The following is a 973051-nucleotide window of genomic DNA, read 5'->3' as shown; positions in this document are numbered from 1 at the left end:
TGAAATGAGGATTGACACATTCTTGGATGAACCATCTGCAGAAGTGTACCCGTGGAGGCCAATCAGCTGCTGATAGTGCCTGCACACGCTGTACATGGTACGGAAACAACTGGTTCTCCCGTAGCACTCTCCATACAGTGACGTGGCCAACGTTACCTTGTACAGCAGCAACTTCTCTGACGCTGACATTAGGGTTATCGTCAACTGCACGAAGAATTGCCTCGTCCATTGCAGGTGTCCTCGTATTTCTAGGTCTTCCCCAGTCGCGAGTCATGGGCTTGAATGTTCGGTGCTCCCTAAGACGCCGATCAATTGCTTCGAACGTCTTCCTGTCAGGACACCATCGTTCTGGAAATCTGTCTCGATACAAACGTAGGGCGCCATGGCTATTGCCCCGTGCTAATCCATACATAAAATGGGCATCTGCCAACTCCGCATTTGTAAACATTGCACTGACTACAAAACCACGTTCGTGATGAACACTAACCTGTTGATGCTACGTACTGATGTGCTTGATGCTAGTAGTGTAGAGCAATGAGCCGCATGTCAACACAAGCACCGAAGTCAATATTACCTTCCTTCAATTGGGCCAACTGACGGTGAATTGAGGAAGTACAGTACATACTGATGAAACTAAAATGAGCTCTAACATGGAAATTAAGCGTTTCCGGACACATGTCCACATAACATCTTCTCTTTATTTGTATGTGAGGAATGTTTCCTGAAAATTTGGCCGTACCTTTTTGTAACATCCTGTATAAGGAATATGCTTCGAATCCCAAGTAACAACTTTCAGTTTATATTTCCACAGCTGTTACTAGGTGCCTCAGAAGAACTTCAGATTTGCTGACTCACTGCAACTCTACCTACTCTTAGTCCTTTTATTACTACAGTATTCTACATTGTCCCCACTGTCATAAGGGAACTGCATATCCATGTAGGTAGCCACTGCACTTGTTATATACTTAGTTCATCTTAATTACTTCTTCATCACACCTCTTCTACCCTTGAAATCAGTCATATTCAGAGGATGTCATTGACCTTAAAAGCTGAACAGTGTTAATCATTCAATTAGAGGATTGTAATACAAATCGCTATCACTGGATGTTTTTGAGCGAAAGTGACGATATGCAGCTGATTTCACTGTCATCTGCAGAAACACAACTTTTAAATGTGAGTGAAAAGAGTTTGGAAAACATAATTATGCACTCAGCTAATTACTACCTATTTATTAGTGGACAGTTATTATGTGTATGTGTATATATTAGTTTTTAAGTTATATTGTGCAAAGAATTGGTCACTTAACCATGACCCTGAACTGATTGAAGTCAGTATGAGCTCAGGCAGAGTACTAATAGTAAAATGTATTTCTGACTGAATCAGTATCTTATGGTTTAGTTGTGCTATTTTTTACTAGTTTTTGTTTATAAGATGAAATTCTAAAGCCTAAATGAGGCGGTGATTCTTTAGATTTAAGTAAATAATTACTTGTGAATAGTGAGTGATGGATGCATATTTCAATGAGAAATTTTGCTAATGCTAAGGAACAATGCTCCTTAGATTGAGTTATATTTGGTTTACTTTACGTATATTTTCACACATACACACGTCTATGCTATGCTGTGTTCAGATGCTTCTACTTCATGGATTAGGTAATACCTGTTGGCCTAAATTTATATAGTTTTGGGCCCATGTAGTCGAGAAGTTTTGAAGCAAAGTCGGCTTAACCTGACCTATATATTTACTCGTTAATTTGAAAGTCCAATACATACTCACGTATAGGACAAGAAAATAGTATAAAAATGAATATGAAATACCGATTCCTTTATGTAAATACGGTAAAAAATGTTTGATTTCTTAACTAATAACGAAATCCTCAATGATTTTCTTGTTTAAAGGACCATTACGTGTATGTGCCTGAGAAGAGAAACCTACGAGAGACATAGGGTGTGAATGAAATCGTGTGTTTGGCAAGTGTTATTATGTGTGACCAGAACATTGCGCTGGCACGGATGCACAAAAAGGAAATGAACACTTTGCCTATCTTGACTTGACACTGTGAGCATCTGGCTGGATGTGGTTTAATGTGGGGGAGAAGGATATCCTTGAAAGATCCTGCAAGGCATTCTATAAGAGCGCAATCATGCGAACAAGCTATCCACTTTCCACCAGTTGTGTAGATGTGATCTATTATCAGGTTGTTTTAAAAAATGGAAATCTGGTACCCTCTGTGTTCCAAAACTTTTATTTCAGCGCAGTTGTCACATGGTATGCAAATGCGTCACCGATTCTATCGTAAATTTGTTTCATGATCCCTGCCTTTGCAAAAGATTTGATGACTACATGAATGGTGTCCTGGAAACTGCACGAACAAGAAACTCATCTCCTGGAGCCCATCCTTCTAAGTGGAAGTGCCCATCAATCTCTATTGTCTCCTGTCAACTAATTTCCTTGGACGCATGATTTACTTTTCACAAATCAGTCATAAGGTGATAAGACAGACGGCATCAATTGTTTTAATGTATTGGAATACTGGAACGCCAAAAAATAGAAAAACGACAGTTTATTCAAGAGAAAGAAATAAAACAGTTTTCTGTATTTGTGAAGGCCGGTCCACACGCAACGATCTGTCTGCGCAGATGTCTGTACATGCATAATATCGCTGTAAATGTGTTGTGTTCACACGACAAAAACTCCAATCTACTACTCGCCTGCCATCTGTCGGTGTAGAAAAGAAATATCAGTGGCAAGCGACTAGGCTCGCCGAAAACGTCAGAAGTTTAATTAATTTATTTTGAAATTTAGGAATTGAAGAAATTCTGTTGTGGTCTGTGTTCGCAACTTGTGTTGCAAAAAACATTGAGACAAAACGCAGGAAACAGAGAGAGCGGTCAAAATGGTGAAAAATTATGTGAACACCATTCCAGGGTGCTGTATAGCACAACATTTAACGTGATCCACACAGCATCTCGCTCTACAGATATAATAAACTGCATAGGAGTTCATCCTCTGACTTTATTTCGTTCTGATTTTGTCTTCTAGAAGCACAAATGCTGGTGTCCCAGCACCGTTTTACACTCCCTTTTCCGTCAACCTCATACCTGTATGGATGGACAAAAAGGTGGTGTCTTTACTGATACACGGTTAAGTTTAGTTATAATGTCACGAAAATTTACTTTATTCACTTCTTATTATATAATTTATTTCTTGTAGTAAGCTGATTTTTTAAATATCTTTCAGCAAATAGTCATTGTCAGTCGTCTTAATGCCATGACGCAATGGATCAGCCGCCATTGTAGTAGCCTTACGTGCTTATTACAGTTTCAAAAACGGACCTATCTTCATTCAGTAGCCAGATTACGAAGGCAGTGCCAGTTTTTGAGTATCATTTTATTACAAGGTGCAGTCCGCCGCATAAGTTTTGATTATCTTTCTATGGTCATGCAATATCCTCTTAAAGATGGGTTGACAACACAGGCTCCTCTGATTTTAGTTTCTCTTCTCATCATTAAAATCACTCTTTCTCTCTTTGCTCATCTTATCCCACACAAACAACATGTTTTAATAACGATAAGAGTGATTATATTAGTCACTGGTAGTTTGCTGCTTATTCTTCGTATTTTACTGTCCTTGTTAATACATATCGATAAAACGAATATTGGTCTAGACTAGAGATGGGCAAACTGAAACACGTAACCAGGGTTACTAAATAATAAGGTTGGGCAGTAAGCGCTCTGCTCTGCCATTGGCTGGCCTAGTGACGTCAGCGTGGAAGCAAGCGCTCACAAGCAGACGACACGGCATGCGCGTTTACGTCAAGTTTTTGGCGGAAGATTTTGTTTATACCAGAAATGAGATGTCTAAACTGCTTTTCTGCTGCTAAAATATTACAGTTAAAACTGATGAGTTATATTCTTTCGCAGCTTATGGCTCACACATCGGTAAAATGTCAGATCACAACCACACTGACACACACTTGAAATTCGAAACCTCGGCTCAAATAAATCAGAAACTATTCATTTAATCGCATTGAAATGAATTTACTTAAGAGCTCGAAGTTGCACACACTTGTTTGTAAGAACAGCATTCCTTCTTTCTAAAGCCGCTATAGTATTCATCAAAGTAACTTTATCTGTGTCTGAAAAAAAACTGTCATCTGTACATGTGCTCTTATTATGATGTTTCTTATTTGGTGACAGCCTTTCCAGAGTTTCCAGAGATTTCTTATGTAGTTCTCGTTTCTTATACCGTTTGGTTCTGTCTTCTGTTGCGGGTGACACATTGACAGTCGCACTACTGCACGGCAAATTGCGCGAAGGAACTGCATCTGGCTTGAGCATTCTTTTTCGGGACAAATTAAGCAATTCACACTGTAAATCCCTTAAGTAATCTGTTTCTGCGAAATGGCGAGAACATATTCTTGCATGCGCAACATTTACACTGTCTTTCCTACAACATTGCGACAATCATAGTTTTTGTAATGTTTCATTACGCGGGAAACTGGGATACATTACGTCAGTTCCCTTTGTGCTCCAGTTGTAGGAAAAACAGCCCGTTACAGCAAAGCCTGGCATTGTAAAAATTAATTTTCTCGCTCACTTGTAGATTCTCTAATTAGAATTTCACAGGACGAACCATAAACTATAGAGCTGGCGAACACAATGTTGATTCCGCTGTCCACTATCGCTAACTATTTCAGTTCCGAATCAAATATCAATTACAGCAAAAACCGTTAACACTCCCGAATTCCGAATGTTTCCGCTGTTGACTGAGTACCTCAGAAGAAAGAACTCAATCAAAATACTCCTTCAAACACAAAACAACACTAGAAAAACAATCACACACAATTCGAACTGTGTACTGTTTGGCACAGCTGCTTCCACCGTGACGTCATGCACACAACTGAGAAAACACGTTGCTTTCTGCGCATAGCTTTCTGCGCCCCCCTGCACGTAACTGTTTCGAAACAAATGAAACAGTACAAAGTAATGTTTCGATACGCTGTATCGAAACAGTGAAACATTTTGTGTTTTGTAATCTAATAAACCCACACATTTTATCATCTTGAATGTCTACTGTATAAGTATGTCCATATAAGCACAATGAGGTGCGAGAGCGCTAATTATATCGCAGAAAGTATGGAACTATCACGTAGACGTCTTGGCAGTTTCGTATTTCCTGCAGCAAATGCGCTGCTTTCGTGTCGTGTTACTTTCATACATTTCAATTGGCTGAGGACAGCCATAGCTGAAGACAGAAGAACCACCACGAACGGAACTGGAGATGGGAGCAAACTGCAGAAACAACGGATATGTTACTGGGATTCTCACATTCCGTTAGTATGGGTAATATACCCATCCTGCTAATTTCCATGCACACAAAGGGAATCATTGTGGATAATAGACACAGTGACTATAGACTCACAAATAACGCCAAATAATTCGAATAAATAACAAAATATAAGAGAAAAAAAATTTGTCTTGCAAGGTGTTTCGAACCGTTACTATAAATTCACCATGCTTTCCAGCCCTTCCCGTTCACCATTACACTATCAGTGATATGTCAAACAGATTGCTTGCAATTATACCTACATCAGATTTATGTATCCGTCTAATAAGTGTCACTCTACGCCTTTTTTTATTCAAAATGTTGTAGGCTTACTTGCGTTTCTCAATATGATTACTGTACATGAACAGAGAAGCGTATGTTATAAAAAAGTGTAATTTAACTGAATGATTTTCACATATTTATTATTTTGAATGTGAACAGTACGCGTTGTTTTATTGTTTGGTTAGTGTTTATAAAGCAGATGTCACGCCATTTCGTAATAGGACAGTAAGCTAGAAACGAAGCTTTATTTTCGGATATCTTAAGCTTCATGCTATTGCTTGTCAAAAAGATTTCGACACTATTGAAAGTGTTTCATGAAGTGGTAAGTTGTGTTTCAGTACCTGTGCCGTGCCCGGATCTCGTCCAACACAGAGCGGAATGAAACATCACTGTTTCGATACAATTAGTCCGTTCTAAGCACAGGTGGACTGAAACAGCCTTATTTTGAAGCGATACAGTTTCTGTGTCTGGCTCGAGATCGAATCTGGTCTGGTTATCCGAGATAGGGGCGGAATGAAACACCACTGTTTCGAGACAGTGAACCACAGCCATTCCGAAACAGTGAAACAGTTCCACGTGTCGATACACTGTATCGAAACATAGAAACAGTGGCCAAGTCTAGTCTAGACTAATCTGGGTGCGCTCTATTGAATGGGCACGTAAAATTTCGAGTTAAAAATAATTTTGTTTGTAGTGAAAAACAAACCGACGCTTTCTGTTGACATTGGGTATCGCATGGAAGACGCGAGAGCAGTAATTGTTTTGGCCCACTCCAGCTACACAATGCAAATACCTGCCGAAAGACCAGACTAAATGCGTCTGACGACTCTTAAAAGAGACACCCAGTAGACTGGGAAAGTAATGCTTCCAAAACTAACGTCAGAGACAGGTATTCATGTGTCATTATTCTGAATGTCTTGACCGAAAATTATTTTGGCAATTAGCTAAAGAACTAACTCGTGAAGGTAATGTCTTAGACCTCCTAGCAAGAAACAAACTTGAGCTTATCGAATCAGTAAACGTAGAGGAAGGCGTTAGTGACCATAATGCTGTGGCAAAAACAGAGTACCTGAGTATCACCATCGAATAATCAGTGATAATGTGGAACACAAATGGAAAAAATTAAAAATCATCGTTTAGTGTGCCTTAGACAAGTAATTTCTGAGCCAGATCTTAATTGATGTGGAAGACCCACAGTGGTTTAATAGCGATGATAGAAAACTGCTCTGTAAACATAGAGAGCTTCAGCTCAGATTCAAAAGAAGTCAAAAGCTGGCTGACGAACAAAATCTGAATGAAGCAAAAATCGTCATAATGACTGAGAGAAACATTCAATGAATTTGAAAGTAAAATTTTGTTATACGATCTGAGTAAAAGCGCTAACAGATGTTAATCTTATATAAAATCAGCAAGTGATTCAGAATCATCTAGTCTTTCATCCAGAGACCATACTGGCACTGAAACGGACGATAACAGAAAAAAGACAGGATACAGAATGCAGAGTATCTGCGTGGTTAGCATCAAATAATCAGTGATGGGGACAAAAATGTAGAGCACAAATGGAAAAATTATGCCTTAGACAAGTAATTTCTGAGCAAGGTCTTAAGGGATGAGGAAGACCCACCGTAAATCATGGTAAACATAGGTATGTTAGAAAACTGCTCTTTAAACGTAGAGAGCTTCATCTCAGATTCAATAGAAGTCAAAAGCTAGCTGATGAACAAAAGCTGAACGAAGCGAAAATGGTCATAATGACTGAGAGAAGCATTCAATGAATTTTAAAGAAAAATTTGTTATATGGTCTGAGTGAAAACCCTATAAGATTTTAGTCTTATGTAAAATCAGTAAGTGGTTCTGAGTCATCTATTCATTGACTCAGAGATCATGCTGGCACGATAATAGAAAGAAGGTCGAAATACGGAATTCAGCCTTCCGAAATTGTTTTGCTGCAGAAGATTGTAGCACAGTCTCTCCTCTCAATCACTGCAGGAATGGCGAAGTGGCAGATATTGAGATAACCGATTACGGAATAGAAGAGCAACCAGAACCACTTAATGTTGGAAAGCCATGAGGAATAGGTGAGATACCTACAAGATTCTACAAGGATTATGCAAAAGAACTTACTCCTCTTCTAGCAACAGTTTATCGTAGTTCGCTGAAGGGCCCCTAGAGACTGGAGAAAAGCGTAGGTCATTCTCGTTTTCAAGATGAGCCCTAGGGCAGATGCACACAATTGTAGACCTGTATCGCTGATGGCAATCTGTTGTAGAATTATGGAACATGTTTTATGTTCAAGAATTATGACTTTTTGAAGAACGAAAATCTCCTCTCTAAAAGATTAATTTAGGTTCAGATTTCGTTCCATAGACCAAAAAATGAGATAGTTCTCATAGGTGTGGAACTATTCAGCAAATATAACATAAAAAACACAAAACATTTGAATATAATACCTGCTTCCCTGATCATTTGTCAAGTGATTGTAAAAATATGTGAATACATTACTGTAAACTGGAACTGCTAATATTTATAGAATTAATACGCTGTCAGAATGAAACACAGTTGCACTTTTAATAAATTTATCATGCAAAACTATCTACTCTTGACTGTTGAGACCAAGTTCTGTTAAAACTTAAATCTAATGGAAATTTTTACTTAAGCAGGCATAACAGCCCTGTTAAGATATTAGGCTATAGAGTAGAAGGACTTGCCTATCAAAAATACTTTCGAACTCTGTTTAAACTGCACTTCATCTGAAACCAAGTTTCATCATGGATCCTGTGAACAGGGTTCTTGCGAAACTCCGCTTGTTGTGATCCTGCATGAGATCTATAATGCAGTGGACAATGGCGCTCAGGTTGATGCTAGGTTCCTTGACTTCAGGAAGGTATTTGACACCGTATTGCACTGTCGTTTAATGAAACAATTAGGGGCTTACCGAGTATCTGCACCAGTCTGTGACTGGATTCAAGACTGCCTTATATATAGAACTCAACATATCTCTCTTAATGGAAAAAAATCGACAGAAGCAAAGGCAATTTCCGAAGTACCCCAAGGAAGTGTGATAGGACCGTTTCTGTTTACAATGTATATAAATGATCCAACAGAAAGCGTCAGGTGCTCTTTAAGAAAGTTCATACAACAATAAAGCAATGTTAGAAGACAGTATCGATTTGCAGAATGACATACAAAGGACTGATGAATGATGCAGACTCTGTCAGTTGCTGTTCTGGTTGCATTTTAAATAAATCTTCTAAATCTGTTATTGTCCGTGCTACATGAGTGTCATTTCGTGTTGGTGATACACATAAAAGGCTATTTAAAAAATGGCTCTGAGCACTATGGAACTTAACTTCTGAGGTCATCAGTCCCCTAGAACTTAGAACTACTTAAACCTAAGTAACCTAAGGACATCTCACACATCCATGCCCGAGGCAGGATTCGAACCTGCGACCGTAGCGGTCGCGCGGTTCCAGACTGTAGCGCCTAGAACCGCTTGGCCACTCCGGCCATCAAGGCTATTTAAGTCTGCAGCTCAAAAAATGGGCATTTCTTTTTAAAGTGGTCAATCTCTCTATACGTTTCTGACAGATCACAGCTGCGTAAGTTGTGACCATTTAGTTTGTTTGAAACTGAAATGTACTTACCATGTGGAACTATATAACAAGAAGAAACAGTTTCGTGTTTTATTTTAAATCAAAATGTTCAAGAAATGTTCCACTCTTGGTCAGCTAGGAAGTTTTGCATAATAGAGATGGAAAACTGATTTTTGTGTGTGTATGTGTGAAATAGAAAGAGAGAGATAGTGAGAGAGAACCACCTTTTTAGAGTATAGAAAATTAAAGTAAACATGAAGTTAAATATATGCTAATAGGAATGCGAAATAAAGATATGTGAAGTACATGAAAGCTGCAAAATATAACATATTACATTGAGTGAAATTTCAGCATTTATCTTAAATACATTTTCTGCACAGAATAACTGCTTTCTTTATTTTTATCACAACAATGGAATCCTCACTCCTGGGTTGTATGTTCTGCTTTGGAAGCAAGTCAATAAGAAATCAACCGACTGAATGTGAATCATAATACTGAGGAACAAAAATAAGAAAAAAACACACACACACCGTATAAGCAAAGTATAAAACCAGATGCTATGTTGAATTTCTGTTTATTGACCTTACTATCTGATTAGCAAGCATTACATAAGAAGCCATCTGCGTGTTTCACACACTTTTCCTGATGCTGTTGAATGGACCAACATTGAAGAGCTAAAGTAAATGTTACAGGAGCAAGAGTATGATAAGTTCATGTAATATACTGTGTCTTAAGGGCAGGGAGGGGGGAGGGGGGGGGGTGATTGCGGCGAGAGGAGACCACAACGTGTGTTATACATTTTTAATATGTGGGGTTCATTTGGTTTTGTAGTGCATTTAACCAGCAATCAGAATTTTTTATTATATCATTACCTAGTCTGTAATGAAGTGGGAACAAAGGCGTTAAATATACATGTCAAAGTCTTACCAGTAAGCAAAACTATGCACTAGCCCACATGAAAAAGGAAAACAAATCCACAAAAAGGAAAATATCTATGAAGCAAGTGGTATAATTGCTAATATGCGGCAAATTCAATGGTTCTCAGACTCTTTCAAAGGCACTGGCTTGCGATCAAGTTGTTTTGCAATGCTATAACAGCAAAATTTTACAACTTCAGATTTGGTGATACGATTAAATGCCACATAACATCGAAAAATTTCGGTGGCTGACCCTGATACCAAAAAATGGTTGCATCTGAGCTGTGACACGAGTCGCAAAGAAGCTCTTTAAAGTTTCAGCAACCTGGTTTCCTTAACTTCTCTTCAAACTGATTTATTCCAGGCATCAAATAAAGATTATTATGATGTTTGCAAAAGGTCTAAGCCAAATCCACGGCACCTACAAAGAGAATCGGTCTGTATTAATGATGTAATGACATTTAAAACGTACGGGGCACTTTACGGACAAACCAGCTGCATTCCGAGATCACATGACTAGCCTTGCAATGTATGTTTACAGCACAAAAATCTGTTTTGCGCATCTGATTGCTCACTCCAGAATTATTTCTAGTTTCTCCTCCGATTCCAGCTGACCTTATTGGGTAGTACCTTCCTACCTCTAGGTTGTGCAATAACTTTTTGCGTTATTGCTGCGTTTCCTGCTTGTGTGTGTGTGTGTGTGGTTATGCTTAATGTTTGGTGCGTCCTGTGCATTTGGCTTGGCTCTGAGCACTACAGGACTTAACAGCTGAGGTCATCAGTCCCCTAACTAACCTAAGGACATCACAAAAATCCATGCCCGAGGCAGGATTCGAACCTGCAACCGTAGCAGTCGCGCGGTTCCAGACTGAAGCGCCTAGAACTGCTCGGCCACACTGGCCGGCCCTGTGCATTTGGCGTACAGTTTTGCTATTGCAGAATTTGATCATATCTTGCTATGCCAGTTTTATAAATGAAACAGATCGGGTCACATGGTGGTAACTCTCATGTGTGGCTGGATTCCTAAGTTTGCTACTAGCCTATTTTCAGACTGCTGTGTCTTTTCATAGAAAGTTCGAGCAGTCTGTCGTATTCTGTCTTTTATTTTAGGGACGCCCTTGAGCTCATGCAGCTCTTGCACTGGGAACTCACGTGGGAGATGGATTGCCATTCCAAGCGCTCTGCCTTGGAGGCCCTGCAGGCATCAAGAGGCAGCCATTTGCCTTTCTCCACGTACTCCATCATGGAGCATATCTGTGCCAGATACAGCGTGGTGCCACAATGTGGGGGTAGAGTAGTATCTGGGTTTAATACCGGGTACAGGGTCTTCAGTCTGCCTTGCTCTTTTCTCCAGGCTTCCTTTGTGTGTGATCCCTAGGTAAGGTTCTTACCTAAGGTGACACCCAGGTATTTTTCATGCTCGACCATGCGATGGGGCACCAATGATCAGCACTGTCTGGAGGTTGGCAGGGGCTCTTTTCCTCGTTTTGATTAGGGCTTGACCTTTGGTGGGGTTGTATTTCAGTCTCCATTTGGTGACCCAAGCTCCCAGCGCATCACATGATAGCTGTAGACGTCGGCGCATGACATTGGCATTGAGATACCTTGTGTACAAAGCCGGGTCACCTGCATAAAGTGCTAAAGCGACCCTATCCATTTTTGGCTTATCGGAAGTGTAGAGGGAGTACAGCAGTGTGCCAAGGATGGACGCCTGTTAATGTGTTGTCGCCAGTGTGGACATGGAATGTCTTAACCCCTGAGGTATGACGTGATGAGCCTGACATGCTGCGTCGGAACCCCCAATACAAATAATTTGTAGATGAGGCCCTCATGCCACACACAGTCAGAGGCCTTGGAGACATCGAGAAGCAGTGCCTCTGAGCTCTCACGACCCTTCAAGGCACACATTGCACCCACCACAAGATGTAGGAACTGATATTAAGGGACGTGCACAAGTTCAACATGTATTGACAATACTTGTTGGTCAAACCGCCAATATATAGAACCGACCTCACACCATCAGCAATACTGACAAAAGCTGTCAGTTGTCAATGCGATTTCACGAAGGTAAGATGTCGGATGCCCAGAAGAAAGTGTGTGCTGCAATTATATTAGGCATAGCTTGCAAGCAACAGAAAAAATTGAAAAAGAGAAAATGGGTAAGAGGAGGTTGAAAGAAAGGTGCGACTGGTTACATATGAATTTACTAACTGAAATCAGAACCACAGACCCAGATAATTTCATGAATGATTTCGGATGATAAAATAGAGAAGCGAAAAATGTTAATGAGGGAGGCAATTTCAGTCAAAGAGAAATTAGGAGTGACAGATTTTTGGTGGCAGGCATGTCATTTGAGTGCTTGAAGTTTAGTGCTGTAATGTCAGCAATCACAACCAGAAAAATTGTCATGGAAACCTGTGAAGCAATTATATCTGTCCTACAAGAATATATACAGGTAATAAATACTATTCTCTGTTTACGTTCTGTGATAATTTGGTGTGAGTGTAATGCATTTTACATATCATTTCGTAGTGTACTGGATGAGAGCTATAGGCTTACATTGTCCATACACCTACATACAAAACATAAAATAACATTAATAGGTTTCAGCAACTGTTAGTCAAACTGACACTTTGAACTTAACCTTGATCTTGGGCTACAATAGAAATGCTTGTCTGCCCAAACAAGAATTGATGGGGCGGGGGGGGGGGGGGGGGGGCTCCAATAGCAAACTCTAGCTCATTACATCTACAGAGCATATTTTTAAAGTAGAAGGGTTACTCGCTATTGATTTGTAACTGGACAACTGTATCGTCTGCACACTAAAATTTCTGATTAAGTGTCAGAGTGCATACCAGGCTGCTGAACAAATTTGAAGGTAGACTAAAAACAAGGAATTCTAATCTTACCCTGAATTACTGTAAAATACTTTATTCTGTTTTTACTTCAAGTAGTTCAACAAATTACTTCCCATTGCCCTACAGCTACAGTACCTAGAATACTACAGTATTTATGTAATTACTCCAATTGGCAATATGTTCTATTGTATGAGTTAATGCTTGAGACTGTATTTAAATATTATATAAATGCATGTGATAGTTGTGTAATTCTAGTGTTCCTTTAACAGCGGAGACTACAATTAAATATATGGATCTGGGATTTCAGAACACTTTTTGTGAACTTTATTAATACTTTGTAAAACACTTTATTGGTCCTTAGCTTATGCTGTTGTCTGAAAAGTAAAACACTTGATCGGTCCTTAGGTTATGCTGTTGTCTGAAAACAATATTCCTAAGCTCAGCTGTTTTAATGTTCTATTAAATTTAAAAAAATTTTTAACCTCCACACTTTGCCTATTGTCACCTCATCTGTGTTCTGTTTTGTGAGGGAGTGATGGGCCTTGGTGAATGTATCATGATTACAGCCTCTCAGCCTATTCATTGATTTATGATGTATTAATACTGATGATGATGGTGATGATGAAATCAATGATATAAATTCCACAACTCTGTCATTTTCATCTATTTCAGTTACCTGTAGAAATAAACAATAAATGAATTTCACTAACGTGTGTTATACCAAGTAATGATTTTATTTCAGGTGGCAAAAACAGCATAGCAATGGAAGGATGTTGCTCATGATTTTGGAAGCAAGTGGAATTTTCACGATTGTCTGGTTGCCATAGATGGTAAACACATAAGACTTAAAAAACCCATGACCTCAGTTTCTGGTTACCAGAATTACAAGAGCTATTTTCGTGTGGTGTTGATGGCCATTATGGATACTCACAACAGATCTCAGATAATATTATTTTTTAATAATCAACTAACCTAAACTTTACTCAAAATATTGCAATGTATTTATTTAAATATTTGTAAAGCACAACTTTGTTTTAATGTTGCCAGTATCCATTCCACACTGAAAATTTGTGATAAGTGTCATACTTAGTAAACACAACTTTGCTAAACTAATTCGAAGGTTACCTAAAAACAAGGAATTTGAATGTGACCCTGAATTCCTGTAAAGTAACTTACCCTGTTTACACTTTAAGTAATTCAACAAATCATTTATCATTGCTCTCACCTGCTCTCTCTGCTATAGTATTTAATCACTTACAGTAATATGGTATAGTGGAAAGTATGATTTGTTGCCTGAAGCTGTTTCTTAAAATACTACATAAATGTATGTAACATTTATTTTACCTTTATTTTCACATGAATAAAGCTAATAATATATTCCAAGAAATGAAATTGTATTCTAGACTATGAAATGTGTTCACATAAACAAATGCTATACAGAATTTTGTTCTGGTATGAAAGTCCACGCACAAGTAGAAGCGTAATACAAAGGAAAATTTATTGTTAGAAAATTACCTTACTTCCTTCAATAGTGAAAACAGCAATTCACTATTTGCGTCATCTCATGGTTGCAGATGTAACATTATTGTAATTGAAAATGGACTACAAATAAGAAAATAAAGCACTAAAGTTACCTTTTTTGTTATATTGACAGAATTGAATACAAACAACATACAGCTAAGATTTGATGAAGCAACATATCTCCATTTGTGACTAAAAAGATACGACAGAAGTGTTACAGAAATAACTGAGAACTCTGAAGATAATGCACATGTATTTGAATGTCTTTTAATATCTGTTAGATTCTTCAGCACAAACAGAAACTTGCAGTATTTACATCAAGTATAAAGACCAGCATATATCAGACTTCAAACAAATTTTCCCACACTAATACAAACTAAAACAATCACAGGTGTTTCATTTTAGTGTTACATATATGACACATTCATTAAACTTATCCTCTTGAGTCCAGAAGATAAAATAAGTGAGGAAAATTGTTTTCAGTGTTATTTTTATTAGTCTTACACATAATTACATTCAGGATTACATTATTTGTATTTTTATTTTTTGTACAGTCCAAAATATTTTAGGTACACATATGTGGACTCAGGTAAATAAATAATACATTGAAAAACAGATTAATATTTTTGTTGATGGAATTTTACAAAACAACTGTTTTTAGTCACACATAAATAAACATTGCACTTCTTGCACAAGGTTCTTCTGTGGGATTTGCAATCTTCAAAATGACATTTAGAAGCATTCTTTGCCTCTACGTGTTGGGCAAGATGATCAATCCGGTCATATAGAGTTGGCTTCCTTGACATGGAAACAACTGTTCTTCTTTTGGTTTTATTGTCTTCATCTTCTCCTGAGGTGTCAGTGATCTCCTGTTGATCGAAGGTTATTTCTTTGGAGAGTTGTGAGGACCCTCTGACATGAGAACCCTTTATCAGTACATTGGCCACATTCAGTCTGAAGTTTATTAGGGAGAGTATGTTACACTTTGGTACTTCTTTTGCACAGGTTCTTTTGTACATAATCCAGCAATTAATAATAGCTAAATCAATCAAATGGATAAATAGTCTGATTGTCCATTTTCGTGTTCTGGTATTTGACCTGTAGTAGGCAATGAATCTGTCACTTAGGTCAGTACCACCCATGCTACAATTGTAACTCTTCACAATAGCTGGTTGTGGTACATCAGTACTTCTGTTCTGCGCCTTTGACCATTGCTTACAAGTAACTTGCGGCTCACTCCCAACACAAGATGATACCAAAATGACAGCCTTGTTATCTTTCCATTTAAGTGCACACACCTTTTTGTCTTCCCTCAGATATTCATGCCATTCACCTCTGTTTAGATCACAATCAGTCACATCAGAAATTCTATTTTTCATTACAGTACTTGTTTGATATATGTTGTTGCTTAAGAGACGCTCAACTGACTTAATGCCTGTAAAAAATCTGTCACTATATATCACATGCTGCCCATTGTTTGGAACTGTCACAGTCAACAGCTTAATTACACTTGCACCTAAACCTATTTCTTTGAATTCAGTGTCAAGCACTATTCCTTTGCCAGTATATATATTATGAAGTCAAGAACTAAACCATCTGAAGATGCCAAAATAAAGTTTTTCAACCCAAGAGGATTGGGTTTCTATGACACGTAAGTTCTCACTGCACATCTGCCAGAGAATGGAATCATCTGCTCATCAATTGATAGGTGCTTAGATCGTGGGAAAGCGAGACATTTATTCCTGAAAAAATTAATCACAAGCCTCACTTTCCAAAGTTTGTCACTCCTATCTTGGTCATGTAAATTATTTACAAAATGTAAATGACTGCGTAACTTGAAGTACCTGTCCTGAGTCAGACTATCACTGATGAGAGGCAGATCAAGTAGCCTACTCCAGAAAATCTTGGCTTCTGGTAGCTTGAGCGTACCCATTAGAATTTCAATCCCAACAAAGGAAAGAATTTCGTTCATATTTGTGTTCAAATTTTTACTATTACTTTGCACATGATATAGATTTGTGTATTCTGCAACAACATTCCAAAAATTCTTATAAAAATGTTCGAAAAAGTATTCAGCAGGATCCCTTAACAAACCATCCATCATATCTTCGAAATTATCTTCACCTGGTTCCTTGTTTTTCATTTTTGAGTACTTCCATTTTAACTTTCGTTTACGTCCACTGTCCTGCGACAAACCAGGCGTAGGGTCTTCTATTCCGATATCTGCTTATTCAGTAGTGACTGTAGATTCAGGGACAGCCTCCTCTTCCGACAATAGCTGACTCTCATCGTCTGAAAGTGAACTGAAGTCACTCTCCTCCAGCATCTGAAGTACGTCTTCATCGTTTATTACTGAAAATGATGCCATAAATTAATTTTTGATGTTTAAATAATCAAGATTGTAAACATTATATAACATTTTGCCACAACAACTGGATAATTATGAGGACTTCTTCACACAATACCATAACAACTAAAACTTCACAATAAATAAGGTAAGCAGGAAAACTTTGAGATTTCTTCACACAATATCCGGCAGTGGTGGCCCTGTGGTTCTAGGCGCTGCAGTCCGGAACTGCGGGACTGCTACGGTCGCAGGCTCGAATCCTGCCTCGGGCATGGATGTGTGTGATGTCCTTAGGTTAGTTAGGTTTAAGTAGTTCTAAGTTCTAGGGGACTGATGACCTAAGATGTTAAGTCCCATAGTGCTCAGAGCCATTTTTCTTCACACAATACCATAACAACTAAAACTTCACAATAAATAAGGTAAGCAGGAAAACTTTGAGATCGAGACCTGAAGTACACATACGTGTAACTCGACTTTCGATGTCCACTGTATTCACAATAAGAGATAATTTGAAAAAAAAACATATATCAAAAATTAGCGTATAGAATAAGATATTATTTTGAATTACCTTCAGAGCGAGTGCCATGTGTAGCCATTTCCCCGACCCGTATCTTCAAAACATCACAGAGAACACTGCAAGCATATTGTGGTGCAATCTGGTGGCATTTACTGAAACTACGAGCTTCCACAAATGTGTACTAGAGGTATTTAGTCGATAGAAACTGTTCATAAGCCTTACGAAATAAAACCGCGAAGTCAACACATGTGGTCCAAGGACTGAGGAGGTTATAGTGAAGCACTGAAATTATGTACCCCACAATGCTGAAATCATTATGTGATGACAAATTCATGAATAAATGAACAGCATTCAGATAACAGACCCAAATGTATTTCGAAAGCTTTAATTTAATTTCCTGAGAATCTGTGATAGGTTCTTGTATTATACAAAGCAAAGGGGTAGTATCAGCTTACTAGTATTGTCCTTTTCAGGCAAAATGTTTTCTCTACTCTTAGGGAACTTAACTAAGTATTTTTTTTCACATTCATCAGTGACATCTTGTCCAACAAATTTGTGCAAATGTCATTGTTCAGATTCTAGACTAACAACCCACTCTGTAATATTTCTACTACCTTAAGATTAGGGAATTTATTTTTTAGTTTCAGAAATATGTTCTGAACATGAACAGGCAAGTAATCAGATGCCATAGCATATAAAACTGCACAAGAAACTACATAAGTCACTGCTATGTAAAGAGTGATTGGTTCCTTACTCCAGTGTGCATGCTGCAGCTCATTCTGGCGAACTATAGTGAACTTCTCACTGGAATCAATCTGGAGTACACAAATGCTATCTGAAACATTTTCAGTTTTTGTCATTTCAAAGGAGGTACCTTACTTTTGATAAAACAATGGACACAAAACTTGACATCCAACATTTACATTATATATATATATATATATATATATATATATATATATATATATATATATATATATAAACAAAGATGATGTGACTTACCAAAAGAAAGCGCTGGCAGGTCGATAGACACACAAGCAAACACAAACATAAACACAAAATTCAAGCTTTCACAACCAACAGCTGCTTCGTCAGGAAAGAGGGAAGGAGAGGGAAAGACGAAAGGATGTGGGTTTTAAGAGAGAGGGTAAGGAGTCATTCCAATCCCGGGAGCGGAAAGACTTACCTTAGGGGGAAAAAAGGATGGGTATACACTCGCACACACACACATATCCATCCACACATATACAGACACAAGCAGACATATTCAAAGGCATATATATATATATATATAACTTTTCTGCACCACTTCAGCTACTATTCTTGCCTCATCACTATTCTATTATAGTCAGTTGACGAGTTCATTTGAGAAATTCTTTATACCACTTTAAATTTCCACATTTATGACTTTTTAAAAATGTTTGAAGCTCCTTTTTTCAGTAGACAAAAATCAATGGTTACATCTATAACAGCATTTCTGGCAGTTACAATATGTTGTAAATTTTTACTGGTATTAGTATGTCATAATCAAATAAAAAAGAACAAGCAATTTTTTTCTGTTAAATGTAAAATTATAGGTTTGGCCCAAACACTTTAATTTAATTGGTTATGGACCTATCAGTAAATGAGTTCTGTAAACTATTTTAATTCTTTTATTTCTGAAATATTAAAAGTACTTCCAACTACAATTTTGAATTGTTTGGCTATGTGTAAATTATATTTTGAAAACAAGGAGATGTATTCTCTATCAAAATGTAATGTACCAAAAGTAATGTATTTTTCCCTACATACTGAGTATATATTCATCAGTTCTTTTTCAGTGAAAATATACTAAGGTGTGGGATATTGTACAGTTTAAGAAATTACATATTCTGACTTTGGTTTTATATACAGCGTGACAAAATCTATTACACTTCAAATATTTGTATTATGGTTTAACTTCTCATGAAATTACCCATACAGAACTTGGGTTTCAGTATACTGAGTTCATTTTATACAAAACATTTTATTGGTCCTTAGCTGCTATCTGTAATTAGTATTCCAACGCTTGGTATTCAAATAAGGAAAGTGTCCTGCAGGTATGTGAGAGGATGCATACACAGCAATAGGAGGCATGTATTATGAGACTGAACATATTCAGCATGGTTATGAACTATAAAAGATGAAATACTATTTGAGGAAATTACATATATATACACAAAACAAGAATGTAATTTTCTGGAATAATTCAGTGGTAGTAATAATGATTCTGTCCACTTAATAAAGTAGTGCAATTTTAGAAAACTTCTCATGAGCAGCAATATATCACATTATTAAAAAATTCAAATAACTGCACAGAACCGGGAAATGATCATACATAAGTAATTTTAACCCTTTTACAGGCGCATTTAACGTAGCAAATCAGTGCAGAAAATTTTTTTGCTATCCTATTAGGATTGTAATCATCCAACTATATGTATTTTTTTATAATTTTATTTTGTGATTAGGACCAGAAACTGTGGTAGTGCATATATCACCATGGCACTTTTGTGAAGTATTAAAAGTGTGGTAGTAAATGGATTTCTCACTTCCTGTTTGTGAACTGCTGTGTATTGCCATTAGTGGTAAAAAATTATAAACAGTATTTTCTGCTTTTTATTTTGTGTTTTCTTTTACTTTATTTAAAGAAATATTTGTTAGTGATATTAAAGTTTACTTAACATAATTTTAAAAGAATCCTAGAAACTTTATCATACAATACAGGTGTTAGCTAATACAGGTCACAATGATGTATACTGCAGAAGCAAAGCAATGTGTTCTGACAACAGTAGTGATCTCATAAAAAACTGAACAATGTAGCAGTTTTGATACATCTGGTGCAATGTACAGTACTATCACAAGATGTCAGGGATAGACAAAGGTGGTAAGACATATTCCGACAAGCTTTGGGATACCCCTAAGTTGGTGGTAAGTATGCTTCCCAAGGACCACAAATGACAAATTAATTTTGTGGTATGTATACTTCCCAAACCCCTTCTAGAAACTACTTAGGGTGGTAACCATACTTCCCAAGAACCATTAAAACGCCATTGTTTGGTGGGATATATACCTCCCACAGTCCTGAAGGCTACATTTCTAAAAAAAAAAAAAAAACAGAAAATACAGCTGGTGCTGCAAACTGCCGCTAGATGCCAGAAGCGTACAGAAGTGGTAACACATATTCCAGAAACACTGTAAAGAACACACTTAGTGGGAAGTATATCCACCACATCAAGCGAAAGGGTTAATCAGTGATTTGGTAAAAAAGGAAAGGCCACTTCTGCGAATATATTAAGATACAGGAAACAAGCACAAATAATGCAAACTGTATCAAAATTACATTTATTCATATATGTCACTAAGACTCTTTTGCATACAAAACATGTGTCCTTGTCTGGCTGTTTGAGGATTCACAAATCTTTTTTATTGTCCTGATCTGACCTGGTATTTTCTCTTTTGGTTGTGTTGCTCTGATCTGGATCAGTCCTGGAGATCCATATGTTATCCCCAGAATTCCCAGTGATCCTGCCAATAATATGTCAGAAATATGCATCTGAGCAACTTTTGACAGTTCCAGAGTCACTGATTTGAGTTTCATACTCCAAACTTTTGCAATTGCCTTTTCCTGTTTTTCCTGCTAGTTAGGATGCAGCTCTTGTGGTCTGGCTGCAGCTCTTGATGAGGAGACTGGTGATGAGGCAGAAGCTGGTGATGAAGCAGATGACAAAATTTCTGTAACACTTCCGTCTTCATAATTCAACGGCCTGTAGAAAGAAACAATGAATTTGAATAATAAAATGTTGCTATACCAAATGTTAGTACCTAACAGTTTGATATTCCCAAAACATATTAACTTGTAGCCTGAAAAGTGAATATCATTTCAATGGCATGTTGTTGGAGGAATGATTCCACAAGGATTCATTTCATTGGTAACACACTATAAATTCCATCCTCTTAAGCCATCTCATTTTGTGAACAACAAATTACAATTTGCAAAAAGCTGTCTATTACCATATATGCCCTAACAAAACTGATACCTTTTTGTGACATTACCACTCTGAGGCAAATAAATTTTGCATATTTGAATACTGTCTAAGCCATGGGATAGAGGTATGGGGATCCAGCTGTAAAGGTAATATGTAAAGTGTACTTATCCTACAGAAGAAGGCACTTAGAATTATGGGAAAGAAATGTGCCAGGGAAACCTGCAGAATTTTGTTTAAAGAATTTAAAATATTAACTGTTCATAACCTGTGTTACAGGGTAGTCAAGTGCCGGCACGTCAGTCGGGAATGATAGAGAAGAGATGACTATGAGAAGAAGCAAGCCATGGCACACTGACTGGACGTCTCTCCAGGACGACAACACGACAGCAGCGGCCCCTATGTGGAGAAGACATAAGTGCCGAGACTGACTGGCAACGGCCCAGTTGAAAAGCAGCTTAAAGACTAGCAACTTTGATAGAAGCATCAACGCTCGTTGCTCGCTTTTACTGTCTATGCAGGATAGACTTGGAATTGTATATACTGAAAATTAATTATTTCGTATGCCGCCCTTTGCTTGTGACACATCTGTGTAATTGCAAAGTTAAGTACTGTATATTATCTTTTTGTAATAAAATTCCTTAATATGACTTGTTTGATTTGATTTTATAGAGAACCAAGTATGAAGGATTTCTAGACACCCCATATATGATGACAAGGCTGCAAATAATAATCTGTATAGATATAATAACATGCACGTACCTAAGATAATTATTATGGCAGTAAACAGTAACAAAACATTTAATAACGACATACATCTCACAACACTAAAGATAGAGAGAGACCCCACAATATCTCTCATAATACCACTCTTAATGAGAAAAGCCTTCACTATACAGGCATAAAACTACTGAATTTCTTCCAACCTAATATCTCCAAATTGCCCATTACAGAACTAAAAAAGAAATTCAAATTATGGCTGCTAAACAATCATGTGTATTCATCAATAGATGAGTTTCTACATTTAGTACAGTAATGTGATGAAAGACCTCTTTTCTAAAAGTATATGAACCTCAGATCTTAGCCTACATCACAAACTGTAAATATATGAATCTCTGACCCAAATACTGTGACACAAACTAAATTTCTTAATCTATCTATTGCAATAGAAAACTGATTGATGTATAGTCTATACATGTAACATTGTTCCCTGAACCACATGCACCAGATGGAGAGTTGGGAGACATCAGTGGCGCAGGATAAACGTCAAGTACTTGGTTGATGGCATACACTGCATCCTTTCAAGAACGCTTTCTTTTGCAGCAACTGATTGTGTTGTTCGGTGGTGCCAGCATCCGGATTTTGCACATGGAGTAAGGAATTTTTACACAATTGACAATGCAGGGTGGCGAATAATGTGTGGCACAGCACCTTTTTTGCAGAATATTTCGCAAGATACAATCGCAAGACTTCTCACCCATTGCATTTGGCCACCTCGTAAATTAAATGCATCTTAGCCTTCTGCCATACGAGTAGCTAGCCACGTTAGTCCCAACCCATCCACGGTGAGCATGGTGATGGGGTCCATGCACTCTGATGTATTTGTAAGCAATGCCCTCTCATGACTGTAGCACCATTTCGTTGCATTTGCGATCCCCATTTCATATGTCATTACTGATCCTTATTGTATGCCTGATGTGCCATTATTCTCTGCAGCCCCCCTCCCCCCCCCCCTCGACCACCAGATGGTGCACCTACCACTTTGAGGACGACTGATGTAAGCTACACACAGTACGACAGCAGTGTCTTGCTAGCTCGCTCCGGCGTGATTAATACGAATACCTACATGTGCAATGGTGATTGTTGCATGATGCAGCGTTTACTGATTAGTATATTGCAGATCCGAAGAGAAACTTCTCATCATGTTTGAAGATGGGTCCCATACACAGTTGTGTACATACACCTCTGATATCGATTACATCTTGAGTAATTACTTCTTTTATTTGCTGTCTACATAGCGTCATAGCCTTCCACAGATATTTAAAGAAACAAAAATTACCTCATATTCGATTATAAGAACTAACAATTAATGTAATAGCCTCCAACACGCGCGAGCGAGCTCACAGGTGACTGCTCTGTATAGATTAACACCTTGATGTACCATTTAGTTCAGTGGTTCCCAATCTGGGGGTCATTACCCCTTGAAGGATCAAACGAAATTTGTTGTGGAGAAGAAAAAAATTATATCATTGTGTCTTAGTCATGAAACTATTTCTTGGAGATCATTATTATTATTATTCTACGTATTTTAAGACTGTAATATTCATAACATAAGACCAATGATTATTTGCTTTCCAAATGCTATTCTTAATAAGTGACACTATTCATATTCATCCCCTACTATGGATGGGAAAAACCGATAGGTTTTTTAGCTCTGAATAACCGATATTTCTTGGTATTTGTTTGGTCTCGGTTATAACAGGTGCTTTTCTTATTTTTTAATATAAATGTGTAAAAAACCAAAATGACAATTAGCCATAGCAGCAGTGTTAACATTTTGGATTTTAAATAAACCCTAAAAAATGAGCAATTATTATTCATAACATTTCCATCGCTTTAAAATATTGATTTATAATAGAAAATGTGATCAGCCATCAGTGCTATTTCAATAACAATGTCGACAGAAACGACCGACAAACACATAGCACAAGAATTAGTGCAGTGTTGCTGAGACAATACTCTAATTGTTAACATGTGGCGTGGATTATTAGATGGTACATGTCTTGTACATATAGTATGCGAGACTTGCCCCATCTTGTCTGTATTATAGTTTCTCGCTTTTGTCGTTGGATGTTAGTTGTATTAAAATACAGCACCATCCCTAGTTTGGAAGTGTTTTACAGAGTGTGTTACCAATAAAGTTCAATGCCCCAGTTACTTTAAAAGATTAACAATGCAGTGACCCACAACAAACTTGCGATATCATGTAAGGGTAAAAAACTTAACAATTTATTCATAGTTTACAATAACAGTAGAAAGTATCGGATCTGTTTTCTGTGTCTTCATAGTATGTCTTTATCCACATACAGCTGTTGAAAACAGGCGAATTAAGATGAATGTCGTTCTTCAGTCTCAGTTCTCACCCTTTAGCACTGACTATTCATAATGACAAAATAGTGATATAATCGTCGATTACACCATGACTTTTAAGCAGGATCTCAAAAATTAGTATCAGTAGCGCGATGCTCGTGATTGTATTATAGTTTTCAGCCACTTACTCGTTTAGAGAGAAACAGCAAACATTCGACAGGTTAACTCTTCTTTGTTTGCCTATGTAATTTAGTAGTTTTCTTCTGTGTATCTTGAAAGTGAGGGAGCCAAAATTTTTCAATCTTTGTTCGATTTCTATGTTTATTTCAGGAAATAATGGGAATAAAAAATCGAAAATCTGTTATTTCTGTAACTGGTTATTTTGTGTAGTTTTAACACACAAGTTAAACTGGTGTTGAGGAAAATCGATATTATCGAAAACCGGTTGTTTCAAAGATAAACGTCATCCCTACACCTAACTAACACTTCGCTCTTTGTACCATGCAGCTATGACAATAAGAGTGACACATGTAACAAATGCTCAACATCTCATGAGTATTTATTCTCCAAGTTGTAGGTAATTCCTGTAACAGAGCAGAAATTGCTTCATTACTCACTTTCAAACAGGTAAACAAACTAACTGACAGTGCAAGACAATAGTAAAGTCATTACACCTACCATGCTGGCATACACAGTATTGTTACTGCAATTATTATTATTAGCGGAAGTGGTCAGACACAAAGCGTTATCAGGCTGAAGTCTTTCAGTTTCTGCCAGTTATGAAGTAAGGAGTCCACCAACCAAGTGACTGCAATCAGTAAGTATAGTGAACCCATTTCAACTTGGTAGATTTTAAGTAAAGGTGCAGGGTGTAGGTGAAACAAATGTCTCTCTGGACATGAGTGGTGCAGAAGAGGTGAGTTGTATAATAAGTTTCAACACTTTCTGTGTATAGGTAGCTTTCTTTTCGTAGTAGTTGTAGATAGCATTCACAGTGTACCGGAAATCTCGTCATCACTAATCAAACACTGCATACGGAAAAGAAACACGGTATTTTAGATTTATAGATGTGAAACCAAAAGAAAAATAACTGAACAGGCTAGACACATGTCTTATGATGTTCACTGACCAAGAAAACCAAATATAAAGAAGATGGCTAGAAATAAACAGTAACCAATTGGCTTAGTGACTCAGCAGCTCTTTGTTTAATAAGGCACCCAAGAAAAGTAAATACCATGTGTTGTATGTCTTTTAAAAATGAAATCGTTCAAAGAAAAGTAATTTTTTTTCTAAAATTTAGTTAAGTGCTAATGTTGGCAGTTGTGGAAGGGAGTTAGGGTACTACCTACCTTCTCGGGGGTACTACTCTCATAAACTTCGGGAACCACTGATTTAGTTCGATGAAGGCAGGGCCCAAGTGGTGGGAGCCAAAGTGGCTAAATGGACCAGCGTGATGAGTGGGACAATGGCAGTATAAACCGCCATGTGAACATCTGTGATGTAGCAACAATGTTATTTGTTCCATACGATACTGCTCTTATGGAATGCAATAACAAGACCCCAAAAAGCAGATAGTGTCAACAAAAAGATAACTACAAAAAGACATGTCTCCCTGAACGAATTTGTAATACGATAATACCTATGACTCTAAAAAGTAGTAGCCACGTCTTGTACAGTAGTTTCAAAAACATTGGGATTGCTGTAAAGACACTTTACATGCTGTGAATTCCCATGTAGTTTCACTTCGAGCTTTGTGTTTTATGCAAACTTTGCATGTCCTTGTTGACATCAGATCAATTTAAATATAAGACTTTAATTTTGCTATATCCACAATCAAAAATATATCTATTCCAATAAACGAATTTTTTATTTTAAAAATATAAAAATATACTAATTTTTTCTTTATAAATTAAAACAAAAACAATGATTAATTTCCGGGATTAATTTAAATATGAAGAAAATATTTGTAATAAACCAAGAGAGGAAAAAGTCAAATGTAAAGTTTGCAAAAAAAAAATATTTTAAACCACCATTAATTGTAGAACATTTGAGAAATGAAGAACATAATGAAGCTATTGATTGTTAAAGAGCACTTTATTATGAAGAATGTTATATATGGACATTTTATGATCATGAGAAAACAGATTTAGATACTTAGGAAGAAATTAAGAAATAAGACTCTAATCAAACAATGGAAAATCCAGAAATAGTGTAACAAAATTATGAAAAACAAAGTTGCTTCTCACCATATAGTGTAGATGGTGGATCGCAGACAGGTGTAATAAATAGACTGTTACAGAATAAGCTTTCTGCCAAAGAGGCGTTTGTCAAAAATAGATGACAGACACACACACACACACACACACACACACACACACACACACACACACACACACACACACACACACACACACACACACATGACTGCAGTCTCTGGCAGCTAAATTCATGCTGCAGCAGCAGCAGTGTATGGTGAGAGTGGCAATTTGTTGGGGGTAAGGAGGAGGCTGTGGCAGGGAGGGGGAGGGATAGCAGGGTAGGGGTGAAGGATAGTGAAGTGCTGCTGGAGAGCGTGAAGGGATGAGGTGGAGAGAGGGTAGGTCAGTTAAATCCAGTCACAAGGCTAGACGGAGAGAGAGAGGGGGCGGTTAGTGGAAAAGGAGATAAGTAAAGAGACTGGGTGCATTGGAGGAATTAGGGATGTGTAGTGCTGGAATGGGAACAGGGAAGGGGCTGGATGAGTAGGACAATGACTAATGAAGGTTGAGGCCAGAAGGATTATGGGAATGTAGAATATATTGCAGGGAGACTTATGCACGTTTCAGGAAAGCTGGTGTTGATGGGAAGGATCCATATGGTACGGGCTGTGAAGCAGTCATTGAAATGAAGGATGTTGTGTTGGGCAGCGTGCTCAGCTACAGGGTGGTCCACTTGTTTCTTGATCACAGTTTGTCAGTGGCCATTCATGCAGGCAGACAGCTTGTTAGTTGTCATGCCCACATAAGAATGCAGCACAGTGGTTGCAGCTTAGCTTGGAGATCACATGACTGGTTTTACAGACAGCCCTGCCTTTGGTGGGATAGGTGATGTTTGTGGGAGGATGTATGGGACACGTCTTGCAGAAAGGTCTCTTACAGGGATATAAGCCATGAGGTAAGGGATTGGGACCAGGGGATGTGTAAGGATGGACGAGTATATTATGTAGGTTTGGCAAACAGTGGAATACAACGGTGGGAGGGGTGGGAAGGATAGTGGGCAAAATGTTTCAAATTTCAGAGCATGACAAGAGGCATTCAAAACCCTGGCGGAGAATGTAGTTCAGTTGATCCTCTCCTGGCAGTCCTGGGTAGTGCCTAGTTACGAGGGGAGTGCTCCTCTGTTGCCAGACAGTGAGACTTTGGGAGGTGGTGGGAGACTGAAAAGACAAGGCCCAGGAGATATGTTTTTGTACAAGGTTGGGAGGATAATTACAGTCTGTGAAGGCCTCAGTGAGACCCTCAGTATATTTCGCAGATGCAATGTTGACTGTCCACGGGTGGGTAGACTCTATGAATGGGACTTCTTGGTATGGAATGGGTGGCAACTGTCGAAGTGGAGGTATTGCTGATGATTAGTAGGTTTGATATGGATATAGGTATTGATGTAGCCACCTTTGAGGTAGAGGTCAAAATCTAGGAAGGTGCCTTGTTGGTTGAGTAGGACTAGGTGAAGGAAATGGGGGAGAAGTTGGTGAGGTTCTGGAGGAATGTGGATAGGGTGTTGTAAAAGGCATTACTAACTATGCTTATAAAATTTTTGGCCATGATTTTCTTTCGGTTTCTGTTTTTTTCCCTAATGTTCCTGTTGGCATATGCAATTATGATGATGTAACGTACTACTGTGGTTTTTAAATGTAAAGATGTAATTGTGATTATTTCGTTTGCCAATGGATAATCACGGTTTTTTTCCTTTGTAACTGTCGAAAAGTTTGTAAATTTCTTTTTTGGTATATTATTAACTGTGAAAAATGCAGTCAAGAACTTTTATAAGGACTTATGCAATTTATGATAATGATATAACATCCGTAGACAGGGGACAGCAATAGCGATATCGACAATCTAACAGAGGATATGTAGTAGAAGGTATGGTGCATGATGCATCTGTGAAGCGTGTGCGTGAAAAGTTTTTATGAAAAGTACCCAGAATTGTATGGGCAGTGATACTGAACTGTGAGAATGTCTGTTCGCTTTACCACTGCGGTACGTAATGCCATCGCCAATGAACTTTAGGAGCAGATAAACTGGACTGTGAAAGTGCCACTAACAATGCTTAGTTGTGGCAGACACGAATAGTGCCTTTGTGCGAATGAACTACGGTGGCATTGATATTCGGGTAGTGGAACCGTTGACTTTCCCGTTCTATCAAGCCGTGAAAGTGGAGATTTTAATTACTTTGCAGTATATCTGACTTTCAATGACGTTACAGAAGTTTGAACTGCAAGAACAGAGTGGACATTGTTTACGGCGTGCGTGACGTAAAAGAACAATTCTATGAACTGTGTATTTGTGGCTACGGCTATATGAATGTGATGAACTGTGTAGTTATGGACGTAAGCGTCATGGTCAGTGCACAAAGTGTATAAATGAATGAATGTGCTTTGCAACAGGGGACATGTCAACAATGGTTGCATATCAGCGTCTTGTGGTTTGTTCATCGCCACTGGGTTACTGATACAGCTGTGCAGAGTCTGTGTTCACATTTCGCTGGAGGTGATTATTAAGCGGAACTGCCTGTGTCCTGCTCACAACTTCGTAACCCGCCGACATCTTGCTGCCCTGCGCAACTTTGTAAGCAAGTTTAAATATTTCGCTGAACACTATCCCCTAATCTAAAAACTTTCTTTCCAGAAGTATTAGAATTATGAACTCTATTCATCTCTTTTCTATGCTTGTTTATGTTTGCTTTCTGCTATCGAAAATAAAAGTACCATTACTGAACTAATATTGCAAGTTAGTCATGGTTGAGACACCAGTAATCCTCTCATTAAAACTATTTCTCTTTGCTTGTCAAAATTATTGCAGTTGTGGGTAGTTTGTTCGCCAGACTTCACATCTCTGGATTTTTTCTTTTGGTGTTCATAAAGACATTCCAACTACATCTGAAGATATGCGAGAGAGAATTGTCAGAGCATATGCTTCGATAAGTGCCGATGTGATGAGAAATACCACTCAATCCATGACAAGAAGATTGCAGCACTGCATTGATACCAATGGTCATCATGTCAAACAGCTTCTCTAAATGGACGTTCATGACACCTTTGTGACCTTTATTGACCTTCAAAGATCTTACTGCTACCCATCACTAGATTTGATAGCCATTATCACAAAAATAAGTACCAAACTATAGCATCCCAATTAAAAAAACAAAGTTGACCTTCATATCTGATGGGACCCCAGCTAGCTGCAAAAACTAATGTCATATTATGGCACCCCATTGCGCCATGCAACATTTGTCCCACAAACTTGTTAAAAAATTTGTAGGTAATGGACTAAGCATTCATGAATAAATTATTAATGTATTACATAAACTAATCCGAATTTTTTTTTAAAAGAATGTCATTTATTTTGGAATAGATGATGTATCACAAGCTGATTTCGTCGAAATGGATTCTGGGAGATTAAACGAAACTAAAAAATAAACAAAGAATATAAATATTTATTAACTGTTACAGTTGATTTTTCAAAATTTTGTATCAAATTTGTTAGATATCAATTGTAAATATAACATTGGTGTTAAGCAAGAATAAGTAAATTAAAATGAATTTACGAAACAGGATATACAGCAAATAGATTAATAGAAATGTTTAAATTGTAGATGTTACTCATTATCATCGAATCACATACAAATCGAAAGACTCAAATGCTGAAGAAATAAGGAAAATTTTTGTGAAAAAGAACAAATAAGAACAAATTTTTCCAGATGTTTATCTCGGTGAAAAAGTAGTAAATAACAAAAAGGTATATGTTAAATGGTTAGGTTTTGGTAATTCATAAAATAGTTGAATGAATAAAAGTAATATAATTTTTTAAAATGTTAATAAAAACTTTTTATATAAATGGAGATAGTTATTGAAACTTTGAATGTGTTTGGTATTGAATATAATATTCAGTATTCTTATTGCTTTATTAAGAACGATAGAATACTTTCATATTCAATTAATAGTTAACAAAGATTATTTGAAAATTTTAAATTTGAATTAATGGAATTAACTAGTTTTAATGAAGACATAAAATCCATATGAATATTATTTAAAATGTAATTGTGAAGAGAGTACCTTGAAATTTAGTTTTACATTTTAAGAAACACTTGCTGCATTAGTTTCGTCATCATTATATTGTTTTCTATGAATAATTATTCATTGTGTTGAAACAATTTCAACAACAAATAATTCTTAAAGTTAATTTCATAAACTTTCTTTCATTCATTACATTTAATTTACTGAATTTGGTACACATTAAGTCTTAAGAAATTCTTCACGATTTGTACAAATACTTCTAATAATATTTAATGTTTTTGAACATTTTAAAATTATGTTCCAATAATGTAGTACTCATAATTATAAACATATAATCTTCAAATAACTAAAGCAGTTTTTAGATTTTCATCGGTTGTTTGAAGAACGTGTGGTAATAAACAATAAATTTATTCATTGTTTTCACACAAAAATGGCTATAGTTCTATAACAGATTTCATCTCATAATCAACCTTACTTTTATTTAGATCTTTTAAAGGATTAAATTGATCTCAATGACGTGTTTTACATTAATATTTATTTTATATTCTCTATGTTTTCGAATTAATGGTAAAACTTGTTCATAATTCCAATCTAAAAAATGTGGGCTTGTTTCCTTTTTCATTTCATAGTTAAAGAATGTAATACAGATTCCTCTATATAATTTGTATTTGAATGTAAGGGTATCTGCAAGCTGTACTTGATTTCTTTACAATTTTTCTGTAGTTATCTTTAACATTATATTTCAGAACCTCTCTTGACTATACATTTTCTAAAATATCATGAAGGTTTTTATTTTAGGCCGTGTATTATTATTTTCTTCAGTAATTTTTAAAACTATTTATCGTTATATATAAGTTTGTTGTTTTTTTAGATCTAGAAACAGTTCTGTTTATATATAATAAATTTATTAGATTCTTATTTTCTTAAATTCTAATAAATTTTTTCAATATAAATGGAAATTGAAAATATAATGATTTGACCATTGTGGAAACAAGAAAACGATACTTATAAAGAAAAATTGCAAATAAGAATATCCTTCAAAAATAGGCTGTATTGACTGTATAAAAAGGAAACAAGAAATATAAGGAAAAGAAAAATGAACATATAAAACAACTAATTAATAACTGAAATAGGAAACATGTACTTGTGAAAATTGTAATAAAGAAATTATAAATTCTGCTAAATATATTAGGAGGAGTAACAGTAATCAATCAAAAAAAGAGGAAACGGCTTTTGAAGAAAAGTATTATTGGAATGGTGAATGTTTTATAGAAAATTTGATTGTGAAAGATATTAAAAAACACATCAAAAATTACCATATTATGAATAATATTAAAGATATCGAATTCATTTTGTTATTTTATATTTCATTTTGGTTAATCTCCTTTATTTTATTAATTAATCATAATTGTTTTGTAATGACAATAAGTATTAATTTCATCTCGCAATATCATCATCAGAATTTTTTTTAAAAAAGTTATATTCAACTCTGTACATTTACTACTTTATAAGCAACATTTTCGATCTTAAAATAACATGCACCAACATAATTTTTGCAGTTTTCATGTTTCATTTTTCTTTCTTGTTTACTTGTGGAATTTCAAAATAGTATTTTCTAAGTAACGACTAGGGTTCAAATTCGCTTATCAACGATTTCCTAGCTCTATAAAAACCTTCAGTTTTTAAATCATAAATAAAAGAATGTACCATAAATCAATAGTCTCTCTATTTTTGTTTTTATTTTTAAATATTTAAAGTACTCATTCCAATATAGATTGGTTTATTCAATTTGTTATTTTTTTCATACACACTGCAACTAAATGTTCTGAAGATACAGCAGTAGGTTAATACTTTGGTTTTGAAATATATTGCACATATATATTTTTAAATTTGTTATTATTTTAATGGTTTGTGTATTTGTAAAATTTTCCTTTGTATTACCAAGTACAGAATTAGTCATTTAATTTAAAGGTTTCCTTTTCAAAATCATTTTAAGCTTTAGTTCCTGATTCTGCATTAAAAGCAATATATTTTTTCAACCAATCTGATTGTTCAAATGCTAAGGTTCTACGACTTTTCGTTAATTTTTAACCAAGATTTAAATATTGTTTAAGATTTCAATAATGTAAATCATATTTTTCTTTGTTATTTAATGTTAATAATTTATTTCTTCTTCCTGGTACTAATGGTAAATCTTTCTATAAATCATGTAATTATTTTTGATATTCTGGATCGACTTCTAGAATATAATCATATTCATTTTCAATATCATCTGGTATTTTAAGTATTTTATCAGAATTAAAACATGTTGAGTCTAACCAACGGAAATCTCTAATTGGTAAAAACTGAGAGATTGCACAGCCATATAAATTATTTGCACTTAAACATACAATATAATTTGGCTCAAAATTTTTCATGTATTTATTATTTGATTTAGCACATCTTTTAATTCTTTAAGAAACACCACCTCTAATTTCTTTTTCAATAAATGAAGACATATCATAAGTGTTTAATAAATCTAATTCAACTTTTGTCATTTTTAACATAGAATCCTCAGGTAAGCCAGGTGCTGTAAACTACCAAGATTTAATGCAAGTATCTCTACAATCTTCAAAAATATCTGCCAGTATGTCAATGTCAGATTCGTTATATTATTTGATATGTTCATCTAAATTTTTAATATTTTTTTTCCAGACTTGTTCTGCTTGATTATAATTTTCATTAGAAATATTTGATTTATTAAGTCGAGAATAAAAATATCCTGTATTAGGTATATTTGTTTTTTTCCTTTTCTCCACAATGCATGTATTCATAAGCATAAACTCCCCTTTTAATCATTAAATGTAATTGTTCATTTTTAAAATATTTTGCTCTTTCTCTAATTTTTTTGTAAGATTAGATGTTGATTTATCAATCCCTAATGCCATAAGGTTACTCATATGTAAAAATCTTAATGTTAATCCATCATCAACCTTTTTACTAAAAGAAATATATAATTGTTCACTTTTTGGAATAGTGTTAACATCTCGATTATCTAATGCCAATTCTTTAATAAGCAAATGAACATCATAATTTGCGAAATTATGAATATAAATTGGAATAAACTAAAGATTTTGATACCTGAGATTACAGTCTACATGTGCAGCTTCTCGATATTTTCATGTTAAATGACAATGATCTCCTAAATTTTTCCTATAGCAAATTCTTTTTCACAAATAAAACAAGGTTTTGAATTTTTAAAATTTATATTATTTTTGAAATTTGCTTAATTTGTTAAAAGGAATTCTGTTTTTAAATACTGGAATTTCCACCACTACTCTTTTAAACCATTATGTTTGAGTATTTGCTTTTCTGACTTGAGTTATCAAAATACACAATGTACAGGCCTTCATTTAATCAAAACTAACAGGAGACCAAGTGAAGTCCACCTCCACTTTTTTCCATTCAATGTCTAATGTCTGATGTGCATGTAGGTGTGTCTCTAGAAAAAGTATTTCCCAAAATTTGTCATCAAACATAATAGCAAATAATTCTGGTTATGAGGGGTGTTCACTTCAGTATTGCTTTTATACCGTGGATCTCGGAATATTTCCAAATGATTAGGAGAGGGGATTTGGCTTCCTGCGATATCTATGATGCACATGCTTTAGGTACCGAATTTTCTTCTCCAATTCCCCTGTCTATAATCAAACATTTTTTACATGTTCCAATTTGGATGTGCATGCATGCACATGCACATTTGAAGGAACATGCACTGCAGTGACTACAGCCATTATGAAATGCATGAAATGTATTCGCACATGCGAATATGGTCAACAATCAGCTTTTTAATGGAATGACGACAGTGACGATTTGTTGTGAACCGGTACCCAAATCCTGAAGTTTGAGTGGGGCCGTGAATTGTGCTTGGCTGACCTAATGGTCTGATAGTAATCGCTTCAGGAGCGCGTTCTTGACTTCGTCACACCCCCTGCTTTCCTGAGGTGCAGTTGTGCGAGTTTTTGGTGGACCTCATCTTCTGTGATGCTGTCGATAGCGTCGTCTTCAGTACAGTTGCTCAAGAACAACAGTAACAGCTCTGCCACCAGGCAGAAACGCTCATCGTCGAAGACGTCTTCTGTGGCACAAAGTTAGCCATGAAGGTGTCGGCTAACCCTACAGAGCCTAGAAGTAAATAGTGGCCTTCAGGCTGTGCAAGGTGTGTCCAGCTTAACTGTCCATTTGGGTACCCACTATCACAGAGGACTGGTTGCTCCACGCAATTCATATCACATGAAACTTCAAGTCATCCAATTAGCCTAAATAATTGTTTTATGTGGATGAAGCAAAGCTACATTCGTCTGTGTAGTTAGTTTCTCAGTAAAACTTTTAAATTAAACTTAAAATAATTAAAACCAAATTTCTGGGATTTGCACGTGTTTTCCACTATGCAGTTCCATCATTCGATTTTGAGGAAAAATATTTATCTGCATCTGGTAGCCACATGCCACAGCTTCATAATGAACTTGTTTTTTTTGTTATGGCCTATAGTTACTATGATACTTCAAAGTAAAGTATAACACTACACATATTTTGAAAAGTTTGCAGTAAAAAATGTAGTCACTGCCCAGTTTACGAATGGTGCATTTTAATCCATACATTACTGCATACTAAATATAGATAATATATCGAAATAGTTTTTAATGGAGGAAGGAGAGTAATACTTCTTTCCACTCTCGAGACAATACGTTAGAAATATTTGAGATAGTCTGCGATGAGGTTGGCACCTATGTACCAACTGATATGGCCTCCTATGTAGAGTGTGGGCTGCCTCACATTTCTCTTCATCTTATACTGCCGATGCAAACTGAACTTGAAAATGAAAGAAAAGCTTAATGAAATGAAAAGACACTGGGAGTCCTCAGCTCATGACACTGACTATGTTTCCTCAGTCTGTGGTGCATAGTTTCAGGAAACAATGTTATTTGTATTATTTTATTCCCAATGTCACCTATATTATTAAATTTATTCGCTAATTTATGAAGAAACTGTTCATTTTACAACTGCCATTTTATATGAGTGCACTGTGGACTGTTGGTGTGTTCTGGTCTTGGTTGTTTCGAATGACACTTGAGCGATATAACAGTGCTCAAACAAAATGCAACACAGTTCCTGAACTGTTTTTGGTATATGTGCAGCAAGTAAAACAAACATACATTCTGTTAACACAATCTACTACAGCAAAACCATCAAAATAAACAGCAGGAAAATACATCTTGTTTTACAGTCGAATAATGCAGCTGCATGTGTAGGAGACAACAGTACTTTTGTTTTTAATATATTCTTCTACGGAAAAGGGTAGGAAATAAAAAAAAGAAACAGTCATGTTACTATCTAATAACTGAAGCGAATGCATAATATATTTGCTATTGATAATTCTTTTCAAAAGAATCATGCAAAATTAAAAAGAAACTGTTGCTTTACAATCTAATAACTGTAGTTGAAGTTCAGACAAAGTTGTAGATTTTTCTCACTTTCTCGTTTTCTCTCATTGTCCTAAGGAAATGTGCAAGCCTTGCTCAACATCCTCCTTTCAACCAGAAATGTTCTATTTTTACATTTTTTTTAAAAGGAAGTAAACCTTTCTGTTTTCCTTCTTGACAGATCTGAACTACATTATTTATCAACCATTTTCCATATGAGCATACTCTTCGGTTATATATATTTGTGCAATGACTATCCATTTCAGCAGAAACTAACAATACGCAGAAATAGTAACACGTTATGACTGTAATGTGACTGTACAATGTGAGCCACATGCATCAACTGTAAAATACGAGCCACATGCATCAATTGTGTTCTAGCAAGTATTATGAGATGTCTTCAATCCTGCCTGTTCGTTCTCAACGTTTAATTCCGCGTTCTGCTGTTGGCAATTCTAAAATGAACAGGTTATAAATAACTTCAAAATCAACAAATCTGAAAAAATTCGATATAGCAGCAAGATGAGGCAGTGAGTAAACAGAGAAAACAGTAGTGGGACTGGTGCTGTGCTAGGCACCTTACGTACCCAGGGGGCCGTTCAGTCCTTTGCCACGGGAAAGGCCCCTCTACTGACTTCTGTGCTCTCTTGGCTAACACGCTGGCTTTTGTGTCCAGCTTTGAGACCACATCATGTCCCACCTGGAGTAGTGGGATGGGTTATCATGTAACACAGTTCCTGAAAAATACATGAGTACATCAAGAATTCGAATGACTTTAGATTGTAGATAAGGCTTAGCTGCAGAGAAAGATAAATTTAATAACAGTGATGGAGAGTTGTATTGAAAGCAGTTCTGCATAACTGTTAGGTATACGAGGTGCATTCAAGTTCTAAGGCCTCCGATTTTTTTTCTCCGGACTGGAAAGAGATAGAAACATGCGCATTGTTTTAAAATGAGGACGCATTCATTGTCAATACGTCCCAGAGATGGCAGCACCGTACGGCAGATGGCATTTTACAGCCAGCGGCGAGAATGAGAACTGTTTTAAATACTTAAAATGGCGACGTTTTCCTTACTTGGACAGCGTGCAATCATTCGTTTTCTGAATTTGCGTGGTGTGAAACCAATTGAAATTCATTGACAGTTGAAGGAGACATGTGGTGATGCAGTTATGGATGTGTCGAAAGTGCGTTCGTGGGTGCGACAGTTTAATGAAGGCAGAACATCATGTGACAACAAACCGAAACAACCTCGGGCTCGCACAGGCCGGTCTGATGACATGATCGAGAAAGTGGAGAGAATTGTTATGGGGGATTGCCGAATGACTGTTGAACAGATCGCCTCCAGAGTTGGCATTTCTGTGGGTTCTGTGCACACAATCCTGCATGACGACCCGAAAATGCGAAAAGTGTCATCCAGGTGGGTGCCACGAATGCTGACGGACGACCACACGGCTACCCGTGTGGCATGTTGCCCACCAATGTTGACGCGCAACGACAGCGTGAATGGGACTTTCTTTTCGTCGGTTGTGACAATGGATGAGACGTGGATGCCATTTTTCAATCGAGAAACAAAGCGCCAGTCAGCTCAATGGAAGCACACAGATTCACTGCCACCAAAAAAATTTCGGGTAACCGCCAGTGCTGAAAAAATGATGGTGTCCATGTTCCAAAGGGCACTACGGTAACAGGTGCATAATACGAAAATGTTTTGAAGAACAAATTCCTTCCTGCACTGCAACAAAAACGTCCAGGAAGGGCTGCGCATGTGCTGTTTCACCAAGACAACGCACCCGCACATCGAGCTAACGTTACGCAACAGTTTCTTCGTAATAACAACTTTGAAGTGATTCCTCATGCTCCCTACTCACCTGACCTGGCTCCTAGTGACTTTTGGCTTTTTCCAACAATGAAAGACACTCACCGTGGCCGCACATTCACCAGCCGTGCTGCTATTGCCTCAGCGATTTTCCAGTGGTCAAACCAGACTCCTAAAGAAGCCTTCGCCGCTGCCATGGAATCATGGCGTCAGCGTTGTGAAAAACGTATACGTCTGCAGGGCGATTACGTCGAGAAGTAACGCCAGTTTCATCGATTTCAGGTGAGTAGTTAATTAGAAAATAAATCGGAGGCCTTAGAACTTGAATGCACCTCGTATATTTAGGTTACTATTTGTAATAGCGACGATAGAATGTTATAATAAAGTACTATATTTATGTCACATAAATTGTATGTCAATTATTAGAGGCTAAATGCTGTAATGAGAGAATTGTAAAAACCTGTAATATTTGCTAAATATTCGACGTATGTAACATACATGTTGACATGACAGTAAAATATTTAAAACAGTAAGATAACTAGTCGCCATCCATACATGTATTTTCAAAATTCAGTCTACGTAAGGGCCAGTTTCACTACTATGTTACTGATTATCTTACTATGTGATGTTATAGGTAGAATATAAGAAATAATGCTGTTTTCGTCAATGGTTGAAAAACAGTAATGATAATGTGGACAGACAGCACAGTTAAAAACACTTTAAAACTCTTGAAGAACAGTAAACACTTGAAACAAAAGGCACTTGAAAACTTTTGAAAAACACTGAACATGACATAAGTGACACTCACCATTAAAAACAGAGTACTGTACACTTTGACCAAGGCAGGAAAAGACCTGCCCTATGATGGTAGATTATTGAAAGGAAAGGAGGTATGGATAAAGATAGGAGAATGGTGGTGATAAGAACTGAGGGCTGGTGAGACATGGTGATCAGACAGGGGTGGCTGTGGGGGAAAAGGAGAGAGGTAGTGGGTATTGGGATCTACGAATTTGAAAGGAAAGGGGGCCTGGGTGACAAGGAAGGGGAAATGGCTCTGAGCACTATGGGACTTAACATCTGAGGTTATCAGTCCCCTAGAACTTAGAGCTACTTAAACCTAACTAACCTAAGGATATCACGCACATCCATGCCCAAGGCAGGATTCGAACCTGCGGCCGTAGCAGTCGCATGGTTCCAGACTGAAGCGCCTAGAACTTCTTGAGGAAGGGGAAAAAGAGGAGGTATGGAATAGGGAGAGGATGAGGAAGGAGCTGTTGGGGGTGGGGAGAGGGGTAGATAGGGTGGGATGGATTCAGAGTAAGTAGGAGCGGTAAATGTCAGGGCAGAGTTTGTGATCCGGGAGAGTGAGACGATTGAAATTTCTTTGGGAGAAGACATACAGGTGTGCAGGTGAAGGTTTGGTGGAATGTGTAGGTAAAAGTGCAGCAGCACACTAGGATTGGTAAGGAGAGGGGCTTAAAAGGATTGTTAGAGTTGAGTCTGTAAATAGAGAAAGTTACTCGGAGGTGTTTAGTGTGAGTGAGGAGAGAATTTGTTGAGTTGGTAAAGGATCCTTGTGAGTGAAGGTAAGCAGATGCAGAAAGCGAGGCAGAAAGCATGGCGTTCGAGGGTCTGGAGGGACTTACAGAACACAACTTGGGGGGGGGGGGGGTATGTCCTGGTACCATTTGCATGGCAAAGAATGGGATGGACCAGGGATTTGTATTAGTGAAGGACAATGGAGGGGGTACACCCTAGGCTCAGCCTGTTAGACGTTTTAGTCTATTGTAGGCTTTCTGTTGGATGGTTAGAGCAGAAGTTTATAATTTAGTTGCTGATTGAAGGCTAGTCCAAGGTATTTTAGTGTGTTAGCTGGATAGGATTGTCATAAATGGAAAGGCAGAAGTCATGGAGGTGGAAGATGTGGGTGTTGCATCCTATAATTATTGCCTGGGTTTTGGAGGGGTTAATCTTAAGGAGACATTGGTTACACTAGGGGTAAAATGACCGGTGGATTTCGAGGAAATGTTGGGATTTCTGAAGCACAGGATAGGGAGCAAGGAAAGCAATGTCATCATTACACTGAAGGAGGTGGATTGGAGGAGGTAGTTTTGGCATACTGGCATTATATAAGTGGTAAGGAGAGGGGAGGGAACAGGACATTAGGGCACTCCTGGAGTGGGGCGGAAAGTATGGGAATTGGTGTTGTTAACAATCACATGGGATAGGCGATTTGAGAGGAAGGATGCAATAAGGCAGACATAGTTGACTGAAAGTGTACAAGTCTGGAGTTTGAGAAGGAGACCAGAACGCCATATGCACTCATTTCTCCAGGTCAAGGGAGACAAAGGTGACAGATTTATGGTTGTTGAGCTGTTAGGATAGTAGATAGGTGATGTTCAGGAGTTGATCATCAGCAGAGAAGGAGGGATGGAAGACACACACTGGGTAATATGAAACATCTGGTGTTGATGAAGATGGTGGTAGATGCTTCGCAAGAGGATGCATTCAAAGACCTTGCTAGAAACTGTGATGAGGCAGATGGAGCAGTACAAAAAGTTGCCAGCTGGGAGTACGCTCAGTCTGAGGAAAAGTAGGATTTTGGAGATTTTCCACAGGTCAGGATAGTGGCTGTGGAGAGGATAGCACGTACAGAGTTGCAAGGGGGATGAAAAAGGAGATAGGCAATTCTTTGAGATATCGATAGGTAATATGGCCATGACAGGGAGCTGTGTTGCGTTTTGTGTGAAGTACTTGTATTATGTCCTGTGCTGTGATTGGGGTCTATAATTCTGCTCCTGGTGTGTTGTTCAAGTACTGGAAGCTGGAAGATGGCTGTGGGGCTGTAGTGTCTGTGCATTGAGAATCATTGTCTCTTAAATAACATCAGTCAAAGTTTGCATGCGATCTAGAATTAAAGGCATTCTTACTATATACCAGGAGGTTATAAGCAAACTTTCCTGTATTTGACATATTATATCACAGAAACTAATTACCGTACGAGAACCAAACTTGGTGGCATTAATGTCAACTATGTGGGGAAGAGAAATAATGCAGAATAAATTCAATTGAAACATTTTTAATGTGCTGCTACAGTACATCATACTAGTACATACTGGTACCATTACTGGTACAAAAGGGCTCAATATGACGCCCATCAGTGTCCAGAATAATCTGAAAGTACAGGATTGCATTCTGCACAGCATGTCTGTAGGAACACTGGCTTGATATGCTGTGCTTCAGATCAGTGCGTATGAATGTTCTCCTGGTGAACCCTGTCCTTCAGGTAGCCTCAGAACCAGAAATCACAGAGAGTGAGGTCAGGTAATCGTGCTGGCCAAGCATTTGGAAATGATCAGCTGATAATTCAATCGTTTCCAAACGTGTTTCGGAGAAGCAGGTGAACTTAATGAGCGATGTGCAGTGGGGGCCCATCTTGCATGAAAACTGCTGAGTTCAATGCGTCTCTCTCCTGTAAGGTCAGTATCACATTATGGCGAAGCATATCGCAATAATTCTGGCCAGTCACACTGAATGTCTTTGGTCCTCGATCACCAGCCTATTCAAAAAAGAATAGGCCAATGATTAACTTAACCGTGAAGCCACACCGTAAGGTGACACATTCACTGTACAGAGGAATTTTGTGCACAGTGACTGGAGGTGAAGATCCCCACACTTGGCAATTCTGTGTGTTCACCTCATCTGTCAGAGAAAAATGAGCTTTGTCCGTTCATAGGATGGTTCAGAGCCAGGTCTCATAAACTTTAATCCTTGCGAGAAAGTGGAGAGCAAAGTCAACATGTCGTTGTGTGTCCTGTGGTGCAAGCTGCTGTATGGTATGGGTCTTGTATGGATACCATGTGAGAATCGTTTGAAGCACCTTCCGTGCAGTGGATCACAGGATGTTCAACTGTTGGGAAACAGCATACACACTGCCTGACGATCAGGAACTGCCGCACAGCATTGTCTGTCAAAGCAACAGGCCAGCCGGAGTGGCCGTGCGGTTCTAGGCGCTACAGTCTGGAGCCGAGCGACTGCTATGGTCGCAGGTTCGAATCCTGCCTCGGACATGGATGTGTGTGATGTCCTTAGGTTAGTTACGTTTAATTGGTTCTAAGTTCTAGGCGACTGATGACCTCAGAAGTTAAGTCGCATAGTGCTCAGAGCCATCTGACCCATTTGAACCACAGCAACAGCGATTTCATCAACTACCTGTGGTGTAAACGGTCATCAGCCTCTTACTGGAGCAACTCCCAGTTCTCCAGTTGTATCGAACATTTTAGTAATGCTCTGTACAGCAGGTGAAGAAAGAAGACCCTTCCATAATCCTTTCAGCCGGCGATATTCTCAAACTGCAGGTGCAGCATTATTGCTGTTTTGATAATCGAGCTTCACCAGTAATGCACTGCTTCTTTGGTCCAAGTGCACTGCGACTGCTCAGGTGTGTGAGACTATGAATCACAATGACTGATCACCTGGTGGCCCGTAGTTGGAACTGGATGGTAATCCATGCTTCTGGTCTGAATTTTTCTGTATTTGAACAAGAAACAATTATATCTGGGCAAACATAATGAGATAACAATCAGCTAATTTACGTAAAATACGCGATACGCAAGTGTATTGCACTAACTGCAAGTCGTTACATACATCTGTTGGCAGATGACAGTAAATATCGATTAGACATTGTTTCCATGCTTGTGTCCTTCTTGCAAGTGGAATTGATAACATCTTTACCTACGGTGGAACATGTAACATCTCCTTGGCATCTTACCAAAAGTATTTGCTATGTTGGTAGTAAGGCAAAGTGGGCATGGCCCCACTCCGCATTGTTGCCAAATTTATTCAAGATGGTGGATCCAACATGGCGGCCATAGATATGGAAACGTCGCACTGACGTCATGGCAGGAAGCTCAAATTTTGGCGAGAAAATATGTAATTTGGACTACCCTACTAATCTAACCCCACCCGACTCCCCTCCCCTCCCCCCTCTGGAAATTGGTGGGAAAAGGACTCTGTGCTTGGCTGCTGGATAGGATAGACATAAGTCTTTATTTTACCTGAATTGAGATGGCGATCCAGTGAAAAAATAGCGGGAAATTCGTTCAGTCTGTGCTGAGCTTCCCAAGAGGACGGATATAATTGTTTATTGTGTGCTATGTATTCAGGGGATGAGATGTCTGTGGTTGAGAAGGAGGAGTTTAACAGGGATATTAACTGTAATGATGCAGCTAAGGGCTGTGTCCATAACCACCTGCACGATGCTTGGAAAGAAATGATACTTGGTGAATGTATGAAGAAGACAAATACACTTCAGCAAATAATGAAGATGGAACAGGATGGAATAAGTTACACTTCGCAACTCAGGTTGATAAATATGTGTGCTGTAGCTGTAGATCATTCGATAAAACTCCATTCAGTCTCCCGAAGTGCAAGAGGTAAGACGTTCATCCACTGCAGCAGTCATGTTTTCTGCCCCAGAGTCTCCGTGCCCTATGGAAGAAGCCATGCACTGGGCTTGCAGCACCAGCCACCAACAACAGCAAGATTGCCGTGTGCTAAGCACTTCCTGTTGCTCTGTAAATACCTCAACCTTCTCTGTGGCACACGGATACCCCTTGTCATTGAAAATAAACTGCTTCAGGAGTTATTAAATTTGGTGTCTAAGCAATGTGCAGAATATTGTCAGATACGTATCTTGAAGATGTCATAGGAACAATATGTACCACTGCAGAGAGAGAGCGAGAGAAAGAGAGAGAGTTTTGCAGATGATGCAAGAATGTTTAAACAATTTGCGATGTAGCTACACGTTTTAGTCTGAGGAATATCACCACCACATTTGAACACTGATTCTAAAACAAGATCGCAGCACACTTGTGAAATTATCCCTAAGACACTTCATACAATTTCGTGGGTAACAATATATCCCTCCCTGTCTTTGAGCACGAGCTGCTTCACGAGTTGCTAAATCCAATTGAATATGTCCGTAAATACAGGTTCAAAAAGATCGCTGCACAGTAGTTTGCTTCAGTTTTGTGATGTATACCGCTACACTCGAACACTGACTCTAAAAAGATCATGGCACACTTGTGAAACCTCCCAGCCTTTCTCCATGAGGCAGTTCACACGCTTCGTGGGAAACAGATCCCAAAACAGACATCAGCTGCAATATCCGATGTTACACGCCAAAACGAGATATTTGCAAGAAGAAATAAATATATCTGTAGCTTTAAACTGGTAAACAGGAAGCTAACCACTTTTTGATCTTTAGCTGCTTGTTTAAACCCACAGCCAGAGAGAGAAAAAATGGCTTTTCTGAAACGCTGAGTGGGCTTATTTTATATGTGTTACTGGAGTCAGGGACGTTAAGGCTCTATTTTTTTATTTTCCTCACTTCTTGAAGTGCACTGGTGTCTTAGCACAGATGGGAAAAATCGCAACGATTACATATCTAAAACTTCTTGACATACTTTCTATCCCATAACAGATCGTGAAAATAAAAATTTCGATGAATTTTTGATGTCCTACAGCTGCTGGTCTGGATGCTCTAAAGCCACAATGGCGGTTGGAGGACAGCATCTCGCCTGTCTGAACCAGAGGAACTGGAGAGTACTAGAATTTCAGCAGCAAGACTATTTTGTACAGATTTGAAGAAAAACATACAGCAGTCATATTGCACTGACAGTTAAACTCTGCAAAAGTGGTCTCCAGATCATGAAATACAGAAACTATCGCCGAAAACTCTTCCTCAATGACACTGCTCTGCTACTATCGAGAGAAGCTTGAAGTTTTCGGTGTGATACCGATCTCTATCCAGGCTATATCACCACAAACGACAGTACCATCACAAAATATCGATTAGTAAACACAATTCGTATCCTGCACCATAAAAACTTATCTGGAATATAGCTGTTGACCACAAGCCACTCACACATATACCGCGGAGACAGACAGATCCCAAAAAACATAAGCACATGAAACATATACAGTCGCAGTACTGGACATTTCCGACAAGATCGGTCGGTCATCCGCCACGGGCAGTTGTCACGAGGCAACTGTCCCCGCACACACTGGCCTGATGCGCGAGCACAGCACCCTCACAGACAGCGGCCACACTCTGAATTGGTGTACAAAGACAGGGTTGGTTCCCATGGCAAAAAGGCGTTACTGTTTTCAGCCCTGAACTGCTTGCTAGCTGCCATGCTTTCTACAGCCATCTCCAGACTCTTGGATTACAAGAACATATTTATTTTCACGTTGTTTGCCAGAGTATCATACCGTTTCGCGATAGTTCTCGATATCAGCCACATAGCAGTATGCTACCGATCGCTTTCACAGTATAATTACGAAGATAAGACGTGGAAAATTATATCTCTAGAAACGCAAACCTGTAGCGAGGTCATTATGTGGGACGTACTGCAAATCAATGAGTAACTAGAAACTCATCCCATCTGCGAAGATCTCTACGTGATAATTCGAAAATAGAGGAAACTGGTAGTTCCGCTCGTTTTTTTTTAACGATTACCGATGTCACTGATAGGCTACAACAAATTCCAAATCACCCTTCTACTTTACAAAGTCAACTAAGCGTTTCTCATGTTTAGAGAATCAGCAAATGTCTCTTCCACCTGTTTTTCAAAAAAATGGTTCAAATGGCTCTGAGCACTATGGGACTTAACATCTATGGTCATCAGTCCCCTAGAACTTAGAACTACTTAAACCTAACTAACCTAAGGACATCACACAACACCCAGTCATACCTGTTTTTCACAATTTAAATGCACACAAAACACACATCACAATCGATGTGCTCTCAACCAAATAAAGACAGGAAATGCGTAGAATGTCAGTACAAGCTGTCAACTGGTCAATTTACATGGGAGGGAATAATTGTCCAGCATGAACACGCGCCCATATTGAATCTTATCAAATTTCCACGGAGAATCCTCCCAACACACGCGATCACGAAGGCTGCCCAACACAAACTGATTACTAGTTCGCTATTTAGCTGCCTAGAGGGCGACACGGTTAGATCTTCGCTATTTACCCGTCTAGAGGCCGACACTGTTAGATGAGCTGCACGATGTACCCCAGTCTGTCCCGTTTGGTCGGCTCAATACGACAGCTCCCGCTGTTAAGTCGGAAATGTCTATCGTTCCGGCCACACGTTACCTCCGCCCCAGGCCCCGTACGCTAGGGAGAATCGTCCTAGGAAATCAGCCACATATTTACCACTATACTTACAATTAAATATTACGATTACAGCTTCAATCTGATGACATTCGACAATGAGCGAAGTATCGGAAATACCCCCTCCTGAAGGCTGGAAATATCAAAATCTGTACTATTTTTAGGACTGGAATAATTTTTCACGTAAAAAAATCTTTCATTCACCTTACGGCTATTGAAGCGTTGAAATGGCAGTTTTGCACGTCAAATCCGAATCTTCCCTATGCAAGACATAGTCATTTTCTTTGTACATGTTGGAACACTGACCACAGTAACTTTACATCTCAACACATACTCTACAAGCCTGCTGATCATAACATATCTATCACACATGCCCATACTAAGTACAATACTTCGCCAATAACTAAATGCTGGTGACACCAAACAATACTGAGCGAAAATCTGCGATAGATGGACACATCTCATTTTTTTTTTTTTTCGGGTGGTATCAGAATGTCATAGGAAGAGAGACGTAATCATCTTATAAATGACCAGCTATCTTTTCATAAATAAATAAATAACACAGTCGCAATAATTTCGTTACTACCACCTTGCATAAAAAGTGTCCTATTTCTACAGGTGGACACAAGTATCGCTAACGATATCCATCTTAAAAACTCTAAAAGCTTTATAAATCAAGGTATAGTATTGCTTCCGAATGTAATGGTCTTGCACACGAATACCGCAACGCTGTGTATTAGCAGACCGATAGCGCAGTTGCACGTCGCTAGCGTGTAAGCTCGTAATAAAACCACCTAATTTAGAAAGTGAACGTGGTATTAAGTTGATATTTGCAACTCCCTGATGCCGCCGCTAGATATTTCTCGCACTAACAAACAGTATTTGTAACGCATTCTATCTCGATTCCATGCCAGAGAGTCTATGATATATCCACTGGGTTATAAGAGAGGGAGGATGATGGTTGATTGAAAACGATGGTATGAAATGTGGCGAATCACCTAAAAAATGCAACGCTAGATTGAGGTCGTAAGAAATGTACAAATTCCCATGACCAATACATTGGCTTTTCAGGTGTATAGTGTTATGCTTTCTGGTAGAAATGTTGTCTGCGATATGGAATCTTATTCAGCCACATATGGAGGTGTCTTTCACTGACTACAGCCACTAGTGGATCATATTCGTGTTGGGCCACATACGCAGACTAACCATCTACACCTTAAATGCAAGGAGTCAATGGTCTCAACACGGCGAATTTCGCCAGTTCCTCCAGGACGAAGTAATAGACATCTGCTTCTGAGACTTGGCTCGAACATGGGGTGAAAGTACGGGAGCCAATTACTGCTGCTACCGCATCGACAGGCCGGCAGCTGGCGGCAGAACAATCGTGTATGTCAAGATTTCACTGCAGCACCACCAACTCGCCCTTTCAGAGCTAAACACACTAGGAGCCATGGGGGTGGCTGTAAATCAAATCCAGAACAGTACTCTATGCTGATGATACAACATTTCTGAACAGCAGTAATGATCTTAATAGCCTTAAAACATGTGTTGCAGAGACAATTGAGCAAGCTTCATTCTGGTTTAAAGCAAATGGGTTCTTGCTTAATGAAAGCAAAACCCAGCAGATGGTATTTAGTTTAAAAGACAAGTTTCCATCAGATGATCCTAGTTGTGTTAAATTTTTGGGGGTATATTTGGATGATAAATTTTCTTGGAATCCACATATTAAGTATATTAGCGGTAAATTGTCTAGGGTAATCTATTTGTTAAGGCGATTAATGCACTGTGTACCTAAAAATTATGTTAGAGTATCTTACTACTCATTTTTCCAAAGCATCATATCCTATGGCGTTATTTTATGGGGAAACTCCACTTGTGTGCATGATATACTATTGCTGCAAAAGAAAGCTATTAGGATAATTACAGGCTCACCATACAAGGCTCATTGTAAACCTTTGTTTACTCAACAAAAAATCATGACAGTAATAAACCTATATATTTATTATGTTTTAATCTACACAAAAAAGAACTTACCTAAAGTAAAACGCAGGGTGTTACAGCACTAGGACAAACAGCTCTATCTATACGCCCTACCACAGACCGTCTAAATCAGTTAACAGTTATGAACTTATGGGCCACAAATTATTTAACAAACTTCCACAAGGTATACAAAATTTACCAGAGCAACAATACAAACAAACACTTTATGACTGGTTAGTTGTAAACCCATTCTACAATGTAAAGGATTTCATGACCTGTGATATTAAACTGTAAAGTTCTTAACAATTCTGTCCTTCTATAGCATGTACTGTACTGTATTGTATTATATGTATGACTTTGTCTATTGCTGTAATGGCTTAAAGACAATAAAATTATTATTATTATTATTATTAACACCTATGCTCGGAAGATCACCTTTGTCTGTCTATCGACCACCCAGAGAATTGCTCCTGGAAGCAGATTTCGACAACTGCTCTCCACGAAGGGGCGAATTTTCATTGTCAGGAACTAAATACACGGAGTGGAATTCTCGCCCCTCCAACACCAGTGGACATTACTTCTCTCACATTGTTCAGAGAAACGGTGTAATCACTCTGGGGGCTTTTAACCCCACACACTGCCCACCTGATGGGTTGTGCCAGCCAGACGTGACTGACACAGCCCTACTGAAAGGAGTTGGTCAACACACATCTGCCACAATTTGGAACATCCTTTCTTCAGCTCATGTACCTGTGATCTTCAAGATGGACGTAACTGGCGCAAGACTGCCATTCAATCGTCCAGATTATCGTAACATGAACAGTGAGCACTATACAAAGAGGATGTGCTTGACCCATTCAAAGACGTCCCTGACATGAACAAAGTGGGTACCGATGCAGCCCTGGCCTTCCTCATCCAGCAAATACTTCGGGCAGCAGACGCAGCAACACCAAGATGGCTGCAACGACCGCGTCAACTACTGCCACACGTCCTCGAGGCAATCACTGTTTAGAATCAGCTGTCGCGTGAATGGCAGATCACCTGCAACCGAGACACAAAATGCCAGCTCAACCACATGAGCAGGGAGACCAAGATGGCTGTCGAGGAGGACTGGAACTGTGAATGGGGCAGCCTAGTGAACACACTAAATCTTGATGTTGGTAGTACTGGGAGAGACATCAATGACCTCCTGTGTCGCCAACAGCGCATCCTGCTGCATGCCCAGGACTTCACCTGCAAGCCAGATGCTAAGGCAAGCGTACTTTCTGGTGCCTTTGTAGCAAATATTACACCCATGACCGACACGGTGGATGAAGACTGTCCTGTCGAAGGGCAGCTGCCTGTCTTCCTGGCTGCAAGAGTTTGTAATGCACCAAAAACTTTTGATATGATTTTTGGTTTCACATTATGTAATAGAGCCGACTCAGCTTAGCCTCGACAAGAAAATCCATATTAACCAAATGTTCTGAAAACAACGCATAACTTGATAAACCAAGCACGTTTCAAAACTGGTTGCATTTACATGGGAGCGATAATTGATTGCGGAATTGGTAAACTGGCAGCTAGAATCCGATTTGCAGAATATATTTTGAAGTGTTTTCATGACTTCCCGGAAGTGATATTGGGAAACTGGTTTACGTAATCCGATTGTGGGGGCCCCACATAAACGGGGTGATTGTTGTGTGTCATCTTCCACCATCCGTTGGAGACTAGCAGCAGCCAAACTAGAGAGTTATCGCCCCACGCATAAGCTGTTGTTAATACCACAATACCATGGCTGCATTTGGAGTCGTGCCTTGGTTTGAAAGCATGGACAACTGATGAATGGCACTGCATTGTGTTCACTGAAGAAATGCAGTTTTGCGCTATTCCAGATGACTGTCGTCTGTTCTTCCAGTGTTCTGGAGAGGCACAGCAGTGTTACTCCTGACATGATGATGTGGGGAGCCATCGGGTATGACTCCAGAACACAGCTTGTAGTGACTGAGGGAAATCTGACAGCACAACAGTACATTGAGGACATCCTGCATTCTCGCGTGTTACCTCTTGTGCAAAAGTATAATAATGCCATTTTTCAACAGGGCTCATCTTGTCCACATGTGGCTGCCTGTGTGATGTTGAGGTACTCCCATGGCCACCTAGATCCCTAGACCTGTCTCCAGTAGAATACATGATCAGGTCAGACATCAACACCATCCCAGGGCCAGTAACAACAGGTGTGTGCCAGCTTGCCACGGGAGAGGATACTTCTTTACGATACCCTTCCAAGCTGAATCGGTGCACGTACCCACAGAGGATGGGGTGCGCCCATTTCTTCTTCTCCTTCTGTGTGCTTCACTTTTTGTCAGGCAGTAGGCAGTGTACGTGTATTAGAGAGAAACAGCAACTTACATTATAAACTACTGTTGCTTCTACACGCTTACTGATCCACACCACAGACTCTCCCCCAATTCTCTTACTCTCGAGCTCGATTTTATGGGTGACAATTGTTGTACTGGGTGGTTAGCATAAAGTGCAGCTACTCACAGAGGTCCAATGTGGGCTGTAATTATCGTATGGCACCGAAACTTGATAGATATGCTAATGCATTAAGATGGAACTGATTTAGGCTGGAAAAAATTGGTTCAGATTTTGGCCACCAGGTGCAAAATCTGCCACTGTATGCCATTTTGTGACAGCTAAGCTGTTATCTGACAAGCCGTAATGTGACTGAATAGTGTGGCTATCGGGAAGAGAGACTGTGTGCTATATGTGAAACTGTTTTATGTGAACAGCAACAATTACAGAACTGCACTGAGAGAGTATACAGTGTGAGGAGAGGTCCGATGTCATTAAATGGTTTAAAAAAGATGATAATGAAATTCAAAAACACGAATGACCTAGGAGTGGCATCTGGAAGAATAAGGCGTCCTATCCCAGTGGAAGTTATTAATGAGGTTCCTGTTCCTGTAACTGACAGTGCAGCACGTGCCCCAAGTAGTGCACATATTCATGCTGTGTCATGAGAATTGTGTATCCTATGGCCAACAGTATATAAAGCTTTGCAGTCTATTTTACACTGGTACTCATACAAGACTCTGATAGAGCAATAACTGAAACTGCATGATCCTTAACAAGTTTCTGAATATGCTCTTCATTTTCTGGCAAGGATCAAAGTTGATGATAAGTGGCCAATAAAATTTTGTGGAGTGACAAGGCATATTTTACACTAAAGGGTGCAGTGAATAGACAGAACTGCCGACTGGTCGGTTGATTGATTTGGGATCGGTGGCAAACAGCGAGGCCATCGGTCCCATTGTATTAGGAAAAGATGGCAAAGGAAGTCGGCTATGACTTTTTGAAGGAACCATGCCGGCTTTTGCCTGAAGTGATTTAGAGGAATCGCCAGAACTGCCGAATTTGGGATACTGTTAAGTTGCATGTTGTGCACCAAACGCCACGGCATTTGCTATATGTGAATTTGTGCTGTGTGTTCATAAGCACCTTTATTCTCCATCCACTGTCCTTCGAAGAGAATACACCCAAAGAGGCTGTTGGGTGTGCCATGATGTCTGCATGTTATCAAGACATAATTGTACAGCATTTGATTTCTGCTTTAACGACCTTAGCTGTGTGGAAAATACCATTTTCATACAAGATGTGGCAATACCTGAAGTTGTTTCCCCAGTGAATGATCTCCTTAATGCAACATTCCATGAACATGTTATCTCAAGATCACCTGATTTCAACCCATTTGACTTTTGGCTCTGGGGATATTTAAAAGAATTTGTTTACCAGGGACATGTTTGACCTCTATCTGATCTGGATGTCAGTGTACAGAAACACATTGCTCAGATTCCACTGGAACTGCTGTGAGCAACTATTGATCATGTTGTTTTACATATCCGGTGCTCATACTGAACACACTGTGTAAGTGGCGGTTGATAATAAAATCAACATTACACCTATCTCACTTGTTTGACCTTTTCTGCCCACATCCCATTCCTAAACAATATTGAAACATTTCTATACATCTTTCTTACATGCACAGCACCAGTTTTACACCTGATGACCAATATTGGAACCAATTCATCCAGTGAAAACTGGTTCAGCATTAATACAATACCATATCTAAAAAGTTCTGCTGACATATGAAAACTACGCAGATGGAAAACCACTCTGGGAAGTATCCTTTTTCTTCTTAATCTGGGTGATTGCGGGTTCCCACGCCTTGCTAAGGATGTAACCACTGTCACGATTTAGTTGTGGCTCCCTTACTCTGATCTCTATGGCTTCTTTGATGACACAGTCCCAGTATTTGGAAGTCAGAGTCAGGACTTTGGTTTGGTCATAATCCATGCTGTGGAATTCCGACAGGCAATGCTCAGCAATTGCTGACTACACTATTTCGGCTCTTAAGAAAGGATTGGATTTCGCTCTGACTCCTAAAGATGTACCCATTGCTGACATCATTAGCACACGGAACAAAATCTGCTCGATTTCCACCTGAAGCTGCTGAAGGAGTTCATCACGAAACCTGCAGAGCTTTAACCAAAACAAAGCTGATGAAACCGAACATCTCCTACGGGATCAAATCATAGTAATATTACCTGCAGACAAGGGCAACGCAACAGTGTTCCTATACTGACAGGATTATGCTGAGAAGATGCGGGGCCTACTTGGTGACAGCGCATACCGCAAGATTGACACCAATCCTACCAAGAGGGTCGAGAGGAAGACTCTGGCGCTTCTCAGTGATTCCAGCTTCCCTGACGAGATTACCAAGAAGCTATGCCTGAGGGCTGCTGTTCCTCCTAGACTTTATGGACTGCCGAACGTGCACAAGGAATCGTTTCCATTATGTCCCATTGTCAGCAATATTGGTGCCCCAGTGTACCTTCTTGCCAAGCACCTCAAACAACGGCTTAGCCCTTACGTTGGGAGATGTACACACCATATCTGTAACTCCGTGGATTTCCTGGGAGGCATCAACAACCTTGCGCTTAAGGAATCTGACATACTGGTGAGCTTCGATGTGGTATCTCTATTCACTAAAGTTCCGTTACAAGAATCCTTGGAACTCATCAGCCAGAAATTTGACGAAGAGCCCACCAACCTTTTCAGACATATTCTGACATCAACTTACTTCTTATTCGATGGTGAATACTACGAGCAGACAGATGGAGTAGCCATGTGGAGTCCACTCTCACCCGTTGTTGCATATGTACATGGAACATTTCAAGGAGGAAGCTCTTGAATTAGCACATCTAAAACCCAGCTGTTTCTTTTGATATGTGGATGATACCTTCGTTATCTGGCCACATGGAAGAGATAAACTGGCAGACTTCCTCACACATCTCAACTCCAGACATGAGAATATTAAGTTCACCATGGAGATCAAAATAGATGGGATGCTCTCTTTCCTAGATGTTTTGATTAGAAGACGAGCTGACGGCACTTTGGGACACAGCGTGTATAGAAAGAAGAGACACACTGATTTGTACCTACATGCGGATAGCTGCCACCACCCAGCACAAAAGAATGGCATGCTCAAAACTCTTGTACACAGACCTCACACCATCACTGACAGGGACAGTCTCTGACAAGAATTGGACCATCTGAATACTGTGTTTCAGAGGAATGGTTACAAGGAAGGGCAGATTCAGAAGGCTCTACATCCCACACCTGCAGCACTGGCAGAAACTGAGGATGAACCTCAGGTGGAGGCGGCCTTGGGTATTATTCCGTTTTGTGGGGCCTTATCCGGAAAAATTGGACGCATTTTACGTAAACACCGAGTGAAAACCATCTTCCGTCCTCCAACCAAAACCAAGAGCCTTCTTGGTAGTGTCGAGGGCAACCTTGGTCTACGTAAATCAGGAGTTTATCAGATACCTTGCCAATGCGGTAGTGTATACAGAGGGCAGACCATTCATATCATTGAGGACCGATGCCGAGAACATCAATGGCACACTAGACTGCAACAGCCCAGTAAGTCGGCAATCACTAAGCATTGCCTGTCGGAACTCCACAGCATGGATTATGACCAAACCAAAGTCCTGACACAGACTTCCAAATACTGCGACTGTGTCATCAAAGAAGCCATAGAGATCAGAGTAAGGGAGCCACAACTAAATCGTGACAGCGGTTACATCCTTAGCAAGGTGTGGGAACCCGCGATCACCCAGATTAAGAAGAAAAAGGATATTTCCCAGAGTGTACCGACTTCGGGGGAGGAGGGAAGAATGAGAGTGGTGCCGGCAGACCCTCCTGAATGAGAAGACCGTGGACACAACGCCCAGGCGGCGGGAGAAGGGACACTGTACCTGGACCGCATGCGGGACACGGGCTGCACCGACTCGTAGGAAGCGCCTGAGGGAGGAGCGGGAGGGGGATTGTCTTATATATACATGGCGCTGGCCCACCGCCGGTCAGTACATCAGCACACCTGATGATGGCAACGTGGTCGATTGCCGAAATATTATGTCCTATGCACATTCATACCAGGCTGTTCACCTGAGATTTACTTCGTTGTTTTTGACTATGTTTACTGGATTCAAATTCTGAAAGTAGTAGGGATAAAATAGAGGAAGTGAAAGGCTATTTATAACTCACAGAAACCAGACAGCAGTTATAAGAGTCGAAAGGCATGTAAGGAAAGCAGTGGTTGAGAAGGGAGTGAGACAAGCTTGTAACATATTCCTGATGTTATTCAATCTGTACATTGAGGAGGCAGTAAAGAAAATCAAAGAAAAATTTGGAGTAGATATTAAAGTTCAGGAAGAAGAAATAAAAACTTTGAGATCTGCTGTTGTCACTGTAATTCTGTCAGAGACAGCAAAGGACTTTGAAAGCAGTTGAATGGAATAAACAGTGTCTTGAAATGATAATATAAAATGAAAATGAACAAGAGATGAATACAGTGAGGTAGACCAAGAGGTGAATACAGTACGCAGATTTAGAAGGCTGTAGGTTACAGTAGTTATATTTGACACTTACAGCTACATTTATACTCTACAAATCATTGTGATGAGCATGGCAGAGGGAATTATTAGGGAGCAAAAGGATTTCTCTCCAATTACTTCACAAGTTCAGCCTACAGATGTTCTAACAGGATTTCTCTCATGTCTGTTAACTCATGCAAAGGTGGTCTTATAGCAAACTATTGCCAGTAATGTTTTCTGAAACCCCCGAGTTCATTTTGCCACTGACCTGTGTCGCAATGCAATGTGCAAGGGCCATTCAGTTAAGTACTTGTATTAGGAATGAAGGTGCCATTCCGCCCTCCCCCAAAAACAAACCTTTTTTTTTTTCAACATACGCTCCTTTTTATCACCGTCCAATCCATTTTAACCGAAAAAAGTCAGTTCTCTAAAATACACTTTCTTCTCAACAATGACCTCATTTGAGCAGAATTATTTACCTACAACCCACCTCTTCATGTTTGGGTACAAGATGAAATCTCAGAAAGCCAGGTTGAGCAAATGTGCTAACATATTTTTTTGGTGAACAGAATTTACCAAATGAGGCCATTTTTCCTTCAGTTTCTTGTCGAGGTGGTCCAGTATTGAGTGACCACTATTTTTTTTCTTTTTATGATAAGATTCTTCAGTAAGACACCCTTTGCATCCAAGATGTTGTAGCCGTACCATTTCTGGCCGATGGGTATGCTTTAGAGCAGGTTTCTACAAAGCAGATCACTATTCTCACTGGCTCAGGTTCAAGGGTACGACAACTCTAGATCTTGTCAACAATAACAATGATGCATCAAGTTTGTCAGATCTCGGTTGAATTGCTGCAAATGCAAATCTGAAGTTGAAAGCTACACCTGCTTGTCAATAGTCATGGCACTGACTGGGTGAATATTTTCTTTGCAAAGCAAGCAATTTCACTTTTATTTTGTGACATTTTCCGACCCAAAAGCAAATCAAGGAACTGTTACTGTACTTTTTTCAGCTTGGCAGAAACCACATTGTACACTTCTTTGAAATGGTTGTGAAATTAAATTTAATCTACGAATCATAGAAAATATTCTTAGCTTACTTGTCGCATAAAATCTCGCGCTTTTCATCGGAATCCTCCACCGTATTTGTCAGGAAAAACTGAGTGTCATGGTTACTTGGTAACCATTTATGCCAACAGACAGCTTGCGATCGATGGGCTTACATCATACTGTCAGATTCTGCATCCCTGTCTGAACTTGTAGGAATGTAAACAATACAGTGCAATTCTTTGCATTTTCTTAGCATCGAGACTCACTTCTGTGCACTGTTAACTTCATAGCCACTGTCTCAATTGAAGTTTCTCTTGCACATTCCAATTTCTACTGTTACTACAATAACAGAGTCTAAGTTTGTAGAAGCATAGGACAAAATTTTAGTTTCATCAAACTTTATTCTACGTTGATTTGTGAAACTGTGTTCAGGAGCTACCGGTCTCAGAAGATCTCAATTTTTAATCTGCCTTTGGTGCTCTGTGCAACAGTCACTAATAATACGGATAGACTGCCTGAGGTAGTTGCTTCTCCACTTGTATGGCTTCTTATAAATTCCAGGCTCCTTCAGACTGACACAGCGCTTAACAGGATGCTGCTGTATCTTCTTTATATTCTCGGGTGATTGGAAAGTAGGTCTTATCGCTCTTCATCCCAGGACCCTACCTATTTTGCTAGATGTAGTAACACTGAAATGAAGAAACAGTAGGTTCAATGTCACACAATTCTTCAAGATTATTTCGTTTTCATTTAATAGCGACCAGTCACTTCACAGTGGTTCACAGAGTATAGATATAGACATAGATTATTCAAATGTGTTACAGGCACAATGCCTGTGAACTACAAATGGTTACAGCACCAGCCATGACAGTCAGTTGTTCCATGCAAAGACAACTGAGTATTTCACCAAAAGAAATTTTACCTAGATTTGAAATGACAAGTAAACTGAGAATGTTTCGTGGGAGAAGAGCAAACCGTCCCAGCTTCACACGGGTAGCACTAAATATCTACGGCCAGATGCTTTGTCTCAAGTAACAATAAGTTTGTTTCCAGGAAACTGCTTAGAGTTATGATTAAACTTCAGAGAACAACATTAGGTAACTGAATATCACCACTTTGATGTAACTTACACAATTTAAGGAGTGCACACCACGAAAGTTCTCAGAAGGTGTGAATGTCATCTGTTCCCTATTTAATTGGTGTTTGGAGTGACATCTCACAGTAGCGATGGGAGCTGCAAACTAGTGCAGCACTCAGTCCACCCGACTGCAGTGCCCTCTTGGCGCAAGCTACCACCACTTGCTGGCCGGCCAATGCCAACACCGATGTGGCACAGTCTGCTTGACCGTAATGGTGCGGCCTACATGTCCTCTCACCATTTTCTGACTGTCCCTTCAGACGGCTTAAACATTAACTGTAAAGCAAAAAAATGTGTTCATCTGATACATACTGTATCGCAGGTCATTTGGGAAGTCAACAGTAGCTCACACCAATTTCCTGGTAGCAGTAGCTCGCACTGGTACTGCGAGGCGTTATGCCTGTAACGTGTTTGAATAATCTATGTCTATATCTATACTCTGCGAACCACTGTGAAGTACATGGCAGAGGGTACGTCACAATGTACCAGTTATTAATGATTTTTCCATTCCATTCAGGTATGGAATGTGGGAGGAATGATTGTTCAAATGCCTTCGTGCATGCTGTAATTAATCTCATCCCCACAATCCCTATGTGAACAATACGTTGGGGGTTGTAGAGTATTCCTGTAGTCATCACCTGAAGTCAGTTCTTGACACTTTGCAACTAGGCTTTCTCAGGATAGCTTATGTTTATCTTCAAGAATCTGCCAGTTCAATCTCTTCAGCACCTCTGCAAACACATTGCCACAGCTCAAACAACCATGTGACCATTCGTGCTGCCCTTCTCTGTATACATTCGAAATCCCATGTTAGCCCTATTTGCTACATGTTCCACACACTTAAGCAATGTTCTACGATGGCCCAGACTAGTGATTTGTCAGAAATAACCCTTGTAGATTGATTGTATTTCTTCAGTATTCTACCAATAAACCAAAACCTACTGCTTGCTTTAGCCATGACTAAGCTTATATGGCATTCCATTTTATATCCCTACAAATGTTACAACCAGGTGTTTGTATGAGTTAACCAATTCCAACTGTGATTCATTGACACAATAGTAATAGGATACTATTTTTTCCATTTTCTGAAGTTTTGAAGCAAGCAAATATTGGCACAACATTGAAATCTTACCAACATCTGACTGAATATTTATACCGCTTCTGTCAGACACTACTTCATTATAGGTAACTGTATCATCTGCAAAAAGTCTGAGTTACTATTAAATTGTCTGCAAAGTCATTAATATACAAGGTGAACAACAAGGTCCCAAAACACTTCCCTGTGGCACACCCAAAGTAGTTGTTGACTTTCCATTCCTAACAAAATATCTTCAGTCCAATCACAAATTTTGGTCAATACCCCATGTGACTGCATTTTTGATACTATGCATAGAAGTGGCACTAAGTCAAATACTTTTTGGAAATCAAGAAATACTCCATCTGCCTAACTGCCTTGATATAAAGCTTTTAGTGACAAAAGTGCGAGCTGGGTTTCATGTGATCATCGTTTTCAGAATCCTTGTTGGTTGGCACGGAGGAGATTGTTCTCTTTGAGATACCTCTTTATTTATGAACTTGGAATATGTTCTAAAATTCTACAACAAATCAGTGTCAAGGATATTTAACAGTAATTTTGTGGATCACTACTACCAACCTTCTTGCAAATGGATGTGACCAATGCTTTCCGCCAGCTACTGTCCATGGTGTTTTTTTTTTTTTTTTTCTTTTTCCTTCCAAGGGATCTATGATTTATTGTAGTTGTTTCTCAATGCCACTGACACTACCAGTTATTTCACCTGGCACTAACAGTTATTTCACTCATCTTTTCAATGTACAAAGATTAAATTGGGGCAGTTCCTGGGTTTTCCTTTGTAAAGAAATATTTTAAAGTCAATTTAAGCATTTCTCCTTCTACTTCCCTACTCTCAATTTCAGTTCTAGTCTCATTTACAAGTGACTGGATGCCAACTTTGGTGCCACTAAATAGCCTTCACATATGACCAGAATTTCTTTGGGTTCTGTGAAAGATAATTTGACAGTATTCTGCTATGGTAGACACTGAAAGCTTCACACATCTCTAATCTATAGATCTACGCTTTTTTAATCTCCTATTATGCTGTTGTCTACTGCTCTCTTATCTAGTTTGTTGAATGTATATAAATCTTTCTGCTTGTTTTAATTGTCCTTCATAATTTGGTAACCATTGTTGTCACAGCTGCTTCATGATCACTGAGACTAGTTTCACAGTGCACATGCTCAAAGAAAGCAGATCTGTTTGGTGGCATCAGATCCAATATATTTCCATCATGAGTATGCTTCCACACTATCTGTTCTAGGTAGTTTTCAGAGAAGGCATTTAGTAAGGTTTAACAAGACATCTTGTCATGCCCACCACTAATTTTCCCCTTGATCACTCGATGGTAAAAGTCTCCACCAGTGATCACAGTATGATCGGAGAACCTACGTAAAGCAAACTGAGGCTTAGCCTAAAGTTACTTCAGGAGGTTGATGTCCATCGCTAATACCGAGTCTTGCCCAAGCAATCTTGAATGCAGCTTCGTGACAAATACACCACTTTCATCATTTCCCACTAGCCTGTCCTTTCAATATACACTTAAATTTTCCCCAAAAATATCACCGCTATGAACTCCAAGTATTAATTAGCTTTCTCTATCTCTTATTACGAGAGGTACAGTGCTTTCCAGGTGTGTTTCAAACTCTGGCACTTTGTTGCAACTGCGTCAATAGTTAACTACCACGGTTTTAATATCTCACCTGTGGTTTGGGGATGGGAGGGGACGGGGGGGGGGGGGGGGGGGACATTCCTTTGGATCTTACACTAATACTTTCTGCTCTCCTCCAGTTGTCATTATCTGGACCACCTAATCTAAAAACCTTTTGTGTTAACCCCACACATAGCAGCAGCCTCTGATGTGTAGTGTGCACCTGACCCATTTAGTGGGCCCCACAGCTCTCAACCCTGTGGCACAATTCCAGCAAGTTGCAGCCTAGCCTGTCACAGAACTTTCTAAGTCTCTGATTCAGTCCTTCCACTCAACTCAAAACTAGGTGCCATAGTCTGTTTGGGGCCAATGCTGCAAATTGTGAGCTTTGTTGAAACACTGCATAAGACTGCTCTTCTCTGCCACTCTATGGAATGATCTAAGTGTGACCTCTGTTGCAGCCATTTTCCTAAAGGTAATAATCAATATGCATCATACATTTTAACTGCTGACTAATAGACCCCTACCAATTTGTGTTTGCCTCATCTTGACACAGGACAAAGTAGCTTTTCCAACAGGTGAAATGAGTCCCAGTGGCTCAGTTTCAGTGGAAGACGGCCCCTTGAACGTGTTGGTTTTAGGGACACCCAGAGTCCTCCCTGACCTCTGTCTACTCTTATACTGTATGCCTACGCTGGCCACTGACACACCACTCGCCGTCATGTGGACGAGTAGTGACAGATCCCGTAATTCCTGCAAAGGAGACGGGATTCAAGGAGACGATTCCAAGGAGTTCTGCCCTTTACTGCTTGATGGCAATGGCATCATTTTCAAAGCAGTGTATTTCACACAATTTAGACAAAGCATTTACAAATTGTACAGATAAACCTTCTTTGTGAATCATTCTACACAGTAGTGAAAGCCATATCAAAATCCCGACGGTAGTTCCTGAGATTAGGCCAAACATATGGACAGAAACCATGGCAGAGGACCTCAATTTATGTCTGTATAGATGTCATTGTGAGAAACTTTGATCCCATGACCTTTGGATGAACTGGTGTCTTTTTTAACCTCACCTACAACAGGCAACCCACAGTGGTAATATTGATCCTCCCTGTTCTGTCAATTCCAGTACTTGACGAGGATGACTGACAACTTTTTTACAAAGTACACTTTGGGGTATGTTGGTCACAGCCCAATGGTTGGTTTTAGAGTTTCTCTGAAGTTTTGATTTCACAACAGCATTACTAACAGTCAAGCTGGAAGCATGTGAGTGCTGTGAAATCTCTGACACACTATTCGTTTGCCGGTCATTGGATTGTTGCTCGTTCTGACTCTTTGTCCTTTCCCTACATTGACACATTATTACATACACACATTTATGATTGTGTCACACTGTTCTTCCACTTGCATACGGTTGGAAAGGTATTGAGATGTGACAAGAGGGGATTAAAACAGTTCTTGGAGACATTCTTCCACTTATGCAGTATTTCTTCACTCTCTCTCAGCTTGGTTTCAATAAATCCAACAACTTCACAGAAATAAAAGCAAGACATTTATTTACTTTTAGTTTGTAACACAAAAATGTAGACAAGTACACTGCTAACAAATAAGACATGGCTGTGTCAGTGAGCATAAAATAGTGGTCTACAAATGATGTGTAACTACAAAAGAAAACCAACCAGATACTACATATACCATGAGATTCTATGAAGGGAAATTATTTTTGCTAACATGAAGTGCTTTATCATGTAAGCACACCAACAACAATACATTTTCCTGTTAAAAGTATATCAGATAAAAACAGTCAAACTGCAAAATTTTGTAGGTGGTTCCCTTCATTCCACCACACCAGGTGGCAAGTTTGAATTTGAACCTGACATACACAATACAGATCTTTTCCATTGCCATTGTCATGTCAGACTAGCACATGAAATATATAGAAAATATCCAAAGTAATGTTTAGCCAACCTATATGTTTAAACACACAAGGAGTACTAAACATCATATTCCCATCACAACCTTGTACTTCACATTTCTGGGTAACCACAGGAACCTGATTAAAAATTTTGTTACATTAACATCCCATTTTTGCAATAATATATACACATCTTCCTGTATGTAGACACATAAAAATTGTATTTGAGTAAGACAACAGGCTTTGAAAATTGTTTCAAAAAAGGGAAAAATTCTTTTACTAGAAATAATGTTTGCTGCACTGACACATCTGTGCAGTAGCAAACAACAATTAATTCCAACATGAAAAATTAGCTCATTGATTACAGACAAGCCTTAAATTAACAAAGCAAAAATATTGAAAATGGCATTGCATTATTGTTTCTGATATCCAATATCAACACGAGTCACAATTATGTTTACAATTTTTTTTAACATTTCAACTATGATAGATTATTAGGTCAATAGAAAAATTCAACACTAACTTTTAACATATACCAACATTCAGATAATTCCGCAGACTTTTAAAACATACACCTCTCAAAGAGATTTATAAATATGGTTCATATTTAACAGGTGAAGAGAACACAGAGCAAACAGTATCTGTATTAGACAAATCTCTTAACACAGCTCAGTTCAGAGTTAAGAGAACATAGACTAAACAACACTTACTTACTTCTTACAATAATAGTGTCCATTTGTGCTATATAACAGTGTTTACATTTGTAATTAATATAATGCCACTAAAAATACACTTTACCATAGATAAAGCATGCAAGCCATGACATAAATTATGTTATTAACATTGAAACCCTATTTTAGACTCTTCCACAAACAAAATGCTGTTTTTGCTTCAAAAGCTTTATTATTTAGCAAACATGCTGTGTGGGCTCTTGAACGTAAGTATCTTCTTAACAGTGATGACTCAGCCCTTATGTAATGATTTCACAACAATTATATTCTACAATGAATCTTTCAGATTTCATATGGAGTATGCAGACTCATTTAACTTTCAAGTAAATGCAAGACTCAAATCCTGTATCTCATGTACGAGATGATTTTGTAAGTGTGTCACTCCAAGAAAAGATTTATAAACCAATCTTACAAACTAAAAATAACTCCTTCTATATCTATAATAATTATTTTGTGTGTGCATATTTTGATCAAGTGCAGATAAAGAAAGTGAGCTGTTGTCTGCTAGACAAGAAAACATGAGTACCCTTCCTCACCAAAGTGAGAAGCAGCAAGTTGTAACACACAAACTGCTGCCACATCAGTCTTTTGAAACAATAAAGACAAAGATGTACAAGCAAAAATTATATAAAAATAGCCTAATGTTAATTAAAATCTATTTGGGCAATATTCAAATTAAGTTGATGGCTCTGGCATTTCCTTAACTACAAATTCGAGACAATAAATGCCACAAAGAAAAAAGACAGTGTCCATTAATTTAAACTACAGTTTAATATAGATATATACTTTTGCCTACAAGTACAGTAGCACCAGACACACACACGGAGTTAAGCACAAAATCTCCAGATTTTAGATCAACAACAGTTTGTAGAGGAATGGGGAAACCTTGTTTTCAGGGAGAAAGTAGAGTAGGGCAAGAAGTGAAGCAACAGAAGAGATTTTAAAAGCTGATGAAATATTAATAGCAAAGAGGAAAGTTGACAAGTTTTAATTTAATATAGATTACATATAGAAGTATCAGGGAGAGCAAAACATACAGCAATGGGGAAAAAACAAAGGAAGCTTCAGCCAAGAGAAACTGCAAAATGAAAAATAAATAAATCTGACAGTTCCATTCTTTTTTCAGATGAGACAATTTTTTATGTTAGTGATTACGTGAACACACAAATTGGAAGGTAGCAGATGGATAGCAACACACATTCGATGTCTAACTGTAAAAGCCAAGGTGAGGAGGAATTCACAGTGTGCTACTGGATTTGAAGCTACAAGAACTGTGTGTTTTCTTCATTGAAGCAAACATAGTCTGATGGTCTATCTCATCATGCTGAAAATTGACATCTTTGTGTCAGTCCCAGATGAAAGTGGGGTCTTCTTGCAAGATGGGGCACTACCAAATTACAGAATGGTCCACGCGAAACGAACCAACACTTGAAGTGCCAAGTTGAGGGGGGGGGGGGGGGGGGAGGGGGGCACAGGCACCACAACTGTAGGATTTCAATACTGGATGTTCCACAATTAGTAATGGCTGCTTGGCATGCCAAGCTGAGATAGGTGCCCATGTGCAAGACTTGCATACAATGTGTTGCAAAATTGGTAGTGAAAACTGACACAGGTGAAAGTTTATGAGGGTGAAGAAGGAGGGGGGAGGGGTGCACAAGATGGTAAGTTGTTTGTGCAGAAAAATGTCCTCCAACTGGTCCTGTTCGGACCACCAATTTCCTGGATATTAGATCAAAAAATGCAGTCAAATGGAGGTCACCAACCCTCACACCAATGGACTTTTTTCTATGGGATCACTTAAAACTGATTGTTTGGTCAGTTGGTCAATCTGGGGGAGGAGACCAAACAGCTAGGTCATCGGTCTCATCGGATTAGGGAAGGAAGTCGGCCATGCCCTTTCAAACGAACCATCCCACCTTTTGCTTTAAGCGATTTAGGAAAATTGTGGAAAACCTAAATCAGGAAGGCCAAACGCAGGTTTGAACCATCGTCGTCCTGAATGCGAGTCCAGTGTGCTAACTGCTGCACAATCTCACTCAGTTGAAATTGCTTGTTTGCAAGCTGAAAATATGCAATGTATACTATCTTAAAAGGAGAATCACATTACCATGTCAACAAATAAAAGGAGAAACATTGTCACATGTTCAAATAAAGTTGGTCCGACAGTGTGTCATGTGTTGACACAGGAGGGAGATGTGGAATGTATCCTGTAACGGTAGCATCATACAATACTTACTTACTTACATCGTATCAAACGATAATTTCTGAACAAAGGCAGGAAGGGCAGTCCCGCTTGTTTAAAGACCACAATAAAAATTAAATGTCAATTTACAATCTTATGTACTTATTACTGCACCTGATTAGTAACAGCAAATGTGATAAATAAGTAAAATTTTTCAGGTGGAGGCTAACATAAATAAATACTAGCATAAATATTAGAAAGTAATCTCTAAGGATGGCATAATCTGTGAAAAGTTCTCTCATTTTATCATCAGTTACATCTCAGGTAATATAGATGACTACTTTCGTAACATTAGCATATTATTTTTATTTGTGTCAAGTTTCTTTGATTTTTCTGTGAAGGAAAAGACTGTAGCACAATGAGATCACACCTTAGAACAATGAAACACTTTACTTAACTAACGTAACATGAATTTGTGACAGGACTTAGAGCATTACCACTCAGTATCTGAAGCCCTGTGTAACTGACTTTTCTAATACATTAAAGCAACGCAATCGTATCAACAATTGGCAATGAAAATACTACTGTATCCATTTTTAGTAAGAGATAAACAGGAGCATATAGTGTACCAAAAAACATTAATTTAGTTCCGAATTACAGTTATTAATGGTTAATAAAGACAGCGGTTAGTCCTAGGATACTTGCTTCACTTGCCTTTTACAAAGAGGACTTAAAAATATTTAAGAATCAGTCAGTTTGCATGGCTTGAAGACTTGGCGTATTTGAAAAAACTTATTTGTCTTAACACCATCTGTTCCCACACTTACCAATTACCGAGAAATTTAATTACTGGCAAACAGTAAAAAAAAAGAAAGAAAAAATACATATGTAGTTGCAAAAACAGGTTTCATTCAGTTATTTTATAAATCTTGCATTAACAAATATAATTTTTATAGCAAATTATAGCAATAAAAGCCACTGATCTGCTAATGTGTGTAAATAATGCATATTCAATAGTTCATTTATCAAAACTATGGATCTCTGTTAATATGGCTGTACAAATGTATCTCTTAGGAACATTAAATACATTTCAAAAATGTAAAATAGATTTATATGTTCCATTACTGACAGAAATCACCTGTACGATAAACAGAACATATTCTATCGCAAATGGGCAAGAAATAACATTATCTAGATAATTTTTTTTTATCTGAACACCAATCCTTGTACTCATTCATATACTATTTTATCATCACAAAATGGAAGCAAGAATGTTACTAATTATCCTTAACAATATAATGATTTTTATTGGCACACATTTTATAAACATTAATGGGGACATATGAGTGAATATTTTCAGTAGTAAAGAGTATGAAGGGGGGGAAAATAAACTAAAAAACTTAATGCTACTATTTCGTTCATATTGTTTTATAAAAATGCAGATCAGCTTGTGAAGACACCTTTCCTGTTGCAGTTTTATCATGTGCAATGACCTGACCTACAAATCTACTAAACCCTTCAAATTTTCAAATATATTTACAGGTTGCAACTCTTTTTTCTCTTTCCAAAATGACAGTTTGCAAATTTCTGAGCAACAGCTATATCAAGTAGGCCTCATGGGCAGCCAGTGAAGGGCAACATCAAGTTATACATTCAGGCAGACACACTAAAATATTTTCTCTTTCCTGCTGAAACATCTGTCAATTTAAACAAAATAAATTAAAAAATCTCCAGAATGCATTGCTTATGTGTACATTTACATCAAGAGTTTGTCAGTATAATTATATTAAAATAAGAAACCTCAAAAAGAGGACTAGCTACAAATTTATATATATTTACACACACACACACACACACACACACACACACACACACGCACAAACACCCACACACACATGCACACACAACATACCCGGCATTTCTAATACACCAATATAATAATCTCAATGGATGATGGTTGAACCTTTATATTCTGCTGTGAACAGATAGACAAGACAGATGATGATGTAACATTTGTAATGTTTGACCTGTTACATTCTGAAGCTGAAGTATAACTAATCTACGACTAGATTACACTGGTGAAACTTAATTTTGCCTGGCTCTTTGCAAGAAATACAAATGGAACAAATATAATATACAAATAAAAACATAAGTGCTGACTGTAATGCAACTAAGCTTTCTGACACTCACTATCTTATGAGTATTTCAGTAAAGCCCTTGCATCTAAATGAGCTCATATTTGTTTCTTAGTTAAGAGGGCTTCTGCCGATATGTCTACACACCATGTAGTATGAGAGCTAATACATGTCTATATTAAGCAAAACACATATAAAACTGGTGCGACCACTTTGCACATTATGGACAGAGTGATTTAACAGCAATAAATATAACAAGTCACCTAAGTGCTCATATACTGACCTACAACATCCATATTGAGTAACTAACTAAATTTACACTACGAGATTGTACTATGTAGTAATTTCTGACCAACAGTGTTGCACAGAACATTTAAGATAACTCCCACATAATAAAGAAGCCTTCTAAATATCTACAGATCTGATAAATGACATATCAGCATTTTGAATACTGCATACAAAGTCATAACATTCGTTTACATTATCCTGCATTTTACCATATAATATGACACACATACCTTTGCGCAATTATTAATGCCTCAGCAGCTAAAGAAGAATTAGTTTATCCTTCCTTCATTATTTCTCACTGTGACTGAAACCAGTATATGTCCTATTATCCAACAACGCGATAAACCAACAATTTTATGCCTTTTCTGTTTTTTAAAAGAAAAAGGCTGCTCTCATGAAGGTAATGTCAAAAATTCACTTAATTGACTTAAATGTTGGTTAATACATTACCACAGGTTTTATAATTTTATACTTTCACAACACTTAACTATGACAAAGTTACTAATATAAATGCTAACAGTTTTTGTTGCAGAGACAATATCAAGATTTAAACTTTAATTGAAAGTTATAAATTCTTCTAATAGGGCAGGGAGGGATTTACATTACACTGTAAACGTTTTCTGACAGTATAATAGGAGTTAGTCACACCATTATAGGATGTGATGCAGTCTCATGAGCTTTTAAAAGATGTGTGATATGGTAACTGATGCAGGGACAGAAAACAAGGCAAAATATACCTACAATTATACACCTGATGGTATAAATAATATATTGTTTTTCTAAGACTTTTCTTCCTCTATGCAAGGTTCACTGGAGACTTCAGTGCTATAGCTGGAACAGTTGAAGGGTGGTAACAGAGGAAACTGGACGACAGATTCTCAATGCAGGAAACATCATTAAAAGTGTGCTTCAAGTATTTTGATCTTTCAGTTCTGATTAGTGCATATTATATGTCCATTTTGCTATATACTATAGAAATATGCCTTTCCTGATTATTTCCTTTTTCTCCTTGGATCTTTAATAACTAGGATCAATCCCCAATTTGTTTTTCTTTTTTATGCACGGACCTGAAACTGCATAGGATATATTTATATACAGTAGCAACTATTATTAGATTGTAAATGTTCATTCGAACACTGTATGTTGTTCCAGATCCAAAATGAGGTAGTGTACATTAAAAAGACAGAAAATATTCTTAACAATTAATTTCTGATAACCGATCAACATAAATGATCCACAGTCTGAAAGAGGATCTTTCTGACAGTTAACAACTCAAAGTCATGGAGAAAGAATAATACACACCACATGTAAACAAAAAATTATAGTAACAGGAACAAACAAGAATTTGATTAGAGCTAACAAAGGATGACAGAAAAGCAATAATTTACTCTCAGTTCCCAAGAGCCATCCCGTTTTTTTCTTTTAAGCGAATAAACTAGAATTTGGGTTTCATATTACACACTTCTGTGTACTGCATTAGATTACGAAACTCGGGAGTCTTGTAGCTTTGGAATGCTGTGGAGACAGATAAGTTGGGTGACAACAAGCAGCCATTACACTTCCTACTGCTGAGCCCGTCCCCGAGGGTCCAGGAACTCTAGCCTATCCCGTGTGCCCAGGAGCCAGACTTACAACTTGCGCAGCCTGCGCGGAGGCGGTGGCGGCGGAACGGGGAGTGGGCACAGGGGCGGCAAGGGGGGCGAGTACCGCCCCCCGTGAACCCTGCATCAGGCGACCCCCGGCGGGTCCGGTGACGGGCGTCGGCGCTTGCACGGGCCAGAGAGGTCAGCCTCCTCCAGTTCACTTTCCTCGAGAAGTGGAACACCTGTAAGAGATTAGCACGACAGGTCACATATGCTCTGTTTATTTCATAATCGAGGACCAATGTTCTGTAGAAGTATAACACAATACTTGTCAGGCGAAGGTCACAACAGGAACACACAAATAAATTACAGACTTTGACTGCAAGTGGGCACTGATTGAAATCATTGGAGAAAGTAGAATATTTGTGCCAGACCAGGATTCGAACCCGGGTCTCCCGCTTACTATGCAGATGCTCTTATCACTATTCCATCCACACACAGTGGTCATCGCAACACCATGGGCTACACTTGCACGCCTCCTGTCAGACCCTAACTCTCAACTTACTCGCACACTGTCAATGTAATGCGCCTTATCCATTATCCTCATTACTCATGGCATTTCACTCATTCCCATAAGAGTCTGAGCCTGCTGCAAATCCACACTGAAGAGATCACTGGTCACAACCAGTCAGAGGCTACGTGGGCCAGCCACCGATGTAATCCTGCACCTATGTGCTGCAACAGTGCAAGTGCCACACCCTGCAGTGCAATGTTCTGCTATCAGTGGGTGTCTGGGTCGCTACATTGTGTGGCACAGTGCAACATTTCCAAAGACGGCTCCACGATAGGAGCCCGACACACTCGGTCGGAGACAACTCTGTCGCTAGCAGCGTTCCTTCGGCGCCACACATTCGATTGGCAGTCTCTAAAGTTGTCGGTCAAAAGTGTGGCCAAACTGTACCATCCTTGCCAATCGGCATCACCGGATACGGGAGCTGTCAGCTAGCCCTGACAATTCCTGGCTATAGATCAGACTCTATGAGACGAGGCCGCCCCACGTGTGCCGTCGCCCAACACTCTCGCCAGACCTCGAGGGTCCCAGGTTCGAGCCGCAGCCCACACGGTTTCTGTCAGTTACCTAGCCTCGTCACGGCACAAGAGCTGACGTGGTATGCAGTCGGCAAGGACTCGGTGCCACCGGGCACTGTGGCACTGACTTGGCCTTTCACTGGCGACAACATTCACCACAAACAGCTCCTGGGCCATTACTGTCAGAATATTTTATGAAAGAGTCCCTGCCAAGGAACCAGATTTTATTTCAAACTCAACGTGGTGGAGTGAGTAAACGTGTCACTGATAAATACTATTCCTGCACTTGGTTGCTGGCTTTTCTGTACCTCTTCTACACTCTAACCCTTCAAAACTCCTTTCATCTTGCTCTGCAGCTGCTGAGTCATCCATCTTCCTGCTCCTGCCTCTCACTATTCCAGTACCTCCTCCAGGCTTCGTGCCTCCTTCCCTACCCCTCCCCACATCTGTCAGAATAGGCATCTGCTCTCAATAATCGATAACTGTCATTGTGGTCATGGTCGTGTGTTTTTCAGCGTCTGAGTGACTGTGTGTGTGTGTGTGTGTGTGTGTGTGTGTGTGTGTGTGTGTGTGGTGAAATTTCAGATTTCAATTTCCAAGTGTTCACAACTTCTTAGCCACTGAGAGTGTAAAGAAACAGTCAGGTTCAGGCAGAAAATGAAAATCTGATGAAATGACAGAAGAGATAAGACATATCTTACAAAGAGTCCCACTGTAAAGTCAGTTGGCCAAATGTCACGAGAGCCAATCACCCCTCGATCAACAGCTAAGGAGGTGCTGCATAAATAACTTCACTTTCAAAGTTCAAACTGAGCGAACACTGGAGCGAAGAAACTTGCAGCTTTGTCACAACTTTGCTATTGAGCTGTTCCACTGGATTGAACAGAACCCCAACTATCTAGAAAGTGTTCTCTCTGATGAAGCAATCTTCTATAGAGAAAGGTGTTATCGTGTTTCAGTGTGGCCACAATCACAATGTTAATGAAGTTCCAAATTTGTTGGTGTATCAACATAGTGTCTCTGACGAGTCTACAAGGAACCACTTGCAGTAATGTAACATGACATAAGAACAGTGGTCACAAATAGGTCCTAAACAAACTGGAAACACTTGTGATGCATCATCAATGCCAAATAAAACACAGAACGAATGCCAAGATCGCTTCTTTCCAGACAGCGCGACCGCATTTAATTGGCAGTCTGTGGAGGGTGAGCGTCAGGTTGGAGGCGATCATGTGATGTTTTCTGTAGCTTCCCTTGGGCACACTCATTCAGGTTATCACAAGTGTCAACCTGGATGCTTATTTCAACAGTTTCAATGACCAAGTGTTGCCCTTTGTTCCTACATCTTTATGAATAGAATGTGGACAGCCCCATTTTCCCACATGACAACACGCACATTCATAGGACTGCACGCATAGATTCCCAGTTTAAAGAACACTCGGGTGTCCAAATTCTCTGGAAAATGTCTAGGAGTACTTGGAAGTCGTCAACATCCTCCCCATCAGCTGGATACAGCATACCTAAAGATACGAGGGCTATCCACAAAGTACATTACGTTTTGGAATCAAAAATAAATAAAGTATTGGAAATTTTTATTATTATATACAGATGAAAGCAACACTTAAACACTACTTTTCTGCATAGTTGCCATTTAAATTAAGGCACTTATCGTAGTGATGGACGAGCTTGGAAATTCCTTCGTCGTAAAATTCGGCCACCTGCACCTTCAACCACGTGGTTACCTCTTCTTGAAGCTGTGCATCGTCATCAAAACACTGCATAGCCAACCACTTCTTCATTGCTGGGAATAAGTGGAAGTCACTCGGTGCCAGATCAGGACTGTACGGCGGATGAGGAAACAACTCCCACTTAAAAGATTCAAGAACTTCATGAGTTACATTTGCCGTGTGGGTCCGGGCGTTGTCGTGAATCAGCAAGATCTTTGAGCCCAACTTTCCCCTGCGCTTGTTTTGTATTGTTCTTCTGAGGTTGTGCAGAGTTTACCAATACCTTTGAGAGTTTATTGTAGTGCCTCTTTCCAGGAAATCCACAAAAATCACACCTTTTCTGTCCCAAAAGACAGTCGCCATCACCTTCCTTGCCGACATTGTCTGCATGCATTTCTTGGGTTTTGGGTGGGAATTTGTGTGCCCCCACTGCATTGACTGCAATTTTGTCTCGCAGTTCACATGCTTAACCCATATTTCGTCACCAGTAACGATGCGATCGAGTAATGAGTCGCCATCTTTCTCGTAAGCGTCCAAAAATGTTAACGCTGCAGCCATTCACTGATTTTTGTGAATCTCTGTCAAGATTTTTGGTATCCATCTTGCACAAAACTTGTGGTAACCAAGCTTTTCGGTAATGATTTCGTGCAACTAACTTCGTGAAATTTGTGGAAAACTCATAGAGAGTTCCGTTATCGTGAAATTACGGTTTTCACGGACCTCGGCATCGACTTTTTCGACAAGTTCGGCAGTCACTATGCTGGGTCTTCCACTTCGCTCTTCGTCGTGAACGTTAGTTCGGCCATTTTTAAATTTTATGACCCACTGACGCACTCCACCTTCACTGATTATGTTGTCCTCATACACTTCACAAAGCTGCCGATAGATTTCTGTGTACAGTTTTTTGCAGTCAGAAACCTTATTACAGCACGCACTTCACACTTCGCGGCATTTTCAATTAACGCTGACATTTGAAACTGTCACAATAACTCAACGGAGTACAGCACGAACCTCTCACTAGCACGGCAGGATGCCGACTGAGCGGCGGAATGCCATGACACCAAGATGGCTGCACTAGCCCTGCCCCTAACGGACACAAACGAAAACGTAATGTACTTTGTGGATAGCCCTCGTACTTTTGGGCTTTCTTTCTCATCGAACAGAGGCCACTGTCGAGATCATCGAACAGAGGCCACTGTCGAGAAGCGATGATACACAGATTCAGTGTCATGCCTCATCCGGTAGACCAATTTTTTCTTACTTTTGACGGTCTTATTTTTATAATCTTACATTTACATACTGCTGTACATTTCGTTCTCCTGCTATCACTGACCTTCAGTATTGAGTGCGGAGCTGGTGTCAAACGAGGCGAGGCTGCCACAGATAGCACGGCAGCTCGCTGCTCCACCACTACCGCTGCCGCTGCCACTGACGCCGCTACTGCACGTGTGTGATGACACTGTGTCTAGTGTCACAGTTGTCGAAACTTCGCTCGGTGTCATGGTGTCTGTAGAGCCCATAGAGTCGCCAGCTGCAGAACCGCTCCTCAGGGAGGCTGTGTGGGACGTGCTGCAGAAAGGTCAAAAAAGAGCATTCGTCATGATGTGAAGGTTGCTAAATATTGACATTTTGAAATAGATTGCTACCCATCGAACAGAAGAGGCGGTGGCAGACAGTCACATTGAAAGAAGTGGGGTAGTGCAGTACAAAAGAGGGATGTGGAGGGAGGGGGAGGAGGTTAGGAGGGTAATGTGCTGCACCTGAATATGACTGTGGCCGTGTGAGTGTGCGTGCGAGCGAGACAGAGAGAGAGAGAGAGAGAGAGAGAGAGAGAGAGAGAGAGAGAGAGAGACAGCACTCTACTTTCAAAGTGCCTGCCTTCCATTCAACACCTTGTCTATGTGGTGTGTAGGAGTATAACCATTTCACACGATTTTCCACTGTTTGATAAATGTTGACAATTTTGAATATGCTAGGGAGGTGATTTATTTCCTGCTGCTATCCTTCATAACACAAAACCCAAGACCCTATTGCAATCTGAATATCAGTTTGTGACTAGTGTTTCTTTTTCCCCAGATCTTATTTAAAAGCTGGTGTAACTATTAAAAACATAAATGTAAAAATTACTTGCAAAATGTCTGTCTGCACACTGTTCAAAACTTTATTCTTAAAAATGTTTTCTTCTAGTTAGTGGTATTCACTTACTATATCAGAGATAATGAACATCATCAACTGAACCCATAAACAATATCCGAAAGCCAGGTGGAACTGTAGTTGACTGACAATTAGTAATAAGGGTACTGGCTCTTACTACAGAGAGCATACTGTAGGAAAATTGCCATCTCTTTCTAGCACAGATGGTAACCAATGAATGACTGCATCCTCTAAATATTGCTATAAAGTACTAACATAGCAGATATAACAACATCTGTAATCTAATAATTATAATATGCAAATGCAGATACAGAAATGCTGCACCTGGTCACCGGAACATTTGTGTTGGTTTCATCAGTTTTGTGATACTGGTTGTCTGTGTGTGTAAAGGGAAAAGCACAGGGCGACTGCATGTTTCAGAGGAAATTGTGGGGTGTGTAAACCACAGCTTTGTACGGATCCCCCCATAAATCATCCCGTTTGTATAAGCCATGAACTACACATGCAGTGTGAAGTGTTGTACAGCAGTGTCTGCATTTCAAATCTACCATTTGCAAATGTTATAACACCTGAATCCAGATGATTATGCCCACCAGTTGGAGTCAATGACCATCAGGTGAGAACACAGAAAGCAATCAAAGATCAAGATGATAATGACAACAGCAACTTCATGGAGACGTAGATATTCAGTGATGAGGCAATTTTCTGTCTGCCGAGAAATGTGAATCGTCACAGTGTGAGAGCGTAGGAAACTGAACTGCCGCATGTCTGTGCGGAGTTGGAAAGGGATTTACCCGAGTATATATCCTCTATGCCATATCCAAGACAAAGGCATACAGTCCCTTTTTCTTCATCGAAAAGAGATTGGCAGGTTCAGTGTACCTGGATATGCTGCAGTTGCTGTCGTTGCCACAACTGATAGCTGAGCTCTCAACTTTCAATAGGACAGGGCTTCACATCACTAGAGCACAACTGCCTGGCCTTTCTCAGCAGAGAACTGCCACATATGTGGACAGAGTGCGGTGGTCTGGGTGATGCTCCTCTGTGCCGAGTTCCTTCCTGTGGGATTTACGTACCCCTAATGCCAACAACAATGAAAGAACTGCAGGAAAACATCACTGCTGCTGTGACAGATACTGACAGAAATGTGCAACTGGATGTGTAATGGAACTTGATTACCGTTTGGATATATACCGTGTGACTAAGGGTGCACGCACTGAACATTTGTAGACTGTACCAGAAACTTGATGAGTGTGTATCTTTTCATGTATCACTCTTCTTTATACGTTGAATACTCGTAAATAAACAGTGCTTCAAAACCCAATGAATCATTTAGGCTAAACCTGTATACAGAATCAAGTTCATGGATTATCCAGAATATTTTCCACAGTACAAAATCAGTGAACACACAAAGACATTTTGAAAGCTGTTCAACTGACATAGAAATCAGTACAACTCCAGGAGTAGCACCATCTGTCTGCAATTCCTGGTAGTGTCCAGCACTCTCTCTCTCTCTCTCTCTCTCTCTCTCTCTCTCTCTCTGTCTCCCCCCCCCCCCTGCCCCCATCCCTCCCTCCCTCCCTCCGGCTGTGTGTGTAGTTGTTTTATGACTCAAACAATTTTATTTTTCACAATATAACTCATTAAACAAGTGTCATGACCATTTTCTTTTTGCAGCTTCCCCGCGCTTCCTTTTCATTCTTTCACATTTTGTGTTACACAAATCCCAGCATGAAGTAGAACCTTCATGGGTTAGGAATGAGTTAAGTTACACATTAAGAAGCAGACTAATCTGCTGCAGACTGCTACAGTAAATCAACAGAAAATTATAATTAGTACTAATACACTCAAACTGACTATTACTTCTGTTGTTGTGGTCTTCAGTCCAGAGACTGGTTTGATGCGGCTCTCCATGCTACTCTATCCTGTGCAAACTTCATCTCCAAGCACATACTGCAGCCTACAGCCTTCTGAATCTACTTGGTCTCCCTCTACAATTTTTACCCTCCGGGCTTCAGAACATGCTGCATCAACTGATCCCTTCTTCTTGTCAAGTTGCGCCACAAATTCCTCTTCTCCCCAATTCTACTCAGTGACTCCTCATTAGTTAGTACCAGCTAATCTTCAGCATACTTCTGTAACACCACATTTCGAAAGCTTCTATTCTCTTCTTGTCCAAACTATTTATCGTCCATGTTTCACTTCCATACCTGGCTACACTGCATGCAAATACTTTCAGAAGACGACTTCCTGACACCTAAATCTATACACAATGTTAACAAATTTCTCTTCTTTGGAAATGCTTTCCTTGCCATAGCCAGTCTACATTTTATATCTTCTCTACTTCAAACATCATTTTGCTCCCCAAACATCAAAATTCATCTACTATTTTAAGTGTCTCATTTCCTAGTCTAAATCCCTCAGCATTGTCTGATTTAATTTGACTACATTCCATTATCATCGTTTTTCTTTTATTGATGTTCATCTTATATCCTCCTTTTAAGACACTGTTCATTCCGTTGAACTGCTTTTCCAGGTCCTTGCTGTCTCTGACAGAATTACAATGTCATCGGCAAATTTCAAGGTTTTTATTTCTTCTCCATGGATTTTAATTCCTACTCAAAATTTTTCTATTGTTCCCTTTACTGCTTGCTCAATATAAAGGTGAACAGCATTGGGGATAGGCTACAACCCTGTCTTCTCCCTTCTCAACTACAGCTTGCTATTCATGCCCCCCGACACACTTTGTGACTGCCATCTGGTTTTTGCACAAACTGTAAATAGCCTTTCGCTCCTTGTATTTTACCCCTGCCACATTCAGAATTTTAAAGAGAGTATTCCAGGTAACACTGTCAAAAGCTTTATCTAAGTCTACAAATGCTAGAAAAGTAGGTTTCCCCTTCCTTAATCTATCTTCTAAGAAAACTCTTGGGGGTCATTATTGTCTCGCGTGTTCCAACATTTCTACAGAATCCAAACTGATCTTAATTAAGGTTGACTTCTACCAGTTTTTCCATTCGCCAGTAAAGAATTCGTATTAGTATTTTGCAACCGTGACTTACTAAACTGATAGTTCAGTAATTTTCACACATGTCAACACGTGCTTTCTTTGGGATTGGAATTATTATATTCTTCTTGAAGTCTGAGGGTATTTCACCTGTCTCATACATCTTGCTCACCAGATGGAAGAGTTCTGTCAGGACTGGCTCTCCCAAGGCTATCAGTAGTTCTAATGGAATGATGTCTACTCCCGGGACTTTGTATCGACTTAGGTCTTTCAGTGCTCTGTCAAATTATTCACGCAGTATCATATCTCCCATCTCATCTCCATCTTCATCTACGTCCTTTTCCAGTTCCATAACATTGCCCTTGTATAGACGTTGTATGTACTCCTTCCACTTTTCTGCTTTCCCTTCTTTGCTTAGGGCTGGTTTTCCATCTGAGCCCCTACTATTCCTACATGTTGTTCTCTTTTCTCCAAAGGTCTCTTTAATTTTCCTGTAGGCAGTATCTATCTCATCCCTAGTGATATACGCCTCTACATCCTTACATTTATCCTCTAGCCATCCTTGCTTAGCCATCTTGCACTTCCTGTCGATCTCATTTTTGAGACGTCTGTATTCTCCTTTTTGCCTGCTTCATTTACTGTATTTTTATATTTTCTCCTTTCATCAATTGAGTTCAATATCTCTTCTGTTACCCAAGGATTTATACTAGCCCTCGTCTTTATACCTACTTGAGCCTCTGCTGCCTTCACTATTCCATCTCTCAAAGCTACCCATTCTTTTTCTACTCTATTTCTTTCCCCTGTATTTGTCAGTTGTTCCCTAATGCTGTGTCTGAAACACTCCACAACCTCTGGTTCTTTCAGTTTATCCAGGTCCCACCTCCTTAAATTCCCACCTTTTTGAAGTTTCGTCAGTTTTAATCTACAGTTCATAACCAATAAATTATAGTCAGAGTCCACATCTGCCCCTGGAAATGTCTTACAATTTAAAACCTGGTTCCAAAATCTCTGTCTTACCATTATACAATCTATGTGAAACCTTCCAGTGTCTCCAGGCCTCTTCAACGTATACAACCTTCTCTCACGATTCTTAAACCAAGTGTTAGCTATGATTAAGTTATGCTCTGCACAAAATTCTACCAGGTTGAATCCTGTGTGTGTGTGTGTGTGTGTGTGTGTGTGTGTGTGTGTGTGTGTGTGTAGAATCTTTAAAAAAACACCAGGAATTTACTTTTAAATATAACTGTAAATGTTGTAATCTAACTCATTTTGATTGCCAAATTATCTTGTCTGGCTCTTTCCTTTTTGCAGACTACATTTCTAATTCTTCAAATACATCCTTAAGTTGGAAATGACTAACAACTGCAGCATGCAAAGTCTGCATACTAATTTTGCAGTTCTGTTTCCTGTAATGAGCATGAGTGGATTTGATTATGCTGTGAAGCTCATAGACAATCAACTAAATTTATCACCCTCTTTTCGTTATCACAAACAAAAGAGCTTTAGTTTAGCAGTACAGGTTACAAGGTATACTTGCTCAATTAGTATTGCAACAGGCATATTTTAATGTATATATGAGATTTTTAACACACCCGAGTTATATAAATTCTCTGAATGTTCATTCTATCTTTTTTACTGCAGAACTGATGATTTTAAAAGAGAACAGAAGCCGGTCATATAAAATAAAGAGAACCTCTGTGATCTAAGGAGACAAAAAAGCTGTTATAAGGATTATGGGTCTCACAACACTATGTTACAGATTGGGGGGGGGGGGGGGGGAGATATAATTTTTGTAATTGTGCAGGAGGTTGCAGAATTCTAAGTCCACATTTACTGAGCGTGTACTGAGTGGAGGTCACTGCCACCGGCTGCAGTCCCATGTTCCCCGCTTATCAAAAAGAGCTATGGAGATCAATAAACACCTCGCATACAGTCCTATTAAATGATTAAACTCAGCTGAACAATTCCTCTCAGCTATACTTCACTTAACCCGTGCATTTCTCCAACTCATCCCACTGCGTGATCTACTCTATCGCACCAATTTGCCTTGTATATCAAAATGTTCCAAATTGTTATTATATTTAGTCATTTTGTTATATATACATTTCACTTGCAGTAAGTGTATTATTCATACATAAGATATATATAAGTAAGTGTTTCCTATTATGTTACAATGACCAATGGTATCTCTCTCTCTCTCTCTCTCTCTGCATCAACTTCCATATCTGTACTTACTACAAAATTAAGATACCTCCACCGAATTTTTCTGTTTGTATGTGAAGGTTAATCTCATGAACTACTGTAGACATTTAGGTACAATTTCCACACACAGACAACATATTCATGACAATGGTTTGTGTATATAATTCAAAAATATTTTGTGCAATTTGGTTGAACTACTGTATAATGAATTAAACCTTAAAAAAGGTTAACTAACTAAATAAATAAATGCTGTGGAACATCAATTTTATGCTTTATCACTTAGAAATTTTGCACCTGATCAATTACATTTTACGCATGCATCTGCAGAAACTCCATTTCTTCAACTGACTATTTTCTGAGTGAGTCGACAGACTGCAATGACAGCTCTTGCAACCATCTTTTTAAATTCTAGTGCCGCACCACTGATTGTGTGGCCAGAGAGATACGAAGGACAAAGGTGTTATTTGGTGACAACAAACTCTGTACAAACTGAATCTGTGGTCAGACACTCAATACTTGTCAGGATACTGACACGTCAATAAGAACTGCACAGCAGTGACGTCTCTGCGATTTTATGATAGAAAGCTCAGGATTCCGTGCTTCGTCAAGGCTTTAACCACTGTGCCTATCGATTAAATCCTTTGCTAAATGAATTTCCACTGCTTCCTTTACCACCAAGTCCCACAGTCTTATCAGGTAGAATCAATACCACAGCCAGTTTATTGGTGAGCCAGCTGTACTTTCAGTGTTCTGTGCATCACGTATAAAAGGCCACTTTTGCAGGGAACTCGCAAACCTCAGCCTCGGAGAGCACAGAGTCCTCCTTGGTATGACTTGAAAGTGCCACTGTCTTCTATGGAGTGGACGATCATTTTAACTTTATACTCTGTGAGGATTCAACCTATTTCTGATGACAGACTTCCAGTTATGGCAAGAAAGCCATGCATTTAAATCTCTCTACTTCCTCTTCCTCATTTCTTTCACCCACTTTAGGTTTCATCTGTAGTACCTTGTGTATATATTGTGCAGAGTACACATTTTCAAAACTCTTGTTAATGTAAAAGCTCATCCTGGAGACTTACCTAGCCAGCAATGGTATGTGCTCTGTGAATCAAAGTTTTAAGAATACCCATTTTCTGGGAACATGAAATCTGGTGCTTTCTTTGATCACTTCGCAATTATATCACTGCAGTAAAGCTCCTATTGACGCATTGATATCCCAGCACAGATTGAGTGTTTAACAGCAGATTTTATTTATACCAAGCTCTTTGTTGTCAAACTTCTCTGGATCTTGCGTATTCTTTGGCTCCAAGTGCAGTGGTGCGGTGCTTAGGTTTAAAACGAGAGATGCGAGTGCTTGCACACACACACTACTTGTATATATACATATATAATTTTGATTTTTAACTAGAACAATGTACGAGACTGTCCTAGGAATAAATGAAAATTGTATCAATACCTCATAATGACAGAGCTGGTTACCAGGTGGATACTGACCCTCTCTCAAATATTCCCCACTGAGATTGCCTCCAACCCACTCCTAACGTACTGGGATACTTGACTGAGAAGAACGATGACTCCTTAATGGGTTGGATTTCAAACAATCCGCAGAGAGAGAGAGAGAGAGAGAGAGAGAGAGAGAGAGAGAGATGTAGTTCCACTTATAAAATGGATGAAAGATTTTTGAGTCATCAATCTTCTGACTGATTCGATGTGGCTCACCACAACTTCCTCTCCTGTGCTGACCTCTTCATCTCAGAGTAGCACTTCCACTCAACATCCTCAATATTTGTTGGATATATTCCAGTCTATCTTCCCCTACAATGTTTACCCTTTCCATATCCCTCAAGTGCCATGGAAGTTACTACCTGATGCTTTAACACATAATCTATCACCTTGTACTTCCTTCTTGTCAGTGTTTTCTGTAGAGCCAGAACTACTTCATATGTTGGTTGATGGCCTGCTTTGTTCTTTTGACACCACTCCTAGGCTGTTGTTTTTCTTGTTGGATAGGAAGTTTAACAGTACTGATCAGTATGATGACATTTTCCCTATCCCATATGTACTGTACATTACCTGTCTTTCCCTATAGCTTACACCTACTTTCCAGATAATTTCGAATTTTTACACAATTTCACGTTATCAATACTTGCTCTAGGTAAACAAATCCTATGAAGTGTCTTGATTTTTCTTAAGGCTTGCTTCCATAACCAATGGCACTGCCCGAACTGCCTCTCAGCTGGCTTTTCTTTTCTTCCATAAATTTTTCTTGTCAGCAATTGAGATGAATAAGCTGAAAAGTTTATTCTATGATAGTTCTCACACTGCTCTTGCTATCTTTGCAATTGTGTGGAGGATATTTTATTCTGAAAGTCTCATGATATACGTCTAGTCTCACTCTTTCTACACACTGTAAGATCCGTAGCTTAATCTCTGTAATCATCAAATAGCACAGGGGAACATATTCATCTGTCTAAACAATGTAGGAAGTAACTGGCTGTGTCAAAGATGCAGAGTATATATGTGGCAACTATTACTGTGCACGAGTTCTCTCGTGTGAACTTTCGCAAACTGTTATCTTGCACTGGCACTCTATGTGTTCAATGTTATAATCACTCTCTGTACCATAACCTTTTAAACATTTGGAGGTAAGTTGCTTTTCTCACAAGCAACCATTTAGCAGCACAATATGGAATTGTGTGATGAAAAAGTATTAATAAGAATCACAAGTCTAGTTGTATCACAGTACTACTGTTGCCAATCAATGGATGAGTGTTCGGTACTACAAATCACCTTGCTGTGGTTTCCTTTGAAAGTTATCTACAGTGACAGGAGAGGGGAGGGGGGGGGGGGGGGGCTGTTACAACACCAGATTGAATAGGCATTTGGGTGTCAGTGGCCTGAATGATTTTAGAAATTCCACAGAATGTTACCTATTCCTTCTGCTTAATTTGACCTCGGGTATTCCAGAGTGCCGTTAAATTCTGATTCTGAGACTGAATCCCCTACATCTTCCATAACAACTCCCATTTCTTCACCTGAAAGGTGTGTGGCCTAAACATCAGTTGAAGAAATAGAGTTTCTGGAGCTACGCACCTGAAATCTAACGGATCAGTCAATATGCCAAGAAAACACAAATAAGCACAAGTAAGAAGCAGTAGTGATGGTAGAATCAGTTAACACTGTTTCTGAGAGCTCGAGGCCACATAAATCAGTGAGAAGCCCGCCAGCTAGAGTGGGGCTGGCAGTACAGAGCGGAGCAGAGCCGACTGTCGGGCTGTTCACCTGGAGGACTGGCGTGTCACGTGCACCGGCCGGCGGCCCGACCCCAGGCCCGCCCAGTGGCCGCGCCCGTGGCTGCGGTGGCCCTGGCCGCCACCCGCACTCAGGGAGGTGCCTCCGCCCCCCACCGTGCCACCTACGCCAGCCATGCTGCGATCGCACCCACGCACCGCCTCTTCGTAGGTCGGAAGAGCTGTTGACTGTGGAAACAGCCGGTAAATTATTGTTAATAGCTGTAAGGTAACAGAATTTTTGGTGTAAGTTAAACTTTTGTTTTTGAAACATAATTAAGGATTTTTATCTATTCTGATTTTGTGAAATAGTTACAAAATGTTTACTTTTGTGTGTTTGAGTCGAACCAGCAGGGACCGCAGCAACACTTCGTCGAGAGCAGCCTGTCACCAGCCTGTCGGAGGGACACATTTAGCTGACAGCCGGCAACCACGAAAGGGCACCACTGGAGAGATTCTCTGACATATGATTCAACTGATGCAAGTCAGCATAAATAAAATAACAATAATTTTGTTGTTTGGATCAGATTAGTGCGCTAAATTATCTTTACATGTTGAAGTTTTTTTATCATCATAAGTAATGTTCCAGTACTTTTTTAACTACAAAATACTGCAAGGTCAAAGAATATATTGAGGAACTAGTTGGCTAATTAATACGAAACATCTGTCACCAAAAATAATAACCACTCGGAAACAGAGGTTATGCACCAGGAAGAAAGAAATGAAAATGCCTAAGTAGGATGTATAATCATAAATACATCAAAATCTAATTTAATATACGGATTACTGAATCTCACAATCCTCGATAGCATCTAGTGAAACAAGCCTCTTTTGTTGATGCTGTAACAACAAAAAAGGAACAACTATTCTGATACTGTTATCCTACAGAGTCAAACAAATTGCCACAGTGTGTGGATGCCAATAATAAGACATCTGTTAGAAAAGTATGAGACCTTTGGCCAGGACACCTGGAGTGTCGGACACCTAATCACCCTCAAAGTAGTGCCCTTGGGACCACACACACCTCTCCCACTGGTGCTGCCACTGTTGGGGGCATGCTGAAAAAGCCTCCTTCAAACGGAGTTTAGGTCTCTGTTGCTGCTGCCAAAATGTCATCTCATCTGAAATCACATTCCTTTCAATGGCCTCTCGAGTTTGAGGAACAGGCAGAAGTCACAGAGGGCCATATCAGGAGAATAAGGAGCTTGTTGAAGCATAGGAATCTGGTTTTTCACCAAAAAAGCCTGAATCAAGTGTGAGAAAAATACTAGAGCACTTTCATGCCGGAGATGCCAATTTCCTGTTGACTGCAAATCAGTCTAGTCTCTTGCGCCACACAGCAACATGTAGGCAACAGAGAACATCCATGGAGTACTCTTCTGTGACTGATTGACCCTGAGGTGTGTACTCGTAGTGTACCACACCACGGGAGTCAAAGAAAGCAGTCACTGTCACTTTGACATTGTTGCACACTTGGTAAGCCTTCTTTGGTCTCAGTGATGAGGAATGCTTCCACTGTGATGACTGGGATTTGGTTCTTGGATGATACCCATACACGCAGGACTCATCACCAGTGATAATGGTGTTCACGAAGTAGGGGTCACTGTTTGCTGGAGTCCAGCATGTACTGCGATGCTTCAACTTGAAGTTGTTTCTGCTCTGCCTTTAGCAGCTTTGGCACGAATTACGACGACACTGTGTTCACGGCCAAATCTTCAGTCACAATGTTATGTGCTGAAAAAGTGCTGATGCTGACCTCTTCCGCAATTTCTCTGATAGTCATATGACGTTCCTGTATCACTTCGATGCTCACACTGGCAATGACCTGACTCGCTCTCCACCAATGTGCAGCCATCTTTAAACTAGTTGTACAGCTCCTTAATATGTATGATGGCCATAGCATCAACACCGAAAGCCTTCTGAATGGTTTCCACATGACTGTCACTCAGTTTCTAGCAAAATCTGATGTAGTAGCAAAGCTCCAGTCATTCCATCATTTCACTTGCAACGAAAAACTGGTGCAAGCACTAAATACTACCTCACTCAACTGCTGCTTGCCACCAGCTGACACTCTTGACACGCAGGAAAAAATTGACCCATATGCACAAAGGTTCAAGGTCAGCTCATGCAATTCTGCTAGATTAAAATCCATCAGTTGTTCGCAAAAAAAGTTGGATACTTTTCAAACAGTCCTTGTATTCCTGCCATGTACCTACAAACAGAGAATATACATACAGACAGCTAAATAACTACATGTATCTGCAAGAAGTATGATGTTCAGCACATGGTCACATAACATGAGGCATATCAAGCATAGGCCCACCATATGTCAAAGAATTAGAGATATAAAAAACAAAATTTCTCCCCCAATTCCTGTGTTTGTAACCAAGTTAATATTGGGATTTCCATAATATTTTGATAGCTTCCCTTGTTGTCTTAGTCCTTCAGCTGCTTTGGTTGGATTATCTCATCACACACCGCTGCTGCCCCCTCAGGTGCTGAGAACATGTTTAAACATGCCTCCTGGGTTTCCCTTCTGTGCTACTGATGTGTTTATACATCCCATTCTATCGACCTTTTCACTGCTGCTGACAAGTTACTTCCATATGTCAGTGAATAAAAAAGTTTCACATATTTATCATACAATAAATGTGCCTCTTTGCATGGTATCATTGAAAAAAAAAAAAACAAAACTCGTTTTGATATGTTGAACCATTTATGAAATATGGCAATTGTTATGACCACATTATTTACAATGCACAGCAACAGAAACCAGCAGGTTGTACATGACCGTCTGCCAGGTATAAAAACCGATAACTTAAGAACTACATAGATATCATTCTCCTCTCCATTTTAAATAAAATTTTGATATCATATCCACACTTCGTACACAACAATTTATGGGCTAAAACCAATCATATGCAAAGGTTACACAATGTGTTTTTACCTCTGCAAACTCTTTAAAATTACATGCACTGCTTTAATTAATTTGGATTAGCACAATGACCATGATGAGTAACAAAAAAGATATTTAGCCCTGTACCAAATGAAAACACCAGACTTTAAGATGTGCAACAATAATTTTTTTTTTCTCTGAACAGTTTTTTTAAAACTTGACAATAGGTACTTCATAGTGACCAGAATGCTATCTCTCAGCACAAGTACTGGCATTAGGTGACCATTACAGCAACAACAAAATCACTCTCAGCAAGGAATGTATAAAGCTCATCTGTAGAAGCACATCTGCAGCAGTCAAAGGGTTAATCGGATGTTGAGCACACATTCTTTTGCTTGCTCTTTGGAATATAGACTTATTTATGTATCTGTTGTGTGGGAAACCAACGTCTACAAGAAAAAACGAATTACAGATCCTTGCTGATTTAGTTACGTGGGCAGTAGGCCAGCATCTAAGGCATGTTTCTCTGCTAACAGTTCATCCATATAGCTAGAGGCATAATTAGAGGCTATAAAGATTATGTAGCTACTAAAAGAAGCATCAACACCCAGCTTAAAGAATACAGTAGCCGCAATCATCTGGTCATCTTGGAAACACGAATAAATTGGCAGTAGCAGATAGTGCACCGAGACAGGGGGCCAACCAATTCATTTCCCCAATAGTACGGGTTTTATTAAGGTGCAGTTATTACTTTTCTACGATGTACAGAGAGGCCATAGAAATTCAAAAGAACAAAAACAAAAGGACTGAAATCAGACAAATTGTGTGTCTCAGTGCTTGATAAAACAAAGTGTCAACTTTTCCCCACTAAATGCTTCATAGCACACGTAAGCACAACTTTGTGATCTTAGCAAGTGGAGTGATAAAGTCATGACTCAACTGTTGTACGGATGTGTATATACAGCTCGACTTGTTGAACTCAAAAAGATATTTAGCCCTGTACCAAATGAAAACATCAGACTTTAAGATGAGCAACAATAAATTTTTTTCTCTGAATAGTTTTCTTAAAACTAGTTAGAAACTACTATCTGAGTCTTTATAGACTCTGATGATGTCTCTGACATTTGAAGACAAGATGTTAGGCAGAGAAAAACTGCACTATAATGCACATACAACCAATATCACCATGGATGCAAATACTAGCCTTGAAAGCCAGCATTGTATGATCAAATTACATATAACAAAATTTTAGCAAGATAAATTATAAATCACAAATACTACATAAAAAATAGGTTTTTACTCAGCAGTCAAAATTCTCAGACCTATATACCTGATAGCTAATTAACAGCTTCAGCTGTAGCTTGGGGGACATCATTCCAATTCCGAGAGTATCTTCTCTCACAGTATTGCTGGGTGATATGCTCCACAATCTGTTCTGATGTTCCATAGCAGGTGCAGCAACTTTCAGAGGTGGTAAAATGGATCAAAACAAGAACATGGACCCTAAAATGCATACCATAAGAGCTATGAGCACTTGTTCAGTAGAAGAGATGGGTTTCACAGTAGAGAAGATGACCAAGTGTTCACAGCCCGTAAAGGTGTGTCTTTTAGAGCCCATGTATCATTCACTTTTCTCTTGTTTTGGTCCATACTGCCTCTTCAAAAGTATGGAAACCAAAGCACTTCCAGTAGGAGAGATGTGTTTCACAATAGCAAAGATTAGGAATCACTCATAGTTCCTAAAGGACATATTTTAAAGCCCACGTTTACTTGGCATTTTTTTCTTTTTGAAAGTTGCCACCTCTACTATCTTAACAACAGTATCAACACACGTATTCCACTGTCAAAGGCATCGGAACGTGTTTCACTCAATTACAAATCAACCTAAAATGAGATAAGTAAACAAATACTAAAATTTTGACAAACCTCGGTGCAAAATATACAATAAATAAAATTTATTTTAATAAATTTAAGTAAATACATTACTTTCAGTTCAGTTGTTTCTGGACCAGTGTCAATTACCTCAGACTGATACATTCACCTTTCTCCATCACCCCCAAAAGTATGTAATATCATAAAGAAATCGCCCTTTATCCAGTTGTGACAATGTTAAAGTTCATTACCCTTTATTTCTGGTCTCAACAATGGGCCCAGTTTGGTGTGCACATGCATGCAATGAGTCCTGTGGAGTAGTACGTCTGAGAATGCGTCATTGCATTGACGCATATCCAGCAGGCTGCATCAGTCTGATGCTTTTATTGAGTAGTGTGATTTGTATCACGTGTAGGGCTGCATGCACGTTGAAGGCACGCAGTAATTAAAGAAATTGGTAACTGTCACAATGGATATTTTGCAGAACCGACAAAATAAACATAGCAATTGTTCCGTATCTGACAACTTCTGTGTTGATCTGTGACAATCACAAACCTTCTGTAAACCTGGGAGGACAGGAAACTACCAATAAAGCTTGCGTGCCGGCATGTTAGGAGGAACAAGATAATTTTATTCAGGATGAGGATAAACAGAGGAGGATCTCACAAACTTTTATTGGTTTCTGTACAATTTGCAGGTTACTTTGCACTTTCTGTACTTTATGCCCAGTACCTTGTAAAGGGACATCCTCCTCTAGCATTACTTTTCCCCAACAGAAGTTGTTGACACCAGAAATATTTACAAATTTGAAACAGGTTAATATTATCTCAGCTGTTTTTCTAAAAAAATTCCTATGATTTTATACACAGTATGTTATATTTCAAGCTAAAATCTATAAAACGAAATTACTTTATTTTCGTTGTTACAACCGATCGCACTAGTTCTGAAAGGACATTTAATATAATAGAGGGAAACATTCTACGTGGGAAAAATATATATAAAAAACAAAGATGCTGTGAATTACAAAACGAGAAAGCGCTGGTAGATAGGCACAATAAAAAACACACCAACAAATTTCAAGCTTTCGCAACCCACTGTTGCTTCATCCCTCTTTCCTGATGAAGCAACCGTGTCAGGAAACATTCCTCACACACAAAGAAAGAAAATATGTTATGTGGACATGTGTCAGGAAATGCTTACTTTCCATGTTAGAGCTCATTTTATTACTTCTCTTTAAATCACATTAATCATGGAATGGAAACACACAGCAACAGACCGTACCAGTGTGACTTCAAACACTTTGTTACAGGAAATGTTCAAAATGTCCTACGTTAGCGAGGATACATGCATCCACCCTCCGTCGCATGGAATCCCTGATGCGCTGATGCAGCCCTGGAGAATGGCGTATTGTATCACAGCCGTCCACAATACGAGCACGAAGAGTCTCTACATTTGGTACCGGGATTGTGTAGACAAGAGCTTTCAAATGCCCCCATAAATGAAAGTCAAGAGGGTTGAGGTTAGGAGAGCATGGAGGCCATGGAATTGGTCCGCCTCTACCAATCCATTGGTCACCAAATCTGTTGTTGAGAAGCGTACGAACACTTCGACTGAAATGTGCAGGAGCTCCACTGTGCATGAACCACATGTTGTGTCATACTTGTAAAGGCACATGTTCTAGCATCACAGGTAGAGTATACCGTATGAAATCATGATAACTTGCTCCATTGAGCGTAGGTGGATGAACATGGAGCCCAATCAAGACATCACCAACAATGCCTGCCCAAACGTTCACAGAAAATCTGTGTTGATGATTCGATTGCACAATTGCGTGCGGATTCTCGTCAGCCCACACATATTGATTGTGAAAATTTACAATTTGATCACGTTGGAATGAAGCCTCATCCGTAAAGAGAACATTTGCACTGAAATGAGGATTGACACATTGTTGGATGAACCATTCGCAGAAGTGTACCCGTGGAGGCCAATCAGCTGCTGATGGTACGTGCACACGCTGTACATGGTACGGAAACAACTGGTTCTCCCGTAGCACTCTCCATACAGTGATGTGGTCAATGTTACCTTGTACAGCAGCAACTTCTCTGACATTACGGTTATCGTCAACTGCACGAAGAATTGCCTCGTCCATTGCAGGTGTTCTCGTCGTTCTAGGTCTTCCCCAGTCGCGAGTCATAGGCTGGAATGTTCCGTGCTCCCTAAGATGCCGATCAATTGCTTCGAACGTCGTCCTGTCGGGACACCTTCGTTCCGGAAATCTGTCTCGATACAAACGTACTGCGCCATGGCTATTGCCCCGTGCTAATCCATACATCAAATGGGCATCTGCCAACTCCGCATTTGTAAACATTGCACTGACTACAAAACTACGTTCGTGATGAACACTAACCTGTTGATGCTACGTACTGATGTGCTTGATGCTAGTACTGTAGAGCAATGAGCCGCATGTCAACACAAGCACCGAAGTCAACATTACCTTCCTCCAATTGGGCCAACTGATGGTGAATCGAGGAAGTACAGTACATACTGATGAAACTAAAATGAGCTCTAACATGGAAATTAAGCGTTTCCGAACACATATCCACATAACATCTTTTCTTTATTTGTGTGTAAGGAATGCTTCCTGAAAGTTTGGCCGTACCTTTTTGTTACACCCTGTATATAAGAAACATTTGAAATTACGAAATATTTGGCACACTTAACATTTCTATTATTAATGACACAATTTGGGGCTATTTATTAGATTTATTTCTATAGTCATTTATAAAATAATAATAGAAATTCATTTGTCAAGAAAATGTGTATACCCTTTGAAATATTGTTATTACCGCAAAGTGAAGTAGTAGTGGGCATGCCTCTGACGTGATCAGATGTGTTTTTGTATTTTGGGCAGAACAATGTAGTTTTGGCTTTGTTAATGTGAAAATTCAAAAGACAGTGTTATATTGTAAAATGTGAGATAATAAGTTATCATGAAAACATTCTTCAAAATTAATTACATCAATTGGAACCATGAGAATCTAAAATGTCAAACATTTCAGCTTCAACGATCAGCCCCTAGACGTGAAGAACTGGAGCCAACTACGAGAGAAGAAGATAAATAAAAAGTTTATTGTAAATCTTACTATTCTCGTATTTTCCAAAAAAGAGACTTTACCAGGGACAATAGTAGTGGTATCAACAAATTGTGGGAGGGGAACATTACAACCTCCACAATTTCAAAGAATGTAATCCAGTCAAACTTTCTCTATATCTACAAATGTGTAAATGTAGGCGACTTTCTTTAACCTATCTTCTTAGCTAACTCACTGTATCAGTACTACCTCAAGAGTTCCTACATTACTCTGGAATGCAAGTGATCTTCTACAAAGTCAGCTACTACTAGTTCAATAATATTCACACCTGTCTCCAGGTCCCTACTTTGAACCTGGATTATTATTTTATCCTTCTCGACATGTGAGGGTATTTCAACTGTCTCATATATCTTGCATACAAGTTGAAATAGTTCTGTTATGGCTGGCAGCCCAAGTACCTCTATAATTCTGAGGGAATGTCATCTACTTTACTCAGGGGCTTTGTTTCAACGTAGGCCATTCAGTATTCCTTAAATTCTTTTCACAGAGTCATATCTTCCAATTCATCTTTATCTATCTCCTCTTCCCTACCTATAACACTGCCTTCACATTCAGTTTCCTTGTTTAGCCCTTCTATATAATCCTTCCAACTTTCACCTTTCCACTCTTTGTTTAATTCTGGCTTGCCATATGAACTCTTGATATTCATACCCGTGCTTCTGTTTTCTCCAAAGGTCTCTAATTTTTATAGGACATATCTATCTTTCTCTTATCATGCAACAGAAAATCCAGGACAGAATAACAAAAATATTATGAAAAGGATAGACTGCTACTCACCATACAGAGAAGACATTGAGCCACAGACAGGCACAACACGTCCTCTATATGATGAGTAGCAATTTCTACTACTGTGCATATAACTAAAGCTTTCCATTTGTCCTCTAACCATTCCCGTCCAGCCATTTTGAATATTCTGTTGGTCTGATTTTTTAAATGTTTGTATTCCTTTTTGGTCACTCCATTTGTTGCATTTTTGTATTTTCTCCTTTCAACAATTAAATTAAAGCCTCCAAAGTTATTCAGGGGTTTCTACTCAACTTTGTCTTTTTGCCTGTTTGACCCTCTACTGTCTTCACTACTTCATCTCTCAAAGCTACTCATTCTCCTTCTATTGTATTCCTTTGGCATTTCATTTAATCGTTGCCTACCTGATTAAGGGACCTACCATTCCACACACTGACTTGTAGAATGGTAATTTTGTTTTTCTTATGATGACATCCTCCTGAGTAGCCCTCATCCACAGAGTCCACAATATTTTACACAAGAAGCTACCACAATCATTAAACCTTACAGTAGAGCTGCATGTCCTCGGGAACTATAATGGCTGTTGTTCCCCCTTGCCTTTCGTCCTTTGCTGTACCAGCACAGCAAGACTATGTTGGCTGATGTTACAAGGCCAGATTAGTCTATCATCCTGACTGCTGCTGCTGTAACTACTGAACGGAATGCAGCAAAACCCACAGCAGGAAGGAAGGTAAGTGTTGGTCAGCAACTATGTCTCATAATTTTGTAGTTCTCCTCAGTTAATGATACAATTTACCAACCTCTCCCAACTGAACTCCATCAGCAAATGCGATAAGGGCGACCCTGTCTGGGTCATGCAATACACCTCCAGATGTGGCAACGCATCCTGTCGGAGAAGAGTGGCGTGGCCCGCCAAGAGAACCAGGTGGTCCGCCACAGCCACCGCGATGGCCTCCGCCTCCTCCAGTTGACGACGAGGGTGACGGAACTCCAGGGCGTGTCTTGGGCCCCTGGTGGCGACACACCACCACCACACAGACCACGAGCAGGATGAGTGAGACGCCGAGGGCCACTGCGAGGGACACGAGCAGCACACTCGATGTACTCAGGTAGGCTGTTGGAGAAAGTTAAATCACTGTCAGGAGAGATTGGAGAAACTGGCACGAAGTTTATCAAAAGAACAGGGTGGCGACTATTTCATCAAAAGATTTCCCGAACATTTACACCTATGTGATTACTCCATTACTTGAGTGTTTGACAGGCGATTCATAGAATCACTTTCAGAATTTTTCTCTACTGTTCCATTCTGGAATAGCCCGTGGGAAAAATGAAAGCCTAAATCTTTTTTGTGAGCAGTTATTTCCCTTATTTTATCATGCTGGTCATTTCTCCCTATCTAGGTGAAGTCAAAAGATTATTTTAACATACAGAGGAGGAAGTTGGTGACTGAAATTTTATGGTTTAAAAAAAAAAAAAACACTCACAACAATGAAACAATTTTTTGTCTCTATGATTCCTACCCCAACTCATGTATCATATTCATCTCTCCTCTATTTCTTGATAATTAGTCAGTTAATTAGTTAGTTAGTTAGCTACATGTTCTATGGAACATCTGAATTGAGTGTTGCAAATGTGGTTGTACAGTACAAATAGTAGACATGATGTTTCTGACAAATAAGCTACTTGTATAGTAATGTAGTCTTTTGTTCCTTGTGGGGTAGATTGTGGCGAGTCCCCAAACCATCGGAATGTTTGATTTCGGTGGTTGGCCTTGAACCCCACCATCAGGGTGACTGATTTCACTGTGTGTTTCCATCCAACTGCCTTAATTCTTGGGCAGGCCACTATGTGGCTACTGGCAGAATGCAAGTTCCAACCACTGTAGTAAGGTAAAATGTCCATGAAGTGATGGCGACAGACCCAAGGGTATTCACTGAAATGAAGCACCCTAACAGTGACAGGCAACGGGACTCACCGATATCAAGCATCCCAATGGGAACAGAGAACTGTTACATCCATGTAATTGTTCCTGGATCAGGCTACAAATAGTTTCTAACCAGCAACTGAAATGGGTAACCACACTGTTCTGTACAGTCTAATTTACAACCCTAAAGTAAATTTTGAAGACAAATATCATAGGACATAAAAGTTTACATTTACAGTGTAAATGAAAGGAGAACCAAATATGTCAGCTGTTAATTGCATAAACAGCCACACTTGATATTTGTGTCGATTACAGTGCCATATACCACAAATGGAAAACAATGGTTTGAGTAAACTGTACATATTTTTTTTATGTAGAATCTGGAGAAAAGAAAAGGGGGGGTGGGAAATCCCCAATTGAAAATACAAGGGTGACCCGACCACACAAGAGGAGTGGTTAAGAGGTGGTCAGTTGTAGGACACACAGTTGTCTCCTATTGTCCCTTTACTAATATTAACTTTTCACCCAGAACATTTTTTTTCTCCATACGATGCGTTGTTTTTGAGATATTTAGTTACCTTAAAAACTACCAGTTTTAAATAGAAATCTGTCCATGAAATAGTAGGAGTTGTCCACAAAAAATGATTTTAGGTTAGGTTTAAAACTTGCTTTGCTACCTGTCAGACATTTTATGGTATAGGACAGGAGATCAAAAATTTTTCATTGCTGCATACTGACCTCCTTCTTGAGTCCCTGGCAGCTTTAATATTGGGTAATGCTAAATGACGTGACTTCTCTGAACTTTTGCAATGTTTTGCATCAATACTATTTGGTAAGGATCTCATACCCCACAGCAATACAGTAGAAGAGGATAAGCAAGTATATTGAAGGCAAGGCAGTCTCTTTAGTACATTTGGTGCGGCTTCTGTCATGCCAGGAAAATGCAATCTATTATTAATCTTCCCCATAATGTTTTCTATGTGATGCATCCAATTTAAGTTGGTCTGAACTTTAATCCCTAGGTACTTAATTGATTTGAAAAGCTTTAAATTTGAGTGATTAAAGGAAGCTTTTTCAGTCATCATGTGAAGGATCTCTTAGTTTTTATTGTTCAGGGTCTAATGCCATTATTTGCACCATGCAGATATCTTCCAAGTTTTTCCAAGAATGAAGTCCTAATTTTATTGAATCAATTTTCGTTATACGTGAGAATAAGTTTTGTTTTACTTTTTTATTTTTTTATTTTACTAGTTTTCACGGCTAAATATTTTTCAAGCTGCCCTGTTGCCAGTTATTATCCCAAGTTCAACTAGGACTGAAAACAAGATATAACATTTGTAACATTATGGTTAAATTTTAAATGGCAATTCTCTTGTTAGTACCGTCCATCACTATTCCGTGACAAGGGTGGAACTGTGCAATAAACATAAGTATACAAAAAAATCCTGACAGGAACTGCTGCTTCCAACTGTTGCCCACAGAAGATAATACCAATAGCCTCTGATGGAAACAATGCATCCTATTTGAAAACTGAAGCTTTCCACACTGTAGTGCAGCACGCAAGTCCAAGAAAGTTAGCAAAGTACTAATTTGCACTGAAATTACTGAAAGAGAACCAAAGCCTGAATACTCATTGCTAATGTACTAACGGTGTGTTCACAGATCTGAGTTCACATTTGTATTTTCTTTACGAAGTGATTTTGCTAAATGAGAGCAAATGTAGGGAACAATCCCCAAGAAGATAAGTAGCACAAAAGGTCATAGGACAAGTGGCCAGAGATTGAAGTTGGGGTAAAAGAACTTAAATAGTGTAGGTATCAATAAATAAAGCACATGAAAACATGCCAGGCAACTCAGTATTTTCTGTGTGTACTAGTGAATATCAGAATCAGTTCAGTCTTAATGAGTGAGCAGGGATTATTGGCAACCACCTTATGGGACCAGTCATCTTTTCACCACATCTCCCAGGAGAGGTGTACTCGCTGTCTCTGTGGGTGACCCTGCCTCCCTGCTGGAAGATGGTGATATGAAGGTTTATGACACTACTACACAATGGTACTCCAGCTGACGTCTATATCTCCATGAAAAGGCATCTCGACAACATCTACCCTGATCAACTGTCCAGTCACACAGCTCGCCTGGTCACTAGACCTTGACCCTTCAGTTTTCTGTCTGCGGGTGCACCTGTCTCATCCTATAAGTGCAGACACTGGAACAACACAGTCTCGATGAGTGTGATACCACTCAGTTGCAGGACAGCACATATGAACTTACACGTCAGTCGCTGCTGCATCGTGTTCCGGTACACTTAGAGGCTCTCCGGGGCCAGTTCAAACACTTCATCTATGTTGTACTGTACAGATCTGATGAACATCCTGTAGCACAGACACCGTGAATTTCTGGCCATATTTCTGTAACATTTTTTGCTTGTTTCCTGTAGTGCTCCCATTTACCAAAACCACCCTGCATAGATGAAAAAAGATAACCCTTGCTTTTGTGTGATTAACAAACTTACAACCAAGTGACAAATTTTGATGTGCAAATTGAAGTCAGTTGTACTTAGAATCAACTGTGCAATGGGAAGCAGACCTGAATCTCTAAAACCCACTGTCAATAACGAAGATTCTCGACATGGATCAGTGCATCATAAGCAAATGTCATTGAGTGACAAATATTACAATAATTTAATGGACTTCAAATGGCTCTGAGCACTATGGGACTCAACTGCTGAGGTCATTAGTCCCCTAGAACTTAGAACTAGTTAAACCTAACTAACCTAAGGACATGACAAACATCCATGCCCGAGGCAGGATTCGAACCTGCGACCGTAGCGGTCTTGCGGTTCCAGACTGCAGCGCCTTTAACCGCACGGCCACTTCGGCCGGCTAATGCACTTCTTCACCTCTTCTTACGCAACCCAACAACTGACTGTTTCTGGTGAAAAATCTTGAGAGGTTTTTTTAACAAAATAAGTAAGCACATTTCTCTCTGTCTCTCTATGAACAGTTCAACTCCCCTACTCACCAAATGTCCTAGAATTCCCTTAGTCTTTCAGAAATCACTGACATGTCCCTAATTTTCTGGTAAATTCTAAACCCCTGAGAATCACCAATTTCCCAGGTTTTCCAGACAAGTAGCCACCCTGAAGAAAGCAACACAAAATCCATACTGAACAAAATGCTGTAAGTTTTCCCACAAGATTTCAATTGAAAAAGAAAACTACTGTTCATTTTATTTTCTTGTAACAACAATTGGGTAGAATGGAAGCATCAGTTTCAACTGACCAGTGGTTGTCCTTTTTATTTTAACAGTTTATAACAATTTTAAATTATAATGTCAGTAAAGAGGGAGTGAATGAGATTTTCACTCTGCAGTGGAGTGTGCGCTGATATGAAGCTTCCTGAAAGATTAAAACTGTGTGCCGGACCGAGACTCGAACTCGGGACCTTTGCCTTTCGCGGGCAAGTGCTCTACCATCTGAGTTACCCAAGCACGACTCACGACCCGTCTTCACAGCTTCAATTCTGCCAGTACCGTGTCTCCTACCTTCCAAACTTCACAGAAGCTCTTCTGTGAACCTGCAGGACTAGCACTCCTGGAAGAAAGGATATTGCGGAGACACGGCTTAGCCACAGCCTTGGGGAAGTAAATCTGTGAAGATGGGGCGCGAATCGTGCTTGGGTAGCTCGGATGGTAGAGCACTTGCCCGTGAAAGGCAAAGGTCCCAAGTCCGAGTCTCAGTCCAGCACACAGTTTCAATATGTTAGGAAGTTTCAAAGAGGGACTGGTTCATAGGCACATGATGATACGGATATACTAAAGAAGTAAATTATTGAATAGTGGGGGAAACAAAATGTGTTCTAAACAATGTAATAAAGTACATGTACAGTACCAAATCACTCTTATTTAGCACATTAGTGGATGTTACAATACAGCTGCGGGATACATTTGCAGATGAATTTCATTTAGATAATTGTGCCCGAGTGCCTCAAACTGAAGCCATAAAAAACTTACAAATCAATTCTAAATAAATTAAACAACAAATGTTGCCGAGTGGAAAATTAGTATGAAACTAGCCCTTGTGCTACAAAATCAAACTCTAATTTTATACACCTTTAAATGGCGTGATAATCTAGTTGAATGGCATGATAATCTAGCTGAACACTAACGAAATGTTCACTTTGCCTGGAAGACTTCAAGAGCCTCATCAGTTCACTTGGAAAGGGGAGGGATGGCACGTTGATAGAATCCTAACAGCACAGCACGAGGAGATGTGGAGATCAATGGGAACAGACTAGATTAGACATGATGTGTGAAGTCCTTGGGCATCCAAATGTAAACAGAGGTGGTGCCAGCATGTATATACGTTAACCTAAAAGCTCAGTTCTGCCTGTTTTGCACTTGGAAATCTCATTATGTTCATCTATAGACAGAATTGGTACCATTCTGTCTCTCAATTCTATCCTGTGGAATAATTTTTGGGATCACTGCAGCTACGCTGAAGAAAAGACTTAATCTACACAATTACGCAATAAGAATATTATTGTATAAAGTTGGTAACCGAATATGCCGCAGTGGCGAGCCTTGCATGTCTTGCCTTGTGGGGTGCGTAATGTTGGCAGTACTTTCGAGTCTCGTCTGCACGTATTACATGGACATGCTCTGGTAGGGTGGGGGTAGTAGAGTTACATGTGCACTGCAGCTGTTAGTTGTGTTATCGTCTAGTTCTCGTGTAACCTGAGTGTAGTGAAAATGCTTACAACTACAGAGAGCATGTGTTTAGTGGAAGAGGTTTTCCATGCAGGAAGAAACTTTACGAAGCATCTGCGGTGGTAATTTACATTACATTTTCCTGCTTCAAGGTGCACACATTGTGACACTGTACGCGATTTAATTTGCAAATTTCGGACAGCAAAAAGTTCAGTTCATGATGCACCATTAGCTGGGTGGCTCACAGTTTTATAGGACAGAAGCTTGATGACATTTTGGACATCGTGACAACAGAGTCCAAAAAAATCAGTGAGGAGATTATTACAGGAGGCTAAAGTCTCTCATACAACAGCACTTAAGGTCATAACCAAAGAATAGGCAATGTGTCCATATTAAATTACTGCAGTGCAATAAATACACTGTACGCACCGTGCCAAACAAATTGCTTATTACGAATGGTTTCAGTCATTTGTTAATCAATGTGGAGTTCTTGTTTTAGATTTAACCTTTTTCAGTGATGAGACTTGGTTTCATCTATCAGGCTGCATTAATTCCAAAAATTCACGAATTTGGTCATCAGAAAGTCCACATTCCTTAAGAGAAATACCATTGCATGCAGAGAAAACCAGTGTTTGGATTGGTGAAATGTGAATGCGAACCATAGGGCTGATCTTTTATGATATTACTGTCATTTCTGATGTCTTCCGTTCCCAGACAATTTATCCATTTACTGCCCTGCTGAATGAAAATGAGATTAATCATTCCATTTTCCCAACAAGGCAACACTAGTGCCCAGTCCCTACAACTTATAGATGAAATATTTGGAGATAGAGTAATTACAAAACGTCCCCGGTCCCTGCACTCACCAGCTCTGTCTCCATCAAACTATTTTCTTTGGCATGCAGTTATAACATTTTTGTATCAAAATAAACCGAGCACAACAGATGAACTGGAGACGCCGATAACTGATTATCTGCATTCTATTACATTTGAACACTGCTAAAAGTGTTCACAAATAAATGTAAACATATTGAGCTATGCATTCAAGAAAGAGGAAAACATTTCCAGCACCTACTGTGGTATTCGTGAGTACAGTGTATTTAATCATACGTAATTAATTTCATTGTTTTAATTATAATGATATCGAATTCCATTGTCCAACATTACTGCAACCACCAGCATTGAATCCCAGCCCCTAGCTTGTACAGCAACACAAATGTGCTGCAACCTTATGTGCCTTGCAAGGTGAGATGTGCAGAGCTCGCCGCCGTGGAGAGACTTTGCAGATGCACTATATTTTCGAGGATGTTGTTAATTTTACACTTACATTCAATACATTTACTCCATAATTATATTTATAGTTAATAACAAGAATGATTTTAGGATGAATTCAGCAATTCACAATAATTATACTGGGAGTAGAAATAAAGTCCATACACACTACCTCTCCCTCTTTAGGGTTCAGAATGAAGTTTTATATTCTGCTCCAAAAGTCTAAAAGGTCATAGGTAGATATACGACAGGATATTGAACATAAAAATATTTTTTACAAAAAGTAAAAGAATATTTCATTAGGCAACCCTTCAACAAGATACAGTAGGTGGGCAAAAATATGGATACAGCAGAAACACAAGACATGGATAAATACTGGTCTTGTATGGTTTTCAAAGGAATCTTACAAAGTACCATTCTTCTTGGAAAATTGTGGTAAGTTCAGGTAACAATGATGAAGGTGGGTCACGCACAGTTCTCTCCAAAGTAGATCACAGAGGCTCGATAATACTGAGATCTGGCGAATGTGGTGTCTGGGAGAAATGCACCAATTTATCCTTTTACTCACAAAACAAGTCCTGGATGGTGCGAACAGTGTGAACAGCGGGCATGTTGTCTCTGAGCACAGTATCACCATTCATGAACAAACTTTGTACTGTGACACGTACCTAATCAGACAAATTGGTCACATAATTCTTGACAGTAATGCGACCTTGCACAGTAACTATGAGGACCACAGAATGTCCTGATACGTCTGCCCAAATCACCACTGAACTGCTGCCATGTTTCACTACTGGAATATATACTTTGGACTCAGCAACGTAAATTCTGCCAAACTCTAATATTTCTCTCAGACAAATCCTAGACAGTATACAAACATCTAATAGTAGTGTGCAAAGTTAAAATGCTTTGTTTGAAATATCAGATAATGATAGCAGCTGTTTAATACAGGAGGAGGAACAATAGTTTCTGTCAAAGTTGCCGATATTTGCTAACATGCACTTATAAAGTAATACAGAAGTAATTACCATCATTATCAGTGTGAGTAGGTTAGTACTACTCACAATTTGTTGTTAGAGTACTTTACAGAAGTATCCAGCAGTGGTGGCTCCTGCATGTTAAGGTACAACTCGACTTGTTCTACACCCTTTAAGTTCTGCAGCCATGATGGAATTGATGAAACATGATGTGTGAATGAATGAATGTATAAGGAGAGTCAGTATACAACACGCAGAAAGAGAAGGACTAGGGGGATCAGACTTAACGTGCTCATTTCTGACATGCAAATGGGTCTAGTGATGCACAAACAACAGCAAAATGATGAGAGTACCTTATTGAGGCATCAAAGAGAAACAGGATGACAGAAGGGGCAGAGCATGTATTTACGGTTACATACCGTAAGGTTGTGGATCAGCTCTGCACGTCGGCAACGGGGAAGGCTCCCAGAGGCCGGAGGGATTGCAGGTGATGATGTGCTCCCCCTCCAGCACGTAGCCCTGGAAGCAGCTGTAGCTCACCGATGACCCCACGGGGTACGAAGTCTCCGACGTCGGCGAGGACATCGTGCTGTGCTCCACGAGCGGTGGAGGCGGGCAGCCGGCAAGTGCTGCAATGAAGAAGGGAATTGCTCCTACAGTGGCACCGCGGAACATTATCCATTACGACTCGATGCCGTACTTTTGGGTGTGTGGCTTACCTGTGGATTCCATTTTTACGCACAATATTTTCGTGACCGAATGGAGTGTCTTTATCAGTTGCTGTGACCTGTACCATTATTTACACTCGCTGCCCAAATTAAAACCTCAGCCCCCGTTTATTAGGTTTTCTGACATTCCAACAGAATGTGAGATGGAGGAGAGCTGTGACGAACATCGGTGACACACTGATTAATGTAACCCAGCATTTCAGCTATTGCCGAGCACACTACCTCGAGTGTATTCGTGAAACGAAAAACGACAAGAGCAGTACTGCAGTGCAAGTGCCGATTTTCAGGGAGAGCGTAATAAGGTAGTCTACCAAAATAAAGATGTGGGAAGACTTGTTCAACCGTAACTGAGATCTCAATTTAAACTAGACATGAGGTCCGACACGCAGTATGTTAAGGTCTCAGTAGCCATCTCATCCACAAGAGCTGGAAAATGCAAAGAGAATACATGTTTCGAGGGGTAACAGAGCAGGCTCTGAAAAAGGAGCATTAAAGCATTTAGCAGGCAGTAAGAGTGGTACGAAACTGGCAACGCTTCAGTCTGGAGTCCAGGCAAAAGGACTCTTAATACGGCTGATGACAACTCGAGAAGACAACTGGATCACTGTCAAAATATTTTGCATATAATGGAAACAACTTGGCTACACACCCAGAAATACACCATTAATCAATGACGCTGAGCAAATGTGACAGAACAGTTACATAGCTATGTCAAGTGTACAGAAATGCAGTACCACCAAACTATAAACTGAAGCAAGTCGTTTCTCAAATGGTTCACAACCATTATCTGTCGTACACAAAGATGAAACATACAGCTGGTGCCAAACTGAACACTGAGTTGCAGCACAGGACTCATACTCAACGCCAGTGACAGTTGAAAAATAAAGTTATGAAATTTCAGGAAATAAGAGCTTTTGACTGAAAAACAGAAGTAAAACTGCAATATTATTGTTTGCATGGAGCAACTTACTACAGCAACAATAACAACAACAACAACAACCCATTTCACTACACAGACAGATCCTTTTGGCTACAGTGAGAACCTTCATTGCAATATTTATGTGACATGGAACCCTTTGACAGAGGAGAATAAAAGGATTATTTTTTAACTGCAGATAATTGATCTTAGAAGAAAGAAAGCGTGATGAGTGGATGTAGCATCCGTTTTTGAGTCATCAATCTTCTGGCTGGTTTGATGCGGCTCACCCCAAATTTCTCTTGTGTGCCAATCTCTTCATCTTAGAGTAGCACTTGCAACCTACGCCCTCAATTATTTGCTGGATTTATTGCAGTCTGTGTCTTCCTCTACAGTTTTTGCCGTTTTACCCTCTACAGCTCCCTCTAGTACCATGGAACTCATTCCCTGATGTCCTAACAGATGTCCTATCATCCCGTCCCTTCTCCTTGTCAGTGATTTCCACATACTCCTTTCTTCTCCGATTCTGCGCAGAACCTCCTCAAAGCTAATTTTCAACATTCGTCTGTAGTACATCTCAAATGCCTTGATTCTCTTCTCTTCCGGTTTTCCCACAGTCCATGTTTCACTGGCATTCTGTGTTCCAAACGCACAAACTCAGAGAAATTTTTTCCTCAAATTAAGGTCTATGTTTGATACTAGTAGACTTCTCTTGCCAGGAATGTCCTTTCTGCCAGTGCTAAACTGCTTTTGATGTCCTCCATGTTCCACCACTGGTTATTTTGCTGCTTAGGTTGTAGAATTCCTTTACTTCATCTGCTTCATGACTGTCAATCCTGATGCTAAGTTTCTTGCTTCTGCCACTTCTCATTACTTTTGTCTTTCTTTTATTTACTCTCAATCCATATTCTGCACTGATTAAACTGTCAATTACGTTCAGGAGATCTTGTAATGATTCTTCTTCACATTCACCTCAGGATAGCAATGTCATCAACTAATGTTACAACGGATATACTTTCACCTTGAATTTTAATTCCACTCCTGAAATTTTCCTTTATTTCCATCGTTGCTTCTTCGGTGTACAGATTGCACAGTACAGGCAAAAGACTACATCCCTGTCTTATACCCTTTTTAATCTGAGCACTTCGTTCCTGGTCGTCCACTATTACTATTCCCTCTTAGCTCTAGTACATATTGTATATTACCCGTCTCTCCCTGTAGCTTATCCGTATTATTCTCAGAATCTCAAACATTCTGCACAATTTTACATTGCTGAACACTTTTTCAGGTCAACAAATCCCGTGAAGGTGTCTTGTAGGCTCTCCCAGTCTTCGGCATTGTGTGGATGATATTTTCCCAAAAGTCAGATGGTATGTCACCAGACTTTTATGTTCTACACAACAATGTGAATAGTTGTTCTGTTGCCACTTCCCCCAATGATTTTAGAAATTCTGATGAAATGTTGTCTATCCCTTCTGCCTTATTTGATCGTAAGGTCTCCAAAGCTCTTTTAAATTCTGATTCTAATACTGGATCTCCTATCTCTTCTAAATCGACTCCACTTTCTTCTTCTATCACATCAGACAAATCTTCCACCTCGTAGAGGCCTTCAATATACTCTTCCCACCTATCCACTCTCTCATCTGTTTTTAACAGTGGAATTCCTGTTGCATTCTTAATGCTGCCACCCTTGCTTTTAACTTCACCGAAGGTTGTTTTGGCTGTCCTATATGCTGAATCAGTCCTTTCAACAATCATTTCTTTCTTGATTTCTTGACATTTTTCATGCAGCCATTTCGTTTTAGCTTTCTTGTACTTCCTATTTATTTCATTCCTCAGCGACCTGTATTTCTGTATTCCTGAACAAGAAGAAAAAAAAATTAGAGCAATTGAAAAAGTTAAATGGTGATTAAAACAATGTACCTCAAAAGGAATTGAAATAATAAAGTTATGTTTAATTCCCAGCCCCCCATGAACCATGGACCTTGCCGTTGGTGGGGAGGCTTGCGTGCCTCAGCGATACAGATGGCCGTACCGTAGGTGCAACCACAACGGAGGGGTATCTGTTGAGAGGCTAGACAAACATGTGGTTCCTGAAGAGGGGCAGCAGCCTTTTCAGTAGTTGCAGGGGCAACAGTCAGGCTGATTGACTGATCTGGCCTTGTAACATTAACCAAAACGGCCTTGCTGTGCTGGTACTGCGAACGGCTGAAAGCAGGGGAAACTACAGCCGTAATTTTTCCCGAGGACATGCAGCTTTACTGTATGATTAAATGATGATGGCGTCCTCTTGGGTTAAATATTCCAAAGGTAAAATAGTCCCCCATTCGGATCTCTGGGTGGGGGCTACTCAGGAGGACGTCGTTATCAGGAGAAAGAAAACTGGCATTCTACGGATCGTAGCGTGGAATGTCAGATCCCTTAATCAGGCAGGTAGGTTAGAAAATTTAAAAAGGGAAATGGATAGGTTAAAGTTAGATATAGTGGGAATTAGTGAAGTTCGGTGGCAGGAGGAACAAGACTTTTGGTCAGGTGATTACAGGGTTATAAATACAAAATCAAATAGAGGTAATGCAGGAGTAGGTTTAATAATGAATAAAAAAATAGGAGTGCGGGTAGCTACTACAAACAGCATAGTGAACATATTATTGTGGCCAAGATAGACACAAAGCCCATGCCTACTACAGTGGTACAAGTTTATATGCCAACTAGCTCTGTAGATGATGAAGAAATTGATGAAATGTATGACGAGATAAAAGAAATTATTCAGGTAGTGAAGGGAGACGAAAATTTAATAGTTATGGGTGACTGGAATTCGTCAGTAGGAAAAGGGAGAGAAGGGAACATAGTAGGTGAATATGGATTGGGGGGAAGAAATGAAAGAGGAAGCCGCCTTGTAGAATTTTGCACAGAGCATAACTTAATCATAGCTAACACTTGGTTCAAGAATCATAAAAGAAGGTTGTATACCTGGAAGAATCCTGGAGATACTAAAAGGTATCAGATAGATTATATAATGGTAAGACAGAGATTTAGGAAACAGGTTTTAAATTGTAAGACATTTCCAGGGGCAGATATGGATTCTGACCACAATCTCTTGGTTATGAACTGCAGATTGAAACTGAAGAAACTGCAAAAAGGTGGGAATTTAAGGAGATGGGACCTGGATAAACTGAAAGAACGAGAGGTTGTAGAGAGTTTCAGGGAGAGCATAAGGGAACAATTGACAGGAATGGGGGAAAGAAATACAGTAGAAGAAGAATGGGTAGCTCTGAGGGATGAAGTAGTGAAAGCAGCAGACGATCAAGTAGGTAAAAAGACGAGGGCTAATAGAAATCCTTGGGTAACAGAAGAAATATTGAATTTAATTGATGAAAGGAGAAAATATAAAAATGCAGTAAATGAAGCAGGCAAAAAGGAATACAAACGTCTCAAAAATGAGATCGACAGGAAGTGCAAAATGGCTAAGCAGGGATGGCTAGAGGACAAATGTAAGGATGTAAAGGCTTGTCTCACTAGGGGTAAGATAGATACTGCCTACAGGAAAATTAAAGAAACCTTTGGAGAGAAGAGAACCACTTGTATGAATATCAAGAGCTTTGATGGCAACCCAGTTCTAAACAAAGAAGGGAAAGCAGAAAGGTGGAAGGAGTATATAGAGGGTTTATACAAGGGCGATGTACTTGAGGACAATATTATGGAAATGGAAGAGGATGTAGATGAAGATGAAATGGGAGATATGATACTGTGTGAAGAGTTTGACAGAGCGCTGAAAGACCTGAGTCGAAACAAGGCCCTGGGAGTAGACAACATTCCATTAGAACTACTGACGGCCTTGGGAGAGCCAGTCCTGACAAAACTCTACCATCTGGTGAGCAAGATGTATGAGACAGGTGAAATACCCTCAGACTTCAAGAAGAATATAATAATTCCAATCCCAAAGAAAGCAGGTGTTGACAGATGTGAAAATTACCGAACTATCAGTTTAATAAGTCACAGCTGCAAAATACAAACGTGAATTCTTTACAGACGAATGGAAAAACTGGTAGAAACGGACCTCGAGGAAGATCAGTTTGGATTCCGCAGAAATGTTGGAACACGTGAGGCAATACTAACCTTACGACTTATCTTAGAAGAAAGATTAAGAAAAGGTAAACCTACGTTTCTAGCATTTGTAGACTTAGAGAAAGCTTTTGACAATGTTGACTGGAATACTCTCTTTCAAATTCTGAGGGTGGCAGGGGTAAAATACAGGGAGCGAAAGGCTATTTACAATTTGTACAGAAACCAGATGGCAGTTGTAAGAGTCGAGGGGCATGAAAGGGAAGCAGTGGTTGGGAAAGGAGTGAGACAGGGTTGTAGCCCCTCCCCGATGTTATTCAATCTATATATTGAGCAATCAGTAAAGGAAACAAAAGAAAAATTCGGAGTAGGTATTAAAATTCATGGAGAAGAAGTAAAAACTTTGAGGTTTGCCGATGACATTGTAATTCTGTCAGAGACAGCAAAGGACTTGGAAGAGCAGTTGAACGGAATGGACAGTGTCTTGAAAGGAGGATATAAGATGAACATCAACAAAAGCAAAACGAGGATAATGGAATGTAGTCAAATTAAATCGGGTGATCCTGAGGGAATTAGATTAGGAAATGAGACACTTAAAGTAGTAAAGGAGTTTTGCTATTTAGGGAGTAAAATAACTGATGATGGTCGAAGTAGAGAGGATATAAAATGTAGACTGGCAATGGCAAGGAAATCGTTTCTGAAGAGGAGAAATTTGTTAACGTCGAGTATAGATTTAAGTGTCAGGAAGTCGTTTCTGAAAGTATTTGTATGGAGTGTAGCCATGTATGGAAGTGAAACATGAACGATAACTAGTATGGATAAGAAGAGAATAGAAGCTTTCGAAATGTGGTGCTACAGAAGAATGCTGAAGATAAGGTGGGTAGATCACGTAACTAATGAGGAGGTATTGAATAGGATTGGGGAGAAGAGAAGTTTGTGGCACAACTTGACAAGAAGAAGGGATCGGTTGGTAGGACATGTTTTGAGGCATCAAGGGATCACAAATTTAGCACTGGAGGGCAGCGTGGAGGGTAAAAATCGTAGAGGGAGACCAAGAGATGAATACACTAAGCAGATTCAGAAGGATGTAGGTTGCAGTAGGTACTGGGAGATGAAGAAGCTTGCACAGGATAGAGTAGCATGGAGAGCTGCATCAAACCAGTCTCAGGACTGAAGACCACAACAACAACATGTTTAATTCAGTTAATAGAAAGAAAACAATGACTAGTCATTTTGAAAATGATTTAAAAATATGAACTGAGATACCATCCAATGAGATTTGAACCGTTAACCTTTTGCATAGAAGCTTAGCCATTATGCTGTGCAACTGATCTACTGAATATTACTTTTTCACAGCTGTAGAACATCATGTGAAATTCCAAATTTTTTTTGTCAATTACTCACAAAAAGGGGTCCACCAAGGGGAATGGCTGCATGGTGTGATATCTGAGTCCTTAACCTACATCACTATACAGCAAATTTCAAAAAGTCAATCCCACCACTGGGTGCCTCTCCTTGTGAGCCACTGAGGAATATGGCCTAGAATTTCTATAGCTACATCCACACTCTGCAGACTACTGAAGCACATGGCAGAGGGTACATCCCCCTGTACCAGGTATAAGGGCTGTGTCCCATTCTGTACAGAGTGTGGGAAGACTTACAGTTTAAATGTCTCTGTACGTGCTGTAAACAATCTAATCTTGTCCTTACCATCCCCATGAAAATTCTACTGGAGGCTAGTAGTATATTCCCGTGAAACTTTGGTTGGTTGGGTTAAAGATTGAAGGGACCAAACTACAAAGGTCATTGGTCCCTTGTTTCATAAAAACACAGAGCACAGTGAAACTATCCACCAGTCAGGCGAAGCACTAAAAGAAAAATTCCGGTGGAAGAAAAGCCCCATAGTCCATTGTAAGACAACACAGAAAACAGATCACAGCAACAAAATCAACATAGAGAACAAAGGCAGAAGGAAGTAAAACTGCACAGCAGAGGACTGTGGCTGGCTGATCACGAAAATAATAGGATGAGCCAGCCACTCTGCAACACGTTAAAACCTCCAGCCTGAAAGTTTAGGGTGGAGTCGAATCACAACACAAAACTAATTAGAAGAGACAGCTCAAAAGAGGGTGATGTTAAAAAAGAAAATTAAATGGACCCATAAAAGCCGCTTGCGCGAATAAAACTTAAAACCCGATCTGCCATAGAGACATTGTCACCTAAAAGAGATGATAAAGCACCCTGGAGATTAAAAGTTCGCCTAAGGGCGGTTAAAAGAGGACAGTCCAACAATATATGGGCCACCGTCAAATTCGCACCACAGCGACAATGAGGGGGGTCCTCTCGACGCAGCAGATGACCCTGCGTCAGCCAAGAGTGACCAATGCGGAGCCTACAGAGAACAACAGAATCCCTGCGAGAGGCCCGCATGGAGGAACCCCACACGGTCGTGGCCTCCTTTACACGCCGCAGCTTGTTGGGTACAGACAGAGTGCGCCATTCGTCTGCCCACATCCCAAAGACCCGACGGCGTAACACCGATCGGAGATCAGTTGCCGGGAGGCCGATCTCCAACGGCAATTTGTGGGTGGCTTCTTTAGCTAACTTGTCGGCGTGTTCGTTTCCCGCTATCCCAACGTGTCCCGGGGTCCATATGAACACCACTGAACGTCCACGATGTCCAAGAGCATGAACGGACTCCTGGATGGCAACAACAATGGGATGGCGTGGGTAGCACTGGTCAAGAGCCTGTAGACTACTGAGAGAGTCACTGCAAATGACAAAAGACTCGCCAGTGCTGGTACCAATACGCTCAAGGGCACGAAAAATGGCTGTTAGCTCTGCAGTGTAAACACTGCAGCCGTCCGGCAAGGAGCGCTGGTCTACATAGTCCGCATGAGCGTAAGCGTACCCCACACGGCCATCAACCATCGAGCCATCTGTATAGATAACCTCCGAGTCACGGGATGCGTCGAGGAGAGCAAGAAATTGGCGGCACAAGACTGCAGGAGGAACTGAATCCTTTTGCCATTGTGAGAGGTCCAGCTGAAGCTGCGGCCGACGAATGCACCAAGGTGGTGTATGTGGGTGGACCTGAAAAGCATATGGAAGAGGCAAAGACTCGAGTTCACTAAGGAGTGACCGAACACGGATCCCAATTGCGTGGCCTGATCGCGGCCGCCGGTGTGGGATATGGACTACCGCATCGGCGAAAAGGAGATGGTAGTTAGGGTGACGGGGAGAACAACGGACATGGGCAGCATAGTTGGCTAAGAGTTGTTGACGCCGAATGTGGAGCGGAGGAACCCCAGCCTCAGCAAGTAGGCTATTAACAGGACTGGTGCGGAATGCTCCTGTCGCCTGTCGAACCCCACAGTGGTGAACGGGGTCCAGCAGTTGCAACGCTGAGGGCGACGCTGAGCCATACGCCACACTCCCATAATCCAGTCGGGACAGCACAAGGGCGTTGTAGAGCTGCAGCAGCGTGTTACGGTCTGCACCCCAAGTTGTGGTGCTGAGGCAGCGGAGGGCATTCAGATGCTGCCAGCACTGACACTTGAGCTCACGAATATGTGGAAGCCAAGTAAGCCGGGCATCGAACAGCAATCCCAGAAAACGGTAAGTGTCAACAACCCTGAGCATAGCATCCTGAAGACAGAGCTCAGGGTGGGGATGGACAGTTCGACGCCGACAAAAGTGCATAACACAAGTCTTCGCAGGAGAAAACTGAAACCCATGGTCTAAGGCCCACGCCTGCACCTTGCGTATGGCTCCCTGCAACCGACGTTCTGCAACACCAATGGTGGAGGAGCTGAAAAAGATGCAGAAATCGTCAGCATATAACGTGGGTGAGACAGACGACCCTACTGCTGCTGCAAGGCCATTAATGGCCACAAGGAAAAGGGGCACGCTCAATACAGAGCCCTGTGGAACGCCGTTCTCCTGGATGTGAAGTGAACTATGGGATGTGCCAATTAAAACGCGGAATGTCCGAACAGATAAAAAATTCTGAATAAAAATGGGGAGAGAGCCCCGGAGACCCCACCCGTGCAACGTGGCGAGAATATGGTGCCGCCACGTCATGTCATATGCTCTGGAGAGGTCGATAAAGACGGAGACGAGGTGTTGGCGCCTGGAAAAAGCAGTGCGGATTGCAGACTCAAGGAAGACCAAAGTATCGGCGGTGGAACGGCCCTGACGGAAGCCGCTCTGGCACTGAGCCAGAAGACACCGAGACTCGAGCAGCCAACACAGCCGTCGACTCACCATGCGTTCCAGTAGCTTGCACAGAGTATTTGTCAAGCTGATGGGCCGATAGCTATCCACAGTAAGCGGGTCCTTACCAGGCTTCAGCACCGGAACGATGGTACTTTCTCGCCACTGCGACGGAAAGACACCATCACCCCATATGCGGTTGAAGATGGCAAGAACACATCGCTGACAGTCCGGGGACAGGTGTTTGAGCATCTGATTGTGGACGCCATCTGGCCCAGAGGCTGCATCGGGGCACTGTGCCAGGGCATTCTGGCCATGAAACTTTGTAATGGGCTTTCCTAGGATAGGTTGTGTGTATCTTAAAGTGTCTGCCCATTCAGTTTCTTTATCATCTTCATGCCACTCTCCAACAGGTACGACAAACCTGTCACAATTCGTGCTGCCCTTCTCTGTATAAGTTCATTATCTCTTGTTATTCCTACTTGGTATGGGTTTCACACAGTTTAGCAATATTCTAGGATGGGTTGCACAAGTGATTTGTAAGCAATCTCCTTTGCAGACTGATTGCATTTCCCAAGTATTCCCCCCAATAAACTGAAGACTGCAACCTGCTCTACCTACAACTGAGCCAATGCAATCGTTCCCTTTCCTACCCCTACAAAGTGCTACACCCAGGTACGAGTCAACCTATTCCAACTGTGATTCACTGATGTAAGTCATAGAACACCATGTTTTGCCATTTTGTGAAGTGCACAATTTTTCATTTTGGAACATTTAAAGCAAGTCGTAAATCTCTGCATTACTTTGAAATCTTTAGCCCTGAATCTAATCACAAATTTTGCTCGATTTAATGCGACACTGGGTGGGCAAAGCTTCAAGTATGTGGGGAGTGTAATGCAGGTAAATGAAAGACATGACAAAGAGAAAAGGGAATGTGCAAGGCAAACTGACAGCTGTATGAGATGTGCGAGAGGAATGATATGGGAGAAAGAATTCTCCCAATAAAAATTGGAAGGCGATATAACAAATGTGTTACATAACAGTCGCGTTGCATGCAGCAGAAACCTGGATCATGAAGAAAATAGAAAAAACTAAGGTGTGTGGGCAAGTGAAATGAAGATTTTGAGAAGTCACAAAGGACTAACAAAAATGGAAAAATGAGAAATTAAAAGAACTGGGGAAGTAACATTTGAGGAACTCTTACAAGGAAAGATTGAGTAAGAAAGATAAAAAGTGAAGAGAATGGATGAGACAAGTATGCCTAGGAAGAGGCACTAGATGAAGATGGAGGGCACAAGACCGAATGACAAGGGGGTAAAAGGAGTGGAAGACAGCCTCCACAAAAGACAAGGCTGGGTCAGAATAGTGACAGATATGGTGGGGAGACTAGAGAAGATGGAGATTATTATTATTGTTATTATTATTATTACCATTATCATTATCATTATACTATGCTGCATATGTAATACATTTTATTGATATTCTCTCCCCCCCCCCCCCCTCCCCCCCTCTTTGCTACGTACCGTAAAGCTGTTCCTCAAGTTTGCAGGAAGGCAGTGTGGCCGGTTCCCAACAGCCAGTAGCAGCACAGGTCAAAGTTCTTTCGCCTTCAAGAAAATAACCGGTGGCACAGCTGTAGCTAACAGATGATCCCACAGGATATGACGATTCTCTCGGTGGCAGTGGTGTCAGAGTGCCGTGTTGTACATACGGTGGTGGTGGACAGTCTGAAACTGGTTCTGTAAAAGAGAAGCAAACTTGAATGTCTCTCTCTTTCAGCTTGATGAATGAATGCTTTAGACAGAAAACATCCTCCAGTAAGAATAATCACACTACTTATAGACCACCAAGAACTAGAAGTACGTGAACTTGTATGTTATAAAGTTAGAAATTTTTCCAAAACTGAACACAATAGCATTTTAAAATAGTTTTTAATTCTAAGTTAATCTATTGCTTAATAACATACATTAATTTATCCTTGTGATCTGTGGTTGAAGAACCGACACATTCGTACATGGGGTGCTCCACAACTGATATTCAGGCTTCTAGAGGTGTCTGAGGGAATTTAATAGTTGACGGTTTGGTAAAGAACCCATGTCTTGGAATGTACCATTTGGATACAAAATAAGTTTGAAGATCGGATCACTTTGAAATCTCTCACTTCACTGTACGCAAGACGGCACTGTTGTCAGTTCCTGTTGTAATTATGAAATCGCATACCAATTTTGTTTGAGCACCACACCTGAGAGAAACTTGTACATTTGCAAATACAGTCTGATTAAAATTACTTGTTAGCTGGCGCCTCATACGTCTCGCTACAGTGTTGTCAAATTGACTGCCGGTTGCCATTTGGTTATAGGGGACACACAGGCATGCGGTAGTTGTGCAGAAATGAGAAAGCTTGCACCGGATAAAGCAGTGTGGAGGGCTGCACTAAACTAATTTTTGGACTGAAATGGAACCACCACCACAACAACAACAACACATACAGACATCATGACACCAAGTGTTAATCAACTCTCATACACAGAAAAATCAGACAATCTGCCACATATTTAATGTTAGCTGAATTTCTTTAGCTTATGTAAAGCATGACTTAATGAACATGCACGTGCTGTTAATTATATGGCAATTTTTCTGGTTTTTGGTGTATGATATTCAAGAAATATTTGTACCCTGATGTGTGTTGTTGTTGTGATCTTCAGTCTGAAGAATGACTGGTCTATTTATTTATTTATTAGTCATTCAAGTGACATCTCACAATGATCTAGGATTTGTAAGACAATACAATGCCTATCAGTGAGCCAAATAATCTACAGCATACATAACACACTTTAAGACAGTATGCAAGGTAGCCTAAAAGCATAGAACACTCTCAATGCTATTCTATTGTGTGTAATCTTCGTCACATCTGTGTAGCTACTGGAACCTACATTCGCTTAAACCTGTTTACGGTAGTAGAGCCTTTGTTTCCCTATGCAATTTTTGCCACATCGTTCGCTCCTCCATTACTACACCAATGATTTCTTGGTGCCTCAAGATGGGTCCTAACAACCTGTCTTTTCTTTTAGTCAGGTTGTGTCATAAATTTCTTTTTGCATCAGTCTGATTCAGTATCATCTCATTAGTTTAAAAGCCACATTCTGCTTCTGTGTAAAGTTACACTCGAGGTTCTTGTGTAAGCACTGTTAATTCTACACATTTTCATGTGTGACTGTTGATAATGGGTTTGTCCCAAAATGAGCCCATCTGTTGGTAAATATCAGTCCAGCTGTACAATGTCTGTGAATATCAAGTCCTTGACAAAATACCCATTGGCTTGAAGGCACAATGCCCAACAAATATTCAATGTGACCTACAGCCCTACATAACTAAATGCCTCTTTCTTAGCTCACAAGTGGGCGCGCCATTTTTCATAACACGACTGGGCACTGTGTACACATCTAACGAATAGGTGTCTTTATGTTACCTAGGTAAACATGTATGAACAAAATTACAGTTTAACCTTATTTAATTAAACAATAATAAACAAAACTAACATCAGATAACATAAATAACTGTTTAATTAAACAATAATAAAATAAATTTTTACTGTATCACTTGGTTGCCACACACAAGAGTTACCTCACACCAGAAGCATTAAACAGAGCAGTTGCAACAGATCCCTCCCCCCCTCCCCACCACCACCACCACCACTTATTTGGCTACTAATTATCTCATGCATAACTGCCCCATTGTGAGATTGTGCTGCTAGCTCAGAACCTGGGTTATCTTCTTGCTCAGATCATAAACTTTTTTCTCACTTAGCTTGTTATTTGTGATACAGGAGAACACGCTCAAGGGTTAATAGAAAGGTTATGAGCACCAGAAGTTATGAGACGCACAGAGTAACAAGATTTCCACACAACAGCACCAGACTGCTCCTGCTCGACACCTCGACACTCACCGCAGATCGGCAGTGAGCCCACCCAGGAACCCTGCTCACAGTACAGCACGGCTGGCACGCAGGGTGCAGCGGGATCCCGGTAGCCTTCGCGGCACCTCACCTCCAGCCGAGCACCCGAACCCGCATTGTTGGCAGTCTGTGGCCCGTCTAGGACGGACACCTGTGTGTGGTGCAGAGTTGGGGCTGGCGGGCAGACCGGCAGTGGCAGCTCGGGTGCAACATCTGCAAAAGGAATGGGCACGATAAGCGGAGGTCTGCACAGACATAAATGTCGGTAGAAACTACACAGTAAAAGGTACTGCCACACTGACACGGACCTCCACTAATGTATCTGTGGAAAATCCTTTTCTTTCTTACATTATACATGTGCTATATATTTGCAATTGCAAATAGCGGCACAAAATAGCAGCTTTAATGTAGCTAAATCCCTGAAGTCTGCACATATTCTTGGATTGCTTACAATGAGCAGGTTTAGTGAAAGTCTGCTTTTGTCCACATTTTCCAACCACGACCAATTTACTTACAGCCATTCATTAAGGTATGTTTTCACGAGATGTGAAAACATTCATGAACGAGGACCTGGTGACATCATAGTGTGGAATTCCGCGTGTCACTACCTTGCGAAGTGTGAAAGGAAGAATCTGCCATGTCAGATTTTTGCCTAGTGGAGAGGAATGTGGCGAATGAGATGTAGCATCGGTTTTATGTTACAAAAAGAACTTAGGAGTCACTATACTGCAGTAAGTCATCTCGAATTCCGTATTTGAAGACTTACAGCATATGTGGCATAAATAGATGCTGTTTCAAAGCACCTCTCAAAAGTGCTTTGTTTTATGTTTGATTTATTATAATAAAGGAAACTATGCCCTGTCAAAATCGCATTGCTTTTGGTACAATTTGAATAGTTAAATACCAAATTACTACATTTGTAGTTACACCCATTCTACAACATATAACTTCGGCACTACTTTCATACCAAAGATTCAGTCTACTTGACAGCATCAAAGTATAAAGAGAAATGTAGCAGGTTCGCTTGTAGCTATTTCCAATCTGTTTTTTGACCTTTTGTTTTCTAATATATTCTGGAACTATCTTATTAATTTAATGGAAGTATTATCTTCCACAGTCAATGTATTTATTTAATTAATGTATTCGCTGCAGGTTTTACAGACTGCCCCATGTTAATATCTTGCTAATAAATATCCTTTTCAATCACAGTAAGAACCTTCAAAAACATCTCCTCTTCCATTTGAACAAAACTAGGAAACAAATCAAAATCTTCAAGTCTATGTGATGAAGTACATAACTTCCGAAAGACAGCAGTCAATACAACATCTAGAATACGGATATTCTGCATGAGCAAACTGACTTTAGACACAACAGTTTGAATATATTCTATTAGGTTAGCGCCTGCTGTTTCACTCACATAAGACTGTATGGTTCTGCTCAGGTTTTTTGGTTTTTCATTAATTAAATTTGTTTGTTGTTCACAAACTGCAACATCTTCTAAGACTTTCATGATAATTAAGGCCATACAAGCATGGTCTTTTCCAAAAGTACTTCTGACCAAAAACTGATTTTGGTACCTGTAGTCCAATGTCTTTTGCATTCTTGTGGTGATATTTCTGTAGAAACTTTTATCTCCTAATACATAATTCTTTACATGTAACCCAGAAATGAAATACAGATTTTCATAGATTTAGCTTTAAATCCCCCCCCTCCCATGAACCATGGACCTTGCCACTGGTGGAGAGGCTTGCGTGCTTCAGCGATACAGATAGCCACAGCGTAAGTGCAACCACAATGGAGGGGTATCTATTGAGAGGCCAGACAAACATGTGGTTCCTGAAGAGAGGCAGCAGCCTTTTTGGTAGTTGCAGGGGCCACAGTCTGAATGATTGACTGATCTGGCCTTGTAAAATTAACCAAAACGGCCTTGCTCTGCTGGTACTGTGAATGGCTGAAAGCAAGGGGAAACAACAACTATAATTTTTCCTGAGGGCATGCAGCTTTACTGTATGGTTAAATGATGATAGCGTCCTCTTGGGTAAAATAGTCCCCCATTCAGATCTTCGAGCAGGAACTAGCCAGGAAGATGTCGTTATCAGCAGAAAGAAAACTGGCATTCTACAGATCAGAGTGTGGAATGTCAGATCTGTTAATCAGGTAGGTAGGTTGGAAAATTTAATAAGGGAAACGAATAAGTTAAAGTTAGATATAGTGGGAATTCGTGAAGTTCAGTGGCAGGAGAAACAAGATTTCTGGTCAGGTGAATACAGGATTGTAAACACAAAATCAAATAGGGGTAATGCAGGAGTAGGTTTGATAATGAATAAAAAAAAAGGAGTGCGAGTAAGCTATTACGAAAAGCATAGTCAATGCATTATTGTATCCAAGATAGACACAAAACCCACACCATCCACAGTAGTACAAGTTTATATGCCAAATAGCTCCACAGATGATGATGAAACTGAAGAAATGTATGATGCGATCAAAGAAATTACTCAGATAGTGAAGGGAAACAAAAATTTGGTAGTCACAGGGGACTGGAGTTCAACAGTAGGAAAAGGAAGAGAAGGAGAAGTAGTAGTAGAATATGACTGGGGAGGGGTGGGGTGGGGGGTGGGGGTGGGGGTAAGGAAAGAAAGAGGAAGCCACCCAAGTAGAATTTTGCACAGAGCATAACTTAATCATAGCTAACACTTGTTTTAAGAATCACGACAGAAGGTCGTATACGTGGAAGAGGCCTGGAGACACTGGAAGGTTTCAGATAGTTTAAATATAATGGTTTGGCAAGAGATTTAGAAACCAGGTTTTAAATTGTAAGACATTTCCAGGGGCAGATGTGGACTCTGACCACAATTTAATGGTTATGAACTGCAGATTGAAACTGAAGTAACTACAAAAAGGTGGGAATTTAAGGAGTGGAACCTGGATACACTGAAAGAACCAGATGTTGAAGACAGTTTCAGAGAGAGCATTAGGGTACGATTGACAAGAACGGGGGAAAGAAATACAGTAGAAGAAGAATGGGCAACTTTCAGAGATGCAATAGTGAAGGCAGCAGAGGATCAAGTAGGTAAAAAGATGAGGGCTAGTAGAAATCCTTGGGTAACAGAAGAGCTATTGAATTTAACTGATGAAAGGAGAAAATATAAAAATGCAGTAAATGAAGCAGGCGAAAAGAAATACAAATATCTCAAAAATGTGATTGACAGGAAGTGCAAAACAGCTAAGCAGGGATGGCTAGAGGACAACTGTAAGGATGTAGAGGCTTATCTCACTAGGGGTAAGATAGATACTGCTTACAGGAAAATTAAAGAGACCTTCAGAGAAAAGAGAACCACCTGTATGAAAATATAGAGCTCATGTGGAAAACCAGTTCTAAGCAAGGAAAGGAAAGTAGAAAAGTGGAAGGAGTATATAGAGGGTCTATACAAGGGTAATGTACTCGAGGGCAATATTGTGGAAATGGAAGAGGACATAGATGAACATGAGATGGGAGATATGCTACTGTGCGAAAAATTTGACAGAGACGTAAGTTGATACAAGGCCCCGGGAGTAGACAACATTCCATTAGAACTACCGATAGCCTTGGGAAAGCCAGCCTGACACAACTCTATCATCTGGTGAGCAAGAAGTATGAGACAGGTTAAATACTCTCAGACATCAAGAAGAATATAATAATTCCAATACCAAAGAAAGCATGTGTTGACAGATGTAAAAATTACCAAACTATCAGTTTAATATGTCATGGCTGCAAAATATTAACATGAATTCTTTACAGACGAATGGAAAAACTGGTAGAAGCTGACTAGGGGAAGATCAGTTTGGATTTCGTAGAAAAGTTGGAACATGTGAGGCAACTCTGACCAAACAACTTATCTTAGAAGATAGATTAAGGAAAGGCAAACATACGTTTCTAGCATTTGAAAACTTAGAGAAAGCTTTTGACAATGTTGACTGGAATACTCTCTTTCAAATTCTGAAGGGGCAGGGGTCAAACACAGGGAGCGAAAGGCCAGTCACAATTTGTACAAGAGTCGATGGGCATGAAAGGGAAGCAGTGGTTGGGAAGCGAGTGAGACAGGGTAGTAGCGTATTGCCAATGTTATTCAATCTCTATATTGAGCAAACAGTAAAAGAAACAAAAGAAAAATTTGGAGTAGGAATTAAAATCCATGGAGAAGAAATAAAAACTTTGAGGTTCGCCGATGACATTGCAATTCTGTCAGAGACAGCAAAGGAGCTGGAAGAGCAGCTGAACGGAATGGACAGTGTGTTGAAAGGAGGATATAAGATGAACATCAACAAGAGCAAAACAAGGATAATGGAATGTATACAAATTAAATTGGGTGATGTTGAGGGAATTAGATTAGGAAATGATACGCTTGAAGTAGTAAATGAGTGTTGCTATTTGGGGAGCAAAATAACTGATGATGGTTGAAGTAGAGAGGATATAAAATGTAGACAGGCAATGGCAAGGAAAGCTTTTCTGAAGAAGAAAAATCTGTTAACATCGAGTATTGACTTAAGTGTCAGGAAGTATTTTCTGAAAGTATTTGTGTGGAGTGTAGCCATGTATGGAAGTGAAACATGGACGATAAATAGTTCAGAAAAGAAGAGAATAGAAGCTTTCAAAATGTGGTGCTACAGAAGAATGCTGAAGATTATATGGCTCATCACGTTTCTAATGAGGAGGTACTGAACAGAACTGGGGAGAAGAGGAATTTGTGGCACAACTTGACTAGAGGAAGGGATAGGTTGGTAGGACATGTTCTGAGGCATCAAGGGATCACCAATTTAGTACTGGAGGGAGTGTGGAGGGTAAAAATTGTAGAGGGAGACCAAGGGATGAATACACTAAGTAGATTGAGAAGGATGTAGGTTGCAGTGGCTACTTGGTGGTGATGAAGCTTGCACAGGTTAGAGTAGCATGGAGAGCTGCACCAAATCAGTCTCTGGGCTGAAGACCACAACAACAACAACAACAACAACAACAAAATAATTCCATAAATCTTTCATTCCCTATTTCACTCCCTTGGGCAGACGAATTTACAAAAACACTGGAACACTTCCCGATTTCCAACTGAGAAGTCAAATAGCAGTTTTCATAGTGTGATTTGCACACCTGATGCAGCTGACAACTGGCGCTGGACAGCACTACATTCAAAAATTACAACAAGAAGCATGTTCTGTGAGATGTAGGCACGTCACTTCAGATTGTGTAGCCACCACAAAAGATACCACATCCAGCACACTTTGCAATTAGAAATATGTTCCACGTGATGAGTGCTTTAGGCTGTCAAAAGTTATCCTTTGTGTATTGCTGTGCAGAATGTTCGCCAGTACATCCTTAGTCAATAGCTACAAGCAATAAAAAATTCCTGAACTTCCAGCTACCTTAAATTAATGTTTGTAGAGTTTCAAGAATGGAATTAAATTTCAGAGTGAAAAGGTATCAATGGTGAGATTTTCCAATGATCCTGCTGTGCTCAGTGAAAGTGAGGAAGAACTGTGAAACTTGTTGAATAGAATGAACAGTATATGGAGCACAGGATACAGACAGAGAGCAATCCAAACAAGGACTAAAGTAATAAGGGGTAGCAGAAATAAGATATGCACACTGAAATTAGTTAACACATACTAGATGAAGTGAAGGAATTCTGCTATCACAGAAACAAAAGTAATACATAATGGACAAAGTGATGAGGATAAAAGAAATAGACTTGCACAGGCAATGAGATTATTCCTGGCCAAATGAAGTATCAAACACAGGCACAGCATCATATGGAAGTGAATCGAGGGACAGGATGATAGGACTTGTGTTAAGGCGCCAGGGAATCATCATGTCCTATACAGACCCTCGTCACACTACGTCGCGCCACAATCTGCCTTCTTGTATGCATACCTCAGTAACACGTAAACGGTGTCTAATGATGTACAATCAGCCAGTAAACCTGCTATATATTTTCTTCTCCTTCTGCTGCCCCTCCAGCATTAGGCCCAGGGCCCATTCTGGTCTCAAAATCTCATCCTTCGTCTTCTCCCACTACTGTTGCCTTGTTATTTCCTATGTGGTGACAGAAAAAGTACATGTTCTTTCCATTTTTCTTTGTAGTGGATCCCCTTTTGTGTTATCGGTTGCATTCCTAATTCTTCCCTTATTAGTTCATTTCTAATTTTGTCTTCCCTTTTGCAGCCTTTCACAGATCTTCGAAATTTCATTTCTGATGCTTCTAACCGCCACAGACCTTTCTTCTCAGCATCCAACTTTCTGCCCCATATAATAAAGTACAAATTACCATGAATACAAAATTTCAATTGTCTCTCTCTTTTCCTGTTTTCCTTTTAAATGTTCCTATTGTTTACATACACACTGATAAGTATTAGTTTTTTTTGTACATCCATATCATGATTATATATGTTATGCTAAATACTTCAAATGGGATACCTGTTCTATTGGTTTATTATTGAGGACAAGTTTTGTTCATATTGGATAAAGACTAAAGAGGCCATGGTTTTAGTTTTATTTATAGATATAGTAAGATTGTAGATTGCACTTATCTAATTTAGTTTATGCAATGCCCTTTGTAATTCATCTTCTCTGTCTTGTATGACGACTTTATAATCAGCAAATAACATCTTGCTAACAATGCAGAAAGGCAGATTGCTATTTACTGTTAAGAAGACATGTTAAGGTGCAGGCACGCAAAAACAAAGGACACATACGTAAAGCTTTCGGCCACAGCCTTCATCAGTAAAAGAGAGACACAGACCTTTCACACAAACGACCAAGCACACATCACACACAGAAAAACAACCAAGCACACATCACACACAGACAAACCACCAAGCACACCTCACACACAAACATGGTTGCCAACACCAGCATCTCGGGCCAGAGGTGCTGGAGCTGGCAATCACTGTGTGTGTGTGTGTGTGTGTGTGTGTGTGTGTGTGTGTGAGGTGTGCTTGCTTCTGTGTGTGAATGGTCTGTGCGTGTGTGTCTCTCCTCTACTGATGAAGACTGGCCGAGAGATTTACGTTAGTTTTCTGTTAATTGTGGCTGTCTGCAGCTTGACGTGTCTTCATTATGGTAAGTAGTAGTAATCTGTCTTTTTCCTACATTGTTGATATTGCTGCCTAAAGTTTCCACTGTTTGATTAACATCTTGTTAATATTTTTATTACTCCCGATATCTACGCCTGATGATGTTCCGTGTCTTTTTCATAAGCTGATCATGTCACTTGTACAGATATTGAATAATGACAAGCTACATCCTTGTTTTACACCTTCGATCTCAGGTGTTATCTCTGTACCTGCATCAATTCTAATTCTGGTGTTCGCACATAGGCTTTTTGTGACTTGCATCAGATGTTCAGGAAGTCCTCTTTTTACATTTATTGCCGATAGTTTGTCTCTAAGAATTTTGTCAAGTGCTTTTTCATACCCACAAATCTCTTGTCTCTTTTGAATTATTTATTTCAGAGCAGAAACATTATCTGTACACCATCTTCCTCTTTGGAAACCAGCTTGTTTCTCCATTAAAATTACAGCCAAGGTATTATGTAGGCTTTCATTTATTATTTTACTGCAGATTTTGTAAATAATATTCAGAATACTTTACCCCTACAGTTAAATGTATTACTTCTTTTGCATTTCTAATCTATTGTTATACTTGTATCTCATATTTTACCCAACATGTTAAAGGGATGTAGCATTTTTAACTTGAAGTTTATTCTTCCATGTTTAATCAGTTTCGTATTTATTCCATCTAGTCCTGGTGATTTTCGGTTTCTTCGTTGCTTTTTTTTTAATTAACCATCTTCAATTCCGTCAGTTTGGTGTAGTCTATTCCTTGCAGTTGTTCTTTTTTATCTGCTTCTCTGATTTCTGCATTGTGTCTGTTCTTTATAATGTGTCATCCTGTCAGGTGCTTGTATTAAATTTAGATTTACAGTATTTCCTTCTTCTTTGTTTAGGCATTTCATTAATTTGTATGCTACTTCTTGTCTCCCATGGATATCCTGTTCGACTCTGTTAATAAAAGTGTTCTACGATGTACTGTGTACTGATCTTAGTGCTGCTTTTCCTTCATTTCTTTTCCGATGGTACTGCTCTTTAGCTTCTAATCATTTCTTCTGTAAGTACTCATTGTATGCTTTTTGTTTATCTTTTATGTATTCATGTGTCGCTTCCGTTCATATTTTTAAATCTCTTTTCTGACTGGGCCTATGTTTTACACCCAGCATTTCATTTGCTATCTGTTTTATTGTGTTTTTAATACTAGACCATTCTTCGTTTATGTCTTCACTATTTCACTGAGCAGCTGTCTGAGTCTCTCGCGTTAAAGAATTCTCAAGCTCTCTTCTTGCAACTGATATACCTTAAATCTTTTGTTTAAATTGTTTCTGCGCTGGTGTAAGCTGTCGCCAGCACACCAGTCAGCAAAGACACTGCAAGAAGTTTGATAATAGGCTCTGAATCAGGCGTGCCTATCAGGAGAGAGGCCAAAGACACACTCACAAGCCATGCTCTGCCAATGTCCTCTCGACCACCAATATTTAGATCGCCGCTGTGAAATGGAGAGACCGGTCAGTCGCAGACAGTCAGCTCAGTTGCAGACAGTCAGCTCAGTTGCAGACAGTCAGCTCAGTTGCAGACAGTCAGTCGCAGTTGCAGACAGTCAGTCGCAGTTGCAGACAGTCAGTCGCAGTTGCAGACAGTCAGTCGCAGTTGCAGACAGTCAGTCGCAGTTGCAGACAGTCAGTCGCAGTTGCAGACAGTCAGTCGCAGTTGCAGACAGTCAGTCGCAGTTGCAGACAGTCAGTCGCAGTTGCAGACAGTCAGTCGCAGTTGCAGACAGTCAGTACCTAGCAACCAGAGTTGTGTATATGGTGGGACTTTTACTTCACCTGTAGTGGTGTGGACTATTACACAACGGGCTTGTACCACAACACATGGACTAGTGTAAAGATAAGTAGATTTCTGTTCTGATAAATAAAGAACCCTGTTAATACAGTGCAGCTGTGTTGTAGAAAGAGGATACCAGCCACCAAACATCATCCTCTCCTTGCTTCTCAAGGTACAAGACTCTACAGTGGTAACGAGACGATACAAAAGTGGCAACAAGGATAACTCGGTGCAGAAGCAGATTTTGCTTTCTTCTCTTGTGTTTTAGCTTGCAGCAGTGACCAGTTTGCTAGTTTTTTGTTGTGTTCTTGCATGTATTCCAGGAGGGGAGCTGCAGAACTAATCAAATTTCTCTTTTCAGAGGCTTTGCTTGCTTTTTGCTATAACATATTTCTGTAAACCATGGCTGCCCTACCTCCTCCACCCCCTACCCCAGTGCCTCAGTCACAGATGGCCAATGTGATGGATCTAACACAAGCTTTTCAGTTTCAGAACCAACGAATTGCTACCTTACTGATGATGGTACAACAACTTCTGGCTGCACAAGCTGCGTCAACCGCACAACAGACCAACAAATCAGCTCAACAAGTGCCACCGACCAGCATAACACCGTTCCGGAAATTTAACGACTCCGAAGAGAATGGCTTGAATACCTGACACAGTTCCAAGCACATTGTGAAGTCCATCGAGTTCAAGGTACTGTAAAGCTACAATACTTCCTTTCGATTGCAGGTCCCCAGTGTTCATGTTAATACAAAGACTGTTCGTTCCCAACCCTGTCTCCCAATGAACTCAGCTACGACGAAGTAATCGCTGCATCAACTCAATATTATGACCAACAAGTCCAAGTAACTGGAGCCAGATATCAGTTTTTTTGCTTGCAGAAAAAGGCAGAACAGCTGTACAGTCAGTGGTATACAGAACTAACAAGTATGACTAGAAAGTATAAATTTAAGTGTAGTTGTGGAATTTTAACAATGATTTAATGATATGTGATGCAATTACATTCCATGCCCCAGATAGTAGTATACAAAAAAAGATCCTGAAGTACTCTGATCCATCACTTGCTCAAGCATTGCAAGTATTAGAGCAACACGATTCGGGTGCCATAGTGGCCAATAAGTTTGACCAGGCCCAGATTTGTCGGGTTGAGTTGCCCCCTCACTCATGACCGCCCCAGCAGCCACAACAACGAGTGCGTACACAGCTGCGCAGATGGCCATGTGGACATGCAAGTAGGCCAGTTAATTTAGTGAAGACTTGGCCTGGATGTTTCGCTTGTCATAAAAGACAGCATTGTCCATCAGGTAATGCAAAGTGTTATGTGTGTGGAAAAAAAGGGCCACGTCCAAGCAGTTTGTTTGCAATGCCACAAAAACTCCAATTTTGCCCCGCTCCCAGAAAAAACAGGCTCATGCACATGCAGTGAACGTTGTGTTTTCCAAACCTACAACAGGTGCTGACACAAGTAAGATTAAGGTTGTGCCGCCTCCTCGTCCTGGTGCTGTGCAGTGATGTTCCAACAAACTATTTGTCTCATTACGAACAGAAAGCATTTGTTGTAAATACATACTTAGGACTGTCCAAGTACTGACCTTCGTCATTGCTACCCCATCCACCATTTTTCAACATTATTTGGAACAGTTGACTGCTGAAGTGCCATTTTGTTCAAACTATCTTGACAATATTGTCATCTCAGTTTGTACACCAGAGGAACACATTGCCAATTTGTGTACTCTTTTACAAGTGTTGTTAGAAGCAGGATTCACGTGTCATCTCGAAAAGTGTGACTTTTTTCAAACTGGAAAAAAAAAAAAAAAAAAAAAAAAAAAAAAAAAAAAAAAAAAAAAAAAATGGCTCTGAGCACTATGGGACTTAACATCTATGGTCATCAGTCCCCTAGAACTTAGAACTACTTAAACCTAACTAACCCAAGGACATCACAAACATCCATGCCCGAGGCAGGATTCGAACCTGCGACCGTAGCGGTCACGCGGTTCCAGACTGAAGCGCCTAGAACCGCACGGCCACACTGTCTGGCTTTTCAAACTGAACTACAGTGCTTAGGTCATGTTATAATCAGTGTGTGCACACCCTCCAATCCTATTTGCTTGCCATCTGGGACCTGCCTGTTCTTCGCAATGTGTTTGAACTGCAGTCAGTACTAGGCAAGATGACATACTACATTCGGTTCACACCGAATGTTGCTCAGATCGTGTCTACATTGCATTGTTTGCGTCACAAAAACGTACCTTTTGTGTGGTCTGTACATTGTTAAGATGCGTTTCAGAAACTCAAAATGCTTTGCTTAGTGACAGATGTTTAGTGCATTTTGATCCTGCCAAGCCAGTAGTTTTGCAAATAGATGCATCTTCCTCAGGAATTGGCGCTGTGCTTTCGCACAGAATTGGTGCACAAGACAGACCTGTCGCTTTTGCTCAAAGTTGTTAACTCAAATTCAGTGCAGTTATTCTCAAACTGAGAAAGAAGCTCTCGCTATTGTATATGGTGTGACAAAATTCCATCAATATTTGTATGGTCACAAGTTCTATTTAGTGACAGATATAAGCCTTTGCAGTCCTTGTTTCATCGATCAAAACCGGTTCCCACACGCAATGCTCAAAAATTGCAATGCTCAGCTTTGTTGCTTTCGCACTATCAGTATAAAATTGTGTACAGACCTACGGCAAAGCGTGGCAATGCAGACACCCTATCTCAGTTCCAATTGGTTCAGACTCTGATTTTGATGCATCAGCTGCATCTTGTTGCCAAATCTATGCGCAGGACTCTGTATTTCTGGAATCTTTTCCCTTGCACTACAGAAAAATAGCACAGGCCAAGGAAGCAGATCCAGATCTCAAGATTTTGTTGCATTACATTCACACATCTTGGACTCATTGATTGAACAGTGTCCAGAACTCAGTCGTGTGCCGATATTTTGCACATCGGCATAACCTTTCAGTTGAATGGGGTGTGACTAGTTCAAATGGACAGTAGACAATCGCGTGTGCTTGTTCCCAAAGTGTTGCAAAAGGATATGTTGCTATTGTTCCAGCAAGGACATTGGGAAATTGTTCACACTAAACAGTTAGCACGCTGGCACTGTACTTGGCAGGAAATGGACCCCCCACACTGAACGGATCTACATCTACTCTACATCAACATCTATACTCCGCAAGCCACCTGACGGTGTGTGGCGGAGGGTACCTTGAGTACCTCTATCGGTTCTCCCTTCTATTCCAGTCTCATATTGTTCGTGGAAAGAAGGATTCTCGGTATGCTTCTGTGTGGGCTCTAATCTCTCTGATTTTATCCTCATGGTCTCTTCGCGAGATATACGTAGGAGGGAGCAATATACTGCTTGACTTTTGGTGAAGGTATGCTCTCGAAACTGTAACAAAGGCCCGTACCGAGCTACTGAGCATCTCTCCTGCAGAGTCTTCCACTGGAGTTTATTTATCATCTCCGTAACGCTTTCGCAATTACTAAATGATCCTGTAACGAAGCGTGCTGCTCTCTGTTGGATCTTCTCTATCTCTTCTGTCAACCCCATCTGGTACGGATCCCACACTGCCGAACAGTATTCAAGCAGTGGGCGAACAAGCGTACTGTAACCTACTTCCTTTGTTTTCGGATTGCATTTCCTTAGAATTCTTCCAATGAATCTCAGTCTGGCATCTGCTTTACCAAGATCAACTTTATATGATCATTCCATTTTAAATCACTCCTAATGTGTACTCCCAGATAATTTATGGAATTAAATGCTTCCAGTTGCTGACCTGCTATTTTGTAGCTAAATGATAAGGGATCTATCTTTCTATGTATTCGCAGCACATTACACTTGTCTACTTTGAGATTCAATTGCATTCCCTGCACCATGCGTCAATTCGTTGCAGAACCTCCTGCATTTCAGTACAATTTTCCATTGTTACAACCTCTCGATATACCACAGTATCATCCACAAAAAGCCCCAGTGAACTTCCGATGTCATCCACAAGGTCATTTATGTATATTGTGAACAGCAATGGTCCTACGACACTCCCCTGCGGCACACCTGAAATCACTTTTACTTCGGAAGACACCTCTCCATTGATAATGACATGCTGCGTTCTGTTATCTAGGAACTCTTCAATTCAATCACACAATTGGTCTGATAGTCCATATGCTCTTACTTTGTTTATTAAACGACTGTGGGGAACTGTATCGAACGCCTTGCGGAAGTCAAGAAACACGGCATCTACCTGTGAACCCGTGTCTATGGCCCTCTGAGTCTCGTGGACGAATAGTGCGAGCTGGGTTTCACACGACCATCTTTTTCGAAACCCATGCTGATTCCTACAGAGTGACGGCACAGGGACACATGCGCACGGAGAACCAATCTGCTCCGTCAAAAACATTCTTAGCTTGGCTTAAGACTCAATCACCATGGCAACGAGTGCACATAGACTTTGCAGGGCCATTTTGAAACAATCGTTGGCTCATAGTGGTAGACTCTTATCAAGTTCCCATTTGCAGTGCCTATGGCTTCTACCACATCACCTAGCACCATCCGAGCATTGTTCTTCATATTATGCATAGAATGTTTGCCAGAAGTACTTGCATCGGACAACGCATCACTGGCAGAACTTCTACACGGCCGCCGCCATCAGACGCAGCCACACCCACCGCGGCATCTGGCACCGCCAATGGTCCACAAGTATCGCTTTGCACTGTGCGATCTTGTTCTTTTCAGGGTTTTTGGCAACCGTGGGCACTGGGAAAGAGGCGTAATCCAGGAATGCATTGGATTTTTTATATAATCGATTGCCAGTCTCGATAGTTTGCAGCACCGCCACCAGAACCAAATTCGTGTGTGTCATTTGCCTCTGATTCTGCTGTTTTCCTTCTCCAGATTCAGGCCTTCTGGGACTGCTCGGCCTTTGCAGCTGCCCACTCAGCCACCAAGGCACCCCAGGAGGAGCAGATGGACAATGTCCCCTCATCCCCACTGTCTCCGTTTGCCAACTCAACGGACATGGACCCTCCATCGCCGTCATCAGCCCGGGATGCGCCCTCAGGCCTGGACGTGTGCCCAGACATCAGTTTTCTGGAGGATGTTCGTGTTGCATCGCAAACCAAATGGCGAGGTACGGTCGGGAGTACACTGTCCTCCACATCTACGGCTCCCAGCTCATCTCTACGTCCATGGTCCTACATTCCTCCACACTGTTGTTCACAGCCTCACTACACTACAACAACATGGCATTTCAGGAAGGAGGAGTGTACTGGCGTAACCTGTCGCCACCACACTGGTCAGCGAAGAGGTTGCAAGAAGTTCAATCGTAGTCACCAAATCGAGCACACGTATCAGGAGAGAGGCCAAAGACAGACTCGCATGCCACACACTGCCCACTGCCAACGCCCTCTCGACTGCCAGTATTTAGATTTGCGCCATGAACCGGAGGGCCCCGTCAGTCACAGACAGACAGTCCAGTTGCAGTTGCAGTCAGACAGTACCTAGCAACCAGAGGTGTGCGTATAGTGGGACTTGTACTTCATCTACAGTCAGGCTAAAGTGGACTTTTACAGATCGGGCTTGTACCACAACACATGGAGTAGCGTAAAGATATGTAGCTTTCTATTCTGATAAATAAAGAACCCTGTCAATACAGTGCAGCTGTGTTGTAGAAAGAGGATACCAGCCACCAAACAACATTCTCTCCTTGCTTCCCAAGGTACAAGACTCTACAGTGGGAATGAGATAACACAAGAGTTTTGATCATTAGTTTTTTTTTATCAACTGCTTTTTTCACCTTGACCATAGCCAGCATTTTGATTTTACAAGGTAGTGGTCTGTATATATATCTATATACCCAAGTGTCTATTATGCTTGGATATAACTTTTGATTAATTATTACAGAATGTATTAACGAACAGTAAACTCGAGCATATCATGCAAATTTGTGAATGTTTTTCTTGTTAAAGCAGGTGTCTTTTTACTTTCAATTCATTAAATGTTACAATTTCCCTTAGTTTTGATCCATTCTGATTTGTAGAAACTTTCCTATTAGTAGATACCAATTGGCCCTTTTTCAAGTCTAGCATTTAAATCTCCTGTTAAAATTACCTGGTTCTTATTTAGACATTTCTTAAGTTCTTCACAGTAAAGGTCTGTTTCTTTCTTCTTCTCTTCCTCTGGTCATTAGTTCCTATTACTGTTAGATGTACCCTGTTGAATTTTAATCTTACGGTGTCAAATTTTAATCTTATTGCTAAGCATTTTCCATTTATTACACAATAACTTATTTTATCTCTCCATTTTCTGTCTATTAAAAATGCTACTCCACAACATAAAAAAATGAATAATGACATCAATGTAGGATTAATGGATACACTAGATGTGGTCACATAGAATATACCAGAACTAGGGTCAAATGAAACCAAACTAATTCTCAAAGACTATAAAATAAATAGCACCATGATCACAGAAACAAAGAAGAAGCTTAAGTGCACAAAAGAGCTGAAGACTACGTAAAAAAAAACTTACGTGCTGAAATTCTTTCTTTGTCGGCATCCATATCCATACCAGGCAGAGGCGGAGGTGGTGGTGGCGGAGGCTCTGTGGGCGGTCCGTACTGGCGCACACACTTGGGAGGCTGGCGAGGATTCCACTGGCCCGATGCGAGGCACTGGAGGCTTGCCGGCCCCTGCAGAGTGTAGCCCACATTGCAGCTGTAGTGGACTCGCTGCTCCACACTCACCACGATCCGCCCCTCGTGGTCGGTGTGCGGCACCACCGGCACTGCAGCAGGGCTCAGGGGTTCGAGCACGTGGTAGCCGTCGGCCACCGACGGTGGTGGCGGGCACCCGTTCGAAACTGCACAGTGTAGGAAGAGGGCACTTGCAGTCGAAGTTGACGTGTCGTGTGACAAATGTAAAGCACCAAAAAGTATCGGAAGTAGGAAATTAGACTTGTGAAATGAATGAATGTGCAAGAATATGTATTTTACAATTTATTTTTGCTGTATTTACCACATGCGCTTGCCGTCCAACATAAATATAGCAGGAAGAGAATCCCTAGCACCAAAAGTAGTTACCAAAGATGCAAACGTGGCAGTTGAATCAGGCGGGTCCATGTGCAAATTTTGAAAAATACTGTCCGAGATGTTTGAGAAAATACACTAAAGGGATGAATCAATGGTGGGGAGCAATAAAAGCACACTGCACGACAGGACATGATTATAAAATCCTAGCTTCGACAGTAGTGGAGATACGGGCAAAGATATCTTTTTCCATCCCTTATCATAAAGGCTGCCCTGCATGAAAGCCATATTGTGTATGGAGGGTAAAGGCTGCTTAATCAACCCGCTGAGCACAGCAGCCCACACATTATACATTATTCTCAGCCCCTTTCATGATAGGCATGCTTATCAACTTGCTTTATATGGTAGCCGATGCTCCAGGGCAAGAAATGGTATCCCAGACACCAATGTGTACACTGCCCTGCATGACAGGCATGCTGTGTTATGAGTAGTATCAGCCCGGATGTAGGAATGGGTAGGTAATGAGGGAGCCAGGAGGGGAAGAATGGAGAGAAGGGGAAAGGAGAGTAGGGATAGATGAGGGAGAGGAAGGGCAGAGTGAGGGAGGAGGAAAGAGGCCGAGTGTGTGGAGGAGGAAGAAAAGGTTGACACCATGGAAAGGGGCAAAGGAGATGTGCAGACAGATGGTTTAGGAAGGACATACAGAGAAGTGCAGGAAAGATGTACAGGGAGAGGTAGGCAACGAATGGCCAAGGAGAGGGGATGAAAGTTTCTCTATCAGTAATTTTGGGGCCTAATATTTTCCTAATAATCTTCCTTTCTTTCAAATTTCTTCAATACCCCTATTTCTGTTTCAAATTAAAGTTTCTGCTCCATAAAGACATTCAGTTTGATTACTGTGCTGTAACGCCTAACTTTACTGAAGGCTGGTTAAATACAAATACATATAAATAAAATAGTTTTTGCATTAATGAATCATTTATTGTGCCACCACATTTTTCAACCTGTTTTGGTGGAGACTATAGTATTTACATTCTCATTACCAGTGTAAAGAATTGTGTTTATTCAGCATACTCAGGTTATTTTACACCTTTTGCTGGTCATAAGTGTGCCTTTTCTTTTTTTTTATAATTAAAACACATGTTATGCAACAGCAATGTGTACTTAAAAGCAGCTAGTTCTGCTTTAACTGTAAGAACACATTACCGTTTAACTGCAAATTCTCCACTTGATGGCTTTGGTGTGAACCTATGAAACATTGAAATGGACAAGAGACTGATGCAGTACCCTGTTTTATTTATAGCCACGATTAGTCACAAGATGTGGTTATGGACCTGTTACAAGAAAGACATGGCATTAGGGGATAATGTAAATGGATCTCAATGCTGTCAAGCACAAGTGGATCTACAAGGTGATTTAGAGTGCAACATTTCCAACAGTTCAAGACAGTGGGAAGTATTCATTATGTAGCACCTGTAAAACTTCATTTCAGGACCTCGATGGTATTTTGGTGCAAGAGGAGGGTCATCAGTTTGTCACAAAACCTCTGTATTAGGAATCAGAATGAAAGAAGATCAGGGTCAGATGTCCTGTTGATGACAAGTTTGATGGAGACAGATCATGAACTTGGCATATGGAAAAGTTGGGGAGAAATCTGGGTGAAAGTGGAAAAGACAAATATCTATGAAGACTCTGGTATTACTGGTCAGGAACAAAGCATCACACTAGGTACAAGAGCAAACTAATATTAGGATCTAACATCCCATCAACATTGACGCCATTAGAGACAGAGCACACGCCTGGAATGTTTCAAAGATGGAGGAGGAAACTGGCCATGTTCTCGCATTTGGCTGTAACAATTTAAGAACATCACACAAAACCTAAATCTGGATGGCCGGATGCGGATTTGATCCACAGTCCTCCTAAACCAGAGTCCAGTGGGCTACCCAGAGCACCATCTTGCTCGGTCATGGAGTACAAGACATAGAAGAAAGGACAACAAGCACAAGATGAATACAGAAAAATAAAAAGGAGAATGAGAATTAAAATCTATGACCAAAATTGAAAAATTTCACAATAAACAAATAAATAAAACTTATACTGGGAAGTAAAACGTTTTTCTGCACATGGAATGTAACACCACAATACTATATAGAAAGTATCTGAAATAAATGAAAGGCACCATTTGGACACAGAATAGAGTGGTATGCAGCATTGGAAGCAACACTAAGCCAGCAAGATGGCTCCTGCTACTACTACTACTACTACTACTACTAATACGTGATCAGGCCCAGTGGACCGCACGCATCTACAAGTTTCCTCCTCCACTGTATTCTGTCCTTTGCTGCTATCCGCCATTCGTCCACATCTATTGACACTTGGTTTAAATCTTCATGGAGTCCATCCCTCCAACGCTTCTTGGATCTCCCTGGCGGTCTCTTTCCTGTAGGTGTGAAATCCAGGAGCTTCCGAGGCCATCTGTGATCCTCCATCCGGGCCACATGGCCGGTCCACTGCATTTGTTTGGCTTTGACAGTTCCTGCTATGTTGTGCTGCTGGTATAGTTCCTCAAGCTCTTGGTTGTGTCTGATCCTCCATTCCCCTGTATCTGCATCCAGAACCGGACCGAAGATCTTCCGAAGCACTTTTCTCTCAAAAAACAAGAAGCTTATGGAAGTCCTGTTTCCGGATACTCCATGTCTCACAGCCATATAGAACAACAGGCTGGATCAGGGTTTTGTACAGTCGAATCTTGAACTGTCTGGAGAGATATTTGGACCGAAGCAGTTGTGCTAGGCTGTAGTAAGATCGGTTTACTGCTTGTATTCTGGCATTGATCTCTGTTTCACATGATGAGTTCTCAGTGAAAAGTGACCCTAGGTATTAGAATTCTTGCACTTTCTTGTAGGAATGGTCCCCAACCTGCAGTAATTGTAGATGATCAGCAGTGACAATGACCACGCGTCGTAACGAGGTACTCTGTCTTGGCTTCGTTTATGTTTAGCCCAAATTTGCTGGGAGCCTCCTTTAGTGCTTTGGTCATTTGCTCCGACTCCTCTTCCGACCTAGAGGGTAAACAGATGTTGTCTGCATAGGCTAAGTATGCTAGTTTGATTTCAATCCCTTCTTTCAGCAAGATGGCTGCCTTTGTAAAGCACTGGGAACAACAACGCAAAGTGTGCAAATCAATATAGGCCGTATGAGTGATGAAACGACACTGAAAGGTGACAGACAGTGAGAATGACTGTTTCTTGTGACGAAAGTTCAGATACTTTGTGATCAGTTGGTCATGGTCACAATAATCAGTACTGTAAATAAAGTCTTGAAACTACTCGTGGGATGAGCCCTTTTACATTCACTCGGGAAATTAATTTACTGAGTATTTATTTCACTGAGAGTCAAACTTGGCAGATGTCTTCTTCACAATCAGTCAAGCATTAAGAAGATAAGCCAGGTGAACTTCATTACTATCTGACAAATATCAACAATAACACCGATGTCTTTCCCACCTATGTGAAATCAGATTAACATTTATAATTTTTTATTCCATTCTGTTATCTTAATTTCAATTTATTTGCTATCTTTATTTCTACCGACATTTTCCAAAAATTTTGAGAAGATGATGTGTTCTAGAATAGTATCCCATTTGAGCAACAATAATATTCTCAGTACATCACAGTTTGAATTTCACAATAATTGCTCTCCTGACAATCCCATTTACATGGAATACGGAAGTTAATAGGTATATGGAAGTTAATAGGAATATAAAAAAAGGGAGGAAGGTTTATCTGTTTAGCAAGAATAATAGAAGGCAGATTTCAGACTACCTAACAGATCAAAACGAAAATTTTTGTTCCGACACTGACAATGTTGAGTGTTTATGGAAAAAGTTCAAGGCAATCGTAAAATGCGTTTTAGACAGGTACGTGCCGAGTAAAACTGTGAGGGATGGGAAAAACCCACCGTGGTTCAACAACAAAGTTAGGAAACTACTGTGAAAGCAAAGAGAGCTTCACTGCAAGTTTAAACGCAGCCAAAACCTCTCAGACAAACTGAAGCTAAACAATGTCAAAGTTAGTGTAAGGAGGGCTATGCGTGAAGCGTTCAGTGAATTCGAAAGTAAAATTCTATGTACCGACTTGACAGAAAATCCTAGGAAGTTCTGGTCTTACGTTAAATCAGTAAGTGGCTCGAAACAGCATATCCAGACACTCCAGGATCATGATGGCATTGAAACAGAGGATGACACGCATAAAGCTGAAATACTAAACACCTTTTTCCAAAGCTGTTTCACAGAGGAAGACCGCACTGCAGTTCCTTCTCTAAATCCTTGCACAAACAAAAAAATGGCTGACATCAAAATAAGTGTCCAAGGAATAGAAAAGCAACTGGAATCACTCAACAGAGGAAAGTCCACTGGACCTGACGGGATACCAATTCGATTCTACACAGAGTACGCGAAAGAACTTGCCCCCCTTCTAACAGCCGTGTACCGCAAGTCTCTAGAGGAACGGGTTCCAAATGATTGGAAAAGAGCACAGGTAGTCCCAAATCTTCAAGAAGGGTCGTCGAGCAGATGCGCAAAACTATAGACCTATATCTCTGACATCGATCTGTTGTAGAATTTTAGAACATGTTTTTTGCTTGAGTATCACGTCGTTTTTGGAAACCCAGAATCTACTCTGTAAGAATCAACATTGATTCCGGAAACAGCAATTGTGTGAGACCCAACTCGCTTTATTTGTTCATGAGACCCAGAAAATATTAGATACAGGCTCCCAGGTAGATGCCATTTTCCTTGACTTCCGGAAGGCGTTCGATACAGTTCCACACTGTCGCCTGATAAACAAAGTAAGAGCCTACGGAATATCAGACCAGCTGTGTGGCTGGATTGAAGAGTTTTTTGCAAACAGAACACAGCATGTTGTTCTCAATGGAGAGACGTCTACAGACGTTAAAGTAACCTCTGGCGTGCCACAGGGGAGTGTTATGGGACCATTGCTTTTCACAATATATATAAATGACCTAGTAGATAGTGTCAGAAGTTCCATGTGGCTTTTCGCGGATGATGCTGTAGTATACAGAGAAGTTGCAGCATTAGAAAATTGTAGCGAAATGCAGGAAGATCTGGAGCGGATAGGCACTTGGTGCAAGGAGTGGCAACTGACCCTTAACATAGACAAATGTAATGTATTGCGAATACATAGAAAGAAGGATCCTTTATTGTATGATTACATGATAGCGGAACAAACACTGGTAGCAGTTACTTCTGTAAAATATCTGGGAGTATGCGTGCGGAACGATTTGAAGTGGAATGATCATATAAAATTAATTGTTGGTAAGGCAGGTACCAGGTTGAGATTCGTTGGGAGAGTCCTTAGAAAATGTAGTCCATCAACAAAGGAGGTGGCTTACAAAACACTCGTTCGATCTATACTTGAGTATTGCTCATCAGTGTGGGATCCGTACCAGATCGGGTTGACGGAAGAGATAGAGAAGATCCAAAGAAGAGCGGCGCGTTTCGTCACAGGGTTATTTGGTAACCGTGATAGCGTTACGGAGATGTTTAGCAAACTCAAGTGGCAGACTCTGCAAGAGAGGCGCTCTGCATCGCGGTGTAGCTTGCTCGCCAGGTTTCGAGAGGGTGCATTTCTGGATGAGGTATCGAATATATTGCTTCCCCCTACTTATACCTCCCGAGGAGATCACGAATGTAAAATTAGAGAGATTTAAGCGCGCACAGAGGCTTTCAGACAGTCGTTCTTCCCGCGAGCAATACGCGACTGGAACAAAAAAGGGAGGTAATGACACTGGCACGTAAAGTGCCCTCCGCCACACACCGTTGGGTGGCTTGCGGAGTAGAAATGTAGATGTAGATGTACATTTTCACTCGCCTAATTATAAAAGTATTACAGAACAAAATAACACCAGTTGGTATTTTCTGTGACCTATCCGATGCATTTGAGTGTGTGATTCACAATATTTTGCAAGATACAAAAAATAGCCTATCCATACATGCAAAATTAACACATTATAAAACAGTTACACTACTTATGCATCTGAAACCATCTTCAAAACTACTGATACAACAGAAATTGACGAAATAGTAAAGACAAAAAGAAGAAGAATTAGGAAATCCATAAATAAACAATATCAGGCAAACGAACATTGTAGAATAGTTTCAAATGAAACAGTTTACAAGAAAACCAATAATGAGCATGATCAGGAAGAAGCATATTTCATTCTTTGTACATATAAAAATTGTGGAACCGTAAGAGCAACATTAAATGGATCACAGAAATTAAGGAAGATATAAGAGAACTCCAAATTACACTAGACTTAAAAAACCGAAAAAGCTAGATACTGGAAGACACACAAACAAGGCTACAAATGAAGATCAATAAAAGGGCTACAGGAAGAGTGATCTCAGTTGAAGAAAGAAAGAAAATATCTGAAAGAATAGAGACGTATTTGGCAGACAGAAGAACAAAACACTCTTCATATAATAATACATTATAACAATTCCTCTACAGCTACTGCACTACTACATTTCTTATTGACTTACTATTGAACTCTATTGTATTATTGAATAACAACAGGCTGTATAAACCTCTGTATAAATGTAACAATACCAGAGAAGGAAAGCTGACACTCACCATGCCACAGAACTGAATATGTTCTGTTTTTTTAAAATTGAGGGTAGGACCATTCACAGAAAACCAGTCAATGATACTTTCAAGAACTTTGTTTTCCATTTTCTCTGTCTACCTGTCATCTGCACAAAGAACTAGTTCTGCTTGTTGTATATTAGACAGATCATTTGCATATATTAGGAACAATATTGGACCTAACACTGAACTGTGGGGAACCCCCATACATGATTTTTCACCAATCAGAATTATCTTACGGGACTACATTGATTGAATTATTAAGTGCTACTTTCTGCATTTTTTTGTTAGATATGACATTATCCATTGGTTTTCTATACAACCAATCCCATAAAACTTTTATTTATCTAGGAGAATACTGTGTTTCACACAGTCAAATGCCTTAGATAGGTCGCAAAAAATAACCAGCTGTTTTATTATTTAATGTTATAAAATCTGGTGAGTGAACATGTAAATGGTATTCGCAGTAGAATAACCCTTCTTGTTTCACTTGTAGAACAAATTTTCTTAATTATTAAATTGGAGATGACAGTCATTCAGTTGTAATGTGCGTAAAGTTAAGCAGTATCTGTCAATAGTATTTGCATTCAGTGTATTTGATATTTTCACTGCTACAATGTAGATATAGTTTTTGGTTCTGGGATGTACATTACTTCTGAACACTCTTGAAAAAAAAACAATGAATCCCTCTGTATTCGTTTTTCGTAGTTCTTCTGACTTAATGGTTTACTGAATTGCTCTGCGACTGGTTGTTGTGCTCTTCAGCATGAAGAATGCTTTGATGCAACTCTCCATACTTATCTGCACCAAACAAGCCTCTTCATCTCAGCATAACAACCACAACCTACAACTGTTTGGACCTGCTTACTGTATCAAAGTCTTGGTTTCCCACAATTTTTACCTCACACTTCTATCCATTATAAAACTGAGGTTCCCTTGATGCCTCAGGATGTGCTCTATCAATTAATCCCTTCTTTTAGAAAAGTTGTGACATAAATTTCTTTTTTCAGTCCTTGGTTCAAAACTTCTCCCATTAGTTATTCTATCTCCATATAATCTTCAATATTCTTCTGTAGCACCATATTTCTAAATGTTCTAGCTTCTTTTTGTATGAACTGTGTGACAATAACTTCAGAAAAGACATTGTAACACTTAAATTTATATTGGATGTTAACAAATTTCTTTTCTGTAAACTTTTTTCTGGTCATTATATCCTCTCTACATCGGCCATAAGTGGTTATTTTGTTGCCGAAAAGGCAAAACTCATCTACTACTTTTAGTGTCTCATTTCCTAATCTAATTTATTTGGCATCACTTGATTTAGTTAAACTACATTCCATTAACCACGTTTTACTTTTGTTGATATTAATTTTGAAAACTGTTTTTGAGATGCAAACCATTAAGCTCAGCTGCTCTTCAAAGTCCTTTGCCATCCTTGAAAGAATTACATTGTCATCAGCATTTCTTCTCCATGAACTTCAATGGCTTTTCCAAATTTCTCCTTTCTCCCCAGAGTGAGAAGATGACATCACTGTCAACCAACACTTACAAATAACTAAACATTTTAATTATGTTAATTGTAGGCTCAGTTATAAAGCTTTTGATTTGAGTTATTTGTAATTATTACTATCAGCACAATATAGATCTTGACAGTAGAGATCACATCTTCTCACAGTCAATGGTTGTCAGCAACTGGCACTGCAAAACCACTGGTAAGTGTAACACATGGCAAGGAAATAATAAATACAGTGGAAACTTCAAAAATCTTAGGTGTCGAATTTGATGAGAATTTAAATTGGAAAAAGCACATTTTGGTACTCCAAAAACAACTTAGTTCAGCCACATTTGCACTAAGAGTCATTACAATTCTTGGGGAGAGACAAATCAGTAAGTTGACATATTTTGCATATTTTCATTCAATAAAGTCATAATGAATAAAGTTCTGGGGTAACTCATCTTTAAGAAAGAAAGTCTTCATTGTTGAGAAAACGGTGCTGTGACAACAATGTGTGGTACTCACACAGGATAATCTTGTAGACATCTTTTTAAGGAGTTGGGCATTCTGACTGCTGCTTCACAGTACATTAATTTCCTTAGGAAGCTTGTTGTAAATAATCCACTAAAGTTCGAAAGGAACAATGGTGTACACAATTACTATAACAGAAGGAAAAATAGCATTGATTACGTCACATTAAGGTTGTCCTTAGCACAAAAAGGAATGGACAATGCTGCAACAAAAATTGTTGACCACTTAGCCTGAGAAAGTTTCCCCTCGATACCTTCTTTTACTCTGTGGAATAATTTTTATTGCCGTGATGTGTAAAACGTGGTGGGTAGAAACTATATTAAAAACCTTACAAACATTCCGAATGTAAGCATATGTACAAATTAATTTGTGGTGTGAATGTAAAATGACTCGTTCTACATCATTACGATCTATCGTGCAAAATGACTCAAAAAACATGACACTAAGTAATTAAGCTTGAAACAGTATACTGTTCTCTACTCAAAAATGTGAGATGAACCTGTGGATTTATTAGAAAAATACTTTAAAGCTACAAGAAAGATTACTATAAAAAACATAAAATCAGATTTGTCGTGTATCATGAAACCATAACAAAGTCAGACGCAGAAAAATTAATAAACACAAAGAAGAAACAAACACTTCACAATGAGCTAGAGAAAATTTTCTGTTATCCAAAGAGTTTTTAGGAAGTTTTCCTTGTTAGGATAGGAAACATTAATATGTTAGATGCACCTTCCCAATGTAAGAAGCACTTCATTCCACTAACCGAGTTGTGAAGGAACACCGAGAAACACTGGAACCCAGGTTCCAACAATGAAGGTGAAACTGCAATAACCTGTAAAAAAGTGTAGGCACACTAGCATAAATACGGTTAAGTCACTCACCACATGTGGCAGCCAGTCCCGTCCACACACCGTCGTGACAAGAGCGAATGTGACTGCCAGGTGGTGACAGCTGAAACCCCACCCCACAGCTGTAGATAGCCTTTGTCCCGTGTCGGTAGCTGTTAGGGCCGTCTTGGCGAGCTTCGACACTGACTCCTCCATCGCGCAGCAGCGGTGGTGGTTTGCACCCTGTGACAACAGGGAAGTGACATTTTATGTAGCTGAGATACTTTCTGTTCACCCCCAAACTGTGAGTGTGTTACTTTCTTATAGTAGGTGAATAACGTTCTGGAGACCCACTGAGATTTCTGCTTAAGGGTTACAGATATTCTATTCAGGTCGAATAAATCAAAATGACAGAGTTACGGAATACTACACTGCCTGACAAAAAAGTGATGCTTCCTGAAGGGGAGGAGGAAACAAAATGAAACTTCACAGGTTCAGATGGTATGTGACCCTACTTCAGTGACTACAAAATAGAATCAAATTTATAAAGAACTTGGCAGTAAAACCCCACATGTGAGTAGGACATTGTAACTCCTCTGGTCTGCACATGTGCACCGATTTGGTTGGAAAGAGTGGCATAAAACTGTTGCATCCTCTCGTGAGATGAGCGGCTCACAGGTGTCGTAACTGGTCCTCGACACCCTGGATACTGGCAAAGGGACGGAGAAGGCACCTGAGCCTGCATAACACGTAGACTATCCAGGACAGACGTGGGGATCTTGCTGGCTGCAAGAGCACCTCGACACTGTGCTGGCAGTTCACTGTTCTGTTGAAGAATGGCACAGCAATATTGTCGCACGAAAGGTAACGCATGACGACGCAAAATGTTGTGACATAAAATTATTCCATCAGAGTTTCATCAGTCAGTGTCACCTGTTATCTGAAGTCATACCTGACATTTCCCATGCCGTGACACCGTGAGCAACACTGTTACAGCTCTCCAAAGGATTGGGTGTATCGGAACTCTCCTCAGGTCACCACCACGCACGACAATCGTGGGCATCTGGGTTAGTTTAGAACCCCAATTCATCACCGAAGATAATGCAATGCCATTCGTCAGCAGTCCACATTTCCTGGTCACAACACAAATTCAAACGCAGCCATTTGAATAGTTTTGTTAACAACAGTCTCCAAGCAATGGTATGGGATGACACAGAATTTGCAAGGAGTTCGATACTTTTTCTCGGATGGCAGGCACACATGTGAAGGAGTTAGGAAAACCTTGCTGGACGACACGAAAATCCTCCCTTTTTGCAGTCAGACATGATCCACTGATGACTTAACATCTGACTTCATTCATGCCCCTTGTATGCCATACCAGGCCTGGTAACAACACTAAACACAAAGAACACTAATGATTTCTGGTGGCCATTCCACCCCCATCACAGAGGACCGAGATTTTAATAATTTATATAACAACAAATGATGAGCACATGTACAAAGCTGTGAGCTTCCCCCCCCCCCCCCCCCTGCAAGACAGTGTATTATATAAACATGTTAATACAAGTTATAATAAAACTAAAATGAGGCCACTAAGGCTAAGCTCATTTCACATTCATTTGCAAAATATCTGTGAAGGGCTCATTAAGAAATTCTGTGTGTGACTCTGACATGTTTCTGAACAAATCTCAACACCTTCACATCTTTGTCTGGTTATTCTTTTCTGCTATGGTATTATAACAATGTGTCGAATACATCTAAACAATGGAAATCCGGGAGTGAATAACGATTCGAATTGCAGCACACTGCTACTCTCAAAACGGAAAATGATAAATTTTGTGTGACTTATGTATTATACAACAATCTACTTTTAAATGTGCCTGTCTCCTCTGTGTGGTTAGTAGCAGTTCATACTAATTCATACTGTTATTGTTGCATAATTTTTTGAGACGTACCAGTGATGGAAAAGACTTCAATGAATAATACACACTGTGAAATAGTTACTAAAATACCATGGTATTTACATAGATTTCAGATTCTATAGAATCTTCTAATATGCTGCTGTATTCAGAAAAGTTGAGGCTCCTCATAAAACAATTCTGAAACTCCTTAGCAACCGGATACACCCAGGGTGAGCTAGTTCTCTCATTCTCAGACCACCTGTAGCAGTAGTTATCAGTATTGCCAAAAGGTTTGGTGTTTCCAATACAGGTTTTGATATATCTGTAGAAACAAAAAGTCAATTCTATGCACTATCTGGATTTCTTAGTTTATATTATTACGGCGTCTAAAGTTTTGTGAGAAATATCAAAAATATTGTTCAGTTTTGTCAAAATTTAATGATGCTTTGAGCCATATATAAAACTGAAAGAAGTATGTTTCGGATCAACCATGTTACGGTGTAATTCTCTTTACTGACAAAATGAAGCACATCACAAACAGAACACCTCTTCTTAACCCATTCTATCTCAGCGTATGATTTATCATATGCTTGCTCTTCTCAGGCACATTTGTTTGCAGAAGCTCTTTGGCAAACAACTGAAATATTTCTTTTGTGTTTTGATTGTTAGTTTCAAAGTCCATTGTTGGAAATAACAGTAGCAGTGGATATTAGGATTGTTTATTTCCTGGTGAAAAGCATTTGTTCTAGTACTTAGCTCATATTTAGCTCATATTTTTATGGATTAGTAATCTGAATACTTAAATGCAATATATAAGCACAAATTGGAAAAAGAGTACTTTATTTGCTTTATTATGGTACTGGCTTATATCTTTATGTATGAAATATCATACGGTGGGCAGTAAGGGGTCATTTTCTTGCAGATGGTCCAATTTATTTCACATACAATTTGGAAAAGGAGAGGGACTTAGAAGAAGTGTTAGGTATCCTGTTCTTCACAGAATAACATGATGAAACTTGGTCTGACATAGTTGATACACATCAGGAGCTTTGTTATTGTTCTGTCAAAAGATGGTGAGGACACTGATAAAGATGATGCAGGTACTGATGCAGAAGGACATCCTGCCATTGTTGCTGGTTTAGGGAAGAAGGTTCTGGGACTGAATGCAGATATAAGATCAGTAAATACTGACGGCCTTGCTGAAAATGTTACATCTTTACCCACCCAAGAGGGACATCCCTGCTGTTCCAAATCACAATCGCTATCCTGAGTTAAGAAAACAAGACACTGGATAGGAGAAAGGCTAGACTCTGCACAAAAATTAGAGGTATCTCGTTATCTTACATCTGATATAATAGGACATCTCCGCACATCAAACTTGATTCCAATGGATCTTTTTTGTAAAGTTTTTGATGCTGATTTGGTTGAGATTCTGATGAGAGAGACAGTAAAATATGCTGCCCAAAAAGTCATGATGGCATTTACAAAAAGAAAACTTGTAAGGTTCGGTATTAATTTCACATCTAAATAAGAAATTTCAAGACATCATAGAGACTCTAGGGTCAAATTTCTCCTTGGATGAGGCCATGGAGCCTTATTATGGCCACCACTTTATGAAACAGTTTATACGAGGCAAGCCAAATCACTATGGTTTCAAATGGTGGTGTTTAGCTACACCTAATGGATATCTCATCAAATTTGAGCCATATGTTGGAGCAAGTCAAAGAGATCCCCATAAGACACTGTGACGTTCTATAGTTGAAAAGTTCTGTGTGGGCTATATCACTCAGAATAGCAGAGTGTACATTGATAATTACTTAAACTCTTTGTCCCTACTTGATCTCATACTTCAAATGGAATCAAATGCATAGGAACCATGAGAAATGACTGCTTGGATAAGGCACGCATGCCAGTTGTAAAGAAGGCACCAAGAGGTACTACTCATGTGTTACATGATACAGAGAATTCTATCACACTTGTAAGATGGAACAACAATAATCAAGTGACTCGGGGACAAATGTACTGGATGAAGGTGTACGCTAGAGGTGGAATAGAGAATCAAGAAGGAAGGTTTCCATACCTCAGCTTTTCCTTGTACAGGAATATAATCGCTACATGGGAGATGTAGATCTTTCTGACAATGTACGAAGTCTATACTGCGGTTCGAATAAGATCAAAGAAATGATACTGGCCAATGAACAGGTTCTGCCTAAATGGTGCTGTTGTGAACATGTGGATCCTATACCGGCAGCGAAATAATAATGTAAGCTTACTGGAATTTACCAGACATATTGTACTTTCAGTTCTGACTCCACCTAACACTGAAAAGCCAAGAGGTGTGAGGCCAAGATTTCTGTGACAAGTGCAAGAAGACACAAGATTTGATATGTGATTAATGAGTGGAGTATGCAAAGAAGATATGGACAATGTGGTAAATGTACAAAATTTCACTGTGTAAATGCAATGTGGGACTCCATCCAAAGTGATGTTTCATTTTGTATCACCGGCGCTAAGAAGACTAAGTTGTCAAATACACTATTATTTTTGTCATTTGTCCTTTATTATCACAATATCTTACTTTATTCATGTAATGCAATATAGTTATTTTGTTGGTTGCAATATATGAATCTGCCACGCATGCTTAATATATAAATAAATAATGTAACCTTAAAATATAAATAAAATGAACATTACAATATTATTGTACTTTTCCTTCACTTATTTGTGTAACGAATGATAATCACTAAAAATTCAACATATTGCTTGTGATAAAATTGTGTAAGGAATTCTGACCCTTACTGCCCATCGTATGATGTATCATATCTCAATAATTTTAGCCATTACTGCCCATCGTGTGATACATCATACGTAAAAAAAATTATAAATTTAAGGCTGCCCTCGTAAATTAACATTCATAATGTGATTGTTAACCCATATGGGTAGTAGTTATGAAATTTCATCAAAATCTAAAAAAATTCTGGGATATAATGGGTTAATATTCTCAGACAACTCCATTATTTTCATTACAATCATAGACAGCTACTATAATCTGAATAAATTTCACTGCAGTTTCAGCAGCAGTCTACTCCGTATATAACCAACAACAGCTGGAGGGGGAAAAAAAAAATTCCCAAGTTCCTATTCCTACCACCACCACCCCACCAACCCCATCTCCAACTGGTAGCCGCTATTTATTTCCTCATGTAACTTTGAATTATGACCTCTGTGTAATAATTTGGAAGCAACTGTAATGAACATTGTGAGAAATTTCACCTTTGGCTTTAATATTTTAAATTTTATAAATAGATTTTACATAAAGCCCTGTAATGAAAAAAAATGAAAGACCATGCATTTTCAAAGTTACGAAACATAAAACAATTAACAGTCCAATTTCATTAAACCATCTGGCCAAGTAAGAATTGCAAAGGTGAGATTGTTTTGCTTTTAAGTGCCTCAAAGCATCAACATATCCATTTAGTTACTTATGCTCATCATCATTTTCATTACCATTCACTCGCAAGTCGCCAAAGTGGCATCAACAAAAAAGGACTTGCAATCCGGTGGCCGAACTCCCCTGAGTGAGGCCTCCTTAACATACGATCCTTTTCCATTTCCATTTACTTAAGCTGAATCATTTTAGGAGAATGCAGCAAAGTGTGCACTGCAGGGTGAAAATTCATTCTGGAAATAATCCCCAACTCTGCGGCCAAATCATTTCTCCACAGCATACTTTCTTTCACGGGTGCTAGTCCCGCAATGTACCAAAGAGAACTTCTGTAAAGTATGGAAGGCAGTAGATGAGCTGCTGATGGAAGTAAAGATGTGAAGGTGAGTCTTGTGTCGTGCCTGAATAGCTCAGAGAGGTTCTAGGTGCTTTTCCTGATTCAGCACATCATTTTAATCTGCCAGGAAGTTTCTAATCACATCAGATCCTTCAGGTGTTCACTTATTTTGGACCAGTATGATAGTTCTACGTTTCTGTACCCTGGCATACTATTAACATGTAGTTTTTAATAAAAAAAAAAAAAGGATGATGCTACAGTTCAAAACTGATTAATGAACTAAGACAACTAGGAAACAAGTAAAGTGGTGCAGTGGTTATGACAATCTGCTTTCAAAAGGAATAGAAATCAAATCTCATCCGGTCATTCAGATTTGAGTTTTTCCATGGCCTTCTATAATCTTTAAAACAAATGCCACAGCTGTTCCTTAAAAAATAACACATCCAAGTTCCTTCCTCAACTTTGTTCAGTGGAAACTTGTGCTCTGTCTCTAATCACCCCTCTGTCAATGGGATGTTACACTTAAATATTCCTTCCTTAATAAGAAAAGTTTTCAAGCTTGCATAATCGCGCTCTCTCTCTCTCTCTCTGCGAATTTCTAACAAAGCTAACCATTATAAAGGTAGCACCTAGATAGAAAGTGTTCTTGGAAACCTGACTAAAAAACAATAAACAAAACCAAAATTTGCAATATTATACCACTTGAGCAACACTGATTGCTGAAAGGCTCCAAAGAACCCCTGTACTGAATACAAAGAGTTGCCACAAGACAGCCTTCAAATTTGTTTTGAAAATCTTATATTTTCCACAGTTATGAAAATAATTTATTTCTTGGCTCAATGATTGAAAATCGAAAATGCAGTTTGCTCAATGGTTTGAGTGAACTACAGCATCCGTCTTATAGTATAAGGATGGACGGTGAAAGCGGAAACACGTAATTTGTATTGAAACTGATGCACTTGTGTTGGGAAATAAATTTTTTTAAAAACAAGCACTCACTGGCATGCTCCAGTATGATTGAAATGTCATCCTTTCAAATGTGACAATAATATTGGAAGGCTATTCCAAGTTTCAGAATGTCTGCAAATTTACACAGCATGTCAATCAGATCACACTTTCCTAAGCTTAGCATATCCCCTGACAGGGAACAATCGTAGATTATGAAGCTGAACAGTGAGATCATTATCTACCAATGATTCACATAAAATGGAATGAATGTAACTAAAACACCTATCATTTAGATAAAACAGCAAGAAAAGAATTTCTGAAAAAGAGAAATTTGTTAACATCTAATGTCTTCTCTAAATATATTTGCCTGTAGCGTAGCCTTGTACAGAAGAGAAGTGTGGACGATTAGCAGTTCAGACAAGAAGAGAATTAGAAACTTTTGAAACGTAATGCTACAGAAGAATGCTGAAGAATGCATGGGCAGATCAAACAACAAATGTGCAGGTACTGAATCAAATTGGGGAAAAAAAGAAATTTATCAACAACTTGACTAAAGAAGGGATGAGTCGATAAGATGTGTCCCAAAGCATCACAGAATAGCCAATTTGGTAATAGCGCGAAGTACCGTAAACCCTCAGAAAACTGTTACTTCAGCATTCCACCTATGGAACAGACACTCTAACTATAAACCAGAAGTTAAATTCCAAGGACAAACCTTACAGTACTGCAGCACTTCGAAGTACCTTGGAATAACACTCGATAGGTCCCTAACTTTCCGACATCTCTCCAATGGCCGCAAAAGTGAAGACCTGTAATAATATCATTCAGAAACTTGCTGGTACGTCCTGGGGTTGCAGTGCTCAAACCTTAAGATCAACTGGCACTATCATACTCTGTCGCTGAATACTATTGCTCAACTTGGATGAACTGTGATCACTGTAGCAAGATAGATCTGCAACTCAACCAGACAATACAACTTATCACAGGCTGCATATGTAGCACTCAAACTGCATGGCTACCAGTTTTAAGATCTCAGATCTGAAGAAACTTTCAGAAGAACCCCCAGCTACCCGTACACAGCAATATATTAATAGCAGAACATCAGCGTCTGAAGTCAAGAAAACCACCTTGGTGAACTGCACAACATCTTGAAGCCTCCGACTCTAACATCAACAAAGTATGGAGAAGTCAATGGGAAGAATCGTCAGTGTTCAACGGTCATCTGGTTGAAAAGCCATCCATGTGAGTTCCAGGTTTCACACTCCCCAGACGACAATGGAGAACCATCAACCGCATCCGAGCAGGACAAGGGAACTGCGGATATCTAAAGCACAAATGGGGCTGGGCAACATCTCCAGATAGTGATAGTGGAGCTGCCTTGCAAACAATAAATCACATTGTTGGTGAATGCCTGAAACGAGTCTTCGGGGGATCAATAAATGACATCCACCATGCATCACCTGAAGGGCTCAACTGGATCAACAGATTGGACTTAGAAAGGTATTTTGCTTGTCATTTCTTACACTGTATACTCTTAAAATTATTTATTTGATCCAAGCTCTGTATCATCATAAATGAAGTAGTTTATGATTAAATGAGAAGCTAACTCAGCCACAAAGCGATATAGAAATTGATAAGGATTCCATCGGGCCTTGGAGCTTTGTTCAATTTTAGTGAATTCAGCTGTTTCTCAGCACCACTGACAGTTATTTATATCTCATTCATCTTTACAGTGGTGTAAGAAGTAGCGTTACATTTAGCTATTATGCATTAGTCTCTGTTTCTTCTTTCCAGTGAGTATACCTTACCGACACTTCTTCCACACCCTCCCCTCCAGAGTCCTTATTGAGACAATATACCACATCTATAACTAGTTGGTTGAAAATATAAATCCGGCTATTTGTTTTAGTTGTACTTTGGTAATTACTGTTGCTACAATTGCCTCATGGTTGCTGATACCAGTTTCTGTGTCTATATCCTTGAAGGGTCAGATCTATTTGTTGCTTTTAGGTCCAATATATGTCCATCACAAGTTGTATTCTGAACAAAATGTTTTATGTAGTTATTAGAGAATGCATATACGAGGTGCATTCAAGTTCTAAGGCCTCCGACTTTTTTTCTCCGGACTGGAAAGGGATAGAAACATGCGCATTGTTTTAAAATGAGGCTGCGTTCATTATCAATACGTCCCAGAGATGGCAGCACCGTACGGCAGATGGAATTTTACCACCAGCGGCGAGAGTGAGAACTGTTTTAAATACTTAAAATGGCGGCATTTTCCTTACTTGAACAGCGTGCAATCATTCGATTTCTGAATTTGCGTGGTGTGAAACCAATTGAAATTCATCCACAGTTGAAGGAGACATGTGGTGATGGAGTTATGGATGTGTCGAAAGTGCATTCATGGGTGCGACAGTTTAATGAAGGCAGAACATTGTGTGACAACAAACCGAAACAACCTCAGGCTCGCACAAGTGGGTCTGACGACATGATCGAGAAAGTGGAGAGAATTGTTTTGGGGGATTGCCGAATGACTGTTGAACAGATCGCCTCCAGAGTTGGCATTTCTGTGGGTTCTGTGCACACAATCCTGCATGACGACCTGAAAATTCGAAAAGTGTCATACAGGTGGGTGCCACGAATGCTGACGGACGACCACACGGCTGCCCGTGTGGCATGTTGCCAAGCAATGTTGACACGCAACGACAGCATGAATGGGACTTTCTTTTCGTCGGTTATGACAATGGATGAGACGTGGATGCCATTTTTCAATCCAGAAACAAAGCGCCAGTCAGCTCAATGGAAGCACACAGATTCACCGCCACCAAAAAAATTTCGGGTAACCGCCAGTGCTGAAAAAATGATGGTGTCCATGGAATCATGGCGTTAGCGTTGTGAAAAATGTGTACGTATGCAGGGCGATTACGTCGAGAAGTAATGCCAGTTTCATCAATTTCGGGTGAGTAGTTAATTAGAAAAAAAATCGGAGGCCTTAGAACTTGAATGCACCTCGTAGTAAAGATTCACTGTTTGACTTGTCATGCCCACCAATTACCAAACTGTAATTTTTGTAATTCATTGTTGGATGACTGAAGTTTCCTCCAGTCATCGCATTATGATTAGGGAACTTATGTACTAATGAACTTAAGTTTTCTCTACAATTTTTGGTTGTATCCAGAGGCGAGTCTGGTAGCTGATATATAGATCCAATTATATATAAGTTTATGCTCACCCTTGATACTGAGTCTTACCCAGACATTTTCACATGCATTTGCAATTTCACATGAATGGATTCGAGTTCCATGTCTACTGCGACAACACACAGTCTCCATTTATGATTGGTCTACCCTTTCAATATACGTTTAAATTTTGGTAAAAATTTCACTGCTATCACTGACTTTTATGAATACTTCAATGTCCGGCACTCTGTTGTGAATGCTTCAGCAGTTAATCATTAGAGTTTAAATATTCTCATCTTTAGGGGGCAATTCTCTGCGTCTTATACTGACATTTCCAGCTATTGTTGTGTTGACTGGATGGGGAGTCACCTGATCAAGAAAATACTTTTGTGCAACCCAGACACAGTGAACTACATGTGTAGCAGCCTCTGATGTGTAGAGCATATCTGACCCATTTAGGGGAACACTACAGCTGTCAACCCTATGGTGCAAGTCCAGAAATTCACAGCCTAGCTCATGACAGAACGTTTGCAGTCTGCAGTTTGACATTCCATTTGACTTGTAACTGGAGCCATGATCAGTTCTGAGATAATGCTGCAAAGTGTGAACTTTGTCAGAACTGCGTGAACAAGGCTGGTCTTCTCAACCTCCTTTTCCATTCCCAGAATGATCCGAGTACAGCCTCGGAGCCCAGATGGCAGGCATCATTTGTTCTAATGTATTCCACACTCTGCAGACGGTTGCAGGCTGCTTCTCCAATGGATGCCGAAATGGCCTCTTCAACATGGTTAGTTATGCTCCAGGGAATACACACAGAGTGCACCTGTCATTCCTTCCCATACCTTGCTGAAATTCAATCCACATACCAAAATTGAAGAAACTCAGCAGGGTCAATAGTTGAATTTATTGCACTGAATTTTGTCCCCGAGGTGCAAGAAATGTTGGCGGCAGCAGCCTAGGCAGGAAAGTTGTGTACTAAGTGAAAGCGTGACATTTCTTTCTGACCAGAAGATTGCAATTTGAGCTTACTAAAACCATTGTTGCTCTAAATTACCTAGTTCAGGGTAGGTATACTACAACTGAGACTGTTGAGGAAGGTGAAGTCTCATTAACTTCAGACACTGGGTGTAAGAGTGGTCGACAGATGAGGAATGCAGCAGGGGCAGCTACCACCAGCGCCCATCCTTACCTCTCTGAACACCACTACAGTGGCAATAGCTGCTTCAGCTACTGACAGGTGTGTGGCTGCATGAAGTACTGAGACTCGCCAATCCACTGTGACATTCCTAATATTGACTTTTTTTTTGTCTGTCAACTTCTTGCTCAGTTCACTGTATCATGTCCCTCACCGTTCATTTACCACATTTTCAGCTCTTTTTAATCCCTTACCTTAACAATTTTTTAAAATTATGTTCCAAAAAGTATTTTTTATTAATGAAAAACATCCTATAATGAATGACATTACACACCGAGATGTGAAGATGGCTTTTAAAGCTCCAAATAATGAGTTACAAAATTTTGAAAATGGCCATTAATAAAACCTCAAGTATACTCATGCACTGCACTTTGACTAAAATATCCACCTGAACAACAATACAGGAGAGAGTCTGAAAGTGTGCATTTTCTTGTCGAGTATTCAAAGCTGCACACAATAAAGACGATATATAATGGCAATCACCTCAATCAAATCACAACAGGCAGGCTACTAATGTGGTGCCAGGTGCTCTCTAGTGGCGAACATGTGCTGAAATGGGCATAAGCGGAGTTTTATTTTTTTGAAGGTCTCTTCTTAAGTTGCCCAAGTACACTCAGCATTATAAGTTTCTGTCAAAATAATAATAACGAGATAACTTGGGGTTTTATATTAAGGGATTAACTGCCCCTCCACTTTCTCAATCACTATTTCAGTCAGACATACCTACTCAGAATGTCCTGACACGACCACACTGACTTGTCCTACCTGGTCAGCCAGTGATGACTAGAAGGGAGGGATCCATAAGGCTACTTTCCCAGCAGTGGAGACAACTTGGGAGTCTGCTCCCATGAAACACCAATCAACAGTACCTAGCTTCATGTTCATGTTGACATTCACTTCGAATTTGCACTCTCTGAAGGTGTTGAGGCCTTCAATTAAGGAAACATAGCTCGCAGCGTGTCAGCAATGACTGCCGAGGCGATATTCGCATTTTCGGTGGGTCTTCGACAGCCGTGCATCAGCTTCCGTGACCCTGTTAGATGGTGTCACTGTGACGATGGCGGGCACTTTGGTGGAGTCTGAGGCAGATTGTGCGTTCCCGTCAGACAGTACGATAGGTGCAGTAAGCTGTGGTGTGGCACTGGTCACTGCATTGTGGGGGTGGAGTGTTTGTGACCTCTCCTCTTCAATCTCAGCTGTACCGGCTACCACACTCCTAAGTCTAACCCTCATGGCCCTTATATTTGCAAAAAGCACCAAAAAACAGTCTCCCCTTCCTCTCAGGAAAGTGAACCTGTTAAAGGAAATGGTCGCTAGTATGAAACAGTTTTTCCTTCAGTCACCACTTGCGGCTGGGCCAAATCTGATGGAAAGGTGGAATGGACAGTCCCTCCTGCTGCGGTCAGCAGGGGTTTGCAGTTTGTCTCTCCCACTGTTTCAGCTTTTAGGAGAAGCCTATGTCCCATTGTGTCATGGTCACCAAGTCTGTGACATTTGTGGTTGGTTTTAGAATTGTGAGTTTGACTGATTTGACAGAATTCTGTAAATTCAATCTGATGAAAGAACAGGCGAAATCCTACTGGCAGAATATTTTAAAGATATTACCGCAATATGATGTTGCTCAATTCCCTGTTGCTTCCTTCCATACTCGCACGTGATCAATTTCTTATATCAAGAAAAATTTTCCTACTTCGATCTATATCAGTATTGGACTTCTTGCTTTACTGCTATTGTTTCTGACAAAACTTAATCCATGAATATGCCAGGACAGGTTAGTTGTTACAGAAAAAAAAAAAATTAGTTACGATCAATTTTTATGCAATTAATATATATTCTTCAACACAAATGAAAGTTGAGGCAGTCTTTCCATTATGGGAGCCATTAATTCACAATGCCAGAGTATCAGTGGAAATAGCCATGTTCCAAAAGAAAAAATATTGAAACAAAAATTTATTGAGAAGAAAAAAGTGTTAAAAAGATACAAAAGTGCACTTAGCCAGTAGCACATTAAAATGTCAGCAGAAAACATAACTACTGTTCTTGCTTGGGAAGCAAAGAAAATAATTTGTGTTTCAAATGCGTTCAGTGGAAAACAACACAGAGAGATAATAGGAACTCAACTTCCCACGAGAGTTCTACAGATTTTTGCAAGGGGTGGCACAGACAGTAGTGCTTACTAGCTTAGTGACAGTATGTAGGCAGCTAGCAGCTAATGGCCTCATCTTAGACACCTGTCAATATTGTATTGTTGTGATGTGACCAAATCGAGCAGGGTGGACTCTGCAAGTCCAGCTCCAAGCTAAGCTACTAGAGGTCAGAGCACGCTATTATCTAGCCTGGCGGTGGACTACTGCACCAGTGTTCGTGTTAACAAAGAACAAATGAGCAACAGCAAATGAATGAGACATGACTGAGCAACTGCAGTTTTGGGGGCTGGTGTCCCCTTTCCTGAGAAACAAGAAGATTGATTTCTTATTATTTCAGTTTGTGAGCTACTGCAATCTAGAGAAAATTTACTTACATTATACGTGACAGCTGCTCATGAAACCGAACGAAAAATGACAACTCCTTTAATCATTTTGAGACAGACATTATTGTGGAGTGAGCACTCGCTAAGTAAAGTAGTTTTCCTCTAGTCATAATACTTCGAGACATTTTTGCTAATCTCAACATGTTCCACATCCAGATTGAGCCAGCTGCTGTCTAGATGTACAAGAGACAAATTCAATTAATGAAAAAAATAGCACGGGGTCAGCCTTCCTTACAACAACTGTCATGCGCACATATATAGACTTACGCGTTTTACCTATCTGAGGCTGTACAGAAGCATATAGCCAATCGTTCCTCCTCCATTCCATTTGTGAGTGGATCAAAACAAGTAAAGGCTGCAATGGCTCAAAATATCCATCGCCGTGCACCATGTTGAGAAGATGTACTGCTAACGTAACAGACATCGAGGTGCCAGACTAGAATTGCCACACAATCTCCGGGCAAGTTAAGCAGAAATACAAATGCTGCAGTGCTACGTAATGAGGCAGTGTGAAGTAATACTTAGTACCGTATTTACCCGAATCTAAGCCGCACTTTTTTTCCAGTTTTTGCAATCCAGAAACCCGCCTGCGGCTTAGAATCGAGTGCAAAGTAAGCGGCAGTTCTGAAAAATGTTGGTAAGTGCCGCCACAACTAACTTCTTCCGTCGAATTATGTAGCGCTACACAGGTATGCTTTGCAGGCACAAAGATAAATACTGGCGACAAAACCCCTGCGTCAGTAAATTAAAAAAAAAAAAAAAGAAAAAAGAAAGGAAAAAAGTGGAAGACGAGCTATTTTTCACCGCCCCGAGTTTCGACCACTGCATTTTCATACATTATCCAACGAAGTAAATACAAATTCCGTATTGTTCATCTTCGAATGTAGCAGCATTTCAGCGTACTACGAAAATCCGACTGGCAAGATTGTTTGTCTGAATTTTTTCCTACCTGGGACAAGAGATCATTGCTAATAAGAACTTTTATGAATTGTGAATCATATGCAGTATTCTCTTCACCATAAGAATAATACGAATATAAACATTTTGCCATGTATTCTTTCGTGTTTGCTGCTATCTCATTTAAATCCTGTCTGCCTAATAAACTACGAAACTAGAGTGAGACAACAGCAAACGCGAAATAATATACATATCATGTCATGTTTATATTCGTATTGTTCTTATGCCTAATAGTGATACAGTCAGAAATGAAGCACGGCAATTGACAAGATTTTTAAATCTAAGATGACTAATTTCTGTACAGAATGTAATGTACTACAGAGGCGTCTGTAAAGATTTTCAACCGGAGAAAAATTTTCGCTAAACTCTCGTTCAGAACATCTTCTATCATACGCAGTCTATTATTTGGTTCTTGTTGATCATTATCAAAGAAAGTACCAGTGTAAGTAACAGCAAATAGCAAGCAGTCTCTTGCCATTGTTCCGCTAATGAGACGATTCCTCCTCTTCTTCTTTTTTTTTTTTTTTTTTAAAAAAAGAAAGCGGCGGTTGCGCGCGCAAAAGCAAGCCATTCCGCGAGCGGCGGCAGGTCGTAAACACTCATCAGAATGCGACAAACAATGCATGACACAGTACAGTAATGCATTTTCAGCTTAGAATGACGTAAACACCTATAACAAAGAGAACGGCACTTGCCAGATCAAAGAAAAATAAGCAATCAATTCAAACCAGACGAAGCACGTAATAAAGGAATGGTACCCGTATAAATACGGACGGAGCACCTGACGCATAGCTATGGCTACATGGTAAAGCTTAACTGCTAAGCTTAAAACTCGAACCAAACTACTGTAGCTGTATCGTCATTCATTCGACCTAAATTGTATTACAATGGACCAACTTTGTTTCGATTTGGATGTGCGGCCTAAAACTCTTCTCTCCCTTGGAATTTCGAGTCTCGAATTTCAGGTGCGGCTTAGATTCGGGAAAATTTTTTTTCCTTGATTTCGAGTCTCATCTCGCAGGTGCGGCTTAGATTCGAGTAAATACGGTATGTGGAGGTAAGGGGTTAAAATTGTTGTGGGGAGAGACCAAGGCTGAAATATAGTGTTGTTGTTGTTATCTTCAGTCCAAAGGTTGGTTTGATGCAGCTCTCAATTGCTACTCTCTCCTGTGCAAGCCTCCTCATCTCCAAATAACTACTGCAGCCTACATCCCTCTGAATTTGCTTACTGTATTTATCTCTTGGTCTCCCTCAACGATTTTCCCCCCCACACTTACTTACGATACTAAATTGGTGATCCCTTGAAGTCTAAGAATGTGTCCTATCAATCGATTCATTCTTTTGGTCAAGTTGTGCCACAATTTCTTGTTTCGCCAGTTCTATTCAGTACCTCCTCATTATATACATGATCTACCCATCTCACTTTCAACATTCTTCTGTAGCACCACAATTCAAAAGCTTCTATTCTCTTTTCATCTAAACTGTTTATCATACATGTTTTCCTTCCATATATGGCTACACTCCAAACAAATGCCTCCATGAAAAGACTTTCTAACACTTAAATCTATATTCGATGTTAACAAATTTCTCTTTCTTAGAAATGCTTTTCTTCCCATGACCAGTCTACGTTTTATACCCTCTCTATTTTAGCCTTCATCAGTTATTTTGCTGCCCAAATAGCACAACTCATCTACTACTTTAAATATCTTGTTTCCTAATCTGATTCCCTTAGCATCACCTGATTTAATTTGACTACATTTCATTTCATTATTTTTGTTTTGCTTTTGTTGATGTTCATCTTATGCTCACCTTTCACGACACTGTTCATTCCATTTAACTGCTCTTCCAAATCCTTTTCTGTCCCTGATAGAATTACAATGTGTCTGAACTTTAATTCCTACTCGAAATTTTTCGTTGGTTTTGTTCACAACTTAATCAATTTACAGACTGAATAACATCAGGGATGAGATACAGCCCTGTCTCACTCCTTTTTCCACTTATGCTTCCCTTTCAAGCCCCTCAACTCTTATTACTGCCATCTGGTTTCTGTACAAGTTGTAAATAGCCTTATGCTCTCTGTATTTTATCCCTGATACCTTCAGATTTTCAATGAGAGTTTCCAGTCAACATAGCCAAAAGCTTTCTCTAAGTCTACAAATGCTTTAAATCTAGGTTTGCTTTCATTTAACCTATGTTCTATGAGAAGTTCTAGGGCCAGTATTGCCTCATGTCTTCCTACATTTCTGCAGAATCCAAACTAATCTTCCCCGAGGCCAGCTTCTACCAGGTTTTCCATTCTCCTATCAAGAAATCGTGTTAGTATTCTGGAACCATAACTTATTAAACTGATAGTTCAGTAATTTCCACACCCGTTAGCAACTGCTTTCTTTGGAATTGGAATTATTATATTCTTCTGGAGGTCTGTGGGTATTTCCCCCGTTTCATACGTCCTGCACACCAGATAGAAGAGAGCTGTCACCGATGGCTCTCCCAAGGCTACTAGTAATTGTGATGGAATATCATCTACCGCTGTGGCCTTGTTTCAACTTAGCTCTTTCAGAGCTTTGTCACATTCTTCTCTCAGCGTCATATCTCCAATCTCATCTTCACCTATGCCCATTTCCCTTTCTGTGATACTGCTTTCAGGTTCATCTACCTTGTACAGACACACTATAAACTCCTTTCACATTTCTCTTCTTTGCTTAGGATTGGTTTATCATCTGAGCTCTTATTATTTGTACTGCTGCTTCTCTTTTCCCCAAAGGCCTCTGTAATTTTCCTGTGGATGGTATCCATCTTTCTCCTAGTGAAATATGCTTCTAAACCCTTACATTTGTCCCCTAGCTGTTCCTGCTAAGCCATTTTGCACTTTCTGTCACTCTCATTTTTTAAATGTTTGCATTCCCTTTCCGTCTGCTTCATTTGCTGAATTTTTTAATTTTCTCCTTACATCAATTACATTCAATATATCTAGTCTTATCCAAGGATTTCTATTACGCCTTTTTTTCCCTATTTGATCCCCTGCTGCCTTCACTATTCCATCTCTTAAAGCTACTCATTTGTCTTCTACTGCATTCCTTTCCCCTGTTCTTGTCAAGCATTGCCTAATGCTCCCTCTAAAACTCTCAACAATGTCTGGTTCTTTCAACTTATCCAGGTCCCATCTCTTACAGTACGCGGGTTCAAATGGAGTACAAGTCGATTGTGGTAGTTATGTGGAGGTGAAGAGGCTAGCACAGGGAAAATTGGCAGACATCAAATCGGTTTTCAACTAAAGACCATACCAAAAACCACAAGTTTTCATTCTAACTTATGTACATATTGCACACACAAATCCACATATACCTGTCATTAAAATATTAAAAATTGTTGTGACAGTGCCACTACATTTAACAGTGCCGCCACGACAGTACGCGCAAACGGCGATAGAGGCGCTCCGCAACTTGGCTGAGCGCGGGAGTGCCACCTAGCTACGAACGGCGCCGGCCGCATGTCACGGCACGGCAGTCGAATGAGAGATACAGAGTTGTTATCATGTAACCAGCTATTGTTTCTAAGTGAGTGTGTTTGAATATCCACGCAATTATTGGTGATTAAAGATTATAACACTTTTTGGCGACGAGGTCGGATATTTTCACTGCGTTGTGGATTTGTGTGTTCGTGACGGGGCAGACATGGAACAGCTTATGCAAGCGCTCATTGAACAACAAACACAGCTGACGGCTGCTATTCAGGCATTGTCGATGTCACTTACTCATCGTCTGTCTTCCTCTTCTCTGCCTCCATTCCCTCCTTACGACGAGGCCGCTGAAGACTGGGAGGATTATGAGAAGCGTTTGCGGCAACACTTCTTGGCTTTCGGCGTTGTCGATGCTCCTATGTGTAAGTCGTTATTTCTATCTTGGATTTCCCCACGGATCTATCAGCTGCTATCTCAATTAGCCCCTCTGCGGGAACCTGCCTCTCTGTTCTTCCAAGAAAAGTGTGACTTATTGTATAACTATTACCGGGAAAACACCCACGTTGTTGCCACCCGCGTGGCGTTCTACCAGTGTCATAAACAGCCCCATCAGTCTTACCAGGCTTGGGCGGCGGAACTACACGGTCTGAGTAGGAAATGTCAGTTTGTCACGGACACTCATCATGAGTCTTATGCTGATTCAATGGTTAGGGATGCTATTCTACAGCTTGCTCTTGATAAAAAAGTTCGGCAATGTGCCCTACAACTGCCAAACCCGTCGTTGTCGGAAGTTCTAAGCATCGCTCAATCCTTTGAAGTGTCTCATGCTGCTGGCGCGCAAATAGATGCGTGGTGTAATGTAGGCGCTGTACAGTCAACTTTCGACACAGACAATTTGCCTGTTTCACAGGAGAACGAAGATGTGGCAGCGGTTCACTCGCGTAAACAACGTCGCATTGGGCCGCAACGCTCGCAGCGAAAACAGCAACCACAGAAGCAGGTTCGTTCCGCACTTCCTTCTTGTCCATGTTGTTTCATACAGCATGACAGGGCCGCGTGTCCAAAACGTTGGGCCACGTGTAATTCATGTAGGAAAAAAGGCCACATTGCTTCTGTGTGTCAGTCCCCTAAAGTTCCTGTCGACGAGGCATCGGACATGGATGTTAACTGTGTGCTTTCTCAAACAAATAAGTTGTTTGTTACTGTTCGTGTTCTGGATAAAGACATTCGCATGCAAGTGGACACTGGCTCTGCAGTAACTCTCATTAATTCTCGCACGTATTTGGAGTTGGGCTCCCCTCCCTCGGGTCCAGTTACGCGAAATCTGAGAACTTATAATAAACAGAAAATTCTTATCATTGGCCAGTTTGATGCTTCCACTGCCTACAAGTCTGTTGTTAGGCCCCTCACATTTTATGTGGTGGATCATGCGGGCACTGAAAACCTGTTCGGTTATGATGCTTTCCAGTTGTTCGGGTTCTCCATTGATGATGATGTGCACCTCATATCTGAGGATATTCCGTATCAACAGCTGGATGGATTGTGTTCTGAATTTTCGTCCGTGTTCTCTGCTGGTCCGGGTTGTGCCAAGGATTTTGAAGACCACATTACTCTTAAACCTACAGCTCGCCCTAGGTTTTTCGGGGCATGCCCTATTCCGGTGGCGTTGCATGCACCTGTCAAGGCTGAGATAGACAGGTTAACAGCTTCAGGGATTCTCCTTCCTGTTACCTCCAGCGAATGGGCATCGCCAATCGTGGTGGTTTCTAAACCAAACGGGAGTCTGCGATTGTGTGGTGATTTTAAAGCCACTGTCAACGCTCAGAGCCTCATTGACACTAATCCTCTTCCCCGTCCTGAGGAGTTATTTACAAAGCTCGCTGGGGGCCAGTTCTTATCCAAACTTGACTTATCGGAGGCGTACCATCAGTTGCCGTTGGATGCTTCTTCCAAGGAATTTCTCGTCATCAACACTCCTTGTGGGTTGTATCAGTACCAGCGGTTACTATATGGCGTCACTAGTGTGCCGGCCATTTTTCAGCGGTTTTTGGAACAGCTCACAGCTTCCGTTCCGGGCTGCATAAACTATCTGGATGACATTGTTGTCACGGGGGCCTCCACTGAGGAGCACCTTCGCAATTTGCGTTCACTGTTTCGGGTTTTGCATTCGGCTGGGTTGACGTGCAATCTGGACAAGTCACAGTTCTTCCAACCCTCCATTGTGTATCTTGGTTTCCACTTGTCCCCTTGAGGGTATACGTCCTCTATGTCAGCACATTGCGGCCATTAACGCTCTATCCCAGCCGTCTACAGTCAAAGAACTTCAGGCGTTTCTAGGCAAGATTGCTTATTATCACAAATTCATTCCATCTGCAGCAGCGGTAGCTCATCCTCTGTATCAGCTGTCGCAAAAACGTCCCTTTCTGTTGGTCCGACGAGTGTGAGCAGGCTTTTGTCCGCCTGAAGGCTCATTTGCAGTCGGCGCCTTGTCTTGTCACATTCCGTCCGGGTCAGCACTTGGTTCTGGCGACTGACGCGTCACAGTATAGCCTAGGGGCTGTTCTCGCCCATCGGTATGAGGATGGGTCGGAACGACCCATCGCTTATGCTCCCAAGACCCTCAACAATGTGCAATGGTGTTACTCTCAAATCGAAAAGGAGGTGCTCGCTATCATTTATGCTCTAGAAAAGTTCAGCTTTTTTTGTATGGTTTTAAGTTTCACCTCATCACCGATAAACGCCGCTGGTCTCTCTGTCCAGCCCATCAGCGTCGCTTCCGGATAAGGCAGCTCACCGCCTGCAATGTTGGGCCTTATACTTGTCTCGTTTTCACTATGAGATTCACTATCACCCCACAGCCCAGCACGCCAACGCTGACGCATTGTCGCGATTGCTGATGGGCCCCGACCCGGTTTTCGATCGTGATGAACTACTCTGTTTCCACATTGATGAGGAAGAACATCGTGCGGTCGAGGGTTTTCCACTTACAGGTTCGCAGGTCACGTCAGCTACTACGCGGGATCCGGTCCTGCGTCAGGTGATCGGTTTTGTTCAACGGAGTTGGCCAGACAGGACCCAGGGCCGGACATCGGATCCCCTTTGCAACTACCATGCCTTGCGCCTTCGTGATGGTGTCGTTCTTCTGGCCACGGATGGTGCATCTCCGTGGGTCGTGGTGCCAGCCTCTCTTCGCAAAGATGTTCTCAAACTGTTGCATTAACGCCATTGGGGTATTTCTCGGACTAAGTCCCTGGCCCGCAGGCACGTTTATTGGCCCGGTATTGATTCGGACATCGCCCACATGGTTGCTGCGTGTGGTCAGTGTGCTCAACAACTGGCTGCACCTTGTACGATGCCTCTCCGTGGCCTGATCCGGCGCAGCCATAGGAACGGGTGCACGCTGACTTTGCCGGCCCCTTCCTCGGTACTTATTGGCTATTGTTGATTGATGCCTTCTCGAAGTTTCCGTTTGTTGTTCGATGTCCGTCGCCCACCATTGCGGCGACGACGCTGGCTTTGTCCAAAATCTTTGCGCTAGAAGGTCTTCCATCCACGATTGTCACGGGCAATGGCCCTCAGTTCTCTTCGCAGGCCTTCCGTGATTTTTGTACTGGACAAGGGATTCATCATGTTACAGCACCGCCCTTCCATCCGCAATCGAATGGGGAGGTCGAGCGCCTAGTCCGCACTTTCAAAAGCCAGATGAAAAAATTCCTTAGTGATTTTTCCACAGATGACGCTCTGCTGCAATTTCTGAGTTCTTATCGCTTCACACCTCTAGGTGATCGCAGCCCTGCTGAACTCTTGCATGGCCGCCAACCGCGCACTCTACTGCACCTGCTTCACCCTGTCAGGCCTTGTGCTGTGTCCCCTAGTGCAGGAAAATACTCGGTGGGCACCAACGTGTGGGCATGAGGGTACGGATCTCGCCCTAAATGGATTCCAGGGATGGTCAAGGCTCTTCGCGGCCGCCGGCTTTGTGAAATACGTACGGACGATGGCATGGTTGTTCACCATTACAACCAGATGCGCCCACGAGTGGTGGCCACGCTGGTGCCACCGCCCCTTCCTTCGCCTCCACCAGCCCAAGAAGCCAGTCCTGTCCCTGCTGCCAATCTACCGTACGTGTTGATGCAGCTGACGTCGCTACCGCTTCCGAGTACGCTGGAACCGGCCCCAGTGGCAACGCCGCCTTCTCTGGGACCCATCTCACTGGAGCACACCCCCAGGTCCACGACACCTATGGATGCTGCTCCGGAGTTTTCACCCATCATCTCGTCCAGGAGGCACGTTCCACGCACGAGTTTCCGTCCTGGACATTTTCGACCATACTCTCGTGTCTCTCTGCGGGATCTTCATGGGGCCTCACAAGAGGCCATGGGTGTCTCCGCACTGTCCATGTCTCCAAGGAAGTGAGTGTTTTCTTTTTTTTTTTTCAAGGGGGGAAAAGTGTTGTGACAGTGCCACGACATTTAACAGTGCCACCACGACAGTACGCGCAAACGGCGATAGAGGCGCTCCGCAACTCAGCTGAGCGCAGGAGTGCCACCTAGCTACGAACGGCGCCGGCCACGACACGGCATGGCAGTCGAATAAGAGATACTGAGTTGTTATCATGTAACCAGCTATTGTTTCTAAGTGAGTGTGTTTGAATATCCACGCAATTATTGGTGATTAAAGGTTATAACAAAAATATTACTGCTCAAAGCTTATTAATGGCTCAAATCTAACTGTATATGTGGCTCATTGGTGATGTAAACCACAGTATTATGGAATAGAGAACTGTAGTACACCAAATAGTGCACACTCATGCATGTAGATGACTTGGGTTAACTAATTTGGGATCTGATTTGTATAATACAGCCACCTGGTTGCAACAAGATTTTATTTTAACCTGGTTTCCATACAGACTGTGGGTGCCTTCAGCAGGAAATCCAAAAAATATCTACAAAGATTACAAAACCATTAACCAGAGAAAAACCAAGGTAAGATGGTTATTATATTGAGCAGATTTATGAAGAGAATATACTCACACGTACTGATAGATGAACAGATTTACGAGCAAAATGCTCTCATCATATAAATACTTTGTAAGAAGACAATATATAAATCATATAAAATTATAGCCATTGGAACTGACATGAAACTGGTAACTGTTACTAAAATTATAGCTACATATCACAGCACACGGTGCAGTGATTAGGGCTTTAAGAGAAAATAGGCACTGGAGATGACATCAGACTAAGAGGCCAAGGTTGTTACAATGTGGACATGAAATGAGTCGTGCCATCAGTTAATAGTTGAAGAAATCAGCTGCATACAATATGAAAATATTTTAAATATCATATAAGTTTTCATATCAAAAGTCAACAGGCAGTATTACACAAATTGAAATGTATGCAGGACAATGCAAAAACAACTATTCTAATATTTTGCATGGAAACAAATTATAATGTAATAAATAAAAAGGAGAGAGAGGAAGATGACATTTTAAAGTCAACTCTGAGGATAAAGAGGAGTCAATTCTTCAAGGATATTAAGTCTGAAGCTTTTCTTCTCTGTGTGCAGGATGTAACTTTTGTAATTCTGTTCATTTTAATAAGCTGTCTTTTATGAAATGGTCCAAGTAGAAATTTTGTATCACTAACAGCAGATCTAATTTCTATTTGCAAAACTGGAGTGGAGTCCTCATGTAGCTCAAAAATACTGCTTTCCTCAAATAACTGTAAAGTTTTCGTTACATACTCTGTTTGCTAGCAACAACTAAGGCAGTGCTTTTATCAGTTCATTATTAATGCATCATTTTCTTTAAGCTTTACACTAATCGTTTTAATTAAATTTTGTCATGACTAACTGTACTCTGAAAATCAGATAAATTTTTGCTTGCAATATTACACACATCATGAGCTATTCTGGCCTGGCTAGAATTTTTCATTTTTATACTATCGAAACCAGTTTTTAGGTCTACAGTCAAATTTTGTATAACATTTTGCTCAGACGAATTACGCGTAACATTATACTTTAAACCTTTTTCCAATAAGGAAACTACATTACTTGTAAAATGTATGTCAGTTTTATTTAAAATTCAATAAACCTTCCCTTGAGACAGCTTAGGCAACATTAATTTGTCTTTGAGAGATAAAAAACTTTGTTTCCATAGAGTGAATTTATCATTTCAAGAAAGCCATTAAGTACTGGTCCCTGTAATCTAGGAAGCAGTGCATAGGTTGGTTTCATGCACATGGTATAATTCAACAACTGCCTACATATCTGGGTGTAATTGTCAGCCCTCTTCTTTTATTTGTCAGACGGTCTAGAAGTTCATTGAATAAATAACGGGGGCAGTTACAACATCTATGTCTCACCAATGCCGACAAGCTCAAATCTACATCTATATCAACAACTACATATATACTCTGCTAGCCACCAAGCGGTGTGTGGCGGAGGGCACAATTCGCACCAAAGTCATATTTCCCCCCTCTGTTCCACTCGTGCATCGCGCGAGGGAAAAACGACTATCTGAATGCCTCAGTACGAGCTCTTATTTCCCTTATCTTAGAATTGATTGGAAAGTTGGTGGTAATAATATACGCTCTATATCCTCGGTGAAGATCGGATTTCAAAATTTAGTGAGCAGTCCCTTCTGTTTAGCGCACCGTCTATCTGCAAGTGTGTCCCACTTCAAACTTTCTATGAGATTTGTAACCCTCTCGCAATGGCTACATGTACCAGTCACGAATCTTGCCGCTCTTTTTTGGACCTTCTCAATCTCTTGAATCAGACCCAACTGGTAAGGATCCCATACAGACGAACAATACTCTAAGACTGGACGAATTAACATACTGTAAGCTATTTCCTTTGTTGAAGGACTGCATCGCATCAGGATTCTACCAATAAACCGCAATCGAGTTCGCCTTACCTGTTACTTGTGTAATCTGATCATTCCATTTGAGATCATTTCGAATAGTCACACCCAGATACTTGACGGACGTTACCGCTTCCAAAGACTGGGCATTTATTTTGTGTTGTTGTGGTCTTCAGTCCTGAGACTGGTTTGATGCAGCTCTCCATGCTACTCTATCCTGTGCAAGCTTCTTCATCTCCCAATACGTACTGCAGCCTACATCCTTCTGAATCTGCTTAGTGTATTCATCTCTTGGCCTCCCTCTACGATTTTTACCCTCCACGCTGCCCTCCTGTACTAAATTGGTGATCCCTTGATGCCTCAGAACATGTCCTACCAACCAATCCCTTCTTCTTGTCAAGTTGTGCCACAAATTGCTCTACTCTCCAATCCTATTCAATACTTCCTCATTAGTTACGTGATTTACTCATCTGATTTTCAGCATTCTTCTGTAGCACCACATTTCAAAGGCTTCTATCCTCTTCTTGTCCAAACTATTTATCGTCCATGTTTCACTTCCATACATGGCTACACTCCATACAAATAGTTTCAGAAATGGCTTCCTGACATTTAAATCTATACTCGATGTTAACAAATTTCTCTTCTTCAGAAACGCTTTCCTTGCCATTGCCAGTCTACATATTATATCCTCTCTACTTCGACCATCATCAGTTACTTTGCTCCCCAAATAGCAAAACTCCTTTACTACTTTAAGTGTCATTTCCTAATATAATTCCCTCAGCATCGCCTGACTTAATTCGACTACATTCCATTATTCCCGTTTTGCTTTTGTTGATGTTCATCTTATATCCTTTCAAGACACTGTCCATTCCGTTCAACTGCTCTTCTAAGTCCTTTACTGTCTCTGACAGAACTACAATGTCATTGGCGAACCTCAAAGTTTTTATTTCTTCACCATGGATTTTAATACCTACTCCAAATTTTTCTTTTGTTTCCTTTACTGCTTGCTCAATACACATTGAATAGCATCGGGGAGAGGGTACAACCCTGTCTCACTGCCTTCCCAACCACTGCTTCCCTTTCATGTCCCTCAACTCTTATAACTGCCATCTGCTTTCTGTACAAATTGTAAATAGCCTTTCGCTCCCTGTATTTTACCCCTGCCACCTTCAGAATTTGAAAGAGATTATTCCAGTCAACATTGTCAAAAGCTTTCTCCAAGTCTACAAATGCTAGAAATGTAGGTTTGCCTTTTCTTAATCTAGCTTCTAAGATAAGTCGTAGGGTCAGTATTGCCTCACGTGTTCCCATATTTCTACGGAATCCAAACTGATCTTCCCCGAGGTCCGTTTCTACCAGTTTTTCCATTCGTCTGTAAAGAATTCGCGTTAGTATTTTGCATCTGTGACTTATTAAACTGACAGTTCGGTAATTTTCACATCTGTCAACACCTGCTTTCTTTGGGATTGGAATTATTATATTCTTCTTGAAGTCTGAGGGTATTTCGCCTGTCTCATACATTTTGCTCAGCAGATGGTAGAGTTTTGTCAGGACTGGCTCTCCCAAGGCTGTCAGTAGTTCTAATGGAATGTTGTCTACTCCCGGGGCCTTGTTTCGACTTAGGTCTTTCAGTGCTCTATCAAATTCTTCACGCAGTATCGTATCTCCCATTTCATCTTCATCTACATCCTCTTCCATTTCCATAATACTGTCCTCAAAAACATCGCCCTTGTATAGTCCCTCTATATACTCCTTCCACCTTTCTGCTTTCCCTTCTTTGCTTAGAAATGGGTTTCCATCTGAGCCCTTGATATTCATACAAGTGGTTCTCTTTTCTCCAAAGGTCTCTTTAATTTTCCTGTAGGAAGTATCTATCTTACCCCTAGTGAGGTAAGCCTCTACATCCTTACATTTGTCCTCTAGCCATGCCTGCTTAGCCATTTTGCACTTCCTGTCGATCTCATTTTTGAGACGTTTGTATTCCTTTTTGCCTGCTTCATTTACTGCATTTTTAATTTTCTCCTTTCATCAATTAAATTCAATATTTCTTCTGTCACCCAAGGATTTCTGCTAGCCCTCGTCTTTTTACCTACTTGATCCTCTGCTGCCTTCAACACTTCATCCCTCAAAGCTATCCATTCTTCTTCTACTGTATTTCTTTCCCCCATTCTTGTCAATTGTTCCTTTATGCTCTTCCTGAAACTCTCTACAACTTCTGGTTCTTTCAGTTTATCCAGATCCCATCTCCTCAAATTCCCACCTTATTGCACTTTCTTCAGTTTTAATCTACAGTTCATAACCAATAGATTGTGGTCAGAGTCCACATCTGCCCCTGGAAATGTCTTACAATTTAAAACCTGGGTCCTAAATCTCTGTCTTACCATTATATAATCTATCTGATATCTTCTAGTATCTCCAGGGTTCTTCCATGTATACAACCTTCTTTCATGATTCTTGAACCAAGTGTTAGCTATGATTAAGTTATGCTCCGTGCAAAATTCTACCAGGCAGCTTCCTCTTTCATTTCTTAGCCCCAATCCATATTCACCTACTGTTTCCTTCTCTCCCTTTTCCTACTCTCGAATTCCAATCACCCATGACTATTAAATTTTCGTCTCCCTTCACTACCTGAATAATTTCTTTTATCTCATCATACATTTCATCAATTTCTTTGTCATCTGCAGAGCTAGTTGGCATATAGACTTGTACTACTGTACTAGGTGTGGGCTTCGTGTCTATCTTGGCCACAATAATGCGTTCACTATGTTGTTTGTAGTAGCTTACCCGAACTCCTATTTTTTTTATTCATTATTAAACCTACTCCTGCATTACCCCTATTTGATTTTGTATTTACAACCCTGTATTCACCTGACCAAAAGTCTTGTTCCTCCTGCCACCGAACTTCGCTAATTCCCACTATATCTAACTTTAACCTATCCCTTTCCCTTTTTAAATTTTCTAATCTACCTGCCCGATTAAGGGATCTGATTCCACGCTCCGATCTGTAGAACGCCAGTTTTCTTTCTCCCGATAACGATGTCCTCCTGAGTAGTCCCCGCCCGGAGATCCGAATGGGGGACTATTTTACCTCCAGAATATTTTACCCAAGAGGAAGCCATCATCATTTATCCATACAGTAGAGCTGCATGCCCTCGGGAAAAATTACGGCCGTAGTTTCCCCTTGCTTTCAGCCGTTCGCAGTACCAGCACAGCAAGGCCGTTTTGGTTAATGTTACAAGGCCAGATCAGTCAATCATCCAGACTGTTGCCCCTGCAACTACTGAAAAGGCTGCTCCCCTCTTCAGGAACCATACGTTTATCTGGCCTCTCAACAGATACCCCTCCGTTGTGGTTGCACCTACGGTACGGCTATCTGTGTCGCTGAGGCACACAAGCTTCCCCACCAATGACAAGGTCTATGGTTCATGGGGGGGGGGGGGGGGAGATTTATTTTGTACTCTTACATTAATGGGGATTTTCACCTTGTTATACACAGTAGGTTACACTTGCTAATATTGAGACATAACTGCCAGTCATTACACCATGCATTTATTTTCTGCAAATCCTCATCCATTTGTTCACAACTTTCGTGAACAAATCAATGAGGATTTGCAGAAAATAAATGCCTCTGAGATGACAGGAGTACGAAGCCGGACTGTAGTAATGCCACACATGCTGCTGGAAAAGCTAGACTGGTGTCTTCCACCCACAAGGCCACCTGCCAACTGACTTATGTACACTGCAGATCACCTGCTCAGGGGTCCTCTGAACCTGAGTCTCACTAGTTAGTTTGCGCGGGTGCATATACTACTGATACCAGTTCGCCCTGTGCAGGCACACACTATCACTGCCAGCCGCTGCCACTGACATCCACACCAGGGTTCGCACTTCAAATGCTCTGTTGCGTCCTCTGGTGAAGTGTGGCCATGTTCCCTGGAAGCCATCACAGATGCATGTCGCCTGGGCCATAACACTGACTCTACATTTTCTCACCATACTGCTGACAGACAGGAAGATGGAAAATATGACAGAGAGATAAACCAGTGGGGGAGAAAAGCAGAAGCACTTTGGAAGAGTGTCAAAAGCCTGGTATGGAGCAAGGATGTACCCCAAATGAGTAAAAAGGTTATATACCGGTCATACTATGTTCCGATCCTGACATATGCATCAGAAACCTAGGTTATGAAAGGAAGATAGAAAAGCAAAGTACAAGTCAGTGAGATGAAACTCTTGAGAAACAGTTTTGGAGTGATAAAAATAGACAGGTTAAGAAATGAGAGGATCAGAGTGTTAATGAAGGTGGAACCATTACAGGAGGAGACAGAGAAATCAAGGCTGAAATGGTATGGACCTATTAAGAGAATAGAGGAGAAGAGGATACCCAGGAGGATACACGAGATGAAACTGGAAGGAAAGAGACCAAAAGGAAGACCGAGAGACACATGGCTGGAAGAAGTAGAGGAATGCGTCCAGAAGAAAGGAGTAGACCGGACAAAGGAGAAGACGGCAAGATGGTGGCAAGACAGGAGATGATTGAGAGGCCCATGTTCCATACAGACCCGGCCATAGGCTGTAAACTGTCCAAGACGATGATGACTGCTAACAGTGGGACAGTGTCTGCTACACCTTACTTATGAGGCTGGCCATGCGAGCAACAAAGACAGAGTGCTGAGTTTAGCAACCTCGGTACACACCGTGACTGAGGTACAACTCTGGTTGCTTGCTGTGACAACACATCCACGATACATGAAAGAATAAATGACTATTAGTTTCTCCACATTTGGATGATGCTGATGGCACAACTGTTGGTTGATTAATGAAAAACCACTCCAGTTGCTTAATTAGAACTTTATTAAGTCCACAGAATCAGTTTCACCCATTATATTAGACCATTATCAAGCTTATCTGAAACTGCCAGATACACAATATAACGAGTATACAGATACTTTTTATAATAGGAGATGACAAGACAATGCTTACAGATGCACTATACAAATGCAGAAGGAAGTACAACTTACATTACACAGTAGAGATGCAACCTCAAATGATAAAAACAGTAGAAATCACATGTATTTTAAAAAGTTTTCATGCTCAATGGTGCCATGAGGAAGACAGCATGTCATAATTATAAAAACTCTGCAAGCCAATACATTACTACTGTCAACATGATTTAGGTTAAAAAAAAAAAGTCATCTGATGTGTTTGAAAATTACACTGCACATTTTTTTTCAGATAAAAGGCTAATAGTACATGATAAAATAGCAAAAGCCAAGCCCAGTCACACCATGAGAAAAATGGACGTGCCATAATTATAAGAAAACTATAATCCGATGCATTGCAACTGCTACCATACTTTAGCTTAAAAGAGTTATATTCTGAAGCATTTCAGAAAAGAATTATAGTCTGATATATTTCAGAATTACAACTTCATGTTTTTCAAATGAGTGCTGAAAGTAAGTATTTGGAATTAACAAAAGTGTAAAATAGTTGCAATAAACCAAGTCAATTGTAAAGGTACAAACTCTATGACTAATTTTGACCACCTGGAACTGTTGTGGGCTCTAGCATAGCTCGGACACATCAACAGTTGCTTAAGAAAGTATGTTTACGAAACAACTAGCTACAGCTGCGATCTTGTGGAATATGTTTAAAGGAAGTTGTCAATAATTGGGTGACAGAAGTCCAAGAAATTAGTGTTTCTTAATGTGCACTGCTTCATAAATGTCCATTTAACCTGAAAAAAGGCAAGGAAAATATGCTTAAACTGTGTGAGTCTGTCAGGTTACTAGGGATTCATTGGAGCTTAAACATGAAATGGGATGCTCACACAAAGCAGTTATGCATTAAATTATTGTGAGTGATTTACTTATTATGCAGGTTGAAACCTTGAGTCAGTAAGCAATGGCTTCTGTTCTCATGGTGTGCTTTCTTTCACTCTCACTTAAAACATAAATGTCCTATGGGACAACGCTTCTTAGGTGACAAAAATCTTTATATGGCAAAAAAATAAATGAGAATAATTACAGTCATTACTAACAGAGAGTCAGGTCAGAATCTACTACTGACCTGTAGGGTTATGAACTTTGTAGATCATTCATACATATTAAAAAAGCAAAAGGGTCCAGGACAGGCTCTTGTGGCACTCCTGTAGTAACAGGAAGGACACATGATCTACAACTATTTACAGTGACAACCTGTTTCCTGTCTAACATATGTGACTAATGACAATTCACTGCCCATGACACAATATTGCTCAGATTTAGATATCACGATATCATGTGGTACAGTGACAAATGCTTTGCTTAGATCAAGAAGCAGAGTACAGGTGAAAGAATGGTTTTAAAAACATTTAAGAATGCATGTAACCAGAGTTTTCACAACTTAAGAAAGTGGATAAACTGGGCCTAAAGAGAGATTATTTTATTGTTCTCGAAGTAGCTGCACAGTCGTCATTTGATGCAGTTTCATTAGTGAGTAACAATTTAAATCAGTCAACTCATACAAATACCTGGAGGTAACATTCTGTGGGAGTATGAAATGGAATGGTAATACAGTATTAGGTCTAACAATGAATAAGAAAATAAGAACTTGGATGAGCTACTTTGAATACACTGTTGTGGTGTACTGTTGGTGGTTGCAATCAAGCCACACAGCAGAGAGGTGGGGCTTGCCTCCCTGTATGCCAGAGAGAGCACTGCTGTGCTGTCACCACGAGCCATGTGACACTAACTATTACTATTCCTTCATCGGATGGCCTTTAATGGCCGCTGTCAAGCAGCTTGCCTGTCACTATGAATTCCAGACTCGACATCAATGTTCTACTTCAGAAGTACTGTGAGTATATTCCTCAGAGTGCAGCACTCGCCATCGGAGCCTAGAACACAGCCAGTGCGTGCTATATTGACCGTGTCCACATCAATGTTTCTCAATCGTGACAGACAGAGGCAATGTTTCCTGACCGTGACAGGCTGAGTGCTCAACTTGTGCCTTCAAGAACTGTTATCATATTAGTCACAATCTTTCATCAGATCAGGACGATCCTTACACTGCCTCCACTCAGAAGCTATTCCTGTTGCTCAACACTATCATGTACTTTTTACATCTACATGCATACTCTGCAAGCCACCATATGGTATACTACTAGTCATTTCCTTTCCTGTTCCACGTGCAAATAAAGCGAGAGAAAATGGACTGTTTATATGCCTCGCCCTAATGCCTCTCATCTTATCTTCCCATGATCCCTAAGCAAAATGTGTGTTGGTGGCAGTAGAATCATTCTGCAGTCAGCCTCAACTGCCGTTTCTTTAAATTTTATCAATAGTGCTTATCAAAATGAATGTGATTCCCATTCGAGTTCCTCAAGCATCTCCGTGATACTTGTGGCTTGTTCGAACCTACCAGTAAGAGATCTAACAGCCTCAGAATTGCTTTAATGACTTCCTTTAATGAGACCAGGTGTGGATCCCAAAAATTTGAACAGTACTCAACAATCGGCTGAAATAGTGTCCTATATGTAGTCTCCATAACAGGTGAACTACAACTGGTTCAAGAATTGAGGTTGTATACAGGGAAAAAACCCAAAGACACCAGAAGGTTTCAGATGGATTATACAATGGTACAAAAAGAGTTTTGTGTGTTGTAATGAAGTTCTATTGTTTTAGACTATGCAGGCACCTCTCTCTTCTTGTGCATGCATGACCCGCAAAAGAATACTACAATTATTATAGCCAAGATAGGTACGAATACAAGACTCGGGCTATTAGCTCTGCAGATGATGAAGACGCTGATAGAATGTATGATGAGATAAAAGAAATTGTTTTGATAGTTAAAGGAGAATAAAAATGCGTTTTTGAGGGAGGACTAGAATACAGTTGGAGTAAAAGCAAGGTCAGAGAACATTACATGAACATGGACTGAGGAAAGGAATGAAAATGTACAATTCTGCATACACTACAATTTAATCATTACTAATATTGCTTCAAGACTTGAGGTTGTTTACAGAGATGCAGAAAACAGACCCAGTGACAGTAGAAGTTTATACAGTGGTAAGAGATTTCAAAATCTGATAATCTGTCTATCATATCAAGGAGCAGGAGTGAACAATGACCATATTTTATTGGTTGTGAAATGGAAACCAAAACTGAAGAAATTGCAGAAAGGTAGGAAATATGTTAAGAATTTGAAAGGGAATCTTAAGCAACTATTGACTGAAATGGGAAAGACACAACACAGAGTACAAACGGACAGCTTTGAGAAACTGAACAGTGAAGGTAGCAGAGGAACTACAACGCAAAAAGACAAGCTCCAGCAAGCAGAAATCCTTGGCTAAAATGTGATTTACTGAATTTAACTGACAAAAAGAGGAAATATAAAAAACATAGCAGGCTAATGGACAAAAGGGAATACAGACATCTAAAAAATGAGACTGACAGAAAGTGGAAAACTGCAAAGCATGACTGACTAGGAAAAGAAAGATTCTGTATACAGGGTGTTACAAAAAGGTACGGCCAAACTTTCAAGAAACATTCCTCACACGCAAATAAAGAAAAGATGTTATGCGGACATGTGTCCGCAAACACTTAATTTCCATGTTAGAGCTCATTTTAGTTTCGTCAGTATGTACTGTACTTCCTTGATTCACCGCCAGTTGGCCCAATTGAAGGAAGGTAATGTTGACTTCGGTGCTTGTGCTGACATGTGACTCATTGCTCTACAGTACTACCATCAAGCACATCAGTACATAGCATCAACAGGTTAGTGTTCATCACAAACGTCGTTTTGCAGTCAGTGCAATGTTTACAAATGCAGAGTTGGCAGATGCCCATTTTATGTATGGATTAGCACGGGGCAATAGCCGGGCGCGGTACGTTTGTATTGAGACAGATTTCCAGAACGAAGGTGCCCCGGCAAGAAGACGTTAGAAGCAATTGATCGGTGTCTTGGGGAGCACGGAACATTCCAGCCTATGACTCGCGACTGGGGAAAACCTAGAACGATGAGGACACCTGCAATGGACGAGGCAATTCTTCGTGCAGTTGACGATAACCCTAATGTCAGTGTCAGAGAAGTTGCTGATGTACAAGGTAACATTGACCACGTCACTGTATGGAGAGTGCTATGGGAGAACCAGTTGTTTCCGTACCATATACAGCGTGTGCAGGCACTATCAGCAGCTGATTGGCCTCCACGGGTACACTTCTGCGAATGGTTCATCCAACAATGTGTCAATCCTCATTTCAGTGCAAATGTTCTCTTTACGGATGAGGCTTCATTCCAAGGTGATCAAGTTGTAAATTTTCACAATCAACATGTGTGGGCTGACGAGAATCTGCATGCAATTGTGCAATCGAATTATCAACACAGATTTTCTGTGAACGTTTGGGCAGGCATTGTTGGTGATGTCTTGATTGGGCCCCACGTTCGTCCACCTACGCTCAATGGAGCACGTTATCATGATGTCATAAGGGATACTCTACCTGTGCTGCTAGAACATGTGCCTTTACAAGTACGACACAACATGTGGTTCATGTACGATGGAGCTCCTGCACATTTCAGTCGAAGTGTTCGTACGCTTCTCAACAACAGATTCGGTGACCGACGGATTGGTAGAGGCGGACCATTTCCATGGCCTCCACGCTCTCCTGACCTCGACCCTCTTGACTTTCATTTATGGGGGCATTTGAAGCTCTTGTCTACGCAACCCCGGTACCAAACGTAGAGACTCTTCGTGCTCGTATTGTGGACGGCTGTGATACAATACGCCATTCTCCAGGGCTGCATCAACGCATCAGGGATTCCATGCAACGGAGAGTGGATGCATTGTTGAGTGGCACTTAAGTAAATAAATTAGTGAAATCAAAGTGAAGTAGAAATTAGAATATAAATGAAAAACTTGGTTTAGTTTAGAGAGTTACATACTGGCATTCAGCGGGCAAAACAGCAGAACAGAAGAGACAATGACCGTGAAGTCAGCAAGTTCCACATAAGCAGGCGCTGTCAATTCAGCCGCCAGGGCATCGCCTGACCGGCTCACGTGTTTCTCAGTTGTCGCATGTGAGCAAAGGCCCTCGCCTACATCCCAAGAGCCAATGACTGACGTTAAGAAGATTCTTCGAGCTTTTCAACGTGACAGAAGAGGCAATGACCGGCTCACGTGTTTCTCAGTCATCACACGTGATCAAAGGCCCTCGCCTACATTCCAAGAGCCAATGACTGACGTTAAGAAGATTCTTCGAGCTTTTCAACGTGACAGAAGAGGCAATGACCGGCTCACGTGTTTCTCAGTCATCACACGTGATCAAAGGCCCTCGCCTACATTCCAAGAGCCAATGACCGACGTTAAGAAGATTCTTCGAGAAGCTTTTCAACGTGACAGAAGAGGCAATGACCATGAAGTCGTTTACCTCCAGTAAACTGAAGTGAATAAATACGCGAGACGCAGTGGGCCCGAAAGACGAAGACGAGGACAGAGATGGAGATGGAGATGAGAGACGAAGAAGTGAAGAAGCGTAGCAGTTGTTTTCAGTCAGTTTCGGTGCTGAAGACCGTCATGCAAGAAGAGACTGCATCATGCACAGATGCACCAAGTCCGCCGCTGTAATGGAATAGCAAGCAGCAAACTCGGTGCCAGAAGACAGAAGTTAAAAGGTATTTGAAGTCTGATATTTATGTACCCGGGTGACTCGTGAGGACGGGAAGGAGACGGCCCCACATCAGCAGTCACCTGTGAGCTGGGATGAAGACCTGACAGCCGAAGACTTTCAAGCGGGAGTCCGTGGTTCGAGTCTGGGACACTGGCCTTCCCCCGCCGCACCGCTCCGCTGGTCAACGCACAACACACGCGGCCACTTAGAGGAGAGAAACACTGGGACTCCACATCCAAGGTATCACCATCCGATGCACGACTTCGCTCGCAATAATTAAACGGGCCCCCTCGCGCTGCGCGTCTCCAGTCAGCTGGGCGAGACGGCGACATGAGATACACACCGCTACGCGTAATCAGACGCCTCCGCCACCGCTGCCGCAGCAGAAGGCTACGCAAACGACACGGCTGCCGCTCTCCGAACCAGAACGTCCAGTAAGAAACAGTTGTACGAAACTTTCAATAAAAGTTATCTTATGTAAAAATGATGTTTCATTCAACCTCATACCCGAGCCAAGGAAGAACCCACCCTGCCCACATGTTGTTAAGAGAGAAAAGTTAATTTATTTAATATTTTCGCCCTGACAGAATGTTTTAGAATGCTCATCCTGACAATTGACAGCATCAAAAGAGAAAACCCAGTTACATTTAGTGACAGAAGTGTTACATTTAGTATCACAACTGTTACAGCATGTATCCTCGCTAACGGAGGACATTTTGAACATTTCCTGTAACAAAGTGTTTGAAGTCACGCTGGTACGTTCTGTTGCTGTGTGTTTCCATTCCATGATTAATGTGATTTGAAGAGAAGTAATAAAATGAGATCTAACATGGAAAGTAAGCGTTTCCGGACACATGTCTACATAACATATTTTCTTTCTTTGTGTGTGAGGAATGTTTCCTGAAAGTTTGGCTGTACCTTTTTGTAACACCCTGTATATGAAAATTAAAACAACCTTGGAGAACAGAGAAATATCAAGAGCTCAGATGGTAAATCTGTACTAAGCACAGAAGGGGAGGTTGGAATGAGACTGAAGTGTATAGAAGAGTAATAGGAAAGAAACTTGAATACAATATTATGGAAAGGGAAGAGAAAATGGATGAAGAAGAAATGTGGAATGCAGTACAGTGAGAAGAATTTGACAAGGCACCCAGAGTAGATAAAAATCCCAGAGAATTATTGAGATCCTTGAGAGAATATACCATGGTATGAATACCATATACTTCGAGGAACAGATCTCCAGACACACATACTGTGAAATTTAACCAATTGCAATCTTACAGTATGGGAGCTCTGCTTACCTTGCATCATTCCTCAGAGTTGGTCTATCACCAAGATGAGAAGTCCAACCATTTTGACTACTTTCTGAAGATAAAATGATTCACAGTGCAATGTTATTTTGTTTAGAAATTTTCGGAGTAGTCTTTTGTTTACATACAGAGTGTATATAGTAATGTCCATTCAGTTGTGATTAGGTTATTTAACACCTGAAGCACTAAATGGTAGGGCCAATTTTTACTGCTCATAAATAACGAACATTAGTGTAGTGTGAAGCGTGTTAAGTGATTTAATTCAGTTTTTAAGCATGTAATCTGCCTTTCAATGTGTGATAAGTGTGGATGTTGCCTTAGGATAGTCAAAGAGGGAGTGGTATGTGTAGACTGTGGCATGGAATTTCATTGGGGTGATTGTAGTGGGGAACTGAATGGGGAACTCAATAAGGCTCTCCCACAGAACTGTAGGCTCTGCAAAAAAGACGAGAGATTCGCTGAACAGGAGGCAAATATTTGTGCCCTTCAGACAATTAAATCATGCGAAATTGGAACTAGATGGACTGAAGGGGGGCAAAAGTCTTGGGAACTAGGTAAAGGTAACAAGCAATGGGCAAAAGGGGAACAGCTCATTCTACATCTGAGTTTTTAATATCGAATAAATTTGGCTTATTACCTGATGTAGGAGGGGAAAAGCTTCATACAGCTGTAGGTTACAGTTGGGTGCAGCATGCGTCTAGACAAGAGATTCAGTGTAGGTCAGTACCAAAAGAGAGGAGGAAGAAAAGTCTTGGTGCTAGGTAGTAGCCATGGGAGGGGTGTAGGCCAGATGGTGCAGGAAAAGTTAGGAGCAGGGTACAAGGTCACAAGTATTGTGAAGCCAAGTGCTGGTCTAAGTCAGCCGACAGAGGACATAGTAAAATTGGGCAAAGGTGTCGGCAAAAAGGGTCAGGACATTACAGTAGGTGGAGCAGAAAATAGCCTGGCTAAGAACAGTAATTACAGCATTAGGGGTGACCTGGATAAAATAGGAGTAGCAACTACACACACAAATTGAGTTTCACGGAGGTCCTGGGTTAGTACTGCTGTGAGCTGTGTTCCTGCTGACCGAAACGAATTCTCACATGAGTGTAGTGCCTGTTGCTACAATTGGGAGATTGGGTTATACTGGACATGGCCTGCACCTGAATAGGAGAGGGAAAGACAGGTTGGCTGAACTTCTTGCAGGAAATGTACAGGGGCCCACCATCACACAATGCGAGATCCCTGTGGTCAGTGGTGTCAGAGAGGCTCCTTTTTAAAGTTAGAGTCAATCAGCCACCCTGTTTTGAAAGAAGTCACTATAACAGAAGAGCCCCACAAGAATGCACAGAAAAGTAAGGTTAGCTTATTCCACCAAAATATTAGAGGATTGAGTAATAAGGTAGAAGAGCTTCTTGCCTGCTAGAAAAATTTAGAGGAAAAGATAGACGCCCTGTGTGTGTCTGAGAACCACATAATCATAGGGCTAGGTATGTTACATATAAAAGATTACAGTCTAGCAGATTATTCGTGCAGAACTAATGTGGGGAAAGAGAGGAGTTGTGTTCTGTCTTAATATTTACAACAAGTTCAAAACCATTGGCACAAGTAGACTTTGTAGTGATCAGCACATGGAAGTGTGTGCTTGTGAATTAATGCTGAAAAACAGTCCACTTCTAATTGTAATAGTATACAGATCCCCATTGGGCAACTTTGAATTACTTATGAGGATTCTGGATTCCTTACTGTGCTGTCTATCAGGCATCAGCAAGCAGTTTGTTGTGACTTCAATGTAGATTTTCTAGAGGATTCTGAAAGGAAAAATGATCTGGAAACCTTATTTGGATCCTATAATTTGTTGTCAATAGTTAACTTTCTAACATGGGTGGATAAAGACAGTAGGTCCCTAACTGGTAAAGTTTTCTTTGACGAGGCACAAAGCAAGAAAATAACTGTTTACACAGTAACAAATACCCTCTCTGATCATGATGCACAGTTAGTCAGAATAAATGATATAGTGCCTTACAATATGGATACACCTCAGTGGAAGTCAGAATCAATAATGACTACAGGGCAAATGTTTTTAAGAGTAGTTTACAAGAAACAATCTGGGATGAAATTTACAAAGTACCAAATGCCAATATAAAATTTAATTTATTCCATGATAAATTAATAACAGTATTTGAAAATAGCTTTCCTCATAAGCTAATCAGAAGGGACATTAAACAGATATGTAAAAAAAAGGGGGAAAAAAGGATTACTTAGGGGATTAAAGTATCTTGTGAAAGGAAAAGGGAACAAATAGACACCCTGCAGTAGTTGCACACTACAAAAACTATTCAAAATTACTAAGAAAGTTTATTTGAAAAATAAAGAAACATGCATATAACGTCAGAAAACAGTACTTCTGACAACAGAGTTAAGGCAATATGGAATATAGTGAAGCAAGAGACAAGACAACCAACCACAGAAGAGGATAACATTACTACTGCATTGAATGGAAGGGTTATAAACAACAAGTCACAGGTGGCAAATGTATTTAATAATCATTCTTTAAACATAGTAGATAGCACAGGGACCAACAGTTCAAGATAAATATCACAGCAATATGTTGAAGAAGTGACTCTCATAAAATTACATCATATGACTGTACCACCAACTTCTACTTCTAAAATTAAGAGGGTCATACATTCTCTCAAGAATAAAACCTCTTCTGGTTTTGACGGTGTTTCCAATAAAGTAATAACAATTTGTTCCCCTGTTATAAGTCCAGTATTGTCCAAAATATGTAATGCATCACTAACTCAAGGCATTTTTCCAGAGAGATTAAAATATGCCCTCTTTAAGAAAAGTGATAAGAGAGACATTAGTAACTACAGACCTGTTTCACTGCTGACATCATTTTCCAATATTTTTGAGAAGGTGATGTATTCTAGAACAGTATCTCACCTTGGCAACAATAATATCCTCAGCAAATCACAGTTTGGATTTCAGAAGGGTTGCTCCGCTGAGGATGCCATTTACATGTTCACACGCCATATATTACAAGCATCAAATAACAAAATAGCATCGGTAGATAATTTCTGTGACCTATCCAAAGCATTTGATTGTGTGAATCATAGTATACTTCTAGATAAATTGAAGATTTATGGGATTGATGGTATAGCCAACCAATGGATCATGTCACATCTAACCAAAAGAATGCAGAAAGTGGTACTTACTAGTAATTCAACCAACAGAATCAAGGGACGTAATACTGGCTGGGGAGAAATCACGTGTGGGGTTCCCCAAGGCTCAATCTTAGGTCCACTACTCTTTCTTATATATGTAAATGATCTACCATCTAATGTACAACAAGCAGAATTAGTTCTTTTTGCATATGACATAAGTATTGTAATCACTTCCTGCATACATACAAAAATTGAAGAAATTGTGAACAAAGATCTCAAAAGTAACACTGACTGGTTTCCTGTGAATAGCCTCCCCCTAAATTTCAAAAAACACATCATATTCAGTTCTGCACCTCTAGTGCTACTGCGCCAGTCGTACGTGTAACACATGGCGATGAACTAATACATAGGGTGGAAACTTCAAAATTCTGAGGTGTCCATATTGACAAGAATTTAAATTGGAAAAAACACATTTTGGAACTCCTAAAACAACTTAGTTCAGCCACATTTGCACTTAGAATCATAGAAAATTTTTACGAGGGAGAAATCAGTAAGTCGACGTATTTTGCTTATTTTCATTCAGTAAATGAATAATGTACTAGGGTAACTCATCTTTAACAAAGAAGGTTTTCATTGCCCAAAAATGTGCTGTAAGAATAATATGTGTTGCTCACCCACAATCATCTCGTAGACATCTATTTAAGGAGCTGGGCATTCTGACTACTGCTTTGCAGTATATTTATTCCCTCATGAAGTTTGTTGTAAATAATCCACTAAAGTTCAAAACAAACAATGAGGTACATAATTACAATTTAGTAGAAGAAAAAATGGCATTCAGTACTCAACATTAAGGTTGTCTTTCGCACAGAAAGGGGTGCACAACACTGTAACAAAAATTTTTGGCCACTTACTCAGTGATATAAAATGTCTAACAGACAGCAAGGTAAAATTTGAAAATAAATCGAAAAAATTTCTCCTTGACAACTCCTTCTATGCCATAGAAGAATTGCTATGTTTCTAATGTGTAAAAGTTGGTGGGTAGAAATTGCTAACTCAATCTGTATATGTTTTCTTCTTTTTTGGGAGGAAAAATTGTATGGTGATAACAGAGTACAAATAGATGAACAAATTAATGTGCAATATGAATGTAAAATGACTCATTCCACATCATGATGATTTATCATGCAAAATGATCCATGGAATATGAAAGTAACTAACTAACAAATCATATTACTTTGTCTTATTCAGTGGGTTAAGGTTTCAACCAATGTGACACTGAGTCCTGTCAATGTGACATTTTTATATTTTGGGAGAATAGGATGCTGCTTTGGCAAGATGTGTGTAAGAGATATATATTTCAAGATTAATCTTACCTCAATATGTTGGATACAACATTTTTATGTGCTATTAGCACCCCTTAGCCAAAGCCGAAGACATATTGTAGTGCAATAGTGAAAATAATAAAAGTTAATACTTGCAGTACTTAACATCTTGGCATCAGTGTCATCACTGGAACTGAACCACTAACTTTCTCTAACAAGAATGTGGCAGGAAATCAGCTATGACCACATTGAAGAACCAGGTCTGCATATAGGAAAAGATGCTACAGAAAATGAGTCGAAGTTTAGAAATGGAAACTGAAAGCCAGAAGACATTTTAGATGCCATTTTCAATTGCAGCCAGTCACTTGGAGCAAGAAATAAGGCCTACACCTTTGAATGAAGAGGATGGTAGATATAATGCCTGCCTCCTTTACAGAGGAAAATATGAGGGCATTCCAGGGAAACCCAAAAAGGAAGATTTGTGTTTAACATTCTGCTTCAAGATCATTGGAGATGGAATACTGGTTTTTGGCTGAGGAATGAAATTGCTGGCTCCCTTTCATTAGCACATTGTATGAGGGGCTGGATTCTCAAAAATGCATGAGAGGAGGCTATAAGAACCCTACCTCAGAACAAATACCTAAACTTATTTATTAGAACAATGTTATCATATTATGATGTGTTTGGTGACACAAAATGAATAAGTAAGTGTTTATCGTGACATTTTGACTTTTAGTTCATGGAATACAGTATTGTTAATTATATCACCAGTATGTTTTTGCAAATATGGTTGTGTTTTTGCTGAATTTTTATAACTTTTTCTGTCTTATCTACATGTGCAGACGGATCATCATCTTTTCAGTGATATCCCAGTTCATGCAACCTTCAGCTGTTGGAAAGTAACTAACTAACATACCACGGCTTGCAGAACATTTTTTGGAGGTGTGGGTTGTTGACTCTTTCCTCCATATGAGAGCATATCATTTCGTCCCTCAGCTCCTTCAGGAAAATTTTTCTGTTATCAGATATGACTTTCTGGAAGTTGGAATGTTGCTGTGAAAATTGACACAGAGTATTCATGGGTGCTACACCTGTTACACTTGTCTAAGTCAAAAGGCTATCATCTTGACTGTCTCTTGCGTTTATATGTGCACGCCTTCAGATTAAGAAACTCAACTCCTGATTTAGTTTTATTATAGAATAAAACTATATCATGCTTCTTCATACACCCTTCATCTACTGTGGCACTATGGTGAAGAGAATTGAACAGCAGTCCACTTTTGCTTTTTGGGGGGCACATTACCTACAGTTTTCAGACTGTCTTCAAGTCAGATAATGAAACAACTGTGAAAAAATTATCTATTGTAATATTTGTTGTGGTTGCTCGTAATTTCGTCATCAATGCCTTTACCGCAGTAGAAGCAACTCTCTCTCTCTCTCTCTCTCTCTCTCTCTCTCTCTCTCTCTGTGTGTGTGTGTGTGTGTGTGTGTGTGTGTGTGTGTGTGTGTGTGTGTTGTTTTTATTGATACAAACAATGTGCTTACCTTCTAAGTTAGTGTAGTACACAATCTCCTCCAACATTCTTTGCAAAATAAAAAAAAGAGACTTCCATGTGCTCTTATACTGGACCAGGTGCAATTTTCATTACAGGATGTAGGGTAACTCTGTTGCATTGGGACAGTCTTTTACTCCATTGAGAGCAATAAATAAATCAGCATTTCTACAGTCTATCATCACTTGGAATATCAGAAGACATGGATTCATTATGCAGAGGACCATTATTACCAGAATCACTATCATTTTCTTGAGCACAATCTTCAACCCATTCAGGGTTTGTTGAGTCAAAATTTTGATCTCTTGTGCTCACATCCGCTGTCTTTTGATTCTAACAGATAATACAGAATCCACAATGTAATTAAAGCCTGAATTTATCTTGCATAGTTATTCTGTTCATAAAACTAAATTTATTCTCACTCGAAACAATTTTGACATAGGCCTATAGAAATACACTCGTCTCCCAAAAGAATATTCAGTATTTTTGATTTTTCAAAAGTGAGTCTTGGTGTTCTGAACTGTTTATTGTTGTCAGTAATGTGCCAGTCAGTCCAAAGATAAATAAACTACTCAAAATACGGCTTGTTCGCAAGACCCTTGCCAGACATTAAACATGCAGAATTACAAAATTAATAAAGAAAAATAATTAATTTGACTTGCACCAAATAATGTTCTTCCTAATGAAAGTAAAGTGCATTTTCAAGAATTACACAGAATATAAATTAAAATAAGCAAGTTTAAGAGACTTTACTGATAAAATGAAATGTTGTGGCGTCCAAAAGGTCCCAGTTTTACAGCCAAGGGTTAAAGAAACCATTTTGAATCTCTCATTATGTATGGTTTAATGTTCTGAGGAAATACAAGTAACATATCTGCACAATAAAATTGGCAGATACATGTGTACTTACAGCAAAAAGAATCTTGTCGGCCATTATTTTGGCTACAAATCCTAACTGTTCCCTCCATAAACATTTATGGAATTATAACCTTCCTACACAGACAAAAATTATTTGAGGGGAACCAGTTCAAATGCACAAGCAATACAACACACAAAAAGAGTTTATGCTACCTGCACCACCAGTTGAAATTGTACATATAGCCTCCGTAGTACATAGTAATGATCCATCCAAGCACACTTACAGCAACAGAAGAAATGGTAAACAACATTCTTAAAAGTTGTATCATTGACCGGTTTGCTGCAAGTGGTCTCACTCTCAATTTCAAAAAGATGCAATGTATTCATATCTGTATGTTTAAGGGTACTACATTAATGATAAGTGTAACACATGGTGAGAAAATAATAAATAGGATGGAAACTTCAAAATTCCTAGATGTACATATTAACATTAATTTAACCTGGAAAAAAGCACATTCTGGTACTCCTAACACAATTTAGTTCAGCCATTTGCAATTCGAATCACCATAAATCTTGAGGAGAGAAAAATCAGTAAATTGACCTTTTGCATATTTTCATTCAATGATATCATACGGAAAAATGTTCTGAGGTGACTTATCTTTAAGAAAGAAAGTCTTCATGCTCAAAAATGTGCTGTAACACTAATATGTGGTGCTGACTCACAATCATCTTGTAGACACCTGTTTACAGAGTTGGGCATTCTGGCTACTGCTTCACAGTATATTTATTCCTTCGTGAAGTACCTCCTCCCCTTTTTTTTAAATAATCCATTGCAGTTGGACAGGAATAATGGTGCATACAATTACAATACCAGAAGAAGAAAACGACATTCATTACTCCACATTAAGGTTGTCTGTAGCATGAAAAAAGATGTACAGTGCTGCATCTAATATTTCTGATCAATTACTCAGTGATATAAAATGTCTGACAAACAGCAAAGTAAAATTAGAAACCAAACTGAAAAACTTTCTCCCTGATAGCTCCTTCTATTCCACAGAAGAACTATTGTAATGTGTAGAAGATGCTAGGTAGGAATTACTTACTCAGATCTGTATATTTAATGACAATAATAATAAAACAAAAAAAACTTATATTAATGTTCACCATGTAGCCATACTTACAAATTAATTTGTGATGATGTGAATGTAAAATGACCTGTTCCACATCATCATAATTTATCACACAAATGACCCATGGAACATGAAACGAGCAAACAATTTATAATACATTTATGGACAAAAACACATGTAATATAACAACATTGATTCTGAAAATAAGGCTCCAGCAGTTCGTGTGGGAGAAATGTTACTGAGTAGAAAAGTTCGTGAAGGATGAACTGATAATTTGAACAAGAAGAAACTTAGTATTATATTTTATTGAATGTGTGATTATACATAACAGATGTATATTATTATTATTATTATTATTATTATTATTTCTTTACTTACTCAGACGTTAAGTCTGGTTAAAAATGGAAAGTGACGCGGACCTTGATCAAGCACGACTTCCTTTTAACTGTACGGTATATGTTATATTGCATTTAGGAACTGTCGGGTAATTGAACATGTATCAATAATTACAGATTTCTGTAGTTGTATATATAAGTTTGGATGTAGCTGTATTGCATTGATGTACTGGTGGATATTGTGTGGTATGACTCCTGTAGTTGATAGTATAATTGGTATAATGTCAACTTTATCCTGATGCCACATGTCTTTGACTTCCTCAGCCAGTTGGATGTATTTTTCAATTTTTTCTCCTGTTTTCTTTTGTATATTTGTTGTATTGGGTATGGATATTTCGATTAGTTGTGTTAATATCTTCTTTTTATTGGTGAGTATGATGTCAGGTTTGTTATGTGGTGTTGTTTTATCTGTTATAATGGTTCTGTTCCAGTATAATTTGTATTCATCATTCTCCAGTACATTTTGTGGTGCATACTTGTATGTGGGAACGTGTTGTTTTATAAGTTTATGTTGTAAGGCAAGCTGTTGATGTATTATTTTTGCTACATTGTCATGTCTTCTGGGGTATTCTGTATTTGCTAGTATTGTACATCCGCTTGTGATGTGATCTACTGTTTCTATTTGTTGTTTGCAAAGTCTGCATTTATCTGTTGTGGTATTGGGATCTTTAATAATATGCTTGCTGTAATATCTGGTGTTTATTGTTTGATCCTGTATTGCAATCATGAATCCTTCCGTCTCACTGTATATATTGCCTTTTCTTAGCCATGTGTTGGATGCGTCTTGATCGATGTGTGGCTGTGTTAGATGATACGGGTGCTTGCCATGTAGTGTTTTCTTTTTCCAATTTACTTTCTTTATATCTGTTGATGTTATGTGATCTAAAGGGTTGTAGAAGTGGTTATGAAATTGCAGTGGTGTAGCCGATGTATTTATATGAGTGATTGCTTTGTGTATTTTGCTAGTTTCTGCTCGTTCTAGAAAGAATTTTCTTAAATTGTCTACCTGTCCATAATGTAGGTTTTTTATGTCGATAAATCCCCTTCCTCCTTCCTTTCTGCTTAATGTGAATCTTTCTGTTGCTGAATGTATGTGATGTATTCTATATTTGTGGCATTGTGATCGTGTAAGTGTATTGAGTGCTTCTAGGTCTGTGTTACTCCATTTCACTACTCCAAATGAGTAGGTCAATATTGGTATAGCGTAAGTATTTATAGCTTTTGTCTTGTTTCTTGCTGTCAATTCTGTTTTCAGTATTTTTGTTAGTCTTTGTCTATATTTTTCTTTTAGTTCTTCTTTAATATTTGTATTATCTATTCCTATTTTTTGTCTGTATCCTAGGTATTTATAGGCATCTGTTTTTCCATCGCTTCTATGGAGTCACTGTGGTTATTCAATATGTAATCTTCTTGTTTAGTGTGTTTTCCCTTGACTATACTATTTTCCTTACATTTGTCTGTTCCAAAAGCCATATTTATATCATTGCTGAATACTTCTGTTATCTTTAGTAATTGGTTGAGTTGTTGATTGGTTGCTGCCAGTAGTTTTAGATCATCCATGTATAGCAAATGTGTGATTTTGTGTGGGTATGTTCCAATAATATTATATCCATAATTTGTATTATTTAGCATGTTGGATAGTGGGTTCAGAGCAAGACAGAACCAGAAAGGACTTAATGAGTCTCCTTGGTATGTTCCACGCTTAATATGTATTGGCTGTGATGTGATATTATCTGAATTTGTTTGGATATTAAGTGTGGATTTCCAGTTTTTCATTACTATGTTTAGAAACTGTATCAATTTAGGATCTACTTTGTATATTTCCAATATCTGTAGTAACCATGAGTGGGGTACACTATCAAAACCTTTTTGGTAATCAATGTATGCGTAGTGTAGCGACCTTTGTTTAGTTTTAGCTTGATATGTCACCTCTGCATCTATTATCAGTTGCTCTTTACATCCTCGTGCTCCTTTGCAGCAGCCTTTTTGTTCTTCATTTATAATTTTGTTCTGTGTTGTATGTGTCATTAATTTCTGTGTAATGACTGAAGTTAATATTTTGTAGATTGTTGGTAGGCATGTTATGGGGCGATATTTAGCTGGGTTTGCTGTGTCTGCTTGATCTTTAGGTTTCAGATAAGTTATTCCATGTGTAAGTGTATCAGGGAATATGTATGGGTCTGCAATATAACTGTTAAATAATTTAGTTAGATGTGAATGTGTTGAGGTGAACTTCTTTAGCCAGAAATTTGCTATTTTATCATTTCCAGGGGCTTTCCAATTGTGCGTAGAATTAATTGCTCGGGTGACTTCATGTTGCAAAATTATCACTTCAGGCATTTGTGGTATCATCTTGTATGAGTCTGTTTCTGCTTGTGTCCACCGTGCATGCTTGTTATGTTGTACCAGGTTTGACCATATGTTGCTCCAGGAGTGTTCCATGTCTGTTATGTTTGGTGGATTGTCTATTTTTATGTGTGTTATCTATTGTCCGGTAAAATTTCTTTTGGTTTGTGTTGAATGTTTGGTTTTGTTTCCTTCTATTCTCACTTTTTTTATATCTTCTAAATCGTTTGGCCAATGCTTGTAATTTCTGCTTCTTTTCATCTACTTGCTCTATTGCTTCTTGTTGTGAGATTTTACCTAACCTTTTTCGTTTTTTGTCTGATATTTCATTTCTTATAAATTGTGTTAGCTGTCCGATGTCTTTTCTCAGTTTTTCTATTCTGATCTGTTGCCTGTGTTGCCATGCTGGTTTTGTGGGTTTCTTCTGTGTGTTGGTTGGTTCTGATCTCTGCCTAGTGTGTATATTTAGTGTAGTGAGTGCTCCTACATAAACCAGTAGTTGTAACTCTTCCATAGTTGTGTATTCATTTATTTTGTTGTGTGTGATTGTGTTGATAGTTTTTATTGTTGTTTCGACTTGTGGGTTATTTGGTTGTCTATGCAAGAATGGTCTAATGTCTGTATTTGTGTCTTTGTATTCTATATATGTGAACTGAAATTTTTCTTCTATATCTAACATGTGTGTCACTTCATGTTCTATTTGTGCTTGTGCTGGTGGCTGTCTTAAGATTTCGTTTTCCTCTGATTGTTTAACTGATGCGTGTTGGTCTTTGTTTGTTTGCTCTGGGATGTTTGAGTCCATTACTGTATTTTCATCTTCTTCTAATTGCACATTATTTTGTTCCAGTATTTGTTGTACTTGTTGTTTGATGTTTTCTAATTCTGACTGGGGTATTCTGTTATTTTTTATTATTACACGGATCTGATCAGCTAGTCGTTGTTCTGTTAAAAATTTTAATTCCGGGTATCTGGTAATAAATGCTGTGTATACTTGTGATCTGTATCCAGTTGTGTTGGTTCCTAGGTTTGTCGATTAACTTCATCTGACCATCTCATCCTCTGTCTTTGTTTTCCTTCTAGGGTGGTTGCAGGAAGCATATCCTGCAAAACACCTCTATTTGGATTTAAATCATTTTCCAGTTGGCTAGCAGTGTCATTACCATTGTGGGCGGGCATAGGGTTCAAGCGTCGTCCCCGACCATGACGGCGCTTGTCCGAGGCTTTTTTAGTGCTGTCCTGAACCAAGTAATCACACTAAAAGGGGGGTTAGCCCTATTAGTGGTTTGTTCTTTTCGTCGCCTTTTACGACTGGCAGAACATACCGGAGACCTATTCTTTTCCTGGGCCTCCACGGGGATTATTATTATTATTATTATTATTATTATTATTATTATTATTATTATTACTATTTGGATGCTGTTATTAACATAAACTGTTCTACATCTATGCTGAAGTTTTACCACAATTTTGATGTGGCTCCTGTACCTAACTCAAATGATCTAGATTATGTATATTATGAGACCAAGACATCACAGTTCACATGTCCTTCATCCTCAAGTCATTGCCATACAGTTCAGGCAACGAAAGTGAAACGGACACTTTCCCCATCAATTCAAAACTGCTACAGAGAAAACTATTGAACAGCTGATACTTTCTGCAAAATGAATCCAACTTCACAGTATGCAAAATGCTGCAGTTTTAGCATTAACTGACCAAGTCAGTAAGTATCAGACTAAACATTCAGCAGTTCAGAGTTCAATCCTCAGACAGTCCAAAAATTCTTCAGAGTTCATTCCTCAGGCAATCCTTACATTTTTATATGTCCTTTATGATTTGTTAATGTGAAAAATACTATATTGTGCCATGGAAGCGTCTTCATTTCTGTGTCACTATCGCTTACATCCAGTTGAACCTGCTTAGTGTAGTCAAAGCTTAGTCTCCCATCACAATTTTTAACCATCCCCCCTACCAAACTGATGGTTCCTCAATGCCTCTAGATGTGTCCTATAAACTGATCCCTTCTTCTTTGAGAATTTGTACCATAAATTAGTTTCTATACCTCCTCACTAGTTATCCAATCTACCCATATGATCTTCAGCATTCTCCTGTAACAAAACATTTAAAATGCTTCTATTCTCTTCTTGTCCAAACTGTGATCTCGCAAACAGATTTCAAACTAAGGTCAGTGGAGTACACAAAGCCTGTCCAAGTCCATCAGTTGATCAGCTTTTAGTAGTCCAGTTTTGTGTGCTTTCAGCTACTGTTAAGAGAAAGTCATCAAATTTAGTAGCCAATTCTTTGAATTAAATGTAAATGGTCTCCCAGCTACTATCATCAAAGAGTTGGAAATCATTTGCCTTATGAATTTATTCACTTCTAATAATGCTCCAAATTGGCTTTGATTTATTCTTGGAATTTTGAATTTTTAGTGCAAAGTACATGGTTTCTGCCTTTTCATGACATGATAAAGAATTTTGCCATATTCCCTGTAAAGTCTCTTCAGTTCTTGATTAGAGTTAGCCCTATGCATTAAATTCAGTTCTCTCTTCCTTACATATAATATTGTGATCCTAGATGTTAGCCACCCTTTCTTTTGACTTCCACTGTAATTCTTTCTGAGCTGTTGTACTGGAAGAATTTACTCATGCTGCTGTAAGAATACTTTTGGAAACACAGTTCCAGTCTACTGTGGCCTTGGTAAACTTTTTTCCCTTTTGTCCATCCTGTTAATTATCCCTGAACAGCTATAATTCTGTGAAATTGTGCTTGTCCCTTCTTAGCTAACCCTGACTGATGGCAATGTGTTATTGCTATTTGCCCAATGTGGTCAGATAAAAGTTTTATTATGACTCCCACAACTACTTCCTGAAAGAAAGAAATTATTAGTTAGTGTTGGCGTTACGTTGTTCTGTTCTCGTTGAGAATATTGATATAGAGAACAAACCAAAGCTGTACATCAGTACCTCTAGGTGTCATCAGTCAAAATTATTGCAGATGTAATCCTCACATACAATTACTTCCTACTTATTTCTAAGTCTCATTAGTACCCCCTGTAGTTGCTTAATGGAGTTTAAAGGATAGGGGCTTGAAAACTGTCAGGATTGCTAACTTGTTAGTTTCAAAGGTTATTACTGAAGTGCAATGATGCCTGCATTTTGCAGAGTATGGATAAGCATGCACAGAACTCAGAAAGCTGTTCAATGTACAGTATTCACTGAGGTCTACAGACTGACACTTCATTCTATTTTAAGTACTATATAGATATTCATTTTCCTTTTCCTTATATTATGCCTACAGCACTGTGATACTAACTTGTATCCATTTAGGTGCACCTGCTCATTTTCTGTAACTTCCAAGTGATGTTCAGATATTTATAACGCATCTGCAGAAGAGCCTTTAGATTCTTCAGCTTCATGTAGTGATGCAAGAAAAAGATGTTTCTTATTTAACAAGCTTGTTATGTGTTGATGGGAAAGTCCCAGTGTATTGGCTAAACTGCTCTTACAGTGTTGACAGTTCTTGCATTGTATGTGAATGTTAGCAATTCGTCAACATTGTTTATAATCAACTGGGTGAAAGTATACAGTAGCCAATGAGAGTTTTTGAATCTAATGGTTTCCTTCAGCAGAAGAGTTTAACAGGTTACATTTGTTTTCAATATCGAGTGCACCAGAACAACTTTACTGACATGATTATTACAAATTTTAAACTTGATGTCTGAATTTTGTATTTCTTTGGTGATTGGAGGGGGAGAGAGGGGGGGGGGGGGGGGAGAGAGAGAGAGAGAGAGAGAGAGAGAGAGAGAGAGAGAGAGAGAGAGAGAGAGAGAGAGAGAACCATGATGTTCTGACTCAATGGCTTATAGTGAAGCCTGAGGTCTACATTATGCTGGAATGTGACAATTGGGTTGTGACTTGGCATAGCCAAAGAATGGGAAAGCAAAACAGCTGGTTGTGATGACAAGCTAACCTATAGCTTGGATCAAGAACAATGTTACGTTGGAATGTGACACTCTGCTTGTGAGTCGGCAAAGCCAATGAATCTCAACACCAAAATAACATTGCCAGAGCAGAATTGTGTGTAGCATAGCCCAAGATCTACATTCATCATTGCAATATCTGGCTTACATGTCTTATTTTCCAATGTCGCCAATAATTCTACCAATTTGGTTAAATTCTAACAATCACAAAAGTCACCTTTTCCTTGGTTTTCCTATAACTCTCTTTCCTACAGGTCTACAGTCTATCTCATGTATGATTATTCTTCCTGTCCAATTCTTTCAATATACTCCTTCCATTTTGTTATCTTGTTTTCTTATCTTTCATTCATATAGAATATATTGTTTTCTTATTTCAGAACTCTTTATCTGCTCTCTCAAAGTAAACTCTTTTACTTTCCTTAAAACTTTCATTTCAGCTGACTGTGTCCTTCTTTGGCCTTCCTTAGTTATTGTCTGCTTCTCACTTCCGAATGTGAGACTGGGTGTTGCCATTACTTTGTGGAGTTTTGTCTTCGTATCTTTCTTGGTTTTATTGGCTAATGTTCTATGTATAGTGCCACATATCATTTGAAACTTATTTAACTTACAGGAGGTGTCATTATCATATTCATAACTTACATCACATCCCAATAATTGAAAGTGAGATACATGTTCACCTGATTTTCTATTAGGCATTATTTTAGAACATACTGGATATTTTTCTTTAAAAGCCATAAATCTTGTTTTATTTTCTATTATTTTCAAGTTATGGAATTTACACATTCATTCCAAATGATATAGAGCAAATTGTAAATTATCCTCTGCCTTTGTAAAAATATTTGCTCATTAGTTAAGAGTAGAATATTTAAAGGTTTCCAGGAATTAATTGTATTACTGGCTTAACTTCTTGTTTCCATTGTCTAACAATGTCGTCAAAATACATACTAAATCAAGTGGGTGAGATCCTGCACCCCGGTCGTACTCTTCTGTTTTTTGCTGTTAGTCCTGTCCTCTCTTTGCTGTGTTCATTTAAATTCTTTTATTTAAATACAGACTTTTTATCACTTGTACTAAATGTTTTGGTTAACCTCATCTTTCCATTATATTCGACAGCATAGACCTGTTGGCTCCGCTGAAGGCTTTTTTATAATCTACAAATTCAGTAGCAGTTTCCAGATTATGTTCTCGTCCCTTTTGAATTATCTGCCGCACAACTGTAATGTTACCACTGTATGAGCGTCCTTTTCTAAAACCACTGTTCCTCCAATAATATGGCATCAGCTGTTCTTTTCAGTCAGTTATTAATTATTCATGCATATATTTTATAAACAGTGTTCAACAGATTTACTCCTCTGTAATTTTTGCAAGCATTCCTAATTCACTTTTTTATAGATTGATATTACATCGACCACTCTCCACAAGTCAGGTACTATCGTCTGTTTCCAATATTCATTTAAAATATAAATGCAATAGCCTCAGTCCTAACAAACTTCCACATTTGATAAGTTCTGCATTAATATTATCAGGTCCTGCTGCTTTTCTATTCTTCATCTGCTTTAATGCCTCTTATCTCCTCCAGTGCAATATTCTCCTTTGGTATAGTTCATCATCCTGTTCTTTGTCCTTGTTCTTGTTCTAACTATATATAACAAAATACATTTAAGAACCATACAAAATTACAAATCAGAATGTCATTGGCTACTTACATCTCAATTGTGGTTCATTGTACTAACTTCCCATGATACATTGGGCAAACCCTTAATAGGAATAGCACACAATGGAAAGGCTGCCAACAGCGTAAGTGTGTTACCCATTGCGATTTCTGAAATACCAATCTGTTTGACCACTGTTTGTTGCAACCATGTCTGTAATTATTCGGTAGCTCTATATTTTGGAAACATTCAGTTCAGTGAAAATTTAGGAAATAAATGGTACTTGACACTCAGTACTCTGGCTGCACTGAATGCTTCTGTAAATTACTTGTGAGAGTAACCTTTTACCAGAAACATTCAGATTTTGATAATGTCTTTTGAGGTAGGAGTAGTAGTAGTAATAGAGGGGTTTTTTGGGCGCACAACAGAATGGTCTTCAGCGCCCGTTCAGTAACATAGTGAGACGGGTGTCAAGAAAAATCCAGAACAGGAATATAAAACGGAACATAAAACACGGGTAACAATCATTGAAAAATATGTGCTCACCCACACCGAAGCGTGGGATGAAGCAGGGTGTCAGCAGTAAAACATGGACAACACAGGAAGAAAATGATAGAGGGAGCTAAAACAATGTAGCAGATGGAAGTGACTGGCTGACCGCAAGGAAAAAAGGGGAGGAGTCAGCCACTCTGCAATAACCTAAAACCTCCAGCCCAAAAGCCTCTTGAGGTGTGACTGTGTGAAGAATGACACATCAATCACACCCATACGTGATCAATCCACTGCAGTCCTGTATATAAACACATTGTGAGAGAAGCCCTCATCCACAGCTCATCTATTATAAAAAAGTGACACAATCTTCGCATTGATGTTAAGAGCATTCCCAGCAATGTACCTGATTTCTTACTTAATAGTGCAGTTGAAGTTATGGCCCAAACTGTTTGAAGCACTTCAATAATCACTATAAGATGTTCCCAACTAAGATATTTCCACACAGAACTTGAATCACAGGTAACATCTCCAAGCCCTGGACCTGGTTTAAAAACACCAATGACCTGGTATTCTGTACCTACTTCTGCAAAACTCAGTCATTTCTCTCCATAACTACTGTCTTGTGAGAACTTACTTCATCTTTTTAACCCCCAGACTGCCACTAGCCTTAACTACCACTTTTTCTCCAGAGTTGTCAGAACGTTCCTGAACTTGCTGCTTGTCTGCACATTTTTATCCAGTTTCCAGAGCATGGAGCTGTTGGAGACATCTAGACCACAGCCTGCAGATTCTCTTGAACCTCTTGTTTGATTTGGCACTTTGACTGCAGTTCAGCTGCTGTTGTGGTCTTCAGTTCAGCTATTCTGTTCTTAACATTACTTCTGCAAAATGCAGCTCTCAATTGTTCAAATTTGCCTGTGTTAGTGCTAGCCCCAGCTTTGTGTTTAAAAATGTTACTCTGTTTCTCAATTTTGGGCCTTTTATCCAGTTACTCAAGAAGTGAACAAATTAATAAGGTCATAACACTCAGCAATGACTAAACAGACTAATGATGATGATGGTTTATTATGTTCATGTCCCACATATAATAAAGCATATAGAAGAGGGGCATCACTATTACAGTACAACAATGTACATATTGATGAGGGAAGTGGACCAATGTATTGCACAAAAATGTTTATGTGGCAATAAAAACTAACTATAGTAATATGCATAATCAAAAGCTGTTGTGATCATCAGTCCGCAGATTAGTTTGATGCAGCTTTCCACGATGCTCTATCTTGTACATGCCTCTTCAACTGTGAAGAACTACTGCAACCTATATCCTCAATAGGCTTATTGTATTCATATATTTGTCTCCCTCTACAAATCCCCCCCTCCCTCCTCCCCTGGCCAATACTAACTTGGAGATCCCTTGATGTCTCAGATTGTGTCATATGAACCGATCCCTTCTTCTAGTCAGGTTGTGCCACAAATTGTTTTTCTCCCCAATTCCAGTCAGTAAAATGTAAGTACTAGTATTTCATCTATGGGCCTACTCCACGAACCATATTATAGTGTGTACGAGAGAGTATTTCAGTTTTTATATCCCCCTTCCTTTTTCCCCATGAGCATGAAGCAAAATTGTCGCTAACTGTCTGCATATTTATTACTGTATATGGGCATGAAATGCTACATAAATAAACTCTAAGTAAACTAGAAGTTCTCTGACTTTCTTGGCATGATCACTAGTCTTCATCTTCTTCAGTCCAGAGACTGGTTTGATGCAGCTCTCCATGCTACTCTATCCTGTGCAAGTTTCTTCAACTCCAAGTAACTACTGTAACCTACATCCTTCTGAATCTGCTTAGTGTATTCATCTCTTGGTCTTCCTCTACGATTTTTACCCTCCAATACTAAACTGGTGATCTCTTGATACCTCAGAACATGTCCTACCAACCAATCCCTTCTACTAGTAAAGTTGTGCCTCAAATTCCTCTTCTCCCAAAATCTATTCAGTAGCTCCTCATTGCTTACATAATCTACCCATCTAATCTTCAGCATTCTTCTGCAGCACCACATTTTGAAAGCTTCTATTCTCTTCTTGTCTGAACTATTTATCATCCACATTTCACTTCCATATGTGGTACCATTCCACACAAATACTTTCAGAAACGACTCCCTAACACTTAAATCTATACTTGATGTTAACAAATTTCACTTCTTCAGTTATACTTTCCTTGCCATTGCCAAACTACATTTTATATCCTCTCTACTTCGACCACCATCAGTTATTTTGCACCCCAAATAGCAAATCTCCGTTACTACTTTAAGTGTCTCGTTTCCTTATCTAATTTCCTCAGCATCACCTGATTTAATTCGACTACATTCCATTATCCTCGTTTTGCTTTTGTTGATGTTCATCTTATATCCTCCTGTTAAGACGCTGTCCAGCCAAAAAGTTATCTAGTAATGTATACTACCATAATTTTAATAAATTGTCTTTCTTGCAATACCTGCCACTGGACTCTGCAATAGTACATATTTCACAACTACAAGAATTATTGAAATTACAGAAATTCTGTAACACCTCATTCTGGAATAGTTTGGCGTGACTCACAATCCATCCGTTTTCTCCAAATAAAAACGTTCACATGGTTACCTTTTAAGTTCACATCTAATTACATGAACATATACATTTGATCATGTAAAATAATAAAGTTCACTTACGTATTTGATAAATTCAAAATAAGATATAAACACATTGATCAGCATAAGAATTTGAAGAGGAACCGGATCCCCAGGTTTTCCCGCAAGAAAGTTCCTTTATACGCAGAGATCAACAAAACCACAACGGCATAATCAAACAAGCATTATTGCGTTAAAGTGTTGTTATGTATGATATGTAAGGGAAAGTGCTGAATACAGTAAAAAAAAAAATCATTAAACCACCACTTAAATTTGGATACCTTACAGGACATGTATTTATCACGTAGTAAATCCTACTCACGTTTAGCACACATAGGGCGAGGGGCTGCATCCCACCGACCATCATTACACAATACTTTCGGCCCACCAGTGAGATCATATCCTTCGTCACATTCTATATGTACGCCTTGGACACTAGTTGCATTGATTTTGGAAACTGTTCCATGTACCACTTCTCCAAACTCTGCACATTCGGCGCTTATAATGCGACGAAAAACTGAAAAGACGAAAAATCATTTCATAAAAAAGGTACATTCAATATCCCTCCAAAACGCTCTGATTTTGTCATACTTACGTTCTGTTTTATTTCTCCGACTCAAATCCAAACCGCATACACCATTCGACACTGCTGTGAAAAAAAATAAGCATGCGATTGTGTTCATCATGTTATTGTTGTTATGGCTTCGGTTCCCAGCTATTACGTCAATGGCTTTTTCCGATAAGCTTTCTTTATTCATACGTCCGCATAACAATTGACATATTACATTAATCTCCCATCAAGTATACGTCTTTTAGAACTGAACATAACGAAAATTGAAGTATGTGAAACAAAGCAAAGTAAACCCATTATCAGACCTAAATCTATAAGAGTGTTTGACAACTTCCACTAACAAAAGTACTTCGCCCGGGTAGCAGCAGTCAACTGTTCGCAAATGTTTTCATCGATCAGCTGGGAAAGACAGTGTCGCCAACATACAGAGAGGAATTTCCAGAAACAGATCGCTATCAGAATGCTAATAATTCAATATGTGGGCACCAGAAACATTGTAGTAGGGTAATTGTTGTTTGGATTTAATATCCAACTGTATTAGATATTACTAATAAGTCTGTACTTCGATGGGCACACTATTCAAGAGCTTTCTCGAATGCTGTACAGCATTCATGATCATCTCTGCACCATATCTTTGTCGCGTTGTTTAGTTTCGTCTATTTGTGTTATGGGTATGACAGTTTGAGAGTCGTGTGCCGGGTTTCTTTCAACAGTGTGAAAAATTGTGTGTTGGAATGGAGAGTATGGTATGTCAAAAAACTGTTCACCTAATGACTCTGCAACGCGAACGAATTTCGGACTGAGCCTGGGAAATGAGGTGTGAAGATGAGTTGTTCACCGTCCGCTCGCACTATAATCTGCAATGAAATATTCGATGAAAACAGTCTTCCATCTGAAGAAGGTAAGTTAAAAAGTTCCTGTTTTTCAGATTTTAATTTTCTTTGTTTTGTGAGCATTTTTCTCATAGTTACGTTGTCAACGACGTAAGATAAATGTGCTTGGCGCTCAGTTCCCTCAGATCAAGGAAGCGCGACACAAATATCATTACACTAATTCTTTCTTAAACAGGTTGTCATTAAATTTAAGCGTCCTTACACCATGAATTATATTTGATGATATGATTTTATTTTGAACAAACTCTGCTTATACAGAAAAACAGATTTGCGGATGAAGGCTCGTTGTGACAGAATAAAAATTCGTTCTTTGTTGAATTACCCATTTTATTTTTGACAAGATTAAAATTATTTTTCTAAGGCTGCATCTTCTTCTGCATCTACAGCAAGTTACTGAAATTGCAGTGTAAAGTGGAACATGTGTGCAATGTCATTCATGTAAATCAAGTCATTAGCGAAGCGCGACAAAATCTGTGATCCTGGCGTATCTGCAAGAGAAACATTGATTAACTTATCGCACCAGAATGTACATACAACTGTAGACGGTTGATATTTTACTTTAGAGGAAATGTGCGATGTGTTTAAATAGCGCTTTCGGGTGTTATCAGTGAGTCAAGGCGTTGCAGACGGACTCAGCTAAAAATTGTTTTGAACTTACAGTGACAGTGTTTCCGGTGCGCAAGTTGGGTTAATTGTATGTAGTTGATTTTTTTTTTCATAGTCTTAAAACTGCGAACGGAACTAAACGGTACGCACTCGTGTCATACGCTGTACTACTGAGTTTGCTTAATTTAATCAAGTACCAAAAACGACGGACATGTCTGAATTATGTTCGAAGGCTTGAAAATACGAGTGCCTCAGATGGTGCATTATATGTTATTACAAGCAATCTTTTGTCGATGATTTGTTTCTCGATATGCTGTTGAAATACAGAATCCTCATGGCAAGATCATCACCACCGAGATGATGTGTGTTCCAACGTCCGCTGACGTTACAGCAGCAACAAGGTCACTGGTGTAGTGTTTCCATTGCATACCCTTTCCCACTGAACAGAGTTGTGTTGTGTGACATAATTTTCTAAAGGTAAAATTAATTTTTGAAAAGAAGACACCGAAAACTTCATCCTGGCTGGCTCTGCTGTAACCTGAAGCCGGTCTTCCCAAATAGAGAGTGTCGCTCCTTGGCGTCACGCCACTTACCTCCGTTTTCAATGCCGTAGCAGCTATCGAGAGCGGTGGACGTACCTGAGGCGCAAAGATGCTATTCAGATGCTGTTGTAACGTGTGAAATTATTTAGCTTATGCAACAAATCAAGAATGTATTCATTTTCATGTTACGTTGCATCAAGAAGAAAGAAACTAAAGCTCTGCAGTCCCCTAATGCTCGATAGTTATTTGCGCTACAGCAGCTTCTTCCAAGGTTCTCCCCGATCAAAAAGCGCGCTGGTGAAAGGCAATATAGTTAACAGCAAGACCGTACCGAGAAGGTGGCGAGATACTGTCCCGCCAAGATCGCAGGCACGGGATGGTCGCAGAAACAAACTAGAAGCGAAAAATACAATTTAACAATTAATCGGAAGGAGAGTACGTGAGTTCTCATGCCCTCGTGTTCCCATCATCTGCCAACGAGAAATAGTGCTTCCTCCGCCCGCGACTGTAAACACGCATTGTTGCCACAGTACCATTTCGTCCACGTAGCATCAGAAAGAAAGAAATACTACCGAATATACGTCTGTCGCTAATATGGGTTAGTTACGTGGCAACAATGGGCTTCGTTCGCACACAAGTCTCCAGTGGTCAACAACTGAGATCTTGGCGCTACTACGCTACGGTACTGGAAGATCACAAAAATTGGCGAGTGGATGCAGAAGCCAATATGTTATTTTACCGAAGGCTTCAGATTTTTGCCATTCCAGGACAGAAGCGAGAATATTTAAGCGGGAACACTTCAAAGCATCTCTCAGGATAATAGTTTAAACAGAAAACAGATCTCACACACACTACTGGCCATTAAAATTGCTACATCAAGAAGAAATGCAGATGATCACCGGGTATTCATTGGACAAATATATTATACTAGAATTGACATGTGATTACATGGAGTCAAACAGAGCTTGGATGGCGTGTACAGGTATAGCTGCCCATGCAACTTCAACACGATACCACTGTTCATCAAGAGTAGTGACTGGCGTGTTGTGACGTGCCAGACGTTTTCAATTGGCGAGAGATCTGGAGAATGTGCTGGCCAGGGCAGCAGTCGAACATTTTCTGTATCCAGAAAGGCCCGTACAGGACCTGCAACATGCGGTCGCGCATTATCCTGCCGAAATGTAGGGTTTCGCAGGGATCGAATGAAGGATAGAGCCATGGGTCGTAACACATCTGAAATGTAACGTCCACTATTCAAAGCGCCGTCAATGCGAACAAGAGGTGACCGAGACGTGTTACCAATGGAACCCCGTACCATTACGCCGGGTGATATGCCAGTATGGCGATGACGAATACATGCTTCCAATGTGCGTTCACCGCGATGTCGCCAAACACGGATGCGACCATCATGATGCTGTAAACAGAACCTGGATTCATCCGAAAAAATGACATTTTGCCATTCGCGTATCCAGGTTCGTCGCTGAGTACACCATCGCAGGCGCTCCTGTCTGTGATGCAGCGTCAAGGGTAACCGCAGCCATGGTCTCCGAGCTGATAGTCCATGCTGCTGCAAGCGTCGTCGAACTGTTCGTGTAGATGGTTGTTGTCTTGCAAACGTCCCCATCTGTTGACTCAGGGATCGAGTGGCTGCACGATCCGTTACAGCCATGCGGATAAGATGCCTGTCATCTCGACTGCTAGTGATACGAGTCCGTTGGGATACAGCACGGCGTTCTGTATTACCCTCCTGAACCCACCGATTCCATATTCTGCTAACAGTCACTGGATCTCGAACAATGCGAGCAGCAATGTCGCGATACGATAAACTGGAATCGCGATAGGCTGCAATCCGACCTTTATCAAAGTCGGAAACGTGATGGTACGTATGTCTCCTCCTTACACGAGGCATCACAACGTTTCACCAGGCAACGCCGGTCGACTGCTGTTTGTGTATGAGAAATCGTCATATAAGCACGTTGTAGGTGTCGCCAGCGAAGCCAACCTTGTGTGAATGCTCTGAAAAGCTAATCATTTGCATATCACAGCATCTTCTTCCTGTAGGTTAGATTTCGCGTCTGTAGCACGTCATCTACGTGGTGTAGCAATTTTAATGGCGAGTAGTGTGTATGACGAATATTTCATCTGCCTATTGCCTGTCAGGGATATCCTTAAATGAAGTTCTGTATAGCATCCTGAAAAATGTGCCACTGATTTTCGTGCCAAACATAGCAGAGCTGGTTCACGAAATACCCGCTTTAAAGTTCCAGATACACGAACTGAACATTGAAACAGTTTCCATTTTGCATTTTTAAAGGTTTTGCTAACTATGGGTTAAAGGATGCCTATCCAAACATTGAAATAATTGAGAGGATATTTTAATGGGTGAAACAAAGCTTTCAGATTTAACTAATCTTGCCGTAATCAGTAATTTACAAGGACAAACTAATATCCTTTATTATTCATCATATGGAAACTGATCCATCGTAGCTGCCATAAACAGAAATATGTAGTCTCTATTTTGCTTTAAATTATTTTTTTTAGAAAGTTTATACAATTCGTAATTTGTTTACTAGAATAAAACATTTAGTTTGTTGTGTCCAACATTTTTCATCAGTAGACACTGCCAGTCAAAAAAGATAAGCACGCAGAAGGGGAGTAGGAAACGAAATGAAACTTCGCAGGCTGAGAGGATATGTGATGCCATTGCAGTGAGTCCAAAATCTTGTCCAATTTACAAAGAACTTGGCAACATCATCCCCCTATCAGAATGACATTGCACCCCCCTCTGGCATGTATGCATGCATTGATTCGGAAGGATGTCATAAGACAATTGTATGCTCTCCTGAAACCAACTGGCCCCCAACCGTTGTAACTGGTCTGTGATATGCCGGACACTGGCACTACGACGAAGTTGATATCTGAGCTGGTCCCACACAAGCTCTATTGCGGACAAATCTAGGGATCATGCTGGCCACTGGAGTACCTGCCCATACACTATGTGATCAAAAGTATCCGGACACCTGGCTGAAAATGACTTACAAGTTCGTGGCGCCCTCCATCGGTAATGCTGGAATTCAATATGGTATTGGCCCACCATTAGCCTTGATGACAGCTTCCACTCTCACAGGCATACGTTCAATCAGATGCTGGAAGGTTTCTTGGGGAATGGCAGCCAATTCTCATGGAGTGCTGCACTGAGGAGAGGTATCAATGTCGGTCGGTGAGGCCTGTCACGAAGTCGGCGTTCCAGAACATCCCAAAGGTGTTCTATAGGATTCACGTCAGGACTCTGTGCAGGCGAGTCCATTAGAAGGCCGTGCATAATAAACAGGTGGTCGATCGTGTTGAAAGATGCAGTCAGCATCCCCGAATTGCTCTCCAACAGTGGGAAGGAAGTAGTTGCTTAAAACGTCATTGTAGGCCTGTGTTGTGATAGTGCCACGCAAAACAACAAGGGGTGCAAGCCCCTCCATGAAAAATGACCACACCATAATACCTCTGCTTCCAAATTTTACTGTTGGCGCTACACATGCTAGCCGATGACCTTCACCGGGCATTCGCCATACCCACACCCTGCCATCGGAGTGCCACATTGTGTACCGTGATTCGTCACCCCCACACAACGTTTCTCCACTGTTCAATCGTCCAATGTTTACGCTCCTTATACGAAGCGAGGCGTCGTTTGGCATTTACCGGCGTGATGTGTGGCTTATGAGCAGCCAATCGAGCATGAAATCCAAGTTTTCTTCTGTCAAAGTACTTGCAGCGGATCCTGATGCAGTTTGGATTCCCGTGTGATGGTCTGGATAGATGTCTGCCTACTATACATTACGACCCTCTTCCACTGTCGGCGGCCTCTGGCAGTGAAAAGACGAGGTCGACCTGTGTTCTTTTGTGCTGCACGTGTCCCTTCACGTTTCCACTTCACTATCACATCGGAAACGATGGACCAAATGTCTGTACTCACGTACAGACATTTGACGCAAGTGACACCCAATCACCTGACCACGTTCGAAGTCCGTGAGTTCCACAGAGCGTCGAGTTCTACTCTCTCACGAAGTCTAATGACTACTGAAATCCCTGATATGGAGTACCTGGCAGTAGCTGGCAGCATAATGCACCTAATATGAAAGACATATTTTTGGGGGTGTCCGGATACTTTGATCACATAGTATAACTCAGACAGTTCACAGAGACACATACCACATTTGGGCGAGCATTGTCCTGTAGAAAAATGGCACTGCAGTACTGTCTTCCAAGAGGTAATACAAGAGAACGCACGGCCATTGTGTACCATTGTGCTGCCAGAGTTTCCTCTATCACCGCCAGCCGTGAACTGAGTTGATATGTTATGGCTCCCCATATCACGACTCCAGAAGTAACGCTGCTGTGCCTCTGAAAAATATTACAAGATTGAGACGTCTCTCCAGCTGAGACTCACCAGTGGTGGTCATCGAGGTTGGTGCAGAACCGCAATCTGTCCCATAATACAGTGCAACACCGTTCATATGCTGCAGTTACAGCAACACTCCAAAAACAGTCATTTCTGTTTACGGCAGCATACGCAGGGGATGGCAATTCTCGAGTATGGCTGCTGCAAGTCTCTGACCAATGGTGTGGAATGACACAGAATGTTTCAGGGCGTCCGTTACTTGCTCTAGGATGGCTAGTACAGATGTGAAGGGGGTAAGATGTGCTCTGTGCACAGTACGAAGATCTTCCTTTATGGTGGTCAGACGTGGTCAACCGGAACCTCGATGACGAGTATGACTGCCCTCAAGTTTCTATCAGTCCTGCATCGGGCAGCTCTCACATGCGACTTCCCCACAAACCTGGATATTTGCACGATTTGCCCAGCGGTTTAAATGGAGACCCACAACTCTATCAGTTGCTGATAACGTTGTCTCGTACGAGTACACAGCATTCCCGTGTCCTTCACAGTGATCACTGATCTCTCAACATGTGTTGCTGTACGTACTCCTTACACACTGAGGTGATAAGCCGTGAGATATCTCTTAAAATTGTGTCTACCTCCTTTTACGCAGCATTGTACAGAGATTCGATGTGGCACCGACTCAATAAGTCATTAGAATCGCTGAGCCATGCTGCCTCTGTAGCCATCCATAATTGTCAAAGTGTTGTCGGTGCACGATTCTGTGCACAAACTGACCTCCCAGTTATGTCCCATAATGTTAGATGGGATTTGTGTCGGGTGGTAAGGGTGGCTAAATCATTCGCTCGAAATGTCCAGAATGTTCTTTAAACCAGTTGCGAACAATTGTGCCCCAGCGACATGACCTCGTTGTTTGGGGAACATGAAGTTCATGAATGGCTGCAAATGGTCTCCAAGTAGCTGAACATAGCTATTTCCAGTCAAAGATTGGTTCAGTTGGACCAGAGGACCTATTCCATTCCATGTAAACACAGCCCACACCATTGTGAGCCACCACCAGCTTTGTTGACAGCTTGGGCTAATGCTTTTGTGGGGTCTACACCACACTCGAACCGAACCGGAACGCATCTGACCAGGCCACGGTTTTCCAGTCGTCTAGTGTCCAATCGGTATGGTCACGAGCCCAGGAGAGGTGCTGCAAGCGATGTCGTGCTGTTGGCAAAGGTACTCGCATCGGTCGTCTACTGCTGTAGCCCCTTATATCCCACACTGATTTCTGCGGTTATTTCACGCGTTGTTGCTTACTTGTTGTCAGTGACAACGCCATGTAAAGGCCGCTGCCCTGTCACTAAGCGAAGACCGACCGCCTCTGGGATGTCCGCAGTGAGAGATAACTTCTGAAATTTGGGTATTCTCTGCGCACTATTGGTACTGTGGATCTCGGAATATTGAATTCCCTAACGATTTCTAAAGTGGGATATTCCATGTATCTAGCTCAAATTACCATTCTGCATTCAGTGTCTGTTAATTGACCCGCCAGGGCAGCCGAGAGCGCTAATGCGCTGCTTCCTGGACTCGGGTAGGCGCGCCGGCCCCAGATCGAATCCGCCCGGCGGATTAACGACGAGGGCCGGTATGCCGGCCAGCCTGGATGTGTTTTTAGGCGGTTTTCGACATCCCGCTAGGTGAATACCGGGCTGGTCCCCAAGTTCCGCCTCAGTTACATGACTCACAGACATTTGAAAAACGTTCGCATTAATTCATGACTTACACTAGACGCAGACAGCTGGGGTACACTACTTCCATCCCAGGGGTTTCGGGGTAGCGGCAGGAAAGGCATCCGGCCACCCACTGCAATTAACACTGCCAAATCCGTCATAACAGAGCCGAGAAAGAAAGAAAGATTCAGTGTCTATTAATTCCCGTCGTGTGGGCATAATCACATCGGGAAGCCTTTCACTTGAGTACGAATAACAGCTCCGCCATTGCACTTCCATTTTATACCTTCTGTGCGCGACGCTACCGCCACCTGTGTAGGTGCATATGGGTATTTCACGGCTCTTGTCACCTCAGTGTGCAACACATCAGACCTGGTAACAACACTAAACACGAATGACACTAATGTGCTTTGGTGGCCGCTCTATATGTCTCAGAGTGTTATTGCAACTCTCATTATTTCCATACTGATGGTGTGTTCGTGTATGAAGTTACATTGACATGTGACCATGTCTTCTGGTGCTTCATTTTTTTCTTTTTGTCAGGCAGTGTTGTTTATTGAATAACATTTTCCGGTAATGTTTCTTTTTAATACACCTACTTACATCGAATTATAAGTCGGGTGATGCTGAGGGAACTAGATTAGGAAATGAGACACTTAAAGTAGTAAAGGAGTTTTGCTATTTGGGGAGCAAGATAACTGATGATGGTCGAAGAGGAGAAGATATAAAATGTAGACTGGCAATGGCAAGGAAAACGTTTCTGAAGATGAGAAATTTGTTAACATCGAGTATAAATTTAAGTGTGAGGAAGTCGTTTCTGAAAGTATTTGTATGGAGTGTAGCCATGTATGGAAGTGAAACATGGACGATAAATAGTTCGGACAGGAGGAGAATAGAAGCTTTCGAAATGTGGTGCTACAGAAGAATGCTGAAGATTAGATGGGTAGATCACGTAACTAATGAGGAGGAATTGAATAGAATTGGGGAGAAGAGGAGTTTGTAGAATTGGGGAGAAGAGGAGTTTGTGGCACAACTTGACGAGAAGAAGGGACCGGTTGGTAGGACATGTTCTGAGGCATAAAGGGGTCACAAATTTAGCATTGGAGGGCAGCATGGAGGGTAAAAATCGTAGAGGGAGACCAAGACATGAATACACTAAGCACATTCAGAAGGATGTAGGTTGCAGTAGGTACTGGGAGATGAAGAAACTTGCACAGGATAGGGTAGCATGGAGAGCTGCATCAAACCAGTCTCAGGACTGAAGACCACAACAACAACAACTTACATATTTATAGAATTTGCTAAAACTGCGTAGGAAGAAAATGGAGAATGATGGTTGGGTGGGAGGGGGAGGGGGCGGTGGGAGCGCTACTTTGGCAGATCTGCCAGTGGTGCAAGATCACCTCGATACAGCTGCGGTTAAACAGGAACGCTTCCGTACTACCGAGTTCGCCGGACGAATCAGCACTTAGAAATTCCTTTTTGTCAGCAACACACATTGCGCAACATGCATCTGTTCGCTCTGCTGGAGAGTCCAAATCGTGGCGCGTTAACAACAGCAGTGCAAACGCCGTGGCGACAAGCGATGACCATATCACGAACTGCGCGGCGCCCCCCGCCGGAGGTTCGAGTCCTCCCTCGGGCGAGTGTGTGTTTTGTTCTTAGCATAACTTAGTTTAAGATAATTTAAGTAATGTGTAAGTCTAGGGACCGATGACGTCAGCAGTTTGGTCCCTTAGGAATTCACACACATTTGAACATTTGACATGCGAAGGAATTTCCCACTGATGGGTGAAAATTACTGATGAACCGATGTGAGTAACTTAGACTTTTATCATCGTCTCCTACTGTGCGTCCCAGAAGTGTCTGTGCCACTAGGTCAAAATAAGATATTGTACTGTTTGAGACTTTCCCGACTGTGTGTCCCAGAAGTCTTGTGTCACAAGGTCGTAACAGTATATTGTACTGTTTGCATAATAGGTATAAAACAAACCGTAGGGCAATAGATAGACGCTGAATGAAACGCGTTTGGCTGTCAACAGAGAAATGCGTGATGCCTTCAATGACTACCTTAGGAGAATATTGTCAAATGATCTTTCACAGAACCTACATAAATTCTGGTCGCATGTAAAGGCTGTTAGTGGCACCAAAGATAGTGTCCAGCGCCTAGCGAATGAGACTGGAACAGAAATTGAGGATAGCAAGGCTGAAATGCTTAACTCCGTTTTCAAATGTCCCCTTAAAAAGGAAAACCCAGGAGAACTGATCCAATTTAATCATCGTACCACTGGAAAGATGCATGAAATAAGTATTAGTGTCAGTGGTGTTGAGAAACAGCTGAAATCATTAAAACTGAACAAAACTCCAGGATCCGGTGGAATCCCTGTCAGATTTTATAATGAATTTGCGGCTTAGTTAGTCCCTTTTCTAGCTATAATCTGTCATAGATCCCTTGAACAAAAAACCGTGCCCAGTTCTTGGGAAAAAGAAACGTATCACACTCGTCTACAAGAAGGGTAGTAGAGGTGATCCACAAAACTACCGTCCACTGTCCTGGACGTCAGTTTGTTGTAGAATCTTATATTCTGAGCTCAAACTTAATGACGTATCTTGAACAGAATGAGCTACTCGATGCCAACCAGCATGGATTCCGAAAACGTCGATCATGTGAAACCCAACTAGCACTTTTCTCACATGGCAGGTAGATGCCGTATTTCTTAATTTCCAAAAAGCATTTGACTCTGTACCGCACCTACGCTTATTCTCAAAAGTTCGATCATTTGGGGTATAGAGTGAAATTTGTAACTGGGTTGAGGACTTTTAGGTACGGAGGACAGAGCATGTTCTCTTGGATGGAGAGTCACTTCTGGTGCGCCCCGGGTAAGTGTGCTGGGACCTTTGCTGTTCATGTTGTATATTAATGATCTTACAGACAGTATTAATAGTAAAATCAGGCTTTTTGCAGATATGCAGTTATCTATAATGAAGTACTATCTGAGAGAAGCTGCATAAATATTCAATCAGATCTCGATGAGACTTCAACGTGGTGCAGAGATTGGAAACTTGCTCTAAATGTTCAAAAATGTAAAATTGTGCACTCACAAAACGAAAAGACTTAGTATCCTATGACTATAATATCAATGAGTCACTACTGGAATCGGCCAACTTACACAAATACTTGGGTGTAGCACTTTGTAGGGATATGAAATGGAATGATCACATAGGTTCAGTCGCGGGTAAAGCACGTTTATTGGTAGAATACTGGGAAGTGCAATCACTCTACAAAGGAGATTGCTTACAAATCGCTTGTGCTACTGCTTCTAGAATATTGCTCAAGTAGCAAATAGAACAAACAGGGGATGCTGAACATATACACAGAAGGGCAGCACGGATGGTCATGGGTTTATTTAATCAGTAGGAGAGTGTCACAGAGATACTGCAGGAACTGCACTGGCAGACTGTTGAAGATAGATGTAAACTATCATGAGAAAGTCTCTTAACAGTGTTTCAATAATCGGGTTTAAATGATGATTCTAGGAACATGCTCTAATTCCCCACGTACCGCTCACATGGGGATTGTGAGAATAAGATTAGAATAATTACTGTAGGCACAGAGCCATTCAAACAATCAATCTTTCCGCGCTCCATACGTGAATGGAACGGAGAGAAACCCTAATAACCGGTACTACGAGACGTACCCCCTGCCAAGTACCTGACGGTGGTTTTCAGAGTATAGCTGTAGATGCAGACTTTAGCGATGTAATGACTGTTCCATTAGTTCACTGGTTTCACTTTGGATAATGTTGTGATAGCTGCAAAATACTTAGCGGCTTCAAAATAGTTCATCAAGAAACTCCCTCTCCTGAATAGCGAAGTGTGTTGCAGCCCCGTCATACACCCACACGTGGTCACCTATTAGCCGGTCTTCCAGCTGAAGTATTAACCGCGCTGGCTAAACGTCCAGATATTAATTTTCGTTGACGTATCGCCACGAAATATGATTCGAACACGTGTTATGATGTCATACCTGCTTATATGATAACAAGAGGTGTTTTTATTTTCAACTCGTGAACGTGATGTGGATTACCATTAGACCAGAAAAACCACATTTCTGCCTTGTGAAGGCCGGCCGCTGTGGCCGAGCGGTTCTAGGCGCTTCATTCCGGAAGCGCGCTGCTGCTACGGTCGCAGGTTCGAATCCTGCCCCGGCCATGGATGTGTGTGATGTCCTTAGGTTAGGTGGTCCATTGATAGTGACCGGGCCAAATATCTCACGAAATAAGCGTCAAACGAAAATAATTACAAAGAACGAAACTCGTCTAGCTTGAAGGGGAAACCAGATGGCGCTATGGTTGGCCCGCTAGATGGCGCTGCCATAGGTGGTGGTGGTGGTGTATTGGAGCTTATGGGCGCTCAACATCGAGGTCATCAGCACCCTGACACACATTAAAAGGAACGAATGTGGACAGACCTAAGAAAACTAAAGCACACACTCAAAGAAAGCAGGAAAAGAAGGAAAATGCTACATAAGAAAGTAAAACCTAAGGAAAGGGGAAACATAGCAACAAGAATGTCACAGGAAATTGTTATTGGCTGGCCACTTACATAAAATATGGGCGAGCTTGTCACACAGTGAGCAAATTAAAATCCTCTCCCTAAAATCTTTGTAAAAACATTTGACAGGGCACAGAACTTTAAAACTTTAACCACATTCGTCCGAGTGTTGCCTAAAAGAGATGGCAGGTCCGCTGGCAAGTCAGCCGTGACCCGCTGGTCAGAAAATAAAACGCAATCCAATAAAACGTGGCGCACAGTGACCTGGACGCCGCAAGCACCACAAATTGGAGGGTCCTCTCGCCGGAGCAGGAAGCCGTGCGTCATAGGGCTGTGGCCTATTCGAAGCCGAGTGAGGAGAATCTCGTCCCGTCGATGGGGCTGAAAGGAAGTACACCACACACGCGTTGTGGGCTTGACTATACGGAGCTTATTGTCAGTCACTTCCAGCCACTCATCCTCCCACCGGCGCATGACCCGTGAGCTCAACAGCGAGGTGAGTGCGTGCAAGGGGATAGCACACTGAGATACTTGTGGGGCAAGACATGCCTCCTTGGCTGCGAGATCTGCCCTTTAATTCCCAGCGATGCCAACATGCCCCGGAACCCAGCAGAAAGCTACAACCTTCCCCAGTCGCTGTAGTCGGAGGAGGGCATCCTGGATGGTCTGGACAATTTTGTTTGCCGGATACAAACGTTGCAATGAGTGAAGGGCACTGAGTGAATCGGAACAGACAAGAAATTTAGGAGAGGAAGAATGTCTCATGTGCTCCAGTGCCCGCAAGATCGCAAACAATTCTGCATCAAAGACAGTAAAAGTCTGAGGCAGTCGGACCTTGAGGACACGATATGGAAAAACAACTGAGCAACCAACAGAATCCCCTTGTTTCGACCCATCCGTAAAAACAGCTACATAGTCGTGGTGCTCATATAAAATGGCAGAAAATGCTGCATTAAAAACGGTGGCAGGAGTGCAATCTCTCTTGTACTGCAATAAATCTAAAAAAACTCCGGGCCTCTTCAGTAACCAGGGTGGCAGGCGGTTAAAACCTTGGATTTGGGGTTGTACAGACTCCACACCGAGGGACTCTAGTACACGTTGCACACGGATCCCAAACGGCAACGTAGCCCGGGGACGGCGGGAAAAAAGGCGGTCCAGAGGTGGATGGGCAACAAGATGGTGAGCAGGCGATCTGGGAGGTGCAAGAAACTTACAAGCCTGGCGCACCAGCAGGAGCTGCCGCCGGATGGTAAGTGTCGGTTCGCCAGACTCAGCACAGAGGCTGGGTACGGGACTGGTCCGATAAGCACCCGTGGCCAGTCGGATCCCAGCATGGTGAACAGCGTCAAGGATTCGCAAATAAGATGGCCTCGCTAACCCATATATGGGTGCCATAGGTCAAACGGATATCAACAGCGTTTTTTAAAATAGGAACCCCCATTTTTATTACATATTTGTGTAGTACGTAAAGAAATATAAATGTTTTAGTTGGACCGCTTTTTTCGCTTTGTGATAGATGGCGCTGTAATAGTCACAAACGTATAAGTACGTGGTATCACGTAACATTCCGCCAGTGCGGACGGTATTTGCTTCGTGATACATTACCAGTGTTAAAATGGGCCGTTTACCAATTGCGGAAAAGTTCGATATCGTGTTGATGTATGGCTGTTGTGATCAAATGCCCAGCAGGCGTGTGCTGTGTATGCTGCTCGCTATCCTGGACATCATCCAAGTGTCCGGACCTTTCGCCGGATAGTTACGTTATTTAAAGAAACAGGAAGTGTTCAGCCACATGTGAAACGTCAACCACGACCTGCAACAAATGATGATGCCCAAGTAGTTGTTTTAGCTGCGTCGCGGCTGATCCGCACGTCAGTAGCAGACAAATTGCGCGAGAATCGGGAATCTCAAAAACGTCGGTGTTGACAATGCTACATCAACATCGATTGCACCCGTGCCATATTTCTATGCACCAGGAATTGCATGGCGACGACTTTGAACGTCGTGTACAGTTCTGCCACTGGGCACAAGAAAAACTACGGGACGATGACAGATTTTTTGCTCGCGTTCTACGAGGTGCATTCAAGTTCTAAGGCCTCCGATTTTTTTTCTCCGGACTGGAAAGAGATAGAAACATGCGCATTGTTTTAAAATGAGCCGCGTTCATTGTCAATACGTCCCAGAGATAGCAGCACCGTACGGCAGATGGAATTTTACCGCCAACAGCGAAAATGAGAACTGTTTTAAATACTTAAAATGGCGACATTTTCCTTACTTGAACAGCATGCAATCATTCGTTTTCTGAATTTGCGTGGTGTGAAACCAATTGAAATTCATCCACAGTTGAAGGAGACATGTGGTGATGGAGTTATGGATGTGTCAAAAGTGCGTTCGTGGGTGCGTCAGTTTAATGAAGGCAGAACATCGTGTGACAACAAACCGAAACAACCTCGGGCTCGCACAAACCAGTCTGACGACATGATTGAGAAAGTGGAGAGAATTGTTTTGGGAGATCGCCGAATGACTGTTGAACAGATCGCCTCCAGAGTTGGCATTTCTGTGGGTTCTGTGCACACAATCCTGCATGACGACCTGAAAATGCGAAAAGTGTCATCCAGGTGGGTGCCACGAATGCTGATGGACGACCACATGGCTGCCCGTGTGGCATGTTGCCAAGCAATGTTGACGCGCAACGACAGCATGAATGGGATTTTCTTTTCGTCGGTTGTGACGATGGATGAGACGTGGATGCCATTTTTCAATCCAGAAACAAAGCGCCAGTCAGCTCAATGGAAGCACACAGATTCACCGCCACCAAAAAAATTTCGCGTAACCGCCAGTGCTGAAAAAATGATGGTGTCCATGTTCTGGGACAGCGAGGGCGTAATCCTTACCCATTGCGTTCCAAAGGGCACTACGGTAACAGGTGCATCCTACGAAAATGTTTTGAAGAACAAATTCCTTCCTGCACTGCAACAAAAACGTCCGGGAAGGGCTGTGCGTGTGCTGTTTCACCAAGACAACGCACCCGCACATCGAGCTAAAGTTACGCAACAGTTTCTTCCTGAAAACAACTTTGAAGTGATTCCTCATGCTCCCTACTCACCTGACCTTGCTCCTAGTGACTTTTGGCTTTTTCCAACAATGAAAGACACTCTCCGTGGCCGCACATTCACCAGCCGTGCTGCTATTGCCTCAGCGATTTTCCAGTGGTCAAAACAGACTCCTAAAGAAGCCTTCGCCGCTGCCATGGAATCATGGCGTCAGCGTTGTGAAAAATGTGTACGTCTGCAGGGCGATTACGTCGAGAAGTAACGCCAGTTTCATCGATTTCGGGTGAGTAGTTAATTAGAAAAAAAATCGGAGGCCTTAGAACTTGAATGCATCTCGTATTTAGCGACGAAGCGTCGTTCACCAACAGCGGTAACGTAAACCTGCGTAATATGCACTATTGGGCAACGGAAAATCCACTATGGCTGCGATAAGTAGAACATCAGCGACCTTGGCGGGTTAATGTATGGTGCGGCATTATGAGAGGAAGGATAATTGGCCCCCATTTTATCGATGGCAAGCTAAATGGTGCAATGTATGCTGATTTCCTACGTAATGTTCTACCGATGTTACTAAAATATGTTTCACTGCATGACAGAAAGGTGATGTACTTCCAACATGATGGATGTTCGGCAAATAGCTCGCGTGCGGTTGAAGTGGTATTGAATATATTTCATGGCAGGTGGATTGGTCGTCGAAGCGCCATACCATGGGCCGCACGTTCACCGGATCTGACGTCCCCGGATTTCTTTTTGTGGGGATAGTTGAAGGATATTTCCCATCGTGATCCACCGACAACGCCTGACAACATGCGTCAGCGCGTTGCCAACAGATGTGCGAACATTACGGAAGGCGAACTGCTCGCTGTTGAGAGGAATGTCGCTACACGTATTGTCAAATGCATTGAGGTTGACGGACATCATTTTGAGCATTCATTGCATTAATGTGGTATTTACAGGTAATCACGCCGTAACAGCATGCTTTCTCAGAAATGATAAGTTCGCAAAGGTACATGTATCACATTGGAACAACCGAAATAAAATGTTCAAACGTACCTACGTTCTGTATTTTAATTAAAAAAAACCTACCGGTTACCAACTGTTCGTCTAAAATTGTGAGCTATATATTTGTGACTATTACAGCGCCATCTATCACAAAGCGAAAAGAACAAAATACTTCTAATAAATATATGCCCTTTTCTTAACCGTCTCCTGGTAAACCAATGAAAACCGCTAGGAGTGGGAAAGGTGAAGGTGACGGTAAACTGAGATACTATTATGCTATGGTTTGTTTAAATGTGTACGTTTCCTCACAGAAGATGTTCAAACAGTCCACCGTCAACTTCAATGCATGCTGTTGCTCTTGTAGACAGGTTTTGTGGCGCCGATCGGAGCGCAGTTTTGCATTCCTTTACTTGGGCACGAGCATGTAAAATACGAGCGAGAAGTTCCTCTCTTGTGTCCGCTCTGCGCTTGTAGACGTCGCTCTTCCGCCACCTCCTCAAACATTAATCCAATGGGGTAAGATCGGGTGACCTCGGTGACCAAGCAATGACTCCACGCCGACCGATCCAACGACCAGGATACGTTGTGTTGAGATACTGTTACTGGCCGTGCGAAATGTGTAGGAGCTCTGTCATGCTGAAAGTACATACGAGCTCGTGTTGCCAAAGGGTTATCCTCCACGTATTCTGGTAATACATTTTGAAGAAACTCAAGATACCGTGTCCCAGTAATACGGTTATCTGAAACAGCTGGACCGATGAGTTGGTCATCAGTAATATCGCACCACACATTGACTGAGAAACGTCGTTGAAAATTCGTTTTCACAGTAGCGTGCATTTGCCCATACATGAGAGTTGCGGTTGTTGTTGATTCCATTGACTCATCAGTGAACAGAATAGGCGGAATTAATCGCTCATTGGCAATGATCCATTGACAGAATTCTTGCCTGGCGGCACCATCTCCTTCATGCAGATGTTCACTCTGCCGATGAAGGGATACAGACTGTGCTCGTGTACTTTGTGTATCACGCGTGTTTGTGGAATACCAAGTTGGGCAGCAATTCTTCTAGAGCTAGTAGTGGGGTTATGTTCCATAACTTGAAGAATGTTCACAACTTCATTAAGAGTTTGTTGTAAGCGACTTTCAGAAACAACGTGTACGCTGGGAAGCGTACCACGATCACGTAGTCCGTGAAACACCCTACTAAGCAGTCTCCTATCTGGTACTCTGCGGTTCGGAAATCGCTGTTGGTATTCTCGCACTGCAGCTCTGTAATTCTTATTGGACAAACCATAGACAAACACCATGTCACCATACTCTGCATGTGTAAAGGTCCGTGGCATTTTCACTACACAAAACTGTATTCGTTGTTCACGTAACAACACTGTAGTACAGTGCACTACGACAAGCACTGTCGGACTGAGACTTGAGATAAAAAAGTGCAGCACGCACAAGTGATATGTTTACTGACATGGTTAGTAAGGACGACGCTACACGTTTCCCGTTCCTAGCTGTTTTCATTGGTTTACTCGGAAACAGTTAAGAAAAGGTCACATATTTATCAGGAGTTTCTTTGTTCAGAATCGCCACTAGTATCACCCCTCAAAGCATGTACCTTTTCTCCGGACTCACCCTGAAGGGGAGTTGGAAAATAATTTTCTCCTGTCGACAGTGGGCAGAGTTGTGTGATATGGGCGAAAGACGACACGGCAGGTGAACGCGCACATGCAAGACACCAATGAACCACTGGGTAGAGGTCGACCGCGATCAAGCAGATGGCGCTGTCGCAGTGCCTGCGCAAAGCGGAGGCCAGCCGCTCAATCTTTTCCTGAAGCTATGGAGAGAAGGTGCGTTTTGGAGTCGTGGTCAGAGGCGGAAGTGAGAGCTGTTATCCGCTATGAATGGGCACGTGGAGTATCAGGCACAGAAATTCATAACCGCCTTGTTGAGGTGTGTGGGTCAGGTGTGATGTCGAGGCAAATGGTGCGGAGATGGTGCCAGCAATTCAGTGATGTACGTCGGCAAGTGCAGGACATACCGAGACCTGGACGGGCGCGCACTGTCACACAGATACAAATGTCAGTTAGGTGGATGACATGATTAAAGCGAACCGGTTTATCACCATCGATGGAGTAACGGCAGAACTTGGAATCGGAAATGAGCGAGCTCAGAAGATCATCCACGACATTCTTCGATACAGGAAGGTGTCAGCACGATGGGCGCCCCGCCAACTGATCTCGGCACACATGGAACAACGTATGGCGTTCAGCTTGGAACAGCTCGTGCGTTACCACGAATCTGGCAATGACCTTCTGTTTCGGATTGTGACGGAGGATGAAACGTGGGTCCACCATTGCACGCCCGAATCGAAGGCTGCATCCATGGAGTGGAAACATCCGTCACCACCTGTCCGAAAGAAGTTCAAAAGCACTCCGTCTGCAAGTAAAGTGCTACTCACCGTTTTCTGGGACGCCAAAGGAGTTTTGCTGCTGGGCTTTCTGGAGGATGCAACCATCGACGCTGCGCGGTACTGTGCCATTCTGTAGAAATTGAAAGAGGTGATTCGGAAAAAGCGGCCTGGCCTTCTCAGAGCTGGCGTTCTGCTGTTGGATGACAATGCGAGACCACACACGGCGACGGTTACGCAAAATCATATTTCAACTCTTGGTTGGGAGCGCCTACACCATCCGCCTTACAGTCAGGATCTCGCACCAAGTGACTTCCATCTGTTTCCCGCTTTGAAGAAGGCTCTCGGCGGAAGGCTCTTTGGCAGCAATGCTGACGTAAAACAAGCCGTTCAACGCTTCTTTCGTATGCAACACCCTGATTGTTTCCTGGAAGGCTTTTTGAAGCTTATAAAGCGGTATGACAAATGTGCCAATGTACTTGAAAATTATGTAGAAAAATAAATATATGTCTTATCTTTAATGTCTCATTCTCTTTTTTTTTTCCTTTCACACACAACTCTGACCACAGTCGACAGGGGTGACACAGCATTTGGAAATTGTGCAAACAAAACATAGTGGGCTGAAAATCACTGCTCCATGCCATTATCAGATAATTCGTACACGAATATCGATCTGAATCCATTCATTTTAAGAGGATTTCTTTGGAGACTGCTCAGTCTATTTAACGACGGCGGCACAACTTCCTCTCATTCTCTTACGTCCACTACGGTGCCTGTTTCTGACACTGCCTGAAACAAAAGCACGTTCCTACCAGTCGAGGAGGATTGGTTTACGGGACGGGAAAGGGAAGAGGGGGGGGGGGGGGGGGGCGTGCCAAAATTATCCCTAAACGGATTCATTAGGGCTCCGTCACACACGGGGTTTTAATCACGATACTGGGCCGGATCTGAGTGCGAGTAGAACAGTGACGTTCATGTGCATGGAGAGACGCTCACGGATAACCCTCGTGCTTGCAAGTCAGCGTTCAGGAGTGGCATACGAGGCGCGTCAGGGAAGTCGTGAAGCGCCGACGCCACGCGCCAACACATCGCCGTCGTGCTGGTTGCCAGCTCAGCCCCTGCGACTGCACGACGTTCTGACTCCGTCACTTGGCAGTGCGACCTGCATATCGCGTACAGAGGACCACAGTACAGAGGGCGTGTAAATCAGCAAGAGAGGTCGCTCTTACCACGAACCTTTTGCTGCATCCTCCTGTGCCACGGCCACCAGTCAATCAGGAAGAAGTGTATCTCCGCCGTGCGGGTCTTTAGGACCGCGTCGGCGACGATCACGGCAATTACGACGCAGCCAGCCAACAGAGGAAGTCTGCTCCGGATCCAGCACCGCAGACCGCACGCCACAAAGGGACCTCGGAAACGGCTCGCGGGCCTGTTGGTATCGTACTGCGGTCCAGTCGACTAGTAGTGAACGAATTCTGACTGTGAAAGCCTTCCCTTTGTTGTTCCAAGTACTTGGGTTTAGTTGTGAACTTATTTCCCTGTTAAGAAAGGGTTACAAAGTTGGTTACTTGTTTCTTTTGACGGACAACGAAGATCATTTGTTTTGAATTCATTGTGTCGTTAAATGTAGAGGATCAAATTCAAGCTCGTGTGTTTCTTGTAGAAGTATTCGAAGTTCAGGATACATTCCAATGCGTTGGAGTGTGCGTATAAAAGGCGAAACCTATGATCAAGTACGCGCAAGTTTGGCGTGTGAATTCTACACTACTGGCCATTAAAATTGCTAAACCATGAAGATGACGTGCTACAGATGAGAAATTTAACCGACAGGAAGAAGATGCTGTGATATGCAAATGATTAGCTTTTCAGAGCATTCACACAACGTTGGCGCCGGTGCCAACACCTACAACGTGCTGACATGAGGAAAGTTTCCAACCGATTTCTCATACACAAACAGCAGTTGACCGGCGTTGCCCGGTGAAACGTTGTTGTGATGCCTCGTGTAAGGAGGAGAAATGCATACTATCACGTTTCCGACTTTGATAAAGGTCGGATTGTAGCATATTGCGATTGCGGTTTATCGTATCGCGACATTGCTGCTCGCGTTGGTCGAGATCCAATTACTGTTAGCAGAATATGGAATCGGTGGGTTCAGGATGGTAATACAGAACGCCGTGCTGGATCCCAACGGCCTCGAATCACTAGCAGTCGAAATGACAGGCATCTTATCCGCATGGCTGCAACAGATCGTGCAGCCACGTCTCGAGCCGTGAGTCAACAGATGGGGACGTTTGCAAGACAACAACCATCTACACGAACAGTTCGACGACGTTTGCAGCAGCATGGACTATCAGCTCGGAGACGATGGCTGCGGTTACACTTGACGCTGCATCACAGACAGGAGCGCCAGCGATGGTGTACTCAACGACGAACCTGGGTGCACGAATGGCAAAACGTCATTTTTTCGGATGAATCCAGATTCTGTTTACAGCATCATGAGGGTCCCATCCGTGTTTGGCGACATCGCGGTGAGCGCACATTGGAACCGTGTATTTGTCTTCGCCATATTGGCGTATCACCCGGCCTGATGGTATGGGGTGCCATTGGTTACACGTCTCGGTCACCTCTTGTTCGCATTGACGGCACTTTGAACAGTGGACGTTACATTTCAGATGTGTTACGACCCGTGGCTTTACCCTTGATTCGATCCCAGCGAATCCGTACATTTCAGCAGGATAATGCACGGCCGCATGTTGCAGGTCCTGTACGGGCCTTTCTGGATACAGAAAATGTTCGACTGCTGCCTTGGCCAGCATATTTTCCAGATCTTTCACCAATTGAAAACGTCTGGTTAATGGTGGCCGTCACAATACGCCAGTCACTACTCTTGATGAAGTGTGGTATCGTGTTCAAGCTGCGCCGGCCGGAGTGGCCGTGCGGTTCTAGGCGCTACAGTCTGGAACCGCGAGACCGCTACGGTCGCAGGTTCGAATCCTGCCTCGGGCATGGATGTGTGTGATGTCCTTAGGTTAGTTAGGTTTAAGTAGTTCTAAGTTCTAGGGGACTGATCTCAGAAGTTGAGTCCCATAGTGCTCAGAGCCATCTGAACCATGTGTTGAAGCTGCATTGGCAGCTGTACCTGTACACGCCATCCAAGCTCTGTTTGACTCAATGCCCAGGCGTATCTAGCCGTTATTACGGCCAGAGGTGGTTGTTCTGGGTACTGATTTCTCAAGATCTATCCACCCAAATTGCGTGAACATGTCAGTTCTAGTATGATATATTTGTCCAATGAATACCGGTTTATCATCTGCATTTTTTCTTGGTGTAGCAATTTTAATGGCCAGTAGTGTATATCTCTGCCGAGAGGAAAGGAAAGTTGCTATTATTATATCTCACCCCCGCTCTCTATTAATTTACCAGGAGCTCTTATGACACCAACATTTTGCTCATAACATTCTCAATGAATTTATTTTATTTATTTAATTAATTATTTTTTCAAGTTTGAGTAGCCACCCTGCCTACAAACGTAAGCATGTATTCTTCCTACTATGACGTATACACGCAGTAAGTAAAATTTGATCATTCGTTGTCATTCCTGGTGCTGAAATTTTAAAGACGGGCGCGTAGATGCGGTCAGTTCCCAGGACGTGCGGGTGCCATCATCGTGGTAGTCAGCTGCCCGAGTACCCCACTAACGAAAAGGCCATGCGGCCGGTCCTTGTCGGATTGCGCAACGAAGGCGCCCGTGGAGCGATTTCTAAAATAAACAGACATCTCAACCACACGGGTCGCCGCGGCAGATGAGCTGGCGCAGCGCCAGACGAGTTATCGCTGCTCCTGCTTTTAGCAACGCTGGGACCGGTCTTGCAGGTAACGGGAGGTGCAGAAAATAAAGTCGCCGCTCCATGTGTTCCCACGTTTTTTGTTGTCTTTACAGTCACCAGTTACGGTGCGCTAGCCACACAGCAGCTCTGAAGCACAATTACTAAAGCGTGTGTATATTGGAAACTGAGTCAGTTAAGTTATTATTGTACTGTTCACTTCGAAGACAAGTTTCAGGAAGGAGGGAAGATTGGTTTGAACGGTCCGTCTACATCGATATCATTAGAAACGTACATTAGTTTCATGCAGTGTGTCCTGTGCACGCCTCTTGACCTTTGCAAAACTGTCAAAATCTATTACAATTTGAAGCGGCTTACTTTATTCGAAACTTTGTCTTTTTCAACAGTTTGTACCCCATTTTCCTTCATTACCAAACTAAATATTCCTTCATGCATCACGATGTGTCCTGCCAACGTATCCCTTTTTTACTTACGTTGCGCCATTAATTTCTTTTTTCCTCAATTCGCTCAGTTTCTCTTCATTGGTTATCCAATTTACCCATCTAATCTTCAGCATTGTGCTGTTGCACCACATGACATCACGCGGCACCCTCCGTCGGAGATTCGAGTCCTCCCTCGGGCATGGGTGTGTGTTGTCCTTAGTGTAAGTTGGTTTAATGTTAGATTAAGTAGTGTGTAAGTTTACGGTCCGATGACCTCAGCAGTTTGGTGCCATAGAACTTACCACAAATTTCCAAAATTTACCACATGACAAAAGCTTCTATTTTCTACGTGTCTAAACTGTTTATCGTCCAGAAAATACTTCCTAACTGTTGGACGTTAGCAAAATCCTCTTTTCCAGGATGCTTTTCTTGAGTCCACTAGTCTGCATTTTTTATCCTCTGTGCTTCTGTCATCGTCACTCATTTTACGGTGCAGTTAGCAAAACTCATCTACTACTTTCAGTGCTCAGACCCTGATCTAACGGCCAGCATCACCTTACTTAATTCGACTACATTTCATTACCCTTACTTTTCTTTTGTTGATATTCGTCTTACAACTTTGTTTAAAGACTGTGCCTACATCTACATGGTTACTCTGCAATTTACAATTAACTGCCTGGCAGAGGGTTCATCGAACCATTTTCATACTACTTCTCTACCATTCCACTCTCGAATGGCGCGTGGGAAAAAGGAACACCTAAATCTTTCTGTTCGAGCTCTGATTCCTCTTATTTTATTATGATTATCATTTCTCCCTACGTGGGTGGGTGTCAATAAAATATTTACGCATTCGGAAGAGGAAGTCGTTGATTGAGATTTCGTAAATAGATCTCGCCGCAAAGAAAATCGGCTGTGTTTCAGCGACTGCCACCCCAACTCGCGTATCACATCAGTGACTCACTCACTCCTATTGAGCGATAACACGAAACGAGCTGCCCTTCTTTGCACTTTTTCGATGTCCTCCGTCAATCCTACCTGGTAAGGAGCCCATACCGCGCAGCAATATTCCAGCAGAGGAGGGACAAGTGTAATGTAGGCTGTCTCTTTAATAGGTTTGTCGCATCTTCTAAGTGTTCTGCTATCAAAGCGCAGTCTTTGTTTCGCCTTCCTCACAGTATTATCTCTCGCTCTTTTCTTTGTTTAGTGCCAATTGCCACTTTTCGCACCGTACAGAAATTCTCTCTAGATCATTTCGTAATTGGAATTGATAGTCTGATGATTCTACTAGACGGTAAATTACAGCGTCATCTGCAAACAATCTAAGGAGGCTGCTCAGATTATCACCTAGATCATTTATATAAATCAGGAAGAGCAGAGGGCCTTTGGCACTACTTTGCGGAACGCCAGACATCACTTGTGTTCTACTCGATGATTTACCGTCTATCACTAAGAACTGTGACCTCTCTGAGAGGAAATCACGAATCCAGTCACACAACTGAGACGATACTCCATATGCACGTAATTTGATTAATTGTCTCTTGTGAGGAACGGTATTAAAAGCAGTCTGGAAATCTAGGAATATGGAATCGATCTGAGATCCATTGACGACAGCACTCATTACTTCATAGGAATAAAGAGCACAAGAACGAGATTTTTTGAATCCGTTTTGGATATGTATCAATAAGTCATTTTCTTCTAGGTGTTTCATAATGTTCGAGTATCACTAAGTCACTGTCTTCAAGATGATTCATAATGTTCGAGTACGGTATATGCTCCAAAATCCTACTGCAAATGGAGGTCAGTGATATGGGTCTGTAATTCAATGGGTTACTCGTATTTCCTTTCTTCAATATTGGTGTAACCTGTGCTACTTTCCAGTCTTAAGGAACAGACCTTTCGTCAAGTGAGCGGTTGTATATGATTGCTAAGAAAGGCGCTATTGTGTCTGCATACTCTGAGAGGAACCTGATTGGTATACCATCTGGACCGGAAGACTTGTCTTTCTTAAGTGATTTGAGTTGTTTCGCAACACCTAATATATCTACTTTCATGTCACTCATGCTAACAGCTGTTCTGGTTTCGAATTCTGAAATATTTACTTCGTCTTCTTTCGTGAAGGAATTACGGAAAACTGTATTTAATAACTCCGTTTTAGTGGCACCATCATCGGTAACATTTCAATCGCTATCGCGCAGTGACGGTATCCATTCCTTTCAAGAGATCTTCGAAGTCTCTTGACGTCTCTGCCAAAATCATAGTGTCATCGGGGACCCTTTTCTATTTCCACGCCCTATATTTTTATTCTGTTTTCAGAATTCTCATTGATTTGCATCAGAGTTTGGTCAATGTACAGACTGAATAAACACTGAGGACACGCTCCAACTGTCTTACTTCCTTCTCAACTACTGCTTCCCCCTGCTCTCCTGCGACTTTTATGACTGCAGGCTGATTTCTGTACAACTTGTAAATAACCGTTCGATTCCTGTATCATCTCTGCTACGTACAGAATTTCAAAGAGTTTGTTCTAATGAGCAAAATCTTTCCCTAACGGAGACAAGAAGGGAATAGAAGCATTTGAAATGTGGTGCTTCTGGAGAACACTGAATAACTAACGAGGTTATACTCAATCGTATTGGGGAGAAAAGAAGTTCATGGCACAAGTAAAATAAGGAACTGGTTGTAAGAAATGCTTGAAGACATCAAGGAGTCGTCAGTTTGGTAATGCAGAGGAGTGTGGTGGGTAATGCACGCAGCAAGCAGGTTCAGATGGATATAGGTTGTGGTAGTTACGCAGAGATGAATAGGTCTGCGCAGGACAGAGGAGCGTGGAGAGCTGCATCAAACCAGCCTTCTAAGTGGAGGAGGAGGACAGATTTTAACGTCTGGCCGACAACGAGGTCATTAGAGACGGAACACTAACTCGGATTAGGAATGGATGCAGAAGGAAAGCGACCGTGCTCTTTCGCAGGAACCGTCCCTACATTTGCCACAAGCGATTTAGGGAAATGACGGAAAATCTACCCAACGGATTGAAGACAACAACAGCAGGTGTACTGTAATATACAGGGATATTGACATTCACGTTAAATTTGTGTTTCTCTTGTAACATGACTAATAAAGAAGACTAATGTATCCATTTTTATTGATTTTAAGCCACTGTTCTACGAAGTGATCTGTCAGCAATACACCCAAAGAAATAAATTATTCATATTCTGTAGACTGGCTCGTTCCACAGCAGTTGCGTACAAATCGAGCGAATTATCGACATCTACATGGATACTCTGCAAATCACATTTAAGTGCCTGGCAGAGGTTTCATCGAACCATCTTCACAATTCTCTATTATTCCAGTCAGGTACCGCGCGCGGAAAGAACGAACACCTACATCTTTCCATCCGAGCTCTGATTTCCCTTATTTTTTCATCGTGATCGTTTCTCTCGATGTAAGTCGGCGTCAACAAAATATTTTCGCATTCGGAGGAGAAAGATGGTGATTGGAATTTCGTTAGAAGATTCCTCTGCAACGAAAAACGCCTTTGTTTTAATTATGTCCATCCCAAATCCTGTATAATTTTAGTGACACCCTCTCCTCTGTTTCGTGATAATACGAAACGTGCTTCCCTTCTTTGAACTTTTTCGACGTACTCCGTCAATACTATCTGGTAAGGATCCACACCGCGCTCCAGTATTCTAAGAGAGGACGGACAAGCATAGTGTAGACAGTCTCCTTAGTAGATTTTCTAAGTGTCCTGCCAATAAAACCTAGTCTTTGGTTAGCCTTCTCCACAACATTTTCCATGTGTTCCTTCCAATTTATGTTGTTCGTGACTGTATTCCTAGGTATTTAGTTGAATTTACGGCTTTTAGATTTGACTGATTTATCGTGTAACCGAAGTTTAACGAATTCCTTTTAGCACTCACGTGGATGATGTCACAAATTTAGTTATTTAGGGTCTATTTCCAATTTTCGCACCATAGAGATATCTTTTCTAAACCGTTTTGCAGTTTGTTTTCATTCTTTGATGACTTTAATAGCCGCTAAACGACATCGTCATCTGCAAACGACCTAAGACGGCTGCTCAGATTGTCTCCCAAATCGTTTATATAAATAAGGAACAGCAAAGGGCCATAACACTACCTTGGGGAACGCCAGAAATCACTGCTGTTTTACTCGATGACGGTCCGTCAATTACTACGAACTGTGACCTCTCTGACAGAAAATGCCTTGTAACTTAAGGAGTGGTAACTATTTATTTACAACTCATACAAAACAGATACCTGTTTCAAAGTTTTGCTATCCTCCAGAGTAGTCACCAGCTTTGTGTACAACCCGTTGCCAGCGATGTGGAAATCGCAGGATAACCTTAACAGCCCCAGTTGTATTGACGTCTCAAGAGGAGCGGCCTATTGCCCGAGGAGTCTCTGTAACGCTTTTGAAGTGAATGCAATGAAGTGGTTCTTGCGTCTTAAGAATCAAGCTGAAGTCACAAGGACTTAAGTCCGGGGAGTTTGGCGGATGATACAGTACTTCGCAGTGGAACAAATCGCCATATGCGCCCGAGCACTGTCCTGCAAAATGATGGGTGGGTCCTGAAGAAAGTGTCGCCGCTTCTTTGTGTAAGCTGTTCATTTTTGGAACACAGCCTGCGATCAGCTTAGAGAAAGAAGTTGCGGCACTTTGTAGGATCCGACCACCACTTTTGAGGACAGTGCTCTGGGGAAAATGGCACAAGTAGTGACTGATATGTTCCACCGATGGAGTCTGGGAAGTGCTGTACCACCCACCAAACTCCCCGGACTTAAGTCCTTATGGCTTCAGCTTGATTCTTAAGATGGAAGAACCACTTCATTGCATTCACTTCAGAAGTGTTACAAAGATCCCTCGGGCAATAGACCGCTCCACAAGAACCGTCAATACAACTGGGGCTGTTAAAAGTTATCCTATCGTTTCCACATCCCTGGCAACAAGTTTCACACAATACTAGTGATTATTTTAAAGGACAGTAAAACTCTGAAACACGTATGTACGAGTGGCATCAGTAATGAATGCAACTATTTCTTTTTTGTCGGCCAGTTCCGGTGGAAAAAAACGCGGAATATTCTCGCTTCAGCCCCTATAGTTTCATATAGTTCCTATAGGTGGCGGCGCTTTATGTAGCCTTCAAAATGGCGTATGTAACAGAGGTGCATTCCAAGCAGAGAGCTGTCATTAAGCTTCTTTTTGCGGTAAACCAGAGCATCGCAGATATTCACAGGCGCTTGCAATATGTCTGGAACAAAAGCACGGTGATACGTTGGACGAGGCGTCTGTCATAGCAACAAGTTCGCGCAAACCTTTTAAATCTCCCGTGTGCCATCCGGTCGCACACAGCTGCGACTCCTGCATTGTTGAAAAGTGTGGATCCCTTGATTCGAGGCGATCGGCGGACCACAAGCATACACCTAGCTGCTCAACTGGTTGTCTCCGTTGGTAGTGCTGAAACACTTGTCCATCAGTTGGGGTATTCAACGAACGGTGTTTGCCCACTGCGTTCCTCGGTGCCTAATAGAAGACTTCCATCTGTTTGGCCCAATGAAGGATGCACTCCGCAGAAAGCTGTACAGTGGATGATGTGGGAAGGGTATTGATGCAGCGAGAAGTTGGCTCCGACCTCAACTAGTAGAGTGGTGCCATGCGGACATACTAGCCCTGCCAGTAAGGTTGTATAAGGTCGTCGCATTGAACGGAGATTGTATTGAGAAACAGGCTTTTGTAGCCAAGGGTGGAGAGTAATATGGTGTTTTGGAATACTGAATAAAACCAATCTGCTATCGCAAAAAAATGTTTTGCGTTACTTACTGACAAGGGGACCATCAGAAGCGCAAATAACGGATTTTGATGGGCCTCGCATATGTTGTAGAGGGACATGCCATGAGTAAGAGGCTATCCGCATTTTTTTTAGCGACGGGCCTTGGTTTAAAAAAAATGATTTTGGCGTTCACTGCGTGCTGTAATATGCGTAACGTAGCCCTGTTCGAACCAAGTGAGTGTGACGCAGCAGTTAAGGTCTACAGTTACCACGCTGGAGGTATCGTGTTCGTGTCCTTTCCGTGTTTTTGTTTGTTTGTTTGTTTTTTTTTTTTTTTAAATCAGAATAGTCAGATATTTTCCATTTTATTTTAGAGAATATCAACAAACAGTGTAAATTGTGTGAAATTATTAAGAAATTTAAATTGTGTAGGCTCGGTCAAACAGAAAGCGAACATCCCATGCGCACTGTGTGTATTATGAAATGATTTCGCCATAGCCCAATAAAAGGTGGTGACCACGGCGATAAACTGTCACAATACACAAAGTTCGCACAGGATGTCTGCGCGGACAGTTCGCTTTCAGTTTGACCGAGCCTACACAATTTAAACTCCAGAATGAGATTTCCACTCTGCAGCGGAGTGTGCACTGATACGAAACTTCCTGGCATATTAAAACTGTGTGCCAGACCGAGATTCGAACTCGGGACCTTTGCCTTTCGCGGGCAAGTGCTCTACCATCTTTTTTAAAAAATATAATCTCATTTTGTTCGCTTTCGTTCGTTGCATCAGCTCGGGGCGGACGCCGTAAGACACCCGTTTAAGTTCGTTGTTGATCGATTAACTCAGTTTTTTATTACAGAGGGCAGCTAACCCTCTGACCGAACACGCTGAGCTACCTTGTCGGCAACCATCTGAGCTACCCAAGCACGAGTCACGCCCCGTTCTCACAGTTTTACTTCTGCCAGTGCTAGTTCTGCAAGGTTCGCAGGAGAGCTTCTGTAAAGTTTGGAAGATAGGAGACGAGGTACTGGCAGAAGTAAAGCTGTGAGGACGGGGCGTGAGTTGTGCTTGGGTAGCTCAGATGGTAGAGCAATTGCCCGCGAAAGGCAAAGGTCCCGACTTCGAGTATCGATGTGGCAGACAGTTTTAATCTGCCAGGTAGTTTCATAATTTAAACTTCTTAATAATTTCACACAATTTACACTGTTCATTGATATTCTGTAAAATAAAATGGAAAATGTCGGACAATTCTGATTTTAAAAAAAAGAAAAAAACACGGGAAGGACCCAAGCACGAAACCTGTGTGGTAGCTGCAGACCTTAACGGCTGCGCCACGTTCACTTGGTTCGAACAGGGCTAACGTTACGCGTATTACAGCGCAGTGAACTTCAAAATCGATTTTCTCGAAAGCCAAGGCCCGTCGCTAAAAAGCGGATAGCCTCATACTTATGGAATGTCCCTCAACAACATAGCAGAGACCCATCAAAATCCGTTATTTGTACTTCTGATGGTCCCCTTGCCCCCTTCCTATTTTATATAACCTGTAAATAGATAGTTGCCACTATTAAAGTTCCAATCCTCGTATTATGCTGTAAATTTTGACCACGCTTTACGTTATAATTACATCAAAAGTGCAAACATCACTGTCATAGTACGGGCCAATTCGCTGTTTTTCATTATCTTTGAATCTGTCTATTCGAAGCAATATGTACTCCTTTCTTATTCCGACAGCACAATTCTGCTTTGTGAGAAATTCTTGTCAGTTATTTCAGCGCTTGTTCATATCTCCTTTTTGCATTTTCCTGTTTCTCTCTATTGCGCCAAAGCTCTCTGTAGAATACTAGTGCATGACCAGACCAACGTATCACACGTGGAGAAATTCTGTTCCCACACAACAACAGTACCTGCATTAATCAGGCAGCTGCTTGCCGACGCACCGCTGCCCTAAACAACGAAGCACACCGGCCTTTGCGAAACCGAAACCGTGTCAAAATTAGACTCCGCAGCAACAGCGGCCGACGTAAAATGGATTTCCGCCTACGGAGCAGCATGCGTTTGAAAACTGTAGTGCGTCATTCTGCTTAAGAAACCGGCGACTTTCGTTACCAGGCCAATCCCTGTCTTCTCTCTCTCTCTCTCTCTCTCTCTCTCTCTCTCTCTCTGTCTGTCTCTGTCTCGGGCACAGTCGTTACAGCAACAGCAGACCCGTCGGGATTCGCTCATCTGTTTCACTGCTGGCGGCATTTCTGTGCTTGTTTATCAGAAAGAGCAGTTGGTAGCAATTACTTATCGAGTTATTCTTGTACCACCAAAAGGCAATTTATTCTTTAAAGAATAATGGCATACTTACTTTTATAACATTTGTAAGTTTAGAAAAGTTGACTGGATACACCCTTGAAATTATAAAGTTATCAAGAACGAAATACAGGCAGTGAGAAGTTATGTACATCTAGTATACAAACCAGACTGGAATTACAAAAGTTGAGAGATATGAAAAGGAACCAGTAGTTGAGAAGGGAATGAGACAGACCTGTATCCTAATTCACGCGTTATACAATCTGAACACTGAGCAAGCAATAAAGGAAACCAAGGAGATATTTGGATAAGGCAGTTAAAGCCCAGGAAGAAGAAATAAAAGCTTTGCGGTTTGCCAATGACATTGCCGTTCTGTCAGAGATGGAAAAACGCTTGGAAGATCACTTTAACTGGAGGGTTAGTGTCCTGAAGAGGTTTTAGAATATAAACGTCAACAAACGTAAGGCGATGCTGAAGGCGTTAGGTTTGGAAATGCGACGTTAAAAGTAGTATTACGTGAAACCGGCGTGGCACGGGACGTGTAGCATACCAGTGGAATTGTGATGCTTACGATCTTAATTGGATTCTCCATGCAAAATAGCGATAAAGAAGAAATTGAAAATCGTTTTGAACGAACGAACTGTGAATGTTTAGTTCAGTCCGGCAGACCCAGAACAATTGTGGTTCAAGCTGAATGGCGATATAAATCGAGATCTACATAAATACACTATGTAATCAAAAGTATCCGGACACCTGGCAGAAAATGACTTAAAGGTCGTGGCGCCCTCCATCGGTAATGCTGGAATTTAATATGGTGTTGGCCTACTCTTAGCCTTGATGACAGCTTCTACTCTCGCAGGCAGACGTTAGATCAGCTTCTGGAAGGTTTCTTGGGGCATGGCAGCCCATTCTTCACAGAGAGCTGCACTGAGGAGAGGTATCGATGTCGGTCGGTGAGGCCTGGCACGAAGTTGGCATTCCAAAAATCCCAAAGCTATAGGATTCAGGTCAGGACTCTGTGAGGGCAGACCACTACAGGGATGTTATTGTCGTGTAACCACTCCGTCACAGGCCGTGCATTATGAACAGGTGCTCGATCGTGTTGAAAAATGCAATGTAGGCCTGTGCTGTGATAGTGCCACGCAAAACAGCAAGGGGTGCAAGCCCCCTACATGGAAAGCACGATCACACAACACCAGTGCCTCCGAATTTTACTGTTGGCACTACACACGCTGGCAGATGACGTTCACCAGACATTCGCCACACCCACACCCTGCCATCGGATTGCCACATTGTGTAACGCGATTCGCCACTCGACACAATGTTTTTCCACAGTTGAATCGTTCAATATTCACACTCCTTACACCAAGGGAGGCGTCGTTTGGCATTTACCGGCGTGATGTGTGACTTATGAGCAGCCGCTCGACCATGAAATCCAAGTTTTCTCACCTTCCGGCTAACTGTCTTAGTACTTGCAGTGGATCCTCATGCAGTTTGGAATTCCTGTGTGATGGTCTGGATAGATGTCTGCCTACTACACGTTACGACGCCTAGCCGGCCGGGGTGGCCGTGCGGTTCTAGGCGCTACAGTCTGGAACCGTGCGACCGCTGCGGGCGCAGGTTCGAATCCTGCCTCGGGGATGGATGTGTGTGATGTCCTTAGGTTAGTTAGGTTCAAATGGTTCAAATGGCTCTGAGCACTATGCGACTTAACTTCTGAGGTCATCAGTCGCCTAGAACTTAGAACTAATTAAACCTAACTAACCTAAGGACATCACACACATCCGTGCCCGAGGCAGGATTCGAACCTGCGGCCATAGCGGTCGCTCGGCTCCAGACTGTAGCGCCTAGAACCGCACGGCCACTCCGGCCGGCCGGTTAGTTAGGTTTAAGAAGCTAAGTTCTAGGGGACTGATGACCTCAAAAGTTAAGTCCCATAGTGCTCAGAGCCATTTGAACCATGTTTTCGGTACGACGCTCTTCAACTGTCGGCGGTCTCTGTCAGTCAACAGGCGAGGTCGGTTTGTAGGCTTTTGTGCTGTAAGTGTCCCTACACGTTTCCACTTCACTCTCACATAGGAAACAGTGGACCTAGGGATGTTTAGAAGTGTGGAAATCTTGCGTATAGACGCGTGACACAAGTGACACCCAGTCATCTGACACGTTCGAAGTCTGAGTTCCGCGGAGCGCCCCATTCTGCTCTCACACGATGTCTAATGACTACTGAGGTCGCTTTTACGGAGTACCTGGCAGCAGATGGCGCCACAATGCACCTAATATGAAAAACGTTTGTTTTTGGAGGTGTCCAGATACTTTGAATACATAGTATATGTACCGAGTAAAGTAATAACAGACTGCAAAGATACAAGTTTCCTTAGTGTTAGCATTTGAAGAACGTTGCGAAATCAGAGACTGCTACGCTGTAGCCACAAAAGAAATGAAGGAACATGGGTGAAGCTTATAATTTTCACAATCAGGTCCAATCACAGAAAATTTCGTTCATACGTAATGTCGATGGACGGATCCAAACCTCCCGTTCAATCTCTCGGAAATCCGTCTGGTGTGCGAAGACGGACAGAAAGCACAGTAGTGGACATTTATATGGGGTGTGTCCTCCTTTCGCCTTCATGATGACTTGAACTCCGCGGGGGACACTTCGTCTGAGGTTTCTGAATTTCTGTGGGGAATGGCAGCTTATATGTCCTCAAGAGCTACAACCGGAGAAAGCGCTGATCTTGGACACCGGGATCGGGAGTGAAGTCGACGTTATGACTTGCCCCAAAGGTGTTCCATAGGGTTCAAGTCGGAATTCTGGATATACCGGTTCATTTCAAGGATGTTGTTCACAAACTGTTGTCTTACAGATGCCGTTTTATGATAGGGTGGATTGTCGTGCTGATACAAAAAGCCACCGTCTGCGAAATGTTCCTGCACTGAACTACACAGGACACAATCAAGTTAAATGTGTTCATATCCTTACACATTTAGTGCAGTAAGGTGACCACACAATAACCATGAAACTCATCCCCGTACCGTAATACCACCTCCTCCATACGTCAGTGGTGGCAATGTTTTCTACGCATTCGCCAAACCCAAATGCTTCCATTAGATTGCAGCTAGGCCGCCTCATCCATCAACCCAAACAACTCGCTACCAGTCAGACTGTCGCCGGCCGGAGTGGCCGTGCGGTTCTAGGCGCTACAGTCTGGAGCCGAGCGACCGCTACGGTCGCAAGTTCGAATCCTGCCTCGGGCATGGATGTGTGTGATGTCCTTAGGTCAGATAGGTTTAAGTAGTTCTATGTTCTAGGGGACTGATGACCTCAGAAGTTGTCCCATAGTGCTCAGAGCCATTTGAACCATTTTTCTTACACTGTCCACTGTCGTTGCTCTCTACTCCACCTCAGTCATCGTTTACCGACACTGGGCTCAAACCGGAGAGGGGACGGTTCAGATCCCTGTCCAGCCATCCAGATTTAGGATTTCTATCATTTCTTTAAATCACTTTAGGCAAACGCTGGGATGGTTCCTTTGGAAGGGCACGGCCCATTTCGTACCTCGTCCTTACCTAATCTGAACTTGTGCCCCGTTTCTAATGACCTCATTGTCGACGGGACGTTAAACCCTGAGGTTCATTCCTTCACTACAGAAATGCGCGAACTCCCTACGCACAGTCATTGCGCTAACTGGAGCGCTAGTAGCGCTTTGGAAGTGCGAAGTAATCCCTTCCGCTGTGTTCATGTGATTTTTCTTACAATCACCCCAAGCCGTGTTCGACGGTCCCTTGCCCGTCAGTACATGAGGTATGTCGCGTTCTGCTTCCGAAGCCCAATCCACGTTCGAAGTCATTGATCTCTCCTGTGCAACCCATATTCTGCTGTTACAGCTTCTCTCATGACAACACAGTATTACCCGCCTTTTTTTATACTGGCTGGTCGGCCTCTCCTTACATCTAGCGGTCAGTTCCACATTACATAAGGGTGTCTGGGTACTTTCGGTGGGATAGTGCACTCACACAAGAGGGTACTACAGTACCAGTGCTTGACCGTCACGTAGACTCACAAATGAGCGATATCTGTATTAGTACTCCGGGTGCTCATACACAATTAAGGCTACTTAAAGGAACCAATGTACCAAGCGTCGACGGAATTCTAAATGGATCCTGTTGTATCCACGGACCCAAGCAACCAACCAACCAACTCGCGCACGCGCGCTCTTACCGTGGCATCGCTGGCCACAGTTCCTGTCGCGGCCGTCGGCGTCTCAGGGCGTTACCGCCGACGGAAGAGGAGGAGGAGATTAGTGTTTAACGTCCCGTCGACAACGAGGTCATTAGAGACGGAGTGATAGCTCGGGTGAGGGAAGGATGGGGAAGGAAATCGGCCGTGCCCTTTCAAAGGAACCATCTCGGCATTTTCGGGAAGCGATTTTAGGGAAATCACGGAAAACCTAAATCAGGATGGCCGGAGACGGGATTGAACTGTCGTCCTCCCGAATACGAGTCCAGTGTGCTAACCACTGCGCCACCTCGCTCGGTGCCGACGGAAGAGGTCGCGCCATGGCTGAGCTGGGGTCCGCAGCGCCTTTTGCATATAAGGAGGAGCGCTGGCCCCGAGACGGAGAGTCTGTTGTCGATTGTCTATTGCTAGCCTTTCGTGGAGTTTATAGCGGAGCGATTGCAGTGTGATATTTGCTATTGTATTCGAGTAGGCTCAGTACACGGATTACTCTTGGAGATTACTTGGACTTGTATTGCTGGTGCGCGTTTCGTCAGAAATAAAGATAAGTTATCCCTTCATTCTAGCTGGCGCAATTCTTGTCATTAATTATTTAGACATAGCCACATCCTGGTCACTACCCACGCTTTATACAATTTGTGGTGGCTGCCCCAAAAGTAGCGCCGAGGACCTTGGGTTTGGAAGCCATCACAAAAGATTGTACATTTTATGTGTCACGTAACCAGCCCGTTTCCTAACTCCTATTCATCAAAAATCTCTTGTGCAGCGAATAGTCCCGTACGACTGGAATAAAACCACAAGTAACTCTTCTTTACAAAAAGGAGAAAATATCGGATACACACATTAGCAGGAAATATCGGATTTTGGTCTTTTGCGGCACCTGTTAACGTGACCATTTAAAAAAAAAACTGTCCCACAACGAATATAAAATCAGAATATAAAAACCCATTGAACCGGACTAATCAGGGTGTTACCGTAAGAGCGTGCAAAAATTTAACAGGTCATAGAGGATGCTCCACTGAACAGTTTGAGGTAGGGAACCTGGAGTCGGAGAAGCCAGCTTAAGGAGGTAATACACTACTGGCCATTACAATTACTACACCACGAAGATGACGTGCTATAGACGCGAATTTTAACCGACAGGAAGAAGATGCTGTGATATGCAAATGATTAGCTTCTCAGAACATTCACGCAAGGCTGGCGCCGGTGGCGACACCTACAACGTGCTGACATGAGGAAAGTTTCCAACCGATTTCTCATACACAAACAGCAGTTGACGGGCGTTGCCTGGTGAAACGTTGTTGTGATGACTCGTGTAAGGAGGAGAAATGCGTACCATCACGTTTCCGACTTTGATAAAGGTCGGATTGTGGCCTATCGCCATTGCGGTTTATCGTATCGCGACACTGCTGCTCGCGTTGGTCGAGATCCAATGACTGTTAACAGAATATGGGATCAGTGGTTTCAGGAGGGTAATACGGAACGCCGTGCTGGATCTCAACGGCCTCGTATCACTAGCAGTCGAGATGTCAGGCATCTTATCCGCATGGCTGTAACGGATCGTGCAGCCACGTCTCGATCCGTGAGTCAACAGATGAGGACGTTTGTAAGACAACAACCATCTGCACAAACAGTTCGACGGCGTTTGCAGCAGTATGGACTATCAGCTCGGAGACGATGGCTGCGGTTACCCTTGACGCTGCATCACAGACAGGAGCGCCTGCGATGGTGTACTCAACGACGAACCTGGGTGCACGAATGGCAGAACGTCATTTTTTCGGTTGAATCCAGGTTCTGTTAACAGCATCATGATGGTTGCATTCGTGTTTGGCGACATCGCGGTGAGCGCTCATTGGAAGCGTGTATTTGTCTTCGCCATACTGGCGTATCACCCGGCCTGATGGTATGGGGTGCCATTGGTTACACGTCTCGGTCACCTCTTGTTCGCATTGACGGCACTTTGAACAGTGGAAGTTACATTTCAGATATGTTACGACCCGTGGCTGTACCCTTCATTCGTTCCCTGCGAAACCCTACATTTCAGCAGGATAATGCACGGCCACATGTTGCAGGTCCTGTACGGGCCTTTCTGGATACAGAAAATGTTCGACTGCTGCCCTGGCCAGCACATTCTCCAGATCTCTCACCAAGTGAAAACGTCTGGTCAATGGTGGCCGAACAACTGGCTCGTCACAATACGCCAGTCACAACTCTTGATGAACTGTGGTATCGTGTTGAAGCTGCATGGGCAGCTGTACCTGTAGACGCCATGCAAGCTCTGACTCAATGCCCAGGCGTATCAAGGCCGTAATTACGGCCAGAGGTGGTTGTGCTGGGTACTGATTTCTCAGGATCTATGCACCTAAGTTGTGTGAAAATGTTATCACATGTCAGTTCTAGTATAATATATTTGTCCAATGAATACCCGTTTATCATCTGCATTTCTTCTTGGTGTAGCAATTTTAATGGATAGTAGTGTAGGAATAAAATCACGTTACTGTGTACTGTTTCATTTACATTATTTAACTGCAAATACCATCACTGACAAAGTGAACGGGCCATTTGTGCTGTATCTTACAAAATGTGCTGAAACTGACGGCCATCAACCTCAATGCAAGCATGACATCGGCGATCAAGATTCTGCCGCACCCTGACAAATATCCGTGGTGTGGTTCGAATCACATCACAGGTAGCTACAATTTTGGCATCTATTCCATCTCCGTATCCACCTGGGTCTCATACACAAGTGACTTTATATACCCCGTAGGAAATAATCAATGGGACTCAGGTCAGCTGACCTCGCAGGCTATGGAATAGGACCTCCCCATCCAATCCAGCGACCAGGAAATACTGTACCGGTACTGCTGCATCGTATTATATTGAACGTCTCTGAATAGTACTGAGCAATGAAATGGGTCTGTAGTTCATTCATAGCACGTTGTCATGAGACAATGTAAATCCGATACAACAGAGCCACCTTATGGGCAAGCATAATAAACAAAGCCTGTATCAAGACTTCCTAGTAATCGGGCTCGTCCTCTTTCTTTCCTTGCATGAGATAAAGAATTTTCATGTAAATAAACAGCACAGTACGTGTAAACTAGTACGCATGTTAAATTGCAAATAAGCTTGAAAACAGTAATGCTTGGCAAAGCGGTAGACAAGTTTACTTCCATATCTCCACCCTTAAATGCATGATTTTTTATTTCAAGCTGTAAAAATTACCACGTTTAGTTTATAGTACCTGGAAAAAATGAAGTCCCATGCTTCTTTACGGAGCGTAGGGGACATTACGAAAAAATATTGAAATTTTTTTTGATGAAATTAACAAAGGATTTGTGTTGACAGTCGCTACAAACACAAAAAGAGACGTAATTTCAAATCTATCGTAAAGACACTCGAATTAACTGTCTACACCGTATCTACCTACGTTTTCAAAATAAAAAAAGTAATTTTCAAACTCACAAGTCAGTGCACCGCCAAAACACACGCGCGGCAGTACATCCACACAGCTGACTGTCGAACTGGTTCAGTTTATACTGCCGTTTACGATCGCTGTGAAGAAATTCTAGCAGGGTAGCAGCTGCAGTAGAGTGTATACACTTAACTACATATCTAATTTGTTACAACATGTTGCTCAGTATAAGAAACATCGAAGAAAAGGAGCCTGTAGCTGACCAGCTACACTATGCATTAACGGGTTAAGATGGCTTCGCCAACCCCAGGCTCCCTATCTCAACTCGTTCACTGGAGCACTCTTTATGTCCTGTTTCATTTTTGTGCGGTATTAAGGAAACACCCTAATAAATAAACACTGACAAGTGTAATGCATATTAGTACCGTTGATTGTCAGTAGTTGATTAACGTAATTTACACTTTATACGAAACTGGGTGCTGTATATAAGTAGGACGACTGCGGGAGCACATTGGAATGAGGTGAAAGTGTTGAGTCCAAGAGCGCAGTAACATAGGCGGACAGAAACACCCTCTCGAAGGTCTCAGAATGACACGCTTTGAGGGTTGCAGATCAATGCCATGTAGTCCACTGTACTGTACTTTTGTAGTGCCGTGACTGCTCACCGGACGCACCGCAGGCAGCACAAATACGATCTCCTGTGGTATAAGGCCTCCAACAGCGACCGTTTTACGACTCAGAACTGGAAAGAGAAGGAAATACTGTTTTCAGTAAGGTCCATGAAGACGCTGTTGTGTACAAAACATAGAAAGCTGCGTTTCTCTGGAACGCACCAGACGCTATACGTAGCATCTTTAAAATGGAGTTGCAACCCACAGTTTGGGATGCCTCTGAAAGCGTGACACGCCGCCGAACGTTGACTTCGCAAAACTTAATATTTAGGCAACATAAGAATTTCCAGGATTGGCTAAAGTAAAGAAGCTGGAAGTTAGAGAGAGAAACTCGACTGTACTGTCAAGGACACACCTCATTGGCCACAGAGATAAATGGAAAGAGTCAGAGATGCCTGTTTTCAACACTGAATGATAGGACATGCGTTACTGGTTTACCACCTGGATAAAAGTTCCTAAGCAATATTTTTACCGGTTGGCGCTCGGAATATCTGTAGCCTAGCCAGTCCGAAGAGAGTCAGACCTCACGTACACAGGCCTGCGACACCGCCAGCGTCCGTCTCTGAGCAGATGACATGAGGGAAACTCCCCACCGTACTCCACCCCCCCCCCCCCCCCCAAGAAGTAGTGATGTGTTGGCCCAGTGGGTAGCCTGTCAAAAACTGATCACAGACCAAGCATGAAAACAGGAAGGTCTACTATTCAAATTTGTGTCTACGTCGTGGTATCACGTACATTTGCAACAGCGAGGTGTAACGAAGGGACCTCCAGATGTACGTACGTCCTATTTGTTCGATGCAAGTACCACATGCATGACTCTTGTGTACCGTTGTGGAAGTTTTGACTTCTGAATTCTTTTGTTACAACAAAGTTTACACCCGCTTATTTGTTGTTTTCATTTCTGTGAGAGGTCTGTGCGGCATCTCTACTGCTCTCACAATCACAATTACCTGTCACGGTAATATATTCTTACCACATGACTCATATTCTATAACCAATGTATAATATGACAACCCCCCCTTCCCCTCATGAACCAAGGTACTAGCCGTTGGTGGGGAGGCTTGCGTGTCTCAGCGATACAGATAGCCGTACCGTAGGTGCAACCACAACGGAGGGGTATCTGTTGAGAGGCCAGACAAACACTTGGTTCCTGAAGAGAGGCAGCAGCCTTTTCAGTACTTACCGGGGCAACAGTCTGGATGACTGACTGACCTGGCGTTTTAACATGAACCAAAACGGCCTTGCCGTGCTGGTACTGCGAACGGCTGAAAGCAATGGGAAACTACAGCCGTAATTTTTCCCGGGGGCATGTAGCTTTACTGTATGGTTAAATGATGATGGCGTCCTCTTGCGAAAAATATTCCGGAGGTAAAATAGTCCCCCATTCGGATCTCCGGGCGGGACTACTCAGGAGGACGTCGTTGTCAGGAGAAAGAAAACTGGCGGTATATAGATCGGAGCGTGGAATGTCAGATCCCTTAATCGGGCAAGTAGATTAGAAAATTCAGAAATGGAAATGGATAGGTTAAAGTTAAGATATAGTGGGAATTAGTGAACTTCGGTGGCAGGAGGAACAAGACTTCTTGATAGATGAATACAGGGTTATAAACACAAAACCAAATAGGGGTAATGCAAGAGTAGCTTTAATAATGAATAAAAAAAATAGGAGCGCGGGAAAAGCTACTGCGAACAACATAGTGAACGCACTATTGTAGCCAAGATAGACACGGAGCCCACCCCTGCCACAGTAGTACAAGTTTATATGCCAAATAGCTCCGCATATGATGAAGAAATTGAAGAAATGTATAATGCGATAAAAGAAACTATTCAGATACTTATGGGAGACGAAAATTTAATAGTCATGGGGAACTGGAATTCGATAGAAGGAAAAGGAAGAGATGGAAAATTAGTAGGTGAATATGGACGGGGGGTAAGGAATGAAAGACGAAGCCGCCTGATATAATTTTGCACAGAGCATAACTTAATCATAGCTAACACTTGGTTCAAGAACCATGAAAGAAGGTTGTATACGTGGAAGAGGCCTGGAGATACTGGAAGGTTTCAGATAGATTATATAATGGTAACACAGAGATTTAGAAACCAAGTTTTAAATTGTAAGACATTTCCAGTGGCAGATGTGGACTTTGACCACAATTTATTGGTTATGAACTGTAGATTAAAACTGAAGAAACTGCAAAAAGGTGGGAATTTAAGAAGATGGTACCTGGATAAACTGAAAGAACCAGAGGTTGTAGAGAGTTTGAAAGAGAGCATTAGCGAGTGATTGATAAATACAGGTGAAAGAAATACAGTAGAAAAAGAGGTGGGTCACTTTAAGAGATGAAATAGTGAAGACAGCGGAGGATCAAGTAGGTAAAAAGGCGATGGCTAGTAGAAATCCTTGCGTAAAGGAAGAGCTGTTGAATTTAATTGCTGAAAGCAGAAAATATAAATACGTTGTAAATGAAGCAGGCGAAAAAGAATACAAACGTCTGAAAAATGAGATTGACAGGAAGTGCAAATTGGCTAAGCAGGAATGGGTACTGGACAAATGTAAGGACCTAGAGGCGTATCTCACTAGGGGTAAGATAGATACTACCTGCAGGAAAATTAAAGAGACCTTTGGGGAAAAGAGAACCACCTGTATGTATATCAAGAGCTCAGATGGAAAACCAGTTTTAAGCAAGGAAGGGAAAGCAGAAACGTGGAAGGAGTATGTAGAATGACTATACAAGGGCGATGTACTTGACACAATATTGTGGAAATGGAAGAGGATGTAGATGGGGATGAAATGGGAGATATGATACAGCGTGAAGAATTTGACAGAGCACTGAAAGACCTAAGTCGACACAAAGCCCCGGGAGTAGACAACATTTCATTAGAACTACCGATAGCCTTGGTAAAGCCAACCCAGCCAAAACTCTACCATCTGGCGAGCAAGATGCATGAGACAGGCGAAATACCGTCAGACTTTAAGAAGAACATAATAATTCCAGTCCCAAAGAAAGCAAGTGTTGACAGGTGTGAAAATTACCGAACTATCTGTTTAATTAGTCAAGGCTGCAAAATACTAACACGAATTCGTTACAGACGAGTAGAAAAACTGGTAGAAGCCGATCTCGGGCAATGTAAGTTTGGATTCTGTAGAAATGTTGGAACACGCGAGGCAATACTGACTCCACGACTTATCTCAGAAAATAGGTTGAGCAAAGGCAAACCTACGTTTATATCATTTGTAGACTTAAGGAAAGCTTTTGACAATGTTGACTGGAATACTCTCTTTCAAATTCTGAAGGTGGCAGGGGTAAAACACAGGGGGCGAAAGGCTATTTACAATTTGTACAGAAACCAGATGGCAGTTACAAGAGTCGAGAGGCATGAAAGGGAAGCAGTGGTTGGGAAGGGAGTCAGACACGGTTGTAGCCTATACCCGATGTTATTCAATCTGTATGTTGAGCAAGCAGTAAAAGAAACAAAAGAAAAATTCGGAGTAGGAATTAAAATGTATGGAATGACATTGTAATTCAGTCAGAGATGGCAAAGGACGCGGAGGAGCAGTTGAATGGAATGTACGTTCTTTCGGAAGGAGGATATAAGATGAACATCAACAAAAGCAAAACGAGGATAATGGAATGTAGTCGAATTAAATCAGATGATGCTGAGGGAATTAAATTAGGAAATGAGACACTTAACGCGGTAGATGGATTTTAATATTTGGGTAGCAAAATAACTGATCGTGGAAGTAGAGAGGATATAAAATGTAGATTGACAATGGCAAGGAAAGCGTTTCTGAAGAAGAGAAATTTGTTAACATCGGGTGTAGATTTAAGTGTCAGGAAGTCTTTTCTGGAAGTATTTGTATGGAGTGTAGTTATGTATGGAAATGAACCATGGACGATAAATAGTTTAGATAAGAAGAGAATAGAAGCATTCGAAGTGTGGTGCTACAAAAGAATGCTGAAGTTTAGATGGGTAGATCGCGTAATTAATGAGGAGGTACTGAATAGAATTGGGTAGAACAAGAATTTGTGACACAGCTTGACCAGAAGAAGGGATCGGTTGGTAGAACACGTTCTGAGACATCCATGGATCACCAGTTTAGTACTGGAGGGAAGCGTGGAGGATAAAATCGTAGACGGAGACGTAAGGATGAATACACTAAGCAGATTCAGAACGATGTGCGTTGCGGTAGTTACTCAGAGATAGAGAAGCTTGCACAAGATAGAGTACATTTCGCACGTTAAATCATTTAGGGAATGAGGTATACGAAAAGTGAATGGAGGCGTAATATGTAGTCCTCAGTCTGTCAAATGGCTCTGAGCACTATGGGACTTAAGATCTGAGGTCATAAGTCCCCTAGAACTTAGAACTACTTAAACCTAACTAACCTAAGGACATCACACACATCGATGCCCGAGGCAGGATTCGAACCTGCGACCGTAGCAGTCGCGCGGTTCCGGTCTGCAGCGCCTAGAGCCGCGTGGCCTCAGTCTGTCGTGAATGTTTCAGTGGTAACAACGCGTGATGACCCTAAGAGAAATGAGAGCTCTGAAGAAGTTTTCACATGTAACAAGCGCAAGTATTGTTAGGACGACTCACGAAGATGGTGCAGGAGAGGCAGTTAACACACCATAGACACAAGAGCTCGGAGATTACGACATGACGTTCCTGGAGGAAAACAAGCTTCTCTCGGATGAATTATCAGTAATTCGGAAAAAAAACTTATGCGAAACACGCTTCGCTGTATTCATATACGACATCTTGCAAAACAGTGGGTGCAGGTGAAGTGATACTTTGCGTCTTGCTACATTTCCGAAATGCGTTCGATACTGTGCCATATCGTCATTACTAACCAAGATATGGAAGTATGGAAGTGAAACGTGGACGATAAATAGTTTAGACAAGAAGAGAATAGAAGCTTTCGAAATGTGGTGCTACAGAAGAATGCTGAAGATTAGATGGGTAGATCACATAACTAATGAGGAGGTATTGAATAGAATTGGGGAGAAGAGGAGTTTGTGGCACAACTTGACCAGAAGAAGGGATCGGTTGGTAGGACATGTTCTGAGGCATCAAGGGATCGCCAATTTAGTACTGGAGGGCAGCGTGGAGGGTAAAAATCGTAGAGGGAGACCAAGAGATGAATAAACTAAGCAGATTCAGAAGGATGAAGGCTGCAGTAGGCACTGGGAGATGAAGAAGCTTGCACAGGATAGATTAGCATGGAGAGCTGCATCAAACCAGTCTCAGGACTGAAGACAACAACAACAACAACAACAACAACAACAACAACCCCAAATGGTCGAACTTTTGACAATAAGCGTAGGTGCGGTACTGAGTCAAATGCTTTTTGGAAATTAAGTAATCATCCTGTTCACAAAACCAATCCTGGATAATGCGGGCTGTGTGGACAGGAGCCCTGTCATCTTGTGACACAGTATCACGATGGGGGAACAAACATTAGCCGGCCGCTGTGGCCGAGCGGTTCTAGGCGCGTTAGTCTGGAACCGCGCTGCTGCTACGGTCGTAGGTTAGAATTCTGCGTCGGGGATAGATGTGTGTGATGTCCTTAGGTTAGTTAGGTTTAAGTAGTTCTAAGTTATACGGAACTGATGATCTCAGATGTTAAATCCCATAGTGCTCATAGCCATTTGAACGATTTGAACTACTACTACTACTACTACTACTACTACTACACGCAAAAAAGAAGCAGGTTAAGTAACGTCTTCCTTTACTCAGTATTCACGCTCTCGAAGTCTGCGGCCGAACTGAGCCCCGACCAGCGGTGGGCGGCTGGTTAAGACAGCGTTGACAGGGGGCACTGAACTCTGTCTTCTTGGGAGTCTGGCGCTGCCCACTCTTTCCATTGGCGCGTGGTGCAGCGCCTTCTTGATGCCGTATCGCGGCGTTGCGCTGATCGGCGTGCAGTCGATGCTTTAGGACACAATCTTACGGGTCTGAGTTATTTATGGAATAATTGTATACATTATTAAAGGTTTTTAACTTCTAAAGAAAATGATATACGTACCTACTGTAATGTTAAGAGGGCAACTGTAATTTTATTGTTCTGGGTAAATCTAAAAGGTGTACAACTTTGCGTCCGCCGTTTGCCGATAGGTGGCGACAACGGTAAGTAGCGGTCGAAAGAAACAGATCGCAGACGTCAGGCAGTTAGCTTGGACTTCGGTCAACGTAACCTTATTCAAACATTAGTCGATTTGTGTCTGCATCATAAAGTTGTTCTTGGTTGAAAATGTCAGTTTACGAGCCTGATTCTCGTCATTTGCGGGAGGTGTTACTGTTTTGCTTCAGTATGAAGAAAAAGCGGCCGAGTCTCATCGAATGCTCTCAAGTACTTATGGTAAGGACGGTATTAGTGAAAGAACGCGTAGTGATGGTTTCAACGCTTCAAGAACGGTGATTTTAACGTCGTAGACCTGCATAGTGGTGGAAGAGAGAATGTTTTCGAAGATGCAGAATTGGAAACACTGCTGAGTGAAGACTCGCGTCAAACTCTAGAAGAATTGGCACGATTAGTGGGAGTGACACAGTAAGCCATTTCAAAACGTCTCAAGGCTATGGGCATGATTCAGAATCGTTGTGTACTATGAGTGAAACAATCACAGGTGCTCGTTATCGAACGCAATTAATGCGTCTGAGCAGAGCATTAAAAGACAAACGGCAACAATATAGCGAGAGGCACGATGAAGTGATTTTGCAGCACGACAACGCTTGACCCCACGTTGCAAAAGAGGTCAAGACGTACTTGGAAACATTAAAATGGGATGTCCTATCCCACCAGCCGTATTCTCCAGACATTGCTCCCTCTTACTATCACCGGTTTAGATCAATGGCGCATGGCCTGGCTGACCAATACTTCCGATCTCATGAAGAAGTCACAAATTGGATCCATTTGTGGATCACTTCAAAAAATGAACAATTTTTTCGACGCGGGATTCGTACACTGCCCGAAAGATGGGAGAAAGTAGTGGCCAGCGACGGAAAATACTTTGAATGATACATGTGTAACCAATTTGTTTCATTAAAGTCTCAAATCTTGGGGAAAAAACGGCGGAAGCAAAGTTGTACACCTTGTATTATACTGTGATATTCAAGTCTCTTGTCATTGCGAAATAATTTAACTCTCCTTCATAGAAAGTATAGCAAGAGTTACGACAGTCAGTAGTGCTGATATTAACATCATCTCTACAGACACATCGATTAAACTGTGTGAATACTTGCAGTTAAACTATAAGACTAAGTAATAAAAGAGGAACTGCAGACCAACAAACGTAAAACGAATTGTTTTGCCGCACTGGAAAGATATACTCAACTCATTTGGCCTCAGTGAAAAATGTAATGTATTCTGTAAAACAACCTACAGTTCCCAAGGAAAGCGTTTCAGAACAAGTTTGATAAATTATAAGTCCTGTTTATTTCAAATTTATCTTCTCAGTATTTGTGGGGATAGGGAAATCAATTGCTACTGCCGCTAAACATAATTCGTTTTCTTCAGCAGGACTTCTCGACATAGTGATGTTCATAATACTGATTGAAATTGCTCGGCAAATCGCTCGTGTGTGAGGTATCGAGGCGAGCGACCGATTACAGACGATATCTCATGCGACCGATCGCCCCGATCCGTCGCTCGTGTGTGAGGCCCTAGCCACGCAGGCGGGTGGTTGTTGTATGTAAATAAACTCTTGTAAATGTTTGTCGCATTTTTAGATCGATATCTACTTCCCCGCAGGAAACGTCATCATAGAGTGCAAGCGTGAGTTGCAGCGCTGTTTAAAATCCAAGTTAGACCAGCGGCCGGCTGAGCTAATCGACAACCGCATGGGAGCTTGCGGTAGGTCGTGGTCGTTCCGGCAATTCCCTGGGGCCCGGGCTGAGTCAGCTGGCGAACCGGGGTGGTGGTGGGGGAGGGGGGGGGGGGGGGAAGCGCGTGAGCAGTGAAGCGTGCTCGCTCTATAGCAGAACAGACCACGGCGACGTTCCAGGGCTGGGGACGCCTGCGCTACGCGGCAACCAGAATCGTACTGAGGCGGCGATCCTGTCTCCTTTGCAAAGAAATGGCAAATCACGCTAAACGCTGACAAAAAGTTGGGAAAACGCTCACCCCTGCCCGCCGGTAGTACCCAAGTTCCAAAGAAGAAACCTGCAATGCAGACCAACAGTCACTTACCTAGAAGTTACGTCGGATAAAAATCTTATATCGCAAACACACGCAGAAAATCTGAGCAAGAGAGGCAGCGCAAGATTAAGTACACTCTACCCCCATACAAAATACACTGAAGCGCCAAAGAAACTGGTATAGGCATGTGTATTCAAATACAGGGATATGTAAACAGGCAGAATACGGCGCTGCGGTCGGCAACTACTGTATAAGACAGGTGTCTGACGCAGTTGTTAGATCAGTTATTGCTGCTACAATGCCAGGTTATAAAGATTTAAGTGAGTTTGAACGTGGTATTATAGTCGGCGCACGAGCGATGGAACACAGCATCTCCGAGGTAGCGATGAAGTGGGGATTCTTCCGTACGGCAATTTCACGAGTGTACCGTGAATATCAGGAATCCGGTAAAACATCAAATCTCCGACATCGCTGCGGCCGGAAAAAGATCCCGCAAGAAATGGACCAAGGACGACTGAAGAGAATCGCTCATTCTGGCAGAAGTACAACCCTTATGCCAATTGCCGCAGATTTCAATGCTGGGCCATCAAGAAGTGTCAGCGTGCGAACCATTCAACGAAACACATCGATATGGGCTTTCGGAGACGAAGGCCCACTCGTGTACCCTTGATGACTGCACAACACAAAGCTTTACGACTCACCTGTGCTCCTCAACACCGACATTGAACTATTGATGACTGGAAACATGTTGCCTTTTCGGACGAGTCTCGTTTCAAATGGGGACAAACTCATGAATTCATGGACCCTGCATGTCAGCAAGGATCTGTTCAAGCTGCTGCAGGCTCTGAAATGGTGTGAAGCGTGTGCAGTTGGAGTGATATGGGACCCCTGATACGTCTAGATACAACTTTGACAGGTGACATGTACGTAAGCATCCTGTCTGATCACCTGCATCCATTCATGCCCATTGTGCATTCCGACGGACTTGGGCAATTCCAGCAGGAGAATGCGACACTCCACAAGTGCAGTTCTATAGAGTGGCTCCAGGAACACTCTTCTGTAGTTAAACACTTCCGCTAGCCTCCAAACTCCCCGGACATGATCATTATAGAGCATATCTGGGATGCCTTGCAACGTGCTGTTCGGAAGTGATTTCCACCACCTCGTACTCTTACGGATTTATGGATGGTCCTGCAGGATTCATGGTGTCAGTTCCCTTCAGCACAACTTCAGACATTAGTCGAGCCCATGCCACGTCGTGTTGCGGCACTTCTGCGTGCTCGCGGGGACCTTACACGATATTAGGCAGGTGTACCACTTTCTTTGACTCTTCAGTGTATGACAATAAATAAAAAATTCAAATAAAAACGAAAAGTAAATAAAATAAAGACAAAATAATATTAGGTGTACAACTTTATTTCCCCCATTTCAACGTTTCGCGCAATGAGGGTGAGCATTGTCAAGCTGCAAAATTATATTTTTATGTCTGTCGCTGTATTGTGGGTGTTTCTCTTTCAGTGCTCGGCTGTAACGTGTCAATTGCTTTCGATAACGATGTGGTGTCACCGCCAGACACCACACTTGCTAGATGGTAGCCTTTAAATCGGCCGCGGTCCATTAGTATACGCCGGACCCGCGTATCGCCACTGTTAGTAATTGCAGACCGAGCGCCACCACACGGCAGGTCTAGAGAGACGTCCTGGCACTCGCCCCAGTTGTACAGCCGACGTTCATAGCAATGGTTCACTGACAACTACGCTCTCATTTGCCGAGACGATAGTTAGCATAGCCTTCAGCTACAGTTGCTACGACCTAGCAAGGCGCAGTATTCAATTGATATTGAGATTCTATTAATGTATCATCAAGAGCGATGTTCTACAAATGTGGATTAAAGTTAAGTATTCCAGAAGCTACGTACTTTTCTTTATAGCATTCATTACGTATCCTGTTTCAGACCTCACGCCAGCCTGCGTGAGTTTAAGCGCGTGCCTTTCGGCTTCCTCTCATTGTGTCTAGGCTGTCTTGTCTAGACACAACATAAACGATGTCCTGTTATTGCGTCTGTCAGTTTCAATAACTTCTAAAACCTTCTCTCTTCCACCGCCACACCGGTTTCGGCGTCAAGCGACCATTCTTGAAGCTTTGAAACCATTCTCTGTGCGTTCTTCCACTAATACGTGGCTCAACATAGCTCTTACCCAGTATTTCATGAGCCTCAGTCGCTGATTTCTTGATGTTGAAGCAGGAAATCAAAACATCCCGCAAATTACGAGAACAACGCTCCTAAGTTGACATATTCAATCGAGATTAAATTAATGATGAAATCAGAAATCAACAGATAATTTGATGACGTTATGTCTACAAATGCCTAAGGTTATTGCATGGCAGTAACGACCTACCCCTTGCACCATTACTTGCAGCTACTGTCATCTATTGCAAAACGGCGGAAACAAAATTGCAGACCTAATAATAATAATAATAATAATAATAATAATAAAATGTAAATGTCGTGTGACCAGGGCCTCCTGTCGTGTAGACCGTTCGCCGGGTGGAAGTCTTTCGATTTGACGCCACTTCGGCGACTTGCGCGTCGATGGGGATGAAATGATGATGATTAGAACAACCAACACCCAGTCCATGAGCGGAGAAAAATCTACGACCCAGCCGGGAATCGAACCCGGGCCCTTAGGATTGACATTCTGTCTTGTTGACCACTTTTTTTTTTTTTTTCGTTGTGTTTGGTCGTTGCAGACGTCACATGACATCCGGTCAAGTTCGTTTTGTTGATCCTTTCACTCAGTTTTTTTTGTTACAGAGGCCAACCAGCTCTCTGACCGAACACGCTGAAAAATCTCATTTTGTTCGTTGCATCTGCTCGGGGCGGACGCCGTAAGACATCCGTTTTAAGTTCGTTGATGATCGATTAACTCAGTTTTTTTATTACAAAAGGCACGTAGCCCTCTGACCGAACACGCTGAGCTACCGTGCCGGCATCACTCAGCTACCGGGGGTGGACCAATAATAATAATAATAATAATAGCAGCAAGAAACTGGCACTTTTGTCCGCAAATGTATGCTGAAACAACACAAAAATGCTAGGTTAAGCCAAAAAACTAGGAACTTGAATCTAATAACCCCGATAGGCTTGGAAGAAATGTCCATCAGACCCTCCTTCATACAAAGGCACTGAAATAGATGAAAAAGCACCAAATATTAGCGATCGGAAGCAGCAGCCTGCCTACTTGGCAAAACTGCCAAAACTGTACTCCGCCCCCCCCCCCCCCACCATCCTTACACAGCTACATTTCTGCAATATTTATATGCAGATTTAGCAAATTTTGTAAGGAAGGTTAACAAAAGTGAAGCGTTATTGAAAAATATGTCGGTCCTGTTGGTCTAGTGAAAAAACGCGTGCCTGGAAACTGATAGGTTGCTAGATTTAATTGCTGTCGAACCACGGAATTTTTTGCAGTCTGCCTTTACCCTAGCCTTCACTTCTCAATGAGGTGAAGATTTGCCAGGAACGACGCGTGGTTCCAATTCCACATTAAACTGTATGTCTCCATTTCCCTGATAGGATCGCTAGCGTAGGTTAAGGACAGGTAAGTCTCTGACATGCCGTCCAGTCGCGTGGGCGTTGAGAAGCACAAAAAATTACTAAAATGAAACGTCATGATGACAAATTTTGCGCACAACAAATTAAATGTAACATTGCTGTGAAAATTACAAATCGTATGAACGTCTTAAAATACTGAAAATAAGATACAATTTATACATTATTGTTTATGGTAGTTACGGTACAATGGTTTTGTGTGATATACACTCCTGGAAATGGAAAAAAGAACACATTGACACCGGTGTGTCAGACCAACCATACTTGCTCCGGACACTGCGAGAGGGCTGTACAAGCAATAATCACACGCACGGCACAGCGCACACACCAGGAACCGCGGTGTTGGCCGTCGAATGGCGCTAGCTGCGCAGCATTTGTGCACCGCCGCCGTCAGTGTCAGCCAGTTTGCCGTGGCATACGGAGCTCCATCGCAGTCTTTAACACTGGTAGCATGCCGCGACAGCGTGGACGTGAACCGTATGTGCAGTTGACGGACTTTGAGCGAGGGCATATAGTGGGCATGCGGGAGGCCGGGTGGACGTACCGCCGAATTGCTCAACACGTGGGGCGTGAGGTCTCCACAGTACATCGATGTTGTCGCCAGTGGTCGGCGGAAGGTGCACGTGCCCGTCGACCTGGGACCGGACCGCAGCGACGCACGGATGCACGCCAAGACCGTAGGATCCTACGCAGTGCCGTAGGGGACCGCACCGCCACTTCCCAGCAAATTAGGGAAACTGTTGCTCCTGGGGTATCGGCGAGGACCATTCGCAACCGTCTCCATGAAGCTGGGCTACGGTCCCGCACACCGTTAGGCCGTCTTCCGCTCACGCCCCAACATCGTGCAGCCCGCCTCCAGTGGTGTCGCGACAGGCGTGAATGGAGGGACGAATGGAGACGTGTCGTCTTCAGCGATGAGAGTCGCTTCTGCCTTGGTGCCAATGATGGTCGTATGCGTGTTTGGCGCCGTGCAGGTGAGCGCCACAATCAGGACTGCATACGACCGAGGCACACAGGGCCAACACCCGGCATCATGGTGTGGGGAGCGATCTCCTACACTGGCCGTACACCACTGGTGATCGTCGAGGGGACACTGAATAGTGCACGGTACATCCAAACCGTCATCGAACCCATCGTTCTACCATTCCTAGACCGGCAAGGGAACTTGCTGTTCCAACAGGACAATGCACGTCCGCATGTATCCCGTGCCACCCAACGTGCTCTAGAAGGTGTAAGTCAACTACCCTGGCCAGCAAGATCTCCGGATCTGTCCCCCATTGAGCATGTTTGGGACTGGATGAAGCGTCGTCTCACGCGGTCTGCACGTCCAGCACGAACGCTGGTCCAACTGAGGCGCCAGGTGGAAATGGCATGGCAAGCCGTTCCACAGGACTACATCCAGCATCTCTACGATCGTCTCCATGGGAGAATAGCAGCCTGCATTGCTGCGAAAGGTGGATATACACTGTACTAGTGCCGACATTGTGCATGCTCTGTTGCCTGTGTCTATGTGCCTGTGGTTCTGTCAGTGTGATCATGTGATGTATCTGACCCCAGGAATGTGTCAATAAAGTTTCCCCTTCCTGGGACAATGAATTCACGGTGTTCTTATTTCAATTTCCAGGAGTATATAATAAAGAACAGGTTTTATTTGTTTCCCCGTACTGCTGACACGGTTGGGTTCGCCTTTGCTGTGTCCTTATCTACCCGTCGCAAGGTAGTATCAAAGCGGCTGTTCAGCATACAACGCCAGCCATTCTTTTGGCAGTCAACCAAACCATCCCCTCTTCCTGGAGAACCCCCCTTCGGAAGACTGTGCCCTGGTGGACCCCAGAGATAGCGGCAGTCATTAGAGATCGCTCTCCAACGCCGTAAGCGGTACCTTCCATTGGAGCACCTCATTGCCTTGAAACAGCTCCATGTCCATGTCTGCTTCCTCATAAAACGATGAAAGCATCCTGGGAACAGTACGTTTCCACCTCTCCATCACAGGTATGGGCACAGATCAGACGCCTCTACAGCTTACAGTTCCCTGCAGGTCTACTAAGTATTTCCCTGGTGCCGTTGATACTGATCCAGACGCTGTCGTTGAACATGCCATTGCAACTGCGTCTGAGAATTACCACCCCGCCTTTCGGCTCATTAAACAACGGGTGAATACGCTTATATTTTTTTACTTGCCACCTGGAGCCATATAAGGCTCCATTCAGTAAATGTGAACTCTCCAGTGCCCTAGCCCACTGCCCTGATACGGCCCCAGGCCCAGACCGCATCCACAACCAAATGCTGAGACGTCTGTCAGTGGATTGTCAGCGTCACATCCTTGCCCTCTTTTGTCGGATCTGGAACTAGAGTGAGTTGCCATCTTAGTGGCGAGAAAGTGCGATAGATCTGATACTGAAACCAGGTAAGAATCCCCTAGAGGTGAACAGTTACGGCCCAGTTAGTCTTACTGAAGTTATCTGTAACTTGCTGAACGCATGGTGAGCAAGCATCTGTATTGGCTCCTTGAGTCTCGGGGCCTTTTGGCTGCATCTCAGGGCAGTTTTCGCAAAGGCCGCTCCACTGCTGATAATTTAGTTCACCTGGAGTTCACCATCCAGCTGACCTTTGCACGTCGTCAACACCTCGTCGCTGTCTTCCTCTCTTCTTTTGCTACAAGAAGCTAATGACACTACATGACGCCATCACATCCTTACTATGTTACATGAGTGGGGTCTCCAGGATCCACTCCTGATTTTGTCAATAACTTCTGGTCGCACTGTACGTTCCAGGTACAAATGAGTGCTGCACTTAGAACCCCCAATAGAACGGGGTCCTGCAGGGCTCTGTACTGAATGTGCCCCTCTTTCTGGTGGCCACCAGTGGTATATCGGCAGCTGTGAGGTCTTTGGTATCACCCTTCTCATATACTGACTACTTTTGCTTTTAATATTGGTCCTGTAATATGGATGTTTCAGAGAGTCACGTAAAGGGGGCCGTACGAAAGGCGCAGTCATGGGCTCTCACCAACGGCTTTCCGTGTTCAGGTGCAAAGACTTGTGTCATCCACTTATGTCGCCGTCGTACTGCCCACCCACACCCAGAGCTTAGACGATCAATTACTTCTTGTAGTTGAGACATACCACTATTTCGGACTGGTCTTCTATTGTCAGTTGACGTGGCTTCCCCACCTTTGCCAACTTAAATGAAGGTGCTGATGACACCTCAGCACACTTTGCTGCCGTGGTAACACTACCCGGGGTGATCACTATACACTTTTGTAGCTCTATAAAGCCATGATTTGATCCCATCTTCATTATAGGAGTCTTGCATATGGTTCAATATCACCCTCAGCATTGCAGATACTGGGCCCTATTCATCATTGTGGGATCCGACTTGCGAGAGGAGCCATCTGAACTAGCCCTGTGAACAACCTACTGCTCGAGACTGCAGTCCCTCCATTACCTATCAGGCGCCAACAACAGCTGCTGAATTACGCTCGACGTGTCTGTAGCTTCCCTGAACATCCCAACTACCGTGTCCTTTTTCCAGGAAGAGAGCTCCACCTCCCACAACTGTGACTCAGAACTGGGTTTACAATTGTTGCATGCCTCCAGTATCTCTGTTAGAAACTGAAACGTCCTTGACTGTCATTTCTGGTCAGGGACACATTGCATCTGCCCCCATTCCCTGATGGCTCAACAGTCGACAGATGAACAGGTTTTGCATACACACATGCACTCAAAATGTCTGCATTGTGTTCACAGCTGAATCGATGGCTATTAAACTAGCCCTTCGCCATGTTTGTTCTTGCACTGACAAGAGTATCCTTAATAATAGTGACACCCTTAGCGACCTTCAGGCCCTAGACCAGTGCTACTCTCCTCGCCCACTGGTTATGGCTATCCAGGCCAGTCGTTTCCGTTAGGACCCCCAGTCGTGTTGGGATTTTAAGAAATAAACAATCTGACGAGTTGCCTAAACTGGCCACCAGGATGCCGATTCCAGGACCGGACCTTCGGCTCTCTATACGCCATCGTTTGCTCTAAGTCTGGAACCCAGAATGGTCTGCCCTGATCTCTCCAAACAAAGTGAAAACAATTAAGGAGACCATGACCACATGGCAGTCTTCCCTGCAAGCTTCTCGCAGGAATTCCACCATCCTCTGTCGACTCCACATTGGCCACACTTGGCTGACCCACGGGCACCTTCTCCGACGTGAGGATACCACTCACTGCCGATGCAGAGACTGCCTGATGGTGGATCAGTTACACATAAGACTGCCCTAATATGGCTGCTTTGAAGTGGCTTCTTAATCTTCCAGATACGCTACTTCTGGTGCTAGCAGATGATGCCAAAGTGGCTGACCTGGTGTTACGTTTTGGCTGTGAAGGAGGTTTCTATTCATCCCTTTAAGGTAGAGCTTTCTGGCCTCGTTGACTGCCTGAGAGGATGGTGGGGCGCTCCTCTCATGTCCTCGCCCCACCCCCTCCCTCCCAACCCCAGGGCCTTTCTCGGTGTCCCAGCCAGGCCACTACCCTTTCCACCTTTTTATTCTCTTTATCCTTTTTCATTTCTTGGTTTTAATGCCTTGTCTTGGATGATCTTTTAACGACTTATCTGTGCTGTCTTTTTTTCTGGGATTTTATCTCTGTTTTTTTTATTATTATTGTGTTAGTTTCGCTTAGGCTTCCCAGGATTTGCCTTTCGCCTCCTTCCTTTAACGACCACTCCTGGTTTGCCACTTACAGGATAAAGGGACTGGTGACCTTGCAGTTTAGCGCCTTTCACTACAAACCAACTAACCAAACGTTGGTGTGCGCCTTTCCTTAACTTATCTTCTAAGAGAAGCCATAGGTCAGTATTGCTTCGCATGTTGCTGCATTTCTGGAGAATCGAAACTGATCTTTCCCGAGGTCAGCTCCTACCAATTTTTCGTGTTAGTATTTTGCACCCATGACTGATTAAACTGATAATTTGGTAATATTCACACCTGTGAACACCTACTTTCTTTGGAATTGGAACTTATCGATAGTGGATATTAATAACCAGCTGCCGAGAGTTAACTCTTCATCTGTCTGTTTTTTCTGCTATCTTCCTGGCCAAACAATAGAGGGACCTGAATGACATTTTCACTCTGCAGCGGAGTGTGCGCTGATATGAAACTTCGTGGCAGATTGAAAATGTGTGTCGGACCGAGACTCGAACTCGGGACCTTTGCCTTTTGCGGGCAAGTGCCCTAAGTTCTTCTGTAAAGTTTGGAAGGCAGGAGACGAGGTACTGGCAGAAGTAAAGCTGTGAGGACGGGGCGTGAGTCGTGCTTGGGTAGCTCAGATGGTAGAGCACTTGTCCGCGAAAGGCAAAGGTCCCGAGTTCGAGTCTCGGTCTAGGAAGTTTCAATAGACTATAGAGGGACCTGTTGGGCGCGAGTGCGCAGTGGCGGCTCGTAGGGACACGCTCTGGGTGTTCACAAATTTTTAAATTCAGCTTAATATCATTGTGCAAAATTAATAGCATCTGCTGTATAAGAGTTATGCTTATTAACATATTTATACAACTTCAGCCACTGTCGTTAACAGCTGCACGGGGTAGCCGCGCGGTCTCAGGCGTCTTGTCACGGTCCGCGCGGCTTCCCCCGTCGGAGGTTCGAGTCCTCCCTCGGGCATGGGTGTGTGTGTTGTCCCTAGCATAAGTTAGTTTATGTTAGATTAAGAAGTGTGTAAGCTTAGAGACCGATGACCTCAGCAGTTCGGTCCCATAAGACCTTACCACAAGTTTCCAAATTGTCGTTAACAGTAATAATAATAATAATAATAATAATAATAATATGCATAACTTGTCTGAAAAAAGGAAAAATTGCTTTTTTTGTTTTGTACATAATTAAGTGCAGCTTATGACAAGAACGAAATAATGTTTCGCTACTCCCCATTTCGTATTTTTGTGCAAGTGGGAGTTTTCACGCTTTTTTAGTTTTTCGGACAAATGTACAAGATCCTGATTCACGTATTAGTTAACGAATTAACTTCTGGGCTGAAAGTCAGGCATTCTTACGTTGCACACACACAACAACTTACGCTTATTATACATTTCTTTGTTAATGTTCGCTTGTAGTCATGGTTATTTGATTTCGTCACTTTCTCAGACAATGGATCGGGTATGGGAGGCCCTACCTCCTTTGCAGCTGAATTTTCCTGGTAATTTTCTTTTATGTTAGCGCTTAATACAGGTTAAACAGAGTTCATGTTGATACTACACAGGAAAGCCGATTCCTGTACAGTAAACAAACAACTCCAAACACAAGTTGCCGTTTGCGGAAATTATTAAATTCAAGTAGTTCGCTGAGAGCCATAAGGGCCAATAGCACAATGTCGTCGATCCCCCATGTTTAAGTGAATATGAGACATACCAGTGAGACAGCTTTTCGTGAGTGTTCAGATATACGTAGAAAATGGGGCTACAGTATAGATAAACCTGACTCACCATAAGATCAACAGATATCAGATGCATGAATAAATGCTACAGTCTCACAATCGACGATGATGGGCTTTATGGTTCTCAGCACCTCAAATGGATTACTATATGATAAAATCCAAAACTTAACGTACTGGATCTCATTCAGAATCCCACAAAATAGGTTTTACTACCAATATACCTGTAACATATACTGATGACCGACTTAATTTTACTGTATAGTGAATGAATTGGCATATAAGTGGAGTAGCTACCGCCTAGTGGGTCTATGCCAAGCTAATATGGATAAAAGTTGCCTGCAGTGTGTTACCACCTGGTGGCTTTGACGTAAACTTGTAGTTAAATAGTAAGGGCTAGCAGTGCCCACCCTGAACAGTGCACGTTGTTTACCAAATTCGTATCTATTTGGCCCATAAGGCAATTTCGTCACGCAAGCTGCGCATGTGCTGAAGCTCCTTAACACGAGCACAAATGAAGATGTGCTCTTGACTCCGATGCCAAGTTTTACCGAGTCTAGAGAACCAATATAGCACAGCGCGATAGATTTAGTGTCGTGTATTTCAAATTACGCCATCTATAACGTTTGACAGCATTCTAAGAAAAATAACCAATAAATCCGCAAGGTGTCAGAAGTTAGGTTGTTTACGTGGTCGTACACAAAAGCCGCCTGTGTGTGTGTGTGTGTGTGTGTGTGTGTGTGTGTGTGTGTGTGTGAGTGAGTGAGTGAGTGAGTGATTATCCTTCCACATACTGTAGCATTTCTGCCTCTGGGAGCCATAGCATTCACTCCCGAATCACAGTAATGAAGAACGACAGTGTTAGTGTCGTGAGGTAAGAGGTGAAGTGAGGTACAGACATCCTTTTTCATTTACTAACGTTTTTTAATATGTTTATTCAGATTTGATTGTCCTTGATAGCAGATACCCACGATATTAAGAGATCATACAGTTGATTCTGATTCGTTTCATTATCAGTTTCTGGCATTATCAGTTTCTGGCATTATGATGCAATGAGGAGACTTCGAGTACCTTCGTAACGCTAGCAATGCGACCCAAGCAAAGTGCTTGTTGGCTGACCATAGTTAAGAGTCGAGCATGATAGGGTTAGGCAGTGCCGCAAGTAAGATACCTTATTTGCTCATCGAAGATGTACGAGGGCTATTCGGAAAGTAAAGAACGATAGCTCGCGAAATGGAAACCATATTGAAAATCAAAACTGTTTTATTTGCAACAGTTAGCTACAACTTCCAGCTACTTATCTCCATAGTCGCCGATCCCACTTAGACCTTTGTTGTAGCGTTGTACCAACTTTCCAATACTCTCGTTATAGAAGGCAGCCGCCAGTGCTTTCCGCCAATTCTCTATGCTGGCCTACAGCTCGTTGTCTGTGCCAAAATGTAGTCTTCATAGCCAGCGTTTCATGTGAGAAGAGGTGAAACTCAGATGGAGACAATTTGCGGGTTGTATGTGGGTAATCAAACATTTCCAATTGAAAACGATGCAGAAGCATCTTCATTGCCCCTGCAGAATGCGGCTGAGAATTCTTGAAGAAGAAAACGCACGACAGTTACGTATTTTTGGTTGCATAGCTTCAGGAGAAATTTCTCACCAGGCCCTCGTACCTGGTGGGAGACACTATTGTTCTGGGTATCTTTATGTGCTCCCTGTCTGCTCAGAACTAAAAAGAACGACGTAACGCGATCGACGGGCAAACTAGAGACTCTGCCCAACACACCTATCAAAACTTCATCGGATTTTCACTGTGGTTTCCATTTCGCTACCGATCGTTCCTTACTTTCCGAATAACCCTCATAAATACAGGGTGTCTGAAACCTTTTGGGTGAAACTGAAACAGGTGATTCTATTGAGACAGGGAAGCAATGGTCAGAAATTCATATTTATTGTCTTATGGACATACACAGCGTACACTGCAGTTGTTCAAAGCGACGACAATCAGCCTCAGCGCATGTATTACAATGGCACGTGCAGCTGTCTCTGTCGCTGTCTCACGAAAATCCCTGGTGTCTATTGTACATTGGAAAAGCAGGGAGTGATAAACAGCGAACACCCTGGCCACCAGACAGACATACCCTACTGGCCATTAAAATTGCTACACCAACAAGAAATGCAGATGATAAACGGCTATTCATTGGACATATATATTATACTAGAACTGACATGTGATAACATTTTCACGCAATTTGGGTGCATAGATCCTGAGAAATCAGTACCCAGAACAACCACCTCTGGCCGTAATAACGGCCTTGATACGCCTGGCCATTGAGACAAACAGAGCTTGCATGGCGTCTACAGGTACAGCTGCCCATGCAGCTTCAACACGATACCACAGTTCGTCAAGAGTAGTGACTGGCGTATTGTGACGAGCCAGTTGCTCGGCCTCCATTGACCAGACGTTTTTAATTCGTCAGAGATCTGGAGAATATGCTGGCCAGGGCAGCAGTTGAACATTTTCTGTATCCAGAAAGGCCCATATAGGACCTGCAACATGCGGACGTGCATTATCCTGCTGAAATGTAGGGATTCGCAGGGAACCAATGAAGGGTAGAGCCACGGGTTGTAACACATCTGAAATGTAACGCCCACTGTTCAAAGTGCCGTCAATGCGAACAAGAGGTGACCGAGACGTGTAACCAATGGCACCCCATACCATCAGGCCGGGTGATACGCCGCTATGACGATGACGAATACACGCTTCCAATGTGCGTTCACCGCGATGTCGCCAGACACGGATGCGACCATCATGATGCTGTAAACAGAACCTGGATTCATCCGAGAAAATGACGTTTTGCCATACGTGCACCCAGGTTCGTCGTTGAGTACACCATCGCAGGCGCTCCTGTCTGTGATGCAGCCACGGTCTCCGAGCTGCTAGTCGATGCTGCTGCAAACGTCGTCGAACTGTTCGTGCAGATGGTTGTTGTCTTGCAAACGTCCCTATCTGTTGACTCAGGGATCGAGACGTGGCTGCACGATCCGTTACAGCCATGCGGATAAGATGCCTGTCATCTCGGCTGCTAGCGATACGAAGCCGTTGGGATCCAGCACGGCATTCCGTATTAGCAATGTCGCGATACGATAAACCGCAATCGCGATAGGCTACAAACCGACCTTTGTCAAAGTCGGAAACGTGATGGTACGCATTTCTCCTCCTTACACGAGGCATCACAACAACTTTTCACCAGGCAACGCCGGCCACCTGCTGTTTGTGCATGAGAAATCGGTTGGAAACTTTCCTCATGTCAGCACGTTGTAGGTGTCGCCACTGGCGCCAACCTTGTGTGAGTGCTCTGAAAAGCTAATCATTTGCATATCCCAGCATGTTCTTCCTCTCGGTTAAATTTCGCGTCTGTAGCACGTCATCTTCGAGGTGTAGCAATTTTAATGGCCAGTAGTGTACTATACACAATTTATCTCAACGCGCGTGGTCAGGTGGGGACTGCACGCCGGCTAATTAACCTGTGCCGTACGTACACCACTATGCCTGGTGTCAGTCGTGATACAGAAGAGTCCCGCAGGAACTGTTTGCTAGGGTCCAAGCGTACAACAGACACTAGGGGTGTTTGAGAGACAGAGTGCAGCAGAACTTGATGCGTCGTTGCCGTGCATGAACTGATACTGGCGGTTGTCAATTTGAACAATTACTCTGAGCTACGTTGTTTGACCCAAAAGTTTTGAGACACTCCGTGTTAATGTACTGCGACAATTCGAGCAATGCAGAGGAGTATGTGCAAACATGAAGTAATTTTTCTCAAGTATGTTATGTAAACTTTCAGTGAACAAACGTTAACATTGTTAAATGTGTTGAACTCGTGTAACATGTGACATTCTACATCTACATCGATCCTCAGCAAATCACATTTAAGTGCCTGGCAGAGGGTTCATCGAACCACCTTCACAATTCTCTATTATTCCAATCTCGTATAGAGCGCGGAAAGAATGAACACCTATATCTTTCCGTACGAGCTCTGATTTCCCTTATTTTATCGTGGTGATCGTTCCTTCCTATGTAGGTCGGCCTCAACTAAATATTTTCGCATCCAGAGGAGAAAGTTGGTGATTAGAATTTCGTGAGAAGATTCCGTCGCAACGAAAATCGCCTTTCTTTTAATGATGTCCAGCCCAGATCGCGTATCATTTCTGTGACACTCTCTCCCATATTTCGCGATAATACAAAACGTGCTGTCTTTCTTTGAACTTTTTCGATGTACTCCGTCAATCCTATCTGGTAAGGATCCCACACCACGCAGCAGTATTCTAAAAGAGGACGGACAAGCGTAGTGTAGGCAGTCTCCTTAGTAGGTCTGTTACATTTTCTAACTGTCTTGCCAGTAAAACGCAGTCTTTGGTTAGCCTTCCCCACAACATTTTCTGTGTGTTCCTTCCAATTTACGTTGTTCGCAATAGTAATACCTAGGTATTTAGTTGAATTTACGGCTTTTAGATTAGACTGATTTATCGTGTAACCGGAGTTTAACGAGTTCCTTTTAGCACTAATGTGGATGACCTCACACTTTTCGTTATTCAGGGTCAACTGCCACTTTTCGCATCATTCTGATTTCTAGATCGTTTTGCAGTTTCTTTTGATCTTCTGATGACTTTATTAGCCGTAAACGACAGCGTCATCTGCAAACAGCTTAAGATGGCTGCTCAAATTGTCCCCCAAATCGTTTATATAGATGAAGAACAGTAACGGGCCTATAACACTGCCGTGGGGAACGCCAGAAATCACTTCTGTTTTACTACATGACTTTCCGTCAATTACTACGAACTGTGACCTCTGTGACAGGAAATCACAAATCCAGTCACACTACGAGCCGCTTGTGTGGTACAATGTCAAAAGCCTTCCGGAAATTCAGAAATACGGAATCGATCTGAAATCCCTTGTCAATAGCACTCAAAAATTGATGTGAATAAAGAGCTAGTTGTGTTTCACAGGAACTATGTTTTCTAAATACACGTTGACTGTGTGTCAATAGACAGTTTTCTTCGACGTAATTCATAATGTTCGAACACAATCATGTTCTAAAATCCTGCTACGTATCGACGTTAACGATATGGGCCCGTAATTTAGTGGATTACTCCTACTACCTTTCTTGAATATTGGTGGGACCTGTGCAACTTTCCAGTCTTTGGGTACGGATCTTTCGCCGAGCGAACGGTTGTATATGATTGTTAAGCATGGAGCTAATGCATCAGCATACCCCGAAAGGAACCTAATTGGTATACAGTGTGGACCAGAAGACTTGCTTTTATTACGTGATTTAAGTTGCTTCACTGCTCCAAGGATATTTACTTCTACGTTACTCGTGGTGGCAGCTGTTCTCTATTCGAATTCTGGAGTATTTGCTTCGTCGTCTTTTGTGAAGGCATTTCGGAAGGCTGTGTGTTGTTTCCTTTGTTAGCAGTTCGTGACTTTTCTGCTAGGTAGTTTCCCATATTAAAAGTCACTGGCGTTCTTGAGCATTAAATTGTACCTCTCAGTTATTAGCGGTCAGTGCCGTAGCCTACTCACCAGTAACATTCATTACAGCCTCACATCAAGAGAGCCGGAAACCATGGCGTCTGCTCCTGCTCATTGACATCGGTAGAAGATACCAGGTTGCTGGTCAGTGACAACTTTTATGTTCTGTTGTGAAGCGTCAAAGCGCAGCCATTGTCCCTCACACCACCTGCATTCGCAGTAAAAATGTGAAAGACGCGTGTGATCAGTAATAATACAGTGGATAAAATATTTCAGGGCGCTGATTACACGAAGACTGAGTCTTGTTTCCATCCGGTTGCGAGGTTAATCAGTTCCCAAACAATTAGCGCCCATTAAAATAGCACGCCGTGTCGTATTGTTTCCGCCGTGATACGCTCAACAAACCGAGATTTATAAATTACCTTCGACAGCGATTCCTTGCTGCGTTAGTGCCTTGAATATGGCGGGGTCTACGATGTGCGACAATAGAGTAATGAGGCTGATGTCAAAGGAAAAAAAATGCTGCTTACCTGTTTTAGTCAAGGTTAGTGTTGTCTCCTTCAAAGTAGTTACCTTTTGATTGCACACACTTTTTCCAACGCTTCTGCCATTGATGGTAACATTTCTGGAACTCATTTTCTTTAATATCCTCCAAGACCCTCGTCACAACGTTTTGGACATCTTGTGTTGTTTCAAAACGGTGTCCCTTGACCGCCGTTTTGACTCTTGGAGATAAGTCGCACGGAGCGATATCTGGTGAATAAGGTGGCTGTGATAGTAATGAAATTTGTTTTGAGGTTAAAAGTTGCTGTAGTGACAGAGCAGTATGGGATGGCGCATTATCGTGATGCAGAATACAATTATCAGCAATGTTGGCACGGACACGAAGAACTCCTTTACGAAGTCTTTCTAAAATTTCTTTGTAGTAATATAGGTTAACTGTTTGTCCAGGAGGCACCCACTCTTCATGAACAATTCCCTTGGAATCAAAGAAGCATACAAGCGCCGGCCGCGGTGGTCTAGCGGTTCTAGGCGCTCAGTCCGGAACCGCGCTACTGCTACGGTCGCAGGTTCGAATCTTGCCTCGGGCATGGATGTGTGTGATGTCCTTAGGTTAGTTAGGTTTAAGTAGTTCTACGTTCTAGGGGACTGATGACGACAGATGTCAAGTCTCATAGTGCTCAGAGCCATTTGAACCACAAGCACACAAGCATGCATTTCACTTTTGACTTTGACATGCGAGCTTTTTTTGGCCTGGGTTATTCGTTTGAGCACCACTGAGAATTTCGGCGTTTTGTCTCTGCATCATACTGAAAAAACGAACTTTCATCACCAGTGATAAGACGGATCAACAATTCTGGATTGATTTCCGTTTGCTCTAACAGATCGGCTGCCACATTTTTCCGTGTCTCTAGCTCTTGTGGTGTGAGATTTTTGGGGACCATTTTTGCACAAATCTTTCTCATACCAAGATCTTCAGTTATCAGACGAACCGTTTCTCGATTGTTGTTCAGTTCTTCTGCCATCGTTTTCACAGATAATCTTCGATCGTCTCGGACGAGTTCACACACCCTGGCCAAGTTGACATCCGTCCGTGAGGTTGATGGTCATCCACGGCAGTGTTCAACATTCGTTCTGTCTTCACTAAACATTTTATGCTAACGAAAAACTTGAGGTCTTGACATAACCTCCTCTCCAAAAGCCTTCTGAAGCTTACTGTAGGTTGTCGTCGCGTTTTCACCCAATTTATCGCTAAAAGAAATGGCATATGGTTGCGCAATATTATGCGGTTCCATTGCCGTGACGAGAGACACTAACACGTGTTAACTTATTACAGCACAACTCACGACTGAGCAGTTGCATCGATGTGCCGCTTGGACTAGAAGCAGCTTATAGGCCAAGGTCAAAGATATTGTGCATACGCAATCCTGCAGGTTTGCCACATCTTGCAAAGAAAATCAGTCTCATTACTTTATTGTCGCACCTCGTACACCTATATGCGCATTTGTGACATGTTCCCCTGATGGTCTGCAATGACTTCATCCCCGCAGTCGATCCACTGATCTCTGTTCAGTGGACAAAGTGAGGCCGTGCGTCTGTTTACGTGTTGTGCCACAGAGCTGGCTCCAGAGTTGCGTCTTCCAGCCCCTCCCCGTAGCCGCCTCTCGTGGTGTGGAGAGGACGCCCGGAGCGTTCTCGAAGAAGCGTCGCAGGAGAGCTCTCCTCGGCTGCTTGCTCCCGGCCACCTGACAGCTGGAGAAGCAACTGGAGGGGCGTGGGCGGTGGGTGGAGTCGCGTGGCAGACTGCGAGGTCGCCTATTGATCGCACCGCTGCCGGCTCCAGCTCAGCTATTTCTACAGCTGCGACCGTAGCGGCCACGTGCCTCAGCGTGGCCCACACAACTGCGACTACACCCACTTCATCGCTGAGTTGAACACCGAAGTAAACGTTGCGGTGCATATGTGTTGCGCGTTTCTTCTCGCCCCATTGGTGTCCCTTTCCCGTTGAACGTACGTGGGTCACGCAACGTCGAGCACAGCCGCGTGTGTGCGGTTACTGCAATACATCTAGTTTAGTCTGCGTTGCAGCCTCGCAGCACGCACACCACACAGCCCCACCGTACCTTAAAGTAGGCCTAGCAAAGCGAGGTCCACGAGCCATTCCCCTAAAGTGATCACTTCCCCTTCCAAACTCTGCACGCGCAGTGACATCACGGCCTCGCCTAGAGCTCTTATACAGGGTGTTACAAAAAGATACGGCCAAACTTTCAGGAAACATTCCTCACACACAAAGAAAGAAAATATGTTATGTGGACATGTGTCCGGAAACGCTTACTTTCCATGTTAGAGCTCATTTTATTACTTCTCTTCAAATCACATTAATCATGGAATGGAAACACACAGCAACAGAACGTACCAGCGTGACTTCAAACACTTTGTTACAGGAAATGTTCAAAATGTCCTCCGTTAGCGAGGGTACATGGATCCACCCTCCGTCGCATGGAATCCCTGATGCGGTGATGGAGCCCTGGAGAATGGCGTATTGTATCACAGCCGTCCACAATACGAGCACGAAGAGTCTCTACATTTGGTACCGGGGTTGCGTAGACAAGAGCTTTCAAATGCCCCCATAAATGAAAGTCAAGAGGGTTGAGGTCAGGAGAGCGTGGAGGCCATGGAATTGGTCCGCCTCTACCAGTCCATCGGTCACCGAATCTGTTGTTGAGAAGCATACGAACACTTCGACTGAAATGTGTAGGACCTCCATCGTGCATGAACCACATGTTGTGTCGTACTTGTAAAGGCACATGTTCTAGCAGTACAGGTAGAGTATCCCGTATGAAATCATGATAACGTGCTCCATTGAGCGTAGGTGGAAGAACATGGGCCCCAATCAAGACATCACCGACAATGCCTGCCCAAACGTTCACAGAAAATCTGTGTTGATGACGTGATTGCACAATTGCGTGCGGATTCTCGTCAGCCCATACATGTTGATTGTGAAAATTTACAATTTGATCACGTTGGAATGGAGCCTCATCCGTAAAGAGAACATTTGCACTGAAATGAGGATTGACACATTGTTGGATGAACCATTCGCAGAAGTGTACCCGTGGAGGCCAATCAGCTGCTGATAGTGCCTGCACACGCTGTACTCCCATAGCACTCCCATAGCACTCTCCATACAGTGACGTGGCCAACGTTACCTTGTACAGCAGCAACTTCTCTGACGCTGACATTAGGGTTATCGTCAACTGCACGAACAATTGCCTCGTCCATTGTAGGTGTCCTCTCGTTCTAGGTCTTCCCCAGTCGCGAGTCATAGGCTGGAATGTACCGTGCTCCCTAAGACGCCGATCAATTGCTTCGAACGTCTTCCTGTCGGGACACCTTCGTTCTGGAAATCTGTCTCGATCCAAACGTACCGCGCCACGGCTATTGCCCCGTGCTAATCCATACATCAAATGGGCATCTGCCAACTCCGCATTTGTAAACATTGCACTGACTGCAAAACCACGTTCGTGATGAACACTAACCTGTTGATGCTACGTACTGATGTGCTTGATGCTAGTACTGTAGAGCAATGAGTGGCATGTCAACACAAGCACCGAAGTCAACATTACCTTCCTTCAATTGGGCCAACTGGCGGTGAATCGAGGAAGTACAGTACATACTGACGAAACTAAAATGAGCTCTAACATGGAAATTAAGCGTTTCCGGACACATGTCCACATAACATCTTTTCTTTATTTGTGTGTGAGGAATGTTTCCTGAAAGTTTGGCCGTACCTTTTTGTAACACCCTGTATAACAGGCTGAATCGTCCTCCATGATCTGCTCACCTTTGAGGATTCAGCAGTCGTTACCTTGTTGGTGGTTTATCTGTCCACGCAACCTTTTACAGTATCTCTTATAAAATATTTGATATTGTATTTATGAAGCGAACCAAAAGTAATTAATGTTGTAGAGATATTTAGAATTCCGTTTTCATATAACAGAAAAACAAAAATGTGATATTAACGGCTGTGGTGGTCAATTCACCCTAATCAGCCAATTGCTGTTGAGCGGGAGGGCCGGGCCACATAAACAACATTCACAGTTTATAACAACAATACTTTTATTAAACTTTTCTTTGGCAAAATAATTTTATCTTTAAAATTTCTGTGATAAGGTAGGTTAGCAAAAAATCCTTACAAGCACGGGCAACAGCCCTATTCAAACAATAACATCAATCTTTAAACAAGCATTAAGTGACTCGTAAGTTAATTAAATTATGTACACAGTAAAGCTCCCAAAAGGAGACTACAATAATGAGATAAACTTTAACCAATAATGGATATCACAAATATTTTGTTTAACACAAAGTAAAATACAAACAGATACGCCCCTTCGTGACACATTTTCAAAACAGGTGACGTCACATAGGCACGGGCTAATTCAAGTAGCAGAAGGGGGGCCCACTGGAGCCAGACCAGAGGCGGCTGGATCCAGAGTCCACAGCAAGTGGGCGAGCTGGACAGGGTGCCGCACTCACTACACTGTAACACAATGAAAAAAAAGGTCTTAGAGCCCGTGCTACTACACAATTTCAGGGGAAGGGGGGGGGGGGGGGGAGGGTAGACATTAATTCCTCATACGTAAAATAACTACGATGTAAAATGATAGCCTATTTCACGAACATTGAAATAAAATAGTCAAGGGTGAATCATTAACTAATTCCCTTGACGTAACCTTAAAGGACGAGGGCGAATAGCATAGTACTAAGTCAGCTTAGAAATTAAAACTACACTAGTAGGTTAACACATGGTCACTGAAACTGGGGAGCTCATTTAAATTACCCCTTAACAGGATACTGATAAACTTAAACAGTAACAGTAACACTCGCGTGATGATCAAACCTACCAGTAACAAATCTAGCAGCCCGCCTCTGGATTGCTTCTATGTCCTCCCACAGTCCGACCTGACAGGGATCCCAAACGCTCGAGCAGTACTCAAGAATAGGTCGTATTAGTATTTTATAAGCGGTCTCCTTTACAGACGAACCACATCTTTCCAAAATTCTACCAATGAACCGAAGACGACTATCGCCTTCCCCACAACTGACATTACATGCTTGTCCCACTTTACATCGCTCTGCAGTGTTACGCCCAAATATTTAATCGACGTGACTGTGTCAAGCGCTACATTGCTAATGCAGTATACAAACATTACAGGATTCTTTTTCCTATTCATCTGCATTAATTTACACTTATCTATATTTAGAGTTAGCTGCCACTCTTTACCCTAATCACAAATCCTGTCCAAGTCATCTTGTATCCTCCTACAGTCACTCAACGACGACACCTTCCCGTACACCACAGCATCATCAGCAAATAGCCGCACATTGCTATCCACCCTATCCAAAAGATCATTTATGTAGATAGAAAACAACAGCGGACCTACCACACTTTCCTGGGGCACTCCAGATGTTACTCTCACCTCCGATGAACACTCACCATCGAGGACAACGTTCTGGGTTCTATTACTTAAGAAGTCTTCTAGCCACTCACATATTTGGGAACCAATCCCATATGCTCGTACCTTAGTTAGGAGTCTGCGGTGGGGCAGCGAGTCAAACGCTTTCCGGAAGTCAAGGAGTATGGCATCCGCCTGATACCCTTCATCCATGGTTCGCAAGATATCGTGTGAAAAAAGGCCGAGTTGCGTTTCGCAGGAGCGATGCTTACTAAAGCCGTGCTTATGCATGGACAGCAACTTCTCTGTCTCAAGGAAATTCATTACATTCGAACTGAGAATATGTTCGAGAATCCTGCAACAAACTGATGTTAAGGATATTGGTCTGTAATTTTGAGGATCCGTCCTTCTACCCTACTTATATACAGGCGTCACCTGCGCTTTTTTCCAGTCGCTCGGGACTTTACGTTGGGCAAGAGATTCGCGATAAATGCAAGCTAAGTAAGGAGCCAATGCAGTAGAGTACTCTCTGTAAAACCGAATTGGAATCCCATCAGGACCTGGCGATTTATTTATTTCCAACCCATTCAGCTGCTTCACAACCCCAGGGATGTCTATCACTTTTTTTTTTTTTTTGGTCATCAGTCTTCTGACTGGTTTGATGCGGCCCGCCACGAATTCCTTTCCTGTGCTAACCTCTTCATCTCAGAGTAGCACTTGCAACCTACGTCCTCAATTATTTGCTTGACGTATTCCAATCTCTGTCTTCCTCTACAGTTTTTGCCCTCTACAGCTCCCTCATGTCTTAGCAGATGTCCTATCATCTTGTCCCTTCTCCTTATCAGTGTTTTCCACATATTCCTTTCCTCTCCGATTCTGCGTAGAACCTCCTCATTCCTTACCTTATCAGTCCACCTAATTTTCAACATTCGTCTATAGCACCACATCTCAAATGCTTCGATTCTCTTCTGTTCCGGTTTTCCCACAGTCCATGTTTCACTACCATACAATGCTGTACTCCAGACGTACATCCTCAGAAATTTCTTCCTCAAATTAAGGCCGGTATTTGATATTAGTAGTCTATCACTATGTCCTCCATACGAGAATCTGTACGAGACTCAAACGGCGGTATGTTTGTACGATCCTCCTGCGTGAAAGATTTCTCAGGTGCTAAATTTAAAATTTCATGACTCTTTAATGGCATTGTTGGCCGGGAGGCCACATGCGGGGGAGTTCGGCCGCCGTATTGCAAATCCATTTTAGTTGACGCCACTTCGGCGACTTGCGAGTCAATGATGATGAAATGATGATGGGCACACAACACCCAGTTATCTCGAGGCAGAGAAAATCCCTGACCCCGCCGGGAATCGAACGCGGGAACCCGTGCGCGGAAATAAGTTAAAGATACGAGTTGCCGCAACGATTAAGTTTTAAAGAAAAGAGTTTAACTGCATCGCATGCGGTACGTTTAAAATTAGCAAACGCTCAAAAATGCTTCAGCGATGTCGTACTCGTGAAAATATGTGGAACAAAAATGGCAGATGCATTTCGCTATGACGATGCTGCTGAGCTTTTTAAAACAGATGCCTTTTTACGTGACACATAAAAACGTGGAGTTTTTGATATGGGGCACAGTATGAAAATGAAACTAAACAACTTAGTAGCAAACTGTCGGTATTATTCTGTGTGTCTGGACGAGTGTGCTGATAGAACAGATCTTAGCCAACTACTAACCTATTAAGGGACGACTTTTCTGAAAATGAAGAGATACTCGCTTTAGTCGCGTTACTCAGAGTAACAGGTTTGGACATTTTAACGTAGTTAAAAATTATGTTGACAGAATTGCTGGTTTAAAAAACTGCTCTACGATTTGCACCAATAGTGCATCAGCTATGGTCGGAAGCAAAAATCGCTTCGTTGGTCAGTTAAGAAGAACAGAATAAATTGTTTCACTTTTCATTGCATTGTGAATCCGGAAGCTCTGTGCGTCAGAAGTGATCTTCAAGAAGAAGTCTGCAGTTTACAAAATGATCCATGCATGCTATCCAGAACAGAAAGAAATGCAACAAATCTTGAAGTCATACCACAAGATCGGTACCCAAAACTCGCAGACTTCGCTCTTAAAAAGAAAGTTTGTGAAAGTACATTTTCTTGAATTAAATACATTAAATCTGCACAGCATAATGCAGTGACCAATGAATCATTGGAACACCAGCTCCGTTTTGCTGCAAAGGAAACTGAAGTCAGTATTGCAGAACTGATAGAGTCAAATAGCCGGCCGGAGCGGCCGAGCGGTTCTAGGCGCTACCGTCTGGAACCGCGCGACCGTTACGGTCGCAGGTTTGAGTCCTGCCTCGGGCATGGATGTGTGTGATGTCCTTAGGTTAGTTAGGTTTCAGTAGTTCTAAGTTCTAGGGGGCTGATGACCACAGCAGTTAAGTCCCATAGTGGTCAGAGCCATTTGAACAAGAGTCAAATAAATCTATCCTAAATATTCATACTGTATATCTTATTAACGTACGAAAAGAATGCGAGACAAATAAGTAAAAATCAGAGTTTTAGTAGTCTGTGTCTTTTGACGTTTACGAATGGGAGCTAGGTAGGTCCCACGACCGACACCGTGTGACAGTCGTCCCTGCAATTGGCCGATGTGGCAGTGGCAGAGCAGTGACGTCACCGCACGAGTCGAGTTGTAGGGAGAAGCGCTCGCTGAAATTGCCAGCCCTGTGTAAAGGATCTCCTCACAAGCGGCGGACTGCTGCCGATATCGACTGCAGTCGGTCGCTTGATGCGAACCCGATACAAACGGGCAATTTGCTAAGCTGTTTCAGCCTGCAACTTGAATGCCACGGTCTCCTGCAGCTCTTGTCGCATTCACCAACTGGTACACCTGACTAATAGCGTGTAGAGCCCGCGCGAGTGCGCAGAACTGCCGCAAAACGACGTGGCATGGACTCGACAAATGTCTGAGAGAGTGCTGGAGGGAACTGACACCATGAATCCTGCATGGCTGTCCATAAATTCGTAAGAGTACGAGGGTGTGGAGATCTCTTCTGAACACCACGTTGCATGGCGTCCCAGATACGCATAAAAATGTCAAGTCTGGGGAGTTTGGTGGTAAGCGGAAGAGTTTAAACTCAGAAGAGTGTTCCTGGAGCCACTATGTAGCAATTCTGGACGTGTGGGGCGTCGCATTGTCCTGCTGGAATTGTCCCAAGTCCGTCAGAATGCACAATGGACATAAATGGATGCAGGTGATTAGACAGTTAGACAGGATGCTTACGTACGTGTCGCCTGTCGGAGTCGTACCCAGACGTATCAGGGGTTCTATATCACTCCAACTGCACACGCCCCACACCATTACAGAGCCTCCACCAGCTTGAACAGTCCACGGATTCATGAGATTGTCTCCATACTCGTACATATCCATCCGCTCGATACAATTTGAAACGATACTCATCCGACCAGGCAACATGTTTCCAGTCATCAACAGTCCAATGTCGGTGGTGATGAGCCCAGGCGAGGCGTAAAGCTTTGCGTTGTGCATGCATCTAGGGTACACGAGTGGGCCTTCGACTCCGTAAACCCATAGCGATGATATTTCTTTGAATGGTTCGCACGCTGACACTTGTTGCTGGCCCAGCATTGAAATCTGCAGCAATTTGCGGAAGGGTTGCAGTTGTGTCACGTTGGACGATTCTCTTCAGTCGTCGTTGGTCCCGTTCTTGCAGGGTCTATTTGCGGCCGCAGCGATGTTAGAGATTTGATGTTTTACCAGATTCGTGATATTCGCGGTACACTCGTGAAATAGTCGTACGGCAAAATCCCCACTTCATCGCTACCTTGGAGATGCTGTGTCCCATCGCTCTTGCGCCGACTGTAACACCACGGTCAAACTCACTTAAATTTTGATAGCCTGCGATTGTAGCAACAGTAACCGACCTAATAACTGCACCACACACTTGTTCTCTTATATAGGCGTTGCCGACCTCAGCGCCGTGTTCTGCCTGTTTACATAGCTCTGTATTTGAATAGGCGTTCATATACCAGTATCCTTGGTGCTTCAGTGTATGTTTAGCAACAGTGGCAGTTGATCTCCGTACGCCGACTAAAACTGGGAGGGAGAAAACATTGGATTTTAAATCTGGCAATCTTGTTTTCAAACGATTTTCTTTCGAACTGAATATTAGTTCTGGATGATTGACTACTATGATCTTGTAACATTAACAAAAACAGCCCTGCTGTGCTGGTTCTGCGAACGGCTGAAAGCAAAGGGAAATTACAGCCATAATTTTTCCCCAGAGCTTGCAGCTCTGTTGTATGGTTGGAAGATGATGCTGTCCTCTTGGGTAAAATATTCCGGAGATGAAATAGTTCCCAATTTGGATCTCTGAGAGGAGACTACTCATGAGGATACTGTCATCAGGAGAAAAAAGCCTAATGTCCTACGGCTCGGAGAAAGGATTTTTAGTACCCTTAATCGGCAGGTAGATTAGGTTGTAGTTAGATGTAGTTGGAACTAGTGAAGTTCGGTGCAAGAAGAAACAGGACTTATGGTCAGGTAAATACAGGATTCTAATTATAAAATGAAAGAGGGGTAGTGCAGGAGTAGGTTTAATGATGAATAAGAAAACAGGAGTGCAGATAAGCTACTATGAACAGCATAGTGGACGCATTGTCGTAGTCAAATAGATCCTAAGCCCAGATCATAGTAATACAAATTTATATGCAACTAGTTCCGCAGATGATGAAAGGATTGAAGAAATGTATGAAGAGATGGAAAGAAATTATTCATAGTTAAGGGAGACGAAAGTTTAATTATAACGGGGGACTGGAATTCGATGATATTAGGAAAAATAGGACATGAAAATGGACAAGGTGAAAGGAATTAAAGAGGAAGCCGTCTGGTACAGTTTTGCAAAGGCCATAGTTTAATCTTTGCTAGCAGTTGGTTAAAGGATCATGAAACACAATTTATTGGTAGAGAACAGTAGATTAAAACTGAAGAAATTGCAAAAAACTTAGGAAATAATGGAGATGGGACCTGAATAAGTTGAAAGGACCAGAGGTTGTTAACGGTTTCAGAGGAGGCATTTGTCAATGATTGATTAGAACAAGGGAAAGAAACACAGTAGAGGACGAATCGGTAGCTGCGAAAGATGAAATATTGAAAGCAGCAGGTTAAAAAGGTCTAGTAGAAATCTTTGGATATCACATGAGATACTGAATGTAATTGATGAAAGGAGAAAATATATAAAATTCAGTAAATGAATCATGCTAAAAATAATACAAATGTCTAAAAAAATACATTTGCAGGAAGTGCAAAATAGCTGAGAGTGGCTAAAGGAGAAATGCAAGGATTTAGAGACATGTTTCACTAGAGGAAAATTAATGAGGTGTTTGGATAAAAGAGAAGCAGCTGTATGAAAATCAAGAACTGATGGAAATTGCCGTAAGTATAGGTGTCTAATAGATTTGCCTGTAACATTTATAAGGGGTGTTCAAAAAGTCTCTCCACAGTACCGTATGGTTGTTAGCCGTGCGTGCCGTATGGTGCAGTGAATGTACCGAAATGAAACTCAGTGAAATACAAGTTATTAATTTATTGAAAACTCATATTTACGTACAAATTTCCACATGAAATGTTGAAAATGTCCCCCCTATTGTTGAATACACAATTCAATTCGTCTAATCATGTTTCCAAACAAAAGCTGTAACATTTCTTCTGTAACAGAAGCAGTGAAAGTGGATATTGCAGTTTACAATTCATCGATGGATTTTGGACGGTTTTTATATACAGTTGCTTTCGCTGCACCCCAGAAGAAAAAGTCAGGTGTTGTTAGGTCAGGCGATCGTGGAGGCCAAAGTTCTTGTGAAATTATGCGATCACCAAAAACATCAGCAAGCAGTGACATTGAAACGCGAGCTGTATGCTCGGTTGCACCATCTTGTTGAAAATAACCGTTCAGTATTTCACTTAACGCACGTTCTCCTATGAATGGGTATCGAATATCACTGCAGTATCGTTGTACGTTTATTGTTTCGTTGAAAAATATGGGATCCACAATCTGACGTCTATAAATTTCAGTCCAAACTCCTATTTTCACAGAACGAAGTCCTTCCTCATGAATACACAATGGATTTGCAGTGCTCCACATACGAGAATTTTGCGAGTTCATGTACCCGGATAAATGAAACCACGCCTCATTAGTGAAAAACGTTTCATTAAGAATATCCCTTCCCTTTTTTTGACCGAAATTTTTGAACCATTGACAATAATGTAGTCTCTTGCCATGATCAGTATTTTTCAGTTCTTGCACGACTGTCACTTTGTATGGGAAAAGTTCTAATTTTTTCCTTAAGCTCTATGGGCCGTTCCGGCACTAACATCGATTTCCTGGGCGAGTTTTCTTACTGACTTGTTCGGACTCACGGACATTTAATCGGAAATATCGAGTAGTATGTCCTCAGACAAAATGCTAGGATGACCACTTCTCGGTGCATCTGTCACTGAACCCGTACTTCGAAATTTGTTAATCAAATCTCGCACAGTATCGTGATGTGGGGGTATTGTCTCCCCGAAAACTGAATTAAAATGACGAACTGAAACTGTGTATTTACCGCCAGCTTTGAACACATGGTCGACTAAAAACACACGTTCTTCAATGGTTAGCATTTTAACAGTGACAAAAACGAAACAAACGAACAAAGGAGCTAAACTTAAACGTTGACGTCAACACAACGACACACACCAACGATACTACTGACGCTGGATGAGATGAACGAAACAGTGGAATGTTGGGAGAGTCCACATGAAGGGAAGTAACCCAGGCAGGCGAACAAGCATACGGCACGCGCGGCTAACAATCATACGGCACAGCAGAGAGACTTTTTGACCACCCCAAATTAAAATGTGCACTTAATATTACGGTATGTCGTACTTTTTAGAAGTTAAAAACTTTGATAATGTGCGTAGTTGTCTCACAAATAATTCTAAATCATCCGACAGAGCCCAGTACATCATGTCTATTACTATGAACTTTCCATGAGTTCTACTGCATGAGTTTCAAAATGCTGTTTTGTGCAAAGTCTGAGAGTGTCATTTATTACTACTGCCTCTACTACTACTGAGTTGGCCACACATACTGGAGTCAGTTCACTGCCTGACTCTTTAGCCTCTTCCATTCGTCTCTGACGCTGCCCATGCACTCGTTGGGTCCCCTGGGTCAACAGGCCTTTTTTCGTTGCATTCGTCCACCTCAGTTTTGGTCTGCCAATGTTTCTCGTCCCTTGCGGCTTCCCTTATAGCACTGCCTCTGCTATCCTTTCTTCTCTTCTCGGCACATGTCCCAAACAGTCAGTTCTTCTGCTCTTTGTTATGGCTTTCACATCTGATTTGTTAAACAACGTGTGGATTTGTGCATTTTTCTTTCTTCTGAAAATTCAGTTGTTGTGGTATCGTCCAACGATGGCAAACCACACCAGAGTCGATGAAGCGAATCGATCTGCAAACATTAGCGAGAGCTCGCTGCAATCCGCTACGACGTATGGCAGGCGCTCCAGAAGACCACGCTTCCCTCTCAGCAAGGCGGCGCCCTCATACTGAGGTCAATATAGTGTCGGGCATGCAAGAGCTCAGGCCCAGTTCGAGACCTCAGCTGCTGCAGTCAGCATCTTTTAGGACAATGGCAATAGTTAAAGTTTCTGAAGAATTTATGCTTTAGTAAAGATTGAACATTGTACTTCAACAGAACAGTTTGTTAATTAGTGCACAAAGTGATGCTTTCATAGTCAATGACAATTGTAAATTATGCAATAATCCTATGGCAAAGAAATGTGACAAGTCAATCAGTATTTCATGTGTTCTAATTTGATGAACCTTCTCCCAGGGCAATAGCTGGCCGCTGTGGCCCAGCGGTTCTAGGCGCTTCAGTTCGGACCATGCTGCTGCTACAGTCGCAGGTTCGAATCCTGCCTTGGGCATGGGTGTGTGTAATGTCCTTAGGTTAGTTAGGTTTAAGTAGTTCTAAGTCTAGGATTCTCATGACCTCAGATTTTGTCCCATAGTGCTTAGATCCCTTTGAACCGTTTGAAGTATTTGAACCAGGGCAATAAAAGAATCCACACTATGGCCAGACAAAAGTAGTTTTGCCTGGTCACAACACTTCTGATGCAGGGCCAAAGAGCTTTCTCAACACCTTGTTATAAGGTTTTTTTTCCTCGATCTTGTTGCTCATTCCCCATGTTTCGGCCCCATACATTAATAATAGTCGCACAGTTGTCTTGTACGCTGTTCTTGTTAGCAGTTTCCTGCTAAATAGTGTCCGCCCCGATAGTCGAGTGGTCAGCGTGACGGATTGCCGTCCTACGGGCCCGGGTTCGATTTCCGGCTGGGTCGGGGATTTTCTCCGCTCTGGGACTGGGTGGTGTGCTGTCTTACTCATCATTTCATCCCCATCCGGCGCGCAGGTCGCCCAATGTGGCGTCGAATGTAATGAGACCTGCACCAAGGCGGCCGGACCTGCCCCGCAAGGGGCCTCCCGGCCAATGACGCCAAACGCTCATTTTTTGCTGAATAGTTTGCCCATTGACAACAAACACCTCTCTGTTCATGATCTCCCCCTCTATGTTACTCTTCGCACTGACAATGCGTCCTAGATATTTAAAGGACATAGTCCTCTTTAATTCCATATCTTCTACAGCCAGTGATCCCTCCATTTCTTCTTCATTGTTCCTCCTTACGAAAATTTTCTCTGTTTTATCTCGAATGATCCTCAGACCCATTTTTTGTGCCTCCTCTATTAACACCTTAGTTGTTGTTCTTGGTTCATCTTCCTCATCCGCTGTAACGACAATATCATCGGCAAACGCAAACAGTTTCACTTGGGCAATTACACCTCTTGCAGTTGATTAAGTTCGTTTTGGGGCCTTATTAATATCAGGTTAAACAGATGTTCTCCACTGCAGAACATACAAACTTCCTGTGTATGACCATCTTTTTAACGATGGTCGCGGGACTCAGCTGTTCGATAGAGGATGTCAAATTAAACACCTTTCAGCCATCAACTTTCAACCTTATTTTATTAGGCAACCAGTTTCAGCGTTTTACCACGCCATCTTCAGGCCTGTAGCCGACGTGTAGGAATAATCTACGTCTATATCTACATCTATGTGATTATTCTGTTATTCACAATAAAGTGCCTGGTAGAGGGTTCAATGAACCACCTTCAACATGTCTCTCTACCGTTCCACTCTCGAACGGCACGCAGGGAAAAACGAGCACTTAAATTTTTCTGTGCGAGCCCTGATTTCTCTTATTTTATCGTGGTGATCATTTCTCCCTATGTAGGTGGGTGCCAACAGAAATTTTTCGCAATCGGAGGAAAAAACTGGTGATTGAAATTTCATGAGACGATTCCGTCGCACCGAAAAATGCCTTTGTTTTAATGATTGCCACTCCAATTCCCGTACCATGTCTGTGGCACTATATCCCCTATTTCGCGATAATACAAAACGAGCCGCCCTTGTTTGTCCTTTTTCGATGTCATCCGTCAGTCCCACCTGACGTGGATCCCACACTGCACAACAATACTCCAGGATAGGGCGGACAAGCGTGGTGTAAGCAGTCTCTTTAGTAGACTTGTTGCACCTTCTAAGTGTTCTGCCAATGAATCTCAGTCTTTGTCAATGAATCACAGTCTTTGGTTTGCTCTACCTACAACATTATCTATGTGATCGTTTCAATTTGGGCTATTTGTAATTGTAAACCCTAAGTAGTTGAATTTACAGACTTCATATTTGTGTGACTTATCGCGTTATCGAAATTTAGTGGATTTCTTTTAATACTCTTGTGAATAACTTCACACTTTTATCTGTTTAGGGTCAATTGCCACTTTTTGCACCACACAGATATCTTATCTAAATCATTTTGCAATTCGTTTCAGTCATCTGCTGACTTAACAAGACGGTAAAAGACAGCATCATGTGCAAAACAATTTAAGACGGCTACTAAGATTGTCTCCTATATCGTTAATGTAGATCAGGAACAATAGAGGGCCTATAACATTTCCTTGGGGAACGCTGGATATTACTTCTGTTTTACTCGATGACTTTCCGTCTATTACTACGAACTGTGACCTTTCTGACAGGAAATCACGAATCCAGTTGCACAACTGAGGCGATATTCCATAGGCACGCAGGTTGGTTAGAAGACGCTTTTGAGGAACGGTGTCTAAGGCCTTCTGGAAATCTAAAAATATGGAGTCAGTTTGACATTCCCTGTCGATAGCACTCATTTCTTCATGACTATAAAGAGGTAGTTGTGTTTCGCAACAACGATATTTTCTGAATCCGTGCTGACTATGTGTCAATAAATTGTTTCCTTCGAGGTACTTCATAATGTTCGAACACAGTATACGTTCCAAAACCCTACTGCAAATCGACGTTAGGGATATGGGCCTGTAATTCAGCAGCCGGCCGGAGTGGCCGTGCGGTTCTAGGCGCTACAGTCTGGAGCCGAGCGACCGCTACAGTCGCAGGTTCGAAACCTGCCTCGGGCATGGATGTGTATGATGTCCTTAGGTTAGTTAGGTTTAAGTAGTTCTAAGTTCTAGGGGACTGATGACCTGAGATGTTAAGTCCCATAGTGCTCAGAGCCATTTGAATTTCTAAATCAGCGGATTACTCCTACTTACCTTTTAGGGTATTGGTGTGACTTGAACAACATTTCAGTCTTTAGGTATGGATCTTTCTATGAGCGAGCGGTTCTATATTAGTGCTAAATATGGAGCTATTTTATCAGCATACTCTGAGAGGAACGTGACTGGTATGCAGTCTGAACCAGAAGCCTTGCCTTTATTAAGTGATTCAAGCTGCTCTGTTACACCGTGGATATCTACTTCTATGTTTCTCATCTTGGCAGTTGATCTTCATTGGAATTCAGGAACATTTTCTTCGTCGTCTTTGGTGAAGGAATTTCGGAAAACCGTGTTTAATAACTCTGCTTTAGTGGCACTGTCATCATTGACTTCACCGTTGGGCAGTGAAGGTATTGATCGCTGGGGTTTCTGCCAGATTTCGAGACAGTTTCGTTATGGAAGTTATTAAAAGCATCTCACATTTAAGTACGCGATATATTTCGAACTTCTGTAAAACTTTGTTAGTCTAGGGGATTTTGCGTTCTTTTCAATTTGGCATGCTTTTTACGCTGCTTCTGCAACAGCGATCTGACCCGTTTTGTGTACCATTGGGTTCATCAGTACCATCACTTATTAATTTATGTGGTATGTATCTCTCAGTTGCTGTCGATAACTTTTCTATGCTTATATGATCAGATCGGAAGGAGTGGACTGTCTCTTAAAATGGCGTTAAGAGCATTTTTATCAGCTTTTTAAAATAAATATACTCTGCGTTTCTTTTTGATGGTTGTAGGTGTTGCGGCATTCAGCCTAGCAGCAACTGCCTTGTGGTCGCTAATCCCTGTACTCGTCACGATACTCACTAGTTGCCCAGGATTATTTGTTGATAAGAGGTCAAGTATGCTTTCGCAACCATTTACCCTTCGAGTGGGCTCATGAACTAATTGTCCAAAGTAATTTTCTGAGAAAGAATTCAGTACAAATTTCGGATGAAGTTTTATGCCTGCCGCCGGCTTTCAACATAATTTTTCCAGCATATCGAGGGTAGATTGAAGTCACCACCGACTATAACTGTATGAGCGGGGTACTTATTTGAAGTGAGACTCAAGTTTTCTTTGAACTGTTCAGCAACTATATCCTCGGAGTCGGTAGGTCGGTAAAATGATCCAATTAGTAGTTTAGTCCGATAGTCAAGTATAACCTCTACCCTTACTATTTCGTAGGAACTATCTACTTCAATTTCACTACAAGGCAAACTACTTCTGACTCAATAGATACTCCACCACCAACTGCATTTAATCTATCCTTTCTGAACACTGTTAGATCGTTTGAAAAAAATTCGGCTAAACTTATTTCCGGCTTTAGCCAGCTTTCTGTACCTATAATTATTTGAGCTTCAGTGTTTTCTGTTAGGGCTTGGAGCTCTGGTTCTTTCCCAACACAGCTACGATAATTTACAACTACAATACCGATCGTTTCTACAACTAACTTACTGTGCTTTACCTGTCCCCTTTTAGACGGACGCCTTTTCTGTGGTTCGCTGAGACCCTCTAACCTAAAAACCGCCCAGTCCCTTCTGCACAGCCCCCACTACCCGTGTAGTCGCTTCCTGTTTGTAGTGGACTCCTGGCCTATTAAGCGGAACCGGAAACCCAGCACCCGATGCTGCAAGTAAAGGAATCTGCAGCCTACACGGTCACAGAACCGCCTCAGCCTCTGATTCAGACCCTCCAATCGGCTCTGCACCAAAGGACCACAGTCGGTTATATCGACGATGCTACAGATGATGAGCTCCACTTTAATCTCGGAAGCAAGACTGGCAGTCTTTACCATTTCCGGTAGCCACCCGAAACCAGAGAGAATCTCCTCCTATCCAAAGCGGCACACGTCATTGGTACCAACATGAGACACCACCTGCAGTTGGCTGCACTCTTTCCACAATCGAAATGACTCCCCCCAGTACGCACACGGAATGCACACTGGCTTCCTTCCCCTCCTTGGCAGCCATGTTCCTAAGGCGCCCCATTACGCGCCTAACGTTGGAGATCCCAACTACCAGCAAACCAGCCCTCTGTGAATGCCCAGACCTTGTGGGCTGAGAAGCTTCCTCTGGAAGTTCTTCCAACGAACTGGGGAGGCCCTATGATCGGCCCCTCAGAAAGTATTTCCCTGCCTGCCAGATTTAAAAATGATTTCCCACTCGACCACAGGTGAGGGGTCAACCTCGGTGCAGGCAGTACCCGGGGCGGTTACAGCATTGGACCGATCAGGGGACACTTGGGTCGTGCTCGACATCCCTCGCATCCCTGTGCCCAACCCCCAACAGTGACTGCCTTTGGCAGCAGCCGCAAGCTGTGTGACGGAAGCCAACGCAGCCTGGAGCTGTGAGCGACGGGTCGCCAACTCAGCCCGCATCTGAAACACAGCAATAACAGTTCCTGTCCATTACTGCAGTCGCTCCTGTTTGAAGCTTGTAAAAATATTTAAGAAATGAACAGTGTACATGGCTTATTAGCAGCAGGAATTCGAAGTGCTCTATCACTAGCGGTCTCAAAGACTCTGAGCTACAGTAACCAAAACAAACAAAAGCGTATACAATATGAGGGTCGATAAAAACGGCGGTACCGTATGCTACGCTGTTATTAAAATAAAAGCTAGTGCCTAGTAAGCACTCGAACACGCAAGAAATTAAAAAATAATCTAGTAACTACACAGGTATCGGTAAATAAGTCGCTCCTGTTGAAACTCGTAAAAATATATAATAAACGAACGATGTACTCGCCTTATTAGCAGCAGGAACACGAGGTGCTCTGTCTCTGACGGTCTATTCGACCTCGCTTGTGATCGAAACAGGGGCCAGCAATACTGATATTAGAAGATATTTTCTACAGTGAGCTTTTCAAACATCATCTGCCAACTGTTCAGTCGGGTGATGTTTGAAGTTGTCACTGTAGCAAATATCTTCTAATATCAGTATTGCTGGCCCCTGTTTCGATCACAAGCGAGGTATATTATTCCTACACGGGTCTGAAGATGGCGTAGTAAAACGCTGAAGCTGGTTGCCTAATAAAATAAGGCTGAAAATTGACGGCTAAAAGGTGTTTGAGTTGACATTCAGTCATCCTTCCTTCAACACTCATTTTATATGTAATTTTCTCAATGCACATTCTGGTTAGCCTGATCAGTTTCGAAGACACGCCTGATTCTTCCGGTATCCCCCATAATCCCTTTGTGGACACCATCTTAGACTTTTTTGAAATCTATAAATAGGCAGTATACCTTCTTATCAAATTGCCACATCTTTTCAATTGTTTATCAGAATGAATATTTGGTCCGTCGTTGACATTTCTTTCGAAATCCGGCCTGTTCTTTATATTTGTATTCCTTTTTAACATAAAAGGCAACTCCAGCCTCAACTTCATTTCTCAGAGTGGTTCTTGCTACCCGAAGAAGCTATAAACACTAAGGTGAAGTTTCTACTCGGCGTGGGCGAGGCGCCGGATCGCTGCGATCCGTGTCTGCGGCGCAGCTGACACTTTCATCCCGCAGCTGCACAAAGCGCAGCTGTCCTCCCAACCGCTACGGTTAAGGCTGCGGTCACAGCGGAACCGATATCGATGGACTCCGCCGACGGCCGACATCGGCCGAAGACGGCCGATCGTTTCAAATCAGTACGCCATTACGTACATGGTCACAGTGCAACAGATGTCATCGGCCGAATGTACAGACTTACGACGACAATCGATGAAATTCAAATCTTTTGTGGACTGGCAAGACAGCCAATCCACAAGGACGGGAAGCCGAAAGGCACGCGTTTAAACTCATGCAGGTTGGCGTGAGGGCTGGAACAGGTCAAGGTCTTATAGTAGCAAAAAGAGTACATAGCTTCTGGACTACTTAACTTTAATCCATAATTGGTGAACATCGGTCTGACGGTACATGCATCACAAGATAAATAGCAAATGATAATGGCGCCTTGCTAGGTCGTAGCAAATGACGTAGCTGAAGGCTATGCTAACTATCGTCTCGGCAAATGAGAGCGTAATTTGTCCGTGAACCATCGCTAGCAAAGTCGGCTGTACAACTGGGGCGAGTGCTACGAAGTCTCTCTAGACCTGCCGTGTGGCGGCGCTCGGTCTGCAATCACTGATAGTGGCGACACGCGGGTCCGACGTATACTAACGGACCGCGGCCGATTTAAAGGCTACCACCTAGCAAGTGTGGTGTCTGGCGGTGACACCACAAAATCAGTTTGTTTTCTTCAGTTAAATCGACCGACGTTCTCACACACGACATATGGAATGTGAAAGACTGGTAAGTTTAGTCCAAGAAAGAGTCAGTTTATGCCATCATGTAGATGAAAATATTATTATCGAGATGTACACAGAAGCACCAAAGAAACTGGTATAGGCATACATATTCAAATACAGAGACATGTAAACAGGCAGAATACGGCGCTGCCATCGGCAACGCCTATATAAGACAACAAGTGTCTCGCGCAGTTGTTACATCGGTTACTGCTGCTTCAATGGCAGGCTATCAAGATTTAAGAGAGTCTGGCCGTGGTGTTACAGTCGGCGCACGAGCGACAGAACACATCTCCGAGTTAGCGATGAAGTGGGGATTTTGCCGTACGACTATTTCACGAGTGTACCGCGAATATCGCGAATCTGATAAAACACCAAATCTCCGACATCGCTGCGGGAGGAAAAAGATCCTGCAGGAACGGGACCAACAAGACAAGAGAATCGTTCAACGTGACAGAAGTGCAACCCTTCCGCAAATTGCTGCAGATTTCAGTGCTGGGCCATCAGCAAGTGTCAGCGTGCGAGCCATTCAACGAAACATCATCGATCGTGTACCCTTGATGACTGCACGACACAAGACTTTACGTCTCGCCTGGGTCCGTCAACACCGAAATTGGACTGTTGATTAATATTCCACACGTATGCTGAATGACAGTCACTGTTGACGTATGGCAGCACAATTTCAAATACATGCAGCATCACAGAGTATTTTTAAACTTGCTTTTCAATTTCATCACTAATGATCTCGAGTGTTTAACAGGACATATTTCTCCCTTCATCTTATATATCCGTAAAACTTATCTAGTTTTACGGATATATAAGATGAATCCCTTGCCTGAGAACTACCAGACTTATAGATGCCATGCTTGCTACCAGAACACTCCAAGTAGTAACAGGAGAACAGATAAGCGTCCAAAGAACCCTGAACAACGGCCTACCACAGGGCTCCATGTTGGCTCCACTACTGTTCAGCTTGTATATTGCCGATATGCCAACCACATCTTCCAGGACCTTTGGGTTCGCAGACGATTGTGTTTTGGCAACACAACACAAGAACTTTGAAGTTATGGAAACAACCTTGACATCTGACTTGGAGACATTAAGTACATACTTTCGTAAATCGAGATCACAGCCAAATCCTACAAAAACCGAAACTACTTGATACCATCTCAGTAATAAATTAGCAAGCAAAGAACTTGATGTTCGTCTCGAGGGAAATCGGCTCCGATCTAATGAGCATCAGAAGTATCCTTGGAGTCACTTTGGACAGAGCGCTCCCTTATAAACGACATGTGGAAAATATTGCAGCCAAACTAATGACGAGGAATAATATTCTCCAGAAGCTGTGTGGCCGTACTTGGGGCCCCTCGGCTGACACGCTACACACGTCGGCATTCGGACTGATCTACTCGGTCGCGGAGTACTGCACTCCGCTCTGGATGAATAGTGTTCACACACACACACACACACACACACACACACACAGAGAGAGAGAGAAAAAAAATCGACGTGCAGCTGAATACCACGATGCGAATTGTTAGCGGAACCATGAGATCAATCCCAACATATTGGCTGCCAATTCTGAGCCACATACAACCTGCGGACCTACGTCGAAAGAATGCTCTTCTCTGGGAATATAGGAAAATAATCGACGACGTCCAGCTCCCTATACACTGCGACATACCTGACCTGGAAAGAAACAGACTTAGGTCTAGCCATCCAACAATGATAACAGCCAAGAAATTGCAGAGTATAAACTTTAATGCAATAAAGACCTGGAGGGAACAATGGCGAGCATTGTCACGCCCTCCCCTGCATCACTGAGAGACTGCCCGGATATCAGCTACCGCGTAAAATATGGTCATCCCTTAACAGAATACGCACAAATCACAGAAGATGTGCAGATACTCTTTGCAAATGAGGAAAAACGCCAACTTCCAGATGTGACTGCGGAGGCAACAGGCAGACCATCCGCCACATCGTCCAAGAGTGCAGCAGAAGAGCATACAGTGGCTAGTTCAGTGATTTTCTGATGGCAACAGACGCTGCATTCTTCTGTAGCACCACATTTCGAAAGCTTCTACTCTTTTTTTTTTGTCTAAACTGTTTATCGTCCACGTTACACTTCCACGCTACACTCCATAGAAACACTTCCAGAAACGACTCCCTGACACTTAAATCTATACACAATGTTAACAAATTTCTCAACTTCAGAAACGCTTTCCTTGCCATTGCCAGTCCATATTTTATATCCCCTCTACTTCGACCATCACGACCATCATCAGTTATTTTGCTCCCCAAATAGCAAAACTCATTTACTACTTTAAGCGTCTCATTTCCTAATCTAATTCCCACAGCAACACCCGATTTAATTCGACTACATTCCATTATCCTCGTTTTGCTTTTGTTTATTTTCATCATATATCCTCCTTTCAAGACACCGTCCATTCCATTCAGCTGCTCTTCCAAGTCCTTTGCTGTCTCTGACAGAATTACAATGTCACCGGCTAACCTCAAAGTTTTTATTTCTTCTCCATGGATTTTAATTCCTACTCCGAATTTTTCTCTTATTTCCTTTACTGCTTGCTGAATATACAGATTGAATAACATCGGGCCGGCCAGAGGTGCCGACCGGTTCTAGGCGCTACAGTTTGAAACCGCGCGACCGCAACGGTCGCAGGTTCGAATCCTGCCTCGGGCATGGATGTGTGTGATGTCCTTAGATTAGTTAGGTTTAAGTAGTTCTAAGTTCTAGGGGACTGATGACCTCAGAAGTTAAGTCCCATAGTGCTCAGAACCATTTGAATTTGAATAACATCGGGGATAGGCTACAACCCTGTCTCACTCCCTTCCCAACCACTGCTTTCCTTTCTTGCCCCTCGACTCTTATGACTGCCATCTGGTTTCTGTACAAATTACAGCCTTTCGCTCCCTGTATTTTACCCCTGCCACCTTCAGAATTTGAAAGAGAGTATTCCAGTCAACATTGTCAAAAGCTTTGTTCAAAAATGTTCAAATGGCTCTGAGCACTATGGGACTCAACTGCTGAGGTCATTAGTCCCCTAGAACTTAGAACTAGTTAAACCTAACTAACCTAAGGACATCACAAACATCCATGCCCGAGGCAGGATTCGAACCTGCGACCGTAGCGGTCTTGCGGTTCCAGACTGCAGCGCCTGTCAAAAAGCTTTCTCTAAGTCTACGAATGCTAGAAACGTAGGTTTGCCTTTCCTTAATCTATTTTCTAAGATAAGTCTTAGGGTCAGTATTGCCTCACGTGTTCCAACATTTCTACGGAATCCACACTGATCTTCCCCGAGGTCGGCTTCTACCAGTTTCTCCATTCGTCTGTAAAGAATTCGTGTTAGTATTAAACTGATAGTTCGGTAATTTTCACATCTGTCAACAGCTGCTTTCTTTGTGATTGGAATTATTACATTCTTTTTGAAGTCTGAGGGTATTTCGCCTGTCTCAAACATCTTGCTCACTAGATGGTAGAGTTTTGTTAGGCCTGGCTCTCTCAAGGCTGTCACTAGTTCTGATGGAATGTTGTCTACTCCGGGGGCCTTGTTTCGACTCAGGTCTTTCAGTGCTCTGTCAAACTCTTCACGCAGTATCATGTCTCCCATTTCATCTTCATCTACGTCCTCTTCCATTTCCATAATATTGTCCTCAAGTACATCGCCCTTTCTATAGACCCTCTATATGCTCCTTCCACCTTTCTGCTTTCCCTTCTTTGCCTAGAACTGGGTTTCCATCAAAGCTCTTGACATTCATGCAAGTGGTTCTCCTTTCTCCAAAGGTCTCTTTAATTTTCCTGTAGGCAGTATCTATCTTACCCCTAGTGAGATAAGCCCCTACATCTTTACATTTGTCCTCTAGCCATCCCTGCTTAGCCATTTTGCACTTCCTGTCGATCTCATTTTTGAGACGTTTGTATTCCTTTTTGCCTGCTTCATTTACTGCATTTTTCTATTTTCTCCTTTCATCAATGAAATTCAATATATCTTCTGTTACCCACGGATCTCTATTAGCCCTCGTCTTTTTACCTACTTGATTCTCTGCTGCTTTCACTATTTCATCTCTCAAAGCTACCCATTCTTCTTCTACTGTATTTCTTTCCCCCATTCTTGTCAATTGTTCCCTAATACTCTTCCTGAAACTCTCTACAACCTCTGGTTCTTTCAATTCATCCAGGTCCCATCTCCTAAAATTCTCACCTTTTTGCAGTTTCTTCAGTTTTAATCTACAGTTCATAACCAGTAGATTGTGGTCAGAGTTCATATCTGCCCCTGGAAATGTCTTACAATTTAAAACCTGGTTCCTCAATCTCTGTCTTACCATTATATAATCTATCTGAGACCTTCCAGTATCTCCAGGCTTCTTCCATGTATACAACCTTCTTTTATGGTTCGTGTACCAAGTGTTAGCTATGATTAAGTTATGCTCTGTGCTAAATTCTACCAGGCTGCTTCCTCTTCCATTCCTTACTCCCATTCCATATTCAGCTACTACGTTTCCTTGTCTTCCTTTTCCTACTACCGAGTTCTCATGACCCACGACAAATTAAATTTTCGTCTCCCTTCACTATCTTAATAATTTCTTTTATCTCATCATACATTTCATCAATCTCTTCGTCATCTGCGGAGCTAGTTGGCATATAAACTTGTACTACTTTGGTAGGCGTGGGCTTCGTATCTATCTTGGCCACAATTGTGCGTTGACTATACTGTCTGTAGTAGCTTACCCGCATTCCTATTTTTCTATTCATTATTAAGCCTACTCCTGCATTATCCTCTATTTGATTTTGTATTTATATCCCTATATTCACCTGACCAGAAGTCTTGTTCCTCCTGCCACCGAACTTCACTAATTCCTACTACGTCTAACTTTAACCTATCCATTTCCCTTTTTAAATTTTCTAACCTACCTGCCCGACTAAGGGATATGACATTCCATGCTACGATCCGTAGAACGCCAGTTTTCTTTCTCCTGATGACAACGCCCTCCTGAGTAGTCCCCGCCCGGAATTCCGAATCGGGGGCTATTTTACCTCCGGAATATTTTACCTAAGGGGACGCCATCATCATCTAACCATACAGTAAAGCTGCATGCCCTTGGCTGTAGTTTCCCCTTGCTTTCAGCCGTTCGCAATACCAGCACAGGAAGGACGTTTTGGTTAGTGTTACAAGGCCAGATCAGTCAATCATCCAGACTGTGGTTACACGACAATAACATCCCTATAATGGACTGGCCTGCACAGAGTCCTGACATGAATCGTATAGAACACCTTTGGGATGTTTTGGAAGGCCGACTTCGTGCCATGCTTCACGGACCGACATCGATACCTCTCCTCAGAGCAACAGTCCATGAAGAATGGGTTGCCGTTCTCCAAGAAACCTTCCAGCACGCGATTGAACGTATGCTTCCGAGAGTCGAAGCTTTCATCAAGGCTAAGGATGGGCCAACGCCTTGTAGAATTCCAACATTACCGATGGAGGGCGCTGCGAACTTGTAAGTCATTTTCAGCCAGGTATCCGGATACTTTTGATCACATAGTGTAAATAAGAAAAGGAAATAAAGACTTGCTGAACAAGGTGAAATCTTCCGATACATATGGCGTACCAACTACTTCTGCGGCAACAAGTCCCATGTAATTGTGCTCTAAATAAAAAGTAATTATATTAAATAAATTTTTTACTTCATTTCTACTCTCCATCTCAGAGTGTCCCCGACGAGGTCCCAGCTAGATATGGTTAACCTATCCATGCCTACCACCTCTGATTGTTCGTCGGTGAAACTCTGGTCACGCTGTATACATACTGTCCACGCCCCTCTCTCACACTCTGCTACCCCTTTACACATCTCCCCACCCACATACGTTGTTGCTGAGCCACGCTGACACCGACAAGATTTTTACTCTACGTCAAGCACATCGATGCCTTATTTTTAAAAAGCGGTCACTTATAAAAGGCAGCTTTATTTACTAAACCATATATAGCAGAGCATTCACGTACGTAGGCAGTGTCACCAACGCACGCTACCCTTTGTGATCTTCCCTCTGTCTCGACAGTGGCGAAATTCACGCAGAGGAGGGAAATGTTAGTTTTTCTTAGTATGTAAAGGCAACCTCGCGTAGTCGTAATTATTGTTTCGTGTTTGTTGTTCTTTCACATTATAAAAAATGGTGACATCGCTGGAATCATGTGTCACATCTACCACGGAACTATTACTAAACTGGTAGAAACTATGCGAGAAAAAATTAACATTATCTATCAACAAAATACGCCACGCGGGTGATAGTCGTGTATCCTGTTCCGACTGATAGCAAAGTGCTCGTTACACGCCGTAACAGTACTCAGCGGTTCGCTGTTTACAGTTTTTAGTACTGCTAAGGGGTGTTGCATCTACATACATACTCTGGAAGCTAGAATACGGTGCATGGCGGATGGGTACCTTATAGCACTACAAATCATTTCTGTTCGTGTTCAACTCGCAAATGGAGCGACGGAAAAAGGACTTTCTATATGCTTCCATACGAGAGCTAATTTCTCTTGTCTTGTTTTCGCGGTCCGTACGCGATATGTATGTTGCCGGCAGTAGAATTGTTCTGCAGTCAGTCGTAAATTTCGGTTTTGTAAATTTTCTCAGTAGTATTTCGTCAAAATAAAGTCTTCGTCCCTAGAAGGATTCTCATTTGAGACCACGAAACATCTCCGTAATACGTTGTTGATCGAACCTACTGGTAACAAATCTAGCAGTCGGCCTCTGAACTGCTTCTATGTCATCTTTTAATCCAACCTAGTGGGGATCCCAAATACTCGAGCAGTACTCAAACATGGGTCGCACAAGTGTTTTATACGCGGCCTTCTTTGTAGATGAGCTACACGTTCGTAAAACACTCCCAATAAACCGAAGTCGACTGGTCACCTCTCTACAACAGATCTTACGTGCTCGTTCCATTTCATATCGCTTTGCACCGTCATTCCTAGATATTTAATCGCACCACAAATACTATTCGTGCACTACTGACGTTTACCTTTCAGATTCAACCATTTCATGTTTAATTTAAAACAGCCGCTGTAGTAGTTTAGGTGAACTGGGGATTACAGTATCCTTATATGCTGTGTCATTGATCTGCTTGTAGCCGGTTAGAATCCCAGTGGTACAATAAATTTTTTTCGGCACTGTTTGGCAGATGACGGGAGAGGTCTGCGGACATACAATTCTTGATCCCCAAAATGAGATCTGTTCGTCGTATCGGATCGTTAAACTGGTAGTAAAGGATAAAAATTAAGAATCTAACATTTTGTCGACGTTAGGTCACTAGAGACAGAGCAAAAAGTCGTCTGGGACAAGGATGGGAAAGGAAGTTTTCAAGGGAACCTATCTAGCATTCACCCTAATCGATTTATGGACTCCGTGGCAACCTAAATCAGAATGTAGTGTACAGTGTACGATCTACTTCCACGTTGCAGTTTATTAACGACTGGTTGCGAATGGCAGACATTCACGATCGTTCCTCCCTTGCAGGAGCGTTTGTCGCCAAGGTATACAACATAACTTTGTAAAGTCTCGAAGTTAGAAGGTCAGGTACCGACGGAAGTAAAACTGTGAGGGCGGGTCGTGAGTCGTCCTCGGGTAGCGGCAAAGGTTCCGAGTTTTAGTTTTAGTCCACATACAGCACACAGTTTTAATCTGCCAGGAAATTTCATTCGTTACACCATGGAACAGTAAAAAATTCGAAATACATGAAATTAGCTAAGTAGCAGTTTCATTGTGCTGATAGAGAATATCACAAAGAAAATCGAACCTTAGCTCTGGTTTTTGTTTTACAGAGCTTTTCATCCACAAATGAAGACATACCAAATTTCTTGCCAGCGTATATACTTCTCCATATTGGTAATTTCTTGGGTCCCAGTTGCGCATCCTGTTCACGTGGAAGAGTGTTACGTCATATAAATTATGGGTCTCTTTGAAAGTCAGATATGGAGAGATAGAATAAGAGTGACCTTTCCACCAATCTATCGTCTTCTAAAGTTGTGTCCCCAGCGCAGAAGACAGCTCGTCGGTCGTGGGATCTTCTTTGGCGGAGGCTGCTACGCTGTCAACTTGAACCTGTGATTGTGCTTTTTGCGGGATGCCACTTGTCCAGGTTAGTCTCTGTATCTACACTGCAAATTAAGGAAATTCACAGGGTGGTCCATTGATCGTGACCGGGCCAAATATCTCACGAAATAAGCGTCAAACGAAAAAAACTACAAAGAACTTGTCTAGCTTGAAGGGGGAAACCAGATGGTGCTATGGTTGGCCCGCTAGATGGCGCAGCCATAGGTCAAACGGATATCAACTGAGTTTTTAAAAAAAATAGGAACCCCCATTTTTATTAAATATTCGTGTAGTACGTAAAGAAATGTGAATGTTTTCGTTGGACCACTTTTTTTGCTTAGTGATAGATGGCACTGTAATAGTCACAATCATATGGCTCACAATTTTAGAAGAACAGTTGGTAACAAGCAGGTTTTTTAAATTAAAATGCAGAATGTAGATACGTTTGAACATTTTATTTCGGTTGTTCCAATGTGATACATGTACATTTGTGAACTTATCATTTCTGAGAACGCATGCTGTTACAGCGTGATCACCTGTAAATGCCACATTAATGCAATAAATGCTCAAAATGCCGCGTTTCCACTTCACAATCACATCAGCAACAGTCCAGTTGCACAGCTTCAGAAGGGTTGAAATGTTCCTCGTGGGCCGGCCGAAGTGGCCGTGCGGTTAAAGGCGCTGCAGTCTGGAACCGCAAGACCGCTACGGTCGCAGGTTCGAATCCTGCCTCGGCCATGGATGTTTGTGATGTCCTTCGGTTAGTTAGGTTTAACTAGTTCTAAGTTCTAGGGGACTAATGACCTCAGCAGTTGAGTCCCATAGTGCTCAGAGCCATTTGAACCATTTGTTCCTCGTGAGTTTATTCAGAACCATCTTCAGATCTGATATTTCAGTTACAGGAGTAACACGTCCAAATTCAGCAACTTTCACATGCTACGTCACATAAAAAAAAAAGAAGTCCCCACAAGTGAGTGAATCAAAAGTGAAAGAAGCATTCTTCGTTGGCTCACAGATTCGACAGCTTTTCAAAGACAAGAAGTTTGATGAAATGTTACCTGGCAATGAGATGGCTGCTAGGGAATGTTTTAAAAAAGTTTGTTTCAATTTCGTATGAAATAAAAGAGCACAGAATTATGAAGTTACGACTGAATTATTGTAATGTTCTGAAAATCTTGGCCTTAAAATGTCTTTCTGAGTACACTTCCTTCATGTCCGCCTCGTATTCTTCCCAGAAAAACTGCGGAGCAGTTCTGACGGACAAGATGAGCGCCTTCATCAGGTTAGTGAATGTAGTCATGGAGAAGACGTGTACAACTGTTTTAGCAGAGTACTCCAAGTGTAACTTTTAAGCGACGAGCCAAGCGGAAGCGGGCAGTAGATTAATAGTCTGATCATAAATTCTTCACAATGTCAGGTGAGAACGTAGATGGTGCTAAGAGTGTTTATAGCACCGTGTGAAATGTACTCTGGCCGTATCCACTTCGTCGCATGATCTCACCAAGTTTCAATGTTTCAGATAGTGGTGATACTGTCACTAAGTGACGTAGTAGTAATTTCTTCACTATTTGAAACTTCATCATAGATGCTTGCCACCCAGTACCAGTCGTTATTAAAGTTTAATTTGTAGCTGAGACTATATACTGCGTACCATATTGTGATCACTTGGTGCTGCTGTGTTTCACCATGTCAAATACTACCTGAACCAGGATCTACACCTACACGTACCCGCTCTGGTAGCCGCAAGTGTTAACACGACCTCTTCACGGACGGGAAAGTACACTGGCTCCGATCGAATCCGCCTGGCGGGTTAACAAGGAAGGGTCGGTGTACAGATTAGCCTGGATATTGTTTTTAGGCTGTTTCCCACATTCCAATAAGTGAATACCGCTCCCCCTCAGATAAACACTACGCAAGCATTTAGAAAACTTTCGCTCACTTTCACACAGAGAATTTAAACAACACGCAGACAGATTGGGTGCACTTTTTCTGTCCTTGCGGGATTCGGGGGGGGGGGGGGGGGATGGCGACGGGGGGGGGGGGGGGATAGGAGACTGATAGATTGATGACCTTAGCTGCTTTTCTACATACACATTTACTCATCAGCAATGGCAGCAGCAGCTACGTCTACATATACAGGGTGTTACAAAAAGGTACCGCCAATCTTTCAGGAAACATTCCTCACACACAAAGAATGAAAATATGTTATGTGGACATGTGTCCGGAAACACTTACTTTCCATGTTAGAGCTCATTTTATTACTTCTCTTCAAATCACATTAATCATGGAATGGAAACACACAGCAACAGAACGTACCAGCGTGACTTCAAACACTTTGTTACAGAAAATGTTCAAAATGTCCGTTAACGAGGATACATGCATCCACCCTCCGTCGCATGGAATCCCTGATGCGCTGATGGAGCCCTGGAGAATGGCGTATTGTATCACAGCCGTCCACAATACGAGCACGAAGAGTCTCTACATTTGGTACCGGGGTTGCGTAGACAAGAGCCTTCAAATGCCCCCATATATGAAAGTCAAGAGGGTTGAGGTCAGGAGAGCGTGGAGGCCATGGAATTGGTCCGCCTCTACCAATCCATCGGTCACCGAATCTGTTGTTGAGAAGCGTACGAACACTTCGACTAAAATGTGCAGGAGCTCCATCGTGCATGAACCACATGTTGTGTCGTACTTGTAAAGGCACATGTTCTACAGCACAGGTAGTGTATCTCGTATGAAATCATGATAACGTGCTCCATTGAGCGTAGGTGGAAGAACATGGGACCCAATCATGACCAACACTTCCTGCGCAAACGTTCACAGAAAATCTGTCGCATGTCAACACAAGCACCGAAGTCAACATTACCTTCCTTCAATTGGGCCAACTGGCGGTGAATCGAGGACGTACAGTATATACTGACGAAACTAAAGTGAGCTCTAACATGGAAATTAAGCGTTTCCGGACACATGTCCACATAACATCTTTTCTTTATTTGTGTGTGAGGAATGTTTCCTGAAAGTTCGTCCGTACCTTTTTGTAACACCCTGTATACTCTGAAGCCACCGTATAGAGTATGGAAGAGGGTACCTTGTCAATTTCTTTCCTGTTCCACTCACAAACGGGGCGAAGGGAAAACCACTGACGGTATGTCTCCGTACGACCCCTGATTTCTTCGCGGTCCGTACGTGAGGTGTGTGTTAGTGGTGAGAGGAATGTTCTACAGTCAGCTGCAATCACAGTCCTCTAAATTTTCTCAATACTGTTTCGGCAAAAGAACGTTATTTCCTCTTCAGGTATTGCCATTTGAGTTCACGAATCATCTCCGTAATACTCGCGTGTTGATCGATCATGCTGGCAAGAAATGTAGCAGCCCGCTACTGAATTGGTTCGATTTCTTCCGTAAATCCGACCAGTTAGGGGTTTGAACTTATCTCCTCCAGAAAGCGAGTCCATTGCCCTGAGACTGTGACACCATGCTAAACCTCGAAATTCCCTGGTACAAGAGAAAACACTGCGTCAGTCATTTGAGGTTTCGGAGTTCACTGGTATCCGTCACTAGTTCATGGTGGTGACGTAGCTGCAGTCAGTCTGTACCCCCTGAAGTTGTCAGTCTGTCCGCTATTTCAGTGATAACTAGGAGTCACAAGTAGCATTTAACTTTCTGTGCTGAAGTTCATGCTAAGTGTAAGAATCTCATTCTCACGCCATGGATGTATAACGAGCGGTCAAAAAGTTTCCGTTCGAATCTGTATGCCAATCAGGCAAAATCGCCGTGAGACAATCATCCTATCGACGCACGAGGTTGAAGATAACCGTTTGGTAAAAGACCGTGTCCTGCTGCATGAAGAAATCCATAACTGACAGCTACACATCCTCGTCCAATAGGAATATTCGACCCTTCGAGGCCTTTTTTAAGTGATCTAAGGTGTGGTAATCTCCTGGGGAGACATCAGGACTGTAGAGCGGGTGCTCTAGTGCCTCCGACTTGGATGAAGCTGGCCTAGCAGATCTGCCAGCGTGTTTTGTCGAATGGCGACCAGCAAGGAATTTGGCGTACCATTCCATAGTTGTGCGAGCTGTGCACCATCTTCATTCTATTGTCTATATCTGCCGGTGACTGTCCTTCGGCAGCCAAGAACAGTAACGACGTGTTGGTCATGTTTGGACGCATTTGGTATCAACGTGGCCAAATTCACGCTTCCGCAATTACCGCACGCACGTCAGTAAGACACGAATGCCACCCTAATACCTCCTCTACATATCGATGCTTATGTAGCCGCATCGGAGTTGCGCTACGTTGGAAAAACGCTGCAGCAACGCGCTCAGTGAGAAAAACTGTGATCGCTCCATATGTATAACACACCTACGGTCAAAGAAATGAACCAAGAAGCTAATTTGCTCTAAGAAAAATTGTACATGTCTGCTAAGAGTGTGATATTGGACCGTCTCTACCCCCCCCCCCCCACCCCAGCCCCCGCCGGCCGCGGTGGTCTCGCGGTTCTAGGCGCTCAGTCCGGAACCGCGCGACTGCTACGGTCGTAGGTTCGAATCCAGCCTCGGGCATGGATGTGTGTGACGTCCTTAGGTTAGTTAGATTTAAGTAGTTCTAAGTTCTAGGGGACTGATGACCACAGATGTTAAGTCCCATAGTGCTCAGAGCCATTTGAACCATCCCTTCCCCCCTGGCCCCTAAAATATTGCTATGTAGCGCAGCGCGAAGTTTAGATTAAGCTGAAAGGTCAGAGTTCGGTCCAGAGTTGGAGATCTATGAATGTGAATGCCAAGTAAAGGTTTTAGCATCAGATTGATCTATAGCACAGTCTAGTGTCTACGTTCGCGCCGTCTTTAAACCTGCATGCTTCTTTCATCATATTTGATTTGACTGAACTAAAAATGCATGGCAAATTCAGAAAACATGTGGTAGATATTGGACAGGGCTCTGATCAGTATTTTGATGCGTGTTATACACATATGTAGAAAGTAACCTGCGAAAAATGCAAATGGGGGAGGAGGAGGGCGGGGGGGGGGGGGGGGGGGGGCGGGGCGGGGTGTCCGCTTTATAACTTTTCCAACATTGCAATGTACAATAAACGTTGATGTGTATCTTCAAGTATTGCATTTCAACATTCCCGATGTCAGTTCAAATGGCTCTGAGCACTATGGGACTTAACTTCTGAGGTCATCAGTCCCCTAGAACTTAAGAACTACTTAAACCTAACTAACCTGAGGACATCACACACATCCATGCCCGGGGCAGGATTCGAACCTGCGACCGTAGTGGTCTCGGGGTTCCAGACTGAAGCGCCTAGAACCGCTCGGCCACAACGGCCGGCCGATGTCAGTTCTTAATTGAAAGATCCATACTTGCTACTCTGTTCACTTGCATATTGTCAACATCACAACACATAACCAAGTCTTTATCAATAACTACACGGCAAAAAATTTTACAGGAGGAGTCCAGTTTAGCAAGGGAAGAATGGAATTTTCTTTATTCACTCACAATATACTTCATATTTAATTACCGTCTCTTTCAAGTCCCTTAATGGCTTCAAAGGCACTCTGTTGAAGGAGTCACTTTGGACTCTTTTTATGCCAGAACATATCGCTTATATTGCACTGAATCAGCTCACTTGGTCAGATACGTCGATTAGCAAGCAGATATACTTGCCAATGCCTGTTAGTCGTTAATTGTCACTAGTCACAGTGTAGCATCTGCATTTATAAATTGAAGAAATCGCGTTTAAACGTTGGTTGAGTGGGAAGGGATACGACTTCTGAATTAGTAAAATTAAGTTGTGCCAAATAAAAACTTAAAATCACTCTTACCTAATAGTAGTATCACTGAAATTACTGATGTTTGTAGGCCCATCCCTACAACCTATAGTAGTCCGTCGTGTTAGGGCAACGCAGGAGCGGATTCAAAGGGGTGAGGTCGCGGTCGCCACAGGGTAATGACACTCGCCCCCGCCAAAAAAAAAAAAGGAATTTTAGTAAAGGAATTTATATTTCTACATATATCGATTTGTAAATTTCACAGTTAATTTATGGGAATGTGGTAGCGTGAAAATTAAGAACCTCGAAAAATGGGAAGAAATTCTAGAAATTATGAGCCGCCATAAACAGAGGACACTTGTCAGTTGCGAACTATGCGTGCGGATTGATTTAAAGCGGAACGAGCACATAAAACTGCTCTCAGGAAAGGTAGTAGCCAGACTGAGATTCAGTAAAGGATTCTCAGGATATGTAGACCGTCAACAAAGGAAGCAGCTTATAAAACGCTCGTTGAACCAATACTTGGATATTGCTCATCAGTCTGGGATCCGTGCCGGCCGCTGTGACCGAGCGGTTCTAGGCGCTTCAGTCCGGAACCGCGCTGCTGCTACGGTCGCAGGTTCGAATCCTGCCTCGGGCATGGATGTGTGTGATGTCCCTAGGTTAGTTAGGTTTAAGTAGTTCTAAGTCTAGGGGACTGATGACCTCAGATGTTAAGTCCCATAGTGCTCAGAGCCATTTGAACCATCTAGGATCCGTACCAGATAGGACTGACAGAGAAAATCCAAAGAAGAGCTGTGCGTTTCGTTTCAGATTCGCTAAGTAAGCAAGAAAGCGTTGCGGAGACGATCAACCGACTCCAGTGGGGGACACGGGAAGAGAGGCGTTATGCACCTCTATGTGGTTAACTGTTGAAGTTCTACAACGTACGTTCCTAGAAGAGTCAACAGGTATATTGCTTTCACCTACGTATGTCTAACGTGAGGAGCCCATATGGAGCCTTACCGGCAATCGATCTTCCCGCGAACCGTTCGCGACTGGAACAGGAGACGCTGGAAGTGACAGCGATAGACAAACTACCCGCCGCCATACACCGTGAGGCGGCTTGCTTAGTACAGATATAGATCGAATTACACCTCGAGAACTGTAAAAGGTACAAACTGGGGAGCTAAGCCGCTAGTCCGTAAAAGCCTTGTGCTACACTGCAGCAGAGTATACGCCTCCCCTATTTGGTACAAATCTTCTCATGCCAAAACGATGGATACTGCTGTGGACGAAGCTTGCAGGCTCATTCGAAGGTGCTGGAAACCTTTCCCTCTTGAGAAGATTTGCTGTCTTGCTGGTATCGCATCTGCAAATATTCGTCTTGTAGCTGTCGCCGATCACGAACAACTGAACGCTCAGAATGTTGAAGCTCACCCACTGTTTGGCCATGAACGACCTTGGCCTAGCCCAAAATCAAGAAAATCTTTCCTTCGAACTGCAGAAACTTTGGAACTGCTTCCATACAAGGCATATAATTAATTGCCTAACGCACAGGGTAGGCAGCAATCTACGGCTGTTTGCTGATGACGCTATGATGTATGCGGATGTGTCGCCGTTGAGTGACTGTACGAGAATCCAAGATGTTTCTGACAGAATTTATAGTCACTCTGATGAATGGAAGCTCCTCTAAATGAAGAAAAATATAAGTTAACAGAGATGAGGGCGAAAAACAATCCTGAAATGTTTGAATACACCATCAGTAGTATGGTGCTTGACAGAGTCACATCGATTAAACATCTTGGCGCAACGTTACAGAGCGATATGAAATGGAACGAGCATGTGAGGAGTGTAGTAGGGAAGGCGAATGATCGACTTAAAAAAAAAAGTGGTCCAAATGGCTCTGAGCACTATTGGACTTAACATCTGAGGTCGTCAGTCCCCTATAGAACTACTTAAACCTAACTAACCTAAGGACATCACACACATCCATGCCCGAGGCAGGATTCGAACCTGCGACCGTAGTAGCAGTGCGGTTCCAGACTGAAGCGCCTAGAACCGCTCGGCCACAAGGGCCGGCTGATCGACTTCGATTGGTTGAGACAGTTCTAGAAAAGTGTGGTTCACCGATAACGGAGACCACGTGTAGAACATAAGTGTGACCCATTCATGAGTTCGGGATCCTCACCAGTCGGATTAAGGAGACCACCGAAGAAATTCAGAGGTCGGCTGCTAGATTTGGTACCTATAAATTCGCACATCACGAAAGTGTTACGGAGATGCTAATGGAACTCAAATGGGAATCCGTGGAGGGCAGGACACTTTCTTTTAGAGGAACATTATAGAAAAATTTAAATAACCGGTGCTTGAATCTGACTGCAGAATGATTCTACTACCGCCAACGTAGATTTCACGTAAGAACCACGGGGATAACGTAATAGAAATTAGGGCTCTTACGGAGAAATGTAAACAATAGTTTTTCCCTCGCTCTAATTTCGAGTGCAACAGAGAAGGAAATGAGCAGTACCATGCACCATACAATGGCTTGCGGAGTATGTATGTGGATGTAGAAGACTTTTGCCGTATAAATCCGCAAAACGAGATTGTACGGAAGCCAAGAACATCTTCCGGCCGGCCAATGCGAGGAGTGAAGTATTCGCAGGCCCCTTAACCGTTTAAGAAGTGTTGTCGGTAGGGTGAAGTCGCCCTTCTTAATCTGTGGGGTTTCGCATCGGAGGTGTGGATGTGGAGAAAAAAAAACTGTGGAACACCTGTGTCAGCGCAGTCTTTGCGCTAGGTTTGGCTCAGTTTTAGGCAAATGTCAACTGATTTGCAGATCTGGTCGACGATATTTCTGATTTTATTGTTGATATTTATATACTTTGTATAACTGTATATACTGGAAAGGTAGGCTACTGACATGAGTAAATAAAGTGTAAACGCTTGTTCACAAATATCTGCGAATGGTAGTGACACTGGCGGATTGTCTGCGAATGCTCGTCTGCTTTGTGTTCGCTTCCATTCGCTCCGGTATGGAGGAGGCTTAACTCGCCGCACGAGATTTTCTCCGACATCCTGGGCGTCCTTTAGGCTGCCATTGCAGTGCAACCGCACTGCAGGGCTGTTTATCGACCCAGCAAGTGCCCGCGTTGCATGATGCAAGCTCACCCTGTCAGAGATAAGCACCACGCGATCTTTCCAACCACCGGTGGCTTGCTGATTACAATGGCCAGTGAAATAAGGAACTTCACCCACTTAAACCTTTTATATTAGGGCACTGTACCTAGAAACTCACTGAAACCAAGAAAGCCATTTATAATATAATGTAAGCAGCTGCTCGCTAGCGTAAACGACTAAGCGCCTCCCTTCAGCCAGACGACAGTTTCCTAACGCGTATCTTGTTCCCCTGCTTTATTTCCGTGAAACTTTTGGATCATGAATCTTGTTTTCTGATATGAGACAAGGTGAAAGGAGTAGAAACTGACTGCACTGTCCAAACTTCTTATTGCTTTCTTTTATTGTGAATTTGCTCATCGCCGTGCAAGGACCAATTGCACTTGCATGGCGTGTATGTGCACGTACATAGTATTATTAGACTGAGGCGACAGAAGTCATGATATACACATATACAGGTGGCGGTATTATCGCGTACTCAATACACACTACTGGCCATTAAAATTGCTACACCACGAAGATGACGTGCTACAGACGCAAAATTTAACCGATAGGAAGAAGATGCTGTGATATGCAAATGATTAGCTTTTCAGAGCATTCACACAAGGTTGGCGCCGGTGGCCACACCTACAACGTGCTGACATGAGGAAAGTTTCCAGCCGATTTCTCATACACAAACAGCAGTTGACCGGCGTTGCCTGGTGAAACGTTGTTGTGATGCCTCGCGTAAGGAGGAGAAATGCGTACCATCACGTTTCCGACTTTGATAAAGGTCGGATTGTAGCCTATCACGATTGCGGTTTATCGTCTCGCGACATTGCTGCTCGCGTTGTTCGAGATCCAGTGACTGTTAGCAGAATATGGAATCGGTGGGTTCAGGAGAGTAATACGGAACGCCGTGCTGGATCCCAACGGCCTCGCATCACTAGCAGTCGAGATGACAGGCATCTTATCCGCATGGCTGTAACGGATCGTGCAGCCACGTCTCGATCCCTGAGTCAACAGATGCGGGCGTTTGCAAGAAAACAACCATGTGCACGAACAGTTCGACGACGTTTGCAGCAGCATGGACTATCAGCTCGGAGACCGTGGCTGCGCTTACCCTTGACGCTGCATCATAGACAGGAGCGCCTGCGATGATGTACTGTGGCCGAGCGGTTCTAGGCGCTACAGTCTGGAACCGCGCGGCCGCTACGGTCGCAGGTTCGATTCCTGCCTCGGGCATGGATGTGTGTGATGTCCTTAGGTTAGTTAGGTTTAAGCAGTTCTAAGCTCTAGGGGACTGATGACCTCAGAAGTTAAGTCCCATAGTGCTCAGAGACATTTGAACCATTTGATGGTGTACTCAACGACGAACCTGGGTGCACGAATGGCAAAACGTCATTTTTTCGGATGAATCCAGGTTCTGTTTACAGCATCATGATGGTCGCATCCGTGTTTGACGATATCTTGGTGAACGCACATTGGAAGCGTGTATTCGTCATCGCCGTACTGGCGTATCACCCGGCGTGATGGTATGGGGTGCCATTGGTTACACGTCTCGGTCACCTCTTGTTCGCATTGACGGCAATGTGAACAGTGGACGTTACATTTCAGATGTGTTACGACCCGTGGCTCTACCCTTCATTCGATCCCTGCGAAACCCTACATTTCAGCAGGATAATGCACACGACCACATGTTGCAGGTCCTGCACGGGCCTTTCTGGATACAGAAAATGTTCGACTGCTGCACTGGCCAGCACATTCTCCAGACCTCTCACCAATTGAAAACGTCTGGTGGCCGAGCAACTGCCTCGTCACAATACGCCAGTCACTACTCTTCATGAACTGTGGTATCGTGTTGAAGCTGCATGGGCAGCTGTGCCTGTACACGCCATCCGAGCTCTGTTTGACTCAATGCCCAGGCGTATCAAGGCTGTTATTACGGCCAGAGGTGGTTGTTCTGGGTACTGATTTCTCAGGATCTATGCATCCAAATTGCGTGAAAATGTAATCGCATGTCAGTTCTAGTATAATATATTTGTCCAGTGAATACTCGTTTATCATCTGAATTTTTGCCGGCCGTAGTGGCCGTGCGGTTCTGGAACCGCGCGACCGCTACGGTCGTAGGTTCGAATCCTGCCTCGGGCATGGATGTGTGTGATGTCCTTAGGTTAGTTAGGTTTAATTAGTTCTAAGTTGTAGGTGACTGATGACCACAGCAGTTAATTCCCATAGTTCTGAGAACCCTTTGAACCGTTTGCATTTTTTCTTGGTGTAGCAATTGGCCAGTATTGTATGAAAGGGCAGTGAATTGGCGGAGCTGTCAAGTGTACTGAGGTGATTCGTGTGAAAAGGTTTCCGACGTGGTTATGGTCGCACAACGGAGACTGGCAGACTTTGAACACGGAATGGTAGCTGGAGCTAAACGCATGGGACATTCCATTTCGGAAATCGTTAGGGAATTCAGTATTCCGAGATGCACAGTGTCAAGATTGTGCCGAGAATATCAAATTTCACACATTATCTCTCATCACGGACAATGCAGTGGCCGGCGTGAGAGGTGAATACCCTCAGAAATAAGTGTGGAACATACGACAAACATATCCGTTACAACTGTGCGGGAAACTGGGCGTTAATGGGCCATGTAGCAAACGACATCGCCTGCAGCGCCTCTCCTGGCCCCGTGACCATATCGGTTGGACCCTAGGCGACTGCAAAATCGTGGTCTCGTCAGATGAGTCTCGATCTCAGTTGGTAAGAGGTGATGGTAGGGTTCGAGTGTGGCGCATACCCCACGAATCCATGGACCCAAGTTGTCAACAAGGCACTGTGCAAGCTGGTGGTTTCTCCATAATGATGTGGACTGAGATCACATGGAAAAGACTGGATCCTCTGGTCCAACCGAACTGATCGTTGAGTGGCGATTGTTGTGTTCGGCTACTTCGAGAAAATTTGCAGCCATTCATGGATTAACTTATATAGATGACAATGCGCCATGTCACCAGGCCACAATTGCTCACAATTGGTTTGAAGAACATTCCGAACAGTTCGAACGAATGATTTGGCCACTCACATTGCCCGACATGATTCCCGTCGAACCTTTATCAGACATAATCGAGTGGTAGATTCGTGCACAGAATCATGCACCGGCAACACTTTCGCAATTATTGATGATTGTAGAGGCAACATGGATCAGTATTTCTACAAGGGACTTCCAACGATTTCTTGAGTCCATGCCACGTCTACATCTACAACATACTCTGCAATCCACCTAATGGTATGTGACGGAGGGTACTTTCGGTACCACTGTCTGATCCGTCCAACCCTGTTCCACTCGCGAATATTGCGTGGGAAGAATGATTGTCGGTAAGCCTCTGTATTGGCTCTAATTTCTCGAATTTTCTCCTTGCGGTCAATACGCGAGATGTATGTGGGGGGAAGTAACATGTTGTCTGACTCCTCCGGAAAAGTGCTGTCCCGAAATTTCAGTAGTAAATGTCCCCGTGATGCACAACGTCTCTTTTGTAACGTCTGCCAGTGAAGTTTGTTTAGCATCTCCGTTACGCTCTCTCGCCAGCTAAACGATCACGTGACGAAGCGCACCGCTCTACGTTGGATCTTCTCTATCTCCTCTATCAGTCCTACTTGAAAGGGATCCCAGATAGATAAACAGTACTCAAGAATCGGCCGAACAAGCGCCTTATAAGCCACTCCCTTCGTGGATGAGTTACATTTCCTTAAGAATCTTCCGATGCTTCTCCCACTATCTGTTTTATATGGTCATTCCACTTAAGGCCACTCTGGATAGTTACGCCTAGATATTTTACGGCAGACGCTATCTCCAGCTGTTTGTCATCAGTAGTGTAGCTGTACAGTAGTGGATTTCTTTTCCTATGTATGCGCAATATGTTACATTTATTTACGTTCAGGGTCAACTGCCAGAGTCTGTACAATTCATCAACTCTCTGCAGGTCGTTCTGCAAATTCTTACTGTCTTATGGCGTTACTACCTTTGTAAAACAACTGCATCATCTGCAAATAGCCTTAAAGAGCATCCGACGCCTTCTACTAGATTACTTATATATCAGCAAATGGAGCAACCCACTATCATCCAGAAATTAAAAAGTAATAGTCTGCAATGGGCTGGACATGTGGCTCAAATGGAAAACAACAGAATCACCAAAAAAGCATTTGGAGGAACTCTCCAGGCAACAAGACCATTGGGCCGACCTCGTACAAGGTGGACAGATGACATCGCAGCATTAGGAATTTCCGCAGGGTGCAGAGAGACTGCGAGAGGTAGAAGGCGGTGGAAGCATATCGTTGATGCCGGGCTGGTCTACTGTGCCTGTGATCGCTGAGGAGAAGGAGAAGAAGAAGAAGAAGAAGGATAAGAAGGGTGTAGTCCCTTATTCCGCTTAACAAAATGCTAAATGCAAAAGGATATGAACACATTTTACGGCGTCGTGTACTGTGTGCAGTGGAGGAACAGTTCAGGAACAAGGGTTGTTAGCATCAGCATGATGACGCAGCCAGTCGTAAAGCAGCATCTGTGATGCAATGGTGTGTGGATGCAACATTCCTGGAATGGACTAGCCCAGAGTCCTGACCTAAACATAATGGAACAGTTTTGAGATTAGTTGAAAAGTCAACTGTGTTCCAGACCCAGCGTCCAACATTACTACCTTCTACGATGTCGGCTCTTGAGGAAGAATGGGTTGGCATTCCTCCACAGACATTCAGACATCTCATTGAAAGTGTCTCCATCGAAGTTCAAGCCTTCATAAGGGAAAAAGACGGACACATCCCATATTAATGTCCACTAATGGCTACGCCATCGCCAACGGCCGTGCCGCACTTGGATGGGTGACCGTCCGGTCTGCCGAGCGCTGTTGGCAAGCGGGTTGCACTCAACCCTTGTGAGACAAATTGAGGAGCTTCTTGATTGAGAAGTAGCGGCTCCAGTCTATAGGATGAGGATGACACGGCGATCGGTCAGCACCGTTGGGTCTTCCGAGGCCTCTGCAGATGGTTTTTCATGATTGCCCCGATACTTTTGATCAGATAAATTATCTGCCATTGAAGGCTGATAGTTAGAGGACCACTTCCTGGCCCTGTCTCTTCCCACTTTTTCAGGTCTTTGGGATTCTATTTGTGCAATCACGTAAAACATTTTGTGTACGCCGCAGTCATTTGGGAGACAAAGGCGCTTCATTAGCGTGGTGCGAAAGCCAGCAAAACCATTCGACAACTTTTGGGGATGTCTGAAAGGGGTGAGACTTTTTTTCTGAATCCAGAACCTACTAAACTATTGTATTATTAAAAAGTCAAATTCGGGAGCTTTCGGACATAGGGACATAGGGCTAGTTTTTTCTGTGAGTTTATAAATTTTATAAAAGTATTTTTGATGCTCCTTGTATGTTCGAACAGACAGAAGAAACCAAGAAGGTGAGAGCTTTTTTTTTATTTTAATATATATAAATATACATAAAACTAAGATTTGTAAAACCAATCTTGTCGCAGATTGATATTTGGCTGTTAACTAAAGCACAGTCAAGTTAGTCTACTTATTTGCATGTGAGATCTCCCCTACAGACTAGCCAAATTTAGGCTGACAATGGACTTATTTTGTGTTGCAGGTGAGTGGCGAAAGAGCATGTGCTGCTATCTGGTGAGTAAACTTCAAAATAACAGTCTAATGTTGTCAACATTCTAATGGACTCGTAATTGCACCTCATATTACGATGATCAAGTCTGAAACGAACGTCATAGGTGTTGACTTGTTTTAAGGAGTCAGGCTGTGTTGGCTGCTCAGCATCTTAAATGAACAACTCTAATATGTCATTGTGTTGCTTAAGGCTTTCATGACGGACTAATTGTTGCCTAGGCTGGTATGTGTAATTAGGAGGAATATAGTCATGCCTCAACTGTGTTTTTGTCGCACTGAAGATGTTACTCAGCTGTTGTGGAGATTTCACACTGAATCCGATCTTTCGTCCGAGAAAGATTTCCGCACTTGTATTCCTATGTGAAATGTGGGGAAACCCCTTGACCGTGTCCTCAGGATTGAGATAATAAACGAGTTTACCTACTATGATGTAGAAGTATATACGTATATGATCTTTAGGGCACTGGAGATTAAATGCCTTAAGCATACAAATTCTCACATCTGCTTCGACTTTTCGAATCCATTAAGAGCCACCAAGCTCGTATAGCCATCCGTCAGATAAATAAGTGCGAACTATCCAGGCTTCCTTCTCCGTCTACAGAGGCTGCGAGAGAAGGTTGCGATGGTTATCAGCAAGAGCTGCTTAGTACAACAGGCATGAGGTAGCAATGCTGAAGGAAGCCAGTCTGTAGCAGTACACTATGTCTCACTAGTGTATACAATATCCTTCCCATTGAGGTGCTGGTTCATACGTCTTAGCAAGGAGAGGCAGTATGTGAAGGCAACTACCCAGCTGTGGCACAATTCCCACGAGCACTGGGTCGAGAGGAACTGCTGTTGATGTGTCTCTGGATTGGGCAATGTGCACGCATGGATTACTACGAAAGTGAGTCAAATGAAAACATTAAATTTGTAATAACAAATCGAAATTTCGCGCTGTTATCCTGTAAGTTGGTAAGCGTGCTAGAAACAGCGTGCAGAATGGCCTATAGGAGACAGCATAGTACAGATGTACACATACCGTCGCAGTATCAGTATAAAGATGGCCGCCCCACTTGCGACTTGCACCAGGGAAGAACAGCGTTCTGTTATTCGGTTTTTGCGTAGAGAAGGTGTGAAACCTATTGAAATTCATCGACGAATGAAGGTTCAGTACGGTGATGCATGTTTGTCACAGCAGCAAGTCTACGAATGGAGTAGGAAGTTCGAAAATGGTGTGACTTCAGTGGAAGATGCTCCTCGTCCAGGTCAGGCATAACGAGTTGTGACTCCACAGAACATTGCAGCAGTTAAGCCATATTGAAGGAAAACCGCCGAGTGACACTGAATGACATTGCAGCATGTTTACAGATTAGTCATGGGTCAGCACACCACATTGTGCATGATCTGACTCCTGAAATGAGAGAACGACGTGTTGATGCTTGTGAGTAACGTCTTCGGCGCTTTGAACGAGAAGGTGACGGCTTCCTTGCAAGAATCGTTACTGGGGACGAAACCTGGGTTCACTTCCACCAACCGGAAACGAAGAGAGCGAGCAAGGAATGGCGCCATTCCTCATCACCAAAACAAAAGAAGTTTCGAACAGAACCATCAGCAGGGAAGCTTATGCTGATTCACTTTTGCGTCAAAAAGGCGTCATTTTGGAGCATTGCATGCCTAGAGGGACCACTGTCACCAGTGCATCATACACAGATCTCCTAAAAAATCATCTGCGGCCTGCAATCACATTGGATTGCTGTCAGAAGGTGTCCTTTTGCAACATGACAATGCAAGGCCCCACACTGCCCGTTCAACAGTTGCAAAAATCACAGACCTGCATTTTGAGTATCTTCCTCATCCACCATACTCACCAGACCTTGCCCCAAATGTTTTCCCGTATGTTTGGACCAATCAAAGATGCAGTGGGAGGAAAGAAGTTCCGTTCTGATGAAGAGGTACGCCACGCGGTGCATGGGTGGTTGTGCGGACTATCAAAAGAATTTTTTTCTAAAGGAATTTATGCACTTTGTTAGCGCTGGAGTATGGGGGAGACTATGTTGAAAAGTGATACAGCTTTGTACCACTTCTGAACAAGAAATAATTTTTTTTTTTTAATTTAAGGTTTTCATTTGATTCACCCTCGTATCTGCGCATCTGAAAATATCTGCACAACCTTGTGGTGTCTGTCTTGTTTGGAAACGAACTTGTTCCACTCACTTACGGTACTTACTGTCGACAAGAATAAGGCTCACTTTACTCTTCGTTCTCTACCCTGCTTTCAGTGCTCGGCTGTATCTCGGGTTTGTTTCTCCAGAAATGTTAGCTTCCGTCAGCAATGGTAGACAGCAGTATGGATAGGTTTGCTGATAGAAAGTTCGCTAACATACACTTCTTGTACCGCTTCACAGGATGCACTGGGTGAGCAGCACAAGGACGCTATGCGGAGCTGTTCCCAAAGAGACAGCAACTACGTCACAAAACTTTTGCCGGCCGGAGTGGCCGTCCGGTTCTAGGCGCTACAGTCTGGACCCGAGCAACCGCTACGGTCGCAGGTTCGAATCCTGCCTCGGGCATGGATGTGTGTGATGTCCTTAGGTTAGTTAGGTTTAAGTAGTTCTAAGTTCTAGGCGACTGATGACCTCAGATGTTAAGTCGCATAGTGCTCAGAGCCATTTGAACCATTTGAACAAAACTTTTGCATCTGAGGTTTGTTATGCTATGCCATTTTTGTCTTGTATGTTTTGGTGAGGACTGGAGTGTGGCAAGGAGACTGCCTCTCCCCTCTGCTGTTTAACCTGGTACTGAAGAGAGCCCTGAGAGAGGTAACAAGCCTAGGACAGGAATAGAACTGGGAAGAAGGCTCTGAGCACTATGGGACTTAACATCTATGGTCATCAGTCCCCTAGAACTTAGAACTACTTAAACCTAACTAACCTAAGGACAGCACACAACACCCAGTCATCACGAGGCAGAGGAAATCCCTGACCCCGCCGGGAATCGAACCAGGGAACCCGGGCGTGGGAAGCGAGAATACACGCAGGAAACAGGTCAAGGTTTGCTCTGTGAAAGCTGTTAAAGTCCCAGCTTCTATCGAGGTCCTCAAAGACCAGGATCTACACGACAATAATACAACCTGTGGTGTTATATGGAGCAGAGACCTGGACCATCACGTAGAAGATGGAAAGAAAACTCCTGACATTTGAGAATGCCACCCTCAGACAGATTTTTGGGTCAGTGAAGGATGTGTATTGCAGGAGCTATACAAGTCGACGGACATCGTGGCAGTGATCAAAGAAGGAAGACTGAAGTGGGATGGGCACGTAATGTGTCAAGAAGACCACATAATCAGGCAGGTAGTGGAGGAAGGTATTACAGGCAAAAGACCACGGCTAAGAATACGACTCCGATGGACTGATCAAGTCAGAGAGAATATGAGCACGCTGGGGCTGTCTGAAAAAGAGTGAATGGGCTGAGGACGCTGGAGGAGGCTGATTGGTGAGGCCGAAGACCGACTGCGGTTTGTGTGGCCAACGAAGTACGTATGTTTTAGTGACTGCATATTACAGGTTTTTTCAGTTTGTGAAGGCAGTTTCACAGAAACATAGGTAACTGAGGTAACAAACCGAAAAAATTATTATTATATTGTTCTTCTGCAATATGCAACCAAGGACCACTGATTCCTTGAACTAAAATGTTCAAAAATTTTGTCACTGCAGTTCGGTTTCGTCCTATATATTATTTTTCGGAACGTAGTTCGTTCTAGCAGTGTGATGTAGCGTAGCCTAAGGTCTAGGTTAGCGTGAAAGGTCATACGTTGTTTATGTGATGAGGAGTGCGTGAAATATGAAGTGGAAATCTCATTCTCTTGATCTGCAATGAGCTCGAGCTCTGCATTGTGAGTTAACGATGCCAGAGAATGTGGTTTCATGAGAATAACTACAATTCCATAATGCACGCCTTGGGATCAAAGACGATTTGCCTGTTAAGTCAGCCACAGCAACCTCAGAGAATCTTGGTCCTCGCAGATCAGAGATAGAAAAGATTAATATGATTTTATGAACTGCAGGAGCATCCAAGGAAAGGTCCCACAATTAGTGTCGCTTACTGAAGGTTATAATGCACGGATAGTATTGGGAACAGAAGATGATTGAAGCCAAAAGTCAATGACATCGAAATCCTAGGTTGAGACTGGAATTTTTATAGTAAGTATACGTTAGTCGCCAGTGGTGGCGGCGTCTTTATTGCAGTAAAAAATTCGATAAAATCTAGCGAGGTTATCACGGATACCGAATGTGAATTAATCTGGGTAAAACTGAATATCAAAGAACGGTTAAAAATGGTGATCGGATGCTTCTATAGACCACCTGGGTAGGATCTGTAGTTGTAGAGTGCTTCAGACAGAACTTGCAGAATATCAGTATTAATAGTAATTTCCCTGATCATGCCGTTGTAATAGGGGGTGTGTGTTATGCCATCAAAACTGGTGCCAGAGACAGGGAATCGTGTTGCATTGTTCTGGATGTCTTGTCCGAAAATTACCTTGAGCAGATAGTTAGAGAACCAACTCGTGAGGGTAACGTCTTAGACCTCCAGGCAACAAACAGATCTGAACTTATCGAATCAGTTAACGTAGAGGAAAGTATCAGTAATCATAAGGCTGTGCAGAATCTATGACGACGGGTCCTACAAGGAATGTTAAGAAAGGTAGGAAGATATATTTGCTCAGCAAGGGTGTCAGGATACAAATTTCAGAATATCTCAGCAGCCAACATCAAATATTCGATGATGAGGAGGAAGATGTGGAGAACAAATGGAAAAACTTCAAACGCATCTTTCGATGTGCCCTAGACAAGTACGTTCCGAGTAAGGTTTTAAGGCATTGGAAAGATCCACCATGGCCCTGTTAGAAAAGCGCTACGTAAATACACTCCTGGAAATTGAAATAAGAACACCGTGAATTCATTGTCCCAGGAAGGGGAAACTTTATTGACACATTCCTGGGGTCAGATACATCACATGATCACACTGACAGAACCACAGGCACATAGACACAGGCAACAGAGCATGCACAATGTCGGCACTAGTACAGTGTATATCCACCTTTCGCAGCAATGCAGGCTGCTATTCTCCCATGGAGACGATCGTAGAGATGCTGGATGTAGTCCTGTGGAACGGCTTGCCATGCCATTTCCACCTGGCGCCTCAGTTGGACCAGCGTTCGTGCTGGACGTGCAGACCGCGTGAGACGACGCTTCATCCAGTCCCAAACATGCTCAATGGGGGACAGATCCGGAGATCTTGCTGGCCAGGGTAGTTGACTTACACCTTCTAGAGCACGTTGGGTGGCACGGGATACATGCGGACGTGCATTGTCCTGTTGGAACAGCAAGTTCCCTTGCCGGTCTAGGAATGGTAGAACGATGGGTTCGATGACGGTTTGGATGTACCGTGCACTATTCAGTGTCCCCTCGACGATCACCAGTGGTGTACGGCCAGTGTAGGAGATCGCTCCCCACACCATGATGCCGGGTGTTGGCCCTGTGTGCCTCGGTCGTATGCAGTCCTGATTGTGGCGCTCACCTGCACGGCGCCAAACACGCATACGACCATCATTGGCACCAAGGCAGAAGCGACTCTCATCGCTGAAGACGACACGTCTCCATTCGTCCCTCCATTCACGCCTGTCGCGACACCACTGGAGGCGGGCTGCACGATGTTGGGGCGTGAGCGGAAGACGGCCTAACGGTGTGCGGGACCGTAGCCCAGCTTCATGGAGACGGTTGCGAATGGTCCTCGCCGATACCCCAGGAGCAACAGTGTCCCTAATTTGCCGGGAAGTGGCGGTGCGGTCCCCTACGGCACTGCGTAGGATCCTACGGTCTTGGCGTGCATCCGTGCGTCGCTGCGGTCCGGTCCCAGGTCGACGGGCACGTGCACCTTCCGCCGACCACTGGCGACAACATCGATGTACTGTGGAGACCTCACGCCCCACGTGTTGAGCAATTCGGCGGTACGTCCACCCGGCCTCCCGCATGCCCACTATACGCCCTCGCTCAAAGTCCGTCAACTGCACATACGGTTCACGTCCATGCTGCTGTCGCGGCATGCTACCAGTGTTAAAGACTGCGATGGAGCTCCGTATGCCACGGCAAACTGGCTGACACTGACGGCGGCGGTGCACAAATGCTGCGCAGCTAGCGCCATTCGACGGCCAACACCGCGGTTCCTGGTGTGTCCGCTGTGCCGTGCGTGTGATCATTGCTTGTACAGCCCTCTCGCAGTGTCCGGAGCAAGTATGGTGGGTCTGACACACCGGTGTCAATGTGTTCTTTTTTCCATTTCCAGGAGTGTATCTCAGATTCAAGAGAACTAGAAACCTAGCTGACAAACAAAAGCTGAACGAAGCGAAAATGAGCGTAAGGAGTGCAATGAGAGAAGCTTTCAATGGTTTAGAAAGTAAGATATTGTCAACCGACCTGAGTAAAAACCCTAAGAGATTTTGGTCGTATGTAAAATCAGTAAGTGGGTCAAAAACATCTATTGATTCTCTCAGCGACTACGCCAGCACATAAACGGAGTATAACAGAGAGAAGGCCGAAATACTGAATTCTGTCTTCCGAAGTTGTTTCACCGCGGAGGATCATAACACTGTCCCTCCTTTCAGTCGTCGTGCGAAAGTCGAATTGGCAGATACTGAGATAACCGATCGGTAGTAGCGAAAAGGCTTCAGGACCAGATGAGATACCTATCTATAAAGATTATGCGGAAGAACTTGCTCCCCTTCTAGGAGTAATTTATCGTAGATCACTTGAGCAACGAAAGGTACCTAACGATTAGAAAAAAGCGCAAGTCATTCCCGTTTTTAAGAAACGCCGTAAGACAGATCCACACAATTATAGACCTATATCGTCGACGTCAATCTGTTGTAGAATTATGGAACATATGTTATATTCAAGAATTATGAAGTTTTTGGAAAATGAACATCTCTATAAAAATCAACATGGATTTCGCAAACAGAGAGCCTGCGAAACTCAGCTCGCTCTGTACAGTACCTCCATGAGATCCACGGCGCACTGGACAATGTCGCTCAGGCTGATGCCGTGTTCCTTGATTTCAGTAAGGCATTTGACACCGTCCCGCATTGCCGTGTAATGAAAAAAGAACGAGCTTACGGAGTATCGTAGCAGACCTGCGATTGGATTCAAGACTTTCTTGCAGATAAAACTTAACACGTCGCTCTTAACAGAACTAAATCGACAGATGTAAAGGTAATATCCGGAGTACCACAGGGCAGTGTGATAGGCCCATTACTGTTTACAATATACAGGGTGATTCAAAAAGAATACCACAATTTTAAAAATGTGTATTTAATGAAAGAAACATAATATAACCTTCTGTTATACATCATTACAAAGAGTATTTAAAAAGGTTTTCTTTCACTCAAAAAAAAGTTCAGAGCTGTTCAATATGGCCCCCTCCAGACACTCGAGCAATATCAACCCGATACTCCAACTCTTTCCACACTCTCTGTAGCATATCAGGCGTAACAGTTTGTATAGCTGCTGTTATTTCTCGTTTCAAATCATCAATGGTGCCTGGGAGAGGTGGCCGAAACACCATATCCTTAACATACCCCCATAAGAAAAAATCGCAGGGGGTAAGATCAGGGCTTCTTGGAGGCCAGTGATGAAGTGCTCTGTCACGGGCTGCCTGGCGGCCGATCCATCGCCTCGGGTAGTTGACGTTCAGGTAGTTACGGACAGATAAGTGCCAATGTGGTGGCGCTCCATCCTGCTGAAATATGAATTGTTGTGCTTCTTGTTCGAGCTGAGGGAACAGCCAATTCTCTAACATCTGCAGACACTGTAGTCCAGTTACAGTAGCACCTTCGAAGAAAAAGGGACCAAAAACTTTATTGGCTGAAATGGCACAGAAAACGTTCACCTTAGGCGAGTCACGTTCATACTGAGTTGTTTCCCGCGGATTCTCAGTGCCCCATACACAGACATTGTGACGGTTGACTTTCCCGTTAGTGTGGAAAGTTGCTTCATCACTAAACACAATCTTTGAAACGAAAGATTCATCTGTTTCCATTTGAGCAAGGATAAAATCACAGAAATCGATTCTTTTAATCTTATCAGCTGCAGACAGTGCTTGAACCAATTTCAGACGATAAGGTTTCATAACTAACCTTTTTCGTAGGACTCTCCATACAGTTGATTGTGGAATTTGCAGCTCTCTGCTAGCTCTGCGAGTCGATCTTCCTGGGCTGCCAACAAATGCTTGCTGGATGCGTGCTACATTTTCATCACTCGTTCTCGGCCGTCCAGAACTTTTCCCTTTGCACAAACACCCATTCTCTGTAAACTGTTTATACCAACGTTTAATACACCACCTATCAGGAGGTTTAACACCATACTTCGTTCGAAATGCACGCTGAACAACTGTCGTCGATTCACTTCTGCCGTACTCAATAACACAAAAAGCTTTCTGTTGAGCGGTCGCCATCTTAGCATCAACTGACGCTGACGCCTAGTCAACAGCGCCTCAAGCGAACAAATGTACAACTAAATGAAACTTTATAGCTCCCTTAATTCGCCGACAGATAGTGCTTAGCTCTGCCCTTTTGCCGTTGCAGAGTTTTAAATTTCTAAAGTTGTAGTATTCTTTTTGAATCACCCTGTATATAAATGATGTAGTAGAAAGCGTCCGATGCTCTTTAAGGCTATTCGAAGATGTCGCAGTTGTCTGTAGTAAAGTAGGAATGGTGCAGGCTCTGGCAGTTGACCCTGAACGTAAATAAATGCAACATATTGCTATTTATGACAAACGGCTGGAAACAGCGTCTGCCGTAAAATATCTAGGCGTAACTATCCAGAGCGACCTTAATTGGAAAGACAATATAAAACAGATAGTGGGAAAAGCAGACACCAGACTCAGGTTCATCAGAAGAATCTTAAGGAAATGTAACTCATCCAAGAAAGAAGTGGCTTATAAGGCGCTTGCTCGCACGATTCTTGAGTATTGTTCATCTATCTAGGATCCCTATCAGGTGGGACTGATAGAGGAGGTAGAGAAGATCCAACGAAGAGCGGCGCGTTTCGTCACGAGATCGTTTAGCTGGCGAGAGAGCGTTACGGAGATGCTACACAAACTCCAATGGCAGACGTTACAAGAGGCGTTGTGCATCACGGAGAGATTTACTACTGAAATTTTGGGACAGCACTTTTCAGGCAACATATTACTTCCCCCCACATACATCTAGCGTATTGACCACGACAAGAAAATTCGAGAAACTAGAGCCAATACAGAAGCTTACCGACAATTATTCTTCCCACGCAATATTCGCGAGTGGAACAGGGTTGGAGGGATCAGATAATGGTACCGAAAGTACCCACCGCCACACACCACTAGGTGGTTTGCTAAGTATGATGTAGATGTAGATGAGAAAACACCGTTTTTTCGAATGACGCGAACATGTTTCAGAATATTTAAAGTGATCTATGTACTGGTACTTTGTCATCTGCAAGCAAATGATATTAATGTGAATTTGGTTGGCGAGTTATCACATTACTTTACGTTTTTATTGTGGCAAGATATTTCGTCCATGTATTTGCTAATATTTGCGTTTTTCTTTGGCAGATCCTTCTTTATTTTGCGTTTTCCAGAGCTACTGAGAACAGCACACAAACGCTAGACATATTGTCTACAATTTTGTTTGTAACAAACACTACCAACTGCGTAATAGGCGGACCTTAAATCCAGTAAATTTAACAGCAAACACCGCTAATGGAAGAGCAACAAAAAGCGAATGATGAACCATAATTCTTATTACGGCTCGTATTTTGCGCTTATTGAATTTCAGTGAGTGTTTATGTACGCCATTTTGATGATCCTCTGAGGCGGATGGTATGGAGAAGTTCGATATTTCCTAACTCACATTGGTAGAATGCACGATACTTGGTAATGAGAGGGCACTTCATAGTTTGGACGGAGACTAGCGCTTGTGTGTCGCACGATGCAGGATGTGGTAGCAAAATTAATGGAAATAGGTTTCCAACTCGTTTCACCCCACCCCCCCCCCCACCCCCCCTATTCTCCAGACTCGGCTCCCTCGGACTACTATTTGTTTCTCAATTTGAAGAAATGGCTGGCGGGGCAAAGATTTAATTCAAACGAGGAGGTGATAGCAGCAACTAATAGCTATTTTGCAGACTTGGACAATTCCTATTATTCGGAAGGGATCAACAGATTAGGACAGCGTTGGACGAAGTGTATAAGTCTAAAAGGAGACTATGTCGAAAAATTAAAAAGGTTTACCCCAAACACATTACTAGTTTTTATTTTTGTACGAACTTTTCAGACGCCCCTCGTACTGCATTGCCGACCAATAATTAATGAAGACTAAGCATAGCGTCTTCCCAGACATAGGAATGGCTCAAAGTTGCCTTTAGTAAGGAAACCCAGTACTGGCGGAATAAAAGTGATATAGAGCGCTCCATGAAAGCGTTATGTCTTCATTATTAACCAGAGAGGATCAACTGCACCAGATTGTTCATTGACGAGTTAGCTCTTGAGTTAGACCTTGAGGACGAATGGGCTGGCTGGTATTCCTCCACAGACATTGAGACACCTCATTGAAGGTGTCTCCAGCAAAGTTCAAGCTGTCGTAAAGGCGAAGGCTGGACAGACCACTGTTTATGTCCGCTAATAGGTGTCCGGATACTTTTTATCAGATAGTGTATGTTGCAGGTACTTGTTCTGGAACGCGGTCACTAAGGGTTTTGGTAGTCGGCGTCACCGTTGCACGCAGCGCCTATCCTGCAGCATCTCCCACTGGAGTTGGATGAGCGTCTAGGTGGCGCTATCGATCTGACTGAACATCTCGGCGACGATGCGTTGCAGCCACCTTTTAGCCAGTAGCCTGCAGGTTCCAGAGTTAGCAGTGTGGCTGTGGCCAAGCCATTGAGCGAGGGAGCGGACGTCATTAGCGTGGGCACAAAGCGCACACTCCGTCGAGAATAGGAGGCTGGTGGCGACGTGGGCAATGGCGGGCTTGGCAAAATGAAGCAGGTGGCAAGACGCCCCTCTTCCATATCGCCCATTAAAACTTCTTAATTTGCCTTAATGAGCGCGGAGGATCGGGTTGAGGAATGTTTTCCCTTCCACAGAGGGTCGGTGGCTCGGTGGAAAACAATGAGCTGAGAGATTGGACTACACATTTCTCATCTATTTAATTTCAGCTAATTTATATCACAGACTTAATGGTAGACGTAAGTACTATTCTTGACAAAAGAGAGACAGTGAAATGAATGGAAGACTTGATAATAAAAATCAGTCTACTGTCTTTTTCAATATCATTTTTACTATACCAGTGTACATTTCGAAATGACAGATTCATCTTGAAGACCTCCTCTGTGATGTAAGAAACTTCGCTGCAAAGTCAGCAGTGTAGAAACGCCAGTCTGTAGTAAGTACAATGCAATCTAAATAGTAAATTTCGAAATTGTGTGGAATATGTACACAATAATACATGTAGATTTGTCTTAGTGTGTACAGTATACTGGCTCTCGCAAGTTTCTGAGCCGGCTTTGACGGCATAGTTTACGTCTCTATTTAAGCGTCTGACAGTTATTTCTTCAGCATCTCTGCGAGACTCTCCCACGGATGAAAAAACTTGTGACCATTTGTGCTGTCCTTGGCTGTATCCGTCAATATTCCCTATTAGTCCTATTTGCTGTGTGTCCCTTACTGTTGAGTGGTATTTTAGGATGGGTCACACGAGTTATTTGTAAGCAATCTCCTTTGTAGAGTGATTGCATTTCCGTAGTATTCTACCAGTGAACCGAAGTCTGCCACGTGCTTTCCCTATAGCTGAGCCAAACTGATGGTTCCATCTCATGTCCCTACAAATTGGTACAACCAGGTATTTGTGTGAGGTAACCGATACCAGATGTCACTCATTGACATTTTAGCCATAAGATACTACATTTTTTCCGTTTTGTGGAGTGCACAGTTTTGCATGTATGCACATTTCAGTCAAGTTCCCAGTATTTGCACCACTTTGAATTCTTATCAACACCTCGGGGCCACTGTGTAGAGTTATGATAAAAAAAATAAATAAATCAGAGAACAGCGTTACGTAACTGAACATCACCTTGACCGTAATATTTATGTGTGAACACGAAAATTGAAGTACAGATTTTTAATATCAGTTATACAAGAAGGCCAATGAAGCTAATAAAATTCGGAAGGTACTTTGCCAGAGATGTCCACAAAGAAAAAACCATGTGTGTATGTAGACCTTAAGGCTGGTAAAAGGAAGTAGATGCCTTAATATTCACAACTCTGATAATACCATCTCTATCACGCATTAAAATTTCCAACACGTGAACATCAAAAATAAATAATTTGTGATAATGAATACGAAACTGATCATTACTGTCCAGTAGAGTTTCTGAATTCTCTGTCTGTAAATGGTTTATCACCACACAAATTAAATTAAAAATTAATTGCGTTGTTCTTCTTACTAGAAATATAAAACCGAAGGAAAGATTAGTTAATAGAACCAGAATGTGCATCAAATGTTTATATAATGATTCTGTTGACTGTCATGTTTCAACTGCAGCCATAAAAAATAAGCGAATTTTTATTATGCGTGTGCATACTACTTACTGGGCACTATTTTACGTTTTCCGTTTCAAAGAACACAATTCTCAATTAGCCCTGCATTTGCTGTTACCGTTAATAAGTCAAAAGGACATACATTCGAAAAAACAAGGATTGTAATGACACAACCGACTTTACGAATCTTCAGTCATAGGTTGTAGAAAATAGAGCTCGATCTTTCGACGGTTTGAAATTTTATATTTGTGAGCATAGCGAGCAAGGACTTTTAGCGAATTGTGAAAGAATGAATATCTACTAAAACTATTGTTTATACTGAGGTCTTGTATCGTTGAATTGTAGAATAAAGCAACAATTTCCCTCATTTGTCTCTTTCGTTCTCTTATGCTTCCTCTTCGCCCTTTCTTTGTAAGCGTTCAGGTAATACCTAAAAATCTGCCTAGTGTTATGTAGGAACTAAGAATCTGCATAAGAATGAATTTCAATTACGTATACTAGAAAATTGAGTTTCGCTACTTTATAAACACAACCGGTCGATTTTCAAAAAAATGGCGAAGGGCGCTATGGGACTTAACATCAGAAGTCATCAGTCCCCTAGAACTTAGAACTAAAACCTAACTAACCTAAGGACATCACACACTTCCATGCCCGAGGCAGGATTCTAACCTGCGACAGTAGCGGTCGCGCGGTTCAAGACTGAAGCGCCCAGAATCTCTGTCTCTCTTTTTTTTTTATCTTTGCGTTTGGTCGTTGCGAACGTCATATGACATCCGTTAAAGTTCGTTTGTTGATCCTTCGACTCAGTTTTTTATTGCAGAGGCCAACCAGCTCTCTGACCGAACACGCTGAGCTACCGTGCCGGCTATTTTGTTCGCCAGATTTCGTTCTCTTTGTTCGGGGCGGACGTACCATGACGCTTGTTCAAGTTCATCGATGATCCATTTACTCAGTTTTTATTACAGAGGGCAGTTATCGCTCTGTCCGAACACGCTGAGCTACCGTGCCAGCTAACCGCTCGGTCACACCGGCCGGCTGTCGATTTTCGACTACAGGCGATACTAGTATACGTTAAACTATTTAACCAGCGGACGCCACTTGCTGCCGTAAGGCTACACCTAAAGGCATTCGAGAGTACTGCCTGACCGCAAATCCGCTAACAATGTGAGACGGCGCGCCTCCATGGACGCTGATTGGTCGGCTGGGAGATCTCGTCAGCCTGCCGCGCGTATCGAGATTGTTAACGGTAGTTCCTGAGGCTAGCATTCACGTTACGCATGGGGAAAACAGACCAGTTATAACTGATACCGGTATTTCAGTTTGGCACAACCAGTATTTTTCGGTGTTTATTTGATCTCGGTTATAACAGGTATTTTTATACACCGAAGTGCCAAAGAAACTGGTATAGGCATATGTATTCAAATACAGAGATATATAAACAGGCAGCTGCGGTTGGCAACTCTTATATAAGACAACAAGTGTCGGGCGCAGTTGTTAGATCAGTTTCTTCTGCTACAATGGAACATTATCAAGTTTGAAAGTGATGTTACAGTCGGCGCACGAGCAATGGGGAACAGCATCTACCTCGGAACATCTCCGAGGTAGCGATGAAGTGGGGATTCTCCCGTACGACCACTTCATGAGTGTACCGTGAATATCAGAAATCTGGTAAAACGTCAAATCTCCTATATCGCTGCGGTCGGAAAAAGATCCTGCATAACGGGACCAACAAAGACTGAAGAGAATCGTTAAACGTGACAGAAGTGCAACCCTTCCGCAAATTGCTGCAGATTTCAGTGTTGAATCATCACGAGTGTCAGCTGCGAGCCATTCAATGAAACACCAGCGACATGGGCGTTAGGAGCCGAAGGACCACTCGTGTACCCTTGATGAGTGCACGACGCAAAGCTTTACGCCCCGCCTGGGCCCGTCAACACCAACACTGTTGATGAGTGGAAAGATATTGCCTGGTCTCGTTTCAAATTGTATCGAGCGGATGGACGTGTACGGGTATGGAGACAACCTTATCAATCCAAGGACCCCGCATGTCATCAGGGGACTGTTCGAACTGGTGGAGGCTCTGTAATGGTGTGGGGCGTGTGCAGTTGGAGTGATATGGGACCCTTGATACATTTAGATACGACATTGACAGGTGATACGTACGTAAGCGACCTGTCTGATCACCTGCATCCAGTCATGTCCATTGCGCATTCCGACGGACTTGGGCAATTCCAGCAGGACAATGCGACACCTCACACGTCCATAATTGCTACAGAGTGGCTCCAGGAACACTCTTCTAAGTTTAAACACTTCCCAGACATGTGCACTAATGAGCATATGTAGGATGCCTTGCAACGTGCTGTTCAGAAGAGATCTCCACCCCCTCGTACTCTTACGGATTTGTAGACACCCCCTCAGGATTCGTGGTGTCAATTCCCTCCAGAACTACTTCAGATGTTAGTCGAATCCATGCCACGTCGTGCTGCGGCACTTCTGCGTTCTCTTGGGGACCCTACACGATATTAGGCAGGTGTACCAGTTTCTTCAGTGTATTTTACTCATAACCGAGGAAAAAAAAAATATTTATTAGCCGTAGCAGTAGTGCAGAAATTTCGTTTTTAAACATTTTTTTAAACGTCGAATAATTTTTATTCCTAAAATTTGCATTGCTTTGAAATATTACGTCATTGTGGAAAACGGGAAAAACAGTCAGTGCTATTTTAATAACAGTACCAATAGGAACAAGCAGCAAGTGGCCTATTAGATTGTACGTGCGTACCTGCAGTGTGCCAGACCTGCCTCACCTGGTCTGAATGGTGGTTTTGTCAGTGTCGTCATCGGACATTAGTTGCATTACAGAATGGCACCATCTGTAGTCTGCAAGTATTTTACGAAGTGGAGTATCAGCGAAGTACAGTGCTCCATTTGCTTTAAAAGATTAAAAACGTAAGAAGCCGCAACAAACTCGTGAAATAATATAAGGAGGAAATTTAAAACGCAACAGTTAATTCTTACAAGGGAGACTTCCCATTGCGCCCCCTTCAGAGTTTGTGGTAAAATGGCCCAGTAGATAGCTCTTCAAAAACTAAAAATAGATCAAGCATGAAAACAGGAATTAGGTGTACTGAAATTTGAAAAAAGAAGCGTAACAGTGAACGGGTCAAGCTGAAGATGTGCAACATCGAGCGAATTGTAAGGATGACTGCGTCGTGGCTGTGTGGCCACGGTTTGGACTGCAACGGACATCCGTGTTCAATTATCTCTCCAGCATCCTTTTCTTCACAAAATTATGATTTCCATCAGTCGCTCAATTGTCTACTCCCTTCTGTAGTCTTGGCAGTTGTAATATTATACATTGGCTATAGACCGTGATTCATGTGGTAAGAATATATTACGGTCGCAGGTAAATGTGAATAGTGAGAGCAGGCGAGATGCTGAACAGACCTCTCACATAAATGAAAATAGCAAATCAGCGGGTGTAAACTCTGTTACAACAAAGGAAGTCAGAAGTAAAAACTCCCAAAACGGTACTCAAGGGTCATAACATGTGGTACTTTGGTACTTGCGTCGAACACATAGGACGTAACGTCCCTTCCTTACACCTCGCTGTTGCAAACGGACGTTACACCAAGGCACAGACAAAAATTTGAATGCAGCGAACAGACACATCAATGACTCGACAGATGGTTCATAATTTTGTGGGAAAAAAGAAGCACTAGGGAGATCTGAACACGTAACTCCCCCTTCTCAGTCCGACACCATGACCACATAACCACGACACCATGCTTATTTAGCTTTGCTCGATGTTGCACATCTCCAGTTTGGACCGTTGACTGTTTCGGTTTTACTTTTTTTTTCACAGTTCAGTACACCTTCTTTCTGTTTTCATGCTTGATGTGTTCAGTTTTTGACGGGGAATCCACAGGGCCATCTTACCACTAAATATGAGGAGGGTGCGATGGAAAGTTTCCCTTGTTAGCATACAATACGAATAGAAAGCAGCTGATCTGTTGCCTGTGTCTACACAACAAATCTTTAACTGCTTTTAACCCTTGAAGACGGACAAATTAACTCGAAAAATAGATTTTTCAACTGCAGTCTTCACCCTTTAGCACTGAGTACAATGCACAAATAAAGGTATGATGTCCAATTACAACTTGATATTTCAGCAGAATCAGCAAAATCGGTAGGAGAACACTGGTGATCTTTTGGTGTAGTCAACCACTTAACCACTTTTCGAAGAAAGTTAGCGAATGGTGGACCACTGCTTTCATTTATTTGCCTATTTAATTTAATATTTTGATTGTATGTATCTTGAAACTCAGGGAGTCAGAATTCCTCCATCTCTGTTAGATTTCTATGTTCATCACAGGAAATGATAGGAATAAAAAACCGAAAGTGGGTTTTCTCAAAAAACGATTATTTTGAGCGCTTTCGATAGTCCAGTTAAACTAGCGTTAAAAAAAGATATAAGCGAAAACATGTTGTTACAACGATAACTTCCATCCCTAATTCACATACAACCAGAAAAAACGCAATGGAGGACTGTAATTCAGCACAATTGAGCCACTTTGCATTACATTTTCGTAAAAAAAATACACACGAAGCCTGATCGAGAATCAATGTATATATACACCGTAGAGCTAAACAAACTGGTACACCTGCGTAATATCGTGTAGGGATCTGGGAGTGATTACAGAAACTGTGTGCCGGACCAGCACGTGAACCTGCTTCTGCAAATGCTCTATCGAGCTACTTGCTCCTCCTCCACTCGCCCCCCCCCCCCCCTGTCCCCCTCCATCCTTCACTACAGCCCACCCCTGCACTCGCCAGATTCTGCCTTCGGCGGCTAGCTTCTTTCAGATACACTCTTATTTTCGTTATTTAACTAAAGTCTTTTTCTTTAAAATTAACTAAAACTTGTCTTTCCTCTTACAACCAAAACATTCTTCTTCTGAAGGGTGTGTTATAATTTAATTTGTGGCCTATTGGAGATTTAAAAATATCTTAATTTCATCCATTGTTTTTCAGTGCTTCGTCTGCGACTGTTTTACTTTCGTAAAATGAAGAACAAACCGCCTTCAGTGACAAGTTGCGTTTATCTGTATGAACGAGATTCTTTGGCATGTTTACGTCCTGCTACTACAATGTGCGAAAAAATGTGTGACAATGTAAATATCCCAGTATGTACTGCAAAATTAAAGATGTGTATTGTGTATACCAACTGCACAACAGAAGCAGGCATCATACAATGTTAAACTGCAAACAACTAAAAAAACCTGATGTAAATCACTAAAAAGCACCTGAAGATGAGCCTCCAGGGCTCCAAATGCATAGTGCAGTAAATAAACACAACTTGTGACTGAAGGCGGTTTGTTCTTCATTTTACGTATTTAACAATATGTTCTTACTTTATCTGAAATTACGAAAATAAACTGTATTTGTATATAAACGTGGAGCATCTTCCTCTACAAGATAATTTTTCCGTATAGGAAATAGCTTACAATACGTTAGTTCGTCCAGTCTTAGAGCATTGTTGCTCTGTATGGGACCCTTACCAGTTGGGTCTGATTCAAGAGATTGAGAAGGTCCAAAGAAAAGCGGCAAGATTCGTAACTGGTACATTTAGCCATCGCGAGAGCGTTACAAATCTCATAGCAAGTTTGAAGTGGGATACACTTTGCAGATAGGCGGCGCGCGAGGTGGAAGGGGCTTCCGAAATCCGATCTTCACTCAGGATGTAGACCATATATTATTACCACCAACTTTCAAATCGCGCAATGATCACCATTCAAAGATAAGGGAAATAAGAGCTCGTTCAGACAGTCGTTCTTCCCTCGCGCGATCCGCGAGTGGAGCAGAGGGTGAAGGGAGGGGGGGGGGGGGGGGGGGGGGGAAATATATGACTGTGGGCTAATTGTGCCCTCCGCCACACACCGCTTGGTGGCTAGCGGAGTATATATGTAGATGTAGATGGCGTACCTTTTGCTTAAAGTTACTGTATTGGACCTTTTTGGGGTGTGGCAGGTGGACACCAGCTGTCTACAAATTATTATTACTGCTTACTGGCGTTGTTTTTATGGACCAGGACGGGGACTGTGTTATGTGAAGTGGCTTGCAAATGTGGTGCATGTATGTGTTTCAGTGCTTTAGGTGTTCAGGGTATTGTTCACTAAACTTTGCCTTTCACACATATACTGAATGACAGCCATTGAAGGTTAATTGACATATGCCTGCACAACGTTAAATAAATTCAGCAAAACAGATTTTGGGTAGGCCCCTACTTGTAGAGGTGTAATTCGAGGTCTATTAAACAATCTAATTCTCACATTAAAGATTCAGTCTGGTTCAAGTAAAACCAAAAGTAAGACTTTGATATTTGACACCTGTGGCTTCCATCTTTCTAATAATTTGGCCTCTACTACGTTCTGAAAAGCACAGTTTCAAAGATTTTGTGTGATATGTTAGATGTTATTTACAATTCTCTAAATACTAATTTAAAATATAATATTTTCGCTCTTACACCTCAAATAGGTGTACTACGAAATTTTTAATTTTTACTGTACCTAATTGTGGAGCTGTGCAAGTGCACTAAAAGGCGTTGTGATATTGTTGATTTTCTTTATTAAAAGCAGCACTAAATCTGAAATAATACAGTCCTCAGGAATATTGCTACTTCCTTTCTCAAATCCACTGAGTAAGTGTTTAGAGAGCAGTGAAGTGTACTAGACTCTGAATAACTTGCCAGTACTGCATTAATTCTCACCATTTTCAGAATAAATGGTTCAAATGGCTCTGAGCACTATGGGACTTAACATCTGAGGTCATCAGTCTCCTAGAACTTAAAACTACTTAAACCTAACTAACCTAAGGACATCACCCACATCCATGCCCGAGGCAGGATTCGTACCTGCGACCGTAGCGATCGCGCAGTTGCAGACTGAAGCGCCTAGAACCGCTCGGCTACAACGGCCGGCAATTCTCAGAATCAAGTGAGCTGCTGTGACACCACAAATCTACCTTTCACTAGATAATACTTGCTTCCTTACGCGTAATTTTTATTCATAGAGAACATAACAGAAAAATGTACTTTCACCATGTAAATTAACCGTGCTGTCGAACGTTAACGTTGAGCGTGCCCAGTTCAACGTGCTGCTGAACGCTCAGGAACGATGCGACTTGTGCATACGGTACGTGGGGCCCCAACGTGGTATACGCGATCGCAACGCACTCCAGCGACAGTTGATGGATGTTTTTAGTTCGTAAATCACACTGTTTACTCTACGGGTGCGCGTAAAGTTCCCACGTTAGCTCTGTTAAAACGCACATTTCCTCCATCGTGCACGTCTAGGAAAGTACCATGTCCGATCAATAAAGACACAGGCTTATAAAAGTTCAATTACAGACAGTGCGTTACAAATTTGGAAATACTTCTCTGCGTAAGATAAACATTTATTTCATCACTCCCACATTTTAGTAAAACCCCAAGGTCAGTCTTACTTGATCACTGTTCCTACCCAGTAGCAGACTCATTGTAACATGTGAATTAGGAAGCGTAAAAGAAAAAGGAGCAAAATATCTTTATACCAGTAGCGCAAGCTGTCCTGTAGATTAAGCCAATCGAACAAAGTCAAAAAAAGGTGAACTTATATTTCCATAACATCAAATATTATAGCATATACTTATATTAAACTAATGATAAAGTGTCAGAACCTAATAAATACGCAAATGTTAGGGAAAAAAAATCATTGCAAGTGTTATGACGCGAACCACCGCTCAAATGAAGGCTCCTTACCAGGCAAAGACGCTACTCATTATGCTAAACCAACATTAGCCTTCGCAGATGTAAACATACTGTGTTACCCTCTGCTAAAAACGTTAATTGTAGATAATTACGTTACTAACTGAAATTTAACTATAACAAATTGTACCAAGAACAATGCGTTTTGGGTGGATCTTCAGTGTCTCGCTGCCTTCAAATAGCATACTCTCATAATACGCAATTTACAGTAATTCTTTTGCCACGAATATGATGTTTCTCAGTATTTCATTGGAACAAATCACACAAGTAACAACGTGTCTTCCAGTGATTCTCAATTTGCTGGTGCTCAGAAACGGCATATATATACATATAGACTTGAAATGAATGCCAATATGGCGCCTCACAACTCAGTGCTGAAGGGTGACGGCGTGCGTGTGACATAGGTGGCGTTTGGCCCTCTCATTGGTCAACGCTCAGACGCACGCTCAGAATATCTGACATGCCCGATATTGCTCTGCACGTTCGAAAAAACTCCCGACCGTGCTATTCCACGCTATGACGTCATAAACTCGGCACGCTCAACGTTCGGATGCACGGTCCGTGTGCCGACGGCTTTATGTGGTCATAATCTCATTGGCGAAAATTTACAGGCAGGAGTCGCACATGCTGCCACTGTAGCATAATAAACAATATCCTGAAGGATGTGTTTTGGAGAGATCATTAGTGCGTTGTATGACTGAAACTACACATTTTCGTAATACACAGGTATAAATATGAAAAAGATCAATTACGACCTTCTATTTCTAATGTAATGGTCGCTTTTGACGCTAATCGCTCCAAGAGAGGGAAAGTGGCGTGACAGACTTTACAAAGCGTTTTTACCTTTTGTGGCATCGTGTTTTTCCCTTCGTCTCGTATACTCGAAAACTTGTATGGTACATCCAGCAAGTGGGGAAACAGTGTACATTGCTAAAAAAAAAAATGGTTCAAATGGCTCTGAGCACTATGGGACTTAACTTCTGATGTCATCAGTCCCCTAGAACTTAGAACTACTTAAACCTAATTAACCTAAGGACATCACACACATCCATGCCCGAGGCAGGATTCGAACCTGCGACCGTAGCAGTCCTGCGGTTCCAGACTGTATTGCCGAGAACCGCACGACCACCCCGGCCGGCTACAGTGCTCACCACGAGCGTTTCGAGACAGACACAGCTCATTTACATTTATCTTTTAATAGCAAAAGCCGCACTCCAGCACTCGTCTCCAAGCACAGAGGCGCCGTGGTATCCATTCCATCCTTGGAGGTTAAAATACAACCTACTTCATACATACGAGGGTTGGAACTTAAGTAGTGGCAACAATTTATTTACAGCTCGTACAAGATAGATACGTGTTTCAAAGTTTTACTGACCTTCAAAGTAGTCGCCAGCATTGTGTATAACCCATTGCCAGCTATGTGGAAGTCGTAGGATACTCTTAGCAGTGCTAGTTGTGTTGGCAGTTCGAGCGGCGCGGTCTATTGCCCAACGAGTTTGTTGCAGTTCTCAAGCGACTTGAAGTGTTTCCTTCAGTTTAGAAATCGAGTTGAACTCATGTGGTCTTAAGTCAGGGTCGTGCAGTAGATGGTATAGCACTTAGCAACCCCATCAGTCAAACAAATCAGTAACAGCTTGCACTGTACGTGCTTGAGCATTGTCCTGGAAAATGATTGTCAGGTCCTGCAGGAAGTCTCATTACTTCTGTCTCTAAGCTGGTTGTAGGTTGTGTTCCAAAAATGAACAGCATAGAGACAGAAGTGATGACACTTTCTGCAGGACCTGACCATCATTTTGGAGGACAATGCTCAAGGACATACAGTGCAAACTCTTACTGATTTGTCTGACTGACAGTGCTGCAAATTGCTATACCATCTACTGCACTCCCCTGACTTAAGCCCTAGTGAGTTCAACTCGATTTCTAAACTGAAGGAAACACTTCACGGCATTCGCTTCAGAACTGCTACAGATTCGTCGGGCAATAGACCGCGTCGCACGAACTGTCAACAGAACTGGCACTGCTAAGAGTATCCACGACTTCCACATCGCTGGTAACGGGTTATACACAATGCTAGTAACATTGAAACACGTATCTATTTTGTGCGAGCTGTAAATAAATGCCGGCCGGTGTGGCCGATCAGTTCTAGGCACTTTAGTCTGGAACCGCGCGACCGCTATGGTCGCAGGTTCGAATCCTGCCTGGGGCATGGATGTGTGTGATATCCTTAGGTTAGTTAGGTTTAAGTAGTTCTGAGTTCTAGAACTGATGACCTCAAATGTTAAGTCCCATAGTGCTCAGAGCCATTTGAACCATTTTTGTAAATAAATAGTTGCCACTATTAAAGTTCCAACCCTTCTAAGACAGATTCTAAGCTAACCTAATCTCCTCGATCCCGTCAACAAGTGACGAATGAGATCGGACGCACAGTACTCAAGCCGCCAGCCGATGTTATCGGCAACCTTTGACGACGGCGTCTGAGGACTGTTGTCGGTGCCACTGCGAACGCAGCCCTAGTCAGCATGAAGTTGGTGGTGTTTGTATTACGTCTTGTGGAGGTGTTAAGTTTAGTGCGTTTTGGCGGAGATGGGAGGGGAGGGGAGGTAGGCGAGCGCTTTGAGCCTGGCCCGCGTGGCGGTCCTCCAGTTTATTGGCGTCTAGGTCGGACGCCGGCGGCGGCCGAGCCAGCCAAGGTCGCCAGTTAGTCACGGCTGCCGTAGCCGGCCGGCTATGAGGGCGCCGTGCCAGAAGCACCCTACGCCAGCGCCGGCGCCCCATCCTGGCGCCAGTCCTGTTCTCAGGGAGCGTACACGACGGGCATTCCTGCGTGCTCGATTTAGCCCTGCTGCCACACACTTACGCCCTCCTAACAGGACGTGTTTCTCACGGTTAAGCACGTCAGATGTAGTTTCCATCGTGGTTGGTGCACGTTCAGGAGGGAGCAGGTGCATCACACAGAACGTGCTTCTCATCGTGACGTTAACTCTGTTGGCGATTATCGAAGAAGAGAGGAGAAAGTCGTGAAGAAGATTCTGGATTCGTCGCCGGCTTGATAAGCGAATTGCTGGTACAGGAACACTATACAAAGCTGTCCAGCAATCAGAGATGCACACCATTAGAAGTTATTAGTTATTCGTTGCATCTCATTCTCATTTCAGTTTTAGATTGAATGTAGACTACTGGCCATTAAAATTGCTACACCAAGAAGAAATGAGGATGATACGGGTATTCATTGAACACATATATTATACTAGAACTGACATGTGATTCCATTTTCACGCAATTTGGGTTCATAGGTCCTGAGAAATCAGTACCCAGAACAACCACCTCTGGCCGTAATAACGGCCTCGATACGCCTGGGCATAGAGTCAAACAGAGCTTGGATGGCGTGTACACGTACAGCTGCCCATGCAGCTCCAACACGATACCACAGTTCATCAAGAGTAGAAAAAAAAATGGTTCAAATGGCTCTGAGCACTAGGGGACTTAACATCTGTGGTCATCAGTCCCCTAGAACTTAGAACTACTTAAACCTAACTAACCTAAGGACATCACACACATCCATGCCCGAGGCAGGATTCGAACCTGCGACCGTAGCAGGCGCGCGGTTCCGGACTGAGCACCTAGAACCGCTACCACCGCGGCCGGCATCAAGAGCAGAGACGCGTATTGTGACGGGCCAGTTGCTCGGCCACCATTGACCAGACGTTTTCAGTTGGTCAGAGATCTGGAGAATGTGCTGGCCAGGGCAGCAGTCGAACATTTTTTTGTATGCAGAAAGGCCCGTACAGGACCTGCAACATGCGGTCGTGCATTATCCTGCTGAAATACGGTTTCGGAGGGTTCGAATGAAGGATAGAGCCACGGGTCGTACACATCTGAAATGTAACGTCCACTGTTCAAAGTGCCGTCAGTGCGAACAAGAGTTGACCGAAACGTGTAACCAATGGTACCCCATACCATCACGCCGGGTAATACGCCAGTATGGCGATGACGAATACACGCTTCCAATGTGCGTTGACCGCGATGTCGCCAATCACAGATGCGTCCATCATGATACTGTAAACAAAACCTGGATTCATCCAAAAAAATGAAGTTTTGCCATTCGTGCACCCAGGTTCGTCGTTGAGCACACCATCGCAGGTGCTCCTGTCTCTGATGCAGCTTCAAGGGTTGTCTTGCAAACGTCCCCATCTGTTGACTCAGGGATCGAGACGTGGTTGCACGATCCGTTACAGTCATGCGGATAAGATGACTGCTAGTGATAGGAGGTCGTTGGGATCCAGCACGGCGTTCCTTATTACCCTCCTGAACCCACCGATTCCATATTCTGCTAACAGTCATTGGATCTCGACCAACGCGTGCAGCAATGTCGCGATACGATAAACCACAATCGCGATAGGCTACAATCCGACCTTTATCAATGTCGGAAACGTGATGGTACGCATTTCTCCGCCTTACACGAGGCATCACAACAACGTTTCACCAGGCAATGCCAGTCAACTGCTGTTTGTGTATGAGGAATCGGTTGGAAACTTTCCTCATGTCAGCACGTTGCATGTGTTGCCACCGGCGCCAACATTGTGTGAATGCTCTGAAAAGCTAATCATTTGCCTATCACAGCATCTTCTTCCTATCGGTTAAATTTCGCGTCTGTAGCACGTCATCTTCGTGGTGTAGCAATTTTAATGGCCAGTAGTGTAGTTAAAGTATAGTGTACGAGGTCGGTTCAAAAAATTCCGGATCTTTGTCCACAAAAATTTTCTACCCTTACCTCGTACTTATTGTGGATGGTCTCCTTCTAAATACTCTCCTTCACAACTCATATACCGCTCCCAACTCCGTTTCCACTTCCGGAAGCAGTCTTCGTACGCCTCTTGCTGCATGGCGCGAAGAGCCGTCTGCAAATTTTCTTTTGTCTCGACTATCGCTGCAAATCTTCGTCCTTTCAACGGGGTTTGCCGCTTTGGAAATAAAAAAAAGCTTTCGAAGCGGCCAGGTCTGGAGAGAACGGAGCATGAGGCAATGCAATGATTTCGCTTTTTGTGCAACAGTCACGCACCAACAGGGATGAATCTCCGGGTGCGTTATCGTGTTGTATCGACACATTTCAAGCCATTTCCTTCACGCATTTTCTCGCAGGCGTCGCAGCGCGTCCCGATAGTACCATCTATTAACAGCTTGTCCCTGTAGCTCGATTTCATGATGAACTAATCCTTCAAAGTTAAAGAAAACTATCAGTATGGCTTTGACATTTCACTCGACCTGACGAGCGTTTTTACACTTTGGAGAGCCTTTCCCAACCCATTGTAAAGACTAAACCTCGGTCTCAACATCATAACTATAGACCGACACCTCGTCACCAGTTATGATACTTTTGAGGAACATCTCGTTCTCATTTGCGCGATCCAAAAGCTCTTCACAGATTAAGGCCAAGGTCTTTCTTGTCTTGACTCATGATCCGTGGGAGGAACTTGGCGGCAACACGATGCATTCCAAGATGCTGCGTCAGAATTGCGTGACACGATCCAGCTGAAATGTTATATTCTTCTGCCATCTCTCGGACGGTTAGCCTTCGATTGGCACGTACAGTTTCGTTAACGTTCCTGACATGAGCGTCGGTACACGTCATAGGGTGTCCTGAACGACGGTCATCTTTCATTTCCGTCCGGCCGTTTTTAAACTGTATGAACGATTCGTAACACCGAGTATGGCTTAAGCACTCATCACCACAGGCTTCTTACATAATTTGGTGTGTCTCTGCAAAAGTTTTCCCGAGTTTCACCCAAAATTTAATGCAGAAGTGTTGCTCCTGTAATTCTACCACCTCGAAATTCGCAACCTGTGCGACACAACGTTCTTCTCAATACAGCACTGAACAATAACTAACAGACATACAACAATGGAACTTCCGGCAGTTGCATTTTAAAACAAACGTGTGCAGGGATACCAACCGCATTTCACTCCAACACAAATGCAGAAGTGTGGCTCCTGTAATTCTACCACCTCGAAATTCGCAACCTGTGCGACACAACGTTCTTCTCAATACAGCACTGAACAATAACTAACAGACATACAACAATGGAACTTCCGGCAGTTGCACATTAAAACAGACGTGTGCAGGGATACCAACCGCATTTCACTCCAACACACCATTGGCGCGAAATTACGAATGTTCCGGAATTTTTTGAACAGATCTCGTATTTGGTGTTTATTCTTTCGGACATGTCCGAAAGAACGGGCAGTACATACATATAACTGAGTCGAGGACGGCCAGTGATCTCTTCGAATGAAATGATAACTAAATCAAGACCCTAAGCTGTCAACAGGTGTTGATATACATCAACGGGAACAATTGAATAGGTGTGCCCTGACCGGGACTCGAACCCAGGATCTCCTGTTTACATGGCAGACGCTCTATCCGTCTGAGCCACTGAGGGCACAGAGGATAGTGCGACTGCAGGGATTTATCCCTTGCACGCTCCCCCTGAGACCCACATTCCCAACTTAATGTCCACGCACTGCATTCGTAGTGCCCCTGCCCACTACACTCATTACTCGAGGCAGACAATCTTACCGAGTCCTGTAAGGGTTCGGGCAATGCGTATGCATCCAGCACAGAAGAAGAAGGTCAATGGCCAGTTTGCCTTAACTATATGAAGATGGTATCTGTTCTTTCGGACATATCCGACATCTTCATATAGTGATCTCTTCAGTTTGTATGCACGCCAGGCCCGAACTCGTACGGGAACCGGCGAAACACCGCGAGTGATGAGAATAGTGTGACACTACATCAGTAGTGTGTGACTAAGTTGAGAATTTGGTTGTTACGGGATTCATGCTAGGGTAGTCCGTGCAGTTGCGATGACCACTGTGTCCGGATGGCATCTGTCTGGTAAGCAGGAGGCCAGGGTCTGACTCGCTGTCCAGCATAAATTTTCGACTCTTTCCCATTGATTTCAATCAATGCCTGTTCGCAGCTAATGTCTGTAATTCCTTTGTGTCTTAAAGTACAGTATCTAATGTCAGTATGCATCTTCATAATATCCATATTCTCGGTGTTGTATTGACTACCATCACTCTACAGTAACGCGCTTCACTTGGGCATCAAGATCGGGATTATGTGTATGAGCAAGGTTTCTACGGCTGCCGCCGCCTCTCGCATCCTAATCTCCATCGTTGACGGTCATTCCAGTCTCCTTCATTAAGACCTCTCGCCGCCATTACTTCGTTGACGTTGTCTTTCCAGCATCTCGCAGGTCTACCGCGCTTTCTTCTTTGATGTGGAGTCCATTGCCATACACGTTTTGGCCATCTTGTGTCTGGCATACGCTGTAAGTGACCATACCAGAGTAGGCGCTTCCTTCGTATGTAGTCTAGGGTTGTTCTTTCGACATTCATAACTTCTCTGACCCTATCATTTCTAAAGCCTGGAATATCCACAAGTCTGTCTCCAGAAATCCATATCGACAGCCAGCAGGCGATCTTTCTGCCTCTGAGTTAGTTCCCACAACTCTGCACCAAATGTTGTGATACCCTCAATAATTGTGTGGTAGATGGTGTGTTTTGTTCTGCGAGTTATGTTTTTGTTCCAGAGAATACCATTTAGTTGTTTTATGGCACGCTTGCCGTGACCAATTTTATTGTTTATATCATCCGTACTTATACCACTGGACGACAGTGTCACTCCCAGGTACTTAAAATTATGACACCCTTTAACAGTATCAGCACCGAGTTGTAAGTCGTAACAGCATTTTCTCCCACTTTCAGATATTCTGTTTTAGACACGTTTATAACAAGACCACATTTTTCAAATTCTTCTTTTAATTTGCGGAACGTGTAATTTGCATCTTCGACATCTCCAGCTACTAACACTTCATACTTCATGATTCATTTCGTAATTTCATTCGATTGGAAGAGATTTTTTTTCGAGTGTGCTCACTGTCATTCAAAAAGATAGTCATTCAAAAAGACAGTCTCTTAGGATAAAAACATGAGGCTGTCGTTGCATACAATACTTCCGTTAAATTAATAAGAAAGACCCAGAACCTTAAAAAGGTGTTAGATGGACGCGAACTTCCTGAGTTTTGAAAGTTCATTTTATTACAACAAATCGTACATAAAACGACATGTTTTGGAGAGATCCTCATTGTGCTGATACTCTAAAAAGGCTTATATTCATATAATGTATTCTATAATAAAGAGTCCCATCAAATATTGAGTTCAGCTCCATACAATATTGTCGCAGAAGAAGCCGAGTAGCATAGTCACCCTGGTGTAATGGTTATGACACTAGACTGTTGCATGGAAGGTCGCGAGTTCAAAATTCACCGGAACTTCCTATATTCGGTTCGAGTACATTCTAGAAGTATCGACATATGTCAAGAATCAGTGTACTGGAATGTTTTGTAACTGTATATATACCGTATGTGTTCTGGCCGGAGGCAGTTCGCTCCGCGCTCTTGTATGTGCAAGTTCTGAATAAACCTTCGTTAAGTGAAGTTAGTGTTCGTTATTCATCTGATTACACCTTCTTTTACTTGACAATATGGCGTCTCTTAATTTCTGTACGTGATGTAAAACCGATCCGGAAAATCACTGCCGACGTTCTTCTCGACGAGGCAAGAATCTGACATGCCAGATTTTTCATTTCATGCTTCGCAACGAAGTGGAATGTGAAATTCCACGCTGTGATGTCAACAGGTCCTCGTCCACATGCGTTTCCACGTCCTGTTAAAGGGTGGCTTTAGAAAGGAGCTTGTGCGTCACACGAAACGTGCTCCTCATCATGGTTTGCGACTGCAGCGGTCTCCAGTGGCAGTTGTCAGCTGTATCTGGCTCGCAAATCACACAGCTTCTTTTCTAAAATGGACGGGCGTAAAATTCCCTCGTTAGCTCCATTAAAACTCACAGTCTCGGTATTTTTCTATCATGAACGTGTTTTAAGGCAAAAAGGTAAGATTCAAGTGCAGTCAGTAAGGATATCAGTTTATAGTTCCATTACAAACAATGCGATACAAATTTACGATTGTTTTCCACGCAGGATAAAAATTATTTCTATTTCCATATTCTCAGTTTTTAGTAAAACTCTAAAATCATTCTTACCAGATAAGTGCTTCTGTCCAGTAGCAGAATTTTTAGAACATGTGCAATACAAGATAAAGTCAAAAAAGATCTTTTATTTACTGCTACATTTTCTTATTTTCTATACTTCATGTAAGTTTGTGTGTATGTTTTTGTGTGTGTGTGCGTGCGTGTGTGTGTGTGTGTGTGTGTGTGTGTGTGTGTGTGCGCGTGTGTGTGTGTGAGAGAGAGAGATTCTAGAACGTATTTTGGATGAATAAATAGATACTGAATTCCTTTAAACCAAAAAGTTTTAAGCCCACAAATCAGCACGGTTTCGCTTGTGCGAAACTCATCTTGCCCTTTTTCTGACGTGATATACTACGAACTATGGGTGAAGGGCAACAGGCAGATTCCTCGTTTCTAGATCCCTGAAAAGCATTTGAGACAGTGCCCAAATGCGGACCGTTAACAATGTTATGGAATAGGTTACCAAATGTGTGAGTGGCTGAAGGCTTCTTACGAAATAGAACGTAGTACGTTGCCCTTGACGCAAGTGACCAACGGAACTGTGACAGGACCACTGTTATTTTCTGTATACATAAATGATATGGCAGACGGTGTGGGCAACAGTCTGTGGGCCGCGCGGAGTGGCCGCGCGGTTTGAGGCGTCATGCCACGGACTGCGCGTCCCCTCCCGCCGGAGGTTCAATTTCTCCCTTGGGCATAGGTGTGTGTGTTGTCTATAGCGTAAGTTAGGTTAACTAGTGTGTAGGCTTAGGGACCGATGACCTCAGTAGTTTGGTCCCATAACACCTTACCACAAATTTCCAACAGTCTGTGGCTGTTTGCTGATGATATTGTGGTGTCGTTGAGTGACAGTAGGAGGATACAAGATGACTTAGACAAAATTTCTAGATAGTGTGATGAATTGCAGGTAGCTCTAAATGCAGAAAAATGTAGTTTAATGCGGTTGAGTAGGAAAAACAAACATTCGAAAGCAGATTAGCAATGCCCTGCTTGACGGAAACTGTCACACCTAGCTGTGACGTTGCAAAGTGATGTGAAAGGGAACAAGGATTTGAGAATTGTGGTTGGGAAAGCGAATGCTTGACTTCGGTCTACTAGGATAATTTTGAATTTGTGTGTTTCATCTGTAAAGGAGACCTGTTTTTGAGTATTGCTCGAGTGTTTGGGATCCACACCAGGTCAGATTAGAACATGGAAGCATTTCAAGTGTGGCTGCTAGATTTGTTATTGGTAAGTTCGAACAACACTCAAGTTTTTCGGAGATGCTGCGGGAACTGAAACGAGACTCGCTGGAGGGAAGGCGACGTTCTTTTCGAGGAACGTTTCAGAACTGTTCCAGGGATTCGATAGGCAGTAAACCGCTCCATTCGCACCATGAACGGAACAGGTCTGCTAATGGTATACTACGCCTCCCACATCGCTGACAACGGGTTCTACACAACGCTGTTGACTACTTTGAAGTTCGGTAACAGGTGCAAAGACATAACTCTTTTGTATCGGTTGTGAATAAATAGTTGCCACTATTTAAATTCCAACCTTCGTACATGAACACGATTTGGACGGCAACACTCGGCGACTGATCAAACAGATCGAGATGGCTGTGTTTGTGTTGCCCTCATCATTTCATCATCATTCATGAATGTGGCGAGATTGGACTGAGAAAAAGTTGGGAATTTGTACGGGCGCTGATAACCGAGCAGTTGAGCGCCCCACAAACCAAACGTCATCATCATCATCATCATCATCATCATCATCATCATCATCATCATCATGATCAAACAGACACTGACAGACACGACATCTAAGGTGAAGTTAAAGGGGAAAATTTCCGCCTTTGAGATCAAGACAGGCTTTCGCCAAGGTGACGGAGTCTCACAGCTCCTCTTCAACATAGTACTGGATAAGGTCGTCAAGGAATGGGAGAAAGAGCTGCAAATACAAGGCCACTGGAAGCCAGTGCGACATGGACGACCCAAGAACAAGCTGGAGGTCAGCTGTCTAGCCTTCGCAGACGATCTGGCACTACTCACAGATAACGAAACCGCAGCAATCAGACAGACAGAAGCACTCAAAGAGTGCGCAGAAAAAGTGGGTCTACAGATCTCCTTTCAGAAAACTGAGTTCTTCTGCACGAAATTAAACATACCAAATTTGAACATAAAGTATGGCAATATCGACAGGGTCACACACTTTAAGTACCTAAGTGAAGTGCTGGAACCGACAGGAGAGGAGAAAATTGCCCATAACACTAGGTTATTGAAAATGAAGAGAGCCTTATACAAAACACAGGGTATTTACCTGCACCAAAATTCGTGAGTACAATACTGTAACCAAACCTGAGGTGCTATATGCCAGTGAGACATTGATGTTACACATAAAGGTCGACCTTGACAACATTCTCACAGAGGAAATAAAAATCAGTAGGAAAATTATTGGACGAAAACTCACGGACGAGGGATATAGGCTTCACTCCAGGGCCACCACAGAGAAGTTCAACATTGCAGCGGTCATCCGAAAGAGGCGACTAAAATTTTATGGACACATCAGCAGACTCCCACAGACCAGACTCACCAACAGAATCCTCAGGTAAATCCAGGGACTCACGACCAGTACACCCTTGATGACACAAGTCAAAATTGATCTGGAAAGAGCTCAGATAGAGTCAGCGGACGTCATCGACAAATGAATCTATAGACACAATGTGTTCAAGTGGGAAGTGATGTCAGAGAAAACAGCACCTGAAGCCCAAAGGGCAAAGTGGACTGAAGAAAGGAAGAGAGCTTTTAGTGAACGAATGAAGGACAGGAAGAACAAGTACTCATGAACGTTTCGCGTGGTCTGATAAAAGACCTGTAACATGTGTAATACCAATAATAAAATAATAATAATAAATGACACGAGGGAGTCCGGTACACCTTCTTCCTGTTTTCATGCTTCAGCTGTCTTCAGTTTTTAACGTGCTAATCACTGGACCATGTCTCCAGTAAATCTGCGATAGGGAGTGTCCCCTGTGAGTATGTATGTAGATAGATACAGATGTAAAGCGAATCAGGCAGTGACAGAGAAAGTGGAGAGAGAGAGAGAGAGAGAGAGACCGCTTTACATAACATCGAATACACATCCATCAGATTAATAAAAAAGTCCCAGAACTTTCTAGAAAACAAGAAGGTGAATAAAAAAATAAATGTATAACAGTTCATGAACTTCGGCGCCTCTACACACCACACCGCGCAGAATTTGTTCAACATACGACCATACTTTGTATGTCACGATCTCATGAAGGCTTTAACCGCCTATATTTTATTAACTGACATTCAATTATAGCAAATCGTACCGAGAAGAGGATGTTTTTGGCGAATCTCTAACGTGCCGTTGGCTTACAATGGCGTACTTTCGTAACCACAATAGCTATAACACGTAAATAACCAAATACGAAAATTCCTTAACCAACGATATGACGTTTCCCGTCATTTTATAAGAACAAAACGTACCAATAACTACGCGCTTTCGAGAAATCCTCAGTGTGCTGATACTTTGAAACAGCATATATTCAAGGATGTGTGTTGTAACGTAAAACCCACCAAATATGAGCTTCAACTGAAAACTGGATTCCGGTGATGGCCTTCCCCTATGTACTGCCTTATTTTGATTGTCAGGTGGCTACTGACGTCAAATTCTGGGGTGCCACTGGACATTCCAAAGTAAAGACTGGTGTGGAAGGGCTATTGCCTGTGACACTCTGGCAGGTTGTAGGCGGGCAATGGAGAACCGGCTGCTTGTGCCCAGCGGTGGTGTTTGCCTGCAGCGGGACGTTCGTGGCACACGGCACTTCTCTTGCGGCCGCTTATCCGCTCTACAAGCGAAGTGTTTGTTATTTTTGTTGCGAACTTTGCGAACACCAAGATAAATTCTTCAGTTTCACTAGACTATCTGTAAGTAGGTTCGATTTTTTCCCCCACGTCTATGGGATGGAGAGCATGTGGCTGCTATTGCGCGGTTCAATCCTCTTTTCAACCTTGGATGAAGAATGTTATCCTGTCCTGGCACATTTTATATGTTGAATTGGGTTCCTATTTTTGGTGTTCATTCTGTGTCTAGTGGAATATATGGCTTTCAATCTTTGATTTTCTTTCTTTTCTTTTTAGTGGAAATACACACCGTGGCATTTGCCTTCCAGCTAGCGTAAAACCACCAAAACCTCATCTAGGATGGACAGATTATTTTCTTGTAGCTTATATTTGTACTTGTGGATTCTCTTTTCTCAAACTTTGGTGTTGTTCTTACGTTGGTTGTTGTTGTGCTTTCTATTGTATTTCAATGTTCCCCATTGCTTTATTTTTATGGTATCTGTTTTGCATTATAATTTGGGCTATTGTACTTCGATGCCCTGTTTGTGACAGTGGGAGCATGTTTTGCAGTGGTGTATGTTGGTAGAGCGTACTGAAAGTGGGGATATCTGAATTTCCAATGTTTGGCAGTTAGCAGAGTTTTTATTAGGCCATCTGTTGAAGAGTCTTTGGGACCCGTAATTGGCAGTTTGGAATCGACATCTTTCCAATGTCGGGAGGGTGTTTGTGCTTTTGAAAACTTCCTCGGCCCTGGTGCTGATGAAATGTCAAAGAAAATTTGAGATAGCTTAATGGTACAGCGGTAAGTGAAGAGAAACTGGTAGTCACGTTAACGTAAGTTTCATTGGAGAAAAATTATAAAAGTAGTAAAATTGTAAATGTCATATTACGTAGTAATATTTGCTTGTTGATTTATCGAAGAAAGGAAGAGGGACTAGACCTTAACGTCCCCTCGAGATCGAGATCATTAGAGACGGAACACAAGATCGGAATATTTGAAAGATGGAGAGGGAAATCGGCCGTCCGCTTTCAAAGAAACGCCTCGTCATTTGCCTGGAGCGATTTAGGGGAATCACGGAAAACTTAAATCCGGATGGCCGGACATGGATCTGAACCAACGACCTCCCTAATATGAATCCAGTGTGCTAACCGCTGCGCCACCTCGCTCGGTATGATTATCAAAACATCTGAGTAGTCGTCACGTAACACTGTTGCCAGTATTGCTATCATCGGTGTTTTCTGATACAGATTGCGCTTAGCACTGTTTTGTGAAGATGAGGATGATGATGAAGAAGAACCAGGTTGGTTGGAGGAGCTTTGCCGATATTACCCTGTTGCATCACAAGATGACGATGTAGTTAGAGGCTAGTGTTGTGAGGAATATCTGCATGGTGATTGTGAACGTTGACAAATGTACTGTGGGTAATGTGTCGTGAGAAGATGTGTTTGGACAACTAGAATGCAGTTGAGCTTCTTCAACAATAATTAAGTTCCGTCGTGTTGCAGACAGCTTCAGGTGCTGAGCTATTTTCTTGAAGTCACAGACCAAAGATAAGAAAAGGAGGATGTCCTCGTCTGCCATCATTTTCGTGCTCAGTTGCTGCCTAGCTTCTGCAGACTTTCGCAGCTCATCGATTAGTTGTCCACCAGATTCGTCTTGTACTTTACTTTTGTTGGCTAGAACCCTAACCTTGTGCGGTGCGCTTGAACTTCGCTTTCTGGTGAGGCAGGGGTCTTAGCGTTTTCAGGTGGTACGCCACTATGCGTACGTGACAAATCGGTGGTAATAGTTAGAATTGATAGTAAATTAAAATACAGACATGGCATCTTTTTCGTAGCTGCTACGGTAAGTTGAAAAAAAAGTGGGAGTGTGGGGTTAAAATATACACGTGCATGTGATAAACCACTTCTCTCGAAAATTTCTCTCCTTCATACCTTCTCTGTGTTACCACAGATGACGTGTCAAAAAATGGTTCAAATGGCTGTAAGCAGTAGGGAACTTAACATCTGAGGTCATCAGTCCCCTAGACTTAGAACCACTTAAACGTAACCAAACTAAGGACATCACACACATCCATGCCCGAGGCAGGATTCGAACCTGCGACCGTAGCAGCAGCGCGGTTCCGCACTGAAGCGCCTACAACCGCTCGGTCACAGCGGCCGGCAGATGACGTGTCACGCCGGCCGGTGTGACCGAGCGGTTCTAGGCGCTACAGTCTGGAACCGCGCGACCGCTCCGGTCGCAGGTTCGAATCCTGCCTCGGGCATGGATGTGTGTGATGTCCTTAAGTTAGTTAGGTTTAAGTAGTTCTAAGTTCTAGGGGACTGATGACCTCAGATGTTAAGTCCCATAGTGCTCAGAGCCATTTGAACCATGACGTGTCACTGATCTCATTTGTACTAAGATTGCAGTACATGCGAGATGCCTACTTGCGTCCATCGCCCTGAGTGGAATGCAGAAGTGCTAATTAATGTTCATCAACCTGCAGTCTTCTATGGTGGTTGTACCGTGCGCAGTGAACAGCACTTAGGTCCTGAATCCGTTATCTTGAGGCTGTAATAAACTCTTAGCGAGGAACTGATATTGTATGAGTAATAAAAGTTTCAGTTAGTTTGTTTCTACGAGATGCCACATGCTTTTTATCAGCAGAATGTGAGAAACTGCATAATTATGTTCCACTTTATGAATCACAAATAATCTCCATTTATCACACGTTCATAAGAAATAAACGTAACAATGAACTGCGTATTTACGTAGTTATCATGAAACTGTTCTCAGTTACATGTCCACGTAAGCATACATTGCTCATTAAGTCTTAACTGACGCCGACCGCAGCACACATGTCCGTCCTCCGAGACTGCCGAACCAGCTGTGATGTTACAGCCAGACCACTTCGACCGCCATCCAAGTTAGGCGCGATCCGAAGATATCCGAAGCGCTTCGTCTGCCTTTTCGTTTTGTAATTGTTTATTATTCTGCTGGTTATTAATACTTGTGAAATAATGGAATGATAGCACGCTATTGAGAGATGCTTCAGTATGAAATGCAAGTAAAAACACGGTTTAGTTATTTATCTAATATTAATAACAGAAGATTATCATTTCGGCGCGCAACTTCCGAATGCAGCAGCCAATCTTTCCACCGCTGCCTTCTCAACTGTTCTAAGAAGAATTTATTGTAGCTGAATTTGATGGTTGTAAAGCCAGAAATATTACACTGACATATCACATTTACCGGTTAATCTCCATTTTATCGGCTATAATTATCGTTAATTTTACGACATTTCTTCTGTGACAGCATACTTGTAATAATGCAATATTATTTGAACTACCAGTAAAGTCTATTCTTTATAAATTGAAACTAAAAGTTGTGGTATGCTGGACGAGTTTCCGCTTACCGTGTGTAGCAGAAATTGGCGAGACATACGCTAATTTAAAAAAATCGAATAATTATGCTTGTCAGATTATCTTAACAAAAGATTCGAGAAATGCTGTTGAGAAAAATGTTGCTTAAATGTAACCTATTTCCAGGATCTGTCAACTACTTTAATAATTTTACCCTTTCATATATCTAGCAACTGCTAATCCGTTTGTTTATTTGCGTCGTGATTTTCCTCTTGGAGTAACTACAATCAGAGAAATTGTAAGAAGGATTTCTTCGTTAGTCTGGATTATCTTGAAAGAGGAATCTTTGTCAAAACCCACCAAAAACGACTGGCTGCTAATAGCGAAAGATTTTGAAAAGATAGCCAATTTCCGTAACATTCTCTGTGATGTTTATGGAAAGCATGTGCGACTGGTGAAACCAGCAAGCAGTGCATGAATTTTGTTTAACTGTGTGAAGTACTCCTCTATGACTGTATGTGATGAAGACTATAAATTTGTCGCTGTAGATGTGGAATCGTATGGTGAATGTGCTGGATCAACGATACTTTTGCAGTCAGTGTTCTACAAGTGAATACTATCTAATAACTTGGACATTCCGGAAGACAAATACGAGGGTTGTCCAGGAAGTAAGTTCCGATCGGTCGCGAAATGGAAACCACAATGAAAACCAGAAACGTTTTATTTGCAACAGTTAGGTACACCTTCCACCTACTTCTCTATATAGTCGCCGCTCCAACTTCCGAGTTTTGTCGTAGTGTTGTATCAACTATCCAATATCCTCGTTATAGAAAGCAGCCGCCTGTGCTTTCGGACAGTTATCTGCACTGGTCTGCAGCTCGTTGTCTGTGGAAAAATTTTGTCTTCATAACCAGCGGTTCTTGTGAGCAGAGATGAGACTCAGGGGGAGCCAATTGCGGACTGTATTGCGGGTGATCAAACACTTCTCATCGGAAACGCTGCAGGAACGTCTTCATTTCCCCTACAGTGTGCGGCTGAGAATTGGCATGAAGAAGGAACTGCTCGACAGTTGTGTTATGTGGGCTGCATGACACAGGCGAAATCTCCAACCAGGCCCTCATACTTGGCGGGAGACACTATTCCCTATGCATCTTTAACTGCTCACAGTTCACTCAAAACTGAAAAGAGCGACGCGGCACGATCGACAGGCATACGAGAGACACTGCCCAACACATCTGTGCAAAGCTTTACCGGATTTTCCCAATGGATCGGAACTTACTTTCTGGACAACCCTCGTATCAGGCGTAAACAGAACGCCAGTGGATCATGTATTTGTTGCTGCTGATGCTTTTCCGGAGTCGGACAGAATTGTGTGTCTACACTGTGGTCTATGACTTGATGAGAACGATTTTCAACTATCGCCATTCTCGAGTAAGATTTTCCGTTGAGTATACGTTCAGAATAAAGGCATATATGTGAAGGATCTTTGATGAGCACTTGAACGTAGACGTTCATTTCGCTACAGACATAGTTAAGGCATGTTGTGTTCTACACTGGCAGCTACGTAACAGGGACGGAGTTCAATTTTTAGGTACATTGTGTGGATATCCTCAAATTCATGAGGATATTCCACAACGAATACACAGAGATAAATCCTATTCATATTACAGAAACGTTTTCGCCGCTTACTTCGTTAAATGAAGGCGCCCTGTGATGGCAGTTGGATTACATTCACTGATTTATATGTACGCGTTGTGCTAATTTGATGTAGATAAAGGTGAAACAAATTAGACATCGTGTTTAGTTTGCGTTGTGTTGCACATTCGGTGCCTCCGAGTGTCATAGTCATTTCCTCCCACGTTCTCTTTTTGAAAGTTCAATCGGCGTAGTCTTCGGAGAACGAGAGGCACAGAGAAGGTCTCTCCCTGATTTTTGTAGTAAACTTCTCCGTAAGAGTGGAGGATTCTTTTGCACAAATTCAGCTGCCCCACGCAGCTGCACACAACTTTCCTCGCAGCGGCTCTCTGGCCGGAGGCAAGTTTAATTATTTCGCCAGCCTCTCTTAATTTTCGCTGCTGCATCAGCGGCTGCCGGGGCGATCACACGAAGTTCCTGAAGATTAATGGGTCGGACGCAATCATGGTGCTGTTGAGCTATAACCGATTTCGTGTCTTCGCCTGTCGCACGTAGCGTTCGTGCTCCGACACGTGAGTGCGGCTTCGCCAACATAGACCTTTTTCAATATTTTCTTAAACTGATTTCACGTGGAACTCATTTCACTGGATACAATCATTGCCCATATTGATACAAAGAGGGCATCATTATTATAATACCTACGAAACGTTAACATAAAATCCAGTTATACATAAGGAGTAGTCAAATGAAAACTAGACCGAATAAAGTACGAGGGTTGCTCAGAAAGTAATGCACCGCGTTTTTTTTTCTCTCAGCTGAAAACAATGCTACGAATGCGAAACGTTACGTATCTACGAGGGTTATTCGGAAAGTGAGGAACGATCGGTCGCGAAATGGAAAATATAGTGAAAGTCTGATGAAGCTTTGCGCAGATGCGTTGGCCGTTGTGTCTAATACACCCGTCGATCGCATCATGTCGCTCTTTACAGTTCTGAGCTCACAGTGAGAACGTAAAAGATGGCTAGAAATTAGCGTCTCCCGCCAAATATCAGGGCCTGGCGAATGATTTCGCTTGAAGCTATGCAATCCACATAACATAACTGTCACGCGGTTCGTTCTACGCGAGAATTCTCGGCCGCACTCTGCAGGGGCAATGAAGATGCTCTTGCAGCGTTTTCGATAGGACGTGTTTGATCACCCACAATACAGCCCGTAATTGGCTACTCCTGAGGATCATCTCTGCTCAAATGAACCGCTGGCTATGAAGACAATATTTGGACAGAGACAACGAGCAGCAGTCGAGAGTAGAAAATTGTCGAAAAGCACTGGCAGCTGTCTTCTACAACGAGGGAATTGATAAGTTGGTACAACGCTACGACAGATGTCTAAGTCTGAGCGGCGACTGTGTAGAGAAGTAACTGGAAGGTGTAGCTAACTGTTGCAAATAAAACAGTTTTGATTTCCTCTGTGGTTTCCATTTCGCGGCCTATCCTTACTTTCCGAGTAGCCCTCGTATTACTTAGTCTCCCGAGTGAGCGCGCCAAGTTTCCGTCACTTCTGACAGACAGCGTAGCTGCAGGACAGTTTCAAAATGGCGTATGTAGGTGAAATGCCTTACAAGCAGCTTGCCGTCATTGAATTTGTCTCTGCAGAGAAAGAGACTGTGAGGAATATTCACAAAAGTCTACGGAGGATCTGCTGTCGACAGAAGTACAGTTAGTCGCTGGGTACGAAGGGTGAGGTCATCAGAAAGCGGTTCGGCTGAGCTCCACGATTTGCAGCTGTCGGGAAGACCATCCACTGCGTGACACCTGACATGTTGCAGCGAGCTGATGCTGTCATTCGCGAGGATAGACGCATCACGACTCGGCAGTTAGCGCTGCATATGCCAATCAGAAAAGAAGTGTGGATGAAATTATCTGCACTCTTGGATATTCAAAAGTGTTTTGAAGCACAGGGGGAGGTCTTCTTGTCCCGTATTGTGATGTTGTTGTTGTGGTCTTCAGTCCTGAGACTGGTTTGATGCCGCTCTCCGTGCTACTCTATCCTCTGCAAGCTTCTTCATCTCCCAGTACCTACTTCAACCTACATCCTTCTGAATCTGCTTAGTGTATTCATCTCTTGGTCTCCCCCTACGATTTTTACCCTCCACGCTGCCCTCCAATACTAAATTGGTGATCCCTTGATGCCTCAGAACATGTCCTACCAACCGATCCCTTCTTCTGGTCAAGTTGTGCCACAAACTTCTCTTCTTCCCAATCCTATTCAATACTTCCTCATTAGTAATGTGATCTACCCATCTAATCTTCAGCATTCTTCTGTAGCACCACATTTCGAAAGCTTCTATTCTCTTCTTGTCTAAGCTATTTATCGTCCATGTTTCACTTTCATACATGGCTACACTCCATACAAATACTTTCAGAAATGACTTCCTGACACTTAAATCTATACTGGATGTTAACAAATTTCTCTTCTTCAGAAACGCTTTCCGTGCCATTGCCAGTCTACATTTTATATCCTCTCTACTGCGACCATCATCAGTTATTTTGCTCCCCAAATGGCAAAACTCCTCTACTACTTTAAGCATCTCATTTCCTAATCTAATTCCCTCAGCATCACCCGACTTAATTAAACTACATTCCATTATCCTCGTTTTGTTTTTGCTGATGTTCATCTTATATCCTCCCTTCAAGACACCATCCATTCCGTTCAACTGCTCTTCCAAGTCCTTTGCTGTCACTGACAGAATTACAGTGTCATCGGCGAGCCTCAATGTTTTTATTTCTTCTCCATGGATTTTAATAGTGATAGGGTGATGAAAGCTGAGTTCACCATTTTGAGCCCGAAACAAAACGATGGAAAGACGCCATCACACTCCCCACAGAGGAAAAAATTGTAAGCAACACCTTCCGCCAGTAAGATCATGATCACCACGTTCTGGAACTGTGAAGCTGTGATTCTCATTGATGTGATGCCAAGAGGCGTACCATTAATTCAGAAGCGTATGTCATCACATTAAGGAAACTTTAGCGCCCTTCGACTTCGTCGCCACAGCAACACAGGAGATGTTTTGCTGCAACCCTCAGCCTCACACAAGTCTGAGGACTGATGAACACGTCGCAAAACAGGTTTATACTGTGTTACCCCATCCACCCTACAGACCTGATCTCGCCCCCTCGGACTTCCACTCGTCTGGGCCCTTAAACGGTGCCATTCGTGGAAGATGTTTTGAAAAGGATGAGGAGGTGATTCACACAGTGAAGCACTGGCTCCGCCACCAGGACAAGGATTTGTAGCGACAGGACAGACACGCCCTTGTTTCGCGCTGGAGGAACACCATGGAACGGGATGGAGTTTACGTGGAAAACTAGTGTGTTTAGATAAAACACCATTCTTTCGTGTGTGTAATTCTCATTATGTTCAACAAAGAATTGTTGAACAAAAGAAATGCGATGCATTACTTTCTGGGTAATCCACCTAACCAACCGTTTATTATTTCAAAAGTGATCGCCATAACCTGTTAATACATTTGTCCCATTGTGTGACAACACGGTCAGTGACTTCATGGGCCTCTTCTTCCGAAGCAAATCGACGGCCACGAATATCTTTGTTCAGGCCTTAAAAAATATGGAAGTCACATAGGGAGAGATAGAGACTTTATGGAGGATGTGTAAGGCCTTCCCAGCCAAACTCTTGCAGCGTTTCGACTACGCTGTAGAAGTTTGGCTGGGAGGACCGTACACATCCTCCATACAGTCGTTATCTCTCCCTATGTGACTTCCGTATTTTTTAAGGCCTGAACAAAGATATTCGTGGCCGTCGATTTGCTTCGGAAGAAGAGGTGCGCGCCTGGGTGCAATCATGTTCCCGTTGGCAGCGCAACCATTTTTCCATGAAGGCATTGACCGTGTCCCTCTCACACAGTGGGATAACTGTATAGAGATATCCTAAGAGTTTAAAGTTCCCTTTTGCAAAGACGAACGAAATAGCAAATACACTCATGCTCATAAATTAAGGATAATGCTGATACATGGTGAAACAACGCTCTGGTAGGCGATTTGCGGTTTTTAAATCACCTCGGGGTATGACCATGCGGTGCATTTGACCTGAGGTCGTCGCACGGTGGCGCTGGCAGCAGACCACATACGCAGAGGTGTGTTGGTGCATGTCAGAGTACGGTGCAGCGAGTAAGTGTGCAGACGTTTTCAGACGTGCTAATGGTGACTGTGTGTTGAAAATGGCTCAAAGAACACATATTGATGAAGTTATGAGGGGTAGAATACTAGGGCAACTGGAGGCTGGTCAAATACAGCAGGTCGTAGCTTGTCCCTCCGTGTGCCACAAAGTGTGATCTCAAGATTATGGTAACGATTCCACTAGACAGGAAACTTGTCCAGGCGCTACAGTACGGGACGTCCACAAACACCACAAGAAGACCGATTTCTCACCATCAGTGCCCGCAGACGGCCACGGAGTACTGCAGGTAGCCTTGCTCGGGACCTTACTGCAGCCACTGGAACAGTTGTCTCCATACACACAGTCTACAGACGACTGAACAAACATGGTTTATTCGCCCTGAGACCTGCAAGGTACATTCCACTGATCCTTGGTCACAGGAGAGCCCGTAAAGCCTGGTGTCAAGAGCACAGTACATGGTCATGGGAACAGTGGTCCCAGGTTATGTCCACGGACGAGTCCAGGTATAGTCTGAACAGTAATTCTAGCAGGGTTTGCATCTGGCGTCATGCAGGAACCAGATACCAACCCGTTAATGTCCTTGAAAGGGACCTGTATGGAAGTCGTGGTTTGATGGTGTGGGGTGGGATTATGATTGGTGCACGTACACCCCTGCATGTCTTTGACAGAGGAATGTCCTCGTCAATGAGGGAAGATGCAAAGCTTGGACAAGGAATTAATTTTAACAAGTGTCTCGTTTTATTGGTATTCGTGTGATCTGCTCTTAGCCTGTTGAGAGTAGAAATTTCTCTTCTCTTGGCGTCAAGCTGAGAAACCTGGTCTGGCATTGTACCTGTTCCTGAATCGCCCAATACCATGTGACTTTGATATTATGGTCCATGTCCACTAACTTTCTCCGTTCCGTTTTTGCTTGTTTGGCGAGTCTATACTGTTACGGTGTAAAGTCAAGCGGCTTCACACCAGTTGGAAACGAGAGAGCAGAGAGAGCTGTGAAGATGACGTCAGCCAGTTGCACGCTGACCGACCCCTCTCCAGGACGACAACGCGACAGCAGCGACCTCTATACGAAGAAGACATCAGCGCCGCACCGACTGGTCGCGGCCCACTTACGCAGCAGCGTCAAAATTAGGCAGTTTCAAGACCGGCGACTTAGGAACTGTATATATTGAAGAGATTTCTTATTTGCATGTCGTCCTTTGCTTGCAACACTTCTGTGTTATTCTCAAAGTTAAGTATTGTCATTGTTCCTTTCGTAATAAAAATTAATACGATTTGTATGAATGTTGTCTAGCGATCTCAGACGGCAGGCTTCCTAGACGCCACATATTTGATTCAATATATACGAAAATCACTGTGTGGTAGGGGTATGTCGGTGCGGAATAGGTGCTGCACAATTTTCACCAGCCGGCTTCACATGAAGTCGTTGCTTGCCCCTAACAACGTAGACTTCGCTGCATCACAGCGTAGATCGTATGCGCTTCCTGCTGCACAGGGCATCTCTTGGAACCGTGGGCTTGTAGAGGTGTGGGATTTTGCGGCCGCTCTGAAATATTGGTTCCGGCAGCAAATGTCTCTCTGCAGGAAAACACCGTCCCTGGGCACATGCTGCCGATTCGCAATGGCGTACCTGTCACCTGCCACAGTAACACAGGCAGTAGCCTACCGTCCAGCCACTTCCCCATAGCAATCTTTACTGCGAATCGTCCAGTGGCATCCCAGAATGTGACTTCGGTAACAACGTAACAACCGAAATAAGATGCTATGTAGGAGAAGACAATCACCAGAGTTGAGAAGTTAGTCGCCATAAAGAGGAACGCTGCAAAGATGGTCGAAACCGTCGAAACTGTAGTTCAGTGTTCCATAATGATGCGGGCTACAACCTTAAAGGATTTTATTCAAATTGATACTACCCGTGCAAGCCTAAGAACTTATACGAAAATCGTAATATTGGCACTTTCCACCAACTTGTAATCACAAAGTAATCATTACGTCTTCTGATAACTGCAGCGCCGCGGCATTTTATCTGCGTAGGAAATACTACAGCCAATGTCCGCGTCACGGCATAACCTAACTATGCATACGACTGTAAATCGTCGTAATGGCTATTGGCTATGGCACTCTTCTCCTTATGCAATTATTTGAAATATTGGATTTGTCACCGATAAAACAAAGGGAGCGAAAGATCACGTGCAATTTATTTAGAAACCAGACTGAAGTTGTAAATAATCGAAGGACATGGAAGGGGAGCAGCAAAAGAGAATCGAATGGAATGCCTGTCCCCGTAGTATTCATTCTGCATACTGAGCAAGCAGTAAGGAATGAAAAGTCACGGAGAAGAATAATGACTTAAAGTTTTGCCGATGACGTTCTAATTCTGCCACATACAGCAAAGGACTTGGAAGAATAGTTGAACGGAACGGCTAGTTTTTGGAAAAGACGTCAGATGATAAACATGAACGAAAGTAAAATAAGAGTAATGGAATGTAGTTGTAGTTACAATATTTTGATGACTTGAACGTAATAAACTACCTGCACTGTCGTGCAACTTCACACATTTCAACACTAAGCAAGCAAAGACCTGCAGTGATATTGAAGAAAAAAAAAACTTTATGCTTGTCTGTCAGACAAGTAGAAACAAAATTTCATTGCTGATATTTGTACAGTTGTGAATATTGAAACACTGGGGTCGTATAGACCAGAGGGGAACAAGGAAAATTAAAGCTATTGAAAGGAAGAGAAAAGAAATTTATTTTTTATTTGAGTCTCAAGCTATGTACAACGTAGAGAAAAACAAAGTCATTAAGTTTCGAGGAAAACAGCATTCAAGTGTATCAATAATACGGCATTTACCAACTTCAGTGTAAGAGCTGCGATGCTCTACACTTAGGACAGACCAGTAGAACATTTGAAATAAGATGTGAAGAGCATAAAAGAGCATGGAAGTACGGTACCAGCCATTAAATATTTGTAGAACATCTTCGACAAGAAAACCACCACCTTACCACAATAGAAACAGACATGAACATAATCAGATTCAGTACCGAAAGCGTCGGAACACTATAAGAAAACTTCCATTGAAAATGCTATCACAAACCGACAAACATTAAATGATCACCCTCCACAATACCACAATAAAGTAGGTTTGTCCGCAGCTCGTGGTCGTGCGGTAGCGTTCTCGCTTCCCACGCCCGGGTTCCCGGGTTCGATTCCCGGCGGGGTCAGGGATTTTCTCTGCCTCTTGATGACTGGGTGTTGTGTGATATCCTTAGGTTAGTTAGGTTTAAGTAGTTCTAAGTTCTAGGGGACTGATGACCATAGCTGTTAAGTCCCGTAGTGCTCAGAGCCATTTGAAAGTAGGTTTAACGAAGTAATAATTTGTGTACACAGAAGTTGGGATACTTCATCTGCCCTTACACACACACACACACACACACACACACACACACACACACACACACACACACACACACACACTAACCGAAAATATAAAGACACAGTTACAGCACACATACGCTTCCCATCCAAAAAAAGGGCATCGCGCAGTATCAGAATAAAGTGGACGAGGCGTATTACCCGACAACGCTGTTATTGTCCTTCCGTAGCCCTTGTGGGAAACATGCGGTGATGTTACCGTAATCAAGTAGAGTGGTGATTAAAGAAATTTTTTAGAAATTTGTGGTAAGTTCTATGGGATCAAACTGCTAAGGTCATCGGTCCCTAAGCTTACATACTACTTAATCTAACTTAAACTAACTTACGCTAAGGACAACACACACACCATTTCACAAAGCAGGACTCGAACCTCCGACAGGGGGAGCCGCGCAAACCGTGGCAAGACGCCCTAAACCGCGCGGCGCTGATTAAGGAAAACGCGGAGGAGGAGGAGGTCAGTGTTTGGCGTCCCGTCGACAACGAGGTCATTAGAGATGGAGCACAAGCTGAGATTGGGGAAGGATAGAGAAGGAAAGCGGCCGTGCCCTTTCGGAGAAACTATCTCAGCATTTGCCTTGAGACGGATGGCAAGTGGGCTTCAAAAATTCGATTTTTAGATTTTAGCATATTTGAAATGCCTGGTCTTTCCTGCGTGAAACAGTTTTTGTTTTATATAAATACGACAATTTTTTCGTGAGATGTGATGGTTTTCCTGACGCTCAGTGCAATCTGGCATTTAAATACCACGCCTTCCTTTTTGCGCCATGCAGAGATAATGCACAGCATTTAATTAAATGAAATGAAACTGAACCCATAGTTAGAGACCTTTGTGCATCGGAATCTAATACTGGTCTCCCAGGAATCGCTCAAAGCAAACCACAAACAATTAGAAGCGTCACTCTTCTTGTACTTAAGTCGGCGTTGTATCTTTTGTATTAAATCCCGACACAATTTCTGTGTTTCATCGTTGTTGAAGAAATCTCTACATGGGAAAACTCAAGATTTAAATCACTGTATGAATTCTATCATTTGGAACCGGTTACCGAAAACTGTATATGTTCAGCGCACAACCCTCAAATTTGGTGTTCATGATGCTTCAATGATGGTTTAATTAGAAAACTGGATGTTTTGGAATTATTGGGCGTAATATCTAGTGGAAATACTGCCGAATCCTTGGTGCCAATAAATAAAGAGAGAATCCGCAAAGCAGATATTGCTAATTTAAAATGCACAAAAGACGCCAGACAGAAAAGAAGAGGGACCAAGAGAAGAAAAGAAGATCAGTACGATTCAGAAGATGCTCAGTATGATGCAAGAAAATATTAGTGGTAAGTAATTCTCATCAATAACTATACTAGAATTGCAATATTAAACTTTAAATGGATTTTTTTTCAAAACTACATTTTTTTTTTACTTCCAGGTACCATTATTTGATAAACTAATAGGGTTAGAAACACGAAATTTGGTCAGTTTGTACTGCAGATGGCAATACGTTATTGCAAGTAAATTGAGAACCACCAAATAATCAGAAACTTTTTTATAGTAATTAATGTACAAAAAATGTTAAATTTTACTAGTGAAAGAATAAATTTTTCTTCTTCAAAACCATAAGAGATATTATGTTCATTTTACTTGTAAATTGAGGCATATATATTATAGATATGCAGTAAAAATTTCATTGCTTTATCACTTATAATTCTTTTGAAAAGTGTACCTATTCAAAGGGTAAAATAGCATTGGCAGAATAGCGATAAAAATTGCCTTTCGTCTCCCCTTAACTGATTTAGGGAAATCATGGAAAACCGAAATCTGGATGGCCGCGCGCGTATTTGAACCGCCGTCCTGCAGAATGCAAATTCTGTGTGCTAATCAATGCGCCACTTCGCTAAGCAGAACGCATTGCATTGCGAATGCTTCCAGGACAGTTGTGCATCTATTGTAGTGGAAGTGGAAGATTAGCGAAGGTAAACCTTCCCTAGTCGATGTACACCATCACTAAAATAGTCAGTGAGAGCTTACCATAAACTGAAAAAAACACATCCACTATTGAAGATGAACCGTCAGTGTACTAGGCTAGGGAATGTGTTCAGTAGCATATTATCCTCTAGTGAAACTGTACCATCGCTGCTCCCGCGTTATTAACGGTGAGTCCAATAATGCTACCACGCATCAGCATGAATGTAGTTGTCGTCAGCTCGTTATTGTTATGTTATACAGCAGTGCAGTTATGGTTGAAAGAAATGAAGTTACGGTTTACAGTAGTGCAGCTGTGTTTGACAGTAGTGCAATTACGGCTCACATCAGTGCAGCTACAGTTGAATCACTGAAGTTCTACGAACGTGTTAGAGTGGAACGGGGAAATCTCACTTATAAGTCTGCCTTCATGGATAAAGAAAGGTACGAGTCACTTATCAGCAAGGCTAAATCACTAAAATGTGAACGAAAGAGGGACGGCAATGGCTACAAGTTTTTGAAGAGATATAAAGTGCTGGTAGTGAATGGAGTAACCAAATTAATACAACCTATAACTGAAGAAGCTAAGAACTGTATGGTATTCTGCATGATGCTCGTGTAATGACTGGCCACGATGGACGCGACTGAATGATGAAATTCTTGTCAAAGTTCTGTAATATAACATACAGCGATGTCCAGATTTATCTTAGTTTGTGTAAGCCTTGTTTACAAAAGCAAAAAGCTCAGAAAAAAGGAATAGCAGTTTCAAGGAGCTAAATTCCAGATGCCAAGTTGATTTCATCGACTGCCAATCGCAGCCAGATGGAGATTACAAATTCGTAATGGTTTATTAGAACCACCTCACTAAATTCGTTGTTCTCAGGCCACTGAAGTTCAAAATAGCTGGACATTATTGACATTTTTATGTTATTAGGCCCTCCCTCAGTATTGCAGTCTGACAATGGTAGAGAGTTCGTTAGCAAAATAATGAGCAGCTTAACTGAACTATGGCCCAGTTTTAAGATTGTCCACGGTAAACATAGACACAGTTAGAGCCAAGGCAGCGTAGAGCGAACAAATCAAGACATAGAAAATAAGCTAACTACATGGATGCAGGAGCGGAGTGGAGCCGTGCATTAAGATTTGTGCAGTTAATGAAAAATAGCGCTGCACATTTTAGAATTAAAAGATCTCCGTACGAAGCGTTGTTGGCTGCCCTCCTAAACATGGTTGTCTTTAACAAGTTTACCTCCTGAAACATTGATGGCCCTGAAAATGTAATTAATCAAGTTAGTGTTAGCAGTGAGACAGGAAGTGGAACGTTGCGGGATAATGATCACAGTAAATCTGCGTTGCATGAGGATAACATACCAACAGGAACAGAGGTTGAGAACAGCGAGAAAGAACGTATTCCTGACAATAATGACTACTGCCTGACTGATTTTGACGAGTCAACTCGTGCTATTAAAAAACACAGAACTGAAGCGTACAAGTGCTTAGAAGAACAAACGCAAAGAATGCGGCAGCGTTCAGATCGCTGCTTTCCAACATTTTGTTATTACAACCGTTGTCCACATTCGTTATCTCGTGGCAGTGAAAGTATACGTTCACTGGTGATACGTCACTATACCTAGTCAATGTAACGTGCCACAGGGAAAGTGATGGGACCATTGCTTTTCACAATATATATAAATGACCTAGTACGAGGTGCATTCAAGTTCTAAGGCCTCCGATTTTTTTTTCTAATTAACTACTCACCCGAAATCGATGATACTGGCGTTACTTCTCGACGTAATCGCCCTGCAGACGTACACATTTTTCACAACGCTGACGCCATGATTCCATGGCAGCGGCGAAGGCTTCTTTAGGAGTCTGTTTTGACCACTGGAAAATCGCTGAGGCAATAGCAGCGCGGCTGGTGAATGTGCGGCCACGGAGAGTGTCTTTCATTGTTGGAAAAAGCCAAAAGTCACTAGGAGCCAGGTCAGGTGAGTAGGGAGCATGAGGAATCACTTCAAAGTTGTTATCACGAAGAAACTGTTGGGTAACGTTAGCTCGATGTGCGGGTGCGTTGTCTTGGTGAAACAGCACACGCGCAGCCCTTCCCGGACGTTTTTGTTGCAGTGCAGGAAGGAATTTGTTCTTCAAAACATTTTCGTAGGATGCACCTGTTACTGTAGTGCCCTTTGGAACGCAATTGGTAAGGATTACGCCCTCGCTGTCCCAGAACATGGACACCATCATTTTTTCAGCACTGGCAGTTACCCGAAATTTTTTTGGTGGCGGTGAATCTGTGTGCTTCCATTGAGCTGACTGGCGCTTTGTTTCTGGATTGAAAGATGGCATCCACGTCTCATCCATTGTGACAGCCGACGAAAAGAAAGTCCCATTCATGCTGTCGTTGCGCTTCAACATTGCTTGGCAACATGCCACACGGGCAGCCGTGTGGTCGTCCGTCAGCATTCGTGGCACCCACCTGGATGACACTTTTCGCATTTTCAGGTCGTCATGCAGGATTGTGTGCACAGAACCCACACAAATGCCAACTCTGGAGGCGATCTGTTCAACAGTCATTCGGCGATCCCCCAAAACAATTCTCTCCACTTTCTCTATCGTGTCGTCAGACCCTTGTGCGAGCCCGAGGTTGTTTCGGTTTGTTGTCACATGATGTTCTGCCTTCATTAAACTGTCGCACCCACGAACGCACTTTCGACACATCCATAACTCCATCACCACATGTCTCCTTCAACTGTCGATGAATTTCAATTGGTTTCACACCACGCAAATTCAGAAATCGAATGATTGCACGCTGTTCAAGTAAGGAAAACGTCGCCATTTTAAGTATTTAAAACAGTTCTCATTCTCGCTGCTGGCGGTAAAATTCCATCTGCCGTATGGTGCTGCCATCTCTGGGACATATTGACAATGAACGCGGCCTCATTTTAAAACAATGCGCATGTTTCTATCTCTTTCCAGCCCGGAGAAAAAAAATCGGAGGCCTTAGAACTTGAATGCACCTCGTAGATAGTGTCGGAAGTTCCATGCGGCTTTTCGCGGATGATGCTGTAGTATACAGAGAAGTTGCAGCATTAGAAAATTGCAGCGAAATGCAGGAAGATCTGCAGCGGATAGGCACTTGGTGCAGGGAGTGGCAACTGACCCTTAACATAAACAAATGTAATGTATTGCGAATGCGTAGAAAGAAGGATCCTTTATTGTATGATTATATGATAGAGGAACAAACACTGGTAGCAGTTACTTCTGTAAAATATCTGGAAGTATGCGTACAGAACGATTTGAAGTGGAATGATCATATAAAATTAATTATTGGTAAGGCGGGTACCAGGTTGAGATTCATTGGGAGAGTTCTTAGAAAATATAGTCGATGAACAAAGGAGATGGCTTACGAAACACTCGTTCGACCTATACGTAAGTACTGCTCATCAGTGTGGGATCCGTACCAGGTCGGGTTGACAGAGGAGATAGAGAAGATCCAAAGAAGAGCGGCGCGTTTCGTCACAGGGTTATTTGGCAAGCGTGATAGCGTTACGGAGATGTTCAGCAAGCTCAAGTGGCAGACTCTGCAAGAGAGGCGCTCTGCATCGCGGTGTAGCCTGCTGTCCAGGTTTCGAGAGGGTACGTTTCTGCATGAGGTATCGAATATATTGCTTCCCCCTACTTATAGCTTCCGAGGAGATCACGAATGTAAAATTAGAGAGATTCGAGCGCGCACGGAGGCTCTCCGGCAGTCGTTCTTCCCACGAACCATACGCGACTGGAACAGGAAGGGGAGGTAATGCGGTGGCACGTAAAATGCCCTCCGCCACACAAGGTTGGGTGACTTGCGGAGTATATATGTTAGATGTAGAATGTGTATAGTTTGACGGAACTGGAATCAGTAATCCAGTTTCACTAAATGGAGCAGTGAAGGTGCACTATCACCAGCGATGGTATACTTTCCGTAAACTTCCGTTTCCACACATACACAATCAAGTGGTTTAGCGTGTACTAGTGAAGTATCCTGATCAAGACTCCAGATAAGCCGACTGCAGTGTCCTCACTCCTAGCTGAAATAAAACTGTGGTCGACTAGTAAGAGGATCTATATGATATGAAAAGGAAAATATACTGAGTGTCAGTGAAAGCTCAGTGTACCGAAATAGACTATCTGTGTGTCGAAGGTTGGAAACGAAATAGGAAACAAATATTTGTGCATATTAATTGTAATTTAATACTGTTTAATGGTAGTAATTTAAAACGTGGGAACTGTTTACGATCTTCGAAAACATATTTGTAAGGAAAACTACTTTGGTACAGTGGCCAACGAGATGGTTTGAAATAAAGCTAAACGCGTATGTCCTAAATAACAAATAAGACTTTCATTACAAGAGGTTGTAAAATCAGCCAACCAGTTGCAAATGAAGGTTTATTAGCCCTTGACCATGGTTTCGGTATTTGTAAAAATATCTTCTTCAGAGGTAGTGGCCCTAAAAATGCGTGCCGCGCGGGGTAGCCGCGGGCCTTGCCACAGTTCGCGCGGCTCCCCCCGTCGGAGGTTCAGGTCCGTCCTCGGGCATGGGTGTGTGTGTTGTCCTTAGCGTTAAGTTAGATTACGTTACATTAAGTAGTGTGTAGCCTAGGGACCGATGACCTCAGCAGATTGGTCTCATAGGAACGTACCACAAATTTCCAATTTCCTAAAAATGTGTACACCAGTTACAACATTATTTTGTCCGCCCCTGGTAGCTTAGTGGTGCCGGCACGGTAGCTCAGCGTGTTCGGTCAGAGGGTTAGCTACCCTCTGTTAAAAAAAAAAAAAAAAAAAAAAGAGTTGATCCATCAACAACGAACTTAAATGGATGTCTTACGACGTCCGCCCCGAGCAGATGCAACGCACAGACGCGAACAAAATGAAATAAAAAAAAGGGGCTTCAGCGCGACAGACTGTCAATCCTAAGGGCCCGGGTTCGATTCCCGGCTGGGTCGGAGATTTTCTCCGCTCAGGTGTTGTGTGGTCCTGTCCTGATCATCATCATTTCATCCCCATCGACGCGCAAGTCGCCGAAGTGGCGTCAAATGGAAAGACTTGCACAAGGCGATCGGTCTACCCGACGGGAGGCCCTCGTCACACGCCATTAATTAAAAATTATTTTTGCGAGCATAATAAAATATTAATAGAAAAATATTTGTGAGGTAAATGTACTCACTTATTACATCACCTGATGGCACAATAGATTAAATGAAACCGAGCGGCTCTTGTCATACACAAAATTGATCAAAGAATAATTATTGCAAGCCGCGGATTTAGATAGCGCCAGATTACATATATCGTACTTCAGAAACAATACTCATTTGTTAAATGACCATAGATAGAGGCTCCTGTCAACACAAAATCGTAATGGGCGTCATAGGAGAAAACGTTTGCATAAGTTACATGTACTTTATGCCAGAGACTAAGGCCAACTGCTACAAATGTCCAGGCTCAAGCGACCAGGAAAAATTGGGCTGCAGAGGGCGCTAAATACATGGGCGTAACAACTGCGTTTTGATTGTGTTGAAAAACAGCATTTTATAAAAAAGTAAGTATGAAATTTCCTCTACGAGGCTGTTAAGAGTATAATAGATTTACAGACGTACTTTACGTATACTGGCAAGTAACATTGTACATAAATTGAAAGTGCAGAGGGTAGAGTTCTGTTTACAAAAGATCGCCGTTAGAGATGCATGAGGAAAGAAGAGCAAATATAAGCTAAAACAAGCTCACTAACAAGAACCAACTTCCGCTTAACATTACGGAAACTTAAGCGATAAAAATGATAAAGCAGTGGGCGCTATATACATGCGCGTAAGCACTGCGTCTTGCTGGTGTTAAGTAGCATAGTTTTACATTAAAGCAATATGACAATTTCTTACAGAAAGCCACTAACAACGGCAACAATTTTAGAGGTATACATTAAATATAAAACCCGTAATTCATTTATGTAGCACAGTGAACTAATAAACCTTTATTTGCAACTGATTGATTTTTCAACCTCTTCCTTTTTACACAGTTGGTGTTCCGCAGCCATGCTTACGATTTTGACATTTACTGCAGTCACAAAAGGTGGTAATACACTCTCTATTACGAGGGTCATTCAATAATTAATGAGACAAATTGGTCTGGGGAAAAAACTGTTAGTAGGGCAAGTTTGGTACTTCTATAGCTTTAAGTTGGCATCACTGGGATGAGCCCTAATCAGCTGACGTATCAACATTGTTTTGTTTATAGCCGCTTGAAACGTCCACATTAGTTGCGCAACGTTCTGCTAGTTTTTTTTACTTTCTGAAGGCGAGAAACCAGTGCATATGTATACTGTAGTAGTACTGTAGGTTACGATGAAGATTGTGTGAATCGTGCAAATGTTTACAAGTGAGCAGACCAGTTCAAAACTGGTTGCGACTCAGTGACTGACAAAAAAAAAAAAAAAAAAAAGTACAAATGTGTGTGAAATCTTATGGGACTTAACTGCAAAGGTCATCAGTCCCAAAGCTTACACACTACTTAATTATCCTAAGGTCAAACACACACACCCATGCCCGAGGGAGGAATCGAACCTCCGCCGGGACCAGCCGCACAGTCCATGACTGCAGCGCCCTAAACCACTCGGCTAATCCCGCGCGGCCCAGTGACTGACGAACACCGTTCTGGCCGACGAGTTGCAGTTTCAACTTCCTCGCTTGAAAATCGAACTGACGACATTATTCGTGCCGACCACCTTGTGACTGTGGAAATGATAGTTGATAAGGTTCAAGTTAGTACTGGTACAATTCATAACATTATCTGTAACAAGCTGAATTCCACAAAACATGTGCAAGATGTGTCTCAAAGGAGTTGACGCGGTTACACAAGGAAACAAGATTGAGAGTGTGCACAGAACTAAACGAACGTTATGAAAGAGAAGGTCAGCACTTCCACAACAAAATTTTAACTTGTGATGAAACTTGGGCTCACTATTATGAGCCAGAATCGAAAAGACATAGCGTGGAGTGGATGTACACCAACTCACCTGTCAAGAAAAAATTCAAAACCCAAGCATCAGCAGGAAAAGTCATGTTGACGGTGTTTTGGGATGATGATGGTCCAGGTTTTTGTGATTATCTCGAAGAGCAGCCAATACTACTCGGATTTGCTTTTAAACAAGGTGAAGCCAGCCATGAGGGAGAGACGTCGTGGATCTCAGAGGAGATGTGTGAGTCTCCAGCAAGACAACGCACGTCCTCATATTGCTCAACTAACCCGTGAAACCATCGACAAAATGGGCTGGGAAGTCCTGCCTGTTACCCTTACAGTCCTGATTTACCGCCTAGTGATTTCTATTTGTTTGGTGCACTGAAGGAGTCATTACGTGGGAAGAGGTTCCAGGACAACGAAGACGTGAAAAAGTTTGGGGGGAAACTGGTTCAAACGTCAAGATAGTGCTTGCATCCGGAATAAAAAAAGCTTGTACCCCTTTGGAACAAGTGCATAAATGTTCAAGGAGATTATTTTGAAAAGAAGAGAACATACTTCAGGTACCACATGAGAAAAATCAGTCTTCGGCCATCACATAACTTTTAACAGGCATGCAGAAGGGATGGTACAACAGAATTTGCAAGTCCTTCATTACGCTAATAAAGGCTTATTATTAAATATTTTGGAGGAGATCGAGATATATGCCCATTATCGAGATGAACCGTCAGTGTTTCTCAATGAACAGTTGGATTTTCGTGAAAAACATTTTTATGGTCTCTTTGACGAAATTCTAACACGTACTTACTCATTTGTTCAGGAAATCATAGTACCCAGTTGTATCCATGGCAGAAATGTACCTTAGAACAGTACGTAAATATTTATATCACAATATTAAACTTCCAACTAGAAATAATACGAAATTAGACTCCATTTTTAATAAATCAGTTTTATGACATTTCAAAAAGTGTATGTAATATCATAGCACTCTGCAGTTGATCATTCCATTATTACATATATCACCAGTGGCAAATAAAGTTAATATAAGACAGACAGACTGAATCTAGCATAGGTGTATACTTGCAGTCGAGTCACAACTCACATATCGATATGATGCCGCAATGCCAAAGACCTTCACAACATTGCTGACTTTGAAACCATTGTGGTAATACCACCTTAGCCCATAGAGGGCACACTGAGTATACATCATCTGTACAGTTATTTTAAAGCTTTTAATTGATATTTTATACAATATGTAGATGAAGATAAAATGGGAGATATGATACTGCGTGAAGAGTTTGACAGAGCACTGAAAGACCAAGTCGAAACAAGGCCCCGGGAGTAGACAACAGTCCATTAGAACTACTGATGGCCTTGGGAGATGAAGAAGCTTGCACAGGATAGAGTAGCGTGGAGAGCTGCATCAAACCAGTCTTAGGGCTGAAGACCACAACAACAAAACAGGTGAGAGAGAAATTTGTTAATATTGAGTATAGATTTGTCACGAAGTCGTATTTGTATGGAGTGTAGCCATGTATGGAAGTGAAACATAGACGATAAATAGTTTAGACAAGAAGAGAATAGAAGCTTTCGAAATGTGGTGTTACAGAAGAATGCTGAAGATAAGATGGGTAGATGACATAACTAATGAGAAGGTATTGAATACAATTGAGGAGAAGAGCAGTTTGTGGCACAACTTGACTAGAAGAAGGGATCGGTTGGTAGGAGATATGCTGAGGCATCAAGGGATCACCAACTGGAGGGCAGCGTGGAGGGTAAAAATCGTAGAGGGAGACCAAGAGATGAATACACTAAGCAGATTCAGAAGGATGTAGGCTGCAGTAGGTACTGGGAGATGAAGAAGGATAGAGTAGCATGGAGAGCTCATCAAACCAGTCTCAGGACTGAAGACCACAACAACAACAACATTTAAGTAGGCCTAGTTCCATGGTTGTAAAGAGATATTTTCTACATCACTATTTTTATATTATTATTGTACTTTGTTTTTTATTACGTTTTGACGATTATGTGAACCTGATTTACACTGATTGGTTGACGTGAGGTAGAGGGAGAAGAGATAGGCGGAGCATCTTCGTATTTAAGCGCATGCCCGTCAGTTGCTGGCACCAGTTGACATGACTGCAGCTGAGAAGAGTGCTCCACCTACCATCTTCGAAGGATGCCATGTGTCTAACAAGTCTTATTGTATTTTATCCTTACAAGCATTTTGTCATATTTTATTGTCAATCTAGTGAGGTTTCTATTACTTTCTAAATTAAATTACAGGTCTGATGATGGTCATGTGATATGACCGAAACCGGTCACCTGTTTTGTTGTTGTGGTCTTCAGCCCTGAGACTAGTTTGATGCAGCTCTCCACGCTACTCTATCCTGTGCAAGCTTCTTCATCTCCCAGTACGTACTGCAGCCTACATCCTTCTGAATCTGCTTCGTGTACTCATTCTTGGTCTCCCTCTACGATTTTTACCCTCCACGCTGCCCTCCAGTACTAAATTGGTGATCCCTTGATGCCTCAGAACATGTCCTACCAACAGATCGCTTCTTCTAGTCAAGTTGTGACACAAACTCCTCTTCTCCCCAATTCTATTCAAAACATTCTCATTAGTTATGTGATCTACCCATCTAATGTTCAGCATTCTTCTGTAGCACTACATTTCAAAAGCTTCTATTCTCTCCTTGTCTAAACTAGTTATCGTCCATGTTTCACTTCCATACATGGCTACACTCCATACAAATACTTTCAGAAACGACTTCCTGACACTTAAATCAATACTCGATGTTAACAAATTTTTCTTCTTCAGAAACGCTTTCCTTGCCATTGCCAGTCTACATTTTATATCCTCTCTACTTCGGCCAGCATTAATTATTTTGCTCCCCAAATAGCAAAACTCATTTACTACTTTAAGTGTCTCATTTCCTAATCTAATTCCCTCGGCATCACCCGACTTAATTCGACTACATTCCATTATCCTCGTTTTGCTTTTGTTAATGTTCATCTTATATCCTCCTTTCAAGACACTGTCCATTCCGTTCAACTGCTCTTCCAAGTCCTTTGCTGTCTCTGACAGAATTGCAATGTCATCGGCGAACCTCAAAGTTTTTATTTCTGCTCCATGGATTTTAATTCCTACTCCGAATTTTTCTTTTGTTTCCTTTACTGCTTGCTCAATATACAGATTGAATAACATCGGGGAGTGGCTACAACCCTCTCTCACTCCCTTCCCAACCACTGTTTCCCTTTCATACCCCTCGACTCTTATAACTGCCATCTGGTTTCTGTACAAATTGTAAATAACCTTCGCTCCCTGTATTTTACCCCTGCCACCTTCAGAATTTGAAAGAGAGTATTCCAGTCGACATTGTCAAAAGCTTTCTCTAAGTCTACAAATGCTAGAAACGTAGGTTTGCCTTTCCTTAATCTTTCTTCTAAGATAAGTCGTAGGGTCAGTATTGCCTCACGTGTTCGAACATTTTTACGGAATCCAAACTGATCTTCCCCGAGGTCGGCTTCTGCCAGTTTTTCCATTCGTCTGTAAAGCATTCGCGTTAGTATTTTGCAGCTGTGACTTATTAAACTGAAAGTTCGGTAATTTTCACGTCTGTCAACACCTGCTTTCTTTGGGTATAACAAGTCTTATTGTATTTTATCCTTATAAGCATTTTGTCATATTTTATTGTCAAGCTAGTAAGGTTTATATTACTTTCTAAATTAAATTACAGGTCTGATGATGGTCATGTGATATGACCGAAACCGGTCACCTACGTTCTTGTAGCATATGTGGTGCCATCAAGACTGAATTTTAAAAAGAAAAATTTTTTAGAAGAAAAAGTATTGTTTTGTAAAAAAAAAAGCTTTTTTCTCCATACCAATTTGTCCTTTTAATTATTGAATGGCCCTCGTACTTGTTTTTTTATTTAAAAAGAGTTGAGGACGAACAAACTCGATTGCGGTTAATATTGACCCGGAGACCGCAGCGAGGTTAGGTGAGTCTTAAAACGGCCGACGTGGCTAGCGGGGGCAGCGGCAATCAGTGGAGATGCGACGCGACGCGACGTTTTGGCTCCATTCACGTGCGGCGGGTCCATTCAGTGGGAGCGGAGCGGCTGGGACTGGCCGGGTCGCCGGGCTCCGGCTGCATCGATTGGCCACGTCTTGCCACATCTGGCAGCGGTCAGGCCGGGCGTCACGAACACACTGGCCGAAGTGAAATATTTTACGCCGTGTACACCCCGACCGAGCCATACCGAGTCTGATATTCCAGTATTCGCGTACCAGTGGACTCTTTAATTTTATAATTTTAACCTTCTGCGAGCTTATTTTCAGTTTTTCATCACAGGAAAATAGCCTTCCTACCGATAAAGAACAGTGCTGAATGCAATGGCACTATGCTTTTCTACTGATGAATATGCTTCTCCAGTCTGGTGCAGGTCATCTCATGCCAGACAAGTAGACATTGCTCTCAACGAAACCTGCAGATTGATCACAGGTTGCTTAAGACCTACCCCAACTGATAAGCTCTACTGCCTGGCTGGAATAGCGCCACCATGGATACGCCACCGGCCGGTGTGGCCGTGCGGTTCTAGGTGCTGCAGTCTGTAACCGCGTGACAGCTACGGTCGCAGGTTCGAATCCTGCCTCGGGCATGGACGTGTGTGATGTCCTTAGGTTAGTTAGTTTTTTTGTCATCGGTCTACTGACTGGTATGATGCGGCCCGCTACGAATTCCTTTCCTGTGCTAACCTCTTCATCGCAGAGTAGCACTTGCAACCTACGTCCTCAATTATTTGCTTGACGTATTCCAATCTCTGTCTTCCTCTACAGTTTTTGCCCTCTACAGCTCCCTCTAGTACCATGGAAGTCATTCCCTCATGCCTTAGCAGATGTCCTATCATCCTGTCCCTTCTCCTTATCAGTGTTTTCCACATATTCCTTTCCTCTCCGATTCTGCGTAGAACCTCCTCGTTCCTCACCTTATCAATCCACCTAATTTTCAACATTCGTCTATAGCACCACATCTCAAATGCTTCGATTCTCTTCTATTCTGGTTTTCCCACAGCCCATGTTTCACTACCATACAATGCCGTACTCCAGACGTACATCCTCAGAAATTTCTTCCTCAAATTAAGGCCGATATTTGATATTAGTAGACTTCTCTTGGCCAGAAATGCCTTTTTTGCCATAGCGAGTCTGCTTTTGATGTCCTCCTTGCTCCGTCCGTCATTGGTTATTTTACTGCCTAGGTAGCAGAATTCCTTAACTTCATTGACTTCGTGACCATCAATCCTAATGTTAAGTTTCTCGCTGTTGTCATTTCTACTACTTCTCATTACCTTCGTCTTTCTCCGATTTACTCTCAAACCGTACTGTGTACTCACTGTTGATTCCGTTCAGCAGATCATTTAATTCTTCTTCACTTTCACTCAGGATAGCAATGTCATCAGCGAATCGTATCATTGATATCCTTTCACCTATTATTTTAATTCCACTCCAGAACCTTTCTTTTATTTCCATCATTGCTTCCTCAATGTACAGATTGAAGAGTAGGAGCGAAAGGCTACAGCCTTGTCTTACACCCTTCTTAATACGAGCACTTCGTTCTTGATCGTCCACTCTTATTATTCCCTCTTGGTTGTTGACCCGTCTCTCCCTATAGCTTACCCCTACTTTTTTCAGAATCTCGAACAGCTTGCGCCATTTTATATTGTCGAACGCTTTTTCCAGGTCGACAAATCCTATGAAAAGTCTTGATTTTTCTTTAGCCTTGCTTCCATAATTAGCCGTAACGTCAGAATTGCCTCTCTCGTCCCTTTACTTTTTCTAAAGCCAAACTGATCGTCACCTAGCGCATTCTCAATTTAGGTTTAAGTAGTTCTAAGTTCTAGGGGACTGACGACCACAGATGTTAAGTCCAATAGTGCTCAGAGCCATTTGAACCATTTTTTTTTTAACAGTGGCTGCCAACAAGGAGCGACTGAAAGTGGAACAGGACAGTGCCCATCCATTGCATGGACATAATCCACCACAGCAACGGCTGAGATCGCGAAAGAGCTTCCTGAGAACATCCGAGAAGCTCACCATTTCACCAGAGAAGGCGAGGCTGGAGTTATGGAAGAAGTCGACGCCTCATCTGCAGACGCCAGAAGCTGAGGAACTGCCACCTGGACACAACGAGAGCTGGCTGGTGTGGAAATCTTTAAACAGATTACGATCAGGAGTTGGACGATCCAGAGACAATCTGAAGAGATGGGGCTTCATAACAGAAGATACGTCCTGTGATTGTGAACAAGAACAAACCACAAGCCACATGCTCCAGTGCCTTTTGTGCCCTACATCCTGCACGAAGATTGATCTCCTGCAAGCCACTCCAAGCGCCTTGGAGGTTGCAAAGTACTGGGCACATGTAATATAAATACAATTTGTGTATATATATGTACATATTTATTGATGTGTATGGTTACTGTAAATTTGTATGTTTCTGATTCGAGAATAAATAAAAGTGTTGAATGGAACAATTAATTATACGGAGAAGGGTAAATGTGTCAATTTGACGTAAGCGACCCTGGTCCGGAAATGCCCGGGCGAACGGTATAAACAAATATGTCTGACAATGGATGTCTTCTACTGCAAACTCTTTGCTTTCCGTATTTTTGAAGAAGGTAGATGGACCAAAACAACTTGGTTGGTTGATTTGCGGGAGAGGACCAAACTACGACGTCATCTGTCCCATCGGATTAGAAACGGAAGTCGACCGTGCCTTTTCAGAGAAACCATCCCGACATTTGCCTAAAGCTCTTTAGGGAAATCTCGGGAAAAATAAATCAGGGTGACCGGACGCGGATTTGAACCGTCATCCTCCGGAATGCGAGTCCAGTGTACTAACCACTGCGCCACCTCGCTCGGTACCAAAACAAGTAAAAAGTGCCCATTAAATCTGGGCTCTAAAGCCTTACCTTGCCTCAAGAGCTATGGGCACTTCTTCAGTAGAAGAGATGTTTCACGCTAGCAGTGATGAACACGTGCTCATAACTCTTAAGATATGCACTTTACAACCCATGTTTACCAGATATTTTTTCCTTCTTTTGGTCCATACTGTCACCTATGAAATTTACCTACCCCACAGTCTTAACAACAAAAAACGGTTGAAATGGCTCTGAGCACTATGGGACACCTGAGGTCATCAGTCCCCTAGACGTAGAACTACTTAAACCTAACCAACCTAAGGATATCACGTACATCCATACCCGAGGCAGAATTCGAACCTGCGACCGTAGCAGCAGTGCGGTTCCGGACTGAAGCGCCTAGAACCGCTCGGTCACAGCGGCCGGCTAACAACATTCCACTGTCGGAGGTATCAGAACGATTCCTGCCTACAACTTTCGATTCAGTCGTTTCTACACCAGTGCCCATGACCTCAAGTTGATACATTAACTCTTTAAGCTTTATAACATCATCACACACTCACCTTATACGTGATCATATATCGTATAATTCGGATATAACAGAGAACAGGCATTTGCAGGTGGCTGTAGAAGGATTCCCCAGCCACTCACATACACCGATGAGCCAAAACATTATGACCACCTACTTAAAAGGGTGTTGGTCCACCTCTGGAACTCGGTTCAGCAGTGATTTTTCGTGCCATGGATTCGACAAGTACTTGATAGGTTTCCAGAGGTTTGTGGTAACAGACGCCTACACACAGGTCACACACTTCCTCTAATTTACAGGCAGTTGGTTTGTAGGCGCAGAGTTGGCACCTGACAGTGGCCTGGTTGGGCTTCATCGGATTCAGATGAGCCGAATTTGATGACCAAGACATCAACGTGAGTTCACCATCATGCTCCACAAACAGTTGCAGCACCATTCCATGTGACACGAACAGTTATTGGTGCTGTAAGACTCCATCGCTGTTGGGGAAGGCATCAAGCATAATGGGTTACATCTGCTCCATAATAATGTTCATGTAGTCCACAGCTGTCACAGCGCCTTTGATTACTACCTCAGGTCCCATGGAAGCCCAGGGGTCGTATTCTATATCGTTCATACCGATCGGTGCAGTAATTTAGTCTCGGTAGTGACGTCATTTTCGCTTCTTTATCCGAATTTCCTATTCAGTAAGCTTCTGAGACCTGTTACCGAACGGTGCTCCCGCCGATTTTTCCGCAATCGTACCGAAAGTTTTGGATTTCGGTATAGCCCTGTCGTTCGGTTAGCTGTGGTTTATTTACACCTATAATTTGTTATTTTAAACATATTGAGCGGTTTTAGCTTTGTATTTAGTGATTGTGTTGCTAAAGAATCACCACAGGATGCGTCCGGTTGGAAAGTGAATTGATCTAGACTATTTTCCTTTGTTAGAAGTGTGGTTAGGTTAGGTTGTTACTGTGAATGATTACAACATAAAAAAAGTTTTCAGTCAATATTCTCTCAAAATACTTGTTATTTTATGCAATTAAGAGTTTAAAGATCATTAAATGTCAAGATATCAGCTCTGCTTAGGTATATTACATGAACATTAGTTGAAATTACTAGTGTCTTCGCGTACTCTTTTCCGCACATGGTTTACTTATTAATTATCCAAACGCGTTTAAAATTTATAAGTAACAATGCAAAGGAATTTTGTGAAACCTGATATGCGAAACCTTCCAGATCTGATGCATTTATGGCTTACGTCCGCATCATTTGACAACGAAGTCAGCGTGCGTCTCTCTCCATTGAAATTACATAAAGTAAGCACTAGTAGCATACAAGCTGTAGTAGCGGAGTTGGTAAGGCGACGAACTTGATGCGAAAATATATATTTTTTTCCTCTTTGTGTTTTCAACGTATTCTCTGACTTCGTTGATCGTCAAAGTTAAGCATTTTTCTGAAATATTCGTTGTAATTTACACGCGAGAGCACACATTCTCAGTAACGAGTATCTCCGATTTCGTGACTTCGAAATGTTCAAGAAATGAAAGATAAAATTACTGAGCGTGAAACAACGGCCAGTGACATACTTCTTCTTGTCAAAAACAATTGACAATTTTTTTCAGAATACGTAGCGATTTCCGAGTGTGATCGGATAGGAAGAGCACAACGTAAATTACTGCGAATGAGACTAACAGCAGTCGTCTTTATAGTTTAGCTTGTCACAAGTATTTATCTTCAATCGAATCTTTAACAACAGTAAACAGAGATGAAAGGTTCCCGCCACAATATTTTCAGACTATACCACCATATATGAAACATTTTGATTCATCAGACGTATGTTATAAACTATAGCTGCATTCGCCACACGCTTTCGAAAAGGCGATTTTTTAAATTTTGTTTTTATGAACCAAATCGTTGATGTATCATATAGGGAAGTAGGCTTCTTCATCATTTTGATCTCTAGCAGCGAGCTAAAACCACATTCTGCGCATCTTCTTATTCTTTGACACTCTCTTAAACAATTTTTCGGGCTGTTGGAGATGTGTTCCGTCTATGCAACTAATTGAATGCAGTTTATTCCCATACGCATTTCGCTTCTTTTATGTGTGAAGCATCATCACGAATAAAGGAAACGAAACGCTAATGGCAATAAAGAAACTGCCTTCGATTAGTTGCATGGACGGAATGTACCTCCATGAATTTTGAAGCAACTAGGGAACGACGGAAAACAGAAAAAAGTGACGAATTTTTCGGGTGTTTCTATAGATGTATTTGTATAGTATGGTCCTAAACTCCATTCCTAACTCATATTCCGAAACGTAAAATCCAAAACAAGACGTCAATGTGAATGATAATAAAATGACATAATGTGAGGTTTACGACAGCGTCCTGAACACAGTTAATATTCTATCGTTATCGTGCATTCATGGAAGCCCATGGGCAGCGAAATTTTAACAGTATTACGTACTCTAACCACACTTTTCGGTATTGAGAAGTATAGCATGCCTGTGTCGGCTGCTAGCTGCTTCGAGTTCGTGCCACTGTGGCGCTGCAGTGCGCATGCGCGGATCTGAGGCAGATTGCTTCTCATTGGCTGGTGCGAGGAGAACTGAGAACAGCGTTTCAGCTCACTAGGACCGTTCGGGATCGCTTTCGAAATGCTTACTGAATAATGTTGGGGCTCTGTTTCGAAAACAAGACCGTTAGGTGCGCTCGCATACCGAACCGACCGGCTAAATGGAGGGATGATACAGCATAGGGCCCCAGGAGAATGTCCCCCATAGCATAATACTTCTCTCACCGACCTGTGTCTGTGAAGTGCTGCATGTTTCGAACAGCCGTTCGCCTGTATCACAGCGTGTCTGGGCACGACCATCGATCTGGGTTCACAATGAATGGGTTTCATCTGATCAGGCGATACGATTCCATTATTCTGCAGCCCAATCTCGATGATCCCATGTCACTATAGTCGTAACTGACGATGTTTTTGGGTCTACATGGGAACACGTAGGAGCCCTCTGCTGGAGAACACAATGTTGAACACTTAGCACTGAACAGTGCTCTCCCAAACACCTGTGCCTCCGCCAGCACTGTAGTCTGTCGTCAGATCTGCCACAGATCGCTGCCTACCCTCCTTAGCCTCCAACCGCTGTATTCTGTGATGAGGTATGGACGTCCAACTACCTATCGCCTGCACTTGGTGTCAGCGTTCTTCAACCACTTCCCACAGATGCTCGTGACAGTAGCACACCAACAGCCGACAAGCTTCGCCGTTGCCGAGACGCTTGCTCCCAGGCACTGGGCCACAACAATCTGGCTTTTGTCGAAGTCATTTAAGTCGACGGATTTCCGCATTTGCGCCACTTATCGTCCATACAGTGATTTCCCATTCGTCTCTGATCCACGCATATGCTTCTCTTGCCCCGTTACGTGCCCTCAGCACCACCAGGCAGCACACAACGTCGTGGTGGGCAGTGCTCGTAATGTTTTGACTCAGGAGTGTACATTTCCTGTAAGAACCGCGAAGACAACAGAAATTAGGCCTTGTACGAAGGCGTACAGACAGTTGTTTTTTCCCTCGCTCCATTTGTGAATGCAATAGGAGATGATAGCACTGGTAGTGGTAGACGGTACCTTCCGCCATACGCTGTACAATGGCTTGAGTAGTACCTTTGTGGATTTACGAGGGGCGTTCAGTATCTAATGCAACACACTTTTTCCTGAAAGCACGTTTGTTTTCAAAAATGGTTCAAATGGCTCTAAGCACTATGGGGCTTAACTTCTGATGTCATCAGTCCCCTAGACTTAGAACTACTTAAACCTAACCAACCTAAGGACATCACACACAACCAGGCCCGGGACAGGATTCTAACCTGCGACCGTAGCAGCCGCGATGTTCCGGACTGAAACGCCTAGAACCGCTCGGCCACAGCGGCCGACCCACATTTGTTTTATTCAGGATTCAAGTACACCAATTATTCCCCAATCTTTTGACTAAAACACCCTACTTTTCAACATAATCTTCGTTGAAAGCGACGGCCTTGCGTCACCTTACTCAGAGGGCCTGTCTGCTCTGCCTGTATGATCTGATGGTACCACTCTACTGGTCCACGCTGGAGCCAACGTCTTGCTGCGTCAGTAACCTCCCTATCATCCTCGTACTGCTTCCCGCGGAGTGCATCCTTCATTGGCCCAAACAAATGGAAGTTTGGATGTGCGAGATCCAGGCTGTAAGCTGTGTGAGGAGGAACAGCCCAATGAGCCTTTGCGAGCTCTTCTTGGGGGCACAGACGTGTGTGAGGCCTTACGTTGTCACGGAGGAGGAGACGTTCGTTTGCATTTTTGTGACGATGAACGCACTGAAATCGTTTCTTCAGTTTTGTGAGTGCAGCGCTATACACTTTGGAGCTGATCGTTGCACCATGGGGGAGGACATGAAACAGAATAACCCCTTTATAGTCCCAGAAGACTACCAGCTGAGGGTGCGGCTTTGAACTTTTTCTTCAAAGGGGAGGTGGAGTACCACCACTCCATGGTTTTCCGTTTTGTTTCCGGTTCGAAGTGATGATTCAATATTTCATCGACTATGCCGATGTTCGACAAAAAATTGTCATGATCAGCCTCATTTCGTTGCTTTTTATGGTCTTCTGTTAGTTGGCGAGGAACCCAGAGGGCACACGATTGGTGGACGAGTGTGTGAGCATTAGGCTACCAACAGAGACGTACAGCTGTACAGTGAGGTATACGATTGCGATCCGTCGGTCACATCGAATGAGAGTGTCCGCACGTTCCAACATTGTACAAGTTACAGCTGCGTACGGCACGCAGAAGATCGGACTGGTTTGCGCAACCTGGTTGCGATGATGACAGACGCCTCGCCCAACGATTCACCCTGGTTTTGTTCACTGCCAGGTTTCTGTAGATATTCTGCAACCGCCTACGAATATCTACGATGCTTTGGTTTTCCGCCTATAGAAATTCAATGACAGCTTTCTACTTGGAACGCACCTCCGTTACAGACGCCATTTTGAATGGTACGCATAACACCGCCACTTATCGGAATTTGATGAAACTATAGGGGCTGAAGCAGGAATATTCCGCGGTGTCCCATAACAAATTCCGGATTTTTTCAAACGACATTGACAGAGAAAAAAAAAGCTAATCATTTGCATATCACAGCATCTTCTTCCTGTCGGTTAAATTTCGCGTCTTTAGCGCGTCATCTTCGTGGCGTAGCAATTTTAGTAGCCAGTAATCTAAATTAGTATCTTTCATAAACTTTGGTGTCCCCTCCGATACCTGAGCGGTCAGCGTGACGGATTGCCGTCCTACGGGCCTGGGTTCGATTCCCGGCTGGGTCGGGGATTTTTTCCGGTAAGGGACTCGGTGTTGTTCTGTCTTCATCATGATTTCATTATCATCCGGCGCGCAGGTCGGCCAGTGTGGCGTCGAATGTAATAAGACCTGCACCAAGGTGGCCGGACCTGCCCCGCAAGGGGCCTCCCGGCCAATGACGCCAAACGCTCATAAACGTTGTTAATGGCTATTAAACTAAAATTAGTGCTTCTACGACGGCAGGTGCGTAAGGTGGCGTAAGACCGTCGCATTGAACGGAGATTATATTGAAAAGTAGGGTTTTGTAACGAAAGAATGGGGAATAAAACGGTGTACTGGAATCCTCAATGAAACTAATCTGCTTTCATAAATGTGTTGTATTAGTTAGTGTTGATGATGTTTGGTTGATGGGGCGCTCAACTGCGCGGTTATCAGCGCCCGAAAAAATTCCCAATCTGTGCTCAGCCCAGTCTCGCCACTTTCATGAATGATGATAGAATGATGAGCACAACACAAACACCCAGTCATCTCGAGGCAGGTGTAAATACCTGACCCCGCCGGAAATCGAACCCGGGACTCCGTGCTCGGGAAGCGAGAACGCGACCGCAAGACCACGAGCTGTGAACGCCCCTCGTGCTAGGCAATGTACTGTACGGTGTATGGCGGAAGGTGCCATCTACCACTACTACTCATATACTCTGCTACTGCAGTCGCAAATGGAGCGAGGGAAAAAACGAGTGCCTGTACGTCTTCGTACAAGCCCTGATTTTACTGTAATAGCCGATACCAGCGTTTATGGAAAATGTCGATAGCAACTTATATCCATATCAATATTTTTTCTACCCCCAGAAATATTTGACCCTAATGATGGTTAACGAAAATAGTAGTAGAGGAATGTGGACAAATGTTTGTACGGTGAGCTGACGAGTTGTGGTGGTGCGGTGGAGTGGCGGTCGCCACGTGACGGCGGCGTGTCTGTTATCGACCCGGGCGTGGCTGCAGGTGTGTGTGGGTGTGATAGCGTGACCCCGGCGCGGGCCGGGCGCGTCCAGCTAGGCCAGGGCAGGGCAGGGCAGAGCTCGCCCGGTGCCCGGCTGCCTCCTTATTGATCACGGGGATCCGGCTGTGCCGTGGCCGACTGCGCCACTGGCCTCCCACGCACAGCTGGGCTGCCGGGCCGGAGCTGGGGCCACGCCCCTGTCCCAGGGCTACCAACCCAGCTGCCAAACACTCTCTCCCTCTCCCAGCCCTGCGAGCTGAGGACGACGTGTCCTTCAACACGGCCGGCTCACAGCCCTCGTTACCGCTCCTGGTCAGACACTCCCATGTACTGTAGTATTGACCACTAGATGACACTATAGGCGGTCACACCAGTATAAATGTAGCCAGGCAGCATTTTGTTCTCAGTAGTGAAGCTATAACAGCAGGATAGGTGCGTTACGAGAGCTCTGTGACTTCGAACATAGACATGTCACGGGATGTCACCTGCGTGACAGATCTACTGGAGATACACTACTACCCATTAAAATTGCTGTACCACGAAGATGACGTGCTACAGACGCGAAATTTAACCGACAGGAAGAAGGTGCTGTGATATGCAAATGATTAGCTTTTCAGAGCATTCACAAAAGGTTGGCGCCGGTGGCGACACCTACAACGTGCTGACATGAGGAAAGTTTCCAACCGATTTCTCATACACAAACAGCAGTTGACCGGCTAACAAAGCGCAGTCTTTCTTTCGCCTTCCCCACAATATTATCTATGTGGTCTTTGCAGTTTAAGTTGGTCTTAGTTGTAATTCCTAGGTATTTAGTCGAATTGACAGCCCTTAGATTTGTGCGATTTATCGTATACCCAAAATTTATCGGATTTCTTTTAGTACCCATGTGGATGACCTCGCACTTTTCTTTGTTTAGTGCCAATTGCCACTTTTCGCACCATAAAGAAATTCTCTCTAGATCATTTTGTAATTGGAAATGATCGTCTGATGATTTTACTGGACTTGTAAATAATAGATTTCAGCTATCAGTCATCCTTTTGATATTTTTTATTGGCAGATCTAGATTTCAGCTAGAAACTAGCCATTCTCAATGCACTATCATTTTTGATCAATGCATGTAATGCCTGTTGGTCGGGCTTCATCCACAGTTCATTGAATACTAATGTTATTATTACTTTCTTCCCGTCTCCACCTTCAATTTACTAAACCTTTATCTTTCAGATCCTTAAATTCACCTTTGACTGTGATGTAACATGTGGATCGGACGTCTGTATTCACTGTTAAAAATTCGGGCCGGCCGTGGTGGCCGAGCGATTGTAGACGCTTCAGTCCGGAACCGCGCGCCTGCTACGCTCGCAGGTTCGAATCTTGTCTCGGGCATGGATGTGTGTGATGTCCTTAGGTTAGTTAAGTTTAAGTAGTATCTAAGTCTAGGGCACTGATGACTTCAGATGGTAAGCCCCGTAGTGCTTAGAACCATATGAACCATTTTTAAAAATTCGGAGAACAGGCTCTGTCTTTTCATCAGACTGTTTTCCTGCATTTATGCATTCTTTTTTAATCTGCACATCTGCTTTGTCAGCTATGCAAGAATGCTAATGTTCAGCCATCATTCTGCCATTTGTAATTTTTAAAAGGGCCTCGGCACTTACTCCGTTCGTAGTTCGTGGATACAAATGGTTCAAATGGCTCTGAGCACTATGGGACTTAACATCTGAGGTCATCAGTCCCCTAGAACTTAGAACTACTTAAACCTAACTAACCTAAGGACATCACACACATCCATGCCCGGGGCAGGATTCGAACCTGCGACCGCAGCGGTCACGCGGTTCCGGACTGCAGCGCCTAGAACCGCAGGGCCACCACGGCCGGCTAGTTCGTGGACAGCCAGTTCCTATACACGTCACTTTTTTTGTCCACCTGAAAGCGACGGTCATCCTTGAGAGGAGACGGCTTCCCTTTCGTCGTCGTAATTTCCATTACTTACAGTGTACAGAACTCAAGTAGCATGCGAAACTACACGTCCTGACCGGCGGTAACGACACATCTGCTTCTGGTGAGCGACTGGCGTAAATCAACAGTGCGGGAGGCCCTGATCGGAAATAACACTCCGCAAAACTGGTTGGTCCAAAGTGCCACGGTATCTATGGCCCCATAGTACGGTCGGAAAGCCACGGTCCGAAATTCCCCGATGCCGCACCAACAGCGTAAATATCAAAACGATCTTCCCGAGTGTTCTTCACGTTGATGGTCCGCTCTGTGACGGCCTATGTGAATGTTGCTACCTAAACACGTTGACAGTCGGCCTCCATATTGAATATGGGACTGAATTATAAGCACTGGAATGAAATGAATACATCAGTAAAGATGTAGTAACATTAAATGATATCCGCTACATCTTCATTGGTTTGGTCCACATAGATCCACTCATATCATTGCAGTGCATTTATTCGTTTCATGTAAGAACTTAACATATATGCTGCACAAACCATCAGCCCTGTGCGTGGCGGATGGTTCATCGTACCAATATTCCATTAGACCAGACAAGGTCTTTGAACAGATGTCTGAATGGCGCGAACACGAACATCCCAAAAAAAAAAGTTAATTTCTAGACTTTTGCAATAGAATGACAGTGTTCGAGAGTTCGAGTCCAGGTCTCGGTGGAATTATTTTTCTTTAATTTTCTAACTTAAGACTATGTGATATGTTTTCGGGATTCTTAATCGTTATACAGCAATTGCAGCAGGACTTGTGAGAAGCACCTGCAATACTAGCAAAAAAAAAAAAAATACAGTAAAGCCGTTTTCATCACTCTACTTTTAAAGATGTATTTTGCCTTTAAACATCTGTGTTTTCATAGCCAAACGAAGAACGGAAATGGGCACCGGAGCGTTAAACAGAGGAGCTAGAGATCCAATTTTGGAGCGAAAATTAATAGCTTCAAACTAAATTAGGATGTTTAAGGGAAACTTAATTAGTGGTCTAATTATGTAATGAGTTAAGGAAAATTTAATTAGTGATTTGAGGGAAAATTGCACTATGGATTGCTGTCCATACTCTCGTAGCCAAACGAAGAGTGGGAAATGGACAAATGGGGTGTCAAATTGACCAAGGTAATCTCTAGAGTCGTACGGCCCCTCCCGCCGGTAGTTCGAGTCCTCCCTCGGGCATGGGTGTGAGTGTTGTCCTTAAGTTACTTTAAGTAGTGTGTAAGTCTAGGGACCGATGACATCAGCAGTTTGGTTCCTCGAATTCACACACATTTGAACATTTTGATCTTTAGTTTCGAAAAACAAAATTGATTGCAGCGTCCTTGTAGATTAAAGCTATACCAGACCAGGACTCGAACCTGGGAGTTTTGTCTTTCACGGGCAGGTGCTGTATCCACTGTGCTACCCGAGCACGACTGTTAACCTGTCCTCTCAGCTTCACTTCCACCAGCACCTTATGTCATAACTTCTAAACTTCACGCCTTACGACACTATTACTTCTGGAAGACACAGTATCGCTCCATAATCCCCCCCTCCTCTCCATAACCCCCCCCCCCCCCCGCCACACACACACCATTATCAAATTGACAATTCCTTCTGCCTCAGAATGCGATCCCTTCTTTTAGTCAAATTGCGCCATAAATTTCTTTTCTCCCCGGTTCGATTTAGAACCTCGTTAATTATTGGTTTTGCCCCTCTAATCTTCACACTTAAGACTATTCCTTTCCCGTCTTGTGTGAACTGCTTATCTTCATCATTCACTTCAGTGCAAGGCTACACTCCATATAAATACCAACAGACAAGACTTCTTACACTTAAATTTATATTCGGTTTTAACAAAGTTCTCTTTTCCACAAAAGTTTTCTCTGCTCTAGCCATTCTGTATTTTCTACACTCTCTCTTTCGGCCATCACCAGTTATTTTGCCGTCCAAATAGCATATCTTCTGCTTTTAGTGTGTCATTGTGTTATCCAATATCCGGAGCATCACCTGGTATAATTCTACTACATTCCTCTGCCCTTATTTTATTTCTGTTGATGCTCGCCTTATAACCTCACTGGCACTGTGCATGTGTTCAACTGTTCTCCTAACGCCTTTCCTGGCTGACAGAATTACATTGTTACAGAGAAACCTTAAAATTTCATTTTTTCTTCCAAAAGTTTAATTCTCTTTCCAGATTTCTCCTTTGATCATTCATAGCTTGCTCAGTGCATTCAGTTACATTGACGACTAGTTACAACCCTGTCTCACTTCATTCTCAACCACTGCTTCCCTTTGATGTTCGTTGACTTTTAGAACTGCTGCCTGGTTTCTGTGCAAGCTACATACAACCTTTCGCTCCCTGTATTCTACCCCTATTCCCCTGGGAATTTCAAAGAGTCTGTTACAGTCATCTTTGTCAAAAGGTTTGTCTGAGTCTACAAATGCTATGAATGTGGGTTTCTGCTTCTTCAGCCTATCTTGTAAGATAAATAGATTTGTTTTTGGAGAGGGTCCGCCTTGAGCAAAACACATTTTTTTTTAAATTTTATTTCTCAGACATGTTTCGCTCAAGTTTCAGCATCGTCAGTGGGGTTGTTATTATCTTTCTATAAAACAGGAAAGACTCTCTTTACTACTTGTACACATATAAATTTGAGTTTTTAAGACAATATTTACACATTTGAGAAACAAATTTTTGTTTATTTACTTTGTTATCACATGCTGTGGATTTCCTGGATTTTTAGGTTATTTAATTCATTTGTTATGTTTCACAGTTTGTGATCTGCAACCATATAGAACTTAATGTAGAACAAACTTCTAAATTTTCGACTGAACATGTCATTTTCCCCATTATATCCTCACTCTGAAGGCCTGCACTAAGTGACTTTCACTGTCACTCTTTACAAACCACAGAAACAAGATGACAGACGGCTGAACAGTTGAATGTTTTGTAGGCAGAATCTATGTGAGGTGTATCCGTCATTGTGTGTGTGTGGAAAGGGAGGATTTGAGGTGTTTATAGGTGGTTGTTGTCTGATAGTTCTCTGATGTCAGAGAACAGAGTTCCATTGCAGGGAGCTGTGTATTCATCTACTACTTTTTTTCCTTCAGTTATGGCTTTTTGTATTTATTTCTTCAATTGTTAATTTTTGTGGGGGCTATTGCCGCATTTGAGAATTTTCTGGTTACTGTTGATGTTTGTTGGGCTGTGTTTCATGTCCATAAGGTATTCATCAAATGTGGAATGACAGCTGTTACTTTTCAATGCTCTTTCGTGTTCTGTGACTCTGATATTAATGTTTCTGCTTGTCTGTCCTGTATGAATTGGTCTCCAGTTCTTGCTTGTCAGCCGGTAAATACGAGATGTGTTGTGTTTGCCTGTGCTTGTGTTGGTTACCCTTAGTTTTCTCTATATTTATGTATTTGTCGTGCAGGCTATTTTTAGCCCTTGTTTTTTGAATACGTTTCCTATTCTATGAGTTTCGTTGTTGTAAGTGAGAGTGTACCATTTGCTTGTAAGCAAATCATAGAGCCAGTATTACCTCATGTCTCCCTACATTTGTCTTGAACCCAAGCTGAAATATCCCTAGGTGAGCCTCTGACAGTTTTTCTATTCTTCTGCGCCATTATATTACAACCAAGATTTATTAAACTGTTAGTTCGGTGATATTGACACCTCAGCACCTACTTTCTTTCGTTTTGTAACGAGTGACTATTAGTTAGACCAAACACAAATACTCTCCTAGGTTTGTTGATGTTCTTTTCGTGTTTGGTGATCATCGTTCCTGTAATAGCATCACAGTCACAAACCCCTCTGTCACTGGTGACAGCCGGCCGCGGTGGTCTCGCGGTTCTAGGCGCTCAGTCCGGAACCGCGCGACTGCTACGGTCGCAGGTTCGAATCCTGCCTCGGGCATGGATGTGTGTGATGTCCTTAGGTTAGTTAGGTTTAAGTAGTTCTAAGTTCTAGGGGACTGATGACCACAGATGTTAAGTCCCATAGTGCTCAGAGCCATTTGAACCATTTTTTCACTGGTGACACACTCGTAAATGTCAGCTCTGTATGCATGTAGCATACCTAAATAACTTCTTCCCGGTGTGGGTTGTCGGAATAGCTGTTCGAGGCGATTGTCAGACGGTGAATTCAGCATTACTTTGCAAGAGTGCCATCACCGTCGATAATGCATGCACAGTTCCCGCAGTCGATAATCGACAGTTGACGTCACCATCTGCTACTTTGGGAATGGGTCAGGCTACGAACTTGTGACGGTAAGCTAGTCGGTTTGTAGTAGTAGTAGCTTTATTCATATGTAGAGCTCTTTCTCCAAGGACATAGGACATGTCAAAGTATTTACAAGTTTAGACCAATTTAAAATAAACTAATTTGTATACACATACAGATTTCCAGTTTGAGACAATCATTGGATTTACTCCTGGTATACAATACTTTTATTACAAATAACTTATTAAATAATGTAATGCCACATTGTTCAGTCATATCTCACTATCTGCACACACTATACGCACTTTGTTTCATAACACTTCACTCACTACACACACACACACTGGTGATCTCTGGGCCATTTTCTGTACCGCAACTTCCCATTTGCTGTCCTGAAAAACTGAGTCAGCATCCCTCCATAAGAGTGAAATTTTGAGGTCAGAAAGAGGAAGAGGTGTTAGTATTGTGCTATGCATAGCTTGGGGTTAAGTATTTCTAGAAAGGAAAAAAATAAAGAAAAAACATAAAGTGAAGGTGTTATGTGGAATGTTGGATGTTTTATAATCATTATTATTATTTGTTTGTATAACCTTTTTTAGCCAAACCCCTACTCTGTTTTGTCTACGTAGTCCTTCAATATGTAAAATGTATTGCATAACATGTACTTTTTAGCTGCCTTTTTAAATAAGTGTATTTTTGCAATTTCTTTCATCTCTTCTGGTAATTTATTGTTACAGTTTTATTCCTTGGTAGAAAACGTAGTTTTGAGTTTTATGTTTATCTTTTCGTGGTAAATGTGATTTGAGTCTAGCGCTTGTTCCATGGTCAAGGACAGAGCTGTTTGTGCAGTAATTACCAGGGTTATTTTCGATGTGTACAAATGACTGGTAAATGTATTGACACGGAGCAGTTAAAATCCCCAGTGTTTTGAACAGATTATTACAATGACCTCGACTACTATTTGTGGTTATTATTCTTATGGCTGTTTTCTGGAGTTTGAAAATTGTGTTCTTGTTTTGTGCATTTGTTCCCCAAAAAAGAATGCCATAGCTAAGAATTGAGTGTATATATGAATAGTATGTAACTAAAAGGCACTGCATGCTACACACTGATGATAGCACTCTAAGGGCATAACATGCTGATGACATTCTGTTTGCAAGTACGTTTGTGTGTCCACACCACTTCAACTGAGAATCAATATTCATACCTAGAAATTTTGCATTTGTCACACAGTCTAAAGAGGTACTATTTGCATTTAATTTAACATTGTCATTTTCCCTCTTCAAAATGAAACTCATGGCATTAGTTTTCTTTGTGTTCAATGTCACTTTATTGCTTATTGACCAATCGTAAGCTTCCTTTAGAGTTTAATTTGCTTTCTCTGCAAAGAGTTCTCTTGTTTTCTCAGTGACTGTAATATTGCTGTCATCAGTGTAGAGAATTTTTTCACCATGAGTAACACTATGGGAAAGTCGTTGATGTATATCAGGAATAGTATTGGTCCTAATATGCTACCTTGTGGAACCCCTATAATAGTGTATTTTGGTTCTGACAAATATTTTACTAAATGTTTAGATCTATTTGAAGTATGTGTTATCTCTGCTCTTTGTACCCTATCTGCTAGTTATGATCGAAACCAGTCATTAGCTACCCCTCTTATTCCAAATACTTCTAATTTATTTAGCAGAATCTTGTGGTCGACTGTATCAAACGCCTTAGAAAGATCCAAAAAATGTGCCTGTGACACACTCATTTTTCTGAAGAGCATCAAGTACAACTTTTGTAAATTCTACTATCACTGATTCCGTATTTTTGCCACTTCGGAAACCAAATTGTGATTCCCTTAAATGATTGTATTTATTCAGGTAATTCATTAATCTGTCTTTCGTAATTGCTTCTATTATTTTTGAGATTGGCGACAGCAGGGAAATCGGCCGGTAACTTCCTATTTCTTCTGCATTACCTTTCTTAAGCAAAGGTACAACTCGTGCCTGTTTTAACTGCTTTGGGAATGTTCCTGATGTGAAGGAATCATTTATTATGTTTGTTAAGGGGCCTTGTATAAGCCCTATGCATTGTTTCAGTACACACATTGGTACTTCATCTAAGCCTACTGACTTTTTATTTTATAGTTTTTGTACAGTTTTATTGACTTCATTCACTGTGGTTGGAAGTAACATCATTGTATTTAGTGCAACATTGTTTGCAGGTGTTACATTTGTTTAGGGGAATTTTTGCTGTAATTTCTCTGCAATACTTGCAAAATGCTCGTTTACGTAGTTTGCTAATTGTTATGGATCATTTACTACTTTATCCCCCTCCCTTAGCAGTATATTATTCCGTGTTTGTTTACCTCTCCCAGTTTCCTTTTTTATAACATCCCAGACTGCTTTGCTTTTATTCTCTGCATTGTATATTATTTTCTCATTAAATGACATTTTTCAGCAGTCAGCACCTTCCTATAGATCTTTTTGTATCTATGATAGAAATTTAAGTATTCTGGATCATTGTGACTCTTTTTCATGGAACTGAGGTATTTAAGTGCTTGGGAGGACTTCTTAATACCTGCTGTTATCTATCTGTTTTTGTGAGATTTTGATACAGACATGAATACTTTTCAAAGTTCAATTTAAATAATGTGGAGAATTTAGAGACTTCCATATTCACTTTGGTTTCTTATACACTTCATCCCAGCTTTGTTTTTCTAGCTCTTTTGAAAAATCTTTTATTTTGATTTCTGATAGATGTAGATTGTAGGCTTTTAGTTTAGGGAATGATTCGATGCCTGATTTTACTGTTGTTGTTTGATAGAGATGGTCTGATAGTTTGAGATCTTTTACAGCTACATCACATTTTTCCCTGTCCATATTTGTGGCGCCGTGGTCAATCACTGGTGCAGTCATAGTAGTAATCCTTGTTGCACTATTGATCAATAGGCACAGTCCAAAACTTTGAAGGATATTTATGAGGGTGCTGCTGGATTCTATTATGATATTAGTGTTGTTAATGTCCCCACACAGAATTATGTTGAACTTTGTACTTGAGACTTTATCTAGAACTTCTGTTAATTCATTGAAAAAGTGTCTACACTTCCACTGGGAGATCTATACACACACAAAATGATTAATTTCTTGGTGATATCAAGCCCTGTTAATTAAATAGCTGATATTTCAAAGTGTTTGTCTTCACTTACTGTACTGAGGTCATGTCTTGATTTGAACTGTGTTCCTTTTCTGATATAAAAGCATGATCCTCCACCCCTTGAAGCAGTTCTGCAGTAAGTGCTTGCCCTTTCATACAATAGTAATATTACATGTTGAATTTCTGTGTCTCTACACCAGTGCTCAGTAACACAAACTGCTGTGCAGTTCAAAGATTGGAGTGCAGCTTCCAATAGTTGTATTTTACTTTTTATTGATTGCATGCTTTGATGGAGGATTATAAAGTCTGTGAAATGCCCCATGTTACTCTTTCCAATTATTTGTTTTTCTTTGTGACATCTGGTATGTATGATATTTGGAGTGTTAAAATCCTTCTTGTGAGTGATTGTTTTAGTATTTTTTAAACTGCTGGAGATACTCTTTAGGCAGGGGAACATGTTGTCTGGATTTATCCTAAAAAAGACTTACTTTTGCTACCAATGACAACAGGTATTTGGCCATGTGTGGCCCGAGACCCACCCCCTATACTTTCATGAATCAGCTGTACCAATCTTACCTTCCCAGTCCTATTTAGGTGTAGGCCATGCCTAGTGAAATCCCATCTGTTGACAGTCCCGACTGGCACCAGAGAAACATGAGCAAAGTTGGTTGCCCTCAGAGCCATCCCTAACCCCACATTGATTCGCCTCACAGCTCCATCAAGGTGTGGTCGATCATGACGCTGGAACAGCTCAACAAAGTGTATGTTGGTGCCATGAGTCAGGGAAGCTATCTTGTCACCACCTATGTCATATGCCCCATCTCTGTCCAAACTGTTTCCCGCCCCACCAACTATCACTACATGGTCCTCTTTTGTAAAGTCCTTACATAAAGACCCTAAGTCCTCTATCACATGACGTAGTCTTGCATTTGGCTTGAAGATACTGGTGGCCTAGTCCACTGCCCCTAAGCTTTCCTGTAACTGAGGGCCTACACCTCGCCCATGGCTACTACCTAGCAGCAGCACTTTCTTCTTCCTAACACTTTGCACACTCCTAGGCTTCTTGGCCCTGGTTGAAGTGTGCTGCACATTTCCTGCTCCTAGTTCTACCTGAGGCTGTTCTCCTTAACTTTGGCAGTGGTAGATATCTGTTTTTGGTGTTGATGATAAAACTGTCAGATCGCGTTCTCTTTCTTCCTACCCTCCTACCAGCTGCCAGATCCCAACCACCATCCTCCCCCCATCTCCCTAAATCCTTATCAGCCACTTCCTTGTTTCCTCCAACTGTGCCTGAATAGCACAGATTTTCCTCCAACATTCTCCTTGCTGCATCTCCCACCCCCGCCCCCCCAGTGAAAATATTTCCTACAAGATTGGCAACAATTCCCTCCACTCACTACCCCATAACGGCTCCCAAATTTTCTCACTCATGGGCAGTTTGTAAAGAATAATTAAGTTTAAAGAGTTTTTTAAATTTGTCAATGACGCGAGATTGGCTATATGTAAACAAAAAACGACACAAGGTTGCTGATTTAGAGGTACAATGACAGAAGAATGAATTAGTCATTATTTTGCTTTTAGAGAATTTACGTTATGAAACGTGTTTGGTCAGGTTTTTAAACGTTTATAACACTGAAAATTTAGGCCTAGATCGCGTCTAGCTAACTAGTAAACAGTACGAAATGTGTTAGTTAAATACGATTTAGAAACGTTTAATTAAATTTTTATTGCGACAATAGACACTGATGAAACTAGTAGCTGTCTTTTTTTAACGAATTTTGCGCTGTCTGGCATACTTCGCGAACTCTCACTTCCGTGCAGGGACACGGGAAGTCACTACGCATTTGAAAGGTAACTACCAAAGGTCTTAATTTTGTCGTGTCCTGTCGAAAGCGTGCACGCGTTTAAACGCACAGTCAAGAATTACACTACTGGCCATTAAAATTGTTACACCACGAAGATGACGTGATACAGACGCGAAATTTATTCGTCAGGAAGAAGATGCTGTGATACACAAATGATTAGCTATTCAGAGCATTCACGGAAAGTTGGCGCCGGTGGCGACACATACATCGTGATGACATGAGGAAAATTACCAACCGATTTCTCATTCGCAAACAGGAGTTGACCGGCGTGGCCTGGTGAAACCTTGTGATACCTCGTGTAAGGAGGAGAAATGCGTGCAATCACGTTTCCGACGTTGATAAAGGTCGGATTGTAGCCTATCGCGATTGCGGTTTATAGTATCGCGACATTGCTGTTCGCGTTGGTCGAGATCCAATAACCGTTAGCAGAATATGGAATCGGTGGGTACAGGAGGGTAATACGGAACGCCGTGCTGGATCCCAAAGGCCTCGCATCACTAGCAGTCGAGATGACATGCATCTTATCCGCATGGCTGTAACGGATCGTGCAGCCACGTCTCGACCCCTGAGTCAACAGATGGGAACTTTGCAAGACAACAACCATCTGCACGAACAGTTCGACGACGTTTGCAGCAGCATGGACTATCAGCTCGGAGACCATGGCTGCGGTTACCCTTGACGCTGCATCACAGACAGGAGCGCCTGCGGTGGTATACTCGACGACGAACCTGGGTGCACGAATGGCAAAACGTCATTTTTGCGGATGAATCCAGGTTCTGTTTACAGCATCATGATGGTCGCATCCGTGTTTGGCGACATCGCGGTGAACGCACATTGGAAGCGTGTATTTGTCATCGCCATACTGGCGTGTCACTCGGCGTGATGGTCTGGGATGCCATTGGTTACACGTCTCGGTCACCTCTTGTTCGTATTGACGTCACTTTGAACAGTGGACGTTACATTTCAGATGTGTTACGACCCGTGGCTCTACCCTTCATTCGATCCCTGCGAAACCCTACATTTCAGCAGGATAATGCACGACCGCATGTTGCAGGTCCTGTACGGGCCTTTCTGGATACAGAAAATGTTCGACTGCTGCCCTATCCAGCACATTCTCCAGATCTCTCACCAACCTGAAAACGTCTGGTCAATGGTGGCCGAGCAACTGACTCGTCACAATACGCCAGTCACTACTCTTGATGAACTGTGGACTCGTGTTGAAGTTGCATGGGCAGCTGTACCTGTACACGGCATCCAAGCTCTGTTTGATTCAATGCTCAGGCGTATCAAGGCCGTTATTTGCGGCCAGAGGTGGTTGTTGTGGGTAGCGATTTCTCTGGATCTATGCACCCAAATTGCGTGAAAATGTAATTACATGTCCGTTCTAGTATAATATATTTGTCCAGTGAATATCCGTTTATCATCTGCATTTCTTCTTGGTGTAGCAATTTTAATGACCAGTAGTGTGTTAAACTTGTCTGAAATAGCTTAATCGCTCCCCGCCAGAGACCGCTGCTGGCACCCGTAAGACCTGCAATGTTACGTGATGTGATGTACTCGCCGTGGCCTGCCTTTTTCGTGGGGCTCGCTGCAGCTACCGCGCACGCGAGGTATTTCCGTGCTATCGCGTTTAGGCTATGTCTGACTGACGCTACGACCGATGTGTCTCAATCTGATGGCAGTTAGAAACATCAGTTTAATAGTCACACTCTGTTACTCTTCATTAAAGGATGCGGAAACTGAACAGAGCTAATATATCAGTAGGCGTGAAAATTATTAACAGTGAGATCACAATACAGGATTATTGTAAATGATGGACGCATTTGCAAAAATTCGTATGTATTCAAGTACAAATCCAAAATGGACAAGCCTTATACCAACAAAAAGAGGAAGTTCCAAAAGTGTTTGGGAGGCGACAGCGGGCGGGCGGTGATGGTTTCAGAAGCAGCCGGTAGAGTTCGTGCGGCAATAAGGCCGTCGTTCCGTTTCACTGTCAGTTCTCACAATGGAACCTCCCCATCGCACCCCCCTCAGATTTAGTTATAAATTGACACAGTGGATAGGCCTTGAAAAACTGAACACAGATCAAGCGAGAAAACAGGAAGAAGTTGTGTGGAACTATGAAAAAATAAGCAAAATATACAAACTGAATAGTACATGTGCAAGATAGGCAACATAAAGGACAATATTAGCTGATGAGCGCCATGATCTCGTGGTTAGAGTGAGCAACTGCGGAACGAAAGGTCCTTGGTTCGAGTCCTCCCTCGAGTGAAAATTTTACTTTATTTTCGCAAAGTTACGATCTGTCCGTTCATTCATTGACGTCTCTGTTCACTGTAATAAGTTTAGTGTCTGTGTTTTGCGACCGCACCGCAAAACCGTGCGATTAGTAGACGAAAGGACGTTCCTCTCCAATAGGAACCGAAAACATTTGATCGTAAGGTCATAGGTCAACCGATTCCTCCACAGGAAAACACGTCTGATATATTCTTTACGACACTGGTGACGGCATGTGCGTCACATGACAGGAATATGTTGTCGACCCACCTAACTTGCACACTTGGCGATTGGGTAAAAAGATTCTTCTACCTTGCCCGATTTAGGTTTTCTTGTGGATGTGATAATCACTCCAAAAAAAGTGCTGAAAACATAAGAGTTTGTCACATAAACTGCATCAAATGAATGCAACAGTTTCAGAGTCGCACAGTTTTCCCTGTGCTCTGTCAAAACATATGTTTTTTACGTTTTCAAATGTTTCCGTGCGTAGACCGTCAAATTCTGTATATGTCCAAGCAAATCTGAACATGTCCTGGAATTTTGGAGAGCGAAGTTGATTATGTGTGAGTGCCTGAACTTTGATAATTATCTGAAAATAAAAAATTAAAATTTTCACCCGAGAGAAGATACAGCTGCTCACGCTAACCACGGGACCACGGCGCTGGTAAGCCAACGCTCTCCTTGATGTTGCCTACCTTGCGCATGGACTAGCCAGTTTGTATATTTTGCTTATTTTTTTCATAGTTCAACACAACTTCTTCCTTTTTTCTCGATTGATGTGTGTTCAGTTTTTCAAGGCCTATCCCTGTGCCAACTTATAACTAAATCTGAGGGGGGTGCGATGGGGAGGTTCCCTTGTCAGTTGTGAGTGAGATGGCGACTGTGGAGTACAAGGTTTTCTGCGTTCTTGAGTTCGCGAAAAGTGAGTTGGAAATTCCAGTGCTGCAGCCATTTCGTACCAAACTCGGTATTCAATCACCAACTCGCAAAAGCATTAGCCGTTGGTTTAAGCAAATTAAACAGACTGGGAGTGTGTGCAAAGGAAAAAGCACAAGCCGACTGCGTGTGTCAGAGGATGATTGATGTCTGACGGATTCGAAAAAGTTTTGTGGGCAGTCCCAGTAAGTCTACCAACAGAGCCAGTCAAGAACTTGGAACACCACAACGAACTGTATGGAAATTTCTTAGACAGCATTTGCTGTACAAGTCCTACCGATTACAAATTGTGCAGGCTCTCAGCCACAATGACAAAGAGAAGCGTCTCGCATTTTGTGGTTATGTGCTTACAAAGATGGAGGATGACACATTTCTACAGCGTGTAATTTTTAGCAATGAAGCGATTTAGTGGAAAAGTAAACAGACACAGTGTTCGCATATGCGGTTTGGAAACTCTACATTCACCACTACAACATGAAAGAGACTCACTGGAGATAAACGTGTTCTGTCCTGTATCCCGTGCATAGGTTTATGGATCATTTTTCTGCGCATAAGCAACTGCAATGGGAATCATGTTCCTGGACGTGTTGGAACAATGGCTGCTCCCTCAAGGCTGTGGAAGATTTCCAGGACTTCATTTTCCAACAGGATGGAGTTCCGCCCCATTGGCACTGTTATGTACGAAGCTTTTTGGATGACTCCCTTCCTCAGCACTGGATCGGTCAGAGGGGACTTCAGGACCTGGCTCTGCACTTCTAGCCACCGACATCTCCGGATCTCACACCCTGCCACTGTTTCTTACGGGGTTATGTGAACGAAGCTGGTTACCCCCCGCCTCTACCAACCACTCTGAACGATCTGTGGAACGAGATCACTGCTGCCGTACACTCAGTAACAGCAGATATGGTTTCGCGTTTGTGGGACGAGTTTGGGTACCGTGTCGATGTTTGCCATTTAGCCAATGCTGGCCACATTGAACATTTATAACATTTATCACATTTCTAATTATTAAATAATTATTAAAAAGTAATTAATTTCAAATTATTAAATTTATTAAATTGATATCAAACGTTATGAAAAAAACTTTGAAACTTCCTCTCTTCATTGGTATAAAGCTTGTTCATTTTGGATTCGTACTTGAATAAATACAAAGTTTTGAAAATGGGTCTATCACTTAGAACAACCCTGTATTGTATATCTGTATGTTATTTTAGTTATTTGTTGTGAGGACTTAATAGTCCTTCATCTAGATACTGTGAATGAACGTACATTCCATTAATAACGAAAATCACTGTTACAATAATAAAATCATAAACGATTGCGATATACATGCGCAATTTGTTGTGGGTTGGCAGGAGAGCCAACACCGGGATACTAGAGGAGGCCGAAAGGCACGCGTTTTAGCTCACGCAGGCTGGCGTGAGGCCTGGAACTGGACAGGGAAATTAGACTTTAGAAAAAACGGACGTAGCTGGTGGAATACTTAACTTTAATCCATAAATGGTGAACGTCGCTCTTGACGGTACATTATTACAGTATCAATAGTAACTGGTACTGGCGCCTTGCTAGGTCGTAGCAAATGACGTAGTGATGGCTATGCTAACTATCGTCTCGGCAAATGAGAGCGTATTTTGTCAGTGAACCATCGCTATCAAAGTCGGTTGTACAACTGGGGCGAGTGCTAGGAAGTCTCTCTAGATCTGCCGTGTGGCGGTGCTCGGTCTGCAATCACTGACAGTGGCGACACGCGGGTCCGACGTATACTAACGCACCGCGGCCGATTTAAAGGCTACCACCTAGCAAGTGTGGTGTCTGGCGGTGACACCACACAATTCATAAAAAGAACATGAATTATCGCTTCTAACCTTGGTAGCATCCTAAGTTAGCGTAGCAATGGAGTCCACAAGTTTCTTCAGGTACGCCGTATCTAGCTGAAGTGAGTCACTTATGATCAGATCCCACAGACCAACCAAATTGCAGAGATGTTGACTGTTATGTATAACCCACTGTTCCAAATAGTTCCAGGGACAAAACTGCCTGGCAGATTGAAACTGTGTTCACACTTGGACTCCACAAGGGTTCGAGTCCCGGTCCGACACACAATTTTAATGTACCAGAAACTCTCATATTAGCACGCACTCCACTGCACAGTGAAAAATTCATTACAGTCCCAGATATTTTCTGTGGTATTGAGATTGGTGAATTAGCGGACCATTCAATGTGCTGTAGGTTGGTTATGTGTTCATCAGACCCGGAATTTGTGCATACAACCCTGTTAACACGGCTGTGGTCATGTTGGAAGACGAGAATGTCCACAGTGCACTCATCATGAAGAGGTAGAAGGAGCAGCACTTGGTCACTGGGAATCGTACTTCAAATTTACAGTAACATGAATGAGTAGTTGAAGCCATAGTAAGAAAATACATAAAAAACGTGACAGGACCACCTCATGCCTGAACCTGCTGATTATGTGTGGAGGGTGTATCACATGACATACTGAAAGCTTTGGATCAAGGCAACCAGGTAGATGCAGTGTTTCTTGATCTCCATAAAGCATGTGAGTCAGTACCGCATCTATGCTTATTGCCAAAAGTACCATCATATGGAGTATTAAGTGAAAATTGTGACTGAATTGAGGACGCAACATGTTATGTTGAATGGAGAGGCATCGTCAGATGTAGAAGTAACTTCGGAAAGTGTGTTGAGACCCACGCTGTTCATATTGCATATTAATCACCTTGCAGACAATATTAATAGTAAAATCATATTTTTGCAGAAGATACAGGTATCTGTAATGAAGTACTATCTGAAGGAAGCTGCATAAATATTCACTCAAACCTTGATCAGATTTAAAAGTGGCACAGAGATTGGTAACTTGCTTTAAATGTTCAGAAATTTAAAATTTTCCAGTTAACAATACAAAAAAGCGTAGTATCCAATGCCTGTATTATCAATGAGTCACTGTTGGAATCGGCCAACTCATTCAAATATCTGGCAGAAACACTTTGTAGGGATATGAATTAGAATGATCACATAGGCTCAGTTGTGGGTGAAGCAAGTGGTAGACTTTACTTACAAATCACTGGTGCGACCAGTTCTAGAATGCTGCTCAAGTGTGTGGGACTGTACCATGTAGCCCCTAACAGGGAATATTGAACGTGTCCAGAGAAGGGCAGCATCACTGGTCCCAATTTTATTTAATCCGTGGAAGAGTGTCACAGAGATACTGAAGGAAATCAACTGAAAGATTCTTGAAGGTAGGTGTAAACTATTCCGAGAAAGTCTATTGACAAAGGTTCAAGAACTGGCTTTAAATGTTCGCTCTAGGAATATACTACAACCCCCTACATATCACTCAATAGGCATCATGAGGATAATATTAGAATAATTAGTGTACACACAGAGGCATTCATCCAATCATTCTTCCCACGCTCCATTCGTGAATGGAACAAGAAGAAACCTTCACAACTGGTACAATGGGACGTACCGTCTGCCATGCACCTCATGGTGGGTTTGCAGAGTATAGATGTAAATGAAGGATAAAGGCGTCATTGAACTGCTTGAACACTCGGCGCCTCACATCATTAAACAGAACCAAAATTGAGGCTCACCAGGCCACACTGCATACCTCCAGTCAGCTACAGTCGAGTTTCTCTTTGATAGGCCCACTGAAGACCTGTAGGTTTATGTGCCGCTGTGATCAACGGGCTTTTACGAGGTTCCAGAGTCCAAACGTCCGTTGCATGCATTTCCTTTAGCAATATTCGCTCGGGAACTGGTTGAGATGGACCTGAGTTTACTGACAGCAGCCCTGCCTGTGGGATTTGAAAATGGTTGCCATTGACAAAGCAATATGTATACGTCGTCCCGCGATCCCCTACATTAGGATCTTTTTAGGACCACTGTTCTCAAGCCATGTTACATGGCTACGAGTGGTACACCAGTCTGTGTAAAGACATTGGGCAGTACGCATTAGTGCATATGACGGATGCGCACATACGCTAAGGTCACAAAAGTCATGGGATACCTTCTAATATCTTGTCAGACCATCCTGGGACCCGGCGGAGTCCAGAAACTCGACGTGGCATGAACTGAACACGTCGAAGGAAGTCCCCCGCAGAAATTTTTAGCCATGCTGCCTCTAGTAAGTGTAACCTACTGCGTATATAAAGGCAAAAATCCCCATTAATGTACGAGTACAAAATAAATGCCCAGTCTTTGGAAGCGGTAACATCCGTCAAGTATCTGGGTGTGACTATTCGAAATGATCTCAAATGGAATGATCAGATTACACAAGTAACGGGCAAGGCGAACTCTAGATTGCGGTGTATTGGTAGAATCCTGAAGCGATGCCGTCCTTCAACAAAGGAAATTGCTTACAATACGTTAGTTCGTCTAGTCTTATTGTTCGTATGTATGGAACCCTTACCAGTTGGGTCTGATTCAAGAGATTGAGAATGTCCAATGAAGAGCGGCAAGATTCCTGACTGGTGCTTTTAGCCGTCGCGACAGCGTTACAAATCTCATAGAAACTTTGAAGTGGGATACACTTGCAGATAGGCGACGCGCTAAACGGAAGGGGCTTCTCACTAAATTCCGAAATCCGATATTCGCCGAAGAATTAGAGCATATATTATTACCACCAACTTTCAAATCGCGCAATGATCACCATTCAAAGATAAGGGAAATTAGAACTCGTACTGAGGCGTTCAGACAGTCGTTTTTCCCTCGCGCGATCCGGGAGTGGAACAGACGGGGGAAATATCACTTTGGCGCGAATTGTGCCCTCCGCCACACACTGATTGGTGGTTAGCGGATTATATATGTAGATGTAGATATAGCCGTCCATAATTGCGGAGAAACTACCAGTGCGGGATTCTGTACACGAACTGATGTCTAGATTATGTCCCATAAATGTTCGAAGCGATTCGTATCGGGTGATCTGGCTGGCCAAATCATTCAATAGAATTGTCCAGAATGTTCTTCAAACCAGTCGTGAACAGTTGTGACGCAGGGACATGATATCGTTGTTTGGGAACATAAAGAACATGAATGACTGCAGAAGGTCTTCGGGTAGCCAAAGATAACCATTTCCAGTCAATGATCGATTCAATTTGACCAGTCGACCCAGTCCATTGCATGTAAACAGAGCCCACACTATTATGGAGCCTCCATCAAGTTGCATAGTACCTTGTTGGCAACTTGGGTTCATGGGTTTGTGGGGTCTGCACTACACTCGAGCCCTACAATCAGCGTTTACCAACTGAAATCATCACTCATCCGACCACGCAACGGTCTTCCAGTCGTCCAGTGTCCAAACAATACAGTCAAGAGCCCAGGAGAGGCGCTGCAGGCTATGTCTTTCTGTTAGCAAAATTACTCGCGTCGATCGTCTGCTGCCACAGCCCATTAACGCTATATTTTGCACTACTCTCCTAACGAGTACTATCGTCATACTCTCCACATTTCTGTAGTTATTTCATGCAGTCTTGCTTGTCTGTAAGCACTGACAACACTGTGAAAACGCCGCTGCTCTCGGTCGTTAAGTGAAGGCCGTCGGCCACTGCATTGTCAGTGGTGAGATCCAGTTCCTGAAATTTAATATTGTCAGCACATTCTTGACTGTAGATCTCGGAATATTAAATTCCCTAATGATTTCCGAAACGGAATGTTCGATGTGTATAGTTCCACCTACGATTCCGCATTCAGAGCCTATTAATTACCGTCATGCTGCCATAATGACGTCGGAAACCTTTTCACACGAATCATTGGAGTACAAACGACAGTTCGGCAAATACACTGCCATTTAATGTGTATGTATACAGCACTACCGCCATCTGTATATGTGCTCATCGCTATCCCATGTCTTCTGTCACCTCAGTGTGTATCTTACTGCGCCAGGTACCAACACTAAATATGAACAACATTAACGCACTCTGGTGCCCGTTGTATTTTCAGACTTTCTCATTCATTGAATATAAGGATGATCTACAACATTCAGTGTTACTTACCATAAATAATGTATTTGCTGCAATTTCTTTTGCATATGCCAACGACTGAAATGTTTCCACAGTGGCCAGAAATGTTAACGTGACTGCCAGTCTGTCTTAGAAGGTGAACACAAATTACACACTGGTTGTTTTTGCTGTCATGAAACTTGCTGTGAAAAATAAGTACCTGTGTCTTGGTCTTATGGACTGCCTCACGTTTTTATCTTGCTTTTCCAATAACATGAATTTACGAAGCGAGCTTCTAACGTAAAACCAATGTGATGAAGTGCGTTCCTTCAGCGTGATGGTAGTCAATACAATATCGATAATATGGGTATTATAAGGGGCATCCAAAAAGAAACCAGCCGGGGTATAATTACAGAAATCAGTAGCTGTACGTTAGAAGTATTGACCCTGGCTGTTGAGCCACTTGTCCCACTGTGCCACAAGGCGGTGAAAGGCTGTCTCATAAAATTCCCGGGGCTACGATGCTAACCAGTTGCGCACATACAGCTGGACCTCGTCGTCCGAGATGAATCGTTTGCTCCTCAGAGCCTTTTCATTCCTTCTGGTTCACTTCCTGCAGCACGGGACAACAGTGAATTCCCAAGGTTACTCGCAAACCTTGGCCACCCTTCGCGAAGCGATAAAATCAAACCAACCAGGCAATCTCACCTGTGGGGTCATTCTGCTCGACGACAATGCAAAGCCTCATACGGCTAACAAAGTCGCGGCACTCCTGCAGAAATTCAAATGGGAGGTTCTCGGCCACCCTGCATCGAGTCCGGAACTCTCTCCTTGTGATTACGCCATTTTTGGTCCTCTTAGAAAGGCTCTGAGGTGCAAACGAATCACCTCGGACGACGACGTCTAGCTGTACGTGCGGAACTGGTTAACATCGCAGCCCCGGGAACTTTATGAGACAGCCATTCACCGCCTTGTGTCACCGTGGGACAAGTGGCTCAACAGCCAGGGCCAATACTTCTAACGTACAGCTACTGATTTCTGTAATTATGCCTCCGGCTCGTTTCTTTATGAACGCCCCTTATATGTATGCGAATACTGATATTAGACACAATAATTGAACTATTCTCAGTTTAAAACAGAGAAAGTGAAGGAAATTAAAGTAAGTAAACGAAGAACTTCCACTAGTATGTATGTAAGGTCCATGTGCAGCATTAATACGTAGTGTTCCTCTACCAGCAATTCGTTGTTCTAGCTATCGACGAGTTGTAACGGGACATCCTCCTCTAACATTACTTTTTCTCAACAATAGTTGTCGATGCTAGTATTAATTTTCGAATTTTGGACAGGTCAATATGATCTCAGTTGCTTTTCTGAAAACTATGATATAATTTTATACACGGTATGTTATATTTGAAGCTAAAATTTATGAAAAAGAATTACTTTATAAAATATTTTAATTTCCATGTTATAATCGATAAGTACTAGTTCTAAATGTACGGTTAAAATTACAGTTGAAATTACGAATTTTTTCCACACTTAAAATTTCTATTATTAATTACGCAATCCTGTACCGCTTACTATATTTATTATGGATTCATTTATGAAATCATAGTCGAAATTAATAGTGTAATGGAAACTAGTAAAATTCATTTGTTAAGAAAAATTGTAATCCCTTTGCAATATTGTTATTTCCGCAGTGTGTGGTAGTCGTAAGCATGCCTGTGATGTGATCGGACGTATTTTTGTGCGAACAATGTAATTTCGGCTTTGTTAATGTGAAAAATCCAAATACTGTACAATATACTAAAATGTGAGGAAATATATTTACGTAAAAAAATGGTGCAACAACAGTCTTCAGATTTATTTAGTTCAAACCAATCAAGAGGACCTGATGTGACATTTACAATCTTCAAGAATCAGAGCCATAGGCAACGTGACAAGCTAAGTAAACTGGAAAGTTTATTATGAAACATCCCCGTAGAAAAATTTATGAATTACTGTACTGGTAAACCTCTTACGTTATCTGATTTTCAAACAGATGAGCAAAATGTACTCAGACATTTCTCTCTTTACTTATTCTGATCATCACTAAACTGAGACACAATATTTTTAGCGCAACGCAATCTGACTTTCAATAATCCCTACAAAAGAATGGCCGTGACTAACAATAACCTATACCTTTCATGAATCACTTACCTCAAAAAATCTTCGTTACTCGCACTACTGCAATACAGCGAGCTCCAATACTGCCAGCTAAATAAAGGATTCTAACTACTGAGGGCACTAACTACTGATAGGCATAGTTAGCAAATGAAAGATTTTGATAGAGAATAAACAATGTATCTGCCTCAATAATATTCAAAAGTTGTCATATATATCAGTTCATGATATACAGTATTACAAATTTACTCTTTCTGATGGACACACGTCCAGATCGTCCGCTCTCAAAATTCTGCCATCTCTCTCCCCACATCCACCACTGCTGCCGGCTCACCTCCAACTGCGCAACGCTACTCGCTGTTCACAACCAACTGCCCAACACTACAATAGCAAATATTCCAACAATGCAAATCAGCCACAGACTGCACACAGCACGGTCAGTGATTTTCATACAGAGCGCTACGTGGCATTGCCAACATAAAAACCTAAACAGCCTACTTACAATTATAATCTTCGCTCCTCTCAAATCTTCATAACAGACTTTGGTTATTAATTACTTGGACTGGACATTGTTTAATGTGGACAGTAGATGGAAGTAGGAAGGAGGGTGGAGACTACAGAGTCCAAATCTTCTTTGCGATTTTCTTCGCTCTTCTTCAACGGTCGCTATAAGAGTTAACCCAGCTATTTTATGCTCGTCCATTTTCGTAAACGATCTCTGTGATTAGCGCGCCAGATGCAACCGACAACACTGTAATCGCAAACCACAATCACGAGTACGTTCCATCAGATATCCGTTTCCGAGCGTGCAACAATCACGATGGATAGTACGTCTGGCGTGCAGCACGATGAAAAACTCATCTCGTGTGATGGCGGCTGAACGGATCATCTCGTGTCTGGCAACACGTCCGCGTGACTGGACTTGGACGTAGCCTACTGTTGATTACAAAAAGGGTTTCTGCTGCTTCTGTGGGTCTCCTTCAGGATTGGCCCCTCATCCATGGTTTAGTGGAGGGTAAGTACAAATGCCCCCCTTCTAACAGCCTTGTACCGCAAGTCTCTAGAGAAACGGAAGGTTCCAAATGATTGGAAAAGAGCACAGGTAGTCCCAGATACAAGAAGGGTCGTCGAGCAGATGCGCAAAACTATAGACCTATATCTCTGACGTCGATCTGTTGTAGAATTTTAGAACATGTTTTCTGCTCGAGTATCATGTCGTTTTTGGAGACCCAGAATCTACTCTGCAGGAATCAACATGGATTCCGGAAACAGCGATCGTGTGAGACCCAACTCGCTTTATTTGTTCATGAGACCCAGAAAATATTAGATACAGGCTCCCAGGTAGATGCTATTTTTCTTGACTTCCGGAAGGCGTTCGATACAGTTCCGCACTGTCGCCTGATAAACAAAGTAAGAGCCTACGGAATATCAGACCAGCTGTGTGGCTGGATTGAAGAGTTTTTAGCAAACAGAACACAGCATGTTGTTCTCAATGGAGAGACGTCTACAGACGTTAAAGTAACCTCTGGCGTGCCACAGGGTAGTGTTATGGGACCATTGCTTTTCACAATATATGAAAATGACCTAGTAGATAGTGTCGGAAGTTCCATGTGGCTTTTCGCGGATGATGCTGTAGTATACAGAGAAGTTGCAGCATTAGAAAATTGCAGCGAAATGCAGGAAGATCTGCAGCGGATAGGCACTTGGTGCAGGGAGTGGCAACTGACCCTTAACATAGACAAATGTAATGTATTGCGAATACATAGAAAGAAGGATCCTTTATCGTATGATTATATGATAGCGGAACAAACACTGGTAGCAGTTACTTCCGTAAAATATCTAGGAGTATAAGTACGGAACGATTTGAAGTGGAATGATCATATAAAATTAATTGTTGGTAAGGCGGGTACCAGGTTGAGATTCATTGGGAGAGTCCTTAGAAAATGTAGTCCATCAACAAAGGAGGTGGCTTACAAAACACTCGTTCGACCTATACTTGAGTATTGCTCATCAGTGTGGGATCCGTACCAGATCGGGTTGACGGAGGAGATAGAGAAGATCCAAAGAAGAGCGGCGCGTTTCGTCACAGGGTTATTTGGTAACCGTGATAGCGTTACGGAGATGTTTAGCAAACTCAAGTGGCAGACTCTGCAAGAGAGGCGCTGTGCATCACGGTGTAGCTTGCTCGCCAGGTTTCGAGAGGGTGCGTTTCTGGATGTGGTATCGAATATATTGCTTCCCCCTCCTTATACCTCCAGAGGAGATCACGAATGTAAAATCAGAGAGATTCGAGCGCGCACGGAGGCTTTCCGGAAGTCGTTCTTCCCGCGAACCATACGCGCGCGACTGGAATAGGAAAGGGAGGTAATGACAGTGGCACGTAAAGTGCCCTGCTCCACACACCGTTGGGTGGCTTGCGGAGTATAAATGTAGATGTAGATGTAGATGCTATTCCTGCAGTCATCTTTTGGCTGTGTTGATGTCTTCTCGTTTTGTGTTGTCATCTCTGTACCCTTCTCAGATTTTCTTGTACCTGCTGTACTGCCAGCAGTGCGGACAGCATTGGGGGCCAGTGGGAGGCTAGGCTTCACTCTCTCCGGAGCGGAACAAAAACGGTGAAAGATAGCACGCAGAGGATTACAGAGCAGTATTGTTAGCGTCCTTCCGTTGCAGGCTACTTGAGCATATTTTGAGGTAAAACAGTACGACGTTCCTGGAGACAAACAAGCTTTACTCAAAGAATCAGCGCGGATTGAGGAAAAGAAATACTCGTGTCAAGCGCGGCCTGCTTTATTCACATACGATTTGGTGCAAACCGTAGAGGCAGGTGAGAAGGTAGACGGCGCATCCTTACAAGGTGACTTCACCGACTAGCCCTCTTCGATTTTTTTTATTCATGGTTGCACGATTTGAAGGTCAGTGCCCGGACATCCTCAAAGAAATGGAAAATTTGCCTTTGAAGATTAGAAAATTTTCGAGTGCTATTAACGACAAAATCTACAGGGTATTACAAAAAAGTGTCGAATACTCTGAGAGGTAGTAGTACTAATCGAAACAAGAAAAATAAACCCAGTAAACACGGGTGCGGAAATGCATACTTTCCGCGATAAACACGTGTTTACAGAAGATGTTCAATGTGGCGTCCATCGATGACAATGCGCCACTCTGCCCTCTGGAGTAAGGAAGGACGCACCTTGTTATTGTTGTACCTACTGGCACACATTGAAGACGCTACCCTCTAGTGTCCACACATCGTTGATTGGCGTGCCGTAGATCAATTCCTTCAAGTGTCCCCGTAACCAAAAGTCTAGAGGATTGAGGTCTGTCGAACGAGCAGGCCAAGTTTGCCCCCCCCCCCCTCCCCCTCTCTTCGACCAACCAGCGATCCTGAAATGTCTGCATTAGATGTTCACGCACATTGCGACGAAAGTGTGCTGGCGTGTCATCATGTATGAACCTCATTTGTATTCGTTGCTGCAATGGCACAACCTCCAGCAAGGAAAGCAATACGTTAATGAGAAAGTATATGTTGATTCAGTATCGCTGTTGATGCCTTCTTTCCTGAATTGCTTGGGGATTTACATCAGCCTATGCATGCTGGTTATGAAAATTCACACCACCATTTCTTGTGAAGCCTGCCTTATCTGTTAATACACTACAGGCCATTAAAATTCCTACACCACGAAGATGAAATTTAACCGACAGGATTAAGATGCTGTGATATGCAAATGATTAGCTTTTCAGAGCATTCACACAAGGTTGGCGCCGGTGGCGACACTTACAACTTGCTGACATGAGGAAACTTTCCAATCGATTTCTCATACACAAACAGCAGGTGACCGGCGTTGCCTGGTGAAACGTTGTTGTGATGCCTCGTGTAAAGAGGAGAAATGCGTACCATCACGTTTCCAACTTTGATAAAGGTCGGATTGTAGCCTATCGCGACTGCGGTTTATCGTATCGCGACATTGCCACTCGCGTTGGTCGAGATCCAATGAGTGTTAGCAGAATACGGAATCGGTTGGTTTAGGAGGGTAATACGGGACGCCGTGCTGGATCCCAACGGCCTCGTATCACTAGCAGACGAGATGACATGCATCTTATCCGCATGGCTTTAACGGATCATGCAGCCACGTCTCGATCCCTGAGTCAACAGTTGAGGACGTTTGAAAGACAACAGCCATCTGCACGAACAGTTCGACGACGTTTGCAGCAGCATGGACCATCAGCTCGGAGACCAAGGCTGCGGTTACCCTTGGCGCTGCATCACAGACAGGAGCGCCTGCGGTGGTGTACTCAAGGACGAACCTGGGTGCATGAATGGCAAAAAGTCATTTTTTTCGGATGAATCCAGGTTCTGTTTACAGCATCATGATGGTCGCATCCGTGTTTGGCGACATAGCGGAGAACGCACGTTGGAAGCGTGTATTCGTCATCGCCATACTGACGTATCACCCGGAGTGATGGTATGGGGTGCCATTGGTTACACATCTCGGTCACCTCTTGTTCGCATTGACGGCACTTTGAACAGTGGACGTTACATTTCAGATGTGTTACGACCAGTGGCTCTACCCTTCATTCGATCTCTGCAAAACCCTACATTTCAGCAGAATAATGCACGTCCGCATGTTGCAGGTACTGTAGGGGCCTTTCTGGATATAGAAAATGTTCAACTGCTGCCCTGGACAGCACATTCTCCAGATCTTTCACCAATTGAAAACCCAAGCAACTGGCTCATCACAATACGCCAATCACTACTCTTGATGAATTGTGGTATCGTGTTGAAGCCGCATGGGCAGCTGTACCTGTACACGCCATCCAAGCTCTGTTTGACTCAATGCCCAGGCGTATTAAGGCCGTTATTACGGCCAAAGACGGTTGTTCTGGGTACTGATTTCTCTGGATCTATGCACCCAAATTGCGTGAAAATGTAATCACATGTCAGTTCTAGTATAATATATTTGTACAATGAATACCCGTCTATCATCTGCATTTCTTCTTGGTGTAGCAATTTTAATGGCCAGTAGTGTAAAATCTTGGACGTGAACAGTGGCTCTGCAACACCTATTGACGGAACCCCTGTCTGCCATGATGATCCTGTGGCCTTAGGGGCTGAACGCGCTGTGGATGATATGGGCACTGCAATTGTTTATGAGGTACCCCCCCCCCCCCGCCCCCCCAGATAAGAGAGTGAGACACTCCTTCTGCTGTTGCTAATCGTGACATACTGGTCCCAATGTTTTCTTCCAGCGAACGTAGCACGGGATCCTCCATGTCAGATATGTAGACGGTGGGGGGCCTTCCGTTGTCAGTCTTCCGAGATGCAATGGTACCTGTGTCCCTCAGGTGCTGGAAAAGTCTGCTGAACAGATTACCAGAGGGCACTCTCCACTGGGTATATTATTCAGTATGGAGGGCACAGGCTCGCAGGCTACGTCCATTTGCTACACGATAGCAGAATATCATATACGCCATTTCACTTTTACATTGTTAACAAGTGCTGGAAGAGAGAAAATGTAGATGTTCTATACCATTTGTACGTATAAACAGCGCAATAACAACAAACACATAAGTGAATCCGTGTTTGGAAGACGATAAAACACCATATATCTAACCGTGGGTTGACAGTACAGTATAGTAAGGCACGGAAACTAACGCGACTCGAACCACACAGCTGACTGCAGCCGTCTAATGGTAGGCAGAGTACTGTAAGACATCACAATACCCTGCTGACACATTTGACGGGGCGCTAGTGCAACGACTGTTTTAATACCCGCAACCAATCGTCGCGCAGCCCTTTCTATAAACACGTGTTTATCTCCGAAAATTTGCAGATCCATGGTTATTGGACTTGGTTTTCTTGTTTCGATGAGCACTACCACCTCAAAGTATTTGACACTTTTTTGAACACCCTGTATACAGCTTATTAATGTACAGTGCCTGACAAAAAAAGTCAAGCACCCACAAGGGAGACGAAATGAATCTCCACGGTTTGAGAGGGTACGTGATGTCATTTCAGCAATTAAAATATCACGTCAGATGTACAAAGAACTTTTCAGTATGAGCCCACTTCTCAATGTGAGGTTGAGCCCCCTCTGGTCTGGAAGCATGCACTCATTGGGTTAGGAAGTGTGTCACAAAGCTGTTGTATACGGTCCCGAGGCAAGGTGGCATGCACCTGTTGTGAGTGGTCTTTGATATCCAGGACAATGGCACAGGCACAGAGTTGATGTCCAAGCTCATCCCACTCATGCTCTGTTGGGGACAAGTCTGGAGATCTTGCTGACCACAGGAGTAATTCAACATCACGTATACAGTTCATAGAGACACGTCATGTGTGGACGAGGATTTTCCTATTGAAAAATGTCCCCATGTTACTGAAGTAGGGGCAGTCCTCTGCTAAGCTGTAAAGCCCGACTAATTCGTCGGGATGCAGACCGTGGACCTATGCAGCGTCTTTAGGCGCAATAAAGCAATATTCGAAATGATTCCATTTATTAGTGAAAATGCAAATCTTTGTTGCTGGCTACGTAGTCTGGAGAAGGATCCGATGAATCCAGTGGCGAACTCACGGCTGCTGAGGACGCTGCATCAGTTTGAAGTGGAAGTCGATGACACCCTGACGCGGTGGTGTTGCTGCTCGATGGCGAGGTAGGCACGCTCCATCGGTAGGTCTGCTTCGTGAGACGGCGAGCGTGACCAGTGTGTTTTGATTCACACGTTGTTCCAGGGGGTGCTCAGTCCCTCCACGTTGTTCCCTCAAATGGACTGTGATGTCGGATGCCTTGTAGTCGAGCAGAATGCTGAAACTGGCGCGTTGGTACGGTAGTCCTTCAGACACGTGCGACATTGGAGTTTAGGGCTCTTTCTGCCCTGGATGGAAGTCATATTGGTAGACTCTTGCTGTGCTGCCTGCTGTGCTGACGTCAGCACTGGATGCTGGACTCCATCAGCCGTGGCCTCGGATAGCTGTCTCGCACGGCAGCAAGTGGAAGACCAACGCTATAACAGCCTCACATACAAGATGTTACCATATGATAACAAGAGAATCGAGTGCGAAAACGTGAACGCCATCGATCCTACTGATTGAGAGCTATTTGGGGTGGAGTACAGGTGTCGCCAAGGCGAGGATCTGCTCTACGACGTCATTTGTAAAGACCACTACATTTGCCTCACGAATTTGTTCAGGGTCTTTACTTGTCAGTCAGATTCCTGCTAGGCGTTGACTTGTACGTAGTGTTACGGGAGTAATGAAGGTGGTTTGGTCTGTGCTGTTCTAAGCATTTTCTGCTGAGTTGCACGAAATCCTTGAGTGTCGAGTTGACTGTCTTCCTGACCCAGTAACGGCGTTGAAATATTTACCCTTCCCGGCTGGCGGCTGGTGACACTTTCTTGTAAATGAGTAACCCAGTTACTCGAACTTAAAAAAAATTACTATCACTAATGACCTTCCTGGACAATGAAAAAGTTTATAATAGTGTACGTAGAAGCAATGTGTGGAAAGCTCTGGAGAACAAAGGAGTAGCAAAACAGATTATTTGGAGGATAAGGGAATTGTACAATGGAACTGTGAGCTGTGTGAAAGTGGGAGGAGAGAGATCAGCTTGGATTGAACAAAAGAATGGCTTGAGGCAGGGAAGTGCACTTTCACCATTACTCTTCATTGTAGTGATGGATGATATAATGAGTACAGTAGCACTAGTAATTGGTGAAGGAAAGATGAAAGCTATGGTGTTTGCAGATGATCTGATGATTTGGGGAAATAAGGAGGAGAAACTGCAAGAGCAATTGGACGTATGGGAACGAACAGTACAAGAATATGGGATGAAATTTGGTACAAGTAAGATTGAGGTGATTATCACAACAAGAACGAAGGAGAGAGGAATAACTGGAAAACAATTGGTTGGGAACGATTGAGGAGAGTGGAGAGTTTAAAGTACTTAGGAAGTCTGAAAAAGGAGATGGAAAAAACGACAGAGAAACGAGGGGGGAGAAGAGCAGAAGCATTTCGGAAGAGTGTTAGAAGCCTGATATCGAGCAAGGATGTATCCCAAATCAGTAAAAAAGTTGTACACCGGTCATACTATTTCCCGATCCTGACATATGCATCCGAAACCTGGGTTATAAAAGGAAGAGAGAAAAGCAAAGTACAAGCTAGTGAGATGAAATTCTTGAGGAACAGTACTGGAGTGACAAAGATAGACAGGTTAAGAAATGAGAGGATGAGAGAGTTAATGAAGGTGGGATCATTACAGGAAATCAAGGCTGAGATGGTATGGGCATGTTAAGCGAATGGAGGAGAAGAGAATACCAAGGAGGATGCACGAGATGAAACTGGAAGGAAAGAGACCAAGAGGAAGACCGAGAGACAGATGGCTGAAAGGAGTGGAATAATTTGTCCAGAAGAAAGGAGAAGACTGAACCAAGGTTTCAAGGCAGAAGACGACGGAGAGCCTTATGTTCCAAACAGACTCGACCAGAGGCTGTAAACTGTCCAAGACGATGACGATGATGATGATGATGATGATGATTGTTTTGTCACGTAGCAGCACTTGTTAGTCATTCCTACTAGGCGTTGAATTGTACGTAATGTTACGGGAGTAAGCATCACTGTCATATGAGAGGTAAGACATGTGGACGCACGATTTCTATGACATATCGTCAGAGTTCCCTCATTCACTACCAACTGTGACCTGAACTCATACCCCATGGCTGCCCATACCATGACATCAGGAGTAACGCCGTAGTTCCTCTCCAGAACGTGGAAGAATTGGACCTCTCTCCATGCCACTGCCACACTCGCTGACCGTGGCCATCTGGGGTAGTGCAAGTCAGCGCTTCATCGCTGAACACAATCGGACGCAGTTCATCACCAATCCATGATTCCCAGTCCCGGCACCACTTGTTTTTGTGTTGTGTCGAAGGCAGCTGACACATGGGACAGTAATTTCCCAGTCCAGTTTTGCTGGTGTTCTTCGATGAATGGTGTGCGATGTTCTTGGATGGTAGGTTCTGCTGTGAATGGTTTGCAATGCAATTGGTGCACAATGCGTCGACCCTGCATTGTGGTGGTCAGACGTGGTCGAGTGTAATCTTCACAAGTATGCCTGCCCTCTCATTCCCACGCAGTCCAGTATCGAGCTGCTGTCACATCACCACAAATCTGGTTAGTGAACGGTTAGGTCAACTGCTAAAATGGAAATCGGAAAGGGGCTCTTTCCATAATCTGTCAGTGCTCATAATGCTGTCTGCCACGAGTACGTACCATCTCCTTCACAGTGATCACTCATCATCTGGCACACGTGTCATTGCACAGGGTGAATTACGTAAAACTTTTACCGCAAATATTGCAGAAATGGAAGGTGCTATTGATGTGCTGTTTTCACAGAATGGATAGCTAGTCAGGGGCTTGTATTGTTAGCCAATCAACAGATTGTAATAGTACTTAAAAAGTGTATTTTTTGTACATTCATCCTTCAAATGGAGCGATGTCTATTGTCATTAAGAAACTAAAAATAGGGCAAATTAGAATGTCAGCGGCGTTTGTTGTAGGATTCTGGAAAGTTCCCAGCCGGAAATTTACGCAATACCTCTGGTAGTACACACTAAGCCCGCAGCTCGTGGTCTAGTGGCTAGCATTGCTGTCTCTGGATCACGGGATCCCGGGTTCGATTCCCAGCCAGGTTGAAGATTTTCTCTGTCCGGGGGTTGGGTGTTTGTGTTGTCGTCATCATCATCATCATCGTCATCATCATTCGTGACAGTGGCTAAATAGGACTGTGTAAAAATTAGGAGCTGATACGGGAGCTGATGACCGCGTAGTTGAGCGCCCCACAAACCAAGCATCAGGACACACCAAATACGAGGGTTCAGAATGAGATTTTCACTCTGCAGCGGAGTGTGCGCTGATATGAAACTTCCTGGCAGATTAAAACTGTGTGCCCGACCGAGACTCGAACTCGGGACCTTTGCCTTTCGCGGGCAAGTGCTCCACCAACTGAGCTACCGAAGCACGACTCACGTCCGGTACTCACAGCTTTACTTCTGCCAGTACCTCGTCTCCTACCTTCCAAACTTTACAGAAGCTCTCCTGCGAACCTTGCAGAACTAGCACTCCTGAAAGAAAGGATATTGCGGAGACATGGCTTAGCCACAGCCTGGGGGATGTTTCCAGAATGAGATTTTCACTCTGCAGCGGAGTGTGCGCTGATATGAAACTTCCTGGCAGATTAAAACTGTGTGCCCGACCGAGACTCGAACTCGGGACCTTTGCCTTTCGCGGGCAAGTGCACACAGTTTTAATCTGCCAGGAAGTTTCAATACGAGGGTTGTCCAGAAAGTAAGTACCGATCGGTCGCGAAATGGAAACCACTGGGAAAATCCGGTAAAGCTTTGCACAGATGTCTTGGGCAGTGTCTCTAGTATGCCCGTCGATCGTGTCGTGTCCTTCTTTTCAGTTCTGAGTGAATAGTGAGCACATAAAGATGCGTAGGGAATAGCGTCTCCCGCCAAGTATGAGGGCCTGGTTAGAGATTTCGCCTGTGTCATGCAGCCCACATAACACAACTGTCGAGCAGTTCTTTCTTCGTGGCAATTATCAGCCGCACAGTGCAGGGGAAATGAAGACGCTCTTGCAGCGTTTCCGATGAGAAGTGTTTCACCACTCACAATACAGTCCGTAATTGGCTCCCCCTGAGTCTCATCCCTGCTCACAAGAACCGCTAGCTATGAAGACGAAATTTTTCCACAGACAACGAGCTGCAGACCAGTACAGGTAACTGGCCGAAAGCACAGGCGGCTGCTTTCTATGACGAGGATATTGGAAAATTGATACAACACTAAGACAAAACTCGAAGTTGGAGTGGCGACTATGTAGAGAAGTAGGTCGAAGGTGTACCTAACTGTTGCAAATAAAACGTTTCTAGTTTTCACTGTGGTTTCCATTTCGCGACCGATCGGAACTTACTTTCTGGACAACCCTCGTAACAACACAAGTGCATACACTACTTATGTGGATTCTGACCAGTAACGAGACAACAGACCATCGCAGGTCGTGTTCAAAATAACGGCGGTAGCGGCAATAAACGTTTCCAGTGTCGTGTGGAACGACTGCTGCACTCGTGCTATCATTGCAGCGGAGATGTTCGAGCAGGCTGCAGTAATATGTCATTGTACATCATTGTATATAGTTCGTATGTCCTTGTAGACAGCGTCTTTCAGCTTTCCCCGCAGAAAAAAGTCTACAGGTGTCAAATCCGGAGAACGAGCCATCCAACGTACCGGCCCTCAACGTCCAAACCAAAGATATGGAAATTATGCGTGTAGACACACTGTAGCACCACAGGTTCTTCCCAGTCTGCAGAGGAACATCTTCTAGCATACATGATCTGCTAAGCGGCTGCGATACTTTTGTGCGTTCAATGTTCCATCAATGAAAATGGGCGCGTGAGCTGAGGGTTCAGTATACCACACCACACGTTTACACCCCACGGATGCTGACGTTCCACCTGAGGAAGCCAACGGGGATTGTCGCGAGACCAATAGTGCATGTTTCGGCGGTTTACGTTGCCATGATTAGTATATGTGGTCTCGTCACTAAACAAGCTACATCTGGAGTCTCTGTGACGTCCCCTCCCTCCTTCTGCACTCGTCTGGAAGAGATGCGACTCGTAATGATGTTCGTCCCCGTCAGTATGACGTGGAACAGCACCTGTGACTCTCGTAAAACACTCGCGTAGTTAAGAAATATTCTATTGTTCGTCCGTAACAGTCTTATCAGTTTGTGTTAACTGATCAATTGTTTATCTTTTATCTTATGCCGGGTTAGTTTCGTTGAGCAGTGAAATCTTGGTTCTTAATCCTACCATTATGGTCGTTTTTCACATCATCCTTAGCGAGGATTAATAATTGTTGTTCATAATTCCGTTGTTATGCCGTTGCTATGTCAAATTATTAACAACGGTCCTACGTAACTCCAGAGGTCACTTACGTTGAAGTAACGTCCTTGTAACACGCCTTAATGCTGATTTTTATATTATTCACCTTTCACTGTCTGTTATTCCTGTCTTCTCACCGTCACTTAAAATGTTTAAAAGACTCAATCACTAGCATGTACATACGTAATATTATTCCTTGAATCATGTAGGCGACACATCTGATTTATCTCTTGACTAATAGTTTATTAATCTTTTTGTAATTAATTTCTTGTCCCTATGACGCACACACACACACACACACACACACACACACACACACACACACACACACACGCACACGCACACCGATATGTCATTTCAAGATTAACTTCTCATCAGTCCAGTAATAGTGACGTTGACAACAACTTTGGATTGAACGGCGTATTGGTTTTTCTTCATGACTTTGTATTATTGTGTCGTACTCAAGACTACGAATAGTTTTCTTGTCACTGATCCATTACTATCAAGTTCGCACCTGTTCTTCTGTATGTTAAGTCTAGTAAATCAGTATCACTCAATTAAAATCACCGTCGCGATGATAACGGTAAAGATTACTTTATTCAGTCGAATGACTGAGTATGGCTTTAGTCTCTCTCTCCCGAACTATCGAACTTTCGCAACTGAAACAATCTAATAGCGTTTGCTTCCAGAAGACTATCGCAATAGTACTGTAGAGCGACTCAAGAGCAACTAACTAAACATTTCCATATCCGAGTTGCATTGTAGCGCATTGAATTTCCTTTTCGATGCGGCTACAACGCTCTTCCATGGTGAATGTTACCTTTAACCGAATTACCTCCTTGGATTTAACCTACGTTCATATGAATTTAGATTAATTCTATAGATGTTTAAAATATAATGCATGACAACCTTTTCCTTTTATCTCCTCTTTTGTATGTTACTCTCGGTATTTAAGTGTTGTATATTGTTAATCAAAACATTATCAGTGTAATTAATTTTTTTTATCACCAATAGTCGTTGTCACTGTCAAGATGACTCACTTCCCTACTTTAAGTTTGTGAAAACTTAATTGGGGTTTTCTGTCCGTGGGGCGTTACATGTCGTAATGCTCATGTACAGAAGTTAATACGATTCTCATAACGTTTCCGTGCAACTCTTAATGGAGAGACATGTGACAGGGATGGAACCTATGTCGATCGAGAATGCCTCACTCATGCCACTTCCTCATGCTATTGCGCGCGAGCTTATGCGCGGATCAGCTGCAGCAATAGCAAAAACATTAATTTCCCCCTGTGACGTCATCACTTGTTTCCTTCTGTTACACTACCGTTTTCACGTAACTGGCTGATGAGGTTGACAAAAATCTAAGTATTACTACAATTTGTGTATTGGCTGACAATACGAGCCCCCTAACTACCAATCCATTCTGTGAAAATTGCTCATCAGCACTCTATTTCGGCAATATTGTCGGTGCAAGTTTTAGGTGATTCACCCTGTACGGCTTACCAAGAAACGACACTAAATACGAACAACACTAAAGCATTGTGATGCGCATTGTACCTATCGCAGAGAATTGCGGCTCAACCGATTTACGCACGCAAAAAAAAAAAAAAAAAAAAAAAAAAAAAAAATGGTCTAAATGGCTCTGAGCACTATGGGACTTAACTTCTGAGGTCATCAGTCGCCTAGAACTTAAACCTGTTTGTTTGTTGTTGTAGTCTTCAGTCCTGAGGCTGGTTTGATGCAGCTCTCCATGCTACTCTATCCTGTGCAAGCTCCTTCATCTCCCTGTACCTACTGCAACCTTCATCCTTCTGAATCTGCTTAGTGTATTCATCTCTTGGTCTCCCTCTACGATTTTTATCCTCCACGCTGCCCTCCAATGCTAAATTTGTATCCCTTGATGCCTCAGGACATGTCCTACCAACCGATCCCTTCTTCTAGTCAAGTTGTGCCACAAACTTCTCTTCTCTCCAATCCTATTCAATACCTCCTCATTAGTTACGTGATCTACCCACCTAATCTTCAACATTCTTCTGTAGCACCACATTTCGAAAGCTTCTATTCTCTTCTTGTCCAAACTATTTATCGTCCATGTTTCACTTCCGTACATGGCTACACTCCATACAAATACTTTCAGAAACGACTTCCTGACATTAAAATCTATACTCGATGTTAACAAGTTTCTCTTCGTCAGAAACGCTTTCCTTGCCATTGCCAGTCTACATTTTATATCCTCTCTACTTCGACCATCATCAGTTATTTTGCTCCCCAAATAGCAAAACTCCTTTACTACTTTAAGTGTCTCATTTCCTAATCTAATTCCGTCAGCATCACCCGACTTAATTCGACTACATTCCATTATCCTCGTTTTGCTTTTGTTGATGTTCATCTTATATCCTCCTTTCAAGACAGTGTCCATTCCGTTCAACTGCTCTTCCAAATCCTTTGCTATCTCTCACAGAATTACAATGTCATCGGCGAACCTCAAAGTTTTTATTTCTTCTCCATCGATTTCAATACCTACTCCAAATTTTTCTTTTGTTTCCTTTACTGCTAGCTCAATATACAGATCGAATAACATCGGGGAGAGGCTACAACCCTGTCTCACTCCCTTCCCAACCACTGATTCCCTTTCATGCCCCTCGAGTCTTATAACTGCCATCTGGTTTCTGAACAAATTGTAAATAGCCTTTCGCCCCCTGTATTTTTCCCCTGCCACCTTTAGAATTTGAAAGAGAGTATTCCAGTCAACATTGTCAAACGCTTTCTCTAAGTCTACAAATGCTAGAAATGTAGGTTTGCCTTTCCTTAATCTTTCTTGTAAGATAAGTCGTAAGGTCAGTATTGCCTCACATGTTCCAACATTTCTACGGAATCCAAACTGATCTTCCCCGAGGTCGGCTTCTACCAGTTTTTCCGTTCGTCTGTAAAGAATTCGCGTTAGTATTTTGCAGCTGTGACTTATTAAACTGATAGTCCGGTAATTTTCACATCTGTCAACACCTGCTTTCTTTGGGATTGGAATTATTATATTCTTCTTGAAGTCTGAGGGTATTTCGCCTAACTAACCTAAAGACAACACACACATCGGTGCCCGAGGCAGGATTCGAACCTGCGACCGTAGCGGTCGCGCGGTTCCAAACTGAAGCGTCTAGAACCGCTCGCCCACACTGGCCGGCTTACGCACGCACCGATGGTGTATAGTTTTATGACAGACCGACGATGTGTGGTTGTATGACGTTACATTGATATCCGATAATGTCTTCTGGGTGCTTCACGTTTTTTGTGAGGTAAAAATGTGGATATATTTGTGCGACTGGCCACGGGATAGGGGCTGGGGGTGTGGACGCGGGCGCGCGCCGTTGGTGTCGCGAGGCAGCAGCGGTGCGTAGCCGTGACCGCCAGCGGAGCGTGATGCGTGACGCACGTGGCGACGCGGCTGGCTTTACCGCGGCGACAGGCTAAAAAAGCAACGCGACCCACATCGTATACAGCAGCGGGCGCGCCCCTCACACCTCAGCGAAGGGACGGGACGGCTCCCGCAACATTCCATTACACACTGTAGGTCATTGTCTCAGTCCTTGGTCCTCTGTTGGAACTGACCTGTAAATAAGCGCTGCCACGATTGTCTCCCCTTTCTTGCCAGGTCAACCATACTGGGAACTTGCCTGATCTGATTACATTAAACACAGGGTGGCGAACGAAATGCGTTACCATTTTGTTTTTGAATATAAACTTTATTGTCAATACAATCTGAAAGGAACATATACTACAATGAAGAGCAGTCCATGGAGATTTGTTCTAACTCAGCACATGCTCAATATGTCCACCATTTCGTTTCCTAACTTCCTTCAAACGAACACTGAAGTTAGTGATTACGCTACGGCACATGTCTTCCGTAATCTCACTGCAAGCTTCAAGAATAAGTCTTCTGAGCTCCATTAAATCACGTGGACGTTTCGGGAAAATTTTTTCCTTTAGATACCCCCAAAGAAAAAAATCACATGGATTGAGGTCTGGACTATTGGGATTCAAATTTTGTCCGTCATTGAGGCGACCTGGAAACCTGAGTGAAATGATCCGCATGTCGAAATGCTCGTGTAAAAACTCCAATACAGTGTTTGCAGTATGTGGCCCTGCTCCGTCCTGCCTGAACCACTGCGTGTTGAAGGGCAACGCAGTAGCAAGAAGCTGTGAAATGAAGCTATTGCGAAGCATGCTCAAATAACGCTCGCTGTTCAAAGTTTCTTCAAAGAAAAAGGGTCCAATAAGTCCGTGACTGGAAATTGCTGCCCACGCTGTAATCCTCGGAGCATAATGTTGTCGTTCATGAAGCACTTGTGGGCTTTCAGTGGCCCAAAAGCGTACATTTTGTTTGTTAAGCACACCGTCTAAATGAAAATGCGCCTCGTCTGAAAACCAAACGTTGTTGAGAGTTTCTTTCCTATCCTCCGCCCACTGACCAAACGGTAGTCTCTGCTGCTTGTGTTCTTCAGTGAGCTTCTGTCATTTTGTATGGGTACATATGGAGGTCACTTTTAAGAACGCGTTGAACGGAGCGTCTGGATATTCCCAGTTGCACTGCTGCCTTTCTACTCGATTTCCCGGTACTTCTCTGTACAGCAACTCGTACCGCTTCAATATTCTCCGGCGAACAAACAGGCTTAGGCCGAGGTCGCTTCGCTTCCAATACTGTTCCTTCCTGTACAAATTTGTCGTACAACCTGTGGAAGGTCTTCTTGCAAGAGACCCATCGTGTGTTAAACTGTTGTCGAAAACGCCTCTGAGTCACAACAAGACTTTTCGTTTCATGAAAAAGGAACACAATTGCCGATCGTTGCTGTGTCGTCAGTCTTCCATTGTCAGCCATTGCTGCTTACTAGTCTCCTAGCGGCAGTATCGTGAACTACACGTCATTTCGTAACTAATTTGTTTTTCCAAGCTCTGCTGGTACTGCTGTAGAGATCCCAGCGGGATATCTAATGTGCATCGCAAATTGTGAAAGAAACAATTGGTAACACATTTCGTGCGCCACCCTGTATACAGGGTGTCCCATAAAGAATGACCAGATTTTAACTTGTAATAATATTGAGACACATGTCACAAGGTAACTGAAACAGCGCTAGATGTAATCGGCACGGTCTAGAGTTGCAGAAAATAATCCGCTAGATGTCGCTACGAGCGCTGACCTGGAGCGTGGAAATGGAAGATGACCCTTTTATATATCGGTTGATATTCAGCGATGACGCAACTTTCTATCTTAGCGGTAAGGTTCACTCTCATAATGGGCGTATATGGGGGCCCGAAAATCCTCATGAAACAATTGAACACGAACGTGATTCAGCAAAAGTGGATGTTCTTTGTGCTGCTTCGCAAAGCAGGGTTTATGATGATGAACTAAAAACCAGAATATCAGCTGCCGTAGCTTCAGTGGCAGAAGACACCTTACGCTCAGTTTGGGATGTTTTCAGCTATCGGCTAGATGTCGTCCGTGCAGCCAATGGAGGACATATTGAACATTTATGATTGATTTTTATAAACTTCTGTCTTTTCTGAGTAATTTAGTATGCAATTTGTTGGTGTTAAGCCCTTCTTCCTAATAAATAATTCTATTTAAAATCTGCTCATTCTTTTTGGGACACCCTGTAGTTTTTCTTTCACAGATCCATAGAGTGGGACTAAAACTCAAACTGAAGGGATATCAGTGTTAAGATTAGCTGATGACATTGCTATCCCCAGTGAAAGTGAAAAAGCATTAAGGAGCTGCTGAATGGAATGAACAGTCTAATGAGTACAAAATATGGATTGAGAATAAATTGAAAAAATACGAAGTAATGAGATGTAGCAGAAATGAGACCAACGAGAAACTTAACATAAGGATTGCTGATCACGAAGTAGATAAAATTAAGGAATTCTGCTATCTAGGGAGCAAAATAACCCATGAAGTGGGACGAAGGAGGACGTAAAACGCAGACTAGCACTGGCAGAAATGACCAAGAGAAGCTACTAGTATCAAACATCGGCCTTAATTTTAGGAAGAAATTTCTGAGAATGTACGTTTAGAACAGAGCATTGTATGGTAGTGAAACATGGACTGTGGGAGAAACTGGAGCAGAAGAGAACTGAAGCATTTGAGTTGTCGTGCTACAGAGGAATGTTGAGTACTAGGTGGACTGATAAGGTAAGGAATGAGGAGGTTCTGCGCAGAATCAGAGAGGAAAGGAATATATGGAAAGCACTAACAAGGAGAAGGGATGGGATGATAGTACTTCTGTTAAGATCGGGGAATGACTTCCGTGGTACTAGAGGGAGCTGTAGAGGGCAAATAGTTGAGGCAAGTGGTGCTGTGAGATGAATAGGTTGGCATAGGAGAGGAATTCGTGGCGGTTCGCATCAAACCAGCTAGAAGACTGATGACTCAAAAGGTCCATAGCGAGAAGATACTCCAGGATGTGCAGGGGTCACCCCAGCTGTAAAGAGCATTTGTTCCTACAGATATTTTCATCCAAGATAATAAAAGAAAATTTCTTACAACATAACTTCTAAAAGCACATAGCATTTATAGAGATTCGGTTAAACCATTTCACAGTACGAGCAGAAATAAAATTTGGATTGTACGCGAAAGCATTGGGCATCCCATCAAATTAATAAAGGCCATAAGAAGCCTAAACAAAAAGATCATAAATTGTAATAAATAGAGGTGGAACAAGGACAGAAGAAATTTTAATAAATGAAAGACTACGACAAGGGCTCTGAAATCACCCTCTCTTCCCAGTATCATTGTTAAGGAAAGTATCGTAAATTGGAGGCAAAACATACAGAAATGCATTAAAATATTAAAATTCACAGCGTTAAATATTACGCTTTATGCATATGATGTTCTGATAGTGCAACAACAAAAAAAGACGACTTACAACATGAACCGAACCATTTGAATTACGGTTGTAGAAAATATGATGTTGAGATTTGTAAAAGGAAGACTAAAGTGATGCTTTTATGGAGGAAAGATACGGTCGTATCAAAATTCTTTGCGGATAATGTCATTTTAGGACGAGTCGTGATTGACTTATTTGGAATGCCAAAATGGCCTCGACGGTAATATAGTTTGAGCTGTAGAACTGGCTATGTTGGGGAATTATATACCACCATTCATAATGTATTTAAAAATAAGAACAGACAAGAAGCGAGAGCAAAATTTTATAAAATTGTGACACTGTCAGCACTTTGTCATCGGAATGAATGTTGGGTGGTTACAAGAGGAACTAGTAAAAATTCTAAGTACAGAACTGAAATTTCCAACGAGAACAAAGATGCTCGAGATATGAGATCACATAAAAAGCGAGACAGTGCGACAAGAACTGAAAGTAGAACCAATTAAAAGCGGAATAAACGAATACCGCAACACCTCATACGAACACAAACGAGCAGTAAACATCGAAAACAAGCTTTAGCTTATAAACTCGCAGGGAGAAGAGATGTTCAAAGACCTAAGAAGATGTAGACGAACAATTCGTCAACACGGAACGCTCAGTGCCTGATCCAAAGATTGATTGTTCTACGTTCTCGCCGTTCAAATTTAAAAATTTGTCGTCCCGCTCCACAAGCTTTCTTATGGCTTCTGCATACTCAGTTGTCGCCAAGTTGCTGAACCAATCACTGACGTCCTCTTTCCGTTTCTTAACGTTTCTGTAGTGCTTTCCGCACAAAACTTCTTTCATGTAAATACACATATCAAAAAAGTTTTGCATCACCCCGCTTCCCAGAAATCCTGAAGGTAGACGTTGACTGTGGATATTGTATCACAGATACAGTCCCTTTGACTGTTCAGAGATGTCACTAAACCCGCCCAGAGATATAAACAACCATGCATGAACACCGCCTATTAGACGGAGGGGGTTCGACAGCCGACCAGTTCCAGTCATTCCACCAGCAAAGAGGTACACGGCTCGTGTTGTCTGCAGTTCAACCATGCCTAGACAGTCAGTACCGCGGTTCGATCGCGTCCGCATTGTTACTTTGTGCCAGGAAGGGTTCTCAACAAGGGAAGTGTCCAGGCGTCTCGGAGTGAACAAAGCCATGTCGTTCGGACATGGAGGAGATACAGAGACAGGAACTGTCGATGACTTGCCTCGCTCAGGCCACCCAAGGGCTAGTACTGCAGTGGATGACCGCTACCTACGGATTATGGTTTGGAGGAACCCTGACAGCAACGCCTTCATGTTGAATAATGCTTTTCATGCAGCCACAGGACGTCGTGTTAGGACTCAAACTGTGCGCAGTAGGCTGCATGATGCGCAACTTCACTCTCGACGTCCATGGCGACGTCCATCTTTGCGACCACGACACCATGCAGCACGGTACAGATGGGCCAAACAACATGCCGAATGGACCACTCAGGATTGGGATCACGTTCTCTTCACCGATGAGTGTAGCATGTGCCTTCAAGCAGACAATCGTTCGAGACGTGTTTGAAGGCAACCGGTCAGGGTGGACGCCTTAGACACACTGTCCAGCGAGTGCAGCAAGTTGGAGGTTCCCTGTTGTTTTTGGGTGGCATTATGTGGGGCCGACGTACGCCGCTGGTGGTCATGGAAGGCGCCGTGACGGCTGTACGATACGTGAATGCCATCCTCCGACCGATAGTGCAACCATATCGGCAGCATATTGGCGAGGCATTCGTCGTCATGGAACACAATTCGCGCTCCCATCGTGCACATCTTGTGAATGACTTCCTACAGGATAACGACATCGCTCGACTAGACTGGCCAGCATGTTCTCCAGACATGAACCCTATCGAACATGCTTGGGATAGATTTAAAAGGATTGTTTAAGGACAACGTGACCCACCAACCACTGTGAGCGATCTACGCCGAATCGCCGTTGAGGAGTGGGACAATCTGGGTCAACAGCGCCTTGATGAACTTGCGAATAGTATGCCACGACGAATACAGGCATGCATCAGTGCAAGAGGACGTGGTACTGGGTATTAGAGGTACTGCTGTGTACAGCAGTCTGGACGACCGCCTCTGCAGGTCTCGCTGTATGGTGGTGCAACGTGCAATTTGTGGTTTTCATGAACAATAAAAAGGGCGGAAATGATGTTTATGTATCTCTGTTGCAGTTTTCTGTACAGGTTCAGGAACTCTCGGAACCGAGGTGATGCAAAACTTTTTTTGCTGTGTGTACGTAACACTGGAACCAGTCAATTTTTTGAATAGTTATTTATCATTCTGTGAATCGGTTTTCGAGCCTTTTCAGGTTCATATTCAGATGCTTTTCTGGAAGTTACATCACTATTTCTAGCATAACGCTAGGTGCTGGCTTGCCACAGTAGGGGCGGCTTTCTTCTGTTACTGTCCATCTGTCTGCTTCCATTTTCATGGCCGCTTCACTTGTGTAAAAGTGTGTGAAGCAGGTAGATGGACACTGACAGAAAAAGGCCGCCCGTACTGTCGCAAACTACCACCTACCATTATGCTAGAAATAGTGATGTAACTTCTAGAAAACCATCTGAAGATGAACTTGAAGAGGCTCGCAAACCGGTTCATGGAATAGTAAATGACTTTTCAAAAAGGTGACTGGTTGCAGTTTTATGTATTTGCAGCCATTTAACAGTCAAGCGTAAAATATCCGTAATGGGTAAGATTAAACTTCTTCCAATTTGAGAAAACAGCACTCAGGGCCAAACCCGGGCTATAAGGCGGATGTTCAGAAACTTGCCACTTAAACTGCCGAAGCGAGCCCTTCGTCAGCGCAGCACAACGCGAGCGAGCGCTATCGTGAAGCAGCGCAGTGCCGCCGGAGTTCAGCCCACGGCAGTATGTGTTGAGCGGCCCGGCACTGGGACGCTGCATTCATGGTCTCTCCTCCTCTAGGCAGGAAAGTGATGATTAAGACGACCTGTCGATCCCAAAAACCCCGCTGTTATAACCTTTTTGCTGCTCAGATTTGTTATGCTTTTTTTGGTTTTGTTGAGGATCGTGAACGATGCCATCCCATTGGCTCATGCTTTGTTTCTAGGCTTTTACGCGCAACCCACGTCTCGACACCAGTAACAGTGACTACGAATGCTCCTCGTCATCTTATCCTACAGTCTAAGAAAAAGTCAATACAGCTCCCATTCGTTGTTTTCTTTTTTGTGTTCATCTGCCGGAAGTCGAAGAACCAACGTGGAACACACTTTTCTATAGTCCAGATCTGCACTATCAATTTTGTAAAGGACTGTTCATGAAGTTCAGGAATAAGCTCAATCCACCAGTTGTGAAACGTTTGTCCCGTTGAATTTTATCCTCAGTCCTTGAATTGAGTTCGTCAACCACGACTGAATGTCAGCCTGATCGATCTTCATCATGAATATTCGTCTAACATCCATTAAAAACGACTCGCCACTTTCAAATTGGAGCTTCATTCGTCAGAATCGATAAACCGTCGTTTGTATTCAGAAACCGTATTATGCTACACACCTCACATTTGATGCAATCGTTAATTTTCCCATGTATTTTAAAATCGCACAAATAAGCATTAAACGATCAGTACTTTTTGCTAAGTCCGTCATACTGGTGTCTCTTAGCGAGGTCTGTGACAGGGCGACAGCGGTTAATGGTTCAAATGGCTCTGAGCACTATGGGACTTAACATCTGAGGTCATCAGTCCCCTAGAACTACTTAAACCTAACTAACCTAAGGACATCACACACATTCATGCCCGAGGCAGGATTCGAACCTGCGACCGTAGCGGTCGCGCGGTTCCAGACTGAAGCGCCTAGAACCGCTCGGACAGACAGCGGTTACGGCACGAAGTTACACGGCTAGTCAGATTTGGAACGAGACATTGACAGATCTTACGCATCTTTTCATTAAGAGGTAACGGCAAAGTTCTCGCAAAACGTGTAAATGTATGATACACTGAAGAGCAAAAGAAACTGGTACACCTGCCTAATATCGTGTAGGGCCCCCGCGAGCACGCAGAAGTGCCGCAACATGACGTGGCATGGACTCTACTAATGTCTGAAGTAGTGCTGGAGGTAATTGACACCATGAATCCTGCAGAGCTGCCAATAAATCTGAAAGACTACGAGAGGGAGGAGGTGTGTTCTGAAAGCCGGCCTTTGTGACTCAGCGGTTCTAGCCGCTTTAGTCCGGAACCGCGCTGCTGCTACGGTCGCAGGTTCGAATCCTGCCTCGGGCATGGATGTGTATGATGTCCTTAGGTTAGTTAGGTTTAAGTAGTTCTAAGTCTAGGGGAGTGATGACCTCAGATGTTAAGTCCCATAGCGCTCAGAGCCATTTGAACCACGTTTTTGTCTTCTGAACAGCGCGTTGCAAGGGGTCACAGATATGCTCAATAATCTTCATGTCTGGGGAGTTTCGTGGCCAGCGGAAGTGCTTAATCTCAGAAGAGTGTTCCTGGACGTGTGGGATGTGGTATTGTCCTGCTGGAATTGCCTAAGTTCGTCGTAAAGCACAATGGACATGAATGGATGCAAGTGATCAGGCAGGATGCTTACGTACGTGTCACCTGTCAATGTATCTAGACGCATCCCATATCACTCCAATTGCACGCGCCACACATCATTACAGAGCCTCCACCAGCTTGAACAGTCCCCTGCCTCCACCAGCTTGAACAGTCCCCTGCTGACATGCAGAGTCCGCGGATTCATGAGGTACTCTCCATACCCGCACACGTCCGTCTGCTCGATACAATTTGAAACGAGACTCATCCGACCAGCCAACTTGTTTCCAGTCATTAACATTCCAATCTCGGTGTTGATGGGCCCAGGCGAGGCCTAAAGCTTTGTGTCGTGCAGTCATCAAGGGTACACGAGTGGGCCCTCGGCTCCGAAAGCCCATATCGGTGTTTCCGTCAATGTTTCGCAGGCTGACACTTGTTGATGGCACAGCATTGAAATCTACAGCAATTTGCGGAAGGGTTGCACTTCTGTCACGTTGAACGATTCTCTTCAGTCGTCGTTGGTCCAGTTCTTGCTGGATCTGTTTCCGGCCGCAGCGATGTTGGAGATTTTATGTTGTGCCGGATTCCCGATATTCACGGCACAATCGTGAAATGGTCGTATGGGAAAATACCCATTTCATTGCTACCTTGGATGTTCCGACGTAACGACAAGCACCGGCTCGAAGATCAGAGCGGGCTTTCAGACGACGTGAGCCAACAGTACTGTGACGAATCCCTCTCCAGAACGACACCAAGACAGGAGCGGCCTTTACACGAAGAGGATATAAGCACGACGCCGCCTAGCCGCGGCCGGATTGGAAGACTAGCCGTCATACTAACGCTACAGCAGTGACTTATGAAATGTTTTGTTTTGTTTGCATTGAGCTTTATACCGAGGACATTGATTATTTGAATGTCGCCGGTTGCTTGCGACACACCTGTGTGAATACGCAATATTAAGTATTGTCAGTTTAACTTACTGTGATAAACTGCATTAATACGATTTTCTTGAATTGTTGTCTAGCGATCCGAGAAACATCTTCCTAGGTACCCTATAATAGACGAGTGGGCAGGATACTACATCGGAGATGCTGTGTCCCATCGCTCGTACGCCGACTCTAACACAACGTTCAAACTCACTTTAATGTCGATAACCTACCATTGTAGCAGCAATAACCGATCAAACAACTGCTCCAGACACTTGTTTGCTTATGTACGCGTTGCCGACCGCAGCGCCGTATTCTGTCTGTTTATACAGGGTGTTACAAAAAGGTACGGCCAAACTTTCAGGAAACATTCCTCACACACAAAGAAAGAAAATATATTATGTGGACATGTGTCCGGAAACGCTTACTTTCCATGTTAGAGCTCATTTTATTACTTTTCTTCTAATCACATTAATCACGGAATGGAAACACACAGCAACAGAACGTACCAGCGTGACTTCAAACACTTTGTTACAGGAAATGTTCAAAATGTCCTCCGTTAGCGAGGATGCATGCATCCACCCTCCGTCGCATGGAATCCCTGATGCGCTGATGCAACCCTGGAGAATGGCGTATTGTATCACAGCCGTCCACAATACGAGCACGAAGAGTCTCTACATTTTGTACCGGGGTTGCGTAGACAAGAGCTTTCAAATGCCCCCTTTAATGAAAGTCGAGAGGGTTGAGGTCAGGAGAGCGTGGAGGACATGGAATTGGTCCGCTTCTACCAATCCATCGGTCACCGAATCTGTTGTTGAGAAGCGTACGAACACTTCGACTGAAATGTGCAGGAGCTCCATCGTACATGAACCACATGTTGTGTCGTACTTGTAAAGGCACATATTCTATCAGCACAGACAGAGTATCCCGTATGAAATCATGATAACGGGCTCCATTGAGCGTAGGTGGAAGAACGAAACTAAAATGAGCTCTTACATGGAAATTAAGCGTTTCCGGACACATGTCCACATAACATCTTTTCTTTATTTGTGTGTGAGGAATGTTTCCTGAAAGTTTGGCCGTACCTTTTTGTAACACCCTGTATATCTCGGAATACGCATGCATATACCAGTTTCTTTGCCACTTCAGTCTAGATTGAGGGGCGTATGAAATATTGGTAGCCTCTTGTAGGCATTCATCGGCAAAGAGGAAATCAATTTACAGTACTTATTTACATTCATCGCATTACTGCACTAGAGATGCGCAGAAGTCAGGTTTTACGTAACACTCACCCTTTTCTTTCGTTTGAGTCTCCTCTGTGGACCAGGTTGCTGTGCTTTTGTCGACTCCCTCTTCTGGTATTTTCTTAGGAGCTGTTGTCTTGTTAGTACGTTGTGCTTTTCTGTTGCCCAGTATTTCTTCATTTCCCTGCTTAACTCAGTCGGTTCTGCTAAAAACTTCGTCAGTGGTGCAGGAGCAGTCAACCACCAGGAAATCGATTAGCGTTCTCTAAAATTTGTTTTGTTAGTAGCGAGCATTGTATGGAGTTACTAAATTTTCAATGTGTTCTAGAACAATGGACACGCTTCTGGACAGAAGTAACTGACTTTAAATATTCCTTCTTTCCCTTTCTCATGTTTAGTAGACTTTTGTGCTGATTCACTTTATTTGCTTTTCTTTCTATCCAGATTTTTCAGGTCGTTTCCACCATGCACATATTACGAGGGTTATTCCAAAAGTAAGGTCCGATTGATTGCCAAATTGAAACCACAGTGAACATCAGAAATGTTTTACTTGTAACAATTAGCTACACCTTTCAGCTACTTCTCTACGTAGTCGCCGTTCTGACTTAGACTTTTGTCATAGCGTTGTACCAACTTTTCAATAGCCTCATCATAGAAGGCAGCCGCCAGTGCTTTCCGCCAATTCTCCACGCTGGCCTACACCTCGTTGTCTGTGTCAAAATGTTGTCTTCAAAGACAGCGGTTCATGTGACCAGAGATGAAACTCAGGGGGAGACAATTGCGGACTGTATTGTGGGTAATCTAACATTTCCATTTGAAAACGATGCAGGAGCATCTTCATTGCCCCTGCAGAATGCGGCTGAGAATTGTCGTGAAGCCGAAACAGCACGACAGTTATGTAATGTTGGCTGCATAGCTTCAGGCGAAATTTCTCACCAGGCCCTCGTACTTGGCGGCAGACACTATTTTCTAGACATCTTTACGCACTCACTGCGAGCTCAGAAATGAGAAGAGCGACGTGATGCTAACTGGGGTTATACTAGAGACACTACCCAACACATCTGTGCAAAGCTTTATCGGATTTTCATAGTCGTTTCCATTTCGCGACCGATCGGACCTTACTTTTGGAATAACCCTCGTATGTCCAGCATCCACACATATCGATAGATGCGTTCCGCAGAGATGATTTGAGAAAGATTTCCTTTTTTACACATGTACTGGTTATTGAATAGCTATGTTCTTTTAGACATACTATCGAAGACAGTGCTGCCAAAGCAGAGTTACTAAACACAGCCTTCCGAAATGCCTTCACAAAAGAAGACGAAGTAAATATTCCAGAATTCGAATCGAGAGCAGCTGCCAACATGAGTAACGTGGAAGTAAATATCCTCGAAGTGGTGAAGGAACTTAAATCACTTAATAAAAGCAAGTCTTCTGGCTCTGAGCACTATGGGACTTAACTTCCAAGGTCATCAGTTCCCTAGAACTTAGAACTACTTAAGCCTAACTAACCTAAGGACATCACACACATCCATGCCCGAGGCAGGATTCGAACCTGCGACCGTAGCGGTCGCGCGGTTCCAGACTGTAGCGTCTTTAACCGCTTGGCCACCCCGGCCGGCCGCAAGTCTTCTGGTCCAGACTGTATACCAATTAGGTTCCTTTCGGAGTATGCTGATGCATTAGCTCCATACTTAACAATCATATGCAACCGTTCGCTGGACGAAAGATCCGTACCCAAAGACTGGAAAGTTGCACAGGTCAAACCAATATTCAAGAAACGTAGTAGGAGTAATCCACTAAATTGCAGGCCAATATTGTTAAAGTCGATATGCAGCAGGATTTTGGAACATATATTGTGTTCAAACATTATCAATTAACTGGAAGAAAACTGTCTATTGATACACAGTCAACATGGGTATAGAAAACATCGTTCCTGTGAAACACAGTTAGCTCTTTATTAGCATGAAACGATGAGTGCTATTGACAAGGGATTATAGATGGATTAAGTATTTCTGGATTTCCGGAAGGCTTTTGACACTGTACCACACAAGCGGCTCGTTGTGAAATTGCGTGCTTATGGAATATCGTCTCAGTTATGTGACTGGATTTGTGATTTCCTGTCAGAGAGATCACAGTTCGTAGTAACTGACGGCATGTCATTGATTAAAACAGTAATGATTTCTGGCGTTCCCCAAGGTGGTGTTATAGACCTTTTTATGTTCCTTATCTATATAAAAGATTCGTCTTCGGTTGTTTGCAGCTGATGCTGTCGTTTATCGACTAATATAGTCATCAGAAGATCAAAACAAACTGCAAAACGATTTAGAAAAGATATCTGAATGGTGCGAAAAGTGGCTGTTGACCCTAAATAACGAAAAGTGTGAGATCATCCAAATAGGTGCTAAAATGAACTAGTTAAACTTCGGTTACACGGTAAATCAGTCTAATCTAAAAGCGGTAAATTCAACTAAATACCTAGGAATTACAACTACGAACAACTTAAATTGAAGGAACACATAGAAAATGTTGTCGGGAAGGCTAACCAAAGGCTGCGTTTTATTGGCAGGACACTTAGAAAATGTAACAGGCTGCTACCTACTAAGGAGACTGCCTACACTACGCTTGTCCGTCCTCTTTTAGAATACTGCTGCGCGGTGTGGGATCCTTACCATATAGGACTGACGGAGTACCTCGAAAAAGTTCAAGGAACGGCAGCACGTTTTGTATTATCGCGAAATATGGGAGAGAGTGTCACAGAAATGATACAGGATTTGGACTGGAAATCATTAAAAGAAAGGCGTTTCTCGTTGCGACGGAGTCTTCTCACGATATTCCAATGACCAACTTTCTCCTCCGAATGCGAAAATATTTTGTCGACACCGACCTACATAGGGAGGAACGATCACCACGATAAAATAACGGAAATCAGTGCTCGTACGGAAAGATACAGGTGTTCGTTCTTTCCGCGCGTTATACGAGATTGGAGTAATAGAGAATTGTGAAGGTGGTTCGATGAACCCTCTGCCAGGCACTTAAATGTGATTTGCAGAGTATCGATGCAGATGTAGACATACTTTCTATAATTCATATTATAACGAAGTCACAACCTGACGCCAGTGTGATAGCGCCAGTTCGAATAATGGCGGTGGAAAATAGCGCAGTTAGTATTTGGTCAGCACGCAGAGGAAAGATCGTGACCAGTCTTTTACTGCTAAGCTGCAACCACAGTGCTGCATTCTATGTAGGCATGACAACCAACAAGCTGTCTGTCCGCATGAACGGCCACCGACAAACTGTGGTCAAAAAACTAGTGGACCACCCTGTTGCTGAACACGCTGCCAAACATGATATCCCTCATCTTAATGACTGCTTCACAGCCTGTGCCTGTGCCACATGGATCCTTCCTTCTGAATTGCGCAGGTGGGAACTTTCCCTGCAGTACATCCTACGTTCCCGTAACCCTCCTCGCCTCAACCGTCGTTAGTCACTGTCCTAAACCACGCAGCCCCCTCCCTTATCCCATTCTAGCACTACAAAGTCGTCATTTCACCGCCACACCCAGTTTTTTAATTTCTTTTATTTCTCCCCTTTCTGCTACTTACCCCCTCCCCCCTTCGCACCTTCTCTTCTGCCCTCCGTCTAAACTGCAACACTTCACTGTCCGCCACTCTCAAAGCTTTAATTGTGTGAATCTTTTTATTGTGCCTATCATGACTCAGCATCTCCGCTATATGGTGAGTAGCAACTTTCCTTCTCTGGTATTGTTAAAGAAATATTAACTTATTGTTTGGCTGAAGGCCACAAACAAATTTGAAACAACGGCTGAAGGCCTGAACAACAACTCAGACAAACAATTTAAAATAAACGCCTTCCTTCTTATAAAAAATTTTTCCTTTAAAGAATACACGCAGCTGAAGGCCTTATTAAAAGGGGTTCACGTAAATCCTCATCTGAAGGCCACACATAACACATCTAACAACTAACGGCTTAGGGTCTGGATTACAAACAACTTCAGATAGAACAAATTTTAATGAAAAAATATTTTTTTAAATAAAATCAATCTTCAGAATTTTAATTTAACACAGCTGAAGGCCCTTATGTAAAATTTAAAAGGAACTGAATTGATACACAGCCAAAGGCTTCGCACAGTACTACAAACTAAAATGAAAATCACGATCTAAAACAAACAGAACAAGTGGTGCTCAGAAGGGTCGGCCTGAGAAGGTAGATCAAATGTAAGGTGAGGTGCGACAGGCAGCCAAGATTTGAAGTTAAATAATCGGATGGCAACCCAAACTAGGGACGGCTCAAGGACCGACCAACAATTTAACCAATTCCCTTCCGTCCGACCAACGGCACAACGATGGAAAATATCGACCGAGGACGAGGATACGAACAATACTACGTCTTCAGAAATTGGCGTCTAAAAATAGCCATGGGAACATTAACCACTCTAAGCAAAATATGAACCAAACAACTTAAAAAGCTGTCGAATTACACGCTGGAGAGCATCAACACGACGAGGAAAGACACACAGCCAGAAAAGTAAGCTAACGACCAGGGCATATAACTGGGGCGTTAACAGCCACAGGGCAGAAAATACTGCTGGTGCAGTTCAGTGGCAAGTAACACTCAATTTAATAATTAATCACAATATAGGAAGATGGCTGAAAGATTTCGCCGACTCCAACACAGCATACGTTGCTGCTAGCCCGAACGGTCCAGGGAGCAACAACCTGCAAATGAACGAAGAGATGTCACAATAGTTGAGGTTTCATAACAGGTTAACTGATCACTCAACTTCAGCGTCCAGGTTCGGTGGGCAACGAAAGTTGTCGCTCTCACAGCTAGCGCCTCACGATCCGACAATGCGTGCACGCCGCCAGCGGTCCCGGCCTGGCATCGTGCCATGGAGACTTCCTCGCTGCTCCGTCCCAACCGACTGACCACCACACACACCACCACCACCACCACCACCACCACTATCACCACCCAGAAATACTAGCGGTCACATCAAAGATAGTACGACAATACTAGTATCGATAACCGCTGCTGCCGCCACTCAAGGAGGCAAGCCAGCAACTTCGTTACGCCAGTAAGTAAGGAAGAAACAAGACGCCACTCGATGTGACAAAATGCCAAAGAAAAAACAGCATGAACGCGAGCCGCACACGGTTCATTATCCTTTCCCATGCCCATAGGCAGGGCTCTGACGTATGCATGATACAGACGGACGCCAGGATGGACGCGTTATGCAGGCAGTGGTGGTGAGCCATACATCATCCAGAGATGAAATGCGAGCACGTGATGCATCTTCTATGTCGCCAGGGACCATTGGGAACCGTCTGCCCGGCGCAGGACTCAGGACAGGTATGGCTCCGGTTAGGCTACCGCCGACACAACGACACCGCCAGTCATGGCTATTCTGGTGTCGTGAAAAAGTTGACTGTAGAGTGGATTGGCAGTCTGTTATTGTCAGTGATTGCGGTAGGTTCTCTCTGCATGCGACTGATGCACGTACAAGTGTTGCGTGGACCTGGTGAGACGCCTATTCCAGAACACATTGGCTCACGACACACAAGTACCATCTCTGGCTTCATGATACGGGTGGCAGTCAGTTACAACTGACTGTCACATCTGGTGTTATTGTAAGGTAAAGTAGCCAGTGCCAGCCACATTGCACGGGCTGTTATCCCGTGCTGTTGCCGTTTTTTCGACAGGAAAGTGATGGGCTTTTTCAGCAGAACACTTCACGTCCTCATACTGCTGCTGCGACACGGCGTACTCTTTGTGGTGTACAACAACTGCCCTGGCCAGCAAGATGGCCAGATCAGTCGCCAGTTGCAGATTTACGGTAAACGATGAAGCGGGAACTTACTCGTTCTCCGGAGCCAGCAACAACCATTGCCGAATTGAACAACAGGGACAAGATGCTTTGGACAGTCTATCGCAGGAAGCCATTCGGTACCTTTATGACCATCTGCATGTGACTATACATGCCTGTGTTGCTGCCAGAGGGGGACACACTGTGTGTCGATGCGACTGTTTGCACACTCTCTACTGTGACTTGTGTGTTTCATTTGGTCTCAATTTGGTAGTCTACACTCCTGCAGTGATGAACTACCAATCACATCACGTGGCGGTATAATGATCTTGTCCTAAAGTACGTTGCAGTTTTTCCCGACGGTGTAATTGATAATAGCTGAGGTAGAGAGGATATGAAATGTAGGCTAGCAACAGCAAGGACACCGTTTCTGAAAAACAGAAATTTTATAATACAGAATTTAATTTTAAAAAGTAGCAGTGTGTTCTGAATGTATTTGTCTGGATTGAAGTCCTCTGCGTCAGTGAAGCGTAGACGGTAAATAGATCAAACAAGAAGAGAATAAAAGCTTTTGAATGTGCTGCTACAGAAGACTGCTGAAGATTTGATGGGCAGATCGAATAACAGATGAGGAGGTTCTGAATCAAATTAAGGAAAAAACACTAAGCGATCTGTGGAACTTTGACTTTGATAAAGTGAAAGTGTATGTTTAATTAACTTAAACTCAGTGGCAGTCTTACCGCCAGAAGTATTGTTATATTTCCGGAACTGACTTATTTTATATTTTGTTTCAATCCACGTCGGAGTAGACGTGCTATTAATGTTTGATCTACATCTACGTCTACATCCATACTCCGCAAGGCACCTGACGGTGTGTGGCGGAGGGTACCTTGAGTACCTCTATCGGTTCTCCCTTCTATTCCAGTCTCGTATTGTTCGTGGAAAGAAGGATTGTCGGTATGCCTCTGTGCGGCCTCTAATCTCTCTGATTTTATTCTCATGGTCTCTTCGCGAGATGTACGTAGGAAGGAGCAATATACTGCTTGACTCCTCGGTGAAGGTATGTTCTCGAAACTTCAACAAAAGCCCGTACCGAGCTACTGAGCGCCTCTCCTGCAGAGTCTTGCACTGGAGTTTATCTATCGTCTCCGTAACTCTTTCGCGATTACTAAATGATCCTGTAACAAAGCGCGCTGCTCTTCGTTGGATCTTCTCTATCTCTTCTATCAACTCTATCTGGTACGGATCCCACACTGCTGAGCAGTATTCAAACAGTCGGCGAACAAGCGTACTGTAGCCTACTTCCTTTGTTTTCGGATTGCATTTCCTTAGGATTCTTCCAATGAATCTCAGTCTGGCATCTGCTTTACCGACGATCAACTTTATATGGTCATTCCATGGAATTAAACTGCTTCCAGTTGCTGACTTGCTATATTGTAGCTAAATGATAAGGGATCTTTCTTTCTATGTATTCGCAGCACATTACACTTGTCTACATTGAGATTCAATTGCCATTCCCTGCACCATGCGCCAATTCGCTGCAGATCCTCCTGCATTTCAGTACAATTTTCCATTGTTACAACCTCTCGATATACCACAGCATCATCCACAAAAAGCCTCAGTGAAGTTCCGATGTTATCCACAAGGTCATTTGTGTATATTGTGAACAGCAACGGTCCTACCACACTCCCCTGCGGCACACCTGAAATTGTTACAACCTCTCGATATACCACAGCATCATCCACAAAAAGCCTCAGTGAAGTTCCGATGTTATCCACAAGGTCATTTGTGTATATTGTGAACAGCAACGGTCCTACCACACTCCCCTGCGGCACACCTGAAATCACTATTACTTCGGAAGACTTCTCTCCATTGATAATGACATGCTGCGTTCAGTTATCTAGGAACTCTTCAATCCAATCACACAATTGGTCTGATAGTCCATATGCTCTTACTTTGTTCATTAAATGACTGTGGAAAACTGTGTCGAACGCCTTGCGGAAGTCAAGAAACACGCCATCTACCTGGGAACCCGTGTCTATGGCCCTCTGAGTCTCGTGGACGAATAGCGCGAGCTGGGTTTCACACGACCGTCTTTTTCGAAACCCATGCCGATTCCTACAGAGTAGATTTCTAGTCTCCAGAAAAGTCATTATACTCGAACATAAGACGTGTTCCAAAATTCTACAACTGATCGATGTTAGAGATATAGGTCTATAGTTCTGCACATCTGTTCGACGTCCCTTCTTGAAAACGGGGATGACCTGTGCCCTTTTCCATTCCTTTGGAACGCTCCGCTCTTCTAGAGACCTGCAGTACAGAGCTGCAAGAAGGGGGGCAAGTTCCTTCGCGTACTCTGTGTAAAATCGAACTGGTATCCCGTCAGGTCCAGCGGCCTTTCCTCTTTTGAGCGATTTTAATTTTTTCTCTATCCCTCTGTCGTCTATTTCGATATCTACCATTTTGTCATCTGTGCGTCAATCTAGAGAAGGAACTACAGTGCAGTCTTCCTCTGTGAAACAGCTTTGGAAAAAGACATTTAGTTTTTCGGCCTTTAGTCTGCCTTCCTCTATTTCAGTACCATTTTCGTCACAGAGTGTCTGGACATTTTGTTTTGATCCACCTACCGCTTTGACATAAGACCAAAATTTCTTAGGATTTTCTGCCAAGTCAGTACATAGAACTTTACTTCTTCAGTCATTGCTACCTGGATATTTTTTGTGCCACCGTCGGCAGACGGAATGTCAGCGCCGAAGTCGCTGGAAACGCTTCTTGCTTAATGTGCTCCGAATTAAGGGTACTTCCTCTTAGCATCACATCGACGACCATCAAAGCAGTCCCAAAACACAGTCATCGTAATTTTAGAAGCGCGAGCAATTGCTTTGAAGTTTTTCTCCTGTGGAGAGTGAGGATGACGCCATTCCATCGATTGTCTTTTTGTTTCGGACTCAAAATGGTGAACTCCAGGTTTCTTCATCTGTTATAGTCCGAGATAAGGACACTTTCTCGACTTCAGACCGTTGCAACAACCAAGAAAATGGAAATATATATGACATTCGTGAGACGGGCTACCGTTTACGAATATGGCATATCATAAACCTTTGTTTTTATAAACAAATGGAACGTTCGCTTACCTCATGGAGTCTTAATTATTATATCTTAATCAAAAAGTTTCAGTTAAAGTGAGAGGAGAAAGTACAAACTGGATCAGACTAGGAAAAGGAGTAAGACAAGGATGCTGTCTATCACCTACTCTTTTCAACCTCTACTTGGAAAATATGATTGACCAATGCTCATTAGATGACAAAGGAGTAGACATTGGAGGAAGAAGAGTAGGGTGTTTGAGGTTTGCTGATGACCTGGTCCTTCTAGCCACAGGGGAAAAAGAATTACAGGATTTGGTGGACACCATTGCAACTAACGGAAAAAATATGGAATGAAAATTAACACAAATAAAGCAAAAGTATTGGCACTAGGAGGAAATAAGGAAATAAAAATTATGCTGAATGGAGAAAAATACTAGAACAGGTGCAAAATATTAAGTGTCTTGGAAGCAGCATAGACACCGACTGGAAGTGCACCACAGAAATTAAAACAGGGATAGCAATGGCAAAAGAGGCGTTTTATAAGAAAAGGAGAATTTTCTGCAGCGGTCTGGACAGAGAACTCAGAAAGAGACTCATAGAATGTCTTGTATGGAGTGTTCTTCTATATGGCACTGAAACATGGACTATGAGGAAAAAAGACAGAGAAAGGCTGGAGGCTTTTGAGATCTGGACATGGCAGAGGATGGAAAGAATAAGTTGGATGGACAGAGTAAAAAATGAAGAGGTACTGAGAAGAGTGGGAGAGAAAAGACAGTTACTAGATGTAATAAAGAGAAGAAAAAGAAATTGGATTGGGCACATATTAAGAAAGAATGATGGACTGATAAAAACAGTTTTAGAAGGTTATGTAGAAGGGAAAAGGAAGCGAGGAAGGAAGAGATTCCAGATACTGGATGACATGATGGACGGTACAACATACGGCAGCCTTAAGAAGGAAGCAGTGGATTGCAGAAAATGGAGAGGCAAAGGACCTGCTAATACAGCAGATAACTGACGATGATGGAACACTCGCTATTTTTGTAATATGAAAACTCAGCATTAGAACTAAATTGTCATTTATTTTCATATTTTAACGGATCAGAAAATGGGCAAAGGTGTCTGAAACAGGCCATTTTGTTATAAAACTTCCTGGCAGATTGAAACTGTGTGCCGGGCCGAGACTCGAACTCGGGACCTGTGGAAGGTATGGGACGAGGTACTGGCGGAATTAAAGCTGTGAGGACGGGGCGTGAGTCGTGCTTGGGTAGCTCAGTTGGTAGAGCACTTGCCCGCGAAAGGAGAAGGTCCCGAGTTCGGTCTCAGTCCGACACACAGTTTCAATCTGCCAGGAAGTTTCATATCAGCGCACACTCTGCTGCAGAGTGAAAATCTCATTCAGGTCATCTTGAGATCACAAATAGCGATCTACAGACTGAAAGTAAGTGCATTTTCTAGAAATAAGGATCGCAGATCAATTTTTACTGACAAGTATGTCCATGTTTTGCAAGAGTATTTCTCATGAACGGCAAATGTTCCGGGCTCTAATCCTAGTCCGGCATGCAATTTTAACCTGCGAGCAAGTTTCAAGAAAACTGGTTGTTTCTTCATTTGTTGTTCCGGCGCCAGTTCTAGTTCTGTTTTCTGCAAAACTTGACCGCAAGGTACGAGGTGCATTCAAGTTCTAAGTGTTGTGGCGTAACAAGACAGCCACGCCACTCGGAAGTAGCCGAAAGGCACGCGTTAACTCAGGCAGGCTAGAGGTAGGTCTGAAACAGGATACGTAATGAATGCTATAAAGAAAAGTACGTAGCTGCTGGAATACTTAACTTTAGTCCATCCTTGTTGTACATCGCTATTGACGATACAAGTGAGACTCTATAGATACATGCAATGTTACTAATGGCGCCTTGCTAGGTCGTAGCCATTGACTTAGCTGAAGGCTATTCTAACTATCTGCTCTGCAAATGAGCGAGGCTTCTTCAGTGTAGTCGCTAGCAAAGTCGTCCGTACAACTGGGGCGAGTGCTCGTAAGTCTCTCGAGACCTGCCGTGTGGTGGCGCTCGGTCTGCGATCACTGACAGTGGCTACACACGGGTCCGACATGTACTAATGGACCGCGGCCGATTTAAAACTACCACCTAGCAAGTGTGGTGTCTGGCGGTGACACCACACTAAGGCCTCCGATTTTTTTTCTCCGGACTGGAAAGAGATAGAAACATGCGCATTGTTTTAAAATGAGACCGTGTTCATTGTCAATACGTCCCAGAGATGGCAGCACCCTAGAGCAGATGGAATTTTACCGCCAGCGGCGAGAATGAGAACTGTTTTAAATACTTAAAATGGCGACGTTTTCCTTACTTGAACAGCGTGCAATCATTCGTTTTCTGAATTTGCGTGGTGTGAAACCAATTGAAATTCATCGACAGTTGAAGGAGACATGTGGTGATGGAGTTATGGATGTGTCGAAAGTGCGTTCATGGGTGCGACAGTTTAATGAAGGCAGAACATCGTGTGACAACAAACCGAAACAACCTCGGGCTCTCACAAGCCGGTCTGACGACACGATCGAGAAAGTGGAGAGAATTGTTTTGGGGGATCGCCGAATGACTGTTGAACAGATCACCTCCAGAGTTGTCGTTTCTGTGGGTTCTGTGCACACAATCCTGCATGACGACCTGAAAATGCGAAAAGTGTCATCGAGGTGGGTGCCACGAATGTTGACGGACGACCACATGGCTGCCCGTGTGGCATGTTGCCAAGCAATGTTGAAGCGCAACGACAGCATGAATGGGACTTTCTTTTCGTCGGTTGTGACAATGGATGAGACGTGGATGCCACTTTTCAATCCAGAAACAAAGCGCCAGTCAGCTCAATGGAAGCACACAGATTCACCGCCACCAAAAAAATTTCGGGTAACCGCCAGTGCTGAAAAAATGATGGTGTCCATGTTCTGGGACAGCGAGGGCGTAATCCTTACCCATTGCGTTCCAAAGGGCACTACGGTAACAGGTGCATCCTACGAAAATGTTTTGAAGAACAAATTCCTTCCTGCACTGCAACAAAAACGTCCGGGAAGGGTTGCGGGTGTGCTGTTTCACCAAGACAACGCACCCGCACATCGAGCTAACGTTACGCAACAGTTTCTTCGTGATAACAACCTTGAAGTGATTCCTCATGCTCCCTACTCACCTGACCTGGCTCCTAGTGACTTTTGGATTTTTCCAACAATGAAAGACACTCTCCGTGGCCGCACATTCACCAGCCGTGCTGCTATTGCCTCAGAGATTTTCCAGTGGTCAAAACAGACTCCTAAAGAAGCCTTCGCCGCTGCCATGGAATCATGGCGTCTGTGTTGTGAAAAATGTGTACGTCTGCAGGGCGATTACGTCGAGAAGTAACGCCAGTTTCATCGATTTCGGGTGAGTAGTTAATTAGAAAAAAAATCGGAGGCCTTGGAACTTGAATGCACCTCGTAGAGGACGCCTGCAAGGAGACGCAGCCGTGGAGCCCAACTGCTGATTAACTCGTTGTGTAACGCGGCCGCTTGTGACGCACCCACTTTGAGGCGTGACTCACTGTGCCGGAGCCGAGCTGAGTTCCGCTGGTAAACAGGAAGTCTCGCGTTGCACCGGCATGCACCCGCTCATCAAGCTGCCCGCTGTGTGTGAACTACGGTTGATAAGTATATTGCAATACCAAGGAAGGCTGCAGAGGGCGAACCACAAGCATTTCGAAAAGACATGTAGCTTATGAGTAATTTGTATAATTTCCGACAAATTTCGATCTTAGATCACCATCAGGTCGACGAATCCGATTTCTCAGCATTGTATCTTCTACATGAATGAAGACAGAAAAAAATTTGGACGGATTTCAACTTACACATCGAAACTTAAGGATGACTACTTTGGAGGCATTACTTAGATGTGAACATGTAATAGCCACTCTGTTTCGTGTGTTCTTCAGAGCCGGACATGTACTCTACACCGGGCGTAACTTAATTGTGTGTATCATATTTCGGACGTTGGATGCAAAAGTTACCACACAACTAAGAAAGCTATGTCGAGTGTCGTAAAAGACAGTGTAAATGTGTGACTATTTGAATAATAACCAAACAGGATACATTAATGAGAAGTGTCGCCTACCATCATTGTCAGTACTACAAATCTTGCCTTCTGTAGGTACAGAGACTAACCTGGGCAAGTGACATACCGCAGAAAGAACAATCACAAGTTCGAATTGACAGCGTAGCAGCCTCCGCCAAAGAAGACCCCACGACCGACGAGCTGCCTTTTGCGCTGCGGACACAACTTTAGAAGGCGACAGATTGGTGGAAAGGTCATTCCTATTCAATCTCTCCATATCTCTAGCTTCCATATCTCTAGCTTCCATATCTGACTTCCAAAGGGACCCATAATTTATATGACGTAACACTCTTCCACGTGAACAGGATACCCAACTGGAACCTAAGGAATTACCAATAAGCCTGCTGCTGTGGCCGAGCGGTTCTAGGCGCTTCAGCCCGGAACTGCGCTGCTGCTATGGTTGCTCGTTCGAATCCTGCCTCGGGCATGGATGTGCGTGATGTCCTTAGGTTAGTAAGGTTTAAGTAGTTGGAAGTCTAGGGGACGGATGACCTCAGATGTTAAGCCCCATAGTGTTTAGAACCATTTGAACCTTCAAGGTCGCCTCATTTCAAGATACGATATATTTTGTGCGTGTTTGTGAGCTGTCCCAGCTGTGTCGCTCACGTGTTAACGACTTTGCGTGAGCTGTGAAGCTACAAAAACTCCGGGCACGATCATGAAAGTATAAACGAGTTTGACTATCGTTAGCGTGCGTCTGGAATAGGGCAGCCGGCCGGGGTGGCCGGGCGGTTCTAGACGCTACAGTCTGGAATCACGCGGCCGCTACGGTCGCAGGTTCGAATCCTGCCTCGGGCATGGATGTGTGTGATGTCCCTAGATTAGTTAGGTTTAAGTAGTTCTAAGTTCTAGGGGACTGATGACCTCAGATGTTAAGTCCCATAGTGTTCAGAGCCATTTGAATTTTTTTTTATATACAGGGTGTTACAAAAAGGTACGGCCAAACTTTCAGGAAACATTCCTCACACACAAATAAAGAAAAAATGTTATGTGGACATGTGTGCGGAAACGCTCAATTTCCATGTTAGAGCTCATTTTAGTTTCGTCAGTATGTTCTTCCACGTACGCTCAATGGAGCACGTTATCATGATTTCAGATGGGATACTCTTACCTGTGCTGCTAGAACATGTGCCTTTACAAGTACGACACAACATGTGGTTCATGCACGATGGAGCTCCTGCACATTTCAGTCGAAGTGTTCGTACACTTTTCAACAACAGATTCGGTGAACGATGGATTGGTAGAGGCGGACCAATTCCCTGGCCGCCACGCTCTCCTGACCTCAACCCTCTTGACTTTCATTTATCGGGGCATTTGAAAGCTCTTGTCTACGCAACCCCGGTACCAAATGTAGAGACTCTTCGTGCTCGTATTGTGGACGGCTGTGATACAATACGCCATTCTCCAGGGCTGCATCTGCGCATCAGGGATTCCACGCGACGGAGGGTGGATGCATGTATCCTCGCTAACGGAGGACATTTTGAACATTTCCTGTAACAAAGTGTTTGAAGTCACGCTGGTACGTTCTGTTGCTGTGTGTTTCCATTCTATGATTAATGTGATTTGAAGAGAAGTAATAAAATGAGCTCTAACATGGAAAGTAAGCGTTTCCGGACACATGTCCACATAACATATTTTCTTTCTTTGTGTGTGAGGACTGTTTCCTGAAAGTTTGGCCGTACCTTTTTGTAACACCCTGTATATAGGTCACATTCAACCCGGTGCAGCTCTTTCGTAAGGGCCACAGGGCCCGACCCCACCAGATTTTTGTGATATAGTTGGATTCTGCATTTTTTACGATATTATACTAAACAGTTTGAGTGTGGCATGATTTTGGTGTGGTACGGGTGACAGAGACCAGAGGAAATGTGTGGCACTTTTCACTGCTCCGTTGCAGAAACACACGGTGTTACTCTGAGTTGCCAGCAGCTGGGCCAAGTCACTACCTCATGGCCCGTACTCGCTCCACACCCCTGGCTCGGCAAACTGCAACCCTACTGACGTGACCAAGCAGTTTCCCTTCCTCCGCCTCGCCCCTTACCACTTTGACCGCTAGAGGCGCCATCATCTCCTTGGCGGGCTGAGGCGCGGCGGCGTGCGACATAATCCAGCTACCTGAGCTATAAGCGCCTTCCCCTCCGGAGCGGCGCGCGCTGCCCGACCCGCCCTGTGCTGAATGAATGCCGGACATTTGCCAGTTGCCACACTTGCCCCTACGCCAGGTAGCGATCCCTCAGGTAAGGGACGCCCTTCCTCGTACTTCTTCTGTCCCCTTTCAAAACGCCGTCTCCACATCTTACTCGATACAACCAGTGCGTAAGGGACCTTTTTCTTCGACATCTTGGCGAAACACAGAGTTTCTGTTCCGAAATCGAAATATTTATAACTTTTCGGAAACGAAAGCAATACCGACGATTATGCCAGTATGTAATTAGTTCTGCCGAGTATAAATTATAAATCTCTCAGCCGGTAGGGCAGCTTCCTTTCACGCTTACTGATTGCGATAGAAATAGTCTATCGGCATGGGAGCAACAAGAAAGGAACGATGTAAAGAGAATGCGAATGTAAGCTAATCATTTTTTTTATCACTGCATTTGTGCCTACTTTAATTACTACAATTGCATGCCCAAAAGACAATAAGGAAAGAAGAAATGGGAATGTGAATGTTTGAAAAGAAGAACGACATACTCCATATTAAGTTACTCTCTAAAATTCGATATCCCTTGCGGCGAAACATTAGTTAGTAAAAGTGTAGCGGGACAATGTTCAAAACATGACTAAAAAAAGAAGTACACTAAATTGAGATAAGAACATCTATGACTGACATGTCATCTAAAGTCGACGTACAATTTTAAAATGTTAGAAATAAGGAAATGAAGTAATACAGAATGCTATGCTTGTAACGTACGTTGCTGTTCTAGATGGCTTAGCTATGGTATTTACAGGGTCACAGAGAAAGCATCCCAGGTTTTGGAGGGAAAAGCTGTAATTGTAATATTCTGCACTACAATAGAAACAAGAAGCACAACTTAAGGAGAAATAATGTAACGTGTGTTTCAGCTCACAAGCGACATTGAAGCAGATAGTTCCTGTGACATAGTATGGGCAGAGGTTACATTCGACAACGGAATAAATTGATAAATGGCTCCTCATACCGACCCCCAGTCTCAGATGAAACAGTTACTGAACAATTCAAATAAAACTTGAGTCTCATCACAAATAGGTACGCTACTCATACAATTACAGTTGGCAGTGACTTCAATCTACCTTCTGTATGTTGACAAAAATACATTTTCAGACCCTATTGTAGATAGAAAACAACCTCCGTAATTGTTCTAATTGCTTTTTTTTAAAATAATTTGGAACAATTAGTTCACGAGGCCTTTGAAATTGTAAATGGTCACGAAAACACACAAATAATCCTGAGCATCACGACGGATTCCGGGATTGGTGAACCTACAGTCGAGCGAGGCTCAATTCCGTAACAAAGAAATTCACCAAAACTAAACGCGAAATATATTTGTAAAACCATCTAAAAATTCGGTTGAGTTCTTTCTAAGAGACAGCCTCCGATCGTTCCAAACTATGTAAGTGAAGACCATATGTGGCTTAAGTTCAAAGAAATTGTATCAACAGCACTCGAGAGATTCATGCCAAATAAATTAATAGGAGACGGAACTGATCCCCCATGGTACACAAAACACGACAGAAAGCCGCTACAGCACCACGGAAAAAGGCACGTATAGTTTAGACGAACGCAGAATCTCCAAGATTGAGGGTCGAAATTTGGTGCGGATTTCAATGCGAGATGCATTTAATAGTTTCCAGAACGAAAGTTTCTCTAGAAATTTGGCGGAAAATCCAAAGAGATTGTAGTCCTATGTTAAGTAAACCAGCGGAAAGGCTCAGTAAGTACCTTCACTGCGCGACAGCAATGAGGAGGAGGAGGGGGGAGACAAGGGACCCAACCCTCCAGAGCAGGTAAAATCGTGGCAAATGTCCGGCGTGGCAAATGTCCGCACACTGTGCTGAATACTTCTGGACTGATTGCGACTCGTGCCGAGCCAGCGTTAATTTTTGGCGACTTTTAGCTGTAATATCCCGGTCTATAGTTTTTGTAAAGAAATAAAATTTGGACATCTTGTACAACTTTATGCGTTCTCTTAAGAACAATAATGAGAAGAATTGTACGAGCCATATTGAGCCAGAAAATTGTAAGTAAAGTCTGCCAAAAAAGTTGGCGTCCGAAAAAATTTCGAAATGTGGTTTCTTGTATCTCCTGGGCTAATGCTATGACGAACGAGAAACTTGGCATGTAGTAACCTAACAACACAAGGTTCTCAAATAGAAAGTTTCATTTGTATAGCACTTCACAGCACCGAATGAATTAAGCGCAAAACTGAAGATTTTGTAAAAACGTAAAAAATGCGGTATTTTCGTTCTGGTTTTGGTAAAAAACTGTTCTATAAAACAGAAAGTTTCATTTGTATAGCACTTCACAGCACTGAATGAATTAAGCGCAAAACTGAAGATTTTGTAAAAACGTAAAAAATGCGGTATTTTCGTTCTGGTTTTGGTAAAAAACTGTTCTATAAAACAGTCCAATCTGTATAACTGAAATGAAAGATGGGCGCGAAAATCAAGCCCGAAAAAAATGTAAACTTCGGATTCGCATATCTAGGAGAGTGAACACATGATGAAAATGAAATTTTGAGTGCAATAGATTGGTAGCACAAAGATACACCACTATTTTCCAATAATCTACAGATTAGTCGAAAAGATGTTGATTTTAATGAGAAGATAAAAGCAGGGTTTATTCGATACTTCTTTTAGAAATACTGTTTTCTGTTAATGCTTCAAAGGCACTCTCATTCGAACAACCAATTTTAGGCCCCCACTCTCCCCAGAAAAGTGTGTTTAATTTTCAAACCTGGCTAACTACAGAGGCAAAGTAGTAAGAAAAATCGCACTGTGAACAGAGTTTTAACTTTGGCATGTTATTTCTCGATGATCAAGGGCGTTTGAAATCAGTTGTGGAAAACAGGTTTTGTACAAGTAGACCAAATGTGATATGTATCTGTACTACTAAGGATAGGAGGATATAACTGTCTATGTTACGTGTTAATACACTCCTGGAAATTGAAATAAGAACACCGTGAATTCATTGTCCCAGGAAGGGGAAACTTTATTGACACATTCCTGGGGTCAGATACATCACATGATCACACTGACAGAACCACAGGCACATAGACACAGGCAACAGAGCATGCACAATGTGGGCACTAGTACAGTGTACATCCACCTTTCGCAGCAATGCAGGCTGCTATTCTCCCATGGAGACGATCGTAGAGATGCTGGATGTAGTCCTGTGGAACGGCTTGCCATGCCATTTCCACCTGGCGCCTCAGTTGGACCAGCGTTCGTGCTGGACGTGCAGACCGCGTGAGACGACGCTTCATCCAGTCCCAAACATGCTCAATGGGGGACAGATCCGGAGATCTTGCTGGCCAGGGTAGTTGACTTACACCTTCTAGAGCACGTTGGGTGGCACGGGATACATGCGGACGTCCATTGTCCTGTTGGAACAGCAAGTTCCCTTGCCGGTCTAGGAATGGTAGAACGATGGGTTCGATGACGGTTTGGATGTACCGTGCACTATTCAGTGTCCCCTCGACGATCACCAGTGGTGTACGGCCAGTGTAGGAGATCGCTCCCCACACCATGATGCCGGGTGTTGGCCCTGTGTGCCTCGGTTGTATGCAGTCCTGATTGTGGCGCTCACCTGCACGGCGCCAAACACGCATACGACCATCATTGGCACCAAGGCAGAAGCGACTCTCATCGCTGAAGACGACACGTCTCCATTCGTCCCTCCATTCACGCCTGTCGCGACACCACTGGAGGCGGGCTGCACGATGTTGGGGCGTGAGCGGAAGACGGCCTAACGGTGTGCGGGACCGTAGCCCAGCTTCATGGAGACGGTTGCGAATGGTCCTCGCCGATACCCCAGGAGCAACAGTGTTCCTAATTTGCTGGGAAGTGGCGGTTCGGTCCCCTACGGCACTGCGTAGGACCCTACGGTCTTGGCGTGCATCCGTGCGTCGCTGCGGTCCGGTCCCAGGTCGACGAGCACGTGCACCTTCCACCGACCACTGGCGACAACATCGATGTACTGTGGAGACCTCACGCCCCACGTGTTGAGCAATTCGGCGGTACGTCCACCCGGCCTCCCGCATGCCCACTATACGCCCTCGCTCAAAGTCCGTCAACTGCACATACAGTTCACGTCCACGCTGTCGCGGCATGCTACCAGTGTTAAAGACTGCGATGGAGCTCCGTATGCCACTGCAAACTGGCTGACACTGACGGCGGCGGTGCACAAATGCTGCGCAGCTAGCGCCATTCGACGGCCAACACCGCGGTTCCTGGTGTGTCCGCTGTGCCGTGCGTGTGATCATTGCTTGTACAGCCCTCTCGCAGTGTCCGGAGCAAGTATGGTGGGTCTGACACACCGGTGTCAATGTGTTCTTTTTTCCATTTCCAGGAGTGTAATTTAAAAGTATCGTACGTAGATTAATATATGGGTTTTGTTATATTGGTGCAATGTACTCGGCGTAACTACATTTGCCACCATACAGATATTGCGCCATCTCGATCACCAAGTCCGTTCATTTGCCAGCAAACTACTACATTTGAAGAAGTCAGGCACTGTCTGAATAATTTTACAGCTGCTGAATCTATTCCCCATCCCCCGTTTCGATCTAGGCCTTGGACCGGCACTGGCAACTCTTCTTCAGACATAAATATGACAAAAAATGCTGGGGTTAGTATTTAGTTGGCATTTGTGTGTTGAACTCGTGTCATCAAAGTAATTGTTTCACGGCTGGAAATCGCTTTCTTTCCAGTCAAACGTGTCACTTAAGCGCGGTCCTTTCCAAATCGTTTCACTGTCACTTTCTGATTCCTCGGATTCACTGCTGACTGTAATTCTTGCTCTATCCTCTGACGTAAAGGGCTGAGGGCTACAGCTTCGATATTCTGTTGAAGACTCATCACTGCTAACAACATCAGATAATTCACACTGTCGCTCCTAGTGAGCATATCCAGGATCTCTTTATCTGTGCAACCACGGCGACGCGACATTTCTCCCATAGAAAACAATAAAACTGATGAAAACACAGTAACAAACAACTCGAACCATAGAGTCAGACTGAACAGCTACTGGAAGAAAAGGGCGGAAAGACAGCTGTGCGTGGTTACACGTCTGTCGCGCTCAAGTGGCTCAGCGCGCCAAAACTCGCCCCTGGCGGTTAAAAGGCCGATGACACGGTACGCATCAACACGTCCTTAGCGCTGTAGGGAAAACCTAAGGGAAGCGTTTAAACACGTCGGGCGCGCCAGGGGAACGGCGAGACATGAGTTAACACGTCCCCAGCGGTGAAAGGGAGGGGCCCAGCGGATAGACCGGCTCACGCCTACCCCTCTTTTGCTGTACCACCGTGAACCCTGCTGCCTTTGTCTCGTTACTAGTCTCGCACCTGGACACGGTGTCTGGGACCCACTTGCGTGGGCCCGTAATCCGAATTTTCACCTACTATCACTTTACGCACCTTCCTCTAGATCTACATCTACACGGATACTCTGCAAATCACATTCAAGTGCCTGGCAGAGGGTTCATCGAACCACCTTCACATTTCTCTATTATTCCTATCTCGTATAGCGAGCAGAAAGAATGAACACCTATATCTTTCCGTACGAGCTCTAATTTCCCTTATTTTATCGTGGTGATCGTTCCTCCCTATGTAGGTCGGTGCCAACAAAATATTTTCGCATTCGGAGAAGAAAGTTGGTGATTGGAATTTCGTGAGAAGATTCCGTCGCAACGAAAAAGCCTTTCTTTTAATCATTTCCAGCCCAAATCCTGTATCATTTCTGTGACACTTTCTCGGATATTTCGCGATAATACAAAACGTGCTGCCTTTCTTTGAACTTTTTCGATGTACTCCGTCAGTCCTATCGAGTAAGGATCCCACACCGCGCAACAGTATTCTAAAAGAGGACAGACAAGCGTTGTGTAGGCAGTCTCCTTAGTAGGTCTGTTACATTTTCTAAGTGTCCTGCCAATAAAACGCAGTCTTTGGTTAGCCTTCCTAGGTATTTAGTTGAATTTAGGGCTTTTAGATTTGACTGAGTTATTGTGTAGGCGAAGTTTAACAGATTCCTTTTAGCACTCATGTGGATGACCTCACTTACTTACTTACTTACTTACTCACTGGTCATACCGGACTCGAGAGTCCATTACCGCAGCAACATATTTTCGCCATCCGTCCCTGTCTTGGGCTATTTCCTTCCTTTCACCTTCAATATCTAGGCTCCTCAAATCAGCCTTCACATTATCCCCCCATCTATGCCTCGGTCTCCCCACAGGACGTTTTCCCTCTAAGTGCCCTACCAGTACTCTGCGCGCTGCCCTGCCCTCATCCATTCGAGCTACGTGACCCGCCCATCGCAGCCTACGTGATTTAATAATACTGATTATGTTAGGGCTTGAATAGAGTTCGTGAATCTCTTCGTAATGCAGTTTTCGCCACTCTCCGCTAATGTCATCCCTTTTTGCTCCGAAAATTTTCCTCAAAATTTTGTTTTCAAATACTCGAAACGGCTTTGCATTTTGCACAGTGAGAGACCAAGTCTCACACTCATACAGCATAACTGGTAGAATAATAGTTTTGTATATTCTAATCTTTAAATTCCTAGACAATATCCGTGATGAAAGTAATCTATTCAGTGAGAAGTAGCACGCATTTTCCGCCCGTAATCTCTTCTTCAGTTCGGATTCAATCTTATTTCTCGAAGTGATGTCCACGCCAAGATACTTAAATGTGTGCACTTTTTCAAACTGCATATCTCCAACTCTTACCTTTTCCTGATCTACTGCTGTTGGCATTCTAGTAGTAACCAGGTATTTGGTTTGGTCTTCACTTATCCTTAGACCTACAGCTTCACTAGCCTTGATTAACGCATTCGCATTTGCTGTTACAGATTCTTTCCTATCGCTAATGATGTTTAGATCATCTGCATACCCTAATATTTCCATTTAACTCCACACCCTCTGAATTATCTGCTGCCATTCGTATAATATATTCTAGGACTAAATTAAAAAGTAGCGGAGACAGGGCATCTCCCTGCTTAAGTCCGTCCTTTTTTACAAATTCTTCTGACTCCAGTTTCCCCACGCGTACTCTACCTTTTGTGTTTTTCAAACTGGCTTCTGTAAGTCTAACATACTTCTTTGGAATTCAAAGTTCCAAAAGAATTCTGTACAATACTGAATCATATGCCTTTGGATTTTGAAAAGATTATGAACTGGTTTATTGTATTCCCATTTCTTTTCCAAAATTTGACGCATGGTGAATATTTGGCCTATAGTTGATCTGTTCCTCCGAAAGCCGGCTTGGTAATCCCCCACAATTTCATCTGCATATGGTGTAAGTCTGTTTAGCAGAATATTCGAGAAAATTTTGGAACATACTGGTAATAGCGATATCCCTGTATAATTACTACAATCCATTTTGTCACCTTTCTTAAAAATTGGGATCAGAATCGACTCCTGCCACTCTTCAGGTATCACCTCTGAGTTCCATACTTTAGTTATCACTTTGTGAACTACTTCCACCAACTTCTGTCCCCCATTTTTAACTAATTCTGCAGTTATGCAATCTGATCCTGGTGCTTTATGGTTTTTCAATTTGTTGATTGCATCTCTTACTTCCTTTAACGTTGGCTCAGGTATCTGGGGTTCTGCTGTTTGTATTTCATACGCTTGCTCATTTCCTGCTTCCTGGTGTACATTTAATAGATGCTCAAAATACGCCCTCCATTTACGTAATATAGCAGTGGGGTCTGTCAGTATTCCCCCAGCATCCCCTCGAAGTGCATTTGTCCTAGCCTTGAAGCCCTTCCTATACCCATTTATGTCTAGGTAAAGTTCCCTAATGTTTTTTGTTTTACTGTTTCTTTCCATTTTTATAATTTTATTGTTCAAATAATCCCTCTTCTTTGCCCGTAGCCTACGACCAACTTCCCTTCTCAAGTTCAAGAACTCCTCTCGTTTTCTGTCTCCCATTCTATCCCAATCTAATCGCGCTTTTCTCCTTTCTTCTACCAATTTCTTGCATTCCTCATCAAACCACGGTTTCCTTCTGTTCTTCTTAATTGTACCTATTGTGAACTTCGCTGCCTCTTTGATATTATTCCTCACAGTGATCCACTGTGTATTTACATCCTCGTCTTGATCTTCGTGTGTCCTGAGAGCATCAAACCTATTTGAAATTTCTATCATGTACCTTCTTCTAAAGTTTTCATCATTTAGCTTGTCAGTGTCGAACCTAACAAGTTCTGCATTGTGACATCTTGATGTTGCTGTAGATAGCCGTTGGTGAACTTTGGCAACTACGAGAAAATGATAAGAATCGCAGTCTGCTCCGCTGAAAGTCCTAACATTTGCTATACTAGTGTGCCATCTCCGATCTACAAGAACATGATCAATTTGGTTTCGGGTGTGTCCATGCGGAGAGACCGAAGTTGCTTTATGAATGTCCTTCCTTTTGAAGTATGTGCTCTCAACAATCATGTCTTTTGAAACAGCAAAATTAACCACCCTTGTGCCATTATCATTCGAAATGTTATGCAAACTTTCTTTCCCAATTGTAGGCCGGAATACTTCCTCCTTCCCTATCTTCGCATTAAAATCAGCATTGATTAATTTTGTATCATACGAGGAGAACTCATCCCACAGTTGATTTAGTTCTTCATAAAAGCCGTCTTTAACAACCTCTTCAGTGTCCCCAGTTGGTGCGTGTACATTAAGTACTACTAGTCTATTCCACCTGCCTGACAACACTATAACTGATAGTCGCTCACTAATGAACCTTATATCTCTGAATGCGTGAAGCACTTTTCTCTGTACTGCGAAACCTGTTCCGAAACTGTGAGCTTCCGCACCTCCATAGAAAAATGTATAGTTACCCCTTTTTATGCTACCCTTCCCCTGCCACCGAGTTTCTTGAATAGCTGTAATGTCTACATCGTATCTATCTAATTCGTCTAATAATGTCTGGAACGTTCCTGGCCTGTTCAAACTTTTAACGTTCCATGTTCCCAACCTGAAAGTTCCTTTCGGCCAGAATCTCTTCGAAGTAGGTTCCGCCCGGAGATCCGAATGGGAACCTAGCTTACCTCCGGAATATGTTACTTCAAAGGGACCCATGCCCATTAATGTTGCTGATTCTTGATGAATAGATCTGACAGTAAGAGAAGAAGAAACAGGGATGGTTCATCACGCCATCGCCTGCTCCCCATCGGCTGTCCGCGACTGCTTATTTTTTGTATTCGCAGCTACCCTTCATATCTGAAGGCCGTATCCCCTATCCGCAACCTGGGGACGCGCTGTGCCGTGGTGGTAGGGGCCCACGAGACAGGGATGACCTCACACTTTTCGTTATTTACGGTCAACTGCCACTTTTCGCACCATTCAGATATCTTTTCTAAATCGTTTTGCAGTTTGTTTTGATCTTCTGATGACTATATTAGTAGATAAACTACAGCGTCCTCTGCAAACAACCGAAGACGGCTGCTCAGATTGTCTCCAAAATCGTTTATATAGATAAGGAACTGCAAAAGGCCTATAACACTACCTTGGGGAACGCCAGAAATCACTTCTGTTTTACTTGATGACTTTCCGTCAATTACTACGAACTGTGACGTCTCTGACAGGAAATCAGAAATCCAGTCACATAACTGAGACGATCAACGGGAAAAGTCGCAAACAGCAAAAGTAGCCGTCTCTCAGGAGCTTTCCTGGAGTTTTATGGCTGAAACTCAAGTACTCTTACAGTGATTTTAAAATTAGCTAAGCAGATTGTTTGCTAAGAAAACCTTTAATTTATTATGAGAGAGAAGCTAGAAAACAAGCTATAATGTGCACATCAACCAAAAGGTTTCTTAATGTCTCTACCCTACGGGAGGAAGAACACAACTTTCTGTAATACATTTAGCGGTTAACGTGAGTGAAGCGAAACAGAAGTTCTTTTGGTGGCCAAGGATTGTGGAAAACATTTGCCTGTAAGGATCTAAAGCATTTAAGTGAACGATTAAGACCATGAGGAAAGCGGAATGCCTATTGAAAATGCTCGTAAATACAAAATGTTTGTCACCGTTAACATTGCTGCTCAGATTAACTTACCGTACAAAATGTCAATTCAGAAACATGGAATTATGAAGAATAAAGAATACAAAGAATACTCGAATACTTATGGGAGGCGCCCCCCCCCCCCCCCCAAGCGGGGCCACCCGCATCATTATCGCCCCCGCCAGTCAGCCCGCACGCTATTCGTTCGTTTCTTTCGTCGACTGAATCGAGTTATCGAGTAGTTGTACTTTCCTAAGTAGCACGCGCGTCCGCGTCATCGTATTTTATACGTTTCTGTCTGGCACATAGACAGCTAACACATACCTACGAGAAAAGTCGCGGCCATCCTAGAGATCTCGGTACGTTATTCTGTCTGGCATTTGTTCGCGAAAAGTCGCAAATATTCTACTGTTTTCTTGCACAAAGAACCTTCGATACGTAGCGTTATAAATACGGACTATTCGCCGAATAGGAAGCTAGTTTACATTCAGAAGCAGAAATATTAAGACTGAAGAATGAATAAATAAAAAGTCCTAGCTGTAGCAAGTGCAAGTGTGAGATTAGTCAAGAGTGAGAGTGCCCAATTGATTGTGAAGTATTAATAATAGTAATTCATAGTAATTTCTTAGTAAAAATGTTGTTACGAGAGCCTAACGATATTTTTACTAATAAAGTAACAATAGTTTCCCATACCTAACTCGTAATACGAGTTAGGTATGGGAAACTATTGATGCCTATCTCTCCAGTAACAGTGACTTTCGAGAAGATTCCTAAAAACGCATTGTTATTCATTAGGCCCTCTATCGAATGCACTAGAAAGGAGCGGAATCGACAATGAAAGCTTAGCTCTGTTGAACACTCACCCTGACATTGATTGTCCTATTGACGATGTAATTAACCAATTTGCCAGGAAGAATAGACGCATAGAATTCATCATTTAAAGACTTCAAAAATTATGATACTTAAAAGGTTAGTCAGCTACTATTGTGATTAACGAATTAGTAGCTCTAATCATCTTCTGAATTATAGACCTTCATTGACATCCAGTTTCAGTAGGATTCTGCAATATATACTGTACTCGAACATTTTAAATTACCGCGGATACAACGATCTTTTGCCCCACAACCCGCGCGGATCAGAAAATATTATTTCTGTGAAGCGCAACTGTCTCTCTTTTCACATGAAGTAATTAGTTCTGTCAACTGGGGATCTCTATCTCAAAATTCCCAGAAGGCTTTTGACACTGTTCATGGCCATATACTAGCAGGTGATGCATCATTCCTCACAAGCGAATTCTAATCAGACTGCGTGCCTATGGACTATAACCACAATCGTGCGACTAGATTCACGACTTCCTGTCAGAAAGTTCACAGTTCTTAATAATTGACGGAAAGTTTGTGAACGAAGTGACATCTGAGATTCCCCAAGGAAGTGTTATGAGCCTTCTGCTGTTCATAATCTATGTAATCTGACCAGTCCTGTTAGACTGTTTGCGGGTGATGCTGTCGTTCAACGTCTATTCAAGTCATTAGAAGAGCAAAGCGAATTGCAAAATGATTTAGACAAGATATCGGGTGTAAAAAGCGGCAATTTGACCCTAAGTAACAAAAAGTAAGGTCCTCCACATGTGCATAAAAATCCGTTGATTTTTCGCTACAAGATAAATCACACAAATTTAAAGGTTGTTCTCTCAATCTAATGCCTAGGAATTACAACTAGGAACAACTTCAATTGAAAACATGACATATAAAATGTTGTGCTAACGCGAACCAAAGACCGATTTATTGGCACAACAGTAAGAAGATGGTATAAATCTACTAAAGAGGATTGTCCGTCATCTTCTGCGGTATCGTTGCGCAGTGTTGATCCTTACTTTTTAGGATTGACGGAGGACATCGAAAAAGTTCAGAGAAGGGCAGATCGTTACATATTATCTCGAAATAGAGGAGAGGGTGCCATAGATATGATGTGCGAGCTGTGGTGGCAATAATTAAAATAACGACATTTTTCGTTGCGGCGAGGTCTATTCACGCAATTTAGATCGCCAACTATTTCCCCCCGAATGTGAAAATACGCTATAAGGAAAAAAGAACGACGCACCAATAACGAATTATCCGAATGGGGCGGAAATCGGTAGCTGTGACGTACATACACAAAATAATGATTACAATTTCAGAAAAGATTGGATGATTTATTCAAGGGAAAGAGCTTCGCAAATTGAGCAAGTCAGTAACGGGTTGGTCCACCTCTAGTCCTTATGCAAGTATTTATTCGGCTTGGCAACGATAAATGGTGTTGTTGGATGTACTCGTGAGGGACATCGTGCCGGTTAGAGGAGCCTCCAGATAAGAGTCCAGACGTCCTTAACTGGGGAGAGAGCAGGCGATGATAGAACTGCAGTTACACTTTTATGTCACCCCCTTTTCACACATACCCACTTGCAGGTGGGAAGTGATACGTGTGACAAGTACGGTACAAATTTCTTATTCCGTTACAGAGATTTGAACATCTCCCTCACATAGAAGCGAAATGTCATTGCGACTGTCACCAATAAGTCTAGTGACCGCGGGAATATGGATTCGCTACTAATATCTTTTGTTATCGAATGTTTCTACATGTCACGACTCATCACCCTGCTCCCTGTCCCATAGAGGTGGCAGGCGTATATTACCCCCACAGTATTTTTTATACAAATAATACAAATTGTCTTCTTTCTTCTTTTTCCTGGTATTTTTCCCGTATCTTCACGGTATCGACATGTTAATTTTCGGTCTTGGCAATGTTAGCGATGGAGCGTGGCCGGATGCCCTTTCTGTCGTAGCACCAGCTCCCCCCACCCCCGTCATTCTGTGTGTAACTGTGTAACTGATCTGCCTGTGTCTAGCGTTATCCCATGTGAAAGTGTGCGGACGTTTTCTAAATGCATGCGAATTGTGTAACTAAGTCAAGACAGGGGTACCAGCTCGGTATTCACCTAGTCGGATGTGGAGAACCACCTCAAAACGACATCGAGGCTAGCCGGCTCACCGCCGCTGTTCGTTAATCCGTCGGGCGGATTGATTCAGAGTTCGGCACGCCTCCGCGAATTCCGGAAGCAGTGTGCGAACGTGCCATATATCTGGACGGTTAAGTAATAGAAATAAAGAGTCATGTAAAAATAAAATTTGGTTCGAATTGTTAGCGATTTTATTGAGTTGTTCTTCTGCGTCTTCACCTTTTTTGAGCCCCACTTCCACTGCCAGTCCTGTGGTACGTAGGTGGGCCTTACCCCCACAGTGTTTCCTTATGGGTGGTAAGTGATATGTGTGCCCATTGCGGTTGAAATCTAGCCATTGGTTTAGGAGACGTTGAACCTTGTAAGTAGGCTGTTTAGGTTTTTTTATTGGTAACGCCACCTCTGTATGAAAATCACTGGCTGTGCTTTGTGCAGTCTGTGGCTGGTTTGTATTGTTGTCTGCCATTGTAGTGTTGGGCAGATGGATGTTAACAGCGCGTAGCGTTGCGCAGTTGGAGGTGAGCCGCCAGCAGTGGTGTATGTGGGGAGAGAAATGGCGGAGTTTTGAAATTTGTAAGACTGGATGGCATGAACTGCTATATATATCATGACTATTAAGGTAAATACATTGTTTGTTCTCTATTAAAATCTTTCATTTCCTAACTATCAGTAGTTAGTGCCTTCCGTAGTTTGAATCTTTTATTTAGCTGGCAGTAGTGGCGCTCGCTGTATTGCAGTAGTTCGAGTAACGAAGATTTTTGTGAGGTAAGTGATTTGTGAAACGTATAGGTTAATTTAGTCAGGGCCATTCTCTTGTAGGGATTACTGAAAGTCAGATTGCGTTGCGCAAAAAAAATTATTGTGTGTCAGTTTAAGCACAGTCATGTATAATTGTTCAAAGGGGATGTTTCAACCTATGTATCTTCTCACAACGGTTTTTATAAATATATAAGCCGGTGACAGTAGCGGTTACTGGTCGTCGGCTGAAACTTGACTTCAAGCAGCACGCCTCGCGTCCAGAGACAAGTACGGTGGATGCAGCGTTGTCACGGTCTCGTAAATTTTACGTGAAACGGAAGACTAAAAGATTGTATGAATATAATGAGGTAAAGTTAATGTAAAAAAAATGAAACAAAAGTTTATGAACGTCCACCTGACATCGATCAGGTGGAAAAGATGCCAGTGTAACCGTCAGTATTAATTTTTACGAACAGTAGAACCGTCAACATAGGAGTAAGTAAATGTAATGTGATGCTGATGATGAGGTCCCATATTCTGAGGAGCGTAGGCAACGATGCGGGAGACCCGCACCGCCGACTAGGCAAGGTCCTAGCGGAGGTCGTTTGCCATTACCATGCTCCGACCGTAATGGGGATGAATGATGATGATGATGATGATCATGATCATGATGATGATGATGATGATAATGACGACGCAACAACACCCAGTCATCTCGAGGCAGGGAAAATCCCTGACCCCGCCGGGAATCGAACCCAGGAGCCCGTGCGCGGGAAGCGAGAGCGCTACCGCAAGACCACGAGCTGCGGACAATGTAACGTATTACGTGGAAATAGACGAAAAGGGTCTTATATTGTTGGCGATAAGTAGCTATTTCCTGTCATCAAAGCAACGTTGAAAAGGAGGTTGCCTTCACAAATAAGTCACGAGGATGGTAGAAAACCTTCTTGAGAGTTTATGTCTTATGAAGTTGACTGGAGAAAATACCGTGATGGAAACGCACTCCAAGATTATGTAGCAACTATACATAAGAACAAATAATTTTTTTCTTCCATTTGTGAACTTTATTCCCCCCAAAAAACTAAAAGAATTGTACACTACTGGCCATTAAAATTGCTACACCACGAAGATGACGTGCTACATACGCGAAATTTAACCGACAGGAAGAGGATGCTGTGATATGTAAATTATTAGCTTTTCAGAGCATTCACACAAGGTTGGCGCTGGTGGCGACACCTACAACGTGCTGACATGAGGAAAGTTTCCAACCGATTTCTCATACACAAACAGCGGTTGACCGGTGTTGCCTGGTGAAACGTTGTTGTGATGCCACATGTAAGGAGGAGTAATGCGTACCATCACGTTTCCGACTTTGATAAAGGTCGGATTGTATCCTATCGCGATTGCGGTTTATCGTATCGCGACATTGCTGCTCGCGTTGGTCGAGATCCAATGACCGTTAGCAGAATATGGAATCGGTGGGTTCAGGAGGGTAATACGGAACGCCGTGCTGGATCCCAACGGCCTCGTATGACTAGCAGTCGAGATGACAGGCATCTTATCCGCATGGCTGTAACGGATCGTGCAGCCACGTCTCGATCCCTGAGTCAACAGATGGGGACGTTTGCAACACAACAACCATCTGCACGAACTTTTCGACGACGTTTAGAGTAGCTGGACTATCAGCTCGAAGACCATGGCTGCCGTTACCCATGACACTGCATCACAGACAGGAGCGCCTGTGATGGTGTACTCAACGACAAACCTGGATGCACGAATGGAAAAACGTCATTTTTTCGGATGAATCCAGGTTCTGTTTGCAGCATCATGATGGTCGCATCCGTGTTTGGCGACATCGAGGTGAACGCACATTGGAAGCGTGTATTCGTCATAGCTATACTGGCGTGTCACCTGACGGCACTTTGAACAGTGGACGTTACATTTCAGATGTGTTACGACCCGTGGCTCTACCCTTCATTCGATCCCTTCGAAACCCTACATTTCAGCAGGATAATGCACGACCGCATGTTGCAGGTCCTGTATGGGCCTTTCTGGATACAGAAAATGTTCGACTGCTGCCCCGGCCAGCACATTCTCCAGATCTCTCACAAATTGAAAACGTCTGGTTAATGGTGGCCGAGCAACTGGCTCGTCACAATACGCCAGTCACTACTCTTGATGATCTGCGTTATCGTGTTGAAGCTACATGGGCAGCTGTACCTGTACACGCCATCCAAGCTCTGTTTGACTCAATGCCCAGTCGTATCAATGGCGTTATTACGGCCTGAGGTGGTTGTTCTGGGTACTGATTTCTCAGGATCTATGCACCCAAATTGCGTGAAAAGGTAATCACAAGTCAGTTCTAATATAATATATTAGTCCAATGAATACCCGTTTATCATCTGCATTTCTTCTTGGTTTAGCAATTTTAATGGCCAGTAGTGTATTTATTGTGTGTTGCCATGATGTGTACCTGTTATTTATCATCAGTTAATATGTAGTCTATGTGTACGTATACACATGTTTTAAAATCTAAGCTGCATGTAAGCTCCGCCGGCTATTGAACAGTGCAATGTGAGGGTTTCTACGTACCGTTATTATCGATTTTCTATACTATTGCGCCAGCCGTTGTGGCAGAGCGATTCTAGGCGCTTCAGTCTGGAACCGCGCGACCGCTACGTTCGCAGGTTCGAATCCTGCCTCGGGCATGGATGTGTATGATGTCCTTAGGTTAATTAGGTTTAAGTGGTTCTAAGTTCTAGGGGACTGATGACCTCAGCTGTTAAGTCCCATAGTGCTCAGAGCCATTTGAACCATTTTTTTGTCCAACGGCATTCACACACTGAGCGAGAAGAAAGCGACTGTCTAGATGCCTCTGTCCGTGCTCCAATAACTCTCATCTTCTCGCTGTGATTCCTAAGCAAGGCGTATGATGGTGGCAGCGTCATAATCTATACGTCTTCTTCGAAGGCAGCTTCTCTAAATTTACCCAAAAGTATTTCACAGCTCGCAGCCGCGTTCCATGTTCCGGGAATGCGCATAGACTGGAGTTCTGCCTCTACTGACCATTTTGCACTTACGTCCGGCTGACAACGTTCCGCCATTTAGTGGTTTATTAGTTTGATCTGATAACGGATCTTGGGTTTTAGGCACATATCTCTCGATGATGTGGTTTTTAGTGCCGGGAAACCGGTTGTCATCTGTTAATTCGAGGGTTGGAACTTAAATGATGGCAACTATTTATTCACAGCCACTGCAAAAGAGTTACATGTTTGCACCTGTTACTGTTCTTCAAAGTAGTCACCAGCGTTGTGAAGAACCCGTTGCCAGCGAAGTGGAAGGTGTAGTATATCTTTAGCAGAGCCTGTTCTGTTGATGGTGCGAATGGGGCGGTCTAAAGTTATGGTGATTCTCGTGTGCGACTGTGATGGTGTTATCCTAACGCATTACGTTCCTCCACGACAGATCGTCAATACACAGTATTAGTGTTCGTTTTTGGAGCATCACCTGCGACCAGCTTTGCGAAAGAAGCGGCGACAGTTTCTGCGCAACCCATCCATCATTTTGCACGACAAGTCGCGAGCGCATACAGCGCAAGCTGTGGTTGCTCTGTTCGGTCGGTGGGACTGGGAAGTACTGTACCATCCACCATACTCCCCGGACTTAAGTCCTTGTGACTTTGATTTGATTCTGAAGATGAAGGAACAACTTCGTGGCATCCGCTTCAGAACTGTCCCAGAGATTCGACAGGCAGTAGACCGCTCCATTCACACTATCAACAGAACAGGCTCTGCTAACGGTATACTACGGTTTCCACATGGCTGACAACGGGTTCTACACAACGCTGGTGACTACTTTGAAGGACAGTAACAGGTGCAAACATGTAACTCTTTTGTATCGGTTGTAAATAAGTAGTTGCCACTATTTAAGTTCCAGCCCTCGTATAAAGATTAAATGCAGCTGAAGCGGCTTCTTAATACCTAAGATGACTACCCAACGGGGCACCTGAGAACTACGTAGTCTTTACTGCAAGGACTCTGATTTAAGCCGCCGTCCCCTCCCCCTCGCCCTGAACATATCTGCTACACTTGGGAGTCGGCTGTACTGGCGTCTTACTACCGCAGCAGTACGTCTCTGAATCGTTTCCATGTCCATCGTCCTGCCTACATGATAAAGACTCCAAACACCGGAACACTGCTCCAGAATTGGTCGCGTAAGGCTCTTGTATGCGATTTACTTTACACATGAACCACGATTTTCCAGGACCTTGAAGCGACTAACACTGACGTTACGTCATCATATCATTTCATATCACTCCTTTAACATTACCCCTAACTACTTATGTATGTGACGTGTTCAAGACTAAATTGTTTACTGGATTCTACCGGGTTCCTTCTCTTTGTTATAGGCACTATTTTACATTAATTCACGCTTAAAAGAGTGCCTGTGTAACAAGGTTGTGGCTGCATTGAATGCACACTGAACATCAGCAGTAATAATTTTAATAATAACAATAAACTAAAAAGTAGCGATAGGAAAACAGAAATGAAAAAGAAATGAAACAGATACCAGTGCGAAAGTTCCCAATTGAAGCAGCTTTCCTGGCCGAAAGTCGGGAAGCCGTACGAAGACTGCCGAGTGGCGTGGCTTGTCTACATAGCAAAGCATTCGGGTCAAGGATAAAAGGAAACACCGACGTGATGGAGAGTAGTCGAAATTAAATTGACGATTCGATAAGGATTACATAGACTAAGTGATCGGAAAAGAGCACAGGCCACACCCATCCGCAAAAAAAGGCTGCTGAACTGATTTGCTACCGTTTTATATCACTCACCTCGTATCGAGGCAGTTTTGGGATGAATTGTGATTTTTCTCATAATGAGGTACCTAGGGCACAGTGGGAAACAGTATTACCGGAGTGAGGAATCCTCCAATCATAGCACAAAAAGTCGAGTGTGTCCTGGGCAGAGTTTGGGATGTAACAGGAGGAGACTAGCTTTTCGACTTATCTCGCAGCTTCAGAGACACTTAAATCAAAACGTCTTGACATATTGACACTTTTTTACTTGTTAGTATTAGCATCCGTGTCATGTAATACAATGCATGGTGGCGAGTGAAACAACGTGGTACATGATACCATGTGATACACAAGTCATCCAACATGTCATTTATCATGGTTAACTCGTAAAAAGGTGCGAATATATCGAGAAGCTTTGACTGAAATGCCTCTGAAGGTGCCACACAAATCGTAAAGCTAGTTCCCTTCTTTTACATGTACTAACACTGCCCGGAACGTATTCGCCTCTTTTTCCTGCTATGATAGGAGTATTCTTAATTTTGGTTCCCAACTGTTACTTTGCCATAATTTTGACACTGTATGACCGTTGCTTGGCAACCGCTGTAGATTTTTATTAGCTCAGACGACGACTGATCCGGTATAAGATTTATTGTCTTTCGAACCATGTTGTTTATACCGTGGCAACAAATAAAGCTTTCACAAAACAACACATCGATCATCAGTTACATGTATTTGTCTACCTTCGCACAAGATTTGAACCGACTCGCACAAAAGAAAACTCACGAGAACGTGTTTTTGCACATAAAATCCGATTGAACCTGTATTTTTGAAAGTGAATTTTAAATTTTATCGGAGGAATGCATTTTTTGTGTATTTCGCTAATTTCAAACGGTTTCCGCGCAATCGATTCATGTGAGAACGAATCTTACGTGCCGTACTTAGCTCGACTATAAACCATCGTATCTTGACAACAGATGAAAGTTAATGGACAAAAAATTTTAGTTTCGACTTTATCCATGTATCTTCCTTCGTGCAACGTTTGAACCGATTCGTACAGGTTTAAAGTATAGAACTGGCGCACTTCAGAAACCCTCCAGAAAAACCTGTTTTTTGCACGTAGAATCCAAACGAAGCAAGATTTTTTAAAACAGTTGAAACTTGTGTCAGATTAAGGTCCGATACACTGGTGGACCAAATTTGAACACTCAATCTCGCTCCATTCGGGAGTTGCTGAAGGATGATCGTTTTTGCACGTAAAATCCGAACGAGTGTGACTGTTTTGGGACGTAAAATTCGAACGGTTCACTTAAAAACGCTGCCATTAGCTAAGCATTCATTTCAGCGCAGTTCAAATGGTTCGAAGCATTATGGGACTGAACACCTGAGGTCATCAGGCCCCTAGACTTAGAACTACATAAACCTAACTAAGGACATCACACACATCCATGCCCGAGGCAGGATTCGAACCTGAGACCGTAGCAGCAGCGCGGTTCCGGACTGAAGCGCCTAGAACCGCTCGGCCACAAGCGACCGGCTTCAGCGCAGTCAAAACCTTTTGAAAAAGGGATTAATCGATTCGCACAGTTTAGCTGCGTGCCATATCCTGTTCGTCGTTCAAATCTTGCTTAATATGCTGTAACGTAGCTACAGTAAGACAGATGTTCGGATGACTATAGAAATGGCCACTGTTCCAGGCTAAACCGAAAACATTTTATCCCAACGACAACTTTTTTACTTTTTATTATCGCCAGTGGTGGCGGAATGGTTAGCACTTTCTACTCGTATTCGGGAGGACGAACATTCAGATTACCGTCCGGCCATCCACATTTAGGTTTTCCACAGTCTCCCTAAATCGCTTCAGACAAATGCTGGGTTGGTTCCTTTCAAAGGGCGCTGCCGATTTCCTCCCCCACCCGTGGAACATTCCGTGCTTGTTCTCCGCCTGTAATGAGCTCCATGTCGACAGGATGTTTTACTCTAATCTCCTTTCCTACCTTCCCTATGTGATCCTCGCCATTATATAGAAGATTATTCAGTTCTTTACTGATTAGTGCTGATTTGCCGTTTTCCTCATGTTCTCTCTCTGAAACGTTCTTCTCACCTTATCTTTCGTCTTCCAACCCTCCTTGTTCCTTCACGCATCGCAATGAATATCTTCTCAATTATTCTGTCATCAGGTGTCAGTATACGTCCTGCAAATTCGAGCCTTTCATTCTTAATGCAGTTGACAATATCCGGTTCGTTATATACTTTTATATAATTTGTAGTTGACTCTCGTACTGTAAACACCAGTCTTTTCTACTTACCCAGTCATTTGTCTCAAAACTTTTCTCTTAAATATGCCGAAGTTTCTCTCCATCGTACTTCGTTGGTGTTCAGGTTTCAGCGTCGTAGCCGCGCGGGATTAGCCGAGCGGTCTAGTAGGGCGCTGCAGTCATGGACTGTGCGGCTGGTCCCGGCGGAGGTTCGAGTCCTCCCTCGGGCATGTGTGCGTGTGTGTGTGTGTGTGTGTGTGTGTGTGTGTGTGTGTGTGTGTGTGTGTTTAGGATAATTTAGGTTAAGTAGTGTGTAAGCTTAGGGACTGATGACCTTAGCAGTTGTCCCGTAAGATTTCACACACATTTGAACATTTTTTTTTTTTTTCAGCGTCATATGTTAGCACTGGCCTCACTAAAACTTTATATACCACAACTTTAGTTTTCCTAGACAGCAGTTTTGCTGACATTCTTACAGTTTGCTTCTGATCCAAGATAAGTAATAAAGCGATACTATGCACAGCATCAAACTTACGTGAACCAATTTCTATGCATGGGCTTCATGTTATGTTGATGTACGTTAGTTACAGACATATACTTAGTTTTTGTCTTGATTTATTCCAAATGCAACTTTCTAGCAATTGTTTCAGGATTTCTAAAATCTAGTTTCAGGATTTCTAAAAATTTAAAAGTATTTGGCTTCCAGAATGTTGTATGGTGTGCTGTCTATTATTTGCAAACCAAGTGGAGTCGCTTCTCAAATCTCTCTTTTCTTCTGTTCCAGGTAAGCCATGTCTGAACAGTAACCCTACTGACTCACAATGACCCGTCTATGCAGTGGCGTATAGATCTTGCGAGTAGGCACCTGGTAAGTGGAATTCACTGTATGAGGTAGCAGGATGAAGTGATGTTAACTGCCTACCTTGATTATATCTCTCTACCTCCCTCCACTGGGTTATATGTATGTTGTCTTTGGCACGCTTCCAATCTTCCTTAGCCACACTGGGATCGGTATCTTCAGGGAAAACATCGTTCATAGATCGTAAGTTAGAAATTGGGAGTTGGAGGGGACGTAAGTGTCTGAACTATTTGATCACATTTTAAGGAACAAAAGTGCAGTAAACTGGCTCCACAGTCAACACGTAACCAGAATCCTTAGACGAACAACACATCCCCAGGTTCCGATGCTCACATATAATTCGCTATTTAAACTTCCAAAGATTCACACGTCACATACATATCACATTTAGTCCCTTGTTCAGTCAATCTGTAAAACAAATGATGCTGGCAATGAAAACACCAGCATTAGCTTTGAGGTAGGGCGAGGTGTCCCTCCCCTACGAACCAATAGGTACACAAAATAGTGCAATTGGCTTAGGTATTTACAATTGGACGAAATCAGTTCCATGAACATTATTCCCATCTGTTGCATACATCTTGGATCTTTAGAACATGTACGAGGCTGTGATAGGTGCAGTTGATTGGTATTCACTGTTACTAACAAGGAGGAAGTGAGAATGCGTGTCGCCTTTTTTAGCTGGTCATAGAGAGAGTCAGTAATATCAAGCTATATTTAAGATAGCTAAGTAACATTGTAACGCACTCTACCACCTCCACAGTCTTTATGTTTTAGTGAATGTATTCGACAGAACTCAGTGTGTTTACGGAAGTTTTTCTGAGTAGATGTTTGGAGGAAGAAGAATAAATGCACCTGCAAGCACATTCTAGACAGTCTAACTGGCTGAGGGAATCGGAATCACTGTTTGACGCTAAAGAACGTAACCCACATCTGGTCAAGTGGCGAATAAGAATGTATATACATTCATGTACAAAATCTTTATCAATCATTGCATATAAATTTACACGCAGAATATGGAAAAAATAGAGGTATATATGTGAAATATGGGATATCTGCATTTACTGTATATAACTATGGAAGGTGGTCACATGTCGGTGTACTTGTCTAAAAACGATGGATTCGAGGATGTTTACTGCATTAGGGAATATACGAAAAATCTTTTTATAAACTTCTACTGCACAGGTTTTAAGAAAAAAGTACCGTTAACTGTTACTGTTTCAACAACTACTGTTACTCCATAGATCTTAAGAAAAAGAAGCAGTGTATTCAATAGACTAAGGCTGATCACTATTGTTTAAGTGCAGTTAATGTTGGAAAAAATGGAAAGGGAATCGAATGGGGTCAGAAAACGAAAAAAATTGCTATGTTTTGCTAAAGGAGTTGTCATGAAGGGAGAATATCGACTGTCACTTAAAAGAGAGCAAGTTGTTACCAATGAGCAAGCAGCGCCTACAAATTAATTCAAACACAGTATTGGGGGACATAATATAGATGCATGCACCGTAAATACTAACTGAGAGTGATCATTTGTTGATGTACATGCAGGAAAATGGATTGAATAGCATTTACTATTACACCAGGAGATATACAGAAGATCTGTTTATAATCTTCCATTCCCATTTGGATCTGCTTGAATTGGATGGTTGCACTGTATTAGCATATGGTGTACAGGACGATGCTATCTTGTTATTCTATGGGTTTTAAGAAAAATAGCACCATAAATTTCCCCTATTCCCACAAATACTGTTATTCCATCGAAGACAAGTAGACTTTTTTTGGATTGTCTGCATAGTTTAAAGTGCATTAGAGATATAAAGTCATATGCCCTGTGCTAGACTTAGCAAAAAATGCTGTATAATTATATGTGCCCAAACGATATAGCTGTTTTTAGTCTAAGTGATATACTGCACATCAACATTCTATATCAAGACAGATAATACTGAGCTGCGGTTACACCATGATCTTAACACTTCCTTCGAAAACGCTGACCAGCATTAAAGAATCGTGATTTTAGTGTCAAAACGTAAAATTGAGACACAATACCAATATTTCCCTATGTAGGTAGTCTTCCATAGGATTAAAAATACCATTTTATTCCCTGCAGAGTACTATTGTTTAGGCATGTACTAGCCTACATTGTTCCGTATGATTCAGTAACAAGTGATTTGTGATATGGGAATAGCACACCATAGGCGCCATGTACATTCCACTAAGCTGGTAGTGATTAGATGCTTTGTCAGAGTGTATAGCATGGAAAAAATATCTCATTCCATCACCACACAAATTACCTTAACATATGCATTAGACACTGTTCAGTCACATTAATGTGACCACCAGCCAAAAGACTGAACAACCATCTTTTGCACAGTGGGCCACTGCAACACGTGCAAGAATGGAGTCACTGAGATTCTGGAAGATAATGACAGAGATGTGAAGGCATGCCGACTCCAGTGCTGTGGCCCGCTGTGATGGGTTTCTCGGTTCAGGATCCACGGTGCAAATAGCCCAATCGAGGTGTTCCACAGATTCTCGATTGCGTTTAAATCTGTGGAGTTTGGTGTGTAAGTGAGCATAGTAAACTCATCCCAGTGCTCTTCGAACCTCGCACGTACACTGCAAGCTGTGTGACATGTTGCATGTCTTTGTGCCAAGGAAAAACAAATTGCATGTAGGGGTGGACATTGTCCTCAAGGATAGATGCATACCTATGTTAAACAGACGCAAAATCCCCAAGATTGGCGATCTTTTACAGAAGCTCGAAATTTAGTGAGGACTGCAATGCGAGATGCTTATAACAGCTTCCACAATGAAACTTTGCCTCGAAACCTGGCAGAAAATCCAAAGAGATTCTGGTCGTATGTGAAGTATGTTAGTGGCAAGAAACAATCAATGCCTTCTCTGCGCCACAGCATTGGAGATACTATCGAAGACAGTCCTGCCAAAGCAGAGCTACTAAACACAGTCTTCCGAAATGCCTTCACAAAGACGAAGTAAATATTCCAGAATTCGAAATCGTCGGAGTAGTGAAGCAACTCAAAAATTTAATAAAAACAAGTCTTCTGGTCCAGACTGTATACCAGTTAGGTTCCTTTCGGAGTATGCTGATGCATTATCTCCATACTTAACAATCACATAGAACAATTCGCTCGACGAAAGATCCGTACCCAAAGACTGGAAAGTTGCACGGGTCACGCCAATATTCAAGAAAGATAGTAGGAGTAATCCACTACATTACAGGCCCATATCGTTAACGTCGATATGCAGCAGGATTTTCGAACATACGTTGTGTTCGAACATTATGAATTATTTAAGAAAACGGTCTATTGGCACACAGTCAACATGGGTTAGAAAACATCGTTTCTGTGAAACACAAATAGCTCTTTATTCACATGAAGTGTTGAGTGCTATTGACAAGGGATTTCAGATCGATTCCGTATTTATGGATTTCCGGAAAGCTTTTGGCACTGTACCATACAAGCGGCTTGCAGTGAAATTGCGTGCTTATGGAGTATCGTCTCAGTTATGTGACTGGATTTGTGATTTCCTGTCAGAGAGGCCACAGTTCGTAGTAACGGAAGGAAAGTCGTCGAGTAAATCAAAAGTGATTTCTGGCGTTCCTCAATGTAGTGTTATAGGCCCTTTGCTGTTCCTTATCTGTATAAACGATTTGGGAGACAATCTGAGCAGCCGTGCAGGTGACGCTGTCGTTTATCGGCTAATAAAGTCATAAGAAGATCAAAACAAACTACAAAACGATTTAGAAAAAATAGCTGAATGATGCGAAAAGTGGCAGTTAACCCTAAATAACGAAAAGTATGAGGTCGTCCACATGAGTGCTAAAAGGAACTCGTTAAACTTCGGTTACACGATAAATCAGTCTAATCTAAAAGCCGTAAATTCATTGTAATACCTAGGTATTACAATTACGAACAACTTAAATTGGAAGGCACACATAAAAAATGTTGTGAGGGAGGCTAACTAAAGACCTGCGTTCCATTGGCACGACACTTAGGAAGTGTAACACATCTACTAAGGAGCCTGCCTACACTACGCTTGTCCGTCCTCTTTTAGAATAAAGCTGCGCAGTGTGGGATCTTTACCGGATAGCATTGACGGAGTACATCGAAAAAGTTCAAAGAAGGGCAGCACGTTTTGTATTATCGCGAAGTATGGAAGAGAGTGTCACAGAAATGATACAGGATTTGGGCTCAAATGGTTCAAATGGTCCTGAGCACTATGGGACTTAACATCTGAGGTCATCAGTGCCCTAGAACTTAGAACTTCTTAAACCTAACTAACCTAAGGACATCACACACATCCATGCCCGCAAGATTTGGGCTGGACATCATTAAAAGAAAGGTGTTTCTCTTTGCGACGGAATCGTCTCACGAAATTTCAATCACCAACTTTCTCCTCCGAATGCGATAATATTTTGTTGACACCGACCTACATAGGGAGGAATGATCACCACGATAAAATAAGGGAAACCAGAGCTCGTATGGAAAGATACAGGTGTTCGTTCTCTCCGCGCGCTGTACAAGATTGGAATAATAGAGATGAACCCTCTGCCAGGCACTTAAATGTGATTTGCAGAGCATCCATGTAGATGTACATGTAGAATACCATGAGAAAACATTACCAATACCGTAACACTCCATCCTCCAGCCTGAACTCTTCAGACGATTGTTGCAGGGTGTCTGCTCTCCGTGTAATGGAGCATAAAACGTGATTCTCCTGAAAAGGCCATCTGTCGTCACTCAGTGGACGTCCAGTTGCGGTAATGGCTGGGAAATTCCAGCCTCTGTCGCTGATGATCAGCAGTCAGCGTGGCTGCGTGAACCAGGCGCGTGATGCGGAGGACTACACGCAGCAACTGTCGCTGAATGCTCTTGAGGAGACACTACTGGTAGTCCCTTGGTTCACCTGGGCGATCAGTTGCTCAACAGTTGCGTGTCTATTCGTCCGCAAACATCTCCGCAGCCGTTGTTTACCCTTGGTTCACCTGGGCGATCAGTTGCTCAACAGTTGCGCGTCTATTCGTCCGCAAAAATCTCTGCAGCCGCTTTTTACCCTAGGTTCACCTGGGCGATCAGTTGCTCAACAGTTGCGCGTCTATTCGCCCACAAAAATCTCCACAGCCGTTATTTACCCTTGGTTCACCTCGGCGATCAGTTGCTCAACAGTTGCACGTCTATTCGTCCGCAAACATCTCTGCAGCCGTTGTTTACCCTTGGTTCACCTGGGCGATCAGTCGCTCAACAGTTGCGTGTCTATTCGTCCGCAAACATCTCCGCAGCCGTTTTTTCCCTTGGTTCACCTCGGCGATCAGTTGCTCAACAGTTGCGCGTCTATTCATCCACAAACATCTCCGCAGCCGTTGTTTACCCTTGGTTCACCTCAGCGATCAGTTGCTCAACAGTTGCGCGTCTATTCGCCCACAAAAATCACCACAGCCGTTATTTACCCTTGGTTCACCTCGGCGAACAGTTGCTCAACAGTTGCGCGTCTATTCGCCCACAAAAATCTCCGCAGCCGTTGTTTACCCTTGGTTCACCTGGGCGATCAGTTGCTCAACAGTTGCGCGTCTATTCGTCCGCAAAAATCTCCGCAGCCGTTTTTTACCCTTGGTTCACCTGGGCGATCAGTTGCTCAACAGTTGCGCGTCTATTCGCCCACAAAAATCTCCGCAGCCGTTGTTTACCCCTGTCATCTACGGCCCATGGTTCACCAGAGTTGTCTCAGCACCATCAGTCTCAGCGCCGGTTTTGGTATCACCATTTTGTCATGCAAGTATACTTTAAACACGGCGGCACGCGGCAGTCGTTTTGCTTCCACCCAAAGACCGGAGGCCAATTATCGTGCCCTTTTGGGCGGCAAATAAATCGTTCCGTTTCTTCATCGACTGCGTTGTTTTCCGCATCCTCCAACACGCTTTATATACGAGAGTTGGAACTATAATAGTGGCAACTATTTATTTACAGCTCGTACAAAATACACTACTGGCCATTAAAATTGCTACACCACGAAGATGACGTGCTAAAGACGCGAAATGTAACCGACAGGAAGAAGATGCTGTGATATGCAGATTATTAGCTTTTCAGAGCATTCACACAAGGTTGGCGCCGGTGGCGACACTTACAACGTGCTGACATGTGGAAGGTGTCCAACCGATTTCTCATACACAAACAGCAGTTGACCGGCGTTGCCTGGGGAAACGTTGTTATGATACCTCGTGTAAGGAGGAGAAATGCATACCATCACTTTTCCGACTTTGATGAAGGTCGGATTGAAGCCTATCGTGGCTGCGGTTTATCGTATCGCGACATTGCTGCTCGCGGTGGCGGAGATCCAATGACTGTTAGCAGAATATGAAATCAGTGGGTTCAGGAGGGTAATACGCCGTGCTAGATCCCAACAGCCTTGTATCACTAGCAGTCGAGATGACAGGCATCTTATCCGCATGGCTGTAACAGATCGTGCAGCCACGTCTCGATCCCTGAGTCAACAGATGGGGACTTTTGCAAGACAACAACCATCTGCACGAACAGTTCGACGACGTTTGCAGCAGCATGGACTATCAGCTCGGAAACCGTGGCTGCGGTTACCCTTGACGCTGCAACACACAGGATCGCCTGCGATGGTGTACTCAACGACGAACCTGGGTGCACGAATGGCAAAACGTCATTTTTTCGGATGAATCCAGGTTCTGTTTACGGCATCATGATGGTCGCATCCGTGTTTGGCGACATCGCGGTGAACGCACATTGGAAGCGTGTATTCGTCATCGCCATACTGGCGTATCACCCGGCTTGATGGTATGGGGTGCCATTGGTTACATGTCTCAGTCACCTCTTGTTCGCATTGACGGCACTTTGAACAGTGGACGTTACATTTCAGATGTGTTACTACACGTGGCTCTACCCTTCATTCGATCCCTGCGAAACCCTACATTTCAGCAGGAGAATGCACGACCGCGTGTTGCAGGTCCTGTACGGGTCTTTCTGGATACAGAAAATGTTCGACTGCTGCCCTCTCCAGCACATTCTCCAGATCTCTCACCAATTGAAAACGGCTGGTCAATGGTGGCCGAGCAACTGGCTCGTCTGAATACGCCAGTCACTACTCTTGATGAACTGTGGTATCGTGTTGAAGATGCATGGACAGCTGTACTTGTGCACGCCATCCAATCTCTGTTTGACTCAATGTCCAGGCGTATCAAGGTCATTATTACGGCCTGAGGTGGTTGTTCTGGGTACTGATTTCTCAGGATCTGTGCATTCAAATTGCGTGAAAATGTAATCACATGTCAGTTCTAGTATAATATATTTGTCCAACGAATACCCGTTTATCATCTGCATTTCTTCTTGGTGTAGCAGTTTTAATAGCCAGTAGTGTAGATATGTGTTTCAAAGTTTTACTATCCTTCAAAGTATTCACCAGTATTGCGTATAACCCGTTGCCAGCGATGTGGAAGTCGTAGGATACTCTTAGCAGTGCCAGTTGTGTTAGCAGTTGTGTTAAACATGTAGCGCAGGGTTATACCTCGTAGCGAGCTGATTATGACAGGATTGTCAGTTTTTAAATTGTATGGTAACCAAGGACCTAGAAACGACGGAGAGGCTCCGTCCCCGCCGCAGCCGCAGCCGCAATAGTCCGCTATCCCACGATGACTACCGCAGTCCACTTCACCCCTCCGCCGCCACACACTGAATCAAGGGTTATTGTGCGGTGCGGCCCCCGTTCGACCCCCCAGGGAACGTCTCACACCAGACGAGTGTAACCCCAATGTTTGCGTGGTAATGGTGGTGTACGCGTACGTTCAGAACTTGTTTCCGCTGCAATCGCCGACATAGTGTAACTGAGGCGGAATAAGGGGAACGAGCCCGCATTCGCCGAGGCAGATGGAAAACCGCCTAAAAAGCATCCACAGACTGGCCGGTTCACCGGACCTCGACACAAATCCGCCAGGCGGATTCGTGCCAGGGGCCAGGCGCTCCTTCCCGCTCGGAAAGCCATTAATTATATATACTTATACTGAACCTCAAATCTTCGTTGCCCTGAAAGCAGCTGGATAGGCAATGCGGAACTGAAATCGAGTGTTATGAACCAGGTTAACCGTTTAGTACGAGTAATATACACTATGTGATCAAAAGTATCCGGACACCTGGCTGAAAATGGCTTACAAGTTCGTGACGCCCTCCATCGGTAATGCCGTAATTCAACAAGGTGTTGGCCCATCCTTAGCCTTGATGACAGCTTCGACTCTCGCAAGCATACGTTCAATCAGGTACTGGAAGGTTTCTGGGGGAACGGCAGCCGATTCTTCACGGAGTGTTGCACTGAGGAGAGGTATCGATATCGGTCGGTGAAGCTTGGCACGAAGTCGGGGTTCCAAAACATCCCAAAGGTGTTCTATAGGATTCAGGTCAGGACTCTGTGCAGGCCAGTCCATTACAGGGGTGTTATTGTCGTGTAACCACTCCGCCACAGGCCGTGCATTATGAACAGGTGCCCGATCGCGTTGAAAGATGCGATCGCCATTCCCGAATTGCTCTTCAATTGTGGGAAGCAATAAGTTCCTTAAAACGTCAATGTAGGCCTGTGCTGTGATAGTGCCACGTAAAACAACAAGGGGTGCAAGCCCCCTCCATGAAAAACAAGACCACACCACAACACCATGGCCTTCGAATTTTACTGTTGGCACTACACACACTGGCAGATGACGTTCACCGGGCATTCCCGTACCCACCCTGCCATCGGATCGCCACATTGTGTACCGTGATTCGTCACTCCACAGAACGTTTTTCCATTGTTGAATCTTCCAATGTTTGCGCTCCTTAGCCGCGCGGAGTAACCATGCGGTTTGAGGCGTCATATCACAGACTGCGCGGCCCCTCCCGCCAGAGGTTTGAGTCCTCCCTCGGGCATGAGTATTTGTGTTGTTCTTAGCATAAGTTAGTTTAAGTAGTGTGTAAGTCTGGGGACCGATGACCTAAGCAGTTTGGTCCCTTAGAAATTCACACACATTTGGACATTACGCTCCTTACATCGAGCAAGGCGTCGTTTGGCATATACCGGCGTGATGTGTGGCTTATGAGCAGCCGCTCGCCGACCATGAAATCCAAATTTTCTCACCTCCCGCCTAACTGTCATAGTACTTGCAGTGGATCCTGGTGCAGTTTGGAATTCCTGTGTGATGGTCTTGATAGATGTTGCCTATTACACATTACGACCCTCTTCAACCGTCGGCGGCCTCTGTCAATCAACAGACGAGGTCGGCCTGTACGCTTTTGTGCTGTACGTGTCTGTTCATGTTTCCACTTCACTATCACATCGGAAACAGTGGACCTAGGGATGTTTGGGAGTGTGGAAGTCTGGCGTACAGACGTATGACACAAGTGACACCCAATCAGTTGACCGTGAGCTCCGCGGAATGCCCCATTCTGCTCTCTCACCATCTCTAATTACTACTGATGTCGCTGATATGGAGTACCTGGCAGTAGGTGGCAGCACAATGCACCTAATATGAAAAAGTATGTTTTTGGGGGTGTCCGGATACTTACTTATTTATTTAGCGTATGATACATAACAATCACAATAACACATAAAATACAGTACCAAAGACACATTAAAATACTGTTTAGATCTTTATATCTAAGCCATTGATCCAATCCACCACTTCGGAAGTAACCAGGTTCGAATCCACTTGATTTCCAGGAAAGGCACGGAGGGGGCAGTCCACTGCTATATGCTTCATTGTTTGTAGAACGTCAGCACAGTCACAGTATGGGGTGTCCACCCAACCCCATTTATGAAGAATCGAAGCACATCTTCGCACACCACATCTTTTCAATTTATACACTCATGATCTGCCTAACACACTTTCCCGCAAAATCATATATGCGGATGATATCAACCTCACTGTTGAACGCACTAATTTTGCAGGAGCAGAGAATATCCTCAACCAAGACCTTGTCCGGATACTTTTGATCACATGTACATAAATGTAAAAATCTTTGACTTTACAGAACACAAAAAAGATAGTATCCTATAAAGATAACATAAGTGAGTTACAATTGAAATCAGTTAATTCTTACAAATACCTGAGTATAACAATTTGTGTTGATTTGAAATGGAATGTTGACATACGCTCAGTCGTATGTAAAACTGTGGCATACTTCTGATTGGTAGGATACGGCGAAGTGTAATCAGTGTACCAAGGAGAGTGCTCACAACACACTCGTGTAAACCATCCTAGAATACTGCTCAGGTGTATGGGACCTATACAAACAGAAGTATCACGGTAAGGGAAAGGGTTGTATCTTAGAATGTTTTTTTTTTATCTTTTTACTTTTTATACTATATAATTTATAAGAAATTTGAAAATTAAACCCATCGCAGGCAACAATTGTAGGTAATGGTGGACGAACAGCTGTTTAGGCTAGTTCCAATAATCACATCATTATTCACCAATGAAGACTTCTATAATACTTGTCACAAGGTACAACCTAAGTTTCACCTTCGGACAGTAGTGTTTCTACGTTGAGACACGATAATATTTTTCAGTTTCTTAGTTTTATGAATGAAAAAATTAGATTGAAATTAGGCAGTACACGCTTTTTTATTAGGTCCAAATACAAAATTTATTTTATCTTACAACAAGAGATGGTGGGAATAAGATATTGAATGAATAAGGCTACGACGCACCACTGCAGTTGGCAGTTCCTTCACTATATTTCTGTGATTAATAGTGCTGATGTTCTCAATATTAGGAATACAAAATGCGTCCTTTGCTTCCTTAAGAACTTCACAGCTACATCTTCTTCTGTATTTTCTAAAACTATTCCAGCACAGTAAACGTGAGATCTGTCACTGACGTCAAATTTGACAAAGACCGAACTCCTTGCGAACAAGAAAGCGTTCCTTTTTCAGATGGAAAGAAGGATGAGAAATGATCTTCTTCAGAAGAAGAATCAAATGTACTACCTCCAGAGATACGGCAAAACTCAGGAACTTCTTCTTCTTTTTCATCATCATCATCATCATCAGAACAAGCAGAAGACAAAGATTAAAACTACTTTGCCCCTTTAGTGGCTTCTTACTTCGGACAAAACTTCTTTTTCTTCTTTTTCTCCATTTCAATTCCGTGTTTTTTTGGTGTAACAGTGACAAGCACACATATTCCAGGTTTTCTTCCTTCAACAGAAGTATTCGTGGGTGGTGTTCTTGGGAATGGACGGATATGTTCTGGAATAAAAGAGGCAAATGGGTACAAAGAAGGAGAGCTTGCAAAAGGCATTTCTTTTCTGATTTCTTCTCTGTTATTTTCATAGTGTTTGGTGGAGTATATGGTGAATGGGTTTCACCAGCTCCTCCAGGATATGGCCTGTCTGTCATTTGTGCAGGTAAGAATTCATCATCTCCAAGCACTTCTTCATTGAGTGACCAGATGCCAGTAACCTAGAAACCAACCGTTACATTGTTTGGAATGAAAGCCAAAGGGAATGGCCTGCCCACTAGTGCAGAAATATCATAAATAGAAATGGTCTTTCCAAAGTTGCTGGGCATTCAGTCCTTGCATGCATTATTATAATATATCTTCATGGAGCCAAAGACAGTCCTGTCCAACGGCTGTAATTTGTGACTAGAATGGGGAGGGAAAGTCAAAAAGATGGGGCTTTCTCTTTGCCTGATTTATTGCTTCCAGTGATAGATGGCTTTCTTGGTTGTCCACATTTAGCAATACTTCACCGTCAGCAGACGGTTTCACTGTTGTTGTTGTTGTTATGGTCTTCGGTCCAGATACTGGTGTGATGCAGCTCTACATGCTACTCTATCCTGTGCAAGCTTCTTCATCTCTCAGTACCTACTACCTACATCCTTCTGAATCTGTTTAATGTATTCATCTCTTGGTCTCCCTCTACGATTTTTACCCCCCAAGCTGCTTTCCAATACTAAATTGGTGATCCCTTGATGCCTCAGAAAATGTCCTACCAACCGATCCCTTCTTCTAGTCAAGTTGTGCCACAAATTTCTCTTCTCCCCAATTCTATTCAATACCTCCTCATTAGTTATGTGATCTACCCATTTAATCTTCAGCATCCTTCTGTAGCACCACATTTGTCCAAACTATTTATCGTCCACGTTTCACTTCCATACATGGCTACACTCCATACAAATACTTTCAGAAACGACTTCCTGACACTTAAATCTATACTCAATGTTTACAAATTTCTCTTCTTCAGAAACGCTTTCCTTGCCATTGCCAGTCTAAATTTTATATCTCCTCTACTCCGGCCATCCTCAGTTATTTTGCTCCCCAAATAGCGAAACTCATTTACTACTGTAAGCGTCTCATTTCCTAATCTGATACCCGCAGCATCACCCGATTTAATTCAACTACATTCCATTATCCTTGTTTTTAATTCAACTACATTCCATTATCCTTGTTTTTAATTCAACTACATTCCATTATCCTTGTTTTGCTTTTGTTGATGTTCATCTTATATCCTCCTTTCAAGACACTGTCCATTCCGTTCAGCGCTCTTCCAGGTCCTTTACTGTCTCAGATAGTATTACAGTGTCATCGGCAAACCTCAAAAGTTTTCATTTCTTCTCCATGGATTTTAATTCCTACTCCGAATTTTTCTTTTGTTTCCTTTACTGCTTGCTCAATATTCAGATTGAATAACATCGGGGATAGGCTACAACCCTGTCTCACTCCCTTCCCAACCACTGCTTCCCTTTAATGCCCCTCGACTCTTATAACTGCCAACTGGTTTCTGTACGAATTGTAAATAGCCTTTCGCTCCCTGTATTTTAACCCTGCCACCTTTAGAATTTGAAAGAGAGTGTTACAGTCAACATTGTCAGAAGCTTTCTTTAAGTCTACAAATGCTAGAAGCGTAGGTTTGCCTTTCCTTAATCTAGCTTCTAAGATAAGTCGTAGGGTTAGTATTGCCTCACGTGTTCCAACATTTCTACGGAATCCAAACTGATCTTCCCCGAGGTCGGCTTCTACCAGTTTTTCCATTCGCGTTAGTATTTTGTAGCCGTGACTTATTAAACTGATAGTTCGGTAATTTTCACATCTGTCAACGCCTGCTTTCTTTGGGATTGGAATTATTACATTCTTCTTGAAGTCTGAGGGTATTTCGCCTGTCTCATACATTTTGCTCACCAAATGATAGAGTTTTGTCAGGACTGGCTCTCCCAAGGCTGTCAGTAGTTCTAATGGAATGTTGTCTACTCCTGGAGCCTTGTTTCGACTCAGGTCTTTCAGTGCTCTGTCAAACTCTTCACGCAGTATCATATCTCCCATTTCATCTTCATCTACCTTCTCTTTCATTTCCATAATATTGTCCTCAAGAACATCGCCCTTGTATAGACCCTCTGTATACTCCTTCCGCCTGTCTGCTTTCCCTTCTTTGCTTAGAACTGAGTTTCCATCTGAGCTCGATATTCATGCAAGTGGTTCTCTTTTCGCCAGAGGTCTCTTTAATTTTCCTGTAGGCAGTATCTATCTTACTCCTAGAGATATGCGCCTCTACATCCTTACATTTGTCGGGGTTTCACTATTGAAATGAAATGTTTCAGAAATTTCACAAAAAAGTTCAGCATTGAATCAACCACTAGTAGCAGCCATACCAAGAGTCCTGGCGGTGCATTGTTTAACATGTGATCCTTGTAACGAACGCTGGGAAATATGATGGAATAAATGTTCCTGCAGCACTCGCACTAGCTGTCATTGTAACGTTACATCGTCGTTCCCGTGAAGTAGCTCCTCCGGTCTGTTTGGCTTTTATTTCTCCAACTACACGCAATTGTTTGTGTACTGTAGAATATCCTGTTTCATCAAGGTTTCACACTTTTTGAAGTTGTAGACCATACCTGAAATAAACTTTTTGGAGATTCTTTAAAAAATTTCAACATTGGGTTTGTTGAAAGATGCCATTCGGCCTAGAATAGTTGACTCCAGTTTTCTTAGGGAAATTCTGTTCTTGTAAGCCCTAACCATATAAGAAACAAAACAAAAATAACAATACTGGAATGTCGTTATATTAAACTTAGGCGATGCTGAGGCAATTAGATTAGGAAGCTTGACCCTAAAATCAGCAGATAGGGTTTTGTTGTTGTTGTGGTCTTCCGTCCAAAGAATGGCTGGATGTAGCTTTCCGTGCTACTCTATCCTGTGCGAGGCTATTCATCTCTGAATGACTTCTGTAACCTACATCTTTCTCAACCTGTTTATTTTGTTCATCTCTTAGTCTCCCGCTGCGATTTTTACCGCCCACACTTCCCTCCAGTACTAAACTGGTGATCCCTTGGTGTCTCAGAATGTGTGCTACCAACTTGTCCTTTCTTCTAGTGAACGAAATTATAATGAAATCTAGACCTTTAGCTGCTTACAGACGTTGATAAATATCAATGGGGACAGTTGAAAAATGTGCGCCCCGACCGGGAGTCGAACCCAGGACCTCCTGTTTACATGGCAGGCGCTCTACCTGACTGAACCACTGAGGACGCACATGTTAGAGCCACTGCAGGGACTAGTGAGGTTGTGCCATAAATTTCTTTTCTTCCCAATTCTGTTCATTACCTCTGCAGTAATTAAATGATACACCCACGAAATCTTCAGCATTCTTCTCTAGCCCCACATTTCAAAGGCCTCTATTCTCTTCATGTTTTAACTGTTTATTGTCCACGTTTCACTTCCGTACAAGGCTACACTCATACAAATACTTTCAGAAAAGACTTCCTCTCACTTATATTTGATGTTAAAAAATTTCTCTTCTTCAGAAACTCTTTTCTTGCCATTGCCCGCCTACATTTCATATCCTCTCTACTTCGCCCATCATCATTTATTTTGCTGCCCAAATAGCAAAACTCGTCTCCTACTTGAACTGTTACGCTTCCTAATCTGATTTCCATAGCGTCACCTGATTTATTTCGACTATATTCCTTTATCTTCGTTTTACTTTTGTTGATGTTGATCGTATTCCTCCTTTCAAGGCACTCTCCATTCCGTCCAACTGCTCTATGAAGTCCTTTGCTGTCTCTGACAGAATTACAGTCTCATCACCAAATCTCAAAGTTTTCATTTCTTCTTCCTGAAGAGCCACAGAAACTGGTACACCTGCCTAATATCGTGTAGGTCCCCCACAAGCACGCGTAAGAGCCGCAACACGACGTGGCATGGACTCGACTAATGTCTGAAGTAATGCTGGGAGGGAACTAACACCGTGAATCCTCCAGTGCTGTCCATAAATCCGTAAGAGTACCAGGGGGTGGAGATCTCTTCTGAACACCACGTTGCAAGGCATCACAGATATGCTCCACAAAGTTCATGACTGGGGAATCTGTTAGCCAGCGGAAGTGTTTAAACTCAGAAGAGTGTTCCTGGAGCCAATCTGTAGCAATTGTGGACGTGTGGAGCGTCGCATTGTCCTGCTTGAATTGTCAAAGTCTGTCGGAATGCACAATGGACACGAATGGGTGCAGGTGACCAGATATAATGTTACGCACCTGTCAAAATAGTATCTAGTCGCTTCAGGGGTCTCAGATTGCTCCAACTGCACACGCCGCCCACTATTACAGAGCCTCCACCAGCTTGAACAGTCCCGTACTGACAAACCCTCATGTATTCGTGAGGTTGTCTCTATACCCGTACACGTCCATCCGCTCAATACAATTTGAAACGAGACTCATCCGACCAGGCAACATGACTCTAGTCATCAACAGTCCAATGTCGGTGCTGACGAGCCCAGACGAGGCCTAAAGCTTTGTGTTGGGCAGTAATCGAGGGTACACGAGTGGACCTTTGGCTCTGAGAGCCCATATCGATGATGGTTCGTTGCATGGTTGGCACACTTGTTGGTGACCCAGCATTGAAATCTGCAGCAATTTGCGGAAGGGTTGCACTTCTGTCACGTTGAACGATTCTCTTCAGTCGTCGTTGGTCGCGTTCTTGCAGGATCGTTTTCCGGCTGCAGCGATGTCAGAGATTTGATGTTTTACCGTATTCCTGATATTCATGGTATGCTCGTGAAATGGTCGTACGGGAAAATCCCCACTTCATGGCCACCTCGGAGATGCTGTGTCCCATTGCTCGTGCGCCAACTAAACACCATGTTCAAACTCACTGAGATCTTGATAACCTGCCATTGTAGCATCAGCAACCGATCTAAGAACTGCATCAACGGTTGCTGTCTTATATAGGCTTTGCCGACCGCAGCGCCATATTCTCCCTGTTTACATATTTTTCTATTTAAATACGCACGCCTATACCAGTTTCTTTTGGGCTACAGTGTATAACTTCTCCTTTCTTTCGTTTAGTGCTTGCTCAATGTACATATTGAATAACATCGGGGTTAGGCTACAACCCTGTCTTACTCCGTTCTCAACCACAGCTTTCCTTTCATGCCCCCTTCACTCTTATAATTACCATCTGGTTTCTATCCAACTTGGTAAATAGCCATTCGCTCTACTTGACCCCTGCTATCTTCAAAGAGAGTATCCCAGTCAACATTGTGAAAAGCTTTGTTTTGATATTTGTAGCAAAATAACTGATGATGGCAAAAGTAGAGAGGAAATAAAAGGCAAACTGGCCATAAAAAGTGAAGCATTTTTCAAAAAGAGGATTTTTTTCACTTAATGTAAACGTAAGTGTTGGGAAGTTTCCCTGACGATATCTGTCAGTATTGTCGCCATGTACGGAACTGGCACATGGGCAATAAACAGGTCAGACAAAAAGTGAACAGAAGTTCTTGAAATATGATGCTGTAGGGGAATGCTGAAAATTAGATGGGTAGATTGAGTAACTACAGTAGACTTACTGAATCGAACTGGTGAAATAAGAAATGTATGGCACAACCTGACTAAAAGAAGGGATGAATTTATAGGACACATTCTGAGACATCAAGGAATTAGTGGTTTGATAATGGAGGGTTGTTTTGGAGCTAAAAATTGTAGAGGAGAAGCAAGGAATGAATACAGTTAGCAGGTTCAAATGGATGTAGGTTTCAGGAGTTCTACAGAGATGAAGAGTCTTGCAAAAAATTGACTAGTGTGGTGAGCTACATCAAACCAGTTTCAAGACTGACGACAGTAAAATAAGCCCTCTTTGTATTGTTAAGTGGTTAGCATACCTGACTATTGACAATAAAACCTTTCCACTTTTACAGACCTCTCATAAATTTTCATTGATTTAATTATAACTCAATGCGGTTTTTTTCACTTTTTATCTTCTTTGTACTTGACTGAATGTAAATACGGCACCTCTGCTTAGGAAACATTCCTAAAAAATTACGTAATGGTTTTATAAATAATCGCCCTGTTATGAAATGATGTTACCAAAGGCAGGCTGGCTGTAGGTCACCACTCTTGGTCTCCCTCTATAATTTTTACCCCGTACACGTCCCTCCATCACCATTTAAATATGTTGTGATGCCACAGGATTCTTTTTCTCCTTTCTACCTAACCCTTCTTTTCATGAAGTTGTGCTACAGATTTCGTTTTTCCCCAATATGACACAGTACTCTTCATTAAGTATGCAATCTACCCATCAAAGCCGGCCGCTGTGGCTGAGCGGTTCTAGGCGCTTCAGTCCAGAACCATGCGGCTGCTACGGTCGCAGGTTCGAATCCTGCCTCGGGCATGGATGTATGTGATGTCCTTAGGTTAGTTGGGTTTACGTCTAGGGGACTGATGACCTCAAATGTTAAGTCCCATTGTGCTTAGAGCCATTTGAACCATTTTTTACTCATTAAATTCTCAGCATTCTTCTGTGGTAACAGATTCCAAAATTTTGATTTGCTTCTATTTGCACTATTTACTTTATTCGTTTTGTTTCAGTCCAAGGCTTCACCCAAGGCAAATACTTAGAATAGAAATTTACGTTAAAATATTTCTCTTTGTCAGAAATTCTTTACTTACTATTTCCAGGCTGCAGTTGATATGCTCTTTACTTCTGCCATCATCAGAAAACAAAACAGGACAGAAAATCGATAATACTGCTACCATGTATCCTCCGCTATGCACTGTAAAGTGGCTTGTGGCCTGCGCGTAGAGGTAGACCTCCATTTTATACAAACCACTGTTACTTTTCACCTTTGTGGCCGAGCGGTTCTAGGCGCTTCAGTCCGGAACCGCGCGACCTCTACGGCAGCAGGTTCGAATCCTGCCTCGGGCATGGATGTGTGTGATGTCCTTAGGTTAATGAGGTTCAGGTAGTTCTAAGTTCTAGGGGACTGATGACCTCAGATGTTAAATCCCATAGTGCTCAGATCCATTTAAATTATACCTCCTCGCGCATACTTTTGTTGTGATATTGGACCTTTTTCGGTTTACAGTACTTCTTTGAACCTATACAACTTCATTCGAGCAGTCGGTATCATTAATTTTGGTTCTGCTTTATTTATATCTGTTGTGGTTTTTCATTCATTTACTTAGTAAAGATTTATTGTAGGATAGGCCTGTAGTTATTTCGTCTAACGGCGAAATAGGTTGCCAAATGTAACCCGCCTGTGCAAAGCCATTGTTGGAGGTGCTATTTCACGTAGTGGTCTATTTTTTATTGTTCCCTGAGATCCATAGTTGTGCTCGGAACTCGTTGATATGGTGTGGAACGTTTCGTGCTTTTTGCAATTTCTGACACCCAGTGCACAATGATCAGGTATGCCTTTGTCCCCTTGCCTTTGTGGTGTGCTGTGAATATGTACTTTCACGAAACCTGTCTCTCCCGCGCGTCATTTACGCCGGAGCAAGCGATCGGTACCAAGCAGTCCGTGGGCGTTAAGCCTCGTTTACGCTAGGGCAATATCTTGCAAAATTGTGGCATGCAACAGTGCCGCATGCAACATGACGCACGTTGTCGCATGATTCGTGCGGCATAGACAACACCGTGCGTCATGTCGCAAGTGCCGCAGCTAGCTCCCTAGCTGAGTGGGTTCGTGTGCCACATTTTCTGTGCGGCAACGGTAAATTCGAAAATATGGAGTGGTCGAACGAGAAGTATTTAGCATTCATAGAGGACTGCAGACAAGCTGAGGTTCTGTGGAACGTACGAGAAACTAAATATAAAAATAATGTACTGAAAAGAGACGTTATACGAAATCTCGCTTCAAAATATGAAATCGGTGCGATCGCTGTGAGGAAGAAGATTAAAAATCTGAGAAGTGCGTTTCATCGCGAACACTCGCGTGTGATGAATAAAAAAAGCGGCTCAGCGTGTAAGAGAAAAAGAAAATGATTCGCATATGAACCATTAAAATTCATCTTGGAGTGACGGAACCACGTGCAGGAATGGACAGCTCAATTGTAAGTATTTCGATTTCAATAACTATTTACATTTCTTTACCGATTACTGCAGTGTACCAATCCATGGTAACAAAATTATTGGCCGGCAGCGGTAGCCGATCGGTTCTAGGCGCTTCAGTTCGGAACCGCGCGACTGTTACGGTCGCAGGTTCGAATCCTGCCTCGGGCATGGATGTATGTGATGTCCTTAGGTTAGTTAGGTTTAAGTAGTTCTAAGTTCTAGGGGACTGATGACCTCAGAAGTTAAGTCCCATAGTGCTCAGAGCCATTTGAACAAAATTATCAATGAGTATATTTGTAAAATAGGAGATTTTATTCTGTTCATAGAAAAACCATTTTTTTAATTGTTGTAATGAGTGGGCTAGAAATAGTACCTTCTACCAAATGTTTTCGAATAAATTGGTAATCAGTAGTTTGAAATACATTTTACTAAAGTAGACTACAAAAACAAGTTTGTAGGAAGAAAGTAACTAAAAAGCTTGAGTTCATCTACATAAGTCTATTCATTTACGTAAACGAATATACATTGTAGTTCGAACATAATTAATATATACTGATGCAGGATGATACTATTGGTATCTCTCTTGCCACTCAACCTTTCCGTGTGATGTCATAAAATATTCTTTGAATTCCTCTCTCACTGCCTGTGTATCACAGGAAGGTCTTCGACATAACTTTGATAAATTCGTTAAAACTTTATATTTGCGAGTAGCTGCTTCTCTCCACTCTCCAAGAGTAATTACACTACTGGCCATTAAAATTGCTACACCAAGAAGAAATGCAGATGATAAACGGGCATTCACTGTACAAATACATTATACTAGAACTGACATGTGATTACATTTTCAGGCAATTTGGGTGCATAGATCCTGAGAAATCAGTACCCAGAACAACCACCTCTGGCCGTAATAACGACCTTGATACGCCTGGGCATTGAGTCAAACAGAGATTGGATGGCGTGTACAGGTACAGCTGCCCATGCAGCTTCAACACGATACCACAGTTCATCAAGAGTAGTCACTGGCGTATTGTGACGAGCCAGTTGCTCGATCACCATTGACCAGGCGTTTTCAGTTGGTGAGAGATCTGGAGAATGTGCTGGCCAGGGCAGCAGTCGAACATTTTCTGTATCCAGAAAGGTCCGTACAGGACCTCCAATATGCGGTCGTGCATTATCCTGCTGAAATGTAGGGTTTTGCAGGAATCGAATGAAGAGTAGAGCCACGTGTAGTAAGACATCTGAAATGTAACGTCCACTGTTCAAAGTGCCGTCAATACGAACAAGAGGTGACCGATACGTGTAACCAATGGCACCCCATACCATCACGCCGGGTGATACGCCAGTATGGCGATGACGAATACACACTTCCAATGTGCGTTCACCTCGATGTCGCCAAACACGGATGCGACCATCATGATGCTGTAAACAGAACCTGGATTCATCCGAAAAAATGACGTTTTGCCATTCGTGCAACCAGGTTTGTCGTTGAGTACACCATCGCAGGAGCTCCTGTCTGTGATGCAGCGTCAAGGGTAACCGCAGCCAGTCTCCGAGCTGATAGTCCATGCTGCTGCAAACGTCGTCGAACTGTTCGTGCAGATGGTTGTTGTCTTGCAAACGTCCCCATCTGTTGAATCAGGGATCGAGACGTGGCTCCACGATCTGTTACAGTAATGCGGATAAGATGCCTGTCATTTCGACTGCTAGTGATACGAGGTCGTTGGGATCCAGCATGTCATTCCGTATTACCCTCCTGAACCCACCGATTCCATATTCTGCTAACAGTCATTGGATTTCGACCAACGCGAGCACCAATGTCGCGATACGATAGACCGCAAATGTGATAGGCTACAATCCGATCTTTATCAAAGTCGGAAAGGTGATGATACGCATTTCTCCTCCTTACACGAGGCATCACAACAACGTTTCACCGGGCAACGCCGCTCAACTGCTGTTTGTGTATGAGAAATCGGTTGGAAACTTTCCCATGTCAGCACGTTGTAGGTGTCGCCACCGGCGCCAACCTTGTGTGAATGCTCTGAAAAGCTAATCATTTGCATATCACAGCATCTTCTTCCCGTCGGTTAAATTTCGCGTCTGTAGCACGTCATCTTCGTAGTGTAGCAATTTTAATGGCCAGTAGTGTACAACATTATCTACTACTTTGAGGCGAATAAATAGTTCTGGGCGTTGCGCTTGACTTAAAAAACTGTGGAGATACGTACAAGCTTTTGTAACTATTTCAGCATTCTGAACTTTAAATAACAATGCCTTCCTAATCACTTTAAAAACAAAGGGCATTATTTCCATAGCGTTTCTCGACAATACGTCGTGCATGGGAAAGTCGGTAATTAAATATTCCTTCCTCCGACCTTGGTAAAAACCGAGTATAAGATTTCATAATTGTGGTCAATGGATTGCCTCGTTCTCTACTAAAACATACTGTATCAAATTTTCTCTTCCTGAAAGTGATTCTGGGGGAGGAATGTTTCATTTATTTTCTGTTAACGCTTTATGAAACGAAGTGGTTTTAAAAACTCCTCCATCTGATATATGGCCCTGGCAACCAATATGTCCATACTGAAAGCACTAATTTGCGTCTGCATTCGCCGTAAGGACGATGCTAAATGTTTTTTGGTAGATAATATATTCACTTTCAGTATTGGCAGGACAAACAATTTGCACGTTTGCCATCTATGGCTCGTACACAGTGAGGGAAGTTCCACTTCACTCCGAAATTTCTGGCAACATTTTTCCATTCTTCAGCATCCTTTGGAATCTGAAAAGTAAAACATTTTCATTACTTTCTGTGGTGTCACCGCCAGACACCACACTTGCTAGGTGGTAGCTTCTAAATCGGCCGCGGTCCATTAGTATACGACGGACCCGCGTGTCGCCACTGTCAGTGATAGCAGACCGAGCGCCACCACACGGCAGGCCTAGAGAGACTTACTAGCACTCGCCCCAGTTGTACAGCCGACTTTGCTAGGAAAGGTTCACTGAGAATTACTCTCTCATTTGCCGAGACGATAGTTAACATAGCCTTCAGCTAAGTCAATTGCTACGACCTAGCAAGGCGCCAATTATCCTTTGCTATGTATCTAATGACGCATATACTGTATCAACAAGACCAATGTTCACCAATTGTGGATTAAAGTTAAGTATTCCAGCAGCTACGTACTTTTCTTTATAGCATTCATTACGTATCCTGTTTCAGACCTCACGCCAGCCTGCGTGAGTTTAAGCGCGTGCCTTTCGGCTACCCGTCACTGTGGATTGGCTGTCTTGCCAGTCCACAACACTTTCCCTGTTTTTTTCAGAAAGAGGACACAGAAACGAAAGATGAAGGCTCAGGAAATGGGGAGAGACGCTCGAGCTGAGGACGCTTACCAGATTTTAAAAACTGTTAACAACAGAGGTGAATGAAGTGTGTATGGAGAGTTCATCGCCAATGAAATGAGAAAATTTTCCCCGACAGCACAAACATGTGAAACACATAATTGGAAATGTGCTATTCAAAGCAGCGTTGGGGGAGTATGAGAAGCAAATTCCCAGCATCACATCATTACCAGTGATCGTATCAGAAAAAAGTGCAGAAATAAGCTGTCCAGAAGCTAACTGCGAAATTATATACATTGACAATGACACTGGTGAGAGTGAAGAATTAGTTGAAGTACCAGGTACATCATCAGAAGAGCTCCATCAATTTTTGCGATTTAAATATAAGTGAAATACTTTGTAGCAGTTATTTAATTTCGATTATAACGTACTTAAAAATGAAAATAAAAAATTATTGAAATAAAGTGAGTATTGAATGTTGTGTAATTCTTCAATACCGATGAACCAGTTTAACATACTTCTGGCACTATGAAGAAAATAGCAGAGTACGATACTTTGAACATGTAATTTAATAACTTGTACGAATTCCCAGTGGCTAAAAATCATAATGCGATGGCCAGTCGAATTCTTGGTGAAATACTGTCTTCGCATTGGTATTTCTTTAGAATCAGTGTAGTCAACTGCAGTCGCTTGCAACATAGGCTGCAAGATGTTGCCGTCTGTAGCATACTACGAGACAACACAAGCCACATTTCCGTAGCATGCCGCAAAGTTGCAAGATGTTGCCCCAGCGTAAATGAGTCTTTAGGGGTACTGCTGGAGTCTTATTCAACTCTGCTCCATGCGGCGGTCATGTTGCTCATCCCTCCGCATCACACGCACCCCTGTGCTGAAGGGAACGAAAAAATGTCATATCTTAATTTTGTAATTATAACGCAAAATGTGTTACTCTGTAAACGTTTCACTTCTGTTTCACTTATGGTGCCCCATACGTCACTTTGGTCTTAAGGGGGGTAGGAATTAAAAAAATCGGTTTTCCAAAAATATGCCTATGCAGCGCCACACCCCTTTGCACAGCATTCTTGTGTCATACGTTTGTATTTGGCTCTGTAGAATTCGAATGTTTATATTTGCGCCACAGACTGTCATACGTGAAACAAAGGACTATTGATATCGATACTGTCCTACTGCTATTGATGTGCATTGTTTTTATCGCTGATTTTGCTTGTTCTCTGTTTTGAAAGGCTTCCAGTGTGGTGGTGTGAATTTCAAAACGATTTTCGTTGGCTGCGTTGTTTTGTCTTCGTTTGTGGCATATTGTCGCACAAGATACCTAGAATTCGTTGCTTCAACCGTAAACGACAACTAGGTAACGGATACACAGTAAAGGGCGCTACAACAAAATAATGTTACATCACTGGCTCAGGTCTGCAACCTCTCAGAGCCAGTGGTGAAGAGTATAATCACAGAGATTCTCTACCAACTACTGTAATGGAAGCCATCAAACCTATATTCAGGGACCTTGCAAATGAAAACTTATTGAAGAAATGTCTTCATGGCGATATCCAAAACCCAAATGAAAGTTTTGACCAATGTGTATGGGAAAGATTGCCAAAAACTATTTTTGTGGGAAGAAATGCACTTGCTATTCGTGTTTATGAGGGAGTTTCATGTTTTAATTATGGTGTGCAAAGCAGGAAATATGTTTTAGAGAAAATTGGAACTAAGCCAGGAGTGAATTGTAGACAGAGAGTGTGTAGTGAAAGCAGATGAATCATTTTTGGAGGTGATAAAATCAAGAAGAGTACACCATAGAAATGTGAAAAGGAAGAAAACTGATTTAAAATATGAAAAAGAACCTGCGTATGATGCTGGACAGTTCTAAAAAAATGCCAAACACAAGCAGAAACTTTAACAGCCACTTTCCACAAAACACAAATTTCTGTACTTAAGTCATGTAACATCCAAAATAAATATCCTGACACTTTCGAACTTGGTATGCTCTTTAAACACAAACTCCTTAATGCAAAACTCTAGAATTTTCCAAATCTATTTAAATTATGGTAAAAACAGAGACAACTATAAAATTTGAGTTTTTATCTAAACATTCTAAAAAGCAGAAATGGAGCATTTATACCCCAGCCACTGAATTTTCATGTCCTGATGAAGTAGGACTGAGAGACAGACAGAGTAATAACAATTAGATCATATGATTTTAAAAAAAATTAAACAGATCAAAAAGATGAACATGAAACAGGCATCAAAAGGAAGGTGAATGTTACCACAGGCAGTGCATCTGTTAAGACAGAAGATCAAAGAAACGATTCTGGAGTAAAAATATACTATGAACTAAAGTTTAAATTCCAGAAATACAATAACCAACTGTTGGTCACAAATGGACAGGAATGGGGAGCTAAGAAAAGAACAGTGATGGGGTGCAAATAAGAGTGAAAGCTAAATGACTCCATCCAAAGAGGCCCCTTAAGGCCCTGCAGTACCAACCAACTGCCATGTCACCTCAGTCAATAGGTGTCACTGGATGCGGATATGGAGGGTCATGTGGTCAGCGCACCGATCTCCCGGCCATTGTCAGTTGTCGTGATCAGAGCTGCTACTTCTCAGTCAAGTGGCTCCTCAATTGACTTCACAAGGGCTGAGTGGACCCATTCAAGTGCTAGCAAAGACGGACAACATTTAATTTCAGTGATCTGGCAGGAACGGATGTTATCATTGCAGCAAGGCCATTGCCAATAGATAAATAGGGGCAGAAAAAATTATGGGAAAATTTTGGGAGGAAGAAAAATTGAAAAGAAAATAGATACTTAAAAAACAAAATATCAAAAAGAGGGACAGAAACAATGATAATGCTTTTCTTCAGCATTTGCCTTACCTGTCACAGTGTCCACCAATGATCAGCATTTGTCAATCCACTATCTTTTCTATATTTTCGTATAACCAAACAGCATGGGGAAGGGGGCAGGGGCAGGGTTTTATGGCCATTATGTGTATATTCTTGTATTCATCGTGGTCTGTAGAGCCCATCGCCAATGATAACCTCAGGGATGGGGATGAGCTAAGGTATAATTTAACAAAAGACAATAAAATCTTAGAAACTTGATCTGTATACTGCATTAACTGCAAACTTTCACTATACTACTTAATGCTATTATGCTTAAATTTAATAGAGTAAACTAGAAAGAAAGCTACTAAATTGAAAAAGATTGCTGCCTCATGAGTTACACAATATTGTTACTGCTGTTAGTAGCCTAATATTTACTCTGTTACAATTGTACTTTTCAAAGAAAATATGTAGGGCTGTAAATACTGATGTGAGTCCTGTTTACAGTACATTAGTATTTGTCTTACAGCTTTACAGCAAATAGTGCTACTTGCCACATAGCTAACTCAACTTTTCAATCATTGAATCTAAATTTTCATATAATTTACAGAAAGAGTGATGAATGCACTGCCTTTTCATTGTTGCATCTATTAACAGCTTGATCTAATGTGTTCTTTGTAAATAGTCTGGAAACATTCCCTTTATCAATGTGAATTTTACACTAAATAAAAAATTACAAGGAGACAAAATGGCATCAGTCTATTTCTTCTTTACTTATAGTAAGTTCCGTTGCAGAGTTGGGAGAATCTGTGAATAACGTAAATTATGTTATGTATGATCTGTAAGTGTCTGTGGTTAGTGTTTCTGAAATGGAGATAGGCAAGCAGCCCACTATTTTCTTGCTGAGGCTGAAAAACTTCCTAAAGCCGTACTTAGACTGACCAATTTACCAGATCAAGGATCTGGTACTTCAACTCAGTCTGGATCTCAGTTACCTCTGTGTCTTCTCTAGCAATTGGAAACACTGAGAAATGCCCCACATAGAGACTCACTTTTTTCCACATCCCTCTTTTTTGGAAAATTAATATATGGTATCTAAAAAACTATTTTTCATCTAATTCTTCTCTATATTTCCTTTCTGGCGTGTTTAATAAACACCGACATGACAAGGTAGAGCATGTTTGGCAGCATCAAATACAAAGGACAACAACCCAGCAATGGGCACAATGGACAGAATAACACCAGTGGTCAGTTCGTCATGCGGTACGGTAAACTGTCTGTTGTTACTACCCATCTCCCCAAAACCCACTCATTTGTGCACAGCTCTGTAACATTTGTGTTAATATCCCGTGTCCAGCTATCATGATTTAGGTTGTCCGTGATTTCCCTAAATTGCTTCAGGCAAAGTCTGGGATGGTTCCTTTGAAAGGGCACGGCCGACTTCCTTCCTCATCCTTCCCTAATCCAATGAGACTGATGACCTCGCTGTTTGGTCTCTTCCACCAAATCAACCCAACCCCATTCATGTTAATACATTCTTTCATACTTTCCTGGTAAAACAATTTCATATTAAAGGGCAACAAGAGGACACAATGACTAGCTTCTGCTTGTTTCTTGTCATTCTGTCCATATATATATTATCTGTCTGTATATCCTAGGGACTGAAAATTAGTGTCCATGTGAACTACATAACCAAGGACATCCACACCTGTGGGCAAGGTGGGGGAGGAGGGGGGGGGGGGTGAGAAAGGAAAAAATATAATGTATTCAGGTGTTTTTCTTTCAAGAAAACGGTTTAAAAATCAATATTACACAGATTTTTAACATGGTAGGGACTGAAAATTGTTAAGGCTACTTACAAGTAGCCATTTGTCTTCCCACATATTAAAAATACACCATACCCTCAGGTATAGGCCGTCCCCCCCCCCCCCTCCTGTTACCCCTCCAAAAACTATCCTATGAGTGTCCTTATTTATAACGTACCATTTTTGTATATACCTGTCTTGTACAGCAGCTATTATTTAGCTGTGATTTGGAAGTCACTTGCAGCTACTTTATTTACTCAATATTTGTACCACTTCAGAGTACATCAAAATCATGTATAGTATATTTAACATATGATACTACTCAATGTCTAAAATGCAGAATATTTCACATTTCCATAAGTCACAGTTTAAATGCATCTTCTTGTATTACAATAATTTTTTTGTATCTGCTTACCTACCAAGGGAAATAATATAATGTCTGATTGCCTCAATAATTTTCCCTTGACTGTTGCATTGAGACCTAAGCTATCTACTCATCTATTTTTACCATCCATCATACTGCCTTGGTCCTTCTTGTGGCAATAATTCTCCGTCCTTCATCATCTCATACACTTTCCAGCTGCTGGCGACACCTGTCTGGGAAATAAGCTTCTCCATTGTCTTCCCTCTTCCCACCATCTTTGGTCTCCAACTTTAATCACTCTTCTTCTCTCTTTTGCATTCACTCCTTCCAGCCACATGTCTTTTGCTCATCCTCTTGGTCTTTTTCCCTTCTTGTCCGTCTTTGTCACTCCAATACCACTTCTCACTAGCTTTTATTTTGCTTGTCTCTCTTCTTTTCACTACCCACATCCAGGGGCAGTGGCAAGGGGGGGGGGGGCTATGGGGCTATAGCCCCCCCCCTCCCTTGGAATATCATATTACACTGGATAAAATGACTTCAGATCACAGTGAATATATTACTCCAACAAATTCAATCTTTTTTTTATAATTATGTAGCAGTATAGGTTGCAATTTATTCGAAACACATCTTAACAAAAGAATAAGAGTAGCAGATAGCTTACTACCTAAACCAATAAATATCATTTAACTTAGAATAGGTGTCTTATTTATTAATACACATTTTTTACCCTGAACTCCAAAACAGTTACCAAAAACTACTTTAAGTGACACCAAATTTACCAATTTGTCGGTAGAGGACCCCAACTCTCCTTTTGTTAAGCCATATTCCATTTCCCCAACCCCCACCCCTTGATGGCTTCTAGAATCGACCCTGCCTACATCCCCAATGCAGACATCACGAACAGAACATATTACACCAAATATGTAAGTTTTGAGAGGCATCCTTGCTCCGCATCAGCTTCCTAAACACTCTTCTTCCTGGTAGTGATCATAATTTCATACTTACTTATTCTCCATAAAATTCTTATGTTCCTCCTCATAAATATTCAATTAGCAGTTTGTAACACCCGCCCCCTCCCCCCCCCCCCCCCCCCCCAAAAAAAAACCCTTCCTTACATTGCGAAATTGCCAATTCGTTGATGCTTCAGAATGTGTACTGTAAGTTTCTTTTTTCCTCAATTCAATTCAGTACCTCCTCATTTCTTATACGATCTACCCATTTAATCTTCAGCATTCTTCTGTATCTGCACATTTCAAAAACTGCTATTCTCCTCTTGTCTTTTGTCCATATTTCACTTCCATAGAGAAAATAATTTCTAATATTGTACTTAAATTTATGTTAAATGATCCCTTGTTTTTTTAGAAATGCTGGTTTTCAGTAGCTAGTCCTCATCTTCTATTATCCCTACGTCAGCCATGATCAGTTACTATGTTTCTCAAGTAGCAAAACTCGTCAAATAATGTCAGTGTCTCATTCCCTAATCTATTTCTCTCAGACTTACCTGATTTAATTCAACTGCATTCATTATCCTTGTTTTAATTTTGTTGATGTTCATCTTTTAATCTCTTTCACAGCACTGAACATCCCATTTAACTGCTCTTCAAAATCATTTGCAGTCTCTGACATAATTACAATTTCATCAGCAAACCCGGCGATTTATTTCTTTCTCTTAACTGTAATTTCTGTTCCAAATTTCTCATTGGTTTCCTTCACAGTGTGCTCAGTGTGCAGATTGAATAACATGGGTGATTGTTACAACCCCGTCTCACTCTCTTGGCAACTACAGCTTCCTTTCACATTTTGTGCTATTCTTATAGCTGCAGTCTCATTTCTGTACGAGTAGTAAATACCCTTGCACTCACTGTACTTATCTTTCCTACTCACCAAATTCCAGTCCACATTGTCAAAAGCTTTCTCCAATTCTACAAATGCTACAAACATATGAAGACAATATACTGCAATCATCTTTTCAGAGAACTAACAACTAGCAGAAAGACCTACAGTTATTTCATCCAGAATACTGCAAGAACACACATCACCAATGTATCTATGACAGTATTAAGAAGTCTTTCTTATAATAGATACTATCCACTAACTCATATTGAACTAACTGTGCACACACACACTGCAGTTCTGACATAACGCAGATGCTGTTGATGTAATTGATAACTATTTGAGCACTCCAAAGTCAATTGTTCAGCAAGTTTACATGCACTCATAAATGCTTCCATCTTTCATCAGGAAATAGAAGCATTTCAGTATCAACCTTCCCATCACGCACAGATTGCAATATACAGTGCAGTACTGGTATCGAACAACATTATCTGAATTGGTCAGTTGATACACTATTTTTTACTCTGAAATAACTCATATTATGCAATTTTGAATGAGCAAAAATTACTTCCTACCACCAGAAGTAGACATTAGACCTCCTATCACCAGAAGTGGACATTAATTGTTGTACATTGAATGAAACGCCCTGTATAAAACTCCTTGGGGGTCCAACTGGATGACAAGTTAAAACCAAGTCAACAATAAAGTAATCAGAAAGCTCAATTCAACTTGTCAAACAATGGAAAATCCAGGATGGAATGCAACAGTATTATGAGTTAGATAGTTACTACTCACCATATAGTGGAGATGCTGAGTTGCTATCCCTGTCCTCCCCACCCCAGCCTCCTCATTACATCATGCGCTGCTGCTCGCAGTCTGGCTACAACTGCCACAGGCTGTGGTTTGTGTGAGAGCGTGTGTGTGTGTGTGTGTGTGTGTGTGTGTGTGTTTTTTCATAAAGGCCTTGTTGCTCAAAAGCTCATTTTGTGACGGTCTTTTTATTGTGCCTATCTGTGAGTCAGCATCTCTGTTACATTGTGGTTAGCAACTATCTTTTTCATAATATTGTTTCAGTCCAACTTATTATTAGCATTTCTCATTCTGTTGACCTAAATACAAGAGTCTTAGCTTATTTTGCGTAACTTCATTTCCTGGTGCCTTATGGAATTATCTTCTGGGACAGTGCACTTAAAATAAATAAGATTTGATCTTGGGAGTTCTTACACTGACTCCCCAATACATTTACTCCTTTATGGTTTTTGTTGCTGATAGTAAAAATCAATTTCAACTGAACTGTGATATAAACATTCACAAAATACAGTAAGACAGAAAAGCAGTTTTCATGTAGACTTTGACTTCTTGTCTAGGGTTTAGAGTGGAGTTATGTATGCTCATCATAATTTGAATTATTCATAGCTGAGTGTTATGATCTCATTTCTTAAGTAACTGAATCTTTGACTGGATGTCTCCAGACATTGTGATCTTCAGTTCCTCTTCATATAAAGTGAAGAGGTGGGCCAATAATCTTCATTGCTTCATCCAATCATTTACTTGCTGCTATTCCTTGTGGCCTACTGTCTTCGATTTTGCCTCGCAAGACGGTCTTTTCTAAATGTGCCTCAGGACCCAGAAATATCTTTGACGAACACAGGGAGATAAACTTATTGTGATGCTAAGTTCGTTATAACGGATGCACTGATTCACTGATTCTCTTTTATGTCCGTGGTATGTGTAGTGCATCATCTACACTGGTAATATGGTAATCAAGAAACTATCATTTAATGTAAAAGGAAGAAGTTGGGAGCTTCAATCTATTCAGTAGAAAATTGAGAACATAACTCACAACTAAACTCATCAAAAGTTCTGTGAACTATATGGCACGCTGTAGTGATTGCTGTAAAGTTGCATGATATGTAGTAACATGCTGTACATTCCTCATTATTTAAAGTACAAGTAATTATTCTGTTTGAGAAGTATCAGTGCAGGCAAATAAATATTAAGCTACCAGTAGAAGCTACACCACAGCTATTTGGCATAACTGGAAAGGCAGTGAATTTCTTTGTAAGTTAATCAGCTGACCTTAATTGTTGTAAATACAATAGCTTTAAGCAAATACAGTGTACAGATTAGATATGTTTGATTTTAATCGTGTGTCATTACTTGTCTCATATATCTAAAGGTTCTCTTTTTGATGGGCTTCACAGAATATGAAGGAATGAAAATGAACAGTACAAGTTAGAAGTGTGCACAGTGAACACTTGTTGCTGACATGCCAGTCTGAATGCTAAGTAGCATGAATGATTTCCTCAGATTTCTTTACAAGACCGGTTAAAAGTAGTATGCCTTCTGCCTCGTTGCGTAAATGAAGAGTCGAAGCATTGAGTAGATCTCTCAACCCGCCTACAGTGTTATCAGTTACTCTGCAGTGCCAGATATGGTGCTTGCGCCATGCATAAAATGCTTTCTATAGTTCCTACCTGCTGTTGCTAGCAAAAAATGTTTTCAAAGTTTGTTTCTTGCCCAGTAGCATAGTTGTGGACACTAGTCAATTGTTATCTGGCAGTTGTATAATAAGCAGAATAACAATTTTATAATACACAAATACTAGTATAATAATCATAAATTACCTTTTCTTCTCCTTCAAAATAATGGTATTTATTATGGTTTAATGGATCAAGCAATCCAAGTATTAATCGAATTTCAAGAATTTTCAAGAATTTCAAGAATTTTATTCACCATAGATCATTTTACAATGATATTGGCTTCGTCATACAAGATGTACTAGTACATACAGAATAATAAAATAAACTTCTGTCAATACATTATAAATACATTTGAAGCATGGCAGTGTACCAAATTACAAAGGATAGCTTTTAAAAGCTAACGCAACAAGCTATCTTATAATCTAATATAATAAGGTATTTTATTGTTTATAGTATAAACTTTGTAATTACACACGATTAATCACAGCACAAAATAATATGTTTAACTACATACAACTTTTAAATGCTTATATTCTCCTCAGGCATCTCAAAGAATTCTTTAATGTCATAGAATGGATGATCTGACAGCCAGCTGTACCACTTAATTTTAAAAGAATTTGTATCCACAGACTGAACATGAATTGGCAGTTTTTTAGAACCTGAAAATTTGGATACAGCTTTTATAACATCAGCAGGGGTGACAGCCCTCCATTGAAATGCCAGGTTAACAGGCAGTGGTGTTCCAACAAGGTTCATTGCAGATGAATTTGTTGCTTTGATACTGTTACTTATTTCTTTAACTGAGTTTAAAAAGTACTTGTTTAATTCTTCAGGATCAAGCAGAGCTGTTTCTGTGTATTCTCTTGTTTTATTATTTGCCAGGCTGCCTTGCATTTATTGGGAGCTCTTTCTATATACTTCTCCACTGCTTGCTTTTTTGCCAGAAGTAGTTTAGCTTTATAGTATTTTTTGCATTTCAGATATGACCTATGAATGTTCACACTCTGTTCTGCCCCTTGGTCAGAGGCTTGTTTGTGCATCTGGTACAGCATATGCAAGTTTCCTCTAATTTCTACTAGCTCTTGTGTGAACCAGTTCAGACTTTTCTTTTTCATTTCATTTGGATATCAAATTTTTTTTACTGGTGAGCAAGAATACCATAAATCTGTGTACTTTTTAAAGAAGTTACCAAAGCTAATTTCAGCTTCCCTTTTTCCAGATTGACAATTATATATAAAGTCCCAATCTGCACTTCCTAATCTATCAACAAACATATTTATGTACTCTTCCTTCTGTCTTCGTACCACTACTACTTTAGATTCTTCAGTTTTAACTGGCTGCCTCTTACAGAGGGTAAGGAGTAGTGGCTCATGATCTGCAAGTCCACTTCCTGCAAGTCTAACTATAAAGTCCTCCCTATGGAAATTCACAATAATATTGTCTATACAGGCATTCTTACGTGTGGCACAGTTATTTGTACAATAGAGGTCTAATGATCTTAGCATATTCAAAAATGTCCTAGCAACTGGTCTCTGTGTGTTTACCATTTCTATGTTGAAATCACCAGATATAGCAATTCTCGTTTTACTCTTCAATATTTTTTTAATTATTAATTCACATTTTTCAATAAACAAATTTACATCCCCATCTGGCAACCTATATAGACTAACTACCACTATATTTTCATTCATTAGTTTTACACAACTAAACTCCCCATCTAGCTCTGAGGAGTATGTAGATATGTCAATTCTGGAAAACATTATTGCTTCTTTGACAAAAATTCCCTCCCCACCATTCTTTCTCTGTTTTCTACATATCATGTCTCCCACAACATACCCTTGGGGAATGAACATATTTACTTGTTCTTGTGTTAACCAGTGCTCAGATACACATATAACATCTACATGCTCAGTGTTACATAAATGTTCTAATTCTAAAATTTTATTTCTAATACAACGTATGTTAACTTGTAGAAAAGTAAGTAGTTTGTCTCTGTCTGTATTCCTCTGAGAGCAATTTGACTTTATATTTGAAGTTGTAGGTTCTGTTAATGTCTTTAATCTTGATGCACTGTGATCATGTGTGTTATGATAGTCACATACCTGTTCATCCACTTGATGACTCACTTTGTTAACTGCTTTCGTCTGTGAAACCACTGGTGATCCCGCCAAAAATCCTGGTCACTCGGTTGTGGTTTCTTTTTTCGGGTTGACTGCCGTACTCCACATGTTGGTATTCTCATCCCTTGAGCTTGATTTGCTGTTCTTCTTTTTGCAAGTAGGTCTCTCCTCTTATATGGTGCCTTCTTTCCTGCCACCTTATTTGCTGCTTCTTCAAACGTTTGCACTGTCCTCTTGGGTAAGTTTATTGCTTGAGTAATTGTCCTCTCCCCACAAACAGAGTTCCCTTTTAAGGATTCTGTTGTTATTTGTGCTGGAGCTGTGTCAATAACAATTCTCACTGATTCTTTATCTGAGACTTCAGTATCCTTCCATTTAAGATCTATTGCTGTTTTGTACACTTTCCTGTTTGTTTCCACTGATTCATAAATCCTTGTGGCAATTAGTTCTTTACCAGTTGCGTTAAGGTGTTGTCCATGTGCTGTATAAAGCTCCTTGTTACTAGGAGTATCAATAAAACAAGTGTTATGGAAGCCTTTCACTGTTTTTTTTTTTTTAGTTTTCTGTTTGCAGATTGAATTTCTTGGTTTACACAAGACCATTCAGGCAGGTCATGTCTATGTGGTACACTAACTACAATCACTTTTGTATTTGTATTTTGTAATGCTGACAAGGCTTTATGTAGTGAACGAATTGCCAACTTGGTTTCATTCTTTGCCACATCGTTAGCCCCTGCCCAGATAACTGCAAAATCTTCACTTGTCAACTTATGGAGGTCATTGCATTTTTTTAGTATTACACTAGTGGGGGCCACCTGGTATCACCTTCCCTTCAACATCATATTTATTTGAAGCTAAGTTTAAAATGTTTCTTGCACAGTCTCTGCCATGGGTATCTGAGGCAATGAATATTTTGGGTCTCCTATTCACTGACTGACTCTCAGGAGCAAAGGTTTGCATTTTCATTGCTGCACCCATAGATTGATTTCCTTTTTGAACTGCGTTCTGTGTTGTGGTATGCACACTGTGTTGTGAATCGTGATTTATGTTGGGTGCATCAAATCTGTAGTTTTTGCACATTTCTATCTTGCCTGATTCTCGCTTCTGTAGTTCGTTTGTTAGCAAACATATAATTGTTTTCGAATACTTAAGTTCCTTTCTTACTATTCTGAGTTCATTCTGTAACTTTTCGCACACACACGTTTTTAACGGGTCTGTTTTGATTTCGTCCATATCGTCACCGTCAGTACGAAAACAATCACTGCATTTCCAGCTTTTCACTCTATTCGTTGAATTTACACACGAGTAATGGAATTTCCTGTTACACTTTACACAACACACGCCTTTTCTTGCTGTTTTGTTACAGGAACACGGTTTATTCCACGCTTCCTCACTTATTTCGTAAATAGAATTCAAATTTTCCGAACTGGCCATTGTGCACTAGTTAGTTTCAAAGCACAATATGTCCCTGTTCTTTCAACAGATCGCCGTATTTTTAGTTACTCACCAAGAACAATTACTAATCCACATATACACACCATAAAATGTTTAACTTAAGCCCGTTAAACGATCAAAGTAACTTATTTTGTTCACACATTTATCAGTACACACTATACAGCCATCCCTGAAGGTTAGACACTATACTGCTGGGAGATGAATTGAAATAATATGTTTAACAGCAGGGACCTGGGTATTTGTTTTGTCAATTTCTTAGTTCTCTAAGAAACAAGATATAGTATGTTATGGTGGAGGTGCACTAAAAGGCTACAGACAAAGTGACAGATCAAGAGTAGTCATGTCAGAGTAAAAGGTAAATGAACAGACAATCATGTATAATCTCTAAAGATTGTCTTTCCATCCCCTTACAACACACTCCCCCCCTCAGTGATGGGGCTGAAACATGTTGCATTGTCAGATTGCATAAAGTATATTTACAAAAGTGTTGTTCCCATGGGTAAGAGATGTGCATTGCGTTGTAACAGTCCAATATGAGGTATGCTATCAGTGTTGCCATTAACAAAAAAATATTCGAGATGAAGTTCTCATGTAAACTACAGTTAACGCAGGTGAAAATTCATTGTACTAAATAAAAACTTAACCAAATCTTACAGTTTTGTATTCTAAAATTTCACACTGTGCTTCCATTTTATCATGGCAGTTTATCAGTAAAACCTATTTATCTTACTTGTTAAGTTGAACTGCCTCTTCAGAGTATCATATTCTTTAGTTGGGTGGTACATTTCCCATGGACAGAAATGGCAAGCTAGAGTTGTCACTGACTTTGAATATGCCTTGAAAAATGACCTACATGCACAGATTTTTGGCACTAGTAATTATGCCCATGGGACAGCTAAAATTAGCAGTGCCAGCCTGTAAAACTTAGCTCAAGTGGTATTTAAATTTCCCCTTTTGATTAACACATTTGTTGATGGGGTAGTTTGTCATTGAATCTTTGAATGAATGAAGCACAGCAAGTCCATTTTTTTGATTGGAAAAAATCAATGGAACAATTTGCAGAGGTAGGGAAAGGAAAGTTGGCTCTGTACAATTTATATTTAAAAAGGTCTGTGAGAGATATAAGCTGCAAATGGTTTAAGGAACTGTGTTATTCATGTGTTTTTACAGGAAATCATTGTAAAGAGCTCTCCTCAGAGCTGCACGATTTCATGTTTACTTCTACATTTTCATTTACCAATGATCTCCTCAGAATCACAAAGTGGCGAAGTTCATGCTGAAGTTAACTCCTGCAGCTCCATTATGGGCCTGAAACTGTCATTTTCTACTGACACTCTTAAACTTCCAGCACTTTATACATACTGTTAAAATTTGCAAGCATCCAAAGGAATTATGCACTTGTGATCACTTCTTGTTAAACATCTTAATTGGGGGTATAAGACAGCAGCAAGCCCATCAATAATGTAATCGCCACCCTCTGCCCTCCCCCCAACAAGATTTGCATGCTGACAACCAGTAAGGGTGCTGATGATTATGCTGTTGAGGGCCACAAATCCTCATTATCCACCACCACCACCACTACTACTGTCTGTCTTCACACACACCTCAATGTTTCTACACATGCCCAGCTAACAGGTGCAGGTAGGATCCTGAAGTTGGCAGTAAGTGGTAGCTGACTATACTGTTGCTCTACAGGGTTGCTTTTGTAAATCCACTTCTCTGCACCACAATGTGTTTGTGTCACATACACCCAGCAGCACCATTCACCAAAATGTAGCAGTACTCCTTGTATTGAAAAGAAGTATATAAGTAAGATGAAAAGGAAAGCTCAAGGAAACTACTCTTGAAATGCCCTCACCAATTTTTTGTGGATGAACAGTGCTTCAGCTAATGCTCCATGCTTATGGTTAAGAAAGTATAATCAAGCATATTATTGAGATCTGGTTCAGTAGCAGATTAAACAATAATTTATATTTCTTTAAAGGTGAAAAGCAAACAAATTGCATTTTTCCCAACAAATATTTGTTTATCACAAACTTGCTTTTAGCTTATTGGGCAGTCATCTGGAAATAAATAAAACACTAGTGTCCAGAAATCTCAAACCTAGAAAACTGAAGATACTACTAACACTCATTCATTGGTCATGAGATTAGGCAGAAAAAAGTAAAATCTAAGCATATCATTCATGTTACATATTCAATATGTTGCAATAGTGAGTGGTTTGTACTTAGTACAGTGTGGCACAACTTTACAAGGGCATATGTTGTGAGCAGATACATTAAAATGTAAATAGTGCCCTATGTATGAGAGAGATATTTCTATGCAGACATCACATGATCTGTAATTGCTAACACAACACACATTCACATAAAATTGTTTTTCTTGTTTCTGCACTAAGCATCTTAAGATATTTGATACACAACACAAGTGCTGAGAACTCAATTTGACAGCGTTCTGCTTAATGTTGTGATTTGTAATATTTGTAGTTTTCAGGGTGTGACTTCTTGCATACTAAAGATGTTTGTCGACACTAGTCAGCTACCACAGCTTAATAAACCAAAAGCTTGCTAGTACATTTGGTGAGGTGTGTATACATTGAATACGTTCACTTTTCTCGAAATTCATGCACATAAGGAAAGAACAGATGGAATGTGTGCCGACTGGCAGAGTCAATTACTTACTGGTTTGAGCTGAAGGACACTCATTTAAACATTTTGTCTTCTCGTATACCATTATAACAATTTTTTTTTGGCTTTTCACTACCACAGCTTGTTGAACACTAATCTGCTGTACACTAATGCCTTCCAGCAAATAACTTTGTTCCTCTGTAAATAGTAATAATCTGTAACATTATGTAAAATACTGGTTCCTTGTTTAGATTTGAGGCTCACTTGTTCAGTGTAGAATAGTCAAGACTAATACTCACAGGGCTGCCTGGCTCAGTCCTAGACGTAAAATTTAATGTGATGATAAGCACTGGAAATGCTTTATTATCAGAAAAAAATTAAGATGCACAATTGTTTTGACTTTGCATTAAATTTTAGATCATTCTGTAATTACCAAGAAAGCATGGTGGTGTTTAAACCAACCTTTGGCTAATGCACTTACGTGCAGCTGTCAGTAACTTCTGGAAACTAGAGTAGCTATAGCAAAGCAGCTTTCTTACAAGGGAACCTCCCCATCGCACCCCCCTCAGATTTAGTTATAAGTTGGCACAGGGATAGGCCTTGAAAAACTGAACACAGATCAATCAAGAAAACAGGAAGAAGTTGTGTGGAACTATGAAAAAAATAAGCAAAATATACAAACTGAGTAGTCCATGGGCAAGGTAGGCAACATCAAGGAGAGTGTCAGCTTATGAGCGCCGTGGTCCCGTGGCTAGCGTGAGCAGCTGCGGAACGAGAGGTCCTTGGTTCAAATCTTCCCTCGAGTGAAAAGTTTAATTTTTTATTTTCAGATAATTATCAAAGTTCAGGCACTCACACATAATCAACTTCGCTCTCCAAAATTCCAGGACATGTTCAGATTTGCTTGGACATATACAGGATTTGACAGTCTACGCATGGAAACATTTGAAAACGTAAAAAACATAAGTTTTGACAGAGCACAGGGAAAACTGTGCGATTGTGAAACTGTTGCATTCATTTGTTGGAGTTTATGTGACAAACTCTTATATTTTCATCACTTTTTTGGGAGTGATTATCACATCCACAAGAAAACCTAAATCGGGCAAGGTAGAAGAGTCTTTTTACCCATTCGCCAAGTGTGCAAGTTAGGTGGGTCGACAACATATTCCTGTCATGTGACGCATGTGCCGTCACCAGTGTCATAAAGAATATATCAGACGTGTTTTCCTGTGGAGGTATCGGTTGACCTATGATCTTGCGATCAAATGTTTTCGGTTCCTATTGGAGAGGCACGTCCTTTCGTCTACTAATCGCACGGTTTTGCGGTGCGGTCTCAAAACACAGAGACTAAACTTATTACAGTGAACAGAGACGTCAATGAATGAATGAACGGACAGATCGTAACTTTGCGAAAATAAAGAAAGTAAAATTTTCATTTGAGGGAGGACTCGAACCAAGGACCTCTCGTTCCGCAGTCGCTCACTCTAACCATGGGACCACTGCGCTCATTATCTAACATTGTCCTTGATGTGGCATATCTTGCACATGGACTACTCAGTTTGTATATTTTGCTTATTTTTTCATAGTTCCACACAACTTCTTCCTGTTTTCTCGATTGATCTGTGTTCAGTTTTTCAAGGCCTATCCACTGTGTCAATTTATAACTAAATCTGATGGGGGTGCGATGGGGAGGTTCCCTTGTTGGTATTTCAATTTTGCTTGCCTGGCACAGTTACCATTACCATAGGAGAGACTCTAAAGTATATGAGAATCTTAAAAGCCACTGTGTTGGAGTATGGCATGAGGAATTACTGGCAAACAAGTATAATTGGTCTAATATTTTAGCATAAATTTCATAAGGAGGAAGGAAATGGCAGACGTGTTGACTGGGAGTGAAATGCAGATGGTTTAAAAAGTGGTCACTTTTAAAATCACCATCCGATTTACGCTGGAGAATGATTTGTATGCCTCAGTTTTGAAGAGTTACAAACTGTAGATTAAAAGTAAAGAAATTCCAAAAGGTGGCATTTTAAGGAGATGGGACATGGATAAACTGAAAGAGCCAGGGATTGTTCAGAGTTTGAGAGGGAGTGTTAGGCAATGATTGACTAGAACAAGGAACAGGAATACAGCAGAAGATGGATAGGTAGCTTTGAGAGGTGAAATAGTGAAGGCAGCAGAGGGTCAGATAGGTAAAAAGACAAGGCCTAGTAGAAATCCTTAGGTAAACCAGGAGGTATTGAATTTATTGATGAATGGAGGAAACATAAAAATGAAGCAAACGAAGGGGAATACATGTGTCTAAAAATGAGACTGACAGAAAGTGCAAAATGGCTAAGCAGGAATGGCTAGATGACAAATGTAAGGATTTAGATGTGTATTATTTCACTGGGGAAAAGATAGATCCTGCCTACAAGAAAATTAAAGAGGCCTTTGGACAAAAGAGAAACAAGTGTATGGATGTCAAGAGTACAGATGGAAAAACCAGTTCTAAGCACAGAAGGGAAAGCTGAAAGGAGTATACAGAGTGTCCATATATAGGTGAGATGAACTTGAAGGCGGTATTGTAGAAATGGAAGAGGATGGAGAAGAAGATGAGATGGAAGATACGATACGGAGATAAGAATTTGACAGAGCACTGAAAGACCGAAGTCGAAACAAGGCCCCAGGAACAGATGATGATGTGTCTGAACTACTTATAGCCTTGGGAGAGCCACCACAACAAAACTCTTCATTCTGGTGTGCAAGATGTATGAGACAGGTGAAATATCCTCAGACTTCAAGAAGAATGTAATAATTCTAATTCCAAAGAAAGCTGGTGCTGACAGGTGTGAATATTACCAAACTATCAGTTTAATAAGTCACATTTGCAAAAGATTAACATGAATTCTTTACAGAAGAATGGAAAAACTAATAGAAAACGACCTCAGGGAAAATCAGTTTGGATTCCGGAGGAATGTAGAGTATGTGAAGCAATACCGATCCTAAAACTTATCTTAGAAGACAGGTTAAGGAGAGCAATCCCTACACTTATATATAGCATTTGTAGACTTAGAGAAAGCTTTTAACAGTGTTGACTGGAATACTCCTGGAAGGTAGCAGGGGTAAAATACAGTAAGCAAAAGGCTATTTACCAATTGTACAGAAACCAGATGGCAGTTACAAAAGTCGAGGAGCATGAAAGGGAAGCAGTGGCTGAGAAGGGAGTTTCAGGGAAGCAGTGGCTGAGAAGGGAGTGAAACATGGTTGTAATCCATCGCCGATATTATCCAATCTGTACACTGAACAAGCAGTAAAGGAAACCAAAGAAAAATGTGAAGAAGGTTCAGGGAGAAGAAATAAAAGTTTTGAGATTTGCCAATGACATTGTAATTCTGTCACAGACAGCAAAGACTTGGAAGAGTAGTTGAACAGAATGAACAGCATCTTCAAAGGAGGATATAAAATGAACAAATACAAAAGAAAAACAGGGATAATGGAATGTAGTCAAATTAAATCAGGTAATGCTAAGGGAACTAGGTTGGGAAATGGGACACTTAAAGCAGCAGATGAGTTCTGCTATTTCGGCAGCAAAATAATTGATGATGGCCAAACTAGAGAAGATATGAAATGAGACTAGCCATGCAAAGTGTTTGAGGAAGACTAATTTGATAATATCAAATTTAGATTTGTGTTAAGAAGCCTTTTCTGAAGGTATCTGTCTGGAGTGTAGCCATGGATAGAAGTGAAACATGGATGATAAAACAGCTTACACGAGAATAGAAGCTTTTGAAAAGGGGTGCTACAGGAGAATGCTGAAGATTCGATGGCTAGCAGGGAGAAAAGAAATTTGTGGCACAACCTGACTAGAAGAAGAGATTGGGATTGGTCGACAGGACACATTCAAAGACATGGAGGGATTACCAATGTAGTATTAGAGAAAAGTATAGGAAGTAAAATTGTACAGTGAGACCAAGAGATGAATACTGTAAGCAGATTCAGAGGAAAGTAAGTGGCAGTAGTTGTTTGAAGTTAAGAAGGTCGCACAGGATAGAGTAGCATGGAGAGCTGTATCAAACCAATTTTTGGACTGACAACCACAACTACTACAGTTCTTGTCAGAGCAATGTGACTAGCTACATTGAAGAAATACTCAGATTCTAACATTAGAAACTTCAGTGGTTGATTTTACAAGAGGCATCATCTGTTGCACCCAAGTCTACTTTGAAATCCTAAGAGTTGTGTGTTCATAGAGAACCCCAAGAATATATTTCTTTCAGTTGTATAGATATCACAGATATTGGGACTCATACAGAATTGTGTGCAGGCATTTCCAACATAGCATGCTTTGAATTGAAAGTGAGCAACAGGGTAAATAATGCAGGTACCAGGCATTCTCTACTAGGTTATTATTGTTTAGAAACTTGATGTGTATACTCACATTTTTCAGAAATGCACTCAAATCATAAGTTATATTATTCCAAATCTGCAAGCATGCTGTTATACTTCAAAAAGACAGATATCGCATGCTGTAATAGCATGACACCTTTCAAGAATTTATCACCATTCTCAGGTGTTGTGGGACATACACCTGCATTATTTGGTGGCAGAAGATGTGTAGGAAATGTGTATCTGTGCATAAAATTAATCACAAAGTCATGAGGACAAGGGTGATGACTATACTAAAATGCAGAAAATACCGACTCTCAATACGGAGAATATTTTCATGAAAAACATCTCATTTTGCACAAAAGACATTTAATTGAATTGTTTATTTTTTTCTGAATGTTTAACAAACTTTTCATGGGCTAATTTAGATTCCAAATATTCTGTTTCCTTCTGTCAGCATTTATACCCATTCACACACTGCACTGTGTAATGTAACTCACATTATGAAGGAGAATGTATAAGGTTATGCGTTAACAGACAGAAGCACCTAATGAAGGCCAATTTTGCAAAGTACACTAGCAACCAATTATAAGTGGTAAGGTATTCTCATTGTTTATTAATTTATTACAAATTATATTATATTAGCAAAAAGCATCTAAAAAATCACTCTCTCTTACACAATTCAGCTTCTGTTTTTATCCATTACTCCATAATAACTATTTATGCTACATACCTGATTTGAGAGAACACTGGAAGTGGTTTACATACTGGAAAAGTTAGTTTAGGTATGTTGGGACATTCCATGCCAACTTTGTATAAACAGATTCCTCACAGAAAACAGCTGTGTCACCTACCTCAGAGGTTCTTGACTTTGTGATGAACAGCTCTTTTAGTAATTTAAATAACAATATCTGAATTATATCACATGTGTACAATGGTTACTTATTTCAAGTTTAACTACAGTAAAAATGGAAGCAAAATTCATTAGGCCTAATAAAGGCGTGTTACTATTACCAAAAGTGTACTGATGTACTGCACACATTGCTGGATACCAAAATAATACACATATTTGTAAAGACAGTATTAGCACTGAGTTTATAACAGTTAAAAAGGGACTCATATAATTCATTAATGCAGTGAAATTCCATGCCATCTCAACATTCATATTTCTGTCATCTGAATACCTCTGTGTGTGTGTGTGTGTGTGTGTGTGTGTGTGTGTGTGTGTGTGTGTGTTTTACTTTGCTTTGTTATTTACCAGTACAATAAGACTCACTTAAAAGAAAACAACACCTTTTCAACAGAACAGCTTTCCACCTCTACAATTAAAATTTTGAAATCTTAAGTATGAAACAAGTCACTTTAGAAAACAGTTACTGGTAAACTATCCAGTGGGTACAATGAGTGTAGACACTACTGTAAGAAACAAAGTGTGTTCCCTGAATGTTAGTAATTGGAAACCCTTGTTTTGATATTTGACTTAATCTGCATTATTCTGTATTCATTAATTCATAACATTGCAGATAACATGCAGTAAACAGAAGGTACTGTATTTTCTTCTAAAAGTGATGACAAGAGAGTACACTGCCATACAATTCACAGTGGTTTGCAGAGTATGGATGTAGATGTGGACAGACAGCACAGAAATATTAAATCTCTAATTCAATAGTTTCTAACACATTTGCCATTACAATCTTCGCACACACACTCTGCCTTGGCATTCTGCAAATAAACAATAATTAAAACATCTGTCACAACAAGAATATGCATACATGAAACATACACAATTCAGGTTTTACTGTAAAATACCAGTAAACCAGAACTAGTTCAGATCTGATGCATGTGGTCCACCATATAAAGAATTGTGTAAATTATGGGGAAAATATTAAGGTAGTCATACATTGCCTTGCTCTTACAAATAAGATCATAAGATGGATGTAAAAAATTTAAGTTTAATTGTAACAATTGACAGATAGTATTCAATTATTGGTAACTTGAGTTCATTCAGTCAGTTGATGTAAATCCTATGTAGTGGGAATATCTTATGTAGGCTTAGTGAGTATGACTCAGTTTTTGTAACTTATTGCAAATATCAATTATTTTGCAATTTTAGCACAGTACTCTCACTGACCTGTAGAAGTAATAAAGTTTTTCCCATAAAGGAAAAATGTAAAAGAACCAAGAGATATAACACATGGCTTGTGGCATTGTTTTATATTTTCAACAAGTATATTCACAAATATATAAAACAAAAATACACTATCAGAATTTAGAAACATTAAATTTCACTTACAAAATGCAACATTGCTGCACAAAGCAGTCTCTCATATATACAAACCATATAATACTTAATACTTCTGTAGTAAAATTAAATACTTTGGTTGAGAAATTAGCTCTCAATCTTGCATATGTCTATCACAGAATGCTGTGCATAACACGAACAACACATATTAGATGCGGGCGAGGTAGCGAAGAATTATTAAAATTCAACATTATTTAAACACTCTAGCAAATAAATGGACTTTGCACCTAATTACGTGAAATCAAATTTCGTTAAGAGGCTGCTGCTTTTGTACACAAACAGAGCACTGTAAGCGAGTTACTAAAAACTGAAAGGCCTCCTGCAACTGCTAAAGCTTTGCTAGCACCACCACGTAGGAAAAAAACTCGCATACACAGAAACATCAATGAGATCTTCTGTTTTACAGAAAATTATGTTGCTGTCCATATTACATCTACTGATACGGAGTCCTGGGATTTACGTTTATCATCTCCGAGGTGCTCTTCCCACATTTTACATGGATGAACAGGAACACTATGCCCAGGAAAAGGCAGACGGATCCTACGACTATGTAGGCAATGCCAAGAAACGGATTTTTCCCACCTAGTAGCGACGTAGTTGATAATATCATGTATTTCGTGCCATTAAAGGCGTTTACTTGGTAGTTGTATTGAACTCTTAGAGTGTAGTTACCACGAGGTAGTCCATCGACGTAGCCGGTAGCATTATGGTTGACGAGGCGGTAGAGCTTCCTGAACTCGGGCAAGGCTGCAGTTCTCATCCACACAATGAGGTCCTCATTCTGGAAACCGTTGTTCTCCGGGTCGTCTGGATCGAGCTCGTAGACAGGTTTAGCCCAGCGGAGGGGTTTGGCGTAACCCTGGAAGGCTGCAGACAAGTTTCCGTTGGGTGCAGGTGGGTTGCGAAATTTGATTTGCTTGTCAGACGGCCAGGCGATTCCCTTACGCAGCATTGGGACTTCCTGATTGTCCATCCGGTGTGAAAGAATCGTCAGTTTGTCACTGAAGAGTGAGTTGGCGATAGCACCGCAGGGGGCTATAGGCATTTTGTTGGTAGTGTCGTTCGTGTAATCGTACGGGCTGCAGTCCTTGGAAGGAGGCTGATCGAGTTGGCCCAACAGCTGGTTGTCGTCACGCGACTTTACGTACCGCCGGTGATTCTGGTAGAAATTTGACAGCCCATAGTACATGTACACCTTGCCGGCGAATTCTTCGGTGAGTGTGAAGTCCTCTTGACAGATGCACGTCCGGTTCTTGTCGATGACGTCGGAGCACCTTTCTGAGCCGTGTACTCGCTTGTCCGGCAGGTACTCCTTACACTCGGTGTAATCGAGTGTGAATTCCTTTACTTCGTACGAAAAGTGCAGCAGACCTATACCGACAGGGATGAAGGCGATGCCGATGACGAAGAACGTTGGTAGCACTGTGCCGGCTGTCAATATCGGCTGCCATGCTGCCAATCGTTGCTGTTTGAAGGCGCTGTCTGCAGGTCGCTTAGACTTTACAACCGCCTCGTCGATATTAGTCATCATGGGTGGGTCCGTGCTGTGCTGCGTACTTTAAGCCAGAGAGGTAAAATCCACGTTACCTTCACTGTCTGTGACACAGGCGACGTTGTAGCCAGAACAGTGGGAACAACGCACAAACTGTTTGTTACTGCACGCAAGTGCTTTCACCTTGGCCCCAGGCCAGATTTGGCAAACTACTGCTTCACTTTCTGCTCTCGTCGCAAACACATTCACACGCGCCCGTACTAAATGAAGCACTAAGAACGACGTCTGTCACTTGTTTCAATTCGAATCTAGCACGAGAGGTAAACACGATACTGGCATGTATTAGGCAGCACGGCATTCACGTTACCTTGCAACGCCTCCCTTCGACTGACGCGACCTAACTCTTATGCGCATGCGCAATGGCTGCCGCGATTCTGACGTCAATATCGCCGATAGGGTGGGGGGCAGCATACAGCTGTCCCTACATCTTAAGCACCAGCGCAGGTTTGCTGCTGGCTAACAACTAAAGATCGGCAATTATCGGTAGATGTTGAGCAGGAATGTAACTTCGTTCTTGATTACGGAGTGCTAGTTATCGCGCCTAATTTATCCCAGCGTACAACATTTATAACCGAAAAGCCAGTAGTGCGTTATTAGCTAACGCCAAATACTAGCAATTGCCTTTATTCAAGTCTTTTGCTGACCTGTTAATTGACGATTTGAACATCGATGGATGAGTCTCACTGACGTCGCTTTACAAATAGAAAAAAGTGAAAGTGCAGTCTATATGCGTTGATCTGACCTCAGTTTGCTTTCTCTGCCAGTGTTGAAACAAACAATGCAATAGTACTGCTGATATAGTTACTAGAAATAAAAAGAAAGAAACATAGTCGTGTAGATCAAGCACATATAATTTTATACATCGAATATAAAGTACTCGGGTCAGCTTTCAGCGTCAGTGACGGTTTATGTTTCTTGCTCTCCTACTGAAAAGACCCCACAAGGCTGGAACACGTGATGTGGCGCAGTTTGTTGTGCCATTATGTTACTTCAAAGAGTTTTAGCTTCCGACTATAGGCAACAATTTTTTTGAAATAGTTCTAGTTAACGGCGAGTTTTTTGTCCTGTAAAACCTCCACGAACGATTTCGTCATTAATGCCGTAGTGGCAGGGTTAGAAAGCTGCAGTCCTGCTAGGAAAAAATTTCAGAAACCGACTTCACTTCCTGACCCGCAAGACGCATACCAGCCGTATTAATTCAGCGTCAGTTTGTAGAAAGCTGAAACAGGTAGTGGATAATGGAAATCGACCATTGTATCCAGAGCCATTATACGTGGAATTTCAAAACAATTTCGTCCACGGCGAAACTAAAACGAGTTTCCCTCGAAACCCCCGTCCACTAACTCTAGATTCTGGATACGATTTTTCTCGTGTTACTAAGGCACCCTCGCGAGACGTATACTACACTCCTGGAAATTGAAATAAGAACACCGTGAATTCATTGTCCCAGGAAGGGGAAACTTTATTGACACATTCCTGGGGTCAGATACATCACATGATCACACTGACAGAACCACAGGCACATAGACACAGGCAACAGAGCATGCACAATGTCGGCACTAGTACAGTGTATATCCACCTTTCGCAGCAATGCAGGCTGCTATTCTCCCATGGAGACGATCGTAGAGATGCTGGATGTAGTCCTGTGGAACGGCTTGCCATGCCATTTCCACCTGGCGACTCAGTTGGACCAGCGTTCGTGCTGGACGTGCAGACCGCGTGAGACGACGCTTCATCCAGTCCCAAACATGCTCAATGGGGGACAGATCCGGAGATCTTGCTGGCCAGGGTAGTTGACTTACACCTTCTAGAGCACGTTGGGTGGCACGGGATACATGCGGACGTGCATTGTCCTGTTGGAACAGCAAGTTCCCTTGCCGGTCTAGGAATGGTAGAACGATGGGTTCGATGACGGTTTGGATGTACCGTGCACTATTCAGTGTCCCCTCGACGATCACCAGTGGTGTACGGCCAGTGTAGGAGATCGCTCCCCACACCATGATGCCGGGTGTTGGCCCTGTGTGCCTCGGTCGTATGCAGTCCTGATTGTGGCGCTCACCTGCACGGCGCCAAACACGCATACGACCATCATTGGCACCAAAGGCAGAAGCGACTCTCATCGCTGAAGACGACACGTCTCCATTCGTCCCTCCATTCACGCCTGTCGCAACACCACTGGAGGCGGGCTGCACGATGTTGGGGCGTGAGCGGAAGACGGCCTAACGGTGTGCGGGACCGTAGCCCAGCTTCATGGAGACGGTTGCGAATGGTCCTCGCCGATACCCCAGGAGCAACAGTGTCCCAATTTGCTGGGAAGTGGCGGTGCGGTCCCCTACGGCACTGCGTAGGATCCTACGGTCTTGGCGTGCATCCGTGCGTCGCTGCGGTCCGGTCCCAGGTCGACGGGCACGTGCACCTTCCGCCGACCACTGGCGACAACATCGATGTACTGTGGAGACCTCACGCCCCACGTGTTGAGCAATTCGGCGGTACGTCCACCCGGCCTCCCGCATGCCCACTATACGCCCTCGCTCAAAGTCCGTCATCTGCACATACTGTTCACGTCCACGCTGTCGCGGCATGCTACCAGTGTTAAAGACTGCGATGGAGCTCCGTATGCCACGGCAAACTGGCTGACACTGACGGCGGCGGTGCACAAATGCTGCGCAGCTAGCGCCATTCGACGGCCAACACCGCGGTTTCTGGTGTGTCCGCTGTGCCGTGCGTGTGATCATTGCTTGTACAGCCCTCTCGCAGTGTCCGGAGCAAGTATGGTGGGTCTGACACACCGGTGTCAATGTGTTCTTTTTTCCATTTCCAGGAGTGTATTTACGTGTTACAATGCATATTCGGTGTCTCTTGTCCCAGTGTCTACATTATTTTGTGCTACTGGTGCTACAACGGCTGTTAATACTACGAAATGCGAACTCCTCTGCCCTGCAGCGAAAACGGTCAGCTTGATGGCCACGAATTTTTGTTGGAAATCCAAAATAAAATTCAATAAGACGGGTTTACCGTCCGTTTGCGTTGTTGGTGGGTCTGTCTCCCGGACATCTGCTATGGTATCAGAGGTCTTAATTAGTCTTTTACTCGAAGCTTTGTAGGAAAAAAAGTGGTTCAAATGGGTCTGATGACTATGGGACTTAACATTTGAGGTCATCAGTGCCCTAGACTTCGAACTACTTAAACGTAAGGACCTCACACACATCCACGCCCGAGGCAGGATTCGAACCTGCGATCGTAGCAGCAGAGCAGTTCCGGACCGAAGCGCCTAGAAACGCTCGGCCACAACGGCCGGCGAAGCTTTGTCCATATTGTTGCAGAAAACTCTCCTTTTCTTACAAAAAGCTTCTTTCCTCATTACTATCGTGCTTTTAATTTCAGTACCGCTTACCAGTCGGCTGCTAAACTGCTCCCTAGGTATTGAAAGCTTTACACATTTCTCCATTCAGCTTTATCTTTACCCCTTTATTTCCTCCTAGTGCCATAACTTCTGTTGTCTTTGTATTCATTTTTCATTTCGTAACTAGTTCCTTTATCTTCAGTGGCATGCACTATATCCTGTATTTCTTTCTCATCTGTTGCTAGAAGGACTACGTCGTTTGCAAACTCCATATTCTTCTTCTTCCAGTTGTTGCCTCATTGTCATCTAGGGAGTAGTGGTCAGTCATATTTTCTAATTTTGCATTGAAAAGGATAGGAGACAACCACCGCGACGTGTATGGCGGAGGATTCGTCCCACTGTATTAGTTGTAAGAGCTTTTTCTCGTTCCATTCTCGGATGAAGCACGGGAAAAATGATTGCTTAAATTTCTCGGTGCCGTAAATAATATAATCTTATCCTCACGATCTCTATTGGTGCGATAAGTAGGGTATTGTAATACATTCGTAGAGTCATCTTTTTGAAACCGGTTCTTGAAACTTTGTTAAAAGACTTTCTCGGGATAGACAGAAACTATCTTGAAGTGCCTGCCAATTCAGTATCCCTGTGACACTTTCCCACTGTTCAAACTAACCTGCGACCATTCGTGCTGCCCTTCTCTGGATACGTTCAGTATCCCCTGTTAGACCTATTTGACACGGGATCCAAACACTTGAACCATTTTTAGGGTGGGTTGCAGAAATGATTTGTAGCCAGCCCTCCTTTTACACTGATTGCCTTTTTCGCAGTATCCTATCAATGAAAAGAAATGTGCCACCAACTTTACATAGAGTGAGCCTTTGTCATATTTCTAGTAAGTGTCACACCAGGTCTTGTATGAACTGACTGATTCCAGTGGCGACTCATTAACATTATAGTCGTAGGATACAAAGTTTTTTCGTTATGTGATGCGCACAATTTTACATTTCTGAACATTTAAAGCAAATTGCCAATCTTTGCAACACTTTGACATCTGAATATTTATGCAGCTTCTTTCACTGTTTCAAGAGATGCAAACGTGTAAAGCGTTCAGCTCAGAGAGGCCATAAAGACCGGTGGGTTACAATAATGTATATTCTCGGAATTAAGAAGCTGATGTGAAATTTTAATTGACTCCTGCCCTTCCTTTAATGAGATTTGGTGAGATTCTGCGGGACCCTTACTCCACGCCCTATTAAGAGCTCACATAATTAATGGACGCCCCATTATCAGATCAGCTAGGAAGCAGGCACAGGACGAATTCAGAGACGCGCTGCTAGCGTCGTAACACGTCGGTAAAGCCTGTAAGAAAGTATAACACAAATGCTCGTGGAATTGCAATGGGAAGCCTCAGAAGAGAGATGACGAAGTTAACGCTGGGTAAGTTTTGGGAACGTATAGTCGAAGAAGACTGTGTGACCATTACGTTCACACCGTCGCGTACCTCCAGTACGGATCATAAGGAAGACAGGAACGATTGGAGCGCGTACGGAGACACACAAATAACACACAAATGGAATAGGACAGAAAATCGATAATGCTGCTGCCATGTATCCTCTGCGATGCACTGTAAAGTGGCTTGTGGCCTGTGCGTAGAGGTAGACCTCCGTTTTATACAAACCACTGTTACTTTTCACGCAAGGAAGTTTCACAGTTGCATTATTAATTCTGAAAAATAAATTGATATTAATTAGATTTATTGCACTTTTATGTGAAATATACTATCGGAAAAAGTCGCAACACCAAAAAGCAATAATTTAGGGTACTGAAATTTCCGGAATACATTTGTCTACAGGGTAGTCCATTGATAGTGACCGGGCCAAATATCTCACGAAATAGGCATCAAACGAAAAAACTACAAAGAACGGAGCTTGTCTAGCTTGAAGGGGGAAACCAGATGGCGCAATGGTTGGCCCGCTAGATGGCGCTGCCATAGGTCAAATGGATATCAACTGCGTTTTTTTTTTTTTTTAATAGGAACCCCCATTTTTTATTACATATTCGTGTAGTACCTAAAGAAATATGAATGTTTTAGTTGGACCGATGTTACTACAAGATGTTTCACTGCATGACAGAATGGCGATGTATTTCCAACATGATGGATGTCCGGCACATAGCTCGCGTGCGGTTGAAGCGGTATTGAATATATTTCATGACAGGTGGATTGGTCGTCGAAGCATCATACCATGGCCCGCACGTTCACCGGGATCTGACGTCCCCGGATTTCTTTCTGTGGGGAAAGTTGAAGGATATTTGCTATCGTGATCCACCGACAACGCCTGACAACATGCGTCAGCGCATTGTCAAGGCATGTGCGAACATTACGGAACGCGAACTACTCGCTGTTGGGAGGAATGTCGTTACACATATTGCCAAATGCATTGAGGTTGACTGACATCATTTTGCGCATTTATTGCATTAATGTGGAATTTACAGGTAATCACGCTGTAACAGCATGCGTTCTCTGAAATGATAAGTTCACAAAGGTACATGTATCACATTGGAAAAACCGAAATAAAATGTTCAAACGTACCTACGTTCTGTATTTTAATTTGAAAAACCTACCTGTTACCAACTGTTCGTCTAAAATTGTGAGCCATATGTTTGTGACTATTACAGCGCCATCTATCACAAAGCGAAAAAAGTGGTCCAACTAAAACATTCATAATTCTTATGCACTACACCAATATGTAATAAAAATGGGGGTACCTATATTTAAAAAAAAACGCAGTTGATATTCGTTTGACCTATGGCAGCGCCATGTAGCGGGCCAACCATAGCGCCACCTGGTTTCCCCCTTCAAGCTAGACAAGTTTCGTTCTTTGTAGTTTCTTCGTTTCACGCTTATTTCGTGATATATTTGGCCCGGTCACAATCAATGGACCACCCTGTATACGTGTTTAACATTGCAAGCTCACAGGTTAACGTAAGCGCTAGATAAGCCGTTGAAATGTAATATCCATATGTGCTCGATTGTAGGCGGATCTGGTGATCGAGCAGGCCATGCTCTGTAGAGGATGTTGGGTTACAACAGCGGTATGTAGGCTATAGGTGTCCCGTTGGAAAAGAGCCCCTGGAATGCTGTTCATGAATGGCAGCATAACAGGTCGAATCACCAGACTGACGTTCAAATATGCAATCAGGTGCCTGAGATAACCACGAGAGTGCTCCTGCTGTCATACGAACTCGCATCCCTGACTCTCAAGGTGTGGGTCCAGTGTGTGTACCATGCAGACAGGTTGGTTGCATCTGGCCTCCATCTACACTACTGGCCATAAAAATTGCTACACCAAGAAGAAATGCAGATGATAAACGGGTATTCGTTGGACAAAAATGTTATACTGGAACTGACATGTGATTACATTTTCACGCAATTTGGGTGCATAGATCCTGAGAAATCAGTTCCCAGAACAACCACCTCTGGCCGTAATAACGGCCTTGATATGCCTGGGCATTGAGTCAAACAGAGCGCGGATGGCGTGTACAGGTACAGCTGCCCATGCAGCTTCAACATGATACCACAGTTCATCAAGAGCAGTGACTGGCGTATTGTGATGAGCCAGTTGCTCGGCCACCATTGACCAGACGTTTTCAATAGGTGAGAGATCTGGAGAATGTGCTGGCCAGGGCAGCAGTCGAACATTTTCTGTGTCCAGAAAGGCCCATACAGGACCTGCAACATGCGGTCGTGCATTATCCTGCTGAAATGTAGGGTTTTGCAGGGATCGAATGGAGGGTAGAGCCACGGGTCGTAACACATCTGAAATGTAACGTCCACTGTTCAAAGTGCCGTCCATGCGAACAAGAGGTGACCGAGACGTGTAATCAATGGCACCCCATACCATCACGCCAGGTGATACGCCAGTATGGCGATGACGAATACACGCTTGCAATGTACGTTCACCGCGATATCGCCAAACACGGATGTGACCATCATGATGGTGTAAACAGAACCTGGATTCATCCGAAAACAATAATGTTTTGCCATTCGTGCACCCAGGTTCGTCGTTGAGTACACCATCGCAGGCGCTCCTGTCTGTGATGCAGCGTCAAGGGTTACTGCAGCCATGGTCACCGAGCTGATAGTCCATGCTGCTACAAACGTTGTCGAACTGTTCGTGCAGATGGTTGTTGTCTTGCAAACGTCCCCATCTGTTGACTCAGGGATCGAGACGTGGCTGCACGATCCGTTACAGCCGTGCGGATAAGATGCCTGTAATCTCGACTGCTAGTGGTACGAGGCCGTTGGGTTCCAGGACGGCGTTCCGTATTACCCTCCTGAACCCACCGATTCCATATTCTGCTAACAGTCATTGGATCTCGATCAACGCGAGCAGCATTGTCGCGATACGATCAACCGCAATCGCGATAGGCTACAATCCGACCTTTATCAATGTCGGAAACGTGATGGTACGCATTTCTCCTCCTTACACGAGGCATCACAACAACGTTTCACCAGGCAACGCCGGTCAACTGCTGTTTGTGTATGAGAAATCGGTTGGAAACTTTCCTCATGTCAGCACGTTGCAGGTGTCGCCGCCGGCGCCAGCCTGGTGTGAATGCTCTGAAAAGCTAATCATTTGCGTATCACAGCATCATCGTCCTGTCGGTTAAATTTCGCGTCTGTAGCACGTCATCTTCGTGGTGTAGCAATTTTAATGGCCAGTAGTGTAATACACGGCCATCACCGGCACCGAGGCAGAACCAGATTTCTTCTTCCCTCCAATGAGCTCTCGCTTGGCACCACTGAAGCCGCAGATGGCGACGGTTTGAGGTCAGTGGAATGCACGGTGCAGATCGTCTGTCTCGGAGCTGTCCTTGAAGTCATCGATTTGTAACAGTTCGTTGTGTCGCTGTGGTGCCAACTGCTGCAGAGCCCCACACCGGACATGATGGTCGTCCCTTTATATGGTGCGACGTGACCATCCGGAGCCCGGTCTACTTGCGACCGTATATTCTCGCGACTACCGCTCCCAGCAATCATGTGCCGTGGCTACATTCCTGGCAAGTCTTTTTACAATATCGCAGAAGGAATATCGAGCTTCTCGTAGCCGTATTACACGACTTCGTTCAAACTCAGTGAGATGATGATTGGCGTCATTGCCTCCTTAAAAGCATTATTCATTAATATCAACTCACCACGTCGAATCTCAAAGGTATCTTACGCTCACGGCGTTTCGAGTGAGTATTTAAAGCAAACTTGATTTGCATGATAATGACGCTACTAGCGCCACTCTTATGCGACTGACGCGAAATTTGAATAATCATCTTTAAGATATAGAAACACGCTTACCAACTTTCGTTTATGTCGCACAACCCCTTCTCGGTGCTGAAATATTTTTTCTGCCATTGTGTACGAGGCAATTTAGTTATATTTTAGTTTATTTTGGTAGTACTGTCATTTTACGTTGATGACGCATGCTGTTTATTTGTTGTTGTTGTGGTCTTCAGTCCTGAGACTAGTTTGATGTAGCTCTTCATGCTACTCTATCCTGTGCAAGCTTCTTCATCTCCCAGTACCTGCTGCAACCTACATCCTTCTGAATCTGCTTAGTGCATTCATCTCTTGGTCTCCCTCTACAGTTTTTACCTTCCACGCTGCCCTCCAATACTAAATTTGTGATCCCTTCATGCCTCAGAACATGTCCTACCAACCGATCCCTTCTTCTAGTCAAGTTGTGCCACAAATTCCTCTTCTCCCCAATTCTATTCAATACCTCCTCATTAGTTATGTGATCTACCCTTCTAATCTTTAGCATCCTTCTGTAGCACCACATTTCGAAAGCTTCTATTCTCTTGTTGTTCAAACTATTTATCGTCCATGTTTCACTTCCATACACGGCTAGACTCCATACAAATACTTACAGAAACGACTTCCTGACATTTAAATCTATACTCGATGTTAACAAATTTCTCTTCTTCAGAAACGCTTTCTTTTCCGTTGCCAGTCTACATTTTATGTCCTCTCTACTTCGACTATAATCAGTTATTTTGCTCCCCAAATATCAAAACTCCTTTACTACTTTAAGTGTCTCATTTCCTAATCTAATTCCCTCAGCATCACCTGACTTAATTCGACTACATTACATAATCCTCGTTTTGCTTTTGTTGATGTTCATCTTATATCCTCCTCTCAAGACACTGTCCATTCCGTTCAACTGCTCTTCCAAGTCCTTTTCTGTCTCTGACAGAATTACAATGTCATCGGCGAACCTCAGAGTTTTTATTTCTTCTTCATGGATTTTAATACCTACTCCGAATTTTTCTTTTGTTTCTTTTAATGCTTGCTCAATATACAGATTGAATAACATCGGGAAAGGCTACAACCCTATCTCACTCCCTTCCCAACCATCGGGTTTCTGTACAAATTGTAAATAGCCTTTCGCTCCCTGTATTTTACCCCTGCCGCCTTCAGGGAACGAAAGGCTATCTACAATTTGTACAGAAACCAGATGGCAGATATTTGTTGTTATACCTTTGCAATTTTCATGCTGCTAGGTTAGTTTTGTTATCGCTGCCGTGCTGTTAGTCATGGCTGCTTCGCTGTCTATTTTCACCAAAGAAGAGCAACGTTCAGTGATCCGTTTTTTTTTATTATTTATTTATTTTTTAAATGCGTGGTCGGAAGGCGTATCAGGGGCCGAAATTCATCGAAGACTTTCATTACGGTACGGGAACAGTGTTTTGCCACAAAGAAGTGTCTACGAGTGGATAGAAAAATTCCGAAATGATCGCACAAGTGTTACGGACGACCGTTTACCGCCACAAATGAAGAAACCATTGAGCGTTCAACTGAAATTATTCTCTTAGACAGATGATTAACTATTGACGAAGTGGCACATCGTCTGCAGATTAGTCACGGTTCTGCCTAGGAAACCATCCACAACAGATTTGGGTTTCATAAAGTTAGTGCAAGTTGGGTCTCAAAACAACTCACACAGCTGCATAAACAAAAGCGCTTGGACATCTGCAAAAAATGTTTGGATCGCTATGGTAACGAAGGGACAACAACGTAGACAGGTTCTTTACTGGTGACGAAACATGGCGGAGATGGTTCAAATGGCTCTGAGCACTATGGGACTTAACATCTATGGTCATCAGTCCCCTAGAAGTTAGAACTACTTAAACCTAACTAACCCAAGGACATCACACAACACCCAGTCATCACGAGGCAGAGAAAATCCCTGACCCCGCCGGGAATCTAACCCGGGAACCCGGGCGTGGGAAGCGAGAACGCTACCGCACGACCACGAGCTGCGGACACGAGGCGGAGAGTAAACGGCACAGTGTGGAATGGAAACATCCAAAAAATGGTTCAAATGGCTCTGAGCACTATGGGACTTAACTTCTGAGGGCATCAGTTCCCTAAAAGTTAGAACTAGTTAAACGTAGCACGAGGCAGGATTCGAACCTGCGACCGTAGCGGTCGCGCGGTTCCAGACTGTAGCGCCTAGAACCGCTCGGCCACTCCGGCCGACGGAAACATCCAAATTCGCCGTGCAAGAAAAAGTTCAAGACCCAACCGTCCGCAGGAAAACTCATACTCACGGTTTTTTTGGTACGCACAAGGTCCAGTACTGGAACATTATGGGGAAAGGGGCACAACAATAAACAGTGTACGTTACAGTGAGATGCTTACTGCCAGGCTAAAGCATGCACTTCGAAGCAAACGCCGAGGATTGCTGTCAAAATATGTTGTGTTGTTGCACGACAATGCTCGTCCGCATACTGCTGCCCACACTGCTGAAATGCTCCAGAAACTCAAATTTGAAGTGCTGGATCGTCCTGCACATAGTCCCGATCTTGCCTCTTCTATCACTTGTTTGGTCCACTCAAACAGGCATTAAGGGGCCATCGATTTGCCTCGGACAAAGCAGTGAAAAAAGCGGTGCATTCCTGCCTCGCAGCTCATCCGAGAGCACTCTTTTATGAGGTCATCAGGAAGCTTGTACAACGATGGACCAAGTGCGGTGAAACGCAATGAGACTATGTCGAAAAATGATGTTCTTGTAAGTTTCCTATTTGATAACAATAAAATTTTATAACTCCTTTGCGGATAATAATTGACTTACTCTCGTATAATTCATGGTTACGTGGTCTGGACCGTTTTGCATCCAAGAGCATTTGCTATTTGTGGTCATTGTTGAGCCTGCAGCTAATGAGGTGGTGATTCCACTAATCCGTCGAAAGTGGAATGAGATAAGCATCGTTGTCCGCCCATAACAGTGCATTCACTGCCGCCTGAGCCTCTGCTGTTGACTACACTCGGATGCGGTGCGCTGGGGCGTGCGGTACTCATACGGTGTACTGAAAAACTCGCCCAGTGAGATTCGCGCCCAGAAAGGGTCGAGGACGGGTCCGCTAATCCCCTTGCCCGGCAGACAAAAGAGTTGAGGGACGCTTCCTGGAGGTTTCCGAGCTGGAATTTTCAGCCGTCAGCCAGAGAGAGAGAGAGAGAGAGAGAGAATTATGTTTCTACCACACACCACTACCAACTGCACTAAATATGAGAGATTACATTCTTTTGCTTCTCTTGCAGTACCATTCAGCAGTCATTATCAATATCATTTTCATTATAACAACTACACTTCTTGAATACTCAGAAATATCAAGTGACTCTATACTTGGCGATTAGTAATTTCACTTAATTTTAACTCTTAATTTATAAAAACTAGCGAGGAATTGGGGTGGCGACTCTTTAATGAGAAGTATAATTGTAAAGGGTTGACTCTGAAAAGGGTTCGCTTTTGTTTTGGTGTATTGTAAAACACATATACTGTATTTTAAAAATAATCTGCTTTCCATCACACTTTATCCAAGCTTTGGACTGGCTAAAGAATAAAAGTGATTTAGGCGTGTTTAAAATCAGCTAATAAGCAGCGTCAATATTTTTTTAATTTTTATTATTTTTATATAAGTTACTATTTACATTTGAAGACTATTGTATCTATATACAGCTTCTGATAAATTCAGTCAAGTTTCTGTTGGTAGGATATGGCTTTCAAGCAATCCTTGATCTCACCATCCTCTCCGTATTTTTTTTACTATTTTTCCCAACCTTTCATCACGTTTCATGTAGACTGTTTTTTTCCATTTACCTTCCATACTCAGTTCTGCCCTCATTAAGACGAACGCTGAATTTTCTGCTTCTCTTTTCAAACATCTAATAACGTCATTAATTTTCGGATTTGGTTTAGCAAGCACGTTATTAATTTTGTGGTGCCAACCTTCTACAGCGTTGGTTGCTCGGTGGCGCCGTTTTTAGCAACTCCAAAGGTTGATAGGGGTTTCTTCATTTTCCAACCATCCGTCTACGAAGTAGTCAAAAAATTCAGAAAGTTTGGGGATATTCGGTGCACGTGAATGTATCTCCAGCCAACCATCATATACATCTTCAGGCCGTAAAAGCGCCAGCGCAGCACACATGCGAACACGTTGTCTCACTTCTTCGTTTTCTTTGTATTCATGAGTAAGTCCTAGCTCTTGAACTTTTCTCCAGAGACACTTTTTCATATGGAAATAACATCCATGCACTTCAGCTGTCGGAAATACAACTTTAATTGCTGAAATCGCAGCTGATTCGAAGTCTACAGTCACGTTTGCAGGTTTCCATTCTGGAATTTTTTCTATCAAATTTCGGAAAAGACGGACGTACGTCTCTTTTCTTTTGTTTGGCCGTAGTGCAAAAGCAACTGGATAGATGTTTGTCTCATTATTTGTACTCCCAAAGTCGGCGTGAATGGCGTATATTTGCGAAAACTGTTTGCTGCAGCACTTGAACGTACCATCCATAAAAAAGTCTTGTTTACTCCTTAGAGCCTCTCTTCCTGCCCTTCCGCTAAAAACTAATATCCTCTCTCCTAGTTTGTCGTCGCTTAACAGAAAACTGCTGCCATCGTTCATAGCTAGTAAATCTGCCTTTAGGTCAATTTCTTCTCTTGTCGGTGGATCTCTGTCGTTTCCCCGTGATTTTGCCTGCTGGTAGTACAAAGCTCTCTTCGTTGTTTACTGCTCTGGCATTTCAATGACAAAATCATAGCCTCGATTATGCAGCAACCCAGCTCCTCTGAATATACTGTATTTTTGAAACTGACGTCTCTTCGTCTCTTGCCCTCTTCTTTGCGTGATTCAAAGTCGTCCTTACTTCCAACCGAGCGACATCCGGAGGTCCACATTGATGCTCGAATGAAAAAAGCACTGTCGAATCCTTCGTTTTCAACATTCCCCGGCAGTGGTTTGCTCTCTGTCTTGAACAGCGCCACGTTACTGTTCCATCTTCTTTAGTTCTCTTCACTATGTAAGAATGACCTTCGTAGTGGCAACATGGCATACCGTGATTAGTGGTTGAAAATTCCATATCTGAACTACTGTGTCAAAAATACACGAATCGCCCGTTGTGAACTTTTCGACAGCCGGAGTGGCACTAAGGCTGTGTTTGTGTATCAGACAGTCGGCGGCTGTGCCTAGTACGAGGGGGGGCAGGTCCCTGTGTCCGAGGAGCAGGTAGTTTAGGGTGATTAGGACGGTCCGGGCGCGAGTAAGCCCGACACAAATGGAGCAGGTATTGGGCGCGATCCTCACACATTTCTTGTTGGGCGCGAATCTCACTGGGCGCGATTCTCATAGATTCCTTCATACATCTCTCCCGGGCCTTGTCGACTTTCGCGACCATGGAGCCGCTACTCTTCACTTAAGTAGCCGTTCCTCTGACAGTGCCGGGAATTAAACGTAGATCGTCCTCCTCGCAGTCACACACTGTGTACACACACACACACACACACACACACACACACACACACACTGTAACCGCTTTTTTTTTTTCCTTCGGGAGAACAGCCATTGCTTGGAGGGGTTAAGACAAAGTTCTTGAAAACGGCCACAAGTCTCACTTTGTATTTTTTATTTACTGGCTTCACTCTTCAAAAATGGTTCGGATGGCCCTGAGCACTATGGGACTTAACATCTGTGGTCATCAGTCCCCTAGAACTTAGACCTACTTACCTAATTAACCTAAGGACACCACACACATCCATGCCCGAGACAGAATTCGAAACTACGACCGTAGCGGTCGCGCAGTTCCAGACTGAAGTGTCTAGAACTGCTCGGCTACAGTGGCTTCGCTCTTCAAATGAACAAGACCATCATCAAAATATACACTGGAAGAGAAACAAATTGAGATAATGCAGAACACTTACATTGAGATTAACTAAAGTACATATTCTATTTCCAGTATCGTGTCAATTAGTAGATCGAAAGGGAAACATATTTTTAAAGTTTACAGGAAGCCTACATATTCAGGTATAATTACTAGGAATAATTCAAATCATCCCATCCAGTACACAAAAATAGGATATTTCAATTCAGCTTTACACAGAATGTTACATTTACCACTTACAGATGAAGACAGAGCTACAGAATTACAGACAATAAAAAAGATAGCATTAAGGAAGAATTACCAAGGACGTGAAAAATGAAATTGTACCACACTATACAGAGAAATATTAAACGAAAGAAAAACAATAGCATACGCAAGCCAGTAGAAAAGAAAAGGTACATTACACTCACATACAAAGGTCTAGTAATCATATAGCGAGATGTTTCCCAAGACAAAAAGTTAAATTAGCATTTCGAACTAGCAACTCCCATAGGCATGCACTAATGCCCAAAGACTGTGTATATAAGGAAAAATATAAAAATCCTGAACTGTATAAAATGAATCGCCAAAATTGTCAGAGCACGTGCATTAGCCAAACTGGAAGAGTGTTTAAAATACGCTATAAGGAACGCAGAAATCTAATTTCGAATCGCAAAGCATTCGGCGAGTATTTGAAAACAACTAAACATACATTGAGATTCAAGATAGTATGAAAACTATCCTCGCCGCAAAGATCCTCTTTTAAATGTTTTGGAAGAATTGGAAATTCTCGTAGAAAAGAAGAGCAACGCGAAAAATTTATTAAATGAACAAAAGGAGTTTAATTTGCGTGGGTTCTTCCAGTTATTTGATAAAGTGCAGTAGATAAGCAACGGAAATATAATACCTGCCGTGTGTTCCTAACAGAAATATTTTTAAAAACGGTTGTGTTGAACGCATTTCTGTAAAGATATTTTCAAATACGTATTTTTTAATGTATTTTGAAAGATATTTCAATTTTTACAGATATACTTGTATTTTTTGAAAGATAAGGAGACATGTACAGATGTGAAATGCCTGTAGACACACCCATAAAAGAGGCGATTAAAATGTAAATTATCTGTGGATACACTATGCCTTGGACGATACAGGTACTGTTATACAGTCAATTTCATCTTTGCGCTGTCAATGTCATCATTTACTACTGTACTTAAAATGTAAGTGTAAGTACTGTAGTACAGCCAGTTTAATCTTTAGAGGTGTCAGCTAACTTAAAACGCAATCTTTAATGCTGTCAGCTAACTTTGAACGGAAGTTACCGTACTGGAAATATTATACCGGGTGATCAAAAAGTCAGTATAAATTTGAAAACTGAATAAATCACGGAATAATGTAGATAGAGAGGTACACATTGACACAAATTCCTGGAATGACATGGGGTATTATTAGAATCAAAAAAATACAAAAGTTCAAGAAATGTCAGACATATGGCATTTCATCTGATCACAATAGCAATAATTAGTATAACAAAGTAATACAAAGCAAAGATGATGTTCTTTACAGTAAATGCTCAATATGTCCACCATCATTCCTCAACAGTAGCTGTTGTCCAGGAATAATGTTGTGAACAGCACTGTAAAGCATGTCCGGGGTTATGGTGAGGCATTGGCGTCGGATGTTGTCTTTCAGCATCCCTAGAGATGTCGGTCGATCACGATACACTTGCGACTTCAGGTAACCCCAAAGCCAATAATCGCACGGACTGAGGTCTGGGGACCTGGGAGGCCAAGCATGACGAAAGTGGCGGCTGAGCACACGATCATCAGCAAACGACGCGCGCAAGAGATATTTCACGCGTCTAGCAATACTTCGGTTTTTTTTCCCTAATGAAACCCCATGTCATTCCAAGCATGTGTGTCAATTTTTGCCTCTATCTACATTATTCCGTGGTTCATTAAGTTTTCAAATTTACACTGACTTTTTGATCACCCCGTATGTACTCTGCGTAACATCAGTGTAAGTTTCCCGTATTATCTCAATTTGTATCTTTTACAGTCTATAATCTGATGATGCTCTTGTTCGTCTGAAGAGAGAAACCGGTAAATAAAAATTAGAAAGTGCGATTTGTGGCCGTCTTCGGGAACTTTTTTTCGATCTGGTTTTTCGTCATTCGTTAATTATCCGTTTGTGGCCCTGGGCGAATGTCGCATGTTATCTTTCAAATTCCATCACACATTTTTTTAATTTCAAGAACCAGTCTGAATGAAATTTTGCCACCTGGGCAAAAGCGTAAAACCTATCTCGTCATATATCTCGCAAGCTATGGAACTTATTGAATACGTTTGTTTCCGTTCATTACCATCTTTCCAAAGTTCTGTATCAGATTTCGTCTACTCTGTATAACCTTCGGGAAACCGGCGTGTTTTTTGTCGATGTTTGACTTGTAACAAATATTAGGTTTACAGTGTGTATCTCCTACCAAAATCACGTGAAAATTCGGAAATGCACGTATATTGTAGATGTCTATAATGTCTCTCACAATCTGAAAAATGTTTTAATTTGGGCGAGAGCTACATTTTTTTTAATACGTGAAATACATGATTTCGAGCATCATTCAGAGGCGCGTCAATGGCTTCATTAATTTGTTTTATTTCTTTCATTTAAAGACATAATTTCACAAATCATTAGACGGACTTTGAACTCTTTCTCCACGCCACTAATACTAATATTTCATCTTTGCTGTCGTGCGAGAATTAAAATTATACTGTATCGTCCTTTGCAAATCAACATTTGAAAACCGAGTTAAGTATTTCTGGCATTGCTTCGCTACCGTTTTTATTTCTGCTACGATAGTCGTTAAAGGCCTTGCCGTTCTGACAACGAAACACGTTTCATATAGCGAACCTGTGTCAATGCGGTATTTGTACAGACTCAGCTACAAACCGCTGGACTTGCCGCGGTGATTCGCGACTGGGAATGAAGCCTGGATCTTACAACAGCAGTCAGCACAGTGGGCAGGAGCTGGTGAACGCGTGCCAGAGAAGTTAACGACTAGAGTGATCAGATGCAATTGCTTAAAAAGGAGGACAAACAGCTTCAAAAAGCAGAACAAAGGAAGTAAAAAGAGGACACATCAAACGGGTCAACTGCAGATGAGGATACCACCCGTCAGCTTTGGACAAGTCACGTGACTGCCGGGAATTACCGGTAAAACTAGTAGTTAATTGTTACTGATGGTCAGGTGGTGGTTAAATGATCCATATAAAAAAATTAAAAACATTGATTGTGGTGACAGTGTGGCGTCAATTGTTTTGTTATGTCAACAACACGGAATTGTTTACAAAGCGAAAAACTTAAGACCATTTACTTCCCTTCATTCGACGCACCGCTACCAACATCTACGATTCAAGCAGCAGCTGACGACATGTAAACTGCACTTTAATCTTCCGAATACAAATAAATTGAACGACTATGAAACAATGAAATAAAACCATGACAGTTAATCTGTCGAGTTATTTCTTAACGTTATTAGCCACTGAGATGTACGAACCAGCTCCACATATCTTACATTCCGCTTCAAATTCATTTCCTTTCTTAAAGCCGGATATTTGCAGGGAAGGACATCAGAAAATGTACACTTTCGTTTAGGCATAGCCAAATATTTTACGTAACTCACTCGGTTAAAAATTGCACTCGCAAATCACACGTGCACTACAGGAAGTCAAGCCAATATAAAGCGAAGATACGATACGAAAATTTTAAATAACTGATATTTGCATTCGCTTATAGGTAGATCAACGATAACATCGACGATCCTGGTGCCACCTACTAACACCGCTTTCGTGCGTGTTCATCACGAAGACTGTACCAATAGTTAAAGTATTTAAGAAAAGTGCAATAGAACGGGGCGAATTGTAAATTTAACTGTATTACGCTCAACCTTGCGAAAAAGCCGGACACTGTAAAAATTCGACGGACCCTGGGCAAAGAGCTAAAAAGGAGGACGTGTCCGGATTAATCCGGACGTCTGGTCACCCTAGTAACGACCTAATTGTCAACTAGAAGAAACAATTACAAATCGCGAGTTGTCTCATTGTTTGTCAGTCATTTCTCGCTTGAGCGCGAAAGCAGTCGTGGAGTAATGGTGATGTGCGGCTGGTAGAAAGGTCGGCACTTGGAAGGAAGGTCACTCGAAGGCTAAAGTTTAACGCCCCGCTGAAATGAGGTCGTTGGAAACGGGGCACGGGTTCGATTGAACAGAGAATAGGGACACTGGCCACGGCATTGTCGGAGGAACTATCCCGGCATTCGCCTGAAGAGATCGTAAGCCGCTTTCCGTTTCGGTTAAATGATGTCTGATTTATTAGTCTGAAAAAAAGTAATAGTAATAAAATAATGAAGATAGATTTGAACATCTTGCTCGGGTTGGAGGCGCCTGTTGGCCTATTTCCATGTTTCTGATTTAAATGTGGATTTTTAACCCTTTATTTAGTGTAAAAGCATGAAGTGCTCCAACGACTTGTAAGTCCCAACAAGACTGTACAGGCGAAGTACATTAAGCCGGCCGCTGTGGTCGAGCAGTTCTAGGCGCTTCAGTCCGGAACCGCGCGAACGCTACGGTCGCAGGTTCGAATCCTGCCTCGGGCATGGATGTGTGTGATGTCCTTAGGTTAGTTAGGTTTAAGTAGTTCTAAGTTCTAGGGGACTGATGACCTCAGATGTTAAGTCCAATAGTGCTCAGAGCCATTTTTTTAAGTACATTAAGGGACTGAGAACTCCCAAAAGAATCATACAGCTCAGATTATTGCTTCTGGTACCTATAAAAACAGTTCTTTTTTCATTAATACACAAAAAATACTGCACTCTGAACGCTTAGAATGAAGTCCACATTTCAGCTTTTTTGTATGAGCAGAGTTCACATCTGTCTCTTGAACTGACAAATGTTGGCTAGTGACATCCTGTTTTCTGAAAACGTACATCGTTTGGTAACGAAAATGCGTCTTTCCTCTCTTTGGAGTTGAAAGAGAAGAATTGTGATCCTGTTTGGAACCGTTTTTAGAACATTTGCTTTCCAAGTGTGAGTGAGCCAAGTGTAGTTGTACGTTTAAAATGTATCAGTGCAAGTGTCTCTTTTACGTCAGAGAACGAAATACATTAACTCAGAAGAATAATTTCCATCATTGCAGAAAGCAGTCTGTACTAATACGTTTCATGAAGAGACCTCACCATCTCAGCTTTACTTACGCTGGCCATTTGTTTATTATAATCTTGTAAAAATGTCGGTGCCTCCACTTTGATCTTCGTTCCATCTTTCTGGATTCTGGACACAATGCCTGTTTCATTTCCACAGTAATTTGAAAGCAAGTGAAGTTACTGCCCTGGATCTGACGGGGCTGCAAAGTACCATTCATATTTTATGTTATAACTGAATTTTACAATGGTACTGTATTAATATTTTATCCAAATTAGCATCAGTATCTACACACATCAAAAAACGGTTTGCACCACCTCAGTTCCGAGAGTTCCATAACCTGTACAGAAAATTGGAATTGAGATCAGCATAAACATCGTTTCCGCCTTTTTTAATGCTCATGAAAACCACACATTGCATGTTGTACCACCATACAGCGAGACCTTCAGAGGTGGTGGTCCAGATTGCTGTACGCACCGGTACCTCTAATACCCAGTAGCACGTCCTCTTGCATTGATGCACGCCTATATTCGTCGTGGCATACTATCCATCAAGGCACTGTGGGTCCAGATTGTCCCACTCTTCAACGGCGATTCGGCACAAATCCCTCAGAGTGGTTGGTGGGTCACGTTGTCCACAAACAGCCCTTTTCAGTCTATCCCAAGCATGGACGATAGGGTTCATGTCTGGAGAACATGCTGGCCAGTCTAGTCGAGCGATGTCGTTATCCTGACGGAAGTCATTCACAAGATGTGCACGATGGGGGCGCGAATTGTCGTCCATGAAGACGAATGCCTCGCCAATATGCTGCCAATATGGTTGCACTATCGGTCGGAGGATTACATTCACGTATCGTACAGCCATTACGGCGCCTTCCATGACCACCAGCGGCGTACGTCGACCCCACATAATGCCACCCCAAAACAGGAGGGAACCTCCACCTTGCTGCACTCGCTGGACAGTGTGTCTAAGGCGTTCACCCTGATCGGGTTGCCTCCATACACGTCTCCGACGGTTGTCTGGTTGAAGGCATATGCGACACTTATCGGTGAAGAGAACGTGATGCCAATCCTGAGCGGTACATTCGGAATGTTGTTGGGCCCATCTGTACCGCGCTGCATGGTATCGTGTTTGCAAAGGTGGATCTCGCCATGGACGTCGGGAGTGAAGTTGCGCATCATGCAGCCTATTGCGCACAGTGTGAGTAGTAACACGACGTCCTGTGGCTACACGAAAAGCGTTATTCAGCATGTTGGTGCTGCTGTCAGGGTTCCTCCGAGCCATAATCTATAGGTAGCGGTCATCCATTGTAGTAGTAGGCCTTGGCGGCCTGAGCGAAGCAAGTCATCGACAGTTCCTGTCTCTCTGTATCTCCTCCATGTCCGAACAACATGGCTTTGGTTCACTCCGAGACGCTTGGACACATCCTTTGTTAAGAGCCCTTCCTGGCACAATGCGGACGCGATCGAACCGCGGTATTGAGCGTCTAGGCATGGTTGAACTACAAACACGAGCCGTGTACCTCCTTCCTGTTTCAATGACTGCAACTGATCGGCTGTCGGACGCCTCCGTCAAATGGGCGCTGCTCATGCATGGTTGTTTACATCTTTAGGCGGGTTTAGTGACATCTCCGAACAGTCAATGGGACTGTGTCTGGTATACAATATCCACCGTCAACATCTATCTTCAGGAGTTCTGCGAACCGGGATGATGCAAAACTTTTTTTAGTGTGTGTATAAGGGTAACTATACTGCTGCGTAATACTGAGACCTTCTAAAGCTCATCTTCACTCTACAATCATCTACATTCATAGTCCTCTAGCCATCTTGTGGTGTATCGCAGAGGGTGTCACTGTCACATCCCTCTTTTTCTGTTCCAGTGGCGAATTGTCCGCTGGAAGAGCGATTGTTGATAAGTCTCCGAGTGAGCTCAAATCTGTTCGATTGCACCTCTACGGCGTTATCAGGAGATACGAGGTTTGTGAAAAAAGTCATGAGACTGACAGCACTGCGAACCATCTGGCAACGCTGTGTTGTTCTACTTGGCGTAGACGGGTGTGTTCATCCCTTCCAGATGCTCAGGTCGAGTTTCAGCTACATGCAGCCTTCACATGCTTTTTGAGAGCGCCATCAGTCAAGTTGTGTTTTGGTTGAGTGTTAGGAAAATGGAACAGCGGAATTTAGAGCAACGTTATGCCATCGATTTTCTGTTAAACTTGGGGAATCCGTGAGTGTGACCTTTGAAAAGTTGAAACAGACATATGGGGAAATTTCCTTATCAAGAGCGCAAGTTTATCGCTGTCACAAATAATTTTTGGAAGTTTAAGAACGAGTTGAAGATGAACCTCACTCAAGGAGACCTTCAGTTTCAAAAACGAACGAAAACGCCGAACGTGTGCCTGGTCTTGTGAGATCAAACACATGTGTAACAATAAGGATAATGGGTGACCTGTTAAAACACTTTCACCTTACATCAAATTTTGAGTGAATTTTTGCACATGGGAAAGGTTTTGTGCCAAATGGCGCCGAAAAATCTCACAACTGAGCTCAAGGACAATCGACGAAAGATGTGCGTTGATCTCTTGAGAGGACTGCCCAATGAACACAAATGGTTGAGTCGTGTGATCACAATCGAACCAGGAGTCTTGGGGTACGATCCGCAGACAAAGCGGCATAGTGAGGAGTGGCACACTGAGACTCGACCGAAAAAAAAAAAAAACTCGAATGAGCAAATCAAAAATGAAAACAATGCTGATTTGCTTTTTTGACAATAAGGGTGTCCGTTCATGAACAATTTGTTCCTCCAGGGGCCGCACGGTTTGAGGCGTCATGTCACGGACTGCGCGGCCCCTCCCGCTGGAGGTTCGAGTCCTCCCTCGGACATGGGTGTGTGTCTTAGCATAAGTTAGTTTAAGTAGTGTGTTAGTCTATGGACCGATGATGGTTCAAATGGCTCTGAGCACTATGGGACTTAACTTCTGACGTCATCAGTCCCCTAGAACTTAGAACTACTTAAACCTAACTAACCTAAGGACATCACACACACCCATGTCCGAGGCAGGATTCGAATGTGCGGTCATAGCGGTCGCGCTGTTCCAGACTGTAGCGCTTAGAACCGCTCGGCCACTCCGACCGGCAGGGACCGATGACCTAAGCAGTTTGGTCCCTTAGGAATTCACACTGTAATTGTTCCTCCAGGACTAACTGCCAACCAAGTGATTTACGAAGATGTCCTGGAATCGAGTGAGACTGGAAATTGCAGACTAGTGGACGTTGCATCAGGACAACGCCACATGTGAGACGGCCACTTGCATCACGGAGTTTTTGACTTAAAATCGCATTCCTGTTGTTCCACAGTGCTGCTATTCACCTAATCTGAGTCCTTGTGATTTTTTTCTTTTCCCGAAATTGAATAATTTCAAAGAGGAACATCCAAAAGAATGTGACTGACATGTTAACGGCCCTACCAGTTGAAGCCCTTCAGCGCTGCTGCCAACGTTGGGAACAACGAATCTGCAGGTGTGTAGCTGCCGAAGGGAACTATTTTGAAGAGAACGATATTGTTGTTTGAAAAAATAAAATCTTTGGTAGGTAAAATAACAGTCTCATTGCTTTTCTCACGTACCTCGTATACGTAACAGGAACCAACATGTTTTGGTTGACTCTTCTAGAAACCTACGCATTCGGAATTTTAAGATCAAATCTCATCTTGTACCTCTTCCTTGGATCTTCTCTGTTTCTTTCACCAGTCATCTCTGGACGGATCCCACTCTGAGGTGTCGTTTCTCTGGAATATGAATCATGATATTACTTGGCATTGGCGCAAAATAATGCTGTCCGCTGAAGATTCTGACACGGATATAGTGACGTAAAATCCTCCTGATGGACCTTAAACAACTCAAATTTGAGCAGTCCTACTGTAGAGCTATCAAGATTTACAAAATTGTTAAGGCTTTCTTGGTCACTTGTTGAAAAACTGCCTATTGGACTTCTGTCTCGGATTCTTCGGCTGACGTTCGCCCTAATGATTTTTCTGACGTTTCGCCAGCACGAGTGGCTGGCATTGTCAAAGCTTCACCCCTCCGTTGCCAGTGGCGAACTGGAGCCGAGCTCGGCGGGCCGCAGATTATATGTACCTGGCGCGCCAACGTCCGAGGGCTTCTCCGCGGTCATTTCCGGTGCGGTTCTCCTCTTGTTACCTGCAACGGTCGTTCGCTGCAGTAACGGGGAACCAGGATCCGTTTAGGCTGAAGATTTTCCTCTTTCTTGTTGAAACTGTTCCCGTGTTTTCGTGTTTCTACAGCTTCTCTGAACAAGCGCTTGTGATAGTGCTTCTCTACAGCCAGAACTTCCGTGTCGGCGAATTTTATTACGTGGTCGGTCTCATTCAGTGCGTGCTCTGCCAAGGCCGATTTCTCCACCTGCCCCAACCTGCAATGTCGCTTATGCTCTTTGATCGTCCAGTCATTCCGACATAAACTTTTCCGCATGTGCATGGTATACGGTATATTCCCGTGTAACGTTGTTGCTTTATTTTGCTATGAAAGTGTTACTGATAGGCTATAAAAGCGGGTTAAAAGCTGTGAGCTGTCTGGGGAAGTTAATCTTGCATTACTAAGCAACTGTTTCACCAGGTATCTAGTCTAGGTTTACCAAATTCCCAACCAGACTTAACATTAATTATAATCTTTTAATAGTCATACAACAACCGGTAGAGAATTTAAATAAAAAGAAAGAAATCAGTTTATATTTGGAAATTTATTTTTAAGATTGATCATTGAAATTTCAGCATATTAAACTTTATTCCTAACTAAACTGGTGCCTTATTTAGGATTGTGAAAATGTGAGATTGCAATCTTACAGAACACATCAAATATGGAGCCAAGATTGGGAGACTGCATACAGCACTGCATTCATAAAACAACACACAAAGAATGTTGAAACGTATGCAAGAGAAAGTTAACCACTACCAACAGATTCAAATTTTCACCCAAAGAAATTACGTTCGTAGCACAATCCTGTCCGTCATGTAATTACCACACACTGGTATACTAAATTCATACTAACTCTCTGTGAAATCTTCCCAAAAAGAATAGCTGAGGGCTACTTTGATGATTACGCCACATGCTTCATGTGGTCAACTTGGTTTACACAAAGCGTATAACTCCACAATAATTTTGATAATTAAAATAAATTAGATCGAAAAGCAATTTACAAAAGAAAAACCTCGAACTGGTTACTAACGTCTTACTGTTAACCTGACGGGTCAAACAGTTATATAAGCACGTGGTACTGGTCTCGCAAAGTACACCCCACGTGGGTTGAACATAAAGAAAAGTTGCTATATTGAAAAATATTGTCAAGACGAGACGTTATAATCACACAAGCATTCGCATTTAAGATTGATCTTAGTTAGAGTTACTGATCAACACGTGGTTCCACTTTACTCATAAAGTAGTGACAAAGCAACTACCGGAAAATAATCTGAACTTCACACGAGAATTACACTGCGCTGCAATTTAAGATAACATTAGATATTTTAGAGCTAAACCCGAAATAAAGGTGTTTAAATTTTCATTTAGGCTGAACTTAACAAATCCATTGTCCTACGGACTTAGCAGACACGCGCTTAGCCGGAGATCTTACCACTTCAGACGCTCGCCACGGACCGACTGCCCTGCGCTCCTACCGAGCGTGCTTCCTGAGGGTGGCTCACAGATACAAACGGAAGTGGCCAGAGGGGCAGCCTCCTATACCAACATGACAACGGACAGCCAGGACCATGCTAAGAATGAAAACCTCTCTGCCTTTAGAAAGCGTAGCTACCTGTTCCGACGTTGGTCCTACTGTTCTCTAGCAGACAGGCTTGTCTGCTACCCTCAAGCATGCAACTAGAAACACATTTGCTCATTCATCCTCTCACACAGAAGGGAAGGGGGATGACAGTATCTTATCATATACAGTGTATAAAAGAAAGCGGATGTAGGTTCCGTATGAGACTGTGTGACATGAATTACATATAAACTGTGTTTTAAAGTGTAGTAGTGTGACAGATCGTTCTTGTTTATGTGTAAAAGTAACACGTTCCACTACTCAGTCTCCTCCCAGATAGTCAGAAACGCCACAGTAAATTTAGAAGAGGAATTTATGCCGTAAATGACAACAGATTTAAGAAATTAAACATGAAAGGAATCCAACAGAGACCTTTCACCCGACATTGCAAGTGGGTCTCTTTTCTCCAGATTTAGCTTTTATGTGAGTTTCCTGTATCATCCGCGGCAAATAAAGTACGATTACTTTGAAACGGTAGGGCCGATTTCCTCCCCCAGTCACTCTCTGCGCTTCGTCGCTAATGACCTGGTCGTCGACGGGTCGTTGAACTCTAACCTCCCTTCCTCTTTTGATTTGTCGGGCAATACAACACATTAGAAAAAATTGCTTAATAACACGAAACTTGTTTTTTTCTATTTTTTTCACGTTCCACAGCAGTCGGAAAAATGATCTTTCCAGGTGAAGGGCAAATGCCTGATTTGCCTGTTCAAACTTCGCTTATAACCGCTACACAAATCGCGTTTACTAACAATACCGTTCGACAAAATTCCCACCATTGCAGATTTACAAGATCTGCCAAACGATCCGCGTACGGGGCGTTATGAACATTGTATTGCCCTGAAAGCAGTTCTCGTAAATGACCAAGTGGATAACGTCAGAAGTGTCACGAGTCTTTTCGCATCTAATGCTGTTGAATATAGAGAAGTCGCAACGCTAGAAAAGGAAGATCTGAAAGGAATTGACGCGTGCTGCAGGACTGACAATTGACATTCAACATAAACAAATGTAACATATTACGCATAAATAAGCAGAGGGACCCTTTACTGTATGATTACGACAGTTATTTGAAGCAGTCACACCCGTAAAATGACCAGGAGTATGTGTATTGAACGACTCATATACGTACAAAATATGTGATCAGGTGAACATCCGCAACTGAAGAACGTAGGGGCCCTTCCCACAAACCATTCGCGCATTGGGACAGGAAAGAGGCGAACTGACCGTGGAACGCGAAGTACCTTAAGGTGGCTTGCGGATTAGAGATATATATGTAGAAACAATACGGTTCTTTCGCAACGCCATACTCTAGTCTAAAAATAAACTGCAGGTGAGAACTCCACAGATTCTCCTTAATCGTGAAACGTCGAGATAGTGTTCGACGGCAGATAACACCTGCTATGTAGTGTCAACCAACAAACTCTTCCCGGAAATCCGCGACGGTATTTCGTATTTTCTGACATGATGATTACGTCGACTAGATAGTTCTTGAAGATATGGCTGTCAGTCAAGTGGGTTCCTTGACTATTACTTATTCTTTCGTCAACAAGATTCGCCATAGCAGCTCAGTCGACAGCGTGTTTGGGTGCCTCGACGTCGATTCCTGGTGCAGCCCAGACTTTCTAGGAATTGTTAGCGCTAGGATTTCGCCCGGAGCAGGTCCTGCCCACTCACCCCTCCGGAACAAGTCCCTCTCACGCACCACCGGTTTTCCCGGTCTTTGTTCGGTGCCTGGGCATCGTTTCGGTTGACCCACGTGGTTTACCACGTTCGGCTGCACTCGGAGTGAATGTTAAATTAATATCTAGCTATGTCTTAAATTTTGCCAGATAGTTGAAAGACACGTTACAAAAAACGTACACAAATTGCCTCAGCTGTGCCAGGCACTTCCACAGCAAACATAAGAGAAAACAATTTAGCACTGAATTCTTTAAATACGAGAACTCGGTATTCAGATGAATAGCCTATGATGAAACATACTTCTATGTGAGAAAAAGCACCCTAAGCTAAAACAGGAAAAGCCTACCCTAAAAGAATAATTTGCTTGGAGAAAGAGGAACCACAGTATGCTTGACACTCAAGTTTCGAACTCAGACAGTATATGTGAAACAAGCACCAATATTCACTATACTTCCAGAGGGCATCAAAATTACTTTGTCCTTGCTAGATCGATCCAAGCTGTTTTTGCGTGTTATTCACTGATAGTTTTGCTGAAAAGTTTTAGGGGTGGAAGAAGAACTAGCACAGCATGAAGGACGTTTTACAGCCATGAAACACTACAGCATTTATTTGAATGGCATTTACGAAATTAATAATCTTTTGGTTAAAAACAGACAGGATAAAGAATAACGATAGATTATTTTCCTGAGACGTTTGCAACAGCATATAGGACACTAATCACACAGAAACAGCCACAATTCTTTATAACCTCGTTTATAATGCGCAGGTGTGGCATTGGAAGAATTTACAAGTTAAAATTCACCCATTACCCATGCAAATACTAACGAAATATGCCATATAAGCAAATATCTTACTGCTTCCAGTAGGCATTTCTACTTTATGGCATTCTTATATTCTTTAATTTGCGTGAGCTACTGTGAGGGCCTACATAAACAAAACGACTTTGACTTATTTCTATATAACGTTGATTTTAGACAACTGCATCCGTGGCTTTACTACCGACATGGCAGATTCAACACCATTGTTTTCGCATTGTATGTTTGCTCTGCTGTTTCTCTCAAGTAAACGTGAATTAGTTAATGAAAATCTGTCCTTATTCCCCTTAAATAACATTACGTTGTTTTCTGTTGCTGGCAATGCTTTCAGTTCTCTATAAATATTTTTATTTCTTTAATAATGCAGATTCATATTATATTACTATCCAGAAAAACTTAAATTTCTTATCATTACTGAATTTCATCACAGTGTAACACTATGGATAGGCGTTGGGGGGGGGGGGGGGGGATGAATGGGCGGGACTTGTTCCGGGTGAAATCCTAGCGCTAAGCGCACGTCTTCCTTACCGTCCTAGCATCTTCCTTGCTAGGACGGTACTGAAGTGCTCGTAGTCTACATAACCTTCCTAGCATCTTCCTTGCTAGGACGGTACGGAAGTGCTCGTAGTCTACATAATCTTTCTGCTGCGGCCATCATCAGTTATTTTGCTGCCCAAAAAGCAAATTTCATCTACTACTTCAAGCGTCTTGTTTCGTAATCTAACTCCCTCAGCATCACCTAACTCAATTCGTCTGCATTCCGTTACCGTTGCTTTACTTTAGTTGATGTTCATCTTATAGCTCCTTTTCAAGACACCAACCATTCCATTTAACTGCTGTTCCAAGTCTTTTGCTGTCTCTAACTGAATTACAATATCTGTGACAAACCTCAAAGATTTTATTTCTTTTTCCTTAAATGTAAGTCCCTCCCCAAATTTATCCCAGGTTTCCTTCAGTGCTTGACCAATGTACAGATTGCATAACATTGGAGATAGGCTACAACCCTGTCTGATTCCCGTCTCAGTCAGTGCTTCCCTTTCATGTCGTTCGACTCTTATAATCGACTGCTTACGTTTCATGTCGTTCGACTCTTATAACCGCAGTGTGGTTTCTGTACAAGTTGTGTGTTGCTTCTGCTTCCTATTTTTTACCCTAGCTTCCTTCAGAATTCGAAAGAGTGTTTTCCAGCCAACATTGTCAAAAGCTTCATCTAAATCTACACATGCAATAAACGTTGATTTCCCTTCCTTCTGTCTATCTACTGTTCTAAGATTGGTCGTAGGGTCAGTATTGCCTCTCGTCTTCCCAAATTTTTGCGAAACAAATTTATCTTCTCCGAGAGTAGCTTCTGCCAGTCTTCCCACGAACTCAAAACTGTTGATTATTTTCCACTTTGATTAGTTCTTACTAATTTGACGTATTAATCTCTCAAAGTATTTATAAAGACCTTGCAAAAGGGGTTTCGCTTATATGAAAAATTTTTCCTTTTATTTGCCTGGTCCCTTCATTAGATTATGTAAAACCTTAATTTTGATTGTGTAATATCCTTATGTTTATTACACCAATATGTACTGATATTCACTTTTAAATTTTCAGTATTTAATCTCCATATTCCATATAAAGCATCTTCAGTTTTATTTTACCTCATGTTCCTGCATTTTGTACTTGGTTGTATGGGCGAAAGTTACAGGGTGCACATGTCAGCTGTTATGTTCAAATGTGTGTGAAATCTTATGGGACTGCTAAGGTCATCAGTCCCTAAGCTTACACACTACTTAACCTAAGTTATCCCAAAGACAAACACACACACCCATGCCCGAGGGAGGACTCGAACCTCCGCCGGGACCAACCGCACAGTCCTTCACTGCAGCACCGAGACCGCTCGGCTAATCCCGCGCGGCAGCTGTCATGGCTTACCCGATATTGCAGTGTATGTTTGAGAGTATTAAATATAGGCATCTCATCTATAATGCTTTCAGTTACGCGCGCAAAGCTTCACTACTAATCGGTCATTGTGAAATACATGGCAGAATTAAGATCGATTGTCAAGCGTTGGTAAAAAAACAGGTACAATTTTTTAGCACAATAGAAACACCTTATTTCTCGAGATAGTCACAAATACTGCGCTACATTTCGTCTAGCGAGTATCCATTTTTTTCATTCAGCGGGAAAATCAATATAACATTACTCATATCCTTCTACAGAGTCAAATTTTCGAACTGGGGAACAGGAAAAACCCCTCTAGAACATATGTGAGAGAAAGCAGTTTGAAGCCTCTAATGATGAAACTTCCTGGCAGATTAAAACTGTGTGCCCGACCGAGACTCGAACTCGGGACCTTTGCCTTTCGCGGGCAAGTGCTCTACCATCTGAGCTACCGAAGCACGACTCACGTCCGGTACTCACAGCTTTACTTCTGCCAGTATCTCGTCTCCTACCTTCCAAACTTTACAGAAGCTCTCCTGCGAACCTTGCAGAACTAGCACTCCTGAAAGAAAGGATATAGCGGAGACATGGCTTAGCCACAGCCTGGGGATTGTTTCCAGAATGAGATTTTCACTCTGCAGCGGAGTGTGCGCTGATATGAAACTTCCTGGCAGATTAAAACTGTGTGCCCGACCGAGACTCGAACTCGGGACCTTTGCCTTTCGCGGGCAAGTGCTCTACCATCTGAGCTACCGAAGCACGACTCACGTCCGGTACTCACAGCTTTACTTCTGCCAGTATCTCGTCTCCTACCTTCCAAACTTTACAGAAGCTCTCCTGCGAACCTGCAAGGTTCGCAGGAGAGCTTCTGTAAAGTTTGGAAGGTAGGAGACGAGATACTGGCAGAAGTAAAGCTGTGAGTACCGGACGTGAGTCGTGCTTCGGTAGCTCAGATGGTAGAGTACTTGCCCGCGAAAGGCAAAGGTCCCGAGTTCGAGTCTCGGTCGGGCACACAGTTTTAATCTGCCAGGAAGTTTCATATCAGCGCACACTCCGCTGCAGAGTGAAAATCTCATTCTGGCCTCTAATGATGTCTATGTTGACTGAAGGTTTCTAAAGAGCTCACAAATGTAGCTGATTACCGTGAGTGGTGCACAGTTTTGTCGTTTAGTACTGCAAGTAAAAGTGGAAATAAGCCAAAAACTCCAGCGCCTGATAAATGCACATGCAGACGACTTCCAGATGTAAGCGGAAAACAGAGGAAAATGCAACCACTGACGATCATTTATACAGTGAAACGAATCGGGTTTGTTAAAAAAATGCGCACTTCAGCTTTTATGTAGACAGATTGAAAATATCGTAAATAATTATGAAGCAAGTACAGACGCCATGGCTACGCGAAGGAAGATTGTGATCTATATTGTTTCTGCAGTATGATCGCTAAACGGTCATCTGTTAATATGACATGTAAAAAAGTTCCTTAGTAATGTGAGTCTTATTTAGTTTGTCTAGAGACAGAAGTGTTAACTTAAATGTATAAGTCGTCCGTCCGAAAAGTTCCCAGACTGATTTTAATCCCGGGGCGCAAGAGACACCAGCACAGTGACCACGATGGCAGCTTAAACTTCTTTCTTTCGTTTACCCCTTAGTCCTGCAGTGTTCGCAGGGTCGGCAAGGTTAGTTTTAGGGCTGGCCACTGGCCAGATGCCCTTCCTGCGCCACCCCGCACCCCTCCCCCCCCCTCCCCCCCAGATAGATATCCAGCCGTTGTCCAGGATCTTGTTCAGAAACTAAATGCTGCTTTATTTACCATTAGAACAGTATCTGAAATAAGTGACAGTTCAACACGAAAAGTAGTCTACTTCGCATATTTTCATACGCTTATGTCATATGGTATTATTTTTTGGGGTAAGTCTTCTGATTCAAAAAGGGTATTTGTGGCTCAAAAACGGGCTGTTCGAGCTATATGTGGTGTAAGTTCGAAAACCTCTTGTCGACCCCTATTCAATAGTCTGGGAATTCTGACATTGCCCTCACAGTATATATTTTCTGAAAGTATTCTGCTGGATCCATTTTCAATAAACTACCACAAGAACTCAAAAATCTTAGCAGTAGCCCAAAGTCTTTTAAGTGTAAACTGAAGAGTTTCCTCATGGCTCACTCCTTCTATTCTGTCGAGGAGCTCCTGGAAGAGCTAAAAAATTAAGCAAATTCGTGTTACATCGTCGATTTTCTTTATTTAAACTCACGACTTATGGCCTGGATATGTTTTTTACATTTCATTTTATCTGTTTCTACTATCGTGTTATAATTTCATGTATTGACTCGTTCCATGACCATGGAGATTTCTCCTTAATTTGGTCCCACGGAACAATAAATAAATAAATAAATAAAACAGGCCTTGCAGACCACGCGCCGCTTCCACAAATTACCTCCATTCCTTGCACCTTGTGCCCCGTTCCTCCAAGGCTGCCAGGTCCTTCTCCAGGTCATCCATCCAGCGCTGCCTTATTCGTCCAGTGGTCCAATGGGGCGTTTGGTCTTTGGTTTCCCCTCTAGTGCCATCTTCGCCTGCTTTCCATCCGGCATACGGGCTACACGGCCCACCCATTGTATTATTTTGCTCTTTATCTTCTGTAGGATTGTTGGTTGTCGCATCAGAAGGTAGATTTCCTCGTTTATTTCTCCTCCTCCATTTTCCGTTATCTAAAACTGGTCCCCCATATCTTTCTCATTACTCTTCTTTCAAATATTAATAGTTTTTACTTTTCTCGCTTAGACATGCTCCATGTTTCTGAACCGTACATTACTGCTGGGCATATTGTTTTTTAATGGCACTTTCTCATAGTTCCTCAACATTCAATGCAGGTTCTAGTGTCCCTTTCTTCTTATGCATGTAGGTGAACATGAGTTTAAGCTTGCACACAATGAGGAAGTGGTCTGACGCACAGTCGGCTCCTCTATACCACCTGACGTCCATGACTCTAAGGCTATAGCGCTGGTCCACCAAGATGTGATCTCTCTGGTTGGTGGTTCTTCCATCCGGTGAGTACCATGTTCCCTTACGTATTCTCTTGTGTTCAAAGTAAATCGAACTTACTCTCAGGTTCTTTGAGATAGTTAAGTTGATCATCCTCTGACCATTCTCATTGGTCTCATCATGCAAACTGTGGCTTCCTATAGTTGGTATGTAGAATTCTTCTTTTCCTGCTTTTCCATTAAAATCTCCCAGTGCTATCCTGATATTTATAGTTGGTGTGCTCTCAATTGTTTGTTCTAGTTGGTCATAGAACTCTTCCTTTTCCTCATCTGTTTTATCCTCAGTTGGGGCATGAACATTGATGAATGTGGTGTCTGACACTTGGTTTCCAAGTACTATGTAACGTAACAGAAAAATAAAGACAAATGACGAAACAAAGAGACCATATCACACACCATATACCACTACAAACACCACAATCACAAAAATTGCATATAATGATATACCACGACAAATTCACATACAAAACAAGTAATATGTAGTGTGTCTCAAAAAATTCATACACTATTTTTATGACTGTGACACTAATATTTATTAAGATAGGAAAACATTTCAAAATTCGAAATAACGTGAACAAATGAAAGAACCATCAATTTATCGAAACTGTTCAATTTGTTGGCCATTGTGATGTACAGGATGGCCCATTGATCGTGACTGGGCCAAATATCTCAGGAAATGAGCGTCAAACGAAAAAACAACAAAGAACGAAACACGTCTAGCTTGAAAGGGGAAACCAGATGGCGCTATGGTTCGCCTACTAGATGGCGCTGCCATAGGTCAAACTGATATCAACTGCGTTTTTATAAATAGGAACCCCCATTTTTATTACATATTCGTGTAGTACGTAAATAAATATGAATGTTTTAGTTGGACCACTTTTTTCGCTTTGTGATAGATGGCGCTGTAATAGTCACAAACATATGGCTCACAATTTCAGACGAACCATTGGTAACAGGTAGGTTTTTTGAATTAAAATACAGAACGTAGGTACGTTTGAATATTTTATTTCGGTTGTTCCAATACGATACATGTATCTTTGTGAACTTATCATTTCTGAGAACGCATGCTGTTACAGCGTGATTACCTGCAAATACCACTTTAATGCAATAAATGCTCAAAATGATGTCCGTCAACGTCAATGCATTTGGCAATACGTGTAACGACATTCCTTTCAATAGCGAGTAGTTCGCCTTCCGTAGTGTTCGCACATGCATTGACAATGCGCTGACGCATGTGGTCAGGCGTTGTCGGTGGATCACGATAGCAAATATCCTTCAACTTTCCCCACAGAAAGAAATCCGGGGACGTGCGGGCCATGGTATGGTGCTTCGACGACCAATCCACTTGTCATGAAATATGCTATTCAGTACCGCTTCAACTGCACGCGAGCTATGTGCCGGACATCCATCATGTTGGAAGTACATCGCCATTCGTCGTTTCACATGTGGCTGAACGCTTCCAGTTTCCTTAAATAATGTAAGTATCCGGCGAACGGTCCGGACTCTTGGATGATGTCGTCCAGGACACCGAGCAGCATACATAGCACACGCCCGTTGGGCATTTTGATCACAATAGCCATACATCAACACGATATCGACCTTTTCCGCAATTGGTAAACGGTCCATTTTAACACGTGTAATGTATCACGAAGCAAATATCGTCCGCACTGGTGGACAACTTATACGTTTGTGACTATTACAGCGCCATCTATCACAAAGCGAAAAAAGTGGTCCAACTAAAACATTCATATTTATTTACGTACTACACGAATATGTAATAAAAAAATGCGGGTTCCTACTTAAAAAAACGCAGTCGATATCCGTTTGACCTTTGGCAGCGCCATCTAGCGGATCAAGCATAGCGCCATCTGGTTTCGCCCTTCAAGGTAGACGAGTTTCGTCTCTTTGTAGTTTTTTCGTTTGATGCTTAAATGGTTCAAATGGCTCTGAGCACTATGGGACTTAACATCAGTGGTCATCAGTCCCCTAGAACTTAGAACTACTTAGGATTCGAACCTGCGACCGTAGCAGTCGCGCAGGTTCCGGGACTGCGCGCCTAGAACCGCGAGACCACCGCGGCCGGCGTTTGATGCTTATTTCGTGAGATATTTGGCCCGGCCACTATCAATGGACCACCCTGTAGACACGGCTGATAACGCTGACTGATGGAATCCAACACGTTCCTAAGCTTTGCAGTTCGAATTTTGGCACATTCGTTTTTGCTGGCTGCTTTCAGCTCATTGATTGTAGCTGGTCTTGTGCTACAAAAATTGAGTTTCACATGTCCCCATAGAAAAATATCCATAGATGGCAAATCTGGTGAGCGTGGTTCATGTGGCTCTTGAGCACTATGGGACTTAACATCTGTGGTCATCAAGTCCCCTAGAACTTAGAACTACTTAAACCAAAGGACATCACAGACATCATGCCCGAGGCAGGATTCGAACCTGCGACCGTAGCAGTCGCGCGGTTACGATCTGAGCGCCTAGCACCGCTCGGCCACAGCGGCCGGCTTGCTGAGCATGTAGGGTACTCAGTACTGCCTGTTCGCCCTAGTCCATCTGCCCAATAAGTGTTCGTCAATGTAGGCCCATACGTCGCGATAGTAGTGTGGGAGGTGCTCCATTCGTGCTGGAAACACCATTTTCTGTACTGAAACATCTCTTTTATGGTGTGGCATGGCGTATACCTCTAAAATTGCAGGTAATTTTTACAAATAAGTGTAAGCTCAAAAATGAAAGGTCCAGTCAGCCACACTTGTGACTTATACTAGGTTCACATGGTGTTCGACTGATTCTCAGCTGACCAGTAGGAACAATTGTGACGACTAATTGAGTCATTTAACTTAAAAATGGCGCCGGCCGCGGTGGCCGTGCGGTTCTAGGCGCTCCAGTCTGGAGCCGCGCTGTTGCTACGGTCGCAGGTTCGAATCCTGCCTCGGGCATGGGTGTATGTGATGTCCTTAGGTTAGTTAGGTTTAAGTAGTTCTAAGTTCTAGGGGACTCATGACCACAGCAGTTGACTCCCATAGTGCTCAGAGCCATTTCTTTTTAAATGGCCTCATGACTCCAAAAGACTTGTTTGGCAATTTTTTGCCCTGTATGTGTTTTACTTGAGACCCCTCACATAATTCAGTTCTCGTTCGGAACGTGAGTAATCCAAGAGTAAAACTTCTCCATTGTACACGCTTCAAAGTGCGGTGCACGCTCCTATCTCGGCAGGCGCTTGTCGCACATTCTTTCTAGGACACCGCTGAAACCATTCGATGACCTCTCTTTCTATGTGTCGTCGGTGGATGATTTGGGTTTCGAGCTAACATCCCATAGATGTTCGGGCTCCCATACGCCTCCTCTTCGTCGAAATGTCTTGGCTCAAACTCGTCTAGGGGTTTGAACCGCACGTGTCGCATTACACGCCCTAAATTAAACACTTGTGACCTTTTGGTTAAATTGTCTGGTTGATGGCAAGTTTGCGAAATACAGAGTTAACATAACATATAATAACAGTAATAATAATATCGGAACTAAATTAATGATGTTAGGCCACACAGTTGCGATTTGGTTAGAATAATGTTTATTCAGAAAGCAAACTAATAGCGAAAGTGGTCGTATTTCGGTTCTAGGCGCTACAGTCCGGAACCGCGCGACCGTTACGGTCGCAGGTTCGAATCCTGCCTCGGGCATGGATGTGTGTGATGTCCTTGGGTTAGTTAGGTTTAAGTAGTTCTAAGTTCTAGGGGACTGATGACCTCAGATGTTAAGTCCCACAGTGCTCAGAGCCCATTTGAACCATTTGATTTGGGTCGTATTTAGAATTATTATTACACTCGAGCGCATATCCATTTGCTACAGTTCGATCATTCACAATCTCATCGTGAGTTAAAAGTCCAACACTCCACCTCGTTAACTACGCGTCACTTCCTAGCTACCTAAAGTCCGACCGTTCGCTTTCGCGTCTCAATCCGAACTGTTCACTTTGGGTGTCTCGACAGAACTGTCCCTCTGCCCTTCTCCGACCTACGTTTCCCCCCGCGCCGAACATCTTCGCTCAACTGACTAGCGCAGTTCCCTTTCCTGAGGCCGTCCATCTAATTGGCTACAGCTTATTCTAATTACTTTACATTTTAACATATTTAAATAATCAAAGCTTGACCACTTTAACGTTCTAAATAAGTAACAATAATATCCATTACATAATAAACGTTAAATTCTTTTACATAAAACCAATACAATTTCCTTCTTAACTTTGAATGTCACGGCCAGTAACCTTGCACCCAGTGGGCTTTCTTGTAATGATTTTTTCATAATGCGAGGCCACAGTCATAATATATTTCTTTAAAGACAGTACCGCCATTAGACTGTTGTTTATTTGCTGTGTTACATTTACACTTACACGATCATGATTTCGGCTTCAAAGTGCCATTATCAAGTGTTTTAAGTGTTATACAGTGCGTAAGATGGCATACTCTCGTGTTTTAAGATGGCATATCTCTCGTGTTTAGGCACTGTATAAACGCTTAAAAACACTTGATAATGGCACTTTGAAGCCGAAATCATGATCGTGTAAGTGTAAATGCAACACTGCAAATAAACAACAGTCTAATGGCGGTACTGACTTTAAAAAAGGTGTGCTTTCTGATAAATAAATAAAGAACAAAAGTAACTATTATGCACTAAACTTTACAACAAATATTCTATTACCTAATGATTCAATAAGTGTCATGTTGTCATCGTTCATGTGTTCTGTGTGGAGGAAATGATGATCTGATGCTTAACAGTAAATACTGGTAATTTAAATTTATTATATCTTTTAAACAAATAAAGTTACAGAGTTGATATTTACAGCGTTTGTCATTTTACTGTGAAATGTCGATCATTAAGATCGACCAAAGCGTTCAGATTTTAGCATTCAGGTCTTTGTTACAAAACTCATTAATTTCACTTTAACAGTAAATCCTAAACTATTATAGATATGATCAATATACAAGTTTTACTGGGATCGCCATGAAAATTTAATGAAGGATGGTAGATTAAAATAACTGTGGCTTAATTCCCTGAATTAACTACAGAATTAAATAGATTTCATAAATGTTTCCCTTTGTGGCCGATCTTAGGTCCGCCATATTTAACACTACTATGCTTCCCTGGGTAGGTTTCTCGCCTGTCTCACTCGCACACTACAGCGCTTAGGCCACAATAGACAATAGGCGCCTGTGAGTTTCCCCATTCCGCGGTGAATCTGCGCCCTTTTGGCAAACGGTTCTGGACGACAGGGTTCGTTTCACAATTCCTGTAGGCTAACTGTTTCGGCCATATATTTAAATGAGAGCGCAATGCTCGTTAACTCACATGGCCTTTCGGAATGGTTCTTGTGGGCAGTCTGGGGCAGTTCCTTCTTCCTCAAACGTATCTCGCAGATGAATAATTGTGATTCGTGTAGGAGCATCTCGCTGGAACTTCATTCTGAACTGTCTTTGCACTTCACTTGCGTTCTGTCTTCCAGTAGCACTTGAGCAAGAACTTTGTTTGCTCAAGGTTCGGCCTGCCTTCAGCCATTTTTCAAGCTGTCACACCTGAAAAAGGGAGAAAGGCATTGTAGTTAAGATCTGTATAGTTTGTATACGTTTTTCTGGGATACCGTATATTCAGATAACAAGGCATCGAACTTGCCTACAAAAACAGATAACTCAATACAGAAATTTATTCCTAAAACTAAAATCAGACAAATACCAACCGGCATCTACCAGCTCAATTGCAGGGACTATAAAAAAGAATCTGCATTGGGATGTATGGCAGAACATTTGGTACAAGATATAAAGAACTCGTCAGGCATGGAAATATACATTAGATCACTCAATACTGCGGACCACCTTTAACAGGAGTACCATAGGCCAATCACAATAGAAAACGATATAAACGCCGTAAAAATCAGCGAAGACAGACGCCTGCTCGCTTCAGGGAAACTTCCGTATACACAAAGCATTAACATAATATAAAAAGTTACTCATTGACCAAATAAATATTGGGAGCCAGACACTACATAAAATAATTGGAAAAACCACGTAATGAAAAAATCATTTCCTTTCCCATCCCTCACTTTCTCTCACTCTACCTCTCCCCCTTACATTCGACCTCTTGCTCCTCACTCCTTTTCCTCCAACACGCTCCCCATTCTACTACTTTGCATTCAGTGCTCAATAGTTCCTCCCTCCCCTTCCCCCCTCACCCTATTTCATCCCCCGCCGCTTTCCCACCAGTCAAACCTTCATTTCCATCAGTACACCTTTATTTGAAACTTCCTGGCAGATTAAAACACAGTTTTAATCTGCCAGGAAGTTTTATTTTAGTGCAAACTCCACTGCAGAGTGAAAATCTCATTCTGGAAACATCCCCCAGGCTGTGGCTCAGCCATGTCTCCGCAATATCTTTTCTTTCAGGGTGCTAGTTCTGCAAGGTTCGCAGGAGAGCTTCTGTAAAGTCTGGAAGGTAGGAGACGAGGTATTGGCAGAGGTGAAGCTGTGAGGACGGGGCGTGAGTCGTGCTTGGGTAGCTCGGATGGTAGAGCACTTGCCGCGAAAGGCAAATGTCCCGAGATCGAGTCTCGGTCCGCACACAGTTTTAATCTGCCATGAAGTTTCATATCAGTGCACACTCCGCTGCAGAGTGAAAGTCTCATTCTGGACACCTTTATTTGTCTTACACATTAAGTAAATACATACTAACATAATTAAATGGCACAACATACTTACGACAAATAACAGAGAAATACGCTTCTGGATCAAAGAAAAAAATTAGAGACAAAGTTACTAACACCACACAAAACACACAAGGAGTATGTAGCTAGAAAGATACAAACAGAGAGTGGTGGCGATATATTGTGGCCGCGTTTCACAAGTTCCGCAAAGTAATATTGGATTAGGATGGAAAAACAGTGCCAAAAGAAGGAATAACTACAAAACGTGCAAAAAGACGACCTTTCCAGATGTGAGCGAAACCCAGACATGAAATATCGTAACGAACTTTTTTCACATATAGAAAGAAATCCAACCTGTAAATATGTCTCATTACAGACCACCGATGATGTTTTATTTCAACTACTCGAAACGCGTTTAGTGACAATAACAAGCATTTCCTTGTTGTTACAAAGACGGAATTAATATTCCTTGGGTAATGATGGCTTCTCCTCCAGTGACCACAATTCATCACCACTACCACCACCATTATAACTTTATCATGAACGCGTACTCGTGAAAATAAGCAGCCTGCAGACATTAAAGTAATCTTCGAATACTTGCAGAATTCTCTCTTGCCTATTAGCTTTTGTGCCATGTGGTATCTAATTGATGAAATATGTGATGCCTATCCAACTTGGATTTATGCTTTGTTTGCGTACTGGAACAGGTAATTACTGGCGAAGAAGCAAGCATTTACAACGGAGGTCTCACGTTATCGCCGTACCTGTCTTCGTGGAAAAGCGTCGTTATCTCTAAATGAAGCATCAGCGTCACAGAGCAGAGGTTAAAATGCTCTCGTGTTCATTCATAATTCTCACCTGCCGTTGCGACACGGTATTGCGACAACGGAAGTTTCCCCACTACCAGTAATGAGTGCAACCATTGTCGGATGTTTACAAGAGACCAAAGAAAAGGAAAGTTCGGGTTTAGCATCCCGTCGATAACCGTATCATTAGAGGTGGAGCGAAGGTTCAAATGGTTCAAATGGCTCTGAGCACTATGGGACTTAACTAGTCAGGTCATCAGTCCCCTAGAACTTAGAAATAATTAAACCTAACTAACCTAAGGACATCGCACACATCCATGTCCGAAGCAGGATTCGAACCTGCGACCGTAGCGGTCGCGCGGTTCCAGACTGTAGCGCCTAGAACCGCTCGGCCACCCTGGCCGACTGGAGCGAAGGACTGAATGGGGAAGACCAATAAGGAAATAGCCCTTATTGTTTCCAATGGACCCATTTAGGCATTTGTCTTAAGCCCATTTTACACGAGCGACTTTCTGCTCAAAATCGACTGCTCTACATCTCCATCCACACTCTGCAAACCATCGTGAGGTGCATGGCAGAGGGTACGTCCCACTGTACCAGTTATTAGGATTTCTTCCCGTTCCATTCACGTGTGGAGCGCGGGAACAATGATTATTTGATTACGAGGTTCGACAATAAAATAATGAGACTGATTTTCTTTGCAAGGTGCCAACCCTGCAGGCTTGCGTAGGCACAATAATTTTGACCTTGGTCTATAAGCTGCTTCTAGTCCAAACGGCAAAACGGCACATGGATGCAACTGCTCAGTCGGGAGTTGTGCTGTAATAAGTTAACACGTGTTTGTGATGTCACCGCCAGACACCACACTTGCTAGCTGGTAGCCTTTAAATCGGCCGCGGCCCGGTAGTATACGTCGGACCCGCGTGTCGCCACTATGAGTGATTGCGGGGCGAGCGCCGCCACACGGCAGGTCTAGTCTAGAGAGACTCCCTAGCACTCGCCCCAGTTGTACAGCCGACTTTGCTAGCGATGGTTCACTGACAATATGCGCTCTCATTTGCAGAGACGACAGTTTAGCGTAGCCTTCAGCTACGTCATTTGCTACGATCTAGCAAGGCGCCATATTCAGTTACTATAAGTAATATCTTCAAGAATGTATTCTGAACAGATAATATTGTGACTCATGTACCGTCAAGAGCGACGTTCATCATTAATGGATTAAAGTTAGGTATCAAACTACTTCCGGCCGCTTTCTGAATTCTAATTCCTTGTCATGTTCCAGACCTCACGTCAGTATAGTCCTTCCCTCCTCACACCAGCCTGCGTGAGCTAAAACGAGTGCATTTCGGCCTCCTCTAGTAACACGGTGTTGGCTCTTCTGCCAACACATCAGTGTTTGTGTCTCTCGCCACGGAACTGGAACCGCATAATATTGCGCAATGGTATGCCATTTCTTTTTGTGTTAAATTAGGTGAAAACGCGACGACAACTTACGGTAAGCTTCAGAAGGCTTTTGGAGAGGAAGTTATGTTAAGAGCTCAAGTTTTTCGTTGGCTTAAAATGTTTAGTGACGGCAGAATGAATGTTGAAGATGAAGACCGCAGTGGACCACCATCAACCTCACGGACGGATGTCAACTTGGCCAGGGTGCGTAAACTCGTTCGATCTGATCGAAGATTATCCGTGAAAATGATTGCAGAAGAACTGAACATCAATCGAGAAATGGTTCGTCTAATAATAACAGAAGATCTTGGCGTGAGAAAGATTTGTGCAAATATGGTCCCCAAAAATATCAGACCACAACAGCGAGAAACACGGAAAATGTGGCAGCCGATCTGTTAGAGCAAATGGAAATCAATCCAGAATTGTTGAGCCGTGTTATCACTGGTGATGAAAGTTGGTTTTTTCAGCACGATCCAGAGACAAAACGCCAGAGTTCGTAATGGTGCTCAAAGGGATCACCTAGACGAAAAAAAGCTCGTTTGTCAAAGTCGAAAGTGAAATGCATGCTTGTGTGCTTCTTTGATTCCAAGAGAATTGTTCATAATGGGTGGGTGCCTCCTGGACAAACAGTTAACCAATATTACTAAAAAGAAACTTTAGAAAGACTTCGTAAAAGAGTTCTTCGTGTCCGTGCCAACATTGCTGATAATTGGATTCTGCATCACGATAATGCGCCATCCCATACTGCTCTGTCAGTACAGCAATTTTTAACCTCAAAACAAATTTCAGTACTACCATAGCTACCTTATTCGCCAGATATCGCTCCGTGCGAATTTTTTCTATTTCCAAGAGTCAAAACCGCGGTCAAGGGACACCATTTTCAAACAACACAAGATGTCCAAAAAGCTGTGACGGGGGTCTTGGAGGATAGTACAGAATATGAGTTCCAGAAATGATACCATCAAAGGCAGAAGCGCTGGAAAAAGTGTGTGCAATCAGAAGGGAACCACTTTGAAGGAGACAACACTAAACTTGACTAAAATTGTAAGCAACATTTTTTTTCACATCAGTCTCATTACTTTATTGTCGCACCTCGTAATTCTTTGCATGCCGTAATTATTCTGATCTCATCCTCACAATCCCCATTTGAGCGATATGTAGGGAATTGTAGTGTATTCCTAGAATAATCATTTAAAGCCGATGCTTGAAACTTTGATAACAGAATTTCTCCGGATAGTGTTCGTCTATCTTTAAGAGTCTTCCAGTCCAGTTCCTTCAGTATATCTGTGACATTCTACGACGGGTCAAACGCTCTTGTGATCATTCCTGCCGTCTTTCTCTTTATGCGTTCAAAATATTTTGTTAGTCCTATTTGGGATGGGTCCCATACACGTGAACAATATTCTAGAGCCTGTTGCACGAGTGATTTGTAAGCAATATCCTTTGTAGACTGATTCCACTTCCCCAGTATTTTACCAATAAACCAAAATCTACCACCTGCTTGCCCGCAACTGAGCCTTTGCCATCATTCCATTTCGTATCTTACGAAGTGTTACAACCAGGTATTTGTTCAAGTTGGCCAATTCCAGCGGTGACTCATTGATAGTATAGTCATAGGATACTATGTTTTTTCGTTTTGTGAAGTGCATAGTTTTACATTTTTGAACGTTTAAAGCAAGTTGCCAATCTTTGCACCACGTTAAAATAGTATCAAGATCTGACTGAATATTTATATAGCTTCTTTCAGACACTATTTCATTATAGATAACTGCATTATCTGCAAAAGTCCGATCTTACTGTTAACACTGTCTTCAAGGTCATTAATATACAATATGAACAGGAAGGACCTCAACAAACTTTCCTGGGGCACACCTCAAGTCACTTCTTCATCTGACGATGACTCCCCATCCAACAAGTTCTCAACCTAGTCACAAATTTCACTTCATACCCCAAATGATCGAACTTTTGACAATAAGTGTAGGTGTGGTACTGAGTCAAATTATTTTTGGAAATTAAGAAATGCTGCATCTACCTGCTTGCCTTGATTCAAAGCTTTCGGTATGTCATGTAAGAAAAGTGCGAGTTGGGTTTCACATGAGCGCTGTTTTCGGAATCTACACTGAGGAGGTCATTCTGTTCAAGATACCGCATTGTGTTTGAGCTCACAGTATGTTATAAGATTCTACAAGAAATCGATGTCACAGATATTGGCCGGCAGTTTTTTGGATCACTTTTACTACCCTTCTTGTAGACGGGTGGCCTGTGCTTTTTTCCAAGCACTGGGCACGGTTTATTGTTGAAGCGACCTGCGATAGATTATAGTTAGAAGAGGGGCTAGCTCAGCCGCAAATTCAGTGCAGAATCTGACACGGATTCCATCGGGCCCTGGAGCTTTGTCAACTTTAACGATTTCAGCTGTTTCTCAACACCACTGACACTAATACTTATTTCATTCATTTTTTCAGTGGTACGAGGATTAAATTGGTGCAGTTACCCTGAGTTTCTCTGTGTAAAGGAACATTTGAAAACAATTTCAAGTTTTGCTTTGCTAACTTCAATTTCTCATTGGCTAGGAACCGGACACTAACTCTGGTGCCACTAACAAACTTTACATACGACCATAATTTCTTGGGTTTTGTGAAATATCATTTGACAGTATTCTGTTACGGATGTCATTGAAGGCATAATGCATTGCTCTCTTGACAGCCAAACGCGCTTCATTCAGCATGTCTCTGTCTATTGCCCTACTCTTTGTTGTACACCTGTTATGCAGTAATCTCTTTTTCTTTAGGTTTCTTTACAATGATTATATAGCACGGAGGACGTATCCCATTATGAACTGTTCTAATGGGTACATGCATGTATTTATCCAGTGCATGGTCAATTATTCTTTTAAAATTGAGTCAAAGTTCCTCTACATGCTCCTGCCCTGTGCTGAAGCATCAAGTTCCGTACTGAGATATGATATTACTGATTTTTTTATCTAGTTTACTGAACGTATATTTATCTTATTACTTCTTTTAGTTGTCCATTGCAATTTGATAATCATTGTTGCCACAACCGCGTCATAATCACGGATGCCATTTCGATGTGGACGTCCTCAAAGAGGACACTAATTTTGAATTGAAATGTAAAAACATTTTTTTCAAAGTACTGACCATTGCTTTCTATACATTTTGACCACCTTTCTGGCAATTTGTGGACACCACGCCAATAGAAATGTTCGTCTTTTGAAGCAAACGAATCAGACACCCAATTTTCGACTTCTTCGTAGGAATCGAGGTGTTCCTCAGCCAATGCGTGTCCCATTGATGAAAACAAATGGTATTCGGAAGGGGCCAAGTCTGGTGAATACAGCGGGTGAGGTAGCAGCTCCCAGCCAAGTTTTTTGATTGTATCCGGAACCAGTTTTGCTTTGTGTGCAGGTGCATTGTCGTGTAAAAAAATTACTTTACCATGTCTTCAGGCCCATTCTGGTCTTTTTTCGATCAATGCATAGTTCAATTTGATCATTTGTTGTCTGTAGCGATTAGTATTCACAGTTTCACCGGGTTTTAGAAGCTCATGATACACCACACCTTTCTGATCCCACCAAACACAGAGCATTGTCTTCTTGCCGAATCGATCTGGTTTGGCAGTCGATGTTGATGGTTGTCCCGGATTAACCCATGATTTTTCCCGTTTAGGATTCTTAAAATAAATCCATTTTTCATCGCCAGTAACAATTCGATGCAAAATTGATTTTCTTTCATGTCTTTGAAGCAAAATTTGACAAATGGTTTTTCAGTTTTCCATCTGTCTTTCATTCAATTCATGTGGAACCCATTTTACACACTTTTGGATCTTTCCCATAGCTTTCAGAAGGTCAGAAATTGTTTGTTGTGCAACATTTAGCATTGCTGCCATTATCTTCTGACTCGAAGTGTCATCTTCATCCAATATTGCTTGCAATTCGGCGTCTTCGAACTTTTTTGGTGGTCTCCCACGTTCTTCATTTCTTACATCAAAATCATTATTTCTGAACCGTTGAAACCATCTTTTCAATGTTGCTTTTGATAGAGCATGATCACCATATGCCGCGACAAGCATTCGATGCGACTGTGCAGCACTTTTTTTCAATTGAAAACAAAAAATTAATGCTTTCCGCAAATCATCACTTTCTGGTACAAAATTCGACATTGTTAACACGATGAAAACATATGATGTTGTTTGTTCCATGACAGATGTCATACCAACCAAACAAAACAAATTAAGGCTCGTTGAAAAACAAATGTTTCCTATCGACACATTTGTATCTTAATGCTCATTTCGTATCAGTACACCTGGTATTTTCATCACGAGTGGAGTTCCTGACTATCTGTTCTAGGTAGTTTTCACAGAAGGCATTTAATATTATTTCACAGGATGTCTTATCACGCACACCATTGACAAAACTGTAATTTCCTCAATTAATTGTTGGATGACTAAAGTCTCCATCGATAATTACATATGATTGCAGAACTTACGTACATGTGAACTGAGGTTACATCAGAACTCGTGCGCGATGAAAGGAGAAATGTTTATCTCTTACTATATCTTCGTTGTTGATGCAGTAAAATTTCAGCATTGGACATGAATTTTGATTTATTATGTACGTATTACTAATTCTATTAGCAACATATTTTGCAGACAGTATCTAAATATAGCAATTAATGTACCTGCAAAATTATACCATTATACCACACACAGTTCAAGAGAAATGATGTCATAAACAATCAGATGTGTGAAAAAGTAGGTGTCACATAAATCAGAGAGCAAATCACCCAGACTATATTCATCTAGTGTTTGATAATGAGAGCATTTAACGACTTCCAACAAACTGTACACGTAAATTCAAACCTTGTCAGTACTTTCTCTTGCTTACTTGCTTAACGTTAAATATTAACACATTAACTTACTTGTAAACAGTCGTCTGAAGCTGTTCTATATAAACTGACCAGCCAGAACATTATGACCACCTACTTACAATCGATATGAACCCGTCCAGGTGATAGCAGCGCTGCCTGGCGAGGAATAACTGCTAGTCAGATACACCCACGTTGTATGTAGTATCAGTTGGGATACTGTCCATGTGTACAACATGGAAGGCGCGCAGTCTATCTGTGTTTGATGAAGAGCAGACTGTGATGGCCCGGAGGTTCGGCACGAACACTTCGAAAATTGCACGACTTGCCGGGTGTTCGAGGAGTGCGGACCCCTGCCCTCCGCAGCTATAGGGGATTCTACAGAACCGTAGCGACTACAATTGAGTGTCAGGTGGAGTTTGCCATTATGTCCTAAACCCAGTCTGTAGTGAAACTGTGCCCCTTCAAACTCCTCTTGAAGCTGTGGCTGTCAGAATAAGGAAGGCGCAGGAAATAACTGTCTGCAATGTATATCTTCCTCCAGATGGTGCAGTATCCCTGAATATATTAACTGCACTGACTAATCAACTCCGTAAACCTCTCCTACTTTTGGGAGATTTTACACCCATAGCCCCTTGTGCGGTGGCACCGTGTTTACTGGCCAAGGCATGGATGTCGAAATTTTACTGTCTCAGTTCGACCTCTGCCTCTTAAATACTGGGGTCACCACACATTTCTGTGTGCCTCATGGTAGTTAATCGGCCATTGATTTATCAATTTGCAACCCAGGACTTCTCCCATCTATCCACTGGAGAGCACATGACGACCTGTGTGGTAGAGCCTCCCCCACATGGTGCCATCGATGTTGTCGTTGAGCAGGTCACTACAACGATCGTTTCTGCGGTGGAAACCGTGATCCCTCGTTCTTTAGGGTACCCCCAGTGAAAGACAGTCCCTTCGTGGTCGCCGGAAGTCGCTGAGCAATTAAAGAGCGACGGCGAGCTCTACAGCGACATAAGCGGCACCCTTCCGTAGAGCACCTAATAGCCTTTGAGTGGCTCCGTGCCTGCGTTCGCCAGCTTATAAAGCGACGGAAACAGGAGTGTTGGGAGAGGTAAATGTCGACCATTGGATGCCATACGCCACCTTCCCAAGTCTGGACGAAGATCAGACGTCTTTTTGGGTACCAGACACCAACGGGTGTCCCTGGCACGAACATAAATGGCGTTATCTACCGACGCAAACACGATTGCCGAGCACTTTGCTGAGCACTATACTGGAGCATCTGCGTCGGAGAACTAACCCGCAGCCTCTCGCACCCTCAAACGGCAGATGGAAAGTCCTCTCGTTCGCTACAAGCCACAGTGAACCCTATAATGCCCCATTTACAGAGTGGGAGCTCCTCAGTGCACTTGCACATTGCCCCGACACAGCTCCTGGGCCGGATCGGATCCACAGTCAGATGATTAATCATCTCTCGTCATCTTCAACTGGATCTGGTGCTATGGCGTCTTCCATCTCAGTGTTGGGAAAACACCATCATTCCGGTGCTCAAACTCGGTCAAAACCCGCTTGACGTGGATAGCTATCGGCCGATCAGCCTCATCAACTTTCTGTGCGCTGCTGGAACATATGGCGTGTCGGAGGTTGGGTTGGGTCCTGGAGTCACGTGGCCTACTGGCTCCATGTCAGGACGAGTTACACCAAGGCCGCTCTACCACTGATAATCTTGTGTCCCTCGAGTCTGCCATCCAAACAGCCTTTTCAAGAAGCCAACATATGGTTGTCGTCCTTTTTGACTTACGACACGACCTGGCGATATCATATCCTTGCCAGATTGTATGAGTGGAGTCTCCGGGCCCCGCTCCCGATTTTGTTCCAAAACTTACTGTCACTCCGTACTTTCCGTGTCCAAGTCGTTGCCTCCCATAGTTCCCCCTATTTTCAGGAGAATGGCGTTCTGCAGGGCTCTGTATTGAGCGTCTCTCTCTTTTTAGTGGCTATTAACGGTCTAGCAGCAGCTGTAAGGCCAACGGTCTCATCTTCTCTGTATGCAGACGACTTCTGCATTTCGTACTGCTCCTCCAGTATTGGTGCTGCTGAGCAGTGCCTACAGGGAGCCATTCACAAGGCGCAGTCGTGGGCTCTAGCCCACGGCTTCCATTTTGCAGCTGCGAAGTCGTGTGTCATGCATTTCTGTCGGTGTCGCACCGTTCATCCGGAACCAGACCTTTACCTTAATGACGATCCACTCGCTGTAGTCGAGACATATCGATCCTTAGGATTGGTTTTTGATGCCCGATTGACTTGGCTACCTCACCTTCGTCAACTTAAGTGGAAGTGTTGGCAGCACCTCAATGCCCTCCGCTGCCTGAGCAACACCAACTGGTGTGCAGATCGCTCAACGCTGCTGCAGCTCCACAGAGCCCTTGTTCAATCCCGCCTTGACTATGGGAGTCACGGTTTGGCGGCGCCCTCACCGTTTCGTTTACTCGACTCGGTGCACCACTGTGGCGTTCACCTAGCGACGTGAGCTTCTAAAACGAGTCCGTTGACCTGTGTCCTGGTGGAGGCCAGAGTCCCTCCATTGAAGATTAGGCGTGAACAACTGCTCGCCAGTTACGTTGCACACGTTCGTAGTTCTCCTGCGCATCCGAATTACTGTCTCCTTTTCCCAACCACAGTGGTTCTCCTCCCGCATCGGCGGCCCAGGTCAGGGCTTACGATTGCTTTTCGCGTCTGGTCTCTTGTGTCTGAACTGGGATCCTCGAGGTCCATTCACGTACACCTCCATGGTGTATACCTAGGCCGCAGATTCTTCTGGACTTTTCGTACGGCCCTAAGGGCTCCGTTAACCCTGGCTCTCCCCTATCACTTCCCCTCGATTCTCTTCACTTACCGCACGTACCGGGGCCATGAAGTGGTTTACACCGACGGCTCAATGGCTGATGTTCACGTAGGCTTTTCATATGTTCATGGAGGACATATTGAACAGCACTCCTTGCCAGATGGCTGCAGTATTTTCACTGCAGAGCTGGCGGCCTTATCTCGTACTCTTGAGCACACCCGCTCACGCCCTGGCGAGTAATTTCTCCTGTGTACTGAATCCTTGAGCAGCCTACAAGCTATCGACCAGTGTTACCCTCGCCATCCTTTGGTAGCGTCCATTCAGGAGTCCATCTGTGCCCTGGAACGGTCCTGTCGTTCGGGGGTTTTGTGTGGACCCCAGGACACATCGGAATCCCAGGCAACGAACTTGCTGACAGGTTGGCCAAACAGGCTATGCAGAAACCGCTTCTGGAGATGGGCATCTCCGAACCTGACCTGCGTTCTATCTTATGCCGCAGGTTTTTTCGGCTTTGGGAGATGGAATGGCAGTACACACAACACGCTTCGTGTCATTAAGGAGACTACGAATGTGTGGAAGGCTTCCATGCTGTCATCTCGCAGCAAATCAGTTGTCCTCTGCCGGCTCCACTTTGGCCATACGTGGCTAACACACGGTTACCATCTCGGTGTAGCTGTGGCTCACAAATGATGGTCGTCCGCCTCTTGCTGGACTGCCCATTTTTAGCCGCTCTACGGCGGACTTTTAACTTTCCCAGCACCCTACCTTCGGCGTTGGGCGACAGTGCCTCAACAGCAGCTTTAGTTTTACGTTTTATTCGCGAGTATGGGTTTCATCATTTGATCTAAGTTTTAGCGCATGACCTTTGTCCCTCTGTATCCTCCGCCCTAGCACTTTTAGGGTGGATCTATTCGTGTGTAGCAGAGTGGCTGGCTTCTCCTTTTTCTTCTCATGGTAAGTCAGCCATGGCGACCTGCTCTCTTGTTTTGATCTCTTCTACAGGTTTCTTGCCTCTCTCTGTGGTTTTCTTGTCCGATTTTGTCCGTCTTATTGTTTGTAGCTCTTCTATCATTCCTGATGTTTTTCTCCTTCCCTGCTGGCTGGTGTGGCCGAGCGGTTCTAGGCGCTTCAGTCTGGAACCACCCGACCGCTACGGTCGCAGGTTCGAATCCTGCCTCGGGCATGAATGTGTGTAATGTCCTTAGGTTAGTTAGGTTTAAGTAGTTCTAAGCTCTAGGTGACTTATGACCTCAGATGTTACGTCCCATAGTGTTCAGAGCCATTTGAACCATTTTTTTCTCCTTTCCTCCAGCTGTTTTTTGTCTGTCTCCCTTATTTTACTCCCGCTTTTGTGGAATTATTTTAATCAGAAAGAGGGATCGATGACCTAGCTCTCCCCCCCCCCCCCCCTATTTTGAACCAACCAACCAACTAAGTCAGGTTGCTGCAGTGCAGCAACTGTGGCAAATATGCGGAAGCTGTGTCGACTCACAACTTTCAGCCAAATGGAAATTCGCACCATGAAAACAGAGTCCGACAAGGAGTCCTAGCACGGTGGAGGGCGACGTAGTGCACCGACAAAAGACGCAGAAGGACGAGGCACAAGGGTTCCCCAGCAGCCAGCAAGGCCAAGGCAAGGAGAGCCGCCGGCTAGTCGCAGAGCACTGGACGAAATTGCAACATATTGAAGCAGATTGTAACTTTTGTAACTGTAATTCTAAAACAATTACACTACTGGCCATTAAAATTGCTACACCACGAAGATGACGTGCTACAGACGCGAAATTTAACCAACAGGAAGAAGATGCTGTGATATGCAAATGATTAGCTTTTCAGAGCATTCACACAAGGTTGGCGCCGGTGGCGACACCTACAACGTGCTGACGTGAGGAAAGTTTCCAACCTATTCCTCATACACAAACAGCAGTTGAGCGGCGTTCCCTGGTGAAACGTTGTTGTGATGCCTCGTGTAAGGAGGAGAAATGCATGCCATCACGTTTCCTACTTTGATGAAGATCGGATTGTAGCCTATCGCGATTGCGGTTTATCGTATCGCGACATTGCTGCTCGCGTTGGTCGAGATCCAAAGACTGTTAGCAGAATATGGAACCGGTGGGTTCAGTAGGGTAATACGCAACGCCGAGCTGGAACCCAACGGCCTCGTATCACTAGCAGCCGAGATGACAGGCATCTTATTCGCATGGCTGTAACGGATCGTGCAGCCATGTCTCGATCCCTCAGTCAACAGATGGGGACATTTTCAAGACAACCATCTGCACGAACAGTTCGACGACGTTTGCAGCAGCGTGGAGACCATGGCTGCGGTTACCCTTGAAGCTGCGTCACAGACAGGAGCGCCTGCGATGGTGTACTCAACAACGAACCTGGGTACACGAATGGCAAAACGTCATTTTTTCGGATGAATCCAGGTTCTGTTCACAGCATCATGATGGTCGCATTGGTGTTTGGCGACATCGCGGGGAACGCACATTGGAAGCGTGTATTCGTCATCCCCATACTGGCGTATCACCCGGCGTGATGATACAGGGTGCCATTGGTCACACGTCTCGGTCACCTCTTGTTCGCATTGACGGCTCTTTGAACAGTGGACTTTGCATTTCAGATGTGTTACGACCCGTAGCTCTACCCTTCATTCGATCCCTGCGAAAACCTACATTCCAGCATGTTGGAATTGTGTGAACAATATATTTCGTGTGTGACGGCGCAAAGTGCACTGTGTAAAATAGACCTCTTTGTGTGCACTAATTATTCTGTTGTGTTCGCTGTAAATTATTTTTTCTTTTTGTTCTTGAATGTGCAAATATAGTTATTTGTAAAATGTCCTTCTTTTTTCTCCTTAATACTCATTCAGCTGCGCAAATTCCAATAGGTTATGGGCCCAGGCTGCATTTGGAATAAGTATATCAATAAAATAGTAGGGAGAAAGTATTGGAAAAGTTCCAATTCAAGTGAAGTGCGAGTTATCCTTACAAGACGATCGCAATTTTTTCCGTATTATTTTTCGGTGTTCTTTACGGCAATAAAAAGCAAGTTACCGTTAAGAATGAGTGCGGCACGAATTCCACAGATCGAAAGACTTATAGGTCGCGAAAACTATGCAACCTGGAAGTTCGCAGTTGAAGCGTATTTACGTTTAGACGACCTATGGGACGTGGTAGATGGGACAATGAAATCCACAAATCAGAATTATTCAAGTAAGGATAGGAAAGCAAAAGCAAAATTGATATTACTGATTGATTCGGTGAATTATGTTCACGTTGAAAAAGCTGCTACAGCGAAAGAAGTCTGGGACAATTTACGAAGTGCATTCGAGGATGGTGGTCTTACGAGAAAAGTAGGATTATTACGCGAGTTAATTACCACTCGTCTGGACAAATGTAAGAGTGTAGACGAATACGTTAACAAAATAATAACCACGTCGAACCGACTGAGAAACATCAGATTCGAGATCGCTGACGAATGGATAGGAACATTGCTGTTGGCAGGACTGCCCGAAAGGTATGCACCTATGATTATGGGACTTGAAAGCTCGGGTATACCAATCACAGGCGACAGTGTTAAGGTGAAAATCCCGCAGGACGTAAAGAGTGCTCCAAGCTGTTGTACATTGGAGAAGGAAGGTGCGTCTGCTCTCTACTCAAAAAACAAAAAGCAGAAATCGGTGAGCTGCTATAAATGATGGGACATATTGCGTCTCAGTGCAAAGAAAAAGTAAGCCCAAGATCAAACACTGAGCAAAAGAGGTATGCTTACTGATAGCCCAGAGAGAAGGACCAATAACAAAGGTAAGTCACTCTCATGTTTTTATTCTTTTGGTGGGATGAGTAATCGTGATATGGAATGGATTTTAGACTCAGGTGCATCTGTGCATATTGTTAAAGATAAATCACTTCTTTATGACATCAAAGATAAGACTCTATGGGAATATCTACTGTTGATGGCAACAAGCTCCAGTGTCACCTGGCTGGTAAACTAGATCTACATGTAAGTGTAAATGGTGAATCAGATATAGTTACAGCACACAATGTTCATTATGTGAAAAATGTGGCAACTAACCTGCTGTCTGTAGGGGAAATGGTCAAGAAAGGAAATACAGTCACTTTTGACATGCAGGGTGCAAGAGTAATCAGTGAAAGTGGTGAAGTTATAGCTACAGCAAGTAACGAAAGGGGTATTTTTAAGCTGGATACCATTGGCAGTAAACATAAAAATGTTAGTGATTCAGTATATTCAGCAGAAGGTTTTTTATGGCACTGGAGGCTTGGACATCTAAATAGAAAGACTATGTCTATAATAAAGGATATGGTAAAGGGAATACAGAATTTTTGTGTGTCTAAGGATCCTTGTGAGACATGTATAAAGGGATAACAAGCAAGGTTACCCTTCAAGACTAGTAAGAGTAAATCCACAGAAGTCTTACAGTTAATCCACACAGATGTATGTGGCCCGATGGAGTGTGAATCCATAGGTGGGAGTAATTATTTTCTTACGTTTATTGATGATTACTCACGATATACTCATGTTTATTTTCTTAGTTCTAAAGACCAAGTGAGAGATATCTTTGAGGAATATTGCAATATGGTTGAAAGGTGGACGGGAAAGAAGATCAAGATCATCACGTCTGATAATGGGAGAGAATATATTAACCAGAAATTGAAGAAACTTCTGGCAGAAAAGGGAATCAGGCATCAAACTACCATAAGGTACAGCCCATCTCAAAATGGGGTTGCTGAGAGGGCTAATAGGACCATTGTTGAGAAAGCAAGGAGCATGATGACTGACGCTGAATTATCCAAAGTTTTTTGGGCAGAGGCAGTGTCAACAGCTGTATATTTGAACAATAGATCACCTACAAAAGCATTAAAGAATAGAACCCCTTATGAGATGTGGATAGGAAAGGAACCTGATTTAAGCAATATAAGGGTTTTTGGGTGTGATGCAATGGCACATATTCCAAAACAGCTAAGAGGATAATGGGATCCGAAAGCTAAAAAGTATATTTTTGTAGGCTATTGTGAAAATGCAAAGGGCTACCGATTAATGGATCTATTGACTAAAAAGATTGTCACACGTAGAGATGTAATATTCTTTGAAAATAGAAAGAACTCAAAAGAGAGCAAAACCACTAAGTCAACTGCACCTAGTTCAGAAGGTGAAACCTTGTGTGAGGAAATAGAAAGTGAAGAAGAGGAAGACGACAGCCAAGGACAAATGGACACAATTTATGATGACAATGAGTTAGAGGATGAAAAAATGAAGAAAACAATGTAAGGCGTTCTTCTCGTGTACCAAAACCGAAGGAATATCCGGATTTTGAGATGTATGCAGCACAGTCTTTTAATGATGAGCCAAGAACAGCAGAAGAAGCAATGAGTGGCCCAAACTCTCAAGAATGGAAAGAAGCGATGAAGAGAGAATTAGAATCTTTATATCAGAACGAAACCTTTGAATGGGTAGATATGCCAGGAGATAAGAAACCACTGCAGGCAAGATGGGTATTCAATTTGAAGAACCCTGAAAGCTCATCACCAAAATATAAAGCAAGACTTGTGGTAAAAGGATATTCACAAAAACAAGGGGTAGATTACGAAGAAACTTTTTCACCTGTAGTCAAATATGCATCATTGAGATATCTTTTAGCCTTGGCAGTAAAACGAAATTTAATAATTCATCATATGGATGTTAAAACGGCATATTTAAATGGGAAATTGGAGGAGGAGATATATGTCATTCCGCCAAGGGAAGCCATAAAAACCAGATCAGAAAGTAAAAAGATTTGGCGTCTGAGAAAAAGTATTTATGGACTTAAACAAAGTGGACGTTGCTGGAATCGATGTCTAGATGAAACTCTAATAAATATGAATATGAAGCAATCCAAGGCAGATCTCAGCATTTACTATAAAGGGAGAAAAGAAGAAATAATAATAATGGCGATATGGGTGGACGATTTCTTTATCCTGACTGAAAGTGAAGGCCAAATGAGAATTTTCAAGAAACAGCTGCAAACCAAGTTTAAGGTGCATGATTTTGGAGAAGTCAAACGTTATTTAGGAATGCAGATTACTAAGGATGAAGAAAGACAAGAATTGAGCATAAGTCAATCATCATACACGGAAAAAATATTAAAGAAATTTGGCATGAGTGATTGCAAACCCATAAGTACTCCAATGGAAGTAGGAGTGAAGTTAAGTGTAAATGAGACTGATGTGGAATGTGACAAGAATGTTCCTTATTTAGAAGCAGTAGGGAGTCTGTTATATTTGTCTCAAACTTCACGACCCGACATTGCTTTTGCCACCAATGCAGTGAGCAGATATTGCAGAGACCCAAAGGAAAAGCACTGGAAAGCTGTAAAGAGGATAATCCGATACCTAAGAGGAACCTCAAACTATGAGTTAAAGTACCATAGAGATGGTAACGCAAAACTAGAGGGATATAGCGATGCAGACTGGGGGAGTGAATTGGGAGACAGATACTCCACCACTGGCTGCTGTTCTAAATTAATGGGGGGCCTCACATCATGGTCCTGTCAAAAGCAAAAAACTGTTGCATTGAGCACCGTAGAGGCCGAGTATATGGCACTATCTTACACCACACAGGAAGCATTATGGCTACGAACATTAATAAGTGAAATAGAACCCAATTTAACATCTTCTGTGACAATAAGGGAGCCATAAACCTAGCTAAAAATGATGTTACTAGTGCTGGGACAAAGCATATTGATATACGGCACCATTTCATTCGGGACCACATACAGCGACAGAACATTGCCGCGGACTATCTGCGCACAGAAGACATGTTAGCTGACCTTCTGGCCAAACCCTTGGAAAGGGAGAAGTTTGAGAAGATTGTGGGACTATTTGGTTTATCTTGTGGAAGCAACACACAAAATATAAGTTCAAGGAGGGGTGTTGGAATTGTGTGAACAATATATTTCGTGTGTGACGGCGCAAAGTGCACTGTGTAAAACAGTCTCACAAGGATCTAACACTCTTTGTGTGCGCTAATTATTCTTTTTTGTTCTTGAATGTGCAAATATAGTTATTAGTAAAATGTCCTTTTTTTCTCCTTAATACTTATTCAGCTGCGCAAATTCCAATACAGCAGGATAATGCACGACCGCATGTTGCAGGTCCTGTACGGTCCTTTCTGGATACAGAAAATGTTCGACTGCTGCCTTGGCCAGCACATTCTCCAGATCTCTCACCAATTGAAAACGTCTGGTCAATGGTGGCCGAGCAACTGGCTCCTCACAATACACCAGCCACTACTCTTGATGATCTGTGTTATCATATTGAAGCTGAATGGGCAGCTGTACCTGTAGACGCCATCCAAGATCTGTTTGACTCAATGCCCAGGCGTATCAAGGGCGTTGTTACGGCCAGATGTGGTTGTTCTGGGTACTGATTTCTCAGGATCTATGCACCCAAATTGCGTGAAAATGTAATCACATGCCAGTTCTAGTATAATATATTTGCCCGATGTATACCCGTTTATCATCTGCATTTCTTCTTGGTGCAGCAATTGTAATGGCCAGTAGTGTACTTGTAGCTCTTTTAAAATGTTAAAATGCTCCCCGCCGCATCCCGGCCCTAGCGAAGCTAGCTCGTCAGTAAACAGTAAAATACGTCCAGAATGAGATTTTCAATCTGCAGCGGAGTGTGCCCTGATATGATACTTCCTGGCACTTGCCCGCGAAAGGCAAAGGTCCCGAATTTGAACCTCGGTCCGGCACACAGTTTTAGTCTGCCAGAAAGTTTCAGTAAAATACGTGACAAGGAAGCGTCGTGTATCCTATGATGTTCATTACGTGCGTGCAGAGATGCTGCGTTACTTCACGAAGATTGCTGGCTGCAGACTGGCATTCTCATGACATCCCAAGCATACTCAGCCGGGCAAGCCAGTCAAGGACCCCTATAATTCTCAAGGCGTTTGTAGTGAGGAAGACAGTGTGGAGTCCTGCGTTACCCTGGTGAAACATCCCGTTTCGTATCCTAATCATTAAGGGTATAGCAACGGGGATTACCTTTCTTGTCACACATTGTCGAACAACCAAATCAGTCCTGTTCTGATATCTAACACCTCCCCACTTCATGGCTCTATGAGTTGCAGAGGTGTGGGTCTCGAGAAAGACTGCTTCGTGTGAACTTTCACTACGTTATCTGCGGAGACATTGGCGTCGATGTGTCTGCCACACACAGAAACTCTGAACACCATAGAATATCACTCAGCGTTCCGGTTGACTGTCGCTCAACACCATGGAAGTAACTATTGTCTGTGGTATATAGTGTCAGTGGTAAAACCAATGGCAGCTCGTGATGTCAACGCAACTTACAGTAATCTATTCCCAATAGTTCTTGGTAACACTGACCTTGTAATGCCTGCCCAGATTTTAACTCTTTACATGAGCCTCTTTGTCGGATTAAGTTGAACAGTCCTATAATGTTATTGGCACCAGAGGTTGAAAATACCGCTACGGTTGTAAGGTTCTTTTATTTGGAATACGACCGGTTTCGTGGTCCTATACGCCAATCCTCAGGTGTCGTAACGTGGGGCTATGACTCCGAGCGCCGCGGTAGACTAGTACAAGACACGATGTGCTACTCTGTTGTGACACTACTCGTTTATCACGTCCGTCTTTTCAGGGGCGCATCCGACCGTAACTTCATTTTGATGGATGACAATGTGTGCGCAAGTGGAGAAGCCCTTGGAGCGAAAGGATGTGCGACGAATGGACTCGACTGCTCGTTTCCCATCGAGCACATGTGAGACGTTTTGGGAAGACGTATTGGAGGACGTCCACATGCACCAACGAACATCGAGCAACTGTCGACAAAGCCATTGGAGGAATGGAACGTACTCCAACAAGAACTCCTTACCAGCCTTGTGGCCAGCATCGGAGCACGTTGAAGAGCAGACACTGCCGTCCGTGATGATCACGCACCCTATGAAGAATCCGTTGACGCGTTTTTAATGCGTAGGAGGCAGTTACACCGAAGAGCCAAAGAAACTGGTACACCTGCCTCATACCGTATAGGGCCCCCGCGAGCACGCAGAAGTGCCGCAACGCGACGTGACATGGACTCGACTAGTGTCTGAAGGAGTGCTGGAGAGAATTGACACCATGAATCCTGCAGGGCTGTCCATAAATCCGTAAGAGTACGAGGGGGTGGAGACCTCTTCTGAATAGCGCGTTGCAAGGCATCCGAAATATCCTCAACAATGTTCGTGTCCGGGGAGTTTGGTGGCCAGCGGAAGTGTTTAAACTCAGAAGAGTGTTCCTTGAGCCACTCTGTAGCAATTCTGGACGTGTGGCATTCCCCTGCAGGGATTGCCCAAGTCCGTCGGAATGTACAATGGACATGAATTGATGCAGGTGGTCAGACATGATGCTTACGTTCGTTTTACCTGTCAGAGTCGTATCTAGACGTATCAGGGGTCCCATATAACTCCAACTGCACACGCCCCACACCATTACAGAGCCTCCACCAGCTTGAACAGTCCCCTGCAGACATGCAGGGTCCATGGATTCATGAGTTTGTCTTTATACTCGTACACGTCCATCCTCTCGATACAATTTGAAACGAGACTAGTCCGACCGTGTGACATGTTTCCAGTCATCAACAGTCCAATGTCGGTGTTGACGGGCCCAGGCGAGACGTAAAGCTTTGTGTCGTGCAGTCATCAAGGGTACACGAGTGGACCTTCGGCTCCGAAAGCCTATATCGATGACGTTTCGTTGAGTGGTTCGCACGCTGACACTTGTTAATTGCGCGGCATTGAAATCCGCAGCAATTTGCGGAAGGATTGCGCTTCTGTAACGTTGAACGATTCTCTTCAGTCGTCGTCAGTGGTCCCGTTCTTGCAGGATCTTTTTCCGGCCACAGCGATGTGGGATTCCTGATATTCACGGTACACTCGTGACATGGTCATATGGGAAAATCCCCATTTCATCACTACCTCGGAGGTGCTGTGTCCCATCGCTCGTGCGCCTACTATAAACACCTCGTTCAAACTCACTTAAATCGTGATAACCTGTCATTGTAGCAGCAGTAACCGATCTAACAACTGCGCCAGAGCCTTTTCTTATATAGGAGGTTCGACAGCAGTGCCATATTATGCCTGTTTTCATATCTCTGTATTTGAATGCATATGTCTATACCACTTTCTTCGGCGCTTCAGTGTATAAGTCGCGATGTCTTCAATGTAATTATTGTCTTTGAATCAGGGATTCATTTGTTTTCGCCTTTCAGTTAACTTCTATGTTATACTGTAGTTGTTCTTTCTATGTATGGACCAAGTTTCGTCGAGCTATATTACTTGACACTGACACGGCAAACGAAAGTTACTTTTGTCCTCAAGGTTGCACACCAGTCTAGTTTCCTGTTTTTTGCAAGTAATTCGTGGTAATATTTTGCATCCATGATAATATTCACATACGTAAGCATAGGGCTATATTGGGATTTACGTTCTTCTTAAAGTCTGAAGTGTTTCGCCAGCGTGATGTAAATTTTGCATAGTAGACGGAATAGTTTCATCCTAGTGCGTTGTACCAAGAATCGTATCGACGTGAAGCGAACCAGAGCGAAAGGAAGACAACCCAGGCACTGTGCCGCGTTAGCCAGTAGCTGCAAATTGACACCGAAAGTGATGACGTGAGCCGGACCGCGCTCTGCACCAGGAGTCACACTGTCAGTGAACAGCTCGACTGTACGTCACTAAAGCAGACTCAAGCAACAGCGACAACGGAAAAGATTTTACAGAGAAACACAAACCTTTGTATATAAATTCTATGGAACGACTGATTAGAACAAGGGTAATCGCACCACCACAGGTCAAATGCACCGCAAGGTCATATCCCGAGGTGATTTAAACCCGCAAACCGCCCACCAGAGCGTTGTTTCACCATGTATCAGCATTATTCTTAATTTATTAGCATGAGTGTAGATTATCTTGAAATTCGAAACGAAGTTGGCAGAATACAAGTTGAAAGTACTGTTTTTTTATGACGGCAAGTGAAGAAAACTTCACTAGCCAAGATCGCCAAAAAGCATTTTATTGTATGATCGGTTTCGACAGAGCTATGCTGTCATCATCGGATCTTATGCTTTTGAATTTTCACAACGTAGATAATATGTTGTAAAAATTTAAAAGCATAAGATTCGATGGTAACAGAATAGCTCCGTCGAAACCGATCATACAATAAAATGCTTTTTAGCGATCTGGGCTAGTGAAGTTTTCTTCACTTACCGTCATAAAAAAAAAAAACAGTTCTTCCAACTTGTATTCTGCCAACTTTGTTTCGACTTTCAAGATAATCTACACTCATGCTCATAAATTAAGGATAATGCTGATACATGGTGAAACAACGCTCTGGTGGGCGGTTTGCGGGTTTAAATCACCTCGGGATATGACCTTGCGGTGCATTTGACCTGCGGTCGTCGCACGGTGGCGCTGGCAGCAGTCCACATACGCAGAGGTGTGTTGGTGCATGTCAGAGTACGGTGCAGCGAGTAAGTGTGCAGACGTTTTCAGACGTGCTAATGGTGACTGTGTGTTGGAAATGGCAGAAAGAACACATATTGATGACGTTATGAGGGATAGAATACTAGGGCGACTGGAGGCTAGTCAAACACAGCAGGTCGTAGCACTGACCCTCCGTGTGCTACAAAGTGTGATGTCAAGATTATGGCAACGATTCCAGCAGACAGGAAACGTGTCCAGGTGCTACAGTACGGGGCGGCCACAGTGTACAACACCACAAGAAGACCGATATCTCACCATCAGTGCCCGCAGACGGCCACGGGGTACTGCAGGTAGCCTTGCTCGGGACCTTACTGCAGCCACTGGAACAGTTGTCTCCGGACACACAGTCTACAGACGACTGAACAGACATGGTTTATTCGTCCGGAGACCTGCAAGGTGCATTCCATTGGCCCCTGGTCACAGGAGAGCCCGTAAAACCTGGTGTCAAGAACACAGTACATGGTCATTGGAACGGTGGTCCCAGGTTATGTTCACGGACAAGTCCAGATATAGTCTGAACAGTGATTCTCGCCGGGTTTTCGTAGGGCGTGAACCAGGAACCAGATACCAACCCCTTAATGTCCTTGTAAGGGATCTGTATGGAGGTCGTGGTTTGATGGTGTGCGGTGGGATTATGATGGATGCACGAACACCACTGCATGTCTTAGACAGAGGAACTAACAGGTAAGGTGTATCGGGACGTCATTTTGCTCCAGTACGTCCGCCTTTTCAGGGGTGCAGTTGGTCTCACCTTCCTCCTATTGGATGATAACGCACGGCCCCACCGGGCTGCCATCGTGGAGGAGTACCTTGAGAAAGAAGATATCAGCGAATGGAGTGGCCTGCCTGTTCTCCAGACCTAAACCTCATCGAGCACGTCTGGGATGCTCTCGGTCGACCTATCGCTGCACGTCTTTAAATCCCTACGACACTTCAGGAGCTACGACAGGCACTGGTGCAAGAATGGGAGGCTATACCCCAGCAGCTGCTCGGCCACCTGATCCAACCCGTTGTGCGGCCTGTGTGCGTGTGCATGGTGATCATATCCCAAACTGATGTCGGTGTACATGCGCAGGAAACAGTGGCGTTTTGTAGCACATGTGTTTCGGGACGGTTTTCTCAACTTGTCACCAGTACCGTGGACGTACACATCTGTACCGTGTGTGTTCCCTATGTGCCTATGCTATTAGCGCCAGTTTTGTGTAGTGCCACGTTGTGTGACACCACATTCTGCAATTATCCTTAATTTATGAGCATGAGTGTACATCGTAGTTCAGTGCACAGTGACTTTCCGCCATATGCGGAGCAAGTACATTCAGTAATTGCATTGAGGTTATGTCCCTAGTCCCAGTCAAAATTCAGTAACAAATTGCTTTTCCCTCCTCCGTTTGACCGAACCGCGCCTGTTGGCGCGCACCTTCAGTGCACCGCCACGCCAGCAAGTCTAAAATGACAACTGGGACAGTCGTTGAGAACGAGGCACGATGCTGCACATTAAGAGTGGCCTTCTGCCGTTAGTGAATAGTCGCCGAAGGCTCGCCGAGCATTCGAGGGTCCAAGAAAGCCCGCCAGAACACCTCAGCCGCCGCAGCCCTGCCCTTAACCCCGCGCTCTTGGCAGCCGTCCGCTATTTTCGCGTTCCTGTCGTCTAGGGGTATACTTAGGCTGCAGACAAACAGCCAGCTTTTCTCCCGCTGTGCAGTTATTTGTGTGCACGGCGCAGACCACAATGTCTGTGCGAGGAATCCAATCCCTGGCGAACTCCTCTCACCAGGACAGCGTTACATTGACTGGATAAAGCACGAGGATACCTAACAATCTGCCTAAGGAATGCATTTGGGTAAATCACGATGGTTCTGGAAGAAAGCTTGAAGGTTACTATACTCAGGGTACGATTATGGTTCACTTCATATAATTGTTGTTGTTGTCTTCAATCCGAAGACTGGTTTGATGCAGCTCACCACGTTACTCTATCCTATCCAAGCCTCTTCATCTGTGCATAACTGTCGCAACCAACATCCATTTGAATCTGTTTACTGCATTCATCTCTTGGTGTCCCTTTGCAGTTCTACTCGCCCCCGCCCCAAGCACACTTTTTTCACCTACCAAATTGACTACTCCATCATCTCTTATGATGTATCCTATCAACCAAGTTCTTCTTTTGATGAAGTTGTCCCATAAATTTCTCTCTCTATCCCTTTTTTTTCTCTCTCTCTCTCTCTTTTCGATTCAGTGCCTCCTCATTATTTATCCGATCTCGCCATATAATCTTCAAAGCATTCTTCCGGAGCACCACATTTCAAAAGCTTCGTCTCTCCTCTTCTCTGAACTGTTTCTCATCCACATTTCAATGTTATATGCGTCTACACCCCTAACAAATAAATGTAAAGTTAGAAAGTATACTAACATCTAAATTTACGAGTGTACTTGTTGTTAACAAAATTATCTGTCGGCCGCTGTGGCCGAGCGGTTCTAGGCGCTTGAGTCCGGAACCGTGCTGCTGCTACGGTCGCAGGTTAGAATCGTGCCTCGCGCATGGCTGTCTGTGATGTCCTTAGGGTAGTTAGGTTTAAGTAGTCCTAAGTCTAGGGGACTGATGACTGATGTTAAGTCCTATACGAGACGCTATCGATTTCGTTCATCTGCTCTTCGAACTACATTGTCGTCTCTGACAGAATTACAGTGTCACTGGCAAGCGGTAAAGTGTTTATTTCTTCTCCCTAAACTTTAATTATCTTTCTAAATTTCTCCATGGTTTGCTTGTCAGCTTGTTCAGTGTAACGGATTGAATAACATCTCAACCACTGCTTCCCTTTCATATCTTTCGACTGTGCGGTCTGATTTCTGTACAAGTTGTGCATAGCCTTCTTCTCTCTGTATTTTATCCATGTTATGTTCATAATTTAAAAAGTATATTCATATCAACACTATCAAAAGGTTTCTTGAAATCTACTAATACTGTAAACGTAGGTTTGCATTTCTTCACTATATTTTATAGATAAGTTGTAGGGTCAGTGTTACCTCTCCTATTCCTAAATTTCTCCGGAATCCAAAACGATCTTTCTCGATGTCGGCTTTTACCACTTTTTTCTATTCTTCTGTAAGTGACGTAGGGCAGCAAATGACCTTCTACAGTGATGGTTGGGCAGTAGTCTGTAACCTCCCCCTCACTTATCGACCTTAATGACAGTGAAAAATGAAACCGCGTGTACCTAATGGGAATTTTGGAAAAGCAATCGTCACCGAAGTTAACCTGTCGGTAAAGAGGGAGGAAAGGGTTACATCTAAATGAAAGGAAAAATGCAAGTGAAACTGGTGGAAATTAATTTTGAAATAGGGATAAAGTTAATAAAGAAAGTAAATGTGCGGCCGTTACGTTAACAATCAACTAGCAGTAATTAGATATTTGAGATTTGGGGGAAATTACGGTCGCCAGTCCTATGGACAATTACTATAATAACTGAAAAAGAAAGGTTATTACACATATAATTAGCACTAGAAGCGTGGCAACTGAAGGTTGACACGAGTAGTGTGAAAACTGAAAGTTTGTCAGAAGTAATAAATTTCGCTACACTTAATTTAGCAAAAGAATTAATGAAACCGGAAAATCGAAAGTTAATTTAGTGACTGAAGTTAATAGTGAGCTTTCTTTCTGAAGCACATCGAAATACAGTTAGTCTTGGACTACCTCAACAATCATTTCTAAAGCTACTTGAATCTACGCAATTTAGAAAGAAGAGATTTAACTTTGAACTTGAATTAAACGATTCTGAACAATTAACAATAGTAAAATTTAGTACGTACCAAGCTGAGCTGCAGTCACAGGTAAGCTAAAATACGGTAACAAAACTCGCACTCTTAATTTGTGCTTGTGTAATCTAACTATTGTAGCCAGCTATGAATACTTAAATTGAACTTTGAAATTAAAGCAGTGAAATGGAATTATGCTGGCGTTTGAATTTCAACGACACTCGGGTTCATTTCGGAAAAGGAAGGGACCCTGCTTGGCAATGCAATTGGGACAATGAGCAACAAAGGTTCATGCTAAGTTGCTGTAATTTTGCGAGGCAAATGGAACAATTTGAAAAGCTGAGGTCTGCCATACAGTTCTGAAACTTTACGTGCTTTTAGTCTTCCTTGTTGGTTGATTGAAGGTTTGAAGCCGTCGATCGAGGAGGTGGCGACAGTCACTCATTGTCGGCCGTCGCTGTTGCAGAAGCTGGATGTTGGCGCGCCTTCTTCCCGACACGGTCACCAGGCGAAACGGGCTCTTGATGTGCGCCAGCTAATGCTTCCCGTCCGCGACACCATGTCAGAAACTATCATCGCGAGTCGAGCGCAATTACATGCTGCCAAACCCCGAAAGCGCGGCAACTCGCGGGAGCGTCACACAACACACCTGCTCCACTCGCTACTCCAGCCAGACTCCCTCAGCTCTGCCCGCGCTCCACGCGGCAGAGTTAACACTACCAAAGATCCTACACACTTTGAGTCTTCACACGACCTATCGATGTAATCGTTCGATAGCAGTTTTCCCTAGGCAAGACCCAGCGTAAAAATACAAATAATATTTACGAAACAAACCAATTATACATCGACATAAATGCATAAATATATATATACAAATAGTAAAACAATTACAATATGTAAAGACACAGAAATGTCATATATTCAGGTAACAAAATTAAGGAAAACAAATTATAGTACAATAGATGGAAATAGGAGGATATGCATTTCCGGCGTTACAAGTCGCACGTTTGAGTTCCAGCATCCACTTAATACAAATAGGGGAGAAAGCGAGTCACGGACATGATATGCGAGTTTGGGGTGACAATCATTAATACAAAGGCGTTTTACGTTGCGGCGAGATTTTTTCACGAAATTTGACTCAACAGCTTTCTCCTCAGAGTCGGATGGTCGTCAAAATAAAATAAGAGAAATCAGTGCTCGTGCCGGAAGATTTAAGTGTTCGTTTCTTCCGGGCGCTGTTCGCGAGTCGAAAGGTAGAGATATTCTCTGAAGGTTGTTCGATGTTCCCTCTGCCACGCAATTAAATGTGAATTGTGGGATAGTCATGTAGACATAGACACATAAGTAAACCCGCCATTGCATTGAATTTTTGAATCTCTGACGCTTTGAGGTATCCCTGGCGTATTGTTTTAGGGCTCAAAGCACTCCACGAAGCCTGTCTGTGCCTCATACCGGTGTTCGACGTACAGATACTTTCAAAGGGGTTCTACACATAAAATTATTAATGATTTTAGGTCCGGAGATGGTGAGGGCCAGGGAATTGATCCGCCTGTTACTGTTTATCTTCCACAGAAACTGTTTTAGAACTCATAGAATTGACTCGTAGTGGACGTAACCAAAAGGGCAATTTGAACACTTCATGTACGAAAGAGTTTTATGCGGTATGCCGATAAATTTCTGTTTCTGTATATTTCCCGTGACTAAAGTGGTATGAAGATTTGTAGAAAATGAACTTCAAAAGGAAACAAAGTGTTTCCAGATATGCTATTTTGTCAAAAAGAGGCATTTTGAGCCCGTGGCTGTGTACAAAATATAGGCTGACTCTTACATAGAAGATAACAGCTACCAGCCACTTTTTACAATGCTATTTCTTTATTTATACTGTGCCGCTACCGGTTTCGAACCGATAGGTTCATCTTCAGACTGCTAGTTCACGTTTTACATTGGCTTTCGCCTTTTGTTTCCCCAACTGACGAAATTTCTGTAGGGTGGCGGTGCCCTAGCAGTTGGGGAAACAAAAGCCGAAACCTAATGTAAAATGTGAACTAGCCGTCTGAAGATGAACCTATCGGTTCGAAACTGGTAACGGCAGTGTTTAAATAATGAAATAGCATTTTAAAAAGTGGCTGGTAGCTGTTATCTTCTATGTAAGAGTCAACCAATGTTTCCAGATACATGTCAATATAACCTTATTGTACATGCTGTAAAACGGGATACTTAACCTGGTGGAATACTGGTAGTAATTTGTCCCCATTCAGAAGAAGATGCCTCGTGAAACACGACTCTTTCTCCGTCACATCAGTTAAATATGAAGCGAACCGCTTACTATGCTAATACATACATCAAAAAAAGTTTTTCATCACCTCGGTTCCGAGAGTTCCGGAACCTATACAGAAAATTGGAATAGAGACCAACATAAACATCATTTCTGCCTTTTTTATTCCTCATGAAACCTACACATTGCATGTTGTACCACCATACAGCGAGACCTTCAGAGGTGGTGGTACAGATTGCTGTACACACCGGTACCTCTAATACCCAGTAGCACGTCCTCTTGCACTGATGCATGCCTATATTCGTCGTGACATACTATCCACAAGTTCATCAAGGCGCTGTTGGCCTAGATTGTCCCACTCCTCAACGGCGATACGGTGTAGATCCCTCAGAATGGTTGGTGGGTCACGTCGTCCATAAACAGCCCTTTTCAGTCTATCCCAGGCATGTTCGATAGAGTTCATGTCTGGAGAACATGCTGGCCACTCTAGTCGAGCGATGTCATTATCGTGAAGGACGTCATTCATAAGATGTGCACTATGGGGGGCACGAATTGTCGTCCATGAAGACGAATGCCTCGCCAATATTCTGCCGATATGGTTGCACTATCGGTCGGAGGATGGCATTCACGTATCGTACAGCCGTTACGGCGCCTTCCATTACCACTAGCGGAGTACGTCGGCCCCACATAATGCCACCCCAAAACAGCAGGGATCCAGAACCTCCAGCTTGCTGCATTCTCTGGACAGTGTCTCTAAGGCGTTCAGCCTGACCGGGTTGCCTCCAGACACATCTCCGACGATTGTCTGGTTGAAGGAATGTGCGACACTCATTGGTGAAGAAAACGTGATGCCAATCCTGAGCGGTCCATTTGGTATGTTGTTGGGCCCATTTGTACCGCACTGCATGGTGTCATAGTTGCAAAGATGGACCTCGCCGTGGACGTCGGGAGTGAAGTTCAGCATCATGGAGCCTATTGCGCACAGTTTTGAGTCATAACACGACGTCCTGTGGATGCACGAAAAGCATTATTCAACATGGTGGCGTTGCTGTCAGGGTTCCTTCGAGCCATAATTCGTAGGTAGCGATCATCCACTGCAGTAGTAGCCCTTGGGCGGCCTGAGCGAGTCATATCATCGACAGTTCCTGTCTCTCTGTGTCTCCTCCATGTCCGAACAACACCGGTTTGGTTCACTCCGAGACGCCTGGACACTTCCCTTGTTAACGCGATCGAACCGCAGTGTTGATCGTCTAGGCATGGTTGAATTACAGACAACACGAGCCATCTAATAGGCGCTGCTCATGCATGGTTGTTTGCATCTTTGGGCGGGTTTAGTGACATCTCTGAACAGTCAAAGGGACTGTGTCTGTGAGACAATACCTACAGTCAACGTCTATCTTGAGGAGTTCTGGGAACTGTGGTGATGCAAAACTTTTTTTGATGTAATAGAATAGAGCTGCCCTTCTTTGAAATTTGTCGATGTCCTCCGTCAATCCTATCTGATAAGGATCCCACGCTACACAGCACTACTCCAGAAGAGGACGGACAAGCGTAATGTAGGCAGTGTCTTTAGTAGACCTGCTGCATCATCTAAGTTTTTTGGGAATAAAATACTGAGGGGGGCATTTTGAACATTTTATGTTTGAAAGAATTTCCTGTGATATGCCGGTACGCTCTCTTCCTCAGTTTCCCAACATTAATGTGCCATGAGTAGCTACAGAGAATAAATTCAAACATGGAAATAAAGTCATATTGAATGTATGATGAACGTTTGGCCGTTCAATTTTCTTAATCCTTTGGAAGTGATAATGTCTTTGTTGAAACTTCCTGGCAGATTAAAACTGTGTGCCGGACCGAGACTCGAACTCGGGAGTGCTAGTTCTGCAAGGTTCGCAGGAGAGCTTCTGTTAAGTTTGGAAGGTAGGAGACGAGGTACTGGCAGAAGTAAAACTATGAGGACGGAGCGTGAGTCGTGATTGGGTAGCTCAGTTGGTTGAGCACTTGTCCGCGAAAGGCAAAGCTCCCGAGTTCGAGTCTCGGTCCGGCACACAGTTTTAATCTGCCAGGAAGTTTCATATCAGCGCACACTCCGCTGCAGAGTGAAAATCTCATTCTGGAGTGCCTTAGTTGACGATGAAGGCTTTTTAATCAAATCCAATTGAGAGTCAATAACAGATGGAAAAATAAGTGAAATATATATAAATATTATTACCTCGTTCTCGGTAAACAGTCTCTCACTTAATTTAGAAAAAGCACAGTTATTTCAACTGTCTGCAAGAGGACATACGGTATTTCATCAACAACAGTGGAGAACGGTGGAAAAAAATCTAAATTTGAATGTGTGGAGGTATAATTGGGAATCACCTATTATATAAGATAGATCTTCTGGTGAACTTGAGTTCAACGACGTTTGCTGTGCGTGTTATTGCTTAATTTGGCGGTCGGGGGCAGTACTGTACATTGACATAAAGAGTTCAATGCACATAAAGATCCTGTAAGGATCCTGCTGCTCATACTTCATGTAGGCGTACTAGGCATACTAATAACATCTGCATATTACATTTAGTTTCTTATGAAGTTTATTGTGCATAACCAGTCACAGTTTTAAAATAATTTTAGCGCTGGCAAGTACAAAACTGGGATGAGAGATGGCCTGCACTATTTACAGCTTAACTGTACTTGGCATTTTACCCAAAAACGAAGTACTGGCAAAGGCAACGTTACAGTAAGTTCCAGAAAAGGAAAAGGCAGGACAGATGTGGGATGGAATCCAGAAACTTTATCTCCATTGTCTGACACTCTCACAGCCACCAACCCACTACGTATATCACGAAAGTGTCCAATCACTTTGATACACTGGCTACACATATTCTGCAGCTTTCTTGGGCGGCAGAACGAATCGATAGGCCTGGTGTGAGAATGGCCAGAACGATTCCAACCCGATGCTGTTCCACTTGGCACCTTTCTCAGTCGCAACTAGCAATGAATTCCCTTGTGCGGCGCAACTCTCAAGATGATATTTGGCACCCGTTTGCTCTACACCCACATTTACGTCTATAACTCGCTCCATTTACGACCAACAGGAGTGGGAGGAAGAAACAGTGGTACAGTAAGTACGTACCCCCACACATTTTGAGGTATTCTACACCTACATGTGTGTACCAACGTGACTTCGCCACTTTCGTGTTCCAGTCTCGAATACTGCGCGGGGAGAATGCTTGCTGATGAGCCTCCTTGCGAGTTCTAATATCTCTAATTTTATCTTTGTTATTCAATCTGCACATTGAGCAAACAGTAAAGGAAACTGAAGAAAAATTTAGAGTCGGAATTAAAGTGCTGGGAGAAGAAAAAAAAAGACTTTGAAGTTAGCCGATGGTATCGTTATTCTGTCAGAGACAACAAAGGACTCGAAAGAGCAGTTGAATGGAATGGACGGTGTATTTAAAGGAGGATATAAGACGAACATCAACAAAAGCAAAACAAGGATAACGGAATGCAGTCGAATTAAATCAGGTGATACTGAGGGAATTGGATTAGGAAATGAGACACTTAAAAGTAGTAGACGAGTTTCGCTATTAGGGCAAGAAAATAACTGATGATCGTAGAGGTAGGGAGGATACAAAATTTAGACTGACAATGGCAAGGAAAGCGTTCCTGTAGAAAAAGTGTTTTCTAAAAGTATCTTTATGGAGTATAGCCATGTTCGGAAGTGAAATATGGACGATAAACAGTTTAGATAAAAAGAGCTTTTGAAATGTGGTGCTACAGAAGGATTCTGAAGATTAGATGGATCGATCACGTAACTAATAATGAAGCACTGAACAGAATTGGGAAGAAAAGACATTTTTGGCACGACCTGACTAGAAGAAGGGATCGGTTGACAGGACACGTTCTGAGGCATCAAGGGAACACCAAGTTAGTACTGGGCGGAAGCGTGAGGGGTTAAAAATCGTAGAGGGAGACCAAGAAATGAATATAGTAAGCAGATTCAGAAGGATGTAGTTTGCAGTAGTTACTTGGAAATGAAGGGGTTTGCACAGAATAGAATAGCATGGAGAGCTGCATCAAACCAGTTTTCGGACTGAAGACCATAACAACAATAACAACAACTTCATGGTCTTGTCGAGAGGTATATGTAGGAGGAATTGATATAGAGTGACTCAGTCTGAAAGAACAGGCATCAATTGTTTATTGCAGACAAACTATGAAAGATAGAAATCAATTGGGCATGTTACTGGATAAAGGAAGGTTCAAAGTTTTATGTTCGCACAGACACTATACTATACCCTTAACATGAACACCATGCGTTGCACGAAGAGCGGCGAAACGGTAGGCCTGTTCATTCCACACACGAATCAACAGGTTCCTGTTTATTGAATCGAGAACTTCAACAATCCGGTTTCTCAGCTCTTGAAGAGCAGCTGCCACAATTGCGAAAAAGACTGTGTCTTTTATGTAATCCCCCCCCCCCCCCCCCAAACACACACACAGAAAAATTTGGCAAGGTGTGAGATCTGGCGACCTGGGAGGCCAAAAGCAATGAACAATATCGTGTTGTACACCTCCTCCACTCCAACTTTGTGGGAGGGTGTTGTTAAGATAACGTCGCACCCCAAGGTGAAAATGAAATCGTCGGAATCTACGTGAAGTTGAGGAAACAACCAGTTTTGCAGCACGTCCAGATGTAACATTCCTGTTACAGTTCCCTCCGCGGAAAAGGAAGCTTCGTAAACGTTGTGGACACAAAGGGCACAAAACACATTCCGTTCCAGTGAGTCTATCTCATGTTCGGTGATTACACCAGGGTTTTGCGACCCCCAAGTTCGTCCATTGTGGCGGTTTACTTCACTCGACAGATGAAACGTCGATTCGTTCGAAAAGATCAGTCGTTCGAAAAAAGTGTCCCCAACCATATTCTGGAGAGTTGAAATACGAGACGCCTTGCTGTTAGAAACAAACAAAAGCGCAGCTGTGTCAAAACTTGTGACCTTTCTCTATACGGGGACATGCACCAATGTGTTTATGTTTTATAGCTTGTCTGTAATAATTGAAATATGTTCTTTCGTTTTGAATCACCCGGCTGACTTTTCTGCCTGTGTACGCTCTCGGAATTTCGAGATGTAAACCACGCCGCGATGCAGAACACCTCTCTTGTACAGTCTACCAGTAGAGTTGGCCGAGCATCTCTTTGACGCCTTTACGCTTACTAAATGAACGTGTGAGGAAACGCTCTGCTCTTCTTTGGATCTTCTCTATGTACTGTATCCGACCTATCTGGTACGGATCTCAGACTGACGAGCAATACTCAAGTACTGGTGGAACGAGTGTTTTGTAAGCTACGTCCTTAGTTTTTGTACTACACTTCCCGAGGGTTATTCCAGTGAATCTCAGTCTGGCATGTGCCTTATCTACGATAAGTTTTATATGGTCGTTTCACGTTATATCGTTCCGTTGGAATGGTATTTTATGGGTGCAGCTGCTTCCAGTAAATGTTCACCAATCGTCTAGGCACACAATCACATTTCGTTTATTTATGAACAGTACGTTACTTTTTTTTAAATTTTGAGTGTTGATTGGCAATCCATGTGCTAACCGTGGATCCTCTATAGGTTTTCTTGTTTCCTAGCGTCGCGGCCTGTCTGCACTGATATGCAACTGCTGTAATTGTCTAATAAGAGCTGACTTCCTTTTCTGGGATAAGTGAGTCGAAAAGTTCGGATCTGTTTGTAGCCGGGATATCTAACATGTTATCCTGGCTAGTTGATTCTATGACTAAATAATCAGCATAATTTTCGGATAAGGTATTTAGAGTAATTTCACACGATTGCTTCTCTCCACAACCACTCTTTATCACTTGAGTCTCTCAATCTATACGCGCTGAAATATCCCCCTAATACTGTAGACTAGGAAATTTACTTGCAACCTTCTCCATATTTTCCCTTAAGTGTTCCGCCACTTCTGCTTCTTTGGTAGAGGTCCATAAAAGCTTTCGACTACCATGTTTGATCCACCTTTACCAGTTTCCTTCAGCCAAATTATGACGTCTTAGGGATCTGTGCTAACGTCGTTTTATATTACATCAAAAGGGAGAGAAAACTTGCTCTACCTGGAAAGAAATTCAAGCAGGCGTGCACCAGGGCTCGATATTAGGACCACTTCTTATATTATATAAATGACATACCTAGCAAAGTAAATACAGATACAATACTTTACGCAGATGACAACTGCTTTAGTCTGCTGCAAAAACACTGATGAATTAGTAAGGACCACGAAACAAACTCTACAAGAACTTGAACAATGGATAAAAGATAATGCTATGAAATTAAATCTTGAAAAAACCCAAATAATACACTTCAGGACCAAACAAACTACTGAATGTATATCACAAATAGAATATTCAGGTAAAGAACTGACCACAGTTGATTCTGTAAAATTTCTTGGGATAACTTTAAATAAAAACTTGCAATGGACCGACCATGTGGTCAGTTTACTGAAGAGATTAAATAGTTTAGTTTAAGCAATGAGGGTCCTACACAAAGTAACGGATTTAACGGTGAAGAAAACTGTATACCACGCGTATTTCATAACACTTATAAGATATGGAATAATTTTTTGGGGTGCTGAAAAGACAAACCTCCTTCGAATCTTCAAACTAAAAAAAAAAAAAAAAAAAAAAAAAAATCAAAGCAGTGACAGGAACCAACAGTAGACGTTCATGCAAACCACTATTCGAAAGCCTGGACTTAATGACAATCCCTTCCATCTTCATATATGAAATACTTCTCTTTGAACAGAAAAACTCGCATCTGTTTGAAGGAAATACATTCACACATGCCTATGAAACTAGACATAAATTTAAATACATGCTACCTTGTCACCGACTCACAGTATATGAAAATACTCCATATTACATGGCTCTGAAAATCAGAAATAAGGTAAGATCAATATTTGGGGAATCCACATTGGAGACCATTGCCACATACCTAAAAAGCAAATATTATAGTCTAGAAGAATTTCTAAATGAATAAAAAGCAAATGCTATAGTTTAGAAGAATTTATAAATAGGAATAGGGAGTAAGGATAGAAGTAGAAATGGTATACTTTCGAAGCCATATAGATACAAAGTATACGCGTTCATTGTATATTCATGTTTATATATAGAATTATAGTTTGAATGGCGGTTTGTATTCCGTTCAGTACATCCATACCTCATATACGTGTGTGAAGGCTATGGTAATGATTCGATGAGTTACGAAAAGATTTAAAATATAATGTTGTATTTTTATTATAATAAGCAATGTATGTATTACGTATTTCCTGTAGAATATAAAATACTGTAACAACTTAGGTTAAAGACTGACGAGTCACCAATATTCTCAATCGAATGATTGTATAAAAACATATTATGTGACAATAAAGTATCTTATCTTATTATTTATGGTTATAAACATGGCTTGTTAACGAAGCGCGTTGCATGTTCCGAGCAGCGGTTCGCCTGAATACTGGCGTATCCATCGACCCTATTTAACAAGGAACGTGATTCATCTGACCAGGCGACACGTTTCCACTGATTCACGCTCCAATCTCAATTATCCGGGATCCGCTACAATCGCAGTTTACGATGTCGTTGGAGAGATTGCTTACAAATCACTAGTCCGACCGTTTCTAGAATATTGCTCTAGTGTTTGGGATCCGTACCATGTAGTACTAACAGGGCGTACTGATCGTATACAGGGAAGGGCAGCACGAATGGTCATAGGTTTGTTTAATCCGTGGGAGAGTGTCACAGAGATACTGAAGGAACTGAAATGGCAGACTACGGAAGGCAATCCCGAGAAGTCTATTAACAAAGTTTCAAGAACCGGCTTTAAATGATTACTCTAGCATTATACTACTATCCCATACGCACCGCTCGCATAGGGATCGTGAAGATACGATTAGGATAAAAACTGCACGCACAGACACTTTAAGATAATCATTCTTCCCGCGCTCCACACGTGAATGGAACAGGAAGAAACCCTGGTAACTGGTACAATGGGACACATTCTCGGCCATGCATCTAACGGTAGTTTGCAGAGAATAGACGTAGACGCAAGTCAACGTTGGAACACATAGGGGTCGTCTTCTGCGGACCGCCATTGTCAACAGTGGGCGCTGAACGGTGTGTTCCGAAATTGTAACCCATCGTCACATCTACCACGAATCGCTGTTTGCCTTGCTTTACAGAGAGGGCAAGGGTTCGACCACCAATCTTTGTGAAGAGGCGTCTGTTCGTGGTTTCTCGGCCCTTCAGTCACTTTCCTCGGGTGCTCAAGACAGTCCGTCGCTAGTGCCTGACGTATTTACTGTGCGAATACTTAATGCATTGTGCGGCATGCTGCTGACGATGGTATAGTAGAGAAAAGTAGCTCGTATGACGTAACACCTGAAGCGTGTGCTATGCTGTGGAACGTAGAGATTTCCGCCGTTTCTAAAAGTGCCAGTAACATGGTCTGGGTTGGTCGGCTTTAAATTTCACGGGAACATATGTATATGTCGGAGAAGCTGGCAACAGGCACAAGGCTGAGCAAGAATAGGCCTCGCCTGTGTTTGCCGGCCCCCTGTGCTCAGGACAACAATACTTGTCCCGCCAGCGGATAAGTGTTCCAAATAACATACAGTATAAGAAAAAAAGTTCATGCGCGGTATGGGTAGCTTTCCTTGGATGCACGCTCTCTCTCTCTCTCTCTCTCTCTCTCTCTCTCTCACACACACACACAACACTTCGCTGTCGTGACTTACGTCAGCACTGCAGCGCCACGTGACCCTCTGGTGCAACTTCGACACCATCTACGGCACTGAAAAGCGACCAGTGTGTCCTCTAAATGGAGGTAACTAACATTTTGTCCGGCCAGCGTAACTAGTCACTGTGCATAGACAGAGCAGTGCCAATAAACTCTTATAAGGTCTGATCTTGACCTATCGCAGAACTTATTTTTTATTTATTTTGGCCGCATGTTACCTAAGTGCGAAATCAGACTTTCATTGCGCGTGAATTAGAATGTAATATCACTGGGCACTAAAAAGAACTGACAAAATTAACAATGGTGACCTATAAGCATCTAATGATTTTTGTGTATGGTGTGATGTAGCAAAATAAAAGTGAGGTTGTTATTCAATGGGAAAGTTGGAATTTGAGATTTCGCTTACTGTTTAATCAATCGCAGTTGGCGTAAGAATCATGGATTGACCATTGTCATAAAATATTGCATTATGAAATGTGAACAGTCTTTACTTGCAGTTTCTCGTGGCTTGAAGCAGTCACAGCTGGCGTGCTATTGATTAAGAAATTGCATTATCGTCTTTCTAATTACTTCATGATCAGGATTCGAACCTGCTACCGCAGCTGTCGCACGACTCCAGACTGTAGCGCCTAGAACCGCACGGCCACTCCGGCCGGCGACAATTCCGTACTTAACCCTGCCGACCCTGCGCACACTGCGGATTAAAGGCGGTAGCGAAAGAAAGAAAGGCGTATTGGGGAGAAATGCGGTTGGCATCCCTGAACACGCGTGTGTTTAACATGAACCTGCCGCAAGTTTCTCTGTTGTATATTTGTTAGTTATTGTTCAATGCTGTATTGAGTAGAACGCTGTCGCACAGTTTGTGAATTTCAGGATGGTATAGTTATAGAAGCAACGCGTTTTCATTAAATTTTGCTTGAAACTCAAGAAAACCTTTACAGAGACGCACCGAATGATGCAGGAAGCCTACGATGATGAGTGCTTAAGCCGTACTCTGTGTTACGAATGGTTCACTCTCATCCAGGACGCCCTTCGACGTCTACTGACGATGCTTATGCCAGCAACGTCGACGAAATTGTGCGTGCGAATCGACGACTGACTGCTCGAGAGATTGCAGACTGACTGCTCGAGAGATTGCAGAGGAATGTAACAGCAAATGTGAGAAGGAAACGGCCTGAAATGTGGAGAGACTATTCGTGGCTCTTGTTCCGCGATAGCCCACCCGCACATTTATCCCTGGTGGCGCGTGACTATTGCCCTAAAAAGAGAGTCACTATGCTGCCTCATCCTCTGTACTCTCCAGACCTGACGCCTGCGGACTCTCTTTTTTTTTTTTTTTCTCCCAAAGTTGAAAACCCCGTTGGAAGGACGAAGTTTTGCAGCGATAGAATAGATAAAAGAAAATTCGCTGTCTGCCCTTCATGCGATCCTGCAAGAGGCGTCCCAAGACTGTTCCCGGAATTGGAAACGGCGTTAGAAGTCGTGTGTCAGTTGTGGACGAGAGCATTTCGAAGGAGACCATGCACAATAAGTAAAAGGTAAGTACAGAAAAATTCTGTGGACAAAGTTCCGGAATTTTTTGATGGTTCAATATATTCCGGGTAAGGTTTTAAGGGATGGGAAAGATCCACCATGGTTTCATAGCAGCGTTAGAAAGCGCTACGTAAAGAGCACTTCATCTCAGATTCAAGAGAAGTAAAATCCTAGCTGACTAACAAAAGCTGAACGAAGAGAAAATGTACGTAAGGAGAGCAATGAGAGAAGCGTTCAATGATTTCGAATGTAAGACGTTGTCAACCGACCTGAGTAAAAACCCTAACAGATTTTGGTCGTATGAAAAATCAGTAAGTGGGTCAAAATCATCTATTCATTCTGCCAGCGACCACGCCTGCACCGAAACGGAAGATAACAGAGAGAAGGCCGAGATACTGAATTCGGTCTTCTGAAGTTGTTTCACCGTGGAAGATCGTAACACTGCCCCTACTTTCAGTCGTACGAACGTCGAAATGGCAGATATTGAGATAACCGATTGCGGGACCAGGTGAAATACCTTTAAGATTCTATAAATATTTTGCGAAATAACTAGTTCCCCTTCTAGCAGTAATTTATCGTAGCTCGCTTGAGCAACGAAAGGTACCTAACGACTGGAAAAAAGCGCAGGTCATTCCCATTTTTAAGAGAGGCCGTAAGACAGATCCACACAATTATAGACCTACATTGTTGACGTCAATGTGTTGTAGAATTATGGAACATGTTTTATGCTCAAGAATTATGAAGTTTTTAGAAAATGAACATCTCCTCTATAAAAAACAACATGGATTTGCAAACAGAGATCCTGCGAAACTAGGCTCGCTCTGTTCCTTCATGAGATCCACAGCGCAGTGGACAACGGCGCTCAGGCTGATGCCGTGTTCCTTGATTTCAGTAACGCATTTGGCACCGTCCCGCGTTGCCGTTTAATGAAAGAAATACGAGCTTACGGTGTATCAGAGCAGATTTGGAATTGGGTTCAAGACTTTCTTGCAGATAGAACTCAACACGTCACTCTTAACGGTACTAAATCGGCAAATGTAAAAGTAATATCTGGATTACCACAGGGAAGTTAGGACCTTTGCTGTTCACGATATATATAAATGATCTAGCAGAAAAGGTCGGATGCTCTTTAAGGCTATTCACAGATGTTGCAATTGTCTATACCAAAGCAGCAACGCCAGAAGATAGTAAAAATTAGCAGAACGACCTGCAGAGAATTGATGAATGGTGCAGGCTCTGACAGTTGAACCTGAACGTAAATAAATGTAACATACTGCACATACACAGGAAAAGAAATCCACTACTGTGAAACTACACAATTGATGACAAACAGCTGGAGATAGCGTCTGCCGTAACATGTCTAGGCGTAACTATCCAGAGCGACCTTAAGTGGAATTACCACATAAAACAGAAGGTGGGAGAAACAGACACCAGATTCAGATTCATCGACAGAATCTGAAGGAAATGTAACTCATCCGCAAAAGAAGTAGCTTATAAGGTGCTTGTTCACCCGGTTCTTTCCGTATTGTTCATCTATCTGTGATCTCTGTCGGGTAGCACTGATAGAGAAGATTCAAGTGGCCCATAGGGACCATCCGACCGCCGTGTCATCCTCAGTGAGGATGCGGACAGGAGGGGAGTGTGGTCAGCACACCGCTCTCCCTGTCGTTATGATGGTTTTCTTTGACCGGAGCCGCTACTATTCGGTCGAGTAGCTCCTCAATTGGCATCACGAGGCTGAGTGTACCCCGAAAAATGGCAACAGCGCATGGCGGCACGGATAGTCACCCATCCAAGAGCCGACCACGCCCGACAGCGCCTAACTTCGGTTATATGACGGGAACCAGCGCACCCACTGCGGCAAGGTCGTTGCTAATCCCCCCCCTCCCCCCCAACCCCCCACATACATCTTCCTTATTGACCATGAAGAGAAAATTAGAGCCAATACAGAGGCTTACCGACAAGAGAGGATTGATGTATTGTTCACCAAGTACGTAGTGCGCCATTCACATCTGTGCCTGCTATCCGAGAACAAATAAATGGACTCCTTACGACATTGCATGTCATCCCAAACCAATGGTCAGAGACTAGCAGCAGCCAGACGATGAAATTACGGTCCCATGCTTATGCTGCTGTTAACACCACGACACAAACGGCTGCGTCTGGAGTGGGAAGCATGGCCTGATGATGAATGGTGTCGCATTGTGCCCAGCGATGAATCACTTTTCTGCACTATCCCATATGGCCATTGTCGACGGTTGTGGCGGCGACTTGGGAGAGTTCTGATTTTTCCAACGTTTTTGAGAGGAATACCATCGTTAAGCCGTCGGCACACGGACCGTGCATCAGAACGTTGAGCGTTGAGCGTGCCGAGTTTCTGGCGTCATAGCGTGGAATAGAACGCTCGGGAGTCTTTCCGAACGTGCAGAGCAATATCTGGCATGTCAGATATTCTGAGGGTGCGTCTGAGCGTTGACCAATGAGAGGGCACAACGCCACCTACGTCACAAGCACGCCGTCTCCCTTCAGTACAGAGTTGTCAGGTGCCATATTGGCATTCATTTCAAGTTTATATGTATACATGCCGTTTCTGGGCACCAGCAAATTGAGAATCACGAGAAAACCCGTTGTTAACTGTGTGATTCGTTCCAATAAAATAATGAGTGACATCATATTCGTGGCAAAAGAATTATTGTAACTTGCGTATTATGAGAGTAGGCTATTTGAAGGCAGCGACACACTGAAGATGCACCCAAAACGTATTGTTCTTGGTACAATTTGTTATAATTAAATTTCAATTAGTAACAGATCTACGATTAAGGTTTTCAGCAAGGGTTAAGATAAGAAGATTAAGTTCACATGGTGTGGTGTTGGTTTAGCGTAGTGAGTAGCGTCAATGTCCTCTAATGAGTTGTTGGGTGGTGCGGTAGTACGCCACTTGACACTACCAAATTTTTTTCCCTAAAATTCGCGTTTTTATTAGGTTCTGATAGTTTATTATTAGATCAAAATAATTATATACTATAATATTTGATGTTATGTAAATACAAGTTAACCTTTTTTTTTTTTTTTTTTTTTTTTTTTTTTTTTTTTTTTTTTGAGGGGTGACTTTGTTTGATTGGCTTAATCTACAGGACAGCTTGCGCTACTTGTATAAAGATATTTTGCTCCTTTTTCTTTTACGCTTCGTAATATACATGTTGCAAAGATTCTGCTACTGAGTAGGAACAGTTATCAAGTAAGACTGACCTTGGGATTTTACTAAAATGTGGGAATGATGAAATAATGTTTATCTTATGCGGAGAAGTATTCCAAATTTGTAATGCACTGTTTGTAATGGAACTTTTATAAGCCTGTGTCCTTATTGACTGGACATGGTACTTTCCTTTTCGTGGACGATGGAGTAAATGTGCGTTTTAATAGAGCTAGCATGCGAATTTTAGGTGCGCCCATTGAGTAAACAGCGTGATTTACGAACTGCAGCTGGAGTGTGTTGCGATCGTGTATATCACTTTGGGGCCCACGTACCGTATGCCCAAGTCGCATCGTTCCTGAGCGTTCCAGCACGTTGAACTTGGCACGCTCAACGTTAACGTTCGACAGCACGGTCCGTGTGCCGACGGCTTTACTCCTAGCATCATAGTGTGGGGAACCATTGGGTACACCTTCAGGTCACGGATGTTAGTGACTGCGGGAATTCTGCCGGCAGAACGGTCTTCATGTGTTGCCTCTCGTGCGGCAGTATCGTAGTGCCGTTTTTCAACAAAAAAAAAGGTGCTCGCCCACACGTGGCATAGGTCTCTATGAACTGTGTACATGTTGGTGAGGTGCTCTTGTAGCCAGTAAGATCCCCAGATTGGTCCCCAATTGAACATACACTACTGGCCATTAAAATTGCTACGCCACGAAGATGACGTGCTACAGACGCGAAATTTAACCGGCAGGAAGAAGATGCTGTGACATGCAAATGATTTGCTTTTCAGAGCATCCACACAAGGTTGGTGCCGGTGGCGACGCCTACAACGTGCCGACATGAGGAAAGCTTCCAACCGATTTCTCATACAAAAACAGCAGTTGACCGCGTTGCCTGGTGAAACGTTGCTGTCATGCCTCGTGTAAGGAGGAGAAATGCGTACCATCACGTTTCCGATTTTGATAAAGGTCGGATTGTAGCCTATGTCGATTGCGGTTTATCGTATCGCGACATTGCCGCTCGCGTTGGTCGATATCCAATGACTGTTAGCAGAATTTGGAATCGGTGGAATCAGGAGGATAATACGGAACGCCGTGCTGGATCCCAACGGCCTCGTGTCACTAGCGGTCGAGATGACAGGCATCTTATCCGCATGGCTGTAATGGATCGTGCAGCCACGCCTCCATCACTGAGTCAACAGATGGGGACGTCTGCAAGACGCTCGGAGACCACGGCTGCGGTTCCTCTTGACGCTGCATCACAGACAAGAGCGCCTGCGATGGTGTACTCAACGACGAACCTGGGTGCGCGAATGGCAAAACGTCATTTTTTCGGATGAATCCAGGTTCTGTTTACAGCATCATGATGGTCGCATCCGTGTTTGGCGACATCGCGGTGAACGCACATTGGAAGCGTGTATTCGTCATCGCCATACTGGCGTACCACACGGCGTGATGGTATGGTGTGCCATTGGTTACACGTCTCGGTCGGCTCTTGTTCGCATTGACGGCACTTTGAACAGTGGACGTTACATTTCAGATGTGTTACGACCCGTGGCTCTCTCCTTCATTCGATCCCTGCGAAACCATACATTTCAGCAGGATAATGCACGACCGCATGTTGCAGGTCCTGTACGGGCCTTTCTGGATACAGAAAATGTTCGACTGCTGCCCTGGCCAGCACATTCTCCAGGTCTCTCACCAATTGAAAACGTCTGGTCAATGGTGGCCGAGCAACTGGCTCATCACAATACGCCAGTCCCTGCTCTTGATGAACTGCATGGGCAGCTGAACCTGTACAAGCCATCCAAGCTCTGTTTGACTCAATGCCCAGGCGTATCAAGGCCGTTATTACGGCCAGAGGTGGTTGTTGTGGGTTGTGGGTACTGATTTCTCGGGATCTATGGCAATGAATACCCGTTTATCATCTGCATTTCTTCTTGGTGTAGCAATTTCAAGGGCCAGTAGTATATGTCGTGGAACCAGCTTCAGTGCCAGCATCCAGAATATCAAGCACCAGTTAGAACATTTTTGCCTCAGGGCAAGAGACAACGGCTTTATGACACCCTTCCCAATCGAATCAGTGCATGCATCCAGGTCAGATGGGCTGCAACATGGTACTGATGAATATGCTCGTACCGTCAAGCTCTTTGTAAATTTGACTCGGTTTTGTAATCTCTGAAATGACATCATGAACCCTCTCAGACCGTGAGGTTTCATTTAGTTTCATCCTTCTTCACTTTTTGTCAGGCATTGTAGCTGAGAGTGAGAACGCGGCTAAAAAGTATCACACTGCTTGTTACAATTACCGACATTTTTTTTATTATTTAAACTAAACGTTTTTAACTTCATTCATAACGACGATACAGTCCGACGTTCAATATGCTGTAGCATGTTCGAAGGCAATGAAAAACCTCCAGGTCTTTTTTTGTATTTCGTCTCCCGCTGAGGAAAAACAATTAATTATAGGAAAACAGTGAAGTTATATTTTATTTATGGAATGAACTGTAGGTCCACAAACGTGCATTAAAGAAAATAATTTGCAAACTGTAACAGAAAAAGACCGACTACCATAATTTTTGTTACTATCTGGAGTATCGTATTTTAGGTTTTAAACGAGATACATTGGAAGTATGAAATTGTTAGTAGGTATACTGTCTATCCAAAGCTACAAAAAATGTCCTTTGTACTTCAGCTGTATATTACACTGTTCTCAAATTTTTACACCCAGTAGACAAGACATTTTGCGTTTCGTAACGCTTGTTATTTCTGTACTTTATGCCGAACTTGTTATGTTCCTTTTAAGCCATTTTTTAAGTTCATCATTTAATCTCGATATTAAGTAATATCGATGCCAAAATCCTAATCGGTATCGATAATGCGCCAACACTGCGTTTGAAATGTACACCACGTTTACACAGTGTGTGCTTTATTGTTGCAGAGGTTCACGACTACGCAGTGAAGATCGGCATCGATCCGGATAGCGAGCCGCATCTGCTGCACCTGGCGCGGGATGGTCTCATGCAAGCGCTACCGCCGGGTTGGAAGCCGTGGTGAGTCCACACATTCTTTCTCACGTAGTACACGAAGATCGGTTTTATTTGATTATTTTGTACCTAGAAGAAACTTGCGACATGTCGTTGGCGGCACAGCATTAATTACGGACTCCGGAAATACTGTAACTCATTGCCAAGCGTTGTTGATACCATGATTGGTTTCCGGGCCGTAGTTATTTGTGGCGTTTGTTGCCATTTCGGATATTAGGAGCAACGATGCGATGCGAAATTTTCCGCAAAAGCGAGCAAAACCTTTACGAAAACGTTTGAAGTTTTGAAGCAACCTTTCGCCGATGAAACTCTAGGCCCGAGCGCAATATTACTAATGGACAAATGGTTAACTCCATATTGAATATTTCACACTGCAGCGGTGCGACTGCCTGGCGTATTGGAACTACATACCAGGACACAATTTTGATCTGTCAAGAAGTTTCATTGGTTACACCTATTGAAAAAGTGGTCTTCAGTCAACAGAAAGAAGTTACCGGCGACCATGAATACAGAACCTTCCATGTATGTCAACCGATGGCGCCACAGTCCAGAAAGTAAGGACCTGGTGCGTTCTAGCCGTCGTTTTATTGTCTTAACGTGCCGAACAGATTGAAATCTCGATTGGGACATTATAATCGAGAAACTGAGGATGTATAGAATTGAAGGGAAGTTGGATGCTTTGATGATGGGAGTAAGTACCTCCTGCAAAGAATTCGTTGAACAAGCTGCTTCGTTGTAACTATGTAAGAGCCAAACGAATTTATAGAAAGCAAGTGCAGGAAGGCAAAAAAGAGATACAATGACAGGTTCATTAAAGAAGCTCACAATCCATGCAAAGCAGCTTGGAATCTGGTAAACGAGTGCAGAAAAAAGCCCACCTCAGTTTTAAATTCCGGTAGCCTTCAATCAGTACTTTGTTAGGATAGTGAAAGATACTATTAATGAAATACCTGACTCAGGCTTAGTCCCCACAAGTCGCATGAGAAACATAACCAGTAGCACTTTTGAAAACTGGAAGGAAGTGCACCCTAAGGAAATCGTAACAACAGTTAAGTCATACAAGAACTCAGAGAGCGAAGATATCTATGGTATGTCTTGCACAATTATTCTAGAACTTGCTCAGCCATTATCTATAGCAATTAACAAATGCTTATACTCTGGTGTCTTCCCAAAACTTCTTAAACTAGCACGGACAGTACCAATCTACAAAAAAGGTGACCCATGTGAAGTGTCCAGCTACAGACCAATTTCTATCATTCCTATTCTAGCTAAAGTTATTGAGTCTGTTACGAAACTCCAGTTACAGAATTATTTTGAAGTAAATAAGCTCTTCCAGGACACACGGCATGGTTTTCGCAAGGGAAAGTCAACATTTACGGCAGCACTGGACTTAAAACAGAAAAATAAGACAAACTCTCGAAGACAGAGAAAGTGTGGCACTGACACTCTATGATCTTAGCAAGGCATTTGATTGCGTTTCCCACATGATAATGCACAATAAATTCAAGTGTTACGGTGTCGCAGGTGTTGTTCTGGCAACTTTTCAGTCTTGTCTGGAAAACTGGAGACAAGTGGTATCAATTCATGGAGCAACATCACAAGAACAAAAACTGGAACATGGAGTACCCCAAAAGTCCATCATAGGGCCTCTCCTGTTCGTTATTTATGTCAATGATATGGGTTATAACAGCAATATGTTACAGTTTGCTGATGACACCACCCTTTTTGCCAAAGGAAGAACTGCTGCAGAATCACCCCAAGAAACAGATGTACTCTTCCAAAACATTAAAGAATGGCTCATCAAAAATAAAATGAAAATGAATGAAGAAAAAACCCAACATCTGATATGCACCCTTAACAACATCGGATGCCATGATAATGCGGAGGCTGTCAAACTGTTGGGCTTCATGATAGAAAGGAAACTAACAATGAACGAACACGCAGTGTACGTGTGCTCCAAGCTCTCCCGTGTAATATACCTTCTGAGGAGGTTAAAAGGTATATCGAGTGACCAATATCTCATATCAGTATATTATGCCCTATTCCATAGCCACATCAATTATGGCCTACTGTTATGGGGACATTCTGCAGGTTGTAAGGATGTGCTAATTCTACAGAAAAAAGCTCTCCGAATAATCACATCAAGCAAAAGACAGGAGCACTGCAGGCCTATATTCAAGCAGTGTTCGTTCATTGTTAATTTCCTGTCTATCATGAAGCTCAAGAGTTTGACAGCCTCCATATTATCATGGCATCCGATGTTGTTAAGGGTGCATATCAGATGATGTGGGGGCAGTTGCCCCTAGTGAGAATTCATTCAGTTTACGAATATAAAAAATACCTGTAACTTTAGGGCTCAGTTATGTATGATTTAAAATACCTGTAAAATTACCACTAAAATAACCGGAAAATATCGATAAAATGATATAAAACGTATGTAAACAGAATTGCAGGATGAACTAGACCAATGAAAAACTTTAAAGGAGAATCGAACTAAAATTAAAAAAGGATGATAAATTTAAAAATTGTGTTTTTCTTAAAGAAATCTCGTTCGTTGAAGATGTGCAAAATTGTTATATATGCCTCTTACAGCTATTGCCTACGAAGTATCTTTATTTTTATTTCTACACCCACACGTAGAAATTAACAACAGCAAGTGAGGCAAGAATGAGAATAATCAGATGAACCAGCAGTTTATTGTTAACTTTTACAAATGCATTCTTGAGCAACATTTAGGCGTTTTTCCTGAAGGCATGCCCATTGTTCGTTCATTACATAATAAAAGAATCAGTCATAAAGGGACGTTAAACACAAACGTAAAGAAATGATATCTTCCTTGAAAAATAATCTACGATACAGTATCTACGAGGGCAGTTCAATAAGTAATGCAACACATTTTTTTTCTCGGCCAATTTTGGTTGAAAAAACCGGAAATTTCTTGTGGAATATTTTCAAACATTCCCGCTTCGTCTCGTATAGTTTCATTGACTTCCGACAGGTGGCAACGCTGTACGGAGCTGTTAAAATGGCGCCTGTAACGGATGTGCGTTGCAAACAACGGGCAGTGATCGAGTTTCTTTTGGCGGAAAACCAGGGCATCTCAGATATTCATAGGCGCTTGCAGAATGTCTACGGTGATCTGGCAGTGGACAAAAGCACGGTGAGTCGTTGGGCAAAGCGTGTGTCATCATCGCCGCAAGGTCAAGCAAGACTGATCTCCCGCGTGCGGGCCGGCCGTGCACAGCTGTGACTCCTGCAATGGCGGAACGTGCGAACACACTCGTTCGAGATGATCGACGGATCACCATCAAACAACTCAGAGCTCAACTTGACATCTCTGTTGGTAGTGCTGTCACAATTGTTCACCAGTTGGGATATTCAAAGGTTTGTTCACGCTGGGTCCCTCATTGTCTAACCGAACACTGTAAAGAGCAAAGGAGAACCATCTGTGCGGAATTGCTTGCTCGTCATGTGGCTGAGGGTGACAATTTCTTGTCAAAGATTGTTACAGGCGATGAAACATGGGTTCATCACTTCGAACCTGAAACAAAACGGCAATCAATGGAGTGGCGCCACACCCACTCCCCTACCAAGAAAAAGTTTAAAGCCATACCCTCAGCCGATAAAGTCATGGTTACAGTCTTCTGGGATGCTGAAGGGGTTATTCTGTTCGATGTCCTTCCCCATGGTCAAACGATCAACTCTGAAGTGTATTGTGCTACTCTTCAGAAATTGAAGAAACGACTTCGGCGTGTTCGTAGGCACAAAAATCTGAACGAACTTCTCCTTCTTCATGACAACACAAGACCTCACACAAGTCTTCGCACCCGAGAGGAGCTCACAAAACTTCAGTGGACTGTTCTTCCTCATGCACCCTACAGCCCCGATCTCGCACCGTCGGATTTCCATATGTTTGGCCCAATGAAGCAAGCAATCCGTGGGAGGCACTACGCGGATGATGATGAAGTTATTGATGCAGTACGACGTTGGCTCCGACATCGACCAGTGGAATGGTACCGTGCAGGCATACAGGCCCTCATTTCAAGGTGGCGTAAGGCCGTAGCATTGAATGGAGATTACGTTGAAAAATAGTGTTGTGTAGCTAAAAGATTGGGGAATAACCTGGTGTATTTCAATGCTGAATAAAACAACCCCTGTTTCAGAAAAAAAATGTGTTGCATTACTTATTGAACTGCCCTCGTATATGACGAAAAATACAAAATTAAAGATAGATATCTATAGCCGGAATATTCGAGATTTTAGTAACTGTAAACAATGCATATCTGATAAGGAAATACCGTTTACATGTTAACAAACTCTGGGCATTACTAATAAGCTATAATAAAATAAAGCGAATCTGCCGATCGACAAACTACTACATGTATACGTGGTCCCATTAAGAATGGTACCCATGGTGAGAGTTCCATCTCGAAAATATTGACTTATAGGCTACTAAAATGTCACGCTCTCTGTTCCCACCTCACTAGGTTCCAACCTCATCATAAACCTCAACTGGCAACACAATACAGTTGCACAACAAAACACGCTCGGCAAAATTTTATTCTTTCAAATTTCAAATAATGGTTAACAATTGTCAGACGCTAATTTAAATTAGCGTATTGTATTATGTTCCTTTTCGTTTGCTGAAGAAGTGTTCGAGGGTACTTGCCTGTAGAAGTAGGCAATATTCGTCATTGGTACTACTGTCAACGAACGTGATCTAGCAGGGTGTGGCGTGAGCTACCTTCATTTCCGGAACGTTCTAGATGAGTCTTGCTATGTTCTAATAGGAACATATCGCATAAATATTTCCACATCCATCGCAAAAAACCGCTCAAAACGATCGCGCGAAACTCAAAGTCACTGGCTTGCAGTCTAATGGACACCGCGCTGTTTCATTGTTGAACCAAAACCCTTCCCTCCCTCCCACCACTGTGATACGATTTCAGCTTCTGTTCTTTAGTCATCGCTCAGCTCGGTTCGGCATCGCATTGCGTTAAGGGTTGTGTAAATTCATTGTTTTTTATGTTCATAACTCTGGCATGGTACTAAAAGTGCATCAGTATTTCTAAATTGCATATAAGGGGAAAACATCTGGCTTACCATGAAACAAATGCTCTTCAGAAAACAATAGTAATTCAGTAAGCATAGTAGAATGCGTAGGCCTATTCCAAAATAGAGCTGTATCACATGAAAGAATCGTTCATAGTTAGTACACTACGCAGCTGCAGAACACTATTGTTAAGTGCATTAAAGAAGCTTTCACAGTAATGTAAGTGAATTTGACCACGTTTACACAGTTGAGTGTAGTGAACCGTTTTTTTCCGGACTGTTAATTTAAATCCAACTGCGTTCACTGCATGAGCAGTGTTTTTAAGCGCTTAAACAATTATTAGTGGTAAGAAAACAATTTATTGGCAGAATACGGTTCAGAAACATAAAATCTGGGAATATATATAGAGACAAAAACCTGCGGGCGCCCCTGCTGTCAACTTAAACTGTCTCCTGGAGCGAGACTCGAACTCAGGACCTTTGCTGAGCTATCCAAGTGCAACTTGCAACTTGCCCTCACAACTTTACTTCCGCCAGTACCGCGTCTCCTATCTCCCAAACTTTACAAAATTTCTCCTGCAAAACTTGCAACTGTGAGAACAAGTCATGATCCGTGCTTTGGTGGCCGACTCATCAGAGCACTTGTCTGTGAAAGGCAAAGGTCCCGAGTTCGACCTCAGTGCTGACATGTAAGTACAGGATTGCTTGCCATCAAGGGCAACAAATCAGAGCATAGAGTGCTGCAAAGGTGCCACAGGTGACAACCAAAGAGGACCTGCTGTGAAAAGAAATGGCACGCTAGACCATCACTCCCAGTTGTCGGGCGGTATGGCAGGCGACAGTCGGGTTGGTATCGCACTGTTGTCCAGGGCATCTCAAGACAAGTCTGCTGGTCATCAGGGACTCATTACTGAAGATACTTCTACTCCCGTTAACGAGATTCCAGGCCAAAGACGTGTCTGCAGATGCCCCAGACAGCGCTGGTATACCAACCCCACTGTGACGTGCCATACGGTGTGCCATTTCTTTTCATAGGAGCACCACTTTGGTTGTCACCCACAGCACACTTTCAACACAGTAGTATGACGACGATATTTTATGCCCCGTTTTGTTATGCATCGTGACAAGCCATCCTGAGCTTCCACTTCAGCAAGACAATGCCTACCTGCACACAACGAGAATTTCTACTGTTTGTCTCTGTGCTTGCCAAACTCTACATTGGCTAGCAAGAATATTTGGAGAATTATGTGCAGGGCCCTCCAACCAGCTCTAGATTTAGTCGATGTAACACACTGATTCGACAGAATTTGGTACGGTGTCCCTCGTAAGGTCTACAGATTTCGGTCCCATTTACATAATTCCTTTTTGTTGCATAATGTTTTTGTCTTAGAATGTTTAGTGTGTTTTGCTGTCAAATGAAATGATAGTATGGCATTTATTGTCTGGGATATCCCCTTTGGGGTTCGGCCGCCGTATTGCGAGTCTTTTTAGTTGACGCCATTTCGGCGACTTGCGTGTCGATGATGATGAAGGACACACAACGCCCAGTCCCCTGCCGGGAATCGAACCCGGACCCCCTTGCGTGGTAGGCAGTAACGCTACCACTGTGCTACAGAGGCGGATTGTTTTCCTGTACTAAGTAGGTACGAAGCCTAGTGTTCGTTATGTTCTTGAAAAATTTTGGAAATATTGGCAGTAATTTGATGGGATGGTAGTTCTTTTCCAGTTTTCTGCCCCCTATTTTGTGCTAGTAAAGTTGATGTGTGAAGTAGAACAAGAGAGTATTTTTTGGATTGCTTCAGATGTGCGCTGTTTCACACACCCGGTTACCTTTTTGTCACTGTTTCAGTTACGACGAGGAGTTGCAGTCGTGGTACTACTTCAACTTCAAGACCGGCGAGTCTCGGTGGGAGCACCCGCTGGACGACGTGTATCGCCGGCTGGTGGTGAAGGGCCGCTCGGAGAGCATCAGCTCTGCAGGTCAGTGCGCCCGGCCTGCAGCTGCGGTAGAAGCTGCCTCAGGTACGTAGCAGCACTCTCCACGGCTTTTGCTCCACCTAACACCTCTGTGCAAGCTGCCTTGTTTCACCACTAGTGGTATCACACACAGTCTCCTTGGGTACACTGGAGAGTTCTGTCTATTATGTGCAGTATTTCAGTGACATGCTTTGTCATCCAACAGTGGAAACTCCTGGATGTAAAAATAACAGTGCTCTACTCACCATGTAGAAGATGTGTTGAACAGCAGACAGGCACATTTAAGAGTAGACCATGCTATTGGACACAGTCCTCCTCCAAATACAGAAAACACACACACACATTCATGCTTGCACAGCTCACACACACATAGTGAGTCATTGAGGTGTAACATATTATTCATACAATGAGATGTTCAATGTCCTTGATATCCGTTGACTAACAAAATATATTGGTTGGTTAATGTAGTTGGTAAGTAGGAAGCACCTCACTTTTGGGAGGTTTTTTGATGCTTTGTGCAGACTGGAATCATACTGGTGTGCTGTTGGTGATACAGGCTGCAGACTGGCACTTCTACGTGCTGGGTGGAGTCGTTTGCTTCGTGGGGTAAGAGAAGTTACAGTTATACATACATTGAGTTCAACTTCTCAGAGTGTTCCACTGGAACAAGAAAAATCTTATTTAGCATCTAGGAGGCAATGGATCAAAATCCACAGGGAAAAGCAGTCTCATTGTTCAAGGGTACTGAATAGGAGGACCCTGGCAGCATCAGTATTGTATGATAACTGTAAGAAAAAGTAAGAAAAGCAGGAAACCTGGCAAGGTACAAAAGTTACAGATTGACTGTTTCAATGGCTTATTGCCAACTCCCCCCATTAGGGAAATAAAGACAAAGGAAACGTTCCATCATATCTGGGCACAGTTGTGCATCAGTACCAACAAGCATCAAATATGTTCAAAGTGTACTATGTTCTTTAATTTGAAAGTGATTAATATTTCAGGCCAATCACATGAAGTAGGTAGGAGTAAAGAGTTCTACATGCTGTATGTAAAGGATGATCAAACAGTGGGTTTCTCATTCAGAAACTGCATTTGGATGTTGGGTGTTTGTCACAAGACTGTGATATGCCTTGTGTATGAAGAAGAAACTGTACTAACACTTGTCCGAATTTGACATCAGCAGCATTGTGCCATATCGAGACCAGTTTATCATTTCTCAATACAGATGCTCGTGTCAGTAGGGATCTGTCAGCTGTCGTGCAACTACGGAATCTTTGACTTCAGGAGGGCTGTACTCAAAGTCATGCAGTGAGTGGCCCCACATCTGTAGTGCCCGAGAGGAGAGACGTGTTGTTCAGCTGTGAAGGATTGTATAGCCACGGCCTGTACCTGACTTGTATGCAGCACGACAAGTATGCTCACGGACAATGTATCGACACCTGGTGCACTGCAAACTGTCAGCAGAGCGAACATTGTTGCAGATCCCATCAGCACATCACCATTGGTGCAATTGATGGCAATGCTGGACACGGGAGTGGCACCATGTTGTTGTTTTGCACACAGCTTCACGATCCATGTATCCACATGTGGTAATTCTGAGGAGAACAAACAGAAACCCACGGCTTTCCTTTGTCGGAGGGGTAATGGTATGTACTGCTATTGGGCGTACAACTTAAATCACCCCTGATTCGGGATGGTAGCCATTACATTTCTGTTGTGTTAAGACCAGCACCTATGCCCTAGCTTCAAGGTGTACGTGATCTCGTGTTTTAGCAATATAACACAAGACTGCCTGTTGCCCTTGCTGTCCCGACCTACCTCAATACAGAGGGTTTTTGGCTGTTGCCCTGGCCAGCAGTTCTCTGTCTCTTTGACCAACTGAAAATATCAGGACACAGGTTTCCAAGTGACTGGCACACCACCACTCGCCAGCTGTTACGGTTGACGAACACTGGCACATAGTAGTGCAGCATGAAATGACATACCCGTATCTGTCATCTGAGCTCACGCCGACTCCATGCCCGTCGAGATTAGCACCACTGTTGATGTCACAGGTGGCGCCTCTGTAAACTAGTTTTTGCACCCTGTGTCTTCTCAAATCACCTACACAGTTCATGATGTCTCATTCCTAATATACTACATACACACAATAAGTAAAATTTCACTATTTGCTGTCCTTCCTCGTATTGTAATTTTCATGGCACAATTGCTGTTAGTATCTGTCAGGCGTTCTGTAGAGTGACAAATGCCACATAATATGAGTGAGTAAGTGACTGCTTTAAATTTGAACTAGACCACATAATTAACTATGGTAAAGTTGTAATTTGATATTTTTTTTATAAATTCTTGTCTATGTTATTGCACAGCTATTCCACCATTTCATCATTAGAGTTGTAAAAAGTGCTAATGTCCAGTTGAGAGATCCAAGGCTGTTTATTACGCATGGAGGGAGGAGGAATAACAAAAGTCAGTGAAGTAAATGCAGATGACTCATCTAGGTAATATGTTTCTCATTTGAGATTCTCATTAGAACTGTCTTTTACTTATTCTGCAAAAGAAGAAGAAAGAACTCTGCCTTTTTATGTACACTAACTAACATTTTTGCAATAAACAAAATCAAAGTTGATTCTGATTTGGAGTTTACACAGTGCTCATGGGGCAGGGTTCAATGTCTGTGGCTGACCTGCCAGTTACTTGGGGAGATACCTCGGCATATGAAACAAAAATTTTGTATACACTGGCAAAAGAAATCGCTACACTGAGAAGGAGTTGTGGAACATAAACAAAAGTTGGTAGGTTTGTTTCTACATTTGAAGGATGACGTCTGTTCAAATTTCACACCACTTGCATAAGAGTGGGATTAGTAGTGCCATTATGAATTATGAGGGAGTAAATCAGGTTTGCTTTAAATAGACACTGTAATGGTCATGAGCGTTAGTTACTTCTGAGACTGGACACGGTGAGTTGATTTTAGTCAAGAACGCCTTTAAGGCGACATAGACGCCATCATTAGCAGCTCACTGAGTTTGAATGAGGTTGTGTAATAGGGCTACGAGAAGCTGGACGTTCCTTCTGAGAAAGACTTGGCAAGAGTGTAGCCACTGTATATGACTGCTGGTAGTGGTGGTCACGAGAACATATGGTCACAAGAAGATCGGGCTCTGGACACCCATCTGACATTACTCACAGGGAAGACCATTGTGCTCAGCATATGGCTGTGTCCCATTGTTCCACATCTGCGACAGCAATTTGAGCAGCAGTCAGCACCACAGTGACACAGCGAACTGTTACAAATCAATTACTTCTAGGACAGTTCTGAGCCAGATGACCTGGAGCGCACATTTCACTGACCCCAAACCACTGCCATTTGTGAATTCAGTTGTGTCATTGGAGGGCAACATGGGGTCTGTTGTGTTTTTTGATGAAAGCTGATCCTGCATTGTTACCAGTGATGGCTGTGTGTTGGTTAGGAGGAGCCTAGTTGAGTACCTGGACCCAACCTGTCTTGTGTCTGGACACACTGTACCTAAACCTGCTGTCATAGTCTGAGGCGAAATTTCATGCGACAGCACCCTGGCTGCAAAATTGTACATCAGTTTGGTGATTCGACCTGTTGCTCTTGCAATTCATTAACAGCATTCCTGGCGGTGTTTTCCAACAGGATAACACTCACTCACATATCCCTGTTGTAACCCAACATGATCTACAGAGCGTCGACAAGTTGTCTTGCCGTGCTCCATCACCAGATCTGTCTCCAATCGAGCACGTATGGGATATCATTGTATGACAGCCCCAGTGTCATCCACAACCAGCATTGACCTTCCGTGTATTGACTGACCAATCATAACAGGCATGGGAGTCTCTCCCACAAACTGACATACACCACCTGTACAACACAGCGCATACATGTTTGCATGCTTTCATTGAAAATTCTGATGGTTACACCAGTTATTAATGCACCGACATTTCACATTTGCAATGGCTTATCTTGCGCTTGTATTAACCTGTGATCCTGCAATGTTAATCTCTTAAATATGTTATATATAAAAACAAAGATGAGGTGACTTACCGAACAAATGCGCTGGCAGGTCGATAGACACACAAACAAACACAAACATACACACAAAATTCAAGCTTTCGCAACAAACTGTTGCCTCATCAGGAAAGAGGGAAGGAGAGGGGAAGACGAAAGGAAGTGGGTTTTAAGGGAGAGGGTAAGGAGTCATTCCAATCCCGGGAGCGGAAAGACTTACCTTAGGGGGAAAAAAGGACAAATGGATTCCCAGAATTTCATTACTATAGATTTATCATTTTTTGGTGTTGTGTTTTGCTTTCCATCATTATGTACTGACAGACATGCAAAAATAATCAATTATTATTTGTTTTTCCATATTAAGTTTACTGGACATAAAAGGTACTTTTCGCCAAATGTGTTTTGCTTTTTATTTATAAAGCATCTTCTGGAAATGTGGATACATAAAGCATCTGTGTGCGTAAAACAGTATTTCTTTATAAAATTGACTTGTAATTTCCTTACTGTATGTTTGCCTCTTATTTATATGTTCTGCAAACCACCGCTTTTTCCTTCTTTGTTAATGGATATTGAGGTGTGTTCCACTTTTTCTGCTGCTGCATATATGTTATTTCCATTTCTCCTTGCTTTTTTAAAACTTCACGAGAGGAAAGTATTGTAGTTTTATGTGTTCTGCACCCAGCACAATGTTTGTGTTTGTTTCTTTTCCGTGTAGGTTTTACATATTGCAATATGAGAATACAAATCTGTTATTGTGTGTGTGTGGGGGGGATTGATGCAAGTGTAAATTAGTGATGATGTCTCAAATGTTCATCAAAGATGTTAGTTCAAGGGGGGGGGGGGGGGAGTAGTGGTTCAGGTTTTTTGAGGGGGGGATGGGGGAAAGCAACTGGAAGGAGATAGTAGTCATTAACGGGAACTAATGGGGTGAGAGAGGGAGGGGGGAGGTTAGTGAGTGGATGATGCAGGTAGAGGTGTGGTGATGTGTCTGTATTGAAACAGTCTATTAATTTAAAAATTGTTTGGTTTGCCAGGTTGGCCAGATCACTTATGAGTTGTTTTTTTTTTCTCTTATGGTTTCTGTATATAAAATAAGAAGGTATTTCTTGTTGTTTATCCTTATTATTTCAATGTCTGTGTCTATGGTGCTAATTTTATGTTGGTGTTGGTGTAAGTGTTTGGTACAGTTGAGTGATTTATCCTGTACTACCATGCTCTTACATGTTCTTTATATCTGGTTTTAAATGTTCTCATGGCTTCTGGTTTTAAATGTTCTCATGGCTTAAACCACATTTCTTTTATCATATATATATATATATATATATATATATATATTACATTTTAGTTGGTATATGCCTGATTCCTGATATACATCTGTTTTCTCTGTTGATTTTGTGAAATATTTTTGACTTGAATTATTGGTTTGCAAAGAAGCGTACAAAAATAAATTTCCCTCAGATTGGCCTTGCTCATCATATCACTGTATCAAACAAAATCAATTGTTTTTCACATCTTTGTTTTACTCCTTCTAATTTTGCAGATGAATATAGCACTTTAGTGACATGTATTGTGATTATGCTTCACCACTACTGGCACCTGAACAGTTTGTAATATGTTTGTTGCCTCATACGTAGCATACTCACCAAGATACTGAGTCGATGTCATCATACCCCTTCTGCAATCAAAATGCCAGTTGCATTTAATTAATAGTGATGTTAACTTTACAGATGTTTGCAAGACTTGAGACTCTGCCGAGAGGCAGAAAGGCCAAATGCAGGTTTACATGATATTAGGGAACAACAGTTTTGCCATCCACCAAGACACCAGTTGCTGTTTGGGATAGGGGATGGCATACAGAGTACCTATGATATTCCCTGAGCAATTAGGGTTGAACACCATCATTCGGAGCACAGGAAAGTGAAGTGAAAAGGGGAGGGGGGGGGGGGGGGTTTGGGGGCAGATGCATCTCAAATAAATTAACTTTGTGATTGGCAAATTTCAGTGGCAGGGGACTTGCCAACATGCAGGTAGCCACTCTTGACGCAGCTCTGCACATATCTATATGTACATGTGTACTGTGCAAACCACTCTGAAGCACATGGCAGAAGGAATTTTACACTTTATACGGAAGAGTATTATGCTCTTCTTCTAGTAGTAAATAACATAGGTTGCTGAAGGGGTGACGTGTTCATAGTGATTGGAAAAATGTGCAAGTCACTCCTGTTTTCTAGAAGGGCAGTCCAACAGATGCATAGAGCTATAGACATGTGTCTCTCATGTCAATAAGTTGAACAATTTTGGAATAAGAAATACACTAGCAGGTTATGACGTACATGGAGGACGAAAATTTCCTTTGTAGGGATCAACAATGTGATCATGGATTTCACTAAACACCTCATTCTGCATCCATCTGATGTCATCATCCACAGCTTTCAGAATATCATGTGGGAAAAGTGCAACATCTCTTTCATGTGATTGATGATTTTGGAATCCACGCTGAGGGGAATGGAAGTGTTATTCTCTTTGAGACACTTCATCATATTTGAGCTCATAATATGTTTGAATATTGTACAACAAATTGATGTTGAGGATATTGGGCAGTAGTTTTGTGAATCACTTCTGCTGCCATTCTTGTCATTGGGTGTGACCCATGCTTTCTTTCAACTACTGGGCATAGTTTTTTTTTCCCCCAATCAAATGAAATTGTTGTATGGCATTGCTGGCCGTGAGTCTCCACCTGGGGAAGCTAGGCCCCCAAGTTGCAAGTTTTTTCAGCTGACACCACATTGGGCAAATAATGAAGAGACAGCGAGGACAACAAAGCACCCAGTCCCCAAGTGGAGAAAATCTCCAATCCGGCTGGGAATCAAACTAGGGCCCACTGCATGGCAGTCAGATGTGCTGACCATTCAGTGAAGGGGCAGCCTTTGTTTGATGGATGTGTGGTATATTATACTTAAAAGAGGGGCTAACTCAGTTGCAAATTCTGTGTGTAATTTGTGTGGGATTCAGTTGGGCTCTGGGGCTTTGTTGAATTTTAGCAATTTAGCACTCTGGACTGAGCAGCCAGAGATAGGGATCGTGTATGTGTGTGTTTTTCTTTTCTGATGACGGCTTTAGCCAAAAGCTCAAAATCTGTAACAGTCTTTTTGTTGTGCCTGCCTGCAACTCAGCATGTTTAAGGTGTGTAGTAATCTATCCTGGTGGGTTCTGTGTTATGCAGCAGAAGTTTAGGTATGTCCTTTTATCCTCAATTTTTAGCAAAGCCTGTCAACAATTTTCTGGGAACTCAATTTTTCTAATTGAAGTATTTCATGAACTACCAAGTTATTCTAGTATAAGTACATATTATTTGGAAGCAGAACAATCAGAGCTACTAGACAGCAGCACTGGATGTTTGAAAGGATTTTATTCTAATATTTGAACGTTCTGGACACTGGCCATTTTGGATAAAGGTAACTTTTTTTATATATTGTAACAAAAGATAAGATGTTGATAAGAAAGAAGAGATTTAGGGCTTTCAGATAAGGTATGTTATCTGAATGTTATCTGTTCCATATTTAATTGGCATTTGTAGTGACATCTCATGTCAGTGCTGGGAGGGTATCATGATTTAATTGCATCTGTGTTTGATTCAGTGGAAGTAGAAAGCTGAAGTTGTCACTACTGTGCTGCTGAAAAAACTTTCTTTATATAAACCAAGCAGCACTGCATCATATACTGAAGTATCTTATCAGGGAACCTTTTACTTTTTGCATAAAAACTTAAAAGCCAGAGATTCTGGATTCACATGTTTATTCACTGTGCAGTTGTTCACGAACAGTTGCTTACAATACTTTGAAGTTAAGAAACTTGTTGTAATGGCGACCGGAACAATCGCGGGGTTGTAGTGACAGAAATGTGGCGGGACCCGCGGAGCGGCCCATGAACAACAACACAACGGGAGAGGATGGACACGACCAACGAAGGACCTTACAACACAAAACAAGAACAGAGTCACAAACCAAACAAGACAACCACGTCCACTCGTAAAGCAACACAAAAGTCAATACACTGTCTAATGCGAGGCGATATGTTCGGGGACACATGTGAGGTTAGACTGGCAGGTTGAGTGACAGGCAGGCACTTAAGTACTTGATTGGGGATGCTGCTATTGGCCGCTGCAACCACGTGTTCCACTGTGGCGCCCTCACTCTAAATGCGGGCCAGGAGGCGCGCGCCGCCACAGATTACGGCGCGATGGTACAGAGACCTCTATGGGTCTTCGACATCCATGACGTCTGGCAGGGATTCAAATTCCGTGGTGCGTGGTACCAGAAAACTCACTGCCCATTGTCCAAAGAACATGCAGTGAATTATGAATGTGAGCTGTGATTGGAAAACTAAGGGAAGCAGAAATTGATAGCCCGAAATTGTTAAAGTAAGCCCCACAGCTGTCTGTAGAAGTCTTTCAAAATCTTTTGTAGTCATTTTCAACGGAATTCCTGAATCCTGTTCCATCCTCTGTTTTTAAGGTGTGAGGAAGATCTTACCCATGTCCGTTTTTAAGAAGCCGACAATTTCACCAATGTTTATGAGCACTGGTACTTTCCAGTTGGTGTGCTTCAGATTATAAGCTGCACATGAAATGTAGGTTAATTTCAAAGTGTCCAAATAAATAATATCCAATTATTAAACACAGATTTCCGTTGTGATTTGCCAACTTCTGAGTTATGAGACTTCTTCAAAGAATACTCCTGTTTCCTGGGATGTTCTTCAGGCTTAATACTGAGGTGTTGTCTGTGTGACTGGACAATGTTGCTACACAGATGACTCCTTCATTAATGGTAGCTCATTACCTGCATTTTTTTCTTTTCTCAGTATAATTTACTACCTTTGTAATGTTCATGTTGTAATGATACTACTGGGCAGCTGTGTTTGATTAGCCTACATTCCTTCATAATTTGTACTCTGGAAGTACATATAAAAATGAAATTTCTGGATCACAAAAGTGTTGGAAATGAAATCAGAAGTCCTATTAATTTATGGAATTTTTTTCTCACATAAATAGTGCAAAACGTCAGTAGTTTCCATCATAGTCTAGAAGGAACACTAACCTCAGTTTCAGAGCAGTTATTTATTGGATTTTGTGTCATGCATTGACTTGTGATGATATGCAGTGAGGCCTAGCAGATGTCATCATCTCTATGCACAGCAGCCTTCCCATACCATCAAGCCACTCTGCTCAGCAGGGAGTGTGAAAATAATGACTGTGTGGGGCTTTCTTTATTAACGCAAACATTTCTCAGGAGTTCTTTGCGTTGTGGGCAGTGGAAAGGTCTCAGGCACCAACAAAAGAAATCTTTCTTCCATGGCAGAACATCCTTAGTAATTTGTAAAGATCAGTCAAAAACTAATGCTTCTCCCACTTTCTTTTTTTGTCAAGAATTTCAAATGCAGCTACATAAGTTGAAAACCACAACTCTGACGATTAATTTTGTCTATTTCTACAGTTTTCTCCCGTCTTTTAACAAGAACGTATGTTCCATTGTGGTAAAATGCACACTCCTGCTTCTGAAAATATTGACATACAGACGTTTTCACAGCCTCCTCATCTTGTTTTAGCATCCCAAACATATAGAAGTCTGATCATGCCACGTCAGGACTGTATGGGGGATGAGGCAAAACTTCCCATTCATTTTTCATAATCTCTTCAGTGGTGTGATGACTGATGTTTGCCCTGATGACTGATTTTTGGCCTTGCATTGTCGTGCAAAAGGAGAACATCCGCCATAGCCCTTGTTGGACAAAGTCACTGAAGATGTACTTTAAGCTGTCTGAGGTTTCTGTCGTATTGAACAGAATTTATTGTGTGTCACTGCTCCAAAATATCGACCATAATCGCGCCCTTTGAATCCCAGAATACTGTAGCTATAACTTTTACTGCCAATTGCACAATTTTGAACTTCTTCCTCTTTGATGAGTTTCTGTGATGCCATTCCACAGTTCATCTTGCCACGATAAGCTGCGTCAATTAACATGTCACTATGTACCCTGCTCGGAACTAAGTCAGCCGCGCCTTGTTCATTCTTGGACACATTGTGAATATTATTCACATACATTCCAGAATCACTGCCACTGTCTGACTTGGGTATGCGAGTTCTCCTGAGCGTTAGAATTGTCTGAATGATAGTCATCACTGCCTTAATGAAACTGCTCTGAAGTCAGCATCACCATTCTTTTACTTCTTTGTGACGTATGTGATATCTCTCTGTTAGTAACCATCTGTGAATAATGAGATATTTAATAAGTAAGTAGTGTAACACCAAAAAATACTTTTTTAAGGTAATCTCCATCTATCTCATGGAGGAAAAAATCTTACCTTTATAGTAATATCCAAATGCGTGACAATGCGACTGATGTGTGTGCATGAGTGAAACAATACTGTTGTGGAAATGTAACAGTGATGTCTACACAATATCAAGTTCAACTGACAAATGAAATATTATATCAAATTAACACTGCAGGTGTATACCTACTATGTGTTGAGAAATCTTATACATGCCAGTGAGGTGGATGTTATAATACATAATACATCAGAAGACAAAGCATTGTTGTAACATGTACCTTTACATAGACTATCAGCTATCTAATACTGGCCAAGTTCAGTATCTATCTGATACAAATGTTAGAGTAAGGCACATTTTACATTCCTGACTCCAAGCTTCAATTTATATATTGTAGGAGTGGCTAACAAGGTATTCTTTTACTTTGTGTATAAATATTTCAGGATTCTCAATTTTCTCCTCATGACCAATGGCAAATAGTTATAGACTTTATCGCCAGAATATAAAACTCCATTCTGAACCTAGAGAGGAATGCAAGATCTATATGGAAATTATTTTTACTACTGGCATTGTGGTTATGAATTGCTGAATTCATGCTAAATTTATTGTTGTTACCAACCAACACAGCAAAAGCAGAATACTCCATATGTGAAGTACTATAGGGAAAAAAGTGCAAGAAAACTACAGTAGCAGCAAAAAGTTGTACAGTAATTCATACATCAGAAAGAGAAACAACAAAATTAAATCGCGTGGAAAGTTATAAATAATCATACAGGCACACATAATAAAACAAGTAATAAATCAAAATAAAATACAGAAATGATAGTGTTGACAATCCACTTCTAACAGGTAATGCATTTAAACATTATTGTATTAACATAGCTCAAAATCTGACCATTAGTAAATGTAATCCAAACACAAAGGCAGAAACTCCAATACTTGACATAACAATGTATGTATATCCAGTAACACCCAAAGAAGTACAAAGGGCTATCAGTAAATGACTAGTGGATTTGATGGTATCCTAGACAAAATTATTAAATATAGTTCTGATAATATTGTCTCTCAACTTGTTGACAAAACCAGTTACTAATTTGCAACAAAATTCTTTCCATGTGGACCCAGTTTATAAAAGTGGTGACATGTCTGACAGTAGAAACTTCATACCACTATCACTATTATCTCTACATTCAATAAACAATTGAAAGAATAAATTATGATAGATTACTAGACTTTCTAAACAAAAACCAAGTTCTGGTTAAGACACAGATGGTTTAAGAAAAAGAAAACCAACAAAAACAGTTCTCTTCAATTTCCTAAAGCTTGTTTTCAAAGCTGCAGAGAACAATTAACTTTCCAAAGCTTTTAGCCATGTAAATCACGATCTACTACTTTTAAAACTGTAATTATGATGTCCATGGTGTTTCCTGTGAGTCATATTTATCTGGGTGGAAACAAGGAATAGAAAGTTGTCAGGAAATAAAGTGTACAATTCTGAATATAAGAAAAATTAATCATGGAGTATCCCAGGATTGAGTACTGGATTGACTGTTACTCTTGGGTTTCAATAAAGGTGTACCACAATGATTTTCCACAGCAGATACTATTTTATTTGCAGCTGATACCAGCATAAAGAATGATTATGAATTGCAGCAGAAAATTTTCAAAACAGTAGAAGTAGCAGAAAAATACTTTTAAAAATCCTTGTCTAATTGTTAATGATAGGAGAAGTGTATGACTGAAATATATGTGGTACCCATATAAAGGTTGCATTAGGGAACCACCCAATTCAGGAAAAGAACTGTACGATTATGGATGGATGAACACTTAAGCTGGGAAAACCATATAGAAATTCTTAACAAAAAGTTAAGAAGTTAAGCAAGTGCTGTGTATGCGTTTTCTGCACTATTCACCTCTGAAGAAGAACATCTTCTGAAGCTTAGCAACTTTACCAATCTTGTTTATGCATCTATTGCTATACGCTGAGATTATATCTTTATTTTCTTCCATTATTTAAACTCTGGACGGGTATATCTTCCTTATCTCTTCTCAAATATCAGCTCAGACCTTAGCAAGTGTCATCGGTCTTAGTTCCTCCATTGGTAGGTAGCATTTCAGGCAGTAAATTTCCTGCAACAACATGGTTAACTGCCAGATTTACAGCTTCGTCCCAGTTCAAGTCTATGCATTGAAGAGACTTTGCAAAAGTTTGTTTCCAGGCGTTACAAGATCTTCCTCTACTTCTGTACTCACAACAGTGCTGATCTGTGGCTTCTTCCATCTTTCATTTGTAGAACATGCCTTGCAAGTTTAACCCTTCTTTCAGCAACAGTTGTATGCAGGCTGAATTGACTAATTCTTTTCAGCACTCCATCATCTGAAATGTGATCTTGATAAATGGTCTTCAGAATTCACATCAAGCATTGTTGATGAAAACATTGAGATTGTGTGCTGATTTTGTTGACTTTTCCAGGTCTCACATGCCAGAATGCCATCGATTGGATGATAGAGGAGTACAGCCAAAGCATTTTGGACACACTCATAGAGTCTAATTGCCATGTGAATCACATTTGTTGGAAGACTGCAGAAGCCTTCCCAAGTCTCCTGATGATGTCTGGATTGACATACCCACTGTTACCAACAAGGCTGACAAGATATAGAAATCTATTAACATCTTTTAGTATCTGTTGCACTGTAAATTGAGTAGGTACATTTCCACTTTTTATGGACATTGTTTCTATCGCTGTGTATTTGTAGCCCTACAAAACTGGCCATTCTGTCCAACATGGTAGACATTAGTTGTAAACTTTGTGGTGATTGTGTCAGAAGAACAGTGTCATCAGCAAAACACAGATCCATAAGGCCACATTGTTCATTAAGACATATGTCAATGTTGGAGTCGTCCAGAGTTTTTTCTCATTATGAAAATTACAACTAATATGAAAAGGAATGGTGACACAATGCATCCTTGTCTCCCATGTGTCAGAAAGCTAAAGAAAGGAATGCCCCATCTTCTGGTTCTTATTCATCAACTAGAATATAGATAACAAGTTTCTGAGAACATTGATGAGATGGTCAGGAATTCTTTATTAGCCATCAATATTCCACAAATTTCTAGGTGTGTAAAGTCAAATGCTTTTTTAGATCAATAAACTTTAGGTGCAGTGGACAGTTGAACTCTATGCATTGTTCACCTATGTTTCACACAACAAGTATTTGCTTGGAGCAGGATCTCCCACTTTGACAGCCAGCCTGTTTTTCTCATAGTTGACAATCTGCTGCTTCTTGTATCCTTTTTAGAAGAACAAGGCAAAAAGAGACCTGGCACCAAGAGAAATGTGGTATCTCTTCAATTTGTATGTTTGGTTAGAGTGGGTTAGTTAGTTAGTTACATTTTCCACAGATCATTTTGTATATATATATATTTTTGCACCATACGAATAAATGCAGCCTATTAATTGAAATTTGTAATATGTTTGACAGGAGAGGAAGACTCAAAGACATCACTGAAAGAAGAACTGAGGAGCTACGAGGAAGGGTTGGGTTCTGAAGGACTGGGCAGTACAGGTGCAAAACCAACTGGCATCACCTACTTAAAGAAGAGCTCCATACAACTGGTGGGTTTCCCCAATGTATGTGACATTCTTTGTTATTAGCTGTGCCAGTGTGATATGGAATAAGTATGTAATATTGTTTTCTGTTTCTTTTTAATGTTCAGGCACCACTGAAGAAATCACCCCTGTCTCCAGTTGTTGCACTTCCTGGTACCATGGTAGCTACCGGTGGACGGGTTCAAACAGCAACGCCAGGTGGGCGTGCGGAACCACTGAGAGTAGACCTCCGCTCACCTTCTGACAGGTATAACAATAGCATAGTTGATTGTAATGGCCAAATTAATTCCCACCTGGACCAAAGACATTTGGTAATTGCTGATCCCATGTAAGTAAAATAAATTGTAAAGTTTTTTCCCCATTTGATCCATAAACTAAATGAACTTGGTGATGATTAATTTAGAGGAAGAATATGACAATGTACTGAGGTATAAAATATGGAACTCAACTCTCTAATTATGAAAATGCAAATGCGTATGGTAATCATGTAAACAGTATACAAATAGGAGATGTGGTTTAGAACAAAAAAAAAAAAAAAAAAAAAAAATGGTTCAAATGGCTCTGAGCACTATGGGACTTAACATCTGAGGTCATCAGTCCCCTAGAACTTAGAACTACTTAAACCTAACTAACCTAAGGACATCACACACAGCCATGCCCGAGGCAGGATTCGAACCTGCGACCGTACCGGTCACGCGGGTTTAGAACAAAGGGCGGATACAACAGGACAGTACATTTTCCTCATGACTCTTCATTACACCCACAGAAACTGTAGTGAAGTATATTGGAAAAGGGAGTGCTAAAGGCTTTTGTCAAGCAGATGATGTCGCCATTTGGGGCCATACTAAGTTGGAGGTACCAACAACATTGAGCCTGAGGAACCCAAAGCTCAAAGAGTTTGGGTTATCTGGGAACTGAAACAAGATGTCAGCAGTGTGACTGAGTAGAACAGCCACTCCATGTAACTTATTTGTGGAGGGAAAGAAGATCAAGAGAATTAATAATTTCACATATCTTGATAGTGGCAGGCGATGGAAGAAGGGATATTCCCTGCTGTATTTGAAAAATGTCAGAGGGTTCCTTCATGAAATAATTCTGATTCTGTGGGGTGCAGATCTGAAATTACTGACTTGTTTATCTGGAGTGCATTTGCCCTGTCTGGATCTTCTTTCTTCTTTTTGTGGACTTCATCTCTTGTGCAGTCTGACCTGTGCTGGAGATAAAAATCATACTTATCTATGTCCAACAAGCTACCAAATAACTGAAGTCGCTGTTTAAAGATGTACAATTTTGCTTTGACAGTTGCATTATTACTAGTTTATAGGCAGTTGAGCATCCACTCTCTAACAGGTTTCAGAGCAGACACTCCAGCTGAACTAATTCCTCTTTCTTTTCATGACGTAGTCCATTGTCAAGGCATGTGCTGTTCCATGGAGCACAGCTAATCTCCAAGGCAGAGGCACAATTGCATGGAGTGCCAAACTAGTAAGCAGCGCAAAGTGTGACGAAACTGCCAGCGCCACCTCCTTCTTGCACAAAAGCTGCACCCATCACGATTTTCAACATGCACAAACAATACAAATTGTCCACACAATATGCATATCCAAACTCCCTAAACCTACTAATAACTATTAACTGTATGTTTGGTGATTGTCATTCATCAGTACTATAAACATCGTGCAACACATCACTTCACAGAAGTGATATGTTACACTTCAGAGTGTCAGTCTTGAATTTCTGAACAGAGTAACCAAAGGATCCAAAATCTTCAATCTAATACAAAGTCTTGTCTGGAATAAAGTATGTTCCTCTAAGAGCTGCACGGACTATGTTCAAAACTTTCCATCTGCCTGTCATGTCCTGTAATCTAGGGAGCTTTGCCATAGCCAAAAGGCACGTAAGTCAACCACAGGCTTGTAAAATTAAATTCCATAGATCTGCTCTACAAAAGACCAGGGGAGACAAGATTAGAAATAATCACATAGGGAGAGGCTTGCAGGTGGAAGTGACCTCTTGCAGCTTCTCACTGTGACATGGAACATAGTCAGTTTTGCAGTAGACAACTTAATTGCTCTAAGTGAAAGGAAAAAGCAGTATACAGATTTTATAATTGTAGACAGCCAGTACGCAAAAGAGGAAGAAGGTAAAACTGAATAAATTGTTCTAAGTATGATCATTACGGTAGGGAAGTGAACAGAACATTAGCTAAAATGTAATATGAGCATTACAATAGAGGAAGAGAATGGCACATTAGCTAAAATGTTAAGAATGGCTGATCACTTGGTCCTGCAAATATTTCTGTGGAATTATTGAAAGCTGGCTGACACCATGTGAAGAAAAGTATATTGCGTCTTATAAACAACTGTTGTCAACATACTGAAATGCAATAAGAGTAGAAAAGCTAATATATGGTTTCCATTTCCAAGTAGAGGAATAGATGAGACACTAGCTGCTACAGAGGCAGGTGTGAACTCTGGATAAGCCACTTATTTTGCAAAATTGTGTGTGAGAAAGTAAGGCAGAATATTCACCACCATATCAGGAAAGACCAGAGTTGTTTAAGACAGAACAGATCCTCTGTAGACAACTTCTGTGTTGAAACTTCCCAGTAGATTAAAACTGTGTGCGGGATCGAGACTAGAACTTGTGACCTTTGCCTTTCGCGGGCAAGTGCTCTACCAACTGACCTACCCAAACACGACTCACGCCCTGTCCTCACAGCTTTACTTCTGCCAGTACCTCATCTCCTACCTTCCAAACTTTACGCAAGCTCTCCTGCGAACCTTGCAGAACTAGCACTCCTGAAAGAAAGGATATTGCGGAGACATGGCTTAGCCACAGCCTGGGGGATGTTTCAAGAATGAAATTTCCACTCCGCGAAAGGCAAAGGTCCCGAGTTCGAGTATCGATCCAGCATACAGTTTTAATCTGCCAGGAAGTTTCGTATCAGCGCACACTCCACTGTACAGTGGAAATTTCATTCTTGAAACTTCTGTGTTTTACAACAGTTAATGGAAAAATTTATAGCAGTAGAGATGGAGTTACACATTACATTTGTAGATTTAGCAAAAGCTTATGCCATGTTTCCTAGAGCAAAACTGTGCAAAACTTTGAAAAATATGTATATGGAGACCATCTTTTACAGATTGTTATTGAAATGTACAGAGATATGGTATACATTAAAATTGGCTCAGAATGATCAGAACCTATTAATGTCACAAAAGCACTAAGACGCATATGCAGTATGTCTTCCACCTTGTTCAAGATATATGTAGAAGTGGCTCTCCTAATGTGGCGGAATGGGAATCATTGTTACTGATGTGCAGATATTTTCATGAAGTTTTGCTGATGATCATGCCATTCTAACATAAGATGAATACAATCTTAAGTTCGTGGTACATTTATATCAGGAATATGACAAATGGGGACTACAATAAGTGTAACAAAGACTGAATATCTGATGGTGAATAGTGACAATAGATGTGAAGTTCCCATCAATGACAGAGCAGTTATCAGACAGGCAGAAAAATTTAAATGTCTATGGGCATATGTTGGCCAAAGTAGACTGGGCAATACAGAAGTAAAATACAGCATATTGCTTCATGTGAAATGATCTATATTTAGGGATTTTATTGGAAAAGAGAGTTGCAGTCCATTGAGGAATGAGCCTACAGGCAATATTTTGATGAAAATTTTGATCTGTTTTTCCATATTCCAAAAAATGCTATTTTTCAAATAAATTATAAATTATAATGTATAAGTAGATTGCAAATGAAGAACAAATGAAACCGCTGACAGACGCTCATGACCAATATATGAGGAGAGCATTGGTAGCAAGAGAGAGCTGCCGCAAAGATTAAAGAAAACCCTCAAAAAGCTTCTTCCTTATGTAGTCACTGTGTATCATGCCTCCTATTTGAAAATAATGGTGTTAGACTTAATGAGGAATATTAGAGGTATATTACTGAAGATGGAATTGAGTAAACAAGCAGTTTAAGTGGTGGCGATGAAGGAAATGCTGTTGCTTCATAAATATTTGAGAGTCTTGTTCATATAAGACATTTGCTTCAAAATTATTTTTGTACTATTTGTCCTTGATTTGTGGAAACTAATATATGCTTTCCTATATAGCTCAGTAATAATAATTCCATACATAGGCAGATGTATCATACGATAATATCTGACCCGTAATTCCATATTTGTAATGTGACTCTTTGTGTGTGTGTGTGTGTGTGTGTGTGTGTGTGTGTGTGTGTGTGTGTGTGTGTGTGTGTGTGTGTGTGTGTTTGATGGAGAGAGTGAGAGAGAGAGAGAGAGAGAGAGAGAGAGAGAGAGAGAGAGGGGGGGGGGTGGAGGGGGGGGGGGGAATTTGCATGCATTCTTGTTTGCAAGTCATGTTAGCTGTAACAGCTTATTTTGACCTACAGTAGATGATGATGTCACAGTGACGTGATATAACATACATTTATATTTATCAGGGAGGTTCTACCACTTAGCCGCAATCGAATCGACATCGACAAAATGGGAGCGGCGACGTTGCTCGGTCGCCCGTCGCCCGGTCCCATCGACATCGACAAGATGAGTGTGGCACCCTTACTGGGAGAGAGTGGGGACGGCACGGCGATGGTGACATCTGCATCCCGGAGGTCGGCTCTGCCCCCTTCTGCACAGGAGAAGCATCCCCGCAGTCTCGTCCAGCAGGGCCGTGGGGAGCTCAAGCTCTCAGGTAAAGCAAATTTGCTCCTAGTCAACACAAGCCAGCTAATGTCGGAAGGAGCGCATCACTATAATTTCACTTATGTGATGCCTGCATTGAGTTTGTCCACCGTATTTCATATGATTGTGGCCATAGAGGCTAACTGTTGGTACTATTACTGTTATGAATAAACTGAATAGAGTTCTGCAGTGAATTCCAGAAAACACTGCAGGAAGAATGCCCAGTGCTCAAAATGTTGTGATGCAGTTCTGCAATATGAAGTAGAATTCTATATGGAGTAATGAAACTTGAAAATTATATGCAGAGAGAATATTAAATAATGTGTGCAACATAGTGACTAATGCCAGAATACTGACAGGCTTCCAACAAGGTAGTTCCACACTCACCAAGGTGCAGCTAAACACTACAACAACAGTGACTGCCCCCCTCCCCAATCGCAAACTCACTTTCCTTACTGAGTGGTTCACAGCTGCCCAACCAGATGAAATTGCAGGCTTTACATATATGTTGGCAGTGTAACTCAAGCCAATGCTGACCTCATCATTGATGGTTTTAGCCATGCTGTGTCGCGTTGCATCTTTATTGCGATATTGTCTGGCAATATAGAGTTTACTCGGGAGCTACGATTTCCTGTTATCCAATTTTGCTCACCTTGTTATGTATTCACACTTACCAACATCTCCCATTTGCATTTTGTTTCTCAAAGTGCTGGAGGTATTGCTAGAAGTTAAGAGTACAATCAAGTATCCAGCATCTTGCAATAACTGCGAGATCTCCCACAAACAGTATGTCTTATATTGCAGGCTCTAAAATTTTTTCCCCTGGGCTCTCCTTCATTACGAAAAACACTATCAGCCCCCTCCCCCAAGCATAATTCATTAATAAAAACATTTTTATATTTTCTTTGTCTTGATCTCGGTTTTACCAAATTCAGTGTAGAGGGATTTTATGCAACAGAAACCAAAACTACATAAATTATTGTAATGCAAATACAGAACAAGTTGTTTGTCTTTATCAAATTTACTTTATTCAAAAACTACAAAGTGCACAATATTTGCAATTCAGCAAATGAGGATTACAAGAGCATTGAAAATCTGAATTATGAAGTCCAGTATGATCGATGAGCTTGCTTATTAGAAGCAAGTTTCTCAAGACATGGTGTAATAGCAGAAATAGACATTTGAAATTGTTTACTTGAATTCAGCTTTGAACAGTAGTTTGACTTCATAGCTGCCAAAGCTGAAAAGCCAGTCTCCCACAAGTATGTTGTTGCAAAAGTAATTGTGATTGTCATTGCATTTTGGCTTAGCATTGGGAATTCATCGCTAATATGTAGCCAACACTCCAACAAAGACTTTGACACTTCAGTGAAGTACCACAAGTGAGATCAATAAGTTGTTCTCACTCTTTCATATTTAAATATGATAGTCCAGGAACATTGTTAAATGGATTTTTTGAATTAAATTTATAAGAATCATTGCTGAAATACTTTTTGGAGTGAACTTTTAGTGTTGAAAGATGATGAAGAAGACAGGCTTTTTTTTATCTCCATTGAAAGTATCAGATTATCTGTGTCTTGTAGCAGTGACTCTAGATTAGGGAACACATCTAGCATGCAACTTTTGCCACAGCTCTAATTACTTTATGAATGTCTTCACTTTTCCATTCCAAGATAGTACAGTTGCCTGATTGCCCTGAAGTGAAATGATATAAATATTTAGTTTCTCAAAAATGTCAGTGAGGTAAGCATTTTCAATAGAAAATGTCTGTTTCTGAAACAGTCTGCCAGAGAGTAACTGTCCTCAAACAAGAAACAGAATACCTCATTCTTCAGTTCAGACATTATTTGTAGTACTTTACCCTTTGAAAGCTATCATACATTACTAAAAAAAGAGATATTGAATATATTCAGCACCCATCTCCTCACAAAGCACTTTAAAAAGCGTCAAGCTTATAGATTTTTTTTTTTTTTTTGCTTTAATAATATTAACTGTCTCTATAACTGTTCGCAGAACTTCATTAAGACATGAGCTAAGTTCTTTAGTAGTCAGAGCCTCTCAGTGTATCATACAGTGAGTCCGTACTCTATTAGGAGCTGCAGCTTTTGATTGCAGTCCACCAAGAATTCCAGACAGTGAGTGAGCTCCGTGTATGCATGCTTCAGTGCACCTATTACATAATATCCTGTTTTGATTAAAAAAGAGTATTGATCATGTCAAAAAGACTTAAAGCGGTAACTGTTTTCAGCATCAACTCACAGAAAAGCAATTGCTCTTGAGTGTTAAACTCATCAACGAAACAAACATAAGCAATCATATGAGTATCTTTATGAATATCAGTTGCTTCATCCACTTTATTATACAGTTTATCAATTAACTGCTCGAGGAAAGAGTCATAAATGTCTAAAAGTCTTCTATGCACTGTGTTATTACAGATAGAAATACTTTTCAGTTGTTGAGCAAACGAATCACCAAATATTGTTAATACTGTATCAAACGATGCCGGTAAAACCAGAGTTTCTGAAACTGTGTTTCATTTCTTGCATTTAACAGTCCTATGCGAAATCTTGTATGGGGCTAAAAGGGCCATAGAATTCAAATTTCTCATTTTAGTAAAGTTTCTCTAGGCAGACAATAAAACATTTTGTTTGCTAACATTTCTTTTGTTTCTTCAATTATGTTTGGTTTCTCACATTGTTTGGTTTCTCACATTCAATAATCCTATGTAAAATCCGGTAAGAGACTAAAAGGGCCATAGAAATCACGTGCGTTGTTTAGCAAAAATCTTCTGGGTAGACAAGAAAACATTTAGTTTCCTGACAATCCTTTCGGTTTTCCAATTAATTCAGGATGTTTGGTTTCAAGATGTGTCTTTAACTTGTTAGGCTTCATGCTATCAGTAGCTAAAATGGTTAAACAGATCACACACTGTGGACGCCTCACCGTTGATTGTAGTTTTTGTGAATCCAGACAACAAATAGTTCTCATCATATCCTCTCATCCACCAGCACCCTCTCTCCTGCCAGTTAATGGACCACTGCTGTCTTCCTGTCTGTCACTAACCAGGAATCACTTCATACTGCAGTCAACTTATTCATGTGAAGTCTGAAAGACTGTAAGGCCACATCGAAATACATGAGACAAAGCTTGCACTGTGCACAATAATTAAGGATACGTTCACAGTGCAGCTGACAATAGGTGATTCCACCGATGGCTGACATCATCCAGCTCGCTGGATCATTTCAAACAATGCTAAAAACATGGCTGAAGTTTCATTGTTGTTGTCTAGACCTGTACAACACTGACATTGGGCGAAATTCAGTCCAGATCATTGGTATTTTCTTTGTTCAAAGGAAAAGATAAATGTAACTGTTTGTTAATAAGATTTTTTTTTAGCCATACCATGCCTCCTTTCCAGGCTATTCATGCACCCCTTGGCGGTTTGCACCCCACAGTTTGAGAACTACTGGTATATTGTTTACTCATTTACAATGAATATGCCTAACTGTTGGTTTATTATTCAGAACATAACAAACACATTAATATAAATTATGTCCAAAACAGTCTGTCTTAATTAAAGACTCCAGTTGAATATACATATAACAAGTTTTCTCTTGTGCCTATGATGTCATTGCCGTTGTCATGGCCGTTCTTCCATGGTTCACATGATACCTACAAGGTGGGACCAGAGTGCAAGAAATAAATCATCCACCCAGCAGGTACTGCGAATGCAGTAACATTTCTGTCATTGCCCCAGCTTGCAAGTATGCTGCATGCATCCGTTTCAGAGTACATGCATGCAAATAATACACACATCCAAGCACCAGGGTGCACCAATTCATTATTTACCACATTATTTGCAAATGTGGCATGGCATACCTTGACCTAATGGTGATGCACACAGTAAGATAATTGTGCAAGGAAACAGCAGTCACATACGTAGATGTAGTGTACCCAGTCTGCCGTACCACGGCTTTTCACAGTTGAAGGGCATCCAGTGAATGATAATAATGACACAGAATTAATTACTCAATCAACAACAAGTGTCAACAAGTGATGTTTAATGGAGTTATCATAAGTAATATCAGATATGCTGATGACACTGTCTTATTTGCAACCAGACTGGAAGAGAGGTAATACTGGGGGTCCATGTTTAAATGTCAAGAAGACAAAATGGATGGTTGTCAGAAGAAATTGGGACGAGATTCAGGGCACTCTTTCACTTGTTAGTGTTGAGATCAAAAGTGTTTCATCATATAAGTATGTGAGATGTCAAATTGACAAGAACTGGAATTTGTCTCAAGAAATTCACTGCAGAATTTAGGAGGCCAGAAGCTCTTTTCAGAAAATGAAGAAAGTTCTGACTAACCATTACAAAGATATTCCATTTCACACTCAGCTAATGTGATGCTACATGTTCATTATTCTACTCTGTGGAGCTGAGTCATTGGCTACTGAAGGATATTAAGGATACCACATACAAAGAAAAGATGTGAATGTGGCAGCACTGTAGCATAAGAACAAAGAATGAGAAATTACCAGTACTGTCAAGAGAAGAAAACTCTAAATCTTTGGTCATATATTGTGCACAACCAGTATAACCTGTTGCAAGTAATACTTCAAGGAAAGAAAAATGGCAGGTGTGGTCCAGGACATAGAGATTATTCTGGCTGAAGAACTGATTCAAGTGCTTTGGATTGTTCACTGTTCAGAAAATCCGAGGTCTGAAAACAGATCATGCTACTGATCGCCTATGTTATTGAAAGATGAGGTGCTAGAAGAAGAAGAAGAAGAAGAAAAAGAAAAGTCAACAACTTACTGGGCACTTGTCGCAAAAGAGATAGGCCGCTCCAGAGGAGCAATGCAAGTAATGAACCGTTTATCTACTTGGATACTGATGTTGAGTGAAGTGTTATTTGCACAGACTGTGAAGTGTATAGTGGCAAGCACAGAGACAAAAATAACTGCAGACTTGCTGTTCTGGCCCAGAGGATGCTCTCATGTATGACACTATGACACTACTGGAACTAGTGCCAGGGAAATACATGTAAATACAGTGTCATTTTGAACTCCACCAACAAACTTTCGGAGGTTGTTCAGGAATATTTTTTGAGTGTTTTGGTATTAGGGGCCCATGGTCTCTAAATGGATATGACGATGGGAGATGTGATGCTGCTAGAAGAATTTGACAGAGAACTGAAAGACCTAAATGGAAAAAAGGCCCAGGGAGTAGGTGACATTCCTTCATAATTATTGTGCTCCTAAGTAGAGCAAACTCTACAAGATAGGTGAAATATTCTCATACTTCAAGAAAAATGTAATGACTCCAAATTAAAAAAAAATTCTGGCACAAATTAGTTACAGAAGAAGAGAAAAACTGGTGAAGCCAATCTTGGAGAAGTTTGAGTTCTGGAGGAATGTAGGAACTTGCTGAGCCTATCTTTAAAGATAGTTTAAAGAGAGGCAAAACTACATGTGTAGAATTTGCTGATTTAGATGCGGCTTTTGACAGTATTGACTGGGCTACACTCTTTGAAATTATGAAGGTAGCAGGAATAAAATACTGGAGGTGAAAGTTTATTCATAACTTGTACAGAAACCATAGCACATTTCTAAGATTTGAAGAACATGGAAGGGAAGCAAGTGAGAGAAAAGAGTCACACAGGGTTGTAGGCTATCCCTGATGTTATTCAAGTTGTACATAGAGAGAAATAAAAATTTTGACAGTGACATTGTAATTGTCAGAAAGAGTAAAGAACTTGGAAGAGGAACGGAATGGACAGTGTCGTGAAAGGAGGATATTAGATGAACATCAACAAAATCATAACAAGGATAATGGAATATACTCAAATTAAATCATGTGATGCTGAGGGTATTAGACTAGGAAATGGAACACTATAAGTAGTAAATGAGATTTTTTTTTATTTTGCAAAAAAAGGGGATCAATGGCTTCCAAAGTAGGGAAGATATAAAATGCATACTGCCAGTAGCAAGAAAAAAATTTTTTGTTTGCATCAAATACAGATTTCACTTGAAAAGGAAGAAAAATCAGCCAACCAGTTGCATAACACAGCCTTGTTAGCTCTTGACCTATGTTTCAATAATTATAAAATGTTTGGAAGGAGTTTGTAATACCTAGAAATTACACATTGGTTACAGAAGGTTCAAGCAAAACAGAAATAGCAAATGCAGATAAAATACTATAAGCCAAGGGTACAAACTTACTTGTTACATGTTGTGTAGGGAAAAAAAAAGAAAAAAAAAGCTCCATCAGAACAGACATTAGAAGACCCAGCAGAGCTGACCGACCGCTGTGTCATACTCAGCTGTTAGGTGTCACTGGATGCAGATGTGGAGGGGCATGTGGTCAGCACACCGTTCTCCTGGCAGCTGTTGTTAGCTTTTGTTTTTGTGACCGGAGCCGCTAGTTCTCATCAATAAGCTCCTCAGCTGGCCTCACAAGGGCTGAGTGCACCCTGCTTGCCGACAGCACTTGGTAGACCTGGACGCTTGCCCATTCAGCTGCTAGCCATGTCCTACAGCACTCAACTGTGGTGAGCTGATGGGAACCAGTGTATTAGAATAAAACCATCTGGCTCTTGTCAAGTAACATTCACCTCAAGAACAATAAAATAACAAGTTCATTAGCAACATATATGTTGCTAGAGAAGAAAGATTCATCCATTCCATTGTATCTGTTAAATTGTTTTAGTGACACTATGTTTTTGTAGAATTTTTCTAGTATAATTAGTTTTAAGATAAGGGTTTTTTAATAACTTTTATTAGCATCATGGTAAAGGTAAATGTCAGCATGACGACCACATATTATTTTTATTTGTGAATTATCAGATGTAAGCTCCTCAGCTATTTGCACTTAAGCACGTACAATTTTTTTGTCCGTTGATTTTATTTAAACCACTCAGCATAAGAAATGCACACATTGTGCTGTCTGTGCAGAAATTACATTAACTTCAGAGCTAGTTTGTTAGTCAGTTCACAAATTTTATCCGTGAAGTTCACACTGATGTTATCTGATTATCATGAGGTGTTATTTTATTGTTTCTGAGGTGACTTTTACTTAACATGGGCCAGATGGCTTTATTCTAATGTATCTTTTCAGTTGAATATAGACTGGGGAGAAAGGAATGAAGGAGGCAGTCACCTGGAAGAATTTTGCACGGGGCGTAATTTAATCATCTCTAACATTTGGTTTAAGAATTATGAAAGAAGATAGAAGGTTGTATACATGGAAGAGAGCTAGAATCAAAGTAAGGTTTCAGATTGATTGTATAATAGTAATACAGGGGTTTCAGATCGATTGTATAATAGTAATACAGGGGTTTCAGATCGATTGTATAATGATTGTAGAATTAGAGAAAGCCGTTGACATGGTTGACTGATATACTATCTTTGAATTTCTGAATGTAGCAGGGGTAAAATACAGGGAGCAAAAGCCTATTTACAATTTGTGCTGAAACCAAACAGCAGTTATAAGAGTTGAGGGGCATGAAATGGAGCCTGTGGTTGAAAAGGAAGTGAGACATGGTTGTAGGCTATCCCCTATCTTATTGAATATATACGCTGAGCAAGCAGTAAAGGAATCCAGAGTAAAATTTGGAGTAGAAATTAAAGTTCAGGTAGAAGAAATAAAAACTTTGAGGTTTGCTGATGACATTGTAATTCTGTCAGAGGCAGCAAAGTACTCTGAAGAGCAATTAAACAGAATGGACAGTGTCTTGAAAGGAAGCTATGAGAGGAATATCAAGAAAAACTAAATGTGGATAATGGAAGTAGTTAAATTAAATTCAGGTGATGCCGAGGGAATTAGATTAGGAAACAAGAGACATAAAGTAGCAGATGAGTTCTGCTTTTTGGGCAGCAAAACAACTGATGATGGCCGAAGTTAGAGAATATAAAATGTGGACTGGCAAAGACGAGAAAAGAGAAGTTTGTTAACATCGAATATAGATTTAAGTGTTAGAAAGTCTTTTCTGAAGGGATTTGTCTGAAGTGTAATAATGGATGGAAGTGAAACATGGACAACAAACAGTTGAGACAAAAAGAGAAAAGAGGCTTTTGAGACATTGTGCTACAGAAGAGTGCTGAAGATTAACAACAATGTACGAAAAGACCGATTGCTATTCACCGTAAAGAAATCATGTCAAACTGTAGAGAGGCACAATTAAAAGACACTTGCTAAAGATTTAGGCCACAGCCCTCATCAGTAAAAGAAGATATGAGAGACAAATGCTGTCTGGTAAGGTGTGCGGGGACTAAACTGCCAGCAAGCGCAGTGTCAGGAGGTTGAGGGGCAGGGAGATGGTGAAAAGAGGAGGGAAGATTGGCGGATGCATTGGCAAAGAGCTGCAAATAAGCAGGGTGGGAGATGAGAATGGGGAGGAGATGATAGGACAGCGGTGATGGAAACTGTTGGGTGGAGGGTGTGGGGCAGTATGTTACCTTAGGTTGAGGCTGGGATAATTATGGGAGCAGAGAATGTGTTGTAAGGTTAGCTCCCATTGGCGTTGTTCAGAAAAGCTGGTTGTGGAGGGAAGGCTCCAGATGGCTAGGGTAGGGAAGCAGCCATTGAAATCAAGTGTGTTATGTTCAGCCACATGCTGTGCCACAAATGTGTTATGTTCAGCCGTGTGTTGTGCCACAACATGTGGCTGAACATAACACACTTGATTTCAATGGCTGCTTCACTACTAGAGCTGTCTGGATCCTTTCTTCCACCACCAGCTTTTCTGAACTGCACTGATGGGAATTATCCATACAACACATTTTCCGCTCTCATAATTATCCTGTCTTCAACCTATGGTAACATAATGTCCCCACACCCTCCACCCTACAATTTCCACCCCCTCTCTCCTATCATCTCTTCCCCATTCTCTTCCGGTTATTTGAAGCACTGTGTCAATACATCCCCCCATCTTTCTCCACTCCTCTCCTTTTTGCTCCTTTCTTCTCCTCCTCCTTGCCCCACAACCTCCTGATGCTGCACCTGTTGGTAGTCTAGTCCCTACACAGTCCACCAGACAGCATTCGTCTCTCTCCCCATCTGTATACTACTATCACTGTCCCCATCACCACTTCCTCCAGATTGCTGCTAGCATCCCACTGCTAGCATCCCACGTGATGTTGCATTCTGGCTGAAGATTCTAGAGTTGGCGGTCACGTGAGTGTGAGGTGTACTAACTAGTGTGTGTGAATAATGTGTGTCTCTATTTTACTGATAAAGGCTGTGACTGAAAGATTTATGTAAGTGTCTTTTAACTGTGCCTGTCAGCAACCTAACTTTACGGTAAGTAGCAATATGTCTTTTCCTACGGCGTTGACATTCCTATCTGTAGTTTCCAGTGCTGAAGATTAGATGGGTGATCATGTAACTAACGAGGAGGTACTGAATAGAACTGGGAAGTCAAGAAATTTGTAGCACAACCTGACTAAAAGAAGGTATCAGTTGATAGGACACATTCTGAAACATTAAGGGATCACAAATGTTGTATTGGAGGGAAGTGTGGGGAGTAAAAATGATAAACGCAGATCAAGAGATGAATGCAGTAAGCAGAGTCAGAAGGATGGAAGGTACAGTAATTATTTGGAGAAGAAGAGACTTGCATAGGATAGAGCAGCATGGAGAACTGTGTCAAACCAGTCTGGACTGAAGACAACAACAACAACAACAACAACACATATTTTCAGCATAATATGTAACAAGTAAGTGTGAACTCTTGGTTTATAGTATTTCATCCACAGTTGCTATTCTTATTTTTCTTGAACTGTTTGTAACCAATATGTAATTTCTAGGCCTTACAACCTCCTTCTGAAAAAGATAAATTTATAATAATAATAAATGAAAAGAACCAGTTTGCTTTTGTACTACAATATTATGTATAAACAAAAGCAAACTGGTGCTTTTAATTTATTATTATAATGTTGTTCTACCAAGAACCGACGGAAGATTCTGTTAATAAATTTATAATTATCAAAACCTAGGTCAAGGATTCGTATAAACTCGAGTTCCGCAACTAGTTGACTGATTTTTTTTAACCTTTCCAAGACTGTCACCTTATCAGTTTATAGCCATGTTCAAGATTTTTAAATACATTGATGTACCATGAAGCATTATCTAAATGGGACAGAAATCAGTATATGTGATGTACATGTAAAATAATTTATTTATTCAAACAAATTATTACAATTTCAGCAAAATTGGATAATTTATTCAAGGGAAAAGGCTTCATAAATTGAGCAAGTCAATAATGCATTGATCCATCTATGGCATTTTTGCAAGCAGTTATTTGGCTTGCCATTGATTGATAGAGTTTTTGGGGGTCCTCCTGAGTGATATCGTGCCAAATTCTGTCAAATTGGTACATTATATCTTCAAAATACCAAGATGGTTGGAGGGTCCTGCTCATAATACTTCAAATGTTCTTAGTTGGAGAGAGATGTGGAGATCTTGCTGGCCAAGGTAGAGAGTGGCAAGCACAAAGACACGCAGTAGAAATGTCCACTGTGTGCAGGCAGTCATTATCTTGCTGAAATGGAAGCCCAGGATGGCTTGCCATAAAGGGCAACAAAATGGGGTGTAGAATATTGCCGACGTACCACTGTGCTGTAAGGGTGCCGTGGATGACATCCAAAGGGGTCTTGCTAGGAAAGAAATAACGCCCCAGACCCTCACTCCTGGTTGCTGGGCCAAATGGCAGCCAACAATCAGGCTGATATTGCACCACTGTCTGGGACATTTCCAGGCACATCTTCAGCCTACAATCTCATTGATTGGAGTGGAGAATTCTCTTCAGTGATGAGTCCCACTTCAAGCTTAGCCCCCACGACCAGTGAAGATGTGTCTGAAGATGTAACATATAGTGATGGGATACCGACTTGACTGTTGCCCATCGTTCAGCACTATGTCCGAGAGTTGTGGTATGGGGTGCAAGCCATTTCTTTTCATAGTAGAACCCCTGTGCTTGTCATCTGTAGCACACTTACACCATAGTGGTAAATCAATGATACACTACACCCCATTTTGTTGCCCTTCAATACAAGCTATGGTGGGCTTACAACTTGGGAAGATATATCCGTCCTTACACCATGAGTTTCTACTGCTTGTCTTGGTACTTGCCAGAGAAAGGCCAGCAAGGTTTCCAGATCCCTCCCCAGTTGAGAATGCTTGGAGCATTATAGGCAGGGCCCACTAACAAGCTTGGGGTTTTGTCAGTCTAATGCACCACTTGGACAGAATTTGGCATGATATCCCTCAGGAGAGCATCCAATAACTCTATCAATCAGTGTCAAACCAAGTAACTGCTTGCTTAAGGGGCAGAGGTGGACCAACGTGTTGTTGACTTGCTCAAGTTGTGAATCTCTTTCTTTTGTATAATTCATCCAATTTTTCTGAACTTGTAATCATTTGTCTGTCTGTATATATACATCACTTCTGCTGATTTCCATCCCATTCAGATAATTCCTTTGTCATGCATCCTTTTTTCTAAGAGCATATAAATTTAACTGTTAGGATGCCTTTCCAGAAGATGTTTATTCCTGAAGGTAATTGTACGGAGCGTAGCATTATATGGGAGTGAAACAGTGCAGACAAGAAGGTAGTAGAGGCATTCAAAATATGGTGCTACAGAAGAATGTTGTAGATTGTATGGGTTGATTGAGTAACTAATTCATTCATTCATTGTGATCCGCAAATCCTGTCAAGAAGGAGAACCTGCAGAATGAGGAATAAATCAAGGTGTTCAGTAACTCAAGAGATAGGTACCAGAGAAGCTTAATCTGACTGCTGCATTAACGTTAACAGTTTTTATACTGCTAAATGCTGGTCGTGCATGTACCTCCCAAATTCAAACAAGTAAATCAGTAAGAAAGCTGTTAATTTGAAGAATCTACTGTGTCCTCTGTTGTGTTAATAGCTGATTTTTATCTGCTATTTATAATGTAATATTTATTTGATTACAAGAGTATTTTTCAAAGAAAATATTTTCTTACACCTGTAAATACTGGATCTTATTACAACAATATAGGAAGGATATTCCTTATTTTTGTTATTCCTTCCTGGACATTCTTCTGTTTGTCTTATTTATGGTACAATAATAATTCAGCTTTATAAAAAACACTGCTATGTACCAAGTAGCTAACAAAATTTTTTGGTCCGAGTAACTAGTGAGGTAAGATTTTAATTTTCTTTTGAACTGTTAGGGATTCCCAATTTCTTGCTTTTCATTAGGTGAAAGTGCGTTGACTGTTTTACCATCAGAGTGTTTGTTAAGATTATCTTGTGTCTTGTATTGTGACTCTGTAAACACAGTTTGCCTGCTACCTATTTTTATTAATAGCTACAAAAAGTGTTAGGGATAAATGCATTGGAAAAAGAGTCTAAGAATTCCAAGATCCTTGAAAAGTCTTGTGCAAGACTTATGGTTATGTGCGTTATATATTAAAAATAAGTGGTGCAACACTTTTTTTTATGAAAGCAGTTTGGTTTTATTTCGGCTTCCAATGCACCATATTATACCCTTCCCTTTTGGGTGCAAAGCACTATTTTTCAACATAATCACCATTCAGTGTGACCTTACTGGAAGGGCCTGTATGCACACATGGTTCAACTCTGCTAGTCAATGTTGGTGGCAACATCTTGCTTCATCAGTAGCCTCCCCAACAGCCATGTACTGCTCCCCACAGAGTGCATCCTTCATTGTGCCAAACAGATGAAAATCGGAAGGTGCGAGTTCTGAGATGTAGGGTGGATGAGGAAGGATAGTCCAGTGAACGACGTGCATTGTCATGGAGAAGCAGAAATTCTTTTGCATTTTTGTGGCGGTGAACACACTGAAGTTGTTTCTTCAATTTCCTGAAGGTAGCGCAGTACACTTCTGGTTGATTGTTGCATCATGAGGGAGGACATCAAAGGGAATCCCAGTAGACTAGTGCCATAACTTTACTGGCTAAGGGTGCAGCTTTGAACTATTTCTTCAGATGAGCCACAGCAGTGTGCTGTAGGATGGTACGTGGGAGATCGGATAGGTTTGTGTGACCTTGTTGCAATGGTGGCAAGACACTTCACCTCATGACTCACTGTGTTTTAATTCACTGGCAGTTGTCTTCAAATGCCTATAAATATTTGCAGTGCTCTGGTTATCTCTGAGGCATAGCCATCTGTGCTCTGGTGGCATAGCCATCAACACACTGGACTCACATTTGGGAGAAAGATGGCTCAAATTTCCATCTTACCATCCAGATTTAGGTTTTCTGTGATTTCCCTAAATGACTTCAGGCAAATGCCTGGAGGGTTCCGTTGTAGAGGGGACGGCCACTTTCCTTCCCTATCCTTTTGTATCTGAGCTTGTGCTCCGTCTCTAATGACTGTGCTGTTAATTGAATGTTAAAATCTTCCTTCTGTTATAACTTCCTTGCATGCTGTGTAGTTCCTTAGTGGATACAGAAGTGAGAAACAGGTTCTATGTATGAACAGAGAATTCAGATATTAATTTATTTTACATCTGATATCAAATAGTAAAAGTAATACATAACTTTGTTGCTGTAGTTGGAACATAATTCTTAACACTAGCTTTGAATGTTGAAACGTAGACAGATACTGCAGATTTACAAATCAGCCAGTAATCAACACAATATCTATTCAGTAGATCAGAAGCCCTGGCCACTATGTAAGTCTGTAAATGTTATTCAAAAGGCAAACACACAAAATGGGATCAGTGCAAAAGTGTTCGAACTCAAATACACACACTGCTTGGTGTCCTGAGAGGGGATTTTTGCATCTCATTGTCAGCAGCATAATCATTCATGGCAGTGCCCTTGTGCTGTTGTGGTGGCTGTAGGAAACGCAGCAGTGTAACTGGCGTCGCACGTACACACATAAAAAAAATATTTTATATCACCTCAATTCCGAGAGTTCTGGGACCTATACAGAAAACTGGAACAGAGATCAACATAAACATCATTTCTGCCCTTTTTATTGCTCATGAAAACCACACATTGTATGTTGTACCACCATACAGGGAGACCGTCAGAGGTGGTGGTCCACACCGGTACCTCTAATACCCAGTAGCACGTCCTCTTGCATTGATGCATGCCTGTATTTGTCATGGCATACTATCCACAAATTCATCCAGGCACTGTTGGTCCCACTCCTCAATGGCTACTCGGCGTAGATCCCTCAGAGTTGTTAGTGGCTCACATCATCCATAAACAAGCCTTTTCAATCTATCCCAGGCATGTTCGATAGGGTTCATGTCTGGAGAACATGCTGGCCACTCTAGTTGAGTGATTTTGTTATCCTGAAGGAAGTCATTCACAAGATGTGCATGATGAAGCCGCGAATTGTCATTCATGAAGACGAATGCCTCGCCAGTATGCTGTCAATAGGGTTGCAGTGTTGGTCAGAGGATGGCATTCACGTATCGTATGGCCATTACGGTGCCTTCCATGACCATCAGCGGTGTACGTCGGCCATACATAATGCCACCCCAAAACAGCAGGGAATCTCCACCTTGCTGCACTTGCTGGACAGTGCGTGTAAGGCGTTCAACCTGACCGGGTTGCCTCCAAATACGTCTCCAATGATTGTCTGGTTGCAGGCATATGTGACACTCATCGTTGAAGAGAATGTGATGCCAATCCTGAGCAGTCCGTTCGGCATGTTGTTGGGCTCATCTGTAACATGCTGCGTGGTGTCATGGTTGCAAAGATGAACTTCCCCGTGGATGTCAAGAGTGAAGTTGCACATCATGCAGCCTATTGTGCACAGTTTGAGTCATAACATGACGTCCTGTGGCTGCACAAGAAGTATTACTCAACATGGTGGTGTTGCTATCAGGGTTCCTCCGAGCCATAATCCTTAGGTAGCGGTCATCTTTTGCAGTAGTAGCCATTGGGTGGCCGAGTGAGGAATATCATTGACAGCTCCTGTCTCTCTGTATCTTCTCCATGTTCAAACAACATTGCTTTGGTTCACTCCGAGATGCCTGGACACTTCGCTTGTTGAGAGACCTTCCTGGCACAAGGTAACAACATGGACATGATTGAACTCTGGTATTGACCGTCTATGTATGGTTGAACTACAGACAACACAAACTGTGTACCTCCTTTCTAGTGGAATAACTGGAACTGATCAGCTGTTGGACCCCCTCCGTCTAATAGGCACTGTTCATGCATGGTTGTTTACATCTTTGGGCAGGTTTAGTGACATCCCTGAACAGTCAAAGGGACTCTGTCTGTGATACAATATCCACAGTCAATGTCTATCTTCAGGTGTTCTGGGAACTGGGGTGATGCAAAACTTCTTTTGATGTGTGTATTTGAAAGTGTGGCCAACCATATAGCAGCCAATATCGCACCTTCCTTCCTTCCTTCATTAGTTTGTGTGTTGACCCCATTTTAACTTCTGATTAAGCTTGATCATAAAGAATTTCACACAGTTTGCTTCATTTAGTGTTTGACCAGTAATATTTACTTGTGGTGCCAACAGACACCGGTATTGAAGAGGTACTGAAACAAGTTGGAGAAAAAGAAATTTATAGTAAAAGCAGTCTAAAAGAAGAGATTGTTGAATGGTACACATCCTGAGGCATCAGGGGATCATCAATCTGGCAGTAGAGGGAAAGGGGTATTAAGAGTAAACTGTTTGAAATGATATGGATGTTGATTGCAGTATTTATGCAGGGCTGAAGAGGCCTCCACAGAATGGACTAGTGTAGAGAGATGCATGAAACTAGTTCCTCGACCTGAGGACTGCAATAACCTCACAACTTGTAAAACTCACCACTACCTTTTTTTTTTTTTTTTTGACTGTGATGGAATTGGTGAGGTGCAATCAATGCAATGTCACACTGTTATTGCAGCACAGCGTGTCTTATTCACAGGTGGTGGCTCAGTTTTCCTCAAATCACGCCAACAACAACACCAGCAGCAGCAGCACCAGCAGCAACAAGCTGCAACAGCAACCACACCTACATCAGAAGACACTCCTGCTCCAGCAAGTGGCGCGGGTGGATCGGGAGACGAGTCTTCCGTGCGACGAGGCATTCTTCGAGAGCAGCGGTCCGGCTCCACTGAGACCAGAGATGACTCGGCACGGTCCAGCACACCACTGTGGGAGATGAACCCGGCACACATGACAGGTGGCCCTGTTGTACTGATAGCTCAGTTGTGGTGTATATTTGCTGGGACTCACTTCACAATTTCTTCTGTTTATAACTAGCAGGGTTTGGAAAAATTTGGGGCATAATTATAAAGTTTTAATTATCACATCAAATAATAAGTTTACTTTATTAATTTTTAATGAAAACAATCCATTTCTGAAAACATAATATAATTGAATAGATAAAAAAAGAAATCTACTCACCAAGTGGTGGTGGGAGAACACACATTTAAAAGTTATTAAAATGTGCAAAGTTTCAGAGCCATTAGCTTCTTCTTCTGGCAGAAGTTGAAGGGGAAGCAAGAGAAAGGACTGGTGAGGCTTAGGAAATGGAGAGAGTTATAGAAAAGTCACACAGAACCCTGGGTCAGGGGAGACTTACCAGACAAGATAAGAAGGAAAGACTGTTGGGGACTGCATTGGACAAGATTAGGAAACCTGAGAACTTAAAGGTGGAAGATTTGGTAATAAGCAAGTCAGAGATTACATCATATATTCCCTCCCATACAGCCTTGGCATTTGAGGCAAATGTATTTGTTCAGACACGGACTCTTTACAGCAGTATGCCGCCATTCTCACCTCAGACTACACTGGACACAATTATCCCAGCAAACTAGTTTCAATCCTGGTACTGCTGATCCCTCCAAAACTCATCTTAGAAGTACACCTCTTGTCATTCGGTACTATCCTGGTCTTGATTGTATCGAGCAGCTACTCTGACAAGGCTGTGACTGCCTAAAACTGTGCTCTGAAATCCCGTCTATTCTGTCTTGACATTTTGCCAACCACATCTAGAATACCTTATCATCACCCCTCAATCTCCACAATATCCTGATCAGAAAGTACACTCCTTCTGCGCCCAATTCCTTACCCTATGGTTCCTACCTGTGTGACCTCTGTAAGACTTACCCTTTGTACCTTCCTACCATCATTTTTTACCATACTTGCCATCTGGATTCTCCCACCTGACACCAATTTCTCAGGGCTCCACTGCTGGGAACTGGCATTACAACATGCCCTTGGTTCTCACCACCCATCTGGCTTAAATTTATGTTAATTTCTTCAGTCTCAGCATTTCTTTTCAGTGACTATTACTTTTCTTCACTCGCTTGTAGTTTTATAATGTGTTATTTTCTGGCCTATCTCCTTGCCACTCCCCCCTCCTTCCACAACCCCATACCCCACCTGTCTGCCATACATAATATAATGCACCAAGCTATCCACTCTTATTATCTTTTGCACAGTGTTTTGCCAATAAGCTCTGCCTTGCTTATTACTCTATCTTCCAACCTTTTAAGCTTTCAGGTTTTCAAATCTCACCAGTGCAGCCTCCAATAGTTAGTCTTTCCTTCTCAACCCATCTGGTAATTCTTCCCTGATCTGGGGTTCTGTGCAGCTTTTCTGTAATTCTGTCCATGCCCTAAACCACACCAGTCCTTTTTCTTCATACATCTTCCTTCCCAGTCAGCCTTTTTTGTATAAGAAGGAACCACTACCTCCGAAAGCTTGCACAATAAGAAATTTTGTGTGGGTTTGCAGGTCTGTGTGTGCAGTGATGGTACATACTGAAATCCCTGGGCTACGTACCATAGCAAAACGCTAGAGGAGCCAAAACAAAATAGTATTCTTCATTGATAAAGTGAAGTATCGTACAGTAATTGATTTTATGCATTTGAAAGGGTACAATGCTGCGTTTTGTGTGGCAACAGTGCACCATCATAATACACAACAGTTAGATGGTAGGGATCTTTCCAGTATGGTAAAACAAATCTGAATGATAAAGAGCAAAGTTACACACCATCTCTCTGTGAAGGACTGTGAACTGTAGATGAAGAGGAGATCCTGGTGCTTGAAGACCAGTGTATCACAATTGATGTGATAGAAGAAAAAATGAAAATCAGTTACAGATCAGTTCTCAACATTGTGTACAAGATTTTGAACACAACAAAGGTCACTGCTCGCTGGGCTCCACAACTACTCACACTCATTCAAAAAGAGGAAATGTTGCAGCAGCTTTGTTGGGCCAGTCCAGATGCATTTTTGGCTGCTTAATCACTGTATATGTTTACTAGACATACCAATGTGACTCTGAGGCAGAGGAGCAGAGCAAGCAGAGGAAAACATGTAGCTTCATGACAAAGGCAGTACCCAGCCATTGTCAAGCGAGGTCGTGCTGTGTGTTTCTTGTGGTGCTAATAGGTCATGTTTGTGAGGGTCAAATAATTACAGGAGTGTGCCACCAAAATCTCTTGATATGTTTACAGTAGACTGTCAACAAAATTACATCTAGATATAAAGCCGTACTGTGCAAGTTACCATACAGTATGTGACGGAGGGTATCTTGTGTACTACTGTCACTTCTTCCTTTTTCTGTTCCAATCCCAGATGGTGCACGGAAGTAATGTTTGCCAGTAAGCCCCCAAGTTGTGTTGCGACATGTTCTTCATTCAGAAAAACATGTTGTTCCTCTTCCTCATAATCAGATGAAAGATGTTAGTATAAAAATGTTGTTTAGGTAGTTAGTACGTGAGGAACTTTCCATGGTGCACACACTGGTTTGACAGATGTACGGAGTTGTAGTTAGACCACGAGGACAGAACACCACCGAGGAGTGATTGAGCATCTCTTGTTATGAACGAGTCGCTTATGCTTTGGTGTCGTGGTTTGGTGGTGTTTTGGGTGGCAGAGAACAAGAGGCAATGCTGACAATGACAATCCCCCCAAAACAAGTTGAGAGAACATTAAGAAAAATGTCAATCTATTTAATTTTGTTTGGAGATTCTCGTCTGTTTTCTGTCTGAGATTTCGTCTGGAGATGATGCTATGATTAACAAGAGATCTCTTCACCCAATGTTGTAATTGTTATGTAAGAGCAACAAAAATATACAAGAATTCTTGAAAAAGGAATTACATCATTCTGTAGTTCTAATACTACAAAGCTCTTCCAGCCCTCAACCCTCTGCAGACAGAGAAGTCCTATGGCAAAGTGGCACTGCATAGTAGGTCCAACTGCATCAAGAGAAATCTGGACAGACAGTCATAGAAGACTGTATTTAAGGTAAAAAGTATCACCGATAGCATCAGGGTGACAGATCATTTGGAAGGAAACACGCCTTCTGGACTTAGTACAGCTATAGAATGGCACCGTTGCGCACCAATGTGAGCTTGACTCTCTCTAATTCTACTTTTGTGGTCTTCTCATGAGGTTTACATAGGAGGAAGCAACGGATTGGTTGACTCTTCTAGGAATTTGTGCTCTCAGAATTTTAACAGCAAACCTCACTGTGATCACAACACATCTCTTATTGTGTCTGCCACTAAAGTTAGAAGAGCATGTCTGTGACAATTTTGCTCTTTCTTTGAATCTTCGCTATTTCTTTTGTCAATCCTTTCTGATAGAGTTCCCAGGCTGATGAACAATAGCAGAGGATCACTTGAACAATGGTTTTGTTAGCCACCTTTTTTGTCAGTGGACTATGCTTCCTGAAGATTCTCCCAATGAATCTTTAAGTCTGGCATTTGCCTTTCCTGTGATTAGTTTTATGCACTTATTACACTTTAAATCAACCCATACACACATTCCCAGATATTTACTGATTTAATGGATGTGAACTGCTTGCAATGCTCTTTCTGCAATCATGCAGTTATACAGTAATGTGTCTTTCCACATCTTGTGTGAAGTATGGTACATTTGTTTACGATAAAGGCAGCTGTCGATCCCTGCTCCGAGCATTGATTCTCTGCAAGTCTTCCTGCATTCCACTACAATTTTGTAGCATTCCAATTTCCATGTACCAAACAGTATCATCTGCAAACTGCCTCATGGAGCATTCGACATTTTGTAATAGAGTAATGGTTCTATACCACTGCCCTTTGGTTGTACTGTATTTATACCTTATCATTCTTGCAGATTTACACTGTCTAAATCTTTCTCTTACACCTTCCCCCATAATAATCCCAGATTAATTGCCCCTTGATGCCACCCAAATTTTGCATATGTCTTTTACTGTGTCTGACTTCATTGCTTCAAATTCCGACTTTTATTGTTGTTGAGTGTGATAAAGCTTTTACTTTGTTTTGCTGTGGGATACGTCATGTACGGATCATGCTTCCCCTTCTCACTGTCTTTACCATCAGTTACACTTTTAAAGTATTTCATTTGGCAATCATTTCATTCACTGTAGTGTCCTTTGTATGCTTCTACTGCAAAATTGGAATTAGTGAAATTTTTCAAACTGTCTTGGAGCAACCACATAAAAATTATGTTATGTAAAATTGGTAAAGGTACATTTGCCCAGATGAAACTACCTGTGTGTGTTAGTATTCCGTTGCAGAAAGTTGTCTATTATGATTTAATAAACAGTTAAGGAGCATATTGTACTATTCTATTAGGCTGCCGAAGGAATACAAGCAATGTATTTAATTTCCAAAAGAAGGCAGTGAGGATAAAATGCAGAGCTAAATGTGGATCTGGCTTCAGGAAACTAAACATTACGACTCTGTGATCGTTAATACCTTGCGGTGTGTAATTACCATCAAAGAGAACTATTTATTGTAAATACCAGCAGTATAAGATGGGCTGTAACTGCAATACCAGCAACAAACATGGCATAGTATCATTCCACTGCACATATCAAAAAGCACAGAAGTGCTTCGTAACCAAATCAGCTGAACTCTTCTTTGCCATACCTCAGTGCATCAGGGAGCTACCAGATAAACAATTCAAAAGAAAGATCAAAGAATTGCTATTACAACTAAGTTCATATGAAGTTGATGGATTTTTAATCGAAACAAAAAAATAGTGTGATTGTAACATATTTATTGTTGTGCTTGCAGAATTATAATTTGATCCATCAGTGAACAGTAACATAATGCATGCTGAATTTTTTAATGTCGTAAATATTTGTGTCAGTAATATATTGCCATATGCAGAACCATGACGGTAAATAACTTTTTGTATGTGTATATATTGTGCATGTGTATGTATTCTGACTTCAATGATTTGAAAAATGCCAGATTATTGCCTTGAGCTGCTGGTGAAGTACTTTGTCTATACAACCAGTTTCAGTCGTCTGACCATCGTCAGGTTCATAAAAGTATTCACAGCATAATGTTAGGTGATTTTACGTTGTTGCTGAATATGATGCTATGAATATTTCATAAAAGTATTCACAGCATCATACTCGGCAAAACATGCAAAATCACCTAACATCATGCTGTGAATACTTTTATGAACCTGACAATGGTCAGACAACTGAAACTGGTTATATAAATAAAGTATTTCATCAGCAGCTCAAGGTGGTAATATGACATTTTTCAGATATATGAGGGCTTGGAGGTACCACCTCCTGAAAATGTATTGACTTCATTGATGCTTGTAATACCTCAGATGATCACTGAGGTCTCTACAATAGTAAAAATTCAGTGCAGTACAGTTCAGTGTTGTTGATACAATTCAATAAAAATCATTTAATGAAACTAATGTGAGCCTTCGGTTTTTGCAGGTGAACAGAAACAGCAGTGGAGGCGGCAAGAGCTGGAGGACGAGCAGAGAAAGAGCGTGCGCTTCAATCTCCTCGACTCTGCTGATCTGGACATCCGATTTCAGACATCTGACAACGAAAATGATGAAGAAAATGGGTCTGAGGTCAGTAAATGCTACTAATTAGTGCATTAAGTCTGTCTTTTGGAGTCATGAGACATCATATGTGTCTTGTCTTGTCCCTTCTTCTTTGTGCCAACACATCTTTTGCTCTCATACCTGTTAATTCTGTATGAGCTTTCTTTTATCTGTAAGAATGTTGTTTAAGTCTTTAGTATTCATTCTTTGGACATGTCTCACATCTCCAATTTCCTAAATGGAGTGGAAATTGATGAGAAGGAAATTTATTGATGGGTATTCCAGTCTGGCATATGATATACTTGCCTAATAGAGAACACACTGTTCAGTGAACAGGCTTGTAGAAAAGACTGAAAGTTGTTAGGCTGTCAGTTGTCAGTTCAGTTCTTTATCAGCCATTGACCACTCACAGTGGAATAAGTTTAGTCATTGAGTATAGAATTGATAACAAGATTTCAGAAAAGTTCTTGCAATTTAATTCCTACTCCTGTAATGGTTCTTGAAAACTGATATCAACTATTTTTATTTAAAATAGTTCTCTTACTGTGCAAAGTGAGTGGTACAACAGTCAATCATGAATCTCAACTTTAAAAATATCATTTATGAGGAAATGAACAGATTTAAGAAGTTTATTGAAACATTGCTATTTTGTGCACATTTCTAGTCTTCGACACAGTGTATCAAAGTCCAATTAGCCTCTAGTATTGTGAGAATATATATCCTTTCTAGTGTCAAACTTACTCAAATTGTTTTAGACTTAAAAGTGTGTAGATTTATTAGTTTACAAAAGTCAGTATTTCACTATATTCAACTTGATAAAGAAAGGCTGGCAGTGTTCCTTAGAGCTCATTTTGTTCATTATTCTGATTACTTTTTTTTAACTTCCCTAATAAAACACAAAACAGTCCAACAAGACTGGACACTTCCAACCCACAACTCATCATCAGCTGACGAAGATTTGTTTTGCTTATTTTTCTGACTTCTGTATGTTATTTGATGGACTATTTCCAGCTGAGAAATTGGTGGTAAGGAGTAGCCAGAGCCAAAATTGAAACAACAAGTAAATAATAACTTCCAAAATTTCAATCAAACACAATACGCAAGGATCCTGTAGATTTGCACTCTCCAGGGAATATAACATTTTATTAGATCACCGTTACAGTCTAGTGCATAGCATTGTGAGCTACTGATGTGGAGGCCCTGGGTTCGATTCCTGGTGACACCTTCCTATTTTTCTGTGTTGCCGAAGTCTGGAAAGGAATTCAGGCAGCCTCTTTAGACTAGACAAGAAGCTACTCAATAAAATAAGTTGCAGAACTCCTCCGCGAGCCACTAAAATTGCATCAGATTGGAAGGTCTACACTAGACAGAGAGCCACGTGGTATTCATTTATTTAATACTGCATTACTTACCTCTTCTTTTTACTGCTCACCACATATCAAAGCTAACATTAGTTAGTAAGTCTGCACTATATGTGAGTGAAAAAAGATTCTAAATGCTATTGGAATGAATGTGGTATACTGTACAACAGTATTGTGAAAAACAAAGTTGCTACTCATCATATAGCGGAGATGCTGATTGAGTTGCAGATAGGCACAAAAAAGAAAGACTGTCACAAATATAGCTTTCAGCCAGTAAGGCCTTCGTCAGAATTAGATGACAAGCACACACACACACTCACGCAAATGCAACTCACACACATGACTGCAGTCTCAGGCAGCTGAGGCTACACTGCAAGCAGCAGCACCAGTGCATGATTGGAGTGACAACTGGATGGGGGTAACGAGGAGGCTGGGGTGAGGAGGGGGAGGGATAGTTGGATAGGGGTGGCGGACAGTGATGTACTGTTGGGGAGTGGAAAGGGACAAGGTGGAAAGAGGGTAGGGCAGCTATGTGCAGTCGGGAGGTTAGATGGAGGGCATCGGAAAGGTGGGGAGGGGGGGGGGGGGGGATAGCAGAAGAGGAGAGAAGTAAAAACACTGGGTGTGATGGAGGAACGAGGGCTGTGTAGTGCCGGAATGGGGACAGAGGAGGGGCTGCATGGGAGAGGAAGGTTATGAGAACATAGGATATATTGCGGGGAAAGTTTCCACCTTTGCAATTCAGAAAAGGTGTTAGTGAGAAGGATCCATATGGCACAGACTGTGAAGCAGGTATTGAAATGAAGGATGTCATGTTTGGCAGCATGCTCAGCAACAGGGTGGTCCACTTGTTTCTTGGCCAGAACGTGTCGGTGGCCATTCATGTGGACAGACACCTTGTTGGTTGTTATGCCCACACAGAATGCAGCACAGTTGTTGAAGCTTAGCTTGTCAATCACATGCCTGGTTTCACAGGTAGCACTGCGTTTGATAGGATAGGTGATATTTGTGGCCAGACCGGAATAGGTGGTGGTGGGAGGATGTATAGGGCAGGTCTTGCATCTATGTCTATTACAGGGGTATTAGCCATGAGGTAAGGGGTTGGGAACAGGGGTTGTGTAGGGATGGAAGAGTATATTGTGTGTTTTTCCGAATTTTTTCAGGTATAATTCTACGTTATTTACAAAATTTTTCGCATTTTTTTCACCACCATGGATCCTTGCTCCATCCATCTGTGTCAATGCAGAAAAGTTTCCTTACTCCTAGCCAGAACCCAGTCCCACATACTGTTCCTGTGTTGTTGCTTGGCTTATGGAATCCCCCCCAAGAGGCCTTACCGTCAAATTGTCCATCTCCAACTGCCATCCTTCCTTCCATAATGACCTCCACCTGTTCAGATTCCACCAATCCTTACTTCTGCAAAACCATATCAGTCTAGCACAAACCTCCTTGCAGTACCTTCTCTCCATCTGCAAAATTCTCCTGCTATGCAATCCCAAATTCCTGGAACCCATAACACACATTGAAACTCTTGCCCTCCAGGAACTAGTGCAACACACACAACGCCACCTCAAAAAGCTCCCCACCCTGCTCCCTTCCTACTCCCGTCTTGGAGTACCACTGTCCACCACATCTACAACAACCTCCAAACCTCCTCCCTGTCCCCTCATAGCTGACAAACCCTGTATCGCAGATCTACTACATTTACCCCACCCTCCAAAATTCCCTCCTACTACCACACATAATCCAGAACCTAAACGGACCCACAACACGGTCATGAACGTTTCCTCCAGAAGCCTTAGCCCCACTGATATATCAGTCCTTTCCAAAGGCCGCACCTTTTGCTCCACTCCCAAATTCAATCATGCTGGGACTTGTTAAAGACTTTCTCTCCTTCTCCTGGTCCCTACAGTGAAATCACTTTTTCGCCAGCAACCCTACCAATCTGACTTAACCAAAGACCAATGTTTAACTCTGCCTAACTCAGTTCACTCCTCCATCCAACCATGATCCACCCCCACTGCCCCAAATCACCCCATGTTAACTTTCCAGAATTTCTTAACCTTGTCTCACTGTCATTCCCCAAATCCCTCAACACGCAGACTAACCTTACATCTGTAGAAAGAACCGCAGTCCACCATCTAAAAGCTGATCCTGACCTTATAATCCTACCTGCAGATGAAGACCCCACAACTGTTTTTTTGAACTGTAAAGATTATCTGGCAGAAGGACTCTGCCAGCTGTCAGATACATCCACCTACTAACCTTGCCACAGTGACCCCAGAAACCCAGTAGGATCTCCAGTCACTCCCCAAATCCTTAGGCCCATCCCAGAACACATCCCCGGAGTCATCTCTCTGCTCACCCCTACCACTCACCGAACTCCTACCTTCTACATGCTTCCTAAAGTCCATAAACCCAACCACCCAGGATCCCCCATTGTGGCCAGCTACTGTGCCCCCACTGAGATAATCTCTGCTCTCCTAGACCAACACCTTCAATCTATTACCTGGAACCACTCTCCTATACAAAAGATACCAACCATTTCCTCCACCAACTCTCCAAAGTTCCTGTCCCTTTACTATACGATGCCGTGCTCGTGTCCCTTTACACTAACATCCCTAATGCTCATGGCCTTACCCCTATTGAACACTACCTTTCCCAATGCCAAATAGATTCCAAACCAATAACCTCCTTCCTAGTCACCATGGTCAACCACATCCTCACCCACAATTACTTCTCCTTTGAAGGCATACCTACAAACATATACAGGGTACAGCTATAGGCACCCACATGGGACCATCCTATGCCAACCTATTCATGGGCCATCTAGAGGAACCCTTCTAAACACCCAGAATCCTAAGCCCCTCACCTAGTTCAGATTCATTGATGACGTCTTTGCAATTTGGATTGAGAGTGAGGACACTATCCACACTCCTCCAGCACTTCAACAACTTCTTCCTGATTTGCTTCACCTTGTCCTACTCAACCCAACAAGCCACCTTTCTAGATGTTGACCTCCACCTCAGAGATGGCTACATCAGTACCTCTGCCCATATCAAACCTGCTAACCACCACCAATACCTCCACTTTGACAGCTGCCATCTCTTCCATACTAAGAAGTCTCTTTCATACATCCTGGCTAGCCAAGGTCATCACATCTGTAGTCCCTCTTGAAATATACTGAGGGTCTCACTGAAGTCTTCACAAATCTTAACTATCCTCCCAACCTTGTACAAAAACAAATCTCCCATGCCTTATCTTCCGAGTCTCCCACCACCTCACAAAGTGCCACTGTCTGGCCACAGAGGATTCCATAGTGGTATTCCACCGTCCACCAAATATACACAATATACTTGTCCATCCCTACACAACCTCTGCTCCAAATCCCCTACCTCATGGCTCATACCCTTGTAATAGACCTAGATGCAAGACCTGTCCTATATATTCTCCCACTACCAGCTACTCCAGTTCAGCCACAAACATCATCTATCTCCTCAAAGGCAGGGCTACCTGTGAAACCAGTCAACATGACATCCTTCATTTCAATGACTACTTCACAGCCTGTGCAATATGGATCCTTCCCACCAACACCAGCTTTTCTGAACTGGGGAAAAAAAAAAAAAAACCCTGGAGAAATGGCCACTCGCCTGCACTCAAGCCAGAGGGTGTTCCTGTTGTTGTCAGAATAAAATTTCATATTGGTGTTCATGCTCTACATACTGTGTCCAGCTATTTGGTACAAAATTGGATATTAGCCAGTTTAGGTATGTTTTGGTCTAAGGAATTTTGGTATCCCAACAGCCCTGATCTAACCCCTGGATTACTACATATGGAGTGCAGTTGAAAAGATCACCAACAAATCTTGACTTCCCATTGTCATGTCATTAAAGACCACCATTGGGACAGTGTTCACTCGTATGTAGTATACATTACATTGAACACGAGCACACTTCAGACAGAGGTTAGAGTTATTCAAGCTAAAGGGGGTAAACTGAATGACAGAGCTCTATATAGGTGCTCCTTATATCATGTAAAATAATTTTTTGTGATATTTAATCTCTCTCTAATGAAAATTTGTGTAAAGACACTGTTAAATTTGTTTGATTTTGGTGACACACCCTGTATTGTTGCAAATACCATACATTTATGTTGTTTTGGATCAGTGATTTGGTTTGTTTTATCTTTACTTTTTTCTGCCTGCTGCTATTTCAGGACTATGAAGAAGAGAGAATAGAGAACAATAAAGAAGAAACTTGGGATTCAGAAGAGGAGGATGAGAGAAAAGTAGAGAAGAGCCCTACACCCATGAAGAAAGTTACAGGTGTGTTGTACTTGGTGTACACACATTGATGAAGAGGCTGCAATGTTTACATTGAATTCTATAGGAATTTTGAAGGAAATGCTTTCATACAAATGATGAAGAAACCTGTTTATTCTTATTTATACGAAATTATCTCCCTCCCTTCCCATCTTTCTCTTCCCCCCTCTCCCCCCTCCCACCTCTCTCCCCCTTTCTTCCTTCCTCTCCAACTTTTTCCCTCTCCTGTCCTTGTCTCTCTCTTCATCTCCATCTTCCTCTCATTTTCCACTCCCTTCTCCCACTCTCCTCCTCTCTATATCTGTTTGTACTCTACCCAGAAAACTCCTTTCACTTTGTTGTGCAGCCACAGAGTTGTCTGTTGAAAGACCTGCCTCACATTACCCTGCTACCCCATACTCATCTTGTGCATCCTCCCTTACCCCCTCCCCACCTCCATTAGTCCAAGTAACTGCTCTCAATAACCAATAAACAGTCTTGATGCCACCACAAGAGTGTGTATTCAGATATCTGTGTGGTTGCACGCGTAATTTTTTTTACTTTTGCTCGAAAAAAGAATAAGAAGTCATATGGCTATGCGTGTCTATCCGCCACGTATCATTCCGCTAGAGGTAAGTGCTTACCTTTAATTTATTCTATGAATATGACATTAAATCTGTGCATACAAACTGATATGATGTTGGTGTTCTCTTAACAGTAGGGATATGTGTTAGCACAGTTTATGATGAATTATCACACAGGGAAGGCACATGTGCCCAAATTGTGTTTGTGATGTTAATAAACAAGTAACTCAAAGAACAGTTTAGGGCGAACATGTTGTTTCTGAACTCAATATGTGTATTGAGTGTTTTTCTTCATAATTATCATGGCAATTGGGGTATTTGTCATGACAGTGTATCATTAAGTTTTGTCTCCTCAGCAAGCTGCTGTTGAGCCCTGTCCTCATGGTGCCCTATAATTCCCTCACATCTGGTTTAGGTCAGCTTTCTTTCCCTCATACTACATGTGTGTTATTCCCTCCCCTATAATGTTGTTGTTCTTTTCTTCAGTCTGACTAACAGTTTGATGCAGCTTTTCATGCTAGTCTCTCCAGTGAAGACACCTTCATCTCTGAATACAGCCTACATACATTTGACCCTGCTTACTGCAGTAAAGCCTTGACCTCGATGTGCAATTTTTACATCCCCCCCCCCCCACACACACACACGCACACACACTTCCTTCCACTATTTAGCTGACAGTTCCTTGATGTGTCATGATATGTTCTGTCAACTGATCCCTTCTTTTGGTATAAATTCCTTTTTCCACAATTTAACCCAATATATCTTCATTTGTTATACAATATAGCTGTCTAATGTTCAGCATTCTTCTGTAGCATCACATTTACGAAGCTTCTATTCTCTTCTTGTCTGACCTGCTTGTTGTCCATATTTCAGTTCCATACAAGGCTACAATCAACACAGATATTTTCGCAAGACTTCCTTACATTTAAATTTATATTAGATGTTAACAGATTCATCTTTTTCAGAAATGCTTTTCTTGCTGTTGCCAGTCTACATCTAATACCTTACCTACTTTTACCGTCGTCAGTTATTTTGATGCCCAAACTTCAGAACTGCCCTGCTAACTTCAGAATTTCTAAGAGAGTATTCCAGTCAACATTGTCAAGGGATTTTTCTGTGTGTAAAAATGCTATAGAAGAAGGTTTTTCTTTCTTTGACCTATCTTCTGAAATATGTTTCTCCAGAGCACAAATTGATCTTCCATGAATTCATCTTCTATCAGCTCTTCCATTCTTCTGCAAATAACTTATGGCAGTATTTTGCAACCATGACTTATTAAGTAATAGTTCAGTAATATTCACACCTGTCAGTAAGTGCTGTCTCTGGCATTGGAATTATTGAATTCTAAGGGTATTTCTCCTGTCTTGTGTATTCACCATTCCGAGTCAATAAGTTTTGTCATGGCTTGCTCCCACAATGTCTCGATAATTTTTAGGAAATGTCATATATTGCGGAGACCTTGTTTTCAGTTAGGTCTTTCAATATTCCATTGAATTCCTCTTGCATATCATGTTTCCCAACTACCTTCATCAACTTCCTCTTCTGTTCGTATAATACTGCCACCTAGTTCATTTACCTTATACAGCGCTTCTAATATACATCATCTTTTCCTCCTTTGCTTAATACTGGCTTGGCTGCTGAATTCTTAGTATTCATACAAATTCCTCTCTTCTCCAAAGGTCTCTTTAATTTTCTTACAGGCGGCCTCTACTTTCGCCTAGCTACACATGCTTCTACAGCCTTGCATTTGTGCTCGAGCCATTACTGCTTAGCAATTGTGTACTTTTTCAGTCTTGTTTTTTTTTTTTTTTTTTTTTTTTTTTTAGATATCTGTACTGTCTTTCATCTGTTTCATTTGCTGCATTTTTATATTTTACATTCATTATCTCATGCATTATCCAATTTCTACTGGGCTTTGTTTTTTTGACTATTTGATCATGTGCATCTTTTATTATTTCATCTCTGAAAGCTACCCATTCATCTTCTGTTGTGTTCCTTACCCTTGTATTCCTTTCCCTTGACAAGCAAGGCTTATTCTGGCACCTTGTCAAGGATGCTATTGCAGTTAACTAATGCCACATTGTTGTTTTGTGCTCCATCTGGAAGGATAAATGTTCTCTTCCGAGACTGATCTTATAGAGGAGTTCAGTTAATCTAAAAATCAACCTTGTGAATGCCACATGTACTCTGTTACCAAATAGCTGCTTCCTTTCTGTAGTGCACTACAGACCTTTTGAATTGAGGGGGGAGGGGGGGGGGGGGAGGGCTATGATTCTCCATCTGATAGAAGAGGTCAATAAATCCTCGTCTGAGAGCATCACAGAGTAGTTTGAGCCTCTGATTTAAGCCCTCCGCGCACTTCTAAACCATTGGACTGCAACAGGTTCTGGGAATGATGCTCAAATTGTGAGTTGTGCTTCCATTCCGTGTGCGAGGGTGGTGGTCTTCAGAAATTCTGTCATCTGTTTAAAGAAATTGAGAATGGCTTGAGGACTCAGGCAGGAAGTGTCATTAATGCTGGCATGAGCTGTAATTTGCATCTGGTTGTACCCAATGAATTCAGTAGCCGCAGACAGAACCCCTTTATAATCACCCCACCCTTTTCCCCTAAGTTAGAGCTTGTGATGACCAGCATATTTACCCTCTGTGTTAGTCCAGAGTTAGCAGTAAAATTCGTAACAGACCTGGTAGTTGATGCATCCCGTGCCGGCTCAAATGTGCTGTGAATGATGGACAGTACCTCATACCTGCCCTTGGCAGCAGTGTGAAGGTTGTCAGCCATGGCCAATTCAATTCCTCATTGTTTCTGGACAGCGGTCAATTCTCCTAGTGTCTGCATGTGGCAAGCAAAGTTCCTGTCAGTTTTGCATTACACTGAACTATATAAAATAACACGAAAGAAAGTACTAACCCAAGTACTCAGAGACTAATTGAGAAACTGCAAGGAAACATCAACAAAAATAACGCAAACTACATGACTACTGCACTGTATGTGATGCAAGCCATCACCAGGAGTACTACAACCTATAACTAATAAAAATGAGACTCGGTGTCTATAAGACACCAGTAGTGGCAATACCCCTAAAAACTTTAAGAATAAATGAAAGTGTAAGGTGCTGCATGCTGCACGGCACATAGGCAGACAATAAAAACAAGATGATTATATTGAGAAATAGTCAAGAGACCTACAAAGCACCATCACAGAATCCTTTCTAACATTCAGATATCTTTTAATTTGTAGCATTTTTGAAGGATTAAAAGAAAGTAGTCCTCGTATTGTATTTTATTTTATGTCTCACACTTAGTACCATGTATTGACACTCTGGTAAAAACCTCATAGAGACAATGTCCTCTCAAATTTAATCAGACTGAAAAGTTTTGATGTGACTTTTTTATTGTTCTCTGCTTTCCATTTAGAATGTTATGCCATTCAAAACATTGTGAGTAGCTACTCGGACATTCTCAATTACTTGTAATGTTAAGTCTATGCCCATAAACACCTGCTATTGGCATTAACAAGAGCCAATGCATGTGTGTGAAACAGTTATCTTAGCATGAAAGGATGAACTCTTAGCATGAGTGAATGTAATATATAAACCTACATGTGTAAAGAAAATAGTTGTTACTGCAAACATGGCATACTACTTGAGAGAAATACTTCACAGTAGTTGCGCAGAGGCTTTCAGAATCCATCTGAACATTTCTGCTTGATTTGTATTTCTCAGAACAGCTAAATTTTTGTATTCTGAATAAATATAATATTTATGATACTGTATGAAAGGGAGAGATTGCTAATTACTACACCGAGTGGCAGAGAGACACAGTGAATAAAGACTTCTAGAAGTTATTTAGCAGTTGGACTAAGTCCTTTGTCAGATGTGATTGAAACACACATTTATTTTGTCTGCATCTGACAAAGGACTTAGTCCGGCAGCTAAATAATTTATAGCATTCTTTATTAAATGTGCATGTCTTGCCATTCAACAAATCCTCTATGTGGTGAGTAGCAATCTGTCCTTTCCATATTGTTGTCATTGCATCATAGATTTTTCCATTGTTTGATATTCCTGCATAATATGTACACTGACTGGCAATATTTTCTCCTTCAGTTTCTATTCCAGATGTTCGACATTCATCTGCAGACTGTAGGGATGAAGAGAAGGAAGACATATCTATAAATGAGGATTTGTGCCCCATAGACAACGAGTGTAAATTGGAAACACAGGTTGAACGAGTGGAACATGCATCGGAATCTATATCTGGTGAACCTGTAATGGTTTCAGAGACTCGTGATGGACGCGAAGTCCCCGTTCGAGAAACTGACGCTAGTGTTAGTGAAAGGGACGGAGAACGTCCAGTGACGTGGATGGCAGAAGTGAGTGTTGTACAGTCAACTGTGATATATGACCAGGCACCTGAAAACAATATAAAGGACAATGTAGCTAATGAAGACACTGAGGGTCATGGAGCAGCTGTGGTCAAGGAAGAACAACAGATGGAGGAAATGGAAGAAGTAGAGGAGGAGGAAGAGGAGGAGGTGGAAGAAGAAGAGGAAGATGAGGATGAGGATGAAGAACAGGCAGAATATGTAAGTGGAAAAGAAGCCAATCGAAGTGGAGAAACGGATTCAAAGGATCACAGTACAGGAAGTAAAGGGAAGGAAAATGCTTTGAAAGAGGAACAAAAAGTACAAAGTAAGATGCCATCTGATGAGGTAGATGTTTCTGAACCCAAAGGAGCAGTGCACACAGATGAGATGGGCCAAAGTGAAGAGGACGAGGCAGCACACGTCATCGTCAATGATGGGGCAGGCGATAACAACGTGTCCGACGGTGGTGGCGAGTCTAGTGCGGAAGGTGAAAGAGCTCCACCCGTGCCGAAACATAAAATTATTTTACGCCGCATACTCGTGCAGAGCGACACTGTGACAGAAAGTGAAGACATGGTGAGTGCCAGGGAAACGGTGGCGCAGGAAGACGAAGCCGTGAAACGGGACACACCCGTCGGAGAGAAGTGTGACGCTTTGAAAGGTGAGGCGGCGGTGAAGGGTGAAGGTGTCTCCAGGAGCGACGGCATCTCCAAGAGCGACCCTCTCACGCGGAGTGACATAGGTACCAAAAGTGAAGGTCTCTCGAAGAGTGACCCACTTACGAAAAGTAGTGAAGGTGTCAGTGCAAGTGAACGAGTTATACGAAGTGAAGAAGCAGACGGGGCAGCTCCGGAAATACCTGCCGCAGCACAGGACGCTGGTGGGAAGGAAGCAGGGAAGGGAGAACCGGCAGCAGCACTGAGCGAGAGGACTACGCAGAGCGAAGCCTCTGAGGTGACGGCCCAGAGCGACGAGTCGAGCCGCGAGGAGAGGGACGAGCCGGTACCGAGCGCCAGGTCTCTGCCGGTGGATGGAAAAGCTGCGGCCAGTCCTGTCAGGGCAGTGCACAGCGAAGAAGCAGGTGAGGCTCATTACCTTCATTCTTTCTTTGTTTTCAATACACAGCATTCCTGTTCTCATTTATATTCGATTTGTGTAGACATAAAAGTTTGAATTATGTGACATTTCACACCTGTCACACCTGCAAAATAACACTGGATAACACTGGCCATCTAGCTTCAGGTCTCTATCTAGTTGAATTTTTTTTTTTTTTTCACAAGATATCCTGCAAATCATGGATGAAGGGCAACAGGTGGATTCCATATTCTTTGATTTCCAGAAAGCGTTTGACACAGTGCCCCACTGCATAACAAAAAATATTACTTATGAATATGGTATTTTGACATTTCTTTTGTAATATATAAATGTAGTACCTGCTGTTAAGAAGAATTTCTAGTGGAAAATTGGCTGTGGCTGAAACACGTCATACAATTAAAGATAAATTATACAGAGTATCAGGTGTTACAATATGTCATTTCTGTGATTTATTAAAGCTGTGGAACACAATCAACAAAAAGTATTTTGGACTACAGAATAGCTTCCCAGATATGTGGGTGGCCCAAAGACTTGTTAAGTAATAGAACCCATTATCTTGTTCTCGATGGTGAGTGTTCATCAGAGATGAAGGCATCATCAGGTGGTGTGATGGGACTGCTCTTTTTCTCTGTATAAATAAATGATCTGACAGATAGTGTGGGCAGTGATGTGCAACTGTTTGCTCAGTAACTATAGGAGGATACAGGATGACTTGGATAGAATTTCTATTTGGTGTAAAGAATGGCAGCTTTCTCTGAATGTAGAAAAACATAAGTTACAGCAGATGAGTAGGAAAAATAATCATCTAATGTTTCAAATTCAGTATTAGTAGTATCCTGCTGGACACTGTGACGTTGATTAAATATCTAGGCATAATGTTACAAAGTAGGTATGGTCGGTAATAGGGAAAGTGAATGGCAGGCTTGTTTATTGGGTCATTTTTAGAAAAAGTGTAGCACATCTGTGAAGAAAACTGCTTACAGAATGCTAGTGTCACTCATCCTTGAGTACTGCTCAAGAGTTTGGGGTCCCCACCAGGTCAGTTTAAAGGAAGACACTGAAGAAATTCAGATTTGTTACCAGTAAGTTGAGTCAACGCGTGAGTATTACGCAGATGCTTCATGGACTCAATTGGAGGGAAGATGACAGTCTTTTTATGAAACACCACTGATAAAATTTAGAGAACTGGTATTTAGAACTGAGTGCCAAATGCTTCTACTGCTGCTATTGTATATTTTGCATAAGGACCGCAGAGATAGAGGACGAGAAATTAGGGCTTATACAGAGACATACAGACAGTCACTATTTCCGGTCCTTCCCAGAGAGGTGTTCTTTGTTCTATCATTCAGATTTGCTTGACCACAGTGGAAGTATCTGTGCAATTTACCCTCTGTGTCATATAATGTCACACTGTTGTACACGTCCATAAACTCAATGTGGATTGTTGCAGCATTGTCCCCTGTCCCAGTTCTAAAAAAAAAATCTGTCAACGCTCTACTTTGTTTGTGTGCTGTGGCTGTGGTACTATGACATGGTGAATTCAGTGTGTGTCAAGACTGGAAACATGTACTTGCACATAAAAATTGATTACATAACGGTATTTTTTCAAGGTGATCATTAAAGATTTGTGACAACCTCTTTTAGTTAAAAATAATAAAAAATGAAAAAAAGAGCAGGTATAAAATCCAATTAGAGTTCACAGCTTTGTTGAACACTTTTAGATCAATTTCCATGTAGACTGCACAACGTACTGTGATATGTTTCAGCCTAGATGATGCATCAGATTTAGGTTGATACAACTTCTGGTACACTGCTGCATCAGGTGGTTTGTATACTGCTACGTACAATACGTGAGAGCCACAAAGAGAGCTCTAGATTGATTAGTGAAAGAAAAGTGTAGTATGTATATTAGCTGTATGCTAAAGTTTGTCCTTAATTGTATCGAAAGGAAAAATCTCTTGGGAAAATTACAAAATTTCAAGGCAGAATTTCTCACCAGGCAAAATGCCAGTATTGCTGATACAGCCATTTGTACATCTGCATCTGCATCTATATCTGTACTCCACAAGCTACCTTACAGTGTCACGCAGAGGGTACTTTCTCACCTTACCTGCTCTAGTTGGAAATAGTTCCTGGGAAGAACAGTAGCTGGTAGGCCTCCCTGTGAGTTTGAACCTTTCTAATTTTACATATGTGGTCTTTTCACAGTATGTGCATAGGAGGAAGCAGTGTATTGATTTACTCTTCTAGGAACGTACGCTCTCAGGACTTAACAGTAAACTGTACTGTGATGCAGAACTCCTCGCATGAAACTTCTGCCACTGGAGTTGGCCAACTATCTCTTGTGATGCTTTCACTTACTAGCTGAACCCGTAACAAAACATGATGATCATCTTTGGATCTTCTCTATTTCCTGTATCCGTCCTGTTTGATGTAGGTTCTAACAATACCACCACTTGCAAAGTAGGTTAGAAATCAGATTAATAATGTTGCTCATGCAGCATATGTTCGCTTTATCGGGCAACAACAAAGTTATTGACTGTGGATGGTATTGTCAGAATGGAAATAATGAAGTCACTGTAAAAAGGTCATTAATTTTGACACTTATCTTGAATGGATTCCCATGTAGGTTTCGTCGAAGTTGTTATGGCTCACCTTTTTGATTCTAGGGTGATTCCACTTTGACTGCTAGAACGTCCATCTCTGTATTTTAGCAATATTTGAAGACCTAACAAATGTGTTTTTCAGGAAAACTCTTAATGATCAAACAATCCCAGATGAGAACAATGGTATGGTAGAAATGATTTTTGACTTGGTGTTCACGATCCACATTTTTATTAAACTTCTTGTAAATTCACATATACTTCTTCTTAATTGTCACATCATCAAGAAAACAGTTTTGTATCAATCTTTATATATTTAATTTCCACTTTAACCAAATACAAGACTTGACTGTTCTTTTACAAAGCGAAATAACAACTTAACTTCTACAAAGTGAAAACAATGACCGCTCTGTGCGCATTCATGCCAAAACAGTTACAAGTAAGTCAAAGATTATGACAGTCTCACAGAAATGAATACACACAAGAACCACATCTCTGTAAAAAACGATACATCGGAGTACCTATACATTAATAAAACCAAATGTGAATATTGTCACAAAAATATGTCTGTTACTTTGCAGGAAAGTAGTACAATATTACTGGTATCGAGAACTGGGGTTGGAGTGCCATAATGGTCACATAAATAGAGAACCATTACAAGGTCCCAGACTGACAACAAATATTCAAACATTGGTCGAACAACAGTTTTGTAGTGTTTTTTTAGTGTATACACTGATTGAAAAAAACATCACACACCAAGAGACAGATAATATCGAACAACAAAATTTTGGGAAAACATCTCTCTATGTAACATTTTAAGTGGTTAGCATTGCAAGATCACAGGTTAATGTAAGGGCGAGATAAGCATGAATTGTGTCTTACAGGTGCAGCATGTCAGTTTGTGGGACGGAGTTCCGTGCCTGTTGCACTTCTTCAGCCAATAAAGAAACAGTTAATGCTGTTTGTGAATGACACTGGAGCTGTCATCTGACGGTGTTCCACATGTGTTCTGTCAGAGACAGATGTGGCGATCGAGCAGGCCGAGCCATCGTGTCGACACTGTGTAGTGGATACTGGGTTCAGACAGCAGTATGTGGGCGAGTGTTATGGTGTTGGAAAACACCCCCTGGAATGCTGTTCACAAATGGCAGCAAAACAGGTCAAATCACCAGACTGATGTATAAATTTGCAGTCAGGGTGCATGGGACAGCCACGGTGATGCACCTGCTGTCGTACGAAATCACACCCCACACCGTAACTCCAGGTGTAAGTCCATCTGTCTATCATGCAGACTGGTTGGTTGCAGGTGGTCACCCATCCTCTTCCTAACCAACAGATGGCCATCAGTGGTAATGGCAGAACTGGCTTTCATCAGAAAACAGGACAGACCTCCTCCTGCCCTCCAATGAGCTCCCGCCTAACCACTGAATCCACAAACTGTTGTAGTTTTGGGGCAGTGGAATGCACGTTACAGGGTGTCTGGCTCAGAGCTGTCCTTGAAGTAACAAATTTGTAACAGTTCATTGTGTCACTGTGGTGCCAACTGCTGCTCAGATTGCTGCTCCAGATGCAGATGTGCCACAGCCTTATGCCGAACATGACAGTCTTCCCTCTCGTTCGTGCCACGTTGCCATCCAGAGCTCGGTCTTCCTGTGACCGTACATACCTGTGACCGCTGCTGCCAGCAGTCGTGTACAGTGGCTACATTCCTGCTGAATCTGTATGAAAATATCGCAGAAGAAACATTCTGCTTCTCGTAGCCCTATTAAACAATCTCTCTGAAACTCAGTGAGCTGTCGATAATGGCACCGTCGTTGTCTTAAAGACATTCTTCACTAACATCGACACGCAGTGTCCAATCTTAAAGGTAACAAATGCCCGTGACCACTACAGTGTATATTTAAAGGCAGCCACGCCACTAACGCCGCTCTTATCCGACTGGCACCAGATTCCAATAGACATCATCTTTCAGACATTGAACCGTGTCTTCCAACTTTCATTTATCTCGTACAACTCCTTCGTGGTGTTACGATTTTTTTCCGTGAGTGTATTTCAGAATCAAAGTTAGTCATCAATTGCACAATTAATTTCTTTGGTTATTTATGTAAATATGATTCATTTACTGTAAATAATCAGTCTGTCAATCTGCGTTTATAATTATCACGTAGAATATGTACATTTTTGGACATCTCGTGGCATTATGTTTCTTCAGAAGAAGATATTGATATGTGCTAAAGTAAAATGACAGATTAATCTGCTGTAAATGGTAAAGTGAAATAAAAATAATTGTGCAGCTGATAACTGAATTTGATTCTGCAATATCTTCTATGTGGTGAACTAAATTTTTACAGCCACCCCCTGCATTGATTGATGGTCCCTGTCCGTCATTACATTAGGTCTGCCTGTCTTAGTTTAACTGTGGTAGTTCTTCCTCATTTTGACCTCACAATCACATCACCAATAGCTGACATGGGTGGCAGTTGAAAGGTTTAGATGTCGATGATGCATTTATTACTCAGGCGACAGCGAATGAGTAGTCCACATTCGAAGCCACTGAGCTGTCCTGACTGACCCATTCTTCTGTCACTGCGTCCTTACTGACTACACAATACTGCCCGCCTCCTTTCATAGTGCTGAGTCTGCCTCTCATGACATCTGATGGTCAATTCTGCATTATGTAGGGGTGTCCAGATACTTCCTATCACATAGTGCACACCGCATAATTTAAATAAGGATAAGAACCATATTTCCTTGCACTTTGAAAGATGAGAAATTGGCATTTACATAAATTGAGTAATAGTTGATTTTTATTCCACATCAGTAATATGGTGCAATATATCTCTTGAACTGTTTTCTTCCCACAGTATTTGGTACACTTATAATGAAATATTAGTGCATATATTTTTAATCTTGTCATTCCAGATCAGTACACAATGGCAATGATGTTTTTCACTAAAAATTTGACTCACAAACCTGCAAAATGAAGCTGTGATGTTTCCAGGTTTCCAACAATCAATCAGAAATATAAAACAAAACAACATATCATCATTCAGTAATTAACTGAGAGTGCCCATCAGTGACCACATCTTCTGTTAACTAATTGAATTCTTATGCGTGATGAGCTTGTCCTTCACATTATTTATTATGAGTGTAAGAAATTCACACACCATTTATAATATGTAGCTAAGTTAGGGTTATCTGAGCAAACAAAAGTGATTACTATTACAAAAATAATGTGCTTTCCCATATAGATTTGTATGGCAAAGGAAAAACTGCAATTTTACACTCATCTTTGTAAAAGTAGTACATTTATACAGGATAGTAGATAATAAAAATGAAACAAATGAAGCAAGCAAAAGGAAATAAAAATTTCTAAAAAGGAGATTGACAGGAATGACTAGAGAACAAATGTAAGGATACAGAAGCACATGTAACTAGGGGAAAGATAGCTACTACCTATAGTAAAATTAAAGAGCTGTTTGGAGAAAAGGAAAGCAGTTGTATGAATACCAAGAATTCAGATGGAAAACTAATACTAAGCAAAGCAGAGAAACCTGAAAGGCGGAACTGGTATATGAAAGGACTATGCAAGGTAAATTGCACTTGAAGGCGATATTATAGAGAGAGAAGAGGGTGTAGATGAAGATGGGATAAAAGGTATGACATATGATTCTGAGGGAAGAATTTGACAGAGTACTGAGAGACCTAGGATGAAACAAGGCTCCTGGAGCAGATGACATTCCCTCAAGACTTCTGATATCCTTGGGACAGCCAGTCTTAACAAAACTGTTCCACTTGGTATGCAAGACATAGGAGACATGTAAAATACCCTCAGACTTCAAGTAGAATGTAATAACGCCACTTCCAAAGAAAGCAGGTGCTGCCAGGCATGAAAATTACTGACCTATCAGTTTAGTAAGTCATCATTACAAAGTAATAACACGAATTATTTACAGAATAATGGAAAAAATTGGTAGAAACTGACTTTGGGGAAGATCAGTTTGGATTTTGGAGAACTAAAGGAACATGCTTGCAGTACTGACCATACAAATTATCTTAGAAGATAGCTTAAGGAAAGGCAAATCTAAAGCTATAGCTTTTTTTAGATTTGGAGAAAGCTTTTGACGCTGTCAACTTGAATAAACTCTTTGAAATTCTGAACTTTTGTTTATGATGCACACTCTTTGGTGTTGCAGTTTTTATTCCTGTCAGTGTATTTGTTTTCTAAACCTCATTTTTTTCTCATTAAAATAGATCCTACTTATATGTTCAGTCTTATCAGCAGTACCATCTGATTTTTTGCTTAACAGTGGATAAATGATTTGTTTCGTACATTTCTGTCTTGAATATTATTTTTTATTTTGATGTCATTACAAATACAATATACAAGATTATTAAAAAAATACAAACTGATACAGCATATCAGGCATACAGCAAGAGTCAGTAACCACATAGGAACCAGGGGTTGCAAAGGCTATCCAGGGCTACTAAATGGTATTGCAGCTATATAGTCACATGCTACAAATGGATACCCACTACAGGAGATGCTCAAAATTTTGTCAAGATGCATCGAGATGCACCTGAAATCGATGCTGCGTTGAATGGTACTGCAGTCTCTCAAAGATTCCTGGTGTCTCTCAGAGACATCCTGCTGCCACATCCATGCTACCTGCTAGGTCCTATGGCATGTAAAAGGTGTTTCATATACAGCGCCTTTCAAATACCCCCACAGGAAAAAATCAGTTGGGGGCATATTGTGTGATTGTGGTGGCCATGACCCACCATGGCCAATCCAGTGGCCGAGTAACAATGCCTGCAATATGCCCTGACTTGTCTGCTGATATGTGCAGGGGCTCTGTTGTGCTGAAATTGAATGTGGCATCAAACAGGCATGGGAACGTCATTCAGCATGTCCAGCAGAACCTCTTGCAGAAATATGAGATACGTGCTATCATCGAGTTGATTCATAACAATGTATGGTCCAATTAAGCAGTCTCTCCAGCGATGCTAGTCCACATATTAAGAGTAAATTTGCATTGTGAGGCATATGTACATGAAGCATGTGGGTCCACTTCCACCCACGTATGGAGGTTGTGAACATTCCTCACACCCTCGAGTGAGGGTGCAGCTTCATCATTGGAGAGGACACTCACTGTGAAGCTTCATTGTGCAGTGAGCTCCTACAGAAACCACCCCACAGATCCCACGCACATGTTGTAGTCTATCGGTTGCAGTGCCTGGATGCGATGGAAATAAACAGATGCAGTCCTTTGTCGTGTACAATCCACCGGACGGAGGGTTGGCGGATATGAGTGGCTCGGGATACACTTTGTCTACTTGTTGATGCTGCACCCTTTTGAGAATGCTTTCTTTTGCTGCAACTGTCTGTTGTAATGATGGAGGTTGGCAGATAATGTGTAGCACAGCATCTTTTTATCTGCATGTATTGCACAATATAATTGCACGGCTTCTCGCTCATTGCAATTGGCCATGCCATAAATCAAATACATGCCAGCCATTTTGCAGTACATGTAACTAGCTGTCTTACTCCCAATGCTTCCACAGCTTGAAAGGTCACGATCTCCATGCGCTCCATCCGCGTTTGTGTAGCAATGCCCTCTCTGGGCTGTAGCAACATGGTGTGTTCAACCCCTGGTTGCTATGCGATTTCTGATCCTTGTTGTGTGCCCGATGTGCTGTGTGATTTTGTAAATGTTTTTACATTTTACAATCCTTGACGTGTAGGCTGCCCTGCATGACAGGAGTGTTGTATTACCTTATTGATCTTTATCGATCTTATCGGTGTTTTTTGAATCACACTGTATATATCTAGCTAATTTTTAAACTGGACTCTGTTAACTGGCTTTCATTTGCTTAGGAGGCAACAGTGCTGCAGGACTAGCCCTAAGTAGAAGTGAGACTGTAGAAACTTCACCAGAAAGGGACATGGCCAATGGAACTGCATCAACATCTGACAGCAGTCCACTCCCAAAACTGGTTCGGGTAAGCTTGCACTCTGGCCATATTCACGTCCACAAGTTAAAAAAAAATTAATTGATTATTTGTCCGATTTACCATTTGTAAAGTGAGCCAAGGTTTGCCACACACACACACACACACACACACACACACAGTGGGTGATTCAGCTGCCCCTGCCAATGTCTACCTGCAGTGTCATAGCTGGTGAGACTTTCATATTCTCTCACTCACAGTGTGCAGACTATTAGTTCTAGAAAAAAAAATGAACAGCTCCTTTATGTAGGAAATTTAATGCAGTTAAATTTTGTACAGGTGCTGAAGTCCACAGTTTTCAAGTCATGCGAAAGTGACCTTCAAATGCACCTCCACCAGTCAGGATTTCTGGTATGTTGTTCATGGCACTCCGTCCTACCATTGTACAAAAATTTCTGACTAAATGAGCTACTCCCAATATTCGACCTTTTTAGGTCTCTATTGATTGGACTATTAAACCACCATCATAGTCAGCTGTTTCATTATCATTATTAATGTAGACATTCCCTTGACAGTAATGAAAGAAAAATGACTTTTCTAAACGTTGAACTAATATTGTGTTGACAGTTCAGTCCAAATTTAACCCTTCCAAGCAATGAGGTTTCGTAGTCAGAAGGCTTGACTAATACAGTGATGGAATTGTTTATTTCCTACTGTTTAAATTCACAAAAAGTTAGGAAAAATTTATTTAAATGTCTATTTTACAATTTCTAAGGAATCAACTAAGCTGGTGACATAATAAGGCCAGTCAATGAAGATAAAAAAAGATTGAATGTGGGAAATAATTCACGGAGTTGCAAATTTTTGTGCTCCATCTCTATTTATGTCTGTTCCAATGGGACAACATTGAACCAAAACCTACCTAGCTACATTTCTTCCATTTTATTCCAGAGATAGAGTCATTCTAAACTGCTTTGGACTTGGAGATGTATAGCATCTATCCATTTGTTTGTAGATGCACGTGCATTATACTATTAAATTGGCATTCTGGAACTTACATCAAACTCAGTCTTAATATGAACAATCTCTCATGCTTCTTTTCAATCTTAAGGTATTTTGGTATGTACTTTGATCATAAGAAAAAGCTTACTCATTTTTGGTGTGTTGCCAAAGCTATGGAGTTGAGGGCCTGTGTGTGTGTGTGTGTGTGTGTGTGTGTGTGTGTGTGTGTGTGTGCGCCTGTGTGTAAGAGAGAGACAGACAGAGAGAGAGAGAGAGAGAGAGAGAGAGAGAGAGAGAGAGAGAGAACACAAATTTGTGTTATTTCTTTCTCAGAACACTGGCTCAGAAATGAAAACATGTGGCAGTCTAATACTTGTTAAGGAGGGCACCATATTCAGCAAGTGAAACAAATCTGACCACTTATATGTTGAAAACACATTGTACTGTATAAATCGTGCAGCATTATGTAATAAGTCACTGTGACTGGAGCCAGTGGTCATAGCTGTGTGATTTGTGCTTGTGTGAATGTGTGTGCTACTTCAGAAGAATGTTAATGAAGTTTGTTTCATTTAAAAAACTTTAAGAGTTTTCACATAAAAATTTTGGAGTTATTACTTTTCAGCACTCCCTTGTGGTCAATCACACACTGCTCCTATATAAGCTGAATGCTTACAGTATAAGAGGAGTGTGCAATGAATGGCTTCAGTCACATCTATCAAACAGAGGGCAGCTGGTAGAAACACCAACACATGAATGAAGAATAATCCATTTAGATATAGCATCAGTCACCTCAGGACTCTCACAGGGTCCGACCTTAGGCTCCCTTCTCTACCTTCTGTGTGTTAATGACCTCCCAGAGAACCTAGCCTCACCAGTACCTGTGTTATTCACTGGTGATACAAACCTCCCATCTTCTAACATTTCCCAACAGTAAATGAGAGCTGACTTGATTGACAGCAGTGAAAAGCTCCTCTATTGGCTCTATGATTACTCAATGTGGTAAAACAGCTCATGTTGGCTTCTTCCTATCAAAGTACCATACAACACATATACAGAGTCCGCCAGAACAATGTATACACTCTTTGTCAGGCTCTATTGAGATATCAATATTGTTGTTTGATTCAAGTTACGAATGTGTTAGTACAGCCTTTGGCTCAACAGATGTTAGTACTTTCATATCGGTATTGAGAAAACAAGGTGGCTGTAGCACACTTGACATTTGAGCATTGAAAATGTATTGTGAAGTGATTTTTCAGGTATGATAAGAGTTTGAAACAGAACTGACAACCCACCTAACAATTAAATGCATCATTGGCAAGTTTGAATTGCATGGAACAATTTGTGATATTCACAATGGAAGATCAGGAAGACAGTGTACAGCTAAAAGTCCTACTTTGTCAGCTCTCGTGTTGGAAACGTTTCTTAATTCTTCACAGAAATCTGTTATGCAATGTGCATGTGAAGTGGGGGTTAACAGTACAAGTGTACGAAGAATTCTGAAAGCTGCAAAGTGGAAAGTTTAGATTCCACGATTAGTGCACGCGATTAAAGGTGACGATCCTGATCGCCGAATGCAATTTTGCAAATGCTATCATCAAATGGTAACTGATGACAAACAGTTTGTGACGAAGGTAGTGTGGAGTGACGAGGCACAATTTAAACTTAATGGAACCATGAATCAGCATAACAGTGTGTACTGGCACTGGAAAATCTGCACATTTATGTGGATAAAGGGGCCAATTTACCAGGGGTTCATGTGTGGGGAACTGTTAAAGATAATGTCTCTCAACGTAAGCCACACACCCCGTAGGAACTTGGCCAGGAGATTACAGCTACATGTGCAGCGATCTCCACTGTAACACTGACTGACGTAGTTGCGGCGACTGCTCATTGTTCTGTTAAATGTATAGCCACTAATTGTGAACATTTTGAACTTTTAAAGTAACCATGTGCTAAACTGAAGGTTGTACAACATGTGTGATCAATTATTAAATGTAAAATATACACGTAAGTAATACTTTTCATTCCTTAAAATGTGTGTACATTTTTCTGACAGAGTCTGTAGAACCATTAGTTATGAACAATAAAGCTATTGAGCAGTCCTGTGATACTAAATTCCTTGGGCCATGAGTAGAAAATACACTACCATGGAATACGTGCAAAATGGGTAGCCCTTGCTATGCCTTCAGAGTTGTCAGTCAAAGATATGATTTGACTAACATTAAAACTATGTACTTTGTTCTGGCTAACTCAGTCGTCTCATATGGCTTCCTGTTTGGGGATCAACACACAAGAAAATATTTTTTATGTGAAAAGAAATTGTCAAGTTATTGCCACCATATGCACCAACCAAGCCAATCTTCAAAGAACTGGGAATATTACATGCCCTGTGCATAACATTCAAGAGACTGTTTCATTTGTAAACAGGAATCTACATCTCTTTAAAACAAATAATGATGTCTAATAAAAGAAAACATGGTCCATAGTAGGATGTAATGTGGACAATCTTTACTTAAATTGTTCGATTAGCTAACTCTGACAGCTTGTCATTTTCAAGCATTTGTAAAACCAATGTAGAAGAGTATTTAATTGGATGGATAAAATATCTACTCACCAAGTGGTGGCAGAACACACACACATAAGACGGTTGTAATTGGCAAGCTTTTGCAGGCAGTGGCTCCTTCTTCAGGCAGGTGGTGAAGGAAAAGGACTGCAGAGGTCTAGGAAAAGGGGTAGATTTCAGGAAAGTCACCCAGAGCCACGGGTCTGGGGAGACTTACCGTACAGGATGAGAAGCAAAGACAAGAATCAGTCCTTCCTTTTCAGCCCGTACAGTAAGTCTCCCGTGACCCGCAGTTCTTGGTGACTTTCCCGAAATCTACCCCTTTTCCTAGACCTCTCCAGTGCTTCTCCTGCACCCTTCTTCCTTCCCCTTCAACCCTTCAGTCTGAAGAAGAAGCCAGTGGCTCCGAAAGCTTGCCAATTATGCATTTGTGTGTTCTGCCACCGCTTGGTGAGTAGATTTTTATTCAACTAAATAATTTGGTCAATTATTGATTGTTTTAAATGTAGAACAGTATCACATTGTCTACTTACATCTCCATATGTTGGCCTATATAAGTAACACATTACACATCTCACATTATATACTGCCTTACCATGCATAATTCCTACTTGCATGTGTAATATTGGGTATTACATGTAATTAGCAAGTTATTTTTCACTACACATGAAAAGTAGACTTTTTTTCATCCATACATTTTGAATGGGCCCCCATTAACATGACAACTTGAAATATCATATTGGGAACTCTACTGTAAGTACTACATCTTGACAACTAACAGCAGCTGATATTGTGTTATCAAAGGCACACATATATCCAAACACTGTAGGGCTGTTCATGAAATATGTCATAGGCACATTAAATCTATTTCTGGAATGCCAGACTTAGCTGATGTACTGTATGTCAGACAATCAGTAGCCAGAGACTACTTAAGGGCATATAGACAGACATAATAAAATATTTTATATGGTACATTAACAGTAATATATGAAATAAGTACAAATTTCACAAAATATTGAAAGATGAACAATCCTTAATTACTGGCAAGCTGGACTTAACAATCACCTTATTTTGTAAGTCATCAGTGTCTGAAGACACAAAAGCAAAGCTATTGACTTTTATAGTCCTACAGTATTTAGATGCTTATGTATCTTTGACAACAAAATATCATCTGCTGTTAGTTAAGCTGTATTACTTAGAGCGAAGTTCATAGTATAATATTTTAAAGTTGTCACGTTAATTTCTATCCATTCACAGTGTAAGGATGGAATATAAAGTGTACTTTTTACATGTTGTGAAAAATAATTTGACAATCACGACATGCAAGTAGGAATTTTCCACAGTAATGTGAGCTCTTTAATTAGTTACTTATATATGACAATGTATGGGAAGGTATGCAGGCAATGTGATACTCTTCCATGTTGTTTTTACAGATGCTTGTAAATGACAAGTCATCAAAATTAGCTAATTGCACAATTTAAATGAAGATTGTCTACATTACAGACTACTAGAAACCATGTTTTCTTTTATTAATTATTTAGACGCAGTGAATCTCCACAGAAACAAAAATTTTTAAATAATGACATGCATGCTGCTGCACCCATTCTACTGGTAAACCAGAGACTGAGTAAATACCATGAAAATGTGAGGCATATAGCCAGCATATTCTACAACAAATTACATTGCTCAGCTAACACTAATAACTTGTACAGGAAGAATACTCCAACATTGTTTTTATTCTGTTACTGAATTTATGGAAACCAATTTATGTCAGGTGTAACTTTAGTTTTGTTCTTAGTGTAATAGTATTGAATGTTATAGTAGTTCATCTCTGTGTTCACATTGTCCTGGAATTCTTACATTTGCCTTGCAGCACAACATATTCTTGCCATAAAATGTGACTGCATAATTATTGCACCACTAATCTTTATTTATGTTCATCTAACTAAACATTTGCAACCACTGACTGTTTTAAAAAATAAAATGAAATACGTATGGTAAAATAAATACACCCGTCTTAATAGTTGCACACACATATTTTAATTAAATAATTAGTCAGCAGTTATGGCCATGATAACCATACAAGTGAAGACAACATAAGTGTGGAGTAAAAGATTTTGCTTTGTTTTACCTATAAGAAGTTTTGTAATGATGCAGTGACAACTCTCATTTACTCGTTACCTCATAGGAGGGCCATGGGAAGCCGGAAGACACGGTAGCGTGCACCACCACCGCGACCACGACCACCAGCAGTGGGACCAGCATCGACGTGGATGTGAGGAAGGAGGCGAACCTGCGGCTCAAGGAGAGGCTGCAGGAGATGGAGCGACAGGCGGCCGAGACTGTCCGGCTGCACCGGGAGAAGCTTCAGGCTCAGGTGGATGCTGCTGTACAGGAGCTGGAGGCGGAGCAGGTACAGCTGAGAATTGCTCACACTTTATACACTGTCACTGAGCAAAATAATGTGGGAAGGCAGGGTAATGTGAGGAAGTGGGGAAAATTTCATTGAAACTTAACAGTACTCACCTTAAAAGGCTGTGACTGTATTACCAATCTTGTGTCACTGCTTTGATCTGTTATAATAGTTTGCCGCAGATTTTATTGAAATTTAACATATAACGTAGTGTTTTGGGTTGTATTTAGTAACAAGCCTTTTACCTGCATCTTCACTAGTGTAAATATTTGACATACATGTTGCACACACCTCTTCCTCTTCCCCTCTCTCTGTCCAGCTCATCCTCCCATCTCTGTATCCCCCCCCCCTCCCCCCCGCACTATCCATCTCCTCCATCCCCCCCTCTGTATGTCAATCTCCTCTTGCCTCCCCTCCCTATCCATTGCTCCTCTTTCTACTATCTCTGTCCCCTATCTTGCCTCTTTCTCTGTCCTCTCTCCTTCTCCCCTGTCTCTATTCACCTTCTTCTGCCCCACTCTTTGTCCATCCCCTCCTGATCCCCTACGTCTCTATCTATCCTGCCCTGTCCTCCATCCATGTCCCTCCCCTCCTTTGTCTATCTCAAACTTTCCCCACACATGTCCACTCACACATATAGCCCTTGCAAAACCGGCCTGTAAAGAAGGCCAACACTACTTCCACAACACACTTGTCATACTGAGTGCCCTACACATTGGGGGCTCGAAAAATGTTTTTTTTCCCACACTGACGTGTAATGTAAGCTGCCCTGCAAAGCAGATCAATAAGGTAGACACGTGCTACTCTGATACAATGCTCCTGTCATTCAGGACAGCCTACATGTCAAGGGTTGTAAAACTGTTTCTTGCCCCTGATGTACAGGCTCCACTGCAAAGCTGGCCAGTAAGGCAGGGTAACACTATCCCCACACAAAAGCCTCTCACGCAGGATAGCCTATACACCAGGGGCCTGGAAAAAAATGCGCTCCTATTGGAGCTAAGATGTTATAAAAACACACACACACACACACACACACACACACACACACACACACACACACACTGCTTTTATGTATATACTGTTTATACAAACCACTTACAACTAAAGTCACTGTTTATTAGTCTAACATTACTTAGTCCTCATTCACAATTGTCATTGTCTTTAGGGACTGATGACCGTAGCAGTCTGGTCCCTTTAATCCCCCAAACCAACCAACCATTGTCTTTATAAAACTACTTTTTACTCTTGTTACTATCCATCTGAAATATTTACCACGAAAATTCCTGAATCCTAAATTAAACATCATTTAGGACAGTTGTGACCACAGTGGCCAAGCAAGTGGAGCACTAGACTCCAACCCCAGAGCTCCCGGATAAGGGCTGGAATTCTTCCTCATTCCAGACCATCTGCGATGGGCCCAAGTCTACTGAAGCTGCTGTCAAATGAAAACTGAGAATCTTTCTCAGGTAGTACGTGGAAAGACTGCACTGTCTCTGCAGTAAAGCTAATAGCTACGGGCTTTCACCATAGGCCTCAGGACAATTAGGATGGGACACAGGGCAGCACAACATTGGCCAGGTTCACACAGGCAGCCAGTACAGCTACCATTAACTGCCGTAGCGCACTAACTCGAAGTTTGCAATTGCTAGGAATTCAGTCTCAGAAGCACCATTCTGACTGTAGTAAGATGTCTTACAGCTCGGAATCTGAACCTGGTTTTCACATTGAAGGTCTGCTTCTGTTGTAGAATCTTTCAGGTTCTAAGAACAGAATAGTTGCTACTCATTGTATACCAGAGATGCTGAGTCACAGATAGGACTATCTGTGACTCAGCATCTCTGCTATATGGTGAGCAGCAACTATCCTTTTCATAACTGTTACATTCCATTCAGGATTTTCCATTGTTGAGGTTCTAAGAAGAGCTTTTTGGCAAAGAAAATGCCTGAAGAAATGCAGCTCTCACAGACCGTCTGTAGTGCCGTGATTCTTCTGACATTCAGCGTAAGAATTACTTTAGTTGTAACAGAAAACAAAATGATGAAGTTCTTAGGTTGACAGACAGCAGAATTTACATAGTAGCTTGTAACTGTTCATCATGAATTTAATTAAACATTGCATTGTTTTTCACATGTCTGTGGCATGTAAATACTACCTACAGAACCACTTTTATTGATGATTTTGCTTCTAAATGCCTTTCTGTGAAATTTGCACAGTTTCATCTGTGGAGCTCTGCATGACAATCCTGTAACAGCTTAATTTCTCCCAGGTATTTCACTTCTGGTAAGTCCTACGGAAGTATTGGTTGTAACTGTAGAATGAATGACAAAACAGTCTTGCGAATTGTTAGTGAAATAACATGTACAATATTTTCGTATCAGAGACAATTCAAGAAACATGGAAAAAACTTGGTTCATTGTTCAAAACTACTGGATTTTTTACAATGCTATGGCACAGTAGAGGCAAACATATAACTTTAATGAAACCAACTAAGTCTGGATCCTCTTGTTATAACTGTCAAAATCATTTTTCTGTTGTAGTTAGATGACAGTTGATGTGAACTATACTTTACTACAGTTTATGTAGGCTCAATGTGCCAATTTTTTGGTTAAAATGTATTTGCAAGTAGTTTGTTGGAGACAAAAGTTAGTTACGGAACAGCCGAATTATCTGTACCATGGGGCAAAATGGAAGGCAGCGTCAATAACACCTGGGGCTGAGGCGAGCCAGTAGATGGGTCCCCAGGGCGCTGACTGGCCGGCACCGTCGCTGAAAGCAGACGGGGAGCGGCAGATCCCATGCGACGACAGAGGCGCAGCTGATTGAGATGCCGACGCGCCTCACCAGAGGCCCCCAAAACCAAATACATAGCGCATCCGAGGCAATGAAGAATGCGCCCTTCGAGCCAATGCCGTGAACCTCGGTAGTGACGATAGTAGACAATGTCACCTGGAGCAAAAGCAGGTGTCTGCCGCTGCACAGGAACCTGATGCGGCGGATGTAGCAAAGACATCAAGGTTCAATGATGACGACCGTGGAGCAACTCAGCCAGCGAGTGACCATCTCGGGGCTGAGAGCGATACGAGGACAAAAAGAGCAATAACACGTCCTCCCGAGAATGCGACTCTTTTAACTTCAACATCTGTGACTTGAAAGTCCTGACCAATCGTTCAGCGGCACCGTTTGACTGTGGCAAAAACGGCGCGGATGTCAGATCTTGAATACCATTGGCCTTGCAGAATGACTGAAATTCTGCGGCATGAATTGTGGGCCATTGTCGGAGACAATAGTCTGTGGAAGACCTTCAATGCAAAAGATAGCAGATAACGCTTGGATGGTGGCAGATGACGTCGTGGAAGACATCCGGACAACAAAAGGAAAATTACTGAATGAATCTACCACAACCAACCATTGAGCATTCCAGAATGGACCAGCAAAATCAATGTGTAAGTGTTGCCAAGGGGAAGTGGCTTTTGGCCATGCAAAGAATTTCCGCGGTGGTGCTGATTGTTGTTCGGCACACATCATGCAAGAAGAGCACATATTCGTAATCGCGGCATCGATTCCAAACCAAGTACAGTGCTGACGAGCAAGTTGTTTCGTTCTCACTATACCCCAATGTCTTTGGTGGAGAATCTGTAAGACAGAGGACTGTAACGAACGTGGTACTACGACCCTGGACTGATCATTATCACAACGCAACAGCAAAACACCATGTCGAACAAAAAGTCTCTCCTTGTGAGCAAAAAATTGGCGAACCAATGGATCCCTGATCCGTGACTTTGACAAGGGCCATTGCGTAGCAACAAAACGCAGAACGGTAGCAAGGACAGGGTCAGCAGCTGTGGCTGTAGCTACACGACGAAAATCAATCAGAAACGATTCGACCAAGTCATCTGTTTCTGCATCAATGAACATGCAAGCAAATTCAGAGGAATCGAATGCCCTATCCTCAGCAACAGGAAAACAGGACAACGCATCGGCGTTTCTGTGCTTAGCAGTGGACCGATACAAGATATCGTAGCGGTACTGCGAGAGGAAAATAGGCCAGCGAATGAATTTCTACACTGTACGTGGAGGTACAGGCTTGTTCGGATGAAAAAGCGATGTCAAAGATTTGTGGTCTGTGATGATGGTAAAGTGACGACCATACAAGAAATCATGAAACTTTGTAACACCAAATACGAGAGCCAATGCTTCTTTCTCGATCTGTGAATAATTTCTTTGCGCAGACGAGAGCAATTTGGATGCAAAGACAATAGGGCGATCGTGCGATCCATCTTTGTGTGCAAGCACAGCACCGATCCTGAAATCCGATGCATCCACCATCAACAAAAGGGGCTTCTGGGGATTGAATGGTGTAAGGCAAGTATTGGAAAGCAACGCCGATTTCAACTGGCGAAAGGCGCATTCGCATTCCATCGTCCAGACGAACGGAACACCTTTACGGTGTAAACGATGAAGCGGAGCTGAAATGGAAGAGGCGTGGTGCACATATTTATGGTAATAGTTGATTTTTCCCAGCACACTCTGTAGCTGCTTCAAATTCTGCGGCGAAGGCAAGTCTTGTATAGCACAGAGGTGCTCGGGACTGGGATGTATGCCTTGGGCATTGATTACATGTCCCAGGTAGGGCAAGTCACGAGCAAAAAACACACATTTGTCCTTCCGCAAGCGAAGACCATTTTGTCGCAAGACCTGAAATAATGTTCTGAGATTGGCTAAATGTTCTTCTTCCATCTTTCCGGAGATCACAATATCGTCCAGATAGTTTGCTGCAGTAGGGACCGATGCACGAACAGTTTGTAGATATTGCTGAAACAATGCAGGGACGGATGCACACCCGAATGGCAGTCGTTTGAATCGATACAAACCAAGGTGCGTGTTAACCACCAAAACGCGCTGGGATTCTTCGTCCACCGGTATTTGCAAGTATGCATCTGTTAGGTCCAACTTCGAAAGATATGTACCCGGGCACAGTTTGTCAAAAAGATCTTCCGGGCGGGGTAAAGGAAAAGTTGCAATCACTAGTTGCGGATTCACTGTTGCCTTGAAGTCCACACAAAGTCTCAATTTTCCGGAAGGTTTTGCAAAATTACTAAGGGTGATGCCCAGAGAGAAGCCTGCACACGTTCAATCACACCTTGTGATTCCAAATCGTGTAATGTTTTTGCGACCTCATCACGCAATGTGTGTGGAACATTGCGCGCTCTGAAAAATTTCGGTTGCGCGTTGACTTTCAGTTCCAAATGTGCTTTATAATAGTTCTTAGCGCAACCAAGGCCCAGTGCAAAAATATCTGCAAATTCTTCACATAGACGAGAAACACTGTCGGAAGGCACAGTCTGGTTCACTGATAGGACCTGATTTACTATAGACAAGTTAAACAACTGAAATAAATCGAAACCAAACAAGTTCACTGCAGAAGAAGAACGAAGGACGTAAAATGACACAAGTTTTGTTTGTCCTTTGTATGTTGCAAGAAGGCTGCACTGTCCTAACACAGGGATCGCTTATCCTGAATAACTACTTAACTTAACATTTGCGGCACGCAACGGAGGTGTGCCCAGCTGTTTGTACATGTCGTGATTGATCAGTGAAACTGCAGCTCCGGTATCGAGCTGGAATGGTATCACTTCACCGTTAATGTCCAAATCTACAAAAAGTTTATTGTCCTGCTGACGACAAGAGCGACTGTCTCGTGCAACGTGAACTGACACTGGTACAGAATCACTTGCGACATGACGGGATTTCCGGCGATGTCGATGCACACTATTTGTGGGACGAACACAGTCACTGTTAGAGAGAGTGGCACTGGGCGGAGTGGAATGAACTACATGAATTTCTGTGGGCAAAGTTTCACGAGCCTGAGTATCCTTGGTTCAAATTCGGCGTGAAGCAAAGGGCCTGGAATGGTTGTGAGTGTCCGATCTGAGCTTTTTCTGGCAAACACTCTGAACATGGCCTTTTTTATTACAGAAAAAGCAAATAGCTTGGCGTGACGGGCAATTCTCACGCGAATGTCTAGTAGCACACCGCGGGCATGATTTTAGCACTGCATTAGCTTGCCTGCACGGCACACGTGGCTGAGAGCCTGGCGGCAGCTGCACGGCCGGGTGCGAGGGCTGGTTACCATTCCGTGCAGCTTGCCCGGCGGGCCGGTTAACCTGACACACGGGTGGCGAAGTTTCAAAGTCAAGTGTGTCCTGCCTATCCAATATGTCTATCACTTGTTGAAGGTAGGGATTGACTAGTTTCAAAATCTGTTCCCTTATACGATCATCAGAAACATTCTGTGCAATTGCATCACGGACCATAGTATCTGAATAAGGGAGTCCACATTGACACTCAAAACCACAATCCCTAGTAAGGCCTTGCAAAGTTGCAACCCACTCCTGATTAGTCTGATCTGCCGTACGTTTTGTACGAAAGAAGGTATACCTTTTTGCAACTACATTGACTGATTCTTTGAAATATGCATCTAATGCAGACAAAATTTCGTCATAGGACAGAGATGCTACATCGCGTCGGGGAAATAATTTGACTATCACACGGTATGTGGTCACCCCAACGAAAGACAACAAAAATGGCTGCCGCTCGTTACCTTGAATTCTGTAGGCGGCGAGATGGAATCCAAATTGGCGTGATCACTCCGTCCAGCTTTCCAGTGCAGCATCAAAAGGATGAAATGTTGGTGCGACTGCGTGTTGTGGCTGGAGTAGCAGTGGAGCGGCGGCTGCCGCATCGTTTTGCATTGCATGTTGACCCTGGACGAGCTGTCCAAGGGCATCCAGTAAGGCCTGCGTCTGGTGATTCTGTAAGCGATAAAATTCGGACAGTACATCTGGAGATAGTGGCGAAGCCATTACACAAGTAAATCAGGGCAATATCGATAAGAACGCGGTTTGGCCTTGTTGCCAAATGTTGTGGATTGGCAGGAGAGCGAACCCATTTTAATAGAGGAAGCCGAAAGGCACGCGTTTTAGCTCACGCAGGCTGGCGTGAGGTCTGGAACAGGACAGGGAAATTAGACTTTAGAAAAAACGGATGTAGCTGTTGGAATACTTAACTTTAATCCATTAATGGTGAATGTCGGTCTGACGGTACATGAATTACAAGATCAATAGCAACTGATAATGGCGCCTTGCTAGGTCATAGCAAATGACGTAGAATGCTATGCTAACCATCGTCTCGGCAAATGAGAGCGTATTTTGTCAGTGAACCATCGCTAGCAAAGTCGGTTGTACAACTGGGGCGAGTGCAAGGAAGTCTCTCTTGACCTGCCGTGTGGCGGCGCTCGGTCTGCAATCACTGATAGTGGCGACACGTGGGTCCGACGTATACTAATGGACCGCGGCCGATTTAAAGGCTACCACCTAGCAAGTGTGGTGTCTGGCAGTGACACCACAAAAAGCTCACCACAACCACAGAAAACTAGGCTGCTCTCCACTGCCCTACCTGCATCCCCTTTTCATATTGTGCACACACAATTGTTAATATTAAACACATCAGCCACTTGAACGCAACTTCCTTCATAACTTCATATTATGTTATCTTCCCCTGAATTCTATAATTAACATGTTTCTCTTTATCACACTTCCTATTCTGATCTTATACCTCACTTTTAATTGTCGTACCTGTTCAGTACAACACAGTTTCACTCGAGAGTCTCTCTACTTCCTCTGCACTTGACTCTCGGCTTCTACTTAATGGCTCTCAGAACCGCACTTACACTCAACCTACCTTGTCAACATGACAGTGCCCGACGAATGTCTGCCTCCCAAAGAACTCGATACGGAGGCTTTACTAACATGCCACAGGTGACATGTGCATTCTCTCTTGAATTTTCAGAAAGGTTCGAAGAATGATCTACAGACATGAGGTTACTCGTGTGGCTTTCAGAGGTCCAACCTCAATCTTACTGAGAACATCTGGGTTGCCATCAAATGATATGTGTGTACTTTGCACCCGACCCTGGCCAGTCTCCTTGAGTTCTAGATAGAAGTTGAGTGGTCGTATATCAGGGTCAAGTCCTCAACAAAGCACTGTTATCGGTGGGTTGAAAGGGAGTTGTCATGTGCTTCTAGAAAAGCATCTCTAATTCATGGCTCATGAGTGGTTGTACAGGTTTGCTGTTGTTGATTTGGTTCTGTGATGCTCAGTGTGCCATACTGAAATAAGGATGATTAATTCTGAATACAACTTTGTATTTGCATGAACTCTTATGACACATCATCAGTTGTCATGTAGAAATAAACATGTAATTTTATTATTAAGTATACACTTGCTCTTGGCATCAAGCTCCTTTTTTTAAAATTTAATTTATAGAGCAATGAGGGCAATGACATGTAACAGAAGAGGATATTTATAGAAATTCTCAAAGCCATCCATCTCAGATTATAACGAATGCTATTGAGAAGAGATAGCTCAAGTTAATGTAGAAGGAATTTCTGCAAGGAAGTATTGATTTCAACCACAAGATGGTCCATAGAACTGGTTTTGTTTTTACTGATCTCCTGGCAACATACATTGTACACTGTTGTGAAAAAAGTCGTGGGACACCTCCTAATATTTTGTTGAACCTTCTTTTGCCCAGTGTAGTGCAGCAGCTCAACATAGCATGGATTCAACAAGTCATTGGAAGTCACGTGCATAAATATTGAGCCATCGTGCCTCTATATTCCATAATTGTGAAAGTGTTGCTGTTGCAGGATTTTGTGCATGAACTGAGCTCTTGATTATGTCCCGTAAATGTTCGATGAGATTCATGTTGGGCAATCTGGGTGGCCAAATCATTCACTTGAATTGTCCAGAATGTTCTTCAGATCAATCACGAACAATTGTGGCCCAATGACACGGCCCAGTGTCATCCATAAAAATTCCATTGTTGTTAGGAAACATGAAGTCTGGGAATGGCTGCAGATGGTCTCCAAGTAGTCGAACATAACCATTTACAGTCAATGATCAGTTCAGTTGGACCAGAGAACCCAGTCCACCCATGTAAACACAGCACACATCATTATGGAGTTACCACCAGCTTGTGCAATGCCTTGTTGACAACCTGGGTTCATGGCTTCATGGGGTCTGCACCAGAGTTGAACCCTACCATCACCTCTTACCAACTGAAAACAGTACTCACCTGACCAGGCCATGGTTTTCCAGTCATCTAGGGTCCAACCCATATGGCAAATAAAATTAATGCAAACAAGTACACAAATTTGCAATTGAAACTGTAACAGTGGTACTTCTGAAATCACTATCTGATAAGTGCAAATGCCATTTTCAACTGTTACATTTTTGTGCCTTTAATTTTGTAGTCACCCACTTCAATTGACTATCCACAAAACTGTTATATCTGAGGCTTGCCTGTCATAGTATTTATTCGGAAGTTTCATGGGTGCTGCACCAGATGCTGTTGTTGGCATTTGAATAAGATGAGCATCTGCTTCATGGAAGTATTCTGCTGTTCCCATAACAACATTCAGTGCAACACGCGAGGTCCTTTCCAGCATCCTCAGAGTTGTCCCTAGGGGGAAGCTCCCTGTCCAATAGTAAAATACCAATAAAATTCTGATTCTGTAAAGAATTGAACCACTGCATACAAAATAGCATAAGACATCTGATTATGGCAAGTTGAAAAAGAGAGAGGAAGAAAATATCTGCTTGTGTATGTGTGGATGGATATGTGTGTGTGTGCGAGTGTATACCTGTCCTTTTTTCCCCCTAAGGTAAGTCTTTCCGCTCCCGGGATTGGAATGACTCCTTACCCTCTCCCTTAAAACCCATATCCTTTTGTCTTTCCTTCTCCTTCCCTCTTTCCTGACGAGGCAACCATTGGTTGCGAAAGCTAGAATTTTGTGTGTATGTTTGTGTTTGTTTGTGTGTCTATCGACCTGCCAGCGCCTATCTATATATATATATATATATATATATATATATATATATATATATATATATATATATATATATATATATATATATATATATATATATATATATAAAAAAAAACAAAGTTGAGGTGACTTACCGAACGAAAGCGCTGGCAGGTCGATAGACACACAAACAAACACAAACGTACACACAAAATTCAAGCTTTCGCAACAAACTGTTGCCTCATCAGGAAACAGGGAAGGAGAGGGAAAGACTAAAGGATGTGGGTTTTAAGGGAGAGGGTAAGTAGTCATTCCAATCCCGGGAGCGGAAAGACTTACCTTAGGGGGAAAAAAGGACTGGTATACACTCGCACACACACACATATCCATCCACACATATACAGACACAAGCAGACATATTTAAAGACAAAGAGTGAAGAAGTTGTGGGTCAGGATGAAGCTGGCTAGGGTAATGAGGCCAGACATACCAACAATTAAAGGGAACAGCCATGGGTACCAGGATGGCCCCCTCGTACGCCAACCTATTCATGGGTCGCTTAGAGGAAGCCTTCTTGGTTACCTAAGTCTGCCAACCCAAAGTTTGGTACAGATTTATTGATGACATCTTCATGATCTGGACTCACAGTGAAGAAGAACTCCAGAATTTCCTCTCCAACCTCAACTCCTTTGGTTCCATCAGATTCACCTGGTCCTACTCCAAATCCCATGCCGCTTTCCTTGACGTTGACCTCCACCTGTCCAATGGCCAACTTCACATGTTCGTCCACATCAAACCCACCAACAAGCAACAGTACCTCCATTATGACAGCTGCCACCCATTCCACATCAAACGGTCCCTTCCCTACAGCCTAGGTCTTCGTGGCAAACGAATCTGCTCCACTCCGGAATCCCTGAATCAATACACCAACAACCTGAAAACAGCTTTCGCATCCCGCAACTACCCTCCCGACCTGGTACAGAAGCAAATAACCAGAGCCACTTCCTCGTCCCCTCAAATGCAGAATTCCCCACAGAAGAACCACAAAAGTGCCCCACTTGTGACAGGATACTTTCCGGGACTGGACCAGACTCTGAATGTGGCTCTCCAGCAGGGATACGACTTCCTCAAATCCTGCCCTGGAATGAGATCCATCCTTCATGAAATCCTCCCCACTCCGCCAAGAGTGTCTTTCCGCCGTCCACCTAACCTTCATAACCTGTTAGTTCATCCCTATGAAATCCCCAAACCACCTTCCCTACCCTCTGGCTCCTATCCTTGTAACCGCCCCCGATGCAAAACCTGTCCCATGCACCCTCCCACCACCACCTACTCCAGTCCTGTAACCCAGAAGGTGTACACGATCAAAGGCAGAGCCACGTGTGATAGCACCCACGTGATTTACCAACTGACCTGCCTACACTGTGATGCATTCTATGTGGGAATGACCAGCAACAAACTGTCCATTCGCATGAATGGACACAGGCAGACAGTGTTTGTTGGTAATGAGGATCACCCTGTGGCTGAACATGCCCTGGTGCACAGCCAGCACATCTTGGCACAGTGTTACACCGTCCGGGTTATCTGGATACTTCCCACCAACACCAACCTATCCGAACTCCGGAGATGGGAACTTGCCCTTCAGTATATCCTCTCTTCTCGTCATCCGCCAGGCCTCAATCTCCGCTAATTTCAAGTTGCCGCCGCTCATACCTCACCTGTCTTTCAACAACTTCTTTGCCTCTACACTTCTGCCTCGACTGACATCTCTGCCCAAACTCTTTGTCTTTAAATATGTCTGCTTGTGTCTGTATGTGTGGATGGATATGTGCGTGTGTGCGAGTGTATACCTGTCCTTTTTCCCCCTAAGGTAAGTCTTTCCGCTCCCGGGATTGGAATGACTCCTTACCCTCTCCCTTAAAACCCACTTCCTTTCGTCTTCCCCTCTCCTTCCCTCTTTCCTGATGAGGCAACAGTTTGTTGCTAAAGCTTGAATTTTGTGTGTATGTTTGTGTTTGTTTGTTTGTGTGTCTATCGAACTGCCAACGCTTTCGTTCAGTAAGTCACCTCATCTTTGTTTTTATATATAATTTTTCCCATGTGGAATGTTTCCTTCCATTATATATATATATATATATATATGTGTGTGTGTGTGTGTGTGTGTGTGTGTGTGTGTGTGTGAGAGAGAGAGAGAGAGAGAGAGAGAGAGAGAGAGAGAGAGAGAGAGAGAGAGAGAGAGACAGAGAGACAGATAGAGATAGACCCCTCCCCACAAAAATATTTCTCTCCTTCATACCTCCTTTGTGTTACGACAGATGACGTATCACTGCTCTCATTTGTACTAAGATTGCAGTACACATGAGGTGCCCATTTGCTTCCACCACCCTGAGTGGAATGCACAACTTCTAATAAATGTTCACCAACCTGCAGTCTTTTATAGTTGTTGCCCCCTGCGCAGGAAACAGCATTTAGGTTGTGAATCCAGTATCTTGAGGATGTAAGAAACTCTCAGCGAGGAGCTGTTATTTTAGAAATAACTGAATTTCCAATCAGTTTGTTTATATGGGGTGCCACTTGCTTTTTATTGGCAGAGCATGAGAAATGGCACAATTACATTCCACTTTAAAGCCACAAATAATTTCCGTTCTTCAACAAAATAATAAACTGTGTATTTCCATAATAACTATCACATTATTCTCAACCACAAGTCCAAATAACCATACATTGCTAATGAAGTCTTAACTAACACTGATCATGGCAGACAACATGTCTGTCCTCTGACACTGCCAAACCAGTTATCATATTTACAAATTAGACATTGCAAATTAAGTCTGAATTGATACCATTGCAGAGAACATGTCTGTCCTCTGTGACTGCCCAATCAGGTATGACCTTACAGCCAAACAACTTCATCCACCTTCCAGGTTAGGCACAATCCGAAGATTACCGAAGTGCTTCGTCTGCTTTATTTGTTTAGCAGTTGTTTATTATTCTGCTGGTTATTAATACTTGTGAAATAATGGAATGACTGTACGCTATTGAGAGATGCTTTAATTTGAAACAGAGGTAAATATGCTGTTTAGTTCATCTAGTATTGATAACAGAAGATTATCATTTTGGTGCGCAACTTTCGAATGCAGCACCAATTCATGGAGAAGGACTGCAGTTTAGGCAGTCTTTCCTATGATACCCGTACTGAGCAGATCATCTGTCTCCAATACCTCACACTACATTGCATCGTCTTGTCGCTGCTGCCTTCTCAACTGCTCCATAAAGAGCTTGTTGTACCTAAATATGATGGCTGGAAAGCCAGACATATTACAACTTTACAAATAAGTTGTTGTTGTTGTAGTCTTCAGTCCAGAGACTGGTTTGATGCAGCTTTCCATGTTACTCTATCCTGTGCAAGCTTCTTCATCTCCCAGTACCTACTGAAACCTACATCCTTCTGAATCTGTGTAGTGTATTCATCTCTTGGTCTCCCTCTACGATTTTTACCCTCCACGCTGCCCTCCAATATTAAATTGGTGATCCCTTAATGCCGCAGAATATGCCCTACCAACCGATCCCTTCTTCTAGTCAAGTTGAGCCACAAATTTCTCTTCTCTCCAATTCTATTCAATACCTCCTCATTAGTTATGTGATCTACCCATCTAATCTTCAGCATTCTTCTGTAGCACCACATTTCGAAAGCTTCTATTCTCTTCTTGTCTAAACTATTTATCGTACATGTTTCACTTCCACACATTGCTACACTCCATACAAATACTTTCAGAAACGACTTCCTGACACTTAAATCAAATCTCGATGTTAACAAATTTCTCTTCTTCAGAAATGCTTTCCTTGCCATTGCCAGTCTACATTTTATATCCTTTCTACTTCGACCATCATCAGTTATTTTGCTCCCCAAATAGCAATACTCATTTACTACTTTAAGCGTCTCATTTCCTAATCTAATTCCCACAGCATCACCTGATTTAATTCGACTACATTCCATTATTCTCATTTTTCTTTTGTTGATGTTCATCTTATGTCGTCCTTTCAAGACACTGTCCATTCCATTCAGCTACTCTTCCAGGTTCTTTGCTGTCTGTGACAGAATTACAATGTCATCGGCGAACCTCAAAGTTTTTGTTTCTTCTTCATGGATTTTAATTCCTACTCCAATTTTTTCTTTCATTTCCTTTACTGCTTGGTCAATATACAGATTGAATAACATCGGGGAGAGGCTACAACCCTGTCTCACTCCCTTCACAACCACTGCTTCCCTTTCATGTCCCTCGACTCTTATAACTGCCATCTGGTTTCTCTACAAATTGTAAATAGCCTTTCGTTCCCTGTATTTTACCCCTGCCACCTTCAGAATTTGAAAGAGAGTATTCCAGTCAGCATTGTCAATAGCTTTCTCTAAGTCTACAAATGCTAGAAATGTAGGTTTGCCTTTCCTTAATCTATTTTCTAAGATAAGTCGTAGGATCAGTATCGCCCCACATGTTCCAACATTTCTATGGAATCCGAACTGATCTTCCCCATGGTCGGCTTCTACCAGTTTTTCCATTCGTGTTAATATTTTGCAGCAATGGTTTATTAAACTGATACTTTGGTGATTTTCACATCTGCCAACATCTGCCTTCTTTGGGATTGGAATTATTATATTCATCTTGAAGTCCAAGGGTATTTCGCCTGTCTCATACATCTTGCTCACCAGATGGTAGAGTTTTGTCAGGACTGGCTCTCCCAAGGCTGTCAGTAGTGCTAATGGAATGTTGTCTATTCCCGGAGTTTTGTTGCGATTCAGGTCTTTCAGTGCTCTGTCAAACTCTTCACACAATATCATATCTCCCATTTCATCTTCATCTACATCCTCTTCCATTTCCATAATATTGTCCTCAAGTACATCGCCCTTGTATAGACCCTCTATATACTCCTTCCACCTTTCTGCTTTCCCTTCTTTGCTTAGAACTGGGTTTCCATCTGAGCTCTTGATATTCATACAAGTGGTTCTCTTTTCTCCAAAGGTCTCTTTAATTTTCCTGTAGGCAGTATCTATCTTACCCCTAGTGAGATAAGCCTCTACATCCTTACATTTGTTCTCTAGCCATCCCTGCTTAGCCATTTTGCACTTCCTGTCGATCTCATTTTTGAGACGTTCGTATTCCTTTTTGCCTGCTTCATTTACTGCATTTTTATATTTTCTCCTTTCATCAATTAAATTCAATATCTCTTCTGTTACCCAAGGATTTCTATTAGCACTCTTCTTTTTACCTACTTGATCCTCTGCTACCTTCACTATTTCGTCTCTCAAAGCTACCCAGTCTTCTTCTACTGTATTTCTTTCCCCCATTCTTGTCAAACATTTCCTAATGCTCTCCCTGAAGTTCTCTACAACCTCTGGTTCTTTCAGTTTATCCAGGTCCCATCTCCTCAAATTCCCACCTTTTTGCAGTTTCTTCAGTTTTAATCTACAGTTCATAACCAATAGATTGTGCTCAGAGTCCACATCTGCCCCTGGAAAAGTCTTACAATTTAAAACCTCGTTCCCGAATCTTTGTCTTACCATTATATAATCTATCTGAAACCTGTCAGTATCTCCGGGCTTCTACCACGTGTACAACCTTCTGTTATGATTCTGGAACCAAGTGCTAGCTATGATTAAGTTATGCTCTGTGCAAAATTCTGCCAGGCAGCTTCCTCTTTCATTTCTTCCCCCCCCCAATCCATATTCACCTACTACATTTCCTTCTCTCCCTTTTCCTACTATTGAATTCCAGTGATCCATGGACTATTAAATTTTCATCTCCCTTCACTATCTGAATAATTTCTTTTATCTCATCATACATTTCATCAATCTCTTCATCATCTGCGGAGCTAGTAAATATTGAACACGTAAGCAAGAGAAAGGTTAGAGAAGGTCTGAAATTACAAATGGTTCAAATGGCTCTAAGCACTATGGGACTTAATATCTGAGGTCATCAGTCCCCTAGATTTAGAACTACTTAAACTTAACCAACCTAAGGACATCACACACATCCACGCCAGAGGCAGGATTTGGACCTGCGACTGTAGCAGCAGCGTGGTTCCAGACTGAAGCGCCTAGAACTGCTCAGCCGCAGTGGGCGGCTGAAATTACATTTAAATGTTTTCATTAGCTCCTGAAGTGCTCTCATGAAATACTGGATGAGTATAGTCTGGGGAGTCTACATTCCACTTTAAGAAAAACCTACTTTTTCTTTCATCTTATTGTTTATGATATGATTAACTATGTGTTAGACAATGATATGATTTTGCAGGTACATTCAGTGGTATAAATGGATACTCTCTGACAAATTTAGCGTGAGCAGTTAATAGTAAAGGAATAATAATTAAAATGTTGTGCCTGATATAGAAGTACTATTGCATGAACAGCGAAAATGTAGAAAGCGAAGAATTTTTTTCCTTTCATCGCTTTTGATGATGGTGGTGGTGAGGGAGGTGGAGGGGATGTGGGCCATTCTGAGGAAAAGTTTTGTAAAGGTCTGAAATTGTGTGTATAATTTGCTGCAAGTTGTCACGTGCTCTCATTCTTAAATATTTTATAAATACAGTTTGGGTATTTTTGAGCTGTGTGTTATACTGCCTTTCCTAAATGTAATACTGCTTTACACTTTTAACACAGGTTTGTACCTCTTAAACAGTAGATTATGACAGCATTTAAAATTTTTGAATTTAGTCAATAATTATATGAAATATTGAAAATCAAATTTTGTTGCCCCTGGAAGGCGTCAGATAGGCAACCTGCAACTGGAATAATACACCATGCACCTTCTTAACCGTATAGTAATGGAGATCACTGAGAAGGAAAGACTGGCACACTGATAATGCAGTAGTTCAGTTTGTGAATATTATTATATTGAATTAGGCAACGTGAATTAAAACTCAATGTTTTGTTTCTGTTAGGAACAAAGACTTTCAGAGCTGGCTGAACGACTGGCACTGAAGGAAGAAGTGGAACGAGAGAGGATTATCAGTGAATCCCGGTGTCGACTGGATGCTATCAGGGTCAACACAGAGCAGCAGGAGCGTATTCTCAGGTAAAATGATGTGCAGTAATTATTTTACTTGCGGTTCACTACAACAACTGCTGAAAAGATTTTCAGTAGCTCTCAGATAACGCTATTGCCAGCACAAAACCATTGAGTGCTGTGTGGTCAATATAATGAGTGTGCACTGTCATCAAAATTCAAACTGTGATATTAGAGAAGGGAGAAAATTGTGCCGTATGGCACATGAATGGCATCGATATTAATTGAAATTTGTTTTTGTTATTTTGGTTTGTTATTATTCAACAACAACATCAGTAGCAGTAGCAGTAGTAGTAGTAGTAGAAGTATTCATCTGTGGATCACTTTTACAAGGATATTGTATATGTTATGGTAAATTTGTTTTGCCTGCAGTTTCACCTACATACACATACATTGCATACATTTCACAAAATTTTCACGTATTTCATATGTATTTGTATATAAATTATGACAGCATTTAAAATTTTTGAATTTAGTCAATAATTATATGAAATATTGAAAATCAAATTTTTGTTGCCCCTGGAAGGCGTCAGATAGGCAACCTGCAACTGGAATAATACACCATGCATGTATCTCTAATGAATGTTGCCCTGCAGTTTCATCTGAATTCTGAAGAAACTTGTAACACTGTCAGTAACTGACTGTCGAAATGTATCTGTGGTACTGAATTGTATGGCATGAACTTTGGCCTCAAAATACAGTGTGGTTGATGTTTTGAACAACACAAATGAGAGAGGTTGTGGTTCATAGTTTTAAAGCATAGCATGTCAACTAATTGTAGGAAATAAATACCAACAGGCAACTTTTGGTCATTTTTACATGTCGCCCCGTCTGATCCTCAGTCCCATCCCAAGCGGTAGTAGGGGTATCTCAGCCTTTTTAATGCCAGTAATGAGTCATGTACTTACCAGATTTGGTTGAAGTTGCTTCTTGCATTCCTGAGCTATGCTTATGTTACAGCCTTTCAGCCAAAACACTCTGCCATAGGGGTGCTTGGAGTGTCTTACCATCCCATTAAATTTTTCTAGGTAACAAGCCATATTTGTGCCAGTTATATCAGGCATTACAGATACACGCTGTTTTATCACCATCTTTACACCACCTTAAATTGTTTCCTGAGTATCTCTGTGATGTATTTGCTTGGTAGTGGCACTAATGTTAGCTGGAGGTTAGGCTTCTAACATCAAAATGCCTTTTTTCTGTTACCTGTGCCCTGACTTGAAAATCTTCTCTCTCTCTCTCTCTCTCTCTCTCTCTCTCGCTCTCTCTCTCTCGCTCTCCAAATCAACATTGAGCTATACCATATATGCCTTTTATCATTGACTTCTCCTCTTTTTTGGTGTGTTGCTGAGTGCTGAAAATTCACCAATATACTACTTCTGTCCACACTACTAAATGAAAGAATTTTCTTCTTTCATAAATTTCATATTATACCAACTTTTTACACTCAGGAAACAGATTCAAACAATGCTCTGTCTGCAATTATACATTGAGCTTCTATTGTTCCGTAACCTCTTTTGTGCATTGTCACAGCAAATTTCTTCCATGGAGGTTGGTGCAAGTTTTAGGTGGGTGTCCACTGCACAAAGAAAACATTGAGAACAGCAAGTGTGGTAAAACGTGAGCCGCCGCCTGCATTACCCTGCCCAATAGCGATGCTGTCTCCATTGCTGTTCAGTTAACATGCACTTACAGAGAAACCCCATGCTCAACAAGCATGTTCTACCTTCAGAACTACATTAAATAAATTTTCTTCAGCAGCTGACAAACATCTTTCAATGGTCGTAAATACATTGTGTAACACATAATTTTATAAGTCCCATACCTCCAACTGTAGGGGTGAAACATCATTGTGACTATCACCAGTAAGTCTACCAATCCCATACTATGAATCTGATACTGATATTGGTTGTTATCCAATACTTTTACATGGCACATCTTGTTACCCCAATCCTCACTCCTAGGTGTGGTTGGATATGTTACTCCCACTTTTTGTATGAATAATTGTACAAATAATGGGTGATGTATATACAAAATTTGTTTGAAGTTCCTCCAGATGTTCCTGAATTAGCTTCTTGTCACCCCGTTATCTCCACCACTATCAACAGTGGGTGGTTCTTCAGGGGAATGAGCACAGCAATTCATCAAAGTTTCATTATAATTGGACAAATGGTTTATAAACCCATAGGAGACAAACAAACAAATATTCATTTTTATATAGTACTTTTCTATTCAATAAATATAGAATTTCTATGAGGGATCTTGTGATCACACAACTTGCACACTGTGCATGCAGCTGGTGACTTTGTTAAAATACTCAAAATCTTTTGTACATAATTGCTCTTAGAGATCTTCAAATCTATGAAGGTGACTTTTTCAAGCTTTTTTGAGAAATGCATTGTACTGCTTTAGGAAAACTGCAAAGACATTATTTCACAGTGTGAAAACATAGTGCTGCACTGTTTCTTCATTTGTCTGTGTGTGTCTTGCACTGACACAGCATCTGTTTGCCTGGGTGCTTTTTGCCACAACTACTTGTCGAGCACATCCTCAGGTTTGAAGCCTGTCATTTGTGTGTCATTCTTGACTGTATCTAACCCTGACTACTTGGTATCTGAATCTCAATAGAGTAGTTTTTGCCACAGATTTGTCTTCACTTCTGATGCTTGCCCGTACCACATGAGGCTATTTCTCTCAAATTAATGGTGAATGCTGTCACTCCCATCTGTTACCTTACATATTCAATTTACATATGGTACATCCTTGTACCTCCCATGGAACAACACAACATTTTCATTTTGTATAATAATGTAAGTGAAATGTTAACTCAATCTGTGAAATAGTTTGGTTTATACAACTTCTCAAAGCAGTTGTCTCATATGTTGTAATGTTTTTCTGTCTGTTATTCACAAAGTTTGGATTTTATCTTGAGCAGTGAATGCTAAATATTATACTAATCACTTTATGTCAACTGTGACTGTGTCAGTTTATGGCCTTCTTCTCAGAATTGTGCAGCTTCTGCTGGAAGATGAGAATTCAGCACAGTATTCATTTTCATAAATAAATGTGGCCCTCTTCATAATGACATAAACAGTGTTTTCTTCAAGTGTAATACAATAGTCTTCTCACGACAACAGGTGATTGTGCAAGAACATTGCCAAGAATTTTGTAACTCAGAATGTGAAGTTCACTCTCAGCTTGACAGTTCTCAGTACTAATTACAGTACAATCTTCTTTTGTCTTCCAAAGTCTTCTTCTGGCATAGTGGTTAGCACACTGGACTCACATTCAGGAGGATGATGGTTCAAACCACAATCCAGTCCTCCTGATTTAGGTTTTCGGTGATTTTCCCTAAATCTTAGCAGGGAAGTGCTGGGATGATTCCTTTGAAAGGGCATGGCCAGTTTTCTAGCCCTTTCTTCCCTAATCTCAGCTTGTGCTCAATCCTTAATGACTTCGTTGTCAACGAGACACTATAATCTCCTCCTCCTCCTCCCCTTCAAAAGTTAATCCTAGCACTGTTCACCTTTTGCTTGTATTTCTGGGCCAGTGCACTCCTCTTGTTTGGCCCAGTGATACAAAATGGGTACACAAAGTTACTGCAGTCGCCACCTCACCTTCAAGATGCATGTTGTCTCTCAGTGTCTTTCACCACATAAAAAACAAATAATAAATTTGCACGGTAGTCATGCTTTTTTTGTTAAACCACTTTATCATTGCCGAGTATCATTCGTTGGAAGGTTAAATGTAGTGTCGCACATCACTTCTGCTGTTTTCAAGTGTATAAACTGGAATATTGTGTCACTACGAAATTCTTTGATTTGGTTATGCGATTACCAAGAGGCAGAATGGCTAGCTAGAACTTACCTCCTGAGTCAGAATTTTAGTGCTGACAGGACAGCCACCTGAAGGTAAACACTAACTATACCATTCTGTCTCTTTATGATCTCATAGTTTTTTCAAGTGAGATTGTAAAAAAACAGTACATTCATGACAAATATGACATCATTTTAAAAAATTCTGCGGTACTGTGATATGAATTAGAATAGATTGCTACTCACAACATAGAGTTGGCATTAGGTGGTAGATAGTCACATTTAAAAGTATATTTAAGTGTAGACTAAATGTAGTTTATTTTTAAATGTGCTTTTGGGCAGGGCACCCATTGGAATGGCATAAGAAGTGGTCTTGTGCATGGTATGGCACAAGGTATTTGTCTAGTGTACAGCTTCAGGTGGAATTAACACAGTATAATGAAGCATCACCTTGTGGACTAATGCAATATAACTGATTCTTACAGTATGCCATGCCACTGCCAGGAGACCACAGTATGATTCACTTTTTCCATGTGCAACTTGTGTGCCGAAGACAGTTTACAAAAGGTTCTTCTTTGGTTGTGTGATTGTCCTTGTACTTAATAAAATAAGAAATGACTCTGAGTTCATTATTCATTTTGTTGGCTTGGGGAGAAATATCTAGGCATTTACGCTCAAAGCAGTGCTGATTACAGCAACAGGAATGCTCAAGATAAAGTGCCGGTAAAAATGGAAAGTGAAATATCGTAGGCAGGTAGAGTAATTGAACTTAATTTTATTTATTTGTGAAAGAAAAGTAAAACAGGAAACTAAATAAAATATGGAAGGTAGTTTCTGTAAAATGTATGAAAATCTCTTTTTTTTGTTTTTTGTTTTTATTCCGATTTTGGCCGTCTAGGGACCGCGTTAAACAACTATTTTTCAATGTACATTTCTCCTATTGCGCTCCTCCTCTTTTCTCTTCTGCCAATATGTGTTCATCCTCTCTCTGTGCTGCTCCCTTCGGTCTCTGTCCACACTGTTCCTCTAGTTCTTCTCTTCTTCACTTCAAATCCTTCAAAATGTTGAATTTTGTCTCTCATTAAGTCTCTGTTGGTTATATCATCTTCTCCTGTACCCATCTCCTCTAAGTCTGCTTTGACTTCTTTGAACCAGGTAATTTGGGTTCTGGGGTTCTTGTCAAAAAACATGAATATTTTCTTTGTCAGCCTTTCATCATTCATTCTTTTCAAAAGGGCATAAAAGCTTACTCTTCTCTTCCTCATAGTATCTCCCACTTTCTCAATTTTGTCATACACTTCTCTATTACTTCTAAGCTTCCAAGTCCCATTCTCAAACCTCGGCCCAAGTACTCTTGTAATGATTTTTCGCTCCTTTTTTGCTATAGCTTCCATTTCCTTGTTAGTGTTCATTGCTAAACATTCAGATGCATACAGACACTCTGGCTTAATCACAGTGTTGTAGTGCCTTATTTTTGCGTTAATTGATACTGACTTCTTGTTGTACACATTATTTGTTAGCTGGAATGCCATTTCCATTTTTCTTGTTCTTGTTTTATTTCCTTCTTTATCTGAAGCATTGGGCTGGATGATTTCCCCTAAATATTTGAAATTAGAAACCTTCTTTATCCGGCCATACTTTGTAATCATATTGTTCGGTGCCTCTTTTACAGTGGTTAGGTACTCTGTCTTTTCAAAGGAGATTTTCAGTCCTGCTTTTCCTGCTGTTTCATTCAGAATATTGATCTGTTTGACTGCTTCTTCCAAACTTCCTGCCAGAATCGCTAAGTCATCAGCAAAAGCGAGGCAATCTACTTCTAATCCATCCTTTATTCTTCCTAATCTGATTTTTTGTATTCCTTCTTCAGTCGTTTTCTTCCTCCACTCTCTAATAACTTTTTCTAACACACAGTTGAATAGGGTAGGTGACAACCCATCTCCTTGTCTTAACCCTGTTCTGATTTTGAATGGTCTGGATACCTCACCACGGAACTTTACTTTTGCATAGGTATCCGTAAGTGTTTCTTTGGCGATTGCGACTGTTTTTTCTTGTCTGCTCCAAACTCACTAAGGATGTTAACCAAGGTTGTTCTGTCAACGGAGTCGTACGCCTTCTTGAAGTCAACAAACGTGATAAAGATGTCTTTTCCTCTTAATCGTCTATATTTAATAATTAACTTCAAGTTTAAAATTTGCTCCACACAAGATCTTCCCTTCCTAAAGCCTGCTTGGTATTCACCAATTTCTTGATCAAGTTGTTTCTCTAATCTGTTTTGTAGGGCCTTAGATAGAATTTTATACGTTACCGGAAGTAAAGATATCCCTCTGTAGTTATTTGCATCGGTTTTATCCCCTTTCTTGAAGATGGGGTGGATTAATGCAGTTTTCCATTCTTCCGGTATACGTTCCGTTCTCCAAATCTCATTGATTATTCTCAGTAGTTTTTCTTGAGTTGTATTATCCACACTTTTCCACATTTCTGCAATTATCATGTCTTCCCCTGGTGCTTTATTGTTCTTAAGGTTTTTAATGATTTCTCTGATTTCTATGAGGCATGCGGGTTCAGAATTATTGTTTACTGTGTTTGGGGTGTTGGCTGGTAATTTTTCAATAGGTTCCTGACAGTTGAGGAGTTGTTCAAAATATTTTGCTAATATTTCACAATTTTCTTCATTATTCATTGCCAGTTTTCCACTGGTATCTTTAAAACCCAGATTTGGTGCTACATATTTTTGTAGTTTCTGTCTGAATGTGCTGTAAAAGGATCTGTTATTGTTTCTCTTAAAATCTTTATCCATTTGTGTAAGTTGGTTCTTTTCAAATAGTCTTTTTACTGATCTAATGAGTTTTGCTGTAGAAGATCTTTGCTGTTTGAACTCCAGGTAGTCCTTATCACTTTTGGTTGAGTGCCATTTCTTCCATGCCTTCATCCTTTGTTCTATTGCTTCCTCACATATCTCATCCCACCATTCGTGTTTCTTTCTCTTTTTCATTTTTGCGACTTCTTGAGCAGACCTTATCATTCCTTCTGTTATATCTTCCCATTTATCCGAACATATAACTATGTTTTGCCAGAATTATTCTCTTTTCTCTTTCAAGATGTTTGCGTCTATCTTTTGAGTTTTCCTGTTTTGTATTTGTTTCTTTCTTTGTGGCATGAAATTTAATTTGATTGTCGATAAGTAGTGGTCAGTTACAATGTTTGCCCCTTTCTGAACTCTCACATTCATTATTTCTTTTTGATTATAGTGTGTGATGGCTATGTGATCTATCTGGAACTCTCCAATACTTGTGTTTGGTGATTTCCATGTTTTCTGTTTCTTAGGAGGTTTTTTGAAATTTGTAGACGTTAATTTTAAGTTATGACCCTTGCATAGTTCTATTAATCTTTCTCCATTTCTGTTTGTCCTTTTGTGAGCCGGGTAGGAAAATCTCTTTATTGATTTGAATCTCCTATAAAATCAGATCATTTCAGCATGTAGCTACATAGCTATTTTTTTCTGAATCGACAATACTCCACTTGGGCTAAGAAAGGAACTGCAAAACTGATTTCTGAACTCCATGACATTGTTTGTAGGTCACTGTTGGTTTTCTGGATTTTGATGTGAGTTATCAGCAGGGTGGTCTACATGCTACTGCACAGATGAGATAAAATGTAAGCCATTGTAAATCCACACAAAGCTATGAAACAAACAAATAGCTTGAAGTATATCAGAATTTATTGAAGTAGCCAATACCTTTGTTTCCTTTCTCACTAATGTACCAAAAGGACATTGTACAGACCTTGAGATAATCCACAAAATGTATGCTTTCCATTATTTAATTGTCTGTGAGAATATATGCTCATTATGTGTTTTGTGAGAGGAAAGGCTTCATCAGTGACAACATAATAAGAAAATTTGCAGTCTTCTTCCAGCAAAGGTGTGGGTTCTGGAGGGGAAGCAGCCTCCCAACAATGCTTTACCAAAAGAACATTCTTTTAATAGTCTCCCATCATTGTTTCAGACATATTCTCCAATGTCAACTGATAAAAATAGTCCATTTGCATCTGAAACAATTAACAAGACTATTGATTATAATTATAAAATATTGATCCAGATTTAGCAGGAGATTTACTGTGGTGTGCATTCTGTTGAAACTGCCAATACAGTTTGGTATATTCCATAGTTTCCAGTAACGATAAGCTGTTTTCTGTTCTTATTGAGTTGGTGTTGGTAAATATAAGGAAAAAAATCAAAGCAAGCAATGCTTCACATTCTGGTCCAAATGGGAGAAGAAGGTATGAGTGGAGGGTGGGTAGGTCAGGGTCCTGGGGTAGGCAAAGAGGTGGATGTGGGGCAGGGGTCAGCAGAGATTGAGGTCAGGGCGAATACAGGATCGAAGGTTGTGTTGTGAGGACCGCTCCTGCCTACACAATTTGAAGAAGCTGGTGTTGTCTGGAAGGGTCTAGGTGATACAAGTTGTGATGCAGCCATTGAAATGGAGCAGATAATGCTCAGCACCTGTTCCACCATTTGGTGATCAGCTCCACACTCTGCCACAGTTTGGTTGTGGCCATTTGCTCGAGTGGACTGCTGGTTAGTGATTGTGCCTACATAAAATGCTGTGCAAACATTGCAGGAGAGCTGACTGCTTTCACTGGTGCCTGTTATGGGATAAGATAAGCCTGTGATGCGACTGAATTAGGATGTGCTGTTTGGGTGCATTGGACAGATATTGTAGCTAGGTCTTCCACAAAGACAAGGGGCACGGAGTGAGTGTGGCTGAAGGACAGACAAGGATATTGCGTGGATTAGGTGTACAGCAGAATACCACTTTCAGAGGGGTGAAAAGGATTATGTGTAGACTGCTGCTCATTTCCAGTTGTAACAATAAGCCCTTGTGAATAATACAGCTAATTTATTCCTGTCCAGGGTGGTATCAGGTAATGCAGCTGGTTTCAGGAGCTAGTGGATGGATTAGGGGTGTGGGATATCTGTCTGTGGTCTAGGTTTGTGGGATAGTGCATGTCTGAAAAGGTTTCAAACAGTGGAAAATCCAGGATGGAATGTAATAATATTATGAGAAGGAAAGTTGACACTCGCCGTATAGTGGAGATGCTGGTCGCAGATAGGCACAACAAAAAGATTTTCACACTTAAAGCTTTCGGCCATTGGCCTTTGTCAACAATAGACACACGACTGCAGTCTCAGGCAACCGAGATTGCAGTCATGTGTGTCAGTTGCGTTTGTGTGAGTATGTGTGTGTGTGTATGTGTGTCTGTTGTTGACAAAGGCCATTTGCCGAAGGCTTTAAGTGTGAAAATCTTTTTGTTGTGCCTACCTGTGACTCAGCATCTCTGCTATATGGTGTCTGAAAAGGTTTCTGTCAGACAGTCGGTATGCTGGGTGAGGAAATTATCATCACGACAGATGCTCTGTCTTTGAATGGTCAGACTACATGGGAGTGAGTTTTAGTGTGAGAGATATTAAAATGCAGGGACTGCTGATGATTGGGCCTGGACAAGGTAGCCGAGCAGGTGTGTATGTATGTCCGTACATATATCCGTATGTTTGTGAGTATATGTGCCCAACAGCGGTGAAGAAGGATTCATTCTAAAGCTATCAATGTTTGCAGCCTTGCTTATGTGCCTATCAGTGACTCATCTGCTGGGGTATATGTTGAGTTTCTGCCTTTACTCCTTCCATTATTTATATTCTATCAGGGACTTACCTTTATTATATCCATGTTGTTTCACAAAGTTCTCATATGTGGACTGCGTGTGATATACTGCTTTTCAATGGCAGTGCTCTCTGTCTTGTTATGCTAAACCCTAAGAAGTCACAGGTCATTGTAATATAACACTGAAAGCAGATAAGCAGACATTTTTGTGAAATAGTTTCTCCATTACCTGATGGTATCCAATTACTGTATCATAGAAACAGTAAAAAGTCTTGGTATAAGCGTAGAGTCAAGTTGCAGACAGGCACAATTAAAAGACACTGACATAAAGCTTTCAGCCACAGCCTTCATCAGCAGAAGAGAAGCACATACCATTCACACACACAAGTAAAATGCATTCTGGCCCGAGATAATGTAATTGACATCTTGACATGTCTTCTTTATGGTAAGTAGCAATGTGTCTTTTCCTACAGTGTTGATATTCCCACGTGCAGTTTCCATTGTTTGATCAAATTAGACAAAGATTAGTCCAGATTTTACTGCTTTCAAAACTTTACTACTGTGATGTAGTTCATCACACCCCGGGTAGTGAAAATTCCATGAAACTGAGCTAGCTATGAGCTTTTTTGGAAGATATGTTTGTCACATTTGGTTTTCAATGTACGAGTCCTACCTATGCTTGTTTAGGTTGGATGTGACCAGAAAAGTGACATAATTTTTACATTCTCTGTTTACTTCATTGTGAATGGTGTCCTCAACACCTCTTCACATCAAATATCAGATACCTATGATCATTGCATTACTGCTATACCTGATTAGATACATCCAGCATCTTGGCTGTACCTTTGCATAACACTAAATCTTTCTCTACTTCCTTCTCCATTTTAACTAAATGACTGTGGAGCAGATTATGCTGTGACCTGTGTATTATTCAAAACCACTCTACATTCGAGAGGAGATAAACCTTTATCTTTTATCATTGGCATAGTCTCCCTCTCCACATATATCAGCTACTTTCTTTCAGTTCAACAGGGAACTAGTATCTCTGTCACATTGTAAACTGTCCCTGCTCTTCTCACCCCTTTCTATTTTTGTTTACTCCCTTCCATCTCATTTGCTAATTGTGGCTGGCTCTGAGCACTACGCGACTTTAACTTCTGAGGTCATCAGTTCCCTAGAACTTAGAACTAATTAAACCTAACTAACCTAAGGACATCACACACATCCATGCCCGAGGCAGGATTCGAACCTGCGACCGTAGCAGTCGCTCGGCTCCAGACTGTAGCGCCTAGAACCGCACGGCCACTCCGGCCGGCTTTGCTAATTGTCCTCTATTAGTTCTCACTCTTCTTGTGATAGTGTATGGCAGCTGGTGAGACTTATTGGTATTGGGTTGATTTACTTATATGAGAAAATCAACAGATAAAACAAACACAGCTGTCAGGTAAGTATGGAAGGTCACAAGAGTGTGTACAGGCCGTTAATCGCAGAAAACTGTGTGCATGGTAGCTGCCTCAAATGCTTACTCCTGCTATGAAACAGAGAAGATTGCAACCCTAAAAACAAGAGAGTGCCAATGGAATTCTGCTACAAAGGATTACCAATGCTAAAACAGTTCAAGATGGTGCCATCAGCTGGCAAAGTCATGCTTGTAGTGTTCTGGGATGTTCAAGGCACCACCATAAACACTTGCAAGTCCCTCAGAAAACTGAAAGTACAAAATCGAATGGTTTGTCCACACCTGGAGTACTCTGTCCTTCAGCATGACAATGCCAAGCCAGACACGAGCACTGCAACATCTGCAGCAATCCGATGCCTCGGGTTCACTGTCGTCGATCATCCTCCGTACACTCACATTTGCCCCACCCTATTTTCATCTGCTTCCAAAACTTAAAGAACACCTTTGAGAGGTTTATTATGATAGTGATGAAGTGGTGCGAACAGAGGTGAGGTGGTGGCTCTGTCAATAAAGTCGAACATTCTACAGTGACGGTATCAACAAACTGGCCTCTCATTGGGAGAAATGTGATCGTCACCAGGGTGACTATGTTGAGAAGAAGTATGTAGACATTAAGAATAAAGAGATACAATGTTCATAACATTTGTTTTATTCATTATTTTTCGCATAAAAAAGTGGCATTACTTTTTAGCATACCCCGCATATGCACGTGTGTGTGTGTGTGTGTGTGTGTGCACTATGATTGTTCATTATCATCATCATCATCTTGATCATTACATATTGCTCATATATTATAAAAGTTACAGTATTCACTCAATGATGATGCCTGCTTATATTTTGAAGACAGAAATAAATTCATAAATTAATAAATACTGTTACTGAACTTTAGGGCAGAGTGCGAAGTGAGGCTGCAGCAGCTAGAAGCAGACTGCAGGGCACGGCTGGAGGCATCGCAACGGGCACGCGCTGAGGAGATGGCGAGGATAGAGGCGGAGGATGAGGCGCAGCTGCGGGAGGCGCGCGCACGGCTGGCTGCCAAGCAGGCGGAGCTGCAGCGACAGGTGGACGCTGCGATCGCCGAGAGGGAGGCCCTCCTGGCCAAGCACAGGAAGGTAGGTGGCTGGCACCACTTTGTCACCTCACTGTGTACATATCAAAGTCACTGACTTACAGAACACGAGGCTTGTTATGAATGTACTGAAAAACTGCCTGCTAAGTTACTTTACAGTACTTCTTAATATACTATAGATCCTTTGAACAATAAACATGCCCAGTGATTGGAAGAAAGCAAGGGCACATCCATCTGCAATAAGAGTAACAGAAGTGTTCCATAGAACTATCATCCAATCTCATTTGCAGCTGTAAAAACCCTAGAACATACTATGAGCTCAAACACTGTGAGGTATCCGATCAGAATGACCTCCTCTGTGCCGACCGACCCAGATTCTGAAAACAGCGATCGTGTAAAACCCAACTTGCACTTCTCTCACATGACATCCTGAAAGACACTGATTGAGGCAATCAGGTGAATGCAGGATTCCTCAGTTTCCGAAAAGTATTTGACTTGATACTGCTCTACACTTGTTATCAAAAGTATGATTCTATGCGGTACTGAGGGAAATTTGTGACTGGACTGAGGATTTCATGATACAGAGAGGATGGACCTATAATCTCAGAAGGAGTCTTTGACAGAAAAGAAATATATTAAGATACGTCCCAGTAAAGTGTGTTGGAACCATTGCTGCTCATGTTGTATATTAGTAAACTCATAGGTAATGTTATAGTAAACTCTGATTCTTTGCAAGTAGCTATGTATAATGAAGCATTATCTGAAAAATGATGCACAAATATCCATCCATATCTTGATAAGATTAACAGTTGTGGAAAGAATGCCAACTTAATGTGAATGTTCAAAAATATAAAATTTTGCACTTCACAAAGCAAAAAAATGTAATATCCTGTGACTACAACATCAACAAGTCACAACTGCAGTTGGTCAACTCATATAAATATCTGAGTGTAACAGTTTGTAGGGATATGAAGAAGAATTACCACATATGCTCAGTCATAGATAAAGCAGTTTTGAGACTTCAATTTGTTTGTGGAATATCTTAGAAAACTGGGAAAACACAATTATTTTGCTTATATGTAACCCATCGTATAATACTGCTGAAGTGTGGGCGACCCCTACCAGATGGGATTAACAGGGGATACCGAGTGTATACAAAAAAGGACAAGGCAAAATCCTACAAGTTTGTTTGCCTATCAGGAAAGCAACACAGAAATATTGAAAAGCCAAAACTGGCAGATTCCATTAATCCCACAAAATCCTTCTTAAGTTTTGAGCACTAGCAGTAAGTTGAGAGTCTAGATCTATTCTTTATCTCACATGTAACTCTCCCATAGGAATCATGAAAACAGGATTAGACTAATTACAGCATGCACAAAGGACTTAACAGCCATTCTGCCTGTGCTCCATATGGAAAGAAACTCTAATGTGTTTACCACACTAAGTACCCTCTGCTATGCACTTCACAGCTGTTTGTGGAATATGTACATAAATCTAGAGGTAGAAGAGATCAAATAATTGAACTATGCTTTACTTAATGTTGAAAATTCTTAACTTATAATGCCCAGCACAAATTGTGTGTTTCAGAATAGGTCTATCATCCCTTATGTCTAGTACTATTGTGTGCGTGTGTGTGTGTGTGTGTGTGTGTGTGTGTGTGTGTGTGTGTGTGTGTGTGTGTTTAGGAGAGAGAGGAGAGAGTCATTGAAATAATTAAGCTTAAAACTGTATATGCATGTAAAATGAAAGAGAAACCCTTAATGAATCATCTAAATGGTCAGTGTTTTGCCATATTTTCTGCTGAGAGTATGTATTATAATACAATAATTTGTTCCATACCATAGTGAGAGGTCACAATTATAAACCATGGAAAATGCAGATAACTAACTATTATCAAGTAGGAGTACTTCTGTACAATGATAGTAATGGTGTGTACATGTTTGCAACTTGTCTTGAAAATGGGGAATACTCAAGGAATTCTTAGAGACTCTAGGGGGAGCTGAACAGTTTATTGGTGGAAATAAATGCTCTGATTCATTTTGGCACAAACACTGTAAGGTTCTGTATCAAAAACAATAGCGTGTGGAGTCATGTAAGAAAATGTTTAAGAAGTGCATTTGATTGTAATATTTGTTGGTTGATTGCAGCCACTTTCAGCATACTTGCAGATGTTGGCAAACTTTATTACCCTTCATGGCTTCTCAAGCTCCAGGTCTGTCTCCCACTTAACAACTGTGAGTGTCCAGAAAGTAATATTTTTGTGAAAATTTTTCATGTAGCTGTGAGCTCATCATTCCACATAGAACCCAGTTTTTTTTAATTGTACAAAAAATTATGTATATGGATCCGTAATTGAATATGAATATTGTATATCAGCATTGAATATTGAGGCTTTCATTCTTTTTATACTAATTTTGATAGAGAATATAGTACTTTGTCAACTTTCTCGCAGTGCCATACTTAAAGTCAGTGATCGTTGTACTGTAAAGAATGTCCGTTTGAAATGTTGATATTGTACTCGACTTATATTACATTTGAGTGACCACATTCTAATATACTACATGGCAACTCAAAATATTTTATTTGCATCCTTAAAAACTACTAAAGTAAAACTTGTTCTTACACACAGTCAAAAATGATTGAGAAAAATTTAGAATTTTCACCTGGAAATCTCATGACTTTTGATGAATCGAAACTGCCAGCCTGTTGTAGGTTTTGCTTTGGCTGGCATTTTAGTATTGTACTGTTATTCGTGGCCACATATTGTGAAGTATAGGTGTAGAGCTTTGATCTCTGAGTGGGAAACATGAAGTAGTTTTTGTTTTGGAACTGTACACACACTGAAAATTTTTCCCACTAATGAAGCAGAATTTTGATACAGGGTGCTTCAGAGACACTCCCACTACTTCACAATTTAGTGAATATTTATTGTGATAATTTGCACAGCTGTTATTTAAAGTTTTTAGAAAATGTATCAAATATTTCATATTTTTTAAAAGATTTGTTGCGACTACCAAAACTAAATTCAATTTCTGGCCAAAGCCCTTCAGCATGTCAGGTTTAACCATTATTAACCAATAAATCTGTTGTAAAAGGAAATTTATTACACCATTGTTTACCCATGTATGCCACAGAAACAAATATCAATGAAGTGATAATTCTAAACAGCTGAGCAACTGTCATTTTACAATATGAGCCCAGATTCACTCACATACGTGCAGCCAGGTTATTGCCATGTGGCCACTGTAAGAAAAGCTGAGACAATTTAAGGAAGCAAGCCTCACAAGTCCAAAGAGTATAAGCGGAGTCGTCTGTTTAAGATAATGAGACAATATTAGAGAAGGAAAGTTGCCACTCACCATGTAGTGGAGATGCTGAGTCGCAATAGCCACAACAAAAAGATTCACACAATTATAGCTTTCAGCCAGTAAGGCCTTTGTCAGCAATAGACACACATAAACACACGCACACGCACACACAAACTCATGCAAATGCAACCTGCACACACATCTGCAGCCTCAGACAACTGAAACCACACTGTGAGCAGCAGCACCAGTGCATGATGGGAGTGGCGACTGGGTGGGGGTATGGAAGAGGCTGGGGCGGGGAGGGAGAGGGATAGTATGGTGGGGGTGGTGGACAGTGAAGTGCTGCAGTTTAGACGGAGGGCAGGAGAGAAGGTGGGGAGGGGGTAATTAGTGGAAAGGAGAGCAATAAAAAGAAATTAAAAGACTGGGTGTGGCAGTGAAATGGCACCTGTGTAGTGCTGGTATGAGAACAGGGAGGGGGCTGGATGGGTGAGAACAGTGACTAACGAAGGTTGAGGCGAGGAGGGTTATGGGAATGTAGGATGTACTGCAGGGATTTCCCTGCAGTACATCCTATGAAGATAGTGGAGAACACTATTACAGCAGAACTTCTGAAACAGTCTCAACCAGAAATAAAAAAAGAGCTAAAATTAATCTTCGAGAAAACATGGAAAACAAAAAATTCCTAAGAGAGTGGAAGGTAGCCTTGATATATCCACTTGACAAGAGAGGCAATAAACATGACGTTAACAACTACAGTGGAATTTTGTTGCTACCAGTTGTGTATAAAATATTTTCCAAGATTTTATTAGACAGGAGAGAAACAATATGGACAGTCATTTAGGTAAATATCAAGGTGGTTTTAGGAAGGGCAGACCATGTTCTGAACAAATATCTAATCTAAAGTCAATCATTCAACACAGATTACTGAATTCAAAAGACACTTTAATTATGTTTGTTGTTTTCAAAACAGGTGTTAATTCTATTGACAGATAAAACACAGACAAAATAATCTGACAATTTGCTTAAGTCTACATTAGCAAATATAATTTGTGAAACACTTAGCAGACACAGTACCTTACGTGAAATTTATGGGCGAAATATGTCAACGCTTCAAAATAAATACAGGCATATGGCAAGGTGATGGCCCAACATCACTTTTTGAAATTATTTTCTTAAAAAATAGCGAAAATTTGGAATGGAAAACCAAATGATTGTATCATTTCACCAACAAGGTTGGAAAGAAGAAACAAAGATGTTGGAATAAATTATCTCACATTTGCAAATGACTTAGCAATACTCTCTGAAAATGAGACATCTGCTGTAACAGAAATTAATGTTTTAGAAGAAATTGCCAGTAGGACCAGCTTAAGAGTTTCTACGGAGAAAACCATAATTTTTCAAACAATAAAAAGGTGCCAAAATTTCTGAAGGCAGATATTGGCTAAATTGAAAAGGTTAAAAATTTAAATATCTTGGGGAGATAACGCAAGAAAAACTTTGGAAAAAGCTGCGAGATAGAAAAAGATACATAAAATGGGAAGGCCATATTGTGTAACCTAACCTTCTTACAGCAGAAAAGGCCTATCTAAAAATTCAAAAATCTGGCATTACAGTACAGTAGTGAAGCCAGAATGTCTATACAGAAGTGAATGTCTAGCAGTACATTATCTCCGTCCAAACAGGCTTTGGAAGGCCCAACAGTACCGACCAGCCGCCGTGTCACCCTCAGCCCATAGGCATCACTGGATGCAGATATGGAGGGGCATGTGGTCAGCACACCACTCTCCCAGTCGTATGTCAGTTTATGAGACCGGAGTCACTATTTCTGAGTGAAGTAGCTCCTCAGTTTGCCTCACAAGGACTGAGTGCACCCCGCTTGCCGACAGCACTTGGCAGGCCTGATACTCACCCATCCAAGTGCTAGCCCAGCCCGACAGCACTTAACTTCAGTGATCTGACGGGAGCCAGCAGCATTACATTATAATTTAGATAAATTAGAGATACTAGAAGGGCAACTCATTAGGAAAATATTAGACCCATGAAAAAGGTGGAAGGTGGGAAATTGCTGATAATGGTTAGACCATGGACTTTATGGCTAAACCTATATTTTTCCTGAGTTCCTCATTGCAAATAAACTTGTACTTATGCCTTTCATGACCAATTAAACTCAAAACCGTTAATTTTATAGCACCTAAATCAGCCTGTATTGACATTATTGTCTATTTTTGCTCTAAAATCCTAAGAGGTACCTATTTCCTTAACATAACATACAATTCTTGCATTTTCAAAAGTTCAGAATTCGATATTTGAAGAATATTAATGTCAAAATCTGTAGCTCATATAATTCTTAGCAACCACCTGTTTCCACAAAGAAAGATATTCAATGGCCTTGAATTGGCTTTAAAAAAAGAAAAAATAAATAAATCTCTCTTTAGTTATACATGGACTCTCATTGCAGGAAAGCAAGGCCATTGTCGAATTATTGTTATCCACCTGTCAAACAAAGCTAATGATGGACATATAAGTGTAACATATTTACTGTTCAAAATCATTTCTAGTTTAAAAGTGTGAATAGTTCAATGGAAGAAAATGCCGAAAACAGCTAGTACAAAGTCTAGTCATCCAGGACTGTGGCTACTAAAGTTTCCACACTATATGACAGATGGGAAAATTACAGTCTAGCAAACATGCCACAAAGAGGTTAGTTATATTTTTATTCTTTTAGTTTTTCCTGCAATTTAGGAATTGTGAATTTCTTCTCACATCTTTCGACACCAGAGGATTTGTGAAGCAAGTTATATTCTAAATATTGTTTAAAACTATGCTAAGAGACACTACGGATCAACTGTTCACTCTTATTATAATTTTTAAGTTGCTGAGTTCAATTTTCATATGAAGGAAAAGTAAGCCACATGAAAATGTCATACCTACAGGACAAAGCATAAATGTTTTTAAAATGATGCACTGAGTTTTGATTTTTTTAATTCAGAGTTGTAACAAAACTCCATTCAGTGAGCGGATAGCTTGAAAACTAAAACTGCTAAACTGTATTGTATGTTTTCTAAATTTTGTTTTGCTAAAATTAGGTATTGGCATCTCTTAACAGTATCAAATACTTTTCATACTCACTTCTATATAGCATGTTGTGTATTTCTTGTATTAGGTTTCAAGTGATAAAAAGTCCCACTTAACCCAGCATTTAGGTGGAGCGTTACATAAGGCAAATTTTAAATGAACGTCAAAATTGAAGTAAGTGCTTTTAACGAAGACATCTGATGAATCCACCAAAAAGAACCAATTCTGCAGTGACTTGTCATGCTATTGTGCCAACAAACACCCCTTTTCAAAAACTAGAAAATCCTAATTTGAAAGTTTTCTTGAGAAGTACTGCCACCAGTCTGTTCCTGTAGAGTCAATACTGTAAAAAAATTATGTGGATTCATCTTACACTGATAAACTGCACCGAATCCTAGAAGATATTGGGGACTCTTGCATATGGATTTCTGTTGAAACAGTTCCCTGAGACTAACCAACAAACAACTGCACACTTTGTCAACAACGGGCTGAAGGTGCTATATCCAAATATCATGAATGAAAACAAGATGCTTCTGCCCTTTACAGATGGCACTGCTTGTAAGCTGGAGTGTTCATATTGCTTAAAGTATTCTACTCTTTGGTGCTGAATGTAACATGTATAGCACATGGTATCAGTGGTATAGCAGAACAAGTAAGGTTAGAATTCCCTAAAGTAAATAAACTGATCTCCACAGTAAAGTAAGTTTTTGTTCAGGCATCATCATGGATACAGGCATTCAAAGAACAACTTCTAGTTGTGTCCTTGCCATGTGAACCTGTTGTTACCCACTGGAGCACTTGGTTAGCAGCAACGGAATACTACAGCATGTATCTCTCAGCAGTCCAGGAGATAATTTAAAATCTATCTGAGCATGTTGTCTATGCAACTTCAGCAAAACAATTAAAGATCCCTCATTCCAATGGGAGCCAACTACACATTTATGGCAAGAATCATTTCCAAAATAGAAGGCTCAGGGAGACCTATCTATAACATCACTACTAGAGGAAGTTAAAAAGAAATTAATAAAGTCCCAGGTGAAGTGGTAGAAAAAGTATGGGCAAAAATGCAAAAGGTTTTTGCATAAGAACACTGGCCAAAGGACTTGTGTGCAGCAGCACACATACTTAGTGGAAAATCCAGCTTCCCTGATTGCAGCATTCCTGTCCAACATGTACCGAGAGGGAAGCATGCCCATCACGTCTGTTCATGTAGAAGATTCTTTTTTGGCGTATAAATTAATACTGACTGACAAATTTACTGTGAAGCCAACTATGGTCTAAATTTTTGAAACCACTGGTTTATCTGATATTTATTGAATTACATATTACACATATGTAAACATATGGCTGTGCGCTTTTCATGTCAGATTTTATCTTGGAAAAACTAAAAAAGTTTGGGATTAGTTTGAATATTAAAGTGACACAATGTTTGCTGTGTTGTGCTACAGAGCATATTTTCATTTCCATTGTTTTTAATGAATAATAGTCTGCTCATATGTTGACACTGTGTATTTTACATTATGTTTAGTTTTTCTGCATAACACTTTTTAGGGCCTATTTTAGATTTTATATAGCCTACATGAGGTACTGAAAGAGCCTATTTTAGGTGCCTACAATGGATTTTTATGACCTAAAAAAACTGCAGTCTAGTAATGATGAAATTTATTGAAACACATAAAAAGTATCAGAAGTAATGAGATGAAGAAGACATATTTTTTGGACATTTACATCAAATGCAGGACAGTAGATTCAGCAAAAAGATGTTCAAATATTTGTGGGATGAGAAGTAAACAAGAAGATGGGTCCAAGAAGTAAAAAAGGATTTAGAAAGAATAATATCAAAGCTGAAGAAACAACTGACAGATAAGTGTTTAGGGAAAAAGTATGAAATATGGAAGGATACCAAGGTGAGAGTACAAAGTGGTCAGAATACAGGAAGAAAAGTAAAGTGAACAGATGAAAGAGTGCTTGAAGAAAAGAAGAGAACAACAAATAACCATGTCCTTGCATTGATACAATGGAGGAACCAGTCACCTGGGCACCACTTTTCTGGATGTTTTCTTCTTACATTCTCTCTCAACTGCCTCTGGACATCATGATAGAACAATGCATTTATGCAGTGGCAAGGAGGGATAACCTTGTTCTGGACAGTTACTCCCATGTCGAAGAAACAGATGAGAACCAATTTCACATTACTCTTCACTTGCCAGGCTTTCTTGAGATAGTGTGATGACGGACTCTTTTTATTGCAACAACTGCTTCAAAAGAAAGCCTGGTTCACTTTTAAGGCTTTCATGAATTTCTCTGGAGACTTGCATCTGATACTGCTTGTCACTGAGATTTCGCAGGACAGATGTTGGGGCAATCCATCAAGTGCTCAGATTGTCAGACAAAATACTCTGACATGTCCCACAGCATAACCCCATGGTATATCCTATGTCTTGGGTATCTGCCTACAATCTTCCAGCACCTTATTCTGAACAGCAGAGACATTTTTCAGGAGTAATGCTGGTCAACAGCAGTCCTAAATGGGAATCATCATCGAATGGCATTCTGCCATCTTGAAAAAGTTCAAAACAGTCATAAGTTTGACTGTGAAGAAAACTGTTGCTGCAAATGCTCATTTTAATATGTTATGTGTTTCTGCAGAGGTTTTTCTGAGTCTGAAACAAAAGTATATGCACACACATTGCTCCTAGATACCCATCATCATCAATTTTATAAAACATGTAACAAACGAAGCTGGGCACAACCATCTAGAACACTGACTCATGAAGGTTGTGTGAGGTACCACATGCCAACATTTTGTTGCTTCCTTTACCTTAAGCACTCTTGCCTTCTTGTGTCCTTCCACCTGTCTTACCAAGCCAGTTACCAAGGGGCCTACAGTTTAATTGGACTCTGCAACTTGGTATTTTTACATTAACTACTCATTGCAATAGATGAAACACATGGTAAGCTACAGATACATATTTCAGGACTGACTGAGAACTGAACCACAAGCCTTTGGATACATACTCTGACACTTCACCACCATACTGATATACAACAATGCAAGAATTAAAATATAGATAAAGTGACTCATACAGAGTTTTGTGCTTAAAAGTTAAGTCAGGTGGATGAAGACAAGTATGTTGTTGGAAACATAATGTTCTGGGATGTGTCAGCCCTCCGCTTAAGTAGCAAAATACACTTAATGGTTTGATTTGGCATATTGAAAGTTTATAGCAACCTTCCATAAACATTTGTGATAGTGAAATACTTATCATATTTTGTTGCTTAAACGACAGGAAGTGTGTGACCCTTTATTTTTATTTTCAACATCCATATAGCTTGATATGGTGGAAAACTCCATAGACCAAAAACAATAATGAAAATCATTGTACATAATGTCAACAAAATGATGCTTTGCTGAGCTACCTAACAGAGACCAGCATTTCCTCAGGGACTAATTTTCAGGCCTATTGAACAATATCAGTTTGCTGCACTGGCTATTATTGTTACATTTAAACCATCCTTTTATTTTATATTGTTTACTGTTATCCAGTTTTGGCTGTTGAAGCCATTCCCTAAAGCATAGTATAACTTGTTAACGCACATACTTGGGTTGCAATCAGCTTACTTGTCTAAGTCCACAATTTTAGAAGCAGAGTGTGGGTGGTTGGATTGTAATCCCAATATGTACATTTAATGGGTCTACTCTGCACTTGAGCATGGTTTCAATATCCCAAACTATGCAGTATTTGAAATGTTTTCATTTATATAGTGTGTGTTTCTTACCATGTCAAACTTCTCCCTTTGTTGGCCTCTGCAAACTGTGAATGCATAATTCCCAATAGTGGAAGTGGACAGAAATATGGAGTTGTTGGTATAGTTATTATAAAACAAACATAAGATGTTTTTATTTATGAGCAGTTCATCCCAAAAAATATATAATTCTTTGATGATGCCAGATGTTAATCATAACACAATATTTCACAGCCCTTTTACATATAAGTGCACAGTTGAAAGTTCAGTACGTAATTTTGTTCACCTGCCATTATCATTACATTTTACACAGTTCTCATTAAATTCTGATAATATTCCTGCATGGTACAATCTGCATAGGTTTTCAACATAGTATGTGGTCTTGACTGACCCTAAATATAACTTTGACCACAATGAACTACCACTAACTGCAACTGAGTCACAACTAACTCCTCCCAGCTCATGTCTGGGTATTTATAATCTCAAACATTAGCAAGAATGCCTCACTTCACAGTTTTTAGTGATTTACAAGAAAATGCTTTATTAATTAATGTTATTAAATAGAAAAGTGGAAACTCCAAGTTGGAATATCAACAATATATGGAAAAAGATAGCGTGCTACTCACTGTAAAGATAACCTGTTGAGTTGCACACAGGTGCAATGAGAAGACACTTACACATTAGCTTTCAGCCAAAGCCCCAAGGGATAGCAGCTAAGGGTGAGGGAAGAGAAGAGCACTATATAGTGGAGTGTACAGGGACTAGACTGCCAAAAGGCACAGCAACAGCATGCTGTTTGGCAGGGAGGTGCGGAGGGGGAGAGATGGAACAGGGAACGAAAAAGGAGACGAATGATGAAGGCGAAACATGGGCTGGTGCATTGGCAGAGGGAGGCACACAAACAGGGTGAGGTGACAAGAATGAGGAGGAAATGATAGAACAGAGGGGGTGGAAACTCCCGCTGCTTCCCTTTTGTGCCCTTTGACTGGTTTCTGTACAGATTATAAATAGCCTTTTGCTCCCAGTATTTCTCCCCTGCCACTTTCAGAATTCAAAAGAGAGCATTCCGGTCAACATTGTCAAATGCATTCTCTAAGTCTACAAATGCTATAAATGTAGGGTTATCGTACTTTAACCTCTCTTCTAAGATAAGTTATAGGGTCAGTGTTGCCCTGCGTGTCCCTACATTTCTACAGAATCCAAACTGATCTTCCCCAAGGTCACCTTGTATCAGTTTTTTCATTCATCTGTGTAGAATTTGTGTTAGCATTGTGCAACTGAGACTTATTAAACTGATACTTCAGTAATTCTCACACCTGTCAGCACTTGCTTTCTTTGGAACTGCCCTCAAGTACACCACCATTGTATAGACCCTCTATAGACTGCTTCCACCTTTCTGCTTTCCTTTCTTTGCTTGGGGCTGGTTTTCCCTCTGAGCTCTTGATATTTATACTGGTGCTTCTCTTTTGTCCAAAGGTATCTCTAATTGTCCAGTAGGTGTCATCTATCTTACCCCTAATGATATATGCTTCTACATCCTTACATTTGCCCTCTAGCCATTCCTGCTTAGCCATTTTGCGCTTCCTGTTGATCTTATTTTTGAGACTTTTGTATTCCTTTTCACCTGCTTCATTTAATGTTTTTATACATTTTCTCCTTTCATCAATTAATTTCAATATCTCTTGTGTTGCCCAAGAATTTCTGCTAGCCGTTGTCTTTTTACCTACTCTATCCTCTGCTGCCTTCACTATTTCATCTCTCAGAGCTACCCATTCTTCTTCTACTGTATTCCTTTTCCCTGTTCTTGTCAATCATTCCTTAACACTCCCTATGAAACTCTCTACTACCTTTCCTTCTCATCCCGTGTAATAAGTCCAACCTGACCTGCGATTCTAGGTGACTTTCCTGAAATCTCATCCTTTTCGTGGATCTTTCAAGTCGTTTTCCTTCACCCCTCTTCCTTCTCCTCAACACTTCTGCCTGAAGAAGGAGCCACTGGTTCCGAAAGCTTACCAATGACAACTGTCTTTTATGTGCGTGTTCTGCTGCCACTTGGTGAGTAGATTTTTTACCTATTCAGTTAAATTATTTTGTCCCTCCAACCTTTGGTTCTTTCAGCTTATCCAGGTCTCATCTCCTAGATTCATATCTTTTTGCAGTTTCTTCAGTTTTAATCTACAGTTCATAACCAATAAATTGTGGTCAGAGTCCACATCTGCCCCTGGAAATGTCTTACAATTTAAAATTTGGTTCCCAAATCACTGTCTTACCATTAAATAATCAATCTGAGATCTTCCAGTGTCTCCAGGCCTGTTCCACATGTACAGCCTCCTTTCATGATTCTTAAACCAAGTGTTAGCTGTGATTAAGTCATGCTCTGTGCAAAATTCTACCAGGCAGCTTCCTCTTTCATTCCTTATTCCCAGTCCACATTCACATACTACTTTTTCTTCTCTTCCTTTTCCTACTATCGAATTCCAGTCCCCCATTACTATTAAATCTTCATCTCCCGTAACTATCTAAATAATTTTTTACTACTGTGGTAGGCGCGGGCTTTTTGTCTATCTTGGCTACAATTATGCATTCACTATGCTGTTCGTAGTAGTTTATCCATGTCCCTATTTTTTATTCATTATTAAACATACTCCTACATTACCCCTATTTGATTTTGTATTTATAACTGTATATTCACCAGACCAAAAGTCCTGTTCCTCTTGTCATCGAACTTCACTAATTTCCACTATATCTAACTTTAACCTACCAATTTCCCTTTTAAGTTTTCTAGCCTACCTGCAATGATTAAGGGATCTCATGTTCCGTGCTCTGATCTGTAGAATCACAGTTTTGTTTCTCCTGATAATGACATCCTCCTGAGTAGTCTCTGCCTGGAGATCCGAATGGAGGAGTATTTTACTTCCAGAACATAGGGTTCTAGATATGAAATCAAGTAGGGGTAATGCAGGAGTAGGTTTAATAAAGCCAAAACCTACCATACTAATACAAGTTTAGATGCCATCTAGCTCTGCAGATGATGAAGAGATGGAAGAAATGTATGATGAGATAAAAGAAATTATTGAGATGGTTAAGGGTGACAAATTTAATTGCAATGGGGGACTGGAATTCCATTGTAGAAAAAGGAAGAGAAGGAAAATTAGTAGGTGAATATTGGTTGGGGGAAACGAATGAAAGAGAAAGCCACCTGGTAGAATTTTGCATGGAGAATAATTTAATTATTGCTAACACTTGGTTTAAGACTCGTAAAAGAAAGTTGTATACGTGGAAGAAATCTGGAGCCACAGAAGATTCCAGTGGCAGATGTGGACTCTGATCACTATTTATTGGTTATGAACTGTAGAGTAAAGCCAAACAAATTGCAAAAAGATAGGAAATTAAAGAGATGGGTCCTGGATAAGTTGGAAGAATGAGAGATTGTTGAGTGTTTTAGAAGGAGCGTTAGGCAATAGTCGACAAGAACAGGTGAAAGATACCACCGAAAGGAAAGTTAAAGAGGCCTTTGGAGAAAAAAGAAGTAGCTGTATAAATATCAAGAACTCAGATGGAAAACAAGCCCTAAGCAAAGAAGGGAAACGAAAGCTTGAAGGTGTTTATAGAGGGTCTGTACAAGGGAGATAAACATGAAGGCAATATTATAGAAATGGAAGAGGATGTAGATAAAGACATGAAGATGAGAGCAAAATGTGATACTGCAAGACGAATTTGACAGAGCACTGAAAAACCTAAGTCAAAACAAGACCCTGGCAGTAGACAACATTCTGTCAGAATTACTGATAGCCCTTGAAGAGCAAACCATAACAAAACTCTTCCATCTGGTGTGCAACATGAATGAAATGCGAAATACCTTGATTTTAAGAAGGATTTGATAATTCCAGTTCCAAAGAAGGCAATTGCTGACAGATGTGAAAATTACCGAAATATCAGTTTAATAAGTCATGGTTGAAAAATACTAAAATGAAATATTTACAGAAGAATGGAGACATTGGTAGAAGCCAACCTTGAGGAAGATCAGTTTGAATTCTGGAGGAGTGTAGGAACACATGAGGCAGTACTGATCATACAACTTTTCATAGAAGATACATTTAAAAAAAAAAGCAAACCTACATTTATAGCATTTGTAGACTAGAGAAAGCATTTGACAGCTTTGACTGGCATACTCTCTTTGAAATTCTGAAGGTAGCAGGGAAAAAGCACAGGGAGCGAAAGGCTATAACATGCTATAAAGGGTATAACATGCTCAGGAACCAGACAGCAGTCGTAAGAGTTGAGGGGCACTAAAGGAAAACAGTGATTGAGAAGGAAGTGAGGCAGGGTTAGAGCCTATCCCTGATGTTATTCAGTTTGAACTTTGAGGAAGCAGTAAAGGAAACCAAAGAAAACTTTGGAGTAGGAACTGAAGTTCAAGATGAAGAAATAAAAACTTTGAGGTTGTTTGATGATGGTATTGCAATTGTGTCAGAGACAGCAAAGGACTTCAAAAAGCAGTTGATGGAATGGACATTGTTTTTAAAGGCAGATATAAGATGAGTATCAACAAAAGCAAAACAAGGATAATGGCGTGTAGTTGAATCAAATCAGATGATTGTGAGTAAATCAGATTAGGAAACAAGACACTTGCAGTAATAGATGAGTTTTGCTGTGTGGGCAGCAAAATAACTGATGATGGCCAAAACAGAGAGGATATAAAATGTAGACTGGCAATGGAAAGAAAAGCATTTCTGAAGAAGAGAAATTTGTTAGCATCAAATATAGACTTTAATGTTAGGAAGTTCTTTCTGAAGATATTTATCTGGAGCGTAACCATGTATGGAAGTGAAACATGGATGAGAAACAGTTTAGACAAAAAGAGAATTGAAGCTTTTGAATTGTCCTGCTACAGAAGAATGCTGAAGACTAGACAGGTAGATCATGCAAGTAATGAGGAAGTACTAAATGGAACTGGGGATAAAAAAAATTTATGGCACAGCCTGATAAGAAGAAGGGATCAATTGATAGGATACATTCTGAGACATTAAGGGCTCACCAATTTATTGGAGGGAAGTATGGGTCAAAAAATCATAGAGGGAGGCCAAGAGGTAAGCACAGTAAGCAGATTCAGAAGGATGTAGGTTGCAGTAGTTACACAGAGATGAAGCGGCTTGAACAGGGTAGAGTAGCATGGAGGGCTGCATGAAACCAGTCTTTGGACTGAAGACCAAACAATAACAATTACAGTTGAACAATTTCTTGATTCTTTTCCTTTACTTGTACTGTGAAACCTTGCTTCTTGCTAAATTCGATAATACAATGTCAATGGGAAGTATCCTGTAGCTTTTCATAAGTGAGTTTGTATCAAAATATTGACATAGAGTATTAAATTTTTTAAACCACCAAGAGACCATTGACTTTAGTATGCCACATAAATTACAATTTGATACCTCTAACCTTTCACAAGGAAAATGAGTTTTAACAGGCAGACAGACAGATGGATAGTACTTGACAAAATTTTTCGTGTGATATTATAACATATTAATAATTTTCGAATTTTTTCCTTTACTTGCACTGTGGAACCTTGCTTCTTGCCAAATTTCATGATTCTACAGGTTTTACTGATTGAGTTTACGAGTATCAAAGTTTGTGAAATAAATGAGCATATCTTTTGATTGCATTGCCTTAAGACCTTAGACCTTCTACACTCCCAAGGGACAGTAGATCTTAGTGTGTGACAGAGATTTGGAGTTGATGCAACTAGCTGTTCCCAAGAAAAAGGTGTCTTGACAGACAGACAGATGAAAAAAAGGCAAAACCCGTTTTTTTGTGTGATATAATTACAAATGAACAATTTCTGGATTTTTTTCTTTACTGGTACTGTGAAACTATGCTTCTACCAAATTTAGTGATTCTAAGTCAATGAGAAGTACACTATAGGTTTTGAAGATTGAGTTCGTGAGTTTCAAAATATGTGAAATAAATAGCTGTATCTTTTGATTGCATTGACTTGGAAGCTTAATTTTTTTCACTAACAAGGGCCCCTAGACCTCAATAACTGACATAAATTTCAATTTGATTTGTGTACCTATTCTTGAGACCAATGGTTCTTAATGAACAGACAGACAGACAGACAGATGGATGGACAACAAAGTGATCCTAGATGGGTTTTGTTTTTACTGATTGAGGTACGGAACTATAAATAGGTAGCGAGCAGTTCAAGAATGTAACCACATTTCACTATCTTGGTACCATTGTGGCACAATACAGTAGATTCAATTCAATTCAATTCAATTCAAGATGCCTCAAGGAAATGAAGAGAAGAATAACAGTGGTCAAGAGCCCACTCCAAAATAACAAGAACCTTCTACTGAACAAGCACATTAGTTTCAACACTAAGAAAAGATTTGTTAAGACCTTTGTGTGATGTGTCTTTACATATGTATATGAAACCTGGACATTAGCAAAGTAGCAGAAATGTGGTTCTGGAGGATAATTACAAGAACTAGCTGGACCGACAGAAAAACGAATGAGATGGTTCTACAAAAAATACGAAAGAAGAAAGAACTGCTGAAAGTTGTAGGCCAGTGCAAAGCAAAACATGTTGGACACTTAATCATATATGATATTCTACTACAACATATTTTTGAAGGCAAGATCATATGGAACAACTGAAGCGATGAGCAGGACCATCCTATTTAAAAAACATGATCAGTGAGATGAGGTATTCTTCATACACGGAGATGAAGAGAACTGCTAGGGAGAGGAAGCTGTGGCTGCAGAGACAAGGCCTAGCCTTTTGATAGAAGAGGAATTACACAAGAAGAATGTTTTAAGTAAAACTAATTGCCAGAAGTGAGGTATTTTGACCTGTTTCAATTAAAATACCACGCCAGGGGGCCTGGGTTCAATTACCGGCTAGGTCGGACATTTTCTCTGCTCTGGGACTGAGTGTTGTGCTGTCCTCATTATCATTTCATCATCATCAGTGGAAGGCAATGGGAAGCCACCACTGGAATCGCTTCCCTAGACGCTCGTACAGTGGACCTCTCTGACGAGGCTTCCCCCATGACACAAGGCAGAACACAAAGTTTTTGATTAAAATACATCAGTAGGTTCATAAGGCATTTCTTAAAAAAACATTATCAGTATTTAGAAGAACAATGTTCTCACCTCAGGCTTTGCAGGATTAGTTAATATCTTGCAAAATGATTGTGCCAAGGAAATCGGAAAAATTAAGGCTGATGCAGTAGATTATAGACAGTTGTTCCTACCATGCACCATTCGCAAATGGGACAGTGAAAGAAGGAATTATCAGTGGTACCAGAGGTGCCTTCTGTTACACACTGTAAGATGGCTGCTGGAGTATATATGTAAATGTAGAGATTATGACAGGTTGTTTTCGAAAAGTGTAACTAAGAATCCATAAAAAAATAAAAAATAAATAAAAAAATAAAAAATAAAATAAAATAAATAAATAAATAAAAATAAAAAAAAACCTTGCAACTTGGTGATGTGAAATTCATTTAATTTTGAGTTGAACTATAAGTGTTGCATTATCATGCGTAATTTAGTCCATTTAGATGAAATCAGTTTTCCTAGCCTCAGTGGTATTTATGGCTATTTTATTTCTTGTCTCACGGTAAGCCCTAGTACTTGTGTGATGTAAGAGGTGATTCATTGTTGTTTGAGAAAGAAGGCATATTATTTTATCTTTTTTGTAAGGTAAGCCAACTGCCAGTGTCAAGGAATTTGTAATCCGCATAAAACGTACTCGTTATTGTGACCACGCAGGAGTTAGCTGACCTGGAGAATGAAGTGCGGCCAGAGCAGTTGTCGGAGGAGCACAGGGAAGCCTTGGACAAGCTGCGTGCAGAGCAGGAGGCGGCCCTCGAGAGGATCAAGGCGCAGTTCCAGCACGAGGTGAGCCGCCAGTCATTGCATCCTGTGCCCACCAGATTTTGTGACATACTGTCCTTTTATTTAGCCTAAAAAATAAGGATATCTACATTTAGTTGCCTCACACAGCACACACTAATACCTCTAATTGAAACTAATAGTGCCACCAGCCTTACTGTAAAAGGTTCACCATGTGAGACGATGGTAATTTTGTAAAAACAAATAATTGTGCTCCTCTGAGTGTCTCAGAGATCCAGCACTCATTCATATGAATGGCAAATTGCATGGATATCAGTGCCAGAAGACTAACAGGAATAAATAAAATTTGATGAACACCTCTTCTGTTCACTTATATCTACCATAAACAAAGATTACAGCACACATTTTACATACAGTGACAATGATTTTTACCTGAAACATTTAAAGAAGAAAAGCTTAACTATTAAGAATGCCATGCCAATATAAATTAAAAGTGAATTTCCATTGTTTATCTCAAATAATTCCTGTCTCCATACCTTCACACACATTGATGCATAATGCACAGCTTGGCCTATTTTATTTTATTTCATGTTATTTCAGTCTTGAAATTTTTGAGGCATGTATACTGTACTCTAGACAATGGACAAAATTTCACTAATTTAAACATTGTTACATTGAATATTATTTGCTACAGGAATTTTTATGATGTTTGTATAAGCATGTTTTACAACAGAGAAAATTCTTTACATGGGCATTTTACACAATTTTCTTTTGTTATTGGGCTATGTTTAACATATAACACAGTGCAATACAATACATTTAATGTAGTTTGGCACTTTTGCACTCTCATTTTTCAATGCTTGTATGTACATATTCTCCAGGAGAGAGCTTTTTGGCATCAAATGTGCTTATATTTACAAATTCAGCAAGATACTTTGATACTGGGTAAAAACTATTTTCCAGAAGATATAAAGTTACAGATTTTGAAAGATATGTATTTTATTAATGGCCTTAAGTGACTTGGCAACCTAGTAAACAGTTGTGATCCTGAGTGATATACACCTTTCTTGCACAGGGTGGTATAACAATGATTTCTGTGTATGTCACTATTTGACTTTGTAAGGCATTCATGTACAGTTTTGTTTTAAATAAATACATTTTCCTTTTTAGCATGCTCCTTCTGACATACATGACAGCCTCAAGTGTATAGATACCTGGTAGATGTAGGATCCTAAGTTCTCTAAAAGAATAGTTTACATGATTTTTAGCTGTCTGCATTTTCATTATCCTCATAATCTTTTTTTATTTCCAAAAAAATGATATGTTGCAAAGGGGAGTTACCCAGGATATTGTGCTGTATCTCAAAAGGGAAAGCAAGTGAGCATAATGCACCACTCTAACTGTTTCAGCACTTGTTTAGTTTCATATGATTCTCATTGCATAGGTAATTTTAGGCAGTTTGGAATTCAAGCTGTGCATTTTTTGGTTTTCCATGGACATTTTGCTTTTAATGGATTTTTACTTTGCTGTGTGTGGAAGTGTATGAGAACTGTTTTTGAGGGTTTATCAGTAGCTTATACAGACTAAGAGCCTTTTCATTTTCACCTTCAATCAATACACTGGTGTTGTCTGTAGGTAGGACAGGTTCAGAGCGTTAAACGTGTAGAGGGAAGTCAGTTATGAAAACTAAGAAGAGAAAGGGAACTAAAATTGAGCCTTGTGGTATGCCATGGGTTACTGTGGAAGATTTTGAGTGATAAATGTAGAGCTCATTTTTTTCCCATATGTTTAATCTCTGTTATCAGAGAGTGATTTTGCAAGGAGGATTTCAGCCACTCCCTTGGCAGTGTCTTATACTGTAGCACTCTAACTTCCTTAGAAGAATTGCATGATCTGTTAGACCAAAGGATTTGGTTAAATCTAGGAAAATATCTGAAATGTTTCAGCAGTTATCCATTGAATTTAAAATACAATTTATGAGTATCACACTTCCCTCCTGGAAGCTAGTTGCAGCAACAGAAAGTTATTTCCCTTTGATACATTACCTTTCACTTTCAGGACTGCATTTCTCTGCTTTGCACCACTGCAGGCAGAACTCCCAACCTATTCCTGTGTGCTGATTACCCACTTACTCTCCATATTCTCTCAGTGCAGTTTTCCAACCATGTGAGATTTACACCGACAGACTGCAGTTCTTCAGTGTTCCCATATCCTGATCACTTTTTGTCTTTTTACTGTTTTGCCTGGTTGTCTCACCAAAATCCTTAAAACTGTGTTCCCTTGATCACTCAGCTCTCATCTACTACACTGTCACGTTAGGTCCTACCATGTGAATTTCGTTATAGCTGTCATCCACAAATATTATCTTACAAAAGAAAAACAACACTTTGCCGGTAGGAACCCTAACCTGTCTGATGTTTACAAAAAGCCGCAGAGTTCTTGGAGCCATTACAGTTCCATACCTACTCCAAATATCACATTGGCCTCACAGCAGATATTATCATAAATGGCTATATACACTCCTGGAAATTGAAATAAGAACACCGTGAATTCATTGTCCCAGGAAGGGGAAACTTTATTGACACATTCCTGGGGTCAGATACATCACATGATCACACTGACAGAACCACAGGCACATAGACACAGGCAACAGAGCATGCACAATGTCGGCACTAGTACAGTGTATATCCACCTTTCGCAGCAATGCAGGCTGCTATTCTCCCATGGAGACGATCGTAGAGATGCTGGATGTAGTCCTGTGGAACGGCTTGCCATGCCATTTCCACCTAGCGCCTCAGTTGGACCAGCGTTCGTGCTGGACGTGCAGACCACGTGAGACGACGCTTCATCCAGTCCCAAACATGCTCAATGGGGGACAGATCCAGAGATCTTGCTGGCCAGGGTAGTTGACTTACACCTTCTAGAGCCCGTTGGGTGGCACGGGATACATGTGGACGTGCATTGTCCTGTTGGAACAGCAAGTTCCCTTTCCGGTCTAGGAATGGTAGAACGATGGGTTCGATGACGGTTTGGATGTACCGTGCACTATTCAGTGTCCCCTCGACGATCACCAGTGGTGTACGGCCAGTGTAGGAGATCGCTCCCCACACCATGATGCCGGGTGTTGGCCCTGTGTGCCTCGGTCGTATGCAGTCCTGATTGTGGCGCTCACCTGCACGGCGCCAAACACGCATACGACCATCATTGGCACCAAGGCAGAAGCGACTCTCATCGCTGAAGACGACACGTCTCCATTCGTCCCTCCATTCACGCCTGTCGCGACACCACTGGAGGCGGGCTGCACGATGTTGGGGCATGAGCGGAAGACGGCCTAACGGTGTGCGGGACCGTAGCCCAGCTTCATGGAGACGGTTGCGAATGGTCCTCACCGATACCCCAGGAGCAACAGTGTCCGTAATTTGCTGCGAAGTGGCGGTGCGGTCCCCTACGGCACTGCGTAGGATCCTACGGTCTTGGCGTGCATCCGTGCGTCGCTGCGGTCCGGTTCCAGGTCGACGGGCACGTGCACCTTCCTCCGACCACTGGCGACAACATCGATGTACTGTGGAGACCTCACGCCCCACGTGTTGAGCAATTTGGCGGTACGTCCACCCTGCCTCCTGCATGCCCACTATACGCCCTCGCTCAAAGTCCGTCAACTGCACATACGGTTCACTTCCACGCTGTCGCGGCATGCTACCATTGTTAAGGACTGCGATGGACCTCCGTATGCCACGGCAAACTGGCTGACACTGACGGCGGCGGTGCACAAATGCTGCGCAGCTAGCGCCATTCGACGGCCAACACCGCGGTTCCTAGTGTGTCCGCTGTGCCGTGCGTGTGATCATTGCTTGTACAGCCCTCTCGCAGTGTCCGGAGCAAGTATGGTGGGTCTGACACACCGGTGTCAATGTGTTCTTTTTTCCATTTCCAGGAGTGTATTTTGTTGTGTCTGGGGTTCTGTAGGCTATTGTACACGAGCTCTTAGGTAAGCCTGCCTTCTGGGGTCACTGTGGCCCTGCACAACACTCAAAGGTGACTCTCTTTCACCGGGGACTGATTGCTAGGGAGGTGGCTGAGGTGCACCTGCTGTTTTTCTTGCTGGCCTTTACTCAGAGTGTGAAAGGCACTGAGTTAAAAAATTTGATTAAGGTGCCACTAAATTAATCATCATCATTTGTCTTCTTGGCTGTCATCTGCCCAAGTTTGGAATTCGGAATTAAGATGCACTGTTAACAATAATTCATGTTAAAGGCTTGAATTGCTTTCCTGAGTCTAATATAATGTAGAAATGTGAGGAAAATATATCTATGAAGTAAAGCTATGAATTAAAAAACAAAAAACAAAAAAAGAATGACTGAGTGATAGAACAGATCACCACAGGTGAGCAGTAAAAAGGCCCATAAGATGTGGAGTGGCTATTTTCTAAGCTTTCAAACTCCTGTGCTTTTTAGAATGAAAAGTCTGAAATGTTGAAAGTTTACTGACCTGCCTCATCATCTTGACTCCACATCTGGTTAATGGCTGCTTAGTGTTATTAGGGAAGCAGATTTTTCAAGTTTATGAATATTTATTACCACTGCCTCTTGTTGATGATTATCAGAATTTTCATTTAATGTTCATGTTTAAAAATCTTCCAGAGTTGTACAGTTAAGTATTGACTGAAGTCCTTACACTACCAGGTGTCAGGGACTCAGCCACATCTTCAGTCGTACATGTAACTTAAAATAAAATAATACCTCTAAACTACAAAGCCATAAACAAACTAACAGTATTAGAAAAGAAGATAATTAGGGTCACATAAATCCATTGAGCATACCTCAAATATAAGTTCGAAGTGTCCATGTTGAAGCTAACTTGCAAAGTGACATATCTGCCATATGTGGCTAATCAGGTTGAATACCTGAATGTGCCTGTACAGCAAGCACTTTTCAGCTCTAACTAATGTCGGTCATCATTACCATGAAAATGCCGGCGAGAGGGCACAGAGTCTAAATAAACCAAATAAAGCTAGATTAAACATTATGTGGGAGGCAGAAAGGTTAAAACAGCTGGCTAAAAACTATATACTGTGTATCTGTGATTACAAAAGGACCAGCTGCATGCATTATTAGTTAGAGTTTTCCGATTTCCACGTTTTTGGCAGCCAAGTATTACTCGCTTTGCAGAACAATGAAGTTATTTTTGTCGGTTTAATAAAGAATGTTGGCTTTTATTTATCTTTTCCACTGAGGCATTCAGTTTATTTGAAATGAAGTGTTTCATTCCACACTATTGGCTGGTTTCAACTGCTTGCTGAATTTCAGGTTTACATGTTCATTTCCTGGCACATACAAGCCATAGTAAAGAAACTATCATGAGATAATACAGTAGGGGTATTCCAAGAAAATTTGCATCCCAAAAACCACAATGAAAAGCTTAATATCAGATTGGAGCCTACTTCAGCGGGAGTATGGACATACAAATGTGCACTTTAAGCTGAATTATGCACTTTAGTATGGTTTACAAAATTGCAATGCTCTTGGAGTATTCTCTGATGCCCTGTTTCTTTTATGACATCATGTAAGATCTCTTAGTGATTTATACATACAAACATATGGGCTTCCTACATCATCGTAGCTGCACACACGCAGTAACGCCTGTTTTCTGGCACTCTCTGGCAACTGCTGAATGAACCTATTTCTAACAGGTAGCAGGAAAAATTGTGAATGGTAGTTTGAAAAGTGTTAATTTCAAAATAAGTTTCCTTTTATGCAAGATGGATTTTGTTTCATGTGAGAATGTGCAATGAATTTCTTTAATTACAGAGCGTTTGAGTCTCATTTAAAACTTAACATTTTGAGGACCGGCTACTTAGAAGAATTTCGAGCCCATAAAACTAGACATGTATGTCATTATTAAAGTTTTATCGGGCATTTGTGTGATATATCTGTGAGAATAACACACACAGAAAAAGACCAATATTATAAGTGAAGGCTTAGCTCTTCTTGTAGCTTCTCTTATTAATCTTCAAGACCAATATTATATGAAGAAGCCCAGCTTTTCTTGTCGCTATACCATGTATATTAATTTAAACCATTAACTTTTCCTATTTGTGTCTTCACACTACGTAACAGTGATGCTGCTATTGGCTGGCTGTCACGTGCGCTATGCCCTGAGTATGTGCTGTCATCGGCTGGTGAGATCATGTGACATGAGCTATGATTGGCTTACAAGAGGGCATCGCAGTCTCGATATCAGTGCTTCAGAAATCAACATGCTGCTTTTGGTGGAACTTGAATTTATACTTTCGTAATATGAAAATATTCAGTGTACATGTTGCACATCAAAGATCTTTCAAAAATGTGTTTTTCTATAAAGTGCCGGAAAGTTCTATGTTGGTGTATGAAACTTTTACCATTCAAAGGGTTGATAAGTTTTACAGTTCTGAGGGAAAGAATACTGTTATAACCTTTAATCACCAATAATTGCGTGGATATTCAAACACACTCACTTAGAAACAATAGCTGGTTACATGATAACAACTCAGTATCTCTTATTCGACTCCCATGCCGTGACATGCAGCTGGCACCGTTCATAGCTAGGTGGCGCTCCCGCGCTCAGCCGAGTTGCGGAGCGCCTCTATCGCTGTTTGCACGTACTGTAGTGGCGGCACTGTTAAATGTCGTGGCACTGTCACAACACTTTTCCCCCCTTGAAAAAAAAAAAACACTCACGTCCTTGGAGACATGGACAGTGCAGAGACATCCATGGCCTCTTGTGAGGCCCCGAGAAGATCCCACGGAGAGACACGAGAGTATGGTCGAAAATGTCCAGGACGGAAGCTCGTGCGTGGAACGTGCCTCCTGGACGAGATGATGGGTGAAAACTCCGGGACAGCATCCATAGGTGTCGTGGACCTGGGGGTGTGCTTCAGCGAGATGGATCCCAGAGAAGGCAGCGTCACGACTGTGGCCGGTTCCGGCGTACTCGGAAGCGGTAGCAACATCGGCTGCATCAACACGTTCGGTAGATCGGCAGCAGCGACAGGACTGGCTCTCGGGCTGGTGGAGGCGAAGGAAGGGGCGGTGGCACCGGCGTGGCCACCACTCGTGGGCGCATCTGGTCGTAATGGCAAACAACCATGCCGTCGTCCGTACGTATTTCACAAAGCTGGCGGCCGCGAAGAGCCTTGACCACCCCTGGAATCCATTTAGGGCAAGATCCGTACCCTCGTGCCCACACGTCGGCGCCCACCGAGTATTTTCCCGCACTAGGGGACACAGCACAAGGCCTGACAGGGTGAAGCAGGTGCAGTAGAGTGCACGGTTGGCGGCCATGCAAGAGTTCAGCAGGACTGCGATCACCCAGAGGCGTGAAGCGGTAAGAACTCAGAAATTGCAGCAGAGCGTCATTTATGGAAAAATCACTAAGGAATTTTTTCATCTGGCTTTTGAAAGTGCGGACAAGGCGCTCAACCTCCCCATTCAATTGCGGATGGAAGGGCAGTGCTGTAACATGATGAATCCCTTGCCCAGTACAAAAATCACGGAAGGCCTGTGAAGAGAACTGAGGGCCATTGTCCGTGACGCTCGTGGATGGAAGACCTTCTAGCGCAAAGATTTTGAACAAAGCTAGCGTCGTCGCCGCAGTGGTGGGCGACAGACATCGAACAACAAATGGAAACTTCGAGAAGGTGTCAATCAACAGTAGCCAATAAGTACCGAGGAAGGGGCCAGCAAAGTCAGCATGCACCCGTTCCCATGGCTGCGCCGGATCAGGCCACAGAGAGGGCATTGTACGAGGTGCAGCCAGTTGTTGAGCACACTGACCACACGCAGCAGCCATGTGGGCAATGTCCGAATCAATACCGGGCCAATAAACGTGCCTGCGGGCCAGGGACTTAGTCCGAGAAATACCCCAATGGCCTTCATGTAACAGTTTGAGAACATCTTTGCGAAGAGAGGCTGGCAGCATGACCCGTGGAGATGTGCCATCCGTGGCCAGAAGAACAACATCATCACGAACAGACAGACGAAGGCGCAAGGCATGGTAGTTGCGAAGGGGATCCGATGCCAGGCCCTTGGTCCTGTCCGGCCAACCCCGTTGAACAAAACCGATCACCTGACGCAGGACCGGATCCCGCGCAGTAGCCGACGCGACCTGCGAAACTGTAAGAGGAAAACCCTCAACCACATGACGTTCTTCCTCATCAATGTGGAAACAGAGTAGTTCATCACGATCGAAAACCACGGCAATGCGTCAGCGTTGGTGTGCTGGGCCATGGCACGATAGTGAATCTCATAATGAAAACAAGACAAGTATAAGGCCCAACGTTGCAGGCGGTGAGCTGCCTTATCCGGAAGCGACGCCGATGGGCTGAACAGAGAGACCAGTGGCTTGTGGTCGGTGATGAGGTGAAACTTAGAATCATACAAAAAAACGCTGAACTTTTTTAGAGCATAAATGATAGCGAGCGCCTCCTTTTTGATTTGAGAGTAACGCAGTTGCGCATCGTTGACGGTCTTGGAAGCATAGGCGATGGGTCGTTCCGACCCATCCTCATACCGATGGGTGAGAACAGCCCCTAAGCCATACTGTGACGCGTCAGTCGCCAGAACCAAGTGCTGATCCGGACGGAATGTGACAAGACAAGGCACCGACTGCAAATGAGCCTTCAGGCGGACAAAAGCCTGCTCACACTCGTCGGACCAACAGAAAGGGACGTTTTTGCGTAACAGCTGATGCAGAGGGTGAGCTACCGCTGCCGCGGATGGAATGAATTTGTGATAATAAGCAATCTTGCCTAGAAACGCCTGAAGTTCTTTGACCGTAGACAGCTGGCGTAGAGCGTTAATGGCCGCAGTGTGCTGACGTAGAGGACGTTTACCCTCACGGGACAAGTGGAAACAAAGATACACTGTGGAGGGTTGGAAGAACTGTGACTTGTGCAGATTGCACCTCAACCCAGCCGAATGCAAAACCCGAAACAGTGAAGGCAAATTGCGAAGGTGCTCCTCAGTGGAGGCCCCCGTGACAACAATGTCATCCAGATAGTTTATGCAGCCGGGAACGGAAGCTGTGAGCTGTTCCAAAAACTGCTGAAAAATGGCCAGCACGCTAGCGAGGCCAAATGGTAACCACTGGTACTGATACAACCCACAAGGAGTGTTGATGGCGAGAAATTCCTTGGAAGAAGCATCCAACGGCAACTGATGGTACGCCTCCGAAAGTCAAGTTTGGAAAAGAACTGGCCCCCAGCAAGCTTGGTAAATAACTCCTCAGGACGGGGAAGAGGGTAAGTGTCAATGAGGCTCTGAGCGTTGACAGTGGCTTTAAAATCACGACACAATCGCAGACTCCCGTTTGGTTTAGAAACCACCACGATTGGCGATGCCCATTCGCTGGAGGTAACAGGAAGGAGAATCCCTGCAGCTGTTAACCTGTCTATCTCAGCCTTAACAGGTGCATGCAACGCCACCGGAATAGGGCGTGCCCGGAAAAATTTAGGGCGAGCTGTAGGTTTATGAGTGATGTGGGCTTCAGAATCCTTGGCACGACCCAGACCAGCAGAGAACACGGACGAAAATTGAGAACGCAATCCATCCAGCTGTTGATACGGAATATCCTCAGATATGAGGTGCACATCATCATCAATGGAGAACCCGAACAACTGGAAAGCATCATAACCGAACAGGTTTTCAGTGCCCACATGATCCACCACATAAAACGTGAGGGGCCTAACAACAGACTTGTAGGCAGTGGAAGCATCAAACTGGCCAATGATAGGAATTTTCTGTTTATTATAAGTTCTCAGATTTCGCGTAACTGGAGACAAGGGAGGGGAGCCCAACTCCCAATACGTGCGAGAATTAATGAGAGTTACTGCAGAGCCAGTGTCCACTTGCATGCGAATGTCTTTATCCAGAACACGAACAGTAACAAACAACTTATTTGTTTGAGAAAGCACACAGTTAACATCCATGTCCGATGCCTTGTCCTCGTTGACAGGAACTTTAGGGGACTGACACACAGAAGCAATGTGGCCTTTTTTCCTACATGAATTACACGTGGCCCAACGTTTTGGACACGTGGCCCTGTCATGCTGTACGAAACAACGTGGACACGAAGGAAGTGCGGAAAGAACCTGCTTCTGTGGTTGCTGTTTTCGCTGGGAGCATTGCAGCCCAACGCGACGTTGTTTACATGAGTGAACCGCCGCCACATCTTCGTTCTCCTGTGAAACAGGCAAATTGTCCGTGTCAAAAGTTGACTGTACAGCGCCTACAACACACCACGCGTCTATTTGCACGCCAGCAGCGTGAGACGCTTCAAAGGATTGAGCGATGCTTAGAACTTCCGACAATGACGGGTTTGGGAATTGTAGGGCACATTGCTGAACTTCTTTATCAGGAGCAAGCCGTAGAATAGCATCCCTAACCATTGAATCAGCATAAGACTCATGATGAGTGTCCGTGACAAACTGACATTTCCTACTCAGACCGTGTAGTTCCGTCGCCCAAGCCCGGTAAGACTGATGGGGCTGTTTACGACACTGGTAGAACGCCACGCAGGTGGCAACAACGTGGGTGTTTTCCCGGTAATAGTTCGACAATAAGTCACACATTTCTTGGAAGGACAGAGAAGCAGGTTCCCGCAGAGGGGCTAACTGAGATAGCAGCTGATAGATCCATGGGGAAATCCAAGATAGAAATAACGACTTACACATAGGAGTGTCGACAATGCCGAAAGCCAATAAGTGTTGCCGCAAACGCTTCTCATAATCCTCCCAGTCTTCAGCGGCCTCGTCGTAAGTAGGGAATGGAGGTGGAGAAGAGGAAGACAGATGATGAGTAAGTGACGTCGACAACGCCTAAATAGCAGCCGTCAGCTGTGTTTGTTGTTCAATGAGTGCTTGCATAAGCTGTTACATGTCTGCCCCATCACGAACACACAAATCCACAACGCAGTGAAAATATCCGACCTCATCGCCAAAAAGTGTTATAACCTTTAATCACCAATAATTGCGTGGATATTCAAACACACTCACTTAGAAACAATTGCTGGTTACATGATAACAACTCAGTATCTCTTATTCGACTCCCGTGCCGTGACATGCGGCCGGCGCCGTTCGTAGCTAGGTGGCGCTCCCGCGCTCAGCCGAGTTGCGGAGCGGCTCTATCGCCATTTGCGCGTACTGTCATGGCGGCACTGTTAAATGTCGTGGCACTGTCACAACAAATACTGTCACTTAACACAGAAGAAGTGTATTTTCACCCAGGAAAAACTATTTTTAACCGGAAATTTTTTTTCCTTGTGTGCTTATACACCCTGTAGCTGCAGTGTAGTAGTGTCATGTTTCAGGTTTCAGTCTCACAGTTAATCATATTTGGTTAATGGTTTTGTTGTTCCATGATTTTGTTGTTCCAGTTACTTGTTATCCAAATGCCTTCAAGTGATAGTGCTACATAAACATTTAATCAGTAGTCATTTCATAAGTGCAGCTGTATGTTACATAGTTTTTAGCGTGATGTTTTCAGATTTCTGCCTCCCACATAGTGTCTAATCTGGCTTTATTTGGTTTATTTAGACTCCCTGCCCTCTCACTGGCACTTTGAGGATAAGGTGAACAGATGTCAGTTACAGTTGAAAGGTGCTTGTTGTGTGGGTACATTTGGGTATTCAGCCTGATGAGCCGTGTACTGCAAATGTGTTGCCTTGCAAGGTAGCTTTGATGTGGACGCCGTGTACTGCAAATGTGTTGCCTTGCAAGATAACTTTGATGTGGATGCCGTGTACTGCAAATGTGTTGCCTTGCAAGATAGCTTTGATGTGGATGCCGTGTACAGCAAATGTGTTGCCTTGCAAGATAGCTTTGATGTGGACACTTTGATCTACTACTTATAGGTATGCTCAGTGGAGAGGATTTATGGGTGCCCAATGATCTATATTCTCTATTACTGTTAGGTTTTTTGGTTTTTGCTGTTTAGAGATACCTTTTTTCTTTTAACTGACAGATATACCTGAAGATGGGGCTGATTCTCAGAAACACAGTAGTGTAAAGACTTCAGTCAATAATTAACTGTATAACAGGTGTGGATGTTCTGCCAGAAAAAAATTAGATTTTATACCATTAACATCATACTTCTAATAATACATATCAGTAAACTCGCCAAGACTACAGTAGTCTAAATTACAGAAATACGTCATCCATACTCAATAAATGTCAAACGAAAACTCTACACAAATGACTGTTCATTACTGGCAGTGCTAATGTTTGATTACATACATTTGACTACATACCACTGTAACTCATTGCAGACTAACATTAGAATTGTACTCTTTGAATGCTGAATAAGATCTAACTATAAACAACTGACTACATAGTGCTGACTATCAAGGAACTTTACATGATGAAGGCTAGACAAGGGGTGCCTTTGGCTTTGTACACAGTACCCATTGAAAGACACACATAATAGGACAGTTATCACAAAATGTTAAAGTATAAAATTATTACACTTTCAATATGAATGTAAATGAAGGGATTGACTGTTAATATGTACATGAATCAGAAAAATAAGTTATTTTGTTTCACAATGAGATAGATATTCTTCAAATTGGATAAATAATAGGTTTTGTTTTATGTAGCAGAATTGTGCATGTGGATGTTTATCCCCAGGATTTAGCAAAGCCCACAAAGAAGATTCTGGCAACTAAACTTTTTGCAAATGAAATTTCTATTAATTAACAAGCTATTCTTTTAAAAGTATAAATTTTTGGAAACAGAGAAATCAGAGCTACAATATGATGACATTGGCTCTAAATTTTTGATATTTCGTTAAATAAGATGTTTTTACATGCACTATTTACACTTCTGTTGTCAGCAGCTCGTAAACTATACTCTATATAATAAAATATTGAAAATTACAGCTTAATATTCTTTAGCATATCTTGATATCAGCATAACTATATGTTGTGTATTTGGCAGTTCAACAAAATGTATATCATTTAATATTTGACATATGAAATGTTAAGGAACTGCCTTGCTGAGTTGATATCTTTGAAACTAGGAGATATTTTGTTTTAGTGAGTGACTGAAAATTATGGATACCTCATTCTAAGGAAGGAATCACTATTGGCACCTTCATAAAAAGAATATGGTGTACACTCATGCTGTTCTACAGGAGGAAGCTGTGCGGCAAGAACACGCAGAACGTTTGGAAGAGCTCAAAGTCCGTTTGGAGCTTGAGCGTCAGAGACTGTGGGACCGAGGTCTAGTTGATGACAATGAATCTGCAAGACAACAACTAGTTGAAACCTCAAGGTGAGGAAGACTCTTAAAATTCAGATAAGTAATGTGGCTTACAAATGCAAGGTGTAGTACTATGGATTCTTCAGGGAGCATACAATCTTTGCAGAACCTCCGAAAATTCATACTTCTATTCACAACTTATCTCTGTTTACAGTGATATGTTTCACTACAAAAAGCCATGTGGCTATTCTTATACTATGCTTCGTTGTACTGGATTGTAAAGTAAACAATAGGATAAATTTTTTTAAAAATAGTGCTAAGCTTACGTTTTCCTCTGTGACACTTCATGCTTACAAAACTTCCTCAGTTTCTTTTAGGATAACCCCTTAAAAATGTGGCACTTGAATTATATCCACACTCTTACAATTTTTTTTATTCAGAATAGTTTCCCTCTGAACAAGTACATATTGCTGTAATTGATTTAAAAAAATCATTAGTTGTATTTGATATGTGAAGTCACATTTAAAATTGTAATGCTCATAAATCTAGATGTTCTGGATTTTGTCATTGTGGTCTCCTTTCATCACCAACATAACTTTTCGAAACAACCAGAAAAAAAACTGCAGCACACAGATCTGGCAAATACAGTGTATTTATTAACTGTAATTCCATTTGAGAGGGAAGGGAAGATTTAAAGGTCATACACCAGTGAAACGGACATAAAAATATATGACAGTGATTGACACAAACTGTCAGGTATGTTGTTACAGAGCAAAAGACAAACCTGAAGGAAGAGAGAATGCAGTATATGGGAGGCGTTTATTAGTTCAATTAGAGGTGAAGCTTAGCTGAGGAGAGCAAAGAGAAGGGGGATGGCTGTTAGCTGTTGTGAACCTATGGAAGAATTGCTATTGGCCAAAAAAGCAGGTCCCATCTCAAAAATGAGTTGCTGTATAATGCAGCATGTGTCTGCGTAAATGCTGTTATAGTTCACAGTATGTTCAGTAAAAGGGTGGCACTCACTGTCGATTCAGACTGTTTGTTTGTGAAGATTAATCGTCCAACAGACATTTGTCATAGTTCTGTTAACATTAAGCAGGTTAGCCGATCAGCAATTGATTCCATTTTTAGTCAGTCAGTTAGTTAGTTAGTTAGTTACATGTTCCAGGGTCATTTGAATGAGTCTTGTATTGAAATAATTCGGAATGAGTCAGCTTACAGAATATGTTTACATTTTTACCGTTAACATGCATTTAGAGCTCCCTTCTGAGCCACTGACAGCTTCAGTAATAGGTAACATCACTGTTCTTCTCAAAATTTGATAGAATATTTATAGTGAATTTTGTTAGTGAATATATGTACTGTGATGGTGCAGTTAAAATGTATATGTGACATCTGTGGGTGAATGCCACATATTATTCTTACTGCTTGCTTTTTGTGCAATCAATACTTTCTGGCTAAGTGGTGAGTTATCCCAGAAAATTATTTCGTAAGACACTATCTAGTGGAAATATGCAGAACACGTCAAGAGGCTAATTCGTTTGTTACCAAGATTAGCAATTATATGAAGAGCGAAAACAGCTGAACTTAATTGTTTGGGAAGCATAGTAAAATGCTTCTTTCAGTTCAGGTTTTCGTTTATATGTAAATCCAAAAATTGGGAGTATTCTACCTGACTGCTGCTCATGTACTACATCAGTTGTTGGTATGACTTTATTTTTTGTCCAGAACTGAATATTGTGTGTTTTTTCAAAATTTAGGGAGACTCCATTTTTGAGAACTACTTAATAATTCTTTGGGAAATATCATTTACAATTTCTTCTGTTGCTTGTTTTCTTGTGAAGTGTATTATAACTAGTATCATCACCAATTCTGCATGTTGAATGTGGAAATGGAAGGTCATTCGCATATATAGCAGTGGTCCCAAAATTGAACCCAGTGTGACTCCCTTTGATATTGGTCCCAAGTCACTGAAATTTTCTTTCTTTCCAACATACTTTGAATTCTTTGGCACAACTTTTTGTGTCCTGTTTGTTAAGTATAATTCAAACCAGCTGTGTGTAAACCCATCAGGTCCATAAAACTTGAGGTTTTTTTTAAAAAAAAGATAGTAACATGATGTATCCAATTGAATGCTTCACAGAAAATATCAGTTGCCAATATTTTATTATTTAAGGCTTGTACTGCTTGATGAGTGAACGTATAAATAGCGTTCTCTGTTATGCAACCCCCTGTAATCCAAAATGTAGTATGTTAAATAAATTGTTTCTATGCCTTAATATATTCTATGGCTTCTTGAATTGAACTGTTTCATCCTATTTTTCTGCTACATTTAGAAAGTGATTGTTAAAAGTATTCACAACTTATGAACTATCAGTCACATTATCATTTAGTTTAATTGTTATTGTATCTTGTATATTGAATATTTTCCTTATTTTCCTCTTCTTCTTGCATGAGATTTTAATTCTCATTGTTATTCTTAGCTCTTTTCATAAGTGGTTCTTCTGGATAACTTTTTAGGATGGTTACTTTCAAATACTGACACAAATTTACTGTGGAATAAATTGAATTTCACCTTAACATCTCTTTCTACATACACCTCATCCCATACCACCTCTTTTAGCTTACTATTAAAACACTGTATCCTGTTTCCATTAATTAGCCTCACTGCTTTGTATGAGCCTGCCTCAGTGTAATAACATTCATACAGTTTATTTCCATTAATCATGATTCATGATCAGAACTCGGTACACATTAATTGTTTCAGCCTGAACACTGTGTATAAAAATGTTATCAATCATTGTCCTATATTTTGGAAAATCTACTGACATAAGTGACTTTGACAAAGGGCAGATAGTTAGCCAAGCACCTGAAAATGAGCATTTCAGAAATGGTGAAACTGTTTGCAAGGTGCTGTTGTGAGCGTCTATGGAAAGTGGTTGTAGGATGATGAAACCATGAGTAAGTGACAAAATGTTGGGTGTCGGAGGCTTGCTTAAAGCAGGATAGGCAGCACTCGGTAGCAGATTTGATGACAGAATACAATACCAGTGCAGGTACAAGTGTTTCAGAGGGTACTGCTCAGTGCACATTTTTGAACATTGGATCTGCAACTCAGCATCTACGCTATATGGTGAGTGGCAACTTTCCTTTTCACAATATTGTTACATTTCCATCCTGCATTTTCCATTGTTTGATACATAAAATATGTTAACTACTGAATTTTATATTCCTAAAGTTGGCAATTATTTTTATGGGAAAAGTAGTCAAACCCAAATGTTTTAGCGTGTCTACTATACTTTTTTTCCACTTTAAGTTTTCGTACCTAAGAACTCAGAACCTTTTACTCTGTTTATTATTTGTTGTTGCTATACTTCATTAGTAGGAGGTATAATCATTTTGACAGTGCAAAACTGGGTGAGTTGTGTTTTTTGAAGTTTAAAAGTAGCCCATTTCTATCTGTAAGTAACATCTACAAAACATCATTGACTATTTTCCCTGTTGATGTTTCTCTGCTATGCTTCACAACAGTGCTAGTATCATCTGCAAACAGAATGAATTCTAGTTCCTGATTCAAATAAAATGGCACATCATTACCATAAAGCAAGAACAATATTGAGCCAATGATCAAAATCTGTGCATCTCCCATTGTAATTTCTCCCATTTTAGATGATCTGATGTCCTTCGTTATACTACTTGAACAGCCTAGGGTAACTTCCTACATTCTGTTTCTTAAATAGGCCAGGCATTTACTGAACTACGTATTCTATAAAATCTGAGCTTCTCTAGTAGAGTACTATAACTGACAATCAAATGTCTTTGATAACTCACAGGAGATCCCAACTGGTAATCTTGATCATTTAAAGAGTTTGTTATGTGCTCAGTAAATGTATAAATAGCTGTCTCAGTGGAGCGGTCCTTTTAAAACACAGACTGTTATTGCTTAGCAAAGTATTCCATTACTACACAGATGGGTGACAGCCCTGGAACGTATTACCTTCTTAAAAGGCTTAGAAAATTCAGTAAGGAGTGACACTGATTAGTAGTTATGGACATCTGTGGAGTCACCTTTCTTGTAGAGAGAACTAAGATTGATATATTTCAGTATGCCTGTGGAAACACACTGAGTTAATGATGTATTATATAAGTGACTAAAAACATTACATACCAGTATTACAGCACCAAAGCTTTTTTGTGTCTTTCAGAGATATTACCCATCCTATATAAACCTTCAATTTTTTGAGCCTTTGATGTCCGTTCTTATTTCAGACAGAGATGTGAGATTAACTTTTACTTCATTAAATGTCATCTGTATAGCTTCTTTGGTGTATTGTTTTGCTTTGTGTTCTGAACTATTTGCAACAGTTTATTCACTTTTTTTTTTAAGTAGCTATTAAATATATCTGCTAAATACGAACTGCTTTTTGACAATGGTCCCATTGTCTTTATAAAAAATAATACCATCATCTATGCCTTCTTTCTCTCTCTCATTCCATTAAAAATATTCAATATTTATCTTATTTTATTGTCTGTTCTGTCAGTTTCAGAGAAGATGTGCATTCTGCTGGATATTTTTACAAATTTTATTAATATGTTACAGTACTGTTTAGAGTATGAAAAAAGTACTTGTGGATTATTTCTTGTTCTGGCTATTTTATATAAGTCCTGTTCCATTTTAAACATAGATCAATACCTGAATTAGTCCACATTTTCATTAGTAACTTGCCGCTATTACATTTAATTATCTTTTTAGGAAAAGTATTTTCAAAAATGGATGAAAATGCATTAAGAAATATGTTGAATTTAGAACTGTTTGATATGTTTTGCACAACCTCAAGGCAATTTAACATGTCAAGAATTGATTAAAATTGAAACATTTGGTTAAATACAGATGAAATGGTATCACAGTATGCTAATGAAAAGCTGTAACAACTGACTGAGTAATCAGAGAGAAAGAGAGAGAAAAGATTAAAGGGACATTGGGACAGCAGAAGTGGCGAAAGATGAGACAAGTGTGATATATGAGTTGGAGTAAGTGATTAGCATTTCAAAAATGAGCTCGGTTATTTTAAGTGATAAAGTTTAGGTGTTGGTCGGTTGTGGCAAAAATCCTTTCAGAAATGATCTGAAAAGCCTGTAACTCTAGAAGATGAACAGCAGGCGATTTGGTATTAGGCAGAACTATTCTATTCCCGCCAACATACATTTGAGGTAAGGACCACACAGACAGGATAAGCGAAATTAGGACTTGTACAGAAGCATATAGATAGTCATTTTTCCCTTGCTCCATTTGTGAGTGGACCAGTAAAAGAAGTGGCTAGTGGTGGTACAAGGTACCCTGCACCAAGCACCGTAATGTTGCTTGCCAATTATGTATGTAGATGCTAATGTAAAACCTTGTGGATGGGTGCATTCTTCTGAACTTTTTTCAATTATTACGGTTCAGAAGACGTTTTTATATTTGATGATTATTGGTGATGCTTGTGAAAGATAGCCAATAAGAAGCTTCCTTTTTGCACCCCATAAACAATGGCTGTTGAAATCATCTTACAACTATTTTTTTGATTGCCGGCATGAAGTGATGGATCCACATCTTGTCCCCACCAACAAACAAGGACACGAAATCAAATACATTCTTTTTTAAATGGTGTAAATGATACTGAGATACTAATTTTTGTTATCTGCTTGTAATGTGTACTGTACTCTTTATTATGATATGCCTGTGATGGCAGCTACACTACGCACTTTTAATTTTGGACTGTTTGATACAGTGTTGTACAATCTTTCGATGTTTTCCCTTGTGATTGCATTTTTCATATGTCCTTAACATGGATCATCTTAGAGTGTAATGTGGACAAGTTTGAATTCAGTCACCACTTCTTATGTGCTTCTTGATTAACTTTCATCTATTATGTATAAATTTACACTAATGAGAAACTCCCAAAAACAAAAGTTTTATGGTGACATGGTATTCCAACTTTTCCAGTTAAATAAAAGATTCACAACACAACTGCTTTAAAAAGGTATATAAACAAATCTGTTCTGAAGATAAAGTTTACTCGTGACTTGATTTGTTCTGAATAATTTACAAGCATTACAAAAGCAAAACTTCAACTTTGTTTGCAGTATGAGACACTATGGAAAAACTCACATCTCGATATGATGAGGTTTTAGATACATTACTGATCACTTACATATTGTTCACACACCACTGCCTTAATTTAACATCTAATTAACTGCAATGATAGATGTTTTCTCTTGAATACTAACTATCCTCAGCAAATGAAGAGTTGTTTACCACACATTCTCATGAATTAAGTTTTAAAAATATAAGAAACTCTTTTGCTCATAACATGGATGCCTTGTTAATTAATATCAGTTCAGAAAAATGATATAAGTAAAAATGTATTTGTCTTTAAAGTTTTCATTTCTGTATAAATAATTTGGCACAAACAACATCTTTGATTTATTGATTAATATGGCATATTGTGAGCATCATTATTTAATTAAAAATAATGCTACCCGAAAAATTTTTGCAGGTCTGTTATTAAGAAAATGTAGGTTTGCACTTGCAATCAGCTTTTACAGAAAAGCTGTGTCATAGCTATATTTAGTTCCTGTCATTGTAAACTGGATGCGATTGTTCCCTCAGAAGGGCAGAATTTTTTAATGTGTGAATGAGAGTTAAAAGAACCCCCATTGGTGTCCCACTTTGATTTATCATTTGACAAATGTAGTTTTAAAAATCGCATCAGTTTTCTGATACACATTTGAAATTAAACTTAATTTGTTACCATTTTTATTGGGGGACGTTGGAATAACTGTATCTCAAGAGTCCAAATATTTTTTAGATTATTTTTGCAAGGCTGAATTTGACATTTTGAATCATCCAAATTTTGACACTGTAGCAAGTGAAATGTCACCTTTTCAGCTAAAAACATACACCTGATATTTTGTTTATTGCTTTCTCTGTGAACTACAGGGTCTTTGAGAAACTGCGTTGTGAGAAACGATTGTTGGAAGATAAGTACAGAACCTTGAAAGAGAAGTACCTGCGACTGAAAACAGACGTGAAGATCTCAATGGAAAGGAGAAAACGGCGGGAAGCTGCTTTGAATTCTGGTGGAACGGGGTCAGATTCGGAGCGCATCGTGTCCCAGCGGGCTACTGGCACATCAGGCCCTGTGTTTGAAAGGTGAGTGTTTTCCCAGTAGTGCACCCTTGTGTGCTTCAAAAAATGCGTGCACTTTCAACATTTGTTTGAAATGCAGCGGAGCTTACATGTGATCTGTAGGAAGTCTAGCTGTATGAACTTTCAAAAATAGTAGCTCCACTCAGCTTAATTCCAAGTTAATGTCAGATAAGCTGCTTAACATGGGAGAAGGATGTTAGAGAAAAAAGTGGTGTACAGGTTGTTTCTAAAAGAATAACTATGAAACTTGGGACACATATTTACAATCTCTCACAATTAGATTGCAGATGTTCAGTATGTCTCCTCCAGCAGTGGCACAAACAATATTGCATTGATACTCAAATTCTTCCCATACTCGGGTAAATATGCCCATTGTCATTGACGTTAGACAGTATTTCAACTCTTCTAGGTGTAATGTTAGTTCATAAACATTGTCATTGATGAAACCACACGGGAAGAAGTCACAGGGCATCAAATCTGGTGACCTTAGAGGCCAGCTGAGAAGTGCCAAGTCATCAGCTGTTTGATGACAATCCAATGGCTCAGCAGAGTTTCATCCAGGTATTCACACAGTTGGCAACACCAAGAGGAAGTGCCCCGTCTCATTGAAAACTTAAGTTGTTCTTGTTCAGCCTCAGAAACAACCAGTTTTGTAACATAGCAATATACTACTGACAGTTAATTGTGTTTCCATCAAAGAAAAATGAGATGAGGGGGATGTCATATAAAACATGTTGACTTTGGGTGAAACTCGTACATGTTCAGTATTTGCATGTGGGTTCTATAAGCTCCAGATTAAAAAAATGTGTTTCTTGAACATGATGTTTTGTGCAAAAGTGTTATCATTGCCAGTAGCATTCTGTAGCTTGTCAGAAAATGCCATATGTTTGTTTTGTTCATCATAATGAGAGAGCCTATTACAGCTGTAACTTTTGTGGCTTTAGAACCTACCAACATCAGAAAACATCCCAAATTGCTGCTGTAGGCTTTTGTAACTCCCAACTGGCATGATTAATTCTCAGAAATGCAAAGATGGCCAAGACTTTTTCATTTACATACACACTGTCAATACCAACTGCAAATATTCCATCCATTCAGGGGATCAATATTATGAGAAGGAAAGTTGCTACTCACCATATAGTGGAGATGCTGAGCCACATATAGGCACAACAAATAGATTTTCACACTTAAAGCTTTTGGCCAATGACCTTTGTCAACAATAGACACACACACACACACACACACACACACACACACACACACACACACACACACACACACACACGCAAACGCAACTGCACGCAAATGCAACTCACACACACGACTGCAGTCTCAGGCAACTGAAACCACACTGCTTTAAATGTAAAGATCTTTTTGTTGTGCCTATCTGCAACTCAGCATCTCTGCTATATGGTGAGTATTACATTCCATCCTGGATTTTCCATTGTTGATTCAGGGGATCAGTTTGATACCTCGACCTGAAATTTCTATGCCCTATAATCGTGGAATCACACTTCGCAAACTCTAGGGCACAAATGATTTCTGCTGCAGAGCAGCCATTTTTCAACATGTGATGGTAACCAAGCAAACAGAATAATGTATTTGTTCCTTCAATAATCAAGTTGTGGTTCAGTGGCTGATAGTTTCAACAAAATAATACTTTGTAACATGTATATTCTCTTTGAAATACACTGTGAAGGCATTGAATGGTAATGAAATGTTTCCAGACAATTACATAGTTAGTGCGCTATTTGTAGACTTTCATTTTCATCAGCATTGTGTTGTCTCTGCTAACACAGCCTTCATTCTTATGGCAACTATGTACTCCCTAAAACACTGTCTCATTTATTCTTGTCTATTGATTTTTCATGAAAAACTGTAACTTTTGAAGTTGAAAATGGGACACTTTAGAGTTTGTCTGTAAGAACATGGAATTTTCAGCCTCTGATAACTTTTATTAGTATTAGTATAAGTATAAATAACCTAGATCAGCTGTTATTTTCCATTCCCTATATGTTGCCACTACTAGTTATGGACTCCTGCTCATTTTCAAGAAGTCCTGTATAATGAAATGAAACTATTGTGAATGAAATATGGTGTAAGGTTGTTACATGATAAAGTTAGAGCATTAATGGTACAATAGTGGGGAGAACAAAGAGATAATTGCAAATAAGTAAATGATTAATGTCATTAAATGGGAAAAAATGTGTAAACAAATGTAATGGGTTGGATGAACTTAAAGAGTGCAGTTAACTCATGATCATAAAAATACCATATCATAAAAGTGTAAGATGTGTATTGTCAATGGTCTCCATTTAAACCTAAGTGAGTTGGAGTGAAACAATGTTTATGTGCATGCTGACGGACAAACTGAAGATGTGCGTAAATTATATCTGGTCAATATGATAAAAATTATGGTATTGTATGAAAAATGTGAAAGTATGTGCATAAAACACAACAGAAATGGCTAAGCAACAGTTGCAAAAGAAGGAATGACCATGCAAAAAGAAATGAGTTTTTGGGATTGCAGTTGGATGATATTGACTTCTTGCTAGTAAGTTCAACTGAACTGCTATAATTGTGTAATGTAAATGTGAGAAAATTAAAGTGAAGATATAAGTGTAGAAGTAGATGATAAAAATTAATGGGATGTGTAAAGGCATGCACAGAAAAATACTGCGTGATAAATGTAAATGAGTGTCACCAGTAACTAATGAAATGAACCAAAAACTGTTTGCAAAGATAGTGGACCTAGGGAATGAGGGGATAACACAAAGCAAAAATAGGGTAGTCACATGATATAAAATGGCACAGGAAGTTAATGGATCAATGAAGAAACAGAAATGTTATAAATGTGTGAGGAAGTTTGGGTGAATTTAGAACATAGATGAGACAAAAGGGATAACTGCAGAAGCCTGCCCATGCCAGTGTCAATATAGGAAAACTCATTGTCATAAGCTATGAGAAAAGCCCATATGTAAAAATGAGTGACAGAAACAAAGAGCTGAAAGTGAATAGGGGAGTAAAGGGAAAAGATTCATTGATACTGAGTACTTAGTGAGAAGCCTCAGAGGCATGGAGAAAGGAAACAAAAATCAGACAAATTAAAATGTGCTGAAATTTTACTTAACTGTAAGTATTATTATTTTTTGTGGGTGTTTGGTCACCTTTAGTGACTTAGGATAATGGTGGATGTCTTACATATTGCATGTTTGTAAACAGATGTATGATAATGGTGCTACTAGAACAATTGTTTTTCTTTTCTAAGAGAGAGAGAGAGAGAGAGAGAGAGAGAGAGAGAGAGAGAGAGAGAATACAGATCTCTGCCACAATTGGGCATTGAAATAAATGAACATTTGTGCCACACCAGGACTTGAACCCGGGTTTCCTGCTTTATGCGAGTGCTTGCTTTAACAGCTTTGGCTGTCTGGACACACTTTCGGTCCATCCCATCTTCTCAATTTGTTGCATACTGCACTTGTAGTGCATCCATATCCATATTTTTAAACACAAATTAAAAGCGTGCTTTATTAGTGACTGCTCTCACACAATAGGTTAAGCTACTGGAATAATTATAGTCAATTTATTAAAAGAATGTTAAATTATCATTGTATTACTTTTGTTCGTAATCACTGTTCAGTTCAGTTAAAACTTCTGGGATGAGAGGCCGTGGTTTGGTGTATCATACCATTCGTGGTAATTTTGTCTCCATCTGCAGAAGACATCTTTGGACATTAATCAGCAACTGCATCAAAGCTCATTGGGGCTGGACTTACAGACATGTATGGCACACATCATTTCTGACAGTGATCTAATTGACAGCCATCTGTTATAGAATCCTAAATGAGGTGTGCCAAACAGAATGACCCCCTCCATGCCAACCAGCATGGATTGCAAAAACATTGAGATTCTGAAAATCATTTGACTCATTACCATCAAATTTGTGGTTAGGTTGAGGATTTGTGCCCAAGGAAATGTGTTGGAATGCTTGTTGTTCTTGTTGTTGTTGTTGTTGTGGTCTTCAGTCCTGAGACTGGTTTGATGCAGCTCTCCATGCTACTCTATCCTGTGCAAGCCTCTTCATCTCCCAGTACCTACTGCAACCTACATCCTTCTGAATCTGCTTAGTGTATTCATCTCTTGGTCTCCCTCTCCAATTTTTACCCTCCATGCTGCCCTCCAATACTAAATTGGTGATCCCTTGATGCCTCAGAACATGTCCTACCAACCGATCCCTTCTTCTGGTCAAGTTGTGCCATAAACTTCTCTTCTCCCCAATCCTATTCAATACTTCCTCATTAGTTATGTGATTTACCCATCTAATCTTCAGCATTCTTCTGTAGCACCACATTTCGAAAGCTTCTATTCTCTTCTTGTCCAAACTATTTATCATCCATGTTTCACTTCCATACATGGCTACACTCCATACAAATACTTTCAGAAATGACTTCCTGACACTTAAATCTATACTCAATGTTAACAAATTTCTCTTCTTCAGAAACGCTTTCCTTGCCATTGCCAGTCTACATTTTATATCCTCTCTACTTCGACCATCATCAGTTATTTTGCTCCCCAAATAGCAAAACCCCTTTACTACTTTAAGTGTCTCATTTCCTAATCTAATTCCCTCACCAGCACCCAACTTAATTCGACTACATTCCATTAGCCTTGTTTTGCTTTTGTTGATGTTCATCTTATATCCTCCTTTCAAGACACTGTCCATTCCAAGTCCTTTGCTGTCTCTGATAGAATTACAATGTCATCGGCGAACCTCAAAGTTTTTATTTCTTCTCCATGGATTTTAATACCTACTCCGAATTTTTCTTTTGTTTCCTTTACTGCTTGTTCAATATACAGATTGAATAACATCGGGGAGAGGCTACAACCCTGTCTTACTCCCTTCCCAACCACTGCTTCCCTTTCATGTCCCTCGACTCTTATAACTGCCATCTGGTTTCTGTTCAAATTGTAAATAGCCTTTCGCTCCCTGTATTTTACCCCTGCCACCTTTAGAATTTGAAAGAGAGTATTCCAGTCAACATTGTCAAAAGCTTTCTCTAAGTCTACAAATGCTAGAAACGTAGGTTTGCCTTTCCTTAATCTTTCTTCTAAGATATGTCGTAAGGTCAGTATTGCCTCACGTGTTGCAGTGTTTCTACGGAATCCAAACTGATCTTCCCTGAGGTCAGCTTCTACTAGTTTTTCCATTCGTCTGTAAAGAATTCGTGTTAGTATTTTGCAGCTGTGGCTTATTAAACTGATTGTTCGGTAATTTTCACATCTGTCAACACCTGGTTTCTTTGGGATTGGAATTATTATATTCTTCTTGAAGTCTGAGGGTATTTCACCTGTTTCATACATCTTGCTCACCAGATGGTAGAGTTTTGTCAGGACTGGCTCTCCCAAGGCTGTCAGTAGTTCCAATGGAATGTTGTCTACTCCCGGGGCCTTGTTTCGACACAGGTCTTTCAGTGCTCTGTCAAACTCTTCACGCAGTATCGTATCTCCCATTTCATCTACATCCTCTTCCATTTCCATAATATTGTCCTCAAGTACATCGCCCTTGTATAGACCCTCTATATACTCCTTCCACCTTTCTGCTTTCCCTTCTTCGCTTAGAACTGGGTTTCCATCTGAGCTCTTGATATTCATACAAGTGGTTCTCTTTTCTCCAAAGGTCTCTTTAGTTTTCCTGTAGGCAGTATCTATCTTACCCCTCGTGAGATAAGCCTCTACATCCTTACATTTGTTCTCTAGCCATCCCTGCTTAGCCATTTTGCACTTCCTGTCAATCTCATTTTTGAGACGTTTGTATTCCTTTTTGTCTGCTTCATTTATTGTATTTTTATATTTTCTCCTTTCATCAATTAAAATCAATATTTCTTCTGTTACCCAAGGATTTCTACTAGCCCTTGTCTTTTTACCTACTTGATCCTCTGCTGCCTTCACTACTTCATCCCTCAAAGCTACCCATTCTTCTTCTACTGTATTTCTTTCCCCCATTCCTGTCAATTGTTCCCTTATGCTCTCCCTGAAACTCTGTACAACCTCTGGTTCTTTCAGTTTATCCAGGTCCCATCTCCGTAAATTCCCACCTTTTTGCAGTTTCTTCAGTTTTAATCTACAGGTCATAACCAATAGATTGTGGTCAGAGTCCACATCTGCCCCTGGAAATGTCTTACAATTTAAAACCTGGTTCCTAAATCTCTGTCTTACCATTATATAATCTATCTGATACCTTTTAGTATCTCCAGGGTTCTTCCATGTATACAACCTTCTATCATGATTCTTAAACCAAGTGTTAGCTATGATTAAGTTGTGCTCTGTGCAAAATTCTATCAGGCGGCTTCCTCTTTCATTTCTTAGCCCCAATCCATATTCACCTACTACGTTTCCTTCTCTCCCTTTTCCTACACTCGAATTCCAGTCACCCATGACTATTAAATTTTCATCTCCCTTCACTATCTGAATAATTTCTTTTATTTCATCATACATTTCTTCAATTTCTTCGTCATCTGCAGAGCTAGTTGGCATATAAACTTGTACTACTGTAGTAGGTGTGGGCTTCGTATCTATCTTGGCCACAATAATGCATTCACTCTGCTGTTTGTAGTAGCTTACCCGCATTCCTATTTTCCTATTCATTATTAAACCTACTCCTGCATTACCCCTATTTGATTTGGTGTTTATAACCCTGTAGTCACCTGACCAGAAGTCTTGTTCCTCCTACCACCGAACTTCACTAATTCCCACTATATCTAACTTTAACCTCTCCATTTTACTTTTTAAATTTTCTAACCTACCTGCCCGATTAAGGGATCTGACATTCCATGCTCCGATCCGTAGAATGCCAGTTTTCTTTCTCCTGATAACGACATCCTCTTGAGTAGTCCCCGCCCGGAGATCCGAATGGGGGACTATTTTACCTCCGGAATATTTTACCCAAGAGGACGCCATCATCATTTAATCATACAGTAAAGCTGCATGTCCTCGGGAAAAATTACGGCTGTAGTTTCCCCTGCTTTCAGCCGTTCGCAGTACCAGCACAGCAAGGCCGTTTTGGTTAATGTTACAAGGCCAGATCAGTCAATCATCCTGACTGTTGCCCCTGCAACTACTGAAAAGGCTGCTGCCCCTCTTCAGGAACCACACGTTTGTCTGGCCTCTCAACAGATACCCCTCCGTTGTGGTTGTATCTACGGTACGGCTATCTGTATCGCTGAGGCACGCAAGCCTCCCCACCAACGGCAAGGTCCATGGTTCATGTATATTAATGACATTGCAGACAATAGTAACCTGAGGCTCTCTGCAGATGACGTAGTTATGTATAGTTAAGTACCATCTGAAGAAAGCTCCATAAATATCAGTCAGATTTGTATAATATTTCAAACTGGCAGCTTCTTTTAAATTTTTGGAAGTGTCAAATTGTACACTTTGCAAATTACAGAAAAGAAATATTTTGTGACAAGAACATCTGTGAGTTACAATTGGAATTGGCCGACTGGTACTAATAGCTGTGTGTAACATTTTGTAAGGATATGAAATGTGATGATCAATTGTAGGTAAATCAGGTGGCAGACTTTGGTTCAGCAGCAGTACACTGACAAAGCACAGTCAGCACACAGAGGAGACTGCTGGCAAATTGCTTGTGCATTCCATCTTAGAATATTGCTCAAGTGTGTGGTAACTGTACTATATAGGGCTAACAGGGGACATTGAATGCCTACAAAGAAGGGCAACACAGTTGATCATATACAAAGAAGGGCAACACATTTGACCACAGATTTGTTTGACTCATGGGAGGGTATTATGAAAATCTTGAAAAACCTGAGTTGTATGACTCATGGGAGAGTATTGTGAGAACCTTGAAAAACCTGAATGGGCAGATGCATGAAGATAGATGCCAGTCATCCTACAAATGACTGCTAACAAAAATTCAAAAATAATTATTAAATGAAAATCATCTGGCACCTAAATATCACTCCTATAGAGATAGTAAAGACATTATCCATCAGTGACAGCTGATGTTTATAAAATTCCATGTTGTTGTGGCTGAATATGCATTGGAAGCATGGAAAGAAGTGTTAACACTCACTTAGTCGAATATAAATGGAACCATCACTTTGAACAAATATAAATTGGTCTTAACAGAGCATGCTCCTCGAAATGGTCACCATGAAATGAAATTGGGTGAGACTAGCATTTGAGCCAAGACAGTGCATTATTGTGCCCACTCATATAAAGACACAATATGTATTTATACAGGGTGTTACAAAAAAGTACGGCCAAAGTTTCAGGAAACATACTTCTCTTCAAATCACATTAATCATGGAATGGAAACACACAGCAACAGAACGTACCAGCGTGACTTCAATCACTTTGTTACAGGAAATGTTCAAAATGTCCTCCATTAGCAAGGATACATGCATCCACCCTCCATCGCATGGAATCCCTGATGCGCTGATGCAGCCCTGGAGAATGGCGTATTGTATCACAGCCGTCCACAAAACGAGCACGAGGAGTCTCTACATTTGGTACCGGGGTTGCGTAGACAAGAGCTTTCAAATGCCCCCATAAATGAAAGTCAAGAGGGTTGAGGTCAGGAGAGCATGGAGGCCATGGAATTGGTCCGCCTCTACCAGTCCATCGGTCACCGAATCTGTTGTTGAGAAGCGTACGAACACTTCGACTGAAATGTGTAGGAGCTCCATCGTGCATGAACCACATGTTGTGTCATACTTGTAAAGCCACATGTTCTAGCAGCACAGGTAGAGTATCCCGTATGCAATCATGATAACGTGCTCCATTGAGTGTAGGTGGAAGAACGTGGGGCCCAATTGAGACATCACCAACAATGCCTGCCCAAACATTCACAGAAAATCTGTGTTGATGACGTGATTGCACGATTGCGTGCGGATTCTCATCAGTCTACACATGTTGATTGTGAAAATTTACAATTTGATCACGTTGGAATGAAGCCTCATCCATAAAGAGAACATTTGCATTCAGATGAGGATTGACACATTGTTGTATGAACCATTCGCAAAAGTGTACCCGTGGAGGCCAATCAGCTGCTGATAGTGCCTGCACACGTTGTACATGGTACGGAAAGTAACTGGTTCTCCCGTAGCACTCTCCATACTGTGACGTGGTCAACGTTACCTTGTACAGCAGCAACTTCTCTGACGCTGACATTAGGGTTATCGTCAACTGCACGAAGAATTGCCTCGTCCATTGTAGGTGTCCTCGTCATTCTAGGTCTTCCCCAGTCACGAGTCATAGGCTGGAATGTTCCGTGCTCCCTAAGACACCGATCAATTGATTCGAACGTCTTCCTGTCGGGACACCTTCGTTCTGGAAATCTTTCTCGATACAAACGTACCGTGCCATGGCTATTGCCCCGTGCTAATCCATACATCAAATGGGCATCTGTCAACTCCGCATTTGTAAACATTGCACTGACTGCAAAACCACGTTCGTGATGAACACTAACCTGTTGATGCTACGTACTGATGTGCTTGATGTAGAGCAATGAGTGGCATGTCAACACAAGCACTGAAGTCAACATTACCTTCCTTCAATTGGGCCAACTGGCAGTGAATCAAGGAAGTACAGTACATACTGACAAAACTAAAATGAGCTCTAACATGGAAATTAAACGTTTCCGGACACATGTCCACATAACATCTTTTCTTTATTTGTGAGGGAGGAATGTTTCCTGAAAGTGTGGCCGTACCTTTTTGTAACACCCTGTGTACACTGATTTTTAACAGAGAAGAGGAGGGAGTTAAATAAAACAAATACGGATGCTGACTGTGCCAACAGAGTAATGATAAATTACTCTTAATTGAGAGCGTTGTCACTAGTTAGAGATCAGCATCACATGATAAATGATGGTGCCCGTGGTACAGCTCTATACATCCTCAGCGCTTCTGAGCTTTTGTTGATTAATCTCCAAATGTGTCTTCTGCATATGGGGCTGAAATTTTGTTCACAGTCTGTCACCTAGGAGTTCTAACTTAAGTGGACACTGGCTGTATTATTAATCACAGTTCAGATTTAATGATTTACGTATCTTGCTTAGAGTCTAGGGGAGAGTACTTTCCAGAAACTTCTAGTAAATAATCTGGATTCTGGGATTGCCAATCCATGTTTGTACTGCATGGAATAAGATTCCGAATAAAACAATCTTTCAGTCGTATAATACAGAGGTTAAACAAAATAAGATGAACATCCCAGTATAAAAGGGATTGTTTTCTGTCTTAACCACAACATGCTGACATTGCCTTTTGTTTGTTTTACATTCCAGGAACTATTTTGCACTCCCACTACATTTGTGTCTATTACGGCTGTTGTGGTGACCTCTGCCATATCAGGCCTACATACTTTTGATGACAGCAAATTTCTTCTTAGTTGGTGCATTTGTGACAACAGTTACAAGTTATCAGTTACAAATTATTCATGATCTCTAGAGCTGCAGTATATCTAGAGTTACTGTCTTAACAACTAATTTATTTTGAGCATGAGCACTCGCACTTGCTGAGGATCCTGCTCATGAGCAAAGCAGTAGTGCTGTGGTGGTGAGTGAGGAGAAATGCATGTGCACACTGGTCAAGACAACACAGGTGCAACACCAGCTGAGTTGGGAGAGTCAGTCAACAGAGACATCAAAGCAGCAATGGCTACTTGGCAATGTGTAATACTGGTTATGTCTTCTGCATGGGAGGAACCTTCAGTTTTGGAATGCAACACTATCAAAAATGACAATCGTGATAAGGCAAGTGATCCTCAGTCAGCTTGTGAATTTTTGTAAAGAATTTGTTATGGTTCAGGCAGCCATATTTATCAGACACGTAAATAGTGAAGTTGATTTCAAGAAGGACTCCTGGACATGTTAGTAACAATGGAGAATATCCTTAGTAGTGGTAAAGATACTATAAATAAAACAGGTTTATCATGGAATTTATTAGATGCTGTGTCTAAAGGCTGAATGCTAGATGTGTTGTAAATATAGTCTGCGCAGGATACAGTGGCCAATGTGCAGTGACCAGGTTTTCTCCGAAGCTCTGGGTGAGTTTAATTGTTTGTTTGATTGGGGAGGCTGACATTGCCCACTTTTGGCTGGTTAGCTGTGTGCTGTAATGACAGAATTGAGCCATGTATCCTACAATCTTTATCAAACAATTTTACAGAAACTAACTGTGAAAACATTTCATTTTTGTGTTACTTTTAGCTTCTTTATATGTCAGTTTCATGATGACACATGCTCATGATTTTCTTAATGGTTATTACTGTGATATTTGCATTTAAGTAAGAGATGGCCTGAAATTCAAAAAATAGGAGTCATTATGGTTTAGCGTTTGGTGCATATTACATGATATGTTGCTGTCTGTGAAGTGTAGCTAACATGTTGAATTTTTCTTTAGATTTAGGTGGACGTCTCTATCTGTCATCAATCTCGAGAAAATTGATCTGATGTAACACACTCATTTGCTATCGCACACGCCAGCGATAAAGTCAAAATGAAATACCCACTACTACATTCCTCATATTTCATAAGCAGCTTGTGATATCGAAATGAGATTTTGACAAATGATAGTGTGCATAGAGGAGAGTATTTTGGTATGTGTTTATTGTGCAAGACTTCATTATCTACCAAATTATTCAGCTAACTACAGATTTTGTCAGTTAAAGAATGTAATTTTTAAGGCCCATCAATAGCTCATCAAACGAGAAATGTTGTGGGTTTTGGAACAACATAAGTGAAGACGTTATATGTTTATTTTTATATTTTTCCTCAGTTAATAAACTTAGTAAACCACAGTTTCAAAATTCTCTCATAGTTGCATCTGCACAACATGTTACTGAGGAGACATTGTGCGAACTCAGCAATGTTTTGACAAAATAAGCTAATTTTAACATAGTAACAAGAGAAATGTAGGTTTTACTCAAAATTCACCACTCGTAACGCTTCTCTGAAAGTTAAAAATGGTTAATAAACCAGGTGAAAATAAGTTGCTGTTTTTGTTACATTTTCAGCAGAATTATTTCTAGATACTAACCAAAGCAGAGGTGACAGTAGATCTTTGTGAACGGTCAACATGCAGGTGTGGGTATGGAAGGTCTCCACTTCATATTTACAAAAATGTTAGCCTCGGCTTCAGTTTAGAATGGCACTTCCCCTCCAGCGCTCGGTATTTCCCCTAAGGTGCCTGCCCACAACCTTTACCATTACTACCTGCCTCACATGTGCCCTGCCGATTGCACATCTACCAGCCACGTTATTCTGTGCACACACTACATCAGGACTCATAATGCAACTGAGCAAAAAATTTAAATAATTAAAATAAAAAAATACTTCTAGTACCCAGAGAAATTGGATTTGTTCTCTGCATTACTAAATAGGAGAATGTATGTGCAAAGAAGGTCACTTTGAAACATTTAACAGATGTCATGTGTGACACTCTGCCACCGTTACTGTGACCGTGAAAATTTAAAGCTGAATACTCTTTAGAAAGATCTCATAGTTATATGCTAATGCATGCTTCATATTTAGGTAACAACAATCTTGTGTAATGGAGCTGACAGAATGGGTAGGTTTTGCTAACTATTAAACCAGACACTTTTTTCCTCAGTTATCTGGTTTCTTGTTCTTCATGATGCCAACCATGACAAAGAGCCAAACACAGAGACAAACCCACACATTCACTTCTCCTGCGGCCATAGATGCCCAACTGTATATATAATTGAAACAATTGATTCAATATTTTACACATTAAATGATCAGTTATATTACTGTTGCATATTTTATTTTACAGTTTGTTTATTTCTTTTATATTTTTGTATCCCAGAATACTTCTACAAAACTGTATATATATTGCTAAAAATCAGTATTTGGTAAATTGGCTTTAATTTTCTAAATACATTGATTTATTCTATTAATATTTAGTTTCAACACTTGCCCAGACACATTATGCCCAGACACATTCAGTGGTTTATCATTGAAATAAAATTATGAAAAATGTATTTTTCATGAAATTGTCTGAATTTTATACAGAAACTGAAAATTCATATTGTATATACAGTGAAGTATCTAGTGGCTCAAATGGCTCTGAGCACTATGGGACTTAACATCTGAGGTCATCAGTCCCCGAAGTATCTAGTACTATCATTCTTTATCCCTACATTATTATGTTGCACATTTACATTAAAGAATTACAAAATAAAGTGAAAAAACACATATTTACATCAAAAATGTTGTCCCACTAACAACAGCACATTAACACACCAAATCCTGAAATACAGGTTATTGATTACAAAAAACGCATGTATAAAGTATTTTACCAAAGTTCTGGCTCAGATATTGTACCAAATTCTCCTTGAGATTGTTACATTTCAACTGGCAGTTGTTGGTTAGTTAGTTAATTTCATGTTCTGTAGATAATATTTTTGATAACATTACGATGTGGAATGAGTCAGTTGTCAAAAGAGTGCACATGCGCGCGCACATGCACGTACGCGCGTGCACATGCACGTACGCGCGTGCACATGCACGCACACACACACACACACACACACACACACACACACACACAGAAGGGATTGTTATCAAGGAAAAACTTTAATCTACATTTGAAACACTTTTAGTGTCATGCAAACATTCTGTTTTAACGGGTAGATTATCAAAACGTTTTATAGCTGAGTGAGTAATGCACTCTTTTCTGCACCAGAGTACAGTTCACTAGAGGGAAAGGCAGATTACTTTTCCCTGCTAGTATTTCATTGGTGAATATCTGCATTATTCTCAAACTGCAATGAACTGTTGAAAACGAATGTCATGAGTGAATAAATGCACCACAAGTCTGTGGTCAGTATTGCCATTGTTTAAACAAACACTTTGCAAGGTGTAAATATCTGGAGTCTCCATATAACCCTAATTTCTTTCTTTTGTGGAATTGAATACTATTTGCCTAATTCATTCACTCAATCCAAAAACTATCCTGTAGGACCTCTTCGGCTGTCTAACTTAGCAATGTATGTTATCAATGGGTCAGCTAACAACTCCCCGAATGGTGGATAGTGCAGATGCTGAGTCATCAACAGCCATACAGTAGTCAGTGGGACAGTGTAAACACACAGGTGTGTGTGTGTGTGTGTGTGTGTGTGTGTGTGTGTGTGTGTGTGTGTGTGTGTGTGTGTGTGTGTGTGTGTGTATTTGACGAAAAGCTAGCCTGACGACGACTCAACACCTCCACTATTCGATGAGTTGTTACTTTTGCTCATTAAATTATTTACATTCTGCCAGTACTTTGTTACCATATTTACATAACAAATTTTTATCCCACCATACACGACAGTGTGTTAAAGTGCCAAACTCTCAAAAAACAAGCTATCAGCTATGAACATGCATGTGTCAGCTACCTCACTAAACTCTTGGCTCAGGTACTATACTAAACCCTAGTGAAGCAATTGCTTTTCATATGGCAATTTGATCTCATATTTATCACAGTTGTGGTTGCTGAACTTAATAATGTGTGTTATCAAACAGGTCAAAGTCTCTGAACACTGAGAAATCACGGTCAGCAGCAGACCGCCAGCGCCAACTCTCGACGGCGGCGGAAGACACCGTCATGGCGAACCGCGGTGGCAACGGCCCGGCCCAGCAGCAGACGCAGGCGCAGCCAGGGGCGGGCAAGTTGCTGACAGGTAGCGGCCACCAGGCCCCGCCGACCTCCCCCCGCCCGCGGGCCCCTGGCACGCGGGCCCTCTGTGCCGACTCCAAGTGACCGCGGGACGAGTTCGGGAAGGGTAGCGGGCTCGATCCGCTCCGGCGAACTGTCCCCGATGCCCGTAAGGGTCTCGCCTCGCCGCTCGATGAGTGCGGGATTCTAACTCGGCAGAATATGAAACACAGCTGCTTCACAATTCTTAGGGTTCTCACGTGATTGCACGCATATTTGCTTTTCCGCTTTTATTTTGTTTCATAAATTTGCGTACCGCAGTACTTGCCGAGTTGTCTCTACTGCTGGTCTCGAGACTGTGAAGCAGGGTGTTTTGTAAGCTTTCATGTCCTGTGCAGGATGCTCTGTGGAGATATGAAGGTTTTATGCAATTGTGTCAGGAATTTAGAGGAGACGAAACTGCTACTGGCTGCCTCTGAATATAAGATTGCATGCTCCAAACACACATAGGTAGAAATGTGATGGAATTAATTTAGAGCTTCTAAATAGGATTGTAGGAGCTGGATGGGATGATGAGATTTACCACTCCTAATGTACTGAAAGTTAGAGGATATGATGAATATACTGTATGATACAGCCCAATGAAGAATGCAAACATCAAAAATCACGTGTGAGGTATATACTGTATAACACTGCCCACATTAAAGGATGGGAAACAAAGTGGTATGCCTTCCTTCGACCTAGCCAGTTATGGGGGCCTACAGTTAGTATGGACTCAGAACCACACTGCAACTTGGCATTTTTCACATTAACCAATATTGCCAAAGGTTAAAGAAGTGCAAAGTAACATATTAAAATCCTGAGATCGACATGGGATTGAACCCATGGGGGAGGGGGGGGAAAAAAAATAAAAAATAATATATATATATATATATATATATATATATATATATATATATATATATGGGAAAAATTATATATAAAAACAAAGATGAGGTGACTTACCGAACGAAAGTGCTGGCAGGTCGATAGACACACAAACAAACACAAACATACATACAAAATTCAAGCTTTCCCAACAAACTGTTGCCTCATCAGGAAAGCGGGAAGGAGAGGGGAAGACGAAAGGAAGTGGGTTTTAAGGGAGAGGGTAAGGAGTCATTCCAATCCCGGGAGCAGAAAGACTTACCTTAGGGGGAAAAAAGGACAGGTAAGGTAAGTCTTTCCGCTCCCGGGATTGGAATGACTCCTCACCCTCTCCCTTAAAACCCACTTCCTTTCGTCTTCCCCTCTCCTTCCCTCTTTCCTGATGAGGCAACAGTTTGTTGCGAAAGCTTGAATTTTGTGTGTATGTTTGTGTTTGTTTGTGTGTCTATCGACCTGCCAGCGCTTTCGTTCGGTAAGTCACCTCATCTTTGTTTTTATATATAATTTTTCCCACGTGTTTCCTTCTATTATAATGATATATATATATATAAAAAAATCGTATGCCCATGCAGAAGAAACAACAGTGAGTGATGAGTTTACTCAATGAAAGAAATTTCTTTGAATACGGGGAAAGGGTGGGAACATGTGCCAACTAAGTGAAGAAATGAGTATTGAATAGTGCCCGGTTGACGGCAGGTTGCATCCATTCCAACCAGTTTGTTCAAATGTGTGTGAAGTCTTATGGGACTTAACTGCTAAGGCCATCAGTCCCTAAGCTTACACACTATTTAACCTAAATTATCCTAAGGACAAACACACACACCCATGCCCAAGGGAGGACTCGAACCTCCGCCGGGACCAGCCACACAGTCCATGAGTTTGGCGCCTTAGACTGCTCAACTAATCCCGCACGGTCCAATTTGTTCTTTCCTACAAGTGCCACAGTGTCTAAGTATAATCTCAGGTGTATGAAATACTGGAAGGAATAAGTTATATCATTGAAGAATGCCCCTTGAAATTTTCTGGAAACAAATCTTATCATTTGTGTACATTTTTCAGAAAGAGTCGACGTATTAAAATGGAGGAAGTTAGTGTAATATGCATGTGCAACAGCAAGTACATTTATAGTTGCTATCCCAGAAATCTGCCCATGTGAAGTAAATCTTGGATGATGCCAGCAAGTATTGATGACATTTATTGTGGGAAATGAAGGATGGGGAATAATGTGATAGATCAGCAGGATGTCTATGAAATCTGTGCAACAGGATTTTAATTTACTTGATAGAAATGATAATACATCTGCAGATGGAAAAAGATGTGTATATGTTGACCTTTAGTGAAAACATAATGGTGATATTCAAAATATACATGAAGGGAAACAAAATTTCTGTTCTCTGCTTTGTTTCCAAGGGTGGGTAATTCGAAGATGACTAGCATTGATTAAATGGGCAGTCTGCATGCTAGTTGTGTAATTATAGTTGGGAAGTTTGGCTGTGGCCAAAATGGATTAACCTTTTTGAAAATACAAGCCATGTAGCGTCATGTTATGTGGGACGATGGTAGTTGAGTACAATGGAAAATATACTCATTATCACTATTTAATTCTTGCCATTAATTGTGCAGTGCAGTCACAGATTCACTGCTACTGCTTGATTTAGTGCAGATGGTGGCTTCAAATTGATGTGGAAAACATTGATCATGACAAATAAGACTTGCAGCCAGCATCCATGGTGCATACTGAATTATTTAGATCTAATGATGCACTAGTTGAAGTAGCAAATGATCTCAGCTGTAACAGCATTGCACAAAGACAAATTTTATAGCTTACTGTTCTTGAAATTGTTATGATCAACAAGGTGATGAAAAAAGTGTGTGTGAATATTATGTCAACTCAGAAATCCTTAATCTATGAGATAAAATGATTTCTAGGTAACAGCTGCAAAATTTAAACAAAAAATTCAAACACTTGCTAGAGTCATGAGCTGCATAGCTCATATTTTATCCAGAAAGCATTTTAAACAGTTCTGTGCAATTATGTAATGACCCTTTGGGTGACATGACAAATGTAAAAATTATCTCACACTGAGCTGTAGTTTTTAACAAGAATGATTATATATTTCCCAAACTATTATATTTCAGTACTGTTCTAATGTATATCTAAGCTTTAGCTAAAATATTTGTGAGGAAAAAGAAGGAAGAAAAATTCTAGTCATTGATGGAATTATTAGATGTGGACACTAGGTCAGCTGTAAAAAACACATAACAGAGAACTGTCCATGTCCCTACCGAACAAATCATCCCTGAGTTCATTTGAAGTGGATCAAGGGAACTCAAACTGGAATTAGTTTTACAGGCATTGGAACCATGATCCTACTGAATTTTAAAGGAAAGACTGCAGATTAGAGCTTGACTCCTGATGAATGGCAAAATCACTGCAAACAGAGACAAGCTGGGGTTGGACAAGAGTGGGTAAGAAAATCATTCATGTCTTCTTCAAAGGCAGTAAGTGAGTAAGCAATTTAGATAAATCATGAAAAATATAAATCTCTCTGTCCAGATGGGGAGAGGCACCTCCCATGCTTCATTGTTCCACCTTGCTTGGCTCATGAATACTAATCTGATGTCAACCATTGCACTGCTTCACATGTTACATTTTGCAAAAATGTAGAAAATGTGCGCAGGTAGAAACAACGGCATGGTGTTGGGACTCAGTAAGTCTGTGATGGTTTTTGGGTTATCTAACTTAGGATGTTAATGTGACCTAAAGTTTCACACTGCCGAGTTTTATTACATATTGCTTTTACCAGCACAGCTGGCTGTGATGGGTGATACAGCTTTGTCTTTCTCAAATGCAGCTGCACTTTTGAAAAATGCGTTGACTGAACTGCTGTGTTTCATACTTTCAACATATCATGTAGATTCCATTTCAGCCCCTTTTCAACTCTAAAAATCTATAACATTCAATACTTTTAAAAAGTTAAATCTCTCTTGGCTGATTGAGCCTGCTTCTTCAATTTTATGTTATATTCTTCAACTCTAAGAAACTAAAACTCACTGAAATTTCAATACTGCTTTGTAATTTGTTTAATTGTTCAGACTCATCTATTTGAATTCTATTCTTCATTGTATTTACAGTCTGCATGTCAAATAATTTTTATTACCACCATCTGCAGTTGATGTATTTTGAGGTGTCAAATAATTTTGTAACATATTTGATACGTAACGTGAGTGGTAAGCACATTATTTGACATTTCCTGTCTAATGTCATGACGCAAAAAATATTTGTTGTGGTAATGACTTTCATTTTCAAGGTTTGGTTTGTTGCACACTGGTATCTTTTGGGGACACTAGTCAATTGCTACCTGACAATGGCCTAATAAGCTGAAAACCAATTTTAACTAACAAATATTAGTGGATCAAAAGGGGAATGTGTCAGCTGTTCAACCTTATATATGAGATTGTTCCACCATAGGTGATAGAACAGTCCATAACATTATTGTGTCAAAAAATGCAATTAAAATAGTAAGCAAGCATCAGAGCCAAAAATATGTGGAATGAGAGTAACATTTTTTCTCTTGGGCTGTAATATTTATTAAATTTAAAAACAACATGCAACACTCAAGCCACAACACTATTGAGAATAGTCAATGCTTTTACCGATTGAGTAATCTGGGCCTACTTTGTAACAGACCTCTCAGGATCCATCTATAAATATATCCTTTCTATTTTCCAAGGTTAACAGGTGCACTCCAGGTTCCTGATGGAAACAACCCCTATGCTGTGGCTAAGAAGGGGGCTTCTTGCAATTTCATTTATACACAGTTTTAAGATCCTGTAAGTATGGACAAACTCAGAGCAGTCCATAGGGCCCCCTCGTAAAACAGTCTCTGCTGTACCATTTTCTCACAGGATGCTAGTGCTAGTCCAAGCAAGCAAGATGCGCAGGCAAGCTTTTGAGATGTTTGAAAATTAGGAGACAGGTACTGGCAGACAGAGAGAGAGTAATGCAAAACTCTTATGGAAGTGGAGCAAATGTGTAAAAACTGCATGGATGATGGAAGTAAGAGCGAGGTAAGAGCTTGACAGCCATCGGGATCCGATGTTGTTAAAGACACAATACCAGCTCAGTTGGCCAAGGATTAGGAGGTGAATTGTCCTTAGTTGTGTGGAAGGAACTGTTCAAGAAATTGGCTGAAGTGATATAGTGGATTCACAAAAAACTAAATTGGACATTTGGATGGGGTTTTGAACACAGCTTCTTTCAAACATAAGTTCATTACCTTGGATATTAGTGAGGGGGCACATCCTGTAACCCAGATTTGCTGTCGTTCCTATCAAATGTTTGCTGTGATTGATACATGCCCACAGTGAGATAAATCCTGTTAAGTACTCACACTAACTATTCTAAGAGGAACTGCCACAAGTATTGTAGAAGTAAAGCTAGAATTTAATTTTCTGCTAATGTGGAGATGTGCTTTTTAATGCTTGTCCCACTAGTACATATTGTCGAGACTGTTCAGTGTTGTGTCAGATAGTAATACAGAAACTTCATTTTATATAGTTCATGAATGTGGAAGACTGACTGTCAGCATAACTAGAGATTGATAATCAGGTGCTCCATTGAAGTATTGTGAAGTTTCTGTGACATGACACTTGAGAGCTTCAGCGATAGAGCTGCCAGGTCATTAAAGCCTAATTTTTACAGTTTGCCTGATAGACTAAATGGGATGCTAAAGTTGAAATACTCTTGGATAAGATCTAAGAACTACAACATAGCCATTTTAGCAGATTTTTCTTTCCGTGTTAAACAGTGACATACCTTTTGGAACACTTATATTTGATGTGGAATAACCTATTACCTACAGTTTCATTGTTGGTCAGTGGTGATGTGGAAAATGTCTGAGATGCTCAGTGTTTGCATGTGGCGTTGGCTGTTGCGTAATGCTGTCAACTTGTGATTTGTACAGAACTTAAATAAATCTGTTGTCCCTTCTCTTCACTGTTCTTTTTCTTGTCCTATCACACTCTTCAAAATAGTGAACAAAAAAAATCTTGTTTTCTGAAGATAATACAGACTATATCATTGCTAATCAAACAGTCAGAAAATATGTTTGAATGAGGTGCCATAAATCACTGAATAAGTTATATCTTAGTACAATTCAAAAAAGTAGAGACAGATCCAATAGTAAAAAGTGAAATACATGCATAATGAACGAAAAGTAAGTAATGCGACATATTAAAGCAAACAACAGTTATAACTGGGAAATAAATCAAGCATATAAAGAAAAGAGAAAATGTAGAAGGAAAAGTTATATAAACAAACATGTTATTGTTACTTTGAAACCTGGCACCAAACCAACAGTAACGCACTGAAAGGGAATGAAATCTGAAGCCATTACTCTTGATGTATGTATGTTTGTTGGAGTAGGAGACAGAGGAGTGTAGGGGGGACAACTTTTTAACAAATTGAACAAGAACATCTAATAGGATCGTAGACTGAGAGATATGTATTACCTTTATTAATGGAGGACGAGACTATATTAATGATTAGAAATGGAGAACTTGTAAGAGAGGAATGCAATCCAGCATAGGTAAAGCCAATCGCTTTTTTATTATAAATTTGATTTATGTAGGTATTTGCACTATTATTAGACGGGGCAAGAAAATTCCATCAATAACATGCAAATGTTGGCAACATGTTTAAGCTCTGATTCATTATTCATTGTGTTCTGTACATCCCATCATGAAGGAAACCCTTCACGGATGTATAACAGTCAAGCTATACACAACCTCAGTGAAAGATGCACCATCATTATTCATGTACATTGCCAATGAAACCACATTTTGTGTTAGCAGAAGATACGTGCCTTTCAGCACACATGTGGTGTCTGTCTACAATAGAAATGGTGTATTATGACTTTGATCGAAGCACTAAATGAATAAAATCATTATAAAATTGTCATAGTGCCAAATTCATTATAAAACAAGGCTGGAATCTGATGTGTCACCAGAACTTGTTCTTGTTCTTCCTATTTGCCAGCTATGAAAATAGGTTTTAAAAAGGAAAGGATGATTACTACCCTGATTTATAAGATCATAATGTGCCTTAGAAGTGGAACAGCTATGAGAGAAATGTAAATGGGCTGAAAAATGAAATGATGTTATGTAAACTGGTACAATCCACAAGGATCTCAAAGGAACATGTGCAGGAAATATGTATGATGAGAGATGTGTTTCTGGAAAGCTATTAGCAAATGCAAAAGAAATGGCAATTGATGGATGGCCTGATGTAGATTTGTGTTACAAGGACACATTGCCAGTAGGACCTACTCAATGTAGGAAACATATCAGTATGAAGGAGATAGGTGAGTTAGTGTGAAAGTCTCCATTTGACCAAAGGTTAAAAATATTTCATAATAATAAAGTAACTATGTGTAGCATTCATTCTGAGTAATCATTACAGGTTTCTTAGACATCCATATTAATCTGAAAAATAATTGTTAAACTAAGGACATCTTCTATTTAGACTTAATAAGGACATCTATTAAAATAAAATGGAACATATTTGGGTACTAGAAGAAGCACACAATTTAAATGCTGCACACCAATTTTATCCTTATCCATGCTATTTTGAAATAGCTGTTCTACTACCCAGATTCTAACATTGGAAGCAAATATCGTTATTGTATTTTACACAATCAAACACATCAAATATCGCCACCCTCCTGAAAACTGTTATTGAAGCCATTATACCAAAAATTCATGTCTGTCAAGTGTAAGAAAAGCATACAAGTTACTCTTACTTTTGTTCAACCCACAGTTACTGACAGAACACAAGCTTTTTTCTATTAAAATAATGGACAAAACTACTACTATCAATATTTAATATACTACTGTCTTTCTGTTGTAACATAAGTATTTACTTATTATCTTAAAATGTATAAACTGATTCTCAAAAGAAAGTATATATATTCCACAACAGCCACTAATTTTACAGTTGGTTAAACAAGGCAGATTTCATTATCATTTGTGATTTAAAAACTGAGCATTGTACACGAATATGTTGTCTTATTTTGCTTATTATTGTCAGATTTCTTATTTTCTGGTAAATAATTCTGTATTTGCCTGTACAGCCAGTATCAAGTATTCCTGATGTTGTTTTAATTGCATACTTATTAAGTCTTTTATTGATTCCTGTTTGAAAAAATTACAAACTGTAATTAGATTTTCCTATCACTTGTGATCACAGGTCATATATCTGTGATAGTGCATGCTTAGATTTCCATAGAAATACTATGCTTGTAGAAAAGAATGCACATTGAATTTTTACAGCTCTTTCTCTTTCTGCTTAAGTTACCTCTTTGGTTGCAAACTTTTAGTACAACTCTTTTCTGCTCACTAAGCACTATATATGTCTGTTTTGTACTTGAATATTTATTTTTACATTCTTGAGCATGGAGAAATCATAATTGTTTCAGATATGTTGACATCTGCACTATGTTTCAACCTCTTCTTTTCAATTGCAATTTTGCATTATTTTGTAAATTACAGCAATGATTTCTTTCATTATTTCTGTATGTTAACTGCCTGAAATAAAAATGAAAACTCTTCCTGTTTTGTTTTTATTTGATTTTGCATTTTTTTCCCTGCACATGGTTATGTGTTTTCATTTCCTTCCTTATTTCTTCCATCTGTGTAATGCATTGTTGTATTTGTTATTTACTGCAGACATAAAAAATCATTTTAAATTTAGACCAATTGACACAGAGATGGCAGTCATGAGCCAAATGTTTACACATGTTATAACATGGTAGGTATCATAAGCTTCAGAATTTTTGGTCAGACAACCAGACAAATAAAACTTTCCTGGAGCTGAGAAACAGTGGTATTCTATACTACAGCCTTTATTGGGAATGGTAATTACTATGAAGAGCTACTGTCAGCCATTTGAATTGTGCAAAATTTGAAAACTTGATAGTTGTGTTGGTTTATTAATGAATTTTGTTTGTAAATCAGCTGTTAGGGAACACTCAAGTACACTGACTGTGAGTGTAAAAAAGGTTAAAAATGCAAAATATGTGACAGAAAAAATCTATTACAGGTAATTAGTGTGTTTGCCACAGTAAATCGTGTTGCTTAAATAAGAGCAACACGCACTGGGTCAGATATAACAATCACCAATAAGAGCAACACACACTAGGTCAGATATAACAATCACCTACTATTAGAAACAGTGTCCTGTGGTTAACATTGAAGAAAAAAAAGGAGAGAAGAAAAATATATACTTCTCACAAGTGTTATACTCGTACAACATTCCTGCCCCTTCTTCTGTGCAAATATTATCACTCTCTCTCTCTCTCTCTCTCTCTCTCTCTCTCTCTCTCTCTCTCTCTCTTCTGGCTCCATGTGGACATACAAGGGGTGTGGGCTGAGCATCCAAAGTTCAAGTATGTAGTTAACCAATTTTGTCTAAAAAAATGAGAAACCATAATCAAGATCATGGGATTATATAGTATTGGCCAAATGTGCTTCATCTTCTGTCCTAAGCAGTTGTTTCACATACTGTAAGCATAATGCTCTCCGTTCTATTAATAATTTTCTTTCTAAACTTGAAATGCTACTATCCTTTCACATGAAAACTTGCATCATCTGCTCTCACTGCAACCAAAACAGTGGGCACTCCGTCTCTGAAGCACTGTCCTTTTCACACACCAGCGTTTTACAGATGTACCTCGGTTTTGTCTAAACCACTGTCACCATGCTAAAATGCAGTGGCCCACAATGGACTAACTTAATTCTGTACAATTAAACTGTGAGAGTAGTCTTACTGTTGAGACTTATCTCCTCACAGTGCTATATGCAAGCTACCGCTCCACAAGTCTGTCGCTGATGCACTCGACAAGTAACTGGAATAGCACTGGATCATTAGTGATGGGTGCTCAAACCATTAAGAAGACCGCTGAACAGATGAATCACAATATGTATCAATACAAGAGTTGAAACTGCACTATCTTTACACTGAGGTCCAGAAGTCTTGGGATACCTCCTAATATTGTGTCGGACATCCTTTTGCCCGGTGTAGTGCAGTAACTCGATGTGGCACGGACTCAACAAGTCGTTGAAATATTCAACCATGCTGCCTTTATAGCTGTCCATAATTGTGAAAGTGTTGCTGGTGCAGGATTTTGTGCGTGAATTGACCTCTCGATTATGTCCCATAAATGTTTGATAGGATTCATATCAAGTAATCTGAGTCGCCAAATCATTTGCTCAAATAGTCCAGAATGTTCTTCAAACCAATTGCAAACAAATGTGGCCTGGTGACGTGGCCCATTGTCATCCATAAAAATTCCATCATTGTTTGGGAACATGAAGTCTGTGAATGGCTGCAAATGGTCTCCAAGTAACTGAAAATAACCATTTCCAGTAAATGATCGGTTCAGTAGTTGAACCAGAGGACTCAGTCCATTCTATGTAAACACAGCCCACACCGTAATGGAGCTGCCATCAGCTTGCACAGTGCCTTGTTGACAACTTGGGTCCATGGCTTGGTCTGCATCACACTGGAACTCTACCAGCTGAAATCAGGACTTATCTGATCGGGCCATGGTTTTCCAGTCATCTAGAGTCCAACTGATATGGTCATGAGTCAAGAAGAGATGCTGCAGGCGATGTCATTCTGTTAGCAAGGGCACTCACATTGGCTGCTGCCATAGCTCATTAACTCCAAATTTCACCACACTGTCCTAACAGACACATTCGTTGTATGTCACACATTGATTTCTGCAATTATTTCATGCTGTGTTGTTTGTCTGTTAGCACTGACAACTCTATGCAAATGCCACTCTTCTCAGTCGTTAAGTGGAGGTTGTCACGCACTGCGTTGTCCAGGGTGGAAAGCAATGCCTGAAACTTGATATTCTCAGCACATTCTTGACACTGTGGATCACAGAATACTGAATTTCCTAACAATTTCCGAAATGGAATGTTCCACGTTTTTAGCTTCAACTACCATTTCCCGTTCGAAGTCTGTTAATTCCTGTTGTGTGGCCATAATACTTGGGAAACCTTTTCACATGAATCACCTGAGTACAAATGACACCTCTGCCAATGAAATGCCCTCTTATACTTTGAGTATGTGATACTACTGCCATCTGTATATGTGCATATCCCATGAATTTTGTCACCTCATTGTACAGGAGATATAGTTCATGTGAGTGAGGGTATCATACAGGAAATACACTGCTGGCCACCGTAAATGCAACACCAAGAAAGACAAGAGGTAGCACAACAAAATTTATTTTGTAGATAACATGTTGACCAAGTATCAAATGATTACATTTACAGACGTCTGTGACATGTGGTTCCTGCCAGAATCAGTAGCCAGAGTAGCCGCCATTGTTGGAGATCACCGCTGCCACACGTTTCGGCATTGAGTCAAAGAGACGTTGGATGTGTTCCTGGGGTACAGCAGTCCAAGCAGCTTCCACACGTTGCCAAAGATCATCTGGTGTGGCAGCTGGGGATGTAATCTGGGTCACTCGTTGAGCAACCGTGGACCACATGTTTTCTCTCGGCAAAGGATCCGGAGAGCAAGCCGGCCAGGGAAGCAATTCAATCTGGTTATTGACGGAGAACCTTTGGACAATGCGTGCCACGTGTGGTCGCGCATTATCCTGTTGAAATATGGCTGTGGCCAAGCCCCGAAGGTAAGGAAGGACAACTGGCTCCAGCACCTCGGATATGTAGCGCCGGCTATTTAAAGTACCGGCAATGCGTACTAGAGGCGTGCGAGAGTAATATCCAATACCGCCCCATACCATAATACCCGGTGCAAGACCAGTGTGGCGGTGCATAATGCAGCTGTCCAGCATCCTCTCTCCACGGTATCTCCACACTCAAATCCGACCATCGTGGTGCTGCAGACAGAAGCATGCCTCGTCAGTAAAGACAACATCATTCCATTCTGCTGTCCACATCCGTCTGTCATCACACCATTGGCGACGTAGACGTCTGTGGTTCTGCGTCAATGGTAGACGAAGCAATGGACGTCTTGCGGACAGACCACTCTGCTGTAAATGGCGTCGAATGGTACGCGCAGACACTGGATGATGCGTTACAGGCGCAATGTGCTGTGCTATGGTTCGGGATGTCACTGAGCGATCCGTCACTGCCATGCACACAATTTGCCTATCAGCACGTGCAGCGGGGCACCGAGGTGAATGCGATCGACCACGTCGGTCCGTCGTACCCTCCTGCATCCAACGGTCACATATCCGCATTACAGTTGTTTGGTTTCGTCCAACACGACTAGCGATTTCTCTGTATGATAATCCACAATCTCAGTAAGCCACTATCCTTCCTCTGTCGAACTCGGATACTTGATCAAACGATGTTCGCTGTTGTCTACGAGGCATAACTGATCGTCTTGTGAAACAACCACAAGGTAAATACACGTGCCGAACGTACACTCGTCGAAATTGCCAAGACTTAAATAGCGCCATGAGGTGGCGCCACAGGCGCGCGTGATGTGCGTCTGTGCTGAAATTCTAATTAGTTGCATATCTCATCGCTGCAAACCCATGGTGTAAATTTCACTTGATTCGGATGCTTCCTTCAGGGTGTTGCATTTACGGTGGCCAGCAGTGTATTTTGTTGTGATGAAATGCACCTTTGATAAGCTCACTGGACAAAACAGGTGGACATGTGACCCTCCACTGTTTACATAGGACATGACAGTGAAGTGTTATGTTTATATCAGTCTGTTGTGTGGAGTTGTGACACAATGGCAAAAAGGAGCTGTCATGTCTGGATATATCTGGGACTGTGCAGTAAATGAAGCTGCCCAATTTGTTGGTGTATCAATGCGGACTGTCCATCATACCTACAAACAATGGTGTTCCAATCACAGTCGTTTAACACTATTTAATAACATTGTTCATAAAATGACCCTTACAGATGGGCAGAAAAACTGTTACATATTGTCGATAACATTTGGATTCAAACCCAACAGAAATTGCTGCTGTCGCTGAATTTGGGATCATCTCGAGCTGTTTCTGAGTGAACATTTGTGAAGGAACCTGCAGGAGTGGGGCACCTTGCAAAAGGCCAGTACTCACAGTGTCTCATAAAACTGTGTGTCTTCAGTGGGACAAAAACTCCAACATTTACAGTATCCAATTTGAAGCCTGTAGTGTGGTGCGAAAAGTCACTATTTTACCCCTTTTCAAATTATGCGAGTTGTTGAGTGCATCAATGGTCTGATACATTTAACCTACAGGAGTGGATGGTGTACTTCAGGCCAAAGGTTGTTCTGTGATGTTATGGGGGTGTTCTTTCTACCATGACTTGTACCTACTCATTCAGATTACCATGAACGTGAATGAGGATGTTTATTTACACATATTTGATGACCAAATGTTGCTCTTTCTTCTACATATTCAGGACGAATATGTTATGGAAACTCCTGTCTTCCAAGATGAAAAGACCCAGCCCACAGAGCATATTTTCCTAGTTTGAAGAACATTAAAGCACCTTGTTACACGTCAACTGGGCCACTAAATCATTTGCTCTTAGTTTTGTAGAAAATATCTGGGACTGTTTTGAACAGTGGGTAAAACAAAGAATTGAACTTCCCTGTAATTTCATAGCTCTACAGCACCTGATCATCAATGAGTGGCTTTGGGTGGATATGGTGTACCTGATGAAACTTGTGGACTTTCTTCCATGCTGAAAAGAGGTTATTACCATGGCTGCAGACAGTGTTGGTGTGCATTTACACTTGTGCATCTCATGCCTGATCCCTGTACACCTGTGCTCACCCCACCCGCAAGTTGAGGTATGAGTGTAGATGCGTGCCTCTTGCTCAGTGTGTGTACACAAGTGGTTTCATTCACACTTAGAGCTACTCCAGAGATCGTACAGCAGCTGCAGGTTAAATGCACTTGTGTGATTGGCCAGTGGGCAGCAGGTTTGTTTAACAGAGCTAGCCTGGTGTGCAACCAGTGATCCTGCAGCATAAATGTGCCCTCTAAAGGCAGACTGAGGACTGCCTAACATTATTTACATGGCTTTCTTTGAGGAACAAAATACATGCTGGATTATTAACACTAACAATTAACAGGTCAAGAATAATCAAGTACTTGTATACTATTTATCTCAAACAATCATAATGATGAATTCTAAATATGAGAAAACTTTTTATTGAGAAAAAAGTAGCAATCATCAAATTAATGTGCTTGTAAAGTCCTATGCTTTACTCAGAGAGCTTGCTGTATATGGATCTGCAACATACAAGAACTGGCTGGCAGCTAATATAGAAATACCAGACATTAGATGTTGGGTTTCCAGCTCCATTCGCAAATCAAAAAGTAAAGGGTGTCCATAATTAAAGTTACAATTTCAAAATGCTGTAGAAAGAGAACCAGTGCCCAGAATGACATCAAATTTGATCAGCATTTTATTGATGAAGGGGGAAATGTCAAGGAACAAAAAAATATTTTTGTATTTTGAAAGTGGAGGAAAGGGAAGGAACTAATGATATGAACTGTATAGGGACTTTACGCAGAATCACAGGCAATGAATAAAAAGACGTGCCAGATTGAGACTCGAACCTGGGATCACCTGCTTATTAGGCAGTTGCATTAATTACTGTGCCATCTGGAAACAGTTTTTATTGCAAATGTGTGGACTGTCTCGGCACACTTCCCGGTTGACCCACATTACCACCCTGCGCCATCTATCTGCGGTCATGCTCGCTAATTCTAGATTCCTCCTGAAGGTTGAACTTATTTGTGCAACTGCATTGGAGGTTGCGGATTCATTGTCCATCAGGGCGAAGCACTTAGATGAATGCATGGTTGACATGTTCGAAAGAACAGGCACCGCACAAAATCCACAGCTCTGATACATATTATGTAGATTGAGGGTGGGGGGTGAGGAGAAAGGAAGGAACTAATTATATCAGCTATGTCGGGACTTTATGCAGAATCAGTGGCAATGACTGTAAATGTGTGCTGGAACAGGACTTGAACCTGGGATCTCTTCTTATTAGGCAGCGTATTAACCACTGCGACATCTGAACACAGCATTTATTGCAAATGCATGGACTATCTCTGCACACTCCCCAGCCAACCCACATTCCCACCATGTGCTCTCTGTCCACAGTCCCCGTCCATGTCCTCTGTGCTCACTAATTCTAGATTCACCCCAGAGGTTGAAAGTTGTTTTGTGCACCCACACTGATAGTTGCAAATTCAATGGCCATTGAGATGACTCAGTTTGCATTCGAGTCCCAGTCTGGCACATATTTTCAACTGTTGCTGATTCTGCATTAAGTCCCAAAGGAGCTGATATAATTAGTTCCTTCATTTCCCTTTCCTCCTCCACCCTCCACTTTCAATTTACGTAATATGTATCAGTGTTGCAGATTTTGCTAGGTGTCTGTTCTTTCGGACACCGTGCATTCATATAAAAATGAATTTAACAATAATTTTTCCAATAGATATCACTAGAGGGATCTTAATATAAATTAGGGTCAGCTACAAATGACAGATGGTTTGAGTTGCACATTACGCGATCTGTGTTTTTCACTGTGCATGACAGCATAAATTCAGCAGTCAACAGTTGTGACACTGTTATTTAGGTAAGCCCATCCACCCTGGCAAGATTGTACCACATCACATGGGAAAAATTGATTTTTAATTGGTCTGAGGTGAAAAACTGCATAAAAAGCAAAATTACATCAGTTTTCAATTCTCCTCGAGCCAAAAACATCATTAAAAGCAAAACGCAATTGGTTTTCAATTGTCATGAGACTTGCGCAAGACGTTGAATATGGTGTACACTGTTTTCTACCACAATTTGAAATTGAGAAACACCCCATTTCACAACAGATTGAATATCTAAGGGATCATGTTCAGAATGCGTTGTGCAATGCATGCCTTCAGTTGAGCTATGAGGGTTGTTAGAAAAGTTCTCGAAATCACAACGAGAGGTCAGCACTAGTGCAACAAGTTGTTCACGTGTTATTCATTGACTGTTGCCTGAAAACAGGTGCCACGTCAGTGCTCTCGGAAGAGAGCTGTGGTGGTGACGTGGCTCTCTTGTTGGTCTTGTGTAGTGATTTGTGAAGATGGAAAAAATCAAGATTCGAGCAGTGATTAAGTACTTTGGAAAGAAAGGTATGAAGGCAAAGGGCATTCATGGGCATACTCATGGGCATACTCTGAGGGACTCTGCTCCTTCATATTCAACTATTGCCAAGTGGACAAAACAATTTAAATTTGGTCAGGAGAGCTTAGATGACGATCCGCGCAGTGGTAGGTCAAGATGTGCCACTACTCCTGAAATCATTGCAAAAGTGCACAAAATGGTCACAGAGGATCGCTGATTGAAAGTGCGTGAAATTGCTCACACTTGCCAGATGTCATCCGAAAGGGTGTATCCCATTTTAACTGAAGAATTAGAAATGAAAAAATTATCTGCAAGTTGGGTACCGTGATTCTTGGTGCTGGATCAAAATACATACCATCGCCATGGCAAAATTACATGAACTAAGGTATGAATTGTTGCCACACCTACCTTATTCACATGATATGGCTCTGTCAGACTTCCATCTCTTCCCAAAACTGAAAATTTTTCTTGGTGTATGAAAATTCACTTCAAACGAAAAATTGATAGCCGGAGTCCACAACTATTTTGCAGGCCTGGAGGAAACTCGTTTTTGCGATGGGATCAAGGCACTGGAACATCGTTGGACCAAGTGCATTAATCTACAAGGAGACTACATTGAAAAATAAAAAAAAAAGTTTCAGTGACGTAAGTACTTTTTTTCTATTCCATTCTGAGAACTTTTCAAATCACCCTCGTATGTTCATAATTGGAGCACTAAATATGACATCTTTTACGAGTAACTTCACAGCCAGAAATCACATGGATTAAAATCAGCTATCTGGCGGCCAGACTGTACAGAAATGATGGCTAATAATTCTAGTATTTCCAAAGTACATCTACTGCAGCCACTTCACTGGCTGCACAATGTGTCAAAGAGTGCTACCTCGCATAAAAGTGGTCCTACCCACACGTCCACACTGCTGAAGGGTTGGAATGGCAATGGTGCACAAAAGACTCTCATAGCATTTAACAGTGATGGTACAGGTAACAGGACCCCCCAGGACTAATCTCCTTGAAGAAATAAGACCCTACGATAAATGATGATGTCAACCCACACCACAGAGTCACTGTTGTAGTACTAAGTGGAACTGGTTGATGTGCGTGCAAATTTTCATTGCCCATATTCAGCAATTTTGCTTATTGATATGTCCATGGAGATGGAAATGGGCTTTGTCCACAGAATGTTTTGTGGCCTTTCGTGGTCTGCTTCCATGCAAGTAAGAAATTCCTGAGCAAACGTTTGTCTTGCTGACACGTCAGCAGGAAGCAACTCCTGAACACGGGTGACTTTGTAAGGGTAGAATGCAAGATATTTTGTACAATTTTATCCTCCTCACTTTCAGGTATGTCCAGCATTGGGCAATTCCCTCTGCACTGTATGTTTGCACAGCACTGCTTGACTCCTTCTGCAATGCTGTGGCCACATCTTCAACAGGTGTTGGATCAACTACTGCTTTGCTCCCTCTGCCACACTGCACTTCAAAAGAACCCACCTTTTTGAATTTTGTAGTAATTTTCTGTATACCCTTATCAGACTAATGCCTTCTTTCATACCTTTGAGTGTCCAGAAATTCTGCTGGGCTACTGGTGCAGAGTCACCATCCTTGTAAAAGAGCCTTACCAGCAGCATTGCAGTCCTTTGTGAGGACACTCGTGTAGGCCACCTTGGATGCAAACTGAGGAACAGATGCGCGCTGCATGTCTCTTGGTGTGCATATTCTGACACTTACAGCACCATCTATTGGTCAGTTCTTTTTCCCATTATGTTAACCCCTGTGTCAACAATATGTAGTTCACATGTGATGTCATTCTGAGCTGTGGTTCTCTTCCTACAGTGTTTTGAAACTGGAACTTTAGTTATTAATACTCTGTACTTTACATATGTGCATTTCTACTAGAGATTTCTGTGTTCTTTTATTTGCTTGAAGAAAATTGTTTGTGCATCAAAGCAGTTTGTAAAGGAATCAACATGGCTTCAGTACATTGAGGGCAACAGAACCACTCCTCTTTTACAACATGTATTCATGGAAAGTAGGAACAAAAGCTTTTTATTTTGTTTAAATTTGCCTTTGTTGTTTCCAGGCTTTTCTTGCGAGAAAATGTAGACAGTTATTTAGTTTCACTCTGTCTTTATAATTTATGGAATTCATCAGTCAGAAAAGAGGAAATCCACAATAATATTGCTCAAATTCCATATGTTTCTCATTAGGCCATACAGCCAAAGTGCTAATGCAAAGGAACATTAGAATGCTTGTGAAACCCTGAATCTTTTAACAGTGGGACATTGTGAAACAAAGCACTGCAAGGAGCAAAAAGCAGACAGGTGCATGACTGGTGCATGTGTCTCCCCATCTGGGACAAGGCGATGTCTGCGCACGGTGGCTCGTGTGCACAAATAAGAGGCTTACGTGTCTTTGCACCAGTGCATGTGCCCCCTTGCTTCTTCGTGCGATGCCTACATGCCCCTAGTGCACATAGGAAGTTGCGCAGATACCAGTACATCCTAACACTATGTTTTCTTGATGTCTCCCGGGAATAACTACTTTTTTTGTCCAGTTTACTTATGCCTGACTTCGTTCATCTTGAGTGAACACTACAAGGCATAATGGCAAGTCATATGCACTCATCTGTTAGCCTGCTGTATGCCACTGCACAGTAGGACAGAACATCATTCCATGAATTACATCAGAGTAATTTGTTGATCTTTCAGCTGAGACAATGTTACTTGCCTGCCCGTAATGTCATTTGAACATTGGAAAATCCAGGATGAAAAACAACAATATTTTGAAAAGGATAGATTGCTACTCACCATATAGAGGAGATGTTGAGTCACAGACAGGCACAACAAAAAGACTGTTATATCTTTGAGTTTTTGGCCGAAGGTCTTCTTCTAAAGCAGAAAACGCACACGCACATTCACGCAAGCACAAGTAACATACACATGACCACTGAGGCAGGCCTCATGGCTAGAATGGTGATCATGTGTATGAAGTCTGTTCAAAAAATTTTGGAACTTTGTCCTCAAAATTTTTCTGTGCTTGCACTTTATTTATTGTGTGTGGTCTGTCTTCCACTACTGATACACTGCTCCCAAAACCATTTCCATTTCACAGTGTCATTTACACTTCTGGAAACGGTCTTGGTATGCCTTTTGCTGAACCATGCAGAGCACCATCTGTGAATTTTCTTTTATGTCATCTATCATTGCAAACCTTTGTCCTTTCAATGCGGTTTTCAACTTTGGGAATAAATAAAAGTCTGCAGGGGTCAGGTCAGGATAATATGGAGGATGAGGCAGCACAGTGATTTTGTTTTTCATGCAATAGTCACGCACCAACAGGGATGATAATGCTGGTGCATTATCGTGATGCAAGAGCCATGAATTGCCTCCACATTTCAGGCCATTTCCCTCTCTTGTTTTGTTGCACGCATCACAACATGTCCCAATAGTGCTATTGATTCACAGTTTGTCCCTGTGGCACAAATTCATGATGAACTAATCCTTCAAAGTCAAAGAAAGCTATCAGCATCAGTTTGACATTTGACCTGACCTGAAGAGCCTTTATTTCGTCTTGGAGAACCTTCCCTGACCCACTGTGAAGATTGAGTCCTGGTCTCAACATCATAACTGTTGACCCACATCTCATCACCAGTTATGATCCTCTTAAGGAACATATCGTTCTCATTTGTGCGATCCAAAAGCTCTTCGCAGATTGTGAGATGGAGGTCTTTCTGGTCTCAGCTCATGAGCCGTGGGACAACCAAGAAGCTGTGTCAGGATTTCATGAAATTATCCAGCTGTAATGTTACATTCTTCTGCAATCTTCCAGACAGTCAGTCTTTGATTGGTACCCAGAATTTCATTGACATTTCTGACGTGAGCATCGCTGGTAGACATTGAAGGATGTCCTGAGCAAGGGTAATCTTTAACTACTGTCCAGCCATTTTTAAACCATGTGAACCAAGCATAACTCCCAGTACAGCTTAAGCACCCGTCACTGTAGGCTTACTGCATCATTCGTTGTGTCTCTGTAAAGGCTTTCTTCACACAAAATTTAATGCAGAAGTGTTGTTCCTCTAACTCTGCCATCTCAAAATTCGCAAAATGTTTGACACAATATTCTACTCAATACAGCACTGAACAATAACTAACAGACATACAACAATGAAACTTATGACAGTTACACATTGAACACATGCATGTGGAGGGATGCCTACTGCATTTCGCTCCAGCACACCATTGGCGTGAAATTACAAGTCCTGAAATTTTTTGAACAGACTTCTTATGAGAGTTGTGCTTGTGTCAATGTATGTGTGTATTTTGTACGTTAGAATAAGAGCTGTTGACCAAAACTCCAAAGTATAGCAGTATTTTGGTTACGCCTGTCTGTTACTCACAGCTCCTCTATCTGGTGAGTAGCTGTCTATCCTTTTCTTATTATTATCACGCTGTTATTTGATCACAGTCCTGTTATACACATCTAAAATGCTGTCTAGACATTTGTACACAGTAGAGTAACTTAGGTTCCAGCATGCTAACAACACAGAACAAATGAGGCCAAGGAATCCACTCAGCTGTAGATAAATAGTATGTCTGTTTCAACAAAAACTAGTGAAAGGTAAAGCAAGATTATTCACCAAACTCCTCAGCAAATGAAAGGTGCACATGATCTGCTCTGAACAAAAGAAAAATCTGTGAGATAGTATTGTACAAAACCAAGGGAGTAATGTTATAAATCACTAATGGAGACAAGTCAACTATGGCTAGCCAAAATTCACCATGAGAGTGCAGAACTTAACAAAAGATAATTCTAAATCCAACAATGGAAAGTCTAGCTTGGAATATCAGTATCACTTTACAAACTGCACATATCCTACCTCCAAACCACCCTGTATCAATGATCTCATCTGCGCACAACACGTGGCTACCTGACTGTGCAGATTGTTGATGCAGAATCTTGTGCCCCACATTCTTCCTGCTGATAATTATAATTATTCCTGTCATATTTTGTCCCACATTCTCAAACATTTTTGCAAGTTATTTTCCACATCTATCTTTGTCAACTGAACTTGTGAACCTTGATCTAACAATCCCCTCTCCCCTTCTCCTCCTTCCCATATCTCAACAAGCACATACTCCCATACCCCACCCATTCTGTGCATATTTTAGGGTATTTTTTTTATCTTTTCATGTGTTTTTGCTTGTCTGCGCATATTTTTAAAAATCTTATTCTGTTATCTATTTCCCGTCACAACCACCTAATACCTTCATTTGCCCATTTCACAAACCATTTCTTGATTCACCAATGCCATCCCTCCCACCTTGGACCAATGCTCCCTTATTCATTTTGGAATAGCATCCCTTTACCTGGGTAAAACCCCATTACACATCCTGTTCCTTAAACACTGCCTAAACCGTTGAACAACCCCCCACCCCCACCCCCAGCCAACAGCCTAACCTTAAAAATTCCTTTCTCTGGATCCCATCCCTCCTTTCACAATGACCATCACGTTTTCAGTTTCTGCCAGTCCCTTTCTCTCACAAACCTGGTACTGCAGAAAGACATCTCCATGATAAAGGCATCCTAGAACCACCTCTGCTCCTTCCACAAGATGCTGCTACTGTGCCATTCCTTCTAGATTCATCACATCTCTGAAATTGAATCCCTTGCTCTCCAGCACCTGTAAGAGTATTCCAGACACCACATCCATAAATTATCCATCCTGCTGACATCCTGTTGCTGCCTTGGGGCACCACTATCCAATCCCTATCCTACCCACAATATTCCTCCACATCAATCCCTCAGATCGTGCCTAGCCAACCTTTCCAACTTGCCACATTCCCCGAAACTCCCTACCAACGCTCCACTAAATCCAGAGTCAAAACACTTCCGTAACACTGTTGTTCATCTTTCCTCCAAAATCCTCAACCTTACAGGAGTTTCAGTCCTATCCAAGTCCTCACCTTAAGCCCTAAATCCACGTTTAACATTGCTGGGCTTGTCAAAGACCTACTCTACTTCTCTCAATCCCTGCAATGGAAACATTCCTTTGCCACCAACCCCTCCAACCAAAGTCAATCTAACTCCAACATTGAACCCAACCTCTCCCAGTTCATATCCCTATCTGACCATGGTCCTCTCCCTCTCCCACCTAACCACACCCAGGTCACATTCCAGGAATTCCTTACATCCAATGTGGCTTCACAGGTCCTGTCCCAAGAGCACTAACCTTTCAATAGAAGAAAGGATGACCAGTGCAGTGACTACTTGAAGGAAGGCCTCTGCCAATTGTCTGACTCCTCCTCTGCCAGAATGATCCCATCCCAAAAGTCCAACATAGCCTCCTATCCCTACTGAAATCCGTATGCCCTTCCCGGAACCTCCCACCTGAGTCCATCTCCCTCATCACCTCTACGGTACCTAATACACCCAACATATGAAATAAATTTGGACATTGCTGACTTAACACCTCCAACCAACTGCCCAAAATCTAGCCTCCAATGTCAAAGATACCAACTACTTTCTTCAGTGACTTTCCACCACCTTCAACCCTCTACCTTCTGGATCCCTATTCATCACTGTTGAGCCGGCCGGTGTGGCCGTGTGGTTCTAGGCGCGTCAGTCTGGAACCGCGTGAGCGCTACGGTCGCAGGTTCGAATCCTGCCTCGGGCATGGATGTGTGTCATGTCCTTAGGTTAGTTATGTTTAAGTAGTTCTAAGTTCTAGGTGACTGATGACCTCAGCAGTTAAGTCCCATAGTGCTCAGAGCCATTTGAACCATCACTGTTGATGCCCGCCTCCCTATAGACCAGCTTCCCTCATACCCATGGTCTTGCTGCCACTGAATGCTACCTCTTCCAACATCCTTCATACTCCAAACCCACTATCTCATTTCTTATACACCATACTAACATTATTCACATGCACAACTATTTCTCCTTTGAAAGAAAGGTATACAAACAATTCTGCAGCACAGCTGTGGCACCCGCATGGCACCCTCCTATTCCAATTTGTTTACGGGCCGCCTAGAGGAAATCTTCCTAGCTTCCCAAAACCTTTAACTCCTGGTCTGATTCAAGTTCATTGATATCTCCATTATCTGGACTCAGGGTGAAGACACCCTATCCCCATTCCTTCACAACCTCAACATCTCCACTCCCAACCACTTCACCTGGTCCTCCTCAAACCAGCGTGCTGCTTTCCTGGACATTGAGCTCCTCCTCCCTGGTGGCTCCACCCACACCTCTGTCCATGTTAAGCCCACCAACCACCAACAATAACTGCATTTAACAATTTCCAGCCCTTCCACACCATAAAATCCCTCCTATACACCACAGCCACCCATGTACTATGCATCTGCTGTGACGAGAACTCTCTTGCACAATATGCTGAAGGCCTCACAAAGGCCTTTGTAGACAGGCACGCCTCCAGACCTTGACCACAAACAGATTTCTCCGCAAACCCCCAGTCATTCCTCCACCCAAGCATCAGCCACAAATAAGCAATCCCTTAGCACCCAATACCACCCTGACGTGCAACAACTGAACCACACCCTTCATCAGGGCTTTGATTATCTATCATCATGCCCTGAAATTAAAGACATCTACCCAAGATCCTTGCCACCCCTCCTAAAGTGGTGTCCCATCATCCACCCAATCTCCACAACATCCTGCTCCATCCCTGTGGAAGACCCAGATGCAAGACCTGCCCAATCCAACCAACCAGCACTTTCTATTCCACTCCTGTCACAGGCTTATCCTTCCCCAGACTTATCATTCCCCATCATAGGCTAGGCTACCTGTTAAAGCAGTCATGTCACATACCAGCTCTGCTGCAGTCATTGCACAGATTTTTATATTAATATGACTACCAACCAGCTGCCCACCAGGATGAATGGCACCAGTACGCTGTGGACAAGAGAAAAATGTATCGCCCTGTGGCACAACATCCAGCTGAACATAAAATTCTTGATTTCAGTGGCTGCTTCACAACCTGGGCTATCTGAATCCTCCCCTCCACTTCCATCTTTCCTGAACTGCACAGATGGAAGTTATCCTTACAACACATTCTCTGTTCCCGAAACTATCCTGGCCACAACCGATGGTAACCTACTGTCCCCACACTGTGGCCCCTCTGTCCTCCTTCCTACTCATGTCCCCTCATTCTCATCGTGTATCAACCTCTGCCAGTGCATACACTGGACTTTTCCCTTTCTCTGTTCCTCTCCTTTTCTGCTCCTAGAAACCTTCTCCCCCACAACCTCCCAATGCTGCACCTAGTAGCCTTGTCATGTTGCCATCTAGTCCCTGCACATTCTGTCAGACACCAATCTTCCATCCCTCACTCCCCCTCTCTTGTATCCTGATATCCCTCCCCCTTCCCTGACCACTCCAGATTACCGCTTTCATTCAGTGTGACACTTGCATTCTGGATGGAGGTAGCAGTAATGTGTGCATGAAGTATACCTGCTTGTGTGAATATGTGTTTGTGTTTTCTTTTCTGAAGAAGGCTATGGCTGAAAGCTATAATGTGTAAAAGACTTTTATCTTGTGCCTGTCTGTAACTCAACGAGTCGTCTTTATGGTGAAAAGATAATATTATTTGCATTGGCAGTGCAGTTCAGTTAAATTCTTTTTCACTATGTAACTTCATTATGACATAAAATAAAACAAGCAATGTTACGGCTACTAATTCAGCCAGCATTCATCTGCATGCTACTTGGACACATCTAGTGGAGCCAAAACAATGAAAAGAGTAGATGTTCCCTTGAAATGAAAACCTTTCATATAAAATGGGAAACTCAGAGATGTCACTGAGATGGCAGGGCCACTTTGTTATAATGTCTGGTACAGATACAATAATCTGTATTCATTGCATGGAAGCACAGCCCCTGTTTGTAACTGTCTTACACTCAAGGTGTCATCCTGAACACTGGTTTGTCTATATCACCAAAATGTTCATCTCATTACTACCAATATGATTTAACTGTAAATTCGCAAGTGCTCTAAGTATATCCAATTCAGAGCTGCAGAGCATGCCCATTCCAGCTGGATGAAATGGGTTCTCCCTCATCCCATCTGTTTTTTGTGCTGATATGTGGGTTATGAACACACTTATTCCTTATTTATTTGTTTATTCCTTATAATGAAGATTCAAGGATGGAAGCAACAAACAAAAATAAGGAAAGGAAACCACTCATCAGTGGATGATTGATGTATAGTACATGAATATCCTACATCATCTCAGAAAATCGAACTAGATTTCCAGGAATCACTCCTTTTTATTTATTTATTTATTTATCTATTTTTTTTAAATACACGTTCACAAGGTGACATTATTAATTATGTTTGCTGTGTATTGATTGCATGTGTATGTTACACTTCATTACTGTTCTGCAAATGACATTATCACTTTTACATTGATATTTAATTACTCAGTTGACTGATCAGGTTTATTTCATAATAAATGAAAATTAGAAACACTAAATAATTTTGATTTTGTAAGTATTTTTTTTATGTCAGCACTCAGTTGAGCAACAAACAATTGATACGAAAGGGAGGAAAGTTCGATTATAACATCTTATCAAAGTGAAGATTATTAGAAAAATATTAGGAAAAGGATGTATTGCCACTCACCAGACAGAGGAAGTGTTGAGTTGCAGAAGCCACAATGGAAACACTGTTCACCTTTTCAGCATTTGGAAATAGAAACATGCATACATTCACAAAGGCACAACTCACACACACATGGTCATGGTCTCTGGCCACTGGTGCGAATATGTATGTGTGTGTGTTTTCTATTTCCAAAGAAATACTTTTTTTGTCCAAAAGCTTAAATGTTAAGCAGTCTTTTCATTGTGGCTGTCTGTAACTCAACACTTCTTCTGTGTGGTGAGTAGCAATGACCCTTTTCATAATACTGTGTTACTCCATTGTTCATGGATTATTAAGAGGCTGAGCACTAGCTCAGCTGGTCAAGAATATGGAAGGAGTTATGAGGATATTTACTGTATGTGCTTTAGTGAATCCATGAGAACTCATATAACAGACAACCAGCTGGCATGGATCAGGTGCAGAACAAGGATTTGCTTGTTAGGAAAGGGTGGGGGGGAGTACATCTTGTACTGTTTTCCTCACACCTCCAGCCTCCACTGGCAAATACTTGCCATCACCCACAATTTTACCAGGCCACAGATGCCTACAATTATAAAAACAATAAAATTTAGAAAATGTTTTAATGTAATAATAATAACAGTTTAATAATGATAATAATAACAGTTTGTTTACACCAGTACTTTGTACAACACTGTAGCATAGCATTCTAGAAATTTGAGTAATATAGCACATGAAAAGCACTAAACCAAAAATTTAAGAAGGACAAGTCTCACACAATTAATTTAAGAACTATAATAATAATAATGGACTCTCACAGCTTTAACAGTGCCATAATTTACACAAAATAAAATCAAAACATGGACTCACTGTTACCAATATTTTTACTTAGGCCTACAAACTGTAAACACAAGCATGCAGACTATAGCTTTACCAGAGAGAGATAACTATTTCTTATAGTTGTTTCTACCTACTTTCAGGAAGTTAGTGTTTCTTAGTGGACTGCTTTCTCTTACGTTTTTCATTACTCAATTTCCTGTGGTTTGTCAGTTCTACCTGTCTACTCACAAACAATGTGTATTTGTTGTTGATGCAAGAAGAGTCGGCATGGGAATGTATACCTTGAAAAATATCCCGTGTTATGTGTATCTTACTGTTTATAGAACTCCTTGCCATTTTTGTGACCTTTAGGTTTTGTGTTTCTTTATTCTCTATATGAATATAATAGAGGGAAACATTCCAAGTGGGAAAAATATATCTAAAAACAAAGATGCTGTAACTTACCAAATGAAAGCATTGGTATGTTGATAGGAGACAATAAAAAACACAAACACACACACAAATTTCAAGCTTTCGCAACCCAAGGTTGCTTCATCAGGAAAGAGGGAAGGAGAGGGAAAGACAAAAGGATGTGGGTTTTAAGATAGAGGGAAAGGAGTCATTCCAATCCCGGGAGTGGAAAGACTTCCCTTAAGGGGAAAAAAGGACAGGTATACATTTGCACTCACACACATATCCATCCGCACATATACAGACACAGGCAGACATATGTAAATGCATTTACATATGTCTGCCTGTGTATGTATATGTGTGGATGGATATGTGTGTGTGTGTGTGTGTGTGTGTGTGCAAGTGTATACCTGTCCTTTTTTCCCCTTAAGGGAAATCTTTCCACTCCCAGGATTGGAATGACTCCTCACCCTCTCCCTTAAAACCCACATCCTTTTGTCTTTCCCTCTCCTTCCCTCTTTCCTGATGAAGCAACCTTGGGTTGCAAAAGCTTGAAATTTGTGTGCGTGTTTGTGTTATTTATTCTCCATATGTTAGATATGAAATTTGGAAATTGATATAATAGGTGTGTGAGAAAAGTAATGAGACTGATCTTTTTTTTCCCCCCAAACAACAATATTGTCCCCTTCAAAGTAGTTCCCTTTGGCAGCTATGCACCAGCAGAGTTGTTGTTTCCAGTCTTGGTAGCAGTGCTGAAAGTCTTCAACTGGTAGGGTCTTCAACATGCTGATCATATTCTTTAAATGTGCTCCAGAGTCCCAAATTGATGCCTTTTTAACACATTTTTCAACTGCAGAAAAAGAAAAATGTCACAAGGATGCAGAGCAGGTGAACAGGGGGGCTGTTGAACAACAGGAATGCTTTTTGAGGTAAAAAATTCCGTGATTGAAGTGGTTGTGTGACATGGGGTGTTGTCCTATTGCAGAATCCCCTTCTGCAATGTCCAGTCTCACCCAATCCACCCTTTTCCTGAGCCTTTTGAGTACATATTTGTAAAACATTTGCTTGACAGTTTGTCCCTGAGGAACAAGTTCTTTATTCACGATACTGCTACTGTTGAAAAAGCAAATCGGGATTGTTTTGATTTTTGATTTGCTCATTGAAGCTTTTTACATTCGAGGAGATATCTCAGTGTGCCTCCATGCTTTCAAGCTTTGCCACAGGATCGTAGTAAAAAATCCACGATTCATCACCTGTGATCACATGACTGAACCATTCGTGGTCTTTGTCAGTCCTCTCAAGAAGATCAATGCACACATTCTTTCAATTGTCTTTCTGCTCTGTTGTGAGGTTTTTCAGCACCATTTTGGCACAAACCTTTTGCAGGTGCAAAAATGCGGCCAAAATTTGATATATGAGGAAAGTATTTAAGTTTAACAGATCACTCATCATCTTATTGTTAAACATCAGTCTGACCTCATAAGAGCATGTGTAAATTTTACATTTTAGTCAGTCTTTGAAGTTGAAGGTTTACCTGAATGAGGTTCATCTTCAATGTATTCTCAGCCTTTCAAAAATGATTTGTGCCAGAGAGAAACTTGGCAGTCTCGATAAGTCCCCATAGGCCCATTTAACCTACTGAAAGGTCACACTCACGGATTCTATGAGTTTAACACAAAACTGATTGCATAAAGTTGCTCTAAATTCTGCTGTTCCATTTTTGTAACCCGCAACAAAAGTACAACTTCACTGATGATGCTCTCAAAAATCACATCATGACTGTAGGGAACTGAAACTCGAACTGAGCAACTGGAAGGGATGAACACACAGGTCTACACAGATAGAGCAACACAGCATGCCCAGATTGCTCACAGTGTTGTGAGTCCCATTAGTTTTCTCACACACCTCATGCGTAAAAGTGTACATACTTCTACTGCAATGTGTTTTGGGGGGAAGCGGTGACTTGAGCTGTGAGCCCCCATGAGAAGTGTCCGCACCCCCCCCCCTCCCCCTCTCCTTCAGATCTGCACCTCGTGGTGATAGTCTGTGTTCAAGACTGCAGCGTTGCCTGGCATAGTCCTATTTGTGTTGATCGCCAAGGTAAATCCTTAAACTTAAAGCACCATTCTGGCAATTGATTTTCTGTTCGAGGCACTGACTTCAGAATCAAATCTGATGTGGCCCAACCGATAGCTAGAAATTCAAAAACAAGTCCTGAGGTGATCTGGAGCTTAGGAGAACAAAATACAGCTACAAAAACAATAATAATGGGAAAAGTATAGAGATGTATAAGAAGGAAAAGAGTGCAAGATCTCACCTGAATCTGTTGTCTTCTTGTAGTCTTCATTTCAAAGGCCAGTTTAATGCATCTCTCCACACTATCACTTGTGTGCAAATCTCTTCATCTCTCCACAACCATTGCATCCTACATCCATCTGAATGTGATTACACCATTCAGGCCTTGCTCTCCCTCTGTAATTTTTACTGCCCGTACTTTCATCCTTTATAAATTCACTGTTCCTTGTTGCCTCAGGATGTATCCTACCAATCTGCCCTACCTCTTATTCAAGCTGTGCAAAAGCTCTTTCCACCCTGACAAGATACAGTACCTCTTCATCGGTTATCTGGCCTACTCATCTAATCTTCACCTTTCTGCAGCCTAATTTAGGAAGTTTCTACTCTCTTATTTACTTGTACTGCTTATCACCCATGATTCATTTCATTATAAGGACAGAGACATTCAGAAAACACTGAAATTTGTATTTGATGTGAACAAATTCTTGTTCAGAATATCTTTTCTTCCTATTGCCAGACTGAATTTTATATCCTCTCTACTTCAGTCATTGTAAGTTGCTTTTTCCCAAATAGCAAAACTTGTATATGAGTTTTAGTTCCCTCAGCATTACCTGATTTAACTTGACTGTACTTCATTAACAATATTTTACAACCTCTTTTCAAAATACTGTTCATTCCATTCAGCTGATCTTACAAGCTGTCTTATCAAAAGTTGGCATGTTGAGAACCATGACTGTAATATAATTATAAGGCTATAATGTAACAGCAACCAGATTATTAAACTCATACCGTTACCAGTTTCACATTTATTTCAGCTCATCTTCAGACGGTTCTCGCATCTTTCCTTGCTTTCCTGCTGGGGGTTCCTTTTGTACTCATTACTGATTTAGTGCAGTGCTGCATATTTTCGGTGTGATGAATTCATCCTATATTTGTGTTATGATGAGTTAATTTTAATTTTAAAGTGTAAAATACAAACATAGAAAAAGTTCATCACATAGAAGTATCCAACACTGCACAAATCCAGTACTGAGTACAAAACATGGGCCCAGAAGTATAGCAAGGAAAGATTTAAGAACCATCAGAAGATGGATTTGTAATAAATCCAAACACCATTATGCTTTGAATTAAATAAACTATGTTAAAGCATATTTTTGGCTTGTTTGTTACTTAAATAATAAACATTGTAACTGATTTTACAAGTCCTTTTCCATTTCTGACAGAAATACAATGTTGTTGGCAGACCTTACGGGTTTTGTTTCTGCTGCCTGAACTTTAATTTGTTTTCCCAAATTTCCCCATGGATATAGGTATAGATATAAGCTACAGTTACAGAATATTAAAGGAAACAAGGGGAGGAAAAAATACTGATATCATCAACTGTGTGCCAGACAGTGGCTTGAACCCAGAACCTGGCCTTTTGGATCAAATGCTCTATCACTGAGTTACCTACTGTGACTCACCACCTAATACCAGTACCTCATCTTGCACCTTCCAATCTTAGCAAGGTGCACAAACTGTCTATCTTGCAGCACTAGCACTTGTGGAAGAAATGATATTGTGGAGACATGGTTTAGTCAGCCTGGGGGATTATTTGCAAAAGAAATTTTGACTCTTCAGCAGAGTGTTCACTGTTTCAAAACTTTATAAATGATTAAAACTGTATGCCAGACTGAGACTCAAACCTGGTATCTTGCTTTTTGCGGAGAATCCTGTTACCAACTGAGCTATCATTTCATCAGTGCTAGTCCAACACGATAAGCAAAAGAGATTATGCAAAGTTTGGAAAGCAGGACAGATGCAGTGGCAGAAGTAAAGCTGTGAATTGTGGCTGCATATCTGAGACAGTTAGAGCATTTGCCCATGAGTAGAAGGTTCCTGGTTAAAATTCCAGACCAATACACACTTCTAATCCGCCAGCACACACTCTGCTGCAGCTTGAAACATTTATTCTGGAATCACAGTATGTTTTCCTGTATCTCTGGTATCTTGCCTGTCAGAATGAAAGGCAGGTCACCAATGGAGAAATGGCGATAGGAAAGATGAAGTGAGGGGAGTGTGGTTACACATGATGACAGAGTGGGTGAAGTACCTCCCATTTTGACAAGCTTTACACTGTGTTTCTGAGGATGACAATGAATGATACAGTGTTTTCAATGAAATGTGGTTGCCCATATTTTGCTGTTCAAAATCCTTTCCATTGGAAATTGTGAAATTCTGGGATACCAGCCAGCCCAACAGCAGTGACCTGGAGCTCTCTGCACAGCTGATTATTATACACACAATCCTGTCTGTCATCATTGATGAGGTAGGGAAGGGATAGTCTATACTGTTCTGGGCCTAGGAGTGCAATGATGAGAACACAGGGAGAGGACCAATTCCAGTGTCAGAAAAATGCAAATCCTGCATTTGCAAGATGGTTAGTAGTAATGAAATGTATGCTCCAAGAAAACATTAATTAAAATGTAACTCATTATTAATACTTTTCCATTTCATTGTTGTTGTTGTTCTTGATGTGGCCTTAAGTGTGAAGTCTGGATTGATGCAGCTCTCCAAGGTAATCTATTCTGTGCAAGCCTCTTCACCTCTGCATAGCTCTTGCGACCCACATGTCCTTATTGAATTCAAACCTTGGTCTCCCTTTATGATTTTTGCCCCCTACACTTCCCTCCAATATCAAACTGTTGATACTCAATGAGTTTTGATGTGTCCTGCCAACTGATCCCTTCTTTTGTCAAGTTGCATCATAAATTTCTTTTTCCGTGGTTCGACTCAGTGCCTTTTCATTGCTCATTTGCTCTAATCTTCAGAATTCTTCTCTAGAATCATATTTCAAAAGCTTCTGTTCTCTTCTTCTGTGAACTGCTTATCATCCACATTTCATATCCATACAAGACTACACTCCAGACAAATATATTCAGAAAAGACTTCCTAACACTTAAATTTATATTAGATGTTAACAAATTCCTCCTTTTTCAGAAATGCTTTTGGTGCTATACCTAGTCTGCATTTTATATCCTCTACTTCAGCAACTGTAAATTATTTTGCTGCCCAAAGATCAAATCTCATCTACTATTTTTAGTGTCTCATTTCTTGTGAATAAAGTATCCAGTGGACATATGCCTCCCAGTGTTGTAGGATTTAGAACAAATTATGAGCTCAGATGAAGTGAGGTATCTTAAACAGAATGACCTCCTCCTATCCCAAGGAGCAAGGATTCCAAAAACATAAGTCATTTGAAACCCGACTTACACTTTTCTCACTTGACATCCTGAAAGTCATGCACTGAGGCAGTCAGTAGATGCAATATTTCTTGACTTTCGGAAAAAAATTGAATCAGTGCCACAACTATACTTATTATTGAAAGTACAATTGTATGGATTACCTAATAAAATTTGTGAGTGGATCGAGGATTTCTTGATAGAAAGCATGCGGCATGTAACCTCAGATGGGAATTCATCGACGATGTAGAATGAATATTTGGTGTGCCCAAGCGAATTGTGTTGGGACCCATTCTGTTCTTGTTGTACATTAATGACCTAAAACTGAACTTCATCCAAATGGTTCTCAAATGTCCACCAGTATTGATTGACTCCTGTGTCATCCTCAGCCAGTAGGTGTCACTGGCTGCGGATATGGAGGGGCATATGGGCAGCACACTGCTCTCCCAGCCATTGTCAGTTTTCATGACCAGAGCCACTACTTCTTGACTACTTCTCAGTCAAGTAGCTTCTCAACTGGCCTCATAACGGCTGAATGCACCCCCCCCCCCCTCCCTGCCAACAGTGCACTGCAAGTGTTAGCCAAGCTTAACAGTGCATAACTTCAGTGATCAGATGGGAACCAATTTTACCAATGTGGCAAGGTCACTGGCATATCGATGACCTGGCAAACAATATTAATGGTAATCTCAGACTTCCCACATGTAATGCATTTATCTATGAAGTACTATCTGAAAAATTCTGTGCAGATATTCAGTCAGATTTTGATACGATTTCAAATTAGTGCAAAGATTGGCAACTTCCTTGAAATGTTTGGAAAACTGTGCTCTTCACAAAATGAAGAAAAATGTTGTGTCTTATGATTACAATATCACCAAGTAACTGTTGGAAATGCTCAACTCATACAAATACCTGAGTGTAACAATTTGTAGGGATATGAAGTGGAATGATCACATAATCTCAGTCATAGATAAGGTAGATAACATACTTCAGTTCACTGGTGGGAAACTAGAAAAAAGCAGTCAGTCTATAAAGGACATTACTTACAAAACACTTGCGTGACCCATCCCACAGTATTTCTCAGTTATGTCAGACCCGTACCAAATAGTATAAACATCAGACATTCAGTGTATGCAGAAAAGGGCAGCATAAATGGTCACAGGTTTGTTTGATCCATAGGAGTGTGTTTCTGAGATGATGAAGAAACTGAACTGGCAGATACTCAAAACTTACATACAAAAATTCAAAAACCAGGTTTAAGTGAGGAATTTAGGAATGTAGTACAGCCCCCTACATTTCCCATGACGACAAAATTAGAATAATTGCAACACCCACAGAGCCATTTAACCAGTCAATTTTCCTGTGCTCCAAATTTGAATGAAATGAGATCAAACCTTAATGACTGGTTAAATGGGAAGTATCTCTGTCACACACTTCATGGTGGTTTGCAGAGTATTGGTGTACATGTAGATGTAGACTGCTGTAAGGTAAGAATGCTGTTCATTCACCACTTTGCTCTCAGAAAGTGGGCCATACCACATACTCAGGAATGTAATTTCAATCATGAGTTCTGGACTGGGGTTTTCTATGCCATTGAGGATCCACCAGTTTCAAAGACATGAGCAAATAGAAGCTTTTACTCCATTGTAATGTGAAATATCCATGAGAGTGTGATACTTCCACAAAACAATTTCCTTAAGCAATGCAAAAAAAAAAAAAAAAAAAAAAAAAAAAAAAATCATTATTCTGAAATGCATACAGAAATGTGTAGCATGTAGTGGTATGCATGACAAATAATGACATAATTATTGAAAGAAGGAAAATCAAGTTTTAGCATCCCACTGATAAAAAGTCATTAGAGATTGAGCACAAGATCAGATTGCACAAGGAAACTGGCTATGTTTCTTTCAAGAAAATTACTGTGATGTCTGCCTTAGGCAGATAAGGGAGACCATGGAAAACATAATTATGGATGGCTAAACAGTGCTTTGAATGCCCATGCTTCCAATTGCAGTTTTGTTCAAAAGTAGTCCCTGCACAATATTTCCACTTAAACAAATTCCACAACTGTATGAACCACTATTTCCTTCATTTAAATAAAATTAATTTTTTAAGTACATCATTACAGTTCTCTCTCTTTATGTTTTTATTTATTTATTTTTTATTTATGCACATATTCCATCAGTCCTTTTATATTGTTTTAGACATTAAGATCTATGGCTCAAAAAGAAATATATAAAAACAAATAATATAGGAAATGTAACAAGGGCTGTCAGGGAAAGAAAAAAAAAAAAAACAGATGCAGACAAAGTAACTAACTAAAATAACAAGAATGAAATCAGAAGCATAAGGAAAAGACATCAGAAAACATATAGTACAAGGATTATCAAGTGTTGTACAACAATGAATGGCAAATAAATAATCAAAATATAGTACTGGAAAGTTATGGCAGAATGGAAATAATTTAGAAGCAAAGGTAACAGTTCATGGAACTGTGGAGGCATTGAGTTGTCAACAGGCACATAAACAAAACTGAAAGCTTGCTAGCTTTTGGACAAATCCTTTTTCAAACTAGAGCAATGGAGCATTGTGTATCAGCTGACACAATTTAGCTGTAGAAATATATGTGTGTGTGTGTGTGTGTGTGTGTGTGTGTGTGTGTGTGTGTGTGTGTGTGTGTCTATATATATATATATATATATATATATATATATATATATATATATATATATATATATATATATGTATACCTGTCCTTTTTTCCCCCTAAGGTAAGTCTTTCCGCTCCCGGGATTGGAATGACTCCTTACCCTCTCCCTTAAAACCCATATCCTTTTGTCTTTCCTTCTCCTTCCCTCTTTCCTGACGAGGCAACCATTGGTTGCGAAAGCTAGAATTTTGTGTGTATGTTTGTGTTTATCTGTGTGTCTATCGACCTGCCAGCGCTTTTGTTTGGTAAGTTTCATCATCTTTCTTTTTATATATATGTGTGTGTGTGTGTGTGTGTGTGTGTATGTGTTTGTGTAGGTGTAGGTAAAAAAAAAGGGGGGGTTCTACACATCTCTGTTACAAAATCATATAAGGAATACAAAAATTATCAAGTAAATACATTTTTTATTTTATTTTTAAATAATGCACTGTTATTGCATAGACCTTTGATGTTATTTGTCGATGAATTTAAGATTTTAATACTATAATAATGTACACCTTTTTGTAGTGAAGTCAGTCGGTTAAGAAATTACAGCAGCAGCAAGTAATTACAAAGTAGTGAATGATTTAAATAAACGTTATTTTCTTTAGCATACATACATTGCGTCAAAGAGGGAAGTTCAAGTTTTCGCGCCATCCTCAAAGCCATTCTCTACTGTCATATGCTGGATATCCACATAGTAGATTCTTCCTCTGACAACTGCAATAGGTAGGTCTGGTGAGGTATTTTGGATGACTGTGGAATTCTGTTCCCCAATTCTGATGAGACTGGTGGAAATTGGAAGTTGTAACCTTCGCCCTTGAAAAACTCACACCTCAAGAATGTACACACTAAGGGAGACAGCAATCTGGATGGTTGTGTACAGAAAGTGTCATCTGAGGCTGATGCACTATCAATCAATCAACTTGGTGGGTCTTTCTGAAGGAAGCATTCACTTGAAGTACTTTAGGGAAATGGTAAAAAAAACATGAAACCTGATAGCTGTATTTTGATTTGAATCTCTCTTCCTCAAAATTTTGGTCCAGTGTGCCAATCCCTTTTTGGTCCAGTGTGCCAATCCCTGCTTCACTTCACTTGTCCCTTCATTTAATAAAAACCTTTCTTGCCCTACTCTAGAAACTTTTGGAGCTCATATGCTACCAATATAATATGTAGCATATTCGTACGGTCATTCTCAGTTTCTGGAGAATAAGTGTTGAATATGAAAGCTATGAATACTGTTTGTTCAGTTTGATGCAAAACAGTATCCATATAGTTTCACAAGTATAAATGTAGCAATCACTCCTCAGATGGAGATGAAATTCATAAAGTTTCACAGTCATAACAATAACAGAAAATGACTACTCCAAACAATAATGTTTTATTTGAAAGGCTCAGACATCTACGATTTTGCTTGCTGCATATGATAACCATATTTATACAAAAGTAAATTTTCATTTGTCACAACTACATATTCTTGTACAACTAATATTAAGCAGATAGTACATATGTCAAAGTACAGTCTCTGAATTTTGTTGTAGAGTGACTTAAGTATATGAAGAAGACCTTTGTTAGCCTGCATTGCCAATTCCTGCTCACAACAGTGACATTGCTACATATTAATGGCATTATTACATTGATAATAAACATACTTATAGACAAAAGAGCTTTGTTAAGATATTAGTTAAAGTTTGGCTGTTTTGTTACATTATTACTATGGTTTTATGCCTTTTTATACAGCCTGAAGCAAATTACAAATGATATGTGGATGAGATACATGCTTGCTTTGCTTTGTTACATTACCTTGTCATACTTTATGCTTTCAAGCTTCTATAAACCATTGTTTCCCAGTGTAATGTGAGGGCTATTTTATAATACTGATACAAAAACAAATAGCATGACTTGTTTCACTTTGCAGAGTGACTGATAGAGCTTAAATATATTATAAAATTGTTTAATCTCTCCATACTGCTTCTATGTTTGCAGGTGAGGCGAGAGATGCACACAACACAAATGACATCAATAAAGGAGGCACCAATGGGAGCAGCAACAACAACAACAACATCAACAATACAGCTGGCAACAACACCAACTCCAACACCAACAATAACAGCACTCGGCGGCGGCGACAGCTGTTCAGTCGACACCACAGCACCCCGACAGCGCGAACAACTAACAATAACGCTGCCAACAACAACAACAATATAGCACACTCTATTGACGTCGACATTGATGGTGAGATCAATGGTGATTGTGGCAGAAGCTGTTCGCCTGTTGAAAACTTGCGCCGCCAGCTGCGGACCCTTGAAGACCTCGAAGACCAGTTCCCAGCTGCTAGCCACACAGACACATACCTGCGCTACCCTTTCTCTGACACAGGTATGATATTTCATTCCATGTTACATACTTCCCCCTCCTTCCCCCCCCCCCCCCCCCCCCACCTCCTATTCACATGGCAAGAGTCGTGAACTTGGCATTGAAGTTACTCATGTTGTGTTCAATGCCCTGCGAGTGAGCGGTCAACCGAATAATGGTCATCATTTAATGGTAGTCACTAGTCCATGTGAATGACAAATAGGTGGTCATTTCCAAATAAAATCTGCTCAGACATTACAATGGAGTTGGTATGTGTCACAACTGCATCCCCTCTGACACCACAGACAGGGCTGGAAAGTATGTTCTTGGCAGATGCACAACAAAGCTGATGCATCTGGATATTTCTCATGTTGCCAAAGTGTAAAGGAGGTGGAAGCTGGAGCAGCACACAAATCAGGCTTTTTTTATATATTGGGGGAGCTGCAAGTATCTCTTTGGGAGAAGCAGGAAGGATTACAAAAGGGTAGTCTCCTTTCCAGCACATGACGGAAGGTAACTGATGCCGATGTAGAAGAAATGGTTCAGCTTTTGCAGTCTGAGGTCTGAGGTGATACTGGGAAATAAGGGGGGGGGGGGGGGGGTTAAGGGTTTCTTAGAAAGACTGGTTGGAGTGTTGGCAATATATGAGGATATGGCCTGGGCAATTCATCTATTTACCTTGCAAAATCTCACACGCGTAATTCAGGATGGGACAGGGGACTCTTTTTGAGGTATGGCAGTTATCAAAGTAGATACATCAGTAGCAGTTGGTGGTTTTGATGTGGATGGAGTTTTGTAGAGATCTATTGAGAGGTGAAGATAGATGTCTGAGAAAATGGCATATTAAGCTAAAGATGATAAGATAAGACAGGAAGCACAAAAGATGTCCCGGCTGTGAAGAAACGACAACATTGTCAGGCTTTGAAGTCCAAATCATATTGGTGTCAATGATCAACCTGAACCAGATGAGGGTTTTTAGGATCTTTGATGACTAAGAAGGCTTCTTCTATGGGGAAGGGGGCATAAACAAGATGGCCTGTGAGTGTGGCACACTATTACCTCTGACCATTACATCTTTTTCTGTGTATCTTCCTCTCAGTCGAGAGATAATTGTGAGTGAGGATGTAGTTTGTCATCAGTTTAAGGAATGGAGCGGTAAGTCTGGAGTTGCCAGAACATGAATTAAATTTATATTTAAAAAATAAGTGCATCCACTGATATGTTACTATTATTTTGCTGGTGTGTTTTTCATCTCTGCCCCAATGCAAAACTTCAATTGTTTTACCAGCTTCATGAATGTGTGATGAGTCATCTCCAACCCAATGCAAAACTTCAATTGTTTTATCAGCTTTGTAAGTACACAACCTTTTAAGAACTCAGAAGAATGACATCCATCATGTTGCAGCTGTGAACCTTGTTGATGCTGGAATGGCTTCTCCTTAAGTAAAACGTACTGTATTACAGCACAAATTACTGTCCAGTATAGTGGGCTAAAAGTAGGCAACATTTAAACAATGGAAAGTTCAGCATGTAATAACAATAATATTACCTTACCAAATATACGAGACATTCAGTCGCAGACAGGCACAACAAAGACTGCTATGCAGCTTAGTTTTTGGCCAAAAGACCTTCTTCTGAAGTAGAAAACACACACACATTCACACAAGCACAACTCACAGATGCAGAATGTATGGCCTTTAGACTGAAAGTTAAAAGGTATAGCAGTCTTTTTGCTGTGCCTGTCTGTGACTTAAAGTCTACCCCTGCAAGCTAAAACACAAGAGAAGCAAGCAAAAATCTGCACTGCATTATACTCGTTGCCAGTTTTTGTGTCATCTCATTGCCACTGTAGGCTTGTACCACGGGAAACAAGGAGAAGATGTGGGTTCAGTGGCCTTGTATTTTTCAAATGATCTATTTGGGAAGACGCCTCATCTTATACTTGGGCATATATGGTATTAGAGTTTCTGTCAGTTCCACTGACATATGGGGTGCAGGAAGAATGACTGCTTGAATATCTGTGTGTGCCTCTAATTAGTCTAATCTCATCTTCTCGGTCCCTACTAGAATGATATGTAGAGGGCTCTAGACTCCCCACTTAATTCCAATTCTCGGAACTTCTTTGCAGGGTTTCACTCAATACTCAGTGTCTGTCTTCAAGCATTTTGCAGCTGTGATCAGCCACAATGACAGAAAAAAATCACAACACCAAGGAGGAATTCTGCAACATGAACAAAAGTTAATAGGCTTGTTCCTATATCTAAAAGATGACGTTTATTCAAATTTTGCATTGTCGTGTAAGAGTGGTGGTAGGAGCACCACTATGAGGATGCAAATCAGGTTTGCTTTAAATGCACGCTGTAATGGTCGTGAACATGTGAGATTTGTCACGGCAAGTTGATATTAGTTAAGACTGTCTTTAAGGTGGCAAAGACACCAGTGTCAACACCTCATTGATTTTGAAAGAGGTCATGTAATAGGACCACAAGAAGCTGGATGTTCCTTCTGCAATATTGCAGAAAGACTTGGCAGGAATGTAACCACCGTACACGATAGCTGGCAGCGACGGACACGAGAATTTACAATCACAAAAAGATTGGACTCTGGATGACCATGAGGCACTGCCGAGAGGGTAAACCATAGTGCTCAATATATGGCTCTCGTGTATTTTACTGTATTTGCTGCAGCAGTCTGAGCAGCAGCTGGCACCACAGTGACACAATGAACTGTTGCAAATTGGTAGCCCCAAGGGCAGCTCTGAGCCAGATGCCTAGTAGTGTGCATTCCACTGACCCCAAACCACCTCAGTTTGCGACTTCAGTGGTGTCAAGTGAGAGCTTGTTGGAGGGCAGGGTGGAGGTCTGTTATGTTTTCTGATGAAAGATGGTTCTGCCTTGAAACCAGTGAGGACCAAGAGTTGGTTAGAAGGAGGCCAGTGGAGGACCTGCAACAAAATTGTCTGCATGCTAGACACACTGAACCTACACTGGGGGGTCATTATCTGTGGTATGATCTTACATGACAGCAGGAGCACTCTCATTGCTATCCCACGTACCCAGACTGCAAAACTCTATGTCAGGGTGGTGATTCAACCTGTTGTGCTGCCATTGATGAACAGCATTCCAAGGGGCATTTTCCAACTGGATAATGTTTTCCCACATAATGCTAATATAACCCAACATGCTCTACAGAATGTTGATATGCTGCCTAGGCCTGATTAACCATCAGATCTGTCTCCAATTGAGCACAGACGGGGCATCATTGGACGACAACTCCAGCATCATCCACTAACAGCATTAACTGCCCCTATACTGACCGACCACGTGCAACAGGTATGGAACTCCATCCCACAAACTGACATCCACCACCTGTACAACGACAATGCATGCATGTCTGAATGCTCATATTCAACATTCTGGCTGTTACACCAGTTATTAATGTAGTACCATTTCACATTTTCAGTTGCTTATCTTGCGCTTACATTAACCTGTGATCTTGCAGTGTTAATCACTTAAATATGTTACCTACACAAATGTATCCCGGAAATTTCATTACCCTGCATTAATTATTTTTTGGTGTTGTGACTTTTTCCATCAATGAATATTTTGCATTTTATGGAGTATGTAATTCTACATTTCTGAATATTTAAAGTATCACTTTAAAGTTTTGTCAAGATCTAATTGGATAATTCCGTGTTTCTTTTTTTTCAAATAGAGAAACAGATATGTTACAGAATCCTTAAACCTTACTTCTGCCTAAGTACGCACAGAAAACTGACTGATATAGATCTTGAGAATCACATAATAACCAGAAATTGGTGACAGAGGAATCAACCTCCATGGATGTGCTACTGCCCAGAAGCTACTGGTTACGAGAATATATGCTCAGCATAGCTCACAGTGGTGCATAGAGCCCAATCATTTTATAAATAATGCTATTTTCTCCTTCACTGATCAAGTTCCGCAATCTATTAACAAGAAACTGCCACCAGTCGGAGTTCTGTGTGATGTGTCAAAGCCCTTCAACCGTGTCAACCAATAAATTCAGCTAAATAGAACAAAATTCATTTGCTGAAGTAGAATTGAGAGAATATGGATTAAATGCTATACAACAGATTGGAAGCAATTGATACCAATTACAAACAGTAATGGAATTCCAGTTTCATCCAGAGGGGGCACAGTCATCACAATTAGTGAATAGGTTAACACAGGAAACAGAAGATTTACTTAATTTGTATTTCTCCAAACATATAAAGACTGATTACAAATGATGCAATAAGAAATGGAGTCCAGCTATCACAACAGCAACAGCGATGGAGTTGGAGCAGCAAGTAGGCAGCTTCTGCATAATGTTCTGAAATGAAATGACTCCAAATGCCAGTGGACTGAGCACCTGTCTGTGGTGATCCTATATTGCGGTGGCAGAGGGCTTCCAAAGTACACAGCTGCCGAAGGTGTGCTCAGCAGGCATGCTCTATTAGATCTGCCGGACCCTGCACAACTGCTATCAGCAATGGATGGTAACTTGCCATTTTGTTACCAACATTGTTACATCATGGGGTTCTACTGATATGTGATATGGCAAAATGTAGGGAACAACAAATACAGAAAATGGACTGTTGATAAATTCTTGAGTGTACGGACTGATAGCAAATTAAATTGGTCCTACAGTAGCCTAGGTCTATCAAAAAGGCTTCATTTCGCAACTAAGCATAATTACATCATCGACACCTTAGGATGGCACCAGAGCTACTTAGTTTTGATATTTCCATGCATTGTTGTCTTACACCAACATCTTTTAGAATAATCAGCCCAAGGAAAAGAAGTTTCCATTGTTCAGAAGAGAATGATATACATTGTGGGTGGTGCTCATCAGAGGCACCCTAGTGGGACATCTGTTCAGAAAACTACAGGTTTTCACAATGACATCTCAATATATCTTCTTCCTTGTATGTTTCATTAATAAAAACCACTCTCTTTTCAAAACTGATAGTACATACCATGATGACAATATGGGGTCAAAATAGAAATTACATAGTAACCAGATTGTCTTTGTGCTTGTACAGAAAGGAGTAAATTACTCAGGAATTAAAGTTTTCAAAGTTCTGCTAGCAGACACCAAAAGTCTTGCTCTTGAAACGCCATAATTTGAGAGAAAATTGAAAGAATACCTGTTGCAAAATAAATTCAACTCATTTAGTGCAACTTTAGCATAAATGAGTGTGTATGTGTGTATTTTTATTGTATAATTGACATTTTCCACTAGTGCAAGTATAAATACATGTTATTTTTTTGTCATAAAGCATATCATATTGACTCCCAAGTATTGAGATCTTATGAGGGACTTTAAAAAGTTACACATCATTATGGCATGCCAAGTAACTTTTATTGTATGTTGCACTACCTTCAGAGTCACACAGATACATGACACTATTTTTTGACGTAGTCACCAACTCTTGGTAAACAATGGTCAGACTGTTCTACCAATTGCTCAGTTCCTCAACTACAGAAATCCACTCCTTGCTCATAAAGCCATTTGAGAACTGCTTTTTGAACATCCTCATCATTGGAAAATCCCTCTGTCCCCCTCCCCCCCCCCCCCCCCCCCCCCAATTGTTCCTTCAGCTTTCTGAAAAAATGTTGACACAGCATTGCATTTGGTCCATACATTATCAGAATTTCATGGTTAATCTTTGTACAATTTAGCTGTTTTACCCGCAAGAGTCACATTGGTCCACATATTTCAGCTCTTGTTGTGCAATAGTTTCAGTAAGAACAACAAGGGTAACTTAACTTTCTGAAGTCCCTGCATACTGTTACAAACATCTCATAATGCATGTGTAAAGTTTAATTTCAAAACTTGTTGTATTATGTATCTTGTTTGTTTTCCTCTATTATAATGTAAAATTAATTGATATAGTACTATCATGAATATCATTGAAAAACAATGACTTACCCTGTATCCTGGCATCTCTAATGCTGTTGGGATCAGTGGTACTCATAATAAATAAATAAAACAAAACAGATGTATAAATCTGTGAAGCTGTGCATACTGCACTGACACAAGCACATGTGGTCCTGGTGAACTAACTGTGAACAGTAATTACCTCAATGTGTTGTGGTATCAGAGAAATCTGACCATTTGTGATTATTGGGACTGTTTTCCTGATTTTGTCTTGAAAAATTAATTTTGGTAAGACACAAAATAAATTCAGACATCTATTTTTAGGCACTAGAACATTTCCCACACTGTAGCAACCATTCTGAATCATACCCTTTTCTTTATTAATGTAATCACAATTCTACCACAAACCAAAAACTACTGCATTGCTTTTGGAACAACTAAAGTCCTGCAGAGTTACTGTACTGACTTTTCCACAGTTTGGATTTACAAAGAGAAAAGTTGGAGATGAGTAGACAAAATAACAACTACTTCTATGTCCCTACCTTCCAAAACAATTTGTTTTTCTAATTTGTATGTCCATGGGCCCTATAGCCATTGGTGCTGTCAGCGGCTGTGTCTCACTCCTCCTCAGTTTACATATTTAAATTACATATGTTGAGTAAGAATTCTATATTTTTACTGTAATTTATTGCAGCAATCCTGTAATGAAATGAAATATAGCATTTCTACTAATCTAAACTTACATATTATTATTTTCAGTGAAACAGATACTTACCTATGTGTTCTCAAAGAACCTGATTTCAGGGTTACCAATATGTTACTCCTGTTTGCAAATTTATAGGGAAGTTTGGCAGCTCAGAGCTCGAGTTCTTCCGACATCGCATTCACCTAGAACGGGACTCGGTTCGTCGGGCTAAAGATTTTTTGCGGATGCAGCGAGACAGTTTCCAGGCTCGACAGAATGAGCTGAGGCAGAGGCAAGAAGGGAGAGGACCATCTGCGAGGTCTATGCTTGATCAGTTATATAAGGTACTGTTTATATTACAATATATATAAAATACCCAACTTTTACAAACATGCATTATTTATCATATCCAATTGCACATATACATGCATATTTAAACAATGCCATTAATTTTAGCTTTTAAATTAAAGAAGATATTTATTGAAATTTTTCTTGTGGTCTTCAGTCCAAAGGCTGGTGTGATGCAGCTCTCCATGCTAGTCTATCCTGTGCAAGTCTTTTCATCTTTTCGAAGGTACCGCAGCCTACATCCAATTGAACCTGCATACCACCACTTCCTTCTACAACAAATCCCCCGCCCAACTTCCCTCCATTACCAAATTAACTATCCCTTGATGCATCAGGATCTGTCATATAAACTGATCTTTTAGTCAAGTTGTGCGACAAATTTATTTTCTTCCTGATTTAATTTCACACTTCTTCATTAGTTATCCAATGTACCCAGCTAATCTTCAGCATTCATCAGTACCACAACATTCAAAAGCATCTATTCTTTTTTGGCTGAACCATTTATTGTACATGTTTCACTTTCATACCAGTCTACACTCCAGACAAATATGAAGAAGGAGGTGGGGGGGGGGGGGGGAGAGGTCCAATGAAAATTATGATTGAAAACTGGGACACAAATCCTGAAAGGTAGAGAAACACTGTCCTAGATAAGTCATAGGGTTTGTAGTTAGTTAGTTAGTTACAAGTTACATAGATCATTTGAACAATTCTTTTATCGAAATGATATGAAGAGAGTCAGTTTATATGTATAAATTATTAGCAACATCAATGAACACATTATCATTTTATTCCTACTTGTGTAATGGCGCTTAAAGACAAGCCCCCTTTTTTTAATTGGCTACCAGTTTTCAAATAGAAATTTGCCAGTGGAATAGAAGGAGTTGTCCAGGAGCAGTGACTTTAAATTAGATTTAAAACTTGTTCACAACCTGTCATACATTTTATGCTATTGGGCAAATGTTCAAAAAATTTTATTGCTGCATATTATCTCCTCTCTGAGCCACTGACAGCTTTAACAATGGTTAATAAAGGTCATTTTTTCCTCTACAGTTGTAGGCATGTACATCACTGATCTTTTCAAATTGTGCTCAAAATTACGATGAAATTTCATTAACAAAAATATGTATTGTGATGGTGCAGTTAAAATGCATAGCTCCTAAAAGAGATACTTACATGATGCCCGTGGGTGAACACCACATACTATTCTTGCTGCCTGCTTTTGTGCAATCAGTACTTCTTTTCTAAATAATGACTTACCCCAGAAAATTATTATCTATGACATTATTGAGTGGAAAACTGCAAAATATGTCAGGAGGTTGATACATTTGTTTCTGAGATTAGCAGTTATGCAAAGAGGAAAAGTAGTTGACTTAATTGTTTGAGAAGCTCAGTAATGAGCTTCTTCCAGTTCCAATTTTACATCAATACATACATCCAGAAATTTGGAGCATTCTATCCTACTTACTGACTCCTGCTCATGTGCTACATCAATTGTTAGTATGACTCTGTTTGCTGTACAGAACTGAATGTAGTGCATTTTTTCAAAATTTTGGGAGAGTCAGTTTTCAGAGGGCCACTTAATAATTCTTTGAAAACTCTTCTGTTGTTTTCTCTCTAATGGGATTTATTATAACACCAGTATCACCAATCAAAACTAGCAATTTTGGTTGTTGAATTTTAAGTGGAAGGTCATTCACATATACAAGGAATAGGGTTGGTCCAAAAATTGAATACTGTGGGACCCCCAATACTGTGGGACCCCCTTCATGATTTTTTTTTTTTTCTCCCATCCAGTCTCTAAAATTTATTACCTTTCCAAACCTTTCTTAATTATTCAGGGTAACCTTTTTCATTCGCATTCTGTTTGTCAAGCATGATTCAAACCAGTCATGTAAATGCATGAATTCCATAAAACCTGAGTTTTTCTAAGAGAGTGTCATGATCTACACAATCAATGACCTTGGAGAGATCACAAAAAATACCAACTTGAGATATATTATTATTTAAGGCTTGTACAATGTGATGAGATAATGTATAAATAGCATTCTCAGCGGAGCAACCTTTGCGGAATCCGAACCGTGATATGCTAAGTAAATTGTTTCCGCTTAAGTGTGTGACTACTCTTGAGGTAATGAGAGGGAATTGTACCGGCAGGAGGAGCGGGAGCTGACGGACATGGAGGTGAGCCTGCACCGCACCAAGAGCCTGCTGGGGGAGAAGATCATCCGGCTGCGCCACCTCGAGCAGTCCTTGCAGCGGGCCGGTGAGATTGCACCCGACGGCCAGGTGGACAACGCACATCCTATCTCCGGTGGGCCAGGAGGGACAACACTCAGTGACCTCTCATCTCACAGTGGGAGCTCTGGGTTCAGTAGCACAGAGCTTGCAACAGACACACAAGGTAATATAGAACAAGTAGCTTAGCCCCCCCCCCCCCCTCTCTCTCTCTCTCTCTCTCTCTCTCTCTCTCTCTCTCTCTCACCCCTAATTGTCATCCTCATTGTCACAATTAATTCTTATATCTCTGATTAAATGATCTTCATGCCAATGATAATCTCTCTTGTCCTTCATTTTTTTCCTCATTTTTATAACACACTGCAGCAACACTCCCTGGACATAAACAATGATGATGTAATACTTATTCCAATGTGTAAAACTTTTACTGGTTAACCATTACAACAAAGCACAAGGGGCATACCTTGACTGTTAACCTTGAGTATTTCAAGCACTATTGAATTTAGCAAAACAATGTTTTCAATGAATGCTTGCACAGTGCTTTTCACAATTCTTAATTACATGCTTCTAGGGGTTGTAGAGAGAAATAGTAGATAAAGTTGTGATAAGGAACCCATGTCCATAAATGTACCATTTAGATATAAAATATGTGTGAAGAACAAACCACTTTCAAAGGTTCAGCTTCACAGTAGAGTACATCACGGTAGGGATGTACAATGCAAGTATCAGATTGTTGTTGTTCTTCACATACTATTTTCATCTGACTACAACAATGTCTGTGAGAAACTGGTACGTTTGCAACAAGGACAATTGACTGCAGTGCTCCATGGACACACTGCATGCTCAACTTTGAAAGGGAAGTCCTTTGTCAGAGAGAAGAGAAACCAATGATGAACATTTGAAACATTTCCTGTGCCATGGGCTCCTGTGGTACAAACAGGCACAACAGAAAGACTGCTAAGCAAGTAAGCTTTCGGCCAAAAGGCCTTCTTCTGAATTAGACAAAACGCACACACATGACAACTGTCTCTAGCTGCTGAATCCAGACTGTGAGCAGCAGCACATGATGGGAGAGGCAGTCTGGGTGGTGGGGGTAAGGAGGAGGCTGGGGCAGGGTGGGGGAGGGATAGCAGCATAGGGGTGGTGGACAGTAAAGGGCTGCTTGTGGGATGGGGTGGAGCTAGGCAGCTAAGTTCAGTTGGGATGTTGGACTGAGGGTGGGAGTGGGGACAGAGGGGGGAGGGGAGCAGAAAAGGAGAGAAGTAAAAAAAAGATTGGGGGCACGTTGCTGGAATAGCAGTTTGTGTAGTGCTGGAATGGGAACAGGGAAGCACTCCCACCTTCACAATTCAGAAAAACTGGTGTTGGTAGGAAAGATCCAGATGGCACAGGCTATAAAACAGTCATTGAAATAAAGAATGTCGTGTTGGACGGCATGCCCAGCAACTGGGTGGTCCAGCTGTTTCTTGGCCACAGTTCGTCAGTGGCCATTCATGTGGATAGACAGCTTGTTGGTTGTCACGCCCACATAGTTGTTGCAGCTTAGCTTGTAGATCGCATAACTGGTTTCACAGGCAGCCCTGCCTTGTGATTGGACTGGAGTGGAAGGATGTATGAGACAGGCCTTGCATCTAGGTCTATTATGGGGATATGAGCCATGAGACAAGGGGTTGAGAGCGGGGGTTGTGTAGGGATGGGTGAGAATATTGTGTAGATTCAGTGGTTGGTGCAGAATACCATTGTGGGACAGGTGGGAAGGGTAGTGGGTAGGACATTCCTCATTTCAGGGCACACTGAGAGGTAATCAAAACCCTGGCACAGAAACTAATTCGGTTGCTCCAGTCCTGAATAGTACTGAGTCATGAGGCAAATGCTCCTCTGTGGCTGGATGATAGAATGTTGGGTGGTGGTGGTGGGGAAGGGGGGGGGGGAGTGACTGGAGACTGAACATCTCCACTATATGGTGTGTAGCAATCTATTAAGCAAAATGACCACCAGGATTGCTGGCACAGCACAGTTTCAGCTGCAGAGCAGCCTACCATAGATTCCTACTCATTAGAAAAACATTCAAATCGTTTCCATTTTCAAGAAGGGTTGTCAAACAGGTGCATGAAACTGTAGACATATTTCACTGATATTAGTGTGTTGTAGAATTTTGTAACACATGCATGCATATTATGATCTTTCTGGAGACCAAAATCTTCTCTGTATGAATCAACACAAGTTTCTGAAAACAACAGTTGTATGAAACACAGCTTCCTCTGTTTGTCCACAAGACACAGAAAGCAGTACACACTGGTCACCAGGTTGATGCCACATTTCTTGACTACTGGAGAGCATTTGATTCAGTACCATGCTGTCACTTATTGAGTGAAATATGAACATTCAGAATATGAGGTGCTATCCAAAATTTTTGGGACTGGTGCTCCCATCTGTTGAAAACCTTACCTTTGGACTAATGGTCACCATCACCCTCAAAGTAGTTCCCATCTGCACATACACACCGGTCCCAGCACTTCTGCCACTGGTCAAACGTTTTCTGGAAGTCCTGTTCTTTGAGGGTGTTTGTCACTGCCAGCGATGCTATTTGAATTCTCTCTAGAGTGTTGAACCAATGGCCTTTCAACTTGAGTTTCAGTTTTGGGAATAGTGCGAAGTTGCAAGGTGCCAAATCTGGTGAGTATGGTGGGTGGAGTACAACCGCCATGTAGTTTTTTGCCAAAAAGGTCCTGGTGAGCAAGGATGCAGCAGCCACTTCCTGTGACGCCAACATTCAGGCAGTCGTTGCTGCACATTTTAATGGAGCTGTTGCAAAACGTCACAGTAGTATGCAGAATTCACTGTATGGTTGGGTCGGACGAATTCTTTGTGCACAATTCCCTTGGTATCAAAGAAAACGATGGTCATGCTCTTCACCTGTCTTGCTTTTTTGGGTCTTGGAGAGCCCAAGCACTTCCACTGGGACGATTGTTGCTTTGTCTCTGGGTCAGCTCTCATTGCCAGTGATAACCCATGACAAGAAGGTTGGATCATCAGATGCAGTCTGACGAATGTCCGTGCACACTTCAACACACTGTGCCTTCTGATTGGCAGTCAAGATCCTTGGCACAAATTTTGCAGCAACACAATGCATGCCCAAGTCATCAGTCAACATTCATTGACATGTCTCATAACTGATACCCACTTCATCCGCAAGGTCTCGAATGGTCCAACGTCGATCCACATGAACCAATTGTTGAAGTTTGGCAACAATGTCTGGAGTTGTGCGGCTAATGGGCCTTCCAGTTTGAGCAGCATCTTCTATGTCTGTATGGCGGGCCCTGAACTGAGCATGCCACTCAAACACACGCATACGACTTATGCTCTGTCCCCCATACACCTGTTGAATCATTGCATGGGTCTCTGTAGCACCTTTCCCGAGATTTGCACAGAATTTGATACACACGCGCTGTTCTGTTTGCGAATCCATCCTAAAATCACCACACACCAGAAAGTTCCCTCTGTAATAGACATAGATGCAAGACCTGTCCCACACATCCTCCCACCACCATCTACTCAATCCAGTCACTAACATCACCTATTCTATCAAAGGCAGGGCTACCTGTGAAACCAGTCATGTGAACTACAAGCTAAGTATTATGGAAATCACTATGGACATGCAACATGTCCTCCCAGCTGAATGCCACTCCGCACACTGACTCATCAGATATGCAGCTCTCTCCACCTATTGGTGCAAAGATCTACTTTCCAGATGGCAGCACCAGTCCCAAAAATTTTGGATTCCACCTCATATGAGACAAACTTTGTGATTTGACTGAAGAGTTGCTGACAAATAGAGTGCAGCATAGCATTCTGAACAGAGAGAAGTCTTCATATGTGACCGTAACTTTGAGTGTATATCAAGGGACAGGTGTAGTGAAATGCAGGAAGATCTATGGAGATTTCTTAGTACAGAGACTGGCAGTTGACCAGAATTAGAGATCAATGGGCATACGCTGGATGAGACTCCATTTGTGAAGTTCCTGGGTTCCAGATGGATAATAAAGTGAGGTGGCACAAGCATAGTGGTAAACTAGTTATAAAGCTCAGTTCTGTTTGCATTGAGAGCTATGACTCTCTGTATTGAACTGCAGACTAAATTGTTAGCATACTTTACATACTTCCTCTCAGTTCTGTGCTACAGCATAATCTTCTGGGGCATTGCAGCTAAGATGGAAAAAGTGTTTATTCTGCACAAATGTATGATAAGAATATTGTGTAAAGTTGATAACCCAACATCTTGCAGAAGTCTCTTCAGGGGCATAGGGTTCTTATTGGGAGTAAGAACTCCATGACAGTATTTGTGATTAATAATACGAGTCTACTTAGGATGAACTCAGCAAGTCACAACCTTAATACTAGAAATAGAAATAATTTGCACATGGACTGTGTACCTCTCTGTGGTTCTGAACATATTTTTATATTTTGCCATGAAAATTTTCTACACTAGCCACTCCTACCAATCAGACTCAACCAAAGAGCAATGTTGAACCCTGCCTAACTCAGTTCACTCCTCCATCCAACTGTGATCCACCCCCAGTGTCCCCAAATCACCCCCTATTAACTTTCCAGAATTTCTTAACCTCAAACCTTGCCTCACGATCATTACCAAATCCCTCAACATGCAAACTAACCTTACATCCACAGAAAGAACTGCAGTCCACCATCTAAAACTGATCCTGACCTTATAATTCTACCTGTGGACATAGGCTCCACCACTGTTGTTTTGAACCACAAGGATTACCTGGCAGAAGGACTCCACCAGCTGTCAGGTGCCACCTACAAACCTTACCACAGTGACTCCATTACAGAAATCGATCAGGCTCTCTAGTCACTACTCAAATCCTTAGGCCCATCCCAGAAACTCTTCCCGGAGTCCATCTCCCTACTCACCCCTACCACTCCCCACACTCCTACCTTCTACACACTTCCTAAAGCCCATAAACCTAACCACCCAGGATGCCCCATTGTGGCCTGTTACTGTGCCCCCACTGAGAGAATCTCTGCTCTCATAGACTAACACCTTCAACCTACTACCCAGAACCTACCCTCCTATATAAAAGATACCAACCATTTACTCCACCGATTCTCCGCAGTTCCTGTCCCTTTACCACACGATGCCCTGCTCATCACTATTGATGCCACTTCCCTCTACACTAACATTCCTAATTCCTATGGCCTTACCACTATTGAACACTACCTTTCCCAATGTGTAACAGATTCCAAACCAACCTTCCTAGTCGCCATAACCAACTACATCCTCACCCACAATTACTTCTCCTTTGAAGGCATTACCTACAAACAAATCCAGAGTATGGCTAAGGGCATCCACATGGCACCAACCTATGCCAACCTATTGATGGGCCATCAAGAGGAATCCTTCCTAAATACCCTGAACCCTAAACCACTCACCTGGTTCAGATTCATTGATGACATCTTCATGATCTGGATTGAGGGTGAGGACACCCTATCCACATTCCACCAGATCCTCAACAACTACTCCCCCATTTGCTTCACCTGGTCCTACTCAACCCAACAAGCCACCTTCCTAAATATTGACCTCCATCTCAAAGATGGCTACTAACCATCATCAATACCTCCACTTTGACCGCTGCCACCCATTCGATACCAAGAAGTCCCTTTCGTACAGCCTAGACACCATTGCGGTGATCAGTGGTCCCTCTCGAAATACTGAGAGTTTCGCTGAAGCCTTCACAGATCATAATTATTCTCCCAACCTTGTACAAAAACAGATCTCCCATGCCTTATCTTTCCAGTCTCCCACCACCTCCTAAAGTCCCACTGTCCGGCCACAGAGGAGCATTCCCCTCGTAACTCAGTACCACCCAGGACTGGAGCAACTGAATTACATTCTCTGCCAGCATTTTGACTACCTCTCGTTGTGCCCTGAAATGAGAAATGTCCTGCCCACTATCCTTCCCATTCCTCCCACAGTGATACTCCACCATCCACTGAAGCTACAAAATATATTCGTCCATCTTTACACAACCCCTGCTTCCAACCCCTTCTTCCAACCGCTTACCTCATGGACAATTGACTGCAGTGCTCCATGGACACACTGCATGCTCAACTTTGAAAGGGAAGTCCTTTGTCAGAGAGAAGAGAAACCAATGATGAACATTTGAAACATTTCCTGTGCCATGGGCTCCTGTGGTACAAACAGGCACAACAGAAAGACTGCTAAGCAAGTAAGCTTTCGGCCAAAAGGCCTTCTTCTGAATTAGACAAAACGCACACACATGACAACTGTCTCTAGCTGCTGAATCCAGACTGTGAGCAGCAGCACATGATGGGAGAGGCAGTCTGGGTGGTGGGGGTAAGGAGGAGGCTGGGGCAGGGTGGGGGAGGGATAGCAGCATAGGGGTGGTGGACAGTAAAGGGCTGCTTGTGGGATGGGGTGGAGCTAGGCAGCTAAGTTCAGTTGGGATGTTGGACTGAGGGTGGGAGTGGGGACAGAGGGGGGAGGGGAGCAGAAAAGGAGAGAAGTAAAAAAAAGATTGGGGGCACGTTGCTGGAATAGCAGTTTGTGTAGTGCTGGAATGGGAACAGGGAAGCACTCCCACCTTCACAATTCAGAAAAACTGGTGTTGGTAGGAAAGATCCAGATGGCACAGGCTATAAAACAGTCATTGAAATAAAGAATGTCGTGTTGGACGGCATGCCCAGCAACTGGGTGGTCCAGCTGTTTCTTGGCCACAGTTCGTCAGTGGCCATTCATGTGGATAGACAGCTTGTTGGTTGTCACGCCCACATAGTTGTTGCAGCTTAGCTTGTAGATCGCATAACTGGTTTCACAGGCAGCCCTGCCTTGTGATTGGACTGGAGTGGAAGGATGTATGAGACAGGCCTTGCATCTAGGTCTATTATGGGGATATGAGCCATGAGACAAGGGGTTGAGAGCGGGGGTTGTGTAGGGATGGGTGAGAATATTGTGTAGATTCAGTGGTTGGTGCAGAATACCATTGTGGGACGGGTGGGAAGGGTAGTGGGTAGGACATTCCTCATTTCAGGGCACACTGAGAGGTAATCAAAACCCTGGCACAGAAACTAATTCGGTTGCTCCAGTCCTGAATAGTACTGAGTCATGAGGCAAATGCTCCTCTGTGGCTGGATGATAGAATGTTGGGTGGTGGTGGTGGGGAAGGGGGGGGGGGGGGAGTGACTGGAGACTGAACATCTCCACTATATGGTGTGTAGCAATCTATTAAGCAAAATGACCATCAGGATTGCTGGCACAGCACAGTTTCAGCTGCAGAGCAGCCTACCATAGATTCCTACTCATTAGAAAAACATTCAAATCGTTTCCATTTTCAAGAAGGGTTGTCAAACAGGTGCATGAAACTGTAGACATATTTCACTGATATTAGTGTGTTGTAGAATTTTGTAACACATGCATGCATATTATGATCTTTCTGGAGACCAAAATCTTCTCTGTATGAATCAACACAAGTTTCTGAAAACAACAGTTGTATGAAACACAGCTTCCTCTGTTTGTCCACAAGACACAGAAAGCAGTACACACTGGTCACCAGGTTGATGCCACATTTCTTGACTACTGGAGAGCATTTGATTCAGTACCATGCTGTCACTTATTGAGTGAAATATGAACATTCAGAATATGAGGTGCTATCCAAAATTTTTGGGACTGGTGCTCCCATCTGTTGAAAACCTTACCTTTGGACTAATGGTCACCATCACCCTCAAAGTAGTTCCCATCTGCACATACACACCGGTCCCAGCACTTCTGCCACTGGTCAAACGTTTTCTGGAAGTCCTGTTCTTTGAGGGTGTTTGTCACTGCCAGCGATGCTATTTGAATTCTCTCTAGAGTGTTGAACCAATGGCCTTTCAACTTGAGTTTCAGTTTTGGGAATAGTGCGAAGTTGCAAGGTGCCAAATCTGGTGAGTATGGTGGGTGGAGTACAACCGCCATGTAGTTTTTTGCCAAAAAGGTCCTGGTGAGCAAGGATGCAGCAGCCACTTCCTGTGACGCCAACATTCAGGCAGTCGTTGCTGCACATTTTAATGGAGCTGTTGCAAAACGTCACAGTAGTATGCAGAATTCACTGTATGGTTGGGTCGGACGAATTCTTTGTGCACAATTCCCTTGGTATCAAAGAAAACGATGGTCATGCTCTTCACCTGTCTTGCTTTTTTGGGTCTTGGAGAGCCCAAGCACTTCCACTGGGACGATTGTTGCTTTGTCTCTGGGTCAGCTCTCATTGCCAGTGATAACCCATGACAAGAAGGTTGGATCATCAGATGCAGTCTGACGAATGTCCGTGCACACTTCAACACACTGTGCCTTCTGATTGGCAGTCAAGATCCTTGGCACAAATTTTGCAGCAACACAATGCATGCCCAAGTCATCAGTCAACATTCATTGACATGTCTCATAACTGATACCCACTTCATCCGCAAGGTCTCGAATGGTCCAACGTCGATCCACATGAACCAATTGTTGAAGTTTGGCAACAATGTCTGGAGTTGTGCGGCTAATGGGCCTTCCAGTTTGAGCAGCATCTTCTATGTCTGTATGGCGGGCCCTGAACTGAGCATGCCACTCAAACACACGCATACGACTTATGCTCTGTCCCCCATACACCTGTTGAATCATTGCATGGGTCTCTGTAGCACCTTTCCCGAGATTTGCACAGAATTTGATACAAACGCGCTGTTCTGTTTGCGAATCCATCCTAAAATCACCACACACCAGAAAGTTCCCTCTGTAATAGACATAGATGCAAGACCTGTCCCACACATCCTCCCACCACCATCTACTCAATCCAGTCACTAACATCACCTATTCTATCAAAGGCAGGGCTACCTGTGAAACCAGTCATGTGAACTACAAGCTAAGTATTATGGAAATCACTATGGACATGCAACATGTCCTCCCAGCTGAATGCCACTCCGCACACTGACTCATCAGATATGCAGCTCTCTCCACCTAGTGGTGCAAAGATCTACTTTCCAGATGGCAGCACCAGTCCCAAAAATTTTGGATTCCACCTCATATGAGACAAACTTTGTGATTTGACTGAAGAGTTGCTGACAAATAGAGTGCAGCATAGCATTCTGAACAGAGAGAAGTCTTCATATGTGACCGTAACTTTGAGTGTATATCAAGGGACAGGTGTAGTGAAATGCAGGAAGATCTATGGAGATTTCTTAGTACAGAGACTGGCAGTTGACCAGAATTAGAGATCAATGGGCATACGCTGGATGAGACTCCATTTGTGAAGTTCCTGGGTTCCAGATGGATAATAAAGTGAGGTGGCACAAGCATAGTGGTAAACTAGTTATAAAGCTCAGTTCTGTTTGCATTGAGAGCTATGACTCTCTGTATTGAACTGCAGACTAAATTGTTAGCATACTTTACATACTTCCTCTCAGTTCTGTGCTACAGCATAATCTTCTGGGGCATTGCAGCTAAGATGGAAAAAGTGTTTATTCTGCACAAATGTATGATAAGAATATTGTGTAAAGTTGATAACCCAACATCTTGCAGAAGTCTCTTCAGGGGCATAGGGTTCTTATTGGGAGTAAGAACTCCATGACAGTATTTGTGATTAATAATACGAGTCTACTTAGGATGAACTCAGCAAGTCACAACCTTAATACTAGAAATAGAAATAATTTGCACATGGACTGTGTACCTCTCTGTGGTTCTGAACATATTTTTATATTTTGCCATGAAAATTTTCTACACTAGCCACTCCTACCAATCAGACTCAACCAAAGAGCAATGTTGAACCCTGCCTAACTCAGTTCACTCCTCCATCCAACTGTGATCCACCCCCAGTGTCCCCAAATCACCCCCTATTAACTTTCCAGAATTTCTTAACCTCAAACCTTGCCTCACGATCATTACCAAATCCCTCAACATGCAAACTAACCTTACATCCACAGAAAGAACTGCAGTCCACCATCTAAAACTGATCCTGACCTTATAATTCTACCTGTGGACATAGGCTCCACCACTGTTGTTTTGAACCACAAGGATTACCTGGCAGAAGGACTCCACCAGCTGTCAGGTGCCACCTACAAACCTTACCACAGTGACTCCATTACAGAAATCGATCAGGCTCTCTAGTCACTACTCAAATCCTTAGGCCCATCCCAGAAACTCTTCCCGGAGTCCATCTCCCTACTCACCCCTACCACTCCCCACACTCCTACCTTCTACACACTTCCTAAAGCCCATAAACCTAACCACCCAGGATGCCCCATTGTGGCCTGTTACTGTGCCCCCACTGAGAGAATCTCTGCTCTCATAGACTAACACCTTCAACCTACTACCCAGAACCTACCCTCCTATATAAAAGATACCAACCATTTACTCCACCGATTCTCCGCAGTTCCTGTCCCTTTACCACACGATGCCCTGCTCATCACTATTGATGCCACTTCCCTCTACACTAACATTCCTAATTCCTATGGCCTTACCACTATTGAACACTACCTTTCCCAATGTGTAACAGATTCCAAACCAACCTTCCTAGTCGCCATAACCAACTACATCCTCACCCACAATTACTTCTCCTTTGAAGGCATTACCTACAAACAAATCCAGAGTATGGCTAAGGGCATCCACATGGCACCAACCTATGCCAACCTATTGATGGGCCATCAAGAGGAATCCTTCCTAAATACCCTGAACCCTAAACCACTCACCTGGTTCAGATTCATTGATGACATCTTCATGATCTGGATTGAGGGTGAGGACACCCTATCCACATTCCACCAGATCCTCAACAACTACTCCCCCATTTGCTTCACCTGGTCCTACTCAACCCAACAAGCCACCTTCCTAAATATTGACCTCCATCTCAAAGATGGCTACTAACCATCATCAATACCTCCACTTTGACCGCTGCCACCCATTCGATACCAAGAAGTCCCTTTCGTACAGCCTAGACACCATTGCGGTGATCAGTGGTCCCTCTCGAAATACTGAGAGTTTCGCTGAAGCCTTCACAGATCATAATTATTCTCCCAACCTTGTACAAAAACAGATCTCCCATGCCTTATCTTTCCAGTCTCCCACCACCTCCTAAAGTCCCACTGTCCGGCCACAGAGGAGCATTCCCCTCGTAACTCAGTACCACCCAGGACTGGAGCAACTGAATTACATTCTCTGCCAGCATTTTGACTACCTCTCGTTGTGCCCTGAAATGAGAAATGTCCTGCCCACTATCCTTCCCATTCCTCCCACAGTGATACTCCACCATCCACTGAAGCTACAAAATATATTCGTCCATCTTTACACAACCCCTGCTTCCAACCCCTTCTTCCAACCGCTTACCTCATGGACAATTGACTGCAGTGCTCCATGGACACACTGCATGCTCAACTTTGAAAGGGAAGTCCTTTGTCAGAGAGAAGAGAAACCAATGATGAACATTTGAAACATTTCCTGTGCCATGGGCTCCTGTGGTACAAACAGGCACAACAGAAAGACTGCTAAGCAAGTAAGCTTTCGGCCAAAAGGCCTTCTTCTGAATTAGACAAAACGCACACACATGACAACTGTCTCTAGCTGCTGAATCCAGACTGTGAGCAGCAGCACATGATGGGAGAGGCAGTCTGGGTGGTGGGGGTAAGGAGGAGGCTGGGGCAGGGTGGGGGAGGGATAGCAGCATAGGGGTGGTGGACAGTAAAGGGCTGCTTGTGGGATGGGGTGGAGCTAGGCAGCTAAGTTCAGTTGGGATGTTGGACTGAGGGTGGGAGTGGGGACAGAGGGGGGAGGGGAGCAGAAAAGGAGAGAAGTAAAAAAAAGATTGGGGGCACGTTGCTGGAATAGCAGTTTGTGTAGTGCTGGAATGGGAACAGGGAAGCACTCCCACCTTCACAATTCAGAAAAACTGGTGTTGGTAGGAAAGATCCAGATGGCACAGGCTATAAAACAGTCATTGAAATAAAGAATGTCGTGTTGGACAGCATGCCCAGCAACTGGGTGGTCCAGCTGTTTCTTGGCCACAGTTCGTCAGTGGCCATTCATGTGGATAGACAGCTTGTTGGTTGTCACGCCCACATAGTTGTTGCAGCTTAGCTTGTAGATCGCATAACTGGTTTCACAGGCAGCCCTGCCTTGTGATTGGACTGGAGTGGAAGGATGTATGAGACAGGCCTTGCATCTAGGTCTATTATGGGGATATGAGCCATGAGACAAGGGGTTGAGAGCAGGGGTTGTGTAGGGATGGGTGAGAATATTGTGTAGATTCAGTGGTTGGTGCAGAATACCATTGTGGGACGGGTGGGAAGGGTAGTGGGTAGGACATTCCTCATTTCAGGGCACACTGAGAGGTAATCAAAACCCTGGCACAGAAACTAATTCGGTTGCTCCAGTCCTGAATAGTACTGAGTCATGAGGCAAATGCTCCTCTGTGGCTGGATGATAGAATGTTGGGTGGTGGTGGTGGGGAAGGGGGGGGGGGGGGGAGTGACTGGAGACTGAACATCTCCACTATATGGTGTGTAGCAATCTATTAAGCAAAATGACCACCAGGATTGCTGGCACAGCACAGTTTCAGCTGCAGAGCAGCCTACCATAGATTCCTACTCATTAGAAAAACATTCAAATTGTTTCCATTTTCAAGAAGGGTTGTCAAACAGGTGCATGAAACTGTAGACATATTTCACTGATATTAGTGTGTTGTAGAATTTTGTAACACATGCATGCATATTATGATCTTTCTGGAGACCAAAATCTTCTCTGTATGAATCAACGCAAGTTTCTGAAAACAACAGTTGTATGAAACACAGCTTCCTCTGTTTGTCCACAAGACACAGAAAGCAGTACACACTGGTCACCAGGTTGATGCCACATTTCTTGACTACTGGAGAGCATTTGATTCAGTACCATGCTGTCACTTATTGAGTGAAATATGAACATTCAGAATATGAGGTGCTATCCAAAATTTTTGGGACTGGTGCTCCCATCTGTTGAAAACCTTACCTTTGGACTAATGGTCACCATCACCCTCAAAGTAGTTCCCATCTGCACATACACACCGGTCCCAGCACTTCTGCCACTGGTCAAACGTTTTCTGGAAGTCCTGTTCTTTGAGGGTGTTTGTCACTGCCAGCGATGCTATTTGAATTCTCTCTAGAGTGTTGAACCAATGGCCTTTCAACTTGAGTTTCAGTTTTGGGAATAGTGCGAAGTTGCAAGGTGCCAAATCTGGTGAGTATGGTGGGTGGAGTACAACCGCCATGTAGTTTTTTGCCAAAAAGGTCCTGGTGAGCAAGGATGCAGCAGCCACTTCCTGTGACGCCAACATTCAGGCAGTCGTTGCTGCACATTTTAATGGAGCTGTTGCAAAACGTCACAGTAGTATGCAGAATTCACTGTATGGTTGGGTCGGACGAATTCTTTGTGCACAATTCCCTTGGTATCAAAGAAAACGATGGTCATGCTCTTCACCTGTCTTGCTTTTTTGGGTCTTGGAGAGCCCAAGCACTTCCACTGGGACGATTGTTGCTTTGTCTCTGGGTCAGCTCTCATTGCCAGTGATAACCCATGACAAGAAGGTTGGATCATCAGATGCAGTCTGACGAATGTCCGTGCACACTTCAACACACTGTGCCTTCTGATTGGCAGTCAAGATCCTTGGCACAAATTTTGCAGCAACACAATGCATGCCCAAGTCATCAGTCAACATTCATTGACATGTCTCATAACTGATACCCACTTCATCCGCAAGGTCTCGAATGGTCCAACGTCGATCCACATGAACCAATTGTTGAAGTTTGGCAACAATGTCTGGAGTTGTGCGGCTAATGGGCCTTCCAGTTTGAGCAGCATCTTCTATGTCTGTATGGCGGGCCCTGAACTGAGCATGCCACTCAAACACACGCATACGACTTATGCTCTGTCCCCCATACACCTGTTGAATCATTGCATGGGTCTCTGTAGCACCTTTCCCGAGATTTGCACAGAATTTGATACACACGCGCTGTTCTGTTTGCGAATCCATCCTAAAATCACCACACACCAGAAAGTTCCCTCTGTAATAGACATAGATGCAAGACCTGTCCCACACATCCTCCCACCACCATCTACTCAATCCAGTCACTAACATCACCTATTCTATCAAAGGCAGGGCTACCTGTGAAACCAGTCATGTGAACTACAAGCTAAGTATTATGGAAATCACTATGGACATGCAACATGTCCTCCCAGCTGAATGCCACTCCGCACACTGACTCATCAGATATGCAGCTCTCTCCACCTAGTGGTGCAAAGATCTACTTTCCAGATGGCAGCACCAGTCCCAAAAATTTTGGATTCCACCTCATATGAGACAAACTTTGTGATTTGACTGAAGAGTTGCTGACAAATAGAGTGCAGCATAGCATTCTGAACAGAGAGAAGTCTTCATATGTGACCGTAACTTTGAGTGTATATCAAGGGACAGGTGTAGTGAAATGCAGGAAGATCTATGGAGATTTCTTAGTACAGAGACTGGCAGTTGACCAGAATTAGAGATCAATGGGCATACGCTGGATAAGACTCCATTTGTGAAGTTCCTGGGTTCCAGATGGATAATAAAGTGAGGTGGCACAAGCATAGTGGTAAACTAGTTATAAAGCTCAGTTCTGTTTGCATTGAGAGCTATGACTCTCTGTATTGAACTGCAGACTAAATTGTTAGCATACTTTACATACTTCCTCTCAGTTCTGTGCTACAGCATAATCTTCTGGGGCATTGCAGCTAAGATGGAAAAAGTGTTTATTCTGCACAAATGTATGATAAGAATATTGTGTAAAGTTGATAACCCAACATCTTGCAGAAGTCTCTTCAGGGGCATAGGGTTCTTATTGGGAGTAAGAACTCCATGACAGTATTTGTGATTAATAATACGAGTCTACTTAGGATGAACTCAGCAAGTCACAACCTTAATACTAGAAATAGAAATAATTTGCACATGGACTGTGTACCTCTCTGTGGTTCTGAACATATTTTTATATTTTGCCATGAAAATTTTCTACACTAGCCACTCCTACCAATCAGACTCAACCAAAGAGCAATGTTGAACCCTGCCTAACTCAGTTCACTCCTCCATCCAACTGTGATCCACCCCCAGTGTCCCCAAATCACCCCCTATTAACTTTCCAGAATTTCTTAACCTCAAACCTTGCCTCACGATCATTACCAAATCCCTCAACATGCAAACTAACCTTACATCCACAGAAAGAACTGCAGTCCACCATCTAAAACTGATCCTGACCTTATAATTCTACCTGTGGACATAGGCTCCACCACTGTTGTTTTGAACCACAAGGATTACCTGGCAGAAGGACTCCACCAGCTGTCAGGTGCCACCTACAAACCTTACCACAGTGACTCCATTACAGAAATCGATCAGGCTCTCTAGTCACTACTCAAATCCTTAGGCCCATCCCAGAAACTCTTCCCGGAGTCCATCTCCCTACTCACCCCTACCACTCCCCACACTCCTACCTTCTACACACTTCCTAAAGCCCATAAACCTAACCACCCAGGATGCCCCATTGTGGCCTGTTACTGTGCCCCCACTGAGAGAATCTCTGCTCTCATAGACTAACACCTTCAACCTACTACCCAGAACCTACCCTCCTATATAAAAGATACCAACCATTTACTCCACCGATTCTCCGCAGTTCCTGTCCCTTTACCACACGATGCCCTGCTCATCACTATTGATGCCACTTCCCTCTACACTAACATTCCTAATTCCTATGGCCTTACCACTATTGAACACTACCTTTCCCAATGTGTAACAGATTCCAAACCAACCTTCCTAGTCGCCATAACCAACTACATCCTCACCCACAATTACTTCTCCTTTGAAGGCATTACCTACAAACAAATCCAGAGTATGGCTAAGGGCATCCACATGGCACCAACCTATGCCAACCTATTGATGGGCCATCAAGAGGAATCCTTCCTAAATACCCTGAACCCTAAACCACTCACCTGGTTCAGATTCATTGATGACATCTTCATGATCTGGATTGAGGGTGAGGACACCCTATCCACATTCCACCAGATCCTCAACAACTACTCCCCCATTTGCTTCACCTGGTCCTACTCAACCCAACAAGCCACCTTCCTAAATATTGACCTCCATCTCAAAGATGGCTACTAACCATCATCAATACCTCCACTTTGACCGCTGCCACCCATTCGATACCAAGAAGTCCCTTTCGTACAGCCTAGACACCATTGCGGTGATCAGTGGTCCCTCTCGAAATACTGAGAGTTTCGCTGAAGCCTTCACAGATCATAATTATTCTCCCAACCTTGTACAAAAACAGATCTCCCATGCCTTATCTTTCCAGTCTCCCACCACCTCCTAAAGTCCCACTGTCCGGCCACAGAGGAGCATTCCCCTCGTAACTCAGTACCACCCAGGACTGGAGCAACTGAATTACATTCTCTGCCAGCATTTTGACTACCTCTCGTTGTGCCCTGAAATGAGAAATGTCCTGCCCACTATCCTTCCCATTCCTCCCACAGTGATACTCCACCATCCACTGAAGCTACAAAATATATTCGTCCATCTTTACACAACCCCTGCTTCCAACCCCTTCTTCCAACCGCTTACCTCATGGACAATTGACTGCAGTGCTCCATGGACACACTGCATGCTCAACTTTGAAAGGGAAGTCCTTTGTCAGAGAGAAGAGAAACCAATGATGAACATTTGAAACATTTCCTGTGCCATGGGCTCCTGTGGTACAAACAGGCACAACAGAAAGACTGCTAAGCAAGTAAGCTTTCGGCCAAAAGGCCTTCTTCTGAATTAGACAAAACGCACACACATGACAACTGTCTCTAGCTGCTGAATCCAGACTGTGAGCAGCAGCACATGATGGGAGAGGCAGTCTGGGTGGTGGGGGTAAGGAGGAGGCTGGGGCAGGGTGGGGGAGGGATAGCAGCATAGGGGTGGTGGACAGTAAAGGGCTGCTTGTGGGATGGGGTGGAGCTAGGCAGCTAAGTTCAGTTGGGATGTTGGACTGAGGGTGGGAGTGGGGACAGAGGGGGGAGGGGAGCAGAAAAGGAGAGAAGTAAAAAAAAGATTGGGGGCACGTTGCTGGAATAGCAGTTTGTGTAGTGCTGGAATGGGAACAGGGAAGCACTCCCACCTTCACAATTCAGAAAAACTGGTGTTGGTAGGAAAGATCCAGATGGCACAGGCTATAAAACAGTCATTGAAATAAAGAATGTCGTGTTGGACGGCATGCCCAGCAACTGGGTGGTCCAGCTGTTTCTTGGCCACAGTTCGTCAGTGGCCATTCATGTGGATAGACAGCTTGTTGGTTGTCACGCCCACATAGTTGTTGCAGCTTAGCTTGTAGATCGCATAACTGGTTTCACAGGCAGCCCTGCCTTGTGATTGGACTGGAGTGGAAGGATGTATGAGACAGGCCTTGCATCTAGGTCTATTATGGGGATATGAGCCATGAGACAAGGGGTTGAGAGCAGGGGTTGTGTAGGGATGGGTGAGAATATTGTGTAGATTCAGTGGTTGGTGCAGAATACCATTGTGGGACGGGTGGGAAGGGTAGTGGGTAGGACATTCCTCATTTCAGGGCACACTGAGAGGTAATCAAAACCCTGGCACAGAAACTAATTCGGTTGCTCCAGTCCTGAATAGTACTGAGTCATGAGGCAAATGCTCCTCTGTGGCTGGATGATAGAATGTTGGGTGGTGGTGGTGGGGAAGGGGGGGGGGGGGGGAGTGACTGGAGACTGAACATCTCCACTATATGGTGTGTAGCAATCTATTAAGCAAAATGACCACCAGGATTGCTGGCACAGCACAGTTTCAGCTGCAGAGCAGCCTACCATAGATTCCTACTCATTAGAAAAACATTCAAATTGTTTCCATTTTCAAGAAGGGTTGTCAAACAGGTGCATGAAACTGTAGACATATTTCACTGATATTAGTGTGTTGTAGAATTTTGTAACACATGCATGCATATTATGATCTTTCTGGAGACCAAAATCTTCTCTGTATGAATCAACACAAGTTTCTGAAAACAACAGTTGTATGAAACACAGCTTCCTCTGTTTGTCCACAAGACACAGAAAGCAGTACACACTGGTCACCAGGTTGATGCCACATTTCTTGACTACTGGAGAGCATTTGATTCAGTACCATGCTGTCACTTATTGAGTGAAATATGAACATTCAGAATATGAGGTGCTATCCAAAATTTTTGGGACTGGTGCTCCCATCTGTTGAAAACCTTACCTTTGGACTAATGGTCACCATCACCCTCAAAGTAGTTCCCATCTGCACATACACACCGGTCCCAGCACTTCTGCCACTGGTCAAACGTTTTCTGGAAGTCCTGTTCTTTGAGGGTGTTTGTCACTGCCAGCGATGCTATTTGAATTCTCTCTAGAGTGTTGAACCAATGGCCTTTCAACTTGAGTTTCAGTTTTGGGAATAGTGCGAAGTTGCAAGGTGCCAAATCTGGTGAGTATGGTGGGTGGAGTACAACCACCATGTAGTTTTTTGCCAAAAAGGTCCTGGTGAGCAAGGATGCAGCAGCCACTTCCTGTGACGCCAACATTCAGGCAGTCGTTGCTGCACATTTTAATGGAGCTGTTGCAAAACGTCACAGTAGTATGCAGAATTCACTGTATGGTTGGGTCGGACGAATTCTTTGTGCACAATTCCCTTGGTATCAAAGAAAACGATGGTCATGCTCTTCACCTGTCTTGCTTTTTTGGGTCTTGGAGAGCCCAAGCACTTCCACTGGGACGATTGTTGCTTTGTCTCTGGGTCAGCTCTCATTGCCAGTGATAACCCATGACAAGAAGGTTGGATCATCAGATGCAGTCTGACGAATGTCCGTGCACACTTCAACACACTGTGCCTTCTGATTGGCAGTCAAGATCCTTGGCACAAATTTTGCAGCAACACAATGCATGCCCAAGTCATCAGTCAACATTCATTGACATGTCTCATAACTGATACCCACTTCATCCGCAAGGTCTCGAATGGTCCAACGTCGATCCACATGAACCAATTGTTGAAGTTTGGCAACAATGTCTGGAGTTGTGCGGCTAATGGGCCTTCCAGTTTGAGCAGCATCTTCTATGTCTGTATGGCGGGCCCTGAACTGAGCATGCCACTCAAACACACGCATACGACTTATGCTCTGTCCCCCATACACCTGTTGAATCATTGCATGGGTGTCTGTAGCACCTTTCCCGAGATTTGCACAGAATTTGATACACACGCGCTGTTCTGTTTGCGAATCCATCCTAAAATCACCACACACCAGAAAGTTCCCTCTGTAATAGACATAGATGCAAGACCTGTCCCACACATCCTCCCACCACCATCTACTCAATCCAGTCACTAACATCACCTATTCTATCAAAGGCAGGGCTACCTGTGAAACCAGTCATGTGAACTACAAGCTAAGTATTATGGAAATCACTATGGACATGCAACATGTCCTCCCAGCTGAATGCCACTCCGCACACTGACTCATCAGATATGCAGCTCTCTCCACCTAGTGGTGCAAAGATCTACTTTCCAGATGGCAGCACCAGTCCCAAAAATTTTGGATTCCACCTCATATGAGACAAACTTTGTGATTTGACTGAAGAGTTGCTGACAAATAGAGTGCAGCATAGCATTCTGAACAGAGAGAAGTCTTCATATGTGACCGTAACTTTGAGTGTATATCAAGGGACAGGTGTAGTGAAATGCAGGAAGATCTATGGAGATTTCTTAGTACAGAGACTGGCAGTTGACCAGAATTAGAGATCAATGGGCATACGCTGGATGAGACTCCATTTGTGAAGTTCCTGGGTTCCAGATGGATAATAAAGTGAGGTGGCACAAGCATAGTGGTAAACTAGTTATAAAGCTCAGTTCTGTTTGCATTGAGAGCTATGACTCTCTGTATTGAACTGCAGACTAAATTGTTAGCATACTTTACATACTTCCTCTCAGTTCTGTGCTACAGCATAATCTTCTGGGGCATTGCAGCTAAGATGGAAAAAGTGTTTATTCTGCACAAATGTATGATAAGAATATTGTGTAAAGTTGATAACCCAACATCTTGCAGAAGTCTCTTCAGGGGCATAGGGTTCTTATTGGGAGTAAGAACTCCATGACAGTATTTGTGATTAATAATACGAGTCTACTTAGGATGAACTCAGCAAGTCACAACCTTAATACTAGAAATAGAAATAATTTGCACATGGACTGTGTACCTCTCTGTGGTTCTGAACATATTTTTATATTTTGCCATGAAAATTTTCTACACTAGCCACTCCTACCAATCAGACTCAACCAAAGAGCAATGTTGAACCCTGCCTAACTCAGTTCACTCCTCCATCCAACTGTGATCCACCCCCAGTGTCCCCAAATCACCCCCTATTAACTTTCCAGAATTTCTTAACCTCAAACCTTGCCTCACGATCATTACCAAATCCCTCAACATGCAAACTAACCTTACATCCACAGAAAGAACTGCAGTCCACCATCTAAAACTGATCCTGACCTTATAATTCTACCTGTGGACATAGGCTCCACCACTGTTGTTTTGAACCACAAGGATTACCTGGCAGAAGGACTCCACCAGCTGTCAGGTGCCACCTACAAACCTTACCACAGTGACTCCATTACAGAAATCGATCAGGCTCTCTAGTCACTACTCAAATCCTTAGGCCCATCCCAGAAACTCTTCCCGGAGTCCATCTCCCTACTCACCCCTACCACTCCCCACACTCCTACCTTCTACACACTTCCTAAAGCCCATAAACCTAACCACCCAGGATGCCCCATTGTGGCCTGTTACTGTGCCCCCACTGAGAGAATCTCTGCTCTCATAGACTAACACCTTCAACCTACTACCCAGAACCTACCCTCCTATATAAAAGATACCAACCATTTACTCCACCGATTCTCCGCAGTTCCTGTCCCTTTACCACACGATGCCCTGCTCATCACTATTGATGCCACTTCCCTCTACACTAACATTCCTAATTCCTATGGCCTTACCACTATTGAACACTACCTTTCCCAATGTGTAACAGATTCCAAACCAACCTTCCTAGTCGCCATAACCAACTACATCCTCACCCACAATTACTTCTCCTTTGAAGGCATTACCTACAAACAAATCCAGAGTATGGCTAAGGGCATCCACATGGCACCAACCTATGCCAACCTATTGATGGGCCATCAAGAGGAATCCTTCCTAAATACCCTGAACCCTAAACCACTCACCTGGTTCAGATTCATTGATGACATCTTCATGATCTGGATTGAGGGTGAGGACACCCTATCCACATTCCACCAGATCCTCAACAACTACTCCCCCATTTGCTTCACCTGGTCCTACTCAACCCAACAAGCCACCTTCCTAAATATTGACCTCCATCTCAAAGATGGCTACTAACCATCATCAATACCTCCACTTTGACCGCTGCCACCCATTCGATACCAAGAAGTCCCTTTCGTACAGCCTAGACACCATTGCGGTGATCAGTGGTCCCTCTCGAAATACTGAGAGTTTCGCTGAAGCCTTCACAGATCATAATTATTCTCCCAACCTTGTACAAAAACAGATCTCCCATGCCTTATCTTTCCAGTCTCCCACCACCTCCTAAAGTCCCACTGTCCGGCCACAGAGGAGCATTCCCCTCGTAACTCAGTACCACCCAGGACTGGAGCAACTGAATTACATTCTCTGCCAGCATTTTGACTACCTCTCGTTGTGCCCTGAAATGAGAAATGTCCTGCCCACTATCCTTCCCATTCCTCCCACAGTGATACTCCACCATCCACTGAAGCTACAAAATATATTCGTCCATCTTTACACAACCCCTGCTTCCAACCCCTTCTTCCAACCGCTTACCTCATGGCTCACACCTCTGTAATAGACATAGATGCAAGACCTGTCCTACACATCCTCCCACCACCAACTACTCCAATCCGGTCACTAACATCACCTACCCTATCAAAGGCAGGGCTACCTGTGAAACCAGTCATGTGAACTACAAGCTAAGCTGCAGTCACGGCGCTGCATTCTATGTGGGCTTGACAACCAACAAGCTGTCTGTCTGCTTAAATGGCCATCGACAAACTGTGGCCAAGAAGCAAGTGGACCACCCTGTTGCTGAGCCTGCAGCCAAACATGACATCCTTCATTTCAATGACTGCTTCACAGCCTGTGCCATATGGATCCTTCCCACCAACACCAGTTTTTCTGAATTGCACAGGTGGGAACTTTCCTTGCAATACATCCTATGTTCTCATAACCCTCCTGGCCTCAACCTTTGTTAGTCATTGTCCTCACCCATTCAGCCCCTTCCCTGTTTCCATTTCCAGCACTAAACAGCCGTCATTCCACCATCACACTCAGTCTTTTTACTTCTCTCCTTTTCTGCCATCCCCCCCCCTTGCCTTCCATGTAACCTGCAGCACTTCACTGTCCAACAAACCATATCCTACTACCCCTCCCCTTCCCTGCCCCAGCCTCCTCCTTACTCCTACACAGTTGCCACTCCCATCATACACTGATGCTGCTGCTCGCAGTGTGGTTTCAGTTGCCTCAGACTGCAGTTGTGTGTGTGTGTGTGCGTGTGTGCGTGCGCGCGCGCGTGTGTGTGTGTGCGCGTGCGTGTGTGGGTGTGATACTTGACAATGGTTTTGTAAATGACCTTCATGTGTGAATTTCACTTCCCTGGGATTCTTGCAGTAAATCCGTCTGGCATTTGCTCCACAAACAGACTCATGTTGTTGATCAATTTTAAATTACTCCAGATACATACTCCTGGATATTTAACAGTTGTGCATAGTTACAGGGACTGATCATTAATTGTATTGCTGAACATTACAGGGTCTGTTCATCTATTGGAACCATTATGTTGCATTTACTTAGGTTGAAGGTCAGTTGCATGACTTTGCTTCAGGTACTGATTTTCATTAAGAACCAATGCTCTGTTGAAAACAGCAAGTCTTCTACCCAGACACATAACTGTTTTGATAATTCACAATTACATATTTTGTCTACTGTAATGGTTCCTAACCTAGGGGCAATTACCCCGAGGGACGAAACGAAATTTTCTGAGGGGTAAAAACTAAACAATTTGATTCTGTGTTAGTCACAAAAATAAATGATTTTCAAAAGATCATTACTATTATCACAATTTTGTGAGACTGTAATATTGATTATATAAGTTTTCTCAGTTAGTAGCATTAGTATGGTGGAGGTCACAAGTTCCTCACATAGTCCATGCACTACACACATTTCTTGTGCTTTGTCCCATACATCACTGGTCATAAAAATGAGACATATGTGTAACAAATGCTAAATATCTCAACACAATGTCTTCTCTGAGTTGTAGATTGTAGCTGTAGTAGTCCAGAAAGTGCTTCATTACTCCCTTCAAAACAGATAAATGAATTAAGTGACAGCATGACACAACAGTAACTACATAAGGGCTGTTATAGTGCCACGCACAGTTTTATTATTAGTGTGGTTAGCCACAAAGCACTGACAGCCTGAAGTCATCAAATTTCTGCCAGTTCAGAAGTTAGGAGTGCAGCAATGAAGTGATTTACGAACAGTAAGTATACAGCACACATCTGAACTTGTTTGGTTTTAAATGGGGTTGCAATGTGCAGGTCATGCAAGTGCCTCAATGAAGAGGAATAATGCAGGGGAAGCATGTTTTGTAACAAGTGTGTACTGCACCACAAATTCCTTTGTTATTCATTGTAACACACACACACACACACACACACACACACACACACACACACACATCATCCATCTTTCACCATTTTAAAAAATAAAAGTATTCTAAGAAAAGTCTTTCATTGTACAGATGGCGAGGGGGAGGGAGGGGGTAGGGTGGGGGTACTAGCTAATGTCTGACTGCACTTAGGGGTAATGATCTAAGGAAGGTCGGGAACCTGGCTTGCTAGGTGATGACATGGAACTGTATTGAAGGCTTTCAAGAAGTTGAGAATTATTGCATCAGTGCATCAGTCAAAAGCAAACAAGCATTTCTTACTACAGGTTAAAAAGGCAAACTCGGTGACATGCTACTCAGTTCTTCATGTTATTTTGAGATACTACTTCCTTAGAGGCTAAAAGGCAAATGAATGGAGATAAGAGCAGAAGCAGATATCCTACAGTTATGAAATCACAACCCTTTAAAAGCCTTTCCAACACTTCCCCTTTCTATTATTTTATCTGTGGATTACTTCCCCTAAAAATGTTTCTGTTCAATGAAATTGATTTCAGTTTTCTGGAAACCTGTACCTCTTCTGCCTTCCAAACAGAATTTTATATTTTTAAATCTCATGAGACAGTTGACAATAATTGTTTGCTGTGCCTACCAATCTTGTAACAATTTTACCTTTCATGTAACAGAACCTGTTCAAGTGTTACTGTAACCCGATATTTTGGTTTCTCAGTTTCTTGTTTATTTTGACACTTAATCTGCGCTGTTCTTTAATGATATTCTGTTATCATATTGGCAGAGTGAAAGTATTTCCCCTGTAAAACATGCTTTCAGTGTGTCTGAATGCTCCTGCAGGTCAAGTTAATGACATGACTCGCAGAGGGGCCCACTATCAGGAGTCGACAGAGATCATTAAGAGCCTGGAGAACCTTAACACTGAGATTAGAGAGATATGGGATGTCCTCAACAAGCAGCAAAAGGATGGAAATATTGCATCAAGTCAGTATATACTATTTTCAGCAGCATTTAAAATGGTCTTTCTTTTATGTACGGCATATTAAAAATAAGGAGCTTTGAAACTAAATTGTTAATACAATGCATGACCTTAAGCAGGCATGACTCTCATTTGCATTCTGTAAGTAGATACTTGCCACAAAATACAATTAATTGAAAATAAATGAAAGAAAATGTTGATTAGAATGTTTAACATTTAATAGTTTGACAATAAAGTTCGTGATCGATGTCAGTAAAATAGCCACTGTAATGTAGCAACAGACTTTTATGAAAGTGCTTGATGATATGCTTAAATTCTCTTACTACAAAATTAAGTCAGTCACTGAATACAGTCAACCAAAAATTAAATAGTAATACTATTGAAAAACAGAGACTAAATTCTTACTGTATCAATGATTTGCTGTTGTTCCGTTGACTTTCAGATTCTGGTACAATATTTCCATCAGTAGGACTTTGTTATTATCATTACTATTATTGTCACCAACTCCTAAGTGTGTAATAAACATACACATGTGCACTATTTATCTGGTAAGCTAGTGTGGAATATGAAGTACATCAAAAAGTTCATGAGCTGCAATTTTAAATTATTGAGGTAATTAAGTTTGGATGCACTTGCAGAAAGTGAGCTTCATGTTCTCACCTTCCCAAAAATTTCTCCTCTGTGGCTCCTGATGTATTTTTAGTTAAATGGGTTTGAATATACAAATGTGCAATAAGTAGCCTTTTTATTGATACTTGAACACTTTAGTTCATCGAATATCATAATAATAAATACTACAGTAAGTAACTGGGCTAAAATGTGTCACAAAGTGGAAATTATTCTACCCTGATCACAAAAAGAGAGAGACATATGGAGCAAGTATGTAAGTGTACAGAGAGAGGCAGAGAGAGAGTATGGAGAAAATAGGAGGAATAGATAGTAAGAAACATATCATTTTGAGAAATCTAAATGCAAACACTAACATGCACAGCCGTAAGTGATGCCAACTGCTCTCACTTTATTAGGCAAGACTGCAAAAGAATTAAATTGGTTCATAACTGCCTTAAACCACTTCCTGATATAATTCATATTTCCAGTACTGAGTTAACATGTTGTTGGCACGGAATTACTTGTGCGATATTATCAAGAAAGCTGTCCATGATCTTGTTCAAGGGACATTACATGATATAATTGTGGAAACAATGAGAAAATTATCAGTCTGACAAGGCATGTTGTCCTAATTTAATACAGTTTCCTTAAGTATTGCAGCACCTAATTAGGAGCATATATTTTCTAATAATATATGAACAATTGTGATGTGATCTGATTATTAAAGCGACAGTCACTTCTGAAGACACAAGAGTAGAAGGCAGATTTTCTCAGACAAACTATGTATAAGCCTTGTTCCAATCTTCAGATTGGGGAGCAAAGTCAAAGGCTAGATACAGGAGGCTTTGTTTACATTGGAGCTGTAACAGCTCTATACAGGGCCAATTTAAGGCCTAACTGACACAAGCCACCATTCGTGGTGCCTAGATCGGGGAGGTGGCACAAGTGTCACAGCTGCATGATTTCTATACAGGACATACCACAATTTGTGGTGGCTGCTTGGAGTGCCAAGTTGAGAGGGGCACACAAGTGCAAGACTCATATGAAGTGTGTGTAACAATTAGTAGTAAAATCTGATAAAGATGAAAGTGTACAAAGGAAAAGAGGCACGTGGAGGAGGGGGGCAGGATGCATCAAATGACAAGTCAACTGTGTGGAAAAATGTTCTCGAACCGGATCTGGCTTTATATATAATTATATTGGATGGCATTAAACAGTCAGGATGCTTTTTGTTCATCGAATAGTGTGACAGAGTTTTAAAGAGGGTGTGAGAACACTGAGTCATCTACATGTAGTGCACTTCAAATTAATAACAACAGTCAGACCCTAAGAAATATTCACTTATTATATTCTGTAGATTCCATAATGAAAGAAAACATTTAGAAATTCAGAAAAACTTCTGATTGGTTTGGTGTAGCTCGACATGAATTCCTGTCTTGTACCAATCTCTTCATCTCTGAGTAGCACTTGAGCCCTACTAATATTTTTGCTCTATATTCCAGTCTCTTTCTTCCATTACAGTTTCTGCTGTCTACTGCTCCTGATGTCTTACCCCATGTCCTGTCATCTTATGCCTGTTCCTACTCAGTGCTCTATATATATACCTTTCCATATGATTTGCATAGAACCAACCCATTAAATATCTTACCAGTTCAGTCAATTTTCAACTTTTTGTTGTAACACCACATTCCAAACGCTTCAGTTCTCTTCTTTTCCAGTTTTCTCACAGTCTACAATACACTTCAAGATGATGATATGCTGCAGATGTACATTCTTGTACATTTATTTATTGAACTGATGCCTGGTTTTGGTACTACTAGACTTCTTTTAGTGAGGAATGCTCTCTTTGTGTGTGCTAGTCTGTTTCTCATATTCTTGCATCAAAGTAGCAGAATTTTTTCACTTCTATAAGCATTATAAATTAAAGTCACTTCAACATTTTACTGTCTGTGCATGAAGGTTAATCTCAGGAACAGCTCTAAGGATTTTGATATGGTTTTCATTAACAGACTGGTTCACATGGAAGCTTTGTGTACATTATCTATTAGCGCCATGGCAGATGATTTGTCTGAATGTGGATACTCACTATTACCAGAGTAAAGCCGGGGCAAGATACTAGTTGAAACTTCCTGGCAGATTAAAACTGTGTGCCGGATCGAGACTCGAACTCGGGACCTTTGCCTTTCACCCGCGAAAGGCAAAGGTCCCAAGTTCGAGTCTCGGTCCGGCACACAGTTTTAATCTGCCAGGAAGTTTCATATCAGTGCACACTCCACTGCAGAGTGAAAATCTCATTCTGGAAGATACTAGTTGTTCAGTACATGGTACCCTTCCCAGATTTTGTGCTAAGTATGTCACTAATCTCTTTTACTCCTTAAAATTTTTGTCTTTGTTTGATACATTCTCAATCTATATTCTGGGACCGGTAAACTATTAGTCTCATTTTGAAGAGTCCTGTAATTCTTCCTCACTTTTTCTGAGGATATCAAACAATATTAAATAGGAAAGACTTTCCTAATTTTCTGTAAAATTATATTTGGTCACGAACCAGCTTTCAGCTTTTTAGGTCGTCATTAGGTGGTAAATGACTACCACAAACACAGATAAAATGACATACGATTTACACACATATTATTTATATGGAAGATATGAAAGACATATAAATGATGACAAGTAGATCATTTACAAAGGAAGCATTACATTTAAATGTCACACAGAAACAGTTACATTTAACAAAAACGTCAATATATAAATAAAGTTTTTTATGCAGAGCTATGTTCCAGCAACAAATGTAAACTGAAGCAGAAGTTACAATTTTAGTCAAATGTTTGTGTAACTAAAAATTAATTCAACAAATTGGAAAAATTAAATTGAGATTTCCATTTGGTACTATGTTACCATTCTGTGCCATATGTTTATTAATTTCCTGTATTTCCAATAGGATCATCTTTCTGCTTTTCTTAGCAGGTTGTAAGACCTCACACTCTACATTGTGAAGTGGTTTTCTGTTAACATATGTTCAATAAAGCTGAATCTTAACCTCCAGCTTCTCGCATGTTCAGATATTCTAATTACCACAGCTCTGCCTCACTGACCAACATATACTTTACCACAGTGCTTGCATGTTATTTTATACACACCACTCTGTGCCAAAGTTTGCAGTTTGCCTTTAATATTGCATACATATTTTGATATGTGATCTGTATTATATGCAGCCTTCCCCTATGAACCATAGACCTTGCCATTGGTGGGGAGGCTTGCGTGCCTCAGTGATACAGATAGCCATATCATAGGTGCAACCACCATGGAGGGGTATCTGCCGAGAGGCCAGACAAATATATTGTTGCTGAAGAGGGGCAGCAGCCTTTTCAGTAGTTGCAGGGGCAACAGTCTGTACGATTGACTGATCTGGCCTTGTAACACTAACCAAAATAGGCTTACTGTGCTGGAACTATAAACAGCTGAAAGCAAGGGGAAACTACAGCCGTAATTTTTCCCAAGGGCATGAGCCTTTACTGTATGGTTAAATGATCCTCTTGGGTAAAATATTCCCAAGGTAAAATAGTCCCCCATTTGGATCTCCGGGTGAGGACTACTCAGGAGGATGTCGTGATCAGGAGAAAGAAAACTGATGTTCTATGTATCGGAGCATGGAATGTCAAATCCCTTAATCGGGCAGGTAGGTTAGAAAATTTAAAAAGGGAAATGGGTAGGCTAAAGTTAGATATAGTGGGAATTAGTGAAGTTCAGTGGCAGGAGGAACAAGACATCTGGTCAGGTGAATACAGAGCTATAAATACAAAATCAAACAGGGGTAATGCAGGAGTAGGTTTAATAATGAATATAAAAAATAGGAGTGCAGGTAAGCTACTACAAACAGCACAGTGAATGCATTATTGTGGCCAAGATAGACACAAAGCCCACACCTACCACAGTAGTACAAGTTTATATGCCAACTAGCTCCGCAGATGACAAAGAGATTGTTGAAATGTAAGATGAGATAAAAGAAATTATTCAGATAGTGAAGGGAGACGAAAATTTAATAGTCATGGGTGACTGGAATTCTATAGTAGGAAAAGGAAGAAAAGAAAACGTAGTAGGTGAATATAGAATGGGGGTAAGAAATGAAAGAGGAGGCCACCTGGTAGGATTTTGCACAGAGCATAACTTAATCATAGCTAACACTTGGTTCAAGAATCATAAAAGAAGGTTGTATACATGGAAGAGGCCTGGAGATACTTGAAGGTTTCAGATAGATTATATAATGGTAAGACAGAGATTTAGGAACCAGGTTTTAAATTGTAAGACATTTCCAGCGGCCGATGTGGACTCTCACCACACTCTATTGGTTATGAACTGTAGATTAAAACTGGAGAAATGGCAAAAAGGTGGGAATTTAAGGAGTTGAGACCTGGATAAATTGGCGAACCAGAGGTTGTAGAGAGTTTCAGGGAGAGCATTAGGGAATGATTGACAGGAATGGGGAAAGAAATACAGTAGAAGAGGAATGGGTAGTTTTGAGGGATGAAATAATGAAGGCAGCAGAGGATCAAGAAGGTAAAAAGACGAGGGCTAGTAGAAATCCTTGGGTAACAGAAGATATATTGAATTTAAGGAGAAAATGTAAAAATGCAGTAAATGAAGCTGGCATAAAGGAATACAAATGTCTCAAAAATGAGATCAACAGAAAGTGCAAAATGGCTAAGCATGGATGGCTAGAGGACAGATATAAGGATGTAGAGGTATATCTCACTAGGGGCAAGATAGATACTGCCTACAGGAAAATTAAAGAGACCTTTGGAGAAAAGAGAACCACTTGAATGAATATCAAGAGTTCAGATGGAAACCCAGTTCTAAGCAAAGAAGGGAAAGCAGGAAGGTGGAAGGAGTATATGGAGGGTCTATACAAGGATGATGTACTTGAGGACAATATTATGGAAGAGCATTTAGATGAAGATGAAATGGGAGATATGGTACTGCATGAAGAGTTTGACAGAGCACTGAAAGACCTAAGTTGAAACAAGGCCCTGGGAGTAGATAACATTCCATTAGAACCACTGGCAGCCTTGTGAGAGCCAGCCCTGACAAAACCTGGTGAGTAAGGTGTATGAGACAGGTGAAATACCCTCAGACTTCAAGAAGAATATAATAATTCTAATCCCAAAGAAAGCAGGTGTTGACAGATGTGGAAATTACCGAACTATCAGTTTAATAAGTTAGGGCTGCAAAATAATAACGCAAATTCTTTACAGACAAATGGAAAACTGGTAGAAGCCGACCTCAGGGAAGATCAGTTTGGATTCTGTAGAAATGTTGGAACACGTGAAGCAATACTGACCCTAAAACTTATCTTAGAAGATAGATGAAGGAAAGGCAAACCTACGTTTCTAGCATTTGTAGAATTAGAGTAAGCTTTTGACAATGCTGACTGGAATACTCTCTTTCAAATTCTGAAGGTGGCAGGGATAAAATACAGGGAGTGAGAGACTATTCACAATTTGTACGGAAACCAGATGGCAGTTATAAGAGTTGTGGGTCATGAAAGGGAAGCAGTGGTTGGGGGAGGGAGTGAGACAGGGTTGTAGCCTATCCCCGATGTTATTCAATCTGTATATTGAGCAAGCAGTAAAGGACACAAAAGAAAAATTCGGAGAAGGAATTAAAATCCATGGAGAAGAAATAAAAACTCTGAGGTTCACCGATGACATTTTAATTCTATTAGAGACAGCAACGGATCTGGAAGAGCAGTTGAATACACTCCTGGAAATGGAAAAAAGAACACATTGACACCGGTGTGTCAGACCCACCATACTTGCTCCGGACACTGCGAGAGGGCTGTACAAGCAATGATAACACGCATGGCACAGCGGACACACCAGGAACCACGGTGTTGGCCGTCGAATGGCGCTAGCTGCGCAGCATTTGTGCACCGCCGCCGTCAGTGTCAGCCAGTTTGCCGTGGCATACGGAGCTCCATCGCAGTCTTTAACACTGGTAGCATGCCGCGACAGCGTGGACGTGAACCGTGTGTGGAGTTGACGGACTTTGAGCGAGGGCGTATAGTGGGCATGCGGGAGGCCGGGTGGACGTACCGCCGAATTGCTCAACACGTGGGGCGTGAGGTCTCCACAGTACATCGATGTTGTCGCCAGTGGTCGGCGGAAGGTGCACGTGCCCGTCGACCTGGGACCGGACCGCAGCAACGCACGGATGCACGCCAAGACCGTAGGATCCTACGCAGTGTCGTAGGGGACCGCACCGCCACTTCCCAGCAAATTAGGGACACTGTTGCTCCTGGGGTATCGGCGAGGACCATTCGCAACCGTCTCCATGAAGCTGGGCTACGGTCCCGCACACCGTTAGGCCGTCTTCCGCTCACGCCCCAACATCGTGCAGCCCGCCTCCAGTGGTGTCGCGACAGGCGTGAATGGAGGGACGAATGGAGACGTGTCGTCTTCAGCGATGAGAGTCGCTTCTGCCTTGGTGCCAATGATGGTCGTATGCGTGTTTGGCGCCGTGCAGGTGAGCGCCACAATCAGGACTGCATACGACCGAGGCACACAGGGCCAACACCCGGCATCATGGTGTGGGGAGCGATCTCCTACACTGGCCGTACACCACTGGTGATCGTCGAGGGAACACTGAATAGTGCACGGTACATCCAAACCGTCATCAAACCCATCGTTCTACCATTCCTAGACCGGCAAGGTAACTTGCTGTTCCAACAGGACAATGCACGTCCGCATGTATCCCGTGCCACCCAACGTGCTCTAGAAGGTGTAAGTCAACTACCCTGGCCAGCAAGATCTCCGGATCTGTCCCCCATTGAGCATGTTTGGGACTGGATGAAGCGTCGTCTCACGCGGTCTGCACGTCCAGCACGAACGCTGGTCCAACTGAGGCGCCAGGTGGAAATGGCATGGCAAGCCGTTCCACAGGACTACATCCAGCATCTCTACGATCGTCTCCATGGGAGAATAGCAGCCTGCATTGCTGCGAAAGGTGGATATACACTGTACTAGTGCCGACATTGTGCATGCTCTGTTGCCTGTGTCTATGTGCCTGTGGTTCTGTCAGTGTGATCATGTGATGTATCTAACCCCACGAATGTGTCAATAAAGTTTCCCCTTCCTGGGACAATGAATTCACGGTGTTCTTATTTCAATTTCCAGGAGTGTAGAATGGACGGTGTCTTGAAAGAAGGATATAAGATGAACATCAACAAAAGCAAAATGAGGATAATGGAATGTAGTCGAATTAAGTCAGGTGATGCTGAGGGAATTAGATTAGGAAATGAGATACTTAAAGTAGTATATGAGTTTTGCTATTTGGGGAGCAAAATAACTGATGATGGTCGAAGTGGAGAGGATGTAAAATGTAGACTGGCAATGGCAAGAAAAGCATTTCTGAAGAAGAGAAATTTGTTAACATCAAGTATAGATTTAAGTGTCAGGATGTCGTTTCTGAAAATATTTGTATGTAGTGTAGCCATGTATGGAAGAGAAACATGGATGATAAATAGTTCAGGCACGAAGAGAATAGAAGCTTTCAAACTGTGGTGCTATGGAAGAATGCTAAAGATTAGACAGGTAGATCACACAGCTAATGAGGAGGTATTGAATAGAATTGGGGAGAAGAGAAATTTGTGGCACAACTTGACTAGAAGAAGGGATCGGTTGGTAGGACATGTTCTGAGGCATCGAGGGACCACCAATTTGGTATTGGAGGGCAGCGTGGAGGGTAAAAACCATGCAGGGAGACCAAGAGATGAATACAATAAGCGGATTCAGAAGGATGTAGGTTGCAGTAGGTACTGGGAGATGAAGAAGCTTGCACAGGATATAGTAGCGTGGAGAGCTGCATCAAACCAGTCTCTGGACTTAAGACCACAACAACAACAACATTATATGCAGGTCTAGTTGTGAGACTAATCTTAGCAGAGTTGCCAACATATGGAATGGTACACCAATTTTTATTATGGAATGGTTACTGTTGGATAGCGTCCAGAAGTGGTGTAACTTAGGCATTTTCTTTTTTTATATGTTTTATTATCAATCAGGGCAGAGCTATTGACATTTCTGGAGCAAAAAGTTTGATAGTCTGTTGTTCTGTTTGAAAGGTAGATATAGATAACGGAACTGATACAATGTTCTGCATTATCAAATGGAAAGCTGCAAATTTGACTGTGTGGATGTTGGGAGCTTGCAGTGATTAACATATTTGTAGTTGTGGTTTTTCTGTAAATGTTAAATAAGTGTCTTCTCATGCTGATGCCTGTATTAAGGTCCAATCTGCAAATCCAGTTCAGTATTATATCCTTTCACCCTGAATTTTAATCCCACTGTTGAACATTCCTTTTCTTTCCTTAATCACTTTTTTGACAAACAGTAGAGGAGAAAGAGTACAGCCTTGTCTTACATCCTTTTTAATCTGAGCACTCCTCACTGTCTTCTATTTTAATTTATGCATCTTGGCTCTTTGCATTTTGTATACTATTTGTCTCACTCTATAGTGTATACATATTGTTATGAGGATTTTAAACATCTCACAACCACTTTATTTCATCTGATGTTTTCTCTAGGCTGGCAAATCCTATAAAAAATGTTTTCATTTTTCTTAAATCTCTCCTCCATTATCAAGTGTAATATCAAAACTGACTCTTCTTTTCTAAAGTCAAACTGATTCCCATCTAACAGTTCCTCAGTCTTCTTTCCCATTCCTCCACGTACTATTTCAATCAGCAAATTGGATACACGGACTGCCAAGATGACTGTGCAACAGTTCTCTCATTTATTGGCCCTCGCTATTTGAGTTAAGGTATACAGCATTAATGTTCAAGCTATTGACAGTTGCTAGCACAGTCCACTCAGATTTTATACCCAAGTCAATTTGTATGTGCAGACAGCCTGCCACCTCCACCACCCTTGGCGTACACGTGGGTGCCTCCCGTTACGGTGCCGGTGGCAGTTCCCGCGTACCACCACCCACCACCACCAGCTCAGCTTCGGCGCTACGGAGGAGTACCCGACACCACCCCCACTCAGTCGGGCCTCGACCGTTCGCTCGTGGAGCGGACGCGCAGCCTGAGGGACTGGTTGCGGCAGGCTCGACTCGACGGAAATGCGGCACGGGGCGTGCCTCCAGGGCCCGGCCAGACTCGTGTCACGACCGCTGCTATCTGAGCTACTCAGCTCAGCTACCTCGTTCCCTGTCAAGTGGCAACACATTCTTAAGCACAACTGTACAGTTTGCTGCTCTCCGCATACTGCAATATTTCCAATTTAAAATCATCTTATGTTCAGAGATAGGAGGTAACTCTTACTGCAGCCATATTCAAACCAATTTAGTTGTATGCTTGCGAGCAGTAGACAACTGTTCCACCTGCCACCCCTTCCCTGTCAATTTGCTCGAGAGCTCGTGTTTCGTTGTAACTTTTACAAAAATGATATTCTCTCTGCAAAAAATGGCCACACTTGGGAGTATAGTATCACTGCCTAATGTTTTCACCCTACTCATCTAGACAAACACTCATGTACTATCAGTGGTATATTGAGAGTTTTTTTCTGAATGTAGCACAAACAATATTGAATGCAAGACATTATTAGCAAATATTATGTTTGTGTCACACAAAATTAAACGTGTATCAGTTGTTGAACAGTGTCAAAAAGTTAAAGAGTTTTATAATATCATCAAGTTAACAAATGATATGTAACATTTGTAACCTGCTTCTTGTGAGATACATTCCCTATTCCCATGAAAACACAGTATTCTCATTTATTCAAACTTTGCATATGCAAGAGTATCAAAAAACACTGATGTTCTGGACTTCTACAAGTGAACTAAATGAAGTGAAACCTTTCACAGAAAGGTGTTTCTGTTAATGCAGGAAATACCAGAACAATGGGTCATGTTTCCATATGAAACATTTTACAGCGTCCTGTTCAGTTTTCGTGTCAGAATATATTTGGTGTTAATATCAATGTCATTCAGTCCACAAACTGTTACTGAAAAAGTACAACAAGATGAGAAAGGCGATATTTAGTAAACTTACAGGATGGAGATTTAATTATTTGAAATATGGCTCCCATTACAAAAACTCTTAACATCTGCTATTTCAGGGAGTTTGACCTGAGTTATGCTCTTCCCAGCTAAGCAGTGTATAATCTCTTAAATTCTATGGTGCTAGAAATCCTTCATTCTTAAGCTTCACATATTCTCTCTCTGAACATAACTGAAATGTTTTGATGGTTCCTAAATGTAATAAGCTGTTTGAAGCACCAGCTTTGTAGCCGCTAAACCGAAATTGTTTTTCTAAAGCTCTTTGGGGAACAGGGGTTTCAGGACTGCTGTGCAAAGGTCTGCTCAATTTCGGTTTCTACTGAATGACAAGGTATTTTTTACAACTTGCTAGCTTTCAATAGGAGCATCATAGCAGGATGTTATAAGGAAAGAAAACATAACAAGCCTGGAAAATGTATCGCGTTTTTGAAAAATATAAACAGCACATTTTTTGTGAACTGAGAACATCTGAAAAGACTGCCTGTACCATTTTAGTCTCCTTACACGTAATAAAACAGAAAACTTTGTCATAAAGAAGGAAAAATTTTGGTAATGATGTTGACCTTTGCTTTCTAATACAGTCTGCAGTGATGTTACAGGGTAAGTGTTGAATGTACATGAAATGTTACTCATTTAAATGTCGTTGCATGACATACATGACTACATTTATGTTTATATTTGAACTGAATGTGGTTTTAATATTTAATAATGTAGCATTACAGTTCTCTCGTGGTACCACTAATTTTATTTCAGCAATACTAAAAGTTACATGTGTGTTTTCCCAAAGCATTAGATTAATTTACCTATTCTTGCATGGAAAACTATTGTTACTATAGCTTAATGTTTATCATCAAATAGTTCCTCAAGTAATCTTCCTCAAGCAACAAGAAAGATTTTTGCTTGATTCTAGTGTCTGGCATTATTTCCCGTCCAAACTTTTTATATCTTAAAAAATGTAAAGAAAAAAATGTTATTTTAATGTGTGCGTAAAGCACTGATAGAGCGAAAAAATAAATAAAATTCCCGAATCCTTACCCCTGCAAAAAGAAAATAAGCTGCAGGTATAGTAATGTTTAAAAGTTCCCATCTGCATGTGCAATTTCCTTAGTTCTCCAATATTAATTGAAATATGTCAGTTTACTTACAAATAAGACTATAAAAACTTGCTGTACACCAGTGCTTCCTATATCTCTATAAATCACAATCTCACATCAAAAGACTAACATCGAACAAAGCTACTTGCTAGAGAAATGCATGTAAAACTAATGCTGTCTTTTGTAGAAGACAAACAAAACTGCTGCAGCTTAGAATCAGATGGAAAAAATAACCATTTAAAACTATTTTTTCTCTCTCTTCAGTGAATTACTGTGCATTCTTCCTTTTTTAAAAACGTAGGAAAGGTAAGTCAATATATGCAGTCGTCCGATATATATTTTACTATAGATTTAGTAAATTAAATGTATACACATTTCAGTGTATGCAGATGACTGATTATGTAAGTGGATATGAGCTGTGACAAGAAGTACAAGTTGGTGAAAGAATCTGGTCTAATGGTGTGCCATAAAATATAAAGTTTATGATCTCAAGGATAAAATGATTTCAATAAACAAAAAAATATATTCTCTAAAGTCAGCATGTATTGCTGAATAATCAAAGCAACTGTGATTTCTGCATTTGCAATATGGCTGGCATTGTTTGCCATTCAGATTCCCTATTTTTCCTAAGTTTCTCAAGCCTAAGAGTATGAATTGCAGACTTTTGTATTATTCATAAACAATTACTATTTAAGTTGCACAATCTGCAAAAGCTAGCAGAATGATCATGAAGTGTATTAATTTTTTAAACAATGTTAATATATTCATTCATTCTAACAGTCTATCTCTGTGTATACAATTGTTGAAATGTTTAACTGTACGGGAGTTTGGTTTTTGTTAATTGCCAAAGAATGTGTTCTTAACATATAATTATCAGTTGATTTTGAATTATTCTGCATTTAATTCATGTAGTTATAATGCTATATGATTGAAAATAAAGAATAAAACTTGTGATGTTGCAACTGTTATTTATGCGAGAAAGAATCAAATACAACCTCAGTTCCAAATTTGAATATTCTTATTATAATATTTTATATATAGCCAAAAGAAATTCTATTTTCCAAGCAGAAGCTGAGACAGGTTCTCACACTCACAAACAATACTACTTTTCAGAACCGCACACAAGAATGGTTAGATTTTAACGTTGCACCGACATCATAACAGGTGTATTACATGCTCAAGCTGGACAAGGATAAGGAAAATAATTCCCCATTATCTTTTTTACATAAGCATCACAACACTTGCCTAACATGACATTAATTCATTTTCTGTTGCCACTGATTACAGGCTGTCTCCACATAAAAAAATAAGCAACAAGAATAAGAACTGTAGTTTCTTTAAACCCCACACACGAATTCTGAGTAAAATGATTGTATTAGGTATTAGTGTAAGCTGTAAGATATAAATACACGCTTTAGAACAGCCTTGGACTTTAAACTTATCCAGAATGGGTACAGTTAACCAAGATGCAGGAACACCTGATACGTGAAACATGAAGGAGAGCTTAAAAATAATTAGAACATTGTTGTTGACTGATACTTGTATCTGAGTTTTCATTTATCTCCTGTATTTCCTTTACCGTGTCACAGTTCAGGTGCAAAGATGCCCTAGATAGCTTAGTGGACTAATCTGGGTATGAAACATGCAGCCACATAGATTACACATAATAGATGGCAGAGGGTGCAACTGGAGCCGACAAAGTTTGTATTTCTGATGTTTTTCATTTTCCAGTTTCTCACATATCTCTTCAAAATGTAAAACAGCTGCTGAAGTAGTTGCATGACAGCAATTATGATCTCCTGCTGTGACACACCAATTACAGGGTCAATGTTTATGTGGTTTTATGTTCTTCTCAAATTGATCCTTACAGTGCTTCAGAGGAGCACCACAGGTTCTTCTATCAGGGCTCACTTCCCTACACAAAATTTGTTTAAGTCTGCCATTTCTCATCTGCTGGAGGTGGACAATCCATTTGAATTGGTGACCAATCACCATGGCTTCAGTAGTCTACATCTTTGCCTTGTCAGGAACAGTATTGTTTGATATGAAGTCATCCAATTTGATGTCCATAATGTGCCTAAGCTTCTGTCGGTTGAATCATAGTAGTTTCTTAAGATAACAGCAATATAGTTTCCCGGTTTCACAACCACAGAGTAGAGTGGAAACAACTGCTCAATACACCTTGAGAGCATCATTTCTTTATTCAGGAACACCTGATACGTGAAACATCCAAAATCAGCATGGGCAGCACATATTCTGTTCTCCATGTCCTTTTTCCGACGAGCAAGTAATTGACAATAAGCTTCCTAGATAGAGAAAGTTCTCTAATTGTTCCAAACACGTACTGAAAATAGAGATAGTAATGCAGAGATGCATTTCCAGGAGATAGTTGTGTGACTACTATTGTTTTTGGGACACTGACAATCAGACCAAACCATTTATGTGCACTACAGAAACAATTTACAAACAGTTGCAGCTCTGTGGATTTTTGTTTATGGGCTGGAGAAGCACTGCCATCTGCAATTCACTTACCAGGGTCAGATTTGTGAACCTCTTAGAACAGAGTCTGGATTTATTAAATAGTCCTATGTCAAATCTGTATTTAAGTCCTGCGCCTGCATTTTTTACAGACAATGTCTCAAAGTAAGGCGAACCGAGTTGGTGCAAGGACACATCCTGGTTGGAGCCCATTAGTAATAGGGAATCAGGATGTACAGTCGTGGAGGCAATTAAATAGAATTTTAGTAAAACTTTTTATCAGCCATGGAGAGCAGGATATGATATGGGACTATAAAGATGCTTCAGTTGCCTTTTTTAATCATTTTGTGGCCACATTTTTTGTAGCAACTAAGTGAAGACAATTTTTTTGCTATCCTATTAGAATTGTGATCAACTGACTATTTTTTCAAAATTTTATTTTTGTGATTTAGGACCAAAAACTATGGTGGTACATATATCACCATGGCACCTTTGTGAGGTATTAAAACTGCAGTGGTAAACGGATTTCCCTTTTGTGAGCTGTTATGTGTTGCCATTACATGTAAAAAAGATACTGAACAGCATTTCTGCTTTTATTTTATGTTTTCTTTTACTTTATTTAAAAATGGGTAAAGATTTCTTACCACATTGTGAAAACAATCCTAGAAACTTTATCATGCAATAAAGGTATGAGCTGATGCGAGTCACAATAATGTTTATTGCAGAAGCAAAGTAATGTGTTCCAACAACTGTAGTGTAGTGATCCCATGACAAGCAGAAACTGATTGTTGTAGGAGTTTTCATACACCTGGTGCAATGTACTACGACAAGATGTCAGTCATACAGAGAGATGGTAAGACGTATTCCCAAAAGCTTTGGGATATGCTTCTCAAAAAGCATGAATTACAGATTAATTATGTGGTAAGTATACTTCTAAAGCCCCTTCCAGAAACTACTTTGGTGGTAACCACACTTCCCAAGATCCATTAAAACACCACTGTTTGGTGGGATATACTTCTGTCAGTCCTGAAGGCTATATTTCATAGCAAAAAGAAACTACAGCTGGTGTTTCAGACTGCCACTAGATGCCAGGAATGTACAGAAGCGGTAACACATATTCCTTTTAAACACTGTAAAGAAATGCATTTAGGGGGGAGTATATGGGGTATATCCCCCACCCCTTGGCTTGTGAAAGGGTTAAAGAAAATCTTCCCCCCCCCCCCCTCTCTCTCTCTCTCTCTCTCTCTCTCTCTCTCTCTCTCTCTCTCTCTCTCTCTCTCTGTGTGTGTGTGTGTGTGTGTGTGTGTGTGTGTGTGTGGTGGGGAGGGGGTGGGGGCACATTTGAAAGAATCCAATAGGAAGTGATAGCCACACATATCCTGTACATCTAACTCCAATCACCACCCCTCATTGTGCTGACCTAAAATCAGAAATGTTAGCTTATTTTGCATGTTTTCACTCCCCATTGACTTGTGAAATTATCTTCTGGGCAGTGTTCTTAAAGTAATAAAGTGTTCGTTCAGCAGAAACAAAGAGTAAGAGAATTGCCTAATTAAGATAACCATGTATCTTGCAAAAGTCATTTTAGGGACCATGAAATTCCTACACTTACTTCCGAATACATTTACTTCTTAATGGTTTTTGTTGCTGATGATAAAAATCAGTTTCAATTGAACCGTGGCATACCCAGTCACAATACAACACACAGGGGTCAGAATGGAGTTACGTACTCTGGTGGGAAGCTATTCAGTTAGCTCCTGCCTACCATTGCACAAGAAATTGGGAATACCTAACAATTCAAAAGACAAGTATACTTCATCACCCACTCTTTCTACAAATTATCAGAATATTTAGACAGGGGTTGCAATGTTCTATTCACTACCTGTCAAGTACAGGGGTTGAATGAAAACATGGAAACACTGTGAAAAATGCACACTTGAACATAAATGAAAATGCTATCGAAGCCAGCAAGTGGCACTGTTGCATCATGAGCACCATCTTTGCAGTATGTTGCAAGTGTCAGTCATGGAAAGAACAGTGTTCTGTGTAATTGAGAGTGGGTTTTGTTGGAGCTAAGTGAATTCAAACATGGGCAAATTGTTGGTGCTCATACAGTGAGTGCTTCCACAAACAAGGTGGCTGAAGTACTTAGTGTTTCAAGAGGTACTATATCACAGATCTATACCACATACAGAGGAAGTGCTATATCACAACACGTATCAAACTGTGTTTCAAGTGACTGTGATGAGCAGCCATTAAAGAGGATTGTGACGAAAAATGAATGTCGCACTCCTGAACCCTGTCAGCGCCAAAACAATGTGAAGGGGAACCCTGTCAGCACCAAAACAATGTGAAGGGGAACACTGCAAGTAGGGAATGCAAGATGAACTGCTATTTCAAATCCAATCATCAGTGATGCAAATGCCTCTAACAGGAAAGCGTAATGCTGAAGAGACAAAACTTCAACTACGGAGCAACGAAAGGAAGTCAGTCAGATGAATCTCATATCACACTGTTTACAATTTCTGCTGAAGTTTGCATCCCAAGAGTGAAATATGGCGGGGGTTCATCGATTTTTTGGGTAGCCATGTTGTGATATTCCATGGGTCCCCGTAGTTACTCAGGAAGATCTTATTACTACTAATGGTTACATGACATTTGGGCTGATCAGGTCCATCCCATGGTACAATGTATATTCCTAATGATGATACTGTGTTCCAAGATGACAAGATTCCTGTGCACACACTTCATATCATCCAACTGCTTTTGTGATTACTAGGATGAATCTTTGCATTTCCTCTGACTACTCGTCACCAGATCTCAATATACTGAGCCTCGTTACCTGAACTTGCCACTATTTTGCAGGACCATTGATATAAGATTCCCTTAAAAACCATACAGGACCTGTATTTAACCATTATGGGACAACTGGAAGCTGTTTCGAATACCGACAGTTTTTCTTCACTGTAATATACATAGTAATGTGTTGTGTTTTTGGTGTTTCCATGGTTTTGTCCATCTCCCAAAGCAGTGTTTGTTATAAAGCTGCTTGACAAATAACAATGCACTGTACAGATCTCAGAATTTATAATGATGAAAAATATTTTCTTTAAAAATTTCATTGTAATAAAGTAAACATCAAGCTACAGATAGGAGATATACAGGGCAAGTCACTAACTATTGCCACCAACAATAACTCTGAAAGTATGATAACCGCAGAAAAGTTTGTGGGACAAAAGTTGCATGGGAAAACAGGGCCCATAATATGACATTGGTTTTTTGTTGCTAGATGGGGTCGCTTCAAAGTTTTTTTTTTTTTTTTTTAAATGGGATGCTATAGTTTGGTACTTATTTTCTAATAGCGGCTATCGAGCTGAATTGGAAGATGTGTAACAGTAAGGACTTTGAAGGTCACAAAGGTGGCATGAACGTCCATTTACAGAAGGTGTTCAAAGTGATGACCATTGGTATCAATGCACTGCTGAAATCTTCGTATCGTGGATTGAGTGATATTCCTTATCACTTTGGCACTTATCGAAGCACATGCTCTGACAATTCTCTCTTGCATATCTTCAGATGTAGTTGGAACGTCTTTATAAACACCGTCTTTTACGAATCAACACAAGAAAAAATCCAGAGGCGTCACGTCTGACGAACAAGCCGGCCATGACACATCTCCTCCGCATCCAATCCAACGATTTGGGAATTGTCTCTGCAACTCGTTTCTAGCCGTCAGTGAAAAATGTGCCGGACACCCATTGTGTTGATACCACATTCTGTTCCTTGTTTCTACATGTATTTCTTACAATAACATATCTAATGTTTTTTGCAGGAATGTGGTGTTCTTCCTACCATTAAGATTTCCTTCAATGAAATAGGGGCCTATAATCCTGTCCTCCAGAACCCCACACCATACATTCACCAACCACGGTTTTAGGTGTGCAACTTGCCGCAGCCAAAATGGATTTTCAGTTGCCCACTAATGCATGTTATGCAAATTAACGTTTCTATGGTTCGTGAATGTCAGTACATAAAATCGAATTAATAAATGTGCCATCCCTCTGAATCTGACGTTGAGCCCATCGGCAGAATTCAACGCGACACATACAATCCTTAGCAGTTCATTCTTTGTGGAGACTTATATGGTAAGGATGATGTTTATGGTGAAGCAGAACACAAACAACACTACTCTGGCTCATGCCAGATTCCCTTGTGAATTGACGTGAACTAACACAAGGATCTCGAACAATAGTGGCATGAGTACCAATTTCCGTTTCCTCATCAGTAACTTTCCTTTACCGGTTTCCAATGCATTTAAGATCCAGTTGTACTCAATTTACCACACACATATTTAAATGTATGACGTGTAGTGTGAGTACGTTGAGGATATCTTTCAGCGTATAAGTCTCTAGCTCTCACTGAATTTCGTTGGCATTCTCCATAAATGAACAGCATATCGACTTGTTCTTCAAAGGAATACATTGTTCACGTTTGCTTGATTCGATGATACTAGTCTTACTGTTCCTATTAGTTTTGTATTGCAAAGGTGTCGAATGGTGTTTACATGTCAATGGCACGTTAGATTGATATGCCATATTCGGCAAATATTTACTATTCGCATGATGTAGGAGAGAGAATTGTCAGAGCATGTGCTTTGATAAGTGCCGAAGTGATAAGGAATACCACTCAATCCATGATAAGAAGATTGCAGCAATGCATTGATAGCAATGGTCCCGCTTCGAACACCTTCTGTAAATGGATGTTCATGCCATCTTTGTTACCTTCGTTGACTTTCAAAGACCTTACTGTTACACATCATTGGTTTCGTCTCAATAACCGCTATCAGAAAATAAATAGCAAACTATAGCATCCCATTTAAAAAAACAAAATTGACCTCCATATCTCTTATGTGACCCTGCCTAGCAACGAAAAACCACCATATTGTGACCTCCACTGTCCCATGCAACATTTGTCCCACAAAATTTTCTGTTACTATCATACTTTCGGAGTGGCAGCAGTTAGTGACTCACCCTGTGTAGTAACACTGAGGAGGTAGCAGCTATTTCCAAAGTAGTAACTTTCTAATATACTTAATTAAATGTTGATGGCGAATGAGTGAACAGTATTAAGCACTGTAGCAAGAGTTTATATTAATACCACACACAGATTAAAGTTTCTGTGACGTTTGCCTCATATGTTAATGTGTATATTGACTTATTCCACATCCTGCAGGCTGCATGCATTATGAAACATATGCCTACATTATAAATGTTGAGATACAGGAGCATATTTCACATCACTGCGCTGTGTGTCATCAAGACAGATATTCTTTGTTGTTCATTCCTGACTAATGCGTTACTGCTACTCTCAGGGTTAACACCCTCTGGCTAGGTAACAGTGAAAAAGCTGGACTGAATGTCTTGTGGCTGAGAAACTCACTAACAAACTTAATGGTGTGGAAAATGGCTGAAGGAGAGCATCTGGCTCTAACCATAGCTTACAAATGTTAAGTGGGATAAAAGGCTATTCAATGTGGAGTGCAAAAGCATCACCTTTACAAGGTGCACTATCAACAAGAAAATTGCTGCATCCCAGGTCAGGATAGTAGCAAAAGATTTAAGTGGCACAGTCACCTGCATATTTAACACAGCAAGTAGGCATTCTACCGCACAAATTTATTTGGGTATAAATGAGAGGACTACTATGGGTTGTGGTAGACGGCAGTTACATCAATCATTACTCAATTAGTGTGTTGGTAAGTCTGAAAAAAAAAAGAAAAAATAGAGCAAGTTTTAAAAATATATTTACATTTCAACTCATTATCCTTTGCCGACATCACACTCGGTGCAACAAAATCCCAATTTTTCTCGCCCCATTAGAAAAGAAGATTTTGTTACAGTCTATGAAATATGTTTTGTGGTTGATCATATCCTTGTTTTATGAAAATGTCTTCCAAGCAGCCAAATTTTTTAATGTCATGAACAAGAACAAATTATTAGAAATTAAACCAGAGAATAAAATGGATGGTGGGCCATTTTGGACCTTGTTAATTGTCCCTGTCAGCTGGGGCACTGTCCTATAAAAAAAAGAGCATTTTATAGTGAAAGTGGCATTTTCTAGTCAGTTCCTTTTCCAAACACACTGATAATGTAGTACCACAGGAAGGCAGACTAAAATTTAACGTTCCATCACATTTTACATTTATAACAGACCATGATTCAAGATCCACAGTGACAACTCACAAACACTGGATTGGTTCACAAATCTTCTAAATTGTATTTTGATTTTAGGATCATGTGCACAAGTAGTGCAAAACATGTTTAAGTGGACCTCATTTCCAAGCAGAGCAACTTCCAGTGAGTGGAATATTACAGCATTATATTATAGTGGGCTTAGCCAGATACTGGTGCATAAACAATTACAACAGAGAGAAAACTGTATTCCACTTTACTCTCTTGGCCTGAGGTTTTTGCCCAAACAATGTCCTATACTAAGTTAAAATGACATTCTGCACACCTTTAGTCAAAATTCAACAGCTACATAACCTTACACACACACACTACCATTTTTTAAAGAATGTACTGAATATGTCACATTAATATTACCGCAGGATCAATGACACGTTTATTCACTTTGGGTTCTTATGTGATATAGCTTCTTGTGTGTGGTGATTTCAGCTGCCTGCACTTCATTTTATCATCTCCTGCCAGTATGTTTAAGCTCAGACACAAGAAATAATTCCTAGTACTAATGAACAGAACGCATGAACTTATCTTATCCAATTTTGACCTCACAAATATCACTCACTTCAATGGAAAATTTTGTTCAACAGAACAAAACCAACACATTTAATGCTTTAGATAACTGTGCACTAACAATTTTACATCACATCCACTTGAAAACTGCATGAAAAATGTTTTGAAAGTTCACTATTCCTGGCATCATTGTGGTTTTACAAAAGTTTGTGTTTGTTTGTAAAAACATATGTCTTCCCCTTCCCATATAAAAACACGTTGATAGTGTGATATGAACACCTGCTATGCGTATCATGCCATACTTCAACTATGTACAGGAAATAAATTTCCATTCATAGCATACTAAACCCAATGACTCAGCAGTTAGATCTGATTTTACTGAATGCATCTACCAAACTCCTTGGTCTCAAATTTTCACTGCAATGAATATCTATCATTTGTATAGCATTGGTGCTTCCATAACATGGGAACATTCCATTCAGCAAACATTTGCTACCTTATCTCATTAGTTTTGTAGATATAATGGGAACCAAAGTAGATTTAAGAATGCCAGTAAGAGTGCTTTCTCCCAGAAGAAATTGTCAATTCATCTGGTCGTGCAACTTAAATTTCAGTATTTTGTTTGGTTCACCTCATATTCTGAAAGTTCTTACTTCATACCTCAATGTTTATAATACAGCATGGGAATATAGCTTGTTCATTTTAATCTTTTGTTATCCTCTCATTGCAACCAATGCTCTACACTGGTGAGTTTGTTGCATCACTGGAGTATAGCTGTGTTGTCACTCTGCTCTCTAACCTCCCTAACTGCTCGAGCAGTGCATACATGCACTAACACAAAAATAAGCTCTAAATGTACAATGTACACACAGATGCAGCTGGACGATTGCTTTCGGCTGGTGCATTACGTGATGCGTTGCTGCTTGCTGCTGGATATCACACCATTGCTCGTCTCGTTGCAGATTCATCTCTCTAGTTGTCTAAAAAACTTCTCTGATTTACAGTACAATATTAAATTATGTCTACACATTTTCCTTATTTCAAAAACTTCTGTTTCATTTTCCTTGATGAAATTATGTCTGTAGTTTAGCTCTGTGCATAGAATAGTGTATCCCATTTAGTCAGGGCTACAGTATGAGAGAACAACCTTTCTACTTGGTCCTAGTGCTCCTGCAATCCTTGTTAATCTATACACTAATTATTAGCATCACTGAAATGTCCAATAAATTACACAAAATACTTGGGAATATTCATTCCTACCATTGTAACACTTCTAATTATCTTACCATAGTCATGAAATTTTGCTTCTTATTGTTACCCATTTTAGAATTAAACATTTCTGCATGAAAACTATTACAGCACAGCTGGTTCTTTTCAAGTATGATTTGATAAATCACTGCATTTTGGCATAATTTAAAAATTCCAACTACTATAAATGCTCATCAATCACTGAAGAGTAGAACTTACTTTACAATCTTACCTCACAACTTAATGGGTTAATAGAGCATGTACTAAAACCATAGTATGCAAAAATTTGAACAACTTAAAAGCCTCACTTCCATGATCATATACACTATGGAGTGGGCATGTGATTAGCATACCACATTTTAAGCTGTTGTTAGCTTCCTGCCCTCTGGAGTCACTACTTCTCATGCAAATTGCTCCTCAATTGGCTCTGTGAAGTTATGTGCACCCACTCAAGTCCACCGATGGGAAATATCCCTCACACTACTACAACCACGGGGCAGAAAAAAATCAATTGCACTACCGACAATCTCACACAATTTCTTTACATGGCAATCGGACTGATCACTCAACTTCTCAGGTGAACGTACCTACATTTAACCATCGGATGAACAGAATTTTTTCAAACCAATCACAACAACTCATTTAATTAGGTGTTATCACTCCTATACAACATGAGTTTGAGAACAGAACAGGATTTCACATTTGAAAGCTACTACTTACCAATTTCCATGAGGAACCCTCATGGTCCAAAGTTACTTCACAGTAGTTAGTTACATGTTCCATTGCTCAATCTCATGGTAACCGTTATGATGTGGACCGGTCAAGTGCATAAGAATGCATACATGAATTAACGTTCTTTATTTTTAAGCTTAAAATTTTTTATTACCTACCCCATTCCCTCAAATGGCACAAAATGCATATATTTTACATATAGATTTGTTTATTCCTACTTAGGAATTCATCTATGGTATATAAGTTGTCAAGGAGATATTATTTCAATTTATTTTTGAAACTATTACTGCTGTCTATCAGACATTTTATTTCATATCGTAATTTATCGAAAAGTTTTAAAGCAGCATGTTTTACCCCTTTCTGTGCCAATGATATGTTAAGTAGACAATAGTGTAAGACATTCTTTCTAGTATTATAATAAAGAATGTCACTATTGTTTTTTAAACTGATCCATGTTGTTGAGAACAAATTCCATTACTGAGTAAATGTACTGTTGTAAGAATTCCAAACCTTTTAAACAGATGCCAACAAGATGTGTGACTATGAGCCCCATACACTATTCTAACCACTTTTGAGCAGTAAATACTTCTTGCCTGATTGTTGAGTTACCCCAAAATATTATTCTGTGTGACATCAGAGAGTGAAAGCATGCAAAGTACATTAGCTTACTAATTTCTATATTTTCAAAATGGGCAATTATTCTGATTGCAAAAGTTGCTGAACCTAGTCACTTTAGGAGATCCAAAATATGAATTTTCCAATTAAGGTTCTTGTCTATGTACTCCCAAAAACTTATGATGCTGTACCCTGGCTACTGACTTCTGTTGATGTGTTATATTTATTGAAGGAACTGTGCTCCTTGCAACAGAATATTGCATGTACTGTGTTTTTTCAAAGTTCAGAGCAAGCCAGTTCGCAGAAAACCAATAAATAACTTTTCCAAAGACATTATTTGCGTCATTTTCTATTGGAGTTTCTTTTACAGCATTAATAATGATGCGTGTATAATCAGCAAACAGTGTCAGTTTAGCTTCTTGTTTCAGATAAGAAGGGAGATCATTCAAATATATCAAGAACAGAAGGGACCCATGATCCAACCCTGTGTAACACACAAGTTAGATGAAGTGGCAAACTTAATTAAATCACTTGAACCTTATAAAGGAACTTTTTGCTTCCTGTTCTGTAGATATGCTGTTCCATTTATACCATAATTGCTGTAACATAATGTCATGGTTCACACAATCAAATGCTTTGGATAAGTCACAGAAGATTCCGGTTGGTGACACTTTACTATTTAAAGGCATTCTTACATGGGCAGTGAAATGGTATATTATTGTCTTAGTGGAACAGCATTTTTGAAATCCAAACTGTGATTTGTGTTGTATTTTATGTTAACCAGCGACCTAGAAATGATGGAGAGGCTCCGTCCCCGCCGCAGGCGTAGTGGTCCAAAACCCCATGACGACTACCAAGGTCCACTTCACCCCTTCACTGCACCACACCGAACCCAGGGTGGACCCCCCCCCCCCCCAGGGAACGTCTCACACCAGACGAGTGTAACCGCTATGTTTGCATGGTAGAGTAATGGTGGTGTACGCGTACGTGGAGAACTTGTTTGCGCAGCAATCGCTGACATAGTGTAGCTGAGGCGGAATAAGGGAAACCAGCCCGCATTCGCTGAGGCATATGGAAAACTGACTAAAAACCATCCACAGACTGGCCGGTTCACCGGACCTTGCTTGACAATGGCACATTTTAACATGTCTGGTAAAATATCTCGAGTTAATGATGCATTACATATGTGACTCAGAGCATCAGCTGTAACTGCTCCACATTATTTTAATATCTTGTTAGAGATGTCATCTACTCCAACAGAACATTTAATGATTTTCCTTATTTCGCAAAAGGTTGTTACGTGAAAATTAATCTGACTAAGATTGTTCAAAACTGACTCTTCCATGTACTGCTTGGCTTTTTCTTTTGAACTATCCTCACCAACTTTTTCACCTACACATAAGAAATGGTTGTTAAATACATTAGCTACTTGTGTATTGTTGGTTCAGATCGTCTCATTCTCTGTAATAGTAATACTATCAACACCAGTGGTTACTTTTGCTGTCTCCCTTCTAACGACAGCCCATATTGACTTGATTTTATTGCTCGAGTTGTTAACTTCATCTCTAACATACATATTTCTTGATTTTCGGACAATATTTCTCAGTATATTACAATAATTTTTATAGTGTAAAATTACTTCTGTGTCTTTACTAGTTCTTGCTGTCTCATGAAGTTTTCTTTTCTTTCTGAAGACACTTTAATACTTGTACTAATCCAAGGTTTCTTTGAAAACTGTTTAGTCTCACATTTGGTAATTTTTTTGGACACAAATGTTAAGAAAGAGAGATAAATTTTTCAATACATATGTTGCATTTCTCATCAGCATTTGGCTCATTACATTACCGTTTCTTACACTTTCTCTGATGTGCTCTATAGGTACCGGGTTCAGCAACTTTACACTTTCACTTAATGAATTCTGAACTTTACACCCTGCCAAGTTTTGTAAGTTAATCAATTGTGCATCATGGTCTGATAGCCCATTTATCACAGGGAAAGCAAGTGTTAGTTTTACATCCTCTTGCTGTACAAATACATTATCTATTACAGTGCTACAGTCTTGATCTATATGTGTAGGGAAATTGATAACGGATTCTAAGTCTTCAAGTAATGTTTGTCTGTATGTGACCCTTACCAGTTGGGTCTGATTCAAGCGATTGAGAAGGTCCAAAGAAGAGCGGCAAGATTCGTGACTGGTACATTTAGCCATCGCGAGAGCGTTACAAATCTCATTGAAAGTTTGAAGTGGGACACACTCACAGATAGACAACACACTAAACGGAAGGGGCTGCTCAATAAATTCCGAAATCTGATCTTCGCCAAGGATGTAAAGCATATATTATTACCACCAACTTTCAAATCGCGCAATGATCACTGTTCAAAGATAAGGGAAATTATAGCTCGTACTGAGGCGCTCAGACAGTTGTTTTTCCCTCAGGCGATCCGCAAGTGGAACAGGGGGGAGGGGGGTGATTTTTGGCGCCAATTGTGCCCTCCGCCATACACCGCTTGGTGGCTAGTGGAGTATATATGTAGTTGTAGATGTAAATTATATGTCATTAATAACACTTCTAGTTCATTTTTCCTATCAGAATTGGCTAGAAAGTTTACACTGAAATCACAACAGAGTATTATGCTGTCTGACAGACAGCATAATAGGGAGTGAAGCTTTTTTGTGAGTAGCTCCCAATCTCCTAATGTTGACCTGTACACTGTCGCTAATATCAACATTACATTATATAGTTGTAGTTCATTTGCACAAACTTCAAAGTGCTGATCGACACAAAATTTGCTTGCTTCTACAGTTTTGTATGTATAGCCTTGTTTTGCATAAATGACAACTCCTTTATCCATGATTCGTTAACTGAATTTCGAAAGTTTTTTTTCAACAGTTTCCCTTTTTCGTCCTTTGCTTGCTACCTTTTCCCAGCACACTGTCTCTTTTTCCTCCCTTAGCCTACGTAATTCCAAATTTGCGTTTTCTAATTCAGCCTTAAGAGCACAAATTTTTGCCTCCAGTTCACTGATTTTTGTCCTTTCTATATAACCTACATTGCCACGGAAGAGCCTCATTGTCTACCCCCGTTTCCTCACCTCTACATTTGCCCCAATGAGACTGTAACCTACAGTCTTCACAGAATGCCCACACCTTCAAATTTCTATGGCACATTTGTCACACCTGGTTCGATAGAAAAATTTACACAAAAGCAGAAAATAGCTTGGCACAAGAGCACTGAAGTTTCGCAAACTGTACTAATACATAACTAAATGCTAGTGCAAACAGACTTTTACTTTCAAAAGCTTTAACTAACTACAAAAACTAATTTAACTTTTAACTGCTCGTCTAGTCAAAAATAAAGATCTACATTCACACTAAATTTATGCCTAAAATGTGAACAAAACAAACTACTACCAACCTTTGCGAAATACTTTCTTTTCACACTTAATATAGAGAAGTGAAACCTTTAATAGATAGCCTAGAGAAGTAGTAAATGCACTAGTCTAAAAAATAATATTAACTAAATTAGCTCTTACTTCAATATTAATCACTTAACTTAGCAAAAGCTTCGTGGATGTGCATCTGTCAGAGATGTACCATACCATACTGTTACCACATTTAGTTTCACGCAGTCCTTGGCTGCCCAACTACCAGAATTTTTGTGATTCAGATTCTTCATGTGTATGTAGCAGTCCACTGAGGCTTTGGTACAATCAAACTACCTGCCCAAGTGACTACTATTTTGAATACTTCACCTCTTCTTCACATACTACAGCTATAGAAAGAGATTTTTCAAATTTGAAATATTGAAATAAGTGTTAACAGAAAGGTGATATCATTTGGATGTTTCAGGAATATTTAGAGTTACACAGCAGCTAACATACTGAATGATTTTGCTCCCATATGTCTCTTTGCACTGAATAGCTGAAAAAGCTGAGAATTGTGTGATTTCTCATTCCAGATAAATAATCAGCTCCTTATCATCTACACACATTAATCCTTTCTCCATCCACATTTACTTTAACCCTGCACTGTGTATCTGATTAATCTTAGCTTGCAATGAGTATGTAAAGGCAACCTCTAGTTCCTGTGCAATTCTCAGTCAATCACATTTATAACAGCTCATCACACAATTCAGGTTCCACAGTGACAACATGCTCATACATGTTAAGATCACTCAATGGACTGATTTGCAAATAACCTCATTTGTCTTTAAGAATATGTCTACAGTTGTTGCGAAACATGCTTAAGTGGACCTTATTTCAAAGCAATGGATGAAATGTTACATCACATTAAGGTGGTGTGTTCAAATGGACTGAAATACAGTGAGCCAATACATCTGGTACCAGGGGCGCCGACTTATAAATACCATCCCCGAGTGGAGAAAATCTCCGAATCAGCCGGGCTCCTTCACATGACAGACCACCATGCTGACCACTCAGCTATTAGGGCGGACTGATAAACATTAGAACCCCAAAAACCGGACTCTTGATAACTTCACACTCTGGGAAACTCTACAAGCCTGACTTTTTTGTCTTTGAAAAAAGAAACAAAATAAACACACACCCCATTTTCATAAAAAGCTAATTTAATTTACTGTAACAATCATGCTTATAGACTATTGCAGAGCAGTGAATATGTAGCCCTGAAAAGACTGAAATTATATTTAAATAAATCCTTAACTATCATTAAAAGAATAAAACATAAAATACTGCTGTCGCACAGTAATAGCACTTTGATTAATAAGTGACATAGCTAATTTATACTTACTTCTTATTAAGGCTCAGGGTCCATTAAATAAAAACTATATCTCAAAGTTAATGCTATAATACAGTTGATGAAGTTAATACAGTATGCCTACTACTTTCAGACAAAAAGTATGTAAATAGCTGGTTTTAATTGGGTATTACACCATAAAAATATTTAAGTCTTTGTAAATAACTAAAACAGCAATAAAGTACTAAATCAGTATTAACATTTCGAAACTGAAAATTTAACACTGTGTGTATTTAATTCTCTATTTTATAAAGATTTTTAATATTGCTCTAAATGCCATTGTTAGGGCTAGAGTGTCTTTAGAAATGTGCTAATGTCAAACGTCTAACTGGATTAGTGAATATGAAGTAGTTGATGACTGGTCGAATATCCAATTAATCCAAAACATCTCTGTGGGCATGAAGAACAGCCAAGCTGTTTAATCGCTTCTGTCCCATTGTTGATCAGAGATACGACTTCAGACATTTCAGGGCGCTAAATGACCGTTCTGCTGCTGCTGTCGTGATCGGACTACCTGGAGAAGCTTAACGCACTTCACTACTTCACATAACATTTCTCCAACTGCTGTCTCTTGTGTAATGTACTTCTTACATCACGCATGTTTTTTAAGACCAGTTGTTTTTTTATTAACGATATCAGCAAACATATTCAAGTGTAAGTGCAGTCTCTCAGTGTCAAAGTCTTTTTTAAAAACTCAGTTGATTTTTCCAAATTTGTTTCACCTCTGTTTACTAAAAGCAAGCACTCTTTGTTCAACTGCAATGACCTGCGAATCCAGTTGAAGCAAACCGCTCAGTAATGCAAGATTGTATCGTTTCACAAACTTCAAAGTAAATAGTTTTGTAGTATTCCTTTGGGGTATTGAAAGTGTGCGGTGAGCTGGCTTCGTTGTTTTCATGCTTCTTTGGTATACTTTGATTCCGAGGAAGTGAAAGATCATCGACTTGCGAAGGTTTTTCTTTTAAACACAATTTGCAAAATTGTTGGAAACTATCACACCTTCCATTCAATATACACATCAAGTCCTCATGTATTTTTTCAAGATCATCAACAATTAGATGAGGGCATTGAATTTTTTCATTGACATCTACTGGGTTCATTGCATGGCAATAAAGATGTAAAAAGATAAGTCTTGAATTGTAACATTGACTCAAGGTAGCCTGCACATTTGTAATCTGCCTCTGTTTTGTCCTCTGCAGAAAATGTTTCAAAACATCAAGAAGTTCTTCAAAGTTTTTCAATATGCTCAAGATACTAGAAGCTCGCATAGTCCATCAAATCAGGCAAAGGGGTCGTAGACCAGCTTGGTCGTTGGCACTATCACAGCGTATGCTTCTGAAAAGTCCCATCCTTTTGTTAGATTCCCTTACGGTGTTTATTAAGTCCTTGGCTAAAGCCATATCATCACTCATTGACACAAGATGGCAGAGACTGTATATAACTACCAAGTTTAAACTGTGAGCAGTGCGGTGCACATAACATGCTTTTGGTTGTATATTGAAAACTTAACATTGTTAGTCCTTTGAACTTACCTCTCACATTCGAAGCACCATCATAGCACTGTCCTCATAAGTTATCCATTGACAAATCAGGACAAGCAAAAACATCTTTTAAAATACTAAACAGAATTTGTGATTCAGTGCTGGGGGGTCTCATTTCAGCCAATAAAGTCTTCGTTGATGATTAAAGAATACACTAAGAGACTAATGTAAACGAATAAAATAGTCATATAAAATAGTCCACTAAACACAAGTCAGAACACTAAACACTGAATGAAACTATCCACACTGAATGACTGCAACAGCAGGGTGGGCTTTATACAGCCAAGGCGTCAATGTCTCTAAGCGTCAAGGCGACGCAAGGTGGAGGGTTCCAGGTGCTTCTGCTCCAGTCCTTTTGGAGTCACTGTGGCCGCCAGACTTTACCCGAAGGTTCGTGCACCGGGATAAATTCTAAGTGTGCTCGCAGCACCGTAAAACTATCATGATTCGCATGATAATTATTTGTTTTAACTCATTGTTGAATGTATTTTGAAAAGTAACTATCGTCAAACAAAGAAAATAAAAAATTCCAACAAAATTTTGTGATATTACAAAGCATAATATAACCAATAATTTTCTTAAATTGCTGAGCGAGGGTGGGGGGGCCTCCCCAAACGAATTTTAGAAGGAGCTCGGGCCCCTCAGGCCCAATGGAGTCTGCGTCCATGTCTGGTTTCATTTATTTCATTGCCCACTAGCTCTAGCGGCATGGCATCCATGTTGGGAGTTAGTTTTTGTCTTTAAGAATTCCTGCACACAATACTCCTGCTTCATAAAGTAATAATTCAGTATACATGCAGTAATCCTTGTGTTCCTCTTCTGGCCGTGTGACAAATGATGCACAATGTTTCTTCACTTCCATTGCAGAAAAAAAACCAGTGCTTTGTTCAATATACATTTCAAAGTAAAGGTAACAGGAAAGCATAAAAACAAACTACAGCTAATGAGAGGCATTGTGGTAGTTAAAATTCCACACTGCCAGTCTGCTCTATGCCCTGGATTAAATTATAAACCTCTGAAGCATTTGACAAGCAGGCCATGAGACATTGGACGGCATGATATGTCAGGGGATCACTTCTCACTATTAAGAGTACATTATCAGCTAGCACCAGGTTCCACCCTCTGCCATCTTCATTATTAACAATATGAATGATACAATGTTACACACACACACACACACACACACACACACACACACACACACTCTAAAGTGTCCAACTAGAAATGTTAGTACCAAAACACAAAAGTAAATAACTGAAGCTGACGATATCGAAGGGAATATTAAGCTAGAGATATTAATTTTCCACATTCCCAGTCATCACAAAAAAGCCAAATATCTGAGCATCTTAAGAGTACTGCCCTCTGTAGGCTATGTATGCTGATCAATTTACTGCTGGGTCCCTAGGTCTGTGGCTGTCAGGTTTGACATACCGTGTCACTGTTCCAAACACCATATGACCCATTAAAAACAAAATATAAAACCACACCATACTTAAAATAGAACCACAATGTTTCATTTATAATTATTTTGGTGCACTTCCCACATAAAATAAATACGATGGTATTCACAATTGGTTGCATATGCCCTTATTAAACAAGCTCCAAATTTGAAATATGTAAATGCCTGAATACATTTTGCACATGTAAAGTAGAGGTTGTTAAGTAGTCGGACAGGTCTATCACCCTCGTCATCCATTATCATACTGGAGTGGAACAAATGAACCATATGCTTGGCCAGATCTTTGATTATATATCACCATGTTCACAAATGAGGGACATCCCGTTGAACCGTTGAAGATCATTCCCACCCATCCTAAAGTGGTAACTTTAGCACCCCCCCCCCCCCCCCGAACCTCTTGGTCCATCCATATGCCACTCCCACTCCCTTACAACATGGCTCATATCCCTGTGGAAGACCCAGGTGCAAGACCTGCCCGATATATATAACCAGCACTTCCTAACCAGACCTGTTACAGGCTTATCCTACCCCATCAGAGACAGGGCTGTCTATGAAAGCAGCAATGTCACATACCACCTGTGTTGCAATCACTGCACAGTTTTCATGTCAACACGACAACCAACCAACTGCCTACCAGTAAGCATGGCCACCACCAAAATTTGTTTACATCAATCCAAGTCTTTGAATTACGGTAAACAAAAAACAGTGTAGGTGTTAAGTTCTGATTTACTTTGTACTGTGCTCTGTGTGCTAGACAACGAATTTACCATCAAAAATTTATCTTCTTAAAAACAAAACCTCACTGGCATAAACAAAAAAGGAAACTAACTTCACTTCATTTTAATTACAAATCCATCTTATGATGGAAGCATGCTGCCAAAACACGCCATACTAAAAAAACATTTTACTGAATGCACTGAACTTTAAAACACTAAAAATAATCATGTAAGATCACAACTAAGTACAAGAACTAGGTAACAACATAGCTCGAATAAAGAAAAAACAGTCGGATGTCTTTACAATATAGATTTTATTTTTAGATACAACATACAAAAGTATCGTTTATTCCAGTGTTTTTTTCTGGCGAACCTGAGCAGCAATGCGATCAAGATCCCGCCTGCCCTGCTCAGTTAGTCGGCGTCCACCATCACCAGTTCGCTCAATCAGCTTCAGTTGCTCTAAGGACTGTAATGCTTTTCTTGCAACACTACCGGCCCCCCGGCAAAAATGTGATGGGCAGACTCCATTTCTCTGGCGACCTAGGAGCAAATGCTTAGTTAAAGTCTATGCTTGGACCCCTTCTCTTAGATCAGCAGTAGCTTAACTAAGAGTAACTCTCAAAAAAGCAAACTTGTTTCTTATAGTTCACAAAATTAGGAAGCTATGAATCACAAACAGCATACAATACTTAAAATGAATTATTTTTATTTTGTTATCAGTGTGTTCATTAAAGACATACAACAGTTCAATTATAAAGTGTTAAATTATGCAAATGACAGAAAATTTCATCACTAAAATGCATACATAGTGCAACAAATCTATGGAAATCAAGATCATATAAATCAGTACCTTAAAGTTAATTTTTCAGTATGCAATATGTACTGGCAACTTATTTATCATAAAATCACATGGTCATTTGCATGTTGTATTCTAGAACCTATGAACAGGATACACTTTTATAATACACTATCCAGCATCCGACCAAATTTGGGCACTTATACCATTTTACCAGCTTTTCTATGCCTTCTGCATACTCAGTTGCTGCCAAGCCGTTGAACCACAAATTAACAGCTTCTTTAAGTTTATCATTACTTCCACAGCGTTGTCCACTCAAAAATCTTGCAATTTGGGGAATAAGTGATTCACTTGAGGCTAGGTCCAGACTTTATGGTGGCTGATGAAACATTTCCCACCAAAGAAAAACTTGCGTAACTACCGCTGCAAGTGGAGACGCAAAATCAAGTCGCTGAAGCAACTGACAGACTATTGCACTTACACTCTCACATCTAGGCATGTTGTCAATGAGCAGAACTCCCTTACAATATCAAAACACTGTAACCATAATCTTACTGGTGCTCAAAATTTGTTTTGCTTTTATGGTTTTGTTAGGGATTGCGAATAATGCCATTCCATTGACTGGAGCTTTATTTCTGGTTGGTTTCAGGAAAGTGGCTGAACCAGGAATTTTCCTGAAGTGATTTAAAGAAATCGCAGAAAACCTATATCAAGTTGGCCAGGTGCGGGATTTATTTCAGATGTGAAATGTGATATCCAAGTCTCCTTACCAGTGACAATGTGATTCATCACCATCCCTTTCATAGCGACTGAGGAATGTCCCTCCAGCTGCTATTAGCTTAGTTTTGCATTTGCCTGACAAAATTAGAGGAATCCACCTGGCACACACTTTTTTATAGCCCAGATTTGCTCTAAATCTCACACAAAGCAATTCTTTAAATGCCTGGAAAGAATTATTGCACTCCACTAACTGAAGCACTCATCTGCTTGGATTTTTGTTTCAATCGTTGCTTTGAGTCTGCCAGGCAGCACTGAAGCCCTGCTTGAGCGATGTTTGTCTGAACACTCTTCCGTCCACCACTAAAGACGATACATCACTTCCGAACTGATGCTTCACTTATCCACCACAATCTCAGTTATCTGTCTATAAATTTCAACAAGCCAGACTTTATGCGCATTTAAAAAGCAGGTAACACTGCGCACCTCAGCACACAGTGGGATTGTCAATTTTGCACACATTTGAAGTAGCACAGCTGAGCAATAAGTGGCTGCATCGGGTCATAGCTGCTGCCCTACTGAAGCAAACGTGTAAAAAGGTAGGAAGAGACGTCAACAGTGAGAGTAGATGAGGTCATGTGCCAAAACAAAAACATTCTTCATTTTCCTAATGAGTCTCACACTTTATTGAAAGAAGGCTGCTCAAATGTAGAGGGCAGAAGACTTCATCATTGTCATTAACTTCAACAAGTTAGTTTTCAAAAGGAAAGTTGTGTAATTCCAAGCACAGGATAGGGATTGCAGGAAAGGATAAAGTGACAATGAAATGTAAAATATTGAACTTCCAAAGAACCAAATATGTGGCCAACAATGCACAAACAGGGAACATTTTGTCTTCTATCTTTGCCAAGAACATCCACAGTGAACATCTCTGCCTGACCTGACCCGCTGTACCTAGTTCTATTCTTTGTAACAGGGCATAAATCAGTCCCTTTTCCACCTCAAGCAAGAACACATCACATGCCAAATCAAAAATATGAGTGTCCTATACAAGTCTGTTTACCACCGAGCTCTTTCTATCGTTTCCTGGATTGTAAGGCTTACAAGGCATTTCCTCACTACTTCCAAATCTGATCAATCATCTCACATTACAGGAGTATGAGAAAAACTCTGATAAAAGTGGGATCTACTTGGGCTATGATATGCGCATCCTGAAACTAAATGAGCATAACCTCTGCTTAGGAATTAAATACTACTCACTGTTAGCCTGAAGAGTCTATGAGCAAGTCCAACTACAATTTTATCGCAAAATCCATACACATTAATGAATTTCGAAATATTTATTATTGGAAAGTACAATATCTGATATTTTCTGCACAACAGAGGAAGGTTTATATTTTACTGTATTTGGATAAAAATAATTAATTGAAATGATAAATTTTAAAATTCAATTTGAAATAAAGATGCCTTTAAAAATTTTATTATTGTTGCACGCTGTCTACAATTACATTTCAACCTCAATCTGGTTAAGCAGTTTAAGAGTAACATTTCTCTCAAATCTCAGAACATTCGTAATTTATCCAGCCTGATTTTATCATCAGCACTACCAACTGAAGCAGCCATTTGACACACACTGCAAAATTCTTCAGTCATTTTTTATGACAGCAGGTTGCTTTGATTTTCATGCCCCATTTCAAACTCACTCTACTGTGTTCTTGCAACACATTATTTGCACTAGAGGAGAAACCTGTACTACTACCACTAACACCACTATAATGTCTCTACACTACAGCCAAAACTTTTACCACTACTAAAATTTTGGTGCCTAATTAGTGTGTTCATAAGTTTCCAGAGGAAAATACTCTGATGTCTCCCTGATTCCAGGCTAGTGGAGATGAGCATAGGGTGACACACAAGGAAACAACCCAGCTATTCATTCCAAAATTCAATGAAACCATAAAACACAGCTAGACTGCATAATAGGAATGCAACACTTCAAATGCTAATAATCCAATTTTTCATTCACCAAGCCACTTCAGTTACCAGTTTCTACTCATAAGGTAGACTGATTATGGGAAATGGCTTATGTTTATTATTTATTTATGTTTTCACTAAGGCCCATATTACACTATCAAAATGCAAAACAATTATAAGTAAACAAATAATAAAATTAGTACTGCCTTTTAAGGGTTTCCAATTCCACCAGGCACCGACCCATCCTAAAATAACCATATTGGTATGTGGCGTAGCATACATAGGCGGCAATGCAGGAGCTGACTGGCGATTATTGCTCTGAGATACATCATGGCACACCTGTTACACCTGTCCACGTAGTTCTGTAAGTGTTGTCGGCTGATGGTTCATACGGATCACTTCTCATCCCATCATATACCCACATGCGCTCGACTGGAAACAAGTCTGGGGATCACGTTGCCTGGGAAGTTGCTGCAAGTCTTGCACATCACTTTTTAAGATTCACCAGCAGTGTGTGGCTGAGCATTATCATGTTGGAACAACATAGCACCCTCCTTTTGCAAAAATGGCAGAACAGGTCTAACAACATTCTGCACATGCCTAGTGCTGGTTAGCAGTCCCTCCAGAAACATCAAAGCTGAATGAGAATTGTAGCTTATCGCACCCCCAGCTATAGGGCCTGGGCTGGACTAGTATGTCTTTGACGAATGCAGTCTCACCATGTCTCCGTCTTATGCACAAACGACAATCACTTGCGAGCAGGCATAATAAGCATTCATCGCTGAAGACGGCATGCCATTCCACCTTTGAAGTGCCCCTCTGACGGCACCAGTCTAGTCGTGCACGTTCAATGCTGTGGCATAAAAGGAAGATGGGCTAGAGGTGTGCATGCCCATAGTCCCACTGCTAACAACCAGTTCACAATAGTTTGTTTTGACACTTCTGGGCCCACAAGCCCTCTTATCTGTTCAGTGGTAGCTGTATGATCTGCCACTGCTGCCCTTACAATATGACAATCCTGGCAGCCTTCTCTGCTGCGTGGATGTCCAGGACCTCATCTACAGGCGTGAGCATGTGACCACTAATGTCAGCATCACTGCACAACTCATGCAGTACATCCAAATTGTGTGCAATTGTGTGCCAACTCTCCTAGATGAAATCCTGTCACTCGGAAGGTCACAATCTGACTCCTTCCAAATTTTCTCAGTGCATCTCAGTGCCATGTTTACCTGCTTGCTCCATACTATTGCGCCACACTGATCCTTCTGGCTGTGAGCATTCCCTATTATAGGGCAGACACAGATGATGCACTGATAGCTATGCCACTACGATATCTGTTGATGGACGACGGTGAAACCATTATCAGTACATCTGCTATCCTCCAGTTGCCGTCAATGGATCAAACTCTACAGTCTTTCCAAGTGTACTAATTTTTCTTGTAAGTTTACATATAGTAATGGAAAGCACTGGTGTAATGTAAATAATCTAGCAATAACAGGTAAAAACTCATCAAATAGCAGAGGCATCCAGTTCCAACATTGTCAGTACAATGTAGCTGTGTGTGTGTGTGTGTGTGTGTGTGTGTGTGTGTGAGAGAGAGAGAGAGAGAGAGAGAGAGAGAGAGAGAGAGAGAGAGAGAGAGAGAGAGACTCTCTCTTAAAAAGGATTCATCTGGAAGTTCTGTTTTGTTTACGCACTTTCCATAGCTAAAAATCAACACTTGTACTATTGAGTGAGTTGTTACATTTATTCCTAATTATTTGCTTCCTGCCAGGATTCTCCATTACCATATTTGGCATAAGAGATTAATAAATGTGAAAATGAAATGGAGATCATGCTAAACACGCAAATTTTAGTATGAGGAACAGGTCTACATTTCAACTATCGTTTCTGCCAATTGTTGTCAATTTTGCTAGTCACAATTGCAATTTTGCACTAATAATCAGGTACACAAGTATGTAACTAGATATCGGTCACACTGTAAATGAACTACATACGCTGAATCAATACCTACAGCAGCAAAAACATAAATCACCAAAGAAAATGCTACTCATACTACCTCTTTCAATGAAGGCTGTGGTACTGGATTGGTATTTGTTTTGTCGTGAAGTGTGTTCAGAATTTATGAAGTACATGAGTAGGTTGAGGGGGGCATGGGGTGGTTGTGGAGGTGGACGGGTCACAGTTTGGGAAAAGGAAGTATTGGAGAGGGAAGTCTGTGGCTGGTCTTTTGAGTGTGGGGGGCTGTTGTTCCGGGGGAGGGGTGTTCCAAATGTGTTTTTTGGTTTGTGGAAGGGAGGTCCAAGGCCGAATTAGTGGGGTTAATTGAGGAATATATAGAGCCGGGGTCCACAATAGTTTCTGATGCTTTTTCTTCGTATAGGGGGTTGGGTGAGAGGGGATTTAACCTTCAGTCTCATTTAGATGAGTACTGTTGGCGGAAGAGTGTCCCAGAGGGCTATTGTGTTCGGGTTTTCTTAAGGGCTGTGGGTAAAATATATAGGCTGAAAGTAGTTAGTTAGGGTGGTCTGGGTAGGTGGGTGGGTGGCTGCGGCTCAGGGTGGGGTGGGTGGTTTATTTTGTTGTAGAGTATTTGTTAAGGTGGGGAGGGGGGGAGTGTGTTTGGTTTTTGTTTTAGTTGTGGAGGATCTATTTTGTTGAAGTTTCTGTTGAGTTTTAGTGTGGGATTGAGATTTTTTTATGTTGCATTTGGTTTTAGTTTGTGGGTTTTTTATTTTGGGGTCATCAAGGGGGAGGTTGGGTTGGTTGACCGGGAGGGGGGGGGGGTTTGAGGTGTGGGTGGGTTGGGTTTTTATTTTGGTTTAGTATTTTTTCATTGGTGTGTGTGTGTGTGTGAGATTGTGGTGGCCAATCTAGTTTGTGGGGCTGGAACTTTCTTTTGTGTGTGTGTGTGTGTGTGTGTGTGTGTGTGTGTGTGTGTGTGTGTTTTGGGGTCTAGGGAAGTGTTTCATTGAAATTTGTGGCTGTGAAGGTTGATATTGGTATTGGGAGATTTTTTTTGAGTTACATAGGTTAAGGGATTTGGAGCTGCTGCTGAGCTATATAGTTGGAGGGAAGTGTCCGTTCGTAATGTTTGGTGGTGTATGTTGGTGTTTGTATTGGGAGATGGGATCGAGAGCTGCTGTTAAGCTATATAGGTCAAGGGAAGTGTTCGATCCCAATTTATTGGATCGTGAGCTGCTGTAGATCTATATAGGTCAAGGGAAGTGTCCGATTCCAGATAATACAGTGTTTTGTGGTATTTGGTGAGTTTTGTGATGTCAATTTTTTTTCGCCGTTTTGCGTGGCTTTGTATGGGGGTGGGTGCCTAAATTTGTTTAAATTTAGTTTGTCTCCACCCAAAAACCCCCAATTTCCTGAGCTTGTCCCGTTAGAGTCATTAGGCTTTTTGTGAAATGTGTGTGTTTGTTTTTGGATGTATTTTTGTCTTTATAATATGTATGTAACGACTTTATACGCGCCATATTGGAATTGTCGTTTATGGTCGTTTCCGCCATATTTGTGACGTCATGGGTCAAAGCAGACGGGGGGGATCGGATGCTTCCGTATCTCCCATATCTTTTTGCTATCACATTCAATGGCTTCACTAACTCCCGACCAAACTTGCAAACTCTCCAATTAAGGTAAAAGTGCACTTAACAGTGACAGCAGCTTTTCCATTGCATGCAGCTGTTGGTAACAGATTGCATGACAATTTGTGGGAGAGACACACAGCCAATGATTCATATGCAAGCTTAACCAATGAAAACAAGTTAACTATTTTGATATATACAGTTAGAATGCAACCACATTGCCGGAATTTTTGGCAGAATAGGAAATACGACATACAAGGTGATTCCGGCCCAAGATGCTGGAGTTGGTAATTGTGTGTGTGTTTTATTGATAAAAGCTGTGGCCACAAGCTATATGTGATAAGTCTTATTGTGCCTATTTGCAACTTGATGTGTCTTCTTTAACAGTAAGTAGCAATCTGTCTTTCCCTACACTACCTTGAGCTTCCCCTGTATGATAGCCATACAAGCAGGTTATTGTAATGATGAATACATATTTCAAGCTGCACAACACATCAAACCATTACAGCAAACTATTACAGCAATCTTATACTAGTGTTGAGATTTGCTGGATTCTAACCTAACCAAAGCATCAAGTCAAATCAGTGTATTAGCAGTTTTTCCTGGTCTCTAAAGAAAAGAAATAATTATATTTGGCGATTCTTTCCAGCTACCATGTAATCTCACTCATCCGGCCATGACCAATGTCACCAAATTGCAGAGATCTGCACAAAAACCTGGCCCTTATATGTACTTTAGTCTGAATTAGTTTGAGGCAACAGTCAATAGCAGCAGCAATCTTAACTAAGGTCTGCTCAATTAGCAGTGGGGAACAACATATGCCAATAATATATTTATGGGTCGACAGAAGTGTCCGATCCCACGCGTCGGCTTTAACCATGACGTAAGGGTGTTGTCGTGTGTGACGTCATGACGGCGCGGAGTTTGGTTTGAGTGTGGCTGTCTCCAGTTCTGTTTTATCTTATTTTATTTACTTTTCTGATCTGTTTGTTCTATCTCGTGAGATTTTTTTAAATTTAAAAACACTTATTACTTATTTTAATTATCTGTTTCCTCGAATTTCTGTTTTAGTTTATTATATTTATCTTTCTGATCTGTTCGTTCTATCCCGTGAGATTTTTTTTTTTTTTAAAGACAAAAACCACTAATCAACTACTGAAGCATCTTTATCTTCTATGGGTTGCAGGGTTTACGACCCCTGGGGAGGTGGGTGGGTATTCATGCATGGCTGTCTTCACTTACACGTTGTAGCTATGCAAGGTGTCTAAATTTGTTTATATTTAGTTTGGCTCCCACCTAAAACACCCCATTTCGCGCACTTGTCCCGTTAAGTGTCATTAGGCTTCTTGTGGAAAGTGTGTGTTTGTTTTTGTTTCCGCCATATTTGTGACGTCATGGGTCAAAGCAGACGGGTGGGATCGGACGCTTCCGTATTTCCATATTTATTTACTGAAAGTTTGCCAACATGTATTTAACAAAGGAGCACACCAAAAATGTGCACTAGGCAACAGTACTTTTGATGAAAATTTTCCACATAGAACCAACGAAAATCCAATATAACTAGAGATGTTAAAACTCGCCAGAAGTTCACATACTGATGGTAAAAATACTGACAGATGCAAATAATAATATGAATACTAAAATATGTTAGTCTACTTTGCTAGAAGTGCCAGTACCTCCAAATATTTTTGTTACTGCACCAACTCCAACTGGCGACCTGAAATAGATGTGCCTAGCGAGAGCAGCACAACGTGTATAGTACCAATCATCGTCATATGGTGCAAGTTCCTTAAACCTTGCACTTTTCACCAAATCTACCCATTCTGGAACCTTCATCTTTCCAGTCCTGAAAGCAAAACAGTTTCAAAAATAAATATACAACTAAATAGTATGACAAACAAAATTCAGACCTACAATATCTATTGTAAACAAAAATTACTGTTAAACACGGTCCTGACAGTATACGAGTATGATTCAACAAATAATTAGGATAGTGCTTGAAGTAATTTCATAACACAAAACTAACTTTTGCTATTATTCTGAGAAAACTCACATTATCTCATGTGACACTGTCTGGAAATTACCGCATAAAATAGTACAAATCTCAGCTAATTACAGGGAAATTTTTAGACAGTTGCTTGTAGAATTGTTTAGAACACTTAAGAATAGCAACTGGAGTAATTCTAAGACAACGCATGAGCTACTGCCAAAACACTATAATCGGGTGTTATATGATCAAGAACTCAAGACAAACCTTTAAACAGAAATAGTATTTCTAAACTACAATTTAATGTTACTAAACTTTAAAAGAGCTCTTTGTGCAACACCTTTTGACATTAGAGTAGGGCTGTTTCGCATCACCAACTAACAACATAAAAGGAATAATCTAAGTCATACAGGATTTTGAAGCATCTCGCACTTGGTCTTTCAATGGCAAGGAATAAACACTTTCCAAGCCTTATTTGAATTTTCATCAAATTCTTCTGTTGCATCTCCTGAATCAAAGCAGAAACTGGTCTCGTCAAGGATGTTAACACATTTCCGACTAACCGCTGCCCCCACTTTCATCAAACAGTAAAAACAGTAAGTTACGAATTAACTATATAAGACATTTCACCTATTTTTCTCTAAGGGCTGTGCTTTCAATCACGGCGTTTTGTAAATTTTTGATTGCTCTAGTAGGAAACAAAAGTTATTCCTGTGGATATGTTCTGGCTGTCTTAATTACCCAAGGCTGCCCTTTGGCGATGATTCGGGGCATATTTAGATAAATTTGAAGCACTACTCCTATAATGAAGATCTACACCAATCTATGTCTATTCAAGTGATTTCCATAACACGCAAACTCACTTTTTTAAGAACGCCGAAAACGCTTTGACGAACTTCTGTTGGTCGACATCCTTGAGCGTCACGGATGGCATCTGCAAATGAAGCAATTTAAAAACTGGAATTAAATGGGCATGAAAAAAGCAGCGCACAACGCGCCAGTCGCTGGCCACGCAGCACAACAAAATTTTCTCTAACATTAAACAAGTCAACATTCAACAATATGATCAGCCTTGTAAGAGACTCACGTGTTCTGCTAATCAACAAGTAACACCGAATAACGGCAGCATTCGTTACAAGCAAATAAATTATAAACGCTAAAGTGGAAATAACTATAACATAATTAAGTTCATTTATAAATTTTCTTGGTATTACAACATTACCTTCGTATTTCACTTTACAACCAACTCACAACAGGGCAATCAAACGGAAGAAGGAACTGACCACAGATCTTATTAGTTCACACTTCACAGTTCACCTACATCCACCAAAGATAATAGGTGGCGTAAACGAAGATGGCCTGCCGGGATTCCATAGGCATGAATTACTTACACATGTGATTGGAAGTATTTTTGTATATTAGGTGTGAGCAATGTAATTTCAGCTTTCTATGATATACTAAAATGTGAGAAAATCGGTGAAAAGTATATTTATGTTAAAAATTCTGCAACAACGATCATCCACTTTATTTAGTTCAAAACAACCATGAGGACCTGATGTTAGATTTTTAGCTTCAAGAATCAGACCCCAGACAAGAAGACCTGGAGCCATCTCAACATGACAAGCTAAGTAAACTTGAAAGTTTATTGTAATTTTAGCGCCTCTCAAATCTTCTTAAAAGACTTTGCTTACTAATTATTTGGACTGGGCATTGTCTAATGAGGACAATAGATGGATGGAGGAGGGAGACTACAACATCAAACCACAGTTCCTTACACTACAGAACAAAATCGTGTAGCAGAAAGATACAATAGAACGATCGTCGAGAATGAACGATGTATGTTACTTGACACAAAATTACCTATCAAATTTTGGGGAGAAGCAGTCTCCACCGCAGTTTATCTTATTAACAGATCACCAATAAAAGCTTTGAATAATATAACGCCAAAATAGGCTTTCTCAGGGAAGAAAGGTAACCTATGACATCTGAGATAATACGGCAATAAGGCATATGTTCACGTTCCAAAAGCCAATAAGCGCAAATGGGACAAGAAATGTGTTCAGTGCATGCTTGTCGGACACTGTAAAGACAGAAAGGCATACCGGTAGTTCAATCTGTTCATCAAAGGATTATAAAAATAAGAGATGTAATTCTTTAAGAAGAAACAGATTAAAAGAGTAATGACGAATCAGGAATATGTGACCCTGATCATTTGCTGTAACCAACCAAATGAAGAGGAGAACATTGAGGAGCAAGACGATTCAAGGGATGCCATGCCAAATAATAGTGTTTCAGAAGAACCAGACTCAGTTGAAATAAATGAAGACTCTGAACCACGGCAACAAGTACCTAGAAGATCTTCCCCAATACCAAGACCAAAGAAGATGGATAAATACGTGTCCTATCATATTAAAATTTCACAAGAACCAGACCCATCAACTTTGGAAGGAGCGTTGCAATCTAGGCACTCGCAGAAATGAATTGAAGCAATTCAGGAAGAATTAAAGTCACAAACTGAAAATCAAACTTTTGAATCAGCACTCCTGCTTCCAGGCGAAAAAGCTATCGATGTCAAGTAGGTCGTTAAGATAAAGAGAGAGTTATAAGAGCAAATAGTCTGTCATAAGGCTAATTTGTTAGTTAAGGGATGTGCACAAGTCAGAAGTTTGGGCTATGAAGAAACTTAGGTGTCAGTGATATGATACAATTCACTCAGATATTTATTTAATCTATCTGCCAAATATGACTTGGAGGTTGCTCACTGTGATACAGTGAAAGAGTTTTTGCAATATGGCTTCAAAGTAGAAATTTATGTTAAAATTTGCACAGTAGACTACATGACAAAGATAGTTAAAGTCAAAGGCATTAAAAGTGATGGAGTGCCTAGCAGAATATTAAAGTACTGTGCTGCACATGTTAGCCTGGTATTTACCCATATTTGTAATTTTTCGTTCAGGAATTGTCAGTTTTGTGAACGATTAAAGTCCTCAGTAGTAAAGCCACGTTATGAAAAGGAAGAAAGGGATAATGCATATAATTTTAGACCTATTCTATACCATCAGTGTTTGCTAACTTTACTGAAAAGGCTGTGTATGTAAGGATAATTGATCATTTTATATCACACGATTTGCTATCAAATGTACAGATCGGCTTTAGAAGTCGTTTAACAACTGAAAATAATATATTCTCTTTTTTCTGTGAGGTACTCGATGGGTTAAACAAAAGGTTTCGAACGCTAGGCATATTTTTTTTTATTTAACTAAGACATTTGATTGTATTGGTCACAAAATATTGCTCCAGAAGTTGGACCATTACGGAATACAGGAAGTAGCTCACGATTGGTTCACGTCTTACTTCAGCAACAGACAGCAAAAGGTCATTATTCACAATGCTGAGAGTGCTTGGGATTTGGGCTCTGAGTGGGGTAAAGTCAAGGGAGGGGGGGGTTGCCCCAGGGATCAGTTTTGGAGCCAATCCTGTTCCTTATTTATATAAATGATATGCCCTCTATTATTATGGGTAACTCTAAAATATTCCTGTTTGCTGATGACACTAGCTTAGTAGCAAAGAATGTTGTGTGCAACATTGGCTCTGTTTCAAATAGTGCAATTGATGACCTAAGATCATGGCTTGTAGAAAATAAACTAATGCTAAATCACAGTAAGGCTCAGTTTTTAAGGTTTCTAATACATAATTCAATGAAACCTGACATTTTAATTTCAAAGAATGGGCATATGATTAGTGAAACCAAGCAGTTCAAATTTCTAGGTGTTGAAGTAGATAGTAAACTGGCATGGAAAGCCCACATTCAGGATCTTGCCCAAAGACCTAGTGCTGCCATTTTTACTATTCGAATGGTATCTGAAGTGAGTGCTCGTTCGACACAAAAATTAGTCTATTTTGCTTATTTTCATTCGCTTATGTCGTATATTTTATTTTGGGGTAACTCTTTTCATTCTAAAAGAATTTTTTTAGTTTAGAAATCGGTGGTTTGGGCAATAAGTGAAGTAAGTTCATGAACCTCTTGTCGACCCCTGTTCACAAGTTTGGGTATTTTCACATTGGCCTCTCAATATATATATATATATATATATATATATATATATATATATTCCTTACTGTCATTTCTTGTTAACAATATTATCTTATCCCAATAATAAGTAGCTTTTACCCAATTAATACTCGGTAGAAATCAAACCTGCATTTGGATCGGACTTCCTTAACTCTTGTGCAGAATGATGTGCAGTATACTGCTGCATCCATTTATAATAAGCTGTCACTCGAATTCAAAGATCTTAGCAGTAATTCATGCTCTTTCATAACGAAGATGAAGAGTTTCCTCATGTGTCACTCCTTCTATTCTGTCGAGGATTTCCTTGAAAAATTAAGCTGATTGTTGTTGTATTGTTGACTGCATTTACTTAAACTTATGGACTGCCTTTTTGTGCGTTCAGAAACATTTTATTTTTATCTGTTATTACTCTTATGTTGTAATTTCATGTACTGACACGTTCCATGACCTTGGAGATTTGCTCTTCAATTTGGTCCTAAGGAACTTTACGAGCAAATAAAGAATAAAGAAAGAAAGACTTAAGAAAGCAGTCTGTAGACTTAAACAGGAAAGTCGCTGTTGGATCATTAAACTGGATAAAGCTCTGGTCAGTCTGATTTTCAGGAAATCCACAGCTGACACTTGTGTTCACTGCAAAAATGAAGGAAGATTATGATGACATACTAATTTTTTGCAACAATCTGCAACAAAAAATGCATTTAAGAGAAACTAAAGGAAAACTTTAAACTAAAAAATCTTGGAGATGAACCATATTGTCTAGGAATCCGAGTAACAAGAGATCGCAAGCATGGACTTTTATGGATGGATCAAGCTTATTATACAGGGTGAGACAGGAGGAAAGGTTCATGCTTTGAGGGATGATACTAGTGGTTATTCTGAACAAAAAACTCCTAATAAACATATACCCTTTTCTGAACCATTTCCAGGTAAACCAATAAAAACAACTAGTAACAGCAAACGTGTAGCGTCGTCCTTACTAAATGTCAGTATGTCCGCCCCCAGTAGTTTATTCGCTGCTCGGCCACCGATCCAGACGGACGTGTGGCGGCTGCGCTAGGAGGGCTGGTGTAAACAGCGGCTGTGTGGCTGTTACGAAGGTCAGTAGAGCGCTTTGTTTACTTTGCATCTTTCAGTGATTTAAAATGACAAAATGAACGAAATTAAGTGTGAAAGAAGAGGTACGGTTAGATTCACTTTTGATTGGAGCTGTAAAAGACCAAAGGCTTTTGAGATCAAAAGGTGGCTTTCAGAAACAGTTAACATCACAGGAGACGAAATTATTGGCGTTCATCTTTCTTTAGTTTCCAATTCTGTCTTTTTGAAATTGATTTCCTCTGATTTGTGCTCCTCAATAGTTGACAAGTATGGTGGCAAAATGAAATTTAATCAAGCAGATGGAACCGTTAGTGACGTTCTTGTTTCCCATGCTGGGCTAGGCCTTCGTACAGTGAGAGTTTTCGAACTGCCGTTCGAGGTCCCTGCCGGAGCAATCAATGCTGCTCTTCAGCCCTATGGTAGGGTTATATCTAATATTGCAGAAAAATGGTCAAAGCAATACATGTTTCCGGTTTTGAATGGAGTTAGACAGATTAAGATTGAGCTCTTACGACATATCCCATCTTACTTGAATATCGGTCGCCATCGCGCTCTCATAATTTATGATGGGCAGCCACGGACGTGTACGTTATGTAACGCCACAGGGCACGTCAGAAGTGAGTGCAATACAAGGCGTGTTCCTCAGTTACCGACTAACGAGGCGGCTGTCCCAGGACAAGTTGTTAGCATGCAAGTGACGTACGCTGCCGCGGCAGCTAGCCGGGCCCCCTATCAACAGAATATGGCCGAGCAGACGGGACCTTCCGACGCGCGCACGGAAACGGGAAGCACTGCGGAGTTGACTAACGATGACAATCAGAATCTGGCCAGTAATGACGTCACTGAGGACGCACCGCGCTTGCCCTCTGAGTCTGCAACTCGTTGGGAGCGACAAGCTTCATCGATAATACCTGATGTAGACATGGCAGAGTACGAAGCGGTAGTTACACACGAAAGGGCCAACATCCCAGAGGGAACTATAGTGGATGGACAGAAGAGGAAGTGATACAACAGAAAACTGACAACCACACAGATGACAGGACACCACAGACAGGTTTAGGAAATGTCAAAGGAAAAGGAGGGGCGCAAGAAGACGAACCAATGACACCACCCGTCTGACATGTCGTAGAAACAGCAGCAACGGCCGACTCCGAAATTAACGGAGCTCAAAAATCTTCCGCCTCGAAGGCGGGACAGGTGACTTCTCCTCGACCTTCCATGGAGTCGCAAGGAAGTTCACCAAAGGTTTTACCGATGATTTCACCGAAATCATCAAAAAATAAAAAGAGACGAAGAGCACATCAAGCTGCAGAGAATTTGGCCCCTCCTTTAAGACAGCGGCTGAGGAAGACACAGGAGACCGAAAAGAAGGACGAAGATACACAAAAGGAAGCGCTCGGCGAGTCTTTGGATCGGAACAAGGGACAAGAACGGGCTGACACGCCACACAGAATATATGAACCCTTGCATGACAATACGACATCAGAAATGGACAATGAAACCCGACTTGGACAAGGACATGGACACGACATCACCGAGCCACGATTTAACTGGGCGGACGAAAAGGAGGATCAGACCGATGCAATGGGGGCGGAAGGGGTTTTTGAGGAAGAATTTTTTTATTGAAAATTGTCACACCGAACTCTAATAAGCAAAAAAAAAAAAAAAATCGAAGGAAAACCGTGAATGAATAAAAGTAAAATAAAATAAGACTATATATATCCAACCCGAAGTTATTGTATGCGGCTCCAATACTGTGTCCTCTGTTTACTGTCTTGTAGCGTCTCACAGTGGAACATACATATAACGTGACCACCTTAAACATAAACAAAATTCAGAGTCAAGCAAAGGTAGCTGCACTGAAGGACTTTCTGTATCAGTCAGATACAGATATCGCCTTCCTGCAGGAAGTTAATGTCAAAGAATTGTATGGTTCAGGGTACAAAGAGGTGTTGAATGTGGCTCTAGAAAATGCGTGCGGAACAGCCATCCTTGCTAAAGAAGGGATCGAGATGACAAACGTGTGCCTTTTAGAGTCGGGGAGGGGAATCAGCTGCAAAATTTTTAACACCACATTTATAAACCTATACGCACCTTCAGGCAACAATGCGAGACGAGAGAGGGCAGCCTTTTTTAAAAGTGACATTTTATTTTTACTCCAAGAAAACCCTGCAGAAATTGTCATTGGTGGAGATTTTAATTGCGTTTTAAATAAAAAGGATCAGCAACCAAATTTTAACTTCTCGCAAGAACTGCAGGCGTTGGTCACCAACATGAAGTGGTTTGACGCGTGGGAAATAAAATATCCGACGCTGGTTCGCTTCACATATATCACTGGTGCTACACAGAGCAGAATCTACAGAATATATGCCACCCCCACTTTAGACACTAAAGTCAGTAGTATCGAGGTGATACCAGCTGCCTTCTCTGACCACCTCGGAGTGAGGTGCAGCATCAAATTAACCAGGCAAAAGACATATTGGGGTCGCCCACTATGGAAATTAAATATCAATACCCTCTCTGAAAACGCTCTAGCTTTAAAGATGCAAGAAACTTGGCAGTCTGTTTTAAGGATGCGTACTAAATATAGAACAACTATTGAATGGTGGACTATGGCCACTAAGAAAAAGATAAGAGCAGCGCTGATACCTTACGCCAAAGAAAGGGCAATGTGGTCAAGACACACAATGGAGTTTTACTACTCTTGCTTAAGAGATCTTTACGACCAACCAATGTCTCAAGACGTCTTTATCAATATTAAAAACGTTAAAGCCAAAATGATAAGTATCAAGAGGGTACATATGGAGGGATTACAAATCAAATCACACACTAGAACGACGGTGGAGGCAGAAAACACCTCCATCTACCACTTGATACAACACACAAAAAACAGAAGAAGAAATTTTATTGCCAGCCTCAGAACGGAAGATAACAAGAGTCCTGACAGAACAAAGGGATATCTTAACTGAAGCACATAGATTTTTTTCAGCAATTATACTCTGGAAATGCTACTGACGATAACTCCGTACAAGAGTTTTTACAGAACTCCGGAATAGAGACAGTTGTTACAGAGGAGGAGAACAGAGGTTTAACGTTAGAAATTACGAATGACGAGGTTTTTGATATACTCAAATCTTCAACTTCACGTAAGTCTCCAGGCCCAGACGGCCTGCCTGTGGAGTTTTATAGTACCTTTTGGCACCTAATAGGTTCCCAATTCACGGAAGTAGTTAATGACGTCTTGAGGGAAGAGGAAATTCCTGCTGCTTTCAAGGAAAGTGTAACTGTACTGCTTCCAACGGGAAGGAGTACGGACACGAAGGATATTACTAAAATGAGGCCGATCAGTGTAATGAACTCAGATTACAAGGTAGTTGCACGTGTAATTAAAGAACGAATGGTACCGATTTTAGAAAAAGTCATTGGATGCCACCAGACGTGTCTCCCTCGACGTACCATTTTTAAGACTGTATGTGAATATCGAGACATTATTTCTATTTTCTCATCATCGTCAGCGAATGGAGGAATTGCCTTCATTGATTTTGTTAAAGCGTCTGACAAAGTCAATTACGGACATCTGTTAAGAACCTTGAAACACATAGGTTTCAATCATGGCAACTTAGCGGTTTTAATGAACATCGTCAGAGGCATACGAACCAAAATCTCGATCAATGGACAATATACTAATGAAGTATTGATATCTAGTGGAGTTCCTCAGGGAAGTCAGCTGTCCATGTTGTTTTATGTGGTTTCTCTGGAACCCCTTTTACGGCTTTTGAACACAGCCTTAGAAGGCATAACAATATCTGGGCTGAAGACGGTTACTAATGCATACGCTGACGATGTAGTAGTTCTAGTAAGGAGCGACGATGACTGTGCCCAGCTAACAGACAAGTTATTGCTTTATAGCAGGGCGACTGGTGCGAGGAGAAATGGTACGAAAAGTTCCTTTTTAAATTTACAGGGTCTTGACAATGTGCAGCTACCGTGGGCAAACAGGGTGGAGCGTCACACTGCTTTGGGCATAACTTTTTACAGTTGCCCATTAAGAACAACGGCTGCTAATTGGAAACAGGTCTTAGGAAAAATCAGAGGCAGCTTAATACTGCATGAAACGAGAGACTTAAATATCAAGCAAAGAATTAAACTAATAAACTGTGCAGTTCTTTCGAAAGCTGCATATGTCGCTCAGATTTTACCAACACCTCCAGACATAGTGAAATCTATAATGAGCACAATCTGTCGATGTGTATGGAAAGGCCATATTTTTAGAGTAGCAGTAGGAACGACTACATCAAGACCCGAAAACGGAGGCCTAGGGCTGACAGACCTTCGGAGGAAAAACACTGCCCTCTTCATTAAAAGAACGCTAAAACTTATAGAGACACAGCTGAACAGCATAACTGCCGCTCTATTTGACCTTTTCAAACCTGGAAGCATGCAGCCGCCAGTAGATGTTCACAACATAAATTACAACCTAAAGCATATTAAGGATTTTTATGTAGAATTAAGCTACTTGACATGCATTTTAACAGACAAAAATAAGAGGACAAGTAAATATATACTAGAGAAGTTACAATCACGCGAAAACCAAAATAAAATGGAGCTGAAGTATCCCAACAAAAACTGGGAAAAAATATGGACTAATATAAATAACAAAACACTGACTACGGAAGTGCAAGCATCATGGTACAGAGTTGTCGACAACATTATTAGTACCAATGAAAAACTGTATTCAATAGGACTACAAGCAACCAATGTGTGCCAAAAATGTCACCATTTGGACTCCTTAAAGCATCGCTTCATGTGTAATGGATACAAGAATATTTGGAATGACATTGTATTGCAAGTCGCTTTTCTCAAATGGACCGATGGAAGAGAAATCACATTAAACGATATACTCTTCCCAGAAGAAATTTCCTTCCCACCACAAAAAAACAATGTCATCTTGTGACTATTCGGAAATTTTGTCAATTATGTTGTTAACAACAAAGGCAATGACAAGCTACAAGAATATCGAGAATATATGAAAGACGAATACTTCAAAATATACCAGAACAAAGACCATAAAAAGAAGTTCGAAAATATGATGTAAATTTTGTTTCAGAAACAAGGCATCGGTTAATACCTAAATAATATGAAATCGACCGAACAAGATAGACTGCCAAAGTAGGGGATTGCTGTTGAGTGTGAGGGTGGTGATTTCGTGTGCCCCGGGACCGATATGGTAGCCGTGAAGGCCTCAACAGAACCCTGAAAAAGCATGTTTTCCCAAGAAGTAACAGGAGTCATGTCACAGCACAAGAATAGTAGGGAAAAACTATTCTCATGCAAAAGACATGCATCACTGAAGAAGTTTAATTTCCTATCTTACTTTTTACTTTTGCTACTCTCTCACTTTTGTTTAAATTCTAAAGGAAGAATATTTTGCGTTCTGTTAATGCAATCAATAGTATTATAGAGAGAGTTATTTTCACTGTAATCAATTCGGATTACAATTTACAATTTTCTAACATTGTCTTCAAGATGCAATTCAGTTTCATAACCCATTAAAAACAACAACAACAAAAAAAGTGGTTCCCTTATGTGTTGCAGTGATAGTGCTATATGAGATGGCAGCTCGAATCTCGCAGGAAGCCGCTGAACCTAACCTTTTTATATTCCATTTTAATTAATGGAATTGCAAACTGCTAGTAAAAATTCGTTATAAGAAATCTGAGGAATGCCTTTACAGACAAATCTTCGTGCAATTTCGACTTAGTAAATTATGTTAATATCACGGATGTCTGCTTTGCAAATGCCAAGGTGCTTTATTGTGAACTAGTTTCGGAAACGATACGAATTTTAGCTTCGTTCGTCATATAGGTCTAACATGTCAGGAGGTTGTTTATGAAGTGGACATGTTGATTAATATTCATTCTCTCTTGCAAATTTTTGCAATAGCATTTAACTGTATAGTTTTCCTGACACCAGCATTAGCAATTGCTTTCCGTTCTCTGAAACCTCAAAAACGATAACATTTTCTGGTTTAAATCTGATGACCTTAACCATCACTTCCGATCAACGTTAGATACTTCATGAATCCATACATACAACTCCAAATGTGCATTTTTCCTGCACTGCTACAGAGCATGCTTGGAAGATTTTTACACAGTTTATCGCACAGATTTACCATAAGGGAAAAAAAACAAAAAAGAAAGAAAAAAAAGTAGCTGAGTGGTCAGTGCGACAGAATGTCAATCCTATAGGCCCGGGTTCGATTCCCAGCTGGGCCGGATATTTTCTCCGCTCAGGGACGGGGTGTTGTGTTGTCCTAATCATCATCATTTCATCCCCATCGACGCGCAAGTCGCCGAAGAGGCGTCAAATCGAAAGACTTGCACCAGGCGACCGGTCTACCCGATGGGAGGCCCTCGTCACACGACATTATTATTATTACTGTCAGTATGCAGTTCACTTGTGCATGGTGCAGCTGTTTACCTCATGTCCGACAGTGCTTGTCGTAGTACACAGTACTACAGTTTTGTTATGTGAACAATGAATACAGTTTTGTGTACTGAAAATGCCACAGATCTTCACACATGCAGAGTACGCTGACATGGTGTTTGTCTGTCGTTTGTCCAATGGGAATTCCAGAGCTGCTGTGCGAGAATACTAACAACGATTTCCGAATCGCAGAGTGCCATATGGCAGGGTGTTTCATGGATTGCATGAACGTGGTACACTTCCCAGCATGAATGTTGTCTCTGAACGTCCTGTACAACAAACTCTTGATGAAATTGAGAACGTTCTTCAAGTAGTAGAGTCGGCCGCGCTAGCCGAGCGGTTCTAGGCACTTCAGTCAGGAACCACGCAACTGCTATGGTCGCAGGTTCGAATCCTGCCTTGGGCATGGATGTGTGTGATGTCCTTAGGTTAGTTAGGTTTAAGTAGTTCTAAGTTCTAGGGGACTGATGATTTCGGATGTTGAGTCCCATAGTGCTCAGAACCATTTTGAACCAAGTAGTGAAACGCAATCCTACTACTAGCTCTAGAAGAATTGCTGCCCAACTTGGTATTTCAACAAACACGCGTGATATGTACAGTACACGAGCTCAGTCTGTATCCCTTTCATTGGCAGTGTGTACAAGATCTCCATGAAGGAGATGCTGCCACCTGTCAAGAATACTGTCAATGGATCATTGCCAATGACCAATTAATGCCACGTATTCTCTTCATTGATGAGTCAACATTTACCCACAATGGAGTCAACAACACGTGCAACTCTCATGTACAGGCAAATGAAAATGTGCACACTACTGTGGAAACGAATTTTTAACAACATTTCTCAGTCAACGTGTGGTGTGATATTATTGATGACTTGTTGGTCCAGTTGTTTTAGATAACCGTCTTACCAGCACACAGTATCTTGACTTTCTTCAAAATGTGTTACCAGAATATGTGGAGGATACCCATATGGCAACATGAGCTCATATGTACTTTCAGCATGATAGAGCTCCTACACATTAGTAGTAGAGCAACCTATATGCCAGCTCACTCTGCATTGTTGCCAAATTTATTCAAGATGGCGGCGATGACGTCATCCAAGATGGCGGCTTTTTTCGGGAAAATAGGACAATTGTGCTATGTCCACTAACATAACCTCCAGAAAAAATGGCGGTAATTTTGAATTTTGTCGGGAAAATAGGCCAATTGGGCGCGAAATTCAAATTCCAACAGGATAATGCATGCAAAACCATACTTGTCTAAATTATTATTCATTACTATTGATTATCAGTTATTAACATTCATTATCATTTATTATTATTATTATTATTATATATTATTATTATTTATTATTATTGGCGTACCTCCACTAGAAAAATTCGCTCCAAATTCAAATTCCAGCACGATAAGGGCAGCAAAACTGTACTTTACTTTATTATTATTGATTATTATTCATTATCAATCATCATTTATTATTATTTATTATTATTATTATTCGCCTACCTCCACTAACATAGAATGAAGATGTCCGATTTCCTTTACACCCACAGCAAAAATCTGTCCCAACTTCAACTTCCATCACCATACCAAATAGCCCACATTTGCATACACTTATATTTATTGTGTTATTTGATATATTCCCCACCCCCATTACATGATTAAAGATGGCCATTTGAGCTACGACCACTAACCTAAGCCTCCAGAAAAAATTGCCACCAAATTTGAATTCCAACAATATAATGCATGCTAAACATTACTTTTCTTTATTATTAATCATTATCATTTATTATTATTCATTATCATTCATTGTCATTTATTATCATTTTTTTACAGTCGTATTGACCAACTAGGATCACGTTAGCAACTTCAGTTCCTCTTCTTCCTTTGTTGTTGTTTCCTATTTTTCCAGTATTCCCTTATTTTCTCCCCATGAAGTCTCTTCCTTTCTTCTGTCCATGATGTTCCCGATTTTTTTATTTCGTCTGCTTTGAAAGCCTTCCAAATTTAATATTTTGTTTTTAAAACGATTTCTTTCTGCTATTTCTGATTCTTTGATGTTGTTTCTTCCAAGATCTTTTCTTACTTCTGTAATCTATGCTATTGCCGATTTCTTCTTCCAAAAAAATAGGAGTATTTGTTTTGTTAGTCTATTTCAATCCATTTGGTAGAAATGTCCAAAAAAGGTTAATCTTCGATTGGCCATTACTTCAGATACTTTCTCTATATTTTTGTAGATCTTCTCATTACTTCTTATTTTTCCAACCATCTGTGGTTTTCATTGCACCCATTATTTTTCTAATAATCTTTCTTTCCAGTACCTCTAGTTTGTCAATCTTATAGTTCACCGTTAAGCATTGAGATCCTTATAAACATTCTGGTCGTACCACTGTGGTGTAGTGTTTTAGTTTTGTTTTTCTAGATATACATTTCTTGTTGTAAATATTTTTGCTCAAACCATATGCTCTTTCCATTTTGTTAATTCTTATATCTATTGCAGATTTTTCTAGTCCGTTCTGTTGTATAGTTTCTCCAAGATATTTAAATTTATTTACTCACTCTATTTTACCTACTTGTGTTTCTATATATTTTGGTGGATATTTTTATATTTGTCAGCTACTTTTCGAGGACCAGACCGCCACCCCTTCCTTATTATTTATTATTATTAACCTGCCTCCACAAGAAAATCCCCCCAAATTCAAATTCTAGCACGTTAATGGCTGCAAAACCGTACTTCTCTTTATTATTATTATTCATCATCATTAATCATTTATTGTTATTATTTATTATTATTATTGGCCTACCTCCGCTAGAAAATTGCCCCAAATTCAAATTCCAACATGATAATCTCTCCAAAACTGCACATTAATTTTTTTATTGTCATTTATTATTTATTCAATATGTCAAATTTTCTTGGCTAGAAAGTCACTAGCATTACATCCATTATAAAAAATCTATCACAAGTTCAAATCCCAACATCATAATCTATCACATGTAGAACGTTCACGGTCACTTATCTTTATTCACTGGTACCCTATCAGAATTGCGTCAAATAATAAATTGCACTTATAGTAACCTAACGTGTTCAACTACCTAATTTCAACTACTTTTCGAGGACCAGACTGCCACCTCTTCCTAGGAACCAGCGCTGAGTTTGAATTCTGGCAGTAAAGAAAGGTCACATCTGCTTTCTCTAACAACCTAAGAAAATTGTTGGAAAGAAAGGGCACTTGTACTAACCTCAGCCACCCGACCACCACTTCCTCCTAGGAACCAGCGCCAAGTTTGAATTCTGCCAGTAAACAAAGCCCACTTGCGCTTCCACTACCAACGTAAGAAAATTCTTGCAAATGAAACTCATCACCACTAAATTAAGCCACCAGGACTCAACCTCTTCCTACGCATTTCAGGTAAAAGGGATCACCCCCACACTAGGCCCATATATGGAGGAACAAATTTACTTTATTTAGGGATGGAGTATATGTATCACACCGACATGTCTCACACACCATACAGACTCACAAAACACTCCTACATAACTCATTTATAATGCACTAGATACACACTTGCTAATTGTAAACAGTAAAAAATAACACATAGCACAGCCTACAGACATGCGAACTGCTCGTAAATAATGCAAAACATTTACATCCAAATAGCCAAACAACTCGTAATTTTGGTAAATAATTTCAGTGCATAGGCTGATGGAAGGAGGAAGGAGAGTACTTTATTTATTTGGGACATATCTTTTGCATCTCATAGGTTTCGATATGTAAGGCTGACGTAAGGCAGGTTCTGAACTCCAGTAGTGCACTACACTTGGCAACACAACCACACCCATCAAGATATTCATTCCAATCCAGACCTGTAACTCTTCTACAGATAAATTTATCCAGTTGATTGTTGACTCACTCACAGGCTGACCAGATTGCCGTTTTTGCGCAAAAACCGCTCAGACTGCGCTGTGCTGCTCGGCTAAGCAAGGAAGGACTGCGCTCTATTTATTTCGAGCCCTTTTCTTTATTTGTGGAGCATATTTGTCACAAAACATCCACACTGATCCGACTGTGGTCATCTGACACAGCCCACAAACAAGTGAACAACTCCTAATTTCACCACACAATAACAAACTGCTCTTAAATAATGCAGTACACAATATCCGCAAACGAGCTCTGTACTCTTAAACTCTCCAAATAAAGCACAGCACAGTACACAGACATGCTCGCAAAAAAATAGTCCAACAGACGCGCCCAAACACCGTCACCCAGTACCCTGCCCCCGGGTGCCAAACAGACCAAAAGTCTCTGTTCCCCCAAACATGACCTCCTCACAGTCGCATTCGCGCCTAACACCCGAGAAAATTCATATCACCTATACGCCTTAGATTACGCTCCAAGCCAGGCCGCGCGCACGTGCCGTCGGTGGGGGGAGGTATTCCAGAGCCTCCACCCAAGTTCAGTTCCGCGCTCGTTCGTGTCAGCCGACCAGAAAGAGCACTCTCCTTTGACACACATGAAAGCTGTATTGTTCTTCTCATGTTTACCGCCGGCGACTCAGGTCTGGACCTGCCTTCACATCTATTGTCAGAATGGCCCATAGCTCGTCGACACACACGGTTAACGACGCCGCGAAAACACTTACTCCGGTGATGGAAAACCAATCATTCTTATCTGTGCTGCAGGGGCTTGTAATGATTGACAACACTGTATTTATTTTTTCAAACAACTTATTTAACCATACGGTATATCTATCACACTATCACAAAACACCCACCCAGATTTGTCCTAGGCCATGTCGCACAGCACACGTACATGCACTCAATCATAATTTCAGTACACACAATAGCAAACTGCTACTAAATAATTCTTCACACTGAAGTGTAGATACGCTCAGTACTCGCAAACTATCCAAATAACGCATAGCAGAGCCTGCAGATCCGCTCGCAAAATAACTCAGCAGACATGCGCAGGTACCTCCCTCCGCACCCTGTCCCTGATTACAGACCGCCCACAGCCCCTGCTCGGCTTCTGCGAGCGTGAGTTGGCGCGGTCGACGCGCTCTTCAGCTGTCAAAGCACACAGACATCCGTGCACGACCGCGATCCGTCGCACCCCCGAGCGACTGTGAGGAGGTCATGTTTGGGAGAGGCCAAGTAGAGACTTTTGGTCTGTTTGGCAGCCGGGGGCAGGGTACTGGGTGAGGGTGTTTGGGCGCGTCTGTTGGACTATTTTTTTTGTGAGGATGTCTGTGCACTGTGCTGTGCTTTATTTGGAGAGTTTAAGAGTACAGAGCTCGCCTGCGGATATTGTGTACTCCATTATTTAAGAGCAGTTTGTTATTGTGTGGTGAAATTTGGAGTTGTTTACGTGTTTGTGGGCTGTGTCAGATAACCACAGTCGGATCAGTGCGGGTGTTTTGTGACAAATACGCCACGACTAAATAAAAGGGCTCGAAATAAATAGAGCGCAGTCCTCCTTACTTAGCTGAGCAGCACAGCGCAGTCTGAGCGGTTTTTGCCCAAAAACGGCAATCTGGTCAGCCTGTGAGTGAGTCAACAATTAACTGGATAAATTTATCTGTAGAAGAGTTACAGGTCTGGATTGGAATGAATATCTTGATGGGTGTGGTTGTGTTGCCAAGTGTAGTGCACTACTGGAGTTCAGAACCTGCCTTACGTCAGCCTTACATATCGAAACCTATGAGATGCAAAAGATATGTCCCAAATAAATAAAGTACTCTCCTTCCTCCTTCCATCAGCCTATGCACTGAAATTATTTACCAAAATTACGAGTTGTTTGGCTATTTGGACGTAAATGTTTTGCATTATTTACGAGCAGTTCGCATGTCTGTAGGCTGTGCTATGTGTATTTTTTACTGTTTACAATTAGCAAGCGTGTGTCTAGTGCATTATAAATGAGTTATGTAGGAGTGTTTTGTAAGTCTGTATGTTGTGGGACATGTCGGTGTGATACATATACTCCGTCCCTAAATAAAGTAAATTCGTTCCTCCATATATGGGCCTAGTACGGGGGTGCGTCCTTTTACTCGAAAAGAGTAGGAAGAGGTTGAGTCCTGGTGGCTTACTTTACTGCTGATGAGCTTCATTTGCAAGAATTTTCTGACATTGGTAGTGGAAGCATAAGTGAGCTTTGTTTAATGGCAGAATTCAAACTTGGCGCTGGTTCCTAGGAGGAAGTGGTGGTCGGGTGGCTGAGGTTAGTACAAGTGCCCTTTCTTTCCAACAATTTTCTTAGGTTGGTAGAGAAAGCGGAAGTGACATTTCTTTCCTGCCAGAATTCAAAATCGGCGCTGGTTCCTAGGAAGAGGTGGCAGGCTGGTCCTTGAAAAGTAGTTGAAATTAGGTAGTTGAACACGTTTGCATATGTATATGAAATTGTAAATTGAATTATTTAATATGATTAAAATTGAAATGGAATTAAGTACTTAGGTAATTGATAGGTTAGATGAGCGATGTGGGGGTTAGCATATTTACAGAAGACTATGTCCGTCGCATGTATGGAGGGTGTGTGACGTAAACTGGGCGGCAGCGCGGCGAGTGTCCAGTTATTACGATCGCGCGCGAGAGAGAGTCAATTAGCAAGCGTTCTCGTGGCGGATTCCACTGTCGAGCAAACTATGGCGCCGAAAGTGTAGCACGGCGATCTTTGTGGAACAGCCGACCGTTGTGTGATTCAGCTCTGAGGCAAACAATTTTGGCTGGAAACGTGCGGAGGCGAAGAATACACATGGTGAACCGACAAGGGACTGCTGTGACGTCAAACTCGGCAAGTTCCAGCGTGTCCAGCGAAAAACGTGCTTACGAAATGGGAGCGATCGCTGGTCCATGTGACTAACCCGGGCCGCCCCCCGCACACGGCCGTAGACATCAGCAACATGCGCTGGCCGGTGTGGCCAAGCCAGAGCCGCTTTACTCGTGGCGCGCCGGGCTATGCGGCCGAGCCCTCAGCGACCATGGCGCTTGGGAGACAGGGGCAGGTGTGGCGATGATTTCAACTAATTCAGTTGTAGCGTGGACGTCGTGGCGACTCCACTGGGATCTCGAAGATGTGTACTGATCGTGTTGGAGAACAAGTGATTACCACACTGCTTGAAATAAAGACTTCAACCCCTTTCCCCTACAAAATCAAAGGACGTGAGTTAGGTTACTATAAGTGCAATTTATTATTTGATGCGATTCTGATAGGTTTCAAGTGAAAAAAGATAAGTGTTCACGAAAGTTCTACGTGTGATAGATTATGGTGTTGGGATTTGAACATGTGATAGATTTTTTGCTATGGATAAAACGCAAATGGCTTTCTTGCCAAGAAAATTGGACATCTTGAATAAATAGTAAATGATAGTAAAAAAATATAAGTACAGTTTTGGAGACATTATTGTGTTGGAATTTGAATTTGGCGCAATTTTCTAGTGGAGGTAGGCCAATATTAACAATAAATAATAATAAGAAATGATGAATGATAATGAATAATAATAATAAAGAGAAGTACGGTTTTGCAGTCATTATCATGCTGGTCATCTTTAATCACATAATGGGGGTGGGGCAGATATCAAATAACACTAAAAATATTAGTGAGCAAGAATGTGGGCTATTTGGTACGTGTGATAGATTAGGGTGTTGGAATTTGAAGTTGGGACAGATTTTTGCTGTGGATGTATAGGAAATCAGACATATTTATTCTATGTTAGTGGAGGTAGGCGGATAATAATAATAAATAATAATAAATGGTGAATGATAATGAATAATAATCAATAATAATAAATACAAGTACGGTTTTGCATCCCTTATCATGCTGGAATTTGAATTTGGAGTGAATTTTTCTAGTGGAGGTAGGCCTATAATAAATAATAATAATAATAATAATAATAAATGATAATAAATGATAATGAATGTTAATAACTGATAATCAATAATAATGAATAATAATAAAGACAAGTACGGTTTTGCGTGCATTATCCTGTTGGAATTTCAATTTCGCGCCTATTTTTTCCGGAGGCTTAGGTTAGTGGTCGTAGCCCAATTGGTCTATTTTCCCACCAAAATTCAAAATTACCGCCATTTTTTCTGGAGGTTATGTTAGTGGACATAGCACAATTGGCCTATTTTCCCGAAAAAAACCGCCATCTTGGATGACGTAATGCGCTGTTGCCAAGTCTACATGCCCCCATCTTGGATGACATCATCGCCACCATCTTTAATAAATTTGGCAACAATGTAGAGTGAGCTGGCAGACAGGTTGCTCTACTACTCACATTCTGTACGGCCAGTGACAGTATCTCAATACACCATATCGTGGTCGATGGATTGGTCGCTGTGGAGTCATTGCTTGGCCACCGAGGTCACCCAATCTTATCCCATTGGATTACTGTTTGTGGGGGTGGCTGAAGACTGACTGTCTAAAAGCACAGAGTGGTCACAAGAGAGGAACTTCTCTCTCGTATTTTACATGCTTGTGCCCAGGTAAAGGAATGCAAAACTGAGCACCAATCGCCGCCCCAAAACCTGTCTACAAGTGCAGCAATATGCATTGAAGTTGATGATGGACTATTTGAAAATCTTCTGTGAGGAAACGTACATAATTAAACAAACCATAACATAACAGTATCTTAATTTGCTGTCACCTGCACCTTTCCCACTCCAAGCTGTTTTCATTGGTTTACCCAGAGATGATTGAAAAAAGGGCATATGTTTGTTAGAAGTTTTTTGTTCAGAATCACCAGTAGTATCACGCATCGAAGCATGTACCTTTCCTGTTGACTCACCCTTTATAAATCAGGTTCCACAAAAATATAACATGGAAGATTGCAATCCAGTAACCACATTAGTGGATAATATTCAAGTATTAACTCATGAAATCATCCCAAAGACAGAGAGAGAAAAAACTGCCATGAAATATGTCCCATACAGAGAAGCTATAGGTAGCCTAATGTATGCTCAGTTAGGTACTAGATCAGATTTAGCATATGCAGTAGGAGTGGTGAGTCAGTTTAATAATAACCCAGGAGTACCCTGCTGCCAAGACATAAGAAGAATCCTACGATTTTCTAAAAGGAACTAAAGATTTCAAGCCACAATTTTTTAAAGATAAGGACCATAACATCGGAGGACACAGATGCTTACTGGGCTGGGGACACTGCAAATAGAAATTCGTCCAACAGTTTCTTGTTTATGTCAAAGGTGCAACAACTTCATGGAACAGCAGATAACAACCAACAGGAGCCCTCTCAACAACAGAAGCAGAGCACATGGCATTGGCCTCTGTACGTCAGAAAGCACTTTGGCTGCAATGGTTGCAAAGGGAAAATTCGGCTTTCACAAAAGAAGACCCAATTGCTTTGTTACAACAAAGTTGCAGTTGATCTGTCAAAGAAACGTGGATACAAAGGTCACAAAACAGATTGAAATCAGATATCATTTTATCAGAGAAAACACTGATTCAGGAGGAATCACAATGGAGTAGATTTCAATGAGAGGAATGCTCCCAGATGTGATGAAAACGCTACTGCCAAGAACCAGACATCATCAACTAATCCATGGATTTGGACTATGAAGTTGAAGTACGGAGAGGCATCGCTTCTTGTGGGGATGCTGGAAATTTGATTTGGATCCAATGCCTCTTCTAGAACATTCATATTTGCTGTCGTTGCTATGGATGCTTTTATATGTGTGCTCTTTTGCACTATTTTTCGTTTTGAGTCTAATCGTGTTACTTTCGTTTTGTGAACCAATAAATGTTTCTTATTTGGTTTCAAACCAGAGCCACGTTTTCATTTAAAGCTCAAATCATAACATTTTGCAATCAGACTATATAGTACTCCACAAAACAGTCATTACTTATTGACTGCTCCATTACGAATGCTATTGCATTTGCGCATATTATAATTATAGTCCAGAGTAACTTTAAATCTCTAGAGGCAAAAAAAATTCTACTTCCTCTTCATCATAATACTTACACTCAATGACTAAAGCAAAAAGTATCATCATTACACTGAAATAAAAAATACCTTTACAATATTGACTGCTCTGCAGTACTATGAACCTTAGCAAGTTCACATTCTCACTTCCAGTATTTTTCGAATCCGTACATCACTTCAAATGATGCTGTGTTCCTTTATTTTAATTTATTTAGTTTAAGTGATTATAAGGAACTGATGGATGCTGAATGCCAGAATGAGATTTCTTTCACAAGGTATCAGAATATTATGACACTTTATGAAGCTTTTATTTATTCAATTGAAGACTTAAGTCCATTATTTTGTCATGACACTGACTATTCACGTACATGAATATCTGATTAAAGACATATAAAGTCCAACAAACGAGAGCAGCATGGAGAGCATATCTACCTTGTGGCAGTTGCTGAAGCTCATAGGCGATGGTGGGGAAACGACAATGAGTAATGCCAAATTCACGTTGTCCATCATGTCACATCGCATCTCAGCATTGTCATGTTAGGGTGTATCCACATCAGTCAGTTCACCGATTCACACCATCCATCACACCATTCATCCATCACATTATGTACGTACACACAGTACTGAGAGGTGAAAGTGAGCTTACATTTTACTATTAGTGATACAAAATGTCAGAGTATAGGATCGAAACTGATGACCTAACAGATGTTCTTGATCAGTTTTGTGTGGTTAAGTGTTGAGAAGTGAAACAACATATCAAAATTTATTTTTCAGCAAAAAAATATTCATATAAACACACCAAAAAGTATTTATAAGAGAACAGAGGCTTTATACCCTATCCATCACATTTTTTTCTTATGTAGGCAATAATGTCATAAATGTATTTTTCTCCTTCATTAGAGCTTACCTTTCCTTAAAACATTCTTTAATGACTGTGGCTTTGACATGAAACAAGCTTTGTATCGTGTGTGAGATACAGAGGTGAGTGAGTGTGCCAGGCCTTACCCCAGTTCACTGCTAGTAGCTGCCACCGGCGCTGAGGTCAAAAGAAGATGGTGCATCATCATGGAGCTGTGTGGGTGTGTGAGACACCTGCAAGCTGCAGCGAGCGCTCACCAGTGCCTAGCCCCCCCTCCCCCTGGAGCTACTGCAGTAGGCAATACCTGCAGCCGTCCCCACCACCACAGCTGCTGCTTGTTGCCTGCATTACATCACGACACATCACATCATGCTTGCTCATACACAGAAGTGAAACAACGTTTCAAAATATCCAAATTTATGTCAGCAAAAATATATGCATATAAACACACCAAAAAGTATTTGCAAGAGATAAGAGCCTTTATACGCTATCCATTATTCTTTCTTATGTAGGCAATAACGTCATAAACTGTTGTATTTTTCTCCTTCATTAGAGCTTACCTTTCGCTTAAAACACTCTTTAATGATAGTGGCTTTGAAGTGGACCATTCATCAAGGTCAAGAAATTAAATTAAGTCAAGAATATTTAAAGTATTTGTTAGTTGCTGCTAACAGTTTATTAAAATGGATACCTATGTAAACATTAAGAATGAACCAGCTTCTGACCATGAATCCTAAGAATCAGAAACTGAATTTAATGAGGAATGTTCTGTCGATCCAATAAATTTAAAATTGGAGTGTCATATCTCAAAAGAATCTGACTTGAATTTCAATGATACTGCCACATTAGAACAAGTTTCTGATGAAAAAGTCATTGAAATAGAGGTCAAAAAGGAGAATATAGAATTAATAACCTTGTCAGATAATGAAACAGAGCTTAATATGTCTCAAACTAAGGCAGGTCAGATAATGCAAGACACCCTTTCAAATCAGTAGAAATGCCTAGTGGTAATGTAGAGGTTCCGAATTGGATGCAATTACTGCTTGCCAAACTCGAATCGTGTCATAAAGAGTTGAATAATAAAATTGAATCTTGTAGTAAAGAGTTCAAGGATAGTAAAAGAATTGAGGGACAGTAACAAAAAACTAGAAAATAGGATTGAGTCTAGTAGTAAGGAAGTGAAGGATAGTAATAAAGAGTTAAAGGAGGAAGTTACCTACAAATTGAGTAGTTTAAATTACAAAATTGATGCTATCCACCATGATCTACAAGTGATAGTAGGGCAACAGAAAGTTAAGTAAAATGCATAGTACTTTTAAACGCGAAATTGACAATGTTCGCAAAGATTTCCAAGATGCAGATGAACTTTTGGAATGGAGGTTGTCAGAAAAATGGCTCTAAGCACTATAGGACTTAACATCTGAGGTCGTCATTCCCCTAGACTTAGAACTACTTAAACCTATCTAATCTAAGGATATCACACACATCCATATCTGGGGCAGGATTCGAATGTGCGACCGTAGCAGCAGCGTGGTTCCAGACTGAAGCACCTAGAACCACTCGTCCATGGGTTGTCAGAAAGAATAGGAAAGGAATCTAAACTTTGCTCTAGCAAAATAGATGAAGAACAGACTAAAGTAGATACCTGTCAGAAAATATTAAGGAAGTAAAAGAGACTTGTGAAAAAGTTTGTGAAGATGTAGACAAAAGATGTACTGACAAGGTGGAAGCAGTAGAATTACAAGTAGAAGAACTGAATACTAACATTGCTATCTTAGAAAATAGAATTAACCTCCGGGAATTCTATATTACTGTACAGCATGTGACTCCAGTTGACGCCGCTTTTATCGGCTGTCGACAATCTTTACATTTTGATTGAGACAAACAAAGTCATCCATTAGAATTCTGGAATGATTTTGAAGATCTTTTGCCTAATGCATGGTCAAAAAGGGAGAAAATTTCCTTCATAAGATGTCATTTATCAGGAGATGCTTTGCGGCGGTCAGCTGACGTTATGATAAAATGTAAAACTCTTTCTGAATTTAAATCTGCATTTCTTAACGAATACTGGTCACACAACAAACAAAACGATGTTTTAACAGAGTGAATCAGTAAAAGTGTTCTCTAGGAAGTGGGTTTCACGACTGCCACATCTGACAGAAAAGAAGAAACCAGAGATGATTATTATGGGTTTAGAAGGTAAGCTGCCATGATACTGGCAGAAAAGAATCATTTCCGCACCTAGAGATACTGTCGATAAGTTCATCTAATATCTAGAGCAAGTAGAAAGAATAGGTGCTGCGGAGGAGAAGATGCCATGTAATAATAGATCTTCCAACTGTCACAATCTAACAATCTACAAAACAGAAATCATGACAATCGGAACGTGAACGTTAGAAGTGTGGAGGTTAGGAATACAAGGACAAATTATCAAAATCAAGGCCGTGGTAGACGAAGAGGGGACAGACACTCACCACGCGTTCGTAACAGTTATTATGAAGAAAGCAGAAATGTAAACACAGTGCCACTGAGACAAGAAGGAGGACAAAATGCTACCATATCTAATGCTGTAGCAAATGAACATAACAGGCTGAGTGTGGGAAACTAAATCACATGTATGAGGAAACTGGTACTTACAAGGCGGTAACAATAAAACGGCCAGTAACAGAAACACAGAGCACAGTCAGCCAAAACACGCAAACAGAACACAGGGATGCGAAAATAGGAGCAGGAAGTACTAGTGATGTGGTAAACCACTCTCATAATATAGTGGACTGTATTATGGATACTTTGGAGAAATGGGTCAAGAAGAACAACAATACACTATAGGTGCTAGGGAAGAAGTAATTAACAGGTTTGAGTCTGTTTTGGACGAAGATGAAGTAAAAGCTTACATCTTTGACAATGATGGTAATCTGAAAGCTAAAGTTGCAGTACTGGAAGTAGAATCGATTTAATGATGGTAATCTAAAAGCTAAAGTTGCAGTACTGGAAGCAGAATCGATTTTCAAAAGTCTTAAAGAGGAGGAATTGATGACTGAAGGGGGTAGCAATACTAATGAGCCCAAGGGACCTAATAGCAGTATTGACTTGTCACAAATGGTAAAACCTGATGACAGTATTATAAGTAGCAATGTTGCACAGGGATGCAGTTGCTCAGAGTTGAAGGATGGTTTGGCTGATGTGCAGCAAACAGGTAGAGGGAGTCGTCAAGTGCTTTGATTTCAAATTATTGGACAGGTTGCAAAAGGCAGCTAAACATGAAGAGATTTATGAGCCTCATAATTTAAGTGTGAATGTACTTGCAACTGATCAGAACTACTTTAGCTGGAAACAAATTGAGAAGGACTTATTAGAAGATGTGTATGAGAAACCTGTTCAGTGTAAAACAACACACTCTGTTATAAAATCTAACGTATCAGGAGCAACAGTGCGTTGTCTTCTTGACAGGGATGTGAAACAAGTGCTTTGTCCCAAGCATTTTTTGAGTCTATTCCCAATAAGAGTGAATTAACTATCATAAAAGTAAGTGGATTAAAAATAATATGTTTCTAGACCGGTTCAGCGCGAAGCTTTGTACCCATTGGTATAAGTGACGTAATAATAGATCATCCCTGTTTAATAGTGCTAGGTTTGATTGTTGGTATGCTGATAGCTACCAGCAACCTGTCAAAGTATCAGGGAGGGATTGATTTTGACCAGAACAACTTAGTTTTAACCATACCTGACCCTTAAGTAATAAGAATTCCTTTTATAGGAAGTTATATAGGCAGTAATAATGAAACCCTGGAACTGCGCATTATAGTGATAAAGGATACTTACAGGAAAATACTGACTTCACTAATAATGTGCAAGATGCTAATGTTGAAGAGAGAGATATCCTAGAAGAAATAGAGGAAAAGGTACAATCCACAAAGCAAATTTCTGATGTACAAAGAGCAGAATTAAAGAGTGTATTAACTAAGCATCATAATGTATTCTCTAACGCAGCTATTGAAGTTAAAGGGTATGAATGCCATTTGAGTATAAAGCCTGGGCAGGTATTTTTCAAGAAACCTTATCAGATACATGTTTCAAGAAAACAAGCAGTTAGGAATGAACTGGCATGGTGTGTAAAAGAGCAAGCAGTTAGTGAATATAATAATCCTCTTGTTGTTGTGCCTAAGTGTGTTGGGAGTGCTAGATTAGTAATTGATGCACACTGGTTAAATGAAATTTTAATCAGAGAAAGCGATCGTCCCCAGAACATAGATGAGCTAATTCAAAAATTCTGAGGTGTTAGGTACCTCACATCAATGGACATAACTTGTGGGTACTGGAATTATACAGCCTTTCTGTATGAAGGAGTGTGCTACCAGTACGAAATAGTTCCATTCAGATTAAATATTCTGTGTGTGCCTTTATAAGAGTAATGGCTCATGTATTAGGGTAGAAATTATTAGATCAGGTAACTATTTACATAGATGATATACTTTTGACAGCTCCCACCTGGGAAGAACATATCAGTTCACTGAACAAGGCGCTAGAAGCTATAGAAAATGGAGGTATGAAATTGAAGTTAGAGAAGACTGAATGTGTAGACAGCAAAATAAAATTCCTGGGCCATGAAAATAGCAGGGATGGTATATTGCCAGATCCATCTAAATTATCAGCCATTGAAAATTTTGAAGTGCCCCAAAATATAAAACCAACTTAGGTCAATGTTCGGTTTATTCGGATTCTACCGACATTTTGTTAAAGATCACTTGTTTAGTGCTCCTTGTTTACTCAACTTGTTGAGGAAGAATACCCCATGGGTTTGGACTCAAGAGTGCCAGTCTGCTTTTGAAGAACTAAAAAACTGTTTGATTAATAGTCCGCTTTTGCACCATCCAGATTTTACAAATGCTTTTTGCATGACAGTTGATGCAAGTGGTTATGGGATTACAGTAGAGTTGTTTCAGATGGAAACAGAAGGTGATCAAGAGGTTCATAAAACCATCGCTTTAGCAAGTCGCTCACTGCAACCTGCTCAGCAAAATTATGGAATATCAGAACTAGAGGCACTAGCCGCCATATGCAGAAGTTTGAGCATTATTTGTTAGGGAATAAGGTGATAATTAATAGTGATCACAAAGCACTTACATTTTGAAAGACATGCAAACTGAGACATCCAAGACTAACTGGGTGGGCCATGTATCTTCAGCCGTTCGACCTCGAAATTAATTATCTTCAGCCGTTCAACCTCGAAATTAATTATATACGAGGAAAGAAAAATCTGTCAGCAGATGGGCTATCAAGAAGTGCTGAGTTATGTAATGAATCAGATCCTCCCTTAGCAGATAGAAATGAAGTATGCATGTTGGCCATACATGAGCTGAGGGAGGAGAGTGCCTTGAAGAAAATATTTATGAACTTATTGCGGGAGCAGAATGATGACGATCAATTGAATTTAGTCAAAAGACATTTAGGAGTCCCTAACTATCCAAAGGTAGCACAATATTACTGCTTACACAAAGGAACTTTATTCCAAAGGAGGAAGTTAGATTCAGCTTGACGGAAAGTGTGTTTTCCTTCACAGCATGTGGGTCTGCTGATAGATTATGTGCATTTAAGATACGGCTATTATCAGACTAAGGAATGCATTACTAAATTAAGTATGGAAGTCATTTTAGATAACATGCACCGTAGAGTAGCAAAACGACTGGCATCCTGTGTTATTTGTCAAAAGGTACATGCAGCAAATAGAGTAGTGCAAGGAGATATGCACCACGTAGAACCAAGTGAACCCCTGGAGTTATGTGCAGTCGATCTTTTTGGACCTGTTCCAACATCTAAAGGAGGATGTACCCATGTTTTTTAGTAATTGATGGTTTTAGCAACTGTATCCAATAAAGAGGGCTAATGCCAAAACGCTTGTAGACAAGCCAGAAGATTACTATTTTGTAAAAATTGGCAAGCCAAAGAGTCTATTGTCAGATAATGGTCCTCAATTTGTATCTGAAAAATTTAAGGCATGTCTTTGAGAAGAACAGAATTCACCATATTAGGATCTTGGGGTATTTTCCACAGAGGAATATGAGCGAAAGAGTTATGTGGGAATTAAACAGACTGTGTAGAACTTACTGTACCAGGAAGCATTCGACTTGGGCTGATCACGTTAAAAATTTTGAAGAACAATCAATTATCTTAAACACAGTGCCACAGGTGTTTAATCAGGAACCCCATAAAATTATTTCAAGCATGGCTGATTTTCCACTTCTAACTCAGAGCTCTTACGACGAAAAGAAAGCAAAGGTCAGGGCAAATATAAGTAAAAGACCCTTGGACGGAAAAAAAGGCGTGATGCAAAAGCTTCTCCCACTAGTTTTCAAATTGGTGAACTGGTATTGGTCCAGACTAAAGAAAGATCAAAGAAAATTTCAGCGGAAACTAAAAAGTTTGAGCATATCTACCATGGACCATTCAGGGTAATAAGTAAACCTCATGCAAACGCATACTGCTTGGAATACCCAAAGAGTAAAAAGGAACTATGTCTGCAAAATACTGTAGATCTGAAGAGATTTAAAACTAACAGTAATTAGTAACTGTAGGGAGTCTGCCACTCTATAGTGGATACACAGTTTGGCGTACTGTGCCGTCCCACCCGAATGAAACTTTTTCTCCATTCCAAGTTTCATTCCCTTCTTCTGTTCGGTCGTAGTAAGAAAGAATCACCATATGTCTTCATGTTGTATATATTATATTAGGTTATAAAGTTTTCCTAGTAAGTAGTCTTCCTAATGAGTGGTTTTTATAGTGAGTAATTGATTCCCAGACAGGACTATACCCAAATGATGACTTACTAATAAACGTGACAGATAAATTACGAAAGTAGATTATATATATATATATATATATATATATATATATATATATATATATATATGATGGAGAATTGAGTAATAATTTCCCTCACGACTTAATAAAATGGTAGAAAAGGCTTAATCTTGCTTAAGGCAGATGGTAAGTTTAATTGGAAAAAATAGACAACAGAATCCTACTAATGGTGGGAAATGCAGATCATAAAATATCGATGTGTTGAGAGTAAAAACAGTTTTTCATAATGTGTACAACAAAGCAAAGTAAATACTGTTAAGCAAATGACTTCTTTAGTATACTAACCCATACGATAATTGAGCAAAATGAAAGTAAAACCTGCAAAGGTTACTCAATCTTCTAAGTTACAATGACATCTCAAATAGTAAAAGAAATCGCAAATGTGCCACAAAGTCACTATTTAAGAACATAAAGGTAACAACTTGAATACACAGAAGCTATGATTTATGAAAAAAGAAAAGCACGAATGCAAAGTTTGTGATTCAGGCTGAATTATCAAGTAAAATGGCCTGTTTTCTCAAATGTAACTTGCTGCTAATTCCCTTGCTGACAACATCTCAGTTATTATAACTACTGCCAGAATATAGATTATAAATTGTGCTTTGTCCTCCCATAGATGTAAGTTAAGAGCAGAAGCTTAGGCTATGTTATTTGTTTGTCAGAGACATGGAGGCAGCATGAAAGATTAACTATGTGCTGTAGTTAAAATGAGTGTAAGGACGACCCGATCTGCAGTTAATCATACCCTTTCCTTTTAGAATAAAATAGAATGAAAAAGTAAATCCTCCTCACAATTTATAATCATTTAGTGAAAAGTATGGATGTCCACTTTAGTACCTATGATTGTGGTGAAAAATGTGAGTACTGCAAAGTGAAAATAAATCGTATGTTTCTTTTCATGTAAAGACTGAAAAATTTATACAGAAAAAAATAACAATAATTTTGTAACTATTGAATAATTTACGTAATATTGCTAAGTAAATTTTTGTAAATGATTTTGTGAAAGTATATTATATCATATTTTCTATGTGTATATAAGCATAATTATTTCGTATGTGTAGTAAATAAGGAATTTTCTAAAAATAAATTTTATTTAAAAGAAGTAAACTACACGGATAGCAGGGGCTGTGTGGCGTGGACTGGGCGGTTTTTTAGGTTAGAGGGTCTCGAGAAAACACAAGAAGGGCTTCAGTCACAAAGGGTGCAGGCTGAACACAGGAAAAACGTAGATACAGGAACCATTGGTATAAGAGTTGTAAATTGTCGTAGCTGCGTTGGGAGAGTACCAGAGCTCCAAGTGCTAATAGAAAGCACTGATGCTCAAATCGTTATAGACACTGAAAGCTGGCTAAAGCCAAATATAAGCTCAGCCGAAATTTTTGCGAAGAACCTAACGGTGGTCCGAAAGGATAGGCTAAACACGGTTGGCGGTGGCGTGTTTTTTGCTGTCAGAAGTAGTTTAACTCGTCGCGAAATTGAAGTAGATACTTCTTGTGAGTAAGTATGGGCAGAGGTCATTGTTGGCTACCGGAATAAAATAATAATTGGATTCTTTTACCAACCTCCCAATTCAGATGATACAGTTGCTGGAAGGTTCATACGATAATAGTTGGTGGTGACTTTAATTTACCCTAGATATGTTGGCGAAAATACATCTTTAATTCCGGAGGTACGCATAAAACATCATCCTAAATTGTGCTAAACGCATTCTCTGAAAATTATTTCGAGCAGTTAGATCATGAGCCCATGCGAATAGTAAATGATTGTGAAAACACACTTGACCTCTTAGCAACAAATAATCCTGAGTTAATAACGAGCATCAAAGCCGATTCAGGGATTAGTGAACACAGGTCTGTCGTAGCGAGACTGAATACTGTAATCCCCAAATCCTCGAAAAATAAGCGAAAAATATACCTATTCAAAAAAAGTAGCTAAAAATTCAAATGACGCCTTCCTGAGAGACAATCTCCACTCACTCCAAATTAATCATATAAGTTTAGACCAGATGTGGCTTAAATTCAAAGAAATATTATCGGCAGCAATTGAGAGGTTTATAGCAAATAAACTAAGAAACGACGGAGCTGATCCTCCTTGGTACACAAAACGGGTTAGAACACTGTTGCAGAAACAACGAAACAAACATGTCAAATTTAAACAGGCGCAAAATCCCCAAGATTGGCGATCTTTTACAGAAGCTCGAAATTTAGCGCGGACTTCAATGCGACATGCCTATAACAGTTCCCACAGCGAAACTTTGTCTCGAAACCTGGCAGAAAATCCAAAGAGATTTTGACCGTATGTGAAGTATGTTAGCGGCAGGAACCAATCAATGCCTTCTCTGCGCGATAGAAATAGAGATACTACCGAAGACAGTGCTGCCAATGCAGAGTTACTAAACACAGCCTTCCGAATTGCCGTCACAGAAGAAGACGAAGTAAATATTCCAGAATTCGAATCGAGAACAGCTGCCAACGTTAGTAACGTTCAAGTAAATATCCTGGGAGTAGTGAAGCAACTTAAATCACTTAATAAAAGCAAGTCTTCTTGTCCAGGCTGTATACCAATTAGGTTTCTTTCCTTTCGGAGTATGCTGATGCATTAGCTCCATACTTAACAATCATATACAACCGTTCGCTCGACGAAAGATCAGTACCCAAAGACTGTAAAGTTGCACAGGTAACACCAATATTCAATAAAGGTAGTAGGAATCATTCACTAAATTACAGGCCAATATCGTTATTGTCGATATGCAGCAGGATTTTAGAATATATATTGTGTTCGAACATTATGAATTACCCCAAAGAAAACGATCTATTGACACAAAGTCAAGATGGGTTTAGAAAACATCGTTTCTGTGAAACACAACTATATCTTTATTCACATGAGGTGTTGAGTGCTATTGACAAGGGATTTCAAATCGATTCCGTATTTCTGGATTTCCGGAAGGCTTTTTATACTGTACCACACAAGCAGCTAGTAGTGAAATTGTGTGCTTATGGAATATCGTCTCAGTTATGTGACTGGATTTGTGATTTCCTGTCAGAGAGGTCACAGTTCGTAGTAACTGACGGAAAGTCATCGTGTAAAACAGACTGATTTTTGGCGTTCCGCAAGGTAGTGTTATATGCCCTTTGCTGTTCCTTATCTATATAAACGATTTTGGAGACAATCTGAGCAGCCATCTTCGGTTGTTCACAGATGATTCTGTCGTTTATCGACTAACAAAGTCATCAGAAGACCAAAACAAACTGCAAAACGATTTAGAAAAGATATTTGAATGGTGCAAAGCGTGACAATTGACCCTAAATAACGAAAAGTGTGAGGTCATCCACATGAGTGCTAAAAGGAACTGTGGTTACACGATAAATCAGTCGAATCTAAAAACCGTAAATTCAACTAAATACCTAGGTATTACAATAACGAACAACTTAAATTGGAAGGAACACACAGAAAATGTTGTGGGGAAGGCTAACCAAAGACTGCGTTTTATTGGCAGGACACTTAGAAAATGTAACAGACCTACTAAGGAGACTGCCTACACTACGCTTGTCCGTCCTCTTTTAGAATACTGCTATGTAGTGTGGAATCCCTACCATATAAGACAGACAGAGTACATCGAAAAAGTTCAAAGAAAGGCAGCACGTCTAGTATTATAGCGAAATAAGGGAGAGAGTGTCACAGAAATAATACAGGATTTGGCCTGGACATCATTAAAAGAAAGGCGTTTTTCGTTGTGACAGAATCTTCTCACGAAATTCCAATCACCAACTTTCAGAAGGGAAATCAGAGCTCGTACGGAAAGATACAGGTGTTCATTCTTTCTTCGCGCTATACGAGATTGTAGTAATAGAGAATTGTGACGGTGAACCCTCTACCAGGCACTTAAATGTGATTTGCGATGTATCCATGTAGATGTAGATGTATCTTATTCATGCTACTTATACAAAAAAGGTTTTACCTATAGTACTATGTACTTTTTTGCTCATTCTTTAGCACTTAGCAAACATGCGACACAACATTACTATCACATAGATTTGTAGCGTGCACAGCCACTGCTTTTTTGGGGTGGTGATTTTCAATGTTACGATGCACCCGATTCTCATGCTTTCAGCATTGCTCTTATTTTGCCAGAAGACTGCTGCATTGCTGTTACCGCGTCCTCCTCCTCCTTCTCTGAAGAACTCTTCTCCACAACAACCCGCTGTGAAACACACTGCAACTCCATAAGCTCTTTGATGCTCGTTTCTTGGCTGTGATCTTCCCCAAGCTCATCGATATCATTGTTATCCATTTCCAGTCCCATGCTCTTGGCCAAAGATACAATTTTATTGACTACAAGCTCCGCAAATACTGACTCAAAAAGCTCAGAGTCATATTCGACAATACAGTCCACCCAAAGCTTCTTTTAAGCATAAGTGAGAGTTCTATTGCTAACCGCTTCCCACGCCTTTTCGACTATCTTGACGCAGGCAACGATGTTGAAGTGATATTTCCAAAATTCTCTGAGAGTGAGATTGGTAGCTTCAATCAACTCAAAGCAATACTTGAAGAGTGCTTTAGAATAGAGCTTCTTAAAGTTAGAAATAATCTTCTGGTCCATAGGCTGGAGTAATGGAATGGTGTTGGGAGGCATAAATTGGACCTTGATGAACTGAAATTCTTCAGGGAAGTGGTCATGTAGGCCTGGAGAATGGGCTCCATAACACGCAAGACAAGGAATGGCAGATTCATATCAAGCCAATATTTTTTCTCTGAAGAACCAAACGCTTCATTGACACAATCACAAGGAAGATCACATGCCACCCAGGCCCTGTTGTTGGACCACCACATCACATTTAACCTGCTCTTCTGAATTTTGTTCTTCTTGAAGGCTTGTGGAGTTTCTCAACGGTAAACAAGCTGCGATTTAATTTTCAAATCGCAGCTTGAATTAACACAGAATAGCAGTGTGAGACAGTCTTTCATTGGCTTCTGATCAGGCAATGCATTATCTTCTGTTATTATAAAGGTACGCTGCGGCATCTTTTCCCAGAGTAGACCCATCTTGTCACACTCTTGAGCATCAGAATCTACGAGCATCTTGAAGTTGGTATCGAAGTTCTCTGCTGCCTTTGGGTCTGAGCTGGCTACTTCGCTGTGCCTCACAACGCTGTGAATGCTGGTTCTCCCCTTAAACTTCTCGAACCACCCACAGCTTCCCTTAAACAGCTTTTTGGCCGTTGATGATCCTGCCGTCTTCTTAGCGTGGTCTGTGAAAATCATTTTCGCCTTCTCACGAATGATATTCTCGTTAATAATGTCGCCTTGAAATTGGTTTTTATTTATCCCTATAAGGAGCAACCTTTCGACATGGTCCGGAATTCGAAACCCTTGGGTAGATACTCTTGTCACTCACTTTGAAACATCTGTCTCCTTAATCTTGTCACTGTTGTTGAGGACAGTGCAAATACTTGATGTAGGTTGTGTCCTAAACAAGCTACGCTCACACCCCATTCGCGCTTTTCAGTGATTTTACGTTTCATTTCTAAGGTCATTTTCTTTCTCTTCTGGTCATCTTTTTGCAGCTTTATCATTGGGGACATTTCTACGAATGTTATCAAAAGTTGCATACACAAAAAAAAACAATCTCTGAAACCAAGTTTACAAAAATGTGTAATCTCAAGCTGCACTAAGATAGTAGAAGACGGAGCAGTAAAATCACACTGCAGTACGTATTAAAGTTATTGTTCAAATGGCGCTGCCGACAATGAGAGGTGTTCATATGGCTAAACGCATCACCGTCCATGAGCGAACGGTTGTTGGCTTCACACTAAATCGTCATCACTCATTATGCGAAACATTGTTTATTAAGTGAGTCATTTTCTTACGATTTGTTTTACTCGTTATGCGAATTGCGCGTTATGGCAGGTGATCGTTCAGCGAGGTTACACTGTACTAAGCTGTTAAACCGGAACCTAGTACCAATTGGCGACAACCTATCTAACGACTTCCACGGGAATAAAAGTTGATTTTCAATATTTAACGTATTTATTGGTTGAAGTCAAAAGTTTAAAGTGTTATAATCTACTGATTAAGAAGTATAATTTATATTAAGAGTTTAACACAATAAGACAAGTATTACAGTTAGAAACTGTGTGTTCATCTTGAGACAGCATAACTGGTGGCATGCAAACAGCTGGACTACATTCATCCAACAATTGAGAATGAGAGCACTTAGCAATTTCCAACAAAATTTACACATTTAATTTCAAAGCTTTACGAAACTTTTTCTCGTTGACACCCACCATGGAATGATGAACGGAAAGATGTTTATTGCTTACTATATGTCCCCTGTGCACACAGTAAAACTTCAGATTTAGGCATGAAATTTTAATTTATAACTTCTGTAGTAGCAACGTTATTAGCAACACAGTTTGCAGAGAGTATCCACATATTCCACTGAATGTACTTGCAAAATTATCGCATTGTAGGACATGAAGTTCAGAGTATATGGTGTAATAATGAGGTGTGTAGAATACTGGCTTTTGCTTAAAGTGAAGTGCAAAATGCCCAGACTATATTTACCCAGTGTTTCATAATGACAGCATTTAAAGAGTTTCATCAAACTTTAGGCATAATTTCATACCTTTTCTAAACTTTTTCTTGCTTAGGCTCTTAACGTCAAATGTTTAAGTCAATTGTAAAGTAATCAGATGTTTGAAGCTGTTTTATACACGACAGTTTGATTCGTTTAAGAATTGGTGGTCTGCTGGTGTAGTCTAAACGAGAAGGTAGAAGAACAGAAGTTCGAATGGAATAAGCATGTCTCACAAATGAAAAACAGAAGGCCTAAGGAGAAAACTTTGTTCCCCAGACCCCTTTGTCCGTGAGGAATTTTGGACGCCTGTGGAAGAGATGGAGCATGAACTGAATTCCTACTTGAATGGAACAGCTTACAAGCTTCATCATAAAGATGATGAGTTTTGTAGGGAATACTACTAGTAATGGTAGAATGACATACTCAGTCATAACCCTTATGCATCTCTTATTTTATGAAACATTCAGAGCTGATCATGTCTTTCCACCAGGAGGCATTGTATACTGCGTTCTACAACAATTTTCTAGTGCTAAAATATACTTAAGGTGGGTCATTCATGAATGAATGGATCCAAGGGAACAATTCACCAAAGTGAATGAAAAGACTCACTGTCACATCAGTCACAATCAGTCTTGTTCCAAGAATGGCCATTCAATGTTTACTTTGTCATGACTGGTTTTATTCCTGGGAATGATTGCTCACAGTTCACTTTGACTAGTTTCATTTCTGCCTCAGTCTAGTTCCTCTGTTCCTTTTTCCACCCTTGGCCTCGCTTTATATTTTTATAATTCTGTAGCTTTTATAAAAATTAACTTGCATGTAATACATACATATTTTTCAGGCAACAAATAGATAAATCAGCTTATCTCTTCTTTGTCTTGATCAGCTATGGGACAAACATTTATCACAAGGCAAGTTGGTTTTTTGTTTGATCAGTCACACACGCAGCCATTGCTCTTTTCATTCGTTTATTAACTTTCATCTGCTTGATTTAATGACAAGTTTTTGAGATAATAATTAATAATTTCTAAAATTGTAGTGTAAGAAAGTTTACATAAAATTTGTGATTTCACATTTCTTCTAAAAAAAACATAAATAATGACATTTAGGCAGGCTGTTATTTTTCAAGTTTTTATCTTTGTGGGACCCCTAGTTTTGTTTCTTTGCACAAAGAAAACGAGTTATGCATGATTTCAGTTCAGTGGAAAATGGAAAGTAATGCTTCTCCTCCTAAAAAATTGTAGAATGACATAAAATCGTATTTACTTTTCATCTTAAAAAATATTGTTCAGAAGCTGCTTTTCAAAGGAATATTTCTTTCACTTTGCACTTAATTATTAATACAATATTGATGCAGAAACTTTAATAACACAGCCTATAAACCTACCACATACTAACTATGGGAAGCATACATGATGAGAAAATCACTTTTTGTTTTAAGACTACTTATCCGCCCTCGTGGTCTCGCGGTAGCGTTCTCGTTTCCCGAGCACGGGGTCCCGGGTTCGATTCCCGGCGTGGTCAGGGATTTTTCCTCCATCGAGATGACTGGGTGTTGTTGTGTCGTCTTCATCATCATCATTCATCCCCATTACGGTCGGAGGAAGGCAACGGCAAACCACCTCCATTAGGACCTTGCCTAGTAAGGCGGTGCGGGTCTCCCGCATCGTTCCCCTACGCTCTGTAAAGAAGCATGGGACTTCATTTCCATTTCCATTCTTCACTAAAGTCTCTTTTTTGTCCCTGGAACTTTATGGGAATGCTCAAAACAATCTGAAATATACACAGCTTACATTCCTCATTATTTTATAAATTATACATCACAAGTACTCGATTTGTGGAAAAACAGTTTCTGGTACTATAACCTTCAGGAGGGTGCTTTTGAAATTTAGTCTTCTTTTATGAGCATTTTAACACTTTGATAAGCATTTTAAAAATATGAATACAACATTTCTACTGACAAAATATAAAAGTCCCATGTACACCAATCATCTTTTATTACACATTTTATTAATTAAGTTAAATATTATTTATGAGTTTATGATTTGTTACAAAAAAGAGATTATGGTAAGGTGGGCACACATAAATTTGAGCTGACTGAAAAGGTGGAAAAATACAGAAAAGAACAGTTTAAAACCGCACTAAGTGGCTAGTGTTTTACATTGCTCCAACCAAAGCAAAACTTCTATCATGCCACATCTCAGTATCTATGGTTCTGATGTTTTTCCTCAGAGGTACTAGTATGGGGTACCAGTGCCTACTGTCTCAATTCAAGCACTGTATATTACAGTGTTGCAAGAGCTTGACACCTCTCTATGTTGCATAATTTACAAGATTCAGTTTAGTAACTAGATGTAGAGTGTTGATGACATCTTTATTTTCATACCACTATACAGAATCTGTTTTAAGGAACTTGACACTCAGATAAGATCTATTTAAAATCATTCTTACTTTATTAGATAGAACTGTTCAGTTATGCACGTCACATTTTTTGGATTTGATAGATTTCTCCTTGAATCCTTATACATTTTCGTCTGATGGTTCTCCTTAACAAGTCATTGTAGTGATAGTTTGCACTTTTGGTTCAGAAGATTAAGGCAACATAATAGGAGACAGGTATCTTAAATCATTTTTCAGTTTTTGTAAAGTCACATGTGGGGTATCACTATCAACTATCTGTTATACATATACAAAAGTCTGAAAGAATTCTGATATTCCAGTATGGTAGTTTGGCTTCTGAAGTAGCACAAGATCATGCTTTGGTTTACATACTTGTAAGGAAAATATGAACAGAACCAAATGCAGTCTCTTCTTGTGGTTGTAATTCAACTTCATAATGGAACATAAACTTCTTCTACACATATATGGCTTTTGCTGTCCACCTTGCGTGATGGATCCTCTTGCAACATGGCAATACAGTCCATGAGATGGTTTTTTGAGAAGAGAGTTTGGAATTAATTCAACAAGTATGAATATAATCTTCTCATACATCTTATACCTGCAAGGTAAATACAACAGATCTTTTTCAAAATATATTTTTCAATCACAACACATGCATCTGAAAAATTGGTCGTAGTTTATGCCACTCAGCATCAGTTTCACAGACAATTTTTCCTTGCCTTTTCCATAGTAAGTTAAATGATCAAAATATGTGTAAAATTATCAGCACTGAACTACTAGTGAATTTTAATTTTCTTTTATTTTAAAATGCACATATTAGTAAAGTTTTTATTTATGTACATTAATACATATTTAATGAATTGTTGAGTTTCATGTTTGTTTCGTTCTCATCTGTTAATGGCTACCTGCAGTCGCTCAGAAGTTCTCTTTCTCAAATAGCTGGTAACTGATTCGATCTGGTGACTGATCAAAAACTGTTTATCTTTCTCGACTGTAAAGATATTCAAAGCAATGACGTGTGCTATATTGTGAAGGTTTTGAAACAAAGGGTCTTGTTTCTCTCCATTTCGAGTACAATCTCCAAGCGTATTTATGTAGTTGCCCCCACTGCTGATGTGAAATTTCTAAAGTCAGTACGCAATTTCTCTCCTCCAGTATCGGAAGCTGTGATTTTTCAGCTAAATCTTTACACACAGATACTATAGCACTTTGATGTGTAGTTAACTCACAATCTCACACATTGAAAAAGGAAACTATTAATGTTGGATCGGCACATGACAGTTTGAGGACTGAGTTTCTCCCTGCATATGAAATGTTCAAATAACGTATGGGAAAGCAGCGGGGTGACGTCGTTGACAACCGTCGATATTTCTAGAGATCACCACCCTGTCATTTTCAAGGCAATAGTACAGCAAATGACAGCAGTGCAAAGGAATTTAGAACCTCTGATTGCAAAGAAATTCCAGAAAAATAACACACACACACACACACACACACACACACACACACACACACACACACTGCAAAAAATAGAGCCACTACACAACCAAAGATACCGATGTCAGAAGTTATTGATAGTCAAAATTACTAAACAACCGGTGATGTAGCATAAACTTTGTGCCATTGTTTTTTGACAAGGGAGAGAGCAGGATTCCACAAGGAGTTAAGCAAAAACTTCCATCTCAGTGTACAAGGTATTTGCTACTTTAATTTCAACTGCTTTCTTGATAACACTTTGTCAACAGCTGGAAATGCATGTCATTATTTATTGTTATATTCTATGGGACGATCGGTGCCAAGACAATGTTCTCCATATAAGATTTCCTCAGCTGTTGTAAGCATGTCTTATGCTTATGCTCAGTACACCATTTCTCCATGGTCCTGATGATCTGACCAATATATGACATCTACTGGTGCAAGGAATACGATAGAACCCACCTTATGCAAACCAAGACCGTTCTTAACGGAATATACAAGGACTCTAATCTTAGACTGAGGTCGAAAAAAACATTTCGCATCATATTTTCGCAAAATACAACTAATCTTGTTAGAAATGCTCTCTGAATAAGGCAAAAATTTCGTTGACCTTAGTGACAACTCGGTATCATCTTCTCTCGCCCAGTGCACGGTTGGTCGATAGCACAATGCACGCCTGATCAACCTTTCACTATATCAATTCTGATAAATGTAAATGTTGTGTGACTAGGGGCTCCCACCGAGTAGACCGTTCGCTGGGTGCAAGTCTTTCGATTTGACGCCACTTTGGCGACTCGCGCGTCGATGGGGATGAAACGATGGTGATTAGGACAACAGAACACTCAGTCCCTGAGCGGAGAAAATTTCTGACCAGCCGGGAATCGAACCTGGACCCTTAGGATTAACATTCTGTCGCGCTGACCATTCAACTACCGGGGGCGGACATCAATTCTGATGGAAGGTAACCTTAAGATGGGCTGACTCACCTGAGCAAACTCTAAGTGTCTGAAATGACGTGAACCCTGTGAATCAAGATACAAAGCACCTCTAGATGCTGATTCGGATGATAACAGCTGTCAACCTGTGGATACATGTCAGTATGAGTAGGCTTCCTATAATCAGCATGTCTCAGTGTACCATCAACCTTCCTCTTGACCAAAGGATCAATGTAGGGGAGGCAGCCATCCCTTTCCACCTCCAGTGTGAAATGAATATTCAAGTGGATTGAATCCAGGTGTTTTAAAAAGTCGTTCAAATTCTCACTGTCATGAGGTCAAAGAACAAAGTATCGTCTACACATCTGGAAAATCGAGCAGGATTCAAAGCGGCCAACTCCAAGCCACATTCTTCGACTTAGCAATAATAGGTGACAACAGGCCTCCCATCGCAAATTCATCTGCTGCTCATAGTACTGGTCATTGAATGAAAAGTAACTGGAAGTCAACGTATGTCGAAATAGGTAAGTTAGTTCAACACCAAACCCAGCCTCAATCAACCATACCGAATCAGACAGAGGAACAAGAATGAAGAGAGGGAGACCGCATCAAAACTTATTAGATTATTGGAGTCATTGAACCACATTAACTCTCACTGACGTGAGAAACCCGCCAAGCTCTTAATGTGATGCTCACACAGACCAACCAGTGGGCTCAGCAGAGTAGCAAGCTGTTTTGCAGAGCCAAATTTTACAATTGGACGAAGAGGAACGAGCACACTAAGTGTTAGTGCTCGTGATAACCTCCTGCGATAAAGAACTTTTCTTCAGAAGGCTGTTAGTATTTCCCTCAACAGTTTTTTTTTGGGGGGGATCAGCATCAATCCTGCGATGCACTGATTCATATTGTAAACACTGCATCTTTTGAATGTAATCCTGCCTGTCCAGAACAACCGTATTGCTCTTGTCCTTGGGTAATAATAATATCTTGATCAGCTCTAAGTGGATAAAACAGCCCTCTCTGCTGCTGTTATATTGCTCTTGGGTGGACATCTACAGTCAACACACAACCTGCTTCCCTCCTAACCTTAACTAAGCTAGCTCATCTTCAGATCATTTTTCGTCAGAGTGTACTTGTATATAGGTAAAGACAGATCAGACATGGGTCGCGCAATAGACCAACTGTGCCTTGGGTGAGTGAAGATAATACCGAGTTGTTACCAAAGCCAACGAAATTTTGCCTTGTGCAGGGAGCATTTCCAATAAGATTAGTCGTATTTTGCGAAAATATGATGGAAAATTTGTGTTCCAAGTTGCACCTAAGATTAGGGTCCTTTTAATTTCTGTTAAGGATGATCTTGGTTTGCATAAGGTGGGTGTCTATCGTATTTCTTGCCGCTGAGCATGTTGTATATTGCTCAGACTATCAGGACCGTGGAGGACCGGTGTCACACATGCTTACAACAGCCAACCAAATTTGATACTGCAGAATATTGTCTTGGCACCATTCATCCCATCGAATATAACAACATATAGATACTGACATGCACTTCAAGCTTCTGGGAACAGTGTTACTAAAAGCAGTTCAAATTATATTAGCATGTAACATTTCAAATTGAGATAGTATTTTTTACTTAACTGCTGTGTGAAATTCTGTTCTCTTCCTTGTCAAAAGACAGTGGGACTAAGTTAACTCTAGCTCCCCCACTGTTTAGCAATTTGCACTATCGATAAATTCTGATGTCAGCCATCTTTGGTCATGTGGTACTGGTGTTAACAACATGTGTGTGTGTGTGTGTGTGTGTGTGTGTGTGTGTGTGTGTGTGTGTGTGTGTATCTTTCCGCCATTCATATGCAAACTGAGGTTTTGAAATCCTTTGCACAGCTCTTACTTGCTGCAATTTTCCCTTGAAAACGGCAGGGTAGTCACATAACAAAACATCCATTTATCAATTAAGCTAATTTGTTTGAATTAACACTTAAATTTACATTATTCCAAAACAAAAAAAACCGAGCATACTGTGCGTACAGAACAGTGCTGATGCATTACAACAGCAGCTTGATGTGGCGACCACTAACGTTGTTACAACATAATACCTATGAAGAATGTTCTTGTGCTAGCAGATCTTCCTCTGTCTCTACAGGAGTCTCGTAAATTAAACTTTGCACACAATCACATAAGAAGTCGTCCATAGGAGTTAAATCTGGCGATAGTGGTGGATACGCACTTGGACCACTTCAGCCTGTCCATCTATCATCACATCGTCTGGTGAGATGTCTCCGAATTGCACATGATAAGTGAGCTGGTGCACCATCATGCTGAAACCACATTTCCTAGCGGACATTCAGTCGCACAATTTGCAAGAATGGGTCAAATAAGTTTTATAGGAAGATCAATTAAACAGGGTCAATCAGCTTCAGTGGAAGGAAGTAGGTCCCAGTCAGATGACCATCCAGAATATCTACCCACGCGTTAATACCAAACTGATCCTGAAATCCCTGAACATGCGTGGCACGAGTGCTTTCGTATGCCCAGACATATCCGTCTTGCGAATTCAGAACACAGTCCCTAGTCAACATACATTCATCTGTGAACAGAACTCGACGTGGGAACAGGGGTGTGTTGATGCAATGGTGCAAGGCCTATGTGCAATAGGCAACACGTTGTGGAAATTTGGCTTGACCCATAGCGTGTACACTTTGTAAATGGTATGGATGTAGCTGTTGCTCATGCGGTGATACTGTCTTAGGTGATACGTCTCAGATGATACTATTGCATGCACAGCTGTTCGAGTACTCATTGGCAGGTATTCTTCAGTGTGATGCAGTACATCTGCTTGAAATTTGAGTGTGTGGAGTTGCCATGGAGCACCACAGTCCTATTTCCTCACGGTGAGGGTAACTGTTTCTCGAAGTCACTGTATGACCTGACAAAATGTTTGTGCGATGGCATACTATATTGTGAAAAATGTTTGTGATACAACCAACTGCTCTTCCGTTGTCTCGAGCTTCGCCATACACAAGCAGTATGTCTGTGCATTCCGAAAACGTGTACCAAACCATGTTTACTGTATCGAACATTCACAGGTATTGAATAGGTCTCACAGCAAGGTAGACGTTAAGTGACATCAGATGACTGTCTGACATAGTGGTTTGAAAGTTTAACTTTAATTATAATCACCCTGTATATCTATTCTTTTCTACACGTTGGTTGTGGCTGTCAATTGTTTGTCTATATTGCGAATCTAATTTCTGCTGAATTTTGGGTTTGCCTAGAAATGAAAGACTAAGCACATTATTCATGTGTCACTTTGACATTTCATATACTTTCATTTTAGACCATGTATGCCCAATATCAGGTATTGTGGTCTCACACCAATGAACATCTCCATCAAACAATACAAAACGAAAATTAAAATCAGTATTGCATTCTGCACAGCTACAAATCCATTTGTTCTTTTGGTAAATTTCTGGCTAAACTTATGGCATCGATTTTTTGTTTGCTTCTGCACATATGGATTCGGGAGTGGTGTACCTAGTGTTTCTTACCTGAATTTTTTCACTGAGAGTCCTGTCGCTAAATGGTGTTTTAATAACTCCTTTATTTTGTTCATTTTGCTATTTTCACCTTCAACAGAATTTTTCCTTACAGATAACACTGTGCACACAGCTATATATGGTTCATTACCTGACCTCACAATAATAACTACAACATGTTTGAACAGAACTGTATTGCACGAATGTAACGAGTATAAACAGAAATACTACACTGTTGCTTGTAAAACATATGCTGAACCTATGGTGAATATATTAGTTTTTTTGTTCTGGAGCAATAGTCCTGCTGTTGAGGAATGTACCAATATTAAAATAATTCCTCTTAGTTTCAAAATCTAAGGGCATAATCATATTCAAAAATTATATCCAAATTATATACAGCTATTTATAACGATATTTAAGTGTATTATTTCTGCGTTCGATTTAATTAAGCATCAATTTGCAATGCATTAGCTTTAACTTGCAGATAGATCGTGCAACTGGATTACTAGAAATTTGCACCTTGATGTATTCTAACATGATCGCTAGATGGCAGATCGTGCTTCTATAGGTTCTGCACTTTACTGCTCTCTGGTGGAAGGAACGTAAATCTCTGAATCAAACCAGCAGTGGCTCCATCTCCACCATAAGAAGCGTGTAGAAACCAACGGCCGGGTCTTTCACACAGTGCTTATGAGTGCAGATGGTGCCTATCTGCAGTTGGCCCCAAGCTTCAGAAAACTACCGCAAGAGCATGTGTGGCGAAACGCGCCTCTTCAAATCAGAAAATACATACTCCAAAACAATTTTTTATGTACAGCTCGCACAGACTCCTCTTTCTTTCTTTTTCATGCAAGTGGTGCCACGTTACATTGTCACTACCTCAGAAGCTGCCCCTGCTAATTGTGCATGCTACAATGATTTTAGCTAAATTTTCAGAAAAAATATGAAGTATGCACAATTATTAGTTCTGCATGATAAATTCATTGATTGTCTTATGTAGACAGGTTGTTTACTTCTATTTCTTTGGAAGAATTCGTCCTTAGTCGGCTGACATGAGGGGCCAGCGACCACAACCGAGGTAGAGAGAGCCAAGAGCAAGCTGAGATGAGAGTGTGGATGGCCCAGTGCAGAGCACCACAGTCGTATTCACTTTCGAGGAAAGCTCGTGGTCATAGCAGATACAGTTTCTCCGTTTTTCATTCGTTTACAGAAAATAATATACAGGCCTTTCGGAAATACTCGTTATGAACGTCTAGGACGTATAGAGTATTTTGACTAGGAACCCATGTACGGAAAGGTATTGTTTCCATTCTACGATGGTTTCAGTTTAGATGTGTAACGTGTCCACGTCTGCTGAGGGGAAGAGAAAAATCTCGGAGTTGTTTGTCCCGGTATGCAGTAGGGTAGACAAGCTGACATGTACTATGTCAGACAGTCATCTGATGTCACTTAACGTCTACCTTGCTGTGAGACTTATTCAATACCTGTGAATGTTCGATACAGTAAACATGGTTTGGTACACGTTTTCGGAATGCACAGACATACTGCTTGTGTATGGCGAAGCTCGAGACAACGGAAGAGCAGTTGGTTGTATCACAAACATTTTTCACAATATAGTTTGCCATCGCACAAACATTTTGTCGGGTCATACAGTGACTTCGAGAAACAGTTACCCTCACCGTGAGGAAATAGGACTGTGGTGCTCCATGGCAACTCCACACACTCAAATTTCAAGCAGATGTACTGCATCACACTGAAGAATACCTGCCAACGAGTACTCGAACAGCTGTGCATGCAATAGTATCATCTGAGACGTATCACCTAAGACAGTATCACCGCATGAGCAACAGCTACATCCATACCATTTACAAAGTGTACACGCTATGGGTCAAGCCAAATTTCCACAACGTGTTGCCTATTGCACATAGGCCTTGCACCATTGCATCAACACACCCCTGTTCCCACGTCGAGTTCTGTTCACAGATGAATGTATGTTGACTAGGGACTGTGTTCTGAATTCGCAAGACGGATATGTCTGGGCATACGAAAGCACTCGTGCCACGCATGTTCAGGGATTTCAGGACCAGTTTGGTATTAACGCGTGGGTAGATATTCTGGATGGTCATCTGATTGGGACCTACTTCCTTCCACTGAAGCTGATTGACCCTGTTTAATTGATCTTCCTATAAAACTTATTTGACCCATTCTTGCAAATTGTGCGACTGAATGTCCGCTAGGAAATGTGGTTTCAGCATGATGGTGCACCAGCTCACTTATCATGTGCAGTTCGGAGACATCTCACCAGAAGATGTGATGATAGATGGACAGGCTGAAGTGGTCCAAGTGCGTGCCCACCACTATCGCCAGATTTAACTCCTATGGACTACTTCTTATGTGATTGTGTGCAAAGTTTAATTTACGAGACTCCTGTAGAGACAGAGGAAGATCTGCTAGCACAAGAACATTCTTCATAGGTACTATGTTGTAACAACGTTAGTGGTCGCCACATCAAGCTGCTGTTGTAATGCATCAGCACTGTTCTGTACGCACAGTATGCTCGGTTCTTTTTTGTTTTGGAATAATGTAAATTTAAGTGTTAATTCAAACAAATTAGCTTAATTGATAAATGGATGTTTTGTTATGTTTCCTTTAGAATTAGGCAAAATTGCAGCAAGTAAGAGCTGTGCAAAAGTTAGTAATATAGAACAGGGTACGCACACAACCAGAATATTCCTTGACAAGAGCAAAGCTTTTGACTCAGTAAACCATGAGCTTCTCTTAAAAAAGCTGTGGGCATACAATTTCAGCCATGCATCAATGAAACTTCTATCCAACTATCTTGTAAATCAGAAACTATGTTCGAAACTTATAGGTCATATTTTCAATAAGATCTTAACTTTCAAATCCAAAAGTGAAACAGTGACACAGGGAGTCCCAAAGGCTCAATTCCTGAACCTTTCCTCTTTTTAGCATATATTAGTGAGGTTGTACACCCCATTAACTTGCACATTGTAAATTATGCTGATAACACCTTAGTTTTATTTCACGGTAAAGATTGTTAGGAACTCAAATTTTCAGAAAGTAATGGGATACTAGAATTAAGTTCATATTTTCATGGACAAGGATTAAAGGTCAATGTAAATAAATCTCAGATGCTAATATTTACAACTGGCAGCTCACACCACTCTTGCACAAACGAGGCATGCGGCATAGTGACAGGGGAAGCAAATGAGTGTAAATTTCTAGGGGTCTACCTGGTTTCAAACCTCTGGTGGATTAGCCATGTTAATGCTGTATGTAAAAAAGTCAGAAATGGGCTGCATCTTCTAAGTCAACTGTTCAAAATGGCGCTCATACACATACTTAAAACTGTGTATTATGGAACAGTCTATCCCCATCTTAGCTACTGTATGGAAATATAGAGTTATGCTATAGACATTCACCTTAACAGAGTACTGTTGCTACAAAAAAAGAGGGTTTAGAATCATACATGGACTAGGCTGTAAGACTGTTGCCATGATGTTTTCAGACAATACAAGTACTTCACCATATACTCTCTGTATTTTTATAAATTAATTATATCTTTTGTCTCACAGAAAACTGAAGTAACTAAATGTAATGATATACATGACCACAACACCAGGTGCAAAGAGAATTAATACTAACAAAGAATAAGATTAAAAATGATGGACCAAAGCCCATATACTAATGGACTGATAGGGTATAATAAACTGCCGGAGTCCATGAAAAACATCAATAAAAAGTAATTCAAATCAAAACTAAAAGAATTCTTAATTGAATAACTTCTCTAATCACTTAATGAATTTTAAATGGTTAAGTTTAACAGCTGTAAAATAATGTATAAAAATGTAATTAGCTGTATTAATAGGTGTAAAATGTAATGTATTTTGCCAAGCATCAATTTACTGTTTAATTTCCACCTGTAAGGCTAAGATATAAATGTATTTTATGATTGTAACTCTACTTGTTGTTTGCAAAAGCCATCATACTGATGACTCCAAGCAAAAAAATCTAAATAAATAAATCTTTTGTTAGCCATTAGTCTACGCAGTTCCTCAGTTTTTGTTGTAGGCCTTTTTTCAATTAGAATTTTAATTACAGGGGTAAATAATAGAAATATTCAGTTATAAAAAAAGAGAAGTGAATCAATGAACTGCATTGAATGAGAGAGTGAAGGAAAAAAGTGAAAGCATTTACATCAACACTGTAGGAAGAGTAAAATCACAGTGTGTAAAATCCTGGACGAGATAACAGCAGCACAATGAATTCAAATAGACTGCTACTCACCATAGAGGTGGTGTTGAATGGCTTACAGGTGCATTTAAAAGTATGCTGCTGGATATTATTCAGCTATCAGATGAGATCCTTCATCAAATGAAAAAACACACACACGCACATGTGCGCATAGCCACTGTCATCTCAAGGTCATGTATGTTTCTTCATTTGGTGAAGGACTTTGTTCGATAGCTAAATAGTATCCACCAGCCTGCTCATTAATGTGAACTGAGCTGCAGAGCCATACACCATCAGGTCTGAGAAAAATATGACACAAAAATATCAACTGGTAACAAAAAAAATAATGGGGTAATGTGGAAGAGAACCAATAGAGTCCAAAATATTTCTTGAGAAAGAACAATCTTCGACAAATCTCCTCCTCTTCAATTGTTAGGGTGTGAAATTATATTTACAAAGAGTGAGACTGAGTACAAATCTAGAAAAATCCATACAATATGTGGAAACATTCATAACAGTTCCATGAATATAACAAACAGAAACTAGAACTAAACTTCACAGTACCATGACACTTCCTGCACTACTGCATACCTGTGGTGGTTGGGTACTGATAAATACGACTCCTTATGAGATGTCGGTCATAGCCCACTGTGGTATTGCTGCATTGGCTATCAGCTAGCTCCATTAAGGTCCAGACGCCATATGTTGGGTACCAACATCTGCAAAACGTATTTTTGCCCACTGCCCAGTGACGGTTAAATGGGTAACCGAGCCGTGACGGTAACTGATTACATGCGAACATTACACAGCTCAAAAGCTGTAAACTGATGTTTTCTTGTGATGTATTAGAAAGGGGGGAGGGATGCAGTGTGCATGTGATCTATTTCTAAATGATTACACTGCAATTCACACTTCACACTTAAGTGTTTGACAGAGGGTGCACAGAACCACTTTCAGACTACTTCTGTACTGTTCCATTCTGGAACAGCATGTGGATAAAACGTGAGCTCTTATTTGTTTTATTACAATGGTCATTTCTCCCTATTTAGGTGGGAGTCAACAAATTATTTTGTCATTTAGAGATGAAAGTTGGTGTCTCAGATTTAATGAAAACACACCACTAGGGAAAAATGCTTTTATTGTAATAACTGCCACACCAACTTGCTTATATCTGTGATATACTATCCCCTACTTCCTGATAATACAAAATGATGTCTCATGCTTCGACTTTTTGTGTCCTCTGTCAGTCCTTTCTAGTATGGACCCCAAACCAAGCAACATTACTTCAGAAGAGAATGGACAAACCTAGTGTAGACATGATCTTTAGTAGGTTTGATGCATTGTCCAACTGTTCTGCCAGTAAAATGAACTGTTTGGCTTGTCATCGCCACAACATTTTCTATGTGATGCTTCAAATTTATATGTAACTGGAGCGCCTAGGAATTTAGTTGAACTGACGGATTTTATATTTGTGTAACTGACCATGTAACTAAAATTTAACAGATTTTTTTAGTACTTATGTGGAGGACCTCACACATTTTATTGTTCACAGTCAATTGCCACTTTTCGCTACGCATATATATTGTCCAAACAATTTTGTAATTATGAATTTACTCAACCATCTGCAGAGAGTCTAAAAGGGGAGCTCTGAATGTCTCCTAATTTTTTTATATGGTTTAAGAACAGGAGGAGGTGTATAACAGTTTCTTGGGGCACTCTGGATATAAGCTCAGTGTCAGTAAATGACTTCCTGGCAACTGCTGCAAACTGTCACCTTCCCAAGAGGATATCATGACTCCAGCCACACAGCTGAGACTATTCTCCACAGGCATGCAATTTTATTAGAAGCTACTTGTAAGGATTAGTGTCAAAAGCTTTCCGAGAATCTGGAAATACGGAATCAACTTGAGGTCCCCTGTCAACAACTCTCATTACTTCATGCGAATGAAGAATGATACTTTCTGAACCTAAACTTGCTATGTGTCAGTAAACGATTTTCATCAAGGAATTTCATGTTGAAAGTCCTGTGGAGGAACTGAATTCTGAAGTGTGAAATGTAAACTAGCAAGTAATTTTAATTACACTAGACAGTGCAGAGCTTTGAGATTAGATTCCTTGATAGAACTAAAGGATATACAAAGTGTGTTAAAAAAGTATGTAACCTCTGCATAATCCAACAATGTGAGGGAGACTTTCTTTGATGGAGATGTAGCTGGTTAGTTTAATGAATAATGGGACCAAACTATGAGGTCACCAGTCCCTCCTACCTGGAACAGGCAAGTCAACAAAATTACACAGGCAGCTGAAGGGCCTGTTGGGTGAAAACCAAGGAAATAAATCCCCAAGGGGTACCAGAATGCAGTTGTAGGTCCCTGGAGCATTGTGAAAAGGGGCGAGAAGAGCAAACTAGCGGGTAGAGTAAGGGCTGGGGTAAACCACAGTGCCGCTGCTTGTTTGGGGCAGAGGAGGCAATAAGATGTCCTGCCAACCCATAAATGGGTCGACAAGGCTGAGGTGCCATTCCTTAGAGAGAATAGTAAAAATCCCCTTCACAAATAAACCATAAAATCAAGTCAGCCGCTGAGGCACCTTCCGCTAACACCAGGGGTAGTGAGTCAGAAGACCAAGTGTCTCCTGCATGGTGGCTATGTTAGAACAGTCCAGCAAAATGTGGACCACCGTCAAACAGGCACCACAATGACAGTGGATGGATCCTCATCATGCAGGAGATAACCATGAGTAGCGAAGTACAGCTTAGGTGGAGGTGGCAAACGATAATTGAGTCCTTCTGAGAGGCCTGCATGGAGGGCCTCCACCAATTTACAGTCTCCTTTACTGCCCACAGTTTGTTCAGCAGTCAGACTATGCCATTCTGCATTCCTCATCCTTAGAATTTGATGGCGTAATACCGATCAAAGGTCTGATTCCAGAATACCAATCCGAACAGGCAGCTTGCTGGTAGCCAATTTGGCCAGCCAGCCCGGGATCCCAATCTGACCCAGGGTCCAGACAAAACTATTTGGTTGAGATATGGCGTGTAACATTCATTATCATTCGTAAACTTTTTCCTGTCAGTAGAAAGTGCCAGTCACTGGCAGTCGGCCTACAAGTGACAATGGTGGTGAGTGTTTGTCAGATTCCAGTAAGCTGGGAAATGACAGAAGAAACTGAGCAACAATATTGCATCAAATTTTGCCAAAAGCTCAGCGATAGCTGAGTGGAAGCCATTCACAAGATTCATCAGACTTGCAGGGATGATTCCACGAGCAACTCATGGAACTGAACTGCTTCAAAGATGGCCACATGTCAGATCACAGCTAACTGCATTCAGGCAGAACCTTAACAAGCCAAAATGACAATGTCACTGAGCAAGTGTGTACTTTCATCAGGGAAGACTTTCGTTTCACAATATGAGAACTTGCTAATGAGACAGAGGCAAGCATTGGATTGGCACATTCAATTTTGACCAACAATTTTGGCACAAGTGATGTGTCTGTGAAATTCAACTGAAACTGCAAACAATGGAGCAGAAACAATGCCAACTGGATATGGTGCAGGATATGCTGGACAATGCAGACAATAATCCTAGAATTCTGTACACCGTGATCACAAGTGATGAGGCGTGGATTTTGTGTACAACCCAGAAACAGAGATACAGTTAGTTGGTTCAAATGGCTCTGAGCACTATGGGACTTAACTACTGAGGTCATCAGTCCCCTAAAACTTAGAACTACTTAAACCTAACTAACCTAAGGACATCACACACATCCATGCTCGAGGCAGGATTCGAACCTGCGACCGTAGCGGTCCCGCGATTCCGGACTGTAGCGCCTAGAACCGCTCGGCCACTCCAGCCGGCAAGATACAGTTGCCACGGTGGAAACATCCTTGAGGAAGAAAAAGCAAGCAAGTATAGCAGGGCCACAACAATGTAAAAATCAAACTGATATTTGTCATTTTTGGTCTTTGTGATGCTGTGTATGCATATGACTAGATCTGCAGGCAACAAAAGCTTGACAGCTCCATAATGGTAACGCATCCACCCATTATGTGCATCTGATTCAGACTTCCCTAGTCAAACACAACACTTCTGTGGTTGGTTAGGCTCCCTATGCCCCTGACATAGCTCCATATGACTTTTGACTATTTCCTAAACTGAAAATGCCCCTGAAAGAAGCACAATTTGAGTCAAGAGAAGACATCATATGGAATACAATTGTCCAGTTGATAAGCAGTCAAAAAGACCAAAAGACACATTTCTGAAGTGCGTCCACCGATGATGGGAATGCTGGAAGAAACGTTTGAATTACCAAGGAGACTAATTTGAAGAAGATTAAAGTTTTGAATCTCCAAATCAGTAACTGTAACCAAAAGCTCGATACTTTTTGAATACGGATGGTATCTATAAGGAAATACAGGTCTTCACCTGGAAAATATGAACATGAATTAAAAAGTAAATGCAGTCAACACCAGAATGCTGGAATAAAGATTAAGGTGGGTAACACATTTGACAGGATGGACGATACCAGAGCCAGAAAGGCAGCTCTCTGCAACCCAACCAGACGAAGAAGAGATGTGAACACTGGAGACAGAACCAGCAGAAGCATTGCCCAGTAAAAGGAGGAGAATAACAGACACAAGCTGTGTGTGAGCAGTCTTCCAGTTGTCATATATTTACGATGTAGCTGGCGAAAGTGCTCTGCTTCCTTCATCATAGGAATAAGCATGATGAAATCAAATGCGACGATTGGTAAACAGCCGTAGCACACGTCCACTGGTGTTGTTACGCTGGAAGTAGGTCCTACTTATGTAATACATACATTATTACTATGTTACGATAAACGACTCTTTAAGATATTCAAATATAGTAACAACGATCAACGGTTTTGTTAACGATATTAGGGAAACACGCCTGTAGAATACCGTTAAGCCGCGTACACACTGACACTGAAACTGATTTTTTCAAAACATGTTTCTGGCTACTTAATGTTAAACCATTTTGAAACATGTTTCGAAACGCAGAAACGTCTATCCGTAGCAGTTTCGGTAGAGATAAAAGGAAACAATGTTTCAGGACAGCTACCACTTGTCACCGCAGCACAGCGCTAGCGCTCGCGCGTGTGTCTGTGTGTCGTCTACTGTTCAGTGGTACTGTGTTTACTATCGTGTCGTTTTCGCTTTATTTTTCTAAAACAATGGAGTGGTCAAGGCAGCAAATTGCTTATTTAATTGCCGTGTACCAGGCGGAGGATTGATTATGTAACGTCCCGAGCAAGGAATATAAAAACAGTGTGAAAAAACATGATGCACTTGCAAAAACTGCGGTAGCTTTTGGCACGGACAAGGAAAGTGTGGAGAAAAAAAAAATACTATCGCTCGTGGTTCCTTACAGACGTGAGAAAAGAAAAATGACTTCCAGCAGACCATCTGGTAGTGGTGCAGACACTGCATATGAGTCCAACTGGTTCGGCTGTCGGCTGCTTCAGTTCTGTTACGATGTTCATGAGCCAAAGGAGACAACAGATACTGTGGAAAATGAAGTACGAAAATTAGGCGTGTTTGTCTTTATTTGTATGTTATAGCACGTAGTCACACTCACCCATACTTATTTTTCCACGGTATACTTCCTTGTGGCCTTAAAAAATAATTAGCAAACTCGTGGAAGCAGCTTTCCTTGGTATATTCTGTGCTGCAATGAAAATTGATGCAGTGTCATCTCGTCCCCATCTCATCTGTTTGTAAATCGTAGAAATCGAAAGTTCCATGTGGGGTGTACTGGTTCTTTGCCTCAGAATTTCGTCTTAAAAAATTGTGGGGACTCACAGCTGTACATGTGACAATTTTTGCCTTCTCCAGTTGAAGCAACATAGGTTTTCTAAACACACAAAGAACTGAAGCCATAATGCCGGAAGTGTTCTCAGCAACCATTCTGGTCCTAGACAGTCTGTAATTAAAAGCTCTCTCTTTTGAACCTATAACATGTTTTCCTGTGTAGGGTTTTCATAATATTTGCCTGTAAAGGAAAAGCATCATCTGCTACAAAAACATATGGTAGGGCCTTTGTGCCATCTGGTAAGCATTCAGCTTGGGGCAAGTTCAGTTTCTTTTTGTTAATTAACTCACTTACGCTCGCGTTTTTGGACACACCACTATTCTGCCTTGGCAGCCGATATCTGCGTACAACAAGTTGTAACTCGCATGAAAATAGTCTGCCTGTACACACTATAATTAGTTAATTATTGTTTGTTCTGTTATTCATAGTGGTCAATGATAATGATAATTGATATTTGAACAAATTTATGAAAATAATCTGCCCATACACACTGTAACTAATTAATTATTGTTTGTTCTGTTATCCTCTACTATAGTGGTCAATGATAATGATAAGTCATATCTGAAAAACAAATGTATGAAAATAGTATGCACTATAAATAATTAATTGTTGTTTGTTTTGTTATTTGTGTGAGAACAAACATGCTGTTTCACACCATTCGTTTTCAGTCGCCGGTATCTGAAAGAAATAAATTTTTCGTTCATTCGCCAGAAGGCATAAGTGAAGACGAAGAGGATGTTGCTGGACCTTTCAGTGCTCCACCACGAAAAATCAGAGGAGTGGGCGATAAAAAAAGATACTATGCAGCAATCCTACAAGATTGCGTATCAGTTATTAACTAAAGTACTGCAAAAACAAGAAGATAACAACAACTATGAATGTAGCACATAATGACAGTATGTGGCATCAGTGTTACGGAAATTGCCAGAATTTCAAAGAGCAAAAACAATGGCTTTGCTTAATGAAGTGTTAAAGAAACAGCATGTAGCACATCTGGAAAGTCAGCATTCGACAGTGGGTATGAATGTATCAGTAATTCCCTTGCCACATTTACGAGTTAGGTAGACAGTGGAAACACAACTGAAGAAGTTGCGTTTGATGACATCTATAATATAACTGACAAATAATAATATTTAGTTAAGATGGATATTTAACGATGTTTTTCATTTACGTACCTTTACATAATCCCTTAGTACTTCCATCAGAGCTCCACATACTTCAGCCATTATTTGAGATACTGCTTGTGAAATAAATACGCAAGGCTCTGAAATTAATTTCCGGTTGCCAGAAACGAAGAGTAACTGCAAGCCTCTGGTTGAATGAAATCGCTTTCCTGAAATTCGTGTCGTTTTTTGAAACAAATGGTGCTATCATATTTTCCAGTTACTCAAAATCAGTAGATGACATCCGAGTGAAGTTACAAAAGCCAGAGCCGTCTTCCATATTCAGCTCACGCAGCAAGTTATTCCCGCCAGTTCTTCTACAGAATGTTTTTCTCCACCAACGACGAGGACGCCTTTCAGTTTGTTGGTGTAAACCTTCTAGTATTAATAATGCAGCATCACATATCACTGTATTTTCCTCGGCAACGGACATAACGCAGCAGCAGACGATACAACTCATAAGACAAGCAGCACTGCAGATGGCGTGAACACACAACGAGAAATGTTTGCCGCCAGTGTGGACGGAAACAGAGACAAGAAACAAAGTCGGAAACATTGCAGAAAACTATGTTTCCGACAGAAACACGTTATGAGCAACAGTATGTACGCGGTTTTAGAAAGTGGCGAAAAACAAGTTGGTCTTAATGTGTTTCATATGTTTATAGAAAAAAAAATCAGCTTTGAATTTCTCCGTGAAACCATAATTATGAAAGACGAGGACCTCTGAAGCATGGGAAGTACAGCTGTATCACTAGAGTTGTAGAATGGTAATTTTAGGGTCGACCGAAGCGACCGATCCCGCCCGTTGGCTTTGACCCGTGACGTAAGGCTGTTGTCTTGTGTGACGTCACAACTGCGCAGAATTTAGTTTGTAAGAGTGGCGTGTTTGTAGGTATCGTTTTGATGCGATCGGTGGTGCTCTCTGGTGGTGTGTTAGGTGATGTTTTTTGTTTAGTTTGCGGGTGTGGCGTCATGTGTGAATTTTGGTAAATTGCTTTTTTTATGTCTTTATTAGGTATGGATATGACTGACAGGGTCAACAGTTTTCGGTTGTCGGCTATGATGGGGGACAGTGTGTTGTCTCTAGTAAAATTTCTTCAACTATTCGGATTTTTGGATGAAGTCGTGAAGTGTTCTGTATGTCGTGAAGAAATGAGGCTTACTTAAAGTTCCAGCGTCTCGGACCATGGACAGCTGTATGTGGAGATGTCGTAAGGATAACAGGTCAAGGGAAGTGTTCGATCCCAATGTGTGGCTGTGAATGTTGGTATCGGGAGATGTTTTTGAGCTATATAGGTCAACGGAAGTGTTAGGTACTAATTTATGAGATCGGGAGCTGCTGTTGATCTATATAGGTCGAGGGAAGTGTTCGATCCCAATTTCTGGGATCGGGAGTTATATAGGTCAAGGGAAGTGTCCGATTCCAGATGATTGTGTTTAGTGGTATTTGGGGAGATTTGTGATGTCGGTTTATTTCGTCGTTTTGCGTGGTTTTGTCGGTTTTTTTCGTCGTTTTGTGTGATTTTGTATGGGGGTGGGTGTCTGAATGTGTTCATATTTAGTTTGTCCCCACCCAAAAACCCCTTATTTCCCGCACTTGTCCCGTTAGTGTCATTAGGCTTTTTGTGGAACGTGTGTGTGTTTGTTTTTCGATGTATTTTCGTCCTCATAATGTGTACGTAACGACTTTATACGCGCCATATTGGAATCGTGGTTTATGGTCGTTTCTGTCATATTTGTGACGTCATGGGTCAAAGCAGACGAGTAGGATCGGACGATTCTGTATTTACAATTCATTGATCGCGGGTACAGTCATCCCTGCGGTCGTTTTTTTTTTCTTCACGTTTGAATACCTACATCCATTAAATGTAAAATGCATCAAATATATGCAATCTTACCTAATCATCATTCAATTAAAGACACATATGTTCTTGTTTGTAAATACATACTGCACGGGAAATTCGAGTTTTCATTGCAAATATAAGTTCATAATTATCGATATTTTATAGAAGATTGTTAATAAAGATGTTTAAATTAGGAAAACATAAATTTTTAGGACAAAAATGAAAAACCAAATGTCCAGCATGTTGTAAATTTGGTCTCACACGAGTCAAAGTGATAAGCGCCGTGAAAAAGGGGACAACAATAATTTTCACAGATTTTAGCATACATTTAAAACGCTGATTTTTATAGTTACCACCGAACCACTGCAATATGAAGCCAAAAAATCTAATCTGGAGCCAATTTATCGAGAGAAATAACAAGACGTTTCAGCAGACACACGTACTGGCACTAACACACTAAAGTTTGTCGCACGTCACTGCTCAACGTTCACAGGATACAAAACGTCACATCATAAAAGGAGAAAGTGGGGCGCTCGGTTGGCTTCGTGGATTCCGTTGTTTGCTCTGATCGTAATCAGTGTCGCAGATGACAGTAACAATATTCAACTGTGTTTCTCAGATTCGGATATGGAAGAGATTGAGAGAATACCAGACGACTGACAGCAATACCTTCAGTGGGTTCAATATTTAACTACAGTGCGTTTAAAATTAGTTGCGACTTTTGACAGTTCAGTACACCGAAAGCATACTTGACAGTGTGTGCTGAATGTGTCAGCACTGGAGAAACTATAAGATAATAAACTGCGAGTCTCGCACACCTTATAGCTTCACACGTCAGCTTCCTGATCAATTACCTACTATTTCGTTAATGATCATAGTTATTGCGATATTTGGTATTAGCTACACTACTGGAGAAATTCTTAAAGTTTGTAGTGAAAAATAGGGATCGCAACGTATCTTTGTTTGATGAGTTAGGTCATATGACGCTGCACATAACATTTAGGTAACATATTGAATTATTTATTAAACCTCGAAGGATATCGCTATTTATCTCCAATATCCCGAAAATGGAATGCGTGTAAAGGTTTCCGTCACGAATGTACACGCCACTGAAAAAGCCAGAATGAAATAAAGCCCTCGTATCTCATTAACGGTCTGAGATATCCAAACAAGATTTTGGCAAATGATAGCACACAAGGAGCAGAGCATTTTGCCATGTGATTAATATGCGAAACTTCCATATCTACCGCGGTATTCAAGCAGCTACAGAAGATTTTAAATGAAATTTTCAAGGACCATCACTAGCAGGTGAAAACAAAAACTGCTGTGCGTTTTGCAACAACGTAAATGAAGCTGAATATTTCTTTTTATACTGAGAATGGGCTTTCTCATAACTAATGATTTGTCTTGCTCTCTGTTGCTAATTTAATAACACTTTTTTATGATTCTGTTATTCATTATTTATACTGAGCAAGCAGTAAAGGAAACAAAAGAAAAATTTGGAGTAGGAATTAAACTCTATAAAGAAGAAATAAAAACTTTGAGGTTTGCTGATGACATTGTAATTCTGTCAGAGACAGCAAAGAACCTGGAAGAGCAGCTGAATGGAAAGGGCAGTGTCTTGAAAGGCAGATATAAGATGAACATCCAAAAAAGCAAAACGAGGATAATGGAATGTAGTCTAATTAAATCAGGTGATGCTAAGGGAATTCGATTAAGACATGAGACACTTAAAGTAGTAGATGAGTTCTGCTATTTGGGGAGCAAAATAACTGATGATTGTCAAAGTAGAGAGGATATAAAATGTAGACTAGCAATGGCAAGAAAAGCGTTTCTGAAGGAGAGAAATTTGTTAACATCGAGTATAGGTTTAAGTGTCAGGAAGCCTTTTCTAAAAGTATTTGTATGGAGTGTAGTCATGTATGGAAGTGAAACGTGGACGATAAATAGTTTGGATAAGAAGAGAATAGAAGCTTTCGAAATGTTCTGCTACAGAAGACTGCTGAAGATTAGATGGGTAGATCACATAACTAATGAGGAGGTACTGAATAGAACCGAGGAGAAGAGTAATTTGTGGCACAACTTGACTAGAAGAAGGGATTGGTTAGTAGGACACATTCTATGGCATCAAGGGATCGCCAATTTAGTGATGGAGGGAAGAGTGGAGGGTAAACATCGTAGTGGGAGACCAAGAGATGAATACACTAAGCAGATTCAGAAGGATGTAGGTTGCAGTAAGTACTGGGAGATGAAGAAGCTAGCACAGGATAGAGTAGCATGGAGAGCTGCATCAAACCAGTCTCTGGACTGAAGACCACAGCAACAAAACCACTATTTCAACTGCAGTAGAATCTTAGTGAGATGTATATCTGTAAAGTCTGCTGTGTTTGGGCAAAAGAAGTAGTTGCTAACACAGCAACAGGAGAAGTGACTTATTACTCAAAAATCGACACTGTCCTTCATGAATCCATGTGTCCTTAAACACATTCTTGGTATGGCTCACAACTTGAGGCCAGTCCTGCGATGTAACATTTGCAATGACTTCTTTTGTCAGCATTTCAACCTTACTGAGTGTAAATTTCTTGTTTTTGTCACATTACTTTTCACCTAGGCCCATATATTCTCTGTCGGATTTAAATGTGGATGACACAGAGGAAGCCTGATTAAATTATGCCCTTTAGCGTTAGCCTGATCGTCTATCTGGTAGCGTGGAGTTCTTGGCTTGTACAGTACTACAAGTTCCATTAACTTCACCTTACACAAACGAGATTCAGTTTATCCAATCGAACATTTCTTTGTACTCAGAGGAAAATAGTCGCTTTCCTCTGCTGCGTTGGAGCTTTATCCAGCACAACCGAGTGGTATTACACTTGACCATTGCTTTGTAGAATTCGGAGGAATTATATTCATAGTCGATAACCGGTTCTAGGACAACCACTTTTATTGCGAATCTCGTGTTCTGACGTGCTGTACTTTTATTATTAAGGCAGCACCAACACGAAACACTTCAACGCCAGAAAACATCACTTTACTATGAGAGCTACTGGGTGTAGGTGCCTCGAAAGCGCGACAGCACGTGGTACTGTTTATCCATGGCGTGGCAACAGGGACACTGTACCAAGCAAACTGCTGGTGGCGTGGTAGGGAAAGCCGGCTCGCCATTGGCGTTACCTGAGCAATGGCGACATGTCCCCACTGCTGAGCCAAACGTCAGAAGTCGCAACTAATTTTAAACTCAGTATAGACGGTGAAATCAAAGCAATACGCTTTTGCATCACACATATCTCGTGCAGAACAAATACCCTGTGCTTAAGTTAGAAATTTTCATTACTGCTATGCTATCACTACGTTTACATGCAACACATCTTCCGAGAGACGAAAGCCGAAGTTTGGAAACCGTTTTTCACTGTTGTGTTCACATTTTAAGGTCAGAAGCGGATATGCTAGCACAATTAATTATTGCGCCTGGAAAACAGCTGATACAATTTACGATTTAGTCAGCATAATCGATATTTCCCTTCAGTTAGACGAGGTGTAAACAGCTTCAGTCTAGTATTTCAACTTATCATTCACTGTACAAAAAGTAACCTCGTCCACATTGGCTGAATACTTTTCAAAACAAACGAAAGCTGACAGCCGAAACACATTTCAAAATCGGCTGTGCTTACATGATAGCAGAAATCAATTGCGGAACTGGAAAACCAGGAACCAGAAGCAGATTTCCAAAATCGATTTTGAATACCAAGAAGCGGTATTGGGAAACTGGTTTACGAAATCCGGTTTTGGGGGCGCCATGTAAACGGGGTGTATGTTAGCTACGAAAAGAGCATGTTACCATCTCCGTCTGGTCCCCCCCAGAAGAGGGCGATGTTGCCGAAGTTTTGTGAATATTATTTCTTTCCCTTTAAAAACTGAATGACGTTCAAAGCTATATTGTTTCTTTGCCCATCTCTTCTTACGTCAGAGTTGGGACTTCTCACATCGTGGCAGGTTAGCCAGTTGGCTAGCCAGTGCTGTCCCAGTTAAATGCGCTGTTAAAGCTGTTGTCCCGTATTATCATTCAATACACGTAAAGCAAAGCATAAAACGTATCCTTATTATCGTACTTGACTGCACTCAAGCCATCTTGGCTTCCACTCCACATGAAACACAACGCAAAAGGTCCCGCAAATGTGACAGCTATGCGCGACATCATTTTCACGCCACTTCAATATCACCTGATTGGCTTTTTTAGCGTTCTATACGGGCCTCTCACAAGGCTTAAAGGGAGATGTAACGGAAAATGTAAACATTTATTTAAAAAATCATTACAGCCATATTTATTAATGTACAAATCTAAAATTTTGCATGTGTAAAGCAAATGAGCTGTTATTTAACGGAAAAATATAATAAAATATGCAGGATTAATATTTTGCCAGAAATATGAATTTTTAATTGTCTTGTTTATAAAGTGCCATAACTCAGACTCTAATCATGCAATTAATCTGAAAATTTTATTGTAGTGTCCTGGCACAAATTGTATCATTAACAGAGTTTTTAATTTTGCACACCCAAAATTAACTTTTTTTCTATGTACAATCATCTAAAAATCAGAATGCAATTGTAGGATCTCGTATTTTTTAGTTCCAGGGAGGCAGCAACATGTTACGAACATTTCCTGAAAATTTGATAGCCTTAGCACATATACTTTTTGAGAAAAGGCTTCTAAGAACCAAAAAAATGTAAAACAGAGAAAATGAGGTTCAAAGATTACCTTCTGGTACATGTAATAAGCTTACCTCAATTTTAAAATCCTCCATACTGATACTCCTCATCCTTCAGGTTGTTCTTCTCTCCTCTTCGAATCTGCCCAGCCTGTATTTGTAGGTAAGACGCTGATCTGTTAGCTTTCTTGGTCCTGCTCTTGTCGATGGTGTAAAATGCTTTTGTTGTAAATATGCCAGGGTCTATACCAACTCTCTTCAGCACTTCAGTCCTGCCATTATTTCCGTTATTGTAACATAAAACTGCATCATAGACACCTATTCTGAGCACTTCAAGTCCACAGAATGTCCTTTTTGAGCATCTAATCCAAATTAAATTATTGGGGCTTTCATTTGCATTTTTCCATGAAGACACTTCCTCGATAAATCAGGGTTTGCAAGAAACCTGAATGTGTGCTTAACTGCATTCATAACAGGTTCTGATAATGAATGTTTATGTGAATACACTTCATTTCGGTTGTTGAATTTACACCAATCATCTTTCAGACACAGATTGTGCATTGGTGTTTGGTCAGTGGATAGTTTGTGGAAAAAAACTACTCTGAATACACTTCATTTCGGTTGTTGAATTTACACCAATCATCTTTCAGACACAGATTGTGCATTGGTGTTTGGTCAGTGGATAGTTTGTGGAAAAAAACTACTCACACAGCAGGCCTCATTGCCTCTGAATTATGTGTGCTTTTCCTGACAGCTCTCCCATAAAATAACTGAAGAGAATCAATTTCCTTCAGAGTAGGCCTACCATATCCTCCTAGTTGTTTTCCATCCTCAAGTACTTCACCTTTCTTCTCTTTCAGCAAGCAATGAAGCCTACTACCAAGGTTCTTTGTATTTTTCGAATTTTTATCAGTTACAGCTTTGAATGAAGAGGGGGCCCCATCACCAAGGTATTTAGTATATCTAACACCATACTGGTTCTCCAATCTGAAGAAAATCCTCACAACTGCAACAGCCTCTATGCCCCCACTTGAGCCACTAAAATTTCTAGAGCATGCTTCTGCATGTTTTTCACTGTATTCATTGATGGACATTTTCCTTGCTGCACATCGGTGGCTGTATTTAGACATATTTTCTACATCCAAAACCTTACCTGAGTCTATACCAATAACAGATGCAACTCTGTACAGAGATGTGTGACCCCTTTTCATCCAGGTCCCATCTACAGACACACACAGGTCAGTAACATTTGCAGGAGGCTCACTGTCATGAATATCTACCCCAGGATCTATTTCCTTTTGGTTTATTGTCACCAATTCCTCAACTGCTTTCTTCATAGAAACTTTGGCAGTATCACAATCAGCATCAGACATTTTTTATTTATTTTTTCAAGCCTTGCACAAGGTGGAGGCATGTTCAGAAAACCACACAATAAATTATCTCATTCCCTGTCCTGTCCAAGGCATCTCAGAGCATATGCTAACTTAAAATTGTTTTCATGGGTACCAGTGTCAGTTTTTTTGGAGGAGGAAAATGAAAATTCATAGCCACACGAATTACAAATTAATTTAAAATCACAAGCTATTCCCACTCTACTTTCTTCAACAATTGTGCATTCTGTATTGTTACAGCTAAAATCCAGTGGAATCCATATCAACATCATTCATGCACCTGTACAGTTCTCTTGTCCCAAGTTCTGATGCTGAAGCTGAGAGCTTATGTTCTTCATTTCGAGCTGCTTCTCTTTTTTGTTGATAAATCGATTTCCATGAAAACTTCATTTCCTAAACACAGTTCTTCCACCACCCATTATGCATAAATCTTGACTTCTGCGTAAAGGTTTGCTAATTCAACCTTCCACTTAGTAATATGTGTTAGTATTGTCAAAACGTAAATAATAGACATGCAAGAAAGTTTTCAGGCAAAGATATAGATGTCAGCCATCGACATAGATGTCAGTCAAAGGTATCGAAAGAAAATAGCGTTCACACTGACAAAAATTCCGCTGAAGCAAGCAGTTTCCCAAATGTTGGAAAAGGTGGGAGTGGCCACCAGTGCAGAGTTAATCAGTTTAACAATTTAAAGGCACTTTCAAAGCTGCTATCACGATAAAATTCACACACAAAATAGATTAAACTATGTAGATCAAGAAAATAATATTTTCGAAAAATCGATTTTTTGGACCAAAATCCATTACATCCCTCTTCAATGCATACATACCAGATATTTACAAAAAACACATTATTCTTGAAATGATTTACCATAATCAAAGCTATAACAATATGTTACACAATGGTTCATGCCTTCATATAAGAGTACTCTCTCAGGTGTGAACTATTATCGTCAATAATTTACAAATGAAGCATGAAACACACGTGTTTTATAATTTCGAACATGTAGTTTCATGGTAATGGAGCACTGAAAGTTTATCACAAACATGTCACCATTATCACTAAACATCACTTAATAACACATCAACTATATAAGCTTTCAAAAGAGAATATGATAACCAAGACAGTAGACAATCACCACATGATTAAGTGCTAGTGTAGATTTGCATCCCACCACATGCAAATGTTTTATTTTTTTCGTATTAACGTTGTTAACACATTCTGGGATTTTCTTATGAATGTAATACAAGTATGTTCTGCACTATTCGATGTTATTTATATTCCATCTGATTTGGGAACGAAGGCTGACATAATTGTTTGGAGATTCCGAGTGTATGGTTAGGCAGGATCCTAAGAGGACAGCTTAAATTATTGTGAGTGAAAGAGCAGCAATAACATTCATATTCCTCCGTGTCACAAATATCTCGCTGTTTATTTACGAATATGTAGCGATTTCCGAATGTGTGGTTAGGCAGGAACCTGAGAGTACAGTTTCAAATGCTGCGACTAAATCGAGCTGCAATAAAATTCATAGTTTGCCTTTACATAAATATTTGGCTCTTTATTTCTCAATATGATCGGCTGTCAACTTTGTGGCACGGAAAAATATGAATATTATTGCTCCTCGATTCACTCGCAGCAATTTAAGCTGTCCTCCTGACCACTTACTCGGAAATCGCTAAATATTTATTTCATTCTTCGTTCTCAGATCAGACTGAATGCAAGTAACATCCAGTATTGCAGAACATACTTGTGTTACATTCATAAGGAAGTAACAGAACGTGTTAACAACACTAACATAAAAAAAGTTGCATGTAAGTGGATGCGAAACAACGACTTCTGACTCCAGAAACATGACATTATTCATTGTGCTAACACACAGACATACATTAACAGACTGGCAGTGCCGTGTACAGTATCATCGGTGTTACTGAAGCTAGCCAGCACTTCAGAACAGCAATATGGCGTGTAAAAATCTGTTTATATACTGATAAATCAGTCGCAATAAATGGGGATAAACTGATATAACTACGTTACTTTTGGAGTTTTGACAGAACGGTTATTACATGCGTCGTATTTGTTTCTAATTTCGCGTACAGCAGATGGGAGATACAAGGAAAGAAACATATCACAATGCAAGAACAATTAGGTGCATCTTGGGCAATTTTGCTTTTGTGCTGTATGTAGTCCTAAATAATTACATTACAGTTTGTCTTATCTGAAATACTGACAATGATTAAATAGTTTATGTACATTTTAGGGGATTACATCAATCTACCCCCCCCCCCCCCCCATGAACCATGGACCTTGCCGTTGGTGGGGAGGCTTGTGTGCCTCAGCGATACAGATAGCCGTACCGTAGGTACAACCACAACGGAGGGGTATCTGTTGAGAGGCCAGACAAACGTGTGGTTCCTGCAGAGGGGCAGCAGCCTTTTCAGTAGTTGCAAGGGCAACAGTCTGGATGATTGACTGATCTGGCCTTGTAACAATAACCAAAACGGCCTTGCTGTGCTGGTACTGCGAACGGCTGAAAGTAAGGGGAAACTACGGCTGTAATTTTTCCCGAGGGCATGCAGCTTTACTGTATGATTAAATGATGATGGCGTCCTCTTGGGTAAAATATTCCGGAGGTAAAATAGTCCCCCATTCGGATCTCATTATCAGGAGAAAGAAAACTGGCGTTCTACGGATCGGAGTGTGGAATGTCAGATCCCTTAATCGGGCAGGTAGGTTAGAAAATTTAAAAAGGGAAAAGGATAGGTTAAAGTTAGATATTGTGGGAATTAGTGAAGTTCGGTGGTAGGAGGAACAAGACTTCTGGTCAGGTGACTACAGGGTTATAAACACAAAGTCAAATAGGGGTAATGCAGGAGTAGGTTTAATAATGAATAGGAAAATAGGAATGCGAGTAAGCTACTACAAACAGCATAGTGAACGCATTATTGTGGCCAAGATAGATACGAAGCTACTACAGTAGTACAAGTTTATATGCCAACTAGCTCTGCAGATGACGAAGAAATTGAAGAAATGTATGATGAAATAAAAGAAATTATTCAGATAGTGAAGGGAGATGAAAATTTAATAGTCATGGGTGACTGAAATTCGAGTGTAGGAAAAGGGAGAGAAGGAAACGTAGTAGGTGAATATGGATTGGGGCTAAGAAATGAAAGAGGAAGCCGACTGATAGAATTTTGCACAGAGCACAACTTAATCATAGCTAACACTTGGTTTAAGAATCATGATAGAAGGTTGTATACATGGAAGAACCCTGGAGATACTAAAAGGTATCAGATAGATTATATAATGGTAAGACAGAGATTTAGGAACCAGGTTTTAAATTGTAAGACGTTTCCAGGGGCAGATGTGGACTCTGACCACAATCTATTGGTTATGACCTGTAGATTAAAACTGAAGAAACTGCAAAAAGGTGGGAATTTACGGAGATGGGACCTGGATAAACTGAAAGAACCAGAGGTTGTACAGAGTTTCAGGGAGAGCATATGGGAACAATTGAAAGGAATGGGGGAAAGAAATACAGTAGAAGAAGAATGGGTAGCGCTGAGGGATGAAGTAGTGAAGGCAGCAGACGATCAAATAGGTAAAAAGAAGAGGGTTAGTAGAAATCCTTGGGTAACAGAAGAAATATTGAATTTAATTGATGAAAGGAGAAAATATAAAAATGCAATAAATGAAGCAGGCAAAAAGGAATACAAACGTCTCAAAAATGAGATTGACAGGAAGTGCAAAATGGCTAAGCAGGGATGGCTAGAGGGCAAATGTAAGGATGTAGAGGCTTATCTCACTAGGGGTTAGATAGATACTGCCTACAGGAAAATTAAAGAGAGCTTTGGAGATAAGAGAACCACATGTATGAACATCAAGAGCTCAGATGGAAACCCAATTCTAAGCAAAGAAGGGAAAGCAGAAAGGTGGAAGGAGTATATAGAGGATCTATACAAGGGCGATGCACTTGAGGACAATATTATGGAAATGGAAGAGGATGTAGATGAAGATGAAATGGGAGATATGATACTGCGTGAAGAGTTTGACAGAGCACTGAAGGACCTGAGTCGAAACAAGGCCCCCGGAGTAGACAACATTCCATTGGAACTACTGACGGCCTTGGGAGAGCCAGTCCTGACAAAACTCTACCATCTGGTGAGCAAGATGTATGAAACAGGCGAAATACCCTCAGACTTCAAGAAGAATATAATAATTCCAATCCCAAAGAAAGCAGGTGTTGACAGATGTGAAAATTACCGAACAATCAGTTTAATAAGCCACAGCTGCAAAGTACTAACACGAATTCTTTACAGACGAATGGAAAAACTAGTAGAAGCCGACCTCGGGGAAGATCAGTTTGGATTCCCTAGAAATACTGGAACACGTGAGGCAATACTGACCTTACGACTTATCTTAGAAGAAAGATTAAGGAAAGGCAAACCTACGTTTCTAGCATTTGTAGACTTAGAGAAAGCTTTTGACAATGTTGACTGGAATACTCTCTTTCAAATTCTAAAGGTGGCGGGGGTAAAATACAGGGAGCGAAAGGCTATTTACAACCTGTACAGAAACCAGATGGCAGTTATAAGAGTTGAGGGACATGAAAGGGAAGCAGTGGTTGGGAAGGGAGTAAGACAGGGTTGTAGCCTCTCCCCGATGTTATTCAATCTCTATATTGAGCAAGCAGTAAAGGAAACAAAAGAAAAATTTGGAGTAGGTATTAAAATCCATGGAGAAGAAATAAAAACTTTGAGGTTCGCCGATGACATTGTAATTCTGTCAGAGACAGCAAAGGACTTGGAAGAGCAGTTGAACGGAATGGATGGTGTCTTGAAGGGAGGATATAAGATGAACATCAACAAAAGCAAAACGAGGATAATGGAATGTAGTAGAGTTAAGTCGGGTGATGCTGAGGGTATTAGATTAGGAAATGAGACTCTTAAAGTAGTAAAGGAGTTTTGCTATTTGGGGAGCAAAATAACTGATGATGGTCAAAGTAGAGAGGATATAAAATGTAGACTGGCAATGGCAAGGAAAGCGTTTCTAAAGAAGAGAAATTTGTTAACATCAAGTATAGATTTAAGTGTCAGAAGTTATTTCTGAAAGTATTTGTATGGAGTGTAGCCATGTATGGAAGTGAAACATGGACGGTAAATAGTTTGGACAAGAAGAGAATAGAAGCTTTTGAAATGTGGTGCTACAGAAGAATGCTGAAGATTAGATGGGTAGATCACATAACTAATGAGGAAGTATTGAATAGGATTGGGGAGAAGAGAAGTTTGTGGCACAACTTGACCAGAAGAAGGGATCGGTTGGTGGGACATGTTCTGAGGCATCAAGGGATCACCAATTTAGTATTGGAGGGCAGCGTGGAGGGTAAAAATCGTAGGGGGAGACCAAGAGATGAATACACTAAGCAGATTCAGAAGGATGTAGGTTGCAGTAGGTACTGGGAGATGAAGAAGCTTGCACAGGATAGATTAGCATGGAGAGCTGCATCAAACCAGTCTCAGGACTGAAGACCACAACAACAACAACAACAACAACAACATCAATCTAGCATTAATAGACTTTGCTTAACGATATGCTTTTAACCAGTTTTGATCAACTTTGGTTTTTCTTCGAATAGTATGCTCCTTATGAAAGTGCTCCTATAAGTAGAACGTGCTATTTGTCCTTGAGAACAAGTGCATTTATTCATTTGAGTGTTCTTATGAAAACTACCGCCTGCTTCAAATGCATGTATATGCAACTTGATGTCCTTCTCATAACACGTTTCTGCAATGCATGATTCAACTAGTACACAAATATTTAGTCAACTAAAGAAATTTATTAGACCATTTTGTAAAGGCTACAACGTCATTTGGTATCGGGAAATCTTGGTAGTATAATGCGCAAACTTGCTACCGCCACCATCTTATCTCACCAAACGTCTGGCTTCAGTAACAGATGCATTTAAGCCAGTGTAATAATCGACGTCTGTGATGCTGAACTCTGGTCTTGGTTATAATATTCTGTCTTGAAAGCTTGTATCATTGACGCGTTGTAAAGCGACATTTAGTGATAATGGTGTGTGTTTGTGATGAATTTTCAATGTTCCGTTACACTGAAACGACATACTGCAAATTATAAAACAAGTGTGTTTCATTCTTAATTTTTAAATTGTTGACGATAAGAACTCACTCCTAAGAGGGCACTCTTATGCAAAGGCATTAACCATCGACAAAGCATTATTTGACATTTTATTATAGCAATAATTATAATAAATTATTCCAAGAATGATGTGTTTTGTAAATATCCCGTATACGCACATGAAATCTTTTGATAGGCCCGTATCGAATGTTACCGAAAGTTGATCATCAAGTCGTCGATATTGTATGTGACGTCAAAATGACGTCACGTTTGCGGGAATTTTAGGAAACGGTCATAACCCTGAAAGAAATTCAGCGATATTCCAGAAAATTCGGAAGAATATATGGTGTCATGTTTACAAAAGGTTTATTCTTATGGTGAACACAGTAAAGCATTTAGGTTACCGGAGGTCAACAGTAACGCTAGGCACCCTGTGAACTGCATATCCTTTGGATAGCTGTCCCAGAAGAGGAGTTTCACTTCGAAGAATTAACTGGTAACTCCGTCCACCACCTAGACACTTTTGTAAGACGTCACAGTAGAAGATAGTCACAAAAAGGCGTATCTTAGCAGGTATAGCAAGCTTGATACTTGCCCCTAAGAACCACAATGTGAGTGTGTTTACACTGGTTAAGATGCTACAACAGTGGTCCCCGCTTATGCAAAGCCTCTGGGCAGGGCCAAGTGACAGAAAGCATTGTTGTTACTGACCATAAGATGAAGGGCAGTGACGTTTACCTTTCAGCTGAACGCTGTTGCTACCAAAATTGGAGTTTGTTAATGTGAAGTCCAGATACATCCCTACCTACCAAGTTGGAGAGGAGAAGGAATCAGAATGTGGTTGTCAGAGGTGCCCTGGAGGACAGAGCCATTCGTCAGATTGTCTGAAGCATTTCAAGTGCGCTGGCTGGTGTAGCCGAGCGGTTCTAGGCGCTTCAGTCTGGGACCGCGCGACCGCTACGGTCGTAGGTTCGAATCCTGCCTCGGGCATGGATGTGTGTGATGTCCTTAGGTTAGTTAGGTTTAAGTAGTTCTAAGTTCTAGGGGACTTATGACCTCAGATGTTGAGTCCCATAGTGCTGAGAGCCATTTGAACCATGTCAAGTGCCGCACCACCACAATCCTTTAAAAACCCATGTTTTTGTTTTCACACAGAGTTCACAGTAAGACAGTAAGATGATTGGGATGCCAACTGTCTCATTCATTGCCACCTCAGCAAGCTCTAAAAAAAATTTTCTCACTTGGATTGCTGCTCTCAAAGTCTGTACTTAAAATGCTGCCAGTGTTCACTGCTGCTATCAGTGTTCACTCCACAGGCTCAGACAGCGACTTCCGTTGTGCAACCAAAAGGACAGAACAAAGAAACAGAAGTCCATAGATTGATGCCAGACGAGGAAAGATGTGGCCAGGGCAGTACTGTTTACACGATTTCACGAGAAGGGGTCACGGGAATGGTTGGCCGACAACATAATTGAGCGGTGGCAGTGAAGTCCAGCAGTAGAGGGCGTGCAGAGTCTTCGCAAGCTTCAGCAGCAGCAGCGGGAAGCGAGCAGCTGGCAGTGGGTAATAGGCTGGCACAGCCTACACCTTAATGTAGTGCATTGTATAGCTTTCAGTGGTGGGGCTGTCTTGACTCATGTCGCCTCAAACTGCGACATGGCAGTGGTTTGTGTGCAATCTGATGGAAAATTATATAAAGTCCTAGAATAAAAGAACTGTAAGTCAATCTTCAAAGCAAATTTACTGCAAGAAGTCCCATATTTTGTTTTGGGAACTTGCGAGGCACACGGTAATGCAAAAATACTTAGCAAACGCACGACCTCAGACACCAATGCCATTGTTCACATGCCAGACAATATGTGAGGAAATATTTTTTTGCCTTAATGCTTTGAAATGGTGTTAATTAATTATCTGATCTGTATTCTCATATTCACACATAAAAGCATAATACTTATAGAATGCAGTATATTCTGTGAAAATTATAAGCAGAGAAACAAAAGAAAAGCTTGATTACAGTCGCCTTATGTTGAATTGGGAAAGATATCTAAAGTCGACAGCGAAAGTAAAAATGAGTTTGTAAAATTGAATTTAATTGCCTACAGAGTACATAAAGCCCGTTAAAATTGCTTCTTGACAATGCAGCACAGATTTAGCTTGTTCAGTATGATGTACCTGTGAAGCCAGGTCAAGTACAGACCTTAAGGAAGTAAAAAGATTAATGGTATTACAAGCCCAGTCATTAGATTAGATTAGTTTTTCATCCCATAGATCTGTGCTGAGGAGATCTTCGTGGATGTGGACCATGTCAATTTTTTTTTTTTTTTTTTTTTTGAAGTTGAAGTAACAACACTAAAAGTATGAATATATACAACACATCATTTGTTTCTAATAAAAGATTCGTCAATGGAGTAGAAGGAGTTGGCCACTAGTAAGTCTTTCAGGCTCCTTTTAAACTGATCTTTATTTGTAACTAAATTTTTTGTGTTTGCTGGCAAATTATTGAAGATGAGTGTTCCTGAGTAGTGGACCCCTTTTTGAACTAAAGTAAGTGCTTTTAAGTCCTTGTGCAGATCATTTTTGTTCCTGGTATGTATGTATGTATGTATGAACTGAGCTGTTTGTTGGAAAAAGAGATATTATTTAGGACAAATTTCATTAAGGAGTAAATATACTGAGAGGCAGTAGTTAGTATACCCAGTTCTTTGAAGAGGTTTCTACAGGACATCCGTGAATTTACTCCACAAATAATACGTATTACACCCTTTTGTCATGCATATGTATGGGACAGGTTTCAGAACTTGGGATAGAAACTGATTATGCCAAGGGAACCCTGTCGATCGGGGTAGGCCCATTAAATTGTGTACGGAGATAGAAGCACAAGGTGCAAGTACACAGGGGCAGGGACTTACCAAACCACAAACAGATTTTGAAACTGCAAGACGTGAATACAGTAGAGTTCACAGTTTTGGGTAATTCAGAGAAGCCAGTTAACCAAATTACACCAAAAAAATAGTGAAGTTAAAAAAAAATTACCCGTAAATGGACGTGTCACCGACAGGAAACGGACGTTATGGAAGCTAAGGCAGGCCACAGGGTTAGAATAAAGTTAGGTTCTCGTCAGGAGAGGATAAAAGATTGCAGATACTAGCCTGAGAGAAGGCACTGTTGAAAAACAGGAGTTGCAGGAAGGCGTGTACCTACCAGATAAACTGGTGGGAATACGAAAAAGCTCTCGTTTCGTTAGTGTGTTAAATACATATGAGGAAATGATTTCTATTGAGATGCCTCATGTTAAGGTCAAAGAAGTTTCGCCATTTAATCCAATTCCAAAGCAGATTGAGCAGAAGATAGACAAGGTGTCGATTGAATAAAAAATCGAGCCAGATCGTTTAAAATGGCATAGAAAAACTGTCCGTAATAGAGATGTGTTCTGGGTTTAGCGATATCTCTCATTTGCCAGGGAATAAAGTGGATTCCCAAAGCGGAGGGAAGAGTAATTTGCTCTCGCACTTAAGGAAGCATTACAACAGGAGATAAATCAGATGCTGGAGGATGATATAGCAGTACCTTCAACAAGCACCGGGAATTTCCAGTTAATTGCATTTCCCACAAAGATAGATGCCTCTGCCAAAAATAAATGGAGTGTGCTGGCTAATTACAGAAGACTAAATGTCATTGCCATCAACACAGTCCTCCCACTCCCATGTACTGATGAAATTTTGGACAGATTAGCAAGGCAAAAATTTTTTCAGCACTTGGTTTGGTTAAGGGATACTATTAGATATTATTAAATGAAAAAGACTGAGCATTTACAGCTTTTAGTACACAGTATGCTCATGATATGTATGAAAGAATGAAATGGGACTCCATTCTGCACCCTCCACATTCCAAAAACTGATGAATTTGGTTCTAATGGGTTTACAGGGTGATAAAATGTTTGTTTGTTTATTTATTTAGACAGTGTAGTAATTTTTGGTCCCTCTCTGGAAAAACACAATCCTTGCTTGGGCGAGGTTTTTGAAAGACTTGAGGCAACACAATTTTAAGTTATTTTAAGTTACACGTGGATAAATATGAATTTTTAAGGAAAGAGATCTCACATCTGGGACTTGTGTTAACTGAGGATGATGGGTTAATGCCAGATCCAAACAAGTTAAAAGCAATGGCGGCCATACCTGGAAGCAAGGGTGGGGGGAGGGGTGGGGAAGCGAGGGGGTTCTAGGATGGAGATGTCGCCCCCCCCCTCCCCCACCACAGCTCTCGGGGAAAGGAAAAATATATTGGAATCAAGTGATTTAAAAGTTGGTTTTACGCAGTTTTATAAGAGGGCAATTACTGCAACTTTTTTATGGGTGTGCAAAGTTGCCATTCAACGTCAGAATTATGAAAAACACTCCATACTCCCAGGTCTTGCTTCTCTCCCCCCCCCCCCCATATAAATCATCATATGGATTCTCTTTTCCCCAGCCCAATACAATAAAATCATTAAAAAGTGTCCTCGGGTTAGTTGGGGGCCATAGGTGCTTCCTAAGTGACTTCAGTAAAGTGAAAAAATTGCTACATGCATTGCTGAAGGAAAGATTTGAGTATGAATGGGGCACCAAGCAAGAAGATGTGTTTCAAGTGCTAAAAGAAAAGCTGCATTGCAGCATCCAGATTTTTCAAAAAAGTTTTTAATCGTGACTGATGTGAGCCAGGATGCTATTGGCACAGTTCTTAGCGAGGGGAGGTAGGTAAATAATTTTCAGTTTCATAGGATTCCAGGCACAGCAAAATGATAGCACCATTGAGAGAGAGTTATTGGCAGTAGTTTGGGTGGTCAAACTTTTCAGACCATATATGTTTGATCATAAGTTTACCATTTGTACAGATCATAAAACAGTGCAGTGGGTCGGAAATATTAGCAATCTGTCCTCATGTTCAATGATTTTCAGATTGAAACTGTATACGAAAAGGGCAAGAACAGCTGTGTAGCGGATGCATTATCGAGGATAAGGAAAGTACAGTCAGCTTATACTGAGACTGGAGCAAATGGAAATAAGGAAGGGGTGGTAGTCAAGAAAGATGAACAACATGAGATAACTGCTGAACAAAAGGCGGAAATTTTACGGGAATTCCATGACAGACCCATACGTGGTCATCAAAAGATCGTGAGAACTTATGATCAAATCAGGAAATACCAAACATGGTCAGGTATGAAGGAGGATATTGAGGAATACCATGTTTTACGGACTATAAGACGCACTTTTTTTCTTCGAAAAATTGCCTACAGAATTCACATACATCTTATACTTGAAATTAATATAAAAATGTCCAGTGTTTGCTTTAAAATTCCCACCAGTCTTAAAAATGGCGAAATATTTGACGCCACAGGAAATCTATCTCTACCTGGCAACATTGGATTCAACTGACAGCAGCAGTGTACCAATGTGACGAACATGAGTTGTGGGGATTCAAAGGCTTAAGCTTGCTAAAACTATCTCCCTCCTGCTCTACCATCAGTCAAACCCAGAACTCGATACATCACTGTAGTCTACACAGCCAGTGAACTAATATTGAAAGTGATTTGTGTTATCAGTAACAGTACAATATTTTTGTTAGTAGCTAGTATCATAGTGGAAAAATTAAATGGTATTCATATGATGCGGGCCATAAATTGAAAGTAATAGCATATGCAGAACAACATGGAAACAGAGCAGCTGAGTGGCATTTTGGCCCTCCATCAACAGAGAAAACCATTTGCAATTGGCAGCCGGGGAGGGAAGACTAAATGTGCAGATAAGAGGACTGAATGCAAAATGGGCAAAACTGGAAGATGGATTATTGCAGTGGAGTTAAGGACACCATCGAAATGGTACTGGAATTAATACAAAAAAGATTCAATACACGCTTGGAAGCTAGTCCTACAGTGGACTTAGCATGCAAACCAAAACCAAAAATATACCAGAAAAATGCCACAAGAGTGTGAAGAGAAAATATTTTCTTTCCTTGGCTTTGTTATTCAACATCAAAAGAAAACCAGTGTGGAACTAAGCCAAATAGCGAATATGGATGAAACTCTTCTGACAGTTGATAAGCCGAGTAACACAACTGTTGCCATGAAAGGTGCTAAAACTGTAACTATTAAAACAAGTGGACATGACAAAATGCACTGCACTGTTGTCCTTTCATGTTGTGCTGGCGGTACTAAACTTAATCCAATGATCACTTTCAAGTGCAAAATAATGCTAAAAACTCTCAATGGCAGTGAAGACCATCTTATATATGAAGAGGACAATGATGATGATGATGAAGAGGAAGAAGAAGAAGCTAGTTCAGATGATGATTTTCGTGGATTTTAAAGGTCAGTTCGGTTTCATAAACTCCAACAATAAAAATGTTATTTAAAAAAAGCTGCTCAAAAATTAAGGTGTCTTAGAGCCCGTAAAATGTGTTATATCAGAAAATGCATTAGCTGTCAAAAAAATAAGAAAATATAAAATAAGACAAAAATACAATTGGATGTAACACCGACACCAGGTGCAGTGTTTGATAGGTGTGATGAGGAAACATCATGTCCCGTGACAGTAACAGGCAGAAATAATAAATATGTACTAACATTCCAGGATGCTTTAATGAAGTTCATTGTAGCAGAACCGATACAAAAGCAGAACAAAGATACAGTGGCTCATGTCCTGGTGGAAAGAATAATTCTAAAATCTGGGATACTCTCAAGTAATCCTCAGTGACAATGGTAGCACTTTTTTGAGTGACACACTAAAGAGTGGGTGCAGATTGTTAATAACTGACAGGGTGCAGACCGCCTGTTACCATCCCCAATCGAATGGAGGATTGGAAAGATCACACCAAACCATAATAGAATTCCTGTGATAATATATCAAATAGTGTTCAATCTAACTGGGACAGCTGACTTCCATTCACAGTATTTGTGCACAATACCACACCCCAGGGTGTCACAAGTCATACACCACACGAGTTATTTTTTGGTATTGCATGTAATATACAAGGTACATTGCAAAGAATCCTGCAGGGGTTACTTATAATTACAATGATAATGTACACAAATTAGAGGAGAAAATTAGGCAGATTCACCAATGTGCCACAGGATTATAATAAACAGTGTAAAGACAAGAACAAAGAGTACTGTGATAAAGACCAGAATCTGAAAGATTTTAAAAGAGGTATCAATTTCTATTGTACAAGGAAAGTATTAGAAGAGGCAGAAGTTGTCAAGTAGGAATGCAGTGGTGTGGGACAAAAGGCCAAAATGTGGTCATTCATTTAAAGAGAAACAAATTTTTAACAGTGCATGCCAAGAGGTTAAAAGAGATCTACTGACACAGAACTTTTTCTTGAATTTCAGATGAGGAAACTGACGGGAATGTTGAACCTGCTATGCTGTATTGCAACAATGTACACACTTGGATAATTTCAAGATTTTAGCACAGAGAAGTTTCCTTCAGCACTGGGTTTATATGATGATAATACCGGCAAGGTAAAAATCTACAGTATGACGTGGAAAAGTGTTAGCTATATATATCTGGGAGAACTTCACAGAAAAACTGATGACACAGAGACTTGTAAACAGAAGTTAACAAAGCTTGGAAATAACTGATCAAGAGTGTACAGCTGTAGTGGCATGTCGTAGAGATCCAGTTAATTGGACAATTAACAAGACATGACACATGTAAGAAACGAGGTGTTTAAATTTTGTGGGTGAACCTAACATAACTAATGCCCTGCAAACACTTCAATACTTGCATTTAATTCGAGACAATATTCAAGGCAAGAAGTTTCCAATTGCTCTCATGGAACAGAGCGGGTACCAGTTGGTATCAATCATTGATGTTGAAGTATTTCCATCTGGCCATATAACCTGTGTATTGAATCTCTATTTATTAGAAAATGAGCGGTTTAATTTGTACAGAGTATTACCCTTACCTTCTGAAGTTGGTGGAAATCAAAGTTTATTTATGTCCATACAACCAGAGAAAGAATATTTGTTAATTGATGAATACAAGCAACACTATGGAAAACTGAGTAACGAACAACTGTTGTATAAAGAAATAAATTCTGTTCTCAAAATTTCTAAGCAAAAGTTTGTTTTACTGTCCACATATGATCACGAAACCTGAGAAGCTAGGAGGTTGCAATCCGTAATGGTAATTCCCAAGCATAGTATTAAGAAGTTTGCGAAACTAAAGGATACGTTTGGCCTCCACTAAGTCAGAACCAATGGTTATTCATTGCTCCAAACAGGGAAGACTTGACAATTTTGTGTAACGACAACAAGTCAACAGACATACTGGTCAAAGATACAGGGAAACTAACATTTTATGGAAAATGTATAGGGTATGGAGCAAAGGTGTTCATATAGCCTTAATGAATAATAAGAATTAATGTGACCACTGGGCACAGTGCCAGCTTTAAACATGGAGACTGAGTGCCGTATTATAAAACAGGAAAAGAGAAACATTTCTGAGTTATGGTTAGACCTGCCATTAGAACATGTAATACAACATTTAGATGACTTTAAAGTAGCAGGTCATAAAACAGCAGAAATAGAAGAGGAAATAGCTTTCCAAGAGCAGCACAGATTTTCAGAAATACCTTGGTATCATTAATTGTTCTCATCCTACTTAAGAGTTGTAATACTTACCCATTATGTTTATATGTTGTTTGTGGAAATACTGCAGTGTTTCAGAGATTGTTTTAAGGACATGTGGAAGGTATGGGTGGTGATTGTTGTGGCAGAGTGTGTGTGAGGACGACTGTAGTAAACATATGTGAGGGTCCGAGATGCCACGCATTCGTAGTACACAGCCTCTTTGGTCAAGGAGAGGAAATAGTGAAGAGTGAGATGAAAGCTGCATTATGTTTGAACACAATGAAGAACGAGCCTCGTTACCTATTCCAGCTCCACACAGAGATCAATGATAACACAAGAAACTGCAAAAGTCCCTTAGTATGTTGGAAATCGTGTGAATCACATAAGGAAAATGTGAACAAGGATCTTGTGTGTTCATTTTCAGATTTATTATTGTAATGATGATATGTAATGTTCTGTATTGGCGTGTTTATGTACATGCAATGTGAAGAAAAATAAATACTGATTTGTTTATGTAACATGGAAAAAAGGAGCGGCAAAAATATTTTATCTTTGTTGTATGTACCTGTAAAGTGAAAAACAAACCAATGTTTATACTGATGTTTCTATGTATCTGTACAGTACAGTGAAAAATGAACCAAGGAATTACATTGATGGTTCTATGCATATCTATCTGTGTGTATATAACTACAGTTAAAAATGAAACAATGTTTTATATCAATGTTTACCAGTGTGCAAAAATGAAATGAAAACTTAACTTTACAAAATGCAAAATGTAAAAACAATAAAATTGATTAACCAAGAATGAATATTATGTCACTTTTAGAACTATGATACTTTTACCACAACAGAACCCAGATTACACAACTGTTGCCAAGTGACTGCCAACAAATTTTTCCCATTGGGGAGATATCATATATTGATGTAATTACTTGTATATTGTTAAGCTAGAGGCTGTTGGAAACTAACAAGGGCCCTTCATAATAGGGGATCAGAGACATAGAGGAAGTGGTGAGTTGCAGACTGGCACAACGAGAAAGACTGCTAATATATTAAGCTTTCAGACAAGTTGGTCCTTTTGAAATAGAAAACACACACATTCATACATGCATAATGCACAGGCACATTCAGGCTCTGGGTGCTGGAGGCTGTAGCTCCGTGTGTGTGTTCTATTTTGATGAAACACCTTGTCTGAAAACTTAATATTTTTGCAGTGTTTTTCGTTGTGCTGGTTTGCGACTCATAACATCCTCTACATGGCGAGTATGAACCTATCCTTTTCAGATTGCTTTTCTTCTATCCTGGACTTTTTGTAATTGCTTAGCTGAGTGGTAACGTGTTTGTCTCCCATGCAATGGGCACAGGTTCAATTCCTGACTAAGTTGGAGATTTTCTCTGCTCGTGGACTGGGTGTTGTGTTGTCCTCCTCATCAGCACGCAAGTTGCTCAGTGTAGGCTGAAATAAGACTTGCATTTGGTGGCCGAACTTCCCCAAATGGAGCCTCCCGGGCAACAATGCCATACAGTCATTTCATATAATTTGAAACACTACTTTGGATAGTTATCTCTGTTGTTAATCCATGACTTAAGCACTCAGGTGGTGTCCTTTGTCTACTTGAGGCAGTCAATCTGTACAGAGTTACTGCAAACATTTCTAAAATCTCTTCACAAATTCTGTATATTTTACATGTAAACAACATACTGCAAGTCATTCATGAAGGTCACAAAGGTTAGTTCAAAGGAACAGTAAATATCTATACTTCTCCAGTTTCTAACGAGATAATTTACGTGGTGCTTGTGACATTTCCAGAAAAACAATGCCTCATCCTATTGTCTAGCATGTAGAAATCATTCTATCAAAATGTCACAGACACCTTGAGAATGGATACGGTTGGAAATCTTAGTAGCTCCTACAATAGCACCACATCATGACAACCAGCACAGAGGATGTCAACAACTGCCATTATACACTATCTGTAAAACATTGTGAAGTACATGAAAGGATTTAATTGTATAAATGTGAAGCTGTGCAACAAGTAACTCGAAATAAATTACAGTGTAAGCCATGTGAGACTTTTTCTGGAAATCACATTGCATACATGTTTGATGCTAATCATAATCGAACACACTTTAACTAAAGCTTTTGTTGTATCTTTTATTCAGCAGCCTAATTAACAAAAATATAAAAACTAATTTCCCTTGTACAGGAAAAAATGCTTCATTTAATACTCACTTTATTCAGTTTAAAATTACATTAAACAATAATAAAATAGCAGAGAGTTAAACATTACATTTATTCAAATGTATGTCAGTAAATATATTTAAAACATCTCTCTTTCTGTCACACACACACACACACACACACACACACACACACACACAATATAATTCCACTGCAGACATGCTCGTCCCACATAATAAATCTTTTGAACTGTAAATACTTTTCACAATTACAATTATTTGGATGCTCCCACAATTATCTACAAGGAACTGGGGTATGGCAGTGGACACAAACGCGTCGTGTGACACGCAATTACAAATAATTAGTCATTTTACTCCTGCCAAAATAAATTGGGATAATTTCGACTTGCAATCAAAGGTACACAGTCACTTTGAGCACTAATAAAGAATAAATTCAAACACTCATCGTAGACTATTTTTCCACAGCACAGTGTTTCATGCTGACTCGGGGAGAAATACAGATATGCAGATTACCAAGACAATGTACAGTATCTTGTATGAAGCAGATATATACATCACTACTATACTTGTTAAAGTCAATGTAGAGAAACACATACACATCTGAAATTAAGAAAAGGTAAAAGAAAAAAAGATGGTCAGTGGATACATCAGTTTCACACTTGTATCTACAATTTCAATAAATGCACACCCAGTAGTCTGGAAATTTGTAACTACATGGTTTTGAACACCATCAATGCGTGATACAACACGCTTCCACATATTTAACAAATTATAAAACAAAGGCAAAAAGCATTACTTTAAACATATGCTCGAATAGATGCATTCAGCTGGCATAAAGATTTCCTAATATTTTACACCTTAGTCCAACAAACTAAATACTTCATCATGCACCCAGTATATATGCAATCCTTAGTGATATAATCAGTGCAGAGTATTTGCCACTTATGTGTGCTGTTATTAATCATTCTAGCCAACAGAGATTACAGCCTTTAGCATATCGTGATCACAAACTGCATTCGATGTTCCTCTATAGTCTGTCCAACTCTTAACACCTATCTCTGTCTCACAAGCCAATACTGGTCTATTACTGCAGGGAAGGAATTTGTCCCTGGTGATCCCTCCAAAGCTTTCAGGTAAATTTACAGAGCTATCAGAAACAAATATTGTGATGTGTCCACAATGTATTTTCATTCTGAAGCGGAATGTGGGCTGTTTTGAATCTTCCTAACACGTTCAAACTGTGTACCACGACAGCACTCAAACCCAGAACCACTGTCTTCTAAGACAAATGCTCTACTGGCTACGCAATCCACATGGGTAATGAGTCATGCCTCCATAGTCTAGTCAGTAAATCTGCATAGAGAATGCAATGGTTCCAGGTTCAAATCCCTTCCAGCACAAAGTTACTATACAGTTCCGTACTGGATATATATTCTGCTGCAGAGTTCTGGACTTATTTCGCAACTGAGCAGTTAAGAAATCTTACGCACCCCATAGCACTTAGGCTACAGTTGTTTTTTGCGTGTCATAAAAATAATAAAGTCCCAAAAACCAGGTTTTACAAACAAAGTAAATATCAAAAATCATACAGTTTATGATATATAACACATACATTATTGATACAATATAAAAGTACACTTGCACAATTTGAAAATGTTGATATTATACCACTTCAACAGTAACTGCATACATTATTGATACAATATAAAAGTACACTTGCACAATTTGAATATGTTGATATTATACTAGTTCAACAGTAACTGCATAAAATAAATGTAAGTAAGTAAAAGATTAAATGCCACTATAAAACTTTCGAAACTGAGAACAGTATTTTAGTCATGTTACATTAGTTCTTATGGAAAAGTCTTATCAAGAGAGCCAAATCCAAACAAGATTATCATCTCAACAAGACGGTATCTATAAGGACCTAATAATACAGTGCCATGTGGTGTAAGGAAGGATGACCATGGCTTAATGCCCAGCTATCAGTGATATTAATAGAGGCAAAGCATGATCTTTGAAGGGCAAATATGGGGAATGATATTGGCCAAAACTTTTCCAAATGTACCATCCAAGCATTTGCCATAAGCAATTTAGGAAAACAACAGAACACCTAAATATGAATGGCCATAACAGGGTTTGAAACTAACTACTCCCAAACACAAGTCAACTGCCTTCACCCAACCAGCTTGTTCAGTGTTTCATGCAAATGTGTCCTATAGGTTCAAAGTAAAATGTGTGGAAGCACCTTTACCAGTGTTGTATTATAATGCAAATGTTAAACATCAAGTAAGCAAAAGTGAACTAAATGAAAACAAATGAGGAGCCTTAACAAATGACATTATGCTGCTGAGCCAAAACAAAGACAAACTGAGATTTTTAGTGTCTTCTGGATCAAGGCCATAATGAGTTTTCACAAGTAGTTTTAAGTTACAAATCAGAAATTTAGGTTCCTGGGAGGTTGGCTAACCACATGTAATGAACTGGACCTAAGGTATAATGTGGAGATATATGTTTCATCAAGCTGCAAAATAGGCTGAGATAATGTATGCCACACAGAGTACAACCTATGATACAATCCTTCGCTCATTTGTTCTGAAACCTGGGTAGCTAAGAAGACTGAATAGTGGTGCAGCAAATCTTTGAACCTGTCAAAGACGGAGGACAAAGAACACAGTGAACAGAGATGTATGTCATGTGAAGGGGGAGGGATAACATATTGCAAACATCATGGGAAGCAAGCAGATCTGGTTGCAGGTCATGTGACAAGGAGTAATTCCCACACCGAGATGAGGAGAAAAATCATGGGAAACTTGTGTCACTGGTATATTAGGTGGGGAAGGAAAATGACCTAACTGAGGTGAGCATTTCAACACCGTGGGAGAAGACAGGTTTATATTGGAGGAGCCAGAGGCAGCTTCTGAAGGCTGTATGGGCCAATAACAGCTGGATGATAGATGCAAAGATAGGCAGATGGAGGGGTCACAGATAACAGTCTGTGGGGAAAAAACCCATTTTTGCTAATCATAGCTGCACAACATGAATCTTTTTTCTTCCAAGCCAGATTTCTTCACATTTATAAGTTTATTACATGATATGGGTCTCAAGGACTGGGTCTCTAGGTATGTTAAACTTACTGCGGTGCACAAATTAAGTCAAAAAATCTTACATGGTGAGATGAACCACAAACAGTTCCTGTGAGAGTTTTCAGCATATGGTAATTTATATTTGTGACAATGAGTTATTGTCTCTTCTGTACTGGCACCCCTAGGAGCAGAGCTGTGTAGGTCCCAACAACTGTTATATGCTATGAAGCCAATGTGAATACGGCTGTTACTAAGAACCAGAAGATGCAACTCCTTATTTAATATAAAATGTCCTAATACTGGATACAGATAGCTAGTCGTTAACCGAAAAGGTGATGGCACATGGTATCCATGAAGATCTTTGCTTCTATGACTAGTTTGTTTAACAATGCTCAATATGTGGTTGAAATGTTAAATACAATGCCACACAGTTTCGCTGTGAAATGACTCGAGTCAAACTGTATATTATTAAATTAAGAAAAGTACTACTGCTATATCCATAACACACAGGTGTCGCTCAGAAAATCTATACTTCAAAATACGAATGAATACAGTCAACAGTGCTGTTACAATATGCTGCCTGCCACATACCTAACACATATTACATAATATAGGTGCAGATGAAGTCACAACAATGATGCACGAAGTAATGTGCCCTTTTATAATTAATATACGCCACTGAATGCAAACAATGTTCAAATTGACTCAAATAAATATACTTTTCAAATGTAAAAGATATTTTATCACAAACATAGTTCAAGCAGACAGTAAGCCTTCTTGATTTTGCTCAAATAAATCAATATCCAATTATAAAACAATGTTCTTCCAAACATAATCTTAAACCATCATACGTATCAACAAATATGAACGCCTTACAGGTGTCTTAATTTACAAAAGAATTTTATATTCTTGTACTTGACACATTCGTGTAACAAGAATAATAGATGACAAAAATATTATTTTATATAGACATTCATATGTTTAAATATGTTTTACTACATCATTATGTCTGCTACCTTTGTTCTAAATACAGTATGACTTTTCATATGTGTATTTCACAAGTTTATATTAAAATCTTGAGTTTACTGTCCTGCAGCTGCCAGGATTTTTAAATAGATGCTGCTGTCCTTAGCACCATTTGGCAGTTTCTTTGAAGAGATTCTCTCTCGACCTTCAGAATCCATTAGGCTGAAAAATATTTTTTTATTAGAACTGTACATGTTGAGGCTAATTCAGCTGTAATCAACTGCATACTATCTGCAAAAGCAGAAACAATAAAAGCAAAGAAATTTCAAAACTAAAGTGATCATTCCAAACTAAAAAAAAAAGCATAAATTAGGGCCACATCTCAGAAAGGGCTGATACTGTTTTCTTCACCTCACTACAGATTAGTTAATAAAACTTATTTAGAATTACAAATGATTATTAATCTGTGTATGCCAAGTTGTTCCTGGCTAGTACAAGAAATGTAACACAAATTGTAAAAAAATCCAAACAATTCAATAGTCAATACAAACACACTTTATTGCTTTGAAACTATCTTCATCATTAAGAAGCACCATTCACAACCATGTAGTAATTGTTTATATGATAATTTGGTAAAGAAATATTGCAAAATGTTTCATTGTGACATGTCCAAAATGAGTACTGTCTCTCAGACCTGGACGCCAGCCATTTGTAGCTGTGCAATGATCTATCAATTTTGTGCACATTTCACCAACTGACTCACAAAGTTCAACTTGCCACGAAGAGCTCTCCATTTCTTCCTAACTATTCAGGCAGAGTGGGGGTGGGAGGAGTGTGGGGGGCAGGAAAGCATTTCCTATTATGTTGGTTGAATGAACATGAAAAGGCAGTTTGGCTTCTCCAAGGATGCAGGCTGCTCTAAGCAGAGACTGCACTGCACTAATTATACAGGGTGTCTTAAAAGAAAGTTTATATTTGAAGAGCTCTCTGCACATGTGCAACAAATTGGAGGAGAGTGGGGGTGTGTTCATCGCTTGCTTGGTCTTCACAAATTCAGTTGATATTGAGCATTTCTCAGGGGTGGACCACACGTTCTGTGAGCAAGCATTTTACAAAAACGGTGATCCGGAAACTGTAGCACAGAGGATATTTTGCAGTGATTGTGGATTTGCATACTGTGTTCCCCTAATCCGCAAATGAATGTTTGAAGAGACCTGTTCAACACGAGCCAAAGCAAAATCCACACAATCAACGTCTTCAAGAATGGGCGAATCTGCGGAGTTCGTAATTCAGTCTGTTCGTGATGATCCTAACCTCTCCAGTCGTAAGCGTGCAAGTTCTTTAATTGTGTGTAGATCATTACTGCACCCTTACAAAATCCAATTGGTACAAGAATTAAAGCCTGGATGCAAGACAAAGGCTGCAGTTCATTAATGATGTGACTGAGTGCCTTTCATTTAACAACATCTTGTTTTCTGATGAGGCTCATTTTCACATGAACGAGCATGTCAGTAAGCTAAATTGCCACTACTGGAGTGCAATGAATCATAAACAGAAGCATACAAAACTCCTTCATTCACCAAATGTTCCTGTATGGACTGCAATGTTGGCGTGAGGAATAATTGGCCCGTACTTTCTCGAGGACAAGAGCAGTCGTGCATTTACAGTGCATTTGGTATGTTATGCGATGATGTCAAATGACTTTTTGGTGCCTGAACTGCAAAACTCTCCTGATTGTTACCAAAGAACATGGGTTTCAGCATGACGGAGCCACTCCACACACGTCCAATGCATCTATATGAGAGACAGCGAAATTTTTCCTGCTAATTTGATCTCTAGGACGAGTGACATAAATTGGCCCCTACACTGCCCAGATTTGAGCCCCACGGACTTTTTTCTCATGGGGATCCATCAAATCTCAAGTGTATGTCAATAATCCTACTTCTCTGCAGCAATTGAAAGACAATATCTGTTGCGAAGTGACAGCCATCCCCGTGTCCACATGCCGAGTCATCATGCATAATTTTGTTTGTTGTTTAAATGAGTGCCATTGGTATGCTCGATTGCATTTAAATGACATTATTTTTAAGAAGCAAATTACTAAACTGTATATTTCAATAATAAAAAAGATTTTGTTGATGACTTCAACCTCTATTTTATTCTGACACGTCAAATATAAACTTTGTTTTGAGACGCCCTACACTAGGCGTCCTCAAAATATACAGGAAGACCTGAGAGGATGTATTGTGGGGTAAATGGGAAATTATTATACAACATGGATGCAGGGCTTATAAATTTACTTGTCCAAGAACCACTAAAAAGTTATATATTTACAATATATTTGATTTATAGCTCGATTTTCAATATTCAGATATAAAATAATTTAATTTAATTTTTTTAAGGTTAATAAAAATGGGAGGAGGATGAAAGCCTTCCCCGATAACCTCTAAAATTGACAACTTACCCACAACAGTCTTTAGTTCACTCAGTGATGGAAAATTAGGGGACAAAATTTTGCAGTCACAAATTTTCACACAGAACTAGGTAGAAGTGTCAGGAACAACGTACTAAAAATCCTGACCAGTTAGCTGTGAGTGTTGGGTTGGGGCAGTGGGTCAACAAGGGGAGTTATAGTTGGAGGGGAGAGTGGGAAATTGAAAGGTCACTTTTTTATGTTTTTCTGGTATAACTTGAAAACCGCAGCTCCTAGCAAAAGTGTTTCCCAGTACAAAACTAAACTACATTAAATTTCCTTCAAAAAATGTCCTATTCATTTTTTTTCTCTAGAATTAATAGTTTCTTTGCACAGACGATGGAAAAAGATCATATATTATTACCATTAACTAAAATGGGTTAAATGCAAATATTAAACTTGTGTGCAATATCTAAGTGTAGTAGAGCCATATTAATGGATAAATTGTGTTCCAGAGTGTGGAGAGGGGGAGATGTGAGGGATATAAATGAAAGGCAAGGCAGATTGCTAGAGTGTATTCATGCACTTTCCTCCTCCATAGGACTGCAAATAAAAGTTCAGGGGATTTCTCACTCTTATACACCAAACTAAATCATAGGAGGCAACTATAGGTATTTCACAAAGCTATATGGACCCTCTAAAGCACACCTAATGAATCACTGGTGACAAAGTGCGCAGATATGCTGGAGGACTTTTGCACAAAATGCATTAATACCGCATAGAACGCATATATGAATTACTAATAACACTAATGCAAGTAATGCACATGGACAGAATCTCTGTAAATCTCCGTACATTTTTCTAAAATTCTAGAGAGAAAATTGATTCTTAGTCATCTTGTATGGTAGCTGGAGGATTCTTCTGAGACAGATGATGTTCTACAGTACAAGCACTACTTCCTTTTCAGTTTATGGGCAGGCTATACCTCCCCAGCATTTCCAGTCCCGTTCTCTTATGCGAATAGACAAAATGACTTCACTGAGCACGTGTTTATATAATCGAGTTATTATTAGTAAGTCATATCTGCTTTCCATATAGCATTAAAGCACTTGGTGGGGGAAAAAAAAGCAAGAAACCACAACAACAACAACAACAACATCTGCACATCTGCACACTGTGTCAGCAATGATTTAAAAGGCATGCTCGGAGGGGCTGTATAACTTTGTGAAATATGCTGTAGTTTCTTCTTATGACATAGCAGGGTAGATATCGTGGGGAATCGCCGTTTCAACCTTCAGTTTGTAGACCTGTGAAGGAGGGAAGTTCATGAACGCAACCCGAAATTCTACCTTCCCATGTGCTTCTACCCCATACATCTCCTCCCACACTGTTACACCCCAATAACGCAGTTTATCTCTCAACATGGTTCTGCCCCACTGAGAAGTGGTACACACATTTAATATTTGTAATTAATCCTTTTTGTTTAAAAATGAACAATAATTTCACTTTACTGGAACAATATATTTAATTATTTGTAATTTTTTCCTCCCCTGAAACATGGAAACTATTGACCCTACAGAAAAAGTGAATAAGACCTTTTGTGTAGAAAATTTAACGTTGTACGGGAAATTTTTTGTTACCACCTGTGGCTTTTTATATTATTCGAAAGAAACATAAAAAAGTGACTTTTAAAGCCCTATCCCCACACCAATGCTCGTGATTTTTAGTATATTGTCCAGGACACTCCCTCCTAGCACTGAGCAAAAATTTGCTACTACATGATTTTACCCCAATAAGAAAATTAAATAAAATAAAACAAAAATTAAAAAAAAATAAAATATTACAGGGCAATATTATGGAAAGAACAGATTACTACTCACCATATAGTGGAGATAACAAAAAGACAAGCATAACAAAAAAGACTCTCAAACAAGTTAACGTATCAGTCAAAAAGGCAACGCAACAGAAAAACAAAAGAAAACAACGAAGAACAAAAATACTGCTTCAAGCAACAACAATTACAGACGTAAGACTGTCTGTAATCCTCTTTGAGGATGTCCACATGGACACTGCTATCTGTCACCATGATGCAGTTGTAACAACAGTTACTAACAAAGTACAAAGAGCAACAAATCAAGAAGAATAATTTATATTTTTAGCAAATTAGATAAAATGGCAGTAGTGCTGTATCTCAATAAGTAACTCAAATCATTTAGCCCTGGAGAGGAGCACAAGGTTTAGGAACTATGGCTCAGGTTTAGGGCTGACTGCACTTGATAAGAGAGGAGCCCTCCACAGTGCACAGTAACTCTAAAGGAACTTGTAAAGAAACAGAAATTACTCTATAACAGGTGTAAAACAAAGCGCAGAGCTATGGTTAGAGTTATGGAGATGTTGAATCAAACACATTTGGCTATCAAGAGAGCAGTGGGTAGCCTTCAGTGACTACTGTAGCAGATTTTTATTGAATGATGTCTCTCAAAAAGCAGAGCTATTTTGGTTATATTACAGGCTGTTAGTAGTACCACAGTTAATGTCCATTCAGCCAAGGGCGAGACAGGGACTGAAAATAAAGATAGCAAAGAAAAAGCAGAAATGATTAAACCTATTTTCAAATGTTGCTTACAAAGGAAAGCCCAAGAGTATTGCCCCAGTTTAATTCTCACTGAAAAGATGAGTGATGTAGATATTAGTGTCAGTGGTTTTGAGAAACAGCTGAAGACACTGAAGTTAAACAAAGCTGCAGGGTCCGATGGAATCCCTATCACAGAGCTATACTGAATATCTGGCTGAATTAGTCCCTCTTCTAACTATAATCTATCATAGTCCCTCTTCTAACTATCATAGATTCCTTGAAGAAAAAACTGTGCCCAGTAGTTGGAAGAAAGCACAGATCATACCCATCTACTAGAAGGGCAGCAGAAGTGATCCAGAAAACTACCATTTAATATCCTTGACATCCATTTGTTGTAGAATCTTAGAACCTATTTTGAGCTCAAACATAATGAAGTATCATGAGCAGGATGCTGGTTGGCATGGGTTCTGAAAACATCAATCATGTGAAACCCACCGAGCACTTTCCTCACATAACATGCTGAAAGCAATGGATCAAGGCAGTCAGGTAGATGCAGTATTTCTCAATTTCCAAAAATGGAGTGAGAGTCACTAACAGATTTACAAGTAACTTCGGCTGTGCCCCAGGGAAGTGATTCGGGCCCTTGCTGTTCATGTTGTATATTAATGAGCTTGCAGACAATATTAATATTAACCTCAGACTTTTTGCAGATGACACAGTTATCTATATTGAAGTACTGTTGAAAGAAGCTGCATAAAAGTTCAGTCAGGTGTTGAGAAGATTTCAGAATGGTACAGATTGCCAACTTACTGTAAATGTTCAAATATGTAAAACTCTGCAATTCATAAACTGAAAAAACTTCATATCATATGACTACAGTGTCTATGTTATAACTGGCCAATTCATACAAAAACCTGAGTGTAACACTTTATACGGAGATGAAATGGAACAATCATATATGTTCAAGTGTAGGCAAATCAGGTGGCAGACATCAGTTGATTTGTAGAATTCTAGAAAAATACAATAATTCTATATATTCTAATAATTCTATATAGAGATTGCTTATGTATCACTCATGCAACCTGTCCTAGAATATTGTTGAAGTATGAGAGACCTGTACCAAAAAGGACTAAAGGGAATATTAAACATAAAAAGAGCAGGGCAGCATGAATTGCCATGGATTCTCGAAGATAGACACGAACTATCCTGATGAATCCTATTTACGGAGTTTCAAGAATAAGCTTTAAATGACTTATCTTGAAATACAATACAACCTCTCAAATATTGTCCCGTAGGTTTCGTGAGAAGACAATTAGATTAATTACAGTGCGTATAGAGGCATCAAACATAGAAATAGGTATAAGGATCAATGGGAATGTCATTGACAATATACACTATCCAGAATGAAATTTTCACTCTGCAGCAGAATGTGCGCTGATATGAAACTTCCTGTCAGATTCAAACTGTGTGCCAGACTGAGACTTGAACTCGGCAACTTTGCCTTTTGCGGGCAAGTGCTCTACCATCTGAGCTACCCAAGCATTACTCATGACTGATCCTCACAGCTTTAATTCTGCCAGTATCTCATCTCCTTTAAAAACTTCACAGAAGCTCTCCTGCAGACTTTGCAGAACTAGCACTGGGTAGCTCTGATGCCAGAGAACTTGTCTGCGAAAGGCAAGGGTCCTGAGTTCGAGTCTTGGCCCGGCGCACAGTTTTAATTTGCCAGGAAATTTAATACACACTATGTCGACACGCTAGTACTGGCCAAAAACACAACACAGCCACAAACACCAACCCAAGAAATCCAGATCTGATGGATGAATTGTGCAAGTGCAATATGTGCACTTGGAGGAAGGTGTTTCTATGGTCTACTTCATTAACTGCAGCTTTTGTTTCAACAATTGAGTGCATTGTATAATGATACTATGTAATGTGCTAATGCAGTTACTATTTATCATAAAGCCTCTTTCCTTACTACATTTTGCTGCATAACATAAAAGCACAGTAATCTGGATTTTAAGATTTATTTATGCTTAATTCTGTAGGAAACATTTTGCACTATTACTTAAAGAGGGCATTTCTTTTAAGTTATGTGGTGCTTGGATTGATGATAAGTTCAATCAGACCCAGAAAATCAATAGCTGAACTGAACAAGCTAGAGCTGTATTTTTTAAGATGAGATTCTTTTTTTACCAACCATAATATATCTTGCAGCTGAGACTCCAAATGATAAAATGTTTTGTAATCCCAGTACTTTTTTACGGAAAGAAGGCATGGCAACAATGAAGAAAGTGGAGACATTCAAAATGTGACTATGTTAACAAGTGTGAAAATATCATGGACACGAAGCAGTTTTACTGCAAATTAATAAGAATAAGGAATTGAGGAAAACAATCAAAACCATAAAACTACAACATACTTGGCCATATCATGAGAGAAGAAAGGCACAATACTCTCATAATGGAAGGAAAAGGCGTAAAGAAAAGATCGATAGGAAGACAATGAACACTGTGACTGCAGAATGTTAGATGTGATTCAGGTGTGTGCCCAACAATTGTTTAGATAAACATATTCGAGAACATTATTAGCTAGAATGACAACCAACCTTTGAAGAGGCACAGCAACTTACGAAGAAGAACAGCGGCATTTAAACATTCATTCTTCCTGTACTCCATATGTGAGTGGAAAAATAAGCAGCCCCAGTAAGTGGTAAAATGGGAGGTACCCTCTGTTGTGCATTTCACAGTGGTTTACAGAGTAGATGTAGATGACTTGTCTGCAGCCTTGCTACATGCTGGTATCCAAAATATGGGTGCCAAAACCTTACAGAGCATCACTGTAGTAGTGCTTACAACCAGCTTGGGCATTGCAACATTATCTACAGCACATGGCAAAACGTAGTACATATATACAAAACATATGTAGCACTATCATTTTTAAGCTAACACTAAATGGAAACACTGAAGTGTGGTGCATATGCAGAAAATCTGTTGCACTTTCTGCAAGAGAGCTGACATAATGGAAACGTAATCACAGAGTACTGTATTCAAAGTTACTTTGCAGTGGTCGACTGTGGTATAATAGGCCAGAAAATTTTTAACATTTCACGTTACGTGTATAATTTGTCATGTTCAGAAGCTACACTGTTCCTGCCAACTAAGCCCTAATCCGATTCCACTGGGCCTCCATAAGTTGCGAGTCAGACTTGATCTTCAAACCTTTTTTTTGGCAGAATAGATGATCTTCAGATTCCTAAGTTTACAGCTGAGTGAATACAACCACTTTGCCCACAATATTTTGCCAGCTTTTCCTGCATTTTCCCTCACGTGTGTTGGGTGTAAACCTCACAGGTCTGCTACAGGTGACACAGGCCTCCAAAAACGAGAAGTGTACAGCAGACAAAAGGCAGAACAGTTGGACTCAAGGCAAAAGCAATATCAGTGTCACCCCCATCTCTATACAGTGGCATGCGACTACAAAGGTGAGAGCACTGAGAGTGATGGAGCATACCGTGTGTTGCCAAAGTAGTCTCCATCTCTGTTCCACCTCCCACTCTCCACCCATGACCTTCTCCGTTAAGTGACAAACCAGGCATAACGTCACTTTGGGGCCACTGTTTCTGCTTTTGACTCTACCAGGAAAAATTGATTTTCTCAGAAAATGATTGCGATCACTTTTTAACGCAATACTCATCTTGTTTGCTTTATTATTATTATTGTGGTGGTTGTTGTTATTGTTATCTTCTATCCAAAAACAGGTTTGATGCATTTTTTCGCACTATTCTATCCTGTACAAGCCTCTTAATCTCTGCATAACTACTACAATCTCCATCCATTTGAACCTGCTTACTGTGTTCATCCCTTGGTCTCCCTCTACAATATTTACCCCCCCCCCCCGCTCCCCCCCCCCCCCCCACACACACCTCACTCCATTACTAAATTGATGAATCTTCACATCTTAGGATGTGTCCATCAACTGATACCTTCTTCTCCAACTTGATTCATTACCTCCTCATGAGTTACTCAGTCTAACCATTAAATCTTGAGCATTCTAAATTAGCACCACATTTCAAAAGCTTCTGTTCTCTTCTTATCTGAACTGCTTATCATCCACATTTCCCTTCCACATGTGGCAACTCTCCTAATACCTTCATAAAAGATTTCCTAACATAAAAATTTATATTAAATGTTAACAAATTCCTCTTTTCAAAATCGCTTCCATTACTATTGCCAGTCTGCATTTTATATCCTTCCTACTTCGACCATCATGAGTTTTTCTGCTGCCGAAAAAAGTAGTACTCGTCTACTACTTTACTAAGGTAACTCTGTCAGATCTCATGTGATTTTAATTCAACTACATTCCAACACCCTTGTTTTACTTTTGTTGATGTTCATCTCATAATCTTCTTTTAGGACACCATCCATTATCTTCAACAGCTGTTCCAAGCCCTTTGCTATATCTGACTGAATTACAACATCATCGGCAAACCACAAAGTTTTTCTCTCTTCTTGCTGAACTTTAATTCTCTTTCCAAATTTTCCCTTTCTTTTATTTTTATTTTTTTACTGCTTGCTCAGTGTACAGACTGGTTAACACAGGGGATAAGCTATAGCATAGTCTCATTGCTTTCTCAATCACTGCTTCCCTTTCACACCCTTTGCCATTTATAATTGTGGTCTGGTTTCTGTGCCCATATTTTATTTCTGCTTCCTTCATAAATTCAAAACGTATTCCAGGAAACACTGTCAAAAGCTTTCTTTAAATCCACAAATGCTTTAAGCATCAGTTTGCCTTTCTTCAGTCTTTTCTAAGATAAATCGTAGGGGCAATATTGCATTGTACGTTCCCACACTTCTCCAGAATCCAAACTGATTTTCCTCGGGGTGGCTTAGTGCTTCCTTTAACCCACCCATAATGAACACTACAGTAGCTAAATATCTCCACCATATCTAAACTAACACAGTAAATGACTCTAAACGCTCCATGTGCACCACAAAGTGTGCACTATACTCAAGACCTAGTATAATGACGAACGTTACATGGCACACTGCAACTTGCCACTGTGTATTACCCCACCACCTGCCTTCTTACTTGCTCACCAATATAGCAGCAGTAGTGAAGTAAAGTATCACCTGTGCGCACAAAATGGTCAGTATTATTATGCAGGTACCTATATCTGAGACAATTTAATAAAGGAGGCAAGTGAGATTAGAGTGATGGATAATTTAACTAACAGCAACAGAGTGTTAATCTTAGTAAATTTTGTGAGGTGGCACTAAATCTGCTTACAAAAATCACATCTATCAGCTACGGACAACACCCCAAGAGAGCACATCAATTGTTATGGCATTGACAACACCAAAATACAGTCTCCATTACAAAAAACTGGTATAAACTACATCCTATGCAGTTTGCAGTTTATCGAGATCCAAACAGCAAGCAACTGAGATTTTCGATTGATACACTAAAGTATGATTAGTAGGGAAGCTGTCAGAATCTTGCAGGGAAAAAATGATAACATTCAGATACGGACCTGGTGTTCTGCTGATTATCACTCTCCATTTGTCTCCGCAGTAGGAAGTGCACACAATAGGTGGCCTAAAAACGTACATCTGTCTGCCACCCAGAACACTGCAGTTATAGGGGAACCTACAATGGACTCTTTAACCCGTTACGCAACTTGACATGGCAGGCAGGCATGGAAAGCCACTTGCATTATTTTTACACCACCTTATTAACACCCTCTTCGAATACCAGATTAAGCTTTAAAATAGTAGTGGCTTGAAAACAGTTATGACTACGAATAAAAAGGGTTCAACACCAATAATGTGGCAAAGAAGTCACTGAGATATTCAACACAATGCTTACAAAGCTCCAAGGGCTGGTACTTGACATGATTTGACTTTCCTGTACAAGGCAACTCCACCTTTCGTAAAATTTTGTTGTATAATAGTGTGATATTAACCTTTAACTCCAAAGGCACATCCTATCAATTTCCCATAGTTCAAAATGATGTTCCGATAATGCTGGAACGTGTCTACAAATACACCATTTAACCGTTCACTTCTCAGCACTGAAATTTGTAGGTTCATCCCTTGTATTTAATATCCTGTTGACAATGATGTCCAAGATGGGGTACACACTTGAACTGGACAAGATGAGGAAGAGATGTATCCTTGGTTTAGGGAAATCATACAAAACCTTTTTATTTTAAGAGACTCCTAATGTTTTGGCAGTATACAGTGAAGCAAACACTATTTGTTGTCCAAGCTGTGTTGTTTTGCTTTCCTACACATTCCTTCAAATGAGAGCACTAGTATTATTGTAGCTCTGTCCTTTGATAGCAAAGATCTAGTGAAAACAATGTTTTGCTCAGATCGACCACTGGTTTAGCAGTAATGTAGTTCCAGCATTAAGCTAAGCAACTTAACTTAAAGCCAAATCCAACAGAAGTAGACTGTCATGTATGATATGATGTAGTGAGGTGTGATCTCACCCATACTTGGTTGGTTTGTGGGATTAAAGGGACCAGACTGCTACGGTCATCGGTCCCTTTCACCCATATTTAATTTCCCTATTTTCCTGAGGAACTTCCCAAGTTTTGCATTTACTGTTCAACGGAATCCTAAACAGAGCTTGTGAAACTACCTGAAAAGTAACATTGGTCAGTTAATTGTCTGATGTCATCAACAGTGAGGGTGATGTTGAGTTGGAGCTGTACACAGTATTTTGAAAAAGAGCCAAATTCACAGATTACATTACTCACCCCTTCACTAGACTTCAGATTATAAGTAACATGGTATTCACCTCTAGAACAGGTGTGAAGCTGCCCAGATGTGGCTACAATGCAATACGACTTTTGTAGCCTTCCCCCTCCCCCTCCCCCATGCTACAGTTAGACTCCCCTCAATTTACGGTAGTCTGAAAAGTTTTGGCAATCTCAAAAATATTTATATTCTGTTGCAGGGGTTCATATACAGCAGACACTCAGAGACTAGCATATCCCTCAAAATAATAAACTAACCACCTATCTTGCACGAATCACTAGCAAGATGCACAACTGACAAAATTAGCCACCATTTCTTTGACTTTTATTCTCAATACATGATAAAGAGAGATTTTGACCTGGCTAGTTTCATTCACTCCAGACACTTGTGACTTCACATGCATGTTTGGGAGGGCTTGAAGTCATCTTGAATGAGAAAGAGCAACTACGCATGTGGCTGCCAGATGACTATCACAGCAGTTGCTAGACAAGCAGTTGTGAGTTTGGAATACTTGCCATTCCTACAAATACAGGAAAAAATACATCTTTTTCAAATGATGCACAATACACAGACCCACACCTATAACACCCCCCCCCCCCCCCCACACACACACACAAACAGATATATATACGATATCTCACACTTTCCTCAACTGTGACATGATATAGACATATAGTTTTGTGGTTATAATAATACGGTGGCATGAACAATACTTTTCTTAGTTGCTTATTACTTAGAGGCATATGATGGCTTCTGAGTGTCGGCAGTATGTGAACATCTCGAAATACTTTTGAAATTTTTGGACAAAGTGGTATAAAGATTGGCAACTTGTTTTAAATGTTCAAAAATGTACATTTCTTGAAAACAGTAGCTCCTAGCAAACATGATTACTACTGCAAAATTAAACTGCAGTGCATTAAATTTCATACAAAAAGGTCCTATTCACTTTCTCCTCCAAGACTAATAATTTCTGCATTGCAGGGGATGGGAAAAATTGCGAATTATTAAAAATATTGTTCCGACACAATAAAATTATTGTTTATTTGTAAATGAAGTGGGTGAAGAGACGTATAAGGGATAAATTGTGTTCTGGGGGTGTAACAGCGTGGAGCGGGGATCTGAGGAGTAGAAACGTGAGGGAAGGTAGGTAACCCGATTGTGTTCATGTACTTCCCTCCTTCAAAGGTCTGCAAACAGAAGACTGAACAGGTGGTTAAGTGATTCCCCACACTTATCTACCCCACTATGTCATAAGAAGCATTTACAGGATATCATGCAAAGTTACACTGACACTCCACAGCGCACCTTCTGAAGCACTGGGGACGCATTGCAAAGACGTGCCTGGGGGTATTTATATTCCACAAAATACATTAACACAACAGGGAATGCACATATGTACTAATAATGCTACCACAAGTAATGCATATGGACAGAATCTATGTAAATCTCTGCACACTGTTGTGCACTGCTAGAGAGGAAACTGTTACTTTGTCATCCTGTACGGCAGCTATGATGTTCTTCCGGAAAAGGCAATTTCCTACACTGCGAGTACGGCTTGGTTTTCAGTTTACAGACAGGCTACACCTCCCCAGCAGTCTGTCCAGTTCTCCTATGTGGATAGACAAAATAACTTCACTGAGCTCGCATTTATGCAGTGGAGTTATTTTCGTTTTATTAAATGAGTCCTTTTTGCCCGTGTTAAGTGGGCTATTATGTAAAATACATACATACATACATTAATTTGTTGAGTGTGATACTGTCAGTGGCCTACGTAGTGCTGGTGGGAAAGGGATTGAATTGGTAAATAAGATGCATTGCTGCTGTCAATCGATGAGAGCATATTGTAAAGCCACATAATTCTGGAGGGACTGGATTGGTAAATACAACACCTTGCTGCTGTCTATTGATGATTGTGTATTGTAAAGCCAGGTAATTATGCTGTAGTCACTTGGTGAATTAATGAATGACCAGAAAGTTAGTGCACTTCTCTTGCCATTAATTGTGTTACTAATAGGTTACATAATTTTCTTCTGTTCAGGAATTGCTGGCAGTCATAGAGTGTGCTGCACTGGGTGGAGCCACTTACACACATCCACAGTATATCTTTCAAGATGGGTGTGAATCTGTCTGATGGAATGGGACTGATTACGTTCAAGTCTAGAACAGTAATCTGTTGTAGTACACTTTCTGACTTGCACTGAAACATCTGAAGTTCTATAACATCTAGGTGACCAATTCCTGTTGCAGAAGAGGACAATTTAAGCCTCTGGGCCTCTTCAGATGTGAGAGCAGAGGCTGTGGTTATGCATTTGATGTGCCTCATGCTGTGAAACGTACTCCAGACAGTGACAATGGAGACAATGAAATCAACATTGTCGAACACATATTGACAGCATGTTACAATTGGGGCAGGCTCTGCAGTGCGGTGGGCAGCTGACAGCTGTAGCTGTGCTTTCTTACATAACAGTTCACTTAACAACTGCAAATAAGTACTTATTCAAATTGAAAATAACTCCGGCACTACATATGCTCAGTGAAGTTATTCTGTCTACTCTCATAAGAGAACCAGACAGGAAATGCTGAGAAGGTATAGTCAGCCTGCAAAACGAAAAGCAAGCTGCGTGCGTGACGGGGGACTTTGCCTTTCCCGGAATGCTTCAGTTACTATACAGGTTGCTAGAATCAATTTCCCCTCTGACAGTGTAAATTTGGTCCAAATGTGTTTCTTGTATTAGTGTTATTAGTAACTCATTTCTGCATTCCATGTATCATTAATGCATTGTATGGAAAATAAACATTCCCTGGGCATATCTGCACACTGCATCACCAGAGATTCCTAAGGTGTGCTATGGACAGTTGGTGTAACTTTGTGAGACACACTGTACTTGCTTTTTGTGAAGTAGAGGGTAGGTGGAGTGGGGAATCAGCTGCTCAATCTTCAATTTGCAGACCTATGAAACAGGAAATCATAAACACAATCCTGTCACCTACCTTACCTCATGCTTCTACCACACACATCATCTCTCCTTTTCATCCTGTCACACCCCCAGAAGACAATTTATCCCTTAATATGGCTCTACTGCACTTACTTGTGGTGCACAGATTTAGTATTTGTTTTTAACCGATTTCATTTAAAGATAAACAATTTAAAGAAAAAAAAACAATGAAAATAAATAGCTCAAAATATGTACTCATACGGCATACAGAAATATGCTTTTATGCCCACATGACAGGTAACCAGCAGTGGCTCTGATTTGCCCGAAATGATTTAGAAAAACAACAGAAAACCTAAATTAATATGGCGAGAGAGAGAGAGAGAGAGAGAGAGAAATCTCCATCCTCCCAAATATAAGGTGTCTTAACAACTGTACTGCCTCATTCAGTTGGCCCGTACTGTGCAATGTTCTCTTATTTACACAACAATTTGCTCTAGGTAACTTATATTTTGAAATACAGTTTTTTTTCTTCACAGCTGCACACACTAAGAAGTACTTGCTGTCGACTCCTGGTATATTTTAATATTGTGCATTTTCATTTTATGTACTGTGTATGATACTGTTCAGCTCAAAAATTGAAATTTAACATGTTTCGTGCATAACACGGGTGATGTATGCTCAAAACTGACATTTCTCACCTAATGTCATGATCAAATATTCCGCATGTCTTTACAGCACCCGCGTTTCTAATGCTTCATTGCTTATACATTAGTATCTATTGTGGATGCTAGTCAGTTGTATCCTGATGATGCCCCAAAAAGCTGAAAATTGCTTAATAATAAGCAAATTAATACAACAAAAATGCAGCTTTTTTCAACTTTAAATATAAAATTGTTCTCCTAAGAATTGATGGAAGAATCCATAAATGTGTATCTTTTCAACTGAGATCATCAATTTCTGGAAGGATGGGAAAGGAAATCAGCTGTGCTGTGCACTTTTCAAAGAACCATCCCCAAACCTGGCTCCAAGTGATTTACAGATATTACAGAAAACCTTTATCTGGACAGCCAAGGAGAAAGATTCGAAGTGTCGTACTTCCAAACACAAATCCACCTTCTTACCACTTCGCCATCTCTCTTGATCCAGATGGTCCAGTGTTGCCCGTGTTCTTTCACAAAAGCACTGTTGATAAACATTACAGAAATAATGGTGACAGTTCTCAGAGATGTATACATCATACGGTACTGTCAGCTAAGATTTAATATATCAGCCAGATGAATCACTCGACACTGTTGCCCACACACAACAGCTGCCTGGCAACGGAGCCGACAAACACCTGTGCAGTTTGGGGTCAAGGAAAGCCATGGGGCACTCCCACAGTCTCTACTGTGTGTCTAAACAGGTAACAGACCTGACGTTGACTGACAGTAATACTGTAACGCCATAGTGAATGCAGATATCTGCAGATCAAAATGTGCTTTTTAATGGCAGAGGTGACAAACGGACACATTTGCAGGACACAGGATGGCAACACTCTAAGGATGAGACAAAACTTGTCGAGCAACAAAATACCTTCTAGCAATGACTTTGTTGCCGGTTGTGTGGGGGTCTTTCAACTGTGAGAATTTTGTGTGGTACACAACAGTTAAGTAAGAACATGAGCTGGCCAAATGGGTGCACGGTCATGTCCAGGGAATGTAGAATGCTGGGGAACAGATTCTTTCAGTGTGGGACAGTTAACTTTGAGACAGCAGATTGTACACTTCCTGATGAGATTTGATAATAGAGACTTCATCTAGAATCACCGCAGAAGAGACGTCGATGACGACATCGATGAGGCTTGGCTTTCGAGCACTGCTGCCGCTAATGCCAAACATCCAGCTCCAGTTGTTGCCATAATATGAGATACACACCATCCGCTACATCTACTCTGCCAGCAGCCTAACTGTTGTTCAGAAAATGAGTTAAACTGCAGCACTCCCGTCGTGTAGTGAAGACAATCATATCCGGAAGCATACTCATGAAGAGCATAAACATATAAGACGCCAGGAAAATCTACGGAAACACAATCCTGAGAGCTTTTTGCTATTGGTAATGGACAAATTACTGTTTTCTTTCATTTGTTAAATGGAAACAGGTCAAGTATTTTGAAACAGATATTTATTAAGTATTTATAATCATGCCACAAAATACTTCTATCCATTAAAATAAATTTTTGTGACAATATGATTACAATCTTGCTGCTGGCAGTCCCAACTCATTTATGCAGTATGCAAATGCTGCACTCAAGTGCATCTGAAATAAATGATAATTTAATAGAAACGTGTGAGCTTTTGGAGCCAGTGGCTGTTTCTTTGAACAGAAGTTTTGAATGGAAAGGAAGAGGGATGAAGGAAAAGTACTGGTGAGGTTCAGGAAATGGAAAGAGTTGCCGAGAAGTCACTCAGAGCCCCAGGTCAGGGAGATTTACTGGATGGGATAATAAGGTTTTCTCATGTTTTAAATCCTATCAGTCCTTTTCCTTCATCCCTCTTCCTTTCTCGCCAACCTCTGCCAGGAGGAGAAGCAACAGACTCCAAAAGTTCACACATTTACACATCTTTTGTATGTATTTTGCTTGCTGCCATTTGCTGAGTAGGTAAAACATATTGTACGTTTCACAAATGAGATTGAAGTGTTGTGTATAGTGAACAGCATTTTGTGTTATTCATTAAAATTGTGGGGGGGAGGGGGACAAGAAAGAGGGGAGGGGGTAAGAGAGAAAGAGAAAGAGAAAGAGAGAGAGAGAGAGAGAGAGAGAGAGAGAGGGAAGACAGGGTAGGGGATCTCAATTCCACAACATGGTTTACTAATCTTGTATAGTATTAAAGAAGTTGCTGAGCTTATTGGTTGGTTTAAACAAGGAGGAAAGGGACCAAACTACGAGGTCATTGGTCCCTTGTTCCTAATAACACAATGCCACAAGTGTGAGAATAAAGCAGACAAGACATACAACACAAAACAGAAAGAAAGGAAAGACCACAAGAACGAATAAAAGGCAACAGACACTAAATGGAACAAAAGAGGACAAGAAAAGAACAGAGAGATGCAAGAAACAGAAGAGAGTAAAACAAGGAAGCAGATTACAGTGGCTGGCCGACCACGGAAATAAAAAGGAAAAGCCAGCCACTCTGCAACACATTAAACCCTCCACCCTAAAAGCACTATGGTGGAGGACACAGAGGGACAAAGGACATGCACTAAATCTCAGATTGAATGATAAAACCCACCCTCATGGATGAAAGGCAAAACCAAATCAACCGATGAGGCGTTGTCTGCTAAAATCAATAACATGTCCAGCAACCGAAGCTGAAGTTGCAGGGCAGCCAAACAAGGACACAGCAGAAGAATATGGGCTACTGTCAACTGGGTGCTGCACCAACACTGAGGTGGATCTTCATGGCGCAAGAGGCAGCCATGGGTCGCCCAAGCATGGTCAATACAGAGCCGGCAGAGAACCACGGAGCCCTGTGACAGGCCCCCATCAGGGACTTCCATACATTTGTGGTCCCCTTAATGGCTCACAGTTTGTTGTGCGTGCTGAGATTTTGACGTTCCGTCTCCCAAAGCTGAACAACGTTGCAGCGTAATAACGAACACAGGTCAGTTGTGGGGATGCCCATCTCCAGAAGTGGTTTCTGTGTAGGCTGCTTGGCCAGCAAGTTCATTTCCTGCATGGATGGACTCCTGCATAGGCAGTACCAAAGGAAGACAAGGGTAGCACTGGTCGATAGTTTTCAGGGTGCTCAAGGAGTCAATACATTAAAGAAAAGACTCCCCAGGGCGTGAACGGAGATACTGAAGTGCACGAGAAATGGCCACCAGCTCTGCAGTGAATAGACTGCAGCCATCGGGTAAGGAATGCTGTTCAATATGGCCACCGTGAACGTAGGCAAAGCCAATGCGACCACCAGCCATCGAGCCGCCGGTGTAAACCATTTCAGAGCCCCAGAATACGTCAAGAATCAAGAGGAAGTGTCAGCGAGGAGCCGCAGGGTTAACGAAGTCCTTAGGGCCATGTGAAAGGTTCAGACAAAGCTGGGGCCGAGGCGTACACCATGGAGGCATACGTGAACGGACCGCAAGTAGAGATGGTAAAGGGAAAGCCTCCAGTTCGGAGAGAAGGGACCACACGTGAACCACAATCATTAGCCCCGACATGGGCCGCTGATGCGGGAGATGGACTGCCACGGGCGGAAAAGGAGATGGTAATTCGGATGCTCAGAAGCACTACAAAAGTGTGCTACATAACTGGTGAGCAGTTGTGCACTCCTGTCGCTAGTCGATGCTGAGCTTATTGTGCCAATCTGTCAGAGAAATCACTACCACTACAGTAACTTCCCTTCATTCCGTAAAATACAGAGGAGTGGTTTGTTATTCAATCCTGAAATTTGGAAAATCGAAAAAATGTCATGGAAAAACAAAGCTTTGATGGTGGCTTGTGAGTTGTGCCTGGACGAGTCAGTTCAAGAGAGGCAAAGGTCCCTGGTTTGTGACCCAGCCCACCATACAGTTTTGATATGGAAGCAAGTTTCAAATAATTGCTTGGATGGTGAACGGCTCCAAATTGAACACCACTCCCTACATTTAATGTCAATGACGACTTTTCCATTTATCAGCAGCAAATAGTTCTATGGACAAGTGATGAGACTAAGACTTTCCTGGTTGAGCAGTAAAGTGTATTTGCACATTTCACACTCTATGTGTTTAGCTAGGTTCACCCCACTCCCCTCTTTGTCTTTCTCTCTTATGCAATACTTTGGCAACTGGCCTAATGATCATCTCTAAATAAAAGATTATACCCCCATATGTTGGGCAGAACATAGATTTACACAGAATTTGAGAGACCAGCAGACGTCTTCAAAAAGTCGTTCTAAGCAGATTACAAAGCCTAACAGTCGTTTAATGATGGAATAAAAATGAAAAATAAACCATAATTTTTTAACAATTTTTGGTGCAGAACACAACCAGCCGTGAATACTTTTAAGAAGTTCCAGGCCATTCCCATCTTTACATGGCTACACGTGTATTAGTACAGTATCAAAATCACCAGTAGAATGTCGTCTGCTACAGTAATTTGTTCTAGTGAATAGTGTTTTGTTTTGTTACGCTCCCTTAAATATTTCTAGGAGGAATCAGATAGTATTTCACAGTCAACAAGATGATACTCTTGCTCAAATAAATAAATAAATAATAAACAAATGAAAAACAAACCGAAACTGTAAATTATCACGAAAAATAGTATGAAGTGTCCCTGTGTCACAGGGATTTGTGGAATATGTGGATGCTGTTTACATATACACACTTTTTTGTGTGTCCTCACAGAAATGTAAATGGACTAAAATGAGGCAAAACACCTTCACTTCATGTATTAGGCAAATTGCCTGTTATGGTAGCAATCTCTTCTATAATTTTCCTATATTTCTTCTTCAAGTGCCTTTATAACTGAGAGCTCTTGCTAGAAGCCTTTCTCCACCTATGCCATTTACATCTTTCCTCCATTTTGTCATTTTGCTTTTATTTTTTTCATTTAGGCTACACATCTCTAACTGTGCACTTATATCCTAATTTATTTTACTATCTTCTCTTGTAAGTCCTTCCAATCTTCTTACAAATCTTTTTTTTTTTAACCTCTAGTCTATTTTCTTGATGTCTTGTCCATCACCAATGCTTCACTTCTACAAATAAGGGTTGGAGCTGCTACAGTTTTGTAAAACCTCAGGGTTCTTTTGTTTTGCAAATTTAGTAGTATTGTTCCACATATACAAGTATATTTATTTAATTTTTGCTCCATGTCATGGTTGTATTCTTATGTGATGTCCAATCCTAGACACTTAAAATGTTTAACCCACTCCAAGATTTTTTTATTCAAGACTACTTTCGATTTTACAGGTTGTATGCTCTGAAATCCATCATTTTATCTACAGAAAATTTTTGTTTGCATTCTGAGGCTATCTGCTATAACTCACAGATCCCATCTGAAGGTCGTACATTTATTCCCTGTAATCAGTGTTAGGTCACCTGCGTACAGGATTGCAAATACAACATTTTACCCCTTTCTTTGTATCCATTGGTTTGTGATTATAGTTCCCATATCCATGGTATACAATTTATGTGTTTGTGTATAGACCCATAATAATATTTATGAGTTGAAAAGGATAATCTTGTTCAGCCATTATATTCCATAGCATTTCCCTGTTCACATTAACAAATGCCTTTTCATAATCTATAAAGATGGCTTTCCCTATTGATTTCTCGTCTTTTTTTTTTTTTTGTAAATTCTTTAGTGCAAAATATTGGCAATACTTGATCATTTCTTTGTGAAACCTGATTGTATTTCAGATATTAGTTTTTCCATGATATTTTTTTAATCTTTCATAGGCTGATATCTCTAACCATTCATTACATAAGCAGATGACATTCTGCTCACGATTCTGATACTGTGCTACAACACAGTGTAGCCATATGAAGATGATCACAACGGCTCGAAACTGGTGAGGACAGTGAAATTAAGTTTCTTAAAAGTATTTGTGACTAACTGCATTCTCCACCAACAATCCTTAATTGAATGACAACTGCAGTGTTCTACAAGATCCGCCATGGATAGAATAACAATAATATTTTTATGTTAGAGACTTCTACTTTTTATCAAACTGATTCTCATTTCAAGTACTATAAACATACTATACAATTTTCTAACTTTCACTATTGTTCCTTGAGACACTAATGGGTGACAAGAGTGATAACCTTACAGACATACCCAGAGTGACAACATTACTGAGTAGCCAAAAGTATAGCGGGAGAGAGTACGGAAAAAAAAGAGAACTGGGAGATTCAGACAGTGTTTCTAGGCTATGAATAAGCCACCCTCCGCCACACACTCCTCCATGGAGGGCGCTACTGGCAGAATGATGCTGTGAATTGAAGTAAGGGTGAGCTCAGGCAAAACGAGAAACAAATATTAAGATTGAAGGTCCCATGAACAATTAGGTCATTACAGATGGAGTACAAACTCACACAGGGAAAGAATAAGAGAAGGAAATAGGCTGCCTGCATTTCATTCTCTTACTTACTTAACTGGCAATCGGAGACCTTGCAAATTTTGCACTGAACTTACATACTGCCTCCACCATATGCTGTTCTGTGCACCTTCCATCCTGTTTCCTGCGATTCTACTTGTTGCGTATCTTTTCAGTTGATCCTACCATCTTTTTCTCGGTCTTCCCTGTAAATGCTTTCCCTGACCTCCCCTACTTCTGAAATCCCTGCAACATGTCCAGCCCACTGCAGTCACTTAACCTTTGCTTTTTGTACAATACTGAGATGATTCATCTGTTCCCTCCACCCTTTTTCTTCCTACACTGGCCCAAAAATATTTCTTAAATCTTTCTTTCACACACTATCAGTTTTCTTCTACTGCTCTCGATACTACTCGATGTTTCAATGCCGTAAAGCAACACTGGCACAATTATTACATTATTTGCCTTAATTTTAACTTTTGTTGACATTAGACCTTGATTTCATGATTGGTTTTACTGGATAGTATTCCTCCAGTAGAGGTATGATCCCAATTATTTAAAGTTCTCAACTACCTTCAGCTTCATCACCCCAACTTGTAAATCCCCAAGCACACTGTGGCTCATCCTCCTACTTAGTTCTATCACTTCTGTCTTTTCTGGGTTGATTCACATGCCCACCTTCCCTTCTCTTCCTACTTTCATCAAATTATGGAAACCACAGAAAGTGGAAGACCAAGCAGAGATCTGAACCCCCTATCACCTGAACCCAAGTTCAATGTTTTAAACTGATGGGCCATCCCGTATGGTAGGTGTCCTCGAACTGTCTTGTTACTGCATGCATAATCTGTGTCACTTCAGATAAGGGGGGGATTTACATTCATAGTCTCAGATGTTATTGATGTCAAAATGAAGGACTAAGTAAAGAACGCGTAATTTTTGTTTTCTCCACAACAATTCCTGACCCAAGATACAGCCCTCCAAAGATAACACTGTACATACCATTTGGAAGATGCAAAATTTGGTAAAAATTTTAAAATGCTGTATCTCGTGAACAGTTATAGAGATTTTGTTAGAGGTTTTTTTATTTGACAGATAATTGCTTTATAATTACAATGGTATCCTCCGTTTGGACATATCTTTCAACGTTCTTTTACTGTCACCTTTTGAATTTTTTTTATAATTTACAGTTTTTTTCCAGAAATGCCAATACAGGAAAGTTAATTTTTTTCTGTTGATTAGTACCCATGCAGTAGTATATTCCCTGTGAAGGAGAGCTTCCACTTTTAAGTTCAACAGGTTTCATTTTAAAAAAATCATTTTTTTAAATTTCAAGGGTAACGTACACTACATGATCAAAAGTACCTGGACATCTCCAAAAACATATGTTTTCCATATTAGGTGCATTGTGCTGCCACCTACTGCCAGGTGCTCCATATCAGCGACCTCTGTAGTAATTAGACGTCATGAGAGAGCAGAATGGGGCGCTCCATGGAACTCAGATTTCCACACTCCTAAACGTCCCTAGGTCCACTGTTTCTGATGAAGAATGGGCCGTCATTCCCCAAGAAACCTGCCAGTACCTGATTGAATGTATGCCTGCAAGAGTGGAAGCTCTCATCAAGGCTACACTTGCACTTCTTGTTGGTTTGCGTGGCACTATCACAGCACAGGTCTACATTGATGGTTTAAGCACCTTCTTGCTTCCCACTGTTGAAGAGTAATTCAGGGATGGCGATTGCATCTTTCAACACTGTTGAGCACCCGTTCATAATGCACGGCCTATGCCGGAGTGGTTACACGACAATAACATTCCTGTAATGGATTGGCCTGCACAGAGTCCTGACCTGAATCCTATAGAACACCTCTCGGATGTTTTGGAACGCCGACATCGTGCCAGACCTCACCAAGCGACATCGATACCCCTCCTCAGTGCAGCACTCCGTGTAGAATGGCCTGCCATTCCCCAAGAAACCTTCCAGCACTTGACTGAACGTATGTCTGCGAGAGAGGAAGCTCTCATCAGGGCTAATGGTGGGCCAACACCATATTGAATTCCAGCATTACCGATGGATCGCACCACAAACTTGTAAGTCATTTTCAGCCAGGTGTCCAGATACCTTTGATCACACGGTGTATGTCTTCACTGGAGTTGTTTCTTACTAAATTCTTTGTTACAATGTTTATTTCTATTGTCTTTGTTGCAGTTATTTCTTATCACTTTCTTTTTTGCAACAGTTATTTCTTTTCATTTTCATTGTTGCAGATATTTCTTACACTTCGTTGTAGTCTCTTGTCAGTTTCTTTGTTGTGGTTGTTCATTGCAGCTTTCTGTATTGTAGTTGTTCAGTGCTAATTCGTTTACTGCAGAGGCTTCTAAGAAATCTGAGACCATCCAGTGAACTCTGTGTTTTCGTGAGGAATTTGCCAGTTCGCACAGTTGCATTGTATTTTGTGAAAAGGACTGTTTGAAATGTCTTCTGACTTGGGCCACAGGAATGTGAAGTGTGCTGACTATTTGCATAGCCATAAAAGAGTGATATATAAGACAAACAAAGGAACAGACTTTGATCAGGATGGAAATAAGTGCTCTCATTTGAAGACTCTCTTCCAAAGCGAAGATGTTTCCAGTGACAGCTTTTTGTGTTCTAAATGTTTTGACAGAACAACAACAATGATAGTACCTGAACAAGGTGAAGCCTCCCATGGTGCAGATGATGCAGATTTTGCATCAATAGAGGAAGAATTAAATACCCTGAATCAGTCAACTACAGAGGTAGATGTTAGTCCTGTTAAGAAACCGAGGTCAGTGAAGTTGTCATAAGCTCTTACGCATCACGAATGCGCCGAGAAATTACTAAAGCTATGGATGAATACACTACAGCAAAACTGACCACACTCTTCAAAGTAGAAATTCCATCTTCAGAAGAAAATGAACCAAAGCACTCCTGCACCTCGTGTCAGGAATTTTTCACAAATATCAATCCACCTGTTGAATACTATGCATCCTACAGTGAACTGGTACAAGTTTAACTATTATTCCAGAGACATTTTGAAAGAAAACAATTTTGAAGCACTTTCCATCAGTATCAAAGTACATGGTAGAAAAATCAAGAAATGTGAGGCCTGTAAAAGGAGACTTTGGAAGACCATATCCCTATTACGGTCATCCTATAGAAGCAGTTCAAGTTCAAATGGTGCAGTCATTTTATCTGGAAAATAAATGGGACTGTTCTCGCCAGAGCGCTAACAAAAAAATACATTAGGCCCATAACTGTAACAGTTGAAGGCCAAAAAGTTGTGAAAGTGAAGCGGTACATGACTCGCAGTGTTAAAGAAACTTTTGCAGTTTATAAGTGCAACTATACAACTTCACATATTGGAAGATCAATATTTTATGCACTGTGACCTAAGTGGGTAGTTCCACACCCACCTAAAGATGTCTGTTTTGTGTGTACTGTGTGAATTTTGAACTTTGTATGGTAACTTTGAAGAACTTACTGGAGCTCATGATATATGACACCTTGGTTGTGCGTGTGAAGTCATTTGTAGTCTGTGACATAAAGCAAGAGACTTGTTTGTTTCAAGAATGTGGAGATTGCCTTTGAAAGGGAGGACTGTCTTTACAGGCACTTGGCCTGGAAGATGTAGGAGATAACTCTGCAGAAATTACATGCACGACATGTGAGGAAAATAAACTAATTAAGAAAACTGTTGCTTTTGACAGTTTCACTGATGAACTGGGTAAATAGTCAGTGAAAGCAGGAACACACCAGCATCTGACAAAACTGCAACACACTGCAGAAGTGAGAGGGAGTGTACAGGCTGAAGAACTATGTTTAGTACTTTACTGTGATGTTGCTGAGAACTGGTCTGTAATTCTCCCACAAGAAGTACAAGGGCATCATTGGAGTAATGACCAGCTTTTTTACAGGAGTGACGTATTTTCAAAACAAGAGCACAAGTGTTGCAGTTATAAGTGATGACACAGGACATGACTCAGCACGTGCTTCATTAGCAATGCGTGAAATTCTTCAACTGCAAACAGAGGCAGAGAAGGTCATCATTATTTCTAATGCTGCTCCTAGCGATTTTAAAAAAACATTACCAGCTGTTTGAATTGAGTAAGTCGCTTGTGCCAACTGACTGGGTATACAGTGCTACTGGTCACAGGAAGGGGCCTTGTGATTGAGAAGACCTGCTGAAGCACCATGCTACAAAACAATCTTTCCAGACCAAATACAGCTTCAATTCAGAATGCTCAGGATTTTATGAGAGTTATGAAAACTTACACATCCACAGTCCTCATTCTTTTGTACAAAGAGGAAAACAAAGAATTCTGTGAGCACAAAAAAGAAGAAGGGTCCAAACAAACTACTCCTGTGAAAGGAATTCATAAGACACATTTTTGGACTCAAAGTGATGGGCAACCGTATTAAACGCACTTTAAAGAGCAAGAAAGAAGAAATTTCATTCGTTCATCCAACACCTCACAAACAGCAGGATTATATTCAGATTCACAACTTGAGAAGGTGGATGTTTGTGGTGTGGTGTGTGTGTGTATGTGGCTGTGACTGGTGGATTGCAGAGATATAGACACCAGTTACGAGTTAAACAAAGTTGTAGTGAACTTTATGTTACCACATGGACCAGCTGCTGAATATAGATTTCCAACTGAAGGACAGCAACAACGCCATCAGTGCTCACTTCCTGTTCACAATGTTTTGAAGATTTAAGTGCTACAGTTCCTATTGGTTCAACAGGAAGGCATCACTCTACATCAAAGGAAGATACTGAAGCAGTGGAACACATTTTTAGTTCATTGACTGGTTAATTTCAGTACATAACAGAGTGCACTGAAGTTGTATAAATTGAAACCTTTAAGTCTTTGGACCTTTCACATACATTTTGGAACCATTTGAAATACTTGAAAAATGAGTCTCTTGCTCATCTTCCAAAAGTGAAATTATGTTAAATATGGCTAAGTTTTGTTTTACGAGCCTCTTATGTGATAATGTAGTAATAAACCAGTTTTTATGTATGGCAAAAATTTTGATAGTTTATAAAAACCAGTTCAACGTAAAAGTGGAAGCTCTCCTTTTCAGGAAATGTAGTACTAAGGGTACTAATCACCACAAAAAAATCAAAATGTTATGGATTGGCATTTTTGAAAAAAATAAAAAAATAAATAAAAAAAGTTCCATAAATTATAAACAAAAAAGTTCTAAGCACTATAGTAAAAGAACTTGACAGGTTAGTCCAAATGGAGTATTTCTTTGTAATCATGAAGCAATTATCTTTCAAATTAAAAAATAACCCTAGCCTACCTGAATTGATATTGACTATTGTGTATGAAAATCAGTGGCTAGAAACATGATTGTTTTTAGATACCCGATTTAAAATAGCAGGCACATGTCAATTCCTGCTTGACTACAGAGTGCAAGATCATTCTAGAACTCTTGATAGTTACTCTGAACAATATAACCTTGTTCCTAGAAACAGCAGCAGAGCTTAGAGTATCAACGTCAACAAAAGAAAGTGTGTCAATGAATTACCATTTTTTTTGTCTTAGTAACAAGTTTTTATTGCAGCCTCAATGTTGTTAAATTACTGTAGTGACAGGAGTTTTGTCCTTGAAAGCCATCAAATTTTTTCTGTGGAATGCTGCCTGACACACACAAAGAGAAGTTGAAACAGAGAGCCTTCAGAGCAACATATGTTATGATCTTTCGTGACTTTTTTTTTTTTTTTTTTTTTTTAATGATGTGAGCTCTAACAAATGATCACAGTTTGCAGACAACACTATCTGGCCCTCCATAGCAGGAGGACAAAACAAAAACCTGATTTTTGTTTAGTAAGGCAACTGACCCGTTTAATGTGAACTAAAGTACTAAATCAAATATAGATGAGAATATAGTTAAATTTGTGGACAGATGGTCCATCAGAACTTATAGGAGGAGAAACTCCCACTTCTTCCTTCTCAAAGCAGGAGTGTGCTTCCCAGCTTGGGTTTCGGGTAGCTTGGCATCTTTGACAAACCAATACACTTGTGAGTGGTGAAAAGGGCATTAAACTTCTATCTGCAGGAAACTTACTTTGTAAGAATACATTATAAACTTGTGTCTAAAAATAGTTTAAGGAGTACACATAAAAACTCAGTGAGTAGCTGATATGCTGAATCACTGAAAGGCACAAATAAGACGTTGCTAGCTTTGGGCAAATTCTTCTTCAGAAAAACACACACACACACACACACACACACACACACACAGAGAGAGAGAGAGAGAGAGAGAGAGAGAGAGAGAGAGAGCACACTCCTACATGGACTCAGCTGACTAAATCAAGCTAAGGTGAGGAACTGTGCTGGGTGGAGTAGGTGAAGAAAGGGGGGAGGGGAGGGGGGGAAGAGGGTAGGAGGTAGGCAGATGATGGCTGGGAGGGACTGGGAGTGCCAGCCACAACAGTGTAATTACACTGTCACAAAAATTTATTTCAACTAAGAAAAGTATTTTGGAGCACAACAATAAATACTAACAAAATTTATTTTACAAAATACTTGACCTCTTTCCATTACTACCAATGAAATAAAGCCATAATATGGCCATTAACAATAGCAGAAAGCTCTCAGGTCATTACTGGCAGTGAGAGTGCTGCAGTTGAAGTCATTTACTGTGTGACAGTCCAACTGCAGGCAGCATGGGTGTGGTACATGTCATATTAGCGCAGTTAGCACAGCTGGACATTTTAAAAAAATATATACACACGAGGGCAATTCCTACCCACCACCTTTCACACATTCCAATAAGAGAAATTCTTCTATGCAATTAGGTGACTAGGAGGGTGCTCCTTTGCAGCTGGTTCCTGGGGATAGTCTGAGGGTGAGGGGCGTGTGTGGATATTATTCATAAACTTCTATGAAAGTCTCACAAGTCCTCTACGTCGAATAGAAACTGAAGAACACAACACAGCAGCGTGTTCATTCAACAGCCAGCTACGATGCAACTATGAACATTACAACAATGTACATAATTTTAAAACTTTGGAGTGGAACCAGTCAACCAGAAAAGTGAATTCAACAAAGACATACATGCTAGTAATACCACACTTTTGAATACCATTGGTTTCATGCCAGAAGATTATCAACTGTGGACCCTCATGCTGTATTTTGTCTTTTGTATTGTGCAATTTTGGTAGAGGACACGTACACAAAGTTCCAGATGACTGAGAAGCTAGATATCTTCTTGATAGTACCCTACAGCATATTATGTAGGCCACTATATCATCGAATACTGTTCATTGCTCTCAGTGTAGTTGTTTATGGAAGGAGATGTAAAACAGGTAAAATAGTGATAAATGTAGGCAATTACCAAGCAAAGTGTATTGCCAGTATCTGCAGTGAGACAGAGTGAAATTAATAATTACACTATTTTAAAGGATCTACATTGACCATTACATTACAGCTGCAGTCTTAAATATATGTTACCAGTCTGTCTATTCATGACTGTCAACTTACGAAGTTATGACAACAAAATTTATAAACTCTGTAGGAAAACGACTACTGTCAGTGTCAATCAGGAGAATTTATTAGTCTGTAATAAGCAGGACAAAAAATAAGCGTCTCAGTCTGCTACTTCCTATGATATGTTTCACTACTGTTTCTCCGCAACACTACATACATAGCATCTGTATGTAAACAAATTCCAGTGACATATGTAGGCCTATGGCACTTTTAAAGGCTGCACAAAGAAACCAACTGGAGACTCAGTACAAAAGGATAACCATCTTTCCGAATGCATTAAGAGTCCACTTAACTGTCTCCAATTTTGCATCACAATTCTCTGAACTTTATTTAAAGATATATGATAGCTTATGGAAATTATTTTCATGTCTAGTTTAACTGTCTCTTGGTTCAAACGTATTTCATGAGAGCAAATATTGTTATTTCAGAACTGTCAGCTAAAGTTAGATATGGACCGAAACCCCTGAAAATTTTGGTTGTGATGACAGATTAATCTGTAGTGCAGCCTGAGGCCTAGGTTACGATGAAAGATGACAATCTAGTTGTGAGTCAGCGAATTTGGTGAATGTGAAAGCACAAAATCTGATTGTGATAACATTTGACTGGTAGCAAATCTGTGCAATACTGAAAAATTCAAAGGGGGGAGGGGATGGGGGGGAGGGCTTTCACTTAACTGTCTACACAATATGTGGTGTTTTCTCTGTGTGCCTAGCCTTAAGCCATGTTCTGCAATTCAGTGTACATTAGAATATTTTCTTGCGTGAATATCATGTAGCCAGGTATATACAATTGTCTCTCACACATCAAAGTTCAGTAAAAACGTTGCTAAGCCTTCAGTATACTAGCTTCTTTCGATAATTAAAACCTCTTGACTCTTAAAAGCTGGGTTACCAAATTGTCAGGCTGAATTAATGCACAGAAAACTTTATTGTTACCTGGAATACATCAGTATTTCATTACTACAATCCCCTCCCACCCCACACACACAATTTAGATGGGTGTTGCATTGATAGAGGAAAGGAACAATGGTTTCAGTGTAGCTATAAGCAGTTTCTTTTTGGAAAATTTAAAATTAAAAGTATTAATAGAATAAATGAAAACTGTCATTGAACATTGGTGGTGTCATCTTATTTGAGGGCAGTAATTTTTAGGGATTAAAAGAACAATTAATAAAGTAAAATTTATTTTACAATACTTGTGGGCACAACTCAGAAATGGAACAAATGTATTATTACAGTGTAATGATCACAGTTAAGAGAATAGTGAAAGGGGAATGAGGGCAGTGCTGAACGTACCTGCATCACTACTCCGAGCGTCATTGCTGGATTCTGAGTGGCTTCCCAGTTCCGAGGACGCGGTACTTGACTGACTACAGTGTTCTGGGGGCTTTTTTGCTTTGTACTCTGTTATAAATACTGTAACATCGTTCACAGTGACCTCACTTGTCACGCCAGTAGTCCTGTCAATATTTTTGATCCGTGGCACGCTTTTTCTGGAGGCTTTCTCTGGGGTCCCGGATTTCTTCTCCGTTTTTTCTTTGGGAGGTGGGTCCTTCGTGCCTCCTTCTTTTGTCCCTCCCTCCTTTTTCGCGACTTTTGGCGCCGTCGACGTGTATTGTTGTGCAACTTGCTGGGCTACAAGCTGCGGGTTTATCCTCGGTTTTCTGGTAGTGGTGCCCTTACGAACGTCGCACATTAGACACTTAAATGCCTCCGCGGTATTTCTGTAAGTGCACACGGAACAATCCCAGAAGTTCTCCTCCAACACTTTTGCTTGACGTTTGTTTCTTTGAGCTGATTTTTGGCTCGAAGACTTCAATTCCATGTTAGTAGTACCCAACTGTTTTAGGAAGTGATCTATCCGTTTTCAATTAATTTTTTGAGCGAATAGATGCTCACACTGTAGGGAAGTATCCGAAACACCGCTACACTTTTTTACTAGTGCATATTTCTGCCCATCTTACAGGTACACAGTATGTCCTCTAAGTTGTCCAGCTAACCAACCATTTAACAACAAAGCCCACCGCTTATGAAATTACTCAAATCTGTGAGGAGACGCTCGACAGCGTTGCCAAACGTAACAATACAGTTGGCAGAAGAGCAAGGATAAACATTGACACTTGCCAGTTCCAGAGATGTGATTCCAAATGAAGCCCTCACCGGGGGAGTATCTCGCGCCAGGCAAACTCTGGCTGCATTGGCGTTTCGGACTGGAAATTGAGCTAACTTGACCATACTCTCCTGTCATACGACAACACCAGGCTGCGTGTGCTCTATTGCTCTGTAAGTAGCAGTTAAGACGTGTACTATGCTTGCCTACTCACATATCATTTACTTATTCTCATTTCGCTTCCTTTCTTTGCTATTTTTTGGTGCATCATTGTCATGGTGATGACTGTCTGTGTAAATAGTGTGCTATTCGCGCCCATCACCTTAATTTTTTTAAAAAATCGAGAGTCATCATGGTGCAAATACGCAGTAAAGGTAGAATACCTAAACTTTTAAAAGGGTGCCTACAGGAGTTTCTAGATTTACATCCATTATCATTTTAATGCACATTTTTGTATTCTGAAAACTCGATTAGTTGCTGCGAAATAGAACAGAATATTTTCCAATGTTTAAGCTGGGAAAGAAAGTAGTCATAATAAGTACTTTTGTTTTTTCGCATGACACCTATATTTTAAATAACATTGAAGCTGATGCTATGTACATTTTCCGTCACAAACTCAGTGATGCAGTTAATAAATATGTTCGTTCAGACAGCTAGTTATACAGTTAGATACCAAATTGACATGTTAGGTACACACTCAGCAGGTATATAGCAATCTATTAAAAGCGGTTTCGTCCTTCACAACTTAGTTACCATTTCTTGGTTAAAATTACTTTTTATGTTAGGGTCTGTGGAAATGTACTGTACAGTAACAGTATTCCTGTGGCAAAAGAAAACAAACAGATCTAACAAAGAAGTGTTAAATATGCAACTGAATCATATAGGCCTCCCTTCTCAGTGATTTAACACATTAATTGTATTACCATTGTATCCTAAAAAGGCCTTATTCCAAAAGCAGACAAAAGTTGGGAAGTCATTATCACAAAGACGTGATGTAGACAGACATGACCATACATGTAGTACTTCTCTATTTTTCGCTTTAGACTGAGTAAATCTTAATGGTTTAAGCTTTGCTGGCCTGTAGATGTCGATGACCTATTTTTATCAGAGACACTGATGTTTTTAAATTTGTTTATTTAGTTTAGACAAACAATTACACAACATTAAAGTAATTTATGAGCATAGTGTAATATTAAATTTAAAACAACTGTATAAGTGTACTTAAAGTAATCCACAACGTGTCAGTAGTGTATGGTATGGTCTGCCTGTATTAATTATGAGAGGAAATCTACAATAACGTAATATATTTCTCAGTATGTAATGCACAACTTGACCACATACATTACCATAAATGCAGTGATGCTGTTTGATCTTGAGTCTACTCCTACAATGGGATCACACAAATGTGTTACATAACAGCAATCACACTTTTCTTTCTGTCAGGCAAAAGTTCTTAAGCACAACTGAAATGTAATTAACACTATATCTCTCTCTTTAATCCCAGTCAGCTGGTTCAGTATACTCGCGAATTTGTTTAACGCATATGAATAACTGAGGGTTCAAAATGAGGAAAAGTGCACGAATTTTATAGCAGTGAATATACAATCATATTCCATTCAAACACAGAGTTCAATGTCAGCTGTTCATCCGTCATTGCAGCCAGGTGTGTACAGCAGCTAATCACATGATACTGGTTTCCGGTTTGAAAGTTAATGCAGCCAAGAATTTTTCTGATGTGAGACACTCCTGCTTTGAGTGTACAACCCCAGCTTACATTCTTGTGGATGATAAATCAAATAGTACCATGTGATGATAAATCAAATAGTACCATGTA

General features: G+C 41.4%; 5 protein-coding genes and 1 non-coding gene across 6 annotated transcripts; 1 reads left to right on the top strand and 5 right to left on the bottom strand.

The window, feature by feature from the left end:
* Nucleotides 1-61550: 61550 nt before the first annotated feature.
* Nucleotides 61551-196422, bottom strand: LOC124717043 (sushi, von Willebrand factor type A, EGF and pentraxin domain-containing protein 1-like). Its single transcript, XM_047243705.1, has 11 exons — nucleotides 196105-196422; nucleotides 195832-196026; nucleotides 139248-139436; nucleotides 129174-129503; nucleotides 113732-113953; nucleotides 111309-111524; nucleotides 100284-100493; nucleotides 91782-92095; nucleotides 82310-82506; nucleotides 72995-73230; nucleotides 61551-69087 (listed from the first exon to the last, which is right to left on the bottom strand). The coding sequence occupies exons 1-11, from the start codon at nucleotides 196265-196267 to the stop codon at nucleotides 68990-68992; spliced, it is 2370 nt and encodes a 789-aa protein (XP_047099661.1). The 5' UTR covers nucleotides 196268-196422; the 3' UTR covers nucleotides 61551-68989.
* A 343-nt stretch (nucleotides 196423-196765) lies between these two features.
* On the top strand, nucleotides 196766-826832 carry LOC124717004 (centrosomal protein of 164 kDa). Its single transcript, XM_047243631.1, has 24 exons — nucleotides 196766-196981; nucleotides 586944-587055; nucleotides 593951-594081; nucleotides 607921-608069; nucleotides 608156-608295; nucleotides 612527-612774; nucleotides 628661-628918; nucleotides 634443-634585; nucleotides 640135-640243; nucleotides 644913-646253; nucleotides 654749-654873; nucleotides 655162-655233; nucleotides 660576-660800; nucleotides 677604-677737; nucleotides 689552-689774; nucleotides 707641-707769; nucleotides 720888-721027; nucleotides 727938-728150; nucleotides 742696-742853; nucleotides 779965-780357; nucleotides 787079-787266; nucleotides 789425-789671; nucleotides 814140-814283; nucleotides 823789-826832. Exons 1-24 carry the CDS (start codon nucleotides 196906-196908, stop codon nucleotides 824067-824069), a joined length of 5379 nt encoding a protein of 1792 aa, XP_047099587.1. The 5' UTR covers nucleotides 196766-196905; the 3' UTR covers nucleotides 824070-826832.
* LOC124717005 (cell cycle control protein 50A) lies at nucleotides 500907-503572 on the bottom strand. The gene has a single exon (XM_047243632.1). The coding sequence runs from the start codon at nucleotides 503213-503215 to the stop codon at nucleotides 502118-502120; it is 1098 nt and encodes a 365-aa protein (XP_047099588.1). The 5' UTR covers nucleotides 503216-503572; the 3' UTR covers nucleotides 500907-502117.
* Nucleotides 593648-593720, bottom strand: Trnag-acc. Its single transcript has one exon. It is a non-coding gene; the product is annotated as a tRNA-Gly (tRNA).
* A 19821-nt stretch (nucleotides 826833-846653) lies between the features above and the next one.
* LOC124717099 (40S ribosomal protein S19) lies at nucleotides 846654-856736 on the bottom strand. Its single transcript, XM_047243805.1, has 4 exons — nucleotides 856651-856736; nucleotides 856292-856362; nucleotides 855118-855287; nucleotides 846654-846901 (listed from the first exon to the last, which is right to left on the bottom strand). Exons 2-4 carry the CDS (start codon nucleotides 856360-856362, stop codon nucleotides 846705-846707), a joined length of 438 nt encoding a protein of 145 aa, XP_047099761.1. The 5' UTR covers nucleotides 856651-856736; the 3' UTR covers nucleotides 846654-846704.
* Nucleotides 856737-935803: 79067 nt separating this feature from the next.
* LOC124717042 (YY1-associated factor 2) lies at nucleotides 935804-971181 on the bottom strand. The gene is made up of 2 exons (XM_047243704.1): nucleotides 970404-971181; nucleotides 935804-940062 (listed from the first exon to the last, which is right to left on the bottom strand). The coding sequence occupies exons 1-2, from the start codon at nucleotides 970930-970932 to the stop codon at nucleotides 940058-940060; spliced, it is 534 nt and encodes a 177-aa protein (XP_047099660.1). The 5' UTR covers nucleotides 970933-971181; the 3' UTR covers nucleotides 935804-940057.
* Nucleotides 971182-973051: the final 1870 nt, after the last annotated feature.

The sequence above is a fragment of the Schistocerca piceifrons genome, chromosome 9, assembly GCF_021461385.2.
Source record: "Schistocerca piceifrons isolate TAMUIC-IGC-003096 chromosome 9, iqSchPice1.1, whole genome shotgun sequence".
Classification (NCBI taxonomy): Eukaryota; Metazoa; Arthropoda; class Insecta; order Orthoptera; family Acrididae; genus Schistocerca; species Schistocerca piceifrons.
Note: the sequence above shows the minus strand (reverse complement) of the source record. Positions and strands in the feature narration are given on the sequence as shown.

Coding starts and splice junctions, on each gene's coding strand:
- LOC124717043 (XM_047243705.1), bottom strand. CDS start 196,267: ATGAATAAAGAAAGCTTATCGGAAAAAGCCATTGACGTAATAGCTGGG. Junction 92,096..100,283: donor AGCTGATCCACAACCTTACG/GTATGTAACCGT, acceptor TTTCTCCAACAG/CCTACCTGAGTACATCGAGT. Junction 82,507..91,781: donor ATGGAGTTCAGTTGGGAGAG/GTTGGTAAATTG, acceptor CTGTTTCCACAG/TCAACAGCTCTTCCGACCTA.
- LOC124717042 (XM_047243704.1), bottom strand. CDS start 970,932: ATGGAATTGAAGTCTTCGAGCCAAAAATCAGCTCAAAGAAACAAACGT.
- LOC124717004 (XM_047243631.1), top strand. CDS start 196,906: ATGAGTTGTTCACCGTCCGCTCGCACTATAATCTGCAATGAAATATTC. Junction 612,775..628,660: donor TGGGGAGCTCAAGCTCTCAG/GTAAAGCAAATT, acceptor TCTTATTCACAG/GTGGTGGCTCAGTTTTCCTC. Junction 721,028..727,937: donor CAACTAGTTGAAACCTCAAG/GTGAGGAAGACT, acceptor TGTGAACTACAG/GGTCTTTGAGAAACTGCGTT.
- LOC124717099 (XM_047243805.1), bottom strand. CDS start 856,362: ATGCCATCCGTGACGCTCAAGGATGTCGACCAACAGAAGTTCGTCAAA. Junction 855,288..856,291: donor TTTTCGGCGTTCTTAAAAAA/GTGAGTTTGCGT, acceptor TTTTGCTTTCAG/GACTGGAAAGATGAAGGTTC. Junction 846,902..855,117: donor AGTAACAAAAATATTTGGAG/GTACTGGCACTT, acceptor ATTTGCTCCTAG/GTCGCCAGAGAAATGGAGTC.
- LOC124717005 (XM_047243632.1), bottom strand. CDS start 503,215: ATGATGACTAATATCGACGAGGCGGTTGTAAAGTCTAAGCGACCTGCA.